General features: G+C 43.1%; 1 protein-coding gene across 1 annotated transcript; it reads right to left on the reverse strand.

The window, feature by feature from the left end:
• Nucleotides 1–140019: 140019 nt before the first annotated feature.
• LOC124772482 (follistatin-related protein 5-like) lies at nucleotides 140020–643227 on the reverse strand. The gene is made up of 17 exons (XM_047249332.1): nucleotides 643121–643227; nucleotides 395232–395298; nucleotides 329324–329495; nucleotides 254337–254573; nucleotides 223445–223608; nucleotides 215079–215219; nucleotides 211439–211571; nucleotides 197912–198196; nucleotides 188755–188852; nucleotides 179815–180019; nucleotides 174669–174790; nucleotides 169470–169607; nucleotides 163609–163824; nucleotides 159851–160001; nucleotides 157769–157969; nucleotides 154981–155127; nucleotides 140020–142459 (listed from the first exon to the last, which is right to left on the reverse strand). The coding sequence occupies exons 2-17, from the start codon at nucleotides 395289–395291 to the stop codon at nucleotides 142230–142232; spliced, it is 2700 nt and encodes an 899-aa protein (XP_047105288.1). The 5' UTR covers nucleotides 395292–395298; nucleotides 643121–643227; the 3' UTR covers nucleotides 140020–142229.
• Nucleotides 643228–1153433: the final 510206 nt, after the last annotated feature.

Raw genomic sequence — 1153433 nt, forward strand, 5'->3', positions numbered from 1 at the left:
AGCTGTTAGAGGGTGGCAGAGGGACGACAATGTCAATGTGAATATGCTGGAAACGCCCAGGAGGGATCAAAAAGGCGCCAAGGGGGGGTGAAGTGTGCTTGTGTACTTTGCAGCATTGGCACGCAACGCAGGAGAGTGCCCATTACTGGCAGTCCTTGTTGACATTTCTCCACACAAAGCGCTCCGCTACGAGGCGGGTGGACGCATGAACACTGGGGTGGGCTAAATTATGCAGTGTGTTGAAGACAGCTCGGCAGAGCGTGGTTGGGATGAGGGGGCGTAATGTGCCCATACTGTCGTCGCACCAGATCTCACTGGAAATGCCAGGGAAGGTGGTGCGGATGAAGTGTAGTGAAGAGCTAGAGTCTGAAATCAGGTTTTGTGTGACCTCGTCAGCGGGTTGGAGGTTAGGCAGTTCAGAGAGGTCTAACAGCGAATGAACGGCGTCGACTCGTGAAAGGAAATCAGCAACTATATTGTCAGCATCCTTTATGTGTCTGACATCGGTGGTGAACTGAAATATGAAGTCCATGTATCTGAAACGGCGAGGACGCGGGTCAGCTGGCGGGTTTGAAACGGCTGCAGCCAGGGGTTTGTGATCTGTTAAAACATAGAAAGGGCGTCCCTCAACATCGGTCTTAAAATGCTTGATTGATTCGTAGACCAGAAGCAACTTCCTGTCAAATGTGGAATATTTCCATTGTGCATTGGTGAGATTGTGCGAGAAGAACTGCAGAGGCGAAGTCTGGCCGTCGACTGTCTGAATATGGCCAGTGCTGATGGCAGCTGTGCATTGGGATAAGGATGCACGATGGTGCAGGCCTCGTCAAGAAGATTTTTGAGGGCAGTGAAAGAGTCAGTCATAGCGGGGGTCCATGGATCGGGCCGAGATACAGAAGTCTTGGTGCCTGCCAAGGCATCCATCAGTGGAGCCTGAATCTCTGCAGCCCGAGGTAGATGATGGCGATAATAATTAACCATCCCCAGAAAGGGCCAGAGCTCTTTGAATGACAAAGGTCTGGGTAGGTTTAGTATTGTTTGTACTTTGTCAGGGGGCGGTGAAATGCCGTCGGCGGAGACCCAAAAACCATGAAAAGTGACAGTGGGTTGATGTAGCTGCAATTTGTCCTGATTGGTCTTGATGCCTACTGCCACAGAGAGTCCATAACAGTTTACACATGTCGAATGTTGTCCTTGACGCAGGAGCTGAACACAAGAATGTCATCAAGATATGCAAAGCAGAATTTTAGTCCGAATAGCACTTTGATGATGAAGCGTTGCCAGACTGAAGGGCATGAATCGAAACTGAAATAACCAATTGGGGTGGTGATTGCTGTCTTCTCGATGTATTCAGGAGCCACGGCGATCTGGTGGTAGGCCAGTTTGCAATCAATGACAGAGAACGTGGTCGCACCTGCGAGGGAACTGGTAAACTCAGCAATGTTGGTTATGGTGTAGGTGTCCATAATTGTTCGTGCGTTTAGTCAATGGTAGTCTCCGCATATGCGCCAGGACCCATCTTTCTTGGGTGTCATATGAATGGGTGTAGACCAGCTGCTGGCAGAGGGTTCGATGATGCCAGAGCTTAGAAGTTCCGAAATCTGCTTTTTATGGTCGGAGAGGTGTTTGGGACAAAGTCGACGTGGTTTACTCGAGATCGGGGGGCCTGGCATGAGGTGAAGCTTGTGAACCATGCCGTTGGTGACGACGGAAATGTTGCTGGCGGCACGGGAGGTGGTTAGTTTACAATGTGAGGCAGGCGAGGTGAGGTTGTGGTGTTCGGAGCCACTCGGCGGATCCGACGGGAGCTGAGGCGGCAAAGTGTCCCAGGAGTCAACGTGACAAGATGGCTGCCGGCCCGAAGCAGTGGCACCATGATCGGGTGAGCGCGGTAGAGCTCGTGAAGCATTAGTGAGTCCATTTTCATAGGGCGCGGCCTGTGGCAGCACGGTCTTGGGCGAAGCGCTAGGCGCGAGTGCACTGTTTGTGTTGTCAGTGGCCGTCGCACAGCAGCGCATGAGGGGAGGAGTAGGAGCTGTCAGTACAGGAACACGTGACACTCGACGCACATGCACTCTTGTGTCTGGACGAGTGTCAAATGCTGCCGTCTTAGGAGGGTGTGGTCCTGTGGAACTGACGAATGGTTCAAATGGCTCTGAGCACTATGGGACTCAACTGCTGAGGTCATAAGTCCCCTAGAACTTAGAACTACTTAAACCTAACTAACCTAAGGACAGCACACACATCCATGCCCGAGGCAGGATTCGAACCTGTGACCGTAGCAGTCGTGCAGTTCCAGACTGTAGTGTCTAGAACCGCTCGGCCACTCCGGCCGGCGTGGAACTGTCAGTACACATTATGGTAGACTTGATAGCACAGTTGCAAGGGGTAGCGGGAGGTAAGCACACTGAGACTCCATTGCTGGGACTACAAGCAGATTCGGCACACTTACAGACCTTGCTTTGTGGTTGCAGTAGTGTCTGTAATTCATTTGCTGCGTCGGATAGCTGGAGCTGAGTTTTGTGGAGCCAGAGGGAGAGCTCGAAGTTTTCCTTGCATAGGCGAGCGATGTTTGCAAGCTCAACAAGGCACTTGTGTGTTGTTTCTTGTATCGTCGTCGACAGAGCCAAGCATGCATGGATGAGATGAGCCCGGACCGACGTGTCACAGGGGGTTTGCTTGATGGAGCACAGGGGAAGTGACTTTTGGACAGGTGATGAAACACGGTGTTTCGCACTAGGTCCGGTGAAAGTCTGTGGTGTCGCAAGAAGTCAATGCCTAGTATAGGTTCCTCAATTTTGCACACTAAAAAAGTCCACTCGAGTTTGCAGTTTTCGGAGAGTGAGAAGACGTGGGAGGTTGAACCCGAGCATTGTAGTTTAGTAGAATTCACAGCTTGCAGTGAAGTATGATGAGGGCGGATGTTCAACAACACTATGAACATAGGCAGCAGCGAAACATCGGCTCCTGTGTCCACTAGGAAAAAGTATCCCGATGAAATGTCTTTAATATAAAGTCGTCCATAATTATCCGATTGTTCCCAGACAGAATGGAGCACTGGGAAGTGTCTGTCATGTTGTGTGCAGGAGGTGGCACCCGGACCTACCTGCGATTTGTGTTTAGGAAGCAGCAGGGTGGTCTGCAGTTCCGTGCTGCCTCACCAAACCGTGTGTGGAAGTAACAGTATGGGTAGTGCGGCTGCATTTCCTGCAGAAAGTTCGTTGCCAGAGGCGGCGACTGAGGTTCGGTGGCCGCAGCCGGTTCGGTTGCAGGAGGGGGCATTACTGAGGGCGGAGCCGCTGACGTCCCAGCTGTTTGTATACTGCGTCCCGGAGCGAGTGTAACAGTCTGCACAGTGTGGCCCCGGCCGTGGGACGAGGAGTCTGAACCTTGGACTTGCCAGGTAGGCAGTGGCTGGCAAAATAGAGCAGTGATGCGTCATGTAGTTTGTCAGCAATTGTCATTCGTTGCTCGACAGGTTTGGGAGACCTCTGAGCCAGAGCAAAGCGGATGTGGGGAGGTAGTTTATCTGTCCAGATGGCGAGGAGAGCTGTGTCAGAGAGTAGATTGTCGCTGACCAGGGCCCGCAGCCATCTCCAAAGTTGTGAAGGTTTGTCGTTGCCTAGTTGCTCAACGTGGAGCACTTGCCGTATTGCTGTCTCAGTTGAGTGCGCAAGCCGACGTATAACTGTCTTTTTGGCTAGAGTGTACCGGGTTGCTGAGTCCGGGGCATCGACCAGGTCAGCAATAAAGTCCTCCTGGTCTTGCAGGTGGGTGATAAGGCACAGAAATCTGGTTGATTCGTCGAGTTTGAAATGGTCAAACACCTCGTCCACAATTTTGAACCAGGTTGTTTCCCTGTTGGGATTGAATGGCGGCAGCGTCGGTAAGCGTTGTAGAACATTCGGAAGAACAGGGTGAGTTGAATTCGACGGGGCACTGCTTGAAACGAGGTGTTGTTGCTGCAGTATTCCAGGAGAGTGTGTCTCCAGGGTATGTGGCGATGACGGTTGGTCGGGTGGCAGCGTGAAGGTGACACGGTGTGGTTGAGTGCGATCCATTGTGATGCATAAGGCCGACACATGTGAGACACTGTAATGTGTCAATTGCGGTTGTGGAAGTTCGACTGGAGCTGGCGCAGGGGCAACAGGTGAGAAAAAATTCAAAGTTTGAAAATGCGTGCCAGTCCGCGGAAAACTCGATGTGCGATCAAAGTCAGAGCCACCTGTGTTGCAGGGAGGCTGCAGAGATGCGGGCTGTCCAGAAGCACAGTGAGGAAAATGATGTCGAACGTTGGGCGGAATGTGTGAATGTTCACTGTTCGTAGTCACTTCACTCAAAACGGTATGCAGATAAGGTGAATGTCGTGGCACAAAACACTGAGGCATAGCAGTAGGATGGAGATGGACGTCAGGCACAGATAACAAGCCATTGTTCCTGTTGGCCAAGGTATTGAAGCGGGAAGGCATGTGCTGATGCTGAACTGAGGCAGGCGTGGGTGTGGTCGGATGCTGAGGAGGTTGACCTGTGAACAAAGCAGTTCCGGGCACATGGAAGGAATCCACGTGATACTGCAATGGATTGCGGCATGGCAAACTGTTGTCCTGGCGGTGGTAGGTTATCCAACGAAGCATTTGCAGAAATCGGCATTGATCCTGCACTGCACAGAGATCCGTAAGAGGTAACTGCACCGTCGATGAGGGAGGGCACATGTGGCGGGAACAAAGGTGTCTGATAGCCGGAGTCATGCACACTCTTAACCTCACTTATTGTTGCAGGCACGAAAACGTGCTGCGAAATCGGCGTAATCGACGAGTGAGAGGCATCGTGTTGCAGTCCTGGTGGGTGTACATGGCCCGCAACACGATGCATGTCGATCACAATATCCGGCGTTAGGCGCTGGGCCGAAGCCATTGTTCGAACGTTGTGTTGATGTAATACACTCGAAAATAATCGACGCGGAGGCCGCGGACACAGTAAAACGGCGAAAACGGAAGACGTTACAACTCAGGGTCACCAGTGAGGTAGATGCTTGGGTGAGATACACCAAACAACACCCTATAATCAGGAGTTCATTTATTCACCTCTTTACACAAGTAAGGCTTACAAAGAACTGAATGGCGGAACTACACAAAGATAATGTTTTGCTTAGTTCAAAGATGATGCTCAGATCGATACTGGTGTCGACCTCATCGGCGCCACAGTGGCAATTCATAAGGACAGTAACAGTTTTGTCTACAGCAATATCTCCGAAGGACGTAACATTCGTTCCCAGAAAAGAAAGGGATGGTTCCATATGTAGCATTGCTTGTCCAAGTGCCATAAGTTGGTACAACAGTGTAATGGGCAGTGTGGATCTCTTCGACCAGAAACGAGGACGATATAAAGTTGGACGGCGATCGCTAAAATTGTGGCACATAATTTTTTATTTTCTGGTTGATGCTGCCATTGTAAATATGTTCATAATGCACACAGCAGTCACAGGGAATGGAGAGCAGCTAACATTCCGTTTATATTTGACAAGAAGATTACTGTCAGGATTCTCATCAAGGAAATGACATGGACATCCACCCGTATTCATTTCAAAAGAAGCAGACAGCATTGGTGTTCCTGATGAACTCAGATTTTCAAATGTGGGTGAACAACTGTCAAAGAAAACTGAAGTATAGATGTTGTCGTATGTGCAGTACAAGAAAAGAAGAAAAAAGAACGAGAACAAGATGCTCAAATTGCGATGTTGCTTTGTATGTAGATCCATGTTTCAGACTGTTCCATAACATCAAGTGATTGAATTTTTGTTAATATTTTGAGTATAAGATAATCTAGCAATGATGTATATTTTTTATTTTGTTTTGCAGTGTCAATATTTACAATTAAAAATTCCTACAAAATTGATAGCATCATCCCACAGTCCGTGGAAAGCTATCTTCCCACATAAATTAAAAAAAAAAATAAAAAATAAATAAATAAAATAAAATAAAAATGTGTGCCGCAAAATTGTTTGTTTTTGCATGGTATGGCATAGGTTGTTCGTAGCAAGTCAATGAACTAAAAATTGTCACCTGTAATTAGCTCAGAAAAATTTGCCCACGAAAGGGTTTACAAACTAATAAATTACTGCCACACATACATGTCAACATTACAGTGCATCATATTGAATACTTTCTGTATCTGTCCTTTTTAGTCCTGTGTGTTTTGAGAGCCGTCGAACACAACTATGATCAGGATGTTTTCATTGGATGATTGTAACCTCTGTCATCATTGGCTGACTGTGAAATGGAGCAGATATCTTTGGAATGGAATGTATTTTTCATTGGCGAAATAAGCATTCGTATCAGATCGTTTGCGGAGCGAGTCCTAACTCGATTCGATACCATTCAGTCATTCTGCTAGCTAGCGTAAACGTGGTGTTCAGGCTGACATGGCGCAGGACGAGTGTAATCCGACTTCTCGCACGGAACTCTGTTGTAACGCCACAGCGGCAAACGAGCGGTGATCGCTAGCTGCATTCTGCATCTACATCTAAATCTATGATCTGCAAGCCACTGTGAAGTTAATGGCAGAGGGTACTTCCCAAGTTCCATTCACATACGGGGCGGTGTGGAATGATTGTTGAACTGTCTCTGTGTGTATTGTAATTAATCGTGTCTTCGCGATCCACACGGGAGAGATACATAAGGGGGCGATACATCACTTAAAGTTCGTTGTAGGAACTTCCCGAGTGGGCTTTCACGGGATAGTTTATTTCTAAGTTTCTTCCAGTTCAGTTCCTTCACCATCTCCCTCACAATTTTCCCATGGGTCAAACAAACCTGTGACCATTCGTGCTGGCCTTCTTTGTATACACTGTATATGTCCTGTAAATCCTGTCTGGTATGGTTTTCACACACTTGAGCAATATTCTAGGATGCGTCTTACGAGTGGTTTGTATGCAATCTCCTTTGTAGGCCGACTGCATTTCCCTAATATCTACCAATGAACTGCCCCCTGCCAACTGTTGCACCTACGACTGAGCGAATATGATCGTTCCATTTTATATCACACAAACTGTTACATCCTCGTATTTGTATGAGCTTACTGATTCCCGCTGCGGCCGAGCGGTTCTAGGCGCTTCAGTCTGGAACCGCGCTGCTGCTACGGTCGTAGGTTCGAATCCCGCCTCGGGCATGGATGTGTGTGATGTCCTTACGTTAGTTAGGTTTAAGTAGTTCAAAGTCTAGGGTACTAATAACCTCAGCTGTTAAGTCCCATAGTGCTTAGAGACATTTGAACCATTTTTTACTGATTCCAACGACTCATTGATATTGTAGTCATAGGATGTTACGTTTTTTTTCGTTTTGTGAAATGAAAAAAAAGCCATTTCTGAACATTTAAGGAAGCTGACGTCCTTGCAACGCTCTGAAACTTTTTCAAGTTCTGACTGCATGTTTGTGCAGCTTTTTTCAAACAGTGCTTCATCTGTGAAAAGTCTGAGGTTTCTGTTAATGTTGTATGCAAGGTGACAAACAAAATGAACAGCAATGATCCAACACATTTCGCTGTGGTACCCCTGAAGTTACTTCTCCATATGGCGATGACTCTCCATGCGTGCTGTGTCCTTCCCACCAGGTTCGGAGTGCCAGTGACACAATATTTCACTAACCACGTTCATTTCCGAACAGCAATTGTACGTAAATATAGTAAGAGAAAAATTTATGGTGGAATATATTCTAAATATATGATTTGTTTTTAGTTATGACCGAAGGGAGGTTAACAGAAGTACACGAACCAAAAATTATGGTTGACAAAAGAAGCTTTATTATTATTCACGTTTGGGCCCTACTGGACCACGCGAAGTACAATCACGGGGCATTCAGTTATTTTCTTTTAGACTTTCTCTCTGCCCAAATTGTTTTCATTCTCTCGGAATGAGCTCTTTTCCTTTCATCAGACCATGTGGTTCCAATTTTCTTTGGTTTTTCAGCTTGACCAACTACCCAGTCATGAATTTTTTGCCTAAATAATTTTCTGTCTTGAATTTCATCTTGTTTTATATCTGCCTCTTTCATGTCCTCTTTTATAGCAGCAATCCATTTTATTGTCTCAAATTTAGCTTTACTTCGATTTTCGTAGAATTCCACTACTTGTTTAGTAAACCCAGGTCAGTTGAACCAAACAGTTATTTGCAACCGGTTGGTTGTATAATTCTTATGTTTGAAAATTGTATACGTTCGCTGAAAAACAGTCATATTTACAACTGTCAACAGACAGAGCAAGTTGACCAGAAGCAAAGAATGTCTGCCGCCTCTGCCGGACGTCAGAGAAATTACTTTATCAGAAGTTGTACTTTTATAATGTTTTTTTTAACTGCTCTGCAGTCTTTAGTCCCCAATGTTTAATTTACAATTGCTTGGTGCAGTTAACATCTAAATCCGCCGTTTGTATCACGATTCCTGCTTCTAGGAGTCCACATCAAGGCACTGTACCTGACAGGATTCGCAAATTCCAGACAAGTTCAGTTCATGATGCACCGCGAAGTGGTATGCCTACAATTTTAACAGAACGAAAGCTTGACGACATTTCGGACATAATTTTGCGGAGACCAACAAAATCAGTGAGGAGACTATCACAAGAGGCTAAAATCTCTCGCACGACAGCACATAAGGCTATAACCAAAGAACTGGCGATATATCGGCTTAAAATTGCGGCTGTATAACAATTACATTGTATGGACCATGTGAAACAAATAGCGTATTGTAAATGGTTTCAACAATTTGTTTACCGACATGGAGATGGTGCTTTAGATCGAACCTTTTTCACCTATGAGACTTGGTTTTACGTAGCTGGCTACATTAATTTCCAATCCCCACGCCTTAAGAGAAACGCCATTCGACGCAGAGGAATTCGGAGAGTGGGTTGCAAAAATTCGAGCGCGAATTACAGCGCCGTTCTTTTTCAAGACTGCCGTTCCGATGTCTCTTGTTCCCAGAAATTCATCCATTTATTACCTTGCTGAATGAAAATGAGATCAATCTTTCATTTTTCCAACAAGAGAACGCTACTGCTCGTGCGGCACACCAGCCTCTATGACTTTTGGTGAAATTTTTGGAGAAGAGTAATTACGTAAGGTCTCTGCACTCACCAGATCTGTCTCTGCCTGACTATTTACTTTGGAGTGGGGTGAAACATTTGTGTATCACAGTAACTCAAAGACAGTAGATGAACTGAAGACACCGATAATGGTTTATCTGCATTCGATTGCACATGAAACGTTGGTAAAGATGTACGCAGATAGAAGTAAACATGTTTAACTATGTCTTCAAGAAAGAGGAAAACATTTCCAACACCTGCTAGGATATTGGTGATTGTAATTGATATAATTAATTAATTTCATTGCTTTTGTGATAATTTTGAACCCCATCTTCCACAGCCACTAGCAGTGAATCCTGGCAGCTAGCTTATGCAGCAGCATGAATATGCTGCCAACCTTATGCACCGTGCAAGGCGAAACATGGCGGAGCAGATTTAGATGCCGTTAGATAATATGAATCAAGCTTATGTCGTGTCATGACATCATATCTCACACTGACACTGGTAAGTTGGACGACACTTCTCATCTTCCTGTGTACATGTGCAAGGTTGTGATAGATAATTACAGACGGCCTTCAGGTCATGATTGTGAGTGTAATTTTTTCAGTAATGGAGAATCTTGCAGGTTTCGATGCTAAGCAGCAATAGAACTATCCTGGTGTTTCGTTTATAAAGTCCCATGTGGCAGCAGTTTTATTTTGTTTGGTTTTCCATTGGTGTCGCTAGTTAGTGAAATTTATGTGAGGCAAAGATTACTTGAAATTTGTGGCTTCAGTGCAGGCTCTGTGGATACTTGTGCATGGTACATTTATCTTTGATTTGAAATTGTTACTGATGAACATGAACATCACTGGAGGGCACAGGGCCTCGACAATATGTTTTGTTTTTACCTGATGTGTTGGGTAATTATACATGAGCCAATGAAACAGTTCCTTGACCTTTCTTTAATTCAAAGACAGTGCATGTAACACGAGTTGGAACACAGCATCACAGCAAGTACAGGCCAAGTAATGCAGGTAGAATTTAACAGGTTGCAGCAGCGCTGACCCGCACCAGGTGAACATAATCAGCAGGTACGTCTCTGTTATCACTACATCGCCCTTGACTGTCGTTCCGCAATTTTGAGATTGCAGTTAGTTAGTTCTAGAAAAACGCTGCATGTTGTTTTCGCCCTTTTCGCCTATCTGTTAAAAAATCGCTGTACAAATGTTATTAAGCAAGAAAGAGTGATAATTTATGACAGTCTGTTCACACTTGCAAGGGGCAGATAAGAGTGCCGGTCAGCTGTACATCTACAAATGAAATGATACAGTTTCAGAGAGTTGACTGGTGTCATACAGATATGATTTTATGTATATAAACTGAAGCGACGAGTGAAAATTTGTTCTAAGACCAGGAATCTAATCTGTGTCTCCTGCTTACAATGAAGTGCGTTAGCCTCTATCCCACCTTGGCATAGGCATGCACGCAACTGCACGAATTATCTTGGCAAACCTCTCTTCTCAATCCAAATTCTCACTGCTGCCCCAGTCCAATTTGAATTCCCCCTTACACACCAACAGAACTGCCGAAGCTCTCCATATTCTGGAATAGCACCTCAACTTCGAACGTAAATGGGGGATACAGCCTGAAACCCCGGTGCAAGTATTTATACAAATGACATGACACACTTTCAGAATTTGACTGGCCTTATCTTATTGATTGGTCTTTAGTTGACGTGAGCCCAGTTGGAGCCCGTGGCTAGAGAGCTACGGCTGGCGGTTGATCAGTGAGACCTCTCGGAATGCTCCTGACCACTCACACGGTCCATGCCTGTTGATGACACGACAGAGAGCAATGCGGTGACTGACTCATCGAAACTTAAGTTATCAGCTCTTTTTTGCAATTGCAGGATGCTCTTGTAAAACGTCGGAACAAAATGGCCGACAGCAGGAATCTTGTAGGTTCCACTTCACAGACTGAAGTGGAAGACTACACCGATTTGGTTAAAATTAAAATGGAGGTCAATAGTACTGAAATTTTCAGTCCATATATGTATTCTATTCCTGTTCAGTAGAGGGATTAACTTGTTGCAGAATTTCACACAGTTGTATCAGTAGATCAAGCGCAAATGGAAGTGGCTGTACTTGAGCTGAGCAATTCAGTACCTAGCAGTACCGATCGCTTTCGTAAACTGACATACGGCCGGGAGAGCGGTGTGCTGACCACATGCCCCTCCATATACGAATCCAGTGACGCCTGTGGGCTGAGAATGACACGGCGGCCAGTCGGTACCGTTGGGCTTCCATGGCCTGTTCGGATCTCATGACAGAATTGACTGCGAAGAAGTTGTCTCCTCATGTCAAACCCAACTAGCAAAATGTATTGATCTTGTCTTTAATTGAGACACTAAGTAATTAAAAGTCCAGATTACAAAAAGACAGAGCCAAGATAAATTCTAGTATTAATGAGGTAACTATCATTCTAACACCTGCAATTAACAATGTGAAATCGAAAGTGAAACAAGACATTGAAAACCATTTGGCCCAATAATGAGTACATCTGGAAGTGCTTGTTAATTTTGAACTGAAAGCCATTACTTCTAAGATAGACTTGGAACTCAGTCATATGTGTAACTTTTGTGAAACATGTGCCAAAGGATCTTATCACAGATCACGGAACTCCTATCACATCTTCCTGGGACAGGTAAAGGTAAAGCAAGCCACGCACGAGGAAGCTGTGTGTACGGATTTGTCTAATATGGTGCTACTATCATGCAAGGTCAGCATACTAACTTTAGTAATCATGTAGAAGAAATAAATGGAACACTAAACGCCGAGTGCAAAGCACGTAAGTAGCTTCAAAGTTTAGATCTACATCTACATATACACTCCGCTAGCCACCAAGCGGTGCGTGGCGGAGGGGATTATTCGCGCCAAAGTCATATTCCCCCTCCCTCCTCCCCAGTTCCATTCGCGGAACGCGCGAGGGAAAAAGGACTGTCTGAACGCCTCAGTACGTGCTCTAATTTCCCTTATCTTTGAATGGTGATCACTGCGCGATTTGAAAGTTGTTGGTAATAATATATGCTCTACATCGTCGGCGAAGATCGGATTTTGGAATTCAGTGAGTAGCCCCTTCCGTTTAGTGCGTCGCCTATATGCAAGTGTGTCCCACTTCAAAGTATCTATCAGATTTGTAACGCTCTCGCGATGGCTAAATGTACCAGTCACGAATCTTGACGCTCTTCTTTGGACTTTCTCAATCTCTTGAATCAGACCCAACTGGTAAGGGTCCCAGACAGGAGAACAATGTATTGTAAGCAATTTCCTTTGTTGAAGGACTGCAACGCTTCAGGATTCTACCAATAAACCGCAATCTAGAGTTCACCTTGCCCGTTACTGTGTAATCTGATCGTTCCATTTGAGATCATTTCGAATAGTTACACCCAGATAGTTGACGTATGTTACGTCTTCCAAATACTGGGCATTTATTTTGTACTCGTACATTAATGGGGATTTTCGCTTTATTAAGCGCATTTGGTTACACCTACTAATATTGAGAGATAACTGTCAGTCATTACATCACGTATTTGTTTTCTGCAAATCGTCACTGATTTGTTCACAACTTTCGCGTGATACTACTTTCCTGTAGACTACAGCATCATCGGCAAATAGTCTAATGCCGCTTTCAATACCATCAACCAGATCGTTTAAGTAAATCGTAAAAAACAGCGTACTTATTACGCTGCCCTGGGGCACACCTGATGTTACACTTGTTTCTGTTGAAGTCTCCTCATTCAGGACGACATACTTCTCTCTGTCTGTTAGAAAACTTTCTGTCCAACCGCATATGTCATCGGACAGACCGCAAGCGCGCGCTTTTTGGAGCAAGCGACAGTGCGGAACTGAGTCGAACGCCTTTCGAAAGTCGATGAATATGGCATGAAACTGAGAGGCGGCATCTAGAGCCTGTTGTATATCATGCACAAAGAGGGCCAGTTGTGTCTCGCATGACCGCTGTTTCCTAAAACCGTGCTGGTTTCTGCAGATGAGCTTCTCGGAGTCTAGAAATGTACTTATGTCTGAACACAAAATATGTTCCATGATATTGCAACGAATCGATGTCAGTGAAATTGGCCGGTAATTATGTGCATCCGACCTTCTACCCTTTTTATAGACTGCTATGACCTGGGCCTTCTTCCAGTCCCGTGGAACTCTCCGCTGTTCCAATGATCTCTGATAGATGATGGATAAGAATGGTGCTATATTTGCAGCATAGTCAACATAACATCTTACGTACCGTAAGGGCCAGATGCCTTCCTGGCGTCTAAGGATCTCAACTGTTTTACAGTCCCAGATACACTTAACAATATGTCAGCCGTCCTTGCGTTTGTTCGATAATTGAAAGGGGGAATAGTGCTGCAGTCCTCTACCGTATACGACTTTTTGAAAGCTAGGTGTAGAATTTCAGCCTTCTGTTTATCATCTTCCGTTAATTACCCGTACTGTCAGCAAGAGAAAGTACTGAATTATTTGTAGCGTTCATAGATTTTACGTACGACCAAAATTTTTTGGGGTTATTTTTAGAATCTGCAGATAAAATATTGCTTTCAAATTCGTTAAATGAATCTGTCATTGACCTTTTGACAGCTGCTTTCATTTCGCATGATTTCTGTTTGCCAGCGGGGCAGTGACTACGTTTAAAACGACTGTGCAAAATTCTCTGCTTTCTCAGCAACATACTAATATGTTTGTTGAACCTAGGTGGATCCTTTTCCTCCCCTATATTTTTGCTAGGCACATATTTCTCTAGCACGTGGTTGACAATACTTTTAAATTCCGACCAAAGATGCTAAATATCTTTGTGTCCCGCTGTGAATGCTTGGAGCTGACTATGAAGATAATCATTAATGACACTTTTAGTTGCTTTCCCAAACAAGAGAACTCTACACTGTTTCTTTGATTTCTTTTCAACTTACACTAACAACGACATTATGGTCGCTAATATCTTCTTCTAGATTAACTTCCTGAGAAAGATCAGGTCTGTTTGTCGCCAAGATATCTAATATGTTCCCATATCGAGTTGGTTTTCTAACCAATTGCACAAGATTATATGTTGAGAGCGCTCCTAGAATAACTTCAAACGAGTCTTTGCTTCTGCCCCCTGTGATAAACGTGTAATTTTCCCAGTCAATGGACTCCACCTATAACTAATAGATAATTCGGTTATTTCTTTCCTATGTACTCAAGACTTTCCCTGAAACGTTCTGCGACGTTTGTTGCGGATGCTGGTGGTCTATAAAAACATCCCAATACAATGGTCACTCCTTATCTGATTGACAGCTTTATCCAGACTATTTCACAGTCCGACCCAGTATCGATCTCAACTGCGTTTATACAGCTTTTAACTGCAATGAGCACACCACTTCCCATAGCATCAGCCCTATCCTTCCTAAACATTGTCCAATCCGAGTTCAAAATTTCACTGCTATTTATGTCTGGTTTCAACCAGCTATCGGTACCTAATACAAAAAATGGCATTATGTGACACAAATAAAACTGTGGATGAGAAATTGGTCAAAACTGACCAAGAAGTTCAAAAATTGTCGCATTTATTAGATGACGTAAGTTTGGTCAGCATGAAGTCAGAGGGAGTTGTCAGCTGATTTGTGGAAAGCAGAAACATACCAGGTTGACTGCAGCACAGTGAAAGATTTTTGTGAGTTTTGGCGGGAATGTATTAAATATATCGACACGGGAATGGACACAAAATTGTTTGTTGCTGATATCACACACATCCATGCCCGAGGCAGGATTCGAACCTGCGACCGTTGCAGTCGCGCGGCTCCGGACTCAAGCGTCTAGAACCGCTCGGCCATCGCGGCCGGCGCACAACAAAGACAAGATGACTGTAGACCAGTGTTCATCATGTGCAGCCAAAGTCATGCAATGCGTAATTTAATAGCAATCACTGTGAGGTGAGGGAATACGGCCGTCAGCGTATTCTCCATGAAATGTTAAACTAAAGTAGTGTCTCGGGGTGGGACCGCTAGAAGCAATGGTTTCTGAGATCCCAATATTTAAGTAAAATTCAAAGAAGGAGAAGTATACGACAGATCTTTGAGAAATACTGGGAATTAAAAAAAATCCTCTGTCTTTTCATTGACTTCCAGTAAGCCTATGACAGCATCCACAGAAGTAGCCTCTACAACACATTACGAGAATTTAGTATACACAGTAAAATCATTAGGATGATACAACTGTGCATGGATGGCTCCCAGGCAGCAGTGAAGTTTAGAGGATCCATATCCCCCACCTTTCCAATTAAAACAGGCTTACGACAGGGAGCCGTTCTTTCATGTGTCCTCTGCAACCTTGCATTAGAGAAAGTGGTTCGGAGAGTAATTTACATCTACACAGTGGTTTCCGATTCGAACACAGTGAAGTTAAACTCATGGCTTATGCAGATGATATAGTGTTGCTGAGTGAAACTGAAGAATAACTGGAAGACGTGTACACTTGACAGCAAAAAAAGTGGGTCACTGACGAATACAACCAACATAGCGTAGCTGTGTTGCAGGTCCTCTAAACACCAAAACCCCGTGGGGTACAGTCGTTTGACTACGCACAATGAGTACCCCAAGAGACTACTAAGAGACCAAAGGTCTTTATGGCAGTCAGTCTAAGCGTCAACTAATATCGTCATACAAAACATATTAGAAAACACGTTCTTAGCGATGAGACACCCCATAACACTCAAAAACTAACCTTCATTACAACAAGTGACATTCCGAAAGTTCTGAGAAAACTGATTATTTTACATATATCGTACAGTAATCCATAGTCAAAATTAAATACTTGAAACAATATATGGAGTTACAAAGCTGTACGGCAATTGGAAAAAAGTTTTTCGCTCTCTAAAGGGTTTTCCATCCACGTGCTGAAGGTCGCTCAACGGCGAGTGGCTCTGGAAACTGGATATTGGACGAACCAGTAGAAAAACGTGATTAACGGCAACAAGCACTCTAAGGAAATCTCAACATTAACAGCGAATCACCAGTAATATCATTGTTCTCGTAACACATCGACAGCTACGTGTACACAAATTTGAACTTTAAATGACATGACCAACGTCGTCGTTCTGGACCTGGATTCAAACCTAGCACCTATAGCCATTGCTAACTAAGCTAAGGTTTGTTTGTGCCTTATTGAGACCGGATCACTAGGCATAAAGAGACGTGAAGTATAGACATTTACACCAGTATCAGTTATCAATTCAGATCCTGAAAATAAATGACGAAAATGTTTGTACTTAACTGGGAATCCTGTCATATCAGTTACCGTCCTGGGAACTAACCCCAACGAAGTTTAACATGGTGTCATTCACAAGGAACATGTTTAAAATTGAAATGCCATCATATAAAGCTTGTGACAGGGATGCGAACCCAACACCTAATCGGATTGTTAACGAAGTACAGTCATGCTCAAAAGTATCCGAACGAACTGGATTGCATTTCGCCTGATTCCCATGCAACCCACATAACGCAGCTGTCTAGCAGGTCCTCTAACCGCTCCTTGATACAGTCGTTTGACTATTGAAAATGGTTCCAACAAGTCACCACTAGAAAACACTGCTCTGTATCGCAATAACTCAGGATGTAAAGTAATACCACGATACTAAAAATATCAGGGAACACCTCATCACAGATAAGACTGTCCTTAAGGCTTGTAAGGTCGCATTTATTGCAATAACTGACTTCCCTGAAATGTTAGCACTCTTATTATTACGTCAGATAGGTAATGCACGTAATAAGTTCGTCGTATTCATGATTTCCTCTTCAAAGTAACATACCATAGTTGTTATTTAACACAAAATATCATTAAAAATTTACGTTATTCACGAGCAGCTAGTTGAGGATATGTATGAACTTCAAATGACACGACGAACCGACTCGTTCTGCATATGGATTCAAACCCAGGTCATGCAAACAAAGATTTCGTAGCTGACGGAAATTAACAGTCATTCCTGACTAGTCATAAAGAAAAGTGATATACCTCGATTTTAGACAGTATCAGTTAACAAATATCAACTTTAAATTACATACCGTAATCATTTGTAACGGTCACGAATTCCTACCCAGCATCTATTGTCCCTGTTAACGAACTACGAGAGATGTTAAATACTGCTTCTTCACAAGTAACTTACTTGAAATGCAATGAGGTAAAGCTTTGTGTTGGACAGGGATTCGAACCCAGAACCTAATCGGGTTGTTATCGAAGCCGAATCAACTTTGACATATTGGATTTTCTCGACAGTAGCTAGATGTATTAACCGAAATGACAAGACGAAACATCAATTTTTTCCTTAACAGGAATCCAACACAGCACATATCGCTGTTATATTCTAGAGAAAAGGAACGTTAAGTGTGGGTTTGTTACACCAGCAGCGACATGTGAGCATGTTTGAACTAGAAATAATATGTCAAAGACTTCAGTGCGGACTAGGAATCGAACCCCACACATATCGCTGTTGACTACACACAAAGAGACGTCAGCTATCAAATTTTTCTCCACCAGCAGCTCGGAATAACATCCTTGAACTTACAGTGATCTCGCAAATAGTTCTGTGTCTCACTGTGAGTCAAAAACGTCATATATCGTTACTGTTGAGAACGAATGAAAATGCATTAAAAAAATTATTATCCACCAGCAGATAGGTGTTCTCATGCTAGAGCTTGATAATACATAGTGAAAAGTTTAGTGCTGGGCCAGGATTACAACCCATTCATGCGCAATACGTGGAGATGCTGAGGAATCTGCAGTTTTGAACAAACAACAAGTTGTAGTCGAGCTGTATTGTCACGAATGGATCAAATTCCGCGTTAAGGTCGGTCTGAGTTGCATTCCCAATTCGGAACCAATTTTATCGACGTACAGAAGCTCAAATGAAAGACGGAATAAGTGTCCTGTGACCATACACAGGGTTTGTTTCATCACTATAAATAAATAACTACTATAAGAAAGGTTACTGGTGATAGAGTTTCTACATGTCGCCACTCCTTACTTTATTGTGGTTCCACCTAACGTCTACCTGGTAGAGAAGGAACATCATGTTTCATGTGATTTTCAGACCACAATGCCATTATACCTTCTTCACTTGGCGTGGCCAGAAGAGAATAGAATCTGCCTCTCCCTATCAAAATACATCGGCAGAAGTTGGAATCGAACTGAGACCATCATCATTTGAAACTATCATCAGTCCAACAGACCACCAAAAACCCTCTTCTCTGCCACTCATTTTTCTACCATAACACCGTTGCGGCACACAAGATGAGCATGCTGACACACAGGCTCCCTGTATGGTTTGTAGGATGTTCAGTACATTCATTTACTTGGTTGTCCGAATCGCCTTGAACTAGCTGCCTTGGCTACCCAGTGCATACATTCGACTCTATTTTGTAATCACCGAAATAAAATAACGTAACTGCCACCTACACAGAACTGCCAACAGTGTAGGATGCAGAAATTTAAATAGGAATTGTTCCTTTCCATTTGAGCTTCTCTATTGGGCTATCTATTTGTTTTGGTTTTTATTGAAACTACTTTCTTTTTCCCACCTTCCTCTCTCTTCATTCTTCTTTCTCCTGACGATCTTATCTGCAACATAATCTTGAAAAATTGTGCTGATTATTTACCAGTAATAAAATTAATCTTCAAATTTTTTGATATGGCTCACATGGTGAAGTCCTAAGGTTTTGCCCATTTTTGGGTTCATTGGTTCCACAGCATTATCATGTGGAATTCGGCTAATTTCGACAGCTCCTTTGTATGCAGCGTAAAACTTATGTATTTTGTGTTTCTGTTTGCTGGAGAGATGTTGTGTTTTTACAAATACTTTCTGGCTACTGAGAATGTTCTTTTAATTGCTGTTCTATCTCCTCTTTCATTTCTTTTAATGGCTGCCTTTCTGATGTTGGAGAGTGCTGTTGCTATGACTTGTTTGTGCTGTCTACGTGGTACAATAGGAAATCTAACATTTTCTCTGGTTATGTTTGGGGGTTCAATATTTTTAAGTACAGTAACTGGAGGTAGTAGTGTAGTGCTATGTGGCATTTCATTTATTACTTCTTGAAAATCTTTAAGGTATATATCCCAAGTGTTGTGTCTTCTGCTTGCATATAATCGGCATAAAGTGCCTATGTCCTTCATAGATCGTTCTGCTGGATTTACGCTAGGTTTGTACTTAGATATGTTGATGGGTTTTATTTTGTGTTGTTTTAACGTGTTCTGCCATTGCACTGATTTCTATTGTGGGCCATTATCTGTTTGTTGAAACCATCGTGCAGTGCAAAAGAAATGCTGTAACTGCCTGTCTCTGAGAAGTCTAGATCCGGCCATATTCATTATTTCACAGTACTGTGGAATGCCGAAGTTCTGGAGGAACTGTTGTTCACTTCCAGAGGTACTGTAGCTACGTCACAGCTGGTAGCGTAATGGTAAGCATCGTGCACTGTTGATAAGATGTCGCGTGTTTTATTAAATTCGGTACTACATTTTTTTTAAAAACGCAATTCTGCTGTCTGCTGAAGTTAGCAATTTAATGGAACTTTGAACATAATTCTCTTCACTTCTCAATCCAAAATAGTCGCATGTGGAAAAAAGGCTAACTTCTGCGTCATTTTGTTCTTTTCAGGTTTAATAGACAGCCAGGCAGGAGATGCGTCTCGAAGCTTTTGTATTATGTATAGGGAGAGTGCATCGTGCCAAAACAGTCAGAAAAGTATTTTCTACACTAGCTGTCGCCTGGTAGTGGCATTTTATTCTTCTTCAAACCTTGTTTGACATCTTTAACTCAGAACAAGTTTTCTACATGCATGTAATCAATAAACTGCATGTGCATTGTCAGACTGTTATAGATAACATCAGAGAATTCGCATATATCGTTGATGATTAATTTCTCTCTCATGTTTAGTGTTGTTTTAACAACACTAAAAGAAACCTTACGAAAACTGTGCACCGTATTGTAAGAAATGAAATAAAATTACCCACGATTACCTTACGACGAAAGTAAGTCTGTTTCAACAAAACTGAGTATCTGTACACAAGCGTGCCTCTATCTGCCCGAATCAGGAAAACACTACTCACTTAGATTTCGATTGGGTCTGTGTTTAAATGGTATGCTGTGTCATACTCAACAGGTATGCAAACGTGGCATTTCATAAATAAAGTTACGTAATCCTAGAAACCCAAAATTCGTTTGTCAGCAGCGGAAAAAGGCGTTACCTGTTGTGCAGCATTGTAAGTTTTTCACCATTGCACTATGAGCTGAAAGTATTTTCTTACGATTTGCTTATCGATGTTTGATCTGACTGCTTGCAGCTCTTACACAGAAAGGATGAAAACGTAGCATTCAGTGAGCCATAACAGTCGCGTTATTACAGGTCAGCATGTCAACCCAGAGCTAGCGGATAGATACGATTTGCCTCTTCCTCTTACGAGGCCAATAGTGACTAGAACTCGTAAACCGCTAGTTACAGGACGAGATTAGTTGCGATTGCCCCGTTTAATGACTTTCCTGGGCTGAAAACTGTAAATTTACAATCTTCTGTTACACCTAAAGCGATAACAACTCAGGTTATTCAATGGAAATGACAGGAAAAATCAAGTGAACTTTGAGGCTTAATTCCGTGCACGCCAGGAAGTAACTCGTCGATCACAGAGTTGCCAAACATACCTTGCGTTGTTGCCAAATCTCAATTACATTACCAGCAGGAAGAAGACGAACCGATGTGATCCTACAGCGGGCTCGGAAGTGACCATAGCTGGCGCCTCAAAGACGCGGCTGCTACGGCCTGGAATACGTAATGCGTCTGATTTGCATTTCTGTAACTAGGTTTAGGGACTGGAGCTTAGTTACTAATAATACTCAGAACTGACTGCTACTAAGCATCATAAATCAGTAACTCTCATAGTTGTTTTTATATTTCTTTCGTAACTGTACTCAAAACTAAGAAACTCATTCACGGACGTTATCGTGCCTCGCCGATAGTCGAGCACAACAAACAAATAAAAATAAAAAGAGAATGTGCGTGTGCGTGCGTGTGTGTGTGTGTGTGTGTGTGTGTGTGTGTGTGTGAGAGAGAGAGAGAGAGAGAGAGAGAGGGAGAGAGGGAGAGAGAGAGAGAGGGGGTAAAAATTGTTGTAAAGAAATTGAATACTGGTATGTAAAGAAATCTTTCATTAAAAGGACTCGTTCCACATCATTACGAAATGTCGTATTCATGATCTATGGAACAAGTATTAATCTAATCTAATCTAATCATATCATATTGCTGGCTATCCAGGAAGAGTCATGAAGTACCGAAATTTTCGCCTATATCAGTAACCAAATTTAAACTAGAAAATAAAAGACGACAGTTTTTGTAATAAACCGGGACTCCTATCAAGACCCTTTCATCCCTGTTAACTAACCATGAAATATGTCTGATATACCTCAATTCAGAAGTAACGAAGTGTGTATGAATTTAAAGATGAAGCGCATGATGTTAAGTTCTGCTACGGAGATACGAACGGATTGTTAACTAAGTAAAATCAAATGTTACGTATCGGTTTTTCTTGCCAGCTGCTAGGTGTTTAATTTAAAATAAGGACACAAATTTTTGTGCCTGAGCGACAATCGAACCGCACTCTTATCTTTCTTCTTTGTTGTCCACGAATGTTGCTTAAGTATCAATTGCTTACTCACCAACAGAAAGATGTATGCGTGTTTGTCCAGAAATTGTTGGCAACATGAACAGACATTAAAAATACACGTTAATTTTCACTAGCAGGCCGGTGTGCACATGATAGGGCTTGAAATGAAATTATGAATATTTTTGTGCTGGATCAGGATTCGGACCGACATATTTACCTTTGGAGGAGACCTAGAGAAGACTGCAGTCTTGGGAAAAGGAATGAAATGATTGAACTATACTGTTCCGAGAGATTCAGATCCTCGAAAGAGGAGATACGAATTCGAATCACAGTCCAGCACCAATTTTTTCAACGTCTCTAGTTCGATCAAGTACAAGTAAAATAAGAGCCCTGTTCCTTTAGACGGCCATCAGTTCATCAAATAAAGTAAAATTTTCTAATGTAAGTAAGTTTACTGGTGACAGTATTTCTGTTTACCCTGACCTCCACCTATGTCATTTTCCAACGTAAACCGGCTCTGCCCAGTTTGGAATGAAGGGACGTGATGTTTAATGCGGATTCTGGATTATAACAGCTATCTCTCGAGGTTACCAGAGGTAAAGTAAATCTGTTTGTGCCTCTTAAAAGTAAATGCCTGAACCCACGCATTGCACTTGTGATAGTTCGTTCCACCAGACCATTTTGGCCACATTTCCCAGCCCCAGGAGTGTGCTGTAATGTATGATGTGCTTAGCTTACTAAACTAGTCACGGTGGAAAAAAAACGCGAATCTATTAAATGGTTAAGTAGAAGCAAGCTTCTGACGTGAAGATTATGCTATTCTCATGTCAGCAGGATGTAAAGACTCTTCTAGGCGTCATAGAATCGATTTGAAGCCATTTTGAAATTTTCACTAATTCAGGAAATTTCTTATTTCGAGAAAATCCACTGTGAAGTGTGAAGTTACCGGATAATTCGATCATCACCGTCATTATTACTATCATTTTCTTCATACCGCTGCTGGAACACATGTGCTTGAAGATCATTTAAGTCCTTTTGGTCATTATAGAAGTAGTTGCCCAAGTACAAGTTCTTTCCCTGTCTACGGAATCCTTTTCATGTTAATATCAAACATCAGCAATTACTCGTAGATCACATTAAAACTAAAGTAATTGATGAAGGCGTTACTTGATAACGAAAACGCGCTGCCTTTCTTCATTTACTTGCGCCTAGAAATGGCTGTCGAATACTGCCAAACCAAAAGCCAAGGGATCTTACTTCAAAATGGTTCAAATGGCTCTGAGCACTATGGGAATTAACATCTATAGTCATCAGTCCCCTAGAACTTAGAACTACTTAAACCTAACTAACCGCATTCGGAAGGACGACGGTTCAGTCCCACGTCCGGCCATCCTGATTTAGGTTCTCCGTGATTTCCCTAAATCGCTCCAGGCAAATGCCGGGATGGTTCCTTTGAAAGGGCACGGCCGACTTCCTTCCCCATCCTTCCCTAACCCTATGAGACCGATAACCTCGCTGTTTGGTCTCTTCCCCCAAACAACCAACAAACCTAACTAACCTAAGGACATCACACAACACCCAGTCATCAGGCAGAGAAAATCCCTGACCCCGCCGGGAATCGAACCCAGGCGCGGGAAGCGAGAACGCTACCGCACGACCACGAGCTGCGGTCAAGGGATCTTACTGCCTTCCAATATACGTCGCTGTCGGTTCTTCCATATGATTTGGTCGACGTGACCTGTTTCAAGTTGTGTATGACACAGACTGTTTTAGAAAATCAATTGTTTTCCTTTGCAATAAACAGAAAGATTTTCATTCTAAGCTATCCAAGTCCAAAATTTTCGCAATATTAGTTCAAATTTAATATTCGCTTCCATAATGTAAGGAAAGTAATTCACAGTTGCAAAACCCGCATCCGACTCACTGTCCTTACACTTAGTCGCTGGCTATAAAGTCTAGCTCAAAGTGACGCCAGTTTAAGTAACCTAATGTAGCGAAAACTGTTTGCCAGTGCTCTTTCTCACCGGAATATATGCAATTCACTCATTGGGCTCCATAAGTACACTGCAAATGTAATTTCTGTGTGTATGCAATGCATACGGATTGTAGAATTTAGTGGTGCTCTCTCTTCCATTTCTGTGTACAATATGCCTGACCTAAACGGGCCCATTATCATTACAGGCACTGGGCGGTGCAACATCATATTGAAAACAGTAATGTGCTTATACTGACAACCTCATTGTTCGTTTTACCTGATTTTGTAATCATTTTGTAATCATTTAAGTAAAACAACATGACCTTCGAGTGGGAGACATTTCGTCCCCCTTCTGTGAAATTTGTCAGTAAGCTTTTTGCCTTCGAACCAGCGAAATGCGGCAGAGTACGGCTGGTAAACGATTTACAAACCACCATTTAGTGCCGTTAACACGATTTCTTTAAACATTGGCGTAGCTCAAGGAATTTAGTTTCTTCTTAAATCGTCTTATGCAGCAACGTTCACAGATATCTCAAATAGGAAAACCTCTTTATCCAGGTACGAAGATTGTAAAACAAACTTCCCACAGTTTGTGTCAGGTTGATCTTTTCGTCTGATAGCACTGCGTAAGTATTTTGTGTAAGAGGTATTAAACTAGTGTTCCTGTAGCTGTGGGAATCATTGTTAGAAAACGGGTTTCACACCAATGGTGGTGGTGGTGGTGGTTAGTGTTTAACGTCCCGTCGACAACGAGGTCATTAGAGACGGAGCGCAAGCTCGGGTTAGGGAAGGATTGGGAAGGAAATCGGCCGTGCCCTTTCAAAGGAACCATCCCGGCATTTGCCTGAAACGATTTAGGGAAATCACGGAAAACCTAAATCAGGATGGCCGGAGACGGGATTGAACCGTCGTCCTCCCGAATGCGAGTCCAGTGTCCTAACCACTGCGCCACCTCGCTCGGTCACACCAATGGGTACAGTACTGATAAATATTCGAAATGATTATTAACCTAAGTCTGCGTTCATCCACAAACAGATGCGTATTTGTAATATTGAAGCTAGAGTAGGTATCTTTGTCTTCCTTGAGTGGGGATTGGAAGGCGTTTACACACAGGTATACGAGGGTAATCCCAAAGGTAAGGTCTCCTAAGGGACACGCAAGTACCAACGCAGGCACAAACGAGAGATACTTAATTTTAATGGCAAACAGAAACCAAGGAACCACTGCGTTGGCTGCATGGTGGCAAGGTGATACAGAGCAAGACTATGGATACGAAGGTCTCAGGTTCGATCCCTCACCAGTCCCACGATTTTTATGTGCCGTTTTACACATATTTCTCCTGGGGCAGTGTTTGTTGATGTGAAAAATGCCGAGCTGCACTGTGGTCCGAAAGCCACGTAAAACTGTAGGCTCCCCTATTAACTGTCTAGGTAAGTCAACTCAAAGGTCGGATGAAAGCAACAGCATACCACGTCCAACAAGACCGTGCCTATTAAAGCACTGTGGTGTTCAAACCACTCTTGTGACTGATGACTGCTTTACTTTCTATGGGTTCCAAAACTAATGATCTTCGGGTTATTAACATTTTTGTGTTTTCATGCTGTAGCTTTGATACCAGTAAACGTAAGTAACCGGCCGAGCACTGTCACCGTTCGAGTTGTCAAGGTGATAGACGGCGATGCTGTCGACCCCAGTTACAATTTTGGTCATGGCTATGTTTCAGTCGAATACCTCTATGGGCCTTTCTGCGTATTTCAAGATATAATTTTATACACTTGGTACGCTTCAAAATTGATATCTGATAGAGCTGTATCTAGCAACATGAATCAGATATGTTTTCCGTGCAATATATCGGACAACACGTCAGTGCAGCGAGATTTCGTTTATGCGTTGCGCATGGTGCAAGAAATATTTGTGTTTTGCTTGCTTCTGTGATAGGTTTCACCCCACTGAATGCGAGCAAGCTCACGAACAGACTGTCAATAACTGGATTTACGCAATAACACACTCAAAAGTTGTATTTTTGCTTTATGTATCCCGATGAAAATAACTGTAAACAGATTATATGCCTACTTGCTTATTATCGCGCTTCTCGATGCTTTCCTCAAAAAATAAAAAGAATTGCGTTTTAAAAAAATGTAGTAGCGAATGTAATACAACACGAGACATCTTATCAACAGTGCGCGACGCTTACCGTTACGCTACTAGCTGTGATATAGCTACAGCACCTCTGGAAGTGAACAACAGTTCCTCCAAAACTTCGGCATTCCACAGTGCTATGAGATAATGAATATGGCCGAATCTAGACTTCTGAGAGACAGACAGTTACAGCATTTCTTTTGCATTGCACGATGGTTTCAACAAACAGATAGCGCAATAGAGAAGCTCAAATGGAAAGGAACACTTCCTATTTAAATTTCTGCATCCTGCACTGTTGGCAGTTCTGTGTAGGTGGCAGTTACGTTATTTTATTTCGGTGATAACAAAATAGAGTTGAATGTATGCACTGGGTAGCCAAGGCACTAGTTCAAGGCGATTCGGACAACCAAGTAAATGAATTTACTGAACATCCTGCAAACCACTACAGGGAGCCTGTATGTCAGAATGCTCATCTTGTGTGCCGCAACGGCGTTATGATAGAGAAATGACTCGTAGAGAAGAGGGTTTGGTGGTCTGTTGGACTGATGATAGTTTCATATGATGATGGTCTCAGTTCGATTCCAACTTCTGCCAATGTTTTTTGATAGGGAGAGGCAGATTCTATTCTCTCCTGACTACGCCAAGTGAAGAAGGTATAATGGCATTGTGGTCTGAAAATCACATTAAACATGATATTCCTTCTCTGCCAGGTAGACGTTAGGTGGAACCACAATAAAGTAAGGAGTGGCGACATGTAGAAACTCTATCACCAGTAACCTTTCTTATAGTAGTTATTTATTTATAGTGACGAAACAAACCCTGTGTATGGTCACAGTACACTTATTCCGTCTTTCATTTGAGCTTCTGTACGTCGATAAAATTGGTTCTGAATTGGGAATGCAACTCAGACCGCCCTTAACGCGGAATTTGATCCATTCGTGACAATACAGCTCGACTACAACTTGTTTGTTCAAAACTGCAGATTCCTCAACATCTCCACATATTGCGCATGAATGGGTTGTAATCCTGGCCCAGCACTAAACTTTTCACTATGTATTATCAAGCTCTAGCATGAGAACACCTATCTGCTGGTGATTAATAATTTTTATTTTTAATGCATTTTCATTCGTTGTCAACAGTAACGATATATGACGTTTTTGACTCCCAGGGAGACACAGCACTATTTGAGAGATCACTGTAAGTTCAAGGATGTTATTCCGAGCTGTTGGTGGAGAAAAATTCGGTAGCTGACGTCTCTTTGTGTGTAGTCAACAAGGATATGTTCGGGGTTCGATTCTCAGTCAGCACTGAACACTTCGTAATATTATTTCTAGTTCAAACATGCTCACATGTCGCTGCTGGTGTAACAAACCCATACTTAACGTTCCTTTTCTCTAGAATATAACAGCGATACGTGCCGGGGTGGAGTCCTGCGAGAAACTCCCACATGTCAAAGTTTATTGTGCTTCGATAACAATCCAATTAGGTTCTGGGTTCGAATCCCTGTCCAACACAAAGCCTTACCTCACTGCATTTCAAGTAAGTCACTTGTGAAGTAGCAACATTTAACATCTCTCGTAGTTCGTTAACAGGGACGATAGATGCTGGGTAGGAATTTGCATCCGTTAAAAATGTTACGTTATGTAATTTAAAGTTGATATTTGCTAACTGATACTCTCCAAAAATGAGGTACATCACTCTCTTTATGCCTAGTCAGGAATGACTGTTAATTTCCGTCAGCCACGAAATCTTAGCCTGCATGATTGGTTCAAATGGCTCTGAGCACTATGGGACTCAACATCTGAGGTCATCAGTCCCCTAGAACCTAGAACTACTTAAACCTAACTAACCTAAGAACATCACACACATCCATGCCCGAGGCAGGATTCGAACCTGCGACCGTAGCAGTCACGTGGTTCCGGACTGAAGTGCCTAGAACCGCACGGCCACCGCAACCTAGCCTGCATGATCTGGGTTGAATCCATATACAGAACGAGGCGGTTCGTCTTGTCATTTGAAGTTCATACATATTCTCAACTAGCTGCTCGTGAATAACGTAAATTTTTAATGACATTTAGTGTTAAATAACAAGTATGGTATGTTACTTTGAAGAGGAAATCATGAATACGACGAACTTACTACGTGCATTACCTATCTGACGTAATAATGAGAGTGCTAACATTTCAGGTATGTCATTTATTGCAATAAACGTGAGCTTACAAGCCTTAAGGACAGTCTTATCTGTGATGAGGTGTTCCCTGATATTTGTGGTATCGTGGTATTACTTTACATCTTGAGTTATTGCGATACAGAGCAGTGTTTTCTAGTGGTGATTTGTTGGAACCATTTTCAATAGTCAAACGACTGTACCAAGAAGCGATTAGAGGAACTGCTAGACAACTGCGTTATGTAGGTCGCATGGGAATCAGGTGAAATGCAATTCAAGTCGTTCGGATACTTTTGAGCTCGACTGTACATGAAATCAGAAGTTAAACATCAAATGTTTTCACCAATAGCCAAATGCTGGAACCTTAATTGACGATAGAATTGTTTTTGTCTGGCTGGGATTCGAACCCAGCATCTAGCACCGTCGTGTTCGAGCCAGGAACAGATGATAAATAGTTATTGTTGGTTCACCAGTAGCGAGATGGGCGCATGTTTAGCTAGATATCAGGCGACGAAAAGTTCTGAGCTGAATGGAATTCAAACCCCGCACACGTGGTCATGAAGAAACCTTAACTATCAAATTCTTTTCCAATAATAGCTAGGAATGGCATGTTTGTACTTTCAATGATGTGATGGAAAATACTCCGCTGGCTAGAAGCTGAATCTACAACATGTCGTCGTTGGTGATCACAAAGAACACAACGTCAAACCCAAATCTGTTTTCACCTGTAGGATGGAGAGGAATATTTGAACTTGAAAAGATGTAAGGAAACGTTTGATCTTGTAATGTTGTGATAAAAAGCTCATCATGTGGCTGTGAGTTGAAACGAACATATTACAGCTGACAACGCACGAAGAGACGTTGAAAATGCAACTATTTTTCACCAGTAGTTCGGAGTGCACATGCTAGGGCTTGAAATGAAATAATGAATATTTTGTGCTGATCAGGATTCGAAACCAGATAGGTGCCTTTCGAGGACGCCTAGAAGAGTTTGCAATCTTCGGGAACACAGTGAAATCGAATTCTAATCCCAGTCCAGCACCATAGTTTTCAACGTCTCCGTTTCAAATAAAGTAAGAGCCTTGTGAACTTGCACGGCCATTGGTTCATTAAATGAAATACGTTTTCTAGTTTACGACGGCTTGCTGGTGACAGAGTCTCTGCCTTACTTACATGTGTGCCACAGTTAGTTTTATCTTAGGACCGAGAGGTAAGGAACGACTGTTCTCAGAACGAAGAATGGATTATAGGGAAGGGAGATCAAAGAATACGGTTTCATAGGTGGTGAGAGGAATGATAGACAGTAAAGACATAAGCAATTAAAAAAGAAAATGTAGCGTTATTGGGAACCGCTAGATTTGTTTAAAAAGTTTGGGGGGAGTGTAATAGAAGGGCACTTGCGGCGATAGTGTCAGAGAGAGAGAGAGAGAGAGAGAGAGAGAGAGTGAGTGAGTGTGAGAGAGAATAGAAGAGATGTTAACAACGAGTAAACATAAATGTTCAAATGTGTGTGAAATCTTATGGGACTTAACTGCTAAGGTCATCAGTCCCTAGTCTTACACACTACTTAACCTAAATTATCCTAAGGACAAACATACACACCCATGTCCCAGGGAGGTCTCGAACCTCCGCCGGGACCAGCCTCACAGTCCATGACTGCAGCGCCTTAGCCGGCCGGAGTGGTCGAGCGGTTCTAGGCGCTACAGTCTGAAACCGCGCGACCGCTACGGTCGCAGGTTCGAATCCTGCCTCGGGCATGGATGTGTGTGATGTGCTTAGGTTAGTTAGGTTTAAGTAGTTCTAAGTTCTAGCGGACTGATGACCTCAGAAGATTAGTCCCATAGTGCTCAGAGCCATTTGAACCATTTTTTTGGTGCCCCTAGACCGCTCGGCTAATCCCGCGCGGCGAGTAAACGTAATATGAAACCGTTGGCGTATTGTGTGGACGACGGAGGGTGTATTCATGGATGGAGGGGAAGAGAGAGACGTATTTGAAATAACAAAACTACTGTGACAGAGTCCATTTACGCTGATTAGTTTGTAAGTATGTACACAGGGTACAAATGAAATCAAAATAGAATACTTAACTAACTGCATATTCAAAAGAAACCAACTTGAATTAAAAGGGCAACTCAGAGGAAAGCTAACCCATCTTTTCTGTTGCCACGCGATCTTCCACTTGCTCCCAATGAGGAAAAATGACGAAAAAGAAGACATAACAAAACATTTTAAGAACTCTAATTTTTTATCCAGAATCCTTCATTATTTTGTACTTCTATCACGCGTCTTGGCATAGAATGTATAAGCCGTCGGACGTAACAGCCTGAAGAAGCAACTTCTTCCCAGGCTTCCAGGACGCAGTCCCAAAGAGCGTCCTCAGTAGTTGGTTGGTTTCGTGGCCAGTTCTCTGTTAATGTTCTGGCGACCTCAGCTCCCATGTTTTCCATGGAGTTCATATCAGCCACCCGTGGCGGCCAGTCCATGACGTTGACGCCAATCGTGGAGAGCCGCTGCTGAACAAATGCAGACTTGTGAATGGGAGAATGGTCCTCTTCCAGTGTGACGTCCCCTTCTGCGTACAGCATTCGCACCGACGGAAGCATCACATTTTCCAATATGTGGGGATACTGCGCGCTGTCCAGAGTTCCTTCTATCCTGTGAAGAATTCCCGTCCCTCTCGCAGAATTCCAACCCCAGCAGGTAACAGACAGCCGGCCACTTCTTCTCGTCGTGGTTACATATTCGCGTCGATGGCGAGTCCCTTGCGGCCTGTAAACGATTCGTGGACCGTCGTTATTGGTGGAAAACACTTTCTCATCAGTGAAAATAACGTTGTCCCACGACGCCCTCAGATGGAGCTCCGCAAATGCTAGCCGGTATAAAACCTTGTCTTCGCTGAGCTCTTGTTTCACGGCGGATCGTCGTGCATGCAGTCCAGCGTCCCTCAGCCTTCGGCGAATCGTGTTGGTCTCCCGTCGCAACTGCTTCGCGTTCAGAAAGGGACTTTCTCTGCTCCTAGACACTAGGTCCCTGTCTTCCTGCTGTGAGCTCACTCTCTTCCTGCCTGAGCCAGGAGCCCTGTTGGTGGTGCCTCTTTCAAGGCAGATCCTCCACCATCTCGTTGCAGTGGTATGTGGTACGCCATACCGTCTGCCAGCTTCTCTAATGGAACATCTACCTTCCTCAATGAGAGCGACGACTCTACCTCGGCCGGCCGCAGTGGCCGAGCGGTTCTAGACGCTTCAGTCTGGAACCGCGCGACCGCTACGGTCGCAGGTTCGAATCCTGCCTCGGGCATGGATGTGTGTGATGTCCTGAGGTTAGTTAGATTTAAGTAGTTCTAAGTTCTAGGTGACTGATGACCTCAGATGTTAAGCCCCATAGTGCTCAGAGCCATTTGAACCATTTTTTGACTCTATCTCAAATAGACCTCTCTCAGTGAGCAATACTTTCTGCTGAGGCACTTCATTTACATCTTAATGATACACGACTACTAGAGAACATTGCTCTTTACGGCATTCAATCCACTTGTAAATTAACATCACGATATCGCAGATATTAGGCAACACGTTACTAGAGATGAGTAAGGCCTTAAGGTTTGCAACTAAACATGCTACTCCTAGCTACTACTGAATATGAAGTTGATTATTAACGTGTCTTCATAACCATGTGTGCGGCGTTCGACTCTCAGTCAGCACGGACTTTTCGTCACCTTATTTCTAGTTAAACGTGTGCACGTCTCGCTTATGGTGGACCAACATCGGACATTTCTCGTCTGTTCCTGGTTAGACAACGACGGCGGTAGGCGGCGGGTTCGAATCCCCGTCAGGCAATACAACTTCAGTCGTCATTTAAGGTTCCAACCCCACTACTGGTGACAAACTGTGATATCTACATTCTGATTTTACGTACTTATTCAACCATCCGATTAGGTGCTGGGTTCACATCCTTGTCCCCAGCATTAAATGATGGCATTTCAATTTTAAACATGTGCATCCTTTATTCCTTGACAATGCAACACTATACAACATCTTTCGAGGTTAATTACCAAGAAGGTAATTGTCATGTTAGGGTTCCTGCTTTCGTACAAACATTATCGTCATTTACGTTCAAGTTGAGAATTGATAACTGATACTGGTGCAAACGTCAATATTTGACGTCTCTTTCTGCCTAGTGATCGAGTCTCGATAAGGCACAAAGCTTTGCTTGGTTAACAATGGCTTTACGTTCTGGGTTTGCATCCGGATCCAGAACGAAGACGTTGTTCATGTCATTTAAAGTACAACTTCGTGTACAAGTAACTGTTGATGAGTAATGTGAACAATGATATTACTTGTGATTCGCTGTTAATGTTGGGATTTCCGTAGAGTGGTTGCCACCGTTTATCACGTTTTCTTTTAACTGCTTAGTACTACATAAAGTTGATGCGAATCCACTCCCCATTGAACGTTGAACGACGTTCAGCATGTGTTGGGTAAACCTTTTAGACAGCAAAGAACTTGTTTCCAATTGACATACAACTTTATAAATCTATATACTGTCTCAAATATTTAATTGTGCCTAAGGATTACTGAATGATTTATGTGACAAAACTAGTTGTCTCATAACATTTGAAATGTCACTTATTGTTATTAAGTTTAGTTTACAAACGTCAAGGACTTTCTAATCTCTTCTATACTATCATGGTGTTACTTTACATCTGGACGGACTGTCATAAAGACCGGTGTTCTCTAGTAGTCTCTAGTGGTACCCATTGCGTATCTTACAACGACTGTACTGTGGAGGGTTGCGACTATGTGCAACACAGATATGCTATGTTGGTTGCATACATTCAGGTGCAGCCTACACGTTGGAATTCAGGTGTGACCCACTTTTTTTGCCGTCGAGTGTACAGATCTCTCAGGCACAGTGCCAGCAAAATGGGGCTTTTGATTAACCAAGAGAAAACCGAATATATGGAAACAGGTCGAGTCATAAACCCAAATCCTTACTTTGAAATTGACCAACATTCTAAATTCAAAAAAGTTCTCCAGTTTAAATACCTTGGATCACGTTTCAACAGTAAAAATATCATAACAATGGATGTAAATGAAAGAATGGCCTCAGGGTCAAGATGTTTGTTCTCACTAAGCATCCCTCTCAAAAGTAAAGCTTTGTCAATCACCACAGAGATGAAGATATACAGCACTATCATCTGCCCCATAGTACTGTACAGTACAGAAAGCTTCACGCTTAGAAAGATTGAAAGAGAAAAACTGAATGTTTTCGAAAGAAAAGCAATGAGAAAAATCTAGGGACCTGTGTTGGAGAATGGTGTATGGAGAATTCAAAAGACCAATGAAATTTATCAGTTAATGAAGCAATTCAGTATCATCCAGAAATTAAAAAGTAGGAGACTGAAATTGGCTGGACATGTGGCTAGAATGGAAAACAACAGAACCACCAAGAAAGCATGTGAAGGAACTCTACAGGCAACAAGACCATTGGGCCGACCTCGTTCAAGGTGGAAGAATGACATAGGGAAGGACATCGCAGCATTAGGAATTTGTGCAGGGTGGAGAGAGGCTGCGAGAGATAGAAGGCGGTGGAAGCAGATCGTCGATGCAGCGCGTGGTCTACAGGGCCTGTGATCGCTGAGAAGAGAGAAGAGAGAGAGAGAGAGAGAGAGAGAGAGAGAGAGAGAGCACTCAGGTTTATAAGCGAGCCGAAAGGAACAGCAGAATGGTGACGCAGTATTTGAGCTTGGAGGCTGGCGGCGGGGCTCAAGAAGATATGTGGCTCCGATCTTGCTCAGGTAGGCGTGGCGTTGCAGCGACCTTAACTTCGGCGACGTCATTTTTGACTTTGATGTCTGGAGACAGGCATGTTAATCGGTGAGAAAATTAGGCACATCGCAGGGTGACCCCCTTTGATAGCAGTTACTGAGACATGCAATTTTCTATGAGATAAAAGAGGATACTTTTGTCATTGCAAGGTTATTCAGCGGACATGAACCAAATGCAGTAGGGCAGGAAGTCATAGGAGACTATCTGGATGGCAAATATTGGATTTTTGAGCTGTGAAATAGAATTTGGAAAAAGATATGGCTAAGAATGAGCACAAGGGGCAGAGTTGGAACTTGATAAAACTGTACAATTAAAAAGGGCAGAGATGGCAGTTGAGAAAAGTGACAGCAATGCAGATTTCTATTCGATGGGAAATCCGAATGTGACCTGCCCTTCAGACTAGACAATAATGCGTCATTTGCCTTAGATGCACATGAAAAGTGTCGAGAAGCACAGCACATGTGTGATTTGTCATATCATGACAGGATGTTATGAGTTTCAGGATTTATCCTTGATGGAGTACAAACTGAAAATACAGCCATGAAGCAGGAGTTTGATAGAGCATGAGTGAAGATTTTTCGCAGGAAATTGATTCAGTACCAACTAATACTAACATCAATCTTATTACTGTGGCAAGACTAGGTGGTGTAGATTATAAACATTTATAGTGGCTCAGACACATCTATGACATCAGTGGGGTGTTTTGAAGCATTTCCAAAGACAGACAAATTATGGTAACGCCAGTATCAGGCGTCATAATTTTTGGAGCGACCCGGAAACTGTCTAAAGCCGTCAGTTAAGAAATGCGAAACTTCTGCACCGTAATCGACACAACCTTGGAAATATATGAGTCCACCCCCTCTCTTATTGTCTCCCCTTCACCCTCTTCTGGTTCTGCTCTTGTCTTCCTTTTCCCCTCTCCTGCGTTTCATCTTCTCTTTCCCTTTCCTACCTTTGTACTTCTGCCCGCCTGACCAAAAACCCAGGGATCTGGTCTATGTCACTCATTTTTGGGTTTTTTATAAACAAATCTTAAATTAATACTGAGCTATTCTCACAATAAACAAATTACGGTACTTACTGAAACTACTAAATGTAGTAGAATAATATACTGATTAAAAAACTTTACAGCCAGACCTAAACTATTTTTAAAGTCATTACTCACTTGCTCAAGTCACTTGCAAAGATTTTGCGTCAAATTCGCTATAACTACAAAAGTTATCGTTGTTTGTATCCTTTCTCAACTTCAGGTCGTTTTTATTATTGTTCTGCTTCAGTTACTGTTAATGACCGACAGTCCTTCCGCTCATATTGTCGGTTTTTCTGTTCCAGAAAATGTTTGGCTCGAAGCGTAGAACAATTACTCACCTCAAATGAAAGTTGAACAGTCTGGACAGTACTAAATCTAAATACTTATATCTAAATGAACTGCTGAGGTATTACTGTTAGCATAAGAAAACTGAATTCTGTATTTTATATTACTCAGGCACTAGCTCTAAAGATACAGGTTCCTCGGAATATTTGTGCAAAAAAAAAAAAAAAAAAAAAAAAAACCACAAATGTCTGTCACAGTCGCCAATTTTATCACTTCCTATACATGATAAATAATTAAAACTTGATTAATTCATTCAGTCATTTATAGGCCAGACACCTTTGACAAAGTTATCAATACTCATACCACCTGATGTTACTGTTACGCAGTCTGCCTCTCGCAGATGTAGAACGTATTGTACCGACATCCAACATTGCAATTGATTATTCATCCTCTGTAAAGGCCACACTAATACTTAGTTTGTCCTTTGGCACACAACCTTTCCCTGTCATATTTGGTTGTGGAGTAATATTTCTGTTTTTCCAGTCAGCGCCTTGATCAAGCACAGATAATCATCCAAGAAATAAGAGATTTCAGTTTGCTTATCCAGTTTTTTCAACTGGAAAAAAACTGTTTTCGGTAAAACACAAATTGAAATGTTATTCTTGTAGCTAAACCTAAGACATGAATATTTCGTAATTTAATTTCTATTAATTACGTCATATATATATATATATATAAGTTCTTCTCACTTTTTTCTCCAGTTCTTCAGAATAATGTGCTTAATTTAATCACAAAGTGTATCGCTCTCTCCTACCTAAAGAGCCGTTGTCCATCTTTTCTTATGTTTTCCTAGAGAAATTCACTTCCTTTGCACTGTCAGTTAAAAGATTTCGCTTTTATTTGGCCCGTGGAATTCCTTTTAAAGAAGTCTGTATCTACTGTCTTCGACCACTGTGTTACCCTTTGTCGAGTAATATAGCAACTGGTCTCTACACTTCGTTCGTCTGTGGCATTCATCGAGCGCACCTTAATTATAGCAACTCTAGATTGTTTTTTTCCTCAATTTTGAGGAAAAATATTTTTTGGGAAACTTTTAGGGAACCGAAAACCTTGTGGAAATTTTTCGGGAAGAAAATTTTGGCACCGGAGAAACTGGGGAAGTATCTTACCCGCCTAACCGTAATACTAATGCAATCCTAATATTTTAATTCAAACAACTCATGCTTAATTGAACGCAAAAGTTCATTTAACGCATATCCGCAGCTAAAAAGCTTCATGTCAATAAAAAACACCGCTGCAGCTTTATGATTACTTCATTTCAAAAGTGCGACCGGTTTCGTAACGTTAGTTACATCATCAGATGAGTCAATTACAATATGATGCTGGAGTACATTTGATATTAACTCTTCCCCCGATTCCTAGAATTTTACTCTATTCTGGAAATGATGCCGCAGCCCACGATAAATTGATCAAAAGGGATCAATAGCCGGAACCATGCTCTAGTGGAATAGTCGCGAGCCACAGGCGGGTCTTTGGTCAGTCGAGTGTGGCTGTTCCACAAAATTCACGTGCAGGCGCGCACGTATATTTCCAACGCCTATCGTGAATTCGTATCTTCAACAGATGAATTACAGTTGAAGCTCCTAATCATCTTCAACTTAAAGAATGTTTATCTGAAATGTAGAATGAGTATACAGATTTTTTGTTGCATAATATTTTATGTCGGCTATTAAGAGAAAACATTTTGAATCGTTTTGATTCTTTATTAACAGAAATTAAATCATTTCTCTTCTAGAAGGGCGTTCACTATGCAGAACTAACAAATGATCGGTGGATCCATAAATTTTATTTCGTCATAGGCATTACATCTCATCGAAATAAGTTTAATTATGTGTTACAGTGGAAAGGAAGCAAGAAAGACATGGATGAAAGAGAGAAGTAAAGAAACAGAAAAACTAAGAAAGAAAGGAAAACATAAAATGTGTAGCTCAGTTGCTGACCTATCTTTGAAGCAAAGAAAAGCAAGACAAGTATGGAAATAGAAAGAAGTAATGGTACTGCGGTTCATAAACCGGAGGAAGTGTTGGGAATGTGGCAAGAATATGTAGAGTGCCAATATGAGGCTGATCAAAAACCAAATGATAGTGAATTAGAAGAGGAGACGATAGTTACACAAGAGGGTACAGGATGCAGCATCTTGGAAGGAGAAGCAGAAAGGGCTTTAAGAGAGGTGAAGAATCACAAAGAAAATGGAATTGATGGATTACCAGCGGAGTTGTTTATGAGCCTTTGGAGGAATAGTATGAAAGGGTTAACATACCTATGTAATAAGAAATATAAAAAAGGTGAATGGCCAGATGAATTTATCTCAACAGTAATCAGACCTATTGAGAAGAAAAAGGAATGCCAAGCAATGTGAGGACTTTTTGTACGTTAGGTGAAGTTATTTCAATCGAAAACAAATTATCTTTCTGCACAAGATTTTGAAAAAGAAACTTTAATTCACTTTCCAAGCCTGTCGAAGCATCCTTGAGAAAATAATTCTGATACTAACATTAGCTATTTCCAAATAACACTTTCAAAAATAAGGGAAAGTTTTATCAATAGTTTTAGGAATTCGTAAACAGTATAGCAACATTGCCCTTCGTTTAAAGAAACCCTGTTAATGCTACTGTAAGAGAACTAAATTTTTCTCTCTTAAATCTTGACTTGGGCAATTCTGAAATCCAATTCATCATCAGCATCATCACCATCTTCATCAGTGTTCTGGCATAGGGCAGGTCTTCATATGTAGCTCTCCAGGCAATCCTGTCATTTGCTCCGCTATTTGTTTTCTCATAATTGTTTCCTAGCCTTATACTATTCACATCTGGTATGTTCTGCGTCCTTTTCTTGTTGATCTTCCATTCACTGTTTCTTCCATAGCATCCTTCAGTGAGCAATCTCCTCTCATCCAATATTCAGGCCTATTTTGTATCCTCTGCCTGATTACCTTTAAAATTTCACTCTTCCCCACTCTTCTCAACACCTCCTTTCTCGCTTTGTCTGTACATTTTGTCCCTTCCATCCTCCTCCAAATCCTCTTCCCAGACACTTCTATTCTTCTTTCTTCCTCTTTCCACAGTGTCCATATCTCAGTTCCATATAATGCCACCCTACATATGATGCACTTCGCCGGTCTCTTCTTCGGGTCCCTGTCCAAGCACACTCATAGCAGCCTCCTCTTCTTATAAACGCCCCCCTGGCAATTGCTATAGATGTTTTCACCTCCTTATTACATCTCGTGTCATCCCTAACTATGCTTCCTAAATATCTGAAAGCACTGATTTGTTCTATGTATTTCTGTCCCAAATTTATAGTTGTTCTTAATTTTCTTGCACTTATCACGGTAAATTTTGTCTTTTTATTGTTAATTCTCATTCCGACTTATTCACTGAGTTTATTTAATTCCTTTAACATTCCAGTCATAGTTCTTTCGCTCTCTACCAAAAATACCATATCATCCGCAATTCGAATACATTCTATCCTCTTACCAGCAGACTCCTCTATTACGTTTGAAACATTTCTAAACAATATGCTCCAAATATATGTTATACAATAATGGGAAGAGACAACAGCCTTGCCTCATTTCCCTTCCAATTGTGCTTTCACCTGTCATCTCATTCCCAATCTATACTCATATTTTCTGATGTAGGTATTGGCTTTTAATCAGCGTTTTATCTCTCCAGTTGACATCACTCTTCCTTAGAATGTCCATTAATTTATTCCACTGTAGTCTGTTAAAGGCTTTCTCCAAGTCAATGAAAATGGTATGAACTTCTCTTCCTCTTTCAATGCACCTATCACCTACAATTCTCAGCAATTCAATAACATCTATTGGACCTTTCCCTCTTCCAAACACAGACGGTTCCTTTGCAGCGCTTTCTTCCAGGCTTCCGTGAAGTCTTCTGTTTACCACCCTTAATGAAACTTTTGCTGCATGGAAAATCAAACTCATAATTCTAAAATCCTCACATTGCTTTACATTCCTTTTTTTCTCAATAGGTCTCATTACTGTTGAGATAAATTCATCTGGCTGTTCACCTTTTTTATATTTCTTATTACATAAATATGTTAACCCTTTCATACTATTCCTCTCAAGGCTCATAAACAACTCCGCTGGTAATCCATCAATTCCATTTTCTTTATGATTCTTCACCTCTCTTAAAGCCCTTTCTACTTCTCCTTCCAAGATACTGCATCCTGTACCCTCTTCTGTAACTATCGTTTCCTCTTCTAATTCACTATCGTTTGGTTTTTGATCAGCCTCATATTGGCACTCTATATATTCTTGCCACATTCCCAACACTTCCGTCAGTTTATGAACCATAGTACCATTACTTCTTTCTGTTTCCATACTTGTCTTGCTTTTATTTGCGTCAAAGATAGGTCAGCAACTAATCTACACATTTTATTCTTTCCTTTCTTTCTTAGTTTCTCTGTTTCTTTACTTCTCTCATTCATCCATGTCTTTCTTGCTGTTCTGTTTCTCTCCTTAACTCATTATTCAGGTTTCTGTACATTATTTTCCTTTCCTCAGTTGCTACTGTCTTGAATTTCTTTGTTTCTTCACCTTACCCAGCAATGTGTTTGACACCAATTCTTTATTTATTCTTTCGAACTTCCTCACCCCTACAACTTCTTCTGCAGATTCCTTAAGGTTTTGTCTCATTCTCTTCCATTTCTCGTTTGCACTCTCTTCATGGGGTCCTCTATCCCAGCTTGACATAGACATGTTTTACAACTCAGCATCATTAACTTCTTCCCTAAGTCTCTCTAGGTCAAATTTCTATCTTGGTTTTCTTTCTCTCATTCTCTTCAACCTTTTCTGTAAGTGCGCCACCGCCAAGTTGTACTCAGAATCTGTGTCTGCTCCAGGATATGCTCTGGCACTCTTTAGGCAGTTTTTGTACATATTTGGAATTATGATTTAATCATTTTCGTATCTGTTATCATTCAGACTAGATACCCATGAATATCTTCGTCTACTTTAGTGTTCAAATAACGTGTTTCCAGTCAAAAGAGAATTTTCTCTGCAGAAATTAACCAGCCTTTCACCCCTGTCGTTCCTATTTCCCAAACAAAACTTTCAACCACTCCCTCTTTTTTTCCCTGGCCTACCACTGCATTCAAATTCCCCATTACAATGGCGCATGCATCTTTTTTTTCCTTAACCATAATTCCTTCAATCTTTCCATAATATTCCTCTACTTCCTCATCAGTGTGTTGACTTGTTGGCACGTATGCATTTGTATTAAAAACGATATCCTCCTTCTCACCTTCCCACATCATCATCAGTCTTTCATGTACACTCCTGGAAATTGAAATAAGAACACCGTGAATTCATTGTCCCAGGAAGGGGAAACTTTATTGACACATTCCTGGGGTCAGATACATCACATGATCACACTGACAGAACCACAGGCACATAGACACAGGCAACAGAGCATGCACAATGTCGGCACTAGTACAGTGTATATCCACCTTTCGCAGCAATGCAGGCTGCTATTCTCCCATGGAGACGATCGTAGAGATGCTGGATGTAGTCCTGTGGAACGGCTTGCCATGCCATTTCCACCTGGCGCCTCAGATGGACCAGCGTTCGTGCTGGACGTGCAGACCGCGTGAGACGACGCTTCATCCAGTCCCAAACATGCTCAATGGGGGACAGATCCGGAGATCTTGCTGGCCAGGGTAGTTGACTTACACCTTCTAGAGCACGTTGGGTGGCACGGGATACATGCGGACGTGCATTGTCCTGTTGGAACAGCAAGTTCCCTTGGCGGTCTAGGAATGGTAGAACGATGGGTTCGATGACGGTTTGGATGTACCGTGCACTATTCAGTGTCCCCTCGACGATCACCAGTGGTGTACGGCCAGTGTAGGAGATCGCCCCCCACACCATGATGCCGGGTGTTGGCCCTGTGTGCCTCGGTCGTATGCAGTCCTGATTGTGGCGCTCACCTGCACGGCGCCAAACACGCATACGACCATCATTGGCACCAAGGCAGAAGCGACTCTCATCGCTGAAGACGACACGTCTCCATTCGTCCCTCCATTCACGCCTGTCGCGACACCACTGGAAGCGGGCTGCACGATGTTGGGGCGTGAGCGGAAGACGGCCTAACGGTGTGCGGGACCGTAGCCCAGCTTCATGGAGACGGTTGCGAATGGTCCTCGCCGATACCCCAGGAGCAACAGTGTCCCTAATTTGCTGGGAAGTGGCGGTGCGGTCCCCTACGGCACTGCGTAGGATCCTACGGTCTTGGCGTGCATCCGTGCGTCGCTGCGGTCCGGTCCCAGGTCGACGGGCACGTGCACCTTCCGCCGACCACTGGCGACAACATCGATGTACTGTGGAGACCTCACGCCCCACGTGTTGAGCAATTCGGCGGTACGTCCACCCGGCCTCCCGCATGCCCACTATACGCCCTCGCTCAAAGTCCGTCAACTGCACATACGGTTCACGTCCACGCTGTCGCGGCATGCTACCAGTGTTAAAGACTGCGATGGAGCTCCGTATGCCACGGCAAACTGGCTGACACTGACGGCGGCGGTGCACAAATGCTGCGCAGCTAGCGCCATTCGACGGCCAACACCGCGGTTCCTGGTGTGTCCGCTGTGCCGTGCGTGTGATCATTGCTTGTACAGCCCTCTCGCAGTGTCCGTAGCAAGTATGGTGGGTCTGACACACCGGTGTCAATGTGTTCTTTTTTCCATTTCCAGGGGTGTATGTACTCCACTTTCAGTACTTTTTCATCAGCCGCTTTCCTATCATTATTGCCACATGACAGCTGGCACTCTTCTCCCTAACTGAGTAAAACAACACCATCCAGCTCTCACTTACTTCCTCATCTCACCCACACGTACCTAATACATCCAGTTTATTGTTCTTCATTTCCTGTTTAGCACTTTCCAGCTTGCCAGTCTACAATAATGTGAGCACATGTCAGGTTCCAACTCTTAACTTTCCTTCCCTCTTCCTACTACATGTCCTCTTTCCTTCTTCATCCTCCTCCAGCTCTTCTGTATTTGATCTCGATGTAATCCCCTCCCAGAGACCCAGTGGAGGGGAAGTTTTGCCACCTGATTCTTTTACAAAGAGAGCCACATCATGTGTTTCCTGGAGGAAAAGATAATGTGGTAGTATCCCATTCTTCTCCATATAGGCGGATGGTTGCCCAAATGAATTCAGCCACTCAGTATGAGTCGAATGCTGTCTGTAGCCACCTCTCTGAGAACTGACACTACAGTTTCCTTCTTCCGTCCTCGACGCCATGGTGAAGTCCATCTTCTCTGCCGCCTCCGACCTTAGAGGTAGAAAGAGAAAATGAAAGACAGCCTCTGGTCTCGGAACACAATACCTTCAGCCTCGAAGAAAAAAGAGTTGACCAAGAAAGGCCCACAGAAAGGAAAACAGAAGAAGTCTGACACAAGTAAGTGGAAGTAATGTGAGACTTATCTGCCCAGTTAGCAGTGCGATCTAATGCACTGCTTTCTGGGCGGGAAGGCGGGCTGGTCATTGGCATGAATCCGCCCGGCGGATTAGTGTTTAGGTCCGGTGTGCCGGCCAGTCTGTGGATGGTTTTTAAGGCAGTTATCCATCTGCCTTGGCGAATGCGGGCTGGTTCCCCTTATTACGCCTCAGTTACACTATGTCGGCGATTGCTGTGCAGACACTGTCTCCACATATGCGTACACCATAATTACTCTACCACGCAAATATTTGGGGCTACACTCGTCTGGTGTGAGACGTTCCTGGAGGGGGGGGGGGGGGGGGAGGTCCACTGGGGGCCGAACTACATAATGACCCTGGATTCGCTGCGGGGCAGCGGTTGGGTGAGTGGACTGCTGTAGCCTGTTGTGGGGTTGTGAACCACTGAGGGCTACAGCGGCGATGAAGCCTCTCTATCGTTTCTAGGTCCCCAGTTCAAAACAATGCGATGTCAGACATAGCTAAAGGCCCATGTGGTTGCCACCCACAGACTCCCAAAAAGGGATTGCCCTTTGTCTGGTCTCTCCCTGGTTGGCTAGTTTAGCGTGGGTGACCCCGCTGGGAGAATTGCTCCCTCCAGCATAGCTCAATGGGTCACTGAGACACGCACAAACCTCGCCACCAACGTGAAGGTGGGGAGGGAAATGCAGTTGCTGGAATTAAAAAAAAAGTGAAGGTCGAGATCTGCATGCCTTTGTGCTGGTATGGAAATATTGGAGAAAAACAAATGTGAACGTTGTTCGCAGCTAATATGGTTTGCTCTGAAAAACCTGAGGGTGGAAAGTATTGATTTTTCACACCTGGAATAGTCCTCCTGACTTAAAGTGAAACAAACTCACGTTTCCTGTTTTTTGGCTTATTAACATCTCTATACATGTGAACAATTCTACTGAAACATGAACCTTATCTTGACTAAACTGGGAAATCGTGTTATTAATGAGAAGCTGGAATCATACCTAAAAGTATAAACAACAACTGACTTCCCCAAATAACCAAGGACAGCAAGGTCATTGTTTACATTAGTGTTTCTCAGTTACTGTCGTATTTTGATTTTAAGCAGACATTACAATCCAATGTTATCAACAAATTAAATGTGACACATGTTTTATTAAACATACCAACAGTTAAACTACGACTTGAAACTTTGTAAAGTTTATTAAGTAAAATTTAGGGAGCAATTTGGAGTGAAAGATGTAGTGGTGAGTATTGATAAACATATGCCGAGAGAGGGTGGACATAAAGAGACAGGACGAGTCTGGATGTGAGAGTTGGAAGCAATCGGCCTCAGATTGAGTATGTTATTAGCAAAGGCCAGCTTAGGAGAACCCAGGCTGAATTAATAACAGTGTACCTATCTGTTATTTAAATAGTGAAAGACTGTAACAGTTACTTACGTATCACGCATAGCACTAGGCGTCTCGAGAATTTATTCACACTTCCAAGTGCATTTGCTTACATAAATATTTTTTGTGAGCTCTGCCTGCGTGTTCTCTGCCCCTCTTGCACAGTAGTTGGTTTTTGAGGTCCATCTGAAAATTGGCCAAATTAATCTTGCAATATTTTTTATTTGTTAATCTGAGAGACAATATTTTTTGTATTTACAAGTATTGTGGCTCTTCCATTACACATAATATCACACATATGCAAATCATCACTTACACTATTTGTTTTTGTAATCAAAACATGCTACAGATATATTACAACAGTATAGTTTCACGAAGAGTTACTTTTTCTGAGCATTATATAAAAAGTTATCAACATTTATTTTACCATTATTGACTATTGAATTACTAGCTATGTTTCTGTTTTGTTGTAGGTGTTGACTACTCAACATCTGCAACAAAACAGAAACATAGTCAATAGTTCAATAGTGAATGGGGAAATATAGATATTTGTGGAAATTACTACAGTTATCGTATGCAGGAGATACATTTGAGAAAATTAACTGCTCCAGTATATAGTTTGTCGTTGAGAATTTTTCTCCTTGTTTTTTTTGTAGTGTATATAAAAATTTCCAGCTTCTCCATTAAATCCATTTTACATGATTTTTGAAAGTGATGGAGTATCTTAAGATGAATTTGTGTCCAGTGTTTTTTATGTGTGTTGCTACTGCTGATTTTGTAAATTGGTAATGTGTCTAGCATTTAACGTGTTCAGAGTTTCTAACTTTAAAGTTCCTGGCAATTTGTCCTACCTAGTAACGTGAGCAAGTTTTCCTGGATATATATTCAAATACACAGAAGAAGATTTTAAGAGACTCCACCGCTTCCAAAAATCACGTACGGCAGATTTAATGGAGGAGCTGGATATTTTTACGTACACTACGAAAAGCAAGGGGAAAAAGCCTCAGCCGGGCTGTGTGGCCGAGCGGTTCTAGGCGCTTCAGTCCGGAACCGCGCGACCGCTACTGTCGCATATTCGAATCCTGCCTCGGGCATGGATGTGTGTGATGTACTTAGGTTAGTTAGGTTTAAGTAATTCTAAGTTCTAGGGGACTGATGACCTCAGATGTTAAGTCCCATAGCGCTCAGAGCCATTTTAAAAAGCCTCAGTGATAAACTAGATTGCGAATAAGTTAATTTTCTCAAATGTTTCTCCTGCATTTCCATAAATATGTACATTACCCCATAAACTGTACTCAACATGTACAACAAAACAGAAACATAATCGATAATTCAGTAGTCAATAATGGTAAAATAAATTTTATAATTGAAAACTTTATGTATGTCATACTCGTAAAATATAACTCCTCTGACTGTATACAAACTCTTTGTGAAACCATACTCTTTATCATGTTTTTATTACAAAAAACAAACATCGCAAGTGATGATTTGTGCGTTTGTGACATTCTGTGTAATAGAGAAGGCGTAATAGTTCTAAGTAGAAAATCCCTAACATTGGGCATATAAAAAAACATTCCAAGATTCATTTGTTCATTTTTCCGATTGCAGTTTAACCTCAAAAAGACTACAGTATAAGAGAGGCAAAAAATCAGGTCTGAAAACACCACAAAAAATATTTATACACACCAATGCACTTGAAAATGAGAATAAATTCTTGAAATGCGTTGTGCTAAGTATGAAACAAATAAGAAACTGTTGCAGTTTTTCATTATTTAAGACATGAATGACGCAGATGCAGGCTTTCCACTAAATCAGTTGGGTACCGACCTAAATAGTTTAAGACCAGGAAATATGGCTCTCAAAAGAAATTTCAGTCGTAAAAGGTTTTACACTCCATGGCGTGGTGATACAGCAACCATTAGGTAAAATGAGGAGATGTTGAGATTACTGTTTATTTATTCCAAAATGAAAATTTCACTCTGCAGTGGAGCGACGCGCGTTTCGCCTAATTCAAGGCATCTTCAGTGGCTGCTAAACGTTGATATGGAACTTAGACATTTCAGATTAAACATCCACAAAAAATAAATTGTCCTCGTTTTGTGCAAGAAAATATTCGAGGCAAATACATGCTCATGTATTAAAAGCATTACATCGATAACATTATCGGACGCGTAATGTGGTCTAGTGAATACAAGGCTGGATCAGGTCTGACAGTCAGTCATATGGTAAACAAGCTGGAAGTGTCATACTATATGCTGCGATCAATACACAGAGTGTTCAATCGTTGTGCTGTTGATATTTGTCTCTGTTGATTAATGAGTTTGCCGACCACTGTTCTAGGCATCCGACGCCCGGAAATCAGGACAACCGCACACACGCGTGTCTGCGGTCAGTCGCGGGCTGCTCTGTATTTTGTGCGTCGGATCCACTGCAACATGGCCCACATCCTACATTAGTTTATCGTGGGGTGCGACATGATTTTTAGATGCAGTAAAGTTATGGGAATTTAATGACAAATGTAGTTCAGCATCATGTTGTAATAAAATACACCAGATGATGTATCTAACATTAGGAAACTGGTCGTGCTTTTCAAATAAATTAACGGTATAGCTGCAGCGGTGCTTTTATTTAACACATACTTGGTTTTGTAGATATTCTCTCTCTCTCTCTCTCTTTCTTCATATCGGTGAGACAACTTTCCTTTTTTCTTCCCTCGTGTCAGCTTCATATCGATGGTTGCAAGTTATCGATAGAGGTGTTGCTCATATCAATGTCACAACGTGTTCTACCACTGTTAGCCGAAGATGGCAGTCCAAGCATGCTTGATACGCTGGTACATAGTTTTACTTCTTCCTTACGAGACAAAGAGGAATGTGTATTTTGTGAGTTATAGTTTCGTAGGCGTAAAAGATAGTAAACAGTGATTTCTATGGACAGTTGACAAGTGGTTGCCATTTCTCCAAACTTAAGTACAACAATGTTAACGCTTCTTTGTTGCACATTGCGCCCATTTATGGCTCATCTCGTGTATTCGCCAAAGATGTAAGTTATTACAAAAACAGCTGCCAAAAAACTGCGAGTTTGCCTGTACGTTTTGTGGTGGTTGTTTTGCGAGTATTTGGTTTGTTGTTGCGTCTCCATGTTTTTGTTGGTTTTACGGTGTATCAACTAAAAGTGGGAAATTAGATATCTATTATCTAAACTGATTATTATACAGAGATACGGCCTAAGTGGGAACACGAAAGACAATATTCAGATAAGTTGGTAAATTTTTACAGTTGCTAGAAACTGTATTTGATGTAAACTTAAGTTTCAATTTTATCTAAAGTAAAGCTGAAGATCAGTAAATAAATGATTTTCATTTTAGTTTTAGAATAAATACGATTATGCGGTACCTATTTATTGAGTGAGGTAAGTGAGTACTTAGTAGAGTGATGAAGTATTATGTAAGGTTGGATTTGGTTTCCAGTATGTGTTTTTATCTATGTTGAACTGTCTATGTAGTTTTTAAGGTTGGCGTGTGTGCGAATATTGGCATTATGGGCCTGTATTCGCTTTAGTGGACTAATTTGATTGAATCGCTAATGCGCCTAAGGACGATAAGACCAGACGACGTTGACCGACGGACCAAACCACGCACAACGGAGCGACTGGAGAAATACACACAAATCTCTTCCACTCTTGTTTGTCAGAAACGACGGTCGCTGTGCGATTCTTGGTTTAGTCTGTGGTCTGGATTTCCGTATTTGTGCTTGCTCGGTGTGACCATTAAATAAAAATCGCCCATTTGTGGGGAATTATTATGAAGTCAATTTTGGTGTTTGTTTGAGGGTGTCTCGCATGATCAAAAGGCGATGGAACCAAAGAGTTTTGAAAATTTTGCAAGTGTACGTTCTAAGCACATAAAAAAGATTTATCTAACCATGCAACTTGTAAGAAGCATTTACAGTCCCTCAAACTTTCACAGATTGGTTCCAGCGACTCAGAGTTAAGAACCTGTAATGGTGCAAGTATATATATCTTCATCCACATCTATGTCTACACTCTGCAAGTCACCGTGAAATGCATGGCAGAGGGGACGTCTCATTGTACTGCTTATTAGAGCTTTTTCCCGTTCCATTTATTTATGGATTACGGAAAGGATGGTTGTTAGAATGCCTCTGTGCTTGCTGTAATTATTCTACTTTTGTCCTCACGATCCCTACGTGAGAGATACATAGGGGGTCGTGGTATATTTCCAGAGTCATAATTTAAAGCTGGTCTTTAAAATTTTGTTAGTAGACTTCCTCAGGATAGTTTACGTCTATCTTCAAGAGTCTTCCAGTTCAGTTTCTTTAGCAACTCTATGACACTCTCCCACAGGTGAAACAAACCTGTGTGCAGTCGTGGTGCCCTTCTCTGTGTACGTTTAATATCCCCTGTTACTCCTACTTGATAAGAATCCCACACACTTGAGCAGTATTCTTGAATGGGTCGCACGAGTGATCTGGAAGCAGTTCCCCAGTATGCCACAAATAACCCAGAGTCTACCATCTGCTTTACCTACGACTGAGCCGATGAGTTCATTTCATTTCATATTCCTACGAACTTTTACACCCAGGTATTTGTATGAGTTGGCCGATTACAACTGTGACACTCTGATATTGTAGTCATAGGATACTATGTGTTTTCTTTTTGTGGAGTCCACTTACAACAATTTACTAATCTTTGCACTAGTTTGAAATCTTATCAAAGGCTGACTGAATATTTAGGAAGCTTCTTTTAGACAGTACTTCATTATAGATATCTGCATCATCTACAGAATGTCTGAGGTTACTATTTATATTGTCCACAAGGCCAAAAGGTCATTAATATACAACATGAACAGCAAAGGTCCCTGCATATTACCTACATCCGAAGTTACTTCTACATCTGACAATGACTCTTCACCCAAGTATAACGTGCTGCGTCCTCCCTATCGAAAACATTCTCAGTCCAGTCACAAATTTTCCTTGATACCCCATACGATCGAATATTTTACAACAAGCGTGGATGTGTTACTGAATCAAAATACATTTAGGTGATAAAAGTCATGGTCTAGCGATATGCACATATACAGATGGCGGTAACACCGCGTACGCAAGGCATAAACGGGAAATGCATTGTCGGAGCTGTCGTTTGTGCTAGATGATTCATGTGAAAAGGTTTCCGACGTGACTGTGGCTGTCCGACGGAAATTAACAGAGTTTGAACGTGAAATGGTAGTTGGAGCTAGACGCATGGGACATTCCATTTCGAAAATCGTTGGGGAATTCAATATTCCGAGATCCACAGTCTCAAGAGTTTTCAGAGACTTCCACATTTCAGGCATTACCTCTCACCAGGGACAACGCAGTGGTCGACGGCCTTCACTTAACGATCGAGAGCAGCGTCGTTTGCATAGAGCTGTCAGTGCTAACAGACAAGCAGCACTGCATGAAATAGTCACAGAAATCAATGTGGAACGTACGACAAACGTATCTTTTAGGACAGTGCGGCGAAATTTGGCCTTGTTGGGTTAGGCAGCAAACAACCGACGCGAGTGCTTTTGCTAACAGCACAACATCGTCTGCAGTGCCTCTCCTAGTACGTGGTCGTACCGGTAAGATGCAAGACGACTGGGAAACCGTGGCTTGGCCATGATGAGTCCCGATTTTAGTCGATAAGAGCTGATGGTAGAGTTCGAGTGTGGCGTAGGTCCCACGAAACCATTGACCCCAGTTGTCAACAAGCCATTGAGCGACCTTGTGGGGCTCCATAATAGTTTGGGCTGTGTTTACATAGAATGTACTGGGTCCTGTGGATGTTCACTTACTCGGACGCCATTTGCAGCCATTTATTGACGTCATGTTCCCGTACAACGATGGATTTTTTATGGTTGAGAATGCTCCAAGTCACCAGTCCACAGTTGTGCGCGATTGATTTGAAAAACATTCTGGACAATTCGAGCGAATGATTTGGCCACCCAGATCGCCCAACATGAATCCCATAAAACATTTGTGAGATGAGAATGTCTCCGCAATATCCTTTCTTTCAGGAGTGCTAGTTCTGCAAGGTTCGCAGGAGAGCCTCTGTAAAGTTTGGAAGGTAGGAGACGAGGTACTGGCAGAAGTAAAGCTGTGAGGACGGGGCGTGAGTCGTGCTTGGGTAGCTCAGTGGGAGAAAAGTTCACCGAAATTGTCAATGAAGTCTTACAAGGAAAGCCAGTGCCTGCAGAGTTCAAACAATGCAAAATCGTGTTGATCCCGAAGAACAGAGGCTGCAAAAAATAAACAACCTAAGGCCGATTTCGCTTTTAAATTCAGATTATAAAATTATAGCTCGAGTAATTAACAAGCGCTTTACACCATGCACTGCTGACATCATAGGCCAACAGCAGACTTGTGCTTTTAGAAGAACGATTTTACAAACTGCGGCTTTGTATCGCGATGTCATTGCGCTAGCGCAGGCAAGTAACATAAAATGTGGACTGCTTTTCATAGACTTCCATAAGGCATTTGATCAAATTAATCACAAATACCTGATAGAGATAATGCGCCGAATGGACTTCCTGCCAAAAACCATCGACATCATCAAGAACATGGCAATGGGTGTTACTGCACAAATCTCCGTTAACTGTCAACTGACAAAAAAATTGAAATAAAAAGGGGTGTTACCCAAGGAAGCCCCTTATCCATGCTCCTGTTCGTTATATCGCTGGAACCTTTCTTGAGACAGCTACAGCACAGGCTGACAGGCATTACCATTCAAGGAACAAAGACCGTGGTAGGTGCTTACGCGGACGATGTAGGCGTAATCATCAGAGACCAAACAGATGTGACACAACTAGAGATGATACTTGCAAAATATTGTTCCGCATCAGGTGCGAGGGTAAATGAAAATAAAAGTAAATTTCTAAATATAAAGCGGCTTGCTAACTTACGCATTGAGTGGGCGAACCATGTTAATGAACACAAAGCTCTTGGAATGGCATTGACAACGTCCCTTATAAAAATGATAGCAATAAATTGGCGGGAGGTGGCAAGAAAAATCAAGGGAGCTTTGATTGAAAACTGTCAACGTAGCATAGACCAGTTCCAGAGAATACTGTTTATCAACACGTATATTTTATCCAAGGCCTACTACATAGCACAGGTTCTCCCCATTCCATCAATGGTGGCGAAGACGATCATGTCCACTTTAGCAAAGTTCTTGTGGAAAGGGGAATTGTTTCGAGTGCCGGTGAAGACAGCAGTTTTGGATCCAAGCAATGGAGGAATGGGTCTAACCGACATCAAGTCTAAAGCGATGGCATTGTATGTCAAACGAACATGGAGCATAATGTGTAATGATCCAGGGTGCATTACAGCAAAACTATACGATATTGTCAGGCCAGAAAGTGTAGAGCCGCCGATAAATATACAAAAAATAAGTTTTAAGCTGAAACACATTAGGGAGTATTATCTTGAACTAAGTTATCTCAGCAAAAAGATTTTAAACTCCAAAAACGTTACAGCAAAGGCGATTTTAGCTGAAAGGCGGAAACATGAAAGGAAAAATAACATAGAAACCAAATATGCTGGAATAGCATGGAATGTGGTCTGGAAAAACATCAGTAGTGATGTTCTTTCGTCTGAAGTGAGAACAGCGTGGTACAAGGTAGTCAATAACATCATCAGCACTAATGAGCGCCTCTTTGCCGTCGGTTTAAGTGACACAAACCTCTGCAGCAAATGCAACCTCGTTGATAGTGTGCCTCATCGTTACACTTGTGGAGATCGGATTATCAACTGGAGGTGGACCAGGGAGAAAATTGCTCAAATAACAAGAACTTCAGCAAACAATGTACCGACTAACATTTTCTTCAGACCAGAGGAAAGTTACTACCCTCAGGCAAAAAATAACGCAGTGATTTGGTTAATGGGCAAATATACAAGTTATGTTTTTAACAATATTGGGAGCGATGAACATATTGAATACAAGATGTATATGGAAAATGAATTCGAGAAAATACTCAAATATCAGAATCACAATAAGAAATATGGTAACATGCTCCGAATTGTCTTCAACCGAATGGGCATAGGTTAGGAACTGGATTCCTAGTAGAGAGGGAATGGATTGGGTCACGTTCCCGACCCTAACCTCACCTGCAAGTCACACTTGAAAAATAAATCAGCAGTACAGCAGATACAAGAATACGGCGAGAAACATCTGGTGTCTGATATAAAGGAAGATCATGAACTCCCTATAGATGCGTTTAGAAGGCTGGAACTGACAAAAATAACAAGGCAGTGAAATATTTTGCGATGTCGCTGTTCGGGACTTCTCTTCTGTCCATGTAATTTACCCTGGAAAGAACACATATCAAGGATTTACTGAATGATTAATTTGGGCCTGGGAAATGATGATGAGGAACCGGCTGCAGAAGAAGAAAATGTGCGTGCTGAACTGCCACCAGTTGAAGGTGACAGTGAAGGTGCTAAATTGTGCTACTACTAAAGCCTCATTTTTTGAATGCTGTAATTCATGACTGCAATTATCTGTCACCTTATTTATGTCATTTCATTGTAGCCATTTTTGTTACTGTTTCTAGTGAATAAAAAAAAAAAAAAAAGTTGGTAGAGCACTTGCCCGTGAAAGGCAAAGGTCCCGTGTTCGAGTTTCGGTCCGGCACACAGTTTTAATCTGCCAGGAAGTTTCATATCAGCGCACACTCCGCTGCAGAGTGAAAATCTCATTCTAATTACACCTTCTATTTTTGAAAAACTCACTATAAATTATCACTGATTATAATATGTTTCACGTTGATATCGAACCTCTTCAGCTATTATCAGAACTACAAAGTTTGCTGATGAACTGTATATTGATCTTAGTTCCACCAGAACAGTTAAATAATGGCAAGAGGCAAGATATGACAGAGTTCAGTTTCAGAGACAACGTGATGAATATTGAACGTATCAACTTAGAATTTAATTCCAATGAAGCGACAGTTGGCATTGAGAAAAATTATTTAAGGGTTGTAAGGAACCTTGGATTTTTTTTGTCGGTTATGCCAAGAAATTCAGAAGAGAAGTCAAATAAATTCTGAAACTCTTGGAAAAAATCACCTATTTCTCCCCTGTCTCGGCTACTGGTCAAGACCGGCCTGATGTGGGGGATATAATGGCCAATTTTAAACAGTTGCTTGGAGCCGACAACGTTGCCAGCAACTTGCGTGATTGGTGAGATTTCACATTTCATCACTGGAACGAAGTTATTTCAATAGCAGAAACATTTTGTGGCGAAGTTGCAGCCTTGGAAGATGCTGTTGAAGAGCGGAAGTTCTCGACTGTCGGCAAATTGTTGGCGAAAGTTCTGAGCTTGCCGTTCTCGAATGTCAGTGTGGAGGGACCACTCCCCCTAACGAATCTGGTGGTAAAAAACAGAGAGAAATAGAATGCACACAACCACAGTAGATCACCTACTTAAAGCGCGGTTATAATAAATTCCAACCAAGCTCTAAAATGCTTAACAAGTTTGAGTCAGGGGATATATAAAATAATCATAATGATGTCGACGTCATGCCACTTGTGGTATAACAATATCTTAATATTGATTTTATTGTAATTTTATTCCAATGTAAGTGATGAAAACGGTGTTGGCGTTAATGCAATAATTATAGTATAAGTCACATAATTTCATTCATTGTACCATGGAACATAATATTTTATGATAATAGACCAATCTACCACATACTTTACGGCAGAAAAATTTATATTTTGCATTGGCCTATATTTAACAAATTAAAAAATTAAATTTTGCCATCCTAATTGTACTTCTGTCCTTTTGTAAGCCCCATAATCGCTCTCTTATCTGTTTCTAAAGTTACTATACTATCCAATGGTAAATCAATAGAACAACGAAAAAAGCGCGACGAAAGCAAACATGAAACCCCTGGAGAACATTTTTTTCCTTCTTTGGTCAAGCTATGCCTTTTTATTTACAAATTAAAATTATTAATTTATGTACTATACCTTTTGGTATGTACGGTAGCTTTACGGCTCTAAAAACATAATTCCACCTATTCAGCCTGCCAACAGTCATAATAAATAATACATTAAAGTATATTTAAGGAACAATAGCCGAAATTGTATCATTTGAGGAATTTTTTTGTCTGCCATGGAGAAATTTCGAAAACCCAATCCGGAAACGCTGCTTCTTCGTCTAGCCGTAATAATTGGCCCTGCACACTCCGTGACGATGTATTAAGAACATAAAAATAAACTTAAGAATCCAGTTTCTGGACTTCTGGATACATTCGTCACAGCCATAACTTACGATCATAATTTCATCGGGTTTTGTGAGAGATCTTTCGATAATAATATTCCGCTACGGTAGTCAATGAAGGATTCGCGCATTGCCCACCTGACAACCAAAAAGGTTGCTTTCAACATTTCTCTATCTATAGGCCTACGCTTTGTTTTACACCTATTACGTAGTAGTCTCTTTTTCCTTAAAAGTTTCTTTACTATGGCTGTGCACCATGGATTGTCTCTTCCACCACATACTGCTCTACTAGGTACATGTCTAACAAGTGCATGGCACTATTCTTTTAAGCCTCTACATGCTCATGTCCAGAGATAAAAGTTTCAAGTTCCTCATTGGGGTACAACACTACAGCCTCTTTATATAGTGTCCTGAACATATCAATTGCTCTGCTCGTTTTAGTTGCCCTTTGTACTTTGATCATTAGTGCTACAACTGACTCATGGTCACTGATACCAGTTTCATTGTTGACATCATCAAAGAGGTCAAATTTATTTGGTGCCATTAGATCCAGCTAATTGTTGTAGGTAGTTTTCTGAGAAGGTATTTAATAATGTTTCGCTATATGCCTTGTCACACCCACCACTAACAAAACTGTAACTATCCAAACTGATTGTTGGAGGACTGAAGTCTCCTCCGATGATTACAGTATAATTGGGAAACTTACGTACTAGCGAGCTGAAGTTTTCACTAAAGTTTTCGGTGGTCGATAGAGGGATCCAATTATAAGTTTATGCCCACCACTGATACTGAGTCTCAGCCAAACAGTCTCGTACGCATCTTCTGTTTCTGTAATGGTCGATTTCAATTTATTGTCCCCTGCGACAAATGCAGCAACCCCGTTTCCCAGTAGCCCATGATTTCGAAATAGCCTTAAATTTTTCAAAATTCTCGCTGCTACCAATTTCGTTTTTTAATCTGCTTTCTGTACCTAGTATTGTGACGCTCTATTGCTTTTTAGGAGGGCTTCTAACCAAGCAAGCTGTTGCGGATGCTTCGCCAGTTAACCGCTGGGATTTTAAACTCTTGCCTGTGGGACGCATATCTTTGTATCTTACACAAACGAGTATACTTCCGGGTATCGTAGAGCTATCGTCATTTGGACTGGATGGGGAGTCGCCTAATCTAAATGACCCTTGTGTGTACTCCAAACGGTCAGCTATCTGGTAGCAGACTTCGATGTATTGTGCACAAATGACCCATTTCGTGCGCGGATTATTCTGTGATTTCTGTTGTCGTTTCTACATTTCTAATCAGTATTGAATTGTCGATGAAATAAATAAGAGCAGGAGTAATTTTGTCGTTGCCCATTGCAACAAGCATTGTCTGTAAAACTCGGGATTGGACGCGTTACGGTTTCGCAAAAAACGTTATTGTTCAACGCACGAGAGTGTGTCGGAGCAAACAAGTGGGTAGCGTAACTTTTCACAATGCAGGGATGTGCTCTGAACATATCTTCTCTGAGTACAATGTAGGGAATTAAAAAATGAGGTGTTAGGTCTGCCTCTAAGTCCAAGTAAGACGCAGAAATTGTTGTCTTTTTGAAGAGAAAGTGTAACTGGGAGACAGTAGGCAGAATAGTATAAGAGTATGAAGCGGTGCAAGAGATAAGTTGTGGAATAAATTTCTTACTCGCGTTAAAGTGATAACTAGCATTAACAAACACCTTCCTATGTTTTTTGTGTCGTTACGTGTGTGTGCTTTGTGAATATGTCGTTCATGCATATGTTATTGATAGCGTATGACGAGAAATGAGTAAGTACGTCCTCGTGATTAACATTTACTCGTAGCTCAACTCAGAAACAGAACATTACGAAGATATGAGATTTGTGAGAGAAACAAAAACGGCTTGGCAACTTAATATTCGTTATATATGGCAATTATCGCTCATGGTTGTTTGAAATTTTTATTTACTGCAATTGAAATTTCAAACATTCCTCATTTTCAAGAACATGTCACAAACGTAAATTGCAATCGCCTGTCAAATTATTTTCCTAAAATGCTAGAAATGTTGCTCTTAATGTTAGAATCATAACTAAACAAACTTCCAAAAACCTTCTTAAAATATTTTCCGGGTTTTTAGTCTGAGGCGGTGTGTATTTCTCACAAAGTACTCTCATCTTTAGTTTAACAATTGACGTTTGATAACTAAATAAAAATAACTTCGTTTTCTTAAGCACATAGTTCACAGCGAGCACAGTGAGACGAAAACGTAATTGTAGAGCTGTTCTCACACTTTGATGTACACTCCCGTGATATTCAAATACGTCTCTGAAATATGAAACACAATTCAACGATCAACCTTGTGATTCTCCCTCACAGCTTATATTGACTTCATTGCCACGGTCATGACATCTGGCATATTGAGTCATTCGTGTAGTAGATAGTATCTAATCAATTTCAACAATGGGAACAATACAGAATACCTACAATGTCCTACTTGCTTAGCGCTAGCTGCTTCACTCGCATTAACTGTATGATCTGCACAATTTTTTTTTTGGTTTCCTTTAATCCAATTTTTGTGTTGTTCACAAATTGCAACATCTTCTAAACTTCGCACACTAATTAAGGTCAAATAAGCATGGTCATTTCCAAATAAACTAATTCATTTCCTTTGGGTCTTTGTCTCACTTCAGCACGGGGTCGGCCTTGTTACTATGGAATTGGCGATGTTAGTGTCGGAGGGTAGCCAGATGCCCTTGCTATCGCTAACCTGTATCCCCTGGGACAAAATTAGTGTACCCCAGCTGTCTGTGTCTAGTGTAAGCCACGAAATAGTGCGATCGTTTTCAAATGTCTGCGAGTCGTGTAACTGAGGCGGAACATGGGGACCAGCCCAGTATTCACCTAGTGGGATGTGGAAAAGCACCTAAAAACCACATCCAGGCTGGCTGGCACACCGCCTTCGTCGTTAATCCGCAGGACTGATTCCATGCGGGGCCGGCGCTCCTATCTGAGTCCAGTTTTTTAGTTTTGTTTTTCTTTTCCTCCAAATGTACTACTGACCAAAAACCGATTCTGGCAGCTAGAGTCGAAGATGTTTGTTACTCCTGCCTTCTGAGTTCTTGTGTTGATATTTCTATAGAAACTTTCATCCTGTAACACATGTTTATTTAGAAACCACATACAAATTTTCGTAGATATAACTGTAAAAATATTTTAATATAACGCGATATTTTCAAAAAGTATTTCATCCCCTATTTCACTCCGTTAGGGGTCGAATTTCCAAAAACACTGAAAGATGTATTTTTTTCGTAACAAAGAAGCCAAATACAAATTTTCTTAGATTTAGCTTAAAGAATTATTTAAAGAATATTTTCATCAATATTTCTCTACCCCATTTCATCCCCTTAGGGGTTGAATTTCCAAAAACATTAAACACTTTTTTAATTTTTTAACCTAAAAGTCAAGTATCAATTTTCATAGATATGGGTTAAAAATGCTTTATTAGGATTTTAGTAATGATTTATTTTACAAAAAACCTGTCACCCTTTATTGTTCCCCATAGTCGTTGGGTTTTCAAAAATTCCGAAGCAGGTATTTTAATTTCTGACAGAGAATTTGGATACCTATTTTTGTGGTCCTAGCTTCAAAACTGTATTAGTATCGATGTTTTTTCAAAAAATCTTTCGTCCCGAACTACACCTCCTTAGAGGTGGAATTTCGAACAATCCCTTACTAAACAATACGTACAGTATAAGACGAACGCACTCTCCAGATTTCAAGTTTCTGTCTTTAGTGCTTCGGGATGGCGATGTTGAGTCAGTGAATAAGTCAAGGCCCTATTTCGCACCCTCAGGGGTTGAATTTCCAAAAAATTTAAACAAATAATATTTTATTTCTAACCGAGAAGCCAAATACAAAGTTTCATTGATTTAGCTTCGAAAATACTTTCAAAATGAAATATTTAATAAAAGCTTTCATTCCCTGTTGACCCCCTTACCTGTTGAATTTCCAAAGACAATGAACATGTATTTTATATTTATAACTGAGAAGCCAAATACCACTGTTCATAGATGTACCTTTAAAAATACTTAATGGTTCTTTAATAACGCTAATAATGGTTGGTTTCCAAAAAAATGAAAAAAAAGAAACAGAAGAAAAGTCACCAACTATTTAAACCACTTAGTGTTACATTAAAAAAAATGATGGAACACTTATTTCTTTAATTCTGACAGAGAAACCAAATGCTAATTTCCGTAGCTCTAGCTTCAAAACTCATTAATAGTGACATGTTTTCAAAAAGCCTTTCATCCCCTATCTCACCCCCTTAGGGGGGATTTCGAGCAGTCCCTTCGTAAACGAAGCCTATAATATAAGATCAACACTCTCTGCAATTTTCAAGTTTCCGTCCTTAAAAGTTAGTAGTTTGGGCTGGGCGACGATGAGTCAATGAGTGAGTCAGTCATTCGGGACATTGCCTTGAATGTATATGGAAACTGGCTTAGCGCCCGCTGCTTCGGTCGCATAATCTGCGTGTACTGCAGAGATTCTTTTTGTTTCTATTTAATCGAATTTTTATATTGTTCACAAATTACAACACCTTCAAAGCTCTTCGCGCTAGTTAAGGCCATAGAAGCATGATGTTTGCCGAATGTGCTTCTGACCAAAAAGCGATTCCGGTAGCTGGAGTCTAAAGTTTTTGTTAATCATACCTTTTGCGCTCTTGTGGAGATATTTCCATAGCAGCTTTCATTCCATAACAAATGTTTCTTTACATCTAACCGAGAAGTGAAGTACCAACTTTCATAGATTAAGCGTCAATATTTTTTAATGAAACAAAATATTTTCTTGAAAATTTTCATCCGCTATTTCACCCCCTTAGCGGCTGAATTTCCGAAAACACAGAAACATGTATTTTTTAATTTCGATCCGAGAAGCCAAAGGCTGGTTTTTATAGATGTAGCTTTAAAAATGCTGTAGTAGTTCTTTGCTAATGATTTGCTTTCAAAAAACATTTCAGCCACTATTTTACCCCCATAGTGGTCGAGTTTCCAAAAATGCTGAAATATCTATTTTTTGTTTCTGACTGAGAAACCAAATGCCAGTTTTCGTAGTTCTTGCTTCAAAATTCTCTTAACAGCGACATACTTTCAAAACTCTATTCATACACTATTTCACCCCCTTAGGAGTGGAATTTCGGACAATCCCTTCATAAACGATGCCTATGGTATAAGATCCACGCCCTCTCCAAATCTCAGGTTTCTATTCTTAGCGCTTTGGGCCGGGTGTTGATGAGTCAGAGAAACACTCGTACCCTATTTCACCCCCTTAGGGACTACATTTACAAAAACAGTGACACACGCACAAATATCAATTTTCAAAGATTTAGCTTAAAAATGCTTTCACAATGAAATATTTTCATAAAACGTGTCACCCCCTACTTCACTCCTTTAGGGGTTGAATTTCGAAAATCAGAGAACATGTGTTTTTTTTTTGTTTCTAACAGAAAATAGAAATTTAAATTTTCTTTCATACAGCTTTAAAATGCTTACATAATAAAGTATTTTCATAAAATCTCATCCCCTATTTTACTGTATTAGGGGTTCAGTTTCCAAAAAAATGAAACACTTATTTTTTATTTGTAATCAAGAAGTCAAATACCAATGTTCATAGATGTAGCTTTAAAAATACTTCAGTAGTTCTTTAATAATGACATATTTTCAAAAAAAGCTTTCACCCACTATTTCACCCCAATATGTTTAAATTTCCAGAATTGCTGAAAAACGTATTTCTTTATTTCTGACCGAGAAACCACATACCAATTTTCGTAGGTCTAGCTACAAAATTGCCTTAATAGCAACTTTTTCAGAAAAACCCTTCATCCCCTATTTCAGCCCCTTACCGATGGAATTTCGAAAAATCCGCTGTTAAACTATGTCTACAGTATAAGATCACACAACCCTTAGTGGTTTGGACTGAACGATGATGAATCAGCCAGTCAGTCGGGGCACTGCCTTTTATGTTTAGAGAAGATCAGTATACGCGGGGAACGAGAAATTAATTTTATTTGTGGTCAGCCTAAGCTGCTTTCATACTTTCAAACTCTTTGCTCTCAGATCGAAAGAAAAAGCAGCTCCTTTCGGTTCTTTTTATTCTTTGTAAGACATCTCTAGTCACTGTGACGTCGACGCCAGAATAAACTGACGACTTTTCTGCCCCTATTAATACGAAGTATTACGACTTAGTCGACTGTCAGTATTCATTTGATCGAAAGTAAGAACAGATAATTCATCGAAGGTTTTAAACAACCTAATTAAGTACACATTAAAACTGTTACTTCTTCTTATTACAAACAAGCTGCTTCGTCATTTGCTGGAACATTGATCGGTAGGGTGAAGGATACTTCCATTTTCTCAAATAATTGTATGCTCTGGAGAAAACAGTTCCTAATGTTAGTGTCTCAGTACTTTAGTAGAAAGTCCAACGCAAATTACGAAAAATTTCTTTGTAGTCACATTGCGTCAAACTAGGCGTCAGCAACTGGAAAAACCGAAACGATGAGAAGTGGGTTCTAAACATGGGCTACAACTGCTCAGCTGTCTTACTGAATTACGGTACACAGTACCCGGCTTTGCCTTCAATCGCAAGAACATTGACAGTTCACTGGGATACCAAACAGTAAACTGTCATTCTGCCGCAAAAGAAATCGCTGATCAACACTGGACGACTACGATTTCTAAAGATTTGACTGGCTGTCTGTTTTGCTAGAGTTCTAGATTATTATCGCAGCTTACCACGGGGAAAGAATTTCGAAGTTCAAAAAGTTGATAGAAATACTCATACATCCTGAACTGAAAAAAAATGAACAAAACTCATTTTCTTGCACGTGAGGATAAGGACTTCCATTCGGATCAGACGTCTAAACAGGAAGGCTAAAAGGGTGGCGTAGCATATCTGGTTGTGAAACATTACTATACTGAAAACAGTATTTGCGTTGCACTGATAATTACTTAATCGGTAAACATATGCAACTACGTGGGATGGTAGAGCAGTCGGTGCTACGTTCTGCTAATCTGAATTGTCTCGTTCTATTCTTAACCATGTTACTATAAAGCACTTCCAGCTAGACTAGTTAGAGAAACATGATCATCAACTGCTTAGCGCATCAAAGAACTGAAGTCTGAGGCACTGCTTGTAGCACTTAAAACCGGTGTGAAAGAGCAGCTGCAGTTCTCTCTTTGAAACGTTAGAGATTAAGTATCAAAATTAGTCTGCCAATTAAATACACTCCTGGAAATGGAAAAAAGAACACATTGACACCGGTGTGTCAGACCCACCATACTTGCTCCGGACACTGCGAGAGGGCTGTACAAGCAATGATCACACGCACGGCACAGCGGACACACCAGGAACCGCGGTGTTGGCCGTCGAATGGCGCTAGCTGCGCAGCATTTGTGCACCGCCGCCGTCAGTGTCAGCCAGTTTGCCGTGGCATACGGAGCTCCATCGCAGTCTTTAACACTGGTAGCATGCCGCGACAGCGTGGACGTGAACCGTATGTGCAGTTGACGGACTTTTAGCGAGGGCGTATAGTGGGCATGCGGGAGGCCGGGTGGGCGTAACGCCGAATTGCTCAACAGGTGGGGCGTGAGGTCTCCACAGTACATCGATGTTGTCGCCAGTGGTCGGCGGAAGGTGCACGTGCCTGTCGACCTGGGACCGGACCGCAGCGACGCACGGATGCACGCCAAGACCGTAGGATCCTACGCAGTGCCGTAGGGGACCGCACCGCCACTTCCCAGCAAATTAGGGACACTGTTGCTCCTGGGGTATCGGCGAGGACCATTCGCAACCGTCTCCATGAAGCTGGGCTACGGTCCCGCACACCGTTAGGCCGTCTTCCGCTCACGCCCCAACATCGTGCAGCCCGCCTCCAGTGGTGTCGCGACAGGCGTGAATGGAGGGACGAATGGAGACGTGTCGTCTTCAGCGATGAGAGTCGCTTCTGACTTGGTGCCAATGATGGTCGTATGCGTGTTTGGCGCCGTGCAGGTGAGCGCCACAATCAGGACTGCATACGACCGAGGCACACAGGGCCAACACCCGGCATCATGGTGTGGGGAGCGATCTCCTACACTGGCCGTACACCACTGGTGATCGTCGAGGGGACACTGAATAGTGCACGGTACATCCAAACCGTCATCGAACCCATCGTTCTACCATTCCTAGACCGGCAAGGGAACTTGCTGATCCAACAGGACAATGCACGTCCGCATGTATCCCGTGCCACCCAACGTGCTCTAGAAGGTGTAAGTCAACTATCCTGGCCAGCAAGATCTCCGGATCTGTCCCCCATTGAGCATGTTTGGGACTGGATGAAGCGTCGTCTCACGCGGTCTGCACGTCCAGCACGAACGCTGGCCCAACTGAGGCGCCAGGTGGAAATGGCATGGCAAGCCGTTCCACAGGACTACATCCAGCATCTCTACGATCGTCTTCATGGGAGAATAGCAGCCTGCATTGCTGCGAAAGGTGGATATACACTGTACTAGTGCCGACATTGTGCATGCTCTGTTGCCTGTGTCTATGTGCCTGTGGTTCTGTCAGTGTGATCATGTGATATATCTGACCCCAGGAATGTGTCAATAAAGTTTCCCCTTCCTGGGACAATGAATTCACGGTGTTCTTATTTCAATTTCCAGGAGTGTATATTAATTGTAAATTGTCAGAGTGGATAGTCACTTCAGTAACCTGTCCCCCATTTGGACTATCGTCGCATGAAGTGCGACATCGATAGCGCACTTTATTTGAACAAACTGTAATGTTGCAAATATGGGCGGGGAAGTCGTCTCTCAAGAGTAGGCTGGTAAAAAGGGCGCCAATTTTGGTCGTTAGGCAGAGGACAGAATGGCGCCAGTGCCCCCGAAGAGAGTACTCCTCCACTGCCTTCGACACTAGTTGACGTTTTGCAAATGCAGGGGATGCTCGCCATTGGCTTGGGCTAGGGGAAAATCGTGCGGTGGGGGGGTTCCACCAGATCAATCTCGCTGTGTTGTTACTCGAGGCCAGGTTGTGTGCGGCGTTGTTCAACGGAAAAATTCGGAAGTGGAGTCTATAAAGCAGCCAATATCCCCCAATTCTTTCTAAGTTGCCGCGCGGGTAGCCGTGCTGTCTAGGAGCCTTGTCACGGTCCGCGCGGCTGCCCCCATCAGAGGTTCGAGTCCTCCGTCGGGGCCGGCCGGAGTGGCCGTGCGGTTCTAGGCGCTACAGTCTGGAACCGAGCGACCGCTACGGTCGCGGGTTCGAATCCTGCCTCGGGCATGGATGTGTGTGATGTCCTTAGGTTAGTTAGGTTTAATTAGTTCTAAGTTCTAGGCGACTGATGACCTCAGAAGTTAAGTCGCGTAGTGCTCAGAGCCATTTGAACCTCCTCCGTCGGGCATGGTTGTACGTGTTGTCATTAGCGTAAGTTGGTTTAATTACTGTGTATGCCTAGGGATCGATGACCTCAGCAGTTTGGTCCCATAGAACCTTACCACAAATTTCCAATTTCTTTCTCAGTTTTTCTCAGTCCTTAATCGAGATACGCGGTCGTCCGCTGTTAGTCTCACCAGCTGTCGGGGTGTCGATACCTGAGTAGCTTCCATGAGGGGAGCTGTCTCGTCATTACTCTCCCTTGCGGAATACTCCAGCATTTCCCTCTGGTTAGGACTTTCTGAAAGTGTGTGTGTGTGTGTGTGTGTGTGTGTGTGTGTAGTGTAAGGGGTGCTCCTTTGTACTGTTTCATTCAACTTCAGGGGAACACTTTGCTCACAGCTAGATGCTAACGTAAAAATATTGAACATGATTCTAGTAGTCCAACGACGTATTCTTTGCTAAACTTCTGGTACTTGCTATCAGTGGCAAACATATCTCACTACTGTGTTCGTTAACGACAGTGGGGAGGGTTACCTTACTCCTTGCGAGACTTGCTCACTATCAGTAATATAAGTACAGGGCTCGACCTCTTCTCCAAGTAGGCAATCAAGTCCGTATTGCCTGTGTAAGTAATAACTTATTTAATCATGCTAGTTGCGTGTGATTTAATTTCATCCGGAAAGCATCTTCTCTAGTTACCGTCCACCAGATCGATTCCTCCTCCGGCCGCGGCATACTGCAACTGTCTGTCCGGTGACGTCACGGGCAGTGACAAGAGGCAGCGTACTAACCGGGAGTGGCCTATCTGTTGAATTTTTACATGCCTTGACCGAGCGCACGATACCACTGGTTGCACTTGTGCGATTGCGTAAGTGAAAGGTCACTCACTAGTATGCACCGGTTCTCGACTTCAGAACAAACATCGCAACCACAATCTAAACATTTCTGCTAAATATACGATTTTACACACTATCTTCAGTGTCATTTATTTCCCGTAAAATTTACGAATTGCAGGAGATCGCCAACACAAAATCCAAGGATTAAGACAGAAAACATTAACTGCGCACGCACCTGGGCAGTGCGGCTGCGGCGTCCACGACAGCCCGAGGTTCTTAATGTGTGCCACACGGCTAGATCTCTCCTGAGATTCTACGATACCGCAACCAGCAACGGCAGCGCGCTTAATATTTACGTGAGGGGGAGAAACTCATCGGAATGAGAGGCAACAACAGTGAACTGTATCTTCATGTAGTATTAGAAAACAGAAAAACTAATATACTACTTTCATTTTCAAATAACAGTAAAATATGTTCACATCATACACACACACTCACACTCACACACACACACACACACACACACACACACACACAAACACACTCTTAACGTTAACTTGACGGGAAGTCTCGGGAAGTCGTCAGCGTTTGAAGTGAGCGTTCGGCGAAGTTTATCCAGGAAGGGGAAAGATTCTAAAATGACCATTTTTGTTATAAATAATTCAGTAAGACTGAGAACGCGTCGTATAAGTTACCGTAACTAAAGTTGACAGGGAATACACAGAACGTATCGTAGGCCAAACGAATAATGTTTTAAACTCAATTTTTTTAAAGGTAGAGACAACTTTGATACCTAAAAGGTGGGCATAGTTAATTAGTGTATGCAGAGTACATCTTCTTCTCTCATCAATATGAGTATGAATGCTATCACTTTGATTTAACTGTATGAGGAAAATTCCCCTTTTGATGAAATCAAATGTTTCTAGCGAGTTTGGAAATAAAGCTGTAAAATGTTCACAAAGTATATTTTTCTTCTTATACTAATTGTGGTGTCACCGCCAGACACCACACTTGCTAGGTGGTAGCTTTTAAATCGGCCGCGGTCCGCTAGTATACGTCGGACCCGCGTGTCGCCACTATCAGTGATTGCAGACCGAGCGCCGACACACGGCAGGTCTAGAGAGACTTACTAGCACTCGCCCCAGTTGTACGGACGACTTAGCTAGTGATGCAACACTGACGAAGCCTCGTTTATTTGCAGAGAAGATAGTTAGAATAGCCTTCAGCTAAGTTAATGGCTACGACCTAGCAAGGCGCCATAATCCTTTGCTATATATATTGTGGTTATAACATGTATCATCAAGAGCGATGTTCTACAAATGTGGATTAAAGTTAAGTATTCCAGAAGCTTCGTACTTTTCTTTATAGCATTCATTACGTATCCTGTTTCAGACTTCACACCAGCCTGCGTGAGTTTAAGCGCGTGCCTTTCGGTTACCCGTCACTGTGGATTGGTTGTCTTGCCAGTCCACAACACTAATAATGTCAGGTTGAATCTGAAGATTGAAACTCCGAATTAACAAACAACCAGAACACCTGGGAAAATCCTGTTGCTTATTAAAAAAAACAACCAGCCTGAATAAACTGATTAATACCCCTCCAAGTGGAGCAGTAGGACATGTTTAAAATGGTTCAAATGGCTCCGAGCACTGTGCGACTTAACTTCTGAGGTCATCAGTCGCCTAGAACCCAGAACTTATTAAACCTAACTAACCTAAGGACATCACACACATCCATGCCCGAGGCAGGACTCGAACCTGCAACCGTAGCGGTCGCTCGGTTCCAGACTGTAGCGCCTAGAACCGCACGGCCACTCCAGCCGGCGGACATGTTTATTCAACTTTTATGCCACCTGTAATTCTTGTTTGCTTACGCAACTTCATATCGGGTCATCTTTTTTAAAATTGACTGGCATAATTAAAGAGAAATAAAGTATATTTTGAAAGCTATATTTTTGGGTTGTTTAGGTATTGATGAAATAAATGTGTGAGCCACCCAAAACAACTCCGAACTGGCCAATACAACAGTCGATTACTGAACCAAAGAGGTTCTTACACTCCAATTTTGAAACACCAATTTGCTGCCATGCCAAGTGAACTGCAGACTTCGTAACTCTATTACATGTTGCACTGAGTTGCATCACATGGGCACTGAGTTGCATCACATGGGGTTTGAAAAGGTCGCACTTACTGGAATGGAGATTTTGTCGAAGTTGCAGTTTCACAGTCTCACCCCTCTTCTACGAGAGAAAGGCTCATTTTTAGCACAAGGGGGGGGGGGGGGGGGGAGGCGTTCCCTGTGGAAACGGGATGGACGTTGAGAAGGTTTACTGCAGCCATGATTATTTATTATTTTTGGGTGGGGATGGTCGCCGGAACTCGCGTCATTATCCCTTTATGAATCTCGATACACGCTGTTCGAAAGGGGGCAGACAATTGCTTGCGGTCTATGTTTTGGCAACATGTTGTAAAACTTCACATCTACCTTGGCTGTCCTGTCGTGCCAAAGAAAAGGCACATCTTCTCGTGAATAGCCTATCAAAGAAACAAGTATGGTGCTCGATAAAGCCATCGCACTCAGCAGTGCAGGGTGCACGGTCAATACAATGAGAGACAGTCATAGCTAGAATTGTGTGAGATGTCTGTAATGAATAAAAAGTCGGTACCCCAGATTGCCCAATGGAACAACTGTCACGCCCCCCCCCCCCCTCCAGCTCTCCACCCCTGGGGTTGCCTATGTTTGCAGTGGAAGTGAAGGATGAAGAATTGAAGGTACTTTATAGATAGTTTGCAATGAAAGCATGTAGCGGAAAGGCAATTTAGAAAACATATAAAGGCAGATTGCTACGAAAGCACTTGGAAGTTCCTCTAAATGCAGTTTTGATATATAGGTATGTTACTGTAAAGCCAAAGTGCCAATTGCTGTGAAGTAAATACTGCTGTCACCCGAAACATGGGTTTCAATATAAAAGATAAATATAAAGAAATCAAGTTAGTTACGTTGTGTGAATGTCTGTAGACAGCATGCATGCATATTTGCAACAGTACCTACAGTAAGGCTTTATGTGACGAAGAACAAGGGAGTACAGTTTCAATGTCTCTGTGTGTTCGTCTGTATTATCTTTTCTGTAAATTATTTCAATGCGTGAGATACTGGGCTTTTAAATAGTTTTATCTATTCATCTAAAACCTGTTGCCTTCTGCTACTGTGGTCCGTATGGGAATATTTTCTTCAACGGTGAAATTTTCGTACAGACAGTATGGATTTAAGTATTATGAAATCTCTATTTGGCAATGGTTATGGTCCACTAAGTGATCGGAAACTGGGTACTTTTCTCTAGAAGAGAAATCTTCGAAACCGGTACTCGCATCCTGCCTTACAAACCGTCATTCTGAAGAATGCCAGAACATGTAACCGATATTGAACTGCAGCAAATGTAGCGCTAGTGACTAACAGCAAGCGTATCCAGAGCCATTTGTTGTAAAACCCCAAATTTATTTCGTCATTCACTGCGAAACTAACATGAGATTAACCTTTCTCCACCCGACAGGTCGCGTGTGCGCCCTTGGCAATCAGCATAATTGTATGAAATGTGAGCTCTTGCTCTTTGCTCCGAGGTGCTAAGAATACGTTGTTTTTAAAGTTCCTGTACGTCTGACCTACATTCATAGAGTGACAAGAGTTGTGCTAGCTGGTAAATGCCTGTCTTGCTGAATTTGTCTGTGGCTGTACCAATGTATCATGTGTTCGTTTTATTTGTTGCGCTGTGTTTACAGTATCCTATCTATCCTATCTCAAGTCCGCTTTTCTACATTGTAAACAGTTGTAGACAGTTTTGATAAAGTACGTGAATATGACCCTCTTCGGTTTTTATTTAGGGAAGAGGACGCATTCTTGTTCGGCAATTTCATGTGTGTTATCCCAATTTGCTGGTTCCGCATGTGTGGTGTTTTTTCAGTGAGGTCTACCTGTTCCGCGTATTTTATGACTGTCTTCAAAATGGGTATTAAAAAATCCTCTAAGGTTATTTGTTTTACTGTGTTTAATTCCTATGTGCAACTCTGTTTCAAAGTTGGTTCACAAAACGGGTTAGAACACTGTTGCAGAAAAAAATGAAACAAACGTGCCAAATTTTAACAGTCGCAAAATCCTCAAGATTGGCGATCTTTTACAGAAGCTCGAAATTTTGCGCGGACTTAATTGAAAGATACTTATAACAGTTTCCACAACGAAACTTTTTCTCGAAACCTGTCAGAAAATCCAAAGAGATTCTGGTCGTATGTGAAGTATGTTAGCGGCAAGAAACAATCAACGCCATCTCTGCGCGATAGCAATGGAGATACTATCGAAGACAGTGCTGTCAAAGCAGAGTTACTAAACAGAGCCATCCGAAATGCCTTCACAAAAGAAGACGAAGTAAATATTCCAGAATTCGAATCGAGAACAGCTGCCAACATGAGTAACGTAGAAGCAAATATCCTCGGAGTAGTGAAGCAAGTTAAATCACTTAATAGAAGCAAGTCTTCTGGTCCAGACTATATACCAATCAGGTTCCTTTCAGAGTATGCTGATGCATCAGCGCATACTTAACAATCATATAGAACCGTTCGCTCGACGAAAGATCGCCGGCCGGAGTGGCCACGCGGTTCTAGGCGCTACAGTCTGGAACCGCACGACCGCTACGGTCGCAGGTTCGAATCCTGCCTCGGGCATGGATGTGTGTGTGTCCTCAGGTTAGTTGGGTTTAAGTAGTTCTAAGTTCTAGGGGACTGATGACCTCAGCAGTTAAGTCCCATAGTGCTCAGAGCCGTTTGAACCATTTTTGAACGAAAGATCCGTACCCAAAGACTGGGAAGTTGTACAGGTTACACTAATATTCAAGAAAGGTAGGAAAAGTAATCCACTAAATTACAAGCCCATTTCGTTAATGTCGATATGCAGCAGGATTTTAGAACATATATTGTGTTCGAACATTTTGAATTACCTCGAAGAAAACAGTCTATTGACACAAAGTCAACATAGGTTTAGAAAACATCGTTCCTGTGAAACACAACTAGCTCTTCATTCACCGAAGTATTGAGTGCTATTGTTAAAGGATTTCAGATCGATTCCGTATTTTAGGATTTCCGGAAGGCTTCTGACACTGTACCACACACGCGACTCGTAGTGAAATTGCGTGCTTACGGAATATCGACTCAGTTATGTGACTGGATTTGTCATTTCCTGTCAGAGAGGTCACAGTTCGTAGTAATTGACGGAAAGTCATCGAGTAAAACAGAAGTGATTCCTGGCGTTCCCCAAGGTAGTGTTATAGGCCCTTTGCTGTTCCTTATCTATATAAACAATTTGAAAGACAATCTGAGCAGCCGTCTTCGGTTGTTTGCCGATGACGCTGAGGTTTATCGACTAATAAAGTCATCAGAAGATCAAAACAAACTGCAAAACGATTTATAAAAAATATCTGAATGGTTCGAAAAGTGGCAGTTGACCCTAAATAACGAAAAGTGTGAGGTCATCCACATGAGTGCTAAAAGGAACTCAAACTTCGGTTACACGATAAATCAGTCTAATCTAAAAGCCGTAAATTCAACTAAATACCTACGTATTACAATTACGAAGAACTTAAATTGTAAGGAATACATAGAAAATGTTGTGGGTAAGGCTAATCAAAGACTGCATTTTATTGGCAGGACACTTATAAAATGTAACAGACCTAGTAAGGAGCCTGCCTACACTACGCTAGTCCGCCCTCTTTTAGAACACTGCTGCGCGATGTGGGATCCTTATCAGACAGGAATGACGGAGTACATCGAACAAGTTCAAAGAAAGGCAGCACGATTTGTATTATCGCGAAATATGGGAGAAAGTGTCACAGAAATGACACAGTATTTGGGCTGCAAATGCGACGGAACCTTCTCACGAAATTCCAATCACCAACTTTCTCCTCCCAATGCGAAAATATTTAGTTGACACCGACCTACATAGGGAGGAACGATCACCACGATAAAGTAACGGAAATCAGAGCTCGTACGGAAAGATATAGGTGTTCGTTTTTTCCGCTCGCTATACGAGATTGGAATAATGGAGAATTGTGATGGTGGTTCGATGAACTCTCTGCCAGACACTTAAACCTGATTTGCAGAGTATCCATGTAGATGTAGATGGACGTTCGTGATCTGTTTAACCTCTGAAGTACGTATTTGAAAATTTCTTGTTTGTGTATCACTGGATAGATTGATATGCTGTGAATGGTAATGAGTTTGTAGGTTTCTAGTGTAGTGGGAAATCGCAACTGGGAACAGGGCCATAACTACGCTGATGTAATTGGGGAAACGGCCCTGGCACCCAAAACAGAGAAAGGAAAACATAAGGGAAATTGAAATGAAAACTGGAGAAATTGGAAATACTAAGTGCTTTGTTCGCAGAGGTCTTTAGTTGGTGGCCAGCAGTTTTGATCAGCTTCGCAAACGGTGGAAAAACTAATAGAGAAGCACGAAATCAACGGCCGATGGGAGGAAATGGATAAGTCAACAGCCGCGGGACACGTCTTGCAGCGAGGTAACCATAATCTTGTGTTTCATAAGACCAAGGTTATGGCAGCCACGAGCGGGTACTATAGTAGGCTGTAGAGGGGAACGCACATGTCAATAATTTTAATGTAAAGGAGGAGTGTGTGTAGCTTGGTGGTACCTGTTTCTAGATTGTGGTAAGGAAGTGCGCCAGCGACCAGTTTTCCAACGCTGAACGGTATTGGCATGTTCACAGTAACCGACAGTGGTCAAATTGCACTAGAAACATGCTTTTTTTTTTTTTTTTAAAAAACAACAGTAACGTCGCTTTTATGCACTGAGGTGGGTAAGCACCAAATACTGACTTCGGTCAATAGCGAATCACTTTATGATTGGAACATACATTCAAGCCACGTCGCTTCCTGGGGCTGCCCGTTAAAAACGGGTACGAACCGTTGTGATTCTCAAGAAAATCCATAGGTTCACCGCATAACCGTCTCGAGACTTCCAATACACTAAAAAATAAACTGAAATATGTGAAACACATACAGTTTAAGCGATTTTCGTAAATTTTCTCTCATCTTTCAATATAATCATGTTGTTGCAGATGAAAGACTATTCTGCAAAAATCAACTGATGTTTTAAAAACAACGTAAACTACTAAATAAGGAAAAAAGCATCATACTAACAACAATAAATGTTTAAGATTATATTTCATCGTCATTGTTAGAGCTCAAATATTGAAAAAGAATTTATAAATAAAGTAAAAAGGAGATTCCACTGATGATGGCAGGGATGTGATTTAACATATTTGGGTGAAGACGTCGAGGAAAAAAAAAAAAAAAAGAAAAAAAAAAGAAACTGCGAGTGTTAAAAACACTCTGAATACATTCCGATTACTATATAACGCGTCCCAAAAATTATGTACACTCTTTTCATGACAATAACAGCAATATTTAGTTCATAAGGAGAAATTTTAAAATTCAAAATAAGGTGAACGAATGTAGAAAGCAGCCATTAATCGAAAGCGTTCAAATTGTTGCCTACTGCTGATAACACTGTGTAATGGAGTCCAACACATTCCTAATCGTTGTGATTGGAATTCTGGCACATGCATTTTCAACGGCTACTTCGAATTCATTGATTGATTGTAGCTGGTCTTGTGCTACGAACGTTGTGCCCCTTCCCCCCTGCCAAGAAAAAAAACCATAGCTGTCAAATATGGTGAGAGTGGAGGTACTCGCTACTGCCTCCTCGTCAAAACCATCTGTCCGTAGGTATTTGTCAAGGTATGCCCTTACGTCGCGACGGTAGCAGGGAGGCAATAATACTATTTTCCATTCGGAAACATTTCTTCGCTGCGTGGCATGGTGTGTGTTCCCGTAGTAAGTTCAGGTAATTTTCACCAGTCGCTATATGCTCAAAGAAGAAAGATCAAATCAAACTAGATGCTGATGAACCACACCACACTGTAACTCCTGGTGAGTTCACATGGTCTTCCATTGTAGCATAAGGAATGTTAATTGCCCATTAGGTACAATTGAGGGTTAACTGAACCATTTAACTTAAAAGGCGCCTCATCATTCCAAACGACCTCGTGCGGGATTTGTTTGTCCTGCACGCATCTTACTTTATACCAGTCACAAAATTCAATTCTCCGGTCATGATCATCTTCATTCACAGCGTGGAGTAATCTAGGAGTAAAACTTTTTGATTGGACACGCTTCAAAATTCGATGGAATCTCGGTTTTAGAACTCCTGGCTCACGAATTGCTTACTGCACAGGCTTTCTAAGAGATTGCTTGAAACCTTTCTGTGACTTGTCTTTCGCTTGTGGAGCCAATAGATGATCGTGGTGTTCCGGAATAGTTCTTGTGGGCGTTTCCTTCTTCCTCAAACTTACGTCCCAGACGAGTAATTGTGAGTCGCGTTGGTGCATCTCGTTGAAATTTTATTCGGAAGTGTCTTTGCACTTCACCTACATTCTCAGTCTTCCAGTAGCGCTTCAGAGTGAACTCTTTACGCTCAGAGTTTAGGCTGCCTTCAGCCATTTTTCCAGCCGTCTCTCCTGAAAAAAGTGTTATAGTAATGAGCTGCGAAGAGTGTATATATTTTTGGGGGGTACCCACTATATAATTGAAATACGACCACTTTAATCCATTAAAAATCAAATGATGATCAGCGATTAATTCATTGATGGTTTTACTATTTCTGGTCATTTTTGTTTTCCAATTTGTTTTATGATTCAATTCGGTAACTCCATCGTCAGATCAATGACGGTGAAATGTAAAAGATACATATAACAGTTCTCGTGAAAGGGTACAACGTAGATGCTTTCTGAAAAGAGCTCTGCAGGAGCTCAGCGTGCGGTAAGGGAGTAAGAGACTGAGGACATTTAGCAGAGAGGATTCAAGCGCATGAATATTCACAATCTTACGCGAATTACTGCGCTACATATGAGCAACAGTAAAGGCATGGAGCAAATACAGTTTTTGGAATAATGCTTTAAAAAGCGTAATTAATGTGCTGTTAACAGTACCGGCATACATTCATCCCTTTCGGAGCAAATGCAAGAATATCACGTACTCAAAGAAGGGTAATTTTCTTTCCGCCCTACTTTACAATTATGGTTCAGTACTAAACGAGTTACAGCAGAATCCACTCGACTCTCATAAAGTTCCTAAACCTCGTAACTCAGAACGAAATTATTTGTTTGCTAGCAAGGCTTTTGACAAACTTTGCGAGGCTGAGGGGCTGACAAGAGCCTATAACTACATGTAAAGCGACACGTTTCATCCCAATGACACCATTTACTATGAGTGACATGCGTTTTGTCAGGAAACGAATGAAGTTAAATTCATATTCACAGTATATACCTACCACCTGTGAATATATTCTTAAAATGAGGTATTTAACTTACATTTCAACTGCCTGATGATGTTTCCCGTCCTTGATAAGATGTTCATTAAAGTATAAGTATCGAAATTGATGCATAAGATTTAACAGTGCTGTTATTAGTCAAACGTAGGCCATTGACCTCGAGTTACTCTAATACACTCCTATGTACAATCGTCCTCATGTATCCAAGCCAAAAATAATAATGAACTACTTATATTTACTCGGATTCAGGGATATTTCTTTGCTTTGGCTCTACTGTGATCGTACAATGGCAGATTGAGAAATGTTAATTAAAAAATACCATTTTGGAAATATAAGAAAAGAAAACGAGGGAAAAATGTTCAGCCGGCCGGAGTGGCCGAGCGGTTCTAGGCGCTACAGTTTGGAACCGCGCGACCACTACGGTCGCAGGTTCGAATCCTGCCTCGGGCATGGATGTGTGTGATGTCCTTAGTTTAGTTAGGTTTAATTAGTTCTCTGCCACACGTTCCTTCCTATGTCGATTCTGTAGAGCACTTTCTCATTCCTTATAGCATCCTTCCACCCAATTTTCAACGTCCTCCTGTAGCACCACATTTCAGAAGCGTTGTTGTGTTCCACACGTACGTTCTCAGAAATTTCTTCCACAAATTAAACTCTATTTTTGATATTAGCAGACTTGTTTTGATGAGGAGTTCCTCCTTTGCCTGTACTAGTCTGCTTTTGATGTCCTACTTACTTCGTCCGTCGCGTGTTATTATGCCTGGAAGACAGCAGAATTCTTTTACTTTGTCTACTTCGTGGTCCTCAATTCTGTTGTTAAGTTCACTACTTACCTCGTTTCTGCTACACGTCTTTCTTTGGTTTTCTGTCAATCCATATTCTGTACTCGTTCGACTGTCCACTACGTTCAACAGGTCCTGCTGTAGTTCTTCATTTCCCCTGAGGATAGCAATGCCATCAGCAAATCTTATCTTTGATATTCAGTATTTTAAACATAGCTGCGCAACAGCAACGGTTCCACGTAATAGGATTAAAAACAGCCGACCAGTTGCAAAGGATAAAGTTATCTTTACCTAGGTTTCGATAGATTTAAATCTATCTCGCTTATGCGCTCTCCAACTTCCATGTACTTATTTTTATTTGTCTGACAAACCCTATTCTCAGGGCTATATTTTATTTGGATTAATAGAGCTATGCAGATGTTTGTAAAAACGATAATGACATATCACTCCATGTTAATATAATACTGCCGCCTTCTGAAGAAGATAGATTTAAATCTATCGAAACCTAGGTAAAGATAACTTTATCCTTTGCAACTGGTCGGCTGTTTTTAATCCTATCTTTGATATTGTTTCGCCCAGAGTGCTAAACACGCTCTTGAACGTATCTTTTGTTTCTGTCACTGCTTCTTCATGTACAGACAGAACAGTAGAGGCGAAAGACTACATCAGTATGTTTTAATAATCCGAGCACTTCATTCTTGATCTTCCATTCTTATTTTTCCCTTTTGGTTCTTGCATGTATCGTATATTATCCATCTTTATCAAGCGATTAAACATAGTGTTAGCGAGAATAGTCGTATTCATAGACCACATTTTCCAAAAGGTTTTACTTCTTAATTTTGCTTTTCGACCGAAGTAGGTGAAGAACGGCCAGGGTGATGGCGTATTGGAATAGAAGGGAGGTGGCGGTTATAAGAGACGGGCTGTTGTCGACGTTTGGTGAGTTAGGAAATGGGGAGTGGGTGAACAAAAGAGTGGGAGGGTTGCCCCAGTTTAGTTACGTACCTCTGGGTCCGCATGACTGTAGTTATCCCCTGAGGACTAGATGTCTAAACGAGATTCGTATCATCCCGGTTTGGGTTTGCAGGGTGTTTCTAATAGATTCCGGCAAAACGCGGGATTTTTCCAGTAAGATAGTTGCTTTATACAACCATGCAATAGTAGTAGTAGCAGCAGTAGTTTTAATCATCTATAAGTCACTTTTATAATGATTTTGGGCATCATGGTATTACAGTTTAACAACAACAACAACAAAGAAAAACATAATCGTATATACGAACATTTGTGCCAGGAGTGGCTAAGAATTCGGCGCGCGGGCCATGCCCTGGCCCAAGTGCCAAAGTGCTCAGCCTGGCTGGCACGCTTCCTCACCGCTACGTGATGTGGTCTGAGCGTGAGGAGGAGGAAACAGCGAACGCGCCCCATTTAAATGGCAGTGCAGGCGTACTGTGTACGAGTTGGTTAATTTCACATTTCTCAGTAACACAGATCACAAACAAAAGAAATTTTCAATATTACTGAATTATTTGTGGGACGCAGAAGACATACATTTTTGTTCTGGTGCAAACTGTCAGCATATGGACAAACAGAGAGAATTTCACAGATTTTCGCAGTCAGGTTGCCACGTAATCGTGGCTTACTTAGTTTCGTAGTTTTAACATTAAAGAAATTTGTCTTTAGAAAGGGAATAAGCTAGCAGATCAGTTAGTTACATCTCCACATGCACAGGGGTCGTTTCAACTGAAATGGAATGTTGTTGTTGTTGTTGTTGTTGTTGTCTTCAGTCCTGAGACTGGTTTGATTCAGCTCTCCATGCTACTCTGTCCTGTGCAAGCTTTTTCATCTCCCAGTACTTACTGCAACCTACATCCTTCTGAATCTGCTTAGTGTATTCATCTCTTGGTCTCCCTCTATGATTTTTACCCTCCACGCTGCCCTCCAATGCTAAATTTGTGATCCCTTGATGCCTCAAAACATGTCCTACCAACCGGTCCCTTCTTCTTGTCAAGTTGTGCCACAAACTCCTCTTCTCCCCAATTCTATTCAATACCTCCTCATTAGTTATGTGATCTACCCATCTAATCTTCAGCACTCTTCTGTAGCACCACATTTCGAAAGCTTCTATTCTCTTCTTGTCCAAACTATTTATCGTCCATGTTTCACTTCCATACATGGCTACACTCCATACAAATACTTTCAGAAAAGTCTTCCTGACACTTAAATCTATACTCGATGTTAACAAATTTCTCTTCCACAGAAACGCTTTCCTTGCCATTGCCAGTCTACATTTTACATCCTCTCTGCTTCGACCATCATCAGTTATTTTACTCCCCAAATAGCAAAACTCCTTTACTACTTTAAGTGTCTCATTTCCTAATCTAATTCCCTCAGCAGCACCCGAGTTAACTCGACTACATTCCATTTTCCTCGTTTTGCTTTTGTTGATGTTCATCTTATATCCTCCTTTCAAGATACTGTCCATTCCGTTCAACTGCTCTTACAAGTCCTTTGCTGTCTCTGACAGAATTACAATGTCATCGGCGAACCTCAAAGTTTTTATTTCTTCTCCATGGACTTTAATACCTACTCCGAATTTTTCTTTTGTTTCCTTTACTGCTTGCTCAATACACAGATTGAATAACATCGGGGAGAGGCTACAACCCTATCTCACTCCCTTCCCAACCACTGCTTCCCTTTCATGCCCCTCGACTCTTATAACTGCCATCTGGTTTCCGTACAAATTGTAAATAGCCTTTCGCTCCCTGTATTTTACCCCTGCCACCTTCAGAATTTGAAAGAGAGTATTCCAGTCAACACTGTCAAAAGCTTTGTCTAAGTTTACAAATGCTAGAAACGTAGGTTTGCCTTTTCTTAATCTAGCTTCTAAGATAAGTCGTAGGCTCAGTATTGCCTCACGTGTTCCAACATTTCTACGGAATCCAAACTGATCTTCGCCGAGGTCGGCTTCTACCAGTTTTTCCATTCGTCTGTAAAGAATTCCCGTTGGTATTTTGCAACCGTGACTTATTAAACTGATAGTTCGGTAATTTTTGCATCTGTCAACACGTGCTTTCTTTGGGATTGGAATTATTATATTCTTCTTGAAGTCTGAGGGTATTTCGCCTGTCTCACACATCTTGCTCACAAGATGGTAGAGTTTTGTCAGGACTGGCTCTCCCAAGGCCGTCAGTAGTTCCAATGGAATGTTGTCTACTCCCAGGGCCTTGTTTCGACTCAGGTCTGTCAAACTCTTCACGCAGTATCGTATCTCCCATTTCATCTGCATCTACATCCTCTTCCATTTCCATAATATTGTCCTCAAGTACATCGTCCTTGTATAGACCTTCTACATACTCCTTCCACCTTTCTGCTTTCCCTCCTTTGCTTAGAACTGGGTTTCCATCTGAGCTCTTGATATTCATACAAGTGGCTCTCTTTTCTCCAAAGGTCTCTTTAATTTTCCTGTAGGCACTATCTATCTTACCCCTAGTTAGATAAGCCCCTACATCCTTACATTTGTCCTCTAGCCATCCCTGCTTAGCCATTTTGCACTTCCTGTCGATCTCATTTTTAAGACGTTTGTATTCCTTTTTGCCTGCTTCATTTACTGCGTTTTTATATTTTCTCCTTTCGTCAATTAAATTCTATATTTCTTCTGTTACCCATGGATTTCAACTAGCCCTCGTCTTTTTACCTACTTGATCCTCTGCTGCCTTCACTACTTCATCCCTCAGAGCTACCCATTCATCTTCTACTGTATTTCTTTCCCCCATTCCTGTCAATTGTTCCCTTATGCTCTCACTGAAACTCTGTACAATCTCTGGTTTAGTCAGTATATCCAGGTCCCATCTCCTTAAATTCCCAGCTTTTTGCAGTTTCTTCAGTTTTAATCTACAGTTCATAACCAATAGATTGTGGTCAGAGTCCACATCTGCCCCTGGAAATGTCTTACAATTTAAAACCTGGTTCCTAAATCTCTGTCTTAGCATTATATATCCTATCTGATACCTTCTAGTATCTCCAGGATCCTTCCATGTATACAACCTTCTTTTATGATTCTTGAACCAAGTGTTAGCTATGATTAAGTAATGCCCTGTGCAAAATTCTGCCAGACGGCTTCCTCTTTCATTTCTCTCCCCCAATTCATATTCAACCACTATGTTTCCTTCTCTCCCTTTTCCTACTCTCGAATTCCAGTCACCCATGACTATCAAATTTTCGTCTCCCTTCACTACCTGAATAATTTCTTTTCTCTCATCATATATTTCATCAATTTCTTCATCATCTGCAGAGCTAGTTGGCATATAAACTTGTACTACTGTAGTAGGCATGGGCTTCGTTTCTATCTTGGCCACAGTAATGCATTCACTATGCTGTTGGTAGTAGCTTACCCGCACTCCTATTTTTTTATTCATTATTAAACCTACTCTTGCATTACCCCTATTTCATTTTGTATTTATAACCCTGTATTCACCTGACCAAAAGTGTTGTTCCTCCTGCCACCGAACTTCACTAATTCCCACTATATCTTCAGGAACCACACGTTTGTCTGGCCTCTCAACAGATACCCCTCCTTTGTGGTTGCACCTACAGTACGGCCATCTGTATCGCTGAGGCACGCAAGCCTCCCCACCAACGGCAAGGTCGATGGTTCATGGGGTTAGGCTGAAATGGAAACTGTTTCGAAAACAGCGCGAGAACAGATGTAAGATTGGCAGTGTCATCAAAACTTTTAGGAAACTATCCTTGTAATTCTGTCAAGGCTACAGTGTATTATTCAAACCTCATATTTTCTTTAAAACCCTTGAGCTTAGGGAACTGGACTGCGTGTCAGAATGTGTTCCACCTACAACGCAATTTTCTTTTTAAATGCATCCCCATCAGATCAGAAATAAGTTGTTTCCCTGCTTGCAATGTCTGACTGCGAGGAGCGTGCAGACAAGTCCACATAAAACATGAGGTCTGGAGTACATTCTGGATGTTATAATTTTTATTCCTGCACTTCTTTTTTCCTTCGTAAATTCAATAATAGCGAGTTTTAAATCGAAAAATCGTTCCAGGAATGTTCCTTGATCTAACCAACGTATGTTGGAGTAATATATAGTCTCCACACTCTTCGTTCAGGTCCATCGGAAACTGCTGCAACTAGCGGTGGAATAATGCATAGGATAACATAAATTTTACTATTCGTGCTTCCAATCTCTTCACGTGCTTCATGCCGCCAAATGAAACACAAAGTGCTTCTTGATGTACAGGACAATAAATCCTGTCTGTCGATCGTTGTAAATTTTTACTCCTTGATTGCCAACTAAATCTTTAAATTCTTTCTGCATAATATTGTCATGTAGTTTCATAGCAAATCTGGTCTAGTCGTCACTTGTGCGACTGCGTAATGGATTTCGAGAATTCTCCTTCTCGTCCATTATTCCCATTCATTTTTAAAGGCTTGCGGCGATGGATCGCTAGACTGCCTCTTTTTGTGCAGACAGCTACTGGACTTGAGGAACGCCCTCCATATCACGAACAAGTAGTGAAAGATAAACATCGCTGACACTACGGTTCTGCCGAACTTAAGAGACTTGTGCCGACCGAAAACTGCCACACCGCAGCACGCAAATAAATGTCGTGCTGTCCGGGCACTTCCGAGACGGTCCGAGCCAAGTCGGGGCAGTCCGAGTCTTCGTCCACCCGTGGCCCGCACGCCTTGCACACGTGAAGTTCGGCGCGCCGTGGCCGGCCCTGAGTTACATGCTTGCAGTTGGACAAGGACGGTTCCAGTAGTCGGCCGTGGCATTATAATAGAAATCATCCCGGAATTTGCCAGAAGCTATTAAGAGAAACCACAGAAAACCTAAATTAGGAGGCTGATAATGAGCTGGTGCTCCATCTCCATTGACTTTCATACCAACAGAAGTATAAATGCTAACCTTCTTTCTTCGTATCTAGGTGGTCTCCTGTCAGATTATCAGTTGTTAAGGCGATTCATATCTACATCTATACTCTGCAAGCCACCTGACGGTGTGTGGTGGAGGTTACCTTGAATACCTGTATTGGTTCTCCCTTCTATTCCAGTCTCGTATTGTTCGTGGAAAGAAAGATTGTCGGTATGCCTCTGTGTGGGCTCTAATCTCTCTGATTTTATCCTCATGGTCTCTTCGCGAGATATACGTAGGAGGGAGGAAAATACTGCTTGACTCCTCAGTGAAGGTATGTTCTCGAAACTTCAACAAAAGCCCGTACCGAGCTACTGAGCGTCTCTCTTGCAGAGTCTTCCACTGGAGTCTATCATCTCCATAACGCTTTCGCGATTACTAAATGAACCTGTAGCGAAGCACGCTGCTCTCCGTTGGATCTTCTCTATCTCTTCTATCAACCGCCGGCCGTTGTGGCCGTGCGGTTCTAGGCGCTTTAGTCTGGAACCGCGTGACCGCTACGGTCACAGGTTCGAATCCTGCCTCGGGCATGGATGTGTGTGATGTCCTTACGTTAGTTAGGTTTAATTAGTTCTAAGTTCTAGGCGGCTGATGTCCTCAGAAGTTAAGTCGCATAGTGCTCAGAGCCATTTTTTTCTTCTATCAACACCATCCGGCACGGGTCCCACACCGGTGAGCAGTACTCAAGCAGTGGGCGAACAAGTATACTGTAACCTACTTCCCTTGTTTTCAGACTGCATTTCCTTAGGATTCTTCCAATGAATCTCAGTCTGGCATCTGCTTTACCGACGATTAATTTTATATGGTCATTCCATTTTAGATCACTCCTAATGCCTACTCCCAGATAATTTATGGGATTAACTGCTTCCAGTTGCTGACCTGCTATGTTGTAGCTAAATGATAAAGGATCTTTCTTTATATCTATTCGCAGCACATTACACTTGTCTACATTGAGGTTCAGTTGCCATTCCCTGCACCATGCTTCAATTTGTTCCAGCTCTTCCGGAATTTCAGTACAATTTTCCATTGTTACAACCTCTAGATATACTACAGCATCATCCGCAAAAAGCCTCAGTGAACTTCTGAAGTTATCCACAAGGTTATTTGTATATATTGTGAATAGGAACGGTCCTACGACACTCCCCTGCGGCACGCCTGAAATCACTATTACTTCGGAAGAATTATCTCCATTGAGAGTGACATGCTGCGTTCTGTTATCTAGGAACTCCTCAATCCAGTCTCTCAATTGGTCTGATAGTCCATATGCTATTACTTTGTTTATTAAACGACTGTGGGGAACTGTATCAAACGCCTATCGGCAGTCAAGAAATACGGCATCTACCTGGGAACCCGTGTCTATGGCCCTCTGAGTCGCGTGGACGAATAGCGTAAGCTGGGTTTCACACGACCGTCGTTTTCTAAACCCATGCTGATTCGTATAGAGTAGATTTCTAGTCTCCAGAAAAGTCATTATGCTCGAACATAATACGTGTTCCAAAATCCTACAACTGATCGTCGTTGGAGATATAGGTCTATAGTTCTGCACATCTGTTCGACGTCCCTTCTTGAAAACGGGGATGACCTGTGCCATTTTCCAATCTTTTGGAACGCTACGCTCTTCTAGAGACCTACGGTACATCGCTGCAAGAAGGGGGGCAAGTTCCTTCGCGTACTATGTGTAAAATCGAACTGGTATCCCATCAGATCTAGCGGCCTTTCCTCTTTTGAGCGATTTTAATTGTTTTTCTATCCCTCTGCCATCTATTTCGATATCTACCATTTTCTCATCTGTGCGACAATCTAGAGAAGGAACTACAGTGCAGTCTTCCTCTGTGAAACAGCTTTGGAAAAAGACATTCAGTGTTTCGGCCTTTAGTCTGTCAGCCTCTGTTTCAGTACCATTTTGGTCACAGTGTGCCTGGATATTTTGTTTTGATCTACCTACCGCTTTGACATACGACCAAAATTTCTTAGGATTTTACTTTCGAATTCATTGAACGCCTCTCGCATAGCCCTCCTCACACTAAATTTCACTTCGCGTAATTTTTGTTTGTCTGCAAGGCTTTGGTTATGTTCATGTTTGCTGTGAAGTTCCCTTTGCTCCCGTAGCAGTTTTCTAACTCGGTTGCTGTACCACGATGGCTCTTTTCCGTCTCTTACGATCTTGCTTGCCACATACTCATCTAATGCATATTGTACGATTGTTTTGAACTTTTACCACTGATCCTCAACTGATCCTAGCTGATAGGTTCTTTTCGCAGGGAGGAAGGAAGGATGAAGTTTTAACATACCGTCAACGAGAATGTCATATAAAGGGGGAACACAACTGACGAAATGTGGGCGAGGAAATCGGCCGTGTCTTTTTTAAAGGAACCATCCTGGAACTTGCCTTACGTGATTTAGAGATGCCATGGAAAATCTAAATCTGGATGGCCAGATGTGTCACCTCATTCGGTAAGTGCATGTCGAATTGTGCAGATAGGTATGGCGAAGCTCCAGTACTGACACCAAACATGGAGAAATTTTTGCCAAGCCGTAAAAGGTGACACCGACATATACTGTTCGTTTATAAATCAAGTACAGAATGTCCATAGCGTTTTGCTATCATTTCAAAAAATTATAACTTCTAAACTATTGGAAAGAGAGCGTAGTGGTTTGTTTCAAAACGTTTAGCAGCTGTTAAAGTTTTTTTCTCTGTTACGCAAGAATTTTAGTGAGTGTTCCACTCGTCGTTCATAGAACACAAGGCTATATCCAAATGGTTCAAATGACTCTGAGCACTATGGGACTTAACATCTGTGGTCATCAGTACCCTAGAACTTAGAAGTACTTAAACCTAACTAACCTAAGGACATCACACACATCTATGCCCGAGGCAGGATTCGAACCTGCGACCGTAGCGGTCGCGCGGTTCCGGACTGAGCGCCTAGAACCGCGAGACCACCGCGGCCGGCAGCTATATCCAAGTTCTGGCCGGGTACGGATCAGCATTGCAGCGCCCAGAGTTCTGACTGCTTCATTGATTCGTGCACGAAGAATAGCAGTCTCACTGACTGGCGTTGCGTGCATTCGATCCCTGACGTAACCTCACGAAAGCAAGTTTAGTGGCGTGACATCGATAGAGCACACGGGGCGTTGCGGTGGGACCATCAAGACCCTCCACCTCTCAGGATACATGTCATTCAGCACATTCCGCACTTTTAGACATAAGTGTGAGGGTGCAACGTCATATTGGAAGATGATGGACGGTTTCAGCTCTTCGATCTACGGTTAGAACATGCTCAGGCAAACGTTTACGGTTACGATTTTCTCTGCGAAGAAAAATGGGCCGGACACCTATCATGCATTCGGCCACACCGAACATTAAGCTTTGGTCTGTCATGGATGTGTTCATATCTGTTATGCGGTTTTCGGAGTACCAAATCGTAATGTTGTGGCGATTCACATGTCCAGTAACGTGGGACGTTGCTTCATCTGAAAACGGACACTTCCTCATCTGGTCATTGTCTTTATCTCTGGAATCCAGCATGGAACATGCGAATGCATACTACAGAGCGCGCTCTTTTGGCTGCATTGCTTGGACCATTTGCGCTTTGTACGCAAAAGAGCGAAACCGCTTATGGACAAATGATCTTCCTTCCTGCAGTTGACGTTTGCGGGGCTACGTTGAAATGCAGCTTGCTCTTCGTTAACATATGCTTGAAACACAAACATGTGCAACGTAAAGTTCCGAGCGACCGGAAAAAAGCGCAGGTGATGCCTGTATATAAGAAGGGTAGAAGGACGGATCCTCAAAATTACAGACCAATATCCTTAAAATCGGTCTGTTGCAGCATTCTCGAACATATTCTCAGTTCGAATATAATGAATTTCCATGAGACAGAGAAGTTGCTGTCTATGCATGAACTCGGCTTTGGAAAGCATCGCTCCTGCGAAATGCAACTCGCCCTTTTTTCACATGATATCTTGCGAACCATGGATGAAGGGTATCAGACGGATGCCATATTCCTTGACTTCCGGAAAGCGTTTGACTTGGTGCCCCACTACAGACTCCTAACCAAGGTACGAGCATATGGGATTGGTTCCCAAATATGTGACTGTCTCGAAAACTTTTTAAGTAATAGAACCCAGTACGTTGTCCTCGATGGTGAGTGTTCATCGGAGGTGAAGGTATCATCTGGAATGCCCCAGGGAAGTGTGGTAGGTCCGCTGTTGTTTTCTATCTACATAAATGATCTTTTGGATAGGGTGGATAGCAATGTGCGGCTGTTTGCGGATGATGCTGTGGTGTACGGGAAGGTGTCGTCGTTGAGTGACTGTAGGAGGATACAAGATGACTTGGACGGAATTTGTGATTCGTGTGAAGAATGGCAGTTAACTCTAAATATAGATAAATGTAAATTAATGCAGATGAATAGGAAAAAGAAGCCTGTAATGTTTGAATATTCCATTAGTAGTGTAGCGCTTGACACTAACGCCGATTAAATGTTTGGGCGTAACATTGCAGAGCGGTATGAAGTGGGACAAGCATGTAATGGCAGTTGTGGGGAAGGCGGATGGTCGTCTTCGGTTCATTGGTAGAATTTTGGGAAGATGTGGTTCATGTGTAAAGGAGACCGCTTACAGAACGCTGGTGTGACCTATTCTTGAGTACTGCTCAAGCGTTTGGGATCCCTATCAGGTCGGATTGAGGGAGGACATAGAAGCAATTCAGAGGCGGGCTGCTAGGTTTGGTACTGATAGGTTTGATCATCACGCGAGTGTTACGGAAATGCTTCAGGAACTCCGGTGGGAGTCTCTAGAGGAAAGGAGGCGTTCTTTTCGTGAATCGCTACTGAGGAAACTTAGACAACCAGCATTTGAGGCTGACTACAGTACAATTTTACTGCCGCCAACTTACACAAAGATAAGATAAGAGAGATTCGGCCTCTTACAGAGGCATATAGGCAGTCATTTTTTCCCTCGTTCTGTTTGGGAGTGGAATAGGGAGAGAAGATGCTATTTGTGGTACGAGGTACCCTCCGCCACGCACCGTATGGTGGATTGTGGAGTATGTATGTAGATGTAGATGTAGACGTCCACTTCGAGGAAGATCTCTGATACTGCCTGACCCATTAGAGTTGTTCGCCTGCTTAGCTACGTGGTAACGTACTTGCGTCCCGCACATGCGGGCTCGGGTTCAATTCCCGGCCGGGCTGGAGATTTTCTCGGTTCGTGGACTGGGTGTTGTGTTGTCCTCACTATTACTTGATCCTCGTCACCGGCGCGCAAGTCGCCCAATGTGGCGTGGAAGACTTGCACTTGGCGGCCGAAGTTCGCTGAATGGAGCCTCCCGATCAACGATGCCATACGCTCATTTCCATTTTCTTTAGTGTAGTTGGCCTACCTCATTACGCTTCTTTTTCCGGTGGTGCTCTACCATAGCGCCACAGCTAATACCGTAGTGACGATGTCACAGATTTGGATTCTACATACCAGATGACAAATTGCACTTTGTCCTGGTCTGTAACCATTTTGTTGTAAGACTACCGTCGGCTGCCATAGACTAACATAAGTACGCGTCGTCTATAGCAGTTTTCTTACTAGCTTTGGTTAGTTAAGGTCGTATTCGCGGTATCTGTGCTTTACGTGTGTTGCATAGCTATAGAGTGTTATCAGATAACGATCTCTTTCCTTATGTATGCGATCAGTGTTTCACTAGATTTGCCTGAAAACCGGAAGCGATAAACCGTCTGGAAACTGAGTGAGTAACCTACTGAACGTTTCTGTTCTACATAGTTATCCATCCGTCTGGCACTTAAAAATAAACAGTATTTATAGCAAAATTGAACTTGCCAATGTTCAATTCAGGTTTTATTCAGAAAAAGGTGACTTATAAAGTGAAACAGAGCGACCGTGTAGAAAAAAATAAAGAAAACTGTACAGATTTATCTTATAACGCTAGCTAACGCAATTTCATTAACAAAAAGGTAAAATAAGGAATGTGCAAAACAAAAAAAAAGTATTGACTTCATTTCAATATTTTCATGAAATTAAATAAAAGACGTTACCGTTATTCATTAACAACTTTCGCATTTAGCAGTAATAACAGTGAACTTGCCTTTGATGATGATGATGATGACAACAAACGTTCTATCGAGTACAAAATATTAACAGTAGTAATTACATCAAAAGTAATTGCTTTGGTTACACAAAAGCGCTGAAGTTAAGCGATAAACTAAGTTATATTACTTGTAAAATACAATTTATGTTCTGTAAGGATATAAAATACCCAATGCACTAACACTGAATGATGTGCGGCTCTACTGATTGCGTGTATAATAACCAACCAAACAAACAAAAAACGAAGAGGAAAGGTCGAGTCCTAGTTTCTCTCTCACTTATTCATTTGTGTTTCTTTTCCTACTATTGACTACGTCATTTATGTGGTGTACCGAAAGTACTGAATTGTAGTTTTGGTAGAGTGCAACTCTAGCTCCAAATCAATCTGCAATACAGGACAAAAGAAAAACAAAGCTCGAGAGTTACTAAACGTTTTACAACAAATAACTATTTTCTGTCTCTAATAGTTTACAAGTTGCGATTTTAGAAATGATAATTGTACTTTATGGGCATCCTGTATCAGTATCTGCTACGCTTTATTTATTATCTAATCCAAGCTTGAACACCATGAAGAACATCAGTTTCATGTAGTTGATAACATGATTCTGCTATAAGGAAGAATATTAACAGTGCGAAGGAGCGTTTCTGCTGACTTTGGTCAAGTTTCGGAATCGATACTTGCTCGTGGCGCGTCTCTTCAGCCCCTGTAGCCTCGCCCTCCAAACACTTGAGCAGCTTTGTCCCCCATTATCGGATATAAATCAGGAGCGCTTTGTCGTGTGAGAGGCATCCCTTGGCTATCGTCCAAGACACGTTCCTCTTTGCCTCCTTTATCGCCTACGACCTTTTGAAAACTTTCTCACCCGGAACAGAGTGTACCAGTCGTTTACCCAGAAAAATCTTAAAACGTTGTAGAAATTGTGGCCATCCACATGAATAAGTCATGCCGCTAGTATCATCTTTCCTCTAAATACGTTTTGTGTATTCCAGGAGGTGGATTCAGGCTCAGTTTCAGTTAACGTGTCAGTGCCTAAATCAGTACCTAAATATCCATACATTAACCATTATAGTAAGATCTCTTAACGTTGACAATCAGAAACAAACGATATGAATAAGAATGCAGATGTTTCTATCAGAAGCTACCCACCGACCAGTCGTTTACTAACTAAACGAGGGCTTCCTGACTATATTTTCTGTTCATTTCACAACGTGATAGGGATGCGTAATCCGAATTTAGTGTTTTTCAGAGTTGGGTACACACTCAAATCTCTCTGGGAACATTCTCGGTCTCTAGTAACACGTAGACTCAGAAACTAAATCTTTGTCTATTCTCGTATGTGTCTGTTTAATGCAGATGTCTGTGTTAAATGCGGTACAGTAAATACCAATATTTTGCGCTGTTGCAAGAACAGTCACTGCGAGATGGTCGAAGGCTTTCGATACGGCTAGCAGTTCTAGCCACTCGCATACATACAAAAGGCGTAAACTATAACTGTTTACAAAGCACCACAGTGATGTAGAGAAAGTCGAGACGAACAAATTGATGAATGACGCTTGTAGTCCATCAAGTTGGAAACTGCCTTAAATTGGCGTAGAAAAATAATCTAAGCTAAAGCAGATCCTCGCCGCGCGAGATTTTTAGTATTTCCTCGCTCTCTTAGCGCAAACTATTAGTCCTAAAGAAAAAATAAGTAGTACCTTTTTCGCAGGCTATTTAATGTATTTTAATTTTGTACTGGTATACGTTTTAGCTTTAGGCCGCCGTTTTCTAGTTCATCAAAACGAACTCAGTCCCAACAAGTCCAAAACGCTGAACGGTACCTACCGAGCGCCGCGTCATCCTCAGGCCATAGGCACCAGTGGGTGCAGAGATGGAGAAGTATGTGCTCAACACATCGCTCTCTTTGCCGTTGTCAGCTTTCGTGACCGGAGCCGCTACTCCTCGATCAAGTAACTCCTGAACTGCCTCACAAGGGCTGACTATACCCCGCTTGCCAACAGCGGTCGGCAGATCGGGACAGTAACCCATCCAAGTGATAATCTAGCCCGGCAGTGCTTAAATTCGGTGATCCGACGGAACCGTTGTTACCACTGCGGAGAGGCAGTTGGCTATAGTTATTCAAGAAAAACGTACAAAAGTGATCTTCAAGCACAGCACACCCACAATCCCCCCCAATTAGTCAGGATTTTTTTGTACGTCGTTAATGGCACTCCATTCCACCTCTGTAAAGAATAGCGACTACGACTGCGGCGAGGAAGTTGGCTATAGTTATTCAAGAAAAACTACAAAAGTGATCTTCAAGCACAGCACACCCACAATCACCCCCAATTAGTCAGGATCTTTTTGTACGTCATTAACGGCACTCCATTTCACCTCTATAAAAATAGCCACTACACGATTTACTTTAAATATTCGACCTTTTATGGTCTTCAATGACTGGGCTACTTCGTTGCCGTTGTTAAATGTAACTTCGCTCTGAGGGTTATGAAACAAAAAAAGACTTTTATAAACGTCTGGTAAAAACTAATTACATATACTATTCGATGTAACCTTAATCTTCACAAACATAATAGTTTCCTAGTGAGATGGACAGGCAAACAAAACAATTTAGCTGCTACTTTTAGGCTGTTAAAATTCACAAAATTGTAAGGTAAAATTTACACAGACGTCAGTTGTACAATTTATAAGTGCACGGTTAAGCTGGTGGCGTAAGAGCCCAGTCAGTGAAGTCTACAAACGTTCGTATATGGGAAATAATTTGTAGTCGCAAATTTTTGTACAGTGATAGGAGGGAGTGCCATGAACATTACACTAGAAATCCTGAACGGTAGGGGTGTGGCTGTGTGTGAACATACTTTTCTACGTCGTTCTGGAATATCTCGAAAGCAGCAGCCTGTAGAGCAAAAGCACTCAGTAAAAAATTCAACCACATTAAATTTCTTACTAAAAGGGTTCTATTTATTTCTTTCCTAGGAGCAATGGCTTGCACGAAGAGTGCGAGAAAATGTTGGAAATCTTGCCCGATATGCATCACTTTCTCTCTCTCTCTCTCTCTCTCTCTCTCTCGGGCGCGCGCACACACACACACACACACACACACACACACACACACAGATAATCTCTTAAAATGTATGTCCGGGACAATGGATAACGTTGTCTCAGATACAAATTAAAAATAGGTTCAATAACCCGGGTCTGGTCACCGTTTTCGGGAGTTTTCCCTTGATTGTAAAGCAAATTCCGGAACTGCTCTCCCATCTGTTACCAGCTACGACTCCCTCTGCCAAATTACCGGTTCGCTATGTATTTGACTCAAAAGACTATGACTGTATAATCGGTCAGAAGGCGAACAGCTCGCTCCAAATTTAGTGGCAGCAAATGAACAGTAAATGTCACAAAATCATAGCTCGAAAACTTCTTCTGATCGCAAGAAGTACTGAAGAAAGTTGATACGAACGATATTGCATAAGAGACAAAGAAACTTGGTACTAAGGCAGTCGGCTCAAATCACGAACAATATTTGACATGGGTGTTCAAGATAAGCAAAAATTTCCGTTACGAAATGCGATTTACTCCATGCGTCCCCCATTTAGGAACAGCGTTTTCAATGTGATTCCATCTGTGCAGAATCTACAGATTAATGTAAATTAGACATTGTATTTAATGCCATCCATCAAACTTTATACAATGCAATAAACACGTTTTAAAGTGCACAATTCTGAATGCAACGTGGAAATGATTCTCAGATGGACAGTTCTGTTGAATTATCTGGAAGAGATATCGGTAGTTATGTAAAAAGGAGCCTAGAGAAGGCAAACTCTTCTTAAATAGTCTCTAAGATGCGGTTATAATTTGGTGGCAAAGTTAATTTTACTTGTACGTCGAAGAGGCATTGAAATAAGAGTAGAAAAGTTAATAAGTGCAATGAAGACGTGAGGGAATGAAAGCTAATGTTGACATAGGTATCAAAGTGAGTGGAAGGAAGACTTAAAATTGAATATGTAAATGGAATGGTAAATGGAATATGTTAGTTATTTAGGAAATCATGATGCAGATTAAACATAAGAAATAAAGTAATTAAGAGAGCAGAACGATAATAATGACATTAGAACTACGGCGAGTGAAAACAGGAGTGAAGACTACCCAAGATGGCATTGTACAGAGGAAGAGAACATTCTTAAAAGACATTCCTAAAAGTATCTGATAATGTCAAATATTATTGTAATATTGCATTGTAAGTCTCTAAAAGTCTACGTTAGAAGCATTGGACAATACTGAGGTAGGCCTTGGGGAAACAAGAAGTTAAGAAAAAGTAAACATTTAAAAACTCGTACACAAGGTTTCTAATCATGAGATGAGCAGATATAATACGCAATGAAGAGGTACAGGTGAGATAATCAACGTAACACGTCTATAGTAATGGTAGACGAGGGAAATGAACAGTTTAGGGGGATCCAAGGATAAAAGTTACGTACTGTTTCAACTGGCAACAGAGAGAAGTGTGGGAAGGTAAAATACAGGAGCCGAGACGGACTGGAGTATGCGATGCAGGGTATCGTCAGCTTTGAATGTAAAAGGTTCACAGAGACGAAGAGATAAGGACAGAACAGAAAGTACTGAGAACTGCTATGAACATCTCCACATTGTTATGAATAACCAATGATCGTTCCTTAGAAACCGCTAAACAACAACAACAGCAACAACCGCTCAAATGGAAGTCACAATGAGCCGGCCGCTGTGACCGAGTGGTTCTAGGCGCTTCAGTCTGGAACAGCGCTGCTGCTACGTTTGCAGGTTCGAATCCTGAATCGGGCATGGATGTGTGTTATGTCCTTAGGTTTAAGTAGTTGTAAGTCTAGGGGACTGATGACCTCAAATGTTAAGTCCCATAGTGCTTAGAGCCATTTGAAGTCATAATGTTTTCCCGAGCTCTTTCCGTATTCAGAATTCCTGGCTTCTTCATCAATGAAAAACCTGTTTTATTCAGTTTTTGATTATTACTTCGAGTCTTGCTCTTCTAACTTTGGCCTGAAATTACCAGAGATTTATAATATTCCTTGTAAGAGTGACAGCATTTACAAGTGGCAGTCAATGAGAACTATTGCCTGTTATTCTGCTAAACAAGAGCGTCATATCAGGTACACATATTTTGAAAAATCTGCGGTGATCGAGAACAGCCTAATGAATAAAAACAAGTTTATGTTTGAACGGAGGACAATTCTGGCTAACGCTGCGGACTATTGGGTCTCTGCAATGGGGAAACCCGTGAAATTTATACTATGTGATAGCAACTTCTTTAGAGGTATGCACTATGCACTCAGCAATGTATAGAAGGACAAAGAAACACTACAGAAGAAAGCTTCATGTACTTCCCCACTTGCAAGCGACAGAGAATATCGTGCACAAACAGAAGGCGTCACCGAAGCACCCCCTTCTCAGCGATGTCATCATAACGTAATCTAGCCAATCAGATGCCGTTCTTAGGCATAACAGTGAAAGGATCACATGTTTCACGATTTTCAGACCTAGCCTGTGACGTCGCTGATGAAGGTAATCACCGGAAGCTTACTTTGTCGCGGCAAGTAAAACGAGTACTTTAATAATACGGTAAATAGTACCATACTCAGGAAGTGAGACTAGGGGGAGCAGATACAGGAATCCTGCATCGCTGCTCATGGCAAGGTTCTAATGGCGATGGTTTGCCTTTACCTTCCTCCGACCTGTCACGATGTGTCATGTGTATATCTCTGTCGTATGGATGACTGTGCTGTGTGCTTGCGCTGTGTAGTGTTGCGTTTGTGTCGTTATGGATGAAGGGAAGGGAGAGGGTGAAACCCCAGACGTCAGATAGCCTACTCCTGTCGAAAAGCACCAAGGAGGCCGTCAAGGTTACATCTTCATGCTACAGACAGATCATCACCAGCTGTGTGACCTACCCTCCCCTACTGAAACACTGCATAGAGGTTTGGAATTTAATCCAGGACGCAAAGACTAGTGACAAAAAAACGTTACCCACCATCTCTCCTCCCCTTGCCGACTAAGTACTGGCAGTGAAAATTTTATTCCTCACAAGGATTCGAGCCGGCGTATTAATGATTAGAGTGCCACTGCACAAGTGCGCATTAGTGATCTCAGCTGCATAAGCAGGCAAGAACCGAGTGCTTACTCTAACAATAATTAACAGTAGACTTTTCTTGCTCACAATCACCCAAAAACTACATTCACATTAAAATATTGCTGAACATGTTTCCTCGTCTTATTTAGCAGAACTGCTCTGCAGAAATGTATACTGGGCAAATGTAAAAATATTAAAGTTTTTCCCAGCCATCGCCGAGCCAAGGAAAGGCAGGCTGAATGCAATGACGCAGCCAGAATGACAAACAGGCAGGAGACTCGATACGACAATACCGCTTGAGCTAGAGGTATGAACTGCCAATTCAGAAAGATGATGTCACTGTGATAACGTCATTCTGACAGCGCAGCAAGGTGCCATATCTACATATAAATCTTACATAAGAATGCCTTTCACCCTGTCACATTGCGGAAAAGCACCAAGCTGAATAGCTGAAAGGTACAGTAAGGATATCAGGGTGCGGTGAAGACTTCTGACGAACCTAGAAAACGAGACAACATTCACTCACCCTTGGAAAGAATTGCCTCCGAAAGACAACTGTAAATACTCGGGCTCCGAAGCCCGCTATTTCCCAGTTGTCCCAGTTGCAGGGACACAGCATTGAGGTGAGGCCTGTGGTGTTTAGTTTAGTTTACTTATGTCATGTTCCGTAGATCATTTTCGCGATTATTTTATCGATATGATGTGGAACAAGTCAGATTACAAGATATGTATACACACATGAATAGTGCCAATATTAATATTACTGAAATTTTTAGTTCTACACATGCAACTACATTTAGAGGTACAATTTTTTTTGCCAGTTCTGAAACAAAAACTCTTCCATGGAATAGAAGGAGTTGTCCAAAAGAAATAATTTTAAGCTAGATTTAGAACTTGATCTGCTACCTGCCCGACACTTTATGTTGTTGGGCAAATGATCAAAGATTTTTGTTGCTGAATAATGTACTCCTTTTTGAGCAACTGACAGCTTCAATAATGGATAGGAAAGGTAATTTTTTCCTCTAGTGCTGTACTTATGAACATCACTGTTATTCGCGAATTGAAATGGATTATTTATAACGAATAGATCGTGCAGTTAAAATACCTAACTCCTTGAACAGAAGCCTACATGAAGTCCTTGGATGAACACCACTAATTATTCTCACTGCTATATTTTGTGCAATCAATACTTTATGTCTAAGTGGTGAGTTACCCCAGAAAACTATTCCATAAGACATTATTGAGTGGAAATGTGCAAAATACGTTAGGAGGCTGGTCTGTTTATTACCAAGAATAGCGATTATACGAAGAGCGAAAGATGCTGTACTTAATTGTTTGAGAAGTTCAGTAATATGCTTCTTCCAGTTCAAGTTTTCATCAATGTGAACACCCAAAAATTTGGAGAATCCTACCCTGTTAACTGAGCCCTGTTCATATGCTACATCAATTGACGATATGACTATTCGGTGTACAGAACTGGATATAGTGAGTTTTTTCAAAATTAAGGGAGAGTCCATTTTCTGAGAACCACTTAATAATTCTTTGAAAGACATCCTCAACAATATCTTCAGCTGCTTTTTATGGAATGGGATTTATTATAGCACTCGTGTCATCTGCAAAAAGTACTAGTTCTGCTTGCTAAACGTTAAGTGAGAGATCATTCACATGAATAAGGAACACCAGAGGACACAAAATTGAGCCCTGTGGGACTCCCTTTGTGATACCTCCCCATTCACCAGAATTTATCACACTCCCAACATTATTTGTGCTATTCAGCACAACGTTTTGCTTTCTGTTCGTTAAGTATGATTCAAACCAGCTGTGTGTATAGCCTTCAGTTCCATAAAACCTGAGTTTTTCTAAGAGTGTGACATGATCCACACAGTCAAAAGCCTTGAAAAGATCACAAAAAATACCAACTGGCGATAATTTGTTATTTAGGGCTTGTACTATTGGATGGGTAAATGTGTAGATAGCATTCTCAGTCGCGTAACCCTTCCAGAATCCAAACTGTCACATGCTGAGTAAATTATTTTCACTTAAATGTGAGACTACTCTTGAATACAGGGCTATTATAAATTATTGAAGCGATTTCATAAATTCACTGTAGCTCCATTCATTGACATATGGTCACGACACACTACAGATACGTAGAAAAACACATAAAGTTTTGTTCGGCTGAAGCCGCCCTTCAGGTTTCTGCCGCCAGAGCGCTCGAGAGCCAGTCAGACAAAATGGCGACAGGAGCCGAGAAAGCGTATGTCGTGCTTGAAATGCACTCACATCAGTCAGTCATAACAGTGCAACGACACTTCAGGACAAAGTTCAACAACGATCCACCAACTGCTAACTCCATTCGGCGATGGTATGCGCAGTTTAAAGCTTCTGGATGCCTCTGTAAGGGGAAATCAACGGGTCGGCCTGCAGTGAACGAAGAAACGGTTGAACGCGTGCGGGCAAGTTTCACGCGTAGCCCGCGGAAGTCGACGAATAAAGCAAGCAGGGAGCTAAACGTACCACAGCCGACGGTTTGGAAAAACTTACGGAAAATGCTAAAGCAGAAGCCTTACCGTTTACAATTGCTACAAGCCCTGTGCACGGTTAGGCTGCCCCATCTCCTGTTTGACAATACTCCATATAATTTTAATCTTATTATCCTCATTGTTAATTTCTGTCAGAGCACATATGCTTCTCGACTTCTTAATGACTTTTCCTTAGAATATTACAGCATCTTTTATACTAAGCAAGTAACGTCGGATCCTGACTTCTTCTGGCATGTCCATATATTTCCTTCTTCCTCTCATGCTATATCTTAATTCCCTTAGTAATCCATGGCTTACTTGCCTTTGTAATGGCTATTCTGGGTAACGTTTCAGGAAAGCAACTCTCAAATATTGAGACAAATTTACGGTGAAATAAACTGAATTTGGCATCAGTATCATTTTCTATGTATACTTCATCCCATTCTACCTCTTCTAAGTTGGTCTTAAAACTCTGTATCCTGTTCGCATCAATAAGCCTCCCTCCTTTGTATGAACCTGCCTGAAGCATGTAAGGTGCTGTATGTGTTATTTCCATTAACTGTGCATCATGATCAGATAGCCCATTAACAATTGGGTACACATTAATTGTTTCTGCCTGAGCACTGTCTATGAAAATGTTATCGATAAGTGATCTACTATCCTGCTGCACACGAGTTGGAAAATTTACAACAGATGCTAGATTGAAACAACCAAACAAAGATTCTAGCTCATTTTTCCTATCGTATCTTTTAAGAAATCTACATTAAAATCACCGCAAACTACTAACTGCTTCTTTTTGTCCGACAGGTAGCTCAATAATGCCTCTAGATTTTTCATGAATAGCCGAAAGTTACCTTGAGGGGATCCATAGATTGTTACAATTACTGTAGAAGTATATTGCAGTAGCAACTCACAAGCACATGCTTCAGGGATCTGAGCTCCACAAAAACTATTTGTTTCAATATTTTTGACTTTGTGTCCTGTGTTTATATAAGTAGCAACCCCTCCTTTTTCCATGTTGGCTCTACATGAATAAGATGCTAATCTGTAATCCCTTAAATTTAACTTCTCCATCCCTGCCGTTACATGGTGTTCAGAGAGATACAAAACATCTATACCTTCAGAATTTACCCCATTTGCTAGGCATACAAGAAGCTAATCTATCTTATTTTTCAATCCTCTAATGTTCTGATGAAACAAATTTTATTTCTTTGGATACTGCTACAAACATTATGGCACTGTTCTGTTTTAATCTCTTTCAATACCCTCTGTCTGTAACCTGACTCTAACCTAAAAAATGTGTCGCCCTGACTACAGTAATCACATGTATTTTGTCTTGTGTGCATGTGGCCCCCTTAAATTTTCTTCAAGAAGATCAACTAATCTATTCTTCTCCCTCCTATTCAGTTGCAGGCCATGGCATGTGTAACCCCACCTCACAATTGCATCAACAGGCACAGCACAGATCATAGGTATGAGATTTAGTTTCTGTCAACAGCACCCCCCCCCCCCCCCCCCCAGCTCTCTGTTAACACGGTTGACAGCCGTATTAACCCAGGGCTGGTCATGGCGCTGCAAAACATACACAAACCCCACACGAGTGTGAGCTGTTGCTGCTCCTATTACATCCAGGTCACACCTAATACTATAGTCCGAATTGCTATCCAAGCTGTTCCCTGCTCCTCCTACTATAAGAACATGATGCTCACCATCAAAATCTTTGCCCAAGGCTCCTAGGTTTTCAGTAACCTGGCTAATCTTAGCACTAGGTTTCACAATGCTTGTGACCTGGTACTCGACTCCTAGCCTTTCCTGTAGCAACTGGGATACACCTCTCCCATGACTGCTACCTAACAGCAGGACTCTTTTCTTTCTGCTTGACTTTACTCCCAACCTAGCATTAGAATTGATACTACGAGTCGGCTGCACCCTACTTTGCTCAAAAACTGTTTGAGGCTTTTCTACTTCATGTAAGAAATCAAATTGATTGCTCACTGGAATCTGAAAAGTGACTGCTCGGGTTTTCTCCTTCTGAATACGACTTGTTACCTGTTCCCAGCTCCCATTGTCTCTTTCCCCCGTCAAACTGTCTAATTCGAAATACACAATTTCTAGTTCAGCCTGAAGGGTAAAAATCTCTTTTCCCTGTTGTACGATTTTCTTGTCACGACTACATAATCTACAACTCCACTGGCGAGCCTCATCTGGCACTATAACACCTTCCCCGCTACAATCACCCCATTGAAACACCATCCCACAATCCTGACACTTCACTCCCGTGCTCACTAATCTACGACAACATCCACATTTGTCACTCATGACGACAGATTAAACAATACAAATTACACTACAAACAAACAACACACATACAAACAATACTAATTACACTACAAACAATTCCGCTACACCAATTAATAATTAGTAGAAAGTAACTTAGCTGTCGGTGAGATGAGCAGAGAACTTCTGGACGTCAGGCGAATGTAAACAGCGCGAAGTTAGTTGTTGGCGTAGATTATGATGGCAGAAATCACGAAACGAGTAAGAAACTGAAGAGGCTTGAAATTTTCTAACGACAAATTTGAACAGGTGCTATCACTGAATTATGTATAAATACTCTAATTGGAACAGAAACACCACTTAACGACTTTACTACACAATATGGAAAATTAAATGTGCGGAATTATAGAAACACAGAAAACATGAACCGGATGCAAACTATACACTCACAATACTCTCCACAATAAAGCTACACAGACACTACCCGGAAATTATTGAATAATCACGTAACTTACTGCGGTCGATAACGAAAACAAACCCACGCCAACGGCTTGCACTTTAGAACAGTTATCTTTTCACGAAAATTACGCAAGTAAAAGCGAAACCTTCAATATATAGATCACAATAGGTACTAATTTACTTATTTAAGCTACAATATTGCCTTAATAAATTGTTTTTCTGCGAATGAACACCTGTATTTACGAGCGCACTGAGTAAACACACATGCCTGCTCCAAAGAGCTTACTTCGACCATGCACTAGATACCGACTACTTTCCCGATCGCAGCCAGCCTCGTATGCTAGTCTTAGCCGTTGTGAGCTGTGAACCCCTCATTGGCTGATGTGAAGACTTGGAGCGTTCCACAGCCGGCTCACTTGGGCGGTTGGGCCGAACTGATGGTGATTGAGGCACTATCACACTGTCACTGTATTCGGGCGATGTGATAGATGCTGTTGGCCTCGACTTGCATCTGTAAGCTAACACAGTGTCCACGCCCTTCCTCTGTTAGAGACGCCATGCCATAACTCTGCACCACCATCACCGACCCACACATAGTCGCTGCAAGCTGACTGGGGCGCTATCTATTGAGATCCTCGAGTGTGCCGTGGTCACATGCGTCGTCGAGACGTTCGGCGTCGATGCCGCATGAGCAGTACCTGCATTCAGCTGGTCGGGCTACCTTGCACGGCGCCGTTCTGCTGTTAGAGCTATCATGACCTTACCAATGGCGTCGAGAGACTGCTGATAGCGCCCGTCAGCACATTACGCTCTGCGTGCTGTACCCGCACATCTCCTTGCTGCTGCTGTGGAGAAGACACTTCAGTCGTAAACTAAAGCTAATACTTGTATAATTCGCTAATGCTGTCTCATTAGCACTCACGGTCCCTGATGAGTCCTCACCACAATGCCTCAATGCTTCATCATCCTGCATCCGCAAATGTAGCTGTCCAACAACCTTTGACGTAGTATGGACATGGAGAGTAACAGTTTCACAGAACATGGTTGATAGATTGATTTGGAGAGGACCAGACAGCGAGGTCATTGGTCATATCGGCTTAGGGAAGGATGGGGAAGGAAGTCGACCATGCCCTTTCAAAGGAATCATCCTGGCATTCGCCTGAAGCTATTTAGGGAAATCACGGAAAATCTAAATCAGGATGGCCGGGCGTGGGCTTGAACCGCTGTCCTCCCGAGTACGAGTCCCAGTGTGCTAACCCCGCGCCACCTCAGTCGGTACACACGGATATGTAAGCCTTGCTTGCGTACAGTGCTGCACGGGATTGCGCCGATTTTTCATTCACCTCTGAGGTGGCAGAGTAGTAGAGAGAATGGTCTTGTGTTCGGGAATAGTGATTGTTCAAAACGAAATCCAATCCTCCGATTGTTTCCTTAAATTATGTCATGCTACTATCAGGATGCTCCCTCCGAACACGTCGCAGTTTAATTCCTACCCCATTCAGTGTGGACCGTTGTACTGATCTAGTGACTGCAACGTTGACAGAAAGTTGAATTCTACCATTTTTCCCTCCAGTGGTCAAGGAAAGTATTCAGCGAAATGCGGTATCGGAAATATCGGATGTTGAGTGGTCCAAGAAATTTTCATTCTGAAAATTTCACAACAAATGAAAGATCTTCTGACGGTTTACATTTCTATTTCATCAGAATGTATGTATGCCCATTATAGCCTTTCAGACATGTTTGTAGTGTCTAGTGAAACAACAGCACTGGAGAAAGTCATGGCTCACATTCGATATTAAAATACACTCCTGGAAATTGTAATAAGAACACCGTGAATTCATTGTCCTAGGAAGGGGAAACTTTATTGACACATTCCTGGGGTCAGATACATCACATGATCACACTGACAGAACCACAGGCACATAGACACAGGCAACAGAGCATGCACAATGTCGACACTAGTACAGTGTATATCCACCTTTCGCAGCAATGCAGGCTTCTATTCTCCCATGGAGACGATCGTAGAGATGCTGGATGTAGTCCTGTGGAACGGCTTGCCATGCCATTTCCACCTGGCGCCTCAGTTGGACCAGCGTTCGTGCTGGACGTGCAGACCGCGTGAGACGACGCTTCATCCAGTCCCAAACATGCTCAATGGGGGACAGATCCGGAGATCTTGCTGGCCAGGGTAGTTGACTTACACCTCCTAGAACACGTTGGGTGGCACGGGATACATGCGGAAGTGCATTGTCCTGTTGGAACAGCAAGTTCCCTTGCCGGTCTAGGAATGGTAGAACGATGGGTTCGATGACGGTTTGGATGTACCGTGCACTATTCAGTGTCCCCTCGACGATCACCAGTGGTGTACGGCCAGTGTAGGAGATCGCTCCCCACACCATGGTGCCGGGTGTTGGCCCTGTGTGCCTCGGTCGTATGCAGTCCTGATTGTGGCGCTCACCTGCACGGCGCCAAACACGCATACGACCATCATTGGCACCAAGGCAGAAGCGACTCTCATCGCTGAAGACGACACGTCTCCATTCGTCCCTCCATTCACGCCTGTCGCGACACCACTGGAGGCGGGCTGCACGATGTTGGGGCGTGAGTGGAAGACAGCCTAACGGTGTGCGGGACCGTAGCCCAGCTTCATGGAGACGGTTGCGAATGGTCCTCGCCGATACCCCAGGAGCAGCAGTGTCCCTAATTTGCTGGGAAGTGGCGGTGCAGTCCCCTACGGCACTGCGTAGGATCCTACGGTCTTGGCGTGCATCCGTGCGTCGCTGCGGTCCGGTCCCAGGTCGACGGGCACGTGCACCTTCCGCCGACCACTGGCGACAACATCGATGTACTGTGGAGACCTCACGCCCCACGTGTTGAGCAATTCGGCGGTACGTCCACCCGGCCTCCCGCATGCCCACTATACGCCCTCGCTCAAAGTCCGTCAACTGCACATATGGTTCACGTCCGCGCTGTCGCGGCATGCTACCAGTGTTAAAGACTGCGATGGAGCTCCGTATGCCACGGCAAACTGGCTGACACTGACGGCGGCGGTGCACAAATGCTGCGCAGCTAGCGCCATTCGACGGCCGACACCGCGGTTCCTGGTGTGTCCGCTGTGCCGTGCGTGTGATCATTGCTTGTACAGCCCTCTCGCAGTGTCCGGAGCAAGTATGGTGGGTCTGACACACCGGTGTCAATGTGTTCTTTTTTTTTATTTCCAGGAGTGTATATTTGACTTAAGCATCGTTAAAGCTATGTTTTTCTGTTCCACACGCCTGGAGTTCTTTTTCGACCACACATCGGGAATGTAAGTTTTTCGGTTTCTGGTTGCAGACCTTTTTGTCACGAGACGTTTAGATCATTCCTATATCATTCGCTCCTCCATTCCTCACGCCCTTTGCCAAACAAAATGAAATGTTTAATGAAACACCAACAAGATTATCCAAGCTTCTCACGAGATTTCTCTACTGTATTACCAAGCTTTCGATTGGCATTCAAACGGGATTGCAAGTTGTATGACTTAATGCCCTCTTCACTCTATTGGCAAACAAGTAATCAAAGAGCAAAGTAAATACGTGGATGTACATATAATCCGCCAATAGATTTGCCGTAGCGATAACACCGGTTCCCGTCATGTTACCGAAGTTAAGCACTGTCGAGTTTGTCTGACACTTGGATGGGTGATCGCTTGTGTTGGTAAGCGACGTGCACTCACATTTTGTGTGGCCAACTGCGGAGCTACTTGATTGAAAATTAGCGGCTTCGATCACGAAAACTGACAACGGCGGGGAGAGTGGTGTGCTGACCACACTCTCCTCCACGCCAAGGATGACAGCTGTCGGTCGGGACAGCTGGGCCTCCCGAGACCTGTTTGGACAGAGTTTAGTTCATACATAATTCGACCGCTATTGTTAAGTAAAACGTGTACGAAGTGTAGAAATATACTCGTGAGCAGTGAGTGGAATAGATGCCCTGCTGCGGACTGAGCGTCCCTCTCGCCATAGACAGTGGAGGTGAAATTTGGCGAGTCACGTGATAGTGAAACGCAGGAGAGGCAAGGCGCGCGATATTGACGCAATTGAAGGTCGATACATGGGACACTTCTATCTCGGAGGTCGCGTAGGCACTGGGCTTCTCGTGTGCCATTGCGACGACAGTGCAAGTCTGGGTACCTGCATTGGGCGAAAACCTCCGCCGCCAGCTGCCGTGGTCTAGACATGCTCCGACGGAAATGGAAGGTGTTCTACCGTGAAGCACCAGTGCAATATCTATCAAGTGTTAAATTATTGTACTTTTATTCCATTCCATACTGATGTCCATCGTGAACATCACTGTGAAGCATGACGCCAAGGGACACGCATACACTCTTGTATTCGTTGTGGCATGAGAGCATGTATGTCGAGGTACGTCTTACCTAGCCTTAAAGACTTGGTATGTCAGTTAATGAAGATCTGGAAGGTGGTATCAATACCGTACGTCTGCGCATCACATCCCAGGCATGCTCTATTGGCGACAAATCAGGGGCCTCGGAATGCCATTCAGGGATCTGTATATTGCTCAAGCCGTTATTGGCGTGAGCGGCAGTATGGCGTCTTGCATTATGCAGCTGGAATATGCCATTTGGCACCTATTCAAGAAGATTATGTCATAACTGTATAATATCCTTGCAACAAAATGGCGTGCACTCATCCTCTCTTCAACGATTCCAAGGTAGTTGTACTATCATATGCGGTAGTGTTTACACGTTGCTTCCAGGATCTAGAGAGGTATGGGCCTCCAGAATCATTGCTTCCTGTGACCTTTCACCAGGACGTCTACGAACATGCTAGCATCGATCTGACCGCTACAGACAGAAGCGAGGCTCGTCGCTGAATAACACAGAATGCCAATCAGTGTCCTAGTTGAGTTTGGCTCGACAACAAACAAGTCTCTGTTGTTTGACATATGGAGTCAGCGGAAAACGATGCATTACGAATAGAGATATCACCCCAAGTTTTCAGTAACTTTCCCGAGTGGTTTGTAGTGGCTGTCTGTAGCTTCTGCCCAGTTTTCACCTGTCATCACCCGTCTATCCGTCATAGCCAGTCGAACGACACTACAGTCTCCCCATCGTGTAGTCCTTCTGGTAGAATCCGTGCCTACCCATCTCACCACCTAAATCCATCTGTCTGTGCGATCTGTCGCTATGATTCACTCATGCCCATCATGGCAATGGTTCGACATTTCTCAAAGTCCGAAAAATGGGGGTAACTTTCAGAGACAGTTCCTCCGGGTACACTGTGTTGCGCTCTTGACCTGAAAAGCTCCAGTACCCTTACGACACCCTCAGGAGTAGAGCAGAGAGAGTTTAGTACCTTGATGATAGTGTACTGAGGAGCACATGCTGTTTCTTGGTCGGAACTTTAATCCAGTGGCGGACTTAAAATCACATGATGGAATGCGCACTAGAAACCAGCATTTTATACCCATGGATCGGAAATTTTATTCGCTCAGGGGATACGTGTTGTCTTGCTCATCATTTCATCATCATGGATGAGGAAGTCGGCGAAGTGGCACTAGGTGGCCGAATAACCCCAGATGATGTCTCCCGACGAATAATGCCATACAATCATTTCGTTTCTACAGTTTTTGTTGCTGTGAGGCATGAGGTTGTGTCCTGTGTAGAATTTGGAAATATTTTGCGGTTTACATATTTAAGTGCTGCATAATATATTAAAGCTATTTGGAAGAAGTTGTCAATTCTTCAGTTATAGATTTTTTATGGCAACTAAAATTTTATATCTTGTTACAACATCCAGTCACATTAATATGACAACTGCCTATGTTCGACATCAAAATGCAATAACCTTTCACAGACGCCAGATGACAGCACTAGCAGTGGAGGGTATATCGGGTGATCAAAAAGTCAGTATAAACTTAATAAACCACGGAATAATGTAGATAGAGAGGTAAAAATTGACACACATGCTTGGAATGACATGGGCTTTTATTAGAACAAAAAAAAAGTCATCGGGACTTTTTTCTTCGAGGAAATGCGTGATTCTGGTTTTGTAACTGCTACCGTGACGGGTGAGAGGTACGCCGATATGTTACAGAATCGCATCATCCCCAGCCTGACTGATAAAGACCTGATGGAATTTACGATGTTTATGCAGGATGGCGCTCCACCCCATATTGCTAGACGCGTGAAAGATCTCTTGCGCGCGTCGTTTGGTGATGATCGTGTGCTCAGCCGCCACTTTCGTCGTGCTTGACCTCCCAGGTCCCCAGACCTCAGTCCGTGCGATTATTGGCTTTGGGGTTACCTGAAGTCGCAAGTGTATCGTGATCGACCGATATCTCTAGGGATGCTGAAAGACAACATTCGACGCCAATGTCTCACCATAACGCCGGACATGCTTTACAGTGCTGTTCACAACATTATTCCTCGACTACAGCTATTGTTGAGGGATGATGGTGGACATATTGAGCATTTCCTGTAAAGATCATCATCTTTACTTTGTCTTACTTTGTTATGCTAATTATTACTATTCTGATCAGATGAAGCGCCCACCATCTGTCGGACATTTTTTTAACTTTTGTATTTTTTTTTATTCTAATAAAACCCCATGTCATTCCAAGCATGTGTGTCAATTTGTACCTCTCTATCTGCATTTTTCTCTGATTTATTTAGGTTTCAAATTTATACTGACTTTTTGATCACCCGGTATAATACTTGTCGAGGGACGCGGAAAACAGTACAATCATTCTTGTAACGCAGAAACTGAGCGACTTCTATGACGTCCAAAAGGGTTTGATCATTAGCTTTCGGACCGAAGGTAGAAGCATTTCAAAAACGGTTAAGTTGGTAAACATATCGCGTGCCGCCTTGATTAAAGTTATTTCGTGTGTAGCGTAATGGCGTATCCGAAACCTGTGTCTAGGCAACTGTGGTGCACCACGGGCCATAGATTACAGCCGTGAACGACGGCTGCGGAGATGTTTACGGGCGAATAGACCTGCAACTCTTGATACTCAGATGAACCATGGGGCTACCAACGCTGTCTCCTCAACAACCGTTCAGCGACCGTTGCTGCGTATGAGCCAGCGCTGTTGGTGCTTGGTTCATACACCGTGCTGACTTCTGTTCATTGGCGATGAAGGCTGTAATTTGTACGCCCGCACCTTAACTGGACGTCCTATGAGTGGTGACAGGTGGCTTCTTCAGCTGAATCGCGTATTATGCTATATCGAACAGATGACTGTTAGCGTGTACGACGTGAAACGTCTGAAAGCAAATACCCTGCAACGATCGTCAGAAGTTTCCAGATCGGAGTAGGGAGGTTTACCGTCTGGAAAATGTTTTCGTGGCATTTCCTGGACGAGAATACTCCATCATAGCTGATTTGATGAATAACGAAATACACTCCTGGAAATGGAAAAAAGAACACATTGACACCGGTTTGTCAGATCCACCATACTTGCTCCGGACACTGCGAGAGGGCTGTACAAGCAATGATCACACGCACGGCACAGCGGACACACCAGGAACCGCGGTGTTGGCCGTCGAATGGCGCTAGCTGCGCAGCATTTGTGCACCGCCGCCGTCAGTGTCAGCCAGTTTGCCGTGGCATACGGAGCTCCATCGCAGTCTTTAACACTGGTAGCATGCCGCGACAGTGTGGACGTGAACCGTATGTGCAGTTGACGGACTTTGAGCGAGGGCGTATAGTGGGCATGCGGGAGGCCGGGTGGACGTACCGCCGAATTGCTCAACACGTGGGGCGTGAGGTCTCCACAGTACATCGATGTTGTCGCCAGTGGTCGGCGGAAGGCGCACGTGCCCGTCGACCTGGGACCGGACCGCAGCGACGCACGGATGCACGCCAAGACCGTAGGATCCTATACAGTGCCGTAGGGGACCGCACCGCCACTTCCCAGCAAATTAGGGACACTGTTGCTCCTGGGGTATCGGCGAGGACCATTCGCAACCGTCTCCATGAAGCTGGGCTACGGTCCCGCACACCGTTAGGCCGTCTTCCGCTCACGCCCCAACATCGTGCAGCCCGCCTCCAGTGGTGTCGCGACAGGCGTGAATGGAGGGACGAATGGAGACGTGTCGTCTTCAGCGATGAGAGTCGCTTCTGCCTTGGTGCCAATGATGGTCGTATGCGTGTTTGGCGCCGTGCAGGTGAGCGCCACAATCAGGACTGCATACGACCGAGGCACACAGGGCCAACACCCGGCATCATGGTGTGGGGAGCGATCTCCTACACTGGCCGTACACCACTGGTGATCGTCGAGGGGACACTGAATAGTGCACGGTACATCCAAACCGTCATCAAACCCATCGTTCTACCATTCCTAGACCGGCAAGGGAACTTGCTGTTCCAACAGGACAATGCACGTCCGCATGTATCCAGTGCCACCCAACGTGCTCTAGAAGGTGTAAGTCAACTACCCTGGCCAGCAAGATCTCCGGATCTGTCCCCCATTGAGCATGTTTGGGACTGGATGAAGCGTCGTCTCACGCGGTCTGCACGTCCAGCACGAACGCTGGTCCATCTGAGGCGCCAGGTGGAAATGGCATGGCAAGCCGTTCCACAGGACTACATCCAGCATCTCTACGATCGTCTCCATGGGAGAATAGCAGCCTGCATTGCTGCGAAAGGTGGATATACACTGTACTAGTGCCGACATTGTGCATGCTCTGTTGCCTGTGTCTATGTGCCTGTGGTTCTGTCAGTGTGATCATGTGATGTATCTGACCCCAGGAATGTGTCAATAAAGTTTCCCCTTCCTGGGACAATGAATTCACGGTGTTCTTATTTCAATTTCCAGGAGTGTAATTGCAGTTTCTCATGAGTGTCTTTATTTGTCACTGAAGCTGAACATATACATTAAGTATTCGCAGGTTATTCATCCTTGTGCCTCAGTCGGCTGAAAACGCGTCCAGAAACTTCCCCAAAACTGCTTGCCTTTTTACGTAGTTTCCGAAAGGATAGAGAAAGCTCACACTCTACCATCACAGTGTCAAACTATATTAATTGAAAATATTTCGTCTCCTTTTTGCTGCAGAAAAATAGCAGCTCCCGTGTGGAGTTGGCTGGTCTCCCATCGGGCGCCTCCCCAGGTGGCAGATAGGGGAATGCTCACCAGATATGGTGGGTACCGGGGAAATAAAATACCCGGGGTGGACCAAAACTAGCAACTGCTGCCTTGTAGTATGATATTGGCTTATCAAAGGCTAAAGGAAGAAAACCTTGAGTAAAAATTACCTGGTCCTCCAGGTTGGGGGTTGTGCAGTGGGCCAGCTCCTCACTCACATAAAAACATAAAAATGCTAAAAAACCTAATAATATGCCTCGGAAAAATTTGAACTTTGGACGACGAACTGGCAATGAGAAACGGAAAATTATGTTTGGATGCTGGAATGTGCAAGGTATTTCCACTAAAATAAATTTACTCCCCACAGAACTTGACATGTTCACCATGGATGTTGTCGTACTCTCTGAAACAAAGAAGAAAGCCCAAGGAGAAGAAGAACTGGATAATTATGTACATATCTGGAGTGGGGTATCAAAAGCAGTAAGAGCCAAAGCAGGAGTCTCCATTATGATAAAAAAATCATGGAAAGAAAGAATCACAAATTGGACATTCATCAATCAACGTATAATAACTGTTGAAATGACATTATTTGCTAGGGAAGTTGTGATTATTGGCGTATATGCACCCACGAACGACACAAAAGATAAGGAGAAAGATACATTTTGGGACACCCTCAGGGAGACTATTGAAAAAATCCCAAGAAGAAAGGAACTGATTATCGTGGGAGATCTGAATGGAAGGGTAGGAATTAGAGAATCTTATAGAATAGTAGGAAAACATGGAGAGGACGAATATAATGACAATGGAGAACGATTGATTGCAATTTGTGAACAATTTGATCTAAAAATTACCAACACATTTTTCAAACATAAGGACATTCCTAAATATACTTGGCAACAGAACACCAAAGAACTTCGTTCTATAATAGATTATATTATCATTAGGCAAACAAGTAGTTTCAAGGCAGTAGACGTCAGATCTTATAGAAGAGCCCAGTGTGGATCAGACCACTATCTAGTTAAAATGAAGTCTTTCTGGCCATGGAAGAATGCAAGGAGTGACACAAGTAACATAAATAAAACGAACCAGACTGAGAAAGATGAAAATTTACCATTTAATATTGACAGCCTACAAGACGAAAGTATCAGAACACTCTTTGCAGCCAGGATGGAAAGGAAACTGGTTGAATCATTTGAAGGAAGTACAGAGGAAATATATGACTATATAAAAGCTCATGTGAAAATCATAGCAACAGAGGTGTTGGGTAAAAAAGATAGCAACCACAACCGTGCAGCAGAGTGGTGGTCAGAGGAACTAGAGGTCCTCATTAGAGAAAAACGAAATGCGTTCCTTCAGTGGTTGAATGATAAATCAGAAGAAACAAGGTCAATATACAAGGAAAAGAAGAATGAAGTGATGAAAAAAATAAGGATGGCAAAAAATGAAGCATGGGAAAGAGCATGTGCCAAGGTGAATAGCAAATTAGGATTAGTATTGAAAAGGCTTCGACAGGATACAAAAAGCAAAACTAATCTCCAACTGATAACACAAAAGGAATGAGAAGAGTATTTCCAAAAATTATTAAATGAGGACAGAGAAGAATATCTAGAAGAAGGAACAGGGGAAGATAAAGGACATGAAGATGATGAGATCCATATTTTAGAAAGTGAAGTACTTCAGGCGTTGAGAACAGGAAAAATGGTAAATCACCGGGACCAGGCAATATCAATCTGGAGTGTCTGAAATATGGTGGTGACAAAATTGTGAAACTGATAACACAGCTCTTCAACAAAATGATACATGGAGATTCAATACCCAACGAAATGAAGCTAGGTTACATTAATACAATATTTAAGGAAGGGGATCGCAAAATTTGTTCAAACTATCGAGGAATTTGTGTTACAAACACATTAATGAGAATTTTTGCGAAAGTAATTAAAAACAAACTGGAAAAAAATTTTAGAACCCAAGAAGAACAATGTGGATTCACGGCTGGGAGATCACGTGTAGACCATATTTTCACATTACGACAGATTTTGGAGAAACATAGGGAAAAATCAAAAAGTATAGGATTAATTTTGATAGATCTAGAAAAAGCGTATGATACTGTTCCAAGAAAATTACTTTGGAGAGCACTACATATGGCAAACATAAACCCTTCCTTGATTAAAATAATACACTCCTGGAAATTGAAATAAGAACACCGTGAATTCATTGTCCCAGGAAGGGGAAACTTTATTGACACATTCCTGGGGTCAGATACATCACATGATCACACTGACAGAACCACAGGCACATAGACACAGGCAACAGAGCATGCACAATGTCGGCACTAGTACAGTGTATATCCACCTTTCGCAGCAATGCAGGCTGCTATTCTCCCATGGAGACGATCGTAGAGATGCTGGATGTAGTCCTGTGGAACGGCTTGCCATGCTATTTCCACCTGGCGCCTCAGTTGGACCAGCGTTCGTGCTGGACGTGCAGACCGCGTGAGACGACGCTTCAACCAGTCCCAAACATGCTCAATGGGGGGACAGATCCGGAGATCTTGCTGGCCAGGGTAGTTGACTTACACCTTCTAGAGCACGTTGGGTGGCACGGGATACATGCGAACGTGCATTGTCCTGTTGGAACAGCAAGTTCCCTTGCCGGTCTAGGAATGGTAGAACGATGGGTTCGATGACGGTTTGGATGTACCGTGCGCTATTCAGTGTCCCCTCGACGATAACCAGTGGTGTACGGCCAGTGTAGGAGATCGCTCCCCACACCATGATGCCGGGTGTTGGCCCTGTGTGCCTCGGTCGTATGCAGTCCTGATTGTGGCGCTCACCTGCACTGCGCCAAACACGCATACGACTATCATTGGCACCAAGGCGGAAGCGAGTCTCATCGCTGAAGACGACACGTCTCCATTCGTCCCTCCATTCACACCTGTCGCGACACCACTGGAGGCGGGCTGCACGATGTTGGGGCGTGAGCGGAAGACGGCCTAACGGTGTGCGGGACCGTGGCCCAGCTTCATGGAGACGGTTGCGAATGGCCCTCGCCGATACCCCAGGAGCAGCAGTGTCCCTAATTTGCTGGGAAGTGGCGGTGCAGTCCCCTACGGCACTGCGTAGGATCCTACGATCTTGGCGTGCATCCGTGCGTCGCTGCGGTCCGGTCCCAGGTCGACGGGCACGTGCACCTTCCGCCGACCACTGGCGACAACATCGATGTACTGTGGAGACCTCACGCCCCACGTGTTGAGCAATTCGGCGGTACGTCCACCCGGCCTCCCGCATGCCCACTATACGCCCTCGCTCAAAGTCCGTCAACTGCACATACGGTTCACGTCCACGCTGTCGCGGCATGCTACCAGTGTTAAAGACTGCGATGGAACTCCGTATGCCACGGCAAACTGGCTGACACTGACGGCGGCGGTGCACAAATGCTGCGCAGCTAGCGCCATTCGACGGCCAACACCGCGGTTCCTGGTGTGTCCGCTGTGCCGTGCGTGTGATCATTGCTTGTACAGCCCTCTCGCAGTGTCCGGAGCAAGTATGGTGGGTCTGACACACCGGTGTCAATGTGTTCTTTTTTCCATTTCCAGGAGTGTACAACAGATGTATAAAGATAACATTTGCCAAGTGAAAATTGGTAATAAACTTTCACAGAAATTTAGAACAAGCAAAGGCCTTTTACGGGGCTGTCCCATGTCACCATCATTATTTAAAATCTATATAGATATTAGCGTTAGAACATGGTCTCGTAAATGTAGTAGTATGGGATTAGAAATAAGAGATGGAGTTTACCTGCATCATTTATTATTTGCTGATGATCAAGTAGTCGTAGCACAAGATGGGGAGGATGCTAACTATATGTGCAATCAACTAGCAGTAGCATACAAAACTTGGGGTTTGAAAATTAATTACCAAAAAACAGAATACTTGACTAATGATTCAGATGAGCTATACATTGAAGGAAAAAAAATCAAAAAGATAAACACTTTCTGTTATTTGGGATCCATTTTAGAAATCGAGGGAAAATCAGAGTCAGAAATCAATAAAAGAATTAGTAGCGGACGGAGGGTCATTGGGATGCTTAACTCAGTCTTATGGAGCAGGAATGTAATGAGCAGAACTAAAAAATTAATATACAAATCCATATTAGAGAGTGTGGTTCTGTATGGAACGGAGACCTGGACAATTAACATGAAGCACATTAAAAAATTACAAGCTCTAGAGATGGACTTTTGGAGAAGATCGGCAAGAATCTCCAGGAAAGAAAAGATAAGGAACACCGAAGTAATAAGGAGAATGGAAATAAAAGAAAGAATATATGACGTAATGGATAGGAAGAAATTACAGTGGTACGGGCATGTACGACGAATGAAGGAAGCCAGAATACCTTTCCGAGAAAGGGGTAATGCCTGACCCAGAAAAACTAACGGCAATCAAAGAATTCTGTACTCCATATAATAAGAAAACTCTCAGAGGATTTCTAGGTCTCACCGGATTCTGTAAAAAATTTATTTGGATCGACTCCCTCGCCACACCACACCTATGTGCAGTGACTGGAAAAAACAAGCCATGGGTATGGGATCAACAAGCCAATGAAAAATTTTTAAAAGTGAAAAACGCACTAACGACAGCACCGATTTTAGCACATCCTGATCTAACACAAAACTTTTGTATGGCCACTGATAGCGCGAAAACAGGTTTAGGTGTTGTTTTATTCCAAGAATACGAACAGGCAGGGCTAAGATCATATAGAACAATTGCATTTGCTAGTCGGGTACTCACAAAAAGCTAGGAAAACTTTTCAGTCACGGAGCTGGAAGCATTGGTCATTGTATGGGGCTTCCAACGTTTTCGATACTTCCTATTCGGAAGAAAAACAAAAGTATACACTGACCACAAAGCATTAGAATTTCTGTTATCCGCCAAACTAACTCATGGGAGGTTAGCCAGGTGGATGTTAATACTACAAGAATTTGACTTCACTATTACACACATACCAGGACCAGCGAATGTATTAGCAGATGCTTTATCACGATGTCCACAGGGTGCATCCAATAACATAGGTTTGGAAGCAGCAGAAGACCAGTTTACAATGTGCTATATGAAACCAGTACCTTTCGAAAACCACATTACGACAGCATTGAAAAACATAGGCAAAGAACAGGACAAGGATCCCGAAATACTAGGAATCAAACACAAGTGGAGAAGTAAGGATTTTCCAGACATTCGACAGCACTATCTCGTAAAAAGCTATGTTTTATTTTTTTAGACGAAATATTCCAACGAATGAATGGTTAATTTATATCCCAGATGAACTAATTAATAAGTACATTTGGTATACACATTTAAGTAATGGCCACTTTGGACCAAAGAAACGCTTTTTAAAAATGAAACAAACAAGCCATTTTCCTAATATGGAAAGACGAATTAGAACAGTATTAGTCAAATCCAAAAAATGTATGAGGGCTAAACACGTCACTTTCCAAACCAAACCACCTATGTTTCCAATAATCCCTAAAAGATTAAAACAAATAGCTGCAACAGATTTGATGGGGCCCCTCCCACGCACAAAAAATGGATGTATTTTCATATTTGTCGTTTTGGAACTTCTAAATATGTTACCTTGACACCATTAAAACGGGCAACAGGTCTTACTATAAGTAAAACATTTAGACAAGATTTTCTCAGACAAGTAGGTCGAGTGGAACGAATAATTTCGGATAATGGCCCACAATACAAATCAGTGCAATGGCAGAACACATTAATGCAACACAAAATTAAACCCATCTACATATCTAAGTACAAACCTAGCGTAAATCCAGCAGAACGATCTATGAAGGACATAGGCACTTTATACCGATTATATGCAGGCAAAAGACACAACACTTGGGATATATACCTTAAAGATTTTCAAGAAGTAATAAATGAAATGCCACATATCACTACACTACTACCTCCAGTTACTGTACTTAAGAATATTGAACCCCAAACATAACCAGAGAAAATGTTAGATTTCCTATTGTACCACGTAGACAGCACAAACAAGTCATAGCAACAGCACTCTCCAACATCAGAAAGGCAGCCATTAAAAGAAAAGAAAGAGGAGATAGAACAGCAATTAAAAGAACATTTTCAGTAGGCTAGAAAGTATTTGTAAAAACACACCATCTCTCCAGCAAACGGAAACACAAAATACATAAGTTTTACGCTGCATACAAAGGACCTGTCATAATTATCCGAATTGCTCATGATAATGCTGTGGAACTAATGAACCCAAAAACAGGCAAAACCTTAGGACTTCACCATGTGAGTCATATCAAAAAGTTTGAAGATTAATTTTATTACTGGTTAAGAATCAGCACAATATTTCAAGATCATGTTGCAGATAAGATCGTCAGGAGAAAGAAGAATAAAGAGAGAGGAAGGTGGGAAAAAAGTAGTTTCAATAAAAACAAAAACAAAAATAACACCAATAGTACCATAGATTAAGGTGAAGGGATAAAGCGTAGATAGTCTAACAGCATGAAATACTAAAATGCTCTACACCACAACACTACACAAAAATAAAAAACGAATTTGAGGTTTCTTGTATAAGTTAAGACTCAAAAGCACCGAAATTTGTAAAGGTTTTAAGAAGGCGTACTAGACATATGTTAGATGATTATATGTAAAACTTTTTGGAAGAACCATTGTAAAAACTCCAGCAAGGACAAGATGCAACCACCCACTAGTTGCAACGAGAGAAATATCAAGAAAGAAAAGGACGTAATTAGCAAGACATGATTCCTACAAGGCAGGAGCGTCAAGAGAAAGGAAAGGACAGCGAGACCAACAGAAGGACCATGCATCGAAAGTGGGCAATAAATCTGCCCGCTAGGCGGAACCCTGCTGGGACGGAACACGGAACCGCACAGTGGCAGAACCCTGCAGTGATGCGACGGGACACCAAACGCCGGAAGGGGCTCCGAGTGCCCCGAATGAACGGAGCGAGCAAAAAATGATCTGACGAGAAGACTGCTTGGGCAAGCCACCACTGGCAAAAAAATATGTGTAAAAGTCACACTACCTCTATTAAACAGCATGCTGATGCACGAAACGGAAGAAAACGTCCACAAAGTAGAAATGACACGCCCAAACAATTTATCAAACTGTTACTAAGAGGAGACCTTCAAAGCAACTAGTTATCAATAAATATTTCCATATCCTGCCCAGAGAAGAACCAAGAATCAAGTAAGAAGCAGAGAAAAAGCAGGAAGAACAGAAGTAGAAGTTTCGCAAGATTGAGACCAAGAAAGAAGATGGGTGAAGAATAGACGACATACCTTCCCAAATCCCTATCCTATTGTAAACTAGTCGTCTGCGAAGTATTACAACGAAAAAACGACCGTTTTCAGCGACACATAACGATGACTTTCACGCATACAAAGCCAGTAAACCACGACTAACGAAGCTGTACATCAAATACTTGCCCACATCCATCTCGCTCAAGTCCACCACCTTCATGCAAAAACATTCGCCAACCTCATGCTTAAACATTCATAGGATAGTGTGAATGTGTGAAATCAAATTATGTGATGTAGAAATTGTGCAAAAGAAACGTGTGAAAAACTAAATAAGTTAAGCACACCAGACAGCTAATAAACTACAAAATAACAGTAATTGACTATGGACTTAAATAAAAAATAGACTATCGATAAAATTAAGTCATTAGTTCTGAAATGGACAGTATATAAAGAACTAAAGTAAGGCATAATGAACACTAAAACTATATGCCACTTATTTTCTCCTCATAAAAATAAAAAATAACTATATTTTACTTATTTTCTCCTTATAAAAACAAAGAATAAAAAACGATCTTGTTGGATGTTTTCCCTTTTTTTTAACATTTGTACCATTTGTTAGGATAATATCTCAATACTTGTGTATGTATATTTCTTTGTCAAAGCAATTCTTGGAAATAACTCTTATTTGTTAGTGTAACAATGTTGAAATGAGTGTCTAGAAACAAAAACATTTTACTTGTATATGATATTTAGAAAATGTGTTAGGAATAGATTTTATTTAATTACTACATTTATAAAAAAATCTATTTCTAAGAAAATCGATGTGAAAGACTCCTCACTTTCGATAACAAACTTCTTAAAAAACAAGCTTCACACTTAAATAAAGAAAGAAAATTATTAAAAATTAATAATACCATAAAAATATTCTTCTCTTGTCATTTTTGAGAATAATGTGGAAGAATATAAAAATATAAATTAGTAATACAAACTAGCATAGAACAGAATAACGTGGCTGAACAGTAGGCAACAAAATTTAAATAACGTAATAATTTTTGACTGGCTTAGACAACGATTCAATCATTGCCTAACTTCAGTACAAAAATTAAGTTCGAAGGGTGGTGAAATGTAAGGTGTCAGGCAAATCCAACACCTTCCATGAAACCCCTGACATGATAAGCAAATCCAGTAGTATGTCACATAGCTCCGAATAAATCGTGACATTAAATTAACGAAAGTAATACGAGTAACGAGTGAGCAAATGGAATACCAGAGACTAACACAAGAATGCCTAAATGCATGTCATACCTTCCCACCGTGAGACAGACGCAGTTCCAAGGGGAGAAACGAGAACAGAAGCCGAGAGCAGAACTGTGTTAAGGTGGAAGGCCCTACAATAAGGGACGGACGGACACCCACATCACCAGTTAACCGCTAGGACCACACCACCCGCTAGTTTTAGCGTGGGACTTTTTCGTGTCTCTGTTACGTCAGGAGCACCCCCCAGCCAATGTTAAAAGCTAGAGCCCTCCAGAAGAACAGTATAGATCTTACGATAACACAAAAAGGGCTACACCACCCACAAGTTTTAGCGTGAGACTTTTTCGCGTCTCTGTTACGTCAGGACCACCCCCCAACCCATGTTAAAAGATAGAGCACTCCAGAAGAACAGTATAGATCTTACGATAAAGCTGAAGGGACCACACCAGCTGCAAGTTTTAGCGTGAGACTTTTTTGCGTCTCTGTTACGTTACAAACTTTAAAAAACATTGCCCCACCACGAAAAGTATAACGTTTCTTATTGGATAGACAGAATTTTTGTAGGCAGAGCTTAAGGTTAACATTGAGACCCTGATTGCTCAGGTGAAAACACAGCCAGATAGTTTTTTTTAAACCAATTTCAGTAAATTGTAGTATAGACAAGGTAGGTGAGAGTTGCTTCCGAGACGGCGAGGTGAGCGGAGCTGTGCTGTCCACCACCCCCTGACGATCACCGACAAGGTTATGAACGCACGCGATGCCACATAACAGCGCATAAAGCTTCACTCAGAACTGCAGAAGTCTCATCTGTTACACCCCCTTTTTGCGTAATACTAGTGTCGATCGTCAATTAAAGCTCATGGTGTTCGCATTTGCCACTTGAAGTAAAAATCTGTAACGCGATGATTTTTCTGTTATATAGTTATTGAGAAGCCACATCAGCCACTGTAATTTACGACAAGTTAGGTAAGTAATTAAAGATAATTGAGGGTCACTGTAGACCATTTTGATTGTTTTCTCTTTTGTGAAACTTAATTTAAACCTAGATTATAGATGTGATATGGCATAGGTCATCCTTCGATCCATTGTAGAACTTGGAAACCCATTCAGGGAATATTCGTTCACATTTTTGTTGAACACAGTTGGTTTTTACCATCCTGTATTAAAACATTTCCTTTTATCAATAGTGCAATTTATAAACAATGTATTGTGAGTAGAATAAAATTTTCAGTGGTAAACTTAACTGCTTTTTCGACGTTATTTTACCAGCTAACTAAAAATAGGAAAGCCTTGAACCCCTTACACTATATTTAGTTAGTATTAAGATTCTTTTACAGGGAGTGCAGTGGAGCTGACGCTGAAATCATTAAGTATTTGGATATATCATCGCCAGTCTCACTGAACTCTTCTGAATTCTGCATGTCATGTGTGGTCTGGCGTCTCCTTACCAGCACAGGTCCCAGGTTCAAAGTAGTCAATTCCCTAAAAAACACACTCAGAGCGTCGTTGCGCGAAAGTGATAGGGAGACACGATATAGAACAAACAGACACCACGCAGAATGTTAGAAACGAAACTTACGAAAAGAAATCGTGTCGAGTGGTGTCTATAGGACGCAAGTAAGCAATTTATCTCGCACGTGTAGCCGTTTATAACAGTGTAAACAATTTCAAATTATTTAAGCTGATTATAGTACAATCTTGTTTTGAACTATACAGCATTAAAATTCCAAACAAATGAGCCTACTACCAAATAATTAAATCGAATTATTCCTCCTACATGTGACGGAATCTATAGAGATAATTTTAAATCTGGAGCCGTATTGGAAGTAAGGTGATGTTTCAGTTTGATATCCATGCTCTAGCACAGCGTTCATACAAGCAAGATAATTGGACAGATAACGAGTTTAGGAACGTTTGAGGACAGCGACAGATCTGAATCGTGATGACAGGCAAAAGTCTACTAAATTTCTAGGGCACACTTTACTTGATAGCGTTGCGGATTATGCGACTTGGAAAGAAAGACTGAGGATGACTTAGAAAGGGTAATATAGTATTTACTAAAAATATTATGTGACAGCGCTGTGAGACTCATGAAAATTCCTTTTTTTCTGGACCGTTGGATGTCGCATACTCTCATGAGCTATTGTATAACTCATGTTGCAGCACACAGCAACCAACAGATGATAACGATGACGGGAACGATGGATCGTGGTGTGGACTCTACGGAACTGAAAGCGCAACGGGCACCTCCTGGTTTCCGACCATTCGACTATACTCACAACTCAAGGAGACTGTTCAGGACTGCGAGAAAGGTGCGAATGTTTCGGTCGAAGAAAGAGTAGAGTTTCACGCTCCGTCGATGACAAGTTCGTTAGAGATTTCGTACTGGGAAAGGATGTGGAAAATAATCGGCCATTTCAAAGGAACCATCTGGGAATCGCTTTAGAGTTTTAGCGACATCATGTAGCTGGCTGGACGTGAATGTGAACCGAATAGAACTGAGAACAGGTAGCCAGGCGGAGAGGGAGAGGGTACCCTCATATTGATGGAGTGTTACTCAGGACATTCTTAAAAACCATTCAACAGCCAAGATTGCACAAAATATTTTTTGTTTAAGACAACCGGTTCCAACAGACTGATCTGTCATCTTCAGATCTTACAATCTGTTGTTGTAATACATCTTCATTTTACGCTGACCTCACGCACCTGAAGATAACAGCATAGTCTGGTTAAACCGGTTGTTTTAAATTAAAAAACTATTTTATGCGATCTTGGCTGTTGAATGGTTTTTAACAGTTAAACAGATCGTCATTAAGTTCTCGCAAAATGAGAAAATTGAATTAAGCAATCCTGACGCGAGCGGTGTGTTACGAAAATTTGTAAAATATATGATTAGGATCGCTACCTGTCCTGAGACACGTCGAAATTTGTGCAACTGCTGTACTAAAGCACTTAACACCTCATGGCCAATGACTGTTGCGACCTTGCCACGCGGGATTACTCGAGCGGTCTAAGGCGCTGCAGTCATGGACTGTGCAGCTGGTCCCGGCGGAGGTTCGAAGCCTCCCTAGAGCATGGGTGTGTGTGTTTGTCCTTAGGATAATTTAGGCTAAGTAGTGTGTAAGCTTAGGGACTGATGACCTTAGCAGTTAAGTCCCATAAGATTTCACACACATTTGAACATTTTTTTTCTTGCGACCTTGCGTGGGCTCCACAAACAAAATAAAGTTCCCAGGTAGACATAAAACAATATCAACTCTATTTTAACAAACATAAAACTCTTGATTCACATAAAATTCACTGAATTTACTAATAATTTGAATAAAGCATACTAACATCTTCTAAAATTATGTGAACTGACAAATCTAGCAGTTGTATGTATAATGTGGACGAAATTAGAACACTTTCAAAATATAGACGGTTTATGGGGGAACAGCTGTCCGTTAATCACAAAAAACTGCAGTCAGTAACCGGTGGATACCAAATCCTTGAACCTGAATTCACAGAGGCCAAAGTGTACAGGTGGAGACTCGTAGCTATCTGCTGGCTGCTCGTTGTTGTGGTGGAGGAGTGTAGTTCTGATTCTGTGCGTGTCAGGGTCTGGCTTGCTGAAACCATGCGGCGACCTAAATACTGCACCGGCGGATGGATATGGCACAGCCTACATGCCAACACGTGACATAGCGGGAAGGAGCAGTACCGTGTTCGCCAGTGGTGACACGGGAACAACCTGTAGGCGAAGAGGACGCCACATGACGCTGCTGCGCTGTCGGAGTTGGCCATGAAAACAGCCTGGTGTTGTACAATCATGCTCATAAATTAGGGATAATGCAGATACATGGCGAAACAACGCTCTGGTGGGCGGTTTGCGGGTTTAAATCACCTCGGGATATGACTATGACCATGTGGTGCATTTGACCTGCGGTCGTCGCACGGTGGCGCTAGCAGCAGTCCACATACGCGGAGATTTGTTGGCGCATGTCAGAGTACGGTGCAGCGATTAAGTGTGCAGACGTTTTCAGACGTGCGAATGGTGACTGCGTGGTGAAAATGGCTCAAAGAACACATATTGATGACGTCATAAGGTATACAATACTAGGGCGGCTGGAGGCCGGTCAAACACAGCAGGTCGCAGCAAGGGCCCTCCGTGTGCCACAGAGTGTGATATCAAGATTATGGCAACGATTCCAGCAGACAGGAAACGTGTTCAGGCGCTACAGTACGGGACGTCCACAGTGTACAACACCACAAGAAGACCGATATCTCACCATCAGTGCCTGCAGACGGCCACGGAGTACTGCAGGTAGTCCTGCTCGGGACCTTACTGCAGCCACTGGAACAGTTGTCTCCAGACACAGAGTCTACAGACGACTGAACAGACATGGTTTATTCTCCCGGGGACCTGTAAGGTTCATTCCACTGACCCCCTGGTCACAGGAGAGCCCATAAAGCCTGGTGTCAAGAACACAGTACTTGGTCATTGGAACAGTGGACCCAGGTTATGTTCACGGACGAGTCCAGGTATACTCTGGACAGTGATTCTCGCCGGGTTTTCATCTGGCGTGAACCAGAAACTAGATTTCAACCCCTTAATGTCCTTGAGAGGAGGTCGTGGTTTGATTGTGTGGGGTGGGATTATGATTGGTGCACGTACACCCCTGCATGTCTTTGACAGAGGAACTGTAACAGGTCAGGTGTATCGTGACATCATTTTGCGCCTGTATGCCCGCCTTTTCAGGGGTGCAGTGGGTCCCACCTTCCTCCTGATGGATGATAACGCACGGCCCCACCGAGCTGCCATCGTGGAGGAGTGCTTTGAAACAGAAGATATCAGGCGAATGGAGTGGCCTGCCTGTTATCCAGACGTTAGCCCTATCGAGCACGTCTGGGGTGCTCTCGGTCGACGTATCGCTGCACGTCTTCAAACCCCTAGGACACTTCAGGAGCTGCGACAGGCACTGGTGCAAGAATGGGACGCTATCCCCCGGCAGCTGCTCGACCACCTGATCCAGAGTATGCCAATCCGTTGTGCGGCCTGTGTACGTGTGCATGGTGATCATATCCCATATTGATGTCGGGGTACATGCGCAGGAAACAGCGGTGTTTTGTAGCACATGTGTTTCGGAACGGTTTTTTCAACTTATCACCAATACCGTGGACTTACAGATCTGTCTCGTGTATGTTCCCTATGTGCCTATGCTATTAGCGCCAGTTTTGTGTAGACCCACGTTGTGTGGCACCACATTCTGCAATTATCCTTAATTTATGAGCATGAGTGTAGTTGTTGGGAATGTTGGTGACTCTGGCAAATGCATCGCCTGAGTTGGCAACCTGCTGGACTTGCTTGTTGGGTTGCTGGACCACATGACCTGATACAGCAAAAAGAATGCATGATAGTATAAACTTAAAATCTGTTGTACCGGGTGCTAAAAAGGAGTCGAATGCTTTGAGAGGTGGTAGTACTCATCGAAACAAGAAAGATAAGTTATGGGTCCGGAAATGCATACTTTCTATGTCCAATAAACATAGGTCCGGAAATGCATACTTTCTGCGATAAACACGTGTTTACGGGAGGTGTTCAACGTAGCATCAGTTCATGACAATGCACCCCTCTGCCCTCCGGCGTAAGGACTGACGCAAACTTTTATCTATACCCATTTGTTGTGTTACCTGCTGGCACGCTTTGAAGACGTGACCCTGCAGTGTCCGCACGTTGTTGACTGGTGTGGCGTAGACCAATTCCTTTTAGTGTCCCCATAACCAAAAGTGTAGGGGATTGAAGTCTGGGGGATGGACAGGCCAAAATTTGCTGCCCCCTGCTAGTTCAGAGGTCTTGAAATGTGTGTCAGATGTTCGCGCATATTGTGACGAAAGTGTGCTGGTGCGCCATTATGAATGAACCTCATTTGTATTCGTAGTTGCAACGGCACGTCCTCCATCAAAGTACGCAATACATTAATGATAAATTCCGGATAATGCGCCCCAGTTAACCTTTATGGTAGCACGTATGGCCCTATTAATCTATCCTGCCCATACGTTGATTAAGAATCGGCGTTGATGCCCTCTTCCCTGAATTGCTTGGGGATTTACGTGATGATTATGGAAACTCACAATACCATCTCTTGCGAACCCTGCCTCATCGGTAAATAATGTCTTGGATGCGAACAGTGGATCTGTGGCACTCTTCCGCAACAGCCATTGACAGAAACGCCGTCTGCCATGATGATCCTGCGGCCCTAGGGCCTGAACGCGGTGTAGATGGTATGGGCACAGCAGTTGTTCATGACGTATCCCCCAGATAAGACAGTGAGACGCGGTTCTGTTGCTGCTAATCGTCGCACGCTGGTCCCAGGGGTTTCTTTCACAGAACGCAGCACACACTACTCCATGTCAGGCGTGGAGACTGTGCGGGCTCTTCCACTGTCAGTCTTCCGAGGTGCATGGGTACCTGTGTCGCTAAGACGATGGAAAAGTCTGCCGAACGGAGACGTCCGAGAACCCACAGACAACTAACGTACAAGAACTTTCGCTCCTGTTCTACGGTGTGGTGGCAGAATATGCTATGCAGAATAAGAATAATAAAATGCAGCACCATGAGGCAATGACTGAAGAGCATAAAATACCTGAATCAGACAGAAGTAACAACTGCTACTTAGGACTTACATATATTTGTTGCTGAAAAAAACGGTTTTCAAAAAATGGTTCAAATGGCTCTGAGCACTATGGGACTTAACTTCTAAGGTTATCAGTCCCCTAGAACTTAGAACTACTTAAACCTAACTAACCTAAGGACATCACACACATCCATGCCCGAGGCAAGATTCGAACCTGCGACCTTAGCGGCCTCGCGGTTCCAGACTGTAGCGCCTTTAACCGCGTGGCCACCCCGGCCGGCAAAAACGGTTATCCATAGCTGCAGTAAATCCCCCTTTTGCAGCGTGACATTAGACATGAACTGGACATATTTTTGAGAAGTGTATGGCCAATGATGATCGATGCGATTTCACAATTAATGCAGGCTGTCTTCAGCAGTACACTTTTAGATAAATAAAAATATTACCTCTTCCTTCACATTTATGAGTAATTATCTTCATTATCACGACTTGAAGATCACGTGATACTGACCCATCACCTCGTCATTCTCTGCCATGGCGTCTTTGGATGCGTTATGGACGGACTTCTATTCGCCTCGTGGGATTAGCCGAGCGGTCTGAGGCGCTGCGGTCATGGACTGTGCGGCTGGTCCCGGCGGAGGTTCGAGTCCTCCCTCGGGCATGGGTGTGTGTATTTGTCCTTAGGATAATTTAGGTTAAGTAGTGTGTAAGCTTAGGGACTGATGACCTTAGCAGTTAAGTCCCATAAGTTTTCACACATATTTGAACATTTTTTTGACTTTTGTTCAACACATCGGTTACCCAGCCATTCCTGTTCATCAGAGCTGCACCTTATCATTCGAGTACGCCTTCAGAGACCACATGAGTCTGAGCACACCTCGTTCCAGTCCTCCCTTACAGCAAAAATCCTCGTCAGTACCGCATATCGAGCGCGGGTCCTCCTCATGGCAGTTAGACACGTAGATACTGAGACATACTTTATCGTTTTATGTTCGAAACACTAGAATATATTAGAGAATCCAGGGAGGGAAACATATTTGCTTTACAGTGACCAAGACTGTATTTCGTGCGTATACTGTTTGTGTGTTGCCTTGTAGTATAATCCATTGAGTCAGGAAAAAGGGTATAGCTGCCACTCAAAAACTTCAATGAGGTGTTGTGGTGGGATGTTAGGCATGATATAGAAGGCATACTGTAACACCATGTGTGCTCCTCTTAGGACGCATTAGGCATACGCTAATGCATGGTTTTCATGTAAGACATGTTGCCACCATCGTTGCCAAAGGTAACAAAGATCCTGCGACAAAACCTGTTATTGACAAATACGCCATTGACATTGTGAAGTGATTCTTCACCATTTGCAACTCATCATCTAGCATGCGTCTGGAGCAATATACTCGGTGGAGAACGGTATGTACCCAAATTGCGCCACTGGTGATCGTAACTGTTACAAACTGCGGTTACTCTCAACAACAACCAATATGTCAAGATAGACAATTAACACAGTTCCTCATACCAACACATTCACAAAACCAGGTTTAATTGTTCTTGAATCACTTCAATACGTTTCGTAACTCTCTGCGACTCAAACTGTCCTATCACCTTATCCTTCTTCACCACCTTTACACCACTATACCTGTATCCATACATTGTCTCACGATGAAATGTTTGAAACACCTCCCACACCAAGACTACGAAATCCGTCCTTTTATTTCCTGGCTTAACCCGTTCCTGTTATCTTCCAGATGACAGCTCACCACTCCCACTCCCCGATTTCCTTTTCCATTATTTGCTATCTTCTCCTTTCCATCACAGTCTTCAGTGTGCTATGGTGTCTCCCAACTTGTTCAGCCACAAACCCCTCATGACACCCATTCCAACGTTTTAAATCCTTTTATTCCATTACATCCCCAATGCCCATACTATTGCGCAATGCTTGACTTTTCCTGTTCCTTTTTCCACCATTGACTCTTAAGTTCATGCCACACTCCGTTTACCATCATGTCTGTTTCCAACAGTCCCGTATTAGGGGAACAGTAACAGCTGCAAGACATTTAGAGACAACGGTAAGGAGAAATAAAAACTGCCAAATACTCTTGGTTTCGCAGTGTCAGCAAGAAACGCTTCGCCCTTGACTTTCCTTCTGGGATATAGACTATCTGATCACGAGTATCTGGACATCCCTATGTAATGCGGAATTGAGCACCAAATGTCACAAGAGGCAGACCCGCCAGTATAAAAGAAGGCGGAGAATATTGTGTTGTCGGTAGAGTAGCAGTAACAGCAGAATGAATCGGTTACGAGAGCTCAGTGACTTCGAACGTGAACTTGCCATTCGATGTCACCTGAGTAAGAAATCCATCAGGACCATTTCAGTCCTTCTAAAGCCGTCGTTGCCGAGTGTTGGTGATGTGATTGTGGAACGAAAACGCGAAGGAACAAGGTTTCAGAACGGCCACCTCCCACCAGCTGTTGAGACGACTGCAACCCGCAATGAGGACGCTGGGAACAAGGAAACACCTCGGAGCAGCGTTCCTCGACGTCTCCAGAGCTGTCGACTACGTGTGACACGACAGTCTCGTGTACAACCTTCTTGTGCACGGGATACCGACGTCAAACGTGGTCCTTCTGCGATTCTGCCCTGCTGCGAGGACCTTCGATGTGAGGGGAAACGACAGGTCATCCACTGACCGGCAAATAAGTGCGGATGTGGCACAAGGGTCGATCCTCGGCCCCTTGCTGTTCTCCCTGTACATTGTCGACGCAACAAAGGTAGCGTGCATTAAACCGGCTCTTTACGACAATGATACAGCGATGTTCACTCACAGTATGAACGACCAGACCATGAGACAAATTCAAAACCGAATATAAACAGTCAAAACCGCAGTAAATTGGCTTTTTTTCGTACAAGGTCACCTGTTTCGGTCTGTTTTACACCATCTTCAGATCCACATCATGATGGTAGATGGTGGCTGTGAACGAATCAGGCGCTACACCTCTACAAACGCTAACTGCTGACTGTTTATATTCATTTTTAAATAATAAGTGTACCGCTGTACTCCAGAGAGACATGTTATTAAAAATTACGGACTTAAATTCAATGCCGCCAAGAGCCGGACAGTGGTCTCACCCGAAGGAAGCTGCTGCCAGATCTGGAGCCTGTAAATGTCATAGGAGACCCATCTCATGGACGAAGACGGCGAAGTACGTCTGGGTGATCCTCAACAAAAGGACCACATGGTCCCTACATATTTGTGACGTCAGAAGCATAAAAGTGGGGCACCTCCGCGCCCTGTATCTGTTGCTTAAACTAAAGTCGTCGCTGTCGCCACACCACGGCGATATACCCCACCTAACACTGGCCAGACCAGTGTAGGAGTAGGCGGCCGTGGACGAGGGAAGGGCGCCGGCCGGCCGCTAAGGCCCTAAGGTTCTAGGCGCTTCAGTTCAGAACCGCGCTGCTGCTACGGTCGCAGGTTCGAATCCTGCCTCCGGCATGGATGTGTGTGATGTCCTTAGGTTAGTTAGGTTTCAGTAGTTCTAAGTTTGATGTGAAACAAACTGTACTACTCAGTGTGCTTGGGTGTACAGCTGTGATACTGTTACTTACGTAAGCCAATCCACCGCGGCAAGATCATATCACATGGGATGGGAAAAATCGATTTTTAATTGTCCTGACGCCAAAAGCCACATAAAAATCATCACTCACATAGCTTTTTAATTGTCCTGAGGCGAAAAAACTGCATAAAAAGCGTAAATCAAAATCAAATCGGATTATTAATTTCCGTGTTCAATATACTGTCCACCGTTTTCTGCAACAAGCTGAAATCGAGAAACAGCATGTTCCACAAACTAATCGAAGTGTTTCCGCGGTCACGCTCTAAATATGTTGCGGAACGCGTGCCTTCAATGCAGCTAAGTCTGCAGTCGGAACACTGAACACAACATCTTTCAGTTAGTCCGACAGCCAGAAGTCACACTGATTAAGATCAGGTAATCGGGACGGCCAAGCTGTAGGAAAATGGCGGCTGATAATCCTAGCATTTCCGAAATGGCGCTTCAGCAGCCGCTTAAGTGAATTAGCAGTGTGCGGAGGTGCGCCATATTGCATAAAAATGATCCCATCCCCACATCCACTGGATGACGTGGTTGCGCAAAAGACACTCACAGCGCTTACCAGTGACGGTACAGGTTACAGGACCAGAAGCACATGTCTCCTCGAAAAACTGTGGCCTTATGATAAATGATGCCGTAAACCCGCACCACACAGTGAACTTTTCAGGATGAAGTGGTACTGGTTGATTTGCGTGTGGATTTTCCGTTGCTCATAATCGATACTTCTGTGTATTGACATATCCTGTCAGATGGAAGTGGGCTTCGTCTGTCCACAAAATCTTCCACTGCCGATCATTGTCCACTTCCATGTGAGCAAGAAATTCTAAAGCAAAGGTCTCTCTTGCTGGCAGGTCAACAGGAAGCAACTCGTGCACATGGGTAATGAATGGATACGAAAGCAGGATGTTTCGAAGGATTTTACACACCGTCCTCGCGGGTATGTCCAACGTTCGGCCAATTCTCCGTGCACTACACGTTTGCACACCACCACCGTCTCCTCCTGCATTGCTGTGGCCGCTGCTTCCACTGACGTCGAATCAATTCGTTTCCTCCCTCTACCAGGTTGCGCACCAAAAGAGCCCCTCTTTTCGAATTTCCGTATCATTTTCTCCAGACCGATGGCAGTCATCGGACCAACGCCTTTTTACAAACCCTTCAGTGTCCGGAACTCCTGAAGAGCGACTTGTGCACAGCCTTCATTCTTGTAATACAGCTTTACGAGCAGAGCGCGATCCTGCATTGTGACAGTCATGGCGAATGTCGGAGACGCGAAAGGAGGAAAAGCCGTTTTTTTTTGGATATTGGATTTCAGTTCCTCCCATAGGGAGGGGCGGGCTCGCAGCAGCATAATATGCTGCTCTACAGCCTACAGAAAAGTTAAAAAACATAATGAGAATATAAACAAACAAGAAAAACAGGCGATAAAACGGTGACATTGTAAAAACAGTAAAATGGCAGAAAGTTGTGGAATTTAAAACACGATGGAAGGGGGGGGGGAGGAGGGAGCCTGGGGAAAGGACAGAGGAAGGGAGGGGGAGGCGAGGATCAGAGTTGATAGGAGGGATAAATGGGGGGAGAGAGGGCATCATCTGGGAGGAGAGTCGACGGAAGCCACCTTGGAAAAGGAGAGGTGAAGGGTAGGGGGGGACACAATGGTGAAGGCGTGGCAGAGGGCAGGGGTTGAGAGAAGCAACAAGAGGATGAGGGGGATCAAGGCGGCATGAGGTGTAGAGGACACGGATATGTTCGAGGAAAAGAAATCAGGTCGTATAGGATCCGCGTGTGGGATGGGAGGCATATACGGAAGGTGACGCAGAGTACATGGCGCTCGAGGATCTGGAGGGACTTGTAGAATTTGGGGGGGGGGGCGGATATCCAGGCGGGACTGGCATAATAGAGGATGGGACGGATTAAGGATTTGTAGATGTGGAGGATGGTGGAGGGGTTCAACCCCCATGTCCGGCCAGAGAGGAGTTTGAGGAGTCAGAGGTGGTTGTGGGCTTTGGATTGGATAGAGCGGAGATGAGGGATCCAGGAGAGGTGACGGTCAATAGTGTGGCCACGGTAGGTGAGGACGGAGTATAGGCGGACAGGACAGGCACAGTTGGTAAGGGAGAAATCAAGGCGCCGGAAGGAGTGAGTGGTATGACCTACGATGGTTACCTGGGTCTTGATTTTCAGGAGCCACTGGTTACAGCATGTGGCAAAAAGGTCCAGGTGATTCTGGAGAAGGCATTGGGACCGTTGAAGGGTAGGAGTGAGGGCAAGGAAGGCGTGTCATTGGCATACTGCAGGAGGTGTACTGGAGGGGAGGGGGATATTGGGGCATATCTGTCGTGTACAGGAGGTAGAGGAGAGGGGAGAGGACAGAGCCCTGGGTCATACCTGTAACGGGGTAGAAGATGCGGAAATCGGCGTTATGGATGGTAACATAGGAGGGACGGCGGGAGAGGAAGGAGGCATTCAGATGGATGTAGTTGACAGGAAGGGCGTAGGTCTGGATTTTAAACATTAGACCAGGATGCCAGACACGGTCGTAGGCCTTTTCGAGGTCGAGGGAAACAAAAATGGCGGAGCGACGGGAGTTAAACTGGAGGGAGAGGAGATAAGTGAGGTGTAGAAGTTGGTCATCAGCAGAGAAGGAATGTCGGTGGAGGTGGTGATGGATGCGCTGGGTAAGGATGGATTCCAAGAGCTTGATGAACACCGAGATGAGACATATAGAGCGATAGGAATAGGCATCAGATGGAGACTTGTTGGGTTTGGAGAACATCAGGATACGGGAGGTTTTCCACAGGTCAAGGTAGATCCGGTGGCAAGGATTACGTTGTAGAGGGTGGCAAGGACTGCAAGGAAGGAGGGAGGGCAGTGTTTGAGGTGGCGGTAGGTAACGCTGTCGTGGCTGGGACCAGTGTTGCCTTTAGTGCGGAGTGTGAGGCTGATGTCCTGTGTATTGATGGGAGTGTTACGTTCAGATGGTGGTGTGTGGCCCAGGTACTGGAAGCTAGGAGCAAGGGGAGAAACAGAGGTATCCGTACGGTCGATGACGTCAGGGAAAACGGAATAATCGAATTGGGGATCAAAAATGGTTCAAATGACTCTGAGCACTATGGGACTTAACATCTGAGGTCATCAGTCCCCTAGAACTTAGAACTACTTAAACCTAACTAACCTAAGGACGACACACACATCCATGCCCGAGGCAGGATTCGAACCTGCGACCGTAGCGGTCACGCGGTTCCAGACTGAAGCGCCTAGAACCGCTCGGCCACACAGGACGGCGAATTGGGGATCGTCTGGTATAGAAGAAACATCGGATAGGTGAGAGGGAAAGTGGTTGGCCTTACTGAGGTTGTCAGGAAAGGGGCGGTCATCAAGGAGGAGAGGGTACTGGGGGGGGGGGGGCGGTTCACAGTTAGGCGGTGGAAAGTAGACCAATACTTGGAAGAGTTTATTGGTAGCGTGGTGTTGAGTTGTGTACATGTGTCGCCATGCGCGGCGTTTCTTCGCAGTAAGCATGTTGCAGATGTGTCATTGTAATTGCCGGTGGCGGGTGAGTGTGTCCCGGTCACGAGTGCGGAGAAAAGAGCAGTAGAGGTGGCGGGATTCACGAAGGAGAAGGACAGCCTGTGGGCGCAGGGCTGGGCGATGAGGGTGGATGGCTTTGGTAGGGATATGGGTGGCGACGGCGTCAGACAAGGTCTGGTGCAGGAAGGCATAAAAGCCGTGTACCCGGCGTGTTTATACCAACTTCAATAGGCTGTGCACATGACAGGTGTTTTCATTTACGTATTCTGACACCTACAGCACCATCTTGTAATTAATTTTCGCACTATTTTTTTTTCTGCCATACGTTTTCCCCCTTCTCCGATAATATTCCGTTGCAATATTCTGAGCAGTGGTGTTATTTCTACAGCGTTTTGAAAGTTTAATTATAATCACTCTGTATATCGCATTGCAATGTACCCTATCATAAAGCATAATGGTTTATGGGCTATGACATTCCTGAAATGAAATGGCCTGCCCAAACTCCCGACCTGAACCCAAGGAAAGACCTTTGGGGTGAGCCAGAACATTGTCTTCGCTCCAGACCCCAACATCCAACATCGCTACTTTTTCCCGGTTTCAACTCTTCAGGTACAATGTGCTCCCTGCTCTACAGATATTCGGACTCCTCACTGTAAGTGTTCCAGCTCATAAAGGTGAAGGGTGGACGCACCCTATATTAACGTCCAGTAATAGGTATGCAGATTGTTTTGCTCGCATAGTTTACGTAGCTGCCGAAACTTGTATGGCTTATTGATCTAAAGCAGTTAGCCACTCAAACTCCTCCGGTGGCCATAACCAATGCATTGTGTCTACGGACTTCAATGGAATTACTCAGTCTGGAAGCACATCAAACTTTTCGAATACATTTCTGGAAGTATTGAGGCTCTTATTTCGATATGTGGTAATTTTAGAAAATACTGATTAAGTGGTGGGGTTTGACCGCAAAGGCTGAAGAGTTTCATAGTTTATTTACTCATCTTTTAGGTAATTTTAGCTATCGAGTCTGGCAACGTGACATCCTTGTGCAATTCCCATTTATTTTTTCATCGCTCTGTGATATGTCTGCCACTTATGAACGAAGATGCATCGGTACCAGAGACTGGACATCATAGATTTGGAAGCTTCGACACAAGCACCATTGACTATGCCACGTGACAAACAGCCGCGCAAGTCGACCCCCAGGGGGACTCTGAAAGTGGCAATATGGCCTACCACAGAGCAGGTGGAAGACATTTCTCTTCCGGCAGCCACCTCAAACAGACTATCGCGAGCTGCGTTACGCCACCGTCTTCTCATCACCATTGCTATTGGTCTCCACTCACGTTATGGTTCCATTAAGCCGGTTTCTGCCGAAATCATCGTCTCGCCCTATTACATGGTCGTGGGGCTTTGACTGTCAGCAGCGCTCGACTTCAGGTGACACTTAGAAACATTTCCTCAGGATATCTGTACTCCTGTAATTCATGTCGTGTGGAAAACTCTGGACTCTGTCACGTTGTTATCAAGTGTCACTGAGTGCACTCTGTGATAGTCGCTGAACTCCTGAATCTCGGTGTGTCTGTTCCTCCTACTTCACTTATTTGTCTTATGGGATTCAAATTTTCCGAGAAAACATATTCTTCGATTTAAATTGTCGTGATGTATAATGGCCAGTAAATACTGTAATAATAAAAGTGTTTATGTATTTGCTGCAAGTTACAGCAGAACAGATGTTGTCCAAAAGCGCATAACTCGATATGACAAATAAATCTATACTAATAATAAACGTGTAAAACCTGATACAGGGTGCTCCACGAAGATACGCAAATATTTTAATATGTTATTCTGCAAGCAAAAGTAAAGAACGAAGATCATGTAAACATAGGTCCGCAAATGTTTAGTTACGGAGTTACGGCTAATAAAAGATGTTGCATGAAAATTAGCAACTTCGCTAATATGAAGCCATCGCAAAACCGTACGAGCTTAAAGTAAAGCACGATTTCCATTTATTTTGTTATTATTGGTGTGGTGAATCTAATAAAACCTGTCCCAGACGTGTATCTGCAGTAGGACGACAAAGTCAATACACGTGAGGCATACTTGCTCGCATTATGAATGCAATAGACGAAATTAAGAACAACCCTGTGAAACTTAAACGAGAAACAAAATCTGCTCATACACGTGCAGCTAAATGCATTCAACGCGGTGGAGGCATTTTTGAATATCTGTTGTGAATGTATTGTGAAATTGTATGTACACTGTACAACTTCCTTAACACTGAGCTTTGTTTTTTCGGTTTAACATGAATTCACATGTGCTACGGTATTAATAAATGCAGATTAGCTGACACATTCATACAGTTTCAGTCAACGTTATTACCATCATTTTTCCAAAATTAAATTCTCTACAACTTCTGTTGAAAGCTTTGTGCAATTGTTTGGAATTTAAAAAACCAATTGGGCCAAGTAGTTAATAAATTAAAACTTTTACGAAATTACGCCTTTGCTTCTCTGAATGTTCTGGAAAACTACTGCAGATACACGCATGGGACATGTTTTATTAGATTCAACAGATCAATAACAACAAAATAAATGGAAATCGTGCTTTACTTTAACCTCCTACAGTTTGGCGATGGCGTCATATTAGCTAAGTTGCTAAATTTCGCCGGCGGGAGTGGCCGTGCGGTTCTAGGCGCTACAGTCTGGAACCGAGTGACCGCTGCGGTCACAGGTTCGAATCCTGCCTCGGCCATGGATGTGTGTGATGTCCTTAGGTTAGTTAGGTTTAATTAGTTCTAAGTTCTAGGCGACTGATGAGCTTATAAGTTAAGTGCTCAGAGCCATTTGAACCATTTGCTAAATTTTAGGTAAAATCTTTTATTAGCCGTACCGGTAACTCCGTAACTAAACATTTGCCGACCTATGTTTATATGAACTTTTTTCTTTAGCTTTACTTGTAGAATAACTTATTAAAACATTTGCGTATTTTCGTGAATCGCCCTGTATCTGTTTCACATTGCGTCAGTCGTTGTGGGCGATCTGAAGATTATATTATTCTTGAAGAATAAAGTTTTCCAAGATCGCTTAATTGATTCTATTACTATTACCGGTTTCGACACATCTACGATGTCATCATCAGATGTACCCTGCATTTCACAACACTGTAAAAAGCGATCTTGGCAAATTGAGTCTTCAGAAATGAAATAAAACTGTAAAATCGTCTCCAAAACTACCAGACGAATTTCCGTGGGTTTTTCACAGGTTATTTGAGCATAGCTAGGCACAACACAAAGGCTTGATTTCATCAAAATCAGGTGACGAGGAAATGATACGGGACTTCAAGGTTTTGTCTAAAATTGTCTGCTCAGCGTAGTAGTTCGGCTGTTTAACACTCGGTCGGTCGCACCAGCGCAAAAAAGCACAGTCACAGTTTTTCGGTTGGCTGCCCTGCTTGAAGGTGACAGGTGAATTCCCCCCTGACCAGTACCCTCGAGGATCACGGAGGTCTTCCCGACCTCCCACCGCGGTTGGTGCTACGTTACCTGAGGAGCCCAGCCAGAGTAAGTGTCCAAGAAAGAACATTGCGGTCGAAGAAGTAACACTTTCCGATACTCGTATTTTGAATTTTTTGCTCGCATTCATTTTTGTTCTTTATATTTCATCAATTCATATGGTTATTTTGCCTGATTTATAGGAAACACGGGCGTTTTCATGAGGTGTGCGTAGTTTACACATTGTGACTGACCTCGTTATGGCGAAACTAATTTATCTTCTATGTCCCTTGCCCCAGATTTTTGGACAATATGGTGAAGAGACCGTTCCGTTTGAATAATGAGATGGATATTGAGTAGGTAATAAGACTTCTCACAGCTGATGATGATGAGAATCCAGTGCTAAAACGAGATCTACGTGAAGGAGGAGATATTGCGTCGTAAGATGAGGTTGAAGAACAATAAGATGATACGGCACTGAACAAGAGTATACTGACGATTCCGACGATGAAGAGGCTTGTGATACTGAAGAAGATGATGAATCATTCGCATTAGGTAAGGAGAAGAAGACCAAATGGACCAGCAAGTGTCCGAATATGGATAAGCGCAGAAGCCCTGAAACTGTTATCATTCACTTTTCGTGGGTCGTAGGAGCAGCTAGACTGGCCAAAACGAGAGTTGATTGTTGGAATCACTTTTTCACTGATACTATGTTTGAAATACTAGTGAAATACACCAACCAATATATGCAGAGAATCAAGTGAAATTTTGCTCGGGTGAGTGACATTAGGTCAACAAATATGACTGAAGTTCAGGCGTTTATTGTACTATACCTGGAAAGAATCTGTAAAGGAAATCTTTAAATTCTGGAAGGTCTCTGGCGTAGTGAAAACGATGAAACTGGTGTATTTGGCCTGGTCATGAGTATTCTTTTCTTCTACAATCGCATTTCCCGAGAGCAAAGGAGAAAGTATGAGACACTTTGTCCTATTTGTAAAATCAATGAATTACACGTACGGAGAAGAAAAATCGCAGCACCAAGAACGAGTTGTGCGACGTAAACGAAAGTTGTTAGGCGTGTTTCTATGTCTGAAAGACGATGTTTCTTTTTTTTTTTAATTTCGCGCCAGTCGCATAAGAGTGGCGCCAGTAGCACCACTATGAGGGTGAAAACAAGTTTACTTTAAATACACGCTGTAACGATGGCTCTGAGCACTATGGGCCTCAACTTCTGAAGTCATTAGTCCCCTAGAACTTAGAACTACTTAAACCTAACTAACCTAAGGACATCACACAACACCCAGTCATCACGAGGCAGAGAAAGTCCCTGACCCCGCCGGGAATCGAACCCGGGAACCCGGGCACGGGAAGCGAGAACGCTACCGCACGACCACGAGCTGCGGACACGCTGTAACGGTCGTGAACGTTAGTTACCTTTGAGATTGGACTTGGAGAGTTGATGTTAGTAGAGCGTGCATTTAAGGCGACAAAGGTACCTTATCAATACCTCACTGAGTTGGAACGAGGTCATGTAATAGGGCTACGAGAAGCTGGACTTTCCTTCTGCGATACTGTAGAAAAACTTGGAAGAAATGTAGGCACTGTACATTACTGCTGGCAGCGGTGGTCACGAGAACGCACAGTTGCGAGATGATGGGGCTCCGGACGGCCAAGTGACCGAGAGGGAAAATTATCGTATTTAGCGTATGGCTCTGGCGAATCGTCCTGCATTTGCAGCAGCTATCTGAGCAGCAGTTGGCACCACAGTGACACAACGAGCTGTTACAAATTGGTTACTTCAACGGCAGCTCGGAGTCAGACCACATGTAGCGTGCATTCCACTGACGCCAAGCCACCGCCATGTGCGACCTCAGTGGTGTTAAGCGAGAGCTCACTGGAGGGCAGGATGTAGGTCCGTTGTGTTTCATGATGAAAGCTGGTTCAGCCTCGGAGCCAGTGATGGCCGCGTGTTGATTAGCCAGTTGGGGGCGTGCAACCAACCTGTCTGTGTGCTAGACACACTGGATCTACACATCTGGAATTGTGTTTTGGAGTTCAATTTTGTAAGACAGCAGCAGCACTCTCGTGTTATCCCACACACCCTGACTGCATATTTGTACGTCAATCCAGTGATTCAACATGCTGTACTGCCATTCATGAACAGCATGCCAGGCGGTGTTTTCCAACAGGATAACGCTCGCCCACATACCGTGTTGTAACAGAACATGTTTTACACAGCTTCGACATGTTGCCTTACCCTGTTCGATCACCAGATCTGTATACAGTCGAGCACATGTGAGACATAATTGGACGACAACTCCAGCGTCAACTCCGTCCCACAAACTGACATCCAGCACCTCTACAACACTGTGCCTGCACATCTGCACGCTGCGTTCAACATACTGGCGTTTACACGTGTTATTAACGTACTGGCATTTCACATTTGTAATGGCGTATCTCGCGCTTATCTTGCAATGTTAATCACTTAAACTTGTTAGCTAGACGAATGTATTCCAGAAATTTCATTTCGCTAAATTAATTAGTTTTTGATGTTCAGTTTATTCCATCAGTGTATTAATGGAGAACTGTCAAAAGAACTGTTCTGGCGGAGATAACGTCACCATCAACGAAATGCTCTCATGTTTCAGAGGAAGATTCCCTTTCCGTCATTATATTTCCTCAAAACCCAAGAAGTACGGGGTCAAACTGTTCACCCTCGTGGATGCAGAAATGACCTACAGGTAAAGTTTGGAAATGTGTGCTGGTACACAGCGTAACTGTCTTTCCAGTGTGAGCAACAAAACACCTCACGTCGTCAAACGAATGGTTCAGCCCTTATTGAAATACTACATCAGACAACTGGTTTACCGTCCTTACACTTCTTGCTGACCTCAAAAAGCGTAGGTTCACGTAAGTTGATTCGGTAAGGAAAAAACAAGAGAAAGTTGCCTCCAGACTTTGTGCATGCGAAATGGAGGGTGCAGTACGACAGTATGTTCGGGTTCAACTATGGGAAAGCCTTGGTCTAGTACATTCAAAGACAGTAAAAAAAGACATGTAATCGTCGTTACTTACCTTCACAATAACAATGCTATTCATCTTTCATCTGGACAGGAGAAGAGGCCATCATAACATTCTACAACTCCAATAAAGATGGACTGGTTATTGTAGACCAAATACGTTCAACTCTGATCTATGCAAAAACAACAAGCGTTATCCAGTGGTAACCTTTTATTCGTGGGAGAATGTGACTGGTATCAACTCCCCCCCTCATCTACCTTGGCAATGATCTTGAGCCATTGAGTAGGAGGATGTCCCTCAAACATTTAGCCTATGAACTTACTCTCCAGAGCCTCAGAGAAGGAGCCAGAAGAGGCGTGGAATCCCCTCCAGCCTCCAAATCCGCCTGAGGAAGTTCAAGCCCCCGATGAATTTTCGTAATGGTGATCGAAGGACGAACCACCTTTTAAAAGGCACAAACGCATACCCTGCAGGACTAAAACTGGTTTAAGAAGGCTTACCGTGTCGAGATGTCTGCGTTGTACAAAGCTGATCTACAATGAAGACGCAAAAGACGTCTGCGATGAGTGCAAAGTTGCCATCCTTCCAACACTTTCTGAAGATCCTAAATCCAGCGAAACTGAGGACTGAGGAAACTAGGATCAGTCTGAAGTTCCTAAGTGTTTTTTCGTGCTTTTCTTTACGTTTAGTCCTAATTTTGAATCAGATTCAGTCGAGCGAAAAAAACGGTCATTTTTCAAAATCGTATGTACTGGGTAATAAAAACTATTTATCCTTCAGTTCTTTTATTAATCCTTTAATGTCGATCCTAAGGAAGGTAAGTAAGGAGGAACGTTCCCCAGATCAAAAAGGGAAATGAAAAGCCCTTTTTGGCCCATTGTGACCGACTGAAGTTACGAAAAGCTTGCCACTGGCAAAGGGTTAATCAACACGGCGCAGTGCACTATAGAAACAATAGATGGCGCTGTTAATTTCGTAGTATTCTAAAGAACCAAAACATGTCTCTATTAGTCTTTTTAGCTCACAAGGAGACCGCACCTACTCATCATCACCGATTTCGTCAAAATTTATAGTATATGCAGGTCTTGCCCAGAAATGTGAGAGACAGAACTGAGAGCTCCATATGGCCAATCGTTTAGAGAAAAATATCATTTATGGCGTTGATCGGGCAAGGTTTGAGTCATGATACCGTAGTTTACAGGCAGTGGTTGGTAAAGCGCAAGGAGTACAGAACACTCATCGCAGGCCCGTGGGATCGAGTACTTATGAAGTAACCCTGTTTTTATCTTCAGTATTTACCTTACTTACCCTGCAAATAAACAGAGATGCGCGTATGTACAGGAGAACAGATTCTTTTCTCTTAACTTACTCGTGTTGTGGACAAAGAAATTCAAAATCACACGACGAGATTTTTCGAGATAAAGAAAGATTGCCATTGTGCAGTATTAAAGTAATTAGCCCCAAATGCATACCTCTAGTGCCACCCTGCGATGTTTATTTTTAACGTCCGCTAAAGAATTTGATAATAAAGCGTCAAAACTACTCTTATCCCGGCGAGACAGAAAAAGATATGACATCGGAAGAAGACTACATCCAAATAAGTTATATTGTACATCACCAGTTTTCTTCGCAAATATGTGGCGAAATGATGCGTTACGCTTGGTTTACTGTCAAACTGTATAATGAGACGGAGCCTTTTTGAATGTAAACCAAGTTTAGAAGTTTTAAAACAATAATGAAATTGTAAAGAGACCGCGTTTATAAAGTGTGCACGATGCCGAGTAAATTAATGCTCCACTCTTTTTACGATAATATAACCCCAGCAAGATTAAATCATCAACTATAAAATAATAAATGTATCTAATTGTATATGCAAAGTACCCATGTGCGTTTTACAATCCTTTCCTCGAAATTTATTTACAGTCCAAATTTTTCTTTGCCTTTCCTTTTCATGCTTTTTATGAAACAATTAATAAATGCACTATAATTACTATTTGTCATCTCTTTTTATAATGTAAGTAACATAACAACTGAAAATAAAAAAGACTTTCTGCAAAGATACTCGAACCCAAGACCTTTGAATTGTGATTAAAAACTCTTTCTGGTGCATCAAACGCTACTCGGCAGCTGTCTTACCGTAAACTGTCCATGCCTCTCGCGAACCTCTCCAAAAATGCTATTTTTTCGAATGCATGGTCATCTGGAGCTTCCATCTCTGTCATTTCTACTCAAGTTCTGCATATACTACAAATCTGGACGCAATTGATGATGACAAGTAGAGGCGGCCCCCTTGTCAGTGACATGTATTTTAGGAAGTTTACGTCAATGACAGAATTAAGCGTCGCAAACTTATCTTTAGGAATACGAACAAACAGCGAGATTATTTGGCTATGGTATAAGGATTTACTGATTTTCCTTTTTGTATTAAATCCTAATGACTTTACTTTACTTCTTTCGATAAGTTTCATTTATATATTTGCTAGGAAAAATGAATTTATTAAGTTTGCTTTGTGATTTGGGAGCCTACTCATTACATTTTCATTTCGTTTTGTTTTCGAATAAAAATGTCTAGAAAAATTCAGAAAACGTTGGATTGCTTTTTTCGATAGGTTCTATTTATATCTGACTTCTTTCCTAGGAAATTTTATTTTACCTCAGTGACAGAAGTATTTCCGAAAGTTTACGTCAGTGACGGAATTAAGAGCCACAGTCTTATGTTTATCAGTACAAACTAACATTGAATTTATTTGGCTAGGATATTTGGATTTACTGAATATATCTCAATACATCAGAACGGCTAAAGAACGCTCCCAAGAATCCAGTGAAGATCTCGAGGTAAGACTAGCTGTGACTTCAGAACTTCAGGCTTTTACTCGCTCTTTGGAAACTCCTTCCGAAAGCGAGATGCGAAGAAACTCTTATCTCGTTCCTGAGTACCCTTCACTCACGGAGGCGTTAATTTACTTCTCTTCAACATAACACCACAGTAGCGGAAATTTTGATGGGAAGTGGTGCAGGCATTCGAGTTTTTATGTCCCGAATCCCGGTTATTCCTAACAATTTACCATTCTGCTTTAAACGTGTACAATTCTAAGTGAGTTTATGTTACGCCATGACCGTAAACAAAGCATAAGGTCACACGCGGTAGTTGTGGACGTGGATCTTCGTGTCAGTTGCTCTCTCTCCCACGTTAATGAAGCAAACAAACTCTTTGTTCATATACATACGACTTCAAAAGTTATACACAAAGAAGCTTTGTAAGTTGAAAACAAATTCCACGTCGACGAACTGTCAGACACAGTTATAAATAAATGATTGGCAACACGGGGTTTCTCTGCTAGTGAGGAATAAGGGGACTGGAGGAATGCTAGAGTTTAACGGTTCACCGACATAGAAGTCGGTAAAGCAAAACGTTAAAAGTGACAGACAAGAATGGGGAAGGTAATTCGGCGTGTGCTAGTCTAAGGACCCTTAAAGCATAGATCCGAATTTCTGGACGAGGATTTGAGTCTCACACCTCCCAAATACTTAAGAGGTAATTTCATGATAACTGCGTCACATCACTGGGAAGAGGGAATAGTTCCAAGAACTAAAAGGATGCTGTTAGCCGTAGGACAGTGGAACTTACTTCTTTCTCTTATTTTTACTTAAGGTGATGAATAGAGCTTTATTTAGTGTAGAAAACTACAGTCTCTCATGAAAGCATTAAGTCACCTGGAATAAAGACAAGAGGAGAGGTACGACAAGAAAAATAAGAAGAACTAAACCGTTTAGTAAAGGACTGGCTGCTCGTTTTAGGTTAATTTAGTAACACGATGGACTGACAGGGTTAGACCTGTAATGGAAATGTATTTTAGCAAGAAAGTGGTTACATAGTTACTACTTCTACATGATGTACTATAAGTCTACATTAGAGAGGGAAGTTACAAAAAGTGTACAAAAAGATTTTTTATACATTATGACGATTTTCGTTAAATATCGTTTAGTAAATTAGAAAGACTAGAAATTTTCTTTGTTTTATTAAAAAATACATACCAACACTGCTCTTTTATTTGTACACATACACACGCAAGCGTCACACACATCAAACAGCAGAAATTACACGTATGTTGCCTTAAACACATCTGAGTTCATGGACTGCCATCGGCACAGCATGCAGCGGTTCCTTATTGATTCACGGACGTGAAAAAAATAGTACGGAGAAATATGTTAAAAGACTCACTAATCAAGAAGGTTTCTGCATATGAACTGTTTTCTGTATAAAAGTATCTAGGCCCTGCACATGAACACAGTGAAGCTGTCATGGAATTTGAAAAATCCGATTTGTTCAACAAGAAACTGTATTGTGCGTATTGGCAGTCCATATTCACAAGCAATTGAATTATTAAATGCCTTAAAACGATGTTACATTTATTACTCGATATTTTGTTGTTAAATGAAGTAACATGTAATACCTTTCCAATTACACATGAATAATCAAATAACTGATTAAGATTACACATTTAATTTTACAAAATGGTGAATCAGGCCTTGCACGACAACCATTTACATTCAAAATTCCACATACCCTTCTTTTTAGAAGATAGAGCCACCTTTTCCTCATAAACTTACGTTTACTGAAAGACAAAACGGTTCAGCTTATTTTATACGATTTTGCAGGTCTACAGAAAATTTTAACTGAGTAGTTAGAGGGAAGAACCACTCCCATTTGCTAAATAAACACGTTATTTGCGAATTAAGTCTAAGCAGGTTTACCGTGGAGCCTACGCCGTAAGTGGTGTTCGCCTTACACGCAACACTACGGAGGGAAAATGTAGTGCCTAGAATTACAAAGTATCCTTACGGCAAATGAAAAGTATTTTACATATTTGTCATCTTCGCACATCCAAACTACGCTTTTTGGCGCTCCCAGAACCAATAGTATATTGCAAAATCTGACATCGCAAATTACCATAAACTGTTATCGTATCCATATATAGAAAATCCTGTACCAGCAATATTTTATTGTTATTCCATTCTCTTAACAGCAGTTTTCAGCTGACGTCTGAGGTCTTTGAAGTTCCGAATGCGATGTACCAGCCATGGTGCCATACATCGGCAGTCCCTGTGTGTGTTCCGCGGTTGTTCCAGTGTGAAACGACACAACATTGTTCTGCTCCTGTATTCTATGCTAGAGGTGTACGTGTGCGTGATGACTATCAGAATTAAAAGAATTGTGTGTTAGGCAGTTCTGTGGTTCTCAGCAGATCAAAAAACTTTGGCCAGAAGTGCTTCTGCTCAATAGTAGAGATGGTGGCGCCTTCTGTGACAGACAAACTTTTACCAACTGTGTTGCTGCTGAACGCCTGAGTCGAGACTGCTGAACAGAAAATGATTTACTGCTATACGTCAGTTCTTAGTTGATGGGAAGAGACATTCAGATATTTATAGATTTCGGATTTAGAGTGAAATACACCAGGGAGTTAGTAATAACTACCGTATTCCAACATCTTTTATTTGAAGGAGACAATACAGATTACTTGAGTACGATGTGCGTCACTCATTTTGGCAGTCTTCTGTGTAACTTCTTATTACAGATCCTGTTAAGGTACGGAAGTATTCTTCCTAATGGGAATTTATTGATTAGTTTGCTATTTCACTTGATGCTAATAGAAAGAGTATATAATTGTGATGTCCTTCATGTATTTCTCGTCGAAGCATTTACCCGTTCAGGAGATGCATTCTGACGAAACTGGAATCAACATTAAAATAGGTGTCTAGCTATGTTGCATTCTTGGTATGTATACTATGCATATGTCAACACAATTTTCTTTCTGCTCTTGTATCCTGGAAGCTACGGATGATAAATGTGTGGAATGTGTTCAGTTACCTTCCACGCGGAGACCTTCAGTGGAGTGAGTGGAGTGTGGAAGGTATACCAGTACAGAAATAAGCGATCTCCGACAGCGAGTTGGAAGGTAGTGACAAATAAATAGAATAACACAAAACAATTAACAAGCATTACGCGTACTAAATATACTCCAGAGGAATCTCTGCATTTGACAGTGTTTCTCTTTTTCTCTAAATGGCCCACGTCTCAATGTTATTGTGGAACGACTGTTGAGGTTTGGTCGTAAGCGTCCTGGTGAGGGAGTCGGCTCCCGGCAGTTGGAAGGAGCTGCCTCGGTAGCGGCGCGTTGCACGCCGCGAGGCGGTGACGTCGCCCGGCGGCTACTGCAGGCGCATCGTCACCCATACGACGGCGCGCGGGTGCACGAGTCCGCCGATCTCGCAGTTGACGGTGCGCGTCTCGCCGTTCACGACGAACAGCGCCTCGTTGGCCGTGGTGACCATGTAGTGGCCGAACACCGCCGACGAGGCGATGGGCCGGTTGGGGGCGCCCCACTGCGCAAGCGCGGGAGACATGGCGCGACCCACGCCGGTGATCATCTCCACTTTACCTGCGCAACAGCGGTCCAGTTCGTACACACGAATCAAAGTCAGTGATCAAATATGGACAGGAGCACGTAATCTCTGTGTATAGGAAGTGAGGTAGCCCTGTCTAACAGTGGCGGTGGCAAACACAGGCTGTTAAAAAAAAAAAAATGTATGTGAAATCTTATGGGACTTAACTGCTAAGGTCAGTCCCTAAGCTTACACACAACTTAACCTAAATTATCCTTAGGGAAAACGCATACGCCCATGCCCGAGGGAGGACTCGAACCTTCCCCGGGATCAGCCGCACAGTCCATGACTGCAGCGCCTTAGACAGACGGCTAATCTCGCGCGGCCAGGCTCTTTCAATATACGAGGGTTGTAACTTTAATAATGGCAACTATTTATTTACAGCTCGTACAAAATAGATACGTGTTTCAAAGTTTTACTGACCTCCAAAGTAGTCACCAGCATTGTGTATAACCCGTTGCCAGCGATGTGGAAGTCGTAGGATACTCTTAGCAGTGACAGTTGTGTTGGTCGGCCGAGCGGTTCTAGGCGCTACAGTCTGGAACCGTGTGACCACTACGGTCGCAGGTTCGATGGTGGTGGTGGTGGTGGTGGTTAGTGTTTAACGTCCCGTCGACAACGAGGTCATTAGAGACGGAGCGCAAGCTCGGGTTAGGGAAGGATTGGGAAGCAAATCGGCCGTGCCCTTTCAAAGGAACCATCCCGGCATTTGCCTGAAACGATTTAGGGAAATCACGGAAAACCTAAATCAGGATGGCTGGAGACGGGATTGAACCGTCGTCCTCCCGAATGCGAGTCCAGTGTGCTAACCACTGCGCCACCTCGCTCGGTCTCGCAGGTTCGAATCCTGCTTCGGGCATGAATGTGTGTGATGTCATTAGGTTAGGTTGGTTTAAGTAGTTCTAAGTTATAGGGGACTGATGACCTCGTAAGCTAAGTCCCATAGTACTCAGAACCATTTGAACCATTTTGGACAGTTGTGTTGACAGTTCGAGCGTCGCAGTCTATTGCCTGACGAATTTGTAGCGGTTCTGAAGCGAATGCCGTGAAGTGTTTCCTTCAGTTTAGAAATCGAGTTCAACTTACTAGTGCTTAAGTCAGTGAGATGCAGTAGGTGGTATAGCACGGAGCAGTCCCATCACTCAAACAAATCAGTAACAGCTTGCACTGTACGTGCTTGAGCATTGTCCTGCAAAATGATGGTCAGGTCCTGCAGAAAGTGTCATTACTTCTGTCTCTATGCTGTTCATTTTTGGAACACAACCTACGACCAGCTTAGAGACAGAAGTGATGACACTTTCTGCAGGACATGACCATCACTTTGCAGGACAATGCTCAAGCATGTACAGTGCAAGCTGTTACTGATTTGTTTGACTGATGGGGCTGCTAAGTGCTATACCACCGACTGCACTCACCTGGCTTAAACCCTCGTAAATTCAAATCGATTTCTAAACTGAAGGAAGCACTTCACGGCATTCACTTCAGAACTGCTACAAATTCGTCGTCCAATAGACCGCGCCGCTCGGACTGTCAACACAACTGGCACTGCTAAGATTATCCTACGACTTCCACATCGCTGGCAACGGGTTATACAGAATGCTGGTGACTACTTCGAAGGTCAGTAAAATTTTGAAGCCGGCCGCTGTGGCCGAGCGGTTCTAGGCGCTTCAGTCCGGAACCGCGCGACCGCTACGGTCGCAGGTTCGAATCCTGCCTCGGGCATGGATGTGTGTGATGTCCTTAGGTTAGTTAGGTTTAAGTAGTTCCAAGTTCTAGGGGACTGATGGCCTCAGATGCTAAGTCCCATAGTGCTCAGAGCCATTTGAACCATAAAACTTTGAAACACGTATCTATTTTGTACAAGCTGTATATAAATAGTTGCCACTATTAAAGTTCCAAACCTCGAACATAAACGATTTATCAGCAGCACAATTCGACTGTTCGCAACCGATGCTGTTGGTTACAGGGAATTTTCGTCGTTGGACGATCGTAAGGACTTGTAGAAAAAATTTCAGAAACTTGTAGTGGATGTAATGAATGGCAGGTCTCTTTAAGTGTGAGTACTTGTAAGATAATCCTTATAATGGAAGTCGTAGAGCCACTAATACTACCTATTCTTGATTATGGCGATCCTAGTCTCCAAGGACTTTACTATTTGAGGTCATGTCGTCTGGAACTGGTGACGGAAGTTTGTGTGCTATAGATTCGTGATGTACGGTGCGGTGTTTCGACGATACCATGCTGCCTATGAACAGCTATTATGGCTATATGCTGATAAGCATAGATCTTATCATACCCTGTGTTAGCTGTATCGTCTTCTCAGTCATTGCACTCCTCCTTCCCATTCATATTCACCCCTTACACTAGAACCCGACTTTGGAACAAACTTCCTCCAAACATTAAAGAAATTAAAATCTTCTCAAACTTCAAAAGACAGATAATTTTATTACGAGGGACATTGTTGCTTGACGTAGGCCGAGAGGAACATATTTTAATCAGTAAAGTGATGACAGTTCGTGATTTTATCACACGCTGGACGCTTATCATTGAAGATGGTTTATATCAATTGAGGAGGGCTGAGAGCTTCACCCAGCCACGCCAATTGTTACTCTGTGGCATTCTGTAACAACTCCCAATACCATCTGACGTAGCATTTACATACACCAGAAGATGAAACTTAACAGTAGCGAAACCGGTTGAGTGCGGCTCTAACCGATCTAAATAAATACAGCTACAGCGGACTGTTGGACCTTTCATTCAGTTTTATATTTTAATAGTTTTAACACTTGTATTTAAACCTCTATTACTCTGTATGACTTGTCAATATGTTATGTTCAAAAGACGGCTAATGGCCCACCTTATTTCACTATAGCTATCTCTTGTCCAGCTCAGTCTCCTCAATCTTCCCTCCCCCGCCACTTTTCCCTCCCCTTATCTACCGAGTTATCTATTTAAATTTTCTTCTTTCCTTGCAGCGGTTGTCACTTTCATTTCAATCTTCTCCTCTTTGTCTATCCCTTCCACTTCTTCTAATACCAAACAAGGCCTCCAAAGTGCTAAACTAATCAATATAATTCTTAACGTCTCCATTATTTTCTTCTTCTTGTTATTAGTGTTACTATTATTATTATTATTGCGAATTATAACTTTTCGTTAATAATCCTAATTTCTTTACTGAGTTTGTTAAGTAATAACTAAATAATATCATTCTTAATTCCTCCATTATTTTATTATCATTGTTAGTCTTACTATTATTAATAATATTGCCAATTATCATTTTTATTAATACCACAAATTATTATTATTGTGATTGTTGTTATATTTTTCTGCGTGTGTTGTTACTGGTCACATGAATGAGAGGGCCTTATCGCCTTGATCGGTTCAGGCTAAGTATGCAATAGATAAATATAACAAAGAAAAGGAATCCGATAGTGGCTGAACAACTTTAGCACACCACTCGTGTAAGTATTTAGTGGTAATACTAAGAAGCGATATGAAATGGGACGATCACGTAAGATAAGTAGCAGGCAATGCTAATGTAAGGCTGAGATTTGTTGTGTAGGGTTCTTGGCAAATGCAGTGCATCAGTAAAGGAAATCTTATACACGATGCTGGTGCGACCAGTTATAGACTGTTGTCTCAGTATTTGGAGTCTTTATAAAGAAGGTTTGACAATAGACGTCGAACAACATCAGAGACGCGCTACTAGAATCATAAAAGGTCGATATAGATCTAAGGAGAGTGTAACGAAAATGCTCAGGGAATCTTTGGGAGAAAGACGATGTTGTTCTCGCGCACTCTCTTGTTGGATAAATTCAGAGAACGTGTATACTAAGAAGATGTGCGATCTTGCTGCCACCAACGATGCATCTCGCGTAGGGACTATAACAATAAACTAACGGAGATTAGGGTCCCTAGAGAGGCATACAATCATGTTTTACTCACGCACTACATGGATGAATCGGAAAGAAAACGAACAGTATTGGTACGGTAATAGTGGTACAATGCATTACACAGTGGCTTGGGAAGTGTATATGCCGATGTAGATACACTACTGGCCATTAAAATTTCTACACCAAGAAGAAATGCAGATGATAAACGGGTATTTATTGGACAAATATATTATACTAGAACTGACATGTGATTACATTTTCACGCAATTTGGGTGCATAGATCCTGAGAAATCAGTACCCAGAACAACCACCTCTGGCCGTAATAACGACCTTGACACGCCTGGGCATCGAGTCAAACAAAGCTTGGATGGCGTGTACAGGTACAGCTGCCCATGCAGCTTCAACACGATGCCACAGTTCATCAAGAGTAGTGACAGGTGTATTGTGACGAGCCAGTTGCTCGGCCACCATTGACCAATTGGTGAGAGATCTGGAGAATGTGCTAGCCAGGGCAGCAGTCGAGCATTTTCTGAACCCAGAAAGGTCCGTACTGGGCTTGCAACATGCGGTCGTGCATTATCCTGCTGAAATGTAGGGTTTCGCAGGGATCGAATGAAGGGTCGTAACACATCTGAAATGTAACGTCCACTGTTCAAAGTGCCGTCAATGCGAACAAGAGGTGACCGAGACATGTAACCAATGGCACCCCGTACCATCACGCCGGGTGGTACACCAGTATGGCGATGACGAATACACGCTTGGTATGTGCCTTCACCGCGATGTCGCCAAACGCGGATGCGACCATCGTGATGCTGTAAATAGAACCTGGATTCATCCGAAAAAATGACGTTTTGCCATTCGTGCACCCAGGTTCGTCGTCGAGTACACCATCGCAGGCGCTCCTGACTGTGATGCAGCGTCGAGGGTAACCGCAGCCATGGTCTCCGAGCTGATAGTCCATGCTGCTGCAAACGTCGTCTTGCAAACGACCCCATCTGTTGACTCAGGGATCGAGACGTGGCTGCACGATCCGTTACAGCCATGTGGATAAGATGCCTGTCATCTCGACTGCTAGTGATAAGAGGCCGTTGGGATCCAGCACGGCATTCCGTATTACCCTCCTGAACCCACCGATTCCATATTCTTCTGACAGTCATTGGATCTCGACCAACGCGAGCAGCAATGTCGCGGTACGATAAATCGCAATCGCGATGGGCTACAATCCGACCTTTATCAAAGTAGGAAACGTGATGGTACGCATTTCTCCTCCTTACACGAGGCATCACAACGACGCTTCACCAGGCAACGTTGGTCAACTGCTGTTTGTGTGTTCTCATTCGGTTGGAAACTTTCCTCATGTCAGCACGTTGTAGGTGTCGCCACCGGCGCCAACCTTGTATAAATGCTCTGAAAAGCTAATCATTTGCATATCACAGCATCTTCTTCCTGTCGGTTAAATTTCGCGTCTGTAGCACGTCATCTCCGTGGTGTAGCAATTTTGATGGCCAGTAGTGTATTTCACGTACCAGGGAAGGACACTCTCCTGCATTGCATGGAAACCGATAACACCACCGCAGGAACATTAGGGTTTAATGTTTCGTCGACGACTAGGACATTGGAGACGAAGCTTCGGGAGCTTTGGGGAAGGAAATCACCAGTGCCTGTTTCAAATTAACCATACCGCAATTTACCGTAAGCGATTTACGAAAACTACAGAAAAAGTAAAAATATCTAGCCAGAACGTCCGTTCTTCCCACTGCGCGTCTACTGTGCAAACCTCTGAGGCATCTCGCCCGTTCGGTACTTCCGTAGCAGGCAGAGGCAGTCTTGCTATCGCTACGTGACGCCTCGTCTCGTTGTTCGGACCGTGTGCCAGGTGTCGTAGTGTGTGTGTGTGTGTGTGTGTGTGTGTGTGTGTGTGTGTGTGTGTGTGTGTGTCTTCTTAGAAGTTGGAAGAAAACTTTAATATGTTCAATTTACAAATATATTAATTAGAATATAAGGACTATTAAAAGTGCCCTCGTGAAGTGACCAATTTGGTGGCCCAGTGGAGACTTTCGAGTTTTTGCTTAGTGACTAGTTGTTAACATCCTGTATGGCAGGGCATTCTGGTAGAACGAAGGCCCAGTATGGCAAGTTTAGTGCCCTCGAACCTCTTTTTCTGAAGCTTTCATGTGGAGATACCCTAGGGATAAAACCTGAAGAGGAATAGTGAGAAGTTTCTCTGTCAGGACACCCACTGGGGCCGGCCGGTGTGGCCGTGCGGTTCTAGGCGCTTCTGTCTGGAACCGCGTGACCGCTACGGTCGCAGGTTCGAATCCTGCCTCGGGCGTGGATGTGTGTGATGTTCCTAATTTAGTTAGGTTTAAGTAGTTCTAAGTTCTAGGGGACTGATGGCCATATATGTTGAGTCCCATAGTGCTCAGAGCCATTTGAACCATTTGAACACCCACTGGGAAGGACGAGGCCACCCTGTGTCCAGAGTTACTTCCTATCTGTTTTTCCTCATTAAGGAAGATAGTCATGGGAAACGAAATATTGCTTGGGCTGCACAGAAGATAGCCTCCACCAGTAGAAAGCTTTGAACGCTCGATTAGATACTTAAAAAAATATATTAAAAAAAGAATATTGTGAATGTGACAAAGGACCACGGAGGCTGTGTAAGCCCCAGCACGTGCAAAGAGAGGGTGGAATGAAACTGAGCGTCAGGGAAAGGAGCCGCCCGTATCTCATATCCGCTACCGCTGTCCCACGCCAGCCACCAACAGGTGGTGCGAACACAGCCAACAACTGGGTGTCTGTCGCAGCTACGGACGTCACCACTAAAGTCCGAGAAACTGCTTTCGCGCTCGTTTTTATTACCCATAATATTTTTCTTAATTTACTGAAAGGCGAATGGATAGGCTCAAGCTTAAAGAACTTTGTGTTTGAGTGGGGACACTACAGCTCTGTTTTCTGTCTTATGATGAAATTACTAAAACCGCGTGTCGGCTTTTCAGTATGAGACATTCTCTGTTGTCTAACCACGGGGGCGTGGGCTCCCATTTAGAAAACTTTTTTACCAGTATTTGGCAGCCAAAAACTCGCTGTGGTGGTTATCGCTAGCTACCAAACTTAAAGAGCCAAACGGCACTGAGACTCTAGATTGAGGGAAACTATCTTTAATGATATCAAATAAATAAAAGTTCACGTAGTGAATGACCTTCTACAAGATCTATCCCCTCTTTGAACCATTGCCTTTGGATAATTTTAAGTAGAAGGAGACACGAACGAGGCTCGTCTGTGTTTTGAAAGCAAATAAATAAAGATAAGAGTGAAGTAATGGTATTTGGAAGAGAGAAAGGGATCAACGGAAGTATTACCTTGAATGGAGAACCCCTCAAGGTGGTAGAAAGTTTCATTTCTTTAGGTAGTGAACTATCTAGGAATGGAAGAATAACTAACGAAGTTAATAGGAGGTTACAGAAGGGAAGCAATTTCTACCAAACAATAAAACACCTGATTTGGAATAAGGAAGTTTCAGAAAAAGCAAAACTCCTTATGTATAAGAATTATTACTTCCCTATTGTCACCTATGGTGGAGAAGCATGGACGATGACAGGAAGGGTCTGGAGCAGACTGCAAGCAGGGGAAATGAAATTTCTCAGAGCAGTTAAGGGGAAAACAAGAAAGGGCAGAGTAAGGAATGTAGAGATTAGGAAGGACCTTAAACAAGAAAGTATGAGAGTAGAAATTGAAAAAAAAAAGAGATTAAGATGGTATGGGTATGTTAAGAGGATGCATGGGCAGAGACTCCCCAAAATTATGGAAGAACTAAAGATGGATGGGAAAAGACCTAGAGGGCGCCCAAGAACACCGTAGAAAATGGGAGTGAGAATATCTGTAGAAAGAAGAGGTGTGACCTGGCAACAAGTGGAGGAAGAAAAGTGGTGTGAGGACCGAGCCAAATGGAGAGGACTCGTCAGCACCCAGACCCGGCAGTAGCTGGTGCGGGATTCGGATATAGATAGATAGGAAAAACGACCAAATTCGCCCCCCCCCCCCCAACAAGCTATCCAGATTTACGTTTTCTGTGATTTCCATAAATCGCTTAAGATAAATGTCGGGATGGTTCCTTTGAAAGGGCACAGTTGATTGCCTTTCCCATGCTTTCCAAATCCGGCCTTGCGCTCCCTCTCTAATGCCGACGCTGTCGACAGGGTGTTAAACCCTAATCAGCCTTCTTTACTCCCTTCCTTTTAGAAGAGTGAACTGACAACAGCATTTCTTCCTTCAACTGACTGACATGACGCCACTACTAACAGGTACCAGACACTTGCCGTAAGTTGGTAGGTGGAACAGTCCGTGGCAAATACTTTAACTGGCCAATTAAAATGCTATTTGTCGACATCAGTAAACACAGTTTGTTCTAGTCTGTGCATGATGAAGATGCTGCCTTTGAAATATTCATATTTATGATGAAGCATGGCTGCATTTCTGGGGATGGACTCGGAGAACAATCGATGTCGCAGTTCTGAAAGCCCTCATCGATTATACCATTCTACCACAAATAAATTACTTGGTGCGACTGGATAAAACTGAGACCCATTTCTTGGCTAACGCAAGAAGCCAGAGAAACAGGTCAAGACGGACAGTTGGACAGAATTAACGCCAGCGCTATCTGCTGATATAGCGAAAACAGCTGCCGAAACGTCAGGATGGTTACCCATTTTACTGTCAAGTGGAGGTGCCAGGAGCGTATCGCTACAGTAGAAAGATAAAGACACCATGGTCTAGATGGCCCGCGTACTTTTTGTGGCCTACGTGACCAAACCCAAGGCGATGGGAAAACAAGTACGGGCCGAACATGTATAAATAATCCCCATTTTTAGTCAAAAGGATCACACACAGTCTGGCGGCCATCGTCTACGAGGGGAGGTCTACACTGGTCCATGAGGTGACATGGTCCTACAAGCAGCCACCAGGAGAATTGGCCTTTGCTAACTGCAGTCTTACTGCCAGCTCTAAGTCCAGTGCTGTGGACTTCGCGCCTTCCAGCTGGTGGAACACTAGCGAGTGTTCTGTTCAGGAGGGCAGCTGTCTGAGACCACGGCAGTGCAACCATATGCCCCTGCTTCTTGCAAGGGCTCCTGCTGAGGTCTATCTTCCTCTACATTTTGGTGGATCCCTCTTCTGATACCAACATCTACAGGAGGACGACCCCTAACATGAGGGCCTGATCATGCCAATGGAGGTATTCAGCAGCAGTACGCCTGCTCAAGGGAGCCCTGTTCTCCAACAGCTGCCCCCATCCACAGGATAGAAGGCTGGAAGTAGGCTCGCAGGTGACCTACCGGCTGGTAGGTGCCAAATTGTCAGCATCGGACATAGGGCCAGCAGTAGATCCACATTAGTGGAGGGCAGGCCTCATGGTGGCTGCTTGTAAAACCATATCGCCTTGTGGACCAGTGTAGAGTTCTCCTCGTAGATGGTGGCTGCCAGACTATGTGACACTCCTTTGACTTAAAAAAATGAAGGCTATTTATACTACATAGGTGAGTACTTGTTTTGTTACCGCATCGAGTCTGGTCAAAAATGGCTGTGAGCGCTGTGGGACTTAACAAATCGTTCAAATGGTTTTGAGCACTATGGGACTTAACATCTGAGGTCATAAGTCCTCTAGAACTTAGAACTACTTAAACCTAACTAACCTAAGGACATCACACACATCCATGCCCGAGGCAGGATTCGAACCTGCGACCGTAGCGGTCTCGCGGTTCCAGACTGAAACGCCTATAACCGCTCGACCACACTGGCCGGCCGAGTCTGATCACGTAGGCCACAAGTCCGCTGGCCTGGTATGAAATAACTGGACCATCTAGATGGTGATTTCTTTGCTTTTCTTTTGTGCCGATATTATTTACGCTCATGTGTCGTCCGCTTGGAAACCACATGAGGTAACCATTCTGACGCTTTGGCAGCTGTGTTTGCTACATCAGTTGGTAGCCCCGGCGTAACTGCCCAACCGTCTGTCTTGACTTGCTTATCTGGCTCCTTGAGTTAGCCGAGGAAGGTGGCTTAGTTTTTACCCATTTGCACCAAATAATTTATTTGTGGCACAACAACATCCAAAGACTCCGCAAATCTGAAAACATGAGTGTAGTCTGCAGTTTGTGCAGTAAGAATTATTAGTGTGATCTTTTTACAACGAACCATAACCTCTAGGTATGTGGACAAAATACTATCATCTTTTTTCAGAGAACCAACAACGAATATTTCATACAGGTCAATGCAAGGGAACACATCGCCAGTGTGTCATTGACAGTTTTACGCGATATTTTTGGTGATATTATGCTTGACTGGCTCGTCCCCACATCTAAATTCAAGTGATTCTTTATATTCAGGTTCTTATGAAACATATGGGCATGCAAACAATCCCCATATATCCAAGAGTTAGAAGACAGTATTCAGCTAGTGATTTCCAGATTTCTGGCAGCAGAAATTCGACAACATGTTCTGAAGCTGTCAGGCTGCTCTTGCCGCAGAGGACCATCGTTTTGAGCATCTGCTGTAAACAACCATCATGCGACAGTTGCCAAGAGGAATGACCTGTGCACATCCCGTGCTAACTGTCGGCAAGTGTTCGCGTCGTGCGTGGAACAGGGTATGAGACTAAGAGCAGAAGGTATGCGATAAATTCAAAACGTGTGCGTATTGTATCATGCAGTGAGAATTGTGACACCGTTCAGTACGATATGTTAACGGATGAGGACATTAAGCTCCGCTAGACCTCGACAATAGTGAGCTACCTCCTGGCACGGAGTGTCACCTTCCTTTTATTTCCATAATCATCCGTAACAACAAAACACTGTACTGCACTAGCAGTCACTACAGTCATTCTATTTATGCAGTTTCACTTTTGACACATGAAAAACATTGGCAAATAACTACCAGAACTAACTCACAATCAGTTTAACAACTCACGCATCAAAGTTCTGACAAGAATAAAATACAGAACACTGGAAGCGAAACTGAGGATTGTTAAAAGATGATCAGTGTGGGTAGTCCTGACGTGGCTGAAAATGGAAGCAAGACTAAAGAGAAATCAAGACACGTTCATAGGATTTGATGACTTGGAAAAATGTTCGACAACGTGAAGTGTTGTAAGATGATCGAAATTCTGAGAAATTAGAAGTAGCTAAAATAACAAATGGATAATACACAATACGCACAAGAACGAAGACACAATAGTAAGACTGGAAGATGAAGAACGAAGTACTCGGATTAAAAAGGGCGTAAGACTGAGATGTAGTCTTTAGGCCCCAGTGTTTAGTATACACATCGGAGCAGCAATGATAGACAAAAAGGAGAAATGTTCACGAATTGGGTTAGAATTAGGGGTGGAAGGATATCAGTGATAAGGTTCATTGATAACATTGTCATCCTCAGTGAAGGTGAAGAGGAATTGCAGTATGTGTTGAATGGAATGAACAGTCTAATGAGTTCAGAACGTGGACTGAGAGTACGCCGAAGAAAGAAGAAAATAATGAAGAGAAGCAGAAATGAGATTAGTGATGAACTTAAAATCAAAACTGTTGACCAGGAATTAGACGATCTGAAAGCATTCTGCTACCTTGGAACCGAAGTAACACATTTTGAACGAAGCAAGGAGGACGTAAAAAGCAGATTATCTCAGGTATTTCCGACCAAGAGATGAATGGTGGTCTTTAACGTCGACCTTAACATGAGGAAGAAATCTCTAGAAAGTACGTGTAGTACATAGTATTGTACGGTATGATTCATGGTCTAACGGAAATCCGGAGAAGACGATAATAGAAACGTTTGTGATGTGGTGTCATAGAAAGATGTTGAAAATTAGGTAGACTGATAAGAAATTAGGAGATTCTCCACAGAATCGGAGAGGAAGGGAATATATGGAGAATACTGACGCGAAGGTGGGACAGAATGACAGGGTACGTGTTAGGACAGCGGGAAATAACTTTCATAGTGCTAGGGGGCCGTAGAGGATAAAAACTGATCGGGAAGATAGAGATTTGAGTATACCCTGCAAATAATCGAGGATTTGACGTGCAAGAGCTATGCTTTGTAATAAGTTCGAAGATTCAATTATTGTCACAAGGAACTAAACTCTAATGACGAAGTCTCGTATGGGGCCTGGGATGACGTAAAAGATACTTGGAGTTTGAAGTCTCGTCCGCAGAGAAGTGAGACGTTCGCTGTACTTCCGTAGACACGACAGACAAACTGATGCACAGTTGCTGATTGTCTACTACCCTAGATGGGTAGATGCGGAACAACCTTTTCATTTCCAAAAATTAAACATATTATCATGATTATTGACGGTGCCCGTAAAAGGAATTTGTTTTCATTGAAAAATAAGTTGTGTTAATTGACTTACCTGTATCTTCCACTAAGTAATTGTTAAATCAGAGATAATTTCAAGCAACAGCACACTGTGAAAAGCAATGTACTCACTCAAATGATACTGTATCACATGGCTTGAAATTTATTCACATTAAATCGTACTTGTAGTACAGCTTTACTAGGAGCTGAGAAATACGCACTATGCAGCAGCTCAGATGTTACAATAAAGCTCGGAATTGGCTTCTTGTAGTCGTACTCACCTGTCAGCAGGTTGAGGAAGAGTATGTCTTCCTTATCGGTGGCGCTGGCGTACAGATCGTAGCCGTGAGTCGTCTGCGATGGGTAGAACGTGATGTCGCTGATGTTTAGCGTCGTCTTCACATCGAACATAAACTTCAGGCCGTTCTCTGAAAATAATTACAACGAATTATCAGTTCTTGTGATCATTTTAACGACTCAACAAGGGAGACGTCAGTTAGAGACTGGTCCAGATGAAGAGAGTTGTATTTAAACAAAAGCTCTGCTGGTGCCAATACTGATATGGAATTAAGGAAGTCGTTCATGAGACTCTCTGTTTAAAGCATAGCGTTACATGGATGTGAAAAATGACCGCAAACCATGAGAGCCGATAAAAATGGACGTTGTCAGACGAAGGAAGTGATGAGACGAAAGACGATACGCAGAAGGTAATAGCGTGCCGTGAAAAGTACGGCACAGCCTTCGCCTCCCGAGAACCCACGAGGCGGCGACACGGAACCGGAGGGGCTGAAAACTATCGCCATCTGTGCGATGGTGGACGTACGTACGATCTAGACGAAACAGGAATCGTGTGGACCGCTGCGCATCGAGGCGCGTAGCCGAGAACTGACGCTTTTAGCGTGGTTGTGGCACATTAGAGGCGAGCGATAACTCAGTGGACTGTTTCATGTGCTGTGTGGAATCTTCACGCTAGCGATGGGGGCAGTCGCTTGCGCTGAGATTGTACCGAATTGTTCATTTCTGTGGAAGGGCACGGGGAGGTATGCGGGAGATCATGCTATACACATGTTGTCGTTTCAGTTCTGCTGCTGTGTGGACCGTTGAAAGGTGGGGCCACAGATCGGACTCATTACTTTTATATTACGATGCTAAGCTGAGAGGATTGTGTAGTGTTACCATGTACTGTGTCTTATTTAAATGTGTTGCTTTTGTACGATGTATTAATTTAGACAGTAAGAAAATAGGGTACAATTTAATTCTAGTAAAAGTAAAATCAAGTGGTTTTCGTTAAATCATGAAGAAAGATTGGTTTTCATTAAGCATTTCAGTTCCAAAGCAAGTTTGCTTTCTTAAAGTGAAAACTGCAGATAGTTTGCTTGTCTTCACTATAAAGGCCAACAAACCATCGTCGACTCATGCCAGCCTTTCCACTCCACGGTATGATCATTGTTCTACAATTATAATAAGCAGCATAAATGTTGACAAATGTATTGAAAACTGACTGTAAACGGTTAGAGGACATCTGACAGTGCGACCAAAATTAATTAATTTCTCACTGAAAGTAGCAGTATAGGTCAGGAGATTTTGGATGGAGTAGATGGGCAGGTATCAAAATTTTAGGAGGATGTAGGAGCTGAAGAAGGATAGTTCCAATACCTGGTAGCTTATGGTCCTAATACGTTTAACAGAGATCGAGAAGAGACAATGGTTAAAGTTCATGGTAATCCTGTTGAGGAAAAACCATTAAAATCTCAGGCCAGGCACCATGATTTAGGTTTCCTTTGGTATCTTCAAATTACCTGAGTGCACTCGCGGAATAGTTACTTCAAGAAGGCCAGTTTTTTCCACCGTGCTTCTCCAGTTCGCGGGTTCTGTCTCTAATGACCACAGCATTTTTAACTCGTTATGTATTGTAAACACGAATCGCTTGGATGTGCAGAACGTGTTCAATCAACACACATACAGTCAGACAAACAACACGTGAAAACAAAAACAGAAAAATGTGACAACACTTTGAAAAACAAATGACATTGTTATACGCACAAAACGGCAGCTGAATTGTTATTTAGTACGTTACGAACCACAGTGACTACATGAAAACGTTGAGTCTTTTAAATAGTTTTCCACATAAGGGAATGCTGCATTGTTTTGAAATAATGGAATTAGTGTAAGTCAGTTTCTATTTTATTGTAAAAGAAGCTTTCATGAATTGTTTTAAATCTATAACCAATATGTGACAACGAAAATTCCTTGTAATATTCCAAGACGCACAGTGAAGATATTTTATTAAAAACGCGAAACTAGTCTGTGTCCTCAAATAAAGTTAAAAAAAAGTAATGTACACCATACAAAAGGAGGTGGCAACCACTGCGAATTATATTAATGGTCACCACAAGAAACTTGTTTTATACTTGTCTCCAATCGGAACTAGTATAATTTGTACGGTCAAAAATTATCTCCCATAGAAATACATTCGTATTTTAAAAAAATATGTTTGTTTATTTGGCTTTTGAGTTCCCACTAAAAAGGTCGAATGGTCGTCATTAGTGAGTAAGCTACCTTGTGACACATGAATAAAGTCATCTGAAACTGACTTCAGTTTGCGCTGCAAAAAAAACTGAACAGTCTGCGTCCAGCGACAGAAAAAAATAAAAGGTTCAGGTTAGGATAAAATAAGGTATGGAAGAAATTGGCCTTCTGTGAAACGGAAATCAGTTCAAACCGCCAAAATTCCACTAAACATTCTTTTGAAAATATTGGCTATTTTGCCAACTCAAGAATTCGACACGGAGGAGATAAATGATAATTTCTGTCAGCTGCCGACTGAAAAAATGAGACGAATAAGCCTAACAAAATAATTACGTCTAAGCCTTTCCATGCTGTAAGAGGACGCTCACATGGTATTAAAAAAAAACTTTTTGTCTGAAATTTTTGTGTCGATTGCCTCTAAGCTGCTATTCGAACGATCAGCACAAATACTGTGCAATGTGTAACTGCCGCACCGCCTCCCTCGGCAGCACGGATGATGCGTAGCAGAGGAGCAGAGGAGTAGTGGAGTAGTGGGCTCACCGGTGACGCGCTGCACGACGAGCGTGACGCCGTCGCGGCCGTGGTCTACGGTGACGACGGCACGGCTGTCCGGGGCGACTGTGGGTCGGCCGAGCAGCGCGGGCTTGCGCGCCAGCACCGCGTCCGACAGGTGGTCCAGCAGCACCTGGCCCGCGGCGCGCCCCGTCACCGGCTCCTCGCACTCCAGGATCGCGTACCCGTCTGCCGGCAGGACAGACGACGATTGACAAAGACATGACTTGGGATATACACTGAAGCGCCAAAGAAACTGGTACAGGTATGCGTATTCAGATACAGAAATATGTAAACAAACAGAATGTGGCGCTGCTGTCAGCAGCGTCTACATAAGACAACAAGTGCCTAGCGGAGTTGTTAGATCGGTTACTTCTGCTACAAAGACATATTATCAAGATATAAGTGAGTTTGAATGTGATGTTATAGTCGGCGTACGAGCTATGGGATACAATATCTCCGAGGTAGCGATGAAGTGGGGATTTTCCCGTGTGACCATTTCACGAGTGTACCGTGAATATCAGCAACCATTCAAACATCAAATCTCCAACATTGCTGTGGCCGGAAAAAGATCGTGCAAGAACTGGACCAACAATGACGGAAGAGAATCGTTCAACGTGACACAAGTGCAATCCTTCTGCAAATAGCTGCTGATTTCAGTGCTAGGCCATCAACAAGTGTCAGCGTGTGAACCACTCAACGAAACATCATCGATATGGGCTTTCGGAGCCGAAGGCCAACACGTGTACCGTTGATGACTGCTCGACACGAAGCCCAGGCCTGTCAACATCGGCATTGGATTGTTGATGACTGGAAACATGTTGCCTTTTCAGAAGACTCTCGTTTCAAATTGTATCGAGTGGATGGACGTGTACAGGTATGGTGACAACCTCATGAATCCATCATGTCAACAGGGGACTGCTCAAGCTGGTGGAAGCTCTGTAATAGTGTGGGGCGTGTGCAGTTGGAGTGATATGGGAACCTTGATACGTCTGTATACGACTCTGACAGGTGACATGCACGTAAGCACCCTGTCTGATCACCTGCATCCATTCACGTCCATTGTGCATTCCGGCGGACTTGGGCAATTCCAGCAGCATAATGCGACACCCCACACGTCCAGACTTGCAACATAGTGGCTTCGGGAACTCTCTTCTGAGTTTAAACAGTTCCGCTGGCCACCGAACTCCCCAGACACGAACATTATTGAGCATATCTTGGACACCTTGCAACATGCTGTTCAGAAGAGATCTCCACTCCCTCGTACTCTTGCGGATTTATGGACAGCCCTGCAGGATTCATGGTGTCAATTTCCTCCAGAACTACTTCAGTCGTTAGTCGAGTCGATGCCACGTCATGTTGCGGCACTTCTGCGTGGTCCCAGGTCCCTACACGATACTAAGCACATGTACCAGTTTCTTTGGCTTTTCTACATAAATAGTTTAAACATAAAATTCATCATGAATATGCTAATTACTGCGTATCTGGCCATAATTTTTTATAAAAAATGCACGTCCTTTTCTTTCTAATTATATTTGACATGCCTTGCAAATATAAATTCTTAATTATCAATATTTTATAAAACTTAGTTAATAAATATTTTTTAAATTTAAAAAACAAAATAACTTTATTAACTAGTTCTTTTATAAAATATCGATAATTAATAATTCATATTTGCAATGCATGTGATATGAATTAGGAAGGAGAAGAGGTATATTTTTCTTAAGAGATAATGATAGTAAGTATTTGACAAGTTTTACAGGTAAGTGATATAGTTATTCGAATTCCTGCATAACTACTACACCCCTCGTCCATTTGAACTTGCTTAATGTACCAGTGATCAAGCCAAGGTCTGCTGTAATTATGTAAGTCTGAAAGTGAAGTAAGTCTGAAAGTAAATACTGGTTTAATGTTATTTAGTACACTGTAAGCCAGTCATTCATGGAAATTTCTAGACTTACACCCGTAACACCCCTTATATTCTACTAAGTATTTTTCACAGTGGTGACTACCTGGAGCTGAAAACAAAACGAGTGATTTTGGTTTCCGCATAATGTAACGACAACTTACACAGTGCGGAGAACTCGATGTGCCTGGGCACGCAGTTGTAGGGCGTGAGGTCGATGCTGCGGATGTAGCGCATGGTGGCCAGGTCCAGCTTGTACAGCCCGCGCTGGTTCGTGTGCGTCACGTACGCGTACTTGAACAGCTGGTTCATGTCCTGCAGAACACGTGGAAGGCGCCGATTACAACTTCTGGAGGTGAAGTAACAAGAGAAATTACACATGATTGTCTGTAAGCCTGACGACATTCCCTTGGAACTGCTGTTATGTTTGGGACAAGACACGACAAAACTATTCCATCTGGTGTGCGAGATATACGAGACATGCATAAAACCCACAGTCTTCACAAGAATGTAATAATTCCAGTTGCAAAGAAAGTAGATGCTAACAGTTATGAATATTACCGAACTATTAGCTCAATAAGCCATAGTTGCAAAATACTATGACAAATTCTTTACAGAAGAATGGAAAAACTGGAAGAAGCCGGCATCGGGAAAGATGACTTTGGGTGCCGGAGAAATGTAGGAATACTCTGGGGAATACTGACCCAACGACTCATCTAGAATACACGCCAAGGAAAGGAAACAGAAGTATACAGCATTTGTAGACTTAGAGAAAGCTTTTGACCATGCTGACAGCAATACAGTCTTTGAAATTATGAAGGTAGCAGGGATAAAATACAGAGTGCAAAAGGTCATTTACAACTTATACAGAAACCAGACTGTATTTATAGGACTCGAAGGACATGAAAGGGAACTGTAGTTGAGAGGGGAGTTAGGGAGGGTTGTAGCCTATTTTTGATGTACACTGACCAAGCAGAAACGGGAAGACCATTTTGGCGACGGCATTAAAATTCAGGGAGAAGAAAAACAACTGGAGGCTTCCCAATGACACTATAATTTTGTCATTGATAACAAAGGACCAGGAAGAACTTCTGAACGGAATGGGCATTGATCTTAAAAGGAGGAGGTAAGATACACATCGACAAAAGCAAAACAAGAGTAGTGGAATGTAGTCGAATTAAATCAGGCGATTTTAATGGAATTATATTAGGAAATGAGGCACTGAAATTAGTTGAGGAATTTCAGTATTTGGGAAATAAAATAACTGATGATGCCCGAAGCAGACACGATATAAAATGTAGACTTGCAATGAGAAGAGAAGCGTTTGTGCAGAAGAGAAATTTTTGACATCGATTATAAGTGTAAGTGTTACGAAGTCTTCTCTACAAGTGTTCCTCTGGAGCGTAGTCTTTATCGAAGGGAAACATGGACTATAAGGAGTTCGGAAGAGAAGAAAGTAGAGGCTACTGAAATGTGCTTCTGCAGAAGAATGCTGAGGATTAAATGGCTGGACCACGTAAGCGATGAGGAGGTACTGAAAAAAAAAAAAAACCAGAATAGAATAGAAATTTGTAGCACAACTTGACTAAACTTGGTTGATGGCATCCATTCCGATACGTCAAGAAGTCAACAATTTAGTATTGGACGAAAGTGTGTGGAGTAAAAATTGCAGTGGGAGACAAGAGGAATATATTAAGCAGGTTCAACTAGATGTCTATTGCAATAGTTATTAGAAGCTGAAGAGGCTTGCACAGGGTAGTGTAGTGCGGAGAACTGCACCAAAGCAGAAAGAAAGCCACAGCAACGACAATATGAGTGAAAATGCTCACTAAAGGCGCATAACGCAGTATAATGCTAGTAGGATATCTTTTACATTAAAAGTCGTGCTCAGTAATCTGCTGCCCGACGTGCTAAGTGTACTGCGTATCAATATTAGCCATATATCTTCCCATTCCTTCACTGAGTGCACAAGAAGAATGATTTCTTATGTCCTGCCTTCTCTGACGTCATCTGATTTTAATACTACGATCCGTGCACAATACATACAAACGGTTGAGTGTCACAACGTCTTTTGGAGCAGGTCTCCAAAATTGCAAAATTTTTATAGTGTTCCTTTTTAAGAACGTCCCAGTGAAATATATAGCGCATAAAGTTGTCCTTTCATAGAGATCAAAAGGACCCGTCGCAAACTCCACATTCCGAGTCGTGTCGGGAGATGAATGTCAAGACGTGCATCACGTCGTCCGTGCATCATTCACCTCTCCGTTGTGTCCCCGCAGTGATTCACGGCCCAGCGTGTGCCCCTGTCACGAACAGACTGACCAGCTTGTTACATTTTTCATTATTCTAATCGTTGAACCGAAGTATTTCAAAGACATTACTGACGATGGTGGTTTATCGCTGGTCTTATACTAAATACAGGGCTATTACAAATGATTGAAGCGATTTCATAAATTCACTGTAGCTCCATTCATTGACATATGGTCACGACACACTACAGACACGTAGAAAAACTCATAAAGTTTTGTTCGGCTGAAGCCGCCCTTCAGGTTTCTGCTGTCAGAGCGCTCGAGAGCGCAGTGAGACAAAATGGCGACAGGAGCCGAGAAAGCGTATTTCGTGCTTGAAATGCACTCACATCAGTCAGTCATAACAGTGCAACGACACTTCAGGACGAAGTTCAACAAAGATCCACCAACTGCTAACTCCATTCGGCGATGGTATCCGCAGTTTAAAGCTTCTGGACGCCTCTGTAAGGGGAAATCAACGGGTCGGCCTGCAGTGAGCGAAGAAACGGTTGAACGCGTGCGGGCAAGTTTCACGCGTAGCCCGCGGAAAATTGGCTCATGCCAGAACTGGAGACCGACAGCGCCGACTTCATCTTTCAACAGGATGGTGCTCCACCGCACTTCCATCATGATGTTCGGCATTTCTTAAACAGGAGATTGGAAAACCGATGGATCGTTCGTGGTGGAGATCATGATCAGCAATTCATGTCATGGCCTCCACGCTCTCCCGACTTAACCCCATGCGATTTCTTTCTGTGGGGTTATGTGAAAGATTCAGTGTTTAAACCTCCTGTACCAAGAAACGTGCCAGAACAGCGAGCTCGCATCAACGATGTTTTCGAACTCATTGATGGGGACATGCTGCGCCGAGTGTGGGAGGAACTTGATTATCGGCTTGATGTCTGCCGAATCACTAAAGGGGCACATATCGAACATTTGTGAATGCCTAAAAAAACTTTTTGAGCTTTTGAATGTGTGTGCAAAGCATTGTGAAAATATCTCAAATAATAAAGTTATTGTAGAGCTGTGAAATCGCTTCAATCATTTGTAATAACCCTGTACATGTTAAGGCACTAGAACTGCCTTCCGCACTTTCAGACACTACACACAGCAACTGACTCAGCCGTCGCCGATTACTTCACTGCTTGGATTGCCCTTCTGCTGCCAGATACAAACAGCGGACATTCCATGTGAAGCACAACCTTTATGTTACGGCGGTGTTGCCACTACTTTTTATCCAACCCCTCTACATCACTTTACTAGTCACGCCACCCTAACGCACCGCTCGGCACTTGGCCAACACTCTCCTACTAGTGGAAAGATAACTGTAAGGCAAAGATTCTTAAGAAGTATTCTTACAATGAAATTTTCGAAAGAGGAGGCAAGAGTTGAGAATTTGGTGCATCCTCAAGGGGGAAGGCGAGGGCTTAAGGCGTTAAACGAGAAGAGGGAAGAGAAGAATGGAGGACAAAGAAGGGCATAGCCGTCATACAATTATTTAAATGTTTTTGGGAACCATCACATATTAAACGTATTTCATTTCAGCACGACACCACTATGCGCTATAGAATACGCATGAGTCAGCCCCAAGTGTTGACTGGAGTCGAAAGTGAGAGACGTGAGGGAAGACGTACCTGCACCGGTGGCATGAAGAGTCCGCTGACGAGGTCGAACTGTCCGTCTATGGGCTCCGGGTGGACGGTGTGGTGCTTGCGCTTCTGCGCGGCGTCGCGGATCACCTGCACCGTCTTGACGCCGCGGTCGCGCTCCGACCGCCAGTTTAGCACCCACACCTGGTCCAGGTGCGGCACGTAGTGCAGCTCCACCGGCATCTTGTCCGTCGTCACCACCTGCCGGCGAGGCGGGCTGCTCGGTTAATACGAACCATCAATCACAGAAACAGCACGTAGCAATCAGTAGAAATTAACGATATCCATGACGTAGAGAGTTCTGACTTTGTTGGACAGCGTCGGAATAGCCAATGGGGTTCAAATGGTTCAGATGGGTCTGAGCACTATGGGACTTAACGTCTGAGGTCATCAATCCCCTACAACTTAGAACTACTTAAACCTAACTCACCTAAGGACATCATACACATCCATGCCCGAGGCAGGATTCGAACGTGCGACCGTAGCGGTCGCGTGGTTCCAAACTGAAGCGCGTAGAACCGCTCGACCACACCGGCAGGCCTCCAATGGGGAAAGCATTTCCCAATAAGTTTTAGTCCTTCTTCAAGACATCCTCTACTATAGCGGCTACTGAGGACACCTTGACGAAAAACTTGGAAGATATTGGGAAATACTTTTGCAGTTGGAGATTGCAACTCAGTGCGACAAAGAAGGAGTCTCTACATTCCGCCTCAACGACGCGTTAACCAACAGGCAACTCAGTATTTACTTTGAGAACAAACCGCTTTCCCACAATCGATATGCAAAATATCTAGACCACTGAGCTTCAAGGGTCATCTGTCAAAGACAGCCGCCAAACTTAGAACTTGCAACAACGTCTTCAGGCGCCACGCTAGAGACTTTAACCTTAGGCCCAGTCTACCCGCTAAATCGCTTTGGCGCATCAGTGCGCACATTAGGTGTATCGATGTCTAACTCCATGCACCTTATAACAGGGACTATCAATTCCACCTCAACCTGCTGGCTACTCGCAATAAGCAATAAAGCTTCTCCCATCTGAGACGAGGGAAATTATTCCTTTCAGGACTCAAAAAGATCGAGAACAGCCCTCTTCTACAAATACATAGAGACGTCCCCGTTAGCGAGAGAAACAGACTGCGCTCTTGACAACAAAACTTAAAGAGTGCAATAGTTTTGGATGAAAATTGACTCAGCCTGTTGATCACTGAAAAGAGCAGTGGACCAAACAGCCAGCCCCTGACTTTCATAAAATGTCTTGCCTCACCACCACAACATATGGATTCGGCAAGTTTCAAAAAATCTGTTCTACCATAAACAGAATATGAACAAACTGTCGTAGATGTCCTGACTCGTTGTATGTATGGGGAAAAATAGCTTCTCCCAAGTGTCATTGCGGAGCTATTAGACAAACCATGATTCATACGGTCGAAGATTCACTGGTGACTGCTCCGAATTCTTGCATCCTACCGAAAAGGCCGTAGAATACACCAGCAATATTTCGTAGTTTTATATAGTTAATATATATTTTGTATCGATCCTTTATTTTCTTTTTATATTAGCTATATATATTATATGATACTAATATGCCGATTATTTATATGTAATTAATTCATGTAATGCACTACACTATAAGCTAAATAAATAAAGAATGATATTCAGTGGACAAATGGTTTACTACTGCTCAGATGTTAAATATACAAAGATATAAAATAACATTACGTGCTCATAACCAGAACTATTAAGGTCCACATACCACAATGATAATACCGATATGTATCATAGCATCGGCTCGAACAGACTCTGAACGCTTCCTCGAGGAATGGCATTTTCTATCATGTTTTTCACGGCCCGAAGTTCAGAACTGTTGTTTGCTGTTTTAGATTTAGTGGCTAGTCGCCTACACGTTAAACCCCGAAAAGATTCAATGAGAGCATTTCAGACGAATGAGCGGGATGAGTACGAAGAAGAATCTGTTGTGCAAATAACTAATGAACACTCCTTTCAGCGTGTCGACAAGCGCAAATCTGCCTGGATACAGCTACTGGAATGCATTCAAAAAATTATTGCACTTCAGTTACTACAGTGTCTGTGACATAGAAACCGCTGCTGAGGGTGTCTAAAATGCGGCGCAAAGGACTCACGACGTTTGTTCAGTGTGCCGGCGAACAATACCATTGTCGGAGAGAGTGTTCGTCACTAGAGGGTGTCACGAATACTCGGAGACAACTGTAATGCAAACCCCGAAGTGAGAATCATTGACAGAAGTAATTTGTTGCCAATCGTGCTGCTGCTGGCGCTGCTAAATCAACAGCCCAGCGAACCACAGACATCTTCGACATTCAAACATGCTGTTTCTGAGCAAAGATGTGAGTATATACGCCACCAGTGACACAGCAGACGCTGTAGAACAGTACGGGTACACAATGGCTCACATTTAGTGCTGCTTCAGTTTGATGCCAACGCTCGATATAGTGCAGTAGTATGTCACTATTATATGGATAAGGAGTCTGTCACTTCATCCTGACATGATTCTTTGTGATTTATCGCAGAATTTATACTTCGGCCTGTTCTCTTTCAGTGTCTTTCAGATAGGGAACACTGTATCAGCATTAGGTGCTAAGCGGACAGCAGCTGCACGACATGACAAATCGCGTGAACAAAGACTGATTGTTCCCACACCTTGCCATATTGGCTCCAAGTCTTACTCGTGTAGTGTCTATAGCAGTAGACGTAGGAGTACACACTCCTGGAAATTGAAATAAGAACACCGTGAATTCATTGTCCCAGGAAGGGGAAACTTTATTGACACATTCCTGGGGTCAGATACATCACATGATCACACTGACAGAACCACAGGCACATAGACACAGGCAACAGAGCATGCACAATGTCGGCACTAGTACAGTGTATATCCACCTTTCGCAGCAATGCAGGCTGCTATTCTCCCATGGAGACGATCGTAGAGATGCTGGATGTAGTCCTGTGGAACGGCTTGCCATGCCATTTCCACCTGGGGCCTCAGTTGGACCAGCGTTCGTGCTGGACGTGCAGACCGCGTGAGACGACGCTTCATCCAGTCCCAAACATGCTCAATGGGGGACAGATCCGGAGATCTTGCTGGCCAGGGTAGTTGACTTACACCTTCTAGAGCACGTTGGGTGGCACGGGATACATGCGGACGTGCATTGTCCTGTTGGAACAGCAAGTTCCTTTGCCGGTCTAGGAATGGTAGAACGATGGGTTCGATGACGGTTTGGATGTACCGTGCACTATTCAGTGTCCCCTCGACGATCACCAGTGGTGTACGGCCAGTGTAGGAGATCGCTCCCCACACCATGATGCCGGGTGTTGGCCCTGTGTGCCTCGGTCGTATGCAGTCCTGATTGTGGCGCTCACATGCACGGCGCCAAACACGCATACGACCATCATTGGCACCAAGGCAGAAGCGACTCTGATTGCTGAAGACGACACGTCTCCATTCGTCCCTCCATTCACGCCTGTCGCGACACCACTGGCGCCGACCACTGGCGACAACATCGATGTACTGTGGAGACCTCACGCCCCACGTGTTGAGCAATTCGGCGGTACGTCCACCCGGCCTCCCGCATGCCCACTATACGCCCTCGCTCAAAGTCCGTCAACTGCACATACGGTTCACGTCCACGCTGTCGCGGCATGCTACCAGTGTTAAAGACTGCGATGGAGCTCCATATGCCACGGCAAACTGGCTGACACTGACGGCGGCGGTGCACAAATGCTGCGCAGCTAGCGCCATTCGACGGCCAACACCGCGGTTCCTGGTGTGTCCACTGTGCCGTGCGTGTGATAATTGCTTGTACAGCCCTCTCGCAGTATCCGGAGCAAGTATGGTGGGTCTGACACACCGGTGTCAATGTGTTCTTTTTTCCATTTCCAGGAGTGTAGTTTATTGGTGGCAGGAAGCGATATACAAAGTGTCCTAGAAATTACTTTTGAATGCATTATGGGAACAGCAGTGATCAATGTCTTGTAAATAATTACTATTAAAAACAGTCTTGATCACGATTTATTTTACAAGGTGACCGGTTTCGACCACTACTGTGGTCATCTTCAGACCATTGAGTAGGAACCCCTTTCTGTTGGAGAATCACAACAGAATCTCCAACAGAAAGGGGTTCCTACTCAATGGTCTGAAGATGACCACAGTAGTGGTCGAAACCGGTCACCTTGTAAAATAAATCGTGATCAAGACTGTTTTTAATAGTAATTATGTCCTAGAAATGTTGTGACATACTCTGAAGGATTGTAGAGAGTGCCTTGAGGAACGAATTGAGGACACAAACACGTGACTGGAAACTTCTCCAACGACGCTACAAAGCGTTGAAGTTGTAGGTGCGGCGCCTTCCACTAGGTAAACGTGACTTTGTGCGCTGACGGACCGTAGGTGAAACGCCACGCAATGTTGTTTGTTATTCAGTGACACCGACTGACTTTCACGATCGTCAGTGGAGAAGATTAGCTCCATCGGGAAAACAATAAAGACTTAACAGTATTCCAGGAGAAAAATAAACAGTCGATTGAAAACCGTGTTTTAAACTGCCATCAAGCGAACCAGCAGATCATAACATTCATAGGAGACAAGGCCTGTCTACGCAGCAGCTAGTTACATCTTCTCCATTGGCGGTCGGGGCGATCCGTCGCGATCACTGAATAACAAACAACTTTGCGAGACATTCTGCCTCTGGCACGTCTGGATAAAAAGTCACGTTTGCTAACAGAGGGGTAGCCTAGTGGCAGGCGTCGACACGTATAACTTCGAAGCTCTGTAGCGTCGTTGGATGATGTTCCTGGACACAAGTTCCCATCCTCCATTAATTTCTCAAAACAGCCTCTACAACCACCCTCGATGTTTGTCACAGCATTTCTGGAACACACTGTGTATGACAATGATGCATTACTTTTCTTTGCAGGGATATCGTGGTCGGAACAAATATAATTCGTTATTTGCTGCAATGCAGTAAGTTGCTATCTGCTCTAATTCCCCTCCTGTACAAGTTAGTATTTATCCTCTGTCGTGAAAGACAGGAAAAATTTACTACCTTCACGTTAACATTCTTGAGACAAAAGTAGCAAAAAATTGTTCATATGGCTCTGAGCACTATGGGACTTAACATCTGAGGTCCCCTAGACTTAGAGCTACTTAAACCTAACTAACCTAAGGACAGCCCACACATCCATGTCCGAGGCAGGATTCGAACCTACGACAATAGCAGCATCGCGGTTCCGGACTGAAGCGCCTAGAACCGCTCGGCCACAGTGGTCGGCCAAAAGTAGCAATCAATAATGCTTTTCACATGGGAAAATTTGGGTATATGTACTCTTGGTATGTTTATATGCAATTTTTTAATGTTCATTTTCGGAAACAACAGGGAAAATGGATCAGAAGTGCTCCACCAGATTTTGAACCTTGATCGGAATATGTGCGCCACCTTGGGTACGTAACATCGTTTCAAATAATGTAAGTCTTTGTTGATTTTAGAAAGACTTTCAACCATTTATGCGTGTTTTGATTTACTGCTGTTCTTCTCTTATGCAAAAAGTGGAATTTTTATTGAGATTAGGCGCATAAGACAAAAAGGCTATCAGGAGAGGTTTATTGCATTAGAAACAACCATGTGAAAAAAAGTAAGGCTGATGGGGTTAAGTTTAGGTCATGTAGATACTAGCGAGAAAGTGTAACAACGAGCATTTGTGGAAGCCATTCTACCAGCCTTCTGCCAGGCACTTAAATGTGATTTGCAGAGTACACACGTAGACATAGAAGTACACTGGTTTTTACAAAAGATGGGTGCTGGTTTGTGACTTACGTCAACGACGACCATCTGGATCTTGCTGATGACGAGGACGCGGTCCTTGTGCGGCTGCGCCACGTACACGTAGCGGTTGGCCACGTTGATGGCCTGTCCCCAGCTGCAGTTGACGCCCTTGTCGCCGCACACGTACTCCTGCTGCGAAACAAATAACAAGGTCAATGACTACTTGATATCTCTCTTCTGCCTTTGATTTTCTCTGGGACTGAACATCGCCCATTATTCCACGTTAAGGTCGAATTTACCTAAAAAAAAAAAGCTGCTGAAAACTGCTCCAATCAACATCTTCGTTTATCCAATCAATGATGTAAAATGTCTGCCAGAAGACAAAATTAAATTTAAAAACAATCTGAAAATGTTTTTCCACACAAGTCGTCTTATTCCGTAAAAGAATTTCGATATTTATAAAAGCTGTGGGTAAGTATCATTAATTTACAACTGTATATACAGTGTGATTCAACAACCATACCACAACTTTGAAAATCTGTATTTAATCAAAGAAACATGATGGAACCTTGAGTGATTAATCAGTATGGCGCATTCCAGACACTCGATCGACACGAATCCCCTACTCGAACTCGTTTCACACTCTCTGTAGCATATCCGGCATAACAGTTTCGATAGCTACAGTTATTCTTTCTTTTAGTGCTTCAATGTTAGCTGGTAGAGGTGGTCGAAACGCAATATCTTTAACTCACCCCCACAGAAAAGAATCATAGGGGCTGAACTCGAATTCTCAGTGCATCATATATTGACATTTTGCCGATTGGCCTCCCTGCTGTGTGAAATGTTGCTTCATAGCTAAACATTAACTTCGAAATGAACTGGTCATCTGTTTCCATCTTCTCAAGGACGAAATTGCATAACTCCATTCTTTTCACCTTATCAGCTTCGTAAGGGACCTGAACCAATTGTAGACGATAAGCTTTCATAAACAACCTTTTCCTTAGCACTCTCCAAATGCTTGGTAGCGGAATTTGCAACTCTCTGCTAGCTCGGCAGGTGGATTTTGCTGGACTGCGACCACATGCTTCTTGAATGTGGCCACCATTTTCTTCACTGGTGCACATCCTTCCGAAACTTTTTCATTTGCACAAACACCCTTTCTTTGTGAATTGTTTATATCAACGTACCATACACTAACTATCAGGAGGCTGAACACCATACTTGGTCCGAAATGCACGCTGAACAACTGTCGCCGATTTACTTCTACGGTACTCGATAACACGAGAAGCTTTTTGTTGAGCAGTCACCACTTTTGCACAGACAACCGAAATGCAGGTTACGTAGCTAACGGTGCTCGTAGTGATCAAATGAGCTACCAAATGAAACTTCAGAGCTCCCTTCTATCGACAAGACGGCGTAGCTCTCCTTATCTTCTTTGCAGAGTTTGCGATTTTCAGAGCTGTGGTATTCTTTTTGAATCACCCTGTGTATTACACGCCTGGATAGCTGATCGAATACGCCCAACGGATTAACGACGAGGGCCGGTGTGTGGCCAGTCTGGATATAGATTTTAGGGGGTTCTCCACATCCGACTAGGTGAAAACCGGGTTAGTACCCACGCCCCGCCTCAGAAGGTGCTGGGGGTGGCAATTTTAAAGGAAACTGACTGTCTTCAGCCACTGACGTTGCCAAATACAGATTAACATGCCAGCCTCTTGAAGATATAAGGCTAGGGAAAAGAAGGAAATTTATAAACTTTGCAAAAAAAATTAGGGGAATATGACTTTGGACATCTGCCATACTCTATTGAGCAACAATTGTGAACTTACTGTGATACCACATATACCTTTATCTTTCATAAAATTAAGTACACAACAAAAACCATTAGATTCTCATTCATTTACACAAAAAGAGCTGAAATAGCCGACGAGTGTTGAAAACAAAGTGGAAACAATCATTCATCCCGTCATACTGAGTACTGTTTATGGGATTTTGACATTTTCAATAACTTTTATGCCTTCCGTGAGCGTTTATCACGGCGTGACATCCATGTCGCATGCTCCGTGTAATTCTATGGAGGTCCATCTCTCGTATCCGCTCCCATTCTTCAGTGAGAGCCCTTTAGAGTTCTTGGAGCGTCTGTGATGGAACATAACGGCCACCAAGCGCGTTACACACACCTTCGATGGGCTTCAGATCGGGACTCGCAGCTGCCCAGTCCATTATGTCAGTGCCCAGATTCCGCAAGACATCCCTAGCGACGACCATCACATGGGCCCTGACATTATCAAGCATGATAAGGAATTCAGGGCTACCAACGTATACTACAGCCACCATATGGTCCAACAGGAAGTGCTCGATATACTGTTTGGCGGTAAGGCGACCATGCACAGCGACAAGATTCACACGGCTGTCAACATTGGTCAACAGTGATGCCTCCCCACACCGTCACAGAACCTTGGTAGAATATGTCGATTTACTGCACAAAATTTGGCAGGTACCGCCCACCACGATGTCTGCACACGGAAATGGTCGTCTCCTGGAGTCAGAGAAAACCTGAATTCGTCTGTGAATAAGATGTTCCGCCCGTGACGAAGTTGCCAGTTTACAAGGGAACGGGAGAACTAAAGGGGAGCTGCAATGCATCGTACTCTGACGGGATGTCTGATCGGACACAGAGACTCCAATGGCCCTCCTGTGATAGCCTTGCAGTGGTCTGACAGTAGCCGTGCGTCGCAGCAACGCGGAGATGACCAGATGTTGGTCAGCACCTGTGGTTGTACTGCGTTGGCGACCTTGTCCAAGTCGTCTTGTGTACTGACCTGTCTCACTGTAGTGTGTCCACAGCTTGTGGATGACAGATGGAGAGACATTGGCATATGCAGCAACACGACGGGAAGTCCATACTCCATGAACTAAAACAGACTGCTTTTGCAAGTTGCACTGCATTAAATTGTCGCATAGCATATGTTTTGTTTAATACAACGTTCACAAACGACAACCATCGTCCGTGGGCCTCACAAGAGAACACTGGGACACCCGTACTAACTCCTTTCTGATGGGACACCTGTTGGTGTAATGCATAACACAGATTATAGATGACGAATGGTTTTAGTTGTTGCATATATTGAAAGCGAAGGTCTCAGGCTATGCAGTAGGATCACAGATACCGCCTGAATCAAACTAGGTTTAACATACCGGACATTGATACAGTGTTCCCCTAATTGTTTTGAACAATGTGTATCCAGGGTGGGCAAAATAAAAATGTCCGGAAGATATTTACTAGACTGACGCAAGGGTGACCCTTGTTAATGAACAAGAGGACTGCCCAGCACAGAAAATATTGCAAACCGCGATTTCGGTGCACCAATCGGTTGCTGCCACATGTCCGCGCATGCACAGATGCGACGTTCTCTGTCTCGAGTATTTCGTTGTGTCTTTGCGTTTGAGTGAGTGTGGAGAGCAGACGTGTGCATCTTCCAGTTGAATGCAACACAAAATGATGCTCCCGAAAAAACAGTGTGTTCAGTATCGAGTATTATGCGAAGCACAATTCGTGGGAAATGTGTGCGGGAATGTTTGTGCAAGAGTTTAAGGTTGGAAGTTTTTTTAAGACACGAAGTATTTTGGCAAAACCTCCAGAAAAATCTGCAATGTAAAACTTATTGGTGAAGTGGCGCGTAACGGGTTCTGTAACGAATAAAAACAGTAAATGTCTGAAAAGATCTAAAACTAAATAAAACATTGTTTGAGTGAAGGAAAGTCTAGAACAGAATCAGTCAAAACTCAACTCCGTTTATCTATGAAAGCGAGAACTAACAGATGTATAGAAACATGATCGAAAATGACCTGCATCTGTTTCCATGGAAATTTGCGGTTGTACATGAAATAAGCCGCCCAGACAGAGTTTCACCTTTTGAGCTCTACCGGTGGTTTCTGAGTGAAATGAAATAAACACTTTTGGATCTCCATTTTTTTCATTACTTCAGGTGAGGCTTGCGTCAGTGTGTCGGGTACGTCAACTGAACGAACATGCGCCATTATGCAGCAGAAGATGTCCATCTTATTGTAAATACTTTTCGAGCGCTTTTATTTTGTCCAGCCTGTATTAAAAAAGTTGTAAATGGCCTGCAAGTAGCTTCATTTACAGATACACGTATAATATGAATGTAAAGTGTCTCATTCCACTGATTACGGCTGATCTTACAAATGATCCAAGAAACATTGTATCAACTAACTTTCGCTTATGTGGGGTACGTTTCCAGCTTGATTAAACTTCGCGGTTCTGCGCCAGTTTTGAAGGTTCTTTCTGCAACCCAAGTCTACTCCAGTATTCTTTCGTTTCTGGGAAACCTTTGTCATGATAGATATCTATTCTGTGGCTGGTTGTATAAACTGGTATGGTATTTCATCGTCCTGTGCATTGTTTCCAAGTGGTTTCTACCCTTGTTCTTGATCTCCATCTGTGCCTCGTGAATACAATCCGTAAACTGTTAAGTATGAAAATATTCGAAACATTATACACAAAAATGGCGTATCTGTTCAGTCAGTAACTGCATTCGGCTACAACAATTTAAGATTCATAATGAGCAGAAATTCACTAAATAAAGACATTGTATGGCCACTTACTTCTGACTTAACCGACTCATATCATTAGCCCACAACTGTTCATCTAGTTAGAGATAGGTTAAGCAGTAAGAATTGTCATAGAATGAGATTTTCGCTCTGCAGCGGAGTGTGCGCTGATATGAAACTTCCTGGCAGATTAAAACTGTGTGCCGGACCGAGACTCGAACTCGGGACCTTTGCCTTTCGCGGGCAAGTGCTCTACCATCTGAGCTACCCAAGCACGACTCACGCCCCGTCCTCACAGCTTTACTTCTGCCAGTACCTCGTCTCCTACCCTACAAACTTTGCAGAAGCTCTCCTGCGAATCTTGCAGAACTAGCACTCCAGAAAGAAAGGATATTGCGGAGACATGGCTTAGCCACAGCCTGGGGGATGTTTTCAGAATGAGATTTTCACTCTGCAGCGGAGTGTGCGCTGATATGAAACTTCCTGGCAGATTAAAACTGTGTGTCGGACCGAGACTCGGAGTGTGCAAAGGTCCCGAGTTCGAGTCTCGGTCCGCTACAAGGTCAGCAGTGGAACACTTTCTACACGATGCCATGCCATCTCTTTATCAGATACCAGTTAATACTATGTTCATGGACAGAGTTTCTTGAGGGGTAACATGGAAACGTGGCTTACCTGAGTGCCGGGTATGATGTCGGTGGCCTGTATCTGGTGGTAGAGGCGGCAAGCCGTCGGCTCGTACACGGACACGCCCCAGTCGTGGAACGCGAAGAACCGGTGCTCCTCATTCAAGGCCGCTGTGGACACAGGTGCCGTATCACGTCACGTCGCCTCTTCTCACTTATATCTAGCAATTCAAGTCGGCAAATTAAACACCTGTGCAACGAAGCTATATGAAGTAGTACGATTATAGCTGTACAGTAGACTACGAGTTTACCCTTAAAACTATTGTTCTCTCCCCCATTATGCTTTCGTGGTACGATTCTGTGTTTGTAGCTGGTTGATAACAGCACAAGTCCGAAGTTATAACAGCAAAAGAAGCGGAATATGACGGCCTTTAACTGTTCATACAGCCTTTACAAGAAGTTAAATAGTACAGGCGATTTGTTTCGCAACAAGGAACCCACAAAGTGAGTTCAGGCCCCTAAATCAGACAATGTTTTTAGTTGCAACAATACGACGTAAGTTCTTTACGAAGCGTAGTTTTATGTCTTAAATATTTTAGTACAGGTGACAGTGATGAGTGTATGGGGTAGTCTATTGCAGTATCTGCCTGTCGTTGTTGTTAATGATAATGATGACATGACGAAAGAGAAAGGTGCGCTTGAAACCCAATCCTGTACTGACATATAATGTAATGTAGAACCAGACGGAAGCATCATTGTCAAATGTATCACAGAGGTTTGAAACTATTAACCCCGAGTAGATCGCTAAATCAGAGAAAATCTACTACTCATCCATCAAACGTACGCTTCTTTCTCTCTTCCATTACCTCATCATGCTCCTAATTCCATAACTAAGGGGTTTTATTTTTGTTTTTGTATACTAGCACCTTTTTTTCTCGTGTTCTTTATCGGACATTTTAAATTCTGTCAGTCAGTTATGTCGGCTACACAACCTGAGATTTACGTATGTAGCCTTTCTGTGGGATCTTAATATTGGCTTTCTCCAACAGCCCCAGTTACGTCTTTCACAGATCTCTGCTGTGGCTAACGGCCTTGTGCAAACCTTTTGACTGTTCGCCACTTCGACGTCTTACGTTTCCCAAAGCCAGTGGCACACGGTGGTCCCACACGGTCACCTACGCAAGCGGTAACTAGGTCCGACATTGCATTACTTCGTTAATTGGGTGAGAACCGGTGTATTAAACGTGGCAAGGCTGTAGGCATAGAACGATGAGTCTAATTGAAGTTTGTGTAAATGTATCTAAAATTACTACTGAATAGAACCTGTATCTCTTGACACAGATTGCTCAGTTAAAATGGGCACGCCACCAATTCCCGTATTTCGTTTTTGGAAAGTGGTGCTATTAAATTACGGCCAATAGCACCGTAGAGCCACCTCCAACAATTTGTTGTTGCAAATTAACAACCATGTTGCTGTCCTTCAATCACTGTTGAATATTACTGCATGACACCCTTTTCTTCTGTCATTTGAGCATTGGAGAGGGACGGTGTGGGTATCTAATTCGTGCAACCAACGTCAGAATGTACTTGAGGAAACGAGTTATTCATTGCAGTGAGTGGCCCCATTACGTGTGGCGCATTCTCTCAGCGGTTGGTCGCGATAATCGAGCTCAGAGTTTAGCCATCGCAGTCAATGAGGATTCGTTTCCACCTACCATCAGTCTTTGATGATGATGTTTGTACCAAATTGTGTTTGTGGAAACGACTGTGTACAGTGTTACAGTCAATACTCGTATATCGACCTTTTTCGCAATCGTCAGCAAATTTGCTTCCTATAATCGCAACGTGTCACTCTGCTCTCCTTAGAAATCGGTTATTTATGCGAATTTTATGCGTGTTATTATATAATGTAACGGGAAAAGCACTAAAAGGTGACATTACGGGTATTATAAGTTGCTCCGATTTGCGAAGGCGGTATTTGGGGGAAGATAAGACTTTACAGAGCGTATTTCAAAAAGAGTTACCAGACTGGGGATGAAAAAGAGCTGTAGCGCACGCCGCCCGAATACCCATACTTTATTCATCCAGTATTTAAGATGATGTCACTTACTCAATTGCGACAGAGTTTACATTTTGTATGGAACTTTTAAAAAACTTTTTCGCGCTCACAACCCGCACAAAATGATGAAAGAGAAGAAGTTTATCGTCCACTACATTTTCGCTGTTCATGCAGTAAAATTACCGCATGAAGCATAGCGTTTTAATTGATTCCTTCTTTACTACTAATTGTATTCGCGACTCATTTTACAGACAGTACTCACATATACTACTAAATGTATCAGCAATATTATATCATTGTATGACACGTAGTTTAGGAAATATGATGTCAAATAGTGAAGTGCGTGAAAAACTGCCGCATCATACACGACGTTTTAATTTAGTTCTTCCTTGCTACCAGCTCAGTACACAACACATTTCACAGACAGTAACACACAATACGACTATATGTATCTGCAAAATTATATTATGGTATGACACTTAGTTCGAAAGATACGACGTGATATACATAGAGCTACATGAAAATGAAACTGCAGGGCGAAATTCGCTGGAGATGCAGATGGATTGTATGTATAAGTACGTGTGAAATATGTTAAATCATTTGAAATATATTTGACATATCCGTACGCGCGGAAATCTGCGGTTAGAAAGCTCATCATAAGCCGCTGGAACTATTTCAGTCAAATTTGGTACACATATAAGTTACGATGTGAAAAACTTTATTTGGTAAGAACCACCAGTTACCTATTCAGGTTGGGGTGATAACGTAGAGAGAGAAAAGGGTAGGTCGAATCGGACAGAGACGGGGAAGGAGAAGATGGATGTAGGTAGGGGGGATGAGGTAAGGAGAGGGAGGAGGAGGAGTGGGAGATAGACAGTGAGAGGAGAAGAAGAAATGAGCAAAGGAAGGTTAGGCGATGGACAGATAGATATGAGAGGAGGGGATGGACAGAGAAAGGAAAGAGGGGGAGATAGAGAGAGGAGGGTAGAAGAGATCAACAGTGAAAGATGGAAGGAATAGATGAACAGGGTTCGGGGGAAGGGGGATATGGACAGAGTGAGAGGGGGATGGAGGAGATGGAATAAACACATATGCGAACATTTTTTTATAAGTAATTGTTTAACCATAGGTAACACCAAGCACTGCAGCACGTATATGTATATATCCTTTTTTTACAATTACTTATTGTTATTATTGTTATTACACTAAAGAGGCAAAGAAACTGGTATAGGCATGCGTACTCAAATGCGGAGATATGTGAATAGGCAGAATACGGCACTGCGGTCGGCAATGCCTATATAAGACAACAAGTGTCTGGGGCAGTTGTTAGATCGGTTACTGCTGCTACAATGGCAGGTTATAGTTTGAACGTGGTGTTATATTCGGCGCACGGGAGATGGGACACATCATCCCCGAGGAGTGATGAAGTGGGGATTTTCCCGTACGACCATTTGACGAGTGTACTGCGAATATCAGAAATCCGGTAAAACATCAAGTCTCCGATATCGCTGCGGCCGGAAAAAGATCATGAAAGACCGGGACCAACGACGATTGAAGAGGATCGTTCAATGTGATAGCCGCGCGGGGTAGCCACGCGGTCTGGGGCGACTCGTCACGGCCAGCGCGGCTCCCCCCGTCGGAAGATCGAGTCCTCCGTTGGGCATGGGTGTGTGTGTTGTCCTTAGCGTAAGTTAGTTTAAGTTCGATTATGTAGTGCGTAAGCTTAGGGGCCGATGACCTCAGCAGTTTGGTGCCATAAGACCTTACCACAAATTTCCAGAAATTTCAACGTCACAGAGGTGCAACCCTTTCGCAAATTGGTGTAGGTTTCAGTGCTGGGGCATCAACAAGTGTCAGCGTGCAAACCATTCAACGAAACATCATTGGTTTGGGCTTTTGGAAACGAAGGCCCACTCATGTATCCTTAATGAGTGCACGACACAAAGCCTTACGCATCGCCTGGGCCCGTCAACACCGACATTGGACTGTTGGTGACTGGAAATATGTTGCCTGGTCGGAAGGGTCTCATTTCAAATTGTAGCGAGCGGATGGATGTGTACGGGTGTGCAGACAATCTCATGGATTCATGGACCTCGAATGTCAGCAGGGGACTCTTCAAGCTGGTGGAGGGACTGTTCAAGCTGGTGGAGGCTTTTAGTGGTGTGGGCAGTGTGCAGTTGGAGTGACATGGGACCCCCGATACGTTTATATACGTCTCTGATAGGTGACAGGTACATAAGCATCCTGTCTGATTACCTGCATCCATTCATGCGAATTGTGCATTCCGACGGACTTGGGCAATTCCAGCAGAACAATGCGACACCCCACACATCCAGAATTGCTACGGAGTGGCTCCAGAGACACTCTTATGAGTTTAAACACTTCCGCTGGCCGCCAGACTCCCAAGACAAGAACATTATTGTGCATATCTGGGATATTTTGCAACGTGCTGTTCAGAAGGAATCTTCACACCCTCGTACTCCTACGGATTTATGGACAGCCCTGCAGTTCATGATATCTGTTCCCTCCAGCACTACTTCAGACATTAGTCGAATCCATGCCATGTCGTGTTGCTGCAATTCTTCGTGCTCGAGAGGGCCCTGCGCGATATTAGGCAGGTGTACCAGTTTCTTTGGCTCTTCAGTGAATTATTTCTATTACTATGCTGAGATATGATTTTGCAATCAATCAAAAGAAACATGATCCGTTATATAAATACAGAGAGTGGGTCTAGAGGAAGCAATAAGTACATAAATGTCTTTAAACTGCTCATGCCGTTGACGACTGCAGTGAGCTGCAAGTGGCACCATGCAGTACTCATGACGAAAATCACGAGCAGTTGTAACTGAATTTTATCTGTTGAAACGGAGACCACAAAGCACGTTTTTTTTTCTGTTTTACCACCGCGTCGAATCTACGTACAGTGGGTAACGAACGAGAGAGAAAGTGAACTGCACCAGGGGGACACCTACCGGTAACCACACGAAACGGCAACGTGAGACTGGTGTAAAAACATTTAGTTTCGGTGAGTGAATTAAAATTCACCCAAAATTGCTAACTCCAGTCAGTCCCCGAAAAGTGGATGAATGTTTTTGGGACAGAGTGTATTATCAAGGTGCCGGGGAGGTCCACTCACTGGGCGTGGGCTCGTCCTGGACGACGAGCGACGAGATGTCCCTGGTGAGGCCGCCCACGTTGCTGGCCTGGCACATGTAGGCGCCGGTGTCGGCGTAGGCGAGCCGCTTGAGGGTCAGCTCGGTGCCGTTGCCCACCACCTCGTAGCGGTCGCGGCCCGGCGCGCCCTCACCAGGCAGCGGCTCGTCGTTCTTCAGCCACTCCACCTGCCGACACCGCACAGTACACTCACACACACCGCCTGCTACAGTTGAAGGGATCAGGCAGTGCAATACATGCAACAGGCAGTGCCACATAAAAGTAGGCAAATCACAGTTATTCGTCGTCTGTCAAAGAAACCTTGGACGAAATTAACTGTCTCCAAAGTGAAACTTTCACGAAGTTCACAATTTACAGGTAACTTTTTAAAATCATGTTTTCACATACTTGCAACGTACTCAGTCACATACGCAGCATATAAATACACTCCTGGAAATGGAAAAAAGAACACATTGACACCGGTGTGTCAGACCCACCATACTTGCTCCGGACACTGCGAGAGGGCTCTACAAGCAATGATCACACGCACGGCACAGCGGACGCACCAGGAACCGCGGTGTTGGCCGTCGAATGGCGCTAGCTGCGCAGCATTTGTGCACCGCCGCCGTTAGTGTCAGCCAGTTTGCCGTGGCATACGGAGCTCCATCGCAGTCTTTAACACTGGTAGCACGCCGCGACAGCGTGGACGTGAACCGTATGTGCAGTTGACGGACTTTGAGCGAGGGCGTATAGTGGGCATGCGGGATGCCGGGTGGACGAACCGCCGAATTGCTCAACACGTGGGGCGTGAGGTCTCCACAGTACATCGATGTTGTCGCCAGTGGTCGGCGGAAGGTGCACGTGCCCGTCGACCTGGGACCGGACCGCAGCGACGCACGGATGCACGCCAAGACCGTAGGATCCTACGCAGTGCCGTAGGGGACCGCACCGCCACTTCCCAGCAAATTAGGGACACTGTTGCTCCTGGGGTATCGGCGAGGACCATTCGCAACCGTCTCCATGAAGCTGGGCTACGGTCCCGCACACCGTTAGGCCGTCTTCCGCTCACGCCCCAACATCGTGCAGCCCGCCTCCAGTGGTGTCGCGACAGGCGTGAATGGAGGGACGAATGGAGACGTGTCGTCTTCAGCGATGAGAGTCGCTTCTGCCTTGGTGCCAATTATGGTCGTATGCGTGTTTGGCGCCGTGCAGGTGAGCGCCACAATCAGGACTGCATACGACCGAGGCACACAGGGCCAACACCCGGCATCATGGTGTGGGGAGCGATCTCCTACACTGGCCGTACACCACTGGTGATCGTCGAGGGGACACTGAATAGTGCACGGTACATCCAAACCGTCATCGAACCCATCGTTCTACAATTCCTAGACCGGCAAGGGAACTTGCTGTTCCAACAGGACAATGCACGTCCGCATGTATCCCGTGCCACCCAACGTGCTCTAGAAGGTGTAAGTCAACTACCCTGGCCAGCAAGATCTCCGGATCTGTCCCCCATTGAGCACGTTTGGGACTGGATGAAGCGTCGTCTCACGCGGTCTGCACGTCCAGCACGAACGCTGGTCCAACTGAGGCTCCAGGTGGAAATGGCATGGCAAGCCGTTCCACAGGACTACATCCAGCATCTCTACGATCGTCTCCATGGGAGAATAGCAGCCTGCATTGCTGCGAAAGGTGGATATACACTGTACTAGTGCCGACATTGTGCATGCTCTGTTGCCTGTGTCTATGTGCCTGTGGTTCTGTCAGTGTGATCATGTGATGTATCTTACCCCAGGAATGTGTCAATAAAGTTTCCCCTTCCTGGGACAATGAATTCACGGTGTTCTTATTTCAATTTCCAGGAGTGTATCAAGGGGGACATTTTTAAAGAGAGACTGAAATGCCTACTGCAGTTCTAGGGATCAGGCGGTGCAATACATGCAACAGGCAGTGCCACATAAAAGTAGGCAAATCACAGTTAATTCGTCGTCTGTCAATGAGACCTGGAACGAAATTAACTGTCTCCAAAGTGAAACTTTCACGAAGTTCACAATTTACAGGTAACTTTTTAAAATCATGTTTTCACATACTTGCAACGTACTCAGTCACATACGCAGCATATCAATATCAAGGGGGACATTTTTAAAGAGAGACTGAAATATGCCGTTGTCAGACGCCTTCACAAGAAAGACAGCAAGACATCAATCAAGACGTCAATCCACACCAAGCAGTCTTCCTTCTTACCTCCTTCTCGAAGTTCTGGAAAATGTTTAGTGCCCAGGAACCATTAAAGACTTCTGCCACAATAAGATCCGTACTCAGTCTCAGTTTGTATTTCGCAAGCATTTCTACACGGGACACGCTATCTTTGAATTCATATATCAGATTGTACAAAATTTAAATGACGGAATATTGCCACGTCGTATTTTAGGTGACCTGTCAAAATTACACTACTGGCCATTAAAATTGCTACAACAGGAAGAAATGCAGACGATAAACGGGTATTCATTGGAGAAATATATTATACTAGAACTGACATGTGATTACATTTTCACGCAATTTGGGTACATAGATCCTGATAAATCAGTACCCTGAACAACCACCTCTGGCCGTAATAACGGCCTTGATACGCCTGGGCATTGAGTCAAACAGAGCTTGGATGGCGTGTACAGGTACAGCTGCCCATGCAGCTTCAACACGATACCACAGTTCATCACGAGTAGTGACTGGCGTATTGTGACGAGCCAGTTGCTAGGCCACCGGTGAACAGACGTTTTCAATTGGTGAGAGATCTGGAGAATGTGCTGGCCAGGACAGCAGTCGAACATTTTCTGTATCCATAAAGACCCGTACAGGACCTGCATAATGCGGTCGTGCATTATCCTGCTGAAATGTAGGGTTTCGCAGGGATCGAATGAAGGGTAGAGCCACGGGTCGTAACACATCTGAAATGTAACGCCCACTGTTCAAAGTGCCGTCAATGCGAATAAGAGGTGACCGAGACGTGTAACCAATGGCACCCAATACCATCATGCCGGGTGATACGCCAGAATGGCGATGAACAATACACGCTTCCAATGTGCGTTCACCGCGTTGTCGCCAAACACGGATGCGACCATCATGATGCTGTAAACAGAACCTGAATTTATCCGAAAAGATGGCGTTTTGACATTCGTGCATCCAGGCTTGTCGTTGAGTACACCATCGCAGGCGCTCCTGTCTGTGATGCAGCGTCAAGGGTAACCGCAGCCATGGTCTCCGAGCTGATAGTCCATGCTGCTGCAAACGTCGTCGAACTGTTCGTGCAGATGGTTGTTGTCTCGCTAACGTCCCGATCTGTTGGCTCAGAAATCGAGACGTGGCTGCACGATCCGTTACAGCCATGTGGATAAGATGCCTGTCATCTGGATTGCTAAGAGGAAATGTAATATTAACATCAACGGCCGTCTGAAGGTGAACCCATCGGTTCAAAATCGGTAACGCCGCTATTAGTGCAAATGAGAAGCTTTATTAACAGTGGCTAGTTGCTGTTTTCTTCTTTGCAAGGTCAGCTTGCACTTTGTACACACTCACGGTCTCAAAAATGTCAGTTCCCGAAAAGTTACTGGAAGACAGGTTTTGTCCCAAGTGCCGTTAGTAATGATGTTCTATGTATTTTTCGTGATAATACAGAAATGCAACATTAGGTGTTTAGCTAGTAGACATTCAGACAACGAAAACACCTTTTCAGAGCTTTTACATTTTGGAACTCCAGAGTGAAACACAAATTGGCACAATGACCATGCGCCACCAGCTAACGCATGTTTCCATGGTTTGGGACCTGGATCATGTCTAGGGACATGCGACAGAGTACCAGCAACACAACAGCACTGGAATGCATTTGGTGTAAAAATGGCACTTACAACGTTTTTCATTTTTACTCTTCAAATGGTTTGCCATCATATACCCAAGAAGCAGAAACAGTTCTCTGTGCTGACAACGCAAGTATTATAAACAAGCCTACCGAATAAACATATACGCTTGAAAATATAAAAAAAAATTTCTAGAAATAAGTAGTTCTCTGCAGATATATTGTCAAGCAGTTAAAATAAAACACAATATATGCATCTTTGTACTGGACCTGACCACATCACTAAGCATAATACAAGAGCGCAAACCAATAAAAGAAACAGAATATTCTAAATTATTAGGTGTTGTCCATGGCTGGCACTGTTCCAACATATGACCTAAGTTGGGAGTACTTACACGTCCGCGATTTATGAGATCGCTGCCGGAAAGAGTGGTTGATCTCTGGGCCAGCTACTGATGTGGCTTCTGACCTAACGTTTATGCTCTGAAAGACTATATCGGACGTCGGTATCCTACTGGGCGTGTACGATGGAAGTGTGTGCTCTTGTGGTGAGTGTAGCGAGCCTGGGTTGCTCTTGCTATTCGTGTCAAAAGCTACTATCCTATTTGCTGAGTTCCGTCTTGGATGGCAGCGAGATGTATTGAGTCCACCGAGAGACTGTGTTCCTGTTTTAAAGCATACAGAGGGTTTCTTTGAGCGCTGACATTTCTGCTTGCTATTTTCTGAATCCGAGTCGCATTCACCTGATTAACTATCAGTTACTGTGGTATATACTGATATTTACGCTGGCTTGCAGTTTCTGTGAGTGGAAAAAGTCTTGAACTGCCTTGATATTGAGAACATTGATTACTGGCTATATCTTTGATATGTTGCAGGTTCGATTCCGTTTATATTTATTACTTGAAAGAATTGATGTGCTAAATGCCTGTCTGTTTCACAGGAACGATGCTTTCTAAACCCATGTTGACTGTGTGTCAATAGACCGTTTCCTTCGAGGTGATTCATAATGTTTGAACACAATATATGTTCTAAAATCCTGCTGCATATCGACGTTAACGATATGGGTCTGTAATTTAGTGGATTACTCCTACTACCTTTCTTGAATATTGGTGTGCCCTGTGCAACTTTCCAGTCTTTGGGTAAGGATCTTTCATCGAGCGAACGGTTGTAAATGATTGTTAAGTATGGAGCTAATGCATCAGCATGCTCCGAAAGGAACCTAATTGGTATACAGCCTGGACCAGAAGACTTGCTTTTATTAAGGGATTTGAGTTGCTTCACTACTCCGTGGATATTTACTTCTACGTTACTCATGTTGGCAGCTGTTCTCGATTCGAATTCTGGAATATTTACTTCGTCTTCTCTTGTGAAGGCATTTAGGAAGGTTATGTCTAATAAATCTGCTTTGGCAGCACTTTACCTACCGGTAAAATGTGCCTGCGGCTCTCTTTGTCGCTATGAACCGAAGGTAATGAATCAGTGTGAGTTGAACAGACACGCAGGATGCATCGCAGACGTAAGTGCTTACCGTACCATCAAATCAGTGAGTTTGAAAGAGGGCGCATTATTAGCATGAAAGAATGTGATGCGTCCATCCGGGAAATTGCTGCTCCTGCCGGATGAAGTGTTTCGGCAGTGCAACGAGTGTGTGCAGAATGGTTCACAGAAGGACGTACAACACGACGAGGTGGGTCAGGTCGCAGGTCGCACCATATAGCCCCCCTCCCTCCCCCCCTCGAGAAGATCGATACCTCATCCGAATGACATTGCAGGACAGATCATTATCCTCCTCGGCTCTGGTGGAATAGTGGAACAGTGGAACATATCGTTCACTATCATGGAGGGCAGACCGTCGCCGTTTCTTATGGCATGGGTTACGTGCACGTCGTCCACTTCTCCACCTACCTTCGAGGAATGTGCAGAAACACGCTAAACGGCAATGGTGTATGGAATGACGTCACTGGGGACAGGACTGGCGTCATACGGTGTTTTTGGACGAACCCAGGTTCCAGGTTCTATTTGTCTGAAAATGATGGCCGCATTTTGGTTCGCTGCAGGCAGGGATAGCGGCATCACGGTGAGTGCATTCACGCAAGACTTACAGCGCCAATCAAGGCGTTCGTTATGGTGTCTTAGGTACAATCACGAATCACAGGTGGTGCACGTCCATGGCACTGTGACCAGTGTGACCTGCGTGAAGACATCCTGCGACCTGTAGCCATACCCTTTCTGCACATCGCCCCAGATGACATTTTGCAGCAAGACAATGTACGAACACATACTGCTGCTCAAACACCTGTCTTCGTTACGTCACGGGATATCAGTCTTTTTCCCTGGCCCGACAGATCACCAGATCTGACGCCACTCCAAACTGTGTGGGATATGGTGCAGCGCTGTGATCCATGACAACCACCACAGATGAGTTTTCGACCCACGTGAATGCAGCACGGATGGCCATTCGTGCCTTATACGCAACGATATCATCACTCATGGAACAAATTATCAGAATCCATGACGGACCCTGTGTCTACTAGGCAACAAGTCACATGCTGAACCGAGGTGACTGAAATAGTAATCATTTCCGCAGAACATAATAACGTACATGTCCTGTGAATAAGAACGTCCGATCTCTAGTCGTTCAAAGTGTTGTGTTCTTTCTGAACATGAGTGTGTCTATTGTGCTTGGTGTTACAAGTCAAATATTGTAAGAGGAAAGCATATAATCTGCATTGCACGGCTTAAACCGTGTGCTTAAGGGATTTATCTCTGCCACACATTCTGGTCTTGCGTTGTTACGCAGCGGGGTAAAGTTCCTTGATACTGACATTTTTTTTAAGGAGAAAGAAAAGGCTGCAGCACCAAATATTAAACTTGTTTCTTCACTCATTGAATTCTAAGGTTAGCTTCGGCGCGGTACAGAGGCAGCGCCTGGTTCTGACATTTCATATTTATTACTTTCTTTAGTTCTAAAATTCAGGCCGTTGCGCCTTAGTTTCATGGTAGTTTAAATGTTGAGTCAGCCTACTGGGGCATGTTTGTAATGTTCTTATGAAAGGTTACGGAAAATTGTATTTGACTTATTTGCGCCTTTTACTCTTCTCCCAAGCTGTCCGCTTTGTTAGAATGTATAGTCTGTGGTTTAAATGATTATAAAGTTCACTCATAATTTGACATTAGAGGTTTCCAGTTTTATGAACTTCTCTATAAACAGTTATAATTTGATAAAAGACCCTGCTTCGTTTTATAACTGTTGTTAGTATCCAAAATGTTGTACCCTTTGTTTAATGTATTTGTTGCTGACCTCAGAAATTGTTTCTCTTAGTATATATAGTGTTTTTTAAATGGTAATAAAATTTGACAAATGGTGAATGATGTGTTCTTAAAACATTGTCCCAGTTCTTTCACATGTTTGGTTTTGGTTAAGTCGCACTCTGAAAGGTCCCATTTCATGAGTAGCCCATGACTACAATGTGAATAATGAGTCATAACCGTAGTTAGTCAACTCATACAAAACGCCTGGGTATCATATTTTACGAGAAGGTGATATGGAACCATCACATAAGCTCATTTGTAGGTAAAGAAGTTGGTAGAGTTTGGTCCATTCGTAGGGTACGGCGAAAACTCAGTCAATCTACAAAGGAAGTTGCCTACCACGAACCCATTGTACCAATACACTGCACAAAATATTAAATATATTTAATCGTGCGACGACAAGTGAGACACAAAATAAGTAAAACGAAAATTGTAAGAATCCCTGAAAATGCGCGTGCAATTAGCTGGCATAACGGTAATTTGTTATGAAATGAAATAATAATGGTACAAACAGGCTCTATAAGATAACTATCAGGAACTAGAGAAGACCAGCGTTATTACTGACTGTCTGTTCTAGTCTCGAAGCTAAAGCACGCTACGTCGGCCATTTTGCATTGTAAGTTGTAAATTTTAAGTAATATATGGTAATTTATGATGATCGTGCATTTTTCTTTCATATGCCAAGTGACCTTCATGCAGCAGTAAATTTGTGAGGTTTTCAGTACCCTGGATAATTAACAAGAATGGCCGAACAATCGACCATTCTTAGCAGACATCCTGCGTAGGAATAATTTCATTGCGTTCTGTCATCAACGGACTCTTTAAAGGACTCGCATCATAATTATTAAGAAAAAGAAAGTGAATATATTAATTTATGTCGCATGAAGGTAAAAACTAAGAACATTCAGTTAAGTTCAGACATTGGCCGCTTCTCGGCAAGATGAAGATTATTACGTTTAAAAAAGGGAAATACTTTCTTTTATTTTAATTAAATTTCATTACAGTAAAGATATCCTGCGGCAATATTTTAATGTGATAACATGAAACACAATCCCTGAGATTAGGTTTACGTTTTTTTGTCAGTATGAACGCTCCACGTAGACATAAGTTTTAACAAATTCTAAAAGCGCCTCACTTGTGTCCGATTCAATTCATTGTGCATCAACCTAAGACCAAAAAAGAGAGAACCAACAGGAAACAGGAGAAGCCCGATGAGAATATTTGTTTCATACTTTGATAAATATTACTCGTTTTCTCACTGGGCTTTCACTGTTTCTTGTTTGTTCTCTACTATTTTGATATGATAATGATGCATAAAGCATTGAAACTGGTCTTATGTTTGTGATAAAGATGGAATACTTTTATATTACTAACAGTATTGCGATCGCTACATCTCAGAGAGGATGTCACCATTTTAGTCGCAAAAAAAATTTTGTAGATCTTTGATGAGACGTTTCACATCCCATTTCACTGCGTTACTGCGTAAACTAAATTAATAACTTACGTTGTTTTCCCCTTCCTTTAAAAAAGTAAATGTGAATGTAATCGTAAAAATCGTAAAAGTTCTTAAAATAACTTGTGTAAAAATGATCGTTTTTTGACAAAACGTCGAAGTACCGAGGATTAAATAGTTGCTGTAGTAATCGGTCCGATATTTACACAGGAATCCTAAGTTAGACTGTGCAACGTTAGGGGACAATAAATTAACATCAAAATAACACAAAGAGAATAGCAAGAAGAAAACATGTCTCTTTGGCGTACCTTCGGAAACGGTTCACCCACGACGTGGCAGAACATTGAAGCGTCTTCGCCCGGCCTTCTGGATTGTATTCGTGGTGTGACCTTTACTTCAGGTATAGCTGAAACAAATGCAAACAATAGTCGGTGTAATTTATGTGTTTATAGTGTTTTCACAATCAATCAGGAGCTGCAGGGTCTATTGCTTACATGTGTTTTCCATGTACAATCTTAAGAACTACCATGCTACCAGAAATCAATTACTGTGGTATCTAGAGTGATAGTGTAGTAGCAAAATTACATTACGACGTAGTGGTCAAGATTTGGAAGTCAATACCCCGGGGACAGATGAATATTCAATGTGTTCACAGACCTACCTTTTCCAAATAGAAGGGTAAGGAATTTTATATCAAGAAACACAAAGTTTGGCTTAAGTCGCTGCAAACATCACCATGTTTTGTACACAGAAGTTCATGTACTGTTAAACTCGCTCTTGTTTATCAAATGTAAAAGTGGAACTAAACATACGCTTCTTTTTTTATTTTTTGCTGGGACAACTTTGTCACTTTCTCAACGAGGGACGCTGTCCCAGAAACAAATTTATACGGTTCCATTCCCCCGGCTCCGATCAAGGTTTTCGGCTGGTTTCCCTTGGTTGTAAGGCGTATTCCGGGACTGGTAAGCCCCACCCATTTATTCCCAATTTTGATCCTCCATTTGCTCCACCATCAGCCTGACTGATATCTGGCTGAACAGAACTGCGACTTATTAATGGGCTGGGTCTCAAACAGCCCACTTCGTTCTTGAGAATAAAAAATGAAATCCATTACCTACATTCTTAGAGTCTCCAACGAATCTACATCTACAAACATAATCCTCAAGGCAGTTTGCAGTGCCTGACAGACGCCACATGATATCGATCGTATCTATTTTGTTTAATTTCTATTCGCAAACTGAGCGAGGCAGAACTGACTGCCTGCATGCCTCTGTATGAGCAAAAATCTCTCTTACTTTCAAAATCTGTACACGAGATATACGCTGGTGACAGCATAATAGTCAGACAGTGTTTTTGGAATACAAGTTCTCTAAATGTACTTAGTAGGGTTTCGTGGGAACTACATCGCCTTTCTTCCAAGGTTTGCCACTGCAACTCCTGAGCACTACCGTTACTCTTTTGTACGGGCTATGCCGACCTGTTATGTCCTTAACAGCGTTTTTCTGAACTCGTTCGATTCCCATTGTCATGATTTCTTCATACAGACTCTAAACTCTAGAACAACGAGTCGATCTATTACCGTCTGATATGCGGTTTACTCTACAGATGTAACGCACTTTCCCGTGAACTCTGAAACACATCTAAGTCTTCCATTCTCCTTCCTAATACTGATTTTACGTAACCGACCACTTCACATCTGTTCTTAGTACCAATTTCGTGCGTACACAATGTGACAGGCTCAAAATCTTCCTCACAAATTTTGTAATCTGATACCGCTAGGTTCTGTCTATATGTTGTAGTGATTATCGTATATTTATCCACATTTAAAGGAAGTTGCCATTTATTACACTACGTGTAAATTTTGTTCAAGTCTTTCAGCAATTTCTTACGAACTTCTAACGCCAGCACTTCTCTGTACACACCGTCATCGTCAGAAAACAACCTTATAGTACTGCTGATCCTATCTGATAGGTAGTTTAAGTATATCGAAAAACCTCCTTGGGGTGCATTCGATCTTACTCTCGTTTTTGTGGAACAGTCGCCGTCCAGTATAAAATGATGGATATAAAATTTATCTGTATTGATCACCAATTCGAGACAAATTTTATATTGAAAATTAAGATGGCGCGCTCAGCACACTTGACGATATTAGTTCTTATTACGTACTTGATTCTGTTAGTTAAATGTTCAACAAACCACTTACATATTTAATAAGACACGCCGTATGATGGTACCTCGGTTAGTAGTCGACGATTCTATACAGTCTTTCTGATATCGCTTTCGACATAAGTAAGCAGTTTGACGACTGTTTCACCTACAACAACAGGACACATGCTGTTCAAAAGGTCACAAAAGGGCATCAGGTCGCGAGAATCTCTCAGCGTCGCTCATGCATTATCCGTGGCAGGAGTTTACGATGTACAACAAGCGGCCTCGTGCATGTGCGTCCATAAGAGAACAGTAAGTATACTTGCTTTGAATGGCCCGTTCTCCATCGTGTAGGAAATACACGGGATGGCACTGAACGCACCGTGCCCACCTCTTAGGCCCCGAGCCTATACGTGACAGCTCTGGAAGAGCCGTCTTTTCTTTTTTGAGACACTCGGAAAACGGCAGCCGCTGGAATGAACTGCTCATCTCCACCATGAGGCATTACGGTCGTGACCACCATTAAAACGTCGCCCATTTAGCACCTGCCTCTTTTTTTCTACCTCATGAAGATGGGTTTACGCTGACGATGTGTAGTGCTGAGTGCTCAGTTTATCGCACGAGTGAGAGAACCAGAGTACCCTCAGCAGGACGAACTGGGACATTCTCGAGTGGAAGTACACTCCCCCAAGTATATCGGACAGTGATTACAATACAGCTGACACTATCTAGACCACAGTTGCCTCTGTTCAAGAATTAACGCCGTCGTATGGGAAAATGACTAATTTACAGAAGTTGAAGAAAGTGGACTCGGTTATTTACTCATTTATACATTTATCTCACTTGTCGAGGTTACTGCCTTCTACCTCTCTCTTATGTCTAACCAGACTTCTTTAGTAGGTTGACATTACAAGAAATGCAACACATGATCAGTAAATAATAGTATAATAGTAATAATAATATTACCAATAATGATAATAAAAATAATAATGATAATGATGATAATAGATAGATACACAGATAGACATAATAATGACTATACGCTAATTTCAGAAACTTAGTTCTAATTATCAGTGTGTTAATTTTTGTCAAATGTGAGCCAAAATGTTTGGCAGCAGTGTAGAAGGCATCCATAAGTTGACTGATCCGTAGAAGAACTGTGGATTAAGGTTAGCACGTCAGATGGAGGCCATAAGACAGAAATAGATAGGATGGCTTCGACGGTATCGCTGTAGATGGTTAGGTGAAAGTGAGGGAGGTACAATAGAGAGATTGCTTGTGCTATGATCAGTGTTAGAAGGTTAGTGGGAGTGATTGTCATGTGCCACAGATTGCTCCAGGACAGATGAAGAAGTATTTAGGAAAACGGAAAAGTTGGAAGGCGGCGATCCCAGCGTGGTGCCCTTATTAGTGTCCGGTGTCTAAGGCTTTAACAGACACGCACGCAAACTATAACTGCACTAGACACAGGTCTGTCAGTACACAAGCATATTCTGTAAGCCGAAAAAGTTTCGAGACTGGATTAACAAAAAGTAGAGAGAAGTTAACATGGTACCTTCAATACTTCAAGCGCTCTACATAGCTTCCACCACTTCAATACAATGCAGAAAATATTCATACTATGATTTGAAACTATCAGAAAAGACCTTCTTTGGATTGTTGTTCACAGCGCGCTTCACATTGGCTTCAATGTCGGTTATGTCATCAAATGTTGAACCTACCTTCATGAGAATTTCTGTACTTTGCCGTTTTGTGGTATGTTCGTACCGATAGCACCAAGTCTCGCCACTTGTGATTATTGTTTCCAGAAGATAACTGTCCGCGTTTTGCATTTCAAGTCGCGGCATTTGTCCACCTGTCGTTATTTTTGTTAGGAACTCAAGGTGTGGGTGACACACTTCCCTCTCCTTCACAACGTTCTGGAGAATATCTCCACTTAAACCTACCCGCTCACAACTGACTAGCCGAATGCACACCTGTTGTTTACAATTTTTATTTAAAGCTGCCATCGTAGTTACTGCGGTGACGTCACTTGTACCCCGTCCCAATCGGCCTTGAAGGCCCAACGGTACCGACCGACTGCTGTGACATCCTCAACACACAGGCGTCACTCGAAGCGGATATAAAGGGGCGAGGTGTGGTTAACAGACAGATCTCCCGGCCGTTGTCAGTTTTCGTGACCGGAGCCGCTACTTCTCAGTCAAGTAGCTTCCCAATTGTCCTCACAAGTGCTGAGTGCTGAGTGCTGAGTGCTGAGTGCTATTAGCGCTCGGCAGACCCGGATGGTCACCCATCCAAGTGCCACCCGTCCCACATCGCCTCGGTGATCTGAGGCGGAGCGGTGTTACCATTGCGGCAAGCCGTTGGCGATCTCGCTTGTACGCCAGGAATAAAATCAGTCTCGTAACTTTTCGTATCGCTGGAGTATGTAGCACGTTTAACTGAAAAGGTTGCAGCATTGCAGAATGGTTCAGAAGTTGTCTAATCATCAGAAAAGCGAGAAATAATAATGTTAACAGGTGAGATGGACGGAAGAAGACAGAAACAGATTGCATGGCTTGGATAGTGTGGTTGAAAGTGGTAAGGAGAGAGTCGCGAAGGCGCAGTAGTCAGGTGGTTTGTGCTATGATCACTACCCGAATCGTGCTGCGAGTTTCTGTCATGTACCAGACATTGCAGAAGGAGAAATGAAGGGATATTTAGGAAAACGGAAGGGCTGAAAGGTGCCGGTATCGGCGTACCATTCTTAGCTGTGTTTACTATGAAAGGCTTTGATGAGCACTTTTTCACGCAAAAGAAAACGGCTCTGTGAATCCACAACCATAGAGTCACGGGTCTACTATAATAACTTTTCAAAGAGCCCACAAGGTGTGATATCTAGATGTGGTGGAGGAACTAGAAATATATATCGATAAAAGAAAGGAACCACACAAGATTCTGAATGATTCTGAATGAATGAAATAGGTTTTCGCTGCATCGCTTACTCGAACACCATGGATGAAGTTCTGTGGTAAATCTGGCATGCTCGATGTCTCCCTCATGCCGTAGCCATGAAAGCAAAATGCTGTCATGTAAACTGACAATAGGTGAGTGGATGCCAGCAAGACCAGCTATCTGTAGCATACATTCAGTGGACACCACAAGTCTATGCTCGATGTTCAACATACTGCCTGTGTGTACACTTGCTTTTGTCTTCCTGTACACTTGCATATCTTTACATTTATTACGTAAACATTCATATGTGTTAATTGAATATTTTATGTATTTGTAATATTCTTCATTATTTGATCTGTGATATTACTTTGAAAATTATGACAGGTGAAGAAGGCAGTGTGCACTTATGTGAGGGAGCTGGTATATTGTGACATGGCTGACACGATAACATTCCTCATTGTTTCAGCTGTACAATTTCCGTAGTTTGCTATAGGTTTCTCGCCTTGTTGAGAAACTGTACTTCACAGTACTAGGAATAAATTACTTAATGATATTTTGTGTCGTTGGTGCCATTGTCTTTGTCTGTTTTAATGTTACATTACTATCACCTTTGTACCAACACCTTATTTTTTAATTTTTTATTCATGTTTTTAATCAGAAAATGATGTGTGTAGCGGGTCGATACTGGTTATTTGAATAAAAAAAGTATCGGTTGATCTAGGCAATGTTTTTTTCTCTGTATTAACAGCGCTTACTGTTCTCCAAAGACGTCATTTCTTCAGTTATGAAACATGCTAATACTCGTATAAGCACGTCAGACAAAATACTAGTCTCTCCCAAGAGATGCCGCTCTGATACCGTGTAACACCACCTCCATCCTAGGTAATGGCCTCAATTCGGTGACGAAGGGAGAGTACGAGTTTATTAGGTATTACATATCACACAGAAAGCTTTCATTAATCATTAGATTCCGTGGACCTACCAAACTGCATCCATGTTGATTGCTACGTATCACCCTCTGTTTCAAAAAGTCTCATGTATTTTCTATGGGAGTGAGATCGGGCCATATAGTGGGCCGGTCGAGGTACTATAGGATGCCTCAGGATTCATCAACCCAAGATGATAGACCCGCAGCCTTGCGAGCACGTCTGCTGCCATCCAAGGTGCATGAAGCATACTCATCATGAAGATGTAGAAAAGAACACTTGGTCACCGGTAATGCTTAAATAAGCAACCTGGTAGGTGATCACAGTAACCTGAATTATTAAGTGCAAGTCATGGTAAGAAAGCACCCCAAATACGTCATAGAATACCTACGTCCTGAACTACATCTTCCACACTCTGCCGGTTAAAAGTCTCATACTGTCTTCCATCACTTAAAAAGATGCAAAATCACATGTCAATTTTCTATGTTTTTTTTTTTGCCCACGGAAGGCGAGCTACTCTATTTGCCGCTGTCAGAAACTCACTTTTGTGAGGCATTAGCAACCGATTGTCGGTTGCATGCAGTACCCCTCGGAACGTTCGCTTGGAAAGTGGTTGAGATGGACATGTGCTCACTGACAGGAGCAATTCCTGTCTAGTCTGAAACCGTATGCCATTTACTTGATTCAATGACAAAGTGTCCGATCGCATGCATCAGACTGTTCGCCTTCATAACCTCACTCGCTCTTAGTGTCCCCAGTTAGCATCCAAGTGGAAACGAGAATAACTTGAGAGTCACTGTAGATGTGAGGGTAGTTGTGTGCTCCCAAGGAGTCAGAACCTGTATTGAGACTGCCACAGAGCTAGACGTGCTCGCCTAGAAAAAATCTCTCCTTTCAGTTTACTAATATTATGATGACGATTGAGCCGTCAAGATCAAGACCGCTCTCCAACGCTTTCTACGCCTCGTGGCTACGACATGTCGCTGCCTACATCAGTACGAAATGTGACGCTACTAGGGATTCTTTAATCTGGTTGTTCAAAAGTGTGTATTTCAGCCTGTTGGTTAGTTGAGATGGATGAGGAAGGTAAGGTGGAAGTCGAGGAGGATCAAATGGCGAGTTGTTCGTCCCATGATTATTACCTGAATTTTGGCGGATTGTCAGGTACCAAAGACAACAATGGAATGAGAGAATTGACCTTTACGATAACGGAATGGTGCTAATGTCGACGTACTTTGGCTTCGACACAGCATTTGCGTATGTCAATGTGTAAAGCGAAAATGAGAATAGAAGTACACTGAATTGACAAAAGGCATGGGATAGCGATACGCACATATAGAGATGGCGGTAGTACTGCGTACACAGGGTGCAAAAGTGCAGTGCACTGGTGCAGCTGTCATTTGTACTTATGTGATTTATGTGGAAAAGTTTCCGACTCGATTATGATCGCACGTCGGGAATGGTAGTTGGAGGTAAACGCATGGGACATTCAGTTTCGGAAATCGTTAGAGAATTCTATGTTCTGAGATCCACAGTGACAACAGTATGCCGATAATACCAAATTTCGTGTATTATCTCTCACTACGGGCAACGAGGTGGCCGGTGGTCTTCCCTTAACGACCGAGAGCAGCGTAGCTTGCGTAAAGTTGCCACTCCTAACAGACAAGAGATACTGCCTGAAATAATGCAGAAATCAATGTGAGACGTACAACGAACGTATCGGTTACGAATGTGCGGCGAAATTTGGCATAAATGGGCTGTGGCAGAAGACAACCGACGCGAGTTCCTTTGGTAAAAGCACGACATCGCCTGCAGCGCCTCTCCTGGGCTTGTGGCCACATCGGTTGGACCGCAGATGACTGGCCTGGTCAGGTGAATCCCGATTTCAGTTGGTAAGAGCTGGTGGTAGGGTTCGTGTGTGGCGCAGACCCCACGAAGCCACGGATGCAAGACATCGTGCAAGTTGATGGTTTACATGGGTTGGACTGGATCCTCTGGTACAACTGAACCGATCATTGACCGGAAATGGTTACGTTACGCTACTTGGAGACCATTTTCAGCCATTTATGGACTTCAGGTTTCCAAAAAGCGATGCAATTTTTGTGGATAACAATGTGCCATGTTACCGGGCCACAGTTGTTCACGATTGATGAAGAACATTCTGGACAATTCGAGCGAATGATCTGGCCACCCAGTTGGCCCGATCTGTAACCCATCGAACATTTCTGAGATTTAATAGAGAGATCAGTTCTTGCACCGGCAACACATTCGAAATTATGGGCGGAATGATAATTAAATGGACACCCTAGCTGCAACCAGGCGTTGATATACTTCGTTGGGGACATGTTGAAAATGTGTGCCCCGACCGGGACTCGAACTCGGGATCTCCTTCTTACATGGCAGACGCTCTATCCATCTGAGTTGCCGAAGGCACAGAGAATAGTGCGCCTGCAGGGACTTATCCCTTGCACACTCCCCGTGACACCCACATTCCCAACATGTCCACATCACTACATTCGTAGTGCGCCTAACAGATGTTTACGCATCATATTCATTACTCGTGGCAGATTAATCTACCAAGTCCCGTACGAGTTTGGGCATAGTGTGTGGGTTCGCACAAGGAGGTCAATGGCCGGGAAGCCATATTTTAAGTATATATGACGGTAGTATCTGTTCCCGAAAGAACAGTTACCGTAGATGACCATGCAGCTTTGCTAGAATGAAATGATGATTAACTGGACACCCTAGCTGCAACCAGGCGTTGATATACTTCATTGGGGACATGTTGAAAATGTGTGCCCCGACCGGGACTCGAAGTCGGGATCTCCTGCTTACATGGCAGACGCTCTATCCATCTGAGACACCGAGGGCACTACGAATGTAATGGTGTGGACATGTTGCGAATGTGCAAGGGATAAGTCCCTGCAAGCGCACTATTCTCTGTGCCCTCGGTGGCTCACATGGATAGAGCGTCTGCCATGTAAGCAGGAGATCCTGTGTTCGAGTCCCGGTCGGGGCACACATTTTCGACATGTCCCCAATGAAGTATATCAACGCCTGGTTGCAGCTAGGGTGTCCATTTAATTATCATTTCATTCTAGCAAAGCTGCATGATCATTTACGGTAACTGTTCTTTCGGGAACAGATACTACCGTCATATATAATTATGGGCGGCTATAGAGGCAGCATGGTTCAATATTTTTGCAAGGGCTTCCAACGACTTGTTGAGTCCACGCCACTTTGATTTGCTGCACTAAACCGGGCAAAAGGAGCCGCGACATCATATTTGGAGGTATCCCATGGACTTGTGTGACCTCGTGTATAGTGTTTTCCTGGCACTCGGTATGAGATGTGGGATGGTGTGGAGTTATTAGTAACATATGGAAAATGACTGTAAAGACATGAACTTTGCGTTAGACACGAAGCAACGCGCAAAACCGCAGCGCGTCAGACTCACTGTGCACGGTGAGGACGTGGGTCTGCACGACGTCCTTGTTGCGCTGCGCGTGGCAGGTGTAGTTTCCGGCGTGCACCAGCTGTATGCGCGTCAGGTAGAGCGAGCCGTCGCTGAAGACGCGCACGTCGGGCTCGCCCAGCTCGGACAGGTCGGCGCCGTAGCGCCGCCACACGATGGGCGGCGGCGGCGTGCCCGTCACGTCGCACTTGATGTCCACGTTGTCGCCCACGCGCGCCGACAGGTGGTTCACCTGCAGCGCCGTGTCCAGCGACACCACCGACACACCTGCCGACACACCCAGGCGCTCTTCAACAACGCGCATCCCAGTACGCGGCAGTCGTCTCGAGGAACGAGGGAAGCGTACACACAGCGAGTCGGCGATTTTGCTCTGGTACGTCGCTGTAACAAATGCTGCTCCAGTAGGGTGCGCTTCTCAAGCGTTTTCAAGAAATTGTGCTTCAACGTTTTACAACCCTGACAACAGTCCCCGCGTCGATCTGCGCAGTTTGTACAATAGGACTAGAAGTCTGCACATACCGTGTTTAATCTTTCGTCAAAGGCAATCATATATATCTGGAAAGGAATAATAATAGTAATAATAACAACAATAATAATCTTCGTGAATTCATTCGCAGCTATGTAGAATCAAGATAAAATGTTAATTTTCTACAGATGCACTCACGTGCGTATCACAGTGAAGCAACATCCGGTTAAACATGTTTCAAATAATGTGTCTGCAACACGCACACGAATGTATCGGTAAATAACTCTTCATTTTATCACTATTCCTTATTATACCTCGCCGCGGATGTAGGACAATGAGCATTCTTGTTACACTTGCGGAAAAACGTGTAACACCCTCCAGGACAAAGCCATTTGACTGACAAGCGAGGTGACAGGTACTTCATCGTCGTAAGAGCCCATAATAACATCCATTCTTACATTCAGACGATCCTAAAGGTACCGATTGGCAACCTGCGACAAATTCTGCCAAGCACTTTGCACGTTTTGTTGCAATTCGGCAGTGGGAACGAGTCAGTTCGCGCTTCACTAAGTCACATACGTGTTCAATTCGTGAGAGATCAGGTGACCTTGCTGCTCAGCGCTGTCGTTATACACCACTGAGAGGACGTTGCGTCGTAGCACCAAATTTTCGATGTACCTTATCCTGTTGAACAATCATATCACCTAACTGTCAAAGAAATGGTACACTAATGGCCATTAAAATTGCTACAGCAAGCAGAAATGCAGATGATAAACGGGTATTCATTGGACAAATATATTATACTAGAACTGACATGTGATTACATTTTCACGCAATTTGGGTGCATAGATCCTGAGAAATGAAGTACCGAGAACAACCACCTCTGGCCGTAATAACGGCCTTGATACGCCTGGGCATTGAGTCAAACAGAGCTAGGATGGCGTGTACAGGTACAGCTGCCCATGCAGCTTCGAACACGATACCACAGTTCATCAAGAGTAGTGACTGGCGTATTGTGACGAGACAGTTGCTCAGCCACCATTGACCAGACGTTTTCAATTGGTGAGAGACCTGGAGAATGCGCCAGGACAGCATCGAACATTTTCTGTATCCAGGAAGACCCGTACAGGACCTGCATAATGCGGTCGTGCATTATCCTGCTGAAATGTAGCGTTTCGCAGGGATCGAATGAAGGGTAGAGCCACGGGTCGTAACACATCTGAAATGTACCGTCCACTGTTCAAAGTGCCGTCAATGCGAACAAGAGGTGAGCGAGACGTGTAACCAATGGCACCCCATACCATCACGCCGGGTAATACGCCAGTATGGCAATGACGAATACACGCTTCCAATGTGCGTTCACCGCGTTGTAGTCAAACACGGATGCGACCGTCGTGATGCTGTAAACAGAAACTGGATTCATGCGAAAAAATGACGTTTTGCCATTCGTACACCCAGGTTCGTCGTTGAGTACACCATCGCAGGTGCTGCTGTCTGTGATGCAGCATCAAGGGTAACCTCAGCCATGGTCTCCGAGCTGATAGTCCATGCTGCTGCAAAAGTCGTCTTGCAAACGTCCCCATCTGTTGACTCAGGGATCGAGACGTGATTGCACGATTTGTTACAGCCATGTGGATAAGATGCCTGTCATCTCGACTGCTAGCGATTCGAGACTGTTGGGGTCCAGCACGGCGTTCCGTATTGCCCTTCTGAACCCAGCGACTCCATATTCTGCTAACAGTCATCGGATGTCCACCAACGCGAGCAACTATGTGGCGATATGATAAACCGCAATCGCGATAGGCTACAATCCGACCTTTATCGAAGTCGGAAACGTGATGGTACGCATTTCTCCTCCTTAAACGAGACATCAAAACAACGTTTCACCAGGCAACGCCGGTCAACTGCTGTTTGTGTATGATAAATCGGTTGGAAACTCCCCTCATGTCAGCACGTTGTAAGTGTCGCCATCGGCACCAACCCTGTGAGAATGCTCTGAAAAGCTAATCATTTGCATATCACAGCATCTTCTTCCTGTTGGTTAAATTTCACGTCTGTAGCACGTCATCTTAATGGCCAGTAGTGTATTTACCAGCATCATGTTAGGCGAAATATAAAATCGTTGTCCTCAGGTGATTAAACAATGAACAATACTCTTTCATATCGTAATATAAATTTCGTCGTTGATCTGTTACATATTATTCACGGCTTTATTGGCAGACGGTAACGATTTTATATTTCGCTTCACATGATAGTGTGAATACTTTTATGAACCTGATAATAGTAAGACGACTGAAATTGGTTGCATAAATATTTTACTAGCAGCTCATGGCAATTATATGTAATTTTTCATGTATATATGAGCTATGGATCATCATCCCCAGAAAATGTATTTTATTGTTGTTTCTAACGTTACCGTGCGTCACAACGCCTGCAAAGTAGACTTACCTCAAACAAAACAAGTTCCGCAGAGCGTCCGACTCTCCAGGCGAAGCGAGTCCGTCAGGAAATTCTAGCGGGCTGCTGGCAGAGGCTGCTAGCAAAGCGGAACAGTTTCGCGGCATGCATCACGGCACACCAGGACAGAAATCACGCTTCACAGCTTAACCACCAATGTGTGTTCGAGGGAGCGTTCCTGCGAGAGTTCTAGCTAGAGCTCCAAGCAGAGCCACTCGGGCGTCACTTTCGCCGCTACCGCCCCAGTTTATGGCAGCTGGCCTGTCTGCAGAAGGACCTGACGCTCTGCGACACCGGATGACACTGCCACTGCATTGCCTATGCCGGTTGTGAGACTGTACTGTACACAATTGGACTTAATCTTAGCTCAGGACTGTCACAGACTTATAGTACTGTACAGTGATCTCTCCAAGATAAGTGTTTGTGTGTCATTGGATAACTAAGTGCTTTTGGAGACAGAGCTGTAGTTGTGATTATAGGAATGCTTGCCGGAAGTGAAGTTGGAGTAGCACCCCTGTTTACAGTGACATCAGTGGCAAGTTGATGTTTGTTGTCAACATACACATTGGCAACGAAATGCAATGAAAACAGTTTCTTTCGGAAGAAACATCATTCGATGTTTATGGTGCAAGACTTCCAGTCAGCCACTTTAGCTAGTTGCGCTGACGCCGCTCTAGACAGCTGGTGCTCATGTATGCTACGCAAAACGCTCGTAAAATTTTGAATCTCGGTTTCTTGAAAATGCATGAGAAGAGCATCGTACTATGGCAGCATTCGTTCCACGTAAGAACGTACTGCAAACGTTGGAGAGATAAGCGAAATTACTGTCTCGTTGGGTGTACGCTTCCCTTGTGAGTGTGCTCAGTATGCGTTCGACATAATAGGGAGAGATACATAGCGTAAGTACATGTATGACAAACTTTCTTCACTATTATGCAGTGCGCTCGTAAAGCGCACAGTATACACAACCAGAATCAGAAGTAGCTGACAGTCCGCTGTAGATTTTACAACTTTCTTGTACTGTCAAGTGTAAACACGTAAACGCTAAAGGACGTGGATTATATTGGTTTGAGTACTGCTTTCAAAGTGCTCGTTCGCTGACGGACGAGTCACATGGACACTTGGAAGCTTGAGTTCCCATCCTTAATCACACGAGAGATTCCCCTTCAACCTTAATTTTTTGGGCCAGTCCGTTGTGCGAGTTGACCATTGTCGCTACGGATTGATGCCTTCATTCCAGAATTTCAAACAAAATGAAGAGTGTCTAGAGTGTTTTACAGACATAACAGGCCATCACCATGTTTGTGGAAATCAATTTTGAATTAGTATTTGGTCCTGCAGTTTAGTAAATCACTCATATGAAGGTCTCAGATACAAGTGAAAGTAAATGAATAGTTTTGATGATGGAGTTATGTAATGAAATTCTAAGTCTTTCTAACTTCTGCTTATAATAAGGAATGGTGTCTCTGCGACTAAGCTGTATACAGAATCGACAATAACTCATATGCAGTTTGTTTCTTCCCAATTTAATGAAGTATCATGTTAAGATACTCGTTAAAGAAATGTTATATTGTAAGCATACTAAGCTTTTATAGCGTGCCGACGTTTAAAAGAATGATTTTTCGTTACATATTCAGGTGAGGAAACCCATATTTGTCTTCTCTCGAGACTCAAATGGTTCAAATGGCTCTGAGCACTATGGGACTTAACTTCTAAGGCCATCAGTCCCCTAGAACTTAGAACTACTTAAACCTAACTAACCTAAGAACATCACACATATCCATGCCCGAGGCAGGATTCGAACCTGCGACCGTAGCGGTCACGCGGTTCCAGACTGTAGCGCCTAGAACCGCACGACCACCCCGGCCGGCTAACGAGACTCAATACATCCATTGTCACCATATTGGGCTAATGTCTACGTGCTTTTGGTATGATGACGTATTTTATTGCAGTAGGTAGATGAGAAGCAGGCAGTGTAATACAACTTTCCAGAGTGTGCGCTTCTCGAATGAATCGTTCAGCAAGACTATTTTAAGCAATGAAAGTGGTTCATCTACAGGGTTTGAACAAAAACGTGAAAACATTACGAGAAATGGATTCTCGAGCATAAATGCAGGTGCTAGTGAAGCCTGCCGGTGGAGCTGTCGTATTTCACTACAGAATTCACCTGTGTAATATCCTCAACCCGTCCCAAGTGTCAGTGGTGGTCAGAACAGTGTTCTGTGTAGTTGTGAATGTGTTCTGTCGGAGCTAAGTGAATACGAGCGTGGGCAAATTTTTCGTGGCGTATAATGGGTGCTTCCGCAACCAAGGTAGCCGAAATTTTTCATGAGTTACTATACTGAAGATTTATAAAGAGTACAGGGAAAGAGGAAAACATAATCTGCTAAGTTATAATGAGGACGAAAGTGTGTGACTGTCATCGAAGAGGACGGTGACAAAGAATAAGAGGACGACAGCTGTAAAAGTCACTGCAGAACTGAATGTTGCACTCGTGTCTCATGTCAGTACCAAAACAACACGAAATGACCTCTAGAAGCAGGGAGTTTCACGGTGAGCTGGAATTCCAAAACGGCTCGTCAGTGATGTAAATGGCCATAACAGGAAAACAAGGTGCTGAAGCTGTAAAAACCGCTACCATAGACAATGGAAGAAAGTAATTTGATCGGACAGGTCTCGTTTTACGCTGTTTCTAACTTTCTGCCGAGTTTACATGCCAAGACTGAAATACGGCGGAGGGTTCGGTGATAATTTTGGCTGTCATATCGTGCTATTCCATGGCCCCCATGGTTGCTCTGCAAAGTTACATTATTTCCAAGGATTATCTGGCCGTTTTGAATGATCAGGCCAATCTCATGGTACAATGTTTGTTGTCTAACGATTATGCTGTGTTCCAAGACGCCAGGCTATTCACACAGCTCGCATCGTCACGGGTATGAGCTGCCGCATCTCCCCTTTCCACTACAGGCGTCAGATCTCGATATTATCAGCTGTTCAACGGTGTGTGAAATCTTATGGGACTTAACTGCTAAGGTCATCAGTCCATAAGCTTACACACTACTTGACCTAAATTATCCTAAGGACAAACACACACACACCCATGCCCGAGGGAGGACTCGAACCTCTGCCGGGACCATCGATATTATCGAGCCTCTGTGGTCTGCTTTGGAGAGAAGCGTGTGTGATCACTATCCAGTGTCCTCATCGTTACTTGAACTTGTCGCAGTTTTGTAAGAAGGATGATATGAGTTCCTTGAAAACTGTACCATTCCGAGACGATTGGAAACTGTGTTGAAAGCAAATGTGTTTCCTAGACCTATTAAGCATGGTAATGTGCCGAGTTTTTGGTGTTTCCACATTTATATCCGACCCTTGTATTAATTACTATGTTAAGAGACTAATGCTGAGTGACTTAAAATATTTACGTTGTTGTTGTTGTGGTCTTCAGTCCTGAGACTGGTTTGATGCAGCTCTCCATGCTACCCTATCCTCTGCAAGCTTCTTCATCTCCCAGTACTTACTGCAACCTATATCCTTCTGAATCTGCTTAGTATATTCATCTCTTGGTCTCCCACTACGATTTTTACCCTCCACGTTGCCCCCCAATGCTAAATTTCTGATCCCTTGGTGCCTCAGAACATGTCGTACCAACCGGTTCCTTCTTCTTGTCAAGTTGTGCCACATACTCCTCTTCTCCCCAATTCTATTCAATACCCCCTCATTAGTTATGTGATCTTCCCATCTAATCTTCAGCATTATTCTCTAGCACCACATTTTGAAAGCTTCTATTCTCTTCTTGTCCAAATTATTTATCGTCCATGTTTCATTTCCATACATGGCTACACTCCATATAAATACTTTCAGAAACGACTTCCTGACACCTAAATCTATACTCGATGTTAACAAATTTTTCTTCTTCAGAAACGCTTTCCTTGCCATTGCCAATCTACATTTTATATCTTCTCTACTTCGACCATCGTCAGTTATTTTGCTCCCCATATAGCAAAACTCCTTTACTACTTTAAGTGTCTCATATCCTAATCTAATTCCCAGAGCATCACCCGACTTCATTCCACTACATTCCATTACCCTGGTTTTACTTTTGTTGATGTTAATCTTATATCCTCCTTTCAAGACACTGTCCATTCCGTTAAACTGCTCTTTCAAGTCCTTTGCTGTCTCTGACAGAATTACAGTGTCATCGGCGATCCTCAAAGTTTTTATTTCTTCTCCATGAATTTTAATACCTACTCCGAATTTTTCTTTTGTTTCCGTTACTGCTTGCTCAATTTACAGACTGAATAACATCGGAGAGAGGCTACAACCCTGTCTCACTCCCTTCCCAACGACTGCTTCCCTTTCATGCCCCTCGACTTTTATAACTGCCATATGGTTTCTGTACAAATTGTAAATAGCCTTTCGCTCCCTGTATTTTACCCCTGCCACCTTCAGTATTTGAAAGAGAGTATTCCAGTCAACATTGTCAAAAGCTTTCTCTAAGTCTACAAGTGCTAGAAATGTAGGTTTCCCTTTCCTAAATCTTTCTTCTAAGATAAGTCGTAAGGTCAGTATTGCCTCACGTGTTCCAATATTTCTACGGAATCCAAACTGATCTTCCCCGAGGTCGGCTTCTACAAGTTTTTCCATTCGTCTGTAAATAATTCGTGTTAGTATTTGCAGCTGTGACTTATTAAACTGATAGTTCGGTAATTTTCACATCTGTCAGCACCTGCTTTCTTTGGGAACGAAGAGAACACTGCTCGATAGTAAAGAAAACACCATAACGGACGGAAGTGGTGTTTTTGAAAGTAAATTACAGAGTTACGTGGGAAAGTATTTAAAATATTCGCTCGTCGCTCCAGAGGCAACCGTGTAATACTGACACAAAATGTCTCAGACGCCTCAGCCGAGACTACGGAACAAGAGATGTGCGGAACAGGCAAGCCACACTAAGCGGCCGTGAGGGCCGAAGTTACTCTAATTCCGGACAATGCGACCTCCGTGTCTCAGTTGGGCAGACAAAGCGCTTTAATCAACAGGCTGAGGAGTGAGGTGGCGAGTGCTCGTAGCGCGGGCAGGCGTGATTGATGCGCAGAGCGAGCGCCGGGTCTGCGGTTAGCGCTCCCAGGCGTCTAAGGGAACCATTTGTCAAAGACGAGGTTAATGTCGCGCCAGGGACTGACGCCTGTCGCCCGACCCCTGCTGGCCTGTGCGGACGGAGCGCGGTGGCGAACAGGACGCGATAATCCACACAAAGAGGGCGCGCGTTTAAACTCGCCACGTAAAAGACCAAGCGGAGCAGGCTGTCCGTCATACCGTGCCGGGTCGCTAGGCCGTAGTGCTTGGCGACCAACTTACATTCACTGCCATTCTCGGTAGACGGGCAGGAAACCTTCTAAACCGACTGTGCTATGGAAAGGGAGCTTTAAGATGTAAACTAGGGCTGAATTTTCACTAAACAAAAAGGGCTGGAATTCAATGGCATAATGCCACAAGATGGAAAGAGGTTTGATTCAGTTCTTTCCATATGCAGTTTATAATGGAAACATATTTAGTGACAGACAAAATTTCATCAATACTTTCCTCTACTTTTGCTATAAAAGTTTTTAGGCAGATGAAATTGTCATATCTATATGTTGCATGGTGTTGGCAGTGTGACGTATACTGGTGTGGTACGACATAATCGTCGAACCTTGAATCATCTTATCACTCCATCATTTTTGACGATGTTGTTCTTGTTGTTGCAGTCTTCACTCCGAAGATTGCACGCTAGTTCATCTTATCCAAGTCTTCATCTCAGCACATTTACTACAAGTATCCTTTTCAACCTATATACGGTATACTCCCACTGCAATTCCCAGCCCTCATTTCCCAAATATACTCTATTACAAAATTGATGGTGTCCTGATGCCTAAGCATTCCTGATGCGTAAGACTGCGTCCTATAACTTTTATCTTTTATGTTTCAGAGAATTCATGAAAGTTGGTTACGTTAGAGTAATTTATTAATTTGCTACCAGTTTCGGTCATTGACATCTGGAACGCAAAATTGTCTACTGCAAGTCACATATCAGTCAAGCATTAACCGTCAGTTTCACGAGTAATAATACAGAAGAATAATACTGAAGTAGTTTTCTGTTGTGTGTGCGTAAGGAAGGCTGGTGACCTGGGAAAAGTATTATTCTTTTGTATTATTACTCACGAAACGGCCGGTAATGCGATTTTATGGGTCAACATAACATACAGGTGACTTGCAGAAGTCAGTTTTTCGTGCCAGAGCTGGTCATCTACACCATAAATTTATTTTTCCCCAGCTGAGTTTTGTATCTGCTTGGTAGCCCAGTGGCAAAATGCCGTATTACGGATCCAAAAGTATTAGGTTCGATTCCTGGTCATTCTTAGGATTTTGAGCTATCACTTACTACTGCTTTCACCTCTGGGAATGTGTGCCGAGGGGCACCGTAGCCCTGAGTCCAAGTTAAACTATAGATGGCCCTGTAACCCTGTGGGTAAGTTCGAAGGTGGGAGAAAGGGAATGACATACCTCTTCCAGTTGTATGCCTAGTAAAGAGTTGTGGTGTTCACACCAATCTTCCGGTTGATGACAGATTTACCTTTCCCTTTACCTTACCGTACCAGTTATCGACCCATTCATTCCACGCATTCAGTCTTCAGCATTCCTCTGTTACAACACATTTCATTACTCTTATTCTAGTCTTGTGTGAAATACGTATCACAGAAGTTTCACTTCTGTACCATGCTACTCTCCGTAGAAATATCCTCAGAAAATTCTTTCTAACATTAAATTTATATTCTATATGAACATATTCTCTTCTTCAGAAATGTTTTTCTTGTTACCGCAAGTTTGCATTTTATATTCTGCCTACTTCGACCACCATCAATTGCTTTGCTGCCCAAATAACAGAACTCATGTACTACTTTATAGTGCATCATTTTCTAATTCAGTTGCCGCAGCATTTACTGATTTAATCAGACTACATTCCATTACCCTTGTTTTGTTGATGTTCTTCTTACGAGGGCTGTTCGGGAAGTAAGGGCTAATCGGGAGCGAAATGGAAATCACAGTGAAAATTCGATGACACTTTGCACATATGTGTTGGGCATTGTCTCTAGTGTGGCTGTCGACTGCATCACATCAGTATTTTCAGTACTGAGAGCACAGTAAGCCGTAAAGATGCGTAGAACAACTGTGTCACCCGCCAAGTATGAGGACCTGGTGAGAGATTTTTCCTGATGTCATACAGCCCACATAAAAACTGTCATGCGTTTCCTACTTCATGACAATTCTTGGCCGCACTCCACAGGAGCAATGGAGGTGCACGTGCAGCGTTTTCCATGGGAAGTATGTGATCGCCCACAATACAGCACGTAATTGGCTCCCTATCGGTTCCAGCTCCGCTTGCTATAACAGCTGGCTATGACGGCAACACTTTGGCACAGACAACGAGATGCAGACCAGCGCATAGAACTGGTGGAAACGATTTGAGGCTGCATTCTATGACGATGGCTTTGGAAAGTTGGTACAACGCTAGTACACATTTCTAAGTCAGAGCGGCGATTATGTAGAGAAACAGCTGGCAGGTGAAACATTTTTGATTTTTCACAGTGCATTCATGTCTTAGTCTCATAATATCTACACGAGATACACAGTGCTGGCAGCAGAATAGTCTGTAATCCTCAATGAGTTCTCTACATTTATCCAACAGGGTTCCGCAAGAACAACGACGTTTTTCTTCCAAAGCTTCAGTAGGAATTACACGGACATTGAATAAAAAAGTCGATTTTTTCTTCCAATGTTCACCAGTCGTAAGCGATTTAAGTCCCTAGCCTCAGCCCACGAAACTGTGGCGACTTTCCGCTCGTGACAAGTCTTTGAGTCTTTCCATTTTACTACCTAAAGGACAAGTAGAGATTAAGTACAACTTGCTTCCTCAGATAAATTTCAGTGAGTAAAATTATGACTCATTTGAGTTCGCCGAGAATTCGGTTAAAGCCTCGTAAAGGCTATCCCACTCCTTACGATTCTAACAACCGGTCTCTGATGTCGTTCACTGACTCCATTCATGTTCCTGATAAGGACTTCAAACTCTGGAACGATGCTCTCTAATATTACTCACATTATCATGTTATATGTAATTTCCTTTAAAAACTGAAATGTACAGTCTTATAGTTCTTAAATTAAATGTAAGTTTTCATTTTAAGTGTTCATCCCATTTCATTTACTTCTTAGTATTGCCCCTAAAGGTTTATACGGTGTCACATTCGCCCGATATTGACAATTAGTCATGTAGTAAGATGCTAACCTTTTCTTTCTCTTCACTGCAGACCTTATCCTGCACTTATGTATATATGAGGATGTAGCGTCTCAGTCTAAAATTATTTCAAATACATTAGAGGAAAGAGGATAAAAGTTATATCTATCACCGTGTGTCTGCTACGCCAGAGATGCTGTAATTTTATTATTTCATAATTTTACTCGCTGACTCTGATCTGAGGAAAGAAAGTTTACTTAATCTTCACTTGTCCTTGAGATAATGAAATTGAAAGACGCGAAGAGTCGTTACAAGCAGAAAGTCACCACTGCTTCGTATGTTGAGGCTAGGGACAATAAATCGTTTGCGATTGGTGAGCGTTTCCGTGTAATTACAACTGATTTTTGAGCACGTCCCAGAGCAAACCTTTTAGTGGTGCACTAAAAGGAATCTTATTCTAATATGCTATCCTCCATTCAACATTTCTTGACTACTGTCATTAGAATTTTAGTAACTTGTATCTCCGCGGGCGTAGCGATTTATTTGGTTCGTTCGCGTTCACCAATAAGAATTTCATGTACGCACTGCTTATGTATTCAGACAATAGGAATTAATAGAAAAAGAGATAGCAATTTTAGAAAGGGCACTGTCATTCATTAAATCAAATGGAAATTTCCATACGATTGTCAATGGCGATACTTTCCTGTAGACTATAGAAGCGCAAGTGAACACTCTCATCATGCCATTGACTCTGATAAATCATTTATGTATCTTGAGAACTTTAAAGGTTCTATTATACTTCACTGGGGGACGTCGTGATGTTACATTCGCTTCTGTTCAACATCCACAGTCCATTATAACGTACTGGGTTCTTCGTATGAATAAATCCGCTCTAGCTGTACTTCAATAATCCGTTATTTGAATAAAATCTTACCCAAATTTCAGGATTAAATCTAATCTTAAGCGCTTGATTGTGTACGAAAAAGTCGTACCAGTCGTGTAAAAAGTGCAGCAAATTTATCAAGTAGCATGTCAGATCCAGTGATCATGATCGTCATCATCATTTAAGACTGATTATGCCTTTCAGCGTTCAGTCTGGAGCATAGTCCCCCTTATAAAATTCCTCCATGATCCCCCATTTAGTGCAGCATTGGTGCCTCTTCTGGTGTTAAGCCTATTACTTCAAAACATTCTTAACCGAATCCGGGTACCTTCTCCTTGGTCTACCCTGACTCCTCCTAACCTCTACTGCCGAACCCATGAGTCTCTTGGGTAACCTTGCTTCTCCCATGCGTGTAACATGAGCCCACCATCTAAGCCTGTTCGCCCTGACTGCTACATCTATAGAGTTCATTCCCAGTTTTTCTTTGATTTCCTCATTGTGGACACCCTCCTGCCATTGTTCCCATCTATTAGTACCTGCAATCATCCTAGCTATTTTCATATCCGTAACCTCAACCTTATTGACAAGGTAACCTGAATCCACCCAGCTTTCGCTCCCACACAACAAAGTTGGTCGAAAGATTGAACGGTGCACAGATAACTTAGTCTTGGTACTGACTTCCTTCTTGCAGAAGAGAGTAGATCGTAGCTGAGCGCTCACTGCATTAGCTTTGCTACACCTCGCTTCCAGTTCTTTCACTATGTTGCCATCCTGTGAGAATATGCGTCCTAAGTACTTGAAACCGTCCACTTGTTCTAGGAGTAACAAAGTTAGAAGAGGTGGACGGTTTCAAGTACTTAGGATGCATATTCTCACAGGATGGCAACATAGTGAAAGAACTGGAAGCGAGGTGTAGCAAAGCTAATACAATGAGCACTCAGCTACGATCTAGTCTCCTCTGCAACAAGGAAGTCAGTACCAAGACTAAGTTATCTGTGCACCGTTCAATCTTTTGACCAGCTTTGTTGTATGGGAGCGATCCAATGCTACTTGATAAATTTGATGGATTTTTTACATGACTGGTACGACTTTCCCGTACGCAGTCAAGCAGCTGACGATGGTATTTAATCCTGAAACGCAAGTCGTGTATACAATTTTATCCAAATAAAGCATTAGTCAAATACAAATGGAGCGGATTTATTCATGACCCGCAAAGAGTGTGTTTGGTTCGGTTAGCCAGAAAGTCATCGAGCCAGCGGCATACCTGCGACCATAGTCCGTATGAGATCACCGCGCTTATTATTGGACGAAGTGGTGGAGTGTTTTGTAGGGGAGATCAGAGTTCAGGAGAGAAGCGGTGGGTGGGGAGGGCGGAGCGGCCGCGGCGGCTGGCCCGTCCAGTAGGGGCCGCCGCTGGCTGGAGCAACTTACTGTATAACTTACTGAACGCGGTGTAGAACTCGTTGATGTCGAGCCGGCCGTCCTTGCTGGCGTCGTCGAAGTGCAGCATGTCGCCCAGGCTGCAGCCCTTGGACAGCTGGCTCAGCTGCTCCTTGGCCGCCATCTGCAGCAATGTGCCGTGCCCAACAGTGACAACCTGTTCCACTCTCACCTGCAACTCGTCTGACGAGACGTTACCGGTGTCAGCAACAGAAACTAGCGGAGTGAGCTGCGGGTGATTGGTGGGAAGCACAAGTCAAGTCCCGAGAGCCGCAGTTGCTGTCTGTATACCGCAGGGCTTAATGTGTCTCAATATGTACTGCAGGATCACCATTTACTGCAGGATTCACAAGTGGAGCAATTTACTGCCGATGTTTATTTCCTTTGTGACACTTGTTATCTAAAAATTGATCTAACGCATTTTTTGGTGCGTGACATTTCGCCTCCTATTGCGTGAGACACCATCAGAGACAGTGTAGAAGTAAGTAGTTCATTGTCGGACATAAACTGCTTTAAAATCCGAATCAGTGCACTTGCTTAGTTAGCGGAAACAGCCGAACTACTTATTCACAGCTGTCGAGTTATGCCGTCATAAGATCGCCGAGTTGCGCCGTCGTATTTTATGGAACAGAGGAGGTTTGGATCATGGCGTCAAATATATTAAACAGCACGAATATTCTTGCCGTACATGCTCAATGCACTATCTCTCTCGCTTCGGCGTCTAGTGTAACAGAAGTCCTATCGACACATAATACGAAATACATTTCATCACCCTCGACAAAGTAACAAAGTAGGGCTAGCATTCACACTGCTCTCTACTCATATCTTGTCCCGCTCATTTCGAAGATGGGACGGCACCAAAGAAGTTCATATTTACTTCATCATTATTGACAGAAAGACGCAATTCCGCCTTTATTCGCGTCGTAATGATTAAGAAAATAATGTGCCGTACTTATCGGGAGAAGTGCATACTCTGAACACTATTCTGAAGCTCAGATAAATCGTAAACCAACAATAACGTAATTTACAGGCAACTTTTGCGTCTTTTGTACCTTATTATTCGAGAAAGTTCTTTTATGTTACCAGAGTCTCATCCACAGCGGTCCGATGCAATGATAGTAAATTTATAATACTTCTCGGCCCACACAGTAGGCGACATGGTTAATGATTACATAATTTTATGTGGTACTATAGCAAAAGCAAAAGACAAAGAACTGGCAATTACAGTCAAGCAAACCGAACCGAGCGAGGTGGCGCAGTGGTTAGCACACTGGACTCGCATTCGGGAGGACGACGGTTCAATCCTGCGTCCGGCCATCCTGATTTAGGTTTTCCGTGATTTCCCTAAATCGCTTCAGGCAAATGCCAGGATGGTTCCTTTGAAAGGGCACGATCGAGTTCCCACCCCGTCCTTCCCTAACCAGGTGAGACCAATGACCTCGCTGTTTGGTATCTTACCCCACAACAACCCGACCAACCATCAGCAAAAAAAAAAAAAAAAAAAAAAAAAAAAAAAAAAAAAAAAAAATTATTTAAGAAGGAGGAATGTTATATTAATAACATGAATGAGCTAGAGGAGTAGTAAGACATCGGACACGGGGGTTCAGATCGTCGTCCCGTGTGCCAAATTTAGGTTTGATTGCTTTCCACAGGCGCTTAAGGCGAACGTTTCGTTAAAGGGTCTCTGTTCCCACTCCGAGCTGTAACACATCTATGTCGCGGCGTTACGCCTACCAGGTTGACAACACATCATGCGTTCCAGCACTGAAGGTTGCCCGATTGTTAAACTTCTCACCGTAAAGCAGATTTCCTGGTGTCACACTACGTGGTCTTAGCAGCGCTGCCAGAGGTCACGCGTCGTGGGAACGTACTTGCTTCTGCGGTCCACGTGGCCGAAAATAAATACCAAGAAATCCCGCCACTGGACAGTATTTAGGATGTCACATGGTCATCCATCAGCAGTTCACTCCGAGCAAGGACTCCCGTTCGCGAACATCAAACTCTATGCCGACGCCGACGCCTCCGTCTCCGCTACCGCCTCCGACAAGCCGCCGCCGCTACGAACGAAACCCTGCGACGCCGCCGACGGACTTGCATTCGTGGTTGTTGATGCTGTAATCCTTTGCTTTTATTGTTCTTGTAGATTGACTGAATAGACTGCACGAAGGGAACTTTAACTCATTGCATAAACGGAAGAACTTAAACCTCTGGTTGAACTCCATGCGTAAACGGTATAACTGAAGTTGTTTGTTGGTTTTTAACTCCACGCCAAGATAGAAGAACTTAAAGCCTTAGTTGAACTTTGCTTTAGGACGTTCTCAGCGAGACTTAGCTCTGTGACAAATTTGTTTTCTAAACTGCAACCTCCAGCCGGTGACTTTCAAACTTTTAAATCCGGTGAGGATTACCTGACTTTGTCAGCTGTGTTGGAGGCGATCTCAGAATCTACACACGGATGTTCTTCTCATTACAGAATCTTCGTCGTAGACGTAGCACAAAAGTTACGGAAAATACTTTAAACCAACACAAATGCACACAGATTCAAAGTAAACATACCTTACAGAGATGACACTCCATGAAAACGGTGTTGTGTGACTTTGCAGCACGTGTAGAGTCCCGTATAACAAAATATCTTCAATGATCAGCTGACGTGTGTTTCACAACCATTTGTAACTATTATGCTGTTCGCACAGCAGTTTTCTTACAGCATGACCGAGTGGTGGTACTACGAAATGTCGTCTCTGTAAGGTTTTTTACTTTATATTTGCATGCATTTTATGTTGGTTTGAGTTAGAATTCTCCATGATTGTGCCATTATCTACACTGCATTCATGTTCAATCTATGTCAACAGTTTACGAAATGGATTGGCTTCGTACAAATTTTTCCTGTACAAATGATCAGAATACTGCGATTTAATTTCGCCGAAACTAGTAATCAATGTGTATTTTTGTGCGATCTGGGCGAATAAACTTCTATAATAATAAGAAGAACAACCGTGAAAATCTTGTATTGTTATTCTCCAGAGAAAACGAACAGTGCCTCTTGTTTTTATAAATACATTTTTGAAGTATATATGACATTTTTCGTGCCGCCTACGGCGGATTCACCAACATCCCTGAAGACCTTGTCGCCGACTGCACACCAAAACCGTAGTATTTCTCCTTCCCGGGCATAATATGTTTCTACACGAATCTGGATTCTTGGGTGACGATCAGATGACGCCACGCAACGATCGCTGCACGGTGACGAACAGACGGCACCTTTCCGCTAGGTGAGCAAGTTCGTTGATTCGCTTTTAACTTGAGTTTACAATGAATACGCTGTTAATTTTCATTTCCTCTGTCGATGTGTCCCGCAGTAGCAGATCTAATGTCAGGAACAAAAATATGCGGTAGACTACAGCCAGTTCTCCAGAGAAGTGAAGTCACTAGGGATGTGCGTACAGTAGAATTACTAGAGATTTGCACACTGGCGCAGGTACATACTCCGTTACTGCAGCATTGGTTAACAGCTAGTCCGCACCTACCGAAAGAGTCGCGCTGTTCCTTTGCTGTACGGTAAGCGGCAAGTCAGACGAGTCCTATCTGTTAGACGAGTCACTTGTCTGGAGCAGCACGAGTGTGGACTCACCTGCTCCAGCTCTTCCTTTTCCAGGGCGCCGTCGTTGTTGTGGTCGTAGTGGCTGAACATGCGGCTCACCAGGTACTCCTTGCCCGTGTTGCGCATCTCCTCTGCCAGCTGCTTGGCATGGTTGTACAGTAGCAGGTTATCCTGCAAAAAGACAAGCAACTGTTCTTCTGGAACCGCACGCTGGCAGCTGTTTGGAAGCTTGATACAGACTACTTGAAGTCTGTTCTGCAGGACGTAAATGAAAGGAATCTTGGGAGACATTTATGGTAGCTGCAGGTTTTCTTTATATGGATTATAATATCTCTTTCATAACCCAATCACTGATACGAGAGGAAAAAATTTTATGCTAACGTCGTATATGTGTTTCTAACTTTTTAAAAGTAAATTCTAAACATACCAGTTTTACAGATTTTACCTGGAGGAACAATATTGTAATCCCTAGGTATTACAATTACGAACAACTTAAATTGGAAGGAACACATCGAAAATGTTGTGGGGAAGGCTAAGCAAAAACTTCGTTATATTGGCAGGACACTTAGAAAATGCAACAGGTCTACTAAGGAGACTGCCTACACTATGCTTTCTGTCCTCTTTTAAAATACTGCTGCTCAGTGTAGGATCCTTACCAGGTAGGACTGAGGTTCAAATGGTTCAAATGGCTCTGAGCACTATGGGACTTAACTTCTGAGGTCATCAGACCTCTAGAACTTAGAAATACTCAAACCTAACTAACCTAAAGACATCACACACATCCATGCCCGAGGCAGGATTCGAACCTGCGACCGTAGCGGTCGCGCGATTCCGGACTAAAGCGCCTAGAGCCGCTCGGCCACACTGGCCGGCGGTAGGACTGAGGAGTACATCGAAAAAGGTCAAAGAAGGGCAGCACGTTTTGTATTAACTCGAAGTATGGGAGAGAGTGTCACTGAAATGATACATGATTTGGGGTGGACATCATTAAAAGAAAGGCGTTTTTTGTTGCGACGGTATCTTCTCACGAAATTCCAATCACCAACTTTCTCCTCCGAATGCGAAAATATTTTGTTGACACCGACCTATATAGGGAGAAACGATCACCAAGATAAAATAAGGGAAATCAGAGCTCGTACGGAAAGATATAGGTGTTCATTCTTTCCGCGCGCTAAACGACATTGGAATAATAGAGAATTGTGAAGGTGGTTCCATGAACCCTCTGCCAGGCACTTAAATGTGATTTGCAGAGTATCCATGTAGACGTAGACGTAGATGTAGATGCAATAATATCAAACGTTTCATTGATGTTGTGATGATAATATTCTGGAGCTACGAGTCATGAAATTTTACTGCAGCAGTACGTAATATTGTGGCAGTAAACGAAAGCATAGTTATAAATGTCAAAAAATTTTATTCTCAGCGTCTCATAAAGCTTCACAATTTTTCTCAGCCGCTGCCACCTAAAAGGTGTGTCTACTGTTTTGACATCCAACCCTCTTCTACATCTACATATACGTTCTTTGTAAGATACAGTCAGGGGCACGTATACGATGCTCTGAGGGGAGTGGGGCGGGAAGCATAAACCTGGGCGTATGGAGTATTTTTAATAATTTTGAAGACGAATGATGACTTGTAAATAGCCATAAGGAAGTTCCATTTCTGACCCTGTTAGAAACCTGCATAATGCCAACTTTTAAATCATTTTCTTGAAAGAAAAACACCTGACTGCGCTATATTTTTTTCTTTCCCGAGAGAGCTAGTGGGGGCCGCCGTCTCCCTTGTCTCCGTGTATTGGTATCCTTGCTTGCAGTGTCTGGTCGAGGATACTTGTGGTGCCACTACCAGTTACCCCCGTGTTCTCTTTTAATTGCGAATAGTGCACCTGAGTTCGACTTCCTGTGACTTTCTCATCACGATCATTTAGGGAGATACAAGTCGTCACTAACGATGTAGAAACTTTAACAATAAATCTCTCAGTGGTGCACAATGACTGCCTTGCATCGCCCTGCAGTGTTTGCGGGCGATGACGTGATCGGAAATGAATCAGTGACAAAAAACGATTCTTCTTCTTTAGATATTCTCCGTTATTAATAGCATTTAGTGGCGCAGAGGCTCTACAGGGGCACGCGTTCTGGAGGACAACGGTTAAAATTGCAATTCTGATCATCCAGAATTAGTTTCTTCCTGCTTTTCTAAATCGCTCAAGGCAAATATCGGGATAATTCCTTTGCAAAGGTATAGCGCTACGGAGTTTATATGTACTAATTCGCAAAATGTAAGGACGAAAGTAAATTTCGCAGCTGTCATTGCTAGAGCTGTGAAACTACCACAGGGTACTGCAGACTGTCGTAAGTGAGGGTAAACTATGGTAGTTTTCCGAGTAGCTTTGGTCGGTTTGTTTCGTACCCAGGGTATCTGTACGTTAGATGTGTTGCATACCTATAGGGCGTTACCCCATACCGATCGCTTTCTTGTCGTATGCGATCAGTGTCTTACTAGTTTCCCCTAAAAGCCGGAAGTGGTGAACCGTCTAGAAATTGACTGAGAATGTATATAAAGGGCCGTATAACCTACAAAGTATTTTTGTTCTACATTATTATTCTCTTCTCTGTTACTTAAGGACAGACAGTATTTATAACAAAACTGAAATTGTCGATGTTTTATTTGAAAATTGTTGTTTATCTGTAGCCTGAAACAAAGGGATATTGCAGTAAAAATTAAAAAAAAAACCAGGTTTATCATAAAGCGCTAGGAAACTCTATTTTCTAAAAAAGAAATAAATTTAAAAAAACGCAAAACAAAAATACATCAAACTTCGCTTCAATACTCCGTCAAGCTTATACAATACATGAAACTTCCTGGCAGATTAAAACTGTGTGCCCGACCGAGACTCGAACTCGGGACCTGGCAATGGTCCCGAGTTCGAGTCTCGGTCGGGCACACAGTTTTAATCTGCCAGGAAGTTTCATATCAGCGCACACTCCGCTGCAGAGTGAAAATCTCATTCTTATACAATACATGTTTCTGTTATTCATAAAGAACTTCCGCATTTTTCGATAATAACAGAACTCTCTTGTCTTTGATCATGATGGTGAACTTTCTATTGAGTATAATATAATAGCAAAAATTATATGTATTTTTTATGTTTGTATATGTAAACTGTACTTGCATCAAAAGTAATTGTTTTGGTTACATAAAATAGAGGAAGTTACATTATAAACTAATTTTTATTACTTACCATATACATTTTATATTCTGTAAGGGTGGAATATACACAATGGACTGATACTAAATGATGTGCGCCTCTAATTATGTGCGAAAAAAACAACGGAACAAACAAAGAAGCGTAGAGAAATCGTCGGCTACATTTCTCTCACAGACATTCATTTATGTTTCTACCCCTACCAATGCTACCAGTACCACCGGTTACCCTACCATTTGACACGTCATTTATGTAGTGTACCAAAACGGAACGATCAGCTGTTGCGGAGAATGATTTCCAGCCAGGGAACCACAATATTCGCTTCGAGGAGACGCAAGTACTAGCGGCCACAAGCGGATATTACGAAAGGCTCTACAGGGAGGCAATCGAAATCGCTAAACACCCAAATAATTTCAACCGAAAGGAGGAGGGCGTGAAATTAAACGGTATATGGATGCCGGTGCTAAAGAAGATGTGTACCACCTGTCCACTACTGGGTGATGGCAGCGGCGATCGACGGCGACGGACAGTGGCCAATTGCACTGACGTTTTCAAAACACGTGACGTCACGCCGCGGCCTGGGAGCGCGCGGACACGGAATTTAGCGGCAGTCAGTAGCGAGCCAGTGGGTGTGTTGGACCTTCCATCGAGCTACGAACCCCCTTGCAACCGACCACGGCATAACAGCCCGGATAATTATAATGGACATGATATTTCCGGCCGTGGAAGTCTACATTTTAGTAGCGCCACTATGGTCACTGCCAAGTAGCATAGCACGGCCATTCATAGGAAGAACTGCTACACTATAGCACTGATGGAAATTGAAACAAATGCACAATGAGGGTAACAGCAAAGGCAGCTCTACTGAAATAAAATAATTACACTGAAGTCACTGTAATATATGTTAGGCCCCTGGACATTAAAAAAAGCCGGAAGAGGTACTTAAAATCATGACAGATCGGCACCGACGGCAGTGTGTGGTCTGCAACGTGCTCCCGTGCTGCACACAAGGTTAACAAGGAGTTATTGTGGTGGGGCGTTCCTTTGTTCCTCAGCGCGGTTGTTAACTGCTGAATGGTCGCTGGTGCATGGGGACGTGCTGCAGTACTTTTATCCAACGCTTACTATATACGCTCCATGGGATTTAAACAGGTGGAACGGGCACGCCAGTCTATTAGCCGAATATCCTCTCGTTCCAAGACCACCTCTATTTGCGCTGTTCGAAGCGGTCGCGCATTGTCAACAACAAAAATGAAATCATGGAATGTACCCCTGAAAAGAAGCACATGGGGAACGTTGAGCAGCGAGTGTACCGGGCTCAAACATTTGGAGGTCAGTACGCCCATGCAACATAATGCCTCGAACACCATAACAGCTGGACCACTAAAACGATCCGTATGTTAGAGTGACACCTAAACAATAACCATATTACAATAAAATATGCAAAGAAATCTTTTTCATATTGTTGGTGTAAATACTGATGCCATCGTTTTTACTCGACGATCTGAAATTATATGCTCATCATGTTAAAACTAGATTTTCCAACGAGTTATGAAATAGCTAGGACATACTGATGAAAAGTTAGTAAATATTTCAATAATACGAGGGTCACTCCAAAAGAAATGCACACTATTTTTTTAAAAATCTATCTTTTATTCTACATGACTGTAAGTTTTACAGTGTGTAGATACAGCCTTTAGGAACAATGTTTTCATTTCTCCATATAATTTCCATCCCTCTCAACTGCCTTACACCATCCTGGAACCAACGCCTGTATACCCGCACGGTGAAATTCTGGACCAACCTGTTGGAGCCACTGTTTGGCAGCGTGCACAAGGGAGTCATCATCTTCAAATCTTGTTCGACGAAGAGAGTCAGTTTGCCAAAGAGATGATAGTCACATGGAGCCAGGTCAAGACTGTAAGGCGGGTGTTTCAATGTTTTCCATCCGAATTTTGTGATCGCTTCCATGGTTTTTTGACTGACATGTGGCCGTGCATTGTCGTGGAACAGCAAAACATCCTGCTTTTGCCGATGTGGTCGAACACGACTCAGTCGAGCTTGAAGTTTCTTCAGTGTCGTCACATATGCATCAGAATTTACGGTGGTTCCACTTGGCATGATGTCCACAAGCAAGAGTCCTTCGGAATCGAGAAACACCGTAGCCATAACATTTCCAGCAGAAGGCGTGGTTTTGATTTTTTTTCTTGGGTGAATTTGCATGATGCCTCTCCACTGATTGCCTCTTCGTCTCTGGTGAAAAATGATGGAGCCATCTTTCATCACCTGTCACAATTCTTCCAAGAAATTAATCTCCACCATTCTCGTACCATTCCAAAAGTTCGCTTCATACCGTTTTTCTTCTTTCATTGTGCCACTCTCAACATCCTGGGAACCCATCTAGCACAAACCTTTTTTAACGCCAAACTTTCAGTATTCTGCAAACACTTCCTTCCCAACGTAGCACGACAATTCGTTCACTGTGATGCGTCTGTCAGCAGTCACCAGTTCGTTAACTCTCTGCACATTGTCTGGAGTGTGTGCAGTACGAGGCCTGACATTGCGAGGACAATCCTCAATATTGCCATGCCCGCTTTCATCACGTAACCTGCTTGCCCACTGACTAACTGTACTGCGATCGACAGCAGCGTCTCCATACACCTTTTTCAACCTCTTGTGGATGTTTCCAACTGTCTCGTTTTCACAGCACAGGAATTCTATGACAGCACGTTGCTTCATACGAACGTCAAGCGTTGCAGCCATCTTGAAGACATGCTGTGACGGCGCCACTCACGGAAACAGGTTGAACTAAGTTTGAAAACAAGCAGGAAGGATGCATCTATACACTGTAAAACTTTCACACATGCAGAATGGAAACTGTATTTTTACAAAAATAGTGTGCATTTCTTTTGGAGTGACCCTCGCATTGGATTAATACTGACAGCTAAGAATCTAAAATCTAAAAAATCACAATAACAGACATAATCCTGTTGAATATCAGCAAAAATAACCGACGAAAGCGACACTAATGCTCGTCGAAGTAGAGAAACAGAGAATAAATTTTAAAAAAAAGCTGATTATCTTTGTTTACAATCAGAACTTCACAGTTGATCAAGTTAATGGGTTTATTTCATGTTCAGTGATTAATTGGATTATTTTATTTATTTATATTTTTCAGTGTAAACGTACAATCGTAGATGAGAAATTTGTTTTGTAACCTATATTTTTGGGTTGATTGGGTAAAGTGTACTTCAGGGTCAGTGCACGACTACCTCAATGTGGGAAATCTCCAAAAATAGCCTTCAAGTAGATTTGTACTCCTCTCTCCAGTGTGTGAAATTGTTGTGAAGCCTTGCTACATGAAGTGCAGTATTCGTAGCTGTATTACTGCATATGGTTCTACGCTGCACCCCGTGGAGTTCGAGACGATCCCAATTAATGGAGCGGACATCCTTTCGAACTTGAACTTTCACATTTTTTCCTTTTGTCCCAGAGAATGAGAGGTATTTCCCTTTTTCAACAAATCTTATTGCCAGTAAAGATTAAGCACGCTTGTACACTTCTGTATGATAGCATAGCTCCGTTTTTCACTTCTGCTACAATACAGCTCTCGTGTAAAACTACATGTAGAATGAGCAACTCGTCACGTGTCTTTTTCGTCTATAGACAAACGGTAAGCTACTGTTGTGATGCAGTTGTACATTAAAGGGAATTGTGGACGGATGAGGTGCACGTATACTGCTACCATTTCCATGTTGTGCTGGGAATTATCATCGGATTCGGTGCGCCAGGATGTTAGACCGGTCCTTTCTTGCAGTTTGGTATGGACTGTGAGAGGAAGCGGCAGACCACAGATTCAGGATTCTGTATCGGCGTTATTCTGTAGACGTTCGCATCCACCTTGACTGCACGACAGCACCGAAAACATCACCACATCAAGCAAATGACATAACTTTCCCTGAGCAACTTGACATAAAAAGTCAAGACATATAGTGATCGCTACAGTCACAAAATTACTCATCATGCTCGGCAGTGTTAAGTCTGCAGTTTAGTATACCCACAGAAAACTATTGCTTGATATTATAGAGAATGTTATTACGAATATAAAAGTCGATACTCCAGATTCCAGGAGAGCGCAAGCGCCCCCTTGTAGCTGTCTAGTTACAGGCTTTGGCACGATTTTAAGGTATTTTCAAAGAAACCAAGTTTTCTAGGATAAGAAACTTAATAAAACCGCAACTAGCCAGAGCAGACCATATGATCGTTCCACTAAATCCTCAGGCATTGTCCGTGGACAGTCTCCGAAATTTTGTTGGCTTAATTCGGATTTTCAGTATACAGGGTTGTCAGAAATAACCTGAAAAGTTTGTAACGATGTACTAGGGTAGGTTGTGTCGAGAAATAATTGTTAAATATTCGATACGCTGCGCCGTTTCCGAATTAATTAATACTGAAGTTAGCCAATGATTTCGTTGCGGGGTCAAATTCAAGCGTCCAGCCACAGTCGATGTCACCAAACGTGTTCTTCGTTTGGTTTCTTAAAACCGAAGAACTGAGCTATTCAGAAATTGGACATGGGACGGTAGTGAGGATTGATCTCTAGCCCCCAACTGCCGAGCAGTTTCGTGCTCTATCATCTACGATATTAGAGCAACTGACACCAATTGTATCTGCTGCGGCCCTAGAATTTGCACGCACAACGGCTTGATTGGCTAACTTCAATGTTAATTAACTTAATGGCGCAACGTATCCAATTATTCTCTTAATAATTATTTCTCAGCACGACCTACCCTGCAACACCCTTACAAGCTTTTCGGTCTGTTTCCGACCACCGTGTATGGCGTCCTTGCTACGTTGTCAGTTGTGGATGTGCTGAATCCTTGAAAGTTCCTTGAGGATTGAAAATGTTTGTCGGGCTGAGACTTGAAACTAGAAGCTTTGCTTTTCGCCGGTAAATACTCCGCTATCCAGAACCTCAGCTAGACTCCGCCAGTACTTCCCTCCTACTTTCCTCACCAAGTTGCCTACGAAACGAAGAGGTTCCAGGTTAGAGTCTCAGTCCGGCACACAGTTTTAATCTTCCAGGAAGTTTCAAGGCAGCGTACAGTCTTCTGCAGAGCGAAAATCCCTTCTGTAGTGAATCCTCATCAGACAGCGCTCCGCGATGTAATGTGATGCTGGGGTGACTAACCTTCATTATCTCGTATTCCTGCAGGGAGCACGGCCTCTGGTCGAAGTCGAGTTCCGCGTCCGACTCAGCCTCGTTTTCGGCGGGGTCGCCTTCTGGCAGGGGCGTGACCACTGCCACGGGCGGACTGCTGCTGGACGACGAGGGGGCGGAGGGGGCGGAGGGGGCGGAGGAGCTGGTGGCAGGGGCGGCGGGGGCGGCGGGCGGCGCCGTGGAGGCCGCGGGCGGCGGCGGCGGGCTGGTGGCGCCCTCCAGCCACGGCCACGGCCAGCTGTCGTTGCTGTCCTCGCCAGACGAGTTGTCTGCAACCGACGCCGCAGCCGTCACACATCTACACACAAACACTCTAACCAGAGAACAAAATCAATGTATTCTCATTATATCAAAAACGTGACACCACGTAAAGGAAAAGCAGATGGCCGGTCTGGTAACTATTGTTGTGAGGGTCCATAAAACTGTGCAAAAAGTTATTACGTTGGCCTTCCGAATGTTTCGCACGTTGCACGCTTCCAGAGTCGGAGAAGCCTCTTCATGCTGAACTTCAGTCGTATTACGTGTAATCGCCACGTCGCTACGCTTAGAAGATGGAGAGTCTTCCTTTACCAGCGGAAAAATGCTCCTGTCGTAGCAGAAAAAAAAAATGTAAATATGTTCCTGTTTAGACTCGGACTCGGACTGAAAAGAGGCGTATCAGCTGTTTGATTCTATCTTTCTCAGAACTTTAAAAAATTCGCCAAAAATTTTGGTATGGCAACATACTCGCGCCTTTTTAATATACAACTCACTCATAGTCGCACAAGCTCCCATGTCTGTAACTCTCTCACATGCACTAGTCCATCGCTGCAAGTTGCTCATAACCATCTACTCCCAGTTGCCCTTTCTCACTCACTCATTCAGCCCAACTAATTATCATTATCTCGATATGACTGCCTGTATCATCTCCCGTGTCACAGTCACAGTCACAGTCACCTTCGCTCTGTCCAACTAGTACAGCTTCTCTCGCTGTCAGTGTCTCCCTCTTACTCTCTCTTACAGCAAATACCTCTCTCCTTTGTTACTACTGTTGCTGTCTCTTCTCACTGTCACTACCTCTCTCTTTCTCGTTATCATTGTCATATAATCTGTCTGTCTTTATCACTGGCTCTCACTCATTTCCACTTTCTCTTTCTCCTTATTCTTCCCCTCCCCCTCCCCCTTGCACTATCTCCTTCACTCTTTTCCTAACACTGTTCTGTCACTCTCAACTATATTCCACTGCCAATGTGTCCCTCTCTCGCTCTCTCACTGTCATTGTCTCCTTCTCCCTTTCTATAACGAACCACTGTCTACTATCTTCCAGTACCTATTGTTATTTTTGTCTCTTTCCTTCTTTCTCAGCATATGAAAAGCGTGAATATGTTCGCATGGCAAAATTTTTAAAGGTACTGAGGAAAGTTAAACGAGGCAGCTGGTACCCTACTTTTCAATAAGATTCTTTTAAATAAACAGAAACGTAATGACATTTTTTGTGCTCCGATAGTAGCATTTTTCCGTTGGTTTCCTTGTTTTCGGTGTTGCAGCAGGGCATGTAACTCATACGAAAAGAAATGTGGGTCACTAAAAGATAGTTAACTTATGTGAAATTGAAATAACGCAAAATTAATTTTACTGCTCAGATTGGATTTTACATGCAAAAAAAAAAAAAAAAAAAAAATCCTTATGCTCCAGTACAACAACATGATGTTCTCAGGTGATAACGCACACATTTGACAGCATATTTCTCCGTGCTACGTCAATTTTTAAACTACACTTTCCCCTCAGACCGGATTTTATGTGCGTATTTTACTTGTCAGGTAGGGTAACTTTGAACCTCTGTATCTCGGAAATAGATAAAGATATGAAGAAGATTTTCATGATTTTACGAGATCTGGATCTTAGGAATACATCGCAAACGTTTCAGTCATTTGCTGTGCACCGGCGTCTTGTAATCCTTTGCTGGGTTTTGGTCCGCTGGTGACGGCCCAAATATAGGATATAACCGTTTTTGGGGGTTTTCTGAGGAACGGCCCATGCACTAGTGTTACCTCAGTAAGTCACATCAAGCCCAGGGTAGTACACATCAAATGCGGAAAGAACCTAACGATTTGCTCCATTTGCCTAAGCAGGAGGCAGCGTGTAATATTCATATTTTCACACTGTGCTGTAGGGTAATAACACTGAGGCGGTCATTCCGTTGGGTATATCCTAAGTGATATCGAAAAACTTGACCTTACCTTTTTATCGCCAACAGAACCCGAGGTTAGAGCACCGGAATATCCAGTTTTAATGCGCGGCGTTTTGGAACGTACTAGGTACGCATGTTGTCGCATGCGTACCGATCAGATCATCGGGTCACATTAATCAGATCCCTGTCCGAACATTTTTGTCATGTTATTATATTATGGGTTTTATCAGCTTTTGTCTATGTTCTGAGTCAATTCTTTTATTACCTTCCTCATTTCAGTACTGAATACGGCATCTACATCGAAATTTCGAGGCGGTTTAAAAATACACTCCTGGAAATTGAAATAAGAACACCGTGAATTCATTGTCCCAGGAAGGGGAAACTTTATTGACACATTCCTGGGGTCAGATACATCACATGATCACACTGACAGAACCACAGGCACATTGACACAGGCAACAGAGCATGCACAATGTCGGCACTAGTACAGTGTATATCCACCTTTCGCAGCAATGCAGGCTGCTATTCTCCCATGGAGACGATCGTGGAGATGCTGGATGTAGTCCTGTGGAACGGCTTGCCATGCCATTTCCACCTGGCGCCTCAGTTGGACCAGCGTTCGTGCTGGACGTGCAGACCGCGTGAGACGACGCTTCATCCAGTCCCAAACATGCTCAATGGGGGACAGATCCGGAGATCTTGCTGGCCAGGGTAGTTGACTTACACCTTCTAGAGCACGTTGGGTGGCACGGGATACATGCGGACGTGCATTGTCCTGTTGGAACAGCAAGTTCCCTTGCCGGTCTAGGAATGGTAGAACGATGGGTTCGATGACGGTTTGGATGTACCGTGCACTATTCAGTGTCCCCTCGACGATCACCAGTGGTGTACGGCCAGTGTAGGAGATCGCTCCCCACACCATGATGCCGGGTGTTGGCCCTGTGTGCCTCGGTCGTATGCAGTCCTGATTGTGGCGCTCACCTGCACGGCGCCAAACACGCATACGACCATCATTGGCACCAAGGCAGAAGCGACTCTCATCGCTGAAGACGACACGTCTCCATTCGTCCCTCCATTCACGCCTGTCGCGACACCACTGGAGGCGGGCTGCACGATGTTGGGGCGTGAGCGGAAGACGGCCTAACGGTGTGCGGGACCGTAGCCCAGCTTCATGGAGACGGTTGCGAATGGTCCTCGCCGATACCCCAGGAGCAACAGTGTCCCTAATTTGCTGGGAAGTGGCGGTGCGGTCCCCTACGGCACTGCGTAGGATCCTACGGTCTTGGCGTGCATCCGTGCGTCGCTGCGGTCCGGTCCCAGGTCGACGGGCACGTGCACCTTCCGCCGACCACTGGCGACAACATCGATGTACTGTGGAGACCTCACGCCCCACGTGTTGAGCAATTCGGCGGTACGTCCTCCCGGCCTCCCGCATGCCCACTATACGCCCTCGCTCAAAGTCCGTCAACTGCACATACGGTTCACGTCCACGCTGTCGCGGCATGCTACCAGTGTTAAAGACTGCGATGGAGCTCCGTATGCCACGGCAAACTGGCTGACACTGACGGCGGCGGTGCACAAATGCTGCGCAGCTAGCGCCATTCGACGGCCAACACCGCGGTTCCTGGTGTGTCCGCTGTGCCGTGCGTGTGATCATTGCTTGTACAGCCCTCTCGCAGTGTCCGGAGCAAGTATGGTGGGTCTGACACACCGGTGTCAATGTGTTCTTTTTTCCATTTCCAGGAGTGTACTAAATCTTTCTTTGTTTCAGGTCGACTTGACCGTTGGGTGCAGAAGAACCTACATTTACTGCCTAATTTTTGTCTACGTTTGGTGTGTTTTCATTGTTTTATTGTTGTCCATCCAAGCGAAAATGATGTCGGCTCAGGAAAAGGCCGACCTGTACTTTGGTACGTGGAGATTATATCCATTGTTACGGTGCACATCCTGTTTCGTTCCTATTACAAGAAAGAAGCTACAGACACCAAGAGGACAAAAGCAAAGCACAGACAGTTTCCGAACAGTCGTAGCGTTCTGAAGCTTCATGTCGGCATGTCTCTGAAGAGGAAGCTGAAGCTGAAAATGTCCGCCAAGTGTTCCAAGCAAGTCTGCGCAAGTCAGTTAATCAGGCTTTACGGGGAAGGAAGTCAGATGCCATGTGCAGCTATTTACACAAGGAGCAGATTCTGCAGCCTATAAATCCCTACGACACGCAACGAAGGTATGGATTTTGATGTGAAATGCGTAATTGAATGGACTGCAATCCTGCTTTCTTGTCAAGTGTTATGTTTTCTGATGAGGCCACGATCTATGTCTCTGGAACTGTGAATAAGCATAACGATCGCGTTTGGGGGTGGGGAGGAGGGGGGTTGTCACAGAATACACACTGTATCAGGGAAAAGGAACGAGATAGCCTGAAAGTGGACGTTCAATGCTGCCTCATGTGCGACAAGATAACTGGAGTGTTCTTCTTTGCTGAGGAGGCAGTTACAGAAATGACGTACATAGACATGCTGGAGACGTTTGCTTTTCTGTAGGCTGGAGTCCTGGTTTCAACTGGATGGTGCTCCACCTCACTGGTCGTTGATCTTCGGACAACTCTGAATCTAATATTTCTAGGACACTGAATTAGACGAGACGGACCCGTGAAATGGGCTCCACGATCTCCTGACATCATACCATTGGATTAATACTGTCTGGTGCTACGTGAAGGAGAGGATGTTTGCTACTGCTGCGCGGAATCTTCAAGACCTTCGTACTGGGAATGTGCTCTTTAACGGTACCATCCCTACAGACTTGCTGCGGTAGACCTGGATGGAAACTGAATACAGACTAGACATTCTTTGTGTCACCGCAGTGGCTCATATGGACGTGTTTATGAATCACAATCAGCCCAATTTTCTACATAGCCGAGAATTTTGGCACACATATTCGATTCTTCTTTGTGGGACTTTCGACGATGTGGCAGCGACAGACTTGATGTTGTGACGCTGTGTCCATTTAGTCTATTTTTTCCTTCGCATTGTAAAGCAAAAAAGTGTGCTATTTTACTGAAAATCTGACGTATTAATGGACGAGTGTGTTCAGAACAGTGCTGAGAGAAATAGCGTTTCGCTATGGATTACTAGAGTGAGCTATTTCAGTAACACTATTGACGACAACCAGTGTAATCGTCCGTAATATAGTTTTGTGTAGGAGACGAACACTAGTAAGTAGTCCATATAAAGAGTTCAGATTAAGGCATCTCAGAAAATGTATCAGTACCGTTCGAAAATGCCATGACTTTTGGAGTTTTTATACTAAATTCTTCCTGGTTACGAAATTTGAAGGTTTTACTTCCAGTACCAGTTGGAGTAAACGTATCGGGTCAAGTTCGCTGACAGCGAGACAAACATTCCTGTAGCATTTGTGATTTTGACCATGTAGGTTTACTAGCACATGTCCTCTTACCTCGTGAGGTATAACTTAGAGTAGGACAATGCAGTTGAGTCACTGCATGGAGTAGTGATTGGTATTAAATGTGAGAATGACTTGAATAATGGGTAAGGCAGCAAAAGATTAATAAAGGGAAGGAAATTAATGAATTCTGTGTGAAGAGATTGTGGTAAGCAGTTACTAAGAAGCAGCATCGAGATTACGGGTCGGCAATAGCACTTGAGTTATAAGTAACGACGACTTGTCATATACGTTGTTTACAAAAACCACCGGTTTATAGCCACGAATTTTAGTCGAGGTAAACAGTCAAAAAGTGTCTACCACATTCGTTTGGGAATAATCCAGAACAACACAGCCTATAATGGAAGTTATATTACGTGATCGACTTATTCTACACTACTGGCCATTAAAATTGCTACACCACGAAGATGAGGTGTGCTACAGACGCGAAATTTAACCGACAGGAAGAGATGCTTTGATATGTAAATGATTAGCTTTTCACAGCATTAACACAAGGTTGGCGCCGGTGGCGACACCTACAACGTGCTGACATGAGGAAAGTTTCCAACCGATTTCTCATACACAAACAGCATTGACCGGCGTTGCCTGGTGAAACGTTGTTGTGATGTCTCACGTACGGAGGAGAAATGCGTACCATCAAGTTTCCGATTTTGATAAAGGTCGGATTGTAGCGTATCGCGATTGCGGTTTATCGTATCGCGACATTGCTGCTCGCGTTGGTCGAGATCCAATGACTGTTAGCAGAATATGGAATCGGTGGGTTCGGGAGGGTAATACGGAACGCCGTGCTGGACCCCCACAGCGTCGTATCACTAGCAGTCGAGATGACAGGCATTTTATCCGCATGGCTGTAACGGATCGTGCAGCCACGTCTTGATCCCTGAGTCAACAGATGGGGACGTTTGCAAGACAACAACCATCTGTTCGAACAGTTCGACGACGTTTGCAGCGGCATGGACTATCAGCTCGGAGACCGTGGCTGCGGTTACCCTTGATGCTGCATCACAAACAGGATCGCCTGCGATGGTGTACTAAACGGCGAACCTGGGTGCACGAATGGCAAAACGTCATGTTTTCGGATAAATCCAGGTTCTGTTTACAGCATCATGATGGTCGCATCCGTGTTTGGCGACATCGCGGTGAAGGCACATTGGAAGCGTGTATTCGTTATCGCCATAGTGGCGTATCACCTGGCATGATGGTATGGGGTGTCATTGGTTACAGGTCTCGGTCACCTCTTGTACGCATTGGCGGCACTTTGAACAGTGGACGTTACATTTTAGATGTGTTACGACCCGTGGCTCTACCCTTCATTCGATCCCTGCGAAACCCTACATTTCAGCAGGATAATGCACGACCGCATGTTGCAGGTCCTGTACGGGCCTTTCTGGATACAGAAAATGTTCGACTGCTGCCCTGGCCAGCACATTCTCCAGATCTCTCACCAACTGAAAACGTCTGGTCAATGGTGGCCGAGCAACTGGCTTGTTACAATACGCCCGTCAATACTCTTGATGAACTGTGGTATCGTGTTGAAGCTGAATGGGCAGCTGTACCTGTGCACGCCATCCAAGCTCTGTTTGACTCAATGCCCAGGAGTACCAAGGCCGTTATTACGGCCAGAGGTGGTTGTCCTGGGTACTGATTTCTCAGGATTTATGCACCCAAATTGCGTGAAAATGTAATCACATATCAGTTCTAGTATAATATATTTGTCCAATGAATACCCGTTTATCACGTGCATTTCTTCTTGGTGTAGCAATTTTAATGGCCAGTAGTGTAGATTATACAATGAAGACCATTCTTCAACAATTGATCTTCATCTAAATCTACACCACAAACTGCGTTACGGTGTGAGGGTACTATTGGTACCACTGCCACTTCCCCCATTTCCTGTTCCAATCACATTTGATTCGCGGGAAGAACGATGGCTGGTAAGTCTCCGTGAGTGCTCGAATCATTCTTATTTTATCTTCATTGTCTTTTCGCTAGATACACATAGGAGGAAGCAATATATTGGTTGATTTACTTCTAAGAAAGTACGATCTCTGAATTTTAATAGTAGATCCTATCGTGATACAGAACGCCTCTCTTGCAGCGTCTGTCACTGAATTTGACTCAGCGTCTCCGCGATGCTTTCGCGCTTACTAAATGGATCCGTAATGAAACGTGCTGTTCTTCTTTGTATATTCTCTGTGTCAATCCTACCTGGTGCCTATCCCAGATTGTCGAGCAATATTAAAGTTTGGTCGAAGGAGTGTTTTGTTGATTGATTACATTTCCTAAGGAATCTTCCAAAGAATCTTCGTCTGCCTTAGCCGCGATTAATTTTATGTGGTCATTCCACTTCAAAGCGCCCACCTAGACATTTCATGGAAGTAACTGCTTCCACTGATTGTTCTGCAGTCGTGTAATCACACAGTAAAGGGGCTTTCTGTCTATGTATTCGTAATACGTTGTTTTTCTTTATGTTGAGCGTCAACTGCCACCCCATTCACCATGCGCCTACCGTCTGCAGGTCTTCTTGCATTTCGCCACAGGTTTCTAGCACTGCGACTTCTCTGCACACAAAAGCATCAACAGCGAAAAGTCTCATGGAACTTCTGACGTTGTCTACTAGATCATTTCTATACAAGGTGGGTGAGAAGTGGCCCCCTAGTTTTAAATGTCCGTAAGTTTTGCGATTGTTGATATTTACCAATGAACGTTGTTGTGTTTTATTATTGGATCCCTTAGAATACTTTGACCGTCCGTAGCATCTTCTAAGGTGAAAGACGAGTTTGCAGAAAAGTTGACTTTATAAGAGCGCGTCCAGGTCGATTCGCGGATTGAAGTGTGGCGATCTATAGCCCTTGTTCAGCGATTGTGGAGGGGTATTCATTACGCTCATGCCACACTTCATGCTAGAACCATCAGGAATTGTCATACACAGCTAATGACAACTAAGTTAGTTGTGGATCAACCATGAGGTGGACGACCTTCAGTGGCGCGATCTCGAGAGAATGTAGTGGCAGCGAGGGACATCTTGACGCGCAGCCCTGGTAAATCAACACGTCAGGCAGCTCGTGAGAGTTGAATCAGCAGTCACAATGTCTGTGTTGAAGAGTGATCTGATCTGCAAACCCCATTATGCTCAGCAGTTACCGTTGGAGACTTGTGACAGACGGATGGAATACGGGGAAGTTATTCCGTCATGGCCAGACGTGTTGAAGAATGAGGCGGAGCTTCGCGTTGGGGAACTCGTTGATCGACACACCTGCGAGAATTTGACGGAAAAAAATCCAGGAATGACAACTGAAAAATCAAAGTCGATCAAATTTGACAGTCGCGGTGGGGGGTGGGGGCAGCAGTCGCGGATCGTCTAACTGGTCCATTCGTATTGGGAGACATCGTGAACCGCGACCACTGTTGCCAGATGCCGAATGAATATCTGTGGCCACTTATATCACAACAGGACAGTGTTACGGATATCCATTTTCAGCAAAGCGGAGCACCAGCTCATTTTGCCTGCATTTTTTGGGACGAACCCTTTCCAGGATTTTGGCTGGAACGGCGAGGAACCCATGAATGGCCTCCGAGAAGTCCATACCTCACCCATTGTGACTTCTTCTCGTGATTATGGTCCAGAGAAGAAGTGTACGAACAAACCAACGCATTCTAGACGAGTTAGGGGAGACGATCACAGTTACCCTTCGAAATGTACCTGTGGCTTTCCTGTAGACATCAACTGATGACATTCTATACCTTTACGTCGTTTGGTCGACAACGCAGGAGCATATGTGGAACGGATGCAGTACACATATTATTAAAGTCCTGAGAACCGACTAAAACTTGTTATGAGTGCAAATTTTCATTACTGAAAAAATTGCGGTCATTTAAAACTAGGAAGCGACTTCGTGCCTACCCTGTGTATTGTGAAAAGTAATGGGCTTATAATGCTCCCTTCGGGCACGCCCGATATTACTTTTACAGCTGAGGACCTCTCTCTGTTTAGAATGACATACTGTGCTCTGTTTGCAAGCAACTCTTCAATTTGCTTGCCGCGGGTGCCGAGCGGTTCTAGGTGCTTCAGTCCGGAACCGCGCGACTGCAACGGTAGCAGGTTCGAATCCTGCCTCGGGCATGGATGTGTGTGATGTCTTTAGGTTAGTTAGGTTTAAGTAGTTCTAAGTTCTAGGGGACTGATGACCTCAGATGTTAAGTCCCATAGTGCTCAGAGCCAACTCTTCAATTTGTCTGATATTCCTTATGATCGTATTGTCTTCATCAGGCGGTAGTGCCTCAATTCCAATTCATATTATTGGTGACCAAACTGCGTTTAAATCGAAATAGGGACATGTGAGGTGCACGAATCAGAAGTCACAGAATTTAAACGTTTCATGTTTACTTGCACTCTAAAAATAAATAAATTTATATTGCTTTGATTAAATTTGCTACGAACAACATCCTTGAGTTAGAGGATGCGAGGAATGGTAATGGTGGTGGTGGTGGTGGTGGTGGTGATAGCGACAGTTCCTATTCGTCACATCAGTGGTTGTCACATACACTGCGTGATCAAAAGTATCCGGACACCCCCAAAAACAATTTTTTATATTATTTTTTGAAGGACATCATCTTTACGCCAGTGACTGTTACAAGATTTTGTTACACCTTTGCAATTTCGGGCTTAGGCCATTATCAAGTGCTGATATTATGGCTTCAAGCCATGTAAACGTAATTGTAAGCTGACACATTTGTATGTCGTTGTCAGTACTGTTAAATACGCTCGTTACACAGTGCGAGCACACGTATTCAAACACCGTAAAACAACATAAGCTGTAAGTGAACATGTTCGTTAAACCATCACTAGTCACAAATGCACAAGAGCGCAGCTGCAGAATACTGTTTGTTTTATGATGTTTGAATACGTGTGCTCGCATTGTGTAACAAAGTCACTAATGTTGACGACGACATACAAATGTGTCAGCTTACATTACGTTGACATGTCTTGAAGCCATAATATCAGCACTTGATAATGGCCTATAGTGTACGCAATAGTGTAATAAAAACTTATAACAATCACTGGCGTAAAGACGATGGCCTTCAAAAAAAATTTTATGAATATGAATCACAGCTACAACAATTTTTTTATATTAGTTGCGTTGTTCTGTCACCTACTGCCAGATGTGTCATATCAGCGGCCTCAGCATTCATTAGACATCGTGAGAGAGCAGAATGGGGCACTCCGCGGAACATCCCTAGGTCCACTGTTCCCGATGTGATAGTGAAGTGGAAACGTGAAGGGACACGTACAGTACAAAAGCGTACATGCTGACCTCGTCTGTTAACCGACAGAGACCGCCGACAGCTAAAGACTCCCGTAATGCAGACATCTATTCAGACCATCACACAGGAATTCCAAAGTGTATCAGGATCCACTACAAGTACTATGACAGTTAGGCGGGAGGTGAGAAAACTTTGATTTCATGGTCGAGCGGCTGCACATAAGCTACATATCACACCAGTAAATAACTAACGATGCCTTGCTTGGTGTAAGGAGCGTAAACATTAAACGATTGAACAGTGGAAAAAAGTTGTGTGGAGTGACGAATCACGGTACAGAATGTGGCGATCCGATGGCAGGGTGTAGGTATGGCGAATGCCCGGTGCAATTCATCTGCCAGCGTGTGTAGTGCCAACAATAAAATTCGGAGGCAGTGGCGTTATGGTGTGGTCGTGTTTTTCGTGGAGGGGGCTTGCACCCCTTGTTGTTTTGCGTGGCACTATCACAGCACAGGCCTACATTGATGTTTTAAGCACCTTCTTGCTTCCCACTGTTGAAGAGCAATTCGGGGATGGCGATTGCATCTTTCAACACGATCAAGCACCTGTTCATAATGTACGGCCTGTGGCTGAGTGGTTACACGACAATAACATCCCTGTAATGGATTGGCCTGCACAGAGTCCTGTCCTGAATCCTGTAGAACACCTTTGGGATGTTTTGGAATACCGACTTCGTGCCAGACCTCACCGACCGACATTGATACCTCTCCTGAATGCAGCGCCCCGTGAAGAATGAGCTGCCATTGCCCAAGAAACCTGCCAGCATCTCATTGAACATATGCCTGCGAGAGTAGAAGCTGTCATGAAGGTAGTCCAGCACCATAATGAACAGCTTCACCGATGGAGAGCACCACGAACTTTTAAGTAATTTTCAGCCTGGTGTCTGGATACTTTTGATCACATAGTGTAAGTGCATCATAACTACCGGTAAATAACCGTAAATAGTCTCGACCAGTTCGATGTTAATCGCTCATTAAATGCAAATTTTGTAACAAGGTACAAAAACTTGGTATGTTAACGTGCTCCACATTAGGACATTAAGGTTGGTCCTTGTGCGCAGACTTCACTCCCGTGCGTCTGCGTTACTGGTGAGGGGCAGGAAGGCCCCGAAGGGTTTCGCCGTCGCTGTCCTTTTTCTTTTCCCTCCCCTCTGCCCTCACTGGATACACAGCAGCCAACAGGTGGCCGCAGATTGCACCCCCAACCTTGCCCGCAGCTGGTTTCCTCCGCAGAAAAACGCTTCCAGGAAACGGCGGAGGGATGTTGTCATTTGTTACTCCTGGCCTTGCAAACTAAATGCTTGCAATGTCTGAAAATATTTATAATTATATCTGTTTGTGTTCCTATCTCCAGTTTATCAACAAGTCGCTATTCTTAACGACTACCTAAGTTTAAATAATGATAGATTGCTGGAGTGTTTCATCAATAAGGCCGTTGAATAAGGAGTAGTTGCCGCCTTATCTATGTAAATTCGATTTTAATTTATGTTTTCAGGTAAATGGGCAGGTGATATAATGATGGAACGCCTGACAGATGTTATATTGCAGTTTGAGAATTTTAGATGAGAGTCTCATTCACATTTTGAAAATTTACAGCCCTAAGCATGTAACGAGGAGAACACGGCAAGTGCCGTAACCAGATTTCTCAGAAACTTCGTTCATTGGTTGATGGGTCACAATAAGCGAACACATGTCTCGGATTATCCCCGGATGCTCGACCATTTCTGAGTATACGACTGTGAAAGCTTTCGAGGTAGGCCTACTTAATGTAACTTTTAGCGGGCACGTGTTTCAACTGAAGTGGTCGTCAGAAAGCTCACTAGCGCAGGACTACAGCGCAGTTTTATCGGTGCTGTTTGTCAGATCTAGCTCAGCAGGTTACGGGGCAATCAGATCTACATCCGGTTTTTAAGTGATTTAAAGCTCAAATTTTAAACGACATAAGGTCCCGAAGTGTGGATAGTCACAAGGACCCAACCCGTCGATGCTGTACATGGGGAGTCGCTCTCCATAGTTATATCATCTACAGAGGGGACGCAGGCGTCGCGAAAAAATATACATAGAAGACTAGCGGAAACAGGACTGTCGGAAAAACCATGACATGAAGGAAATACGGCGACACATTTGCACCTATTTTGACTTTCTTTTTCGCGAAACTGACGTAACGTCCGAAGCATTGGCAAATGTTCTGCAAAACGTTCCCCATGTTTTAACGAGGGCTGACCGATTACAATCCAAAGAGGCTTTTACACGCGACGATTTGGAGAATGTTTTAAAAGGCAGTTCCAGGGAAGAGTCCCCAGGAATTGGCGAGATACTTGTTGAATTTTATGCTAAATATTTTCACATCCTAAGTGACACATATATCCCTATTGCCAATGAAATTCAGAACGCGTTTGACGGATTTAGTTACGCTTATCCGAAGAAGATAATAACCAGGATGGGATTCGGGACCAATTTCACGACTGTCATTCAGAACATGCTTGCGAGCGCCACTTCGAGGATTATCATCAATGGATGCCTGAGTGATAATATCCCGACCACAAGGTCAGTACGGCAAGAATGCACAATGTCGATGGTTTTGTACACCGTAGCATTAGATCCGCTCCTTCGACATATTTACAACGAATGCCTGGAGATCACGATAGCAACGACCAGCTGATTTGTAGGGCTTATGTCGATGACCTCGGAGTTTTCATGGAACAGCCAGCAGACGAGGACGGGTTCTACACCGTACTCCGCCAATTTGAGAAGGCACCAGGGGCGATTGTCAATCCTACAAAGACAGTGTTACTCCCCGTCACGCGTATCGGGTGGAATATTCAGCGGAACTGGTTGTGTGTCCGGACACAGCACTAAGTTCTCGGAATCTTCTTGACTGATGAACTGCAGAGAATAGATGCGCTCAACTGACGTACCACTCTGCATAAGATCAGAGCGGTAGCCAGTTTATACTCGGTCAGGGCGTTGGACTTTCCCTAAAGGGTGGAGATCATTAACACCCACAGCCTTGCGAAGATCTGGTATCTGGCTCAGGTTCTGCCAGTGCCCAAACAAATAGCACACACGATTAAACAGACCATGTATTGAATGTTGTGGATGGGAGTCTTGAAGCTAGCGGACTGGGGTTAATAGACTTCCACGCCAAATCCGTGGCGCATTTCATCAAGTGCGCTAAAGCCGTGATTGATAAAGGTTCTTGCAGGTCGACAGCAACATTATTCCATAAGTCACTGGATGTCCTCATCCAAATCAGTAGCTCTCTTTATGCGCTGAACTTCGTTCATCGGTTTTACCTCGACACTAACTACTTTCTACATAGTGACCTGAGAGGCAATAGAGTCAACGACATTGCTACCGCACTTCGTGGATCTCCAGTTTTGAATAAATGGGAGTTGCAACTGCCATAACACAAGTGGAACATTTTGTGGCAAAACCTAGCCTCCAAGGTTCTGTCTGGGAATGTGCGCACAACATGGTACAAGGTCGTCAAGCGCACCATTCCAACAAACACAAAACTTTATTCAATTCACCTACTCCGATCCAGTGACTGTGATTTTTTTGCGGAAGAGGACACAATCGAACATCGCATTGTGTGTGCCGGCAAATTTCCTATCGTCTAGGACACTGCAAGAGACATGCTGCGATTGATAAGCAGAGTCATTGTGAATCACGTCACGGTGTCAACCGCGATCATACAACAATGGAACCCATATCCCAAAACAAAGAAAAATGCTACGACCTGGATTATGGGACACACAGTTTACGCAATATTCTCCCTATCCCTAAAAATGTCCGATGAATTGAATTTCCTGGAATATTCGTGGAATGAACACAGCAAGGCACAAACACGGAAGTAGTATAGCGACACATTAGCAAATTAACTGAAGATAACATTGCAAAAAGCTTATTGTCATATGGGACAAAAATTTAATCGTTTCACATTTTCTTTCGTATTCTCCTTTCTCTTCATTTAATCTGATTTCGTGATTTACTGTGCTATCCGAAGTCCTTATTTACTTTTCTATGCTACATGTGCTGAGATTTTTCGTTATGTAACAGTTTGTTAGAAAAGCATTAACAGACAACAGATATAGGCAACATTGTCTCAAGAGTGTTCTGGACTTGCTTGGTGTACATTCCAATACATGTCTCCTTGTGTATTTTGGATAGGCAGCTTGTGAACTGAATGACACTGCCTAAGACTGGATCTGTAGAATAGCTGGAAGAGACTTATTTCCTTTATTTAAGGTACATTTTATTTTATTTTACAACTGGAGGTGAACATTTACTTTGAGTGTCATCGGGGACGTCTGCTGCCAGGTTATGCTAACTTGTTTTCAATATTTCCGTCGGGCGTTTTCGATTTATAAGACTATTATTTTGTTAGCAAAGAGGTACTTAGAGAACAATTATTATTTTTTTTACAGCACCCAGTTAATTATTTTTGTTTTTCCGTCTGACAGCCAGTAAGATTGCAGGCTTTAAACTCTACTGCCAGACTGTCAATTCGGCCATTTGCTGCTCGTTGTGTTATTCCGTCGTTTTTTAGTTGCTTTTGAGTAGAGGAACAGTCCATCAAGATATTCTTTTCTAAAATTTGTCTCACGAAGAAATACACTTTCTCTTTTACTGTATATCAAGAAGGTTCAGTTTACCGCAAGAAATTTTCGTCACGGGAAATGGACTTTGAGGAACATTTACAATTTCATTTCAGACTATTTATTTCTTGATTTTGTTTTTATTGCTGTAAAGGTGAGTAGATTATGAATTCACCCATTATCAGAACATGACATCTATGTTTTAATTTAACTAAAGCAGTGAAGTTCGCCGATAAAGGCATATTTGGAGATATCAAGGAAGAGTTGTTAGGGAGAAGGGAGACCCTAAAAAAAATAAAGAAAAGAAGGTGGCTCAATGGCTAGCGTCGCGGCTTTACAGTTTTCCACTCCGTATTCAAAGCCTGATTATTATTTTTATTTTAGTTTTTCATTGATCTACCCATGTCCCTAGAAGATCACTACACTAATGTTTTCCAGTGTATATTGAAATAACGTTTCCCTTTATTGGGCTGCGAATTGTATGTCTGGTGAATAAATAAAAAAAGAGAAATATAAAAATAAATTAATGAGAATATTATGTAAAATTGTATCGGGTGAAATTCTTGTACTGTATCTTGATTCATTATCAGTTGCAAGCGCCAGTTTTCGATAAAGTGACCCGTTATGCTTGGATTGCCGCAAAATTATTGCCAACGAGTGAAATCTTCAACAGTGTCAACGATGTTTCTTTCTCAGGTGAGATTCATAGAAATAAGTGGTAAGTGTTCCATCGCGAATGCTCATAGCGTTCGGAACTTTTATATTTAGAATGTTTATACTATCGCTATAATCCAAGGGAAAGCACCAAACCCTTCCTGAAGAATAAACGCAAGAATGAAATGTAAGAATTAAGGTAACAATTGACATAAGAATTAAATATAAGAATATGTGAATTTAAAAAGGTTTTAATCCTCGAAAACACCTTACACACGTATATTATATAATAAATATATGGCACTGACTGTGAATCCCAGTTGTAATTTTGCAGTTAATATAATGCTTTGTATCCTCTAAATTGTTAAGAAACATTCGTGTAGTAACTTTCTACGGACAGGTATAGATAAATGATAAAAAATAAATTAAACAATAATCGGGTTTCGAACACGACGGCAAACGTGAGAAGCGGCAGCGCTAGCCACTGCGCCACCGTTTCGTCTGACATTATCCCCCTCTAAAAGCCATCATTTAGATGGCTTTTAGAGTCGGACACATTGACCGTCGTTTTCTCAGAAAATTTCGAGTATCTACTGATAGGACGACGCACGTATTCGCCCATTTTAGCTGCTTTTCCGCTGACTGAAGTTTCTGTGAAATTGGGTTATGGCTCGTGTGATATTCTCCTCGTAAGTTATCAGTTATAGCGTATACATGTACATACATACTACCTAAGGCACATGGCGGAGGCTAACTTGTACCACTACTGGTGATTTTTTCCCTGTTCCACTCGTAAATGGGGCTTAGGAAACGGACTTCAATACACCTCCATAAGAGCTCTAATTTCTCTTATTTTGCATTCGCGGTCCTTGCGCAAAATGTACTTTGGCGGCAATAGAACCGTTCTCCATTCAGTTGCAAATGCCGGTTCCCTTAAGTTCCTCAGTACCGTCTCGCTATTATGACGTCATCTTCCTCCCAATGATTCCCATTTGAGTTCACGGAGTGCTTGTGTAACCTTCACGCGTTCTTCGAACCTACCGGTAACAAATTTAGCAGCATGCCTCTACATTGTTTCGATGTCTAAGTTTAATACGACCTGGTGGGGATCCCAAGCACTCGATGTAGTGACTGACAATTTGCAATTTTTCACAAACACAACTTTTATTTATGTACGTTTACAAGGTTGATGAATGAACAACAAAAGAAAGGTAACGATAACGATGCCAGTAAAAGTCTCCTAATTGAGGCAAACAAAAAGTTCACTTCTAATTTTCCACAAAGGTTCGTGGTAACAGACACACACGCTAGTGAAAGTGCAATTCAGAGACGAAGATGGAATCTTCAGCGGTCGAAGTGCACGAGGTCGGCACCCATAGCGAACTGAAGTTCAGGGCTGGTTCTAGCTCCTAAATAGCTGTCTCCAGCCAATCGGGTTTTGGCGTAGTGATACTTTCTGCGCCGTGTGGGATTAGCCGAGCGGTCTGAGGCGCTGTAGTCGTGGACTGTGCGGCTGGTCCCGGCGGAGGTTCTAGTCCTCCCTGGGCATGGGTGTTTGTGTTTGTCCTTAGGATAATTTAGGTTAAGTAGTGTGTAAGCGTAGGGACTGATGGCCTTAGCAGTTAAATCCCATAAGATTTCACACACATTTTTTTGATACTTTCTGCAAGCCGTGGCTCGAGCTCCCCCTCCCCCTCCAGGAAGTAGTGCTCGGAATGTCTGTTTCCTTTATCTTGTATGTAAATAGCCGGTGTTTACCGTGGTGCTTTTGGGTACGCCTTGGACACAGACAATCATGTCCTCTGTTGTATAATGTGGGTTTCCGGCCCTCAGGGGCTACCTTGGCCCTATAACCTCTTCTGTTTCTGTATGATCGAACCTTCGTTAACTGTCTGTCGTCAGGCACTGTGTGAAACGCTTTCTGACAATCTAGGAATACAGAATCTTCTTCATCGATGGTTTGCAGGGTAAAAGGGCAAGCTGAGTTTCACACGAGCGATTATTTCTAAATCCTTGCTGATTTGTGGACAGAAGATTTGTGTCACAACAGAATTTCTTATATTCGAACTTCCAATGTGCTCAAGAATTCTGCAGCAAACAGATGTTAAGTATATTGGTCTTTAATTTTCAGAGTCCGTTGTTTTACCTTCGCTTTTATCCACTCGCTTCGGACTTTGCGTTGGAGAGAGATCCGTGATAAATTCAAGCTAACTACAGTCCCGATAACAGAAATGTCGCTTTGTGGCGTGAACTTCATGAGATGTCAAAAATATTGGCAGCCATGTTGGTCCACGGGGACACTGCCGACCCTCACAAAGTATGGAGACTAGTTGAAAAAAATGTTCAAATGTGTGTGGAATCTTATGGTACTTAACTGCTAAGGTCATCAGTCCCTAAGCTTACACACTACTTAACCTAAATTATCCTAAGGACAAACACACACACACCCATGCCCGAGGGAGGACTCGAACCTCCGCCGGGACCAGCCGCACAGTCCATGACTGCAACGCCTTAGACCTCTCGGCTAATCCCACGTGGCAGACTGGTTGAAACTAGATCCAAGGCGCGCATATCCCACTACGTGGCTAAGCACATTTGCCAACATGATTGAAATCATGTGAACTGGGTATCTCCATAAACACCTTCATGTCAGCAGAGCGTTCCTCAAACCATTCTGAAACGAATCAGGGGTGATGGGGTGGGACAGTTGTGATGTAACGACACTAAAATTCATAATTCCAACATAAAATTTTGAATTTTATCATGAAATGGAAAATCCAGGATGGAATGTAACAATACCAGAGAAGGAAAGCTGCTACTAACCATATAGCGGAGATGCTGAGTCGCGATAGGCACAACAAGAAGATTCACATAATTATAGCTTTCGGCCATTAAAGCATTTGTCAGCAGTAGAGACACATACAAACAGTACGGTTTCAGTTCTCTGAGGCTGCAGACATGTGTGCAAGTTGCGTTTGCGTGAGTGTGTGTGCGTGTGTGTTTGTGTGTTTATTGCTGACAAAGGCCTTAATGGCCGAAAGCAGTAACTGTGTGACTTTTTGTTGTGCCTATGGCGACTCAGCACTCTGCTACATGGTGAGCTGCAACTTTCCTTCTCTGGTATTACTGAATTTTATCATTAGTATATTATATTCTAAATATCGATTCTGCAGTTAGAATTTTTAAAAACGGTGTTATATCGGTAATCTTATATATCTAAAAGTTTTGCTAATAGGTGTAAATTAATAATCGTATTACCTTGTAAAACTTGACTGATAATTGTAAATGACTGTTGAATTCCGTAGGAACATTTATTACGTTGAATTAGTATTTGCAATATTCAACCAAGTAAGCCGGGAACTACATTGTCTTTCCGAAAGGGCGCTTGTCTGGATGACCTTGAGACTCTTTCAGCGGTAAGGGCAGAAAGGACTCGAGGTTGTCCGGGAGTGGAGTACAGGTCTTGTCTGCATGCGCTGTGTGTGGTCAAGCGTACAAATGATTGACTTTGTCAAGTACGAATACTGTTTCTATACCGACATCTGAAGAAGGAGAATATTTAAAAGCGAGGCTCATTGTCATAAAATGAAGTCGTATAAATGACCCTCTTAAGTAAATAGCTAAAATGTGCATTACATGCGACTAAATGTTAATCAAATTATCTATGGACTAGCGTGGCAATGATTTACACATTGGTAAGTAGTTTCTAAAAATGAATAGTCACAGATATAAAAATTCTGGACATCATTCCATAACCACTTCAAGAACAGTTGCTCTGTTGGCAACATCGCGGGCCATTATTAATCTACAATACGTGAGACATGAAGAAATTGTTAACATAGTCGTCACCACCGGCATCATCTTCTCAACTGCTGTGAGACACGAATTTTAATTTAGTAGGTAACTATGTATAGGGAGAAAAAGTCATCTCAGTACATATGTACTATTTCTTAAATTCTTAACAATAAATTTCACTTAATTCCCAAAGTTATGTTTCAGTGTCAGATAAGAACATTCACTATTCTTTTCCTTTATTATTCTGGAAAGAGTTAGTGCGTTACTAAAACGTATAATTCTGAAACGGCAATTTCAAACTGTCGTCGTATTTAATTACGTTTTGAGTGGAATCGACTGCAACTAATGAAAACATTGAAACGAAACTTGTCGCCTTTTTAATATGCTCCAGTTAAATGAAGCAGGCGAAACAGAATACGGACGCCTAAAAAAAATGAGATTATCAGGAAGTGGTAAACGGCTAAGTATGAATGGTTAGAGGACAAAGGTAAGGATGTGGAAGCATATATCGCTAGGGTAAGATAAATACTGCCTACAGGGAAATTAAAGAGACCTTTGGAGAAAAAAGAACCAGCTGTATGAATATCAAGGGCTCACATGTAAAACCAGTCCTAAGAAAAGAAGGAAAATCAGAAATGTGGAAGGAGTATACATGTAAAACCAGTCCTAAGAAAAGAAGGAAAATCAGAAATGTGGAAGGAGTATATAGAGGGTCTATACAAGGAGATGCACTTGAGGGAAATATTATGGAAATGGAAGAGGACGTAGATGAAGATGAGAAGGGAGTATGATACTGCGTTAAGAATTTGACAAAGCACAGGAAGACTTAAGTCGAAACGAGGCCCCGGGAGTAGATAGCATAGCCTTGGGAGAGCTAGCCATGACAAAACTCTCCCATCTGGTGAACAAGATGTATGAGACTGGCGAAATACCGTAAGACTTCAAGAAGAATATAATGATCCCAATTCCAAGAAAGAAGGTGTTGACAGGAGTGAAAATTACCAAACTATCTGTTTAATAAGTCATGGCTACAAAATATTAACACGAATACTTTACAAAAAAATGGAGAAACTAGGAGAAGCTAGCCTCAGGGAAGATCAGTTTGGATTCTGTAGAAATGTAGGAACACGCGAGGCAATACTAACCTTACGACTTCTCATAGAAGATAGGTTAAGAAAAGGCAAACCTACGTTTATAGCATTTTTAGATTAGAGAAAGCTTTTGACAATGTTGACTGGGATACACTCTTTCAAATTCTCAAGGTGGCAGGGGTAAAATACAGGGAGCAAAATGCTATTCACAATTTGTACAGAAACCCGATTGCAGTTATAGGAGTCGAGGGGCACGAAAGGGAAGCAGTGGTTGAGAAGGGAGTGAGACAGGGTTCTAGCCTATCCCTGATGTTATTCAATCTGTATATTGAACAAGCTGTAAAGGACACATTAGAAAAATTTGGAGTAGAAATTTTCCAGAGAGAAGAAACAAAAACTTTGTTGTTTGTCGATGACATTGCAATTTTGTCAGAGACAACAAAGGACTTGAGAGAGCAGCTGAACGGAATGGACAGTGTCTTGAAAGGAGGATACAAGGTGAACATCAACAAAAGCTAAATGTGGATAATGGAATGTGGTTGAATTAAATCAGGTGATGCTGAGGGAATTAGATTAGGAAATGAAACACTTACAGTAGTAGATGAGTTTTGTTGTTTGGGCAGCAAAATAACTGATGATGGTCGAAGTAGAGAGGATATAAAATGTAGTCAGGCAATGACAAGGAAAGCGTTTCCGGAGAAGAGAAATTGGTTAACATCAAGTGTAGATTAAAGTGTCAGGAAGTATGGTGTGTAGTCATGTGGGAAAGTGAAACATGGACAATGAACAGTTTAGACAAGAAGAGTTTAGAAGATTTTGAAATGTGGTGCTACAGAAGAATGTTGACGATTAGATGGGTAGCTCACGTAACTAATGAGAAGATACTGAATAGAATTGGGGAGAACAGAAATTTGTGGTGCAAAAGAAGGGACACATCGCGAGGTCACCAATTTAGTACTGGAGGTAAGCGTGTGGGGTAAAAATCATAGACGGAGACCAAGAGATGACCGCAGAAGGGAGATTCAAAGGGATGTAGGATGTCAGTTCCCTGGAGATGCACAGGATTGAGTAACATGAAGAGCTGCATCAAATCAGTCGTTGGACTGAAGACCACGACAGCAACATGTGATACATTTATGACTTGTCAAAGTCGGTGGGTTCGAGGTCTCTGTGATGTTATCTTTCAACAAGATAATGTTTCTGACCTACATCGCTGCAGAGGGTGCTCGACTGTTGCCCTGGCCAGCAAGTTCCGCAAATCTCTCATCCACTGAAACGTCGGGTCGCTGACTGCCAAGAGACTGCGAGCCATCATTCGCCACTGCAAATGAAGAGTTAAAGTAGCGTGGACTGACATCTCATCTGTAACCCCGGCTCGCTTCGTTGACCAACCGCATTAGAGCCACTGGTGTTATCAGAGGTGGTATCTCCTTGTATTACTTAGAAATTTAATCATGAATTGAAATTTCCCGGCAGATAAGAGCTCTGTGGTGGACCGGGACTGGGGCCCTGGCTCCTTGCTTTTCACGGGCGGGTTGTAATAATTCTGTACAGACTAGAAGAAAATACACACACAGTCCATATGTAAGTGCGTAACATACTTTTTCCCTCTTTCGCCTACCAGATTTTAAATAAGTTAAATGAATATTTAAGTATATACGCCTACGTGTTGCAAACCTTAAGAAACAGTGGCGTAGAAAAACTCTCTGTCTAAACATTTTCATTTCCATTGTGAGGAAATTGACGATACTATTATTTCTGCGGCAAATTCCCTTATAATTCAAACAATACGGTATGTGCACTGAGAAAACAAGAGTATGTAAACGTTTTTATTACGACCGCAAGGGAACTGCACGTGTAAGGCGAAGACTTTATTTATTGTAACAGCATCGAGTAGTAGTAGTAATAATACACTCCTGGAAATTGAAATAAGAACACCGTGAATTCATTGTCCCAGGAAGGGGAAACTTTATTGACACATTCCTGGGGTCAGATACATCACATGATCACACTGACAGAACCACAGGCACGTAGACACAGGCAACAGAGCATGCCCAATGTCGGCACTAGTACAGTGTACATCCGCCTTTCGCATCGGTGACGAGAATGTGATGCCAGTCCTGAGAGGTCCATGCGGCATGTGTTGGGCCCATCTGTATCGCGCTGCATGGTCTCGTGGTTGCAAAGATGGACTTCACCATGGACGTCGGGAGTGAAGTTGCGCATCGTGCAGCCTATTGCGCACAGTTTCAGTCGCAACACGACGTCTTGTAGCTGCACGAAAAGTATTATTCAACATGTTGGCGTTGCTGTCAGGCTTTGTCTGAGCCATAATCCGTAGGTAGCGGTCATCCACTGCAGTAGTAGCCCTTGGGCGGCCTGAGCGAGGCATGTCATCGCCAGTTCGTGTGTCTCTGTATCTCCTCCAAGTCCGAACTACATCGCTTTGGTTCACTCCGAGACGCCTGGACACCTCCCTTGTTGAGAGCCCTTCCTGGCACAAAGTAACAATGCGGACGCGATCGAACCGCGGTATTGACCGTCTAGGCATGGTTGAACTACATACAACACGAGCTGTGTACCTCCTTCCTAATGGAATGCCTCGAACTGATCGGCTGTCAGATCCCCTTCCGTCTAATAGACGCTGCTCATACATGGTTGTTGACATCTTTTGGCGGGTATAGGGACTTCTCTGAACAGTCAAAGGACTGTGTCTGTGATGCAATATCCACAGTCAACGGCAATCTTCGGTAGTTCTAACTAAGGCGATGCAAAACTTTTTTTTAATATGTGTATGTGCTGTGAAAAGTAATGGTACAATAGCACTCCCTTGGGGCACGCCCGAAGTTACTTTTACGTTTGAAGATTTCACTCCATTCAGAATGAGATGCTGGGTCGTGTTTGTTAAAAAGTCTTCAACCCGGTCGTACAGCTGGTCTGATATTCTGTAGCTCATATTTTCTTTACTAGACAGCAGTGCAGAATTATATTGAATGCCTTAAGGAAGTCTACGAACACAGCATTTACCTGGTTGCCGGTATCTGCTGCTTCCTGGTTCTCGTGGACGAACAGAACCATCTGGGTTTCACGCGATCGTTGTTTTCGGAGCCTACAGAGTAAATTTTCGGTGTTCAGAACTGCCTTAATACGTTAGCATAAAACGTTCTAAAATTCTATAAAAGACAGGTGTCAGGGCTATAGGCCTGTAGTTTTGTGCGTCTGTTCGACGATCTGTCTTGAAAACGGGATTGACCGCACTTTTTTTTTCAAACATTAGGAACACTTCGCTCCTCTAGAGACCTACGGTACACTGCTTCTAGAAGTGGGGTAAGTTCTTTCATAGACTGTGTGTAGAATCAAAATGGTATCCCGTTAGGTCAACTGGCCTTTCCTTCGTCCAGCGATTTCAGTTGCTTTTCCGTTCCACGACCACTTACTTCGGTATCTTTTATTTTGTCGTTCGTGCGACGATTTAAGAGAGGAACTGCAATCTGATCTTCCTCTGTGAAATAGTTTTACAGTAAGGCATTTACTATTTCGTCCTTTTCTGTGTCGTTCTCTATTTCAGTGTCCTTACGGTCACAGAGCATCTAGACAGATGACTTTGACCCGTTTACCAATTTAACATAGATCAAAACTTCTCAGAATATTGTAGACAGAATTCAGGACTAGCTGTCCATACGCTGATTTTGGCTTCGTTTGGTTTTTGTTTCAATTTGAGGCTATGGCTACGTTCAAATGTGCAGTGAGGTTCTCTCTGATTTCTTAGCAGGTTTCTAACACAGTTGTCAAACCACGGTGAGTCTTTTCCGTTAGTCGCACTTTTGCTCGGCAGACCGTTACTATCCTGGACTTGTTACTAGTAGGTTCGAACAACACACTTCGGGAACTCAAATGGGAATCCCTGGAAGGAAGGTGAAGGTCTTGTCAAGGATCACTATTCAAAAAATTTAGAGAACCGGTATTCGAAGTTGACTGCACAACGATTCTGCTGTCGCCAGCATACCTTTGGCCACGTGAGGACAACGAAGATAAGATACGAGAATCAGGGACACACGGAGGCTAGACACTCGTTTTTCCCTCGATCTATTTTCGAGTGGAAAAGGAAAGGAAACAACTGTTAGTGGTACAGGGTACCCTCCGCCAAGTACCTTACGGTAGATTTTGGAGTATGTGCACTACATGATCAAAAGTATCCGGACACCCCCCAAACACATACGTTTTCCATATTACGTGCATTGTGCTGCCACCTACTGCCAGATAATTCATATCAGCGACCTCAGCAGTCATTAGACATCGTGAGAGAGCAGAATGAGGCACTCCACGGAACTCACGGACTTCGAACGTGGTCAGGTGATTAGGCGTCACTTGTGTCATACGCCTCTATACGAGATTTCCACTCTCCTAAACATCCCTAGGTCCACTGTTCCCGATGCGAGAGTGAAGTGGAAACGTGAAGGGACACGCACAGTACAAAAGCGTACATGCCGACCTCGTCTGCTGACCGACTGAGACCGCCGACAGCTGAAGACTCTCGTAATGCGTAATAGGCAGACATCTATCCAGACCATCACACAGGAATTGCAGAGTGTATCAGGATCCACTACAAGTACTATGACAGTTAGGCGGGAGGTGAGAAAACTTTGATTTCATGGTCGAGCGGCTGCTCATAAGCCACATATCACGCCAGTAAATACCTAATGACGCCTCGCTTGGTGTAAGGAGCGTAAACATTAGACGATTGAACAGTGGAAAAAGGTTGTGTGGAGTGACGAATCACGGTACAGAATATGGCGATCCAATGGCAGGGTGTACGTATGGCGAATGCCCGGTGCACGTCATCTGCCAGTGTGTGTAGTGCCAACAATAAAATTCGGAGGCAGTGGCGTTATGGTGTGGTCGTGTTTTTCGTGGAGGGGGCTTGCACCCCTTTTATTTGCGTGGGACTATCACAGCACAGGCCTACATTGATGTTTTAAGCACCTTCTTGCTTCCCACTGTTGAAGAGCAATTCGGGGATGGCGATTGCATCTTTCAACACGATCGAGCACCTGTTCATAATGCACAGCCTGTGGCGGAGTGGTTATGCGACAATAATATCCCTGTAATGGACTGGCATGCACAGAGTCCTGACCTGAATCCTATTGAACACCTTTGGAATGTTTTGGAACGCCGACTTCTTGCCAGGTCTCACCTATCGTCTCCTTAGTGTAGCACTCCATGAAGAATGGGCTGCCATTGTCCAAGAAACCTTCCAGCACCTGATTGAACGTATGCTTGCGAGAGTGGAAACTGTCATCAAGGCTAAGGATTGGCCAACACCATACTGAATTCCAGCATTACTGAAGGAGGGCGCCACGAACTTGTAAGTTATTTTCAGCCAGGTGTGCGGATACTTTTCATCACATAGTGTATGTAGACGCAGATTGTCATTATTAGGTTTGCAGGAGAGCTTCTCTGAAGCCTGGAAGGTAGGAGACAAGGTACTGTTGTAAGTACAGTTGTGAGGACGGGTCGTGAGTCGTGCTTGGGTATCTCATATGGTAGAGCATTTGTCCGCAAAGGACAGCATTCCCGAGTTCAAATCTCGGTCCGGCACACAGTTTTAATCTGCCAAGAAGTTTCATATCAGCGCACACTCCGCTGCAGAATGAAAATTTCATTCTGGTATCATTATTGTTATTGTTATGTCATTGTGGTTTGTGGTGGAGAAGAGTGTCACGGGTATTCCCTTCGTTGATCTTCCGTTTATCACGTCAATAAAAAATCAGTGTTTCTATTATTTAAATTTCCGATTTCAAAATTCTGAAAACATTCAGAACTACGATTCTGTAACTCTGGGCCCTTGCAGTATTCCTTTGTTACACGGCTTTGGGTGTTCCCGGTACACCCATAGTCTATACATTTGCTTAAGCAGGATCACATAATAATAAATCGCGACAGTCGCGTAATCAAGTGGTCTACCGCCTGAGCTGTCCAAGTAGGATTCATGATTCGCAGCCTTACTTTCTCCAGTACCTTTTTCTCCAAGCTTTCAAACTTGGTAGAAGTTGAGTGTACCTTGTGACCCCAGCGCTCCCAGAAGAACGGATATTGCTGAGACAGACTAGAGGATTCTTTCCTGAATTCATTTTTAATGTAATCATACATTCTTCGAGCTATAGTTTATATACAGTAAAAACAGTTTTGAAATACATGAAATGTATTCGTAGTTGCGAATACGAACAACCACCAGCTGTGTAAGGGAATGACGGCAATGAAAATTCGTGCCGGATTTCCCACTTTGCGCGAGCGGTGACCTTAACCGCTTTGTCCATCCGTGCACGACTACGGCCAGACGAGTACTTTCCATATGTCGTCTTTCCTGCGTCAGAACCTGCACGCGGTTAAGCGGGAAATCCGGGTCCGTCCCCAGTCCAACAAAAATTTACGATATTTCAGTCACCAACTTTCTCTTCCGAATGCGAAAATATTTTGTTGGGCCCAACCTACATAGGTAGGAATGATCATCAAAATAAAATAAGAGAAATCAGAGCTCGAACAGAAAGGTTTAGGTGTTCACTTTTCCCGCGCGCTGTTCGGAAGTGGAATGGTAGAGAGATAGTATGATTGTGGTTCGATGAACCCTCTGCCAAGCACTTAAATGTGAATTGCAGAGTAATCATGTAGATGTAGATGTAGATGTTGTTCGTATTCGCAAGTGTGATTACATTTCATGTACTTCATAACGGCTGTATTCGCCGCAGTGTATGTTGCTGCATGCATACCCGAGGGAACGTTGCATCGTACATGAAATGTATTTACAGTAGCGAATAACGACAACCCTCAGCTGTGTAATGGAATGATGACACTGAAAATTTATGGCGGACTGGGACGCGAACCCATATTTCTCGCTCATCGCTAGAGGTCGCCTCATCATTAGGCTATACGAGTATGAGTCACTACCAGACCCAAACATCCATATGTCGTGAAGTATGTGTCTATAACACGTACTCGTACATTCGTTATGTGTATTCCCGTACAAAGGAGGCATTTCGATTGAAAGTCGCTTGCCCGGTGTCGGCGGACAAATACGATATTGTTGTGCCTTTGTTATTCACAGGTACGATACATGCATGTCTGAAGGAACTTTGCATTGTTCTTCTGAACAACACAGGCACTGCAATATCGTATTGTATCGCACTTCTCAATAACAAAGGCTTCACGATATCGAATTTTGAAATAAATGATTGGAATTCCTTCGATAGTTGCATTAAGAAGTACCCTTTTTTATTGGTGGTTACTAGTCTCTGACATTACTGAGCCGTGGCGGGACTGGTGCCAGGATTATCTTTGGTTAGGCACTATCGATTCCCTGTGGCAGAAGTTTGTCTTTGGAGCCTGACCCGGCTCAGGGTATAGCGGACAGTACGGAGTGAAAAGGGGGAACAACGTTTGGCACGGTACGCGAAAGTGCGCGTATTAGCGAGACGCTGGAGAGACAATAGCGAGCACAGTGTGCCTAAGTACGGGCGGCAGTTAGCGCTTGATCGTACTGGGGTCAGCAACAGCGGGCCGGCGCTGTGGCTTCTTGGCAACCTCGTGAAGCTATGCATGTGCTCGCTTCCGTGAAGGAACACGCTGTTACTATCGGACTAAGCAACGTCTGATGTCTTCGCCACATCGATCCAGCAGCTGGCATCAAGTTAAGTAATTCAAGTCCTGCCAAAGATTAGTGAAATATAATGCTGATTGCTCTTGAGGCAGCAAAGCGTTGCAAGGACTGTGATGTGATATTTCATGCCTCTTAATAAGTGTGTGCTTCGTTCCTTAATAGTATTGTTATTACTTCAGCTGGCAAGTGTCTAAAACATTGATAAGTGTGCCGGCCGCGGTGGTCTAGCGGTTCTAGGCGCTCAGTCCGGAACCGCGCGACTGCTACGGTCGCAGGTTCGAATCTTGCCTCGGGCGTGGATATGTGTGGTGTCCTTAGGTTAGTTAGGTTTAAGTAGTTCTAAGTTCTAGGGGACTGATGACCACAGATGTTAAGTCCCGTAGTGCTCAGAGCCATTTGAACCATTGATACGTGTGCGCAGCCTTACCGAACGATCTATATTCCGTGTCTAAAGACTGCCGTGTGGTATCTTACAGGCCCACATAAGGTGCTCCATGTGATGCTTGGGTTTTAATGAGCCAGCTCCGTTTGCATCATTCGTGTACGTGGTTCTGCTTAAAGGAATGAAATCAGTTTTATTGAAGTTGTTTTGTGTATAAGTTTGAGTATCAAGGTGAAGGAAGGGTTGTTTGGTTCCCTGTTGTCGCTTATGATTTATGTTTCACAGATCGGAAGCAGTGGGCTACCGAAGTGCAGAGCCTCCCCTTTTAAATTATTAGCAGGCGTACGGGCGGTGGATTTCACCTGAGCTCGCCTGTCCTGTTTGGTTCAGATTTAGGTGTTCTGAACTGGGTGGAAGTACAAACGAAGTCCACATCTTAATTCGAAGATAAGTACTCAGTCGCCTCCACCGTTCGTGGCTAAGTCGCGGCCTCACAATCTCGGGCCTCAGTTATTGTACAAGCTGCAGTTTTCTAAAACTTGTGGTGGCTCTGCAAGGTTGTCCGGGTTAAATGTTTTAAATATTTGTCGTAAGAATTTTGAGGGATTTCTAGAAGACTGTGTCTTAATTCAAACCGTTTTCAAAAATTGTGGTGCAATTCAGCCTTAGTGGCGTATTTCAATTTTGATGGAGAATTAACTGGGTTATTATTCATCAAACTGTCTATAACCTTGAAAAGTTGTTTGGTAATATCTCGCCCGGGAGGGGCGGTTTTCAGTCTATGTGGAAATAATAATTGATTTCCTGGTTATTTGATGTAATGTTTATTTTAAATGATTTACTTGGCCCCTGTGGCGGTTTTTTTAGATATTTGTAAAGAGATTAATTCTCTTGTGGTTTCATATAACAAGCAATTTGTAAAATTGGACTGAGTGGCGGGTTTTTAAATGTTTTTAAACAAATTAATTCATTCGTGGTTTTATAGAACAAACAGTTTGTAAAGTTTGCCTGAATGGCGTTACTTAAATAAATTATCTGATTTATGAAACTTCCTGGCAGATTAAAACTGTGTGCCGGACCGAGACTCGAACTCGGGACCTTTGCCTTTCGCGGGCAAGTGCTCTACCAACTGAGCTACCCAAGCACGACTCACGCCCCGTCCTCACAGCCTTACTTCTGCCAGTACCTCATCTCCTACCTTCCCAACTTTACACAAGCTCTCCTGCGAACCTGATTTATGACTGTAATTCTCTTAATGATTTCTCTATGATGCAAATAAATATGTTGAAATGAAATGGTCATTGTATGGGTCAAGTCCTTGCACTCCCTTCATATTAAAGGTTAAGGAAATTGCAGTTCAAAATAGAACTAATATATCAGTTATGTCCATTTCCAAACCATTCGTCTTCGTATGTACTTAAGATACAGCCAGATATGCGTGCTTGGAAACAGCCACAGCTGACAGTTCAGAATGGCAATACAGATAGTTCAACATACGATAAAAAAAATGTATGGTGAACAGTCAGAGGGAGAGTTCTTGCCATTTTAATGACCATTGCTGTAAATGCCCTAAGACCAAGAATACTCCATCCAGGCAGTATGGAGATCGTGCTCAGTGGAACAGCAATGTGTGTGTGTGTGTGTGTGTGTGTGTGTGGAGCAGTAAGCAGCAAGTAGGCAGCGGCAGCAGGAGCAGCAGCAGCAGCAGCAGTAGCGGCAGCGAGCGGTGTTCGTTTACCGATGTGGTGCGGGATGCAGGCGAGCGAGTGGTCGACGGCGATGGCGCGGCCCTCGAGGCAGGCGGCGCGGTGGAGGTCGCAGTGCGTGGCGTACAGGTGGCCGTCCGAGCCGCACACGGGCCGCTGCAGGTGGAGGCGCGCGTGGCGCGGGCAGCGCCGCACGCACACGCACACGGCCGCGCCGCGCTCCAGCACGCACTCGCGGCCCGCGCCGCAGAACTGCACCAGGCACGGGTCTGCAACAGGCGCGGGGCGGCCGTACAGCCAGCCGTGCGGACAGCCGAGCAGCGCAAGCAGCGGCGATCGTAAGCACTTCCAAGCGGCCGGCGTACTAACAGCGCACCACATATACCAGTGACTTCAGTAAGTAATGCAACATTTCTTCCCCCCCCCCCCCCCGCCCCCCCAATGAGAGCACGTTGGTTCCAATACAACACACTATTTCCCACTCTTTTGGCAACACGGCACTGTATTTCAACATAAACTCCGTTCAATGCGACGGCCTTACACCACCTTACTGGGAGGGTTGCATGCCCACTCTACTGGTCGACGTCGGGGTCGTCTCGTCTGGCTGCATCAATAACCTCCCAATCGTCCACGTATTGCTTCGCATGTGTAACATTATGTGATTGCCTTATCATTTTAAATCATTCACTAATCGAGCAGTCGCTCGACAACAGCTACAGTTAGCAAATAATGTTGCGAGAACGTAAAAGGTGAACGACCTGTGACGTAACGTGTTTATTGTCGAAGTGCCGTCAGAGATGCAGTGGGTTACTGACTTTGAAAACCGCGGTGTGAAAAACGGACAGAAGAAGAACACTTTTACACATTTTTCTTTTTACGTACGAGATATTCTCGATGAACAGTTACTCATTTTTCTCTTGTCTCTTGTAACTTGTGTCGGACGCGCATGCCTTGCCACCGTATTATTATCGTTAAAAATAATATTATTTTAGTGTAAAGTAAAAGTGCATTACTGAAAGTGCAATACTGCATAGCAGTAGATTTGTTGTGCGACTTGTATGTGAAAACGTCAAAGGAATTATTTTCATTACGAGAAGAGAAGTGCCAGTAAAAACGGCATCCATGTTAAATCCTTCATTGCAGTGTAAGTTCATCAATTAATTGCCATAAATTCAGAGTTAAATGGAACTGGTGTATGGACTATTTATTTAATATAGAATCTATATCTCACTCCTTCACGAAGTTATTTAATTTTCTTTATGTTTCTGCCAAATAGAGAGTTTACAGTCACGAATTCTTTCGTCGAAATAGGACGGAAGTTGCATGCGGCGAAATATTTCCTCCGCGCCATATTCTACTGGTAAATGCATGATAAACTACGGTCTCTTAGGAAGTTCATATTGAACTATCCAAAAATAATTATATATTGAATAGGCATTTACTCTCCTCTGCAATGCAACTTCCGACTGATCAGACGATCCAACAAGAAACAGCCGCACACGCTCGGCGTTCGCAAATATATTTCCACCGCAAAAGTGAACATATTGTTATAATTAGCGACTACGTACGGGGACATTTATAACTGTATGTTTATGTATATACATTACGTAAACATATCGTTACAAGTGCCTCCTTCATTGGGCCAAACAGAAGAACCGTGAAGTTCAGTGAGCTCCTCTCGGGTGCACAGAGTTACGTGAGACCTTGCGTTGTAGTTGAGAAGGAGAAGTTCGTTTGCAATTTTGTGGCAATCAACACGTTGAAATCGTTCCTTCAATTTCCTGAGGGTAGCACAAGGCACTCGTTGCACCACGAGGGAGGACATCAAACAGAATAACCTCTTCAGAGACCCAGAAGATAGTCTCCATGACTTTACCGCCAGACCGTGCAACTTTGAAGTTCAGAGGGGAAATGGTATGGTTCAAATCCATGGACGGCCGTTTTGTTTAGGGTTCGAAGTGATGAACCCACGTTTCATCGACTCTGAGTGTCCAGAATGAAATTTTCACTCTGCAGCGGAGTGTGCGCTGTTATGAAACTTCCTGGCAGATTAAAACTGTGTGCCGGACCGAGACTCGAACTCGGGACCTTTGCCTTTCGCGGGCAAATGCTCTACCAGCTGAGCTACCCAAGCACGACTCACGCCACGTCCTCACAACTTTAATTCCGCCAGTACCTCGTGTCTTACCTTGAGCAACCAACGACTCACTGTGGTTTTGTTCACTGCCAGGCCTCCATAGACGTTCTGCAAGCGCCTATGAATACCTGCGACATTCTGATTTTCCGGTAAGAGAAACTCTATGACAGCTATTTGATTGGAGCGGACCTGAATTACAGACGCCGTTTTCAAGTCTTTTTGAAGTCTACGTTTAGTGCTGCCGTCTATAGGAACTTAATGAACTGTAAGTGCTGTAGCGGTAACCATCCACGATTCTAGCTATCTATCGCTTGAGCCTTGTTCCGCAGTTATGCAGGGTCAGCAATCGTTAATCGGATTTGGCATGTTAATGTTTAAGGGGTGGCTGGATGCCCTTCCTGCTGCCACCCTCTACCCCCCCGGGACGGAATTAGTGAATGCCACTGTTTGCATCGAGTGTAATCCATGGAATAGTGCGAATGTGTTCAGATGTCTGCGAGCCGTGTAACTAAGGTGGTACATGGGGACCAGCCCAGTATTCACCTAGCGGGATGTGGAAAACCGCCTAAAAACCACATCCAGGGTGGCCGGCACATCGGCCCTAGTCGTTAATCCGCCAGGCGGATTCGATCCGGGGCAGGCGCGGTTACGCAAGTCAAGGAAGAAGCGCGTTAGCGCTCTCGGCTACACTTGTAACCATTCACGATGTCCCAAGATAAATTCCGCATTTTTTCAACTGCAATTGGCAGAGAAAAAAATTTATTGCATTACCTACTGAACGTCCCTCATACAACGTCTAGCAATCGTACTAGCAATGGGTGTGGGCTCTCAGATGAGTACATGAGCTGACAGAAAATGTGCAGTCTCATGCAATAATTCTTCACTTTAGTCGGGCACAAAACAACGATAAATTAAAATGTCGTACTCCGAGTACTCCCGTCTAGTAACGTGAATTGTGTACCGTCTACTTGATTAGTAAAATGTGTGCCCGCCTCAGGCAGCAATGAAACCGTCTCAACAGTGTCGTAGAGAAATGCTGTGCGTTTTTATATGCGTCTATTCCTCAGTGCAGTCAGTGTAGTTCGGCAAGGGCTGAGGCGTATCACTGAACTTTCAGTATGTACTTAGCACATTAAAAACTGATGTAATGATTGCATTGTATAGAACTGGGGACGTAGAAACGACGGAGGGGCTTCATTCTCGTCGTAGTCGTCAGTGGGTCACAACCCCATAACAGGCTACAGCAGTCCACTCACCCCACCGCCGCCCCACACCGAACCCAGGGTTATTGTGCGGTTTGGCCACCTCCATGACGAAGCAAATGCTCGAAAGAAGGATATTGAGGTGTTCTGAACGGGCGTCCTATCCATCGATATTTAAAATATATCATTGTCGACACTGTTATATCGAATAATGGTACCGATATATCGATATATCGTCGGAAAAAAGTGTTGATGTACCGGCCTATAAAAATATCGCCTGTACTTTGTAAATACAGTGCCAGTTTTAGAGCTGTATATTTAAGTATTGATTATTATTAGGTATGCTGCATAGCAAAAAGCTAGCAGCCTGCTCATCCCCCTTAGACCAAGAATTGAAGAATTGGAAGGGAAACGATGCACGTCCACGCTTGGCAATAACCACTTTGCTAACAATGGTAACTACATGTAAGTGGCACAATAAAATATGTCCAATGGGTCCGTCGTTTGGGTTCGTCACATATCGGATTTGTCCGGAACACTTCATGTCGACTTCCGTGTATTTCATTTCTGCAAACGCCAGCGAACTAGCTGTTGTAGTGTCAAAATTTCTTGGCTAACGTAAACGTTGCAGTTTCTGTTGGTAGCGCCGAGCGCCGATAACGTCAACATTTCCCCTCACGTTTCTCCGCCCACTGCAGAGACCAGTCTTATAATTTAGATTTTTGTTCATCATTTTCAGCAACTGTTTTTGAAGAACGCCGATGTGAAGAAGTAGCACAGTAGTTGCATTAAAAACTGTTTTTTTTTAACATAACTGGTGCGCCGTTTCTTCGCATCGGATGGCTTCTTATTCCATTCACACCGCCACCCCCAAGAGCAATCGGGCTTTTTCTTCGTCTCACCTATACTTGCTTCGCATAGCTAGAGAGAAATACTGAACGTGATGAAAGCTCAAAAGTAGTGAGATTCCTTCACAAAGAGAAAATAAAATTATGTTATACTACAATTTCAAAGAACACATTCAAATATTTACAGAAACTTGGAAAAAATGTAAAGTAAAATAAAAATATCGGCACTCGATATTGCAACTACGATACCGATATATCGCTTCATGGCATATCACCTGTTGATATAGATAATCTTTGGGAAAAGTATAGCGGCATCGATATATCGATATTTTAACAGCAGCCCGATACTGACCCATATATTCATACCACATGCTATCGAGCGCAAGCCAGAAGTGTACACATTTTACTTGTAACCTGTCCATGCTTGTCCATTAGCCACATAGATAAGCTGCCGCATGTTATTAGCAGAAAGAGCCAGTTGCTTTATTCCCATGCAAGTCAAGCCATGACCAACCCAAGCAGGTTAAGGGAATCTTGTATTGTACTGAACTGGGGGACTTAGAAACGACGGAGAGGCTTCGTCCCCGCCGCAGCCTCAGTTGTACACAACAGGTTACAGCCGTTCACTCACCCCACCGCCGCCCCACACCGAACCCAGGGCCATTGTGCGGTTCGGGCCCCAATGGACCCCCCCACCCCCCAAGAACATCTCACACCGGACGAATGTAGCCCCGCCCCCCCTTTTTTTTTTTTACCTGAGTATCACAGCACGAGACTCGATGAAATATATACTCGTTTTGCGTAATTTTGAGCCAGAAAACTGTTGAACTTATTTGTCCTTTTTTTTCCTTTTCGGCGTGCTTTGGGCTCATTTATTTATTTCGATACGAATGGTGTTCACAGCAACTTCACTCTCATTCGACTATTAGTGGCTATTTGCAGTGCGAATCATCATCATGTCATCTCTAATAAATGTTCTCTGTAGTAACCAGCTAAGTATAGTTTTGGAAGTGTATTTTCTGTAATCTTCACATATTCCACCAAAATATGACACCAGTTACATGAGTTTCAATGACTTTTTCCGCGATGTGTACTGCTGGTTCGCTGAATTTTCTAAGTGGCCAACATAGTTCATTCTAAATTCCCCAAATGCATTTTATCAAAAAAGAAGTTAGTTTTTCATTTTATGTCAATGTAAGAAGTACATCTCTGAAAGAAGAAGCTTCTCTTCCACATTAAGATTTCTTCGCACTACATTGCACACAACCAAAATGTGGGTTTTTAATAACGGCTGAGAATTTTTTTTTTCGTATTTCAGTCAATATTTGCCCTAAATTTAGAAAGCCGATACACGAGTAAATGACCTCTAGTTCATACACCTTTCATCACACTTGTCAACCACAAAGTCTTTGTCCTCTTTCAAAATATTTGTGGAGTGAAGTAACTGTTTGTCAAATTTACCAACATGTTGTGACATACTCGAGGTTCCTGAATGATTTTTAATAACTTTTTACTGTTATATATTCCTAAAGTCTTAAATATTCCTAAATGTTCTTTAAATTGTTCATTCTGCTGGTGTCGTGGTTATGATAAATCAGCTGCATTGAAACTACAGAAACATATATCTAGCTATTCTGTGATATCGTTGTACTAATAGCACAACCTGTTGGCGGGAGCAGCAGGCTGAACGTGTCCCGTGAAGGTTGACAGGCTTGCGGAAACCTAAGTAGGCCTGCTTCAACCACTATGCTCCAGTAATCGTGTACACTTGTGTCTCCGTTGCGGCATGTTGAGCTACCTTAACGGTTGAGGAGGAGACGAGGGCAGCTAAGCTGGAAGGAGAATCTGTACTCCACAGGCCAAGCTCTGCATCCACGAGCCATCGGCCTTTAGTTTACAGAAATTCCTTGACCTTTGCGCAGATATCTGGTGCCACATATCCCCGGAGACCTACGGAGGACTTGTCGAATCCATATCACGCAGAATCGCGAAACAATGTGCTGTTAGGCAGATGGTGGTAATGTTTTGCTACATCAGCGTAGCAAGTCGTGAGAAGTACATCGGAGGACATCAAAGCAGCTTATGTTTTTATCTGCTTATTTCTTGCCACTATCGCTCAGGTTTCATTGATGTTTCTCGATTATTCTGATTATCAGGTACATTTAATATTATCCCACCTAAAACGAAATGTTTAAAACGACAATTTGTCTGTGATATCGCCTTAGGGAAATAGACTTATACTGTGTGGCACTAACAAGTTCAGAAACCTTTTCGTTTCAATCTTCACAGTTTCGCTTGCAGTTTGACGAACAGGTGTTTTATTATTGTGTTTACAGTAGAATTTCAGATTTATCAGTGATAAATAAAGTAATTTTAAAATAATATCGTCTGTAAGGATCTGCAACTGCAATTAATTTTTATGAAGGATAAAACCATATTTATAAAGCTTTTTAGCCTTGAAATAATATATTCTTTTATTTCTCCACAGCCTCATGATCATTACCGGGTGAAGTACGTATCATAGCATGCACCTTATTGTATCCAAATCAGATCATCTTATGCGGGTAAGCGAGTTATTTATAGCGCCATTAGAGCAGACAAACCATATAATGCTAACAGCCTAGAGCACCATGATAAGTTCTACGGTGAACTCCTCGCAGTCAATTACAAGCGACGGAACGCTCTTGTTATGACGACACAATGGTCCATTAACTGTTATATGGTTCGTCTGTTGTAAATTACTAGCGTATCTGCAATGCCGTCACATTAAGAGTGCAAGAGCAGTTCCAATATTAAACGCAAAACAGAGACGAGAGAGAGTGGATAGGTGGTAAGAGAACACTGAGAGCATCTACGAGGGATTGGGAGCGGGAGGGGGGGGGGGGGTTGAGGGGGGAAACGGTCTGTTGGCATGTTAGAAGAAGAAATAGGTGTCTATTTGCAAAACAGAGGGGATGATTAATCAGTGTTACAAAGAGTTTTGGAAGATACGCATGCAAGTGAAGCAGACAGAATAGATATTTTTTCGGCGTTCCTAAAATCATTCGGGAAAGTGACAACGAAAGGACTATTCAGGATGGGGTACAGACTAAAGACATGCTAATGGACTTTTGGAAAAATATCGTTTTGACAGTCCCCAAGGTGTCAAGGTCAGAGAAGTCCGAGAACTATAGCACAATCAGCTTAAAACGCACCATTTGAAGTTACTGATAAGAATATAATACAGACTAATGGAAAAGAAAAGTGAAGATACGTTGGGCGAGGATCAGTTTGATTATGAGAGAGATAGAGACATTGAAATCTTTCAGATTTTGATAAAGCTATTTTGGGATCGAGACAGAAAAAATGTTTATTACTAATCGTTACACCGTGGTGACGATGTCAAAAATTCAGCTACTATTTCCGGTTCAGCACTGCATGTAAACCGCCAGACTCGACTCGTAATGTCATTCTCTGACCTTCTTTCCAAACACAGACGCTTTCACACATGTCGTGTTACACTAGCACCTCTTGAAAACAGGATCCGACCGAAAAGACGGAAAGTTGTTTACATAATGAATTTTAATCTTGGCAGCAACATGTTGGCACATTAAAAGTGTTGCTGTGCTTAATACTGGATGCCCTACATCTTCTACTTAAATCGACTCCTGTTTCTTTTTCTATCACATCAAACAAAACTTTCCTTCTTAGAGCCCTCAATGTATTGTTTCCACCTATCCGCTCTCTCCTCTGCGTTTAAGAACGGAATTCCTATTGCACTCTTAATGTTACCATCCTTGCTTTTAACTTCACGGAGGGCTGTTTTGGTTTTTCTATATGCTGAGTCAATTTTTTCGAAAATCATTTCTTTTTCGATTTCTTCCCATGTTTTATGCAGCGGTTTCGCCTTAGCTTCTCTGCACTTCCTATTAATTTCATGTCTCAGTAACATGTATTTTAGTACTTCCTTCTTTCATCGATCAACTGAAGTATTTCCTCTGCTACCGATGGTTTCTTCGCAGTTACCTTCTTTGTACCAATGTTTTTCTTTCCAACGTGTGTTATTGCCCTTCTAAGAGATGCCCATTCCTGTTCAGCTGTACTGCTTACTGAGCTATTCATTACTGCTGTATCTAGAGCGTTAGAGAAATGCAAATGTATCTCGTCATTCCTTAGTACTTCCGTATCCCACTTCTTTTCGTATTGATTCTTCCTCACTTATCTCTTAAACTTCATCTTACTCTTCTTCACTACTATATTTTGATCTGAGTCTATATCTGCTCCTGGGTACTCCTTACAATACAGTATCTGATTTCGGAATCTCTGTCTGACCGTGATGTAATCTAATCTTCTTGTGATGCTTGAACAGAGTATTCGCTATTACTAGCTGAAATTTATTACATAACTCGTCTTTCTCCTGTCTCATTCTTTCTCCAAACCCATATTCACTAACCTTTTCTTTCATTCCTTCTTTCTACAAACGCAATATCCTCATATACACTCCTGGAAATTGAAATAAGAACACCGTGAATTCATTGTCCCAGGAAGGGGAAACTTCATTGACACATTCCTGGGGTCAGATACATCACATGATCACACTGACAGAACCACAGGCACATAGACACAGGCAACAGAGCATGCACAATGTCGGCACTAGTACAGTGTACATCCGCCTTTCGCAGCAATGCAGGCTGCTATTCTCCCATGGAGACGATCGTAGAGATGCTGGATGTAGTCCTGTGGAACGGCTTGCCATGCCATTTCCACCTGGCGCCTCAGTTGGACCAGCGTTCGTGCTGGACGTGCAGACCGCGTGAGACGACGCTTCATCCAGTCCCAAACATGCTCAATGGGGGACAGATCCGGAGATCTTGCTGGCCAGGGTAGTTGACTCACACCTTCTAGAGCACGTTGGGTGGCACGGGATACATGCGGACGTGCATTGTCCTGTTGGAACAGCAAGTTCCCTTGCCGGTCTAGGAATTGTAGAACGATGGGTTCGATGACGGTTTGGATGTACCGTGCACTATTCAGTGTCCCCTCGACGATCACCAGTGGTGTACGGCCAGTGTAGGAGATCGCTCCCCACACCATGATGCCGGGTGTTGGCCCTGTGTGCCTCGGTCGTATGCAGTCCTGATTGTGGCGCTCACCTGCACGGCGCCAAACACGCATACGACCATCATTGGCACCAAGGCAGAAGCGACTCTCATCGCTGAAGACGACACGTCTCCATTCGTCCCTCCATTCACGCCTGTCGCGACACCACTGGAGGCGGGCTGCACGATGTTGGGGCGTGAGCGGAAGACGGCCTAACGGTGTGCGGGACCGTAGCCCAGCTTCATGGAGACGGTTGCGAATGGTCCTCGCCGATACCCCAGGAGCAACAGTGTCCCTAATTTGCTGGGAAGTGGCGGTGCGGTCCCCTACGGCACTGCGTAGGATCCTACGGTCTTGGCGTGCATCCGTGCGTCGCTGCGGTCCGGTCCCAGGTCGACGGGCACGTGCACCTTCCGCCGACCACTGGCGACAACATCGATGTACTGTGGAGACCTCACGCCCCACGTGTTGAGCAATTCGGCGGTACGTCCACCCGGCCTCCCGCATGCCCACTATACGCCCTCGCTCAAAGTCCGTCAACTGCACATACGGTTCACGTCCACGCTGTCGCGGCATGCTACCAGTGTTAAAGACTGCGATGGAGCTCCGTATGCCACGGAAAACTGGCTGACACTGACGGCGGCGGTGCACAAATGCTGCGCAGCTAGCGTCATTCGACGGCCAACACCGCGGTTCCTGGTGTGTCCGCTGTGCCGTGCGTGTGATCATTGCTTGTACAGCCCTCTCGCAGTGTCCGGAGCAAGTATGGTGGGTCTGACACACCGGTGTCAATGTGTTCTTTTTTCCATTTCCAGGAGTGTACTTTCTGTGTCTCTTCATCTTCAGCTGGCGACATCGACACGTATGTCTGAACTATCGCTGCTGGATGTTGGTTTGTTGTCGATTCTGATGAGAACAACTTTATCATTGATCTGTTCACAGTAACACTCTCTGTGCTACCTTCATTTTCATGATGAATCGTACTCCCATTATACCATCTTCTGCTGCTGTTGTTATTGCCCTGTACTCATTTGACCAGAAGTCGTTATTCATTTCACTGGCCCCTACTACAGTTAGACTGAGCTTCTGCAGTTTCCTTTTCAGATTTCCCAGCTTCCCTACCAAGTTCAAGCTTCTGACATTCCACTCCCGGACCAATAGAACCTTATCCTTTCGTTAGCTATTCAATCTTTTTCTCGTTGTCATCTTTCCATTGGCAGTGCCGTCGCGAAGATCGGAGATCCGAATGGGGGACTATTCTGGAATCTTTGGGCAATGGAGAGATCATCAAGACACTTTTTTCATTTACAGGCCACATGTGCTGTGGATACGAGTTGGGTGTCTTAAATGCAGTGGTTTACGTTGCCTCCTGCATCCCCATGCCGTTAATCATCGCTGATTCTTCCCCGTTTAGGGGCAGTTTCCCACCCCATGGACAAGAGAGTGCCCTGAACTTTTGTCCGCTCCTCTGCCCTCTTTGACAAGGCCGTTGGCCGAACGAAGTGACTTCTTATGCCGGAAGTTTTCGGCGTAAGGTACAAGGGCAAATTATATGGGGACCCAGGTGACCAACATACATTTTAAACTGTCCGAAAGTTTCCTTTTAGGTTCAAAATGGTTCAAATGGCTCTGAGCACTATGGGACTCAACTGCCGTGGTCATTAGTCCCCTAGAATTTAGAACTACTTAAACCTAACTAACCTAAGGACATCACAAACATCCATGCCCGAGGCAGGATTCGAACCTGCGACCGTAGCGGTCTTGCGGTTCCAGACTGCAGCGCCTTTAACCGCACGGCCACTTCGGCCGGCTTCCTTTTAGGTTATACTACACTGGAGAAAGTAGGATCATTCAGGATCTTAGCTGCTCCGACGTTACTGAAATCATTTAGGTTAACTCTTCACCAAATGAGTTACATTTCCGTCTTTTGTGACTTGGACGGCGACATATTAAATTTCACCCTTACCTCATTCTCCTGGCACCACAAGTGTGGAAAATTATAACTGCTTCACACAAAGGATGAAAACCAGATATCCATCTTGGCTGTTTGTTCTTAAAAGTGAGGCATTTACGTAGCATGCTACATCCGTGTATGTTATTCACATCTTCTTAAGTGGATTTTTAACTTTTTTTCGCACGTCAGTCTTCTGACTGGTTAAAGGCGGCGCGCCACGATGTCCTCTCAAGCGCCAAGCTCTTTATATCACACCAGGAATTACGCCCAAGTTCTTCGATTATTTTTTAATATACAGAGTGTTCCAGAATTCCTTTTGCAGACTTACAGATATTGTAGTAGATAAAGTTTCAGCATTGAATCACTTCCTAAAATGTATCTTTTGGATGATATATATATATTACAGTGTCCGTTTTTTCATACAGTTTGTACCTTCTACGACTCTCCCTATAACAATGGAGGTTATTTCATCGCTCCTAAACACACGTTCTGTCATAATGTTCGTTCTTATGGTTAATGTTTCGCACATATTTCTTTCTTGATCTATTCTCGGAGTAACGTCTTATTTCTCATCTCATCAGTCTACTTATTGTTTTCCGGTTTTCCCATAATTCTCGACTCACTTCCATACAACGCAGTGCTACAAACGTTCATTCTCCCCAATTTCTTTCAAACTTTGATACGAACAAGTTCTTTTAACGAGGAATTCTCTCTTTGCTTGTACTAGACTGCACACGCTTCGTCTGTCACGCATTATTTTGATTGCAACGTAGCATAATTTCTTTACTTCGTCTACAATGCAATCCCTGATTTTCATGTCAAGTTTATCGCTGTCTTATTTCTGTTACCTCCTATTATTTTCGTCTTTCATCGGATAGTCTCAGTCCATATTCCCTACTCAGACTGTTCATTCCATTCAGAAGGTCCTGAAATTCTTCCTAACTTTCTCTGAGGATGGAAACGTTCTACGAGTCGGCGCGTGGAATGTCAGAAACTTGAACGTGGTAGGGAAGCTACAAAATCTGCAGATGGAAATGCCGAGGCTCAATCTAGCTATAGTCGTGGCCAGTGAGTGGATGGAAAGAAGACAAGGATTTCTGGTCGGATGAGTACAGATCAATTACAATTGCAGCCGAAAATGGTTTAACGGGAGTAGGATTCGTTATGAAAAGGAAGGTAGGACAGGGGGTGAGTTACTGTGAAAAGTTCAGTGATACGGATGTTCTCGTCAGTATCGACAGCAAACCAACACCGACAACGATAGTTCTGGTATACATGCCGATGTCGCAAGCTGAAGATGAGACACAGGAAGTATATGATGATACTGAATAAGTAATTCAGTACGTAAAGGGAGAGGAAAGTCTGATAGTTATGACGGCCTGGAATGCGTTTGTAGGAGAAGGAGTAGAAGAAAAGGTTACAGGAGAATATAGGCTTGGGATAAAGAACGAGAGAGGAGAAAGACTAATTGATTTCTGTAATAAATTTAAGCTAGCTACACCGAGTACTCCGTTCAAGAATCATAAGAGGCGTAGGAATACTTCGAAAAGGCTGCGGTATACGGGAAGATTTCAGTTAGATTACATCATGATCAACAGCGATTCAGAAACCACATACTGGATTCTAAGGCGTACCCAGGAGCAGATACAGACTCATCACAATTTAGTAGTGATGAAGAGTAGGGGGAAGTTTAAGAGATTAGTCAGGAAGAATCAATACACAAGGAAGTGGGATACGGATGAACTAAGGAATGAAGAGATACGCTTGAAGTTCTCTAAGGCTATAGATATTACAAGAAAGAATAACTCAGTAGGAAGTTCAGTTAAAGAAGAATGGACGTCTCTGAAAAGAGCAGTCTCGAAAGTTGGAAAGAAAAATGTAGGTATAAAGAAGGTAACAGCGAAGAAACCCATGGGTAACAGAAGAAATACTTTAGTTGATCGACGAGAAATGGAATTACAAAAATGTTCAGGGAAATTCAGGAATATAGAAATATCAATTGCTGAGGAATGAAATAAATAGGAAGTGCAGGGCAGCTAAGACGAAATGGTTGCATAAAACTTGTGAAGAAATCGAAAAAGAAATGACTTTCGAAAAATCTGACTCAGCATAGAGAAAAATCAAAGCAATCTTCGGTGACATTAATATCAAGAGTGGTAACGTTAAGAATGCAATGAAAATTCCACTGTTAAATACAGAGGAAACAGTGGCTAGGAGAAAAGTGTAATTGAAGGCCTCTATGAGGGGAAAGACTTCTCTAATGCGATAGAAGAAGAAACAGCAGTCGATATAGAAGAAATAGGGAATCCTATATTAGAATCAGAATTTAAAAGAGCTTTGGGGAACTTAAGACCAAATAAGGCAGAACAGATAGATAACATTACATCAGAATTTCTAAAATCACTGTGAGATGTGGCAAAGAAACGACTTTTCTCTCTGGTGTGACAATGTATGAGTCAGGCGATATACAATCTGACTTTCGGAAAAATGTCATCCGCACAATGCCGAAGACTGCAAGAGCGGACAAATGCGAGAATTATCCCACAATCAGCTTAACAGCTCATGCATCTAAGTTTCTGACAAGAATGACACACAGAGGAATGGAAAAGAAAATTGAGGATCAGTGAAATGACTATCAGTTTGACTTTAGGAAAGGTAAAGGCACCAGAGATGAAATTGTGACGCTTTTTGATAATGAACGGAAGACAAAAGAAAAATCAAGATATGTTCATTGGACGTCGACGTAGAAAAAGCGTTCGGCAATGTAAAATGGCTCTAAGTATTCGAAATTATGAGGAAAATATGGGTAGACGGGTAAATTAAAACACATACAAGAGCCAAGAGAGAATAATAAGAGTGGAACACCAAGAACGAAGTGCTCGAATTGAGAAGGGTGTAAGATAGGGATGCAGTGTTTCGCACATACTGTTCAATTTATACATCGAAGGAGCAAGGATGGAAATAAAAAAATGTTCAAAAGTGGTTTTAAAATTCAGGGTGAAAGGATGTAAATGATAAGATTCGCTGATTACATTGCTATCCTCAATGAAAGTGAAGTAGAATTACAGGCTCTGCTGAATGGTGTTAAGAATCTAATGAGTACAGAATATGGACTGAGAGTAAATCGAAAAAAATGCGAAAGTAATGAGAAGTAGTAGATATAAGAACAATGAGATACATAACATCTGGACTTATGGTCACGAATTAGATGAAGTCTGCTAGTAGACAGCAAAATAGCCAATGACGGATGGAGCAATGAGGATATCAAAAGCAGACTAGCAGTGGAAAAAAGGAATTCCTGGCTATTTGAAATCTACCAGAAGCAAATATAGGCCTTAATTATAAGAAAATATTTCCGAGATTGTACAAATGGAGCACAGTATTGTATGGCGGTAAGTAAAGGACTGTGAGTAAGCAGGAAAAGAAGAGAATTGAAGAATTTGAGATGTGGTGTTAGAGACAAATATTTGTAAATTGGGTGGACTATAAGGTAAGGAATTAGTAGGGTCAGCTGAGAATCGGAGAGAAAAGGAATATATGGACAGGATGATAAGAAATGTGTTAAGACAGTGGTGAATAACTTCCATGGTACCAGAGGGAGCTGTAGAGGGTAAACTCTGTAGTGTAAGACAGGGACTGGAATACATCCAGGAAATAACTGAGGACGTAGGTTGCAAATGCTGCTGTAAGATGAAGAGGTTGGCGCAGGAGAGGAATTCGTGGCAGGCAGCATCAGACCAGTCAGAAGAGTCGCGACTAATAACAATAACAACAACAACAACAACAACAATAATAATAATAACGCTCTTTGGTGTATCTTACAATTGATTTCGTATCTCTCTGTATGTGGTGACGGGTCCCAGGTATCATAAGCATCATCTTATCCAAACAATATGACGCGACGTTTCTGGCCACAGTCTGCTACTAAAAGATAACTGCCCCCAACCTCTCTCTTGTTCTTTCATTCTTAATGTTTCTCAAGCACATGGAGCATATTATCCGCCTTTCCATATATCTTATACCTATTTTTCTGAGAATTTAAAATGTAATGTAGTTATGGCGATTACATTTGAAATAACAGAGTTACTTAATATTCTTTTCATCTGCCCCGCTTCCTTTTGAGTAGAGACGAATGGGGAATGATTCTAACGACAATACGAGACGCAAATGGGGAAGCCCACTGATATAAGTGACTTTGATAAAGGGCAGACATTTGTGGCTAGGGGCCTGGAAACGAGCGTCTCAGAAATGGCGAAGCAGTTTGGCGGTCTCAGAAACGGCGAAGCAGTGCGGCGGACAACGAGCTACGGCCATGAGCAGCTATGGAATGGCTGAATTACGGTGAAACCAAGAATAGGTGACAAGGGATTGGATGTTTACGCTCCGTCACACAAAGTTGAGGTCGGAGGCTTGTGCGGTCGGTTAAACGGGATAGGCGGAGATTTGAGACAGACTTGAGGAAAGAATGCAATGTTGGCAAAGCAACAAGTGTTTCGGAGTACAACGTCCAACGCACATTGCTGAACATGGAGCTCGGCAGTAGACTACCGGTACGTGTTCCTATATTGACCTTAGGGTCAATTACGATTGCAGTAAGCACGAGATCACGAAGTGTGTGGAAGAGGAACACTGGAGACATGTCTCCTTGTCGCGTGCATGGCGTTTTCTGTTACACGACGTTTATGGTCGTGGCTGTGTATGGAGTCATCCAGGGTGGCGAACGGCTGCTCGAATCAAGTACCGTGCCGATGACGCAAGCCAGTAGTGATAACTCCGAAAGGTGTCCACATATGCTGTTGTATTCCGCAACCTACGTTACACATCTGTATCGGTATGCATGCGACAACGTGGAGTCAATTCTAGTGTCCGATACCACCCGTCGGCTTTGACAAATGACGATGTGTGATGTTATTTTGTTTGTGCCGCAGATTGATGTCGATGAACGTTAAATGATTTCCCTGGATTTCCTCGTTAAGCTCGTGTATTAAAAATTCGATGTAGATTGTTTTGTTTTCATCTCGTAATTTGTTTTCGGCATCTTTCGTTAATGAAAGTAGTCATGATTTATAAGTAGTCGTGATTTATAAGGTCTTGATTTCTCATGATGTTCATTATGGATGAGTCAGTTGTTTTTACTGCGAAAATTCTGCTTCAGAAAATGAGTGGCCGTAACTCAATCATTGGGCGTCATTGCGGGGAGAGAGAAGGATTTCAGTGTTGCGAGGCCATTTAGATGAATACAATTGGAGGAAGAGTATTCCTAAAGGTTATTGTTTATTTCTTGCATTTATGAAAGTAATCAGCAAAATGTACAGTCCTCGTTTTGTTAGTTAGGTGTTGGTGCGTCTGATACTTTTTTCTTGTTTTACGTTGCGTTTTTTTATGTTACTGTATTGTGCGAGTGCAACTTTTTTTGGTTTCTCTGGAGGGAGGTTTTTCTGTCGTTTTAATATTTTCTGGTTACAATGGTGGGCCGAGGGGTATTACTGTGTCTTTGCCGGAGGGCTTATGTGATTGCTCGTGGATTCATTTTTTTATTATTTTAAAATTTTGCGTCTGATTGAGAGTGGGAAGAACTGATTTGAGTGGTACCACATTTGTGCCTAGAGTTTGTGTTTTTTATTATTTTTTCATTAGTTCTTTCGTTAGAGTTTGACCTTCTAACATTATTATTTCTTGTTATGTTCTTATTTCGTTCTTGTCAGCCTCAAACTTTGACTCTTTTAGAAGTTCATATGAGGTAAGTTTCTTTTTATCTAGCCACTATGATGTTTTCCTTTTTGATGTTTAAGAGGTGGCAGAAGCCCCCTCTCATATTTCTATCTTACTCTGAGTAATTCGATTTTCCTCTCTTATTGCATGCGGTGAAAAGCTGCTATTCCTTCACACGCAGACTTCCCACGCAGTGTCTCTCGTCACCCGGGTGGTCTGGTGACAGGCGGGCTCTGCTGATCTTGAGAGGGTTAAGCCGACGGGTGTGAGGGAGTCGAGTGAATGCTTTCCAGCCACTGACATTGTCATAATAGCGGTGGAGACACGCCCGCAGGGGCCTGAAGCAATGGCTGGGCTAGAGGTTCCGTTACTTCGCAGAAACATAGCGAAAACACTTTCTGGTGGGCTACCAGCGAGGCGTGGGAATGACTTGTGTACCCAGGCAGTCTTGGCGGGTAAATTCCCGCGTTTTCTGCTAAATCGTAACTGTGATTGGCTTGCTCAGGGCATAGCTCCGTGACGTAGCAAAATCGGCGCAGAAATTGGCGCCAAGAATCTCCATTAGTGGAATGGTAGTGCTTCGGCAATAGAGTGGAATTTTCCGCCGGTTTTCGAGTTGCTGATTGGAACGTTTAACCATGGTCACTGTCGTGGGGGCGGGAATGTTCTGTGTTCGGCTTGTACGGGTACTCTTGAGAGAGTCGGCTCTCGCCTTTCGGTCGGAGTAGGTTTGAGCTCTCGCTGCTCTGGACAGCCTGCCTTCCGTTGGCTGTCTAATATACTTTTATTTAATTGTAACTGTTTAATTGTAAGTTTCGACTTCAACGTAACTTTCCGAGTATAGTTGGCAATTGAGCGTTTTGCGTACAAGCGGCCTATGTTGTCTGTCTTGAGCAGTTTTGGCTAAAGTTGACTGTATCGGAGTTACTGTGTGACTTCACTTGTTAAAAATCAATCACTGTACCGTCAGTGACTGCGTGGCGGGCCTTCTTCGTCTCCCTCAGAGGCGCATTTGTATTGATAGGAAGTCTTTAGTCTGGAACAACCAGACCAGGATAATTTGTTTCGGGCTATACTCGCGACATTGGCATCACCACGACGGGACGTCGAAGCATCCAGCCATCGCTTCCAGTGCGCCAGATCAGCAGCTTGGTAATATATGTCCACAGCATCGGCACATTAGGGAATTTGCTCTATGATAATCAGAGTTCAGCTGAGCGCGCCTGCTCCCATCTTTTCTTACGTGGTTCTGTCTTGGATATTCATTGTCTGAGTTCTCACTACTGTAACAGCAATTAATGTTGGGTTAGCTGGGTGTTTCTCGTAAGATCTGAGTTGCAAGGAATTGGCTCCACATACCACTTCGTCATAAATGTCACAATCTAGTTTATGGACAACTTCACCTTCACAGCATTTATTTGAGTATCCAATTTGATACAATTTGATGTATTGTAAATGTTTCATGTGTTTTGTTTATTATTTTGAGATTAGTCATAATAAATCAAATTGTTATTTTGGACAGAACTTTCATTCTGTTAATCGGTAGAACAACCCTTTCATTTCTCACTACGTTAATGAAACTTCCCTTTATTTAAGTAATTTCTATCAAATTAAATTATTGCAGGTGCCAAACTCTTTTATACTCCACTTGCAGGGTCAATTACAGTCAGTTCGCGTTTCTTCTTAACCCATTTGCAACAGCAAAAGTCGGAGTTAGAATAGGGGGGCTTAGAGCATCATTTACTAATGAAGATTCTAGAAGAATTTAGTGTTAAATACACTGCTAGCCCCGGCACCTCGCATGTTTTTGCTACACTTGTCTTATTTTTACTGTCACTCCTGGTGTATCGATTTACTGAGTGTTATTTGGAGCTACTGCAGCCGGTGTGACTGGCGTGTAGTATAGTTATCGGTTGCAGGGTTTGGTCTTTTTTGCATATTATTTCTTTGCGTGTGCAGTAATGTGTGTAAAGATTTTCATTTTTTGAAAGTCTAGTCGTATTCTATAGTTCACTAACAAAATCATTTTTTACGCACGTTTGTGATATAAGATTTTTGCGCAACAAACAGTAATATTGGAATCGGTAACTAGAAATGACCTCCTACATAGGTTGCTTCTACTTACCGATTCCAACTATTCGACGATTCATAATTTAGATCATTTTTGCAGTACGTGTGGAAAATATAACAGAACAGGCTCTGCTATCGGTATACTACGCCTTCCACATCGCTGGCAACAGGTTCTACACAACGGTATTCTATTATATTGCATAATATATGCACTCGTAATTGCTCTCGTGTTCTTATTTATGTCAGTCATCTTCAACTCGTTTAAATGAAATTCGCGCTTAAATAATAGTCGCATTAAATGTATTATTTTATGGCATGTTGTTGTTGTTGTTGTTGTTGTTGTGGTCTTCAGTCCTGAGACTGGTTTGATGCAGCTCTCCATGCTACTCTATCCTGTGCAAGCTTCTTCATCTCCCAGTACCTACTGCAACCTACATCCTTCTGAATCTGCTTAGTGTATTCATCTCTTGGTCTCCCTCTACGATTTTTACCCTCCACGGTGCCCTCCAATGCTAAATTTGTGATCCCTTGATGCCTCAAAACATGTCCTACCAACCGATCCCTTCTTCTAGTCAAGTTGTGCCACAAACTTCTCTTCTCCCCAATCCTATTCAATACCTCCTCATTAGTTACGTGATCTACCCACCTTATCTTCAGCATTCTTCTGTAGCACCACATTTCGAAAGCTTCTATTCTCTTCTTGTCCAAGCTGCTTATCGTCCATGTTTCACTTCCGTACATGGCTACACTCCATACAAATACTTTCAGAAATGACTTCCTGACACTTAAATCTATACTCGATATTAACAAATTTCTCTTCTTCAGAAACGATTTTATGGCATACTACATTCATTTGTTTACGAGTATAATCCGTTTCATTCATAGATTGCCCTTTGCAGCATCTTTGCCTTACGTATGACGTCATTGGTCAAAGCCGACGGGTGGTATCGGACACTAGAATTTATCCACAACATGCGTACCTAATATGTTCCAAAACGCCGCACATAAAAACGGGATATTCGGTGCTAATAACTCGAGTTCTATTGATTTTGGGCAGCCCTTGGGCTAGGGACCATTTGTACGCACAGCAGAAGGATCGTTGCTGTCCTACGACACAGCGTCGAAGTAAGAACATAAGACTCTTTCTCCTGCTTCGGAAGCTGGACCAAATCGGTTGACTCATTTTGAAACTGGTGTTGTCCACGTAGGGCTTATGGGACTCGTGGAGGCACCAACAGTTCATGGTTGGTTTCTCGGAAAACCCCACAAACTATTTTAGTATATTTTCGTCGTGATCAGCGGACCGAAAACCAGCAGCTGATTCCTAGACGGATGTGCACAACAAATAGCTGAAAATTTACGATATATTTCTAAGATCCCATCTCGCAAGAACTTAAAAAATTTCTTGACGTCTTTATCCGTTTTCAAGAAATACAGCTTCCAAATTACCCTACCTCTACACGTAAAATCAGATTTGAGACGAAAACTAACAAATACACTACTGGCCATTAAAACTGCTACACCACGAAGACGACGTGCTACAGACACGAAATTTAACCGTGATATGCAAATGATTAGCTTTTAAGAGCATTCACACAAAGTTCGCGCCAGTGGCGGCACCTACAACGTGCTGACATAGGAAAGTTTCCAACCGATTCCTCATACACAAACAGCAGTTGACCAACGTTGCCTGATGTAACGTTGTTGTGATGCCTCGTGTAAGGAAGAGAAATGAGTACCATCACGTTTCCGACTTTGATAAAGGTCGCATTGTAGCCTATCGCGATTGCGGTTTATCGTATCGCGACATTGGTGCTAGCGTTGGTCGAGATCCAATGACTGTTTGATGAATATGGAATCGGTGGGTTCAGGAGGATAATACGGAACGGCGTGCTGGATCCCAACGGCATCCTATCACTAGCAGTCGAGATGACAGGCATATTATCCGCATGGTTGTAACGGATCGTCCACCCACGTCTCGATCCCTGAGTCAACAGATGGAGACGTTTGCAGGACAACAACCATCTGAACGAACAGTTCGACGACGTTTGCAGCAGCATGAACTATCAGCTCTGAGACAGTGGCTACAGTTACCCTTGACACTGCATCACAGACAGGAGCGCCTGCGATGGTGTACTCAACGACTAACCTGGGTGCACGAATGGCAAAACGTCATATTTTCGGATGCATGCAGGTTCTGTTTACAGCATCATGATGGTCGCATCCGTGTTTGACGACATCGCGGTGAACGCACATTGGAAGCGTGTATTCGTCGTCGCCATACTGGCGTATCACCCGGCGTGATGGTATGGGGTGCCATTGGTTACACGCCTCTTGTTGGCATTGACGGCACTTTGAACAGTGGACGTTACATTTCAGATGTGTTACGACGCGTGGCTCTACACTTCATTCGATCCCAGTGAAACCCTACATTTCAGCAGGATAATGCACGACCGCATGTTGCAGGTCCTTTACGTGCCTTTCTGGATACAGAAAATGTTCGACTGCTGCCCTGGCCAGCACATTCTCCAGATCTCTCACCAATTGAAAACGTCTGGTCAATGGTGGCCGAGCAACTGGCTCGTCACAATACGCCAGTCACTACTCTTGATGAACTGTGGTATCGTGTTGAAGCTGCATGGGCAGCTGTACCTGTACACGCCATCCAATCTCTGTTTAACTCAATGCCCAGGCGTATCAAGGCCGTTATTACGGCCAGAGGTGGTTGTTCAGGTCACGGTTTTCTCAGGATCTATGTACCCAAATTGCATGAAAATGAAATGACTTGTCATTTATAATATATTTGTCCAATGAATACCCGTTTATCATCCGCATTTCTTCTTGATGTAGCAAATTTAGTGGCCGGTAGTGTAACCGCAGTAAATTGCTCAAATTTTACCATCTTTTTTTGGGTACCAAAACCCAGCCGAGGATTAAGAGGCGGCTATGCATAAAAAATGACTGTAATTTTTCAATGTATTCCTAAGATACCGATTTCGAACAACTATGAAAATTTTTTCGTATCTTTATCCGTTTCCGAGATACAGACGTTCAGATTTATCCTATTTGTACACTTAAAATAGGCACACAGCATCCGGTGTGAGGCGAGAATTTATATGCTGCAAAGTGTCTCCGTTATCATCCGGGAACGCCTGTTGTAGTACTGAAAGGCTTATAAAAAAGTTTTTGCAAGTAAATTCCGGTCTCAGGTGTTAAATAATTTTCGTGTTTTTAAATAAACTATCTGAATTTTACTGACCAATACATTTCCTTTCACATGCGTTGGCATAGCCTGCTGCAGAAGGGGAAAGAAGGTAACTAGCGAAAAAATGGTCCTATCATAGCATAGAAATTGCGGATATATTCCTGTATATTTAAAAGACCCTGACTGAAAAATGGGCTCTCTCACAGCCTTTAATAAAAATATTTCCAAAAATTATGGCATGATGTATGCTAAGACAGAAGCAGACAGTGGCAGTACCAAAGAGACGGAAAATTAATAATTACTGTAAGGTAGTAGACAGTGGCTGTGCTATAGAAAGAGGGAAGGAAATAACTATGGCAGTGTGACAGAAAGAGAGAGACAATGGCAGTTGACAATGATACAACAGTGCTAGGAAAAGCGAAGGAGATAGCGCCGCGGGGGGAGGGAGGGGGGAGGGGGAGGGGGATTAGGAGGAAGTGGAAGTCGGTGAGAGTCAGTAAAAATGATAGACAGAGAATGTGACAATGACAACGAGGATGAGAGAGAGAGATAGTGACAGTGAGAAGAGACAGCAGCAGTAGGAAGGAAAGAATGAGATAATGTCACTAAGACAGAGCAAGACGTAATCAGTGACACTGAGAGAAGACTGTAGTAGTTAGGTAGAATGAAGGAGGCTGTGGCTGTGATACAGGGGACATTGACAGAGAGACAAAAAGACATAATGACAATGAGTTGGCCTGAATGAGTGAGAAAAAGCATCTGGGAGTGGATAGATATGAGCAACTTACAGCGATGGACTAGTGGTATCAATGAGTTACAGTTAGAGGAGATTGCGGGAGTAATTTTTCGGAAAAATTTTAAAGGATCTGAGGAAGATAGATTGAGGTAGTTTGCACTCCACTTTTCAATCAGAGTCTTTTAAATAAAGAGGAACAATTTCGCATTTTTTGTGCTCCGACAGGAGCATTTTTCCATTGGTTGTTTCTCATAATATCGGGGATGTTCATCCGACGTCTCTCGAATCCTGCAGCTGTGGACTACCTAAATATTGCTGCGGACCACCACCTTCATGTCTGAACTCTTTCATGACGACATGGCATCTTCCAGCAGGATAACTGTCTGCGTTACAAGGCGAGAATCGTGCTAAAGCTGTTTGAGGAGAGTCTTACTTAACTCGAGTTCATGTCGCGGCCGCTGATTTCGTTTTATGTGAACACAATGGAACACATCTGGGTCGCCATTGGGCGACAGTACAGTGCCAACAAACCATGAGCCCGTAACTCTCGGGAATTACGTGACCAGTGCGTAGACATCTATCAAAGTCTTGTCGAATCCATGGCACGCAGAATCACTGCTACACTGCTATTCTAAGGTGGACCAACACTCTATTAAGCATGTGGCCGTAATATTTTGGCTCATCCATAACGAGACATACTTTTTTATATTACGAAAAGAATGTTGCCCATTGAAGAGGTGGCTCTCGGTCTGAGTAACAATCTGGCCCAAAGAATTAACATGTGAGGAAATTTTTAAATCAAATTGGCTGGACTGGGATAAGGTGGGCCCTTCGCCGACATTAGATACCAATTCCTGCGTCAGCGCGACAGCATTAGGATACCGTTTTTAAATTAAAAATCACCAGTAAATTATCTGTCTTTACATTATGGAATATGTCCCATAATTTAACGACCATAATTTTTTTCTCATTCTGTAATAGCAGAAGAAATAATTAAAATGTGTTACCTCCGCAAACGTGGTTTCTAATCACAGGTTCACGGATTTCCTACTTACGGGTTGTAAACAAACACTAAAATTTAATGAATTCGTAACAGAGCGTTTATTCACCCCAAATGGTTATTTCAAAAGTAAAGAGTGCTGCATAACTCTCTGTCACTTTACAGACGTTTCAGCTATAACAAGAAATATGCTCAGACCTTGTAATTTTGGGACCGATGACCTTTGTAGTTTGGTCCCTTTAATCTTTAAACCAACCAACCAACCTTGTAATTTTTGTTACAGAAGTCACATTTAAAAACTTTCCACGTATCGTTGTCGACATCTGCACAAAGCTCATAACATCAGCGAAAGCAACCGATGCACTTAATCCAGATCTCTTTAGACGTATCATTTGACCACCGTTGGAAGCAGTAAATGCACATCTCGTCCTCTTCATATTCGTATGATGAGTCTTTCAACTTGGTTTCATCAACGCTTGAATCGAGGTGTTCCTCCCGGTGATCTTGCTGCTTCGTGCCTCTCTGGTTCTTTGTTATGAAGAGTTTCATTTAGGTAACCCCAGGTGTTGAAGGTTTATCAGATGCATCAAATGAATCTCCTGGAGCAGGTCTTCTTGAAGATGGTGTCTTCCATGCAGTCTTGGTACTTGCTTTCATTTTCACTTTAGTCAGGGACTGCTCCAAATCTTTTCTAAAAGGAGATAACATCAGCACTACTGCTTTACCTGCTCTTGGTGTTGGATTCCATGGTGGAAGTGCAAGAGGTTGGCTGATTACAAAAGTAGAAACCGCTGTTTTTTGAATTCGATTAACTGCAGTGGAAAATGGCCCTGCTCTGCCTTCTGAGGCCTTATCCGCATTTGCTGCAGGTTGCTGAGGAGATCATGTATAAATGAAGAAACCAGGTGTCACAAGGGTAGATACCCCATTTCTGAAACAGTCTTCAGTCACATTCATTATTGTACTCTGCAGTGTGCTCAACCCATCAGTGGCCCAACGTCTCTGCTTCTCAAACACTGGGAAGATGGCATCTAGAAAAAAAAATTCAGAACATCTCTTTGTATTAAGTGGCGCCAAATATCGGATGGCCGAAATAGGGCGACCTATTACTGTCCGCATCCCTTACTTCTATTTAGCCACAACCTAATGGTTAAGTGAACTGTGCGCGAGACGTTTTATCAACTAGATATGAAAGCACGTGCTTCAAGTTACTGTCTCGTTTGAAATACTTGGAAAGTACGTCTTACGTAGCTTGAGGAATGACTGCCAATTGAACTCTTAGAAAATGTTTATCTTGATCACAATTAAAAACAGCTATGTGGAACGAAATCTTAACGGCACCGACACCGAACACATAATGGCGCATCAAATGACCTCCGTACTGGTTGTCGGAGCGAGCTACGGGATGCAGCACCAAGCAAGGTAGATATTCAGCCACCCGAAGTTTTGCAACCAACCGAAATATGAGCACTTTACCCTACACTTGGACAAGGAGGAAGGTTATAATGTGCACCGACTTTGCTGATCATTCATTTCTCTTTGAAGATTGCCACGGCTTTGGTTTGTGATTTGTCTTTAGTTCTGTCGTTCTTGATGAATATTAATCTTTAATACTACAAGAAATGCATAAGTGCAAACAAGCTGTTTAGACTGCACTGTCGTCAATCAGGAAATAAGAGCCGCTTAGGACACAGAGAGACAGGAAGCATCATCATCATCAGCGTTCTGCCAAAAGGCAGGTTTTCACATGGTAGTTCCAGGCTGTCCGGTCTTCTGCCATCCTCTTCAGGTCTGCATAATTTCCTCTTCCCTTTGTGTCGTCTATCCTCTCGTATCTCCTTCTTCCTCTCAGTCTTCTCCCACAAACCAATCCTTCCAAAGCATCTGCTAGCAAGCTCTCCCTTCTCAATGAATGTCCGAACCAGTTCTTTTTCCTTTCTCTTACAACCTTCAACAGACATCTTCTCTCAGCAACTCTTTCCAATACTTTTTCATTACTTACTCTTTCCATCCAGCTTATTCTCTCCATTCTCCTCCACACCCACATCGCAAATGCTTCTAACCTTTTTTCACCCTCTCGTCTCAGCGTCTCTGCCCCATATAGTGCCACACTCCAGACAAAACATTTGTCAAGCCTTTTCCTTAGTTCTTTATCTAATTTGCCGCATGAGAGTCTCCTCTTTCTGTTGAATGCTTCCTTCGCTATGGCAATTCGAGTGTTCACCTCCGGGTGACATGTGACGTCTTCAATTATTGTGCTCCCATGATATTTAAATGCACTTACTTGGCTAATGGTAGCTTGTCCTATTTTAATATTGGACTGTCTGCGTGTTGTACTGATGACCATACGCTTTGTTTTTGCTGTGTTTATTTGCATCCCATATTCCACACAAGCTTCATTCAGATCTTTCAGCATGTTATTCACTGTCCGCTCACTTTATGCTACCGAAGCAACCACATCTAAATCCATACGCACGACAGATAACTGACCGTTGATCTGATACGCTGGCCAGCCATGGTGTTGTTCTTATTTAACACGATCACATACAGACAGCGCACGCGACTTCTCTCTGTCATTTAAGTGGCAACATGGAAGCCATCCGGCCGCATAGGTAAAATAAAATATATTTGATAATGCATCAAAACAGTGGGCCCGTACGACATGATAAACACTAGATAAGGGATACTGTAATATTTCTGGCTTATTCAGCCACCATATTAGGCTCCGGGAAGCTATTCCCAGGGCAGTGGAGATGCAAGAAGCATAGAGATGACGCAATGTGGAATGACGTACCGGTGACAGATTCGGTACCATTCCCGTGAGAAAGGCCGCCTGCATGACGCTGCTGCTCTGTGATTGGCTGCTGTGTTCGGCGGTAGGGTGCCAAAACGTTAAACTTTAGTTGCTATTATTAATTAAACCTGTCACCCAAATTACTTCACAGTCGGCTCTCAGCCGCTGTTCCCCATCACCTATACAAATTACTTCATTTTTTAAATAAACATCTCTCAACAGCCACCTATCAATCAGTCATTTCAAAATTATTAAAATCAAAGTATTACTAAAACAAAAGACTGACGATATCACTGCCGATGCACTTCGGTGGCGTTCGGGTCACGCCTTGCTGGCTTGGCGCGCGAAGTGTCTCCGGCAGTCCAGCTCTCCAGTTCTGAGCGTTACAGTAGACAGACATGTTGTCTGTTATAGCAGTATTTGTTTCATGCAATTTTATTCTCCAGTTCTGACGGTTCCAGTAGACAGACATGTTGTCTGTGGCAGGATGTATTTCATGTTTTTTAGCCAGATATAATGACTGTGGAAAGATATGTTCAATGTGTTGTGATCAAGAATACTTTCTCGTGTCTATATCAATAAAAACACGAGTGGCATCTCAAATGAGTTATAGTTTATTCGTAGCAGCAGCTCCTTGCGAAGTTAATTTCAGCCTCAAGAAAAAGAATCCAGGACCTGCGTGCTGTTTTCTGCGCTGGGGACATCATCATCATGAAGTCAGCAGGTTAGTGAAGTGTACAAGAACTTAAGTATTCCACACGGGGCAGTGGAAACAACTAGGCACCTCACGTGTACTGCATGCACAGTACAAATGTGCTCAGTGACACGTCATCTGCAGTATTGCAGAGGAGGTAAAGAAGGATGAAAGTATTAACACTATGTCACTTTTATTCCTTTTTTCTTGCCGTAAGATACGAGGCGAGAAATGTGGCATCTTAGTTTATTGTCTACTAACGTAATATTACTTCAGAGTAAGATAGCAAGCTGACAGAAGGGCGCAATAGTAATGGCGCGGCCTGTTGCAGATTATCCACCTCAGCGTAACGCACAAAGTAATGGCCTAAATACAAAAACGAAATCTCGCCCTCTGCTCAGTTGGGACGAGGTGCTCGAAGCGCGTGACGAGCGGCACGAGTGGCTAACTGGCCGGGAGGGGAGCCTGCAGCCCCTAGCCTAGCGCCGGCTGCCTGGTCCGGCCTGCCGTCTCCCACGGGACTCTGCTTCCCCCCCGCACTCTCGTAATTAACACGCGCCGTCACGCGCGCTGACTCACCGCCCCAACCCCCCTCTCGAGCTCGCGTGTCTGGCGGCCAGGTGATAGGCGCAACGAGGTGACAACCGAGCAGCGGTCCACTCTAAAAAAAGCTGAGCAGTGCTACACGAGAGCGTGGCCTATCCGTGGACGATATCCACCGACTGAGAAGGCTTCCCTCGTTACCTTTCGTCCTGTGTTCACCAGTTTTTGAGTAGTTTCAGCTTATGCCCTTTCTTTCTTCCAGTTCTAATCTACACTACTGGCCATTAAAATTGCTACACCACGAAGATGAGGTGCTACAAACACGAAATTTAACCGAAGGGAAGAAGATGCTGTGATATGCAAATGATTAGATTTTCAGAGCTTTCACACAAGGCTGGTGCCGGTGGCGACACCAACAACGTGCTGACATGATGAGAGTTACCAACCCATTTCTCATACACAAACAGCAGTTGACCGGTGTTGCCTGGTGAAACGTTGTTGTGATGCCTCGTGTAAGGAGGAGAAATGCGTACCATCACGTTTCCGACTTTGATAAAGATCAGATTGTAGCCTATCGCGATTGTGGTTTACCGTATCGCGACATTGCTGCTCGCGTTGGTCGAGATCCAATGACTGTTAGCTGAATATGGAATCTGTGGGTTCAGGAGGGTAATACGGAACGCCGTGCTGGATCCCACCGGCCTCGCATCACTAGCAGTCGAGATGACAGGCATCTTATCCGCTTGGCTGTAACGGATCGTGCAGCCACGTCTAGATCCCTGAGTCAACAGATGGGGACATTTGCAAGACAACAACCATCTGCACGAACAGGTCGACGACGTTTGCAGCAGCATGGACTATCAACTCGGAGACCATGACTGCGGCTACCCTTGACGCTACATCACAGACAGGAGCGCCTGCGATGGTGTACTCAACGACGAACCTGGGTGTACGAATGCAAAACGTCATTTTCTCGGATGAATCCAGGTTCTGTTTACAGCATCATGATGGTCGCATCCGTGTTTGGCGACATCGCGGTGAACGCACATTGGAAGCGTGTATTCGTTATCGCCATAGTGGCCTATCACCCAGAGTGATGGTATGGGATGCCATTGGTTACAGGTCTCGGTCATCTCTTGTTCGCATTGACCGCACTTTGAACAGTGGACGTTACATTTCAGATGTTTTACGACCCGTGTCTCTACCCTTCATTCGGTCCCTGCGAAACCCTACATTTCAGCAGGATAATGCACGACCGCATGTTGCAGATCCCGTACGGACCTTTCTGGATACAGAATAAGTTCGACTGCTGCCCTGGCCAGCACATTCTCCAGATCTCTCACCAATTGAAACAGTCTGGTCAATGGTGGCCGAGCAACTGGCTCGTCACAATACGCCAGTCACTACTCTTGATGAACTGTGGTATCGTGTTGAAGCTGCATGGGCAGCTGTACCTGTACACGCCATGCATGCTCTGTTTGACGCAATGCCCAGGCGTATCAAGGCCGTTATTACGGCCAGAGGTGGTTGCTCTGGGTACTGATTTCTGAGGATCTATGCACCCAAATTGCGTGAAAACGTAATCGCATGTCAGTTATAGTATAATATATTTGTTCAATGCATACCGGTTTATGACCTGCATTTCTTCTTGGCGTAGCAATTTTAATGGCCAGTAGTGTAATTTCTCTATCTACTTACGACATCTGCATTCTCAATAATTGCTCCAACAATCTCCTTCGAGAGTTTTGCCTTTCTAATGTACGCTACACTCTGAGATTAATTAATAAGAATACCACAACAACGATACGCCTGATTATGTCTCCTAGTTAATTTCCATAGACCTTTTCCTGATTTCTTCTTTGTGATCCTTATCTAGTTCGTGCTTCCTTGTCCATTTATTTTTCTATATGCAGTAGTTCAGCAATCTTCACATGAACCTTAAAACACTAAAAAAGTTACGTTCCTACAGAAAAAGGGTACATGTGAGAAACTTACACACACACACACACACACACACACACACACACTCACTCACTCACTGGTCATACCGAACTTGAGAGTTCATTACCGCAGCAACGTATTTTCGCCATCTGTCCCTGTCTTGGGCTATTTCCTTCCATTCACCTTCAATACCTAGGCTCCTCAAATCAACCTTCACATTGTCCTTCCATCTACGCCTCGGTCTCCCCACAGGACGTTTCCGTCTATGTGCCCTACCAGTACTCTGCGCGTTGCCCTGCCCTAATCCATTCGGGCTACGTGACTCGCCCATCGCAGCTTACGTAATTTAATAACACTGATTATGTCAGGGCTTGAACAGAGTTTGTGAACCTCTTCGTTATGCAATTTTCGCCACTCTCCGGTAATGTCATCCCTTTTTGCTCCGAAAATTTTGCTTAAAGTTTTGTTTTCAAATACTCGAAACCGCTTTTCATTTTGCACAGTGAGAGACCAAGTCTCACACCCATACAGCATAACTGGTAGAATAATAGATTTGTATGTTCTAATCTTTAAATTCCTAGACAATATCCGTGATGAAAGTAATCTATTCAGTGAGAAGTAGCACGCATTTTCCGCCCGTAATCTCTTCTTCAGTTCGGATTCAAACTCACTTCTCGAAGTGATGTCCACGCCTAGATACTTAAATGTGTTCACTTTTTCAAACTGCATTTCTCCAACTCTTAACATTTCCTGATCTACTGCTGTTGGAATTCTGTTAGTATCAAGGTATTTAGTTTTGTCTTCACTTATCCTTAGACCTACATCTTCACTAACTTTGATTAATTCATTCACATTTGCTATTACAGATTCTGTCCCATCGCTAATGATGTTTAGATCATCTGCATATCCTAATATCTTAATATTTCCATTTAACTCCACACCCTCTGAATTATCTGCTGCCATTCGTACAATATATTCTAGGGCTAAATTAAAGCCGGCCGGAGTGGTAGTGCGGTTCTAGGCGCTCCAGTCTGGAACCGAGCGACCGCTACGGTCGCAGGTTCGAATCCTGTCTCGGGCATGGATGTGTGTGATGTCCTTAGGTTAGTTAGGTTTAATTAGTTCTAAGTTCTAGGCGACTGATGACCCCAGAAGTTAAGTCGCATAGTGCTCAGAGACATTTGATTTTTGAACTAAATTAAAAAGTAGCGGAGACAGGACATGTCCGTGCTTAAGTCAGTTCTTTATCACAAGTTCTTTTGACTCCAATTTCTCCACGAGTACTCTGCCTTTTGCGTTTTTCAGACTCGCTTCTATAAGTCTAACATACTTCTTTGGTATTCCAAGTTCCAAAAGAATTCTCTACAATTTTGATTGCAATACTGAATCATATGCTTTTGTAAAATCTATGAAAAGATTATGAACTGGTTTATTGTATTCCCATTTCCTTTCCAAAATTTGACGCACGGTGAATATTTGGTCTATAGTTTATCTGTTCTTCCGAAAGCCAGCTTGGTAATCCCTTGCATAAAAAATCCCTTGCTTAAAAAAATTTAATTTAATCTCTTAGAAAAAACTCAAGTCATGGAATTGTTCTCATGCCGTGAAAAATTGCAAGCACGTTACTGGCATCATGCATATGAGATTAGCATTTATTTACCTTTGTGTTTCATATATCATGTTCCGGATGACCAAACTGAGGGGTAAGTCTCCATGGTCATGGGACAAGTCAGTACTGTAGAGGATGGCATGACAATTCAATTAATCAAACCCACAATAACAGATTTCAATCACTACTTGACCACAATCGGTTTGCATGAGGCCTAGAAACAGGGGCTTGTCAAGCCGCTACCCCTATTTGTATTCTTCTGACGTTGTCGAAGACTTCAGAACTTATAGTCCGTGAGCAGAGAATCAAGTACTTAACTACAAACAACCCATTAGATCAGCGATACTTGAAGTGTGCTATGCAGAGGCCTGGGGCTCCGTAAGGCCTCTGCTTCATGGAAATAGTATCAACCTAAAGAAAGGACGTCAAGTCTTGGCACACACTGCGATAAAAGGGAGGAGGAGGAGAGTAGTGTTTAACGTCCCGTCGACAACGAGGTCATTAGAGACGGAGCGCAAGCTCGGGGGAGGGAAGGGTGGGGAAGGAAAGCGGCCGTGCCCTTTCAAAGGAACCATCCCGGCATTTGCCTCAAGCGATTTAGGGAAAACACGGAAAACCTAAATCAGGATGGCCGGAGACGGGATTGAACCGTTGCGATAAAAAAGTCTTACAAATATCAGATCACTCTAATAAAACTCATTTTTCCCTCTCAGTGCGTAACAGCTGAAAATGAGGCGACGTGAAGCATAATAATCTACAATAATACTAAGATCAAAAACTACAGAAAAGGATTTAGCTTTTACGAGAACGACACTTGTTTCTACACACGTATGCAGCAGAGCAGATTTGCTGAAGCTTCCCCCCTCCCCCCTTTCTCTCTCTCTCTCTCTCTCTCTCTCTCTCTCTCTCTCTCGCTGCCTGTTGTCTCATCTACACATGCCATCCTTCTCTTATCCACAAACACCTCAAAGAATTTTGTCCCTTCACCGCTCGGAGCTATTTACACCCGCGCCATGGAGCACAGAGTGTAGAGTTTGTGCTCAAGTTTGCAATTACAATGGGCAGTCAGTTCGGCACGGCGAATTCACGCACCGCTCTCGGACTGCAATATATTCTATTCGTGTTTGTTACTGATAACAGCTGAAAAATTCACTATCTTGTGGCGATATTATTCTTTGTTTGTCGTAATGCAAAATTAACCTTTCTATTTTAAAAGGTACAATAGAGTTCTAATTAAAGGTGTTGCATCAAAATCTTCCATCGAAAGTTCAACTGTGATTAGCGCAGAAAATGCAGCATCAACATCAAAAATCTTACGTCAAGTATATGAGGTTCAAGAGGTTATTTAACGGCTCCCAGCTCCATGGTTCAAGCAGTAACATACACAGATCGTAAAGAGTTTTGCATCAGCCCGGTTCCCAGAACTCATGAAGATAGACGTTGAATAGGGATATTGTAACACAGTCTCTTTGACTGTTCAAAGATGTCACTAAACCCGCCCAAAGCCGGTCGAAGTGGCCGTGCGGTTAAAGGCGCTGCAGTCTGGAACCGCAAGACCCCTACGGTCGCAGGTTCGAATCCTGCCTCGGGCATGGATGTTTGTGATGTCCTTAGGTTAGTTAGGTTTAACTAGATCTAAGTTATAGGGGACTAATGACCTCAGCAGTTGAGTCCCATAGTGCTCAGAACCATTTGAACCATTTGAAACCCGCCCAAGGATGTAACCATTTGAACCATTTGAAACCCGCCCAAGGATGTAAACAACAACGCATGAGCAACCTCTATTAGGCGGAGAGGGTTCGACAGCAGATCAGTTCCAGTCATTCCACTAGGATGGAGGTATACTACTCTTGTCTGTAGATCAACCATGCCTAGACGGTAAATACCGCAGTTCGACAGCGTCCGCATTGTTACTTTGTGCCAGGAAAGGCTCTGAACAAGCGAAGTGTCCAGGCGTCTCGGAGTGAACCAAAGCGATGTTATTCACACATGGAGGAGATACAGAGAGGCAGGACCTGTCGATGAAATGCCTCGCTCAGGCCGCCCAACGGCTACTACTGCAGTGGATGACCGCTACCTACGGATTATGGATCGGAGGAATATTGACAACAATGCCACCATGTTGAATAATGCTTTTCGAGCAACCACACGACGTTGTGTTACGACTCAAACTGTGCGCAAAAGGTTGCATGATGCGCAACTTCACTCCCGAGGTCCATGGTTGCAACCACGGCATCATGCATCGCGGTGCAGATGGGCCCAACAACCATCTGAATGGACCGCTCAGGATTAGCATCACGTTCTCTTCACCTGTGATTGTCTCATATGCCTTCAACCAGACAACCGTCGGAGACGCGTTTGGAGGCAATCAGGTCAGGCTGAATGCCTTAGACACACTGTCCAGAGAGTGCAGCAAAGTGGAGGCTACCTACAGTTTTGGGGTGGCATTATGTGGGGCCGACGTATGCCGCTGTTGGTCATGGAAGGCGCCGTAACGGCTGTACAATACATGAATGCCATCCTCCGACCGATAGTGCAACCGTATCGGCAGCATATTGGCGAGGCATTCGTCTTCATGGACGACAATTCGTGTCCCCATCGTGCACATCTTGTAATTGACTTCCTTCAGGATAACAACATAGCTCAACTAGAGTGGCCAGCATGTTATCCAGACATGAACCCTATTGAACATGCCTGGGATAGATTGAAAAGGGCTGTTTATGGACGACGTGAACCACCAACCACTCTGAGGGATGTACGCCGAATAGCCGTTGAGGAGTGTGACAATGTGGACCAACAGTGTCTTGATGAACTTGTGGATAGTATGCCACGACGAATACAGGCATGCATCAATGCAAGAGGACGTGCTACTGGTTATGAGAGGTACCGGTGTGTACAGCAATCTGGACCACCACCTCTGAAGGTCTCGCTGTATGGTGGTATAACATGCAATGTGTGGTTTTCATGAGCAGTAAAAAGGGAGGAAATGATGTTTATGTTGATCTCTATTCCAGTTTTCTGTACAGGTTCCGGAAGTCTCGGAACTGAAGTGATGCAAATTTTTTGATGTGTGTATATAACGACGGACGTAAGGTGAAAAAAGGAAGTATGACGAATCTTACATCAAAATCTGACTTGTTGATTCTAAGAGCTCACCTCTCTGCATGTTATGTAGCAAGCTACTTCTGAAGAGTTCCATCCTTCTTGTTAAGATGCGCCGACATTTAGAAACTATACACTCCGATTGTAAAGTCAAGTATGTGAAATTTTTTATATGTAGGAAAGAACATATTTTCAGAAGTCAAAAAACTACGACGTACGCAAGCCGAACTGTGAATGTAAAAGCCGTGGAGGCGTATGTGGTCATAAATCAGTTTGGACAAGCAGCTGAAGTGCACACTATCGCTGAGAATTTAATAAAACTACATGTGGCTGAAGCAACACTATGTACGCTAGATGAGAAATCTGCGAAACGTCAGTCTACAGCGCCGCTTTCGAAAGACACTGTTTCGCGTCGAATTAACGATCTCAAGGCTGTAACAAGCAGGAACTAGTTGATCTGTTTCATCGCAACAAATTCGTATTCCAAATGAATGCGCTAACTGATGTTCTTGGACTGTCCATATTGCTGATAACTGTACGACATCCATATAAACACTCACTCGAAGATTTGCTAAAGTATTAATCACTGCGTCACTTCCGTGATTCGTTTTCTGTCCTATTCCATTAGTCGCCCTTTTTAAGTCCTTTCCCAGAAGCAAGAATCTCTCTTTATCAGAGAAATGAATAAAATTTACAGCTTCAAAAGACAATTAATGAAATATCTACTAAAACAGCCATAATATCTGTTTTTGTTGCTGTAGGCATCCCTTATCCCATTACACTTAAGTTACCCTCTTTTGAACCATAATTTCCTCACTTACCAAAGCTCTTAGTTGATGAAGTCAGCCTACAATTCTCTTCCTCCCAGTACAGAAAATACGTCTTTTGTTGATATATAAATACATTTTGTACCTGTTACTGTTGGTATTATTACTATTAGCATTAGTAGTAATACCGCTAGTATTAACGCCATTAGTTCTTAACCTACTTACATGTAGGTGTAGATACACATAATACTTTCCAAACAATAAAGAAATGCGCCCTTGAAAAATATTCCTATTTTGCAGTACACTAAAGAAAAGGTTATTATACCCTCTACTGTTTTGAGATTATTGTGATCAAAAAAATACTGTCACGATTCTAAGAAACCAATACGGTTTTAACTTCCATCGATGACGATTTCATTAGAAACAGATCTCAATTCTTGGGTAAGGCAAGGACGGGGAACAGCTGTGTCATTTTGAAATGAACCATCCTGTTTCTCTCCGTAATAAATTTAGGGAAACAACGGAAAAGAGAAATCTGCATTGCTGAACAGCAGTTTGAGTCACACTCCACCCCCAAAGCGAGATTATCCCGCGCTAGCAAAATTGTTGGAAGATCTCAGTTCCTTCGTGGACCTAGTCGAGTGCTATCATAACTAATCATTCCACGGGCATTTGAACTCCTAGGGACAAGCGCCTGTGTTATTAACATTTGAGTCTCATCAAGCGTAGAACTGTTTTCAATTTTGTCGTAAATGAAACGAATGAGTCTCCGTACGTCCTGTTTGAAGTAACATATGCCTTGGAGTCAACGATACCACCCAAAATATGTATCCTGTTGTCTCAACCTTCCAGTGCGCAATATTCACAAAGATCATGGTCGTCGGTTGTGTTCTTTCCATTTGATCGTTGTACTAAGCTTTCATCTGGCCATGGCAACTTTCATCAATGTACGGTTTCCGTTTCTATGCTCTTGTTTTTATAGAATGAGTTCCGCTCATAGCACTCTGTACAAAAATATTCCCTCATAGTTCACCATCGACTCTCAATTTCCGGTATACTTACACTAATAATCTTCCTTTTCATTGATACCTTAGTACTGACTGTATTACGCACATTTGTATCTTCACCACTACCTTACTGTGTCCGCTTCCGTAGCTGAGTGGCCAGCGGAGATGAGTACCGTGCACGGAACCAGTTTAGATTTGGAACCCGGTACTAATAGGTATTTTTTCCCTGCAGGGAGGACTGGTAGGGCGAGCACTCAGCCTCGTTATACCATCTGGGGATCTACGGGAGCGAGCAGCAGTAGCGGTTCCAAGGTTAAGAAACCCGAAACGACCGACAGAGGAGTGTGCTGACACCATGTTCCTCCATATTACATCCAATGACTCAATTAGCAGAAGATAACACGGCAATTGGTAGTGCTCAATTGGCCCGTTTAGGAGCACAAAGCGGAACTTTACCGTACTTTCTAGTACTAAACGTTATTAAGTCTCCAAAGACATCACTGTGGTGAATACTCACAGTGTATTGTGAAAATCCCAGTCACTCACTTAAGGTCTCAGGGCGCAGAAGCGATAATTCAGATTTGCTATATTTTTCACTCGACTGCTAATCTCGTTTCGAACTGATTTCAAGAAACTAAGAAACACTATTACAAGCAGGTGAATAACATGACTAGTTTTCATACTCATTGTAATGTAGCGCATTAAATGTCTGCAGAAACATCAGAGTGCGGTTACTTGTTTCTCGTCTGTTTTGGACAGAAATAAAATCTATAAAGTTCAATGAATTCTAAGACATGTTCAAAATTATACCCTAATCGGCCAGAATATCATGATTACAGATCTGTCATCGATATAAACCCGCCCATGCGATAGCAGCGTCACCTGACCTGGCAACAACAGAGTATTAGACACACGCACGGTACATGGAGTAACAGTGAGCGTGCTGTCCGTGTGTAGAGTGAGGAGGGCGAGCGGTGTATCTCAGTTTGACCGAGTGCAGATTGTGATGACCCGATGGCCGGCACGACTTATTGGTGTTCGAGGAGTGCTGTGGTGAGTGTTCCCAAGACGTGGCGGAACGAAGGTGAAACCAGGACCACACGTCATGGGGTTGGGCGGCCGCCCCTCGTTACAGATGTTTGACATCAGAGGCTGGCCAGACTGGTAAAACAGGACAGGCGGCGAACTGTGGCGGAACTAACATCAGACTTTAATGCTGGGCAGAGTGTAAGTGTGGTTGAACACACAGTGCACGAGAACTCCTAACGATGAACCTCCGCCGCCGAGCACTGCAAGTGACAATGTTAACACCACAACATCGCCAAACTACAGCTGAAATGGGCACTTGACTACTGGCCGTTGGCGCAGTGGCACAGCGTTGCATGGTCTGATGAATCCCGATGCCTTCATCATGCCGACTGGAGGGCGTGAATCTGTCGTCTTCCAGGGAAACAGATCCTTGACTTGTGTACCGCGCGACGTAGACAAGCTGGGGGCGGCTCCATTATGCTTTGAGGAACATTCACGAGGGCATCCACCGGTCCAGTGGAGCTCGTGCAAGGAGTATCCTTTACTAGTTGTAGACCATGTACAACCCTTCATGACGATCGTGTTTCCCCACGACAGTGGCATCTCTCAACAAGATAATGCGGCATGTCACAAGGCCAGGAGTGTGATACAGTAGTTCGAGGAACACAGTGGTGAGTTCCAATTGATGTGCTAGCCCCTCCCCCCCCCCCAATCCATCCAGATCTTAACCCGATCAAACACATGTGCAATGAGACTGGAGGTGGCGTCAGAGCTCATCGCCCTCTCCCCAGAATTTACGGGAATTAGGTGACTTGTGTGTGCCAGTGCCAACTCTCTCCGCCGACCTACCAAGGCCTCATTGCTTCCATGCCACGACGCACCGCCGCAGTTATCGTTATCGCATACTTGCTATTCGGTAGGTGGCCATAATGTTCTGGCTGATCAGTTTAAGTTCTTTACTTCAGATTGATTGTAACTGCACTCTCTGCCAATTTAGCACGAAAAAACTGCCAAAGCAATGACCTTCATTTCATTAGTGGAGACAGGCAGCGATTTCATTATTATTCTACAAATTGATGCCAACTGATTTTACACAGGGAGATTTCAATATTTCAAAAAAAGTAACATCTTGTACTAGCTAGTTCGAGCAGAGGTCCATGGGATTGAATCTGAAAACTATGTGATGGACATATATATATTCACATATCATTTCTGCCTCGAAAGGAAAAACGGTGCTGATCGACCGCCGTGTCATCCTTAGCTGACAGGCGTCACTGGATGCGAATAAGGAGGGCATGTGGTAAGCACACCGTTCTCTCTACCGGAGCCGCTACTTCTCAGTCAAGTAGCTTCTTAGTCGGCCTCACAAGGGTTGAGTGCACTCCGCTTGCCAACAGCTCTCGGCAGCTCGGACGGACATCCATTGAAAAGCTAACCAAGCCCGACAGTGCTTAACTTTGGTGATATGACGGGAACCACTGTTATCACTGCGGCAAGGCCCTTGGCCTTATAAAGCGTGTAGGTCAGTGAAGTTGTTACTAAGCATCTAAATGGATTATATACGGCACTGAGTGTGACAAGTTGACGTATATTTAATTTGTACTAAGTATCATATTTTGTTGGATTTGTTGGTTTCGGGAAAATGTTCGCAAAGGCCACATTTAAATTACAAATAATTTAATTTGGAGATGTTTGTGTATTAAGTTATCACCCTTTATCGAATACAAAAATACCTGAAGAAATAATATTATTTTATTAGACGTAAGAGTTACAATGATTATAAGTGTAAACGTAAAACGCAGTGTTCAACTTCTGTTATGCTTTAAATGGAAAAATACTTGATGGTTGAGCTCAATATTCCATATTAATATGCAGCAATTAAAGCTGTTTTTTTAGCCAGATCGAATGCGAGAGTAAATCCATGGTCGATGGTTTGGTGCAAGCAATTTTCTATCCTCCGAATTAAAAGTTTATCCTCATCTGGTGTCTGATAAAGTTCACCGTTCGAGAGTTTCAAAACCGTTGTGCCAATCTTCATCATTGCACTACGTCGCTCAAAGTGTCTTGTTTGATTTGCGGGAATTTGTTCCAATTTCGCTTTATTGCAAGAGGATGAAATAATTAGGAATATCGTTTTCGTGTCTTCATATAGCAACGACGTTACATCAGACTACCTTTATACCAGGCTGATACTGATGGCGGTGGCAAACTGGGTGGAAAAATTCGATGACGCAGAGACAGGTGTATCCTGTGAATGCGTGGATTACTCGTTTCATCCCTGTCCGCGGAGATAACCTGCGACCGAAGGGGAACGCGCTCGATCTGCTATCTGCAGCCATCCATCAATCTGTCGGTCGGAATTCCCTGTCCGGTCGCCAGGGGTCCCCCACCAATCAATCTTGCCGAGACCGCGGTATTCTTCTTGCTGTCGCATTCAGTGTTTCGGCCACAGGCCTCCAGGCCGCAGAAAGGAATGGCGAGTTATGGCAGGACAGCAGTAATTTGGGACTATTACAAGGAATAATGAAAAACAACACAGATTTTCTCGCTTCTTCCCTGTTAGTGTAAACTCTGCGACGGTGTCACAGATACCCAGCGTTTGTGTCGGAGTGCAAACTACCACATTTGAATGTCATTTATACTGCAATACCTCACCGCAATACTCTCACCGCTGAACTACCCTGATGACCCGAAACATTTACGACCATCTGCTGGAAAGTCATACAGCAGCGATTCTGCATGGCGTGGATTCGATAACTACTAGGTAAGTTTCCGGACGTATGACGCGTGGCACCATGGGGGATTGCATTTCCATAAAATAGCTTAGATATACCACACGTGTCTTTATGGTAAAATAACTACGACCGCAAATATAAAGTGTAGTAACAGATTTCCCTCTGAAACTAGCAACGCAGCACACACACCTTGCCCCGGATAGACCCTTGTCCTAGAGTCGGGTAAGCTGGAAGCGGTGTGCAATTCTTTTTAGGCACTCCAGTAATGATAATTCAACACGTTGAAATTTGCTCCACAATTCAGTAGCAGCAAAATCATTTTCACGGTCACGTCCACTTTTCTTTTACTGTGTTAAAGCATAGCTCTGTTTCACTTTGCAGTTGCTTTAAAACTTCCGTAAACTCGTCGTTAGAAGGATGGGGTTTGTAAATTTGTTGTTTTAAGCCGCGCGGGATTAGCCGAGCGGTCTAAAAACGCGCTGCAGTCATGGACTGTGCGGCTGGCCCCGGCGGAGGTACGAGTCCTCCCTCGGGCATGGGTGTGTGTATGTTTGTCCTTAGGATAATTTAGGTTAAGTAGTGTGTAAGCTTAGGGACTGATGACCTTAGCAGTTAAGTCCCACAAGATTTCACACACATTCGAACATTTTTGTTGTTGTTTTAAATGTCGATGATACGACTCCTCCCTACTTACAGCTCTTGTTTCATCAGCCGGTATACTGTCTTATACGTTAGGGGAAAATTTAGCCTCTTTACTTACATGGCTTTCACGTACACAGTCTAGAAAAAAATATACTGGTCGTAATTGGGAGCAATATCATGCAACTACGAAGGCATCCTCCACTGTGATGGAGGTAGGAATCATAAACCAAAATTATATTTCAGAAACTTTGCGACTTCTGATGGAGAACTGGTATATTCAGAACGATGAACAAATTCGACTGTCTTTCGAGACCATGTCTGATCTAAGTAAAACGGCTGCCTTTATTGTTAACGCTTGGAAACACTTTGCTGCCACATGAACTGTAACTTCAAAATCTAAGATTAATGCTACAGGGATAAAACTTTTTGTGCAGAAACTACGATATCCTCCCACATGCATTCTTATGCTATAGCCGGCCGAAGTGGCCGTGCGGTTCTAGGCGCTGCAGTCTGGAACCGCGAGACCGCTACGGTCGCAGGTTCGAATCCTGCCTTGGGCATGGATGTGTGTGATGTTCTTAGGTTAGTTAGGTTTAACTAGTTCTACGTTCTAGGGGACTAATGACCTCAGCAGTTGAGTCCCATAGTGCTCAGAGCCATTTGAAACATTTTTTTTCTTACGCTGTACAGTATTTGATAACATTAAACGAAAAGCAACTTTGACATACCCCAAGGTAGTTAAATGCAAAGCCGATGAAAATGTTTCGGACTTCGGTGAAACCTAAAATTTCTCATCCCCTACTACAGTACTCATTTTGCTACAACAAAATAGCAGATTTTGTTCAAAAGTGAAATATGCTATATCACATTACTGGCCATTAAAAATGCTGCACCACGAAGATGACGTGCTACATACGCGAAATTAAATCGAAAGGAAGAAGATGCTGTGATATGCAAATGATTAGCTTTTCAGAGCATTCACATAAGGTTGGCGCCGGTGGCGACACCTACAACATTCTGACATGAGGAAAGTGTCCAACCGATTTCTCATACACAAACAGCAGTTGACCGGCGTTGCCTGGTGAAACGTTGTTGTGATGCCTCGTGTAAGGAGGAGAAATGCGTACCATCACGTTTCCGACTTTGATAAAGGTCGGATTGTAGCCTATCGCGATTGTGGTTTATCGTATCGCGACATTGCTGTTCGCGTTGGTCGAGATCCAATGACTGTTTGCAGAATATGGAATCGGTGGATTCAGGAGGGTAATGCGGAACGCCTTGCTGGATCCCAACGGCCTCGTATCACTAGCAGTCAACATGACAGGCATCTTATCCGCATGGCTGTAACGGATCGTGCAGCCACATCTCGATCCCTGAGTCAACAGATGGGGACGTTTGCAAGACAACAACCAACTGCACGAACAGTTCGACGACGTTTGCAGCAGCATGGACTATTAGCTCGGAGCCCATGGCTGCGGTTACCCTTGACGCTGCATCACAGACAAGAGCGCCTGCGATGGTGTACTCGACTACGAACCTGGATGCACGAATAGCAAAACGTCCTTTTTCGGATGAATCAAGGTCCTGTTTACAACATCATGATGGTCGCATCCGTGTTTGGCGACATCGCGGTGAACGCACATTGGAAGCGTGTATTCGTCATCGCCATACAGGCGTATCACCCGGCGTGATGGTATGGGGTGCCATTGCTTACACGTCTCTGTCACCTCTTGTTCGCATTGACGGTACTTTGAACAGTGGACGTTACATGTCAGATGTGTTACGACCCGTGCCTCTACCCTTCATTCGATCCCTGTGAAACCGTATATTTCAGCAGGATAACGCACGACCGCATGTTGCAGGTCCTGTACGGGCCTTTCTGGATACAGAAAATGTTCGACTGCTGCCCTGGCCAGCAGATTCTCCAGATCTCTCACCAATTGAAAACGTCTTGTCAATGGTGGCCGAGCAACTGTCTCGTCACAATACGCCTGTTACTACTCTTGATGAATTGTGGTATCGTGTTGAAGTTGCATGGGCAGCTGTACCTGTACACGCCATCCAAGCTCTATTTGACTCAATGTCCAGGCGTATCAAGGCCGTTATTACGGCCGGAGGTGGTTGTTCTGGGTACTGATTTCTGAGGATCTGTGCACCCAAATTGCGTGAAAATGTAACACATGTCAGTTCTAGTACAATATATTTGTCCAATGAATACCCGTTTATCATTTGCATTTCTTCTTGGTGTAGCAATTTTAATGGCCAGTAGTGTACTTTCCAAGCAGCACTAGTTGTGGAAGACTCATGGAATAGAATAAACGCGGAGTTGCAAAAGTAACGTAGAATGTGATTAGGAATTTAATTTAGCGGTACTTAAATCTATCTTTCGCGACAGTTAAAAAGTATTTTTTTTTTGCGTTAGTGAAAGTTAATTACTGCGGAATTTCTTTTACGTTTTTGTGCATTTGCTGTACAGGGCTACACCAGACGTGTACGCACAAGTCACGCAATTCGCTCATATCACGGTCTAATAGCATTCCATAAGTATTCCGTCAGGTTCAGATCAGGAAATTTTGTAGCCAAGACATCGTCGACAGTTTAATGTCATTCTCCTTAAACCACTGTTCCACGATTCTGACCGTGTGACAATGATGCTAAGTCAGTCATTGTGGACTTTACTATGCAGGTGGTCCGCAATGATGTTGACGTGGTCTATGGCCGTCATTGTGTCTTCGATTATTACCACAGATCCAAAAGCAGCCCAGGTGGCATAACATTTGCTCCCCACGGACCTGCGTTTGTGAGGCGGCGCATATTTCGAGTAGCCGTTCGCCGGGATGGCAAGATATACGGTTACGACCATCGATCTGGCATAACAAGAAGGGTCCAGTCTCGATGATTCCGTTTCCACTGAAACCATAACTGCCGATGTCGTTGGCATAACGTAGGAACACGCAGTGATCGTCTGATGCAGAGTCTTATGTTCAACAACATGAGCTGGACTGTGTGCACCAAAACACTTGTGCCTGCAACAGCACATTACTCTGTCGTCATATCTGCCACAGATCGCCGCCTCCCCTGCTTAACAGACCGGACAAATCTCTAATCTACACAGTCTATGATGACACATGGACGTGCAACACCATGTCAGCTACTGGTGATTTTACTGTGCTTCAACCAATTCCCGTAGATGTTCTTGATAGAGGCACACGAACAGGCGAACATCTTCGCGGTATCTGAAATACTCTGTCCAGGGCGCTGGGCCCTAACAGCCTGTTCTTTGTCAATGCCGCTTATGTCAGGACATTTCCACACTTGCTGGTCACATCTTCGCTAAAGTGACTCCCCATGCGTCTCTGCTTCGTTCGTATGCTTTATTTTACTTACTGCGTCATTGCCACAACTCTCCTAGGTGGTACTGTCACGCCGTGTGGAATGATTATCACGTACTGTCTCGTCAATGCGGGTTGCTGTACATGCCTGCGAAGAACCTTCTTTCTACAACCACGTCTTGACGGGTGTGTCAGTTTCATAATTAGTGGCACAAAGGTCATGTCAGTTCACCGAAAATTTCAGAGCACCTTATCTATGCTGTACGATTGGTGCAGTACCGTGCTGCATACCAACTTTCTTAGGCCCATTTTACTTTGTACCGTGTTCACTGTATGCCACCGTATCGGTTTCTCATCAACTGTCGGTAGTTGTGAGCTACATAGTAACTAGAATGAGAATTTCATTCTGCAACGGAGTGGGCGCTGATATGAAACTTCCTTGCAGATTAAAACTGTGTGCCGGACCGAGACTCGAACTCGGGACCTTTGCATTTCGCAGGCAAGTGCTCTATCAACTGAGGTACCCAAGCACGACTCACGGCCCGTCCTCACAGCTTCAGTTTTGCGTCTCCTACCTTGCCCGCGAAAGGCAAAGGTCCCAAGTTAGAGTCTCGGTCCGGCACATAGTTTTAACCTGCCAGGAAGTTTTACATAGTAGCTGGCCGACACTCCTTTTTATTTCATTTCTTTCCACACTCTCAGCACAGTCCCAACAAAAAGAAAAGTGAGTAAATGCTAACATTGGTTTTGTTTATTATTGTATAAAAGGAAAGAGCAGAAAGAATACTGTGAATTATATCCTTTAGCAATGAACGTATGTTGACGTTTCGTGTCCTATTTAAAAACCTCCATAGTGATACTTACACGTTCTTCCAATACTGATAAGGTGTATGCATATGACTTGAGAATTCGTTGGAACGTCAAAAGACATTCTTCACAGGATATATTCAGCTCATATGAATGTAAACTATCACAATCACGTGTGTAGAACAAAAGTAGTATTTCACGCGTCTCAAGCTGTTCATATTTTGTACTTAGCACATTGAAATTATAGGGTAACTGCTGAAATGGCTCTGAGCACTATGGGACTTAACATCTGTGGTCATCAGTCCCCTAGAACTTAGAACTACTTAAACCTAACTAACCTAAGAACATCGCACACATCCATGCCCGAGGCAGGATTGGAACCTGCGACCGTAGCGGTCACGCGGTTCCAGACTGAAGCGCCTAGAGCCGCACGGCAACACCGGCCGGCAACTGCTGAAAGACAGAGGCATCAAAACCTAAGTAATTCAAAGGAATCTTTAGTTTAAATATGCTTTAATATATTTAGTGTCCGCCCCCGGTAGCTGAATGGTCAACGTGACAGATTGTCAATCCTCTGGGCGCTGGTTCGATTCTCGGCTGGGTCGGGGAATTTTCTCCGCCCAGGGACTGTGAGTTGTGCTGTCATCATCATCATCCTACCATCCTCATCGACAAGAGGTCGCCGAAGTGGCGTCAAATTGAACGACCGGCACCCGGCGAACGGTCTGCCCGACAGGGGGCCCTAGCCATACGATTAAATAAATAAAAGATATTTAGAGAAGAGAAAGAAATTCCATAATATCAAACAATGTGTAGATTTTGTTGTTTGTGTATTATGAATCATGCGAATTTCGTGAAGTGTCTATCTGATGAACTGAGTTGATGGAAATGTGGCTGTGAGCCCTGCTGGCTTACATTATCGCAGTACAGAGTGCATCGTACTAATGAGGATGTCTGCCCCTCTTCAGCTTTGTAAGCAGTTTGAAGGATCTGGTAAGGAGAATGAACCTTATGCAAGTCCATGCCGAGCTTCACTAACGTTTTCTGATACTAGTTTGTTAATGTTTGCCACAGTCTGAATCATTGTACATGAAATACCACTTTCTCATCTTCGTTGTATGTCTCTAATGAACGAATAATGCCTCTGAAGAAAGCTCCTTGTCTATTTGGCGTTAGTCTAAATACGTTTTTATTTTCAGTTCCAAAGTATCTTCATTGTGTTTTACTTCCTTGCGTCAGATTTCTTGTATTTATCACCTTCCTGTCTACTTGAACTAGTGTCGCACCAATTACTGACCGTCGCGCTTTCAGGACAACCGGTAGTTACTGTCACTTGACAATTTTAATTTGTCCTTAAAAGTGAATTATAGTTGGACAACTTTATTTAAACGGATATACGTTGGTGCGGTTCTATTAACAGGATCTCTATAACTTTTCCGCTTCATAACATTTACGCCTGAGAGAGAGAGAGAGAGAGAGAGAGAGAGAGAGAGAGAGAGACACTTCACATGCTCCGTAAGTGACATAATAATTTGAGAAAAAGAAAAAAAATCGAGCTCAAATATTTACTATGAAAAGAAAATAGACAATGATGTGCATAAAAATATTTTATTCCTGTATCACGAATGTATCCATAGACGCACAAGAGTGCAATGGGAAACAATTCCTCGTAATTTCTTACAGGGAGGTAATTTTCCACACTTCATTAGAGCTGTTGATGGTAAACATGTGCCAATAGCCAATTTGACAGATTCCATATATTTAAACTACATAAGATCTTCATCCATAGACCTGTGACAGATTCAGATTACCGGTTCACATGTGTCGATATATAAAGTTATGGGATAGATTGTGATCCAAATATACAGGGTGAGCATTAATTAAACCTACAAACTGCAGGGACAGATTCCTGACTAAAAATGGAAGAAAATAGATCCTACAACACATGTCCGTAAATGAATCGTTGCCACGGTAGATGGCGCTGATGAACGGAAGTTTATTTGACCACGTGTCGTGTGTTCTTTGTATGTTGCAGTCTGAGTGATTGATCCAGCGTACTATGAGCAGCAGAATGGTCCGAAGAAACCGAGATGGTTTTTGTGTACGGCCAAGCAGATGGAAAAGGTCGGAAAGCAGCACAATTGTACCAAAACAAGTACCCTCACGGACGCCAACCACATCACACAACATTTCAAGCCTTTTTTGGCGTTTGTGTGACCATCGCTCCTTTCAGAGACGCAAACTTGCAGGGAGGCAGCGGACTGTGAGTACAACAGATATGGCGGGCCGAGTTCTAGAGGGTGTTGTAGAATCCGATCGGAGGACTATTCTGCTTCTTACAGAACGTAGAATCAATAACACAACCTGCAACAGGCAAGGGAAACACCACACGTGGTCAGAGGAACTTTCATTCGTCAGTGCCATCTACCGTGACAACGATGCATTTCCGGACACATGTACATGGGACCTGTTTCCCTCAATTTCCAGTCAGCAATCCGTTCCTTCAGTTTGTCGGTTTTAGTAATGTTAATCGTGTATTAAAGCCAAGGACAACGTGTAGTTCAGTAGTAAGTAAAGAGCTGGATTTTCCATAAGAAAAACATCTTTATATTATAGCAGGCTCCATGGTGCCTGATTTTTCCGAGACGATGAGGCTTTTCGACTGCATAGACACTTTGAACATATTGCCGTATGCTAACAACTGCAAAGTGAGTTTTCCAGATTTCGAAGGTACGTAGGCCGGCCGCTGTGGACGAGCGGTTCTAGGCGCTTCAGTCCGGAACCGCGCTGCTGCTACGGTCGCAGGTTCGAATCCTGCCTCGGGCAGGGATGTGTGTGATGTCCTTAGGTTAGTTAGATTTAAGTATTTCTGCGTTCTACGGGACTGATGACCTCAGATGTTAAGTCCCATAGTGCTTAGAGCCATATGAACCATTTGAAGGCACGTAGTCAGTGGCGTCGATATTGAGGAATTTTTCACTTAAATGGTTCAAATGGCTCTGAGCACAATGGGACTTAACTGCTGTGGTCATCAGTCCCCTAGAACTTAGAACTACTTAAACCTAACTAACCTAAGGACATCACACACATCCCTGTCCGAGGCAGGATTCGAAACTGCGACCGCAGTGGGCGTGCGGTTCCAGACTGTAGCGCCTAGAACCGCTCAGCCACACCAGCCCGCTTTTTCACTTATCTACGAACTTAGATCCTGACTTTTTTTGTTGATACTGTAAAAGTTACTGTCATTTTTCAAACTTTGTGTGATACAGAGACTTCTGCGAAACTGAGGGCACATGACTGATGATTCTATTTTGACTAGGGCAGGTAGCTGGATCACAGATTAATTTTCGACATGACCTCGGCTGGTAAATTGGATTTCTTTTCTAAGATACAGTTTTCAAAAAAGATTGTTATTACTGTATCACTGTACTTACTTACCGTATTCACTTATTATTCATGTACTGCAATAGTCCTTTCAATTTCTTGATGTTTTGATTCATACATTTATCAAATTAGTCCTGTCTTCTAATTTTCCACAAGTTTTCTCCTCAATAATGTTCTTCTACTAACACATTTAAAATTCATTTTCAGCTATCTGTGTTCTTACGAACAAATTAGAACATAAAAAGAAATACAAAAGGGGGTAAACGAACTGTTTCCTCTGCGTGTGCCGCGCTGTAGCTGAAATACCTCGGAAGCGCCAGTGTTTAGTGAGCCACGCGGAACCGTGTGAACAGCATACCAGCCACCCAGAGCGTTAGAAGCGCTCTGCACCTCCACGACTTCCGAGTGCAATTCAGACTGCGCCGGTCGTGCACCGGAAATGTGAAGCCGGCGCACGGTTTTCTGCACCGCGGTCGTTTACACACTGCGGACGGCTGCCTGACATAGGTGTGCAATGGGTCGCGTGCAGTCGCAAAACAACGCTGTTGTATTTGCAACTTCGAATAGCCCTTAATCGCCTTTTCGAGTCGCAGAATGTATCTACATAGCGGACCTATTTTACTGTAGACTTTTTTTTCTAGTAAATCGATAAGGATAAACAATCTGCATACCCAAAAATTTATAAATTCTCCAGTCGAATAAAACGTGGCTTCCGTCATTGCGTGAGTATTTCACAAACTGTTTTTTGGTTTTGTTTATAAGGGTACACCGGTCATTAATCTCCAGCGACAGTATTTTCGAAGAATGCTACAGCTACTGCCTTGTTAGGAAATGGAAGCTCTCGCTGTATCGAGCCCTTTGTGGTGGAAATAACGAGAACAAATAATAAGATATTTAGGCAAGAAGTTAGCGTGACATAAGTGTCATTAACAAGTTCTTAATCGGGAAGCTATTTGGGGAGCAAAATAACTGATGATGGTCGAAGTAGAGAGGATATAAAATATAGACTGGCAATGGCAAGGAAAGCGTTTCTGAAGAAGAGAAATTTGTTAACATCGAGTATAGATTTAAGCCTCAGGAAGTCGTTTCTGAAAGTATTTATATGGAGTGTAGTCATGTATGGAAGTGAAACATGGACGATAAATAGTTTGGACAAGAAGAGAATAGAAGCTTTCGAAATGTGGTGCTACAGAAGATGGCTCTGGGACTTGACATCGGAGGTCATCAGTCCCCTAGACATAGAACTACTTAAACCTAACTAACCTAAGGACATCACACACATCCATGCCCGAGGCAGGATTCGAACCTGCGACCGTAGCAGTCGCGCGGTTCCGGACTGAAGTGCCTAGAACCGCTCGGCCACCGCGGCCGGCTGCTACAGAAGAATGATGAACATTAGATGGGTAGATCACATAACTAATGAGGAGGCATTGAATTGAATTGAGGAGAAGAGGAGTTCGTGGCAAAACTTGACTAGAAGAAGGGATCGGTTGGTAGGACATGTTCTGAGGCATCAAGGGCTGGAGAGCAGCGTGGAGGGTAAAAATCGTAGAGGGAGTCCAAGAGATGAATACACTAAGCAGATTCAGAAGGATGTAGGTTGCAGTAGGTAATGGGAGATGAAGAAGCTTGCAAAGGATAGAGTAGCATGGAGAGCTGCATCAAACCAGTCTCAGGACTGAAGACCACAACATCAACAACCTGGAAGCAATTTATCGCTTACTAAACTGATTGTCATTACTCAGTTCGTCAATTTGTTCCTATATGGAATGTACTATCTTTGTAATCCTTACAAGCCTGTTCCACCCCCGTCGATTTATTAGTTTTCTTTTTACTTTTTTATTCTTTTATTTCATTTCTTTTTATTCTGTCAAATACACGATGAATAAACATTGCTCAGAGCCCAGTGAGAAGTTTTATTTTTCACAATTGCATTTCTGCCGTAATAAGAAAACAATCGTTCACGTTGATACGTTGCTGCGAAATGAGATTTCACATTACACTTCAAACAACGCTTTCCACTCGGCACGTTTCTGGCTCGTGAAGGCGTTACGTATACGTCGAAGCTTGCATTTCAGCATATACCCAAATAGCTGAGAATTCCTAAAATTGCATCCGAAAGTCCATTTCTAAGCATTATTTTTGGTTTCTCTGCCACTGCTCCATCTTTTAAATTATTAGAATGTATCTTTCTGTAAGAAAATAATGACAACATTTTTTGACTAAATCCATTCCCTTCTTCTCGTCTTTTAAAATTATACTTCAGTCAATCCTCGCATAACACTAGGCTGGACCGGTTTCGATATTTATGTCTCAATAGCGCTTAATTCTGTATCTACACCTACAACTACACTCCGCTAGGCGGAGAGTCCCTTTTCCATTGCTAGACATTTCCTTTCCTGTTCCACTCGCAAATAGAGAAAAACGACCGTCTATGTGCCTCCGTACGAGACCTAATTCCTCTTACCTTATCTTTGCAGTCCTTACGTGAAATGTACACTACTGGCCATTAAAATTGCTACACCAAGAAGAAATGCAGATGATTAACGGGTATTCATTGGACAAATATATTATACTAGAACTGAGATGTGTTTACATTTTCACGCAATTTGGGTGCATAGCTCCTGAGAAATCAGTAACCAGAACAACCACCTCTGGCCGTAATAACGGCGTTGATACGCGTGGGCATTAACTCACACAGAGCTTGGATGGCGTGCACAGGTACAGCTGCCCATGCAGCATCAACACGATACCACAGTTCATCAAGAGTAATGACTGGCGTTTTGTGACGAGACAGTTGCTCGGCCACCAGTGACCAGACGTTTACAATTGGCGAGAGATCTGGAGAATGTACTGGCCAGGGCAGCAGTCGAACGTTTTCTGTATCCAGGAAGGCCCGTACAGGACCTGCAACAAGCGGTTGTGCATTATCCTGCTGAAATGTAGGGTTTCGCAGAGGTCGAATGAAGGGTAGAGCCTTGGGTCGTAACACATCTAAAATGTAACGTCCACTGTTCAAAGTGCCGTCAATGCGAACAGGAGGTGACCGAGACGTGTAACCAATGGCACCCCATACCATCACGCCGGGTGATACGCCAGTACGGCGATGACGAATACACGCTTCCAATGTGCGTTCACCGCGATGTCGCCAATCACGGGTGCGACCACCATGACGCTGTAAAGAGAACCTGGATTCATCCGAAAAAATGACGTTTTGCCATTCGTGCATCTAGGTTCGTTGTTGAGTACACCATCCCAGGCGCTCCTGTCTGTGATGCAGTGTCAAGGGTAACCGCAGCCATGGTCTCCGACCTGATAGTCCATGCTGCTGCAAACGTCGTCGAACTGTTCGTGCAGATGGTTGTTGTCTTTCAAACGTCCCCAACTGTTGACTCAGGGATCGAGGCGTGGCTGCAAGATTCGTTACAGCCATGCGGATAAGATGCCTGTCATCTCGACTGCTAGAGATACGAGGCAGTTGGGATCCAGCACGGCGTTCCGTATTACCCTCCTAAAGCCACCGATTCCTATCCTGCTAAGAGTCATTGGATCTCAACCAACGCAAGCAGCAATGTCGCGATACGATAAACCGCAATCGCGATAGGCTACAGTCCGACCATTGTCAAAGTCGGAAACGTGACGGTACGCATTTCTCCTCCTTACACGAGGCATCACAACAACGTTTCACCAGGCAACGCCGGTCATCTGCTGTTTGTGTATGAGAAATTGGTTGGAGACTTTCCTCATGTCAGAATGTAGTAGGTGTCGCCACCGGCGCCAACCTTGTGTGTATGCTCTGAAAAGCTAATCATCTGCATATCACAGCATCTTCTTCCTGTCGGTTAAATTTCGCGTCTGTAGCACGACATCTTCGTGGTGTAGCAATTTTAATGGCCAGTAGTGTACTTTGGTGGCAGTAGAATCTCTCTGCAATTGGCGTCAAATGCCGGTTCTCCATATTTTCTCAATAGCGTTCCACGAAAAGAACGTCGCCTTCCCTCCATTTGAAATCCCGAAGCATCAGCGTTGTACTTACGTGTTTATCGAGCCTATCGGTAACAAATCTAGCAGCCCGCCTCTGAACTGCTTCGATGTCTTCCGTAATTCGACCTGGTGGGGATGTCAAACACTCGGTGGTTTCAGGAGGTTAATACGGAATGCCATGCTGGATCCCAACGGCCTCGTATCACTAGCAGTCGAGATGACAGGCATCTTATCCGCGTAGCTGTAACGGATCAGGCAGCCACGTCTCGATCCCTGAATCAACAGATGGGGACGTTTGCAAGACAACCATCTGCACGAACAGTTCGACGACGTTTGCAGCAGCATGGACTATCAGCTCGTAGACCATGGCTGCGGTTATCCTTGACGCTGCATCGCAGACAGGAGCTCCTGCGATGGTGTACTCAACGACGAATCTGGGTGCACGAATGACAAAACGTCATTTTTTCGGATGAATGCAGGTTCTGTTTACAGCATCATGATGGTCGCATCCGTGTTTGGCGACATCGCGGTGAACGCACATTGGAAGCGTGTATTTGTTATCGCCATACTGGCGTATCACCCGGCGTGATGGTATAAGGTGCCATTGGTTACACGTCTCGGTCACCTCTTGTTCGTATTGATGGCACTTTGAACAGTGGGCGATACATTTCAGTTGCGTTACGACCCGTGGCTGTACCGTTCATTCGATCCCTGCGAAACCCTACATTTTAGCAGGATAATGCACGACCGCATGTTGCAGGTCGTGTACGGGCCTTTCTGGATACAGAAAGTGCTCGACTGCTGCCCTGGCCAATACATTCTCCAGATCTGTCACCAACTGAAAACGTCTGGTCAATGATGGCTGAGCAACTGGCTCGTCACAATACGCCAGTCACAACTCATGATGAACTGTGGTATCGTGTTGAAGCTGCATGGACAACTGCACCTGTACACGCCATCCAAGCTCTGTTTTACTCAATGCCCAAGCGTATCAAGGCCGTTATTACGGCCAGAGGTGGTTGTTCTGAGTATTGATTTCTAGGATCTATGCACCCAAATTGCGTGAAAATGTAATTACATGTCAGATCTAGTATAATATATTTGTCCAATGAATACCCGTTTATCATTTGCATTTCTTCTTGGTGTAGAAATTTTAATGGCCAGTAGTGTAGTTTTCTCTTTCATATTCGTATCGTTATCATGCCCTTCGCTTCTCATATTTTTCAAAGGAATCATTCGTTTTTCCATCTCACTGAAGAAAACATCGGTTAGAGATTACCAGTAGCGTCCGGAACTGCAGTTAAGTCAAAGAAATGTTCTTTGATAATTATTTCTGCATCAGCCCCTATTTAATCAAAATCGACGACTAATAATATTTGTTCTGTTTGATTACTGTCAGGCTGTCGCTGTGGCCGAGCTGTTCTAGGCGCTTCAGTCCGGAACCGCGCTGCTGCTACGGTCGCAGGTGCGAACCCGCCTAGGGCATGGAAGTGTGTGCTGTCTTTAGGTTAGTTAGGTTTAAGTAGTTCTAAGCCTAGGGGACTGATGATCTCAGATATTAAGTCCCATAGTGCTCAGGGCCATTTGAATCATTTTTGATTACTGTCAGGCGCAGGGGCACAACATGGGGAGGGGGGGGGGGGCTAATCCATATTCGAAGCTTTTTGTTGTTATGCGTTCATAGGTCAACCGGGTGACACTAACGGTTATTGACGGGGCATGAAGAGTGGCACTGGTTGTGCAGTCATTAGGAGTAGCGGAATATTTCCTTCTGTGGAGTTTGTGTGTTTCGGTTGTGAGGAATCCCTCGATTGTATGGGCCCACTGAATAACCCTTACGGAGATCGCCGTGGCCTTTAGGAGAGTATAACGCTGCCTCGCCGTTGCTAGCTGTGCGATATTCGTATAAATTATTGTCAGCATCCACTGGCTCAAATTCACCTAATGCTCGGCACTTAGCCACTCCAAAGTGCCAGTCGACTATCACCTCATGTTTGTTAATGCCTATGTAGCTAGCTGCTCCAAACTGAAGCCACAGTTGAACAAACACTTGACTTGATTACAATCAAGACTTTGACTCCAGCAGAGCTCCTAACGAATAGACTGCAAACAGCTTCAATTTTTTCCCCTCCAAACCACTTCAGCCAAGGGCAGATTACAGAAATTAGTTTCCTTCAAAGATACAACGAATATATGTATTTCAAACATTCTGGCATTATCAAATGCTAAATTTAATTGTTCTTAGTGAAGTGTAATGCAGACACTGACAGTCATATTGTCCCAAAGCACGCATGAAAGTGAATGTTAGAGAAATCGGTGAGGCAGGTTTTCGTGAATTTTCATACTATGTGGGTCTACAGCATAGATAAAGCTGGTTCACCTTAAGATCAACAGATGTCAGGAGCATGCATACACGCTACATTCTCAAAATCGTCGGCGCTGTGCTACAGGCTTTTATGATAGTGCCTCAATTATTCCATTCCAACTATAGGCAAATTGTCTACAGTGTGTGATGAACAGATACGATCGTCTAAGAGCTCGGCACTTCTTGTGGAGACGAACGATATGCTCAGGTTATATCTCTGAATTACCTTCAGTGTCTCTATTGGTTCTGTCTACTAGAGGTTAAAGTTGTTACTGTAGCGGTTTAAGAGCATGAAAGAATGTTATTGTATCGTTTATAGGATCTACCTATACAATGGCCATCATAATGACACTGCAGATTTTTTACTAACGGTTAACCAGCAGACTGTAGGATAAAGAGGACGGAATTTGAAAGTTGCGGGAAATGGTAGGTCAACAGGCGCTTAATAATGATGGATGTGAGATGTAAGATAGAGTCATTAATTGTGTGTACTCTGTACGAGTTCAAAGACAGAAAGAGATTTAATATTCAGTACTCCTTTATTCTACGTTGCGCATCTTCTTCAGATTCGGGCCTTGTTAACGTGGACTTATGTTGGAGCACCCACTACATTGTGGTTTATTTTCGTGCCGTAAGTGGACTCAGGTGCCTTCTTTTGACAGAGAATTCTTGCGTAAAAGACTGGTGTGAGGCGTAGATATCAAGACAAGTGGTTGAATGTGTTATAGTGGGCTGGACAGCAAATGTTCCAAAAAATAAAAAATAAAAATTATGCAAAAATTAACTTTCGTAAAGGCATAAAAATACATTTTCATTACCGCGAAAGATAAATTTTCAGTATCGCTAAATTAATTTCCTGATTACATAGTGCGTACGGTTAGCAACTCCGCGTTTATTCTATCCCATCCTGCGTACATAATTATTACTGCTTGTAGATGGCAGTAGATCGGCTACTATGTGTTGACTATGGCCGCAGGCGAATGTTACTGTAGATGGTATTACACAAGGCTGTGTGTTGTGTTTGGTGGGGTGTTGGGTATATCTGTGTACGCAACTGGAAGTTACTGCTTTACGTAAGTGGTAGGAGCGAAATCTCGACGGCGATACCGAAGTGCATTTATCTTTTTCTTACCACTTCAAGCGTTTGAAGAATGGACTTCATAAAAACTATTACGAATCGTATTAAAGGCGAATACAGTAAACAGCGTAAAATGAAGACGAGTGGTTCCGTTTAGGTGTATAGACCCCTGTTCACTCAAGTACGAGCAGCCCTATTCATGACATCGCCTTTCCTTCTTCGATTTTTTTAAAATGTGACTTGTAAGTACTGCATCTCTTTCTAGTCAGTACAAAGTTTAATTTTATTAATGTATTATACACCTAATATGTTTTAGAACAGTTAATTTAATTCTGAAGACGACGCTCATAGTAGCGTCGAAACCTGGACAATTTTGACTTAATATTTGTGACCGAGGGCTTATTTGTTCTAACATCATATAAATACGTTTCCGGTGTGATTATGGCCGCACAACAGGAATTAAAAGTCTTTGATCGCGGAATGGTAGTTGGGGCTAGGCCCATGGAACGTTCTATTCGAGAAATCGTTAGGGATTCAATATTCCGAGACCCACAGCGTCAAGAGTATGCTGAGAATAGTAAATTTCAGGCATTACCTTTCACCACATACAACACAGTGGCCGACGGCCTTCACTTAACGGCCGAGGGCAGCGATGTTTGCGTATAGTTGTCAGTGCTAACAGACAAGCGACATTGCGTGAAATAACGGCAGAAATCAATGTGGGACGTGCGACGGCGAAATCTGGCTTTAATGGGCTACGGCAGCAGACGACTGACGCGTGTGCAACTAATAACAGCACGACTTCGCCTGCAGGGAACTCGTGGACTCGTGACCATATTGGTTGTACCCTGGACCCCTAGACAAGTGGAAATCCATGGCCTGGTCAGAAGAGTCCCGATTTGAATTGGATGATGCTAGGGCTCGATTTTGTGCGGACCCCACGAAGCCATGGATCCAAGTTGTCTACAATGGCACTATGTAAGCTGGTAGTGGCTCTATGTTGGTGTGGGCTGTGTTTACATGGAATGGATTTGGTCCTTCGATCCAATTGCGCCGATCATTGACTGTAGAAGGTTATGTTCGGCTACTTGGAGACGATTTGCAGCCATTGGTGGGCTTTGTATTCCCAAACAACGATGAAATATTTATGGACGATCATGTGCCGTGTCACAGGGTCATGATTGTTTGCGAATGGTTTCAAAAACGTTCTCAACAATTCGACCGAATTGCTTGGCCATCCAGATCGTTCGACATGAATCCCATCTAACATTTATGGGACATAATCGAGAGGTCAATGCGTGCACAAAATCCTGCACCAGCGACATTTCCGCAGGTATGGACGACAATAGGGGCAGCGTGGCTGACTGTTTTCGCAGTGGTTTCCAACGACTTTCTGAGTCCATGCCACGTCGAGATAGTGCGCTACGCCGGGAAAAAGGAAGTGCGGCGCGATATTAGGAGGTATCAAATTACAATTGTCACCTCAGTGTAAGATTTCCAGCTCCAAGCACAGTCAGAGATGCGTTCATAGAGACATACTATTGCTCACAATCTGTTAAATTTCTTTGTAGGGTATGTGCTTGACAACTATGTAAATGAAGAGACTAAATTTCTTCCTAATTTATGGTCCAGCATACCAACGGATGAAATGAGAACTGCAAATGGCGGCACAGAAAATCACCGTGATGCTACTGAATTGTAGGACAAATACCAGCGTGGTGAACTGTCGTTACTGGGTACGTAAAAAGAAGTGCACATCGGTTCAAGTTTACCCCACTCTAGGAAAAGAGTCTCCAGGGGCAAGGTGTGTGCCGCGCTGCCAGTTTCAACACGTTGACTGGCGTTCGGTCTCCGGCGGCTACAGCAGAAAAGCACGACTGGCGCCTTGTGCCTGGCCCGGTGACTCAGCATGGGTCGGTCGATGTGTTACACATGAACTGTTAGTACAATTTATATTTGCGGTGATTATTTCTAAAATTTTTCGGTAAAGACATGTGCAATTTTTCGGTAGTGAAAATAGCAAGTTTTGCGGTAAAGCTTGGCTATTTTGCGGAAATGCAGTCTGTCGTTATAGTGGAATGGGTGTTGTAATACGACCAGCCCTGCACAAACATTGATCTCAGAGGGTAACAAATGGAAAACACTAACGTTAATGGGGTGTGGAGTGTGTGACAGGGCGCCTGACGACGACTGATGCCCACGAGAACTGAAACGGTGAGGAAAACGTCAGACTATATAAACCAAGTTACTTCAAGTAAATTTTGGAAATTTGTTGTAATTTACTGTAGGGCCAAACTGCTGAGGCCATCGGTCTCTAGGCTTACACACTATTTAATCTAACTTAAACTAGCTTACGCTAAGGACAACACACAACCCCATGCCCGAGGGAGGACTCGAACCTCCGACGGGGCGCGTTAGACCGCGCGGCTTCCCCACGCGCCAGTTGCAAGTGAACAAGTCCAGACGCAAGTGCGAAAATTACACATCGAATGAATGAGCAAAAGCGGGCAACCTCAAGACCATTAATAGAAACGAGAAGTAAATCTCCCTCGGTGCAGGACGCTGGTCAGAGCCGGCTGCAGAGCAATCGTTCCATGGTTTGTGCTTCTCCGTAGTCACAGGTGGTAGTGACGACTGGAAATCCCCACTGTCAGAAATTTTATTTGTATTGTCTCACACCAAAGCGTAGGCGAAGGACAGCATGCCATGTAATTCACTTCTCTTGTGTCACCAGAAAGAAAGTTTTCAGATGGATGAAGGAAATTAGCGTCATGTACAGCTTGTATTTTCATATTTACATGCTAGCTTGCATTGCTTTGGGTAGAGTAATTTACAAGATGTTTCTGGATTACGTGGAATTCAATCTCTGGGCCGTTGGTACTTCATCATCTAATGAATGGCTAGCTTCCTGAGCAGGTTCATTCCACATTATGAGAAACCTCATATACCTCGGCTTGTGATGTAAGCGTGGGCATACCATTACCAGACAGAGTGAACTACTGATAATTCCATCATTCTTGAAGTTGGTGGCTGGGAGTTTCACGTACTCTCTATGAACTTCCTGAGGATGTTGTTTCTGGTTTCGTCTTGCACCGTTTTGTTACGGCAGTGCTTTGTAGATAAAGATGCCACAAAGTGTGGCACCTAAATATGTTTGGTGTGGTGTAGCATCCCACTGTGCTCCTTGCCACAGGGCGTTGTGTTTACGATATCCGTTCCTCAAAGCACTTAGCGTGATGTCACTCGTCTCAGTGTCTGCAGCTGAGGAGTGTCAACAGGCAACACGTTACGTAGTGATGGCGAACGCCTCAACTATTCTAGCTTCACCCTGATTTGCCAAACATGGAGACCTGTCTTTTCAGGAATAAATATTGAGCTGAAGAACTATACATAATTACAGAACTGTTAACTACATATCGAAGTAGATAACGTAGTAGCATTTTAGTAAAAATAGAAAGGGGTATATAGTAACAGCAACTTTAAATAAGTGAATGTTGAGGAGTGTGGCCGACGTAGTTTACGCCATCACAGTTCACGTCCGATTGGAGAATGTCATTTTAGGGTGCTACGATACTCCAGTAGTAGTTGTGAAATCTGAAGATCAATCCTCTAAAAACTTTGAAACATATTAGAGGAATTAGTATACAATTAATTTTAATCTTTGTATCACCTTTGTTTTTAATGTTTCATGACTAATGAAATATACTCGGTAAAACTGATAATGTTTCACCATTGGTAATATTGTAAGTGGACTGCGTCTGTGTTGGCAGGGCTGTGTAGCGCTTTGCATTGGATCTCTGACTGCGCTTTCTTTGTGGCTAGTTGGACTCGTTGTTGGAAGTTAATCGCCAATAGTGTTAGGCAGTTGAAAGTTAGTCGCCAGCAGTGCTGGAAGTAGTGTTGGGCAGTTGGAGGTGAACAGCCAGCTGTGATGGATGTTAAATGTGAGAAGTTAGCATTGGTGGCGGGTAGAGGTATGAAATGTTAGCGTAGGCTAACGACCTGGAAGTATCCGACTTGGAGATTGAAAATTATTCGTGATTATATATCTTTGTACTGCATGTCAATGACGATTTAGATTCGTGTCTGAACTGGATGTCACATTATTAAGATAAAAAATACATTACTTGGTTTGCAACAAAGTCTTTCTTTTGCTAACTACATGCCTATTAGTAGTTAATGGCTTTAGTAGTTAGAATCCTTTATTTGGCTGGCAAAAAATGGCTCTGAGCACCATGGGACTTAACATCTGAGGTCATCAGTCCCCTAGAACTTAGAACTACTTGAACCTAACTAACCTAAGGACATCACACACATCCATGCCCGAGGCAGGATTCGAACCTGCGACAGTAGCAGTCGCGCAGTTCCGGACTGCAGCGCCTAGAACCGCGTGGCCACCGCGGTCGGCTTTAGCTGGCAGTATTGACGCTCGCTGTATTGCAGTAGTTCGCGTAATGAAGATTTTTGTGAGGTAGGTGCTTAATGAATTGTATAAGTTATTGTTAAAATTTCTTTTTGGTCAGGGCCTTTCTTTTGAATGAATTATTTTAAGTCAGGTTCTAATGTTTTTGAGCAGTCAGACTGCTTTGCGCTAGAATATTGTGGGTCAGTTTTGACATGATAAAAAAAAGTAAAGAGAAAGTAGGCTCAGTACGTTCAATTTTACTCAGCTGTTTCAGAATCAAATAACGTAGAAGTTTCATCTTCTCAGTCATTCAGCAATTTAAGTACAGTCACACTCATTTAGGTTATGAAGTTTCAATATACTTGAATACAAACTACAGCCCATAGTTTTCACGACGGTGACACACTATAACATTGCACTGGAGTCACCTCTTTGAGTCACATCTTTGAAATTCACAATCCATTCTACTCAGTCATCGAACTGAGAACTCTAAATGTTTTTGATATGTTATTTCTCCTGGTTCATATCCATTTCTTTATGAACCATTTATTCGTTGGAGCATCCAGGTGCCAATCTAGCCGCTAACATACCGATATTAAAAATAACCAAACAATTATCAATTGTTAGTCATGAGCATTTAGCGTTATTTTGAAATGTAAATGATCTTTTCACTTAAGGGATATAAACATAAAAGAGAGATGTAAAAATGTAGTTCTTGCTCATCTGTGCTAGGCAATATATTGCACTTTGCAGTTCGTCCTCGGTCTCATGTTGTCTGGTTGTCAGCGAACGTCATGATGTTTACACATTTTTGTAGCCCTGTTTCATGCCTCCGTTCCCCTTTGTGTATTCACTGTCTGAAAGCGTAGTCAACATAGGTATTTCATTCATATCAATTTAGTACACATCAGAGTACACTTTGATAGCCCCCGTGATAGAGAAGCGTTCCTTGAAAAAAGGGTAATATCTACATCTTCATCTACATGGATACTCTGCAAATCACATTTAAGTGCCTGGCAGAGGGTTCATCGAACCACCTTCACAATTCTCTGTTAATCCATTCTCGTATAGCGCGCGGAAAGAACGAACACCTATATCTTTCCGTACGAGTTCTGATTTCCTTTATTTTATCGTGGTGATCCTTCCTCCCTATAAAGGTCAGCATCAACAAAATATTTTCGCATTCGGAGGAGAAATTTGGTGATTGGAATTTCGTGAGAAGATTCTGTTGCAACGAAAAACGCCTTTCTTTTAATGATGTCCAGCCCAAATCCTGTATTATTTCTGTGACACTCTCTCCCATATTTCTCGATAACACAAAACGTGCTACCCTTCGTTGAACTTCTTCGATGTACTTCGTCAGTCCCATCTGGTAAGGATCCCACACCACGCAGCAGTAGTCTAAAAGAGCACGGACAGGCGTAGTGCAGAGAGTCTCCTTAGTAGGTCTGTTACATTGTCTCAGTGTCCTGCCAATAAAACACAATCTTTGATTAGCCTTACCCACAACATTTTCTATGTGTTTCTTCCAAATTAGGTTGTTTGTAATTGTAATACCTACGTATTGAGTTGAATTTAAGGCTTTTAGATTAGACTGATTTATCGTGTAACCGAAGTTTAACTAGTTCCTTTTTGCAATCATGAGGATGACCTCACACTTTTCGTTATTTAGGGTCGACTGCCAATTTTCGCACCATTCAGATATCTTTTCTAAATCGTTTTTCAATTTGTATTCATCTTCTGATGCCTTTATTAGTTGAAAAACGACAGCGTCATCTGCAAACAACCGAAGGCGGCTGCTCAGATTGTCTTTCAAATCGTTTATATAGATAAGGAACAGCAAAGGGTCTGTAACAGTACCTTGGGGAACGCCAGGAATCACTTCTGTTTTACTCAATGACTTTCCGTCAATTACTACGAACTGTGACCTCTCTGACAGGAAATCACAAATCCAGTCACACAACTGAGACGATATTCCATAAACACGCAATTTCACTACAAGTCGCTTGTGTAGTACAGTGTCAAAAGTCTTCCGGAAATCCAGAAATACGGAATCGATCTGAAATCCCTTGTCAACAGCACTCAACACTTCATGTGAATAAAGAGCTAGTTGTGTTTCACAGGAAAGATGTTTTCTAAACCCATGTTGACTGTGTGTCAATAGACAGTTTTCTTAGAGATAATTCATAATGTTTGAACACAATATATGTTCCATAATCCTGTTGCATATCGACGTTAACGATATGGGCCTGTAATTTGGTGGATTACTCTTACTACCTTTCTTGAATATTGGTGTGACCTGTGCAACTTTCCAGTCTTTGGGTACGGATCTTTCGTCGAACGAACGGTTGTATATGATTGTTAAGTATAGAGCTAATGCATCAGCATGCTCCGAAATGAACCTAATTGGTATACAGTCTGGACCAGAAGACTTGCTTTTATTAAGAGATTTAAGTTGCTTCACTACTCCGAGGATATTTGCTTCTAAGTTACTCATGCTGGCAGCTGTTCGCGACTCGAATTCTGGAATATTTATTTCGTGTTCTTTTGTGAAGGCATTTCGGAGGCTGTGTTTAGCAACTCTGCTTTGGCAGCACTGTCTTCGATAGTATCTCCATTGCTATCCCGCAGAGAAGATTGTTTCTTGCCGCTAACATACCTCGATACGACCAGAATCTCTTTGGATTTTCTGCCAGGTTTCGAGACAAAGTTTCGCTGTGGAAACTGTTATAAAAATCTCGCATTGAACTCCGAGGTAAATTTCGAGCTTCTGTAAAAGATTTCCAGTCTTGGGGATTTTGCTTCAGTTTAAATTTGGCACGTATGTTTCGTTGTTGCTGCAACAGTGTTCTAACCCGTTTTGTGTACAAAGGAGGATAAGCTCCGTCGTTTGTTAGTTTATTTGGTATAAACCTCTCAATTGCTGCCGATACTATTTCTTTGAATTTAAGCCACATCTGGTCTACACTTATATTATTAATTTGGAATGAGTGGAGAAGGTCTCTCAGGAAGGCGTCAGGTGAATTTTCATCTGCTTTTTTGAATAGTTATATTTTTCGCTTAGTTTTGGAGGCTTTGGTGATTACAATATTCAATCTCGCTACGACAACCCTGTGGTCAATAATCCCGGTATCAGTTTTGATGCTCATAATTAACTCAGGATTATTTGTTGCTGAGAGGTGAAGTGTGTTTTCACAACCGTTTACTGTTCGCGTGGGCTCATGGAACTAATTGCTCGAGATAATTTTCAGAGAATACGTTTAACACAATTTTGGATGATATTTTATGCGTACCTCCGGAATTAAAAGTATTTTCGCCAACATACACAGAGTAGACATATTGTATTTTCCAGCCTCGATGACCATGATCGAGAATACTGCGGCGACTCCCATCGTTCGCCTCCACTGACAGCTGCAGACGACGCGCCGCAATCGCCAACATCGGCGGCCATCCAAACTCCTGTCAGCTAGCGTACTATCACCGTACTCCACCGCCCACGCTGGTAACTTCTGCCGTGTGTATACCTGGCCCCCCACGCCTCCCAGAAGCCACGCGCGCTTAGCCACCACGAGAATCAATCTTCTGGTTCAGCGAATTAACATCTTCCGGCCGCTCAACTCGCACAATGCCACGTGGCTTGTGGCTGTGGCTACCGAGCCCCACCTGAGTTTGAGAAACTATGGTCAACTGGTTCCCAAAATGAAACTTGTCTAGTAAAACGAAGTCCGCTATGCGAAACTTATTCGACGGCGTCTTCCCCAAGAACTTAAACGTTGCAAGATAATTGTCCTCCTAAAGCCAGGTAAACCGGGAAATCTTCCGCAAAACAAGCGGCCGATAGCACTGCTTAGCATGGTGTACAAACTTCTGGAACGAGTAATACTTAACAGGATCAGCCAGACAATACTCACGTCCATCCCAGTAGAACAAGCCGGCTTTCGTCCCAACCGAAACTGTGCATACCAAGTCCTGGCCCTTGCAACACATAATGAAGCGGGATTCCAAAAGAAATTAAAAACGTCTGTGGCCTTCATTGACCTGTCAGCTGCCTATATACCGTCTGGAGACAAGGCCTACTCTAAAAACTGATGAAAATAATTCGCTGTCAAAAAGTGACAAAGCTTATTGGTAACATGATTGGTAACATGATTGGTAACAGAGGATTCCAGGTCGTCATGGGAAACAAAGCCAATAGCCAGAAATTCCTTCAAAATGGCTTACCTCAAGGCTTGGTATTAGCCCCACTGCTTTTCAGCCTATACATTGCCGACACGCCAGAAACAGCTTGTATGAAATTAGGCTACGCTGATGACTGGGCTATTGCAACAAGGCACACTGATTTTGATACAATGGGAGAAACCCTGTCATCCGATCTGTCTGCCTTGGCAGCATACTTTCGCAAATGGAGGCTTAGGCCTAACGCCACGAAGACAGAAGTAACTTGCTTCCACCTCAATAACAGAGAAGCCGACAGAGCTCTGGAAGTATACTTGACGACACAAGCCTCAACCACAACAAGGAGCCAAGGTACCTAGGGGTCACGTTAGACAGAACCTTGTCATTTAAATCACACCTTACAAAAGCAGTTGCCAAGGTGAGAACAAGAAATAACCTCATTCATAAACTCTGGGGAACCACCTGGGGATCAACGGCAACAACTCTGAGGACGTCTGCACTGAGCCTGGTATATTCTGCGGCGGAGTACTGTGGGCCAGTATGGCTAAACAGTAGTCATGTGAACAAAATCGATGTCGAACTTAACACCATGCGCATTATTTCAGGAACCGTTAGGTATACCCCTAACATATGGCTATCTATCCTGAGTTATATACCACTCCCAAAAATACGACGAGAAGCAACCTTGGTCAGGGAATATAACAAGATCGAAGCAAACCCTGAACTACCGGTACACATCGATATACCTGATCTGAGTACCAAGAGGCTTCGTTCAAGACGTCCTCCTCTTGCTCTCGACAGCCTCACTGGGTCTGACATAAACTCTTGGAGAAGAGAATGCTCCAGAATGCCCCGACAACTTGCTACCTAATGCCATGTCTTACCGAGGCAGTACCTGGGTTTGATCAGCCCCGCAAGATCTGGTCAACTCTGAACCTATTAAGAATTGGGCATGGAAGATGTGCTTACTCACTCTTCAAATGGGGACTGCTGTCTTCGCCAGCATGTGACTGCGGCGCGCTTAAGCAGACCATCCAACACATCAGAGAAGAATGCAATGCTAGAGTGTTCAGTTTGGGCTTTGAAGAATTCCTCGTGGCATCCCAAAAATCCATCGAATACATACGAGGTCTAGATGTTTGTGAATATATGTAATTTTATGTAATGTAGAATAATGTGATCCAATACTGAAATGTACTTAAATGCCATACGCTAAATAAATAAATAAATCTACTCTTTGTTTTTCAGTTGCGCTTTCTCAGAGGAAAAATGGTTCAAATGGCTCTGAGCACTATGGGACTCAACTGCTGAGGTCATTAGTCCCCTAGAACTTAGAACTAGTTAAACCTAACTAACCTAAGGACATCACAAACATCCATGCCCGAGGCAGGATTCGAACCTGCGACCGCAGCGGTCTTGCGGTTCCAGACTGCAGCGCCTTTAACCGCACGGCCACTTCGGCCGGCTTTCTCAGAAGACTTTACGGTTCTGCAGTGAAGTCTTATGCCTGTCGCTCGGTTCGTCACCCCGGTATCAGCACTATATCAATACGCTAGTGACGAGTTCACCAGTTCAGTATAGTTGCGAACAAGTACCAGAAATATCAAGAGACTATTTTATCCGTTATATGTCCGGCCGTTTGGTATCAATTTTTCGAGAAACTTGCCCAGAAACAAATTCGTTTCCGATTGTGCTGGCTCCCTTCAGTGCCATACGAGTCCGTTTCACTTCATAGATGAAATATCTTCTCCTTTTGGGGGCCTTCACTTTTTACATTGCTGTTAGGCGCGAAGTACGAACGCTACCCCATTAACATCCGAGCCGCTGTAACATAAAAGGCTTCCTGTTCAATGATTTCAATTTAGTATTCTTGGTGCTTAATTTTGGAACTACAAGATATGAACGTTACCCTAAAGATATATTTTGTGATGGTGTTATTCAGCGTCTATTGATGTATCTTGTGCTACACCAGTCGCGAAGTGCCAGACTTTGTATCGTCAAACTTTTCGATTTTCTAACATTTATCCTATTTCTTAACCACACCTCCACGGGCCTGGACTCTCTATAATTCTCTTCTCTTAAATTTCATGTTTATTGGAAAACCCAGATCTCTGGAATAAAGTTCAGATTAATTTCGTCAAAATCAACTTTAACTTCTACTTCTATGCCCGTGACATCATGCCACACATCTTACGTGTTCCTTTCAGTGTTTTTTATTATTGTACTGGGTGATTCAGGAGGAAAGGTGTGTGCATCAAGGGGTCATATCGTTAGTGGTTCTCAACAACCAATTTCATCTGGACTTATGCCCTATTCCGAATGGTTATCAAGATAAAACAGATTTAATATAACTATTGTATGTTTTTCTCGAATAACTCGAAAACAATATCCTCCAGCAAAAACGTGTTGCAATACAAGAGTGAACTACATTAAATTACTTCAGAAATGACCTATTTGTTTCTTCTCTACTAGTTTGCATGAAGCGAGCGCGAGAATACAGGAAATATCGTGCGAGGGGCATGCGCTGTAGCTTATGTGTTTCTGTAGACCAATTCGAGGTAGTTACACGACTTGATTATTGTCATAACTTCCTTAATACCACAATGGTACGTTGTAAACAATGACAATGTTTGAATAATACAGAAAATAAATGACAGATAGAACATGTGTTCTATCTGGGAAACCAGTATCTAATACTGTAAGCCCTCAAATCATGTACTTTTCCTCCTGACTCAACCTGCAGTTATCCGTTTAATTGTTTAAATTTTCGTGTCCGTAAAAGCGTGCATACAATGCTAGGACACGTATCTGATTTCCCTAGTGCTGGTTACTAACAATAAAAAAGGAAACCAAGTCGTTCCTATAATATAATAAAATAATTCCGTTAGCAATCAGTTTGTTGGCGTTCGGAAGGTTTCTGAAATTTCTAACAGAGAGTGTCTACATCCTCGCCCTGGTCCCCTGTTTATTCAGCCCGAGCAGGGATCTGTGGCAGATGGAATCCGACGCCAAATCCGACTGCTGAATAAGCGGCATCGTCTTTTTCTCGAGTCCTCCCCGGAAAAAAGTTCTTAGCCTCCGCCTGCCGGCCCTGCAGTGATAAAAAGGAAAGAGGCGAAGCCGCTCCCTGGCGACTGCTTCACTTCTGCGCCAGTTTCCGCCGCTTCCGCCGGCTGTATTGGCGGCTGGCTCTGCGCCGTTCCATTGGCAGTGTGGCTGTATTGGACGCGCTCTGACGCGCTGCGGCTGCGGGCTTCACCGCGTTTGGCGGCAATCTGCCGCTGGCGTGCCGCCAGTCCACGTGGGCCGCCTGGTCTGCGGTCACGTGGCGGTCCCGCTCGGACACGTGTCCCACCGCTAGGCGCGTAAACAACGCGCGAGCTCGCCTGTGTACACAATGTATCTCTTTTGTGCACGTGCTGAGAGCACAGCTATGCATAACGGTGATGACGGGGTCAGGATTCATACTTTTTTTTCCCTTTGAGATCCTCAAGTTAAATATAAAAAGTAATAAGGGTGCACATTAACAAATGACTTACAGGAATGTAGCCTGGTGATAGCCTTGACAAGCACCGCTATTCTGAGATGTGAATAACCCATCATGAAATCTGTTTGCTGTTTTAGGTGTACACTATCTGATAAAAGCACTCTACACACCTATCGGTAACATTAATATGAGGTGGTCCACCATTCCGCTTTACTACAGCATGAAGTATCCGGTTGTGGGATTGTGCACGCAGACAAGAAATAGGTGTTCAGCTAGCACTGAACCGTAGATATTTATTTCTCTAGAAAGCAACAAGAAAACATGAACAACACAGTACTGATTCTCTATGAAAGAAGGCAAGGGGAATAACTGTCACTATAGGATACTCATCAAGATCGAAATCGGTTGCTGTCACAATCGGCGGTGTGCGGAGGTTGTCTTGTTCCGGCGGCGCTGTATTTTGGACTCGTCGTTTCTTCGGACTCGGCTTTAGACTGACAGAGCTAAAAGGCCACCTGGCTTATGGATACCAGGAAGTGGCCGACGTCAAGCAGCTTCGCGGATGTGTCTGTTGTTGGTCGTGCCCCCCTTCCCCGCCAACCCCTTTCCAACACAGTGAAGTCGGGAAGTTTCAGCTGCAGGTATCAAACTTGTTGGCAACAGGCATTGCATTGCTGTGTGGCGGGTGTGCCGACTCATCAGGCACCAGCCGTCCACCGCTGAAATCTTCTGGATTCAAATGACTCTGAGCACTATGGGAGTTAACTTCTGAGGTCATCAGTCCCCTAGAATTGAGAACTACTTAAACCTAACTAACCTAAGGACATCATACACATCCATGCCCGAGGTAGGATTCGAACCTGCGACCGTAGCAGTCGCGCGGCGCTGGACTGAAGCGCCTAGAAACGCTCGGCCACCGCGGCCGGCGAAATCTTCTGGGCAAACTTTAAAGTCAGGTGTCTGAGTATCTGTGGAGTAATGACAATTCTTCTTGAGGAGCCAAAGCCAGAGAAGGTAGTGATGTGGGGCTCTGGTGCAGAGTCGACGTTCTAACTCATCCGAAAGGCGTTCCACAGTGTTCAGGACGGGACTCCGGGCAAGCCAGACCATTTCCGGAATGTCATCGTCCGCAAAGTTGCCTGACAGATGGTGCTTTATTACAGGGTGTTTTTTCATTCTTATACAAGCACCATCTCCGAACCGTTACTCTGCTGTACACGGTACACAGTGCTGTGTTGTGTCGCTATTAACTGGTTGGACGTAGGTCAGTGAAATTAAGACACCATGCATGGCCAACGCAAGAGAACGCATAAGTGGGTCACGTCGGGTGGATTCACAACCACTTTTATTTTCGGTCCGCTGTTCTTTGAAGACAGTACACCCAGAAGGCCCGTCAAGTAATCCGTGATGTTTGCGCATTAGCGAGACCCTCTTTTACAGCATATTATTCCTGCTTTGGAGGAGCGCAACTGTGAGTAAACCACTGTCTACATGAAAGACGGGGCAACACCTATTGTCGCTCGCGCTGTAAAAGATCTGCTTAATGCAACCTACCATGAACGAGTTATCTCCAGAAGTTTTCCTGATGCATATTCTGCAAGATTACCTGCTCTGAGCCGAAGTGACTGGGGATATCTAAAAGAACATGTTTTCGAAAGACACGTTCCGTATCCACTTGACCTGAAGCCAGTACGTAAGAACACGTTGCTCAGATTCCATCAGAACTGCTGCGAGCAGCTACCGATCACGTCGTTTTACAGATAAAAAATCTCGTCGACGTCTCCAGTGCTCACTGAAAAAATTGTGTAAGCGTCGGTTAATAATAAAATAAACATTACGCCTTTCTCACGTGTTTGACCTTTTCTGCCCACGTCCCGTTCCTAATTCATTACATCACTGCGCCAGATATGCACCTGTTGGCCAAAATTGGAAAAAAATTATTTACATTTTAAATGGGCCCGAATTAACGCATTACAATAGCTACCAAGTTCGTTCCTACGCTATAATTACAGTCCACAATGGACCTCTGTGAGAAGCTGCATTTTACTTATAACCACCCAGTATTTCAGCTCTGGTTCCTCGGCGATGTGGTAACTGACCGGCGTCGTAACAGCAGTTCCTGTTGTGTCAGCAAGCAGCCCCTGATGTAATAATTTCAGTCAGCACAGATACTTGCGGCGAGTGCAATAACCATTCGTGCGCAACATGCGGTGACACGGTATCCCAATTCGGCAGCTCTGTGTGTTCACTGCACCCTGTAATGTTAAAGGTACCTCGTCTCTCCACAGAACATTGCCCGGCCACGTGTCATAAACTTCGGTCCGTGCCAAAAACCGAAGAGCAAATTCTGAGGTTTCAGTTCCTCCACCGTCTGGATCTTGTACGGATGCCAGTGTATTACGGGCTGCAAAAATTCCCTTACTTGTGACCATGGCATGGACAATTCTCGTGACTCTGCACGAACACTAGCACTACCCGGTGCAAGTGCTGCATGGCCAGTCGCAGCAACAGCAACTTCGTCAGTAACTTTCACTGGCTTAGGACACCTTCCCCTTTCAGGTGCTACACCAGGCTCACCCATGTTTTGAGATTTCATTTTCATCTTCTTTAAATCATTCAATGACATCGAGCCTCTTCTCAGATCTTTCACTCCTCTCAAAGCAGCAGTGCAATTTCTGCTGTTCACATGAAACCGTTTCACTAACAGTGTACAGTCTCTCTTCTCGAGAGCCATACTGCTCACTCACGTTATGGCTTGTCAAATAACAGCGTGGTTGTCAAAGTCTTACAAGAAGTGTGACTGGATGAACAAAATTGGAACTAATTTTTTCTACCATAAATTGGTTCCTCATTAACGCAATAGAGTATCTATCAAGTTTCGCTGTCGCACGATAATTGCAGGGCAAACTGGACCTCCTTGAGTATCTACACTTTAATTATAATCTTCCAGTATTACCAACTAAACAAAATGGCAGAACCTTTGCAGAGTTCCTGACCTGGTTACTTCACATCTGAGCCACGGACTTTTTGCGTCTTACATGATAGAAACCGAAGCTGTAGCAAAACAAGGGTCCACGACACAAAAATACTCGTCATTTTTAGTCAAAGTTGTCACAGTCTGCCAGTCATCATTCACAAGGGGAGCGGGGGGGGGGGGGGGCGGGGGAAGCGGACCAAGGACTGTCCAAGAGTGTAGAGCCTAGGAGTCTATGAGTGTACGCTACTCAATCAGTCGCCGTTTCTGGACTCTGCCACTGCCAGTTTCGGCCCTGTTGCTGGTGCCATGTGCAATACTATGGACTTAGCGGCGTCCAGCCGGCGGGCCACCTGTGGCCTGCTTCAGCTGCTGCCGGCCTCCTACTCCGGTGGTCTACCGCTCGAGCACGGGGTCATGCAGCTGTCTGTCACGTGTGTAGGCAAACTCCTTTCGCCCTGCCTCTACTCGTTTGGGTAGACACTTCTGTTCTGAGGTGCCACTTCTACACTGGATCCACGCAATGAGCCTGCTCGCCACGGGGCATGTTATCTGTGGCTGCTCTTTTACTTCTAGGCAGTGCGTCTGCCGCTGTGGGATGCCATCTTGCTGGAGTCAGCGGCCCTGCATTGCCGTTTTCGTCATCACTTGCGGGGTGCACTACACCGTCGGCTGTGCGCGACCACGAGCCGCATGCTGACCACAGCGTCTTCCTCGCAGGCTTACCTGAGGGCATTGGCCTCTTCGAGTATTATTTCGGTGGCCCGCCCGGTTGGCGGTGCGGTCTAACGCACGGCCTTCCGGACGGGAATGAGCGCCTGGTCCCCGGCACGAATCCGTCCGGCGGATTTGTGTCGAGGTCCGGTGAACAGTCAAGTCTGTGGATGGTTTTTAGGCGGTTTTCCATCTGCCTAGGCGAATGCTGGCTGGTTCCCCTTATTCCGCCTCAGTTACACTATGTCGGCGATTGCTGCGCAAACAAGTTCTCCACGTACGCGTACACCAGCATTACTCTCCCACGCAAACATAGGGGTTACACTCGTCTGGTGTGAGACGTTCCCTGGGGGGTCCACCGGGGGCCGAACGGCACAATAACCCTGGGTTCGGTGTGGGGCGGCGGAGGGGTGAAGTGGACTGCGGTGGTCGTCGTGGGGTTGTGGACCACTGCGGCTGCGGTGGGGACGTCGTTTCTAGGTCCCCGGTTAACATAAAATACAATACAATACAATTATCTCGGTGGTTGTACTGGATGAATAACGAATGAATGATTTAACAATTATGTTTCTATAACCACATGTCGGACGACTGTCAGACATCCCCTTACTCCTCCAATGCTACCCACTCCAGAGTGGTGAACTATCGGCATCGTGACCTCCAACTACCCTTTCCATCTCCAACCATAGAGGAACATCTCCGTGGCGTCTACAGCTGTAAAACTGTCCATATCGAACTGCGTTTGTCGTTTTCTTAATCACAATAAGAGGAACAAACCTTAACTACGAAAAACACCCCCACACCATAGCACCATCTCTTCTGTACTTCGTTGTTGGTACTATACATACATTGGAAGGTTGTTGTTTCCAAGTACCTTCATTTCCTCGCAGCATATTTTACTTTTTGTGATACTTATTTTGCTGTAATTTATTATCTACTGCTCTTACCAGTTTCAATATATCGGTACATAGTCTTTCGCAAACTCTTCGCTCAGTCCCTGTGTTAGTATTACGTCTTTGGCGAATCAGTTTGCTGTCGCCCAGTAATAGTCGTTCCCGGGTTGCAAGTCGTGTGACTTTCTTGTTTGAAGGGAATTTTCCATTAATACTTGGTTCTAAGTTGGAGTGTTACATTCGAGATTATATGGTTTTGAGAAGGAAGTCGCCTCTTCCTGGCGTATAGCCACAGAAGGGGAGATGTATCTGATTAAGATTAATACAATTTATATTCAACGACAAAATTAATTTTTGGATGTAAGAACTGGCAATGTTGATCGCTACCTGTGTAGGTATTCGATCGCGTGTTTCCGCGGAATGCGATTGGTGCGGACAGGTAGCTAATTCGGACTGCTTGGACGACAGTTACAGCATCACAGATTTCTTTATTTACTTCTTGCTACGGTAAATTCAAAGACCTTACTACTCCTGAAGCGTAAAGAATAATTTTGTAGAAGATTTCTAATTGTGTATTTGACGAATGATGTTACGTTTGCTTATAAATCTAATAATTGCAACTGTAGGTTGAAATATCCTTTCGGAGTTTGTAAAGTTTACTTTTGAATGCTTTTGACGATACAGAGTTGTTTAAACTCGGTACTCACGATTTTATTTCTACCGATAAGCCCACTGCTTTTTGCGTACTATCAACTTGATTGTGGCAGGCTGGTTAGCAACCGTCTTACTTTGTGTCATGTGAAGTAACTACTGGCGTCATAGTAAATCTGATAGTAAAATCTGCTGCTAGTGAAGCATGATTAAGGCATAATGGTAACAAACAGAAATCCTATGCATACTCGTAAGGTTATGGGAACAGAATAAAGTAGGTAAGTTACTGTGTCGCTGGATGGTGTCATGAGACTTGTGGTGGCGCTGCCTCACTGAACTGTGATAATAATATGTTCGAGGGCAAGTTCTGTTAGAGGATCATTCTCCTACTTAATGCACTTTACGTGAACATAGCTTGGGGCGGTATTACGACGAGATGTGTCTTTTGTGCAGCAGGTTTGTCTTTCTCTTTAGTAGTTAGATGTCCTATGTCCATAACTAGCACGGCTCTCTTAGCAAGCAGAGCCCCAGGTCTGCGATTCCAAACACTAGACAGCCAGTGAACAATCACTTACGTAGCCATTCAGCCCTTTTCTTGACAGTGAATCACTAAGCCATTAGGAATGTTTTCTTTTGGCATGTTTTTCTATTCAGAATGACATAAGGGTGTAAACTTCCACCTTCGTCTGTAAAGGCTAACATCAAACTATCATTTTTTTCGTGCTTTTTCTTAATAGGATACGTTTCACCACTTTCATATCTACTGTCGTATAGCTCGGTATTTCAAAAAATAGTGTCGTTTCGCCAACATTGCCGATCTGATGGGAAGGTTATGAGTGACACTTTCGCAACTGGATGACGTGCCAATGAAAGTTAACCAATTTCACCTCGAAATCTGCTGGCATTCTCTGTGCTGTTGTAGTAATTCGTCGGAGAGAGAGGTCATTTGTCCGCGCAAACCGACAACAACCAACGTCGGCATGGAATTCTCTTTCTGGGAGACACCTATTGTGGCATCCAGTGCCTTCAGTTTGATTATTTCTCGTGAGATAGCCATCCCACCTTTCCTCTTATCTTGCGCACAGGAAAGAATCGTAGCTTCAAGTTCCGGATATTTGCCACATTTCGGTCCCCAGAATGATTTTCTCGTTGAAACTGCCGTCTTCCATTTTAATTCAGTGGCAATCCAGCGCTGCACATTGTATTTTTCCAGTCCATATTTCTTTCGGGCCTCTCTGTTGGTTGCAGTTTTAGCAAAATGAACAGTAAGTTTGAGGCATGCTTCGTAACTGCGCCGAATTCCTTTGCTTGAAGATACATTTCGCTCTAACTGTCGTTCGTGTTGAGGTAAATCAGGCTTTTTCAACAGTAGCCAACTGAAACTGAACTACAAGCTACGGAAACAGTATTGGTAGACCTACATAATGTTAACGCCAATAAAATACAGGTAAAAGTTTGCATTATTCCGCAATAAAATGCCTTGCCGCCAGTTTCGGTTACAGACGCTAGTATTAGTGTTGCAAATGAGCACAATTTTTTTACAGCAGGGGTACGTAAAAAGTCGAGAAAGCCGATATAAACCGCACCCAAACTTTTCGAGGGTCAAATACCGATAAAAAGTACGGCTTATTTTCGGGACAAAACGGTATTTGTGATATATAAAATAAGAGCGGTACCAGAGTTGGCTGTAGAGGGTAAAAACTGTAAAGGAAGGCAGAGATTTGAGTATACTGAAAAAAGTAATTGAGACGCAAGGTGCAATTGTTACTCTGGGATAAAGGAGTTGGCACAGGAGGAAAATTCGTGGCCGTCTGGTTTAACCTGTCAGAACGCTAATGCCTAAAAAAACGTATTTGACTAAATAGCTGTGCAGATAAGAGCCAAATATATAAATCAGTAATAAAAAAAAGATTGTCGTGAGCTGGGTGTGTCGAGAGCTGGGGTAGCATGAGCGCGGACTCACTCTCCCTAGCGAGCAGGTCCTCGTCGTAGTCCTCAGCGTCTGCGGACTCCCCGGCGGCGGCTTCTGGGCTGCCAGGGCTTCGCGGCGGCGGCGGCGGCGTGGTGGCTGGGGGCTGCGGCTGCAGCTGCAGCTGCTGCGGGGCCGGTGCGAAGTCGCGGTGGTGGCGCGACCTCTGCACACACACAAACACCGGGCGCAATGTAGCAGCTGTACAACACACATACACTACATTTTTTCCACAGTATTTCTAATCTGAGTTCAGTTATTACTACGAGGGCTGTTCAATAAGTAATGCAACACGTATTTTCCTCAGCCAATTTCGGTTGAAAAATGGGAAATTCGTTGTGGGATATGATGGAATATTCTCGCTGCAGCCCCTAAACTTTCATGAAGCTCCGATAGGAGGTGGTACTATATGTGCTCTTCAAAATGGCATCTGCAACGGAGGTGCTTTCAAAGCAACGAGAGCTCCCATTGAGTTTATTTTGGCAGAAAACCAGAACATCGCAGATATACATAGGCTTTTGTAGACAGTGAACAAAAGCACGATGAGTCGCTGGGCGTGACGTCCGTCATCACAACAAGAACGCACTAACCTGTCCGATAATAATAAGAAAGGCTAGCCGCACGCGGCTGTGACTCCTACAGCGTTGGAACTTGCGGTCATTCTCACTAGAGGTGATCGACACATTACATTTAAATACCTCGCTGCATAACTGGTCCTCTCTGTCGGTAGTGCTGAGACATTCGTTCACCTGCTGATGTACTAAAAGATGTGTGCTCGTTGGCTTCCTCGCCGCTTGTGCGTTACGACGCTGATCGTGACAATTTTTTGCCGAACATCGGCACAGGTGATGAAAGGAGTTCATCACTTCGAACGGGAAACTCAACGGCAATCCATGGGGTGCCGTCACGCTAACTCTCCTCTGAAAAGTTCAACCCTCTGCTGATAAAGTCATGGTGTCCGTCTTTTGGAACTTTGAAGGGATAATTCTGCTTGATGTCCTCGCAATTAAGTGGTAAGTGCTAAGTGTTAAGACAGGAAGTTGATTGAAGAAATAACTTTAACATGTTTGTAGCCACAAGAATGCAAACGAACTTCTCCTTCTCATACGAGTCTGCGCATCCGAGAGGACCTCACAAAACTTCATTGAACTGTTCCTCCTCATCTCCCTTAAAGCCAGGATCTCTTTCCTTCCGACTTCTTTATGCTAGGCCCAATGAAGAATCACTCCGCGGGAAACAGTACATGAGTGATGGGGAGGTTATTGATGCAGCAAGACGTTGGCACCGACGTCAACCAGTAGCACGGTTCCATGCTGGCATACAGGCCCTCCAGTAAGGTGGCGCAAAACCGTCACATTGAACGGAGATTATGTTGAAATATAAGGTTTTGTAGCCAAAAGAGTGGGGAATAATATGGTGTATTGGCATTCTGAATAAAACCAACGTGCTTTCAGGGGGAAAATGTATTGCATTACTTGCTGAACGCCCGTCTTATCTAACTTGCACGATTTTTGCAAAGCTGACTCACTTCTGTCCGACAACTAAGTCTGAAAGTGGTATGCCACGTTCATTATTTTCATTAATAAAATTATTTCGCATGGTATAAACATGCAGGTACACTGGAAAGATATGCGCTATGCCGAGCTCTCAGTACCTGCACGGATAATAGCCTTTCGCACGTTTGGAAATTTGGATGACAGACACTCTCTGAGTTTTCGGTCCCATGAGCCAATGAGATTAAAGCACGGACTGTTACACCGAACTGTGGACGGCTTGGTTGAAGGAGGTAAAGTAGACAATATGATAGAATCGGTCGGTGGTCTGGAGTGGGGTACAGCGGTGTGGTGGGATGCTATGTTGTTATGTAAAACTTGAATGCAACTGAAATCAGAATCCCCTGGTCACTCGTAGATAATGTGCGTTTAATGTATGTCTATTCTGTTGATCGCAATGCCAGGGTTGGAGTGGTGACTTTCACGGTATTCTTAGAACCTAAGTGCATGTGATTTTGATGCTGGAGATATTGCGCTTGTGGATTAACGACATGGGTGATCTTCGATGTATGGTACAGAATCGATTTTCCATTAGTCTACCCAAACAGTAGGGGTATCAGACTCATCAGATAACCGTTCAATGAGCTTTTCAGATGTTTTTCGAGATTTATAAATTTTCTTTTGTTGCAATACTTTACTTGCTGTAGCATTTTCGTCCACGTGCTTTGTACATAAATAATGTGTGTGCCGTCGTGTATTAGTTACATTTTGGGAGCAGTGATATGTTTCTCTAATCAAATACTTTCGAAGTCATTCCAATGTCCTTTGTATCATTTTTACAGTTTTGGCCATTTCACGTTGATTTGCGTTTCACAAACGAAGCTAAACCTATCAGTTTGAAGTGCATTTTGATCTCAGCTTGAGTTGTTTCAGTAAACGACATAACTTTGTCGGTAAATACAGAGAGCAATAGTCTCCGTCTCCCTATATATGATTTTATTTTCTCTTTTTTTTCAGAACAGAAGGTTAGTTAGTCACTGATCATTTTATATGAAATCTTGTGTTTGTGAGCTATGCTGACAAACTGAGCCGAGCATGCCCTTTGCATACAACTGAGCTACAAACACAGTCGCCTACATGCAGCTGATGTAAATTCAGATCTGCAGTTCAACTTATCAGGTTCATGCAAATCAACTAACTGATATTAACACTGCAAAAACGTTCACGATGTGTCTTCTGGTCTAGACCCTATTTCTCTAATGGTATAGTTACACTTCAAGAAGAAGTAGAAGAAGGAGGAGAAGGAGCAGGAGGAACAGGAGGAGGAAAAGAAACGACGTAGCAAAAAGAAATAATCCGAATGGGATGTGATGTACTTGTTCAGACAAAAAAATGATCACAATTTTAAAAAAAAATTGTTGGTTTATTCAAAACAAACAGCTTCACAAATTGAGCAAGGCTATAACGCGTTACTCCAATTTTGGTCCTTATGCAAGCAGTTATTCTATTTAACACTGACTAATAAAGTTGTTGGAGGTCCTCCTGAGGGATTTCATACCAAATTCTGTACAACTGGCGTCTTACATCGCCAAAATCCTGAGATGGTTGGAGGGCCCTACCCTTCATGCACGAAACTTCCTGAACTGAGGAGAGATCTGGCGACTTTGCTGGCCACAGTGGGGTATGGCAAGCACGAAGACAAGTAGTAAAAACTGCCTCCGTATGAGGGCAGGAATTATCTTGCTGAAATATAAACCAAGGTTTGCTTGCCATGAAGACCAACAAAATGGGGCGTACAATATCGTCGACGTACCACTGTGCTGTAAGGGTACCGCGGATGACAACCAAAGGGGTCCCGCTGTGAAAAGAAATAGCACCCTAGGCCATCACTCCTGGTTTTGGAGTCGTAAAGCGAGCGACAGTCATGTTGCTATCGCACATCTGTCCGGGGCGTCTACAGACATGTCTTCGGTCTGGAATTTCATAGACTGGAGTAGAATTGTCTTCAGTGATGAATCCCGCTTCGAACCGCCGATGATGATTTCTTTCCATAGCAGGACCCTGTTGGTTGTCATCCACGGTACCCTTACAGCACAGCGGTACATCAACGATATTCTACGCTCCATTTTGTTGGTCTTAACGGCAAGCCGTCCTGGATTTACAATTCAGCAAGATAATGCCACCCGCACGCGGTGAAAGCTTTTACTACTTGTTAAAAAATGGTTCAAATGGCTCTGAGCACTATGGGAGTTAACATCTGAGGTTATCAGTCCCCTAGAACTTAGAACTACTTAAACCTAACTAACCTAAGGGCATCACACACATCCATGCCCGGGGCAGGATTCAAACCTGCGACCGTAGCAGCAACGCGGTTGTGGACTGAAGCGCTTAGAACCACTCGGCCACAACGGCAGGCGTCTACTACTTTTGTTCGTACTTGCCAAACCCTACTTTGTTCAACTCGGTGTGGATGTGTGTGATGTCCTTAGATTAGTTAGGTTTAAGTAGTTCTAAGTCTAGGGGACGTATGACCTCAGGTGTTAAGTCCCATAGTGATTTGAGCCATTTGAACCATTTTTTTTCAACAAGGTGGCCAGATCTCTTCCTAATTTAGAACTTTTGGAACCGTTTGGGCAGGGCTCTCCAACTAGGGACTTTGACGATCTAATGCGCCAGTTAGATAGCATTTGGCACGATACCCCTGCGGATGACATCCAGCTGCGTAAATGAATGACAAGCCGAATAACTGCTTGCATAAGCGGCAGAAATGGATCAACAAGTTATTGACTTTCTCCATTTGCAAAGCTCATTCTGTTGAATAATTTTTCAATTTTTTCTGAAATTTTATTCATTTGTTTGTTTGTGCATGTTCCTCACACGTACCGATTTTCGCCCCATTTTTATAATTTCTTCGTGGTGCGTCGGTTTTTATGTCTTAGAGCGTATATCACGTTATTGTATAAACTCATGGGTCTAAAACTATGAATACGAGAATGCATGTCAGTTGAGAGCATGTTTAGAATACAAATTTTTATGTACTTTGGCTTTGGCTGGAGCACGATAGATGCAGTAGAACAGGTATCACGAGGTCACGTGACCTCACAGATGATGTTAGTCAAGGCACGGAATGGTGTGTGTGTGTGCCAGTCAGTTGTATGGGATCAGTGCAGTGGATGACGAGACCTGGAAGATTGTCAGAGAGGAGCTGTTGTTTGTGGACATGCCCATGACCACACTGTGAATCAGGTAGTCCCAGTCCGTTGAACTACCAACATAAGTTGTACCACACATTTACAAAAAATTGTGCACCAATGGTGGCCATGTAACATGGGATAACAAAAGATGATGTACAAAATCTTAACAAGAGGGGACCGAAGACGTGTCTTACGCCTTGTCAGGGACATTCGATTTCAAATCCGACAGGAGCCGCTGCTGTCTGTGAACACAGGACCATCTCAACCAGTTACTGAGCGAAAGTTGCGAACGGAACTGCATGCAGTGGACAGCTGTAGCCAGGTATCTCGCAAAAGATCGCTGCTCGCAGCAGCAAACAAAACTTCACGGCTTCAGCGAGAGAAGTAACACACAAAATAGACAGTAACTGACTGCAGGCGTATGATGAGTCGTGATTTCGCTTCTTTTCAAATGACGCAAGGTGGCGAGAGCACCGATGTCACAGTGAGGTGTTTAACGAGCTGTGTGTGGAGAGTCCCTATAATGATTTGGGGGGGGGGGGGGCCGTTTTCGCTTACATGAACCTGAACGAGGATGTTTATTACAACATGCTCCTTCTTCTACCTCTTCATCATGAATTGTTGGTCTGTAACATGCAGCAAAGGGATGTTGTAGTAAAATACAAAAAAGAGCAAAAAAGGTTCTTTACACAGCGCTATAAAACGCAATTTCCTTAAACATAAGTATCAAACACTACTTTAATAATTCTTTCAGCTTATATAAATCATGTTTGTGTTATTCAGAAACAACTTTCGTATTTATCAATAATAACAACAAGGAAGTCATGCCTTTCATCATGATCAAACACGTTCTATGTAGTAAAAAAAAGAACAAAAATAATTGTATAGACTTTTCTTATGTTTGTGTATGTAAACTGTAGTTGCAACAAAAGTAATTGTTTTCGTTGGAAAAACCCGCGGAAGTTACACAACCACCTAAGTTTTATTAGTTATAAAATGAAATTTATAACTTGTGAAACACACAGTGCACGATGAGCTATTGTAATTAGGTGCAAAACAAATAGAAAACAAAGAGAAGTCTTCGGCCCCCAGTTTATCTCACACACATTCATTTATGTTTCTTCCCCTAACTCTGCCACCAGTACTGCCGGTAATCGTACCATTTAATAAGTCATTTGTGTACTGTACGAAATATACCGAAGCGTAGTTTGGGAAGTGCGCAACTCTTCTTTCAAGTGTTTTCAGAAACTTGTCGTGGGTTGGACACAACAAAAAATGTTGTAGTTTGTCCTGGACCTAAAAATATGTATACCAAGAAAAACTGCCAAACAGCAGTACGTTTTGAGAAGTTATTTTGTTTTACGTTGACAACCAGTTTCACCATTTCAGTAATACATCTTCAGGTCCCATATGCAATTCATGCACAGACACTCAGATGTATCGGTATTAGCATATTGGAGCCATCATTATCTGGATACCGTGAATTCATTATCCGAACTCTTCCTTCGGAGACCAACTCTAGTCTCCGAAGGAAGCGTTCGGATAATGAATTCACGGTATCCAGATAATGATGGCTCCAATATGCAGGTCTTCGAAGAAAGTTGCAACGTAATTTTTACTCGTTTACCTAGGTTTCGATTCCAGTAATGGATTCTTCTTCCGTGCCGCTCACATGTGGTCCTCATTTCTGGCCGGCGTAGCTCCGTCTACGTTCGCCTTAATGGTTTTAATCTTGACAGACATAATCTTATGATTATGCGTCTTTATTGTTTTAATTTTTAATCTGTGACATTACCAGTGTTTGGCTCTCAAAATAATTTAATTTTTTGTTCTGAAGAAGATTCCATTACTGGAACGAAACCTAGGTAAACGAGTAAAAATTACCTTGCAACTGAAGGCTGAAAAACTGTTTAATTTCTATACATGTACGGTTGCTGACGCGGTGCATTATGTTAAAGATTTGTAAACTTCCAAGAAAGCACTGGAGTAACGAATTCACGGCATCCACATACTGATGGCTCCAGTATGCTAATATCGATACATCTGACTCTGTGCATGAAGTGCATATGGGGCGTGAAGATAACAAATTGAAATGCCGAAACTGGTGGCCGGCCGCTGTGGACGAGCGGCTCTTGGCGCTTCAGTCCGGAACCGCGCGACTGCTACGGTCGCAGGTTTGACTCCTGCCTCGGGCATGGATGTAGGTTAGTTAGGTTTAAGTAGTTCTAAGTCTATGGGACTGATGACCTCACATGTTAAGTCCCATAGTGCTTAGAGCTATTTGATCCATTTGAACGGAAACTGGTTGTCAAAATAAAACAAAATAACTTGTGTAAACATATGGCTGTTTGGCGATTTTCTTTGGTAAATATTTGACCAGCGGTTGTCCCGCGGTCCACAATGGATCAACAGAGAAAAAATATTTACTGTTTAAAACACTCTTGATCACAATTTATTTATTACGGTGACCAGTATCGACCACTACTGTGGTCATCTTCAGACCTACAAGTCGTATACAAAGCTTTAATTAGAGGGCTGCAAACATTAAAGAAAAAACATTACGTTATAAAGCTATAACATGATGAATTACCAGTGAGTAAGAACCTCCTTGTGTTGGAGAATCACTACTGGAGAAACCAGTGCACGTCTTACAATATTTTTAACGCTTCTTAATCGACAATAGCTGTTAAATACGCTAAGTTTAGTGTGTGTATATTTTTTACTTCTTGACAATGTTCTTTTAACTAAGAAATTTTACATTGCTATCCGACTTATAACTCATTGGTTAGTAATCATATCATGTCGTCAGAAGTGAGCGGAGCTTCCATTATATATAGTAAGACGTGCACTGGTTTCTCCAGTAGTGCTTCTCCAGCAGAAGGAGGTTCTTACTTATTGGTAATGCATCGTTTTGTAGCTTTATAACTTTATGTATTTTGTTTAATGTATGTAGCCCTCTAATTATAGCTTTGTATACGACTTGTAGGTTCAAATAGCTCTGAGCACTATCCGACTTAACTGCCGTGGTCATTAGTCGCCTAGAACTTAGAACCAATTAAACCTAACTAACCTAAGGACATCACACACATCCATGCCCGAGGCAGGATTCGAACCTGCGACCGGAGCGGTCGCTCGGCTCCAGACTGTAGGCCCTAGAACCGCACGGCCACTCCGGCCGGCCGACTTGTAGCTCTGAAGATGACCACAGCAGTGGTCGAAACCGGTCACCGCAATAAATAAATTGTGATCAAGACTGTTTTTAAGTGTAAATATTTGTAACACATTGATCACTGTCACTCCCATAATGTATTCAAAAGTAATTTAGAGAAAAAATATGTGGTACGCCTATAAATGCGCAAAGGTGAAGCTGCAGAGACGGCTGTCGCTTCTGGCAGGTGTCATATGACGGACACGGGCTCGCGACTAGCATACAAACACCATTCTGCCTGACAGCGTGACAACGCAAAGGCGGTTGAAATACGTCAGAGGCGGCTGCGGCAGCGCACTAGGAGCAAAGTGGCGGCGCGTCGCAGGTGGCTCCTTATAATGCGGCTGGGTTGTCAGCCAGTTGAGGTGGGCGCCAACAGGGCGCTGGGCCAAATTAAACGCCAAGTTGCGCGCGACGGCGGCGTCGTGCGGCGCGGTGTCGCCAGGCGGGGGCGCCAGCCTTAATACTCCCCGGCGAGGCGGTTCTTCCCCGCGGCAGCTCGCGGCGCCCGGAATGGCTAATGCGCCCGAGACCAGGTGCGCCCGCGGCCAATAAGGCGGCGCCGACGGCTCTCGCACAGCGAAGGCGGGCACGGCTACGTGCGCAAACTCGCCCCCGGGGAAACTTGCTCCGTACCGTACCGCACTGCACCTCGCCGTAGCGTCCCGTTTACGGCGCGGCCCACGGCGTGTCGCTGTGTTTACCGACTACGGCCTCTGCTCGTTGCGCGTCGCGTTTAATCAACCGGCGAGCACCCGAGTTGGCTCTCCTGGCGAAACTTCACCGTTTAGTAAAACAGCGCTGGCGAAACGACTCGACACGTAGATGAACAAAATTCGTATCTTCCACGGCAGCAAGCTTTTACGGATACTGACATTATGCTGTGCAAGAAGACTTCAAGTTCCCCTACACCTGTATACTTACTTTAAACACAGAACGTAGCTGCCAGATTATCGAAATGACTTGGAGAAAAAGCTTAAAGTATGTTGTTTTAGATGACAAACGGCATATACTATTCGTGCAGACCCAGCTGACACATCATCTACATCTACACCTAAATACAAACTCTACAAGCCATCGTATGGCGCATGGCGGAGGGTACCCTGTACCACTACCAACCCTTTCCTTTCCTGTTCCAATAGCAAACTGAGAGTCGAAAAGCGACTGTCTATATGACTCCGTATGACCCCTAATCTCTCTAATCCTGTCTTCATAGTCCTTACGCAAAATGTACGTTTGTGGCAACAGAATCGTTCCGTCGTCAGCCCCAAATGCCGCTTTTATAAATGTTGACAATATTGCTCCCCGAAAAGAACGTCGGCTTCACTCCAGTGAGTCCATGTTAATTCCCGAAAGATATCCGCAACACTTGCTCATTATATGACTCTGCCGATAACAAATCTGACACCTCGCCTCTGAAATGGTTCGATGTCCTTCTTTAATTCGGCCTGCTGCGAATCCCAAACACTCGGACAGTTGTCAAGAATAGCTTGCATTAGCGTCCTTTACAGGTGAGCCACACTTTCCTAAACTTCTCCCAATAAGCCGAAGTCGACCATTCGTCTTCCCTATTACAATCCTTACATGATCATTCCATTTCATATTGCTTTGTAACGTTACGCCTAGATAGTCCTTCGACATGACTGTGACAAGCAGCACACCATTAAGGGTGTGCTCCGACGTTATGGGTTTGTTTTTCCTACTCATCTTCATTAACTTACATTTTCCTACATTTAGAGTTAGTTACCATTCATCTCATCATCTACAAATTTTGTCTACGTCAGAATGAGATTTTCACACTGCAGCGGAGTGTGCGCTGATATGAAACTTCCTGGCAGATTAAAACTGTGTGCCGGTCCAAGACTCAAACTCGGGACCTTTGCCTTTCGCGGGCAAGTGCTCTACCAACTGAGCTACGCAAGCACGACTGATGCTTCTGTAAAGTTTGGAAGGTAGGAGACGAGGTACTGGCAGAAGTAAAGCTGTGAGGAAGGGGCGTGAGTCGTGCTTGGGTAGTTCAGGTGGTAGAGCACTTGCCCGCGAAAGGCAGGTCCCGAATTCGAGTCTCGGTACGGCACACAGTTTTAATCTGTCTACGTTATCTTACATTTTCCTACAGTCACTCAACGACGACACCTTCCCATACACCACAGCATGACATGGTGTCTGATGGGAATGACAATGAATGGAAAATGCACTTAAGGTCGCACCCATCAGCTACTGTACCCAGTATCGGCTTGGAGTACGAGAATAGTGTGTGAAGGGAGAAATATCCCTAATTTTGAAGAGACACCATCAGCGTACGAAAGGGAAGGAAGAAAGAGGTGCGGGTGAAGGCACTCGGGGGAGAGGAAGGAGCACTTGACCCTTCTGGAATCTGAGGCTCAGACTTCCTTGTTCATTACAAAAGTCTCACGCATTTCTAGCAATGATTGCCTGCGTTTATATTTAACCACAGATTTAGGACTGCCGATAGCAACTGGCGGTATTGTGGCCTTAACAGTTGTGAATGGGCTGGATTTGGGCGTCACGCTGTTCACGGGTTTTTACGCCGTTCACTTGGCACGGCTGCGGCTTGGACACTGTCCTGCAGTCAAAGTGCATGCGAACCTTCGTGTAACAAAACCGAAATAGCGCCTCGAATCAGTTAAAAGAAATTATTTGGCCTTTAGCGTTAGCCGTTTTGCCAGGGAAGTAAGTAATTAAAATTGTTATTCAATATCATTTACGCAAAATAGACGTGTCAAATATTGCAGCTTAAACTTCACGATACGTTTCCTGCAACTGAAAGATATTTTTTCATTTCACTGCTTGGAATATCATAATAACAAAGAGCGATAACATTCACACGTGCTTTGGGCAGTCCTCCGTACATATAGTGTCTGGATATGCCAAACTTACACTGTCCTATTAAATTCAAATGTTCAAATGTGTGTGAATTCCTAAGGGACCAAACTGTTGAGGTTATCGGTCCCTAGACTTAGACACTACTTAAACTAACTTATGCTAAGCACAACGTGCACACACCCATGCCCGAGGGCGGACCCGAACCTCCTGCGGCAATGGCCGCGTATCAGTGACATGGCGCCTCTAACCGCGGGGACACTCCGCGCGGCTCCTATTAAGTATCCGGAGGCTAGCGGACATTAATTCGCATGAATTCTGCTGGCGACACTTTTGCGACATGTCTGAATGAGGAGTAGCAGCCCATTCGTCTTTAAAACTCAACCTACAGAAGATCCATTATACGTATTCGCAATTGCGAATAATGAACATCATCAGCTGTAGAATGGAATGACGACAATGAAAATTTGTGCCGGACCAGGACTCGAACCTGGGTTTCCCACTTATCGCGAGAGGTCGCGGTACTATTTGGATATCCGCGCACTACCCACTACCAAATCCAAACTTCCATATGTCGTCAACCATGCGCCTACGACCTGGACTCGTATATTCATTATGTATATTGCCGTTCGGGTCAGACGTTGTAATTGAACTACAGAAGGTAGTGATGTTCTTACTGCCAGATCCAAACTTCCATATGTCGTCAACCATGCGTCTACGACCTGGACTCGTATATTCTTTATGTATATTACCGTTCGGGTCAGACGTTGTAATTGAACCACAGAAGGTAGTGATGTTCTTACTGCCAGATCAAAACTTCCATATGTCGTCAACCATGCGTCTACGACCTGGACTCGTATATTCGTTATGTATGTTGCCGTTCGGGTCAGACGTTGTAATTGAACTACAGAAGGTAGTGATGTTCTTACTCATCATCATCATCATCTTGGACAGTCTCCAGCCACTGGCTGCGTCTGTCGGGAACACAAGCCTCTCCATCGTGTTCTGTCTTTCCACCATTCCCCCTCTTCCACCTTCGTCCAGTTCTCTCCTCTTCTCGTCACACATTCCTTCACTCCCTTCACCCATCTATCTCTTGGTCTTCCCCTGGGCATCTTCCCAGTAAGTGATGTTCTTACTGCCAGATCAAAACTTCCATATGTCGTCAACCATGCGTCTACGACCTGGACTCGTATATTCATTATGTATATTGCCGTTCGGGTCAGACGTTGTAATTGAACTACAGAAGGTAGTGATGTTCTTACGTACATCTGAAGGCTATCGTGGCCGTTGTCACTAAAGTTAAAATCTTCTGGATTGTTAGGCCCAGTCATATTTCCTCTAAAATAATCGACGTTTCGACCCCTCTACTGAGATCTTCTTCAGGATGTTTCTGTGTCCACTGTTGCTAGAACACTGTCAGAGCTTTAGTGATGTCCTTGTCTGGAGCGAAATCGGCGTTCGAACTCACCCCCTAAGGCGTTCCATTGATTTCAGGTCGGAACTCTGGACAGGCTTGCCCATGTCAGGAATGTTATTGTTCATAAACCATCACCTAGCCTTATGAAAGGGCGCATTGTCGTACTGATTCAAACAGTCACCGTCTCCGAATTGTTTCTCCAATGTATCCAGCACACAATGGTGTAAAAAGCATTCATATCCTTTCTCAGTCAGCGATTTCTTAAGCAGAATGGTGGACTACACCATAACCACGAAAAACACATCCATGCCATAACACCACCTCCGTACTTCTCAGTCATATTTCTCTGTCACACCGCCAACCGTCGACTTCGGCAGCTTTAGAAAGACGGAATTGTTACTCGGGTGACATGCTACGAATAATCCATGTCCGAAGTCCCTGAGCACTCCAGGGTGAACCATCCTGCTGTTACTACTTCTCTATTCGCGGGTCCACCTCCCGTGATGTCTAGTGCTGAATCCTGCATTAGATAGGGGTGTCCGGGTACTGTTGACGAGGTAGCTTATGAAGTCCGAGGGACACTGCAAGGACAGGTAGCCACTCATCCGTGGACGTCAACAGTATACCCCACCGGTATCCGTGTTGCCCACCAACGCTGCCCACGTGTCGTTTCAAGTTAGATTATATCAGACGGCCTGTTGTGCATGGGGATCTCGCTCGAGTAAATATTTCTCTACATTTCCATCTGAGTAGTTGCTATATAGCCTCGTGTTTGGGAAACCGGGTGTCACTGGCGTGAGAGACACGTATGATATGTATCTCAAAGACCATTGATACAAGGAGGTGCTAACGGTACACAAAAGTCAGCGTCGTCACACATGTCTCAAAAGTACTAAGCAGTCTTCCACATCATCACATGGATTAGAAATTAGCAGAACGTCTATGAAATAGACAGGAAGGAATTTGTTGCAATTATGGAACACGAGATGCACTACTCACTTTTCGATTAGCCTTGAGAGAAATCCTTGAGGCTCAACAGATCAATCTTGATCGCTTTCATAGGCACAGCTGCATTAGCTGCAACAGGCTTGAGCTGTAGCGGCTCGTCTCTATCCATCGTTGCTTTCGTGTCTTTGGTTAGACGTCTCGCGATGTGGTTACGTGGCGCTCGGGGCTGAAGACGAGTGTAGTGACGAGGAGTTCACGCAGGGGCGAGCGCACCGGGCCTGGCGAAACCGCTTAAAAGGAAGCGTGCGCTACCCAACCTGACACTGTCGCAGAGGTTTTTTTCCCTTGGCACTTGCCTTGGCACTTTTTTCCCCTCTGCCCTTCAAACCACTCTTCTTTCATGCTTGATTTTGTCAAGCTTTTTCGACCACTTATATCACCCAGACTCGCCCCTATTAATAGGTAATCTTACCCAGACGTACGGATAACATCGCAGTTCCTCGCTCCCGCGATCTTCTCGATTCAAAATACTAACAATGCACAGGTGACAGTAGACATTTTGAGTTGGTCACCATGCTTGTGCGAGGGGCTCACACCTACTGGGCATGTTGCACCCCAGTGGCAGTTCCGCGGCTTGTGGGGGCTGGCAGCACTATGCAGTGGTCACTATCCTGGTGGCTGTGCCGTATTTTGGTTGCTCATTGGCCGACGAGTAGGAATGATTTTGTAGGCCTTCTGTTTGTCCATTATACCAAAATTTCGGATAAACGAAGCTGATCTTCTGGTAGCGAAAGTATGACTGTCCCGAATCCTGCATCCAAGCATTGTAATTGCTCCCTGTTGCATGCGAATTGCCTGCACTGAGACTGTATTTGAAAAGACTGCCTTCACCTACTTTGGCTCCGGTTATACGTAATGTGACGTGGTTAAGGCTGCATGTGAGCGATTTTTTTTTTTTTTAATTCGTGCCCTTATTTTTACTGAAATTGGTGGAAATCTTGGTGTGTCCTACTATTGCCCACGTGGACTGTCAAGTTCAAACTCTGGTTACGTCACTGTAAGGTTGTTCTGCTGCGTGCATCTGATCTATTATTTGCAAGTGGTCTCACTGCTGGAAAGGTGGTAAACTGTAAGATAGTCTTCTGGTCTAGACTGTATACCAATTAGGTTCCTTTCGCAGTATGCTGATGCATTAGCTCCATACTTAACAATCGTATACAACCGTTCGCTCGACGAAATATCCGTACCCAAAGACTGGAAAGTTGCACAGGTCACACCAATATTCAAGAAAAGTAGTAGGAGTAATCCACCAAATTACAGGCCCATATCGTTAACGTCGATATGCAGCAGGATTTTAGAACATATATAGCGTTCTAACATAATGGATTACCTCGAAGAAAACGGTCTATTGACACAGCTAACATGGATTTAGAAAATATCTTTCCTGTGAAACACAAGTAGCTCTTCATTCACATGAAGTGTTGAGTGCTATTGACAAGGGTTTTCAGATCGATTCCGTATATTTGGATTTTCGGAAGGCTTTTGACGCGGTACCACACAAGCGGCTCGTAGTGAAATTGCGTGCTTATGGAATACCGTCTCAGTTATGTGATTGGATTTGTGATTTCCTGTCAGAGAGGTAACAGTTCGTAGCAACTGACGGAAAGTCATCGTGTAAAACAGAAGTGATTTCTGGCGTTCCCCAAAGTAGTGTTATAGGCCCTTTGCTGTTCCATATCTATATAAACGATTTGGGAGACAATCTGAGCAGCCGTCTTTGGTTGTTTGCAGATGACGCTGTCGTTTATCGACTAATAAAGTCATCAGAAGACCGAAACAAGCTGTAAAATGTGGTGTCACCGCCAGACACCACACTTGCTAGGTGGTAGCCTTTAAATCGGCCGCGGTCCATTAGTATACGTCGGACCCGCGTGTCGCCACTGTCAGTGATTGCAGACCGAGCGCCGCCACACGGCAGGTCTAGAGAGACTTCCTAGCACTCTCCCCAGTTGTACTGCCGACTTTGCTAGGAAAGGTTCACTGACAAATACGCTCTCATTTGCCGAGACGATAGTTGCCGAGACGATAGTTGCCGAGACGATAGTTAGCATAGCCTTCAGCTACGTCATTTGCTACAACCTAGCAAGGCGCCATTACCAGTTATATTGAGATTGTAATAATGTCTGAACAAGAGCGATGTTCTCCAATTGTGGATTAAAGTTAAGTATTCCAAGAACTACGTTCTTTTCTTTATAGGATAATTACTTTACCTTGTTCCAGACCTCACGCCAATCTGCGTGAGCATAAAAGCGTGCATTTCGGCCTCCTCTAGCAACACGGTGTTGGCTCTTCTGCCAACACTTCAGAAAACGAATTAGAAAATATATCTGAATGGTCCAAAAAGTGGCAGTTGACCCTAAATAACGAAAAGTGTGAGGCCATCCAGATGAGTGCTAAAAGGAACATCTGGCTACGTCACATTCTGTAAAAAGAAAGAAACAGAGGCCGTTGCCCATACCATCGTCTTCCCTTTCATCTACAACCAGTACTTTACATGAGCATTCGTTATGGACAGCAACAATGAATGTCCCCAATATTGAGTGGTTACTGTGAGGTATGCAATGGGAAGTTCGTTGCTGTTACAACAGACGAAGTTCGAAATATGTTGGCTGCAGGCAACACTTCGTATCAACGATATCCGCATACAGCCAGCGCACATGGCACGGCACTCAGAATCAACTCACTGACAAAAATGCTATAGCCGTAGAAGTTCTCCATGAACTTAACCGAACAGTCAAAAAGATAATTAACTTTTAAAGCGCAGCCATGATACCAATGGAATACTGGAGGCTAAGACGAAAGAGAAATACGGCACAGCACCTGTGACAGTTAAACTTCTATCTCTAATAACATGAACTGCTGTCGGAGTTAACTTGTTAACGAACAGGGAACTATGCTGGAAACAACTGTTTGTCTCGATATGCAGTTGGACACAGCTGTGAATACTGCATGTTAGAGGACGAGACATAGCAGGAGGAGACTTTGCGGTTAATGAAGCCTTTGGATGGAGCTATAACGCGAACGGAAGCAGGCAATAACGTTTTGTCCGAAATATACGAGCTTTTTAGTGTTACTTCAGATAACGTATTCGCAGTGCTGAAGGAGACCAACCAGTTATAAAAACTGCTGTGAATCGTAGGAAGGAGCTTAAGTGCAAAACTATCCAAGCGGTAGCAAACTTCCATTTCCGACGGTATAAGGGAGGAGTTGTTATTGCAAATGAGGAAAGTCGAGCAGTGGACTACGTAACAACACCGAGGAATTTCCTATAACTTGGTTTCGGAATTATCAGGGCAAATCTAGCAGAATTTCAAGCTGGTGTTGCCTTCTTTTCTACATATTGTCTCTGGCTTGCTGCTGATCAATTGTCTCCGTCTAGCTGGTGGTGAGGATTTTGCACTAAGCAACCTTTGAGCCCTTTGGAATCCAGGATTTTTAAATGTAGCAGTAACATCTACTGCGGCAAAACGCAACTGGCTTGCTCATGGTCGGCTTCGCATAAAAGTCGGAAATAGCTTGACTCCAGTACGGACAGAAACACTGATGTCAGTGCAGTGGAACGTCAGATACTACTCTGATCCAGCAGATATACAAGAAGATATCTTTCATTCGTATAGTATATTGCAAACTGTGCCAACGACTTCGTCAGAAGTGATGTCTCGGTTCAGTGTCTGGAGAAGTGATACTATCTTTTGTTTGCTGCAGTTGTGTCTTCAGGTGTAAAACTGTCGCCTGGAATGAAGAAAACAAACTGTTTAAATAACACTTTTGTATTTAAAATAATTAATATAATTGAAACAATTAAAATAAGTTCATTATTTTTGTACGGCCTAAGTTTCGCGTTGGAAATTAGTTATACACAATAAAATGGGCTTACAGTCCGAAAAAACATGGCGTATAAAAATAAGTTTTGTGAAACAAAGTAAATAAATGTACCGTTTAGTTTAGATAACAGTTTTTTTCTTTTGTTATTATACTCTCTCAACTTCACCCTATTGTATCACTTCATCCCCGTTCTTGAACGGTCATAAACAAAATTTTTTGTTTTAAACCAATGTTCCTGCACCGGTCTCGTCTCTGCTATAGCTCTAGAAGAATCACAATCTTCTCATTGAGTAGAATGAATCATAGGATATTAAATATAGTGTGACAGGGATGCTTTTGGTCTCCATTATTATTTAATTTGTATATGCAAATTGCAATGAAGGAATTGTAGAAAACCAGCAGAAGCGGGATAAGAATTAATAGAAAATGATTCAAAACCACCCATTTTGGAGATCCCATTGCTTTATTGGCAGAAAATAAGACGAACTACAGAAAGTGCTCTTCCAGAAGAATCAGATATTAACAGAAAAGTGAGAAATGAACATCGACGGAAACAAAAGAACTGTGAAGTACATAAGAGATGGAAAAAAGAATGCATTCCTGCACCTAGATGGCGAAAAGTTGGCATAAGTTACCTTCAGGTTCGTCGCAAGCGGTATGACAGAAGATAGCAGAAATACAACAGATAACGGACAATCGAGACAAAAGAATCACATCTTCACATAATAACACTAGTGCCATGAAACAGAGTGTCACTGACTATCACGAAACGACTCTTAATGACCAAGTGTTGGAGAGTATGTCCGTCTGGGTCAGCAACTTGGACGCTGAGAAAGGCGAAAAGGATATACTGCGAGCTTTCGAGTTGTGGTCTTCGACAACAAAAAGATACCATTGATTGACAGAGTCTCGAACGAAGAAATGTAAGAACAGGACAAGCAAGGAATTTACTCAAAATGAATCTCTGCCAGAAAGAACGACAAGGCTAGCTAGATTTAATGAATACTTGTTGTTAGTATGGACAACTCCACATGGGCTAATTGGCACCATCTCAATAGCTACTTTGACAAGTGTGCTGTTATATTCATTTAAATCATGTTTTATAATTTGCATGTTTATATTTAAAAGACGATCTGTATTTTTATAAGTATGAAAAGTAAAAGAAAATATGTAAATAATAAAATGAAATTTGAAGGCAGCGTCACGAACACTAGAGCCACTTGCCGACTAAAACATTTTTGTGAAAAAAAATCCAAGCTGTTAGTTTATGCCGCAATTAGGAACAGATTTAATTATTGGCAGAAAACCATATTTTATATTTTATAAGCTTTTTGGTGAGTGTATCTATAAAAATATCTTTTCATCTATTACCTTTGTTAGTTTGTTGTTTTATAACGAACGCCTGACTCTCTTTATATTCCTTTCATCTTACTTCCAGGTTTCTGAAACGTCGTAATAAATAAATAAATTTTAATAAGCCTTCTCGACGGTATCATTCACAAAACATTCACAATGATCGCGGACTCATATAGGAAATTCATCTCCATTATCTACAATATAATTTATTTCCGTCACGCCAAACAAGGCGTCCGGTCGTAGATACTTAGTGTGAAGCCGGTGTGAAATGCTAGATGAAACTAATGAAATGGACGTAATACTACCGCGGAACTCTTTAATGAGTTGGAAAAACTTATTGGATGCTACATCAGTGAAAGTCCAAACATGGTTCAAGTTTAAAATTGTTATAAACTAAACAATAACGCAGCGGACGTAACGCATTTTCCGGCGTATACGTTACTGCCGGTGGCGAAATAAATACAAAGGATCTGAAAGTAATGTATGAGAAGTGAATCTTCCAGGACAATAAACGAGCATGTATCTTGAGCTTCTTATTCCCATGCAGATTCGCTTGCGCACCGAACGGCCTTACGATATGGGGGAAGTGAAATACGGTTATGTGTTGTCAATTTCAGTGAAGTATAGACGTTGTTCAGCGAAAGTGTAAGCGATAGCGGTTAGCCGTGTTGGAGAGCTTTCTCCGACGCATAAATCTGTGTAGCAATGGAAGCAAAAGAACACGCAGAGGAAACGTTTTGGAAACCGCGATAGCTAACACGAAATAAAGAACAGAACACTAAGCTAGCAGTCTTCAAGTGGCACACTGCACGAAATAACAGAGCGAAAAGAAGATATCAATGTTACATAAATATTCTTATTATATTTCTGTTGTATGTCAAAGGATTACTTTCGAGATTTTCGTTCCTGAAATTGTCGAGAAATCAACATTTGCAGTCGGTTAACAAGTTAGAACGTACAGCTGCGTGGCACGTGTTCCAAATAAACAGGACCTTTAAGAAGGATAATAGCGTATAACGTGATATTTACGTAAAATATAAATAAAAGACGCACGCAACCAGTCATTAAACTAAGTTTTTAATTACGAGGCGTTTCAGGAGCTTTGCTCCATCAAGAGGTGGCAGTTTCGGTGTTTAGGTACATCTTTTCCGGGAAAATCAACAAGTTCCAAATATCTGCAGCTCTTTACATCCTTACTGTGTACTGTTTACAGACTTTACCAGTGCTACTCGATTCAGCCAACCGAAAATGCGACCGTATCGGGCACGAAGGAGGTCACGTGACATACGTACAACCGCGTTCCAACTGGAATCAGTGAGCGATATTACCTTCCACTGCAAGTGTCGGAAATGATCGCGAAAAATGTTTTCGCAGGCAGCAGCGGCGACCTGTTGTTAAAGTTATTGACAGTCGGATACAAAAAGGAGCTGATGAAAATTACGACGGAACGTGCATCTAAACGTTGTAGTCTGTGGCGCAGGAAACGATAGGAGTGGTAAATGCCTGGAGGTTCTGGCAACGTAAATACTTCTCAGCTTCAATACTATTTATTAATAATACAACGCAGCCAAGCAGAGAGCATCATCCTGAATAAAAAAATAAGGAATTATTAGTTGCGCTCAACTTCAGCAAACAAAACCCGAACAGTATATCTTACATTAAAAGTCAACTTGACAAAAATTTTGATAGTTGCTTTATGGTGTGGGGAGGCATCATGTGCATAGGCGTACTGACTTCCCAATATATGAACACGCTACACTCACCGGTCATCGTTACTGTGACACTGTACTCCTTTCCAATGTGCGTCTTTTCAGGGATTCATACGGCCCTGGATGAAAATGCGCGACCGTGTCGAACAGTGCAGTTGAAGAAGCTCTTGGAACGAGAGAATATTCGGCGAATGGACTAGCCTGCACGTTGACCCCGACTTAAAACCCATGGAGCACATTTGATATGCGTCCAGATGAACGAGCGTCAAGCAACTGTCTACCGTAATGGAAGATGAATGGAACGTACCACGAGAGGTCTTTACCAACCTCGTGGACAGCATAGGAGCACGTTGCAGAGCGGGCACTACCGTATGTGGTGATCACACAACCAATTAAGAATCATATCCTGCCCTTTGTGCCGGCTGCGGTGGTCTAGCGGTTCTAGGCGCTCAGTCCGGACCCGCGCGACCGCTACGGTCGCAGGTTCGAATCCTGCCTCGGGCATGGATGTGTGTGATGTCCTTAGGTTAGTTAGGTTTAAGTAGTTCTAAGTTCTAGGGGACTTATGACCACAGATGTTGAGTGCTCAGAGCCATTTGAACCATCTGCCCTTTGTGATGTCTACCATCATAAATCGTGGTGACCTAAGTGTAACCCTCTTTGGCTAAAAATGCCATTACTGTTGTTTCACTGCGTACTTCTTTCAGGCACCTTCTGTCCTGTTCCGTACTTCAGCAGTTCCTTCTATGTATGGTCCAAGTTTTATCGAGGTATGTTACTTGTGACACATCTTATGTAAGTTACTTTCATCCTTAAATTTTGCACACCGAGTAAGTCATTTCCTTTCTTCTAGAATGCCTGCTGCATAAGCCGCTTAATTCATTTTTAATCGTTAAAATTCCGATATCGTACTGCGTGCTTTATATTTACATCCGTTGTTGCAGTTTTGTGGCGTTCTCCAAGTAAAACACGTTTTGGAGAATCAAGATATGTTTGAAAAGAAAATGTTCTTACTTGTTGCAAACGAAGAAAAATAGGGAGACGTGTGGCGCTGTTCGTTGGGAGACACCGGGCGTTAGGTTCAGTGGCCAAAAAGAAAAGGGTTTTCCACCTTCCCATGTGTCGTTTGTCGCAAGTGTAGTTGTAGTGTGTAGTAGACTGAAATGGTTATGTGTACAGTACGCTGTCGTGTTTCTGCTGCTTGACGAATAGTACCTACGGGACCTCAACCGACAGATTGAACACAATCTATAGTATCACACGCCTCCACTATATGAGACACTGTGGAAAGGTTTGGAATTATCCAGAACATTGCCACAAAGTCTGTTGGTCAGGAATCTTACTCCACGATCTCTCCTCCACTTGGTGGCCAAATATTGGCAGTGAAATTTCCTTCCACCACCAGACATAGAGTCGCGCGCCACTACATAGTCCTGCGTTGTGGATCTCGGCCACGGATGTGGATTGAAAACGAAAACAAAAATCGTTATGAAACTAGGCCAAATTTCGATGGATAATCGTCAGTGGGAAACAGTAGAAAAGAAAGACGTATGACCGTTGGGATTTCCAGATTTATACATCTGAATGAAACAGACAATTTAATTAAAAACTCATATGAAGCGATGGAAATAAATTTGGTACTCGATCTTCTTCACTACGTAACGTGTCAATATAAACATGTTTAAATGATATCACTGTCATTCCTGGGCCTGACCGAGAAAATTTCTCCTTGTGTTCGTAGTCTATTTATCGAAAGTCTGTGCTAAATAACACTATCGTGATAAAGAGAACATAAATGACATTTGAACACAACTGTCCTCAGATGACACTTTTTACGTCAAGTGCTCGGAACTCCTGCCTCAAAAATCGCCACAAAGACGGTATTTCCGAAAAAAAGTGGTTCGTGCACTCCCTCGAAAATTCTCGGACATCTTGTGAATGACTGTCGCTGCCTCACAGCACGTTCGTTTATCGTTAAATAATCCTTCGTCGTCGATTATTGGCTGTAGTTTTGTACCTGCAGCTGCACAGCGCTGTATTTTCGACCACTGGCTATGTTACGTTCTGAAGCTGAAGGACATGTCACCAACGTCCTTAATTATTTGCTTGAGATATCCAATATCTGTGTTCCCCTACACCTTTTACCATTTACAGATCACTCAGGTATCACGAAAGGTATTCTTTGAAGTCTTAGCTCTTATCCTAGAATTCTGCCCCTTATTCTTGCGAATCTTCTTCACATATTCCCCCGTTCTATGGAAAACCTCTTCATTTTTCATCGGTCCACCAATTTTTAACATCCTTCTATAGAACTATATCTCAAATGCTTCGATGCTCTTCCTTTTAGGTTTCCCCACAGGTCACCATTCATTGCCATATACTACTAGGCTCTAAACGTACATTCTAAGAAAATTCTATCTCAAATTATGGCCAATTGTTGATACTACCAGATTTAGTAAAGGTAGCAACTCCCCCTTTGCCTGTATTACTCTGGTTTGTATGCCCACCTTGCTTTGTCCGTCGAATGTTGTTTTACTTCCCGGGTAGAAGTACTCCTCCACTCCGTTTACTTCGTGGCCCCAAATTATGATGTTAACTTTATCGCTAAACTCATTTTTTTGCTCCACTTCATTACTTTCGTCTTTCTTCAGTGTACTCTCTGTCTATACTATTTACAGACAGGACTGTTCATTCCTTTTAATCCCACCACTGAACCTTACTTTCATTTCCGTCATTGCCTCTTCGAAGTATAGATTGAACAGTTAAGACGGAAGACTACATCTCCGTCTTAACCATTCTTAATCCGAGAACTTAACCGTTATTCAACCTTTATTCTGACGACAGGTTTCAGCAAACTACGTTCCCATCATCAGATCTTCTGTGATACGATAGAAGAAGCATTTGGTCAAAATTCAGTGAAGAATCATGCAGAAACTCTGATGATGGTAACGTAATTTACTGAAACAGGTCATCACAATAAAAACTGTACAATAGCGGTCTTTGTTATTTTAACTTGTACTTCTGTTTCTGCAATAATCTACATCGCTTCCTATCTTGACAGTTTCAAGCTTGACTTCGTTCTAGCCCTTCCATTCGTACGTTTCCTTCTTGCTTCTTGTAGATATTGCATATTACCCCTATTTCCTTATAGTTTACACCTATTTTCCAGAGAATTTCGAATATTTCGTACCATTTCACATTGTCGTACGCTTTTTTAGGTCGACTGGTCTTATGAAAATGGCGATTTTTCGTAAATCTTGGTTCTATTATCTCATTACAATGTCAAAACCGCCTCTGTGGTGCCTTTACCGAAGTGATACTCAGATCTTAAACTATCTTTTCCATTTTTCTGTTTGCAGTAAGGTTGCATGTGATGGGATAGTGATATGAAAGTATACAGATGGCGGTAGTATCGCCTGAGCAAGGTATCAAAGGACAGCGTATTGGCAGAGCCTTCATTTGTACTTAGGTGATTCATGTTAAAAGGTTTCCGACGCGATTATGGCCGCCGGACGGGAATTAACAGACTCTGAACGCGGAATGGTAGTTGGAGCTAAACTCATGGGACATTCCATTTCGGAAATCTTTGGGGAATTCCATATTCCGAGATCCAAACTGTGAAGAGCGTACCGAGAATACCACGGGTTACCTCTCGTCACGGACAACGCAGTGGCCGACCGCCTTCACTTAGTGAAATAGAGCAGCGCCATTTGCGTGGAGTTGTCACTGTTAAGAAATAATCAACACTACGTGAAATAACAGTACAAATCGACGTCGAACGTACGACAAATGTACCCGGCGAAATTCGGCGTTAATGGGCTATGGCAGCAGACGACGGACTTGAGTGTTTGCTAACAGCACGCCATCGCCTACAGCGCCCTCCTGGGTTCGTGACCGTATCGGTTAAACCCTAAACGACTTTCTAGTGGCCTGGTCAGGAGAGCCTCGATTTCAGTTAGTAAGAGCTAATGTTAAGAGTTCGAGTGTGTCACAGATTCCACGACCCGAGTTGTCTGCGAGGCACTGTGCAAGCTGGTGGTTGCTCCATAATGGTATGGACTGTGTTTACTTGGAACGGACTGGGTCCTTTGGTCGAAATGAACCGATCACTGACTGGAAATGCTTTTTTTGGCTACTTGGAGACAATTTTCAGCCATTCATGGACCTCATCTTCCCAAACAAAGGTAGAATTTGTATGGATGAGAGTGCGCCATGTCAGTGGGCATAATTGTTCACGTTTGGTTTGAAGAACGTTATGGACAGTTCGAGTGAATGATTTGGCAATGCAGATCACACAACATGAATCCCATTGAACATTTATGGAACATAATCGCCCGATCACTTCTTGCACAAAATCCTGCACCGACAATACTTTCGTAATTATGGACGGCTGTAGGGGCAGCATGCCTCAGTATTTCTGCAGGGGACTTTCAACGAGTTGGTTAGCTTACCAACGTTAGTGTTAATAATAAAGGAACTGGCAAGGGCATCAGATCTTGACTCTATTGAATTATGATAAATATGAGGCACTCTCGAGCAGTATTCCTTGCATGTCGGCATGGCTAAGTCACTAACTTAAAGCGTTGGTGGAAAGTGTCGGATGTTGAGAATTGTGGAATATAAAGTCTGCAGATGGCCGTAGCTCGCCGGGCCGCCGTGGGCGGCAGGTAGCGCTCACCGGAAACGCGGGACAATACGGCGCTTTTGGAGCTAGCTAGGCATCCCGAACCACCTGTGCTGGGCAACACGTGGCGAAGACGGGAATTTCGTTTGCCTAGGGGGGATATGACCTACTCGGTCATTGCGTAGATCTCAGAAATGCCGTTGGATGGATTTCGGCGATGATAGAGCATTCGACATTGGCCAAAAGTGAGTCTTCTTTCGCCTCGTTTTCGTACGCGTGTGAGACGGGAGAATGGTGGAGAGAGAGGACTTCGCCTTCAGCCATCGAGCAATACGGACTTGGAAACGGCGTCTTGGCCATCGTCTTCGATGGGAGATATCTGTATCGCAGCACTGGACCAACGCGTGTTCCGTGCAGAGTTATGCGGTTACAGCTCCTTGTGTGCTCAGAATCGAGATTTTCACCAACGCTTAACCACTTCCAACAACCCGGTAGCTGAGCGGTATGCCGGCACGGTAGTTCAGCGTGTTTGGTCAGAGGGTTAGCAGCCCTCTGTAATAAAAAAACTGAGTTAATCGATCAACAATGAACTTAAACGGATGTCTTACGACGTCCGCCCCGAGCAGATGCAACGAACGAAAGCGAACAAAATGAGATTTAAAAAAATGTGGTCAGCGCGACGGGCTGTCAATCCTAGGGGCCTGGGTTCGATTCTCGGCTGGGTCGGAGAGTTTTCTCCGCCCAGGGACTGGGTGTTGTGTTGTCCTAATCATCATCATTTCATCCCCATCGACGCGCAAGTCGCCGAAGTGGCGTCAAATCGAAAGACTTGCACCAGGTGAGCGGTCTACCCGACGGGAAGCCCTCGTCACACGCCATTATTATTGTACCTAATATTCTTGATCTGGTAGTTATCCTTACGAGGTGCCGAGTATTTATCAATGTAGCTGCCGGTAATAGGGGCGCGTAATTACAAATAGTTAATGAGCCATTCTCAGGAGTGTGTGGGTGGACAAAGAAATTAACATTTTTTTTGTAAATTTTGTCAGTTGTGGGGAATATCAAATTAAAATGGCAGTATTACAATCGAAATATCGACTTCATTGTCCCAGTAAGCTCTACACGTACTCTAGTCACTGCACAGCTTGTTCAGACTGGAAGGAAAGAAGGTTTGCGGTCTTCTATGTCAGCGACGGACAAATAAGCTTACAAGTCCATGCCACTAAGAATTGCTGCACTATACGGGAAAAAGGAGGTCCGACAGTATATTGGGAGGTTTTTCATGACTTATCTCCTCACTGTATTATTATCATCAGCTGTTGCCCTACTTGGTGACAGTTCTCGCCCTTATCTGCCCCTGTTTTTTTTTTTTTTTTTTTTTTTAATATCGTGTATGTCATGTTTTTATCTTCTCTATGTACTCGTGAACACTATTATCTAGACTACGCAAAATAACATAACATTAGGTGCGACCACCACGACTACTACTAATAAATAATTAGATTAATGTTCTGTCTCGGTCCGACAACTTGAGAAAAGCCTTCCGCGGAGAGACGGCGCAGTAGTGGGTTCTGGGCAACAAGTTAGCGGCGCCCCTGCTGCGGTGGTTGTAATTACGCGGGTCGGCCAGCTGGTCCGCGGCGGAGTGGGGGCGGCGCCCGGCGGCCAGGGCCCGCTCTCAGCAGATTATCGGCGGCGCTGCAAGTCCGGCAGTTCGCCAGAGATAATCGAGTCCCAGGGGCGCCAGCGCCGCGGATTATCCCGAGGAAAAAGAAGAGCCGGCGGCAACTTGGAAGACCGCCAGATTGTCGGCTGGCCTCTTCCCCGATCGCTAATGTCGTTGTGTTACTTCGGCTTAGATTGCGACACATCCTCCTCTCTAATGAACGCCGGATTAGTTTAACTGCGGCTGGCTTGCCTTTATCGCCGGCCGGAGTTGCCGAGTGGTTCTAGGCGCTTCAGTCTGCAACCACGCGACCGCTACGGTCGCAGGTTCGAATCCTGCCTCTGGCATTGATGTGTGTGATGTCCTAAGGTTAGTTAGGTTTAAGTAGTTCTGTTCTAGGTGACTGATGACCTGAGAAGTTAAGTCCCATAGTGCTCAGAGCCATTTGAACCATTTTTTGCTTTTATCTCCGATTCGGCCTACGTTTACGAGCAATGCACGCCTCCACGTCTCCTACTTGTTAGTGATCTGTGGCTGTAGACCCTGCCATTTTTTAAAATTTACCTAAGTTTCGATTACTATGAAGGCTACGTGCGAAGATGGCTGAAATGTTGTTTCATTTTATACGATGCGTACTAAAAGCAAAGAAATGTATGAAAATTTTTTACGAAATGATTTTCTAAGAATTTAGTGCTCAAAGTAAAGTACTGCAGCAAAGGGTGCTAGCAACGCTCATTAAGTCCTTGACCTTTGACCTTGACCTTTGTCTCCCTCCATCCTCTACTCCCCCCTTTCCTCTTTTCATCCCCTGCCCTCCTTTCCTCTCCCCCAATCCAAGCCACACCTCTTCCACTCCCGTACCCTTACCTAAGCCACTCCTTCCTTGAAGATTAGCCACTCAAAGACCTAGTCAGCAGACATATTTAGCCCAGTCCCAGCTCAGTATTTTACTCTTATATTAGCTTGTCCAATCATATTCCTCACCTTACGTCGCACTCCTTTTTTGGAAATACGCTGGCACACTTCGCTCTCCACTTACATACTCAAAGACAACAAACTTCCCAGACAATTCAAACTGTCGAAAGTTATAGCCACTCTCAAACCTGGCAAGTCTGAAGACAGATCTCAAAGCTACGGCCCTATAGCACTGCTCAGCTGTACATTCAAACGTTTGGAACGAGTCCTCCTAACCAGAATAGCACCGTTCGTCGAGGCTGCTACCATTCCTGAACAAGCTGGCTTCGGACAAGGACGCAGCTGAACCGATCAAGTTCTTGCCCTAACTACCCATATTGAAGTCTGAAATCAACAGCTGTTTTCATCTACCTGTCAGCCGCGTATGACACTGTCTGGCGACAGGGATTGATCAAGAAGCTACTGCAGTTTGTACCAGGTCGAGAAATCGTGGATCTAATATAAAGCACGCTTAGTGAAAGGCAATTTGAAGTGTTTCTAGGCAGCTCTAAAAGCCACAAATTGATACTAAATAATGGACTAAAACAGCGATCTGTTTTAGCCCCATCACTATTCAATGTATACATTAATGATTTACCAACCACAACATCAACTAAATTCATCTATGCTGGTGACATCGCACTGATTGCACAAAGCAGTAACTTCGAAGCTGGCGAATGAATTCTTACGGAGGATCTGGAGAAGATGTCAACCTTCTTTAGGACCTGAAGGTTGACCCCAAGCACATCAAAAACTGAAGTCTCTTGTTGCCACCTAGTGAATCGTGCTGCGAGCTAGAAACCAAGAGTTCTGCTCAATCGACAAACGGTGAGGTACAATCCTTCCCCAAAATATCTCGGAATCACTCTAGATAGAAGCCTGAGCTACAAAGAGCACATCACCAAGCTTTCTCATAAAATTGCTGCAAGGAACAACATACTACATAAGCTCAGTGGTACCATCTGGGGAATCTCTGCTGACTGTCTGCGTTTAACTGGGATCAGTCTTGTGTACTCTGCTGCCGAGTACAGTGCACCTGTCTGGTTGGAAAGTGTACATGTGAAGAAGGTAGACACGAAACTGAACGACACAATGCGCTGCATTACTGGTTCCATCAAATCAATCCCATGCCACTGGTTACCTGTACTGAGTCACATCCCTCTACCTCACTTAAGGCGGAAACAAGCTTTACTGAAGGAGGCCAAGAAAATCTCTGCATCAGCCTCTCTACCACTGCACCAGGAATTCTGTCATCCTCCACAGCAACGACTGTGATCAAGAAGGCCCGCAAGCGTTACTGCAGGACAACTGATCGCGGATGGTTTTGATCTAAATGAAAGCTGGGAACATGGGTAGTCAACAAAAACATTGGGAACAAGAGCCAATAACCTTGATCCAACAAAGAAGCCTAAAGGTTTTGACCTACTGAGGAACCTCTGGTGCCGCCCCAACAGGTTAAGCACTGGACATGGTTGTTGTAGCTACTTTAGGTACAAATGGGGCTGGATCAGTTCACCAATATGTGAATGTAATCAAGAAGAGCAGACAACTGAACATCTAGTCCAACGCTGTCCACTTCACTCATACCCTGCAATTCCCGACGACTTGTTCACCCTCACACCCAGCTTAATTAATTGGTTGAAAAACACTGACTTTATGGTTTAAACTTGTCTTATATCATATGTATATTGCATAAAATCACTTGTCTTATATCAACTGTATATTGTATAAAATCAGTATACGATTAAATAAATTTGGAAATAAACCAGCCAGAGAGTTTCCTGCGGCAAGGATGGATGGGGCATTTCATCATTCTCCTCCAGTTGTGTTGGCAACTGCATAATATCTGCAAGGCGTCTGCTGTTTCCGCAGAAGGTACGTTGTACAGCCATACACAAATACATGGCAAGGTCAGCCTCCACTGATGCACAACATAGTTATGTCCAGAGGGCGCACACAGCTTAGACTATGTTATGCTTGTGCCTAACGTCACACAAAGAGTTTCCAAGTAAACATTCTTATGCCAAACGTGAATGTAAGTGGACACACCGCTTCAGCCAGAGAGTGTCAATCAACAGAGAGCGTCGACAGTTAGTTCGACAATATTAACGCCATGCCTGAAGACAACGTCCACTTTACCGTAGTCATCCAAAAGAGGTCAAATGGACGTTATTTGTATTAGTCATGATTCACTGGATACAGGACTATACCAGTGTTCAAAGACTGATAAACCGATCAGTGCAAGTGAACATTTGAAGGACATTGCCACGCATCATCTTCACACTTCTACTGGCTATAAAATTTTATTAATGTAAGATGTGGCAAGGCTGTGGAGGCAGGTATGAAACTTTATTAAGAGTTTTATGAAGGTAGTGCACAAGTATGGTATCGGGAAGACCCTATGTATATGGCCAATGGAAACTAGAGCGGGCATAACTGTCAGCACCGAGGCTGGATGGGTACCACAACGTCACGCCCCTAGAACAAGCGTGTGTGTAAGAGCGTAGAATGCAATCGTTGATGTGTAAAGATAGAGAGCGACTGCAACACATCTTTCACAAGCTGCGACATTGTCACGAATAAAACAGTGACCTGTTTATACAATAAGTTTCCTTTAATTTACGTCTATGGTCACAAACTTTTTGTTAACAGATTAGCGGTTTCGATCTATAATGACCATCATCAATCTGTTTCCTATATATATTTAACGATGCTGGCGCTGATTTTGCATCTAACATTTGACGATGCCACTATGGCTGCAGTACATTAGGACTTTGTTTTTATAAAACAGATCTGATGATGGTCATTATAGACCGAAACCGGTAATCTGTTAACAAAAAGTTTGTGACCATAGACGTCAATTAAAGGGAACTTGTTGCGGCACATCTCTTCGAGTAAGGCTGTATTATTAAGAAAGTCTTAAATTTTATTCGTGTTTGCGTGTTTGCACTCTTATTCACTTCCAACATCACTTCTGCTATGTATCTTAGGACATCCCCCCCCTCCTCCTCCTCCTACTCCATCGCAGGCGAATTAGCAGACGTCACCCCACAGTGTGGTCAACGTCCTGATCGCGTCACGCAGGACATGTCTTCGTCCAAAGCCGCCGGCAGGACGTGTGCCGCGACGCGACATACATCTACATGGATACTCCGAAAATCACATTTAAGTGTCTGGCAGAGGGTTCATCGAGCCACTTTCACAATTATCTATTATTCCAATCTCGAATTGCGTGCGGAAATAACGAACACCTATATCTTTCCGTACGAGCTCTGATCGTTTCTCCCTATGTAGGTCGGTGGCAACAAAAATTTTCGCATTCGGAGGAGAAAGTTGGTGATTGGAATTTCGTGAGATGATTCCGTCGTAACGATAAACTCCTTTCTTTTAATGATGTTCAGCCCAAATCCTGTACCATTTCTGTGACACACTCTCCCATATTTCGCGATAATACAAAACGTGCTGCCCTTGTTTGAACTTTTCCGATGTTTTCCGTCAGTCCTATCTGGTAAGTATCCCACACCGCGCAGCAGTATTCTAGAAGATGATGGACAAGCGTAGTGTAGCCAGTCTCCTTAGTAGGTCTGTTACATTTTCTCCTTAGTTGATACTCAAGATACCCACTGTATATTTTCTGCCAATTATTGTCAGTTCTTGTTAATCTGTATTGCCTTCAGTTTTGCCTGGGATTAGACTCACGACACAACTTGGAACACCTCTTTACTCTGGTGACGCTGTGAACATGTACTATAAATGATGTAACTGAACTTCCGTTGGAGTAACACTGTGCCGACCAGACAGCATCATCTCCACATGCGAACAGCTCCCTATCTGGCCCAAATGACTCACTAACATTTATGTTCATTGGACGTGACAAGACAATAAACCCATCAGATGAATTCGCAATTGCGAATAATGACTACCATCAGCTGTATAATGGAATGACGACAATGAAAATTTGTGCCGGACCGAGACTCGAAAGCAGATTTCCCGCTGATCGCGAGCGGTCACCTTACCATTTGGCTATCCGTGCACGACTCACCTCCTGACTCAAACTTGCATAAGTCGTCAACCATACGTCTACGATCTGTACTCGCACATCCATTATGATAAGCGGGAAATCCGGGTTAGAGTCCCGCTCCGGCACAAATTTTCATTGGCATCATTCCTTTCTACAGCTGATGGTAGTCATTATTCGCAGTTGCGAATTCATCTGATGTGTTTCGTAACAGCTGGGTTCACCACAGTGCATTGTCATCAGAATAACAGAGACACTGCAATATCGTAGACAATAAACCGGTCGGCGTACGGCTCTTTGTAATCTCATAGCTCGACATCGCTGCCACCTAGCGAGACGTCAACGTAAGCGTTGCCTGGAGACGTGGCCTCTGGATCTTTGGATACCGATAGCTGACAGACAAGAACATGGAAGCACGAATATCATGAGGTCATTGTGATTTATCCATGGCTGTATAGGACGAAATCGAACTGGAGGAGTATACTGATAAGTTAAAGCATTACGACCTACGCGCACCACGACGTTAGATACCACATGGTGGGGTTGCGGGCAGACACGAACGGGGGATCGCCCTAGTGAAGACATGGGCTGCAGACGGGAAATCCATAGAGTCTGATAAAGGCATATCGTTATTACGCAGAACCTGTGAACATATATCTCAAAAACGGCGAAGCTGGTCGAATTTTTATCTTCTACTGTCGCGAGCATCTGCGGAAAGAAGTAGGACTGTGAAACTACCACTAGACGCTAAATGGATGTACGCCCACGAATCTTTAAAGAACGTGGGGTTCGGAGGCTTGTCTGTTCTGCGAAGTAGGATAGATGGCGATCTGTGGCGTCTCTGCCGAAAGAGTATAATGCTGGTGTACACACAAGTGTTTCGGAGCACATGATTTTTCGCACATTGTTGAACATTGAGCTTCGCAGCAGACCACCTCTATGTGTTCACGTATTTACCCAACAACAACGTCAATTACGACTACAGTGGGTACGGGACCATTGGGATCAATGGACACGTGTCGGCTCTTCAGGCTCACACTAGGTCGATGGTCGTCTCCACAAACGCCGTCATCGAGATGGAAGGTGGCTCGAAACCTGCAGCGCGGCACAGACGCTGGATAGTGAGAGCAGTATTATACTGTGGGAGACATTCTCCTGCGGTTGCACGAGACCTGCCTCACTTCATGGTTGATGTCTTCCCCGACGGCGATGTCATCCTTCACCAGTATAACTGTTCGTGTCTCAGAACAAGAACGACTCTACAGTGGTTTGAGGAGTATTATAGTGAACTCAGGTTGAGGTCTCGGAGATCAAATTCGCCTGATGCAAATCCTGTAGAACCCATCTGGGTCGCTATCGGGTGCCATCACCGCGTACGTCAAAAGCGGCCTCTTGTTTACGCGAATTACACAACCTTTGCGTAGACATCTAATTCCACAAACCTACCAAAAACTCCCGGATCCCTTATAGGTAGAATCAGTGATGTATTTCGTTTCAAAGACGGGCAAGCAAGCTATTAAGCAAGTGGTCATAATGTTTTGACTCATCAGTGTATTCTTCAGTATTAGCAGCTACTCACTAGTTATTTACTTGGTACCACGAACATCACTTGTTCAGTGTATTCATTATTCGTGGTGTATTCATTATTCGTGGTATAACGGAGAGACACAGAAGGGGAAATGGTATGCACATTGGCAAACACATGGCACGCGGTACTGACAGTTACTGAAATAAGGGCCTGTTACCAATAACCGATTGTTTCGCTGACAGTGAATACTCAATAAACGTTTATTCTAGTTATTTTTTGCCACCTCTAGTTCTAAGTACGAGAGCGGTCGATGGAATACAATTCACGGGATTAAATGAGTTATTGTGCTTCAGCTGTGGTACGTTGTGTGTGTTGTTTTGTCTGACTGTTCATAGAACTTGAACTGAAGCAATGAGATCTGTCATTCAGTCAACTGGCATTTGTTTCTCTCTGCTGTCTCTCCTAGAAATTCTCAACATGTATCTCTCAATTCTCGCAGAGAATAGTCGTGGCATTTAAAGTCCACTGGCATATCTCATTGCTAAACGCCAGAACTGGTAATCGCAATATTTCCTAACTTTTCCTTTGCGGACGTATTGGCAATTTCTGTATTTTTTTGTTTTTGTTAAATTTAATTAAATTTTTTTTGCAAACCCTACTTTGTGTTCTAAAAACGACACTTTCATTTATTTCATATGCTGTCCATCCATTACTGTAAGTATAAAAATTAAATTCTAGATTCATTCTTAATACGCACTGATCTCTTTTTCCGATATGTCGTTTATACACTGTTTTAGCCTATGTTGTAATTGTATTTCAAGCCTACTTTCAAACTTGATTATTAGTTGCTTACCTTCATTGTTGAGGTTAATCTGCTCTAGAGGCAAAAAGTACAGACAGTGTCGTCAGCGAAAGAAAGCTGATTCGAATATGTTCTATTAACTCAAACTTACTCTCCATTTTCCCAATTTAAGTTCCTTCAGAATTGTCGAGAATATTTATGATATGGGTTGCCTTTCCCCTTCTAGTTGAAAATCTCTCATTGACCTGATGATGTCCAATGGAAGTTGTTGGGATGAGTTTCTGTGAATCTGGGTCCACAGTTGTTATGAATCATTTAAATAGCTCCATGATGCCTGCAGCTGTTTTTCTTCTTACCATTGTGCAATTTCGGCTTTCGTTCAATTTCAAGCGCCCTGTTGGAGCCTTTTTGTGGAGCAATATTGGATCTTCAGTATGTCATTTATCCCTTTTTCAAGTACCCTCATAAAAGGCTTTGTAAAGAAATATTAGATTCCTAGAACATAATGACTGAAGATACAATGTTGTTTTATAGGAACATTATAGCAGGCTCGAAAACGACCTAGGCCCAGAGTGCGAAGATGAAGTAGGTGTTAGCAGTTGCAGGCATTATGGAGTCATTGAAAAGACTCTTTGTTGTACATGATGTTCAGTCATAAAAATCTTCGACTATCTGGATAGTGATGTGGACAAAATGTAAGGAAAGTAACCTGAGCCGGCGTGTGTGGCCGAGCGGTTCTAGGCGTTTCAGTCTACAACCGCGCGACCGCTACGGCAGCAGGTTCAAATCCTGCCTCGGGCATGGATGTGTGTGATGTCCTTAGGTTAGTTAGGTTTAAGTAGTTCTAAGTTCTAGGGGACTGATGACTTCAGATGTTAAGTCCCATAGTGCTCAGAACCATTTGACCCATTTTTGAAAAAGTAACCTGAAACGTAAACGGAGAGAGAGTTTACATTTAGTTTGAGTTCGTTCACTCGATGCGCGCATGCTGTTTCCACAACACAACACCTGATGATACGGATGTGGTGTAGAATAATGCTTAGAAAACTGCATTTAAAACATTATTGTATTTAGCGTTTTAACGTTCTTTTCCATTTTAAACCGACTAGTAATGAAAACATCATTTTAGTCGCGGGTTTTTGTTTCAATTGTTGTTCTGTATCGTAAAAATACAGCGACTCCGTAGAGCACGTTGGGTTGCAACAGCAGTATGTGGGTGAGCGTTATCCTGTTGGAAAACACCCCCCCGGAATGCTGTTCAAGAATGGCAGTTCAGGAGGTTGAATCACCGGACTGATATACAAATTGGCAGTCAGAGTGTGTCGGCTAACGACAAGAGTTATCCTGCTGTCATACGAAATTGCAACCCAGACTATAGCTCAAAGTGTTGGTCCAGCGCGTCTAGCACGCAGATGGGTTGGTTAGAGGCCACAACTGGTCTCCTTGTGACAAGTACATGGCCATGAATATCACCGAGGCAGAACCAACTTTCATCAGATAACACATCAAACCTTCACTGTGCCCTCCAATGAGCCCTCGCTTGACGGATTTGTAACATTTCGTTGTGTCACAGTGGTGCCACTGCTGCTCATATTGTTACCGCAGACTCAGAATGATGTGTCGCAGCCACACGCTAAATGCAGTGGTTTTCCCTCTCGGTGGGACCACGTGGCGTCCGGTGCGTGTGCTTCTTGTGACCGAACAATTCTTGTGGCCTCAGCTACCAATCGTCATACGCTGTGGCTACATTCCCGCCAAGTCTGTAGTATCGCAGGAGGCACATACTCTTTCTCGCAGTCCTGTTACACGACATCGTTCAAACTCAGTGAGGTGTTGATAATGGCAAGTTTGCCACCTTAAGGGCGTTTTGATTAACAACTGACCACGTCCAATTTCAAATACTCACGACCATTACAGCGTGTATTTAAAACGAACCCGATTACTCTTATCCGACTGGCTCGAAATTGGAATAGACATCGTTTTTCAGATTCAGAAACATTCCTATCGACTTTAGTTTAAGTCTCACAACTCCTTCTTGGAGTTGTGACTTTTTTCCGTCAGCATACTAAGGAAATTATATCAACGTACATTTCTGTCTATTAATCGCTAAAAGACCAATCAATCCAGCCACCAGCCCAGAGCCCCCTTTTCTTTTCGACCCCCCCCCCCCCCCTGTCGTCCCTTTTCGTTCCATCGCGCACTCGAAAAGTGAAAACCTTAAACATTGGGCCGCGCGGGATTAGCCGAGCGGTCTGGGCGCTGCAGTCATGGACTGTGCGGCTGGTCCCGGCGGAGGTTCGAGTCCTCCCTCAGGCATGGGTGTGTGTGTTTGTCCTTAGGATAATTTAGGCTAAGTAGAGTATAAGCTTAGGGACTGATGACCTTAGCAGTTAAGTCCCATAAGATTTCATACACATTTGAACATCTTTTTTAAACATTGGGGTGATGACACCCACGTTGACCACTACCTATCTGAAGTGAGCAGTGTGCTCTTTTAATGGTTAATTAATATTTTTATCGGCCACATAAGATATCAAACGAAGTATGTCTCTTGTCGGAGGGGGAATGGGGTATGTTATCAGGCGTGGTCCAGGGTAGTTTCTAGGACGCTTTGTTGTTCGTATTTTGTAATATCGACCTGACAGTTGTTTTTGCTTATAACCGCACACTTTATGCAGATGGTCAGTTATCTATAAAGAAGTACTAGCTTGCAAAAAGCGCGCAAACATTTTCAGAATTTTATAAGTCTGGAAACTAGTGTGAAATGTTCAGAAATGTAAAACTGTACACATCATGAAACGTAGCATCCTATGAGTAAAAAGTTAATGGGTCACTTCTAGAATCACTCAAATCATGCATGTACTTGGGTGTAGCAGCACAAGTCGATGTGAAATGGAATGTTAACCGAAGAATGTATTGCTCTCGTTGAGACCACGAAGACGGGATTAGGCTAATTACAGCGCAATCCTTTGGCATGTCCACCTTAGCGGCAGTATTCGATTGGACACTCTCCACTCACCTGTCCTGTTTCTGTTTCCTAATTTTCTACTAACTTCAAACAATTTTAATGTCATGCATCATTCCAAGTACTGTTCATCCTCTCCTTCTCTTCTAGACTATTATTCCAGTTTTTGGAGTCCTTATGAAGTAGGCATGACAACAGGCTTGGAACGAATTCACAAACGTGCTGCTAGGAACGTTAACAGTTCGGTACAGCAAACACAAAAGTGTAACAGAAATGTTCAGGGAATTTAAATGGGAATCGTTGTAAAAGAGAGACGAAGTAGTTCTCACGATACTGTGTTGGGTAAACGTGGAGAAACTGAATTCGAAGCAGACTGTTCGACCATTTTGCGGCTATCATTGTGTATGTCGTGTAGCTATCATGAGAATAAGATACGAGGGAAGGTAACAAAATTTTAATTATCACTCTGAAAAAATAAAGTTACGTAATTAATATCTTGTTTCTTTACCATTACAGTTCTTCATCCATGTTACACAATGTAATTCTCGTGCCACGTGACCGTCAGTAGGGGCAAAACATTTTACCCATTCATCTGATTTATGAATTTTGAGTACAGTATTATCTGACCATCATTTCCTCCTATCGCTTTCTGCTGTGCACTCTTAGTACTTGGTCGATAAACAAGCTAACAGTATAATTATAGTAAAATTTAGTTTTACATCCACAGATTTTACATTTTCCCTCCATTTATGTTATTTTCTGTTGGACCCTTCGTAAAGGGCCCCTCATACGGGCGACGGACCGCAGAAAATGATAGGGAATATAACACAACATGCAATTGTAAATTAACGCCTGTCAGTTGTGAAGCATTACTTGAATTTTTGAAGGAGTAAGCTTCTGTCGAATGTGTTTTGTCGAGCAACTGTTTTGTTATAGCAACAAGTATTTGAGGTTCACGGAGATATATGCGCCTTGATACGTGAGAAGTGAGAGAGAGACATTTCCGAGATGGAATTCTCATCATGGATATCCTTCTTATAAGTGGGGTGGAGCACACTTGAAGTAGTTTCGCCACTCAGTCGATCGGCAGCTATATTCCATTTTGTTATAGTTTATTGGTAACGCCCAGAGTTTGTTGACATTTAATCTTTCGTTTCTTATGAGCTACGAATTCTTCACTGGCTATCCGAATATTTTGGCTTTATTAATGTAATTTAATTTTACATTTGGCGTAATACAGGATTTTTTGTTTTTGAACTGATTTTACTGATTTAATATTTCAAGAGTGTGGTAATTTTTTAAGTTTTACTTCATTTTTACAAGTTTGTGCACTTCTCGCGATCGGGGCATCTCGCATGTGACAGCTGATGTGTGTTAAGAAGACATTTCCGCCTCAAGCTGTGTATATGAACAATGGCGTAGGAACTAAAAGACACGTAGTATTGCTCGTAAGGATTCTTGAGGGGAAATGATATGTCGATTGAATAAAGATATAGATTTCATTCGAAACGTTAACTTTAGTGCTGACTGGTGATAATGCTAATAAACACAAATGATGTGAGACGGTGGAAGACCACTGCAGACCTTGTGACATGATCATGGCTACCAAAAGTTAACGTCTTTTGTGCACTGAGCAAGAGTGAAATTTACGGCCCTTTGTTTTTCCGAGAGAAACCAACGGACGAAGTAATGTAGACATGTTGGCAACCTTTTTAATCTCGCTGATTCACGAGCCTGCAACGCACACATCGCCCAAGATGCCGCACTGCAGTACGTCACCGACATCAGTGATTTCTTCAATAACCGCTTTCCAAGTAAATACATACATCAAAAAAAGTTTTGTATCACCTCGGTTACGAGAGTTGCGGAACCTGTGCAGAAAATCGGAATAGAGATCAACATAAACATCATCTCCGCCCTTTTTATTGCTCATGAAAACCACACACTGCATGTTGTACCACCATACAGCGAGACCTTCAGAGATGGTGATCCAGATGGCTGTACACACCGATACCTCTAATACCCAGTAGCACGTCCTCTTACATTGATGCATGCCTGTATTCGTCGTGGCATACTATCCAGAAGTTCATCAAGGCACTGTTATCCAGATTGTCCCACTCCTCAACGGCGACTCGGTGTAGATAACTCAGAGTGGTTGGTGGGTCACGCTGTCCATAAACAGCCGTGTTCCAGGCATGTTCGATAGGGTTCATGTCTGGAGAAGATGCTGGCCACTCTAGTGAGCGATGTCTTTATCCTGAAGGAAGTCATTCACAAGATATGCACGATGGGAGCACGAACCGTCGTCCAAGAAGACGAATGTCTCGCCAATATGCTGCCGATACGGTTGCACTACCGGTCGGAGGATGGCTTTCACGTATTGTACAACCGTTACGGCGGCTTCCATGACCACCAGCGGCGTACGTCGGCCCCACATAATGCCACCCCAGAACAGCAGGGAACCTCCACCTTGTTGCACTCGCTGGGCAGTGTGTCTAAGGCGTTCAGCCTGACCGGGTTGCCCCCCAAATACGTCTCCAACGATTGTCTGGTTGAAGGCATATGCGACACTCATCGGTGAAGAGAACGTGATGCCAGTCCTGAGCGGTCCATTCGGCATGTTATTGGGCTCATTTGTACCGCGCTGCATGGTGTCGTGTTTGCAAAGATGGACTTCGCCATGAGCGTCGGGAGTGAAGTTGTGCATCATGCAGTCTATTGCACACGGTTTGAATCGGAACACGACGTCCTGTGGCTGCACGAAAAGCATTATTCAACATGGTGGCGTTGCTGTCAGGGTTCCCCCGAGCCATAATCCGTAGGTAGCGGTCATCCACTGCAGTAGTAGCCCTTGGGCGGCCTGAGCGAGGCATGTCATCGACAGTTCCTGTCTCTCTGTGTCTCCTCCACGTCCGAACAACATGACTTTGGTTCACACCGAGTCACCTGGACACTTCCCTTGTTGAGAGTCCGTCGTGGCACAAAGTAACAATGCGGAAGCGATCGAACGGCGGTACTGACCGTCTAGGCATTGTTGAACTACAGACAACACAAGCCGTGTACCTCCTTCCCGGTGGAATGACTGGAACTGATCTGCTGTCGGACCCCCTCCGCCTGATAGGCGATGCTCATGCATTGTTGTTTACATATTTGGGAGGGTTTAGTGACATCTGTAAACAGTCAAAAGGGACTGTATCTGTGATATAATATCCACAGTCAACGTCTGTCTTCCGGAGTTGTGGGAACCGGGCTGATTGAAAACTGTTTTTGATGTGTGTAGATTGGTTGGGACATGCCGACTGCGTGATCCCCACGTCAGCAGGACCTGACGCCACTTGGTTTTATTTTGTGGGGATTTATCAAAGATTTAGGTTCGTTCGACCTCTGCTGGCTCCTCGCAGAGCTTAGAGCAAGACTCTGTACCGCAGGTGAACAAGTTCCGTCTCATATTCTGTGGCGAGTTTGGCACGAAATCGGCTTCAAACGGGATGTGTGCCACAGAACAAATGGAAGCCACATTCATCGGTTCCAGCTTTAAAGGAAAGATCTGATGTATTTCGCTAAAAAATGACGCAAATTTTGTGTCTTTAAATCATAAGAAGAAATCTATATGAAACTGAGAAATCTATATGAAACTGAAAAAGAAAGGGAAGGGATGAGAGGGGATTCGAGGTTTCCAGAATTTGTGCCGTTCTAGGGTAAAGAAGGTGTCTGAACAACAAAAACGAAATTAAAGCATGAATACAACGTAAACGCCACCTTTACGTTGTATGTAAAGGGACCCTTGTGACCCACCACTGGGACCGACTACGTCTTTACAAAAGGGTTCATATGGTTCTGTCACTTCTTCTCGTCCATAAAATTGACATACACATTAAGTTAACTTCTCATACCCGGCACACCCCAGCTGATGGGAGGGACCATGAAGACACTACCCAGATAATTTGCAAAGCATTGGCGGTGGCGTACGTGATTTCAGAGACGAGCGAATCATTCCAATATGAAGGTCCAAGAACCGAGAAAGTACTTGCCATTATTCCGGTAAAGATACCATATGGCGAAACCCTTGATCCATATCAATACATGCATCTTAGTTACACGGATAAAAAGTCATATCTGGGCTAAGAAGAGATGTCGGAATTACTGCATTTGGAATCACGCGATGAAGGAGGGCCAACGTCAGTCTCGTCAATCTCTATCCTCCATGGCAGACCCTCATTCCTGATTGCTTTCATCCATATCAGGCAGATGGCACTGGAAACGTATTGGAGAATCTGGAGTCCATACCGAAAAGAGTGCTGTGCACTGAACGCCAGACCACTGGCCAAGTAATCGATGGTAGACGGCTTTCAGTAGGATTTCTGGCATACTCTTGCATCATCCGGCAATAATCATCACGTGCCCACCGCAGCCGTTCATTCGGCATATCGTCGTAAACGTAACTGAAGTCCACAATAAACTCCCTAAGGTGAGATAGTATTGGGGATATTACGCAATAGGTGGTTCATGAGAGTTGGAGGCCAGTTCTTCGAACACACTTCCCATGAAGCTGTGATGGCGGCAATTCACATCTTCGTCATCGTGACGACATATAAAGCAGCTGCTCTAAGCCTCAAGTTGACCATTTCAAATGTACCCTCTTTGGTGCAGAAGATGAGCATATCATACAGTAGTTTGATGGTGATTCCGTCACAGGTGAAGTAAGCAAAGACTGTAAACTGTATGCTATTGTCTTCGGCTCTGGGACGACTGTAATCAGATGTGGTATCATGGACACCAGTTAGACGTCGACGTAAAACACCCGTTGAATCATGTTGAAAAATCGCAGCAAGCTGCTACAGACATCCATACGTATGACTTGTAGGAGACGAGTACAGGTAAGATGTGACATCCGTCTGATGTCGCACGTAATGTTTGATTCCATCTCGGGATGAGTATGGGGCCAAGCTCCCTTCCGGAAGGCCGCTGTCGATGATCATTGCGCCATACTTCTCAAAGATCACAAAACTCCTAGCTATAGCACTGTACTGGGAATTCCAAAGCAGTGGTCTTTGGACTTCGTCTAGTGTACGCACTATGAACATCAGATCCTCCACATGTGTACAGCAAACGAAGATGGGCCTCTCAAGTCCCTGCAGCTGGCGTCATTGTCGATTTAACAGCAGTTCCATGGCAATGGCATACATAACCACCGTCAAGATTCCCTTGAAAGCCACACGTGATCTGTATTTACCCATTCTGAGACGACTTGAAGTCGTTTTGAATGGCAACGCTTCTCCTACACCGCATATTACCTGTAATATTTTGTGATTTATGTTTTCGTCTTCCCCCTGCATATATGGTTCAAATGGCTCTGAGCACTATGGGACATAACATCTGAGGTCATCAGTCACCTAGACCTTAGAACTACTTAACCCTAACTAACCTAAGGACATCACACACGTCCATGCCCGAGGCAGGATTCGAACCTGCATGTATGGGTTTGTCACGCTAACGATTCGCAATTTATTCTATGCCACACTTCGTACGAGTACGGCGAAGTTAAAAAGGAAGGAAGGAATATTAGATTAAAATTTTACGTCCCGCAGAGAGATCATTACAGACGGAGCACGTACTCGGATTTGGAAGGCAATCAGCCGTGCCCTTTCAAAGGAATCATCCCGACATTTTCCTTGGTCGATTAACTCTTTTTCTCGCTGACCGCTTCCTTGAAATGTCTGTAAAGTAGAGTTTGCATTATCCTCTTTCCCAAGCGTACAATTAATGTCGTCAACAGAAACATTATCGTGACGCACTTTAAACTGGAAGGGGAAATCACGGAAAAACTAAATCTGGATGTCCTTATTGGCATCTGAACCGTCGTCGTCAATAATGTGAGTGCAGTTTGCTAATAAGTGTGCAACCTCGCTCGGTGCGACGAAATTGAGATGTCGATGGAGAACCTATTGTCCATGAAGCTCATGCCGGAAACACAAAGAGAAAGGTCCGCTCATAAGCGTCGGTCTGAGTCCGCCATAAACACAACAGCGTGCGCGACGCGACGTGCAAATAACAATTACGGGCTTGTTTGAGAAGGGCGCGCTGTGGCGCTCGCACTGAGCACGCACATGAATCAGCTGCACCGTTATGCTGGCAGCGCGGAATGATCTCCGGAATCGAATTACTGGCAATGCGTGTACACAGGGGCCGTAACAGTCCGCCGATGGTAATGCGCCTAAATGACTGCGGTTAGCGCCGAGTGCCGCTCTTGTGGGTCAGTGTAGCGTCGCGCACTGCATAACGCGAGATGCATTAAACAGGACGCAGCGAAGCTACATAAGCGAGTTAATAATCGTGCGTGATAATATGAACCTGCTAGTGTCACGTAATCATGTTTATAAACAAGTCAGGACACACATCTGTTCTACTTTTGTCATCACCAGACGTTAGCATTCCTCTCTCTTTCATGGCATTATTCCACTTTCGGGGCCTCGTCCGATGAGTTATGATCCAGACACTAGGCAAATGCTAGATTTTGTGGCGTGCATCGTAGCTCTCTGTTACCCGCAGGTAGTAGCACAGTACCGATTTCGATTTGCAGACGACAATGTTTCGTTAGCTTCTGAAGTTCTACAAAGGTTGTAGGAACTGAACACAGAAAGTGTTTCAGTACCTCAGAAGATTAATTGCAGGACGAACGAAATGATGTACAGTCAGTTTATTGAAACGAAAATAATAATTTTCTGTAATTAAAGTGTGTAAGCAGTTGACGAAATTGCATTACGAAAACAACAAGCGACTGAAAACGGCAAGAAATTGACAGAAGGATAAAAATAGCTTTTAGTTCATTTGAGAAACTGATTCCTTTATTCGGAAGTAATTTCCAATGCGTCTTATATGATTCTTCTGTTACGACTGAACGCAGGGAGTGAAACATGAACCTTAAATGAGCAGACCGTTAAAAGACTGAGGTTCGCCCAACCAGCAGTAGTGTAATTAAAAGGGACATGAAAGCAAATGGATAAGAGGAAGCTGAGGACGTAATAGCGAAGTTTCAAAAGTTGAAATGGAGACGGCTCGAGGATACAGTGATATGAAATAGTATCAGATGGACTAAGGAACGTGTGTGGTGATAAGACTAATACCAGAGGACGACCTAATGAAATGAAAACTGGCAACATAAAGAAACACTTACGGATAATGGTGTCTCTGTAACTGAATAATGTTAGTTTCAGTATGTGATGTTCCGTGTTTTGTTTTTACGTAGATGAGAAACCATTGCGATATTTGTGTAACACAATCAGGGAAACCACCGGAACTACTCGTGTGCCACTGCTCCGCTCATAAAAGAAATGCTGTCTGTTTTGAAGCCATGGTGTAACTTATCACGAATATTACGCACCAGTTGTTGAAATGGTTGATTTATTTAACACAATATGTCGCAGGACCTTCAAACATTGCCGTCTTAAGGACCAGAGGTAGCAGTTGTTAAGATAAACGTTGTAAATACTTTGGGATACAACAATTATTGTTAGTAACATAATCCTCAGAAGCGCGTATCGGGAGTCAAACTCCCATCCTCCAGCTGTAACAAGTTAATCCTACAAAACATGCACTTTGAAAGCTCACAAAGTTCTGTGCTTTTGAAGTGTATTTTGTTTTTTTTGTAGCAGTAACTTAAGTGCCGGCCGTGGTGGCCGACCAGTTCTAGGCGCTTCAGTCCGGAACCGTTCGACTGCTACGGTCGCAGGTTAGAATCCTACCTCGGGCATGGACGTGTGTGATGTCCTTAGGTTAGTTAGGCTTACGTAGTTCTAAGTTCTAGGGGACTCATGACCTCAGATGTTAAGTCCCATAGTGCTCAGAGGCATTTGAACCATTTGAAGTAACTTTAGTCAGCTAGATGAAGGGAGCTTCACTCCCGCAACGCGTTGCTGAAGATTATGTTTCTTAAGATTAGTGCTTGTATGCTAAAATATCTGTAATGTTGTTTCGGGGCTACATTATACCGTTTACCAAGTACTTAATGTTCCATACTGGATGTAGTAATCTACGGAAGTAAAAAATGAAAGTTAAGTGAGCAAAAAGTTCCAAAGCTTACATTGCCTAACATCTTTTTAAAATTAAGCAATTCATTATGACATAATGTAGCCGAGGAACATGTTGTGATAAATAAATCGCACATTTTTGACAGCTGGTGCATAATATTCTCTGTATTGAGAAAAATGGTGGTTCCACTGGCTTGTAGATTCGTTGCAGGTAATCTCCACGTTAGACGAGTAAAACGTTTTATTGCACGTTTTTGTCGACTACAGCCTATAATTTTGCCTTATATATTAACTCCATTTAAAGTTCTCAGCCTTGAACAAGAGTGGCATTATATTTTCGATAAATATTGAAAATGTCCGCCAGACCGGAGTTTGTAGATGTAACTTTGGTTTTTTCGGACAGTGGTCTGACAACAATTATCGACATATTACTTCCATACATTCTGGATGGGATCTAGTGCTTAATGGAAAGTATTGTTTAAGCACGTGTGAGTGCTGACAACAGCCCCTATGCTGACGTTCTTCTTTGACTAAGATGGCGTCCTTCTGATCCACTTCGTGCAGCACGGGACAACATTGAATGCCCAGCGTTACTTGCGAACCCTGACCACCCTTCGCCAAGTGATCAAATCAAAACGACCAGGCAATCTCACCCGTGGGGTCATTCTGCTCCACAACAATGCAAAGCCCCATACGGCCAACACAGTCGCGGCACTCCTGCAGAAATTCAAATGGGAGGTTCCTCTGATAACACAATTTTAGGTCCCCTTAAAAAGGCTCTGAGGGGCAAACGATTCACCTCAGATGACGGCTGTGCGTGCGAAACTGGTTAACATTGCAGCCCCGGGAATTTTATGAGACATCAATTCACCACCTGGTCTTACAATGGGACAAGTGTCGCAACAGCCAGGGTCAATACTTCTAATATATATATATATATATATATATATATATATATATGGTCACTGTTGAAGTCTTAACATGAACAGAATGGAGCAGATCACATAAAGCCGCCAGATAAGCATTCTACAAATTTTTGTGAATGGAAACAGTTGACAAATAGTTCTAACACTCTTAAAGACCTCTTTCGGTTTGTAACCAATTCGAATTTAGTAGAAGACTTTATTAACAGATGTTAAGTCCCATAGTGCTCAGAGGCATTAGAACCATTTGAAGTAACTTTAGTCAGCTAGATGAAGGGAGCTTCACTCCCGCAACGCGTTGCTGAAGATTATGTTTCTTAAGATTAGTGCTTGTATGCTAAAATATCTGTAATGTTGTTTCGGGGCTACATTATACCGTTTACCTGATCCACTTCGTGCAGCACGGGACAACATTGAATGCCCAGCGTTACTTGCGAACCCTGACCACCCTTCGCCAAGTGATCAAATCAAAACGACCAGGCAATCTCACCCGTGGGGTGTGCAGTGTGCAGGCAATCTCACCCGTGCAGTGTGCAGTGTAGTTCTTATAAATCAGCTGCGATGCTACGCGTCGTAGATGTCGTGAACATTATGCATGGGACATGAAAATAATAAATTAACTGGCGACTGTACAATGCTTTTACATTAATACACTAGAATAATTCGCGAATATATTGGATGTATAAGTCACGACGCGTTTGTTTACAACATTCCTTGATTTTTAGGTAAAAACGGAACTCTTTTAAGATCAGTTTCTTATCCGTCTGTCCTTCTGTTTTTCTGTCCGACTGTTAAGAACCCTTTATCTCAGGAAAAGCTAGACGTATCAAGCTGAAATTTATGTCACATATTAAGATCTACGATGCTCTGACGAAGTAAAAAAGTAAAATTTCTAAGTCAACGGAGTCAAAAGATACAGCCGTTTATGCCACACATTTTGATATTCGCATACTCAGTCATCAAAACCGATAGGGTACTTCCCGTTGACCTAGAATCATGAAATTTGCCAAGAAAGAAAGTTTCACACTACAAACACAGGAAAAAAAAAATCCTAAAATTTTTAATCTGTAATTATATCACACGAAAAAAGTTCTTTTTTCATTAGTAATGCCACTTCAAACTCGAAATTAAAACAATCTCGAAAGTCTTGGAATCCGTTGGACCGACATCTTGCGAATATCGGTGTCGATAAAAGGCAAAAATCATCGGGAGCCTCGATTCAAATGGTTTAAATGGCTCTGAGCACTGTGGGACTTAACTTCTGAGGTCATCAGTCCCCTAGAACTTAGAACAACTTAAACCTAACTAACCTAAGGACATCACACAAATCCATGCCCGAGGCAGGATTCGAACCTGCAACCGTAGCGGTTGCTCGGTTCCAGACTGTAGCGCCCTGAACCGCTCGGCCATTCCGGCCGGCATCGATTCCTGGACTGGATAAACTGTCTATATACGTCATTAAGTTTGTGCGGAACCCTCAGTACGCTAGTCCTACTTTTAGCTGGCCAGTTTCTCTACTATGTCATACCGCTCAAAAGCAAGAGAAATACTACCTGAAGATGGAACACCGAGGACCTAAGTTTCATTGTGTATCACAATAAAGAACTATTTTAGTGGTTCAAGGTACTATCTGTTGCATTTCTAGGTATTAAACAGAGTCGCGTTCGTAGCTGTGAGTTAGGGTCGAACTTACATTTATACCTCTCCAATTAGAGTAATTCGAAAAGATGATACAGGTTTCTATTACCTGTGAATGAACGGTACACGTATCTGTTATTGCCAGTTTATGAACATTGTTTCAGAGAATGAAGAGTCCAAGTTTGGAACGGCACCAGACTTTGAGACACAAAAATTTAATACTTATTTCGGCGAATGGAGTGCCAACGCAGAGAGCAGAGAAAGGGCGCTCATGGCTTTGTGGTCGGCCTATTGCATTCAGTGCGCAGCTTAGGCCGAGATGAAAGGGACAGCGCTGTGATCCAGCCAGCCTCCACGCGCCGGAAAATTGCCTGTCGCTGTCTGCTTATTAGGGACGGGGATATCGGGCTTAGCTAGCGGCACAGGACTACACGTGGGGGACGTAAAACAGGCTGAAAATGGGGTCAGCACCTAAAAGCAGCTGCTGCAATAGCACGTGGGAGCTTTGAGCCTCCTTATCTCACTCTGTTGACTTACGCTAAGCTAGGTCGACGGCTTGTCCACACGTGGAATGGATTACCGGGTTTATAGTAATGCTGGATATGCGATCACTATATGCGCTCGTTTTCAAGTAAGTCATAGAAGAATTATAATCTTTTGCTTTAAAAAAATAAATAAAAATAACTGTTGCACAACGAGCTGTCCTGTTTGTTTCGGGAAGTATAATTACTGAAAGAGAAGTCGAAAAAAAATAAGGAAACAACTAAAACAAGCACAACATGGGAAACAACCAACTTGAAAGTTGTACGGGTGCCTTTTCAAAGTTGTTTACAGAACGTAGTTACGTTCAAGGACCTGCTTAGAAATTTCACTACGTGAATTCTGAAATTCAAGAGACTGAACCAATTATGATCTACTTAAGCATTTTGTGTACACACACAAATTGATTAATAGTGGCAAATAGCGGCAGATCGTAAATGCCGGGTGATCTAAAATAACAGAAAATTTTAAACATGAGCAATTTCAAAACTGTAGCCAGTTTTGATTCTTAAAGAAAGGCAGAAAGAAAATTCCATGGCATCCTTGTAAGAGTTGAAAAAATCGTCGAAATAATCCGCCCGACTTATGATGTAGCTTTCCGGTACTAGAAGAGGATTTCAGTAACATTGTCAGATATCACATACAGAAAATACTGGGGACTGACAGTTTTACTTAGACGGGCAGGACGTACATTACGTACGGTGAAATACTCCAGACACACAGCTGAACTCTGTTATTCACGAACACCAAGTCTCAACAAATGTGCTATACTCCTGTCTTCCTGTAAAAAATGAAGTTATTGGGACTTATTTTCCAGATATTAAAACTTAATTTTGTGTCTTTAGGATTAGCCCTTTTAAGAGTGTGACAGATTGCTTGAAAAATTATTTTGTGCACATTCACGTTAAGTAATGTATATTAAATATTAATTACGAAGCAGCAGAAAAAAGTTAATTTTGAAAATTTGCAGCAAAGGCTACATGTAACTTCCAGTGTAGCGTATATCATGTTATCCAATTTCCATCTTTTTCTTCTGCATTCCGGTAGCTTCTGTACGTTGCAGAGAACACAAACTTCATTAGTTGCTATGGCGCTAAGCACTATGGGACTTAACATCTGAAGTCATCAGTCCCCTAGAACTTAGAACTATGTAAACCTAACCAACCTAAGGACATCACCCACATCCATGCCCGAGGCAGGACTCGAACCTGGGACCATAGCAGTCATGCGGTTTCATACTGAAGCGCCTAGAACCGCTCGGCCACAGCGGCCAGCTTTAGTTGCTATGCTCTTACATCGTCTTAAATTAAATACTAGTATGTTTCTGAAGAGCCCTTCCGGCTAGCCTAGCGGTCTAAACCGCTGCTTCCCGAGCGGAAAGCTGTGCCGGTCCCCGGCACGAATCCGTCCGGTGGATTAGTGTCAAAGTCTGGTGTGCCGGCCAGTCTGTGGCTGGTTTTTTCAGGCGGTTTTCCATCTACGTCGGCGAATGCGGGCTGGTTCCCCTTATTCCGCCTCTGTTGCAATGTGCCGGCGACTGCTGCGCAAACACCGTTTCCATGTGCCTGTATGTACATCATAATTATTCTACCACGCAAACATTTGGGGTTATATTCGTCTGGTATGAGACGTTCCTCGAGAGGGGGGGGGGAGGGCGCTTAGGTCCCGGCTTAATACAATATAATACAATACAATGTTGCTGATGAGTTGTTCTTGCAGTTGAAATAATTTCATTTTTCATAGGCGGAAAGTGGAGGGTGGGTGCTGCATTCTTTTGTCTTGCCCAAACTATGCTGCGGGGCGGAAGGCTGCGGATTATGTGCGGTCACTGCCGCAAGCTGCCACCTCAATTTATGCGCAATACACGTCAGGCGAAAAAATGCACTAACGTGGTTATTCGTATTTGTTACAAGCTGACAATGGTTAGATCTTAGCTGATAGACTGGACTGACAGTACATGACGGCGTTATTAGGAAGCCAATATCGCGATCAGTGAACAGGTGGTTACCGATTGCAGGAGTCTTATAAGCTAAACACCAGTTTTTCTTTATAATAGTGTTTTCAACCAAAATATATTGATTTTAGTGCCGTAATACTGAAGCCTTATTCAGCGTTTGGCATAATATGAAATCAAATAGTATTAACTTCACAGATACGATTGTTTGAAAATAGGAAAATCTACTAATATGTCTTTCGAGATCAAGTCTGCACATAATGAATGATACCATTATTGAGAAAATGAGAATGTTCTCTTATTTATGAATATTTCTGTATGTACCAACAGAAGGCATTTTTCGATGGTTCTCGGTGTGTTTCGAACTCATAAAAGTACTGATACAAGGAGAAGTTGAAATGTAGCAAATGAAAGAGGCAAAGGGGACTACAGACCCATCGAAATGAGATTGACAGAAAATGCAAAGTGTCAAAGGAGAAATGGTTAACGAAGAACTGGAAAGCTGTAGAATCATGCACGACTACAGCAAAGATAAAAGTAAAGTATAGGAAAGTTACAGCAATCTTTGAAGAAAAGAGGAACAACTGTACGAACATCAAGAGGTCATATGGCAAAAGGTAAAACATGGCATGTTTAATAGACAACATGCCATAATAACTGATTCTAAGAGGAACAAGCTATGACAATACCGTTCCACCTGGTATGCGGAATGTACGAGACTGAAATACTCCCAGACTCAAAGATGAATGGGATAATTAGAGCACCAAAAGTAGAAGTGCTGACAAGTGAAATTACCGTAGCACCCGTCAGGGTTCGAAAATACTAAAGCTTTTTCTCTATATGAAGCCCTGAAGTTCTATGTAGAATGGACAGCGATGTGTACCAAAACGGTTTTAGCATTTGTCTAGGCTGTGGATCCACTCACGAAGAAATGGAACAATGGAATTACTGGCAGAAGTCGATCTGAGAGGAGATTAGTTTGAGTTGCGGTGCACTGGTGGAGCACATGATACAATAGAAACTGTAGGACTTAGCTGAGAAATATGTTGAAGGTGTGTTAAGGTGTTGTGGGTAATATTGGATAATGCTGAGACGTACTGTATTCCTGTAGAATAGCAGGAAATATGTCGAGGAAATTAGCATTCATCACCATAAGCAGAGAAACGAGCCGTCAAGCTATGAAACTCTATGGAGAAAGTTTTTTCCGGACGCACGATGTTGATGCACCCGTACTGGCAATTAGAAACGTGTTCACTGTAGTATAGTGGAATAAAAAGGTTTTGTTCCGATGTAGGAAACATGAGGTTGGAAATGACAGACATTCCAACACAAAGATAGATTTCCATACCATGTTATTGTCGCCAAGTTGTCTGGCGCTTCTACGACTGTGCTGCGTCACTCTTTACGCTCACTGTAGCAGCAGCACTTTGAAGGACGTTCTCTTATATTTCCTGAACTAACGTTTCGTGGTACGACTGGAACAATAAGTGTACTGTCCCCCTCTACCAAAGAGGTTATGCTCGTTTCGGTTATCGACCTGCGCCACGCAGCAAAGACCTGTTCTGCGCCAGAGGGCGCGCTGAGTCACTGCCACTCACTTGTCCCGCTTCTGTTCTGTGTGCACCCTGGGTTATGACTCACTGTCGCACGCAACTGCAAAAGAGTTCACGGCGGCTGCTGGCCGGCTGGACAGACCCACACTATACGCTCTGGTGCGGTAAATATAGACTTTTGCGAGAATAGGTTGGTTGGTTTGTGGGATTAAAGGGACCAGACTGCTATGGTCATCGGTCCCGCGAGAATAGGCGTGTTTCTCCCGTATAGTAGAGAGTGGTGATAATATTACCTATCATCATTAATAATCAATATCTAACTAATTTGACTATTAGCACGCTTGTTTCTTTAGGGAGGAAACTGAAAGCTGTGCCACACGAAGTGGACACAAAAGAAACAGTACTTGAATGCTGTAGGTTTTATTGTTATTCTTTGATACAACTCTCCATGCTAGTCTATTCTGTGCAGTATATTGTAAGCTACATCACTCGAACCTGTTTATGTTGGCCCGCATCTCGTGGTCGTGCGGTAGCGTTCTCGCTTCCCACACCCGGGTTCCCGGGTTCGATTCCCGGCGGGGTCAGGGATTTTCTCTGCCTCGTGATGGCTGGGTGTTGTGTGCTGTCCTTAGGTTAGTTAGGTTTACGTAGTTCTAAGTTCTAGGGGACTGATGACCATAGCTGTTAAGTCCCATAGTGCTCAGAGCCATTTTGAACCATTTTTTTGTTTATGTTGTCAAGTCTTCGTCTTCCTGTGCAATATTTAGCCTTTACACTTTTATCGCTTTCTAAATTAGCTATCCTTTAATGTCACAGGACGTTGCGGTTAACCCTACCCATCTCTTTAGTCAAGTTGTAATGCAAAGCTATTTTCTCTTTGAGTCATTCAATATCTTCTCTTCCTTAATCATCCAATCTATCCATTTAAACTTCAGCATTATTCTGCAGCACCACGTTTCAAAACCTCCAACTCACTTTTTGTCTGTACTGTTGAAGACCAAATTCAATTTCATACAATTCTACACCCTAGCCAAATACTTTCAGAAAAGACTTCCAAACACTTAATATTTATTTGACATGTAAACATTTTTCTTTTTCATAAAATCTTTTTTGATAGCTGCCATTCTGCTCTTGTATACTCTGTACTGCTGCCACTGTCAGTTATTTTGATGTGCAAATATAGATAGCGTCTCGTAATCTAATACTAGTACATCAGAATCACCTGATTAAATTCGATTAGAAAAAAATGGTTCAAATGGCTCTGAGCACTATGGGGCTCAACATATATGGTCATCAGTCCCCTAGAACTTAGAAATACTTAAACCTTACTAACCTAAGGACAGCACACAACACCCAGTCATCACGAGGCAGAGAAAATCTCTGACCCCGAAATTCGATTAGATTCGATTATCCTGTGTCCTCAAGTCTTACCTCTCATACGACAGTATAGGGGTGCCAATTTTCAACAGAACATATGTCTCTACGCACTGCCTGTTGAGGTACTGCTGTGGCTAAGAAGAGCCCCAGATCCGTTCCCGATAGAACGTTTTTGGGACCATCTTGGACGGTAACTCCGTTGCTTTGCCAGCATCCGTGATATCAGCGACCAGTTACAACAGCTGTGGGCCAAGACGCCTAACGAGAGGATAAAAGAGCTTGGTTATAACCTTCCCAACCGAATCAGTGCGTGAAATAAGGCCACAGGGGGTGGAATGTCACACTAATAAATTAGCACATAGTACCAAGTTCTTTGTAAACGTGACTCGCTTTGGAATCACTACAGAAACATCATATACTCTCTCAACACGTGGATTTCATTTAGTTTCCTCGTCTCCCCTAGCTGCGTCACTTTTTTGTGAGCCAGTGTATATGCAACGTCTTTACTTCATCATTAACGGGATTGAAAGGGTGTAGGACAGGGATTTAGCCTTTCGCGCCTACTGTCCAAATAACGACGGAAATCAAAGACAGGTTCAGGAGCGTGATTGAAATTCAAAGATTCACTGATGACATTACCATCCTCACTGAAACTGAAGTCCTGTACAGCAGAATGAATACTGTAATGATGCCAGAAAATGGGTTCAGTATAAACCGAAGAAAGACGAAAGTAATGAGGTATAATGGAAACGAGATTAGTAAGAAACTTGACATCAAAATGGGGGACCACAAAGTAGTTGATTAACCGAATAATGCACGATGGATGGAGCAAGGACGGCATAGAAAGCAAACTAATACTACTAGTATCAAACATCAGCCTTAATTTCAGGAAGAAATCTCGGAGTGTGTCCGTCTGGAGCACAGCACTATATGATAAAGACTGTGGAAAAACTTAAAAAGCACAGAAACTGAGCGTTTGAAATGTGATGCTATAGAAAGATGTCGAAAATTAGGTGGTCTTTTAAGGAGAGAAGAGCTTCTTCGCAGAACCAACAGAGGAGGGAACACACAGGAAAGTGAAGAAGAGGGGTAGGATGACAGGGCGTGTCTTAAATGGGAGAGTAACTTTCATAGTGCTAGTGGCAGCTGTAGAAGGAAAAATCTGTTCAGGATGACAGAGATTGGAATATGTTCCTGAAATAATAAATGACATGAGGAAGTGCTGCTCTGAGATGGGGTTCGTCGAGGACCGCATCAAACCAAAATGATTACTAAGACAAAATTCAAAGATCATCGATTAAATGTGCTTGAATTCTAAGACAATTGAGTTCTATGGTTGTCTGTCCTGGAAACCACCCGTAGGTTACAAGTAAATCATTTTCAGCTGCATTCCTCCTGGCGACCAGGAATATGTTAAAATACGTTTGGCGTTCCGGACGTGAAGCAGCCGTGACCCCTTGGTGATCCGCTAGGTGTGCAGACTATCCGGAAAGCTGACATTGCCGTCCCTAGATGGCAACGATCAGGGTTCGAGTCCCAGTTAAGCAAATATTTTCACTGCCAGAGGTTGGTTCAATGAGAAATGTTCAAATGTGTGTGAAATCTTATCGGACTTAACTGCTAAGGTCATCAGTCCCTAAGCTTACACACTACTTAACCTAAATTATCCTTAAGGACAAACACACACACACCCATGCCCGAGGGAGGATTCGAACCTCTGCCGGGACCAGCCGCACAGTCCATGACTGCAGCGCCCAAGACCGCTCGGCTAATCCCGCGCGGCGGTTCAATGAGATATGCAAGTCAAAATTTGTAGGAGACAATCTGTGGTTGGAGCCATGAGGCATGTTTGGAGAACCCAGCTGTTAAGAATAACGATTTGGCAAGGTAAGAATTCAAGTCTGAAACGTGGTTCAACATCCAGTTTTAATGTCGGAGAATATTTCGTTCATTTTATTTTTTATTTTCTAAGTACAGTAACAATTTGTAAATTGGACTTCAGGTTCCTTCGCTTACTTTGAAGAAGCTAAATTTTCTCTTCGTATTTTATATTTGCGGATGAGTAATAGATTTATAAAAGTCGTTTCTTGAACTGGAACACTCACCATAATAACAAAAATTGAAAAGCTAATAATCTCATGTGTCCTCCTTTCTCTATTCCTGCTCTGGTAGGGAGCGTTTACATTATCTGGTGATGCGCTGAAGCGTTCACTATTGTTTGTGGTTTTGGGTATTCCGTTCCGACGATGCCGCAAGGGCGGCCGCGATAGATTCTTCACGCCATGCTGTGCACAGGACAAATCACGTGACATACTGTTTTGTAGGATTCCTGAAAAATATTTGCTGCGGGACCTGGCTAATGCCTTTACACTGCGGCACAAATGCTGTCTGTGTGACCGCCACCCTCATCTTGACCCCCAAGAAAGGGATAAAACAGTCACGTTCTCAATACCATATAGCCATCTGCCTACTTTCAAAAAACTCCGAAATCTGACCACTGGATTGGACAACGAATACTACAGTTGGTCACTACCCTGTCGCTAACCAGTTTACACCATCACCTCTATAAACAACATAGTTTGAAGTCAAAGTGGATATTGACATAAGCGAGAACACCACACTTCAAATTTCCATCGGAGCGAAACGCTATTTTCTTGTAATAACCCTTGCGTCTGATAACCAACAACATATCCAACTAGCTGCTTACTCCACGCTCTGTTAGGCGGCTTGTTTCGAAATAGTCAGTGTATATTAGCCAAACAACAACGCTTACCTTGCTAACAGGCAGTTTAGTAAGACAATTCCCATACCTGCACGGGGAAACGCACTTCTCAAGACTTTCTGCACTTTAAACTCAGGGAGAATTACAACAGATTGCTGAAATACATACAGTCACATCACCTCCGCCACAGAGTGATCAAAACTTGCCTCTTCCACGCTGTCAGGAACACTGCGACGTTCTTCTTAGTAACACAGGCACTGCTATTTCGTATTAAGAAACGCCAGTCGCTTTGTGGGAAACACTCGCCTCTGAAAACCACCAAGTCGGGACACGCCACCGTGCTTTAGCTAAATGAAGCAGAGACTGCCGTCTCCATATAGGAGAACAGTCCCTGTGCCCTGAAAACCGGGAACCCTGCGCTGTCGTTCAAAATAGCGACTTGTACTCGCCGACCGTCGCAGCTACAGAGTCATATAAATAACACGAAATAACTTGGGATTATTGAATACGTCCATAGCGATGTAAATTACGAGGGGCGTTCAGTACGTAATGCAATCATTTTTTTTCCTGAAAGCAGGTTGGTTTTATTCATGATTCCAATACACCACATTATTCCTCACATTTTTGGCTACAAACCCCTATTTCACTCATAATCTCCTTCAATGCCACGTGTGGGCCGTATGTCCGCATGGTGTCATTCTAGTGGTCTACGTCGCAGCCAACGTCTTGCTGTATCAATAACCTCCCCATCATCCACGTACTGCTTCCTGCGAAGTGCATCCTTCATTGGGCCACACAGATGGAAGTCGGAAGTGCGAGACCCGGGCTGAAGGGTGGATGAGGAAGGAAAGTCCAGCGAAGTTTTGTGAGCTTCTCTTGGGTGGGCAGACTTGGTGAGGCATTGCACTGCCATGGAGAATGAGAAGTTCGTTTGCATTTTTGTGGCGACGAACACGTTGAAGTCGTTTCTTCAATTTCCTGAGGATAGCACAGTACAATTCAGAGCTGATCGTTTCACCATGATGGAGGACATCAAACAGAATGACCACTTCAGAGTCCCAGGACACCGTCACCGTGACATTCTTGGTTGAGCGTGCGGCTTTGAATTTTTTTTTTTTTTTTTTTTTTTTTTTTTTTTTTTTTTTTTTTTTTTTTTTTTTTGCAGGGGAGAGGTGGTGTAGCGCCACTCCATGGATTGCCGTTTTTATCGGTTCGAAGTGATGAACCCGCGTTTCATCGCCTGTGACGATGTTCGACAAAAAAATTATCACGATCGCCCTCGTAACACGCAAGCAGTTCCGCATAGATCGCCCTTCGCTGCTCTTTATAGTCTTCTGTTAGGCGATGAGGAACCCAGCGGGCATATAGCTTTGAGCACTCCAACTGGTGGACGAGCGTGTGAGTACTACCAACAAAGACGTACAGCGAGGTGTTTGATTGCGATCCGTTGATAACCTCAAATGAGTGTGTCCGCACGTTCTAACACTGAAGAAGGAAACAGCTGTGTGCGGCTGACCGGCATCCCGGATGATTGGACAGATTTGTGCGACCTTCTTGCCATGACTACAGATGTCTCACCCAACGACTCACCCTGCTTTTGTTTGAGGCTCCGTAGACATTCTGCAAGCGTCTGTTAATCCCTGAGACGCTCTGATTTTCCGCCAAAATAAACTCAATGATAGCTCTCTGCTTGGAAAGCACCTCGGCTACAGACGCCATTTTGAAGACTACGTATAGCACCGCCACCTATCGGATCTAAATGAAACTATCGAGGCTGAAGCCCGAATATACCACAATGGCCCGCAACAAATTCAATTTTTTCTACTGAAATTGGCTGCGGAAAAATGGGTTACATTGTTTACTCAACGCCCTTTGTGTGTTACCGTTACAGTACTGCCATTTAATTCAATAACTCATATGCTTCAAATGATTCATCAAAGATAGACTCTACTTTTTCTGATAAGTCTTTTTCTGCCTGATCAACATGATTTGTGACTTTCAGTCGGTTTTGGTGTTGGGGTCGGATTATTACCAGGAAACTAGAAACAGATTAACCCGAATGTGGACAGTGGTTGAGAAATTCTGACATTTATCTGTATGCAATTTTCTTCTGGTAATAACAGTCTATGTTTTACTACGAGCGTTACACACATCGTCTGAGTGAGTTGAAGATTATTATCGTATTACCGAAATGTTATTGTTTATGTCCATAGGTAATGAGAAAGAGCCAAAACAGAAGTAAATTTTGCTCATCGATGACGTACTACACAAGGGAACGCTGACGATTCACGTTCGAAATATTTTCTGGCAAACAGTATTTCTATATCTATATGGAATTTAGTCAATATTTACTGAAGTAAGATAGGTAATGCACAGTCCTTTTATTCAAGCGACGAGGTATTTTTAATCGCTTTGGGAGCAGAACAGTGGCGATTTTCCGAGGGATGTGATAAACCAAAGAATAATACACGTGAGCGAAACGCCGCCGCAGGCCAGAGAAGGCTATTGTGGCAACAGCTCTTTGTTACAGTGTCTCATTTTCTAATAATTACTGCGGTCTGTTCTCTCAGTCCTTTTATACCAACATCTTCCTTTCGCTAATTGCTGTAAGTCTGTTATTATGATATAATAATGCGAACGTGTTCTTTATTTTAAACTGCGAAATATGTTTTCTCTGTGAAAATCAGGTTTGCTAGAAAATGAAACAGGAATTTAAAAAAAGGACACGAAATATTCATATAGAATTTTTTGAAATAAGCTCACTGTTTACATCCACGCTTGCTTAAACAATAAAGATAGACATAAGAATTGCGCCTTGAGCAAAACACGGTTTCTTTTTGTTTATACGTTAATGTGCCGCTACTCCATACTCAGTGGGTTCTTTTTCATTTGACTGCAAAATGTAACGAATATGGATAGCAAATATAAGCAGGGTCATTAATGTCACTAACAGCTTTAAAAAAAAAAATTCTTAGGCGTACAGTCACTCACCGGTATTGCTGACAGCTTCTTTTATTTCTTATTACAATTTGTTGCCTACGGGCAATGATGCTTTACCTCGGCTTGCTTCAATCGAGAACTTACGCCTAAAAGACGGAATTATTGATAATTGGGCTGTTTTTTCACAGTGTCTGCAATTGTTGTTTGATTAGTACTGTACTTCTGTCAAACTAACATTATAATTATACTGACATCACTTTACAAATTTGTTTTCGATAATGACTACGCAGTTTCTGAGAAAGAATGTCTGGGTGTGCATCTGAATACGTAACCCTCGATTGGTTATTTGTAAGGTCTGTGACGGGGAAAAATAACAAGATACCTTCATAAGGTGTTGCCCCACGGCTTGTAAAGAACGTAGGGGATAAGATCGGGAAAAGAAGAAAGAAGATCTGTTACTGAAAGAACATTCCTACCTTTCATTTGAATATCAGAATAGGTGGCGTATTTCGCATTTTGTGTTTGATGTTGACGGCCTCTTGTTTGGTTCTCTGTGTTGGATGTTCTATTTACCTTTGTTCTAATTTTGCGGATTAGCGTGCCTACAACGTTTGTATCACACACATATTTAAAACATATCTGTGTGATTATTTGCAGCCCACTTTTATGCAGAATTCCATTAAGGCTTTCACATTTCTGTGGTGAATTTTGTCCATCGGTGGGCCATGTTTGTGTCGCCGTGGAGGTGATGTATGAGACAGAGTATTTCATCTAGAAGACCATCTCTCTACTAATGTCTTTATATGAATCTGTATTTGCTTACGCCTCACCATTGACACAATAAAGTCATATTCAATATCATAAGAAATATATTGTTTAGGTAGTCTAATGTCTGCGGGACCCATGAGAGTCTATTACCGTTGTAAATATAAATTACTGTGGCAGCACGCCAGATATAATTAAATTACACGAACACTAGCACTAATCCCTCTTGCCATGGTACATCTTTTACGAAAATTCGTCGACGGCAAAAGAAATAGAGTATGAATCTGGGGTCTTTGCCAGCTTAAGTGCTTTGAATGTTGAAAAAAAGAGATGAACTGGAAATGATAAATGTCGAACTTCATTATATAGGACGTTGCACAGCTATAACATTTAAATTATAAATAATGTATATTTGGGCAAAGGTATATTCACTACGCAACGTATTTATTTTACATTTATAATATCTCAACACTTAAAAGCAGTTTTGAAGACAACCAAAATTGCACTACGAATTGTTACTCAAATACGATAAATGTCAATAAGCCATGACTTTGTGGCACAAGATGTTTTCATATTACCTTGAACTACACTGCAAGAAAGGATGTAATGAACTATAATGTAAGACAGGATGAAATTCTTTTTCCAAAAATTTTCTCATAGCTTGGACACCGATTTGGAGGATTTTCCGTTGGTAACGGGATCATAAAGGCCGAGATACACCAACAGAATTATAGGGAAGGGCCGTGAGTATGGGCCGATTGACAGCAAAGGATTTAAATAGTGAGGCAACATCATACAGCACGCTCTGAGGCATATCTTGTATAGGTAGCCAAATTATCCTGTTGGAGGAACATCCGCAAATGAGCATTACACCAGAGGATGAAAATACCGCTTTAGTTTTAAAGTCCTTTTATTACCACACGATCGGTTTTGGGCTCTTATACGCCCATCTTCAGGTGTCCTAACTTGGTGCTGTGGTCCCCGAGCGCCGCGATGGACGTGCACTAGGTGCGGTGTGCTACCAATGAGCGCAGAACAGGGAGTAGTAAACGTCCAACGTGGCGCTCCGGGACCACAGCGCCAAGTTACGACACCTGAAGATGGGCTTATGAGAGCCCGAAACCGGTCGTGTGATAATAAAATAACTTTACAACTGAAGCGGTTTTTTGAACCTCTGCTATATAGATAGACGCATAATGGCTGCTATTCGGAAACTCAAATGAAAGCTATGATCATTAACAGATGATCTTTTTTCTTCTTCCTGGCGCTATCCTGTATCTTCAAGGGGTCGGCATGTTAATCTGGATTTTGCAGTGCTAGTGAGAGAGGGTAGCCGGATGCCCTTCCTATAGTCACCCCTACCCCTTCCCCCCCTTCCATCTCGGATGGAAATTGTGTCTCCTATTGTTTGTGTGTAGTATTATCCATGTTAAGGTGTGAGACGGTTTTCTAAATGTTTGCAAATAGCGCAAATGAGGTGGGATATGAGTACCAGCCCAGTATTCACGTAGTAGGATACGGAAAACGGCCGAATAACCCCACTGGCTCTCGACGTTCATCTGTTGGACTTATTCGACCCTGGGCCGGCGCCTTTTCCCGAATACGGACGGTACCGGTGTGCTAACGTGAGCGGCCATGCGGGCAGGTTCTTTCAGTACCTGATAACCAGGTCAAAGTTAATTGAAACTACTTGCAACCGAATAAATGTCAGACATATTTGTATTAGTGTCGCAATTTACATTTCTCTTCCCGCGGTATGCAAATTTTCAAAAGAAGAAAGAGGATTAGAATTTAAGATGCGAGACATGGTGCTGCGAATGGAGAAACTATTGGGCTGCAATATGATCACAGGTTTCGTATTTGCATACTGTGTTCGTTCATACTGGTATCCAATAGAACTGGTTGACAACCACTTCAGAGACAGAAACGGGGTTGGCAGCGTAAAATCAATGTGCAAAGATTCTTGAATACCATTTAGAGTTACATGGGATGCCGTAACATACAGACTAATTACTTTCAATGTGAACGTAAGTATGCTTGTTGAATCCAAGAACCAAATCTTAAATGTGCTCTGTTATTCCAGTAAGCTTTTTAATTGCTTGTTACACTTTGCTGAACTCACCTTTAAGGATATTTCCTTCTACTTACTTGGTATTTTCATCTTGTTTGATGTGTACTAAATATGAAAGACTATTTGGCCGATTTTTTGTCGTTGCGCGTGAAGATTTTATAACCAAGAATGGATAAATTATAATGCAGTTTCGTTTCATTTTCATTTAATGCCACCTGTTTCTGTGCTTTATATTCACTTGATATATGTACACGTACTTTTATTGCATCTGTATGTGCAAAGATACAAGAGTGACAGTTTCTGTTTCGGACGGAACGACACATTTATGGAAACATACGAGAACAATTCGCCTTAATTATTTTTTTTTTACAGTTCATCTTTGTGCCTGTACAAAACTCATCAATTGGTCAAACAATAGAAAAATAACATCAAAGCATTTACTCTTCAGTCAGAAATAATATAAGAAATATAAGAAAGATACAGTGCATGGACATATTTAAGTAAAGACGTTAATTTCATCTAGTAGATGGCGAGGAAGCAAGAGAAAATCCTACTTCACTCCTGTGCGATAAGCTTCACTCATATATAAGACCAGTATTCCATTGGCACATAACTTTATTCGTTGTTATGGCAGGTCACGTAGCTCCATGCCAAATGAGAAGTGAAAAGATAATCAAACAGCAAAACCGAAGGTCTGGAATGGTGTCACAGTATATATATTGCTGAATAGCCCGTTGACCCATCTTTGAAATGCAATACTACGGCGATTCTGCCTGATATGGATTCGACGGGACCTTGGTAGGTTTCAAAAAGTATGTAGCACCACATGTTTACAAGTAATGCAGTTTCCGTAAATTACAAAATGGTTCAAATGGATCTGAGCACTACGCGACTTAACTTCTGAGGTCATCAGTCGCCTAGATCTTAGAACTAATTAAACCTAACTAACCTTAAGACATCACACACATCCAAGCCCGAGGCAGGATTCGAACCTGCGACCGGAGCGGTCGCTCGGCTCCAGACTGTAGCGCCTACAACCGCACGGCCACTCCGCCCGGCTCCGTAAATTACAGGACAATGGTTTGCGGGCGCGGTGCTTGCGCTCGATAGCATCCGAGATGAGATCCATATCAGATCAGGCGAATTTGGTGGCCACTAACGTGAGTTCACTATCATGCTACTCGAATCAGTGTAGCACGATTCTGGATTTGCGATATGGAATGTCATCCTGGCGGGACATATCGTCGCTGCTGAAAAGGGCACATTAAGGGATGTGTCTGGTGCCTTCGATTACTACATTTAAGTCCCACGGAAGGCCACGTCCCCGTAAACTAATACTAGCACCACCGATGTGCGTCTGAGGCGAGCTGCGTGTCTGAAGCAGCAGATTCCTAAACCGTCGTGTCACCTGTTTTATAATTTAATATGTAGATCCCAATAGTCAGGCAAGTCAAATCACTAATGCTGCATGAAAAGTGGAAAAGAATATTCACTACTGGCAATGATTGCGTTTCTAAGTGTGTTTATATTCCCTTTCCTCGCGTGTGGTGAAGCAGTCTTGTAATTACAGCAGCCTTGTGGATTTTAGGTGTCTCACAAAAAGGAAGTTTCGCTTATGGTAACGAAGAGTAAAGTTGTTTCTGCTGAAAGCCATTCTCTGTGCAGGTACAGAGCGAAGGAGGATAGTCTGCCATACCAGCCAAGCAGGAGCTTGGACTGAGGATGGGCATAGTGGCATAGAACTGTACTGTGCTGGAAGCAAAAAGAATCCTTTTTACTTAAGACAAGAATCTGAAAGCCACACAACATGAGAGCAGCCATAACGGCCAGCGTAGCTAACGTGGATTTCTTTTGGTTGGCCAAGACTGAAAATCAATCAAGTAGTGGTGAAATTTTCTGTATTCTTTCCTGCACCATGGGACAAATATAACTTAGTGGTTGACCACTACAAAATCCGCAGGAGTAGGAAATTATTAAGCTTGTTTATTAAATTATCATTGGGCCGAATACGCAAGGTCTGTTACAATTGGCCGGGAAGATCCTGATGCTGGCAGAACAAGCCAAGTTTCGTACAGAAAAGTTAGAGAACACTTGCTTTATGAAGACTGAAGGCAGCACACTTGTCCTTAGGCTCCTGCAGAAGACAACTTGCTTCAGAGCGTGAGGCCAAATCCTGGGTATTAGACCTGCAGAGGAAAATGTCTCCAGTTTAGAGCAGAATACAGAGGCCGAGCGGAGCTTAGAATTTTCAACCACCGCTGCAGCTATTTTCTGTGTGCGTGATTTCCTAAGGGACCAAACTGATGAGATCATCGGTTCCTCACACATCTTCAGAGTTCAAAAATGGCTCTGAGCACTATGGGACTTAACTTCTGAGATCATGTCCCCCAGAACTTAGAACTACTTAAATCTAACTGACCTAGGGGCATCACACACATCCATACCCGAGGCAGGATTCGAACCTGCGACCGTAGCGGTCGCGTGGTTCCAGACTGAAGCGCCTAGAACCGCTCGGCTACCAAGGCCGGCCATCTTCAGAGTGGTAAGCAGGGTCTGTTGTTGCATATAATAGACGAGCCTAGCGTGAAGTCAGTTAACTTGCGTCAGAGTTTCAATGTGGAGATCTAACATTCACTTACAGCTAGTTGCACCTATCATGCGCTTAGGCGAGAGTATTAGTATCCGTTCAAGAATTTCTGAGTCTTTTCTATAAATCTTTAACCTTTTCTACTATCACTGGCAATATCGGCGACGCCGTTATATATATTCATTCACCTGTGCCAAGACTATAGTTTGTGTTTACAATCCCTTGTACACTTGTTCAATGTTTGTATTCTTGATCCAGCGGCTAAATCTTTCCTTTTTTTTGAGATTGTATTCCATTAGGAAATTTGTGCATCACGACCACATGACGAGTATTGCAAACCTGGCAAACCACGGACACTCCAGCATTGGTCATATAAATTTTAAACTATCTTTTTATTATTGCATATTGATTTCATTCACAGAGTGATCATCTTCAGTGTAAGATTAAGTCCAGTAGACTCATATAACCATGCACAAAATATAACTTCAAACGTAAGTGTTCACAGCGAAGAACATTCTAACTAGCAAGTCAGGTTCAGTCTCTTTGAATCATTCCTGCTAATTGGCACGTTCTTCACTATGAACACTTACGTTTGAAGTTATATTTTGGGCATGATCCTATGAGTCCACTGGACTTAGTCTTGCACTGAAGATGATCACTCTGTGAATGAAATCAATATGCAATAATAAAAAGATAGTTTAAAATTTATATGACCAATGCTGGAGTGTCCGTGTGCAAACACGGTTTCAAAATTATACAACCAGTGCTGGAGTTTCCATTGTTTGCAGTAAAACATTTTTTGTTGCCTCTTGGTAATAAACCAGACTGTTATAGTGACCATTCGTTTCCTTTCGTAGTTTTATGGAATTTCCACTTAACAAACCGTTATCAGTTGCGCGAACTTTCTTCTTTTAAACTCACAGGATGTAATGGGGAGCAGCTCACAGGCGATCTATAGCATCTTAGGACTATATTGAACAACTCAAGCGGCACCTCATACAAGCAAAACTTTTCCATTGACCAACGGTTCAATATCGATGATCCCCAACCCATTGAGATTGTGAAGGAAGATGTCGTTGGGACAACATGGGAACATGTAAGATTCGTCTGCTGCAGTGCCTCATGTCCAGAAAAACGTATTGTACGGTGTACTCCAGCTAATCTGCTACAGAGCTATATTCAAGAAAGTGCTCCGAACGGTGTGCTCCGAACCATTTGTGCCCACACCAGCATTGTGCTCTGTCGTCAAAACTTCCACAGTCGGCCTCCTGTCCTGCTTTCCAGAAGGGGAAGCTGACCTCCACTACTGTGATGAAACATAGATGGCCAAGAGCGTAGAGGTCTAAAAGCTTGTCGCCTCCTCGTCCATCAACCACTTGCAATAGATGCTCACCGCAGCAACCGACCAGCTTGGCCGTTTCCGAGATGTTTCCAGGCACCATGCCGCAAGAATCTGCCCTTCGTATAAGACGCTTATGTCGGTGGATTTCCCCATTTATGGCCCTTATCATTCCTGGAATTACTCCTCATTCGTCTCTCTTTCAAGTAATACTTCCCTTAAGGGTGCAAAACGACGAAGTCATAGAACACACTTTTGTCAGCATAAGTGAGGTTTGACGTTGATGGCTCGTACGCAGAATCCTTGACCACGGGGCTGACAGCAGTCAAGTCGTTAGATGGCGTCAAACGCCTCTACATCTGTCACAACGCAGTAAAGCGTACAAATTTACGTTTATTTGCGAAAGGTTGTCCTACCTGAACACGATTAATCCCTCAACTTAGACGCTCTGCAGCGTCCTTGGATAAGTCAGCAGAAACTGAGTCCTATACTCAATTTGTTCCTTGTACTGGCCCTTACAATCACATGAAGTTTGTTGGTATCTTATGGAGACACTCTATACATGAGAAATACTTCAAAAAGATCAATGTAAGTCGTGCCTTATACAAAAGTGAATATATCATGACTACACACATTATTAATAATAGGTAAGCACTTTTTCTATATCATTTACCAAATACTGCAAAATGTATCGTGGTCCATGAATAAGAGTGCATATATGATGCAAATGAAATAAAAATAGTTGCTAAGTCTTGAGCTTTTGTCACACTCTCCAGACGGAACTAAGATTTGAAAGTGAATGCTGCTGTGCTATGAACGCTACTTGAGATTTGAGTTGAATCATGTTCTTACCTTTGCTTCAGCTGCTGCGATAAGGGCTCCGAGCAGCAAAATGCCTTTCCACATCATCATGGTTTTTCTGGAAGAACAGATGGCACACTTTAGCGAGAACAGAAATCAGATGATAAAATGAAGATATTATTTGGGTTGCACACCAAAATAAACACATGTATCATAAACTTCTACATATTGAAATCTGAATTTTCTAGCGTGTGGAGCGGCTCACTATTGTGTTAGGGAAAATACTACAACATCTCTTGCTTAGAAATAAGTGTAACTGTCTGTAGAAATACTTCACCACTGCATTTTTATGTCCCGAAAATAAGATGCTAATTTCTTTAGGAGTGCCCTAACACCTTAAATACACTCCTGGAAATTGAAATAAGAACACGGTGAATTCATTGTCCCAGGAAGGGGAAACTTTATTGACACATTCCTGGGATCAGATACATCACATGATCACACTGACAGAATCACAGGCACATAGACACAGGCAACAGAGCATGCACAATGTCGGCACTAGTACAGTGTATATCCACCTTTCGCAGCAATTCAGGCTGCTATTCTCCCATGGAGACGATCGTAGAGATGCTGGATGTAGTCTTGTGGAACGGCTTGCCATGCCATTTCCACCTGGCGCCTCAGTTGGACCAGCGTTCGTGCTGGACGTGCAGACCGCGTGAGACGACGCTTCATCCAGTCCCAAACATGCTCAATGGGAGACAGATCCGGAGATCTTGCTGGCCAGGGTAGTTGACTTACACCTTCTAGAGCACGTTGGGTGGCACGGGTTACATGCGGACGTGCATTGTCCTGTTGGAACAGCAAGTTCCCTTGCCGGTCTAGGAATGGTAGAACGATGGGTTCGATGACGGTTTGGATGTACCGTGCACTATTCAGTGTCCCCTCGACGATCACCAGTGGTCTACGGCCAGTGTAGGAGATCGCTCCCCACACCATGATGCCGGGTGTTGGCCCTGTGTGCCTCGGTCGTATGCAGTCCTGATTGTGGCGCTCACCTGCACGGCGCCAAACACGCATACGACCATCATTGGCACCAAGGCAGAAGCGACTCTCATCGCTGAAGACGACACGTCTCCATTCGTCCCTCCATTCACGCCTGTCGCGACACCACTGGAGGCGGGCTGCACGATGTTGGGGCGTGAGCGGAAGACGGCCTAACGGTGTGCGGGACCGTAGCCCAGCTTCATGGAGACGGTTGCGAATGGTCCTCGCCGATACCCCAGGAGCAACAGTGTCCCTAATTTGCTGCGAAGTGGCGGTGCGGTCCCCTACGGCACTGCGTAGGATCCTACGGTCTTGGCGTGCATCCGTGCGTCGCTGCGGTCCGGTCCCAGGTCGACGGGCACGTGCACCTTCCGCCGACCACTGGCGACAACATCGATGTACTGTGGAGACCTCACGCCCCACGTGTTGAGCAATTCGGCGGTACGTCCACCCGGCCTCCCGCATGCCCACTATACGCCCTCGCTCAAAGTCCGTCAACTGCACATACGGTTCACGTCCACGCTGTCGCGGCATGCTACCAGTGTTAAAGACTGCGATGGAGCTCCGTATGCCACGGCAAACTGGCTGACACTGACGGCGGCGGTGCACAAATGCTGCGCAGCTAGCGCCATTCGACGGCCAACACCACGGTTCCTGGTGTGTCCTCTGTGCCGTGCGTGTGATCATTGCTTGTACAGCCCTCTCGCAGTGTCCGGAGCAAGTATGGTGGGTCTGACACACCGGTGTCAATGTGTTCTTTTTTCCATTTCCAGGAGTGTATTTGTCTTGTGTCTTTATGTAACACTACTCGTTTCGTAACTGTACCTTCCCAATTACTATGGATCCACATGCAGGTAACCTGATTCGTAGGAATGAAGTCCTGAGCAACTCTCGACAAGGCACTACGACCACCGAACGAGGTGGCAACGACAGCTGAAAAGCTTGATTCGGGCAACCAGGTTTAGGAGTCCCGTTGCTTCCGTAAATGGCTTGAGCCAAATATGGGGATGCTTTGAAAAACAAGACGCGCATACTACTTGCCCATCCTTTCGCAATCCTAGCTTGTGCTTCGTCTGTAATGGCCTCGTCGTGATGGGAGGTTCAACTCTAATGTCCTCAAACTCATCTAAAATAGTTGTTGAACTTCATGTGTTGTACCGTTGTCTCAACTAGAATTATGAGTGGCGATGTTGGGAAACCTATCGTCGAGATCCATATCGGTAGAGTGAGGCTCCCATATTAGTTGGGCAGTTAGTTAGGAAGATATTGGCCTTCGCCTTGACGGAACCGACGCGGCCTCCGTCTAATGTGGTTTAGGCCTACCACAGAAAACCTAAGGTGGGTGGACAGGTATTCGAACGCCGCTCCTCCGAAAAACGAGTGAAATGTGTTTGTCAGCGCGCCCCCAGGTTTCTGAAATTCAAGTAGTTAGTAAGCGCATTTCTGGCAAAGAAACGTTAACTGGTATGAAACGTAGGCTTTAGTCTGAAGAAGAAATTTCCTAGAATTTCCGTTTGGAGTACAGTATTGTAATGTGGTGAGTCATGGACCGCCGGGAAATTGGAAAAGAAGACAGTCGAGGCCTTTGAAATGCGGCCCTAAAGAAGACTGTTTAAAATTACGTGGACTGATAAGGAATGAACAGATTCTCCGCAGATTCAGCGATGAAAGAGGCGTTAGGAAAGCACTAACAAGAAGAAAGGGCAGGGTTATACTTATATAGAGACAGCAAAAAATAACCGCCATGGTGCTAGAACAAGCTACAGAGAGTAATAACAGATAATAAATGATGTTGGGTGGAACTGGAATTTTGAGATGAAGAGTTTCGCACAAGGAAGGGATTCGTGGCGCTCCACATCAAACTGTTCAGAACACAGATGACAGAAAAAAAAACAAATTATTCGCTTGCATGCGCGATGTTGGAAACGGAGGATTAATTCCTGTGCTCTTATTGATGTTATGCATACCATATTGGAAATAAACTGATAGCACTTCTTTAATTCAGTTGTAAACCTATAATTTCGCTTCTGAAATTACACAGAAGCCTACCTTATGTCAACTGTTATTGCAAAGGAATTCCATTAGAATTTGTTCTGTTTTCATCTTCTTGAGTGAAATCGTCAACGAGAATTGCATCCCACCACCATCCTCAGCACCAGGCACGGGCAACGTTTGGTGACCCGCGGCCACGATTCACATACTTATATAAACTGGCTGTTTGCCTCGTCAAGCAACGCACAGCAGCGCTCCTAGCCCATTAAGTCAAAACTAAAGCACCTGTGACGTTAACGTTAAAGTGGTAACGCACCGGTATGAATGGGATGCCTTTCCTGACGTACCATGTGAACACATTACGCCTCAAAACATGCTGTTTTGAGAGTACATTCATTTAATGTTGATCCCATCCTCAGATATTTAGAAATATTTACGCAACATGAACATAGTTTCTTTGCGAACGACGTTTTACAATTGCTGTATTAAAAGCTTCCATCTCAAAATTGTACAACGCCTTAAGAAAGAAACAATTTTCACGACGCGTAAATAAAAGCAAATACTTGAAGGTGGGATGCCAGGCATCTTGAAATGTCACCGCGGAAAAATAAAAGCCTGTAAAAGCAACTGGTTGCAGCTAATTTATTATAAAACATCTTAAATTTGGATAGTTGCAGCGTCATAATAAGTCGCTCTCTCTTCCACGAATTTCTTCGGGTGGCCAGATTGAAACCAATCGCGAGCTGCATCCGCTAGTTCCCACCAGTGCTCTATACCAACGTAGCATTCGTACGTCCCACCTTCTAAGTGCCGTGGATATCCCCTCCACTGAAATTTATCACTCAATGCAAATCCTTGAACGCAAGGCATTCCACATTGTTTTTCATACCTCCCCCCTCGCCAATCCTTCCCCTGCTAATTCCCTTTACCCTTGACACACACTGAACGCCTCCGTTTATCCTGTACATCCCAATATTTCAAATACTAATGTACCATCACGCGCATACAAACACAAACCTCCGTCCCTCCACGTGTACACCCTCCATAACCTGTGCTTTTGCAGTTTCAACACTCCATGTCGAAGGCAACTGCCTTTTACCATTTAAGCCAGATTTAACCCCCTCAATAACCTTCCTGAACTCCAACTCGAATACAGCTACCCAAAATCGAATATTTAGCTACAGTCCAGTCTCTCACACTTTCTCTCTTCCCAAATGCATATATCTACGTCTACATACACTATGTGATCAAAAGTATCCGGACACCTGGCTGACAATGACTTACAAGTTCATGGTGCCCTCCATCGGTAATGCTAGAATTCAGTACGGTGTTGAACCACCCGTAGCCTTGATGACAGCTTCCACTCTCGCAGGTGCTGCAAGTTTTCTTGGGGAATGGCAGCCTATTCTTCACGGGGTGCTGCACTGAGAAGAGGTACCGACGTCGGTCGGTGAGGCCTGGCACGAAGTCAGCGTTCCAAAACAACCCAAAGGTGTTCTATAGAATTCAGGTGAGGACTCCGTGCAGCGCAGTCAATTACAGGGATGTTACTATCGTGTAACCACTTTGCCACAGGCCGTCCATTATTAACAGGTACTCGATCGTCTTGAAAGATGCAATCGCCATCCCCGAATTGCTCTTCAACAGTGGGAAGCAACAAGGTGCTTAAAACATGAATGAAGGCCTGTGCTGTAACGGGTAAACCAGCAGCACAACTGAACGTGATTTGATTGATAAAATTTATTTAAATAATTGTCAGTTAAACTCAGGGCGATTTTGTCTTCATTGCCCACAGACATTGTTACCAAGCAGGACCTTTGTTCTTTTTTTTTCCTTATATGATAACTGAGTGTCATAAGAAACAAACTGAATTGTTACAGCCAGTTTTTTTAATGAATAATTTCACTTTTAATAATTTTAGCCTCAGTCTACTTTCAGTTAACTGTTGTACAACAGAGGTTGCAGTATATTCCTAAAGTAAAGCAATTTCATTTTTCAAGCCGGCCGGGTGGCCGAGCGGTTCTAGGCGCTACAGTCTGGAACCGCGCGACCGCTACGGTCGCAGGTTCGAATCCTGCCTCGGGCATGGGTGTGTGTGATGTCCTTAGGTTAGTTAGGTTTAATTAGTTCTAAGTTCTAGTGCTCAGAGCCATTTTAACCATTTTTCAAGTTTGAGAATCAATCACTGGAAAAAATACAAATCTAAAGAAATGCACAAATTAAGAGTGCGGAAGTTTTATTTATTTTACATATCAATTATTCAAAATGACAGTCAAAATCGCATTATTTATTTTGCTGCCAGTGCAGAGGCAGGGTGACGACTCCAGCGAGCGGCCAAATGGTGTAAATTGCCCTGAAGATGACCCCATCGCAGGTTGAAACCAGATGGCAGCAAAATAAATAATGCGATTGTGACTGTCATTTTGAATAATTGATCATAAGTAAATTAATCGCTGTTATCTCCACACAACTATGTTGTCTAAAAATTTATTTTAAATATAGCTTGGAGCACATGGCTGTTTGGTTTGGTACGTATTCTAGTATTTAATTCTGTTCAAGTCAGTAAAAAAAAAAAAAGGCTGAGTTGTTAGACTGTAATAGGAAATCTAATTTGCAAAATAAGTAACTGCAAAGTAAAAGTGCTTGCTTTTTTCTAAATTTCTTTGATGACGTTATGTTGAGGTCATTGAAAGTCATTGTTCACGTAACGAAGCTCAATACTAAAATACAGTTTAAGTCCATATTTTGAAATCATTACTCCACTGCCTTTTTCAAAATGTAGTGCCATACATAACGTAAGAGTGACTTCTCAGTTTTCTTTATCATTACATACTCACCTAAAATCAGTGTCAAAAGAAAACGTGACAACCTTCAGTTGCCACGTCAGTGTTTAATAATACATGTTTTTCTTTCCCATCATCTTGTACAGGATTTTGGATGTAAATTGCCCTAGTGGGCTGGCGACCATTAATTATTTCCTTTTCGTTCATTAGTGTAACTTTTGGATTCATGGTCGGTGGTACCCCTTTTCTGTCCAGTGTTGTTCGTGATTGGATGCACAAAATGACTTTCATTTTTCCAAATCATAGCCCTGTTCGGTTTAATTACTTTTTATTTTAGTAGACTTTTTCATCAGAAGGGTCGGTTGTACACTTTCCTCCTACTTATCAGTATTACTTATTCGGAAAAGATAGTCTTACCCAATTAGTAAAAATCCATTAGGCATACACGCGATACAAGGTCATATTTTCTGTCGCAAGCTGGATAGGCCGATTAGTAAGGGGGAGGTTACACAGTGAAGCAATTGTCGTCGTGGGAAATCTGGACAGGAGCGGAAATGATTAGATAACAAGTTAATTCAACAAACAGATGATTTGCTTAGTTGTATTTCACCAAGCATACGAAGACAGCAAGAATTAAGAGTCCAGCTTATTCAAAAGCAACTAGGGTGAGGCTCGCTGCACTAAGCACGAATGATGATGTAGCAATGAGGCTCCGAGTGCAAGGTGGAGTCAGTGACTGTTGCCAGTCGTGCCGTGTTGTGGCGGTCGGAGGGACTCGTGTTACGGAGCCAGTAGACACATGGCTCAGTAGGTGCGCTCCATTGGGTTTGCCAGATCCCGTGTGACCGCTATCGTCGTCTAATGGACGCCTGCAATTCCGCTGTTACGACGCCCATCCAGTGGTATCGATGAAGGGTATCACACTGCTCTTTAATATCTTAACCCTATTTTATTAATAAAATGCAGGTGGCTGGAGGGCAGTATGTTGTTGTATTTTTAGTCCACCATCTCCCGCGAGGGGCGAGGGAATAAAAGAACAATAAAGAGAAAAAGTGCAGTCGCCAGTATACGTCTACGGTTTATTAATTGTGTGTTTAGGAAAACCTTTTTTCCCCTCGGGAGACTAGCTAGGGATATCTCTAAGCTGTCATTCCATTCTCTGAAAGTGTTCATATTCTACGTTATGGAGCTGCGAGGGAGGAAACAGTTGGTTGTCAGTTGCACAGCAGCGGAGACAAACGGTCCTCGGCGGTCGCCAATGGCGGCTACTTAAGCGGGGCAGCGCAGTGTAAACAGCGGTCGCTGCAGAGGCCTGTGGCCATCCGGGGTGCCATTAAGAGCAAACAAAGGACGTGCCGCAGCCGGACTAATGCAATTGGCGGCTGCCACGGCGGGGGCGGCTGCGGCGATAATCGACGGTAATCAGAGCGTGCCATGCGCGCACCAGCGCTCGCCGCTGATTTGCGCAGCGGCTCGTATAATGAACGCGCAGGCCGTATCGCACAAGCAGATCGGCTATCGATACATTCACCGTGATATAAGCGCACAAGGGCTGACCTCTAAGGGCGCAGAACGCACTGTGCAGATTTTCGGCAAAGCTCCTCTAGATTCTGTTATCCAGCTCTGTAGTCTTGAATTAACCATTAATGTATCCCGTCAGTTCATCAGGAAGGATACGGCCAATCTTTCCGATTTGTGGTGTATAATGGCAATGATTTCCTGGACTGTCTCTTTACTTTCCTTCACCTCTGTCGCTGAGTCGTTTATTTGGTATTGTGTTGTTTAGGAAGGAGGATAGAGTGGTGGAGGGAGGATGTGGGAATCAGGCGGGACTGCAAGCGGGGGACAATACCACTTTGAATGAAATCAAAAATGCATAAAAATATATTGACAAGAATAAAAGAGATCTTCTCAAGCTTGATGCGTTGGTGACGTGTTTGAACTTTAACAAATAAAGATGCTGCTGCTATGGGCTCCTGTTAACATTTACTTGATGTCGCATTTGGATGCAGATGAGACAAAAGGGGAAGAGATTTGAGAAAGGTTATTGTATGGGTATTGCAAAGAGTCAAGAGACAGGGTAGAGGTGGTAGCATGCGCGTAGGATTCCAGTTATACGGGGAAAGGCTGGGTTGGAGCCATAGTTTGGAATGGAAGAGGTTGGGCAGTTTGTATTTGATAGGCTGGACAGATTTTTAGAATAGATTTCATGATCCGAAAGCGGTGGAAATTATCCTCGGAAGTGACATGGATTACGTTGAGATTTGGAAGTGGGGGCAGGGGTCATGGCAAGGGTCACACTAGCAAGCCAGGGTACACAAAGATGGGTGTGAGTTGGTATTTTAGGAAGTGTTAGAACTTTATCAGCTAGCGCAGAATACAGGAAAAGGGGGCAGATGATGTACACGGATATGGAAAGGAGGTGGAGTGCATGATTTTCTAGGATTTGAAATATGAGTTAGAACAGGGAGGCTCAACGATGGGTACAATATTTTTGTAGCCAAGGATGAGGCCTGTTAACTACATGGTAGCGACTTGCCCCAGCTTCGCACGGCACTCATGCCCGAGGCAGGTTTCGAACCTGCGACCGTAGCGGTCGCGCGGTTCCAGACTGTAGCGCCTAGAACAGCTCGGCCGGCAACAGATTACATATACAAACCTTCCGCGTGGATCAGGCTATTAGTCGTGGATAAAGCGGCTGGACTAGGAGTAGCATTTGGGCTTCACATCATTCCTCTCGCATGTGTTAGGCCTGCAATCTTATCTGCAGTCGGGACGGACTTTGGAACAGTAACAGAAATAGCACAACTGACCACGGCTGATTCCTGTCCTTGAGCTGTTCATTGAAACATCAACTGATGTGCACGGTCTAATCCAAGTAATGGAAGTTTGAGAGCATTGCAATACTCAGAAATAATGTCCCGAATGAATTCAGGCTTGATGTGTAAAGCGGCGTAGCAGCAACAAGTGATTAATACAGCAGAGAGGTGGAGTACACCTGTGTCCAACAACAGTGCCCTCTCTTTTGTGAGTGCAAAGATAAATCCTACGGCGTGGAACGTGAAAACAAACAACAGTACGCCCTGTCAAGGATGAAAAGATAACTACTGCTGCATGGGCGAGCCTGCAGTGACAATATACATCTACTGTTTGGCCAGGTAACACTGCACACTCGTCCTTCGTCAGTCAGCAGGCCATTACCAACAGCACAGTGCTCGTATGCACACACGCCGTGTGAGCCGGCAGCCTCTCCAGTACCTCCGAAAATGCTCAAATAAGGCGTTACAGTATAGTAATGAAACCAGAATGTCTATATCCAAGCGAATGGCAAGAATTAAACCATAATTTTAATAAATTAAAAACACTAGAAGCGCGAGCCATTTTAGGCCGAAAATAAAACAATCGGAGGTTGGAAAGTGCACATTAATGACGAAATTTATCGATAAGTATAAAATATATCAAAAGTAACAAGAAAAAGAAGAGCGAAAGATTAACCAAAAAGATCTTCTAATGTTTCTTGGAAAGAAGTAAGCAGCAAGTCGAATCCATGAAGTAAAAAAAAGGACGTAGAAAAAGGTAATATAAAAGCTTAAGGAACAACTGATGGAAGTGTTTAAAGTAAAGAATCGCGTGTTTGTAGAAAAAATCTATACCAAGAATGCTTAAATGTGAAAAAAATGCGTGTTGTCTTTAACAGTAATAGCCGATTACAGCAGTTACCAGCACGCCTCACCCCTGACGTGGATTACCAAAAATTTTAAGTGTAAAACTATGTTCAGTGTCCATGATACATTCAGTTTCGAGCTCTTTCATGAAATTTGCTTTATGCTACTAGTTCTTTTAAAGCTAGCTGAAAACAGCTCACTGGATAATCGGGCAGTAATTAATCGAACCGCGTGGGCATCGGATGACACAGTTCGCCACGTTATGCGCCGGCGTGAGGAGCGAGAGGTAAAGCAAATGGCGGTAACGCTTCAGTGGCCAGCCATTGACCGCATCACACCTGTCACTGAGTCCGAAGCGGGAGAATCGCTCGCCCCGCCTTTTAATACCCTGTTTGGTAATTAAAAGGACGATTTTGTGTCACATGATTCGTGTGCAGTAAACCACACTCAGATTGGAGCCTTTACGTTTCCGGGCTCACTTCTGTGTAAATTACTGGAACGGATGTGGTTCTTCAGTTAACAAATTCCAACGTTTGACAACAATCGTGATAAAAACGTACTTCGAATAGTACATTAACCTAGGCTTCATAGCTAACTGAATTTCTAGACTGACGACAGCAACATTTAAGTTGGATTCATGTTTGAAGTCCCTTGTACAAGGTATGTATTTTGTTTCGCTAGACTTTAAACTTACACGTCCTTATTAGAAACAGCACAGGTTCACGAAGAGCCTCTGTTTGAAAAATACTTCGAATACGGGACTGTCCAGATGAATTTATAATTATCGCCAAAACTATCACTTTTCGGTCACGCCGAGTTTTTCCATCTCCAGCTTAACCTGACTGTTAAATCTACTCGAAATAACCAGTTTCTGAAATAACCGAATTTCAGGTTTTTATTGCAGTTATTTTGCAGTAGTAAACGTAGTACCTCAGTCTTTTGCATTACACGTTTCGAAATGTAATGAGCGGCTGAGTACCACAAGAAGTCGCCAGTTTTCTCCTATGGCTTCTGATTTTTGAAACTGTGCTGAGACATCATGTTGTAATGGTTCAAATGGCTCTGAGCACTACGGGACTTAACATCTGAGGTCATCAGTCCCCTAGAACTTAGAACTACTTAAACCGAACTAAACTAAGGACATCACACACATCCATGCCCGAGGCAGGATTCGAATCTGCGACCGTACATCATGTTGTAATCAAGGGTCATATCACCATTTGGGAATTACGATTAGTCACCGCTTCAGAGTGAAAGCTGAGGCTGGAGAATTATACACTACTGGCCATTTCAGTCTTCCAGAGTAAATAGGCCATTGTACTCCAATGCTACCGCACTTCGTAAAATACTTCCAGACTATGGATAGTACCATTTTGCAGTACAACCGAAGTCAGGCAACGACAGCAGGAAACTACCTTATACAGCAGTGGAAATCAATATAAAAACAGTATTCCTACGATAGTAATAGTATAATGTCTGTAGCATACTGTACCGAATTTATTATACAAGTAGTAGATGCGTATAAGACATAAACAAACCTAAGGAAATTACATAGTTTCTTTCATAACACCAATAACAAAATAAGGCCCTTGCATTTCCTGAGTGGAAATTAGTATACAGGCACTCACCATCCTGTTGTATTATTGCATTGTTAATACTCTGCCCAAGCTCTGCTCTTCCGAATTAGCTCAGAAATTCTCTTCGGCATTAATTCTGTTAGAGTTTGTAGTTCTTCTCGTACCGCACTTTTCTGCTCGCAAACGGCTCAGATTTTATTCTATTGCGAGAAACACGCCTTGCAAGTATTCCCCAAAGGTTTTCCACGGGGTTCATAGCCCGGATACTGCAGGGCAGGGCAAGAGATCGATATCTTAATCTTCAAACCATTTTTGGTTGTGGCTCAAACATGCATAGATGCGTTATCTTGTTGAAACATTAGAATTTCCTCCACTATTCCTCATACATTCTAATCAGTTCTGTCTCTAGCATCAGTGTACATGTTAGCGTTCGTTGCACTGTTTAGCCAAGCAATGTCTCATTTACCCCTAGTGCGTAAGGCTTTCCAAATCATAAGACTTTTACCGCCAAAATTTCTGATCATTCTTACCTGCTGCTTTGTTCTCAGTTCTTGCCATTGATACTGAAATCCATCCGGCCCATCTAAATTAAATGCCTTCTCATCACTGAAGACCACTTTATCCCATTCTGAAGTCCATAATACATATTTTTCGGCAATCTTTAATACAGCAAATTTACGTTTGGGTGTTACAACAGGTTTCTGTAGTCGTTTCTTGAATGCAAGATGTTTGTCATTTGACAAAATTTGTCGTAGATGTCTGGCAGCAACAAGCTGAGAAGAATAACGGTTTTTGGCTCTTGCTCTGCCCAAAAGGAACCGTTTAGATGCCTCAAATAACTTTCAATTAGTCCATATTTTACCTTCTGTCCATATCGCGCTCCCAATCTCACGAAATTGTCAATCGCCGTACTTCAACGGCTCAACTTCTTGGCGGTTTGACAGTTAGACAGTCCCACTTCCTTGTAGGCACCAATTTTTGCTTTTTCATCTCATGATAACTTTTTTACACGAGGCACTGTCACAGTCGTGGTTTATGTACACAACACGCGCTGTCACTAATGGTGTTTGTTTCCTATCTGCAATAAAGGCACACATGCACACACTAACATCACACAGAGCCGACTCTCTTTATACCGAGTTCCACCCTCTACCACCTAAATCGTTGATGTGTTGTTACATACCGTTCTACTGCCATCAAATGCGATATCATTTGAGCGCTTTTGTCAGCATACTGAATCTCATACTGCTGCAAAGACACTGTGCGCAACTATTCGAAACGACAATGTTAAGTTTCCTACACACATCAATGTGTTTATAATGACTTCCTAATGACTTCCACTACTGTAGATCAGGTGGGGGAAAGTCATGCACGAAGCATGTACACGGACGGGCACCGTCTAACAGGTCGCGCCACACCGCAACAGGTACATGTGTTATGTGTTTGTTGGTATGTGACTCGTTTATGTTGGAGTTGTTATTATAACAACATTGATCACTCTTACTCTTTTATATAATAAAACAAAACTCGTTGTTTTTAATTATTTCAAGCCTAAAAATTTCAGCACAACTGCTACGGCGTATTGATATACCGAATTTGGCTATGGCAGCAGACGACAGACGCGACCTCACGATATCGCCTCTTGCACCTCTCGCTCGTGACTATGTCGGCTGAACTTTAGACGACTGGAAAACCGTAGCCTGGTCAGATGAGGCCAGCTTTCAATTGGTAAGAGCTGATGATAGCGTTAGAGTGTGTTGTAGACCCCAGGAAGACAAGTGTGCATGCAGAGTGTTATACACGTGCAGAGGAGTATTCCTTAATAATGAGATGAGACTTAATGTGCAAACACAGTACACACCATCCAGTCAAAATCGCGAAACAAACATAAAAATAGAGCAGAGTTAAAGGCAAAGGGTGAATGCCACAATTCAGAATCATTTTCTTATCATCACTATTGTCACCTGAGCTCTGGTCTGTGGGGGAGCCACTGGAGTTACCCAAGGATATTCAATATTACTCCCTGCACACACTCCACTTTTCTACCCTTCTTTAAGAAAAGTATCTGTATGGCGTACGACATTATTCCACTTCTCTGGCGTTATTTGTGCCACTGCTTACTGTAATAGTCTTTGAATTTCTGTGACACTGAAGCTTTAGTTATTTGTTGCCACGTAATGTCTAAATTGTGGCCAAATCATTTGTATGGCGTTGAAGTGGCAGTGGTATGGTGGAAGCCTAACCCCATGGCAACGTCCTTTACTACCTCATACACAACATACTGCTGAAACTGTACCTTATTTTTTACACTATTTCTATGAGCTGCGCCTTACGTAAATCGTCCTGACTTTTCACATTATGGTGAACCATTCAAAAATGTCGGCTTTTTTCGTTGCCATCGTTGGAGCTTTATGTTTAATAACTGAATGATAAGGATCACTATCCTTTACAGTGACGTACAGCGGCTTTAAGTTTCCTAATTAGTTGCTCCTTGAACCACTTCAGAAAACTGTCGTGGTTCATCTCCTCGTGGTATTCGCTTGTTTTTCTCGATCTGTAAATGAGGAGACGGTTAAGCACGAAACCAGATGCAGTTGTAGCACGCAAGACAATATTTCTTACGCCCTTTCCCATCGGTACAGCAGAATTTCCACACATACGAGGCGTGTTTTTTAAGAAAGATCCGTTTTCTTGTAGTCACTAGTAGTTCGCGCGCATACCGCAACGAGCGCGTGCGTCGTGTACCGGCATGCCTCGGGATCAATTGTGCTCAGTTTCAGCTCTGTAGCTAACCTGTAATGTTCTGTTCTGTGCTTTCAAAATATTTAAGACTATCAATTCGCCCGCCGCGTGTGAGGTTTGCTCAGTGATACGGTTTTTGTCAGCTAGGAACCTGTCTGCTGCAGAAATTCATCGACAGATTTGCGAAGTGTATGGTGATACTGTTATGAGTGAAAGAAAAGTGCGTAAGAGGGTACGAGAATTGAATGATGGCCGTGACAACGTCGATGATGAGGACCGCTCCGGTCGCCCTTCTTTGATTACAGACGATTTGGTGGCTACAGTTGAAGCGAGGATTCGTGAGAAAGGCGCTTCACAATGACAGGTCTCTCAAACGAATTTCCTGACGTTTCTAGATCAGTGCTTTACAACATAGTTTCTGAACACCTAAAGTTTAGGAAACTGTGCTCTCATTGGGTTCCAAAACTCCTAAGAGAGGACCACAAAAACCAAAGATTTGAGTGTGCGATGAAGTTCTTGACTCGTTATCTCGAGGAAGGTGAGGGCTTCTTGAGTCAGATCGTAACTGGAGACGAAACATGGGTTTCGCATATCACGCCCGAATAGAATCAACAGAGCATGGAATGGAGACACACACACACACTCGCCTGTAAAGGTGAAGGCCAAACAGACTCTGTCCCAGAGCAAAATCATGGCGTCGGTGTTTTGGGATGGGCATGGTGTTTTGTTGGTCGACTTCATGCAACAAGGAACCACTATCAATGCAGAAGCATACTGCCAGACTCTGAAGCTACGCAGAGCGATTCAAAACAGAAGACGCGGCATACTGACAAAGGGAATCGTCCTTCTCCATGACAATGCAAGACCTCGCACTGCAGGTCAGACCCGCGATTTATTGGACAGTTTTGGCTGGAAAGTTTTAGACCACCCTGGTCCTGCGCCAAGCGATTACCATCTGTTCCTTCACCTCAAACAACACTTCAGTGGCAACCGTTACAGTGATGACGACGACGTGAAAACGGAAGTGAACTTTTGGTTATCGGACCAGGCAGCAAGTTTTTATGAAGAGCGTATTTTGAAATTGGTTGAGAGTATGATACGTGTTTGAACAAACTTGGCAACTATGTCGAAAAACACAGTGAAGTATGTACTTTCTGAAAATAAATTTACTTTTTTTAAATAACCGTTCGTTGTGTACTTGTGTTCAAACGGAGTTTACTTAAGAAACGCGTCTCGTACTATCACTGTGGAGTCTTTTCTGACAGAATGACCGGTGTTTATCCAGGATTCGTGACCGGTGCTTATCCAGGTTTCATCGAGCCACACAGTGTCTTGAAACGGCACTTCAACGATACTTCTTAAAAGTCGACACCGCCACGCTACGATGTAACCTCTCTCCATTATAATTTTTCGTCTCCGTAACAGAGACGTCTTGCTGCCATTGAATAACTCCGCCTCGCGAAGAGTAACGCACAGCTCTTTGTATAGTTAGATGTTCTTCTCTCACGTAATATCTATGTGATGACGAACAGCATCTTTCTGAAAAGAATCCAAGTTTGTTAAGCTTGGTTCTGTCCTCTTTTTGGATGAACTAGGCTCTTCCCCTTTTTCACTGTATTTCTCATAACAAGCTTTGACGACAGTGTTTTTATGTGTCTTCAGAGCGTCTGCAGTTCCTTCGACTACCTTCGTTAGCGGCAACAGAGTTGTCTCCTTCTCGAAATACTCCCGCACCGAGCACACAACCTCACGGGTCTGAGCACACAAAACATGCGAAAATCGCTGAACTTTTCGTTTAGCTCCTACACTGTTGTTGCACACTTTCTCTACAAACTTCGGACATTCTGTGGCACAAAATAAACTCGCCACTCATAGAAATAAAGCACACAACGAACCGGATCACAACCTTTTACGCTACCGGCAGCGAGCATCGTCTCCAACTGGCTACAGTGGCCGCTACTTGCAGTAGCAGAGAAATTTGACAGCGGTGAACGGAACAAGACGTGTGGCCAAGGGCATTTTCTGATTGGCTGTTGCTATGGTAGCAACCCTGTAAACAGCTAGACATCAGTCACTTTGTTATTCTGATCGAGATATAGGATGATAGTATGTTCACACGAAGCTGATTGGGAAGGTAGGAGGCAGGGAGGGCTCAGTAGTCGAGTGCGATCACCGAAAGTTGTAGTACGTGAGTGAGTATGAAGTTCCGCGAGACGTGGGTTTTAGCGTGGCGGCCCACAGGGAATAGGGCAGAGGGGGCGATTGCGCGCAGCTGCCGTGCCGTGCGTCACCCAGCCGGCAGCGCGCAGCGCACACAAAATGCCTGCCCGTCCGCTCTGTCTCGTCGGCCAATTCCACACGACAGCCGCTGTCGCTCGATAATGGCCGCTGGTTATTTTAAGAACGGGAAGGGGCGCGAGCGAATTCCCGACTGTCGCTTAAAAAGAACCAATATCCACGCCGCTCCGACGCTTGCTCCTGTGAATGGGGCGCAGCAGGGAAAAGCAACAAAAAAAAAGGAAAAATTTATTTCCATCGATTTTCAGTTCTGTCGGAGGAAATTGCTCGTCTCTTCCTGGAGATGTTTCTCTCGCCGCACATGGTTCCCTATCCGTCGTCTACCCCCTCCTCTCCCCAGCCGCCATACGTCCCCCGGATCTCACTACTTTCACTACCGGCCCGTCTGAGCCATCGCTCGCTTCTCACCGATCCCCCGCAGCCTGCGGATCCTCGCACATGCTAGGCCACAAACGGCAGTCCTCGATCCTGTGCTAGTGGTCGCGAGCGTGAGCGTTTGTGTGTGTGTGTGTGTGTGTGTGTGTGTGTGTGTGTGTGTGTGTGTCTGTGTGTGCAGCCACTGATGCCAAAGTCACCTCCGGCCAATAGCCACAGCGTAACTGTGCAGTAGCGCAAATGTACGCTACTGGCCATTAAAATTGCTACACCGAGAAGAAATGCAGATGATAAATAGGTATTCAGTGGACAAATATATTATACTAGAACTGACATGTGATTACATTTTCACGCAATTTGGGTGCATAGATCCTGAGAAATCGGTAACCAGAATAACCACCTCTGGCCGTAATAACGGCCTTGATAAGCCGGGGCATTGAGTCAAACAGAGCTTGGATGGCGTGTACAGGTACAGCTGTCCATACAGCTTCAACACGATACCACCGTTCATCAAGAGTAGTGACTGGCGTATTGTCACGAGCCGGTTGCTCGGCCACCATTGACCAGACGTTTTCAGTTGGTGAGAGATCTGGAGAATGTGCTGGCCAGGGCAGCAGTCGAATATTTTCGGTATCTAGAAAGGCCCGTATAGGACCTGCAACATGCGATCGTGCACTATCCTGCTGAAATGTAGGGTTTCGCAGGGATCGAATGAAGGGTAAAGCCACAGGTCGTAACACATCTGAAATGTAACGTCCACTGTTCAAAGTGTCGGCAATGCGAACAAGAGGTGACCGAGACGTGTAACCAATGGCACCTCATACCATCACGCCGGGTGATACGGCAGTGTGGCGATGACGAATACACGCTTCCAATGTGCGTTCACCACGATGTCCCCAAACACGGATGCAACCATCATAATGCTGTAAACAGAACCTGGATTCATCCGAAAAATGACGTTTTGCCATCCGTGCACCTAAGTTCTTCGTTGAGTACACCATCGCAGGCGCTCCTGTCTGTGATGCAGCGTACGGGTAACCACAGCCATGGTCTCGGAGCTGATAGTCCACGCTGCTGCAAACATCGTCGAACTGTTCGTGCAGATGGTTGGTGTCTTGCAAACGTCCCCATCTGTTGACTAAGGTATCGAGACGTGGCTGCACGATCCGTTACAGCCATGCGGATAAGATGTCTGTCACCTCGACTGCTAGTGATACGAGGCCGTTGGGATCCAGCACGGCGTTCCGTATTAGCATCGTGAACCCACCGAACAATCATTGGATCTCGAACAACGCGAGCAGCAATGTCACGATACGATAAACCGCAATCGCGATAGGCTACAATCCGACCTTTATCAAAGTCGGAAACGTGATGGTACGCATTCCTCCTCCTAACACGAGGCATCACAACAACGTTTCACCAGGCAACGCCGCTCAACTGCTGTTTGTGTATGAGAAATCAGTTGGAAACTTTCCTCACGTCAGCACGTTGTAGGTGTCTCCACCGGCGCCAACCTTGTGTGAATGCTCTGAAAAGCTAATCATTTGCATATCACAGTATCTTCTTTGTGTCGGTGAATTTTCGCGTCTGTAGCACGTCATCTTCGTGGTGTAGCAACTTTAATGGCCAGTACTGTATTTCCCGCTTACTACCCAGGAAGACAAGAGATAAAGGAAACTTGGAACAATGGTGAACAGAAAGTGGTGCTAAGGGAATAGTGGCTGTCTCTACAGATCTTCAAATTCTTAAGATAGCGGGACTTTTTTAACGGAAGATAAAGAGCGAGAGAGAGAGAGAGAGAGAGAGAGAGAAATAGAAAGAGAGAGAAAGAGAGAGAGAGGGAGAGAGAGAAAGAGAAGGAAGAAACAGTTTAGGTTTTAAGGCCACATCGATAAGTTTGAAATTCTGTGAGATATAGATCTCTGCGAGGCAGCCATTGGAGAAAGCACGTGAAGTGCTTCACTTTCACACTACGTACGCGAAAAAAGCAACGCACCTCGAATGAATTATCTGAAAGGTAGATGTGACTTACATGTACAGAGAAGCAAATGATGACAGTTTCAGAAAAAATGGATGATTTATTCAAGAGAAAAAGCTTCACAAACGGAACAATTCAATGACTTGATGATCCCTCTCTGGCCTTTTTGCAAGGTGTTATTCGTCTTGGCATTTATCGACTGACTGTTTGGTATCCTGAGGGATAGCCTACTAAATTCTGTCCCACTGGAGCTTTAGATCTTTAAAATCCTAAAATAGTTGGAGGGCCTTTCCCATAATGCTCCAAATGTTCTCAATCGGCAAGAGATCTGGCGACCTTGCTGGAAACGGTAGGGTTCGGTAAGCACAAAGACAAGCAGTAGAAACTCCCGCCACGTGCAGGTACTTTTCTTCGTGCTTGGCCAGCAGGGCCGCCGTATCTCTCCCTAATTGAAAACGTTTAGAGCCTTACAGGCAGGACCCTCCATCTAGGAATTTTGACGATCCTAAAGCGCCAACTGGACAGAATTCGGTACGATATGCCTCAGGCGATTCAGCAGCTCTATCAATAAACGTCATGCCGAATAACAGCTTGTATCACTTCGTAAGTGACGATCGGGTGGAAATTTACAAAATTGACCCGATTCATCTCCCGACCCTATTCGACCGATCTTTTCACTTTGAGTAAGGTTTTAAATATCAGAGGCACAAGGTTAAGTTGGTTAATGGAATCAAAAACATTCGCTATAGAAAGAAGGTTTTAGAAAATACACTCCTGGAAATTGAAATAAGAACACCGTGAATTCATTGTCCCAGGAAGGGGAAACTTTATTGACACATTCCTGGGGTCAGATACATCACATGATAACACTGACAGAACCACAGGCACATAGACACAGGCAACAGAGCATGCACAATGTCGGCACTAGTACAGTGTATATCCACCTTTCGCAGCAATGCAGGCTGCTATTCTCCCATGGAGACGATCGTAGAGATGCTGGATGTAGTCCTGTGGAACGGCTTGCCATGCCATTTCCACCTGGCGCCTCAGTTGGACCAGCGTTCGTGCTGGACGTGCAGACCGCGTGAGACGACGCTTCATCCAGTCCCAAACATGCTCAATGGGGGACAGATCCGGAGATCTTGCTGGCCAGGGTAGTTGACTTACACCTTCTAGAGCACGTTGGGTGGCACGGGATACATGCGGACGTGCATTGTCCTGTTGGAACAGCAAGTTCCCTTGCCGGTCTAGGAATGGTAGAACGATGGGTTCGATGACGGTTTGGATGTACCGTGCACTATTCAGTGTCCCCTCGACGGTCACCAATGGTGTACGGCCAGTGTAGGAGATCGCTCCCCACACCATGATGCCGGGTGTTGGCCCTGTGTGCCTCGGTCGTATGCAGTCCTGATAGTGGAGCTCACCTGCACGGCGCGAAACACGCATACGACCATCATTGGCACCAAGGCAGAAGCGACTCTCATCGCTGAAGACGACACGTCTCCATTCGTCCCTCCATTCACGCTTGTCGCGACATCACTGGAGGCGGGCTGCACGATGTTGGGGCGTGAGCGGAAGACGGCCTAACGGTGTGCGGGACCGTAGCCCAGCTTCATGGAGACGGTTGCGAACGGTCCTCGCCGATACCCCAGGAGCAACAGTGTCCCTAATTTGCTGGGAAGTGGCGGTGCGGTCCCCTACGGCACTGCGTAGGATCCTACGGTCTTGGCGTGCATCCGTGCGTCGCTGCGGTCCGGTCCCAGGTCGACGGGCACGTGCACCTTCCGCCGACCACTGGCGACAACATCGATGTACTGTGGAGACCTCACGCCCACGTGTTGAGCAATTCGGCGGTACGTTTACCCGGCCTCCCGCATGCCCACTATACGCCCTCGCTCAAAGTCCGTCAACTGCACATACGGTTCACGTCCACGCTGTCGCGGCATGCTACCAGTGTTAAAGACTGCGATGGAGCTCCGTATGCCACGGCAAACTGGCTGACACTGACGGCGGCGGTGCACAAATGCTGCGCAACTAGCGCCATTCGACGGCCAACACCGCGGTTCCTGGTGTGTCCGCTGTGCCGTGCGTGTGATCATTGCTTGTACAGCCCTCTCGCAGTGTCCGGAGCAAGTATGGTGGGTCTGACACACCGGTGTCAATGTGTTCTTTTTTCCATTTCCAGGAGTGTAGTTGTTTAATTGTTCAATTAAACAGTGACTGGTTGTTTTATATTTCATGTTTCAGCTTCATTACACTTCATATGTATTTCAACCATTTGAAAATGCTTTCAGTGCTGAAACTGCACAATAATGAAAGCAACATTAAGGAACATTTAAAATCATTCGGGTGGCAGCCATTGTGTCGAATCGTACCATTCACGTACACGTTTCGCAAACGGTCTTCAAATATCGCTATCCTGATACCAGTGTTACGTTAGAGGATGTCAGAAATACTACGCTCCAGAGAGATATACGAACCCTTTCACGCAGAAGACAAGGCACTGGTTTGGAAGACCGCTCCGGCATACTTCTTAAATCTTCGCAGAAGTATGAAAACACACTGTTCAAAAGAGTTATGAGAACATGACTGTGGGTGTAATTTCTTAGACTTTCCCGGCGATTTTGTGACTTTGGGTGTCTGCTATACTGCACTGAGCAACAATTGAGGACTTAGTATGTTACCAATTTTTACCTTTATCTTTGAAAAATTACGTACACAACAAATTATTATTACAACCTTGTTCTTTTACATAAAATGAACTGAAATGGCGTCGAAAGCAAAGTGGAAGCAATCATTCATCCCGTGATCCTGGGTGTTGTTCATAGGACTTTGAGAGCTTCGATGACGTGCATGTCCTCCGTGAACGTTTACCACTGCCTGACACCTACGTGGCACGCTCTGTGTAAGTCTACGGAGGTCAACTTTTGGTAGCCGTTCCGTTCTTCAATGAGAGCCCATGAGAGTTATTGGAGAGTCTCTGGTCAAATAGGATGACGACCGCGTCTGTCAAGCATGCCCCACATATGCACGACGGTGTGTAGATCGGAGCTCACCGCCGGCCATAGCATTACTTCAATTTCGACGCTCCGTCCCTGCTGACACCCGCCATGTAGGCCCTGGCATTAAAAGAAACTCAGGGCCACCACCGTATGCAGCAGTCACCACATGGTCTAAAAGGATCTGTTCGTTGTACTGCCTGGCGGTAAGGCGACCATGATCAATGACAAGATCCGTATGGCTGTCAGCACCGAAGGACCGCACAGAAACTTGCAAATCCGTCGATTTCCTGGACAACAATTGGCAGGTACCGCTCACCTCGTGTCTCCGCACACGAGCACGGCCATCACATTGCGTCAGAGGATATCTGGATTCATCTGTGAATAACATATTTCGCCTGTGGCGAAGGTGCCAGTTGACATGGGAACGACTGAACTGAAGGCGAGCCACAAGATGTTAGCCGTGTGATGCGGGGTACTCGAGCAGGACGTGTGTGTCGTAAGGTCCTTTCTCTTCATTACAATCTGATAGACCACAGTAGCTCCAGTGGCTCTTCTGGAATCATCATGCAGTGCTCTGAGATGGCCAGATATCGATCTTCATGTGCGGTTTTAATGCATTGCCACGCTTGTCCATCTCTCCCTCCAGCGTGTCCTCTACCTATGGATGGCACACGGAGAGGCATTGGCATCTGCAGCATCACTATCGAAAGTCCATCCTTTTGGATGCACTGCATTAAAATGTCGCATTGCATGTTTTTGGTTGAATACAATGTACACTAATGATAACTGCCATCTGAGTACCTCACTTGTAAACACTAGGACATCGGTACTCACTTTCTTCTAAGGAGTTACCTCACACTTTCATGCAAAACAAAACCTACAGATGACGAACGATTTTAATTCTTGCCTACATAGAAATGGAAGATTTCAAGTCATGCAATGAGATCACAGATACTGCCAGTATCAAAATACTTATAAGTTTAACGTAACGATCGTTGGTGCTTGTTCCCCTAATTCTTTTGAGCAGTGTACTACTTTCTGAGGATAATATAAGTTTTGTTGGAAATCAGCATCGTAATTTCCGGCGTGGACAAAAGGGATTTTGCGAGCTTTCAGTCAGTGTCTGTTGGGAAGCTGGCGAGGAGTTGAACGCGGGAAATGATGTTTCACGGGGTGGACTGGAAGCTCCGCTATGAGAAGCGTGTCGGCTGGATTATCTCGGTGGCGGTATTTCATTGTCTGCGGCCGAACAGAGGGTCCGGACAGAACAGGACGGAGATTCGGGCTGCGGTGCGTGCTACCATGTCTGTGGCCCCGGAGGCACAATAAATCCTCAACACGCCGCTCTTGTTTCCACCCCGCAGACGTCTGGGATATTTACCCGTCCGCTAGTCGCAATTTCACGCTCCGAATAATCACGGCCGCAAAAAAAAGGTGCGTCTGGAAAATATTTCTATATCGGGCGCAGCCTGAGCCGCATAAAAACACGATAAACTTGTTCCCAGGGCGATACGTTGACTGTAAATAAATTTCCTGTTCGCTTCCACGAACAAAATATAGACCCTGGCCTGTGGCTTCAACCTACTGACAGCTAAATGAAAACCTGCAGACAAACCACCCGCAAAGCTAGCCACCTTTCCATATAGAGAATCAGTCAAAATTCCACCGACATAATTTTCAAGGTTGCTCAGGGATCTTTTCTAAACGTTTCGGTACAATGGACTCGTGGAGTCTACATATACATCTACATCCATATTCTATATACCACTGTGAAATGCATCTCAGATGCTACGTCCCATTGTACCTGTTATTGGGGTTTCTCCCTGTTCCATTCACGTATGGCGAGAAGAGTGGTTGTTTAAATGTCTTTCTGTGTTCTGTAGTTAATCTTGTCCTAAAGATCGATCTGTGAGCGATAATGAAAGGGTTCTAGTGTATTACTAGAGTTGTTCTCGAAACTTTGTAAGCTGGCTTTCTCGGGATAGTTTACCTCAATTGTCTGCCTGTTGTTTCTTCAGCGTCTGTGATACTCTTTCACGAGTCAAAAAAACCTCTGACCATTTGCTTTACCCTTCTCTGCTCGTCCTATTTGGTGTGGGTCCCACACACATGAGCAATACTCTAGGATGGGTCGCACGAGTGATCTGTAAGCAATCTCCTCCGTAGATTGACTGCATTTCCCCAGTTTTCTACCCATAAACCGAAGTCTATCACTTGCTTCACCCACGACTAAACCCATGTGATCATTCCATTTCATACCCCTACAAAGTGTTGCAAAAAAGTCTGACGTTACTACTATTGTTGTCCACAAGGGCAATAATATTCAACATGAACAGCAAGGAGCTCAAGACGCTCTCCAGGGGCAGAACCGATCTTATTTCTACGTCCACACGATGGCTCTCCATACAAGATGTGCCGCGTCCTCCCTACCAATAAGTTCCACAATCCAGTCACAAATTTCGCTTGACACCGCAAATAATCGTATTTTTGACTCAGTGTAATTGTGTTAGTCAGTCAAATAGATTTAGGAAATCAAGAAACAGTGCACGTACCCGACTGCCCTGGTCCAAAACTCTCAATATATCAGGTGAGAAAAGTGCGAATTGGGTTTTGCATGACCGATGTTTTCGGTGCTGGTGGTCATGGAGGTCATTCAGTTCGAGATACCTCATTAGGTTTCAGTTCAGAATAACGTACTAAGATTCTACAACAAATCGATGTCAAGGATATTGGACGGTAGTTTTGTGGATCACTTCTGCTACCCTTCTTGAATGTGACCTTTGCTCTCTACAAACTTCTGGCCCTGGTTTCTTGTTCGAGAAATCTACAATTATTATATTTAGAAGAGGGGCTAACTCAGCCGCAAGTTCAGTATAAATTCTGACTGTGTTCCATCAGGCCTTGGAGTTTTGTTCGATTTTAACGAGTTTAGCTGTTTCGCAACACCACTGACACTAACACTGATTCCACTCACCTTTTAACTGGGGCGAGGATTAATCTGGCGCAATTCTTCTGGGTTTTTCTTTGTAAAGAAACCTTAGAAAACGGAATTATCATTTCAGATTTTGCTGTGCTACCCTCAATTTCAGTTCCTGTTTCATTTGCGAGTGACTGAACACTAATATCGGTGCCACTAATGGCCTTTATAAAAGATCCGAATTTGTTTGGGTTTTGTGAAAGGTGATTCGACAGTTTTCTGCCGTGGTAGTCGTTGAAGGCTTCACGCATTGCTCTCTTGACAGCCAAATCCGTTTCATTCAGCATCTCTCTATTTATAGCCATGTGCTTTCTTTAGAAGTCTCTTTACCGTGACTGTATACAGTGGAGGGCCTCTTCCATTATGCTACATATCTATCCAGTGCATGGTCAACTATTCTTTTAAACTTGAGCCATAGTTCATGTACGTGCTCCGGTGGCTCATTGCTCAGTAATAATGTAAGTGTAAATTACTTAGTCTATTTTTCTAATCGCCTTCGTTCCTATGAAAATATGTTCACAACGCTGAAAAAAGCTGTAATACACAGGGTTATTCAGAAGTACGCAAGAACTACAATACGTACAGAAAATATACACATCACACTACAACTGCTCAACATGGGCACCATTTGTGACGCAACAAACGTCGGCAATGGCATGCATTTACTGAAGTCGCTGATATGAATTGTCCAGGAAGGTTCATCAAATTCGAAGAGACGGTACAGAGCAGATGTTCTGACACGCCTGCCCGTAAGTGCAACTACGCCACTGCGGGAGTCACGCACAGAAACTTGGAGAGATGCTCTCTCTGGTGGTATCTGTCAATTTTCTGTATGCCTTGTAGTTTTCGCGCAGTCTTATTTTGAAACCGTGGAGGTAGTTAAGAATAAACTTATAAAGGAAGGATCTGGTACTCGTAGGCAACAACACAAATGTTCAAAAGTTCAGCACAGAATTACTGGACCAGCTATAACTTAAACGCAAGAAATTTGGCGTACAACAGCGCCCGAGACGTAATGTTAGAAAAGTTCTGATAGCTATGATACACCATGTGATCAAAAGCATCCGGACATCTGGCTGAAAATGACTTACAAGTTCGTCGCGCCCTCCATCGATAATGCTGGAATTCAATATAGAGTTGGCCCAGCCTTAGCCTTGATGACAGCTTCCAATCTGGCAGGCATACGTTCAATCAGGTACTGGAAGGTTTCTTGGAGAATGGCAGCCCATTCTTCACGGGGTGCTGCGCTGAGGAGAGGTATCGATATCGGTCGGTGAGACCTGGCACTAAGTCGGTGTTGCAAAACATCTAAAGGTGTTCTAAAGGATGAAGATACAGCGACGAGACGTATTCAGACATATTTAATTCTTTTCTATAGCGTCTAGCGACGCAACACAGGTTCCTCGGCCTTCAAACAAGGGGTTCCAGCCTGGGAGTGGTTGACCCCTACAACCACATGTTGGGTATCCCAAACCGTGGGTCAAACTGAAACAGCGCCATAAATTTTATATTTCGATATAAGTAAGCAAAAAAGAGTATTTGAGGAGGTACTCGGTCGTGATGGAGCCATTTCTCGACGAGGAATTTGCGATGTACGACTGTAAATGGCAAAATATGGGTTTCAGAACTGTGATTGATTTTACAAGTTATTTCTCTACGTAAATGTGCAGGGGCCAACCAACACTACCGTTACAACACCCAAATAACATGATACTGACTGTACCGTAATTCCCATAAATGCAGGCAGGATTGATTAAATCGAGATAAAAATTAAATAACGTTTACTCTAATACGGATTGGGTTCAAAATTAAAGTTGATTAACCCCTTTGTTGATGAACTAACACAACGACAGATTTTAATATTCTGTAAATTAATTGTTGAGAGCAACGCACCACCTTATTAACTAATACCTACAAAAGCGTTAAAATTCCAATTGCTTGGGTACAAAGAAAAGTGCAGACCCAATAATCTGCGAAAAGTAATGCAAACACAGCCATCGCTCTGAACCAATAAAGTCCCAAACTGGCTAATTAGCGTAAATAATACAAGTCTAACTGCCCGTGAATACGCATAAATTTGATGTGTCCCATACTGCCTAACTTGTGTAAAATTATAAAACGTTAAGCTCACGGTAGCTCATGTAAATACTGCAAGCTCAGCCCTGGCTAACTGCGTAAAAGTATTACAAGCTCAACACTGACTAAGTCCCGTAAAATTATTTTAAGTCCAGCACACGGTAACTCATATAAATATTAAAAGACTCCGAACATTTCCCCGAGAAATTTCAAGGTTTTCTGCGCCAACGCTCATGATTTAACATGTCCCCAACAACGTTCTTAGAAAAATTTCAAACATTTGTAAGGTCGCGACTAACTCGTCGCTCATCGATACGCATATCTACACTGTTTCAAGACTGCAAACTAACTGCTCCAGGCGAAGATAGCTGTCAGCTACTTATGAATTCAGCCCGTTGTTGCACAAATTCTCATGCATTTTTCAGACTGCGCCCACCTCATACATTTATTTCCCTTAACTGTAACAAATATTTCTGTTATATTTAACACATATGACACCGAAATTTCCTAAGCTGTGTTTAACCTCTGAGTGGCATTCTCTACCTAGGGTATTAAAACTGAATAATGAATACTACATTTTCGTAAATACCACTGTATGCAAGTGGAATCCACCTTGTAAACACGAAAATGGCGTAAGGAAAATCATGAAAAATCGTAGGAAAGATAGTAGGATCGTGGTAATCACATTAGGTCGCTATGTACAAGTGGCACAATTAAATTTAGTGGTGTTCTTCTCTAACGCAATAGTGAAGTGTCAGTATCGACAGAACATTCATCATCAGAAAGCATTTCAAAATTCATATAGAATTTTTCGGAAATTTACTAAGATTTTCCATTCTTCACAGCACGCTTCCGTAGACGACGCGTACACGCATTATGTAAATGTTAACAGACGCAGTTGTAAAAACCTGCAGTTGCGCAACAGATCGTTCTGTGGCTAACAGTGCTGTACTGGCGTCGAATACGAGCTCCCCGTAATTGAGAAGGGGAAATTACTGTCACAGAAGGCAGTATACATTGCTGAGCTTGGACAAATAGCTTGTGCTCACGCAGTGACGGCGGTTCTCACTGTGGGAACACAACACCCACCTCACCACGATGCGCGCACAGTAACGCTCCACGCGGTGCTAAATAACAACTGCCGGGCAACGCTGCGTTCACCCGTTATTTATTGGGCTGTCCTCCGTAGCGCTCGCCCTAGCGGCGTATTTCAATAAAGCCGCCTGCAGGCCGAATTGATTACAGCGAGCGCAAGTGATTTAGGCTCGCGATATACTTTGCGAAACGCAGTTTGTCGAGACGTGCTGTATATATAAGGCATAGATGCTTCCCTGCCTGTGTTACTCTCATTCAGGCAACAGCTGCTAACGGACAGAAGTTTTTCCAGGAAAGAAGCTAAAAAGAACTATCAGCCATATGCAGCATTGCGCAAAGCACCGTTTGTCACTTTCGGAAGCTTAATGCAGACAGAGCTTACATCAAACATTGGTATTTGCCGTTTTCACTCGCTTATTACGGTTACTGGAGTGCACTTAAATGCAATTGAAATACATGTGACTTTTCATCCTGCACATGAAAACAAGGATATGTATAGTATACAGGGTTATTCAAAGTACTTCCTGGGTTTCACAAGACGACTGTGCGGATCGGCAGAGCGTATAGAATATAGACATCAATGGACAAAGCTTCTCTCCAAGTTTTTAACTCAAAGTGCATTGTGTCCAGTAAGAGCACTGTTGGTGACGTGAAAAATTTCGATATGGGATGAAGAGCACATGCATACATGAAACTTCCTGCCAGATTAAAACTGTGTGCCGGACCGAGGCTCGAACTCGGGACCTTTGCCTTTCGCAGGCAAGTGTTCTACCATCTGAGTTACCCAAGCACGACTCACGACCCGTCCTCACAGCTTTACTTCCGCCAGTACCTCGTCTCCTACCTTCCAAACTTTACAGTTAATTGAAATCGACGCTGTGCAAGAGTAGCAGCCCAATTTTGAAAGCTGTTTATTAGGTTGCCTATCTGTAGGGGCGCACTAATTCAATCTGACAATATGGAGCGGATAATTTATGTAAATGTACCTACGTCGCCCACACCTGTTCTAAAGTCAATATGTACTCCATATCTGATTTCCTTTTATCACTTCCATCTTTGCGTGTCACATGGCCCAGTAACTAACCTTTTTTACACGAATGCGCGGTGTCTGTCCGAAAGAATCCGCAGCTGCGAAACATAATATGTAAATTATAGGGAGATCTCTACTGTAAGCTGCAATGGGACAATAAGCGGAATCAGCGGCGACGAGCGAAAATGTGTACCGGACCGGGATTCGAACCCGCGGGCTCCTGTTTACTAAGCAGGGGCGGTAACCACTGCACCATACGGGACACTGCAGTATTGCAACTGCACGGAATATTTCGGTACGCCTCACGATTGATCCACACTCCCATCGAGCGCCACCTATCCGCAGTCCCTCTTATTCGCTACTCAGAGATTCTCACTTTCTTCAGGTGCGAATGCACTAAAACGCCTGACCTTCTGTGGGAATCTCTGGGTAGCGAACGGGAATATAATGGACAGGGACTGCGGACAGGTGGCACTCGTTGGGAGGGTGGATCGGCCGTGAGGCGTACCGAGATAGTCCGTGCAGTTGCAATACTGCAGTGTCCCGTATGGTGCAGTGGTTACCACACGTGCCTAATAAGCTCCCGGATTCTGATCCCAGTCCCATACACATTTTCGCTCGTCGACCCAGATTTAGCTTAATGTCCCGTTACAGTGACCCCCTCTTTGATTTACATACGAAGCTTTTTATTTGTAACATGTTGCTGCACCTTTCCGGTAGTTCTTTACACAATCAGCGCTCGTACTTCCACATTTTTTGTAGCATTGTACCAACTTTGCAATACCCTAGAGGTATATTAATTTTGTGACCAATCTGGACTTGAAACTAGACAGCCCTCGCATTAGTGATTCAGAAGATAGTGACGAAAGTTTTGTAAACTTCCACGCCATCATGGCCCTTCATTGCAACTGGGGAATAACCAGATTTACGCCGTAATTTTTTTTTCTTTACAAACGGTTTAAAGAACGCTAAATGGAGTAATCAGCAGTATAAATTTGGAAGGTTGGAGACGAGGTACTGGCCGAATTAAAGCTGTGGCGACGGGGCGTGAGTCGTGCTTGGGTAGCTCAATCAGTAGAGCACTTGCCCGCGGAAGGCAAAGGTCCCGAGTTCGAGTCTCGGTTCGGCACACAGTTTTAGTCTGCCAGGAAGTTTGCAATACCCTGCCTGTGCACTCCACCAATGCTCTACGCTGGTATGGCAACGCGTTATTCCGTAACACTCCTCTTAGGCAGCGCTTCATGTGAGCAATTAGATAAAAATGGCAGGGTGCCTAGGTCGGGCTATGCCGTGGGTGATCAAACATTTTAGATCAATAAATCTGCAGAAGTGTGTTTCCTGCAGCTGCAGAATGTGGCGGGACATTGTCATGAAGAAGTACAATGCATGCTGAAAACATCCCTCTTCGCTTGTTCTGAATTACCCTTTGTTGACGATTTTTCTCGAATTACGTGATACAGTCGCTGAATAAATTCATCGGTTAACACTTGCTTCCTTCACTCGCCTCCTTCTCTGAGCGCCTGGATCAACCATGACGCGAGTGAAGGAAGCAAGTGTTAACCGATGACTTTATTCAGTGGCTGTATCACGTAATTCGAGAAAATCGTCGTCTGTACGTCCTGCTTCGAAGTCCCTGCATTATTGCCGCACTTTGCTGCCAAGCTTGACAGTTATGTTATGTCGGCTGCATAAAATCAGGCGGAATCCCTCAGCATGAAAAGTCGAATGACAGCTCGCATTTCACACTTGAAAGGCGGCTCTGTTGTTCTAGGTATTTTTACGTGTTCATTGTGCGCCCAGAACAGAAAAGGGCGACGTGACGCCATCGACAGGCATAGTAGGGACTCACATCTGCGCAAAGCATTGTCGGATTTTCACTGTGCTCTTAATTTTGTGACCAATCTGGACTTGAAACTAGACAGCCCTCGCATTAGTGATTCAGAAGATAGTTACGGAAGTTTTGTAAAGTTCCACGTCATCATTGGCCCTTCATTGCGGCTGGGGAATAACCAGATTTACGCCATATTTTTTTTTTCTTTACAAACAGTTTGAAGAACGCCAAATGGAGTAATAAGCAGTATAAATTTTTACAATATTTTCGGTTTCTTTTGGACTGTTGTATCAAATGACACTTGTGCGAATGCAGCTTAGAGGAAAAGTGCACTAACCGACACAAAAACAGACGGAAAGATTATGTTATTGACAAGCTCCTCAAGGTGTAGCTGGAAGGTAGTAATTCTGCTTGTCCTTCGACATGGTAATTTAACTTACAGAAAGAAATATTCTAGGAACATCAAAAGAAAAATTACAAGAAGTGGGCAGGGGGTTTATAATTTTTATAGGCGAAGATTTCAATGAAAAGCGTCCGATAGTCGACACAGACGAAGGTCTTGATACGGACAGCACTCCATGTACACCAGCAACTAGGTTTGCCAAGTACTGCTTCAACAGGGACCACAAAGGAAAGAAAGAAATTTTTTCTTTTTGTCTCAATAAATACTTTGAAAAGACGTTCCTATAACTGCATGGTATGAAAAAGTACTGGTACGTGTCATATACACTATGTGATCAAAAGTATCCAGACAACTGGCTGAAAACGACTTACAAGTTCGTGGCGCCTTCCATCGGTAATGCAGGAATTCAATATGGCGTTGGCCCATCCCTAGCCTTGATGACAGCTTCCACTCTCGCAGGTATACGTTTAATCAGGCGCTGCAATGTTTCTTGGGGAATGGCAGCCCATTCTTCACGGAATGCTGCACTGAGGAAATGTATCAGTGTCGGTCTGTGAGGTCTGGTACGAAGTCGGCGTTCCAAAATATCCCAATGGTGTTCTATAGGATTCAGGTCAGGATCTGTGCATGCCACTCCATTACAGGGATGTTACTGTCGTGTAACCATTCCGCCACAGGTCGTGCATTACGAACAGGTGCTCGATCGTGTTGAAAGATGCAATCGCCAACCCCAAATTGTTCAGCAGTGGGAAACAAGAAAGTGCTTAAAACATCAATATAGGTCCGTGCTGTGATAGTGCCACGCAGAACGACAGGGGGTGCAAGCACCCTCCATGAAAAACACGACTTCACCATAACACCACCGCCTCCGAATTTTACTGTTGGCATTACACTCGCTGGCCGATGACGTTCACCGGGCATCCGCCATACCCACACCCTAATCGCCACATGTGTACCGTGATTCGACATTTCACACAACGTTTTTCTTCTGTTCAGTCGTCCAATATTTACGCTCTTTACACCAAACGAGGTGTCGCTCGGCATTTACCGGCGTGATTTGTGGCTTATGAGCAACCGTTCCACCATGAAATTCAAGTTTTCTCATCTCCAGCCTATCTGTCATAGAACTTGCAGTGGATCCTGACGCAGCTTGGAAGTCCGGTGTGATGGTCTGTATAGATGTCAGACATTACGACCCTCTTCAACCGTCAGTCAACAGACGAAGTCGGCCTGTACACTTTTGTGCTGTACGTGTCCCTTCACGTTTCCACTTCACTATAACATCGGAAACAGGGGACCAAGGGATGTTTAGGAATGTGGAAATCTCACGTACAGACGTAAGACACAAGTGACACCCAATCACCTGACCACGCTCAAAGTCCGTCAGTTCCGCGGAGCGCCCCACTCTGCTCTCTCACGATGTTTCATGACTACTGAGGTGGCTTATATGAAGTACCGGCAGTAGGTAGCAACACAATGCACCTAATACGAAAAAGGTATGCTTTCGTGTATGTCCACATACTTTTGATCGCATGGTGTATACGATTGTGATGTAAGTAATCACAGCGTACGAAACATTAAACACAGTAGGAAACATAACGTGAATACTATGTAATACAGACTCTAACGTTGAGAATGGCCTTACCTCGGCATGGAAATCATTCCACAAATTCCTCCGTGTACGCCATGTCCCCCTGAATCCGCTCCTGCTCTTTCAGAGCTATCAAACTGTGGCGATGTAGGCTATTATGTTTTACCCGCTGTACCAATCATCCCAGATAACCTCTGTAGGACTAACATCGAGTTTAAGTACGATAGATAGACTGAGTGTTCAGCACACCTGAAAAGTATGCCTGATGCCTTGTGAAAATGACGTCTTGGGAGATGTGAGCGACCCCAAGACAGTCATTATGAAACTGTAGAACGAAGAGTGACATTTAGTGACCGAGGACTTTGAAATAAACGTCCGAGTTCGTGTTACCGGATCTTGAATGAATGGCTAAAATTCAGGATACGAAAACTGCCCTTAGAAACGGTACGAAACAACCTCTGACCTGTGCCACAACCCCCCGTACACTGCGGGTTAGCCGCAGTGGGCGGGCAGTGCGTTCCATGCCTTGCATCTTTTGAAAATATAAAGCTCTTCTGAAGATTGCTCCGGGTTCTGCTTTACAGGGAAAAGTGTACCAAGAGAGAAATCTGCGCAGTAGTGTACCATGTTGATGCATGTCTGTCCATACGTCGCTGGTATCGACGCGCATCAGAGAGGTTTGCCCAGACCGGATAGCGAACGAGCCATGGTAATAACATCTACATCTAAATCGATACTCCGCGGAGGGTACCTTGAGTACCTCTTTCGGTTCTTCTATTTCAGTCTCCTATTGTTCGTGGTAAGAAAGATTGTCGGTATGCCTCTGTGTGGGCTCTAATCTATCCGATTTTATCCTCATGGTCTCTTCGCGAGATATACGTAAGAGGGAGCAATATATTGCTCCACTCCTCGGTGAAGGTATGTTCTCGAAACTTCAACAAAAGCCCGTACCGAGCTACTGAGCGTCTCTCTTGCAGAGTCATCCACTGGAGTTTATCTGTCATCTCCGTAACGCTTTCGCGATTACTAAATGATCCTGTAATGAAGCGCGCTGCTCTCATTTGGAGGTTCCTTCCTTACACCTCGTTGTTGCAAACGGATATTACACTACGACACAGACACATGGATGCAGGTTTTGTGCGGGTTGTCACCGAGAGAAAGTTTCGTAAAGGTTTGAAATTACATGTGAAGTTCATTCCAAGTCACAAAGTGCCCTCATTATCAATGAATGACTAAAGTATAGGTATTTGCACGTCGTGGCGTTGCTTCTTCACCTCCGGCGATTCTTTCCGGATAATATGTAAATATGTACGAACTTCGATTGAAATCGGTACTCTGGTTTAGGAGGATGGATGTGGATGTCTGCTGTACAATACTGAATCCATTGTTTCAAATACTGCCCACCATGTGGAAATATTGTAACTGTGAAACGGAAGGTGGTTGCTGTAGAGGAATTTAAGAAGAGAACCTGGAGCAAGTGAAATGCAAGAAATACAGGAGTTCTGTCCGTCACTACTTCCACCTTCAGACTAAACTGACCTCGTCTGATAACTGTCTGCTCCCTGGACAGTGGAGGCAGCAGCGCTCAGGGAATTCAGTTGGCGAGATAAACAAGTAAACTGGTTAATGAAGGGAACAGGGGGAGACTACAGACCGGTAACAGCCGGAAAATGGAGATTAAATCTGATATATTAAAGCCGAAATACGTTATCTTACATGAAGTAGAATTTGCCAGCCCAGAATTTTGGACTTCACGTTGATCTGCAGAGCTGCAGCGGGTGAAGCCAAAGACGCCGAAACACGTTAAAAATAATGATCCTTGTCCAGTCCCTAGAAAGAGCATTGATCAGAAAATCAGAGAAGAGTCTTAAGAATTTGGAATCAAGAACGAAAGAAGAAGAACTATGAATAATGAGGAATTGTGATCACATAGACGGGGACAGCGCGACGGAGATTACCGCGCTAGCTTTGTAAATGCCGTAAAGCTAATTCTTCGCGGTGCAAGTTGCTGATTTCCGACTTAATCACGGACTGATGTGCTATAAGCATTGTGTCGCGATTGACATGGCTACAACTGAGGGACGCAGTGCGTGATTGTTTCCAGGGTTCTGAAAACCAAAGCAAGCATCGTGAGAAATGCGGCGGACTACCGCGCTAATGCAAGTTGTGAAGTGCTGCCTACCGAGAACAGCACCCAACTGAAGCCAAGAGGGCGTCTCTCAGCAGTTTTTGTTTCTTTTTTTACCTCGGATGGCGTAAAATTGCGTGCCTCCCCTAGGAGCAGAAGATTCCAGCAGCAACTTAATTGGGGGGCGGACATGGCGATGGCAATTCGGTCCGCCCACATACTGTTTCGTGGTGCTAGAGGTGACGGCTACTCTCTGAACAGGGAAAACTATGGTGTCTCGCCTCGCAGCCTTTGCCTTGGGTTCTGTTTCAAGCTAACGGCAACTAGACCTTCTGCAGATCTGATGCCATCTTAAATATTTAAGGGGAGGTTTACTATCTTTGGCCCGAAAAAAGCATGTTCTTTGAGAATTTTTTTTCTCGGGATGTGTAATAGATATCAGTCTCAAATTTGGTCAAAATGTTTATTGATATTTCCTCTACAAACTTGAAATTTTACGACCGGAAATGTCGAAGAGCAAAGGCGGAAGTGCCGTTGGAACGAAGCAAAATTTCGATGTAGACCTCCACGCGCGGTATGTCACAAGTCAGCCGGCTCGTCTGAAATCAAAATTGAGTTGACGTTAGCGAAGTATATAACCTTCTTTAGGAGTTGTACATCGCTAAAGTTATTTGGACCATAGAAAACAGAATGGCAGTCATTTAAAAATACAGAGTTTTTTCATCGATTTATCGACTTCGTTGACCAAGTAAAAATATTTATAGTCGATGGATCGGAATAAAAGTGGTACAACTCCTAGACAATTTAGTTAGCTTCGTCGAAAACAAAGAATAATGCCAATCGGTTCAGTAGATTTGAAGTTACCATACTGCGCAATATGAAAAAAAAGGTCATTTCGAGAAAAACGCGTTTGAAGTTGGGACTACATATAAATGCAGTATTATGCAACGTACGTTCAATCTGCTATTCCGGGTCCATAAAATAGTCTTTTCTCTTCCTCATACAGAGCGCTCTGCTCGATCTGGGCCATCCTGCGCTGCTCCAGAGCCGCTCGTACGGCCGGTGACAAGCGGTTTTCGGCGTCCATCGTTGTCATGGTCTTCAGAATTGCTGAATACCCTTCGTTGAAGCTGCTCATTGCCAGGAATGTCGCAATCTCGACAGTCTTCGCAACAGAATGCAAATGCTTGGGGCTAGCTTCCATACACGAGCGTTCAAACTTTCATTTGAATTTTACGTGTTTCCTCCTAAGTATCGGTACAATAAGTCGCCCTGCGAAAGAAAAAAACTGGTGCGTGTAAAGGCCGACTTCACGCAGCTGCATTTTTTGTTCAACCGTGAATAACAAATATTTCCGTTCCGTATTCGGAAAAACCGTTTTAGGGGTGGCTTCTAAACACTTTTATGAACCCAAAAAGCAATTAAAAAAATCTATTTTTTGAACCAAAAGAGAGTAAACCTCTCCTTAATGAATCAAAGGTTGATGAACGCAGAAATGGTTCGCACCCCGCCATTTGATAGATCCGTTCTTGGTCAAGCTATTGGTGGCTGCAGCTGGCTTGCGAAAATTATTTCCAACGTATAAACAAGCAGATTAAGTTTGTCACCTTTAATTATTTTCTGTACAGTCCCATCCTTCCTACCATTTAACTCTTAATTACGTAAGCAATACGAATGTGTGATCGGAAACACGTTTATAATTTTATTTTACTCTCTCTCAATTTGTAATGGGATTTCACTGAGCAGCTTCTGAGACTTCGCCACGTGCTCCAAAGGTCTCCGAAGAGCCTCTAAATTACACTGGGACTGACTCGAGCACGTATTAAATTTCTTTATTGTAAAAGCATGTAAAATTTTATAAGATTTTAAGAAAATATTTGTTATTAATATAGCTATGTCAATTAACAAGAACTCTAATGTTAAGGAAGTATGTCTCCGAATTTTATAGGTATCTTATAACAACGGATGGAAATGAGTTTCTTTAAGGGCTTAGAACTGGCGAATAGTCACATATGGCTTACTTTTCCTATGAATTTCTTCTTCTGCTAATAAAGCCACCGTTTTATCCATCTTCTGACGCACGTAGTTGACCTTTACCATACACCGAGGTAACAATAGTATGGAACAGGGGTATGCACAGATACATGCTGCAGCAGTATCGCGTCCACGAGATATAAAAGGGCAGTGCATTGGCGGAGTTGTCATTTGCATTCACGTGATAAGGTTCCGGACGTCATTATGGCAGCGCGACAGGAGTTAGCACACCTCTAATGCGGAATGGTATTTGGAGCTAGACGCATGGGACATTGGAAATCATTAGGGGATGCAATGCTCCGTGATACAGAGTGTCAAGGACATGCCGAAAATACCAAATTTTAAGCGTTACCTCTCACTATGGACAACGCAGTGGTCGACGGCCTTCACTTATCGACCGCGAGCAGCGACTTTTGCGTACTGTTGTCAGCGATACAGAGAAGCTGCACTGCATGAAATAACGCAGAAATCAATGTGGAACGCACGACAAATGTATCCGTTAGAACACTGCGGCAAAATTTGACATTAATGGGCTATGGTAGCAGACGTCCGATGCGAGTGCCTTTGCTAAGAGTACGACATCGCCCGCAGCGTCTCTCACTCGTGACCACATCGGTTGGACCTAAGACTACTGGAAAACCGTGGCCTGCTCAGATGAGTCGCGATTTCAGTTGATAAGAGCTGACGGTAGAGTTCGAGTGTGGCGCAGACTCCACGAAGCCACCGATTCAACAAGATACTGTGCAAGCTGATGGTGGCTTCGTAATTACGTGGAACTGGCTGGGTCCTCTGGTCCAACTGAACCTACCATTAACTGGAAATGGTAATTTTCGGCTGCTTGGAGAACATTTGCAGCCATTCATCGACTTCATGTTCCCAAACAACGAGGGAAGTTTTCTGGGTGACAGTGCACGTTATCACAGGGTCGAAGTCGTTCGCGGTATGTCGGAAGAAAATTCTGGGCAGTTCGAGAGAATGATTTGGCCGCCCGGATGGCCCATCACGAATCCCTACAAACATTTATGGGACGCAGTCGAAAGGTCAGTTCGCACACAAATTCAAGCAACGCTAATATTTTCGCAGTTATGAACGTCTATAGAGGTAGTATGGCTCAATATTTCTGTAGGGGACCAAAAAAAAAAATGGTACAAATGGCTCTAAGCACTATGGGACTTAACATCTGAGGTCATTAACTAACCTAAGGACATCACACACATCCATGCCCGAGGCAGGACCTGCGACCGTAGCAGCAGCGCGGTTCCGGACTGAAGCGCCTAGAACCGCTCGGTCACAACGGCCGTCTGTAGGGGACCTCACAGCCACTTGTAGAGTCCATGCTACATGGAGTTGTTGCACTACGCTGGGCAGGAGGTCTGACCGATATTCGGAGGTTTCCCATGCCTTTTATCACTTCAGTGTGCTGTGTGATAATGATTGTGAGGAACGAGGAGAAACAGTAGAGCTGCTGTCTTGACGACGTCAGCTGAAATCACGCGCCGAGGGCCACAGTGATGTGCGTGGCTGGCAGGCCTTTCAGCGCAATATTTCATTATTAATGTTAAAATATCGACTCAACCATCTCTTAAGCCTCCGTCATCAGAAATACCGCACAAGAATCTCTGAAAGAGAACAACGAAAATAGAGAACAATAAAAATAATACGAGGGTAATCCCAAAAGTAAGATCTTTTATTTTTTTATAAGTACATAGACCTGTCTATTTCTACAATGGTTTAAATCAGTTTACAGCTTGAACATTTAGCTATTTTTTGGCATAATCACCATTTCTGTCGATGCATTTTTGTAGACGCTGTGGCAGTTTCCGTATGCCCGTGTCATACCCGCTCGCCGCCATGCCGTTCAGAAAGTTATGAATCTATTCTTTCACCTCGTCGTCGGAGCTGAATCGCTGGGACCACAATTAACGTTGACAGGTACTGTGAGACTCTGAAAAAACTCAAACGGGCAATTCAGAACCGGAGAAGAGGAATGTTGAGCAACGGGGTACACATTCTCCATGAAAACGCTCGCCTACACATCGCTCGGCTCTCCTGCAACAGTTTCAGTGGAACCACCCACCCTAGAGTCCTAACTTGGCACCCAGTGACTGTCACCTGTTCCCTAGGTCAAAAGAACATTTGGCCGGAAAGCGATTCAGCTCCGAAGACGAGGTGAAAGAAGAAGTTCATAACTTTCTGAGCAGCATGGCGGCGAGCTGGTATGACATGGGCTTACAAAAAATGACACAGCGTCTACAAAAATGCATCGACAAAAATGGTGATTATGTCGAAAAATAGCTGAATGTTCAAGCTGTAAACTGATGTGAACCACTGCAGAAATAAACAGGTCTATGTACGTATAAAAAAAAAATAGGAGACCTTACTTTTGGGATTACCCTTGTAATAATACAACGTTACTAATTCCCTTGCAGTCTTGATGTAACGTATTACTATGTTTACGACGTTTCTCATCGAGCCATATACGTTATCTCGCATTTCTAGCTGCTGCTCTCACACAAATAATGATAAAAATTCAGAAATTCAGGGTCGCCACCAGCCCAAGCTCTTTCTAACTATCTAGAAAATAACGGAGCTGGAAAATTATTAGTTTTATTACTTTAATAATTTAATTACAAGTACGCAAATTTCTTTAAGCAGCCAGATAAATAGCACTCCATGTCGTCCATGAAGCAACTTGATTAATTAAGTATGGGGGTAAGATCGACACCAAAGAATTTATCTTTCACGCAGGTTATTTATTGTAACTAAGTATTTGGTTGCACGTCCTAACTGCACATAACGGGTGCCTGACTCGAAATATTTAAGTAAGAATTACGCGAGAATCAAACTGAGCACAATTTAACTACAGCAAGAAGAAACACAGAAGACGGGGGTGGGAGTCAATTATACTATCATCTCCTTTGCATTAATACCATGAAAATATCTCAGTGAGATTTGCATTACGATTCTACTATTGCACTATTCTGGACAGAGGTTTAACCAATACACAAGGCTGTGCGATAATTATTTAACATACTAACTGCGCCTGCTGCTTGCAAACGGCCGAACTAGAGCACGTGGTGCATTCCGAATCAAACTGTTGGGCTGCTTTGTAGAAAGCGCACGAAAGAGCAGATATTCTTGCCGAAATTATAGCTCATTGAACAAACAAACTGTTAAAATAAAGCCTATTGCGGTGCCGTGGTGGACCAGAAGGGTCATTGATTACCAAACACGTGGACAAAATCGACACACAAAGACAAAAGCAGCTTCCACACCCAAAAACCGCCTATTTAAATGGCTGAAATGGCTAAGCGCTATGGGACTTAACATCTGAGGTCATCAGTCCCCTAGACTTAGCACTACTTAAACTTAACTAACTTAAGGACATCACACACATCCATGCCCGAGGCAGGATTCGAACCTGCGACCGTAGCAGCAGCGCGGTTCCAGACTAAAGCGCCTAGAACCGAACAGCCACACCAGCCGGCGCCTATTTAAAGCAATATAATTAATGTACATTCGGAAAAATAACTCGCTTCACACGCTTCAGTTAAGCTGAAGTTCTTAATTATTTCAACAGTTAAACATAGCGAAGTCCTAACCCAACCTGCTTCCTATTACCTGAAACCCCCTTAAGAGCTACGATCCGCACTCACCAAGCGTTCAGCGAAGAGTGCCCCTTCCTCTTTCGAGATTACCTAGCTCCCGTGCAGCGGAATATGCCAGAGAGGTAGCCCTCCGTCACCAACCTTACACACAAAAACAGCCTTCGATTAAGATGGGTAAACCTCTCTGTTTAGGTATTGGAAATCTTAAGTTGGTGCTCTCCCTCGAACGAGAAGCAGCATCGTCTGCTCCCAGCAGACGATGACCAATTCAGCGTTTCCCACAAAACAAAACCGAAACCCAACATTAAAACACACATGTAATATCAACAGGCCTTAATTTAGTGTTCAGTCTTTCTGGAAGAGTTCATGAATTGAGCTAAAATCAGGTAGTAAAATGAATAATTTGTACCGAATTCGACAAGCGTCTTATGAAACGACTTCACAGAGACTTTTCAATGTCATCTTCAGAAGTACATCGACATAATCATCAACTCATAAAAAACAGATTGAAATGGAATTCCATATGTTGTCCTGGTACTGGCACCCTCACAATAACGGATATATTTCATGAATTGATAGCCCTCTGTGCGCTTTTATTGCCAAATATAGGTGTCGCGCACTGCTTCTGAATTTTGCCTCCGCGAGAAGGGGAGCGAGTGCCAACCACCAGCAAAGGGTTTTCTGATGTACTGTTCGAGATGGAACCGGGCTGTCGATTGGACAGTTGACTGAAAAATATTCGGCAAACGCATTCTGGTAGCGCGGCTCCCAAGAGCAATTTAACGGTCGCTTTCCCTTCAGCCGCACGCTTCGTTACAGCTCTTAGCGGCCGCCGGCGTACAAAGGCTTCGGAAAGAAGGGAAAGTAATCACCGCAGTCAACTTAAGTCGTAGCTCCCTTCTCCCACTTTTTTTACCCTCTATCGTGAAACCCCGAAATTTTCTCCCCCTCGGGAATGTCTCTCCGTGGGAGACGAGAAAGAAAAACGGAGAGCAGAGGAGACGGATCGCGGTGCGACTGCGGGGGCTGAATATTTATAGAGGAGCTCTGTGTGTGTGTGTGTGTGTGTGTGTGTGTGTGTGTGTGTGAGGCCAGACCAGTGCTTGCCGCCTGATTGACAACGCGCAGAGGGGCAGCGGCAGCGTCGGAAAATATGCACCCTTCGCTCTCTCGGGCGGAAATGGGCGTGGCATGGGAACAGGCCGGGCCGCTCGCAAATGGAATGCGTCCAGAGCGGTTAACTTCCTCACGGAAGGCGCCTTCCATTTCACAGTAGATATTTTTCTTCAGTAAAAGCTTCATGGTACAATAAACCGAATATATCGCAAAAAAGTGGAGCCGTTCTTACTTTTCTTATCATCACTATTATTCAAGATTGTCTGCCATTAGAAAGATATCATGACACCACTTCCACCTCTCCCTATCTTTTCACTGAAACGTACATAGTGCATCCAACGTTCTCTATAACAGGGTGACAGGGTCTGTCCTGTAGCCTGGAGATAAATATCTGGTATTCCCTTATTTGTTTTTTGGATCATCAGTCTTCTGACTGGTTTGATGCGACCCGCCACGAATTCTTCTCCTGTGCTAACCTCTTCATCTCAGAGTAGCACTTGGGACATACGTCCTCAATTATTTGCTGGATGTATCGCAATCTCTGTCTTCCTCTACAGTTTTTGCCCTCTACAGCTCCCTCTTCCCTTAATCCAGCTGAATGGTGATGGTTCGTCCCGATCCCGTTGGTTTCAAAAGAGAGGGATTTTCGTAGAACGGCCGGTGTTCCCTAACACCGTTTTGAAGGGAAACTACTCAGAGGGTTGGCAGGAAGCAGCAGTTCAAAGAAATTACTATGAGCGTTAGCAGGAAATGACCAAATGGAGTTCTTCTACATTAGGCTCTGGAGGCTGATTAACTGTTATCGGCACGTTAAGTAATTTCATGGAGCGGTTTTGTGGCTCACGGAATTGAGTGCCAGCTGGTAGCCCTTACGAGGGTAGGACAGAAGTGGAGACGGAGCTGAGGCTTCACAAGTGTTGAAGTCGTACGTCAATGATAGTTGAATATAGTTGTTTTCCGATGTTTGCGATAAAGACAGCCACTTAATGAGTGAGCGTTTGTTAGGTGAGCGAGGTGTCATAATAGAGAGTCGGCTGGCAGGAGGTAGTGTTCGACAACGAGGCAGACTTGGCGGGGCATCATAGACAAAAATAAACTGGATTCGTTGCAGTGGAAACTTATGTTCTCATCCACATCCTTCATACTTATAGCTGTAGACTATTCACCTATTTTGTTTACGGAAATGAGACACTATAAATTGGATAGAGATTATGCAGTAATTGTGCTTGTCGCTCGTTTTCCACCTGAAAGACTTTTAAAAGTAGATGGACTGCACTGATTAGTGGTGTAGAGGAAGTTACTAACCCTGTCTCACGCGTCAAAGCGCGGCGGCCGACCCTCACTTAGACTGATAGTACATAATGTCCGATGAGGTGGGAGCATAAGAAACAGGAGTCGATGGAGAAGAAATAGGGGATCCAGTATTAGAGTCAGAGTTTAAAAGAGTTTTGGGAGACTTAAGGTCAAATAAGGCAGACGGGACAGATAACATTCTGTCGGAATTTCTAAAATAATTGAGGGAAGTGACAACGACACGACTATTCACGTTGGTGTGTAGAATGTGCGAGACTGGAGATAAATACCAGACTTTCGGAAAATATCATCCACTCAATTCCGAAATTGCAAGAGCCGAAGAGTGAGATAATTATCACACAATCAGCTCAACAACTTGCGTATGTGAGCTGCTGACAACAATGGATATGAAGATTGAGAATCTGTTAGATGACAATGAAAAAAACTAAAATTGAAATAAATGGGCCCACATTGTGACCCAGGGATCATTTGTTTCAATTTTCATTTATAAACGGTCACTGAAACAATCAGCCATGTTCAAAACTTTGAGATGACAATGAGTTTGGCTTTACGAAAGGTGAAGGGAAAAGGGGCAGTTCCACTGATGCGGTCGATAATGAAAGCAAGATACCATATGATTTGTCAACCTCGAAAAAGCATTACATAGTTTAAAATAGTGCAAGATGTTCGAAATTCTGGAGAAAGTAGGACTATGCTATAGGGGAAGGCGGGTTGTATGCAATATGTACAAGGACCAAGAAAGAACAGTAAAAGTTGAGGACCAAGAACGAAGTGCTCGGATTAAAAAGTGCGTAGAACTGGAATGTAGTCTTTCACCCTTATAGTTCAATCTATACATCGAAGAAGCAATGACATAAAAAAAGGCTCAATAGAAGGATCAAAATTCAAGGTGAAAGGATAAGATTCGATAACGAAATTGCTATCCTCAATGAAAGTGAAGAATATTTACAGGAAGTGTTGAATGAAATGAGAACTCCAATGAGTACAGTGTAATAAATCGAAGACAGGCGAAAGCAATGCGAATCAGCAGAAATGAGAACAGCGAGAAATTTAACGTGGAACTCGTTATCGCGAAATGGATGAATTTAAGGAAATCTGCTACCTAAGAAACAGAGTAACCAATGACAAAAGGATCAAGGAGGACATAAGAAACAGTCTAGCACTGGCAAGATTGCATTCCTGGCTTTGAGGAATAAATTTCTGGTAATGTACGGGCGATGAGAAAACCGGAGCAGAAGAGAATCGAAGCATTTGGGATGAGGCGCTATGGAAGAATGTTGACCAATAAGGTAAGAAATAAAGATGAACTTCGCAGAATCGGCAAGGTACATACAGATAATTGACGAGAAGCAGGGATAGGATGATACGACATCTGCTAAGACATCAGGGAACAATTTCCTTGGTATTAGAGAGAACTGTAGAGAGCAAAAACTGTAGAGTAAGAGCAAGATTCGAATACATCTAGCAAATAACTTAGTACGTAAGTTGCGATGGCTTTGAGATGTGTGTGGTCGTGTGACTAGGGCCTCCCGTCGGCTAGACCGTTCGCCGGGTGCAAGCCTTTCGATCTGGCGCCACTTTGGCGACTTGCACGTCAATGGAGATGAAATGTTGATGATTATGACAACAAAACACCCAGTCCCTGGGCGTAGAAAATCTCCAACCCAGCCGCGAATCGAACCCGGGTCCTTAGGATTGACATTTTGTCGCGCTGACCACTCAGCTACCGAGGGTGGAAGGCTTTGAGATGAAATGGTTGGCACAGGAGAGGGACCCGTGGCATAAAACCAGTCAGAAGACTCGAAATATATGTGCAGGATTGCACAGCAGTAATATGGTCCTGCAACAAACTTTTCTGGGAAGGCTACGAGGCCATAGATCACGTAATCGGTTTCGCGCACCACGCGGCGCCAAGAGTGCGGGTACTCTAGCCGCGACAGCGAGTGAATTCTCACCCGACGCTACGAAATTTCTCTTCTCTATACTATCTGTCTGCCCGATGCTTCAAACATCACACAGGTTCCATTTCAAGTAATGGTTTTTCATGGAGTTTTTCTACGATTAATAAAGCTTAACACACCGTTTCTCGTCTTACACCTTTTTGTTCTCCTGTTCTCTTCTTTCGAAATGTTTCCGTTTCATCATCTCCGATTTCTCGCGTTATCGACGTTTTACTTCCACGACATTACGTAATCAAAATGTACAGGTTCAAATCCTATCTTTAAACTATGTCCATATCAGATACCAGTAGGCTTCTTAATCTGCAGCTTACAGCTTCTGGCCTTCCCTCTACTTTTATCACGCCATGAAATTTTATATCCGAAGGATTACAATTCTTTCACTTTGTAAATATGTTTTGCTCAATTGCAATATTAAGCAGGTAGCCAAATCTATTTCTGTCAGAGTTCGTTACTTTCATCGTTGCTTTGCCCGGCCATTTGATTCAGCGGTTAAAAATTCTGCTGACATTCTAACATTTGGCCTGCATCGTCTAGAAACTTTTTCACAGACATTATTCATTTATGACGGAGAATAAAGACTGTTATCATACTACATCCACCATGAACTTCGATAAAAATTCCTCGTCTAAAATACCGCACCAAAATCAGATAAAATCCCAAGCCCTCGATTATTTCTTCTTTACCGTCTTCAGTGACTGGCCGTAGAGAAACTGACAAGGCTGCCACTTTGATGCTCAGAGGACGGCATCTGATTGGCTGGACTATGTCACTGAGATGGCGCATGCTGAGGTGGCGCCCTCTGCGTCCATACATCATGTTTGCACTTGCTGTCAAGCGCTGCTTGCGGCGTCACCACTTGCATCATGCGGTAAAACTATGAGAATTCTACATCTCGCTTTTTCAAGTACCGGAGAATTGTTGGTGTCTTACCGATCTATTGGGAATCAGTGGTCAGAGAAGCTTCCGAAATGAGACTATGCTATAATATTAACAGAGGCGCCGGCTATGGACTTAGCAATGCATGGATGCGAGCAAAGAGGATGACGTTTCGTAGTTAGCCGCCTGATGTAAGTGCTGGCGCTGGAGACTAGACGGCAAGCGCAAAAACATGGACGCGAAGGCCACCATCTCAGTCACTTCCGTGACAGTGAATCAGATTCCATCCTCTGGGCATAAAATTGAGAGCCTCGTCAGTTTTACAACAGACTTGGCACCTCACGACGTTGGACAGTCATCAAAGGCTTGGAATTTATACGAAATTGACACGGCAAGTTGAACGAGACCTTTAATCCAAATGCTCCATTACGAAAGGCTTCGTAACACGAAATTATAAGGGGCGTTCAGTAAGTAATGCAACACATTTTTTTCTGATCAATTTCGGTTGAAACAATGTGGAATTTATTGCGAGATATTGTAGAATACACCCACTTCAGGTCCTATAGTTTCATTAAATTCCAATAGGCCGCGGCCTTATAGTAGCCTCCAAAATGGCCTACGTAACGGAGATGAGTTCCAAGCAGAATGCTGTCATTGAGTTACTTTTGTCGGAAAACCAGAGCATCGCAGATATTCACAGGCGCTGTGATTCCAGCAGTACTGGAACATGTGGACACTCTCACTTGAGGTGATCAGTGGATCACAAACACCTCGCTGCTCAACTGAGCGTCTCTGTTTGCAGTGCTGACACAATCGCCCACCAATTGGGGTACTCAAAGGTTCCCTATGGGTTCCCCTCTCCTACAAGGCAAAACTACCCCTTCCTTCCGTCTCCTCGACTTCTATCTCACCATTTATGGCCGTCCCATCACACTCACCCTCACCCTCAAGTACCTTGGCGTCACCCTTCACCGTCGCCTCTCCTCGGCCCCCCATCTCCGGAGAATCCAAGCCAAGGCACGCTCCCGACTCCGTCTCCTCAAGCTCCTTTCTGGCTGCACATGGGGTCTGGACACCTACACCATCCTCCACACCTATAAAACCCTTATCCGCCCTATCCTCTGCTTCGCTCATCCCGCCTGGATCTCCGCCCCTCCTACCTTTTACAAATCCCTTCAAATCCTAGAACGCCATGCGCTCCGCCTCGCCTATCGCATCCGTATCCCCTCACCCACACGGATCATATATGACCTTATTTCGTTCCCACACCTCCTCCTTTTCCTCGAACGGATACGGATCCTCTACACCTCTCGCAAACTTGATCCCCCTCACCCACTTGTCTCTCCCATCCTCTCCCACCCCCGTCTGCTGCCGCGCCTGCATTCCCATATCCCACCTGCTCTCCATCTCTCCACTCTCCATACCCTCGCCCAAGGTGGCTTCCACCAATTTTCCCTCCCTGATGATGCCCTCATCCCCTCCATCTACCCCTCCTACCAACTTTGATCCTCCTCTACCGCACCCTGTGTTTTATCCCGAGGGCACCCTCACTCCCTTCTCTCCCTCCTCCCTTCCTCCCTCCCTCCTCCCTCCCGGGCTTCCCTACCCCTCCCCTACCTTCTTTCCTCCCCCTCCCCTCTCCTCTGCCACTGGTATCTACACCCTCCCCTCTTCCTCCTCCCACCCCCATTTTTTCCCCAGACTCGTACACCTATAGTGAACTTTCGCACGCCGGAGATCATCGCCTAGTGTTTGTATGTGCCATCGTGTTCGTGTTATAGTGTTCCAGTGTTTCATCGTTTGTGCTCCAACTTTCGCGTGTGTCATCTGTCATCTCTGTGCGTGTCCACATGTCTGAACATTTTTATATTGGACTCTGCGCCCGTGAACCGATCCGTGTGTTTTAATTTTGTATGTCTGCGTTTGTATATCCACCAAAATTAACAATAAAGAAAAATAAATCTCCTACAAGAAGACCATAAAGAGAGACGAAGGACCATCTGTGCGGAGCCGCTTGCGCGTTACGAGGTTGATGGTGACAATTTTTTGACGAACCTCGTCATTAGCGAAGAAATATGGGTTCATCACTTCAAACCGGAAAGAAAATGGCAATCTATGGAGAGGCGCTACACCACCTCTCCTTCGAACAAAATGTTTAAAGCTGCACCCTCAGCAGTCATAGCGGCGCTCTTCCGGGACTCACATGGTGTTATTATGTTTGGTGTTCTCCATCATGGTACAACGATCAACTCCTTACTTTAGAATGTTCGTCGCCACAAAAATGCAAACGATCTTCTCCTTCTCCACGACAACGCAAGACCTCACACTAGTGGGTGGCCGGCAGGTGTGGCCGAGCCGTTCTAGGCGCTTCAGTCTGGAACCGCACGACCGCTACGGTCGCAGGTTCGAATCCTGCCTCGGGCATTGATGTGTGTGATGTCCTTAGGTTAGTAAGGTTTAAGTAGTTCTATGTTCTAGGGGACTGATTACCTCAGATGTTAAGTCCCATAGTGCTCAGAGCCATTTGAACCTTTTGAACTGGTGGGTGCACCCATGAGGAACTCACAAAATCTCATTGCACTTTTCTTCCTCATCCTCCGTAGAGCCATGATCTTGCACCTTCCAGCGTTCATCTGTTTGGCCCAATGAAGGATACACTCCGCGGGAAGCAATACGTGAATGATAGGAAGGTTATTTGTGCAGCGAGACGTTGGCTCCGACGTTCATCAGTAGAGTGTTACAGTGCGGGCATACAGGTCTTCTTAGTAAGGTGGTGTAAGGCTTTCACAGAATAATGTATAAAAATAGGGTTCTGTAGCCAAAAGAGTGGGGAATAATATGGTGTACTGGAATCCTGAATAAAACCAATCTGCTTTCAGAAAAAAGATGTTTCATTCTATGCTGAACGCCCCTCGTATTTTTTAATGATTGACTCTTGAGACGTATTCACGAACTGTAGACTGATCTAGCATTCACAACAGCGAAAAATACGAGATGAGATTCCGTGCTAGGAGATTCTACCTTACAGGATGTCGCCACGGGAGACTGCATCCTCGGACAGACGCAGGTTATGATTTGTTCACATGGAGCTTGTTAGGGGAGGGCTTTGGTACTGACCTTTTCAGAGTGCTACGGGGTGAAGCGTTTACCGTGCACTAGTAAGATGTTTGGCCGCCTTATGGTAGGGAAGCAGCAGAGGTCCCGTATTCCCCCTCCTCCCCTCCCGGTCCCCGCCCCCCGTAGCGCACAGTTAGCGGCCGTCGGCCAATCTGGCGCCAGATGAGCTCATCTCCGGCAGGCGGCCGCCCACGCCTCGCCGCTCGTCGCTCGCCGGCTGCACCGGACGATTGGAGCCAAAAACGGCCGAAACTTCGTATCGCGGCCGTGTGATGTAACGTAGGTGCTGGCTGCTAATTTGTTGATGGCCGCAAATGTCAAGTCTTTAAAGTCCCACGAAAACGAAAGTTCTCCAATTTTTTCTTCTAATTGGGTATTCTGGTTTACTCTCACCCATCGGAACGTAAATCGTCTCCCCAAATACGAATCATCCAAAGTTCAGCAGAATCGGTGCTGTCAGGATTGCCTTCATGACTATTATTTTCGTAAAAAAGAAACAGCATACAGCGACAAATGGAGATTTTTATATCAGTACGGTGCGATTCGGGCAATGGGGCCTCATCTTCAGGTGTTTACTTAATCTACATCATGTTTTGAATTTATGTTGTATTTAGCGCCTTTTCATTCTATCTGTTCTCATTTCTTTTTATGTGAAGAGATACTAATACCGAATTCCTAAAGCAACCACGATATTGTTTTTAGTGGTATGTTGTTCTCTTATTAAATGTTCTCCATAAACGTCGGAGTCGGCCGGAGTGGCAGAGCGATTCTAGGCTCTACACTTTGGAACCGCGTTGCCGCTACAGACGCAGGTTCGAATCCTGCTTCGGGCACGGATGTGTGTGATGTCCTTAGGTTAGTTAGGTTTAAGTAGTTCTAAGTTCTAGGGGACTGATGACCACAGCAGGTAAGTCCCATAATGCTCAGAGCCATTTGAACCATAAACATCGCAAGACGTGTATGTAAATAAGACCACTCAGCTTCAGGAATTAAATATTTCGAAATTGTTTAGCGCTTTTATCGGCAGCCGTTTCAAAAAAAAAAAAAAAAAAAAAAAAAAAACAGACATGTATTAGCATACTATTCCTAAAACCATTCACGATCTCTAAGGCAGCATAAATATTTATTTACTTAAAACAACGCGTTTCTACAGACTTTGTTGTCACCTTCAAGTATTAAAAAATCCTTTCGTTATGAAACTTGTTAAGTGTAGCGTGAAGGTGACAGCAAAGTAGAATATTTTAGCAAGTTAAACAAATCGTTCCTGCTGTCTTTTCAAAATGAGAAAATACGATCGTTCTACTTCTCCTTGTACGAATACCCTGTAAAATATTTCTCCTCTCCGCTCCGTCAGTTCCTTCATTATCCTGTTGAGAAACTGTTACGGCGATTGACCATACTGCGGGATACTTGGGTATTAGTTGAAATCAATGATTCGTAATGTTAAGACGTTCAGTAATGATCACCCACAGACAGCAGGTGTGAACGCTAGCAATGGATGATATATAAAATGTGTCCGGGGGACGGCGAAAGCAGTGCAGTTCTCGTAACGGAGCGATTTATCAGACGTCCGAAAGCGCATGATGATAAGCTTTCGGGCCAAGGGCGAAAGCATTACCGAAGCCGCTAAGCTTATGAACCATTCGCGTGCCATTGTGACTAAAGTGCGCGGTGCATGTCGAACTGGCGGCATTCAAAACCGGCGCCGAGGCAACAGCGGTACACTACTACACTACTGGCCATATTTGATGGGGGTGAACGACAACTGCAGAGATGTGTACGGGCCAACAGGCGTGGATCTGTTGAGCCGCTGACTGCCCAGACGAACCAAGAGGCTACCAGCAGTGTCTCTCCTACACGACCCTTCAGCGCTGTTTGTCATTCTAAAAGGTACAATGGATCAACACAAGTACGCATCCATCCTTGGGGTTCATGTACACCCCTAAATGCACCTTGTTTTTCCTCGGCACGACGGCATCTCATCTACCAGTAAGACAACGCAACATGACTAACAGCTCACAGTGTACATACGTGGTTCGAAGAGCATCAGCATGACTTTACCGTACTCCCCTGGCCACCATACCCACCCTATTTAAACCTGGATGAGAATTTATAGGACCACTTCGATCGGCTGTTCGCGCCATGGATATTCAACCGAGAAACCTAATGCAGCTGACCACATTTCTTGCAGTACCTTCCAGAACCTCATTGACTATCTTCCTGATCGTCTCGCATTGGTCGCATTGCTAAAGGTGGTTATTCATGATATGACACGTCACATTACTGCGACTGGACAGTGCATTAGGACAATTGCTCTTGTTCACTTTACGTAACACTCAAAGAGTCTGTTACGATACTCCGTCTCTTACATGGTCTTCCTATATTTCCTGGCATTTGTAATTGAGGGCCTTTATCCTGGATCTTTCTCCATCCATACAGTCTATTTGTTCCTTCCATTTTCTCCCATTTTCCTCAATTTTTCGTCTAATTTATATATTTCCAAACATTTCCTTATATCCTAATTTCTTTTGCGATCTTCCCTTGCACGTTCTTCCACTTTTCTTAGAAACTTCATTTCTTGAACCTGTATTCTACATTCTTGGCGTCTTGTTATCGTCCATGCTTCACTTCCAGAAGCAAGGGTTGGTACTGCTATGCTTTTTTTCAAAATTTAGCTGGGTTTCTTTCCTGTCTTTATTCCGCAACTTCTTAACAAGCGTTCCGAATATGGAAGTAAATTTATTTTATTTTTGGTCCACGTACCGGTTATATTCGTAAGTGATGTTGCACCTCAGATGTTTAAAATATTCGACTTTCTCAAATATTTTCTTATTCAAGACTTACTGGCTCCATGCACTGAAATGCCATCACTTTCGTTTAACCTACAGACAATTTTAGGTTGTAATCTGAGTGTACCTGCTGCAACTCGTAGACTTCCATCTGAAGGTCATCTTCATTCTCTGCAATCATAGTTCGAATTGAAAGAAGTGAAATATCTTCGCCCTCATCATAATAGCCTGGAATAGTTTATTGTGACTATTCCGGACGTAAAAGTTTACATTTTACAATCATAGTTACGTCATCTGCCTATTACATTTAGTCAAGTGTTATAATCTAAACCTACTCCTTTTTTATTCAGGTTTGTCTATTTACTGATCACTTCATTTACGTATATATTGAAATACAGCATCCCTGTCGTACCTTCTTCTTTGTTTTTATTGGATTTGTGATCTAATGTATCACAACTATAATAATTTCGGTATTTTTGTATAGGCTCTCTATAACATTTATGAGGTGAGATGGATAACCTCGTTTAGTCATTATATTCCACGGCAAGTCTCTGTTCACATTATCAAATGCCTTTTGGATACCTATAAAGGCAAGATCGGTCTCCGTATTGAATTCTGTCTTTTCTATACTTGTTTTGTGTGAGAACGTTTGCAATAGCTGATCACCCCTTTCCAAATCAGATTATTCTTCAGGTATCAGTTTTCTCTTGACATTGTTTAGTCCTGGTTTCAGGATTTGGCATCTGTTCCACGGGGTGAATCCAGGAGGCTTACACCTCATAGTTAATACATCTATTTTTATCGTCCTTTTTAAAGATTAGACATTACTTTAGGTTTTAGCCAGTCTTCTGATGCTTTTCTATTTATCCAGCATTGAATAAAGATGTGAAGAAGCCTTAAGTGTAGAAATAAATCTGTTTTCCTGTTCAGTATTAATGCCATGTAAACCAGGGGTTTTCCTATTATTTGTAGTCTTTAGAGTTTCCATCACTACTCTCAAATCAGTATCGCCCAGGTCTTATACAGTTTAGTTGACGATTGAATTACAGTATCGTCTTACCATAATTTTTTATTATGAGCTATCAGTTGTTTCTCTCCATATAACTGACACGTAAACGATCTTTCCTTATCTGCTGAGTGATTTCATCACTTTATAAGCATTGTCTGCCATTTGAATCCGGCTTTATATTGCTCGCTTGCATGATTTTACTTGTGCTTTCCGAATTATGTGTTGCGCATTAGTACGGTAAAATACTAAATTACGAGTAAATGACGTTCCCATCTTTTTGAAGTGGACTTATTCATGTGATGCGGCACTACACGCAGAAGGGTTTTACTGAGATTGATGTGGCCGCACAAGCCTACGCTTTTATGTTAATCACAATTTTCTTTAGTGTACAGAAATAGCTTAGACCGCCTGCTAATGGGTGAATATTTTCTTCTAAGGGGGACTGAGTGGAACACGAGATGGGAATGAATGAATAACAGCTGGACAGGCGTTCAGATCCTTCTTACGTACGTAGCCCTAGCGTTTTCTGCCGCTGCCGCACCCGGGTCGGCTGTAAACGTGGAGGAGAAAGCCTAAAGCTGCTCTCCTACGGGACGAGGCAGCTAACGTCGAATTGGACGCGGACGGGCCATCCGACCTCAAGAGACAGAGCGCCGTCGGAATACGGGACGAGTTGCTTAAAATGATTTGCACTCTCCAGCGGATGTTGTCGGCTTTATATCAAACCACGCAGTCTTGTTACGTATATGCATGAGCCTAAAATTTAGCTGTGTTAGCGATTGTCGAAGAAGAGCGGAGAAAATCGCGATGAAGGTTCTGGGCTCGTCAATGGCTTAAATAGCGAATTGCTGATATAGGAACACTTCATAATGCTAAACAACGATCAGAGATACACATTCGCCGAAGTTATTCGTTAATTCTTTAGTTTAAAATTGAATGTAATTAAGATACAATGTCGCATGTCTGTCAGCTCGTTTGTAATATCCATATTCTCGATGTTGCATTGACTACCAAATCACTTTGAAATAATGTACCTCATCCCATCGATTTCAAGATCGAAATTCGTTTCGTGAGGTTATTCGAATGGAAGAGGAGATTTTTTCGAACGTGCTCACCATCATAGAAAAAGGTATTTACCAGCAAGCTAAAACCATGAGACAGTCCATAAATCGAGACAGATATACGGGATGAATATCACTGAAACAGACAAACTGAATGGACAGTGTTCTGACTGGAAATGCATCGTTGCCACGTTAGATGGCGCTGACGAATGAATGTTCCCCCGACCACGTACTGTGTTTCCCTTGTGTATTGGAAGCTGTGTGACTGAGGCGGCAAACTGAAAGCAGCAGAATGGTCCGGTGTTCATATCTGGAACAAGCCGAGATAGTGTTTGTGTGTAGCCAGGCATATGGAAGAGGTGGATAGGCAACATGGCTGTACCAAAACAAGCACTCTCACAGGCACCAACCACACCACACAGCATTTCAGGTCCCCTCAACCGCTTGTCCCTCCCATCATCTCCCACCCCTGTCTGCTGTCGCGCCTGCATTCCCACATCCCACCTGCTCTCCATATCTCTCCATACCCTCGCCCAAGGTTGCTTCCACCAACTCCTCCTCCCTGATGATGCCCTCATCCCCTCCATCTACCCCTACTACCAACTTTATCCTCCTCTCCCGCACCCTGAGTTTTTCTCCCGAGGGCACCCTCTCTCCCTTCTCTCCCTCCTCCCTCCCTTCCTCCCTCCCTCCTCCCCCTGGGCTTCCCTACCCCTCCCCTACCTTCTTTCTTCCCCCTCCCATCTCCTCTGCCACTGGCAACTACACCCTCCCCTCTCCATCCTCCCCCTCTTTTTCCCTTTTGGCAGGTCCCCGTACTCGCACACATATCGTGGACTTTCACCCGCCGGAGATCATCGCCTAGTGTTTGTATGTGTCGTCGTGTTCGTGTTCAAGTGTTCAAGTGTTACTCGTTTGTGCTCCAATGTTCACGTGTGCCATCTGTCATCTCTGTGCGTGTCCACGTATCTGAACATTTTTATTTTGGACTCTGCGCCCGTGAACGGCTCCGTGTGTTTCAATTTTGTATGTCTACGCTTGTATATCCACCCTGCCTGTTCTGCGATTGTCTTCTTTTGTATCATTAGTTTTATCTGTGGCCGAAGAGCAGCGTAATATGCCGTTGCTGGCCTAACTGTATCGGGTGTGAAATTAACAATAAAGGAAAAAAAAACCTTTGTGAGGTCTTGACGAACGCGCACGGATGCGGCGGACTAAATTTGGAGGACCAGGTTCTACAGAATAATCAAAGTACGATTACACGCATCCTGCATTGCATCCCATGGAGCCAACTTTGAGCATCCGTTGTGGCGTGGATGCGATGCAACTCTGTACTGTCTTCCGAGACGATTTGTTGTCGTTGCACGCACACCGTTCATTTCCGGATACATCTTCATAGGCCATTTTCTTCCTCCATTTCCAGTCAGAAACCGGTCCCTGCAGTTTGTCGGTTTTATCAATGTTCACATTGTATGTATTTTACAGAAAGTTTCAAAATAGCAAAAACTTCCAATATGAAGCTTGTGTTTACTTTCAGACGTAGACTGGCAGTCACGTTAAGATTTCGAGCCACTGGGGAAACATTCCAGTCGTTGGCCTTTGTAACAAGAGTTGCAGGAGATACATAATTTACAACAAATAACGTCGACTTTTGAGGCAATACTTCTATTAAACAGAAAAGAAAGAAAAATAATCTCTTAGAAAACAACTAGCGGAAAAAAGAAAAAAGAAGTTCCCAGAATGAGATTTTCACTCTGCAGCGGGGTGTGCGCTGATATGAAACTTCCGGGCGTGAGTCGTGCTTCGGTAGCTCAGTTGGTAGAGCACTTGCCCACGAAAGGCAAAGGTCCCGAGTTCGAGTCTCGGTCGGGCACACAGTTTTAATCTGCCAGGAAGTTTCAAAAAAGAAGTTGTTGGACGCGAACCTGTTACTTATTTCTTCAGAGCTTACACCTCGCGCCGCTATCATCTGCGTTAAGGTTTCAGCATAAATATAGACTTCTTCTTGTTTTGCCAATCTGGGGTTGACAAGTACCATTATTTGATATTTAATATGCAAATTGTATCAGAAAGACGCACTTTTAATAGATCATCAGTGTGCCGTATCATTGAAACGATATACTTTCGTACCACACAAATTGTAACACTAAAACATTAACCACTGGCTGCGACTGATCTCGGCGGAGGTTCGAGTCCTCCATCGGGCATGGGTGTGTGTGTTTGTCCTTAGGATAATTTAGGTTAAGTAGTTTGTAAGCATAGGGACTGATGACCTTAGCAGTTAACTCCCATAAGGTTTCACACACATTTGAACATTAACCACTGGCAGTCTTTGCCTACCGTTACGTAGTTTCCTGCAATTTTATTACAATAAATCGTAGCTAATATGACGCTTTTTCGAGAGATCCTCAGTTTGGTGATGCTCTGAAATAGCTTGTATTCACACCACGTACACTATGAGAAAGATAACCCACCTAAAGCGATTTTCAACGTCTCATACTACATATTCCACGGCTCCTGTCTTCTGCTTGTAACGTGGAACGTTATCGCATTTCATTGACCACGTTCCTCTCGAAGAGGCCAAAATCTGATATATCAGGTTCCTTCTGCAGTATGGTGGAACGAGCAGTTCCACCCTGTGACATCACCAGCTCCTCGTCCACGTGCGTTTTCACGTCCAGTGCGACGCCGGCTCAAGACTTTTCGCATTACATTCGGGTCTGCACGCCTGCGGCGTCTTCGCTGTGAACTTCCCAGCGGCTGGCGCCAGCAGGGCCCTCTTATTCGAGGACGTGCACGGTGGCGCCGCCATCCACTGGGCAGGCGCCGACACCGACTCCATTCAGCTGCGCTGCAGTAGCGGCTGTCACCCGCCCTCTCGCTTGATGGCGTGCGACCCTCTGGGAAGCGGGTCTGAGTCTTCCCGCCCCGGAGTACTGGCTGCCTCCCGCCCCGCCCGGCTCCCAACTCGGAAAAGTATTCCGATATCGGCGCGCCGGATCTCAAAGGCAGCTGGCGCCAACTCGCCCTGTGACTGTGGCGCTGGCGCGTGCGACAGGCATTCGACGCAGCCGGCGCCGGCGCTGGCTTTGCTCCCGCCTCTAGTCGCAGGAGCAGCGCGCGCTCCGCGGGGGAATCAAACGCCGGCGACGCGTTTTGTAGCCAACTCCCCGGCCAAGTGCGGGAACTATTCACTGATCGGATCTACTCCAGACGAGGAGCCTCTTTTGATTGTGCCAAGACTCGTTTCACTTACGCTAAGTTCCAGAAGCGCAATACCGAGCGAGGTCGCGCATCAGCTGAGGCACTGGAAGTTAACTTTGGAAAACAGCGTCACGGTAAACGTCGCGGTCGTGGCAGATAGAGCTATGGAACGCCAATACCTTGCGAGGTGCCGGAGTGAAGAAGAGTTTGTACCTCTTTAATTCAGACGAATTTTGCATGAGAACTGGACATGCACTCGACCCCTTCCTTACATGCCAACTAATTGATTATGTGCGCAACGGTAACGGAAGAAAATGATGGTGGACCCTGCTAGTTGGTAAAATAAGGAGTGCACATTCACAATAATTTAATAAAAATCGTAATCTACTCAGAGAAAAAGAGAACTTTATCATAACAAACAACAGGAAATGGGATTATGCATATATCTACGAAATGATATGCGGATTAAATATTACAATGAGATTTATTATACATCAGAACATAAATGTACATGATTATCGACAAATGAGAGGCGGCGTGCAAAACAGGGCATGGAACCTCTCAACCTTATTTACGTGCACTTTGCAAATTTCCACGAGTTGGTGCCTTGCGGCTGTTACAACATGCTTACTATTTTAAGTATTCTGCACTGTATTAGTCTAATCTGGAAACATACTTGAAAATTCAAGGAAATTCAGGAATACAGAACTAAAAATCGATTAAGAATGAAAAAACAAATAGGAAGTGCTGGGAAGATAAGACGAAATGGCTGCATGAAAAATGTGGAGAAATCGGAAAAAAAGGTTGTCGTTGGACTGACTCAGCATACAGAAAAGTCAAAACCACCTTCGCTAAAATTAAAAGCAAGGCGGTAACATTAAGTGTGCAATGGGAATTCCACTGTTAAATGCAGAGGAGAGGGTGGATACCTGGGAAGAGTACACTGGAGGCCTTTATGAGAGGGAGCACTTGTCTGATGACGTTGTAGAAAATGAACGATCCGACGGAGAAGAGATAGGACATCCAGCATTAGAATCAGAATTTAAAAAGAGTCTTTGGAAGAACAAATACGGCAGAAGGATTAGGTAACATTCCATCAGAATTTCTGAAATAATTGGGAGAAGTGATAACGAAACGATAGAATGCATGAGACTGGCGAAAAAGCGTTCGAGAACCGAGAGGGAGCAACAAGAGTGGAAGACCAGAGAACGCAGGGCTGGGATTAAAAAGGGTATAAGACAGGGATGCAGTCTTTCGCCCGTAACCTACATCGAAGAAGCAATGACGGAAGTAAAAGAAAGGTTTAAACGAGAGTTTAAGTTTCAGAGTGAGAGGATATCAATGATAATATTCGCTGACGACATTGCTACCCCCAGTGAAAGTGAAGGAGAATTACAGGAAGTGTTGAAAGGAATGAACAACCTAATGAGAGCAGAATTTGAACTGAGAGTAAATCGAAGAAAGAAAAGTAATGAGAAGTAGTAGAAATAAGAAGAGCGAGAAACTTAACATCAGAATTGGGGAACACGAAGTAGATGAACTTAAGGAATTCTGTTATCTATACAGCAAAATAACCCTTGACGGACGGAGCAAGGCGGACATCAAAAACAGACTAGCATTGGCAAAAAGCGCATTCATGGTCGAGAGAATTCCGTCAGTATCAAACATAGGTCTTAATTGGAGGAAGAAACTTCTGAGAATGTACGTTTGGAGCACACCATTGTGTGGTAGTGAAACATGTACTGTGGGAAAACCGGAACAGAAGAGAATATTAAATTTTGAAGTGCAATTCTACAGAAGAATGTTGAAAATTATGTGGACTGATAAAATAATGATTCAGGAGGTTCTCCACAGAGTCGGCGAGGAAAAGAATATACATAAAACATTGAGAAGAACAGACAGGATGATAGGTCGTCTGTGATGACATCAGGGAATAAAATCCACGGAAAAAATGTTCAAATGTGTGTGAAATCTTATGGGACTTAACTGCTAATGTCATCAGTCCCTAAGCTGACACACTACTTAAGCTAAATTATCCTAAGGACAAACACACACACCCATGCCCGAGGGAGGACTCGAACCTCCGCCGGGATCAGCCGCACAGTCCGTGACTGCAGCGCCTCAGACCGCTCGGCGAACTAGAGGGAGCTGCAGGGGATAAAAACTGTAGGGGAAGGCAGCGATTGGAATACATCCAGCAAACAGCTCAGGACGTCTGTTGCAAGTCCTACACTAAGTTGGAAAGATTGTCTCAGGAGAGGAATTCGTGCTGGGCTGCATCAAACCAGTCATAAGAATGATGACCGGAAAAAGGCAGTTAGTGCAGCTAACTCCCTCAGTATAAAATACTTTAAATTTGAGCAACTGCAGTCTTCTAATACATCTCTCTCTGCTACGAATTTTCTCCGGACTGAAAGCAGTCGCGAGCTGGATCCGTTGGTTGCCCACCCTGTGCTCTGCACCCACAAAGTGTTGATAGGTGACACCATCTATGTAGCCTACATATCAATTCGACTGAAGTTTATCACTCGGTGCAGATGCTTGAACGGAATGCATTATGCGTTGTTTTTCGTACCCTGTCCTATACGAATCTTTTACCAGCTAATCAGTTTCCCATACCCTCTGACACCTCAATTTGTCCTATACATCCCAATATTTTAAATACCGGTGTACCGTCACGCTCATACAAACAGAAGCATGCCACTTCCACGCACTCAAACGCAGACAGCTGACCAAAAGAAAGAAAAAAAAATCTCGAAACTTCATATGGCCTTTATCAATCTTGAGGATTTTGACCGTGTGAGCCGTGATAGTCTGTATACTGAACGTAGATATTCTTACCACTTGATAGAATAAGTGAAAAACCTTTATAAAAATGCGAGAATTGTAATAAACATGGGTGGGAATCAATCAGGAGGAATGTTACTAAACGAAGAGTAGGTATTGTGACCTGCTGTTTTTAATATTTACAACGTCCTCATTATTCGTAAATTGAAATGTAAAGTAAATGAAGGAACTACGAAAGACGAATGATGAGTATCCGAATGTGCTCCTCTTTGCAGGTGATCTCTAAAGATTGGTATGCCAGTTGAATGAAATATTTCTAGTAATGAAACAAAATTAATGGATCTCTGAGGGAAATATCCAATCATATGAAATTGTTTTTCAGATAGTTCAGTTTGTAACGAATCCTTTACGGGCCGCGACAGTCGACAAGTTATGGCCTCCATTGGAAGTGACACCGCCGGTTTTCCAGTGTCCGTGAGACTGTGTCTATTCTCCAACCTGAAGGTAACGGACTGGGTTCCACTAATCAGGCTAAATTGTGGTGTTATTCTTTGGGGAGATACCCGACATGTTGAAAATCTTGAAGTAGGATTTTTATCCACAGATGTTTTAACAGTTGGTGTCCTGTTCCGACTACAAAGGCGGGCGTTTTTCCCACACAATGTCTGGCGTTTCACGGAACCCACTTGGAAACAAATGTCTGAAAGTGTTGGCAGGCAGCTGCACTTCACTGATGTACTCTGACCATTAGCACGAAATGACCGATCGTATTGACTACTTTCTGCTCTGTTGGTGTCCTGTCCCGACTACAAAGGCGGGCGTTTTTCCCACACAATGTCTGGCGTTTCACGGAACCCACTTGGAAACAAACGTCTGAAAGTGTTGGCAGGCAGCTGCACTTCATTGATGTACTCTGACCATTAGTACGAAATGACCGATCGTATTGACTACTTTCTGCTCTGGAGGCTGATTGGCCGAAATGTCGGCCTGTGAAAATGCCGTGGAGCTGAGGACAGCTCCAAAATCGAGAAGTCGGTCAGTGGTCCTGCTAGGGTGCAGGATTTGAGACCTCTGGGGTGAAGGTGGTGTGGAGTTCGTAGTCAGGGAGCAGTACAGTTGTTATCTAGATATGGAAAATTTAGAAGAATTTCGGAAGCGCATTCCCTTTCACGTACGTGCGGACTGTCTTCGTCTGTTGCCTGTTTTATATATTCGTGAGCGTACACGTACTACTAAGCAAGAGGCCGCCAGTGTAGAGCAACTGGCTAACTGGAGGCGTTGTATAACTAACGGACGTGGCGAGGGTTAGTAGAAGAAGAATAAATTGGGCTTTGCTCCAACAGAAATTAAATGTGCAGTGCTTGTGTATGTATGTACCCATTTTGACTTCAAATGTGCTCCTGTGTTGTTCACAGAAGAGATGGAAGAAACCTGTTGGTGACCGCATGGTGACTGATTGCAAGGTTTGTTGTCCAATCCAATGGTCGGACACGTGAGGTTTAAAGACAGTCAGATGCCTTCAGGGCACTGAATAGTGGTACAGAGGAAATGACTGTATTAGCCCCGTCTTGCGGGTCTAAGCGAGGCTGATGACCCTTATTTGGCTTTATAGCCTAGAAGGAGCAGGGCCTAGAAATTATCCAGGTCCGCCAACAAACATGTGGAGGGAAGTCTACGGAGCAAAACGTCTCTTGATTTCTGTCTCTCACTCTACAGCGCCAGTTATAAGAATTCATGGGCTCTGGCCTCGGCCACTAGGGAACTTCACCAGACGCTGCAGAAGATCCGACACGAAGTACGAGGAGGGTCGTTTAAAGTTTTAGAACAGGTGTCTCTAATCGCTTACTTAGGCTCTGGTATTAGTTTTGATTGTGACTCCGACGATGAAAATAAAACACACAAATTTCAAGCTTTCTGTGGTACCATCAGCAGAACATTAGTCCAAAACAGGCTACCATGATTTCTGTTTAGAGTGACGGCAGTTCCTGTCTTATGCTATGTAAGCGAAAGTTAGATTACAACGGAAAACAAAAAAATAAAATTCACGCAGCAGAGATGAGGTTCCAGAGGAGGATGAAGAGTTCCACGAGAGGAGACATGATTAGAAGTGAAGGTATTGACGATATTAGAAGAGAATTAAACATTTTCCACACTTATGAAAAAATTCAAAAGTATTATGAAAATTAAGCACAACACCTTATGCGAACGCCAAGTCTTAGTATTCCCCCTTAAGATCCTCCACTACATCGCAAATGAGAAGAGAGATATTGGGAGACTTTGGCAAAGATGGGGATGATTTTGTTTTTGAGTTGGAAACAGACAACAGCCTAATGCTTGAAAGGAAGTCGGCAACGACTAGTCGAGTTCTTCTGTTGCTCCCTCTCACAACGAATACATTTTATGTTGTGCCGTTACGTTTCTTGAACACACCTTTATTGGAACTGTATACACACTCATTTTGTTCTTTTATTTTCATGCTTGCCACACATGTAACAAATTAAAACCTTTTCTGGTTACTCAGCCTCCGCTTCTTCGGGTCTATACTTGATCAAGAAGGGGTGAATGTCTATTCGAAGCGTCCTAAGTACCGCTCGCTCTTCCACATTTTATTCCGTACCAACAGCAGGCCTTTAAAACGAACATCGTCTATTATAATTACTACCATAGCTCTCCAATCTGAAAGTTATGTCAGAATCGCCAGTAAACACAAAAACAAAATAATGCACTGAAGAGGAAAAATCACAACTATAGACTTACACATATCGCAAGGCGCATACCGACAACCACGACGTAAACAAGACGGTTTACGAATACCAGTTAAGTGCTGGCAGAAAGAACTGCACAGTCATTGAGAACAGTGACATCTATCAGAACACCGTTACCTGTGTTAAACGTAGCCCACCGATGGGCTGAGGAGTAATCTGCCACTCGTAAATCCGAGTCTAAATCAGGATGGACGTAGGAAGACAATAATAATAATAATAATACACTGAAGAGCCAGAGAAACTGATACAACTGCCTAATATCGTATAGGGCACCCAGAAGCACGCAGAACTGTCGCAACACGACGTGGCATGGACTCGACTAATGTCTGAAGTAGTGCTCGAGGGAACTGACACACAAGATATGCTCAGTAATGTTAATGTCTGGGAAGCTTGGTGGCAAGCGGAAGTGTTTAAACCCAGAAAAGTGTTCCTGGAGCCACTCTGTAGCAATTCTGGACGTGTGGGGCGTCGCATTGTCCTGCTAGAATTGCTGTATTACGTCGGAATACGCAATGGACATGAATGGGTGCAGGTGCTCAGACAGGATGCTTACGTACGTGTCACCTATCAGAGTCGTATCTAGATGTATCTGGGGTTCCATATCACTCCAGCAGCACACGCTCCACACCATTATGGACCCAGGCGAGGCATAAAGCTTTTTGTCGTGCAGTCATCAAGGGTACACGAGTGGGCCTTCGTCTCCAAAAGCCCATTTCGATGATGTTTGGTTGAACGCACGCTGACACATGTTGATGGCTCAGCACTGAAATTTGCAGAGGACTGTGGAATGGCTGCACTTCTGTCACCTTGAACGATTCTCTTCAGTCGTCGTTGGTATTATTGTTGCAGGATCTTTTTCCGGCCGCAGCGTTGTCGGAGATTTGATGTTTTACCGGATGTCTGAAATTCACGGTACACTTGTGAACTAGTGAAATGGTTGTACGGGAAAATCCCCACTACATCGCTACCTCGGAGAAGTTCTGTGTCCCATAGCTCGTGCGCCGACTACAACATCACTTTCAAACTCACATAACTCTTGATAGTCTGCCATTGTAGCAGCAGCAGCCGATCTAACAACTACGCCAGATACTTGTCGACGGCGGAGCCGTATTCTGCTTGTTGACATATCTCTATTCAAATGGCTCTAAGCAGTATGGGACTTAACATCTGAGGTCATCAGTCCTCTAGACTTTTTTGTTTTTTGGTCATCAGTCTACTGACTGGTTTGATGCGGCCCGCCACGAATTCCTTTCCTGTGCTAACCTCTTCATCTCAGAGTAGCACTTGCAACCTACGTCCTCAATTATTTGCTTGACGTATTCCAATCTCTGTCTTCCTCTACAGTTTTTGCCCTCTACAGCTCCCTCTAGTACCATGGAAGTCATTCCCTCATGTCTTAGCAGATGTCCTATCATCCTGTCCCTTCTCCTTATCAGTGTTTTCCACATATTCCTTTCCTCTCCGATTCTGCGTAGAACCTCCTCATTCCTTACCTTATCAGTCCACCTAATTTTCAACATTCGTCTATAGCACCACATCTCAAATGCTTCGATTCTCTTCTGTTCCGGTTTTCCCACAGTCCATGTTTCACTACCATACAATGCTGTACTCCAGACATACATTCTCAGAAATTTCTTCCTCAAATTAAGGCCGGTATTTGATGTTAGTAGATTTCTCTTTGCCAGAAATGCCTTTTTTGCCATAGCGAGTCTGCTTTTGATGTCCTCCTTACTCCGTCCGTCATTGGTTATTTTACTGCCTAGGTAGCAGAGTTCCTTAACTTCATTGACTTCGTGACCATTAATGCTGATGTTAAGTTTCTCGCTGTTCTCATTTCTACTACTTCTCATTACCTTCGTCTTTCTCCGATTTACTCTCAAACCATACTGTGTACTCATTAGACTGTTCATTCCGTTCAGCAGATCATTTAATTCTTCTTCACTTTCACTCAGGATAGCAATGTCATCAGCGAATCGTATCATTGATATCCTTTCACCTTGTATTTTAATTCCACTCCTGAACCTTCCTTTTATTTCCATCATTGCTTCCTCGATGTACAGATTGAAGAGTAGGGGCGAAAGGCTACAGCCTTGTCTTACACCCTTCTTAATACGAGTACTTAATTCTTGATCGTCCACTCTTATTATTCCCTCTTGGTTGTTGTACATATTGTGTATGACCCGTCTCTCCCTATAGCTTACCCCTACTTTTTTCAGAATCTCGAACAGCTTGCACCATTTTATATTGTCGAACGCTTTTTCCAGGTCGACAAATCCTATGAAAGTGTCTTGATTTTTCTTTAGCCTTGCTTCCATTATTAGCCGTAACGTCAGAATTGCCTCTCTCGTCCCTTTACTTTTCCTAAAGCCAAACCGATCGTCACTTAGCGCGTTCGCAATTTTCTTTTCCATTCTTCTGTATATCATTCTTGTAAGCAGCTTCGATGCATGAGCTGTTAAGCTGATTGCGGGATGATTCTCGCACTTGTCAGCTCTTGCCGTCTTCGGAATTGTGCTCTCTACTCTGCATTTAACAGTGGAATTCCCGTTGCACTCTTAATGTTACCACCGTTGCTTTTAGTGTCACCAAAGGTTGTTTTGACTTTCCTGTACGCTGAGCCTGTCCTTCCGACAATCATATCTTTTTCGATGTCTTCACATTTTTCCTGCAGCCATTTCGTCTTAGCTTCCCTGCACTTCCTATTTATTTCATTCCTCAGCGACTTGTATTTCTGTATTCCAGATTTTCCCAGAACATGTTTGTACTTCCTGTTTTCATCAATCAACTGAAGTATTTCTTCTGTTACCCATGGTTTCTTTGCAGCCACCTTCTTTGTACCTATGTTTTCCTTCCCAACTTCTATGATGGCCCTTTTTAGAGATATCCATTCATCTTCAACTGTACTGCCTACTGCGCTATTCCTTATTGCTGTATCTATAGCGGTAGAAAACTTCAAACGTATCTCGTCATTCCTTAGAACTTCCGTATCTCACTTCTTTGCGTATTGATTCTTCCTGACTAATGTCTTGAACTTCAGCCTACTCTTCATCAATACTACATTGTGATCTGAGTCTATATCTGCTCCTGGGTACGCCTTACAATCCAGTATCTGATTTCGGAATCTCTGTCTGACCATGATTTAATCTAACTGAAATCTTCCCGTATCTCCCGGCCTTTTCCAAGTATACCTCCTCCTCTTGTGATTCTTGAACAGGGTATTCGCTATTACTAGCTGAAACTTGTTACAGAACTCAATTAGTCTTTCCCCTCTTTCATTCCTTGTCCCAAGCCCATATTCTCCTGTAACCTTTTCTTCTACTCCTTCCCCTACAACTGCATTCCAGTCGCCCATGACTATTAGATTTTCGTCCCCCTTTAATACTGCATTACCCTTTCAGTATCCTCATACACTTTCTCTATCTGTTCATCTTCAGCTTGCGACGTCGGCATGCATACCTGAACTATCGTTGTCGGTGTTGGTCTGCTGTCTATTCTGATTAGAACAACCCGGACACTGAACTGTTCACAGTAACACACCCTCTGCCCTACCTTCCTATTCATAACGAATCATACACCTGTTATACCGTTTTCTGCTGCTGTTGATATTACCCCATACTCATCTGACCAGAAATCCTTGTCTTCCATCCACTTCACTTCACTGACCCCTACTATATCTAGATTGAGCCTTTGTTTTTCAGATTTTCTAGTTTCCCTACCACGTTCAAGCTTCTGACATTCCACACCCCGACTCTTAGAACGTTATCGTTTCGTTGATTATTCAATCTTTTTCTCATGGTAACCTCCCCCTTGGCAGTTCCCTCCCGGAATCTTTTGCCAATGGAGAGATCATCATGACACTTCTTCAATTACAGGCCATATGTCCTGTGGATACACGTTACGTGTCTTTAATGCAGTGCTTTCCATTCCTTCTGCATCCTCATGTCGTTGATCATTGCTGATTCTTCCGCCTTTAGGGGCAATTTCCCACCCCTAGGACAACAGAGTGCCCTGAACCTCTATCCGCTCCTCCGCCCTCTTTGACAAGGCCGTTGGCAGAATGAGGCTGACTTCTTATGCCGGAAGTCTTCGGCCGCCAATGCCGATTATTTATCAAAATTTAGGCAGTGGCGGGGATCGAACCCGGGACCGAAAAGGTTTTTGTTTATGAATCAAGTACGTTACCCCTAGAGCACGGGTGATGACTAGACTTAGAACTACTTAAACCTAACTAACCTAAGGACATCACACACATCCATGCCTGAGGCAGGATTCGAGCCTGCGACCGTAGCAGGCGCGCGGTTCCGGACTGGAGCGCCTAGAACTGCTCTGTCACAGCGACCGGCGCATATCTCTTTATTTGAATACGTATGCCTATGCCAGTTTCTTTGGCGCTTCAATGTAAAACGATATACAGTCGAAAGTTGTCTTCACAGAACGGGAGTGACTAAAAGTGACGATTATCGTAGAGACACGTAATTTCAAATGTGTAAAGCGGCATCCGAACGCAGCATTCATTAATAACCTTTCTGTACGTACTGAATGAAATTAGTTGATTATGCGTGACGTATACATTCATGAGAGGTGCGAACACCAACGACTGATGATCACCTTCAGGTCCCAAGTGGGAAAACAGGTCTGAAGAATTACATTGTGACAACCGACGCTAAATTAATTGTAATCGAACAGATGGCATATCGTATGTAAAAAGTGTGTCAAGTTCTCAAAAGAAGTCTTTACTTTGCGGCCGAAAATGCGCTTTTGTGAACCTTCCTACGAGATTAAAGTTGTGTGTGGAAAGGATAGCTACTGCCAGGAGTGAGCGGAAATACAGCTGAAACCAGCTGGTTGGAACGCTGAGCGGCAAAGACAACACTCGAGGTCCGAGGTTCGGCGGAGCCCATGTACGGGGACCTTACGGCCATGTACTGACAGTTTGTAGTAGTTTTGTTTTTTATCTTATTTTATAACAGCAAGAGTAGTTTTTACTGCATTGTAGCTACTAGACTGGTGAATCACAGAACTTGTCCATTTAAGTTAACCTCTCTTATCACTCTTGAGTCTACAGGAAGGAAAACACCCGCATGTATCATTGTACGCCGGATACATCGTCTTTGTATGCTTGTGTATACTTTACCATAAGATCTTTGCAACAATACTTCCGTAGTCCCTTGCCCACAACAAACATTGTGCAGGCATAACACATATGTTGAGTGCGATGTTACGTGAAATACACGTGATTATAAAAACAGTGATGCCGGTGATTTTAAGCAAAATTCGCCATTAGATTTTCAAACAAATGGCTGCGAAATGTTTCCCTTCCTTGTGATAAATTTTTCAATCGTGAGTTGATTCCTTTTAGAGATATGCGACTCATTTTTATCAATTAATTTTTGATAGCCCAAAATAAGTTCTTTTTGCTTACAGTTCTAAGAATAACAGCCAGTGAGACTACTTTTACATTTAATTGTTACATAAAATATGCCTTCTCTAATTACAAGTAGGGACTGCGTTAGTCACTCTAAACCAAACTATTATTAAACAATGTAATTTCGTTTCTATTCTACTTTATTGTGTAAATATTTTAGTATAATTGCACCATTTAGCACGCCCATGAAATGTATGATTTTCAGAGGAGGCGAGCGGATTCTATTAACTATGATATCATGTAAGATTACACCCACTGTCGAACTGTCATAGAGCACATTCCCTGCGGAGTAAGGCGGGGGGGGGGGGGGGGGGAGGAGGAGATGGACATAGAGGGGGAGGCGAGATTGGTAGAGACGTGGGGGGGGGGGAGGGGGTTCGATAGAAATAGGAGGTAAGAGGTGAATAGAGGGGGAGGAGGAGGAAGGTAGAGAAAGAGGAGGAGATGAACAGATGGAGTGGGGAAGGAGGTGGTGGAGAGAGAAAGGAAGGAGGAGGAGGAGGAGGAGGAGGAAACTGACTAATAGAAGATTTAAGAAAATAAATACCTGGGCAATGCCGCGTTTCTCAGCTAGTTAAGCAACGAATCAGAGGAACGTCTCACAAGAAGTCCATTGCACCAGGATGATCACTACATTGAGGTGTGTGCATTCCCGCCTGAAGGATAATTATACTACAAAAATTACGAGGATACAATTATAAGACTGCGCTTTAAAAAATAATAACTGGTAATCGCACTGAGCGATAATTAGAGTCAAGGCGTCAGGCAGAAGCTGAGGGAGTTAGCTATCATAGCATGAATTATATCGGTCACTTTATCGGCTGATGATTCCAGGTAGAGTGAGCTGAGCACGCCTGCATCCAAGCGTGTCAGGGAAGGAGGAAGCACACAACCACAATCAGAGCCCTGTTTACTGCTAAACTGAAACTACTTGCACTTGAGACTGATTATTTGCTCTAATAAACTAACGGCTTACTCTAGGTAGTACTGTTTGCGAGCAGAAGAATATTCACGCTGTAGAACGCAGGGAGAAGACTTCTAATTATTACATTCTTTGGCTACCCCTACTCTATCTTGCAACAGACAGGGGTGTCATCATACCATCTTTTATCATTTACGTCACCTTCCTGGCTATCTGGTATCTTCCATGCGCCTTTTCACCTAATTCGGCCTGAACTGTTACTGTTCACCCTTTTCATTATTTGGCGGTGCCAATGTTCAGTCTTAATGGGCGTTTCTCAAACTTTTGATGTCTCTGCTTTTCTAGACTCAGCTCGAAGGACGTCGGGCTTCAGTGCTGGATTTCCCTAGCTAATTATTACGCTCGTATTCCAGTTGATAGAGCACAGAGAATTTAAGCTCTACCTCTTGACATTTCCCTTTGGTTGAATTGTTGGAGAACCTCTTGTACATATATTTTCCGTAGAAACTAGTAGTTGAGAAATTACTCTCGTTCACTGAATATTCTCTTCCCCTTGCGGTGCAGGTATGCCGGATAGGCCCCATTGTCCAATCAGGAGTTGGGAGACTCCTTTTCCTTTTTTTTTTTTAATTCTTTACTCAGAAAACTATATGATATACATTATTGGCCACTATAATTGCTAAACCAAGAAGAAATGCAGATGATAAACGGGTATTCATTGGACAAATATATTGTACTAGAACTGACATGTGATTACATTCTCACGCAATTTGGGTGCATAGATCCTGAGAAATTTGTACCCAGAACAACCACCTCTGGCCTTAGTAACTGCTTTGGTACGCCTGAGCATTGAGTCAAACAGAGCTTGGATGGCGTGTACAGGTATAGCTGCCCATGCAGCTTCAACACGATAGGCCGGCCGGTGTGGCCGCGTGGTTCTAGGCGCTTCAGTCTGGAACCGCGTGACCGCTACGGTCGCAGGTTCGAATCCTGCCCCGGGCATGGGTGTGTGTGCTGTCCTTAGGTTAGCTAGGTTTAACTAGATCTAAGTTCTAGGCGACTGATGAAATGGTTCAAATGGCTCTGAGCATTATGGGACTTAACATCTGAGGTCATCAGTCCCCTATAACTTAGAACTACTTAAATCTTGCCCGAGGCAGGATTCGAACCTGCGACCGTAGCGGTCTCGCGGTTACAGACTGAAGCGCCTAGAACCGCACGGCCACACCGGCCGGACTAGGCGATTGATGACCTCAGAAGTCGCATAGTGCTCAGAGCCATTTGAACCATTTTTTTCAGCACGATACCACAGTTCATCAAGAGTAGTGACTGGCGTATTGTGATGAGCCAGTTGCTCGGCCACCATTGACCAGACGTTTTCAATTGGTGAGAGATCTGGAGAATGTGCTGGCCAGGGGAGCAGTCGAACATTTTCTGTATCCAGAAAAGCCCGTACAGGACCTGAAACATGCGTTCGTGCACTATCCTACTGAAATGTAGGGTAGTAACACATCTGAATGTGACGTCCACTGTTCAAAGTGCCGTCAATGCGAACAAGATATGACCGAGATGTGTAACCAATGGCACCCCATACCATCACGCCGGGTGATACGCCAGTATGGCGATGACGAATACACGCTTCCGATGTGCGTTCTCCGCGATGTAGCGAAACACGGATGCGACTATCATGATGCTGTAAACAGAACCTGGATTCATCCGAAAAAATGACGTTTTGCCGTTCGTGAATCCCAAGTTCGTCGTTGAGTACACCATCGCAGGCGTTACTGTCTGTGATGCAGGATCAAGGGTAACCGCAGACATGGTCTCCGACGTGATAGTCCATGCTGCTGTAAACGTCGTCGAACTGTTCGTGCAGATGGTTGTTGTCTTGCGTACGTCCCCATCTGTTGACTCAGGGATCGAGACGTGACTGCACGATCCGTTACAGCCATGCGGGGAAGATGCCTGTCATCTCCCCGCCGCCGTTGGATAAGCAGCTACAGCAGCAAGTCGTATACTCCTAGCTCACTCATTTGTTGCATAGTTTAATTCTTAATTTCTTTGCGTGTTTTTGGTACTTGCATTGTTATATCATAAATTTCGGGGGTATTATAGTATTTGAGAGTTATAGCATCGCGTTTTAGTACCTGAATAGCTCACCATCTGCAGCATCGTCGACAGGACTGACTGCGGACCTTTGGTACAGAGCCGAGTGGAGGGTCTGAATCAGAGGCTGAGACGGTTCTGCGACCGTGTGGGCTGCAGATTCCTCGACTTGCGCCATGGGGTGGTGGGGTTTCGGGTTCCGCTGGATAGGTCAGGAGTCCACTACACGCAACAAGCGGCTACACGGGTAGCAGGGGTTGTGTGGCGTGGGCTGGGCGGTTTTTTATGTTAGATGGCCTTGGGCAAGTACAGAAAGGGCAACAGCCTCAACGGGTGCGGGGCAAAGTCAGGACATGCGGGGACCAAGCAGCAATCGGTATTGTAATTGTCAACTGTCGAAGCTGCGTTGGTAAAGTACCAGAAATTCAAGCGCTGATAGAAAGCACCGAAGCTGAAATCGTTATAGGTACAGAAAGCTGGCTTAAGCCAGAGATAAATTATGCCGAAATGTTTACAAAGGTACAGACGGTGTTTAGAAACGATAGATTGCATGCAACCGGTGGTGGAGTGTTCGTCGCTGTTAGTAGTAGTTTATCCTGTAGTGAAGTAGAAGTGGATAGTTCCTGTGAATTATTATGGGTGGAGGTTACACTCAACAACCGAGCTAGGTTAATAATTGGCTCCTTTTACCAACCTCCCGACTCAGCAGCATTAGTGGCAGAACAACTGAGAGAAAATTTGGAATACATTTCACATAAATATTCTCAGCATGTTATAGTCTTAGGCGGAGATTTCAATTTACCAGATATAGACTGGGACACTCAGATGTTTAGGACGGGTGGTAGGAACAGAGCATCAAGTGACATTATACTGAGTGCACTATCCGAAAATTACCTCGGGCAATTAAACAGAGAACCGACTCGTGGAGATAACATCTTGGACCTACTGATAACAAACAAATCCGAACTTTTCGACTCTTTATGTGCAGAACAGGGAATCAGTGATCGTAAGGCCGTTGCAGCATCCCTGAATATGGAAGTTAATAGGAATATAAAAAAGGGAGGAAGGTTTATCTGTTTAGCAAGAGTAATAGAAGGCAGATTTCAGATTACCTAACAGATCAAAACGAAAATTTCTGTTCCGACACTGACAATGTTGAGTGTTTATGGAAAAAGTTCAAGGCAATCGTAAAATGCGTTTTAGACAGGTACGTGCCGAGTAAAACTGTGAGGGACGGGAAAAACCCACCGTGGTACAACAACAAAGTTAGGAAACTACTGCGAAAGCAAAGAGAGCTTCACTCCAAGTTTAAACGCAGCCAAAACCTCTCAGACAAACAGAAGCTAAACGTAATGTCAAAGTTAGCGTAAGGAGGGCTATGCGTGAAGCGTTCAGTGAATTCGAAAGTAAAATTCTATGTACCGACTTGACAGAAAATCCTCGGGAGTTCTGGTCTTACGTTAAATCAGTAAGTGGCTCGAAACAGCATATCCAGACACTCCGGGATGATGATGGCATTGAAACAGAGGATGACACGCGTAAAGCTGAAATACTAAACACCTTTTTCCAAAGCTGTTTCACAGAGGAAGACCGCACTGCAGTTCCTTCTCTAAATCCTCGCACAAACGACAAAATGGCTGACATCGAAATAAGTGTCCAAGGAATAGAAAAGCAACTGGAATCACTCAATAGAGGAAAGTCCACTGGACCTGACGGGATACCAATTCGATTCTACACAGAGTACGCGAAAGAACTTGCCCCCCTTCTAACAGCCGTGTACCGCAAGTCTCTAGAGGAACGGAGGGTTCCAAATGATTGGAAAAGAGCACAGGTAGTCCCAGTCTTCAAGAAGGGTCGTCAAGCAGATGCGCAAAACTATAGACCTATATCTCTGACGTCGATCTGTTGTAGAATTTTAGAACATGTTTTTTGCTCGAGTATCATGTCGTTTTTGGAAACCCAGAATCTACTATGTAGGAATCAACATGGATTCCGGAAACAGCGATCGTGTGAGACCCAACTCGCTTTATTTGTTCATGAGACCCAGAAAATATTAGATACAGGCTCCCAGGTAGATCCTATTTTTCTTGACTTCCGGAACGCGTTCGATACAGTTCCGCACTGTCGCCTGATAAACAAAGTAAGAGCCTACGGAATATCAGACCAGCTGTGTGGCTGGATTGAAGAGTTTTTAGCAAACAGAACACAGCATGTTGTTATCAATGGAGAGACGTCTACAGACGTTAAAGTAACCTCTGGCGTGCCACAAGGGAGTGTTATGGGACCATTGCTTTTCACAATATATATAAATGACCTAGTAGATAGTGTCGGAAGTTCCATGCGGCTTTTCGCGGATGATGCTGTAGTATACAGAGAAGTTGCAGCATTAGAAAATTGTAGCGAAATGCAGGAAGATCTGCAGCGGATAGGCACTTGGTGCAGGGAGTGGCAACTGACCCTTAACATAGACAAATGTAATGTATTGCGAATACATAGAAAGAAGGATCCTTTATTGTATGATTATATGATAGCGGAACAAACACTGGTAGCAGTTACTTCTGTAAAATATCTGGGAGTATGCGTGCGGAACGATTTGAAGTGGAATGATCATATAAAATTAATTGTTGGTAAGGCGGGTACCAGGTTGAGATTCATTGGGAGAGTGCTTAGAAAATGTAGTCCATCAACAAAGGAGGTGACTTACGAAACACTCGTTCGACCTATACTTGAGTATTGCTCATCAGTGTGGGATCCGTACCAGATCGATTTGACGGAGGAGATAGAGAAGATCCAAAGAAGAGTGGCGCGTTTCGTCACAGGGGTTTTTGGTAACCGTGATAGCGTTACGGAGATGTTTAACAAACTCAAGTGGCAGACTCTGCAAGAGAGGCGCTCAGCATCGCGGTGTAGCTTGCTCGCCAGGTTTCGAGAGGGTGCGTTTCTGGATGAGGTATCGAATATATTGCTTCCCGCTACTTATACCTCCCGAGGAGATCACGAATGTAAAATTAGATAGATTAGAGCACGCACGGAGGCTTTCAGACAGTCGTTCTTCCCGCGAACCAAACGCGACTGGAACAGGAAAGGGAGGTAATGACAGTGGCACGTAAAGTACCCTCCGCCACACACCGTTGGGTGGCTTGCGGAGTGTAAATGTAGAAATGTAGATGTAGATGTAGATCTCGACTGCTAGTGATACGAGGCCGTTGGGACCCAGCACGGCGTTCCGTATTACCCTCCTGAACTCACCGATTCCATATTCTGCTAACAGTCGTTGGATTTCGACCAACGGGAGCAGCAATGTCGCTATACGATAAACCGCAATCGCGATAGGCTACAATCCGACCTTTATCAAATTCGGAAACGTGATGGTACGCATTTCTCCTCCTTACACGAAGCATCACAACAACGTTTCACCAGGCAACGTCGGTGAACTGCTGTTTGTGTATGAGAAATCATTTGGAAACTTTCCTCATGTCAGCACGTTGTAGGTGTCGCCACCGGCGCCAGCCTTGTGTGAATGCTCTGAAAAGCTGATCATTTGTATATCACAGCATCTTCTTCCTGTCGGTCAAATTTCGCGTCTGTAGCACGTCATCTTCGTGGCGTAGCAATTTTAATGGCCAGTAGTGTATCTAAGCTATAGACGCTCCTTGATGTTGGGCAGCAACTAGTGTGTTCTTCGCAGCGTTTCTTCACTATCCCACTGTTCCTGGGTGACTCCTTTTCTTTTTTTTTAAATTCTTTATTTCCACAACAATACTAATTATTCATATTAACCCACCTCCAAACATGATTAGTAGGGCATAAATTGATACATGAAATTGGGTAATAATGCAGCTTAATATTACAGTTATGTTAGTGAACTACAGTGTTAGTTTTCTACAACAATGGGCAATTTAATTTAACCTACTTGTTAATTATGTAACCTAGAATGACTACTAACTGCAGCGTCACAGGTGTGCCAGTAAAGTACAAACCTACTTAGAACAGCCAGGCTCCACGAGCTAACCCCGAGGAGCATGCCCCTGGCACTTGGCTGGCCAAAGTTAGTATTCCCTGCAGTTTCCTAAATTAACGTTCTAAATCTAAGTCCTAGAAAATACCAACATAATCTACGTCATAATCGGTGCTTTAGCCATAATCGGTGGTATTGACCCCCCCCCCCCCCCTAGTCCCGTACGTGGCGGTTTCTAACTGATGGAAGTCGGCCATTCCACGCACAGGCGGTATGGGAATGGGATCTGGTCTCAATCGGTTGGTCTATGAATTGGTACCTATTCTTGGTCCCTCAGGTATTCTGTTAACACTTTCCGTGATACCTCATCTGCCAGAGCATTCAAAGTGTGAAAAGTGTCTTCTTGTCTAAGTAGATGGTATGTGTCATTGTTCGGAAATCTGTCTCGGAGTGTTGTCCCGACATCATTGAAGAGAGGGCACTCTAAAACCACATGATCGGGAGTTCCCTCTGCCGCGCCACAGTCACACTCGGGGGTTGCCCTTTTCCCGAACCGACATAGATATGTTGGATAGGGTCCATGACGAGTGAGAAAGTGAATAAGTCCTCGTGTATGTTCGAAGTATTTCATACCCCCACGATCTTTTACGTCAGGTAAGAACTGGAAGGTTCTTCTCCCGTTTCTTCTTCCTCCCAAGCCCTCTGCCAAAGTTCCTCCCCTCTGTTTCGTATTTCTCTCTTATCCTCCGCCCTCACACCCATGATCTCTATTATTTTCTCCCTGTTCCCCTTTTTGGCCCAGTACCATGCCGCTTGCTCACGTATCTTGATATCTAGCGGGCAGAGCCCCATTATGACTAACAGAGCTGCCCCCGGTGATGTTCTGTAAGCCCCCACAGATCTCAGAATCATGCTTCTTTGGACTCTTCTCACTGTAATGGCGGGCACGACCCGCGTGAGCCTGTGCGTGGGTGACTCCTTTTTTTTTTTTTTTTTTTTTTTTTTAAAAAAAAAATTTCTTTATTCAAATTCAAATTATTTCATACATAGTAACCCACCACCTAATACATTAGTGGGTCTTAGATCTACATTACATTGAATTGATATTAGCAGCATTGTTAACTTCTATTACTAGTGTTAGTGAACTTACTTGCTACAGGAAATGAGGAGTTAGTTTCTTGTTGGGTAGGATCTAGTTTTACTCTTAGCTAACTAATCTAAGGGCTACTTCCTGCAGCGTTACAGGCGTGCCAGTTGTTTTAATATAAACCTACTGTGTGGCCGTGCCCACTGAGCTAACCCCAGTGAGCATGCCCCTGGCACTGGGCTGGCCTTAAGAAAGTCGCTGCAGGTTCTTGTAGGGGTCTTCTATCTCCTATCTGCTAAGTGGTTAATTAGTTCTAAGTCACAATCGGTGCGCAGTTGTCAATTTCGGGTATTGGCGCTCCCTCCCCCTTGTTCCAGGGCATGGCGGATTCCTACCGTCACGGCGATTGGCCAGTCCACGCCCTGGCGGAATGGGATGGGTCGCCTTCAATTATGTCATGTCTGGTGGCTTATATATTTTCCCTAAGGTATTCTTGCAGGACTTTTGCTGACACCTCGCTGGCAAGGCGATTTAATATGGTGAATGTAGTAGGGTCTCTAATTAGCTGGTACGTGTTATTGTGAGGCAGCTGGTTTCTTAATTCCCCGGCTACGTCATCAAAGACCGGACACTCATAGATCACGTGATCCGGAGTGCCCCACTCAGCTCCACAATCACACGAGGGGGTAGCCCTTTTCCCGAATCGGCAAAGATATGCCGGATACGGTCCATGCCCTGTGAGGAAGTGCACCAGTCCCTTGCTTGGTTGAAAATGCGAGAGTTGGAGGCGTTCTTTGATGTTGGGGAGCAGCTGGTAAGTCCTTCGGCCTGTTGTTTCTGTGTCCCAAAGTTCTTGCCATAGCTCTTCTCCTCTCCTCTTAATTGCAAACTTGTCCCCCACCCGCACTCCCATGATGCTCTCGGTCTTTTCTATATCTCCCCTCTTCACCCAGTACCAAGCTGCCTGTTCCCGGATTTTGATGTCCAGGGGACATACCCCCATGAGTGTTAGTAGTGCCCCTCCTGGAGATGTTCTGTACGCTCCAATGGAGCGCAGAAGCATGTTACGTTGCACCCTCCTCACAGACATAGCGGGCACGACCCTCGTGAGCCTGTGTGCCCACACTCCGGATCCGTAACCCACGATGGAAACGAGAATGGTGTTGTGGTACAATTTTATGAGTTCTGGTGGAAGGTGAAACCTACTGTGTCCTATCATGATGAGATTATTTAGAGCTTCAAGTGATCTTTGTGTAACTGTTTCGATGTGTTTGGCAAAGTTCCACCTTTCATCAATTGTTACTCCAAGGTATCGGGCCTCTCGACGCCGAATCACTGGTGAGCCCTCAATTCTTACCGTTGGATTCCTGGCCAATTGGCCTTTTAATAACAAGTATGTTGACTTGCTAGGCGCAATAGTCATTTTTGTGTTTTGGCACCACTGTGTAAGAATTGCTAGTGTCCTATTAATTTTAGGTTCGAGGTCCTCGCGACTTCGGCCGCCAACCAGCAGAAGGAGGTCGTCAGCGTAAGCTATCGCCTCTAGCACATCCACACTATTTTCCAAGCTCTCCAGGAGAGGCTCCATATTGATATCCCAAAAGAGTGGCCCCAGGACAGAGCCCTGTGGACACCCCTTCGTGATTTTCTTACCAATTCGCTCGCTAGGGGACGATAGCCAGACCTCTCTTTCCATACAATAGCTCCTAAGACAGCCGTATAGCGGCCCTGGACAGGGTGACTCCTTTGCCCAGTGAGACAGCGGAACCATACCTCTTGCCGTAGCGCGTTCTCTATGGATTCCGTGTGGGACCACAGACGGCTGATGGAGTCGCGGCGCAGCCACGGCCTGCCGCGGCCCGCGGACAGCGCGACTCGTCTGCCTATCGATTAACGCCGCTGCCGACCGCTCCTTGGCAACGGCTGCGTTTCCACCAAACACGGTGGACGGCGTGCCGCCGCCTGGCCTCCAGGTGATGCCGCAGCAGACTGCAGCCGTGTTTCGAAAAGGATAACAAGGTCGCCAGCGAAGAGGTCACTGGAGCACAGTCTCGGATTGGCAAAGCTTGGGAAACGAAACTGGCCGTGCCCTTTAGTAAGGAACTATCGGAAACCTAAACCTTCATTAGTGAAAGGGGGTCTGATTGGAGATCATCTCGTCCGGTGTCTTACCACGGTACCATCTACCTCGTCCACGATATGTCGAGACCTACATGCCTTCGCCAACAGCGACTGCTCCGTTCGATGAATGCTTGCTCTATGCAAGTGATGTCGTTCTCTTTGGAAAGTGTGTGTATCTAATGCGCATAATCACTCTGTTTACGAGTTAGGGATGGGAAAAACCGACCGGTTAAAACTGATACCGATATTTTAGTTCTGGATAATTGGTATTTTTCGGTATTTATTTGGTCTGGGTTATAACAGGCATCTCTTTTAGTTTTTACTAATAGGAAAAGGAAATATCAATTAGCCATAGAAGCAGAGCTAGAATTTTTCGTTTCTAAATAAATCTTTTCTAAAAAAGGAGTAATTTGTAATCGGAAAATTTGCATTGGCTTGAAATATTGTATTATTATAGAAAATAGAAAAACGCTCATGTCTGTTTTAATGACAGAGCTGACAGAAACGAGCAACAAACAAATGGTATAGGAATTGGTACAGCACTGCTGACAGTAATGTCCCCGCTGCCGTGCTTCGTGGTTTAGGTAAGCGTGTAGATACAGTCTATACGGTATTTTCTCAGGTAAGCGTGTAGATACAGTCTATACGGTATTTTCTCGCTTCGTCGCTGGACATCGGTCGTATTGCAGATTGGCACCAACACTCATCTGCAAATATTTTCACGGAATCACGCAGTAATGAACTACAATGCTTTACTTGCCTTAAAAGATTTGTATCAAATAATAAAAGGGGAAAGTGACGGTAAGTAACAGCAATACATTAGTAACTTAACGACAAGTCGTTCATTGCATACAATAAAAATAGAAAGTAACTGATCTGCTCCCTGTGTCTACATAATATGTCTTTATCTGCTTGTAGCTCTTGAAAATGGACAAATTAACACTAAAAATACTTTATCAGCCTCAGTTTTTACATTTTGGCGCTGACTGTTCGTAATACGCAAATAGTGGAATGATCCCCTAACACAACATGATTTTTGAGGAGAGGAGAATATTGGTGCTCCGTTGCAGTATTCAACGATTTGTCACTTTTCAAGAGAAGCAGTGAGCGGTGGACAACCGAAATTTTATTTTCCTGTTTACTGTAACATTTTGATTCTATATATCTTGGAGCTGGGTGTCTCAAAATTTTTCAGTCATCGTTCGATTTCTACGTTTGTTCCAGGAAATTACAGGAATAAAGAACAGAAAATCGGTTATTTCATAAATCGATTATTTCGAGTGATTTTAAACTAATGTGGGAAAACGCCGATATAACAAAAAACCGGTTGTTTCAGAGATAACCCTATTATGTGAATGTCGGTTGTATTTCATGTCAAGTCAAGCTGTGTACACTCAACGTCATTTGAGAGACAGAAATAGTGTAACCCACAAATTTCCTACCTTTTTTTTGTATAAAAAGGAGTGAAAGTTAAAGAAACCGTATAAATCAACTATTACTGCTACAAAAATTGTTAACTGTACTTGAACTCATATTATTAAATGTAAATATTTGCTCTCTACATGAACTTATAAATTGGATTTTCAGTGCCAAAATTGTGGGTTACGTCATTTTACCTCCAAGAAAAATTTGAAACATTATTGGTGAATTCCACATTTTTGTACTTTATATGTCATTGTTGCTTTCTACGAACAAAATATGTATTTACTGTCAGAATGAAGTAACCTACATTATCATAGTTTAAAAATGATGGAAATAATACTATTTAAAATAAATGAACAGTATGTATTAAAGAAAACAAACAACATTTATTTCACATTTTGCTTCAAACTTGGGATGCAAAGTACAACTTCCTTCTTTACTGACATTAGTACCAAAAATTAATGTAACTTTTAAGGTAATATTACAAAAATGTCTAGACATTTCTCAGGAAACAAACCGTTGGGGACGGTACCACTGGTAAGTAGAGAATGACATTTCTGGAGTGGAAGAAATAATGGTGGTCGACTTCTCGGTAACTGGTATATACGCGACATCTGGGCACAGAAGAAATTTTCCGTTTTCAGAACTTTGCAAGCAAAATAAAATCGTGTATTATGGAGGCAGGAAACACGTCTATGAAACGATGCGATGATGTTCAGTGATTCCACTGACCATCCGTAGGATCACGTTCAAGCGCGTGTAGCAGCAGAAACAGAAAAAAAAGAATAGTAACCCACTATCTGACGACCCTCCCACTGCATATTCATTCGTCATTCAGAGAGCATTAGTAAATAAATGCTCATTTGGTCCTATTTGGTAGCTGGGCGACTATTATTAATGATTATAAAGAATCCGCCTCGATTGCAAATAGAAACCGGATGTTGATCTAGGTTTCGGCGCGGATAACCACGCCTTCTTCGGAACACACTAAAACTACAAACTGCCTAATGAGGCATGGTCCAGTATTACCTGAGAGCCCGCGGCCCACCGAACGTTGGCTGGGGTGATTAAGCACGCTTCTGACGTTTGAGCTAAGTACAGCTATTGACATGGTACACACGTACCGTTTATTTTACATTTTATGCGAGTCTTTTGCACTTTTGGGCGTTCTGTATTAATACTGGACCATGCATCTTTAGGCAGTTTGTAGTTTAGTGTGTTCCGAAGGAAGCGTGGTTATCCGCGCAAAAACCTAGGTCAACATCCCGCTTCTATTTGTAATCGATGCGGATTCTTTATAAGCATTAAATTATTCACGACTGCTGACGCGCTGCAATGTTAAAATTTAACCTATGTAAGTACTTCTTTTTATAGGGATTTACTGTGACAGTAAAAGTGTTATCCGTACAGGTCTATCACAAGCTTGACTGGATGAAAGCAGTGAGACGAATCAGCCATGGACTTGTTAACCCCCAAGCAGGAGCTGGTAAATCCTGATTAAAGCAGTTTACTGTATGCACAAAAAACCTAGATCGGGATATGAATGTAAATTCCTGCTCTAGACACTGGATTTGCCTGGAACGTTGATAGAAAAAAAAACCGAAATAGGCTTCAGTGCGCTTCGGAAAAAATCAGCACAACAATCAAACATATTCTGGTTAGTTTTTGGAAAGAAACGCGATTCATTCAATTTCTTAACACTAAATAAGTTGTTAGATCTTTCACAATCCCACTATTCGCACTGCAGTTTTACACATAGGAACAAACAACCGGAGAATTGAATGCTGAAAGCGGCACGATATGTGTAATCGATCAGGGATATCGGCGTATCTCGATGAGAATGTAAAGTGTGGGATAACGATGCAGGCACTGAACAAACTACACGGAAACTCCAATAACGGAAAGCACTTGCGGATCTATTAAACGAAATTCCATCACTCGTTGCGCTGGGTCTCCATTAGAGTATCGGGTTTGTCCCGGTATGAAAAGCAGCGGAGGTAAAGTCTCCGATACAGGAGACATACCTTTTCAACCGCCACATAGTATCGCCTAATTTACTCCTACATAAATGGAACACCTGCGTGATCCCACATTCGCCTTGTCTCTCAGATACGATCGCTTTACTCCTGTTAGTTTAGTTACCTTAACTCGAGGAGTGCCACCGACAGAACAGTTTACTTGGTGAAATTATCATTTCCAGTTCCAACCTATTCAGTTTCGTGTTTTTGGCTATTAGTGACGCTATTCAGTTTACTGTGGTGGAATAAAACTTATAGACGTCTGTATTTAATTTTACAAACACATTTATTGTCGCTGTTTAGTGTCCATTTACGCAATAAAACAAAGTATAGACAATACAGCACCGTCCACACCCCCTGACCACGATGCTGAAAGGACATGAAAGTCTCAGAAATAACGCAACACAAATTTGTGGATCAAAAATTTTTTTCAGGCGACTGTCAACAGCATCTATATACTTGGAGAAATGCATGATACTTATTATGCTGTCTTTTTATTATTTATTCACCACCGGTTTTGATCATGGACCATCTTCGAAGTGGAAAAGTACTTACTGTAACAACTTCACAAGGTGTACATGCTATTAACCACGTAATCAGATTCCATGCATGTGGATTACCGTCTCAGTTGTGAGACTGGATTCGTGATTTCCTATCAGAGAGGTCACAGTTCGTAATAATTGGCGGAAAGTCATTGAGTAAAGCAGAACTAATTTCTGACGTACAACAAGGAAGTGTTATAGGCCTCTGCTGTTCCTGATCTACATAAACGATTTAGGAGACAATCCGAGCAGTCCTCTTAGATTGTTTGCAGATGAAACAATCATTTATGGTCTTGTAAAGTCATCAGATGATCCAATCCAAAATAATTTAGACAAGGCATGTTCATGATGCGAAAACTGGCAACTGACTCTAAATAATGAAAAGTGTGAAGTCATCCAGATGGGTATTAAAAGAAATCGGCTAAGTCTAGGTTACACGATAAATCACACAAATCTAAAGGCTGTAAATACAACTAAATACTTGGGGGTTACAGTTAGGAGTAATTTAAGTTGGAACGATCAGATAGATAATAAATAGGGCAGCTCGTTTTTTACCATCGCGAAACGGAGGAGAGAGTGCCACTGATATAATATTTGAATTGAGGTAGCAATAATTAAAACAGGCGTTTATATTGCGGCAGAATTTTCGCATGAAATTTCAGTTACTAACTTTCTCCTTAGAGTCGAAGATATTTTGTTGACAGCCACCTACATAGGGAGCAATGATCATGATAACAAAATAAGAGAAATCAGAGCTCGCACAGAAAGATTTAACTGTTCGTTTACAAGCACGCTGTTCGAGGGTGGAACGGTACACAAATAGCCTGAAGTTGGCAGGCACTAAATTGTGAATTGCAGAGTAATCACGTAGATACAGATGTAGATGAATGTATACGCCACTGCTGACTTGAAAACTTATGAAAATTGGCAGTGAACGCCATAAAACGGCTTAAACCAGTACTAATGCTTTAAGTGTCAATTTTCTTACGATTTCAAGTAGATTATCGAGAAATAGAGAAGAGATTACCACTGATATAGCCGGCCGCGGTGGCCATGCGGTTCTAGGCGCTGTAGTCCGGAACCGCGCTACTGCTACGGTCGCAGGTTCGAATCCTGCCTCGGGCATGGATGTGTGTGATGTCCTTAGGTTAGTTAGGTTTAAGTAGTTCTAAGTTCTAGGGGACTGATGACCTCAGATGTTAAGTCTCATAGTGCTCAGAGTCATTTGAACCATTTTGAACCACTGATATGACACGTGAATCGAGGTAGCAGTCATTCAAACAAAGGCTTTTATCACTGCGGCAGACTCTCCTCATGAAATTTCAATCAATAACTTTCTATTTAGAGTGTGGCACGCACGCACTTACATAGTAGTCTTCTGGCTAGAAGACGAAAGAAAAATGACTCTCCCCATATTACGGCGTTAAGTATCAATTTTCTCAGTTTTTCAAGTCCAGAATTCCTGGTTGAATAGCATGTATGCCTTGTGAACTTGTTACAGTAGATATTTTTCCGCCGTGGAGATACTCTATGATCGGATCCAATAGTGAACAGATGTATTGTAAGACAGAAAAGTTTGTATCATACACTTCTCATAGTACAAATTTGTAGGTGGCGGCTAGTGGATGGAATATATGCTTCGTGATCAGGAAAGAGTTGAGTCTTGTGCTCCCAAGATTTCCGTTTCCAGCCACGCCGAAAAAGGCTGTTGTTCAAATTATCACCTTACGGTAACTGCTATACCTCCAAGACAGGATTAAGAGTTAGTTCGATATAATTACAAAATCTTTATGGACGTGAGGTACCCTTGCCGTGATCAAAATGTCTTCTTTTCCTTTCAGCTACTCTGTGTGACAAGTTACCACTGAAAAATTCGCGCCATCAACTCTCCCCGAAACGTGGGAGTTATCCTAGGAAAACCGCCCACGTATCTTCCTCTTGTCGTTAAGGCAGGCGGTGGTGGAAATGCGAATTCCACGAAGGGGGAACGAGGTGAGGAAGCGCTCTCTTAGAAACGAGCGGCCCAGGAAGAGGGCTGCTCCCCTGCGGTAATTTATTCTCGCCGGCTGGCGGGCCGCGTTGCGCTGGGAAGCCGCCAGCGTGGGAAGTCTGCAGACTGCACGAGGGGCTGAGGGGAGCCGTGGCAAACACAACACCTTCTGGCTGCGAGCGCGGGATAAACACTTCCGGGAATATCATCAACGGCACAGTAAATGCGTATTGTGATCAGACTGAAAGAGAAAAGTCGAAAAACGGAAAAGTACTGGTTGCTCTGCTCATAGTACACTACTGGCCATTAAAATTGCTACACCACGAAGATGACGTGCAATAGACGCGAAATTTAACCGACAGGAAGAAAATGCTGTGATATGCAAATGATTAGCTTTTCAGAGCATTCACACAAGGTTGGCGCCGGTGGCGAAACCTAGAACGCGCTGACACGAGGAAAGTTTCCAACCGATTTCTCATATACAAACGGCAGCTGACCGGCGTTGTCTGGTGAAACGTTGTTGTGATGCCTCGTGTAAGGAAGAGAAATGCGTACCATCACGTTTACGACTTTGATAAAGGTCGGATTGTAGCCTATCGCGATTGCGGGCGGTTTATCGTATCGCGACATTGCTGCTCGCGTTGGTCGATATCCAATGACTGTGGGTTCAGGAGGGTAATACGGAACGCCGTGCTGGATCCCAACGGCCTCGTATCACTAGCTGTCGAGATGGCAAGTATCTTATCCCAATGGCTGTAACGGATCGTGCAGCCACGTCTCGATCCCTGAGTCAACAGATGGGGACGTATGCAAGACAACAACTATCTGCACGAACAGTTCGACGACGTTTGGAGCAGCATGGACTATCAGCTCGGAGACCATGGCTGCGGTTACCCTTGACGCTGCATCACAGACAGCAGCGCCTGCGATGGTGTACTCAAGGACGAACCTGGGTGCACTAATGGCTAAACGTCATTTTTTCTGATGAATCCAGGTTCTGTTTACAGCATCATGATGGTCGCATCCGTGTTGGCGATATCGCGGTGAACGCACATTGGAAGCGTGTATTCGTCATCGCCATACTGGCGTATCACCCGGCGTGATGGTATAGGGTGCTATTGGTTACACGTCTCGGTCACCTCTTGACGGCACTTTGAACAGTGGACGTTATATTTCAGATGTGTTACGACCCGTTTCTCTACCCTTCATTCGATCCCTGCGAAACCCTACATTTCAGCAGGATAATGCACGACCGCATGTTGGAGGTCCTGTACGGGCCTTAGTGGATACAGAAAATGTTCGACTGCTGCTCTGGTCAGCACATTCTCCAGATCTCTCACCAAATGAAAACGTCTGCTCAATGGCGGCCGACAACTGGCTCGTCACAATACGCCAGTCACCACTCTTGATGAACTGTGGTATCGTGTTGAAGCTGCATGTGCAGCTGTACATGTACACGCCACCCAATCTCTGTTTGACTTAATGCCCAGGCATATCAAGGCCGTTATTACGGCCAGAGGTGGTTGTTCTGGGTACTGATTTCTCAGGATCTATGCAACCAAATTGCGTGAAAATGTAATTACATGTCAGTTCTAGTATAATATATTTGTCCAATGAATACCCGTTTATCATCTGCATTTCTTCTTGGTGTAGCAATACTAATGTCCAGTAGTGTAATTCCTCCACCTCTCATTATGGTGTGTATGCAAACAGAAAAGTCTACAAAGAACAATAAGAGGCGTCAATCTCTCTGTAGGCATGCTTCTGAGACGACCCTCTGCATTACCTGTTATTTAAACTATTTCATGCCTACTCAGGATGAAAAGAAGAACAACTTCTTCACCAAACATACACAGTCGAACATTTTTTTGAGAAATGTAACGAACAACTTCGTATACATAGATGGACAAAAATATGGAAATGCCGCGAGAGTTTCAGGCTGTAGCATAAATGCAGATGTTAGCTAAGCCTGGAGATAGCGCTGTTGTATGTGACCACGAGCGGCACCTGCGCAACGCACTCAATACGCACCTGCGCAACGCACTCTATACAATGCGTCAGTTGTGGTCAGAACAGTCTTCTGTGTAGTTCTGAGTGTGTTATGTCGGAGCTAAGTGAATTCGAACGTGGGCAAGTTGCTGGTGTTCGTATGGCAGATGCTTCAGTAACCAAGGGAGCCGAAGAATTTACTGCTTCAAGAAGTACCACGTCGATGTTGCATACAGAGAAAGCGGAGAAACAACATTCACTAAGACACAACGTGGACGAAAGTGGGTTTTGAGCGATCGTGATGGTTACTCGTTGAAGAAGAGAATGTGACGAAAAGTAAGAGGATGACGCTGAAAAGTCTCTGCAGAACTGAATTTCACAATCGCAAGCACTTCCAGAAAAAGAAAAAAAAAGCCAGGGCGAGCTGGAATTCCAAAATCACTCATCAGTGATGCAAATGCCCGTTACAGAACAAAGTGATACGGAAGCCATACACTCTGTAGTAATGGAACTATGGAAAAGTCATTTGATGGGAGGAAATTTGTTTCACACTGTTTCCAACTTCTGGCAAAGTTTACTTTCGAATGGCAGGGGCTCGGTGATGATCTGGGACGCCGTTTCATGGTATTCTATGGGCCCCGTGATTATTCTGCAAGGTCGTATTTTCGCCAAGGATTATTTAACCATTTTGTGTGTTCACGTCCATCCCAAGGTATAATGTTTGTTTCCCAATGGTGATACTGTGTTCCAAGACAACAGGGTCGCTGTTGACACAGCTCGTATCGTCCAGAACTGGGTTTGTGAGCACTCGAATGAACAGTCCCATCTCCCCTGGCCACTACAGTCACCAGATCTCAATATTATTGAGCCTTGTGCTCTACATTGGAGAGGAGGTTGCTTGATCGCTATGTGTGATCGCTAACCACCCCCATCACGGTTACCTGAATTTGGCCATATTTTTCAGGAAAAATAGTATAACTTTCCGAACCGTACAGAACCTGTGTTCATACGTTTCGGGAGACTGAAGAAAGCGATTCTGAATGCCAACGGTTTTCCTGCACCACATCGGTCACGGTAATGTGCTTCCATATTTTTGCCCACACATTGCAACAGACGCTATAGCAAAAAGCTGACATGAGTTCTATGGGTGGACGTTAGTGCCGTATTGAGTAAAAAATGTCAAAAGTGACATCTCTTTTTTTAATAATATCATACCGGTATAGGGAGCATAGTAATTACAGAAGTTGTATCCTGATTAATTCTTGAAATTTTTGTAGAGACGTAATATAAAGCACGATATCTTATACCTGACACTTCACTTCACTCTGATTCCAAGATTCCACTCAAAGCTGACTCGGAAGACGCACAGGTTTCACCGATGCCAAAAAAGTCATGCAGTGACTCGGGTGAGAGATTTCAGTAAAAGTATCTTACGTACATCATCAAAAATGTATTACTCACCAACCTGAGTTGACTTACCTGGCAATCACTGCATCTTGTAGTAATGAAGCTCCAGCGAAATGTTTTGTTTTTCTTTGGCACAAGTTACGTTTTAACAGTGCATTCTCAGCCATATTGTATAATACAGAGCAGTTACTAAACCACAGTACGTCTACATCTACATCATTACTCTGAAGTTCAGAGTTAAGTGCCTGCCAGAGGATTCATTGAACCACCTTCAAGCAATGCCTCTACCGTTCCACACTTGAACATCGCGCGGGAAAAACGAACACTCATATCTTTTGGTGCGGGCTCTGATTTCTCTTTTTCTGTTCTGTTGGTCACATCTCCCTGTGTAGGTGGGCGCCAACAAAATATTTTCACGCTATGAGGAGAAGGATGGTGACGTAAATTTTATGAGAAGCTCCTGCAGCAACGAAAAACGCCTTTGTTTCGACGATTGCTGTCCCAGTTCGTGTATCATATCTGGCTCCCCTTTTTCGCAAAAATAAAAAACGAGCCGCTCTTCTTTCAAATTTTTCGACATCTTCCGTGTGTCTCATCGGCTGTGGATCCAACACCGCACAGCAATGCTCCAGAGAATGGCGGACCAGCGTACTGTCGGCAGTCTCTTTAGTAGACCTTTTGCATTTCTCAAATGTTCTAAAATAAATTGCAGTCTTTGGTTTGCTTTCCCCACAACATTATCCATGCGATCGTTCCAGTTTCAGTCACTGGTAATTGTAGTCCCTAAGTATTTAGTTGAATTTACAGCCTTAAGGTTTGTGTGTTTTATCCGGAAACCAAAATTTAGCGGATTACTTTTAGTAATAATGTGGATTACTTCGGACTTTTCATTATTTAGAGTGAACTGCCACTTATCGCATCATACAGACACCTCGTCGAAATCGTTTCACAATTTGTTTTGAACGTTTGGTGACTTTATAAGACGGTAAATAGCAGCATCATCTGCAAAAAATCTAAGAGGGCTGCTCAGATTGTCTCCTGCATCGTTTATGTAGATCTGCAACAACAGAGAGCATATAACACTTCTTTGAGATAGTCAGATATTACTTCTGTTTTGCTCGATGACTTTCCGTCAGTTATAACGAACGGTGACCTTTCTTACACCAAATCCACAGCCACGCATTATGATTAGATATCGCTTATGAGGAACGGTACCAAAGAGCTTCTGGTAATCTAAAAATATGGAATCAGTTTGAAATCTCCTGTCGATAGCAGTCATTACTTCGTGAGAAATAAGACATAGTTGTGTTTCAGAAGAACTATATTTTCTGAATCCATCTTGGCCGTTAATCAATAAATCTTTTTCTTCATCTCATGATGTTCGATCACATTACATGTTCCAAAATCCTTTTGCAAATGTACGTTAGCGATATGGGGATGCCGGCCGATGTGACCGAGCGGTTCTATGCGCTTCAGTCTGGAACCGCGCGACCGCTACGGATGCAGGTTCGAATCCTGCCTCGGGCATGGATGTGTGTGATGTCCTTTGGTTAGTTAGGTTTAAGTAGTTCTAAGTTCTAGGGGACTGATGACCTCCGATGTTAAGTCCCATAGTGCTCGGAGCCATTTGAACCATTTTTTGATATGGGGGTGTAATTCAGCTGATTGATCCTATTCCCTTTCTTGGGTACAGGTGTGTCCTGTGCCATTTTCCAGTATTTAAGTACGATTCTATGGACGAGCGACCAGTTGTATGTGATAACTAAGTATGGAGCTATTGTATCAGTACATACTGGAAGTTACATGACTGATATACAACCTGGACCTTTTTTTTCCTTTATTAAGTTTCGATTCCCCCTAAAGGGGGCGGGCTGGCAGCAGCTTATTACGCCGCTCTTCAGCCTACAGAATTTGTTTTAAAAAGATGAAGATAATAAAAAATAATAACAGTTGGCGATAAAATCGGTGACTTAAAGGTAAAATGGCAGAAAATGCTGGAGCGTAAAACATAAAACACAGGGTAGGTGATGCTAATAAAATACACAGGAAGCAGAAAAATAATAGACAATTCAAAAACACAGCGACAGTCTGGGTTCTGTTCGCAAGAGATATAAAAAGCACACCCAGCGACAGCATGATTTCTGTTCGCAACACTGTGGAAGGACGCACAACACTGAACACTCGCTTAAACACTGCGCTAAAAGTTGGCACAAATATGACACACCACACCCGAGAGCAGGTGGGGGGAAACTGGTCAGATGACGGGAAAAAGGGGGGGGGGGAAGGAGTGGAAAAGTGAAGGGGGATGGGGGGAAAGGAGCCAATGGAAGAGGAGGATCCATAAGAGGGGTGGGGGGTGCTTAGCAGACGTGCCAGGGATTGGTGAAGGCAGAGGAGGGGAGTAGGGAGTACAAAAGGACTCGGGGGGGGGGGGGAGAAAGGAGATAGGGAGAGAATAGGCGGGGAGAAAATACAGGATGGAAGGGGGGAGGAAGAGGGAGCCCAGGGAAAGGATGGAGGAAAGGAGGGGGGTGAGGATCAGAGTTGATAGGAAGGATAAATGGAGGGAGAGAGGGCATCATCTGGGAGGGGGAGTTGATGGAAGCCGCCTTGGGAAAGGAGATGTAGGGTGTAGAGATGGAGAGGGTAGGGGGGACACAACGGTGAAGACGTGGCAGGGGGCGGGGATCGGAGAGGAGAGGAGCAACCAGGGGCTGAGGGGGTTCAAGACGGCGGGAGGTGTAGAGGATGCGGATATGTTTGAGGAATAGGAGCAGATGGGGAAAGGAATGAGATCATAGAGGATCCGCGTGGGGGACGGGAGGCGTATACGAAAGGCGAGGCGGAGTGCATGACGCTCAAGGATCTGGAGGGACTTATAGAATTTGAGGGGGGGGCAGATATCCAGGCAGGACTGGCATAACAGAGGATGGGACGGATTAAGGATTTGTAGGTGTGGAGGATGGTAGAGGGGTGCAACCCCCATGTCCGGCCAGAGAGGAGTTTGAGGAGTCGGAGGCGGTTGTGGGCTTTGGATTGGATGGAGCAGAGATGAGGGATCCAGGTGAGGTGACGGTCAATGGTGAGGCCAAGGTAGGTGAGGGTGGGGGTGAGGCGGACAGGACAGGCGCAGACAGTAAGGGAGAAATCCAGGAGCCGGAAGGAGTGAGTGGTACGACCTACGACCTACGACGATTGTCTGAGTCTTGGAAGGATTGAGTTTCAGGAGCCACTGGTTACACCATGCAGCAAAAAGGTCAAGGTGATTCTGGAGAAGGCGTTGGGACCGTTGGAGGGTAGGAGCGAGGGCGAGGAATGCGGTCAACCTGGACTGGATGCCTTACCTTTTTAAGTGATTTAAGCTGCTTCGCTAAACCGAGAATATCTTTCTATGTTACGACTGTTGTTTTTGCTTCTAATTCGAATAAACCCCCTTTTAAATCACCCCTGGTAATTACCGTCAGCTTGAGGCGTAGCGCCGTATACAGATCCTGCCTTGGAGGCAGGTAAGTGTGAGATGTGTCTCAGAGCTGGATAGTGACAGATGGTGACGCGAGACTGGACGCGCACGTAGGATATGTATCAGCCGATAGAGGACAATGTTGGGTAGGGGACTGATTTAGTTTCGATTGTGTCCACTAGAGTGCACTAAAGTAACTGAATGATTTTCACAAACTGTTCTAGTATTTTCATAAAGTGTTATTATGTCTTTTTGTGTAAGTAAAATGTTATAAATGTGTTTTAGCAGTATGAATGATGCGTGAGTGTGGTTTAAGGTTAATATGAAGATAATTGTTTAACGAGTTATGTAGTGGGATTTAGTGTGGGAACATTTCGAAGAAGTATGGATGTGGACAAAGGGGATTTTTGTAGAATAGATTTGTAAAGTAAGTTTATGGCAAAGGGAAAGTTAATTCAGGTATAAATAACAATAGTAAATAACTTTATGCATAAACAAAACTTCAGCATATTAGATAATTACGTCGGTAAAAAGTGCAGTCGTTAGGTTTACTATTTTGCGATTGGTTATTGATGAAAAGCGCTGACTGACGCGGGAGAATGTTGTTTTGCTATTGGCTGTTGAGTAAACTGACCAATGGTAAAGCAATATTCTTCGCAACTGCTTTAAGATAACAAATGGCGATGCTTTCTTCTGCATTTTATGCTGTATACTGCAGCTCAGAAGATCTGTGAAGGAGCACTTAACAGTTGCAGTAACTTACCCCAACGAAGTTTTTAGGCTAAACTCCTGTCGTGTTCAGTGGTTGATTTAATAAATACATGACATTTATCGTAATTATAATTGGTACAATCGACAATAAGAACAGCTTTTGGTTTACACTCATTGTTGAGTTATAGCGATTGTTATAACTGAAGGTGTAGCAAGTCAACAATCATCAGTCGCAGTCAACCGGTAAACGGTGTGGTGAGTGTAAGGTAATATCTTTGTGGCATTTGACAGAATGTACAAGAAGATGAAATTGACAGATGACGAAATTAGAAATTTGCTTGAGAGTTCAGACAATGAATTTAGTGGTGAACTATCCGAAAGCTCAAAGAGTTGTGGAAGAAAGAAGTACCTGAAAGGTCTTACTTGAGAACTTTGTGACGTCAACATGAAAAGACGCGCTGAAAATGCTGTAGGCCTACACTCAAAATACACTACAGCGTTATCAACTTTTGGGTATGAGTGTAATCAAAATCAAGGTACTGTGAGCAGAGGAAACAACGTTACGGAGCCGCGACGGAAAGTAACACGTGCAGCTGTGCATAATCTGCCAGAAGCAAAGACCGTATGTACATGAAGGCTTGCACTTCTTGTAGGAAGTATATATGCCCTGCACACACCAAGAAAGAAGTAGTTCGTATTGTAAAGTGTTCTGGATGTGAATCTGAGTAATCCTTGTAATTGTGAAATTAATACAAATAAATGTAAAAAACTATTTTTTACAAAAAATGTCGCAGAAACCCTTTCCCAGTAATAATAATCAACATTTTAATCTTCTAATCTGCCAAAATTATGGAAATACATAAGTAATGTGTTTTATCCTAGATAGAGAATGTGTGATGGTTGTGGGGTCAGTCGCTGACCCCTCCCATTGGCATTGGCCAGTGCAACATACAGCATTGGTATGCAACTTAATTATGCAGTTATGAATATTGGATGAATTACAAAGGTGATACAAGCCGGAAAAAGATAAGATATCATTAATGGTTACGTTTGCGACGTCCGACCTCTGTGTGTACTATGGAAAAAAACTGCCTCGTATTGAGTGAATGACTGTAATGTTCGATTTGCGCTGAAATCGAGATTTTTCGAGGGACCAGCTTTCAGTTCGTACCTCTGCTACCTGCCGTGCGTGGGCCGTTACCTTCCAGTACGGAGCGACGTGCTCGCTAGAAGCGCATTTCCGCAGGATATCGCCCCCGGGAAGGTCAGTCCGGAGGAAGCTGAAGCCGGCTTTCAGAGCTTTCAGGGGGCAGAGGTGGGTGCCGGAACAGGAGGCAATCACGGCGCGGCCACAATGGCGGTGATCAATGAGACAAAGGGGCCGCCATCGTCCCGGCGACTCTGCCGCGAGCCCGGGGGCGCACGCGAGGCGCTCGCCTCGCCCTGAGACGTGACGCGCCGCCACCTGCTGTCCGCGACCTGCGAGGCGGGTACGGCGCGTCAAGTGAATTAATAACCTGCCCGCCAGTTCAGTTCAGCTAAGCGACATAGCTGCTCACAGACCCGACTGACAGTCGACAGCAACGCTTGTCATGTTCCCAGGTTATCCTAATTTGAGTTATAGCGTTTTCATTACACTTCAGGGGCGCGCCGGATATCCCTTTTAATAAGAATGGGAAGGTGTAGGATTTGTAAGCAGGACACGTGGGCAGCTGAACTGGAATGCTGACTTCACTTGAGGATATCACGTTAAGTAAAACAGAGCACTGGTAACAACACAATGATTGAAACTTCCTGGCAGACTAAAACTGTGTGCCCGACCGAGACTCGAACTCTGGACCTTTGCCTTTCGCGGGCAAGTGCTCTACCATCTGAGCTACCGAAGCACGACTCACGCCCGGTCCTCACAGCTTTACTTCGCCCAGTATGTCGTCTCCTACCTCCCAAATTTTACAGAAACTCTCCTGCTAAGCCATGTCTCCGCAATATCCTTTCTTTCAGGAGTGCTAGTTCTGCTAGATTCGCAGGAGAGCTTCTCTAAAGTTTGGAAGGTAGTAAACGACATACTGGTAGACGTAAAGCTGTGACGACCGGATGTGAGTCGTGCTTCGGTAGCTCAGATGGTAAAGCACTTGCCCGCGAAAGGCAAAGGTCCCAAGTTCGAGTCTCGGTCGGGCACACAGTTTTAATCTGTCAGGAAGTTTCATATCAGCGCACACTCCGCTGCAGAGTGAAAATCTCATTCTGGAAACACAATGATTAATTAGCATTTGCGAACTGCTGTAATCTTCACCGAGTACTGAATTGTAAGAAACCAACGAGAACAGCTCAAAAAAATTTAAAAGAAAAACAGCCTGATGGCCTGAACTTTAAATGAATAAAAAAATACTTACACAAATATAACTTTAACATAACTGCAGATCTGAGCTCACCAGTTGTGAGGTTAATTCAATTATCAGGCCTTGTGAATACGAAAAATAACAATTTGTAGAAGCTGTTGATGTTGTTGTGGTCTTCAGTCCATAGACTGGTTTGATGCAGCTCTCCATGCTCCTCTATCTTGTGCAAGCTTCTTCATCTCCCAGTACCTACTGCAACCTACATCCTTCTGAATCTGTTTAGTGTATTCATCTCTCGGTCTCCCTCTACGATTTTTACCTTCCACGCTGCCCTCCAATACTAACTTGGTGATCCCTTGATGCCTCGGAACATGTTCTACCAACCGATCCCTTCTTCTAGTCATGTAGTACCACAAATTTCTCTTCTCTCCAATTCTATTCAATACCTCCTCATTAGTTATGTGATCTATCTATCTAATCCTCAGCATTCTTCTGTAGGACCACATTTCGAAAGCTTCTATTCTCTTCTTGTCTAAACTATTTATTGGCCACGTTTCACTTCCGTACATGGCTACACTCCATACAAATACTTTCACAAACAACTTCATGCCACTTAAATGTATACTCGATGTTAACAAATTCCTCTTCTTGACAAACGCTTTCCTTGCCATTGCCAGTCTACGTTTTATATCCTCAGTTATTTTGCTCCCCAAATAGCAAAACTCATTTACTACTTTAAGCGTCTCATTTCCTATTAGGTTTCAAAAAATACTCAGATAGCAAGATCTCATAAATACGTGATTTAACGTTTATGGAAAACATTCGGCAACATGATGTTATGATAGCCTGATAGATCTACACAGCAATCAGCACATTCACGACGTCTGGCGTTCACATCGGCCGCGCGTCTCAAATCCGTGCTCGAGAGCTCAAGTGACAACAACAGCCAGGAGGGCCTCCGCACACTAATAACGGCTTCTAGAACACACAAACTCAGTATTAATACACAGTTCACTAAAATACTAAAACGAACAGCCAAGCACTGGGTGGCGCAAAATGCAGGTAGAGATGTTAAACGTTATAGTGTGACAACTGCGGGTACTTTTAAAGCATTAGTTCATTAAACAATTTCCAATGACGTGAAATTTCACTTGATCAATTTATAAACCACAACTAGCTCAAGGTGATAATGAGCAGACAATCCGCACAAAACGTTAAATTCCAAAGCACCGTCTGACGGCGCGAAATTGTTACCGTTATAGTTGCCAAGAAGTAAGAAGTATGCAATTACAGTTTAAATTGGTGGCTGAGGTCCTATACAGAGAATAAACTTTGAATTATAAAACTGACCACGTAACATATTAACAATAATAATAAAAAAGGGAATCGCCGAATATCGGCCACACTGGTAATTCAAGATAAATGCAACGGAACCAGGACACGGCACAGTTACGTGAACTTAACATACCAAATATACCGACCTAACGTCTAAGTGGTTTAAGGAATTACTAGCGAGAATCAAAGGGGTCACACGGAGCAGTGACATCCAAAAGTTCCATCACAAAAAGGTTCACCATGTAAAGTTAGTCCAGGAGCTCGCTGTTAACATGCACGACAGGGTAAACTCCCGCGCTCTCCTCAGGATTCGAGATAGACACAGAGCGTATGTTGACCGGTGGCGTCTCCCACACTCCAGTTCCGGTCGCCGCCAGACCAGACGCCGGAATGTCAACACTGTACGTCCTCGCAGTACACCAAGCGCCGACTACTCGCGATGCTCCTTGCGCTGTCTTCCATCTGTCACTGCCGCCGACCGAGTCTGGGTCACTGATCCGGCCGAGTCTATTCTTTCCTCGCGAGCTTCCGCCGTCCTAAGCAGAGGGCGCTAGCCAACCAGGACGCCGCAAAGCGCTTAAATCCGGCAGAGAAACTATCCTGCCTCAAGAGCATCGCAGGATGTCGCGGCTCGAAGACCACGCTACTCCTGATGTTTGTCACACTGAAAACTAATAACATTACAACGATGGGATTTCAGAATCAACGAAAACGTCCTTATTGCAGCAATTTCTGAAAGCGAATTTTGCGAAACCTTCACATTATGCGGTTTATGATGAAAGCGTTCTGCATATAGCACTGTAAGGAAGAATTTTCGAATAATAATGTCGAAATCAATCAATCCTTCTTTTAGCGTGCTGCGTGTCATTTAGATCGGATGGATCTTGAGTAACACCATTAAGGGTTCTCGTCGTGCAGATTACATTCTCTTCAGTGTACATGTGTCCGCTGCCGGTAGCTGAGTGGTCATCGCAACAGAATGTCAATCCTAAGGGCCCGGGTTCGATCCCCGGCTGGGTCGGAGATTTTCTCCGCTCGGGGACTGGGTGCTGTGTTTTCCTAATCCTCATCATTCCATCCCCATCGACGAGCAAGTCGACGAAGTAGCGTCAAATCGAAAGACCTGCACCCGGCGAACGATCTACCCGACGGGAGGCCCTAGTCACTTACTGTACATGTGGCCCCGTTCGTTTGTTCACTTATATGATGGCATATCATTGGAGAAATGCTACTATAGTTGGGCCGTGACTTCCTGTGATGCTCTCGGCAGGATAAGTTTCTCTGTCGTAGATCGCGCTTTGCGGCGCTCTGGTTGGATAGCGCCCTCTATTTAGGACGGCCGCGGCTCGCGAGAGGACTCGGTCGGGGTGGTGACGGAAGGAAGACAGCGCGTAGGCATCGTGAGTAGTCAGTCGGCGCTTGGTGTACAGCGAGCGAGTACGCACAGTGTTGACATTTAAGCGCCTGGGTCTGATGCTGAGCGCAACTGGAGTGCGGAAGCAGTCACCGGTCAACATAGGCTCTGTTTAAGAGTCGCGTCTATCTCGAGAAGAGTGCGGGAGTTTAGCCTGGCGTGCATGTTAATTGCGAGCTCCTGAAATGTCTTCAAATGGTGAGCCATTTTATGGTGGAACTTTCGGATGTCATTGCTCCGTGTAGCCACTTTGATTTTCATTCCTTAAACCACTTGGACGTGAACCGGTGTTGCAAGTCCATGTAACTGCGCTGTGCCCTGATTCTGTTGCATTACAAGTCTGGCCGATATTCGGCGAGCCCCTTTGTTATTATTATTGTTAATCTGTTAAGTTGTCAACTTTATGAATTAAAGTTTGTTCTCTGTGTAAAACTTCAGGCGTCAATTTAAATGGGAACTGCGAACTTCCTTTTTGGTTGGCAACTATAACAGCAACAATTTTTGTGGGGATTGTCTGGTCATTATCACCTTGAACTAGTTGTGATTTACAAATATATTAAGTGAAATTTCACGTCATTGGAGATTGTTTAATGAACTATTGCTTTAATAGTAACTGCGGTTGCCACACTATAACGTTTAACATTTCTTCCTGCATTTGGCTCTACACATTACTTGGCTGTTGGTTTTAGTATTTTAGTCAACTGTGTATTAATACTGGGTTTGCGCGTTCTAGAAGCCGTTATCGGTGTGCCCGTTGTTGACACTAGAGCTCTGGTACGGAATTCTGGCTTGCGGCCTATGTGAACACCGAACGTCGAGAAGGTGCTAATTGCTGTGTACATGTTTCAGGCTATCATAACATGCTGACAAATGTTTTCCCACAATAATTAATTCCCCTATTTATGAGATCTTGCTATTTGAGTTTTTTTAACCTAATACCATTTACAAATTGCTATTTTTCATATTTACAAAGCCTGATAATCGATTAGTGAGCTCAGATCTGTAGTTAAGTTAAAGTTACATTTGTGTAAAGTAATTTTTTATGAGTTTAAAGTTGGGGCCATAAGGCTGTTTTTCTTTTAAATTTTTTTTGTATTATTCTCATTGCTTTTATACAATTGAATAATCTGTTGTAAAATACTAATTAATCATTTTGTTACCATTGCTCTGTTTTAATTAACGTGCTGAAAATAAATTTTTGTACCCTAAAATGGGTTCAGCATTCCACTGTTGTTGCCCATGTGCCCTGCTTACCAATTCTACACATTACCAATAATGGGTAAATGGCATACACATTCTTGCTGTTAAATTGTCAGTCAAACGGTGCAAATTAACCGTTATGTAATGGACAAAATTTTTCGAACAAAAATACGTTCAATTTGTCACCTTAAGGTGGCCTAAGAAGCCGAAAGTCTGTTCCCCACCAAAGAAATACAATTTTTCACAACATAAGGAGTGTTTCCTAATGACAGCATTATTCTGATTCCAATGTAGCCTCAATTTTTCATTGATATCAGTTGTGTTAAAGACTTTCTCTAAACACATTCCCTGCAGGATATTTAAATCTATATAAAGTGTGATATATTATAAATCGAATCTCCAGTGACTTTTCATTCACAAAACCTTTTGTTTTAAACTTTGCTGCTGAACATTAGGACGATGATTGATACCAGGAAATTAATAACTTTGGTACACATGGTGGTATTCGTATTACCGCTGGACAAGTACAAATGTATAAGTGGAAGCAGTATGTAGAAACGTAAACCGAATGAGAGTGTTTTAATTTGCAATGATAACCGATGTTGGGAGAGACAAACACTCACCATACGTCCTTTTACAAATTTAAAAATGGTAAATGAAAATGTTTGCACAATATCTCTAAACAGAAGAACGTCATATGAACCATTGTATTCAATGATGTTAGAGAAAAGATTTTCAATTCACCGTAAACTACTTCGTGTATGTACAAAATAGCATTGGGAAAAGTAAAGTATTCCAAATATTTGTATGCTCTTCACCACACACTTTATTTCGTTGTCATGTTTGGATAGGGAACTGAAGATACAAGGCGTAAAAAATGATATACACAAAATTTTAGTGTTTATAGGACATAAAAGAAAACTTTTTATGTGACAGTGATGCCACAGCGGCACCATTTCCCCGATAGTGTTCCATGAAGGTTTGCTAGTAATGTCAAGAGACCGTGTTCTACCTGCCTGGTAGATATGTTTTTAGAGATGTTAAGGAGCAATGGAAGTCATTTTGTTGGGGGAGGGGAGATGAAGCGTTTCGTGTACAAGAAACCGACAGACATGGAGAACTGATTCACCGTTTGGCTGAAGCTGTAGCCATTATTCGTAAAACAGCTGGTTGGTATGAGCATATCAGATTATTATTATCACGGATATATCAGTTGCCGGCCGGTGTGGCCGAGCGGTTCTAGGTGCTTCAATCTGGAACTGCGCGACCGTTACGGTCGCAGGTTCGAATTCTGCCTCGGGCATGGATGTGTGTGTTGTCCTTAGGTTAGTTAGGTTTAAGTAGTTCTAAGTTCTAGGGGACTGATGACCTCAGATGTTGAGTCCCATAGTGCTCAGAGCCATTTGAACCATATATCAGTTGTACATTTGTTTAAACGAACGACACTTTCATTCGTTCTTACAGAAAACAGAAAAAAGGGAGAGCAGAAGTGTTTTAATTTTCATGTCATTCCTCGCAGTTCCTATATGAAGCAACGTAAAACTCAGAAAAAAATTTAAACCCCTTTGCTACCTCTGTTAGCTCTTAGCTACTTACTACCACTACCGCTGAATCTTTACCTTACTCTAAAGCGGCTGCTACCTTCGCTTTAGTAAACAGTTATACTCGAATAAGCTGTGTCTTCAGCAGGCTCTTTCTAAATTGCGTAGACTATATATATTCATACGCTCGTTTATTCACTCAAACACACCACAAGAGCACTGGATAAACGTATGATAAAATTTAATGATATAGTAACAGGCCGCAGATGATTATATAAACAGAGCATCAGAATTATATGTCTTGAGTTAATGTCACTAGAAAGCTTCTGATAATAACTAAATTTGAATATTTTAATTTATAAGGAAACTATGAATATGGCAAAGTTAAACAACGAAACGTTTTCATATTTACTGCTAGAAATCACTACTCCAAAGCGCGCCTTCAAAAGTTCTGATATTGTTAGTCCTGTGTGCTACAATATCTAATTCCAAAGTTCTCCTCTCCGACTCTTGTGAATTATCTTAATCTTGTCAACTGGTTCAACGAAGTCTCGCGCTGCGTTAAAACAGACAGTACGTTTTGGCTAGTCAGAGATACAATGCCTTCGACTATTGCATCACTCTTTAGTTAGTTATCCTGTTACATCAAAACATTTCCTGTACCATATAGCCAATTTATGATAAAATTAACAACGACTAGGATAACCCGTGGTCTAGGGGTAGCGTCTTTGATTCATAATCAAAACGTCTTCGGTCCCGGGTTCGATCCCCGCCATTGCCTAAATTTTGATAAATAATCAGCATTGGCGGCCGAAGACTTTCGGCATAAGAAGTCAGCCTCATTCTGCCAACGGCTTTGTCAAAGAGGGCGGAGGAGCGGATAGAGGTTCAGGGCACTCTCTTGTCCAAGGGGTGGGAAATTGCCCCTAAAGGCGGAAGAATCAGCAGTGATTAACGACATGAGGATGGAGAAGGCAATGCAAACCACTGCATTAAAGACACGTAACGTGTATCCACAGGACGTATGGCCTGTAATTGAAGAAGTGTCATGCTGATCTCTCCATTGGCAAACGATTCCGGAATAGTCCCCCATTCGGATCTCCGGTAGGGGACTGCCTAGGGGGCGGTTACCATGAGAAAAAGATTGAATAATAAACGAAAGGATAACGTTCTACGAGTCGGAGCGTGGAATGTCAGAAGCTTGAACGTGGTAGGGAAACTAGAAAATCTGAAAAGGGAAATGCAAAGGCTCAATCTAGATATAGTAGGGGTCAGTGAAGTGAAGTGGAAGGAAGACAAGGATTTCTGGTCAGATGAGTATGGGGTTATATCAACAGCAGCAGAAAATGGTATTACAGGTGCAGGATTCGTTATGAATAGGAAGGTAGGGCAGAGGGTGTGTTACTGTGAACAGTTCAGTGACTGGGTTGTTCTAATCAGAATCGACAGCAGACCAACACCGACAACGATATTTGCCGACGTCGCAAGCTGAAGAAGAGCAGATAGAGAAAGTGTATGAGGATATTGAAAGGGTAATGCAGTATGTAAAGGGGTACGAAAATCTAATAGTCATGGGCGACTGGAATGCAATTGTAGGGGAAGGAGTAGAAGAAAAGGTTACGGGAGAATATGGGCTTGGGACAAGGAATGAAAGAGGAGAAAGACTAATTGAGTTCTGTAACAAGTTTCAGCTAGTAATAGCGAATACCCTGTTCAAGAATCACAAGAGGAGGAGGTATACTTGGAAACGGCCAGGAGATATGGGAAGATTTCAATTAGATTACATCATGGTCAGACAGAGATTCCGAAATCAGATACTGGACTGTAAGGCGTACCCAGGAGCAGATACAGACTCAGATCACAATATAGTAGTGATGAAGAGTAGGCTGAAGTTCAAGACATTAGTCAGGAAGAAGCAATACGCGAAGAAGTGGGATACGGAAGTACTAAGGAATGACGAGATACGTTTGAAGTTCTCTAACGCTATAGATACAGCAATAAGGAATAGCGCAGTAGGCAGTACAGTTGAAGAGGAATGGACATCTCTAAAAAGGGCCACCACAGAAGTTGGGAAGGAAAACATAGGTACAAAGAAGGTAGCTGCGAAGAAATACTTCAATTGATCGATGAAAGGGGAAAGTACAAAAATGTTTCGAGAAACTCAGGAATACAGAAATACAAGTCGCTGAGGAATGAAATAAATAGGAAGTGCAGGGAAGCTAAGACGAAATGGCTGCAGCAAAAATGTGAAAACATCGAAAAAGAAATAATTGTCGGAAGGACAGACTCAGCACACAGGGAAGTCAAAACAACCTTTGGTGACATTAAAAGCAACGGTGGTAACATTAAGTGTGCAACGGCAATTCCACTGTTAAATGCAGAGGAGAGAGCAGATAGGTGGAAAGAATACATTGAAAGCCTCTATGAGGGTGAAGATTTGTCTGATGTGATAGAAGAAGAAACAGGAGTCGATTTAGAAGAGAAAGGGAATCCAGTATTAGAATCGGAATTTGAAAGAGCTTTGGAGGACTTACGGTCAAATAAGGCAGAAGGGATAGATAACATTCCATCAGAATTTCTAAAATCATTGGTGGAAGTGGCAACAAAACGACTATTCACGTTGGTGTGTAGAATATATGAGTCTGGCGATATACCATCTGACTTTCGGAATAGCATCATCCACACAATTCCGAAGACGGCAAGAGCTGACAAGTGCGAGAATTATCGCACAATCAGCTTAACAGCTCATGCATCGAAGCTGCTTACAAGAATAATATACAGAAGAGTGGAAAAGAAAATTGAGAATGCGCTAAGTGACGATCAGTTTGGCTTTAGGAAAAGTAAAGGGACGAGAGAGTCAATTCTGACGTTACGGCTAGTAATGGAAGCAAGGCTAAAGAAAAATCAAGACACTTTCATAGGATTTGTCGACCTGGAAAAAGCGTTCGACAATAAAAATGGTGCAAGCTGTTCGAGATTCTGAAAAAAGTAGGGGTAAGCTATAGGGAGAGACGGGTCATATACAATATGTACAACGACCAAGAGGGAATAATAAGAGTGGACGATCAAGAACCAAGAGCTCGTATTAAGAGGGGTGTAAGACAAGGCTGTAGCCTTTCGCCCCTACTCTTGAATCTGTACATCGAGGAAGCAATGATGGAAATAAGAGAAAGGTTCAGGAGTGGAATTAAAATACAAGGTGAAAGGATATCAATGATACGATTCGGTGATGACATTGCTATCATGAGTGAAAGTGAAGAAGAATTAAATGATCTGCTGAACGGAATGAACAGTCTAATGAGTACACAATATGGTTTGAGAGTAAATCGGAGAAAGACGAAGGTAATGAGAAGTAGTAGAAATGAGAACAGCGAGAAACTTAACATCAGAATTGATGGTCACGAAGTCAATGAAGTTATGGAATTCTGCTACCTAGGCAGTAAAATAACCAATGACGGACGGAGCAAGGAGGCCATGAAAAGCAGACTCGCTATGGCAAAAAAGGCATTTGTGGCCAAGAGAAGTCTACTAATATCAAATACCGGCCTTAATTTGAGGAAGAAATTTCTTAGGATGTACGTCTGGAGTACAGCATTGTATGGTAGTGAAACATGGACTGTGGGAAAACCGGAACAGAAGAGAATCGAAGCATTTGAGATGTGGTGCTATAGACGAATGTTGTAAATTAGGTGGACTGATAAGGTAAGGAATGAGGAGGTTCTACGCAGAATCGGAGAGGAAAGGAATATGTGGATAACACTGATAAGGAGAAGGTACAGGATGATAGGACATCTGCTAAGACATGAAGGAATGACTTCCTTTGTACTAGAGGGAGCTGTAGAGGGCAAAAACTGTAGAGGAAGACGGAGATTGGAATACGTCAAGCAAATAATTGAGGACGTAGGTTGCAAGTGCTACTCTGAGATGAAGAGGTTAGCACAGGAAAGGAATTCGTGGCGGGCCGCATCAAAGAAGTCGGTAGACTGATGACCAAAAAAAAAAAAAAAAAAAAGGATAACTGATAACTGACACCAGTGTTTGTGCCAGTACTGGAACATTTCGCTGTTCATACGTGATGGGTTTTTTGTTACTATTTTGCTCCATTGACCAGCATTTCCCCTGCTGCGTTGCTGTTCTTCTCCCGTAGTAACTGAATGTAAATATCTGCTACAAATGGCAGCCCTTGTCAACAATTTACGGACAAATTTCGTTGTAAATTAGTAATTACATCTGAAATCTTGCTCATGAGTGGTGTCAAGTACAAAAAAAAATGTTTCAAATAATCCAAAGGATACCAACACATGGGATTTGACGTGTTAATCCACGAAAAACTCAATATTGTCGTAACGAAGAACAGACGTCCATTTGAATTCATTTGCTTGAAACCGTGCATGTTTATTTGGAAATTCACTAGACTGAAAGTTCATACTAGCTTTACTTCTGGCCAGAAACTCTAACTTGTACTTCATGTTTTTATCCTTTTAACTGTACAGTTCATTCAACGACCAAAGTAAATACACACGATTTAGTTTCCCTGACAATATTATTCATTCTTTACAGCAATTATCCCTCTGCACTTCTTTCAACTCTACGTCTTGATTATATGCCCATCAGTTACGAAACTTTCCGAATCTATACGTATAGTTCCTTTGTTTTTGTTTTTTCGTTTCCTGATCGTTCTTACTCACTACGAAAATACGAAGTTTGTTCAATAAATTCCGGATTATTCGTAAGTTCACGTCAGTGGTGTACTGGAGCGAAATGCGGTTTGCATCCTTGCACACGCTTGTGTTTAATGTGTAACTCCCGGAAATTTCGTTGTTGTATGTCCATTAGTTATTGTTCAGAGCTGTATTGAGTAGAACGTTGTGTCTCACAGTTTGCGACTTTCGGGATGGCAGAGTTAGAGGAGCAATGCGTCTGTATTAAATTTTGCTTGAAACTCAAGGAAACGTTTACAGAGACAAACCAAATGACACAGGAAGCCCATGGCGATGGGTTACGCGGTTTAAAAATGGCCGGACGGAAGTTAAAGATGGCCCTCATTCAGGACGCCCTTCGACGTATACGGACGATGCTCATGTCAGCAACGTCAACGGAATTGGCGTCCCAATCAAAGGCTGGCTGTCCGAGAGATTGCAGAAGAATGTAACATTTCAGTTGGAGTATGTCATAAAATCCTGATAACAGCATCTTGGAATGCATCGTGTTGCCGCCAAATTCGCCCCAAGGCTCATGCGTGAAGGCCAGAAAGATCTTCGCCTCGCATTTTCTGTGAAGAGCTTTTGGATCGCGTAAATGTGAATGAGATATTCCTTAAGAGAATTATAGAAGATGATGAGATGTGGGACTACGGTTATGACGCTCAAACATAGGTTCAGTCTTCACAATGGGTCGGGAGAAGTTTTGATAATTTTCTTTGACTTTCGAGAATTAGTTCATCATGAACTGTGTCACAAGGACAAACTGTTAATCGATGGTATTATCGGGACGTTTTGCGACACCTGCGAGAAAACGTGAGAAGGAAACGCCCTGAAATGTGGCGATACAATTCGTGGCTCTTGCATCACGATAACGCATGGGCACATTCATCCCTGTTGGTGCGTGACTGTTGCACAAAAATCGAAATCACTGTGCTGCCTCATCCTCTGTACTCTACAGACTTGGCCCATGCGGGGGATTTGCAACGATAGACGAGATAAAGGAAAATTCGCAGACATCGCTTCGCGCGATCCAGAAAAAGGCTTATCAAGATTTCTTCCGGAAGTGGGACCGGGTACCAATTGTGGGGAGAGTATTTCGAAGGAGACCACGCACAAAAATAAGTTAAAGGTAAGAGCAGAAAAATTCTGTGGACAAAGTTCCGGAATTTTTTGAAGAGACCTCTCTCGTACTTGAGTCCGCTTTCCGATTTCTCACTCCTCTGGTCTTTTAACTATCCACCGTCCTCATGTATACTAAACAAAAGATAGCTTGATATAAATTTCGTCAAGCTGTTTTAAAACATCACCATGTAGGGCTGACTTCACAATCAATTTCAGCAAGCGACAGTCTTTCTTGAATCCAACTTCACCTCTTGCTATATTGATACACACTTCGTGTAATGCTCTCTTTACCGGCACTCGGGCACAGTCCAGATTATTGCCCCTTTACGTTCTCACTATAGTGAATTTAACGAAAAATGCGAATTCTACTGTACTTCCATTCCAATAGACCACACTACCAATTGCCTACCTCTACCTGTTTTGCGTAAAACGTAGATTACCATTAATCTTAACTGGGCACAGCGCGAGAATAGAGTTACACATAATTATTATGTCGTAGAAATTTTCATAATAAGAACGTTTTCACAAAAAACAATTATACAAAAAAATGGTTCAAATGGCTCTGAGCACTATGGGACTTAACATCAATGGTCATCAGTCCCTTAGAACTTAGAACTAGTTAAACCTAACTAACCTAAGAACAACACACACATCCATGCCCGAGGTAGGATTCGAACCTGCGACCGTAGCGGTCACGCGGTTCCAGACTGAAGCGCCTAGAACCGCACGGCCACACCGGCCGGCAACAATTATACAGAACGAAATACATTCATAAATAATTGATATCTGCACTAACCGAAATACACAGGAATTTTCATTCAAAATAAAACACAGTTTGTTAATCATAGTATGTCGCCTAATCAGAACAGATAAGTGCATGTTACTAAACTTCCCGTTTCAAAAGATGTAGCAACGAAGTGACCTATCGCCTACAACTTGCAGTCGGCTACACAGTCTCACTAAGCTATCATACGCCTGATGACTTCTCATTTCGGTTAAATTCATGAACTTTTATCGAGAGTAGTCTATGTGTAAAAAGCATAAGAAAGTCATATATAAATGCAAGGAGCCACAAAGCCCTCTCCCTTTTTCATTGATTGTACTCTACTAATCGCAGATCATTATTGAAAATGATATATGTAGCACGTTCTGTGTAACTACAGAAATGTAAATTGTCATTTATCTTTTCATAGTGCATAACGTTTGGTAACTCCCTAAAACGGTGCCATGTTATACAAATACAATGTTATACAATCGTTTTCCGAGTGCTCCACTAATTTTTAGTAAAAAGAAATCGTGACTGCTTAGCAGATTCTTTCTACAATGATAGAGTCTTTTCTTTTTTCTAAATGAGGGATGGAACAATCGTTATTAAGTGCTACTTGAAGAGAGAGCTGAGACAGTTCGTAATGGGTCCAAATTAGGTTGGAATCGGCCCTTGTTTCCTGCGAGAGCTTTCACGTCAGATTCTCGTGACAAGTTCGTCTGTATAGTCGTTCCACACGATTTAACATCGAAATTGGCTCCCCGAATTTCTCATTAACAGATTCTAAGCCCTGCAATTAAGTCTGTGCCGAGAATAGCGTACGATTAAAGAAGTAATTGCAAGTATTTATTTAATTGGTGCTGTGGCGGGACAACAGAAGAGCCAACGCGACTGGGAAGTGACGTCTTCAGTAACAAACACATTTATCGTTGTAACATTGTAATACCCACTCACTGACTCATATCATGAGACCCAGAAGGCGACAACGTTTCAATATGTGTCATGCTCACGTCAGCATTTAACCATCACAGCACTGATAATCATTTAACATCTACATCATACAAAAGTAGTTGGATTCTTAAGTAGCGATCTAGAAAAATTTTTTTTTTGAGCTCTCACTTTTAGTTGACAACCTTGAACTGCACGCAACGTGATTTAAGCCCGTCAGGAGCCTTATTTTGCTGCCTACAACACTACTGATATCAAACGGGGCATGGAGTAGGAAATATGGCGTATCTTTATAGAAAAAAACCCTGCACTTCTGTTAGGCGATTTAGGAAAACCCGCGTAGAAATGAAATCTCGGTAATAGCTACATGTTGCTCTGAAATTACCCTCACTTACTTCTAAGACTTGTAGAGGGGACAGAGTAGGTAATATTTCCAGTAACTTACCGTTTCTGTGCTAAAATTATTTGAAAACATGATGGTAGCCCGAGCACTCTCACAGCTGATTTATTAGGCATGAGCCAATGCATCACTTGTTTTAAAATTCCTCTCATTAATACCAAAAAAGAAACTTAATCAGTTTACACGAACACATTGTTTACAGTTTAGCCGTTTTTGTCTTTCTCAAAGGATAGTTAGCACTCTGAACCACTACAAGTAAGGTTCGATGTGGCGACCAATAAGTTCGGTGCACACATTGCTCCTGTACTCGTTGACAGGTTCTCTTGAATGTGATGAAGTACAGCTTCTTCCAATTCGGGTGTGCGGCGACTCTTGGAGCACCCCAGTCATGCCTGCTGATAGTGAAGGAATCCTGCCTGGAAGCCGTTGCGTAATTGTTGCGAAACGGGTATACGATGTAGACGGACGTCGTGGAAAACTTGATAAAGGTTACTTGCAGCTCTTCCACTACCGTGAGCGTGGCCATGCAGAAGGATCATGTCAGTGTACTGAACAAACGTGTACTTATTTATGATGCTCTAACAGACACATGAAATATGCTAGAACCAGGACAGAGAGGTAGCATAGACACAAAATGACATCAATCGATTCGACATAAGCGCACCACACCATGACTACCCTGTTGCATAGCTACCTAACAAACACGTTTTTTTTTTAATCGGTAGTAGCATACAAAGGGTACGTTTCCGGACGCGGGTTGTCTGCTCAGTTCCCTCTAAAAGTTCTAGAAGTTTGTATGGGGAATTTTAGAGAACCCTGTATAAGAGAGTTGTGTCAAGTACACTACAACGAAACACGTGGCAACGGATTGACATGTTAGGATGTCAGAAACAAACGACAGGAGGATTAACCCATCATATAAACGTAGGACTCTGCGGCCATTGTCACAATCAATGAAATTTTTCTGGGTTTGTGATCATATTGTAATTATGTAAAACTACCGACGTTTCGGTCACTGTTGCAACTGACCTTCTTCAGGTTGTTTTTGTTTACCACACCATCACCGGAATCTGGTTGATGAATTCATAAGACAAAAATCGTCGGAAAACATGGGCACAGCACTGAGGTAAGTGTGGCATATCACGAGATCATGTACAGGCCATCATTGTACTACAGCGGTACAGAAAACTGTGTGCACGGTGGGTGACTCTAATGCTAACTTCTGACAATAAACAGAGGAAACTGGACGTCTGCCAACAGTTCCTTTTCCTTTTTGAGCGTGAGGGTGACGGGTTCCTCAACAATATTGCAATAGATGATGAAAGATGGATTCTCGACGGGTTGATCCCGAAAACAGAACAGCATCAATGGGGTTCCGCCAGAAAGGATCACCAACGGCAAAAAGCTCAAGACCGTGCCATCAGCACCGGAAGTCATGCTCACTGTGTTCTAAGATCTTCAAGGTGTGGTGCATTCGGAATTAATGGCTAAAGACACCACTATAGTCTGCAAGGCTCTACGAGATCCTCAGAAAAATGAAAGCACGAATTCGAAGAGTTCGTCCAGAAGTGCAACACCCTTTCCTTCCGCATGAGCATGCCAGACCACACACAAGCGTTGAATCATCTGCAAAAACCCGACGCCTTGGGTTCACTGTCATCAATCATTCTCCACATAGTCCCGCTTTAGCACTACCTGGTTTTCATCTGTTTCCAGAAGTTGAAAACTTTCGGCACTTTGATAATGATGAAGCGGCTCAAGCAGAGGTGAGGTCGTGGTTCTGTTAACAAACTGATATCTCGTCGGCAGAAATGTGACCGTCGCCAGGGTGACTGCGTGGAGAAATAAATAAGCAAACATGAAGAGTAAAGGTATAGAGTCTTGATAAACTTTGTTTTATTTGAAGAACTTAAAGAATTTTCGCATAAAAATTTGGAGACATTGCTTTTCAGCATGCCGTCGTAATTGTTCGAGACACAGTTAACATAAACTAAATGTTGTTCTCGTCACACGATAAGTCAGTCGTATTAATTAATCTCGTGTGAAAACTAAACGAAAAATTTTAATTGGGATTTCAGCACGATTCTTCGGACCCTTCAGTTTTAAGACAGCAAATGTAGACTAAAAGTTGTATTTCGTCCCGGCACAATCTCTTACTAAGTGAATGACGTAAATTCGAGGAAATTCAGGTGTTCGATCGACTTTTCTGGCAGTCATCCGGACGCAGTTGGAGAGGCAGGAGCTATGCTTCACTGGGCAGTGATTTGGTCGCGACGATTTTACAGAATGAAGATTTCGCGACGGTTGACGCGAGAACTTAGTATAATTCCGCAGTTGGTTGGACTCTGATTCTGATCGATTAGTATCGACTCTGTAAATGTTGCATCTGTCACACAGAATTGGTTTGTCGAATTTTGGACGGACCTGGGCGTATCGCGAGTAGTGCTGGTGGTTAGAGTATTACGGCACTGTGAATTTTGCCATGTCACCAAATTTATTTAAAATTTATAGTGTGTTTCTAACTGCTGTACAGCTGCTCGAGTAACTTTAAATTTAATTAGCTGCGGGTATTAGGTTTTCATCAACCTGTTATTTATTATGTGCAAGTAATGGATAAACAGCCGGCCGAAGTGGCCGTGCGGTTCTGGGCGCTGCAGTCCGGAACCGCGAGACCGCTACGGTTGCAGGTTCGAATCCTGCCTCGGGCATGGATGTGTGTGATGTCCTTAGGTTAGATAGGTTTAACTATTTCTATGTTCTAGGGGACTAATGACCTAAGCAGTTGAGTCCCATAGTGCTCAGAGCCATTTGAACCATTTTGAATGGATAAACAATAAATATTTCTTAATTTTAAACTGGTTGTTGAGGCACATTTTTTACATGCAGAACCGTATATCTAACAAAAGAAACAATCTATTCCGGTATGTATACGAGAGACGAATTAATTTTAATTTTCATTGAGAACCCTACAATGCAGAAACGAGCGGCAACGCTATTACCGTACCGTCACAAGGGACAGATCCTGATGGTTAAAACGTCGTCCGGTTTCTAAATTAATGCACAACTGGCATCTGTGAGTTCATGTATGGGCCGATATTTTTCATGACCATCTGAATGGGCCGTATCTGTGTAACAAACTCGGTGGAAGAAATTACCGTATCTTTCTCTGTGATTTTCTACCGGAAATGTTGACGGATGTTCTATTAGCAGTGAGACAGCGATAATGATTTTACCACGACGGGGCCACACCACACTTTCCAGTTCGTATCAGAGAACGTTTAGACTACGTTTTCCCCAGTTGTTGGATTGGGAGGAATGGGCCACAGCCGCGGGGCTACAACGTTCTTCCAATCTCAGAATGAATTTTTGTCCTTTTCTTGTGGGGGAAGATGAAGTGTCTGCTATACGAGACACCAATACACACTCCAGGAAAGCTGACTGCCCCCTTGGCTGATGGTTTAGCCATTATTCGATAATCCCTGGTTGGTTTGAGATTGGTAGACAATAATTACCATGCTGATGCCAGTTGTGTATTAACGTAAATCAACACCACTTCCAGCAACATCTTTCAAACACTATTCACCATACGGCAGTTTGAACACCTCTCAACACCAATAGCGCCAAAACCTCCGTGGAGCTCTAGCCGGGACACTTTGGTCACACAAAAAATGTGTTTCGTCGTGTTCTATAAAGTCTGAAATGTTTTTTAACTTTGTTATTGTGGTGTCACCGCCAGACACCACACTTGCTAGGTGGTAGTTTTTAATCGGCCGCGGTCCATTAGTACATGTCGGACCCGCGTGTCGCCACTGTGTGATCGCAGACCGAGCGCCACCACAAGGCAGGTCTCGAGATACGGACTAGCACTCGCCCCAGTTGTACGGACGACGTAGCTAGAGACTACACTGACGAAGCCTCGCTCATTTGCAGAGCAGATAGTTAGAATAGCCTTCATCTAAGTCAATGCCTACGACCTAGCAAGGCGCCATTAGTAACATTGCATGTATCTAAAGAGTCTCACTTGTATCGCCACAATCTCCAGATGTACCAAAAGGATGGATTAAAGTTAAGTATTCCAGAAGCTACGTACTTTTCTTTATAGCATTCATTACGTATCCCGTTTCAGACCTCACGCCATCCTGCTTTAGCTTAGCGCGTGCCTTTCGGCTTCCTCTCATTGGGTCTAGGCTGTCTTGCCTAGACACAACAGTTATTGTTTTGTAATACGTAATATTTCACATGATGGTTTCCAATGTTTGGTACTTGTATACCATGGCTGCTTTCCTTTGGAAAGGTAATAACTGCGTGACGAAAAATTACTTTCATTCAAACTGCTTCCCTTTTTCTATGATTAATTACTGTTTTAGTATTTTGACTACTTTCCATGATAACAAGGAGGTAATTAAACATTGGAGACGCAGAAAGATAGAGAGAGGGAATTCAGTAATAAATCTTTATTAGTTTTTGAATCCTTTTTCGTCTTAAAATTTTCGTATGTGTACGAGGAAACTCCACAAAAATATAACCGTTTGCGCCTAAGATCAAATTGGTGTCACTGAAGTTCATAGACCCGTTGTTGCATACCCGAGAAGCGTATTGTCAGTCATTTCGCAGGGAAAATCTACGTATTCACGTTAAGAAAGATGGTAGATGTCACCAATAATGTCGCTGTTCTATGGACGGAAAGAAAGTGGTTTCTAAAGTTTTAAGAGCCTGACAGCCGTCTTACCCCTGACGATGTTTACTTTTTAATTCCAGATGGCATCTCGTTAGATCCCTCGCGGCTCGACACTCTTCCACAACTTTGCACATTTGTTATCGGGCGTTCCAAGCAATTAAAAGGCGCTTCCGTGTAACGGGCCAAGTTGCACTGACGCAGCAAAGTTGGGAACTTTGTCCGCACGGTACCTGGCGTGACGACGGTCCGCGCTCCCTTCCACCCTTGCGCTCGACCTTCACAGACCTTCACCAAGCCAAGCTCTTTGGCGTAATAAATTTGGCTGCAATTTTAATCGCAGGAACGTTCCAAAGCCCCCATCTGGCTAATTCTGAGAGTTACTTACAACCGTATTTCTGGAACTTCCTAACTGTACTTTAAGAGGTTCCTGTTTCCGTAGCTGATGAGTTCCCCCCCCCCCCCCTCCCTCCTACACCCTACGCCGTACACCACTTAATGTGAAATAATACGGGAACTCGCTTTCTGCGAAATCCCCTCCTGCTTCCGACATCGACCGCGGGCGCATCCAGTCCATCGTCGGTCTTGTCTTTGCGATTCCGGGAATGAGCTGCACTTCGGGCAGAAGACAATGGAAGGTACGGGAAAGAGGGGGGTGGGGGGCGGAATCGGTGAAGAGGGTGGCGAGCAGGCCGATATTGCAGCAGAGAGTAAAGCGCTTTTCAGCGAAAATCCCGGGCAAGTGCGTGCGCTAGCGGCGCCCTCCAAACTTTGAATATCACTGGGATAAGCTTGCTGGAGTGCATGAATAATTCCGTACTACGACCAGGGGGAACAACAGTTAGCAGCTACTTTTACATAAGCTGACTACTGTCTGCTTCACCGCTTCCGAACGTGGTGTTGCCGAGCTGACACTTAGACATTTTCATGTTTACTTATACAATTGTCTCCATATAAATTTTGTCAAATGTAATGTGGGACAGTTTTCAACCTTAATCAAAGTCCTATATGACACTCAAACTGATGTTACGTTTTCGGATTGTCTTTGATACAGTTAGTCACTGCTGCTTACAAAAACAGACTGCGGGTACATAATATCTTATTTGATATGCAATTTGAGTTGCGGATTCTTAGTTCTCGTGGGCAACTGATGCTCTAACGGTAGCAGAACTGGTACCCTCAGGTACTACTGGCCATTAAAATTTCTACACCAATAAGAGGACGTGCTACAGACGCGAAATTTAACCGACAGGAAGAAGATGCTGTGATACGCAAATGATTAGCTTTTCAGAGCTTTCACACAAGGCTGGCGCCGGTGGCGACGCCTACAACGTGCTGACATGAGGAACGTTTCCAACCGATTCCTCATACACAAACAGCAGTTGACCGGCGTTGCCTGGTGAAACATTGTTGTGATGCCTCGTGTAAGGAGCAGAAATGCATACCATCACGTTTCCGCATTTGATAAAGGTCGGATTGTAGCCTTTCGCGATTGCGGATTATCGTATCGCCACGTTGCTGCTCGTGTTGGTCGAGATCCAACGACTGTTAGCAGAATATGGAATCTGTGGGTTCAGGAGGGTAATACAGAACGCCGTGCTGGATCCCAACGGCCTCGTATCACTAGCAGTCGAGATGACAGGCATCTTATCCTCATGGCTGTAACAGATCGTGCAGCCACGTCTCGACCCCTGAGTCAACAGATGGGGAAGTTTGCAAGACAACAACCACCTGCACGAACAGTTCGACGACGCTTCCAGCAGCATGGACTATCAGCTCGGAGACAATGACTGCGGTTACCCTTGACGCTGCATCACAGACAGGAGCGCCTGCGATGGTGTACTCAACGACGAACCTGGGTGCACGAATCGCTAAACGTCATTTTTTCGGATGAATCCAGGTTCTGTTTACAGCATCATGATGGTCGCATCCGTGTTTGGTGACACTGCGGTGAACGCACATTGCAAGCGTGTATTCGTCATCGCCATACTGGCGTATCACCCTGCGTGATGGTATGAGGTGCCATTGGCTACACGTCTCGGTCACCTCTTGTGCGCATTGACGGCGCTTTGAGCAGTGGACGTTACATTTCAGATTTATTACGACCCGTGGCTCTACCCTTCATTTGATCCCTGCGAAACCCTACATTTCAGCGGTATAAGCGCACGACCGCATGTTGCAGGTCCTGTACGGGCCTTTCTGGGTACAGAAAATGTTCTACTGCTGCCCTGGGCAGCACATTCTCCAAATCTCTCACCAACTGAAAACGTCTGGTCAATGGTGGCAGAGCAACTGGCTCGTCACAATACGCCAGTCACCACTCTTGATGAACTGTGGTATCGTGTTGAAGCTGGATGGGCAGCTGTACCTGTACACGCCATCCAAGCTCTGTTTGACTCAATGCCCAGGCGTATCAAGGCCGTTATTACGGCCAGAGGTGGTTGTTCTGGGCACTGATTTCTCAGGATCTATGCACCCAAAATGCGTGAAAATGTAATCACACGTCATTCCTAGTATAATACACTCCTGGAAATGGAAAACAGAACACATTGACACCGGTGTGTCAGACCCACTATACTTGCTCCGGACACTGCGAGAGGGCTGTACAAGCAATGATCACACGCACGGCACAGCGGACACACCAGGAACCGCGGTGTTGGCCGTCGAATGGCGCTAGCTGCGCAGCATTTGTGCACCGCCGCCGTCAGTGTCAGCCAGTTTGCCGTGGCATACGGAGCTCCATCGCAGTCTTTAACACTGGTAGCATGCCGCGACAGCGTGGACGTGAACCGTATGTGCAGTTGACGGACTTTGAGCGAGGGCGTATAGTGGGCATGCGGGAGGCCAGGTGGACGTACCGCCGAATTGCTCAACACGTGGGGCGTGAGGTCTCCACAGTACATCGATGTTGTCGCCAGTGGTCGGCGGAAGGTGCACGTGCCCGTCGACCTGGGACCGGACCGCAGCGACGCACGGATGCACGCCAAGACCGTAGGATCCTACGCAGTGCCGTAGGGGACCGCACCGCCACTTCCCAGCAAATTAGGGACACTGTTGCTCCTGGGGTATCGGCGAGGACCATTCGCAACCGTCTCCATGAAGCTGGGCTACGGTCCCGCACACCGTTAGGCCGTCTTCCGCTCACGCCCCAACATCGTGCAGCCCGCCTCCAGTGGTGTCGCGACAGGCGTGAATGGAGGGACGAATGGAGACGTGTCGTCTTCAGCGATGAGAGTCGCTTCTGCCTTGGTGCCAATGATGGTCGTATGCGTGTTTGGCGCCGTGCAGGTGAGCGCCACAATCAGGACTGCATACGACCGAGGCACACAGGGCCAACACCCGGCATCATGGTGTGGGGAGCGATCTCCTACACTGGCCGTACACTACTGGTGATCGTCGAGGGGACACTGAATAGTGCACGGTACATCCAAACCGTCATCGAACACATCGTTCTACCATTCCTAGACCGGCAAGGGAACTTGCTGTTCCAACAGGACAATGCACGTCCGCATGTATCCCGTGCCACCCAACGTGCTCTAGAAGGTGTAAGTCAACTACCCTGGCCAGCAAGATCTCCGGATCTGTCCCCCATTGAGCATGTTTGGGACTGGATGAAGCGTCGTCTCACGCGGTCTGCACGTCCAGCACGAACGCTGGTCCAACTGAGGCGCCAGGTGGAAATGGCATGGCAAGCCGTTCCACAGGACTACATCCAGCATCTCTACGATCGTCTCCATGGGAGAATAGCAGCCTGCATTGCTGCGAAAGGTGGATATACACTGTACTAGTGCCGACATTGGGCATGCTCTGTTGCCTGTGTCTATGTGCCTGTGGGTCTGTGTGATCATGTGATGTATCTGACCTCAGGAATGTGTCAATAAAGTTTCCCCTTCCTGGGACAATGAATTCACGGTGTTCTTATTTCAATTTCCAGGAGTGTATATTTGCCCAATGAATACCCGTTTATCATCTGCATTTCTTCTTGGTGCAGCAATGTTAATGGCCAGTAGTGTAGATTTCCAGCGTAGCACAAATATAAAATAGCAAGAGACTGCTTTTAACTACCTTTTTGAGAGGCGAGGCATATGAAAGTGCAAACTCGGGAAGCTGCTACCTTACATGCATATGTATAAAGAACCTTAACAGTTCACGAGACACTTCGAAGAAGATAAAAGAGTTGCAACAGGCAGCTAAAGCTGTAGGACCAATTATTAGTTGCAAAGATAAAAAAGTGGGAAGTGTGATTAGGCCGAAGTAACAATAAATATGTAAACATAAAAATCAAAGAATTACGAGGCGATCTCTCAAGCAGTTGACACTGGAAGGACTTAGCATAAACATAGATAAATCCGTCACATAAGATGGTAGGGACATAAAAGACGTCTAAGAAGCGGTTATCGTAATAAAATAAAAGCTGTCAGGGCTCATACAGAGAAATTTAAGTGTTCATTAGTCCCGCCCACTCCTCAAGAGTGGACTGGTAGAATAATAGTGTGGAAGTGGTTCATTGAACCCTCAGAAAGATAGCAGTAGATATAAATATATATATTTTCGAACAAAAAAATGTAAGGCACGTTCGTATATCTCAAGCCTGTTTGAAAATTTAATTAACCCGGCTGCAGTTACGAGATCTAAGTCGTTACAAAAATGGCAAACCAATTCCCTCGCGGTGGTTTAATTCGAGAAACAGTTATCCAGACAAACTGAGTAATACATACCAGCCTTGCACATTAAAGATATTTAGCCCGAATGTCTCAATATTTACCTTGCCGTCCAGACACAAACAGATGAGTAAATCAGGATTGGAATGTAGGAACTGATCAGATGATCAGACACATGTGAGACAGACCGAAGGACGAAAAGTGGAACGGTCCTTGATTGTGAACACCTAAAATCAGACGATCAGATCTCGTTATTCGCCGAGATCTGTTAAGTGTGAATAAGACCTAATAAGGGGTCTGAGGATAGCGTCTTTGATTGTAATCAAAACCTCTTCGGTCCCGGGTTCGAATAGCGCTGCTGCTTAAATTTTGATTAAGAATCTGTGTTGGTGGCCGAAGACTTCTGGCATAAGAAGTCAACCCTCATTCCGCCAATGGCCCTGTCAAAGAGGGGCGGAGGAGCGGACAGAGGTTCAGGACACTCTTGTCCTAGGGGTGGGAAACTGCGGCTTAAGGTGGAAGATTCAGCAGTGATCAACGGCATGAGGATGCAGAAGGCAATGGAAACCACTACATTGAAGACACGTAACCTGTATCCACAGGAAAGGTGGCCTGTAATTAAAGAAATGTCATGATGATCCCTCCATTGGCACAAGCTTCGGGAATAGTCCCCCCATTAGGATCTCCAGAAGGGGACTGCCAAGGGGGAGGTTACCATGAGAAAAAGATTGAATAATCAAAGAAGGATAACGTTCTACGAGTCGGGGGGGTGGAGTGTCAGAAGCTTGAATGTAGTAGGGAAACTGGAAAATCTGAAAAGGGAAGTGCAAAGGCTCAGTCTAGACTTGGTAGGTGTCACTGAAGTGGAAAGAAGACAAGGATTTCTAGTCAGATGAGTATAGGGTAATATCAACAGCAGCAGAAAATGGTGCAACGGCAGTAGGATTCATTATGAATAGGAAGGTAGGGCAGAAAGTGTGTTACTGTGAACAGTTCAGTGATAGGGTTGTTCTTGTCAGAATCGACGGCAAACCAACGCCGACAACGATAGTTCGGGTATAATTGCCGACGTCGCAAGCTGAAGACGAAGAGATAGAAAAGGTGTTTGAGGATATTGAAAGGGTAATACAGTATGTAAAGGGGGATGAAAGTCTAATAGTCATGGGGGACTGGAACACCGTTGTAGGGGAAGGAGTAGAAGGAAAGGTTACAGGAGAATATGGGCTTGGGACAAGGAATGAGAGAAGAGAAAGACTAATTGAGTTCTGTTACAAGTTTCAGCTAGTAGTAACGAATACTCTGTTCAAGAATCACAACAGGAGCAGGTACTTGGAAAAGACAGTGACACGGGAAGATTTCATTAGATTACAACATAATCAGACAGATATTCCGAAATCAGATACTGGGTTGTAAGGCATTACCAGGAGCAGACGTAGACTCAGATCACAGTACAGAGTTAGACGTTAGTCAGGAAGAATCAGTACGCAAAGAAGTGGGAAACGGAAGTACTAAGAAATGACGAGGTACGGTTGAAGATCTATAAGGTTATAGATACAGCAATAAGGAATAGCTCAGTAGGCAGTACAGTTGACAATCGATGAAAGGGGGAAGTACAAAAATGTTTCGGGAAACTCAGGAATACAGAAATACAAGTCGCTGAGAAATGAAATAAATAGGAAGTGCAGGGAAGCTAAGACGAAATGGCTGCAGGAAAAATGTGAAAACATCGTAAAAGAAATGATTGTCGGAAGGACAGACTCACCACAAAGGAAAGTCAAAACAACTTTCAGTGAGATTAAAAGCAAAAGAGTTCAACGGGAAGTCCACTGTTACATGCAGAGGAGAGAGCGGATAGGTGGAAAGAATACACTGAAAGACTCTAGGAGAGGGAAGCTTTGTCTGATGTGATAGAAGAAGAAACAGGAGTCGATTTAGAAGAGATAGGGGATCTAGTATTAGGATCAGAATTTAATAGAGCTTTTGAGGACTTAAGGTCAAATAAGGCAGAAGCGGTAGATAACATTCCATCAGAATTTCTAAAATCATTGGGGGAAGTGGCAACAAAACGAGTATTCACGTTGGTGTGTAGAATTTGAGTCTGGCGTCATACAATCTGACTTTCGGAAAAGCATCATCCACACAATTTCCAAGATGGCAAGAGCTGACAAGTGCGAGAATTACCGCACATTCAGTTTAACAGCTCATGCATCCAAGTTGCGTACAAGAATAATATACAGAAGAATGAAAAAGAAAATTGAGGATGCACTAGATGACGATCAGTTTGGCTTTAGGGATGGTAAAGGCACGAGAGAGGCAATTCTGACGTTGTGGTTAATAATGGAAGCAAGACTAAAGAAAAATCGAGACACGTTTATGGGATTTGTCGACCTGGAAAAAGCGTTCGCCAATGTAAAATGGTGCAAGATGTTCGAAATTCTGAAAAAAGTAGGCGTAAGGTATATAGAGAGACGGGTCATATTCAATGTGTACATCAGCCAAGAGGGAATAATAAAAGTGGAAGACCAAGATCGAAGTGCTCGATTTACAAAGGGTGTACTGTTCAACCTTTACATCGAGGAAGCAATGATGGAAATAAAAGAAAGTTTCAGAAGTGGAATTAAAATTCAAGGTGAAAGGATATCAATGATACTGTCCTGGGCGATAGTGAAGAAGACGAAGGTAATGGGAAGTAGTAGAAATGAGAACAACGAGAAACTTAACACCAGGATTGATGGCCACGAAGTAGATTAAGTTAAGGCATTTTGCTACTTAGGCAGTAAAATAACCAATGACGCACGGAGCAAGAGGGCATCAGAAGCAGAGTAGCAATGGCAAAAAGGCTTTCCTGACCGAGAGAAGTCTACTAGTATCAAGTATCGGCCTTGATTTGAGGAAGAAATTTCTGAGAATGTACGTCTGGAGTACAGCATTGTATGGTAGTGAAGCATGGTCTGTGGGAAAACCGGAACAGAAGAGAATAGAAGCATTTCAAATGTGGTGCTACAGACGAATGTTGAAAATTAGGTGGACTGATAAGGTAAGGAATGAGGAGGTTCTGCGCAGAATCGGAGAGGAAAGGAATACGTGGAAAACACTGATAAGGAGAAGGGACAGGATGATAGGACATCTGTTAAGACATGAGGGAATGACTTCCGTGGAACAAGAGGGAGCTGCAGAGGGCAAGAACTGTAGAGGAAGACAGAGATTGGAATACATCCAGCAAGTAATTGAGGGGGTAGGTTGCAAGTACTACTCTGAGTTGAAGAGATTAGCACAGGAGAGGAGGAATTCGTGGCGAGCCGCATCAAACCAGTCAGAAGACTGGAAAAATATGGAACAGCCAGCAGTCGCGACCATGGCAACTCTTCGGCTCCGATTAATTTTCTGCTTTCAATAAATAGATGACGACAACGACAACGATGATTCAAATAAATAGCTATCTGTCCGTGAAAAAGTAATGATTTTGACAATATATTCCAAAAAATTTTTTGTAACTTCACTTTCTCTCTGTACTGTTCTGTGAAAACGGCCTCGCACTACTTTCATCGTTATTTGGGATATCTAATTTTTGTTACTGTTGCTACTTTTAGATCACGGCGTTTACCGATTAGTCGTCAGTTCTCGCGCCGTTGTTTTCGGGATTTTCCTCACTGCGTTCTGTCATAAAAAAGGCGCGGCTCTGTAACAGCGGCACTGAAGTAGCACGAACGAAACTCGTGATTGGTTCCTGGGTGGACAAAGCGAAATATTACCAAACAGGGCTCGCAGGCGTTCTGGCGTGACACGTGTCACCTGTTGAAAGCGCTGAAAGAACGAAGTACGCGACGTGGATCGGGTAGTGACAGCTTTGATCTGAGCCTGCCATTATTGTGAACGGTACGAATCACCTGCGAAATGTAATAAAAGTGTGAGCTTTCCGTGTTGAATCCTGAAGGGGGCAAGTCACTGGGATATTACGGGAGGCTACACGTAACGGACTGTGATAAAAGGGAGACACCATTAATCTCTGTGCGTCCCTCTGCATACCAGCACATTACCTTGCTGTCAGTCTCGCTGAACAGAGTACCCGTTTTAGATTTTTCAAAAAAATACAGGGAGTCTGATGTAAGACGCAGAAAATATCGTTCTTGTGAAACCTAACTAATTCTTTATTCTCACGAAGTAATGAGTGCTATCGACAGTGAATACCAAATTAATTTCATACTTTTATGTTTCCAGAAGGCTTTTGACATCGTTCCTCACAAGCGACTTTTAATGAAATTGCGTGCCTATAGAGTATCGCCTCAGTTGTGCGACTGGAGTCCTGATGTACAGTCAGAAAGGTCACACTTCGTAGTAATTGACAGAAAGTCATCGAGTAAAACAGAAGTAAAATCTGGCGTTCCCCAGGGAAATATTATAGGCCCTCTGCTGTTCCTGATTTACGTAAAGGATACAAAAACGGCCCTCTTATATTGTTTGCAGATGACGCTGTCGTTTACAGTCTCGTAAAGCCACCAGCTGATCAAAGCCAATTGCCAAATGACTTAGACAATATATCTGTCTCGTGCAAAAAGTGGCAATTGATGTAAAATCATTAAAAGTATGAAGTCAGCCACAAGAGTACTAAAGCAAATCCGTTAAATTTCGGTTGCATGATAAATCGCACAAATGTGTAACCAACTAAAGACTTAGGGATTAAAATTACAAGCAACTCAAATTGGAACGATGACACAGGGAATGCTGTGGCGGAAGCAAACCAAAGACTGCGGTTTATTGGACAGAACCCTTAGAAAGTGCTACAGGTCTATCAAAGAGACCGCTTACGTCACGCTTGTGCGCCCCCTTCTGGAGTATTGCTGTGCGGTATGGTATCCGTATCGGATGGGACTGGCGGAAGACATCGAAAAAGTCCAAAGAAGGACAGCTGAGTTCATATCATAGCGAAATATTGGAGAGAGTACTCGGATATGATAAGTGAGTTGGGGTAGCAATCACTTAAACAAAGGCGTTTTTCGTTGTGGCAGGATATTCTCACAAAATTTCAATCACAAACTTTCTCCTCTAACTGCGAAAATGTTTTGTTGGCGCCAAAATAAGAGCAATCAGAGATTGCACGAAATATTTAAGTGCTCGTTTTTCCCGTACGCAGCCGGCCGCGGTGGTCTAGCGGTTCTAGGCGCTCAGTCCGGAACCGCGCGACTGCTACGGTCGCAGGTTCGAATCCTGCCTCGGGCATGGATGTGTGTGATGTCCTTAGGTTAGTTAGGTTTAAGTAGTTCTAAGTTCTAGGGGACTGATGACCACAGATGTTGAGTCCCATAGTGCTCAGAGCCATTTCAACCATTTAAATAGGCGGTTTTTGGGTGTGGAAGCTGCTTTTGTCTTTGTGTGTCGATTTTTTTCCCGTACGCTCTTAGAGAATGAAACGGCAGCTGGAAGCTACTTCGATGAACCCCCTGTCATACACTGAACTGTGAACTGCAGAGAAGTCATGTTGATGTCGATGTGGATGAAGAATGAAACCGGTAATACTTCAGAAGGGCTTCACGAACTCCGCGAACTGATGATGAGAAACTTCCCTAGTATTCTTAAATTTCTTCTACAATTGGTACTGAAGTATTTACTGTTTTTGAAAATGGAGAGATAATTCTATTTTCTTTTTTTGCAGGCACTGAATTTGCTAAATGAAAAGAACAAAAGTGGAGGACCACGGCATTTTCCGTTAAGGGATGGAGCTTTTACGAAGTAGTGGAATACTCTGCACACTAATAGTTGTCCCAATAATAACATCCCTTATCAGGAGATACCGTATTGTACCTGTATCTTATAGAGATAGTTCAACAGGAACGAGAATGATGACCTTGCACAATTTCTCTTCAGGTGAATTCCGGGAGATTTCCAACTGAGCCAGGGAGATTTCCAACTGATCCACTGTCAGTTCCTTTCACCATTGTTTAAATAAGCTAGAGACCTATCTACACTCATAAATTAAGGATAATTCTGATACATGGTGAAACAACGCTCTGGTGGGCGTTTTGCGTGTTTAAATCACCTCGGGGTATGACCATGCGGTGCATTTGACCTGCGGTCGTTGTACGGTGGCGCTGGCAGCACTGCACATATGCAGACGTGTGTTGCTGCATGTCAGAGTACGGTGCAGCGAGTAAGTGTGCAGACGTTTTCAGACGTGCTAATGGTGACTGTGTGTTGAAAATGGCTCAAAGAACACATATTGATCACGGCCACGGAGTACTACAGGTAGCGTTGCTCGGGGCCTTGCCGCAGCCACTGGAACAGTTGTCCCCAGAGACACAGTCTACAGACGACTTAACAAACATAGTTTATTCGCTCGGATACCTGCAAGGTGCGTTCCACTGACCGCTGGTCACAGGGTAGCCCGTAATGCCTGGTGTCAACAAAACAGTACATGGTCACTGGAACAGTGGTCCCAGGTTATGTTCACGGAGGAGTCCATTTATAGTCTGAACGGTGATTCTCGCCGGGTTTTCATCTGGCGTGAACCAGGAACCAGATACCGACCCTTAATGTCCTTGAAAGGGACCTGTATGGAGGTCGTGGTTTGATGGTGTGGGGTGGGATTATGATTAGTGCACGTACACCCCTGCAGGAACTGTAACTGGTCAGGTGTATCGGGACGTCATTTTGCACCAGTACGTCCGCCTTTTCAGGGGTGCAGTGGGTCCCACCTTCCTCCTGAAGGATGATAACGCACGACCCCGTCGAGCTGCCATCGTGGAGGAGTACCTTGAAACAGAAGATTTCAGGCGAATGGAGTGGCCTGCCCGTTCTCCAAACCTAAACCCCATCGAGCATGTCTGGGATGCTCTCGGTCGACGTATCGCTGAACGTCTTCAAACCCCCAGACACTTCAGGAGCTCCGACAGGCACTGATGCAAGAATGGGAGGCTGTACCCCAGAAGCTGCTCGACCACCTGATCCAGAGTATGCCAACAAGTTGTGCGGCCTGTGTACGTGTGCATGGTGATCATATCCGATATTGATGTTGGGGTACATGCGCAGGAAACAGTGGCGTTTTGTATCACATGTGTTTCGGGATGGTTTTCTGAACTTATCACCAATACCGTGGACTTAAGATCTGTGTCGTGTGTGTTCCCTAAGTGCCTATGCTATTAGCGCCAGTTTTGTGTAGTGCCTCGTTGTGTGGCACCACATTCTGCAATTATCCTTAATTTATGAGCATGAGTTTAGATTAATTTATGTATGAACAGCTATAACATCAGTTTCCATAAATGCCACCTCAGCTGCTTACATCTTATTTCCACTAGTAGTTACGTGCCCATGCTGCAGTAAAGGTTAAGCAACTACTGGAGTTTCATGTTTTAAAACTGTCAAGTGTTGTATTCCGGCCAAGGGTAGAACACTCAGCAACTAAGAGACCTAATAGACTACTAATTTACAAAAAAAAGACATTTTTAAGAGATCAGAATCAATTTTTCAGGCTGCATACGATTGTGCACTGTACAAAACGTGCTGGCAAGGTGAAACTGTGTGCCAAACCAGCAATCAAACCAGAAACCGTGCCTCTTGCGGGTAATGCTCTTACCAGCTCAGCTATCCGGGCATGATTTACAGCTTTGTCAGTACGTCTCTCCTCCTTGTGGAGAATAGAGGTGAGTTCAAGTCCTGGTGTGATACACAAAATTATAAAATGCGTGAAATATCATGAACGAGCAAACTCGCGGGTACCGTTCTGTGGGGTAGTTCGAAAGTGCCTCATTGTGGTCACTCCAGACCTCGATGCCCATCCAAAAATGTAATCCACGGAACTCATTTCTATGGTGCTGTGTGCCTTTTGGAGCAAAACGGGGACTATTTGATCGCCCCTTATTCAGTACATCATCCAGATCTGTACCTTGAAGCCGGCCGGAGTGGCCGTGCGGTTCTGGGCGCTACAGTCTGGAACCGAGCGACCGCTACGGTCGCAGGTTCGAATCCTGCCTCGGGAATGGATGTGTGTGATGTCCTTAGGTTAGTTAGGTTTAATTAGTTCTAAGTTCTAGGTGACTGATGACATCAGAAGTTAAGTCGCATGGTGCTCAGAGCCATTTTTTGTACCTTGAACTAACATGCTTTCGTACGACACCTGTACTGAGTGGTAAACTCTCACATTACTGAGTCAGAACCACAAGCATATACCCACGCAGACTGCTATAGACATACTAGGCAGTCTCTACTTTCGTGCTATAGTGTTTCTTGTTTGAGTTACCTAACTGTCGTTAACACACACACAACTTCGTAAAGCAGTGTCTTTTTTTTTCATGAATATCGAAGATCTGTCACTTTAAGGTCATGAGTCTTAATACCTACAAGTAAATACAGACACTTTTCCTTGGAAAATTTAAGTTTACTTCGCACTCATTTTGTGTCTATAACGGAAAAATACCCACAGGAAGAGGAGGAAAGAAAAGTGAAAAGTGAAGTCCCTTAAAGACTGAGCACTGGCTGCAATTGTTCTAGGATGAATATTGAATTCGGCCATGACTTAGTTAATCCTGCTTTAAAATTTTGGAAAAAGTTATCTTTTTTTCAATGATTCCTGTCTAATACAATGTATTATTTACATAAATTTATTTTATTTCTCTCAGAAACTATAAGCGCTCTTCTATAAGCAATGAAGCTCTTCCAGTGCCTAATGTATTACTTTCTTTTACTGTCAATCAGTGTCGCAATTCTCGTATGTGTTGTATTAGAGTGATCAAACTAACAAGAAAAAAGACATGGGGCTTTCAGTATCACACAATTTTCGCTCGCCGAGCCATATTTTGACATATAATGAAGCTGGAAACTGCCAATTGTGCATAGCCAAAGGGTAACTGAGAAGATAACTGTCAGTTAAAGTGGAAACGAGTGTCGAGAGCTATATTATGTTTAAGTTTTGCAGGAATCGTTCAGCCATCCCCTTTAGCGAATTGTGTAAGTGTGAGTATAATTGATGTTTATTAAGCAAGAGGTCATTTAAAGTTTGCATGCAGTTAATGTGCTGAAGGTAGGGGCGGTATGGGGAAGGACGGGAGGGATGAAGAATATTGGCGTAAGAGGCCAGACTGCAACTGGAGTTGCAAAGCGATTGGTGAGGGGGGGGGGGGGGGGGGCGGCGGCGGCCAAAGAGAGAGAGTTATAGAAATAGGGCAAATTTAGAGGAGACATTGCGTCATGTTAGTGAGAGATGAGGTCAAATGCGCAAATAAAGACCACTCCAAGCACTTTTAGAGAGAGGTAGCGAGAGCCAACCAGAGATAAGAAGAGCTCTCTCTCTCTGTCTGTCTCTCTCTAACAGCTGCCGCTTCCACTTAGCCGCAACGGGCGTGCGCGTCCTCACCACTCGCCCTTCCCCGAGCCCCTCGGTCCACTTGCGGCGTCGGCAGGGAGCACAGCCCTTCGTTAGCGCCACCGTCGCCTAAAGCCCTTCGTCTGGCACCAAGTACGCCCACGGCACTGAATGCGTCCTTGCTGTCTAGTTAAGCATCAAACTATGCTTGCCAGAAAGTGACGTGTGTATTCGTATCATCCTGTAGCTCGTGAGAATCTCTCTGCTGTCCTCTGATTTCTGTATTAGCACAAAACAAAAGAAAATGTCGACCAATTTTTTTTAAAGTGAACCCTTTCTATTTCGGCCATTTTTTCGCCACCGCAAATGGCGTGAGGTGTCTTACCCTTTAGCCCGGCTTAGCAGACGAACGTTATGGGTAGGGGTTGTACTAGCGCTTCATGGACTGCGTGGACTAACAGTTTTTGTTTACTTTCCGCCTTTATGACACAGTAAACGGCTGTAATAACGCCAGGCGGCCACAGGATATTCGTTTCTAATGTTTTCTTCTTCCACTTGAAATTATTGATATGACATATTAATTCTATAACAAGTCTCAACAACAGACAGAGATAATTTTTCGGTGTCGAGACAACTGACTTGATACTGAAGCATATAACATGAATGCCACCGCCCAAAATACACTCTAAGACATAAAAACGGCGCACCACGACGAAATTACGCATAGGAAACAATTGATCACCGTTTCAGTAAAAGTTGGATCATTTATTCAAGAGAAAGAGCTTCACATATTGAGACTTTTGTTTCTAAATTTAGATCATTTTCAGTATTTCAGTTATTAGATATGTGGTGAAATATGTTAGTACAGCATTATTCACTCCTTTCTAAGTCATCTTTAATGAAAAGTAATGCACGTAATCTTATTTCTAAACCGTTTTTATGAATATAATTCACCATTACGAATTATAAAACATTTTTTACAAATTTAGCATTGAGATATTTATAATTTAAACTTGTAGGTAAAAGAACGACCTCAAAAAGGAGATTAGAACATTATTCTATAACACGTTGATTATAGGGAAACCACATGTCATTCTTACTACATAGTTTCATTCAGCGGACGTTTTCTTTCTTCTTACTTGAGTCACCTTGCAATGTAATTCTATAGGGCCTTAATACATGATGTTTTTTCTCGGAAATTATATTCTAGGTTAAGACGGAAAGCGTTCTTTCAATAATCTGAAGCAAAAGTAAAAGTAGAGCACAGCATGTTGTACTAGGTTGTCTAAAAAGACAAAACATTGACAGTTCGTCTCGTAGTCATTGCTTGGGTACAGCAACAAAAATAAAAAACGTCTGAAACGTCAGTGCTCTGTAATTTAAAACATATTTATCTTCTTTGACTAGTGTTCACCATGTTAATGCAAGTGTAATTTGGAGTCCTGATGTCTTTGGTGAGATATAATGTGATGTAAACACACTGGAGACATCACACTACTACCACATAACGCTACCTCTACCCTCGGTAATGGTCTCAATACGGCAGCGAAGAGGGTCCATATGTTTTTTTCAAGTTCACAGGTTCAGTCATTCATTCATGATTAATTCTATAGAGCTCAGAGCTACTAATTGCAGAGATGCTTATTCACCTGATCTAAATAGTTCCAGACATACCGGATGTATCAAAAAGGTATGGTAGATCTCTCAAGAAAGATTTCTCACACATAGAGAAATAAAATGGGTTATATTGACAAGGATCAGGATGCGTTTTATTTGCATGTCAGGGCTCATTTTCTACGTCCCCTCTTACTCACTTTAATCGTGGGAACACACAGAACCAGGATGAACTACGATTACATGAAACTTTTTCGTGCATGAGATGACCCTCTTGGTTACGTTTGGTTAGAAAGTATAGTAAGTTGTAATTGTTAGGTTCACCGCCAGTGTTTGTTGCTACATCTAAACAATGGTAATGCTGAGATGTGACTCATTTCATTGCTCGCTGTTGACACGCAACTTACTTCACTGTTCTGCTTGCATCGAGCACGCAGCACCAGCACCAGCTGTTAAGTGGTCATCCCGTACAATTCAGTGGAAGTGTACTAGAATACGGAGTTGGCAGGTGCCCAGCTGCTGTATGGATTAGCAATTATTAATGGCCGTGGCGCTCAACGTTTGCATTGGGAGAGGTTCCCAGAAAGTCAATGCCTCGACAAGAGGACGTTTGAGGCAGCTGATCGTCGTCTTACGGAGCACGAGACGTTTAAGCCTTAAGCCTGCTTCTCGTGACTGGCGGGAGGGGGGGGGGGGGGGAGCCGAGCCTAGAGGAACTGGAGGAGGAACTTCTTCATACAGTTGACAAGGACCGTAGTGTTTCCGTAAGACAGTTACATGCTAGAAGTAAAAATGACCACATAACTGTGTGTAGAGTTGTACATGAGAAATTGATGCTTCCGAATCATGTACAGCATGTGTAGGTATTACCAGCAGCTGATTTTCCTGCAGGGTAGATATGTGCAAGTGGTTCATTCAACAATGTGTCAACTCTAACTTTAGTGCAAATATGCCTTTCACGGTTGAGGCTTCATTTCAAAGTAAATGATGAATGTGCAATTTTGTCATATGATGAAATGGTTGCATACCGTGGCTGTTACTTCGAGACAAATGTCGATGGTGTTGTGACAACAACCAGCCACAAATTTATTTTCAGTTCCTTTATTCAAATGGTACCGTTACCGGTATCGAATCGTTATGATTCATCTTCAGACGGATTTCATGCTTTCATTACATGTGGTTCGTTTTTTTTACAAATTAATTGTCCTAAAATATAAATAATACATAATTATAAGCACACCACAAAGATGATTGCGTTACAGATTTTCATTGGATGTGACTTATGTGAAATGTCGGTTTGGAGTGTTTGTTTTCATTACATTCGTCCAACAGATGTGAATACATTCCCATTGCATTCTTACCGTTTCACATGTAAATTTTTCTCAGTGAATACTTTATATTTGTCACAGGCGAGATTTCTAACGCGCACCACATGTTTTGATACATACAAAGTGCTTAAAAACATATGAGTGTAAAAGATACTGATGTATCGTAACATTATGAAGATGTCCCATGTTTGAAAAAAGATCATATATTCAACTTATGCAATTGAAACGCCATTTATACTAGTACAGAGATACACTGATTGTGTGAGATTTAGAGAAATACTGTTACATTAATTATATAGTTGGTCCGTATTTTTGAGTACCGTATAGATAAGACAGTACATTATTTATTTACATTTAGCATCGTGAGAGTTGTAGTAACATATAAATTTGCTACTTGATCTGCAGATAGGCGTAGCAATATGATTTGCTTTTCGAGGGTGGAAAATAATTTTTCAAAATTTTTCAGGAAATGGGTGTTAGGTAACTCGGTTTCTTCATTAAGGATATAGTCTGTGGAAAAGCTGATTGTGATATTTTTCTTTTTAAATAAGTTTGCTATTTGGTATGACGGTGGGGCCAATGTAAGGGAGAGTAGCATATTTAGGTTTGCCTTCCGTGGCACATTGATTTGTCTTGGAGTGCATGTTGTGTGGACTGCTGTGAGGTGGACCTGTGGCTTTTGTCTGCATTTTGTTGTTGAGTTTTTCTATTGTATGGGTTTATATCCATTATTATGAGCAACTGTTTTAATTATATTGATTTCATTTTGTTGGCCTGTGACACTCATTCGTACTTTTTTAGTTCGGTGTACCATCGCTCTGAAATACGCCATTTTTTGTTGGAGGGTATGGCAAGATGAGTTCTCAATACTGACATCTGTGGTGGTAGGTTTTCTGTAAATACTAAATTGATATTTATTGTTACTATTGCAAATCTTCAGGTTAAGAAAGTTAATGACTTTATTGGTTTCATGTTCAATCGTAAATTTAATATTTTTGTGCATTTTGCTTAGATCTGCTGCTAATGTATCAATTTAATTGTTTGTTCCATCAAAAATCAATATAGTATCATCAATATATCTTCCGTAGTAGATAATTTTGTTTGAGATGTGCTGGTTGGTTGAGAAGAATTTTTGTTCTATATGGTGGATGTAAATATCAACCAGCATCCCAGCTAAGCTACTTCTCATTGCCAAACCATCATGTTGTTGGTACAGATTGTTGTTGAAGCTAAAGTAATTGTGTTCAAGAATAAGTGAAAGTATTTCAGTGAGTTCACAGATCTCTGCAATACTTATTTTCGTATATTTAAGCAGATTGTTTGTTATAATGTTAATAGTCTCTTTGTCAGAGATGTTTGTGTATAGGTTGACTATGTCTAGTGATGCTAATTTAGCTGTTGGTGGGATTTGGATTTCTTTAACTAAGCTTATGAGTTCATGTGTGTTATGTATGGTGTAGTTATTTTCAAATGTATAGTATGTGGTAATGAGGTCTTCTAGTTTACGGCTTATGAAGTATGCAGGGTTGTTTCTTGAGTTAACAATCATGAGTGTGTTGAAGAGTTGTTGAAACTGCGCTCTAACGTGGAAATAAATTATTTCTGTACCCATGTCCATGTAACGTGTTTTCTTCCTCTACGTGTGAGAAATGTTTCCTGTAGGTTTGGCCATATCGCTTTGGTACACTCTGTATTTCTAAGGCGTTAAAATCAGGTGAAGAAGAGGGCCATCTGAGATGCGACAGCGTGCCTGTGTATTCATAAAACCAGAACATAAGTGATCGTGGCTATGAATACAGCTGTTGTGTTGGAACTGTTTACAGAATACCCAATGAAGATGTAGAAGAACAGGAAAATCTGGGCATGAAGAATGTTGAAACGAAAATCCCGGTTTCTGCTCACCGTAACCAGAATGAGTGGGAGCAAGCAAGGGTACGAAAATCACCACAGAACCACCTCCACACACTGCGGGTCAAGCGCCTCGTTGGGCTGCCGGTGCAATAGACGCCTTACATCATTTGAAAAGAGGTAAAATTGCGACTCGCCCCACCGCACTATGCTCCTATTGTTTGCCTGTGCCCAGTTTCCGTGTTGTTCGTCCGACTCAGCTTTATATACTGCTTTGGGCAACAGCCTCTTCCGAAGTAACCAAACCCCAAATGTCCGTTACGTGCAGTTCTTTTCGCAATGTTTACTCCAGAATTGGTTGAAATGGACCAGCAATCACTGATAACATCAATTCCTGTCGGTTGTCAAAACGACTGTCATTGAAAAGGCATGTACTCGTGCACTCGTCTCTGGTCCCTGTCCGTTTCGTTACTTTTTCTTTTTTTTACGTCCAGTGTTCTTATGCCTTGAAACATGGCTCAGAAATGTGTAACATTCGCTGTAGAGACGTCGGACAGACCCCGTGAATCGCTCAACTTCACTGACGGTACGGCCACGGTCACGTTCAGACAAGATTGCAGTTTTCAGCCGTGTCGTCACGCCTTTGTGACGACCACTCTTACTGTACCAATTGCAAAAAATCAACTGCCACATACGCAGCACTTCGAGGCAAGTGTGGAAGGTAACGCGAACAATGTGCTTGAGAAGCGCGCGGCTCGTGTTCATGCCATTTATTGTTTGTCATCTTCTATTACGGTACTGCCGCCTCGTTTTCTTATTCCATCTCCTCGGCCGACGTACATTTGGTCCTTTCACCGTATCCGGGCCTGGGCAGTCGGTCGGTTGGCGTGGAGCAGCAAGGAAGTCTCCGTCGCTCGTACTCTGGCCCGGACCGCTGGCGGTGTGGTTCAAATGGCTCTGAGCACTATGGGACTTAACATCTATGGTCATCAGTCCCCTAGAACTTAGAACTACTTAAACCTAACTAACCTAAGGACATCACACAACACCCAGTCATCACGAGGCAGAGAAAATCCCTGACCCTACCGGGAATTGAACCCGGGAACTCGGGCGCGGGAAGCGAGAACGCGCTGGCGGTGTGCAAGCGCGGCTGGAGTGTGAGGTGCTGCTTGCGGGTGCTACGTAGTTCGTCGCCCACCGATCTTGGACATGAACGTTGAGTCCTCACTTAACCTGCTATCGAGCCTCAACTATTTAAATTCCTTCGCTTGATCCTGGTTGTCGCTTTTGGGACATTGCTGCGGGCAACAACGTGTGTGTATTGATGTCTGCTAAGGTTCCAGCCCTCTTCCTGTGCAGTTTAACTTAATTTATTCCCTGTTATTGAAGTTGACCAGCGGTATCTTCTGCCTTGTGGCCTTTGACGTTCTGGTTACCTGCCCTGGTCGTTGACGTAATTTTCGGCAGTGTATTTTCCTCGTCGTGTTGTTGCTGTCCAGCTGGTAGCGTGGAGCGGAACTGATTTTGTTGATTGGTCGGTCGGCTGTCTGTCGGCTGGGTTGCCTTCAGTCGTTGGACAGGCTGCCTGCCTCACCTAAACGGGCGTTAGTGTTACAATCCCAGGCCGACCCTTGGAAACATCTGAGCGCCGTTCCTTGTGTGTTACATAGTAATTTCCCTGTCTGGGTTTTAGTTATTTGGTTGATGTGCGGCCTTCAGCCGAGTATCAATATCTCTTAAATTAATGTTCTTGTCTTGCCTTTAAGGCATGAGATTATTACTCTTTTCAGCGCCGGCCGGGTGACCGAGCAGTTCTAGGCGCTCCAGTCTGGAACCGCGCGACCGCTACGGTCGCAGGTTCTAATCCTGCTTCGGGCATGGATGAGTGTGATGTCCTTAGGTTAGTTACGTTTAAGTGGTTGTAAGTTCTAGGGGACTGGTGACCTCAGAAGGTAAGAGCCACTTGAAAAATTTTGTGTTATATTTTCAGCAGAATTTTGCAAGGAATATTTTATGATAAGGCCTTTTGCCTTTTGATTGAAGTTCTTCTTGCTCCTTAATATGCGACCTCCAGCCAAGTTCCATTAAAATTAAATTGCTAAGGCGTTCAACTTGTTTAGACTGAAGATTTATAAAATATTTTTGGGTGAAACCTCCAGAAGAACCTTATATTTCAATTTATTGCTTAGGCCTTACGTCTTGGATTTTTAGTGTGGCCTTCAGCCGAACTAAAATTAATCAAAGGAGGTCGATGAAAGTGTTGAGTGTTTTTCATCCTTGTTGTAATATTGTGTGTTGATAAATAAAGTTTGGATGTTGAGTGCAACTGACAGGAACTTATTTTGGCCCCTTTCCACAACCTAATCCGCTCTGTCCTGCTAGCCCAGGCATTTCAGTGCTGCTCTTTTAAGTGTTTGGTTAATATTTTGTGAAAAGAGTATTTGCAAACCCGCCTTTTTCCGTAATGGACTCAAACGCAAAGAAAATGCATTCTATCTCTCTCTTTCTCTCTCTCTCTCTATCACACACACACACACACACACACACATACACACATACACACACACACGCACACAAATACACACACACAGCGCACCTAATTGTCGAAACTGGATATGATTTTACGGTATACCTTCGGAAAGAAAACCACTTTGTTGTTCGCTATACGCACGCCACGATGCATAATGTGGTGTGTTTAGTGTGCCAGCTAAGCGCCAGTGCGTAAGTCCAGGAATAGCCACTAATAACAAGTGAAAAGCCGTGTTGCGAGCGCAGCGAATGGCGGAAGCCATTACTGCCGTGGGCGCTGCGGCTGGGCCAGACCGCAGTGGCCTAGCAGCTCTGACTGCCAGCGGCCGCAGGCCGGAACGCCCGCAGTTTGCTGCCCGCCGCGGCGCCTCGCGCCGGAATTATTAACCTGCGTCCGTCAGTCCGCTGCTCGGCCACTCCCGACTGGGATCTGGCGTCCAAGCTGACGGTCGCACGCGAGAAGTCGGACATTATGAGGCTAAGCGTACCACTCCGGTGTCCAAACAGCAGAATAAAAGCAAAAAAACTGTACGTCGTAAATAGTCGCAACACAGTCCATTCATTAATCCTGCGGCACGACGCGTTAGGAGGCTTCAAGTCACGTCCTTTATAACACGTGAGTCGGTCTCTGTGGCATTCTGGCCGGACAGATTGTTCTCTATTGGAAGGTGAACACCGTCATTAGCATCGTTTCTGACTTGAGCTGTCACTTGTGAGCATTTACTCGTCTGGTTGCAAGTCTTCTGAGAGTGCAAATCTGCTGCTACATATGTATCTTCAAACACACTGCACGACTAAACGTACTCTTTTCCACTGTTACTCGTTCCTTTTCCTGTTTCACTTGGCATTCGTCCGCGCTGCATGAATGCTGTTTGTGCTCTGTCCAGTCACAATAATGTAACCACCGTCTATGTTCAGTGTCTGCGTGCAATAACCGGTCACAGACGGCAAATGGTAGCACTTGCTGTGAAGGGTATACAAAACGTGCCGGGAAGACGCAATCGCTGTCATAGTGCCCAAACAGTGCGATTTATCTGGCGTAAGTAATGGCACGCTCTTTGGATTTAGGGCCAAGGGTAGAAGTATTTCCGAAACGGCCAAGTCTGTAAACCGTTCGTACGCCACCGTGGTTAAAGTACACCGTGCAAGGCAAAGTGACGCTATTCGCAACTGGCGCCGAAGCCACTGTGGTGTACCACGGGCCACAGATGACAGAATTGAACGACGGCTGCGGAGATAGGTACGGGCGAATAGACGAGTAGCTGTTGGGCAACAGACGATTCAGATGAGTGAAGGTGCTACCACGTATCTCCTCAACGACCATTCAGTGAATGGTGCTGCTTATGGGTCTCCACAGCACGTCCATGGTTTATGTAGCCGTGGTGATGCTGTTCATCGGTGACGAGGGCTGGAGTTTGCACGCCAATACCGCAACTTTTCAGATGAATCACGTTTTATTCTCCATCGGACAGAAGGACATTGGCGGGTATGGCGTGAAACACCCTGAAACAACCATCGAACTGGGGACTGGTTTCGTGGCATTCCCTGGATCATCTAGTCATTCTGGAAGGCACAGTGGGTCACCGCTAGTATGCATCTATCCTTCAGTATCACATCCACCCCCACAGGTTGGCTCAAATGGCTCTGAGCACTATGGGACTTAACTTCTGAGGTCATCAGTCCCCTAGAACTTAAAACTACTTAAACCTAACCAACCTAAGGACATCACACTCATCCATGCCCGAGGCAGTTTTCGAATCTGCGACCGTTGCGGTCGCGCGGTTTCAGACTGCAGCGCCTAGAACCGCTCACTCCCACAGGTAGTATGTTTCTCCACTGCACGGTGACATCTGCCAGCACGACAATGCAAAATGACACAGAGCTCGCAGAGTACGTGCATGTTCCCGAGAGCATAAGGACCAATTTACCGTACACTCTTGGCCACCGACCTCCCCGATTTAAACCCTATGGAGAATCTAAGGGACGAACCCGATCCGGCTGTTCGCGCCGTGGTTGCTCAGTCGAAAAATCTGGCGCGGCTGCCCACGCACAGGAGTCGCCATGCACGACATCCACGTCGATACCATCTCGCAAACTCTTCTTGCGCGTCTGGCAGCGGTCAGCGCTGCAAAAGGCGCTTGTTCAGGATTTTCACAGAGGGTCTCTTGAGTGGGACAGAAGAGTTGTGCTGATACTTGTGACAAGTGCGAAATTAACGAAATTAATAATTGCTCTAAACGAATGATTCCTGTACTCATAGTTGAAATGCGTGGGCTAGCAGGACAGAGCGGATTAGGTTGTGGAAAGGGGCCAAAATGAGTTCCTGTCAGTTGCACTCAACATCCAAACTTTATTTATCAACACATAATATTACAACAAGGATGCAAAACACTCAAAACTTTCATCGACCTTCTTTGATTAACTTTAGATCGGCTGAAGGCCACATTCAAAAGCCAAGACAGAAGGCTTAAGTAAAATAGAAATACAAGGTTCTTCTGGAGGTTTCACCCAAGAATATTTTCTAAATCTTCAATCTAATCGGCTGAAGGCCTTAGCAGTTTAATTATAATGTAACTAGCCTGGAGGGCGCATATTAAGCAATAAGAGGAGTTTCAATCAAGAGGCAGAAGGCCTTATCTTGAAATATTTTATATAAAATAAAGAATAACAATCTCATGCGTTAAGGGCAAGACAAGGACATTAATGTACGAGATATTAATAATCGACTGAAGGCCACACATCAACAACATATGTTTAACGGCTGAAGGCCTAAAAAGAATTTCAATCTAAAAGGCAGAAGGCCTTATCTGAAAACGTCTCCAGTAAAATTCTGCTGAAGTCCCCATATAAAAATATAACAATCTCACGCCTTAAGGGCAAGACAGGAACATTAATTTAAGAGATATTGATACTCGGCTGAAAGCCACACATCAACCAAATAACTAAAATCCAAACAGGGAAATCACTACATAACACACAAGGAACGGTGCGCAGAAGTTTCCAAGGGTCGGCCTGGGATTGTAACACTAACGCCCGTTTAGGTGAGACAGGCAGCCTGTCCAATGACTTCTTAATCTGGAGGCAACTCAACTGACAGACAGCCGACCGACCTATCAACCAAATCGGTTCCGCTCCAGCCCGCATCTCGTGGTCGTGCGGTAGCGTTCTCGCTTCCCACGCCCGGGTTCCCGGGTTCGATTCCCGGCGGGGTCAGGGATTTTCTCTACCTCGTGATGGCTGGGTGTTGTGTGCTGTCCTTAGGTTAGTTAGGTTTAAGTAGTTTTAAGTTCTAGGGGACTGATGACCATAGATGTTAAGTCCCATGGTGCTCAGAGCCATTTGAACCATTTTTTTAGTTCCGCTCCACGCAACCAGCAAAACGACCACAAGATCTCAATACACGACACACAGAATATTGGCGCCCACAGAGACCAACACCTCAGATGTCGAACTACATGGCACGCTGGACAGCAACAACACGACGAGGAAAATACACTGCCTAAAATTACGTCAACCACTAGGGCAGGTAACCGGAACGTCAATGACCACAAGGCAGAAGATAAAGCTAGTGAACTTCCATAACAGGGAGTAATTTAAGTTATATTTCACAGGAAGACGGCTGGAATCTTAGCCGACTTAAATACACACACGTTGTTGCTCGCGAAAATGTCCCAAAAGCAACGACCAGGATCAAACGAAGAAACGTATATAGTTGAGGATCTATAGTAAGTTAAGTGAGGACTAAACTTTCATGTCCAAGATCGGTGGGCGACCAACTTCGTAGCACTCGCAAGCAGCACCTCACACTCCAACGCGCTTGCACGCCGCCAGCGGCTCCAGCCCGACTCTGCAGGACGGGGGTTTGCTTGCTGCTCCAAGCCAACCGACCGACTGCACTGCTGGTCCGTCAGCGACTGCTGCTCCGTCGCGACTGCACCGCTGGTGCGTCTCCGACTCACTGACTACCCGACACACGCCGACCCGGAAATACTTTCGGTCGCTCCAGAGATGGTACGACAGTGTACTTATCAATACGCGCTACTGCTGCCACTCATGGGCAAGTAAGGCAGGAAGTTCGTGCGCCAGTAAATGGAATAAGAAAACAAGGCGGCACTACCGTAGTAGAAGATGACAAACAGTTAATGGGATGAACACGAGCCGTGCACGGCTCAATAGTGTTTTCATGTCCCAGGATGTGTAACAAAATTAACACGGCAGATTTGCAATAAGCTATCAGTTGTTCCACTGACAATTCGAGTCGCAGACACAATGATGTTTCAGCTTATGGCTGCAAGTGCCTGAAGTTGCCATACGTATGGTTCATGAAGAAATCCGACTCTTGGTCGCTGGCTGTATCGCTGCAAGAATATCTCGTGTCCCCTGCTGATCACCTGTTCGACATTCTATCAGTCTGAGCCTGCGTTCATCTTTAACGATCCCGTTTTCGACGAGAAGTTATAGCTTGTTCCTTCTTTCCACATACATCGGTTTCTTTCAGCACTAAAAGAAATGGAATAGTGACAATTATTCTGTGTAATGTATTTAACTAACTGCCAGAGTGAGGGTCCTACAAGGGAAGATAAAACATTGGGCAGAAGATGTTTTTGTGCTTCAAAAGCAGATGCGTATTTAGGTTGACTCGGGACTAGAGCAGCTAGCGTTTAAGAATTGTTGCGTTTGAGAGTATGTCGGGCGTGGTCGGCACTTGGATGGGTGACCATGCCAATTGAGGAGCTACTCGACCGAACAGTACCGGCTTTGGTGAAGAAAACCATCATAACGACCGGAAGAGCGGTGTGCTGACCCCACGCCCCTCCTATCTGCATCCTCCACTGAGGATGACACGGCGGTCGGATGGTCCCGCTAGGCCACTCGTGGCCTGAAGACGGAGTGTGGAGTACGTTCGAGAGTGCGAATCTAGTGGCTAGTCTCAATCTTAAACTAAATTATTTTTCACTTCGCCGCTGTTTTTAAAAATAAATAGCTTTCCTTTCCTACGAAACTAAACATTCGTTTTGATTGGATCCAACTCGTACTGTAGAGCTCTGTGGAACCATTGTACAATCGACTGCTCACGGACTCATTTAGAAATGTTAAAACACGTCCATAATAAGCACAACCGGATAACAGACACAGCTTGTTTATTTTGGCTTTTAGGAACTTCTGCAAACATGGAAAGAGAGTGCCGGTACTAGAGTTTTTAAGGGAAACGGAACTGCTTCCTTGTTAAGCGCAGTGGACTTCCAGTACCTCTCGCAGAGATGCAGAGAGTTTCAATTCACAAATGCCTCAAGTGACAAAGTGGTCGGCCTTTCGTGTTTGATTTTATTTGCGTTTTTCCTGGCGCTCGCTTCGGCCGTGATCTGAAATTCATACCGGCAGTAAATTCAGCAGCGCTGCCGGCCGTGTCAAAGAGCGAGAGTGGCGGCAGTTATGAAGAGCCGGGTTGGAGAGGACAGGCCCTACCCGGGACGGATCGCGGCCGCCGCTGTCCCAGACTGTCGCGTTCTGTCCCCCGCCGCGCTGGCAGAAAGCCAGACTGTGCGCTCTGCAGCCGGCCCGCGCGCTGAATGCGAAACAAAGTGAGGCAATAAATCGAAAATCAAATGAAAAACGCAGGCGCCATTATGTAAAACAAGAGCCGCGCACGGACAGAGAACCCGCTGAAAGAATATTCCGGAGCTCTGTCAAAAGCACTCGAAGTTCTGTCAGACACGGTCAGCAGGGTACGTACGTCATTAGTGTACTTAGTTTGAAAACGTAAAATTCCAGCAGACAATTCTGCGCGAGGAACGCCCGTGCAAACTAACTATCTTACAACGTTTCTTGAATGAAAGGAATAGTTGCTAATTAGCGTAAGCGCCACATGCACTCTCGTATTTATACGGAATAATGTCATTATAAGGGCACAAGAATGAGGAAAGCAAATGAGTCTACAGAAAACTTGCCAGAAAACGAATTTAGAAATAGCTTCTCTACAGCACCGTTCAATGCGCCATACTACCACCATCAAAATGATGGCCGTCAACCTCATTGCATTTGGCAATACGTGTAACGACATTCCTCTCAACAGCGACATGCAATGACAATGCGCTGACGCTTGTTGTCAGGCGTTGTCGGTGGATCACGATAGGAAATATGCTACAACTTTCCCCACACAAAGAAACCCGGGGACGTCAGATCCGGTGAACGTGCGGGCCGTGGTATGGTGCTTCGACGACCAATCCACCTGTCATGAAATATGCTATTCAATACCGCTTCAACCGCACGCGAGCTATGTGCCGGATATCCATCATGTTGGAAGCAGATCGCCATTCTGTCTTGCAGTGAAACATCTTGTAGTAACATCGGTAGAACATTACGTAGGAAATCAGCATACATTGCACCATTTAGGCTGCCTTCAATAAAATTGGGGCCAATTATCCTTTCTCCCATAATGCCGCACCATACATTAATCCGCCAAGGTCGCTGATGTTACACTTGTCGTAGCCATCGTGGATTTTCCGTTGCCCAATAGTGCATATTATGCCGGTTTACGTTACTGCTGTTGGTGAATGACGCTTCGTCGCTAAATAGAACGCGTGCAAAAAATCTGTCATCGTCCCGTAATTTCTCTTGTGCCCAGTGGCAGAACTGTACACGACGTTCAAAGTCGTCGCCATGCAATTCCTGGTGCATAGAAATATGGTACGGGTGCAATCGATGTTGATGTAGCGGTCTCAAGACCGACGTTTTTAGATTCCCGATTCTCGCACAATTTGTCTGCTACCGATGTGCGGATTAGCCACGACAGCAGCTAAAAAACCCACTTTGGCATCATCATTTGTTGCAGGTCGTGGTTGACGTTTCACATGTGGCTGAACACTTCCTGTTTCGTTAAATAACGTAACTATCCGGCGAACGGTCCGGCACTTGGATTATGTCCAGGATACCGAGCAGCATACATAGCACACGCCCGTTGAGCATTTTGATCACAATAGGCGTACATCAAAACGATATCGACCATTTTCCGCAATTAGTAAACGTTCCATTTTAACTCGGGTAATGTATCATGAGGCAAATACCGTCCGCACTGGCGGAATGTTACGCGATACCACGTACTTATACGTTTGTGACTATTATAGCGCCATCTATCACAAAGCGAAAAACGTGGTTCAACTAAAACATTTATATTTCTTTATGTACTACACGAATATGTAATAAAAAATGGGGGCTACTCTTTAAACAAACGCAGTTGATGTCCGTTTGACCTATGGCAGCGCCATCTAGCTTGCCAACCATAGCGCCATCTGGTTTCCCCTTCATGCTAGACCGGTTTCGTTCTTTGTAGTTTTTTCGTTTGACGCTTATTTCGTGAGATATTTGGCCCGGTCACTATCAATGGACCACCCTGTATATAGTATGAACCCAGCTGGCTTCTCGATTATACGATGCGATGTTATTCTCAAGTCATTCTGAATCGGTTGCTACTTGCTGTTGAACATATGTTCAAAGGTGGGAGGCAAGGTTACTATTGTCTCATGTTTCACTTCATCAGTGGTGTTCACTGATCATGTATAGTTACATTCCATGAAAGTTGCAGTAAGCTTTTATTCCCTTTCCTTCAGACCATCTAAGAAAAAGTGATATGTCTTTTGCTACATCCAATCGTGTGCAAATAAATAGCATCGCGGCCGCTGGAAACCGACTTTAGTTCATAATTTCAGAAAATGAGAAAACCGGGAGAGCAGAAAAGAGGAGAGGAGAGCAGAGTTGCGCAAGAATCTGTATTTGATCAATAAAACAACAGAAATTGAGGAATCATTGTCATGTCAATCTCGAATACTGACATTAAATGTTGAAGAAAAAGTTAGAAAAAATTTTGTAACTTAGTAAAGCATATTTAGTTATTTATTATCAGTCCGATTTACTGGACGAAGATCTTTTCGTCTGTACTGTAAAATAACATGGATCAAGAGAAGACTAATTAGGACTGTAGTTCTCAGCAAATTTCTCACTTCATCTGGATCATCATAGTCATTCGATAACATGCTGCCGGCCGAAGTGGCCGTGCGGTTAAAGGCGCTGCAGTCTGGAACCGCAAGACCGCTACGGTCGCAGGTTCGAATCCTGCCTCGGGCATGGATGTTTGTGATGTCCTTAGGTTAGTTAGGTTTAACTAGTTCTCAGTCCTAGGGACTAATGACCTCAGCAGTTGAGTCCCATAGTGCTCAGAGCCATTTGAACCATTTTTGATAACATGCTACGGAACTGACTGAAGGAGAACAGAGGACGTTGTGAGATACGATTATGTACTCTTCAACTAAGCCTATGATGCGTCGAGCATTTCTGACGAAAGACTGTGCCGGAACACTACTCGAATGTGGGTACCATACTTCCGTGTTATCAATTATGCACTCGTCAGGGAATGACCGTGATCTTCACTTTCTCCCTAGTTCCCTCGCTTATGTGCTACAAACTGCAAGTAATTACTATTTTATCATACAATGTAGGCTTTCACGGCTGGTGTTGTCTTCAGTTGAAACTTCCTGGCTGAGAGGCCGTGATCGATGTATAAAATTTTCACCTAATGTTTCGTCTCCATCTGCGGGAGACGTCTTCTGAGGTCGTCCGGCTACTGCCTGAGAGCACGGCCTCTCAGCCCAGAAGTTTAAACTGAAGAAATATTATTTTGGTTGCAACGGGATCTACAGCCGCCACAAATTATCTAAATAATTTCACCACTTCAGGACTAGCACCTTTAGGGAAAAGGCTGGAATTGAGAGTCGTGGGAAAAGTTCTGTGGGATTTTGTAGGTAAGAAGAGGAACTGCTCAAGCTTTAAGTCTTCGAGGTGCTTTCGGATAACACAATTGGTTAGCGAATGTCCGTCACAAGCTCGAAGTTCGCTCTGCCATACAGTTTAGACCATAAGTTTATAGACTGATTCATTATTTTTCGGGTCACGGAACACATACCTGTCAGCTTTTAGGTTAGTCAGAAGTACGAAAAATTTATTCACTTAATCATGCTCTGTCGCAAAACGACATGAAGTGTAAAAAGGACTTAAAGTCAGCTGTAGGCACGGTGAATGACCGACTGCGGTTCACTGGGAGAGTTCTGGGAACATATAGCGCACCTAAGAAGCAGACAGCGTACATAATACTTTGAGCGAGTCATTTCTCAGTGTTTATTTGGTTTTCAGGACGCAATAAGACAACGGAAAATTTCGAAGCAGGCTTATAGATATGATAGTTGTCGGCCGGATTGGTACGAGAGTATTACTGAAATGCAACATGAGTATCGATGAAAAACGTTAGAGTGAAAATAAACCCTATTTCGCGAAACGCTATTAAACAAATTTAGTACTTGCTGTGTAGGAAGCTTACGTACGGACAGTAAGGACAAAATATGGGAAAATGAGATGGTGCAGGGGCCAACAGTCGATAATTTTCCACGTGCTCCATTTCGAGTGGAACAAGAGAGGGAATGATTATCTGTGTTATAAAGTACACTCTGCTACGCACAAGAGAGTGTAATGTAGCGTATGTGTGTCACATTAATGAGATGACCGCCTATGTTCGGCGAGAACGTGCAAGCAATAACCACTCACAGACGGCAGGTCGCCGCATTAGCAATGGAAGGTATGTAAAGCGTGTCTGGGAGGACCCGGAAAAGCAGAGCAGTTCAAATGGTTAAAATGGCTCTGAGTACTATGGGACTCAGCTGCTGAGGTCATTAGTCCCCTAGAACTTAGAACTAGTTAAACCTAACTAACCTAAGGACATCACAAACATCCATGCCCGAGGCAGGATTCGAACCTGCGACCGTAGCGGTCTTGCGGTTCCAGACTGCAGCGCCTTTAACCGCACGGCCACTTCGGCCGGCAACAGAGCAGTTGTTACTATAATGTGGAAATGGGGCGATTTATCTGGCGTTCAAAATGGTACGATCGTTAGCCTTCGGGCGAAGGGTGGAGGCATTACCGAAACGGCTGTTTGTAACCTGTTCGCATACTACCGTGGTTAAAGTACACCGTGCGAGGCATAATGGTGCTATCCGAGAGTCCAGGTAACTGCGGTGCAGCACGGGCCATATGTACAGGGGCGAACGACAACTGCGGAGATATGTACGTGCGAATAGAAGTGCAGCTTCTGGGCAACTGACCCCCAGATGAACCAAGGGGGCTACCAACAGTGTGTCTTCAACAACCGTTCAGTGAACGACGCGATATATATATGGGTTTACACAGCAGGCGCATGGGTCACGCGCCCGTGCCTTCGTTAATCGGCCCGAAGGCTGGAATTTGTACCCAGAGCGGCAACTGGACGTCCCATGAGTGGCGACATGTTACCTTTTCGGATGAATCGTGTTTTATATTCCATCGAGAGTGAATCATATGAAAGCACACACCATGCTATGGTCGAAAAGGGCCAGGCCGGAGGAGGGGGTGTTACGATCTGGGGAATGTTTTAGTGACTTTTCTTGAATGATCTCGTCATTCTGGAAGGCACAATGAATCAACACAATTATGCATCTTGGGGACCATGTCCATCCCTACATGTGGTTTGTTTTTCTTCGCCACGATGGTATCTACCAGCAGGACAACGCAACGTGTGACACAGCTCGCAGTGTACGTGCGTATTTGCAGCAACACTAGGATGAGTTTACCGCCAGCAAACTCGCCGGATTTAAGCCCAGTCGAGAAACTGTGGGATCTCCTCGATCGGGATTTCTACATCTACATCTATACACAGCAAGCGACCCAACAGTGTGTGGCGAAGGGTACCTTGAGTACCTCTATCGGTTCTCCCTTCTATTCCAATCTCGTATTGTTAGTGGAAAGAAAGATTGTCGGTATGCCTCTGTGTGGGCTGTGATCCCTCTGATTTTATCCTCATGGTCTCTTCGCGATGTATACGTAGGAGGTAGCAATATACCGCTGCGGGGAAGGTATGTTCTCGAAACTTCAACAAAAGCCCGTATCGAGCTACTGAAAGTCTCTCTTGCAGAGTCTTCCACTGGAGTGTATCTATCATCTCCGTAACGCTTTCGCGATTACTAAATGATCCTGTGACGAAGCGCGCTGCTCTCCGTTGGATTTTGTCTATCTCTTCTGTCAACCCTATCTGGTACGGATCCCACACCGGTGAGCAATACTCAAGCAGTGGGCGAACAAATGTACTGTAACCTACTTCCCTTGTTTTCGGACTGCATTTCCTTAGGATTATTCCAATGAATCTCAGTCTGGCATCTGCTTTACTGGCGATTAATTTTATATGGTCATTCCATTTAAGACCACTCCTAATGCCTACTCCCAGATAATTTATGGAATTAACTGCTTCCAGTTGCTGACGTGCTATATTGTAGCTAAATGATAAAGGACCTTTCTTTCTATGTATTCGCAGTACATTACACTTGTCTACACTAAGATTCAATTGCCATTCCCTGCACCATGCGTCAATTCGTTGCAGGTCCTCCTGCATTTCAGTACAATTTTCCATTGTTACAACCTCTCGATGTACTACAGCATCATCCACAAAAAGCCTCAGTGAACTTCCGATGTTATCCACAAGGTCATTTATATATATTGTGACTAGTAACGGTCCTACAACACTGCCCTGCGGCACAGCTAAAATCATTCTTACTTCGGAAGACTTCTCTCCATTGAGAATGACATGCTGCGTCCTGTTATCTAGGAACTCTTCAATCCAATTACACAATTGGTCTGACAGTCCATATGCTCTTACTTTGTTCATTAAACGACTGTGGGGAACTGTATCAAACGCCTTGCGGAAGAAACACGGCATCCACCTGGGAACCCGTGTCTATGGCCCTGTGAGTCTCGTGGACGAATAGCGCAAGTTGGGTTTCACACGATCGTCTTTTTCGAAACCCATGCTGATTGCTACAGAGTAGATTTCTAGTCTCCAGAAAAGTCATTATACTCGAATATAATACGTGTTCCAAAATTCTACAACTGATCGACGTTAGAGATATAGGCCTATGCTATGGATCCTCAACCGAGAGACAACATTGGAGGTGGCATGGTTTCGCACTCCTCTCTCCCTGCACATCTCGCAGCGGTCCGCGCTGTGAAAGATCGATATTCAGTCTTTTGACACGTGGACTCATTAATGTGACTGGACAGTCTATTTGTAGAAAGTAATAGGAATTTAACTACTGCATTTAACGATCCTTAATAACTATTACCTTTCCATACCTTTTGTAAACTGCAAAAGTGTTACGCAGACCGTGGCATCCATGCGTGCGCAGTGACAGTAAAACCGCGAGCTACATTGGTGCGATATCGCATCACGGAATTTCGTTTGCCACTGAAGCGGTCAGCCGCGCTTTTCCGATGGACGCTGGAACAGCGCGCGCGGTCGCGCCTGTCACGAGATCAAGCGGGCCCGCTCCGAAAACAGCAAAAAAATGGGAGGCCTCGAGCCGACACGCCTGCCCGCCCGCTTTTGGAAATTCCGCGCAGCCGGATAAAAAGCGGCGCCGGAATCCGCTTAGTCCCACCGACGCCGGCCGCCGCGCTCAAATTCCGACCAGCAATGACAACGCGGGCCTCTGGCTGCACCCTAGTTTTAGTCCCACGGCTCGTTTTTTTTTTCTGTCGGGGATTTCCTCTCGTCCTCTTTTTCTAGCTCACACTGCGACACAAACGTCAGCTCCAAAGGGATTCCGAGGTGGTTTGCAATCCCACGTTAACTGAGCACGTATTAAGTCGTTACCTACGCTCACGTGCTCCTCCCTCCGAAGCTTAGAGCCCCACACACGCAGTTCTTAAATCCCTACCTTACAACCTCCGACAAGGTCCCCACGACCACTTCCATTTTTATTTTCTCCAGTTTAATGTAGCCCTCCACTACTTCCTCTCCAGTGCCAATCTTTGCACCTCATTGTGGCCCCTACATCCAACGTGCTCTCTTGTTTGATGTATACAAATAGTCCCTTTGTAAGTAGGCTGTTTAGGCTTTTATATTGGTAACGCCACGTAGCGCTCTGTAAGAAAACCACTGACTGTGCTATGTGCAGTCTGTGGCTGGTTTGCATTGTTGGAATTTAGTATTGTTGTGTTGGGCAGTTGGCTGTTAACAGCGCGTAGCGTTGCGCAATTGGAGGTGAGCCGCCAGCAGTGGTGGATGTGGGGAGACAGATGACGGAATTTTGAGATCGGATGATCTGGACGTGTATCCGTCAGAGACAGGAAATTTGTAAGACTGGATGTCATGAACTGATATATATACATATATATATATATATATTATGACTTTAGAACACTATTATGGTAAATACATTGCTTGTGCTCTATCAAAATCTTTCGTTTGCTAACTATGCCTACCAGTAGTTAGTGACTTCAGTAGTTAGAATCTTTTATTTAGCTGGCAGTATTGGCGCTCGCTGTATTGCAGTAGTTCGAGTAATGAAGATTTTTGTGAGGTGAGTGATTCATGGAAGGTTAGTCAGGGCCATTCTTTTGTAGGGATTATTAAAAGTCAGATTGCGTTGCACTAAAAATATTGTGTGTCAGCTTAGTGATGATCAGAAAAGGTAAAGAGAGAAATGTCTGAGTACGTTCAGTTCTGCTCAGCTGTTTGAAAATCAAATAACGTAAGGGGTTTACCAGCACAATCATTCACCTTTTAGCTTCACCACCCCAAATAACTTTTTCTTCATAAGCAAAATGAAAAATAAATCAAGCAAATCTTGTTTGGCTACCAGGGGACATTAGCCAGCATCACTGGCTTTCTTGTAACATCGTTACGAAGGTAGAAGAGCATTACACCTTTTGTAAAGAACACTCTAAATATTTATTCCGTATTTCGCTTCCTCTCCTGATAACCTGTTCAAAAACGCACCCTAGTGTGCAACGTAAGCTAGCTGAACAGAAACTACAATGATGTTTTCTTATTTGAAATACAGGGCATCCCACACTGAAACGTATTGAATTTAAACGACATGTGTTGCTCAATAAAGGCAATACTTGATTTAAAAGTGCATCATTACTTCTCTTTTATTATGGTTGAAGGTAAGCGTAATGCTACTCAGGCAGAGGAGTTATACATGGAGCAATACTCTATTGTGAGTGGAGTTGCAAAACTACAACAGGCCACTCTAAACTAGTATAAGTAAGCGTAGCTTTGGTCTGTTGAGATCGCACCCGCGTTACCTGTACATTAGGTGTGTTGCATACCTATCAGGCGTTACCTCATAACGATCACTTTCTTTAAATGTGCAGTCAGTGTCTTACTACAGTGCCATAAAAACCGGAAGCATTAAACTGTCTAGAAACTGAGCGAGGATATATAAATGGCTGGATAGCTCATGAAACATTTTTGTTCCACACAGTTATTCTCCTGTCTGTTATTTAAAAATTAACTGTATTTATAGCACAGGTGAACTTCAGTTCAGGTTTGTTCAAAAATTGTTGATTTGTAACGTAAAACAGAGGAATGTTATACTAAAAAGAAAGAAAATAATACAGATTTATCACAGAGCACTAGAAAATGCAATTTACTAAACAAAAAGATAGAATAAGTGAAAACAAAACAAAAATACATCGAATTTCGCTTCAACACTTCGTCGAACTTAAATAAAACGTGTTTCTGTGATTCGTAAACAACTTCCGCGTTTATCGGTAATAACAGAAAGGTCTTGGCTCTTATCATGATGAAGAACGTCCTGCTGAGTACAAATTTTTTTTTTTACGTTTGTGCATGTAAACTTTACTTGCATCAAAAGTAACTGATTTGGTTACATAAAAGCGCGGGAGTCACGTGATCAATAATTTTTATAACTTATAAGATGCAATTCTTATTTTGTAAGGATATAAAATATACAATGCACGAATACTGAATTATATGCGGTTATAATTATATGCAAAACAAAGAACCAAACAAGCACAAAACAAAGAGAAATCGTCGGGTGCAAGTTTCTCTCGTACACAATCATTTATCTTTCTTTCCCTATCAATACTACCATTTACTATGTCATTTATATAATGTACCAAAACTATCGAACCATTGTTTTCGTACAGCGCAGCTCTAGTTGTTAAGTTTCAGGAAACGGAAAGTTTCGATTGAAGGCAACGCAATCGCCATAGAACTCGCACAGTCGTCGCCGCCGAAGTTACTGTTCTCTGTTTTGTTTCAATTAATCCACACGTGAGTGCAATGCGTAGTAGCATTTCTGGTTTCTCTGCGTAGAGGTACCTTATATTCATGCAAATCTTTGGCTAAAGGCAGTTGAGTGAGTAACAGGTGTACATATTGTCTTACCGTTATTTGTTGCCTACTCCATTAAGTGGGAGAATTACGTCATCCCGGTACCTGCACTGTGTGAGAGTCAGTCAATTTCAGTCATGTGAAGCTTGTATAATCTGTTTTTGAAAAGGTCTTGAGGTGAGGAAGTGGGTTACCGAACAAAAAAAATATGGGATTCTATTTTAGAAATACGTGCTGCTGTTTGTATTTTTAATAACGAACAAAGTGATACGAAAGGGAGGCATGCGGGTTGATGACTCCCTGCTAGCTAAACAGTACTTGTATTACATGTTTTTTATCTGATTTCTGGACAAAAGTGAAATAAAAGGTAAATGGAACACTGTGTATATCGTAATTTTTATATTCCCCTTTACTCCACTACTGGTCACATCCGAAATATCTAGGCGTGGCCTTGGGTCATAGGCTGATATTTAAATAACACTGAACAACACCAGAATCAAGAACTGTGCCAGCAACAGTATTATCAGATCTGCCGAGTAGGAAATGGCAGTTTGAGTCCCTGCTGCCGAGCATCCTGTTCTTCGATGGCACTTTGTCACTATGTTAGGTGCGCTTCTGGATGTAAATCCACGCTAACTACAGTCTATTTCTACTAAAGGGATGCATTAAATTCTCGATTTGATCCAGCAGATGACAGTCATTATCGAGTGTAGTACACTCGTTTCTTTGCTGTGCGAATTCCAGTGAGCATTTCTCCCGATTATTGGTGGGTTGCATCCCATTCTTACCTTACAGCTACTGACCTCTACAACTACTGTTAATTTGACTGATTGCTTTAATCATTTTAACAAATGACTCCTGTTATTTGACTGATCGAGTTCTTTCGTTATAAGAACTTCCACATCACATTTTCTCAGCTTGCGGATTTTATTTAGGACCCCCACCATCAGTGTTTAACAGCGTTTTAGTTTGATGACAGCCGCTGAGGGATCACTCACTTTCGTTTATAGCTGCGCCTTGGAACACCGTAATTATCATCAGGCATGAAGTGATTACTTGTAGTAAAGAAGATGAAAATTGACGATCAAGAGTACCACATAATATTGCATTCGTAACAAAAGATTTTATAGTTTATTTAACACAATGGCGTTTAACAGTACCTATTCAGCATGGCATTTCAAGGGTTTAAAAAGATTCATTTATGATTTTTGTTATGGTGAGGTTTTAATTCTCTTATACAGAAATGCACCTGAGAATGCACCTTTAAGGAGTAAAACCGGCCGTGGCACATTGAATGGACTACAATAAACAGCTAATGCGATCATAAGGACCTTCATTCATTTTAATTTTAATTTGTTAATAACACCTTGAGTAATATTATCGTATGAAAGTTCCAATTCCATCAATCATGTATTATTTTAGCTGTGATTGCTCCAGCTATAATTTTGTGACACAAAAAGGTGGACATCACATTGAGAGACACAGTGCGGATTGTAGCGAAATATCTCAAGCTACCACCAGTTTGAGAGTTTATTCGCTCATTGGCATTACTCGCCCACAAGTGCATCGGAACACTGCGTCAGATCTGGAGAGGATGAAGATGGAAAATAACTCCTGCCACCTAATTTACGGATTGCAGACTGCTAGGATACGCATGCGATGGAAGTAAAACTTCACACAAAGAACTCTAGCCCTCGTGGACGCCAATTAGAAGTTCCGGGCGGACAGATGGTGGATGGAACTGGAGAATCCGGAGAAGGAGCAGCGTCCGGCAGATGGTTCCCTGCTCCGTGTCACAAGATCTGGACAGGACGAAGGTGGGACAGCTGCGCATACACAAGTGGTGTCTCTTCCCATACGACGCCATCTGCTGAAGTGCTGCCACCTTGGTATATCTTGCATATGAAGACCCTCTTAAATTTAATAACAAGGCCAGTTTGGCCGCATTTTTCCGTAAAAAATTGTTTAAACGGACACTGAATGCAAATAAAGGCCTTGGCAACTACGTGTTCTACCATGGAAATTATTCGTTGCTGTCTTAATCCCTGTCCTATAATCGCACGTCTTCTTTTAGTTCGTGTTTTCCACGTCCTCGTTTCTGTGTTTCTATAAAGAAACATCTCATTTCTTGACTTAGTTTTCACTATCCTGTAACGCCGCATATCAGACGCTTCGATTCTCCCCTTTTCCTATAATCTATGATTTACCCTAACGTGATGCATTATAAGAGATGTAAATTTTTTTCTCAAGTAAATTAATACTTTTGATACAAGTATACTTCCTTTGGGCAAAGAATACCATCTTTGTCTGACCTAGTCTCCTTCTGTCTAGCTTGCTTCACTCATAATGCGTTATTTTAATTCTTTGAGTTGATCTACCACATGGTCCCCAAATTTCGCCGTTAAGGTTGTCACAAATGTGATTTCTTCCATTCCTCAATATTTTCGTCTTTAATACTCTCGATATACGAAATTTGTAGCTTAAACAGTGGCAACTATTTATTCACAACCGATACAAAAGAGTTACATGTTTGAATCTGTTACCGTCCTTCAAAGTAGTCACCAGCGTTGTGTAGAACCCGTTGCCAGCGATGTAGAAAGCGAAGTATACCGTTAGCAGAGCCTGCTCTGTTGATACTGAGAACGCAGCGGTTTACTGCCTGTCGAATCTCTGGAACACTTCTGAAGCGACTTAAGTCCGGGGAGTATGGTGGATGTTACAGTACTTCCCGAACTCATAGAACGAACAGAGCAGCCACAGCTTGCGCTGTACCACCCTCGCATTGTCGTGCAAAATGATGGGTGGGTTGCGCAGAAAGTGTCGCCGCTTCTTTCGCAAGGCTGATCGCAGGTGACTTCAGTTCTTGTGGCTTTGATTTGATTCCGAAGATCAAGGAACCACTTCGTGGCATTCGTTTCAGAACTGTTCCAGAGATTCGACAGGCAGTAGACCTCTCCATTCGCACCATCAACAAAAGTGGCTCTGCTAATGGTATACTAAAGCTTCCATACCGCTAGCAACGGGTTCAACACAACGCCGGTGACTACTTTGAAAAGCAGTAACAGGTGCAAGCATATAACTCTTTTGTATTGGTTGTGAATAAGTGGTTGCCACTATTTAATTTCCAACCCTCGTACTTTTCTGAGTAGGCATTTAAAATGCTCATTACTACTTCTTCTTCTTCTTCCTTTCTGAGAATGGTCATGTCATCATCGAATTCAGTCACTGTATCTTTTCATCCTGAGCTAAAATCAGATTTTGAAACTTTCTTTTATATCATTCACTGCTTCTTCGACATACATGTTAAATATTACAAGAGAGAAACTTAAAAATGGTTCAAATGGCTCTGAGCACTATGGAACTTAACATCTGAGGTCATCAGTCCCCTAGAACTTAGAACTACTCAAACTTAACTAATCTAAGGACATCACACATATCCATGGCCGAAGCAGGATTCGAAGCTGCGACTATAGCGGTCGCGCGGTTCTAGACTGAAACGCCTAGAACCCCTTGGCCACACCGGCCGGCCAAGAGAGAAACTGCATCCTTAAATTATGCCCTTTTAATCTGAACATTGTCTTAGTCTTTTATTCTTAATGTTTCCTCTTTGTTCATATTTTATACTGTCTGTCATTCCCTCAGCGTATATCTTTTTTTCTGACGATTTCAAACATCGTTCACATTAGTCTCGCAAATACTTGTTCCCGGCCAGCAGATCCTACGAAAGCACTTGATTTATCTTAACTGACTTCCAAGCGCTACATGTCAACTATCCCTCTGGAATCTTCACCTTTCCTAAAGTCAAACTAGCCGTCCTCTGTAATCACAAATACGTTTATGGTTACTACAGGGTGTTTCAAAAATGACCGGTATATTTGAAACGGCAATAAAAACTAAACGAGCAGCGATAGAAATACACCGTTTGTTGCAATATGCTTGGGACAACAGTACATTTTCAGGCAGACAAACTTTCGAAATTACAGTAGTTACAGTTTTCAACAACAGATGGCGCTGCGGTCTGGGAAACTCTATAGTACGATATTTTCCACATATCCACCATGCGTAGCAATAATATGGCGTAGTCTCTGAATGAAATTACCCGAAACCTTTGACAACGTGTCTGGCGGAATGGCTTCACATGCAGATGAGATGTACTGCTTCAGCTGTTCAATTGTTTCTGGATTCGGGCGGTACACCTGGTCTTTCAAGTGTCCCCGCAGAAAGAAGTCACAGGGGTTCATGTCTGGCGAATAGGGAGGCCAATCCACGCCGCCTCCTGTATGTTTCGGATAGCCCAAAGCAATCACACGATCATCGAAATATTCATTCAGGAAATTAAAAACGTCGGCCGTGCGATGTGGCCGGGCACAATCTTGCATAAACCACGAGGTGTTCGCAGTGTCGTCTAAGGCAGTTTGTACCGCCACAAATTCACGAAGAATGTCCAGATAGCGTGATGCAGTAATCGTTTCGGATCTGAAAAATGGGCCAATGATTCCTTTGGAAGAAATGGCGGCCCAGACCAGTACTTTTTGAGGATGCAGGGACGATGGGACTGCAACATGGGGCTTTTCGGTTCCCCATATGCGCCAGTTCTGTTTATTGACGAGGCCATCCAGGTAAAAATAAGCTTCGTCAGTAAACCAAATGCTGCCCACATGCATATCGCCGTCATCAATCCTGTGCACTATATCGTTAGCGAATGTATCTCGTGCAGCAATGGTAGCAGCGCTGAAGGGTTGCCGCGTTTGAATTTTGTATGGATAGAGGTGTAAACTCTGGCGCGTGAGACGATACGTGGACGTTGGCGTCATTTGGACCGCAGCTGCAACACGGCGAACGGAAACCCGAGGCCGCTGTTGGATCACCTGCTGCACTAGCTGCGCGTTGCCCTCTGTGGTTGCTGTACGCGGTCGCCCTACCTTTCCAGCACGTTCATCCGTCACGTTCCCAGTCCGTTGAAATTTTTCAAACAGATCCTTTATTGTATCGCTTTTCGGTCCTTTGGTTACATTAAACCTCCGTTGAAAACTTCGTCTTGTTGCAACAACACTGTTCTAGGCAGTGGAATTCCAACACCAGAAAAATCCTCTGTTCTACGGAATAAACCATGTTGTCTACAGCACACTTGCACGTTGTGAACAGCACACGCTTACAGCAGAAAGACGACGTACAGAATGGCGCACCCACAGACTGCGTTGTCTTCTATATCTTTCACATCACTTGCAGCGCCATCTGTTGTTGAAAATTGTAACTACTGTAATTTCTAAAGTTTGTCCACCTGAAAATGTACTGTTGTCCCAAGCATATTGCAACAAACGGTGTATTTCTATCGCTGCTCGTTTAGTTTTTATTGCCGTTTCAAATATACCGGTCATTTTTGAAACACCCTGTATATTCCTAGATAAACTAACTACTGTGGCGGATTCACTCTTGAGGATAGTTTCATACAGGCCGTTAAGTTCTACATCCTCCGCCTAAGATATAATCGAATAGTGAACTGTACCGAATAAAGTTATAAAACTACCGTAGACTAAGGTATCTTTCCTAGTAGCTTTGGTCAGTTAAGGTCATACCCACGTTACCTGTACGTTAGGTGTGTTGCATTCCTACCGGGCGTTATCTCATAACGATCGCTTTCCTTACATGCGCGATCAGTGTCTTACTAGCTTCCCCTTAAAATCGGAAAATGTGAACTGTTTAGAAACTGAATGAGGACAAATAAAGGGCAGGGTAACCTACGGAACATTTTAGTGCTACGTACACACCACGAACTGTCATCCTTGTGGGTCTCGTGGGGCACCAAAACATGCCTGTGGCATGGAAACTGAATAGCGGTTTCAGATTGGGAATATCTTGAATCTTGAAAGTAAACCATGCTTTGCTTAGCCCTGAAAGTTGTTCCTACAGTACATATTCTTTCTGTGCAGTGCAATGAATGGATCAGTGGAGGTTTGTTTACCATTGCTTTCCAACAAATAGCGTGTTCTTAGTACATAAAGCTACGAATAGTGATTGCCATGGGAAGTTTTTCAGTATACTTATAAATAAGTCTTTAGGGAAGTTTCCATCGCAGAAATTAATATTTTCTATACAAGAGTATGCTGTATCAAGAGTGAGCCTTTCTGTGTTGCACAATATCTTTCTTATAGTACGTAATAAAAATGAAACACTGACAGCCGTCATTTTGATGTTATTTTATTCTATTGCAACCATTTTTTCCAAAAATGGTGACCCAGTGCACCATCTTCTGACCTTAGCTGAAGCTGAGGGAGTGAACTCCAATGGCATACTTGATCCCATCACTGGTGAATATCTATGAACTAATTCCCGAAGATGACTGTAAAAACGATGTTGTGTCTTGAGCCATCAACCACCAACTGATGGGAACGAGTATACGGTCGGAGTTCACCTCAGTGCGAGTAAAGACCTGAAGATTGCGTACTGAGTCACCGAACCTGCTTACAATATAGTAAAGTAACATCAAAACTACGGCTGTAGGTGTTTTATTTTATTGCGTAAGTCAAAGGCGAAAGTACCACAGACCATCAGTCACAAGGATAGACATACAAAAATATTTCTAATAGAATGAGTCGATGTCAATTTGTTTAGTTTTAGAGATGTTTCTACACGAAAACCTTAGATTTCTTTTAGATATCGGATGCAGATTTAGTAAACGATCATAAGTAAGGGCACAAACTTGTAGTACACAAACAACAGTAGTTTAGTCGTGCCTACATTTGGCACCTACATTTCACGCCTACATTTCAGAAATTGCGGCAAACCTGAAATGCTGTAGTTCAGTGGATAATTAGGCCTGTGCTAAAGCGGAAAATCGTGGCAAGATGATTGAAACGTTTGTGATCTGAACATTCTGTAGGTTTTCTGTCAGCTGATTCACTAGTTTTGTTCCAGGTGTTACTCAAAGGCGATAGTAAATTTTGCCGTGACAAAATTATCGCCATGTAAAAGGTTTAGAAAGTTATTATTTTCTGCCTTGTTGTCCAATAGATAAAAAGTAATTCTTTTAAGAAACAGAGCAACCAGCCACTTTTTATATATTTTTATTTATACAGACGTGCGTTCTGGGCTTCCTATTATCTTCAGTTCGAGTACCCCATGCTTAAATTTTCAATTAGCACATCGTTAAATACTGCAGTTTAGTTGTTATAGTTGCCATTCTATTCTGCTTGTTGTGTTCCGATTTTCCGCATTTATAAGAGTGACACAAACAGTTGTACTCTGTATGCTGCATAAAGCAGTATAGTAACTGCCGTGTGGCGGGCATCATAAAAAGAAAAAGTGTTTGTGTCACGCTTATAAATACGGAAAATTGGAAGAACAGAAAGCACAGTAGAATGACAACGAGATGGTATTCGATGTCTTTAGCGATATACTAACTGAAGTTTTAAATATGTGTTACGCGAACTGAAGATACGTGAAAGCTCGAAACGCTTATTTGTATTAATAAAAAAAACATAAAAAGTGCCTGATGACTGTATTTCTTACTGTAATGTAATATACAGCCTCGGAGATCTACAGCCAGTAAGATGGATAAATTAATGATAAAAAGTAAATTAAAGTAATTTTCGTTTTTTAGCGAGTGCAGGCATTTACCTACAGGGGAACAACGACCGTTAGAATTTAAAATTGTAGAGCAGCCACAAGTCGCATGACTTTCCTTTATTTTTACGTGTTTCGCTCGACCAACGTGAGGCATCTTCAGAAATTACTTAGCCAAGAGCCACACTTTACAAATACAGGGTTGTGTATAGCGCCGAATAACCCTGTCTCTTTTTTTGTTTGTTTTGTAGTTCTGATGAGTGGAAAAGAAAATTGAGGATTTATTAGAAGACTATCAGTTTGGCTTTAGGAAAGGTAAAGGCACGAGAGAAGAAGTTCTGACGTTACGGTTTATAATAGAAACAAGACTGAAAAAAATAAAAAATAAAAACACGTTCATAGGATTGTCGACTTGGAAAAAGCCTTCTGTTATGTAAAATGACTCAAGAATTTCGAAATCCTGAGAAAGATAGAGGTAAACCATAGGGAAAAACGGATAATATACAATATGTACAAGTGCTAGGAGGGAACAGTAAGACTGGAAAATGAAGAACGAAGTGCACAGATTAAAATGTGTGTAGTCAAGAATTTAGTCTTTCACTCGTGGAGTTCAGTCTACACGTCAAGGAACCAATGACAAAAAAAAGAAGGGTTCAAAAGTGGGATTAAAATACAAGATGACAGGATTTCAACGATAAGATTCTGTGGTGACGTTGCTATCCTTAGTTTGTTCATTCCATTCAACGATCCTACATTTTTTTCTTCAATTTCACTAATGCCTAAAGAAGATGTATTGAGAGCAAATTGGAAAAAGACGAAAGTAATGAGACGTAACAAAAATGAGAACAGCGAGAAACTTAACGTCATAATTGGTAGTCACGAAGTAGATGACGTTAAGGAGTTCTGTTGCCTAGGTACCAAAATAACCCATGAAGGAGCAAGGAGGACATAAAAAAACCTACTAGCACTAGCAAAAAGGGCATTCTGCTAAGAGAGATAAACTAGTATGGAACATATGCCTCGTAAAAAAAATTTCTCGGGTTTTACGTTTGGAGCACGGCTTGTGTGATAGTGAAAAATGGACTGCGCGAAAACCAGAACAGAATAGAAGAATTTGAGATGTGGTGGGCTGATAAGGTAAGGAATGAGGAGGTTCTGCGCAGAATCGGCGAGGAAAGGAATGTATGGGAAACACCGAAAAGAAGAAGGGACAGGATGATAGTACATGTGTTAAGACATACGGGAATAACTCCCATGGTACTAGAGAGAGCTGTAAAGGGTAAAATCTATACAGGAAGACAGAAAGTGGGGTACACGCTGCAAATATTTGAGGACGTAGGTTGTAATAGCTCTGCGATGAAATGATTGTTACAGGAGAGAAATTCGTGGCGGGCCGCGTCAAATGAGTCAAAGGCTGATGACTAAAAAAAAAAAAAAAAAAAAAAAAAAATCTTACGTGGACACTGGTGACCGATACCAGTCAAGGACATAAACGCTTCTGTGACTGCGTAAGAGAAAATATCAGCTGTACAGTTACAATTTTAACTAATATTGTGTTTATACTGGTTGCTGGTGAGGAAGAAAGTTAGTTATTAGTATTTTATTAATGATCTCATTCAGAAGCAGCCATATCACAGTCATCACAGTCGCTCAAGAAAGTTATAATTAAGCTTTACTTGTTTAATCAGAATCGGACGACGACCCTCCTTGTCCGCAGTCTCGATGATTCGAAGCGATCAGCAATCCTGTGTAAATAAAATGTCTTGGTTTTCTTGCGTTGCGCAGATCAAGCGGAAAGTTTGATAGAGTTTAATTATCCGATGAAATAATGGAGCTCTTGGATCTAATAATTGCAGGTTCGTTTCCAATTCATCGGAATTTCCAATTAGAGAATACATATATAACGAAATTCCTTACACACCTTTGATGTAAGTGCTCAGTATATATTTTCTTGAGTAGCATACAATATATTTTCAATTTCTTTCTTCCAGTAATCTCGATAGCAAAATTAGAATTATTCAATGCTGCTATTCGGGATGGATAAGATCGTAGAAGTCCCCTCAACACACCAGAGATGATATTACAAAGAGTAATTATGCGCTCATGTACTACTTTGTGCATCGATTCTGCGAGTGTATAGATGGTCAAGTAGGAAACGTAATTAACTCATAGAATTGTGCAGGGATAATTAGTAGAACATAAAGAGATATTACACAGTTAAAAATGCTGTCACTAACTCCACTTCAAAATAACGTTTTTTCCACAAACAGGAAATAATAAAGGCGTGATGTAAATGTGTCCTGTTGTGAATGAGTATTTTAATTATAAGGGAAATGGCACTCAGGTGAAAGTGATGGTGGATCGTTCAAACGAGCTGCTAGGCACTGCTTTATAAACTTAGTCATTTCTGTAAGTATTAACTTTTATTTTAAAATACCTGGCCACGTACAGCTAAAATTGGCAGCACATTTGTAGTCGTGCAGTAAATACGGTTTACGCCCGACGGGACATATTCATTACAGGGAGCTTAAGCGCCGGAGACAAAGTGTGAGAGGGGCGTGCGTGCCGGGATCAAAGCACGCAAACACGCACGCACGCCCGCACGCGTGCAGGCCGGCACACGTGTAGCGCGCCCTTGTCTCCCGCCGTGTAATCCCGGGTGTCGGAGGGAAGGGCAAACAATCGCTACAGCACCACGCGGCACGAGGTGTGGTGTGGTGGGGTGTGGAGCGGTGCGGTGCGGCGAGTTCCCGACCAGCTGTTGTTTGCGATGAGGAAGCCAGAACCCGCCACCCGCCAGCCGCCGCGGATCGGGTTTCCGGAGGGAAGCGGCGGACAGAGCGAGTGTCGGGCTTCTGCCCGGAAACCCTGCCCGCGCCCTCTGTGCGGCCGGCCAAGCATTGCAGTTCTCGGGAGATCAGGCGTACGTAAACCGGGCCAGACCTGGCGAGAGCCAGGGCCACTGCCACCTACACGTGTCCAGAGGCCCGGCATGTACCGCACCGCCACATGATTGCCGTTCTGTCTGTAAAGACAGATATGACGCGTGCAACAATGTGTAACCCACTACCCAACCTTTACTTATCATTTTCGTACCTCATACAGTAAAAACGAAACACATACTTCTACATTACTGGCCATTAAAATTACTACACCACGAAGATGACGTGCTACAGACGCAAAATTTAACCGACAGGAAGAAGATGCTGTGAAATGCAAACGATTAGCTTTTCAGAACATTCACACAAGGTTGACGCCGGTGGCTGCACCTACAACGTGCTGACATGAGGAAAGTTTCCAACTGATTTCTCATATACAAACAGCAGTTGACCGGCGTTGCGTGGTGAAAGTTGTTGTCATGCCTCGTGTAAGGAGGAGAAATGCGTACCATCACGTTTTCGACTTTGATAAAGGTCGGACTGTAGCCTATCGCGATTGCGGTTTATCGTATCGCAACATTGCTGCTCGCGTTGGTCGAGATCCAATGGGTGTTAGCAGAAAATGGAATCGGTGGGTTCAGGAGGGTAATACGGAACGCCGTGCTGGATCCCAACGGCCTCGTATCACCAACAGTCGAGATGACAGGCATCTTATCCGCATGTCTGTAACGGATCGTGCAGCCGCGTCTCGATCCGTGAGTCAATAGATGGGCACGTTTGCAAGACAACAACCATCTGCACGAACAGTTCGACGACGTTTGCAGCAGTGTGGGCTATCAACTCGGAGACCATGGCTCTGGTTACCCTTGACGCTGCATCGAAGACAGGAGCGCCTGCGATGGTGTACTCAACGACGAACCTGGGTGCACGAATGGCAAAACGTCATTTTTTCGAATGAATCGAGTTTCTGTTTACAGCATCATGATGGTCGCGTTCGTGTTTGGCGACATCGCGGTGAACGCACATTGGAAGCGTGTATTCGTCATCGCCATACTGCCGTGTCACCCGGAGTGATGGTATGGGGTGCCACTGGTTACAGGTCTCGGTCGCCTCTTGTTCGCATTGACGGCACTTTGAACAGTGGACGTTACATTTCAGATGTGTTACGACGCGTGGCTCTACCCTTCATTCGATCCCTGCGAAACCCTACATTTCAGCAGGATAATGCTGTTGCAGGGTCTGTACGGGCCTTTCTGGATACAGAAAATGTTCGACTGCTGCCCTGGCCAGCACATTCCCCAGATATCTCACCAATTGGAAACGTCTGGTCAATGGTGGCCGAGCAACTGGCTCGTCACAATACGCCGTTCACTACTCTGTGATGAAATGTGCTACCGTGTTGATGCTGCATGGGCAGCTGTACCTGTACTCGTCATCCAAGCTCTGTTAGACTCAATGCCCAGGCGTATCAAGGCCGTTATTACGGCCAGAGGTGGTTGTTCTGGGTATTGATTTCTCTGGATCTATGCGCCCAAATTGCGTGAAAATGTAATCACATGTCAGTTCTAGTATAATGTATTTGTCCAATGAATACCTCTTTATCATTTGCATTTCTTCTTGGTGTAGCAATTTTAATGGCCAGTAGTGTAGAATCAGTTTCTCATTTGACTGTCCGCTCTTTTTGTCAGCAGCAGGTAGACGTATCCAGCTGAAATTTATATCCGTATTGATGTCTAGGATCCTTTGGTGGTGAAAAAAATGTTAATATTCTAGGTCGATGCAGTCAAAAGATACGGCCATTTATGTCACATATCTTGATACTCGCACACTATTTAAAACCTATAGCATAATTCCCTTTGATGTACACTGTAGAGCCAAACAAACTGGTACACCTGTCTAATATCGCGTAGCTTGCAGAAGTGCCGTAGCACGACGTGGCGCAGACTCGACTAATGTCTGAAGTAGTGCTGGAGGGAAATGACACTTAGCCGTGGGGGGAATCGCTGGTGTCAATTATTCTCTTTCTAGTCGTGGCAGCAATCCAGGTTGTACTGGCGTGTTAGCTTTATCTTTGGCTTTCCTCTTCTGGTCGCTACTTCTGCGAGTCTTGGTTTTCCGTTCCGGGGCGCTGGAGGTGAGTTCACCCGTAGTATGGGCGTAGGTTGTGTTGTGGGGTCTCGCAGCGATCGTTACGTGGAGCGTTGGTTGCTCGCGGCGTCGTGTTATGATTTGAGAAGTGTGTCGGCGCCGGACTGGTGGTAATGGCCTTTAAAGTACTAGCAATAATGTATATAGTACGACTTTATACTGGATGCGTATGTACGCTATGTGGAGTTTCGTCGCTTGCTGCTACTAACGGTGGTCACCCGCTATTTTCTTTGAAATGGCATTCGTGATCAATCTGATCGTAATTTGTGTTCACAGCCGGAAACAGTGTCTGACTGTGATTATCCCCACTGAGGTGGAAATAAGGAATTCACTCTTGGTTCCGGTAGATATACACACATCAAAAAAGGTTTTGCATCACCTCGCTTCCAAGAATTCCGGAACCTGTACAGAAAATTGGAATAGAGATCAACATAAACATCATTTCCACCCTTTATATTGCTCATGAAAACCACACATTGGATGTTGTATCACTATACAGCGAGACCTTCAGAGGTGGTGGTCCAGACTGCTGTACACACCGGCACCTCTAATACCCAGTAGAACGTCCTCTCGCATTGATGCATGCCTGTATTCGTCGTTACATGCTATCCACTAGTTCATGAAGTACCTATGGGAGGAAGAAATGTGTGGTATAGCAGTAACTTTTGTGTATGGGCCACTGACGAGTTATGATTAAGACTCGCAGAACGACGTTAGGTACTTGAAGATCAATTTCAAATTCTAGAGTAACTTAAACGATTTAAGCCGTGCATGCCGGGAAAGTTCTCGGGCAGCATGATGAACCGTGGAGGAGTCACTGGCGCCAGTGATTCTTTTATCTAGTAGGGGCAGTAATCAGGTTCGCTCTGGCACGCGCGTTTTCTCTTTGGTTTCCCTCCTCTGGCCGTTATTTAAGCGGGGAACTTGCTGCTACGGCCCTCTTGATTTTCCACTCCGGACCCTAGTGGTCGTGCTTGCCCGTTGCTTGGGCATATATTTTGTTGGCGAGTCTTGGAGTGACCGTAATGGAGGAGCATTGGATGCTCGCGGCGCTGTGTTATGATTTGAGGAATGTGTGGGCGGCGGGCTGGTGGTAATGGCCTCCAATGCACTAGCGAGTGTGTATATTGTACTACCTGATGTTGGAGGTCTATGTATGCTATGTGGATTCTCGTCCAGCTGTGGTTGGAATAAGGAATTCACTCTTGGTTCCGGTGTATGTCGAGTAGTGGTGTTAAGAGGGTAAAACGCTCCTCAGTGACGGGAGCACTGAGCATGAGTAGTGTGAAGGCTGGATGAGTAATTCTGGGATAGTGAACAGGCCATGCTTAGTATTTAGACACTGTGCTTGTAATGTTATTTGAATATCATGTTGTTTGTTCTGTGGTCTCCGTTTGAAGGGGTCGTAAAACTTTGGTGTCTTGTACTATGGGTTTTTATGCTCTCGGTTCGGCAGGCCGCTAACTTCTCCAGACTTTATGCTCGTTATTGGGGTCTGCCTGTAAGAGTATTGAGTTATGAGCTGTAAGAAGGGAATAATTTTCAATGCTATTTGTTTGAGGTTTTGCATGTGTTAAGGGTATTAAATTTAAAAGAGGGCGGGCATAACTCTGAAATAAGGGGCTTTGTGTTCTGTCCTTTGCTTTGGTTGTCTGTCTTTTCTTTCTTAAATGTTACAGTGTACTACGAGCGGCGGGCACAATCGGTGTCGGATTGACCAATACAGGAGGGGGGCACCTTGATTGAAATACGAGGGCAGTTCAATAAGTAATGCAACACACTTTTTTTCTCGGCCAATTTTGGTTGAAAAAACCGGTTTTTCTTGTGAAATATTTTCAAACATTCCCGCTTCGTCTCGTGTAGTTTCATTGACTTCCGACAGGTGGCAGCGCTGTACGGAGCTGTTAAAATGGCGTCTGTAACGGATATGCGTTGCAAACAACGGGCAGTGATCGAGTTTCTTTTGGCGGAAAACCAGGGCATCTCAGATATTCATAGGCGCTTGCAGAATGTCTACGGTGATCTGGCAGTGGACAAAAGCACGGTGAGTCGTTGGGCAAAGCGTGTGTCATCATCGCCGCAAGGTCAAGCAAGACTGTCTGATCTCCCGCGTGCGGGCCGGCCGTGCACAGCTGTGACTCCTGCAATGGCGGAGCGTGCGAACACACTCGTTCGAGATGATCGACGGATCACCATCAAACAACTCAGTGCTCAACTTCACATCTCTGTTGGTAGTGCTGTCACAATTGTTCACCAGTTGGGATATTCAAAGGTTTGTTCCCGCTGGGTCCCTCGTTGTCTAACCGAACACCATAAAGAGCAAAGGAGAACCATCTGTGCGGAATTGCTTGCTCGTCATGTGGCTGAGGGTGACAATTTCTTGTCAAAGATTGTTACAGGCGATGAAACATGGGTTCATCACTTCGAACCTGAAACAAAACGGCAATCAATGGAGTGGCGCCACACCCACTCCCCTACCAAGAAAAAGTTTAAAGCCATACCCTCAGTCGGTAAAGTCATGGTTACAGTCTTCTGGGACACTGAAGGGGTTTTTCTATTCGATGTCCTTCCCCATGGTCAAACGATCAACTCTGAAGTGTATTGTGCTACTCTTCAGAAATTGAAGAAACGACTTCAGCATGTTCGTAGGCACAAAAATCTGAACGAACTTCTCCTTCTTCATGACAACGCAAGACCTCACACAAGTCTTCGCACCCGAGAGGAGCTCACAAAACTTCAGTGGACTGTTCTTCCTCATGCACCCTACAGCCCCGATCTCGCACCGTCGGATTTCCATATGTTTGGCCCAATGAAGGACGCAATCCGTGGGAGGCACTACGCGGATGATGAAGAAGTTATTGATGCAGTACGACGTTGGCTCCGACATCGACCAGTGGAATGGTACCGTGCAGGCATACAGGCCCTCATTTCAAGGTGGCGTAAGGCCGTAGCATTGAATGGAGATTACGTTGAAAAATAGTGTTGTGTAGCTAAAAGATTGGGGAATAACCTGGTGTATTTCAATGCTGAATAAAACAACCCCTGTTTCAGAAAAAAAATGTGTTGCATTACTTATTGAACTGGCCTCGTATGTTCGGACTGCGTTAGGTCGGCCAGCTACTTTTTGGTGACGTTCGGTGCTACTTGGCTGTATCCTGTCAGAGTCGCTGCTCGCTCCAGTAGTTGACAGAAGTTGAGTATTCTCTCTTGTAATTATTTGGAGATACTTCTCGTTAATGTGTTCGAGCTGCGCCAAGGTGCGTCCCCTGTTCCTAGTAGTTTGGTCACTCTTGTACTAGTGTGGGTCATACGTTGGGGTGTGCCCGCTGTTGTGGGGAACCTAAACTGACTATTAAGATAACTGTCTATCCTGCCTAAATATTGTTATATTTGAAAGGGATATCACGTGTGAATTCAGTGAAATAAGTCACGATATAATTGGTGGAATCCCGTTGTTCTATGATCTGTTATTGATCTAAATTTCCCATTTGGGAATTTACTCTTTCACTTAAAATTTGTTAGTTAATATTCTGTACTGTTGCTTGTTTTACCAATGGGGATTTAGTCCCTCTTAATTCCTGTTAAATTTGTGAGCAGTTATGCTTGTCATCTACATTTATCTGGGGCTATTTGTTATTTAGTTTAAAAGAAGGATCTGTTCTTAACTTATTTCATTCCATATATTCTTGTAAAGATTGTATAAAGTTTTTAATTGTATTTGTTGTTGGTGGCCATCTGAAGGCCGGTTTTGTAAAAGATTTTGTAAAACTGTTTTTGGGAATATGTGTAATAAATCTTTGTGAACTACAAGCCTGTGTTTGCGTTTTCTTGTGGTTACCCTTTGTGACTGGTTTGAGAATTGTAAATTTCAGTAGCACATGACTTAATCGACAGACATCATTATAGTTCCGCCAAATTACACGAAATATTCATAAATCGTACACGAACACCTTTCTTGTGAAATAGTCTATCGATTAGTGAAAGCTGTATCAAAATACTTACTGTAATTCCTAACGTTAGCTTTCACATACAGCCAGAGATACGCTGTGGGTGGGTGGGGGGGGGGGGGGTCTTCAGTTTTTTGTATGTATACTTAAATGTGTCAGGAGGCGAGAACGTAGCTAGTGAAAGCCAAGCATCCAATTTTAACCTTTGAGGAAATTCAGAAATATCAGTTTATTGTAGAGAAAGGTTATTATCTGGTAACATCCTTCTAGAATGTAGAAATTGGTATGTAATAGTTGATACAGTTGATAAGTGATGCAGTAGCACAGCATAGTCTCCTGGAGTTGAAAGCGGGTCTCATTAACCTGTTGCGGCACTGATCTCACGATAACTATAACAAAGACACTTAGTATTTCAGTACCGCTGTAGGTCATGGCATATGCCTCTGGCAGCGCATTATTAACGTTAGGCAGATATGCTAGAATGGAGCTCGCGAAATAGTATCATACTGTTTCTCGTCCTTCACCACCCGTCTCCCCAAGCTTCTGCTTCTCTCCCTCTCCCTCTCTCTCTCTCTCTCTCTCTCTGTGTGTGTATGTGTGTGTGTGTGTGTGTGTGTGTGTGTGTGTGTGTGTTCATGGCAGCTGGCACACTTAGACGAGGGTGTGTAGTATTACGTTGTCGAACGACATGTTATCTCTCCGGAATAGGTGATAAACTGAAACTCATTTCTTATGAATGGCAGTCCTTACTGATTTTCAGTTTCATCTATGTGTAGTGTTAATGTCCCTGAATCCAGTTTTGACATCTGAAGTTATTTGGTCATGTTATACGGTAGTTTTAGAGATTTCTCCCTTCATAGTAAAATGATGTAACTGAGAACCTCCTAAGTATTCTCAATTAAGAAGCATTCCAACTACCAGACCACCTCGTATGTGACTGAAAAGTCCCTGACTCTACAAAAAAATGTTCAAATGTGTGTGAAATCTTATCGGACTTAACTGCGAAGGTCATCAGTCCCTAAGCTTACACACTACGTAGTCTAAATTACCCTAAGGACAAACACACACACACCCATGCCCGAGGGAGGACTCGAACGTCCGCCGGGACCAGCCGCACAGTCCATGACTGCAGGGCCCAGACCGCTCGGCTAATCCCGCGCGGCCCTGACTCTACGCCAGGTAATTATTCTAGCAGCTGTCTCTATAAGAGAAAGGTATTAGACAACTTTAACAGTGTGTTCTGTCCTGTAGAACAGTCTACCAATTTTAATTTCAGTCGAGAATTGCAAGCTTTAGTTCGTTCCTTGAATCCGCAGGACTTTTAGGTCTGTAAAAGTACCACTCTTGTGAAATATGCCTGCTTGACAGATTTTATTTATCTGATAGCATGGATGATAGGAATTTAGCTGTCGATGTCTTTCCCGCCACGTTCATTGTCCACTGTGAAGACTGTTAGCCGGCCTGAGTGGCCAAGCGATTCTAGGCGCTACAGTCTGGAACCGCGCGACCGCTACGGTCGCAGGTTCGAATCCTGCCTCGTGTATGGATGTGTATGATGTGTATAGGTTAGTTAGGTGTAAGTAGTTCTAAGTTCTAGGGGACTGATGACCTCAGAAGTCCCATAGTGCTCAGAGCCATTTGAACCAGTTTTGAAGACTGTTAGTTTAATTCGCTTGCAACAGTCGGTGAAATTGTTTCTGTCGCCTTGGATTCTGTATGTGGTGCACTTGAAAGATCCCTCTGTCGATAAGGCGATCCGGGAAGTGTGGGACCACAGTCTCTGTTCAACTGCGCAATACATCTCTGTTTTGGAATGGTGGCTTCAAGTGACAGAGCAGAGGCTCAGACGAACGTTGATAAGGTTTTGAGCTGATAGAGCGTGAGAATTTCGTACAACGCATGAATTTACTACTCTATCGTAGTTGACTTTTATGAAAGCTGTCATCTGGCTCCGCTACGAACTGCAGATTTCAGGCGTGTATAGGCGCAGTTGTTACGACTGAAGCAGCGTCGCGTGGAATGGTTAAGAATGCGATCTAATCCATGTTCCGTGGTAGCCGATAAATTGACTTCTTATGATTCGACGTCAGACATGCCCTCGACGCGCGAGTATCACGCCTCGGAAGACGAGGACGGCAGTGTTATGACGGCACAAACGGTCATATCGCATTCTCTACAAAAATTCTCTACCCGTTACTATCGATATGTCACCCGATTTATTTGTTCAGATTCTGGATCGTAGATTTACATCTGCTAATAATGCTGCTCTTTTGAAAGCTTTTCAGTGTTGACGAAATCTTTGCCCCTACCGTAAGACTGCCTTCTCGCAAGTCGCCGCTGTTGGAAGGTCTGCCTAAGGAGTTTTTCTGTACGTTTTTGGCCTTGGATGGTGTACTGCTTTTACAGTACTTTCGAACGAAGTACTGAGGCACGTGCCCGATTCGTTTGCAGTTGGGAAAACTGTTAATTCCTGAAAGTTCTGGTCAGACAGCATGTGATAAACTTCGTCCGATTACCTTATTAAATTTTAGTTATAAGACTGTGGCCAACTGACACACCCAATTACCTTCCGGGTCGCTTGCTTTAATGATAAATATTTGTCCAAGTGACGCTAAATGTTATTACCTTTATTTAAAGAAAAGTACTATCTTCTCAACAATCTTTAAATTGTAAGCTACACCCTTAATTTTTAGACATGAAATTAGTGGATTTATTCGTGGCACTTTTGTGACCTATGTCTATGGTCACTCAAACTAATCATCAATTTGACTAATTTAGTAAGATTGCATTCTGAGTTGCTGGTGTATCCATGTATTACCACAATAAAATAGAAACAGAGAATGGTGTGAGGAGTATGAATGAGAATATTGGCGTATTTAAGTTTACAAAAATAATGACAAGATTTTATTCATCTTTTTATAGCTACAATTAAGCTGATAAAACTCACAAAAACATAAATCAGGAAAGAGATGGTACTTGATTGGAAAATTCTCTCCTGAATTTGCAAAGCGATCCCCTGTGAGGCCGAATTCTATTCAAATGGAATCAACGATGACAGACTATGGTTCTCGGAGAACATGGAACTGTGAATATCATGTAACAACCCTGCGCCTGTGCAGCAATACCTTACTCTTTCGCCTTCATTCAAGTGGCAGCAGAAAACGGCACGCTGTGGGCGAGCATTGGAGCGTATCAGCAGCTTCAAAAATTTTCAAAGTACGTGGACTGGTGTTCTAATAATAAGAATATGGGAAACCTTCCTATCAGAGCCCAGAAATCCCAAAAGATTTCATTGTGATGTGCACACGTTCACTGGTCCCGCCAGGGGAGGACCAGAAGGTGAAGCAAGCAAATAATCAGAATCACTTCCCACCAAGCCTCGGTAGGGGAGCCGAATTAGAAGAAAATCCCGCTTACAAGTTGTATAGGCCAATCAAACTATCTACTCATTAATCTCCCTTCTTGACTGTTCTGCTGGCCTGGTAGCCAACCCAGACACAGCATTGGGGCTCTCACGCTGGGGGAAGGGCCTTTGCATATCCTGAGGGGAACCATTCATCGACTCAAAATCTCTCTTGTCTGAAAAAGAAAGATTTTAGATTAGGGGGGCGTCATTCTTATGGTAAGCTTGGCCATATTTCGGTAAGAAACACGTCTACCTCTATGGGATCACAGTCCGTCATTTACAGAGAGATCTAATCTTTCTAGACCGAACATTTCCAATTTCTGAAACAATACTGTTAACTTTCTCACACAGCAGATCCTCCCTGAAACATTTCTTTTTTGCCACTCGCTAAAGGAACCTGATGACTTCCTGGCGTTGTGGGCACATTACAGTCTTGTCTTCAGTAAACACATTCACCAGCCACTGTGTTCGTATGATCTAAGCTCCTAACATTATGGCCGTCCCACAGCTTGGATAAAAGCTCAGATTACAGCAGTCTATATTAAGTGGCTTCCTCCCCCCACTTTCTGCCAACTGGCCACGTTCGCGACAGACTGTCGCCTGATGCAGGTAAGATGTTTCGCAAGCTGGCACCCTCCTGCTGTGACCCTACGTGGGGAGAGTGAAGTACCACGGCCCGAAATCATTCTGCAGGTACAGCTCACAGAACGTTGCTTGGCTGAATCGCTCGCACAGCCAGCCAGCTCTCTGGACACAACATTTAAGGCCTGCAACCCATCTTCCTCCCTGTTCTCCGTCGCCTCCGCTATGGCTTGTCGGGTACTGTATAGGCTACACATGCAGTCGTTTGAACATTGTGCTCACAATTTCCTCTTGTAAGAAAGTCATAAACCCCAATTAGAAGAAAATCTTGTAAGAAAGCCATAAACCCCACATAGCAAATGTAGTATTGAGGAACATGGAGATCATGACTTAAAATATTAATATTAATCTGACTGACAGTGTAGTTAGAGTGAGAGAGTGGCGTGCCACCTTTCAGGGGTTTCCTCAGGGAAGTCTGCTTTCAATGTCGTTGTTTGTCGTATCACTTGAGCCCCATCTCTGAAGAATCGCTGCTTAGCCACAAAGATGGACACTCATGGGCGAGATGATCTCGGTCCGCAGTTACGCGTATTATGTGATGGTGTTACTCCATTCTCCCGCTGACATTCCATTGCCTTCTACCAGGTGGCCGCATCAACGAAGACAAACGTCGATTGATGAAATTACGGGGTTTTCATAGTCCTGTCAGTTGATAGACATAAATATTTGGGGGTCATAATTGACCTCTCTCCAATCGGCAACACTTAATTGCAAGTTGGTTATGGACAAGATAAAAGGAGTAAACCTGGAACAAGAACTGCTTTCCTTTAACCAGCTTCAGAAAATTCGGTTGCTGGATACACACATTTTATGCAAAGCTTATTACATTGCCCAGAGCTTTCACCTTCCCTCGGTGCTGGCTAGGAAGCTGATTACTTTTTATGGAAGTATCACTTTTTTTATTACAATACGCGGTGGTTGCGTGTGCGTGTTCTCTCGGTGGTTTCGGACTTCCCCATATTCAAAGGAAAGTATCTGTGTTATTTGTTCGGTGTGCTGCACTGACTATCTCCCACGAAATCCACACATTCACGTCGTCGTTGTTTTACTGTCTGCGGCCGGGCAGTGTTGATCCATCTATCGATGTTTGTCAAGTGAATTTCCACGTAAAACATGTGCGTGAATTTTATATTGCTGTCAGTTATTTGGGGGCTGATACCCTACAGATCCAGCATCTCACTACCACATTTTTTATCACGGGGAAGGGACAGACTGTACGGCCCAGGTTATAGGCACATCAGCGCAAACTTCTTGGAAGATAGTTTGGTTTCATCTTAGCCTTCCTGTTCTACCATTGGGATTGTGTCTTCGTGGTATCAAGTGGTACACGATCCAGCAATGACTTGGTTTTCCGGATCAGTGCACTCATTGTCCCGCCATAGATAGGCTACAACAATTTGTCTATCATGCTCAGGCGGCGAACTGGCACTGGCTTAAGAAACAAACTGCGTTTTGAGTTCCATCCGTCGAGACTGCCTTTTCAGTTGATATCCTCTTGTGTTCAGACTACTACTCCTTTCCGATAGCAAAATCAGATACGATTGTTAGACCGCTGTGTTCATTGCATTGTATGTGGAGGGGGCGATAGGGATCCACTCGCCTTCCGTCAGTATATGGTGCCTGCCATAGCATCGCGACTTATTCACCGATATGTTGAACCTTGTATTCCGTCGTCAAGGTAACGGCTGATGTAACCGAACCCCGTATGTATTCTCGTCGCGGCCCCTTTTCAGGTGTATTGTTACACTGTTTATTTTATTTCTGGGGTCCTATTTGTCTTGTTCTTTCTTTTTTCATGAAAAAAAACGAAGAATTGTTGCATGCAAAGACTGGAAATGAAACTTCCTTTTTCTTCTTTAAGTGGCGGAAGCCATGTAGAATTCACTCCGATTTTGTTTCGTTCCTTCTGAGTATAAAGTTGTAAGGGTTAAAAAAAGATATCGGTCTGGCAAAAGATTACGGAACTGCTGGTCCGTGTTCGATTTTTGGTCGTGGCTCTTTTTCATTACATATTTCTTTTCGTTGTATCTGATAACATTCTGACAGTGGGAATACTTATTTCGTTTTTTTTTTCAAGTAAAACATCGGATGATGGTATGTATTTTCATTATGGTACTTTATGCGCTAGATAGGAATTTCGTAGATGATGAAGCTCAAGCGACCTTCACCGTGAATGCGGTACCACCGAAATGTACCTCACTTTGCAGGTATCAGTCTTGTGATGTCTGTTTTTTCCGACAGGCAAGAACTTCATCGCACGATTTCATAAGCATGCGGCATCACAGCAGAGCAATGAATTACAAGATAGGGTAGATGCTATCAAAATTCATACGTTGGTCAATAATGAGTTGTCCACGACTATCTTCAAGATCTGCTTTTATAATTTTGGCACACATCCAGAGTGATACGCGATATATCTCTTTTTAGTAACGTGAATCAGATATGGTTTCCACGAACAATGTCCTGGAAACAAGTCAACGCAGAGAAATTTCGCCCTTGTATTGCACATAGTGGGAGAAATCTCTACATTTTGCCTGTTGTGGTAAGTTTCACCCCACTGAGAATGCTCATAAATAGACGATCAACTAAGATTACGCATTAACGTACTTTTGGTGTATTTTTGCACTATGCATCATGGTGAAATAACTGTCTAGACAATATTGTATATACATACTCGATTATTCATTGCACATCCCGATGTTTTACTTGGAAAATCGAACACGAAGATTGCCATTATCAGATACACTGAAAAAGCATCGAATAAAAAAATGCCACGACTAATAATCGAAAACAGATCAGTGGTTCTGTAGTCTGATGTGTCGATCGCTCGACCGCCGACTTCGTTCTGCTATAATCACTGAATTATGGATACACCTTTGTTAGAGCGTGAAAACACTAATAATAACTTGAGTCCTATGAACTTTGGTCCAGATATTACAGTGATAAAAATGTTTGTTTTTACGCGATCATTATATGTGTAGTATTGGAAATACGATTTTCCGTCATCAGCTTTGAATCGATATATTTTTTTTTTTGAAAAAACTAGGTTGTTTCTAGCAAAAAGCCGAAACACATGTCTCTCTACTTTCAATACAGAATGTCCTTGCAAAACTTGATCAAACCGAGGCCCCACATGTCAGACCCTTCCCCTGTTAGTGCGGCCTCAGTCGAGATAATTATCATCTTTAATCTTTGTCGCAGAATATACGGCGTATCACCGCACAAGATCTACATTAGCAGAAGCTTTAGAACATTGCTGCGAGTCATACAAGTTGTTACTAGTGTGCAATAGCGCTAATGTAGGTGCACAACTATAAGTAAAACATATCCAAGAATATTATCTTGCTCTAATTCATATTTGTAGCTTCTGGAACAAGTAGCGTGGTCACTCAAATTGTTTCAAATAAATGTATCGGAACTGTCGCCCACTGAGCTGAACGAAACACGAACTCCGTCTCTCGAAGGAACTGACATCACCTGTGTTTGTTGCGGCGTATATTTTAAAGAAGGGTCATCGCATCTCCAGGCATACTTTGAAAAGCTTACGTCTTTCTCAAGGCGGAATTAACGAAATTAAACGTCGGCAGCTGTACTTCCTTCTGCCAACTTCGGAGCGGATGGAAACTTAAAGCGCCGTACGGAATGCTTCTCGTCTGTTGCTACAAGAGAAGAGGCGTAGCCAGGGGCATAAGTACGGCGAAGGGAAACTTAAAATAAAGAAAAGGAATGAAAGGAGGACGGCAGCGCCAAAGTTGCACGAACGCAAAGTCAATTGAGGAGTGTGTCGAGACGCTCCGGTGAACTGTAACGCTACGACTCAGCGTCGCGCATTCGCTAGCGGCTAGAGTGCGCGAGCGTTGCTGGGAGGCATACTCGCCACCGCTCCAGGGGGAAGAGGGTCCTAACAGAATCAACTACAATCGATTTTACCGCGTGGCCATGTCTTACGGAATAAACTTTGACTGAAACTTTGGAAACATCAGCCTTTTATACGCTCTGAATGTTACCGCTGTCGTGTTAGGCGTATTCTAGGGTGTTCCAAAAACTTACTGCACATCCAGCGGTATGTGCTGTTTTGTTATTTTAACCGAGGAGGGCTTCATAGTATTCACAACATTTATATCATTTTTGTCAGAAATATCATTGTGGTGAGGACCGTACAACGCGTTGCGATTTAAGGGAATCTCAATCCACGGCAAGGACACTCTTCTGCTATCTTTTAACATACATCCTTGTCCTGGAAAGAGAAAGCCTAATTCAGCAGGAAATCAGAGAGTGCGGTAAGAAACGGTGCCGGCGAAAAACAGAAATTTGTTTGAGGCGACGATAATACTGTCATTCTCTTTATGCACGTCGAACAATAAAATACTCTTTCCTTCCTGAAGGACACCAGACTAACACTCTAGCTTTAGTGACGGCCTCAATTCGGTGAGGGAGAATCCGCAAGTTTCTTGAGCTGTGCCGTATCCGGATGAGGCCACTTACTGGTAATTCGACCTTGTAGATATTGCGGCTTCCGTAGGTTTTCTTTTAAATGAACGAACGTGACGATTCCCAATTAACAGTTGCATTTGACCTTATCTGATAAACTTCTGCTGTCTTGACCTTGTCTCTTGTAAATAATTGGGAACCAATGCTGTACAATCGCAATAAAGTCATGAGATGTTCAATTGACTCTTTTATTAGAACATGTTACGCGTTTCGGGATTACACCCATCTTCAGACATCTGCTACAAAAAAGTACAAGACATAAGTGAACAGCACACTCAACACGTCTCAATGTTACAGAAAATGAGATCGGGTCATATGATTTACATACCAGAAACTTCAAATCCTTCCTAACCAACCAGGCATATAGCCTTGACAAAGAAAGTGTCCAATAACATATGATTATAATTGCGACACAAGCAGTCTTGAAGCAGACCGTATACTGACGCTAAACAAGTCAACTAGCAGCGAAGCGCCCTCGGTAGCGTGCGCTGCATTCGGGAGGACGACGGTTCAATCCCGCGTCCGGCCATCTTGATTTAGGTTTTCCGTGATTTCCCTAAATCGCTCCAGGCAAATGCCGGGATGGTTCCTTCGAAAGGGCACGGCCGACTTCCTTCCCCATCCTTTCCTAATCCGATGAGACCGATGACCTCGCTGTCTGGTCTCCTCCCCCAAAAACAACAGCGTGCGCTGCAGGGTCATGTGCTCCATGCGTTCACATGTAATTTGATAATAATATACTCAGCATATAACATCTAACAGGGTGTAATTACGACTACCAACCCGACAGGTACTTCCGTACACGTTAACACTAAAGGATTTATAAAAAAAGTTTTTAAAAGCTCCAAAATTTTTACATTGCCATACTATACCTATAGCCGGTAGTGGCACTAAGCACAACTCAAACCATATATCAAAATAAATAAATAAAAGGGGGGGGAGTTCCATCATGAATAAATCTTTCAACCGCCCAAATCTCTAAAAGAATACCACCAAATTAATTATAACCGACATTATCCATCATAAACTAAAACCCTGTGATCAGCTCGCGTAGCATACGCACACGTCTTAGGCGCCATCTGTTAAAGCCAACGGCAACCACGTTGGCGGTAGCCATCCGCCTATCGAATTACAGACAAGTGATGTTCATGGGCCATGACTGCCCAAATACAAGCCTTCAAACAACAACTTACACCCCTCTGCCACATGGAAAAAAGTTTAATGGTGAGAGGAAGAACATTTTCATACGAAAACACACACGTTGGTTATACCTCACACATTCCTTGTATAAACTAGTGGTACGACAATTGCCCGAGTCCTACCTATGCCATCCAGATACTGGAGAGCTCTAGATTTTTGAAAAACAAAACATTAAAAGTGTTAAAACTTTAACGTCTAAAGTCAAGAAAATAAACCGTTGTGTCACCAAGGACCATCCAAAGGGTGCTGTTGTGAACAAATCCTTATGTGCCAACCTATCTACCCATCTCACTTTCCCCATAGGACGTTAAACTAGCCAACCACTCAGCAAAAAACCTAGCCTATCATAACGGTACGTGCACAGAACACCGCCCGCTCTCTTGTGGCAAGATTTCGGTTTATTGATTTTGGGTTGTCGTAGGCAACGGTTAAATTGTACAGACCAGAAGTTGGACGGATCTGATAAAATCTTGTATATATTTCCATAAACACACATGGAAATGCGATGCAGCCTGTTACAACTAAAATATCGCATACTACCCACGTTGGAATAGCACAAAAATGACACAGAGAATGTCTTCCTCCTGGACAAGACACAGGGAACGATTTGTAGTAGAAACGAGAGTTCTATTAAATCTTCCAGCCTTGATCAGGGAGAGACAGTGTACACTGGGAGGTAAATTGTAATGATTATTATTATTATTATTATTATTATTATTATTCAGGAGAAATAATAAACTGAAGCCCAGTAGGGGCAGTACAAAGTACTATCACGAAAGATATGGTTAAAGTTTTCGCACCTACCGATCGATGTACAAACCGTTGCAGTTTTTATGGTTCACGACCGAAATGATCGCGGCTCCATTACCTTTAATGCAAAACAGCACTAACCGGAGATGTAAGGTCCATGGCTGCTGCTGAGAATAGTAAGCAAGCAAAAAGACATAAAAATAGTGACAACTTCGGCGCTACCGATCCCAAAGGACCTACTCCAGCTAACAACTGCAAGTTACTGAGCACGAGAGGGCCTCTCCTTCATCTTACCGAGAGTATCGCAACGCAGCAAGCGTCCGCCAGCAGAAACAGGAGTCCGTAGTCAATCTAACCAGAGTCATGGTTAAGTTCTGTTCTGGCCTGCAAGGCCTAGTTTCATGGTTCCTAAGTTGGGTTCCCCGGAGTGGCGGTAAGTCGTCGTAAGTGGAGAGACGGTGACTCTCCGCCATGAAGAAAGCATGGTTTGGAATTCAAAATAATGGCTCAAACATTTGTGGTTTAGCATTCAAGACAGTGGCTCGAATAACGTTTGTGGCTGTTTACCATATTGAAAATGACTAGGAATATTTCAATCAAAACTCGGAAACTTTCTCCGCCCTCTCGAGACAACAATACCCCGGTGAGGCAAGCCTACGGTGACAGATGACTGGCGGGGAAAATTAGTTTAATATGGTTTAACTGATGATGAATTTCATCGACTTTCTTCATACTGTAGGCGAGTCATGCGTGTACGTGCATGTGAGTGGTTCAATATGTGTTTGAGCCTGACTGAGGTGGCACAAATAAAAGAAAAACACGCATGATGTATCTGTTTAGCTCGTGTTACAGCACGGCTCTTGTGAAGCTTAGTACACACTGTGAGGCATTGTTGAGACTCGTTGCTCCAATTCTTTGTCATGGACTCTTTAGAGGGATTTCTTCACCTCGTCACGCAAATACTCGTGTCCACATCTAAGTTTGATTCAAAGAAGGCAGAAGGCTGAAAGTTCAATCACCTGCGGCTCTTGCGAAAGAACGTACTTTACGGAATCGACGCACAGTTGCTGTACCGGTTTTTGAAATTCTTTTATTTGTAGCATAAAAAATAAAACAACACATAATTTGTATTCCTATGTTATATGGCTGTAACAATGTTCTCAGACGATAGTAGGGCAACTTTCGGTTAAAACTAGATGATTATTTCAGACTGTCTCACATCACAGCTTCATTATGAGGTGGTTATCCTTTCGTAATTGGCCATGTTTATTATTATACTTCAGTGTTGAGTAACTCACTGCCCATTGTTCACAGATTTGCAGTGAATTGAGAGCATGGGCTGCGATTGATAATATGAAGAAAGCAGAAATTGGCATCTGAAACTTCGTCATATTTCGAAAAGCGTATCTCTATATTAATGAGACAAGAACGCTAGGTTGAAAGGCGTAGTGAAAAAAAAGTGACCTAGCCGGTATTCTCTTCCACAAACTTTAGGTTCTACCTCTAGACAAGCACACCACATCTAAAACAGATTCCACCAGCTGCGTTTTCGGACACTGCTGTCATTTGGAGTTACGCTGGCTGTTCGCTAAGTGAAAATGACGTAGTATTCACAACTTAAACCATCGTAATTCAGACGATTATTACGATATATTTATAAATTATATTCCGAATTCTTCCCTGTGAATCAGTGTATCTATTAGTCAAAACTGGATCAAAATTTGTACAACTTTTCCTGAGGTCACTTTGCATATACAGAAGGACGCGAGCAAGCGACTCTCTCTTAGAGAGAGAGAGAGAGAGAGAGAGAAGAAGAAGAAGAAGAAGAAGAAGAAGAATATGATAAGGAAAAGAAGAAATGTTATTACGGCGTGTTACATGGTTACGAGTGATGGACCATTAAAATTTCATTAACACTGTTACACGGGCACTCCTAAACACCAAAGGAACTTCATGCCGTTCTGTCATGTCTCCAGTCCTCACATCGCGCTATGGTGGTTCCTTATTTTCGACCGACACATACACACAACTTCACTTGTATGACTTACGTCAATGTCGAAAGGTCAATGACCGCCGTGTTTACACCATCCACATCGCTATAAACTGACTAGAGTGTTCCTTCGAGGGGACAAATTTTGTCCTGTGCACTGAACGGAAGGTAGGTTGTCCACGATTATAGTGGAAACGGCGTGTCATAATTACCTATGCAGGTTACATACAAGTATCATGGAAAAGTCATGTATACCTAGACTTAAGAGTAGGTAGGTTGTGTAAGGGGATTCATGCAAACGGCTTGTCACAGTTACCTACCAAAAGTGACGAGAGATAGACAGGTAAAGGCTGCCTGTTCATGTTCCACCCTAGAACGGGAAGTTAGAGGAGTACCATTTTTGGAAAACTGGATAAATGTCTAAATGTGGTGTAATAGAAGGCTATATTTAATGTTTCATCAGTGCACAAGTGGGATGCGTTTTCCGCCTAGGATTATTCAGAGAAGTGGGCACGAACCTAATGGTGACACCATTCTACCCTAACTAAAAACATGTTTCCATTGAACTGTTGTCCCAAATATGTTTTTGAAACTGTTTAAGGTTTCTTCTAGAAATAATGAAATCTGATTTCAATTACACCGAAATTTTGTGTTCTGTCACATTATTTGCGAGCCTTTGTTTCCAAAATGAACATTTAAATTAATCTGCAAGGACTTCACAGCTTTCAGCGTCAGCGTATTTCGGAAGCTAAAGAAATAGCTATGACCACACTTTTGTCTTGTTGTCATAAACGAAATAAGCGATCCACAGGCTTTGTTTAAGTTACAATGAAGATAAATAACATTGAGATAAGACAAAATAGTTTAGAAAATACAACAGAATGTCAGATCTGGTATTGTAAGGAGCAGTCGTAGAACCAGATTACACTGAATGAAATATATTGAGGAATTATACAGAAGACCACTTTCAGCGTGGTGACACTGAGCCAGACACTGGAAGGACGTAGGAGTTCTGCGCTGAACGTTCGAATTTCGCTTCCATGCTGAAATCCATTTCTGATGAAAATATGGATTTATAGTTTGATTCAGTAGCTTGTTCAGTCACGGTTTCTACAAATAGTGTCCTTACTGATTTAGACTTCTTAGCAGTACTGTACCAAATGATACGTGCAAACTCATCAAACGTTTACCGATGTGCTGTACATATCCTGTCACCGAGTTATAGTGTAGCTTGTTCAAATAACCTTATGATGACTTTATAAGAAATGAAAACCAGTAATATCATCTGAGAGACCCGAGGTTGAATAGATCGAATAAAAGAAATTTGCTAAACCGACACTGCATTCCACGCACGAGGAGAGTTGGCCTGGTCATCGTCAATAATCTGCATTCGTCTCGTATTCATTGGGAGTAACGCAAGGACAAAATGACCGAGGGGGCGCAGTGATTGCAAGGAGCACCGGCGTGAGCCCGAATCGAATGTGAGGCGAATGGTGGGTTCGTTCGGAAGGCAAGACGACTGACCATTCCTTGTCCACCTTAACGTGAAAACAAAAGAGTGGCGAGGACGCTGCTTCACATGCCTAGGGTCTACAGATGGTAAAGTGACACTTCATAACGATGTGCGCCTGCCTGTCAGTTCTAAACGTTCCACACGAGAAATATATTGAAATAATGGAGTTTGGTACTTTTAATGAAACGCGTTGCCATGAACAACGCTCATTCAACATTCTCATTGCGCACGTTCCAGAAATAAAGTAATATAAGAATTTTACGTAGCAATTATGGTTCACTCAAATTGTTTAAAAAATGAAACCATAATGACACTTTTACTACCTGTCGGTGAAAAGCAATTTCTCAAGGTCAATTACACACTTATTTATACAATTTGTCTGGGTTTTGCTGGATCTGCGAAAGTACCATCTGTAGCCGCCATATGCCCTTCATTAGCCTTGAAACGTTTTACAGCCATGGATTTAGACTGCTGAGAGTAAATATTTACAGATTCTGAAACTTCCTGGCAAAGTAAAACTGTGTGCTGTACCGAGACTCGAACTTCTGTCTTTGACAGGCAAGTACTCTACCAACTGCAAGTTCCGCAGGGAAACTTCTATGAAGTTTCAAAGGCAAGACATGAGGTACTGGTGATGCTACTGGGGATGCGTCGTGAGCCGTGCTTGGGTAGCTCAGTCGGTACAGCACTTGCCCACGAAAGGCAAAGGCTCCAGGTTCGAGTCTCAGTCCAGCACACAGTTTTAATCTGCTAGGAAGTTTCATATCAGGGGCCAGTCCTCTGCAAAATGAAAAACTCATTATGGAATGATGACCACCTGATGAATAGTGTATCAGTGCAGTTTTGGAATGGAATGAAGCAGCGATTCTACGTGGTATGGGTTCGATAAGTACTTAGCAAGTCTCCGGAGGTATAGGATATCAGAGGTCTACACACAGGCCCGTAAATTACGGGCTGGTAGTTTGTGGGAGCGGAACTGGTGCCAGATAACGTCGCAGGTGTGGTCCATCGGAGTCACACCATGCGAATTTCATGATCAGGACATCAAAGTGTTTCAGTATCACGCTCCTGAAATCACTGCAGCACGAATCTGGCCTACTGACATGTGTAGTTATACTACTGGGAGATCCTATCGCTGTTGGAGAAGCACGAAAGGATGCAGATGGTCGGTAGTGAACATTTCACAGCTTTCATGTCACCTTCGATAATTAACACAGATGCCGCGTAAGCCCAAGTTAATATTCTCGGTAAAATATTGCCCTCACCACCGACCTTCATCCGTGGCGGTTTGCGTGTTTCGTCCGGCCGTTTCCCTGAGTGACGGCATATCGGGGCACCTGACCTGGCGTAACAACAAACGTGATTCATCCAACCAAGTGACACGCTTCCACGGTCCAATCTCAACGATGTTGGTTCAACATGGGGAAACTTAGGGGTATCTGCTGTGGAGGTCCATATTGAACAATGTACTCTGAATGATATGCTCCGAAACACTTGTGCCCGCATCAGCACTGTATTCTGTCGTCGGATGTACCACAGACCACCGCCTATACTACTTTACAGATCGAGTAAACTTCCGACTTCCATGTTCTAATACCTTGTCAGATGATGGTGGTTTCACCGTCTTTCAACCACTTTCGGTAGACCCTCACAACAGTAGCACACGAACAGCGGATTACCTTTGCGTTTTCCGAGAAAATCTTTTGCAGGTGCTGACCGTAGCAATTGTCTATTTGGCCAAATCATGATAGTAGATTTCCCCGTTTTCCCCCTGAAACGCCATGAGAATGATTTCACATTCTTCTCGGTTCCGCTTATATACCTTCCATACCGCGTTACTGGTGCTGATAACCACGTTGTTGAGCTCCGCTAATTCCCCCCCCCTCCCTCCCCCCCAACGACCACTACATACACACCGTAATCAAGCGGTAATCAATCTCACAGTGGGCGGTGCTCATGATGTGCTGGCTCATCTGTGAATTAGATATGGAAACTGGTGGATATCAGAAAGTGTGTGTTTCAACAAATCTTACTTCAAATGTCTCAGGTTTCAAACTATCAAAGGATCTTTGGAGAGGTACGCATTGTTCTCTCGTTATTGTTATTATTATTATTATTTTTATTAGTATTAGTAATAGTAGTACTATTATTATTCCGCACTCAGAGTATTTTGTGATTCAGTTGGTCCAAAAGACTCGCCTACTGTTAAGTAGCTATTGCTCTACCATTTGGAAGGTAATTTCGAAACAAAAACAGTCGAGAATTTTCTCATACACTACTGATCATCAGTCAACAAATACTACATCCTCCTTCCAGAAAGATCTCGTGTAAAATACACCGAGCTCATCTACCTCATACGTGCATCTCTTGTAGTTGGAGTTGGTTATTCCTTTTTTTTTTTTTTTTTTTTAGAAGTAAGTTCATCAAATTTTACTGTTCGTGTAATTGTTGCCTTGGAAACAAATCAACAGCTTATCATTCTATAATATTTTCACTCATTTGCTGTAAGCAATTGGATGTAGCTTGTAGTAGTTATGGAGATATGAAGATGCTTGCCCAAGGTAGACAAGCGTGTACCAAAGTAGCCTTCGGACTGGAGGCCAAAATAAGAATAACAAATGGCCTTAGCTATACTCACATATCGTGTATACTTAAACTGTAAATGGACTCGTTCCACATCCTGTCAATAAAACAATCTACGCAAATTGTACTTTTTTTTAATACAATTGTATTGACCAACTAGGATCACGTTAACAACTTCAGTTCCTCTTCGTCCTTCGTTGTTTTTTCCTATTTTTCCAGTATTTCCTCATTTTCTCCCCGTGAAGTTTCTTCCTGTCTTCTGTCCATGTTGTTCCCAATATGTTATTTCTTATGCTTTTCAAGCCTTCCAAACTCAGTATTTTATTTTTAAAATGGTTTCTTCCTGCTATTTCTGATTCTTTGATGTTGTTTCTTTCTAGATCTTTCCTTACTTCTGTAACTGAGGCTATTGTCGATTTCATCTTCCAGAAATATAGGAGTATTTGTTTCATTAGTCTATTTCCATCCATTCCGTTAATATTCGTTTGGCCATTACTTCAGATATTTTCTCTATATATTTTCCAACAATCTGCAGTTTTTATTGCACCCATTATTTTACTAATAATCCTTCTTTCCAGTACCTCTGGTTTGTCCATCTTATAGTTAATCGTTAGGCATTCAGATCCATATAAACATTCTGGTCGTACCACTGTGGTATAGTGTTTTAGTTTTGTTTTTCTAGATATACATTTATTGTTGTAAATATTTTTGGTCAAACCATATGCTCTTTCCATTTCGTTAATTCTCACATCTACTGCAGATTTTTCTAGCCATTCTGTTCTATAGTTTCTTCAAGATATTTAAATTTATTTACTCCCTCTATATTACCTACTTGTGATTCTATGAATTTTGGCGCATTTTTTACATTTGTCGTGAATATTGGCTTTTTAGTTGAAATTTTGAGGCCAGTTCTGTTTATTATTTTTTTCAGAAGATTTATCTGAATAACTACTTCTGTCAGGTTTTCAGAAAGTATTGCAAAATCATCCGCAAAAGCCGAACAGTTTACCTTAATTCCATTCGTTTTCCTTCCCAGAGTTATTGGTTCAATTGTATTTGTTTATTTATTTTATTTTACTGGCCCAGATTATAGATAATAGAAAATAATGAAAATAATAATATACTTCTTCGATGTACTGCTGATTTTTTATTAGATGGCTTTATTAGTTGCCTCCTATAGATCTCCTGTGGTGGAAGGATCGAGTAGGTTTCTGCAGTCAGGGAGTTACGACACTCACAGTCATGACGGCCCACTTCTCGAGGTCCGCCTTGCTTCGTGACACTCATCATGTCCTCTACCGGTTTAGTGCCTTCCCTGTCACACAAGGAAGATGAAAGCGCGCAACATGATGCTCTTTGATGTTCTCCCCAGCACTTTCGGTTAATGAATTTCGACGTAGCGCTGTTCTGCGAGTTCCAGGTACTAATGGAATTGCTGCGTATGCAGCCACTCCTTGACCTCAACCTGGGTTGCATGGTTCATGTCCAAACAGGGGGTGTCTGGGATCGATTTTCTGCTTTTCTTTTCACACTTACTGCGATTCTTCCTCTGCGGATGTCAGATGATACTATACACATAATACGATAAATTTTGGTGACAGGCGTTGTCGAAGGCAGCGTGTCACAGAGCGCCCAATCTCATTCAACGCAGTGTCCATCTGTTTGGCATGCGCAGAATTTCGACACATTGGTGTTGCGTACTCCGCTGCGGAGAAGCACAGTACCAGTGCAGAAGTATGGATCATGTTCGGCTATGAGCCGTAGGTGGTGCCACTAAGTTTATGGATGATGTTGTTTTGTAGATACATTCAGCTTTCTTTCTTGGCAATGATCCAGCTTTATCCCCAGGTATTTCCAGGTATCGTAGCGGCGTAGATGTTGCCCCTCCAGACAATATTTAACTCCCTTTTGGCTTCCCGGTTTCTCAGATCATTACCTTCGTCTGTCCAGGATTTGTTTAGGTGGTTATTATAATAATAGTTGCTTTGAGCTGAAGTTACTGTGTCATCTGCATAAAGAAGTAGCCTTCTTCTAGAGAAATGTATACCCCTGCAATAGCTGCAGCAATCAGCGCATGCGCAGCACGACAGGGACATGTCCTTAATTGATAGCACATTGGCAAACAGGCTACACATCACAGTGCTATCGTCATTTCTAAACCAAATTTCAGTTTCTGTTGACAGTTCCTATGACACAGTTGCTCACAGTTACTACTCGCTCGAATTTACAACTTATTTAATACCCATAATAACTAGCAGTGGCCTTTTCTGTTGAGGATGGAGGTGAAACTGAATTTATTTCTTCGTATAAGCTTACTAATAGCAGTCTTTTTGTCGGTTTCATCGTAATGTGGAATCCAGTTAATATTTTAAACCTTGCGAAGATGAAATATGAAAAACTTTGTATGCAATCGAAATCACTTCACCTAACATACCTACATCTGTGTTATTCATTAGTTAATGTCTAGGACATCCATTCGAATGATGTCGACATTTCATTAGAAATTGTGATAAGATTGAAAGGAAAAGGAGTTAACTGAGACGATTCCGTGAATTTTGGTTCGATCGATGATTGTTGTGTTAATTAAAGACCGGAACAAAAATGGAGTATCTTCCAAGCCCAAAGAAAACATGTACAACAACAGCTTACAGTGACACAGAAAAGGCTGTAAAAGTTTTGGTTAAACGAAGGAGGGAGAAAACACCTAAACGTAAGCAGTGTGCAAAGTTGGTTTCGTTTCGCAAAATCTGCACATACGGATAAAGAGTTTCGCGAAATAGGAAATATGTGTCAAAATGAAACTCGCAAAAGTGCGAAAAAAAAAGAAAACTATTCGAAAGATTTAGAACTTCTATCAACGATCAATGCACCGTCACTGAGACACGTATGAGAATGGGTGCTCTGAATTGCAAGTGAGATGAACATTACTAATTGCCAGGCTTCTTCGACCTGATTCAGCAGACTCAGGAAATTATACGGAACATGAAGTTGCTAAATTACCAAGTTTACCTGAATAAAAATGCAGAGGAGGGTCATTAACAGTCAATACTGTAGAGAAATTAGTAGCTGACTTCAGAGGAAGTCTCTTGTGATCCCCCAAAATGTTGTGTATGAAGTCTGTTAGGTTTCGTGCATTAACTGCGTGCAACGTTATCATTTCGACCGATGAAAACACAGAGTCGCTTTTGCGGTCAACGAATGTTACTCCACATTCGTATACAACAATATTAGTGACAAGTGTTAGTGGATTACCGTTTACGCACTTTCGTATCTATCTTCTGGAACCTCAAGGCAAGTTCGAACCTAAAATTTAAAAAAAAAGACTATTAACCTGTAAAAATCTTGTAATGAACCTAGCAAAATCTGAAAAAAAATGAGAGACAATTTTCAGTGTTACATCTGAAAGTCTTCTTACCATTTACAGAATATATTGTACTGCTTTTGTTGGACTCTTGATCTGAACATAACGAACCCTCTGTCTTTAGGACGACGACAAAGAGATTGTTAGTATAACTCGGAATCTACCCGGCACTAACTTTTTGATCCAAACTCTCGATTTAAATAATTTTCAAAACAGTTTAAAACATTTTTCAGAAAATTGTCGGACTATATCATTTTCGATAGTTCCTTGTCATTTCAGGGTTATCAGTGTTATGCTATTGTTAAACTATAGCCATCTATGCAGATGAATTTGCACCACCGCGTTTTAAGATTTGATCAAGTGTGGCCGGTACGCAGCACAATACGAAGAACATAGACCACCATCACTTCATACTCCATTCCAGCCCTGTCTAAATAAAATTAGCAATTACTGTGAAGTGCGTGAATGCATTAACTTTTCCTTTATCAGGCGTGTCTAGTGTAAGGAAAATGTTTGTTTTCATCCAACTGATGCTTCACATTTTTTGTGATGATTTCAAAGAATAAATGAGGAATTGTTTTGTTGTCAGTAAAATAGAGATTATTCGAACATTGTCATAAGAACTATACTACAGGTATTCTTATAAAATATTTAATGTCATCAAATTAAGTCTCGATCGATGGAAGTCGTCTGTAATGTAATGTGATACACTGCGTTGATTCGGTTTCCTCTGCTAGTCTCTTGTGCGACAGTTGCAATTGCTGTAGCTTAGCTGTCAATATAACGAGCAAGTGTATCAAAAAAATTAATGATCTGCGACAATTTTGGTGTTGTTTAAGCGCTTAAAATTCGCGGCGCTACGTTCTCTTGTCACGGCTGCGTCTGCGTATTCGCCGATTTGTACGTTAGGCAGGAAGGGTCGTACAAACAGTTGTTAAAAGAAGTTCTTCGTGCGCCAAAAACCGCTAACTTCGACATTAAAAAGAAAAAAAAACTTCCAGAGCGCCTTAGCGACAAAAATTTGGAGAGTGCATTTCTTTTGATGTATTCTTCCTGTGTGTAAAAGTTCAGCGTAGGTTTCTGCATGTCGGATTTGACTGCTCCCTTGTTAGATCATGAGTCTGCAGATTTATTATTCTTCAAAGTTTGGTAAGCTACTTTCAGTAACTTAAGCCATCAATACACGGAACGAGTTCGATAACGTTGACGTGGCGCTCTCCAAGTTTGTGACGTCTCCTTCTGTTGTTTCACGTTGAGGAGCCATTTCATTACATGAATCACAAAATAAGTTCTACGTGTCACGTAAAGTAGAACCAATAGAAATCAAGAACGCTTACTACGTCACAAGAAGGAAACTCGAGGGCTGCAACAGCAAGATGCAATATCGTACTTGTCGTGTTCAGCAGAAGCCCAAGAATATACACACCCAAGAATATACACACATCAAAAAACGTTTTGCATAACCTCGGTTCCGAGAATTGCTGAACCTGTACAGAAAATTGGAATAGAGATCAACGTAAACATCATTTCCGCCATTTTTATTGCTCATTTATTGCCGGGATCTTGGCTTCCTCTTTTAAAAAGCGTTCGACTTCGAGCGCCTTTGGCGGGTACAGTCGTTCCGAAATGTGAATTTCAAGGTTGCTCTTCTGTATTGGTTTGCCATGGTCTTGTAGCGCTACGGCGTCACGTTAGTGTCGGCCGAAGAAAGTAAACAAGGCGCGCGGGCCCTCTCTGACAGCGGAGAGCACACACCGCACGTCTGCTTCGCTCGGCTGCGAGAGCCGCACTGAGCAATAAATTTCATTCTCATTAGCGCTGCATGGCCAGTCTCGTAGGTTAACGGGGGACTAGATATTCGTGTTTGAATTGCCCATTGACATCCGTTTTGATAGAGAATTGTCTCCCATAGCTGGATTCACGAACGATGGCGGTCGAGTTCAGACTTGTTCAGCGCACCTACGTCACGCTTTCTCCGACAACGAGCTTTCAGTAGTGGGCGCTCTGCTGTGGTTCAAAGGGCTCTGAGCACTAGCGCTCTGCTGTGAATGCCGTTGCTAATGTGAGCATTAAACGAGATAGTAATGAGCTGTTTGGTGAATTTCGATTCCATTTGTTGCGAATTGTCATCGCTGATTGTGGGCGTAAGCGATAAATTCTACATAAGCATGCGAGAGACATAATTTCCAGGATATAGGCTTTCTTCAAGCGGAAAATACGCGTATGCGCTTACAGCAACTGTCATTTAAAATCGTCAGCAATGCAGTCCCCGTCCGTGCCTCGACATGCGAGAACCGCCATCGTTCGTAGATGGGACTATAGTGTAGCAACGTAAAAAATGTTCAAATGTGTGTGAAATATTATGGGACTTAACTGCTAAGGTCATCAGTCCCTATCCTTACATACTAATTAACCTAAATTATCCTAAGGACAAACACACACACCTATGCCCGAGGGAGGACTCGAACCTCCGCCGGGACCAGCCGCACAGCGCAAGCCTCCAGCGCCTTAGACAGCTTTTTTTTTTTAGACGCTACCCCCTTTCTTGTGCCTTTCGCGGGCAAGTGCTCTACCAACTTTTTTTATTTTTTTATTTTATTTATTTATTTTTTTTAAGACGCTACCCCCTTTTTGGACCACTTTTTTCCCTTAAGAAGCCCCTTAGGAAAATGGAACTAAAAAAAAAATAAAAAAAATAAAAAACCTAAGTGCCACCGCCACTTGTCATATGATTACATTTAGGGAGCGTGTACAAATGAGAATTCTAGTAACTAAGTGTTACAAGTAAGTGTTACAACAACAAAGGTGGCATAAAAGAGTAATCAAAAAATAAAAATATAAAGCACTGATGTAATTCTAACTAAAAGGTTCTTCAATAATGTAACTGGTTCCACTTGGAGCCTCGCCATCGTTATCTGAAATCTCCAATAGCGCCTTTGAAGGACATCTGCAACGGAGGCATTCTGCTTCGCTAGTGCCTCAAGGAAAACAGTATCCTTGCAGCAGCTTGTCTCTTCCTTTGGTCATGGCTGACAAGGTAGAACGTTGAGCCGTTAGTGTGATGCGGCACAGCACATTAACCACACCCTGGCACTCCCCAGCTGAGTGAGGGGTTAACGAAAACGCTGCGTAAATAATTTGCGAAGAGAGTACGGTATTTCGGTGTGCTTTCGAGGGCATTGTGAGCATTTTGTAGGAACCACCAGTAATCAAGCTGCTCTTTCTCTCCGTCGCTAAAGATGTAGGCGACGGTAAGTCCTTTGAACCATGTAAGCCCATGATATTTTGCAGCCGGAAAGTAAGTTTCATCGGGACAGAGTAGGTTCTGGGGTCAATCACATCAGGTGTGACCCGGAGGTAACAAGCCAATATCTTCTGTGTTAGTCGCCAAACTCCGGACGATGATGTGCAAGTAAAACGATGTTCATCGGTGTCCAAAAGGTGACAATCTGGGCAATAAGGGGAGTCTGCCAGTCCAATAGTGTGAAGTCGCTGGCGTGTAGCATATTTTTTGTTGGCGATCTGATACCACTTCGAACGCACCGTGGATGACAGAAAGTGGTGGTGTACCGTTTTCCACACTCTTGGCCAGTGAACCGTAGGGTACTTGTTTTCTTCCACGTTATGGTGAACAGCCCGCAGAAGGTTGGTATAAAAATGTTTCGCCTTTGGTGGACGTGTGGCGGAGAGGTTCGAGCTGACATAGCTGTAATCAAGAATGAAGGTCGACACATGGGAGAGCTGTGGTGCGACGTGCGCAACCGACACCGGCGGGACGTTAGAGGCTGGCATCAAAACCTGTAGTAAACGACCCGTGAGAGAGTTATATTGACTTTTCCATCGTTTCCTCATGTTGCTCATGTAAAGGGCAGCTGCTCTCGCCCTGACGTTGACCAATCCCAGCCCTCCTTTGTGCACTGGGAGGGTAAGAGTGTCGTATCACACTTGAAAGATATGACCTGCGGAAACGTAGTAACTGAAGCCCGCCTGACGCCGGCGACCTATCTGCAGCGGTAGTGGGAGGACCTGTGCCACGTGGTTGAGTTTTGATGCTACGTAGAGGTTCAGGTATTCAACACGTTGTAGCTGATTCAAGTCCCGGAGCAGGTTCTGTCGCACCATTGCGCGTATGATCTGTAATAACCGGCGGTAGTTTGCTGCAACTGTTTTACGTGCATCTTTCCTGAACGTGATTCCCAAATATCGCAGATCAGAAACTGGTGGGAGGGGAGCGAGGGCTTCCGGTCCGAGACCACGCCCAGTGTCCAACGCCGCCGACTTGTTGATGTTCAGAAGACTGCCTGCGGCCTGTCCGTATCGCTCAATCCAGGTTAGTACGCTTTGAACTTCGTCATTGGAACGAACCAGCAATAGCAGGTCGTGACGTCCCGCAGCGTGATGCCAGATAGGCGGTGGTTTAAGGCCCCCTAGGAGTGGCTCGAGTGCGATTGCATAAAGGTGGGTAGAAAGGGGACAACCCTGTCGTAGAGACCTCTTAATGGGTACTGGTCCTACCGTCCTTCCATTGACCTGGACGTGTGAGCTGGCTGCGGTCCAAAGACGCCGTAGGGTGTCGATGAGGCCCGGGGGGGAATCCCATACAGTCCATCACTCGCAGGAGGAAGTTGTGGTGCACTCTATCAAAGGCGCGGTTGAAATCGACGGAGACGATCGCCGCTCTCAGACGGCACGCAAAAGCGATCGCTATTAAGTCCCTGCAGTCACCGGTGGCCATGTGTATGTTGGCTTCTCCCCCCTGCGACGTCTGTTCTGGAGCGAGGATCATCGGCTCGCCATAATCGTGGCGAAAATCTTGTAATCGGCGTTCAGCATTGTAAGCGGCAGATAGTCGTTAATCGATAGCCCTCCACCTGGCTTGTGTACTGGTATGAGGAGACCTACAAACGCTGGCGGCACAACACAGTCTGGAGACATAAGTTCGCGGAACATTATAACCCAGCGAGGCATCATGATGTCACGGAAAGTCCGGTAGAATTCGATGGGCAATCCATCAGGTCCAGGAGATTTATTGGCCGCACCTTTGTCCACGGCGTCTTCGACTTCTTCGAGTGAGATTTCCTCTGTTAGTGCATTCACGGTAGCCTCGTCGATAGTACGTGTTACCTGCTGTAACACTTCAGTAGTGGCCTCGTCATTGACGGTTCTTTCCTTGTAAAGATGACGAAAATGATCCTCCACCGCCTTTACTATGGTTGCTTGGGTCGTACATAAGCGACCGTCGTGTGTCCTGAGTTGTGTGATTAAATGTTGGCGTTGTCGGCGCTTATCCGCCACAACGTGGTGCATAGTGGGTTCCTCTGCAACCGTTCGGTCGTGCCGTCGCGAGCGGACTACTGCACCTTCTAGTCGACGCTTCGTCAATGATAGTATGTGAGCCTTGATTCTGCTTTGGTCATGTTGTCTCTCCGGGGAAGGGGGTAAGACGTCGAGGTCCCTGAGTGCCGCGTAGTAAAAATCGAGGGTCTGTCGATGCCACGCAGTCACGTACTTGCCATATCGCATAAGTGTCCTACGGATTGCTGGTTTGGCACAGTGGAGCCATCACTCCAGGGTCGAGGTGTATCGTGGGTGGCGGCGTTCACAGTCAGTCCACGTTGCTGCAACTTGCCGACGGCAATCCAGGTCCTGGAGATGAGTTATGTTGAGCTTCCAAAAGCCATTGCTGCGCCAGACTTGTTGGGGGCGTAGGTGTATAGTGCAGATATAGGCACTATGATCGGAATAGGCTTGAGGCCATAATTCGGCGTCCACCACACCTTGTGTGAGATCTTGTGACACATATATGCGGTCAAGTCGGCTGGCCGAATGACTGGTAAGATGAGTGTGGCCAGAGCGGTTACCGTGGACTTTTTCCCTCGTGTCGCACAAGTGAAGTTCATGGATCATCGCACCCAGTTCCGGACAAGGGATGTAATGTGGGATTTGGTCCTTGGTGTGAAGTACGCAATTAAAATCGCCGGCGAAGACGCTGTGGCCGTATCGTCCAAGGAAAAGGGGAGCGACATCTGTGGAGTAGAATCTGGCGCGGTCGTGACGTCTTGTGGTACCCGACGGCGCGTAAATATTAATGAACCGGGTGTTGAGTGCTGTAAATGCTATTCCTCGCGCGGAGGGAAGAAACGTGACGTCGGTAACTTCAATGCCTTCACGCACTAATATTGCCACTCCGGTGTCTGCAGGGCTACCGGGTGTCACATGTGTGGCATAACCGTAAAAGTGCGGGAGTGCAGTCGTTTTCACTTCTTGTAGGAAAGCAAAGTCAACTCTCATGGCTCGTATGGTTTCTTTCAAAAGTTGGATCTTGACAGGAGAACTGATCATGTTGATATTCATTGTCGCCAGGCGGTAAGCCTGGCAACGCGTTGTTTGGGCGAGGTTATCCATGTTGAAGTTGGAGAGAAGCGAACATCGGAAGTGATGTCACCCCCCGCCAAACGCGGTCCTCCTTGTGCTGCTTATGCTGCATGATCCGGCGGCGCCTCAGCTGGCCGCGGGTCGGGATCTTGTGTCTCGACGTCCTCGGCCTACGAAGCGGGCGCGGATGTCTGTTCATGTTCCATAGCCTCGGAATGTTTGGTAGTAAGGGACCGGGCGACTTCGCTGCCTGCACTGGTACCCTCCCGCTGCTCACTGTTTCTGTCAATGGGCTGATGTTCGAAAGCTGCATGTTTTTCTGTCTGTTCTGCAAGGTTGGAGTCAGTGGAAACAGCCTCAGCTTCGCGGCTGGCTTCTTGAGAGGTCAGTTGTTCTTCCCCGGCCGAATGCGAACCGCTGTGTTCCGACACGGTCCGACGACGGCGCTTTCGGCGTTTCGGTGATGGCTGTTTCCGTACATGGCCTTCATTGTCAGAAGACGGCACTGACTCACGCTCCGCCGGAACAAACGCTTCGGTCGGTACAATAAGGGAATCAATTGCCATCTTGCCGGCGTCAATGTCTGTCGCGTTCGGTAGCTCCAGAGTCGTAGTACTATTTTCCACCACTGGCCAGGTCGGCGGATCATCCAGGTTTTTGTCCATGGAAAGTGATTCTTGTACCGCTGAAGCGGTCGGCCGTGTCTGTTGTGTGGAGAACGTCGTGAGCGCCGCCGCGTATGTCACGGGTAGAATAGTCTTCGCCGCTGGTGGTGCAACGTCCTTCGGTGGGAGTTGTGTGAGCCGACGCTGGAGGCACTCGGAACGAAGGTGTCCTTCTTTGCCGCATGCGGAACACGTCTTCGGCTGGCCGTCATAAATAACTATGGCCCGGCATCCTCCTATCTGTAGATAGGATGGCACGTGTCGTTGGAGATCTATGCGCACTTGGCATACTCCATTGAGTACTGGATACGTCTTAAACTGGGTCAATTTTTCAGCCACGTGTTCGTGTACCGTGCCGTAGGGGCGGAGCGCCGCTATAACTTCTGCCGCCGGGAGTTCAAATGGAAGTTCGAATATGCGGATAGTCCGCAGTCCCATTGCGGCATGGCCGACCTCGACGTTGCCAACATTGCCATCTGCGTGGCAGAAGCGGAGTTCTTGTTTCATCTCACGAAGCACCTTGTCGCATGTAGTTTCGTGTATGAGCTTTATATAGACCGTGCTACTGACGATCGAAAAGTGAATGCCGACAATGTCGGCAGCCGGGATCTTGGCTTCCTCTTTTAAAAAGCGTTCGACTTCGAGCGCCTTTGGTCGGGTAAAGTCGTTCCGATATGTGAATTTCAAGGTTGATCTTCTATATTGGTTTGCCATGGTCTTGTAGCGCTACGGCGTCACGTTAGTGTCGGCCGAAGGAAGTAAACAAGGCGCGCGGGCCCTCTCTGACAGCGGAGAGCACACACCGCACGTCTGCTTCGCTCGGCTGCGAGAGCCGCACTGAGCAATAAATTTCATTCTCATTAGCGCTGCATGGCCAGTCTCGTAGGTTAACGGGGGACTAGATATTCGTGTTTGAATTGCCCATTGACATCCGTTTTGATAGAGAATTGTCTCCCATAGCTGGATTCACGAACGATGGCGGTCGAGTTTAGACTTGTTCAGCGCACCTACGTCACGCATTCTCCGACAGACAACGAGCTTTCAGTAGTGGGCGCTCTGCTGTGGTTCAAAGGGCTCTGAGCACTAGCGCTCTGCTGCGAATGCCGTTGCTAATGTGAGCATTAAACGAGATAGTAATGAGTTGTTTGGTGAATTTCGATTCCATTTGTTGCGAACTGTCATCGCTGATTGTGGGCGTAAGCGATAAATTCTACATAAGCATGCGAGAGGCATAATTTCCAGGATATAGGCTTTCTTCAAGCGGAAAATACGCGTATGCGCTTACAGCAACTGTCATTTAAAATCGTCAGCAATGCAGTCCCCGTCCGTGCCTCGACATGCGAGAACCGCCATCGTTCGTGGATGGGACTATAGTGTAGCAACGTAAAAAATGTTCAAAAGTGTGTGAAATATTATGGGACTTAACTGCTAAGGTCATCAGTCCCTATCCTTACATACTAATTAACCTAAATTATCCTAAGGACAAACACACACACCTATGCCCGAGGGAGGACTCGAACCTCCGCCGGGACCAGCCGCACAGCGCAAGCCTCCAGCGCCTTAGACCGCTCGGCTAATCCCACGCGGCGTAGCAACGTAGATGCCACGAATGTGCACGTGCATATCGTATGAAAGAGACCATTGGGCTAGGAAGTAAGCGCCATCAGCGCAAGAATATTATTAATGCACACATCTCCTTGGTTTCATTTATACTAAAGCTGTAATAAATAATTTTGCCAAAGGAAAATAGCTCAGCATTACGTGTGATAACTTGGATCACAGTCCCCATGTATTGAATGTAAAAATTATCATGAGCATAATCCATAATGAGACAAAAAATTTAGGTCGTGTCAGAGTGTGTGTTTTAGATGGCTCTCTTCCTGGGTTACCGGACCGTCCCTTGCGTTACCTGTTGCGCTGAGTTTTATTATTTCTGGCTGTCTCTTTACTTTATTTATCCTGGTACTGAATCAAGGAAGGTAGCGGTAGAAGAGCCAGGATTATACCACAAGCTGGCAATGACCTGTGTGACGTCCCCTCTCCCCTTTTGTTGTCGCTGTCGATGTTGAGCCGCTACTGCTACAGCTCGGTCGGTGGAATGGAGACGCGACGCGCAGTAATTGTTGTCTGTCCCCGTCGGATAACGTGGAACAGCACCTGAAAAAATCTCTAAAGAAATTTGTTCCTCGCGTAATGTATGAAAGCCCGTTTGCGACTCCGCAGAGTCTTCTCAGCGATGCGAACTGCTGATTATTACGACATTCTTATTTGGGTTTTTCTTCTTCAGAAACGCTTTCCTTGCCATTGCCAGTCTACATTTTATATCCTCTCGACTTCGACCATCATGAGTTATTTTGCTTCCCAAATAGCAAAACTGCTTTACTACTATAAGTCTCTCATTTCCTAATCTAATTCCCTCAGCATCACCCGAAAAATGGTTCAAATGGCTCTGAGCGCTATGGGACTCAACTGCTGTGGTCATTAGTCCCCTAGAACTTAGAACTACTTAAACCTAACTAACCTAAGGACATCACACATCCATGCCCGAGGCAGGATTCGAACCTGCGACCGTAGCAGTCGCACGGTTCCGGACTGCGCGCCTAGAACCGCGAGACCACCGCGGCCGGCAGCATCACCCGACTTAATTCGATTATATTCCATTATCCTCGTTTTGCTTTTGTTGATGTTCATCTTATACCCTCCTTTCAAGACACTGGCCATTCCGTTCAGCTGCTCTTCCAAATCCTTTACTGTCTCTGACAGAATTACAATGTCATCGGGGTACCGCAAAGTTTTTATTTCTTCTCCATAGATTTTAATGGCTACTCCGAAATTTTCTTTTGTTTCCTTTATTGCTTGCTCAATATACAGATTGAATAACATCGGGGATAGGCTACAACCCTGTCCCACTCCCTTCCCAACCACTGCTTCCCTTTCATACCCCTCGACTCTTATAACTGCCATCTGCTTTCTGTATAAATTGAAAATAGCCTTTCGCTCTGTATTTTACCCCTGCCACCTTCAGAATTTGAAAGAGAGTATTCGAATGAACATTGTCAAAAGCTTTCTCTAAGTCTACAAATGCTAGAAACGTAGGTTTACCTTTCCTTAATGTTTCTTCTAAGATAAGTCGTAAGGTCAGTATTGCCTCACGTGTTCCAACATTTCTACGGAATCCAAACTGATCTTCCCAGAGGTCAGCTTCTACCAGATTTTCCATTCGTCTGTAAAGAATTCGCGTTAGTATTTTGCAGCTGTGCCTTATTAAACTCATAGTTCGCTTAGTAACTAGGTACTCATTTTACGTTAGTGCAGCAGCAATTTCGATTATGGACAAACATCAGCTGTAGAATGAAATGTCAAAGATAATTTGAGCCGGTCCGGGAATCGAACGCGAATTTCCCAGTTACCTTTTGACTTTCCATGCACAACTCACGGCCAGACCCAAAATTCCATATGTCGTCAATAGTGCGTCTACAACGCGTATACGTATATCAGTCATGTATATTCCTGCACTGGTGAGGTTTCTTGAAAGTCTCTTTTTCGGTGTTAGCGGATAAATACGACACTGCAGTGTCTCCCTTACTCTGGATACGATGCATCGTATTCAGAATAAGACAGGCATTGCGAGTTCGTATCGTAGGTACTCAGTTTGGTCACGTACGTAATTTCTGAAGTAGCAGAAGATGAGGAAGGCACACAGTGACCCACTTCGGCTCGCGGACATGTAGCGCTAACTTACTTTCCAAGTAGCTCACTCCCATGTAAGCTCCGAGGTTCTCAGTCTGGAGCAGAAAAGGCTGTTAAACTAATTAGACACGAAAGTGAAGACTAACTGAGTTAGAAGCTTCGTTGTGCTTCCACCTGCGGTGTGCCGTGGCACTCGCAGCGCGTCCCGCGAGGACTCCCACTGTGGGCGGTACTGGTTGCTCGCGCTGCGCCGTGCCGAGCTTTTGAGGAGGCGGCGGAGGCGGCCGTGATGAGGCTGTAGCTGCGGAAGCCCATTATCGGCAATACCTGGCGCTGCCTGCCGCCAGCCTTTGAGGAGGCGGCGGTGAACGGCGCGGGCGGCCGGCCGCCGTAATGACGACACGGCTGCCGCGCCGCTCGCCTCCGCCCCCGCAGTGTGGCGGCCGCTTGCCGCCGCAGCTGGCGGACACCAGGGGCCGCCCTTAATGGCGGAGCCGCGCCGAGCGGTATCTTCACGGGGAGCTTCTGTACGCGTAGGACACTGATCAAAAGCGGCCGCGTCCGTCCCGCTGCTGTGCTGCGGTAATGATATGAGCTTACGTTCCGACGTTACGGTCCCAGCGAACGGGTTTCCGAGTCCAATCAGCCAGTGACGAACTTCTCAGTATATTTCCGCAGAGAATCAGTTTGGTGTTTCTGCAGAGAACGTTTGGCAGCAGGGAAAGAGACGTGACGACTGACAGAATCCGACCCGTTTTCAGAACAGTGGTTTTCCCATATCGAGGGTGATTCGTCTGACTCAAACAGTAGCGTGCCGAATCAGTTGTGTAAGTAGGCTGTTTAGGTTTTTATGTTGGAAACGTCACGTAGCGCTCTGTATGAAAATCACTGACTGTGCTATGTGCAGTCTGTGGTTGATTTGCATTGTTGGAATATTTGCTATTGTAGTATTCGGCAGTTGGATGTGAACAGCGCGTAGCGTTGTCCAGTTGGAGGTGAGCCGCCCAAAGTGGTGGATGCGGGAAGAGAGATGGCAGAGTTTTGAGAGCGGACGATTTGGACGTGTGTCCGTCAGAAAAACGAAATTTGTATGACTGTATGTCATGAACTAATATACATATTATGACTTTTGGACATTATTAAGGTAAATACCGGCCTTAATTTGAGGAAGAAATTTCTGAGGATGTACGTCTGGAGTACAGCATTGTATGGTAGTGAAACATGGACTGTGGGAAAACCGGAACAGAAGAGAATCGAAGCATTTGAGATGTGGTACTATAGACGAATGTTGAAAATTAGGTGGACTGATAAGGTAAGGAACGTGGAGGTTCTATGCAGAATCGGAGAGGAAAGGAATATGTGGAAAACACTGATAAGGAGAAGGGACAGGATGATAGGACATCTGCTAAGACGTGAGGGAATGACTTCCATGGTACTAGAGGGAGCTGTAGAGGGCAAAAACTGTAGAGGAAGACAGAGATTGGAATACGTCAAGCAAATAATTGAGGACGTAGGTTACAAGTGCTACTCTGAGATGAAGAGGTTAGCACAGGAAAGGAATTCGTGGCGGGCTGCATCAAACCAGTCAGTAGACTGATGACCAAAAAAAAACAAAAAGAAAAAAAGGTAAATACATTGTTTGTTCTCTATCAAAATCTTTCATTTGCTAACTATTCCTTTTGCAATTTGCCTTATGCAACTATGCCTTATGCAATTTGAGATCTGAGCCTGTCAATGAAACCGTACGTCAAGCACACTCTTCTTGAAAATCGTGCAATGTGGTGCAGAATACACATACGATTCTTTGAAACTACTTCGTAGATTAAAACTGTGTGTTAGGTCGATACGTCCATCTGGAACGTTTGTCTTTCTCAACCAAGGGCTCTGTCGACTGAGCTGCCAAACACTATCCATAGGTTTGCCTCTGCCTGTACCTGTCTCCCACTATGGAAACTTCGAGGTTTTCCTACATTCCTGGCGGGGAGATTGCTACTGGAAGAAGGTTTCTTCTTCTTTTTTTCCTTTTTTTATTAGTCTTCTGACTGCTTTTCACCTCAGGATAGCACTTGCCGGAGGTATTCCACTTTGACTTACCACAACAAATGGTAGCTTCTGCAAAATTTCACCAATGTACTACAATGTGTCTGAAGCCTTCCGACATACACGTCACTTACGTAACTATACTCGGTGGTCCATTGATAGTGACCAGGCCAGATATCTCACGAAATAAGCATCAAATGAAAAAACTACAAAGAACGAAACTCGTCTAACTTGAAGGGGGAGAACCAGATGGCGCTATGGTTGGACCGCTAGATGGCGCTGCCCATAGGTCAAACGGTATCAACTGCGTTTTTTTAAATAGGAACCCCCATTTTTTATTACATATTCGTGTCGTACGTGAAAGTGGTTTTAGTTGGACCATTTTTTTCGCTTTGCGAAAGATGGCGCTTTAATAGTCACAAACAAATGGCTCACAATTTTAGATGAATATTTAGTAACATGTACGTTTTATAAATAAAAATATAGGACGTAGGTACATTTGAACATTTTATTTCGGTTGTTCCAATGTGATACATGTACCTTTGTGAACTTATTTCAGTGAACGCATGGTGTTACAGCGTGATTACCTGTAAATACCACATTAATGCAATAAAGGCTCAAAATGATGTCCGTCAACTTCAATGCATTTGGCAATACGTGTAACGACATTCCTCTCAACAGCGAGTAAAAAATGGGGTTTCCTATTTAAAACAAACGCAGTTGATATCCGTTTGACCTATGGCAGCGTAATCTAGCGGACCAACCATATCGCCATCTGGTTTCCCCCTTCAAGCTAGAGAAGTTTTGTTCTTTGTAGTGTTTTCGTTTGACGCTTATTTCGTGAGATATTTGGCCCGGTCACGATCAATGGACCACCCTGTATATATGTTGTACTGTGTAAGGGTATTTAAATTTCATAATTAATCATTTAACAAAATAAAATGAAGGAAAAAATTTTTGATAGCAATGGGGATTGAATGCGGGCAAGAAATTACCAGCCATTATTTGTCGACTCCTCATAAACTACTCCTACTCTACACTTGCACAATACGTTACAAACAACTTCAAAGAAAATTATTGGCCTGGTGCCGTATGCTACGTATCTCTCATAGGGTTGTAAGGCATCACATCACATCAGAGCAAGCGCAGTCGAAAACAGACAGCTGCACCCCATATCTAGTTGATTGTAACGCGACTGATCATCACATCAGCGCTAGATACCAGTTACCGTGGAGGGAGCGCTACATGTTTTCGTCCGTTTTATTTTCGTACCAGAAGCCTTTCACTAGAAATGCCGTAATTTTAGTGCGATTTCTGCTCGCTTTCGAAGAGAAATGCCGTAATTTTAGTGCGGTATTTATATTAGCACATCATAACTGGCCGCCACTGTTCACAACCTAGGAAGTTATTTCCAGAATAAATTTGCGTTCTTCAGCGGATTTTGCACTGTTTTAAAGTTCCTGGCCGATTAAAACTGCATAGCGCCTGGGGTGACCACTATAGCAGTCGGTAAGGCTGGCTCTGATAGGTCAGGATGTCTGCAATTCATCACCATGGGCGCCGATACTGTGGTGTGGTGGTAGGTGACACGCAACGTTCGTCATGAAGACAACACTAGTTGGAGAAAATGCCTTTATTTCGTAAAAACCTACGGCAGCAAATAAGATACTGCGAAAGCAGCCAACGCTGCCCGTGTCATAGGCTGTCCTCATCCAGCAAAGTGTGCTGTTGTCCACAAGGTCTGGCAGACGGGCGTCACATGGCGTCTTCCCTCAGGTGAAGGAGGCAGACGGCAAGGTGATGCCATCAGTACGGTAGCCGTAGCGCTGAATCGGGAACGGAGTGGAGTGCCGTGAGTCAGATAGTGCACAGTGCTCGCTGTAGCTCTCCTATTCCTCCCTTGCTCAGCGCAGCACGAAGTGTACTGAGGAAAATAGGATCAAACCATACGTCCCGCCCAGCATGGGTGATGTTTTGTGTACATAAACAGGGAGATGGTCGATAGCGACAGCATCTGCCCGCATGGGGCAATAATCAGCGACGCTGTTCACACGCTCAGGTGATGGCAACTGGGCAGCTAGAAAGCCCAATATCAGACCCCGGGAGCCGGCCGGAGTGGCCGAGCGGTTCTAGGCGCTACAGTCTGGAACCACGTGACCGCTACGGTCGCAGGTTCGAATCCTGCCTCGGGCATGGATGAATGTGATGTCCTTAGGTTAGTTAGGTTTAAGTAATTCTAAGTTCTAGGGGACTGATGACCTTAAAAGTTAAGTCGCATAGTGCTCAGAGTCATTTGAACCATGAGACCCCGGCCGCGCGTTTTGAGACGTCATGTCATGGAATGCACGGCCCCTCCCGCCTGAGGTTCGAATCCACCCTCGGGCATGGGTGGGTGTGTTGTTCTTAGCATAAGTTAGTTTAAGTAGTGTGTAACTCTAGTGACCGATGATCTCAGCAGTTTAGGCCCTTACGAGTTCACACACAGATCAGACCCAGGTCCGCCAGGAAGGCGGCTAGCAGCAGGTGATAATCACCCAGAGAATGGTTTACCGATGGGGAGACGTTTAGTCGGCAGCATACAGACACAAACAGCTACCTTAGGTTGGTGAAGACAACGTCCGGTGGTAGCTGCTCGCTGACTCGTCTCAGCTAGAAGACTGGCATGAACCCCCTCTAATGACCAGCGGATGGTGAATGACTGGAACTAAGTATATGCTAGCCAGATCTGCTAACATTTCTGAAACAGTGATGGTGACGCACCTTGTTTTAGAAGCGCCTGATGGCGTCTTCAGCAAAGTCAGCTTGTTGAATACACGTTTTTGCGCCGGTGCACCAGTTATTGATGTGTGTCGGTCACAAATGTCGTCCAATTTGCACAGGCGGAACCGTGGCGCAACAACTGTTTCCCACACCAGGACTCGAAACTGTAACCTTGGCCATTCCTTGGAATAATGGCTACAGACTGAGCTATCCATACACAACTCAGAGCCCGCTCTCATCGCTCTAATTCCACCTGTACCTCTGCTCCACATTCGAAACCCGAGAAGGCAGATTCGAGTACCAGTCCGACACACAATTTCATCTGCCAGGTTGTTTCAAATCAGAGCACATACCACTCCAGAGGAAAAGTTTATTCTGGAAACATTATTCTGTAATGCTGTTCACATATCACACATAATTTTGTACTTCGATTTGGCTACACATGCAACCTGTTTTTAATAAGCATTGTTCTACAAAATAAAAGTAGTTTGTAAGAAGAAATAGTTTTTGGCTGTATTTAAACTTTATGTTGTGCGTTAGGCATTTTATCTTATTGGATAAGTGAATAACGTTTTTTACGGATGCATATTGATATCCCTACTGAGCCATTCACGAACTTAGTAATGAATAATACGGACCAAATTTTTCCTTTAGTGATGTAGCTGTGGACGTCGCTGTTGCTCTCAAAAGGTGACAAATTATTTATGACAAATTTCTTTAGTCAATACGTACAGTGAAGGAACATTAAAAAGATCTGACTAACGAACGAGGTGTCCACACGATGACTGCGTTTCAACGCCACATTTTATTGTCATTGCTGGATTTTGTGAAATCAATGCTTTCTCGGTAACTAATGTCCTTACCCAAAAAATTATGTCAGAAGAAATTAATTACTGTAAGTACATAAAACATGTTTCCATGTCCGCAGCTCGTGGTCGTGCGGTAGCGTTCTCGCTTCCCACGCCCGGGTTCCCGGGTTCGATTCCCGGCGGGGTCAGGGATTTTCTCTGCCTCGTGATGACTGGGTGTTGTGTGATGTCCTTAGGTTAGTTAGGTTTAAGTAGTTCTAAGTTCTAGGGGACTGATGACCATAGATGTTAAGTCCCATAGTGCTCAGAGCCATTTGAACCATGTTTCCATGGTTTGTGTAACCCGTTTAAGGAAAGTGTCGGGCTGTTTGATTTGTTCGTTTCCAAAACTAGCAATTACAGGAATACCGAAAGCTAGTATCGGCCTTCCTGTTCAAATTTTCATCAATACGTGCTCCTAAAAGGTTTTTTTATGCTCCATTTACCGACTCCATGCGCTACATTAATTTTTACTTTTATACTATTTTGCTATATAAACTGATTATAATGTATTTTTACGATAATTCCATTTTCAAAGTACCACTTAACAATTCTTTGAATAACATTTTGGTCGTTTCAACGACTGCGGTAACCGTAATGTATTTTCGCTTCTGTTACATTTGTATACGTTTGACAGAATAATAAATGAGGTGTCAGGGGGAAGACTGTTCACAACCCCGCAAAGCCGCTCTGACAGGTGTTTCCATGGTATGCTTAATTCGTTTGAGGAAAATGCCGGGCCAGTTGCCATGAAAAGGTCGTGGCCAGTAAGGTCGTGGCCAGTTCACATGCCTGTCCGTCTTCAGTCCCAGATTTTGCATCGTCTCTCAATTACCTTGCTGTCGACGGGATCTAAAACCTCAATTCTTTCTTACTTTAAAGGAGGTCCTAACAGGGATTAGAAAGGGACAACATAAAATTATTTTTCCAGCTATAGCACTGGAGTACAGTAAGAAAACGTGTGTATCAGAACTAGCTCCTGCACTGAAAGAAGTGAAAGACACAAGAATTGAACTCTAAGATAACAGACGGCAATAGTGTTTTTGAATTCATGTCAACGTTGTTTTTCTTGAGCATTGTGCTATTTCTGAACTGATATCACGAACCTCAAGCTACTTATCGCGCTTGGATGAATAAACTCCCGCTGATAAAATTACTGGGACTTTTGCAAGTCTCTATTAGATTCTATAATTGACCACAGGCATAAATAATACCACGCTGCTGTGCAATCTAAATGTCGTGAAATAAGTTCTTATCAATTCCCTGATCTCGGAGTCTTTCGCTGTGACGTGCTTCAAAAAGCTATTAGAATCTCGAGTTTTTCATTGAAAGTGATGCAAAATGGTTCAAATGGCTCTAAGGACTATGGGACTTAACATCTGAAGTCATCAGTCCCCTAGACTTCGTACTACTTAAACCTAACTAACCTAAGGACATCACACACATCCATGCCCGAATCAGCATTGGAACCTGCGATCGTGGAAAGTGATGCGACTCTTACTAACTGCATTTTGTTGAAGACTAATATCACAAAGAAAATTGAAACTTCGTTCTGCGTATTGTTTTACAAATGTTTTCAACTATAAACGAAAATAGAAAACGTTTAATGTCAGCGTACGTACATTTTCTTCAGTCGAAATTGGGTTATTGTTCTTACGAAAGAGTATTAAGGAAATATAAAACATTTACTTGAAATTGGCCGATTTGTGGTGACCTTGAGGTTGTTGCACTTCTACGAGGTACACAATGAGGTTACGATTACATGTTATTGTTTGATATGTGAATCGTATAGAAAGTCTATAGTAGGGTTCGTGCACGTGTCTGTACCAAATATGTCTGGTCTGGAAGAAATTCGCTACAGCTAGGTGAGAAAAATACTTTACATGAACCACTAGTTGACCCACAAAGGAGAAATCTGCTTTACTCAAACATTAGGTCTCATAAAAAATGTGGTGTTGAAAATGAACCACAGCGTTTAGGTCTGAATGGATTTAAGGGAAAGATTCTCATGACTGAGTGAATCTAAAATCAAAGATAGTATCTTCACTGACCCACAAATACAGGAGCTTTAAAAGACAAGCAGTTGACTGTAATGTTACATGGCATTGAGAAAGCTACCTGAAAAAGCCTTAAAATGTTTCTTTTAGTTTCTTACTACATAATGGAACAAAAGACTGTCAGGATGTAGCAAATGTGTTGCTATCCATACGCTCACAAAAAAAATAAAAATAAAAATAAATATGTATTTGTCTTGAAGAATCAAGTTTGCCAAGACAATTAGCAATTCTTTTTATTACTATGCCCGGTTCCGACATATCTTCGCTGTCATCATAGGATCCGATGATGACAGCGTAGAACTGTCGAAACCGTTCATAGCAATAAAAAGAATTGCTGAATATTTACGCAAACTTGATTCTTCAAGACTTTTATGATTTTCAGATCGCCCCATAATGACTGACGTAATGTCAAACATATGTAAAATATTTGTATTTATGTATGTATATATGCATGCATGTTCCACATTTCGTCCTAAACGACTTGATCGATTTCAAGCAGAGTTGGTACAATCACACACTTTCTGCAGAGAACAAGCTATCAAAGTGGCGTGGGTGGAGGAAAAAAAGAACTTAGCTCACGACGCACAGAAAACCAGACTATATTCGTCCATGATATGAGAAAGAGAGCACTTACTGATTTACAACCAACTTTGCACATGATTTTAAAGCTTTACGAGACTTTTTCTTGCTGACAACACTCACAAAATGGTGCAAGGAAAAACGTTTTTCGCTTACTACATTTTCGCAGTTCCTGCAGTAAAACTGCCACATCAGTAACTACCTTTTAATTTACCTGTTGTACGTAACATGCACATTTACCACTGAATGTACTTGTAAAAATTTATCATTCTACAACTCATGTTAAGGAGATATGACGTCATGAACACTGAGATGCCTGCAAAACTGCGGAATCATGCAGGATGTTTTAATTACTTCTTTACTACTACCTCCATTAACAACGCATTTCACAGACAGAGTCCACATGGAGCACTGGTTGCATGTGCCTCTAAATTCTGTAACACCATAGCTACTGAAAAATTTGTCTGTCTATTTCGGCACGACAGAGAAGATTTCCCTTTTTTTCCGCATCAGGCCCGCAGCGTTCCATCAGATTTGTGACGTGGCGTGATGCGGCCGTGACAGTGGTTTAATGTAGCTGATTGGAACTGGTGCTCGAAATCCGTTGTGTCGGCGCCAAACAACGTATCTGATTGCAGTCAATTTTTGTAATTGCTCTGGTTTGAGATAACTGCAGAATAAAAAAAAAACTGACATGTTCTAGAGCCAACGCGATCTCGCAGTTGATTACAATATATGAAGTTGGACGTAGAGCAAATCACAAAATTCACATTTGAAACAGGAACTCAACACAGTTAATGCGAAAAGTACATCCCTCAATGAAAAGAGAGACGTTGATGTTTGACAAGTACATATTTCACTGGTACCGAAACCCAGTGGATTTTCTCTGATGTCTGTAATAAATATACTTTATTCAAGAACTGACATAACCAGCGAAATTGTTATAAACAAAAGTGGAAGAGAATGCGACCTGGAATATTTTATAATGATACATACAAAAATATACATTTCATATTTCAGACTGTGTACTAGCTAGGCATCAAATGTGGCAAGGTAACGCCACACATCTGCAAATTATACAAAAAACATCATCGATAAATAATCTGTTGTATTCGAATCAATTCTGTTCTCTGCCTCTAGTCTTCTCCCACTGGAACTGCTATACCCAGTACTAATTTCTGTAGATTGTGACACGAGTTATACTGTCCCTTCATTTGTCAAATGTTTTCTATACACTTATTTCTCTCCTATTCTTTTTAGTGGATACTCATTTCGTACTTGTTTAGCCGGATCAAATTCACTTTTGGCACAGTTATTATTATTTAACTTTCTCATGGCCCACAGTTATCTTTAGCACAATTGTGAGTTCCAGACATACAGTTTCAAAATCATTTCGTCGACATAGGTCAATATTTGATACAAGAGGATATTGCACGGTGATGATCTTTTCCTCCTTGGGTAACCTAGATCCCAAATAGCAGAATTCTTCTAATTTTTTATATTTTCATGGCAAAAGCGTGATAAATATATACAACTAAATGTATACGTGATTACATAACAATCATAGTTATGTGTACATAGATTACGAAACAAGATTAACAAGACAAATGAAATGACCAAATCTACATTCAGATAATCTTTCTTCAAGACTTAGCTCCTGTTACTGGCAAGTAGTAGATCTAGTTGTGAGCATGAAAATGAGCAGAGAGAGCACTGGCACATATGGCTCACTGTTTGTTCTTTGCCACCCTCGAACTTTGTCTCCTTTGACGTGAAGCTCCATCAGAGGGTGCATATTCTCCGCCAAGGGAGCTAAGAGACCAATCTGTGGTTCTGGAGAACTTGAGGTTTCGTACCACATTTTCTATCACATAACTTCCTCAAAATGTTGTTTCTGGCACTTACATTATACTTGATGCTGGAACAGTGTATACTGTGGGGAAGGGATCAGTGTCCCACAGACATTTCCACATGAAACAGTGTTCCAAAAGCGTTCCCATTCCAGGAGACATTAATTTCGTTAAAGCCTGTTTATTCCAGACACAGGAAGCACAAAGTTGGAATTTTGATGGTGTAAGTAAGCTGTTTAGGTATTTATATTGGTAACGCCACGTAGCGCTATGTATGAAAATCACTGGCTGTGCTGTGTGCAGTCTGTAGCTGGTTAGTATTGTTGAAATAGTCGCTATTGTAGTGTTGGGCAGCTGGCTGCTAACAGCGCGTAGCGCTGCGCAGTTGGAGGTGAGCCGCCAGCAGTGGTGGATGCGGGGAAAGAGATGGCGGAGTTTTGAGAGCGGATGATCTGGACGTGTGTCCATCAGAGACAGTAAATTTGTAAGACTGGCTGTCATGAATTGATATATATATATATATATATATATATATATATATATATATATATATATATATAATGACTTTTGAACACTATTAAGGTAAATACATTGTTTGTTCTTTATCAAAATCTTTCATTTGCTAACTATGCCTATCAGTAGTTAGTGACTTCAGTAGTTAGAATCTTTTATTTAGCTGGCAGTATTGGCGCTCGCTGTATTGCAGTAGTTAGATTATCGAAGATTTTTGTGAGGTAAGTGATTCATGAAAGGTATAGGTTATTGTTAGTCAGGGCCATTCTTTTGTAGGGATTTTTGAAAGTGAGATTGCGTTGCGCTAAATATATTGTGTGTCAGTTTAGTGTTGATCAGAATAAGTAAAGAGCGAAATTTCTGAGTACGTTCAGTTCTGCTCAGCTGTTTGAAAATCAAATAACGTAAGGGGTTTATCAGCACAGTCATTCATAAATATTTCTAAGGGGATGTTTCAATGGATTTGGCTTTAGATCGTTACCCTTGTGTATGTGCCAAGATTCTTTACAGTGCTGTCAAATGTGAGTTCTACCTCTTAGAAGGTTGCACCCCGACAAGCTAGTGCAAGGTCCTCTGCATGGATAAAATAACTTGGGTTGTAGGGCAATGGTTGGTTATAAGTGTAAATATCGAACAGTAATGGAGCCAGCAAGCTTGCTTGGGGGGGGGGGGGGGGGCAATCCTTTTTTCTACAGTCTACTATTGCTTTGTTGATCTTGATTTTTTGAGTTAACAGTCTTCAGACAGATTTGATGTGACCCGCCAAATTTCCTTTCCTTTGCCAACCTCTTCGTCTCAGAGCAGCACTTGCAACCTGTGTGCTCAATTATTTGCTGGATGTATTCCACTGTCTGCTTTCTCCAATAGTTTTTACCCTCTACAACTCCCTCTAGCATCGTGGAAATTTTCCCTGATGTCTTAACAAATGTCCTACCATTCTGTCCGTTCTTCTTATCAGTGTTTTCCGTATATTCCATTCCTCGGAGATTCTGTGGAGAACCTCCTCATTCCTTACCAGTCCACATATTTTTCAAAATTCTTCCATAGCACCACATCTCAGATGCTTCGAGTCTCTTCTGTTCCAGTTTTTCTACAGTCCATGTTACATTACCGTACAATGCTGTGCATCAAACGTACCTTCTCATTAATTTCTTCCTAAAATTAAGGTCTATGTTTGATACTAGTAGACTTCTCTTAGGCAGGAATGCTCTTTTTGGCAGTTCTAGTTTACTTGTTATGTCCTCCTCCTCGCTCGGACTGTTTTGGTTTATTTTGATACCTAGGTAGCAGAATCCCTAACTTCATTTACTTCGTGACCACCATTTCTGATGTTACGTTTGTCGCTGTTCTCGTTTCTGCCACTTTTCATTACTTTCGCCTCTATTTGGTTTAGTCTCAGTCCATATTCTGTACTCATTAGTCTGTTCATTCCATTCAACAATTCCTGCAATTCTTCTTCACTTTGACTGAGAAAAGAAATGACATCAGCGAACCTTACCACTGATATTCTTGCACTCTGAATTTCAATTCCACTCTTGAACCTTCCTTATATTTCCGTCATTGATTTTCGATATATAGATAGAACAGCAGAAGGGTTGAAAAACTACTTATCCGTCTTACACTCATGGCTCTTGTAGATACTGTGTATTATCCTGTCATTCTCTATAGTTTACAATTTCGAACAATTTCGCCATTTGGCCTTTTTGAACGCTTTATCCAGATCGAAAATTCCCATAAACGTGTTTTGATTTTTCTTTGTAATTGCTTCCGTTATCGAACGTAACGTCAGAATTGCCACTCTGGGTCTTTCCATTTCCTAATGCCTAACTGATCGTCATCTAACGCATTCTCAATTTTCTAATTTTCCTTTCCATTCTTCCTTGTATTACTCTTGTGAGCAACTTGGATGTGTGAGCTAAGCTGATTGTACGATAATTCTCGCTCTTGTCGTCTCTTGCAATCTTTGAAATTGTGTGAACGACGTTTTGCCGAAAGTCAGATGATATATCACCAGACTCACTCGCTCATTCATTCATTCATTCGTTTCTTTTACCACTTCTTCCAACGATTTTAAAAAGTCTGATGGAATATTACCTATTCGTTCAGCCTTATTTGATCTTAAGTCTTTCATAGCTGTTTTAAATTCTGATTGTAACACTGGATTCCCTATTTCTTCCCCGTCTACAGCTGCTTCTTCTTCCATCACGCCATCAGATACGTTTTCTCCCTCATAAGGGCCTACAATGTACTACTTCCATCTATCGGCTCTCTTCTCCGCACTTAACAATGGAATTCCTATTGCACTCTTTAATATTACCACTCTGGATTTTAAGTTCACCGAAGGTTGTTTTGAGTTTTCTATATGACCAGTCAGTCCTTCCTACAATAATTTATTTTTCAGTTTCTTCACATTTTTCATGCAGCCATTTCACCTTAGCTTCCTTGCACTTTATTTCATTCCTACGTGACTTTCTCTGAACATTTTTGTACTTCCTTTTTTCATCGATAAACTGAAGTGTTTCTGCCTTTTACTAATGACCTCCTAGCAGTTACCTTCTCTGTACCTATGTTTTTTCTTTCCAACTTTCGTGCTCGCCCTTTTTACAGATGTCCATTTCTCTTCAACTGAACTGATTTCTGAACCATTCCTTTTCGAAATATCTAAAGCCTCAAATATCTTCAAGCTTATTCCTTCATTGCTTAGTACTTCCGTATCTCACTTCTTTGAACATTGATTCTTTCTGACTAGTCTCTTAAGCTGCAATCTAGTCTTTATCACTACTAAATTGTGATGTGTGTCTATATCTGCTTTTCGGTACGCTTACAATCCAATATCCGATTTCGGAATCTCTGTCTGGGACCTTTCGGTAACTTCCGGCGTTTTCCAAGTATACCTTCTTCTCTTGTAATTCTTGAACAGACTATTAAGTCTGCAAATGATGTAGATACTCATGTAATGTTGTTCGGTATACTATCCTCAGTCATCAGTAGAAATATTGGCACTTATACTTGTTACTCACTGTATAGAGATTCGTTTTTATATATTGCTTCTAGCTATATTTCGAGCCTCAGTAAAGAATCTGTTTGCTATTAATTATCCAAATGGTAATCAGTTGTGGCATATCCACTATTAATGCAGCTTTGTTAATAATTTGCAAATTATAAAAATTACGCTTCGTTAGATTTTCTTATGTATTGGAAATCTGTGAGTCGTGTGTTGCCTTAGCACTTATACAGTATTATACATACTACTGTGATTGAATTACGTTCTGGGAGTCAATTACATGGATTTACCATGAAGTATTCTTTAAAATCAGTTCTCCTTGCCACTGTTTTTCCTGTTTAGACGAATTATGCTTACTTGTACTCAGCAGTCGGAGTACGACAATTTGGTATGAAACTTAGTCCTTGCATTCAGGAGTTGGTAGAATCCTTAGGGATATCTTACTGCAATTAATATCAACAAGAGTAGTAGTCACTACGAATTTTACTCCGAATTCCCTTGCCTTTTTCACAGTATTAGAGTAGGTGCTGGTATTGATGCAGCTGGCAGATAAACTTTACTTAGTTCTATGGAATTTGTGCTTATTCGAGGTCTTGTATCTGTGATAGGGTCCAACGTACCGGGTGATCTAAAAGTGAGTATAAATTTGAAAACTGAATAAATCACGGAATAATGTATATAGAGAGGTACAAATTGACACATATGCCTGGAATGACATGGGGTTTTATTAGAACCAAAAAATATAAAAGTTCAAAACATGTCCGACAGATGGCGCTTCATCTGATTAGAATAGCAATAATTAGCATAACAAAGTAAGACAAAGCAAAGATGATGTTCTTTACAGGGAATGCTCAATATGTCCACCATCATTCCTCAACAATAGCTGTAGTCGAGGAATAATGTTGTGAACAGCACTGTAAAGCATTTCCGGGGTTATGGTGAGGCATTGGCGTCGGATGTTGTCTTTCAGCATATCTAGAGATGTCGGTCGATCACGATACACTTGCGACTTCAGGTAACCCCAAAGCCAATAATCGCACGGAGTGAGGTCTGGGGACCTGGGAGGCCAAGCATGACGAAAGTGGCGGCTGAGCAAACGATCATCACCAAACGACGTGCGCAAGAGATCTTTCACGCGTCTAGCAATATGGGGTGGAGCGCAATCCTTCGTTTTGGTTCTAATGAAACCCCATGTCATTCGAAGCATGTGTATCAATTTTTACCTCTCTATCTACATTATCCCGTGGTTTATTAAGTTTTCAAATTTATACTGACTTTTTGATCACCCGGTACTTCACTGCAAACGACAAGAAGCCACATTACTTTACACATTTTGGAGTGAATGCTCCTGTTCACTTAAATCGAATTTTCTATTGTAATGGCCAATGTAAGTCGGTCAAGGAAGAAAGTGTTTACTGTCTAGGTAACTTCAACAAATTCGCTGCAGACAGGTTTTGTCACAAACTTGATTTACGGGTCTATAAAATTGTATTTAGAGGGATGTGATTCTTAATTTAGGGCACATCTGGACTCACTTTCGTAGACAATTTCTGTTCAAAATCTAGCAGGAATTCTACAACCAGAGTGCTTTTGTCCGAAATCCGTTTTGTCTGGGACAAGCATTTAATTAACACATTTTCTTTCGTCGTAGCATCTGTTTGAGCCCCTGCACATTGCAACGGATGCTTGATGTGGAATGGGTCCCCGAGGCGGCGAGCTTACTAGCGAGGACGTCAAATGGCAGGAAGCGACTGCAGGGCGAGAGGTCGCGGGCGAGCCGCCCACGCGGGCCATGCCGGCTGCTGTGAGGAGGGGTGGGGGGGGGGGTAGGGGGGAGGAGGGGAGGGAAGAGGAGGAGGAGGACAGCTAATCTCCTGCCGCAGCCCACAAAGGGCACGCGTGCTCGCCTGCGGCCGGCTGTGGCTGCAACCCGCTCCCCCTGTGCACTGGTGTGATGCTCTGCAACCCTGTCCTCCTGTATACTGGTGTCATGGCTAGCGCCGAGGGCAACGCTCCGTAAAGCATTCAGCGACAGTTTGCGGGCTGGCTCTGTCGCTACAAAGGCTCCGGTACGAAACGTCACACGCTAGTGTGTGTGTGCAATGGGCAGTTGCGTCTCTAACATCTTGAATCGGTTTCTACCTCTAGTCTATAAGACGCGTCACACATTGTACTTTCAAAAAATTATATTTTTAATTTATTTTTTCGTTTTCAGTCTTCAGACTGGTTTGATGTAGCCCGCCCAATTTCCTTTCCCAATGGCCACATCGCAGAGTATTACTGCCACATTCCTCAATTATTTGTGGGATATATTTCAATATGTGTTTTGCCCTACAACATTCATCTTCTACAATTTCCTACACTACACCTACCATGTCTTAACTCGTGACTTATCATTCCTGCCGCTTCTTTTAATTACAGTTTTTCACACATCCGTTTACGTGCTGATTCTGCGAGGAACTACCCCATTTACTATCAGTCAACCCAATTAACTTCTGTATATATAAGAGACTATGTCCTTACTGACTGATTCATCATCGCCCAGCGCAAATTGGTAAGGAAACAAACTTCAAAATTGAAGATAGACTTGATCTTATACTGTAGACGTCGAAAATGGTTCAAATCGCTCTGAGCACTATGGGACTTAACATCTGAGGTCATCAGTCTCCTAGAACTTAGAACTACTTAAACCTAACTAACCTAAGGACATCACACACATCCATGCCCGAGGCAGGATTCGAACCTGCGACCGTAGCGGTCGCGCGGTACTAGACTGAAGCGCCTAGAACCGCTCGGCCATCCCGACCTGCTGTAGACGTCGTTTAAGAAGGGATTTTTCGATATTCCACCCCTGGCAAGGTGAAATAGGGGATGAAATGTTTTTCGTGAATATGTCATTATTAAGATAGTGTTGAAGTTAGACGTAGGGAAACTGGTTTTTTCGGTCAGAAATGCATGTTTCAGCATTTTTAGAAATGTACCCATGTGAGGACGAAATAGTGGTTGAAAGTTTCTTTTGTAAATAAATCATTATTAAAGAACTAATGACGTATTTTTGAAGATACGTCTATGAAAATTAGTATTTGGCTTTTCGGTTAGAAAAAAAAATCGTGTTTCAGTGTTTTTGGAAATTCAGCGAGCTAAGGGAGTGAAATAGTGTATGAAAATTTTTATTAAATTATTTCATTGCGAAAGCATTTTCAAAGCTGAAACTACGAAAATTTGTATTTGCCTTCAACGACAAAAATAAAGAAAATACGTCATTCACGTTTTCTTGAAGTTCAACCCTAGGGGGCTGAAATAGAGGCAGAAATTTTTTAAGAAAAGATTTCGTTACATTAAAGAACATTTAAAGTTTAATATATTTCACTTCTGGTATAGACGTGGAGAAATATGTGTTAAGGGGTGCAAGTTTCTATGGAAATATTACGTCTTAAAGGCGAAAAGCATGATTAACCAAGCCCTTGGACACCAGCTGCCAAAATCGCGTTTTGGTCAGAAATAAATTTGAAAAAGACCGTGCTTCTGTGGCCTTCATTAGAGTGAAATGTTTAGAAGGTGTTGCAATTTGTGAATAACATACAAATTCAATTAGAAATCTATGGACAAGGAAAACCTCTTGGGAACCTACAGTGTACGCGAGCGAAGCAACGAGAGCTAAGTTAGTCCTCCTATAAAACTACATCTCAGATGCATGATCCTTTTATTTTCTAGTTTCCCAACGGTCCGTTGTCACACTTTCATACAATATGATCCAAACGAACATTTTAAGAAATGTCGTCCTCAAGTTAAGGCCCACGTTTACTATTAACAGACTTCTTCTAGTCGCGATTTCTGTCTTTGGCTGTGCTTGTCTGCTTCTCATATCTTCCTTCATTTAGCAGTCACCCGTTATTATGTGATCAGAATAGCAGTATTCCTTCAATACTTCTGCTTAGTGGTCGCAGCTATCTAACTAGAGGAGAAACCCGGCGCTGCCCAGGTATTTGTTTATAGCTGTGTGACCACGCCCGTACTACGCAGCCTCTGGCCTCGTGCTTAATGTGTACGACGTCATATCTCCTGATCTATGCGTCATGGAATGATATAATTTTATAGTTGCATTCAGTGATATATAAGTGAATACTGTCTGTAAGATGTGTCGTGAATACAGTTAGTGGTGAAGATATGATGAACTATGCACTGCTTCAAGACTGCATGAACAGCGGTAAATTAGTAAGTGATAAACATTTTTAGGGATTGTCAGGAAGAAAAAATGTAGCAAAGGTTGTATATTATGTGTAAAGTTTGTTACAAGTTGCTAAAAGCTCTCATTATAAAATCTGGGAATTCACGATTCGTGGGATACTCTCCTTTTTCGTCCCTAGCCCAACTCCTTTGATAGGTACGTAGTTCTTCTCCCAAAACGATTGTCACCTGACAGTAAGGCATATGTGTACCAAGTTTGGCTGAAAGCGGTGGAGTCATTTAGCACGAGGTATAGAACATACATACACACACATCCATACATCCACTTTCATAATACCTATGGGCCTCATTTATGCTACCCTCATTACTTGAACGTATGATCTATAAAGTTGATTGTGCGATAGTTTTTGCGCTTACGTACATTCTCGTTGCTTGCGAAACGTCGGCCAAGTTCAAGTTATCACCTTTTAGCCTTTGTTTTACTCACGAGAGGAACACAAACATTTTTTTATAATAATACAGTGTGTGGGTTGCATGTACTTGCTGATAAAGGGATTTCCTCTCGGTGATTGCGATCGTACTGGATTCGGGTAACTGGATGGTAAGGGATTTGGGGGAATAATGTACTAGAAAAGATATTATGGGTAGAGATAAATGCTGTACGTTGTATACAGAGAAGAAATTAATAGTTGCGATGTAGGACATCAAAAGTAAATCTGATTTTAACTAAGCAGCAAGCATGTATGCTGCAGCCTTTGTTTGGGATAGGACCTGTGAATCAGGTTACAGCTAACAAGATAGTAAAGGTGAAGGAGGGAGATTAGTTGAATCACTGGGAAAGGACGTGGAATGTCTGCAGCTTAATGAAAATATAAAAAATTATTGATAAAAGTTAAAAAGCTAATTCTATACCCCGTTATAATTAGATTTTTGTTGTGGGCCTCCGCAGCAGATGCCTGGCTCGTGTACCGATGCTGACTGCTGTTCATCAGCGACGAAGACTGGACTGTACACGCCAGTAACAGAAATGCAAGTCCACTGAGTGGTGACACGTGGACTTCTCACATTTTATGCTCCATCGGGCAGATAGCCGTTGGCGCGGGGGTTGCGACACTTGTGAGGAGCGACATTTGTGAGGAGACTCGGCCGAACAGGTAGCGGGCGGTCTACAGGGACACCGAAAAGGTAGCACACCGCAATTCAATACTGCATCGTCACATCATTGCCATCACACAAGAGTGCAAAACGATCGCTGCAACAAATCAGAGAAAAAGCGTGGGATCTACACAAGATCCGACCGGTGCTGCAGGAATATTTCTGGAAGAACATCATTTGATAATGAATGATGGGAGCAAATTTTTACTTTCAAGCTACGACAGAGGACCAAATGATAGGTTATTGGTGTTCGCCAGTGAAAGGGGGAAATCCTGTTTAACAGACTGCAATTCGTTCTTAGTCGATGGAACGTTCAAAAGCTCCAGCAAGCGGTTTGGACAGTTATTTATTGTTCATGCCGATATTTCTAGTTCTGAGGAGGAAACAAAGTTTCAACAGTGTATGCCTTTCTACCCAATAAAAGGCGAGAAACGTACGATAGCTTTTTCACAGCTGTTGAGAGCAACGTACCTGGATGAAATCCTGCAGCTGTCATGATGGATTTTGAAGGTGCAGTCATCCAATCAGTAACACATTTGTTTCCTGATGCAAAGATTAATGGCTGCAACTACCATTTCAGTCAGTGCTTGTGGAGGCAGAATTGCGGCCTTGTTGTTGCCTACAAGTAAAACGGAGAAATTCGTTTTCACATAAGATTGTGTTCCGCTTTGGCTCACATTCCCCTGGACATGTTAGATGATGGGTGGCTATGCATCCAGGAGAGCACGCCAGATAATGAAAAACTGCAGAATTTTTACGACTATTTTTTTGAACAATGGCTGGATAATGAAGACACACCAAGAGATATCTGGAACTGCGCAGGAAGGCGTCACCGCACCAACAATGTTTCAGAAGGATGGAATCGGAGGATAAATACATTAATTTCGAAGGTTCATCCAAAATTTTACTCCTTAGCAAAAATTCCCAGAGAAGACGCAAAATATCATGGGCACCGACTAGTATTAAACCTAGGTGGGAAAAGAAGAAAGACGTCCGCAATTAAGACAGGTGAGGTAGCTTCTAAGACCCTTACATGACTCCAAGTTGACGGTAATATAAAATCATTTCTTACTTACGTGGCTTATGCACACAAATTACAATAAAACGGAAATGGCTGAAGCTACAGCAACACTTGTAAATATTGAAAAGGGGTTCAGTTCACGCCGATAGCCCTACTGTAAAAATTGTAAATAAATAATCATCCTGTAAATATTGTAAATAAATATAATGCGGGACAAAGAGAGACTACCTCCTCGTGGTGTTCCCTGGAAACGACACAAAGTCGGCTAAATGTCTCTTGCACATTGTAAAAGATTCACTAATGAAGTCTGAAAAGTCATAGCTTTTCTAACAGTCACAATTAGCATTTTTGTGTAGAGAATTTTAGAAACAATGTCTGTTTGAGTGGACGACGAATACATCTTGTTTCAATATATAAATTGCATTCCTTAACTCTAATTGCTAGCAGGACTCAAATTAAACCTCAGTACAGTTCCCTGCGTGGTACGGAAAAATTGAGGTTTATTTCGAAATAATTAAAGAAAAAGTTTCTGCCGAGAAGCAAATTCTTTAGCTGGCTCCTTTTAATATGTGGTAAAAGGTTGCCACTCCTATCATATCAATTTTTGGGTGAGGGTTTGAAAGATGGAAAACATTTTCGGTTTCTATAGTTTCTGTAAAATACATCATTAAGTAAGAGGTTGAGTGAAAATTATGCCCCATGTAAGTTTAATCAGAACAAAAAAAGAAAGATCTTACGCATAACTGTGCTGCAACTAATGGTTGACATGATATCGTGGGGGAAAAATCAGCTCCGATTTCTAATTTGACTAAGGCCACTCTTCCTTGCCCAAAAAAATGCTGAAATAATGTAACCTAGCTGCACTGGAGGATTGTGAATGTCCCTCGGCAGCTGCGCGGGCCGGCACAGGCCGAGCGCTCAGTCACACCAAGCGGCAGCAGGTAGTGGCCGAGCAGGTAGTGGCGCAGCGTTTGCGACACACGTTGTGCCGGTCCCTCAGCTTCCCGGATTTCTCACAAGTGTCGCCACATTCCAGTTTCTCACAAGTGTCGCTTCTCACAAGTGTCTACAACTCGTTGGCGCGTACGGCGTGACACGTCTGAACGCAAACACCCTGCTACAGTCGTGCATTCCCTGGGTTATCTCGTCGTTCTGGAAAGCACAGTGTATCAGTACAAGTATACATGAATCCTTGGGGGTCTATGTCCACCTTTACATGCAGTTTATTCTGCCCCGGTCAGAAGGGCACCGCGTAACACTGCTCGTTCGTGGTGCGAAGAGCTCCAAGGTGAATTTACCGTACTATCCTAGCCACGAAACTGCCCGTATTTAGCCGGCCGCGGTGGTCTCGCGGTTCTAGGCGCTCAGTCCGGTCGCAGGTTCGAATCCTGCCTCGGGCATGGATGTGTGTGATGTCCTTAGGTTAGTAAGGTTTAAGTAGTTCTAAGTTCTAGGGGACTGATGACCACAGATGTTAAGTCCCATAGTGCTCAGAGCCATTTGAACCATTTTTTGCCCGTATTTAAGCTCAGTCGAGAATCTGTGGGACCACCTCGATCGGGCTGTTCGCGCCATGGATTCTCATCCGAAAAACGTAGCGCAGCTGCCGCTCGGTGTAGCCGCGTGGTCTCATCCGCCTTGCACCAGTTCGCGCGGGTCTCCCCGTCGGAGGTTCGAGCCCCCCTCGGGCGCGCGCGCGCGCTCGTTATGTGTGTGTGTGTGTGTGTGTGTGTGTGTGTGTGTGTGTGTGTGTGTTGTCCTTAGCGTAAGTTAATTTAAGTTAGATTAAGTAGTGCGTAGGCCTAGGGACCGATGACCTCAGCAGTTTGGTCCCATAGTCCTTACCACAAATTTCCAATTTTTTCCGTAGCGCAGCTGTTCATGGCACTGGAGTTGACATGGATGCATATCGCCCTCGGTACCTTCTAAATCCCCACTGACTTTCTTCCTCGACGTCAAGCTGTAGTCCGCGCCGCAAAAGGCAGTCATTCACGCTTTTCACAGGCGATCACGTTAGTGTGACTGGACAGTGCACTATTGATTTTATCTGCAAAATTATGTCACTGAACGACACATAGCTCCGGAGATACGACGTCATAGACACCTGAGATTCGTGAGAAACTAGCTTCTACTTGAAGTGGAGCGCAAATTACCCAAGACTATATTTATCCATTTTTGATAAGCAGAGTAATTTTCGACATCCAGCAAACTTTAAACATAGTTTCAAACTTTTAACAAACTTCTTCTCCAATACTTGCTTAACGTAAAATATTTTCCACATTAACTAATCTGTAAGGCAATCAGACATTTGAACCTGTTCGATTCCTTAAGGTGTATAGGGTGGTGGTGTTACGGGTTATGTTCTATTTTCGACGTCAATCTGCTACTGATGTTGTGTACGGAAGACCACTACGAGGTAAGTTCTCGACGTTTTGTCTGAAGGAATTGTCTGTTGTCATCACTGTGTGTACGCTAATTCGACGGGCAGCTTAACCCGATGACAGTCCTTCTTGCAGAAAAGTAAAAACGTGTCAGTTTTCTTAGCTTAGTATGTGCTTTAGAGGCATGTTGACTGAACACTGCAAGCAAAGCCACATCGTTCCGTTCACAATTGACGACTAGGCGCAATCTACTGAAAAACCCAGAGAACGGAGGTTTACTTTTACACCCATTACACAAAAACAGTTGGCTGTTAGACACGATTTCAGTTAGTCAAAAGAGAACTATTAAGAAGTATCCAATAAAAAAGACAGATTAGGGAAGTCATGACGGTGGTCCACACCTTTTTCTGTTTAGCTGTTTATGTACGTGAAAAAATAACTTGCGTATCTTATACGAACAATACTGAAGAGTAGGGAGCTTAGCACCCTGATATCTTCTTATAGTTGATCCAAGCAAACTGTGTAGAAACACCACAAAATTCTTGTGTGTGATTGTAGATATGTAATAGAAGTGCTGAATATGAAACGTGGAACGGAATTTCTACTGCGCAGCGACGAGTTCGTCAGTTCACCCACTAAAACCGCCTGGCTAGGTGGGATTACGTTACGCAAGCCCGACTCGATTGTTCCAGGTTTGGCAGCTGGCCACGACTCACGGGGCCTGGAAGGAGAGGAGAAGAAATGCAGCATAAGATAGAAGCTTTTAGTCTAGCTATAAGGTCAGAGCGGATATCCCAAACGGAAGACTGCTGGCCATAAAAGCAGAGCCTGTATCGGGTATCTTGAAACTTTTTCCGACTGTGGTAGAATATGCTGCAGCCTTTACTATATCAAATGTGATAATCTGCATACTGGTTTCGTTGTAGTATAATTCAATTTTCAAATCATACAATTGATGAATTACAACCTCAATTGAATTGTGTAATTTTAAAAAGGAGCCATAATGCTCTGAAACAATTATGTAAAATAAACATATTTCATTGTTCCATGGTTAATATTTTTCTTTGGACAATGTCAGAAGTGTTTTCGAGATCCTTCATATCTGCTAGCAAATGTTCTTGATGCAGAAAACCAGACCACCCAAACCTCATTTACGTTTCTTTTTCAGAAAAAAAATAATAGTCAATATTATATTGTACTCGCAGATCTGGAGAGTTTCTGATGACATCTGTCGTCAGGTAGTGTGGGATGAACCACAAAGAAAGGGGGACAATCAATGTTATTTACTGTTAAGTGGACTGCAAAGGTCAGTGATGACAGCATGCTACGAGAACAAAATTCAGGAAATGTACAAAGCAAAAGTGACTCTATGGCATCTCTGTTAATTACTTTGTGTACTGAAGAGGATAATAGGAAAGTACGGGACTAACACCATGTCGAAGCTGTTTGTCACAAATGGAAAGTGAACATGCTAATATTGCCCGTTGACATACCAGTGGTAATCTATAATGAACATGAAACGAGTCGGACGCAGATGGAAATGGAATGTGTACTAGATACTGACTACAATGTGCACATGAACAACAAGAGAACTAGGTCATGGTGTGCGCATCAAAACTCACTGGATGTCTAAATGTCAAATATTGTCGAGAGATGGATGAATTTTGCTATCTTGGTAGCACAAAAAGACAGAAATAAAATAATTTGAAGTTTCTGAAAAATGGTGTGACAGGACACTGTTAAAGATCAGGTGAAATGATCGAGGAAAAATGAAGACAAGAAAAACAAAATTCCTACTAAAGGATATATTGAACCAAGAGGCAGAATGATTAGGTACGTATTATAGTAGTCGTTGTTGCAGGTATGACAGATAGTTAATGGCGTCGGAAGTTCTAGTTACGGTGTCAAGCGACAGGACTGCTGAACTGTATCAAACCTATCTTACAATCAGAATTTGTGACAGAAAGAAGAACAAAATATTACAACACTCGAAAAGTTTGAACGAATTTGTGAAGTATATCAGGATCACATAGCGACGAGCAAAAGAATATGGACAAGTACCACGTTATACGTGGAAAAATTGACAGGGTCAAAAGTACTAAACACGCAAGTAAAATAAATAAAAATTGTACAGAATGATTGCTGTTCCGACATTGCTGCACGGGAGTGAGAAATCAGTTTTGGTTAAGAAACGTTACTACATTTAAAGTGCAGGGATGAAATTTTTAAGAATAATCTAAGAATGTTAAGGAACAGATAATCAATGGTGATTTTGTACTAAAAGAAAAATCAGGTTTGACAGTGAAAATGAAAAAGTCATGAAAAGGCTGGATGTTAGCGATCATAAGCTGGTGGCATTGGCCACAGATCTTCAATGTTTTGCCTGTCAAGACGGTGGACATAATTGTGCAGTGTCTCCCTGTGATGTAATTATAATCATGTCAGCGAACGTTAAGTGAAAAATAAAGGAGAAGTGGCGAAATTATAATGCCTAATTATACGATGAAGAATACAGAGAAGGACGTCATCCTGATAATAAATTACGTTATGTTTACTCACATTTCGGTAATTAAAGAGTGCTATCATACCGGATAGAACGCTCGCCATAAATATTAAATTGGTAAATATTCTGTGAATGAAAAAAAATAACACCAGGTTGTGACATTTCTGATTTATAACCACCAAATGGAATTCTGTAAAGACAAAAGTTTTACAAAGTAACTCAGAACTCAGAAACTCCACCACCGTGAAGGTAACATGGAGATGATAAAGTGTTAATTTTGTCCTTTGGAAACGTCCATCGAACTGAATGACGTTTTAGCTTTTATCCATCAATAACATCATTAAATTCCTTGCATTTCTCTGACACACGTTTTATTACATCTAGCTTAGAACGCAATTAGAAACAAGCCCGCCAACGATGAGTTTGACGGTGGTCTTCCGTACTCCTCGTACAGAAATTATGGTTGAGACTTCGAGTAGCGAGCGACAGCGGCTGCCGCCAACGGCAAATCGCTCCCAATTACCTCTGGCGAGCCAGTCTTTCCAAGTTTCCTCAAGAAGCTGGAGTAAGTTTTCTGTCAAATTACATCAAAAGTGGAAAAAAGTAAAGGAATGTGGCTTCCTGCGAGAAGGGAGTGAAAGAAGATGGAAACTGTTGATGTCGGGATTTAATTCAAACATTTCGTTTAGAGACGGTCGATAAATCACTTAAATTATACGTCAAATTCAGCACTGGAAATGTTCGACAGTCTGGAAGCAGCCGGTAAGTTTTACGAAAATACGAACTGAACTCGCACCGACAAGATATGGTTCGGAAAAGAAGGCACACACTACTTATCTTGTAGAGTAGGAAAAATTACTTTTCCAGGTAGAAGGAGACAGACGTTTGGCGTTGTACTTAAAGGGGAAAGTGCTGATGTCACAGATCACACATGTTATAATTCGGTTGTTTTTCTCCAGGTATCTGTTCTGTAAGGATAAACATTCTATTATATGAATTACATCAAATCAAAGCCAAAGCATGTGTCACGAGAAAAAGGGAAACACATTATGCATTTCTTTCTTGGTATTCTGGCAATGTTCGATATACAATCACAAGTAAGCTTTGACCTGTAGTGCACTGTAAGTAATCATAGCAGCAAAGTAAAAAATAAGTATTAAAGTATTCAACATTCTAATTTCATTGTCATTTGCTGCAAGTTCACATAGACGGCGTTTCTGTTCTACTCCAAATACCCTATGTATATGATTGACTCCATCATCACAAACGAGCTTGTACCATTAGCTTCACCATCTACTTTAACACAGTTAACACCTCATTACCACCCTTAATTACCTCATAGAACGAAAAAATAAACGTTTTTAAACCGTTTAAAGTCGCAACTAATGAGGCCAATAATTCGCTAACCAGGCTAAATACTCCGTAAATTTGATGGGTGTCAACTGTTTCTGGCTACAAACGATAAGCGTCCCTTAATGTTACTAATATTTTCACTTCAAACATTGTAACCATTATAAGAGAAAAAAATCTTATCGCGTAATAATGCGGAATAAAATTCTGAAAATGTGAGAAAGGAAGATCGTTTAACAAAACGGCCAAAATTTCTCTTTTTATTATAGGGAAAATGATAAATTACCCTGCGAGTAATGTAGGCAAAAAAAGAAAAAAAACGACCCTGCATTATTAGCTTCTTCAGAGCCTGCCGTTTTTTCGAGCCAGCGCGTCCGGCGCCAAGTTTTCCCTAATGGCGTATCAAGTGTTTATTTTATTTTGTTTCTTTTTAAGTTCCCTATCACAGTCCGAATCAAATATACTTGGTCAACGAATGAGCCAGTATATGTTCTACAGATTACTCATCAGAAAATTTATAAACGATGAATTAAACACTTAATAAAACACGAAAAATAGAATGTAAACGTAAATAACGTTGCAGAGGTAAGTTATCAACTACTGCTATGAACTCCTGCACAGAATAGAAAGAGTCTGCCACAAGGATAGCTTTCCGCTTTGTGTACTTTATCACTGACTTTTTCAGCTGTGCTGAAAATTTATTGAAAATAAAATCACACTTTACAGAGCTTAAGGAAGATTTTCCAAGTGTATACCTTTTTTTCGTCTTCACTGTATTGGTATTGATGTTTTCTCTGACTGGGTCAACATTGTCATCAACAAATCCCGTGATGGAATTTGTGTACAGGGGCGGCAGAATTACAATCCCAAGACACCTGAACGAAAGCCTGCATAAAGTTGGCGAAATGACAACGCAGATGTTTGACCGCCCGTTTGTGGATTAACAATGTTCTTTATGAGTTCACCGAGCGAGATGGTGCAGTAGGTAACACACTGAACTCGCATTCGGGAAGACGACGTTCAAACACGCGTCCGGATATCCTGATTTAGGTTTCCTGTCATTTCCCTAAATCGCTTCAGGCAAATGGCGGGATGATTCCTTTGAAAGGTACGGCCGACTCCCTAACCTAACCGGATGGGACCGATGACCTCACTGTTTGGTCCCCTCCCTAGAATCCACCTACCAACCTTTAAGGGTGCACAGCGTCGCCCAAAAATACAACACCTGACAAGACAGTAGAATGAAAGTTAGCAAAGCAAGCAGGGGTTCGTGTTTCAGTGTCAATGACAACGATGGCAATTCTCATAATGAAGGTGGCAGCATTTAGTTTCAGTACGAGACGTTGAACGTGATATAACCATGACAGCTCCCCATCTATCCCCCCCCCCTCCCCAAGATTTTAAAATGGGAAATTCACTAAGTGTTTGACCACCTTCAGATAATATATCTTCGGTTTTAGAATATTTTCGTGTCAGAAATACATTAATCCTTGTTCCAGATAATGAATATGACATTTCGTAATGATGTGGAACGAGTAACTTTATCATAAGTTTTCTTTACTCAAAATAATTAATTAATTATTTTTTTGATTGCAGGTACTAGTAGGAGGGTGTTCACAATGAGGAAATCAATGAAAAACTGGGAATGAACTCTATAGATGTAGCAGTCAGGGCGAACAGGCTTAGATGGTGGGGTCATGTTACACGCATGGGAGAAGCAAGGTTACCCAAGAGACTCATCGGTTCAGCAGTAGAGGGTAGGAGGAGTCGGGGCAGACCAAGGAGAAGGTACCTGGATTCGGTTAAGAATGATTTTGAAGTAATAGGTTTAACATCAGAAGAGGCACCAATGTTAGCACTGAATAGGGGATCATGGAGGAATTTTATAAGGGGGGCTATGCTCCAGACTGAACGCTGAAAGGCATAATCAGTCTTAAATGATGATGATGATGATGATGATGATGATGATGATGATTTGTAGTTACTACTTCATATCTATGAATTCATCTATTGAGTAGAAGGAGTTGTCATTCAGAAATTGCTTTTGAATGTTGGTTGGCTATTTGTCAGTCTTTTAATACTATTTGGCAAATGACAAAAGATTTTTGTGGCAGCATAATTCACCCCTTTCTGTGTCAAAGTGAGATTTAATCGAGAATAGTGAAGATCATCCTTTCTTCTAGTGTTGTAGCTACGCACTTCTCTCTCATATTTGATTTGGGATGGGTTATTAATGACAAATTTCGTAAGTGAATGTATGTATTGTGAAGGTACTGTGAATATACCGAGTTCCTTATATAAATGTCTGCAAGGTGATATTGGGTGGGCTCTAGCTAGCTATTATTCTGATTACACGCTTTTGTGCAATGACTACTTTCCCTCTTAGTGACGAATTGTCCCAAAATATGATGCCATATGAAAGCAGTGATTGAAAATAGACATAGTAAGCTAATTTGCTCATATGTTTATCACCAAAATTTGCAATAACCCTAATAGCATAAGTAGCTGAACCTATCCGTTTCAGCAGATTATCGGTGTGTTTCTTCCAATTCAATTTCTCATCAATGCACACACCTAGAAATTTGGAGTATTCTACCTTAGCAACAGACTTCCGTTCATAGTCCATATTTATCAAAGGTGTTATGCCATTTACTGTATAGAATTGTATAAACTGCGTTTTCTCAAACTTTAGTGAGAGTCCATTTGCAGAAAACCACTTAATAATTTTCTGAAATACATTATTTGCAATTGCCTCAGCTGATTCTTGCTTATTGGATGTGATTACTATACTTGTATCACCAGCAAAAACGAATTATATGGTTCCAGAGACCTTTCAAACTCTCAAAAATCTGTAATGTTAATATGAAGACTGAAATGGCGACTGAAAATCTGTACCAAGACCAGGATTCGAACCTGGGCCTCCTGCTCACGAGTCAAATGCGCTAATCTCTACTCCACCATGGCGCCTGTGGCTTTGCACCTCTGCACGGTTTACCCCCGCACGCCTCTATTCTCAATCCAAATTCTCATTCACGCCTGAACACACTTGCTGTTCCCCCCAAACTGTGTTCGAAAGCACTTGGAGAGCCTGTGCAATGCTGTTCGGCTTAACTGACTCCATTTTAACAGTTATGCAAGGAGAAGGCATGATTCGCATACGAGAGAAGTCCGTCAGTATCACAGGGCCACTGATGAAAGGCAGTACTGCACGGAAAACAATTACATAACAGAATTTAGTAAGATATCCAGTACTTCACTAACTAACTAGAGCGTTGGGTCGTATAGTTACAATGTAATGAAGTATCGATGCAGAAATAACGCTGTCTGTTTCCAGACATTCGTATCATACGTCATGTACTGTATGTGTGGCTTGAGAAAATCTATGCCTAACTTCCGCTGTAAAGCTAACCACACTTACTAACAAATATGAAAGAGCTTAACACGCTCCCACATTTCCGTCAAATTGCGCCTGATTACTTGGAGCGACGTCAATTAAACTTTCATCTACGAAGACTAGGTAATTTTTTCCCATTTAAGTATTCTCTTTCGGGAAGCTGTTTGGAAAGTTATAACTGTGTACGTTTCGAAAAAATTGGCCCAACATGCGCTATCCCATTTCCTTTCAGCTCACCTTAAAACTTTAAATCGCTATGTACTTCACCCCACTCCTTCCCGTGGCCCGCCCAAAAGCAAGTATATGGATTCTAGCTGCGACAGGCGCAGTATTCTGAGTTTTCACACAGAACCAACACAGGTCAAGATAATATACTTGTTCAATCATCGTTGGTGTGCCTCGCCTTGATTTAGGCATCTTTTCTGGTTTGCTAACAGGTTCACAGTGGTAATTCGAGGTGTCAAGTCGGAAAACAGACTGCTGGCGTTCGTTTCTGCACTTTGCTTCGAGCTGTGACTGATTGTCAAAAATAAGCCAATAATGTTCATTTCGTTCGCACTTGACTTCTATCGCTTTGTTGCATCGTCCTTCGTGGCTGTCGACTTGCGTGTTAGGCTACCCCCATCTCTCAGTAAAGGTTTTGTTCACTATTACTTCTCGCGATATACCGCATAGGACGCGGTTAAAAACCGTGTACCGAAGTAACTGGAAGTCCTCTGTCATGTGCTTCAGTTAACCACGCATCGTGTGCCTCTTTGAAATCCAAAGACGTCTCCGCTTTTGCCCAGTTCCATACATCCCTGTAGTTATGCAAAACATGTGATCTACGCTGCTAAGATTGCTTCCCTACAGTGACAACCATCGCAGACCAATGTGTGCTTCTAAGCAACACACTGTGCTGCGCAACAAGTCGCTTCGAACATGTTGGTGGTCATCTGTTAAGTTATCATACAATAGCCGCCACAAGTCGTTCAACGATGACGCTCGATTCACAAACTGGAATGTAGATATTTCTATGACAGACACAATACTGTACGTGTACGTTCCACATTCATCAGGTCTTTGGATAAATATTTGATTACGATAACGTTCCTATTCTGAGTTTCATGATTTCCTAAATCAAATAAAATTCTACTTAACCGGACATAGCAGTGTGCTTTCTGCAATGCCAGTGTGTGTCAGAATTCCTAAGGGGCCAAACTGCTGAGGTCATCGGTCCCTAGACTTACACACTACTTAAACTAAATTAACACTAAGGACAACACTCACACCCATGCCTGAGGGAGGACTCGAACCTCCGGCAGGAGGAGCCGCACGATCAGTGACATGGCGGCTCTACCGTGCGGCCGCTCTGCGCGGCCGCAATGCCGGTCAGATGGTTTACAATGAGTAGGTATTGCAAATACTTTAACGTAGATCTGAATGTTCAATACTGGCACAATTGCGTTAAGAACTAGTATGTGGCGCCTCTTTGAAGCGAACCTATGTGAAATGCTCGCATGACTCCGAGTTATGTGTTGAGGAATCACTCAGCTATGAATGAAGCGGCTTTAAAAATAATATCTCACCAATTGTACTTACATCCCAAAGAACTGATAGCTCACACTGTGCATGCAAGATGTACGTGCGTGTAACATGTGGATCTAGAAAGATACGCGAGGACGTTTTTTATGATTTGTGACAATTTTACATAGATTTTAATCAACAACGAAACAATGCGGTAATACTGTATGGCCGCATGTGATCCATACAGCGATCGCCATGCCTCGGAAGAGGAGAGATTTGCATTGCCTTGATCCATTGCAATTTATACTACAATCGTAAAAGAAAATGTAAAAAAATGAATTATTTTGAATTTGTGTTGTGGAAATGATAAACAGTTCACTCTAGATTTCAGTCCAGCACGACGTAACTTTTTGAGTCTATGCTGTATGCATCTTGGTCTCCTGTGTCCACATACAATGAACTGAAGAAAAATCCGAAAGACAAATAAAGGTTCAAATCATATAAATATAATACCAAAATTACGGATTGCCTCTCAAATTAAGGTATATGTACGAAATCCATGACTGGCAACAGAACAGCGCTGTCAACAGTTAGCAGCTAAATCATTTCTTGCGCAAACCTACGCAGCTACGAAAGGGATATTAATGAGAAGATTTCAAGAAATCTTGTGTAGTATGGTGATACTTTATTCATTCAAAGACGAAAGCATTAAAAGGATTCGAAGAATTTGTTTTTCCTGAAACTTGCACTTACTCATCTTCCGTATCGAACCAGCCCTTAAGACATCTCACTTAGTCGTGAATTGTATTTGTTTGCCCTTAACACGTAGATTACTTCAAAGAAACAACTGCCAATTCTAATAAATAAATTCATTTCAAACAGTACTAGCTCTATGTACGGTGTATTTCTTGAGTGGAAAGAAATGTCCACAAGTGACGTATGTAATAAATCCTATCAGTTTTAAAATATTCAGCCGAATACTTCGTCCATTACTGATGTTTCATGTTTGCACTAGCCAGCCGCTCCACAGATGAGTCGAAGTCATTAGTTGACTTTTCTAAAAGAGAAAATTACCACTATCCGACGACTGTGCTAGGTAAAAGACTTGAGAGGGAAATTACGTAATTCCACCTTGAAAATACATAGACGGTAAGCAGTAGAAATATCTGCCCACCAGGTGCTGAATACTATAAGCGGTTGCGAAATCACAACAAATGCTCGTGGCGCAGGCAAAATGTAACCTCCAATGAAGTTAACTGCGAAAAAGTTTCTAAAAATACATGCATCGGATCATTTCATCCAACAGCTCTCGTAATTGTTCCAATTGCCTGTTGACCAGTGTGGTCAATCTCCCGGGCTATTCATGCTAACGGCGGCCAATCACTGTCGTTGTCATTGTATACGGTCAAAGGAATCCTCCATAGGTAATAGTGATTCCCATAAAATTGTGTGGTACAGTGGGTTAGGAAATACTGATATGTTTGCATAAAATACGACGTAGAATGAGCGACCATTTCGGCGCTTATGTTAACGTGGCGAAGACACTGGAGTCGGGGAGGGGAATTTAGGCGTTGGGATCTCTTCCTGTCTCCACTATCGGACAGGGCAGAGGTGCCGCTTGTGCCGTTCTACAAAGTATTAGCCTTGTAGTCAACTTGGGCTCGTGACACGGCTGGGAATTTCCTGCCATAGTGTTGAAAGGTATGTGTTAACGTCTGATCAGGGTAGCTGTAGAAAATAAAGTCGGTAGCTGCCAACCGCAAGGTGGAACGAGTATAATATCTTTGAGTGGGAGGATCTTTGATGGTTAAGAGAGCGGGGCGCGCGTAGTAAAAAACCGGAGAGTCGGAGGTAGATGCCCGGAGGAAGCAGACATGTGGTGACAGCTTTAAGGTAGGTCGTGTTCGCTGCCCCTGACCAAACTTTAGCACATAAATGAGAGAAGATCTATAACGATTTCAAAATTGTTTTTGTTAGATAATGTTCAGAGTTAGGATTTGTATGTCCAAGGTTCGACACAGTAAGCGTTTTGTAAACATTTTTTGTAAGAGTGATTCGTGCTACAAAAATGTTGGAAATGGTGGGTTTTGTGAATGACTTAAATTTTAACAATATATATATTGAGATCAACATTGTGTTTAAATTAGGGCCAAAAGTTAATTTTCCAGTACCATCTTAATGCCACTCACAAACCGCATTATTCTCTTAAACTTGATTGCTGAGTCAAATACGTGTTGCAGAGGAGTGCAAGGAACAAGTTCACAAACGCAGTAGGATGCAGGTTTGCTGAATAATTAGTTTGGAACAATCTTATCATAGATACTTTCACAAAAAAGGATACAATTTTGGTAAGATACTTTCAGTGTGTAGTAGATTCTTCCATGTAATGTTCATGTTAAGGAGCAGCAGTGATCTAAAGATAACTATGGGGCGGAGTAATGTTGTGACAAGAAAATGTGCCGACACTTGCAAAAGTTACAGTTCTGATAAGCTCCAAAGGTACTTTTCTCGCACGTAAAAAGTTACTTCAAAACCAAATGATGGTAGATACTTCGAAAAACTAAATGGAGCACATCCAACTTAATTGTGCAGTTTAGTCGAACATACGATCACTGTCAAAGAAAATGATTTGCTGAGTGAAATTCAAATAAAATCGTAATTTCCGCGTTGTTTATATAGGTTTTCAAAGTTAATACCCGTTTGGTTGTCTACTTACAGCATTTTTGAACATTAAATATGTGACAGTGGGTGACCACAAGATGCGAGTAGTCGAGAGCAAATGGCGTTAGTAACTTATTTTTAGACGGTTACTCATGTACATGACTGCAAAAAGGATAGTCACAGTTTCATCTCAATTAAGACGTTTTCCGTCACAGTGAAGCAGCTTTCGGGGGAGTCAGTAATAGCTGGCTTACATAGCACTGAACGTGCTGCTCTAATCAGAATAAACAATTGGTCTTCCCGGAAATTATGACTTTGTTCTTTATTGTATTCAGGAAGACAGTAGAACTGAACACTAGGAACGTCGTTATTAAATGGTAAATGTACAGTAACGCGATTAAGCCTTTACAAAGAGCAAAGACGTTAGAAGCAAAGTACATCTCCTATTCATCAGTGCTGTTACGGATACTATTCATACACTTGGCGTACACATCGTCAGTGCCTTTGCTGCTACTACTGCAACAAGTCTTTTCATCAGAAGCCATGTACAGCTGCACGCTTCAACATTTTCAATACACAAGTGCAGCCAGTGAGCGCTGTGCAGTGCTGTTTAAAACCTCTTTTTACTATACTACAAGAAAAACAAAGTGCGCGCCAGAATCTCCTTGTTGTTATATTACACAGGATACTGAAATTGCGGAATAGAATTGAACGGTTACTTTTCGAAGCCTCGTAACGCCCAGTCATTGTTACGCTTAAGTTTGAAACATTGGTCAAGGTGCGTAGAGCCTTCCTCTGTAAAGGAGCAGCCGGCCTCTGTGACCGAACGGTTCTAGATGCTTCAGTCTGGAACCGCACGACCGCTACGGTCGCAGGTTCGAATCCTGCCTCGGACATGGATGTGTGTGATGTGCTTAGGTTGGTTAGGTTTAAGTAGTTCTATGTTCTAGGGGACTGATGACCTCAGATGTTAAGTCCAATAGTGCTCAGAGCCATTTGAACCATTTTTGTAATGGTACAAAAGCGTGATGCCACACTACGTTACTCTCGGGCTTGACACAGCTTCGAACAACAAGGCGTCGTCACATGCGAAAATAGGCAACACCTCAGAAGTTGACGCGTCGTATAAGCTGTGTTAATGATGTCACGTTGGCAGCAAACCTCACCACAGATCTGTCCAACGCACTCTGGATGTGTTACGCGGTGGGAAGGTCCTCACACCTCGTCTTAGTCACATGCCATCCTCCTTCTTTTGCCGCCTCTGCGTTGGATGTCAGAACCGCGACGCCCAGTGTTGAAATTAAGCGGTTTTCTTATGAGTACCGAGGTAAACATTCATGACACACAATTGCTCAGAATCGGCATGAAAAGGCCTCAGCTGTAGCATGAACGACCTTAATGAAAGCAACCTTTTTTTTCCTGAAAGGTCGATTTCCACACATTTCGCGGTCGGAAACACCGTTCACAGTAAAATCTTTTATGCTCAGACGTTTTAGTTCTTCTCTAATATGTGGGGCTGCATCTCCATTAAACATATGTGTGGATTTCTAAGGGACCAAACTGCTGAGGTCATCGGTCCCTAGATTCACTCACTACTTAAACTAACTTAAACTACCTTATTCTAAGAACAACACACACACACACACACACACACACACACACACACACACACAAGTGCGAGGGAGGACTCGAACCTCCGGCGGGAGAGGCCGCGCAATTCGTGACATGGCGTCTCAGACCGCGAGGCCACTCCGCGCGGCCATTAAACATGATCTAGCCGCTTGGAACGCACTACGACCGCAGTTTTTGCTCTCGTGTACAGCTTAGAACCACTAGCGACCGTTTAACACCACTCGACGGCATCTGAACGTGATCCGAACCAGCAAAGGGTGCTAGTGCTTTTTTCATCCCTCCTATTTCGCATCGACCTGTGGTGTGATCACGGACTGGGTGTGACACTGACGCATGCGTGACCCCATTTTAACAAAACTCTCGTTCCCATCCACCAGCCTTTGTTGAGCACATTGTAAATGTACGTGTACAGAGAGAACCGGTGACCAGAGTATCAGGCGCCTGCAGGCAGGCCATGCTGCTTCTCTTTTGGCACTACAACACCGTTCCTGCGCCTGATAGTAGGGTAGCCGGAATTGAAGGGTATCGAAGGGGTAGCTGGTCTTCGTCACGGGTTCTGACTGTACACGAACATTTTTAAAATAGTAAAGGTGGACGAGTGACATTGAGGATTTGGCTGAACTGGCGAGTTTTATTGGAGCCTATGTCATTGTCACATCCCTTCATGACCACGCCACACGACGACACAAAATAGGAGCACTGAAAAAGTGAGAGATGAATACCGTAAGCAGATTCAGGAAGATGTAGATTGTAGTAATTATAAAGAGGCTTGTGCGGGATAGAGTAGCATGGAGAGCTGCAGCCAGTCTTCGGATTGAAGAATGAAACAACAACAACAATAACACGAATAATAATTTCATGTCGTTCAGTGGTCTGGTGTAAGTCTTTCAATTTGACTCCTCTTCGCAGACTTGCGTGTCTCTAACGTGGAATCCGAACCATGAATGGTTTCTGGCGAATGTGCACGTCATTGACAGATGAATGCTATATTAAAAGGCAGACTGAAAGTTTCCGTGGTACAGTTGGGCTTCGATCCACGACCGTTCGATCTGTACGCACACTTTTGTCCACCAAGCCGAGCTACTATGCTGACGTGCTTACTTCATCACAGATATTATCGAAATTCGTTCGCCAACTTCGTATTTCAGTGTTTGATCGGTATTGATTCCCACGAATTCCTCTCCTGTGCCGATCATCTCATAACCGTTGCAACCTACATCAGTTCTTTGCTGGATGTGTTCCACTCACAATATTACTGCTCCCTTTAGTACTACGTCAATTATTCCCTGATGTCTTAAAAAATGCCCTATCATCCTGTCATTCCTTCTTGTCATTGTTTTTCCATGTTCCTTTCCTTTTCCTGACGATCCTGCGGAGAACCTCGTCATTCCTTACCCTAACAGTCCACGCAATTTTCAACATTCATCTGTAACACCACATATCAACGATTCTTTTCTGTTCCTTGTGCGGCTGGTCCCGGCGCAGGTTCGAGTCCTTCCTCGGGCATGGGTGTGTGTGTTTGTCCTTGGGATAATTTAGGTTAAGTAGTGTGCATGCTTAGGGCTTAGGGACTGATGGCCTTAGCATTTCGGCCCTACAATATTTCACATACATTTGACTTTTTTTTCTGTTCCTATTTTGCCACAGTCGATGTCGCACTACAATACAATGCTGTGCTCGAAATATTTAGTCCTCAAATTAAGGCCTATGTTTCATACCAGTATACATGTCTTGAGCAGGAACGCCGGTTTTTGACAGTGCTAGTCTGCTTTTTACGTCCTCCTTGCTCCGTCCGTTACGAATTACTTTGCTACCTAGGTAGCACAATTCCTTAACTTCGTCTGCTTCGTGAATCCTGACGCTAAGTTTTCTCGCTGCTCTCATTTCTGCTTCTCCTAATTACTTTCGTCTTTCTTCGATTTACTCTCAGTCCGTATTCTGAACTCATTAGACGGTTCCATTCAACAGATCCTGTAATTATTCTTCACTTTTACTGAGGATGGCTATCTCAACAGGGAATCTTAGCACTGATATCCATTCACCTTGAATTTTAACTACAATCCATAACCTACCTTATTATTCGACCAAAGTAACGTATCAGTAGTCTAACGTGCAATACATTCTGGCGAATGTCCACATCACGGAGAGAAGAATTTTTAGATTAGAAAAGTAGACTGAAAATTTCCGTGTTACAACTGGGACTCGATCCCGTTCAAAATTGGTTCAAATGGCTCTGAGCACTATGCGACTTAACTTCTGAGGTCATCAGTCGCTTAGAACTTATAACTAATTAAACCTAACTAACCTAAGGACATCACACACATCCATTTCCGAGGCAGGATTGGAACCTGCGACCGTAGCGGTCGCTCGGCTCCAGACTGCAGCGCCTAGAACCGCATGGCCACTTCGGCCGGCGACTCGATCCCGTGATTTTCGATCTACATACCACAGCTTTTTTTTCCATTTTGTTCTCGGCATTTGGTCTGGATGGACGTCACATGACACCCCTTCAAGTTGATTGTAGAATACTTCACTTAGTTTCTTTTTTTTATTACTTTTTATTACTCTGACCGAACACGCTGATCTACAACACCGCTAGACCACCAGGCTCAACTGCTATGCCCCAAGCAAATGCTTCAGTGATTGGCAACTCCATGGAGTGGTGTGTGCACCCCGACCATATATGTTATATTAAAAGGAAGGTCAGCGTTGGTAGTAATATTGATGTTTTATTGATAGCAGAATCGATTTTCGATCACATAGTGATCATCTTCGGTTTTGTACACATTAAACTCAGACACTGGTATCAGGTTACAGTCACCGAAGATGATCACTATGTGATCGAAAATCGATTCTGCAATCAATAGAACATCAATATTACGATCAACGCTGATCTTCCTTTTAAAAATGTTTTAGTGTTTTGTCTCTACTGATATCAGCGATGTATTAAGCCGACCTTGTAGATGTAAGTCGCTCCATTTTTCCACAGGATGCAACGATGCAACTGAGACCAGTGTGCCGCACTGAAGCCGTTCAGCGACGTACGTAGAAGTCTGATGCTAGCACAGCACACTGACATTAGCGAGACCTTTTTCGCCGCCAGCGTATATGAAGGGCTGGCCGCGGTGGCTGGGAGCGGGACGGAAAGTGCGACAGCGGTGTGACGGGAGCCCGGCAGCCGCCAGCGGAAGCGACAGACGGCCGTCTGCGGCGCCCGCGTATCGAACGCCCGGCGGCCGGACCCGCCGCCTGGCTTCGCCGCGGCTGGCGCGGTGTGTGATCGCGACACGCTCCCCGACAACGCGCGCCCTAATTGCCAATCGATGCCGAACACTGGCAGCGCCCCTTCTTCTCCCCCTCCCCTGTCCCACCCGCCAGGATATTGCGCGCCGTCAGCCGCCGGGACGGACGCGTCCTGTCCGCCTCCGCGGTGCCCTCTTTGTGAGGGCGGCTCATAAAGAAGCCAGGCCCATCTACATCACTTTCACAGCGAACAACGAGAACGTTTCCTGATACCCTACCCCCTAAAACGAAAAAAAGAAGCTTAACAGAATGGAAACGAAATGAAGGATATGTTACGTGCAATGCAAATAACTCAAGGACATTGGAGGTAGACTTGTTCATGGTACGTTATGATCTACATCTACATCTACAGCTACATCTACATACGTACTCCGCATTCCACCATACGGTGCTTGGCGGAGGGTACCTCGTACCACAACTAGCATCTTCTCTCCCTGTTCCACTCCCAAACAGATCGAGGGAAAAATGACTGCCTATATGTGTCTGTACGAGCCCTAATCTCTCTTATCTTTGTGGTCTTTTCGCGAAATGTAAGTTGGCGGCAGTAAAATTGTACTGCAGTCAGCCTCAAATGCTGGTTCTCTAAATTTCCTCAGTAGCGATTAACGAAAAGAATGCCTCCTTTCCTCTAGAGACTCCCACCCGAGTTCCTGAAGCATTTCCGTAACACACGCGTGATGATCAAACCTACCAGTAACAAATCTAGTAGCCCGCCTCTGAACTGCTTCTATGTCCTCCCTCAATCCGACCTGATAGCGATCCCAAACGTTCGAGCTGTACTCAAGAATAGATCGTATTAGTGTTTTATAAGCGGTCTCCTTTACAGATGAACCACATCTTCCCAAAATTCTACCAATGAACCGAAGACGACTATCCGCCTTCCCCACAACTGCCATTACATGTTTGTCCCACTTCATATCGCTCTGCAGTGTTACTCCCAAATATTCGACGTGACTCTGTCAAGCGCTACACTACTAATGGAGTATTAAAACATTACAGGATTCTTTTACCTATTCATCTGCATTAATTTACATTTATCTATATTTAGAGTTAGCTGCCATTCTTCACACCAATAACAAATCCTGTCCAAGTCATCTTGTATCCTCCTACAGTCACTCAACGACGATACCTACCCGTACACCATAGTATGTTCTGTTTACGTGTTCCATAATCGTGTAACATTTTAAAAAGGACCTTATTCTCTGGAGAAAATTACTGGCATCGTTATTCAGCGTATTCGGTCAGGCGACTGGCCACTTTCAGTATAAAAATCCACATTCCACTGATGGGACAAAATCGCAACAGAGTACTCAAATTTCTGGAATACATCTGCCTAGGAAACATATTTAAGTGATTAACATTCTAAGATCACAGGTTAATGCAATTTCGAGATAAAACATTACAAACGTGAAATTCTCGTACATTCATAATCGGTGTAATTGCCAGAATGTTGTGAATTAAAGCACGCAGACGTGCATGCATATGTTGTGCAAGTGCTGTATGTCAGTTTGTAAATAACGAGTTCCATGCATGATGCACATGGTCAGCCAATACAGAGATTGTAACTCTTCAGGCTTTCCAGGCGAGATCTTGACATGTGGAATAATCGGGTTTACTGCCGGATGTTTGTGTCGCTCTGGCACAATATTTCGGCCACGTAACTCGTTGCCTTCTTCAGGTGCTACTTGAGACTGCCGTGTTGGAGGATCTTGTCCAGTATTTACGCTCAGAGGGCGCTGGGTGCTCTTTCTGCCGTCCGCGCCCGCCTGGCGCTGCCTGTAATATGTTTTCTCTTCCCCGGTGCTCCGTCGGACGACCGCGCCCGACTTTGTCGCCATCTGTGGCAGCTCTCTGAGGCCCGTCCTGGCAGTAGACACGATTATTCCACATGTCAATACAGGAATTGTTAATGCCGTTTATCGATCATGCTGGGGTTGTCATCCGCTGATGCCGCATATGCGCTCGACTGGAAACGGATCTGGTGATAAAGACAGCATGTCGACGCTCTATAGAGCTTGTTGGTTTACGACAGCGGTAGGTGGCCGAGCGTTATCTGCTGGAAAAGACCCACTGGCATGTTATTCATGAACGATAGCACAGCACGTCGAATCATCAGTTTGACGTACAAATTTGTAGTCACGGTGCGTGCGATAATCATGATCTTCTTGTCATTTGAAATTGCATTCCAGATAATAGCTCCAGGTGGAGATCCACTATCTCTAGCACGCAGACTGGTTGCAGGCCCTCATCTGGCCTCCTCGTAACCAACATTCGGCCATCTGACATCGGGACAGAACCAGCTTTCATAAAAAACGAGACTTCTACCTTCCCCCCCCCCCCCCCCCCCCACCACTGCCTCGCCCTATGAGTTATCCTTCGACACGAGTGAAACCGCAATAGCGGTGGTTTGGGCCCAGTGGAATACACGCTACAAGACGTCGGCCTCGGAGCTGTTCTTGAAATAACCGATATGTAAAAATTCTATGTGTCACTATATTGCCAACTGCTGCTCAGATTTCTGCTGGAGATGCACTGTTCTACGCCGAACACGATGGTTAAAATCTTATTAGATGCCCTTTTCGAGCTGACTATTGTTAAGACTTACAAGGTTAGTTTAGAAGTAGGTGGTGCATTACTAAATCTACAACAAGAAATTAACTGGAAAATATGCTTCAGTGAAATTTCTAATTTTGGAGTAATATGTAGGCATTTTCTTCTTTTTTTATTCTTCTTTGCCTTTTTCTATTTCGAGTTTAGGGGGAATACCAAGTGGGCTGAGGTGTGGATGCGAATTTGGATTGGGGAGGGGGGCTTGCTAGGGCAGTCCGTGCAGTTGTGCAAAGCCACTGTGCCAGGATGGCGTAGTGATTAGGGCATCTGCCTACGGGCAGGAGATCTGGATTCGAATCCCAGACTTGGTACAGATGATCATTCCTCGCTTCAGCCTGCATATACTCATCATTTTATATGGGTTTTTGGTAACATTAGCGATAGTATGTGGCGAGATGAGCATCCCCCAAGGGATGGAATCTGCATACTCCATATGTCAGCCTGTTGTTACAGTGTTAGAATTTCTTCATATTATTTGAGTAGCGTATATCTTAGATGGAAAGTGAATACATATACCGTTTATACCCGAATGTGGAAAACTGCTTACAAACTACACGCTGGCTGGCTGCCTCGTCAGCAATCGTCATTAAACCGCGAGGTGGGTTCTGTCTGAGGCAGGCTCCTCTGCCCCTCTACAACTTTACTGAACAGAAGGCACCGATTACCGCAAAATTACATTTTGTTTTCCTTTTCCACCCATTTCAGGTGCGTTTGTCTGACCACTTCATTTAAGTTTCAGGATCGTATAGTGAACAAATGAATGAGATTATTTTAAAATGTACAAGAGACGAGACTAAATTAAATTACTGCCCAGTCCACCTTCGTTATCAGTTCTTTACTATCAAAACCATCATACGAAAACAATGCGTCAATGAAATTGTTAGTGGCCGAGCGGTTCTAGGCTCTACAGTATGGAACCGCGCGATCGCTACGGTCCCAGGTTCGAATCCTGCCTCGGGCATGGATGTGTGTGATGTCCTTAGTTAGGTTTAAGTAGTTCTAAGTTCTAGGGAACTGATGACCTCAGAAGTTAAGTCCCATAGTCCTCAGAGCCATTTTTTTGAAATTGTTATTTTATTAGTGGAAAAGGCTTGGTTATTATTTTAGTTATGTCTCTGAACAGTTAATGTTGAAAATAGAAGACTGTTGACTTCCAAGAAGAAAACAAACAAGATTTGTATATGTTAACCTATCCGGTGTTCGTGCTTGACAGGAGCAGTACAGCAGACGTTAACTTGGAATTTTTTTCGATGTTTTATTCATTTTCATGTCATGGTCATATGGAGAAATGCGCATAGCCCCGTGCTACGCGGGAGAAGTTCTATGGTCGCAAAGTAGAGAAGAAAACGGAGTCTCTGTAAACTCATAAGCTCCTCTTCAACCTCGTGTTTCTGCGCTGTTTTGATGACGTTACGATAAGAGTAAATCATCTTCGGTCTTAACTACACCGTAACACAGTGGTACATAAGTGTAATGTCGCTTTGAATCTTTGTATAATGTTGTAGAGGAGGACAGAGCAATGTTCCTACACTCAACACTGTCTTTGTCTAGTACCTTCTTCCTTCTCGCACTGGACCCAGTTAGTCCTTTCCTTGTGACCTCCCGTTTTCGTAATCATTTTGATATGTATTCTGAGCGATCACTCTTACACAACAGACGGTAGTTTTACCTAATTTAAAGGCTTTTCTAAGATGCGGTTGTCGTATGGACTTCAGGATGTTGCTTTAGGAAATTAACGTGCCAGGACGGAAGTAAATACAGTTTTCTTTCTTTTTTCAAAATTCAAAAAGTTAACGAGCCCAGACTCCAGGATTGTGTAGAGCAATGCACAGGCAATGTGGGGTAAGGCTACGGCGCCCATATAGCCCCAGTGCCGTCGCATACGTTAGAGTTCCTCTAACGTCGGTCACTGATGAAACAGTGGCAGTTATCCTGGTCGACGTGAAAGAGAGAAATAAAGTGGCACAACGATCGCTTTCTGGGATCTGGGCTGTCCTACCGTCACATACCGGCTCGAGACAACCGTGCTACAACGACGTGCTCGAGTGTGTGGAACAGGCTGACAAAAGACTGCAGCGACGAGCGAGAATAAGGTACGCCATGTGTCCGTATCATCCCATCAAGTTCGCAACACAGTAACGGATCTTCTAGCCCTACCCACAGTCCTTGCTCGACGGCAGCTGTGGGGAACTGTCTTTATAGCGACAATTCGGCACCGTCTTCATACCGTCTTCCACTGTCCATACTCCAAAACTGCCTCAGACTGCAATAAACGGTGAACGACGTCGCTGGCTGCTGTTGGCTAGATACATTCGGAAGAATCCCACTTCAATCTGTAGTGGGCGATGGCTTGTCTTGGTTACCACCGTAATGACTCAATTTAGGCAACCTGCAGTAGTGGAAGAACATCGTGATACCACGATATATGGCAAACAGTTGCGAAACTCTATAGGACATACAAATTCAAGCTTTTGACAGTTGCAGCGATGCTGGAACTCCAAGCGGCTGACCTGTAGTAACTGAACAGCATTATATAAACAGAGAAACTGCTATTTTTAATGCTGTTACTTCCGTATTTCCCAGTCAGTAAAAGGACCTGTGATTTTACTAGTAGGAAAGGCAAAATGTAACTAAAATAGACCGTCTCCTACAAACGTCAACTTATAATGATAAAATCTGAATGCAGTCTGACATATACGGTTCAAAGTAGCCGAGTAGTATCATCTAAAATCTTCTACGACAAGAAATGAAATGTAATTTGCAGTATATAAGTTCAAAAGGAACCGATTTTTTGTGTGTCCGCACTCTGAACCTTTACACGGGTTGAAATTTGATTCGCTAGTTTCTTTACAGAGTTCACATGTTTCTTAATACATTAAAAACTAGACACCACTTATACATCCTTGGAAATAAAGCGCTGCTTATGCCTATAAAGGCCCTTTTGGTCTTTACCTATGTTCTTTATGTGTTCTGCTTACTAAGTATCAAAATGTGTGTGTCTCTTAATAAAGATTCCCTCTCCCGGATGTACATTTATTTCTCCAGCACGTCCATCCGTGACACTTTCTTCGTATTTAGGTGTAAATCTTGAGCTACAGGTGGCACATGTTCCATTACGTTCAACACAGAACGCATACCCGGCTCACTTTCGGCTGCCACTGTCGCATCATCAAGGAATCGTTTTATGTTAATTTTCTGTCCCTGACAAATAACAAGCGTTATTTATTGCCCTAATTCTCTTTTCAGTATACGAACACGTTTCCCTTACACTTTTCTGGCTGAAAATTTATACAACCTGTCAGACGACTCTTGTAATTGGCTTTGAAGAGAGTAACGTTTCCATATACCTCTCTTACCGAAACATTTTATTTCATCCCACATTATGAAACGCTTTTCTGTATTACGCACCGACATACCTCATCTGCATTTTAAAGTTGATTATCCACTCCTTCTATACAACATACATTTGTTTCGCAGTATATTTATACAGGCCAGCCGCTTGACTGCACTGCAGCAACCAAGTTGCAGAAAAACCCTGTGGGAGTTTCGTCACTCTTTTGTCTTGGACTCTGCTGATAGTTCGAGATGCCATTGACTGCAACTTTTCGGCTTGGCTTACGCTTACTGAGTATAGCTTGAAAAGTAGCTACCACAGTAGGATGCCCCCCTCTCCATACAACCTCACAAGAATACACTTATTGATCACGTGAAACGAGGAATTGGAAGTTTTCCTGGAAAGATTACCGTTATCATAGCTTTCCCAAGGCCGTGTTCGTACGACGTGACACACATCAAACATTTCTTATGTTTGCAGTTTGTTCATCATGATTTTTCATGATCCTTACGCTTCAAAGACTAGCATCTGGGTAATAAACGAATAACCAGGTTCACGGTGCATTTTTTCAGTTGCAAGTTGTCAATGTAACACCTTCCACGGGCGACAAATCCTAAATTTCAATTTTCATACAGTTACTGACCGAATTTGAAAACTTTAAATACCATCATAACCCACTCATTATGAGGTATAATCTTACTAGAAGATTTAACATAGTAAGTCAGATATTACCGTTACAAACTGTGCATATGTCTTGAAGTAGTGTAGTTAATGGCGCACAAATTGCCTTGACTATATCTATCCATTATTTGAGAAAGAGAGCATTTAGCGACTTCCAACAAACCTGAATTACTTGAAATAAACCTTTAGTAGTAAAGTCCACAAAAACTATTTATAATCATTGATAACTAGTTTTGACTAAAACAGCTGCCCATCTTCAGATCAAGTAAGACATACACTACTGGTCATTAAAATTACTACATCACGAAGACGACGTGCTACAGACGCGATATTTAACCGACAGGAAGAAGATACTGTGATATGCAAATGATTGGCTTTTCAGAGCATTCACACAAGATTGTCGCCGGTGGCGACACCTACAACGTGCTGACATGAGGAAAGTTTCCAACCGATTTCTCATACACAAACAGTAGTTGACCGGCGTTGCCTGGTGAAACGTTGTTGCGATGCCTCGTGTAAGGAGGAGAAATGCGTACCATCACGTTTCCGACTTTGATAAAGGTCGGATTGTAGCCTATCGTAATTGCGGTTTATCGTATCGCGACATCACTGCTCGCGTTGATCGAGAACCAATGACTGTTAGCAGAATATGGAATCGGTGGGTTCATGAGGGTAATACGGACGCCATGCTGGATCCCAACGGCCTCGTATCACTAGCAGTCGAGATGACAGGCATCTTATCAGCATGGCTGTAACACATCGTGCAGCCACGTCTCGATACCTGTGTCAACAGATGGGGACGTTTGCAAGACAACAACCATCTGCACGAAGTTCGGCGACGTGTTTGTGGCCTGTCACATACAGATCTTGCAATTTCTGTACGGTAGGTTTCTACCTGTCTCCGCATTATCCGCAGAATATTTGAATGACGAAATAATGGGCCGTGAAGAGTTCCCACTGCGAAATCGAATGCCTTTGCAGATTTGTAGAAACGAGGACGTGCCGGGGGCTTGGCCGAAACCTTCGAGCGTGAAGACTGTTTTACGAAGGAGCTAAAATGTTAAGAATACTAGAACTTTTAGTAGGAAGAAATATATTTGCTCACATAGTATCAGATGGGTTAGATAGCTTGATTAGTGAAAGCTTTTCGGAGAGTGAGTCTTACAAACTTGAGCTCCGCGTCCTTCTCCTCTTCGAACATAAACGAATCGTTAACACAAGCCTTGCATAGCGTTTTCAAAAACTTCTGTCCAGTACATAAAAACCAATGATTTTAGTTTTACATTGGCCAGATAGTGAACGGAACTTTTAAATATAACTCTTTGAGTCTCCGTAGTATAGCGGTAGCGTTACCACTTCCCACGCAGGGAGCCCGGGTTCGGTTCCCGGCGGGATAATGGGTGTTGTGCATCCATCATCATTTTCATCTTCGTTGAGTCGCAAGTTCCCGATGGGGCGTCACCAAAAAAGGACTTGCAATACGGCGGCCGAACTCCCCCGAATGGGGCCTCCCGGCCAACAATGCCATACGCTCATTTCCATTCCATTTCCAGTGCTTACTAGACATTCAGACTAAAATGCTTGAGGCCTAATTTTTCCACATCTGCAGTCAACCAGTATTATCTGTTAAGCAACGGTGTTCTACAAAGCTGTGGCATAGTCGCGAATAGAGTCTGTCATCTGGGAAGTACAGAATATGCTTTTTGTAATTCCACTCAATTGTGTGATGTCGTCAGTGTATCGATTTGTGTCTGACCAGTAATCTGTCAGGAATAGGGAAACCGTACATAATTACTGTGTAAGATATTAAGATGTAAGGGGCAGTCAAATGAAACCGAAACAGTTGGGAAAAAGTAATTGAAATGTTTATTATTTCAAAATCAATTCCCATAACGGTTAATACATTTAACCCACTGTGTGACAAGACGGCAAATGCCTTGATGGAAAAATGTTTGCGGTGGCGTACACAACAATGATGGTAACAAGGAGTACACCTCTTCGTCCGAAGCAAATCGACGGCCGCGAGCCTTTCTTCAGGGTTCCAAAAATACGGAAATCGCATGAAATGAGATCGGAACTGTATGGAGGATGTGTAAGAGCTATCCAGCGAAACTTCTGCATCGCAGTCAAAACAACATCAGAAACATGTGGGCAACAGAGTGATATTGTCCGGTCCGTCAACATTACTGGGCGTTTGTACTAGATAGCGCGCTTCAGCTGTTACGAAGTGTCCACGTACCGCTGTGCGCTAATTGTGTCACCGAGTTTCAGAAAGTCAGTGAGCGACGGGGCGTTGCAGTCAGTGATAAACGTCATTATTACTTTCCCAGAGCTAGTATGCCTGTTGTTTCGACTACTTTTCAGAAGTTTGGCTAGGAAACTCTTACACAGCCTCCATACAGTCCCGATCTCTCCCCATGTGGTTTCCATATCTTTGGAGCTATGAAGAAAGACATTCGTGGCCGTCGATTTGTTTCGGAAGAAGAGGTCCACACCTGGGTACAACCTTGGTGCCACAGGCAGCCGCAAACGTTTTTCCCTCAAGGCATTGACCGTCTTGTCTCATAGTATGGTAAATGTATTAACAGCTATAGCGACTGCTTTTGAAATTCTAAACAGTTTCAGTTTGACTTCCCCTTATAAACCTGGTAAATAGTAAATTATAAAATAATAAAAATGTACTGATTTCACATATACGGGGTGTCCCATTTATTTCGACTGCCCCAAATATCTTTTTATCCAGGATCAAAATAAAGAATGACCATAACTGCCTTTCTTGTAACTGTGTTCGTTACTAAAATATGAGCAGCAGTGCGTATTTTTTACAATATCAACACAATTTTTATTTGATAATCCATTTCCTCTTCTTAGAAACTGTTGAAAAACGTATCACAATGTACCATTCACATAAACACGCCGTCATAAAAAACGTAACAGAAAACTGACTTTGATTATCCTGTAAAACCACACAGTGCTGGTACCAGGGGTAACATAACTCATCGAGCAAAAGGAAAATACAAACCGAGCACTCAGTCAACAGTCCAGTGAATAGTCTGTGTGAGAGCGTAGAAATACTAGGCGTCTACGTTCTGAACACGTTTGACGGTTGACTGAATGTCTGGTGTATATTTTCGTGGTGTGCTCATTCGTTTGGTGTCATCACCACTGGATGACTTACTTTACCTCAGGTCCCTGGACTATGTGCTTGTAGAGGAGAGTCAAAGTCAGTTTTGTGTCATGTTTTTAGTAACGTCATGTTTATGTGAATGTTACATCGTGTACAATTTTTTGAGAGGGATGATTGCCAACTAAAAAATATTAGGGGATGTTTAAAGAAGATATTTGAAAAAAGACGTTGCTGTTCATATCCCTGCAACGAACAGTGTCATAAAGTAATTATACTAATAAATCTCCTCTGGCGCCGCGCGGGATTAGCCGAGCGGTCTGAGGCGCCGCAGTCATGGACTGTGTGGCTGATCCCGGCGGAGGTTCGAGTCCTCTCTCGGGAATGGGTGTGTGTGTTTGTCCTTAGGATAATTTAGGTGTGTGAGCTTAGGGACTGATGACCTTAGGAGTTAACTCCCATAAGATTTCACACACATTTGAACATTTTTTCTCCTCTGGTAGTTAAACAACACTTTCTTGATAGGCTTAGTTTACTTATGGGCAAAAAGTTCTGTGGTGTGACCAAGATAAAAGGACCACCCTGTATGTCAACCTTTATCTTAAAATGTGATGAAACATACCTCATTAAAACAGAAAGAATCTTATATTATCCTAAAAAGACTAACCGAGGTGACATCGATATAACATACAAACAATATTAGCTTATGTGATTCTTGAAATTTTTTTCCGGCGTAAAGAGTATTCTATGAAGTTTTGGGATTGCATACTGGTTACGTAGACTTCTTGCTACGATATTTTGGCTGAGAACCATTCACCCAAGTTTTGGATGAAGTGGGCACGAAACTCGACAGGGGTCGTTCATGTAGTGGCTGCCTTTGCATGTGAGTCTCAGCGCCAATTTTTGGTAAAAACTGTGTGAACTATCTGCAGTGCGAAATTCCTGAAGATGGCTGAATGGCTGTTTGCTGAAATATCGTGGCAAGACGTCGACGTCCGGCTGCAATCCCGAAACATCATGGAATAATATTTGCTTAGAATCATGGAACATGGATGAATTCTTCTCGGGTTATCAGGCGAGTGGTGACGTCGTTTTGTCGCAACGTTTCAATGTGTTTCGTACGAAACCCGAAAAGAATTCATCAGTGGAATAAGCCGAGAAAGACTGCAAAGGCATATATCATGGAACATGTACAATACAGTGCAAACATGGCTACAGTGTAGGCAGAAACATAATACGACTACAACTGGACTCACGGTCTTTAGTGTACGCAATGATCGGTAGCTGGAATTAAAAGACCATTACTAGAGTTGTCGCCGATCGAATACCTATCTTCGTCCAGTTACGCGAAGAAATGAGGGTGAAACATCACACACCTGTGCAGGGGGGAGAGAGGAAGCGATAACTTGGCTTACAGCGACCTAGCAGGCCGAGCTGCGGGCGTAAGGCGTGCTGCCCGCTTCTCATTGGAGAAAACGCCTCTCCGGGCAGGATAAGGGTTTGGTTCAAATGGCTCTGAGCACTATGGAACTTATCATCTGAGGTCATCAGTCCCTTAGAACTTAGAACTACTTAAACCTAACTAACCTAAGGACATCACACATATCTATGCCCGAGGCAGGATTCGACCCTGCAACCGCAGCGGTCGCGCGGTTCCAGACTGAAGAGCCTAAAACCGCTCGGCCACAGCGGCCGGCCGATAAGGGTTTGAATCACCTTGGAAACTCCGTCATGAGAGCGCTACATCGGTGCTCTATTTCTTCTTTAGTAATTCTCTCAGTCCTAGAACCAATTTTTCCAGTATGTTAGCGTGTTTTACTAACGTGAAGAGCACAACTGCGAGATATACTGCTACAATGAAAGTGAGTTACATAATCATTACTAGAGAATTTGAAGATACAGTGTCTTTTCGTATGCATCTATAGTGTGCTCCCACCAGATGACAATGGAAACACAAAGTATGCTGAAATGTTCTGGAGGTAACACCACACTATGCTAAATGGGGCCCACGGGAAATACGGACCCCGCGACGAACTTGTGACGTCACGCTAGTTGCCTAACATATATCGCTAACATTCGGCTACGACCTGGGCCATGTGGGAAATCAGTATCTCAGTAGAAAAATATGTAAAATAAATAAAGTCTTTACGTGGTCATGTATACTCGAGAGCGTGGGTGTAGAGAAACGCGTAGTTACGAAGTTTTAAAACTGATCTAAAGAGTAACACGCTCCCCGCTGGAGATGACGGCTGCAACCCTCAGGACTTGCGATGTCACGTACGCCACGGGACCAGTGTACCTCGCTGGCTGCGATGCTAAACTAGAGTTGCGAATGGTCCCACGACCTCGGAGTATCAAAGCCAAGGACGTCCGTAAGAGGATCTGCGCGCCAAAGCTCCGCAGCGCCCGGATGGCAAACAAGATTAACGAAAAGTTCGCTTCGTTATTGAGAAGAAGCTGCTTGTAACGGCTTTCAGTCATCTCATCCGCCTTGTCGTTTGACGATATCATGTTTATCGCTAGTTTTGGATTTGATCGAGGTGCCATCACCCGTTTTCATGAACAGAACGTGAAACTACGCCGAAAACCGTTCTCGTAATTTGCGAGACTTTAACAAATATGCGTGAACCGTCTAATCTATTCGCTACAAATATCTTCTAAATATCTGTAGAAATGGAAGCTTTTTTTTTAAGAAAATATTTTATATGTGATCAAAATACAATCGTTTCGGATACTATTGCAAGTAGTCTTCATCAGGGTGAAGCTAACTGCATTAGCAGCCGGAAAGTGCCAGTTTTATTAAAAAGTCGCAGTCACACATCAAGCATTTTTTCTTTTTTGAAATTGACTCCTGAAGTGGAAACGCACGCATTATTATCAAAACGGTGTTTATATCTAATCGAAATATTGACAGAACTATGATGTTTAACATATTTTGATTTTGTTAACCGATCACTTCCTTAAGACTGCTTCAGGTTGCGGAACAACAAGAAGTAAGCTTATTATGTTAATAGTGTCATCGTTTGAAATGATATTTTTCATCAAGTAATTTTCCGGTATTCTGGTAATGGGCCATGCACGAAACGCGGCAATTTGATTTTTATAATAAATGGATTCTTCTTCTCTAGCGACGTGAAGCAGAGGGAGAGCTTAGTTAATCATATAATGTCGCACGACTCGCGCGCTGCTTTGTGTTGAAAGTTAAAAAGAGCCCTCTTAACAGCACTAGAGAGCCCTCGAGGAATAAAATTATACATTTTTACAACCCTTAGCAAATATCTTGGAAAAAAGAGACGTGGAGTGTGCAGAATCAGGACTACAATTATTGTCGGCGCGGGGCAGGTCCCGATCGTTACCCTTTGTTTACGTGTGAAAACAGGTGACACAGCGATCTCGCATTCTTCGTCTTCACGTTTGGCAAATTCATTACCTAGTTTGCAAATGTTTCACAACAAACCATAAGGAGCGTCACTCTGTTGTTGCCATTTGTTACAAGCTACCGATTGCCTTCAGAGAGGTACATAGGTCCATTTTGAGCTAGTACTGCTTCCGTAGCTCAGTATACACATATAAAATAGTCTTACGTGGGCTGACCCATACCAGTCTGAGGACGATCGCTTGTCGGGAAGCTGGTTATCTGTGGAATCGTTCCGGAATTATTTGTGGGCAACAGACTGAGTGACACGCCCTGTATTATCTAGCTGTCACTGTATAATCACGTGTTATTCTTGAAAGTGTCATTAGATTCTTAAAAATTTTGTGACCAACTTGTGTCGGTGTTATTTTGGAAAAACAGAGCTACAAGAATCTGCTAAAGCGTTCAAGCCTAGCATGCCCGATGCGTGATAGTTACGTCAGCGTGCTCAGCGCCGCCCGTGCTACAGCGTCCATACTTGTGGACTCGCATTAAGCGATGAGTACTCACGTTGCGAAGAGCGTCCGGTGCGGCGTCACGGCGGTGGTCGTGCCCTGGCCGCTGCTCGTGCTATGCTGGTGCCGCGGCGCCCGACCACACAGCACTGGAGACGCGGCTGGCAGCGTCGCCGCCGCTAGATGGCAGGCGGGCGCCTATCGATCGGCTCGCGCCTGCGCGGGGGTAGCGTCGCGGCGCCGGCGCCCACGTCACGCCGCCAACAGAGGACAGCAGCACGGCACGGCCGCGTGGCACCGAGCGCCTCGGGGTCAGCACGCACACCGGAGTACCCGGCAACAATACCTGAAAAATACACTCGCGGAGGACACAGTGCTTATGTAAGTCCGCAGACTCTCGAGGCGGTTGTCACTGAAGTTAGTGTGGCGTTCGCTGTGTTATTCAGTGGTTTGGTATTTAACTAATTTGTAAATGAAAATGATAATCATATTTTATTACATTGAGTAATTACTAATTAATTTTTCTCCCGGCTAAAGATTTGGTCAAGTTGCTAAAGAACTCCCAACTTAACGTCGTGTTAAAGCGTTGTCTGTAAGTTGTGTAAGTGTCACTAAATCCCAGTTCATACAACAGATTCTATACAACTATTGATTATGATGGAAGCAGTTATCTTCAGCAAAATGATCATTAAAACCACCGAATACCAGCCGCGCACAACTCTGACGTATGTCACCCGAAACAATGTTCTTCGCAAATCGTGCGTAATTAATTTCGGCTCCATACATCAGCTAGAAAAGTTTCTTATAAGGATTGTTCTATGAGCACTGTTTTTAAAGAACCAATCTGATTCGAATGATTTTCATTAAAATGAGTTCGGGACCACCGGTGCACATTTATTTTTACACATTTGTGTTATGTTCGGCATTTATGTCTGCAGAGTTGCGTAATTTGATTTGCCGCTGGGATAATTGTTAAGATGGCGGCAGACAATTGATAGAGATTTTCTATTGTTAGGGCAAATAAGTAAGTATTTGAAATGCTTATTAAACTCTAGAAACTCTACTTTCGTGTTGTGCACTTTTTAGACTTCATCGAGCAAACATTTGATTTGTTTCTAAGGAAAGCACAGACAAAAATGCGATACAAATCGCTATCATCAATGGCTGCGCTCCTTGCAGCGGAAAGAAATAATTAACACAGATAATGCTTACTGAGAGAGGAATTAAAGTTACAAATAATTATTCACTCATATTTATAATAATAATGAACTCTATTCTCAAGTAATAATTAACAAATAATTATAATTTCTTAACAGACCTCAGTTTGATACGCGTCCGCAACCTACAAAAGCCAACCAACAAAAGGTAAAAAACAAAGGAAGACAATCGCAGATCATAAAAGGAATTTACAATTATCATTGTCTTTGTATGATACACATCGATATGTCCAATTACATCATAGAATATTATATAAATAATTAGTATTTATCATCGTTTTCAATGTTTTTTTTATGTCGAATAGATAATGTTTATTACTGTTAGAGGCATAATTTCCTCTCGTCGCACTGTAGCTAAAATTTATCTCGTGGATCTTACATTAGTCTTCTGGGTTCTTAGGCGGCGTCATATTTGTTCAGACAAACGACGTTTCAACTCCTCTACTTCAGGATCTTGTGGTGTCCTCTTTAGAGTAAGCACTGTCAGAGACCATTTTTTTTTCTTCCCAAAAGGATGGGGCCCCTCCACGACCACACCAGCGTGGTGACCAAACCAAAAATTCTACTGTCACCTCCGTATACCATGTTAGTTTTTGAATAAGGAGTCACAGGATGCGGGCTGTGATGTTATCCATACATTTGGATAGGATTACTCATTAACATGGTCCATCAGGAGACAGAAAGTGGACGAAAGCGGTTGTAAGGGCAGAGGAAAAAAAAAGCGCCAAGTAAAAAAACCTCTGCGACATTGGGCGGGTAGTAAGGGCAGTAGCGGCTTGCTAGCTGCGACAGTGCATGCAAGGTGTGGTTATGTTAGTGCGAGGTATCGTGCATCGTTACCTTTGCCGTTGCGGAAGCTCGTTGTGGGGCTTGCTGCAGTTACTGCGTCCCAGTAACAGTTCAAGTTCGTCATACATTAGTAGGCGATCGGTCGTAGATCGGCTCACAGACAGTGTAGGGGGTGTGTGTGGCTGGTTTGCGTGCTGAGTACAGTACGGTTTCCCTGAGGTTTCCTGTTTTTCGGCGGGTCGAGCATCTGCGGTTACCAGTAGTAGCTGTGTTGCAGGGGCTCGCCAGTACTGTCGTGTTAACGAGCTATGAACCATAGCTGTTTAGTTCCTTGCCAATAGTGTCTTTGGTCTATTATGTTTCCATCTTTGGTTGTGGTCAGAGACCAGCGTCGCCTTCCCTTATATACGGGAGTTTTTCCGCGCCTGTCCTTGAGAAGTAGGATTATTGGGTGCAAAACCTTGGGCTGCCATTCGTGGGCTATCCTTACTGGATAGTAAGAGAAATTTTATTGCGCTAATGCCGAAATTCTGTAAGACTCCTGTGGCTACCATTAGTCAGCCAAAGTCATTCGTTAGAACGTGGTTTTCTCGCACATACGCTGGAGAAGAGCTATTGGTTAAAATTCATCCTTCTGCTATTGGTGGGCCCACGTAATTGACTAGAAGCGAAACGGGCAGAACATGAGAGGGCTAATGTTTATCCAGAGTACCATTATCCGCAGAGGTGGCTTCCAGGGCGTTGTTTGTATTGCTCAAAGGAAATTGGAAATTTGTGGTAAGGTCTTATGGGACCAAACTGCTGAGGTGATCGGTCCCTAAGCTTACTCACTACTTAACCTAGCTAACTTACGCTAACGACGACACACACACACACACACACACACACACACACACACACACACACACACACACACACCCATGCCCGAGGGATGACTCGAACCTCCACGAGGGGAGCCGCGCGGACTGTGACAAGACGTCCTAGACCGCGCGGCTACCCCGCGCGGCTATTGCTCAACGCCGCGGTCGTATATTCACTTCCTTGATGGGAAGGAGCCCGGATGCCGGAAGCATATAGCCGTCCCTGTATTGGAGTTACATGCGTTCTTAAATATTGCAATCCCTTCTCCGACTTTCCTTCTATAGATGTTGGTTTCCTTAACCAACAAACATACGTTATTGAATTTGATTTCTAGGCCACAGTTCTCGTAATGTTCCGCTATCGCCAATTTCATACTTTGTTTCAGGAGCGTGTGGCTTTCGTGTTCCTTAATACGTTCTTAAACAGTCTTTCTCGTTTCGCCTACATACACTTTGCCATAGCCACAAGTCATTCCATGGACGCCCGCAGTTTGGGAGGTAATCATATATGGGAAACCCCTCCCGCCGGAGGTTCGAGTCCTCCCTCGGGGGAGTGGCCGAGCGGTTCTAGGCGCTACAGTCTGGAACCGCGCGACCGCTACGGTCGCAGGTTCGAATCCTGCCTCGGGCATGGATGTGTCTGATGTCCTTAGGTTAGTTAGGTTTAAGTAGTTCTAAGTTATAGGGGACTAATGACTCAGAAGTTAAGTCCCAGAGTGCTCAGAGCCATTTGAACCAGCCTCCCTCATGCATGGGTGTTAGTGTTGTCCTTAGCTTTAAGCTAGTTTAAGTAGTGTGTAAGTCTAGGAACCGATGACCTCAGGAATTCACACACATTTGAACGTTTTTTTGTATGTGAAACTCCTTTGTTTTGATTGAAGAAAGTGGTCTGAATACCGTTTTTTCTTACAATTCTGCTTACTGTATCAATGACCCCGGAAACCAACGGTAACTTTAACAGAATCAGAAGGCGGTTTTGTGTCCTTTCTATATTTCACTTAAAAGCTCTGTCTATAAATAGACTGTCAACGTCATTGGCCTTCATTATCTTCTTTTACAAAATCCAGCTCCGATTCCAAGCTATGCCATCGCTGATACGGAAGGCACATTAGGACAAAGTTGAGCACTGCTTGCTTCTGGGCTGTATGTTTGTGCGAAGTGGCATCTAAATACCTATTTGTATTTCTAGGCTTTCTATATAGTCTGAGTCCTAGAGTGTTGTCAGATCATCTATATACCTGCACATCTTGGCATCTCGGGACGGAAGACAGTCTTCACTATCAACCTATTCGGGTGAATACCATTTAAGAAACTGTGCAACCCATGAAGCTCTTCGTCGACCCATATAACAAATGTTTTATCCAAAGAGGAGCCAACAGAGAGGCTTCAAAGGAGCACTAGTTAATAGCTATTGCTCAATTTGTTCCATAAAAATCTTAGCTGCTTCTCGCGACGTGGGTGACCGTCAGATAGTTCTTCGGCATTAGGGCAGGAAAACTGCTCTTACTAATGACGATGGCCCACCAGGCTCACCAATGGTACCCCAACGTTTTTTATCCAATAGTCCCACTTCTCTAGCACAAGTGCAGGGCAAATACCCTTTATAAGAGATGGTGATGTTGGTCTCTGACAGTGCTCACTCTACAAAGGACACAACAAGATCCTGAAGAAGATACCAGCAGATCGATTACTTGAAAAAAATGTGACACAGCCTAACAACCCAGAAGATTTTAACTTTAACAAAGTACTTGCTAACCCTAGGCGCATACACTTTCAAGAAATTACGTTCGCCTTATTGTATCCTTCCTATCTAGTCGCCCATCCTAACAACGGTAATTTCCTTATCTTCCATACTACCTTTTTTCCCTTTACTTTATTTCATTCCTCTCCCGACATGGGTGAGAGGTGGGCTATCAGCGGTACAAAATATTGTTTTTCAGTCAAGGGAATTAAAAAAATGTAAAAAAAAATGAGAAAAACTTTGGGACTGTTTTTCTATTGTAAAATTAAAAATCAAAGACCGATAGCTAGGAAACGAAAATACATACACTGTAAGAACACATCACAGAATGACAAAATTTTTCTGAGGGAAAAAAAAAACTGTAAGCTGATGTACTGCACCATCACGTAGCATCTCAAGGACCTACACAAGGTGAGAAGTATTTCGGGAGGATAAAATATTTTATGTAGGGTTGAGAGGTGGGGGTCGAAAAGATAGGGGTGAGTTAGAAAAATAAGTATAATGATCTGGTGGCATTTACGGTCGGGAGTCCCCATCTGGGGAAGTTTGGCCGCCGAGTTGCAAGTCTTTTCAGTTTACGCCATATTGGGTAACGTGCGTATCGATGATGATGAAATGATGGTGAGCACAACATAACTCCCAGTCTCCAAGCAAAGAAAACTCTCCTATGCGGCCGGGAATTGAACCTAGGCCCGCTGTATGGCAATCAGATGCGCTGACCACCCACAAGGGAAACACGACAAGTGCCATAACCTGATTTTCGAGAAACTTCGCTCACTGGAAGAGGGGTCAGAGTAAGTAAGCACGTGTCTCGACTTCTCTGTAGACACTCGACCGTTTCTGAAAATTTTTATTTTTGTTTTTCATTTATGTATCTACGTCTGTAGAAATTTACTACGCATATGTTTTTCATTGTTTATTAGTATAATGTTGTCCTTATTCGTCTGCCAGCTGTGGGCCATGTCAATGAATTAAAAAAAAATGACAAAATTATTTAAAATTATATTTGATGAAATTCATGTAGCGTATCTTGGTTGACAATAATTTGCAAGCGCCAGTTTTCGGAAAAGGGATCCATTATGAATGGTGTTCCGCGAAATTATTGCCACCATACGAAATCTTTGGCAACGTTAACGATGTAACTCTTCAGGCTTTCCTGGCGATCTAATGAAATCTTGGGTTGCCGTTAGCTTCGTTCTTGCACGATATGTCGGTAACGTAGCTTGTAACCTTCATACGGTGCGACCTGAGATTGCTCCTCGAGTGGACCTGGTCCGGTATTCATGTCTGTGGCCTTCCATCCCCAACGGTGGTTGCAGGCGTTCCCTCTGCTATCCGTGCCTGATCGCTGCGACTTGCTGGAGCGCTACCGTTCTGTTCTCTGTCCGCTGCGGTTCTGGCCGTTCCATCTGCGGTCCGCGCCCGCTAGACCCACTCCTGGGTGTTTCATCTTCAACCTGGCGCGTTTGGAGTTCTGCCTGTGTTGCCAGGAGTTCTCCTTGCGGTCCTCTCCCGCTCACTGCGGTCTTCTGGAGCGTCGCCGTTCCGTTTTCGGTCCGCTGCGGTTCTGGGTGTTCCCTCTGCGGTCCGCACCCATCGGACTCGCTCCCGGAAGTTCCATCTTCGGTCAAGAGAACATGACACTCTGTCTGGGGGTCGTTTTCTATATCCACACCTTCAGTTCTTCTATTCACGGAGTGCTGCAACTGTCTCCGTTGCTCCTTCAACAATTCCAGAGTAGGATCCCAGGCTCTGCTTAACTGGTACCCCATGTCGCTGTCCATGAGAGTGTCAGTTACTTTTATCTCTGTCGATTCCCTTTTATCACTGAGCCGTGTGTGGCTCGCTTTCACGCCGTTTGTTCTTTGGCATTTTGTCACATCGAGTGGCGTCTTGTTTCTTTCTTACTTACTGGTGTAAGGAAGGTGCTGGCTTGCCTCGTTATCGATACTCGTACTGTAGTACTATCTTTCGTGTGATCGCTAGTATTCCCGGATGGTGGTGGTGGTGGTGGTGGTGGTGGTGTGTGTGGTAGTCAGCCGGTTGGGACAGAGCAGCGAGGAACTCTCCACGGCGCGAGGCCAGGCCGGGACCACTGTTGGTGTGCAGGTGCTGTCGGGTCATGAGGCGCTAGCTGCGAGAGCTATAAAGTTCATTGCCCACCGAACCTGGACGCTCAAGTTGAGTTTAAGTTAACCAGTTATGAAGCCTCAACTATTGTGATATTTCTTCGTTCGTTTACAGGTTGTTGCTCCATAGGACGCTCGGGCTATCAGCAATGTATGATGTGTTGGGGTTGGCGAAATCTTGCAGCCGTCTTCCTATATTGTGATTAATTATTAAACTGACTGTTACTTACCAGTGAAGTGCACCAGCGGTATTTTCTGCCTTGTGGCCGTTGATGCCCCAGTTACCTGCCCTGGTCGTTAGTGTACTTTTCCGGCAGTGTGCCTTTCCTCGTCGTGTTGATGCTGTCCGGCACGGCGTGTAGTTCGACAGCCTTTTAAGTTATTTGGTTCATATTTGCTTAGAGTGGTTATTGTTCCCTTGGCTGTTTTTAAAAGCCGATTTCTGATGATGTAGTGCTGTTCATATCCTCCTCCTCGGCCAATATTTTCCATCGTTGTGGCGTTGGTCGGATGGAAGGGAATTGGTTAAATCGTTGGTCGGTCCTTGGGCCATCCCTGCTTTCGGTTGCCATCTGATTGTTTAACTTCAACTCTTGGCTGCCTGTCTCACCTAGCCTTATGTTTGAGCTACCTTCTCAGGCTGACCCTTGGAACACTTCTGAGCACCTTTTGTTCTTTTTGTTTTAGATTGTGATTTTCATTTTAGTTTGAATTATTGTACGAGGCCTTTGGCCATGTATTAATTCAGTTCTTTTTAAATTTTACATACAGGCCTTCAGACACGTAAAAATTAAAATTTTGAAATTGATTTTATTTTAAAAAAGAAAAAAATTGTTCTTTGAAACTGGTTCTGTCTGAAATTGTTTGTAATTCAAGCCCTAAGCTGTTAATAGTTCGATGTGTTATGTGTGGCCTTCAGCCGAGGATTTACGTGAACCCCTTTTAATAAGGTCTTCATCTGTGTGTATTCTTTAAACAAAATTTTTTATAAGAAGGATGGGGTTTATTTTAAATTGTTTGTCTGATTTGTTGTTCAGGCCTTCAGCTATTATTTCAAATTTGTTTTTGGCCATCAGCCGTGCAATAAGTTAATATTTCTTTAATTAGGCTTGCGGCCATTTTGTTGTAAGTTTAAAAGGAAATTTCTTGGTTGGAAAAATTGTTCATTAATGTGTTTTAATTATAGTTGCCCTTCAGTCGTGTAGTGTAGACCTTCAGCCGCTAATTGTTTTCAATTGCATGTTTTTTTTAGAGTTAACCTTCTATTTTTAATTGCTTTTGATTTCTAAGCCACGTCTTTAGCCGTTCTTGTTTTTGGTGTGGTTTTGGGCCTTCAGCCCAGAAAGCATATGAAGTTCCTTAACTAGGCCTTCAGGCATATTGTTTAATTGTGATCTTTTCAAGCAATGTGTAAGTGAATGGTTCTTAGAAAATGAAGTTGTGTGTTTGATTGTTCAACTCACAGTAACTGTTTAGGGCTCCATCCACAATCATAAACTTATCCTGTGCGCTCTCTGAGTACCTACCAATCTGGTTTCAACCACTGTCCCAAAATCTGGGTGTCTGTGCTAGAATCTTGGTTTCTTCATAATTCACGGCATGCTCTAGTTCTACACAGTGTTCAGCAATGGCTGATTTCGTCACCTCTCTTAATGGGGTGTGCCTTGCACCTGATAGCCGCTGTTCTTGTCATCTGGTCAATGTAGGACATGACACATTGACAAGGTATATTGTAAATGCCTGGTTTTCGTAACCCCTATATCATCTTTAACATTTCCCACCAGTCCCCCAATGTTGCTCAATGGACCGAAGACACACTTGACGTTGTCTTTACGGAGGATCCTACTGATTATGGCAGAAATAGAGCCAGTGTAGGGCAGATACGCCATATTCTTTGCTTCATCTTGCTCTGCTTCTGGAACCTGTGGTGTAATGACTGGTTGGAGTGCCATCTCAATTTGTTTAGTAGTACATTCCTTTTTGCAAAACTCTGTTTTAAGATGCTCTATTCCCGTTGGTAGGCTCTTGGTCCAACAGGATACATGCTCTATGGACCAATGTCTTAAGGAACCCGTTCTTCTGCGCATGGTGGTGACAGCTGCTGGCCTACAGATATAAATCAGTGTGTGTGGGTTTTTGATCCACCCTGTGGCTAATTGATCCATCTGATTTCCTCATTCTCAGTTATATGCTCGATGTATTCTAATCTCTGTCTTCCCCTATAGTTTTTACCCTCTACAGTTGCCTCTAGTACAATGGAATTTATTCCCTAATGCCTAAACACATACCCTCTCCATTGAAGTTATTCCCTCATGACTTAACACACATTCTGTTATCCTGTCCCTTCTTCTTGTCAATGTTTACATTATGTTCTGTTCTCCGCCGATTCGGCGGAGAATCTCCTATCTGATCGATCTACCTGATTTTCAACATCATTCTATAGCACCACGTCTCAAACGCCTCGATTCTCTTCTGTTCCGCTTTTCCCACTGTGCTCTATAGGTAAATTCTCAAAAATATCTTCCTCAAATTAAAGCCGATGTTCAATAGACTTATCTTGGCCAGGAATGCCCTGTTTGCTTGTGCTACTCTGATTTTAATGTTCTCCTTGCTTCGTCCATCGTGGGCTATTTACCTTCCAGGATAGCAAACTTTCCTAACTTCATCTTCTTCGTGAACACTAATGTTGACTAAGTTTTTTACTATTCTCATTTGTGCTACTCCTAATTACTTTTGTATTTTCCAGTTTACTCTCAATCCATGCCTTTCACTCGTTAGATCGTTCATTCTGTTCAGCAGCTGCGGTACTACTTCTTCACTTTCAGTGAGGAGAGCACGGTCATCAGTGAATCTTATCACTGCTATACTTTCACACTGAATTTTAATCTCACTCCAGCAGTGCGCGGCTCGTGTTTGTGCCGTTTATTACTTGACATCTTGTCTTTACGGTACTGCGTTTGTTTCTTATTCGATTTAGTGACGTCACTAAGTTGCTGGCTTGCCTGCCGGTGAGTGACAGCAGCAGCACTCATCGATAAGAGCACTGTCATACTATCTTTCGAGCTACAGCTAGTATTTCCAGGTCGTCGTGTATTGGGAGTTCAGTGGGGATGGAGCAGCAGTGAGGTCCGGACAGCCATGACTCGCCCAACCATTTCCGGCACACATGACTTTAGTGGGGACGACCTTGGTTGGTCGTTCAGTCGGTCGTTTCATCGGATGAGGTGTATTTGGTCGCCGACTACTTCCGGGTGCTCTGTGTGTGCCGACTTGTAATTCTTCCTAGTTGTTTCACAGTGACTGGTTTTAGTATTGGTCGAGTTGTTGGCGGAAGTGTTTCATGGGACAATGTGTGGCTTGTGTTGTTTTGACTGAGTAGTTATTTAAATGCTGTCTGTATGCTGGATTGTAGTCAGTCGGTTGGGACGGAGCAACGAGGAAGTCTATGTGGTGCGAGGTCAGGCTGGGACCGTTGGCGGCGTGCACTCACAGTTGGATTGTGAGGCGCTAGCTGCGAGAGCGACAAAGTTCGTTGCCCACCAAAGCTGAACACTGAAGTCGGGTGATCAGTTACCCTGTTATGAAACCTCAACTGCTGTGACATCTCTTCATTCATTGCCGGTTGTTGCTGCCTGGGCCATTCCGGCCAGCAGCAATATACCGTGTGTCGGAGTCGGCAAAATTTGGCAGGTGTCTTCCTGTATGGTCATTAACTATTAAATTGGTTGTTACTTACCAGTGAAGTGCACCAGCGGTATTTTATGCCCCAGTTACCTGCCCTTGTCGTTAGCGTAGTTTCCCGGCAGTGTGTTGTCCTCGCGATGTTGATGCTGTCCAGCACGGCGTGTAGATCGACATCCCTGTTAGTTGTTTGTTCATATTTTTGTCTTAAGAGTGGTTATTGTGCCTTGGCTGCCTATAGATGCCAGGGGACTGATGACCATAGATGTTAAGTCCCATAGTGCTCAGAGCCTATAGATGCCAATTTTGAAGACCTACTGTGGCTGGTATCTTCATCCTCGGCTATTATTTTCCGTTGTCGTACCCTTGGTCGGGCGGAAGAGAATTTATTAGGTTGTTGTTTGGTTCTTCAGCCGTCCCTGGGTCTGGTTGCCATCCAATTATTTAACCTTATTCTTGGCTGCCTGACTCACCTCACCTTACGTTAGAACTACCTCCTACGGCCGATCCTTGGAACACTTCTGAGCACCACTGTTCTTTTGGTTTTAGATTGTGATTTTCATTTTAGTCTGTTGTACTGTGCGGGGCCTTCAGCCGTCTATTAATTTAGTTTGTTTTAATTTTAAAATAAGGCCTTCAGCCGAAATAAACTAAATTTGGAGATTGATTTGTGTAAAAACTAAATTTTTAAAGTTCGTTCTATCTGAAATTATTGTTAGCCAGGCCCTAAGCTCTGAGTTGTTCAATGTCTTGTGTGTGGCATTCCGCAGAGTATTTAAGTGAATTTTTTTTTTTTAAGTAAGGCCTTCAGCCGCGTGTATTCTTTAAACTAATTTTTATAACCTGTGTTCAGGCCTTTAGCCGTTCTTGTTTTTGGTGTGGTTTTGGGCCTTCAGCCCAGCAGATATTGCAAGTTTTCTTAACTAGGCATTCAGCCATATTGTTTTAATTTGGTTCTTTTAAGGCAATGTGTAATTGAGTGGTTCTTAGGAAAATACAGTTTGTCTGTTTTGTGCAACTAACAGTAACTGATTACGTCGCCCTCCGCTACCATAACCTGATCCGCTCTATTCTGCGAATCTAGATTTCACCGCTCTTGAACCTTTCTTTATATCCTTCATCGCTTCTTCGAAGTATAGATTGAACAGTAGGTGCCAAAGACTCCATCAGTCTGAGACTCTTTTAAATCCGAGCACTTCCTTCATGGCCTTCCAGTCTTACTCTTCCGTCTTGGATCTTGTGCATTCTTGTACATATTGTATGTAAGTCCCTTTCCATATACCTTTCCCAAAAGTCAAATATACTAAAAAAAAGATCGAAATTTCTGGAGTAACTATGGAGGTTCAAAAATGGTTCAAATGGCACTGAGCACTATGGGACTCAACATCTGTGGTCATCAGTCCCCTAGAACTTAGAACTACTTAAACAACTACTTAAACCTAACTAACCTAAGGACATCACACACATCCATGCCCGAGGCAGGATTCGAACCTGCGACCGTAGCAGTAGCGCGATTCCGGACTGAGCGCCTAGAACCGCTCGGCCACCACGGCCGGCAACTATGGAGGTGTAAGCCTACTAAACAGTAACTGTGGGTGTACGATATATGCCAAAAAACTTTCTGATACATGAACAAAATGATTTTACACCGGAGACTCATTTATAGATTGTGTTTGCTCTGTAAACGAGACAACAGAGAAGCACACGTCATTAAATCTTTCAGTACATATAACTTTGTGGATTATGAAACACTCTTGGACCGGGTCACGAGATCTAAGTTAGGGCAAATTTTAGGAAAGAATGTCCATCAACTACACTATGTGATCAAACGTATCCGGACACCTGGCTGAAAATGACTTACAAGTTCGTGACGCCCTCCATTGGTCATTCTGGAATTTAATATGGTGTGGGCCCACTCTTAGCCTTGATGACACCTTCCACTCTCGCAGCCGTACGTTCAATCAGGTGCTAGAAGGTTTCTTGGGGAATGGCAGCCCATTCTTCTCGGAGTGCTGCACTGAGGAGAGGTATTGATGTCGGTCGGTGAAACCTTGTACGAAGTCGGCGTTCCAAAACATCCCAAAGGTGTTCTATAGGATTCAGGTCAGGACTATGCGCAGGCCTGTTCATTACAGGGATGTTACTGTCGAGTAACCACTCCGCCACAGGCCGTGCATTATGAACAGGTGCTTGATCGTGTTGAAAGATGCAATCGGCCCCGAATTGCTCTTCAACAGTGGGAAGCAAGAAGGTGCTTAAAACATCAATGCAGGCCTGTGCTGTGATGGTTGGTTGGTTGGTTTGGGGAAGGAGACCAGACAGCGTGGTCATCGGTCTCATCGGATTGGGGAAGGATGGGGAAGGAAGTCGGCCGTGCCCTTTCAGAGGAACCATCCCGGCATTTGCCTGGAGTGATTTAGGGAAATCACGGAAAACCTAAATCAGGATGGCCGGACGCGGGATTGAACCGTCGTCCTTCCGAATGCGAGTCCAGTGTCTAACCACTGCGCCACCTCGCTCGGTGCTGTGATAGTGCCACGCAGAACAAAAAGGGGTGCAAGCCTCCTCCATAAAAAACACGACCACACCATAACACCACCGCCTCCGAATTTTACTTTTGGTGCTACACACGCTGGCAGATGGCGTTCACCGGGCATTCGCCATACCCACACCACGCCATCGGATCACCACATTGTGTACCATGATTCGTCACTCTACACGTTTTTCCACTGTTCAGTCGTCCAATGTTTACGCCCCTTAAACCAAGCGAGGCGTCGTTTGGCATTTACCGGCTTACGAGCAGCCACTCGCCCATGAAATCCAAGTTTTCTCACCTCTCGCGTAACTGTCATAGTACTTGCAGTGGACCGTGATGGAGTTTGAATTCTTTAGCGATGGTCTGGATAGATGTCTGCCTATTACACATTATGACCCTCTTCAACTGTCGGCGGCCTCTGTCAGTCAACAGACGAGGACGGCCTGTATGCTTTAGCGTTGTACGTGTCCCTTCACGTTTCCAACATGACTATGACGTCGCAAACAGTGGACCTAGGGATGCTTAGGAGTGTGGAAATCTCGCGCACAAACGTGTGACACAAGTGACACCCAATCTCTTGACCATATTCCAAGTCCGTGATTTCCGTGGAACACCCCATTCTGCTCTCTCACGATGTGTAATGACTGCTGAGGTCGCTGATATGTAGTACCTGGCAGTAGGTTGCAGGACAATACACCTAATATGAAAAGGTATGTTTTGGGGGTGTCCGAATACTTTTGATCGGATAGTGTATGTAGTGATGGAAGTCGGATATCAAGAAATAAAGTATAGACCAAATGATAGAAATAGGGGAGGATGACCATGCATAAGATGGTTCCATTAGTTTCAGATTGCTGGATTTCGTTGCAGTCAGAGATGTCTAACCCGGAAATGTACATGATGATGAGGTAGTAGAATTCCAACATTTCATATGATAAATAGTCTCAAATGTTCATGTTTCATTCATCGCTAATCTCATTTCTACCACTCTTCATTACTTCTGCTTCTTTTTGACTTACTCTCAATCCTTATTGTGTATTCAGCAGATCATGTATTTTTTCTTTGCTTTCAGCGAGGGTAGCAACGTGATCAGCTAATCTTATCACTGGCATCCTTTCCCTCTGAATTTTAATCCTGCTTCTGAACCTTTCTTTTATTTTCGCCAGTGGTTCTTCGATGTTCATATGGAACAGTAGGAGAGAAACTGCCTCAGTGCCTTATACCCTTTTGAATCTGAGAACTTTGAAGGCCGAGTGTTTCTTCCTACAGTCTCCATTTCACTTGTCAGACTTTATTTGCGCTGCTTTTTATGCAGTTATTAGTCAATATGTCCTCAGCGTAGCGTAATAACAATGCATTTTGGTAAGAGGTTGACTCTGGTTTGCGTATATTATGCAGAATATTTGCCTGAGTTAATTTTCTGGCTGGGAATAATTTCTGTCTGCTCTGAAGCGAGGTTGGCTGTAAGTTCGCTAACAGGCAGAGCCTACCAAAAAGGGCAGAGGTAAAGATGGCTTTTCCGCTTTTTGGAGAATCGGCCATGCCGGGGGGCAGGCAACACAATAGGATCGCTTCTCGCACAGCAGACTGGCGCCACACGCTTCAGGGGTTGCGAGACTGTGAAAGAACGCATTCGTCCTGCCAGAGGAGGCGAAGCCTATTTTTCTGCGAGCCAGGGCAGGGCACTGACTGGGCAGAAAAAGGTGAGGGTGGGGCTAGTGGATACCATGACGATGTGGGCGCAACACTGGCTCCAGCGACAGTGCAGTGCCAGACTTTTTTTACATCATTTACGGCAGAAAGGTGCGTTTCCCACTGAAAATGATGAAAGTCAGTTTGATTGGCTGTGCAGTAGATGACGTCAACAGTAATCGTGGAGCTGCTTAGTTTTTGCAAGAAAATCTCCTACTGGTTGACTCTTTGTTGCATAGACAAGTAGGGAGTGCATGTGTTGGTGTACGATGATTCAACTGGTGCTGAAAAGGCAAAGAGTCTTTCTGGTTTGCTGGAGGCCTTTTTCGGCGCGATTCTGATGGAATGCGCAGCTGAGGGGCTTTTAGCGGAGGCAGATGGAACACGGCGCAAACCGCCAACAACTGCAGAAAGAGACGTGGGTGCGACGCCCCGAGCAAGACAGTGAGACAGAAACACGGGCACGGCGAGTGAGCTGTCGGCTCTGTGAAGACAAATAAATTGCAGGTGTTTGCCGCAGCACCATTTCTGAGGGACAGCTGTATCTATTGGTAAGAATATATGCAGCTTTGCTGTTGCGGAAATTCATGTGTTAGATTACTGTCTATGGTGAGCTTATTTCCAACAGTTTGAAGTTTAGCAGGCAATTACTACTACGCGATTTTCTCGGTTCACAATCATAGTCAACTTCTGGATGCTGTTTATAGTCCTCGAAAATTTCCACCACTGGAAGTAATAGGATTCATTTCCATTCCCATCATACTTTTTGACAGCGATTTTTTGTGATATTTATTAAGTGCAGAGCTTATTCACACCCACTGTATTTTCTATTACCGTTCCTCGGTATCTAATGTTTGATCCCAGTAGTGTGAAACCTTTTATTCATTACTTTGGATAGGTTTATTATTTTTTTGCATTGATTTTCACTACTGATGCGAGTGTACAGTTACTTACTGGGAGGTGCCGTCTCTCGTTTGCGTTATTCTTGCATGTGGATCTCGGTAGGTGCGTGAGGAGTATTTTTCTGTGACAAAAGTAAATTATGGGATACGAAGTCGTAAGTGGTGTGCAAAGGCTATCATCACAACACCGCACTCTGCACAACGAGAAGCCGATGGCACGATCGTAATTTGCAATGTATATAAAATTAAAGGTAACGGTCTTGAGCCTACAAGTCCACTTACACTTTCTCTTCCCACCAGGCGTTTATGTAGTTAATAGTGGACAATACCATCCGACTTCCGTCTTCATTTTCCTATTCTATTGTTCTCATTTTATACATAGATGGATATTGGATAGTACTTTCCTCTCTTTCTCTTTCTCTCTCTCTCTCTCTCTCTAGCTTATACTAAATTTATGAGAATATAAAAAAACCTTACAGGAACGCTTTTTCTACGTCGACACATCCTTTAATGGTGTCTTTATTTTTCGTAAGTCCTGCCTCCATTACGAAGAAAATCACTCCGTCTTCAGACCACAAGTGGCCCATCAGGACCATCCGACCGCCGTGTCATCCTCAGATGAGGATGCGGAGCCGGCCAAGGTGGCCGAGCGGTTCTAGCCGCTTCAGTCTGGAACCGCGCGACCGCTACGGTCGCAGGTTCGAATCCTGCCTCGGGCATGGATGTGTGTGATATCCTTAGGTTAGTTAGGTTTAAGTAGTTTTAAGTTCTAGGGGACTGATGACCTCACATGTTAAGTCCCATAGTGCTCAGAGCCATTTGAACCATTTGAGAATGCGGATAGGAGGGGCGTGTGGTCAGCACACCACTCTCCCGGTCGTTGTGATAGTTTTCTGTGACCGGAGCCGCTACTATTCGGTCGACTAGCTCCTCAGTTGACATCACGAGACTGAGTGGACCCCGAAAAATGGCAACAGCGTTTGCGGCCCCAATGGTCACCCATCCAAGTGCCAGACACACCCTGCAGCGCTTAACTTCGGTGGTATCACAGGAACGGGTGTATCCACTGTGCCAAGGCCGTTGCCTCCATTACAAAGAGCAGTGTCAGAACCGCCTCTCTGATGTATTTACCTTGTATAAAGCTAAATTGACCGTCACCTAACAGATTCTCAGTTTTCTTTTTCGTGTATCTGTGCTATTCTTTCCAACAATATTGATAGAAGATCTGTTACACTGTTTATGTGATAGCTCTCGCATTTATCTTCATTTGCTGTATGGACGATATTCTTCAATCTCGATAGAATTTGTCCAGTTCAACCTGGATAATCCTTTGGTGGCAACTTCGCTCTACGGTTTGAGATATTCCAAACGAAATCTATCCCTTCTTTCTTGTTTGTTTGCAAATATATCAAAGTTCTGTTGAAATATGACTTTAATAACGGTGTCTCTCTGTCTTCCAGCGACTCTCACTTGTTCTTATACATAGTCAGAAGACAGTTTCCCTCTCTAGCACATTCTTTCCATCTTCCCTATCTTTCCACTGCTTTAACACTGGAATTCCTCCTGCACACTTGTTATTACTGTTGTTGTTTTCAATTTTATGAAACGATAATCAATAAATACAATCTGTATCATGGGGACACAGCGTATTACATACTTCGTTACACATATCACACAGGACATCGACCTATAAACAAGTGAATTAGAAAGGATACTTCACTAAAATTCTGCAAGATGCTGGCGACTACTAATACGTTGCAAACATTAAAACAATATTTGCACAAAAGGAAAACCAAATAAGCAGACAAGTGAGGCAAGGTGCACGTTTCTTGTGAAAGAAAGTAGCTACAAAAATGAGAACATAAGATAAAAGTAGAAATATATATTCCTGATGCAGTATACATGGAAAGCCATTTAGGGAGAACAGATGATGCGTCGATTAAGTGGGCAAAATGATATTGAGAAGCCATGCAGAATATGAACCGTAATGTGAAGACAGAACAGACAGCCGCCTAACACTGAAGTGCAGGACATTATGAAGAAGAAGATAGCGACTGTTTCTACTTGTAACCTATTGTTTATTTTAACCTGTGGTTGTTTATTGCTTTAGTTTGATATTTTTCACTGGTACTCAAAATTCTGCGCAGAATGACGTTTAATTCCATTTAATATTTTTTCAGCTAGTGTGTCAGTAATTTGTGATCGGGCATCATGTATATTCACATCTTCATGAACGTTGCGAACTATAATTGACTGCTGTTTTTCTTTTGGCATCCAGAAATAATAATGGGGATGGTCTAATTCTCAACCTGGTTCAAAAATGGCTCTGAGCACTATGGGACATAACATCTGTGGTCATCAGTCCCTGGAACTTAGAACTACTTAAACCTAACTAACCTTAGGACATCACACACATCCACGCCCGAGGTAGAATTCGAACCTGCGACCGTAGCGGACACGCGGTTCCAGACTGAAGCGCCTAGAACCGCACGGCCACACTGGCCGGCCGGCAATACTCAACCTCAGATCGCTTTACACCTTAAATTGTTTTTTCGGTCTCTGTTTTAAGATGTCGCGTAATTTATTTCAATCGACGCTACAAAACCCTGTCGTTACTTCATAGCAGGCAAATTACAGATTTTCTTTAAAAACTTACTACCATTACAGAGTTAAACCAAAATTTACTATTCGGATACCTCTGAATTTTGTTTATCATGTATGAAGGTGGGTTTATCGTCCCCGTCGTAGGTAACATGTTACAGTATCAGTCGACAAACAAGGACGTTGTGACCAGTAGAACGAATGTCCGTTCCGACTGGTCTATAACGACAGAATTTAGATCGTGAATGACTGGCTAGAAACAGAGCCCAAAGCACAGAAAAAGTCTTCGTGGACTTGGAAGAGCAGTGTGAGAGAAACAAACTGTCAAATATTCAATAGTTGAACAGTAGATGAAATTGTGCCATCTGATGTCGTCAAGTGAATGACAGTTGCCACGTATCCGACCCTAGCTGCCAGACTGACCTTTTGTTGTCTCCCAACAGAAAATGTAAAGAGTTGGCGAGGACGTTAGTCATTGTAAAATGATTGATCTAGATAATCTGAAGTAGCGTCAGCAGTAGATGGACGTATTAGAGCGAAAGCAACAGCAGCTGCAGTGTCAGCTGGTCCACCTGCTACAACAATGACAGCGGCAGCACCATCTTCCCATCAGTAATTCGCTTGTTTCGAGGAAACAAGTGGAAATTGGGAAGTTTCATTGCAGCGTTTTGTTCTCTATTACCAGACAAATCAAATATCTGACCATATCTGTCAGGGTGTCGGTTTACTGTCTTTTAGTGGAAAATGGAGGGTGTAACAGGTATAAGTACAGATATTTTTATATGTGAAACTTTAATATGTGCACACATCAGTGTATTGGTCGTTTTTTCCTCTGCGACGAACTGTCTTCCCACAAACAAGCCACAAACTTTGCGACTTTGTTCTTTGCATGGCCGTAGCTGGGCCACAAAGTGGACTACACCTGTCAATATAGACTTACCATTTTGTATCCATGCGTCCACACTTAAACACCTGACCTGCTTCCAAGGGAAAATCAGCATTAATAACTTGCTTCTGCCACATGTACGAGCGTTTTTCGGAATGTAAGTTCCGATCGGCTGCGAAATGGAAAACACAGTGAAAATCAAAAACTTTTTATCCGCAACAGTTAGCCAAGCCTTCCAGCTATCTATCTAGACAGTCGCCGCTTCAAATGAGACATTTGTCGTGGCGTTGTGCAAACTTTCCAGTACCCTCGTCACAGAAATCAGCCACCTATGCTTTCCACCAATTCTCTACACTGGTCTGCCTTTCATTATTTGTGCCAAAATGTTGTGATGTTGTCTTCGTAGCCAGCAGTTCATGTGAGCAGAGATGAACCCTGGAGGGAGTCAACTGAGGGCTGTATTGTGGGTGATGAAAGACTTCCCATCGAAAACGCTGCAGGAGCGTCTTCATTGTCCCTGCAGAATGCGTCTAAAACTGTCTTGAAAGAAGAAACGCATGACATTTATGTTATGTGGGCTGCATAGCTTCAGGCGAAATCTCTCACCAGATCCACATAACTGCTGGGAGACACTGTTGTTTAAGGAATTTCTATGTGATCTCTTTGCACTCTGAAACATAGGATTTGTAATAGCTGTAGTTGATAGTCTAAAAATGCGGAAAATACCCTTCACGTCATTCTTTTCAGTTCAGAGTGCAAAGAGATCACAAAGAAATTCCTAAAACAACAGTGTCTCCCGCCAATTATGTGGATCTGGTGAGAGATTTCGCCTGAAGCTATGCAGCCCACATAACATAAATGTCATGCGTCTCTCCCTTCAAGACAATTTTCAGCAGCATTCTGCAGGGACAATGAAGACGCTCCAGCAGCGTTTTCGATGGGAAGCGTTTGATCACCCACAATACTCCCTCCATGGTTCACCACTGCTCACATGAACCGCCAGCTACGAAGACAACATGATGTCATGTTGTTCAGTATACCTTCGTCAGTACCGACGTAAATATGACCTGTTATACCTATTACGCCAGGCCCACCAACCAACTCGGAAATTTGACGCTGTATCGCATGACATCCTACTCTGTCAATGTCGAGCCGAGTAACTGCCTGCCTGAGGGTCAGAGGTGGACCAATGCGCCATTGATTTTCTCAGTTCGTGAAACTATCCACGTTTTCTGAAACTGTACGTTTACGTCATTTCTACCGATTTCAGTCCCATTCGGAAAATTCCTTCCCGCGTGGATTGCTTTTTGTCCTGCTGTTGTTGTGGTCTTCAGTCCTGAGACTGGTTTGATGCAGCTCTCCATGCTACTCTATCCTGTGCAAGCTTCTTCATCTCCCAGTACTTACTACAACCTACATCCTTCTGAATCTGCTTAGTGCATTCATCTCTTGGTCTCCCTCTGCGATTTTTACCCTCCACGCTGCCCTCAAACGCTAAATTTGTGATTCCTTGATGCCTCAGAACACGTCCTACCAACCAGTCCCTTCCTCTTGTCAAGTTGTGTCACAAACTCCACTTCTCCATAATTCTATTCAAAACGTCCTCATCAGTTATGTGATCTACCCATCTAATCTTCAGCATTCTTCTGTAGCACCACATTTCGAAAGCTTCTATTCTCCTCTTGTCGAAACTATTTATCGTCCATGTTTCACTTCCATACATGGCTACACTCCATACAAATACTTTCAGAAACAACTTCCTGACACTTAAATCTATACTCGATGTTAACAAATTTCTCTTCTTCAGAAACGCTTTCCTTGCCATTGCCAGTCTACATTTTATACCCTCTCTACTTCGACCATCATCAGTTATTTTGCTCCCCAAATAGCAAAACTCTTTTACCACTCTGAGTGTTTCATTTCCTAATCTAATTCCTTTAGCATCACCCGACTTAATTCGACTACATTTCATTATCCTCGTGTTGCTTTTGTTGATGTTCATCTTATATCCTCCTTTCAAGACACTGTCTACTGCATTCAACTGCTTTTCCAAGACCTTTGCTATCTCAGACGGAATTATAATGTCATTGGCGAACCTCAAAATTTTTATTTCTTCTCCATGGATTTTAACACCTACTCCGAATTTTTCTTTGTTTCCTTTGCTGCTCGCTCAATATACAGATTGAACAACATTGGGGAGAGGTTACAACCCTGTCTCACTCCCTTCCCAACCACTGCTTCCCTCTGATGTCCCGCGACTCTTATAACTGCTATCTGGTTTCTGTACAAATTGTAAATAGACTTTCGCTCCCTGTATTTTACGCCTGCCACCTTCTGTCCTAGAATATAAAATTTAATTATTTATTTCTAGTGGAATGTTAATGGCCATCTGTGAATGTTCACTGAAGCCGTTTGTGGCACGTGATACGAGTATAAAGTCGCGCCTCGTACGCCATAGGTTAGTGTTCCCGTTACTTCGGCCGGCCGCTGCTTCTTGCAGCCAGCCGACATTGGGAACAAGTGCCGGACTCAGTGCTGGCGCCGTGCCGCACCCAGCCGACCCGCGGAGTACCCGTAATGAAGAAATAATGGTCGGAAAACGAGGCGGGCAATCTGGCGCCACCTCGTGGGCCGCGCCGCGCCGTGGCCGCCTGCCAGCCGCCAGATTAATCGCCAGCCCGAGCTGGACTCCCGCAGCCACTCTGCCGCCGCGCTCCTGCCTCCGGAGTGCCATCAGCAGACATCTCACTCCACTCTCGGGCGTGCTAATCATCTCGCCTTATGTTCTCTCACGTTAGCTAGCTGGCGAATACAGTAATTCAGAAATCTAGGAATAGGGAAAGCAGCCCACTGACCTGAAGAAGAACCATTAGAGCCTGATGAATTTCATATCCAAGGCAATGACCTGAGTTTGCGTGTTACTAATTTTGTTGCATGTAAAAATTATGCGAACCTCTGGATGTAGAAATTGATTCACTCTGCTGTGCAATACCTGTGGAACTGATTCCATACTATCAGGTTTCTAGGACAAATGTTAAAAGAAGGAAATAGAAGCTGCAGTGGTCCATATGATATACTGCTCCATGGCAGAAAGTAGTAAACGACAGAAAAGGAGTATGAGCAGAGTGCTTCAACTGATCCATTATTGCAAATAACTGTAACGTTTATTGCAACCAATGCTAACGAAAATTGTTTAACAGCTATATCAGTTTCTACTGACAAGGCGTTATCAATATCCCATAACCGCTTCTTAGTTAATGGTTTTGACACATCCAGTAACATTGCAAATACAAACACAAAAGCTACTCACGGCTCTGAATGGCTGTTGGAATGATACCCAGAAGAATTATATGAAGTACTGAAGTTCAATAAACCGACATTACTATGTTGTTGTTGTTGTGGTCTTCAGTCCTGAGACTGGTTTGATGCAGCTCTCCATGCTACTCTATCCTGTGCAAGCTTTTTCATCTCCCAGTACCTACTGCAACCTACATCCTTCTGAATCTGCTTAGTGTATTCATCTCTTGGTCTCCCTCTACGATTTTTACCCTCCACGCTGCCCTCCAATACTAAATTGGTGATCCCTTGATGCCTCAGAACATGTCCTACCAACCGATCCCTTCTTCTGGTCAAGTTGTGCCACAAACTTCTCTCCTCCCCAATCCTATTCAATACCTCCTCATTAGTTATGTGATCTACCCATCTAATCTTCAGCATTCTTCTGCAGCACCACATTTCGAAAGCTTCTATTCTCTTCTTGTCCAAACTATTTATCGTCCATGTTTCACTTCCATACATGGCTACACTCCATACGAATACTTTCAGAAATGACTTCCTGACACTTAAATCAATACTGGATGTTAACAAATTTCTCTTCTTCAGAAACGCTTTCCTTGCCATTGCCAGCCTACATTTTATATCCTCTCTACTTCGACCATCATCAGTTATTTTGCTCCCCAAATAGCAAAACTCCTTTACTACTTTAAGTGCCTCATTTCCTAATCTAATTCCCTCCGCATCACCCGACTTAATTAGACTGCATTCCATTATCCTTGTTTTGCTTTTGTTGATGTTCATCTTATATCCTCCTTTCAAGACACTGTCCATTCCATTCAACTGCTCTTCCAAGTCCTTTGCTGTCTCTGACAGAATTACAATGTCATCGGCGAACCTCAAAGTTTTTATTTCTTCTCCATGAATTTTAATACCTACTCCGAATTTTTCTTTTGTTTCCTTTACTGCTTGCTCAATATACAGATTGAACAACATCGGGGAGAGGCTACAACCCTGTCTTACTCCCTTCCCAACCACTGCTTCCCTTTCATGTCCCTCGACTCTTATAACTGCCATCTGGTTTCTGTACAAATTGTAAATAGCCTTTCGCTCCCTGTATTTTACCCCTGCCACCTTTAGAATTTGAAAGAGAGTATTCCCGTCAACATTGTCAAAAGCTTTCTCTAAGTCTACAAATGCTAGAAACGTAGGTTTGCCTTTCCTTAATCTTTCTTCTAAGATAAGTCGTAAGGTCAGTATTGCCTCACGTGTTCCAGTGTTTCTACGGAATCCAAACTGTTCTTCCCCGAGGTTGGCTTCTACTAGTTTTTCCATTCGTCTGTAAAGAATTCGCATTAGTATTTTGCAGCTGTGACTTATTAAGCTGATAGTTCGGTAATTTTCACATCTGTCAACACCTGCTTTCTTTGGGATTGGAATTATTATATTCTTCTTGAAGTCTGAGGGTATTTCGCCTGTTTCATACATCTTGCTCACCAGATGGTAGAGTTTTGTCAGGACTGGCTCTCCCACGGCCGTCATTAGTTCCAATGGAGTATTGTCTACTCCGGGGGCCTTGTTTCGACTCAGGTCTTTCAGTGCTCTGTCAAGCTCTTCACGCAGTATCATATCTCCCATTTCACCTTCATCTACATCCTCTTCCATTTCCATAATATTGTCCTCAAGTACATCGCCCTTGTATAGACCCTCTATATACTCCTTCCACCTTTCTGCTTTCCCTTCTTTGCTTAGAACTGGGTTTCCATCTGAGCTCTTGATATTCATACAAGTCGTTCTCTTATCTCCAAAGGTCTCTTTAATTTTCCTGTAGGCGGTATCTATCTTACCCCTAGTGAGATAGGCCTCTACATCCTTACATTTGTCCTCTAGCCATCCCTGCTTAGCCATTTTGCACTTCCTGTCGATCTCATTTTTGAGACGTTTGTATTCCTTTTTGCCTGTTTCACTTACTGCATTGTTATATTTTCTCGTTTCATCAATTAAATTCAATATTTCTTCTGTTACCCAAGGATTTCTACTAGCCCTCGTCTTTTTACCCACTTGATCCTCTGCTGCCTTCACTACTTCATCCCTCAAAGCTACCCATTCTTCTACTGTATGTATTTCCCCCATTCCTGTCAATTGCTCCCTTATGCTCTCCCTGAATCTCTGTACAACCTCTGGTTCTTTTAGTTTATCCAGGTCCCATCTCCTTAAATTCCCACCTTTTTGCAGTTTCTTCAGTTTTAATCTACAGGTCATAACCAATAGATTGTGGTCAGAGTCCACATCTGCCCCTGGAAATGTCTTACAATTTAAAACCTGGTTCCTAAATCTCTGTCTTACCATTATATAATCTATCTGATACCTTTTAGTATCTCCAGGGTTCTTCCATGTATACAACCTTCTTTCATGATTCTTAAACCAAGTGTTAGTTATGATTATGTTGTGCTCTGTGCAAAATTCGACCAGGCGGCTTCCTCTTTAATTTCTGTCCCCCAATCCATATTCACCTACTATGTTTCCTTCTCTCCCTTTTCCTACACTCGAATTCCAGTCACCCATGACTTAAATTTTCGTCTCCCTTCACTATCTGAATAATTTCTTTTATTTCATCATACATTTCTTCAATTTCTTCGTCATCTGCAGAGCTAGTTGGCATATAAACTTGTACTACTGTAGTAGGTGTGGGCTTCGTATCTATCTTGGCCACAATAATGCGTTCACTATGCTGTTTGTAGTAGCTTACCCGCATTCCTATTTTCCTATTCATTATTAAACCTACTCCTGCATTACCCCTATTTGATTTTGTGTTTATAACCCTGTAGTCACCTGACCAGAAGTCTTGTTCCTCCTGCCACCGAACTTCACTAATTCCCACTATATCTAACTTCAACCTATCCATTTCCCTTTTTAAATTTTCTAACCTACCTGCCCGATTAAGGGATCTGACATTCCACGCTCCGATCCGTAGAACGCCAGTTTTCTTTCTCCTGATAACGACATCCTCTTGAGTAGTCCCCGCCCGGAGATCCGAATGGGGGACTATTTTACCTCCGGAATATTTCACCCAAGAGGACGCCATCATCATGTAATCATACAGTAAAGCTGCATGCCCTCGGGAAAAATTACGGCTGTAGTTTCCCCTTGCTTTCAGCCGTTCGCAGTACCAGCACAGCAAGGCCGTTTTGGTTATTGTTACAAGGCCAGATCAGTCAATCATCCAGACTGTTGCCCTTGCAACTACTGAAAAGGCTGCTGCCCCTCTTCAGGAACCACACGTTTGTCTGGCCTCTCAACAGATACCCCTCCGTTGTGGTTGCACCTACGGTGCGGCTATCTGTATCGCTGAGGCACGCAAGCCTCCCCACCAACGGCAAGGTCCATGGTTCGTGGGGGGGGCAGTTGTAGGTAGCTGTTATTATAACATATACTACTACTACGGAACCTAATGAAAAATATTTTAAAAGTCTCTCTGATCACGGATTTGTGTCGAAAACAGTACTAGAATCATTACAAAAATTGCAAACTATGTTTGTTTTTCATCGAAATGAATAAAATGTCTCTTGGAGGTTTTAGATTTTGCTATACTGATCCGAGATTGCATTTAAAATGGAGGTTCGTGTGCTCATGTGACACACTAAAGTTTGTTTAATCTCTCTGGGGAACTTGGGTGAAACGCAGAATAAACGTACCATTCCTTAGATATTGACAGATGTGACCAAAACCAGTCTGACTCATTCGCAATTTCTGAAAGGATATGATCACCTACAACAGATATGACACTTACGTCACTGGTGTGAGATTTGAAAACAAGACTGAAGAAGGAAATAAGTATTTAACGCACAGCTGAAAATATCTGGAAAGTATTGTTGCCATGCAGAAGTTAAATTAGAATTATCTTTGCATATGATTAAATTATTAGGTTAATAGACCCTTGAAGGCAGCCCTCCCGTACTTAACTGATGCTGAGCATTTGTAATGCATTGCTGGATGGAAGTGGAAATGACAGCAAGCACCAACTGATCGACGCAATCTCTCAAGGACGAATGGAAGTATTGCAATAACGTACCATGAAGTTATTGTATGTAGTACTCATGCTATCGAAGGGCTCGCAGTGTTTCACGGCGTTACAACGAACACTGTTGGACTGGTAAATTAGTTAGTTCTTGACGAACGAGCGACATACTTAACACATAAACTGTGTTGTATGGTTAGGGCTACACTTGCGCAGCTCGGCTAAGTCTGACTTGATGGTAGGCACAGATGAACCAAAGGCTTTCATTTCTTAATGTTCATCAGTCTTTTCATTCACTTAACGCAGCCCAGCATCACAAACTTTTTGACAGTCGTCCTTACTCTGAAAACGTGATGATAATCGGTTTTACATATTCTAACTAACTTATATCCTTGCAGTTTTTCATCTCTACTACTTTGAGAGGCTCGGTAGCTATTCCTACACGTCTTAGTACATTCTGTTTTAATATGTTCCTTCCTCTATAAGTGTGGCACATTTATCACTTCGCATATTCTTTAAGTTTCCTTTTCATACTGTTTCATCCATTAATTTTTGAGATTCTTTTATAGCCTAAAGTTTTAAATCTCCTCCTCCAAGTTTTCCAAACCAATCTGTGTTCCAGATGCGCTCTCTGTAACTTATTCCTTAATGTGGTATTTGATACAAATAGGCTTCAAAAGTTCAAGGACACCTGCAGTTTTTAGTTTCTGAGATCTTCCTTGTGCCCAACGTACTGTGTGTTCTTACTTCTCAGATAGGAAAATCGTTGCATTTCTTCTACTTTACCCCCTTATTTGGATGTTCATTAACCCGATAATCTCCTTCTCGTTACATTTCTTCACTTTCGCCTATGTTTTGTCTATTCTCAACTAAAATTTCGTTCCACAATACTTTCGACTGCATGAACAGAGTGACAGTTATTACTTACAGACTACCTTATTCAACATGTAAACGTCACTACATATATTCGGATTTAGGTAATGACATATTCGATATGCCTGTCATCATTGGCGATAATGTGGTGCAGACGAATAGCGAAATTCTGCATGACCCGCTGAAGTACCGGAACATCGATGCTGTCACTGACCACCTGAACAGCATTTTTCAGCTCAGCAGTGCTTCTGGGGCTATTGCTGTACACTTGTCTTTCAAGGAGCCGCATGTGCTCAGATCCGGAGAATATGGCGGCCAATCGAGGTCCATGCCAGTGGCCCCTGGGTACCACAGAGCCAGAATGCGATCCCCAAAGTGCTCCTCCAGGACATCAAAAAATCTTCTGCTTCGATGGGGTCGAGCTCCGTCTTCCATTAACCACATCTTGTCGAAATAAGGGTCACTTTGGATTGTGGGGATGAAATCATCTTTCAAAAAGCTTCACGAACTGTTCGGTAGTCACTGTGACATCAAGGAATATCGCAGCGATTATTCCGTAACTGTACATTGCACACCATACAGTCACCCGTTGAGGGTGAAGAGTCTTCTTGACCACGAAATGTGGATCCTTAGCAAAATACTCCAATTTTGCTTATTGACGAATCCATCCAAATGAAAGTGGGTTTCGTCGCTGAACCAAGCTATACTGAACATACCAGTTCCCATCATACCCCGGGACCAACCGTGCAGTCTGAACGTCCTAACGCAAACCGTTAAAAAGTTGTGACGATTTCATTTCATATAGTTCAATAACTGTCATCCTGTCCGATGTTGTGTTAGTAAATGATTACCTTGGTTATTTATTTTTATTCAGAAATTACTGTTCTCTTCTTTCCTTATTCATTCGTTATAGTATGACGACAATAGCGACAATACTGATAGTGTGAAAGACCATACTACACGCTACTTAATATGTACGTGTGTCTCTCTTGATTTACTTCAGTTACTTTGTAGCTACCCCACATACTACCCAGGACTTCGAACATCTTACTCTGTCGTACCATTTTTCTATATTCACACGTACTTTGTACCAATAATTCTCGTGGCTAAGACCTGCCCTGTAATAGCCCATGACTCCCATTTCCCAGAGCAATGAATTCGGCTGCGAACGATATTGCGATTCCGTGAATGTGACGCCTCTCCTAACAGCCCTGCAGCGCTTTCAGCGACATGTTAACATGATGAACGGTACACATTCATTACGAGAAAATGACAGCTGCAATTAGTTTCCCTTCTGGGCAAATTAATTTTAGGCTCATAATGAGCGGTCAGTACACTGAAATATCAAGTTTAATACGATTAACGAACTGTAATTATATAATAAACCTCTCACAAGCGCGCGGTTTACGCGATATGTAACAACCATTGCCATAATGTCCACCGAATAATAATCCCCTACAAATAACTCATCTGGCTTCTTGCATAATTAACAAAGCAGAAACAGATGTTCCATCCTAGGCCAGACAACAGTTAAACGAATATCACTGTCACAGCCTGACATATAATTCATGTTATTAACATAATCCAGTAGCAATTCTCTTTGTCTGCCACACCGCAGCATAACGTTTATTTTTGAAACAATTTTTGCTGATCTGAGTGAGAAAGTGTGAGTCGATGACTTTGTGTCCGGATTGCTAAATCTCTGTTGGGGTTACGTACTCAACTGTTACAAACGAACTCATTCTTCTAAAAGGGGTATTCATAGCGCATTAATTATCTCGAAAAAAATAAAGTAAGATAACTAACTTTTTGTATAAAACTTCCTGGCAGATGAAACCTTTATAACCTCAAAAATATAGTCATATAAGTAACTGTTTTGTTAAAACTTACTGGCAGCTTAAAACTCTGTTCCCGACCAGCGCTCGAACTCGACACCTTTGCCTTTCGGTGGCAAGTGTTCGACCAACATTTTTTTAAATTTAATATTGCTTCTTATTGTTCGTTGCTTTTGTTCTGGGTAGACGTTCCATGACACTCGTTGAAATTCTTCGTTGATCTTGTGGCGTTCGCTGTGTTATTCAGTGGTTTGGTATTTAACTAATTTGTAAATGAAAATGATAATCTTATTTTATTACATTGAGTAATTAGTAAATAATTTTTCTCCCGGCTAAAGATTTGGTCAAGTTGCTAAAGAACTCCAAGTTAACGTCGTGTTAAAGGGTTGCCTGTAAGTTGTGTAAGTGTCACTAAATCACAGTTCATACAACAGATTCCATACAACTACTGATTACGATGGAAACAATTATCTTCAGCAAAATGATCATTAAAACCACCGAATATCAGCTGCGCACAACACTGACGTATGTTACCTGAAACAATATTCTTCACAACTCGTGCGTAATTAATTTCGGCTCCATACATCAGCTAGAAAAGTTTCTTATAAGGATCGTTCTATGAGCACTGTTTCTAAAGAACCAATCTGATTCGAATAATTTTCATTAAAATGAGTTCGGGACCACCGGTGTACATTTATTTTTACACATTTGTATTACGTTCGGCATTTATGTCTGCAGAGTTGCGTAATTTGAATTTGCCGCTGAGATAATTGTTAAGATGGCGGCAGACAATTGATAGAGACTTTCTATTGTTAGACCAACTAAGTAAGTATTTGAAATGCTTATTAAACTCTATAAACTCTATTTTCGTATTGTGCACTATTTAGACTTCATCAAGAAAACATTTGATTTTTTTCTAAGGAAAACACAGACAAAAACGCGATACAAATCGCTATCATCAATGGCTGCGCTCCTTGCAGCGGAAAGAAATAATTAACACAGATAATGCTTACTGAGAGAGGAATTAAAGTTACAAATAATTATTCACTCATATTTATAATAATAATGAACTCTATTCTCAAGTAATAATTACAATTTCTTAACAGACCTCAGTTTGATATGCGTCCGCAACCTACAAAAGCCAACCAACAAAAAGGTAAAAACAAAGGAAGACAAACGCAGATCATAAAAGGAATTTACAGTTATCATTGTCTTTGTATGATACACATATAAATAATTAGTATTTATCATCGTTGTCACTATTTTTTCATATGTCGAATAGATAATGTTTATAACTGTTACAGGCATAATTTCCTCTCGTCGCACTGTAGCTAAAATTTATCTCGTGGATGTTACAACCTTTGCCTTTCGGTGGCAAGTGTTCGACCAACATTTTTTATTTAATTTTGCTTGTTATTGTTCGTTGCTTTTGTTCTGGATGGACGTCCCATGGCACCCGTTGAAATTCTTGGTTGATCCGTTCACTCAGCTTTTTACTACAGAAAAGAGCTAACCCTCTGACCGAACACGCTGAGCTACCGTGCCGGTATCCAACTGAGCTACATGACCACCATTTACGCCTGGTCCTCACTGCTGTATTTCCACCAGTATCTCATCTCCTATCTTCCAAACTTCACAGAAGTTCTCTTGCAAAGCTTTCCGGGGTAGCACTTCTACACTCCTGGAAATGGAAAAAAGAACACATTGACACCGGTGTGTCAGACCCACCATACTTGCTCCGGACACTGCGAGAGGGCTGTACAAGCAATGATCACACGCACGGCACAGCGGACACACCAGGAACCGCGGTGTTGGCCGTCGAATGGCGCTAGCTGCGCAGCATTTATGCACCGCTGCCGTCAGTGTCAGCCAGTTTGCCTTGGCATACGGAGCTCCATCGCAGTCTTTAACACTGGTAGCATGCCGCGACAGCGTGGACGTGAACCGTACGTGCAGTTGACGGACTTTGAGCGAGGGCGTGTAGTGGGCATGCGGGAGGCCGGGTGGACGTACCGCCGAATTGCTCAACACGTGGGGCGTGAAGTCTCCACAGTACATCGATGTTGTCGCCAGTGGTCGGCGGAAGGTGCACGTGCCCGTCGACCTGGGACCGGACCGCAGCGACGCACGGATGCACGCCAAGACCGTAGGATCCTACGCAGTGCCGTAGGGGACCGCACCGCCACTTCCCAGCAAATTAGGGACACTGTTGCTCCTGGGGTATCGGCGAGGACCATTCGCAACCGTCTCCATGAAGCTGGGCTACGGTCCCGCACACCGTTAGGCCGTCTTCCGCTCACGCCCCAACATCGTGCCCCCTGCCTCCAGTGGTGTCGCGACAGGCGTGAATGGAGGGACGAATGGAGACGTGTCGTCTTCAGCGATGAGAGTCGCTTCTGCCTTGGTGCCAATGATGGTCGTATGCGTGTTTGGCGCCGTGCAGGCGAGCGCCACAATCAGGACTGCATACGACCGAGGCACACAGGACCAACACCCGGCATCATGGTGTGGGGAGCGATCTCCTACACTGGCCGTACACCACTGGTGATCGTCGAGGGGACACTGAACAGTGCACGGTACATCCAAACCGTCATCGAACCCATCGTTCTACCATTCCTAGACCGGCAAGGGAACTTGCTGTTACAACAGGACAATGCACGTCCGCATGTATCCCGTGCCACCCAACGTGCTCTAGAAGGTGTAAGTCAACTACCCTGGCCAGCAAGATCTCCGGATCTGTCCCCCATTGAGCATGTTTGGGACTGGATGAAGCGTCGTCTCACGCGGTCTGCACGTCCAGCACGAACGCTGGTCCAACTGAGGCGTCAGGTGGAAATGGCATGGCAAGCCGTTCCACAGGACTACATCCAGCATCTCTACGATCGTCTCCATGGGAGAATAGCAGCCTGCATTGCTGCGAAAGGTGGATATACACTGTACTAGTGCCGACATTGTGCATGCTCTGTTGCCTGTGTCTATGTGCCTTTGGTTCTGTCAGTGTGATCATGTGATGTATCTGACCCCAGGAATGTGTCAGTAAAGTTTCCCCTTCCTGGGACGATGAATTCACGGTGTTCTTATTTCAATTTCCAGGAGTGTATAAGATAGGTCCAGGTTCGAGTCCTGATGCGGCACACAGTTTTAATCTGCCAGGAAGTTTGGTATCAGCACACACTCCGCTGCAGGAGGAAAATACATTCTGGAATCTTTTTTGATTGTTAGGAGATACATGCCTGTAGTCTCGGTACTTACTACAATCCCCGATCTACAGTACTGTACCACGTCACTAGAGGTGCCATAACAAAATGACTATCAAAGTGGAGTAATCCACTATGTGTGTGGATTCACCACAGCCGCAAAAGGTAAAGACCCAACCAATATCCGGCAAAGTGACACTTACAGGGAATGCCTTGTGTGCGAGGTCGCAAGTTTAATCTTCAGTAAGGCTCATTTGAAACTGTTGTGTTAACAGTTAAGACGGGAGGGCAAGAGAAAATGAATGTCCGGGAGGTGCAGAGATCAACTTTGTGTGGGATGTCGATATTTAAGAAATGTTCAAAACAAACCATAAACTTGCACCATGAACATCGAATGACAGGTGGAGCGCCACAGTGATCACAAAGGTTTGCACAATCGATATCGAAGGCGAGCTCGTTAGGAGTTACAAACCGTCAGGACATTCAGCTAGGTATCCACTCTTAAGGAATGCATATACAATTATGTTGGTGTAACGGATGACGAGAACTGATGGAATCATGGAATGTGATGGCATGCAAGTGGAATCGAGACAGTCTTTCGTGGAGCTTTTCGTTAAACTCACCCATTTTTGGGGGGATAGTTTGCTCTGCAGGAGAACAATTTCTACACACAGACCAGGAATCAAGCAATAGCAACTTATTTTGACGAGCTATCGGCCAAAAGCAGTCCTCATACCATAGTTGTAGTTCTCTTACGCTCATTTTCTCGCTCTTGTTTGCTGGAAGGTAAATATTTCCACCGACCTTCCGCGGTCACGCACACGGAAGAGGATCTTAGGGGGCAGAGAACCTCCAACTTCTCGCGGAACAATATCTTTCCAGCGAATTTAACATCCAGATTGAAGTTGGCATAATTGTATATGAGTGTGATAATGCAGTGATGTTAGTTGATCTTGACCTAACTCTCTTGATACCTCTAATTTCCAGGGGTCCTTTCATATGCATTTCCTCTTCAAATCCCGTTTGGTAGGAGAAGAATACAAATTCCTTACTGAACGACGGAATAACTTAATTTTTCTCTTCTAGAAATTTTCGGGCCGATTCCGCAGTTTGCTGTGTATTGTCAAGTTGATGCTTTGTTTGAAATTTCTTTATCTTATGTCATCCAGTCCTGTATGCAACCATCCGCTGCTTCCCTTGAAATTACTGTAATATATGTCGTGCGCACTGTATATAGCGTAGTAGGTCATTAACATGAACATCCTGTAAATTATATTGAGCATCTTTGAAATGCGCAAAAGCCAATTTTTGTAAAAAGTGTTCTTCGTCCTCCCTTGAATATCCGTAGTTTTGCTTATGCACTGCACGGTCAAATTGCTGCGGACTTATACGACAATTGTACACAACTGTTTTTGTTTACTGTGCTGGGGATCATCTTCCTCATACGTAATTACTTATAGCACCTGCTCCTTGCACAACGATTGCCCTTTCCTACTTTTCACTGGAGACGGGATTTGTGGGTTCCCTGACCTACAAATATGATGGATCGACTCGAGACCCCTTTCGGTATCACTTTTTCTTGTTAGGTACGTATCATCATCATTGAACCTCTCACGTACATTGCCCGCACAACACATTTGAGCGTTTACGACACCACACATTCCACTGACTCATCTTGTAGAAACGCCACTTCATGTGCCACTTCATTCTCACTCTGTGAAATTCCTTTGGTTCCTTTCTGACGAGATGTCAACTTCGGCAACTGTTGTTTTAGGTATAATGCAATGTTTGCTTTGAATATTGCTGCTACAGCTCGGTTTTGCATCAGACCATTAGCACTGTAGCACTGTTGTGAGTTACTTGTCGACTAAGCAGTTCAACTATGCTCCATAGCCTCATTCTGTGCTCACCGTTTGATACCTGCAGTCCCACCCTCTGTAGTCGTTAGCAGCCAATGTTGTGGTTGCATGGTTATCAATATGTGGAGTGTCGAATACCGTAAACAACACTGACGTTTTGCAGCCTCACACTTAAGAGACTCCCTGTTAGTGCCATTTGGTTGGTTGAAATCGCTCTAAGGACAATGAGACTTAACATCTGGTCGTCAGTCCCTTAGACTTAGAACTACGTAAATCTAACTAATGACATCACACACATCCATACCCGAGGCAGGATTCGAACCTGCGACTGTAGCAGCAGCGCGGTTCCGGACTGAAGCGCCTAGAACCGCTCGGTCACAGCGGCCGGATAGTGCGTTTTGGACTGCCTTGTTGTGGCGAGAATAGGCTATGGCCTTAGTGATCATACCGTTATATGAGCACACTACCGAACTCTCCTGACTAAGTTGCGGAGGACATCAAGACAAAGCGTCGCGGGAAACTGTCCAAGGGGGTGTTTCGTTCCTCGACAACTTCTCAGCTCATACTGCACATGACAGTCACACACACTACTTCGTTGGGCAATTGAATTTTGCTGCTTAGTCAATATTCTTTTGACTTAGTACCCACCGACTTCTCTCTCTTCCCTTGTGTGTGACTTCCTAAGGGACCAAACTGCTGAGGTCATAGGTCCGTAGACTTACACACCACTTAAACTAACTTAAATGAACTTATGCTAAGAACAACACACAAACACACACCTATGCCCGAGGGAGGAGTCGAAACTCCGGCGGGAGGGCCTGCGCAATCCGTGATGGGGGCCTCTAACCGCGCGGCCACTCCGCGCGGCTTCTTCCATTGTACGAAGAAGTAATTGGATGGCAGAAATTTACAGACTGACGAGGTGACTTACGACATGGAACCATTGGTGAAAAGTCAAAATGTATACTTCAACAGCCAAGATCCACCGCTGGGAGAAATTTGTCGCACTGGAGGGTTCATGTGTGTAAAGGGACCAACAGTAGGAAGGAACCAACAGCGAAATCCGTCGTCACAGACTGATTACTTTTTGACGACACTATCTTACAACTTCCCTAGTATGTCCCTTTGTACGTAGTTCTATCTCTCTGTCCTGACAACAATTGGCTTCCTATGTTACAGATTTCTTTTACAAATATCCCATTGCAGTAATCTGACCTCGTTCAATTTTCACTAGTTCTGAAATTGCACTTGAATTATGAAGGGATGCTCAAATTATGTAAACAAACGCACGTGCCACGCACTAACCCACGCACACGCACATACCGGATGTCTCTCCCACGGGTCGTCAGGTGCATTTTCTCACGTGTTTCGTTTTGAAATGTGTTGCTCGAGTCATCGCTAACAGACAACGCTCAGCACATCTTCCACACGACACCCGGCGACGAAGAAAGGCGTCGGTTTGTTTCTCATTTGAAACAAAATCATTTTTAAAGTGGAATTTTACGCCCAAATTCGATAGAGCTGTCCTAAATAGTGCAGGCGTTATTCGCTTTACTTATGTGTATTAACGGGAACAGGAAAATACGAAAAATACTCTAGCAGCGACTGAGCAACACTCGTGCCAGCTTTAGCAGTCAGCGTGGGCCAGGAAGGTACGTTCGGTACTGGAGTACTGGTTATTCTTAGTGTTTTACTGTCCGTCTTGAAACGCATCAGTAAAAGGAATGCAGCAATAGGCTGATTAGGGAGCGTTCTGTTGAATGGGCACCTACATTTTTGCTTCAGAATCATTTTGTTTGTATGGGAAACAACAGACGCTGTCGATGCTAGGTGTCACAGTATCTTTTTCGGGCTGACTCCAGCTAAACGCTGCAAAAATAAATTGCAAATATGTGCCGAAACATCAGTCAAAACGTCCCTGACGACGTAGGACGGACACTATACAAAGAAACACCGTGCGCGTTTACACCAAAAGAACGAATGGTTACTTCTAATGGTTCAAATGGCTCTGAGCACTATGGGACTTAGCTTCTGAGGTCATCAGTCCCCTAGAACTTAGAACTACTTAAACCTAACTAACCTAAGGACATCACGCACCTCCATGCCCGAGGCAGGATTTGAACCTGCGACCGTAGCGGTCGCGCGGTTCCAGACTATAGCGCCTAGAACCACTCGGCCACTCCGGCCGGTAAAGGTTACTCTTGCTTGAAGTATCGTATGACCTTAATTTTCTTTGGAATTCAGGATTTCATTTCAATTAGGTTGTTGTTTGAACATCTTAAGATGTTACTACTAATGTTTCAATCATTAATTTAAATTATGAACAAATTCTGAACTAGTATTTAGATGACTTAAGAATAATTTGTCAACATTCGTTCAATAAATGTACGGCAATACTTGCACATTAACTGCAGAAGCCTTGTAAATACCACCAGATTTTAAAAGTAAATTGTTTCGAGAGGTTTCTTCTAAACCACAATTCTGTGTACTGTTGATCTCATTTGTACGTGTCTATTTCGGAATATTGCTTGAGTATTTCTGATGCAGGAGTTGCAATCTACACTCCTGGAAATTGAAATAAGAACACCGTGAATTCATTGTCCCAGGAAGGGGAAACTTTATTGACACATTCCTGGGGTCAGATACATCACATGATCACACTGACAGAACCACAGGCACATAGACACAGGCAACAGAGCATGCACAATGTCGGCACTAGTACAGTGTATATCCACCTTTCGCAGCAATGCAGGCTGCTATTCTCTCATGGAGACGATCGTAGAGATGCTGGATGTAGTCCTGTGGAACGGCTTGCCATGCCATTTCCACCTGGCGCCTCAGTTGGACCAGCGTTCGTGCTGGACGTGCAGACCGCGTGAGACGACGCTTCATCCAGTCCCAAACATGCTCAATGGGGGACAGATCCGGAGATCTTGCTGGCCAGGGTAGTTGACTTACACCTTCTAGAGCACGTTGGGTGGCACGGGATACATGCGGACGTGCATTGTCCTGTTGTAACAGCAAGTTCCCTTGCCGGTCTAGGAATGGTAGAACGATGGGTTCGATGACGGTTTGGATGTACCGTGCACTGTTCAGTGTCCCCTCGACGATCACCAGTGGTGTACGGCCAGTGTAGGAGATCGCTCCCCACACCATGATGCCGGGTGTTGGCCCTGTGTGCCTCGGTCGTATGCAGTCCTGATTGTGGCGCTCACCTGCACGGCGCCAAACACGCATACGACCATCATTGGCACCAAGGCAGAAGCGACTCTCATAGCTGAAGACGACACGTCTCCATTCGTTTCTCCATTCACGCCTGTCGCGACACCACTGGAGGCGGGCTGCACGATGTTGGGGCGTGAGCGGAAGACGGCCTAACGGTGTGCGGGACCGTAGCCCAGCTTCATGGAGACGGTTGCGAATGGTCCTCGCCGATACCCCAGGAGCAACAGTGTCCCTAATTTGCTGGGAAGTGGCGGTGCGGTCCCCTACGGCACTGCGTAGGATCCTACGGTCTTGGCGTGCATCCGTGCGTCGCTGCGGTCCGGTCCCAGGTCGACGGGCACGTACACCTTCCGCCGACCACTGGCGTCAACATCGATGTACTGTGGAGACCTCACGCCCCACGTGTTGAGCAATTCGGCGGTACGTCCACCCGGCCTCCCGCATGCCCACTATACGCCCTCGCTCAAAGTCCGTCAACTGCACATACGGTTCACGTCCACGCTGTCGCGGCATGCTACCAGTGTTAAAGACTGCGATGGAGCTCCGTATGCCACGGCAAACTGGCTGACACTGACGGCGGCGGTGCACAAATGCTGCGCAGCTAGCGCCATTCGACGGCCAACACCGCGGTTCCTGGTGTGTCCGCTGTGCCGTGCGTGTGATCATTGCTTGTACAGCCCTCTCGCAGTGTCCGGAGCAAGTATGGTGGGTCTGACACACCGGTGTCAATGTGTTCTTTTTTCCATTTCCAGGAGTGTATGTCTTGTCCGTAAGAGTAACCCAAACATAGGCAAGCGAAAATATCTACAAGTAAGTATGTGAAGCCCTTTACTATACAGGATCATTTGCGTTTAATTAAAAAACTTTCGAAAAATGTAAGACGCGAGACGGCTATTAAAAATAATATTACAAATTAGCGGTTGTGACGATTGTAGGCACCACAGCTGTGTCCAAACGAAAACACAGTGGAGTTCAACCAGCCAACATGAACAAAGCAAAATGACGTTGAACGGTAGTTACCTCTGTGTTGTTGAGCAAAAATATTCGTCTTGAATGAAGTACCTACCCCAAACTTAAAACTTTCAGAACGTTGTGAAGAGAATTTCCTGATTAAATATTGCTAATATATGACTTTAATAAAGTCTTTCACGCCAAAAGACAGGCACAAGGATTTTCGCTAAGGCCGGACACTAAGTAAGATATTTCCATTAAATCGCCAGTCACTGAGACGAACGTCAGTTAAGATTATCAGGTGCTATGCAAACATTTTAAAGGTGTTTTGTTTAATTAGAATCGAACAGTTTTTTAAAAATGATTCATAATATGCCATCACAGTCATTTCCTTTCGATAACTGACTTTAAAGTGAAACTTGTAGTGGGTCTTCTGTAAAACAACGGCGTTACACGTGACACTGCTGTATTTTTCGATTTACTTTCTTGTGCTGTTTGCTATTAGACATCACCGTGGCAAAGCAGCTGTTCCATTGGTATTCGTGACTGCTTGCATCGACAATTTAGCGATAATACAGATCATATCGCTAGGCGCATGCGTGAGAACCATATCTTCAGTATGAATTACCAATCAGTTTCTTGTGAAGGATAAATAAAATCCATAAACTTAGTATCCAGTGATCAAGCTGGCCGGTGCTACGATCAATCTAACGGTGCTCAACGGTACACCAAAGCTATCCCTAACACGGAGTACAGATTCTGTGAGCGCGATGTTTACGTAGAAATGGTTCAAATGACTCTTAGCACTATGCGACTTAACCTTCTGAGATCATCAGTCCCCTAGACTTAGAACTACTTGAACCTAACTAACCTAAGGACATCACACACATCCATGCCCGAGGCAGCATTCGAACCTGCGGTACCAGAATGTAGCGCCTAGAACCGCACGGCCACTCCGGCCGGCGTTTACGTAGAGCCGACGCTATATCTGTCAACGATTGTGGGAAGACGTCTTCAAGAACCGTGTACTAGACTTTATCGTTAAGTTTCAATGTACAAGAAAGAGCGAATCACGAAACTTTGTACAATATTGGCACTTAGGCTACGTTCCATATATCTGCCCAGTACACCATTACTTTTGGGTTTACGTCACTCTGTTTATACATTTATGATAGTTGAAGATGTCATCTATTAGGAATTTAGTTTTGTCTGTGTACAGTACGAAAGTAGGGTTAGATTTGATGCGCCGGCCGGTGTGGCCGTGCGGTTAAAGGCGCTTCAGTCTGGAACCGCGTGACCGCTACGGTCGCAGGTTCGAATCCTGCCTCGGGCATGGATGTGTGTGATGTCCTTAGGTTAGTTAGGTTTAATTAGTTCTAAGTTCTAGGCGACTGATGACCTCAGAAGTTGAGTCGCATAGTGCTCAGAGCCATTTGAACCATTATTTTTGATGCCTCATTTGTAGGAGCCAGTTGACAAAGGCCATTCGACGCAAACTTTCTGCGGGTGATGAAAGTGTAGTTCCTGCTCATTTTAAGCATTTTAAAATGGTTTCTTTTTAAAATTGCCCTTGACAACCCCTGTATACAAGACGCCGTCCGTGTCTGTACTCTGTAGGAGCAGACTTCTCGTATCTCGCACAATACAGCAGCTAGTGTAGATAAAGTTCTCGCGCATTTAAACATTTATGGTATTCTGGTTTGTTTGATGCAGCCACCATCATCTGTAATAATATTCACAATATGCCTTTTTAATTGACTTTTGACTGACTCTTTAATTGTGCCTCTGGTATGTTTCTGTTGTTGGAGGAACACCTCTACGTAGCGTACTTATTCTCCATTTCTCTTGGTTTTATCAGCAGAATGGGATGAAGAGTGGAAGTGACTAGCCACTGAGGGAATGTACTTACCTGTCTTATCAGAATACACACTTTACGAAGAACGGGACCACCAAGACAATTCCAACACGCCACGAAATCTTCTATTAAAATGTGCACGGTAGTGACAGAACGTTGTCAACAACCTACAAATGATAAACAATGAATACAGCAAACCTTTATAAGAGGAAAGATACAGGATTAGCATATTAAGACTTGCTAAATAAATGCAGAATAACTGGCACAGATTTTATAAGTAAAAAAAAAAAAAAGAAAAGTTAATGCCCGAGATTCACAGTAATTAAAATCCACAATGAAGAGAACGACGTGCTATGAGTGAAAGATCAATAGTAATGACAAAGACAAAGAGCTTTATTAAATTACACTGTGTCCCAGCCTACAGAATCCACAGAAATCTATGCCCAATTTTACGTGCAAAAAATCCCCCACAGGCATGTTCAAGAATTAAAGGATAGTTTGGGTCAGCAGCATAGCCATCATTAATGGATAACTAGGAACAATCAACTGCACATAAATCAGTCTAAGGCAGTATTAATACACGGTAACCTTGTACCGAATCACTGTCCATGTAACTTCCATCGCACTAGTGCCTGTTCTACTTTTTGCCACTAGACAGTCGGCTGTACAACGTGATGTTCGAAGCCGAACTCGTAGTGGCCCGGAGGAAACACTGTGTACAAGACCCACATAGAACAAGACGCCGTCCGTGTCCGTGCTGTCTAGGAGTAAACTTCTCGGTCACAGAGACAACACCGGCTGGCCTGCCCTCCTTGTCTTCAGACTGCTCACTCCCGTCGTCAGCCGATGATCACCACTCAGCTCCAGAGGCCATATCACGGCTCTCTAAAGTCTGTCATCCTCGGAACCACGACATCAGCGGAATACGCGCCTCCCATGTATTGGCACAGTTTCGTCAGCCAGCAGCCTACTGACTTCCTAGTTGCGACTGGTTCGATGCCACACACAAGACCCTTTCACCGTACCGCGACCGCTCTCTCGTCGACACCAGTGGCGCTGTGCGCCACTGCTTTCAGCTCCCCAGCTAATGGTGTGAGCACTACCAACAAAGTCGTGCAGACGTGCAGCGACGTGTTTGATTGCGATCCATCGACCACATCGAATGAGAGTGTCTGCACGTTACAATATTGTAGCAGTCACTGTTGTGTTGCGATGGCTGGCAAGCGGGAAATCGGACAGGTTTGAGCGACCTTGTTACGATGTTGACAAACGCCTCGCCGAACGACTCAGCGTCCTTTTGTTCACTGTAAGGTCTCCGAAGACATTCTGTAAGGCCCTATGAATATCTGCGATGCCCTGGTATTCCGCCAAAAGAAAGTCATTGATAGGACTCTGCCTGGAACACATCTCCGTTACAGACGCCATTTTGAAGGCTACGTATATCATCGCCACCAATCTGAATTTCACGAAACTATAATGGCTGGAGCAAGAATATTCCACGATGGCCCACGAGAAATACTGCATTTTCCAACGGAAACCGGCAGAGAAAGAAATAAGTTGCATTACTTGTTAACGCCCCTCGTACATATAATGTGTGTGTGATATCTTATGGGACTTAACTGCTGAGGTCATCAGTCCCTAAGCTTACACACTACTTAACCTAAATTATCCTAAGGACAAACACACACACCCATGCCCGAGGGAGGACTCGAACCTCCGCCGGGACCAGCTGAACAGTCGGCCGGACAGCGCCTTAGACCGCACAGCTAATCCCGCGCGGCTCATACTTACAAGCCACGCACGATATCAAATTACAACATACACTGCTCCGAACACCGCAGTGTGGCAAGTGATATCGACTACCTCTGCACCAGTCGATGGAACGAGAGAAAATGGCCGACTCACGCAGAGGCCGTCTTGCGCTGCAGGAAAATCGCGCCTAGGGCTTGCCACAACTGTAAACAGCGACTCGCAAGAGAAACTCAAATGGCTCTGAGCACTATGGGACTTAACATCTGAAGTCATCAGTCCCCTAGACTTAGAACTGCTTGAACCTAACTAACCTAAGGACATCACACACATCCATGCCCGAGGCAAGATTCGAACCTGCGACCGTATTAGCCGCGCGGTTCCGGACTGAAGCGCCTAGAACCGCTCGGCCACAGCGGCCGGGGCAAGGGAAGCGGTGGGGATTCAAATCCTCGGGCATGATGAGCGCGCGACTTAGCAGATCCAAGAAAGATATACGCAACAAAACGCGGCGAATACATGAAGAGGAGATTCGCTTAACAGGCTCTGAAAATTTGTCGGCCAAGTAAGCCCACAGTATCTCTTATGCAGGTTTCCGCAAGCATTACGGCAGGCGGTCTGCAGCTAAAGCAATGCTCGATGCACATACGACGCCGTCCGTCTGGCTCGCAAGGTGTGAAATTGGAAATTGCAGGATGTCGGCAGCACGAAAGGGAAGAAGAACCGAGCCTGGGACATCCCGCCGCCGCAAGTGACAAAGGGGCGCCGTTGTCACGCCACGGCAGAACAATGGCCGGCTAATCATGACGCATGCCGCGTGGGAGGCTGGCCGGGCCATTAAAAAGTCTTAATTAGGTACGGCCGCACGTAGCGGCACGCGTCGCGCCGCGCCTCGCCAGCAGCCGGCTGCGGGGCACTTAATACTGATAAATTACAATTAGAAGCCGCCATTCTTCATTAGGGCGGCGCCCACGCCGGCATCCTTGTTAGCCGAGGCGCATTGTGCCGCCAGCCGCGCAGCGCCGCGACGATCCGCGCCTTACATCCGCGACATGCGAGCGCCGATGTCTGGAGCCGGTCGAGATGGCTGCTGAGAGTCTCACGTTCCGCCTGGACGAGTTTCCCGACTTCGCGTAATTAGCTATGGTAAATTTCAGGTCTCTTTATATCAAGAAGATAACGGATGTACCGTGGCTAAATGAAAAGTAATGAGTCCACTTTCGTAACTTCGGTTCTGAAAGCAATTAGTAATAAGTAACGCATACTTAAGTGATAGTTATGATATCTGTGTTTATACAGTGTCTGTCTGTTTCCTTCAGACATATACGCATCAGACTACGTGACGCATGGAAGTTTGGATCGGTCCTGGAAGCGTGCTCGGATAACCGAAGTTGTTAAGCTGACTGCTCGCCATAAGGGGGAATTCTGGGCTCGAATCCGGCATAAATGTTCGTTCAAAAATGTTCAAATCTGTGTGAAATCTTATGGGACTTAACTGCTTAGGTCATCAGTCCCTAAACTTACACACTACTTAACCTAAATTATCCTAAGGGCCGGCCGGAGTGGCCGAGCGGTTCTAGGCGCTATAGTCTGGAACCGCGCGACCGCTACGGTAGCAGGTTTGAATACTGCCTCGGGCATGGATGTGTGTGACGTCCTTAGGTTAGTTAGGTTTAAGTAGTTCTAAGTTCCAGGGGTCTGATGACCTCAGAAGTTAAGTCCCACAGTGCTCAGAGCCGTTTACTTATCCTAAGGACGAACACACACACCCATGCCCGAGGGAGGACTCGAATCTCCGCCAGGACCAGCCGCACAGTCCGTGACTGCAGCGCCCTAGACCGCTCGGCTAATCCTGCGCTGCATAAATGTTCGTACTTCGCAAACAACCGACGTCAATACGTAGTCACAGAATCATCAGGTTACCTTCCATTAGGAAAGTGGGTGAACTCAGCGGCTGTTATGTGATTTATAAATTTTAGAGCTAGCTAGGCACTAGCCGAAATCTGGATTTGCGTAGTAAAACGTACAAAAACAGGATGACTGATTGCTGCGCTCTAAAATTTATAAATCACATAACAGTCGCTGAGTGAACCCACTTTCCTAATGGAAGGTAACCTAATGATTCTATGCCTATGCCTAGCTAGGCACTAGCCGAAATCTGGATTCGCGTAATAAAACCTACAAACAGAGGTCGACTGATTGCTGCATCCTATAATTTATAAATTTATGTAGCCACAGAATGCCTATCTATTTCGTAATGCATCCAGTATGTTGTCCTCGACGCCAAGTGTTCATCAGAGACTAGTATATATGAGAGAGTCCCAGGGAAGCGTGATAGGACCACTATTATTTTTTCTATGCGCTAATGATCTGGCGAAAAGGGTGGGCTAAAAATCTGCGGTTGTTTGCTGATAACGCTGCGGTGTCGGTAAGGAGTCCAAGTTGTGTGATTGTAGGAGGATACTAGACGACTTAGACAAAATTTATAGTTGGTTTGTTGAGTGGCAGCTAGCTCTAAATGTAGAAAAATGTAAGTTAATGGGGACGTGTAGGAAAAGCAAACACATAATTTCTGGATACAGTTTGAGAATTGTCCTTCTCAATACAGTTATATCGTTTAAATATTTGAGCGCAGCACTGCAAAGCGATGTGAAATGGAACGGACATGTGTGGACTGGAAGAGAAAAGGTGTATGGTTGACTTTGTACTACTGGGAGAATTTTGGGAAAGTGTGCTTCATTTGTAAGGGAGAGAACATATTCTTGAGTACTACTCGAGTGCTTGGGATCAAGGAACACGTCGAAACAATTCACAGGCGGGTTGCTAAATCAATAGATAATTGTATACACAATTTCATTCTTCAATTCTACGATAACAATGACAAAATTCGCTGATGACAGTAAAGTGAAGTGAAGTTAAATAAACAGTCTGAAGTACTGAATGTGAATTGAAAGTAATCCGAAAAAAATATTGAGTAGTAGTAGAAATAAGATTAGTGATAACCTTAGCACCAGGAGTAATGACAAAGTAAACGGACTTAATGAGACTTGCCTTGCAAGTAAAACGACACATGACGTACGAGGCACGGAGGACGCAGAAATAGTAGCACAGGTGAAGACCCCATTTATGGCCATAAGAGGCCTATTGGTATCAATGTAAGTCTAAATGTGAGGTAGAAATTTCTGAGAATGTACGTCAGGAGCGCTAAATTTTACGTTAGTGAATCATGGACTGTGGGGAAACCGGAACACAAAAGAATCGAATAGTCTGAGGTGTGGTGCTCTAGGAGGATGTTTATTAAAAGTGGGCTCGCAATGTAAGGAATTATATCATCCGCAGAATCGGCGAAGAGTGGAACACATGGAAAATGCGGACAATAAGAAGGGACTGGGTGATACAACACGTGTTGAGACAGCAGGGAATAGCCTCCACCGTACTTGAAGGCAGTGTTCACTGAATATGTCTAACAAATGACTGAGGATATAGGCGACAAGTGCCACATCTGAGATGAGGAGGTTGGTTCAAGAGAGCAATTCGTGGTGGGCTGTACCAAACCAGTCAGAAGTTTGACGAGTCAGAAATAAGAGCACAGAAATTGTCACCAGGTTATATCGACTTCGGCCCTTGAATACCATCTTCAGATCTGAGTAAAACAGACGAAATCTTCCATGATTAAAATACGACTGAGCCAAAGTGGCAGCATCAGTAGCATAATAAATCATTTTGGTATCGTCGAACGACGAAAACCGGTGTCAAGCTAGTTTTATTTACGCAAAAAAATCGCAGCACCAAGGAATTGTGCAACATAAAAGAAAGTTTGTAGGGTGTTTCTACGCTTGAAAGATGATGTCTATCCAAATTTCACGCCAGTCACTTAAGAGGGCCGCCAGTAGGGGCACTATAAAGATGTAAATAAGGTTTGTTTTAAATAGACGCAGTAACGGTAGTGAGTGTTAGATACCTCTGAGGATGGACGTGTTGAGCTGATGTTAGTTAAGAATGCCTTTAAGGCGGCAAGGACACCATTATGGACATTACACTGAGTTTGAACGAGGTCGCGTAAGAGGGCTACGAGAAGCTGAATATTTCTTGCGCGGTACTGCAGAAAGACCTGGCAGTACTGCAGCCACTGTTCATGATTGCTGGCAGCAGTGGTTACGGGAATGTACGATCGCAAAAAGACCGGGCTCTAGACGGTTAAGTGGCACTATCGACGGGGAGGACCATCGTGTTCGTCATGCGGCGCTGGCCCATCGTACTGCATCTGCAGCAGCAATTTGAGCAGTAGTTGTTTCCACAGTAACACAACGGACTGTTACAAATCGGTTAGTTCAAGGAGAGCTCTGGGAGAGACGCGTGTAGAGTGCTTCCACTGACCCCAAACCACTTCCATTTCCGACTTCAGTGGTGTCAAGCGAGAGGTCATTGGAGGACAGGGTGGAGGTCAGTTCCGTTTTCTGATAAAAGCTGGTTCTGCCTCGGTGACAGTGATGGCCGTGTACTGGTTAGACGGGGGCCAGTTGAACGGCTGAAACCAATCTGTCTGGATGCTAAAAGTATTGGACCCTCACCTGGAATTACGGTCCGAGGTGTGATTTCGTATGACAGCAGAACAACTCTGACTGCAAAACTGTACGTCATTATTGTGACTCGACCTGTCGTGCTGCCATTTTTGAACAGAATTCCAGGGTGTGTTTTCCAAGGTGTAACGCTTGCCCACATACTGCTGTTGTAACCCAAAATGCTTTAGAGGCTATCGACACGTTGCCTTGGACTGCTCGATCGTCAGATCTGTCTCCAATCGAGCACGTATGGGACATCACCGAACGACAACTCCAGCGTCATTCAGAAAGAGCATTAACAGTCCCTGTACTGACCGACCAAGTGCAACAGGCATGGGATTCCGTCCCACAGACTGACATAGGGCACCTGTACAACAGTGCATGCACCTTTACATGCTTGCATTCTTCAACGATTTCTCTGGTCATTAATGTACCAGCATTTTACATTTGCAATGGTTTATCCGGCGATTGTTTTAGCCGATGATCCTTCAATGTTAAACACATAAATATGTTATCTAGACAAAATTACGTAGAAATGTTGGAATACGTGAGGCAATACTGACCCTACGACGTTTCTTAGAAAATAGATTAAGGAAAGGCAAACCTACGTTTCTAGCATTTGTAGACTTAGAGAAAGCTTTTGAAAATGTTGACTGGAATACTCTCTTTCAAATTCTGAAAGTGGCAGGGGTCCAATACAGTGAGCGGATGGCTATTTACAATTTGTACAGAAACAAGATGGCAGTTATGAAAGTCGAGGGGCATGAAAGGGAAGCAGTCGTTGGGAACGGACTGAGACAGGGTTGTAGCCTCTCGACGATGCTATTCAATCTGTATATGAGCAAGCAGTAAAGGAAACAAAAGAAAAATTCGGGGTAGGAATTAAAATCCATGGAGAAGAAATAAAAACTTTGAGGTTCGCCGATGACATTGTAATTCTGTCAGAGACAGCAAAGGACCTGGAAATGCAGCTGAACGGAATGGACGGTGTCTTGAAAGGAGGATATAAGATGAACATCAACAAAAGTAAAACGAGGATAATGGAATGTAGTCCAATTAAATCGGGTGATGCTGTGGGAATTAGATTAGGAAGTGAGACGCTTAAAGTAGTAAATGAGTTTTGCTGTTTGAGGAGCAAAGTAACTGACGATGATCGAAGTAGAGAAGATATAAAATGTAGACTGGCAATGGCAAGGAAACATTTCTGAAGAAGAGAAATTTGTTAACATCGAGTATAGATTTAAGTGTCAGGAAGTCGTTTCTGAAAGTATTTGTATTGAATGTAGCCATGTATGGAAGTGAAACATGTACGATAAATAGTTTGGACAAGAAGAGAATAGTAGCTTTCGAAATGTGGTGCTACAGAAGAATGCTGAAGATCAGATGGATAGATCACATAATTAATGAGGGGGTATTGAATAGAATTGGAGAGAAGAGAAATTTGTGGCACAACTTGACTAGAAGAAGGGATCGGTTGTTAGCTCGTGTTCTGAGGCAACAAGGGATCACCAATTTAGTATTGGTGGGCAGCGTGGAGGGTAAAATTCGTAAAGGGGGAGATGAATACACTAAACAGATTCAGAAGGACGTAGGTTGCAGTAGGTACTGGGAGATGAAGAAGCTTGCACGGGATAGAGTAGCATAGAGAGCTGCATCAAACCAGTCTCTGGACTGAAGACCACAACAACAGACAAAATTAAACAATGGGAACGTTTCTTGTAGTAGCCATTTACGTAGCAGCTGTATATAAAATGCAGGAAAAGACACATTGCTATTTACCATAAAGAAGACACATTAAATTCCAGATTTGCACAATTACGACACAAAGACGCTGAGCTGATGGTCATGTGTGCATGAGTTGTGCTTACTTGCGTATGAATGGTGTGTGTTTCTCTTTTGTTGATGAAGGCTGTGGCTGAAATCTTTATGTAAGGCCAGTTTCACACTGGTACACTGGTGACGGTCACCAGCGACGGTCATCGACAGAGATACATTCGTTTGAACTGGAATATTCACACCGGGACACTATACTGCCTCACCGAGCCACTGTGACCCAGCAGTGACTCACCCTCGCCACCTGTGAGGGACAAGGTCACTGTGTTCTCAGCAGTCACCTCCAGACATGCATTAGATTGAACTGGAGTGTTCGCACTGGGATACATCACAGACACACCGCTGCAGATTTTCCAACCGACAGGCAGCCATTTCTGAGACAGTGCTGCGAAACATTCATTGTACATTATAATGTACACACTGTAGCCATGAGTTTAGATTTGATTAACACGGAAGATTTTATAAGTGAAGCGGAAAGTCGTCCTGCTGCTTCGGATGTGCAAAGCCATTACTACAGCAACAAAGTGATGAATACGAATGCGTGGCAAGAAATTATAATTAAGTTTGTGCCTGATTTCAGTGAGAAGAGCATGGATGAGAAAAACAAAACTGGTAAGTTGTATGCACTTTTTTCAAATTTAGGATCTTATTTTTCGGATCATAAAACTCTAGCGAAACTTAGTTGCTACCCCTGTACAGTTATACTCAAAAGTATCCGAACGACCTGAATTGCATTTCGCCTGATTCACATGCAACCGGCATAACGCAGCTGTCTAGCAGGTCCTCTAATCGCTCCTTGGTACAGTCGTTTGACTATTGAAAATGGTTCCACCAAGTCACCAATAGAAAACACTGCTCTGTATCGCAGTAACTCATGATGTAAAGTAATACCACGATGCTACAAATATCAGGGAACACCTTATCACAGATAAGACTGTTGTAAGCTCACATTTATTATAATAAATGACATACCTTAAATGTTACCACACTCATTAATACGACAGATACGTAATGCACGTAGTAAATTCGTCGTATTCATGATTTCCTCTTCAAAGTAACATACAGTACTTATTATTTAACACAAAATGATATTAAAAATGTAAGTTATCCACGAGCAGCTAGTTGAGAATATGTATGAACTTCAAATGACACGACGAACCATCTCGTTCTGCATATGGATTCAAACCCAGGTCGGGCAGACTAAGCAAAGATTTCATGACTGACGCAAACTAACAGTCATTCCTGATTAGGCATACAGAGAGTGATACACCTCGATTTTAGACAGTATCAGTTAGCAAATATCAACTTTAAATTACATAAGACAAACATTTTTAACGGACGCGAATTCCTCCCCAGCATTTCTTGTCCCTGTTAACGAACTACGAGAGATGTTAAATATTGCTTCTTCACAAGTAACTTACTGGAAACATTGTGAGGTAAAGCTTTGTGTTGGACAGCTATCCAAAAACAAAATTTTCGCAATATTAGTTCAAATTTAGTATTCGCTTTTATAACGTAGGAAAGTATTTCATAGTTGCACAACTGGTTTCCGACTCATTGACTTTACACTTAGTCGCTGACCATAAACTCTAGCTCAGAGTGACACCAGTTTAGGTTTTCAACCAATGATTCCCACAGCTACAGGAACACTACTTGTGATACCTCTTAGACAAAATACTTACGCAGTGTTATCAGACGAAAAGATCAACCTGTCACAAACTGTGGAAAGTTTGTTTTACAACCTTCGTACCTGGATAATGAGCTTTTTCCTATTTGAGATATCTGTGAACGTAGCTGCTTAAGACGATTTAAGAAGAAACTAAATTCCTTCAGCTACGACTATGTTTGGAGAAATCGTCTTAACGGCACTAAATCGGGGTTTTTGAATCGTTTACCGGCCGTATTCTGCCGCATTTCACTGGTGGAAGGCAAAAAGCTTACTGACAAATTTCACAGAGGGAATAGGGGGACGAAATGTCTAACACTGGAAGCTCATGTTGTTTCATTTAAATGATTACAAAATCAGGTAAAACGAACAGTCAGGTTGTCAGTATAAGCACATTACTGTTGTCATTGTGATGTTGCACTGCCCAGCGCCTGTAATGATAAAGGGCCCGTTTAGGTCAGGCATATTGTATACAGAAGTGGAAGCGAGAGCACCACTAAATTCTACAATCCGTATGCATTGCATACACTCAGAAATTACTGTTGCAGTGTACTTATGGAGCCAAATGAGTGAATTTCGTGTTTTCTGGTGAGAAAGAGTCTTCGCTACATTAGGTTACTTAAACTGGTGTCACTCTGAGCTAGAACTTATGGTCAGCGACTAAGTGTAAGGTCAATGAGTCGGATGCGAGTTTTGCAACTGTGAAATACTTTCCTGCATTATAGAAGCGAATATTAAATTTGAACTAATACTGCGAAAATTTTGAACGTGGATGGATTAGAATGAAAATCTTTCTGTTTATTTCAAAGGAAAACAATTGATTTTCTAAAACATTGTCTCTCATACACAACTTGAAACAGGCCATGTCGATCAAATCGTATGGAAGAACTGACAGCGATGTATATCGGAAGGCAGTAAGATCTCTTGCCTTTTCGTTTCGCAGTATTCGACAGCCATTTCTAGGTGCAGGTAAATGAAGAAAGGCAGCGCGTTTTTGTTATCAAGTAACGCCTTCATCAATAACTTTAGTTTTAATGTAATCTACTAGTAATTGCTGATGTTTGATATTAACATGAAAAGGATTCCGTAGACAGGGAAAGAACCTGTTCTTGGGAAACTACTTCTATATTGACCAAAAGGCATTAAATGATCTTCAAGCACGTGTGTTCCAGCGGCTGTATGAATAAAATGATGGTAATAATGACGGTAATAATCGAATTATCCGGTAACTTCACACTTAACAGTGGATTTTCTCGATCAAAGAAATTTGCTCAATTTGTGAAAATTCAAAATGGCTTTACTTCCAGCCTATGATGCCTAGAATAGTCTTTACATCTTGCTGACATGAGAATAGCATAATTTTCACGTCAGAAGCTTACTTCTACTTAACCATTTAATAGACTCGCATTTTTTCCACCGTGACTAATTATGTAAGCTAACCACATCATTCGTTTCAGCACACTCTTGTGGCTGGGAAATGTGGCCACAATGGTCGGGTGGAACGAATTATCACAGGTGCACTGCGTGGGTTCAGGAATTTACTTATAAGAGGCAGAAACAGATTTATTTTACCTCTGGTAACCTCAAGAGAAAGACGTTATAATCCATAATCCGCATTAAACATCACATTCCTTCATTACCAACTGAGCAAAGCCGGTTTACGTTGGGAAATGACATAGCGGAAGTCATAGCAAACATAAATACAGTCGCCAGTAAACTCACTTAAATTAGAAAATTTTATTTTATTTGATGAACCGATAGCCATTTGAAGGAACAAATCTCTTATTTTACTTGTACTTCATTGAACTAGAGACGTTGAAAAATTTGGTGCTGGACTGTGATTCGAATTCGTATCTCCTCTTTCGAGGATCTGAATCTCTCAGAACAGTATAATTCAATCATTTAGTTCCTTTTCCCAAGACTGCAATCTTCTCTAGGTCTGCTCCAAAGGATCCAGTACAAAAATATTCATAATTTCATTTCAAGCCCTATAAAGTGCACACCCACCTGCTAGTGAAAATTAACGTGCAGTTTTATTGTCTGTTCATGTGTTGCCAGCAATCGCAATAGGTGTCGTTATTTCTGGTCAAACACACACACATCTTACTGTTGGTGAGTAAGCAACTGATACTTAAGCTATATTCGTGGATGCACCGTAGGTTTGCAGTTCGATTGTCGCTTAGGCACAAAACTTTGTATCCTTATTTTAGATTCAAACACCTAGCAGCTCGTAAGAAAAACCGATACGTAACATTTGATTTTTCTTAGTTAACAATCCGATTACGTGTTGGGTTCGTATCTCCGTCACAGAACTTCACATCTTGCACTTCATCTTTAAATGCATGCACACTTTGTTACTTCAGAATGGAGGTATATCAGACATATCGTGGTTAGCTAACAGGGACGAAAGGGTCTTGATAGAGGCCCCGTTTATTACAAAAATTGTCGTCTTTTATTTTCAAATTTAGATTTGGTTACTGATATTGGCAAACATTTCGGTAATTCATGACTCTTCATGGCTAGTCATCAATATGATGTGATTAGATTAGTTTAGATTAATTCATGTTCCATAGATAATGAATACTACACTTCTTTACAACAATTTTTTACACACACACTCCCTCTCTCTCATTCTTTTTTATTTCTCCCTCTCTCCCCCCCCCCCCCCCCTCTCTCTCTCTCTCTCTTTGTCACACACACACTCACACATTATTTTTTATTTTTATTTGTTTGTTATGCTCGATTATCGGCGAGGCACGAAAACGCCTGTGAATGAGTTTCTTAGATTTGAGTACACATGCGAAAGAAATATGAAAACAACTATGAGAGTTACTGATTTATGATGCTTAGTTTGCAGTCAATTCTGAGTATTTTTAGTAACTACGCTCCAGTACCTAAACCTAGTTACAGAAATCCGAATCAGTCGCATTACGTATTCCAGGCCGTAGCAGCTGCGGCTTGGATACACCAGCTATGGTCACTACCCAGCCCGCTGTAGGATCACATCGGTTCGTCCTCTTCCTGCTGGTACTGTATCTGAGATTTAACAACAAGGCAACGTATGTTTGGCAACTCTGTGATCGACGAGTTACTTCCTTGTGTGCACGGAATTAAGCCTCAAAGTTCCCTTGATTTTACCTGTCATTTCCATTGAATAATCTCAGTTATTATCGCTTCAGGTGTAACAAAAGATTGTAAACTTACGGTTTTCAGCCCAGGAAGGTCGTTGCCAATAGCGGTTTATGAGTTGTAGCCACTATTGGCCTCGTAAAAGGAAGCTCACATACACACACACAGACACACACACATACATACCTGTTCGCCAGCTCTGTGGTAACGTGCTGGTCTGTGAAAAAGCGTCTGTTATGGTTCGCACTTCCAGTCTCACTGACTTCAACGTTTTTACCCCTTCTGTAAAAGAGCTACAAGCAGTCAGATCAAACATCAATAAGGAAATCGCAAGAAAATACTTTCGGCTCATAGTGCAATGGTGAAAAACTTACAATGCTGCACAACAGGTAACGCCTCTTTCCGCTGCTGACAAGCAAATTTTGGGTTTCTACAAATACATAACTATATTTACGAAATGCCACATTTGCATTCCTCTTGAGTATGACACAGCATACCAATTAAACACAGACCCAATCAAAATCTAAGTGAGTAGAATTTTACTAATTCGTGTCGATAGAGGCATGCTTGTGTACAGATACTCAGTTTTATTAAAACAGACTTTCGTCATAAGGTTATCTTGGGTAGTTTTATTTCATTTCTTATAATACAGTGCACAGTTTTCGTAAGGTTTCCTTTAGTGTTGTTGAAACAATAGTAAACATGAGAGCGAAATTAATCAACGATACATGCGAATTCTCTGATGTTACCTGTTACAGTATGATGATGCACATGCAGTTTATTGATTACATGCATGTAGAAAAAGTGTTCTGAGTTAAAGCTGTCAAACAATGTTTGAAGAAGAATAAAATGCCACTATCATACGACAGCTAATGTGGAAAATACTTTTCTGATGTATTTGGCCACGATGCGCTCTCCCAATACATAATACAAAAGCTTCGAGATGCATCTGCTGCCTGACTGTCTATTAAACCTGAAAAGAATAAAATGTCATAGAAGGTTGCCCTTTTTGCACATGCGACTATTTTGGTTTTAGAAGTGAAGGGAATTATGTTCAAAGTTCCATTACATTGGTAACTTCAGTAGACAGCAGAATTGCGTTTAAAAAAAAAAATCGGTAGTAAATGTATTCGAACTCGCGACATCTTATCTATGGCGCACGACACATACCATTACGCTACTAGCTAACACAAAACTCCAACAGCTCCAGAGGTGAACAACTATTCCTCCAGAACTTCTACATACCACAGCGCTGAGAGATAATGCAAATGGCCGGGTCTAGACTTCTGACAATGAGAGAAACAGTTACAGCTTTTCTTTTGCGCTGCACAACGTTTTTTACAAACAGATAGCGCAATAGAATAGCTCAAGTGGAAAGGAACACTTCCTATCTAAATTTCTGCAACCTACACTGTTGGCAGTTCTGTGTAGGTGGCAGATTTTATTTTGGTGATAACAAAATAGAATCGAATGCATGCACTGCGTAGCCGAGGCAGCTAGTTCATGGTGATTTGGTCAACCAAGTAAATGAATTTACTGAACATGCTGCAATTTACTAGAGGGAACCTGTGTGTCAGAATTCTCATCCAGTGTGGCGCAACAGCGTTACAATTGGAAAATGAGTCACGGAGCAGAGGGTTTGGTGGTCTGTTGGACTGATGGTAGGTTCTTATACCTATGGTCTGGGTTCGATTCCCACGCCTGTCAATGATTTTAGATAGGGAGAGAAAGATTCCATTCTCTTCTGACTACACCAAGTGAAGAAGATATAATGGCAGTGTGGTCTGAAATTCACATTGAAGATGATATTCCTTCACTGCCAAGTAGACGTTAGGTTGAACCACAATATAGTCTGGAGTGGCGACATGTAGAAACTGTATCACCAGTAACCTTTCTTATACTAGTTATTTATTTCTAGTGACGATACAAACGCAATGTAGAGTCACAGGACACTTATTCCATCTTTTATCTGAGCTTCTGTATGTCGATAAAATTGGTTCCGAACTGAGAATGCCACTCAGACCGCCCTCAACGCGGAATTTGATCCCTTTTGACAATACAGCTCGACTACAATTTGTTGTTTGTTCAAAACTGCAGATTCTTCAACATATCCACACATTACATGTGAATGTGTTCGAATCCTGGCCCGGCACTAAAGATTTCATTATGTATTATCAAGCTCTAGCATGAGAACACCTATCTGCTGGTGGATAATAATTTTGATTTTTAATGTATTTTCATTCGTTGTCAACACTAACGATATTAGACGTTTTTGACTCCCAGTGGGACACAGAACTATTTGCGAGATCACTGTAAGTTCAAGATGTTATTCTGAGCTGCTGGTGGAGAAAAATTCGGTAGCTAACGTCTCTTTGAGTATAGTCAACAACGATATGTGTGAGGCTCTATTCCCAGTGAGCACTGAACATTTCGTCATATTATTTCTAGTTCAAACATGCTCACATGTCGCTGCTGGTGCAACAAACCCATATTTAACGTTCGTTTTCTCTAGAATATAATAGCGATAGGTGCCGGGTTGGAGTCCTGGGAAGGAAAAAATTAATGTTTCTTCTCGTCATTTCAGTTAAAACATCTAGCTACTGGCAAGGAAATCCGAAATGTCACAGTTGGTTGTGTTTCGATATCAATCCGGTTCGGTTCTGGGCTCGAATCGCTGTCCAACACAAAGCATTACCTCACAATGTTTCAAGTAAGTTACTTGTGAAGAAGCAATATTTAACATCTCTCGTAGTTCGTTAACAGGGACAAGAGATGTTGGGGAGGGATTCGCGTCCGTTAAAAATGTTTGTCTTATGTAATTTAAAGTTGATATTTGCTAACTGATACTGTCTAAAATCGAGGTATATCACTCTCTGTATGCCTAATCAGGAATGACTGTTAGTTTGCGTCAGTCACGAAATCATTTCTTAGTCTGCCTGACCTGGGTTTGAATCCATATGCAGAACGAGACGGTTCGTCGTGTCATTTGAAGTTCATACATATTCTCAACCAGCTGCTCGTGGATAACTTACATTTTTAATATCATTTTGTGTTAAATAATAAGTACTGTATGTTACTTTGAAGAGGAAATCATGAATACGACGAATTTACTACGTGCATTACCTATCTGACGTAATAATGAGAGTGGTAACATTTAATGTATGTCATTTATTGTAATAAATGTGAGCTTACAAGCCTTAAGGACAGTCTTATCTGTGATAAGGTGTTCCCTGATATTTGTAGCATCGTGGTATTACTTTACATCATGAGTTACTGCGATACAGAGCAGTGTTTTCTAGTGGTGACTTGTTGGAACCATTTTCAATAGTCAAACGACTGTACCAAGGAGCGATTAGAGGACCTGCTAGACAGCTGTGTAATTCCGGTTGCATGCGAATCAGGCGAAATGCAATTCATGTCGATCGGATACTTTTGAGTATGACAGTATGAGTCCATCTCACAATTAATCAGTTGGAAATACCTGCAGCGTCGGACATTTGTGATGCAGGAGTGTTCACCAGTCACCGGTGACCATTACTGGCGACCGTCACCAGTGTCCCACTGTGAAACGGGCCTAAGTGCGTTAATTATGCCTGTCTGCAGCTTATCTAAACAAACGTATTTCCAAAATTTCATTATCCCACAATAATTAATTGTTGCTGTTGCGAATTCTGTTCCATCAGTGGATGTATGAGACTTCGTCTTTTTTAATTAGATCGGGATGTTGCCATTGTGGGCCGAAACTGATAGTCTGATGACAAATTTTTAAGATTATATGCTAGATTAAAGAAACAGATACTAAACACCTTTCTGGTAACCATTTCCTGTAAGTATACGACAGGTTGCTGACGCAGCTATGTACTTCTTGAGATGATAAACTGTGATGGAAACTAGTTATACCGTAAAACAATGTGCAACTGAGACGGTAAAATTATCAAGAAAATGTTAAGTGCTGTACATCTCGGATTTCTGTATTAATTGGCGATTATGTTCTGTGAACAACAAACACGTTTCCTGAAGCCGTAATCGGCCTTTCACACTTCTATTTCTCATCAGATGTACAGTGTGTGCCTGTACATCTTTCATCATCGAGGATAGACGGAAGTCAAACGGCGTGAAATGAGGGCTGTATGGAATATTCCGTACGTTGGTGAGCTTGAGCCTCTGAAGTCCTGCTTTGCTATTATGTGAAGTGTGTGGTCTCGCATTTGTATGCCGCAGGAGAGCATTTCCATTTTTCCCTTCGTACCTTTGTTACCCGTTGTATCAAAATTGGCAGCATTGTCACGTAACACGATGAACTAACGTTGCATGTTTTCAGAATCAAAACGAATAACAAAGAAAGCGTCCCATAACACGGATGCTGTGATTTTTATAAGTGGGGACAGTGTCTTGAATTTCCTTTCTGGAGCAACTGTATGTGTCGACATTCTTTTAACTGAAATTTCGTCATCGTTTCGACATGATGTTCCCATGCTTCGGTTTCTGTAATAACTAAGTGTAAAAAGACGTCACATTCATTCTTTTAACGGGTGGGATCGGCCTGGAAACTTTCGAGGCTGTGTGATTTAATTTCAGACGTCAACATTAGGGGTAACCATCGTATACAGATAGACCAATAACAAAACAGAACTACTTTGTTTCGACACAACCGTTCACTGATAAGGCTTCCCACAAACTGAAGGTCTAGGGGAGAGCCTACTGAATACTCCTCTACTACTCGTATTGTGTACATTCTTTAGCATAACACGAAAAACGAAAGTCGTGGCGGACCAGCACACAGTTAGCTGACCCGCTAATCCAAAGTCAGTGAATAAACACTATCGTGAGACAAGCGTTGGATACATGTAATTATTTATTATTTATTCGAACGTTACTGATTATTAATACTGAAGAAAAAACAGAAGCAAACACGCTTAATAAAGAATGCCTCGAATGACTGCTTTTACTTTAGTACCAGGCTTTACATCAATATGTGCCATATTCACTGGTGTGGGATCCTAGCATAATGGTTAATATTCAAATAAAATAAATAAAAATTCAATGAAATTGTGACTATATGACACCTCAAGCAAGTCTCATACACATAATAGTTGCTAAATGCTACATACTGATCAGCCAGAACATTATGACCACCTACCTATTAACTGGTATGTCCGTCTCTGGCACCAATAAAAGCACGACTGTACGAAGCTTCGTGGTATGGAAGCAATGAACCCCTTGGAAAATCGCTGGAGGGAGTTGGAAAACATCTGCACACACACACACACACACACACACACACACACACACACACACACACAAGTCACCTAATTCCCGCAAATTCTGGGGAGGGGGTCGTCAACCACATCCGGATCGTGTTCGATAGAGTTCAGATCTGGGATTTAGGGGGGCAACACATCAAGTCTAACTCGCCACTGCATTCCTCGAACTAGTCCATCACACCCTTGGCCTGGATGAAAAATGTCACTGCCTTCGGGAAACATGATAGGAAGGGGTGTAAGTGGTCTGCAAACGTAATATACTCCTTGACCGTAATGGTGCTTTGCACTAGCTCCACTGGACCCATGGATGCCCATGTGAATGTTCCCCAGAGCATGCTGGAGCCGCCGCCACCTTGTCTCCATCCCACAGTTGAGGTATCAAGGAGTTGTTCTCCTGGAAAACGACGGATTCGCGCAATTCCATCGGCATGATGAGGAAAGTATCGGTATTCATCAGTTGATACAAAGCTCTGTTCCTACGCCAACGTCCAATGCCAATAGTCACGCTCCCATTTCAGTCGTAGTTGCCAATGTTGTGGTGTTAACATTGGCACATATATGGGTCGTCGGCTGAAGATGCCCTCGTTAGAGTGTACTCTGCCCAGCATTAAGAACTGATGTTAGTTCCCCCACATTTCGTCGTGTGTCCTGTTTCACCAGTTTGCCCAGCCTACAACTGTAATGAGGGGTGCCTGGTGAATCCCATGTCATATGGGCTTGGTTTCATCGTGGTTTCGCTACATGTTGATGACACTCACGGCAGCGCTCTTTGAACACCCGACAAGTCGTGCAGTTCCCGAAATACTCGTGGCGAGCCTCCGGTCCATCACAGTCTGCACTTGATCAATCTCGGATAGATTGCTCTCCTTCCCCATTCTACACACGGACAGCACGCTCACTGATATTACATTTTTCCTTCCCTCCACGGTATATTCGGTATTTTCTGGCTGTTCCGTGCATCGAAAGTCTTCAGCCTCTTCTTTTCGGCAGTCTTTAAGGGTTATGTTACTGAGCCGTACCATACACCAGTTTCTGATGCAATCTTTTACGCGGCGACATTATTTACCTTGAACCAAATGTTTTCTTTTAAGTAGTAAATTTTGCATGCTTTGCCTTCTAACGTGAGAAGTGTTAGGGCTCTCGAGCTACTAGAAAGTGATTACTCCTTATGTCAACCTTTCCCCAGGGAGATCTACCTATCCTTTCTGGTTATCATATGTGCCGCTCAAAACTAGTTCCATTTAGGTTTCTAAACAAACCGTTGAGAACTTAACCACTGACTCACCGTACTTCTATCCACCTATTTATTGTCATTGATTCGTTTGGATATGATAGTAGTCATAACATCCACAAATAGAATAATAGACTAAATTGCGATCCACTGTATAGGGTACGTAATTTAGCGTAGGTACAAATAAAGTACATAGCTGAAAAAAACTGTCTACATTTTATGTTCGGTTTACGTTAGAATTCGAGCACTTGACCTGCCTACATCAGAAATGTTCAAGCGTTGTCCAGAAAATAAGTTCCGATCGGTCGCTAAATGGAAACCATAGTGAAAACCCGATGTAGCTTTGCACACATGTGTTGGGTAGTGTCTCTAGTGTGCCTGTCGATCGCAGCAAGACCATCTTTACAGTTGTGAGCGCACTGTGAGAGAGTAAAGGTGCCTAGAACAACGATGTCTCCCGCCAAGTAGGAGGGCCCACTGAGAGGTTTCACCTTAATGAATGCAGCCCACCTAACACAACTGCAACGCACTTCCTTCTTCATGGCAATTCTCAGCCGCACTCTGCAGGGTCAGTGAAGATGCTCCTGCAGCCTTTTCGATGGGAAGTGTTCGATCACCCACAACAACGCCCTAATTGGCTCGTCCTGAGTATCATCTCTGTTCACATGAAACGCTGGCTGGATATGAAGACAGCACTTGGACGCAGGCTATGCGCTATAGACCAGCGTAGAGAATTATTGGAAAGCACAGGCGGTTGCATTCTATGACGATGGTGTTGGAAATTTGGTATAACGCTCCGAAAAATGTCTAAGTCGGAGCGGCGACCATGAAGAGAAGTATCTGGAAAGTGTAGCTAACTCTTGCAAATAAAATGTTTTTGATTTTCACTGTGGTTTCCATTTAGCGACCGATCGGAACCTAGTTTCTGCGTAACCCTCGTATTTTACAAGTGCTTCCAAGTGTGGATTATAATTGTGTTCTCTGAACAATTGTTAACAGTAGAAAGTAGTCAATGTAAATCTGTAAGTGATATATTTTAGCCTTTTAAATATAAATGTCTTCTTTACGACGTTTGTTTTAATTCAGATCAACTGACACGTTCTTCATCATGGCGGCTATTATAAATAATACGCGTGACACAAATGAGTAATTAAGGTAAAACCGAATGAGCATCGCAGCTACACTAAGGTGCAAAGTGAACCGACTACGTACAAGTATAGCAGCTCTTCCCTGGATTCCTTCGTGCTTTTTGTGAAGAATCCCTAACTTGTGAAATCTACTGATCAATGAGTGCTATGGACAGGGGACTCTAGTTGATTTCATGTTTTTAGATTCCCAGACAGCTTTTAACACCACTCTTCACAACTGGTTTCTTATGCGTATCATCTCATATTTGCTACTGGATTCGTATTTTCCCCGTCACATAGGTCAGAGTTCATAGTAGTTGACGGGGAGTAATCTAGGTAAACTGAGGTGATTACTAAGGTTCCCCAAGAAAAATATAGAAGCTGTAGAGACATCAGTCACCGTTAAGTCAGAGTGCATAAAGTTAGAGCAAGTAAATATTCGGAATTTGAATTGCACAAATCCATTAAGTATCACCTAGAAAAAATTTGTTACATTTCGACTACACGGTAAATTACAGAAACTTAAACGTTGTCGATTTAACAAAGTGGCAAGGGATTACAATTATAAAGAAATTTAATTGAAACTGACTCATGTTCTGCGCTCGGAGGTAGCACACCGCGCCTTGTACACCTCTACTGCGCCGCTCGGGGTTCATAGCACTAAGCTACGACACCTGTAGATGGGCTTATAAGAGCCCGAAACCGGTCGTGTCATAATAAAAGAACTTTACAACTGTAGAGGTATTTTCAACCTCTGACATGTAATTGTGACAAACTCACGAAGGAAGAATGCAACCATAGTGCAGTGTACGCCACCACAGGGCGGCAATGAGTACAAAAGTAGTGCCAAAGACAGGAAAGATTGTCTTTTTTCTTTTTCTTAAGAAATGTAGTGTACAAAATTAAGCGTTTACAGAAGTTTACAAAATGTGAATAATAAAATAAACGAAGAATAGAAATTTGCAAAACACCATCGACAAAAAGGATATACATGTAAAAAGAGAGAAAAACAGAATAAAAATTCCGAATCTGTTATATAAATTCAGACTTTCCTACAAAACTACATAAATAAAGCAAGTGATGCAAGAAAAATTTGATAAGTCCAATAAAATATAAATAATAGAAACAATTGTAAGACAGGGCAGTTCGTAGCAAGATCAGGCGAGGGCGATTTTGACAATACTTGTATTTTTATACTCTTCTGTATTCTTTGTATAGTTATATTTTCTGTTATTTGTTATGTATTTCTGGCTTTCAGACAATGTTAGAATGGAATCTGCCGGAAAGGCGTCAAATAAAGTCATTGATTTGTCAGCTGATGTCTTCTTATTTTGTGACCAGTACAGTAAATGCGCAGTTCTCCTACTAACTTGCGAACTGTCACATATAAAGTGTTCTGGGGCCAAATCAAAGACGGCGCTTTATTAGCAGAACACTTGGAAGGTGCAATAAATCTACTAATGAGACAGCCCACACTATGGCTGTCCGTCCGCTTCTGGCGTATTACTACACGGTATGGGATCTCTACTAGATAGGATTGTCGAAGGACGATTAGAAAATTCGAGCAAGGGCAGCCTATTTTGTATTATAGCGAAATAAAGGCGAGACTGTCAGGGATACGATAATCAAGTCGAGGTGGCAAGCATTAATACAACGCTAGTTTTCACGAAGCTACAGTCACTAGCTTTCTGCCCCGAATGTCTAAGTGTTTTGTTCCACAAACATGGAGAGAAATGATCGTCATGAAAAAGAGAAATCAGAGCTCACGTGGAAAGATTAAGATGTATATTTATCCGCATGTGATTCGCGAGCGGAAAGATAAAGAAATAGTCTAAAATGGTTGTATAAACCATCTGGCAAACAAGTGTGAATTGCGGATTGATCTCGTGAATGTAGATGAAGATTATGTGGCTATCGATGACGTGATTGTGCTTATAGAAAGAGAATACCATCGAATTTGACCTCCCTACGTGGTAAATAGACGATTTTATTGTTAACATCATTTCCAGTTCTCTGTTTGTTCGTGTTAAGTTTTTCATATTAATGTGCCTATTAAAAAAATAGTGAAGCATCGTAGCCTTCAAAGCAGAGTTTCAGCTATTACATGCCTGGCTGTGAAACGAGTTGCAATTAAGTATCAACTGAAGTGACGGCGCGGTTTTATTGTTTCAGAGGAGCAGCGGCCAGAGTTCTAGCAAGTGTCGGAGTGAAACGTTTATTGGCAGCGGAAGTGGAGAGGCGGATGGTGCGGCATCTGTAAGCGACAGCGCCGGTCTAATGAAACAGAGCGCCACCGTATTCCGGCAGTTTACGGCCGTCCGTCGGCCGTGCCAGAGGTCACACGCCGGACCCAACCCCAAGAAACGCACCCGGCCCGCGAGCCATCACCTCATAAATCCAAGACCGAGCACCTCCGCAGGAGTTACAGCTCCTTTTATTGCCGGCGCTTTGACGGCTGTATTAATATGAGATTTGGCGCAGTCCTAATGGACCACCACGGACGGGGTATTACCTGTATTATAGCACATACGAATTCTAGTCGTAACATTTCTCTCTTCAGCACACACGATGCGCTTTGACATTTGGCAGGTGTGATGCTAAGGATTTGCAGACGTGTGCAGCAGGCTGAAATCGTCTTCTTTCCGTTCTGCGCGTCAGGGATTAGGCGACTACCCGTTTTGCAAATGCGGCCATTCTCCAAACCCTCCACCTACATTACCCTCCTTCATTGTTTCACACCATACCCGGAGGCGAAATGGGGCAGTCTCCTTGCCATTAACGCTCGAAAGAACCACTTTCCTGATTTTCCATATTTCTCATGTAATTGCCAGGGAGCATCCGTGAGGACAGTACTTTTACTATGATGTACTCTATTTCAGTCAATCCTGACATGAATTATGTGATGGCTACACTGGTTTCGACTGGCTAGTTATTATCAATCTTTATATGTTTCTATAAAGGGCTTGTGTGCATGTACTGACAGACTTTTCTCCACAACTACGCACTGCCACCCATTCGTGGTTGTGGCGGTACATAGTCCTTTGTCTCATGTTGTCAGTGAGGGAGTTTGGTTGCGGTGCATGGCTGTGGGTGAGTGTGGCGAGCAAAAAATCCACAAAATATGGAGCAATACCTACCCTTAGGAAGAGCTATATACGCCGTGACCAACGAACTTTACCATTGTGGTTGTTTCATTCGTCCGACATAATACGATGCTTGCGCGGTTCCGTCATTCAGACTTTAAGAGCGGCGTTTAATATCAAATATATCAGTTTTTAATGTCTCAACGCGCTTTAGTAACTCACACTTTATCGATGATCATCAGTGACACAAATAAAAAAATTCACATAGACTCAAAGATAACAATACTAGTAACTAACAAATAAATAATCTAACGGTAGACTACAGTGACTTCGTATACACCTTTCGATTATTCTTCATTAATACATTCCCTACAGTAACTTAGCACATTTTCGTGAATCACTTCGCTTATTCTTCTATTGCGTTATTCCTCGTGAGTATGATCACCCAGCACAGAATGCATGAAGCACGTTGAGGACCTTATCAGCGTTACATTGCCTCGGAAATGAAACGTTTCCACATGTATGTTGAAGTGCTTAAATCTTGTATTATTTAGCTTTACCTAAGAGTGTTTATTGCTTCATATGCTATTTAGCGTATTTGTTCCCACCACACTCACTCGCCACCACGCACCGCGACGAAATTACCTTATTATTAGACTAACTGCTTTCATGCTATACTTAATGAAACATATGTCGGTATTCATCTCATATCTAGAAGGTACTCATGCCTTCCCCTATGCTATTTTTTCTGACTCGGGCAATTCCGCGCTCGTCATTTAGTTGCTTTATAAACCATATAAAGTAGAAATATAATGTTTACGTGGCCTTCGCTGGACTGGTTTGATGCTGCTCTCCACACTCGTTTACCCTGTGGAAGCCTCTTTATCCCTGCATAATTTTTGCATTTGAGGTTGCATTCGTGGCTTGGTCTCCCACATTCCTCTGCTTTACAAAATTTACAATCTGTTGATATCTCATGAGTAGATTTGTACTGTAGGCTATCGCAGACTATCATAAATAAGCATGCAGTTGTTAGTTGACCTAGTAGCTTTGGTCAGTTAAGATTATACCCGCGTTCCTGTAGGCCTACATTTGGTGTGTTGCATACCTTCGCACTTCCCCTTTCTTAATGTATGTGATCAGTGCCTTACTAAGAGTCCACTAAAAACTGGAAGAAGTGAACCATGCAGAAACTGTGTGTAGTGATCAAAAGTATGCAGACACCCCCAAAAACATACATTTTTCATATTACGACTTTCCCACAATCCATGTTTCACGGCCACACTAAGCTGTGGCCTACATGTACATCTTCAGAAATTTGTTCCTATTACTTTCTAGTAGGCTTCTCTTCGCCAGTAATGCCCTTTTTGCCAGTTTAAGTCTGCTTTTTGTCCTCCTTGTTCCGTCTGTTATGGGTTACTTTGCTACCTAGGTAGCAGACTTCATCTACATGTGGTCATCAACCTTCATGTTAAGCTTCTCATTGTTCACATTCCTCCTACTTTTCTTTCCTTTCGTATATCTCCGATTTACTTTCAAGCCATATTCTGTACTCACTAAACCATTTCTTTCAGCAAGTCCTATAATTTTACTGAGGATAGCAGTGTCATCATTGATATCCTGTCACTTTGGATTTTAATTCGATTCTAGAAACTCTTCTATTTCCATTATTACTTCGGCCTATAGACTGAAGAGTAAGACTACATCCCTGCCTCACACCCTTTATAATTCGAGCACTTTGTTCATGGCCTTCCACCTTTATTATTTCCTCTTGGCTCTTCTGCATCTTGTATATTACCCGTCTCGCACTATAGCTGACCTCTGTTTTCCCCGGAATTTCGAACATCTTGCACCATTTTAAATTGACGAAGTCGACAAATGCTAAGAATGGGTCTTGATTTTTCTTTAGTGTTGGTTCCATTTTCAGCCGCAGCCTCAGAATTGCCTCCTTGGTGCCTTTACCTTTCCTAAAGCCAAACTTAACGTCATCTTCTGTTTATTGTTCTTGTCAGCAACTTGGATGTATGAGCTGCTAAGATGATTGTGCGATAATTCTTGCACTTGTATGCTCTTGCTGTCTTCGGAAGTGTAAGGATAATATTCTTCCGAAAGTATATCGCCAGAGACATACATTCGACACACCAACGTGAATATTAATTTTTTTCTTTTTTGCCACTTCCCCCAATGATGTTAGAAATTCTAATAAAATGTTATCTGTATCTTCTGCCTTATTTGATCTCAAGTCTTCCAAAGCTTTTTTAAATTGTGATTCTAATTCTAGATGCTCTATCTCTTCTATGTCGACACCTGTTTCATCTGTCACACCAGACAATTCCTCCCCTACAGTATAATCGTTCCTTCTATGCGCTCCCTCCTATGCAATTAACAGTGGAATTATCATTGTACTCTTAATGTTATCCCCCTTGCTTTTAATTTCACGAAAGCCTCTTTGACTTTCCTATATGTTGCGTCGGTCCTTCCGACAGTCATTTCTTTTTCGATATCTTCACAATTTTAACGTAGCCTGCACTTCCTATTTATTTCATTTCTAAGTGGTTTGTTTTTCTGTATTCTTGAGTATCCCTGAATATTTTTGTACTTCGTTCTGTCATCGGTTAACTGAAGTATGTCTTCTGTTACCCATGGTTTCTTCGTAGTTACCTTCTTTGTACCTATGTAGCTTTACACTTCGGTGATTGTCTTTTTAGAAATGACCATTCTTCTTCAACCGAATTGGCTACTGAGCTATTCCTCATTGTAATATCTATAATCTTAAAGAACTTCAAGCGTATCTCTTAATTCCTTATTACTTCCGTATCCCACTTCTTTGCGTATTGATTCTTCGAGACTAGACTCTTCAGCTTTATCCTACTCTTCATCACTTCTAAATTATGATCTAAGTCTACATCTGCTCCTGGATACGCTTTCCAATCCAATGTCGGATTTCCAAATCTCTGCCTAACCATGATGTAATGTAACTGAAATCTCCCTGTGTCTCCAGTCCTTTTTCAATATACCTCCTCCTCTTGTTATTATTGAACAGAGTATTCTCTGTTAATAGCTGAAACTTATTGCAGAACTCAATTAGTGATATATATAGAGGACCGCGTAAACTACCAATCATTTTTATTCCACGTAACTATCCTCCTGTCTGTTACCAAAACTAAATAGTATATACAGAAATATTGAAATTTTCAATCTTTAATTAAGGTTTTATTCGAAAGTTCTTGATTTGTAATGCAAAAACAGAGGGACGTCGCTGTAAAAATTGGACAACAGCACAGATTTATCATATAGAGCTAGAAGACGCCATTTCCTCAATAAATAAATAAATAAAGACGGGGATAGAAATACGTCAAACATCACTTCACTACATTGTCAGGCTTATCTAAAACATGTTTCTGTTACTCATATACAACTTTACTATATATCTTTAGTAACATGAAACTCTTACCTATGATTATTATGAGCAACGTTCTACTAACACTGAGTTCAATCTAACACCTATAATTACATATACTTTATGTTCGTGCATGGAAGCTGTGCTTGCTTCAGAAGTAATTACTTTGCTTACGTAAAATCCCGGAAGCCATACGATCAACTAAATTTTATTCACTTTAAAATCAAATTTATGGTCTGTAAAGATATGAAATACACTAATGGATTAACACTGAATGTGCAGCTGATCCCGGTGGAGGTTCGAGTCCTCCCTCGGGCATGGGTGTGTGTGTTTGTCCTTAGGATAATTTAGGTTAAGTAACGTGTAAGCTTAGGGACTGATGGCCTTAGCAGTTAAGGCCATAAGATTTCACACACATTACATTACATTACAACACTGAATGAGATGTGGCTCTAATATGCAAAACAAAGAATCAAACAAACAAACAAACAACAAAACTAAGAGAATTCGTGGTTTCCTTGTTCCATCTTACACATTTGTCCATGTTTCTTTCCCTACCAATGCTAGCAATACTACCACTAATGCTGCCGTTTACCACGTTGTTTATGTACTGTGCCACGACTACCGAACTGCAGTTTTGGTAGAGATCAGCTCTGCTTAAGGTGTATCATGCTGAGGACGGGCTGTGCGCGCTACTTACCGGCAACTCTTCTCACAGCAGTGAGAACCTGGAAGGGGTAACACCTGCAGATGACAGAGCTTCAATCAAGCACGCTGCCTGGGCCTACAGGCGGCAGATCGAGCGTCGCCAGAGTTCACTGGTCCCGTGGCAAGCGTCTCCCCCTCGCCACGTGATCGCAAATATTTCCTCTGATATCTACGGGACCTGGATATTCAACGCGGCGGAAAGCTGCTCCGAGGCATCTTCTGCTGAGTCTTGGGCCTGTTACTGACTGCACCCGCAGTTCCTCAGAGTCTCAATCGCAGCGTTCGCTGCGCAAGACGTTGTGCTGCACGAGACACTGCCGACTGAGGGCGCCGCCACTGTCTTATTTCAGAATCACCGGGGCTACGACTCAGCATAGGGGACGACCTAGAACTTAGTATTTTGTTTTACTTCCAAGCGAATGTAAGTTAACTGTGAGATCGGTGCTAATCACGAATTTTCACAACCAAATGCACTGATTCACTTTTCTCCAATGGAGGAGTATTTTGGTTTATGTACTTTCCAACAAAACTGTGCACACCATTTGCCTGGGCTGTGTTCTTATTGCGGTTCAGCCGGCGCAAGGCTTTGTATACCCTATCAACCGATCTCTTCCTTTAGTTCAACCTTCTCCATAAAATCCTTTTTCCCCAATTAAATTCAGTATTGTCATCGGTTATTCGATCTACCTATCTAATCTACAATACTCTTCTACAGCATATCATTTGAAACCTTCTTGTCTGAACTTATTTATTTATTTATTTATTTATTTCATTAACAGTACAGAGTAGCCCACCGGCTTGAAATTTAAGATGGGTCGGATGCTTCTAAATCGAACAGCAAACACTTGTCAATATTACAATCTTATTGGTATACAGTTTTTAATGCATTTGAAATAATATAAAGAACATAATATGTTAAAATTTCTCTAAGGTTACAGCGAATTGAGTGATTAATAATTGAAGTGTTAAGATCCACTATATTAATAAATTAAATTAATATCTAACCGCAGATCACAAAATTCGAAGCCGGCCGTTGTGGCGGAGCGGTTCAAGGCGCTTCACTCCCGGAACCGCGCTGCTGCTCCGGTCGCTAGTTCCAATCCTCCCTCGGGCATAGATTTGTGTGATGTCCTTAGGTCTAGAGGACTGATCACCTCAGATGTTAAGTCCCATAGTGCTCAGAACCATTTGAACCATTTTTGAACAAAATTATAAAGTGGTTCCTTGAATACTCCTTGGCCGATGGCTGCGTCATAGTATAGTAGGCGCTCACGCTTCATGCGGCTCCTTCTTGAGTTCTGATCCGAACTAGCAATACGTGGCTGTGGAAGCTACTTTTGTAGTTTAGTTTGTGCTAATATATCACTTAAAATTCAGTTAACTCAAAATGATACATATGTGCCTTACAACTTTAAAAAGCTGTCGAGAATTTTTGACAACGATTAAACAAATTACATAGTCCAGAATGAGATTTTCACTCTGCAGCGGAGTGTGCGCTGATATGAAACTTCCTGGCGGATTAAAACTGTGTGGCTGACCGAGACTCGAACTCGGGACCTTTGCCTTTCGCGGGCAAGTGCTCTACCATCTGAGCTACCGAAGCACGACTCACGCCCGGTACTCACAGCTTTAATTCTGCCAGTATCTCGTCTCCTACCTTCCAAACTTTACAGAAGCTCTTCTGCGAACCTTGCAGAACTAGCACTCCTGAAAGAAAGGATATTGCGGAGACATGGCTTAGTCACAGCCTGGGGGACGTTTCCAGGATGAGATTTTCACTCTGCAGCGGAGTTTGGAAGGTAGGAGACGAGATACTGGCAGAAGTAAGGCTGTGGGTACCGGGCGTGAGTCGTGCTTCGGTAGCTCAGATGGTAGAGCACTTGCCCGCGAAAGGCAAAGGTCCCGAGTTCGAGTCTCGGTCGAGCACACAGTTTTAGTCTGCCAGGAAGTTTCATATCAGCGCACACTCCGCTGCAGAGTGAAAATCTCATTCTGGAAACATCCCCCAGGCTGTGGCTAAGCCATGTCTCCGCAATATCCTTTCTTTCAGGAGTGCTAGTTCTGCAACGTTCGCAGAAGAGCTTCTGTAAAGTTTGGAAGGTAGGAGACGAGATACTGGCAGAATTAAAGCTGTGAGTACCGGGCGTGAGTCGTGCTTCGGTAGCTCAGATGGTAGAGCACTTGCCCGCGAAAGGCAAAGGTCCCGAGTTCGAGTCTCGGTCGGGCACACAGTTTTAGTCTGCCAGGAAGTTTCATATCAGCGCACACTCCGCTGCAGAGTGAAAATCTCATTCTGGAAACATCCCCCAGGCTGTGGCTAAGCCATGTCTCCGCAATATCCTTTCTTTCAGGAGTGCTAGTTCTGCAAGGTTCGCAGAAGAGCTTCTGTAAAGTTTGGAAGGTAGGAGACGAGATACTGGCAGAAGTAAAGCTGTGAGTACCGGGCGTGAGTCGTGCTTTGGTAGCTCAGATGGTAGAGCACTTGCCCGCGAAAGGCAAAGGTCCCGAGTTCGAGTCTCGGTCGGGCACACAGTTTTTGTTTGCCAGGAAGTTTCAAATTATATAGTGTTGCCACTTTTTTGATGTTCTCGGACAATGGCCAATATTCACCTGACGTATCTTGAAAGACAAAAGGGCTATTGATAATGACTAGTCACTAGGAGACAGTCCAATAATTGACAGTTTAAGAGAACGATAACTGGAACTTCTCGGCAGATTAAAACTGTCTGCCGAACCGAGACTCGAATTCGGGACCTTTGCCTTTCGCTCTACCGACTGAGCTATCCAAGCACGACTCACGATCCGTCTTCACAGCTTTATTTCCGCCAGTATCTCGTCTTCTGTCTTCCAAACTTCACAGAAGTTTTCCTGCGAAACTTGCATGATTAGCACTCCTAGAAGAAAGGATATTGCGGAGACGTGGCTAGGTCACAGCTTCGGGGATGTTTCCAGAATGCAATTTTCACGCTGCAGCGGAAGTAAAGCTGTGAGGACGGGTCGTGATTTGTGCTTCGGTAGTTCAGCCGGTAAAACACTTGCCCGCGAAAGGCAAAGATCCTGAGTGCGAGTTTCAGTCTGACATAATTGTAATGTGCCAGGAAGCTCCACATCAGCGCACTCTACGTTGCAGAGTGAAAATTTCAGTCTAGGCTCCGTCTTGCTCACTTCTTACGTTAATTCACATTACCGGTATTGACCTCAGTTAACCATCGTTGTCATACACCTTTCTAATTACTGTAGCCACGTTTATCAGCATGATGAAGATTACATTTTAAATTTATCACTTTCATGACACGGATAACCATTTCAGCAAATTAATCGTTTTTAGTCGGGTTTCATTGCATTTCTAGGTACTTCTTTAATCAAAGGCTGAAGAGCGGAATATGACCCCTGTCATTGCCAACTTAAAAAAGGGGAGCAATAAAAGGTGTATTGTGACAATATTAATACTAAAAAAAAGTAATAAAGAAAAACTGAAAATTATTCCAATGAAATTTTACCTAAAAATGTCTCAGCAAAGAGAAAAGTGTTTCAGGGAATCTAAGGTTAGATGTGGTTTTCAAATTAGCAACATCCTGAAAGACCATGTAAAACATAATTAGAGTAATAATTCTGATAAATTTGATGGTTCTGGGGTTTACACGACTGTTTGTAGTAGTTGTGACAAATTTTATATCGGCCAAACTGGCCGTTCTTTTAAAATAACATTCTGGGAGGATTTGCAGGCACATAACAAAACTGCATTGGGAGTGCAGTTAGCAAAAACTGGCCACCCTGTAGGAAATATCGAAACTGCTATGCGTATTCTACACACAGCACAGAAGTGTCGTGATCTCGATTTGTTGGAGGAGTTGGAGATTTACAAAGATAAAAAGCATGAGCCCACAAGGATACCCAACGCCTACTTCGCTTTGTTTGATAACATACTACGACAACCAAATAATGCCTCGCTTATTTATATCTAGCCTCGTTGCTGATTTATGTCGAGAACAGTATGTATCTGCCTTACTGCCATACATTCGTCGCTCTAATCCTGTAACTGATATATCCCACCTATTCATAGGTTGTATGACCAGACTATATAATTTTATTTATTGTCTGTTAGTATGTTGTAGAAATCTTTTTTGCGGGAGACATATCACAATGTATGCAAAGCCCTCTAGTGATTACGTTCTTACGATCGCTGCGCGCCTGCGTAACATCTTGGTGGCCGAACGAACAGAGGGCGCTGATCATTGATGTGTTTTTTCTTCAGTTATTGTGTCATATAGACATTTTATCTTTCATAGGTAATTTATAGGTTACTATAGACAGTGTATTACGCATATTTTATTTTTGACCGTAAATTCACCATAAAAGTATCAGAACTATTATCTTTATATATTTCCTTTAAGTAATTTTATATGGTTGACTGTATTCGTCTTTTATTTTATCACATTTGGTTTCTATAATAATGATCAAAATTTAGAAGTTGACTACATGTATTTTACCTAAGGTATTTGAGAGCTGGGCTCTCAGGATGGGGCAGGATAAGGTTACGATAGTGGACGGGGTCGTAATAAGTTACTCTCGATTGCACAACAAATACGTAAACTTTATGTAACGAAATTAAACTTTTATAACAATGTCCCGTCAACACCTTTATGCTCCAGTCATACTGTGCCTTGTGTTCTTTTAATCGTCGCAGTGTGTGGCTTTTTGTGTGTGCTACTTTTAAACAGTTTTTTATCTCCATTTTACAGTCCCCCCGTTTTTTGTATATTGCCTTCCATGATGTTCTCCCTTTTTTATATCTATGTTCGCCTTCTTCTCTCCTTTGCTGTTTTTAAATGTCTTCTATTGTTTTGTTCTATGTCTTTCGGCTGAAGAGCAGCGCATATGCTGCTGCCAGCCCGCCCCGATGGGGAATTGAAATTCAATAAAGAAAAAAAAAATTTATAACAATGTCCAAAAAAACACACAATTTAATTTATGACGTTTGAAGGCCTTATCACAGGGGGAAAAAGAAGTTCCACAATTTTGGGGGCCAAGGCAACCAACAATACCTCAAAGAACGAAAGGCTGAAGACCTGAATTGGAAGTCAGAAGAACTATTCCAAATAGCACACTTAAAATACTACCTTGCCTTTAAAACAAGCATGCTTGGAAAAAAACTTACTGTAACGAAGCTGAAGGCCTTATCACGAAAGAAATGAAATTGTTGCTCGGCTCTAGACCACACCAACAATAATTAGAAAATTACAAATATCCTTAAAACAAACATCACAATCTAAGGAATCAGCACAAGCGGTTTTCAGCAAGTGTTCCAAGGGTCGGCCTGCGAAAGTAACTCAACCATAATCTAAGGTGAGACAGGCAGCCAAGAGTTGTACTCATGTAACAGGATGGCAACTCAAACTAGGGGCAGCTTAAGCGCCGATCGACCGACTAATCAATGCGCCTAACGTCCGATCACTCGTACAACGATGGAATATTTTTAGGCAAGGACGAAGAGACAGACAGCACTACGTCTTCAGAAAACACCAACGCCGAAGGAAACACTAGAACCAAGGTAGACCTCCCAAAATATATGTACAGTACAATACAAGAGGCTGTCGAACTACACGCTGTGTCGGACAGCATCAACACAATCAGGAACGGTACACTGCCGGAAAAGTACGCTAACCTCCAGGACAGGCAACTGGGGCGATAGCGGCCACAAAGCAGAAAATACGGCTCGTTGCACTTCACTAATAAGAATAAAACTAAATTCAATGATGAATAACACAGAGAAAGACGGCTGCAATATTTCACCACCTCGAAACACTTCACTCGTTGCCGCCAGGCTCAACGGCCCTGGTAGCAACAAACAACCCGCCCACCAAAGGTGAGATCTCAGAATAGTTGAGGTTGCATTAGCAGATAACTCTTCACTCAAACGTCCAGGGTTCGGTGTGCAGTGAAGTCGTCGCTCTTGCAGCTACCCCTCCTCGATGCGGCAGTGGCAGCACACCGCCAGCGGCCCTGGCTTGTCCTGGCGCTGCACAGACCTGCTCGCTGCTGCGCCCCAGCCGAACTGATGTCCGTACGCGCCACTCTCAGCAAATCCAGCACGCAAACAGCATTAAAATAACTGCTCATTCTAAACCATAAGATACACACGGATCCTGGAAAACAATTCGACCAACAACTCACAATACTAAAACCAGTCACTGTCAAACAACACGGACGAATTCCAAGTCGGCACAAACACAGAGAAGCCAGAAGCGGTCGGAAGACCAAATGCACGTCGTCCGCTGCGACGACGGACCGAACGACCAACCAACGGTCGTAGCCACTCAAGTCGGGCATGGGAAAGATCCCAGTATAAATCGTCGACTGACGACTTACTGCCACAAGGGCACTTCGACGGGCGGACACACACACACACACACACACACACACACACACACAAAGGTGAAAATTGCCCTACACGAATATCAATGGTTCATTCAACTAAAACTCGCTGAATCCGGTCCTTGACGTGATCGTACACTCTCTCGACCACCGGCTTCCGTCAACAGTGCTTGTGTGTTGGCAGCGGTGGCTGTCCGGACCCCACTGCTGCTCCGTCCCAACTCCCCTCGCTCGACGTACGATGACCCGGAAATACTAGAGAGCGCTCCAAAGATGGTACCGCAGTACGCGCTATCGATAAGCCCTGCTGATGCCACTCACGGAGAGAGAATGCGAGCAAACGTGGTGGCGCCAGTGAACACACTAAGAAAACGAGACGCCACTATCGCCATTACAAGATGCCAAACTATGAACGGCATCAACGCTAGCCGCACAAGGCTCAGTATTTTCATCATTTTATGGTTCTTACGTCAATGAAGTATTCATCTAAGCCCACAGTAGCGGCATCTATGAAGCATATAGGCAAACATATTTCTGGTAGCTACCGCACTTCAGTATGTTTTGTACAGTAATGCCACTTGCAAATTGACTGTGTGGACCACACGGCCTTTCTTACACCAAATTTTAGTTCTACGTGACGATGCCATTACGGCTTTGCTACTTTAGCACATGGTGTTGAACAGGTACGCTTTACCTTATTTTATCTATACATTTCCCAGTTTGTATGAGAGTATATCGTGGTATGAAGTGCTGTATTGATTTGAAGGATAGACTGCCCACAAGGTGTATATTTTTTATATCGGAGATCTGAAGATGGTCATTACTGACAGAAACCGGCCATCGTCGAAGGACTTCATATTGTGATTAAAGATTGAAATGGTGGCTCTGGGCACTATGGGACTTAACATCTGAGGTCATCACTCCCCTAGAACTTAGAACTACTTAAACTTAACTAACCTAAGGACATCACACACATTCATGCCCGAGACAGGATTCGAACCTGCGACCGTATCAGTCGCGCGGTTCCGGACTGAAGCGCCTAAAACCACTCAGCCACAACGGCCGGCAAAGATTGAAATAAAATACACATTTAATATTAATACTGACTTACGGGTTTTACCAGTGACGATACTTGATTAGGATCAACGCCAAGGATCGCTAATAGTGTGGGGATTTCGGTGATAAAATGGTGTCTGGATAACATACAAGATATGAAGCATTTTGCCACGGTCGTCTCATCGCTAGAGGAACTAGAGAGTAGGTCGCAAATTAAGTTTGTTTCTAGCGTATTAAATGCATAATGAAAGCGTATTGAATGCATACATATAAACATGTCCTACTGCGAGCCCTAGGACGCAAGTACCATACATGTAAAGGTTTTTCCGCAGGGCTACGAAAACATCTGTTGAATATGAGAACACGATTTCAAGAAGCACCATGGTGACTTGACATAGCCTTTTTTGTGCATAGTATATGAGACGTTCCCGTTCCTGTAGTTTTATACACAGATTTACATATCTGTAAACTTCCACCATCAATTTTTTGAAGAATGAAACTGACATGTATAAAGCAGCTTTAACTGTTGGACTTCTTTACAAACGAGTTAATTTGTTTAACATTTGACTCTAAGTATGCAAGCGAGAAAAAGTTTAGAAAACGTTGGAAATTGTATTTAAAGTTTGCTGGAAGTGCTCTCATTATCGAACACTGTATGCGTACAGCCTGGATAATTATCGCTCATTTTTATGCAAATTTTTATTTTTCGTGGATCTCATGTGTCGTACAATTACAAAATTTGGCAGGTGCATCAAGTAGTATATGTGGATACTGTCTGTAAAGTGTGTTCTAAATAGAATTATTAGTAAAGAAGTAATGAACTAAACCGTCATGCTGAATGTTACATGTGCAGCGAAAGTGTATTAAGGGATAAAACTTCTTCCTAGCATCATTTTGTGGGGGTATTCAGCGAGAAAAGGTTTGAAATTAGGTGCAAAGTTCGTTGGAAGTCGCTAAGGGCGCTATTTCTCAAATACTGGATGAATAAATTCCCGGTAAGTTTTGCGTCTGCGTTACCCTGCCCAGTTTATAACTGTAATACATGTCTTTCTGTGTTACACTTTTAAAATAAGATTATGCCATTTTATGAATAGATTATGACGGCATTTTAATTTAATTTCGGCAGTAATAATGTGAAGTAATGAAAATCATATTTTCATTGCCAGAGTAAGATGGCGCAGTGGTTAGCACACTGGATTTGCATTTGGGAAGACGACGGTTCCAACACGCGTCCGGCTATCCTGATATATGTTTGGATAACATAGTTATGGAGAAACAGCGATTAATATAATTAACTTAGTATTAAGAGAACAGTCTTAATCGCCTTGTTTATTTATTTCGTGCCGACCGGTTTCAGCCCTTTGGAGGGGCCATCTTCAGGGCGAACATATGGACGACTGCTGGTGGTGTCACGTCTACCAAGGTGTGGCAGGAGACGAGATTAAGACTGTTCTCTTAATACTAAATATCCCGATATAGGTTTTCCGTGATTTCTCTAAATCGCTTAAGGATAGTTCTGGGATGGTTCCTCTGAAAGGGCACGGTTTATATCCTTCCCCATCCTTCACTAATCCGAGCTTTTGACCTCGTTGTAGACGAGACGTTACACGTTAATCTCCACCTCCTCCACATTTTCGTTTGCCCCTGTATGCGGTTAGACAGGCAACTGCTCTATGCAGCATGAGCCGAGTTATCCGTTTATTAATGTAGATATGTTCTCCCTGTTCGCATGAAACGATGAATTGTACGACACGTATGTTCTTTTATTCTAGTTCCTCGATCGATATCTGATATAATACAGCTACCTGAAAACTGTTATCCCTGTCACCCTAGTGTAACTGCTGTAAGAGTACAGCTTCTACTACAACATAACATTAATTGGATTGGGCTTCTTTATATACCAAACACATTTAACAAAAAACGCATTTCCATAATAACAGCTTGCCGGGGTCTGCGATTATATGACGCACTAAAAACGTCGATTTATTACTTTTGCGACTTTTTATTTTAAAGGCCATTACGAGTATCGATTGTTATTCTATCATCCAAAGGCAGATATCGTTTTGTTTACATCGTGGGATGCATTATGCCAAGTACGTGTGACGTTCTACGAGTCGGGAATGCTATGTCAGACGTTTGACTGTAGTAGTGAAGCCGGAAAATCTGAAAAGGAAAATTCTAAGGTTCAGACTAGATACAGTGGGGGTCTTTGAGTGAAATGGAACATAAACAAGGATTGCTGGTCGTATGAATATAGGGTAATATTGACAGCAGCAGAAAATGGCATAATGGGAGTAGGCATTGTTATGAATAGGAAGGTAGCGCAGCAAGTGGGTTACTGTAAACTGTTGAGTGATAGGGTGGTTCTCATCAGAAGTGACAGTAAAGCCATCACCTACAACAACCGTTCAGGTATACATGCCGACGTCGCAAGCAGAAGATGAACAGATCAATAATATGAGGGTACTGAAAGGTTAAATCAGTACGTAAAGGGACATGAAAATGAAATGTACACGAGGGATTAGAATGTGATTGTAGAGGAAGCAGTCGAAGAAAAGATTACCGAAGACTGTGGGCTTGGTAGCAGGAACGACAGAAAATCTAATAGTCATGGGGGATTAGATTGCGGTTGTAGGGAAAGGAGTAGAAGAACATGAGGTTGGCAGCAGGAACGCAAGAGGAGAAAGTCTAATCGAGTTCTGCAGTAAATTATAGCTAGTAACAGAGAATACTCTGTTCAATAATCACAAGAGGAAGAGGAAACTACAAAAGGTCGGCAGATAGGAAAAGATTTCAGTTAGGTTACATCATGATCAGGCAGAGATTCTGTTATCGGACATGGAATTGTAAGGCGTACCCGGAGCAGATATAGACTCAGATCACAAATTAGTAATGAGGAAAAGTAGTCTGAAATTTTAAGAGACTAATCGGGAAGTATCAACTCGCACCGAAATGGGGTACGGAAACACTAAGGAATGAGGGGATACGCCTAAGTTCTCTGACGTTATAGATACTGTGATAATGAATAGTTCAGTAGGCTGTTCAGTTGAAAAGGAATGGATATACCTGTAACGGGCAAACACAAATGTTAGAAAGAAAATCATAGATACTAAAAAGGTAACTGCGAAGAAACTGTGGATAACAGAGGAAATACTTCAGTTGATCGATGAAAGAAGGAAATACAAAAATGTTTCAGGGAAATTCAGGAATACAGAAATACATGTCACTTAGGAATGAAATAAACAAGAAATTCAGGTAAGCTCAGCTGAAATAGCTACATAAAAGATACGAAGAAATCGAAACAGAAATGCTTGTCGGAGGGCTGCTCAGTATATAGAAAATTCAATACAACCTTCCGTGAACACAAAAGCCAAGGCGGGAACATTAAGAGTGCAATGAGAATTCCACTGATAAATGCAGTAGAGAGAGCGGATATGTAGAAAAATCATACTAAAGACCTCTAAGAGGAGGAGGACTTATCTGATGAGGTGATTGATGAAGAAACAGGAGTCGATAGGAAAGAGGCAGGAGATACAGTAATATAATCGAAACTGGAGAGCGCTTTCGATGGCTTAAGTTCAAATAATACAGAAAGGATAGATAACATTCCATGAGAATTTCTAAAATCATTGTTGGAAGTGGCTGCAATACGACTACTCACATTGGTGTGTAGAATGTGTGAGACTGGCGATATACGATCAGACTTTCTGAAAAACATCGCACAATCAAATAAACAGCTCATGTATCCAAATTGACGACAAGAATGATATACAGAAGAATGGAATGGAAAATTGACCTCAGGAAAGGTAAAGGCACCAGAGAGGCAGCTCTGACGTGGCGGTCTAAAGAAAAGGATTATCGACCCGAAAAAGTGTCGGAGGATGTAAAGTGGTTGAAGACGTTTTAAATTCTGAGAAAATTTCTGGTTAGTTATAAGAAGACACGGGTCGTGTACAATATGTACAAGAACTAATAGGGAACAGTAAGATTGCCAGACCAAGAACGAAGTGGTCGGGATCAGAAGGGAGTAAGATAGGAAAGCAGTCTTTCATCCTACTGTTCAGCCTATACATCGAAGAAGCAGTGATGAAAATAAAAGTAAAATTTAAGAGTGGAATAAAAATTTAAGATGAAAGGATATCAGTGATAAGATTCGCTGCCGAAATTGCTATCGACAGTGAAAGTGAAGAAGAATTACAGCATTTGTTGAATGGAATGAACAGTTTAATGGGTACGGAATTGATTGTGAGTAAATCTAAGGAAGACGAAAGTAATGAGGGTTAGCTTATAACGCTACTGGCTACTACTACATTTTAAATACACCAATAATCTTACTCCTGTCAAGGGATACTTATTTTCCCGTGACCATGCGTAATGGAAAGCTATCAGACTCCTTTTGTTTCTCTAAAGATTTCTGTAGAAAGAATGCAGTAGCAGAACAAACGGGAATCGAACCAAGGTTGTCGGTAATAATATTGCAAACAGAAGTGGGAAGTACGCGAAACTTAACATCAGAATTGTTGACCACGAAGTTGAAGTTAAGGAGTTCTGCTAGTCAGGCAGCAAAATAACTAATGATGGACAGAGCAAGGACATAAAAAGGAGAGTAGCACGGACAAAGAAGCTTCTCCCTTGCATGTAAAGTCTACTAGTATTAAGCATAGGCCTTAATCTAAGGAATATATGTCTGAGAATATATTTGGAGCACACCATTGTTTGGTACTGAAACATGGACTTCAGAAAACCTGAACAGAAAAGAATCGCAGCACTTGAGGAGTGGTTGTACAGAAGAGTGTTGTAATTTGGGCAGACTGCTACGGTAAAGGACGAAGAAGTTCACCGCAGAGCTGGCAAGGAAAAGAAAGTGTGGCAAACACTGACAAGAAGAAGCGATAGGACGATGGGACTTCTATTAAGATGTTACGGAATAACTTCGATGGTACTAGAGGGAGCTGTAGAGGATAGAAACAGTATAACAAAACAGAGATTTAAATATATCCAGCAAATAATTGAGGACATGGTTTGCAGGTGGCACAGGAGTGGAATTTGTGGCTGGCTGGCCGCTGTTAAATCGGTCAGGAAACTGATCACTAAAGAAAAGCAAGCGATATCTCGTACTTTACAGGTAGCGGTGTGTCGTCTGGCAGCAGTGAAGGAGCTTTAGCCTTATATACAGTTTTGACAGATGTTCTGCGTATTTGTTCATGTATGTAACAGCTGTATTCACTGCATAGCTGAGTAAACGGACTCGCTGCATGCTGCCACCGAGCAACCACGCGCGTTTGTCTATGGGACCCAGTGTAACTATTACACAATGTACTCGCACAATTATCATTTTAGTTGCTGTCTGTTTTCTCTAACCTTGTGGTGATGATTACATACGACAAATATGTGAGCCCCAGGTCATTACCAATAAGTAGATCTGTGGTATCGATAGCAACGATGCCACGGCATAGTTTCATAAGTTGGCACTATGAGACACCGACGACAGCGCACTCTAGCCGGAGCCGGAGAGCTCTACCAGCTCCGCTCCATATTATACCATTTGAGGAAGAGCACACGGCCGGCACACTTTGCACCACACTGCAAAGTTATGTATTCTTCTTGCTAGAGTAAAGGTGATTTAAATTCATACTGCAGTACCGACGTGTATTACCTTTTCCTGCTTCTACCCATGCGCCGCCTTCCAGGTGGGATACAAAAAGATCCTCTCTCTGTACCAGTTCTCATAATTTACTTTATTATTCTTCAGGATTGCGAATTTAAACTTTAATTTAGGCTTATAGGTACATGGGTCGACAATACATCAGTTACTACTGTGACGTTAACTTAGCGCTTTCCTGAGTTGCTTTCTTTTCTTTTTTTGTGCATCGACCAATATACCTGAACATGTTATCGCAATGTGATCACTTTGGAGTTTTGGTAGAAGGCTATAAGAATACGTCATTACAATGTTATTTGAGGATCAGTATTTCGATTTTCCTGTCAACACCTCTTTCCTCTTTCTCACTCCTCCCCACTTTTCTTCGGTCTCTCCTCACGAGCACATGCTTGAGTGTGTGTGTTCCATTTGTTCGAGTACGTGTTGGAAGCGTTTCCACTGTGACGTATTAAACGCGCATGTAAATCATGTATAACAATAACTGAAGATAATTTTTCTGGATAGCGACTGTTAACTTTTTCGGTCCTGTTTGTTGTGTTTGGCGCATAGATACATACTTTAGCCAAATTTTATTGAAATTGTTGGTAAATTAGCCTCTGGCTCCCAAGGATAATTTTCAGTATTATTTTAATGAATTATCGATTTCGGAGCAGATGTGCACATAGTAATGTAAATGTAAATGTAATGGAGTTACATCTACACTACCGGCCATTAAAATTGCTACACCAATAAGGAATGCAGATGATAAACGGGTATTCATTGGACAAATATATTATACTGGAACTCACATGTGATTATATTTTCGCGCAGTTTGGGTGCATAGATCCTGAGAAATCAATAACAAGAACAACCACCTCTGGCCGTAATAACGGCCTTGATACACCTGGGCATTGAGTCAAACAGAGCTTGGATGGCGTGCACAGGTACAGCTGCCCATGCAGCTTAAACACGATACCACAGTTCATCAGGAGTAGTGAATGGCGTATTGTGACGAGCCAGTTGCTCGGCCATCTTTGACCAGACGTTTTCAGTTGGTGAGAGATCTGGAGAATGTGCTGTCCAGGGCAGCAGTCGAACATTTTTGGTATCCAGAAAGACCCGTACAGGACCTGCAACATGCGGTCGTGCATTATCCTGCTGAAATGTAGGGTTTCGCAGGGATCGAATGAAGGGTAGAGCCACGGGTCGTAACACATCTGAAATGTAACGTCCACTGTTCAAAGTGCCGTCAATGCGAACTAGAGGCGACCGAGACGTGTAGCCAATGGCACCCCATACCATCACGCCGGGTGATACGCCAGTATGACGATGACGAATAAACGCTTTCAATGTGCGTTCACCGCGATGTCGCCAAACACAGATGCGACCATCATGATGCTGTAAACAGAACCTGGATTCATCAGAAAAAATGACATTTTGCCATTCGTGCACCCAGGTTCGTCGTTGAGTACACCTTCACAGGCGCTCCTGTCTGTGATGCAGCGTCAAGGGTAACCGCAGCCATGGTATCCGAGCTGCTAGTCCATGCTGCTGCAAACGTCGTGCAGATGGTTGTTGTCTTGCAAACGTCCCTATCTGTTGACTCAGGGATCGAGACGTGGCTGCACGAACCGTTACAGCCATGCGGATAAGATACCTGTCATCTCGACCACTAGTAATACGAGGCCGTTGAGATCCAGCACGGCGTTCCGTATTACCATCCTGAACCCACCGATTCCATATTCTGTTAACAGTAATAGGATCTCGACCAACGCGAGCAGCATTGTCGCGATACGATAAACCGCAATCGCGTTACCTTTATCAAAGTCGGAAGCGTGATGGTACGCATTTCTCCGCCTTACACGAGGCATCACAACAACGTTTCACCAGACGACGCACGTCAACTGCTGTTTGTGGTGAGAGATCTGTTGGAAACTTTCGTTATGTCACCACATTGTAGGTGTCGCCACCGGCACGAACCTTGTGTGAATGCTCTGAAAAGCTAATCATTTGCATATCGCAGCATCTTCTTCCTGTCGGTTAAATTTCACGTCTGTAGCACGTCATCTTCGTGATGTAGCAATTTTAATGACCAGTAGTGTAACTTCCGTGGCATCACAAACTGCTGTCATCACCGATGCAACAATCGTACACCACCACACAAAACTGACAACTCAGAGGACAGAAGGAGACAAACCAGTTTAATAAAGAAACTGAAACCTGTCCTTGCAACCAGAACCCAATTTATTTGTAATTTCAATTCATAACACGACTGCTTTCGTTTTCTCCATCATGTTGGAAAGATTAAACTAAATTTTTGTATATAGTTTGTAAGGTGTTAGGCAAATCCAACACCTTCCATGAAAACCCTGACATGATAAGCAAATCCAGTAGTATGTCACATAGCTCCGAATAAATCGTGACATTAAATTCACCAAAGTAATACGAGTAACGAGTGAGCAAATGGAATACCACAGACTAACACAAGAATGCCTAAATGCATGTCATACCTTCCCACCGTGAGACATGTAGGGAAGCAGCCTACTCACGCCGTAATAAATTCACATCAGTCTTTCCATTGTATGCCAGCCAGTCCGCTGTAACTAGCTCTGACGTCATAAATGTTGCGCAATACTTTTAAAATCAAGTAAATAACCTGAAGCGGTTCTAGCATGTCAGGAACAATACTAAATTAATATGTGTTGAACATCAGTTCGATAACTTTAACCATTTTCGAAATTTGGACATTCTTCTGTAAAAATCATTGGCGCAACAGAAAAGAGCTAGAGACTTAAAAAATTATATTTAGATTCCTTTTTCATAATAATTTAATAGAAACAGTCTTCTGGATCTCACAAATTAAGATTTTAGTTGAAATTCAATATTTTCTGGTTTCTGTCTTAAAACTTAAGGAAGCAAGATAGATTAAGTAGGCTAATAAATAAGGCTAGGATGTTTAAATTTAAGTAGAAAGGAGATTCGCTATAATCATAAAGATGTGAGAAGTTTCAATTGAATAACTATAGAACTATAGCGATAGCGTTTCTCCAAAGGGCAAGTTCAGAGCTCGTCTACTGCATGTAGCGTAATTAAATTAATTCTCTCGCCAAAAATAATTGACTTAGCCACATCAGACTTTTATTGTGATTACTTACCTGTGTGATGATTGCACATTTAAATTGAGAGCTTCATCGGCCATCAGCAAAAGAAGCTATGATTTATTAGGTAACTTAAAGTGGTGCATTACTAGCCTAGCGGCTAGTCGGGAGAGCCGATTTGATCAGGCGTTCCCTTAGCCGTCCGCACCGCGGCTTTATATATAAGAACGCTGCGCGAGGAAGAAAGGCCCCAGTTCTCTCCAGACGCTGAATAGCACACAATCTGTGTCGGGAGTCGCGTCGCGTCGGTATCATTGCTATAAACAGCCTCGGATGCCGTATTAAGTTACTCGGGATATGCGTAACCATGAAATCATTTTCGAGTGAAGTGTTAATTCTGGGACGACGTTAATTATCTATCATCAGTTTGCATATGTCGTATTTTCACGTGCCGCCGCGGGACAGACATTCTACCATTATTTAGCGTGGCGTTTGATGAACCTTATCATCAAATTATGGCGAGCATTCACTTAAACATTTAATTTGGACAATTATAGTTGCATCAGCGCATTAGACTCTGAACTGCTCTGTTAGTCAGATTGTGTGGATTCTTTTTTTTTCATCTGTGACTTTCAGAATATAGAGACCATTTTTTTTTTTTACGATCGTTTTTGATTATGAATCCCAGACAGTCTCCTAATTCCTCAGAGCTATAAGCTGTAGTTATAAGTGTATTTCTCAGATGAAGTGGGCACTAGGAATTCTAATTACAGGCTTCACGTTTTGCTAATCACTTTCTGGTTGCCAATATTGTAGTTAGAGAGCCAGTGTTGAGAACGGCAAACAAGACAGCTTAAATAATAGGAACATTTAAACAACATAATTCCACCCGCCGCCCCACATATGGTGCATCGGGCGGGAAATGCATCTTTTCTACATTACAAAACATTTTATATAAATAACAACATCAATTTCCACCCGCCGCCCCACAGACAGACGCAGTTCCGAGGGGAGAAACGAGAACAAAAGCCGAGAGCAGAACCGTGTTAAGCTGGAAGGCCCTACGATAAGGGACGGACGGACACCCACGTCGCCAGCTAACTGCTAGGACCACACCACCCGCAAGTTTTAGCGTGAGACTTTTTCGCATCTCTGTTACGTTAGGACCACCCCCCAGCCCATGTTAAAAGACAGAGCCCTCCAAAAGAACAGTATAGATCTTACGATAGCGCTAAAAGGACCACACCAGCTGAAAGTTTTAGCGTGATACTTTTTCGCGTCTCTGTTACGTTGCAAACTTTAAAAACATTGCCCCACCACGAAAAGTATAACGTTTCTCATAGGATAGACAGAATTTTTGCAGGCGGACCTTAAGGTTAACATTGAGACCCTGATTGGTCAGATGAAAACACAGCCAGATTGTTTTTTTTAAACCAACTTCGGTAAATTTTAATAAGGAGCTTCCGAGACGGCGAGGTGAGCGGAGCTGTGCTGCCCGCGCCCCCTGACGAACACCGACAAGGTAATGAACGCACGCGATGCTGCATAACAGCGCATAAAGCTTCACTCAGAACTGCAGAAGTCTCATCTGTTACACCCCCTTTTTGCGTAATACTAGCGTCGATCGTCAATTAAACTCATGGTGTTCACATTTGCCACTTGAAGTAAAAATCTGAAACGCGATGATTTTTCTGTTATATAATTATTGAGAAGCCACATCAGCCACTGTAATTTACAACAAGTTAGATAAGTAATTAAAGATAATTGAGGGTCACTGTAGACCATTTTGATAGTTTTCTCTTTTGTGAAACTTAATTTAAACCTAGATTCTAGATGTGATATGGCATATGTCATCCTTCGATCCATTGTAGATCTTGGAAACCCATTTAGGGAATATTCGTTCACATTTTTGTTGAACGCAGTTGGTTTTTACCATCCTGTATTAAAACATTTCCTTTTATCAATAGTGCAGTTTATAAACAATGTTTTGTGTGTAGAATAAAACTTCCAATGGTAAACTTAACTGCTTTTTCGACGTTATTTTACCAGCTAACTAAAAATAGGAAAGCCTTGAACCCCTTCCACTAAATTTAGTTAGTATTAAGATTCTTTTACAGGGAGTGCAGTGGAGCTGACGCTGAAATCATTAACTATTTGGTTATATCATCGCTAGTCTCACTGAACTCTTCTGAATTCTACATGTCATGTGTGGTCTGGCGTCTCCTTACCAGCAACAGGTCCCAGGTTCAAACTAGTCAATTCCCTAAAAAACACGCTCAGAGCGTCGTTGCGCGAAAGTGGTAGGGAGACACGATATAGAACAAGAGACACCATGCAGAATGTTAGAAAATGGCGACCCTGCCAGGATGGTAAAATACTATGATTGAAGGTCGACCACATGCCTAACTAGGTCAGAAAAATATCCTGTTGAAAATTTTTCGTAATAAGAAAAATATTTTTTGAACGTTATAAATAGTCGAAAACAGTAACTGCAGCGATAGATAGTAAAAGTATTCAATAGAAAGTGAGTCTGGTAGAGACAATAGCATAATTAAGTTATGAATTTTAGTATTGTTAGAACTAAGTTTTCTCCTCAATGCAAGCGCACAGGTAGCGGATACATCGTTGACAAGTTGGTTCTGACCCAACAAGTAAGTGAATAGGACCCACCAATCTGGCAGAATTATTACAATTAATGACGGAAACCATGACAGGACAAAATAAAGAAATTGAGAACCAAATTAAAATTGAAAATGCAGAAATGACGAAACAAAATGCAGAAACCACGAGACAAATGCGTGCGATTAAAGAACGAAACAAAAAAATTCAGTTACACCTAAGTCATATTGAAGACGAGGCATAAGAATCTCGAGAAGTGATAGGAAACTTAATAACAGGTCACAATCAATTGAGAACAGACATTGACAAGGTACAAGAGGACGTACAAACGTTGCGTAATGACATTCAGGACGAGATCAAAACATTACGCAACAACACCCAGGAAGAAGTCAAGTAACTAGAGAAACAGATAAACGTAATTACTAGACAAGCAGAAGGTACAGCGCGTGAAATTGTTGAAAACAGTGTGTTACACAAACCTATCACAAAAGCAGCGCTGAAAGGATATGATAACCGCATAGTCAAAATAGAAGCGCAAACGAAGCAACAATTTCAGAAATTGCGAACAGAGTTGTTGCAGACCATTGAAGAGCGTAGTGAACAGGATCGAACAAGCACTGAGTCTGCAACCACATCCGTATCTGTAACAGCACCGGGAAAACAAGCAATTAACGAAGATATTACGCATTTGCGATTTCAAACACAGGCGGAAAGTAACATACGTGAAATCAGACAGCCTGCACAGCAACAAACACGTTTCGAAATTCTTGATGAACAAACGTCATCAAAAACACATGCGGAACCACAAATGTATGTTTCAAGACAGTTTGGATCGTGCAATGAAGCAACAAGGTTAGCCAGACAAGATACCGAACCAATATCTGACAATGGAAAGCCAGGTCGCGAAGAGTATAGTGCAGTGCATTCAGCTACACGTTCACAACCGATGGAAGAAAATTATTGCGTACCACTCCAACGATACTACGCAAGGGTAGGCGAAAGTTACAGTGGACAATATCCAATGGATCTACCACAACCGGAAAGAACGACGGGAGAAATGATCAGAAACAAAAGTGGCGAAGAATCGCGATTTTAATATGGAACTATGACGAAGTACGACAACGATCATTTCCTCACAGTCAGAAAATTTCAACACTTTCGAGACGGAAACTCATTACATCCACGAACTTTTATTGATCAATTCCGAGTAGGATTACCAGAACACTGGACGCTAGCACACAAATTAGACTTTATATGTGCACACGTGTCAGGAACAGTCGAAGAAACCATGCAGAATGTTGCAGCGACATGCCGATCGTACGAAGATTTCAGAGAGAAGTTTCTCTCACGATACTGGTCCAGCGAAGCACAGAGCAGAGTGAAGTACGAATTATTACAGAACCCATATTTTGAAAATTCAGGAGAGAAGAGTCCCGTGAAATTTTTCGAATTAATGGCAAAGAAAAATCAATGCTTAGATGTACCTTACAGTGACGGAGAGTTGATTAAATTATGCGCGATGAAGCTACCATTGAAATACCAGCAATCATTAGTAGGTCGCGGGGGCAATGACGTCGAAGCATTTAAAGGTATTCTAAGGGAACTAGAGTTCATATTTTCGGAAGAGGACGCAAGAAAAAGACGAAGCGCACGTGAAAACGAAATCAAAAAGCAGTGGAATCCACAAGACACAGTACGAAGAAACAATAATTACGAACCAAGTGATAACTTCGCACCAAGAAACGACAATAGATTTCAAAAAAGAACCGGTTATGAATTTAGAAGAGAATATGGCAATAACTATAATTCACCCAGGAACAGCAACAACTATTACGGAAGGAATAATGACAACTGGAACGGGTACTGGAGAACCAATAGACCGACAAATTATCAACAAAGAAACCACTATCAACAATCTGAACAAGAAAGGAGAATACAGATAGAAGAGGTGGAGGTAAGACCACCAAACCCCGATAAACGTTCGAATTGACAACTAAGCGCCCATGCCAAAGAGAATGACGCACTCACCCAGGACAATTGCAGCACCTTGAACAGAGAAGTAAAAATCTTATCACGAGAAGAGAAGAAGGAAGAAACAAATCTGCAGGGGCCAGATGAAAACGAAGACAAGAAAATAACAATATCGTGTTTGGACGAAATTAATTGTGAGAATATTGACGAGGAAGATGAATTACTGGAGGCATGCACAACAAATGTAGGAGGAAAGGACGAATTAATGAGTATTGCAGAGCTATTTAAGATGGTAACCAGGGAAAGCGAATTCAATGAGGATAATGCGCAGTCGACAGAAGTTGAAAATATGTTACGAGTGGGCACACAACCCAACGTATATACTGAAGGAAGTTATGAAGCGATAATTAGAGCATTTAGATGCGATTATGTGGAAGTAGCGACGAAGAAGGAGAAGATAGACGAGGATGAGGAATAAGTAGTGGATGTTGAAGAAAGCGTAAATGAAGGAAGAAATAGAGAAGAGGAAATAAAAGAGAGAGAAGTAGCAGTCGAAGCTTATCCTACAGGAAGTTCGAATTTACAAAGGAAATTCCTAAAAAAACTCATATATGAATCAGTGGAGGATTCGTTGATGCAAGAAGAAGAACAGAACCAACCCTTTCAAATTCAACCAATTGTGAAGGCCATGGTAAAGTATATCCCAGTCAATATTGTAATTGATAGCAGAAGTGAACTGACTGCGATCTCAGAAAATTTATTCATGCAGTGTAATGCCAATGAGGAATTGCCAGTTCTGAAAACACGTAAGATTAAAGTAAGAGGTCCTATTAGAAACAATGCTGTGGAAGTTATGAGACAAACAAGGTTAACTCTTTTGTGCCAAGGTCAAAAGATCGAAGCCAACTTCGTGATTATACCTAAACTAACTGTAGATTTGATTATAGGTGCAGATTTTTTAAATGAGAGACGAGCGATAATAGATATGGGGAAAGGTAGTGTAACATTCGGGAATGTCACACTTCTCTTTGAGCAAAAGCTAAAATTAGAAGAAATACCAGTTATAAACAAACAATTAAGAAAGATGTGAGATAAAGTGGATGAAGAATTAGAATGGTATGCACAAAAGGGGGAATCGCCTCAACTCATGTTAGAAGTCCATGAAGAAATCGACGAAAAATTGCAAGAAGTTCAAGGTATTTTGGAACACAGTAAAAGAGAATTAGAGGGTATTTTACGAGGTAAAGCAGAGGTATTTTTACCTAAGACTGGCAGTATTAAACACTTTCAGTACAAGTTTGCAGATTAATTTTATTACTGGTAAATAATCAGCACAATATTTCAAGATTATGTTGCAGATTAGATCGTCAGGAGAAAGAAGAACGAAGGGAGAGGAAGGTGTGAAAAAGAAAGTAGTTTCAATAAAAACAAAAAACAAAATAACACCAATAGTACCATAGATTAAGGTGAAGGGATAAAGCGTAGATAGTCTAACAGCATGAAATACTAAAATGCTACACACCACGACACTACACAAAAATAAAAAACGAATTTGAAGTTTCTTGTAGACGTTAAGACTCAAAATATCTTAGAATTGTGATGTGGAAAGGGCGCCGAAATTTGTAAACCATTTTAAGAAGGCGTAAAACAATGTAGGTACTAGACATATGCTAGATGATTATAAGTAAAACTTTTTGTAAGAACCATTGTAGAAACTCCAGCAAAGACCAGATGCAACTTCCCACAAGCTGCAACGAGATAAGTATCAAGAAAGAAAAGGACGTAATTAGCAAGACACGATTCCTACAAGGCAGAAGTGTCGATAGAAAGGAAAGGACAGCGAGACCAACAGAAGGTATCGAAAGTGGGCAATAAATTTGCCCACTAGGCGGAACCCTGCTGGGATGGAACACAGAGCCACTCAGTGGCAGATCCCTGCAGAGACATGACGGGATGCCGAATGCTGGAAGGGTCTCGAAGCGCCACGAATGAACGGAGCGAGCAAAAAACGGCCCGACGAGAAGACCGCTTGGGCAAGCCACCACTGGCAAAAAAATGTGTGTAAAAGTCACACTACCGCTATTAAACAGCACGCTGATGCACAAAACTGAAGAAAACGTCCACAAAGTAGAAATGACGTGTCCAAACCATTTATCAAGCTGTTACTAGGTGAAGAACTTCAAAGCGACTAGTTATCAATAAATATTTCCATATCCTGCCGAGAGAAGAACCAAGAAGTAAGTAAGAAGCAGAGAAAAAGCAGGAAGAACAGAAGTTGAAGATTCGTGAGATTGAGGCCAAGAAAGAAGATGGGTGAAGAATAGACGACATATCTTCCCAAATCCCCATCCTATTGTAAACTAGTCGTCTGCGAGGTATTACATCGAAAAACGACCGCTTTCAGCGACACATAACGATGACTTTCACGCATACAAAGCCAGTAAAACACGAGATTCTGCACTCTCAGCTCCATTCCATTATGGGACCTCCACAACAGCAACACACACTTGCAAAGCCAACAAGGAACGACAAACAAAGCTGTACATCAAATACTTGCCCACATCCATCTCGCTCAAGTCCGTCACCTTCATGCAAAAAACATTCGGCAGCCTCTTGCTTAAACATTCATAGGATTGTGTGAATGTGTGAAATCAAATTATGTGATGTAGGAATTGTGCAAAAGAAACATGTGAAAAACTAAATAAGTTAAGCACACCAGACAGCTAATAAACTACAAAATAACAGTCATTGACTATGGACTTAAGTAAAAAATAGGCTATCGATAAAAATAAGTCAGTAGTTCTGAAATGGACGGTATATAAATAACAAAAGTAAGGCATAATAAACACTAAAACTATACGCCACTTATTTTCTCCTCATAGAAAAATTGAAAGAATAATTATATTTTACTTATTTTCTCCTTATAAAAACAAAGAATAAAAAATTATCTTGTTGGACATTTTCCCTTTTTTTAACATTTGTACCATTTGTTAGGATAATATCTCAATACTTGTGTACGTATATTTCTTTGTCAAAGCAATTCTTGGAAATAATTCTTATTTGTTTGTGTAACAATGTTGAAATGAGTGTCTAGAATCAAGAACATTTTACTTGTACATGATATTTAGAAACAGATTTTACTTAATTACTACATTTATAAAAAGAAATATATTTCTAAGAAAATCGATGTGAAAGACTCCTCACCTTCGATAACAAACTTCTTAAAAACAAACTTCTAACTTAAAGAAACAAAATAATTAAAAATTAATAATAGCATAAAAATATTCTTCTCGTGTCATTTTTGAGAATAATGTGGAAGAATATAAAAATATAAATTAGTAATACAAACTAGCATTGAACCAGAATAACGTGGCTGAACAGTAAGCAACAAAATTTAGATAACGGAATAATTTTTGACCGGCTTAGATAACAATTCAATCATTGCCTAACTTCAGTACAAAAATTAATTTCGAAGGGTGGTGATGTGTAAGGTGTCAGGCAAATCCAACACCTTCCATGAAAACCCTAACATGATAAGCAAATCCAGTAGTATGTCACATAGCTCCGAATAAATCGTGACATTAAATTAACCAAAGTAATACGAGTAACGAGTGAGCAAATGGAATACCACAGACTAACACAAGAATACCTAAATGCATGTCATAGCCTCCCACCGTCAGACAGACGCAGTTCCGAGGGGAGGAACGAGAACAGAAGCCAAGAGCAGAACCGTGTTAAGCTGGAAGGCCCTACGATAAGGTATGGATGGACACCCACGTCGCCAGCTAACCGCTAGGACCACACCACCTGCAAGTTTTAGCATGAGACTTTTTCGCGTCTCTGTTACGTTAAGACCACCCCCCAGTCAATGTTAAAAGCTAGAGCCCTCCAGAAGAACGGTATAGATCTTACGATAACACAAAAAGGGCCACACCACTCGCAAGTTTTAGCGTGAGACTTTTTCGCGTCTCTGTTACATTAGGACCACCCACCAGCCCATGTTAAAAGATAAAGCCCTCCAAAAGAACAGTATAGATCTTACGATAATGCTAAAAGGACCACACCAGCTGCAAGTTTCAGCGTGATACTTTTTCATGTCTCTGTTACGTTGCAAACTTTAAAAACATTGCCCCACCACGAAAAGTATAACGTTTCTCATAGGATAGACAGAATTTTTGTAGGCGGACCTTAAGGTTAACATTGAGATCCTGACTGGTCAGATGAAAACACAGCCAGATAGTTTTTTTTAAACCAACTTCGGTAAAATGTAGTAAGGAGAAGTTACAAAGAGAGTTGCTTCCGAGACGGCGAGGTGAGCGGAGCTGTGTTGTCCGCCGCCTCCTGACGAACACCGACAAGGTAATGAATGCATGCGATGCCACGTAACAGCTCATAAAGCTTCACTCAGAACTGCAGAAGTCTCATCTGTTAGACCCCCTTTTTGCGTAATACTAGTGTCGATCGTCAATTAAAGCTCATGGTGTTCACATTTGCCACTTGAAGTAAAAATCTGAAACGCGATGATTTTTCTGTTATATAATTATTGAGAAGCCACATCAGCCACTGTTATTTACAACAAGTTAGATAAGTTATTAAAGATAATTGAGGGTCACTGTAGACCATTTTGATTGTTTTCTCTTTTGTGAAACTTAATTTAAACCTAGATTCTAGATGTGATGTGGCATAGGTCATCCTTCGATCCATTGTAGAACTTGGAAACCCAATTATGGAATATTCGTTCAGATTTTTGGTGAACGCAGTTGGTTTTTACCATCTTGTATTAAAACATTTCCTTTTATCAATACTGCAATTTATAAACAATATGTTTTTCGATGTTATTTTACCAGCTAACTAAAAATAGGAAAGCCTTGAACCCCTTCCACTAAATTTAGTTAGTATTAAGATTCTTTTACAGGGAGTGCAGTGGAGCTGACGCTGAAATCATTAAGTATTTGGTTATATCATCGCTAGTCTCATTGAACTCTTCTGAATTCTACATGTCATGTGTGGTCTGGCGTCTCCTTACCAGCAACAGGTCCCAGGTTCAAGCTAGTCAATTCCCTAAAAAACACGCTCAGAGCGTCGTTGCACGAAAGTGGTAGGGAGACACGATATAGAACAACAGACACCACGCAGAATGTTAGAAGTTATACTGTAAGCTTCTTCAAACTGCGTGAGTTGCGCATTCCAGAGGTCAAAAATACAAGGTCCTATAAGGAGTTTTTATGTTAAAACAAAATGTCGACGTGGTGGGGGAAGAATAAAGAGTGCACAAAGCTTTAGCAACTCGATCTCTTCAAAACGCTATAACTTACTGACGTTTTTTAACCTGGTTCGTCTAATAAAGTTCCCTGATCGTAAAACTTCCCTCTTGTTACGCCCACAAGCACATAAATTTCAGAAACTCCGTCTTCAAACAAACTACTTGCTGTTATGACATGCAACAGCGCCACACTTTATACACCAATGGCTCTCACTGCCGGTGCTCTGTCTTCTGTCGTCGCGGTTTATACGTAAATAAAAAAAATGGTTCAATAACGTAAGACGCGGGCGTGTCGCCGTATGAGGGACTTTGAACAACAGTGTTTTTTCAGACTGGGAAACTTAGCTTGGCACAGTTACGGTGAGCACCCGTTCCCATACTGTAATAAATCAGAGCATCATCGTAGTTGCGTCACTGTTGATGCACTGCGAAATGCGACTGTGTTTATTCGATATGTCCTTGTAAAGGTAGAAATTTTCGTTTGCTCACTAGCAATACGTTATTAATAAGTTCGCTAATGACTTTGCAGTAGCTGCTTTCACTTATATTACAAGTTAAAACATAAGGACATGGATTATCTACAAGCAGTCCGCCCCCGGTAGCTGAGTGGTCAGCGTGACATACTGTCAATGCTAAGTGCCCGGTTTCGATTCCCGGCTGGGTCGGAGATTTTCTCCGCGCAGGGACTCGGTGTTGTGTTGTCCTAACCATCATCATCAAATCATCCTCATCGACGCGCAGGTCTCCGAAGAGGCGTCAACTCGAAAGACGTGCACCAGGCGAACGGTCTACCCGACTGGAGGCCCCAGCCACACGACATTTCATTTCATTTCATTTTTCATCTACAAGCAATAACAAGATATATACTACGACATATACTACATGCGAAAGAACAGATACCATCGGCGACCATACAGATCATTAGAATGAAATTACAATGAAATGAACACACTTAGCTGTTTACAGGCGTTGACGTACGTCAACGGGGACAGATGAAAATGTGTGCCGCGACAGGGACTCGAACCCGGAGTCTCCTGCTTACATGGCAGACGCTCTATCCATCTGAGCCACCGAGGACACAGAGGGTAGCGTGACTGTAGGGATTTATCTCTGACACGCCTCCCGCGAAACCCACATTCTCAATGTATGTCCGAATGAACAGATAACGTCTTAGTATATATATGGTTAAGGCTCACCGGCCCCTTGACCATCTTCTTCTTCTGTGCGAATGCACAAACAGTGCCCGAACTCTTACGGGAATCGACAACGCGCCGCGAGTAATGAGTATAATGGGCGGGGGCACTACGAATGTAGTGCGGGACAATACGTTGAGAATGTGGGTTTCGCAGGAGGCGTGCCAGAGATAAATCCCTGCAGTCGCGCTATCTTCTGTGTCCTCGGTGGCTCAAATGGATACGCCGACACGGTAGCTCAGCCAGTTCCGTTTCAGCCGCGCTCGCGAGTGGCTACTGTTAACTGTTGCGCTGCACTTCAGTGTTTACATCGCTGTACTTGTGCTCCGCCGAGTGCCGTCCGTCCGTTAATCTCCGTGTTCGTTCCTGTTCCTTGTGATCCGATCGCTCCTTCTGGTCTTGCTGCTGCTACTTGGAATTTCGGTTGTTTAACCAAAATTGCTTCGCTGGATTAACCATGGCTACAAACCTCAGGAAGAATACTCTGTTATTTGCTTTTGACAAGGAATCCCGTCCTGTTCAGCCGACATCCCTGGAAATAGATGACTGGATTACACAGGTAATTGGTCTAAATTCTGAAACCGTTCATACCTGGCAACTGGATCAGGAAAAATACTGTGTTTTTGTCAAGTTAATCAGTGCTTCGAGTGTTGATAAAGTGTTACGAAAGTGGGGCTATGAAGTAGATTTCGTGCATAGAAATGGCTATAAAAGTAAGGTTTCCAACTATAGAGCAGACATTCATTACAAAACCGTTCGTGTCTTGAATCTTCCCATTGAAATTGAAAATGATAAGGTTAAGGAAGCTCTTTCAAACTACGGAGACGTTAAATCAATTGCAAATGAAAGCTGGTCGCCTCGCTTTAAACTGCAGTATTTTAACGGGGTCCGCTGTGTAGAGATGGACGTTAAGACGAATATTCCGTCTCACATAACTGTTTGTGGGTATAAGGCACAAATTGTTTATACAGGTCAGGAAGCTACATGTTATATATGTAACGAAACCGGCCACTTCAGACAGGAATGTCCGCGGCGAACTGTTGTTCTTAAAAGTAATTTGATACAACGTCAGAAGCTTACCTTAAATGATTTGTTACCAAAGAATAGCCCGGAACAACTGGTTGAGGAAGTTAACGCAGCGGGCCAAGCTGATGTGTCCCTTCACGATAACAGTCAATTTCTCCCGTTAACAACAAAAGGAAACCCTGTGGCCACTACTCGTGAAACTGAAGCGCAACCGAAAAAAACGACCTCTGGAGATAACCGATAGTTGTTCAGAGGACGAGCTGTCTTGTCCCACTCCCTCACTTCGCAAGCAAAAACAGTGCGATGAGGAGGCAGAGGAACCTGAAGGCAAAATGCGAATGGAAACTAATGAACAGAAAGATAATACACATACAGTACCAGAAAATGAAGGGGGTGTAAGCAGCATTAATTTGCAAGTAACAACAGGTGCAGTAGCCGATTGCAAAGATCGGAATCTATCTGATAATAAATTCAGGGAGAGGTTGCAAAACTGCAGTCTCCATTTGTTTGCCTCGATCAGAAAGTGAGTGAAATTTATAAAGAAAGAGGAAGTGGTGGCCAAACTGAAATCACGGACAACACCTCAGGGCAGGCGTCGGCAACCGAAATTGCGAAAGCGTCTGCCGCTGCTCCAGATAAGCCGCGAAGTAAAATACCGACGCAACCAAATGAGAACGTAGCTCGTAACCAAGGGAAGGGAAAATCCGGTAGGGGCGACCCAAGCCCAAAGAATGTTCAGTCCGAAACGGTCGTACACGAATCACTGGAGGAAAAATCAGGAAGTTTACCAGGAAATCATTCTGCTTGCGTTACAAGAGAAAACATCAGAAATAGAAAAAAACGGTACAGTAACTAATAAACTGATGGAAGTGTTATTCCATGTTCAGCCTTCCGAGAAAACTGTTCCAGCTTAACTGAACCCTGAACCACAGGAAACTAAATTAGTTCATCAAAACAACTACATAGCGACAGCACAATGACGCAATCTTATTCTGTCACCACTATAAACATAAATAAAATCACGACCGGTTTGAAATTATCGGCCCTTAAGGAATTTTTGTACGAATCCGCGACTGATACTGCCCTGTTACAAGAAGTTCTAATTTCGGATTTGGTAATTCCCGGCTTTGTCTCCCGAAACAAGTGTTGGAACAGCTATTTTGGTGAGGGTAGGGATTACAGTAAGCGAGGTGGAACGACTGGAATCCGGAAGGGGATTAGGACTAAATATCTATGATGTGACTATCATCAACTTGTACGCCTCTTCAGGAAGTTCTCATCGAGCTGACAGGGCACGTTTCTTCAAAGATGACCTGATATACTTGTTAAGGAAATCGCCAAGACAGTTATTACTTGGAGGTGATTTTAATTGTGTTTTAAATCGAAAAGACCAGTTACCTAATTTTAATTTCTCAAGTGAACTAAAACAACTAGTTACTGGTTTAGAATTAAAGGATATATGGGAAATCAAATACCCCTCCACTGTTGAGTTCACTTATGTCACGGCAACATCACGTAGCAGGATTGATAGACTATATATTTCTAAAAATCTTGAAACTTCCGTGACAAAAGTAGAAACCATTCCTACGTACTTTTCAGACCATTCAAGTGTCTTAGTTTGCAGAAATCTAACAAGACAGCCGGTTCGCCGATTCAAGAATCAGTGGAAATTGAACACTTCCTTGTTAGTAAATCATGATTTAGAAGATCTGATTAAAGAAACATGGGCAATATGCCTGCGAGTCCGTAGTGGATATGCCACTGCTATTGACTGGTGGGTTAAAATGGGAAAGCCAAAGTTGAGGAAAGTTCTTATTCAATACGGTGCCCAGAGCGCAAGGGAAATGAAATGCACTATAGAGTATTACTATTCCGTTTTGAGAGATCTATGTGATCAAGTCTCAGCAGGTTCCTCACTTCGGATAGCAGACATCAAAAAAGTCAAAGCCAAGTTACTTGATATCAAGAGATGTCAAATGGAAGGGTTTAAAATAAAATCGAAGGAAAATTCCGTGTCAGAAGATAAAACTACTTCCACATATCATTTAGTGAGGCATACGAAAAACGGGAGAAGGACTTTTATTGATGAAATTCGAACAAAACACGGTACGATTCTCAGAACCCAGCAGGATATCATGGACGAGATTTATCGCTATTATTGCGAGCTATATTCTGTACATCAAAGTAGTGATGCTTCCTTGGAAGAATTCCTTGACATCCTAGCCCCACAGCTAACAGAAGATGACAACGAAAATTTTCTCGAGGTTGTCAGTGAAGAAGACGTGTATGAGACTCTGCGCGCCCCACCACCAAAAAAATCCCCAGGACCGGATGGTCTGCCAGCAGAGTTTTACATCCATTACTGGCCAATAGTAGGTGCGAAAATCACGGACATTGTAAATGAGGTTATTCAGGGTAAAATGATTACGGCTGAGTTTAAGGAGAGTAAAATTGTTCTGGTGCCAAAAAATAATGGAAACAAAGATTTAAATAATTTTCGTCCAATTTAACTGCTGAATTCTGATTATAAATCAATAGCTAGAATAATAAACAAGAGAATTTCATGCCTTACAGATAAAATTATTAGTCAACATCATAACTGTGCGCAAGGCAGAACCATTTTTCAAAATCTAACGGAATTCAGGGATTTCATTGCAATAACTTCTGTAACAAACATAAAGTGTGCTTTATTGTTTTTAGATTTTTATAAAGCGTTCGATGTAGTAAATCATGAATATCTTCTACAGACATTGAAGAAAATAGGTTTCAACGATAGGGTCATACCGTTGATTAAGAACATAGCAACTGGAATAAACGCTAAAATAGCGGTGAATTGTCAGTAATCCAGGCCGATGCAAATACAACGAGGTGTTCCTCAAGGAAGTCCTCTGTCCATGTCGCTCTTCGCCATTTCGCTGGAACCTTTCCTCCGACATGTCCATGCTAGATTAAAAGGCTTAACATTATCAGGAAATAAAACAGTTATAAGAGCCTATGCTGACGATATAGGGGTCATTATAAGGAACAATGACGAGCTAACCACGCTAGCAACAGTGATTGATTCGTACTGTAGAGCATCTGGAGCCAATGCAAACGAAAAAAAGTAAGATGTTAAATCTCAGAGGTTTTGATAATATAAACGTCGAGTGGCCAAATTAGTCCGACAACATAAAATACTTAGGATCACCCTGACAGCATGCCCTATGAAAATGACGGCTTTAAATTGGAAAGTAACAGCAGGTAAAGTGCAAGGAGCCATTGTAGAGAATTTAACTCGATATATGAACCAAGTTCAAAGAACACAGTATATCAACTCATGCATCCTTGCTAAGGCTTATTATACTGCCCAACTGTTTCCAATACCGAGAATGATCGCGAGGAGAATAATGTCTAAAATCACCAACTTTTTGTGGAGAGGTGAAGTGTTCAGAGTACCTGCTAAAGTAGCCACTTTAGATCCTAAAAATGGTGGACTAGGATTAACTGATATAACGGATAAAGCCTCTGCTCTTTTTATCAAAAGGCAAGTTAATTTAATAAGAGACTCGCGAGAAAGCGTAACCAGCCAACTTTTCGAGATCATTAAACCTCCAAGCCTGCTTGACGTGCAGAATATCAACACTCGCTTACGGCACGTGAGGATTTTCTATGTTGAGTTTAGTTATGTCAGTGTCGAACTCAGGCAGTCCCGACACTTAACATCGAGAGCCATAATGCGGGAACGAAAGAAAAGCGAAGGAAGGAACAAAATAGAACGAGAGTTTTCAAACATTGAGTGGACTGAGATTTGGAAAAACGTTAGTTCTAATGTGCTCACGTCTAATATAAAACGTCATGGTACAAGGCAGTTAACAACATAGTTTGCACCAAAGAAAGACTGCACGCAATCGGACTCTGTGAAACAAATTTATGTCAACTATGCCATCTAGTTGACACTGTAATCCATAGATATACTTGCAGTGGTCACATGAATAGTTGGAAGTGGATCCGGGAGCAAATATCTCTGATTGCAAGAACATCCTCTGAGTATATATCGCTGTCATCGATACACAGGCCTGAAGCACGCTATTTCCCAGAAGCAAAAAATAACGCTGTGTACTGGTTGCTGGGAAATTTTGTTAACTACGTCCTTAACAAATTAGGATCCGATAGCATCATAGAGTTCAAGGTACACATGCTGTGTGAGTTCCACAAAATTAGAAGCTATTCGAATCACAAGAAAAAGTTCGGTAATATGTTAAAAATTGTATTTGAAAGAATGGGCATTGGTTAATATAAAAAAGAAGACTGTGTTGACAATGATGTATTGTAGTTACCTTAAGGATACTATTTACGATTTTACAGTATATTTATGATGTGTCCTTTTTCTACTTCAGGGAGTAGTGTTTGAAATTTATAAGCTAATGTACAGAACTTATGTGACATTGAGATTGTGTGTCTAATAGTGTCAAAACAGAAAACATTAAAGGTACATTGTTGGCTTATACTAGAAATTTGGAAATAGACAATTTTTATAGAAATGTCCTTATCCATTGGTTAAAACCATAAGATTCTATCTGATAAATGTAATATTCAATGGCTGGCACATTGTCCTGTTCATTCTTGCACTGTGATGTGTAAGTCAGTTTCCCAGTTAAAGACTGATTATATAGATCTGATCACTTCAGATACTTAAGATTCAATTAGTATCCAGAAAGCGTAGTTGGAAGGCTAGTCAACTTTATTATATATCTCCTTTACGCCATTCTCAAGTATTTCAGAAATTGCCTAATATGATTATTAAATTGTTTTATATTTAAAATTATCCCACCAACTTGCTAATATCCATCATAAAGAAATTATGCTTCTGTAAAGATTGCAGCTCATGTAATTCAAAGTGCAGATTTTACTTCTTCAGGTTGAAGTTCGAATGTCTTTAAAAAAATTTTCTTGATGTTTAACGTAATTCTTTCTGGTAATTTAGTCAGTAACACAATCTTCTGTTGTCTTTCCTTAACGTCAGCGTAACTGAAATGATCAAACCGTTTTGTTTAAATAACTTCATGTATGTATAACTTACAAGGGGAGGCCGCCAATTGTGAAATTCAGATTCGATTCATACTGCGCATAATAAAAGCTCATGGTCAGAGGTGTAATGTGGCAAAGCAGCAAGATGCACTTCTCAGCCGTTGTCGAGAAAATCGACAGTTTAAAGAAACCGTTGCGGTGAAATACTCTCTACGATTAGTAATTTTCTACAGCGTCGTGGCGCAGCGGTAAGCGCTCGGGTTCGTAATGCGAAAGGTCGCCGGATCGAATCTCGCGCCATGGAACCTTTTTTTTTTAGTATTTGTTTTTTGTAATTCAAATATATATATATATATATATATATATATATATATATATATATATATATATATATATTTCCCGGCAAGCAGTTGCAACAATTTTGCATATAATAAGTTGTTGAAAGCCGTTTGTCGTGGAAAAACTGGCGACTTCGAATATCATTATGTTTTCCGCAAACAAAGTTGTATTTCACGAATGTTATTAATTGTCTTCATAATGTTAACCACGTATAGTTAACGGAAGGCGTAGAAACGGTATTCCGAAACGAATACGTATAGCGTAAGTCAAACGTTCGAATTAGAATAGAGACCCCAAGCACACAAATTTGCTGCGGCAGGTATGAAATATAAACTCCGTTACTCGGTCGTTACACTTGAAGGACAGATGTTGAATGGGCCGAAACGAGCCGCCGCATAACAGCGCAGTTGCCTGCTAACTTCGAAAGAAGGTAGATGCGGTCCGTAGCGCGACTTATAACATCGTCGAAAAATCAGTGCGGACGGGAGAGCTTTGGTACACCCTGTTAAAAAAAACGGAAAAATGGAGGCGGTACAATTGGAGAGCGAGCCTATATATATATATATATATATATATATATATATATATATATATATATATGAATTACAAAAACTAATAATAAAAAAAATTGCATGGCGCGAGATTCGATCTGGCGACCTTCGGATTACGAACCCGAGCGCTTACCGCTGCGCCACGACGCTGTAGAAAATTACTAATCGTAGAGAGTATTTCATCGCAACGGTTTCTTTAAACTGTCGATTTTGTCGACAACGGCTGAGAAGTGCATCATGGTGCTTTGCCACATTACACCTCTGGCCATGAGCTTTTATTATGCGCAGTATGAATCGAATCTGAATTTCACAATTGGCGGCTTCCCCTTGTTAGTATGTATTTGGAATGTGTAACATTGTTCTTTTAGTAAATGTTTTTATGAAAAAAAGCGTGACCGGTCAGAGGGTTACGTGCCCTCTGTAATTAAAAAACTGAGTTAATCGATCATCAACGAACTTAAACGGATGTTTTACTACGTCCGCCCCGAGCAGACGCAACGAACAAAAGCGAACAAAATAAGATTTAAAAAAAAAGAAAAAAAAGAAAGAAAGATGGATAGAGCGTCTGCCACGTAAGCAGCAGATCCCGGGTTCGAGCCCAGGTCGGGGCACACATTTTCATCTGTCCCCGTTGATGTATGTCAACGCCTGTAAGCAGCTAAGGGTGTTCATTTCTTTGTAATTTCAATAACAAGATTTTTGAATGAGATATTCGCAGTTGGGAATGTAGATAACAATCAGCTGTAGAATGGAATGACGACAGCGAAAATTTGTGCCAGACAGGGTCTCGAACCCAGGTTTCCCGCTTATCGCGAGCGGTCATCATATGCGGGAAATCAGGGTTCGAGTCCCGGTCTGACACTAATTTTCGTTCTTTGTATTTCCATCTGTTTAGGGATGGTTGTGGGACTGTTAGATAGAGGGTGTCAAATTAAAAATTTCAGCCGTCATTTTCCCAAACAATTTATTTGGCAATCAGGTTCAGCGTTATACTACACCATCTTCAGGCCCCTGACTGACGTGTAGGAAAAATCTACCTCGGTTCTGATCTAATCAAGGGCCAGCAATACTGGTTTTAGTCGCCTGTCGGCAGGTGATAGTTGAAGTGATCCCTGTACCAAGTATCTACTAGTACCAGGTCTGCTGGCCCCTGATTAGACCACAACCGAGGTAACTATTTCCTACACGTCAGTCAGGGGCGTAGTATAACGCTGAAACTGGTTGCCAAATAATATAAGGTTGGAAATTTTATGGCTGAAAGGTGTTTAGTTTGGCATCCATGAAATGTTGTTTTTCGAATAATTAAGAGAATATGTCCCATTCGTTTGATTAAGGCTAAAAACCTTATGAATAAATTTTCTCTGTGTAAATAAATCTGTAAAGTAAGGAGAAAAGGTCACTATTTAATATAAGGAATTTATTTTTTTGCTGTTCCGGTAAAGAACGTTCCAGGGAAATGCTTAAGCATCGAAACTGTAAAGGAAGTTGAAGCAGTCGCCGTAATTTGTTTTTGGATTATATAAAAGCAGGAGCTGTGAGCGCTCTCTCTCTCTCTCTCTCTCGCTCTCGCTCTTTCTCTCTCTCTCTCTGTCTCTCGTTTGTTTTTGATGGCTGTTTCACAAAAGGTAAGAGTCGCTCTCGTATATATAATTCTTGATTAAATAATTACGCTAATTTAATTACAATAGCCGAGTTTGAATTAAGAATCTACTTTCCTTTTCCATTAATTCCACATCTCAAATTATTATGCTGCATTTTAGAACTATTTCGGGCTGCGGCGAAGGAGTGTTGACTACAAATTTTTTGGTGGTCACAGCCGAATGCTATTAGAGTTCAATCGGCTATTACTTTATCAAACTTTTATTTTAGTGTCCCTGAGAACTGTTTTACCGGTTTTTTCTGTCAGTATCCGGGCAATGCAGTTACGCAAACTGCATAATTTTGAGCTCGGTCACTGGCCTCTAAACAATGCCGTCGTTCAACGTTCTCGTCGGTCTGATAGGAATCTGATGATGCTGGTTGGCGGAATATATAATTTCATTATCCACAAGCAAAAATTTTAATGACTATTTTACCATTTCATAAGATTTGTCATCAGCAAAAGCGATAAATATAATATTACATTATATTCGTTTTAAACACCAGTAATATTATACTGGCGCAGCCAACGTGTTGCTCGAACAAATAATGGTATGATGTTAATTGATGCTTGTCTGTTCTGTTTTTGACGAATCATTTCTATTCTTGCAGTCAGGAACAAACTGATGACGGCTGCACGAAAAATAATTGAAATTAACTGGTGTAACGGGAATCAGAGCAGACTCCAAGTAGCATCCCGGAAAAATGTATGGTTCAAAAATATGTGTAAAATCTTATGGGACTTAACTGCTATGGTCATCAGTCCTTAAGCTTACACACTAATTAACCTAAATTATCCTAAGGACAAATACACACACACCCATGCCCGAAGGAGGCTGCATCGCCATGGACCGTTCGGCTAATCCCGCGCGGCAAAATGTATAGTTACCAACATGTTACCAGTTACCCCTGCTTTCGTAATCTGCAAAGCCTTGCTCATTTAATTCATCGTCAATTTTAGATTTTATGCATTTTGCGTAATTTGTAATTGCAGTAGGCATTGTTGCTAAGCTCCATAATAAGATGGCTACTTTTCTGCTGCGCGCAAGAGAAATGAAAACGATTGACAGTGGATTCTTTTAATTTGAAGCATCCATATTGTCATTTTAGTAACAGATCAGTTTGTTTCTGGACAATTTACGCTAATTATTGTGCTGTCATGATATTTTATTTCAAAGTATTTTTCAGTTTGTGTTATGACAAAGATAGGTAAACCTGCAAACATGGGTTCCGCAAATGATTGTGTTTCTGAAAATAACGTCGAAAGCGGTAACAATTGTACCGATCCGACTGTGGCAGATTCTGGTGCTCAATATGTGGACGAAAAAGCTAATATACAGCCACAAGCAATTGAAAAAAGCACTCCGTCCTCAGGCCAGAAGTGGACTATCAGGACCATCCGACCGCCGTGTCATCCTCAAGTGAGGATGCGGATAGGAGAGGCGTGTGGTCAGCACACCGCTCTCTCGGTCGTTGTGATGGTTTTCTTTGACCGAAGCCGCTACTCTTCGGTCGAGTAGCTCCTCATTTGGCATCACGAGGCTGAGTGCACCCTGAAAAATTGCAACAGCTCATGGCGGCTCGGATGGTCATCCATCCAAGTGCCGGCCGCGCCCGACAGCGCAAAACTTCGGTGATCTAACGGGAACCGGTGTATCCACTCCGGACTCGCAGTCGGTCGTCGTTTAATACATGCTACGACATTTGAACTCCGCACCTACCAATTATCTACAGTATAGCCATCGAATACTCAGATGGATCACCTGAAGATGACTCCAGCTGCCCAGTTGAAATATCGCGAGTTGTATTAAATGTTGGGTCGGTGGTTAAGATACCGAGATCTAAGTTTTCCGTGTCTTTCCTTCAGTCAGAGCTAACCCAGTATCGTTCGTTCGAAAGGGCACGGGCGATTTTTATTCCCCTTCCTCCGACAGCCTTGTGTGAGCACTGTCTTTGATGAACTTTTGATCGTAGTGGAGTTAACTTAAATCCTCCCTTTTTTCAGGCCAATGAGAGAACTGAAAAAAAATCGAAAACATCGTACAGGGTTCCTATTTCAGCGCTAGGACAATAATGCCCTCGAGTAAGCCATAGCAACGTGGGGTTTTATGCAACTTTTGTGGAAGCATTTCGTTTTTAGTTTTCAATTGTTGCTTGTTTAGATATAATAGAGCTGACAGAATGAAGAGACATTCAAAGAAAAAAAGCACTTTGCTTCGATGGAACTGACTCAGAAGTAAAAAAATATAATGGAACATGTCCAGAATTCAGAATGCTCCGTTTCTAGATTTGTTGACATACAGATGAAATATTAGAGGAATAGAGATGTCCTAAAGTAACTTCACATTTGAAAAAGTGTAAAAAGTAACGAAACTATAAACACTTTAAAATCTACAGCATAAAAATTAAGGAAAGGCTTCGAAACATCTCTCATTCAGTTCTGCTAAAACATGTTTCCCCAAAAGGAACATCCTGTGCCGACACGCTCTGAAACAAATAATACAAAAGAAACGGGAATTCAATTTGGAAACACACCAACCATTAATCGACAATCAAACAGCATTAGACCGCAACAACAAAACGTTTTTGGTTAGTAACGGACAATAAAGGTTTCCGCACGTGCCTGATAAATGTATGCCAAGGTTTACATAATAACACCAAAATAAGAATAGACTGCCTACACTAGTCTTGTCCGTCCTCTTTTAGACTACTGCTGCGCGGTGTGGGATCCTTACCAGGTAGGACTGACGGAGTACATCGAAAAAGTTCAAAGAAAGGCAGCCCGTTTTGTATTATCGCGAAATATGGGAGAGAGTGTCACAGAAATGATACAGGATTTGGGCTGGAAATCATTAAACGAAAGGCGTTTTTCGTTGGAACGGAATCTTCTCACGAAATTCCAATCTCTAACTTTCTTCTCCGAACGCGGAAATATTTTGTTGACTTCGACCTACATAGGGAGGAACGACCACCATGATAAAATAAGGGAAATCAGAGCTCGTACGGAAAGATATAGGTGTTCGTTCTTTCCGCATGCTATACGAGGTTGGAATAATAGAGAATTGAGAAGGTTGTTCGATGAACCCTCTGCCAGGCACTTGAATGTGATTTTCAGAGTATCCATGTAGATGTAGATGTAGATAATGGCAAAGATTCAAATGGGTCTGAGCACTATGGGACTTAACTGCTGAGGTCATCAGTCTCCTAGAACTTAGATCTACTTAAACCTAACTAACCTATGGACATCACACACGTTCATGCCCGAGGCAGGATTCGAACCTGCGACCGTAGCGGTTGCGCGGTTCCAGACTGTAGCGCCTAGAACCGGTCGGCCACTCCGGCCAGCACTGGCAAAGAGCTGACACCTGAAGCAGAGATAAACCAGAGTAAACCAACACCGTTCAACATCTACATCGACGATTTGGCCAAGAGATGGAGGACAGAACACCTCGAGGTATATGATTTGGAGCATATACACTATATACGCTATGTAAAACCGGAGGCGCGTCAACTGTGGTGCACCACCGGCCATAGATAAGAAGCGTGAACGACAGCTGTTGAGATGTGTACAGGTGAATAGAAGTGCAACTGTAGAGCAACTGACCGTCCAGATGGATAGAGGGGCTACCAACAGTGTCTCATCGACGACCGCTCAGCGAAAGCTACAGCATATGAGCCTCCGCAGAAGGCAACCCTTCATGCGCCTACGTTGACTATCGTTCATCGGAGATGCGGGCTGAAATTTGTACTTCAGTATCGCAAGTGAACGTTCACTGAGAGGTGACGAAATGCCTTTTCGCATGAATCACGTTTTATCTCCATCAGACAGATGGGCGTTAGTGTTTATGGCGTGAATTGTCTGAAAGTGGACACTCTGCATTAAAAGAATGAACGTTATGGCCTGAGGAATGTTTTCATACCATACCCAGGGTGATCTCATCATTATGGAAGGTGCAATGGATCAAAAAAGCATGCATTTGTCGTTGAGGACCATGTCCATCCCTATATGCAGTCTGTTCTTCCTTGGCGCAACTGCCTCTACGAGCAGCACAATGCAAAGTATCAAGAGCTCTCTGTGTACGTGTGTAGTTCGAAGAGCACCAGGGAGAGATTGACGTACACCTCTGGCCACTAAACATCCAGAATTTAAATTCAATGGAGAATCTGTGCGAAACTCTCGATCAGACTGGTCCCGCCATGACACCTCAGCCGCACCAGGCATGGCACCACAAGCCTGAAGGCAACATACAGAACCTTATTAACTCTCTTCCTGCACGTCTCACGCTGTAAAAAGTGGTTAGTCAGGCTTTTGAGAGTTGGTTGCATTAAATGCGCCTGGACAATGTAAATCTCTAAATACGATCCTTTTTCTTGACGTCGAGGTTATCACTCAGGACGCTGAAGACAAATTACAGCAAGCGGTACCCAGATTAAACAGTTTAATCCTAGATTATAGCATGAAGATATAAACAACAAAAAGAAAATGGTCTTCCTATGAGACATACTCAATAAGAACAAGTTGCCCGTTTTCAATATCTAGGATGAGACATAACTTTTGAAGAATAGAAGGAGATAAATAGGAAAATTAATGAGCCGTGGCTGGCTCGAGTTATGCCCTGCATTAAGACTTGGTTGCTATTCTGTGATTAGTCTCCCGCGGTTATCGAGATTATGCTGCTATCCTCTCTCTCCGCGAGTCGCAGCAGCAACGTGCCTCGATATTCGCACCGTCGTACTATCTTTGGCCTCGCGCTTATAGTTTCCGGCTGTGCCGTGTGCGGGCGTGAAGCAGCGAGGAAGTCCCAGTGCCGTGTGTCTCGCCGGGGCCGCTGGCGGCGCCCACGTGCTGTCGGAGTGTGAGGGGCTGTTCCTATTGCTACGAGGTCCGTGGCTCACTGATCCCGGACGAGAAAGTTGAGTCTTTACTTAATCTACCTGCCAGCCCCCAACTGTTCACATTGTGTCGTTTGAATTTCGTTGTGGGTTGTTGGGACATTCCCGCTAGCAACAACATGTGTTCTCAACTTAGCCAAATTCTAGCCGCCCTCCTGCGGAGTTTAACTTAATTTGATTATTTTTGAACTGAAGTGCGCCAGTGGAATCTTCTGCCTCGTGGCCGATAACGTTCCGGTTACCTGCCCTGGCCATTGACGTAAATTCCAGCACTGTATTTTCCTCGTCATTTTGTGGCTGTCCAGCACGGCGTGTAGTTTGACAGCTGAACGTGTAATTCGTTGCGGGCGCCGATACCTTTGTGCGTTGTGCCATTGAACTCCCTGTTGTGTAATAGTCGGGTGGAGTGGAAGTTATCCTGTCGCTTCGTCCATTGACTGTCGGTTGGGTTGTTGTCGGATTGAGAATTGTTTGGCCGACTGCCTGTGTCACCTATGCGAACGTTAGTGTTGGAGTTCTGAGTACCATTTGATGTGCTGCCTTTTCTTATTTATCCGTGTTGTTTGTTTATGTATGGCTTCTAGCCGATTTAGATTATAGTTGTTTTGTCCTTAAGGTGTGAGATTGTTTGAGCATCCAGCTTAATTTAAAGAAATGTTTTAAGATGAGGCCTTCTTCCTTTTAAAATTCAAATTCATGTTTTCGAGTCTTAAGTGATTGGCCTTGATCCGATTTTAGATTAAAGTTGTTTTGCCCTTGAGGCGTGAGATTGAATGGTGCATTTATCCGGGAATTAAGTTCTAAAATTAACGTTTGGCTTGCTCTGTTTTAATGTTCTCTTTGCTCTTGTAATGTTTGTCAAGTGAATAAAGGAGTGGGTTCGAATACAACTGACAGCCATTCATTTTGGCCCCCTTCCACAAATTAAACTATCTGTCCTGTCCTGCGGGTATAGCAGGGGGTCTCAATTAACACTTATTAACTTTTTTTTTCTTTATTATGATTTTGATCACCTTACACAAGGCGGGCTGTCAGCAGCAGAGGACGCCGCTCTTCAGCCTTGAGTTTTACAATAAGTAATACATATAGGTGGCACAGAGAATACAATCAAAACGGCGGGCAAAAAATGTAGACACTAAAAAACAAAAAACTTGGAGCCGTTCACGCTGGACGAGAAACATCACTAACACTAGTTGACACGGCGCACATAACATGGATGATGGCGACGGTAAACGTGAACAGTGGTGGCGTGACGGCGAACAAACACTAAACACAAACGAAGGCACACACACGAGAGACTGATGGCGATGATCTCCGGCGCGCAAATGTTCACTGAGCGTGTGCGAGTCCAGGGACCTGCCAAGAGAGGAGTACGAGGAAGGGGAGTGGGAGAGCGAGAGGGGAGAGCAGAGATGCCATGGGCAGGGCAGATAGGGGGAGGGAGGAAGGGAGAGGGGAAGCCCGGGGGAAGAGGGGTGGAGGGAGGGGACGGGGGAAAAGGAAAGAAGAGAAGGGAGGGAGGGTGCCTAAAGGAAAGGACACCAGAAGTGGGGGAGAGGGGGCAGGATCAAAGTTGATAGGAGGGGTAGATGGAGGGGAGGAGGACATCATCAGGGAGGGGGAGCTGGCGGAAGCCACCTTGGGAGAGGGTAAGGAGGGTGGAGGGATGGAGACCTGGTGAGACGTGGGAATACAGGCACAGCAGCGGGCGGGGGTGGGAGAGAATGGTTGAGACAAGTGGATGAGGAGGATCGAGTTTGCGGGAGGTGTACAGGATCTGTATCATCCATTAAATTTCGGGCATGCAGCCGCGCAAATAAAATTTCTTCTACTGATATTTCGGCCGCGTATCGTCCGGCCATCTTCAGAGCGAGTCACAAGACTGATGACAAGGTGCCAAGCGCGGCCTTATATGCTCCACCGCGGCGGCACTGCGCATGCGGGTCACAGATGCTGCGCCGCCTGTGGCGAAAGCGTACGGACGTTCGATGTGCTTATCGATGTTTGATCGGCGGCGATGACACGGTGACGACTTCTCTGCAATTTAATTAGTCCAAGAGCCGGATTCCATGCTTTGTCCAAATTGAAACCTTTATCTCTGTTTATTAAATTGTTGGCTAATCGAATTTCTATGGCTTCCTTGAATACAGAATCCCAAAAAGAAGAGGTGGATGTTAAAATCTTCACATCACTGTAATTCATCGAATGACCCGTATCAATACAATGTTCGGCCACAGCTGACTTGTCTGGTTGTAATAGGCGTGTGTATCTTCGGTGCTCCACACACCTTTCATGAACGGTGCGTGTTGTTTGACCTATGTATGACTGCTCACAATTTCCGCAAGGAATCTGGTACACACCCGCCTTACGAAGCAATAAATCGTCCTTTACAGAGCCGAGTAAAGCCGCAATCTTCGTGGGGGGCCGGAAGATCACCTTAACACTGTGTTTTTCTAGAATACGGCCTATCTTTGAAGAAAGAGCACCCACATAAGGCAGAAACGCCCTAGATCTGAAGAAATTACTATCTTCTTCCGCATCGTATACCTTCTTTTTAGGTTTTACATCGAATGCTCTACGAATTTGTTGCGGAGAATATCCATTCGATTTAAAAATACTCTTGAGGTATGTTAGCTCTCCTTGTAAATTGTCTTCATCGGATACACAGTGCGCCCGATGCACTAAGGTCTTAAGGACACCCATGCTCTGAGAAGGGTGATGGCAGCTACTGGCATGAAGGTATAGATTTGTATGCGTTGGTTTCCGATGTACGGCATGTCCTAATGTGCCATCACTTTTACGGCGAACGACAACATCCAGAAAGGGGAGGCACCCGTCTTTTTCTATTTCCATGGTAAATTTAATGCTAGCATGGATAGAATTCAAATGCTGAAGAAATCGATGTAATTCATCCATACCATGGGGCCATACCACGAATGTGTCGTCCACGTACCTCCAGAAGACCGTGGGTTTAAAACATGCTGAGTCCAGTGCCTTGTCCTCGAAGTCTTCCATGAATAAATTAGCTACCAGAGGGGAGAGGGGGTTTCCCATGGCAACACCGTCAATTTGCTCATAAAATTCACCATCAAACTGAAAATAAGATGATAAAAGCACATGTTCAAATAAGGCCGTAATGTTCTTATCAAAATGTTGGTTGATAAGAGCTAAAGAGTCCTTTAAAGGTACCTTGGTGTATAATGATACTACGTCAAAACTAACAAGAACATCCATACTATTTAGCCTGACATTGCTAAGTCTCTGAATAAAATCCATAGAATTACGAATGTGGTGACTACATTTTCCTACCAATGGTTTTAATAAGGAAGCTAAATATTTGGCAGAAAAATATGTTGGTGAACCAATAGTGCTCGTTATAGGTCTCATAGACAAGTCCTCTAGACGCTCATCCTTACCCATCTTGTGAACTTTAGGAAGACCATAAAATCTCGGTGGTACTGCACCTCGTACTTTTAAACTTCTTATGACTTCCTTCGGTAGTGATGAAGCGTTCAGCAAGGCAGCAGTCCTTATTGTCACCTTGTTAGTAGGATCTTTGTTAATCTTCCGGTATGCACCAGAACTAAGTAGACCACATATCTTTTCCTTGTAGACTTCCTGAGGCAAAAGGACGGTAGCATTACCTTTATCAGCACGCAGGACGACTGTATCAGTATCCTCACACAGCTTTCGTATCGCACGTCTTTCTTCCTTGGAAACGTTGCTTCTTTGTGGACGATGCTTCGTGATTGCTTGACAGGTTTCTCGTCTGATTTCTTCCGCAGAATCCTCTGATAGTGGTCGGACCGCTTCTTCAATGGCACTGATGAAAGATGATATCGGCAAAGTCTTGGGAGTAGGGGCAAAATTTAGCCCTTTACTTAAGACAGACAACGTAGCTTCGTCCAATTCCTTACCTGTCAAATTTATGACAGGGCGTCGAATAACTGAGTCCACCTGAGAAGGCTGGTCCAATCGGCTATACTTGGTAATCTGCCTTTTCGTGGCCACTTCGCGAACCCAGTCAGACTTAGCCCATGTCGTGCCATCGATCCAGTCCCAGGAGTCAGGAGATAAAACAGCTGCAACCTTCAGATGCAGATGATACAGATGTTCAGAAACATTGTCCAACTTCCGACGAGTAAAACGAATTCTTTCTCTGACAATAGCGGAACCAGCTCTATGTAAAATTCTATTTACTGCAGCATTCTTAACAAAGTGAACCAACCTTGCAAATTTTGGGACAACTCCATGGTCGCGGCACTTCAGTAAGAAACTCAAGGAGCTCAATAGTCTTGCTCTCTGGTGTCTTAATTTGTCCAAACTATGGACCCATGAAACCATCTCCTCCCCGAAGAGGTACTTGATGTGCATTTTCAACTTCTCGTGGCGTAATGAATAATCCATTAAATTTCGGGCATGCAGCCGCGCAAATAAAATTTCTTCTACTGATATTTCGGCCGCGTGCGGAAGAAGATAGTAATTTCTTCAGATCTAGGGCGTTTCTGCCTTATGTGGGTGCTCTTTCTTCAAAGATAGGCCGTATTCTAGAAAAACACAGTGTTAAGGTGATCTTCCGGCCCCCCACGAAGATTGCGGCTTTACTCGGCTCTGTAAAGGACGATTTATTGCTTCGTAAGGCGGGTGTGTACCAGATTCCTTGCGGAAATTGTGAGCAGTCATACATAGGTCAAACAACACGCACCGTTCATGAAAGGTGTGTGGAGCACCGAAGATACACACGCCTATTACAACCAGACAAGTCAGCTGTGGCCGAACATTGTATTGATACGGGTCATTCGATGAATTACAGTGATGTGAAGATTTTAACATCCACCTCTTCTTTTTGGGATTCTGTATTCAAGGAAGCCATAGAAATTCGATTAGCCAACAATTTAATAAACAGAGATAAAGGTTTCAATTTGGACAAAGCATGGAATCCGGCTCTTGGACTAATTAAATTGCAGAGAAGTCGTCACCGTGTCATCGCCGCCGATCAAACATCGATAAGCACATCGAACGTCCGTACGCTTTCGCCACAGGCGGCGCAGCATCTGTGACCCGCATGCGCAGTACCGCCGCGGTGGAGCATATAAGGCCGCGCTTGGCACCTTGTCATCAGTCTTGTGACTCGCTCTGAAGATGGCCGGACGATACGCGGCCGAAATATCAGTAGAAGAAATTTTATTTGCGCGGCTGCATGCCCGAAATTTAATGGATTATTCATTACGCCACGAGAAGTTGAAAATGCACAGGATCTGTATCCTTTCAAGGAAAAGGAGGAGGTGGGGGAAGGGGATGAGATCATACAGGATCCGCATGGGGGAGGGGAGACGGATGCGATAGGCGAGGCGGAGAGCATGGCATTCAAGGATTTGTAGGGATTTATAAAAGGTAGGGGGGTTGAGATCCAGGCTGGATGGGCATAACAAAGGATAGGGCGTATGAGGGATTTATAGGAGGATGGTGGAGGGGTCCAGACACCACGTACGGCCGGAAAGGAGCTTGAGGAGATGGAGTCGGGAGCGTGCCTTGGCTTGGATTGTCCAGAGATGGGGAGTCCAGGAGAGGCGACGGTCGAGGGTGACGCCGAGGTACTTAAGGATGGGAGTGAGGGCGATAGGACGGCCATACATGGTGAGATAGGAATCGAGGAGTCGGAAGGAAGGGGTGGTTTTGCCTACAATGATCACCTGGGTTTTGGAGGGATTGACCTTGAGCAACCACTGGTTGCACCAAACGGTGAACTGGTCAAGATGGGATTGGAGAAGGTGTTGGGAGTGCTGCAGGGTGGGGGGCAATGGCAAGGAAGGCGGTGTCATCGGCAAACTGGAGAAGGTGGATGGGGGATGACGGTGGCGGCATGTCCGCCGTGTACAAAAGGTACAGAAGGGGAGAGAGGACGGAGCCTTGGGGCACACCGGCAGAGGGGAAAAAGGTGTAGGAATCCGTGTTATGGATGGTGACCTAGGAAGGACGGTGGGAGAGAAAGGAGCCGATCAGAAGGATGTAGTTAATGGAAAGGGCGAAGGTTTGGAGCTTGAAGAGGAGACCGGAATGCCATACGCGGTCATAAGCACGTTGGAGATCCAGGGAGAGGAAGATCGCGGAGCGACGGGAATTAAGCTGGTCAGAAAGGACATGAGTGAGGTGAAGGAGAAGGACGTCAGAAAAGAAGGACAGCCAAAAGCCACATTGGGTAACGGGAAGGAGGCGGTGCTGGCGGAGATGCTGGTAGATGCATCGGGTGAGGATAGATTCCAGGACCTTGCTGAAGACCGAGGTAAGGCTGATGGGATGGTAGGAGGAGACAGCGGATAGCGGTTTTCCAGGTTTAAGGAACATCAGGATATGGGAGGTTTTCCACAGGTCGGGGTAGTAACCGGTGGACAGGACTACATTGTAGATCCTGGCCAGAGTGGAGAGGAAAGCAACAGGAGCTTCACCAAGGTGATGTAGGTGACACGATTGTGACCAGGAGCGGTGTTGCGTTTTGTGCGGAGTGTAGTAGAGAGATCCTGTGTAGTGATAGGAGCATTGAGTTCCATGTGTGCAATGTTGTCCAAGTACTGGAAGCCAGGTGTGAGGGGAGGGACAGAGGTGTCAGTTCTATAGCAGACATCCGGGAAGAGAGAGTAATCAAACTGGGGATCATCAGGGATAGAAAACACATCGGAGAGGTAGGAGGCAAATTGATTGGCCTTACTAAGGGTGTCAGGGAATGGGTGATCATCATGGAGAAGAGGATAGTAGGGGGAGGGTTTAGTTCCGGTAAGGTGACGGAAGGCTGACCAGAACTTGGACGAGTTGATAGGTGGGGTAGCATTTAAACGGGTGCATGTCTGTCGCCAGTCCCGGCGATTCTTAGCTGTGAGCAAATTACGAATGTGTCGCTGGAGTTGCTGGAGTTGCCGGTGGTGTCTTAGTGTGTCCAGGTCATGTGTGCGGAGGAAGGCATGGTAGAGACGGCGGGTTTCATGGAGGAGGAGGACGGCCTGTAGGGGTAAGGTAGGACGGTGGGGGTGGATGGCGACAGTAGGGACATGGGCCTCCACGGCCTCAGACAAGGTCTACTGAAGAGAGAGGAGGTGGCATGGGTTACATTGTCAGGGTGGTGGTAGGTGAAGGGGTGGCTATCGACCTGGGTGGAACGGGGTATCCTGGTAGGCATTCCAGTTGGCACGGGAATAGTCATGGACGTACTTAGGGGGAGTGTCATGGCGAGGGTCGAGGCGGGAGCGACGACCGTCTGAAACGGTGAGGAGGACAGGGAAATGGTCGCTACCAATAGGCTCCAGGACATCCACCGTTATGTGGCCAAGGAAGTTGGAGGAGGAAAGGATAACATCGGGAGTGGAGTTGGATTCTGGACGGGGTGTGCTGGGGGATGGGGATGAGGTCGCCTTGAAGGGAGGAGAGGAACCGATGCCACCACCGTAACTGGGCGACAGAACGACTATGGATGTTGAGGTCGGCGGCGATCACGTAGGAGGAGAAGGTACGGTCAATGTGGGAGAGGAAGTTGAAGGGAATAGGGGCGTTAGGGCAGACATAGATGGTGGCGGGTTGGGGGTTGGGTTGTTTGGGGGAAGAGACCAAACAGCGATGTCATCAGTCTCATCGGATTAGGGAAGGATGGGGAAGGAAGTCGGCCATGCCCTTTCAAAGGAACCATCCCAGCATTTGCCTGGAGCGATTTAGGGAAATCACAGAAAACCTAAATCAGGATGGCCGGACGCGCGATTGAACCGTCCTCCTCCTGAATGCGAGTCCAGTGTGCTACCACTGCACCACCTCGCTCGGGTTTGGTAAGGCCAGGAAGGAGAGGTTGGAGCCGAACAGGGATCTGGCGGTGGTGACCAATGGCAAGAGGGGATTATCGGAGTGGTGGAGGAGGTAGGGCGAAATGTGGACGGTGTGGTGGGGTTGGAGGAAGGTTTCATTGAGGAGGAAGGCATCCACGCAGTGGGTGGCAAGGGTGTGCAGGAAGATGTTCTTGTTGGCGGGAAGGGAGCGGATATTGTTGGAAAGGATACAGTGCTGTCGCACCATGTCAGGGATTTAGGCAAGGGTGTCAAGATGGGAGAAGTCGAAATGGGCCTGGTTGTTGGAAAACGTGGCGTACATTTTGAGTTGGAAAGTGGAACGGGCGGCGAGGGATATCTGTTGGAGAGCGTGGGGGTGCTGGAAAGGATGAACATTCTCAAGGACGATGGTGAGGAATCTGATAATGTCCTCAGCGGTAGGGGGTGGGTGAAGGGAATTGCCGGGAGGGGTGGGGGCGTCCAGAGGACAGACAGGGACGGTGAGTTCAGGAGTGGTCGGAGGGGGTCGGGCTTTACACATTTGGGAGTGGGTTGGATGGGGGAGATTGCAGGTATTGCAGGAGGGAGAGGATTGAAGGTTAGGGCACTGCCGGAGGAAGTGCGCTTGCCTACAATGCAGGCAGGTGGGGGCCTCGCAGCACTCGGCTGTTGGGTGTGCGTTATAGCACAGACACCTCTGGCAGCGCAGGGATTGAGGAGGGGAGTGGGAGGGGTCGACCTTGTAGCGCTGGTTGAAGAGGATGGCACCCTCCTTCAGGAGACAGTCAATGGAGGGGGCATCCTCGGACAAAACCCGCATAAGGCAGGTGGGGCCGGGCGAGTTGAAAATGCGGCAGACTGCCCGCACCTCCAGCGTGGGATGTGCCTTGAGCTCCGCCAACACCTCCTCCTCCGTGATCGTCAGGCTAAGCTGAGTGATCACGGCGGTGAGGGTCGGCGGGCGACGCGGGTGTTGGGATTGGTGGGTAGGAGACGGAGAAGGAGGAGGGGTGAGGGAGGCGTTGGGGCCAAAACGGGTGATGGGGAGGCGGTGATGGAGGGTTGGGCTGGGGGAGGAGATGAGAACAGTATCCCGTCTGGGTGTGAGGAGAGAGATGGGGGCGCCAGGGAAGTGTTGGCGGAGGAGGAGGGAGAGATTCCAGGCCTCGAGAAGTGAAGGATCGGGGCGGGAGAGGGGAGGAGGAGGAGGAGGAGGAGGAGGAGGAGGAGGAGGCGGAGGGAGCAGGGCCAGCCAGGGAGACATCCATGGCATCCTGGGGGGGGGGGGAAGGAGGACTGGGCGGGGCCTTTTTGGGAGCGGAGGAGGTGGTGGTGCCACTAGGGCGTTTAACGGCGGCAGAAGGGTGGGTGGTAATATGAGGGACGGGAGCTATATGGAGGTGGCGGGAAGGGGCAGGTCCCGGCGTGGACGCAGCAGTCGGCGCCGGAGATGGTGAAGGCGATGGCGACGGCGACGGTGGTGGCGGGTGATGGCGAAGGCGATGGGGAGAGTTGGGCATGGGCCACCACCCTAGCTGGAGCTGCAGTGACAGGCGACGACGGCTGGCAGGAATGCCGCAGCTGCTGCTGCTGCTGCTGCTGCCGCTGCCGCTGCCGCGGATGGGGCCGCGGACGGGGCCGGGGCCGCTGCTGCTGCTGGGCTGGCTGGCTGGCTGGACCGCTGCTGCTGCTGCTGCTGCTGCAGGAGGGCTGGCTGGCTGCTGCCGGCTGGACCGCTGCTGCTGGCCGGGACCTTTGCTGTTGGCCGGGACCGGGACCGCTGCTGCTGCTGCTGCTGCTGCTCGGCTGGCTGGCTGGCTGGCACCTGAGAAACCTAGCACTTCGATTAGTGCTGGAATGGCACAATCTAAGGGCGGTATCCTTGCGGAGTACCGCCGGAGATCGACTTATTAACACACATGTATCACATAAGAAGAACATAAAAGGGTAAAGCGAGAAGTGAAACCCAAATGAAATGCTATGTTACGGTATATAATCCAATTATAAAGAATAGTGTAGGATGGCCGAGAAAGAGATGGTGAGTCCGAAACAGGTCATAAGACCTGATCCTGGATTGTTAAACTACGAAGAAGAAGTTTGATTGGAACAACTGACGGAACGGGCGGAGATGCAGCGCTGCCGCCGTGCGTTCCGTGGCTGCCGTTAACCGCCAGAGGGCACTGCCGAGGCGGCTGGCTCGCGCTGGACTGCCAGCATTCCGGACCGCAGAGCGCGCCAGCCCACGCGGCCAGTACTCTGCTCGCCGTTCCGCTAATTACGTTTACCGCGCAACTCTGCAGCCAACTGCCCGCTCCGGCAGATTCGCTGCGCGCCTAATCGTTTCACCCGGCAGTAGCACAGTGTGGCCCGGCGGCACTCAGCCTCTAGTTGGCCTGCGTGCTGTTAAAGTTCAGGTTTCAACTGAGAAAGCCAGCTGTCTCGCTGACCCTCCGGACGACGCAGGCGGAACATTTCCCTTACAATTACTGACTTCTCCACAGGGAATGAGTATTTCTTTCGCCTCTACTGTGTTCTTACCCGTTATGCTTTCTGGTTACATTTTCTCTCTACCATGACGTGGTGTGGCGATTGCACACTTTAACCTTGTCTACCAGTAACACAACCAGTTTGTAGTTGCAACACTTCTTTATTGATTACACATACACACGAATTAATCAGCAGTAATAATCAATTAACAACATTTGCATATCAAGGCCCTATCCACATTTCGTATTAACCGTCACCCTTGTGACAATGGCCCCTTTACGTGCCGGTAACAACAATTAAAATAATAGATGAAATAGATAACCAAATGTTTACAATGTCGGCTATCGCCTTTCTCAATCAGTTTTACACTTACTGAAAAGGTAAAATTAGTTTGATGCTCTCTCACCCGAAGGGTACTATTAATTGTTCTGTTTACACTTAGCATTCTACTACACTCAACGTCCGGAAGATTCTAGACTTTATGCAAGCTTAAGGCAAAACGTCAATTTGATGAACATGTGACGGACGCGAGCAAACGTTAATCTACGTATTACAATTTCGCAAACACACGATCTAAAGGGTGAACTTGCACTCAACTTTGGGCAGTAGGAAATCCTCTACCTAAAACAAGCCTGTCGTTGAATGGAATAGAGAAACTGCGCGTTAACGGGGATCCGGACGGCTCTGAGTTCAAATCCTGCGATTTCCGTCACACTGCAAGCTCGCGGGGCGAGGTTTGCTCGCGTCAACCACTATACACGTTTCTGAAAACAGGAAAACATGAGCAGCAGACACACTGTAGTATATACAAGCTACACAAATATATATGTAGAAAATCAATACCTTAATATCAACATATTACAAGTTAACCAATGAACAGAATTAAGGAGCTCAGTTTTCTTTGACCCCCCCCCCCCCCAAAAAAAAAAAATCTAGATACCATGTGAAAAGATGTGTCAGTCCACATACAATGACTTAAAGTCCACCTTACTAGATAATCTGTCTTTGCTGAACGGCTGACACCACATAAGTCAAACGTGCAGTACCTAACGGGACAATCAACCTTCAGATAGGTATTTGAAATTGCAATAGAAAACCAATGTCACTTCAATAGGTCGCTAAAGCAATAAGCACGGCCCCTATGGCCACAGACTAAAATACACACGGCCTCTATCCGAAAATAAAACACAATGTGACCTATATTTATCATGGACGCTTGCCTTCCATACACACAATAAATTATTAAGTAACAACAACTACCACTAATAAGTAAGACCAGAAATTTCTGAACCTATAACTAAATTAAGAAATAACGTTCAAGTGAACCAGCTACCTTCAGCGTGCCACTAAGCACCAAATCCAAACTTACAAATGCGGGGCGCACGAGCGACTGCCACAGTGAACAGTCCTTAAGTACACAATAATATTCACTATATATAGAAGGAAAAAGCCACCACGAAAGCTTGGCGATTAATCTTTTCTTCTTCATGTGAAATTCACACGCCATCCATCCACATAACTCTCGAGGTGTTAGCAAATCCTTGTCGCCACTGGCCAACCGTGTAAATAAAACTTTAATACCTTACGGCAGCGGCCCATGCTTCTTCGTTGCTCCAACTCAACTGGTCCTCACGGCACACGGCCGTGCCACGTGACACGGTGTCGCCAACTCCCCACAACGGCAACATCGAAAGCACGTCACGTCACAGAGCGTCTCTGCTCATGCGCGGATCCACTCTCCTCGACTTGCGCACGTGCGCCACCATAAATAGCCTGCCTCAAAGATGCAAAGAGAACAAGGCACAGGGACAACGATCAAAGATGGAAGTAAGAATCGATATCGCCTGGCGCCATAAACACACTGGCTCAAAGGTTAAATAATTCTTGCAGAGCTTCCGATTCCACCACATTTATAAATTATTTGTAAGCTTACAGCACCAAATATTACCACACAAGTATCTTACATGATGCACAACTGGGATCAGGCGGGAGAGTAATCCATTACCGCTGACCTAAGTCATGATAGTGAAGTAGTGTGTAAATGTCAGTCGCTTGTAAGGAATGAGCGCAGCAACACCACTCGATGTGAAAACGTGACAGAATTTCATAAAGGAGCTATCATGCTTTGACCTGGTTATCACGATCCAACCAATGAAGTTTCCAGATTTGCTGATGCTTCAAAACAGACTGTCCAATGTCTACGAGAAATAGCCTACTGCTAGCAGTCGCATAACACGACCTAAAATCACATCATCACATCTCGAACACCAAAACGACCATGTTCGACGACATTCCTGGGTGCACTAAATGTTTCCACAGCTCGCCACAGCGTTGCAGAACATGACAGTCAGGAGGCATAACTGCATGGAACTGCTCATCTACAAAACTTTGAACATGGAACGCTCACTGGTAGTGACTGGAGCAGACTGCAAGTAGTGCAAATGAAATTTCTCAAAGTAGTTAAGGGAAAAACATGAATGTAGATATTATAAAGGATCTTTAACAAGAAAGTAAGATGAAGTCGAAAAAAAAAAGAGATTAAGATGGTACAGGCATGTTAAGACGATGCGTGGGCAGAAACTTCCCAAAATTATGGAAGAACTAAAGATGGATGGAAAAGGCCTAGACAGCACCTAAGAGCTGGACGATGTGGCCGAGCGGTTCTACGCACTTCAGCCTGTAACCGCGCAACCGATACGGTCGCAGGTTCGAATCCTGCCTCGGGCATGGATGTGTGTGATGTCCTTAGGTTAGCTAGGTTTAAGTAGTTCTAGGTTCTAGGGGACTGATGACCTCAGATGTTAAGCCCCATAGTGCTCAGAGCCATTTGAACCAGCGCCCAAGAACACGGTGGAAAACGGGAGTGAAATGTCTGTGGAATGGAGAGGTGTGACGTGGCGGCAAGTGGAGGAAGAAAAGTGGTGGGAGGACAGAGCCAAAAAGAGAGAACTCGTCAGCACCCAGACCCGGCAGTAGTTGGAGCGGGATCCGGATACAACAACGCTCACTGGTCAATGTTATTGGGACTACTCGTTTCCCCCATGCGTCTTTTCAGATGTGTATTCGGAACTGAATTAATTTTTATGGATGACAAAGCGTGACGCATCGAACAACGAAGCTACAGGAGTGCTTGGGAATTTCCGATATTCGGCGAATGGAGCCACCTGTCAATTCATTCGACTTAAGACACATCGAGCACGTGTCGGATGCACTGGGAGGGGGGGGGGGGGGGGCAGCACTCCCACATACATCCACTAGCGACCATCTAGCCGTTGTCAACGGCGCTGGTGAACAATGGAACGCCCTACCACCGCAACTCCATACCAACTACGTGGCCAGCATGGTGGCACGTTACAGAGTATGCACTGACGTCCGTAGTTATCACACATCCTATGGAGAAGCATGCTCCGCCTTTTGTAATGTACATCGAAAGTGGCACTTGTTTCGTCTCCTACCGTATTTCTTTCAGTTACCTTCTGTACTCTACTGTACTGTACTTTACGGTACTGTACAGTCCTGTACAGTACTGTACCGTACTGTACGGTACGGTACAGTACTGTACGGTACGGTATGGTACTGTACGGTACGGTATGGTACTGTACGGTACGGTATGGTACTGTATGGTACAGTACAGTATGGTATGGGACTGTACGGTACGGTACTGTAGCACTTCTTTCTATGTATGATTCAAGTTTCATCAAGCTATGATATTTCGCAGTGACACGTGATACAAATCTGCTTTCGTCCTTAACTTCTGCACACCTCTGTAGCTGAGCACCCAGACTGTTCCTTTACTGGGGCTCGGAGATCTCTGTCCCTGTGAACATTCATTCGTTGAATGGCTTGCACAAGGACTGACATCTGAAATTATTCGCCAATAACGCTTTCTCTTCTACTTGATTTTAACTTAAAATGGAAAGAGTGGCACAGTGGGAAAACCTCAGAATGCTGCAACCCCTATTTATAGCCTTCGTCTCAAATTAATATATTTATATTAGATTCTGAATCGGCCGAGTACTAAAAAACATAAGCCATGATAAATATATATTTCCTTGTTTTGTGCTCTTATGTTAAATTATAGTCGAGGGCTATTTTTGTTTTTCGACCTCCAGTCGGTAGAAAAATGGGAACCGTGGCGAAAATAAAAAAATGTTTTATTTGCAAAATTTAGCTACAATTTCAAGATACTTCTCTAGATAGTAGCCGCTCAAACATAGACACTTATCCTAGCTTGTTATCATCTTTCCAATGATTGTAAAACATAACCTTTCAAGCCCCCAAATGTCACAATTAATAAAATGATCCCGACGATTATGCTGTGGTCCGATGGATTTCACCTTAAAACCCAAAACTTCGTCCCCATCTGCGGTCGAGACACCAGCGACACAGCGTGTTAATCGGACATTCAAAGAAGCTCCGATACCCCTTGAAAATGTCCTTCGCAGATGGGAACAAAATCTTGGTCTTAAGGTGAAATCCATTGTACAGCATAATCACTTGAATAGTGTTTGTTTGACCAAAAGTAGAGATTTCACAAAGAAAAGACAAAGAGACTGTCTGCGGCCTTCAGCCGATTCCTTTGGAGGGTATCACCCGGACTTTGCCTTCCCTTGAGACCCACCGCTATTGTCGATAGCTGAGAGCGCTGTCGCGGACTGTTTTTGGGGAGGCGGTGGCGTGACGGGCACTGAGACGTATGGTTCCCCGGGGCCAACTGGCGGTTTCCAGGCTGACTCAGACCCTGGTCCCAGCGAGCAAATCGCCGACGCTGTGTGACGTACTGGGAATTCCCGCTCCCAGCAGCAGCCTCTGAGCTCTGGGCATACAAAGCAAACTGCTTGCTGTGCTGCTTGTAGGTAAGTATCTTGCTTAGTATTCATCTGGCATTATTAAAATCAGTTTATGTCCTCTCCCAGTAGCTTTTACAAGCCTATCTTAATGAATTTTCTTTATGCGATACAGCGTGGAAGCGGGACCTAAAATGGTTCGAAATTACACTTAATGTTGCTGTACATATTATGCTTCGAATTCTTATGTGATGAAGTTCATTTCATGGCTGTGATTGGAAAGTGATGAAAATTTACTGCTCAAGTTTCTCTCGTGACAACCCAAAATTTGTTCCCGGCTGAGATTTAAAAAAGTAAAACGCGTCTAGACCGGCTTCAGATTCTAATATCACTGAAGACCCGTGATTTCAAAAACATCAACAAATTATCTCCCCTAGGACGCATATTGTGTCCAAAAGTACAATCACATTTTCTCTCACGGGGCGTATAATGGGGAATGGCCAGTGATATCGAATTTTTCACTCGGCCGAGGTTTGTGTGGATGGATTAATTTGTTAAGATGACTGTTCGTGATACACACAAACAGTATTGAATCGTATACTGACATAAATGTTCAATTGTTATGACAATATCACGATAACTGCCTCAAGGAATTTCTTTGATTCAGTGTTTTCGTCGACCTATGGGGTTTAACAGAATGATACAGGCAGACTGGGAGGCGCTGTTAAGGACTAACTTGAAGATAGAAACGTCAAAGAATGATAATACAGTGTGTTGAAGTTGTAGGAGTGTGACGTAATCAAGAGTAATGCACATTATGAACTCTGGTACCGATAGGAATTCGTAACATAGTAACTTCATATAAAATGTATACGAAAATGTCGTTTATGCAGTGCTGCTTTCATTTTGCACGATCAGAATAATCTGGAAGTTATTTTACCCGAAACTATATCTATCACTACTTTCCACTTAATTTTGCTAAATTTATACAATTAACGTGTGTTACTTACTCCAAACCATTTCTTCACCGGAGATGTAAATGACATATACTCTTTGGCCTACAAAAGCAATCGTTGATATTTCTCTCGCACTTGGTGGAGAGAGTTGTTAGAGAAAAGTGTCTTGTGAAGTTGCTTTAAGAGGTCGGAACTTGTTTTTGTGTAGACGTAAGGAACAATTTGAACTCTGTAGTTCATATGAGCAGGTAAGTGTCATAGTAATATGGCAGCTGTGAATTATTTTGTGAAGCAGTCGTCTGAGAATTCTAAAATACAAACGCGCAACGTAACCAACTATTATTATTTCACGGGTGCAGTGACTCAACGAATCAAAGAATCCTTGAAAATTACATATTTCTTCGCACAGGAAAACGAAATCAAGAGCATCATACTCCAGAGAAGGCGACAACGAAGCCATCATAAATAAAGCTTAGCACAAAATTCACAATTTATCGAAACGGGCGTGCTTTCAGTTTCACTCAAAACTGACAAACATCAGTGCAGTGGAAACGTCGTCACATATATTCATTACTGAAAGAGCATATTGCAGTGGCTGGCCGTTAGTTATAAGTTTGGAAAAAAAGAAAGTGGTACCTTCTGTGATTAGTAATCGGTCCCAGGGTCGAAACTCGCCACCGCTTAAATATCTGATTAATAAGCAACATTGGTAGCCGAAGACTTCCGGCATAGGTAGTCATCCTCATCGTGCCAACGGCCTTGTCAAAGAAGGTGAAGGAGCAGATTAAAGGTTCAGAGCACTTTCTTGTCCTTTGGGTGAGAAACTGCCCCCAAAGGCGGAAAAACTGCAATAATCATCTGCATGAAGATACAGAAGCAATGGAAACTACTGCATTAAAGACACGTAACGTGTATTCACAAGACATGTGACCAGTAATTGAAAAAGTGGCATGATGATCTTTCCATTGGTAAGTTTGGAAAAAAAGAAAGTGGTACCTTCTGTGATTAGTAATCGGTCCCAGGGTCGAAACTCGCCACCGCTTAAATATCTGATTAATAAGCAACATTGGTAGCCGAAGACTTCCGGCATAGGTAGTCATCCTCATCGTGCCAACGGCCTTGTCAAAGAAGGTGAAGGAGCAGATTAAAGGTTCAGAGCACTTTCTTGTCCTTTGGGTGAGAAACTGCCCCCAAAGGCGGAAAAACTGCAATAATCATCTGCATGAAGATACAGAAGCAATGGAAACTACTGCATTAAAGACACGTAACGTGTATTCACAAGACATGTGACCAGTAATTGAAAAAGTGGCATGATGATCTTTCCATTGGTAAAAGATTCTGGAATAGTTCCCAGTTCGGATCTCTAGGAGGGGACTGCCAAGGGGGAGGTGACCATCAGAAGAAGAATGAATAACAAACGAGTTGGGGCGTGGAATGTCAGAAGCCTGAATGTGGTAGAGAAGCTAGAAGACTTGAAAAGGGAAATGCAAAGGCTCTATCTAGGTAGAATGTGAGTCATTGAAGAGAAATGGAAAGAAGACAAGGAGTTCTGGTCAGATGAGTATAGGGTAATATCAGCAGCAGCAGGAAAGGGTATAACGGAAGTAGAATTTGTTATGAATAAAAGGTAGGGCAGAAAATTTGTTACTGTGAACACTTCAGCGATAGATTGTTCTTGTTAGCAAAAAAGCACCGACAACGATAGTTCAGGTATACATGACCATGTCGCAAGCTGAAGATGAGGAGATAGAAGAAGTATATGAAGGGAAGATGAAAACCTAATAATCATATGGGACTAGAATGCAGTTGTAGGGGAAGGAGTAGAAGAAAAGGTTGCTGGGGAATATGGGCTTGGGACAAGGAATGAGAGAGGGGAAAGACTAATTGAGTTCTGTAATAAATTTCAGCTAGTAATAGCGAGTACTATGTTCAAGAACCAGAAGTGGAGGAGATATACTTGGAAAAGGCTGGGCGATACGGGAATATTTCAGTTAGATTACATCATGGTGAGACAGAGACTCTGAAATCAGATACTGGATTGTGAGGCGTACCCAAAAGCAGATACAGACTCAGATCACAATGTAGTAGTGACAAAGAGCAGGCTGGAAGAATCAATAAGGAAAGAAGTGGGGTATGGAAGTGCTAAGGACTGACGACGCACGCTTGAAGTTCTCTAAGGCTATAGATACAGCAATAAGGAATAGTCCAGTAGGCAGCACAGTTGAAGAGGAATGGACTTTTGTGAAAAGGCAGTCACAGAAGTAGGAAGAAAATCATTGGTGCAAAGAAGGTAACTGCGAAGAAACTATGGGTAATAGAAGATATACTCTTCTTGATCGATGTAAGAAGGAAGTACAAAAGTGTTCAGGGAAATTCAGGAATACAGAAATACACGTCACTGTGGAATGAAATAAACAGGAAATGCATTAAACGCAAGACGAAATGGCTACATGAAATATATGAATAAATCGACAAAGAAAAGATTTTCGGAAAGATTGACACAGCATATAGGAAAGTCAAAATTACCTTCTGTGAAATTAAAAGCAAGGGTGGAAACATTAAGAGTGCAACGGGAATTCCACTGTTAAATGCAGTGAAGAAAGCGGATGGGTGGAAAGACTACATTGAAGGTCTCTATGAGGTGGAAGATTTGTCTGATGTGTTATGGAATTAGAATCAGAATTTAAGAGAGCTTTGGAGGGCATAAGGTCAGGTAAAGCACAGGGTACAGACAACATTCCATCAGAATTTCTAAAAAACGTTGGTGGAAGTGGCAACAAAATGACTATTCAAGTTGGTGTGTAGAAGGTATGAGTCTAGAGACGTACCATCTGACTTTCGGGAAATATCATCCACACAATGCCGAAGACTGCAAGCGGTGACAAGTTTGAGAATTATCGCAGTACGAGCCTAACAGCTCATGAATGCAAATTACTGACAAGAATAATATACAAAAGAATGGAAAGGAAATTGAGGATGTGTTATTGTTTGGCTTTGGGAAAGGTAAAGGCAGCAAAGAGGTAAGTCTGATAGTGGAAGCAAGATTAAAGAAGAATCAAGACACATTCATAGGATATGTCGACCTGGAAAAAGCGTTCGACAATGTAAAATGGTGCAAGATATTCGAAACTCTTAGAAAAATAGGGGTAAGCTATAGTGAGAGACGGAATCACAAGACTGGACGACCAAGAACGAAGTGCTCGAATTAAAAAGGGCGTAAGACAGGAATGTAGTCATTCGTCTCTACTGTCCAATCTGTACATCGAAAAAGTGATGATGGAAATAAAAGAAAAGTTCGGAGTGGAATTAAAATTCAAGATGAAAGGATGTCAGTGATACGATTGGCAGATGATATTGCTAGCCTGACTGAAAATGAGGACGAACCACATTATCTGCTGCATTCAATGAACAGTCTAATAAATACAGAATATGGACTGAGTGTAAATCGAAGAAAGACGAAAGTAGTGAGTAGTAACAGAAATGAGAATAGCGAGAAACATAACGTCAGGATTGATGGTCACAAAGTAAATGAAGTTACGGAATTCTGCTACCCAGGTAGCAGAGTAACCATTGACGGACCGAGCAAGGAGGACATCAAACGCAAACTAGCACTGGCAAAAAGGGCATTCCTCTCCAAGTGAAGTCTACTAGTATCAAAGTTAGGCCTTAATTTGAGGAAGATAGTAGTGAAACATCGACTTCGGGGAATCAGAAACAGAAGAGAATCGAAGCTTTTGTGATATGGTGCTACAGATGATTGTTGAAAATTAGGTTGTCTGATATGGTAAGGAAAGTGGAGGTTCTGCGCAGCGTAGGAGAGGAAAGGAATGTGTGAAAAACACTGACAAGGAGAAGGGACAGGATGACAGGATGATAGGACATCTGTTAAGACGTGAGGGAATGACTTCCATGGTACTAGATGGGACTGTAGGGGGGAAAAACTGTAGAGGAAGACAGAGATTGTAATACATCCAACAAATTGGACGTAGGTTGCAAGTGCTACTCTGAGATGAAGAGATTGGTGCAGGAGAGGAATTCCTGGTGGGGCCGCATCAAACCAGTCAGAAGACTGATGACTCAAAAAGACAGCATCGAACGCATCACGCCTGACACAACGAGACTGTCTACGGTTTGCCAACGTTTACTGTGTGAACACGAACTCCAACGAACTCCAACGAATTCTAACGACGCACTCCAGTTGTCCCTGACAGTAGCAACAGTCTTGTATTCTACTTTTGTAATCTGAAGAGGGCCTAATTCAGCCGAAGCGGCACATATCTGTCACATAATGCTTGATGTAAACTGGGTTTTCGCAAGCAAAAAAATGAGTTTATTGATTCTATGCGGCATAAAAGGTTCCACATCAAAAATCATTTCGCTATCAGTCTACATATGGCTGCCATGCAACGGATTCTTCATCCGGGGAAAGAGGGACGAGTTATTGGGTGCTATAACGAAAAGATGGTTAAAATGGCTCTGAGCACTATGGGACTTAACATCTGTGGTCATCAGTCCCCTGGAACTTAGGTTAGTTAGGTTTAAGTAGTTCTAAGGACAACACACACATCCATGCCCGAGGCAGGATTCGAACCTGCGACCTTAGCAGTCGCGCAGTTCCGGACTGAGCGCCTAGAACCGCTAGACCACCGCGGCCGGCGGTGCTATAACAGGGGGAGGCGGGAAACGAGAGAAAATTTGACAGCCCATAGAAGAAGCTATGACGTTGCCATGTACCAGATAAACCGCTTGCACAACTTCCCTCGACGATTCGTTTTGACACCTCCCACAACGTCGTCAGGACATTTTGGTAGTACGCTGCTGTCAAAGTTCATCCCTTGTGAGCATAATGTATTACCACAGTACTATGGCAGTCAAAAAAACGCTGAGTATCTACTTGCCCAGTGGTATGTTTAGGTAGTGGTGAACGCACATCTTTCTGCCTCTTCGTTTCCTCCTTTGTTGTAGGGTCTTAGCGATGCACCCAACATTCGTCCATTCTGATTAGGTGGCTAAAGACATCTGGATTAGCCTGACACTTCCCACATTTACGCTGCTGTGTCGATTCGGCGGTTATATTTAATGGGTTTGAGCAGTAGCGAACCATAAACTGATGGTGAATTCATATTGTGCTTGTCGCGCGGGACGTCGAAAACTAATCTAAGACTGACGTTCCACTTTTTCGACTATCGCCTGGAGTGTGATACGCCGGTATTCGAGTACCAGGTCTTCCATTTCCAGTGCAATTACCGAGCCTTGAGAAAGGCATGACCTTCAACTGCTCTCTTAGTAATTCTGACTTGTCCGACCACACTAGAAGAGTGTACACCATCTAATCACTGCGCATATGATGGCGCATTCTTGCAGTATACTTTTCCCCATTCAGCATAGATTGTGCCGCGTTGTTCTACTTCAGATGTAGAAAACAAATTACACAAATTACTCTACTTCATCAAGAGATTACTTTGTTTTGTTTTAGCTCACTTAGTGACGTGCCTCAGTGCTGTAGCGCGATAAGCTCATTGTGGATCAGGACTGATGACTTGTACCCGCAAGTAAACAAAAATGTAATAACTTCACTTGCTTTTTTAAATGTGAACATTAAAAGTTTATCTTTAATTCTCGTATTTCAACAGTTATAAACATTAGGAAAAGTTGCTTTAATTTTCAGATGACACACATTTGTTTCTACTTGTAAATTCAATTCAGTCAAATAATTAAAGAGATTCCATGCCAAAAGGAGAGAGTATTATAATGGACACCATTTAAAACGACAATAAATTTCAGTATGCTTGAATCTGTTGTTTAGCTCCTTTGTGAAGCTGGTGTATTACGCTGGTATATTACAGCCGTGTTGAATGTTTGATTGTTTATTTAAAGTATAAGGAAATAACTAGTGCGATAATTCCTTTAAAATGAGTTTACACTGAGCACACCAGTAATTTCCATGCCCTACACCTGAGAGTGTACAAACCTCAACCAAAGAACAGAGGATACACCTAAGTGCTAGTGCAAATGAAAAGTGGCTTTTGCCATGTACCAGGCATACTTCTCGGTGGGCGTAAAATCGTCTCAGATTTAGTCAACGACGTAAAAGGGGTAACTAAACGAACGAAATAAGGTGTGGAATTGGAGACTCTCTGCTCAGAAAAACAGGCATCAGTCTAAAGCAGATCAGACAGCCATCGATACACGAATGCCTTACTACGAAATCTCTCATATTTTGTGTTCAAGGGAAAATTATGTCACTTGAAAGTCATAGATAGCCAGTACAGTATAGCTGCTGCTTGGTACGAGAATTTGGTATCTTCTCGTCAACCACTGACATTGCCTCCGCTAAGAAGTTATTGCACCACCAGAGCCTCCTCCACGTCCTGCCTAAAGACAGAGACGAGGCCTGTGACATTTCGCGTTTAGCGGATAAACATTTGGCTGACACAGAAGCGGCGGAGGCTGGCGGTGCGCCTGACGGGCGCTCTTCAGCACTTCAAAGCGCGCGCCGAGCCCACGTCAGCACCAACTGCAAACAGCCGCGGGTCGCGTCGGCAGAACAAGCGGCGGCGTACCGCGGCGCGGCATACCCTGCAGGCGCAGCCACAGCCACAGCCCGGAGCCGCAAAAGCTGCACCTCGCGGCGGCGAGTTCCATGTTCTCTCTCTCTTACAAAACGACAGAAACACGTCGTAATCTGGAGCACTAAAGCTTGCACAGAGACGGTAAGAAGGGAGGCTGGAAAGTTTATACTACCGTACCAAAAGAGCCCTTTGGAGACTCAAACTGCACCGCCAACCATTAAAGTTGCAACGCCAGCACGGATAGCAGTAAACGAAATTCTGCTTAAAGTCTTTGTACAGTACAGTAGGAAGAATACATTATCAAATTTGTGATCTGGGCTTACATTGGTTTTGATACGAGGGCGTGCTGAAAAGTAACGCCTTCTATTTCTTCCTCTCTCTCTCTCTCTCTCTCTCAACATCGGTTGGAGTATTACGTGTCATGCTTGTTACTCGTTCGACCACCATTTGCGACTTCAGGGGTTTAAAGAAGAGCTCATTGGAGGGAAGGGTCAAGGTCTGTTGGATTTCTCATGAAATCTGGTTCTGCCTTGGTGCCATTGACGGCCGTGTATTTGTCAGAAGGAAGCCAGTTGAGGACCTACAAACCAACCTGTCTGCGTCATTTTGAGCGAATAGACCCACACCTGGAGTAAGATCTGGGGGTGGGATTTCGTATGACATCAGGAGCACTCTCGGTGGCTATCCTACGTACCCTGATTGCAGTATTGTACGAGACTGTGGTTATTCGACCTGTTGCACTGCCATTCAAGAACAACTTTCCAGTGGGTCCTTTTTCAACAGTATAACACAGGGTCTCGAAAAATTGCTCTGGCCTATTCAATTACTGGATCTGTCTCCAATCGAGCACATATGGGACATCATCGAACGACAACTCCAGCGTCATCCACAAACAGCATTAACTGTCCCTGTATTAGCCGACCAAATGCAACAGGCAAGGAATTCCATCCCACAAACTGACTTTACGTGCCTGTACAACACAATGCATACATCTTACCATGCTTACATTCAATATTCTGGCGTTTAAACCCGTTACCTGTCAATTAGTATCTTGAAATGTTAATGACTTAAACATGTTAATTAGACAAATTTACTCCCGATGTTTCATTACTCTATATTAATTACTTTTCGACTTGCGATCTTTTTCCGGTCAATATATTGAACATTCATTTCGCTGATAAAGTTCAAGAATCTAATTGCTGTTATCGTTTGTAATTTAACCCCAAAAACGGCAAAGAATCCACTTTGTTCCCCTGTAGATTTAAACGCACTAAATGCGAACAAGTTTCTGTCGAGCTTCTTCTCCACCCCGAGGTGCCGAAATGATAATAATTTTTGTCACTCTTTAGGATGTTGAGAGTTTAACGGATTTGTCCTGCAGAAGCATCAGAGAACCGCGAGATGTTAATGTTTACACGCAGCAAAACTAAAAACGATCTTAGTCGACTGTGGCTTATTACCTTCCACCCCACGCTATCACGATAAGCCTATTCCAAGGAAACGTCCAATGTAATGGTTACCTAGAAGAAACGCATAATAGGCTGCCGGAAGTTTGTATTTGGCAAAATACTTGTACATTTGTTTTTTGAGTGGTTGGGTTACGATCTGCCACGAATACCTCTCATCTCGGTAGCACACACATCCACTAGTTGCATTTCCTTCCTGTTCTTCCAACGAATCACAGTTCACCTTCTATCAGCTTTTGCTTCTCTTAGAGATAAGTGTTACGGATCGCTGCCAACACGTCCTCTTACAGTGCTGCTTGATGTTTCCAGTTGTTGATCGTCAATCGAGTAATCGAACAAGAATGAGTCGTTCCTCCTATTTATTAGCATTAACACATTTAATTTTACTTAGGGTCACCTTCCAGTCCTTGGGCTAAGCGTTTCGCTACAATTTTTTGGGGCTGATATTTCCTCTGGACCTCACTTATAAATGTCATCGACTGTGCTTAAATGATAGCTATGATATCCAGAAGCCACTAATTGTAAGCCAATAATTAGAAGCCTCTAGCTGTAAACCGCTAAGCAAAATGGAGTGAAACCATAACGCTTCCACTGGCTATGCGGTAGTAGATTAACATTTCACAGAACGTTGCGGAAGGTACTTGTGTCTGTATGTGGCGCTGGAAGGTTGCTGGGTGAATGTTTCCCTTAGTGTATAGTAACGAAAGTAAAACTTCATTCAAGTTGTATGACAGACTTTGTTTGATTTTACTGATTTTACAGGGGCCATCATTTCCTGTCGGTGACAAAACGAACGCTGGTATTTATATCAACATTTCAGATAACATCAAACCCATCAATCCTTGGCAACAATTTGAGGAGGGCACTTCCTGTGTTAGCTTAATAACTCTCTTGACTGCAACTGGAAGACCGTAACAAAATGGTTCGAAAAAAATAATCGTGTTAATCTGTTGCAATACCCTGCTAAAAGCTTCAATAAAAAACCTGATGGAATACCTCCATGACGGTCTAAAGTGTAAGCCTAAGTGAGTGATACGTTCGACCAAAGTCTCAGCAGTAACGTGAATAAATATGGAAACAAATTCTGCTTTCAGTGTATTGGAAGATAATCCAAAGTCTTATTGGAAAATTGAACAGCGTAATCGTCGCTAGAAGTGTTTGCTAAATGTGAGCTGTACTACCTAACGTAAAGAATATAGTGAAACAGGTGGAAGACGGTGTATTAAGCCCCAAGGCAATGAACAAGACTCCACACAAAGCCAGGTGCTGCTGCCTCGTGATATGTGCTTCAGTTGATTCTATCCATGTGGTATTAAACAGAGAACAGACATTAACATAGAGATTGCTCCAATAGGATTAGATATTTTGTTTTGTTTTAGTTAATTCGCTAGTTGTTCATTCATCCTTATTCACAAAATGGTATCAGACACGTCTTCTAAACTGAAAAAGGAAATAAGATTTTCTGAAATGCAGTTTCTGTCGTAACTAAAGTACCTATTAGTTTTACTGTATGTAATAATATTAAGACGTATATTCCGAATCCAGCTGTAATAACAGGCCAGTGTGTCACATAATCAATACCTATCAATCTTTACATAGGTGTCATGGCTACTGGAGGGGGTCCTCATAGAGGGCACCTTGTGTATAGTTCTAACGTCAGTGTTTTATTGCTTTATCACACCTATGTAGTTTCTATTTTTTAGTGTCGGTGCTAGTGTTCCTAATGTATCTAATGTACATATTACCGCTGCTGTGTATAATTAAGTTATGGTGAATTATGTTCTGTGTGAATACTGTAAACCAAATCTCCTGCATCATAGACTTGTAAACGGAATACGTCGATCTCCATGCCGTTGCTATGTAACTGGTGGCGTCCTTTTGAGCCATCTTTGCTCCAAAAAATGTTACACACAAGTTCCTATAGAGGGCACCTAGTTTCTGTTTCTATTACTTTTTTAATGGTTAATTTCTTTATTATTCTTCTTTCCCATTTCTTTTATTATATTTTGTTAAAGCACATTTTTATGTTTACTTGACTGTGGGCGTGAACTAAACATTTCATGTTACAGATGTATTTTACTGATGTCATTTGTGTTTCACGGCCTTTGGCTGTCGTTGTCGTGTTGCTGGAGACGGTGAGCAGAATTCTCGCTATTTATGCGACGGCAATAGCACGTCATGCACTAGATGTTCTTCCCGCCATCCTGGAGCGGTTCATGCTCCGTGTCAACATCTCCAGCAGTCACAATGGGTGTTCTTTATTCGTCTTATATTGCAGTTATATAATTTTTATTGCCTGTGCATTTTTATGTGTCCTGTAATAACGTCCGTGTTGCTCTGTTTATGGAGTAACGCTGTGAGGATGATCAAACGCCAATCGAAACCGGTCATCTTTTCTAAAATAAAATTACTGTATATGGTCTACACCCTTTTTTATTATTTAAAATTCTTATTTTTTTTTTAATATTAATATATGCATGGAGTAATACAATTTCATTTAGGTCTAGATTAACAAGCTCTGTTGTTAATTTAAATATATACACTGAAGCGCCAAAGAAAGTGGAATAGGCATGGCTACTGAAGTACAGCGATATGTAAACAGGCAGAATACGGCGCTGCGCTCGGCAACGCCTATATAAGACAAGTGTCTGGTGCAGTTGTTGAATCGGTTACTGCTACTACTATGGCAGATTATCAAGATGTGAGTGAGTTTGTGTTATAGTCTGGCACGAGTGATGGACACACCATCTCCGAGGTAGCAATGAAGTGTCTGTTTTCCCGTACGACCAATTCACGAATGTACCGAGAATATCGGGAATCCGGTAAAACGTCAAGTCTCCCACATCACTGCGGCCGGAAGAACATCCTGCAAGAGAGGGACCAACGACGACTGAAGAGAAACGTTCAACGTGATAGAAGTGCAACCGTTTCGCAAACTGCCGCCAGATTTCAATCCTGGGCTGTCATCACGTGTCAGGGTGTGAACTATTCAATGAAACATCACCGATGTGAGATTTCGGAGCCGAAAGTCCACCCGTGTACCCTTGATGACTGCACAGCACAAAGCTCTAGCCTCGCGTGGGTCCGTCAACACCGACATTGAACTGTTGATGACTGGGAACATGTTGCCTTTTCGGACGAGTCTCGTTCCAAATTGTATCGAGCTGATGGATGTGTACCAGTATGGAGACAACCGCATGAATCCATGGAGCCTGCATGTCAGCAGGGGATTGTTGAACCTGGTGGAGCCTTAGTAATGGTGTGGGACGTGGGCAGTTGGTGTGATATGGAACTCCTGATACGTCTAGATACGAATCTGATAAGTGGCACGTACATAAGCGTCCTGTCTGGTCACCTGTATTCATTCATGTCCATTGTGCATTCCGACGGACAGCTACAGCAGAACAATGCGACACGCCACACATTCAGAATTGCTACAGAGTGGCTCCAGGAACACTCTTCTAAGTTTAAACACTTCCGCTGGCCGCCAAACTCCCCAGGCATGAACACTATTTATCTGGGATGACTTTCAAGGTGGTGTTAAGAAGAGTTCTCCACCCTCTTGTACTCTTACAGATTTATGGACTGCACTGTAGGATTCATGGTATCAGTTCCCTCCAGCACTACTTCAGATATTTATCGAGTCCATGCCACGTCGTGTTACGACACTTCTGCGCGCTCACGGGGGTCCAACAAGTTATTATGCAGGTGTACCAGTTTCTTTGGCCCTTCAGTGTATATAGTGTATATTATATATATCAACAAGCAAGTTTATAATCAATGCAAAAAAAATACTTTTATATTCATTTGTATCACATAATTGGGGATTGCGCCAGCCCTCCTCCCCTTGCGCCACACACGGCGGAATCAGAATTTAATGTTATCCTGTTTGCCCTCTGAGGAGCTGAGTCACCATTTCACCGCAATTAATGAAATGTTAGGCTCAAGAAAATGAAGGGGGCTAGGAATAATATCAATAATCCTCAGCATAGGATTATACAGTAAGATTCATTAAACTAGTATAAGTGACTGAACAATGATAGCTGTCCACTAACAGACTATTAAATTTTTTACAATTTTCTGCTTTGTGTTACTTAAATAATCCCTACTTTGTAGTAAAAATTAACAGGTATGCTAACTTTTGAAATGTTTGTAGTGTCGTATCCTCTTTCTTCACTATAAACTTATTGTACAATTTTATACCCTTGTAGATTATTTTAGTGTGTTTGTGATTATTTACTCTTGGAAAACGTACGACTAATGTGGCTTTTATTCTCCAGTCATGTATGCTGCCGTTTATGAGAACTGAAAGAAAAGAAGGAAGAAAGGGAAGAAGTTCGGGTTATAACGTCCCGTCGACTTCGATGTCATTAGAGCCGATTTGTGAGAACTGTTGATGTTGATCCTGAAGTGCGTAGCTCATTAGTAGATATACTCCCGAAGATGTACTCCAACTTATATTTTCCAGCGATTTAAAAATTTCTTTACGGGGAACTCAGTTATTATTTTTAATTGTTGTACTTCAACCATTACACTTCTTTCTGTAGTTTGATGACTGTCCATATTTTGTGTATGTCACCACCAAAATATGATCCCATAGGCAAAAATGGAGTGCACAGAGGGACGTAGGAGTATAGCACATTATATGTTGGATACAAGGAGTCTAAAGGCAAAGCGTGCTGATGACATTTCCAGTGTAGCATATAGAATTCTCTAGTGTTAGACTTTCACGAATAAGGCACTCGCTGTTATATGCTCATATAAGCAACAAAAATCATTTGAATAGGTAATTTTATGATAGTGTTTGCGGTCATAATTATAAAGCTATATTTTCGTTGGTCACTGACAACGAATAAGAGAAAAGTGTCGCGACACACATCGCCTGTAGTGCCAGTCGCTTGCCATGTAACTAAGGCTGACGCTGTTCTTAACACGAGTGATCACTTCCAGAAGCAGTGATGGTGTATCTCGACATAATAAATAATACACGTACTGACAGAGCACTGAGAGCAGGTATGGCTACACTGACGGAATTGAAGAATGCCTTTATTCCAGGTAAAGTTTGTAATGTAGGAGACGAGATACTGGCAGAAGTAAAGCTGTGACTACCGGGCGTGAGTCGTGCTTCGGTAGCTCAGATGGTAGGGCACTTGCCCGCGAAAGGCAAAGGTCCCGAATTCGAGTCTCGGTCGGGCACATAGTTTTAGTCTGCCAGGAAGTTTTAATACCTTTATTGCTTTTTTTCTATGGGTCATCACTTAAAAAAAAAGTTCAAATGTGTGTGAAATCTTATGGGACTTAACTGCTAAGGTCATCAGTCCCTAAGCTTAGACACTACTTAACCTAAATTATCCTAAGGACAAACACACACACCCAGGCCCGACGGAGGACTCGAACGTCCGCCGGGATCAGCCGCACAGTCCATGACTGCAGTGCCCTTAGACCGCTCGGCTAATCCCGCGCGGCGCTCATCAGTCTTCTGACTGGTATAATGCGTCATGCAGCCGCAATGAATTCATCTCAGAGTAGTACTTGCAACCTACGTCCTCAACATTTTGCTGGATGTATTCCAATCACTGTCTTCCCCCACAGATTTTGCTCTCCACAGCTGCCTCTAGTACCATGGAAGTCATTCCGTGATAATTTAACAAATATCCTATCATCCTATCCCTTCTCCTTGTCAGTGTTTTCCACGTATTCCTTTCCTCTCCGATTCTGCGCAGAACCAGCTCATTCCATACCTTATCAGTCAATCTAATTTTCAACATTTATCTACAGCACCACATCTCAAATGCATCGATTCTCTTCTGTTCTGGTTTTCCTACAGTCCACGTTTCACTACCATACATTACTGTGCTCCAAACGTACATTCTTATAAATTCTTTCCTCAAATAAAGGCCTATGTTTGATATTAGTAGACTTGTATTGGCCAGAAGAGGCCTTTTGCTGGCGATACTCTTGCTTTTGTTACTACTGCTACAATGGCCGATTATCAAGATTTATGTGAGTTTGAACGTGATGTTATACTCGGCGTAAGACTGATAGGACACAGGATCTCCAAGATAGCGATGAAGTGGCCATTTTCCCTTACTACCATTTAACGAGTGTACCTTGAATATCAGGAATCTGGTAAAACATCAAATATCCGACATCGCTAAGGCCGGATTAAGATCTCGCAAGTACGGGACAAACGACGACTGAAGAGAATAGTTCAACGTGACAGAAGTACAACCCTCCAGCAAATTGCTGCAGGTTTCAATGCTGGGCCGTCAACAAGGTCGACGTGCGAACCATTCAACGAAACATCAACGATATGCGCTTCGGTAGCCGAAGGCCCATTCGTGTAACCTTGGTGACTGCACGACACAAAGCTGTAGCCTCGCCTGGGTCCGTCAACACCGATATTGGACTGTTGATGATTGGAAACACGTTGCCTGGTAGGACGAATCTCGTTTCAAATTGTAACAAGCGGATGGACGTGTACCGCTATGGCGACAACCCCATGAATCCATGGGCCTTGCATGTCAGGCAGGGGACTGTTCAGTTTGGTGGAAGCTCTGTAATGGTGTGGGACGCGTGCAGTTGGAGTGATATGGGACTCCTGATACGTCTAGATACGACTCTGACAGGTGACACGTACGTAAGGTACCTATCTTATCACCTGCATCCATGCATGTCAATTGTGCATTCCGAGGGACTTGGGAATTCCAGTAGTACAATGCGACACTCCACACGTCCAGATTTGCTACAGAGTGGGTCCAGGGACACTCTTCTGAGTTTAAACACTTCCGCTGGGCACCAAACTCCCCAGAGATGAACATTATTGAGTATATCTGGGATGCCTTGCAACGAGCTATTCAGAAGAGATCTCTACCCGCTAGTACGGATTTCTGGACAGCCCTGCGGCATTCATGGTGTCAATTCCCTCCAGCACTACTTCAGACATAAGTTGAATCCATGCTACGTCATGTTGCGGTACTTCTGCTTGTCCTGTAGGAATCTCCTATTTTTAAGTCCCTGGAAGAAGACATTGGAGGCAGTCGATTTGATCGGTCAAAGAGGTGCACGCTTGGGTACAGCAGTGGAAGCCACAAACAGTTTTCCATGAAGGCATTGACCGTCTCATCTTGGAGTGGCATAAGCACATTAACAGTTATGGCGTTTACTTTTGAATCAATAAACAGTTAACTATTTTTTTCTCATTTGTCTCGTTTTCATTTGATTTTGTCATATAGAAGCCGAGAAAAAAAAAGATCTCAAGAAACGGCAAAGTTCAACATCTATAATAAATGAACAGCACCAGTTTGCTTTTGCTCTACAATATTGTTTTTACTATGCTGAACCGGTTTTCGGCTTACAAGGCCCTCTTCAGACTTTTACAGAGTACTGTCACCAAAGAAGTTACAATGTTTGCAAACAACATTGGAAGAGAAGTAACACGTCTAGACTGAAACAGAAACATGCAGCAAGTAACATCTTTGTCAGTGTGGCGGTAATGCAATGAAGAAATAAAAAATTGAACAGTAAAGAAATAAAAATGGAGTAGACAGGAAAAACTTTAACACAAAATAGGAACAGCTTGCCTACATAACAGTTTCTATTATTAAACAAAGCCAGTAAAATAAAGTAAAATTAGTACTTGAAAAGGCTGCATCAGGAGGTATAGAACATGGAGGGTGATACACAAACCAATTAAAAGAAGAAACAATTATCAATGTTACTGCAGAATACACAAGGAACTTAGGCAATATCAGTAAGATAAACAGAAATAAATAAATGTAGGAACATCTATCTCCAGTCGTCTGCCAACTCAGCGTATTTCGGCATTTCCACGGTGCTGATGCATTGGTCGCACAAATCAGTGATTACTCTTGCTGCCCAGCTTTTTATACGTTCAGTATTCGCTTTAGTCGAATTCTCGACGAGGAAAGGTACGTGGAAAGACACGAAGAAGCTACAGGATGATAGGGGGTGTGGTATGACATCAACAAATAACTTATGTTGTGCTTCAGGGAGCTGCAGCGGCCAAAAAATTTAGGTAAAGACAGAAGATTCCAAAAAATAAAGTGCTACTGTGAAACGAAAATGTTAGCAGAGGAGAGGAAAACGTGAAGTGCCGCATCAAACCAGTCAGAGGACTGATGACGAAACACTCGAGGAAGACTTCGAACACTTTAGCGTTTTCAAGAAAAGCCAAGTTCAAACCTAGCAAAACCAGAAAAGAGGTTGACACAAGTCAAATGCGAGAATGAGGTATGCAAGTTGAAGCTCAAGTCTGTGCGGAAATAACCCACTCTAAAGCCAGTCAAAGCGAAACAAGAATAAGAAGATGGAGAAGAATAGTACAATAGAATGTGTTAATTTCAATTTAAGGATAATAATCAGGGAAATTTTAAGTGAGCTCAGAGGTGTGAAATAATTAAATGATAGACAAATATTTAAGAAAGGATGTTGGTGGATTACTCGTTTCACCAAGAGGGGGCAAGCGAATTAGCACGTCTCGTAAGCAAGCAAGAGTAATTCGGCACCGCAAGGAACGGTATCAGAGACAGTTCTCCGGAAAGCATAGTTCTACCGACTTTCAGGGCGCCTAAGACGATGCAGGGCAGGGCCTAACAGAGAATGCCGTCTCGGGTGATGCAGAGAGTGTCAGTTTCACAGGGGAGCAGGCGCAGCGGCGCCTCTCGTAACCGGCAGAGGCGACGTGGAACGAGAAGCTCGCGCGAAACGCCAGCAGCCGCGAATCCTGCACCAGCGGAGGCGGCGGAAACCTATAAAAGGCGCCGCGACGCTCCCAGAAGCAATGCAAAGACAGCGCGCGCGCCTCCGACCGATTCGAGGATTCCCGTCGCGAGCGCGTCGTCGTGTGGCGCCAGAGGGCGGAATCCCCTCAAGCCTGACTACTGTGTCAACGCCCTCTCGAGGGTCTCGGTTTGCAGATCTCGCTAAAGGAAAAATAGAAAACATTGCCTTCAAATCCCCTACAATTCCAAGGCCACTGCAGGGGATAAAACAACTGTGTGTGTGCAACAAGCAAAGCTTCATGAACACAGGCAATTTACAGCTAATGTAGTCCATGTCTGCAAAGAATAAAGTAATTAACTCTTCCAAAAGCCCAACTCTCCCACGGAGTTGATAATACATAGAGTATAAAAATGGAAAACATTGCCTTCAAATCCCCTACAATTCCAAGGCCACGGCATGGGAAAAAACAACTGTGTGTGTGCAACAAGTAAAGCTTCATGAACACAGGCAATTTACAGCTACTCTAGTCCATGCTCGCAAAGAATAAAGTAATCAACTATTCCAAAAGCCCAAATATCACGCGGAGTTGATAATACATGGAATAAAGCAGTAAAATCCTGTTATTCACAAATCTACTTCGTTTCAACTATCACGGGGTAATTTCCAGACAGATTGAAATGTGCAACTATCACAACCGTTTAAAATTAAGGTAAAAGTATATTAATAATTACCAACCTGTATGATAATTAGCAGTCTGGCCGTCTCACTTCCTTCTCGAGGGTTCTGGAAAAAAATCAAGTCTGCAAGAACCTGTAGCGGCGTCACCGCGTAAGGTACTCTTAACGTGCATTTACGGCAGTGGATTGCAGCCATACCCGTCATTCAGGCGCAGGCTTGCTGCTAGTAACTTTGTGCAACGTGAAGTAGCAAAGTTCGTCCGGCCGACATGGGTCCAAGAGTTGCCCAAACGGCGTGCTCTTGCCGCAAACCGCCCTCGAAGCCAGCGCACTGGCGCTGACCTAATGTGTGTCAGTAATTGACTTGAAGAGGTGCATATGCAAAACTTTTTCTCACTTCCGAATTTAAATACGGGGCAGTCAAGTGTGTTCAAATGTATGTGAAATCTTATGGGACTTAACTGCTAAAATCATCAGTCCCTAAGCTTGCACACTACTTAACCTAAATTATCCTAAGGACAAACAAACACACCCATGCCCGAGCGAGGACTCGAACCTCCGCCGGGACCAGCCGCACAGTCCATGACTGCAGCGCCTTAGACTACTCGGCTAATTCCGCGCGGCTCAGTCAAAGAAGATCAGTGTCTTCAGTGTCACAGCTCTCTTGGATAACGGTGCTGTGCTACAAGGCTGGCCATATGAAGCTTCCGAGGAAGGACCACCGGCTCAAATGGTTCTGAGCACTGTGAGGCTTAACATCTGAGGTCATCAGTCCCCTAGACTTGGAACTACTTAAACCTAACTAACCTAAGGACATCACGCATATCCATGCCCGAGGCAGGATTCGAAGCTACGGCCCTAGCGATCGCATGGTTCCAGACTGAAGCGCCTAGAACCGCTCTGCCACACCGGCGGGCTGAGGACCACCGTGCCATTGACCTTTTCGTTTGTTTGGAGAGATGCGTACGGGGCCTGAAGATGGCATAATGAAATACTGAAACTGGTAGCCTTCTGAATAAAATAACATCTTAAGTTACACGGTTGTTGGTGAATTTAATTGACTTTGATTTAATTGACATTGACAATTATTTAACCAACCGACGTCCCCTGTCAATGACGGACCAACAGAGACAATTCCAGTCTCTAGAGGGGCCACGGTTCACCCTCTGACTTCGCAAGGGACTGAGCCTGCCAGCAGCGAGCCAGACCAGATCTTCCAGCAGCACGGTCGACTCCTGTCCGCAGGCATGGCGTCGCATTCTCGTGCTGCAGACGACATCCATCCACAGCTGCCGCCTCCCGCCATCGGGGGAGCGGGTCGGCGAGGCACGAGTACCACATGTCACCGGAGCCCGGCACGTGGCCGTTGTCGGAAGAGTTTGCCGATGTGTAGCGTCCCTAGCCGTGGCTGTTGCAACGGGGCCACGAGCAATGGGGCTGCGTCTTAGCAAAGCAGAGCGACGAAACCGCCGAATGGGTCGAATTCGACGTAAGCGGGACGACAGAAACCTGTACCACACGAGGCGTAGGAAAATAAAAAGCTTAAAGATTGCCGCAATGCCTCTCTGCAGCCACGAGCTGCCCTATGCCCCGTCCTACAGCCTCCGCTCAAGCATCCCCGTACCTCCGGCCACTTCGACTCCTAACGCATCTCTCTGAAAATAAGATAATTGGACAATCTCAGTTCGTAATTAAAACAGTCTCTCCATAGAAAATTCTATTTTTCAATTCAGATATCAGATTATATAAAACCTGAATCACCTAATTTTGTAAGCTAGTATTTGCTGACTCATCAAAAGCGTTTTATTGGGCAATTCTCAGTATTCTCCTACAGTAGCTCAAAGATTATGAAATTAGAGGTCTTGCCGACACTACGTTTCGTACCACCTAACTATATAAAAGGATGTAGCGTGTTGCATCAAGAAACTCAAGGAGTGCACGCGATAAAACAGCATCTTCAAAATCCGCATAATTACAGGTGCACCATAGGGATTAATAATACTTGGTCCGCACCTCAATGTGTGGTGGCTAGCCTACAACCTCTTGTATGATGATATTCCATCACATAGCCAAGAAGCAGAAATATTTCTCTGTGTTGACCATGTAGATATTATAAAGAAACCTAATGGACTAACCTTGACACCTGAAAATGTGAATAATGTTATCCTGAAAATTAATAACTGGTTCTCTGGGAAAGGTCTTTCACTGTATTTTGACAAAACACAATACACGCAAGTCAGTACTACACAAGGCCTAATCATACCATCAATAGTAATAATAATAATAATAATAATAATAACAATAATGCATGAGTTAGGCCTAATCACACCATCAGTAATAATAATAATGCATGAGTTTAAATCAATAGATAGAAGAAGATAATCTACATCCTTAGATGTTTATGTTCTTAAGGACCTGAACTAGAAATCACATGTTACATATATTACTTGGCTGTGCAACTTTTGCTCCGCTGATAATAACAGCTTTTAGACATGAAAATATAAAACTGTTGACTTACTTTTCCTGTTCTCATTCACTAATGTCTTAGTGCATCATATTCTGTATAAGTTATCACTGAGGAAAGAAGTGTTTGTGTCACAAGTGGTTTTCTATTCGAACGTGGGCACTGAAATCTCGCATTACGTAGAAAAATCCGGCCATCGAAGTTCAGGTATTGTGTTTTCGTTCACCGTCGATTACTTGCCCTATCCTTATCTAGTTCGAGCTACCGAACCTGTAGGTCCTTGACGAGATGTTTAATTTTCGTTTCACTTTTTTCATCTTTCACGATAAGATTCTAGAAATCTTGGCGTAGTCCGCGACAATATATATCACAACATCGGTACCGCAGAGAAGGTGTGGTACCGTTAAGCCATCCTGTTTTGCGGGAGTTTCATTGTACTGTACCATCATTAACAGCTTACAACAGCATTCCTTAATACAAAGTGTTTGTTAACATCCCTGCAATGTGTGAACCACACGAATGTAGTTGGAAGGTACTTAGCCTACTTTTTGCATGTCAGGACACGGTTCGTAGTATTAGCAGTAAACAAGTATCCTGAGCATATAACAAAAATGAGAAGAAAGGACACACCGATTCACTTAAGCCAACGTGGTTTGCACGCGAAATAAGACTAAGACGTGCTAATAATCCATCTGAACACCGGTAGTGTGAAGTTTGAACTACTGAGCCTGGAATATGATAGGCAATAAAAGACCTCAGTTTGCCTTTGCTTGCTGGTTTCGTGATGTTCACTGTGCGCCATGTCCCTGACTCGTTTGAAGATTCAGCGGGTTGTGATGCAGCACCAACTTACTGGGATCGTGTGTGCTTCGGTGAGGGTGGCGTGGAGGCGTACGAGTCATTACTCCCACGTGGTGAGACTGGTTCTAGTGCAACGAGAAACACCTTTGTTTAAGGTCTGACAGCTTATGAGTCTGGTCTTTAGTGACTTACATAGAGGCTGAGGGTTTCAGTTGATGGTGGCTGTACTGCACATCTACGTCCACGTACTATACTCCACAACCAACCTTACAGTGTGTGGAGAGGGTTACTTCGGTGCACGGCTGCCACTTCCCGTCAATTTCTCCTCCAGTCGTGAATCTTGGGCAATAAAAACGACTGCTGGTAAGTCTCTGTATGACATAGAATGTCTCTAATTTTTATTTTCGCAAGATACTTGTAGGAGAAGGACATATGTTGCTTGACTCTTTTAGGAACCTTGGCTATCGTAATTTTAACAGTAAATTAGATCATGATGAACTGTGGCACTCTTGTAGTGTCCATCACCTTCGTGACACTTACAAGTTTACTAAAGCCACGAAATGTACTCCTCCTATTTGGATCTTATCTTTTCTTTTCCCTACATGGTAAGAGCCTCAGGCTGAGGAAGCATACTCAAATATTGGTTAACAAGGAATAAGCTACCTGTTTGCTCGGTGGTTAAACTAAACTTACTAAGGATTCGTACAGAAAATATGTCTTGAATCTGCCTTTCCTGCGATTGATCTTATGTGGTCCTTCCTCTTTAAATCTACATCCATACTCTACAAATGACCATGAGGTGCATGGCAAAGGGCATGTCCTATTGTACCGGTTATTAGGGCTGTTCCATTCACGTATAGAGAGCGGGAAGAATGATTGAGTACATCTATGCTTGTAGTAATTATACTAATCGTATCCTCACGATCCCTGTATGAGCGATATGTAGGGGGTTGTAGTATGTCCCTAGAGTAATCATTTAAAGCCGGTTCTTTAAACTTTGTTAATCGACTTTCTCGGTATAGTTTACGTCTGTCTTCAAGAGTCGGCCATTTCAATTCCTTCAGTATCTCTGTGACTCTCTTATGGATTAAATCAACCTGTAACCATTCGTGATGCCATTTTCTCTATACGTTCAAAATCTTAGTCTTTGTGGTACAGGTCCCACCCTCTTGACCAGTATTCAAAGACGGGTCGCACAGGTGACTTTAAGCAATCTCTTTAGTAGACTGAATCTCTTTAGAGTAATTATTTATTTCAAATTTCTGCTACCAGTCACTTTTTATTTTATGCTTAATCTAACATAATGCAACGCGTTTCGAACATGTTCTGTTCATCTTCAAGCGTTTATACATACATGCATACATAGAGAAATGCTATTTAAAAATAAACAGTCTTAGAGTGTTCTAGATTAATTTAGTTTAAGACTGTTTTTTTTAAGTAACATTTCTCTATGTATGTATGCATGTATAAACGCTTGAAGATGTAAAGAACATGTTCAAAACGCGTTGGATTATGTTAGATTAAGCATAAAGTAAAAAGTGGCTGGTAGCAGAAACTTGAAATAAATAATTATTCCACACAGTCACGGTTCACAAATATAGCCATTATGGCTGAAAATAACTCTTTATAGTAGATTAGTAGACTTAATCTCTTTAGTACACAGAATTCTACCAACAAACCGAAGTCTACGACCTACTTTACCAACAACTGAACCTATGTGATCATTCTGTTTCATGTCGCTACAAAGTGTTACACCCAGGTATTTGTATGAGTTGGCCAATTCCAGCGGTGACTCATTGATATTGTAGTCATAGGATACTACGTTTTTTTCTTTATATGAAGTACGCAGTTTTATATTTCTGAACATTTAGATCAAGTTACCAATCTCTGCACCATGCTGAAATCTTATCAAGATCTGAATGAATATTTATACAGCTTCTCTCAGATAGTACTTCAGTATAGATAACTGCATCATCTGCAAAAAATCTGATTTTTACAATTAATATTGTCTACAAGGCCATTAATATACAAGATGAACAAGAAGGGTCCCAACACACTTCTCTGGGGCACACCCGAAGTTACTTCTACATATGACGATAACTCTCCATCGAAGATAATATGCTGTGTCCTCCCTACCAAAAAGCCCTCAGTCCAGTCACAAGTTTCACTTGAAACTCCATTTGATAATACTTTTGACAACAAGAGTAGGTGTGGTACTGGGTCAAATGCTTTTCGGAAATCAAGAAACACTGTAGCTACCTGATTAAATCAATCCACCGACAAACTCTCACATTCTTGAAGGATGTGGCGGTTTCAAGTGATTGTCTAACTATCATTTAATCATACAATAACGAATCTTCCTGCCTATTTATACACAATATGTTTTATGTGTGAGGTCGACTGGCAATCCCCATACCGTGTCGATTCTCTGCAGGTGTTCTGCATTTCGTCACAATTTTATACCGTTGCGACATTCCAACGAACAACAGTATGATCCGAGAAGTCTTGTAGACTTTCCTGCACTACCGACTAGGTCATCTACATACGGGGTGACCAGAAAGTTCGTTAACATTTGAAAATTCAATACCTCACGGAATACAAACGTGCTTGAAATTACGTGGGGTTTTATTGAGACAAAAAAAAAAAAAAAAAAAAAAAAAAAAACACAAAATCTGATCAGATGGCACTTTATATGGTAAAAAAGAAACAATTATCATAAGAATTGACTTTTTAGTATAGACGATGATCTTTGCAACAAACGCTCGACATGTCGTCTGTCATTCATTAACAGCGTCTACAAGCCGAGGGACAATGTCGTGAACGCCACTGTACAGCATATCAGTAGGTATGGTGAGAAATAGCCGTCGAATTTTGTTTATTAGCATTTATAATGAGGTCCGACGATTGCGTTAGAGTTGCAACTTCAGGTAACCCACAACAAATAATCACACGGGTTGACGTCTGGGCACATGGGACGCCAAGTATGACAGACGTGGCGGCAAAATACGCGATCCTCACGAAACGGTGTGCGCAGATCTTTAATACTTGTAGCAACAAGGGGTGGAGCACCATCCTGCATGAAATTTGTGACTTTCAGCAGGTGATTATCAGCCAGGCTAGGGATGACATGACTTCCTATCGCAGTACAGCTCATATTATAGACAATTCTGATGCAAGTAATAAAACTTGCACCAGGCGACTGGTCTATCCGACCGGAGGCCCTAGCCACACGAAAATTTCTTTTACCTACGTTATTCCGTGGCTTAGTGTATTTTCAAATGTTAATGGACTTTTGGGTCAGCCTGTATATTGTGTATAGTAATTCTACTCCACTGACGTATTATCATAGCTCGTTTCCGTCGTCCACTAACATCTATATTCTATTCACTACTTCCTGTTCACTCTAGTTGTAAACCTGGTCTGTGATTCTCAACATCCGTCTTTTCTTCATTAGGAGACAATACCGAATAGTGCTGTACGGGTACCTTTGCGACCTGACATTGTTTTGGTGGAAGTGCTTCAAGTCCTCCATTGAAGAAACAAATCCTACAGGTCTGGAGTATGTAGATTCGGGTATGCTATGCTAGTGCGAGAAACCTGTTTGTACCACCAAAAAGCCAGACATATCACTTTTCCGGAAGCAGTGACATCTACAGATTCAGTAATAACTGCAGAAAGTTGAATATATATCAGAGAAACGGAAGAAGTTTGGAAATTGACGTTCTTTCAAGTTAGACACCATAAACGGAAGATGCTCTGAGAAGACAACATTGTACCTGGAAACGTTCTAAGGGGACGTTTTCACAAGTTTGAAATGTAAAAGCTGAACATTGTTGTGAGAATATTTTTCGGAGTAAATGCCAGATTTGAGCCTTCTGGGAAACTCCAGCAAGTGAAGTGGTACAGAGATGTTAGCTCAGTGCCGGCCGCGGTGGTCTCGCGGTTCTAGGTGCTCAGTCCGGAGCCGCGTGACTGCTACGATCACAGGTTCGAATCCTGCCTCGGGCATGGATGTGTGTGATGTCCTTAGGTTAGTTGGGTTTAAGTAGTTCTAAGTTCTAGGGGACTGATGACCACAGATGTTAAGTCCCATAGTGCTCAGAGCCATTTGAACCATTTTTTTTGTTAGCTCAGTGTCACTTGGCTGTTTGCGCCCAGCCCAGCTAGAAGGAGCTTAACATGGTGAGTAAAGTGGTTTCCTTGGAGGAAAGGCTTAGGAGAACTTCCTCTGGTGTGTATGAATGGAAACAAAAATGTCCAGCGGGCATCTAAGCGCTGCGTACTGTACTGAGCTCTGGCAGAAAATGCTTAGCGGCGCAGGTATGCTGACGCGGCCTCAAATTTATACTTGGGCGCACTTCAAGTAAAGTAGAAAATCCACACAAATTTATATTAGCGACCTGTAGCTAAATTTCAGATTCCAAGTTATGGGCAGCGGCTTGCAAAATTACGAACATTAATTTATCCCACATCCATTCTTGTGCAAAAATTTAACAATTACATCTATAATTTATTGTGGCTAGACCGGCTCAGTTGTGTTGCGCACTACACCCCGTAACAGAGGTAAAAGATCACTTTTTCGAAACACCATAGCTGCCTCACACTGCGATGTATACGTTTGAAATTTGGCTCAAAGGTGCCTACGAACTTGCTCTGTAATGCTACAAGGGAGTGGTGTCCTAATACGTCAATCTCGTGCCCGACGACGCTGCAAACAGCAAGGTGTCGACAGACGCGAAAGAAACTCCATAGTTCAGAAGTCCGTGTGATGTGTAAAGAATTAATGTTATCACATTGGCACAAAATTTCACCTCATTTCCGCCCAACACCACTCTTGACGTGCCACGCGCTATGAAGGTCGACAAACTCCCTCTTTCATTTTTATTCTTTTTCTGACGCCTCCGTGATATAAGTCAAAACCTCGACACCCTACTTTGAAGTCAGGCGGTTTTCTTTGGAGTGGCCTTGTCCCAGGCGCATGCAGGCAGCAAACTGGCGTGTAAAGTGTGTCAAGTGGTTGCCTACATTCAGATGGCTAGGGCTAGTCGCAGGATTTCTCAGTAAGAGCACATATCAAATTCTCAGTAAGACAAGAACAAAAAATGCGGTCGCACTTCGCTCCAATATCACTCTCAATGGGGTTGCTAGTTCACGATGTTCTTAGAGAGGGATTGAAGCATGAGGGAGATATCGCAGTATCAAAAATTGTCAATAACTTCCTCCTTTTGCTCATCGCACTGAAAACTTTTTCAACCGCGAAATGAGCGGGAATCAACGTCTCAAGAAATGGTGTTTATTTGGCGCCCTTTATGCAGTCCTCTGTCGAATCTGTGCCGCGTTGTGTCTGAAATGTTTTCCTCGGCCTCTCACAAGAAAACCGCTTGGTTTCAACGCTGGGCGTCGCGGTTCTGACCTCCATCGCAGAGACGTCAAAAGAAGGGGTGAAAAGTGGATAAGCGGGAACGTGACGACCTTTTCATTCTAAGACACGTCCATAGAGTTGTCTTACAGAATTGTCGTGAAATTTTGTGCGAAAGTGATAAAGTGTGACATCATTAACCCACTTTACACGTCACATGAACTTCTGTCTAAGCCCTAGCCTTGTCTTTCAACATGTCGATATCTTGCTGTTTGAAATTTCGTCGAGCAGGGCGCCACGCTCTTCTACCGCGATAGAGGAAAATTGCAGGCACCTTTAAGCTAAATTTCAAACTCATGAGTCGGAATGAAAGAAAAAGGTATTTTTTAATTCTGATGTTCAGTGTATTGGTTTAACATTATATATGAAATAATTTACTTGCACGTGTCATAACAGAAAATTAACGTGTTTCATTATTATTCTTATAAGACATTTATGTAAATTGGTGAGTAGGCTCGGAAACTGTGAATTTTGTGTTCTGTTAATATACAGGGTTATTACAAATGATTGAAGCGATTTCACAACTCTACAATAACTTCATTATTTGATATATTTTCACAATGCTTTGCACACACATACAAAAACTCAAAAAGTTTTTTTAGGCATTCACAAATGTTCGATATGTGCCCCATTAGTGATTCGGCAGACATCAAGTCGATAATCAAATTCATCCCACACTCGGCGCAGCATGTCCCCACCAATGAGTTCGAAAGCATCGTTGATGCGAGCTCGCAGTTCTGGCACGTTTCTTGGTAGAGGAGGTTTAAACACTGAATCTTTCACATAACCCCACAGAAAGAAATCGAATGGGGTTAAGTCGGGAGAGCGTGGAGGCCATGACATGAATTGCTGATCACGATCTCCACCACGACCGATCCATCGGTTTTCCAATCTCCTGTTTAAGAAATGCCGAACATCATGATGGAAGTGCGGTGGAGCACCATCCTGTTGAAAGATGAAGTCGGCGCTGTCGGTCTCCAGTTGTGGCATGAGCCAATTTTCCAGCATGTCCAGATACACGTGTCCCGTAACGTTTTTTTCGCAGAAGAAAAAGGGGCCGTAAACTTTAAACCGTGAGATTGCACAAAACACGTTAACTTTTGGTGAATTGCGAATTTGCTGCACGAATGCGTGAGGATTCTCTACCGCCCAGATTCGCACATTGTGTCTGTTCACTTCACCATTAAGAAAAAATGTTGCTTCATCACTGAAAACAAGTTTCGCACTGAACGCATCCTCTTCCATGAGCTGTTGCAACCGCGCCGAAAATTCAAAGCGTTTGACTTTGTCATCGGGCGTCAGGGCTTGTAGCAATTGTAAACGGTAAGGCTTCTGCTGTAGCCTTTTCCGTAAGATTTTCCAAACCGTCGGCTGTGGTACGTTTAGCTCCCTGCTTGCTTTATTCGTCGACTTCCGCGGGCTACGCGTGAAACTTGCCCGCACGCGTTCAACCGTTTCTTCGCTCACTGCAGGCCGACCCGTTGATTTCCCTTACAGAGGCATCCAGAAGCTTTAATCTGCGCATACCATCGCCGAATGGAGTTAGCAGTTGGTGGATCTTTGTTGAACTTCGTCCTGAAGTGTCGTTGCACTGTTATGACTGACTGGTGTGAGTGCATTTCAAGCACAACATAGGCTATCTCGGCTCCTGTCGCCCTTTTGTCTGCTCTCGCGGCAGAAACCCGAAGTGCGGCTTCAGCCGAAAAAAACTTTATGAGTTTTTCTACGTATCCGTAGTGTGTCGTGACCATATGTCAATGAATGGAGCTACAGTGAATTTATGAAATCGCTTCAATCATTTGTAATAGCGCTGTATGTCTCTAGCGACGGCGTAGTTGGAAAGGCAGTACTAAAAATGATCATATCCAACACAACGCTAGATGGCGGTGGTACTGGAAAAACACACAGGCTGGAAGGGAGCGAGAGCTGTTGTTCGTGAAAGTAGAAAGAAATGTTCAAATGTGTGTGAAATCTTATCGGACTTAACTGCTAAGGTCGTCAGTCCCTAAGCTTACATACTACTTAACCTAAATCACCCACACACACACCCACACCCACCCACACACCCACACCCACCCACACACCCACACCCACCCACACACCCACACCCACCCACCCACACACACCCACACACACACCCACACACCCACACACACACCCACACACACACACACACACACACCCACTCACACACACACACACACACACACACACACACACACACACACACACACACCCACACACCCACACCCCCACACACACACCCACCCACACCCCCACCAACACACCCACACACCCACACACACACACACATACACACACACACACACACATACACACACACACACACACACACACACACACACACACACACACACCCCACACACACACACACACACACACACACACACACACACACACACGCCCGAGGGAGGGCTCGAACCTCCGCCGGGACCAGCTGCACAGTCCATGACTGAAGCGCCATCAACCGCTCGGCTAATCCCACGCGGCTGTGAATGTAGAAAGACCCTTCGTTCTGGGTGATGTTAGACTGAGAACTTCTTATGGAAACACGGTACAACAAGTTGGTCTTTTTACTCTCTGGGCAGTTGACAACCACAACATAGTCCAAGTGACTAGATTAAAATGAGAGTTGGGTGTGGAAATCAGAAATTTTCAGGAATTGTTTTATTCTCTGAGCTCTAATGTTTTCGTCAAGGGTCGTGACAAAATGAGTAACAGATGTAGGAAAATGTTCATTTTTTCTAAACTAGTGGTGTAACTGTAAATACCTGACTCATTACAAGCTTGTCAGTGCACACTTTCATTCTGTCGTTTGATTCGAATCAAAGATTCAGCCCCATTTCAGTGGAATGGGATTTTACTTATTCTGAAACACTTATGTTCAATTAATTTATTCTTAACTATCTGAGTACCCGATGTTGCCCTTTTACTCCAGCCTTCTATTAGTCCATCTCCTCCTCTCCCCTGTTGTTGTTGTGGTCTTCAGTCCTGAGACTGGTTTGATGCAGCTCTCCATGCTACTCTATCCTGTGCAAGCTTCTTTAGCTCCCAGTACCTACTGCAGCCTACATCCTTCTGAATCTGCTTAGTGTATTCATCTCTTGGTCTCCCTCTACGATTTTTACCCTCCACGCTGCCCTCCAATACTAAATAGGTGATCCCTCGATGTCTCAGAACATGTCCTACCAACCGATCCCTACTCCTAGTCCAGTTGTGCCACAAGCTTCTCTTCTCCCCAATCCTATTCAACACCTCCTCATTAGTTATGTGATCTACCCATCTAATCTTCAGCATTCTTCTGTAGCACCAGATTTCAAAAGCTTCTATTCTCTTCTTGTCTAAACTATTTATCATCCACGTTTCACTTCCATACATGGCTACACTCCATACAAATACTTTCAGAAACGACTTCCTGACACTTAAATCTATACTCGATGTTAACAAATTTCTCTTCTTCAGAAACGCTTTCCTTCTCATTGCCAGTCTACATTTTATATCCTCTCTACTTCGACCATCATCAGTTATTTTGCTCCCCAAATAGCAAAACTCCTTTACTTCTTTCAGTGTTTCATCTCCTAATCTAATACTCTCAACATCACCCGACTTAATTCGACTACATTCCATTATCCTCGTTTTGCTGTTGTTGATGTTCATCTTATATTCTCCTTTCAAGACACTATCCATTCCGTTCAACTGCTCTTCCAAGTCCTTTGCTGTCTCTGACAGAATTACAATGTAATCGGCGAACCTCAAGTTTTTATTTCTTCTCCATGGATTTTAATACCTACTCCGAATTTTTCTTTTGTTTCCTTCACTGCTTGCTCAATATAGAGATTGAATAACATCGGGGAGAGCCTACAACCCTGCCTCACTCCCTTCCCAACCACTGCTTCCCTTTCATGCCCCTCAATTCTTATAACTGTCATTTGGTTTCTATACAAATTGTAAGTAGCCTTTCACTCCCTGTATTTTACCCCTGCCACCTTCAGAATTTGAAAGAGAGTATTCCAGTCAACATTGTCAAAAGCTTTCTCTAAGTCTACAAATGCTAGAAATGTAGGTTTGCCTTTCCTTAATCTAGCTTCTAAGATAAGCCGTAGGGTCAGTATTGCCTCACGTGTTCCAATATTTCTACGGAATCCAAACTGATCTTCCCCAAGGTCGGCTTCTACTAGTTTTTCCATTCGTCTGTAAAGAATTCGTGTTAGTATTTTGCACCCGTGACTTATTAAATTGATAGTTCGGTAATTTTCACGTCTGTCAACACCTGCTTTCTTTGGGATTGGAATTATTATATTCTTCTTGAAGTCTGAGGGTATTTCACCTGTCTCATACATCTTGCTCACCAGATGGTAGAGTTTTGTCAGGACTGGCTCTCCCAAGGCCGTCAGTAGTTCTAATGGAATGTTGTCTACTCTTGGGGCCTTGTTTCCTCAGTCCGGAACCGCGGGACTGCTACGGTCGCAGGTTCGAATCCTGCCTCGGGCATGGAAGTCTGTGATGTCCTTAGGTTAGTTAGGTTTAAGTAGTTCTAAGTTCTAGGGGACTGATGACCACAGATGTTAAGTCCCATAGTGCTCAGAGCCATTTGAACCAAGCCTTGTTTCGACATAGGTCCTTCAGTGCTCTGTCAAACTCCTCACGCAGTATCATATCTCCCATTTCACTTCATCTAAATTCTCTTCCATTTCCATAATTTTGTCCTCAAGTACATCGCCCTCGTATAGACCCTCTATATCTGTCAATTCCCTGTCTGTCCTTCTCCTCCTCCTCCTCCCCCCCCCTACCTGTGACCATCTTCTTCCCTCTAGTTGTCCGTCCATCTTCTTCTCCCACCTTTCCTCTCCCTACAGTATCACGCTCGCTCCAGTAGAAAAGTGGTAGTTCCTAAGCACGCAGTTTTCCTTTGCAGACTGTAACTAATGTTTTTACCAAATCTTGTTGAAATCATTACACGAGTTTAGGATGAGCTTTTTACCCTTTGCTTTCCCCACGTACGCATATGTCAAACATATTTCAGATATTTAACACATTTCACAAGTATTGTACACATATTTCACTTGTATCTCGAGTGAATTTCGCTCTGTAGTTTCATTTTATGCAACTCAATGTTTATGACATCTTATCTCCTGAAGTATCTTATGTACAATGATGTAATTTTGCAAGTACATCCAACGGTGTATGTGCCTACTGTCTATGAAATATGTTGCTAATAGAGTTACAAATAACAAAATTGAAACATTACGGATGATGCGGCAGTTTTTCACACAACCTAACGTTTATTACGTCATTTCTACTGAACTGTGTGTCATACAATGCTATAATTTCGCCAGCCGCTGGTGGCCGAGCGTTTCTAGGCGCTTAAGTCTGGAACCGCGCGACCGCTACGGTCACAAGTTCGAATCCTGCCTCGGGCATGGATGTGTGTGATGTCCTTAGGTTAGTTAGATTTAAGTAGTTCTAAGTTCTATGGGACTGATGTCCTGAGATGTTAAGTCCCATAGTGCTCAGAGCCATTTGAACCAATTTGATATAATTTCCCTGGAATATTGAGTGGCATATGCGAACACTTTCTGGAAAATATGTCGCAAATACGGTTAATAACAAAGAAGTTATAAATTAAAACCTCATACCTCATGCGTCTGTTTTACTGCATTAAAAACAAAAATGTAGTAGGCAATACATTTTTTCCATTAATTATTTTGTAGGGGTTATCAGCAAGAAAAGGTGTCGTAAAAGTTTGAAATTATATATGAAGTTGGTTGTAGGTCATTAAGTGCTGTATTCTCAAATGTTAGGTGAGTGAAGTACGAATATTCGTGCTTCTTGGGCTACACTACTTTTTTACCCACACCGCTTTGAAACGAAGGTGGGCGTCACCCCCACAGCGATGAATTCCAGACAATAAATTAAGTGTGTACTAAGTATGGTTGAAATCGGTCCAGTGGCTTAGGAGGAAATGTGGAACATATACACATACATGTACTTTTATATTAAGTATGGATGTATGGATTACATGTTTGCACATATTGTTCATCAGCTGAAAATATTTTTCATCTGTAATGGGTGCTTTTAAGCTACAAGGTGTCGAAACGTTGGATTTTTTTTTACTACTGGATATTACCAAATCCAGTAGTAAATAATAACTCAACCAAAACCGGATACACATGCAGAGTGTCTCTGTTAAGACTTGTCAGGGGAGTTTTCTCTGTTATTTCCACAGGTATTTGAGATTTTATTTTTTCTATGTGTACGTGGAGTCCGCCAAAACTACTGCTCACCAAGTCTCATGCCACGCATGCTGCATGGCGGTAGCAGTCGACGCGGACGAGCGTGGTATTGTGGCTACTGGAGTACTGGCTAGTGTTCGCATTTTACTGTCCCTGTCAATACGTATCCATGAAACAAATCTCTCACTTCACTACTTTGGGACCGCTTTATAGAGATAGCACGTAAAATTCCGCTATGAAAATAATTTTGTTTGCAACGGGAAACAAACCGATGCTTTCTGCCGATACTGGGCGTCGTATAAAAGAGTGATGAGCTGTATTTATTTGGGATAACTGCACTCATACATAGCTGAAACGAAATTCCAAATGTTTGCGGAAACACAAGAGAAAATAGTCGAGAGAAAATGCCTCTTATAAAAGACGCCATGTGTACTGCAATGACACCACTGCGTAATTTAACAATTCCGTATCTCCCTGGTCGTTAAGTAAGTTCAATCGACAAAACATTAGCCACCTTCCTAAAAAGGCACATTTGTCGCTTTGGGATTCTGTAAGTAAAGTAAAAGTCATAAGATAGTAGAGCGCTGGTGTACGATAGATCTTCAAGAAGCGTGGTTATGCCAGTTGGTTGTACGGAATTGGCCAATAGGATGTGTCGACGTGTAGATCTTAAAGTAGCAGAAAAGTGCTATCATGTTTCACGTCTCCATGATCATACCGTGAATGGAGAAGTCCGATTTGTTGAATTATCAATGGGGGCTGTCCAACGTGTCTACGAGGAATAATGTGTCAACCTCTCCCCTTGCAACACCGCGGAAGAACAGTGGTCGCAGAATGACTCTAATCGATAAGAATGGAGACGAGTGTCATTCCAGCTAATTGGCTGCAGGTCTCAAGCTCAAAAGAAATCGCTTTTAGCAGTGAACTCAGGCACAGAGACAATTATTGAACTATATGACATAAAATCTTCATAACTTCTGAACGGTATGCGTTAGGACGGTCAAACTGCGTGTTGGCCGCGGGGCAGGATGGGAATTAGTATGTGCATGCATAGTTTGGTTTAGCGACGAAGCCCACTTTCATTTGGATGGGTTCGTCAATAAGCAAAATTGGCGCATATGGGGAAACTGAGAAGGTGCATTTCGCGATCGAGAAGTCACTTCACCTTCAACGGGTGACTGTGTGCTGTGAAATATCCATTCACGGAATTAGCAGTGCGATATTCCTTGATGGCACGGTGACTACCGAGCAGTATGTTAACGTTTTGTAAGATATTTTCATCCGCATTACCCAAAGACCCCGTGGTGTAGGAGACGCCGGCACAGCAGTTCACTCGTGTTCGCTCGGAGGGTTAGCTGCCCTCTGCAATAAAAAAATTATGTTAATGGGTCAACAATGATCTTTAACGAACGTCATGGGACGTCCGCCCCAAAGAAACACAACGACCGATAACCAACAAAATGAGATCAACAGAAAAAAAGGAATAGCGTCTTTCATTAACAAACAAAATGTTCTCGGTCCCGGGTTCGAAACCCGCCACCGCCTAAATTTTGATGAATAATCCGCTGTAGCGGCCGAAGACTTTCGGTGTAAGATGTCACCCCCATTCCGCCAGCGCAGCGGCCTTCTTAAAGAGGGCGGAGCTAGAGAACAGAGGTTCATTGCACTCTCTTATCCTTGGGGGTGGGAAACTGCTCGTAAAGGTGGAAGACACGGCAATGATCAACGGCATGAGGATGCAGAAGGCAATGGAAACCTCTGTATTAAAGACACATAACGTATTTGCACAGGACATATGTCCTGTAATTGAAAAAGTTTCACCATCATCTATCAATTGGCAAATAGTGCCCCATTCGGATCTCCGAGAGAGGACTGTCAACGGGGAAGAGACTATGGGGAAAAGAATGAAAAATCAACGGAAGGATGAGGTTCTACGAGACGGGTCGTGGAATTCAGAGGCTCGAACGTGGTAGAGAAGCTACAAAATCTGAAATGGGAAATGCAAAGGCTCAATCTAGACAGAGTAGGACTCAGTGAGATGAATTGGAAAGAAGACAACGTTTTCTGGTCCAGTGAGTAAAGGGTAATATCAACAGCAGCAGAAAATGGTGTAACGGGAGTAGGACCCCTTACGTATAAGAAGGTAACTCGGAGAGTGTGTTACTGTGAACAGTTCAATGATAGGGTTGCTCTTATCAGAATCGACAGCAAACCAGTACTGACAACGATAATTCAGGTATTCAAGCCGACATCGCAAGCTGAACATGACGAGACTTAGTATATGAAGATATTGAAAGGGTAATACAGTAAGTGAAGGGAGATGAAAATATAATAGTCATGGGGGACTGGAATGCAGTTATAGGCGAAGGAGAAGGAAAAATTACAGAAGAATATCGGATTGGTGTAAGGAATGAGAGAGAAGAAAGAGTAACTGAGTTGTGTAACACATTTCAGTTGCTAATAGTGAATACTCTGCTCAGGAGTCACAAGAGGAGGAGATGTTCTTGGAAAAGGCTGGAAGATTTCAGTTAGATTACATCATGGTCAAACAGAGATTCTGAAATCAGATGCTAAATTGTAAGGCGTATCCATGAGCAGATATAGACAGATCACAATGCAATAGTGATGAAGAGTACGCTGAAGTTTAAGAGATTAGTCAGGAGGGATGGATACGCAAAGAAGTGAGATGCGGAAGCGCTAAGGAATGATGAGATACGCTTGACGTTCTCTAAGGCTGTAGATTCAGCAATAAAGAATAGGTCAGTAGGCAGTACACTTGAAAAGGGATGGACATCTCTAAAAGGGGAAATCACAGAACTTGTGAAGAAAAAATATAGGTACAAAGAAGGTTACTGCGAAGAAATCATGGGTAACAGGACAAATACTTCAGTTGATCGATGAAAGAAGGAGATACAAAAATGTTGAGCGAAATTCAGGAATATAGAAATACTTATTCATGAATAAATGCTGTCATTTAAACTGGAAAACGTAATGATTACGGCCGCGTTAAATAATGACCTTCATGTTATTCACAGTTACGTGATCTGAAAAGCTAATTTTCAATTGAAAAAGTATGTCAAAATTCGAGAAATGTTTTACTCACTTGTTGATCTCACATAACTTCATCTTTCACTATTTATACATTTACATTACACACAGTAAAACATATGATCAAATGATTATGTCACAAATATAATAATTATCGAAACGCCATTGTCTTCGAAGTAGCTAAAAGACTGACAAAAGTGGTTCAAATTTAAGATAATAGAGGCAGCGGCAGAGGCGACGCCAGTAGCAACAATTCCTCCTTCTCGACTAACATAGGAAAGCAGTTGCCGCTACCACAGTACTAGAAACCTTCATTAAAATTTTCAGTCATGGTACTCAGGCATCTTTAACAAGATCGCTACTAACAAAAGATACCATCACCTATTCTGTAACACAGAGATAACTGGTTAATTATTTTGTAAAAATTAAACCTACTACAAATGCATAAATTCTTTAGTTTTTTTGTAGGTGCAAACAATTTAGTAAACAGCTCGAGCTCCTGATATTAGCCAACAATTAATTATAGACTTGCCTAAGAAATAAGGTAACGGGATTCAACAATTTTCACTAACTTCAAATGGTTCAAATGGCTCTAAGCACTATGAAACTTAACAACTGAGGTCCTCAGTCCCCTAGACTTAGAGCTACTTAAACCTAACTAACCTAAGGACATCACACACAGCCATTCCCGAGGCAGGATTCGAACCTGCGACCGTAGCAGGAGTGCGGTTCCGGACTGAAGTGCCTAGAACCACTCGGCCACAGCGGCCGGCTTTCACTAACTATAAACTACAATTCGTAAATCAGAAGAATTACATCTGAACTCTATACCCTTAGATTCTAAAATCAGTTTGGAATAGCGACAGCCACAAGCCCACACACACTAACAGAACTGAATTCAAGCAGTACCAGGCAAAACTTCCATAAATAACACATTTGTATATATGACAACGGGCAATTAGGACACGGAGTCAAAATAGCCACCACAGGACACCAAGTGAAAGGCACACAAATCAGATGCTCACAGTGATTTCTCGTAAAATCCAGCGCCCATTGACGCTTGCTTAAAGAGGACCGAGAGAAGGATGTAACAAAGATTAGTCGCAGTCGGAAACCCACGGATATCATCCAGGAAACGCCACCCCGTCCAGTACTGCGAAAGGTCACACCGATCCCCAATCCGACACCACAATGGACAGAAACTGCTTGCAACTTCAATAGCAGAGGACACGCCGATTACTGTGCATCCAGCCGAAGTAGCTTTTAACTAGCAATGTTCACGGATGCGACCAACACTCGACCCCGCCAAACCTGCAGTGAGCAAAGGCATAACTCTTGCCAACGGGCCGCAGCAGATGCTTGGCCACACCAGCACGCACCGAGCGAGGTGGCGCAGTGGTTAGCACACTGGACTCGCATTTGGGAGGACGACGGTTCAATCTCAGGTCCGGCCATCCTGATGTAGGTTTTCAGTGATTTCCCTAAATCGCTCCAGGCAAATGCCGGGACGGTTCCTTTAAAAGAGCACGGCCGACATCCTTCCCCTCCTTTCCTAATCCGATGAGACCGATGACCTCGCTGTCTGGTCTCCTCTCCAAAAACAACCCAACCCCCCACACCAACACGGCGTCTCACTTGCACTCCTCCTCTTCTCCAGGTCGGCGCAGCCCTTAACTCCCTCCTACTTCTACGAACTGCCCTCTACCGACGATAGTAACGCTCCATGCGCTGTTGTGGCCTGAGAGATTCCAAATCCGTGGGAACTACGCGGAATTAATCGCGGGCGCACGGCACACCCACAATTTACTAGATATTTAACAGACACGTCTGACTGGCTATAGTTCCGTAAGATGAAAGTCTATGTATTATTGAAAAAAAGTAACACAAAGAATATTTTTACTGAATTTTACTTTGTTAAGCAATGTTTTTGAAGTTACTGTTCGAATTACTAGGCGTAAACACTGCGGTTAACTACTGTCTCGCAAACAGTTAAAACTTTAACTACTGTTACTTTTTTCAGCTTAGCAAAAAGTTGCTCGCTGTTTAGTGATTTTATTTGACTTAATTCTGTTATAGAAGAACATTGCAATTGCTTGTTATTCATTAGGGTTTCCTCGGGTTAGTAATAATGGATAGGATGGAACCTAATTTGGTAAATTGTCCTAGGTACGCCGGCCGGTGTGGTCGAGCGGTTCTAGGCGCTTCAGTCTGGAACCGCGAGACCGCTACGGTCGCAGGTTCGAATCCTGCCTCGGGCATGGATGTGTGTGATGTCCTTAGGTTACTTAGGTTTAAGTAGTTCTAAATTCTAGGGGGCTGATGATCTCAGATGTAAGTCCCATAGTGTTCAGAGCCATTTTTGTCCTAGGTACAACTGATAGTCAGCACTTTAAATTAACTTGGTGTTATTCAGTCACATAATTAGCTACGACGATGCCTAGCAGTACACAGGTCTAATAAAACAACAGTTTAGATCTTACATAGTGCTGAGTCCTCGTCGGTGCATCTAACGCATAGTTCGTAAACAATATGTGCATAGGTTCTCCTTCTTACAGGTCCACAATAAATGAAATTGAACCTCAATACTCTTCATGATAGTTGCTATCCTCTTGCAGTGATTGTGCTGTGCCCGCTTGATGCGCTATACTCTACCTGGCCACACTGAACTTCCGCCGAGCCATTACATAATTTAACAGCGCTGCCTTACGACCATGTCTCAACACACACGCCGCGTCGCTACTCTCTCCACCGTTCTCTGTACGTGACTCGTTTGTTGACATCTCTGCACCGTTCTACTATGTTCTGCCGAAGCCCTCGCACGCCCAGTGATAATACAATTGCAGTTTCACTATACTCTGTCGACAACGTATAATCCTGACTAAACCAGAGTATCTACATACAACTAGCTTACATTTATTATTCACTCAAGTTAACAGTAGACGAACAGTAAACATTTCAACATTACATAAGAAAAATGTTAGTACAGTTATTTACAGCCGGAAAAAGACATTTCGTAAGAGCAAAAGCGAAAGAAAAATATTAGTAATCCACAGAGATTTCTGTTGCAAATGGTTCAAATGGCTCTGAGCGCTATGGGACTTAACATCTAAGGTCATCAGTCCCCTAGAACTAACAACTACTTAAACCTAACTAACCTAAGAACGTCACACACATCCATTCCCGCGGCAGGATTCGAACCTGCGACCGTAGCAGTCGTGCGGTTCCGGACTGAAGCGCCTAGAACCGCTCGGCCCGTTCCTGTTACAGTACCGTGATTTGGGACCACTCGTTCAGGTTACCGTGAACATGAACCAACACGTTTACTTCAACGTTGTCGGTGCCCAAGCGTTGCCTTTTTCCTGCATCTACACGATGAGCGTGCTGTGGACACTCCTGTTTTGCAAGCCGCGATCACAGGTCTGCAGGAATACGTTCTCCTTTTGACGAAGAATCGGGCACACTATCTTTTCTCGACTGGCACTAGAAATCTCTCCATCTAAACACCTGAACAATTTTGGGGATACTGTTTGGAGAATCAATATCTTCGCAATTTCGTAACTCTACGGGATTTAACAATTAACGAGTGGCTTGAGCATACCTGACGAAGCTTGTGGACACTTTTCCTCGCTGAACTGAGGCCTTTGTCAAGTTTAGATGGGACATGACTAATTTTTTACCTGGAGTGATTATTCGGGTGCTTTCCAGTAGTACACCAAGAAGCTGAACATAAATGAAAAAACCAAAGATTATTAGGTGTGGTCTGCAATTAGTATCTCCGTGACACAAAGCTACGAGAAACATTCAGTAAGTAACGCAAAATCTTTTTTTCTTGGCCAAAAAGAGAGATTTGCTGTGGAATATTGTGAAATATTCTGGCTTTAGTCCAGCTTCAGCAGATATACTTTCATGAAATTCCTATAGGTGGCGGCACTATACGGTAGCCTTCAAAATGGCGCCTGTAACGGAGACGCGTTGCAACCTGGGAGCTGTCGCTGAATTTCTTTTGGAAGATAATCAGAGAATCGTATATATCCATAGGTGCTTGCAGAAAGTCTACGGGGATCTGGCACTGAACAAATTCACGATGAGTTGTGGGTGGAACTTCTGTCATCATTGCAACAAGGTCCCGCAATCCTTTTCGATGTCCCACGTGCCGGCCGGCCGCACGCAGGTGTGACTCCTATGATGTTGGAACGTGCGGACACTCTCATTCGAGATGATCGACGGATCACAACCAAACACCTCGTGGCTCAACTGGATGTCTCGGTTGGTCTGCGCACCCGAGAGGAGTTCACAAAACTTCACTGGACTGTTCTTCCTCGGCCACCCTACAGCTCGCGTATCGTATCTTCGGACCTGTTCGGTCCAATGAAAGATGCACTCTGCGGGAAGCAGTATGTGGATGATGGGAAGATTATTGATGCAGGTTAGCTCCGACGTCGAGCAGTAGAGTGGTTCCATGCGGGAACACAGAACTCCATAGTAAGGTGGCGTTAAGCCGTCGCATCGAACGGAAATTATGTTGAAAAACAACCTTTGGTAGCCAAAAGAGAAGGGAATATGCGGGCCGTTTGAGAAGTCCGTGCAAAAATAAAAACTACTTACGTGTTTGGGGTAGCCTTTTTTATTTTTCGACTTAGTCTCCTTTTAGACTTATACACTTCGTCCAACGTTGTTCTAATTTGTTGATCCCTTCCGAATATTAGGAATGGTCCAAGTCTGCAAAATAGCTATTAGTTGCTGCAATCACCTCCTCGTTTGAATAAAACTTCGTTCCGCCAGCCATTTCTTCAACTTGGGGAACAAACAGTAGTCCGCGGGAGCCTAGTCTGGAGAACACGGGGTTGTGAAACTAGTTGGAATCCTATTTCCATTAATTTTGCGACCACGACTGCTGAGGTGTGTGCTGGTGCATTGTCGTGATGGAAAAGGACTTTTTTGCAGCCCAATCGCCGGCGTCTTTCTTGCAGCTCGGTTTTAAAACGGTCCAATAACGATAAATTATATGCACCTGTAATAGTTTTACACTCTTCCAGACAGTCGATGAGGATTATCCCTTGCGAATCCCAAAAGACAGTCGCCATAACCTTTCCGGCCGAAGGAATGGTCTTCGCCTTTTTTGGTGCAGATTCTCCCTTGGTAACCCATTGTTTAGATTGTTGTTTGGTCTCAGGAGTATAGTAATGTATCCATGTTTCATCCACAGTGACAAAACGACGCTTGAAGTCTTGCGGATGCTTCCAGAACAGCTGCAAACCATCCTTGCAACACTTCACGCGATTCCGTTTTGGGTCAAGCGTAAGCAATCGCGGAACAAACCTTCCGGATAGCTTTCGCATATCCAAATGTCTATGAAAAATATTATGTACCCGTCCATTCGAGATGCCCACAGCACTAGCGATCTCACGCACCTCATCTTCTGTCATCCATAACCATATCATGGATTTTATCAACGATTTCTGGAGTTGTAACCACCACAGAGCGTCCAGAACGTACAGCATCACTTCTACCCATATGGCCACTCCGAAAAATTTTAAACCACTTATAAACAGTTCCAATCGAAGGCGCAGAGGAACCGTAATGTTTATCAAGCTTCTCTTTAGTCTCCTGAGGCGTTTTGCCTTTCATGAAGTAATGTTTAATCACCACACGAAATTCTTTTTCGTCCATTTTTTGACAATCACTCGACTTCCTTGATCCACACGAATGTCAAAGAAATAGACCAATATGGTGAAAATTTGTGTGCGTTCTTTCCAAAGATGCTACTAACTAAACATGACCTCGATACGCGCCGGTGGTGCCATCTCTCTGACTTTGCACTGACTTTTCAAACGACCCTCGTGATATGGTGTACTAAAATCCCGAATAAAACCGACCTACTTTCAAAAAAAGTATTGCATTACTCATTGAATTCCTCTAGTAAAAGTATTTCGTGCTGTCATCTTATGCAGAGATTTTCAGGAGACGTTACAGAATATTACAGTTCAACAGAAAACGAATTTAATCTCCAAGGATTTTTTAATGATCTCAGCGAACTGTGGAAAATAACATTTGTTTGTTTTCCTCGTTTTCTCCGTGGGACTGTTCTGTGAACGCATGTAAGACAGCAAGCAGTACCACAGATTTCTAATTACGCTCATAACATTACTGTACCAAGAGGGAAAATATTATTCCGCTGCAGGCCTAGACCTGGCTGCGTTAGTGAGTTCACTTTCCGAGGTAGTAATTCCTAACGAGTGCTGCTACTGCTGGTGTTATAGAGCGGGGGGAGCGCGCCGCTGGTAATTTGACTTTACGGCAGAGTGGGGAACGCCGCCCCCACCCTCCCAAATGCTTCCGCCTCGGCGCTGACCTTTATGCGGCCCATTTCCGTCGCAGATAGTGAGCGTCCCTTTTCAGAGCTTTATCGCGCACACCTCCGTGCGATTTATGAATCTCTGAAACGCACCTCAGCACCACTCCCGTGCTCCAGCCGCACGGTCACGCGAGCCGTTGTCGCAAACTCACATACTCGAATTTAAAGCTTTACACGTTTCTGGACTCCCTAACTGCTGTTTTCATGCATTAAAGACAGGGAGGAGTGGTTATCTACAACTTGTATACAGACCAGCAAGCAATTAAAAGAGTCGAAGGACATGAAACGAGGCAGTATAGAGAAGAATTTGAAGAAAAAAAGTGGCTCTAAACACTATGGGACTTAACATCTTAGCTAATCAGTCCCCTAGACTAAAAACTACTTAAACCTAACTAACCTAAGGACATCACACACATCCATGCCCGAGGCAGGATTCGAACCTGCGACCGTAGCAGCAGCGCGGTTCCGGACTGAAGCGCCTAGAACTGCTCGGCCACAGCGGCCGGCGGATTTGAAGAAAGGTTGTAAACAATCCCTCATGTTATTCAATCCGTTCATAGTGCAAGTAGTAAGTGAGAGAAACGTGAAAATTGGAACTGAAATGAAAGTTGATGCAGAGCACATAAAAAATTTGCAAGTCTGTCTGAAAAGGCAAAGGGCTTGGGAGATCAATTGAAATAAAAGTGCAGCATCTTGAACAGATGTTACATAAAAGCAAAATGAAATAAACAGTGTGTACTCGAGTTACGTCAGGTGATGCTGACCGAATTAGACACTTAACACGAGTTTGATACTTTCACATCAAAATAACGAAACTAAAGAAAATATAAAATTATAAAATGTAGACTGGTATTAGAGAGAAAAAGTTCCTGAAGAAAAATAAGTATGTTAGAGGCTGACGTAAATTTATTAGGAATTTCGTTCTGAAAGTTTTGGAGTGTAGCTATGTACGATGTTAAACGTTTACTCAAGTAGTACAAGTTACAAGAGAATAGAAGATTTTGAAATGTCTGCTCTCCACAGCCAAGCATCTTATATCTGATGAAGGTGCATTTGAGAGTGGAAGCGGTCACATGTTAATAAAAATACTTTGGGAACGATACAAAAAGAAAATATTTAAGTTTATATTTCTTAAAAATATGCTGCACTGTAGCTTTTACCACCGAATGTTTCGATAAAATAACCAACGAAGAGATACTGAATCGATTAGTGAAAAAAAGAGATTTACGGCACAACTTGAGTAAGAGGAGGGATAGGTTGGTAGGACACATCCAGAGGCAAAGGAACAGTCTGAGAAATAAAAGAACAACAAGTAAAAGTTTTAGAGAGTGCCAAATAACTGAACATAATAAGCAGGCTTGTGTTTCAGTAGTTGCGTAGAGATGAAAAGACTTGTTCATGATAGAGTTGCATTAAACTAATCTTCGGACTGAGTCCACAACAACAACAACATTAGCAACATCACCTCGACGCCTTCTGAAGACAATGAGAAACTTTGCAACATCTGCGCACTTTTCCAATTGGACTGAAAACTACTCGTACTTTACATACAGCGTGCAACAAATAACCCATTATCCTGGGAAGAAACTTATCAACAGATACTGGAGAAATGGACGCACCCCGAGTGAGTATGATATGTCCCTAAATTGCAAATTGATGACCAACAGTGTAAGTGTTAATTCTATAAGGAAAGAAGTGCAGCAATGTCCAGTAGATCTTAGCAAAGTAGCAATCTAGTGCTAAAACTCGGAACTAGGTCTTAATCCAGGGAAAAGCAAAGTTGTGTACTTTATGAAAAGCTGAAAGTGCGGTTCCCAGTAACTACAGGATTAATTTGTCACAAGCACAATCTGCCATGCCACGCAAACACTTGGCAGTAATAGTGTGTAGAGATGTCCAAAGAACTTATAGGTTCAATGAGAGGTAAGGAAAAAGACTAGGTGCGGGTCATTGATGGGATACTGGGAAGCTGTAGCATGTCTACAAAAGTGATATACCATGTAGGACACTTGTGCAGTCCATACATAATACTGCTAATACTGCTCAAAGGCATGGGACGCGCATCCGGTTAGGCTACCAGAGCGCACAGACAGTGCACAAAGAAAGCAGCGTTTTCGGTACAGTCTTATTTGGCAAAATTCACCTAGCATGCACTTGAAACACGACGCCTTTACGTCGTGAGAATATGCTTAGGAGGCTTCAAGGGCCGTCTTTTAGGGCAGAAACTGCGAAAACTGCTCAGTTCTCTTCCGCGAAGGGTCGTTCATGCCCTTCGCGTGTCCCGTATTAGTAATATGGTACTTCTGATTATTTAATTTCGAACATCGTTATCTAGAAACGTATTTCACATCCTTTTAGCTTGTTCTTCCTAGTTTTGCCGCAGTTTCATATGTGCATGTGCTCCACACAGAATCAATCAGCCCCCACATCACGCTAATACTATGTAACAATGCCTCCACCGTTGATAATGATCTGCATTCGGCGTGGAAAAGCGTCAACAGGCCGCTTCAGGCTTTCCACATAGAGCAAGAGTAGCTCCTTGTTCATTACCTCTTGGAATTATCAAACTGCGGGACATTGTTACTAGGTTTCACCCGCAATTCCAAAGGATCGCAAACGTTTTTTATGTAATGAACATCGGGTGCTTTGGCGGGACAGTTGAGGTGCTGTAGGGGACTGCGTGTACGTCAAACCAGGAACGTATACGTGAATACCATGTGAATACGCTTGAAGACACACGTGTCCATAGCGAATCCATCACTTCTATGAAAAGGAGAGGGTAATGCGTCGCAGAGATTGTTGAAACAAACATACTGGTTCATCAGAATGAGATTTTCACTCTGCAGCGGAGTGTGCGCTGATATGAAACTGCCTGGTAGATTAAAACTATGTGCCGGACCGAGACTCGAACTCGGGACCTTTGCCTTTCGTGGGCAAGTGCTCTACCAACTGAGCTACCCAAGCACGACTCACGCCCCGTCCTCACAGCTTTACATCTGCCAGTACCTCGTCTCCTACCTTCCAAACTTTACAGAAGCTCTCCTCTAAACCTTACAGAACTAGTTCGAGTCTCGGTCCGGCACACAGTTTTAATCTGCCAGGAAGTTTCATCGTGGTTCATTTTCAACATTACCTGAATTATTGGACCCAAATCATGATACGGAAAAAATTTTCGAAACATCACAGAACCTCATTTGTCCTGAACCGCAACCGCCTCCACGAAGGGTATAATGCCTCAATGGGTTGTCGATGAATTCGATGTCTCCCTTCAGTTGAAAAGAGATAATACTGGACTTTGGACTATGCTACACGTCTACAGTCGACTACTGTCCAGTTCCTATGCTGTTCGTTTCTTTGACACAATCCACTCACAAGTACACTTCCCTGCCAAGATTTATGTCACTGATTGGGGATCATATTACCGACACGAGGGGGCTTTGTGCACGCACTGTGGCGCTCCAAAAATACCATTACTCTCTTTCAAGCAGGCGACTATTATTTTGTCCGGTGAGTATACAGCATGTGGCGGGTAAAGATACAGATATTTTTATTGATGACTGAGGACGGGGTACTGAACAACATTGCACCAGTATTTCCTTCATTTGCAGATTAATAATTATAGTAATTAGGTGTAGTATGTTTTTGGGTTGGTCAGAACCACCAAGTATGTGTGGCAAGAGCATTAATGCTTATTTTACGCTGCGCAGCACGTCAGGTGTTGAAGTGTGGACGCCTGGACGCAAAACGGTTAATCTATACTGCAGGCATAATCCACTTGAGATGCAGTTACGACCGTGTAGGTAATATTAGGTAGTAAATTATGTGAAGTGTTTATGCGAAAACTGTTCGACACAGAGAAAAAACAACCAACACTCTGACGTTTCTACATATTCAGGTAGAAAATTTAAAAATATCTGCAGTTATACCCGTTCACTCTTTATATTATAAGGTAAAATTAAAAATTCAGTGCCAAACCGACAAATATTAGGACTGACTCGTGAGCCAACAACAAATGGTTCAAATGGCTCTGAGCACTATGGGACTCAACTGCTGTGGTCATTAGTCCCCTAGAACTTAGAACTACTTAAACCTAACTAACCTAAGGACATCACACACATCCATGCCCGAGGCAGGATTCGAACCTGTGACCGTAGCACAACAACATATATGTAGCGCTAAGCAACGACGTTTTGGAAACGCATATTGAGTTAGCAGTCTGCATGTGTGAGTATGACCATGATGAAGGATATAAACGAGAGGCACCTTTTTCAAAGATCGCTGCACCCAAGGTGATCGGCGTATAAAATTCCATGTACAACAGTCATGCTAGGTCATCAGAGACAGTTTGCACTAAACGCGCGGGCAGGTATCGTGGATCATTACTTGTTTGGGTTCTAAATGTGGGTAGATTCGCGTGGGAAATATACTGACTATTCTAGCAAGAACACCTGTCGTCGTTATTGGAGGGGTTACCCTTATATACACTACTGGACATTAAAATTTCTACACCACGATGATGACGTGCTACAGAAGCGAAATTTAACCGAAAGGAAGAAGATGCTGTGATATACAAATGATTAGCTTTTCAGAGCATTCACACAAGGCTGGCTCCGGTGGCGACACCTACAACGTGCTGACTAGAGGAAAGTTTCCAATCGATTTCTCATACAAAAACAGCAGTCGACCGGCGTTGCCTGGTGAAACATTGTTGGGATGCCTCGTGTAAGGAGCAGAAATGCGTACCATCACGTTTCCGACTTTGATAAAGGTCGATTTGTAGCCTATCGCGATTGCGGTTTATCGTATCGTGACATTGCTGCTCGCATTGGTCGAGATCCAAAGACTGTTAGCAGAATATGGAATCGGTCGGTTCAGGAGGGTAATACGGAACGCCATGCTATATCCCAACGGCCTCGTATCACTTATCCGCATGGCTGTAACGGATCGTGCAGCCACGTCTCGACCCCTGAGTCAACAGATGGGGACGTTTGCAAGACAACAACCATCTGCACGAACAGTTCGACGACGTTTGCAGCAGCGTGTACTATCAGCTCGGAGACCATGCCTGCGGTTACCCTTGACGCTGCATCACAGACAGGAGCGCCTGCGATGGTGTACCCAATGACGAACCTCGGTGCACGAATGGCAAAACGAAATTTTTTCGGATGAATCCAGGTTCTGTTTACAGCATCATCATGGTCGCGTCCGTTTTTGGCGACATCGTGCTGAATACACATTGGAAGCGTGTATTTGTCATCGCCATACTGGCGTATCACCCGGCGCGATGGTATGGTGTGCCATTGGTTACACGTCTCGGTTACCTCTTGTTCGCATTGACGGCACTTGGAACAGTTGACGTTACATTTCAGATGTGTTACGACGCGTGGCTCTACCCTTGAATCGATCCCTGCGAAACCCTACATTTCAGCAGGATAATGCACGACCGTATGTTGCAGGTCCGGTACGGGCCTTTCTGGATACAGAAAATGTTCGACTGCTGCCCTGGCCAGCACATTCTCCAGATCTCTCACCAACTGAAAACGTCTGAACAATGGTGACCGAGCAACTGACTCGTCACAGTACGCCAGTCACTACTCATAATGAACTGTGGTATCGTGTTGAAGCTCTGTTTGACTCAATGCCCAGGCGCATCAAAGCCGTTATTACGGCGAGAGGTGGTTGTTCTGGGTACTGATTTCTCAGGATCTATGCACCCAAATTGCGTGAAAATGTAATCACATGTCAGTTCTAGCATAATATATTTGTTAAATGAATACCCGTTTATCATCTGCATTTCTTCTTGGTGTAGCAATTTTAATGGCCAGTTGTGTATCTGAAAGAGGATGTAGTTCCAACGTGATCGGTCCTGGAACGTTTTACAGAACTATCAGGGAAGATAAAAAAGTGTCCCTTCGAAGACTAAGGTCCAGGATCAGTATGTCAGTCGGGAAAAATCGCCGTGAGCATAGAGGTAATCATCCCACCGACGTACCAGGTCGAAAATACTCGTTTGGTAAAACACCATGTCTTGCATCGTGAAGGAGTCCGTAACTGCTGTAAATGCTCGTCCCGCAGGAATCATCGATGCTTCCAGGCTTTTTTTGAGGGACCGAAGGTGTGATAATTGCTTGGAGACAGATCAGGACTATAGGGCGGTTGATCGAGTGTCTCCCACTTGAGGTGGCGTAGCTTCTGCGTTACGACATTTGTTATACAGCGAGCTGCGTTACCAAGAACTAGCGGCACCCCTTGTAGCACTATTCCACAACGGTGATTTTCGACAGACATGCTGCCCCGCACACATTCTTCATTCCGTGATGGATGTCTACCAGTGTTCGGCAGCGAAGAAAAGAAAAATGGCTCTTTGGACGCATTTGGTAATAACGTCACCATAGTTCACGTATCCACATTTACTGCTCCGAAATCCTTAAGACACGAATGCCATACAATCGTCTGCCTACATGTCGGTGCGTACCCGATCGGCGCCTCATTCCATGTATGCTGGAGCAACGTTGTCAAACGAAATATTTTTGATCGCCTCTTTTGTAATACGCGTAATATTTAGCCGTAATTTCAGCAGTCGATGGATTGGCCGGCAGGACTTGTACATTGAAGATGCACATGAAAACTGAAGTGCATTCCAAACCCGTGCACTCAGGGGAGAAATAATTGCAAGAATTCTAGCAACTGCCACACGTATATAGAATACGCCACATATTCTCCATCGAAAACGGGACGCCGTACTACACCTATACTGGCTATGCACTGGAGTTAATAGTGCGCATTTTGAACATGTATTGTAACAAAGATCACAGCAATAAAGAATTGAAGAACCTTCACAGTATTTTCCTTTCAGTTACACCCATTGACACCTGGTTACTTAATGAAATATGTATGTTGTTCTCTCCATCATGGAAAGGGCTCGGTTTGGGTATCGAAATTTTGAACGCCGTATGTACTCGTGCCATGATCCTATTCTATAGCACTGCGCTTGCTAGAAGGCAGGCCCACGTCCCTCGTGGTAGATTTCCTTCTACGCCTCAAGCCTTGGAAGACAGGCTTGGAAGTTTCCGCAATATAGTGAAGTTTTATCGTGATCACATCAGAAAGAGAAAAAATAATATTTTGTGCATATATTCGGAATAAGAGTGCAAACAGGCAGAAATTTCCCGTTACAACAATATTAATATTTGATCAGACACTTATTAAACTTTTCCAGGTGCTCTTAGATAAAAAACACCATTGAAAGAAGGAAGGAAGATGAGGGTTTAACGTGCCGTCGACATCGAGGTCATTAGACATGGAACGCAAGCTGGGAATATTTGGAGGATGTGGAAGGCAACCGGCTGTGCCCTTCCAAAGTAACCATCCCAGTCTGGATAGTCAGACGTGGATTCGAACCGTCGCCCTACCAAATACGAGTCTAGTGTGCAAACCAGTGCGCCACCTCTCTCGATGATAAACACAACTCTGTCTTAATTCAGATACGTTCGTCGTAGTGAATGAATTTTTATAATTTTTTGTAATATTTTTATAATAAATAAAGGTGATGTACAGTGAGTGTAACTGAACAAGTGTTCTACAGTAGGTAAAATGATGTAATTGCTGTCAGCTTCCTTAAAAGAGTAAGACGCAAACCACAATCAGAAATGTGTGTGTGCTCAGACAATGTACACCTGGAAGTATCCAACCTTAATCTATCCCCCAATCCGCTCATATGCATCACTCCAAATTAATAGAGAGACCGCCGGCCAGAGTGGCCGAGCGTTTCTAGGCGCTACAGTCTGGAACCGCGCGACCGCTACGGTCACAGGATAGAATCCTGCCTCGGGCGTGGATGTGTGTGATGTCCTTAGGTTAGTTAGGTTTAAGTAGTTCTAAGTTCTAGGGGACTGATGACCTCAGAAGTTAAGTCCCATTGCGCTCAGAGCCAATAGAGAGACCGACGTCAAAAAATGAAAAGGAATTGCGTCTTCCAGCTGTAGGAGAGTATAGCGGGATTACTCGATGAGGCTGGCCGTGACGTTTCTTGTGCGCCGCCGTGCAGCGCCTCCCGTGCAGGGGGGCCCACGCTGCTGCCCGCACCAGAGCAGAGGCGTGACGCGGCAACACCGCCCCCACCCCATCCGGCAGTGCGGGGAGGTCTCCTGTGCTGCGGTGTTGTGTGGCTGTAGGCGTCGCCGGGGTGTCTGCGAGGGCAGATAACGCCGGCAGGGGCTGAACGCGGCTCAAGCGGCAGGTGCGCAACGCCGACCGTAAACCCACCTCCCCCCTTCCCCTCCCGCCATTCCCGGATTACGTCACACGCGCCGCCCCCGCGCTCGTAAACCGCCTGACGTGTATTACGACAGCCCTCATTCTCGGCATCTGGAGACGGTTACAGACGCTTGTCCTGGAACCAGAGGATATAGTAGCTTGTTATCAAGGTAGGAAACGTGTTGCTTGGATCGTGGTCGTAAGTGAAAAAATTCTGTGTTCTTGGAAATACAACGTTGGTAGGTAAGCCCGCTCCATTTAGAATTCCGCATATTTGGCAATGCACAATTTTTTTTATTACTTAATACTTGTTTGGCGTTTCTCCATTCCCCTCTTGTGATACTGCCTGTGGAAACAGTAGTGCATGACTTAATGACTTAACTCATTATCTATTAGTGTACCCTCTTCTGGTAAGGCATTTCTTCACCCAACCTTTCCAACACTTGTCTGCACATCACATACGTAGACAATGTTTTACAACTAAATACATATCCACAACCCACTATATAGTGTATGAGGAAAGGTACATCGTACCGATATTATCCACTTTCCTATTCCATTCTCGTAAAGAGCGAAGAAAATACAGTCTATATGCCTCTAAACACGCTCTATGAGGGACGTTTGATAAGTAATCCAATACACTTCTTTCTAAAAGCCGGTTGACTTTATTCAGGATTTCAGTACACCATATTATTCCCTACTCTTTAGGCTACTAAGCCCTATTTTTCAACATAGTGACCGTTCAATACGACGGGCTTACGCCTTCTTACTGGGAGGGCCTTTACTGTTCGCCGTCGGAGCCAACGGCTTGCAGCATCAATAACATTCCCGTCATCCAAATACTGCTTCCCGTCTAGTGTACACTTCATTGGTCGAAACAAAGTCGGTAGGTGCGAGATCTGGAGTGTCGGGTAGATGAGGAATAATTGTATTGAGTTCCTGTCGGGTACGCAAACTAGTGTGAGCTCTTGCATTGTAATGGGAAAGGAGAAGTTCCTTTGCTTTTTTGTGGCGACAAACACGATGAGGGTAGCACAATTCACCTCAGAGTTAATCGTTGCAACATGAGAGAGGACATCAAGCAGAATAACCTCCTCAGGTTATTATAAGGTCGTCGCCATGACTTTACCGACTCAGGGTGTGATTTTTAACTTTTTCTTTAGAGGAGGGGAGGTGACGCGCTACTCGAGAATTGCCTTTACGAATCTATGTTTCATAGCCTGTAACGATGTTCGACTAAAAAGTTGTGACGTTCAGCGTGGTAAAGTGCCAGCAATTCCGCAAGGATGGTCCTTCGTTGCTCTTTATCGTCTTCTGACGAGGGACAGAGCCGGAACACAACTTTGAGTACCACAATTGTGGACGAGTGCGTGAACAATGCCAACAGAGACGTCCAGCTGAATAGCGAGGCGCTTGATTGTGATCCGTCGATCACCTCGAATGAGAGTGCCCTCATACCTACATTACAGGAATCACAGCTATGTGCGGGCGGCCGGAAAGCGGCAGGTCGGACAGGTTTACACGACCTTTGTTGCGATGATGACAAACTCCTTGCCCAGCGACTCACTGTGCTTTTGTTCACTGTTAGGTTTCCGTGGACATTCTGCAAACGTCTATCAATATCTGTGACGCTCTGGCTTTCCGCCAAGAGAAACTCAATGACAGCTCTCTGCTTAGAAAGTACCTCAGTTACAGACGCCATTTTGAAATCTACGTATAGCGTTGCCACCTGTCGGAACTTCATGAAACTATAGGTGCTAAATCGGGACTGTTGCAAAACGTCCCACAAAAAAATTTGCATTTTTCAACTTAAATTGGCCGAAAAAAATTTGCATTTCTTATTGAACACCCTTACTTTCTCATAATTCCTTTCTGAGGTACACTGGCGGCAACAGTTCATAGTCCTCTTCGAAAATAGGTTCTCTAAATTAGTCCATCAGGGCTTTCTTCAAAGGATTCCAGTTTGAGTCCCCTGGCAGTCTTAGTTGCACTTTCGTACGAGCTACACTTACCTTTTATGATCTTAGCAGCTTCTCTCCGAATTCTTTCGATTTCTGGTGTCGTGCTTAATTGATAGGGACTCCAGTCATCGTAACAGTACTGTAATCAGAATCACTAGCATCAGTTCCTGACTGTGATTTTTCTAGATGAACAGTTCCTGAACCTTAGTTGTCCACTGCATACTAATGTTTGCTTCCAGTAGGATTGTTTAGTGAAGACTTTATTTATATTCGGTAACCCGCTTCTGACGTGTGACGCTTTGAATGTTCGTGCACTACTCTGGTATCAAAAATTAAAGCAACAAGCGGAAATTTTGCAAGGTGCCATGAAATGTGGTGTGACTAGGGCCTCCTGTCGGATAGACTGGTCGCCTGATGCAAGTCTTTTGAGTTGAGACCACATCGGCGACTTGCACGTCGTTGAGGATGATATGATGATGATGAAGACAACACAACACCCAGTCCCCAAGCAGAGACAATCTCCGATCCAGCCGGGAATCGAAGCCGAGCCTCTTTGCACAGCTTCTGGCCGCGCTGACGACTCACCTATGGAGCGGAGATTTTGCAAGGTTGCGTTTACTTTGCCACAAAACAGTGTAAACAGGCTATAGCAAAGTAAAAACAAGTAAAGAACGCATAACATAAGCAACTACAACTGTCATAACAGTAGACAATTATGTTCTTAGTTTTTTTCCAACTTAACGAATTTGCCCACTCATTCCGGCAACTACTTAATGTGCTCAGTATGGGGTGCTACCACCTCTGGCAGCAGTATAGGCTTGACAACGACGGGACATGCCATGTGTGATGTCATCAGGCTCAAGTTGAGGCAGTAACGCCCATTCTTCCTGCAGGGCTTCTCGCAAGTCTTCGGGAGTGGTTGTTGGATGCCGACATGATGCAAACTGTCTCCCTAGTGCATTCCAGACATGCTCTGTTGGATTGATAGAGCAGGCAATGCCATGCATGGAGTATATTCCGCTTCCAAGAAAAAAATCAACCAACCATGCTCTATGAAGTCGAGCATTATCTTCCATCAATACAAAATCTGGGCTTACACCACTTCGCAACAACCGCACGTAAGGTGTCAAGATCTCGCTGCGATACCTGGCAACAGTTATACCTTGTCGATTCGTCAATATAATTTCATGAAGAGGTGTTCGAGTAGTCAACATAATCCCTACCCACACCGTTAAGGATCCTCCTCGATATTAGTGTCTTTCCACAGTGTTTGGATCCCACATTTCCGCCAGATGCGAATGCGTCGGGAATTGCTCTCTAGGTCAAATAAAGATTCATCTGTGAAAAGAAGATTGGGCCACTGTTTGACCGTGCAGGTGACATTTTGTCGACTCCACTGTAGACGTTCCTTTTTGTGAAGATCCTTCAGAGATGCACATACAGGTCTCCGACAATAAAAGCTACTCTGTCGAAGCCTTCTATACACCGTTTGTTTCTATACAGCACCTCCAGTGAATGGTGTGAGGTCATATGCCAGTTGCTGTGAGGTACTAAGGCTGTACCGTCGTACCCTTTCGGCCAAATAATGGTCCTCTCTTTTTGATATCACACGTGGTCGGTGCTACCCTGGTTTTCAGGATGCAGTTTCGGTCTCTATAAATTGTCGGCACGTCCGAGAAACAACAGAACGATTCACATTAAGCCATCGCGCCACGTCAGATTGAGACTGTCCTGCTTCCATTCTTCTTACGGTCCTCCACCGCAGAGTTTGGTAGGCGTCTGCTTTGTGCCATACTGCACAGTCTGTGACCGTATTCACAGCGATTGTTGATGTGGGACTACGTGGCAAACACTACCTCGTTAGATAGGTGTTCTGACGTCATCACCGATGTGTTAACCGGAATGTCATCTGCCTTGCAGAGCACGATTGTACGGACATCTGTTGACATTTTGTATGATTTTACCGTGATTTAGACACAAGCTGTGGAAATAGCGGTTTGTCGATTTACTTTTGGGCGCCAGTGTATTTTTCTTTTTTCGTTTTTAGCTCCAAGCATCCGAAGCTGCAATCAGAACTAAGAAACTAAATCCTTTTCCAAAACATTATACGCAAAAAATTCAGTGCTGCAGTAGAGGCCCCAGGGTATTTACTGAAATTTGTCTGTCATTTCGTGGTAGCAGCTGTGATTGTTTCGTTACGTCAGTTTACCCCAAATTTTTAAGTGCTCGTTTCTTCAATGGACTACTTGTAAACGAGAACTTTCCTAGAGTAAGAATAAGAAAACTTTAGTTATCTGAGAGTTTAGTTTGCAATATTCCATGAATGAGATGACATTTTCCTGCCGCTCTGCTACTCGCAAAAGTACGATTTTTTCTTTTTTTTGGGAGGGGGGGGGGGGGGGGTGTGAGGAGGACGGGGCTCGGTTAATTCTCTTTGCTCTCCATCTTTTTTGCTCTCCCTTCCACGACTCAAGTTAATGTCAAAAGATGGAAGTCATTCTTCCTAGACAGCAGATTCTTTATTTTTTCATGTTGCGTTTCTTTCATTTTTAATGTTATTGGGTCAATTTCATCACTTCTGCGATTCATTCAGACCTTTGATTTCGTGATAATACAGTTATTACCCTAAAATCTTTATATTACTTGGCTGTAATTCCATTCGTCACTATTTTGATGTCTTTGGTAGTAGGACACTCCACGTGTACACCATACTGATATTTATTGCCTTGTCCTGTTTTATTCCTAAGAAGTATTCTAAATGGTTCTTGACTGCTTCTTCAAATTGTCCTCAAAACAACAATTAGGGCAGAACATACTATACTTTTCTTTGTATTTGATCTTGTCACTTGTGTTATAGTCATTGGATATTACTCGCCTTTTTTACACTGAAGAGCCACTGGTTTAGGCATGCGTAACACAAAGATATGTAAACAGGCAGAATATGGCGCTGCGGTCGGCAGCGCCTATATAAGGCAACAAGTGTCGGGTGCAGTTATCAGATCGGTTACTACTGATAGAACGCCAGATTATCAAGGTTTAAGTGAGTTTGAACGTGGTGTTATAGACGGCACACGAGCGATGGGACACAACGTATACGAGATAGAAATGCAGTGGAGATTTTCTTTTACGTGAATATGAGGAATCTGGTAAAACATCCAACCTCCGACATCGCTGTGGCCGAAAAAAAAAATCCTGTAAGAACTGGCACAACGATGACTGAAGAAAATCGTGCAACTATTCCGCAAATTGCAGCAGATTTCAGTGCTGGGTCATTAACAAGTATCAGTGTGCGAACCATTCCGCGGAACATCATCAATATGGACTTTACGAGCCGAAGACCCATTCGTGCACTCTTGGTTAGTGGACGACACAAAGCTCTATGCCTCGCCTGGGCCCGTCAACGCCGACATGGAATGTAGATGACTGGAAACATGTTGCCCGGTCAGGTGAGACTCGTTTCAAATTGTATCGAGCGGATGGTTGTGTATGGGTGTGGAGACAACCCCTACAACCCATGGACCCTGCATGTCAGCAGGAGACTATTCGAGATGGTGGAGGCTCTGTAATGGTGTGGGGCATGTGCAGTTGGAAAGATATGGGACCCCTGATAGATCTAGATACGACTCTGACACGTGACACATACGTAAGCATCCTATCTGATCACCAGCATCCATTCATGTACATTGTGCACTGCGACGGACATGGGCAATTCCAGCACGAAAATGCGACACATGTCCAGAATTGCTACAGAGTGGATCCAGAAACACTCTTCTGAGTTTGTACCTTCCAATGGCCACCATACTCCCCAGACATGAACATTATTGAGCATATCTGTGATGCCTTGCAACATGCTTTTCAGAAGAGATCTCCATACCCTCTTACGGATTTTTGGACAGCTCTGCAGGATTCATGGTGTCAGTTCCTTCCAGCACTGCTTAGACATTAGTCGAGTCCACGTCACTTCGTGTTGTGGCTCTTCTGCGTTCTTGCGGGGGCCTTGCACCATATTAAGCAGATGTACCAGTTTCTTTGGCTCTTCAGTGTACTTTACTATTGTTTTCAGAGGTTTAATGTATTATCCCATAGTCTCCTTTGCTGTGCAGCACCTGCTCTCGGCGTTGTAGACAACAGGACCTCCCCCATCTGCATCCCCCAGAAAAGACTGCCAAAGTGAGTGGGGGCAGGAGTCTAACTTGGAAACAAAATAGCACATGGTGGATGAAGGAAGGGGGACGTCAAATCAGACTAGCATTTACAAATGCAGAAATCCTTGCTGAAACATGTCTCAAAGTGTCATTCATAAACCTAACCCCTGCAAAGAGATATCAGAAAATACAACTCTGATGCACAGCATGATATGAAAGCTAATCGTGGACTGTGGGGAAATTGTAAAAGAAGTGAATCACGACGTTGTATTATTGGAAGGGTAATGAAAGTTAAAAGCCCTGATAAAATAAAAAATGATGAGGTTATCCACAAAATCAGAAATCTGAAGAACACGTCGAAAGCACTGGTTATAAGAAAGAACAGAGTGATAGGAAGTGTGTTCAGCCATCAGGAAATAACATCTTTGGTACTGTAGGGTGGTTTGGAGGGCGTGAACTGTAGAAGAATGTAGAGACTGAAATTTTTCAAACAAAAAATTGAAGTCATTGGGTACAAGCACTATTCCGAGATGAAAAGGTAGTTCTGGAGGGCGACATAAAACTTGTCGGGAGACTAATTATTATAAAAATAACAACAAAAGAAAAGTAAAAATCTTTTTTAAAAAACTTGAGAAAGCAGGCACAAAATTGTCGCCCTTAATCGGTGCCTCCTCCCCGTGAACGAAGGACCGTGCCGATGTCTTGTGGCTTATGCACTTCAACGACACAGGCAGACGTACTGTAGATGCCACCACAACAGACGGCTATTTGTAAGGAGGTCAGACGAGCTTCTGATTCCTGAAGAGGGCGAGAGTCTGGCCGATTGACTGATCTGTCCTTGGTACATTAGCCAACGTGGCCTTGATTGTTGGTACTGAGAATGGCTCAAAGCAAGGGTGAAACTGCAGCTGTTATTTTTCCCTAAAGCGTGATGCTCTACTGTATAGTTAAATGACGATGGCATCCACTTGGGAAATATCTTCCGGAGGTAAAATAGCTCGGTTTGGATAACCATGCGGGGACTACTCAGGCCGATGCCGTAATCGGGAAAATCGAAACTGACATTCCGCGGGTCTGAGCGTGGAATAGGTCCGTTAATCGGGCAGGGACTTCAGAAATTTTAAAAAGGCAAATGGGCAGGTTGAAGTTAGACGTAGCGTGAGTCACTTAAGTTCGGTGGCAGGTGGAACAGGACTTGTAGTTAGTCGAGCACAGCACTGAAAATACAAAATCAAACAGATATAATGCAGGAGGAGATCTAATAACGAATAAAGTAAGAACCTGGGTAAGCTACTATGAAGTGAACATATTATTGTAGCGAAACTGGCATGAAGCCTACACACACCATGGTAGTACAAGTTTATATGATAACTAACAACGCAGGCGATGAAATGACTGAAAGAATATGTTATGGGATAAAAGAATTTATTCAAACAGTTAAGGAGAGGAAAGTTTAATTACGATGGGTGACTGAAATCTGACAGCAGAAAAAAAGAAGAGAGGGAAAAATAATAGGAAAGGAATGAACAGGAAGCTGCCTAGTAGAATTTTTCACAGATTGTATTTTTATCTTCACTAGTACTTGGTTTAAGAAACATGGAAGGTTGTATACGTGGAAGAGACCTAGAGACACTGAAAGGATTCATACTTATTAAAAGTTTACTTTTTTCAAAAATATTTTAATTCCAAGACCGCATTTAGTAATACAATTAAAATGACTAGCTAGTTTTGGTTGTAGGTAACAACCATCTTCGGATTATGCACATACACGTCGTGCTGAAAGCAACATGAACATTTTTTTTAATTGCAACAACAAGACTGAGCCAGGCTATGTACTACACTCCTGGAAATTGAAATAAGAACACCGTGAATTCATTGTCCCAGGAAGGGGAAACTTTATTGCCACATTCCTGGGGTCAGATACATCACATGATCACACTGACAGAACCACAAGCACATAGACACAGGCAACAGAGCATGCACAATGTCGGCACTAGTACAGTGTATATCCACCTTTCGCAGCAATGCAGGCTGCTATTCTCCCATGGAGACGATCGCAGAGATGCTGGATGTAGTCCTGTGGAACGGCTTGCCATGCCATTTCCACCTGGCGCCTCAGTTGGACCAGCGTTCGTGCTGGACGTGCAGACCGCGTGAGACGACGCTTCATCCAGTCCCAAACATGCTCAATGGGGGACAGATCCGGAGATCTTGCTGGCCAGGGTAGTTGACTTACACCTTCTAGAGCATGTTGGGTAGCACGGGATACATGCGGACGTGCATTGTCCTGTTGGAACAGCAAGTTCCCTTGCCGGTCTAGGAATGGTAGAACGATGGGTTCCATGACGGTTTGGATGTACCGTGCACTATTCAGTGTCCCCTCGACGATCACCAGTGGTGTACGGCCAGTGTAGGAGATCGCTCCCCACACCATGATGCCGGGTGTTAGCCCTGTGTGCCTCGGTCGTATGCAGTCCTGATTGTGGCGCTCACCTGCACGGCGCCAAACACGCATACGACCATCATTGGCACCAAGGCAGAAGCGACTCTCATCGCTGAAGACGACACGTCTCCATTCGTCCCTCCATTCACGCCTGTCGCGACACCACTGGAGGCGGGCTGCACGATGTTGGGGCGTGAGCGGAAGACGGCCCAACGGTGTGCGGGACCGTAGCCCAGCTTCATGGAGACGGTTGCGAATGGTCCTCGCCGATACCCCAGGAGCAACAGTGTCCCTAATTTGCTCGGAAGTGGCGGTGCGGTCCCCTACGGCACTGCGTAGGATCCTACGGTCTTGGCGTGCATCCGTGCGTCGCTGCGGTCCGGTCCCAGGTCGACGGGCACGTGCACCTTCCGCCGACCACTGGCGACAACATCGATGTACTGTGGAGACCTCACGCCCACGTGTTGAGCAATTCGGCGGTACGTCCACCCGGCCTCCCGCATGCCCATTATACGCCCTCGCTCAAAGTCCGTCAACTGCACATACGGTTCACGTCCACGCTGTCGAGGCATGCTACCAGTGTTAAAGACTGCGATGGAGCTCCGTATGCCACGGCAAACTGGCTGACACTGACGGCGGCGGTGCACAAATGCTGCGCAGCTAGCGCCATTCGACGGCCAACACTGCGGTTCCTGGTGTGTCCGCTGTGCCGTGCGTGTGATCATTGCTTGTACAGCCCTCTCGCAGTGTCCGGAGCAAGTATGGTGGGTCTGACACACCGGTGTCAATGTGTTCTTTTTTCCATTTCCAGGAGTGTATATTCTTAAGAATCGCAGGTTCAACAAATCGCATCAACACCATTATTGATACAACCGCTTTGTTCAGCCTGCTTGTCTTAAGAATATGGCGTTTGGATTGGCTCAATCTTGTTGTTACAGTTCAAAATAATTTATTCATGTTGCCTTCCACACGAACGCAAGATGTTTGCTACTGTTATATCCAGTTCACGGGAACCTACATTGTGTATATGCATTATCTAAATGTGGCTGTTACTTACAATCGAAACTGGCTAGTCATCTTATTTTAATTCTTTATCTAAATACGATCTAGGCGTAGAAAGATTTTTGTAGAAAGTTTTAAATTTAAATAAATTTCATAAAGGCCCCTTCCTCCATTCTTGATAATGTCAAGAATTATTACAGATTTGAGGCTATTAGATAATGATAAGACAGAGATTTCGAAACCAGATGTCAAACAGTAATACATTTCCATGGCAGATGTGGACTCTGACCACACTTTATTGGTTAAGAACTGTACATTAAAACTGAAGAAAGTCCAAACAGCTAAAAAATTAAGGAGATAGGACCTGGTTAAGTTGAAACGACCAGAGGTTGTTGGGAACTTGAGAATTTCAGGGGTAACATTACGCTAAGGTTGGCTGAAACAGGGGAAGGGAATAAATAGAAGACTAATGGATAGCTTTGAGGGGTGAAACAGTGAGTGGTGAGTACAGCAGAGGATCAAACAGGTAAAAAGAAAAGTCCTTGAAGAAATTCTTGGATACCACAAGAGACACTGAATTTAAATGACGAAAGGGGTAAATATAAAAATGCAGCAAATGAGGCGGGTAAAACTGAATACAGACGGCTAAAGAATGAGAATGAAGAAAGTGCAAAATGACATAAGCAGGAATGGTTCGAGGACAAACGGAAGGCTATGGAAGCATGTAGAGCTTGGGGAAAAACTCATGTATAGCTTGGGGAAAAATCGATACTGCCTAAAGGAAAATAAAAGAGGTCTTTGTACCAAAGAGAAGCACCTACATGAATATCAACAGATTAGATGGAAAATCAGCAAAAAGCAAAGGAGAGAAATCTGAAAGGTGGAAGGAGTATATAGAGGGACCACATAAGAGAACATACAGGCAATATTATAGAAAAAGAAGAGGAAGTAGATAAAGATGAGATGGGATATAAGATACTGCGACAAGAATCTGAAACAGCACTGAAGAATCTAAGTCGAAACGAGACACCTCGAGTACTAGATATTCCGTCAGAACTACTTCCACATTTGGGAGAGCCAACCATGCCCAAACTATTCCACCTGGTGCGAAAGATGTATGAGACAAGCCGAATACATACACACAGATTTCAAGAAGTTTGTAATAATTCCAATTCCAAGGAAAGGGATGGATGACAGGTGAGAATATTACAGAGCTGTGAGTTTAATAAGTCTTGTTTGAAAAATACTGACGCAAATTACATACAGAGAACTGGGAAAACTATTAGATGCCTAACTTGGGGAAGATGTTGGGATTCAGGATAAATGTAAGAATACACGAGACAGTGCTGAGCCTACGACTTATCTTAGAAGATAGATTAAGGAATTGTAAACCTACTTTTATATCATTGGTAGACTCAGAGAAGAGTCTTGATAATGTTGACTGAAATACTTTGATATTTTGAAGGTAGCAAGGGCAAAATACAGGGAGCGAAAGGGTATTTACAACTTGTGTAGAAGACGACGGCACTTATAAGAGGCAAGCGGATAAAAGAGAAGCAGTTATACAGGGCTGTAACCTATCACTGATGTTATTCAATCTGTACATTCAGCAAGCAGTAAAGGAAACCAAAGAGAAATTTGGTGAAGGAATTAAAGTTCAGGGAGAAGAGATAAAAACTTCGAGGTTTGCGAATGAGATGGTAATTGCGTCAAATAAAAAGACTTGGAGAGGACGATATGATATGAACATCAACAAAAGTAAAACGAAAACAATGGAATGTAGCAGAATTAGATGACCCTAAGGGAAAAAGGCTGAGAAACAAGGCACTTAAAATAGTAGATGAGTTTTGCTATTTGGGCAGCAATGTGGCAGAAGATGGCCGAGGTCGAGAGGATATAAAATGTAGACTGGCAATGGAAAGAAAAAACATTTGTGAAGAACAGAAATTTGTTAACATGGATTTTAAGTGTTAGAAAGTCTTTTCTCAAAGGATTTGTCTGGAGTGTACTCTTGTATGATAGTGAAATGAGGACGATAACAAGTTTAGACAAGACAAGAACAGAAGTATTAGTAATGTGATGCTACAGAAGAATTTTGCAGGTTAAATGGTTGTATCGCACAACTAATGAGGAGCTTCTGAATAGAATTGGCGAGACAAGAAATTTGTCAATTTCACTTAAAAAATGGTTCAAATGGCTCTGAGCACCATGGGACTTAACATCTGAGGTCATCAGTCCCCTAGAACTTAGAACTACTTACACCTAACCAACCTAAGACATCACACACATCCATGCCCGAGGCAGGATTCGAACCGCTAGGCCACACCGGCCGGCCAACTTCACTAAAAGGAGGGATTGGATGATAACACACGTTCTGAGTTATCAAGGGTTCATCAGTTTAGTAACAGAGGCAAGTGCGGGCGATGAAAATTTCAGAGGGAGATAAAGAATCGAGTACAGTAAGCAGGTTCAAATGGATGTGGGTTGCAGCAGTTATCTGGACATGCTTGCCCATGCTGGAGAGCTGAATCAATCAAGTCTTTGGACAGAAGACGATAGCAACGACAACTGGGTATTGGCCGAATCCAACCACTTGCTGGACTCATAAATAGTGGCAAACATTTGCTACAGTCTTCATACTCTCACAACTGCCTTTAGTATGCACAGTTACGAGGAAAGTTGACTCTATGTTACACATTTGAAGCTCAGCACTTTGTAAACGAGAATGGACAAAGAATATGTTGACGGAACGGAAGATTATAACTTGACAAAATTCAAAATTAGGTAGTAGAAAATTGTTGATAAACTTATATGAAACTTGTAATTTGAAAGAGCACTGACCGCTCTCTTCACTGGCACTAGGACAGTTTATTTTTTCTCACAAAAGGAATGAAAACTGAGTCATTGCTGCCAGTCAATCGTCCCCCCTCTCTAGAAATAGTGGTACTGAATGCCTGCAAAACCATTGTGTATAAAATGCGGATCAGTGGATTTTCTTACGAGTGCCTGTATGTGTAGAAGCAAGCGGAGAACATTTTCAGCGTTTGGTATATTTATGACTTGCTTAAAGCATTTCAGGGAATTAATGAATTTTGTACTTGGTTCTGAGTGACGGATTCATATCAGAAGTTTATAGAAGTATTTTATATACACACGGCTTATAAACTACCAAAACTAACAACGAGACTGCTCTGCTTCTGTTTTTCTTTGGAACCTCAGTGGCATTCTCATTTGCCTATGTGAATATTTTTTGGTATCGTTGTCTGTTGCTATATTTCATTGACCCTTAATGATCGCTGAAGTTCAGTAAGGCGTCACTGTTGGGTTTTCGTGTGGAGTGGATGCGTGTAGTGAAGACGTTCTCGCGAGTCGACGTGAGGGATGATATAAGGGCTCTACAAAATGGTTCAAATGACTCTGAGCACTATGGGACTTAACATCTGAGGTCATCAGTCGCCTAGAACTTAGATCTGCTTAAACCTAACTAACCTAAGGACATCACACACATCCATGCCCGAGGCAGGATTCGAACCTGCGACCGTAGCGGTCACGCGGTTCCAGACTGAAGGGCCTAGAACCGCACCGCCACACCGGCCGGCCAAGGGCTCTACAGAGGTGCTGAGATAAAGAAGACTGCAGTTCCAGAGCCTACCTCATAACTGTAAGAGAATGCATGAAAAATGGTAATTTTAGTATACTGTATTACGTGTAGCCAACTGAGTTTTTAACCATCAATTACGTCTCGAAATTATTATGGAAAGAGAGAATAAATTGTTGAGTGTGTAACTAAACTTACAGAAACAAGATTTTAATTTTGACTGAAGATAATGGGTATCCCTGAATTATCTTTACAACATTTTAATAAATTTAGAACTGTACTAGATGTTAACAAAAGGTTTTCAACATGTGATAATATAGATCATACAATTTTTTTTACATTCCAGATGATGCAAATTGACGCAAAACTGGACCTGCAACCATGATAAAATGTGGACACCACACCACATTAGAAAGCTCAGTGTGCGGCCTAGTTGATACAGACGACATCCAAAACCCAAGTGCAATGAAACTTTCGCAAACGGTATGGAATGCAGTCACCGTCCTGACCAACTGTTCGGGCTTAGCATACCTCAATTATGAAAGCAGGTAATGTTCTCTGTATAAAGGGGGGGGGGGGCGGTCTCCCGTGTGTTTCAGACGACAACGTGAACAAGTTACGGCAGGCGTCTACAAGGAGTCCGACAAAATCGGTACGTTCGGCGGCCATAGAGTTAGAAATGAGGCAATCAGCACTGCACAAGAATGCATAAGACGTTACAGCTGTATCCCTGCAAGGTGCAGCTGCTTCAGGCGTTGAAACCTACGGACATCCCTCAGAGCGAACAGTTCGCAGTGTATAGGCTATCCCAGATTGACGCAAACAATGACTTTTGGGAAAAAAAAATGTTTGTTACTCGGATGAGACAAGGTATCCGGCAGAGTGCTTCATCATAACGTTGATATACGGGGTTCACAGCATCCAAATGTTGCACGTGAAATGGTCAATGTTTGGTACGAATTGATGCACAGTTGCATCATTGGTCTGTTCATTTTCTTCGAGTCTGCCGTGAACGGTGGTGTTTATCTGGACATGTTGCAGGAGTTTGCTTTGCCACAATTGGAACGCCTACAACCTGAAGTCATATTCCAGCAGGATGAAGCGCCAGCCTACGAGTCCCTAAATGTCCATCAGTTTCTAAATGAAAAGTTTCCGAGCAGATGAAATGGATGAGATGTTCCAATTCGATGGTCACCACGATCCTCTGACTTCACACCACCGGATTTCTTCTAGTGGAGTTTTGTAAAGGGTATGATTTACCGAACCAAGGTTACAAAACCTACAGGATTTGAAGGCACGCAATCGCACTGCATTTGAACGTGTCACCGTGGATATCTAGAATCGTACGTGGAGAGAAATCGAGTTCAACTGGATCTTATCAGTGGCACTAAAAGTGCACACATTGACGTGCGGACTAACTGAACTTGTATAGATAGGTTGAAAATCAGTCGATTGACTTGAATTCACACAGACTATATTTGATTCACCAATCATTTCACTAAAAAATCACAGTAATTTGTGAACAATGCAACTGAAGACGTGTGTATACTGTGCTGTCACAAGACGTCACTCAGCATCGGCACTCTGAAAATCCGCTAGAACAGAGTTTCGGCTGCGACAGCACGACTCCATGAGAGCGCTTTTTGGGAAAGCGCCGCGATACAGCACTGATAGAACTGGACACACCACGCAGAACAGGGGAGTATGAGGTTGAGAGCAGGAACAGAAGGGAGAACTACGGAGTTCCTCTGAGCAGCTGAGCAGGCCGGGTCTGAAGTCGGGGTAGCGCGTGCTTTCATTGCCGGCCGATAGGAAGATTTTACTGTCCGAACAGTGAAAGTACAGCAGGCCCGATTCTGTTTACTTGCTAGAGAGCAGTTTGTTTCCGCTGCTTCGCGGAATGCACAATTTGGGGCAGCGGTCTGAGCTGTGAGAGTGTGTTGTTATTCAGTGCTTCCCTCACTTCCACCGATATCATGCGTGTAGGAAAGAGCAGTCAGTGCTATTGGTGTACACCTATGCAAGGTAACTATTGATTATTGCGCGGCTGTTAAAGCTTTTTGTAACAGATTGTACCTGATTCTGAGTACTTGCTTAGTAATCATTGTGACCAGTTGTGCAGTAATAATTAGTGAACAACCAGGCTATGTTATTGCTCCTTTTGCCAGGTGATGTATGCACATCTATGCAAACCAAACAGTTGGCATATTTTGGTGCCTTCGAACTAGTGCCGTTGTAATTACAACTCTGCTTTCTTTGGAATGAGTGAGTTATGTTTCGAGAAGTTATTTGGAAACATTCTCTCATTATGTTATAATTTTGGATTGTAACGAAATTCCTTGCACTTTGGTATATTTCTGATTTATTGTCCTTGCATTATTTGACAGAGACTGTGGGCACTGTTACTCGAAGAAAATTGTCACATATAAGTTCTCGCCATGGAAGTACGATTGTACTTAATGCTCTGGCTCGTGTGCGCTCAATTCATTTTTGGATCTGGCATGTTTTTAAAAATTGTTCTCATTCCGTGGCTTGCCCCAGAGGTTCGTACCTATGGAGCCTGTTACCCGGTTTTGGATTTTTACTAATTGTAACGGTTCTAGTCCATAACTGAATATTTGTTGTTATTCAGTCACTTGCTTGATGTTAACCCATTGCCCTTAAAATCTTTTTAAAGCTTGGCTGTAAGATTAAATCTGTCATATTGTTAAGCTATCATCCCAGCCTTAACAACTTCCTGTTACGTCATACAGCAGAGACATGTATCATATTGTCGGAGCTACTTGAATGTTTGTGTGTTTTTTGCGTACACCAACCGTGAGTTGTTGAACCATTCTGAAACAATTTTCCACTGTAGTGGAATTCAGTGGCTGATCCAGTATAACGTCAGTATCTTGTTGTTTCGTCAAGTCCAGATGCACCACACGACTGCTACCACCTGTCTGTCGTTCATATTTTGTTAACGTTAGCTGCGAATGCAGCTGAAAAGCGTTTTTGTAGGCTATCTTACAGAAGAATGACTCACTTGTACAGGGAATTACGTTACATCCGATATAGTTGAGAACAGCTTATTTGCAGACTAAAGGGTAACAGATCACAATACCAGTTGATAAATCTCATTTGCGTCAGCAAGTAGGAGCCAGTGGTGTAGGACATTTGGGATTACGAGGATGCTTATTGATGTGTTTGCCGATATCATGCGCCTCCACGCGGAGTGGACAAACGGCTTGTTGTCCGCACTCATGACAAAGCTGCCGCTGAGAACAGCAGCCATAGAAACATCGTTTAGGGAAGATAAACTGCCAGCATGGGTGCGGAGTAGTTCCACCGAACACCCAGTGCCGAGCAGAGGTTAAAGCCTGTGAGGCGGCGACAGGGCTCACGAGAGAAGCGAATGAAGCTTCTGAAATGCGATGGCATCAACACTTGCAAGTGGTCGTTAGCTGACTGCTAGAATGAATCGCCACCATCGTGTTACATATCAAACAGATTCTAAATTTAGAAGATTCTAGAAGTATTTTGCAGTCTACTTTCATAAATAACAAGGGATAACCACAAGTTTTTACTTTGTACATCCTAGCAAATCATTATCAAAGAAGCATGCTGACATCTCGCAGTAGGTTAACAAGAAATTTGTCGCATTGTAACCTGCAACATTTTCATTTACACTTGTCTTTATTGATGGTCCATTACCTGAACAGATTTTTTTTTACATTTTTACAACTTCTGAGTGTAGCTTTCAACATCACACAGAACCATTACATTGGTTCATTACTCAATCTGTGTTCTTATAAGCAGGAAGTATGCTTTACTCAAACAGAAATCAACTTAAAGCCCACGATTGTTTGTCCAGTTCGTTTTCATATCACGATTTATATCACAAGCTGTTCATTACGATAGGTCCACCATGTTTACCGATGACTGTGCACCTTTGAATCCTACTACGAATTATTTATTTGAAAGAAATCATGCTTATGAATCAACAAGGGTTGCCGATGAAATAAACTTTTGTGCGCTACTGGTTTCCATCATCAGTGGATGAGTGCCTTCTGGAAACACGGGAGAACTGAACCTGAACACAGAGAGTGTTTCAAGATTATTTAGCTATAATGATGCATGTCACTGTTGGTTCTCTGAATGTCTTTTACTGCTGATGGTAGCTTCAGTGACGCAGGATAGTTTTCATTTTATATATTAATGCCACAGCAAAAACGACGCCATACAGGACAATGTAGAAAATGTTATGCTACCAGAATATGATTGGCTGATTTGAAACTTGTACTGAGTTAAGATTTACTTCATCAGTAGCTCTTGGTGGTTCCTGAATGACTCTTTTGAAGTATAAACAAATCGCAGCGTATCACTTGCACAAAATTATTTATCTTGTGGTGAGTGTCACCTCTTTTGACGATTAAACGAACAAATAATGAAAAAATTACAATAAAATTTTGAAATATATCATTACAGTTTCTATGTAATTGTTGCAGAGTGAAGTTTTTTCACTATATCGCTTTAAAATGATTCAGATATGCCGCCACCGAGTTTTATGTGTGGTTTCTTCAAAATGGCACACTGTTGTGTATCTATGGATCGAGTGTTCAGTCAAAAGGTACGAAATAGGTATACTATGACTAAACATTGAGCTGGTAAGATTTTCCGCCCGACACAAAAACATAATGCCCAACGAAAGTCTCCAGCGACACAGGTCCCGGAAAATGCGAGTGTGTTGTAAGTCTATAGCGCCTTACGTCGTTAGCTGAAACCCAACCAATGTCTTACTGTACATGCAGAATGCCTGAAGGCATGCTGATTATTTCATTGCACAGAACCTCTTGGGAACGCCCAGGCCTTTTTTTGAAAAAGGGAAAAACATCATTCCATCTCAGTTACTGAGAAAAAACTCCACTGGCAGAATAAATAGTAAAAGTAAATACATATGGTGCCCAGCACGAAAAAATTCGAATTGATTATAGTGAGAAAATGAAACTAACAAGTAACCTACGGATCCTTTTGGGGTAAAAAGGCCAGATTATTCATTGTTTCGAGGAGGCGTGTGCCCAGTACTATGTTACCAGATCCCATAAAATATTTCCCGTTTGTAATTCCTGTTACTACGCTAACGTAAGTAATCCAACAGGTGTGGTAGCTTTGTTTCCTGTTTTTAACAGTTCTGAGTCAAGAGTAAGACTACAAGTACTGTTAAAATTATAGGAACTTCCCACAGCCCAGATGTTCGTACATCGATGTCCGCAGTAGTAACAGAAAGTTGGAGGAAGCAGAACACACGCTCTTAACCTTGTAAATGATCCTCCAGGTTTTTACTACACCACAAAAACAGACTCGATGTCTTTTCCAGTGACCTGATAAAGGTCACGGAATTCGGAAAACTGAATAGCCTCACCAGCTCTAAATGTACAAGAAGATAAAATGTGTACTGGATATAATACTTTTTTTTCCCCTAGGGGACGGGAAGTGAGAAGTTCAAATCGTTCAAATGGCTCTGAGCTCTATGGGACTTAACATCTGAGGTCATCAGTCACCTAGAACTTAGAACCACTTAGACCTAACTAACCTAAGGACATCACAAATATCCATGCCCGAGGCAGGATTCGAACCTGCGACCATAGCAGTCGCGTAGTTCCGGACTAATGCCTAGAACCGCTCGTCCACCGCGGCCGGCAAGTGAGAAGTATATAGTTTGCAAACTGTGCTAACGCCATATAGGTATTCAACATTGGTATATGCAAGAGCATAGCGTACTCGATGCCATCTAAAATTGCTACAACCCAGAATGCAGAACTATGCGAAAGACTAGTCAACATTAAGTCAGACGCAGAAAACAAGTACGTCTGCGTATGGTTCCGTAGACAGAAAGTCAAGCGTGTCCACGGTTGACAGAAGTTGTGAGCCCTGTGGAATCCAGCCCAGAAACTGCAACAGCCTCTTACTAGATCTGACAATGGTTTTACTACAGACAGATAACATGCAGTTTCCGAAACTTGTGTTTCTCAGATCCGACAACCATGTCATGGGATATCGATATGCCCATATATAGATGGCGTACACGAGGTATAAAATGGCAGTACATTGGCGGAGCAGTCATTTATACTATGCTGATTCATGTACAGGTTTCCGAGGAGATTTTGGCCGCACGAAGGGGATTAGCAGAGTTTGAACGCGGAGTGGTAATTGGAACTAGAGGCGTGGAATGGGAATTCCATATTCCGAGATCCACAGTGCCTTCACATAACAACCGAGGGCATCGGCATTTACTAGAATTATCTGCGCTAACAGACAAACAAGACTGCCTGAAATAACCGCAGAGATCAATGTGGGACAGACGATGAACTGTTATGACAGTGCGGCGAAATTTGACGGTAATGGGGTATAGCAGCAGACGAACGACGCGAGTGCCTTTGCTAACAGCACGACATCGCCTGCAGCTCTTCTCCTGGGCTCGTGACTGTCGAGTGTGGCGCAGACCCCACGAACCCATGGACCAAAGTTGTGTATGAGGAACTTCGAAAACTGATGGTGGCCCCATAATGGTGAAGACGTGTTTACTTGGAACGGACTGAGCCCTCCGATTCAAATGAACCGATCGTTGAACGGAAAGGATTATGTTCGGACACTTTCAGAGCATTTCCAGCCATTCAATAATGGAATTTCTATGGATGACAATGCGCCACGTCATCGAACCACAGTTTATTGCGTTTGATGTGAACAACATTTTGGACAGTTCGAACAATGATTTGGTCACCCATATCGCCAGACATCAATCCCATCGAATATATATGGGACGTAATTGATGAGAGATTAGATCGCGCACAAAATCCTGCACCGGCAACAATTTAGCAGCTATGGATGGCTGTAGGGACGGCACAGCTTAATATTTCAGCACGGGACTTGCAATGACTTGTTGAGTCAATAGCACGTAGAGCTGCTGCACTAGGCTGGAAAAAGGGAGGCTCGGCACGATATTAGGAGGTACCTCATGACTTTTGTCCCCTCAATGTAATGTAAGAATTTCGAACGCTGGTGCGGTTACGCCACGGCCACTGTCGCGTGCAGCAGTGACATTGTAGTAACGGCTCTAAAATTTTCTGTCCTATGCATAGGTTCACTGCAGTAACTACTACTATTTCCATAACTGATGTCGACAAATTGAGGGATAACAGAAATAAACTGTAAAAACGGACTGTTGTTTTCTGTCACATGGGTGCCTCGTAGGATATTCCTGCTATGGGAGTCCTGAGAGACTGCGGCCAGTTGTCTCCACTATAGATACACTACTGGTCATTAAAATTGCCACAGCAAGGAGAAAGGCAGATGATAAACGGGTATTGATTGGACAAATATATTGTACTATAACTGACATTTGATTACATTTTCACGCAGTTTGGGTGCATACATCCTGAGAAATCAGTACCCAGAACAACCACCTCTCGCCGTAATAACGGCCTTGATACGCCTGGGCATTGAGTCAAACAGAGCTTGGATGGCGTGTACAGGTACAGCTGCCCATGCAGCTTCAACACGATACCACAGTTCATCAAGAGTAGTGACTGGCATATTGTGACGAGCCAGTTGCTCGGCCACTATTGACCAGACGTTTTCTATTGGTGAGAGATCTGGAGAATGTGCTGGCCAGGGCAGCAGTCGAACATTTTCTGTATCCAGAAAGGCCCATACAGGAACTGCAACATGCAGTCGTGCATTATCCTGCTGAAATGTAGGGTTTCGCAGGGATCGAATGAAGGGTTGAGCCACGGGTCCTACGTAACACATCTGAAATGTAACGTCTACTGTTCAAAGGGCCGTCAATGCGAACAAGAGGTGACCGACACGTGTAACCAATGGCACCCCATACCATGACGACGGATGATACGCCAGTACGGTGATGACGAATAAACTCTTCCAATGTGCGTTCACCGCTGTCGCCAAACACGGATGCGATCATCATGATGCTGTAAACAGAACCTGGATTCATCCGAAAAAATGACGTTTTGCCATTCGTGCACCCAGGTTCGTCGTTGAGTACACCATCGCAGGCGCTCCTGTCTGTGATGCAGCTTCAAGGGTAACCGTAGCCATGGTCTCCGAGCTGATAGTCCATGCTGCTGCAAACGTCGTCGAACTGTTGGTGCAGATGGTTGTTGCATTGCAAACGTCCCCATGTGTTGGCTCATGGATCGAGACGTGGCTGCACGATCCGTTACAGCCTGTCATCTCGACTGCTGATGATACGAGGCCGTTGGGATCCAGCACGGCGTTCCGTATTACCCTCCTGAACCCACTGATTCCATATTCTGCTAATAGTAATTGGATCTCGACCAACGCTAGCAGAAATGTCGCGATACGATAAACCGCCATCGCGATATGCTACAATCCGAATAGTCATTGGATCTCGACCAAAGCGAGCAGAAATGTCGCGATACGATATACCGCAATCGCGATAGGCTACAATCCGGCCTTTATCAAAGTCTGAAACGTGATGGTACGCATTTCTCCTCCTTACACGAGGCATCACAACAACGTTTCACCAGGCAACGTCGGTCAACTGCTGTTTGTGTATGAGAAATCGGTTGAAAACTTTCCCCATGTCAGCACGTTGTAGGTGTCGCCACCGGCGCCAACCTTGTGTGAATGCTCTGGAAAGCTAATCATTTGCTTCTCTGTCTCGTGGTGACTGGGTGTTGTGTACTGTACTTAGGTTATTTAGGTTTAAGTAGTCCTAAGTTCTAGGGGACTGATGACCGTAGATGTTGAGTCCCATAGTGCTCAGAGCCTTTTGAACCATTTTTTAATCATTTGCATATCACAGCATCTTCTTCCTGTTGGTTAAATTTCTCGTCTGTAGCATATCATATTCGTGGTGTAGCAATTTTAATGGCCAGTAGCGTACAATTTCTGTGTGTAGATGAATGAAATAGTCCTGCACTTGCATGAACCACGTAGATCTCTCTCTTCATCTGGGGTTTTATTGCTTTCAGTGGTCCAAACGTGGAACCACTGACCGCGCTAGGTTCACGTCCTTCGTAGCCTAAGTACACTGATGTGCGAAACTTAAGATGAAGGTAACTTTTGCATGGTACGTCACTGCCATAGAATTTTTTATGTGAAAACTCTTAAAGGTTTTTAAATAAGCATATGGTAGCAACATTCAATACCTTCATTCTACATGTCTGCATAGTTGCAGCCTCTGCCTCTACAGAGGTCTGACTTATAGCTTGTAACACGGCGGAGTGTAACATAACCATGTCGGTGTGTGAGAAACAGCGTGTTGTAAAGGAGTGTGGAGGATCGAATTCGTAGAGTTCCTCCACACCTGGAGCACCTTCTCCTTCAGCATGAAAAGGCCCGACTTGGTCTCATACGATTTTCATCTGTTTCCAACTTACAGAAGTTACCTTTGAGGACTTTACTTTTATAGTACCGACGGAGGTGGCGCAGAGGTTAGCACACTGCACTCGCATTCGAGAGGACGACGGTTCGAACCCACGTCCAACCGTCCTGGCTTACGCTTTCCGTGATTTCCCTGAATTTCTTCAGGCAAATGCTGCGATGGTTCATTTGAAAGAGCACGGCCGATTTCCTTCCCCAAACCTCCATAATACGAGCTTGTGCCACAATGACCTCGTTGTCGATGGGTTCGTTTGTTATATACCGGGTGATCAAAAAGTCAGTACATATTTGAAAACTTAATAAACCACGGAATAATGTAGATAGACATGTAAAAATTGACACACATGCTTGGAATGACATGGGGTTTTATTAGAACCAAAAAAAAAGAAAAACACCCCATATTGCGTGAAAGATCTCTTGCGCGCGTCGTTTGGTGGTGATCGTCTGCTCAGCCGCCACTTTCGTCATGCTTGGCCTCCCAGGTCCCCAGACCTCAGTCCGTGCGATTATTGGCTTTGGGGTTACCCGAAGTCGCAAGTGTATCGTGATCGACCGACATCTCTAGGGTTGCTGAAAGACAACATCCGACGCCAATGCCTCACCATAACTCCAGACATGCTTTACAGTGCTGTTCACAACATTTTTCCTCGACTACAGCTATTGTTGAGGAATGATGGGGGATATATTGAGCATTTCCTGTAAAGAACATCATCTTTGCTTTGTCTTACTTTGTTATGCTAATTATTGCTATTCTGATCAGATGAAGCGCCATCTGTCGGATATTTTTGAATTTTTGTATTTTTTGGTTCTAATAAAACCCCATGTTATTCCAATCATGTGTGTCAATTTGTACCTCTCTATCTACATAATTCCGTGATTTATTCAGTTTTCAAATTTATACTTACTTTTTTATCACCCGGTATTTTTACGAGCTTCCAACAGGTGCGACTTACTTACAGATACCTGTGTAGTTACTAGATCATTTTTGTAATTTCTTGCGTGTTCGAGTGCTTACTAGGAACAAGCTTTTATTTTAATAACAGTGTAGTGTACAGTACCGCCGTTGTTACCGACCGTCGTAACGTACAGGCTTTTGTTTGTTTCGGTTAGCACAGCTCAGCGTCGGATAGACCGTCAGACACAGCGCAGCTTGTGTTCCTGCTGCTCATAAGGCGAGTACACCGTTCGTTTGTTATATATTTTTACGAGCTTCAGTAACGGATAGGAACTGTGATTGCTGTGTACAGTGTGGCCGAGCGGTTCTAGGCGCTTCAGTCAGGAACCGCGCGACCTCTACCGTCGCAGGTTCGAATCCTGCCTCGGGCATGGATGTGTGTGATGTGCTGAGGTTAGTTAGGTTTAAGTAGCTCTAAGTTCTAGGGGATTGATGACCTTAGATGTTAAGTCCCATAGTGCTCAGAGCCATTTGAACCTTTTTTTTTTTTTTTTTTTTTTTTTTTACAGTGTACAAATGCGAAATGAGTTGGTGGCCCTTCGCTCACAGCTCTAGACTGTTTGGCTACCGTCACACAGCTCGAGGCTGCTGAAACTGGCATCACTGAGAGGGGGGGGGGGGGGGGGGGGAATTGGCCGCGGGTATGCAAGGGACGTCGTTTCTTTGGCTCTCCAGTGTATTCTCCGGATGTATCCTGTCTCTGACCCCCTTACCATAGTTACTCTCTACATCTATCTCCAATACCATGGACGTTATTCCCTGATGCCTTAACTAACGCCCTGTCATACCGTGGCTTCATTTTCTCCGTGTGTTTCATACGCTCCTTCCTTCGCCGATTCACTTATGTTGCTGTTAGGCTAGGCAGTAGTTTAAGGTACCTGATGAACACTCGCCAGTCGATACGCAGCAAGGGAAGACAGAGTCCGTTCAGAGTAAATACACTTCGACTGTCAAAATTTTATCAGGAAACTGTCGAAGTATTCGTAACAAAGTTCCCGAAGTTACTGCCCTCCAGGAAAGTTCTCCCGCTCAATTTATTCTCGGGACTGACAGCTGCCTGAAACCCCTAACTAGAAAGCTCTGAGATATCTAGTGAATCATGGAACGTATATCGGAAGACAGATTAGAGGCCATATGAAGGAGAGAGTTCGCTGCAGTTGACAAAAATATTCTCTCTGTTGAGGTCAAAGTTCAGTGTGACAGAAAAGTTATCTGGTTGCGTGTAACAGGCCTAGGTGAAACTAAGTTAATTTTTTGATGTTTTTGCTGGTACTCTATTCTGTTGTGACAGTTCTAAAGTCAAAGATTGTATATAGTCAGTAACGTGTAAATGCTCAAGTCATGCATCGCTACTTGGAGGAGACTTTAACCTACTGCTTCTAGTCTGTGATGTCTATGGATTCATTGCTGCGTGGTGCAGTCAGTAATGCGAAGGACTTACGAAAACGTTTTCAGAAAACTGTCTTCAGCAAGTAGTTCAGCAGCCCACGCGCAGTGGAAATATCTTAGACCTTGTAGCTACATGTAGGCCGAACCTTATCGACAAGGGGGATTCGCGATCTTGACGTCATTATAGCAACTATGGTTACGAAAGATAATAGCTCACTTATGAAGTCTAGGAGAATATTTCCACTGGAAAAAGGAGATAAGCAATTGTTAGCATCTCACCTGGTAAGTGGTCAGCATGTCTGGTCGCTGGGGAAGACCCAGGTTCGATTCCCAGTACTGCCAGGGTTACCAGTGGGGGAGCAACATTAAGGTCCAAGGACAAAAAACCGACGAACGACCGAGAGAGTGGTGTGTTGACTCCACGCCCCTCTATACAGCATCTAATGACGCTACTGGCAGCGGATGGTACGGCTGTTGGCCAATCCCGATTGACCCATCACGGCCAGAACGCCGAGGTTTGCTTTTTGCGGATATGTAATCCTACATTATCAGTAATACAGAATAGGATTTATTGTGTTATTAAGAAGTACGATGCAATGTACCTTCGGACATGCATTCATGTCCAGGGGAACACTGCATGGCTCACCTGAATAACACCGGCTCCGATATTTCGTATTATTCGCCAATCCTAGGCCCTTGATTCTCAATAAACTGTCTTTCGTGGACAGGAATGGTCGTAACGTGCGAGTGCCGATTGTGACACACAGAAGACGGCGTATGTAAGTTGGGCCTGGTGGTGATTCGTGCTCGGATGGCCGAAGCGGTTGAGGCGATGTCTTGCATAAAGCGGGAAATCCGGGTATAAGTCTCGGTCCGGCACGTATTTTCATTGTTGTCTTTCCTATATAGAGCGGATGGTGGTTCATATTCGCAACTGCCAATACATTTCCTGTATCTACATTATTACAGGTGGTTCATATTAAAGCTGTTTCAAAGAAACATATGTAGGTCCCAGTACCCAATGAAGAGTGGTGGAGCTGCACTTCTAGGTGGTAGTAGTGGTAGAGCGTGCCGCGTTGCTAGAACATCGGTCCCACGGGCAATGAGTCTGTCCATTGGGCTGCCGAGAGCCCAGCCACTCGTTGAGTTTGACGACGTGATTAAAAGAGCGGCGCCGGGTAGAGCACCTCATCACGTCTCCCACCCCCACCCATTTCCCACCACCTGCCCATTCACAAAGCCCTCCTCGGGTTCGACATTCACTCGTCCTCCCTACAGGAAGACAGGAAGGCGCAGTGGGCCGGACTATGCCATTCTGAATTGCTTGCGCCAGCTGTTCCAAATTGTTTTAGAAGAAAATAGCTTTTAGGTTCCAACGATGTAGAGGACATTACGGCCTGTCCAGAATTACATCAGTATTCACATTTTGGTAGGTACGTAGGCAGGCGCAGAACAGAATTTCCACATCCCACTCAGAACACACTCGTTATCTTACATTTCATTTAACTCGCTCAAACTCGCAAACTGTTTGAATGTAGAAAGATTGCTCTGGCATAACTACTTTGTAGACGGGGTGCAAAATGTTTTCATTTTAATTTTATTTGCGAGAGCAAAAGTTTAAAACGATATGTGTAAAGTTCACCGATGTGTGTTACCTGACAACGTTACCGAGTTATGGGAACACATTACGAAAACAAAATATGTGTAACACATTTCCATCTTCTCCAGACCCGAGCTCTGTTGCAGATCTCTAACACGAGGTAATTTGAGCTAAAGTGACTCATGATACTGCGCTCCCGTGTCAAAACGTCAGCTGTCACACATTTGAGTTCACTGAGAGAAACGGAGCACTAGGTTTGTAACTGATCTGTAATTACGATTTCTTACCAAACTGTCTACTAATTTGTAACGTAACACAGAATCTATACCTGTTAACGAAAGTGAAGAGACTTATCAGTTTCGAAGAAAGAAAAGTGGTGATAATGTAACACACCGCCTTATAGTCGCAACAGTGGAAATGCAGACAGTGAGAGGATGTCGCTTAGTGCGATTAAGACTGCGCCCCTGAAACAAACATCATTCGGACTCAGTTACTGATGATAGTTAAAACTTAAGAGATATACTTTTGCTATACTGGTACTTATAAACTGCACATATCTAACATTCAACCGAATCCACTTGCACATAATTTTTGTGGTCACAACGGCTGATCTATTGACATTTCTCTCGTCGCTTTGACACATGTTTGAAGTGACATTGTCACTGTCGTTATTTGTTGATGCATCATTTCCTGTAAGGATTTTTTTTAAAAAAAAGCTTCATTCTACCATTAATGCGTTGCTGCCTCAGATCGCGTTCAGATTTCCTCGAATGGTTCTGAATGGTCCCAAGTGGTTGCACGGTGTACACCAGAGCAAAAATTGCGGTCGCCCTGCACACCAAGGAGTGAGATCACGTCGTTTAATGGGGTTGCTAGTCCACAATGTTCGTGTAAAAGGCTTGAAACGTTAGCTAGAAGCCAGTAGCATGAAAAACCATCAAGAACTTTTCTCTGTTGCTCACCGCACTGCAAATTGTCGTTTTCGACCGATAAATGTGTGGGAATCCGTCCCAAGAAAAGTAGTGGTTTTATTGACGCCCTTGATGCCACCCTCTGAGAACTTTTCGTGTGGATTCTGATCCCACAGCCACTCACAGGAAAGCAGCTTGAATTCAACGCTTGTTCTGACCTCCATTACAGGGGCATCAAAAGAAGGGATGAAATGTGTGTAAGAGGATCTGTGCTGATATTCCCAGCGGCGGCACTGGGCAGAATTGTGATGAGATATGGTTGCCAATGAATTATTAACCAACTTTAGACGTCACATGAACTTCTGAGCTCTGGCATTTTTTGTGCTTGTGTTGACACCTTGCTGCTCGTCGTCGATCCGTGGGGTGACGTCACCTTAGGCGTCGCAACGGGAGGCAATTAAGGGGTTTCGAAAAAGTGATCGTTTATTTTACGCAATGCACAACAGTTCACTAATGGAATAATATAATAATAACAGCAATAGTACTGAAACATTACTAAAAGGAGCAGCAACCATCAGGTTTCATTCAAGAATACTGTATATCTGATTGACATTGCTGATATACATGAATAAGTGAGAATACATTGTAGAGAAAAGTATGAAACTATGAGACGAGCTGGAGAGAGACCGACGAGCAGTGACACAGCGGCGGTGGTGGGACGCTTTGGCGTCGCTTGAGTGGCAACACGATTGACGTCGAGACTCGGTGGTGTCATCGTTTGAGTAGGCAACGCGTTATTACGAGCCACGAGTGAGAAAATGTACGAGATGACAGCTCGTCGAAATAGTTGTATTTAAGAGGCATTCACTGGAACTTCTACCCTCATCATGCTTAAAGTATAGATCCATGTGGTCTGGCAGTAAACTGCCGATCAGAGAAACGCGTGCGGTGTCCACTAAGTCCGCCTAAAAGCTGAGATACTATCTGAAGCCTCCTATCACGAGAAAAGCCACCAGTGGCAGTGAAACGGCTTTTTGTGGCGAACCTAAATGGGTTTTTTTGTAACAAGCTCTGATGGAATCGCTCGTGGTGTTATGTTTCCGGGCTGTGGTCTTATCTTAGCACCAATTTTATTTTGCAGTCGTATCCCTGAACGTGGAGGCAGGATGCTACTAACTAAGGTCTCTGTTTAATGGCAAGGAGAATCCTTACAATGTGTTTTTAATGCCAGTGAATACCGAGCTTCAAATATTGGTGAACCTAATTAACTTATTGTTTCTACGTGAAATTTAAATATAAGTATTATACACTCCTGGAAATTGAAATAAGAACACCGTGAATTCATTGTCCCAGGAAGGGGAAACTTTATTGACACATTCCTGGGGTCAGATACATCACATGATCACACTGACAGAACCACAGGCACATAGACACGGGCAACAGAGCATGCACAATGTCGACACTAGTACAGTGTATATCCACCTTTCGCAGCAATGCAGGCTGCTATTCTCCCATGGAGACGATCGTAGAGATGCTGGATGTAGTCCTGTGGAACGGCTTGCCATGCCATTTCCACCTGGCGGCTCAGTTGGACCAGCGTTCGTGCTGGACGTGCAGACCGCGTGAGACGACGCTTCATCCAGTCCCAAACATGCTCAGTGGGGGACAGATCCGGAGATCGTGCTGGCCAGGGTAGTTGACTTACACCTTCTAGAGCACGTTGGGTGGCACGGGATACATGCGGACGTGCATTGTCCTGTTGGAACAGCAAGTTCCCTTGCCAGTCTAGGAATGGTAGAACGATGGGTTCGATGACGGTTTGGATGTACCGTGCACTATTCAGTGTCCCCTCGACGATCACCAGTGGTGTACGGCCAGTGTAGGAGATCGCTCCCCACACCATGATGCCTGGTGTTGGCCCTGTGTGCCTCGGTCGTATGCAGTCCTGATTGTGGCGCTCACCTGCATGGCGCCAAACACGCATACGACCATCATTGGCACCAAGGCAGAAGCGACTCTCATCGCTGAAGACGACACGTCTCCATTCGTCCCTCCATTCACGCCTGTCGCGACACCACTGGAGGCGGGCTGCACGATGTTGGGGCGTGAGCGGAAGACGGCCTAACGGTGTGCGGGACCGTAGCCCAGCTTCATGGAGACGGTTGCGAATGGTCCTCGCCGATACCCCAGGAGCAACAGTGTCCTTAATTTGCTGGGAAGTGGCGGTGCGGTCCCCTACGGCACTGCGTAGGATCCTACGGTCTTGGCGTGCATCCGTGCGTCGCTGCGGTCCGGTCCCAGGTCGACGGGCACGTGCACCTTCCGCCGACCACTGGCGACAACATCGATGTACTGTGGAGACCTCACGCCCCACGTGTTGAGTAATTCGGCGGTACGTCCACCCGGCCTCCCGCATGCCCACTATACGCCCTCGCTCAAAGTCCGTCAACTGCACATACGTTTCACGTCCACGCTGTCGCGGCATGCTACCAGTGTTAAAGACTGCGATGGAGCTCCGTATGCCACGGCAAACTGGCTGACACTGACGGCGGCGGTGCACAAATGCTGCGCAGCTAGCGCCATTCGACGGCCAACACCGCGGTTCCTGGTGTGTCCGCTGTGCCGTGCGTGTGATCATTGCTTGTACAGCCCTCTCGCAGTGTCCGGAGCAAGTATGGTGGGTCTGACACACCGGTGTCAATGTGTTCTTTTTTCCATTTCCAGGAGTGTATCATCACCTCTCGAGGGTGCTGTATCAACCCTCTCATCATCATTCACTGAAACATTAGCACGGGTAAATTCTATAATCTTCTATACGCGTCATATTTTCTTGTCTATTGCCCATGTTTATACGCTAACAAAACATACACAGACCGCCAAAAACGTTCAGAGACTGATATCATACCTAGAGTATAAGCGACATCAGCTCAGTAACTAAGGTGGCTGCTTGAAATAAAAACAGATACTCATTCGCCTAGTCAGTTGTGAGCAGGCCGTCTTAAGGCTTTATTTGTCAGTATTTATTGTCACATATCGAAATGGAGCAATATTTCTAAACCAAGAGTTCAACACATTGTGCAAAATGTTTCGAAGAAGAGAAAATTGCGTGCAAAGTTTGTATCGTACCATGAGTCCCTAACAAAAGCAATGACTCATGGATGCCTCCAACGACATGACAGAAGTTCAAAACTCGGACAATTCTTTTCTGGGAAAAAATCATGAGTGATACGAACCTACCACAAAACAACAAAGTGCAGAAATTCACATGAAGGGCCAATATTTTGACGACTTAAACAACACCCAAGAATATGTGAGGCGCGAATTGAATAACATCCCAGGGTCGTATGAAGGTTCTTTGTTTTCACGTGGGAGGAAACAATGTAGATCACCTGAAGCATTAAACCGCCATCTGAAATTTTATCTATCTTTTTTATTCGTGCAGTCGTGAAATTTTTTGGACTAATGGGATCCGGTAGAAACAGGAAACGTAACATCTAAAATGTTCGCTCTGCGGTAAAAAATGCTTGTCATTAATTATTCGATTTAAGTTCCCTGAGATGGAGCGTTAGGGACCTGGTTGGGGATTGGTAAGGTGCTGCTCATATTAAATCCTACTTCCATAAATAACAATTAGTGATGTCTTCAGCACAACAATCTCTTAACAGCAAAGGGTGAAAACTAACGTTGAAGATTAGATGACCTTTGTATACGAAATTTACAACAATTAAGTGCAATTTTTAACATTTCAGAACCATATAACAACTGTGCAACTACGACAGCGCCTAAAATTAAAATAGAAAAACGAGTCAAGCAAGTATTAGCAATTTGCTACCAAGAGCTTCAGTTCAAGCGAGAACAATAATAACAATAATCTTGAACAACTAAACTAGCGGGATAGCCCCAATAAGATCGTTACAGAATAGTTTACTAGAGCACAAGAAGGCCCATCAAAAATGTGTGTGTAACATTAATCCAAAAATGATTTTTAATTTCGCTCTGCCGCCGTGAAATGCAGTAGTACACCAACAGCCACCTCTCGATGACGCTATCAAGGATATTCACAAACAGTCGTAGCACAAAGGATTTGACATCAACGCCCGTCACTAATTAAGCTTAGTACCAGTTATTCAGATTATCAAGAGAGTTAAAATTAACTGCCAGCACCACTAGACATTACAGGAAAAGGTCACCTGCCAGCCCGGCAAGGAATTAATCTAGAACGACCTTGAGACAACTACATTAAGTTAATTTAGGACTAGGACAGTTAATGTCTCTCTACAGCCACCAATACAAACACTATATACATCATCTTAAGCATGCTGGGGCAGCAGACAAGCAAACATGTAACGCGATAGTAGCGGAAGAGGCAAGCGTACCTAAATGCAGCAGAACAGTAAACAACTTACAGTAAAATGCATATGTGAAATTAGCTGGCTATCTTTTTTACAAAGACATATCTCTGTTCAGTGGTGTATGGAGGTTTAAATAGGACACCGAGCTGCCTTTGTTCCCCTTTTTGTTATTTTTTGTTTTATTTGTAATTTAAATTAGCTGTGAACTTAGTTCCACTCGGTGACACACAGGACAACACAGCAAGGCACACTTCCGGTCTCCCTCTTGAATTCAGTACAGTAATAATTACGAAATCACCATTAACAGCCCTGCATTAACACGAGTACCACCAAAACGAGATAACACATGCACCAACGAGCGTAACAAAGAGTGGGGAAAGGGTGGCATGTATACAAATACAAACGTCAGGAAAATTTACAGCAATTACTCGAGCATGCAGCTTCCTAGACAGGATTAAAACCCAGATCCTGTACAAACGCGAACAAGCCCCGAACTCAGCGGTATGACAATAGAACGCCAAAAATACCAGCAGTAAATTTAATGTTTAACTCTCTTTCGCCACAAGCGGTGAAACGTTCTCCAAAGGACTAGAGACAGCCCACTATAGAAACAAACGAGCAGATACGTACCCAAGAGCGTGTCAGGCCAGCCACGGGAAAATCACATGCAGATTAAAAAGATAACAAGGATGCCCAGGGCCACCACACATTTTTATCAAATTAACAGTTGTTGGAACCGAGCACTCACTATAAAGGCCACAGTCCTGGGGAGAGACGTATTCCTAAGTTGGCTTCCTCGATGTGGTTTGGTGGCTAACACTCAGAATTCCAACCGGAGTTTTGCTGGCACCAACACACACTAAGCCAGGTTGCCAACTTCACCCCAAAGGAACGTCAACACGTCCACGGCAACAGTGGTGCACGAACTATACACAGTTCTACCGATGAGACAAGACTCTAGAGTATGCTACAAATATTGCCGATCAGCCTCATCACTGTGTATTTTGGCTGGAAGACGTTCTTCCGTTACCCAGCTACTGGTCAGACATTCGCCGTGAACGGCTGCTATCGATAAAGCGAGTGCTCCTGGCTTATGAGTATCTCTACAGCAGTTTGGTAATGACTAAATCGGTTCATGATAATCTTATTGTCTGCAGCTCGTGGTCTAGTGGGTAGCGTTCCTACCTCTAGATCACGGGGACCCGCCTTCGATTCCCGGCCAGGTCGGGGATTTTCTCCGGGGTCATCATTCGGGTAGCGGCGAGATTGGAACTGGAAAGATTGGGAACTTGTACGGGCGTTGTTGATCTCGATGTTGAGCGCCCCACAAATCAACGTCATCATGATAATCTCATCAGTGTGTTTCCAAATTTCGTCATGCTCTTCTCTCATGTAGAGTTTGTGAATTACTTAAATCTCAGACAGTATTCAGAAAGGGTTAATATTTTGCGGAAAAACTTAAATCTCAGATAGTGTTAAGGAAACTTTAAGAAAGACTGTTTTACAGCGTGAGGAGTTGACTTCTTACCGTTAAAGAATAGGAATGTTTGCGTTCGGTTGACAGAGAATTTCATCAATACCAGGATTACTGAACACAATGACACTACAGACTACGCTCACAGAGAAATCTGCTGCTGCAACGCAATCTCTCTGATAGCCATGCGTCATATGTAAAAGAAAGCAACGACATGGTCTCTCTTTGGACAGACTCCACTACCCTGTTTCAGAGAAACAGTTCAGATACACAAAAATCACAACAGCTTCAATAAAACGGATGTGAACTTAACAATAAATCGAGTTTGGATTGCCAACTGAACTACCACCGCAAATATGAACCAGGAAGCCACGTAAGCAATGAACAGAGAAGACAGCTTTCATACTGCTGCTGTAGGTACATACTGCTACCAAAAACATAGGCTGAATTTTCGACAATGATAGCTACCTATGCTGGCAAGGAAAGATGACAGCTATCAGCAAACGACACCAACCGCCAATATCAGTCATTGATTTAAAGTGGCTGAGAATTACGATAGCGAACCATTAATTGTTAGACGTACGAATTTTAAAATGATTGTGGTTTAAAAGAGTATTACGACCTTAGGAGTAAATCATGGTACATAATTCACATGTGATTTTTATCACCTAACTGCAAGTCATTCTCCACTTTCGTGTACTCTTTTTGTAGAAATAAAAGCCGTTTTAAGGTCCATGTAATGACGGTAAAAGCAAATGATCGAGTGGATCGTCTGAAATTCAACAGTCTCAGCAACTTGGTAGCACAATATTCTTGAAATAAATCATAACGAAGTCCAGTCCCCGAGACGTTTCTTCGTTACAACATCTTCGAAATAGAAGACAATTTCAAACAAGCTGCGCTGTTGAACTCTATAGGCAAATTATGATAGGTGGCTTAGCGTTAGCTATACATAAAAACGTATAAGTTAAACTTTTTGTTCTGTCGTTTTATAAATATACCCAGTGATGTAAATACAGAAGTTAAAGGACACATATTTACTGACTTCGTGCTTAACTACGGCCAACGACACTGTAATATTGTTTAACGCATTGTACGTTTCTACGTTAATCTAGTCCCTTAACATTAGAAAAATTTCATAGCAAATAACTAACATGAGCCACCACTCGAATTCAGTCGACAGGAGGGCGCGTTCTCCCGGCAGTCGTAAGCAGCTTCAATTCTCTAGCAACTTAAGGAGGAAAATCAAGTTTTGCATTAATTCTACTAGTTTAGAGATGACTATTTACGTTAATGACCTCACTTTCAAAATAACAAAATGGCTATTTAATATGTACATTTCCTTTATGCATAGCTGATGTTATGCTAATTCTCATAATTCGCTTACTGTTGCAGCTATAATTTCCGTATTTAAAACATGTGTCTGACTTTTCAAGGGATACTCGTAAAAAGACAAATGCCACATAAAGTGTGAAATTATACCAATTCCGAATAAACTGCTTGTCTCAAGTCTCAAATAAAAGTAATTAATTAAATCTCTTATGGAACAGATCCCATCACATCCGGCAGCGCAACTAGCTAGGACTTTTAGAATCTTTATGGATCACGTAAGTGAAGCAGTCGATAACATGGGGTACAAATTAGGACTATCCCTGGATGGTGCTGCAGTTAATAACTGGGTGTTACCAGAAAATTAGTTTGTGGAATCTGTAGGTACCTGTAAACTTACTCCAGATATCATATGACAGATTAAATATTTAATTTATGCACGTCAAATCGTGGAATACACTCGCATTTGATTAAATTGATGACGAAGCAACACTCAAGTTTACCGTGCTCTCCAAAATTCAAGAAATAAATCTCAGAGTCTTTATTAAGTGCAATGGGCAACTAGAACAAAATATTGATGCAGACTTATGGCCTACAGCAGGTCATTGGCATAATCCTACTGTAAATGGAGCATATATCATACGTCGCAGATTCATAGACATACACTTAGGGTCAGTTGTCAAAAAATCACACAGCAGAACGTGCGACCCAAGGAAAAGAAAAAAAAAAAAAAAGAAACTAACAGAATGCGGCCGTCGATGTAACTGTATTGTTTAGTAATACATCGAACTTTGTGTGGTCTTACACCTAAGGTTGCTAAGACTATGAAGCAGAATAATAAATTGGCTTGTAAAAGGCATGCACTAACATTTATTCCCTCGAATGTCGTTTATCTCAGATGAGAATGTATGCGTAAGACATAGCATTACATTTTTCTCTGTGCAGGTTTCGATCTAAGTAAGTGTTAATTTATTAGCAAGAACATAAACTCTTTTATTCTTTCACAGTGTAGTGCAAGCGGTAACTTACGCTCCGATTATCCCCATGTAACGTGCAAGTGACCAGGAGACAGTACGAAAGGCGGACCCGCCAGTACGAGAGAAAGCAGGGAGTAATGTCAGCAGAGAAGCTGAAACAGCAAATTGGGTCGGTCAGGAAAGCAGAGTGACTCAGAACGTGCACTAGGTGTCGGATGTCGTCTGAGTAACATATCCACCAGGAATACGAGGGTTATTCAATAAGTAACGCCATTAATATACGTAGAGAAACGTCCTTGTTGGTGCTTTACATGTGATGTTTGTTCTGTGCGCCGGTGAAGTTTCGAGCCGTTCTGACAGATGGCAGAGCCGTAGAACAGAATCAAAATGGCGTCTACATACGACTCACGTTACAAGCGGCATGCTTTTAGTTAATCCTTGTGTGCAGGAAAAGAAAACGTGGTGAACATCCATAAACGTATGTGTGCAGTGTATGGCGATGCTGCAGTTGATAGGAGTACAGTTAGGCGATGGGTAGAGAAAGTTACAGCCTCAGGAAATGCAGACTCTGAACTCCATGATCAGCCACACTCGGGACGTCCTGTCACAGCCTCTGCTCCAGACATGCTGAAGCGTGCGGATGCCATTATCCGTGCCGACCGGCGCATCACAACTCGACAATTGTCTGTATATTTGTCGGCCAGCATTGGAAGTGCGTCTGCAGTGATCGAGACTCTCGAATATGAAAGAGGTGCTCATGATGGGTTGCATGAATGCTCACAGCGAACCACAAGATTCAAATAAAGGCCATTTCATCTGAATTGTTGGAGCATTATGACACCGACGGGCCGGCCCCTATGGCCGAGCGGTTCTAGGCCCTTCAGTCTGGAACCGCGCGACTGCTACGGTCGCAGGTTCGAATCCTGCCTCAGGCATGGATGTGTGTGATGTTCTTTTGGTTAGGTTTAAGTAGTTCTAAGTTCTAGGGACTGATGACCTCAGATGTTAAGTCCCATAGTGCTCAAAGCCATTTGAACCATTTTTTGAGACCGACGGAGAGGCCCTTCTGTCACGGATACAGTGATAACATGGCTATGCCTACAGAACAAGAGCTTTTAACAGCAGGGATTACATGCTCTTCCACAACGTACATCCATAGAAAGTGATGAGGACTACGTAGAATAATAGGACATGGACAAGACATGTTGATGTATGTTGTCTCCAAATTATGACTCTCAACAATAAATACGTTCTGAGAAAAAAACGTAGAGCATTACTTATTGAACGACCATCGTAGTTCTACCCTTATAAAGCTGGCCATGTCTAATGTTGGTGATGTAATTGTGAAGTGGGAAGTCGAAGAAAGAACCAAAGCTAAACCGAGTCCAGACCGACTTCGTATACTGACGGACAAGCATGGTCGAGGATTACGAAGGGTGACTGTAAAAAATCGCGTGAAATAAGGGAAAGAAATCACAAGTGAGTCCTAAAGCGTTACCAGCAGCCCATCCAGCACAAAGGCCAAGCTTTGGGAGTTAAAAAGAATGAGCACAATGGACGATGGCCGAGCATCTCCTCATAAGCCACACATCTTTCTGTACTCAGTGCAGAGCGATGCTTGATGTGATGTAAAGACCAGCGCCACCGGACGGTAGATGTCTAGAAACGAGTGATTTGGAGTGAGGAAATACCCTGTGCACTGTGGCAATCCGATGGAAGGTTTTGGGTATTGCGAATGCCTGGGCTACTTTACCTGCCGTCATGTTTATTGACAACAGTGAAGTAAAGAGGAGGTGGTGTTGCAGCAAGGGGTGAGGGTTATTTTTCGCGCTTTTGGTGCTTCACAAAACGCTAAATCCAGGACACGAACAATTTCTACACTATTGTGTAGAGACGATCACTGCGCGGCATGAGAATGCTCCTTGTCATAAAGCAACATCTGTGAGGCAACGGTTTGTGAAGGGAAACATTTCTGGAAAGGATCGGCCTCCCCCAGAATCCCGACATAGAGCCAGTCGAACACCTTAGGGGTGAGTCAGAAAGTCGACTGGAAATTCCAGCGTCCAACATCACTACCTTCGCTTCATTCGTCTCTTGAGGAAGAATGGGCTGCCACTCCTCCACATACATTTAGATCTCACTGAAAGTGTCCCAAGAACAGTTAAAGCTGTAAGAAAGACATACGCCTATTAACCCCTACGCTAATAGTTGTCTGTATCTGACGGTGCACTAGCGTTTTTGCTTCTGAGTCATATCTAGGCTTCAGGCAAAATTCCTGACACTAGAATCCTTCACGTAGTGTTGCAGATGCTTGCCTTCTGGGTAGGTTTATAGAAACGACAGCAATGAGGATAAATTACACAGCGCAGTTGCGTGATTTTCGTTCGTGATATATTTTGGAAGCTGTTGAAGTAACTGCTGTTGCAAAGTAAAGAAAATAAAAACGCTAAGGTGAAAATGAGCGCCTACAGAGCGGAAATATTTAAGAATGCCTGTAACTTTGCTGCTAGGGAAAGGAGTGCTTGCCGCAGAGGAGTGGGAGGGAAAGATAAACGTCGACAGCTCAGCAACCGTGGCCGTGGGCGGCGCTTTATTCCTCCCTCCCGTCCAGTCCCCAACATCCCTCCTTCCTTCCCTCCCTCCCTCCCTCCCCCCCCCCCATGACGTTTCTTCCCTCCCCCTCTACGACTGCAGTTTTTCCACTCGGGCGCCGCACAGCCGTTTCCCGAGGGAAAGGCACAAGTAATTCATATTCTCCTCTAGGACATGGTTTCCACGAAATTCTTGGCATTCTCAAGTTCCAATCGAATTTTTATTTATAAGATCGAATCATCTATAATCAAGCAGAAATTGTGATCTAGAAAATGGTCCAATGTCGATATGCAAATGTTAACATTTATAAATTTTACGTCGCTTAGGGGGAAAAAAAAAGAAAAAGAAACAGCGGAATGGAACAGCGGTAAATCGCTGGACATGGAGCAGTTTGAGATTGTCCGTTTCGATATTGGTATTTCGAAGCGTTTCCATAAAACTTTCGAAACGAATGATGGGATTAATTCTTGATTAATTCTTTATACGTGTTCATTGTGTCATATGTAAACTACCGCTTTTTCTTTTTTTTTGTCATCAGTCGTTTGACGCGGCCCGCCAACAACTGCTCTCCTGTGCCAACCTCTTCATCTCAGAGTAGCACTTGCAACCTACGTCCTCAGTTATTTGCTAGATGTAATCCAATCTTTGTTTTTCTCTACAGTTTTTGGCCTCTACAGCTCCCTCTAGTAACATGGGAGTCATTCCCTGATGTCTTAACAGATCTTCTGTCATCCTGTCCCTTCTCCTTGTCAGCGTTTTATACATATTCCTTTCCTCCCACAATCTGAGCAGAATCTCCTCATTCCTCACTTTATCTCTCTATATTCGCCTGTAGCACCACATGTCAAATGCTTCCATTGTCTTTTGTTCCTATTTTGCCACAGTCCATGTTTCATTTCTATTCTATGCTCCAGATGTACATTCTCAGAAATTTCTTCCTCAAATTATGGCCTACCTTTGGTACTAGTAGACTTCTCTTGGCCAGGAATGCCCTTTCTTCCAGGGCTAGTCTACTTTTGGTGTCCTCTTTGATCCATCCGTCATTGGTTATTTTACTGCCTAGGTAGCAGAATTCGTTAACTTTATCTACTTCGTGACCATCAATCCTGATGTTAGTTATTTCGCTGTTCTCATTTCTGCTACTTCTCATGTCTTTTGTCTTTCTTCGATTTGCTCTCAATCCATATTCTGTACTCATTAGATCGTTCATTCCGTTTAGCAGCCGCCCGTTGTGGCCGAGCGGTTCTAGGCGCTTCAGTCTGGAACTACGCGACCAGGTTCGAATCCTGGCTCGGACATGGATGTGTGTGTGTTGTCCTTAGGTTAGTTAGGTTTAAGTAGTTCTAAGTTCCAGGGGACTGATGACCTCAGATGTTAAGTCCCATAGTGCTCGGAGCCATTTGAGCCATTTAGTATACCATGTAAATCTTCACTTTCATTCAGGTTAGCAATGTCATCAGCGAATTGTATCACTGATATCCTTTAACCTTGATTTTTAATTCCACTCTTGAATCTTTCTGTTATTTCCATTATTGCTTCTTCCATTTACAGCTTGAACATTAAGTGAGAAATAGTACATCCCTGTCTTACACTCTTTTTAATCCGAGAGCTTCGTTCTTGGTTCTCCATTTTTATTATTCTCTCTTGGCTCTTGTACATGTTGCTGATTACCCGTTTCTCCCTATAGCTTACTCCTATTTTTCTCAGAATTTCGAACGTTTTATACCATGTTGCATTCTCGAACTCTTTCTACAGCTTGAGAGATGCTATGAACATGTCTTGACTTTTCAAACAGTGGAAAATCCATGATGGAATGTAACAATGTTATGAAAAGGAAATTTGCTGTTCACCATATAGCGGAGATGATGAGTCGCAGATAGGCACTACAAAAAGTCTGTCACAGTATAAGCTTGCGGCCAACTGTCTCCAGACCTATTACATTTACCGCACCCTCGAAAACTCCCTCCCACCACCATACAGAATGCAGAACCTAAATAGACACGAAACACTACAAAGGCCATGTTGGCCGAAAGCTTATACTGTAACTGTCTTTTTGTTGTGCCTATCTACGACTCATCATCTCCGCTATATGGTGAGTAGCAACTTTCCTTTTAAAAATATTGTCTTGATTTTTCTTTATTCTTGTCCCTATTACCAACTGCAACGTCAGAATTGCCTCTCTGGTGCCTTTACCTTTTCTAAAGCCAAATTGATCCCCATCCAGCACATCTCAATTTTCTTTTCCATTACTCTATATAGTATTCATGTAAGTAACTTGGATGTCTGAGCTATTAAGCTGATAATAATTCTCTCACTTGTCAGCTCTTGCAGTCTTCGAAATTGTGTGGATGATATTTTTCCGAAAGTCTGATGGTATGTCGCCGGACTCATACATTCTACTCACCAACGTGAATAGTCGTTTTATTGCCACTCTTCCCAGTGGTTGTAGAAATTCTGATTGAATGTTATCCATCCCTTCTGCCTTACTTGATCTTAAGTCCTCCAAAGCTCTGTTAAATTCTGATTCTAATACTGGATTCGCTATCTATTCTAAATCGACTCCTGTTTCTTCTTCTAACACATCACACAAATCTTTCCTCTCATAGAGGCTTTCAGTGTACTCTGAAACCTATCCACCCTCCCCTATGCATTTAATAGTCCTGCCAATCATTTCTTTTTCGATTTCTTCACATTTCTCATACAACCGTTTCGTCTTAACTTCCTTGCACTTCCTACTTCTTTCATTCCTCCATATTTTGAATTTACCTGAACATTTTCATGGATTAACTGAACAATGTCTTCCGTTACCCATCGTTTCTTCGCTGTTACCTTCTTTGTACCAATGTTTTCCTTTCCAACTTCTATGGTTGCTCTTTTTAGAGATGCTTTTCCCTCTTCGAGTGTACTGCCTTCTGAGTTATTCCTATAGCCTCAGAGCGTGTCTTGTCGTTCCTTAGTACTTCTGTATCCCTCTTCTTTGCGTACTGCTTTTTCCTGACTACTCTCTTAAACTTCGCTTCCAAGTTGCTCAAGGTTCTTTCGTGAGTTCGTGCGTGGCATACACGGGGCCCCGAGTTACTGCAGCTATTTTTCCTCCCCTGGCTGCATTTCCTTCACCCTTTCCCTCCCTCTCCCTGTCCTTGCTTCTTCCCCGTCGCCCCTCCTTCCCCTCTCTAGGTGTTCTGATTTATATAGACCTGGCTATCCACCTGGTTCCCTGTAATGCTTGCAATTTTGTCCTTTTTGCCTCTTCTCTTTCACCCTTTTTGGCGTTTAGGTCCCCACTTACGGTTTTACCTCCACTTCTAAATTTTCTGTTTTTATTATGAGCTGGTTTGGAAAGAACTTTCCTGGTGTCTACGGCTTGGATTGCTCTTCCCATTTCCTTCTACTATTCCTTCCCCATCGCAGCCCCCTCCACCACTCTAGGTTAGCAGCACATATAGCCAGCCAATCAGTGTAATGGAGCTGTTATGTACCAAATTAGCTGAGCCCTCTGATAACACAGGTATTTCACTACCGATACCTGAACTGTTCCCTCCCCACAGATGCAACAAGTGGCCGCTTGTCTTCCTGGATCATCGGAACTACAGGAAATGGCCTCCGTACCAAGCTGCAACAATCTGGCCGTGTCCCAGCGCCTCTTACCCCTCGCCAATTTCTGAATATGGCCCAGAGAGTGATTTTTCATAGGGGCTTTATCCTGCAAACTGATGAGAAACTCCGAGCTAATCCACAGCGAAGCGTCGTTCATCTTGTTAGACGTGTGCAGAAGGGTTGCAAAGATAACTGCACCGATACTGACGGCTTCATTCTGACTTTTGAGGGAGATACCCTAATAGAAAAAGTCAAGGTTATGTGCTACGTGTGACTTGAAGCCTTACGTTCCACCACCCATTAGGTGCTTCTGGTGTTTGCATTTTGTGCATATGTCTTCCCGCTAGAAGTTGGAACATCCGTGTGGTGTCTGGACACCCACTCCGTGAGGGAAATCCATGTGTTCCACTACCTGTGTGTTTCAGTTATCATGACCGCCGTTCCTTTTGCTCCCCAGTTGCCCAGCTTACAAGAGAGAGAAGAAGATCCAAGAGTCCATGGATCGCTTGTCTTATGCCAAGGCGCGTCAGAAATATGAGAGACTCCATTCAGTGGCATTTTTTTCAACTTTTGCCTGTGTTACATCCTTTCCCCCTCCTACCTCTTCCTTACCCCAGCCCCATTCTCCTCTCTCCTCCCCTCCCCTGCAGTTCCCATGACCTCCCATCTGGGAGACACTGCCCTTCCCTGGCTGAAGAAGTGCTCTCCTTCTTCGGCACTTGCTGGTGGTGGGTCTCCACCCCAGAAGCCCTCTCTCTCTCACCTTTCAGCCTGGAAGCCTGCTACAACTCAGCCACGAGGCACAGCATCTGTGCACCCCAATGTTGACTGTTCTTTCGGTGCTGGATCTTGCAGATGCTTGTACTTCCTCTGTGTCCTGACCTCTTCCACCTCTGAAAGAGAAGAAGAAGAAAATTAAGTCCCAAGACAAGGCCCCCTCGGTGCCCCCAGAGGTGCCATCTCTCTGCTTCGTAACCTGAGTCTGGCAACTTATTTATGGATGTCAGCCCATCCTTCTTAGTGACAATCACTGACGAAGTGACATGACGTCCTTTCAGCTTCTTTATGTCGAACCTGGACTCTCGCCACATGATCATCCAGTGAAATCGCAACAGATACTACCGTCACCTACCATAAATACGTCTTTTTTCCTCCTATTCTGCGTTCTGTCTTGTTCTTCAAGAAACGCATTTCCATGATGACCACTCTCCAACGTTTCGTGGTTATCGAGCGCTCTGTCGGAACAGTGTCTGCAACTGCATTTGGTTCACAGGCTCTTTCCCGTTGCAATGGTGAGACAGTTTAGTTATTCCTGTCCTTAAGTCCAGGAAGAACCCAATGTCTCTGACAGCTACCGCCGAATTAGCCTGACAAACAACCTTTGTAAAATTCTCAAGAGGATGTTTAGCTTCAGATTATGTTGGGCCTTTTGTCCATGTATCAGTATGGCTTCCTGGAAGTATGATTTTCAACTGACCATTTCCTCAGGCTGGAAACAGCACTCCGACAGGCTTTTTCTAACCGCCAGCATCTTGTTGCAGTCTTCTTCGATGTACATCCAGTCTTTACCTGCGCATTACGAAGAACTTAGCCTCCTCTTCAACCAACTAAACTACCACGTAATCCTCTTATCCGAAACGTGGTTGAAACCACACATATCCTCTGCATCTTTTCATCTCCCAGGGTACACATTTCTTAGGGCAGACAGATCAAAAAAGCGAGGTGGCGGGGTCGGCGCGTATATACGAACAGATCTCAAAGCGAAAGTCTTATGTACGTCAAATCCTGCTGAAGAAAAAGAGGCTGAATTCATGTTCATTGAAATAAATATACAAAGTCGGAAATTCTTGACTGGCGTCGTGTACAAGCCGCCAAAAATAAGCTCAATGAGTTCCTTCCAGTCGGAATTACATTCACTTCAGTGTCAATACGAACATGTCATCGTAATGGGTGACTTGAACATAGACCTGCTAAAGGACACTCCCTCCGCAATAAACCTAAGAAGAATGTTTAGTTGCAATAGCATGAACATTCTTCCATTACAACCTACACACCATACGGCGCACAGTCACTCTTATAGACGTAATCGCAACGAAACAGACTGACAAAGTAAGAGATGTTGGTCAAACATCGGCCCCTGGCCTCTCAGCCCCCAAGGATCAAATCGCGTTACATAACTTGTAGGAACATGAAACGTATTGACCTTGACGCTCTAACAGCCGATTGCTCAGAAATCTCATGGCATCAAATAATCAGAAAACCCACAATCGACGGCAATATTAATGAACTTGGTGATAAACTCACTGCCTTCTATGACAAACATGCACCTGTGCGCACAATCCGTGTAAGAAAATCTCCTGCTCCATGGCTAACAGCTGAATTACGTCAAATGATGACTAACAGGGATGCTGCCCACAGGCGTTTCAAGGCAGATCCGAAACCCGAGCGTTTCGAAGAATATAGAAAGCTACGGAACAGAGTGAAACAGTGCATTCGCAATGCTAAATTCAGGCACGCTCGCTCCCTTGTATGCAGCGATCTGACACCCACTACTCTATGGAAGAATCTCCGTAGCTTGGGGGTCGGAAAGGCAAAATCGTAAACTACTTTTCATGTGTCAGCTAACGAATTAAATGAATTCTTCTCTGCACCTCTGAATACCAGCACAGCTGATAATTACCGTCTACAAGAGTACCCAAACAGGATAACTAACAACGATACCTTCCATCTAAAACATGTAACAACAAATACGGCAAGGAAAGCAATAGTGAGAATATCTTCTGATGCAATAGGCAACGACAGTATCGGTATAACCATGATTAAGAATGTTGCCGATATCTTAGTACCTGTCTTAACTGACATATTTAATTTTTCCCTCGTGAACGGAATATATCCCACTGAATGGAAAAGAAGCCTAATTCGACCCATACCTAAGATCGAAAACCCGCAACTGCCTAGTGATTACCGACCAATTAGCATACTGCCTGCTGTTTCCAAAGCACTTGAATATATTGTTCATGACCAAATCACTGAACACTTGCATGAACTCAGCCTATATGACAAATTTCAATCCGGTTTCCGTAAACATCACAGCACAAACACTGCTCTAATTAAAGTGACTGATGACCTGAAATATGCCATCGACAATCGAAAGGCAACAATATTGACGCTACTGGACTTCAGCAAAGCTTTGACACTGTTAACTTTGACATATTGCTCAGAAAAATGCAACAGCTTAATTTCTCTGATAGTGCAATGAGATGGTTTGAAAGCTACTTAAAAGACAGACAGCAATGTGTTGTCTGCGTAAATAAAAATCTTCCTGGAAACATGTTTCCTCGGGAGTGCCACAAGGATCAGTCTTAGGACCACTTTTGTTTTCTTTATATGTCAACGATATTTTGTCGGTTCTGTCCTCCTGTAAATATCATTTCTATGCCGACGACCTCCAGCTCTACCTAAGCGTCAGACCTGAAGATCTAAACACTGCAATCGCTCAGATGAATGATGATCTGTCTTCAGTAGTGAGATGGGCGAAAAACCTGGGGCTTAAACTAAATGCAAAAAAGACGCAGGTAATCTTGATAGCCCATCAGAAATTAATAAGTTCAGATTTCCTCGAACGGCTACCTCCTATTCTGCTCGACGGTAATCCAATACCATATCAGAAAACAGTGAAGAACTTGGGTGTAACTTTGGATGAGCATCTCAACTGGGCGGAGAATACAGTTGCAATGTGCCGAAAGACGTCTGCTTGTCTCTATGCTCTCAAAAAGTTTCGGAACCTGTTTCCACAGGACTTGAAACGCCAGCTCGTGCAAGCACTCGTTCTGCCGAACCTCCACTATTGTGATGTGATTCAACAAGGCATGAGTAGTGAAAACAAAAGACGGCTAGAGCTAACCATGAATGCCTGTGTGCGTTACACCTGCAACATTCGCCGATATGATCATGTTAGTGCTTCATACACCGAGCTAGGGTGGCTGCGGCCGGACAAATTGCGTGACTACCACACTATGTCTACTCCACCGACTCCTCGTCGCGCAAGCACCCCAGTACCTTGCTTCAGAGATTAAAAACCTGTCATGTCATCATAATCGAAACACGAAGTCACTCTAATTTGGTATCCTAACTGTGCCCACTCACAAAACAGAAACTTTTGCAAACTCCTCAGTTGCCGCTGTCCGCCTCTGGAACAAACTGCCCCTTACCTTGCGCAAAATTCGATCTCCTGCTGCTTTTAAGAAGAAGTTGAAGCATTTCCTACTATCATCCTCACAAAGTTCTCCACAAAATTAATGTACAAGGACAATCCCCTCATCTGTCAAATAGCAAAGCTAGCGTCTCCTATCTTGCTCCTGAGATGCCTTCCTCTTCATCTATCTCTATTAGCCACGCAATCTTCTTTTCCTTTATATTTCCTTAATTATGTTTCATCATGTCTCTATTCTTCTCCTCCCTTCACCATGAGTCTCCCTCATACTCCCTGCTGCCAGCACTCCTATCTAAAATCTGTCTCTTCAATAATGTCTAATTATAACAGTACTTGTGACCTAAGAATATAAACTCTATATGTATGTATTTTTCCAGGTGTACCTTTCTAATTGTTTATTTCACTTTTTGTACTAGATGTAGTTTAACATGCCTACTAAAACATATGAATGTAAAATAAGTAGAATGCTTGGTTAGATGTAAGAGAGGGCCTGATGGCCCTAATCTTGCCAGGTTAAATAAATCAATCAATAAAAAAAATAAATAAAATAAATACATGAGGCGTTTGATCTGGCCTGGCACCATCATATTTTAGCAAACCCCATGACAGGGGCCCCTTCTAATTTTTATGCTCGAGTTTTTGTCTCTGGCTATTATGGGTTCGAGTTGGCACTTAACTTCGCTCGTATTCAGGAGAACAGTATCCCACAGAGTCCTGTGTTAAGCGTCACACTCTTCCTCCTAGCCATCAATTGGCATGTAATCACTGCTGGGCCTGTGGTTACCCCAGCTTCTGGTGCAGCCCCCACTCGGTAACCTCCAATACGTTGGTTATGCACTTATGTCATAGACCCACAGTACACCCCGACCCAGAACTTTAGACAGGCAGCCCCTCGATGTTCTAACACAGTCCCGTTTCTTGCGCCTTAATTTTGATAAAAAGCTAATGTCGCTGCCCCATTTTCATCGCCTAAAGACTAAATACATGTGGACCCTTAAAGCTCTCTGCCTCCAGGCCCACACATCTTGGGGTACAGACCGTGCCACTCTTCTCCATCTTTACCATGTTCTAGTCTTGTCTGGGCTAGATTATGGTAGTCAGGTTTATGAATCAATGGATACTTCCACTCTGCAAATATTTCATCCTGTTCACCACTGTGGGGTGTATCTTGCTATTGATGCCTTTCTTGCTGGTTCCATTGACAATATCCTCGAAGAAGAGGGATTTCGCCCTCTAGAAAAACGATGGAGCCAACTCCTGGTTTCTTATGCAATGGCCATTCACCATTTCCCTGACCATACTATGTGCCTTGACCTCTTTGTAAACGATGGACATCTTCCTCCTGATAGCTGCCCAAGGGTGGGATTGCTGGTTGGAATGCATCTCACTTCCCTCTGTCACCGAGCGAGGTGGCGCAGTGGTTAGCCCACTGGACTCGCATTCGGGAGGACAACGGTTCAATCCCGTCTCCGGCCATCCTGATTTAGGTTTTCCGTGATTTCCCTACATCGCTTCAGGCAAATACCGGGATGGTTCCTTTGAAAGGGCACGGCCGATTTCCTTCCCCATCCTTCCCTCACCCGAGCTTGTGCTCCGTCTCTAATGACCTCGTTGTCGACGGGACGTTAAACACTAATCTCCTCCCTTCTCCTACTTCCCTCTGTCGGCATCTCCATCTTCACTCCCTGGAATGCACCCTGTTTATTTTCTCCCACACCCATCCTTGGATGGTGCCTATACCATACCATGGACTAGGACCGACTACTTCAGGGCCTAAGGTCTCTCTCTCTCCCCCTATGGTTTTCTGGCGTCTTGTAAATGCCATCCTTGCAGAGCTCCACGGTGCCACCATCTTCTCCACTGATGGTTCTCAGACGAAAGACAAGGCAAGATGCGCTTTGAATTGTCCTGCTGCCTAAGAAAACCATTTATTGGTTCAAATGGCTCTGAGCACTATGGGACTTAACATCTATGGTCATCAGTCCCCTAGAACTTATAACTGCTTAAACCTAACTAACCTAAGGTCAGCACACACATCCATGCCCGAGGCAGGATTCAGCACTAATATACATTGTGATCGGCGTCTAGATCTGATCCTGGATGTACCTTACAATCCAGTATCTGATTTCGAAATCTCTGTCTGACCATGACGCAATCTAACTGAAATATTTTCGTATCACCCGGCCTTTTCCAAATATACCTCCTCTTCCTGTAGTTCTTGGAAATAGTATTCAATATTGAAGCTTCCTGGAAGATTAAAACTGTGTTCTGGACTGAGACTCGAACTCGGGACCTTTGCCTTTCGTTGACATGGTCTCTAACACTTGGGAGCAGATGCCTGTGAAATGCAAAGACCTCCGTCACACAATATTAATCTACCCGGAAGTTTCATGTAATCGCACACACCGCTGCAGAGTGAAAATTTCATTCCAGTATTCGCTATTATTAGCTGAAAATTGTTACAGAACTCAATTAGTCTTTCTCCTCTATTATTCCTTGTCCCAAGCCCAAATTCTCTAGTAGCCTTTTCTTCTACTCCTTCTTGAACTACATTCCAGTCCCCCATATCTATTACATTCTCATCTACCTTGATGTACGTATTACCCTTTCAATATCCTCATACTTTCTCTGTCTCCTCATCTTCGACTTGCGACGTCAGCATGTACACCTGAACTACTATTGTTGCTGCTGGTCTGCTGCCGACTTTGATAAGAACAACCCTGAACTGTTCACAGTAACACACTCTCTGACCAACGTTCCTATTCATAACGAATCCTACTCCCATTATATTCTTTTCTGCTGCTGTTGATATTACCCTATAGTCATCTGACCAGAAATCCCTGTCTTCTTTCCATTTCACTTCACTGAACCCTACTCTACTTATATTGAGCCTTTACATTTCCGTTTTCATGTATTCTACCGTCCCCACAACGTTCAAGCTTCTGACATTCCATGCCCAAACACATAGAATGTTATCCTTTCGTTGGTTATTCAAAAATTTTCTCATGGTCACCTCCCCTTGGCCGACCCCTCCTGGAGATCCGAATGGGGGACTATTCCGGAATCTTTTGCCAATGGAGAGATCATCATGACACTTTTTCAATAACAGGCCACATGTCCTGTGGATACAATTTAAGTGTCTTTAATGCAGTGGTTTCCATTACCTTCTGCATCCCCATGCCATTGATTATCGCTGATTCTTCAGCGTTTAGAAGCAGTTTCTCACCACAAAGACAAGAGTGTTCTGTACCTCTGTCCGTTCCTCCCCCCTCTTCAACAAGGCCGTTGCCAGAATGAAGGTGACTTCTTATACCGAAAGTCTTTGGCCGCCAATGCTGACTATTAATCAAAATTTAAGCAGTGAGAGATTTCAAGTCCAGGACCGAGGGCTATTTGATCACAAATCAGATACGCTGCCCCTAGGCCACTGGTACATCATCGACTCCCTCTCCTATATTCTAACTGTTATCAAAGGACGATAAAGAAAATATAACCATAGTAGAATCAATTTCCGGGATACTACTAGGCTACTGAACGACGATGCCCCTCTCCTAAGGTTCCACAAGTAATTTTGCACAGGAGCCCGTTTAAAACTTAGTTTTTCATCACAGTGCTGTAGACTGTTTCAGTTTGAAGAAAACAGGGAAGGTTCGATTTGAGGGTCTCACTGAAGTGGAATAGCCTCATATGGACTTAGGGATGGCGGTTATCGCTGGAACAACCGGTTTTCGGCTACACCGATTCTTTTCGCCTCCAGTTCAGCTTGGCTGTTAAAAGCGCTTAAAATGATCGGTTCCTGAAATAGCCGATTTTCATTTTATTACTGTTACTTCCAGTAATAAATGTAGACATGGAATAGAGATTGAAAAATCACAGTGGAGGAAAATGAGTTGAAGAGATGACAGTCAGTAAGCGGGTTGCGGATGTGGCAAGCATCAGTATCATGGTCTTCAGCGAAGACTGAGATGGACGCGGGAATGACGAGAAGAAAGGTCACAAGTCAATGATTTCCTGGCATCGCACTATTAGATGTTCTAAATTTTTCACACTGAAGCAACGCAAAATTAAGGGTTTCGTTTTCGTTTCAAGTTAATATCATATCAATAAAATTATAGGTAAGGGTTTACCTTCTCTTCAAAGGAGCTGTGTGGATGTTCTCCTCTTATATAATGTCGCAAATTTGTTGTGCCTCCTTCGGGTTTTAAGCTTTTAAAGCAAATGGAACATTGATCTTTTCTACAGCACTTCATAAAATACTTCAAAAGTATCGGTGGTACCATTCGGCAACACAACCTATGTCTGAGGACGACAGAGAGAAACTGTAGTGTAGACCAGATGGGGGCAACTCTTCCAAGTTGTACGTACATGAGTACTATTTAATAGGCCACGCCACATGGAAACGGGTACATTATTGTCTCTGAAGTGCTGTACTGATTCTTATGTCATGGGTTTGTTTCTAGTTTCTAACTGTAGGCGTTTTCATTAAAACAGAGCTGAGAGCATCCCCCAATTTCTACAACAACATTATATTTCAAACCGGTGGAAGTACTAAGAATAAACATGACTCGCTTTTTTAAAAAGTTTATTTAAGAACACAGAGTTTTAGCGCTGTTATTGTAACAACTTGATAGGCCTGATTTTTTACCCAGTTGTAAGTTCAACATGAGAAAATATCGAGAAATACTGGTTACTTAGAAATAAAATACTGCCATCAGTTATAACCTGTCGGTGTCACCTATCCCTATCTGGACTGGTAAGAGTGAACGACTCGGTTTCAGCATTCTTGAAGGAAACATAATTGAAGAAACCCAATCTTTCATGTGTACCCCATACATGAAAGCATTCAAGATCCTGCAAACAGTTCGTTTTAATGTAACTTAGCATCTTGGCTATAATTCCTAATTTGTAATATTTAACAGAACTAGATTTGCATTTGGTAAATGAGGAAAACATTACCTTCTGTACCTACGTACCATCAATTTAAATTTGGCCTGCCTTGACTGCCCTCCTCCACATATAAAACTGATAAATTATCAGATATTTTAGTGATGTTTCTGAACTAAGTTTTAGTTTAAGATGCTTCATTTTCTTCATTCTAATTAATTATGAAGTTTTATCATCAACCCTTAACACTGTGTTATCATGTGATGTTTTCAGTACTTGGATTGTATCATGCAGCCACACATCTTTGGTGATGGATTTAGAATTTCTGAAACGATGTTTCCTTCAAGAATGCTGAGACCGTTAGGAGACAGCCTTGCTATTTAACTTATTAAGAGTAGTCCTGCCAGAAGTGCTGCAAAATGCAGTCTGACTATAAGAAACGTCCAAATCGAGCAGAAGGTTTCAGTTGACTTTTCACGACAGTTACAGTATACCTCCATGCTACATGAATCAACAGTTAAAGCTCCATGTTGCAGCAGTGTTCCGGAATGCTTAAACCTTAGAGTTCGGGGAAGGTTCCCAGGTTTTAGCGAGCACCTCACTTAAGAATCCTGTCACTCGCTCGTTGCAACAAAATGATGAATATTATATTGATACCGCAAAAGAATGCCCGGAAGCAGACTTTGCTGCTGTGCAGTTAACACAAAAAAGTTTAATTCCCACCATAGTATTGTTAGACAGAATTCATGTCACTTGACCTCATTTTCTCAGTCTGTGGTTCCCAACCCAATAACCTGTACTAACTCAACAGTTCAACTACTCCTTGTCCCTCGTCAGTGCTGTCGTAGTAATTGAACTTTTTCACATGAGTATCTAAGAACACTCGCGGTCTAGCAGTAGCATCTTTCATTAATAATCAAAGGGTCCTCGGTCCTGGATTCGTAACGCAGTGGGACTTAAATTTGATGGCCGTGCGGTTCTAGGCACTTCAGTCTGGAACTGCGTGACCGCTACGGTCGTAGGTTCGAATCCTGCCTCGGGCATAGATGCGTGTGATGTCCTTAGGTTAGTTAGGTTTAATTAGTTCTAAGTTCTAGGCGACTGATGACCTCAGAAGTTAATTCGCGTAGTGCTCAGAGCCATTTGAACAATTTTGAACTTAAATTTGATTAATAATCTTCATTTGACGGCCGAAGACTTCCGGCATAAGAATTGACCCTCATTTTGCCAACAGCCTTATCATAGAGGGCGGAGAAGCGGACTGCCCCAAAAGGCGAAAGAATCACAGTGAACAGCGGCATGAGGATGCAGAAAGCAACGGAAACGACTGCATTAAAGACACACAACGTGCATACACAGAACATGTGGCACATAACTGAAAATGTATCTTGATGATCTCTCCATTGGCCAGATTCCAGAATAGACGCCCATTCTGATCTATGGGACGGGACTGCCAACAAGGAGGTGAGCATGAGATAAAGACAGAGTAATCAACTAAAGGATAGCGTTCAACGAGTCGGGACGTATAATGTCAGAAACTTGAATGTGGTAGCGAAGGCAGAAAATCTGAAAAAGGGAAATATAAAGGCTCAATCTAGATAAAGTAAGCGTCAGCGAAGTTAAAGGAAAAGAAGACAAGGATTTCTGGACGGAGAGTATAGAATAATATCAACAGCAGCAGAAAATGGTATAAAGAGTAGGATTCGTTATGAAGAAGGAGGAAGGTCAGGGAGTGTGTTACTGTGAGCAGTTCTGTGATAGCGTTGTTCTCATCAGAATCGACAGCAAACCAGTACCAACAATGATACTTCACATACACATGCCAATGTCGCAAGCTGAAGATGAAGAATTACAGAAAGTATCTGAGGATATTGAAAGGGTAATACAATATTTAAAGTAAGATGAAAATCTAATTGTCATGAGGGACTGGAATGCAGTTGTAGGGGAAGGAACAGAAGAAAAGGTTATGGAAGGATATGGGCTTGGGACAAGGAATGGGAGAAAGACTAACTGAGTTCCATAATAAATTTCAGCTAGTAACAGCGAATACACTGTTCAAGAAGCACAACAGGAGGAGGTATACTTGGAAAAGGACAGGTGATATCGGAAGATTACGTAATGGCCAGACAGAGATTCCGAAATCGCGTACTGAATTATAAGACATACCCAGAAGCAGACAGATTCAGATCAGTAGTAGCAGTAGTGAAGAAGAGTAGGCTGAAGTTTGAGACGTTAGTCAGGAAGAACGAATACACAAAAAGGTGGGATATGGTAATACTAAGCAATGACGAGATATGATTGAGGTTTTCTAAGGCTATAGATACAGCAATAAGGAATAGCTCAGTAGACAGTACAGTTGAAGAGAAATGGACATCTCTAAGAAGGGCCATCACAGAAGTTGGAATGAAAAACGTAGGTACAAAGAAGGTAACTACAAAGAAACCACATGTAGAAGAAGAAATACTTCAGCTGATTGATGAAAACAGGAAGCACAAAAATGTTCTGGGAATCTCAGGATTACAGAGTACAAGTAACTAAGTAGTGAAAGAAATAGGAAATGAAGGGCAGCTAAGATGAAATGGCTGCATGAAAAATGTGAAGTAACCGAAAAACAAATGACTGATTAAAAGCAAGGGTGGTAACGTTAAATGGACAGCATGAATTCCACTGTTACATACAAAGTAGAGGGCCGACATGTGGACAGAACTCATTGAAAGCCTCTGTGAAGGGGAACCTTTGTTTGATGTGATAGAAGAAGAAAGGAGTCGAGTTAGAATAGATATGAGTTACAGTGTTAAAATAAGAATTTAAATGAGCTTTTGAATACCTAAGATCAAATAAGGCAGTCGAGATAGATAACATTCCATCAGAATTTCTAAAATCATTGGGGGAAGCGGCGACAAAACGACTATTCATGTTGTTGTGTAGAATGCATGAGTGTGGTGACATACAATCTGCCTTTCAGAAAAATATCATTCACACAATTCTGAAGACTGCAAGAGTTGACAAATGCGAGAATATATCACACAATCAGCTTTACTAATCATCCATAAAAGTTGACAAGAATAATATCCAGAAGAATGGAGAGGAAAATTGAGGATGTGCTAGATGACGATCAATTTGGTTTACTATAGATAAAGGCACAAGAAAGGCAATTCTGACATTCGACAATGTAAAATTCGGCCAGGTACTCGAAATTCAGAGAAAAAGAGGGTAAGCTATAGGGAGAGATGAATAGTACACAATATGTACAAGAGCCAAGAAGGAATAATATGAGTGTATGACCAAGTGTGAATTGCTTTCATTAAAAAGGGTGTCAGATGGGGATGTAGTCTTTCGCCCAAACTGTTCAACAACTGAAGAAACAATGACAGGAAAAAAGGTTCAGGAGTGGAATTAAAATTCAAGGTGAAAGGATATCAGTGATATGATTGGCTGGTGATGTCGCTATCGTGAGTGAAAGTGAAGAAGAATTAGATGGTTGCTGAATGGCATGGACAATCTAATGAGTACATAACATGGATTGAGAGTAAATTGAAGAAAGGTGAAAGTAATGAGAAGTAGTAGAAATGAGAACAGACAGAATTTTAACATCAAGATTGATGCCAAAGATGTGAATGAAGTCATGGAATTCTGTTACCTAGGCAGTAAAATAACCAGTGATGGATGGAGCAAGAAAAGTCTACTAGTATCAATCATAGGCCTTCATTTAGGAGGAAATTCCATTTACTATTGGTGAAAACTATTTTCCCCAACCATCATCAGCGAAATAAACAATTTTAACCATATTTAATGAACAAAATTAAATAAAATCCAGCTAATTACAAATTTCAGTGATTAAAAATTTTATAAAACTTTGCACCAAAAAAATGGAACTTATGCACAACCTGTTTTAAAATGTCTAATACATTTTTATTTTTAAAAACCAAACAATTTTTTGTTTTTAAATATGATCATTCTTAATTTATATTTTTTCATTTTTTAAAATCTAACAAAAATTTCGTCTTATAAATCATAACAAAATATCTTGTATGTAACTCCTCTTTCATTTTTAAAAAATCGTATAAAATTTTTCATTTTTAAAATCTAATAAATTCTTTCGTTGTAAGTTACAACAGAAGTCTAGAACTCACTTCATTCTGCAATTTCTTAAAATATAATTTCATAAATTACCAAAAATATTGAAAGATTACATTTTTCCTTGAATATTTTGTTTTAAATTTTGCTATTCAATAACCCATGAATCTGAGTCAGCATACTTTACCTCTAATTTCCAACAATAAGAAGAGAATTTTGAATTTTATAATTTACCAAAAATATTAATTAAAATTTCTCAATTAATATTCTATGTTCAACATCGTAAGTTAAATTCCTTTTTTCATAAAACTATTATGTAACCTGAAATATCATTAATTTCATCACAAAAGTGAGTTTTTTTAATTTTGGCAATATTTTTCCTTTGAATCAAACAGGATAATCTGTATTAGAATTGTTGAGATTTATATCAGTATAACCTTTTAAATGTGTTACTCATTTAAAGTCATGAAATGGGTCACATGATTTTAAAAAATTATTGGTGGATCTAAATTCATTATGTCTTGACCAAAAATTTTGTTTCTTCCGTTTCTAAGTAAATATACTGTAATTTAAAATTATTAAATATGAAGATGCTACTGCTTGATTAATTTTCTTTTGTTTAAATCACAACAAAAATGAAAGAAAGTATATGAAACTCTGCTAAAGTACAAAGATTTGTTATATCTATTTAGAAATTGTTTTTATTACTAAATACAGTGACTGCTGACATTTATAATTTACAGAAACATATTGCTATTTTAGGATATTTTATTCTAATTTTGTTCTAGTTCAGTTTCATAAACAAGTTGTTATTTAACAACAAGGACTTCGAGTTCCATGTTTTCAATAAGAATTTACCCCTATTTTGCGAGTGTATCTTTTATTTCGACTCCAGTATTATTTTTATGAGTCCATCTACTGACAGGATCTGAAGCTCTACAACTTAAAGTGAAAATAACAGCTAAAACTCCTTCCCACATAAATTCTTTGTAATCTTTAAACAACCACCAAACCTTTCTAACAGATAAAGTACTTCAATTTCCTGACTTCTTATTTTATCTTACAAACTATGCCCTTCCACATCTATTTTGTCTGAAAGAGACAAAGTTAAATTTAATAAATCTATGAAACAAAGGGATATCACATTCTAGATAAAATATTATTTCCTATATTTTAGTTAAAAAATTAAATAACTTTCCAACACAATTACCAATAAATTTTTATTAGGTTTTTCTTCATGTGTATGATAAGCAGAATCATTAGCATGAATAATTTTAAAAGTTATTTATAATTGAGGATGGTTTCTATATACTCAACCATATCCAAAATTTTGTATTAATTTCTATATTTCTATTAGCAATATCTAAATTATATTTACTTTTTCCTTACAGAAGATGAATAAAATTTAGGACTCTGAATACTGTATAAAGATAGGAATTTACTGAAAATAATCTTGTAAGTATATTTTTACTTCCTAACAACTATGAACAATATTAAAACTAAGCCATTTAACAAAAACTTTATCACCATTTTCTTACTATTTTCAAGAAGTTATATCTGGACAATTATTTTTTGTAGTACTTGTTTATAAAAATTTTCTTTCAATTCTTCTCCATCTAAGGCTTTATTATGTGTGTGATTGGATTAGAGTGAATATCTTTTTCAGTTTCATAAATTTCTGTAGACCAGTTATCTGTGTGTTTTTGTCAAAAATTCCTTTTAATTTATCTGTTCTTCCTTTACTGCCTATTTCATATTTAGTCTTTTAAACTTCAAAAGTTATTAGATAAACAGTTAATAATAATTTTTTCCATTTTCCTTAGTTTTTTAAATTAAGTCGACCCTATATGATTTCCTAGTAAGTCAAATTTTTCCACATGTTGTTTCTTTTGATGTTCTACTAAACCTTTCAACAACAGATGCTTTTAATTCTGTAAAGGTTGAATCACGGTTAACTTAACATTTTTTCATAATTTCTTGAAAATCATTACCATAAAATTATTTTCCATTAGCTGTTTGTAAATTTCTCGGAAATCATGTGACAGCTAAAGCAGTTTTTGGATTTATCTCGAAATAATGAGCTATGTTTTTACCTGTTTCATCCTTAACTGGAATAGAGTAAGCATATTTTCAGAAACATGGAATACAGAGAATAATAATTTATATGCTTTAAATTCATTTCAGTTTACTTGAATCAATTTCCATTAATTCTGCTCAACCTCAATTATCTACATCAAAAGAAGTGAGACTTCTTTTAAAATTTTCTCCAATTGGTTTAATTAATTCGTTAGATTGGAAACATATACTTACAATTTTTGTAACAAATAGTTTTTTGTTCTACAAATTGAACAAATTACTTCAGTTCATGGACTTTCTTTGGTCTGTTTAGTTGATGTGTTTCAGTAAATTGTTTACATTTTGGACATCACATATGATTGTCTGAAAAGTGATTAAGGTTATTCATTTATATATATTAGAAAATCCTCATTCATAATTTTACAAACACTAAGAACTTTTTCACAATAAAATTATACTTTCTGAATTTATGAATTTTTTGCACATTTGCAGTCATAAATGTGAATTCGGTTAATAATTTATAATAAACTTTACTTTTTAATCCATTAAATTGAAGTAAAGTGTTATTACAGTAATATGAAAAGCATTTCCATTGTTAAAGATTCTTAAAATATTTTCTAATTCTTTTTCTGTATATTGTTTAGTAACATATTTCTTATTTTCTGTTAAAATAGTCATATAATCAACATTATTATAAAAAATTTTAAATTATTTTTCCACATATTGTTAGCACTCACTTTCACTAATCTTCTATTTTCAAAAGTCATGTAAGTCTTAGTATCATGAAATGTTTTTCATAATTTAATTCATTCTCAAAATGTCTGCTTTAATGTTCAATTTCTAACTCTAATCCTTTTTTTGTTTTTTAAGTCATGTTTATCAATTCTTGAATTAAATTTTAAATCCAATTCCTCCAAAATTACTTTTATATTAATTTTTATTGTGTCGTTTTCTAATTCTACATAAATTATTTATATTTTATTCACAAAAACGTCCATGCTCAATTTTAAAATATCATTAAATTTAGCATTTTCTGATAACAGTATAATATGAATAAATATAAATAGTCAAAAAATAACGATATCAAAATTTTGTGTTCTTGCAGCATTATAATTTGATTGTTTATTCGAAAATAATTAATTAATTCTCTTAGCATATTACCACCAAATGAATCAAAAACGATTTTGGTATTATTTGTTTTATGATAACAAATTGAAGGAGCATCAATGATATCAAATGTATCTAAATTAACTATACCATATTGAAAACTTTCAGATTTATTATGTAATCCATCAAATATAAAATGACTGTATTATATTTATTTTTAAACTTTTAGCAAGATTTACTGAATCAAAAATTCGTTCCTTTTTAGTATTACTTTTTGTATTTTTTGTTCAAGTTCCATTATCCCTTCCTAAATTCTCTCTTTGTTCTTCAAATTCTATAGCTTTTTTTATTTTAATCTTATTTGTATTTGCTACAATGGTTACTCCAACTATTGTGCTTACAGTGGATATATATTGTAATGCAGCCAATGATGGTAAAAGCCATCTTTATGATTTGTTTATCGAAAACCTTTTTTATGAGATGTGTAATAGTTTTTATGATAACAATGATACTTACGATACATGTACAGTTTTAGCAGTCTTCTTGTATCGTTTCTCTTGGTGAAACATTTAACAAATTATCAGTACTATTTAATTGTTCATTACCTGCTTAAATTTCACTTGTTTTAGTCTTTGTTTCGAGTTTGGCAGCAAAGAATAATCAATTGCAAACTTGCTCATTTGCAGGTAAAAGATTTATATAAATTTAGTAAAATCAATATTCAGAAAATAATTAAATTATCTTATTTAAATCGTTACAAAGGTATTCCATTTTAACAGTTAATAAAATTATTTTATTTGTGAAATTTATAAAATTGTCTTACTCAAAATATTAGAAAAATCTAAAACCATTGATCCAAATATGATCAAGTTGTTTCTCTGTATACTTTTTAATTAAGCATTCACCACTTCTTTCATCATATTAATTTAAATTTACTGTCAATTTTTTTGAAAGATAATCATCAACAAAGCATTTTTCAAATGTCTATAAATGTTAAGTCGACTTGATTTTATTTCATTTTTATTTTTCAGAATAGAGCCTCACTCATATCACATATCTGCATTATTTGAAAAATCATTCACATGAAACTTTTGATTCTGATCATCCATGGTAATCTGCTTTTTAGTAAGTGCTTCTTTAATCCATCTGTGCCTCCATGTGGTCTATTACCAAATTTTAATTTTTGTCCATCAAATTTTACTGGAAAGCTTACAATATATTTCAATGTGCCAATATATCCTTGTCTAAGAATAGTATCTTCACCGTGGTTGATATACTCTAGATTTCTGACACTTCTGTTTTTTCCTATTTCTTTCTTGTTCTTCATCATTGAATTTTTTTATCTTTCTGCAACCACCTCTTCTGATTTATTTAATAATTCTTCCATTTCTGAATCAGTTGAGGCATAATCTATCATAGTGTACAACCATCATTAAATTGTTCTATGTAGTTGTTGATGATGAAAAGGCGCAATTTTGTTTTCACCCAATTCATTTCCTTCAATTGCATTTAAGGCTTTATCTTCTACATCCTCCATTCCTCAATACTGTGCTGACCTTTGTTTTATACTTTTCATATTTAGTTCTGGGTTGTTTTCTTAATTTTTGAAATTCTTTTCATTGTTCGTTCAGTTTGCATCATGTTTAGGTATTATAACAATTTCCATATCACATGTAGCTAATATTTACTAAAGACAAAATAATTATCCTTTTATGTATCATAATTAAAGGTTAACATTTTTTAACATTTCATATTTAACGTTTCATGTTCATATACAATGTTTTTTTTCTTTCTATGTTTTTAAAAATCTTCAACTTTATGTCTTTAGATTTTTCATTAATTTTTCTTGTTATATCCCTTGCAATAAGTCCAAACTTATTATTGTTCCAACATTTAGTACACATTTCCTTAAATTAATATTATATAGCCAACATATTCATGGTGTGTAAGGCTTGAATTAGTACCATCTTGTCTAAAAATATTTAAAAAAATAAGATGACTACTTACGCATTCTTCTGGTATTTTTGAGTATGTCTGGGCAAAATGAAAACAATCTGTTCATTTGTGTCTTTCTCTAGTAAAATATCCTTTCTTACACCTTTTTTCAGGAATAAAATCAAATAAAACAGACTATTTTTACATTCTTCATTATTTACAATGCAAATAACAATTTTTAAATTGTTTTTATTTTAAATTTTTTTACTGATTTTTGTAGCTTCTGAGTAGTTAACATGATTCAAATATTTATATAAATGACTCATTTTTTACAGTGTAATCCTTTTAGCGTTAAATTATAATTATGAGAGAGTAATTTTGTTCTTTCATTTCTTTTTTGTGCCATTATTGCATATGAAATAAAATTTGCTAGCAGTTAACCATGCTTATTTTAATCCTTTCACATGGATACATGTTGATGTTACCCAGTCTAGTTTTGAATGTATTCTATTCATTGAAATAATTTTTTTATTAAATTAGTTGTCTGGTTCAGTTAACTAATCACTGACGAATCTTAAAAACTTAGATTAAGTGTGCCTATGGAAGATAAATATAAAAATTTGCTTTAATTTGTTCATACAACTTTACAACTGTAAATATTACATAAACAAATTATTTGTGATGGAGAATCAATAAAGATCTCTCCTGATCAATATAATTTAAAGAATCTAGAAAAATTTGTTCATATTAAAAAACCTAACATCACATTAAGAAAAAAATTTTTTAATGAAATTATATATGGATATAAAAGGTAATATTGAGAATTTTTAGGTTTTAGTGATAGTACTATTCCAGCTAAACAAAAAATCATAGCTAATAATTTGCCAAAAATAATTTCTTTCCAATTAAGTAGTATTTATTTTAATTAATTTGATGGAATGCTCTTAAAATATGATTTTTTCAGTGAGAAACAGGTATTATTACTGCTTTTTCACCAGAAGAAATGTTTGTCACTCTAATAATTTATAAATCATACTCTCCTTTGTATTTCCCTACTCATAATAAACTACTACATTTAAAAATAACTGTAACTGACAGTAGAAATAATTTTATTTTTTCTCAATGGTAATTCAGTAAGTTACATTAGAAGTGAATTAGGGTATTGGATTTAATGCATTATTAACAAATAGATCTGGTGTATTTAATATACTAAAATAGTCTTGCTAGTATTAACTTCTTAATTATAATTTAATTCTTAGATATAAATTTTAGTTAATGCTGTAATAACCAAATCTTAAAACTTGTTTGCAGTTAAAATATCTGTTTCTAATTTCAGTTACTAGTATTGCTTTACATTATCGTTTATTTCAGTTTGTCCATATTTTCTGTTCATGGTAAACTTCACAACTAACAAATTATTTAAATAATTGAACAACCCACTGTCTACTTTAAAAGTTAATGTATGCACATGTGATTTATTGGTAAATATGGATTGATGGTGTGTATAATGAAGGGTCAACGTTATAGACATTTACAATTTTCTAAATCCAAAAAGTATTCGTCTAGCTGCATATCTTTTAGAAAACAAAGTCTGTATAACATGAAAAAAATGTATACAAAATCTAAAGAGCCAGTAATGTAATAACTGCCTTATTAAGCCATTTTGGCTGAAAAGCAAAGGAAAGAAATACATCCATATCGACAGCAAAGTTAACATAATAGAATATGTAATACAAGAGCTAGTTTATAAAGTATACATCCACCATCTTAACGTGCCAAAATTCTGCACACAGTGATTGAACTATAACGCTGACCCATGGCACACACTAGAGTCAACTGTGCATGGCCCCACTCTATAGCCTGTTGTGGTTATAAAGGCTCCAATAGAGTGCAATTAGCGCCATGGGCCATAAGGGTAGTGAGACAACGCTGATTGAAAGAAAACTTATTCTGCACTTACATTATGAGTGCAAATCTTTTTACGAGATTGTTAATGTAGATCTAGATCAACGATTCAGTCAACAATAGATCAATTTTTCGCAACAAAATCATTAAGAAACCAACAACATACCTGACGCCCTCACACTTTGACTGATGCAGGCATGAGATTTATCATGAGGGAAATGAAGAAGAAACCAAAAATCAGCACTCCTTAGTTGGCTGGGGAGTTAGTCTAAGGGAGAGGACATATGTGCCAATACAATCAGAACTACCTTCAAAATAATGGGTATCATGGCCAGGTAGCATGCAACCAAATTTGGGTCAGTGAACAGAATCGAAAGAAATGTCTACATTTTGTGATAAAACATAGATTCAAAAAGGAAGACTTCTGGAATAGAGTAATATTTTCTAATGAGAGGAAATATTATGTATTTGCATTGGACGGCAGGCAAATGGCGTGGCGTGAGACGAATGCAGAGATGTTACAACGCAATCTTGTGCCAATGGTTAAACACAGTGGTGGCTCCCTGATAATGTGGGGCTGTATGAGTGTTGCAGGTGTTGGGAACTTACATTTCATAGAAGATACAATGGATCACCATATGTATATCCACATTTTTGAGGAAAATCTGAATCCTAGCACCGAAAACTTGAGCCTGTAAGGAAATTACATTTTTCAACAAGATGACAACTAAATCATGTGGGTCTAAATACAAAGTTGTGGCTCCTGTACAGTACACCAAAACAACATAACACCCCTCCTCAGAGCCCAGACATTAATCACTGAACATCTTCAGAAAGTACTGGAAGATAGCATCAGGAGAAGGCACATTTCTAACAAGAGATACCTAAAAGAAGCAGTTCAAGACGAATGGGACAAAATTCCAGCCTCTCTAAATGCAAACTTGGTCAAGGTGATGCCCAGAGGACTACAAGTAGTAATAGCTGCAATGGTAAACCCCATTAAATATTAATTTTTGCAATTAAAATCATATTTTATGATTGTAAATTTAAAAAAGAATGAGTGGACAAATACTTTTTGAAGTAGCCCTTGAATAAGTTCTCCATTTTGTCAAATTTGGTATCACTATGGATGTACTTATTTCCCTGTCCATCAATAAAAAAAAATGACTTATCAAGGTTCGTTGCATATGACTGGATGTTCACATTTTATGTTCCCTTATTTTTGCGTGACATATACTTAGTCCCCCCATGAACCATGGACCTTGCAGTTGGTGGGGAGGATTGCGTGCCTCAGCGATACAGATAGCCATACTGTAGGTGCAACCACAACGGAGGGGTATCTGTTGAGAGGCCAGACAAACGTGTGGTTCCTGAACAGGGGCAGCAGCCTTTTCAGTAGTTGCAAGGGCAACAGTCTGGATGATTGACTGATCTGGCCTTGAAACAATTACCAAAACGGCCTTGCTGTGCTGGTACTGCGAACTGCTGAAAGCAAGGGGAAACTACAGCCGTAATTTTTCCCGAGGGCATGCAGCTTTACTGTATGATTAAATGATGATGGCGTCCTCTTGGGTAAAATATTCTGGAGGTAAAATAGTCCCCCATTCGGATCTCCGGGTGGGGACTACTCAAGTGGATGTCTTTATCAGGAGAAAGAAAACTGGCGTTCTATGGATCGGAGCGTGGAATGTCAGATCCCTTAATCGGGCAGGTAGGTTAGAAAATTTAAAAAGGGAAATGGATAGGTTGAAGTTAGATATAGTGGGAATTAGTGAAGTTCGGTGGCAAGAGGAACAAGACTTCTGGTCAGGTGACTACAGGGTTATAAACACAAAATCAAATAGGGGTAATGCAGGAGTAGGTTTAATAATGAATAGGAAAATAGGAATGCAGGTAAGCTACTACAAACAGCATAGTGAACGCATTATTGTGGCCAAGATAGATACGAAGCCCACACCTACTACAGTAGTACAAGTGCCAACTAGATCTGCAGATGACGAAGAAATTGAAGAAATGTATGATGAAATAAAAGAAATTATTCAGATTGTGAAGGGAGACGAAAGTTTAATTATCATGGGTGACTAGAATTCGAGTGTAGGAAAAGGGAGAGAAGGAAACATAGTAGGTGAATATGGATTGGGGCTTAGAAATGAAGGAGGAAGCCGCCTGGTAGAATTTTGCACAGAGTACAACATAATCATAGCTAACACTTGGTTTAAGAATCATGAAAGAAGGTTGTATACATGGAAGAACCTTGGAGATACTAAAAGGTATCAGATAGATTATATAATGGTGAGACAGAGATTTAGGAACCAGGTTTTAAATTGTAAGACATTTCCAGGGGCAGATGTGGACTCTGACCACAATCTATTGGTTATGACCTGTAGATTAAAACTGAAGAAACTGCAAAAAGGTGGGAATTTAAGGAGATGGGACCTGGATAAACTGAAAGAACCAGAGGTTGTACAGAGTTTCAGGGAGAGCATAAGGGAACAATTGACAGGAATGGGGGAAAGAAATACAGTAGAAGAAGAATGGGTAGCTTTGAGGGATGAAGTAGCGAAGGCAGCAGAGGATCAAGTAGGTAAACAGACGAGGGCTAGTAGAAATCCTTGGGTAACAGAAGAAATACTGAATTTAATTAATAAAAGGATAAAATATAAAAGTGCAGTAAATGAAGCAGGCAAAAAGGAATACAAACGTCTCAAAAATGAGATCGACAGGAAGTGCAAAATGGCTAAGCAGGGATGGCTAGAGGACAAAAGTAAGGATGCAGAGGTCTATCTCACTAGGGGTAAGATAGATACTGCCTACAGGAAAATTAAAGAGACCTTTGGAGATAAGGGAACGACTTGTATGAATATCAAGAGCTCAGATGGAAACCCAGTTGTAAGCAAAGAAGAGAAAGCAGAAAGGTGGAAGGAATATATAGAGGGTCTATACAAGGGCGATGTACTTGAGGACAATATTATGGAAATGGAGGAGGATGTAGATGAAGATGAAATGTGAGATATGATACTGCGTGAAGAGTTTGACAGAGCACTGAAAGACCTGAATCGAAACAAGGCCCCCGGAGTAGACAACATTCCATTGGAACTACTGACGGCCTTGGGAGAGCCAGTCCTGACAAAACTCTACCATCTGGTGAGGAAGATGTATGAAACAAGCGTAATACGCTCAGACTTCAAGAAGAATATAATAATTCCAATCCCAAAGAAAGCAGGTGTTGACAGATGCGAAAATTACCGAACTATCAGTTTAATAAGTCACAGCTGCAAAATACTAACACGAATTCTTTACAGACGAATGGAAAAACTAGTAGAAGCCAACCTCGGGGAAGATCAGTTTGGATTCCGTAGAAGCACTGGAACACGTGAGGCAATACTAACCTTACGACTTATCTTAGAAGAAAGATTAAGGAAAGGCAAACCTACGTTTCTAGCATTTGTAGACTTAGAGAAAGCTTTTGACAATGTTCACTGGAATACTCTCTTTCAAATCCTAAAGGTGGCAGGGGTAAAATACAGGGAGCGAAAGGCTATTTACAATTTGTACAGAAACCAAATGGCAGTTATAAGAGTCGAGGGACATGAAAGGGAAGCAGTGGTTGGGAAGGGAGTAAGACAGGGTTGTAGCCTCTCCCCGATGTTGTTCAATCTGTATATTGAGCAAGCAGTAAAGGAAACAAAAGAAAAATTCGGAGTAGGTATTAAAATTCATGGAGAAGAAATAACAACTTTGAGGTTCGCCGATGACATTGTAATTCTGTCAGAGACAGCAAAGGTCTTGGAAGAGCAGTTGAATGGAATGGACAGTGTCTTGAAAGGAGGATATAAGATGAACATCAACAAAAGCAAAACAAAATGAAATGTAGTCGAATTAAGTTGTGTGCTGCTGAGGGAATTAGATTAGGAAATGAGACACTCAAAGTAGTAAAGGAGTTTTGCTATTTGGGGAGCAAAATAACTAATGATGGTCGAAGTAGAGAGGATATAAAATGTAGACTGGCAATGGCAAGGAAATCGATTCTGAAGAAGAGAAATTTGTTTTCATCGAGTATAGATTTAAGATTCTGAAAGTATTTGTGTGGAGTGTAGCCATGTATGGAAGTGAAACATGGACGATAAATAGTTTGGACAAGAAGAGAATAGAAGCTTTCGAAATGTGGTGCTACAGAAGAATGGTGAAGATTAGATGGGTAGATCACATAACTAATGAGGAAGTATTGAATAGGATTAGGGAGAAGAGAAGTTTGTGGCACAACTTGACCAGAAGAAGGGATCGGTAGGTAGGACATGTTCTGAGGCATCAAGGGATCACCAATTTAGTATTGGAGGGCAGCGTGGAGGGTAAAAATCGTAGAGGGAGACCAAGAGATGAATACACTAAGCAGATTCAGAAGGATGTAGGTTGCAGTAGGTACTGGGAGATGAAAAAGCTTGCACAGGATAGATTAGCATGGAGAGCTGGATGAAACCAGTCTCAAGACTGAAGACCACAACAACAATAAGAACAACATATACTTAGTTTCTTAAAAAAATTACAACTAGACTAACACTTTTTGGACCAACTGTACATTTCTTTTCATGTTAGACCGACATTGGTTTCTAAAAGATATGCAGCCAAACGAATATTTTTTACACTCACTAATTCGTTTTTCTTACAGAGCCAGTCTGGTTTAACAGCAGTGCACAGGTCCTATGAAATCAATCGCCAAGTTATCAGCAGCAAATCAGTTAACAACAAAATAACCAGAGCTCAATATCACCAGTGCCAAACTGTCAAGCATACTTATTTCAAAACATCGATTTCCAAAACTAATCACATTAGCAGTCATCTCAAAAATATTATGCCAGGCCAAATGCAGAGCTGGATCACTTATATTGCGCTACGTAAACACAGCATAGCAGAGTCTGCTATTACATAAATTACCTTTCGTAAGTGTTTGTTATTCTGGACTGGGAAATTACACACGATTTTGACACTGATACACTGAATTTGTCATTTTCAATGTTTATTTTAGCTATGCAACACCTGAATATGTACTGTGCTTCAATTTCCATTCTATAGCAATAACGAGAAATTACTGAAATACCAATAAGGTAAGTTTCAGCTCCGAGAATATGGATGCGATTATGAACCATATTATATGCACGCTTATTTGAGCACCAAGAATTTCAGAAGAAACCCTTACAGCATTTATTCTACTAAATTCATATGTAACCAGCTATGTTATTTACACTAAAGAAATGCACCAATCTTGACAACATATATTATTTTTCTCAGTTCGACATCTTGCATTCTGAAGACATTACACTACGGCTACTAATCTATTTTTTCGCTGTTCAGTTTTGTATACTTTTTGTGTTATTTTCAGGAACTCTGCTAATTGCAAAAAAATTTACAGATGCATGTATTTCTATTGCCAACTTTTATTTATGGTTATTCTTATTTACATATGAGTGTGTATAATAATATGAAACAACACAGATCTTTTTACCCGATGCATTTCCCATGCTTATACAAATTCCACTGGTACCTTGTTTTCATGTATCCTTGATTATTCAGCTTTTTATTAGGTGGCGATGTGCCCCGTAGGGAGACTTTTGTGGGTCGATTCCCTTACTGTGAGCTAAGGCCTTGCACGTTTTTCTGTTTTCATAAGGGCGTGCATGAAACCAAAAACTGAAGGAGACAACATTTATTTTGACAAATGCCCAGCCTATCACATCCGTTGGGTGATCTGACCTCTGCAGAGTAACTCTAACACTTTTTATTTTAGAAGAATTTGTGGTCTTTACTGATGCTATGAAATGTGCTATTCTTTTATAATGCTATGCTACTTCACTTTGCCATTATGGCACACCCTAGTCAAGTTAGTATTACTACTGTCATTTATACTATTTTCTGATGAATTATTATTACATTGTTTGTTAGTTTAGTCACTATTTATACTTTATAATGTTGCCATGTATCATTTATTTCCAGTCTTGTGCTGTAATTTATGGTATGACTCTTGTACATGATGATGTCATTAGTTTACTTGCTTTCACGTATGTAGATTTAAGAAATCAATGTACCCTGTCACTCATATTCATTACATGTTCTCATCTATTTCCTATATTTTGCAGAACCAATGTACCAAACATTTTTCTGTTGTTGTACTAGGTAAATATGCAGATTACCTATAAAGATTTAGGATTAAGGATATATTTTATCTGCATTCTGTGTTAGGTTAAGAATATTGTTAAGTTATTTACCAAGTGTTTGCGCCCTGAGCTGCAGCAATTTTATGGAATAATGATGGAATATTGATGTTTAATAAGTGTCCATACCATGAGCTGCACTCCCATAATGAGGATTATATTTATGATTTTTCTTAATGGTATTCTATGATGTTAACATGTATTTTGTGTAAGTTGTGTCCTTTCTAGGAAAATCTGTCTTACCTTGTGCCAAATAATTGGAGATGTTTGTGGGAGGCTGTCACAGAAGCTTTGCACCTAAAAACATTTTTTTTCGCCAGTCTTATGAGACTGGTTATGACATTGCCTTCTTATGTTAGCATGCATGATTGCCTTTTTCTTTTTTCCAGGTTAATAATCACATTTACAGGGTCCACTATTTCTGCAGTTCAGCGTCATATTTGCATTTATTATCTCTTGATTTCTTGTAATATGTTAATTTACCTAGTCAGTAAGCTATATTGCACTTAGTACTCCTGTCTGTACGTTTGTATATAGTATAATCACATTTTTTTCTTTACTTTGGCCATAGCAGTTCTTGACTCAAGATAAAGTCGATTGACTGTCAATCATTTTCTTTAAAGTGCACTGCCCTTATCAGTCATTCTCTACCCTTTCCTGTAGATATGCGCATTGTCAGATAGTTTTATGAAGACCTGAGGGTGCTACACAACCTATAGTTATTGTGTCTTTATCCTATGATACTATTTTTCTAATATGTACTCATTCAGCCCATATAGAGCCATAGTTTTAAATAATGTCGCTATTTATGCAGCTTTTTCTTGTAGAAAACATGCTGAGTTACCTTTGATGTTTATGCTATGTGAAACTAGGCCGCCTTGAGCCTGAAAGGTGTTTTCTGTCATGTTAGCAATTGAGATCAGCATTTATTTAATGTAGAACAGGGCTACTGATGGTCTCAAAGAACATTTTTGTCACTTTCAGTTATTAAGATCAGCAATTAATTTTTCGTAAAACTTGGCCAATTTGAGACACAAATATGATGTCTGTTACATCAGCATTTATGTATGCAGGAAAGCAACTTGGATCCTCTGGATGACATTTTCTATTCAACACTTATAGTGCACCGTTCCTCTCACAGTGCCGCACTCGCCGTCGTTTAATTCTAAAGGCAGCTGCAGAGTTTTTAGTATGTTTAAATTTAGCAATGATAGGAATAGTTTGCTTGTCGTGGCATCTCAGTAAAAATGTAAGGATGCTTAAAAATCTACATCTCTTGAGACGTAAATCGTCAAAGTCACTTATATTCTTCGCCATCTCGTACCTGTAAAGGTACACGATCTGACTCTTCAAGATTTTCTGGCGGGTATGTTGTAAATAGTCTTCACGGGTTTGTCGCCGGATGACGTTGTGCTAATTCCACAATATTTTCTGGGAGAAACTGTCCGACCTCTTCAGGTGGTTGAATTTTGCTGGTGGGTGGGTACGACTAACGGTATCTTAAGGTCGACGACCCTGTATATAGAACACGCGCCCGAGGATGTGCAGGCGCGGAAATCACACATGCGCAATGATTTGCATACATATGGTGCCATGTATTTTTAAGGCTGATGATTTTGCCATTTTTCGAGGTCTCTATGTCGTTATCTTTCAACAAGAGAACGCAACAATGCATGTTGGCTGTGCTGCCCTGACCAATCTCAATGCAGTGCACTCTGGCCAACATGTTCGCCAGATCTCTCACCAACTGACAGCATCTGGTCATGGATTGCGGAGAGACTGCCACTCTATATCTCACCACTCTGAAAAGATCTCTGGCGTAGATTTGAAGCAGAGTGAAATGACTTATCTGTATACGTCATCCGGGCTCATTCTGATTTGCCCAACAGAGCCCTTGCTATCAAAGGTGACAACTCAGTGTACTTTATTTTGTATCCTGTTCCCCCCAAATCACGTACTAATTTCAGAATTTTCTTCCTAATATAAAGAGAACTCCCTTATTTACTACCGTTCCTGGTGTATAGCTGTATAAACGTAATAGAGGAATGTCACGACTACAGGTGTGTGCTTCACGCAGTGGAGAGCGCTCTTCCGTTCCGCAGGGCGTCGTCGCGCAGGCAGATGCGGCGCTGACGACCACTGAGCAGGGCAGAGAGGTCCGGCGCCGGCTGCTGCAATATTTAGCCTAAGAGCCGGCGTCCACCGGCCGCCGCGCGCCGCGAGCACACTCAGCGCCAGCAAACTGATTCCGGCGCGGGGCCGCATCAATGTTTCAGGCGGCACGCCCGCTCCAGCTGCAAACTGCCAGCTACTGCCGTCCACTGCTACTGCCACTGCTGCTGCCATCACGTCTCCCTGGCGACCCTGCAGCACTTCAGACTGGTCCGACCAGCGAGACTTAGCAGGCGCACAGAGACACGTTATAACAGCCACTTGTCTCAAAGAAAGCCCCGACACACGTAAACTCTGGACCACTACTCACAGCCCGTGTTAACCAGTATTTCACAGCCCCTCCGCCCATGACTTTTCTTCTCTCTCCCCCTCCGAGCAACGGTGATATAAGGAGTGCAAACACTGAGTTGATAAAAGTCGCAGGATGCCACCTATTATCACGTCAGACCTCTTTTCGTCGGGTGTAGTGCAGCAACTCGACGTGGCATGGACTGAAAAAGTTGGAAGTCTCCTGCAGAAATATTGAACCTTTCTGCCTCTATAGCCATCTGAAAATGCGAAAGCGTTGCCGATGCGGGGTTTTGCGCACGAACTGACCTCTCGATTGCTACCAATAAACGTTTCTATGGGGTTCGTGACGGGATATCTGGGTGGCCAAAAGCATTCGCTCGAATTGTCCACTATGTTCTTCAAGACAACTGGTAACGATTGTTGCCGAGTGAAATGGCACATTGTCATCCACAAGAAATCCATCGTTGTCTGGGAACATGAAGTCGACGAATGGCTGTAAATGGGCTCTAAAAATAGCCGAACGTAGCCAGAGAACCCAGTAGATTCCATGTAAACAAGGCCCACACCATTAACGAACCACCACCAGCCAGCACAGTGCCTTGTTGACCGCTTGGGTCCAAGGCCTCCTATGGTCTCCTCCACACTTCAATCCTACTATAAGCTCTTACTAACTGAAATCCGGACTCATCTAACCAGGCCACGGTTTTCCAGTCGTCTAGGTTTCAACCAATATCGTCGCGAACCTAGAAGAGGCGCTGCAAGCGATGTCGTGTTCTTAGCGAAGGTACTCGCTTAGGTCGCCTGCTCCCATAACCCATTAACGCCAGATATCGCAGCGCTGTCCTAACACTGTCCCACATTGATATCGCTGTTTATTTCACGGAGTTACTTGTGTATCAACACTGACAAGTCCACACAAACGCCGCTGCTCTCGGCCGTTAAGTGAAGGCCGTCGGCTACTGTGTGTCCATGGTGAGACGTAATGCCTCAAATTTGGTATTCTAGCGAGACGTATTTTAAATGATTTGTGTTTGTTGCTAGTGTAACGTTCTTTAAAAATAACTTTGGGTTAGCCATATTTACAGTTTGATGTGTTGTTGAGCAAATGTTGTACTTAATCAGTTTTATTGTAATCCAAAGAAAATTAAACCACTTAATCTGAAAAATGAATGTGTAATCCCTATAATGAAATCAATCCCTCTGAAATTTACTCAGTCTCGTGAGCACCGAGGTCTAAGGCCCTGTGCAGTAAACTGATACATTTCCCTATACAAACAAATAATGTAATATATTTTCCTTAGCTTTTGAGTCGCAATGGATGTATTCTTGATATTCTGATCTTTCCTCAGTAGGCATACAAAATATTCAAAAATGACTCAGCAAAGTGCAACGCTGGCTGTAAAACAGCTTCATACAAAGAGTATCACACGACATGGTACAGGATGAGGTAATGATAACACAATATGCTACGACAGTATTCTTCATTTAGAAAACTGTATTCAAAATAAAGTTTCTCCTTCACAAAATCTAATACAAAACATTTTACATTAACTTTAAAATCAGTGAACTTCTCAATTCTTCTACAATTCTCACTTACTGAAGTAGTTAATAATACTTGTATTGACATATGACAAAAGGTCTGACATCGTTTGCAAAAATATATCCAAAATTTAACTTGTCTGTATCAGGATTACTGAATACACAAAATATTACAAATCGGGTATGCCTAATCGACCTACACATTAAATCTGATGGAAATTACTTGGTTCCTACATTTGATGGACAGACTGTTATAATTAGCAAAATCCACATTGCGTTGCTGCATACTTAAAACTAAATATAGAAAATTAGATTACCTTACAAAACTGTATTATTCTGCGTCCATAGGCTAACAGCTAAATTCTCATGGCTGGCCACTAGCTTCAAGTCTAACATCCTACCTTTAACAGAGCGCCATGGCAACTGCTACTGCGATCTGTGCGCCCCTACTTACAATCCATTGTGCCACTCAGGCAACTTCTTTGGTTCAGTGGTGTCAAACATACTGTCTTTTCTACATGTCATAACCATTTACTGTCATTTTCCACGAAATATATTACATTAACACATACACGTGGTCCCTCACACAACCCTCCAGCAGGGTTTGTTAAATTTGCCATATAGTTTGGATGTGCAATGGACAACATATGTATGGTTATTTCTTTTTACATCAGAATTAAAAATATGAATAATAGATATTACATAATAATTACAATATAACCCAAATGACATTACAAATCATTGAGCTCTTGGGCAAGCTGACGCTCTGGTGCATAAGGAGTAAATTTAAAGTCTGGTCATGTCATCTACAAAAATGGTCTAAATTCATTTTGCTAGATGATGCGTAATGTTAGCGAAACTAAGAGTAAAGCATATCTATAGTTGTCACGAAAATAATGGGAAATTGGTTAAGGAAAGGTTGGTGCACGGCTGAAGCTTATAACCATGTAGACATGGCTGCATTATAAAGTCCAATTATTTGCCGTCTCACATCTGAGCATCAGCTGTAGTAGGTTTGTCCAGAGTCCAAGAACAGATTCACAAGTAACCACGGTCTCATTCGAGTACAAATCTACAGTTGGTACCTGCACAATATTTACCAGCACCCAAACTGGTTCGTTCTCAGAACATCAGTTTTGTGATGATGATCATCATCACTACATTAGAAATTAAAGATTCTTCACCAATCCATATAGCGCATAACCACTCTGAAGTATAAAAGCTAATATCCGATAGCTCCAGTGCCTTGAGTAGAGGGAGGAAATTGGATGATGGAAGGTGAGAAGCTGTAAGATAGGTAAGGCAGTGGAACATATCCTAATAAATGTATCAAAATGTCTGTGTAAGCTTTAAATCAGTCTATACTGAGTGTTGCAACATGACAACTTCTAATAAATGTGGGAAAAGTGAACAATTAAGATACAGTATCCTAATAAAACCATAAAGTGGACAAAAGCCATATTGCTGTACATTATGAGATGTCAATTCTGTACTATATAATGAGAAGTGTGGCAACAGTTTGCCTGTAAGTATAATAATTCTCAAGAATTGTGGCATTAGCCTGTGAGTATATCAATATTAGCTAAATAAACAAGACAAAGATTTAAGCAAACAAGGCAAGACAAAATTATTGTTAATGGATAATCCTTCATAATGACCTACAGTGGCCTATATACCTATTATAATGCATACAGCAGTGGTTAGATATATTAGAAAAACTACAAGCTCATTTTACATCGTAAACATCCTGATAAAATTTTTAAGAAAGCAATAAAAATGCTTATGGTATGGCTGCTTGTGGCCATTATAAGAAGTATATATATCAATGGAAGGTCATAGGCTGGTTACAAGTGGCCATTATAACTAAAATTGTAGTGTACATTTAAAGTTCCTGGCTCTCAGTAGCCATTTCACATAAATACTTAACACAAAATCGCCATAAAATGTCATTAAAATTAGAATACAATACTGTGACATAATTACTTGAGAAAATCTAACAGTAAAATCAAGACTTGACTGTTTGCAGGTGGTCTTCTACTTGGAATACATGCACATATTAATGAAACAACTGTAGAGAGAATATCAATAAGAGGCTCCACATAGCCTTCCTACACATATAAATGCTGGTAGGTATAAAATGACTGAGACTCCAAGCGGCCCAGTACATGAAATACATGCAAATCTTAGTGTCCGGACAATTACTATCACTACATCTGAAGATTTCAGAGAACCTTTCAGCGGTATCCTGGTATTGGGTGCTGGCTAATGGGGCTGAACGAAAAGCTAAGATTCGTCGAATGACAAAATACGATCGACTCGAACCCCGAACGCAAGATGACATGCCAAGAATACGTACCTTGTTTAATCTCACTTGGAAGACTTTGGACGACGCTGCGGTTTCGGTGTTAGAGAATGGTCTGAATTTTACACCTACACGGGGACCAGGACGAGGAGGGGATTAGTGCTTAACGTCCCGTCGACAACGAGGTAATTAGAGACGGAGCACAAGCCCGGATTAGGAAAGGATTGGGAAGGAAATCGGCCGTGCCCTTTCAAACGAACCATCCCAGCATTTGCCTGAAACTACTTAGGGAAATCACGGGAAACCCAAATCAGGATAGCCGGAGACGGGTTTGAACCGTCGTCCTCCCGAATGCGAGTTCAGTGTGCTAACCACTACGCCACCTCGCTCGGTACACGGGGACCATTCCCATCCGAGGTGTGATTAATGGTGTAGAAGAGGATGTTTCGAAACTTCCTAAGGATGCTGCCGAGGAGTTTGGACGCGACACGTGCCAACTTTAACATCACATCAGCTGAAAGAAATGTTGTACGAGAACTGAGAGGAGACCAAGACATCATCATCTTACCTGCTGACAAAGGACATACTACCATGCTTCTCTCACGCACAGAATATAGTGGCAAGATATAAAAACCGCTCGACAATCCTGCATACAGTAAATTAAAAAAAAAATGGACCGATCGGTAGGATCCAGAAAGAGACTTTGGAACTCATCAGAAAGGGCTCGATCCCAGCGCAAGTCACCAAGGGTTTGCGTCAACAGGCTGCAGTTCCAGATTCTGTGGCCTACCCAAGGTCCATAAAAATGCGATGCCTCTCCATCCTTTTGTAAGCATGAGAGCACCTGCTTATTTCGTTGCTAAATATCTGACATCACTATTGGGACCTCGCGGAGGCAAATGCATCATACTCGAAACTCTGAGGTTTTCATAGGTCGCCTGAAAACTCTTATATTGCAATCGTCGGATCTCTTCGTAAGTTTCGAAGTTGTGTCTCTACATACAGAGGTGCCCTTGCAGGACACTTTACAGGTCATTAGCGACAAGTTTAAGAAGGACACAGTTGCATGTGCTTACTTCAACATAATTCTTATTTCACGGTCAATATTTTTTGAACAAGTAGGTGGTGTCGCTATGAGAAGCCTTCTGACTCCTGTGGTGGCCAATCATTTTGTGGAGGACTTTGAAGAAAAAGCACTACAGTCAGCCGCTCTCAACCCTTCTTATTTTCTGCGGTATCTGGTTGACACATTTGCAGTGTGGCCACATGTACTTGATATTCTACCTACGTTTCTTCGGCACATCCGAATGTAAACTTCGCTATGGAAGTTGAAAAAGATGGTACTATGCCTTTTCTTGATTTCTGGTACGAAGGAAAGCAAATGAAAACTTGAGACACAGAGTCTACCGCAAACCAACGCATACAGATCTATATTTGCAGGTCACAAGCTGCCATCACCCTGCATAGTGCGGGAGTGCTTTATGAATGTTAGTTCATAGAGTGCATGTGTCATCTGATCCTGAAAGCCCGTCGCGTGAGATACAACACTTGAAGACAGCGTTCCGACAAAACTATTATTCAGAGAGACAGATGCGTAATGCATTCAGGCCCAAGCGAATTCAGTGCACGGAGCATAATGAAACTACGAAGACATTCACCATTTTGGCCTTAGCAAACAGAGTCTCGGCATAGAAACAATTGTCACCAATATTTGTTGGGTACAAACGGTTCCAGCATTTCACATCCAAACATTTCTCTTATGACAATATTTCTAAGATTGTGGAATTTGAGTTATGCTTTCTCACTAGAAATGCACCAATCGAATGTGTGTTACCTTTGATGAATAAAATATGGACATTTGAGAAAAGTGAAATGAAAGAAGAGACTGATAGGAATTCTGATGATGGAAGTTAGAAATACAGTTCTTCGGAATTCTACGACTTCTTAAATTTAAAAAGAAGCAAAAATTTGCTGAATAAAATTCATTCAGCGCAAAAGTACGAAGGCATGAACAACTGAGTGTTAAAAATTGTGTGTTTTATCCTGTTTACTATCTTTCAAGATTTTAGTGTAACATTAAATGGGTCAACTTTGGCTCTTCGTGGTGACTTCGTCCCCACACAGGAAAAAGATAAATTATTATCCTCCAGATTTAATGCTGGATATGTTTGAAATGCCTGCGTTCTTAACTTTTTATTTGTAGTTATAATCTCAGTTCACGTTGGTCACGCCGATTCCCGTCTCTGTTTTCATGTTGAAAGCAATGCTACAAGGGATTCCCCTCTTTCATCGTGGTAAAGTAGCATAACAACTTTCTTGCCTGTGGATCTTGATTTCCCCCTTGAAATTGAAGTAAGTACCAGCTTCTTTACGTTATTTATTATAAAATAACTTTACCCTTTAATAAAGCTTAATTTATGCGTACTTTCATACAACATTTCGAAATTATACTTGGTGTTGCAATGTAGGTTATCTAAGACAAGTCATGTCGTCAAGAATCGGAAGAGTTCTCGGAAGATAAGACATTAAGAGTGTTTTTAAACCATCTGCAAAACTGAGGAACCTATTCAGTTCGGTGTAGGATGCTCTTGGGCTGAGGAAACGTGGTGTGTCTAAGATTCCTTCTCAATTTGGGGCGGCGTATATAGGCCAGACAAATCGCACATCAAAAGAACGCTGCGCTGAACATCAGCGTCACACGCCTATGCCAACTGGAGAAGTTGGCAATTGCAGAACACTGTATGAATACAGAAGTCGGATGATTTATGAAAAGACGGAAATTTTATCATCGGCATCATCTTTCTTAGCTTGTATCTTTAAGGAAGCAATACATAACCGTGTAGCTGATAATCTCATCAACAGGGATGCGAAAGTTCAGCTGAGCACTGCCTGGAATCCTGTACTGGCACCTATTAAATCGCGAAGAGAAAATCATGGTTTCTATAATAGACCCGCCATAACACAGGTCTACTGCGGTTTTCTAGTGTGCAGCGTTTGGCTTCACTATTAGTAAAGATAGCGTACAGCGCACGCGCAGGATGGCCGCTCTGCGATTTTCGGCAGAGGGTGTTTGAGTATGGCACCATCTCATTGCAAATCATTGCGCATGAGTGATTCCCGAGCCTGCGCATTCTTCGCACGCGTGTTCTTGCACAAAGTTATCAGTCGGCAAACCCGTGAAGACTGTTTACAACAAGACAGTTGCTGTCCAAAAGACATCATGCCATTCTTGTGTCCAGCGTCGTCGTCGAGGTGAGCATTGCCAGCGCGCCTCTCCCTGCCGCCGTATCGAGGAAACAGTAACAGTGTTCACATGGCAGACATTCGAGATCGAACCCACACGATCTTTCATTACTGATTCGGTCCACACTTTTTAGCTAGCGGCTAACTGCATCAAGTTCTTATCTTAACGATTGTTGATTGTCGATCAAGAGTTCTTATATTTTAATTATTGTGGCACTTAATATTGTTTCTTTAAATGGGTCAGTTTAGAGTTTTTTTTTTTCGTGACAAGCTACGTTCTGGGTCCTCACCACTGCGCACTGTTTCTCATTTTTCTCTCCTACTGTTAGCCCAAAATGTGGTGGCTTGCGACCTTGGTCTTACTAGCGCTGTGTCCCTCAAATTGTGATGCCAGACCCCGCTGCAGCCAAAATTTTCCTCTCATTCTTCTGCACACAGATGCTACTAAATCTAGAAAATAACGATGTCAATTTTTCCACGTTTCGATTGAACGCTGTGTGCCCTACTTGGAGTGTTTCAGGCTTGAAAAAGGAGATTGGCTACTTATTCGAAAGCAACGTAGATGTAGCGATTGGATCCTCAACTTTACCCACTATGACATATAAATCATTGTCTTAAGTTAACAATGCTTTCCTCCGATGTCATTTTTATATTTTAGTTACATACATCTGTCCACAGTCAAAGAATTCAGGTGAAGAAAGAATAGTTTGTGGCTCAACTTGTAATATCTTCAAAATGTGTAAATTTCCAACATAAATGACAATCGTTAGAACACAAAGGTTTACCTTTACATCCTGAAAGAAACGTAGAATCAAATGCGTTGTTTCTTAACTGCGAAAAGAAGCACACTTGTTATTTGCCGATTATAGCGCCATCTACCACGAATTGGAAACAATGGTTTGAGTAAACATACGTATTTTTTGGCGTAGAATCCGAACCAGCGTAAGAAAAGGGATGGGGATGGTCCAACTTGAAAATAGAAAGTTTATCCCGCCACTCAGGAAGGCTGTTTATGAGCTGGCCAGTTGTAGCACTTGCTACTATGTGATGTAAAACATACGATTTCAAATGTGGCTCTTTATAAGAGCAGTGGTCAAAGACTACCCATGACTAGCCAAAACTCGGCATTGTGAAAACTGAGGTATATGGCAGTTCAAGCTATCAGAATCCAGTAAATTATTTTAAGGACTGGTACACGGGAATCAATATTTCACCTTGCAGCTAATTCCTGATTTAGTTTGAATATGCCTAACCGAATTGCCCAACCGTTTCCAAAGGAAAATGATGATTACCGGTAGAAATACGTATGAGATTAAGATATTCCACTAATTTCTGCAGGAACTTGGTTATGAGCATGGCATTCATGTACTTGAGTTTTTACAAGTTATGAGATATAACTTTTTACCAGAGAGAAGGCAGCTGGAAGAAAGTAACTAACAGTCGAGGCACTCACCGTAGCAAAGTGATTATAAGGACATTAGTAACTCGCAGTGAGGCCACTTGTCTCTGTGGAATAACAACAATGGTAAACGGAATTTTGACAGGTAGGTGGAAAGGTCAGGTCGTGGGTCTCCTAGAATGATAGACATCAGGAATGCAGATCCACGAGGCAGTGAGCTAAAGAAAGAGGAGAACTACGCATCGAGAAACTGACTAGATGATCTTGATGTAAATATAAAGGAGAGCTTCTGTAAAGTTTGGAAGGTAGGAGACGAGGTACTGGCAGAAGTAAAGCTGTGAGAACGGGACGTGATTGGTGCTTGGGTAGCTTAGTAGGTAGAGTACTTGCCTGTGAAAGGCAAAGGTCCAGATTTCGAGTCTCGGCCCGGCACACAGTTTTAATCTGCCTGGATGTTTCATATCAGCGCACACTCTGCTGCAGAGTGAAAATCTCATTCTGGAAACATCTCCCAAGCTGTGGCTGAGCTATGTCTCAGCAGTATCCTTTCTTTCAGGAGTGCTAGTTCTGCAAGGTTCGCAGGAGAGCTTCTGTAAAGTTTGACAGGTAGGAGATGACGTACGGGCAGAAGTAGAGCTGTGAGGACGGGGCGCGAGTCGTGCTTGGGTAACTCAGTTGGTAGAGCACTTGATCGCGAAAGGCAAAGGTTCCGAGTTCGAGTCTCGGTCCGGCGCACAGTTTTAATCTGCCAGGAAGTTTTATCATGGTACTGTTCGTGTGGAGAATTGTCTTGGTGAAAATAAAGCCATTCCCCAATTCAATATACGTGACACGGATACACAATTTTACATGACTGTGAGAACAATATATCTGTCCTCTCTGGTGATAGTCTTGTTGGGTGATTGAGTGCATTGTTTCCCTGTTTGCACGACTGTCGTGGAATCCCGTTCAACTGGAGCAGCAACATCGCAGAACGATAAACATTATTTTCAACAGGTTACGACCACGCCGTTTTGGACAGGCGCTGATAGGTTTTTCTGATTCATAGGCAACACGTAATACGATCTTCTCACACTAAAAAGTAAACAACACTCAGATGCGATTCCTAAATGACAAATCTGCTGCCTAGTTTCTCCTAGAGTACATAACGTAGATGGAGTTACTCCTATCTGTTTTGTTCTGTTGCGCTGAAATGCAAATCATTTGCATATCCAAGCATTTAGTACATTTCAAGCCAGTTTATGTAGTACGTTTCAACCCAGTTTCATATTTCTTGCATGTCGTCTTCATGGGACTGCAGTTTTGATCGCCAACTGTATAACTAGCAGCTACAACAACGTACACAAGAAGGGAGAGGAAATGTGCGGTGATCATTAATCATGTTCCTTGGCCCATTTTCATATCTAGCCATTATATATTTATGTTGTACAGGAGGCTGGTTCACTCCAATAACGTTCGTAGGAGAAAGGCCTTGTTTGTCTCAACATCGTGATCATAGTTATTCGGGTGAGCAGTGATTGTTATAATTTAAGTGCTACGTCAGTTTCAACAGTAATGCTCATCGAAGAATGCTCATCAACAACAATGCTCATCGAAATATAAAGTGTTAATGTAAGGTTTTGTTATTATACTGAAGAATACACACTTCTGTGCTATGCTGCCGTTACGCCTTAACAGATACTGAGAAATTCAAACAGGAGAAAGGAAAGAAGATTACATACTTAGCATTTCTAAAAGACGTTTTTGGTTATATAGCTTTATCAGATACGGGGATATACATTAATGGATCATATTTAAATGACCTTCATGTAAATACTTATACTGGTGCATTAATTGCCGAATCTAAAGAACAAGTATAAAAATAGGACTCACAAACAATGTTGTCAGATTATATTTAGCCCCTATGTACAATCAACACATGATAAATACATCATCCACTTCTAAAGGCTTTGCCTTGACACTGCAACACCCTTCTACTTTGAGGTGACGAAAGTTTCCTTACCGGTAGCAGTTTACTCCCCTTCATTTTATGCGATTAATACCTGAGGACATGCACTGATTTCTATGAAGAAACTAAAGACTTTTTCGTTGACACTGTTGCTATCTTTCCTCTAAATACTACATAGGAGGTGCTGCTTGGGTCATATAAACAAATGGCTCTTTTCACTCTGCTCTTCCTCCATGTGCCTTGGGCTCACTGTCCCGTTACATCACGGGGGCAATGTGATCTGTGAAATGAGTGCTTGTATCGTTAAGGAAACTCAAGTACCTACATTTTGAAGTGAGTCAGTTTATCGAGCAGAACGTACAACATTTTGCAAAGTTGACTCTACTTTTTCTTCTTCTGGATTTTCCGTTTATGAAGGCACAAATTTCGCACAGCCAACTTTCGCAAGGTGTGGAACCAAATTGAGTATGGATCGGGGATTAGCCTAATAAAATGCATGGAAAACCTTAGAACCCCACCTCCCATTACCTCATATTTATTTTACCTCTTCGGTCCAAAGACCATATTCAAAGCAAAACATCTGGTGTGAAAATGAATGGTGTTATCTTTCAGTGAGTTAAGATCTGAGGATGATATTGCTGTAAAAAGTGAAATGAGAAACATATGGAGAGTTTACTTCTGAAATTTGTAACAACTACAAAAAACTACCAAGAAGATGACGGTAAGCAAATCAGAAATGATAAGGACACCTGGCACGAAAAATTAAAGAAAGGAAATAGAAAAACTTGATAAATTTTGGTATTCAGACACCTTAATTACAGAAGAGAGGAAATGCCCTACGAAAATAAAAAAAATCCAACAGCAAAATGTGCTTCCAACGAGAGAGGTATTAGTGAAGATTTCGTTTAGTACAGAAAAGAAATAGGAGTTTGTAAATACGTCCTCTAGATGTATGACAAAATCGAATAGTGTTTAAGACAGACAAAGGCACTGATAAACTTTGGAAATGTGAACTCGGATGAGACTAACGACACCAGATTGAGGGACAGAAAATTTGGTGTAGATGAATGAGATCAGTGAGCAGAGAAATGTCATAGGAAATAGCCAAAAAAGAGAAACGAAACTTTTTAGATACATTTTAGACACCTTAAGTTTTTAACAGAAATACTAGAAGCAAATTTCTCCTCTTTCTGTGAGTTTTCTACATCATATGGCGTCTCTCGCACTCAAGTTTCCATATCCTTTTCTCTTGCAGATCCTCTTTTTGCATGCCTCTGCGCTGCATCGCCCACCTCACTTCGGTCCGGAGTAGCCGGGGTCCTCGTCATTATGTGTCGTAGATGTTCCCAACGCCATACTTTAAGACTATTTTTCCTCTGGCATTCTTCTAAGTTGTCCATACCGTGTGTCTTTCTTTTAGTTGTGCCTACGATATCATTCATAGCTCCCATCCATTCTCGTAGCTCTTCATTTCTTGTTTTGTCACTTCTCGGTACTTCACAACTTTCTCTCCGAAACTCCAGTATCATTGCCTTTATTTGCATCGCATTGACCCTGGAGTCTTCCCACAATTCAGCATCATTATATGTACTCGTTTTCAAAATTTTGTCGAACTTTTCTTTAAATAATGGAGTGCAGCTACCTCCTGTTCCTTTCCTCAGCTGCGTTTTATTTCTTCATTGTATCATCTCTTGCCGAAATGGTTGCCCCCAAATATTTAAATGATCAAAGTACACTTATGTAAGAATCCAATATCCATAACAAGATCCCTTCCTAAACCACCGACAACCTAGTACACAGTGTTTGTAAAGTTTCTCTTCATAGCCCAGTGCTCATTTTCTTCTTTAAGCTTTCTTAACATACAATATACATCCGTTCTTCCTCGACGAAAATGAACTGTTTGTTGGCGAAATTTAAGAGCAGGGTGACATCGCCTATTGTATAAGGGGTGATCAAAGTGTCCGTTTCAGGGCACTGCTGCAGCATATATGCAATATAGCGAGATTCGATGCGGCTATATGAGCACCGACGTATAGATTAGGGATTAGTGTGGCATTCTTGTCTTTCTCAGATGCGTGCGGTAAATGTGGAAACGTGAACTGTAGCGGCAGTATTGTCAAATGCGTCAAAATAGGATCAATGAGCCGTTATTCTTTTCTTGGATGCCAAAGAAAAACCACATGTAGAAATCTATTGGAGAATGAAGAATGTGTATGGGGCAGCGTCTCTTTCGAAAACCACCATTGTGGAATGGTGCGAAGGGGGTGCTGCTACTTCATGACAAGGCACGGTCTCATATCGCAAATATCGTAACTCAGAAAGTACGCCAACTGAAGTAAGGAGACGATAGAGCACCCTCTCTGATCTGTTCCCATGCGATTATCACGCCTATGGTCCTTTATAAAATGCCTTGAAGGGTCGACGATTCCTGTCGGTCTAGGATGTGCAGCAGGCAGTTATAGACAGACTTCTTCATGCAGGAGTACATGGTGTTTTACCTACCAGGTATTTTACCAATCAGGTACTTCATCCTGGTGCGTCGGTGGGATGATTGATTCAGTAGTGATGGTCATTTTGGCTGATTGGTATACCGATTCATGATTGCACGGCCTACTAACGGAAACTTTCCGATCACCCTTTGTAATTCAAACGTTTTGTGCACTTCCTTTCCCAATTTTTCAGTGCTTCATTCAAAAACACTTTAGAGGGTCAGCGTGAAGCAGCATCCTTGTTTCAGTCCTTTGGTAAATTTAAAATTCTGTGGTGGTAACTTCCCAACTGTAGCACAAGTATTATGTAAATAAAGCTATCTAATGGCAAACATTCTTGACAGAAATCCCTGGGAAATTAAGACGACCAAGAAATGGACAGTACAAAATACATTCCGAGACGACAATACTCATGAGATAACTTCCAGTATCGTGTCGGACCGCCTTTTGCCCGACGTAGTGCAGTAACCCGACGTGGCATGGACTCAAGTCTTTGAAGGTCCCCTGCAGGAATATCGAGTCACGCTGCCCCCATAGTCGCCCACAGGTGTAAAAGTATTGCTGGAGTAGTATTTTGCACACGAACTGACCTTTCGATTATGTCGCATAGTTGTTCAATGGGCTTCATCTGAGGCGATCTGGATGGCGAAACCATTCGCTCGAACTGTCCAGAATGTTATTCAAACCTATCGCGAACAGCTATAGCCGTTATCATTGTTTGGGAACACGAATTCCATGAATGGGTGCTAATGGCCGCTGAGTATGTGAAAATAGCCATTTTCAGTCAATGACCGGTTTAGTTCGACCAGAGGACCTAGTCTATTCCACGTAAACACAGCCGCTCCATTATGAGCCACCACCAACTTGCACATTGTCTTGTTGACAACTTGGTTCGATAGCTTCGGAGTGTCTGCATCACACTTGAACCATACCATGAGATCTTACCAGCTGAAATCTGAACACATCTGACCAGGCCACGGTTTTCCAGTCGCCTATGGTCCAATCAATATGGTCTCAAGCCCAGTAGTGTTGCTGCAGTCTACGAGGTGCGACAATAAAGTAATGAGACTGATTTTCTTTGCAAATGTGGCAACCCTGAAGGTTTGCGTATGCACAATATCTTTGACCTTGGTCTAAAAGCTGCTTCTAGTCCAAGCGGCACGTCGATGCAACTGCTCAGTCCTGAGTTGTGCTGTAATAAGTTAACACTGTAATAAGTTAACACATGTTTGTGTCTCTCGTGACAGAAATGGAACCGCATAATATTGCGCAACGGTATGCCATTTCCTTTTGCGTTAAATTGGGTGAAAACGCAACGACGATGAAAGTTCATTTTTTTCAGTATGATTCAGAGACAAACGCCAAAGTTCGCAATGGTGCTCAAAGGGATCACCCAGACCAAAAAAAGCTCGCATGTCAAAGTCAAAAGTAAAATGAATGCTTGTGTGCCTTTTTGATTCCAAGGGAGTTGTTCGTAAAGAGTGGGTGCCTCCTGGACAAACAGTTCACCAATATTACTACAAAGAAATTTTAGGAAGACTTCGTAAAATAGCTCTTCGTGTCTGTGCCAACATTGCTGATAATTGGATTCTTCATCACGATAATGCGCCATCCCATATTGCTCTGTCAATACAGCAATTTTTAACCTCAAAACAAATTTCAGTACTACCACAGCCACCTTATTCACCAGATATCGCTCCGTGCGGCTTTCTTTATTTCCAAGAGTCAAAACGGTGGTCAAGGGACACCATTTTCAAACAACACAATATGTCCTAAAAGCTGTGACGAGGATATTACAGAAGATGAGTTCCAGAAATGTTAACATCAATGGCAGAATCGCTGAAAGAAGTGTGTGCAATCTGAAGGGAACTACTTTGAAGGAGACAACACTAAACTTGACTAAAACGGTAAGCAACATTTTTTTTTCACACCAGTATCATTACTTTATTGTCGCACCTCGTATGTCGTGCTGTTAGCAAAGGCACTTGCGTCGGTGGTCTGCTTCCATAGACCACTGGTGCAATTTCGTCGAGTTGCCCGAACGGATACGTTCGTCGTACGTCCCACAGCGGTTTATGCGATTATTTCACGCAATGTTGCTTGTCTGTTAGCACTGAGAACAGAACGCAAACGCCGCTGCTGTCGATTGTTAAGTGAAGGCTGTCGGCCACTGCGTTGCCTGAAATTTGGTATCCTCGGCGCACTCCTGACACTGTGGATCTCGGAATAAGGAATTCGATAAGGATTTTCGAAATGGAATGTCCCATGCATCTAGCTCCAACTAACATTCCGCTTTCAAAGTCTGTTAATTGCGGCCGTGCGACCATAATCGTGTCTGAAACCTTTTCACATGAATCACCTTAGTACAAATGACAGCTATGCTAAGGCACTGCCCTTTTATACCTTGTGTAGGGCAGCGTGGAGGGTAAAAATCGTTGAGGGAGACCAAGAGATGAATACACTAAGCAGATTCAGAAGGATGTAGGGTGCAGCAGGTACTGGGAGATGAAGAAGCTTGCACAGGATAGAGTAACTTGGAGAGCTGCATCAAACCAGTCTCAGAAATGAAGGTGAAACTACCGCCATCTTCATATGTGCTTATCGTTATCCCATGACTTTCGTCACCTGACTGTAAATCAATAACTGTAACAATTATTTCTGTTTTGCTGTCTTAAGCGCACTGCATACTGAAAAGCCCATTCACAAAACATGATTTACACTTTTGGAATGTTCCAGTCTTCATACTGTGAACATTATAAGGCAACACGTCGTTTGAACATTATACACTTTGAAAATATTATTCTTAAGGATGCTGTCAGTGGTACTAGCCCCAAAACAGAGGAATACACATGAAAAGCTAACAGCACATTATTGATTGCAGAAGTTGAACACCCACAGGCAAACGTCGTAACCTATGAATCATATAAAGTTGCAAATGAAGTCGTCTGCTGTGCACGGAAACCATTCGCCATGTCCGAAACAGCGGTCTCTGAAGCAAATGAAGACATTAAACGGGCCAAGATGAAAGAAGAAACAGTTGTTGCCAGAAGGTAGAATAAAGAACACAGAACGCTGACAGTAATGTCTATAATAGATGATCCTCAAGCAAATCTGCCATTAGATCTACAAATAGTGAAGAACAACAAGTAGGATCTACTCGTTATGAGCGGAATATATTTGCTTCTGATGCGTTGCCAACAAAAGCGTCAATGTTAATAAGCTTTTCAACCTGAAATAGACTTAGGACACAACGGGTTCACCAAACACAGCGCGGTACTGAGATTCTATGCAGTTCCTGCATAGAGTGTTATTAATTTAGCCCCTGACGTTTTCATATGAACGACGTCTCAGGCTACCACAGTATACGTATGAGAATTGTCGAGTTTTAATTCGACGGCGTAGATGGACAAACGATCGTAGAATCTGCCGAGACTATTCATACGCTGCTGATTCAGAACGCCAAAGTACCACTACGTTGGACTGTAGCCCAGACATAATTTCAGCATGTGAAGGAATTGATCTAGAGTAGGAGAATAGCATCAACATCTCCGCGACCCTTACAAAACGCAGATCCATTGCATACTAATTAATAGCGCAAATTTCTCTAGCTTCCATCTTTCTGCAGACAACTTAATTTCTTTCGCAGCAGACTGTCACCCCGTGGTGAAGCAGATGTTAACGTCTGCCGCACCAGCGTTCACGCTCACTATGCCCCCCCAACCATCACACCCACTGTCGATGTCTCATAACGCAGATTTATAGCTACAGCACGATGGTACAAATTTTCAGGGATGATGAAGAAAAGTAACTGTATGAACTGAAGTAGGGAACCCTGGTCCAGAAACTACCGAGTCGAACGTTGTAAGCGAAAATCGTTATAATACCTCTGACAGTGGCCCTCTTATACTGCAACCACTCTACTTTCCATATTTTGAGAGGTATTAGCATGGACCAAAAACAAAAAAGACAAAACTGACTAGTGAAAATTGCCTTTGAAGTATATACTTTAAGAACTATGAGGGCTTATACATCATTACCTCTGCTAAACACACCTCTTCCACTGAACAAATACTCATGGTTCTTAAGGTAAGAAGAGCCCATGCTTACTAAACACTTTGTTCTTGCTTTGATCCATACTATCTGTTCCCAAAATATGGAAAGCAAAGAACTTGCAGTAGAAAGTGTTCACTGTCAGAGGTATAAGAGCAATTTATGCTTATATCTTTCGATTCGGTCGTTTCTGGTTCAGAGACCTTTACCTCAAATTGACACATTTATCTTCCTCCGTCATCACTGGGTGACCCAAAGGTATCACTTTTCGTTGTCGTAAGCTATGAAACGTCCACAGTGAGCGTGGCGGGTGGAGGGATGGAGCTGACGCGAGCGATGGTGTGGTAGACCAAATCGGTTGGTCCCTAGACGCCGGAAAACCGTGGCCTGGTCAGACGAGTCCCGATTTCGTTTGGTAAAAGCTGATGGTGGAGTTAGGGCGTGGAGCAGACCCCACGAAGTCATTGAACCAAGTTGTCAAAAATCACAGTGCAAGCCGGGGGTGTCTTCGTAATGGTTGGGCTGTGTTTTCATAGAATAGACTGGATCCTCTGGTCCAACTGGGCCGGTCATTGGCTAAAAATGGTTATGTTCAGCTGCTTGGAGACCATCTGCAGCCATTCATGGAATTCATGTTTCCAAAAAACGATGGGATTTTTATAGATGACAATGCACCATGTCACACGGCCACAACTGTTCATTCTAGTTTGAAGGTAATTCTGGACTGTTCGATCGAATGATTTGACCATCTTGCCCGCGCTAGATGAGTCCCATCGAACATTCACGGCAGGCAATCGAGAGGTCAGTTCGTGCACAAAAGCCTGCACTGGCAACACTTTCGCGGTTATGGACGGTCATAGAGGCAGCAAGGCTCAATATTTCTGCAGGGGACTTCCAACGACCTGTTGAGTCCATGATACGTCGGGTTGGTGCACTAGACCGGGAAAAAAGGGTTCAAAATGGTTCAAATGGCTCTGAGCACTATGGGACTCAACTGCTGAGGTCATTAGTCCCCTAGAACTTAGAACTAGTTAAACCTAACTAACCTAAGGACATCACAAACATCCATGCCCGAGGCAGGATTCGAACCTGCGACCGTAGCGGTCTTGCGGTTCCAGACTGCAGCGCCTTTAACCGCACGGCCACTTCGGCCGGCGGAAAAAAGGGGTTCAACATGATATTAAGAAATATCCCATGACTTGTCACGTTAGTGTATCGTATTTAATTTGTGGTCAATGCACCTTAGTGTTAAAGTGACTACGCCGTAGTCCCTATAGTTAGTTACATAAACGGCAATAAAAATCCGTGACATTTCTGATGGTATTCTGACCCTCGGTAGCTGCATCTCTGAGACACATGCTGTAATCAATTCCTAGCCTGCTCAAAGCACGCAACGTCTTGTTTTCTCCCTGCTGCTAGTACAACTGAATTTTGGCTATAATACGGAATAAATTTGGTAACTCTGTAACTGACAAGCTACCTTCATCATTGCACAGAATTATCCTGTTACATTCACTTGATTTTAGAAATTTTGACCATGGCACAATCTTTGTGATTTTCATTTAAGGTGAGACATAAGGTTATCAATCTATGGTTTTCAGACCAGGAACGTCAATGCACATTGCAACTAATCTCATCATTCACGTAGCTATTTATCTGTCCTAGCCACCGCTAGAGCAATAATTGAGAGACTAATACTGCAGGCTTCCACTAGCTATGGAGTAATGTGGGGTTGCCTGTCAGACAAAGGCTGCTTTAACTCTCGGTTCCAGTCGCTCTGAATGCCATACTGTTAACTGCTCTGTTACAGAGAGGCAAGCCATCATGTCGAAAAACAATAAGGAAATCTTAAGAAAACTTCTCCATCAAATATCGTCTCTCTACTTGCAGTACTTCATAGTGTCAGGATGAGTAACTTAACGATGCTGCACAACTGATAATGCCTCTTTCCCCTTCTGCTGACAAGACATGCAGATTTTGTGACTACACAATTTTGTTTATGAAATTTCACATTGTCATAGTACTTGAGTACACAGGGTGGTCCATTGATAGTGACCGGGCCAAATATCTCACGAAATAAGCGTCAAACGAAAAAACTACAAAGTTCGGAACTTGTCTAGCTGGAAGGGGGAACCAGATGGCGCTATAGCTGGCCCGCTAAATGGCGCTGCCATTGGTCAAACGGATATCAACTGCGTTTTTTCAAATAGGAACCCTCATTTTTTATTACGTATTCGTGTAGTACCTAAAGAAATATCAAAGTTTTAGTTGGACAACTTTTTTCGCATTGTGATAGATGGCGCTGTAATAGTCACAAACATATGGCTCAATTTTAGACGAACGGTTGGTAACAGATAGGTTTGTTAAATTAAAATACAGATCATAGGTTCGTTTGAACATTTTCTTTCTGTTGTTACAATGTGATACATGTACCTTTGTGAACTTATAATTTCTGAGAACCCATGCTGTTACAGCGTGATTACCTGTAAATACCACATTAATGCAATAAATACTCAAAATGATGTCCGTCAACCTCAATGCATTTGGCAATACGTGTAACGACATTCCTCTCAACGGCGAGTAGTTCGCCTTCCGTAATTTTTGCACATGCATTGACAATGCGCTGACGCATGTTGTCAGGCGTTTTCGGTGGATCACGATAACAAAAATCCTTCAACTTCCCCACAGAAAGAAATCCGGGGACGTCAGATCCGGTGAACGTGCGGGCCATGGTACGGTGTTTCGACGACCAATCCAACTGCCATGAAATATGATGCTATTCAATACCGCTTCAACTGCACGCGAGCTATGTGCCGAACATCCATCATGTTGGAAGTACATCGCCATTCGGTCACGCAGTGAAACATCTTGTAGTAACATCGGTAGAACATTACGTAGGAAATCAGCATACATTGCTTCGTTTAGATTGCCATCGATAAAATAGGGGCCAATTATCCTTCCTCCCATAATGCCGCTTTAGGGCAAGGAGCGTAAAGTGTTTTGATCTTGATGTAGCCGCGAGCTGTTTGGCCGAATAGTTTCTAGAAGTTTTACGTATTCCGACTAGATTAGAAAATGAAGTGAGTTATTTTTGAGTTTCCATCAGTCTGATAGCTTTAGAAGTCAACTGAAATGTGATTTAAAAATACACTGATTAGGGTGGACTCGAACTCGAGACTTCATATCTCCATTGCGCGACGTTTACCTGAAGTCCACGAGGAGATAAAGCAATGTAACAGCTCGTGAAGAGTGGGAACATTTCTTCCATACGCTTCCACACCCTACAGTATAGCCAGATTGTGAATATGAGCGGATTTAGAATTCTGAGGGGGTGTCCAGTTATATTAGCTGCCTTAAGTGAAAGAATCCGAGTTATTCCCTAAGGCAGCCAGGTTTTATGTCCAAAACCCTACATAACAATGCTACAATAAACGTGTAGCAAGTGAGCATTTAATGAAAAAGGCACGAATTTCAACTCTGGATATAGTATGTGCTAATGCTTCGAACGTAATAATATTGAAGAAGGCAGACATTTTTCAAATGTTGAAAGGAAGGCTAATAACGCAATGAATCAATCATCAGTTCTTTGAGAAACAACTGAACGCGCAGAGGTAGACATGAATATGTGTGTGTGTGTGTGTGTGTGTGTGTGGGGGGGGGGGGGGGGGATACATAAAGATATATGTAAAAGAATAAAAATAAAAATCCATTACTCATTCAGCGGTGCTACTTTTATACATGTTTCGGTCTTTTGTTTACGGTGAAAAAGAGCAGGAAGAATATATCTACGAACTCTCGCTTGGAAGAAGTGTTACAGTGCTGTTGTCGAAGTGCTAGTTTTTGACGCGAGAGCAGCATTTTTAGAGATGTTTCCGTTTTAACTGAGAACTTTTCGGAAAATGACGTCTTGTATCGATCTTGCAGTCATCAGATGCATAAAATCATTCACAGGAGCGCTTATTAGGAAAGTGACAATTAACTCTGAGTGAGGGTAGTGTGTCATCCACATGAGTACTAATAGAAATCCGTTAAATTTCGGTTACACGATAAATTACACAAACACAAAGGCTGTCACTTCTATTACATACCTAAGAATTAAGATTACGACAATTTAAACTGGAACCAGTAGATAATGTTTTGGGGAAGGCAAACCAAAAACTGCGTTATTTGTCAGAACACTTGGCATATGTAACAACTGTACTAAAGAGACTAACTACAATACGCTTGTCGGTCCTTTTCTAGAGTATTTCCCTGCAGCATATGATCGTTACCATACAGAACTGACGGAGGACATCGAAATAGGGCGGATAGTGCTACGGATATGATACACGAGTTGGGGTACCAGTCATTAAAACAAAGGCGTTTTTCGTTGCGGCGAGATATTTTCACGAAATTTCAGTCAGCAACTTTCTCCTCTGAATGAGAAAATATTTTACTGTGGACAATGTTCATCGGGAGGAATGACCATCGTAATAAGATGAGAGAGGTCAGAGCTCGTACGGGAAGATTTAAGTGTTAGTTTCCTCCCACGCGCCGATAAGGAGTGGAACAGGAAAGAAATTCCTTTACGATAGTTCAAAGAAACCTCTGCCAGCCACTTAAGTGTATACTGCAGAGGACTCATGGGAAAATAAACGTACATGACCTGCAGTAACACGTCAGAATATACCAATCCTGAGAAAACTTCAAAACGCGAGGTATGAATTCCACGTTAATAAATTCATTACGAGAATTCGCCATTGGGTGGTCAAGGGTAATTTGAATTAGATCGCTATGTCTCGAATCCTCGATTATGTTATTATAGTTAGAAGAAAAATGCCTAAAATGAGTTACATTTGAAGTTAAGAATTAACTGCGATCTCTTTTGTCAAATCATCATCTCGACGAGTACTTATCGGGGCTCCAAGAGCTATCAAACACCCAAATGGCATTTGTTGATGTCTAGTAACTGGTGGGAAATGTTCAAGTTTAACACCAGCTACAACCAAAAGATGGAAATGCAGTTTGTTATGTTCATATTTTCTTTACCATTGTGTAAATCGAAGGCGTTTTCGAAGACGTTGTGTCCCTCCTGAAGGAAATATAATATAAACATTAGGTTGCCAATAGTGATATCTTTCATATTTCTTTATATTTAATGGATTGAAGTAGGAATTAATAAAATACTGGAACTTATCGGTAACTTAAATTTCTGTTTCCAGTAAAAAGAATATTTCTTACCTGACTTGATTTGAATGCTCTTTCCTTAAGACAAGCCCTTGATAGTGGCACGATAAATTAAGATGTCAACGCTCCACAAGTAGTTAGACTGAAAGTCTGAAAGTCGTAAGAAATGTTATTGAGAAATGAGAACTAGAATAAATAATTCAAAAACAAAAAGAGACAGAAAGTGAGAGAGAGAAAGCCGGCATGAATTACTAATGACAGTACATTCAGGTCCCCATCAAAGAGTTTCCAAATGGACATGAAATAAACATTTGGTGCCCGGTACCTCGCAGACCTCCATTTCTCATAGTGCCTATAAAGCACTTTAGGGGAGCTTAAAACAAGGAAACAGCACAGTACCTGCCTGGGTTTGTGTAGTATGATCCAACGAGTTGTGACTTAGCTTCATTTCAAGTGATCCAACGCGATGGGTGCACTGACTGTCCAAGAGGCGTGCGGGGGATATCACTCATTCCAGAGGTGATACTGTAACCATGCTTCCTTACTATGACTTGAGCTTAGTCATTTAGATTACCGTGAACATGAACCAGGATGTCTGAGATGACGAAAATCATGGTATACCTACTAATATCGTGTCGGACATCCTTCTGCCCAGAGTAGTGCATGAACTCAACAAGTCGTTGGAAGTCCCCTAAGAAATTTTATTTTGAGGCATGATGCCTCTATAGCCGTTCATAGCCTCGAATGTATTACCAATGGAGAATTTTGTGCACGAACCAACCTCTCGATTGTGTCCCATAAATGTTTGAGTTGATTCATGTCGGGTGAGCTGGATGACCAAATCATTTTCTCGAATTATTCATAAACTTCTACAAACCAGTCACAAAAACCGTTGCCCAATTTTCATCGTTGTTTGGGAAAATGTAGTCCATTAATGGCTCGGTATGGTCTCCAGGTTGCCGAACTTAACCATTTAGAGTCAATGATCGATTCAGTTGGACCAAAGCACCCAGACCAGCGCTTGTATACACAGATAACACCATTGTGAAGCTACCGCCAGCTTGCACATTGCCTTGTTGACAGCTTGAGTCCATGACTTCGTGGGGTCTTCGTCACACTCGTACCGTACCATCAGCTTGTACCAACTGAAATCGGGCATCGTCTAATGAAGCCATGTTTTTCTAGGGTCCAACCGACATGATCACGAGCTGAGGAGAGGCGCTGCAGCTGATATTCTTTTAGCAAAGACACTCCGTCACCTACCATATACCATTAACCCCTAACCTCGCCACACTGTGTCAGCGAATACGTTCGTCGTACGACCCACATTGACATCTGTGGTTGTTTCACGCAGTGTTGCTTTTCTGTCAGTACTGACAATTCTACGCAAAAGCAACTACTCTCGGTTGTTGTCGTTAAGTGAAGACCATAGGCCACTGCGTTGGCCCTAGTGAGAGGTCATGCCTGAAATTTTGTATTATCAGCACACTCCAGACACCTGTGGATCTCTGAATACTGAATTCCTCAACTGTTTACGAAATAGAGTGTCCCATGCGTCTAGCCCCAACTACCAATCCGTGTTCAAAGTCTGTTAATTCCAGGCGTGCGGCAATAATAACGTCGCAAACCTTTCCACAACCATCACGTGAATCCATACGACAGCTCCACAAATGCACTGCCCCTTTTTACCTTGTGCACTCGACACTGCCGCATCTGTGTATGTGCATATCGCTACCCTATGGCTCTGGTCGCCTTATACTACTGGATGACCAAATGCTACCCTTTCTTCTTCACGTTCATGTTGACAGCAGCGTTGGTTATAGGGCTGCATGCATTCATTCCTTGTTTGCCAAATAGTCTGGTACTCTCTCGTGCGCGGACTGGCCGGCTTTACTACTCCATATCAATAAAACAAAACGTTATTCTGCTTTGAACAGCGGATAAAGTGTATCACTCAACGTAATCGTAAAGTGGTAGCCTTATGAGACCCGATCTTCAAAAAGTGGGTTCAACTATATACGCCACATCTGAAGAAACGTAAGGTCTTTCTTCGTCTCCATACTGAAGATAAGAAGGCTAGAGACCGTGTTACTTGGTATTAGCACGATGACTTCTGGGAAAGTCGTGTATAAGACCTGAAATTATAAAATAGTATTATACTGGAGTAGATGACTCGCTTTCAGAATCTCGGTTGCAACACAGGACGAAATTTCAACAATGACATTTATGGTAAGAGTCTAAAATTTGACTCAATCTGTGGAACAATTAGAACTACGCTGAAACAAGAACACTGCACTATATGGATCCGAATGAGAAAGATATGAGCAGGACAAAGTCTGCGGGCTATCTCTGTAGTGTTAACAGGTACACCAGAGAAAGTCACTCCAGAAATAGACAAACTGGATTACAACTTGATTCAGTGTACATGAAAACGAATCTAAACCGAAATATATGTTGGGAACATGCGGACAGAATGCATATAAATATACTGTAAGAAAGAAAGACGTGCGGTGAAGGAATTATCCGAATGGTACAGAAATCGGTAGATGTGATGTACATGCACAGACACAAAAAGATGACAGTTCAGGTAAACGGAATGACTTATTCAGGAGGAAGAGCTTCAAAAACAGGACGATAACGCGTTAATCCACTTCTGTCACTGATGCAAGCACCTATTCGGGTTGGCAGTGATTAATAGAGTTGCTGGCTGTCCTGAGATATATTCTGCCAAATTCTGTCCAGCTGGCGCTTTAGATCGTCAAATTCAGAGCTGGTTGGAGTACCCTGCCCATAATGCTCCAAACGTTCTCATATGGGAAGAGATCGAGTGACGTTGCTTGCAAAGGTAGGGTTTGGCAAGCATGAAGAAAAGCCGTTTGCAGGCGAGCACTAGCTCTAATGTAAGTCCAGGATGGTTTGTCATGACAGGCAACAAAACGGGGCTGTAAGGGTGTCACGGATGACAACCGAAGGCGTCCTGTTATGAAATGAAATGTCACCCCAAACCATCACTCCACGTCGTCCGCTGGCATAGCGGGCAACAGGCCGACTGGTATCCCACTACTGTCACGCCATCGCTCTTCATCGCTCTCAGTTCGAAATGGGACTCAGCAATTAAGACAATTCTGCTCCAGTGAGATTCCAGACCGAATGTGTTCGACCTCATTGAAAACAGGATTGTTGTAGTGGAGAAATCAATGGTAGCTGGTGCAAGGGGCACTGTGAGATCAGCTGCTTTCTGCGAGCCGCCTATTAACGTTTGTTGTCTTTACTGAACCACCAGTTGCACGATGAATCTAGGGCTCTTACATATTAGTGCCTCTCTAACAATTGCTTGGTCCTTACGTTCCGTCTTGCCTCTAGGTCGACTACTTAGTTCTTACGCTGTGTTTGGCCGTGATTCACCCAATCCTACGAACATCGTCGAACAGTGGCATCGCTCGTATTCAAACGACCAGTAATTCACTGATTGCGGCAGCTGGATAAACGTCCTCTGTCAAATGCTGACATGAACATATGTTCTTCCCCGTCTGCCTGTGAGGCATAGTTACGTCCAACTGAGTACGCGAATTGAAATTCGCAGGTGATTCATGTTGAAAGGTTTCCGACTTGATTATGACCTTACAGCGGGAATTAACAGACTGTCAGCGCGGAATGGTAGTTGTGGCTAGACGCGTGGGACATTCCACATCGGAAATCGTTAGGGAATTCAATATTCCGATATCCACTGGTGTTAGGAGTGTGCCGCGAATACCATATTTCAGGCATGAACTCTTACCACGGAGAACACAGTGGCCGACGACCTTCACTTAATAACCGAGAGCAACGTTGTCAGTGATAACAGAGAAGCAACACGTGAAATAACCGCAGAAATCAATGTGGGACGTGCGACGAACGTATCCGTTACGACAGTGCGGCGAAATTTGGCGTTAAGGGGCTATGGCAGCAGACGACCGAGGCGAGTGGCTTCCTTCATTGCACGACATCAGCTGCAGCGCCATTCCAGGTCTCGTCACCATATGAGTTGCACCCTAGACAACTGAAAAGAGTCCTGATGATATGATTACTGATTTCAATTGGTAATATCTGATGGTTCTAGTGTGCTGCAGATCCCATGAGTCCGTTGACCTATCAACAGGATATTGTGCAAGCTGGTGGTAGCTCCTTAATGGTGCATTTTTTTATATATATACATAGAATGGACTGATTCCTCTGGCCAAGGTGAACCGATCAATGACTCAAAATGGTTACGTTCGGCTACCTGAGGACCATTTTCATCCATTCATGGATTTCGTGTTCGCAAAGAAGAATGTGATTCTTATGAATGACTGTGTGTCATGTCACATGGCCGAAAGTGTTCACTTTGGTTTGGAAAACATTGCGGATAATTCGAGTGAATGATCCAGCCACCCAGATCGCTCAACATGAATCCCATCGAACATTTAAGAAAATTTAAGGGACATAACGGGGAGACCAATTGGTGTGCAAGATACTGCACTCCTGCAGCATGGGTGAACATTTCTGTGGGTGACTTCCAGCGACTTGTGGAGTCCGTGCCATTTCCAGATGCTGCACTACGCCAGGCAAAATGAGGTCGGGCGAGATGTTAGGAGGTATCCTATGACTCCAGAATGAGATTTTTCACTCTGCAGCGGAGTGTGCGCTGATATGAATCTTACTGGCAGATTAAAACTATGTGCCGGACCGAGACTCGAACTCGGGACCTTCGCCTTTTGCGGGCAAGTGCTCCTATGACTTCTATCACCTCGGTGAATACCATGGTATCGATATGTCCCCTGTTTACTACCCTTGCTGCGTTGTGATATTGCACTGCAGCGCCACACGTTCATCCATCAGCTGCCAAAGTTTACAATTTCGCATTTTCCGTCGATACCTGCACGAATATGAATTTGTGACCAGTCTCCGTAACACTCGTTCGTCATGCGTTAATCTTTTCGTCTGTGAAATCCGGTCTTCGCAGGACAGAGCGGATCAGGTTGTGGAAAGGGGCCAAGGTCAATTACTGTTAGTTATACAAGAACACACAACTTTATTGCTCGCACTAATGCACAGTTTTCTCTTTAAAACAACAAAGATCAATTCACGGCTGAGGGCCGAAGCAGCTTCTCCAGAATAAGTTTAAATGATTCCTTTTAAAACACCAGGATTTAGCGTAACGGCTGAAGGCCTTACTTAAGTAAAATTACAATATAATCTCGGCTTTAGGGAGAAACAATATTTCAGATCAGCTAAGGAAATTCTTTAAAAGCCAAGCATTTACAAATTCCGGCTGAAGGCGTTATTAAAGAAGATTCAAGTTAATTCTTCGGCTGAAACCAGAATTTAAAAAAAAATTCTTTACATAATAAAAAGACTTTAAAGATAAGCCTTTACACACTACAACAGGAAAACGTATTAAGAAAACTTGAAGTAACTCGTCGGCTGAAGGTCCAAGCAATTACTCAAGAATAATTAAAGATAACCTTGACATAAACATTTACAGAACACGGCTGAAGGGCCTATCAAGAATTCAAGATAATTAAAGAGAAACCTTGCAGGCAAGGATTTCCATATTAAAGCCACAGATTCTGAAACAAACACTGCTGAAGGCGTAAATGCATAGCAACAGGAATTTTAAATGAAACACGGCTGAAAGCCTAATCTTAAATTTGTTATGAAATTCGGCTGAAGGCCATATACTAAACATAAAACAGACAACGTCAATACACGGCCGAGGGCCAGGCACAGTACCTGCGACCAAATAAAATGAGAATCACCAACAACAAACAGTGGTGTTCAGAAGTGTTCCAAGGGTCGGCCTGGGGGGGAAACTAAGCACGGTTTAGGTGAGACAGGCAGCCAAGTGTAACACTAAACAATCGGGTGGCAACACGACCTAGGGACGGCTGAAGAACCAACCAACAGCCTATCAATTCCCTTACACCCGACGCACTCGCTGCTCTGTTTCAACCTACCGACTGACTACTCCATTACGCAGACAGCATTCATCTGCTCAGCGGAAATCACAGAAGCTACACACGGTTCCACGTAAACACACTTACACAAGAACTCGAACAACTGTAAAAGCAATCACTGTGGAACAACAAGGACCAATAAATTCGACCTACAGACAGTATCCACAAGCGGTCGGCAACCAAATACACATCGCCCGATGAGATGACCGACTGAACGACCAACCCAGGTCACTCAAACTCAAGTTACGTTTGTCAGAAACGATGGGGCGAGTCTTGGCTGTCCGAAGCTGACTGCAGCTCCAATCCGACACAACTCGATGTCCGTACGGAATTCGGAGACACGGCTACCGGGACACCCCCATCCATGCAGAGGTAACTCTTGCCCATTGGCCACGACATCTCTGCGCAAGGAAGGAACCGACCCACGCCCAGCAAGATGACCAAGTGACGAGGCCCAGAAACGGCCAAAAGACGCAATACACGTTCCCCGATGTGACGACCAACCAACGGTCGTCCCGCTCCAATCTCCTTCCGTCAGACAGTTCATGTGTGTTGCCAGTGGTCGGCGAGCACTGGCTGTCGGCACTTCACCGGCGCTCCGTCCCCGACTTCACTCCTGCTGCATCTCGACGTAACTGCTGCTCCGCACCCCACTGAGACACACGACGGCCCGGAAATACTATCGGTCGCTCCAGATATAGTACGACACAGCACTTATCGATAAGCGCTGCTGCTGCCACTCACGGGCAGGTAAGGCAGGAAGTTAGTGACGCCAGTAAATGGAATAAGAAAACGAGGCGGCAGTACGGTAAGAGAAGAGGACTTACAATAAACGGAATGAACACGAGCCGCGCACGCTTCAGTCTGAGTATAGATTTCGAAAACCAAATCTTTACAACAGACTTAGTTGGACGTGACAGAGGGAAGTCCACGGCAGAAATGGCTGGACCTTGTTGACCAGAACAGGCGAAATCACCAAAGGAAGGAGAAAAAACGGACTCCTGTGGCTGAGTAATTTTTTGTGTGGTATGGTTATCTTGTAGACGCAGTATGGTGTCACCGATGGTCTACCCACTCGCGGTGGGGTGGGTGGGGGGCGGGGTCGATGCCAGTGACGGCTGGGGACGCCCCGTGCAGTACGCTATGCGTCACGGGATCTGGAGACCAGAGGAGAGGAGCGGTCGGCAGGGTTCCCGCTGACGAGGTGCTGCCGCGGCGGGCTTTACGCGGACGCGCCCGTGACGAAGCTGCATCTGCAGACGTCGCCACCGCTGCTGTCGCCCCGCAGCCCCCGGTAAAAACGGCGCGCCTGCAGGGATGCCGGACCGGCTGATCTAATTTGGCGGCGCTCGTTACGGCGGCGGCCGGCGGCCTTGAATCACGGCTCACCCCGTCCCCGGGGGAGCCTTCCCAGGCGCTGATTTTAATCCACGGTTCGGGCCGGTCACCCGACTAGCTGAGCAGCTCGTCAAGGCGTTTAATAATCGTAATGCCCTTACCTCGTTTCTTCAGTTTTATCCCCGAGGCGTGTTAAAATAGATCCACAGTTCCCTGTAAAGAATATTTCCTCTGGTGCCTGTATCATGATATACTTCCTGTTAGGAAATTTCCTTTACAGACTTCTAAGACTTTTAGACATGCTAACAGTTTGTATTGTCATTCTGTCAGAGACAGAAAAGGACTTGGAAGAGCAGTTGAACGGAATGGACAGTGTCTTGAAAGGAGGATATAAGATGAACATTAACAAAAACAAAACGAGGATAATGGAATGCAGTCGAATTACGTCGGGTGATGCTGAGGGTATTAGATTAGGAAATAAGACACTTAAAGTAGAAAAGGAGTATTTCTATTTGGGGAGCAAAATAACTGATGATGATCGAAGTAGGGAGGATATAAAATGTAGACTGGCAATGGCAAGGAAAGAGTTTCTGAAGAAGTTTGTTATCATCGAGTATAGATTTAAGTGTCAGGAAGTCGTTTCTTAAAGTATTTGTATGGAGTGTGGCCATGTATGGAAGTGAAACGTGGACGATAAATAGTTTGGACAAGAAGAGAATAGAAGCTTTCGAAATGTGGTGCTACAGAAGAATGCTGAAGATTAGATGGGTAAATCACATAACTAATGAGGAGGTATTGAATAGAATTGGGGAGGAGTTTGCACAACTTGACTAGAAGAAGGAATCGGTTGGTAGAACATCTTCGGAGGCACCACGGGATCACCAATTTAGTATTGAAGGGCAGAGTGGGGGGTAAAAATCGTAGAGGGAGACCAAGAGATGAATACACTAAGCAGATTCAGAAGGATGTGGCTTCCAATAGGTACTGGGAGATGAAGAACCTTGCACAGGATAGAGTAGCATGGAGAGTTGCATGAAATCAGTCTCAGGACTGAAGACCACAACAACAACAATAACAGTTTCAATTAGAAACCCATGACCGGAAGTCTACGATTTCCGTTCTAAGGAGATTTCACTTCAGATATTTAACTCATGCAACTTAACTCGTCCACTTCTGCTTGAGGAATTGAATTAGGCGTGGCACAGTACAATTATTAGCTAACGTAACGAATTATCAATTTATCACTGAAGCACATTTGTTTGTATTAACACTTAAACATTACATGTTTACATTACTCCCCTCCCACAAAACAAACACATACAGCGTACTTTGTGCACGACAACCTTTCTACCCTATTGTATACCAGGACAAGAAGACAAGCAACTCCGAGACTTTTGTCTTTCCCTCAGCAGACTTGTGCGTGTTACACACTTGAACTGAAATCGTCGTGAAGGGAAACGATACATCTGCGACATTGGGTTCTTATTCAAAATATTTTTTAATCACTTCCTTCTGTAATTTCTAAAAGTCTGTAACAAGAATTTCCGAGCGCCCTGTATTCCTGACATTGTATTATTGGGGGGGGGGGGGGGGAGGCGGAGGAGCGGGGGGGGGGGGGGCGATCTGCAGGGAGGAGGAGCGGGGGGCGATCTGCAGTAGCGTGTAGTCTGAAGAAACTTGCAAAAGTCAACATCGCTAGTTAAGCACTTATTAGATTTACACAACCGGTTTCGGGAAGACTACGTTGTTATCTTCAGATCTGCCACAGAATGGAAGCGAAATCGACGTATAAACATGATATAACAGTGTACCGCAAGTATTTCCGTGTACCACAATATTTGGAACAGCCAATAATTATAACATTACATCATCTTTTTTCTCAGTTCTGTAAGTCGTGTTACACAACTTATATACACGTCAGTGTCGTGAAATTCATTCTAAATCGTCATCTCAAACATGAAGGAAATGGTATGTACAAACGTAATACTAAATCGCCGACTGCGAGTGCTTACACACATTAACAGCTTATAACCGACTGAGAATCATCGTAAACATTCTAAGTATTTATTAAGTTCAACAGATGGCACTGTGTTGGTATGATGTGATAACACCATCTTCCACTGGAAAAGACACTACTATAAATGTAAACTCCGTTTGTTGTGAGAAAATCAACTAGACGTATTATGTGTTATTTTATTCATGTGATAGTTGACATTACATACATTTAGTCTTGGATATAACAGAGCTAAGCTTCATGTCTGTTACTATTACGTATAGATAGAGAATCTAACCAAATGTCTTCCAACTTTCGATAGTGTAACTTTTTAAAATTGTAAAAAATTGTAAAATTTTTAAATATGTTATTTTATAAACATCTGTTTTTTGAAGATAATATTCTGAAATAATGTTCTCTGAATTGGCATGTATATGCTGCAAATAACAATTGGATTTTATTTAGCATAAAAAAATGTGTGGAACAATATATCGGTGCATTCGTCCAATGGAGGACGCTGTTATCGAATTACACCACCATAGTGCCATCTGGTGGGTTTATGTAACATCCAGAATGTTTACGCTGATTCTCCGTCAGCTTTTTAAGTACTGTCATTCTTTTATGTTAGACATGCCAATTTCCAGTGAATTTCGCAACACTGATATACCGGGTGATCAAAAAGTCAGTATAAATTTGAAAACTGAATAAATCACAGAATAATGTAGATAGAGAGGTACAAATTGACGCACATGCTTGAAATGACATGGAGTTTTATTAGAATTAAAAAAATACAAACGTCCAAAAAATGTCCGACAGAATAGCAATAATTATCATAAGAAAGTAAGACAAAGTAAAGATGATGTTCTTTACAGGAAATACTCAATATGTCCACCATCATTCCTCAACAATAGCTGTAGTCGAGGAATAATGTTGTGAACAGCACTGTAAAGCATGTCCAGAGTTACGGTGAGGCACTGGCGTCGGATGTTGTCTTTCACCATCCCTAGATATGTTGGTCGATCACGATACACTTCAGGTAACCCCAAAGCCAATAATCGAACGGACTGAGGTCTGGGGACCTGGGAGGCCAAGCATGACGAAAGTGGTGGCTGAGCACACGATCATCACCAAACGACGCGCGCAAGAGGTCTTTCACGCGTCTAGCAATATGGGGTGTTTTTTTTTTTTTTTGTTCTAATAACAAAACCCCATGTCATTCCAAGTATGTGTGTCAATTTTTTCCCCTCTATCTACATTATTCCGTGGTTTATTAAGTTTTCAAATTTATACTGACTTTTTGATCACACGGTATATACGTCGTGTAACAACACTTGAAGAACTGAGGAAAAAGTGATGTAATATTATAAAGTATTCGTTTATTCCCTATTGCCGAAACCGGTTATATAAATAAATGCTTTACTATCGGTCTTGGAGTTTGAAAATTTCTTCAGAGACCACCTGTACAATTAGTGCTAAGTGTCTCCATAACTCGTCCTACAAACAACTTTTAGACCACTTGGCTTGGAAATGTGTGATTACGTGTTGCATTGACCTGCAATAGGGAAAGGCTCATCTCGTAAGAGTTTCTAACAGTAGAAGGGAGTGTTGTACCCAAGAAAAGTTTACAGACTTCGCCTCTTTCGAGCCCTGTAATAGAATTTTAATATATTTCCTCTCACCATTAAGAAATAATAGCACTTGCATTATGTGACTGCAGTCTTTTCCCTAACTTACAAAAATTAATCCGGAAAAGTAAAGTTGTTCGAAAAATTAAACTGTTCTGAAATACAACGTGGTCATGTACCTACCGATAAACTGTTTATTCAAATTTAAAAGCGTGGCCGTCGAGAAAATGTTGTGAGTAGTCTGTGTATTACATTATTACTCTACCACCTACCAACAATTAATAAGTGAAATCAAATTAAGAAGTAGTTTATCAAAAACCAGTTACAAGTTAAAACACTTTGAAACAGAAGCTACTGAAAACTAACACAAATTTCCATTCTCAAGACAGGGAAAAATGTTGAGACATTAAAGAAGCTGATTTTATTTCCTATTATCACTTGTTCAAGGTGGCAGATCGTCTTCCATTTCAAGGTTCAAAATAGTGCACGACCGATGAATTATTATTTAACTATCCAAATCTTAATTAAACGATTTTAAAAATATATTGAACTTTAGTCACTGTAAGACTCTGTCTCACAACAACAAAAACAGTAGAAAGTGCAGTAAACTGTTTATGGCGGTATGTATTGCACATTCTTCATGTGATTCAGAAATCAGTCACTAGATGGAAACACCGACTAGGAAACATCATGTGTTACTAGGTACACTGTCCTCTATGTACAACATTGTTCCCTGCTGAATTCATCTCCATGGCTTCTTTTGCTTGTCACATCTCCTTCTAGAGGAGTTTGTATTACGGGAACACATTTAATCCATGTTGTTCTTATTGCCCGTATGTAATAACGGAGAGAAATGTTTGAATTCTGGGTTACCATAAATACAAGTGCTTGCTTTTCTAACCACATATGTATTTTGGGGCTTAATTTAGCATTTCGACTGTACAAAAGATGTTCACTTGCAGGCGTGTTGCTCCTGCAGTCTCTATTTAAACTAGACTGAACTGCATGTGACTGCTTTAGTCTTTAATAAAACTTGCATCTGACTGCGTATTTAACTGAACTGAACTTTATCTGACTGCATGAAAATATTGTTGGAAAATTAATACTCAAAATACACATCTGACTGCATGAAAGTTTAGTGGTAAAAATAAATGAAAGTCACCAACCTGCATCTGACTGCGTCTGTGGACTTAGCTCGTGCACTCCTTCCCGTTTAGCCGATAATAAAACATATATTCAACTCAGCCGTAGTGAATGGCATAAAATTGTCATTCTAGATAACTTTACTCATTTTGGCCCTGTTTGTTACTTAATAAAAATTCTGTCCTGATCTGAATAATTTGCCAACTGTGCAATGGCATATAGATTATTTTACTCTGATTAATGAAATTATTAGCTTTACTCATGGGAACTTTACTTTAATGTACCTTTTGGTTCAATGCAAGCACAGGATGTGGAGAACGACATAAGGTGTGAGATGAAACTCTATTTTTATCTAAAAATATTTATTGTTCAAACTTTTAAGGCACATGTCAAAAACTAAAAAAAAAAAAAAAAACTTCTATAGCATGGATTTACGAGAAAGTTTCACAAAACGCTTATTGCATCAACAGTGGGATTTCTATCTAGCTTTTAGACATTATTTAACCAAAGAAAACCTATTTTATTAATTATTCTTTCTAGTTTCCCCAGGTATGTGCCGAGTTTCGCTCAATATATAGTTTATTATGTGCGTAGCGTCAATTCTTACGTTGATGCTGTCGCGACCCGGCTGCCTCCTGCAGGCATCTAGCTCCGACTCGAAACACGTCTGCTGTCTCTGCGCATCTCCTCACCACTACTCAAACTTTTACCGCGTGCACCTAGCTCTGTTAGCTGTCAAAGATCTTACTACTCGAAGGTGTACTACTTGTGCAACCTTGCGGTTGGGAACTATCGACATTTTTCACTGGCTCTATCCTGATCTCAGCACATACCTTTCACATTAAAGTTCTGAGTGCACATTATGAAACGAGTCCCTCCCTTCCGCCTATTTCCGCTCAAATCAGTTACAGCAACACTAATTATTTGATATGAAAATATGTTTTTTCTTGTAAATGCTTTACAATACGCGCAATACGTGTTCTCACTTCGGTGATGGATAGATGCGAAAACATCCACACAAGGCAATCTCTCCAATGTAGCTGCCGGACCAGAATAGAGTGCTGGTTGCTCCAGGTAGGTACACGTCGCTGCAGTTACAAAGCTGCCGACAGGGAACAGGCTATACTCAACAGATTGACCTGGCTAGAACACAGAACACAGAGCAATAATGCAATAAAAATTTACTTTAGGCACATTGGCCTTCAAATCAGCCAACATTAAGCAATAGTACAATTAAAATTCACATTAGGCACACTGGATTTCAAATCAGTTATCATTAAGCAACGATAAACTTATATTCACATTGTTCACATAGCCCATCAAGTCATTTAGCATTAGGCAATTATAAATTAAAACTTACATGTTGTTAACCACCTATCTTTCAGAATAATGAAAAAGCTAATCAAATGATCAAAATATTCAATCTTAAATGACATGGAAAATATTCATCACAAATGTGTATATTTGTGTGTTTGTAGCAAACTAGCATTATGTAGGTATAAATAAAAGAATAATCAGTCAACTACTTAAATATTAACTCTGTACATTAGAACAGTTAATGCACACAACTCTCTACTTGAACTTTAGCAATGGAATAGATCTAATCGCCATGACGACAGTGACACAAAATAAAATGAAACTCGGTTGATTGTCACTGTTAAGCAAAATACTTAGGTAACAGGTTTAACTGATAACACAAGGAATACGTATACATACAGAAAGAAACAAACAGCAGACGAGTTGGTAGGCAACGAATATATGCAGGGACAGCTCAGAGTTGCAGGATAAAAGGAACACACAGGCTCCACTGGCGACATCTCGATCTCCTCAAAGCAACTGTTTTCTCGCTGCCTTCCATTGTTTCATTGACTGATTTCTTCTACACTCTGATAGTCTTACGTCTCTCACAAATTACCGGTAATGTCCGCACTGATCTTCAGATTTTCATACAACTCCAGATAATCAACAATGTTTATGTGGTCGCTGCATTTTAACACTACCCAAATCTGTAAGCAATGTCACCCTGACTAAGTTTCATGCCTCCGAGGAATGCCTAGTTTTGGGAAATGACTACAGGCAACTAGTTTCTAATTAGCGTCCTCTCACTTGATCTTACGGATTGTTGGTGTCTAAAGGGTTTCACAGTGTCGACATCTCAGTTCATTCTCATCACTAAACGAAACTTCGTGTCGAATTTGAAGGTGCCCGACAACATTATTAAACCATGTCCATCAGAGTGCTTACTTTTATGCTTAACAGAGATTGTTTAGTGTCATCGAAGTTAAGTCAAGAATACAATGTTTATCATTACGGGCGTCCGAAACCGTCTGGCTTCTACGATAGACTAACAGGTACGGACTGTGTACCTCGACGTTCAAAGCCTCACCGGAGAGATACGGCTAGCGAAAGCTTTTGACTTAGCTGCGCCACATCAGGCGTTTAATGTAGGCATCCCGTACACTCTTGCACTCCTGGAGCCGAGGGACACTACCGGCTGCTTGACATCAGGCCGCCCCGGATGTAGGTCAGTCAACTGGTGCATTGTCACGATTGTACAGGCGCAGCAGTGGACACTGTTGTTCACCCAGTGGCAAGTATATACCACGAGCCGTGCGGAAAAACTAGGGTGCAGGTAGGAGAAGGTGGAAGTCCACCCCTCCCCCTACTCCTTCACCTCCTACCCCGCCCCCCCCCCCCTACACCCCTGTGGTGTTGAACCACTATTAATCTGGGCCCCTTGAGAAAGCAAAGTATTCGTCTCAGGTAAAAGCCTAAGACCCTTGCAGCTCCTGGGTGGATTTAATGCTCAAAAGGGAACCACCCCATCGCACCCCCCTCAGATTTAGTTATAAGTTGGCACAGTGGATAGGCCATGAAAAACAGAACACAGATCAATCGAGAAAACAGGAAGAAGTTTTGTGGAACTATGAAAAAAATAAGCAAAATATACAAACTGAGTAGTCCATGCGCAACCTAGGCAACATCAAGGATAGTTTGAGCCGTGGTCCCGTGGTTAGCGTGAGCAGCTGCGCAACGAAAAGTCCATAGTTCAAGTCTTCCCTCGAGTGAAGATTTTAATTTTTTATTTTCAGACAATTATTATCTGTCCGTCCGTCCGTCAGATGCGAGGTAACTGCGCCGTAGTGTGGGAACGCTACACCTAAATGGAAAAATTTGAAAACGTTAAAAACATATGTCTTGACAGAGCACAGGGAAAACTGCACGACTCTGCAACTGTTGCATTCATTTGTTGCAGTTTATGTGACAAACTCTCATGTTTTCATCACTTTTTTGGGAGTGATTATCACATCCACAAGAAAACCTAAATCTGGCAAGGTAGAAGAATCTTTTTACGCATTCGCGAAGTGTACAAGTTAGGTGGGTCGACAACATATTCCTGTCATGTGACTCACATGCCGTCACCAGTGTCGTATAGAATATATCAGGCGTGTTTTCCTGTGGAGGAATTGGTTGACCTATGGCTTTGCGATGAAACGTTTTCGGTTCCCATTGGAGAGGCACGTCCTTTCGTCTACTAATCGCACGGTTTTGCGGTGCGGTCGCAAAACACAGACACTAAACTTATTACAGTGAACAGAGACGTCAATGAACGAACGGACAGATCTTAACTTTGCGAAAATAAAAGACTAAACTTTTCACTCGAAGGAAGACTTGAAGCAAGGACCTTTCTTTCCGCAGCTGCTCACGCTAACCACGGGACCACAGCGCTCCTGAGCTCATATTAACATTGATGTTGCCTATCTTAGGAATGGACTACTCAGTTTGTATATTTTGCTTATTTTTTCGTAGTTCCACACAACTTATTCCTGTTTTCTCGATTGACCAGTGGTGAGTTTTTCAAGGCCTATCCACTGTGCCAACTTATAACTAAATCTGAGGGGGGTGCGATGGAAAGGTTCCCTTGTCAGACTCGTTGTAATCATCCTAGAAACATTCGTAAAACCGGTTTTAGTTTTACAAAGCCAGTACACTGAAAATAAGTAGAATACCCTGATCTAACTCTCTATGAGGCGGACACTAATGCAACTAATAAATATAAAGTGTAAATCGAAGTATTATCTGTACACCCAAATGAAGGAGACCACCTTATTCACAGATACAGATACAACAAAAATGAAAGGTTAATCCAGTGTTAATACACTCTCTACAACTTGCAGTTTACAGATTATGAGAGTCATACACTAACACATTTCAGTACGAGCAAATCCAAAGATCAAACGCTAGTAAATAAATAAATAAAAATTGGGGCAGGGGAGAAGGAAAGCTCCTGATTCAAAACTGACGACACTCATCTCTGTCATTAGCTTGGGAGGTTCCATGCTTTCTTTTGCATGTCGCCTCTCATTTTCATCAATTTTATTAATGTTTTATATCCTTTCACCGTGGGAATGGGCCGAATAAGTTTATTCTAGTGAGAGTATTTGTACTGAGAGCTCAAAGTACTTTTCACTGGACTGCTATGCATGTTGCAGCTGTATGTGGTCTTACTTTTAGTTTCCTCTGTTACTTCACTGGGTGGCATGTTGCGACGCGAGCACCGGAGGACGCGGCACACTGCGTTTCCAGGGGGTGGGGGGGGGGGGGGGGGCGGCTGCACTTCAGCGAATACTGAGAGGGTCGTACATCAATGGGCTTGAGCGCCTGGCAGGACTACTGACGTCGGTCTAGTTTCGTCTATTGTACGCAGTGCAAAACGACCTGCGAGCCATCTGAGTGTCGCCGCAGCTTATGTGTTTACCGTTCCCTCGCATCTGGAACGAAGACTGCAGGCGCCGACTGACTGTATTGTCTTCATGATTCTGAGAATACTTGTTGATAGGGCCCTGCTGGGCGCGGCTGTCTGGCGCCGGATGGCCAGTCGTCTAGGCATATTGTTTCCGTAGCCTGTCAAACGGCAAGTTCAGTGCCCCCAGCTAAATAGCAGAGGCATGATTGGTCAACTGAAACTGAGGCCAGTTGACGTCATAAAGGCCTGCTCGAAATTGGAGGGGATGGTCACTGTTGGCGCGAATGATGTTCTGAGACAGCGTTGGGGAATTTTGAATCAGCACTGAACGCTGATTCGCGATTTTCCGAGGGTAGTGGGGAGTGAGTAACGTTGGCTTCACTCTTGCATTGCGCGGGTGCAGAGGATTCAAGATCTGGTCTTCGTCGGAATTGGGTGGTATTGCGACATTTTAACACTTTTTCGGAATAGTTGTGGAGCGTGACTGCAGTCATACTCCAGTTTCATTCTGCGACTTAAGACCCAGATTCTTATTCTCCATTTTTGCGTCTGTACCGACAGGACGAGTAGCAGAGTTGCTGCACAGCATAAGTCGGTGCCTACATCATCAGAGCGCTGCCTACCGACGACGAACTGCAGTTTTCAGGACTGGTAAAGTATTTTGCGGTTCCGGTATTGTAGGACCTATCATTTTTATACTGAAGTCCTCAGCAGCACGCACACTCGCTTTGCCTCAAGTCCATGTGATTCCATTTGAGCTCTCACTACTAATCGGAATACTGCATTATAGTCGGGGGAGTAGTATTTGATTGTTTAGGACCGCCAGTCATTATGGTCAATCTACTGCATCACAGAGATTAGGAGCCCCTTGTTCTCGAGCCAACTCTTATTCTCATAATAGTTCGGTATGACCTACCCTTTTGCCTACTGTTTGTATAGACAATCAAGTACCTTTGTGTTCTGATGTCTAATAAATCATATTGTAATTTTTAATCCGCATATAATTTCATAAATAGATGCAGAATCCCATTTCCTTTTTCTTTACTGAGTAGATATTGATTTTTATTAAATTAGTGTGACTGTGCACTCCTTACTTTACCAACTAGCGGGGTCTACCATCAATTCCTTTTGTTACCATTGTACACACACTCAGTTAGGTGTTAGGTAAGGAAAGGATCGAGTGCATATCCAGTTCTCATGCAAAATTCGCCAGAATTAAAAAGGTACAAACTCTTCTCCACCTCGCGCCTCGTAAGCTACATATTTTGCTGTGACATATCTGCCGATACAGGCAATCCAACTCCACTGATCATACATATAAAATCTTATTCAAAATTCATTCAGCATCCACAACTCAATTGTAGGTCTCAAAATCAATTCCATATTTACTATACCAACTACTTTCCACCTTCTCGAATCCTTCGAAGGCTCATCAGCAAAACACCTGAAATTCGACACCAATATGACATTTTAACAAAGCATCTGGCATCTCATTTGCAAATTATACCATCATTTCAGCCACTAATGTAGGCCAAATGGTTTTCTGAAACATAACAAATATCCATATAACGACTCGCGAAATAATTATAACCTAGTTTTTCGTCTTTTCTTAGATTTTAATCAGAAAACAACATAAATCGATATATTCAAGCGTATCCACGTATTACAACATGAGGCCCGATACTTAGTAGTCGTCGATGAGAGGAGGATACATCACATATTGACACCATGACGCAAAGATCTCTAGAAACACTCAATAATGTGATTGGGATTGGTCATAAACGATTGCACCTGCCACCCGAAGTAATAAAACTTTGCCATAATAGTATTCTGGCGTGAGTCTGGGCCCACAGGCTCATGAGGGTCATGCCTGCCATGGCCGTAAGAAGAGCGCAGCGAAATATGCTCTTACGTTCTGTAGGGGCATATAGGACAACTCCAGGGGGAGCATTATCAGTTTTGAGAGGACTTTTTCCTCTTGATATAAAGATTAGCGAACAGACGGCGTGGTACTGGGTAAAAAAGGAGAAGAGGGACAAAATAATCGAACCAATGGGGATTCACTTGGGGAACAAATCAGAAATTAAACGTAGGGGAGAGGAGCTATGGCAGGAACAGTGGGACAACGATGAAACGGGTCGTAGAACATACGAATTGCTGCCCAACATCATTGAGCGATTACAGCTACAATACTTCAAGCCATCAAGAGGACTGCTACACTCCCTTACGGGACATGGACCGTACCAGACATACCTATGCCGGTTTGGGAAGCGAACTGCACCAACGTGTGACTGTGTGGCCACACCAGGCACCCCGGACCATGTGGTGTAAGAGTGCTACTTCTTAGACGATGTAGCTGCACAATAAGACAACAACTACCAAATTACGACATGTACCACCTTTTCGGGCAAGAGGACCATTTCCAAATCTTGAATAAACTTTCCAATGAAATATCAAGCAAAGTTATAAAGGAATTCCTAAGGAAAAACCATTAATAGATCATACCTGATTTAGAGTCCGTACACCTGTCCTGTTCCGCCGAGGCGTGGACTTGGCCAGCCGCTTCACGTCTGGGATCCGCCACGTCTAAGATTAGGGGGAGGGTGCATATTCTAACTGATTCAGACACTGACCGGACATGACTGTAAGATTTAGTATTAGGTTAGACGTAGGATAAGATAGGATGATTCCATTAGCATAGTACTGCAGCGGTTCACTATTCTGGGCCAGCCCGGTGCCAGGGGCATGCCCACTGGGATTAGCTCGGTGGGCACGGCCAACAGTGTAGGTTTGTAAACGCTAGCACACCTGTAACGCTGCATGTAGAGTAGACCAGCAATAAGAAGTAGATAAGTAAAACACCGGTAACCCAAAGACATAACAAGTAATTGCCATGGTGGAAACAGGATCAACACTACATTCCTAGGACTTAGATAAGCTGCAGTAATTGTAATTGTAACATAAAGTATAAATTAGGACCCGCTAATGTATTAGGTGGTGGGTTATTATGTATCATGTATTTGAAGAATAAATATTAAAAAAAAATACACCACGATAAATTTGTTTTGACCTAACGCTGTGCTCAGATTGTGGTTTACCATCAGTATTTTCGTCCAGCGGCCCATGTTGGCTGCCTTGCTAACCTCTTGTGGCAAAGTAGTCACTCGTTTCCTTTCTATCCATACTCGTCATCCTTGTTTGTCATGGTCGATACTCCTTTTTAACATCACACTATCGATTATGGTTTATCCCTCTTTATTGCCCGCAACTGACTGGGAGTTTTCTCCATCATGTCGTCTCTATTACTTGATCTGAATGAAGACGAAACCTCTCCATAAGACTCAAATCTGTATTTTTACAATCTGTCAGGTACATTACACTGGGCGAAATAAGCTTCACCGCAATGTGCACAGCGCTTTCCCAGCAGTTGCCAACTTCAAAACATAACCCTGAAGACGCAGCTCAGTATCTGCGGCATCAACAATGCTTATTTAGGCTTAAAAATAGGGAGGAACATACGGAGGACTTGCATCATACACTGCAGGCAGAAAGAGACCGAACGAATAAAGCAGAAACATTAATTCAGGCAGGAGATATAAATGAAAGAGTAGGGAATGCGAAAAAGGAAACGTGGTAGGGAAATATGGAGAAGCACATCTTATCAGCAATGGAATAATACATAAAATTGTGTAACTATAACAAATTAAAAGTAGAAACATATGTATTTCCGCAAAAAAGATATACTTCGATTTCCAGAGGGCTGAGATTACTAGTAGGCCACAAGAGTCAATGAGAAAACCAGGGAATCGACAAGATACGCCATTCTACAGGGGAGGTGACATACAGATCGTTTTTTGTTTGTTAGTAAAATGGTTCTTTGTCTGAGATGGAAAAGTTACAGCACAAAGGTCAAAGAGGGGAAAGATAATAAAGAGTTTAAGATAGAACTACTACAGCATTATAATGTAAGAGATCTCTCCCTCTGACTAAAGACGATCTTCAAGATCCCGAGCTGATTGGAGGGCCCTGCCCGAATGCTGTGACATCCATGACGTTGCTGTGAAAGTTAAGGATTGAGAAACATGAAGACCAGCAGTAGACTCTTGACGTGTGCGGGCGGGAATTATTTTGCTGAAATGTAAGCTTAGGATGGCTTACCTTGAAAAGTAATAAAGCGAGAAGTACAGTATCATCACATACCATTGTGTTGTAAGGGTGCCGCTGATTAGAACTAAAGGTGTCTTGCTATGAAAAGTAATGGCACTGCAGACCATCACCCCTGGCTGTTGAGCCGTATCACAGCGACAGTTTAGTATCCCACCACGTTCTGGCGCGTCTCCAGAAATGCCTGCGGCATGAAATCTCATCGAGTGGAGTAGAATTTTCCTGCTTCGAACAGAGTCCTGAAGAATAATGAAGACGTATTTCGAGACAATCCAGACAGCAGTGCAATACCAAACTGGCTGTCGGCCGCCATACCTCCCGACAATATAAATCAATGGGTTGGAGTGATAATTAATTTCACAGCAGGACGCCTTAGATTGTCATTCGCAGCACCCTTACAGCACATCGGTGCGTCGACAATAATCTACCCCCCGTTTTGTTGCCCTTCATAACAAGTCACCTTCCTGGGATTACATTTCAGCAAGATGACGTCCGCCTGCACACGGTGAGAGTTTCTGCTGCTTATCTTCGTGCTTGCCAAGCCGTATCCTGCAGCAGAGCCCTCTCAACAGCTTGGGGTTTTAGCGACCTAACCCGCCAATTAGACTCAATACAAGACGATATCTCCCAGAAGGCCAGCCAACAACTCTATCAAGCCAAGCCGAGTAACAGCTTGCATAAGGGCCACTGGTGGACCATTGCGTTATTGACTTGCACAATTTGTGAAGCTCTTTCTCTTGAATAAATCATGCATTTTTTTCAGATTGTAATAATTTGTTTGCCTGTACATGTACATCACATTTACCGAATTCTGTTCCATTCGGAACATTCCTTCATGGTGCTCCGTCTTTTCTTGTCTTAGATAGGTAATGCTCGTTTGCGCCCCATCCAGAGTCTCAGTTACCTGAAGGTAAAAACCAGTTTCGTAAAGGAAGATCTGGCTTAGATAATATAGACACAATAAACTGAGTACTGGCGTATGGAGAGAATATAATCTTCTTACATATATTGCTCAAATGGTTCAAATGACTGTAAGCACTATGGGACTTAACATCTTAGGTCATTAGTCCCCTAGACTTAGAAGTACTTAAACCTAACTAACCTAAGGACATCACACATATCCATGCACGAGGCAGGCTTCGAACCTGCGACTGTAGTAGCAGCGCGGTTCCCGATGAAACGCCTAGAACCGCTCGGCCACAGCGGCAGGCTCTTACATATATTGCATTCGTCGATTTTGAAACGGCGTTCGACAAGGTAAATAGGACGATACTAGCGGAAATTCTAGAAAGACATGGTTAACCTAAGTAATTTATATCAGCAATAAAGATCCTGTATTCGAACAGACAGACACTTCTGCGAAAAGGATCAGAGTAGCAGGTATCAACCACAAATCAAGAAGGATGTAGTCTTTCTCCTAGAGTGTTTAATATATATTTATACGGCACCAATCATGTGTTTCAAAGTACGCTTACAACACGATGTATTAACGTAGGACAAAGCAAACTGGTAAGACAGAAGATGGATTGCAAAGATCATTAAATAAGTTGCAGCTGTACTCAGCTCAATATAATCGAAATTTTTCTTTAAAAAAGCATATGTGATGACTTTTTATGGAAGAAATCCTCCAAGAGGCAAAAATATTATCAGTAATCAACTAATTGAACAAGATTCTAACTTTTGCTACCTTAGATATCTTTTGACGACAGAGACGTAGATATTAACTTAGATAAGTCCAGGGTGATACAAGGCACCATAAGAAGAGGATAAAGAAATAATACCCGGATGGACACCCAGCTCGGGTGCTATAATGTAGGGGCTGTCGCTTTGTTGCTTTGTGAAAGTGAGTCATGCATAATGCAAGAGAAATGAAAGCCGCCTTTATATAGCGGAAATAAAATTTCTAGTGACTGCAAAAGGATGAGATCAATTTAGGAATGAAGAGGTTAGAGCAGAGTTGCAACTGTGTGACTTAAACGATAAAATAAAACAACATAAAAAGGGAAAGACCATCTGGAACATACAAGTGAAAGAAGACTACTTAAAGCAGCAAGTAGATAATAGCCAGTCGGAGGAATAAGTGTGGGATGACCATATAAAAGACGGGAGTAAACCCTATGAAGCCACAATTGGTCACCAAGGCCTTATCCTCGTTGTGAAGAACAAGAAAAAGAAGCTTCAGAAATATAAACCTTCCTTTGCAACGCTACCCATGCTCCATATTCACTCTCAGTACATTGTTGTCTTGTGGCCACTGTGACACCCTACCCTTTCTAACTCCGTCCAATTAACATCCAGAGGAAGACGCACAGAACAGAAATCTTTCCTCCACATTACACTCAACTTCACTGGCGAGAAGAAAAGCATTGATTAAGAGATGTGGTTATTATATTGTTCACGTATCAATTAATGTGGAGATTATTGCATCCAAAAAGATACAAATTATACGTACCCATTTGAAAGAAAATTAAAACAAGAAAATTTCCTATAATATCACAGAAAGTGAAATCGTTACCTTCTAGATATTCATTTAGCTATTATTCTCGAATTATCCTTCTAGATATTCATTTAGCCATTATTCTCGAAACTTCTTAAAGTTAGAAATGATCTTTTGGTTCTAGTTGTCCCAATTTAATCAAAGTTGGCATGAATTATTCTCCTTATGCGGTACCATCTACAGTAAACAACGAAAATTTACTGTGTAGTTATCCATGCCTTCTTAATAGGCGGTGTGACTTTATCAATACTTTGTCTCTCACTCGCAGATTAATTTTGTGCAGTAGATCCTTTTGTGTTTCTCTACTCATTTTAGCTCACACTTGGATTCTCTCGTTTGCCAATTTCTCACTCCCCTTTTATCAGGATTTCTCTGCACTCTTCAGAATCTATGGAAAAAGTTATGGGCTCCTTCATATTTACACCAAGATCACCTAATCAGCTGCTCGATGCGTAGTTCTCCTCTTTATTTAGCTCACTGCTTCGTGGATCTGCATTTCTGATGTCTACAATTCTAGGAGGCCCACAATCTGACCTTGCCACCTACTTGTCAAAATTCCATTTACCATTGTTGTTACTCCACAGAGACAAGTGGCCTCTCTGCGTGTTCCTACTGACCTTATAACCATTTTGCTACGGTGAATGCCCCGACTATTAGTTACTTTTCCCAGTTCCCTTCTTTCTGGTGGAAAGTTATATCATAACTTGTACAGACTCAAGTACATGAATGCCATGATCATAACCATGTTCCTGCAGAAGTTAGTGAAAAACCTTAACGTCATAGGTATTTCTACCGGTAATCATTATTTCCTTTTGCAAACGTTTGGGCAATTCCGTTAGGCATATTCGAACTAACTCAGGAAGACTTCCTTGCTAGTTCAAATATTGATTTCTGTGTACTAGTCCTTAAAATAATGTACTGGATTCTGATAGCTTGAAGTTCCATATGCCTCTATCATCACAATGCCGACTTTTGGCTTGTCACGGGTACTCTTTGACCACTGATCTTATAAAGAGCCACATTCGAAGTCGTACGTTTTACACCGCGTAGCAGCAAGTGCTACAACTGGCCATCTCTTAAACAACCTTCCGGAGCGGTGGGGTAAACTTTCTATTTTCAAGTTGGACCCTCCCTCCCCCCCCCCCCCCCCCTATTTACGCTGATTCGGATTCTACGCCAAAAAATACGTATGTTTACTCAAATCATTCTTTCCCATCGTGGTAGATGGCGCTATAATCGGCAAATATCAAGTGTGCTTGTTTTCGCAATTAAGAAACGACCTATTTGATTCTACGTTCCATTCAGGATGTAAAGGTAAACCTTTGTGTTCTAACGATTAACACTTATGTTGGAAATTTACTTTAGTGTTACAAATTTAGTTGTGCAGCACATTATGGATAACCGTTTCGATCTTCAGTTAGAAACTACGTGGATGTAATAGTTCTCTGTTCTCATATGTAACTAAATACGTTGGTTCTTAACTGCAGAAACAGGCACACTCGATATTTGCCGGTTACAACGTCACCTACCACGAATGGGAAACAATAGTGTGAGTAAACCGTACATACTTTTGGGCGTAGATTTCGAATATGCAATAATGGGGGTTTCCATTTCAAAATACCAATCTAATCCTGCCCGCGCAGGAGAAGCGGTTAGGAGGTGGGCAGTTGTAGTATAGACATGTGCCCTTTAGTGGCATTAACTATCCACCTAGAACACTTTTTTTTCTTATGAAGCTTCTTTTTCGAAATATTTAGTTGTCTCAAGTTAAAACAGATGCCCTGTATATATAGTTAGTGCGTGAGAGTAGTTTCGTCGATAATTTGCAAACGAGGACCCACCACTGCGTAGATGGTTTCAAAAAGCCGATCCCACCCATACGGGGGTCTCCTTGTAAGACTCCAGACGTCGGTGACCGTTAAACGCAGTTACAAGCTAAGTACAGTACGAGAGACAACAGAAGATATCGTCAGTCTGAGTCCTCGAGTGGAAAGGATATAATTTCATATAAGTACGACAGTGTACACATGCATACATTAAATTATTTTTAAGTTCCTTTTATAAGATTAATTCTCACAATTATGAACTACATCAAATCAGTCAATCTCATGCACCTTAACTGTAGAATTAAATAACTCATCTTATTCCTTTTGTTTTGATAACTCGCAAGCAACGACGCTTATAACTGTACTTTGAGATGTGTTATTCAAGTAATTTGTATTACACTGGTAATACACGTTCTTATAACTGTACTGAGAGATGTGTTATTCAAGTAATTTGTATTACACTGGTAATACACGTTCAGAAACAGATTTGTGACGTCAGTGTGATGAGCGTACAAATGCTCTGCCCAGTTGGTTTTGGGAATGCGGTAGCAGCTAATCAGCCTACGCACACTCGACAGCGTTCGCTAATACGTTCGATACTCTAGTACTCTTCGACGCCTACCAGTTTTCCGTAATTATTATCGCGTGAGGCTTAGTAAAAATCGCAAGTTACACTGAACAGTGAAAATTATCTTTGAACAATTTAGGCGATGATAGAAATGGGAATAACTAATTTTGTCAGAGTTTCTTTGAATTAATGGTGCAGTTTTGTTAGATGGACTTGAGTAACGACTGTGACATCCAGCGGAACTGATCGTTGGCGTTTCATCACGCGCCTGCTTGTGTGAAGAAGATGCGCCGTGATTTGGAATGATCGCGCCGGTTCCTGTTCATAAACGTCATTCTAGGTGTAGACCAAGAGATAGAAGCTCGTCCACACATGTACTGAACTTTACAACTTTTTCAACCGATTGCTGCCTTTTTTTTTAGTATCCGACAATCGCGACGGTGCGCTCGTACCCTGTGGACAGAGATGAAGAACTTATCCGCGCACGAACTCTTCCCACCAGACTGTGGTAATGTTGTCATTCAGGGGACAGTAGCGAGTTAGTATCTACGACTCTAGTCTCCACGCTCGGTTTGCGAAGTCGCATTATGGACTTAACATCTGTTGCAGTGATGACAGTCCAACCTACGTAGCCTGATTTATTTGCAAGACTGTGCGAGTGGAATGAGATGTAAGATTACGCACGTAATCTGTGTGGTGTGAGAGCCGTGTGCTCGGAGTCCTCACGAGTTCCTACGAGCAGTCCTGCAGTAGATTTGAACAGAGCCTAGTCTGAGATGTGTTGCCGCCACTGCTCAGGGCAGGACGCTGCTGTAGGTTTTCCACACAAGATTCCCCGGGTCGGCCCTGCATGGGCATAGCCAGATATCGTTATTTGTCCTCCCCCCCCCCCCCCCCCCATCCCTTCCCAGCCCCTGCCGGTCCACACCGCATTTGCAACACCTGAATTTCACTGGCATCGAGCCAGTATCTGCACGCATCACTAAACGCAACTTTGCGCCACTCATTCCCCTGCACCATCGGTGGCCAGCAACACAGTCACTCGCTCCCTTGAATGATAGACAATCTTATAGCAAACGATTCCTTACTGTTTTGCCTATGTCACGGCCAAAGAGATAAGATTACCCATTACTCTAATTGGGTCTGTTTGTGGTTTTCCGACTAAACCCGATGCAAGCCGCATCTCCCGGGGTTGGTGTCAGATACTGTATCCGCCATTAAGCTCATTACCATACAATGTAAAGAACAGTTTTATTGTGATGTCTGAAATTTTCCCGGCGTACTGATTGTTCCATAAAAAACACGGGAGAACTGCCGTAAGTCAGTAACATCTTGCCAAAAGACTTTGTGCCGAAATATCGTGGCAAGATGTTATCGACTTACGGCAAATCTCCCGTGTTTTTATGGAACAATCAGTACGCCGGGAAAATTTCAGACATCACAATAAAACCGTTCTTAACATTGTATGGTAATGAACTTAATGGCGGATACAGTATCTGACACTAACACCGGGAGATGCGGCTTGCATCGGGTTTAGTCGGAAAATCACAAGTCAGTAACATCTTGCCAAAAGATTTTGTGCCGAAATATCGTGGCAAGATGTTATCGACTTCCGGCAGTTCTCCCGTGTTTTTATGGAACGGTTTCATTGACATGCTAACTTGTTCAGGACAAATTCAAAGCACTTTATACTAGGAAGGACACTGTGTTATGTTTAGGCCTCATTCCAGGACGTTGCTTAAAGCAGGTTTCCCGGCGTATCTCAAGCGAAACGCTTTCGTATGAGCGATTTCCACGTGGCACAGTTGTGTCTTTGCGAAGCAATACCATCGCGGAGGCACTGTTTTAATGAGGAGGTTCTGGTTGGCATATGAACTTCGCTATAGGATTAATGGCAGTAAAGGTGATCCTTTACCGTTCTTCGTGAGCGATGATGGCTAAGGTCTATGTGTTAATAACTATTATATGGGTGTGGTGTCTGTCCTTTTCCCTAAAGAACAAACGCCACACTTTCATGATTCAATGACCGTACATGTACATGATGACAGAGAAATACGAGTACCGACGTCAGCCGCATGAGAGTACTGAAATACGAGGATCGTTAAATAAGTGACGCCCCACGTGTTTTTACTCACAACTTATTTATTGTTAAGAGTCAGAAATTGGTGACAATATACATCAACCATGTCTTATTTTTCTACGTAGTCTCCATCACGTTCTATGGCCGTACGGCAACGTTGTGGAAAAGCATGTATTCCCTGCTGGTAAAAGCTCTTGTCCTGTAGGCGTAGCCATGTTTTCAGTGCGTGACTGACACTGTGGCCATCTTCAAAGTGTGTTCCTGTAGAGAATCTTTAAGCTACCCAGAGAGATGGAAGTCCGAGGATTCCAGATCTGGTGTGTAGGGTGTCTGGGGCAGTGATGTCCAACCCAATTTGGACGTGCATTATCGTGCTGGAGCAAGGTATATGCTCGATTCTTGTCCGATCGAAAACGTCCGAAACGCTTCTTGGTTTATTCAGAGTCTTCACGTATGCTTATGAATTGATTTTTGACCCTCTTGGCTGATTAGGGAGCTGTTTTTCTGCATTTCCTGAGGCTGTAACATTCTTTGCCCGTCGCCAACTGTGCTCCTATCAGCTGCAGCATCGCCATGAACTGCACACAAACGTTTATGGACGTTCATCAAGGTTTCTTTTTCTGCACACAAGAATTCAATTACATCACGCTGCTTGTAACATGAGTCGTATGTAGATGCCATTTTGACGCTGTACTACAGCTCTGCCATCTGTCAGAACGGTTCGAAACTTCACCGGCGCACAGAACCAACATCAAAAGTGAAGCACCGACTAGGACGTTTGTCTATGTATATTAATAGCTTTTGGGCATTACGTATTGAACGTCTCTCGTAATTCAGTGGCGACAAATGAAAATTTGAGTCGGATCGGGACTCGAACCCGGATTTCCCGCTTTACGCGAGCAGTCACTTTAACGACTTCGGCTACCTGAGCACGCTTCCGCTCTAGTCGCACATATTTCCATGGAGCCCCCTGTCCACTATCCTCATTGCTCGCCGGATTTAGGATGAGACCTGCATGAGGTCGCACCTAGGGTGCATCCACGCTCAAGATATCATGGAATGCCATCAAGTCATATGCGCTAGTGTTGCATGTTTGGTGTGTGTTATATCTGACATGTAGGGAATTTTGAGCGTGGTGGGAAGCGTGCTCCAATAGCTGAGGCGACCGCTCGCAAAAAGCAGGAGACCTGGGTTCGAGTCTCCGTCTGGCGCACATTTTCACTTGTCGCCATTGAATTATTTCAGTACCCTCATGCGTCTGAGTCAGTATTTCTCTTCCATCATTTATGTTTAGGCTGCAATATCTCTTTTTTTTATAATATACATAGTTACATGTACACCTGCAATATGGAATCCACATTGTAGCGTCTGTACTTGGTGTATCACTACCCCCCTCCGCCCCCCCCCCTCTGTCCACCGCCACATTCCACAACCGCCTCTCCTGCTCCAGCCGCAAATGGGCCGCGAGGAGAACGTGTAATCTCAAATCCCTCTAATTTAACCTCCCCGTCCTCTTCGGGACATATATATATATATATATATATATATATATATATATATATATATATATATATATGTATATATATATATATATATATAGAAGGAGTAATATAGCGGTTGACTCATCTAGGAACGTACGCTCTGGAATTTCAACAGTAAGCTATATCGCCATGCAGAACGCCTCTCCAGCAGCATCTGCCAGAGCAGTTGGCTGAGGGACTACATGACGCTTTTGTGCTTACCAAATGAACCTGCAGCGCAAGACGTTGCTCTTCTTTGAATCTTCTTAATTACCATCATCAGTCCTGTCTCGTACGAATCCCAGACTCACGAGCGATATTTGAGTATTGACGGCCGATGTGACCGAGCGGTTCTAGGTGCTTCAGTGTAGACCCGCGCGACCGCTACGGTCGCAGGTTCGAATCATGCCTCGGGCATGGATGTGTATGATATACTTAGGTTAGTTAGGTTTAGTAGTTCTAAGTTCTATGGGTCTGATGACCTCAGATGTTACGTCCCATAGTGGTCAGAGCCATTTGAATCATATTTCGAGTATTAGTTGAACGAGTGTTTTGTAATTCTTCGCAAGATTCTCTTCGTTAACTGCGATTAGTGTTATGTGGCCCTTCTACTTCAAATCGCTCTGTACACATATCCCTACGTATTTAATGGATGTGACTTCTTACTGTGATTGTTCTGCACACAAATAATATTATGATAAAAGGTCTTTCTGCCTATTTATTCCTTATATAGGTTTAAAGTGAATTTCCAAGGTTCACTGCCCTACAAGTCTTCCTGCATTTCGCTTCAATTTTCTAGCGTTAATAGCCTCTCAGTGTACAACACTATCGTTCACCAAAAGCCTTTTTGAACTACTGACGATATCATCTAGGTTATTTAACACTGTATATTGTGAACGGGAATCAGCCTGCAGTACACCCGAAGTTACGGAGTTTCATACGATAATCGTTTGCTGAAACCATGTTAATCCAAAGAGACAATGTTTTCGGACTCCAGAAATGTCATAAGCGTAAAACACATTCAAAAATCCTGCAACATGCTGATGTCACCGATATAGGGCTATAGTTCTGTGCGTCAGTTCGACGGCCACCGCCTTGTTTGCTCGAGGTCTGTTCGACGACCTTTCTAGAAACCGGGAATGACCTCCACTTTTTTTCCAGTCCCCAGGAACTCTTTGCTCCTCGAGTGACCTATGGTACACAGCTGCTAAATAAAAAGAAAATAAACTGTATTTTCAGTAGGCATTGCTTCCGTCTCGGTCTACTGCTACAACCGTCATGTCTCGCGAACCACAATGTCATTTAATTTTAATAGCCGATGTTTAACATCTATTAGGAAACGAAATGTCTAAGGAACTGATCACATATCTAGTAGTAAAAACATCCATGTCAACATTGTGTGATGTACAATGTGTTGTAAACTTCATTAAAATCTGTCATACAGTGAATTTCTTTGTGAGGATACCATCGAAACCGTAGAACTCAGGTAAGTACGTCGGAGCTTCGTTTAAACTGATGGTAGTCGATTCGATTTCAGACTATAAGCGCCGTGCAGTAAAAGTGGTTTCTCCCAAACCATTGAGTCAGTCCAAAAATATTAATTGTATGGAACATGCTACTGTGCATTGTCAGCAGTTATGAATGATCGCATTAATTCAAAGTGGCATTACCTTATTGAAACTCATGCATGTTCAGTGTAATCTACATCTACATCTACATTGATACTCCGCAAGCCACCCAACGGTGTGTGGCGGAGGGCACTTTACGTGCCACTGTCATTACCTCCCTTTCCTGTTCCAGTCGCGTATGGTTCGCGGGAAGAACGACTGTCTGAAAGCCTCCGTGCGCGCTCTAATCTCTCTAATTTTACATTCGTGATCTCCTCGGGAGGTATAAGTAGGGGGAAGCAATATATTCGATACCTCATCCAGAAACGCACCCTCTCGAAACCTGGACAGCAAGCTACACCGCGATGCAGAGCGCCTCTCTTGCAGAGTCTGCCACTTGAGTTTATTAAACATCTCCGTAACGCTATCACGGTTACCAAATAACCCGGTGACGAAACGCGCCGCTCTTCTTTGGATCTTTTCTATCTCCTCCGTCAACCCGACCTGGTACGGATCCCACACTGATGAGCAATACTCAAGTACAGGTCGAACGAGTGTTTTGTAAGCCACCTCCTTTGTTGATGGACTACATTTTCTAAGCACTCTCCCAATGAATCTCAACCTGGTACCCGCCTTACCAACAATTAATTTTATATGATCATTCCACTTCAAATCGTTCCGTACGCATACTCCCAGATATTTTACAGAAGTAACTGCTACCAGTGTTTGTTCCGCTATCATATAATCATACAATAAGGGATCCTTCTTTCTATGTATTCGCAATACATTACATTTGTCTATGTTAAGGGTCAGTTGCCATTGCCTGCACCAAGTGCCTATCCGCTGCAGATCTTCCTGTATTTCGCTACAATTTTCTAATGCAGCAACTTCTCTGTATACTACAGCATCATCCGCGAAAAGCCGCATGGAACTTCCGACACTATCTACTAAGTCATTTATATATATTGTGAAAAGCAATGGTCCCATAACACTCCCCTGTGGCACGCCAGAGGTTACTTTAACGTCTGTAGACGTCTCTCCATTGATAACAACATGCTGTGTTCTGTTTGCTAAAAACTCTTCAATCCAGCCACACAGCTGGTCTGATATTCCGTAGGCTCTTACTTTGTTTATCAGGCGACAGTGCGGAACTGTATCGAACGCCTTCCGGAAGTCAAGAAAAATAGCATCTACCTGGGAGCCTGTATCTAATATTTTCTGGGTCTCATGAACAAATAAGGCGAGTTGGGTCTCACACGATCGCTGTTTCCGGAATCCATGTTGATTCCTACATAGTAGATTCTGGGTTTCCAGAAATGACATGATACGCGAGCAAAAAACATGTTCTAAAATTCTACAAGAGATCGACGTAAGAGATATAGGTCTATAGTTTTGCGCATCTGCTCGACGACCCTTCTTGAAGACTGGGACTATCTGTGCTCTTTTCCAATCATTTGGAACCCTCCGTTCCTCTAGAGACTTGCGGTACACGGCTGTTAGAAGGGGGGCAAGTTCTTTCGCGTACTCTGTGTAGAATCGAATTGGTATCCCGTCAGGTCCAGTGGACTTTCCTCTATTGAGTGATTCCAGTTGCTTTTCTATTCCTTGGACACTTATTTCGATGTCAGCCATTTTTTCGTTTGTGCGAGGATTTAGAGAAGGAACTGCAGTGCGGTCTTCCTCTGTGAAACAGCTTTGGAAAAAGGTGTTTAGTATTTCAGCTTTACGCGTGTCATCCTCTGTTTCAATGCCATCATCATCCCGTAGTGTCTGGATATGCTGTTTCGAGCCACTTACTGATTTAACGTAAGACCAGAACTTCCTAGGATTTTCTGTCAAGTCGGTACATAGAATTTTACTTTCGAATTCAATGAACGCTTCACGCATAGCCCTCCTTACGCTAACTTTGACATCGTTTAGCTTCTGTTTGTCTGAGAGGTTTTGGCTGCGTTTAAACTTGGAGTGGAGCTCTCTTTGCTTTCGCAGTAGTTTCCTAACTTTGTTGTTGTACCACGGTGGGTTTTTCCCGTCCCTCACAGTTTTACTCGGCACGTACCTGTCTAAAACGCATTTTACGATTGCCTTGAACTTTTTCCATAAACACTCAACATTGTCAGTGTCGGAACAGAAATTTTCGTTTTGATCTGTTAGGTAGTCTGAAATCTGCCTTCTATTACTCTTGCTAAACAGATAAACCTTCCTCCCTTTTTTTATATTCCTATTAACTTCCATATTCAGGGATGCTGCAACGGCCTTATGATCACTGATTCCCTGTTCTGTACATACAGAGTCGAAAAGTTCGGGTCTGTTTGTTATCAGTAGGTCCAAGATGTTATCTCCGCGAGTCGGTTCTCTGTTTAATTGCTCGAGGTAATTTTCGGATAGTGCACTCAGTATAATGTCACTCGATGCTCTGTCCCTACCACCCGTCCTAAACATCTGAGTGTCCCAGTCTATGTCTGGTAAATTGAAATCTCCACCTAAGACTATAACATGCTGAGAAAATTTATGTGAAATGTATTCCAAATTTTCTCTCAGTTGTTCTGCCACTAATGCTGCTGAGTCGGGAGGTCGGTAAAAGGAGCCAATTATTAACCTAGTTCGGTTGTTTAGTGTAACCTCCACCCATAATAATTCACAGGAACTATCCACTTCTACTTCACTACAGGATAAACTACTACTAACAGCGACGAACACTCCACCACCGGTTGCATGCAATCTATCCTTTCTAAACACCGTCTGTACCTTTGTAAAAATTTCGGCAGAATTTATCTCTGGCTTAAGCCAGCTTTCTGTACCTATAACGATTTCAGCTTCGGTGCTTTCTATCAGCGCTTGAAGTTCCGGTACTTTACCAACGCAGCTTCGACAGTTGACAATTACAATACCGAATGCTGCTTGGTCCCCGCATGTCCTGACTTTGCCCCATACCCGTTGAGGCTGTTGCCCTTTCTGTACTTGCCCAAGGCCATCTAACCTAAAAAACCGCCCAGCATACGCCACACAACCCCTGCTACCCGTGTAGCCGCTTGTTGCGTGTAGTGGACTCCTGACCTATCCAGCGGAACCCGAAACCCCACCACCCTATGGCGCAAGTCGAGGAATCTGCAGCCCACACGGTCGCAGAACCGTCTCAGCCTCCGATTCACACCCTCCACTCGGCTCTGTACCAAAGGTCCGCAGTCAGTCCTGTCGACGATGCTGCAGATGGTGAGCTCTGCTTTCATCCCGCTAGCGAGACTGGCAGTCTTCACCAAATCAGATAGCCGCCGGAAGCCAGAGAGGATTTCCTCCGATCCATAGCGACACACATCATTGGTGCCGACATGAGCGACCACCTGCAGATGGGTGCACCCTGTACCCTCCATGGCATCCGGAAGGACCCTTTCCACATCTGGAATGACTCCCCCCGGAATGCACACGGAGTGCACATTGGTTTTCTTCCCCTCTCTTGCTGCCATTTCCCTAAGGGGCCCCATTACGCGCCTGTCAGTAGCTGTAACCAACATTCACAGCCTTAACGAGAGGTGAGGGCCGTCAACCGAAATCAGTTTCAGCGGGGTGAATGTTGTAGTGTGCTTTCTTTTGGAAGTGCAACTTTCGCCCGGAGTTAAATATTTAAACCCTGAGCGATGAAAGCGAAATGGCGACGAGAGATGTGTGTGTTTTGCTGGCGGCGCGCCGTTTGTAGCGGCCAGCATGTTTTCTCTCTTTTTTATCCGCTCCGTCAGTCGGTGTGGGCAGCTGCTCCCGTGTTGTGTAAGCAATCTGCGACGTGGGCCGCAAACCCACAAACGCACTGGCAGATTTTCCCCCTCCCACTCCTTCCCCTCCGCCCCCTCCCCCCGGCAGCCGCCACCTTGTTTCCACGTGGTCTGTGGCATTGGGCGATCAGCTGCTAAGCGCCCCAGCTTTTAGGACATTAAGAATGATGGCTGATAGTTCTGCCTTTTAACGATCCTATGGTTCTAGCACAAGAAAGTGCTACAAGAAATCTGGAGGTACCAGAAACCTATAATTTCGTCTTAGACTAAATTCTAAACCACAAGTGGAAATAGAATTCAGGAGATGCATTTCCCTCTGTATTTGGCCCTTTACCCTTATTTATCGTCGTATTCCCCTTCTTCTTGCCTGTTACGTGCTCCTACGAGGATTCGAAGCGTTAATGATTGCACAGTGCACATTAAGGATAAACTGACAACGATAAAACCGTTCCTGTCATAACAACTGAACTGAGAAGCATCGTTTCAAGCCTTCAGAAGAGGGAATATGGTCTTTGGTTTTAACTGTCACAAGCCGACGATAGCTACAGATAACAAGGCGAGGTGCGATAACAAATAATTGCATTGCAGATAATGAATTTTCAGTTTAACTTTGTGGCCGCATGAAATTATTTGCTGCAGGTTTGTACGTATCAGTGAAATATAGGGGAAAAAGTATAAAATTATATAAAATTAGTTACTAAAAATTTGTGTTCCAAACAGCATGCAATTTGATGAGTAAAAATATTACACTTGTTTATTCGTTGTAGGTAAACATTTTCTCATAGTTTTGTACTCCTTCGCTAATCTGGTATTGCATGTTGAAACCTCGTCTTTTTAGTGCATTGTCCATCCGTTGTACTGCTTGTTGCTTAATGTTTACTAGTCTAGTATTTAATATTGTGTGCTCGTTTACTGATTTTACGCTGTGCGTTTCTGTTTTCTGTTTTTTTTTTCTTATAATGTCTTTATGCAGTAGTCATTTTCCAGTGCTATTTGCTTAACTACGTTTCTTTCATCCATGTAATCATATTTGCTCACAGTGTTCTGTTTAGTCAGCATAGTAAGTATCTGCAGCTGGCTTTTGTTATGGCGTATGGGGTGATTTGATTGGTTGTCCACAACTGTGTTTCCGGCTGTATACTTCCTGTGTGTATAGCCACTATGGACTTTTTATGACGACTGTGACTGTCGATTAAAATGAAATATATATATATATATATATATATATATATATATATATATATATATATATATATATATATATATGGAGCAAAATTGTAAATTTTTTCGCTTCCTCAATGTTGTGAATTCATCCTTATCGTTTTCGTTATGCACGGTGAGGTCCAAAAAGTTGGACTTTCATCCGTATCCCTCTCAATCATGAGCCACATTTGTAGATGGATATTGTTTCTGCCAACATGTCATTATTTCCTGCGGGTAGATGACTCACGTAATTGGTGAATTACATCACCTACATGTTGGTACCAACTTTCTAATTTTGTATCTCGGTATTACTATTTTGTCAAACAATCATTAATACATTAGGCTGCTAATTGATGATTCTGCTAATTGTCCTCGTTGTAAGTAAAAGTTAATGTTGAAAGTAAAACAGAACTTCAGAGTCATTCTAATTGCTCACACGTGCATCGCAGATACTGTTAGTTATAGCTGTAGATCTCTTTTATGATGTTCACAGTTTTGTCTCTTGAAATCTGAGTGTAGATGAAAATTACATCAACAGTCTGCTAGATTTCACTTTTTTCCTTTCACCCTATTAGATCAGCTGCGTCCTTTATTCTTGTGTTTTCTGTGTATTTGTGTCAGTTTGGCTAGATCGAATGTCTGTGCATTTGGAAATTGGCAACGATTATAGCAATATTTGATTTGTAAATTGTAGCTAGTGATTCCAAAGTGTGGTTTTCCAGTATCATTCTCTTTATCTATGTATGTGAGAGAAATGTTCTTCGTTGTTAAAAGTGAATTTATGATCTTATGTTCTACTGGTACGATTATATTCCCGTTCTGGTGAGCTCTTGTTGCTGAATTTTGTGTTTTCACTCCATTGCAGCATTTCTAACCCTATATACATTAGTTCCTAAAAAAGTTATGGCTGTATTACGCATTCAATGTGATATTTGTACAATTCAATGTTTAGCGTACGTTTTCCGGCACACATAGACAGATATTGTTTCTTTTCCACATACTGTCAGTCTTACGTCTTATCTGATTTGTCACAGACGACCTGTTGTTTACAGTTATACTGGTGTAGTTGAGACGTCTTAACTCGTGCCTTATCGGCAAGTCCCACCTTTTTGTCAATGTCAGCCCGATGTGTGGGCCGTGTGAATGCCGATGCCCGGCCCGACTCCGCATTGCTCGGTACTTCCCACAAGTACTTGTACGCCGTGACGTATCCTAGAGCATTACTGTGCTACATATTTCGGTCGGCACGACTTTCTCCGACAGAACTGCGGCGTCAGTACTGTTTACCCTTCGCTGTTTTTTCTCGTGGTGTAAAAGAAGTTCTCAGGTCCAGTGGTTGCTTGCACAAATAGAGGCAGTCTAGCGATGTATCGTAACAAGCCTTTAAAAATAAGTAGACGTCACAGAAGAGAAGGATAAGAATTTCCTATGGAACGACTTCACAACATAAAAAAATTAAAGGTTTAATTGACGACAACAGAACAAAGGATTGTAGTGATTGACGGATTGTTTTCCACATCAAGAAGAAATTCGTGCTGATTTTGTAGACATGGAGCACTTGATGAAATTGGTGGTACGAATAGTAAATTTTCTGAAGTCACATGCACTATTCCAATGTCAGTTGACAGTTTTCGATGGGAACGAAGAGAATGACGAGTTTATATATTACTAAGAAGTACGTTGCTTCCCTGAAACGTGTTTTCAAGTTAAAACATACTATTGTTGAATTTATGAAGGCAAAAGAAGAGTATGAACTGAGAATTACAACAGACTTTGCATTTTAAGTGTACTTGACTACACACAATAAGAAATTGTGATGTGAGAAACAACTTACTTCTGTAAACGTATGCAACTTACTTTCGATTCGATAGAGATGCCTTGACAAAGAAAATCGCATTGTGGAAGAGACAAAGTCTCACAAGAACGCCGTCCATTTGCCGAAACTTGCGGGCGTTGAGTAAGTCATTGAGGCTCTAAAGAACTACAGGGATAGTTTTCTAAACATTTGGACGACACTGGCCATCTTAAATCTGTTTTCGGGCTATTTTCGAGACCATTTACCTCTTCAGATGAAAGCGCCGTGGTGCATGTGTGGATAGTACTGACTGATCTGCAATTTAATTCCCGTTTAAAAGACAAATTATTTTGCATTAAAGCTGTCCCGGAGGTCTACGGTTTGCCCCAGAAGAATTTCCACGTCTCCTTAATGAGGTTGCAAACTTGATGTAATATTTGCGTCAACACAGGTGCGTGAGAAGCTTTTTTCAATTATGAAAATAAACAAGTCCCGATTACGTGGCAGTACTACTGAAAATTTGTATTGTTTGTGATCTGTGTTTTTGAGAAATATGAAATATGAAAGCAAGTCGTATTCATTGTGACTGTATTGCCATTTACGTGCGGTGGGTCTACCTCTTCCTCCGCTTCAGACTCAGACAGCAGGACGTGGCGGTGTGGGACGTGTGCATACCAGGCGAGAGAGATACGGCATGTGAGCCAGAGCCCTGCTCACCTGCTGCGTTCTGGGCCCTCCCTGTCTTACCAGTCTAGCTAATCTCCAACATCCTTCTACAGCATACAGCACCACATCTCAAACCTTTAGATTTTCTTTTTTATGGTTTTTCCCACATTCACACAACGCTAAGCTCCAAATTTACATAGTCAGGCAGGTGTTCCTCACGTTAAGGCTAGTATTTGGTACTGACAGACTTCTTTTGGCCAGGAATGCCGTTTTTTTACTTTGGTAGACTGCTTTTCTCTTTTTTAAGTCGTCCTTGATTCATCTGTCGTGTTTTGCCTTACTTCTAAGATAAAAATTCTTCATTTCATGTGCTTTATAGTCTCCAATTTTGACGTTAAGTTTATCACATGTCTCACTCCGTCACTCATCATTATTTTCATCTTTCTTCATGTTGTTCTCAATCGGCATTCTGTAGTCATTAGATTGTTCATTCAGTTCAACACTTCCTGTCAGTCATCACTGGATATTACCACTGATTTCCATTCAGTCTGAATTTTAATCCCACTGCTGTACCATAATTTGTTCCGTCATTGCTTCTTTCGTATATAGATTGAATAGTAAGGGTGAAAATCTACGTCACTGCCTTATATGCTGTCTAATCTGAGCACACTGTTCTTTATCTTCTTCTCTAATTTACCCCGCATGGTTCTTGTATATACTTCACATTACCCGTGGTTCCTTATAGCTTACAGCTATTTTCGTGAGAATTTCACTCTGGCATCATTTTACATTGTCGAGTGCTTTTTCTTGGTAGACAGATCCAATGAATGTATTTTCAGTGGCTTCAACCAAGTAGAAGGTCAGGCATACATCTTCATCGCCTTTAGGTTTCCTGAAACTAGAATGTTTTTCATCCAATAAACGGGGGCTTAAATTTAAGCCATTGAAATGTTCTTTATTTGACTTCAGTACCTGCTGTATGCTAAAACAACATGCGGCCTCCAAAGGCAAATGATTAGCCTAATTTGTTATAAATAATCTGGTATACAGTTTAAACAGTACCAAATACGGCAGCAGCATGCAGTAGGCTACACTATATTTAATGAGGTATTGAAATGGTCATGATTTTTGAGTGATTTAATTAGCAATTAGCGGCACTCAAAATCATTGTTTAAACAAATACTATAATTAAAAAATGACACACGTCATACAAAAGCTGGAATCATCAAGCAGGACCAGTGTAGAAAAATGTGCCCGTTCATTCTTTATATCATTATTTAACGATTTTCTATGTTATGAATATCTTTCTTATGTTTGTGGCAGTATTAATGAAGCCTTTGTATGGTAGTTTCCCTCATAAGACTGCAAGCGATACGCGACTGCAATCGCCACGTCAGTGAGCGTTTAACAAGGCTATGGCCGTGTTATAAGTTTAATTTAACTGTATAATTATTTGTACATTGCCATATACAGGGTGTTTCAAAAATGACCGGTATATTTGAAACGGCAATAAAAACTAAACGAGCAGCGATAGAAATACACTGTTTGTTGCAATATGCTTGGGACAACAGTACATTTTCAGGCAGACAAACTTTCGAAATTACAGTTGTTACAATTTTCAACAACAGATGGCGCTGCAAGTGATGTGAAAGATATAGAAGACAACGCAGTCTGTGGGTGCGCCATTCTGTACGTCGTCTCTCTGCTGTAAGCGTGTGCTGTTCACAACGTGCAAGTGTGCTGTAGACAACATGGTTTATTCCTTAGAACAGAGGATTTTTCTGGTGTTGGAATTCCACCGCCTAGAACACAGTGTTGTTGCAACAAGACGAAGTTTTCAACGGAGGTTTAATGTAACCAAAGGACCGAAAAGCGATACAATAAAGGATCTGTTTGAAAAATTTCAACGGACTGGAAACGTGACGGATGAACGTGCTGGAAAGGTAGGGCGACCGCGTACGGCAACCACAGAGGGCAACGTGCAGCTAGTGCAGCAGGTGATCCAACAGCGGCCTCGGGTTTCCGTTCGCCGTGTTGCAGCTGCGGTCCAAATGACGCCAACGTCCACGTATCGTCTCATGCGCCAGAGTTTACACCTCTATCCGTACAAAATTCAAACGTGGCAACCCCTCAGCGCCGCTACCATTGCTGCACGAGAGACATTCGCTAACGATATAGTGCACAGGATTGATGACGGCGATATGCATGTGGGCAGCATTTGGTTTACTAACGAAGTTATTTTTACCTGGACGGCTTCGTCAATAAACAGAACTGGCGCATATGGGGAACCGAAAAGCCCCATTATGCAGTCCCATCGTCCCTGCATCCTCAAAAAGTACTGGTCTGGGCCGCCATTTCTTCCAAAGGAATCATTGGCCCATTTTTCAGATCCGAAACGATTACTGCATCACGCTATCTGGACATTCTTCGTGAATTTGTGGCGGTACAAACTGCCTTAGACGACACTGTGAACACCTCGTGGTTTATGCAAGATGGTGCCCGGCCACATCGCACGGCCGACGTCTTTAATTTCCTGAATGAATATTTCGATGATCGTGTGATTGCTTTGGGCTATCCGAAACATACAGGAGGCGGCGTGGATTGGCCTCCCTATTCGCCAAACATGAACCCCTGTGACTTCTTTCTGTGGGGACACTTGAAAGACCAGGTGTACCGCCAGAATCCAGAAACAATTGAACAGCTGAAGCAGTACATCTCATCTGTATGTGAAGCCATTCCGCCAGACACGTTGTCAAAGTTTTCGGGTAATTTCATTCAGAGACTACGCCATATTATTGCTACGCATTGTGGATATGTGGAAAATATCGTACTGTAGAGTTTCCCAGACCGCAGCGCCATCTGTTGTTGAAAATTGTAACTACTGTAATTTCGAAAGTTTGTCTGCCTGAAAATGTACTGTTGTCCCAAGCATATTGCAACAAACGGTGTATTTCTATCGCTGCTCGTTTAGTTTTTATTGCCGTTTCAAATATACCGGTCATTTATGAAACACCCTGTAGTAAGACCATTCCATTAGCACGTGAAGTAGTGAGAGAACGTTTCCAACAGCCTATGAAGCAAAATACATAGAAGAATTGCAAACAGTTGTATTTGGAGCATGGTTATTGACGTTCATACGTTGCTGTGGGTATGAACATGGCAGCTAGTTTTGAGAACACAGTATTCTAGAGAAATACTTACTGGTAAGTTTCTATACATAACAGTGAGCATTGATAAGTAGTTTGAGCGTAAACACTCTAATAACGTTTCAATGAGAGGTGGACTTACATTTCACTGTTGCATTCTCAAGCCACCAAGGTCAGGTAGATTCATGCCAAAGTAGATGCAGCGATTTGAGATGCTAAAATATATTGACTTTTGTCACTGAAAGTAAAATAGCATCCAGATAGACTGCACTTTAAGTGGTTTTTATTTTATAAATCACTGATCATTGTTAGAGACCATTGTGTTAAAACCATCCCTTAGTTATGTATTCACAGAGCACATGATGATAGAAATATGCTGAATGGGCTCATCGAGAGTGATTCGCAAAATAAAAACCATTTAAAGAGCAGCGTAGCTGGCTGACATTCATAATTAAAATGAATACATCGCTTGGACCGAATAATTTTATATCAGCCTCTACATATCTGAAGCATTAAATCTTCAATTCAGGCACAAAATATTAGGAGCGTGTGTGTAGACGACCACAAGACAGACTGCAAGCTTAACGTTTTTCCTAGCAGACCACACAGTGGTCCCATTACAAATTATAGGGTTGTATTAATGAGCGGTATTTTCGTAGCGTCTGCTCTGTGAACTATGAAATAAAAATGTATCATTCGTAGGCATACAGTGCTTAGATTCCCTTATATCAATCGTATTTCGTAAGTTGCTTGCTTTGGGCTGAGCCTCTGGCACACGTACAAATACTGCCAGCCCTTCGCTGGGTGGACAACTTAGCGCGGCGGTCGTTGATGCCGACATTGACGCCGTGCGCGCTCTGGACGAGCGTCCGCGGAGGCGCGGATTATTCGGCGCGCGGCCGGCCCTGTAAATAATTCATAAGTTTGGATAACTATGAATAGCTAAATTCCGGCGTCGACCGTCCCAGATGGGCGGCCATCGACTTGCAAATAATATTCGACCCCGCCGGCGCCGCGCAGTCTGCCGCAACTTATGCAGCTTCCGGTCCGCGCGGAGCCAGCCAGCCAGCCGCGAGCTGCGGAAAGAGAGCCACACGGGTCCGGCTCAGCAGCGCACGTGAGGACAGCCACACGCGTCAAAATACGGCGAGTATCGCTGGACCTTATTTGCACATACTTAATGCATCGATGTCTGAGCTTGCTAATACTGTGAACCGGCCACTACTGTTGCCCCCAATTCAGAGTGGAAGTTCTGTTAAATCCACAGCAGGGCATCAGCAGAATACAGCCGCTAGTGGCGGGCAAGTATAGTCTGTTTCACAGCCGTTCGCTGTCAGCAGAGTGACAACTCAGTTAAAAACATCCTTGATGAAAGAAAGTGCGTCATAATAGCAGATCCATTCCAGTTTTATTTTCAGTCCAATAGTTACAGGTTAGTAATGTTCTACACTACACAACCATAGAAATTAGTACACCTGCCTAATTCGCAGAGGGCCCCCGCGAGAACGCAGAAGTGCCGCAACACCACGTGGCATCGATTCGACTAATGTCAGAAGTACTGCTGGAGGGAATTGATAGAATCAGTCGTGCAGCTCTGTCCATATATCCGTAAGAGTACGAGGGGGTGGAGATCTCTTCTGAACAGCTCTTTGCAAGGCATCCCAGATATGCTCAATATTTTTCATGTATGAGGGGTTTGGTGTCCAGATAAAGTGTTTAAACTCAGAAGAGTGTTTCTGGAGTCACTCTATATAAATTCTGAAAACGTGGGGTGTTACATTGAAACGTCCCCTTTGAACAATTATACACGACTGACACACAATATTTTTGGCGCAACGCAATCTGACTTTCAATAATCCCTACAAAAGAATGGCCCTGACTAACCTTAACCTATACCTTTCACAAATCACTTACCTCACAAAAATCTTCGTTACTCGAACTACTGCAATATAGCGAGCGCCACTACTGCCAGTTAAATAAAAGATTCAAACTACGGAAGGCACTAACTACTGATAGGCAAAGATAGCAAATGAAAGATTTTAATAGAGAAAAAACAATGTATTTACCTTAATAGTCATAATATATATAGCAGTTCATGATATCCAGTATTACAAATTTCAAAACTCCGCCATCTCTCTCCCCACATCCACCACTGCTGGCGGCTCACCTCCAACTGCGCAACGCTACGCGCTGTTCACATCCAGCTGCCGCTGCCCAACACTACAATGGCAGACAACAATGCAAACTAGCCACAGACTGTACACAGCACAGCCAGTGATTTTCATACAGAACGCTACGTAACGTTGCCAATAAGAAAACATAAACAGCCTGCTTACACATTGTCCTGCTGGAGTTGTCCAAGCCCGTCGGAGTGCTGAATGAACATGAATGGATGCAGATGATCAGACAGGATGCCTACGTACGTTTCATCTGTCAGAGTCGTATTTAGACGTATCAAGGGTCCCATATCACTCCAACTGCATACGCCTCACACCATCACAGATCCTCCACTAACCTGAACATTCCTCTGCAGACATGCAGGGTCCATAGATTCATGAGGTTGTCTCCATAGCCGTAGACATCCATCCGCTCGGTACAATTTGAAACGAGCCTCGTCTGCCAGTGAGCGTGTTTCCAGTCATCAACAGTCCAACGTCGGATTTGACGGGACCAGGCGAGGAGTAAAGCTTTGTGTCGTGGAGTCATCAATGGTACACGAGTGAGTCTTCGGCTCCAAAAGCCCATAACGAAGACGTTTCGTTGAATGGTTCGGACGCTGACACTTTTGAAGGCCCCGCATTGAAATCTGCAGCAATATATGGAAGGGTTGCACTTCTGGAACGTTGATCGGTTCTCTTCAACTGTCGTTGGTCCTCTTCCGGCAGGACCTTTTTCCTCCGCACCGATATCGGAGATTTGATGTATTACCGGATTCGTGATATTTACGGTATACTCGTGAATCCCCATTTCATCGCTACCTCGGAGGTGCTATGTCCATCTCCCGTGCGCCGACCTTCAAACTCACTTAAATCTTGATAACCTGCCATTGTAGCAGCACTGACCAATCTACCAACTGCGCCAGACACTTGTTGTTTTTTATAGGCGGTGCCGACCGCTGTGCCGTATTCTGCTTGTTTACGTATCTCTGTATTTGAATGCGCATGTCTCTACCAGTTTCTTTGGCCCTTCAGTGTATTACGTTACAGTTACTAAAAAGAAAATTTATTATGAAACGATTAGTCTTTGCTAACGTCCTCTGTAATAAAATTAGGAATCGCAGACTTAGAAGTATATTTCTTTTTTATTTCATGTTTTCACTTTATGCGCTTTCAGGATCAACAATGGAATGTCATATACGACGACGTGAATGTAAGGACAAAGCAACACCCAGTCCCCGGGCGGAGAAAATCTCTGGCGCTACCGGCAATCCACCCGGGCGCCTTCGCTTAGCAATCCGCTGCGCTGACCGCGCAAATACCGGGGCAGAAGGGAGGTTTATTCAGTGACCGCATTAATATTCCTAGCTGCTTCAGGTTGTGTTCCATTTTTAGCCTGGTACTTCTGTTCCTGTTTACTTGTTTAGTTGTTTATTTGGTCGTTACTGTATTCGCGGCAGAGCACTTCGTGATAGAAAGAATATCTGCCTGTGTCAGTGATAGGACTCCAGTTCCCGAAGCTTGTTCCATTCATCTTTATGATAAACATGTTGTACATAGGAATATGTATTTTCCGCCTTTGAAAGCAATGTAAAATCTGGGACAGGAAACGTCTGCCCTCTTTACATATCAGTAGAAAAATAATTCTTTCAAAATATATAATTTGTTGTTAGTAGAGTAGCTAATAATGTGTCAGTGCACATCAACTTTCTTCCTCTCTTAACTGTTTTCACTATGTATTTTCGAGGAATCTCTGTCCTTAGAATTTTTCATTTACAGGTCCACAGCCTCAGTGTATCGTCTAAATGATGGAACCATTTAATCCGCAGTAAGCTGTGTTTTATTCCTTTAATGCACCTTAGATATAAATTACGTTACTGGCCAGTTTCGGCCTTAGGCCACAATCAAACGTCTGATATTGGTGATGTCTGTGTCACATTTAAAAATTTTGTTTCATATTATTTGGGGACAGACACGTTGCCACACATACACGTGTCGAATGGTATAGATATGATCGTACACGTATCAATCAGCTTACAAGTAGAACCTTCACGAAACGTCCTGTAGGCAAAAACCTTACTAACAGATGGCTTACTAGCCATTGTAGATTCGTTTAGCTGCATACCGTGCAGCTTTTGAACTCACACAAGCAAAGAACTGCCACAATCGCGAGAAGCATGCATCTTTTTCTTTATGTCAAACCATTTGCTGACAAAATGGGGAGGATGTGCCTTTCGTGCCAGCTCTTTGCACCAACTGCAGCCGTAAGAAACCACAGGGTATCACAAAGGCGGCAAAAATATGCCTCAAAACCTTCACCTACGTCTTGATGAACCACAGGGTATCACAAAGGCGGCAAAAATATGCCTCAAAACCTTCACCTACGTCTTGATTTTGCCAGATATAAAAATTAAATAAATAAGTTTTAGTGAGTTAGTTGTCACATGTTAAATTAAATAAGAGCTCTGCATGAAATCAACCTTTCGAATACTATGCCCTTAAGTACACGTATCAATTGTTTACAGTCAAATATGGATAAAATGGGCAATGAAAACTAAAATGTTCCATTACATTTCACACCCAAACAATTCAAACGCATAACAAAGTCTCCCATAACTAAATTTGGTACGTTATTGCAGAGACCGACCGAGGTTACATAGTGGCTACAGCTCTTCACTCGCATTCAGAAGACGCCGGTCCAATTCCCTGGCCGTCTTGACATACACTGTGTGATCAAAAGTATCTGGACATCTGGCTGAAAATGACTTACAAGTTTGTGGCGCGCTCCACCGGCAATGCTGGAATTCAGTGTGACATTAGCCCACCCTTAGCCTTGATGATAGCTTCCATTCTTGCAGGCTTACGTTCAACCAGGTGCTGGAAGGTTTCTTGGGGAATGGCAGCCCATTCTTCACGGAGTGCTGACTGAGGAGGGGAATCGATGTCGGTCGGTGAGGCCTGGCACGAAGTCGGCGTTCCGAAACATCCCGAAGGTATTCTGTAGTATCCAGGTCAGGACTCTGTGTAGGTCAGTCCATTACAGGGATGTTATTGTCGTGTAACCACACCACCACAGGCCATGCATTATGAACAGGTGCTTGATCGTGTTAAGAGATGCAATTGCCATACCGAATTGCTCTTGCAACAGTGGGAAGCAAGAAGGTGCTAAAAACATCAGTGTAGGCCTGTACTGTGATAGTGTCACGCAAAACAACAAGGGGTGCGAGCCCCCTCCATGAAAAACACGACCACACCATAACACCACCCCATCAGAATTTTACTGTTGGCGCTGCCCTCGCTTTCAGATGACGTTCACCGGGCATTCGACATACCCACACCCTGCCATCGGATCGCCACATTGTGTATCGTGATTCGTCACTCCACACAACGTTTTTCCACTGTTCAATCGTCCAATGTTTAATCTCCTTACGTCAAGCGAGGTGTCGTTTAGCATTTACCGGCGTGATGTGTGGCTTACGAGCAGCCGCTCGACCACGAAATCCAAGTTTGCTCAGCTCCCTCCTAGTTGTCATAGTACTTGCAATGGACTCGTTGCAGTTTGGAATTCCTGAGTGATCGTCTGGATAGATGTCTACCTTTCTACACATTACGACCCTCTTTAACTGTCGGCAGTCTCTGTCGGTCAACGGACGCGGTCAGTCTGCTCGGTTTTGTGCTGTACGCGTCCCTTCACGTTTCCACTCCACTATCACATCGGAAGTAGTGGACCTAGGGATGTTTAGGAGTGTGGAAATCTGGCGTACAGACGTATGACACAAGTGACACCCAATCACCTGACCACGTTCGAAGTCTGTGAGTTCTCTGGAGCGGCCCATTCTGCTCTTTCACCATGTCTAATGACTACTGAGGTCGCTGATATGGAATACCTGGCAGTAGGTGGCAGCACATTACACCTAATACGTAAAACGTATGTTTCTGGGGTGTCCGGATATTTTTGATCACGCGGCGTACTTGAACAGTGGTTTCCCTAAACGATTTCGAGAATCCGGTGGAAAATCTGACTCTGGTTTTCGTGACGGGTATTTGCACCACGATCCTCCGTAAAGGGATTCTGGTTCAAAATTACTCTGACAGACGTACTGGCAGCAGCAGGAGCTATTCATGTACAACTCATAGTAAGATTTGGTACAGTCACTGCTTATCATGAGTTATGTACGACTAATTTCAACTTCTCATTAATTTTTGTTCCACTGTAGTTTATTGGATGGCATTAGGCCTCCAAATTTAGAAAACCAAATAAAGGTTTGAAATGTTACAAACAATGTGGCTGCTACTAGTACTGCTATACTGTGCTACGATATCTTGCGGGAAATGGTTTGTCTAGCCCAGTAGTGTCTTTTCTTTTAAGATAAATTAGATAATGTTTGATTCATATTCTCCACCATTATTATTTTCAATGTTTCTGAGCCTAGATATATTTTATTTAATGTAAAGGAAGCTTCAGATAAAAAGCTTTTATTGTCTTGAACGCATGTTGGTACACTGGTTTACTAGTTTCGGAGGGGCTAAGCTGCCATGTTCAGAACTGCAAGTTTAAAAAAAAAATGTTACTCTGTGGTCGCTGTGCGAGTTTAAGTAAGTTCTGTTGGACACACTGTCAGTGTACACGTAAAAAAAAAACATGCTGTGCGATCAAGTACACGTTTGGTTTTGTACCATCGTAACGGATTGTGAATTTAAAATGAAAATGAAGTTACAATTTCATAAGTTGTTACAGTAAATACATAAATTCCAATACATGCCTAAGGTAACATTAGCTCATGAGGAAAAGGAAGTAAAACATTAAAAAATATAGTTGACAACACAGCGTCAAACTTGTGTGGCACATCAAGGAGTCCCTCATGTCTCTGGGTTGATTGCTGGCTAGTGCTACTGGGTAACAGTTGGGATAATACAATAATACACAGGAGCACCACTAGATGGCAGCTTGTCGTATTAATAATAATAAATATTTGCTAAGCATTTTAACAATATATCCCTGCATGTGACAGTATATGAGAGAATATAATACAAATAATTTAAAATCGAAAATAGTACAATGTCAATCATATAAAATGGAAAATACAATAGACAATATTTCGTGAATTTAAGATCGAGAAAATAATTTCTAATAAGGCAGTTTACGTTAAACATTTGTTAAAGGCTGAATGAACAAATGTCGATAACAGTATGATAATTCTTCACTTTATATGACTGTAACAGAATGCTTAAGTTTACAAATTGTAATATCATGCTTATACTTTTCCTCTCACAGAAGATGTCGTATGGAAATTTCCAGTTATAATGCTGTCGTGCACTCTTGATTAACTGTAATGTACACATCGATACACAGAATACGGCGTAAGAGTGATAGCACCCTGGTGTATTAGAATTATGGATGTATACATTTCGGAAGAACATGCCATAACCTGAGGTCTAGGTTACTAATTAATCTCACGATGAGTGCATCCATACACATTTTCTTATGTAGTGATAATAATATGAGATCTAGAGCAAGTAAAAAATGGAGGATAATTTTCAGTTGCTAGAATTTAGTTTTTTGATGAGTTTTTTATTATCAAGACAGTGATAAAGTACGTATAATCGTCAAGAGTTATGTTCCGTAATTCGGCTGTCTATTACGGAAACTACATATGTCTTATGATATCCTCCAGACATTACACTTATGCTGTGAAACGAACCGAAACAGTGCTCTATTTCTAGGTGAGGAACAGTAATACTATAGTCATTGTAGTTATAAAATAAAACTGTTGACACAATTATGTCATGTAAGCCAGTTATCTTGTTTAGAACAGCGCTTGTAAGATCTTGCTGGATATAAGAACATACGTACATGGGTATAGCCTTCTCTCGTACAATCATATTGGGTACAACATAAACAAAGTGGGAAGTCGGATAATATGCTGGAATAAACTTATTAAAATAGGTGAAAGCGTTATTAAATGTTAACATGTAAGTAACAGCGAAATCAAATGTAGTACAAGACACAGAAAAAAGCCTATGTAGTTAGCTTACCTGATGGCAATCCATAAAGTCAGTGGCTGACTCGTATTTGTATTCCCATATAAAACGATAACTATTTTTAAGTCACACAATTTTCATTAATTATGGGATGCACAACGTAGTTATAGTTATCTCAAGGTGGGGAAGCAGGCTTTGTAGACTGACGTCTAGGTCTTTATGGTTAAAAGTAAGCATCAACAGGAAAAGGAAGGCTTTTGAATATCCTTATAATAAGTGTACCCTCATTATTCTCTCGTGTGCTGTTTTAAGTACGTATATTGTTATTCATGAGACTGCTGCCATCTGGTGGTACTCCTCAGTACAACAGGTATCCAGCAGTTTGTAGCTGGTATCAACTCAGACCCATGCGGCACTTCTTGATGTGGCACACCTGTATGTATATTTTTTAATTTTTTTAGTTCCTTTTCATCATGAGTTAGTGTTATTTTAGGGATGGTGTATGCTGGAATTTGTATATGTACTGCAATAAATTACGTAAACGTAATTTAATTTTTGTTTAAAATTTACAGTCCATTATGATGGCACAAAAACAGACGTGCGGTTTGTCGCACAGCATGATTTCATAATCTGTACACTGAGGGCATGTCAAAAACGCTTTTGTAATCTCGTTAATTTAACAGTGTAATACTTTTGTAACATTGCAGAAACTAGAAATCCAGCGTACCTACAGGAAGGCAATAAAAAACTTAATATGCAACCTTTTTTATATTGAATTCATGATCGCTCTCCAGCTAACAGTGTCAGGTATTTGTAACATATAATTTACTTGGTGTCTTTTCGGTTTTTTTTCCGAATACAATCACTGAATAGTTACAGTATTTCCTGAACAAGTACCTGATAAAACAAAATCAAGAAATACAATTCTTAACGCTATGCTGAAAGTCCAGGAGTGTTAAACTGTGAGAGATTCCTAACGAACTGAATGGTTGTGTAAAGCAAAACTTTAATGATATCTGAATAAATACGTGGAATAACATATTGCAACTTAGGTTCAAACAATAAGTTGGTATATTTAGAGCCAGTAAGTCATTTTGCTGAAAAACACTGGCGTCGTAAACAAAGTTACATGTCAAGGAAGCATATACTCATGCGCTACAATGCAATTCGTGTAACACAATCAGCGCTCCCACATTGTTTGCTAAGGGTGTGCGACTATAGCGTGTTAACATGTCATGCCGCTATATCTTTCAGATGAACCTATGAATTGCTCCTAACCGTATGCGGAAGCTTACAATTATGCGATGGAAGGTGCCTCATTGCTTCGAATGCATACACAGTGAATTCTTCCTTCATTCCTAACAATGTCACTGGAATATGCCTCAGGATATGTCACTAAAGCTTCCATGACGGCTCATACAGATACGGTAAGCTGGTCTTAATCTCATTATTTTGTGTTATTAATAGACTGTTCTTCCTCATTGAAAATGGACAGGACAATGTTACTTACACCATTATTTGTGTTGAAAGTAACGGAAAAATAATAAATTAGATTGCATCATGTAATGTGATGATAAAGCCACCAAATAATTGACTGAGAAAAAGGCAGTAGTGACGAACACTTGTCGGAAATGAAGCTCAATAAAGATAGACGCGCATTTAAAGAAATTGGGCATTGGAAAGTTAAGGAGTGGGGCAAAGTGAATGTTTTCAAAGCTAGTAACTGCTTTGTTCTAATTCAATAGGAAAGGTGTTTAGCTAAAAAGGAAATAATTAAGGTTAGCTAACCTCTTAGCTGCCATAGGCAGGGTGGGGAAGGCCACAGAAATACTCCACATTACACATGAGAGAGGTAAATGCAAGTCTGATAACTTAAACGAAATTCCCAAAACGAAAATAATAATAAGTATGTAATTGCATTGATGTGTGCGTGTGTGTGTGTGTGTGTGTGTGTGTGTGTGTGTGTGTGTTTCAATCCTGATGTACAATACTGTATTGCGATTGGCCACCCAAAGGAATAAATGGAATTTATAAATTATAGAACGCAGCAATCAGTGGTCCACTCAGTCGTCCTTTTTTGTAGGTTTTATTCGGCAAATCCAGATTTAGGCTAGCGCCTAGCCATTATCAGTGCACTGTTCTCTAGTCTACTCAGTATTCAAAGAACTGTTACTGAATCCCGATCAACAGGGAACTGACATGTATAGAAACTAGAAAATGGTGCATTGATAATGGCTGGGCACTAGCCGAAATCTGGATAAAACCTACAACAAAGGACGACTGATTGCTGCAATCTTTAATTTATAAATTAAATCACAGTCGCTGAGTACACCAACTTTCCCAATGGAAGGTAACCTGCTGAATAAATGGAATGTTGAAAGAGAGACGTAGGTGGGTATGGCTCAGACGAAGCTGCAGCTGCGACACGTAGGGTGAAAACTCGGCTGCGTTACTACTGCCCTGTACTGTGTAGCCTCGCTCGCTCGCCAGTGCAGCGTGGGCGCCCGCTGCCCGTGGGAACCTGCAGATGTGAACCGCACTGGGCTGCGGGCTGTTTTACGGCAGCGAGTAAACCCGAAGCAGACAGCGAGTACAGTAAAGCTTCTCCATTACTGCTGCGAGATCCTCCGCTCTGCCTGTGAAACGCCTGCCCTGGGCTCCCTTTATTACATTTATCTGCGACGTGCCACACAACCCGAGACGCGGATATGAGTTCCCCAGAGCCTCTACAGGCCAGCGAACGGATTTGTGACGTCGTGCAGCAGCAGCAGCAGCACGTGTCACATTTCCCTGCTGGAAAATTCAGAGAGTTACACGGTGAAACTTCGTTTTCTATGTGTACAGCCAAATATGAAAGGTCATTGCAGTTCGCACTAGGAGGTCGGAGCACAATTTCCCGAGACCTTGTCAGCCCATGTTTTCTTTATAAACTGCTTTGGCCACCGAGGCGACTGTTATGTGATATGAATTATTCACTATATACCTCTGGATCACTACACACTTACAAAATCAATCCCTTCTCATGCGTGTGGCTTGCTTCTCAGGTGGTATTTTTCTAAAGGGATATAAGAAAGATCAGTATCCACGCTCAGATTGGTCGTTGTCCAGGTCAACGTTCGTTGATATAGTGTGCGGACTGAATTGATTTCCGTGTCTTGGCAGTTTCATTGTCTCAACATTTCTCTGTGTCCGAGTGAGAAACACAGGCACAAGCCATGGGCGCTGAATGTTGTGTCTGCGTTATAAGTAACCACTGTCGGCTTACGATTGTTACTCGCATTTTAAGGTATCGTTGTGACTAATTCTTAATTTATATGGAAGCAAAAGATTAAAAATTATCGATACATTACATTCTGGCGACAAATGTTTCTAACTCCCCTTACTGAATTGCTAAGTTATTTCCACGTAAACAGCATACTTAATGGTGAACAAATAAACGATTATAAAAATTAACAATTAACAGCGACACAAAGAAATATTTCCTTGAGAGAATTTGCGTTAGTCTACTCTGTGGTTTTTATGACTCACACGAAGCTTGTTGTGTACGACACAACATCTCAAACATATGGTTAATTTTATAACCTTTCTTTATTTTGCATTTTTATTAGTAGTAAACTGTTCTCACTTACTAAAAATTGTGTGGGATCTAGAGACATAAATTTTTGACGCTCTGTAGAGATTAAGAACCTTTAAAGTCGTTTTTTCCTGTACGAACATCATTCAAACCTCATATATGTTGCTTCCCGACCTGTCGCTTTTAGCCACTTAGGGGTTAGAAAGTACTTTAGCTACAGCCGAAATTGTTCCATTCTTAATCAGTTTACCGTGACGCTAATACCAGTTACTGCCTGTCAAACGTCGTGTTGTATGCTAGGTATCGTCATAATTTTCGGACTAACGTGCCACTTCCCAAGACCTATGATATGCGTGTACCAATCCCCTCTCTGACAGTGAAATATGTATATCTCTGAAGCAGAGTGCACTAGAAAAACTGTGCACTGTCCGTCTGAAAACAACCTAGTTTAGTATACAATCTGACATATTGAAGTCCATAACCAAGTGACAGTTATGAAATTACCAACGAGTAAAATTAGGAAACAAAATTTATCGCAGTGGAAAGGTTAACCAAACTGTATTTCGAATACAGAAGTGCTATGCAGATTCGAAGTATGACACGGCGTGAAATCGTTATTAATGACACACGTACACTGCTAAATTAGATTCTTTGTGAAGATCTATTTAGAAAATTATTTCGTTTCTTAAACAATAAGAAAGGACGATCGGGGGGTGGTAAGGTGCTAAGCATAAAGAAAGTAATCTTTTTAAAATATTTATTTCCGATAGAGGCATTTATTCGTTACTGATGCCAAGTTTAACATAAGGAACTACCAACCATTAACTTCAAACAAAAAGTTCCAAACAAGTTACTAGAAATTTAAATTACAATTTCTGTAATAGTACAGTAAATTCCCTAATTCGCTATTTAAAATCAAACAAACTCTTTGAATTCTATAACATTAGACAATAATTTTGTTACTCCGAAATCAATATTACAAAGACCACAATGTGAATGCACTTTAAACATTAAAAAACGTCCAATAAAGCTGATGAAGCTCCTACATATGCTTTAAAACGAGGAAGTGAGGATTAGAAAATTTACAAGCACAAGCAGTTAGCTACAAGAGCAACCAAAGACAAACCCAAATCAAATGAAGAGGCTGAGACACTTGGATTAACCAATACACGAAAATTGGCTTGAGCTCACCTGACGCCCCGAAGCGTTCCTCGATTCAGTACATATTCTATAAAACACGCACAGAAAATACATTAAATTTCAGCAATATACAAATGGAAAATAGCACACGGACCTTTCAGTCTTAACTGATATTGAAAAGTTTTAAAGCTACCTAAACCCGGAGGGTACAGCTAAAACCAAGTCTGTCTAGACTATGTTCATACGAAGAGGACGAGGTAAAATGGAAGTTCTCTTATAATCGAATATTGTTTAACTCGGGCAGGTCCTTATTACAGGGATGTTGGTCCACGTTAACGGCTTCAGCCAAAAAAAGGCGGGTAGTGTAAGTGGTATCAGATTTTGGCAAAAGCACAGGAGTCTTCACGAACAGTGGCGGATACTTTCCTGCACACAAGAAATGCTGCTCCCCGTTATTACTGCGTCAGGCCTAGGAGAATAGAGGACAGTGCATGTGACCACGTCCAGCAACCAAGGCAGCAGGAAATATGCCTAGTTGAACTCCAGAGTTTGGCCCTCTGGCGCACAGGCAGGGGTAACCGGCGACTCTCCAGTAGGGGTAGGCACGCCCCTCGAGGTAAACACCCGCCGTCCAAACGCGGCGAGCGGACCTCTACGGCTAACAAGCTCAGACCGCGATCGAGAAAGACTCCTACCCAGAGAGTGAATCACTAAAAGACAGACCTTTAGTGTCAGCCGCGTGCACTTAAATCCCGCCCGAAATGCCACTAGGGTGCCACTTACTGAGACGTCAGAGAAATTGTAGCTAGATAACGAAACCCATAGACGTTCTGCAAGCAAAGACATAAATATGAGCGCACGCATGGCGCATTAACAGATTAACCTAGTTACGACGTCAGACTCATCAAACACCGAAGAAATGTATTTTAAGAAAGTACTTGTCCGTGGATTGTGAAAAAAGTGTGAAACATAGATTTCTTGGATTATTGACAACGGAAACGCAGCCTTTGTCATCCGGAGTCAGAGAGTAACACAGAGAGAATAGAGTTTCAGAGCAAGTAGAATATTTATTAACTGCGGTGGATCTATGTTCCCTTTTAGCGCTTGTTATTCGGCATAGTCCGTTCCAGCTTAATGTACTTTGCCTTAGTTCCCATCGAGTACGACACAGCAGACAGTGCCAGATCAAGTGAAGAAAGTCGATTTTCAAACTATGCCGAGTTCGTCACTATCACTTCGGTTGGCAACACCCGAACCGTTATCCTAGGTTGGCCACACTCCACATCGACGCCGCTTGTGACCTCTGGGACAGAGGGAAGGGCTTTATCTGCGTGAGCGCAGCGCGGAGAAAGGGTAATAGCGTCGTCGAGTTGCAATGAGTACTGCGACTAAGCAGATGGTTGTCGTTGACCTTGAAGAAACGCCCGACACTAACATATGGTGTTATTACTTGGCTGTGCCTAAGTGGAAGGGACCGTGGTCTGTCGTACAGAGGACCGTCATTTTGTGTTCTTCGCACGAACACACTGTGCACTTACGGAACGTGAATAAGCCGGACGCGTAGAAATTGTCTCACATCGCTGTATCAGACATTCACTTCGTTCGGGTACTGTGTACTAATGGTCTTGTCGCCATGTCATGATTTTCCATTCTTATGTTGTACGAGTAATTTCCATTTGCTCACGAAGTCGTTCGTAAATATTTCATGTGCTCTGTGGGTTGTGGAGATTAAACACTTTCGTATATGTACTTTATTACGGCGACATTTGCCTGATTTAAACTACTTATTGATTCCCGTCTTTTGTGTGTGGTATTATAAATATGTTATAAAAATATTGCTTATTTCTTACTTCATAGCATGTTTGTGCAGGGGGCATGCGACAGTGAAACTTTCTAGTTGTTTATGCTAAGACTGTCCTGTTTCAGGTATACTATGTGGTATTGTCTTCTGTCTGTCATGTGAAGGAACTCTAAGGTTGATGATATAAATACTGCAAAGAACGGCGCAGCGGCTCGAACGTAAGCAAGCTAGGCAAAAAGGGATCGAACCGCTCCAGATATTAATTTTATTCCATGTTCTCTATGGAAGCTGTGCTAAGCCATTTCGAATGTTTGTTTGTGTCTTAAGTAAAGTCTGAAGAGCACTGCACAACTTACTGTTAATACCGAAGTGGTTTCGCTGACAGTGCTACATCTTACAATCTTATACCTCTTAAGTAATTTAATTAAATGTTAATTCCAGTAGGTCTATAAGGTTCTAGAGTAAGTGTCTGGTTTAGTGTTTGAGCAGTGTTGAAAGTTTGCTTACTTCTGTATTCTGTACTGAATAATTATCACGGGACCGCTTTGTTAATTTGCTAATTGTTTCGATTTTGTGTAAATTTTAGGAGTAATTGTTGCATAGAGCAGAGGTTGTAAATTTGTTTAAACTGTGGGAATATTAATAAACGTGCGACGTGTTAATATGGCTGTGATTCAATCAATCCTGTCCGTTCTTTCGTATCCTATGGTCCAAATAAATGTTACACAAACAATTATTACTTCAAACCTCTCACTTTTCCCTTTATTGTGGCTCACTGCGTTATCCTGATGAAATATCATTTCTTCCATGCGTCATCCAGGCCTATTCTCGTATGTGTTTTGAGCCACTTGGTCCAGAAGACTTTTACTCGTAAATTCTGGTTTGCCCTTTAAGAAGAAGCCACTGGAATAAATGCCTTTGGCTTTCCAGAAATATCTACATCTGCATCTACATCTACATCCATACTCCGCAAGCCACCTGACGGTGTGTGGCGGAGGGTACCTTGAGTACCTCTTGTTCTCCCTTCTATTCCAGTCTCGTATTGTTCGTGGAAAGAAGGATTGTCGGTATGCCTCTGTGTGGGCTCTAATCTCTCTGATTTTATCCTCTTGGTCTCTTCGCGAGATATACGTAGGAGGGAGCAATATACTGCTTGACTCTTCGGTGAAGGTATGTTCTCGAAACTTCAACAAAAGCTCGTACCGAGCCACTGAGCGTCTCTCCTGCAGAGTCTTCCACTGGAGTTTGTCTATCAACTCCGTAACGCTTTCGCGATTACTAAATGACCCTGTAACGAAGCGCGCTGCTCTCCGTTGAATCTTCTCTATCTCTTCTATCAACCCAATCTGGTACGGATCCCACACTGCTGAGCAGTATTCAAGCAGCGGGAGAACAAGTGTACTGTAACCTACTTCCTTTGTTTTCGGATTGCATTTCCTTAGGATTCTTCAAATGAATCTCCGTTTGGCATCTGCATTACCGACGATCAGCTTTATATGATCATTCCATTTTAAATCACTCCTAATGCGCACTCCCAGATAATTTATGGAATTAACTGCTTCCAGTTGCTGACCTGCTATATTGTAGCTAAATGATAAGGGATCTTTCTTTCTGTGTATTCGCAGCACATTACACTTGTCTACATTGAGATTCAATTGCCATTCCCTGCACCATGCGTCAACTCGCTGCAGATCCTCCTGCATTTCAGTACAATTTTCCATTGTTACAACCTCTCGATGTACCACAGCATCATCCGCAAAAAACCTCAGTGAACTTCCGAAGTCATCCACAAGGTCAATTATGTATATTGTGAATAGCAACGGTCCTACGACACTCCCCTGCGGCACACCTGAAATAACTCTTACTTCGGAAGATTTCTCTCCATTGAGAATGACATGCTGCGTTCTGTTATCTAGGAACTCTTCAATCCAATCACACAATTGGTCTGATAGTCCATATGCTCTTACTTTGTTCATTAAACGACTGTGGGGAACTGTATCGAACGCCTTGCGGAAGTCAAGAAACACGGCATCTACCTGGGAACCCGTGTGTATGGCCCTCTGAGTCTCGTGGACGAATAGCGCGAGCTGGGTTTCACACGATAGTCTTTTTACAAACCCATGCTGATTCCTACAGAGTAGATTTCTAGTCTCCAGAAAAGTCATTATACTCGAACATAATACGTGTTCCAAAATTCTACAACTGATCGACGTTAGAGATATAGGTCTATAGTTCTGCACATCTGTTCGACGTCCCTTCTTGAAAACGGGGATGACCTTTGCCCTTTTCCAATCCTTTGGAACGCTACGCTCTTCTAGAGACCTACGGTACACCGCTGCAAGAAGGGGGGCAAGTTTCTTCGCGTACTCTGTGTAAAATCGAACTGGTATCCCATCAGATCCAGCGGCCTTTCTTCTTTTGAGCGATTTTAATTGTTTCTCTATCCCTCTGTCGTCTATTTCGATATCTACCATTTTGTCATCTGTGCGACAATCTAGAGAAGGAACTACAGTGCAGTCTTCCTCTGTGAAACAGCTTTGCAAAAGACATTTAGTATTTCGGCCTTTAGTCTGTCATCCTCTGTTTCAGTACCATTTTGGTCACAGAGAGTCTGAACATTTTGATTTGATCCACCTACCGCTTTGACATAAGACCAAAATTTCTTAGGATTTTCTGCCAAGTCAGTACATAGAACTTTACTTTCGAATTCATTGAACGCCTCTCGCATAGCCCTCCTCACACTACATTTCGCTTCGCGTAATTTTAGTTTGTCTGCAAGGCTTTGGCCATGTTTATGTTTGCTGTGAAGTTCCCTTTGCTTCCGCAGCAGTTTTCTAACTCGGTTGTTGTACCACGGTGGCTCTTTTCCATGTATTACGATCTTGCTTGGCACATACTCATCTAACGCATATTGTACGATGGTTTTGAACTTTGTCCACTGATCCTCAACACTATCTGTACTTGAGACAAAACTTTTGTGTTGAGCCGTCAGGTACTATGAAATCTGCTTTTTGTCACTTTTGCTAAACAGAAAAATCTTCCTGCCTTTTTTTAATATTTCTATTTACGGCTGAAATCATCGATGCAGTAACCGCTTTATGATCGCTGATTCCCTGTTCTGCGTTAACTGTTTCAAATAGTTCGGGTCTGTTCGTCACCAGAAGGTCTAATATGTCATAACCACGAGTCGGTTCTCTGCTTAGCTGCTCAAGGTAGTTTTCAGATAAAGCACTTAAAAAAATTCACTGGATTCTTTGTCCCCGCCACCCGTTATGAGCGTTTGAGTTTCCCATTCTATATCCGACAAATTAAAATCTCCACCCAGAACTATAACATGGTGGGGAAATCTACTCGAAATATTTTCCATATTATCCTTCAGGTGCTCAGCCACAACAGCTGCTGAGCCAGGGGGCCTATAGAGACATCCAATTACAATGTCTGAGCCTGCTTTAACCGTGATGTTCACCCAAATTATTTCACATTTCGGATCTCCGTCAATTTCCTTCGATACTATTGCACTTCTTATCGCTATAAACACGCCTCCCCCTTCACTGTCCAGCCTGTCTTTACTGTATACATTCCAATCTGAGTTTAGCATTTCATTACTGTTTACGTCTGGTTTCAGCCAACTTTCTGTCCCTAGTACTATGTAGGCATTGTGACTGTTTGTTAATGAGAGCAGTTCTGGGACCTTTCTACAGACGCTCCTGCAGTTTACTATTAGCACATTAATATTGTTATTCCCTGTTGCATTTTGCCTACTCCTACCTTGCCGCGTCTCAGGAGGCGTCTTGTCGGGCCTAGGGAGGGAATTCTCTAACCTAAAAAACCCACATGTGCACTCCACACGTATTCCGCTACCCTTGTAGCCGCTTCCTAATTGTAGTGCACGCCTGACCTATTCAGGAGGACCCTACATTTCTCCACCCGATAGCGGAGGTGGAGAAATTTGCACCCCAGATCTCAGAAGAATCGTCTGAGCCTCTGGTTTAAGCCTTCTACTCGGCTCCAAACCAGAGGACCGATATCAGTTCTGGGAACGATACTACAAATAGTTAGCTCAGATTCCAGCCCACGAGCGAGGCTTTCCGCCTTCACCGAATCGGCCAACCGCCTATACGAACTGAGGATGACCTCTGAACCCAGACGGAAGGAGTCATTGGTGCCGACTGTAAGGTGTCAGGCAAATCCAACACCTTCCATGAAAACCCTGACATGATAAGCAAATCCAGTAGTATGTCACATAGCTCCGAATAAATCGCGACATTAAATTAACCAAAGTAATACGAGTAACGAGTGAGCAAATGGAATACCACAGACTAACACAAGAATGCCTAAATGCATGTCATACCTTCGCACCGTGAGACAGACGCAGTTCCGAGGGGAGAAACGAGAACAGAAGCCGAGAGCAGAACCGTGTTAAGCGACAAGGCCCTACGATAAGGGACGGTCACCCACGTCGCCAGCTAACCGCTACGACCACACCACCCGCAAGTTTTTAGCGTGAGACTTTTTCGCGTCTCTGTTACGTTGCAAACTTTAAAAACATTGTGCCACCACGAAAAGTATAACGTTTCTCATTGGATGGACAGAAGTTTTGTAGGCAGAGCTTAAGGATAACATTGAGACCCTGATTGGTCAAATGAAAACACAGCCAGATAGTTTTTTTTTTTAAACCATCTTCGGTAAATTGTAGTAAGGAGAAGTTAGAAGAGAGTTGCTTCAGAGAGGGCGAGCTGGACGGAGCTGTGCTGCCCGCCGCCCCCTGATGAACACCGACAAGGTAATGAACACATGCGATGCCGCATTTTTGAGCGCATAAGGCTTCACTCAGAACTGCAGAAGTGTCATCTGTTACATCCCCTTTTTGCGTAATACTAGTGTCGATCGTCAATTAAAACTCATGGTGTTCACATTTGCCACTTGAAGTAAAAATCTGAAACGCGATGATTTTTCTGTTATATAGTTATTGAGAAGCCACATCAGCCACTGTAATTTACGACAAGTTAGGTAAGTAATTAAAGATAATTGAGGGTCACTGTAGACCATTTTGATAGTTTTCTCTTTTATGAAACTTAATTTAAACCTAGATTATAGATGTGGTATGGCATAGGTCATCCTTCGATCCATTGTAGAACTTGGAAACCCACTCAGGGAACATTCGTTCACATTTTTGTTGAATGCAGTTAGTTTTTACCATCGTGTATTAAAATATTTCCTTTTATCAATAGTGCAATTTATAAACGATGTTTTGTGAGTAGAATAAAATTTCCAATGGTAAACTTAACTGCTTTTTCGACGTTATTTTACCAGCTAACCAAAAATAGGAAAGCCTTGAACCCCTTCCATTAAATTTAGTTAGTATTAAGATTCTTTTACAGGGAGTGCAGTGGATCTGACGCTGAAATCATTAAGTATTTGGTTATATCATCGCTAGTCTCACTGAACTCTTCTGAATTCTACATGTCATGTGTGGTCTGGCGTCTCCTTACCAGCAACAGGTCCCAGGTTCAAACTAGTCAATTCCCTAAAAAACACGCTCAGAGCGTCGTTGCGCAAAAGTGGTAGGGAGACACGATATAGAACAGACAGACACCACGCAGAATGTTTAGAAAATGGCGACCCTGCCAGGATGGTAAAATACCATGATTGAAGGTTGACCACATACCTAACTAGGTCAGAAAAACAACCTGTTGAAAAATTTTCGTAGTAAAAAATTTTTTTCCTAAAGTTTTAAATACTCGAAAACAGTAGCTGCAGCGATAGATAGTAAGAAAGTGTTAGAGACAATAGCATAATTAAGTTATGAATTTTAATATTGTTAGAATTAAGTTTTCTCTCCAATGCAAGCGCACAGGTGGCGGATACATCATTGACTTGACCCAACAAGTAAGTGAATGGTTTGTCAAGTCGTGTGAACAAAAAGCTTATGAAACGCGTGAGATCGTATGAGCGCATGTTGATGCGAAGTAGGGCGCGTGAATTGCTTTTAAAACAGAAAATAGGGGATTCGGAAAGATTAGCAATGGCAGATCGAGACCTTGACCGAATTGAGGTAGAGACCCAGCATGAAAATGGACAAAGAATAGAGGACAGTACAACAGATGATGCAGTATCGCGAGAAATAGGACATATAACGCACCATAACGAGGATAATGTACGTCAAGGCATAGAAAACGTTAGTCAGCTTACGACAGAGAAGCAGGAAAGTAGAGAGACAGTCGATGAGGATTCTAACTTGCGTCTTGAATACGTAGAGCCCATAGTACAAGTAATCAGAGGTCCCTCACCCCAGAGTACATGGATTGCGAGCAGAAACGTGTCACCGCACAGTTCAATGCAATCGGTTGCAAACCAACACTTGGGCGAAAACACAGAGCGTAAGACGTCGGAAGAAAACGCAATAGGACCCACCAATCTGGCAGAATTGTTACAACAAATTACGGAAACCATGACAAGACAAAATAAAGAAATTGCGAACCAAATTAAAATTCAGAATGCAGAAATGACGAAACAAAATGCAGAAACCACGAGACAAATGGGTGCGATTAAAGAACAAAACAAAACAATTCAGTTACACCTAAGTCATATTGAAGACGAGGCAAAAGAATCTCGAGAAGTGATAGGAAACTTAATGACAGTTCACAATCAACTGAGAACAGACATTGAAAAGGTACAAGCGGAAGTACAAACATTGCGTAATGACATTCAGGACGAGATCAAAACATTACGTAACAACACCCAGGGAAAAGTCAAGAAACTAGAGAAACGGATAAACGTAATTACTAGACAAGCAGCCGGTACAGCGCGTAAAGTTGTTGAAAACAGTGTGTTACACAAACGTATCACAAAAGCAGCGCTGAAAAGATATGATAACAGCATAGTCAAAATAGAAGCGCAAACGAAGCGACAATTTCAGAAATTGCGAACAGAGTTGTTGCAAACCATTGAAGAGCGTAGTGAACAGGATCGAACAAGCACAGAGTATGCAACCACATCTGTATCTGTAAAAGCACCGGAAAAACAAGCAATTAACGAAGATATCATGCATTTGCGATTCCAATCACAGGCGGAAAGTAACATACGTGACAATGGAAAGCCAGGTCGCGAAGAGTACAGTGCAATGCATTCAGCTACACGTTCACAACCGATGGAAGAAAATTATTGCGTACCACTCCAACGATACTACGCAAGGGTAGGCGAAAGTTACAGTGGACAATATCCAATGGAACTACCACAACCGGAAAGAACGACGGGAGAAATGATCAGAAACAAAAGTGGCGAAGAATCGCGAATTTCATATGGAACTATGACGAAGTACGACAACGATCATTTCCTCACAGTCAGAAAATTTCAACACTTTCGAGAAGGAAACTCATTACATCCACGAACTTTCATTGATCAATTCCGAGTAGGATTACCAGAACACTGGACGCTAGCACACAAATTAGACTTTATATGTGCACACATGTCATTAACAGTCGCAGAAACCATGCAGAATGTTGCAGCGACATGCCGATCGTACGAAGATTTCAGAGACAAGTTTCTCTCACGATATTGGTCCAGCGAAGCACAGAACAGAGTGAAGTACGAATTATTACAGAACCCATATTTTGAAAATTCAGGAGAGAAGAGTCCCGTGAAATTTTTCGAATTAATTGCAAAGAAAAATCAATGCTTAGATGTACCATACAGTGACGGAGAGTTGATTAAATTACGCGCGATGAAGCTACCATTGAAATACCAGCAGTCATTAGTAGGTCGCGGAGGCAATGACGTCGAAGCATTTAAAGGTATTCTAAGGGAACTAGAGTTCGTATTTTCGGAAGGTGACGCAAGAAAAAGACGAAGCGCACGTGAAAACAAAAGCAAAAAGCAGTGGAATCCACAAGACACAGTGCGAAGAAACTATAATTACGAACCATATGATAACTTCGCACCAAGAAACGACAATAGATTTCAACAAAGAACCGGTTATGGATTTAGAAGAGAATATGGCAATAACTATACCTCACCCAGGAACGGCAACAACTATTACAGAAGGAATAACGACAACCGGAACGGGTGCTGGAGAAGCAATAGACCGACAAATTATCAACAAAGAAACCACTGTCAACAAGCTGAACAAGAAAAGAGAATAAAGATAGAAGAGATGGATGTAAGACCACCAAACCCTGATAAACGTTCGAATTGACAGCTAAGGCCCATGCCAAAGAGAATGACGCACCGACCCAGGACAATTGCAGCACCTTGAACAGAGAAGTAAAAATCTTTTCACGGGAAGAGAAGAAGGAAGAAACAAATTCGCAGGGACCAGATGAAAATGAAGACAAGAAAATAACAATATCGTGTTTGGACGAAATTAATTGGGAGAATACTGACGAGGAAGATGAATTACCAGAGGCATGCACAACGAATGTAGGAGGAAAGGACGAAGTAATGAGTATTGCAGAGCTGTTTGAGATGGAAACCAGGGAAAGTGAATTCAATGAGGATAATGCGCAGTCGACAGAAGTTGAAAATAAGTTACGAGTGGGCACATAACCCAACGTATATAATGGAGGAAGTTATGAAGCGATAATTAGAGCATTTAGATGCGATTATGTGGAAGTAGCGACAAAGAAGGAGAAGATAGACGAGGATGACGAAAAAGTAGAGGATGTTGAAGAAAGCGTAAATGAAGGAAGAAATAGAGAAGAGGAAATAAAAGACAGAGAAGTAGCAGTCGAAGCTTATCCTACAGAAAGTTCGAATTCACGAGGGAAATTCCTAAAAAGACTCATGTATGATTCAGTGGAGGATTCGTTGATGCAAGAAGAAGAAGAACAGAACCAACCCTTTCAAATTCAACCAATTGTGAAGGCCATGGTAAAGCATATCCCAGTCATTACTGTAATTGATAGCGGAAGTGAACTGACTGCGATCTCAGAAAATTTATTCATGCAGTGTAATGCCAATGAGGAATTGCCAGTTCTGAAAACACATAAGATTAAAGTAAGAGGTCCTATTAGAAACAATGCTGCGGAAGTTACGAGACAAACAAGGTTAACTCTTTCGTGCCAAGGTCAACTTCGTGATTATACCTAAACTAACTGTACATTTGACAATAGGTGCAGATTTTTTAAATGAGAGACGAGCGATAGTAGATATGTGGAAAGGTAGCATAACATTCGGGAATGTCACACTTCTCTTTGAGCAAAAGCTAAAATTAGAAGAAATACCAGTTATAAACAAACAATTAAGAATGATGCAAGATAAAGAGGATGATGAATTAGAATGGTATGCACAAAAGGCGGAATCACCTCATCTCATGTTGGAAGTTCATAAAGAAATCGACGAAAAATTGCAAGAAGTTCAAGGTATTTCGAAACACAGTAAAAGAGAATTAGAGGGTATTTTACGAGATAAAGCAGAGGTATTTTTACCTAAGACTGGCAGTATTAAACACTTTCAGTACAAGTTTGAAGATTAATTTTATTACTGGTAAATAATCAGCACAATATTTCAAGATTATATTGCAGATAAGATCGTCAGGACAAAGATGAATGAAGAGAGCAGAAGGTGGGAAAAAGAAAGTAGTTTTAATAATAACACCAATAGTACCATAGATTAAGGTGAAAGGATAAAGTGTAGATAGTCTAAAAGCATGAAATACTAAAATGCTGTACACCATGACACTACACAAGAAATAAAAATAAAACGATTTTGAGTATTTTTGTAGAAGTTAAAATTCAAAATATCTTAGAATTGTAACATGGAAAGGGCACCAAAATTTTTAAAGCTTTTTAAGAAGGCGTAAGACGATGTAGGTACTAGACACATGTTAGATGAATATAAGTAAAACTTTTTGTAAGAACTATCGTAAAAACTCCAGCAAAGACCAGATGCAACGACCCACAAGTTGGAACGTGAGAAATATAAAGAAAGAAAAGGACGTAATTAGCAAGACGCGATTCCTACAAGGCAGAAGCGTCGAGAGAAGGGAAAGGACAGTGAGACCAACAGAAGGCTCTTGTAACTGAAGTGGGCAATAAATTTGACCGCTAGGCGGAACCCTGCTGGAACGAACATGGAGCCGCACAGTGACGGAGCCCTGCAGAGACAGGACACCGAACGCCGAACGCCGGAATGGTCTCTGAGCACCACCACTCAGCGGAGTGAGCAGAAAACGGCCCGACGAGAAGACCGCTTCGGCAAGACACCACTGGAAAAAAATATGTGTAAAAGTCACACTAACGCTATTAAACAGCAAGCTGATGCACGAAACTGAAGAAATCGTCCACAAAGTAAAAATGACTCGCCCAAACAATTTATCAAACTGTTACTAGGAGGAGAACTTCAAAGCGACTCGTTATCAATAAATATTTCCATATCCTGCCCAGAGAAGAACCAAGAAGCAAGTAAGAAGCAGAGAAAAAGCAGGAAGAACAGAAGTTGAAGATTCGCAAGATTGAGACCAAGAAAGAAGATGGGTGAAGAATAGACGACATACCTTCCCAAATCCCTATCCTATTGTAAACTAGGCATCTGTGAAGTATTACAACGAAAAACGACCGCTGTCAGTGACACATAACGATGACTTTCACACATGCAAAACCAGTACACCACGAGATTCTGCACTCACAGCTCCATTCCATTATGGGACCTCCACAACAGCAACACACACTTGCAAAGCCAACAAGGAATGACGAACAAAGCTGTACATCAAATACTTGCCCACATCCATCTTGCTCAAGTCCATCACCTTTGTGCAAAAACATTCGCCAACCTGATGCTTAAACATTCATAGGATTGTGTGAATGTGTGAAATCAAATTATGTGATGTAGGAATTGTGCAAAAGAAACATGTGAAAAACTAAATAAGTTAAGCACACCAGACAGCTGATTACAAAATAACAGTCATTGACTATGGACTTAAATAAAAAATAGACTATCGATAAAAATAAGTCATTAATTCTGAAATGGACAGTATATAAAGAACAAAAGTAAGGCATAATGAACACTAAAACTATATGCCACTTATTTTCTCCCCATAAAAATAAAAGAATAACTATATTTTACTTATTTTCTCCTTATAAAAACAAAGAATAAAAAATTATCTTGTTGGATGTTTTCCCTTTTTTTTAAACATTTGTACCATTTGTTAGGATAATATCTCAATAATTGTGTATGTATATTTCTTTGTCAAAGCGATTCTTGGAAATAATTCTTATTTGTTAGTGTAATAATGCTGAAATGAGTGTCTAGAAACAAAAACATTTTACTTGCACATGATATTTAGAAATGTGTTAGGAATAGATTTTACTTAATTACTACATTTATAAAAACAATAATTCTAAGAAAATCGATGTGAAAGACACCTCACTTTCGATAACAAACTTCTTAAAAAACAAACTTCACACTTAAATAAAGAAAGAACATAATTAAAAATTAATAATAGCATAAAAATATTCTTCTCTTGTCATTTTAGAGAATAATGTGGAAGAATATAAAAATATAAATTAGTAACACAAACTAGCGTAGAACCAGAATAGCATGGCTGAACAGTAGGCAACAAAATTTAGATAAAGGAATAATTTTTGACTGAACTAAGACAACGATACAATCATTGCCTAACTTCAGTGCAAAAATTAAGTTCGAAGGGTGGTTGATATGTAAGGTGTCAGGCAATTCCAACACCTTCCATGAAAACCCTGACATGATAAGCAAATCCAGTAGTATGTCACATAGCTCCAAATAAATCGTGACATTAAATTAACCAAAGTAATACGAGTAACGAGTGAGCAAATGGAATACCACAGACTAACACAAGAGTGCCTAAATGCATGTCATACCTTCCCACCGTGAGACAGATGCAGTTGCGAGGGGAGAAACGAGAACAGAAGCCGAGAGCAGAACCGTGTTAAACGAGAAGGCCCTACGATAAGGGACAGACACCCATGTCGCCAGCTAACCGCTACGACCACACCACCCGCAAGTTCATAGCGTGAGACTTTTTCACGTCTCTGTTACGTTAGGATCAGCCCCCAGTGCATGTTAAAAGCTGGAGCCCTTCAGAAGAACAGTATAGATCTTACGATAACACAAAAAGGGCTACACCACCTGCCAGTTTAGCATGAGACTTTTTTGCGTCTCTGTTACATCAGGACCACCCGCCAGCCCATGTTAAAAGATAGAGCCCTCCAGAAGAACGGTATAGATTTTACGATAACGCTAAAAGGACCACACCGGCTGCAAGTTTTAGCGTGAGACTTTTTCGCGTCTCTGTTACGTTGCAAACTTTAAAAACATTGCCCCACCACGAAAGGTATAACGTTTCTCATTGGATAGACAGAATTTTTGTAGGCGGAGCTTAAGGATAACATTGAGACCCTGATTGGTCAGATGAAAACACAGCCAGATAGTTTTTTTTAAACCATCTTCGGTAAATTGTAGTAAGGAGAAGTTAGAAGAGAGTTGCTTCCGAGAGGGCGAGCTGGATGGAGCTGTGATGCCCGCCGCCCCCTGACGAACACCGACAAGGTGATGAACACACGCGATGCCGCATTTTTGAGCGCATAAGGCTTCACTCAGAACTGCAGAAGTGTCATCTGTTATATCCCCTTTTTGCGTAATACTAGTGTCGATTGTCAATTAAAACTCATGGTGTTCACATTTGCCACTTGAAGTAAAAATCTGAAACGCGATGATTTTTCTGTTATATAGTTATTGAGAAGCCACATCAGCCACTGTAATTTACGACAAGCTAGGTAAGTAATTAAAGATAATTGAGGGTCACTGTAGACCATTTTGATAGTTTTCTCATTTTTAAAACTTTATTTAAACCTAGATTATAGATGTGATATGGCATAGGTCACCCTTCGATCCAGTGTAGAACTTGGAAACCCACTCAGGGAATATTCGTTCACATTTTTGTTGAACGCAGTTGTTTTTTACCATCCTGTATTAAAACATTTCTGTTTATCAATAGTGCAATTCATAAACGATGTTTTGTGAGTAGAATAAAATTTTCAATGGTAAACTTAACTGCTTTTTCGACGTTATTTTACCAGCTAACTAAAAATAGGAAAGCCTTGAACCCCTTCCACTAAATTTAGTTAGTATTAAGATTCTTTTACAGGGAGTGCAGTGGAGCTGACGCTGAAATCATTAAGTATTTGGTTATATCATCGCTAGTCTCACTGAACTCTTCTGAATTCTACATGTCATGTGTGGTCTGGCGTCTCCTTACCAGCAACAGGTCCCAGGTTCAAACTAGTCAATTCCCTAAAAAACACGCTCAGAGCGTCGTTGCGCGAAAGTGGTAGGGAGACACGATATAGAACAAACAGACACCACGCAGAATGTTTAGACGACATGAGCAAAAGTTTGTAGTCGGGTGCACCCAGTGCTCTCTATCGCCGACGGCAGGGCCTCCTCCACATCTTGGATGAGACCCCCCGGCAAGCAGACCGAGTGAACACCGGCCTTCTTCCCCGACCTTTCCGCTATTTCCCTAGGGGCTCCATCTACCGCCTAACGTTGGAGCTCCCAATAACTAATAAACCCCTCCCCCCGTGTGCCTGCTCGGACCTTGCTGTAGGAGCGACCACATGTCCACTCACAGGCAGAGCGGGCGATGCCACACGGCCAGCCTCCACATTGACCATCCGCTTCGTGCGCCTCGAACGTCGCTGAACCCGCCACTCCCCTTGGGGAGAGGGGGGCCCAACCGCGTCCGGCACCCGCGAAGATATCTCGACAGCAGGGACAATGGGTGAAGCATGTAACACCTGGGGTGTACCTTGCGACGCACCAGACTCCCCACTGCCGCTACATTCCAAGGCAGCAGCCTGTAGACGGCTGATTGCGGCCATCAACACGTTCAGCTGTTCGCGAACAGTGGCCAGCTCCTCCTGCGTCCGTACACAGCAGTCACACATCCTATCCATCCTAAGAAATCAATTTACTGTAGAGAGTTAATCAACTTTTAACTAGACTGCTAATTCACTAAAGGCGACTGATAGTTGACTAAACTGTGGTTGCTAGACACTTCTTGTAGAAAACAATGAAAATAGCACAACCTGTCTCTGGACTGTATTGAAAACAAACACTAGCACTACTGGCACTATGGTTGACTAAAGGGACTCTCTCTGACTGTATTCAAACAAACACGAAATCTATGGAACACTATTACTAGCACTCGACAATTAAAGCTTCCTAAAAGCAAAAACACACGGAAGAAGAAGTGACAAGTAAGAAAAATACAGTTAATACTTAAATTAACGTAGCTCGCTGCACAGCAGACGTGACGCAGACGGAAGTTACGACGACGCTGGCTATTATCTGTGAGACATCCGTCAGTTTTCACCTACTGTTTTAATTGTTGTTCCGCTTCTGAAATGGCGTGCCGGGCTGTCGTCTTACGCATATCGGCACACAATGGCAGTTGGTTTCTTTTCGTAAAGGACACTGTTTTGCTGAGGCATTCGTTTTCGGAATTGGTTTTGTTCAACATTCAAAAATTTATCACCCATTTTGAACGAAGTTTACTACAGTGAATTCTTCATATAAGAGGTAGGTATCTGGCACATGGCGTCAGCTATTTCACGTACCTTTAATCGATGATAGCACAGTACAATACTGCACACCTTCTCGGACTATGGCTGCAGCTTTGGACGTCATTCAGTTGTATTATCTTCACTAGGCATACTGCAACTTTTCAATTCGATTGCCCATTTCCTACCCTCTGAATTAACTTTTCGTTTGTTTTCATTGGTAATAAAGTTTCAAAGCAAAGCAACCATAAATTCCAATTTATCCAATACAATGAACAAGAAGCAACACAGTTGTTTTCGAATGACGTATAATTAAAAATATAGCGCAGATCAAGTTGATACTTTTACTTTATCAGACAGTGCGTGTGTACATAAAAAACTGAATCTCACAGATACCAACGCCGAAAACGTTCTCATCTATGTAAACGCGCTCTCAGAGTCCGGAACTGAGCAAAGTTAGGCAGTGCTTCAAACACCGGACCGCCGTTCGGGAGAAACCGGGATTCAAAGAAAGGCGGGTTCAAATCTTTACCCGATGATGCCAATTTCGTTTTTTTGTGGACCACCCACATTGATTATGATGACTGTCACAGCAGTTCCCTTCCCACCCTCGTACACGAACATGTTCTTCGACTATTGACTTCATCGTCACTTAGTCATTTGTAGTTCACCACTCATAAAATTTTTGTTGCCTTTTCTCCGCATAATCGAGAGCAACTGAACCACTCAAATAAGCTTTCCCTCCTCAACCTGCTGTGCCATATCTGCCCGGTATGCTCTCGTCTGAACTATCTGAGCTGCAAAGGTTCGCAACATTTCGTGGAAGGTGGCCCCTTTGGTTTCCGACACAGAGTCTCTATGAGTTACACAAAAACAACAAACGACAAGACGACAAAGTAGAACGACGAAGATGACACTTATAAATGGTACTCTAAAATTCCCCTTACAAACATCTGAAACTTGTAGAGAGGACTGAGTGGGCAATATTTTGAACTGGAACCAATATTGATAGTCTGCGGAGGGGAGGGGTGGGGTACTTTCGTCATTTGACGTCCACCCAACCTCTCTGGCCTGGTTCGAGACTCATACAACAACATGGTTAGAACAACATGGTTGAGTACATGTTTGCAGAATACCCCGACATGATTCTTCCGTATGACAAAGCTCACGGTAATGGAACAGCTGCTCGTCTCATTTATTGAGACTTTTATTCGCAACGTCCGACTCCTTCACATACCCTTTTCGCCACAATAACGCAACAGCTCCGAGAGAGTGGTACTTTCACCGTCTGCAGGAGTGACATTGTGTTGCTCCAAGCAGCAAGTTTAACTTTAGAAAACAGTGTTTGTGAGAACTAAGTTTCCTTTTTATTCCTTTAGTTATGAATAAGTGGAATTGTAATACATGTGCTGTACTGGGCCACCCCTGATAAATCACTTGTAAAAGTGGTCGCTTTACCAACGTGTTCTGAAATGGTTGCAGCACGGAAACGTACGGGTTCTAATTCAAAATCTCATCTACTCTGTCGCCTGTACAAATCCTAGAAGTCTCTAAGGGAAGTTTTAGAGCAGCATGTATATACGAGGGGCATTCAATAAGTAAGGCAACAATGGGGTGACATTGGTTACACGTCTCGGTTCGCATTGACGGCACTTTGAACAGTGGACGTTACATTTCAGATGTGTTACGACCCATGGCTCTATCCTTCATTCGATCCCTGCGAAACCCTACATTTCAGCAGGATAATGCACGAACGCTTGTTGCTGGTCCAGTACGGGCCTTTCTGGATACATAAAATGTTCGGCTGCTGCCCCGGCCAGCACATTCTCCTGATCTCTCACCAATGGAAAACGTCTGGTCAATGGTGGCCGAGCAACTGGCTCGTCACAATACGCCAGTCACTACTCTTGATGAACTGTGATATCGTGTTGAAGCTGCATGGGCAGATGTACCTGTACACGCCACCCAAGCTCTGTTTGACTCAATGCCCAGGCGTATCAAGGCCGTTATTACGGCGAGAGGTGGTTGTTCTGGGTACTGATTTCTCAGGATCTATGCACCCAAATTGCGTGAAAATGTAATCACATGTCAGTTCTAGTATAATATATTTGTCCAATGAATACCCGTTTATCATCTGCATTTCTTCTTGGTGTAGCAATTTTAATGGCCACGAGTGCAATTGCCCACTCTTTTGGCTACAATACCCTATTTTTCAGCATGACCTCCGTTCAATGCTACGGCCTTATACCACCTTACTGGGAGGGTCTGTACCACTCTACTTGTCGACGTCGGAGCTAACGTCTTGCTACGCCAATTAGCTCCACATCATCCACGTACTGCTTCCCACGCAGTGCATCTGTCATTGGGCCACACAGATGGATGTCGGAAGATGCGAAATCATTGCTGTATGGTGGATTAGGAAAATCAGTCCAATGAAGTTTTGTGAGCGCGTCTCTGGTTCGCGGATTTGTGTGAGGCCCAGCGTTGTCATGGAGAAGATTCTCTGGTTTTCCTCCAAAAGAAACGCTATGACAGCTCTCTAATTGGATCGTACCTCCTTTATAGACGGCAGTTTGAAGACTAAAATAGTGTCGCTACCTATTCTTCGTGGAACTATAGGAACTAAAGTGAGAATATTCCATGATGTCCCACAACTACTTCCACAATATTCATCCGAATCTGGCCGAGAAATAACTGTGTTACATTACTTGTTGAACACTCCTGGCACTACTAACGTAACACTTATTATAAAGTAATCTTTCTGTTTGAACGGCTGCTTGTGCTTACTACTTTACAAGATTCATGACAACGATCCATACTCCTTGCTCACAGCAGGATACATTCGTCATTCAAACGCTGCAAACTAACAGATTTCTTACAATTCTCAGAATACTGTATGCACAGCACAGATTGTTTTATACATATTGCGAAATGTAAATTCAAACTACGAATATACAAATGTTTCTTCCCTACTGTGAGTCGTTGTACTGTGAAATGGGCTGAGAGCGATCGAACGGAAAACCATAAAGCTGAAACGGTGACTAGTAACGGCTAACAAACATTATTAAGTCGGGATACGTCTGGCGTTAATTGAATGAAGAGCGTCGTACTGTCGACGCTGCATACAGAAGCGCTAATTAAGATAATTCTACAAACATCGAGCGTTCCTGCTACATTTACAACGGGCGGCTACGATCAGTAGGAACAGCAAGGCGACGATAATTAGTGAACTGCACGCTGAAGGACAAAGGGGCATCGCCGCGGAGGTCGACGACCCGTCGACAGCACCAGCTAAGTGGAGACTGACTTTGCAAAACGTTGTTGAAAAGTTCAACTTTCGCGAACAATGTTTGTAAATAGCACTGTAAAGACTTTTTGGAAAAGCAATGGTAATTTCTCTTTATCACTGAAAGATTATCACACTGAACTGGATTTTTTTATTACCTTCAGAATTATAATTAAAACTTGCTTCGTTTCATAAACAATTTTTTTCTATAATCGTTGTAATTACGGAAACCCATTAATTTCCGACGCTGTCCTTATTATTGCCAATTACAGCTATTATTACTAAGGAGATCAAAGTTAATTATTCTTTATTTTTCCTTCGTTCTTAGTCGCTTATGAATATTTATTTGTGTAATTTGTTTCTTCGTTTATGTACCAAATCTCACGTGGATTATTGCTTGTTGAGCAGTTGTGCGGCGTCTGTCATTACGTTAGCACACAGTAGCCGATCAAGACATGTCCAATGAGTTTGCTGAAATATTTTGTTCGTAGAAACGTTTTTGATTTTGATACATATATGATTATTCATCACGTTACAGTTTCATGAGCCTTGCTTCCGTGTAAGATTGTAACATTCAGTTAATCCTGAAAAAGTTAAATATTGTTGGTTTCAATTACCTCAAAACTTGCGTACGTGAGAAATCAGGAGAGACGCCTCAGTGTTCCTTCACTTTTATTAGATGAGCACGGTCATTTATAGTTATATTATAACGAATGGGGATCCCGTTTAGTGGTAACCGTCTGTGTTCAGCTTCTTCAAACTGCACGTGCACTTAAACATTGCAAAAGGCTCACAGTGTTGCCATCTGTCACAGTGAAAAAAATCGCTGCACTCACCATACTGCATCTCGCAGCTGCCGATGCGGAGAAAGCAGGGCACTTCTGTGACAAATACTAGGGGTCATACTGAGTGACGACTGTCAGAGTGCGAACTGTCAGAGATGACGTACGCTCCACCGTCTGGACTTCGGCTGCAGTGGTGGTGGTGACAGGATTTTAACGGTGTAGTCAGTAAAACATGCCTGGTTAAGAAATTCTTTCATTCATGATAGTTACAAAGATGGTGGCGTAGTCAATCACGGTCGCTGCAGCATGCTGACGTCAGCAGTTGATGTCCAGGAAGGCGGCAATGCTGATGGTGGCGCGTGCTGCTATCAGCGTAGCTGTAGGGAGTTGACTCAAAGTTTTTTAGCGTCTGCCCAGGACAAATTGAGTCCCTGGCTGCTTGCTCGCCTTTAGCGGCAGCATATAACATATTGGGGTGGGCGGAGCTAACACGCGGCTTCTTGTACGACTGAAGAAGATGGCGTGCGCCCGCTCTGGGCGTTGGACGGTGCCAGCATAGGCCCGCACAGGCCATTGGATAATAACGCTGTGGTTGAGGAGATAGCTGTCTAGGGCTCGAATATGCGGATCACCAGGAAAGTGGTCATCAGCAGAAGTAAGTCACGTAATGGTGATGGTGTAAAGGCGTGAGGCCGATTGCATACAGATTTAGAAAGAGGGTTGTTGGTGTTGATAGTAAAGTCTGTCAGCTGCGGCTGGCTACTTCGTCTGCTCAGACTGCGAGAAACCTTCGTCTTGTGGTTATCGGCAGACATTGACTGTGTCGCTGGGCATAGTGTGCAAACCTGGATACCACACACCGCTAAGGGAATGAAGGCCTGATTTGAATGGTATGCATGTGACGAAGGCTGACTAGTGTTCCCCTAATGGAAGAAATCCCAGTCCAATAACCACGATGGACTAGTTGTCATCATTGGGCAACGGTGATTTCATTTTCTCCATGTTTCCTATCTGGTCTTATCCTTAAGAAGTGATTCTGGAGCTGTAAGATGCCACAACTTCAGCTATCAGAGGCACTAACTGGTATACTCCACCTCTGCGTAGTGGATGAGTGTTCTTGCATTGCGAATACGAGTATGATCTCTAGATCCATAGCGTCTGCTTATTGTGCCGACAGGCACTTCTGCCCGTATGATCACGCTTGGCTGAATAGACACAGGAGCAGTTTATCACCCCCGGCGAACCTGTGGTACACCAAAGCCTTGTTCCACTTACTTTTGCAACCAATTTTTGGTAAATTCCCATTAACACACGGCATTTAAGTGGCCGACGTACGAGGGGCATTCAATAAGTAATGCAACACTTTTTTCTCGGGCAGTTGAAAAAATGCCATAATTCTTGTGGAACATCGTGAAATATTACCACTTCAGTCCCTACAGTTTCATGAAGTTCCGATAGGTGGCGGCGATATGCCTAGCCTTCAAAGTGTCGTCTGTAACGGAAGTGCATTCCAAGCAGAGAAATGTAATTAAATTTCCTTTGGCGGAAAATCAGAACATCGTAGATATTCATAGGCACCTGAAGAATGTCTACAGAGACCTGCCAGTGAACAAAAGCGCGGTGAGTCGTTGGGCGAGACTTCTGCCATTATTGCCACAAGGACGCGCAAATCTTCCTCATCCACTTTCGCTGACTTCCATCTCTTTGTCCCAATGAATTATACACAACGCGGAAGCCAGAACGTGGATGATGAGATGGCGATTGATGCCGCAAGACATTGGCTCCGAGGTCGACCAGCATACCCATACCATTCGGACATACGGGACCACTCAGTAAGGTAATGAAAGGGTGCCACACTGAACGGAAATTATGCTAAAAAATAGTGAATCAGAATCCTGAATATAACAAACTTGCTTTCAGAAAAAAATGTGTTCCAGTACTTATTGAAGGTCCTTCGTATTTATTTATAGATTACCCTTAAACTCTGCAGATGTGTTCAAACCGACATCACTTCGAACTATTCTCTCCCCGTCGATCCTTGGTTGTCCTCACGAACAATAACTTCCATGTAAGTAGGCAATACATTGTTCCACGTTATTTCCATTATTAATATCTCTTCTCCCTGCATTTGACTGGTTATATCCATGGAGCTACAGACTCCTATCGTACCTGGTATCAGAGAAATGATATTATTTGGCCTAATTTATTGGAAAGGCAAGTGTACTAGATATTTTGAATGCACAACTCAGTTTGGTAAATGTCGTATAATGCCTGAAGATTACTTCAGTAGTCAGAGTAGAAAATCTCCAGGGATCAATGCGGTTTTCTGAGGTGAGTAGAAATCAGAAGGAATGTCACTAAACTGACGACCAGGGGATACTATAGGTGATAATTAACTGAAACCCTCAGCTGCCGAAAGGTGTTGTTGATATACCTCAATAGAGACAGCTAAAAATGTATGCCCCGACCGGGACTCGAATTCGGGATCTCCTGCTTACATGGCAGACGCTCTATCCATGTGAGGCACCGAGGACACAGTTGAATAGCGCGACTGCAGAGACTTATCCCTTGCACGCTTCCCGAGAGACCCAGATTCCCAACTGTCCACAATCAACATACGTAATGTACCTAATAGATACTTGGCCATCCACTCATTACTCGGGCACACTAAGGTGACGATTCCCGTAGGAGTTCGGACAACTTGTGCGCATTCGTCTGTGCGAATGGCACAGTGTTACCCTCTTGCTTTTTATTTCACCAAAGGTTGTTCCTACTTTCCTATATGCTGAGTCAGTCCTTCCAGCAGTCATTTCTTTTTAGATTTATTCACATTCTTCCTGCAACTATTTCGTCTTAGCTTCCCTACACTTCCTGTTTGTTTCATTCTTCAGGGAGTTGTATTTCTGTATTCCTGAATTTCTCTGAATGTATTTATACTTTCGTTCTTGATCTATCAGCTGAGGAATTTCTTCTTTTGACTGCCCTTTTTAGAATGTCCATTCCTCTTCAACTGTACTGCCTACTGATCTATTCCCTATTGCCGTATCTATAGCCTTAGAGAACTTCACACGTATCTCGTCATTCTTTGGTTTTTCCGTATTCCATTTCTTTGCGTATTGATTCTTCGTGAACAACTTCTTAAACTTCATACTGCTCTTCGTCACTGCTGAACTGTCATGTGAGTTTATATCTGCTGCTGTTGATATTATCCCATACTCATCAGACATGAAATCCTTGCCTTGTTTCTACGTCACTTCACTGATCCCTACTATATCTAGATCGGGCCTTTGCATTTACATTTTCAGATTTTCTAGTTTCCCTACTATTTTCAAGCATCTGACATTCGGCGCCCCGACTCTTATGACGCTATCCTTTCGTGATTAATCAATCTTTTTCTCATGGCAACCTCCACCTTGGCAATCTCCTCCCGCAGATCTGAATGTGGGATTATTCCGGAATCTTTTGCCAGTGGAGAGATCATCATGACACTTTTACAATGACAGGCCGCATATCCCGTGGAAACACGCTATGTGTCTCTAATGCAGTGGTTTCCGTTGCCTTCTGCATCCTCATGCCGTTGACCATTGCTGATTCTTTCGCCATATGGGGCAGTTTCCCACCCCAAGGACAACAGAGTGCTCTAAGCCTCTGTCCGCTCCTCCGCCCTTTTAACAGGATCGTTAGCAGAATGTGGATTACTTATTACGCCGGAAGTCTTCGCCCACCAATGCTGATTTAATAATCAAGATGTAAGCGGTGTCGGGATTCGATCACGGGACCGGGGATTTTTGATAACTAATCAAAGAGGCTACTCCTAGACCATTGGTGCACACCCACCGTACATACAGAGAGTGAATTCTACCGAGAAACTTTCAGCGATTGAAGCATGAACCAAAAAATGAAAAAATACCTTTTAAACATGACTCAAAAATGTATATATTAAGAGCTATGAGCAATTTTTCCATCTTCGATACTGTCAAACACACCTACTGCAAGCTCTTTTGCTTTAAATATTTTGGGAGGAGGTAATATGGACCAAATGAAGAAAAAATTGTCCAGCAAACATGAGTTCTAAAATGCTTACCTCAAGAATTATGGGCACATGTTCGGAAGGAGTGTTTCATAGTAGTGAAGATGAACAAGAGATCATAGCTTTTAAGGTAATCAGATTGGAGCCCATGGTTACTAGAAAGTTTTTCTTGTTTTGGCCAATATTACCATCTCAGAAAGTTTGTCGTGGCCGGTGGCTTCCTAGGAAATTAGGGGTATAAGTGCAGATAATGCGATCATTAGTTACTTTATATGTACCTATTTCGATATGATAGTTGTTTTTTCTCTGTGTCTAACAGTCTTCCCGGAGATACGTGATCTAATTTATAGCATGATTTTTCTGCACTCTCGTAACTGCACCACTAAGTAAACTACGCCTGTCGCCTGTCAGCTATCGCCATATGAAGGTGCGTTCAGCAGTGTGGAATATACTTGTTTTTGTGGTCAGGGTATAATGACACTTGGAGTCGTACTGATGCGTGCTGATATGCGTACTGATATCCAAATATTGGAACACGGTACACCCACCTGTCAAAGTTAACTGTACTTTTTGCCCATGTTCTTCTTTCCAAGTGTGCCTTCGACCCTGACTTCATTTTCGTGGATGATAGTGGCTAACCGCATCGAACAGCTCTTGGAACGAGAGGATATTCGGCGGGTGGACTACCCTGCACGTTCCCCCGGCTTAAATGCCAACGAGCAAATGTGGAATAGACTGGCGATATGTACAGCAGTATGTTCACGTGCAGCAGTGACCATCCAGTAGCTGTTAACTACAATGGTGGAGATCATACCACAGGAACGCTTTACTAACATTTTGGCCAGCACTGGAGTACGTTGCAGAGCATATGTTGATAGCTGTACGTGGTGGTCACACATCCTATTAAGAACTTTTGTGGCGTCCATGGGACCATCATAAATCGGGTTGATTTCACTGTAATTATTGCCACTGAATAAAAGTTTCTGCTCGTCTCACTGTGCATATTTGTGTCAGTTACCTTACGTGCTAACGCCGAGGTAGAAAAAGTCTTAATATCGTGTAGGACCTCCTTTTGCCTGGAGTGGCGCAGCAACTCGACTTGATGTGAGCTCAACAAGTCATTAAAAGCCCCGTACGGAAATAATGAGCCACTCTGCCTTATTAGCTGTCAGTGATGTAGGTGTAGGATGTTGTGTACGAATTGCGCTCTGGATTACATTCCATAAGTGTTCGATGGGATTCATGTCGAGCGATCTTGGTGGCCAAATCATTCGCTCCAACTGTCCAGAATGTTCTTGAAACGAATTGCGAACTCGTGTGATCTGGTGACATCGTTGTATGTATGCGATCATTGTCTTACTAGATTTCCCCAAAAATCGGAAACTGACTGAGGATATATGAAGCGCCCGGTAACCTACGGAACATTCTTATTCTACATAATTATCCTCGTGTCTGCCACTTAAGTATAAACAGTGGTTACAGCGAAATTGAAATTGTGAATGTTTAAGTCAGTCTTTATTCTCCAATCGTTGATCAGTAAAAATAAATAAAACAGTACAGATGTACCATATAGCGCTAGAAAGCGCAACATTCCCAAGAAAAAGGCAAAACAAAAAAGAAACCTCGAAATAAAAATAATCAAACATTCATTGGTTAAATCCTTTGTCGAACGTATATAAGACATGTGTCCGTTATTCATAAACAATGTTCGCATTTATGACTAGCAACAGGAAACTCTAGCCTTTCATCATGATGAAGAATGTTGTACTGACTAAAATATAAATATGATTATGTATATTTTTTTACACTATTGGCCATTAAAATTGCTACACCAAGGAGAAATGCAGATGATAAACGGGTATTCATTGGACAAATATATTATACTAGAACTGACATGTGATTACATTTTCACGCAATTTGGGTGCATAGATCCTTGATACGCCTGGGAATTGAGTCAGCCAGAGCTTGGATGGCGTGTACAGGTACAGTTGCCCACGCAGCTTCAACACGATACCACAATTCATCAAGAGTAGTTACTGGCGTATTGTGACGAGCCAGTTGCTCGGCCACCATTGACCAGACGTTTACAATTGGTGAGAGATCAGGAGAATGTGCTGGCCAGGGCAGCAGTCGAACATTTTCTGTTTCCAGAAATGCCCGTACAGGACCTACAACATGCGGTCATGCATTTCCTGCTGAAATGTAGGGCTCCGCAGGGATCGAATGAAGGGTAGAGCCACGGCTTCGTAACACGTCTGAAATGTAACGTCCACTGTTCAAAGTGCCGAGAAGTGTAACCAATGTCACCTCATAAAATCACGCCCGGTGATACGTCAGTATGGCGATGACGAATACACGCTTCCAATGTGCGTTCACCGCGATGTCGTCAAACACGGACTCGACCTTCATGATGCTGTAAACAGAACCTGGATTCATCCGAAAAAATGACGTTTTGCCATTCGTGCACCCAGATTCGTCGTTGAGTACACCATCGCAGGCGCTCCTGTCTGTGATGCAGCGTCGAGGGTAACCGCAGCCATGGTCTCCGAGCTGATAGTCCATGCTGCTGAAAACGTCGTCGAAATGTTCGTGCATATGGTCGTTGTCTTGCAAACGTCCCCATCTGTTGACTCTGTGATCGAGACGTGGCTGCACGCTCCGTTACAGCCATGCGAATGAGATGCCCGTCATTTCGACTGATAGTGATACGAGGCCGTTGAGATCCAGCACGGCGATCCGTATTACCCTCCTGAACCCATCTATTCCATATTCTGCTAACAGTGATTGGATCTCGACCAACGCGAGCAGCAATGTCGCGATACGATAAACCGCAATCGCAATATGCTACAATCCGACATTTATCAAAGTCGGAAAGGTGATGGTACGCATTTCTCCTCCTTGCACGGGGCACCACAACAACGTTTCATCAGGCAACGTCGGTCAACTGCTGTTTATGAGAAATCTGTTGGAAACTTTCCTTATGCCAGCACGTTGTATGTGTCGCCAGCGGTGCCAATCTTGTGTGAATGCTCTGAAAAGCTAATCATTTGCATATCACAGCATCTTCTTCCTGTCGGTTAAATTTCGCGTCTGTAGCACGTCGTCTTCGTGGTGTAGCAATTTAAAGGCCAGTAGTGTATGTTTGTGGATGTAAACCGTATTTGCATCAAAAGTAATTTCCTTTGGTTACATAAAAGCGCACAAGTTAAGCGATCAACTACTTCTTATTACTTATAAAATGCAATTTATATTCTATTTGGATATAAAATAACAATAGACTAACATTGAATGATGTTGGTTAGAATTATGCGGAGAAAAAACCGAGAGGGAGAGAAATTGCAGGCTCCCAGTTCCTCTCTTAAACATTCATTTATGTTTCTTTCCCTACCAGTTTTACCAATACTACTGGTAATTCTTACATGTAACACGTCATTTATGTGGTTTACCGAAGCTACTGATCCGTCGTTTTGCTAGAACGCAGCTCTAATTGTAATGGGAAACAGGAAGGTATTCTTTCTATACAGTCAGACGATAATGGTCGAAGGTCTGCTTCATTGTATGCAGGCGCCGTATTTCTAGCGAGTAAGATAAATCCATTTCATAGCCGGGAGCGGACCGAGAGCTGTTTGCGTCCAGTGAGGCCCTACTTTCATAACTCGCGGAGGGTTCATCAGCGCCTGAATCTGCTCACTCACCCAACAAACGATGAAAACTCGCCCGCAAGAAAGTTTCGGCGCTGTGACAACGGCAGGCGCACCCAAGTTTGGCCTCGCACCAACTTGTGACAGGGTTCTCTCCCCTCCCCCTTCCTTCCCCCCCCCTCCCGTCCCACTACCCACCTCAACCACCAGCCAGCGCCAGCTTCCGGTGTCTGCTAATGAGTGGCCGCCGGGAAGCAGACGCGCTGGTCGCTACTGGAGATGTTTCGCTCCAAGAGCTCACAATTTTGTAATACAAGTATTCGGTACTTCAACATACACGGTATAAAGTACTCGATACATTTTCTGAATATTATAACTGACGTAACCATTACATATAATACTTTTCTGCTAACCTATCAAGTTGTTGGTATAATCTAAGTACCACTTTGCTCTTCTGATCTCAGTGCTCTTTTTAGTTTTTTTCTCGACGTTTCCACCCATCGGAATGTCTAGCTGTTGATTAAGTAGTTATTAAATGTGGTCTCGATAGCAACGATGCCACGGTGTAGGTGCAAGTTCATAAGTTGGCACTACGAGACACCGACGACAGCGCCCTCTAGCTGGCGCTGTGGAGCTCTACGAGCGTCGCTCCGGATTCACCCATTTGATGAAGAGCAGACGGCCGGAACACTTCGCTTAATCAGGAGACTTTACACTACTTACGACGGGTCTATGGCTTGCTCATCATTGCAAAGTTATGTAACCATTTATTAACTTGTTTTCGCCTATAGTAAACATGTATAATTTGACACGCAGTACCGACGTGTTTTACCTTTTCCTGCTCCTACTCACTTCCTACATTCGGCGTACTCTTCAGTTTACAGGAACAGACCCACGCGCCGCCTTACAGGCGGGATACAAAATTAAATACCTTTTCGCGCAGGTTAGTGTAAAGGACTAATTTTTATCTTCTAATGTTCGAGGGCATGCTGAAAAATAAAGCCTCCGAAATTTTTATATGCAAACTCGTAAGGCTTTTTGAATAAAAACAATCGGTTATTAACATTGCACATCTTTATACTTAATGTGTATGTATTTTCATGCTCTGCTACTAGAAGGCTCCGAACTGTAGCGTGTAACATGGCAGTGTGTAACATAAATATGTCGGCACACGAAAAACAGCATTCGAAGTGGCTGTAGACACATGGAGCACCATCTCTTCCAGCTCGACAAAGCCAGACCTCACACGAGGGCTGCGACATCTGGAGTAATCCGATGTCTTGGGTTCTCACTCATCAATATTCTTCATACAGTCTCGACTGGCCTCCATAAGATTTTCATATGTTTCCAAAACTTAAAGAGCATCTTCAAGAACCTCACTTCCATAGTGATGAAGCGGTGCAGACAGAAGTGAGTCTGTGGCTCCTTCAAGAAAGTCAAACATTCTACAGTGGCGGTATCAACAAACTGGTCTATGTTAGGGAGAAATGTGTTGGTCACAAGGGTGACTATGTTGACAAATAAATGTATGGACATGAAGAATAAAAATGTAGGGTGTTAATGACATATGTTTTATTTATAAATCTTTGAGAGTTTTCCCACAAAAAATTTCTTTAGGCATTAGCTTTCATTACGCATTACATTCAGAAGGATGTAAGTTGCAGTAAGTACTGGGAGATGAAGAAGCTTGCACAGGATAGAGTAGCATGGAGAGCTGCATCAAACCAGTCTCAGGACTGAGGACAACAACAACAACAAACGCCCTGGTATATTAATTGAGATTCTAATGTTATGGGAACATGGACCAGTGTCAAGGCACTGTTCCTTTGAGTGTTTTGTCTGTATCAGATTGTGTGAAGTGAGTTAATCCTGATCAGCACGATGATGTATCATATTCTGGAATTTTATGTTATTCCACGGCAAGGTATGAGAAGGAGCGTACTTCGACTCTCAGATGTCGATGCAGGTGTTTGAGTATATTTCTCAAAATATTGTGTAAAATAATCGCGGGAGAGTTGAATACAGCATTTGGTCCGATTTCTGTTTCATTATTTTTAGGTACGAAACGTAGATTGGAAATGGTAGAGAATTAGTGGGACTATCAGATTTTTTCCATGTCTCAACACCACACCAACTAATTTAATGATTTTGGTGAATAAAAACAACAGTGGTTCATAATCCTTGTGTTAATTTTGTAGGCAGTAAATTAAGTATTAACTATAAATTAAATATAAACTAAAAAGTTTTATGTTGGTCTGCACTGAAATAATAAAAGTTATTGCTTTTAAACTGCTATATACCTGAAACAAAGATAATGCCCGGCCGACTAGCAAACATTGAAAGTTATTATTATTCAGTGTAAGATTAGACATTGTGTTTGTTGTGGTCTTCAGTCCAGTTTGATGCATCTCTCCAAGCTACTCCATCCTTTGCAAGTCTCTTCATCTCCGAAAAGCTACTGCAAACTACATCCTTGTGAATCTGCTTAGTGTATTCATCTCTTGGTCTCCCTCTGCAGTTTCTACCCTCCACGCTTTCCTCCGGTACTAAACTGGTGATCCCCTGATGCCTCAGACCGTGTCCCACCAACGGATCCTTTCTTCTAGTCAATTCCTGCCACAAATTCCTCTATTCACTCCTCCTCATTAGTTACATGATCTACCCATCTAATCATCAGCATTCTTCTGTAGTACCACATTTTGAAAGCTTCTACTCTGTTCTTGTCTATGCATTTTGAAATTATTGAAATTTAAGTTACAACCTTACTCTGCTAACTCAGAGTTAGTGGTACTCTGATAACTTTTATTAGTACGAGAACTCATTGAGCTCATCGTATCTCGTTAAAGAAACCATAGAGGAGGTCCGAGTGATTATCATAGCATCACTCAGCGAATGGTACCTGACAATTAGTTTAAGTATCGTGGAACCTAGGGTTCTGAGGGAACTGTCACGTTAGTCCCCCACCGTTCTCACCGAGCGAGGTGGCGCAGTGGTTAGCACACTGGACTCGCATTCGGGAGGACGACGGTTCAATCCCGTCTCCGGCCATCCTGATTTAGGTTTTCCGTGATTTCCCTAAATCGTTTCAGGCAAATGCCGGAATGGTTCCTTTGAAAGGGCACGGCCGATTTCCTTCCCAATCCTTCTCTAACTCGAGCTTGCGCTCCGTCTCTAATGACCTCGTTGCCGACGGGACGTTAAACACTAACCACCACCACCACCCACCGTTCTCAAACTATACAGCGCCAAAAATATTACTAAAGGTTGGGTGATATGTTTCACAGAGTCGTAAGTACCACATTATGTAGCCAGCATAGTAAAAACATAAAAACGGTACCTAATAATAACCATGCTCGTGAAAGCACCATTTCAGATGCTTTTCTTACTTGAAAAATTCCTGTCGCCTGCACACCGACGAACAGTCACCATAGCTGTATTTGCATTAATGATAGCATCTGATGCTGCAAAAATGAACCGAGTCAAATGAAAATAAATTCTAAGCCGGGTCGCCAAGGGCAGGCAGGTCACAAATGGTTCAAATAGCTCTCAGCACTATGGGACAAGGGACCGATGACCGTAGCAGTCTGGTACCTTTAACCCCACAAACCAACCAACCACTATGGGACTTAACAACTGACGTCATCAGTCCCTTAAAACTTAGAACTACTTAAACCTAACTAACCTAAGGACATCACCCACATCCATTCCCGAGGCAGGATTCGAACCAGCGACCGTAGCGGTCGCGCGGCTCCAAGGCAGGGCACAGTGCTTTACTAGGCATGGTCCAGTTGCAGGTGGTATTCCGTTGCCTTCCTCCGATCCTTGAAATGGCTTATCCGACCAGTTAGGAGCTGACCTGCAGTTTAACGTAGACTGTGAACCACGATGTAGCTCGACATTTTTCGCTGCAACAAACAATGCCAGAGGTTTATAAAAGACATCATATTTATGCCAGTGACTGTAACACTTTCTTCATTTCACGATTGCAATTTCGGCCCTAGACCATTACCAAGTGCAAATTTTTGTGCCTTTAAGTCACGTCAACTTAAAATAAGCTTACACATTTATATGTTGTTGTCATTACTATTAAATACATTCGTGAGGCTATTACATATTGCGAACACACATATTCATACGTCATAAAACAACATAGTCTGTAGACACTCACGATCGGTAGCCCGTCACTAGTCACTTATGCACTAAACTGATAATGGCCTAAGGCCGAAATTTCAGTTGTGAAATAAAGGAAGTGTTACAGTCACTGTCGTAAATATGTCTTTTGTAAATTTCTAGATGACTGTGAATCCCAGGTATAATAGTTAACTTGTTGCCAGAGGTGAAAGAAGCGAATAAAAATCCTATGGTTTACGGCGTATCGAAACCCCAGACCTGTGGAATTGTAAGTTAGCACTGTATCACCTCTTTTTTCTTTTTCCTCTTTCTCCTTTGTGCTCATCAATTCCGTCTCCTTCGGCGTCGGCTTTATCTGCCGTACCAGTGAATTTCTTCTTATTATTCTTGTCTCATAACTAAATTCCATTTTGTCCTTATGGTCGTTGTTTTCTTCTCTAGACGTAAAAATTTAAAAATATATGGCAACATCGAAAGAAAGTAAATTGCTTCTTATTGACTAAAGAAAAATTTAGTAAGTGGTTGAATAATAATTATTATTAAATAAGGAAATTATTGTAAAATTTGTTATGTTGGCGGATAGTCTCTGTTCTCTGGTTTCAGCTACCTGAATGTTTGTGCATAGGCGTATCTGCTCGTATTTGATGCAGAGAAATCTGTGCTCCTGATTGTTTTCTTCTTCACAATACGAAAATTTAAAATTTTCACATACTTTAACTGGGTTTTCATTTACTGCTATTGTTTCTTTCACAACCTGACGCCACGTTGACTGCAATTGAAGAGATAAATGTGTGCTGGATATTTGTAGCCATATTTCTGACCAGTTACTGTCTGTACATTTCCTTCCCATCCTGTTAACTTTGGATGGAGCATCTGTTTATACACATCTGCAGCTTTTATGGAAGTTTAGCGTTTTGTCTGGTCCAGTATATAAGCGTATTCCGTGTAATATATCCTAACACAGTACGAGACGGTAAATGTTCCGCCAGCGTCTCTTTTGGAATGAGCAAGACTAGTGCTTCATTAAAATCTCACGGAATGTTTTGTGCAGAAATACAGTTCACGACATCAGTGATAGGCCTAAAATTTCGTACAAAAATTAACGTGTATTCCATCTTAGACGGGTGACTTCCCTTTAACTGCTTGTCTTACAGATTAAAGAATATCTGCCTCCGTGAAGAGCCTGCATAGTGATCGATTATCTTCGGCATCGAGCTTGTCTATTATGTAACTCAAGAGATCATCAGCTTTTTATCATCGGTAACATCCCCTCCATAGAGGTTTTGAAAGTATTTATGAACTTCTTGTCGAATGCCTTTCCGATCTCTCGCTACGGTGTCTTCCTCCGATTGTGTTTCTCTCTGTGTTGATTCCTCCTTTCCTAGTGTTTGAAAAGATGGTACAAGGATGTTTGTTCTCACAAGACTCCTCTGATAACGTTGGCTCTTACTTTAACACCATCCAACTATTGTGATTTGAAGTCTAAAGTTGTAGCCTTAACTTCATTAATTATTTTTATATCACGTACTAGGACTGTACTTCTGCTATATAAGTCACGGAGACAGGAATAATATAAGTTAAAGGTTTGTTCTTGTTCTCCTTTTGCAGCTCCAAAAGCGTATTAAGAACTTCTTAATCCTTGCCTATGTCAGTTTTATCTGGTAGTCCAGTGCATTAAGATACTATTCCACTAACGTTGTACAGCTTCGACATTAGCCATAAACTTCGTGTTCTAGTTTTCCGTGCAAGAGGATGCTGACGTTAAGCTTCCATATCTCTCTTGCACGTTTGTTTTGCTATGGTTGCAGGTGCTATGTGTCACGGTGACACCGATGGTCAGAGAAGGCATGACGTGCTGTTTCAGAATTAACTACTTTTAATTTTAATTACCTTGTTTCATATATTCTATCCATTCTGCTCGCTGATGTATTCGTTGCTTAGATGTAAGTCGGTACTCCTTCATTTGTTGGTTTCCACGTGACATAGAAGCCAAGGATATCAACAGGAGTCCTTAATTCTGCCGAAGTATTAAAGTTTGGATGTTGATCAATAACATGCTATATGTATTTTGCAAAAACAGTCATAAAGTCTGATGAGATAGCCGCAATCAGAGGTTTTACAATGTTACTTATAATCCGTGTTGACTGCAGAATGTTTATCCATATGACCAGTTTCGGTTCCTCTAGAATCATCGTCAGATCTGATATTTGGGTTACAGGAGTTGTTTGGCCCCGCCAGTTTTATGTGACGCAGCATGTGAAGGTTGCTGTGTGTGAACGGGTTACTCCCGTATCAGATCTGAAGATGGTTCTGGAGGAACCGTAATCCGTCAAATGAATAAACAATTTGAAATCATGACGAATTATAAGTAATATGTTATATGTAGTTGAAATTATCACCTCAGATAATTTTATGTGGATTATTACACAACAAGTATATTATTTCCGTTTTAACAAATTTTGTTTTCTCAGTTTCGTAACCAGAAGGGGCAGATACAGGGTTTAAAGGGTATAAGTGCAGACATTAATGCCAATTTTCCCAAGAACAGGAGTCAGCCGGCCGGAGTGGCCGAGCGGTTCTAGGCGCTTCAGTCTGGAACCACGCGACCGCTACGGTCGCAGGTTCGAATCCTGCCTCGGGCATGGATGTGTGTGATGTCCTTAGTTAGGTTTAAGTAGTTCTAAGTTGTATGTGACTGATGACCTCGGAAGTTAAGTCCCATAGTGCTCAGAGCCATTTGAACCATTTTTGAACACCAGTCAGATACTGAAGAGCGGAGGCGTAGCGTCAAAAGGGTAGTCTATATTGTCAGGCGTCGTTCACTTCATGACCCAGGTACAGCCACACAGAAAATATTAGGTCGTAAAATTTGTGACGTGTTTTTGGGAAGCCTGTTTGACGCAGAGAAAAAACAACCACATACTGATATGTGCGTGTATTAAGTTACTACATATAAAAAAATCTGCACTTACACTCGTCACACCCTGTACATTCACTATTAGTGTGTCAAAAAGAAGTCCAGTCATTCAACCGTCCGAGTCCAGTAGTTCTGTTTCCGGGACTGGAATTCCTTCTCTCATTGCACCTGTCGCACTACAGCTGGACTTGGCGATATCGAATAAGATCAATAGCCTGTCACTTGGAGTACCCATGTACAAACTTGTAAGAGTACTACGTCAACAACATCACAATAAAGAAAATCAGCAAGTAACGATTTTTTAATTTACTCGTTAGCTCCATTAAGTCCTACTGGTTTTGCGACAGACACAAAAAGAAGAATTAAAGATCTTCCAATGAATCGGTTGGTTCATCTGCCAAGATTCATATTTCTGAATGCCACTTATCAGCTCCACGTCCTCGTGCACTTGTGTGTAAGCCACTTTGACTGATACGTGCCGGCCGAAGTAGCCTTGCGGTTCTAGGCGCCGCAATCTGGAACCGCGAGACCGCTACGGTCGCAGGTTCGAATCCTGCCTCGGGCATGGATGTGTGTGATGTCCTTAGGTTAGTTAGGTTTAACTAGTTCTAAGTTCTAGGGAACTAATGACCTCAGAAGCTGAGTCCCATAGTGCTCAGAGCCATTTGAACCATTTGACTGATACGTCTACTTGATCTTTCCTTTCTTAGCGTTACGTCTCCTTTTACCAACATCGGAGTGTCTAAGTCATTCTCACAGTCTGTCCTCGTTTCTGTGTTGAAGGTATATGTTGCCTGCTTTTAGGCCTTAACCTGGTAGCGGCCGCTGAGGCCGATATTTTCGATTGTATCACGACATTGTCTTCTGGGACACAATCCATTGGGAGCTCCTACATCGCGTAAACAACAGACTGTTTGCTCCAATTTCTTCGTAACTCAATCGTCTGCTAATCACTTGTTCCTCGTGCGTAGTTTCCGTAGTTCCATCGTCCTTTTCCATAATCGTTGAGGACTCATTTAATTTATTCTTCAAGGGTACCTGTCATGTCCATTTGATGGATTCCTTGCTGAGTTCCTTCAGTTGGTTCACGCTTCTCTCTTTCAGTTTTGTTTCTGCATGCTAATTGAACCGTCGTGACACTGTAAGACCAAATTAAGTGGTATAGCTGGCGCTTCTCTCTTTCAGTTTTGTTTCTGCATGCTAATTGAACCGTCGTGACACTGTAAGACCAAATTAAGTGGTATAGCTGGCTCTGATGTGCTCGCTATCCCAACTTCATTTGTTTTCACAGTATTAGTCGTTTCTTCTGCCGGCTCCGCTCTTTCCACTTGACTGCACTGCAAAGCTATCACATGATCTAGACAAAACGGTTGCGTATGTACTTACCTGCTGCAAGTACATGTCGCTGGGTAGTTGTACGGTTCTTCTTAGATCGCAAGAATCCCTCGAATGCTCCGTTGAGTTGCAGATTAAATGAATACGAAGCTGATTTTCGTACGTTACATACCCTCTGTGGCCACAAATAAACAGATAAAACGGAATATAGTTTTGAAAATCCACTCTGCCCACAATGATTCTATTAACATTTACAAATAAACATTTCTCTGACCATGTGTCCCCTCTGAAACGTACACAATGTAAGAAATCGTTTCATTATCTCTTATTTTATCAGACGGAACTTCAAAAGGCTTGTCGAAAATTGTGATAGATTTGAAACCTAAACCAGTATCATTCTTTGAAACTGTGCTTACTAAACCATTATAGAGCTTAAATTTACCGGTACCGTTCGTGTTTTGTGTGATTCATTCCGTTTGAATACTGAAAAATTCCTTATCATTCAATTTTACTTCATGTACTAGTCACTTCCAAAAGGAGAAATGGTTCAAATGGCTCTGAGCACTATGGGACTTAACATCTATGGTCATCAGTCCTCTAGAACTTAGAACTACTTAAACCTAACTAAACTAAGGACAGCACACAACACCCAGCCATCACGAAGCAGAGAAAATCCCTGACCCCGCCGGGAATCGAACCCGGGAACCCGGGCGTGGGAAGAGAGAACGCTATCGCACGACCACGAGATGCAAAAGGAGAACGAGGATGGATGTGGACTATTTCTCTCCACGCTAAGCCTCAACGCTGTTTTCCGTGAACAAGACATTTTCGCTGTGCTTACAATTGCGAATCGATACCACAAAAGGAAGCGACGAGTGCGACGCTATAAATACGGTCACTCCGTCTGCAAGGCCGGCAAAGGACTGAACCCACTGGCCACCTAAGCACACGTCTTTCCACAGCCCTGCTATAAACGCCATTTATCAGCGTGCGCAGCCGAAAATCTGGTGGTTTCTCGTGCGGCGGACACGAAGGGTGTGAACGAGGGAACTGGAGGATTACGACTATTGTCGTCTCTGTCGCAATCAGACACGTATGGCGCCGGCCGGGGTGGACGAGCGGTTCTAGGCGCTACAATCTGGAACCTAGCGACCGCTACGGTCGCAGGTTCGAAACCTGCCTCGGGCAGGGATGTGTGTGATGTCCTTAGGATAGTTAGGTTTAAGTACTTATAAGTTCTAGGGGACAGATGACCTTAGAAGTCCAATAGTGCTCAGAGCCATTTTTTTAGACACGTATGGCATGTGGGGATAAAACCCGGGTGACAAAACGTATTCGGTACTCTGTGTCTCCAACGGCTGGCTCTGCCGAGAATAGGAAATGGCAGGAAATTGGTACCAACGTGCGGGAGGGAAGGCAGGTTAGGAAGGAGACGTTTGTGTCAAACCGAATTCCCTGAGGGTAACGAACTGGAGGAATACGGAAACTACCGATTCACCTCTAGTTGGACACGACCTACGTACAGTGAAAAAAAAAAATGCCATTAACGAAACGTTACAGGCAGGAACGAAACGATACCTCAACTCCTAGGATACCTGATACACTGCAACGAGTACATGCGATATGTAACAGCCTTACACTGGGGTAGGACGCTACATTTCTATGTTTTCGGTGTTCACGTCCATTTCGTAAACGACTTAGCTATTCCCTGCTCACTTCTTCCTTTGCGTCCCCTTTCTTGCCGCGTGCTAAGTTGAAAGCCGCCTCTGTTTTCTTTTCTAGTACCGTGACTTGTGTTACTACTAAACGACAGTATGTAAAGTACACGTACGCATTCGGGCCTCAATTCACTACGCATGCTTTCATTTAATCGGGAATATTGGTTTTATGCCCTAAGATTGTAAAGCTGCATGCAACATAACTGATCATTCATAAATGGAGACTCCCAGGTAGTATGCCAGTACACATTATTAGCACAGCACACAAGAGATAAGTTAAACATAATGCAGTTTTAAAATGACACATTTACATAATCGTCCTGATTTGATGTAAGGATTTCGCAATCAAGGTTCCTTCGTGACGTTAGTCCTGACAGTTACAATTTGACATAAGTTCACTAGCTAAATTCCATAGCTAGGGAGTGCTGGAGCAACGTCATTGTGCAGTTTAGATCCGGTTCGCCGAGCTGCGTTCCGATAGATGGCCCACTGGAACCTGCAACGGTACTTTCGCGTTCTCGTCAATACGGTACCAGAAATTTTAAGTTCTACCACTGTAAAGGCGGAAGACCCGCGATTCGGAATGTCAGAACTGTGTAGTAAGTAGCGGCAGGAACACCACCACAAAATTACGCAGCACTAACACTGCAACTATCGACTCTCGGAGAGAGATTTTAACCGTGTTCAACCTAATGTTAAAGTATCCAACAATTTTTCTCTGATTCATACAGTTTGTGGGAAAAGCAGTGAGAATAATTACTTTCGGAAACTTTTATCGGACAAAGCCTGTTATAACAATAAACTGTTTTGCTTAATAAAACGGCCGCCAGCCCAAATCGGGCACAGCGTCTACACAAAAAGATGAAGTCAATTTTCGACCCTGAATAAATAACTACTTTGACTTACTACATAATTTAAACACAACCACTCAATTTCCACCTCGTGATGACTGGGTGTTGTGTGATGTCCTTAGGTTAGTTAGGTTTAAGTAGTTCGAAGTTCTAGGGTACTGATGACCATAGATGTTAAGTCCCATAGTGCTCAGAGCCATTTGAACCATTTTTGAACTTAATTTCCATTTACTACGGTCACTTGGCAGTAAGTACTATTAGTCGCCCTTTCTGTCACTTATGGAATTTATCACTATTCTTCAGTAATTATTTCAAGAAGACACACATGTTTCAACAAGGATACAAATAATATTAAACTTATAGCTATCATTCATGTGACCAAAACTATTATTTAACACGACTAAATTTAATTTTTTTCGGACTGTTATTTGTTAATATTTTACTAACACGAAGATTTGTCTGGCTTTCTTTGACATGGAGAAGCAACCCGAATAATTACTGTAAAGATTGTTTCAGTGAAACAATTATGTTACTTTACTTTCAGAAATGCTATTGAAAACTTATCCTCATGGTCACGCAAAGCGGTGGCCCTTAAACTGATACGTGCAAACTTTAGTATTTAATAATGATTTTCAGAATTTACTACCAAAACAGTCCTATTGCCAGTAATTTACTATTATTCAAGCTTCAATAAACATCAGGATACTCGGAATAAATTAGTTTATGTAACCACCCTACTGAGGTCAATGAAATAGGAAAATTACGGTTAAACACAAGGGTACATTTAACACTTATATTCCACTGATTGAAGATGGATGGTTCATACTGTGTTACACTTCTAAATAAAGTACTTTGCCTGTTACTGATGTCGAAGGTGGCGTGAGGCGGTGCTGTGTAGTAACATTGCGCAGGTGCGGCTCATGATGTACATAGCTCTGTCTTCCTCTTGGTGGCGACGATAAAATTGCAAATTTCTGAGCTATTAATTTATTGCCGTACTGCGCGAATCATGTAGAACACGTCCGTGGCCAAGACGCAGTCTTTCAGGCAAATTCGGGGCCTCTAGTGCTTGACCGACGTAATGCGTGTTCACCACTTGCATGGCAGCTGCCGACTGTGTGAGCCACTTGCGCGCCGCCGGCCGCGGTGGTCTAGCGGTTCTAGGCGCTCAGTCCGGAACCGCCAGACTGCTACGGTCGCAGGTTCGAATCCTGCCTCGGGCATGGATGTGTGTGATGTCCTTAGATTAGTTAGGTTTAAGTAGTTCTAAGTTCTAGGGGACTGATGACCACAGATGTTAAGTCCCATAGTGCTCAGAGCCATTTGAGAACTCGCTATGTTGATGAACTACAGAAATGTCTGTGCTATCTAAATTCCTAACAACAAATATTCGTAAGACTGAGATATTTCCTCGAATCGTTTGAACGGTGTTGCGCAATGGATTTATCTGTAGCTTCGTGCGGAAACAGCTGCATCAGCAATATGTTACATGTTTACCCAGTAGCTGAAATACGTCATCTAATCTATTAGATAAGGTGAGATAATGGACATAGGAGGAGTGGACATCTTGAAAGACTGTGGGAAATTCCTTATAAACTCGTAAACAGTCTGAATACTCAGATTGTTTACGAGTGTGTTGCCATGTTACATATGCCGATGCGTGTAGTGGGTCGCTTTTGCACTGAAATACAAGCTCAGCCACTACGACACCATGGAATAAATCAGAGATGGCCATAAAACCGAGATTTGTCTGACCGTCTATTCGGGAACGCTGCTCTCACTGTGCTGTGCTGAAACCGGATTGGTTATATAGCTATTTGATCGAAGTGTCCGCCTCTGTAGGCAGTTCCACCCAGAGTGCCGAACCGATCGGATGAGTTTAATCTTCCGTTCCGCCGCAGCGTTTAGAGTACTAGTAGTTCGTTGTTTACGGGGTACGTTGTGACATTTGTGAGTGGTTATTCGTCGATCAATCGTATTTTATGTCAATTTAAGTGTGTTTTTGGTACCTATTCCGACTCCTTCGTTGTCAGCATTTTGTCCAAGATGACCGCACGCAAAGGCGCTGTTAGTTTAACCTATGGCAAGTTTCCCCGAAATTCATGAGTGGTTAGTGGCAACGCTTGCTATACTTGAGGTTCACACCGCTCATTTTGACAATGAGCATTACATCTTGTTTGTAAAATTCATGGACCCCCTCCAAGCAGACAGGCTATTACTTAAACGCGACAATCAGGTTTCTTCCCCCCATAGGGATGGGTCAGTTAGCGTTGTTCTCCTTGCTAATGATGATACTGAATATACTAATGTAGTGGTTTTCAACATGTCGTCGGAAATAGATGATCGCTGTCTTAAAGATGAGTTGTTTAAATTTGGTGATATTAAAGGTGTTCACTGAGAATGCCAGTCGAGTCAACACAACCTTTCCGTTGAGATGTACATTAAACAGAACATACAGCCACATCTTTTGAGTAGTGGTTATGGGGGCCTATGTTACTTGCAGCAGTCAGGTGGGGACATACTTCTTATGTAGTAGAATGGTCACCAACCTGTCAATTGTCCGAAGCGGGATTGTATTCTCAAAAATCTTGAACAGCAATGTCAGTAATTTTCTGCACCCTCTGCTTCCCACTCCGATGCAGAGGTGCTGCAACTTAAGCGACGTCGTACGCAAGTTGCATATGCTCCCGATGTGGAATTCCCAATGTTACCCTCCTGCATTAAGCGTCTCTGTTTGTGACAGAAATTGCGAAGGAGCCTCCCATCCTCCTGTGGAGGCCATGGGGGCGTAAGATTCTTGCGTTCGTTCGGCTTGTGGACCTCAAGAACGGAGCCGCGCCAGGAATCAGGTATATCTGACCCCCCCCCCCCTTCTCCCGTTTCACCGCCAAATATCGCTGTTGACGAATAGGGACGCCTTCCTGTTTTCGTGTCGTCCACCATCGACGGCACTTCGGTTACACAACCTATGGAGCTTCCGCCGTTGATTCTTGTAATCCAGGAATGGCCCCACTTTGTTCGAGGGTTATCACCTGCTGAGCCTGTTGTTCCGTCCCTCTCTGTCACGTCGGATGATCCCTTTGCGGAGCAGGTTACTTTTCCGGGTCCAGCACGAACATCTTCAGATCCTATGCTTGAGCCCCTACTCTTCCGGAAGCTGAGGCGATTTGCCCCAGTGCCGGCGAATACAGCGCGTCCAAACGGATCGCTGTGTCTCGCGCAAGAAATCACGGTGTAAGGGTTCTGAAAGGCGTGGGACTAGTCCTTCTCCCTCGGATTCGTCTATTGACTCGGCAATGGACTGATGATCGGAATGTGACATAGATGGACTTTACTACTGTCCCACCTCTGCAGATGACTCAGGCATTCACCCTTTTTACTATGGATGTCAATTGCGTTGAATCTGAGCGACGTCCCTTTGCTCTTAGTTTATTTACGATTCCAGCGCAGTAGTGTATTCTTGCAGTATTTTTTACCATCTTTTCTCTTTCTGGGTTTCAGACCTTTGTCAGTATAGAGCCTGAAAATTCGACGGGTGCTGTCCAATTTTATAGTCACTGACAATAAAGTTCTCGATTCTGGACCCGGGGGTTGGTTGTCGTATTTTTGACCTCACACTGGTTATTATATATGCATCTTCTAGTGCGGGACGATAGGTGGCGTGCTCTCAAATTTACAGAGAAGGACTCCCTTATCTTTTGCGGTTGAATCCTCGGAATCTGCTAGTGGCTGACCTAAACTGCTTGTCGTGTGCCGTTGATCAGTTCTCTGATTTTAACTGCTTGTCGTGTGCCGTTGATCAGTTCTCTGATTTTAATCTTAGTCGTGATCTCCATGAGGTGGTTCGTACGATGCGCATGAGTGGTGTCTGTGAACATAAATTTCCGACGTTCATGAAATTCACGTTTTTGATTACTACTTCACAGATTTTATTTGTCTGATGTTTTGTGTCATGAGATCCTTGCAGTCGGCATAATTCATACTTTTTCACTGATCACTGTGTTGTTACGGCGACTGTCAACCTCCCCCAAGAACTCATGAAATTCTATCGTACTCAATTATCCTCAACGTTTCGCCTCTTGCTGGTGAGACTTTTGCTGCTGAGTGAGAGTTTCGTCTCCACTTTGTGCAGCGTACCCATCCTGACACGGTGGTCTGAATATGCAAAGCTGTGAATCCGTAAAAAACTGATACGTAATTGAGTTGCAAAGGCGAGAGAGTTTTGGAACAACTATGAGTTTAATTATACAGCTCTTACTGATATATACTCACAAGCAGGTGTTGGTCCTCTGAGGATCGCTCACGTTCTGCGGATCTAGGTTAAGTTGCTGCCGATTAAGAGACAACGGATGGATGGGATGAGTGTGAAGTCCAAGCCACGTTCCCCGTCAACAGAGAACTGACGTTCTTGTACCACCTACATCATCATCAGACTCGTCGTCATCGCTTTCTTGTTGCCTCCTTCACCGCACCTGATGTCCATCAGTTGACTTCTCAAGGTCAGATGACGCAGATTTTACCTCACTATTAAGCACAGTTGTATGAAGCTGATGACACCGTGGGTCTCATTCCGATGCTAGTTTTGCGACCCTTGGTGAGATCGTTACACCTGACCAGTGTTTCAGAGTTTTTTCAGGAGGACGAAGTGCTTGGTTTCATAGGATTCCCCCCTTACGCCATTTTTTGCATCTCTTGGATACTACTTTTACTTAAATTTTAAACGAGTGTTTGTGAGGGAGAACTGTGGCTGCGAGCTTAACGCTGGACGAAATTGTTCTCATTCCGTAGCATCATGGCCCTTTAGCGGAGGCTGATTTTCATCCCCTCACTCCACTTACTTTCGTCTATGAAATTTCTGTACTTGCTGTTGACAGCTAACTGTGATAGCTTGGTCGTGAGACTGGTTAACATCAATGTTGCCTCAACGACCGTACAATTTCGACTCCAGAGATAGAATATAGGGATGTGGTTTCGGTGGCTGCTGTCACATCTATTCATTATGCATTTGCCTTGTAAGACTTTTCAAAGGCATTTGATCGCGTTACTCACTCGTATCTATTTCGCCTGTTGAAGATTGTTGGCTTCGCTGTCCCTGTACGTGTCGTTCTTTCCAATTTGTACAAGAACACTGTGCCGTCAGTGGTGGTCTATGGTCGCCTGACGCTGCCAGTTGTTCTCTGTTGGACGGTGCCTTAGGGCAGTTCGCTCTCTCTCTGTTTCTCGTGTATCTTGAGCCGCTGCCGATCGGTTGTCACTTTTGAAACTTTCTGGGGGGAACCTCACGTTTAGACTGTAGGCCGATGATGTGCTGGTTCTCCATCGTCGAGATGAGGAAGACCATTTGTTAACAGTGACAACTGATGGTTTTTGTCGTACTTCAGATGTGGGCTTAACCCTTTAACTGCTCTGGACGTGTTAACGCCCACCTGTATGCTCTGACGCGTAGACACGTTCAGAGTACCAGGTAGAAGGACTGGTGGCGCGTGTAAACCCGTTCAGAGCGCACAGGGACAGGTACAAAGGAGCGTGCGTCCAGAGCAGTTCAAGGGTTAAGGGGAGGTTTGCTATCTTTTGCTTAAAAAAAAGATTTTTTTAATTACATTTTGGGATCCATAAAAGTGTTTAGAATCCACCCCCGAAACGGTTTTTCCGAATATGAAACGGAAATGTTTGTTATTTGCGGTTGAACAGATAATTGAACCTGCCTGAAATCGGCCTTTTTCACGCACCAGTTTTTTTTTCGGGAATTTATACTTTGTAGCAGCGAAAAATTATTCTATGTGCTTGCCCATGACTAAAACTGATAAAGTGATGAAGAAGCTTACGACATGCTATGGCTTGGCAATCCGACAGCATTCCAATTCGGTGGAACAGATGAAGAAGGCAATTTGGGCAACGTATTTCCACAAGTGTTCGACGGATAACCACACACAACACCAAAATTGTCCGGCTGGGGAAACTACTTAGTGCAAGTGGCGCATTGCAGTGGCTACTGGACATCTGCACGAATATCAACACGACCAGCAGTCTCCAAAGAAGTTCAAAAATCATCCGAACTACGAGGCCCTTGCGGAGGAGTAGTTATTGTACCGGTGATTGGGAGGAAACACACAAAATTCAAATGTTTGAACGCGTGTGTTTCGAAGTTAGCCTCCAAGCATTTGCATTCTGGTGCGAAGACTGTGGAGATTGCGACTTTCCTGGCAGTTAGTAGCTTCAACGAAGGGTATTTAGCAATTCTGAAGACCATGACAATGATGGACATCACCCTGGCAGCACGAGCGGCTTTGGAGCAGCTCAGGATGGCCCAGATCGAGCAGAACGCCCTCTATGAGGAAGAGGAAGGTCTGGTTTATGGACCCGGAATTGCAGACTGAACGTAAGTTGCACAATATTGCATTGATATGTAATCAAAACTCCAAACGCGTTTTTGTTGAAATGCGTTTCTTGAAATGGCTTTTTTTTTTTTATCGCGCGGTATGGTAACTTCAAATCTACCAAACCGATTGGCATGATTCTTTGTTTCGACCAAGCTAACTAAATTGTCTAGGAGTTGTTCCACTTTTATTCCTATCCATCAACTATAAATATTTTTACTTGGCCTATGAAGTCGAAAAATCGATGAAGAAAGCCCATTTTTTTTTTCAAATGGCCGCTGTTTTGATTCCTATGGTCCAAATAACTTAAGCGAGATACAACTTCTAAGGAATCTTATATACTTCGCTAACGCCAACTCAGTTTTGATTTCAGACGAGCCGGTTGACCTGTGACATACCCCGAGTAGAGGTCTACATTGAAATTTTGTTTCGTTCCGACGGCACTTCCACCTTTGCTCTTCGACATTTCCGGTCAAACAAATTCCAGTTTGTAGAGGAAATATCAATAAACACTTTGACCAAATTTGACATTGATATCTATAACACATCCCGAGAAAAAAAACTCTAAAAAAACATGCTTTTTTCGGGTCAAATATAGTAAACCTCTCCTTAAATAAAGAAAACTAAAATTATCTCCGCCCATGCGTCTTCGAGGACACCGTCCTTTCTTGGGTACGGTTTGTGGATCGGCATACATCTTTGGGGCTTATCTTTGATCGTTGCCCACTGAAGATAGTGGCTTTGAACTGGAAAAATGTTATTAATAAAATTCAAAGTGCCATACTGGAACACAAACGATGCCCACTTGCCATTTTTAAAGTACGAATATGGGATATCTATATTTTTTATAAGGTATATTACGTGGCGTAGTCCTTTCCATTTCCCAAAACGGTAGTGAAAAAAAATTTGGTATGCGGCTTGTCTCTATAGACATCACACACGAGGGCTCTGCGTTGTACGTCTGACGCATGATAGTGATTGTCTTCCGTGAGTTGGATACTATCACGTTACGACTCTTCACACTGGGTGTTGCTTCGCCTAGAATTTTATATTGTGGTGAGCAATTTGGAGACAACATCTTGAGGCGGCAAGCCAAATTATCTTTTGTTGGAAGAAATGGGTTGAAAAAATGCATTTGTTTAAAAAAGTGTTCAACTAGAAACTTACTTCTGCAAATTGTCTTCCATGTTACGTAAATCTAACTGCTGCAACGGTCAACATCACTGTAACGACAATTAACATTCACAAGATAACATTATTTATAACATTTTTGTTTAACTATAATATTTTTGGCTAATTTTAATATGGAGCATTGTTTATTATAGACACATTGGTATGCAAGAATATTTCAGTAACGCAATTGTACAATCAATGTAAACAATTTTGATAACCTTAGTTTTAGCTTAGTTTGAGTTTTAGTTACGTTATGTTTCGTTGATCATTTTCCCGATTATTTTATCGATATGATGTGGAACAAATAGATTACAAGGTACATATACATACTGTATATGAATAGTGCTAATATTAATATTACTAAAATTTTTAGTTCTGCACATGCAACTACATTTAGAGGTACTTTTTTTACCATTTCTGAGACAAATACTCATCCATGGAGTAGAAGGTGTTGTCCAAAAGAAATGATTTCAAGCTATCTTTAAGACTTAATCTGCTACCTGACAGACACTTTATGTTGTTGGGCAAATGATCAAAGATATTTGTTGCTGAATAATGTACTCCTTTTTGAGAGACTGACAGCTTCAATAACGGATAGGAAAGGTCATTTTCTCCTCTATTGTTGTACGTACGAACATCTCTGTTTTTCGTGAATTGATATGGATTATTTGTAACGAATTTCATTAGCGAATATATGTACTCAGATTGTGCAGTAAAAATACCTAACTCTTTGAAAAGGTGCCTACATGACGTCCTTGGGTGAACACCACTAATTATTCTCACTGCTCTCTTTTGTGCAATCAATACTTTATGTCTAAGTGGTGAGTTACCCCAGAAAACTATTCCATAAGACATTATTGTGTGGAAATATGCAAAGTACATTAGGAGGCTGATCTGTGTATTACCAAGACTAGCGATTATACGAAGAGCGAAAAAAGCTGAGCTTATATGTTTGTGAAGCTCAGTAATATGCTTCTTCCAGTTCAAGTTGTCATCAATGTGAACACCCAAAAATTTGGAGAAATCTACCCTGTTATCTGACCCCTGTTCATATGCTACATCAATTGTCGGTGTGACTCTATTCAGAGTACAGAAATGAATATAGTGAGTTTTTTCGAAAGTAAGGGAGAGTCCATTTTCTGAGAACCACTTAATGATTCTTTGAAAGACATCCTTAATAGTATCTTCAGCTGCTTTTTCCAGAATGGGATTTATTATAAGACTCGTGTCATCTGCAAGAATTACTAGTTCCGCTTGCTGAACGTTAAGTGGGAGATCATTCACATCAATAAGGAACAGAAGCGGACCTAAAATTGAGCCCTGTGGGACTCCCTTTGTGATAACTCCTCATTCACTAGAATTTACCACCCTCCCAACATTATTTGTGCTACTCAGCACAACTTTTTGCTTTCTGTTCATTAAGTGTTATTCAAACCAGCTGTGTGTATAGCCTTCTATTCCATACAACCTGAGCTTTTGTAAAAGTGTGACAGTCAAATGAATTAGAGAGATCACAAACAATACCAACTGGCAATAATTTGTTATTTAGGGCTTGTACTATGGGTAAATGTGTAGATAGCACTCTCAGTCGAGTAACCCTTCTGGAATCCGAACTGTGACATGCTGAGTAAATTATTTTCACTTAAATGTGAGACTACTCTTGAATACGTAACTTTTTTGAATATTTTAGAAAATGAAGTCAGCAATGAGATTGGTCTATAATTATTTAAGTCACTCTTGTCCTCTTTCTTATGAAGAGGTTTGACAATTGCGTATTTCAATCCGTCTGGAAAAATTCCCTGTGTCAGTGAAGCATTACATATATTGCTAAGGACTCTACTTATTATATTAGAGCAACACTTCAAAATTCTGTTATAGACTTCATCAACACTGCATGAGCTCTCGTTTTCCAGTATATTTATAATTCCCTTAATTTCAGTGGGGGATGTTGGTGACAATTCTAAAGCCCTAAAGCCCTGGGGAATGACATTTTAACGTATTTTTTTGCTTCTTCAACTGAACCCTTTAACCCTATTTTTGTTGCTACATTCAGAAAGTGATTGTTAAAAATGCTTGCAACTTGTGAATTATCACTCAACATCATAATTTAGCTTTATAGCTATGGTATGGTGTGCACTGTCAGGCTGAGCCGTCTCCCATTTCACAATATTCGATATAGTTTTAATGTTACTATTGATTTCTGTCAGAACACATAAGCTTCTCAACTTCTTAATGACTTTCCTTAAAATATTACAGTATTTTTTGTAGTGGGCAAGTAACGTCGGATCCTGACTTATTCTGGCCTGCCCATATATTTCCCTCTTCCTCTTAATTCCCTTAGTAATCAATGGCTTACTTGACTTTGTAGTGGCTTTTTTGGATAACGTTTCAGGAAAGCAACACTCAAATAATGAGACAAATTTACGGTGTAATAAAATGAATTTGGCATCAGCATCCGTTTCTGTGTATACTTCATCCCATTCTACCTCTTCTAGGCTGCACTTAAAGCTCTGTATCCTGTTCGCATTAATAAGCCTCCCTGCCTTGTATGAACCTGCCTGAATCCTGAAAGGTGCTATATGTGTTATTTCCATTAACTGTGCATCATGATCAGAGAGCCCATTAACAACTGGGTACACATTAATTGTTTCTGCCTGAGCCCTGTCTATGAAAATGTTATCGATAAGTGACCTGCTATCCTGTTGCACACGAGTTGGAAAATTTACAACAGACTAGATTGAAACAACCAAACAAAGTTTCTAGTCCATTTTTCCTATCCGTATCTTTTAATAAATCTACATTAAAATCACCACAAACCACTAACTGCTTCTTTTTGTCTTACAGTTAGCTCAATAATGCCTCAAGATTTTTCATGAATAGCTAAAAGTTACTTTGAGGGGATATGTAGATTGTTACAATTACTAAAGAAGTACATTGCAGCAGCAACTCACAAGCACATACTTCAAGGATCTGATCTACACAAAATCTATTTGTTTCAATATTTTTGACTTTGTGTCGAATTTTTGCATAAGTAGCAGCTCCCCGTTTTTCCATGTTGACTCTACATGAACAAGTTGCTAATCTGTAATCCCTTAAATTTAACTTATCCATCCCTGCGGTTACATGGTGTTCAGAGAGACACAAAACATCTATCTATACCTTTAGAATTTACCCCATTTTCTAGTCATACAAGAAGCTCATCTATCTTATTTTTCAGTCCTCTAATGTTCTGACGAGACACACAAATTTTATTTCTTTGGATACTGCTACAGACTTTATGGCACTGTTCTGTTTTAATCTCTTTCGATACTCTCTGTCTGTAACCTGACTAACCTAAAAAATGTGTCCCTCTGACTCCAGTAATCACAGGCATTTTGTCTTGTGTGCATGTGTCCCCCCTTACATTTTCTGCAAGAAGATCAATTAATCTATCCTTTCCCCTCCTATTCAGGTGCAGGCCATGACTAGTGTAACCCACCCTCCCAATTTCATCAACGGATAAGGTGATTTTTGTAATGTATGCGCTTTTACCTGTTGGCATGAGTAAATCCTGAGATTTATCAACGACTCTTTGTACAAGCACGAAATTTATGGTTCTTATAATTACCAGCGAATTCTAGTATTTACCATCCTTCATATTACTTTTAAAATAAAACACACACACACACACACACACACACACACACACACACACACACTCACACACACACACACCCATGCACACTTATATATACACTATGTGATCAAAAGTATCCGGACACCCCCAAAAATATACGTTTTTCATATTGTGTGCATTGTGCCGCCACTTACTGCCAGGGACTCCATATTCGAGAACCTCAGTTGTCATTAGACACAGACTTCGAACATGGTCAGGTGATTGGGTGTCGCTTGTTTCATACGTCTTTACGCGAGATTTTCACACTTCTAATCATCACTAGGTTCACTGTTCCCGATGTGACAGATAGTGAAGTGGAAACGTGAAGATACACGTACAACACAAAAGCATACAGGCCGACCTCGTCTGTTGACTCACAGAGATCGCCAACAGTTGAAGAGGGTGGTAGCGTGTTATAAGCAGACCATCACACAGAAATTACAAACTGCATCAGGATCCACTGCAAGAACTATTACAGTTAGGTGGGAGGTGAGAAAAATTGGGTTTCATGGTCGAGCGACTGCTCATAAGCCACACATCACGCCGGTAAATGCCAAACATTGGACGATTGAAAAGTGGGATAACGTTGTGTGGAGTGTCGAATGACGGTACACAATGTGGCGATCCGATGGCAGAGTGTGGGTATCGTGAATTCCCAGTGGAGTGGTCGTGTTTTTAGTGGAGGGGGCTTGCTCCCCTTGTTGTTTTGCGTGGCACTATCACAGCACAGGCCTACATTGGTGTTTTAAGCACTTTCATGCTTCCTACTGTTGAAGAGCAATTCGGTGGTGGCGATTGCATCTTTCAACACGATCGACCACCTGTGCATAATGCACGGCCCGTGGCAGAGTGGTTACACGACAATAACAGCCCTGTAATGGACTGACTTGCACAGAGTCCTGACCTGAATCCTATAGAACACCTATGGGATGTTTTGGAACGTCAACTTCGTGCCAGGCCTCACTGACTATCGATACCTCTCCTCAGTGCAGCGTTCCATGAAGAATGGGCTGCAATTCCCCAAGAAGTCTTGCAGAACCTGACAGAACGTATGCCTGCGAGAGTGGAAGCTGTCGTCAAGGCTAAGGATAGGCCAATGGGCCAACACCGTATTGAATTTCAGCATTATCGATGGAGTGTGCTACGAACTTGCAAGTCGTTTCCAGCCAGGTGTCCGGATACTTTTGATCACATAGTATACATATATGAGCCAAAGAAACTGGTACACCCGCCTAAACAGAAGCTCTCCTGCGAACCTTGCTTCTGTAAAGTTTGGAAGGTAGGAGACGAGGTACTGGCAGAAGTAAAGCTGTGAGTACCGGGCGTGAGTCGTGCTTCGGTAGTTCAGATGGTAGAGCACTTGCCCGCGAAAGGCAAAGGTCCCGAGTTCGAGTCTCGGTCGGGCACACAGTTTTAATCTGTCAGGAAGTTTCATATCAGCGCACACTCTGCTGCAGAGTGAAAATCTCATTCTGGTCTAAAGTAGTGTTGGAGTGAGTTGACACCAAGAAATCTGCAGGGCTGTCCATAAATTCGTAAGAGTATGAGGAGGTGGAGATCTCCCCTAAACAGCACTTTGCAAGGCATCGCAGATATCCTTAATAGTATTCATGTCTGGGGAGTAAGGTTGCCAGCGGAAATGTTTAAACATAGAAGAATATTCGTGGAACCACCCTGTAGCAATTCTGGACGTGTGGGGTGTCGCATTGTCCTGGTGGAATTGCCCAAGTCCGCCGGAATGCACAATGGACATGAATGGATGCAGGTGATCAGACAGGACGCTTACGTACGTGTCACCTGCCAGAGTCGTATCTAGATGTATCAGGGGTCCCATATCATTCCAATTGGACACGACTCACACCATTACAGAGCCTCCACCGGCCTCAACAGTCCCCTGCTGCTATGCAGGGTCCTTGGATTCACAAGGTTGTCTCCATGCCCGTACACGTCCATCCGCTCGATGCAGTCTGGAACGAGACTCGTCCGATGAGCAACATGTTTCCAGTCATCAACAACCCAATGTCAGTGTTGACGGGCCCAGGCGACGTGTAAGGCTTTCTGTCCTGCTGTCATCAAGGGTACACGAGTGGGCCTTCAGTTCCGGAAGATGGCCCAGCATTGAAATCTGCAGCAGTTTGCGGAAGGCTTGAACTTCTGTCACACTGAACGTTTCTCTTAGGTTGTCATCGGTCCCGTTCTTGCAGGATCTTTTTCCGGCCGGAGATTTGATGTTGTGCCGGATTCCTGATATTCGCGGTGCACTCGTGAAATCGTCGTACGGGAAAATCCCAACTGCATCGCTACCTTGTAGATACTGTGTCTCATCGCTCTTGCGCCAAGTATAACACCACGTTGAAATGCACTTTCATAGGCGTCTTTCATAGGCGTTGCCGACTGCAGTACCGTATTCTGCCTGTCCATATCTCTATATTATAATACGCATGCCTATACCAGTTTGTTTGGCGATTCAGTGCACACACACATAACTTATATATTGTTTCGTACATATGGCATTTGAGGAATATTGTGGGGAAGGGATGTGTGTGTTTGCATGGCCCTTTGCCGTATTTCCGAAATAATTTGGAAAAATGCGGTACAGAACGTGCCTGGAAGCCATGAGATGGAAAAGCAAGTCCTTAAGGCGATCCAAAGGAGAAGTGAGTACCTTGAATGGTGTACGGGTTCGATTCCCGGCTGTGTCGGAAATTTATCCGCTCGGGGACTGGGTATTGTCTTCATTATTTCATCATCGACGTGTAAGTCACTGAAGTGGTGTCAAATGAAAATACTTTCACTAGGCTGTCGAAAAACCCCAGATAAGCCCTTCTGCCAAAAATGCAATACGATCACTTCAGTTCCTTTCCTGCAAATTACAGCGTATAGATGTACCTTCTGCATACCATAAAAGTCTGTGGGTTTGATAATAGACGTAACCCATGCACACTGTGTCTTTGCACCTCCCCAGCAATACCTCACGTAAATATAAATGGCCTGAATTGGTTCAGCCTCGATAATCGAATTCAAAGTAATATAACTAATTATGCACGAACTAACGATTTGTAGCAGTTAGTTATTAGTCTTATGGTCACGTTAATTTGGTAATTTCCAACATGTCTGTAGCAAAGCAATAATATCTTCTATGCCGATCGAGCTTTAGATAAAGTGAATAATCGGTAATATCACTACCCTATACAGGACTCTCTTCGCATTATACTAATTTACGTCAATACTAATTATTTATGTAGTGTGCTTCACAGGAGTAAACATTAGCTGGGTGCGAGTAGGAGTCACAAGCTGAGGGTTTTGTATAAATTTAATTATGTATATAGACAGTTCACCGATTGCGGGGATCGAGAATCTCTAACATTTTTGTCTGTTATCTACATTGATATAGCAAGACATCGATCCCGAGAATTCCAAGAGTTTCGAGGATGTTTTGATTCTAAGTCTGGAGTCGGATGACAAATGACAAAAAATAATTTTGTGTAATGTATAAATTAACAATTTTCGGATTTTTTCCCCTTTATCCTTGCATCTTGCCAAATTTCATGATTCTAGGTTAACGAAAAGTGGACTATATGTTTTGATGAGCGTGTTTGTGAGTATCAAAATATGTATCATTAACGGCCGTATTTTTTGAATGCATTGGCTTCGGAGCCGTGCTTATTGCACTCCCAACAGACTTTAGACCGTCTAATACTTTATGTTACATAAGCTTCAGTTCATTACATCTACCTGGCCCTGTGAGAAATGGGTATTAGAGATGGGCAGACAGCTTGTCGAATAACATACGACAAAAATTTTTTTCATGTGATTTATTTACAAATCGACGATTTTCTAAATTTTATCACACTTTTACTATGAACCTTGCTGCTTGTCAAATTTCATTTTAAGTTCATTGTAAATATCCTATAGGTTTTAATAGTAAGTCTGCGAGTATCGAAGTACGTGACACAAATGACCGCATCTTTTGACTGCATTGATTTAGAACATTACATCGGGAAGGGTATATAGACCTTAGTATGTGACACAGATTTCGACCTGATACATCAACCCGTTCCTAACAAAAACGATTTTTAATAGTTGGACAAACAGACGCAGAACAAACTGATCCTATAAGGGTTACGTTTTACCGCTTGAGGTACGGAGGCAGTCTAGCAATATCCAAGTAGCCAGTTGTCGGACTGCTGAGAAGCATGCGGGTAGACAGCGTTGTAGCCTATCTCCAGTGGCGTTCAGTCTGTACTCTGATCTGCCTAGGAAAGCAAAGGGAATTAAAGTCAGGGAGAAGAAGATAAATTTCGTGCTCCTGCACCTAAATTTTTTCTTAATCCAACATCGATGTCGTAATGTGCTTTGTCGGTTACGTCAGGGATATTTAGTTGGCGAGAGGACTGGAAGGGGGTGCACTCAGCCTCGTGTTGACAGTTGAAGAGCTACTCGAACGAGTGGTTCCGTGAGGAGAGCGATGTCACGGCCCCGTGCCGCTCCGCACCGTATCGGAATAACGCATTTGGCGGAAGATAACCTGGCTAAACCCTGTCAGAACAGGTCTTGGAAGAACCTAACGGTGCTGGCTGACCGTATTATCGTCAGCCTACATGCGTCAGTGGATGCAGATGCGGAGGGGCGTGTGGTCAGCACACCGCCGCTGTCAGTTAGCCTGACCAGTGCTGCTACTTCTCAGTCACGTAGCTTCTCAGTTTGCCTCACAAGGCCTGAGTGCACCCCGCTTGCCAGCAGCGCTCGGCAGACCGGACGGTCACCCAGCCACGTTCTAGCCAAGCCCGACAGCGCTTAACTTCGGTTATCGGGTGGGAACCGATTTTAGCACTGCGGCAAGGCAGCTGGTACAGAGATAATCTAAGGGTGTGATACGATTACTGGGACGTGCTATTTGCGCCCAATAATTCGACAGGGCCATCATTACCAAACATACACAACTTCTCTTAAACAATGTTTATTAGCTTGCGCAATTTAAATACAATGAAATCGACCAATTTAACAAGCACTATAAAAAATTTTCTTAATTTCCTGTTGAAATCTGCATAAAAATGTATAAAACATTAAGAGAATTTCATAATACAATCAAAACTAGCCAAACTCTGAACCCACAAGACTGTCCTGTACAATGACTCCTCTTTTGCAATATACATCCATACCAAGGTATAACATTAACGCTTAACGTAATGCACAAATGCAACTTCTAAGACTTGAACGCTAGGCAATGAACACACAGGGCACACCAACTTCTGACTAAGGAATAATACATTTAATGCCAGTACAGGTAGACGTTAATTAAATAACAAGCAATTAATAAAAAACAGCGCCTCGGCATCTAAACATTCTCTGAGAACATACGCACATAAACCCCTCCTTTACAAAATTAAACTTGACAGTCAGCATACAAGGTACAAATATGATACAAATGGCTGATAAGGGAATACAGAATTAATAAGACGGAGTCTCCAGCAATCTGATCGGGCACTAATTACAGAGTGACCCAGTTTTACAGATTTAAATTCATATTTCAAGCGAAAGGTGCATCCGCCAAGGCGATGGAGGAACGAGCTACAAAGCTTGACGACCTGACAGAGCCAGGAACAAGGAACAGCAATACTCAACTTAACAACGAGATCGAGACGGAAGGCTTGGAACCTAGAGCCCGGTCTAACGAAACACAGTTCCACTGGCAACGGCCAAGTCGTCAAGCCCCAGTGCCACGTCCGACCCTACCGGAGAAAATACACTGTGCCCCTCCCAACTGAAGCATAAATCAACTACAACAGCACACTTGTGATTGCAAATTCAAATTACATAAAAGAATAAAACATGACATTAAGACAGGAAGGCTTGTCAAAAAAACTTTTTTCTTAAACTCAACCCTTAAGAGTTCATTTACACACTGCTATACAAGCGTAAATAAGTTTGTTCCTTGATACGTAATAGCCACAGCTGAGTATTACCTTAAACGGGCCAGAGCCCAACAGATCTACACTTTCTGTAATAGCTTTTCGTTACTCGTTAATTAAGGTTCAAATTTACCTTAATCACCAAAGTTACCACAATTTTAATATACCACCACCCAATATTGAGGAGCTCACCGGGTTTCCTTACGTCTAGCTGCAGATACGTCATCAAGTGGTAGGAACCTAAGATGGAAAGCTCAAGCCCCGTTATCATGTCACGTGTGACATAACTTTGACATATCAGACACCTCACTGAAGACAACATTACTGTAGTTAACCATTAACAAACATGTATAAGCACACAAGTCCACCTGTTTAAACTGAGCACAGACCATATGCCCAGGGGAACGGCTAATGCCAAGCGGCGCACCGGCAAGCTCTTCTTCTCAACATGCACTGCGTGGCGAGAAAGGCCAAAACGCCACGCCTTGTGCCGGAACCCAAACACTTTCCGCCGTCTCAGCCCGCAGTACTCCAGTAATGCCACGCGCAATGCGCATGCGCGTCAAGTAAGGGCCAATCTCCCGACCGTGTTGTAACCGTAACCGACAGACCACACAGAGAGAGAGAGGCGTATCGCCGTATACCGATGCTGCCTTGGAGGCGGTTAAGTGGGAGAAGTGTCTCAGAGCTGGAGAGTGACAGATGGTAACGCGAGACTGGACGCGCACGCAATTAATGTATCAGCCGATAGAGGACAATTATGGATAGGAGGACTGTGATTTTAGTTTAGATTGTGCCCACTAGAGTGCACTAAAGAAATAGAATGTTTTTCATAAACTGTTCTGGTATTTTCATAAAGTGTTATTATTTCTTTTTGTGTATGTAAAATGTTATAAATGTGTTTTAGCAGTATGAATGATGCGTGAGTGTGGTTTAAGGTTAATATGAAGATAATTGTTTAACGAGTTATGTAGTAGGATTTAGTGTGGGAACATTTCGAAGAAGTATGGATATGAACAAGAGGGATTTTTGTAGAATAGATTTGTAAAGTAAGTTTATGGTAAAGGGAAAGTTAATTCAGGTATAAATAACAATAGTAAATAACTTTATGCATAAACAAAAGTTCAGTATATTAGATAATTACATCGGTAAAAAGTGCAGTCGTGAGGTTTACTATTTTGCGATTGGTCATGGATGAAAAGCGCGGACTGACGCTGGAGAATGTTGTTTTGCTATTGGCTGTTAAGTAAACTGACCAATGGTAAAGCAATATTCTTCGCGCGCCTTTCTCTGCTGGTAGAGAAGACTTAGAGTATTCTAGAGAAGAGTCGAATCCTAGCCATGAAACAGATCGGACGTGTGTAGTAGTAGTTCCGATGGAAATGATAAGTAGCTGGATCTAGCAGTGTTTCATACACCAAAAGTGTTGGAAAGTGACGGCATAGTTATTCAGATGTGTGTGTAGAAATTTCGGAATATTTAAGTGAATTTTGTGACGAGAAAAGACATATATTCCACGTGGGGTATTGAACAGGTCGGTGGCTAAAAACTGTGACTGCATTTGGTACCGACAGACTTAATATTTGGCGAGGATTCTCAATCAAAAACAATCAGTATTTTTGTAACTATCACGTTTTCGGGAAATGCAACACCATAAACTTGCTAACGTGAGTGAAAGGGAATGTGAGTGACTGTGTGAAGACTAGCATGGGATTGGCAGTGATACTTTTTCACCTTAATTTCAGAATATATTAATTGAGGACAAAATTTCCAACCTTTCATTTCATGGTACTCCCGAAACGTAGATTAGTGATTTTAATTGCAGCCTGGTTCACGTCGAGGTACAGTAGGTTTCACTCTGCTTTCCTACTGATGATCTGCTGAGACAATGTTCACAGGTAGGTGCAGGTTCGTCGTAAAGGGACGGAAAGAACCGCGCCGCCGCACGTGGTGATTCTGTGCCAGGAAACACTAAAGCCGTAGTATTTTTGTATCCGCGGTCGAGAGATGGACCGTACAGTGAACGTTAGTGAAAGAATTTAGTGAACCGGAACTAGCAGAAGTTTGAGCGGAACCCGTTTCTAGTTGCTGGAGTTACGAGAAAGAAGTTGATACGCAACTACGCAACGGCTGCAGTAGCGACGGAAGCGCAGCGAAGCAGCAGATGGCATCTTAGCGGTGGCGGCGAGCAGTACAACGGGGCAGCGCGGCCAGCCTACACGACGAGCTGGGGCCTGGAAACTGTTAAGGCAGCCGTAGGGGGTCGGACTCGCAGTTTCAACACGCCGAGGCTGCAGAATTCGACAACAGATAATTCAACTTTGTTACATCTATTGTGTGTGTGTGTGTGTGTGTGTGCTGAAAGACTGAGAAACATGGCAAGTTACAAAGATTTTGTGAATACGGGGAAGGAGGAAGAACTTTTATTCAGTGTGAGTGCTTCACACACTAGCACACCAGAACAGAGAGAAGGAGTAGATGTTGAAGTAAAAGGGGGTGTTTTTGATGATATTTTTATGTTATTTACGGACAGTGGAATTGAGTCTGCTTCAAGTATGTCTGTTAAAGTAACTAGTGGGGTAATACTAATTCAAAAAGTGACATTAAGCATAAACCCAGTAACGATCAGGTGTGTGATGATAGTGTTGGGAATGTTACTGAATCAAATGTATCAGATGCGGGTACAAAATTTGGTATAGTGCCGGTGGAACAAGGTAAACAAGAAACAGTGATGCAAAAAATGGAATCAGGAAGTATGCAGGAAATATTTGCCGCTTTAATGGGCTCTATACAAGGACAAACTGAAAAAAAAAATTAGTAAACTTGACAGTGGATTTAATGAAAAACTTGAAAAGCAGACTGCTCTTTTAAAAGAAATGTGGGAAAATGAGTTGAAGTCATTAGAAAATAAAGTAGATGACAAAACTTCTCGAGTTGAGAACAATTGCAAAAGATCTGTTAGCATTGTAAAAGGTGATAACAGAGGCTTTCAAAAGAGTTGCTATTGGAAACAAACAAAGGGTAGATGAAATTAAAGAAGGAATACAAAAAGTACAGGTTAAAATAGCGGCTGTAGAGTCTGTATGTGAAACTGATCACGAAGTGTTAGCCAGTAAAATCAGTTCTGAATCTGACAAACGTATGAATGATGTAAGAACTGTGTCAGAACGAGTGGACGAGTCTGAAAAAACATGTTCTTCAGCTAACTAACCAACTAGTTGAGGTGGAAGGTAGGTTGGATGAGCATGACAGTAGACTATGCCAAGTTGAAACTAACCTCAAACATGGAATTAACAGTAGTGGGTGTAGTTTTGTGGTAGAATCATCTGAAATTTCTTATGTCACTAACAGACAGTTTTTACGTTTTGATCCAACAGGAAATGTGCATCCAAAAGAATTTTGGAATGATTTTGAAGGTGTGCTACCTAGTTTGTGGTCAGACAAACAAAAAATAGGTATTATTATGTCAAAATTCTTAGGAGAGGCCAGAACTTGGGGGGATTATTGCTACTGAACAGTACGATACGTTGGATAAATTTAAAGAGGCATTTTTGAAAGAATATTGGGGTAAGCAAAAACAGATGGAGTTATTAAATTCTGGGCTGGGGAAAAGTTTAATCCCAGAAGGGAAAGTGTAAAAACGTTCGCGTTAAAGTGGATGACAAATTTGTCATACTTGAACAACAAAATCGAGCCAGAGCAAATTGTTATGGGCTTGGAAGGTAAAATGCCTATGCACTGGCGGAACAAACTTATTGCAGCGCCGAGGGATGATGTACATAAGTTCATTAGTTACTTGGAGAGGGTCGAGAAGTTATTGCATGAGGAGCAACATGCAAGTGGCAATGACAGACCACTAAATGATGCAGGACCGCGACATAATGCAAACATTAACAGAATTGGCGTGTTCCGTGGAAATGGCAGGGGCAGAGGTGCCGGGAGGTGGCGCTATCCTGCAAATGATAGACGAAGTAATGGGGAGCAGGTGCACGATTATCGATCGTATTCTCCAGTGCTAGAGAATGTCGTTGCTCAAAGGCAACAGCAGAGAGGGGTAAACGTAAGAAAGGATAATGAATTACAGAACCCGTCAAACTAAATGCCGTCTGTGAAAGGGCTAGCATTTACCAGACGGGAAGTAGTAATTTGTGCCCACTAGCAAAACCTTTTGTATGTGTTCGTAGTAACCAGACTGGGACTGTAAGGGAGATACAGAGGAGGGTTCAAAAATGGTTCAAATGGCTCTGAGCACTATGGGACTCAACTGCTGTGGTCATTAGTCCCCTAGAACTTAGAACTACTTAAACCTAACTAACCTAAGGACATCACACACATCCATGCCCGAGGCAGGATTCGAACCTGCGACCGTAGCAGTCGCACGGTTCCGGACTGCGCGCCTAGAACCGCGAGACCACTACAGGGGAGGGTATCAGCAACAGACGAAACGAGCTACGTAAAAAACTGTACGTTTAATGGAGGTTTAGAGGACGTTTTGTATAGACATAAACCAGATAAACACTGTATTGTAAACGAGAGGGATGATGTATTAGTGGAATATGTGACAGAATCCGACTGAATGAAAATAGTTAGCAACCAAGCTGAAGTCGAGCCATGTTCTGAGGAAGGAGAAAGTTCAGAAGTTGCAGAATTACAGGAAATTAGTGATGCCAATGTGGAGGAAATGTTAGCGTCTATAAATGACGACATTTGTGAGGCTATTAGGGAGAAACTGAGGATGGTGACCAAAGCAGGGGTCGACTAATTAATAGTGGAGAAAGGGAAGAGAGAGAGGCTATAATGGAGAATAGCGAAGCGCCTGAAGGGAGTTTTGAGTTGTCACTAGTGGATAGAATACTTAGTTTGGGGGAGAAAAGTGGTGAAGGTGATTCTGCAAAAATCTGTGTAATTTCCGGAAACAGGCAAGGTTTCGATAGAAGAGAGGTTGTGAACGACTTGTTGGAGGAGGTTGCTGATACTAGCATGGAAAGGAAAGTATTGAGTCAACCAATAATTAGTCTGCAGGTGTGTCATGAAGAGGTAAAGTGTTTAGCAGATACAGGTAGTGATTTATGTGCTGTGAGTAAAGGTTGGTTAGAATCATTGCAAGGCCGGCCGAAGTGGCCGTGCGGTTAAAGACGCTGCAGTCTGGAACCGCAAGACCGCTACGTCGCAGGTTCGAATCCTGCCTCGGGCATGGATGTTTGTGGTGTCCTTAGGTTAGTTAGGTTTAACTAGTTCTAAGTTCTAGGGGACTAATGACCTCAGCAGTTGAGTCCCATTGTGCTCAGAGCCATTTGAACCATTTTTTTTTAATCATTGCAAAAAGGGAATGATCTTGTAACTATGCCAGTAATGGGGGTACAGATTATTGTAGCTACTGGAAAAGTGAAAAAACCCTTCACACATGAAGTTCCGTTGCCAGTGAAAGTAAATGGGGTGGAAGTATTCCATAACTTCTTTATAGTTCCTGATCTGTGTGTAAAAATGTTGATTGGTGTAGATTTCTTTAACCATTACAAAGGGAAATTAAATTTTAAAGAAAGTGTGATAATTTTTGAAATAAATGGGAAAGATGTGGTTGTGCCATTTTTTCGAAAAGACTATATGATCGATGAAAAAGTAGCCAGTATATCAGTTAGGTATTGTAGGACAGAGAATTTGGGGGACTACAATGAGTACGGGGATGATGTGGGGTTGGACCCTGAGGTAGATGTGAGTTAAACTTGGAGGCCTCAGAGGGTATTGCAACCTATGCAATGCTAGGTGTTTGACGAACACCAGGTGCTAAAGTTACTGGCAGGGCTATTTCATTTTCTTTTCGTATTGCAAGTCTTCCTCTTCTAACCATTCTGATCTGAATCTATCTTCTGTAATATTCTTCTCTATCAGGAAAGGTGTGCTTGTAGGTGTAAGATTGAGTCATGGGATTAAGATGAAGTAAGTTTTGTGGTGAGAGAGATGGGGGTCAGTGTGTGATTGAAGGCTGAGTGACAGGTACAAATATGGGAGTAACCGGACGTGACAAGGGCAGTTAGTAAAGGAGATCTAGGTGAAGAATATTTTTTATGAGTGGAGTACGAATGAATGTGGGGAATATATGTATATTTTGTAAATACAATTCTTGATTTCTGTTACATAGTGGTGAAACTATGAGGAAGAAGTGATGAAAAGAGATACTACATAAAAAGTGGTAACTTTTTATGTAATGTTTGTAAATAATTGCTTTATAGGAAATGTGTTTTTTTGCCATTAAATACTTTCAAGCTGAGTGAAAGTTAAACAGAAAAAAATTAATATAACCTTTGCTTGCAATAGAAACTAGTTCTTTTAAATTCATTAAGTTTTTGGAAAAGAAGTAAATTGTAGAAAATATTTTCGAATAGATTTCATCTTGCTGATTTGAGTAAGCAATACTCTGTTAATTTACTTTGATTTGAATTCAAGTAAAACTAAATAGTAAAAGATGTAAATAATCTCCTATACTATAAGTAATTGTATATTAGGATGTATATAAAGGAAGTAGGCTTAGACGGAAGTATGGTTTCAGAGACAGCAATGCATGTAAACCATAGAGGGACCAATAAGTGGAGAAGGGAGGTGTGTTATGGCCGCTACAATGCAAGGTGCCATACCCAAGACTCACGGAAAAATGTGTGATAAAGAGCCGATAGTTATGTGCAGTTTTTTTTAAGGTAGGACAGAATACTGTTATTAAATAGTAGGACACCAACCACAGTGCCTGAAAAAAGACATTCAAAAAGTAAATGTAAAAAGTTATTAAAAAGTTAGGAATGTTTTTGAGAGATTTGCAAAAAATGTTTTCATGTAGAAAGAATTATCAGAAAAATTAAAGATTTTAGACTAGGTTAGTTATAGACTGCCAAGTCCGAAGTAAGAGATTTGTGATTTTAGTATATAAGAATGAGAATATTTTTGTGAAATATTTTGTAATTTAATGTCAGGATCGATATTAGTATAATTTTAAAATTATTGGAATCAGATTTTATAATCATAGGGGGCGTGAGGCGTAGCACCGTATAACGATCCTGCCTTGGAGGCGGTTAAGTGGGAGATGTGTCTCAGAGCTGGAGAGTGACAGATGGTAACGCGAGACTGGACGCGCACGCAATTAATGTATCAGCCGATAGAGGACAATTCTGGATAGGGGGACTGTGATTTTAGTTTCGATTGTGCCCACTAGAGGGCACTAAAGAAATAGAATGTTTTTCATAACCTGTTCTGGTATTTTCATGAAGTGTTATTATTTCTTTTTGTGTATGTAAAATGTTATAAATGTGTTTTAGCAGTATGAATGATGCGTGAATGTGGTTTAAGGTTAATATGAAGATAATTGTTTAACGAGTTATGTAGTAGGATTTAGTGTGGGAACATTTCGAAGAAGCATGGATATGAACAAGAGGGATTTTTGTACAATAGATTTGTAAAGTAAGTTTATGGTAAAGGGAAACTTAATGCATAAACAAAAGTTCAAAAGTGCAGTCGTGAGGTTTACTATTTTGCGATTGGTTATGGATGAAAAGCGCGGACTGACGCGGGAGAGTGTTGTTTTGCTATTGGCTGTTAAGTAAACTGACCAATGGTAAAGCAATATTCTTCGCGCGCCTTTCTCTGCTGGTAGAGAAGACTTAGAGTATTCTAGAGAAGAGTCGAAGCCTAGCCATGAAACAGATCGGACGTGTGTAGTAGTAGTTCCGATGGAAATGATAATTTGCCGGCTCTAGCAGTGTTTCATACATCAAAAGTGTTGGAAAGTACGGCATTCCGATGTGTGTAGAAATTTCGGAATATTTAAGTGAATTTTGTGACGAGAAAAGACATATATTCCGCGTGGCGTATTGAGCAGGTCGGTGGCTAAAAACTGTGACTGCATTTGGTACCGACAGACTTAATATTTGGCGAGCAATCTCAATCAAAAACAATCAGTATTTTTGTAGCTATTACATTTTCGGGAAATGCAACACCATAAACTTGCTAACGTGAGTGAAAGGGAATGTGAGTGACTGTGTTAAGACTAGCATGGGATTGGCAGTGATACTTGTTCACCTAAATTTCAGAATATATTAACTGAGGACAAAATTTCCAATTTTTTATTTCATGGTTCTCCCGATACGTAGATTAGTGATTTTAATTGCAGCCTGGTTCACGTAGGTTCACAGTAGGTTTCACTCGGCTATCTACTGATGATCTGCTGAGACAATGTTCACAGGTAGGTGCAGGTTCGTCGTAAAGGGAGGGAAAGAACCGTGCCGCCGCAAGAGGTGCTACCTCGACGCTGCAGAATTAAATATCCGAACCCGCCGTGGACAACCAACTTGCGGCCGGCCAAAGCGAAATCGATGGCCAAGATGACATTAGAAAGAGGTACTGGCGCCATCCGCGCGACGTATCAATTACACTTCATCCCACTATCGATATTAGTACTTTTATATGTACGAATTCTCGGTTGTACATGGTTCAACAGCTGGAGAAAGCACTGTAGGAAACATGGCGTCAGATACCTGTCAACCTGTCAGAGCCGGACTACGTCACATGAAAGATTGCTCAAAAAAAGTGGCCATAATAGTGTTATTCCTGTGTGTAGTTTATGCCGTCTCGATAACCATAGATCAATGTTTAAGAAGGAATGTTTTGTGTCTAGTCATTGCTCTGACGGGAAGTGTTAAATCGTTTTAAAAACGGGAGGGCTGTAAAAAGTAAATTACACAGTGACTATACGTGACACTATTTTTCGAAATAGTCATCAAGTTTCTGTAAGCAACGGTCGTTACTTTCTAGGAATCTTACAATTCCTCAACGCCAGCAGCTGTGGCCGACCAGTTCTAGGCGCTTAAGTCCAGAACCACGCTGCTGCTACGGTCGCAGTTTCGAATCCTGCCTAGAGCATGGATGTATGTGATGTCCTTAGGTTAGTTAGGTTTAAGTAGTTCTAAGTCTAGGGGACTGATGACCTCAGATGTTAAGTCCCATAGTGTTTAGAGCCAATTCCTCAACGATACAAACCCACTCCTTAGTCACGGAGCCATTCGACAACCTCTACGGACATCCTCGTCGTCGGGAAATCCACGATTGATGCTAATCAATCTCTCGATTGCCTGTTCAGTGTCGTCTGTGTACGATGTCAATGGTCTTCCTTCCGATCAGCGTAACGCATCGTTTCACTGCGGCTGTATGAGACATTGCATTTGGTCCAAATACCGTCAGAATTTCACGACGAATCTGTGTGAAATTTAGACGCTTGGCCAACAAGAACCATACTCCTAGTATTATAACTATGGAGCGCGTTTCCAGCTGCAGCGCCATTTCACTCCCGCTGTGTGGTGTACCTGTCATCCGCACCGCAGCAAAGCTGCGCGTGCAGAAAGCCCACGACGTATATTGCCTTCTGACAATGCGCCACTCACGGTGCGCAATACATTTGGCGTGGGACACCACGTGGCAACATACTTTTTGAAGTACTCTCGTGCAGCGTAAAGCTTTGCATGAATACAAATTCCTAACTTTCACTTCTGGGTTGCTAACCACACACGTAATTGTCGGTTGAAATTACCTACGCTGACTGTGTGCTACAGTAGTTCACGTAGTTAAAGTTAACAGCAGTCTCCTAATTACACGGGCGGCGTCTGCCTCAGGAATGCTGCATCCGCAGGGAGCCAGATGAAATGGAAGCGGCCCCGGCCCTCTGCTGAGCCTTAAGGAACAGTGCAGTGCGGTGCGGTGCGGTGCTGCGGGGCGGGGCGCAGCGGGCGACTGTTATTACGGGAATCCCCGGGCCTGGGCGGCAATCTGGCGGCCGGCCGACGTCGCGCTTTTTAATATTTGTCCCCGCGGCGGCAACAATGCTCGAGCAAACTAATAAAACGCAGATGAGGCGCGGCGGCAGAACACTGCTGGGACTTGGCGCCCGCTCGCCACCCAGCCGGCCTTTCCCCGTTCACCAAGAGGCACCCATCCCAGCCTCACTAACTACTCAAACGAATATCACGACGTGATTATAAATTTCAAGCTTATTTCATAAAATACACTACTGGCCATTAAAATCACTACACCAAGAAGAAATGCAGATGATAAACGGGTATTGATTTGACAAATACATGTGATTACATTTTCACGCAATTTGGGTGCAAAGATCCTGAGAAATCAGTACCCAGAACAACCACCTCTGGTCATAATAACGGCCTTGATACGCCTGAGCATTGAGTCAAAAAGAGCTTGGATGGCGTGTACAGGTACAGCTGCCCATGCAGCTTCAACACGATAGCACAGTTCATCAAGAGTACTGACTGGCGTATTGCGACAAGCCAGTTGCTCGGCCACCATTGACCAGACGTTTTCAATTGGTGAGAGAGCTGGAGAATGTGCTGGCCACAGCAGCAGTCGAACATTTTCTGTACCCAGAAAGGCCCGTAAAGGACCTGCAACATGCGGTCGTGCATTATCCTGCTGAAATGTAGGGTTTCGCAGGGATCGAATGAAGGGTAGAGCCACGGGTCGTAACACATCTGAAATGTAGCGTCCACTGTTCAAAGTGCCGTCAATGCGGCCTAGAGGTGACCGAGGCGTGTAACCATTGCCACCCCATACCATCACGCCAGGTGATACGCCAGTATGGCGATGACGAATACACGCTTCCACTGTGCGTTTACCGCGATGTCGCCAAACACAGATGCGACCATCATGATGCTGTAAACAGAACCTGGATTCAACCGAAAAAAATGACGTTTTGCCATTCGTCCACCCACGTTCGTCGTTGAGTACACCATCGCAGGCGCTCCTGTCTGCTATGCAGCGTCAAGGGTGACCGCAGCTATGGTCTCCGAGCTGATAGTCCATGCTGCTGCAAACATCGTCGAACTGTTCGTGCAGACCGTTGTTGTCTTGCAAACGTCCCCATCAGTTGGCTCAGGGATCGAGACGTGGCTGCACGATCCGTTACAGCCATGTGGATAAGATGCCTGCCATCTCGACTGCTAGTGATACGAGGCCGTTGGGATCCAGCACGGCGTTCCGTATTACCCTCCTGAACCCACCGATTCCATATTCTCCTAACAGTCATTGGATCTCGACCAATGCGAGCAGCAATGTCGCGATACGATAAACCGCAACCGCGATAGGCCACAATCCGACCTTTATCAAAGTCGGAAAGGTGATGGTACGCATTTCTCCTCCTTACACGAGGCATCACAACAACATTTCACCAGGCAACGCCGGTCAACTGCTGTTTGTGTATGAGAAATTGCTTGGAAACTTTCCTCGTGTCAACATGTTGTAGGTGTCGCCACCGGCGCCAACCTTGTGTGAATGCTCTGAAAGGATAATCATTTGCATATCACAGCATCTTCTTGCTGTCGGTTAAATTTCGCGTCTGTAGGACGTCATCTTCGTGGTGTAGCAATTTTAATGGGCAGTAGTGCAGTTCAAACTCCAACACCAGGGGGATAGCAAATAGCCAAATTTTACTTATTGTCCACTGCGTGTTCCAAAAATATTTTTACAAACTTTGGTGACAGGTTCCTTACACCAAAACAAGGAAAAAACTTCATACAGACAAATGTCCCAAAATCCTTCCTTGCCAAGTTACTAATGAAAATTTGTAAAATGTTAAATTTCACCACCATAAACACCATAATCAATAAAAAATTCCGCCTGTTTTGCCGTGATCCACTAGAATTCACACTAAAACCCAGCCTTTCGACCCCACCTTCGGAGGAAATTCTCGGGGGAGGTCCTAGTTTCTTTGAGTGTCCGACTGACATGACGGCTCGCTGCTGGACTACAGTAAAATTCCGTTCACGCGTGCTCCCGCGCAGTGGCGTGACGTCCTATGCCTTGGAAACCCTAGCGCAACTGGTCGTTGTCGGTTGCCGTCGTCCGGTGCTCCTATCACTTCATGGTGGAAGACTAGTAATGTATCCTTCAGCACCGGGATCCAGATGTCATTTAATTTCAAGCCCACCTCCTTTCTACTGAAACTGGAGAGGATTTTACAAACTTTATGGTCTCTCTGTATAAGAATTTTTAGCATATGATATACAGACAGCCAATGATATACAGCCTTGACTCCCCGTATGCGCATGCGCACGAGTTGCTATGTGCTTAGTGCAATTCTGTGTGCAACGGTCAGTGCCAACGTAGCTGCCGCTGCCAACCTACCGCTTGGTGAAGAGATGCCGTGGCTGGACTTCAGTTTAGTAGCTTTAATTCGAGATGGTACCACGGTACTATAGGTTTTAATTTTAATGATGACTGTGCCTTACTCTGGCATGTTATAGTAATTTTATGCTTCTGAAGAAGGCTAGATTAATTTAGCCGAAACTTGGTAAAGACCAGAAAATTTGCGCAACAGAGGCTGATTCTCCAAAATATTAAAAAATAAATCTCTCTGTATAGCTCTCCGTGGTATCTGCTTGTGGCTACCAGGCCTTCTATCAAAATGAGCATGGCTGTTGGTCTCCTGGCTGCAAAGCACCAGCTGTTCTTTCAATCTCTCCCCTTCTGCAGTTATACTTCTGCTCTTATAATCGTTTTCTCGCCGTTCTTTTTGTAGTAACCACGTATACCTCCCCACAACTACAGGGAATCCTACAAATTCTTGCTTTTTCCAGGGTTTTGCGAGCATCCTTGGGCAATTTTAGGTGACCCTGTATCTTCCGGATGCATCTCTAGATTACCGCGATGTTTAGTTTTGTCAAAAACTTTCTTGGGAGGTCAGTAACGTCCTTAATGAAAGGCTGGAAAACTTTCCATTTCATATCTGTGACTCAAACTTGCGCCTCATATCTATGACTTCTGTGCGGCTATCTTAACTAATTTTTTACCTATGCGGACGAATAATGAGTCTTAAACAATACATTGGTGAGGTGATTTAATTATGCGTTAAGCAGCTCTGGTTTCCAGATATTCCTTGCTCTATCGGCCAATGATTTTTATGACAGTGGTGTAACGTTCTTTGGAAATACTGTAATACTTAAATGAATGCCTGAACTGCGAATGCTCACAAAACTGGAATCAGCGTGCAAGGTGTTGTAACTGCAAGTGATATGCTTACTCTGTGTTATGGTTAGCAGAACTTTGTACGAATTGATTGGGCAATCCAACTCTCAATACCAATAAAGAAATAGAGTTACTTCAAAATACATTCAGTCCCTTAGGTACTGAATCCTCTGGCCTTCTTAAAAACTGATGACTTTGGTCGCTGTGCTCATTTCAAATAAGTAAAATTGTCTTACCTCTAAAGCAGCAACGGTGGATCGTGTTCTATTCTACTCACCTATGAAGAAGAATAAAATATACTAGCTACAGGCTCAGCGGTGTGCAATGCTGGTCCTCATACTTTGAAATATACATTAAATTCTTTTGGCTGATAAATGAAAACATTTAAGAAAAACTGAATGTCTTTAAAACATATATGACTCGGACAGGGATGCGGTAGTGATTTGGGTGAATTACTAACACTGACTTGTCAATAGTAAATTAATATTCGAAGTTAAGCTTGGCTTTTCAAAATATCTGGCAACTGGAATTATTACATTAATCAGAACATTTTCTTCCTTTTTACTAAATTAAAACCTTTATTTTCTGACGTAGTCCAAACAATGAGATCTGTACAGCACCTACTATCTAACATCACTAAAAGGCACAAAAACAAATCATCAAATTATGTATACCTGTGTTAACAAATCTTAGAAACATTACAAAAGGGAAATATCTGACTAGGCTGAAAAAAAAAGAAAAAAAAAAAGCTCTGAGCACTATGGGACTTAACATCTGAGGTCGTCAGTCCCGTAGAACTTAGAACTACTTAAACTTAACTAACCTGAGGACATCACACACATCCATGCCCGAGGCAGGATTCGGACCTGCGACCATAGCGGTCATGCGGTTCCAGATTTTTTTTTCAATATTTTCTTCGTTCTCGTTCGCTGCATCTGTTCGGGGCGAATGTCGGAAGACACCTGTTTCAGTTCGTCGTTGATCCAGTAACTCCGTTTCTTTATTACAGAGGGCATCTAACCCTCTGACCGAACACGCTGAGCTACCGTGCCGGCGTGACTGAAGCGTCTAGAACTGCTCGGTCACACTGGCCGACGACTAGGCTACACATCAAATCTGTTTATGAATGAGTACATTCTGGGGCTACTCAACATAGAACTCACTGTTACCAACTATCGGCCGACTCATTTACACTAACGCGCTGGCAAAAGGAAAGTAGTGAAAAATTAACTTCTTTACCTTAACTGTGAGAAGACTTTTGTTTCCACATTTATATTTCCAATAATACATCTACTCATAAAGTTACTTTATAATATCAATCCATTAATGCTCTCCTGTCAGAATTAATTTTACATTTCATTGTTTCACTTTATGTTCCATTACAAAATTACTCATCATTTTAACTACCTGTTTCACGTGCTGTGTAACAAAATACTGATATGAGAAAATTCCTGCATTATAATCTAACACTTGGTGGCTTTACAGAGCACACCACAAAAACTGCCTAGTGCATCCTCTTTCCCTCAGTGGTGTGAGCCAAGAGCTCTCTTGTTCCAACACTGCAGTCTCAGACCAGAAGTTAGCGATGCGCTTTATAGAGCCCACCAGGGGATGGACGTGTACGGGTATGAAGACAACCTCATGAATCCATGGACCCTGCATGTCAGCAGGGGACTGTTCAATCTCGTGGAAGCTCTGGGGCGTGTGCAGTTGGAGTGTTATGGGACCCCTGATACATGTAGATACGACTCTGACAGGTGACACGTACTTAAGCATTTTGTCCGATCATCTGCATCCATTCATGTCCATTGTGATTCCGACGGACTTGGGCAATTCCAGATGGACAATGAGACGCCCTACATGCGCACAATTCCTGCAGAGCGGCTACAGGAACACTTGACTTTAAATGGCTGTTGATATACTTTCCGGGATGTGAGGTCGTGGTCCAAGAACTTTTCTGCTCCTTACGTTTCGTCCAGAACTGCGCTGGACTTCCTCAGAGGCGCTGCTCCGCTGAGTTTTGGTCGGCAATACTCAGCGGAGCAGCGCCTCTGAAGAAGTCCAGCGCAGTTCTGGACGAAACGTAAGGAGCAGAAAAGTTCTTGGACCATGACCTCACATCCCGGAAAGTATATCAACAGCCATGTCACCCGGTCGTGAAAGCCTTCATTCTACAAACTGAGTTTAAACACTTCCGCTGGACACCAAACTCCCCCGACATGAACATTATTGACCATACCTGGAATGCCTTGCAACATGCTTTTCGGAAGAGATCTCTACCCCTTCGTATTCTTACGGATTTATGGTCAGCCCTGTAGGGTTCATTGCGTCACTTCCCTACAGCACTACTTCAGTGAAGCCCATGAAACGTCGCATTGCGGCACTTCTGCGCGCTCGCGGGGCCCTACACGGTATTAGGCAGGTGTACCTGTTTATTTGGCTCTTCAATGTATAACTGTAAGTTAACTTAAGGTACAAAGGAACTATCGGAGGTTAGAATAAGTAGCGCGTAAGAAAATATAGTGGTAACACTAATTTTAAGTAAAGATTGGACTAGAGCCAACCAGTCCTTCTGCGTCACAAATTCCAAACATGCGCAGCTCTGAAGTGTAGAAATATCCTGCCATTTACGCTGAAGTCCCTACAATAGGAACAATGGCCCTAGGGATCAGCTCACCGGCCATAAACTCGGGAGCAGATGTGATATGACCTTGCCGGCCGGAGTGGCCGTGCGGTTCTAGGCGCTACAGTCTGGAACCGAGCGACTGCTACGGTGCCAGGGTCGAATCCTGCCTCGGGCATGGATGTGTGTGATGTCCTTAGGTTAGTTAGGTTTAATTAGTTCTAAGTTCTAGACGACTGGTGACTTCAGAAGTTAAGACGCATAATGCTCAGAGCCATTTGAACCACTTGATATGAACTTGTCTTGGTGGATGGGCTTACCTTACTAACACTATCACACCTGTACACCGATGCACACTGAGTAGCACACTTTGTTTAGCGTCAAACGAACGTCTTAGGCATAGGTGTATGATTCATTTGTCATTTATAGTCGACCACTATTAAATTATGATGCTTTCAGCGCCATCTATAGCTATATTTTGTAACCTTTTATTTTTCTTCTGTCGTACGTTTTCCCCCTTCTCTAATAGCAATCAGTTACAATTTGACGTCATTCTGACCAGTAGTGTTACTTCTACAGCGTTTTGAAAGTTTGATTTTAATTATTATCACCCTCTGTATGTAGAGTACCACTCACACACACCGAAAAGTTTTGTTACATGGAGGGATGTATATTATAGCTATATCACAACCACAACAATGCCAACGAATTTCTACCCCAGAAATATTTCGATATATGCATGGATCTGACAATATAAATTTTCAAATTATAGACATTCCATTACTAACAATTTATATCAAACGAGGACTATTTGCAATAAAGACAAACAAATAAAAAAGCCAGATTATTACAAGGTGTTACTGCAGTGACATTCTGTAAGTGTTATGGTACACTCTGGAAAAAAATTAATTGCTGAGGGATGAAGCAAGTTGATATGTTTTACATACTATTTCATGTTGGGTCAGCGTCTGCAAGTTGTTATTGTCAAGGAGAGTAGTGTTCATTCTAAACTATAAAGCAGGTGAGTGAAGTTTTGAAGAGAGGTTTCATTTGCTGTCTTTGTCTGTCCATTGAGGATATTTTGTGGTGATTTGCGTTTATGTACATATACTTCATCCTCTTAGAACAAATTCATAAACCTGCTGTAAGGTGCCAGGACATGGACACTTACACGTTAGCTTACCAATATTAGTATTAATAATAAAGAGAGTGGCAAGGGCATCATATCATGACTTTATTGAATTATGATAAATATGAGGCACTCTCGAGCAGTATTCCCTGCATGTCTGCATCATTAAATTACTAATTTAAAGCGTTGGTGAGAAGTGTCGGAAGTTGAGAATTGTAGAATATTAAGTCCGCAGCTGGCCGTAGCTCGCCGGGCTGCCGTGGGCGGCAGGTAGCGGTCACCGGAAACGCTGGACAATACGGCGGTTTTGGGGATAGCTCGGCATCCGGAGCCACCTGTGCTTGGCAACACGTGGCGAAGACAGGAATTTCGTTTGCCTAGGGGTGATATGATATTCTCGATCATTGGCTAGATCTCAGAAATGCCGTTGGAGGGATTTCGGCGATGATAGAGAATTTGACATTTACCGAAATTGAGGATTCTTCCACCGCGTATTCGTACGCGTGTGAAACGGGAGAATTGTGGAGAGAGAGGACTTCGCCTTCAGCCATCGAGCAGTACGGACTTGGAGACGGCGTCTTGGCCATCGCCTTCGAAGGGAGATGTACGGTCTGTATCGCAGCACTGCACCAACGCGTGTTCCGTGCAGAGTTCTGCGGTTAGAGTTCTTTGTGTACTCAGAAGAGAGATATTCACCAACAGTTAACCACTTCCAACGACTTACCTAATATTCTTGATCTGGTAGTTATCCTTTCGAGGTGCCGAGTATTTATCAAAGCAGCTGCTGGTAATAGGGGCGCGTAATTGCAAATTGTTAATGTGCCATTCTCAGGAGTGTGTGGGTGGACACAGGACCTCACATTTGTTTGTAAATTTTGTTAGTTTTGGGGGATATAGAATTAAATTGCCAATATCACAACTGAATTATCGACTTCATTGTAGCTAACATTTACCTTGTCCCAATAAACTTTACATGTACTCCCTGCACAGCTTGCCCAGACGGGAAGGAAAGAAGGTTTGCGGTCTTGTATGTCAGCGACTGACAAATAAGTTTACACAGCTTCTCTGTTTTCGACAAAATAACATGGTAAGAAACTCCTCAAGATATTCGGAGGCTGTTTGCTGTCAAGCCACAGATTGTACAATAGTGTATTTGCGTTCGTAAGGGGCACACCTCATTTTGATATTGACGATGGACGTCAATTCCGCATGGAATGTGCTGAAAATCTCCACAACGTTCGATGAACGCTAGACTGGTGCTGAAGCACTTTCCATCTTCGACAGTGTATGAGGACGAAATACAGTTATTACGTAAAACGTACTTGAACGGCAGCTCTTAACTATAAGGATGCCTGCAGTAAAACGGCGTAGCAAGTTGCACTTGAGACGAGAAGCAAAAGGAGCTGCGGTCTTGAAGGCGAAATTACCGACGCGCGCTGGAGCCGCGGGCCGCGCCTCGCACGCCTAACTGAAAAGATTCCAGCGACGGCGTCGCCGCCGCGTCCCCAGCCGTTGTGTCACGGGGCTGCCTGCACAATAAATTCGCCAGTTATTGGGCAAAACGCAGTCGTAAATTCGGCAATTAAGCCCGAGAGAATTAATACGCAGCGGCGCGGCGTGGCGGCTCGGCAAAGCTAATTGGCCGCGCGTTATTTACGCGAGCTCCTTGGCCTTAATTGGAGGCCAGCCCGGGGCGGTGTGTGGCGGGGAGTGCTGCGCGCGCCGCGAAAGAAGCGCCGCGCCTCGCGCGCTGGGACGTCGCGAGTCCCTTAATTATATTTGCAGCGGCCAATTACGGGTCCATTAACAGCAGGTGCGGACGCGCGGCAGGAAGGCGCCATTAGTGGCACTAATTAACGCTGCGTGCGTGTGCGGAGAGTCCGGCACCACGTGGCCATCTGCACTCGCCGCTCGGGCGGGGGCGGCTGCCATTCACCGGTCCGTCCGCCGCCTCCGGCGCGGTGGACACCGCTCTTTCTAGAGCCCTCCAGCTGTCTGCGGTAATTGTCTCTTTGTCAGCTTACAAAGGCGCCCACAAAAGAGGGCGCCGAGTCCTAACGAACGCTTTATTCCCAGAACACTTCCACTCGAGACGTGTTTCACAATCCTAAAATATCTCTCTCCACACCAAAGAGCTGCACACATTAGTTAGCCACTTCTGCAGGGCAACTTGTTCGTGTACGCGGTTGATAAAAACCACTTAATAACGGAAGATTAGTGAACTACTCATGCCGTTTTGACTACTTCGTAGATCTGAGGTTTCATAGATGTATACAGTTCCTCCTATATCGACCTTAACATATATCCAAGCCGCTTTACTATCAGAGGCAAAACCTTTATATCCCACTCCAGCACTCAGTCGTCTTCTCTATATGCTAAAACGCGTCATTAATCATGTGTCTAGCTTAAAAGATAGCTAATCCAAATATCCTGAAACACAAATCAATATCTTGTAATTGGTCTCGCATCTAGGTACCCACCATTCCTATTAGAGATTTAACCACTCCCAAAGTGTCTAGGTTGAATGGCCTACCTGAATCTCCTTCTTAGAACGCGCTCGACATCTCATTTTCGTACCGTTACTCGTGATCACATATGCATTTTGACATTCACTTTCTTTTGTCACAGTTATTATTATTATCATCATTATTGTTAATGTCAATAGTAATATTTCTATTTTTTTAATTTCCTGGCAGCTATTTTATTTCAAATAGCGTTGATATATACGTATAATATTTACATTTTTGCTGCTACCTTCATAATTATTATAATTATCATTACTATTATTATTATTATTATTGTTTATTTGCTCAATCGTCGATTTAATTACAACCGCACAAAAAACAGCTATAACGATACAAGTTGATATTTGATGTAATTCTCATTTATTATTCCGTATCAGTTCCACATTTTTAATTACACTGCATGTTCGATCACTCTCGATCATCTTCAGATCTAAATAATTGCATGAGCAACCCGTCTTGTGTACCCAAGACATCATATCAGAGTAAAGTACTGTGATATATAATTTCATCAGCAACCCGTTTTACCTACTCGGAACAACATATCACAACACTGTACTCTGATGTGATTTTCTGGGTGGACAAGACGGGTTGCTGATGCAATTACTTAGATCTAAATATAATCCAGAGTGGTCGAACATGTAATCTAACTTAAAATGTTTAACTGAGACCAAGCAATAAATGGAAAATTATCTCAAATATCTACTCGTATACAGTATCTGAATTCTCTCAAGACGATTGTGTCGTCTGTAGTGATAATGATAAAAGTTTGAACAATAATTATCACAAACTTTGTTCTCTCTAAGATCCTAATGAATTAGCCGACAGCTGTTCAGTAAAACTGTTTTCTGCAGTTCCCGACACATCCAACGACGCTGTTTAGGTCTCCGAGGCTCTTCATATTTCAGTTTGGGATGACGCCGGAGTAGTATGGCTACCAACTATGCAGAACACGGTTCAAGCATCAGTCGCTAGTCGGCGCTGCAGTCGTCTAAAACTCTAAGACGCCGCTGACGGGAAATTTAAAAAATGAAAGATGTCGGTAGCGAGATCTTTTAGAAAATCTACTCTGGCGGACCTAGTTAGGATAGTGCGCTTTCTACCCCGCTTGCGCTGTCTCCTTCACTATTTCTCTAATACTGTTCTGTCACTGTCAGCTACGTTCCACTTCCATCGTGTCCCTCCCTTTCTCTCACACTGCCACTGTCTCCTTCCCTGTTAAAAGTTTTTGGGAACATTTCTAAAGGTGAAGAGGAAGGTAGAATGAGGCAGCTGGTCCCCACTTTTCAGTTACTGTCTTTTAAATAAGCAGGAACATATTCCATGTTTGTGCTTATTTTCTCTGCGGCAGCAGATCGTGGAAATCAATGAAAAGAGAGAGAGAGAGAGAGAGAGAGAGAGAGAGAGAGAGAGTTTGTGTGTGTGTGTGTGTGTGTGTGTGTGTGTGTGTGTAAACGTTTATTATAGATACGTGTAAAATTTTGAAGTAAATCGGAAAGGTGCATTTTGAGATTTTTTGTAACAATGTTTTCCCATTATATATTACATTTATACGTGTGTTAAAAATGTATGTACATTAAAGAATTAGCTACCTAAAAAGATACCCGTATTAGAATTCAACGTTGTCTCAAAATTTCAAAGGAATCGATCACGAACTTTGAGAGATTAACTATTTTGGACATACGATCACATACATTTTTGTAACTTTTCCCCTTTCGTTACATGCATACCAGGTGGCGTTCCAGTAAGTATAAAAACGCACGAGTATTCGAATGAAATGTTTTATCAAAGTTTAAAAGCAGTCTGTGAAAATCTTTCGGAGATTTTAGGTACCGAAGAAACGAACATTTATAGTTAAATAGAAGTTTAAATGTTCCTAATCCTAAATCTCCGAAATCCTTTGACCGAATGCTTTGAAATTTTGACACAACTATGCATTGCATTAGGCATTTTTTTACACACTTGTTTTTTGATATAAGTAATGCATAATATTTTATAAATGTAACAATAAGGAAATGTTGTTACAAAAATCTCAAGAAGTTACACATACGCATATTTCTTTAGTATGTATGTACTAAAGAAACAAGCACCTAAAAGCACGCCTGTATTACAATGCAACGTCGTACCAAAATTTCAAAGCAATCCGTCAAGAGCTTCCGGAGGTACACAATTTTGAGCAAATCAACATTTAGATTTTTATTTATATAGAATTAAACTATGAATATACCGTGTCGTAATGAAGTATCTGTAACAGGCTATGCTGAACGACTTATGTAAATGTGCACAGTCAGTTGAGTTGTGTTTCTAATTTTTCTTTGGAATGTAATTATTTTTATAACAAATTTCATATTTAGAGTACTATTGTTCAAATTTTTTCTTACGTTTCCTCTGCTTTCATGCAAGAAAGTTAGAAGGAACCTAACATAACATTAGCGGAATTGATATACATTCTTCCTTAGTAGCTGTCTGAGTATGCTATCAGACACGTTCACTGCTGATAGCTGGAGCGTTCTCCTTTGCTCTAGCCTCAAGGTCTCTCTCTCTCCCTCCCTCCCTCCCTCCCTCCCTCCCTCCCGCCCTCCCCCCTCTCTCCCTCTCTCTCTGTCTCTCTCTTTCTCTCCCCTTCTCCCAACCCCTCTTTCTCTCCTTTGGCCATCCAGCAAGTAGTTCCATTGAAATGTATATTTGTTCAGTTGCTTGCATGTTTTGATATTTAAGAAGTTTAGTCTTGCATTTTTTGTTAGTTGTAAGTATAAATTAGACATCCTGTAGTTCAGTTGTCATTTCTTCTGAACAGCCAGCTGCATAGTTCATTGTTGCAGTTCGCGAACAGCTGAATGTTGTTTTGGCTGGGATCCGTAGCTTTCAGGCTACTACCTTGGGGTGTAGCGGTGGCAGATATTCTGGAGCGTCACATGGAGTTGTTGCTTGTTTTGCCAGAAGGCTGTACTGCCGAGGAACCCTGTAGTGTATCCGACACAGTGGATGCGCTGGGTGAGTGGCGGGTGGTAATGTGTTCACGTCGATCGAGACGGAGGGTCAATGTGGAGACTAGCCGTATGGCCTCACCTGTTCACCCTGTGAGTGAGCGGATGGCCGTTCCTTCAGCAGCGCCTGAGCAGGAGTTTTCTAGTTACTGGGAGCATCAGTGTTAGGCGCGTTGTGGTGCCCCTTAGGAAGATAGCGTTCAAGGCTGGAAAGAAAGCCAATCCGCACTCCGTATGTCTGCCTCATCTGAGATGTGGAGGCAGCCTTACCTGCGACTATTGAGAGGCGGCTGGCGGAGGTAATGAAGACTGCTTGACTTCGCACGCGGGGTGCATCGCCAAACGCCAAACGCCTCGACCTCATCATTGTTTCTCATCCTCTTCTATTCCTTTCCAGTAAGTCGCCATGAAAGTATTGTCTGGGATAATCTGCCTTCTTCCATTCTTTTGACGTGCCATAACAATCCTAGCTGTATTTCTTCTATTCTTTTCGTTATACTATAAAACTCTGCTTCCTTTCTCTTATTTCCTCATTTCTTACTTGGCGAAATTCGGAAAGTCCACACGCTCTTCTTAGGTGTCCATTTCTAACGCATTAAGTCTCTTTTTATTTCTTTCTCAGTGTTCACAGCACTCACTCCAATAGCTTTTTATTGGTTTCACAGGGGATTTGTATACACGCATTTTAATTGTAAAACTCACTTTTGAGGACTGAAGCACAAGATTTAATGTTTGGATAGCCGCCCTTCCCTGCCAGACAGTTTGTTGGATTTTGCTGTCACTTAGTCCATCAAGTGATAGAATAGGTAATTAAATTCCTTACACGCTTTAATACGCTGTCCGTCAATATCCAAGTTACTTCTCTCCTCGCCTGCCGCGGTGGTCGATCGGTTCTAGGCGCTACAGTCCAGAACCACGCGGTTGATACGGTCGCAGGTTCTAATCCTGCCTCGGGCATGGGTGTGTGTGATGTCCTTAGGTTGGTTTGGGTTAAGTAGTTCTAATTCTAGGGGACTGATGACCTCAGATGTTAAGTCCCATTTGAACTTCTCTCCTCTCCTCAAAATAGATATTTCGTCTAAGAGAAATTAATTTTCGAACCCCTCTTTTTATATTCTACCAACATCTTCCTAAACGTGTTAGACATATCCTCTTCATCGTCTGTTGCAATGACCTGATCATCAGCATAGTAAAGTGTGTATATACACTGGTTGCCTGCTTCAGTCACCATTATAATGCGACTAGAATGGTGCGCTATAATTTCGTCGATGCTGCTTCCTCTCTCAACTCCATTTATTAAGTGACAGATAAAATCCAATAATTGATGCTTTGAGGAATCGGATAATGGCGGGTACTATGAAGAACGGTTAAGGTTATGACGTCACAACCGGTTCTATTAGCTGTTGAAAACATGACACAGCATATACTTAGAAACATTCACACTTAATTAATAGTTTTCGTTCCACAATACGACTTCTATCATTTCACACTGAAACTCCTAAATGAAATAACGCGGCGCAAATAACCATGTACAAAAGATATTGGCAGCTTTAATCGAACTGTGTCGGCCCGTATATACTCACATATCGGCTGCACCTCACGGGACAAAATTTTGCTGCTGACTGTAGACTGCCAATTGCCGCTCGGCAACAACAAGCAGACGTTATTCAAAAAAATATTTGCAGTAAGTAGTAGTTACTACAAATTTCTACCTCAACGAAACCAGAGAGACCTGCAACGGAGGCACAACGATTAAGCAGCTTGATAAACTAATGTCAAAAGTGGTAAATGTGACATCTCTAATCGATATCACCCGACAGTCATCATAGCAACGGAACTGCAAGCTTCCGTCTGACACCGATGGCGGTCGCACGGGATCTGGCGGACCCAGTAGGGCGCACCCACTGGGCCACACCTCCAGCGCCTCTCCCGCCGCAATGTGGGAAGGGCGGCGGCATCCAGTCGTCCACTTGTGCTTGGAGTCACTATATTAACACACCTTCGTTTGTGTTTCTTCCTTGTGACATCGTCAGTTTGACTCTATTTCTTGTGGCATCATCTGTAACAAGTCTTCATGAATTTGGAGAAATATAATTTTAAGTAAATGTCCTCTTTGCTGTATTATTTTTCAGCCCTCCCTGCATCTGGCTGCCGCGGGCCCCACGCCATCGGCGCCGATCCTGGAGCAATGGAAGTCGATGCGCTTTCAAGGTCGATCGCCGTCTCGACAGCAACCATCATCTGGGGAAGGGCCCCTTTTCTTGCCGGCTGTCCCACATCCCTTCCTAAGGACCCTTTGCAGCCATCGATACGCCTCAGTCTTCGTTTGCTACTACGCCTCTGGATATGGTGCGCACCTTCTGCACAGTTTTTCGGTTGATACGCCGGGACATGGGCAGGAGCTTGGAATCAGCCTCAGTTTCGGATTCCGTTACCTGATTACCACCTCCATCCAGCCCTATGCCCCCGTTGTCGTTCGCTTATCTGTACTACACGGCGATGGTGAGATAGTTTGGGGAGAGGAATATGTTACCAAGTAACGACACCACCCCACAGGCGGCACAGCACTGGAATTGCCAGTTTCCATCTGACGCCGATAGCGGTCGTGTGGGATCTGTCGGACCGATTCGGCGAGCCCACTAAGCCACACCTGCAGAGGCTCTGGACTTGGAGCGCGCTCTACCGCTGCAATGTAAGACGACCAGCTGCAGCCCACAGCCCACTTGAGCTTGGAGTCAATACGGTGCGTGTGTATCGTGTATTAAACTGCGGACCTAGAAAACGACGGAGAGGCTTAGTCCCGGCGTAGCCCTCTGTGATACACAACCCCACAACAGGCCACAGCAATCCACCCACCCCGTCGCCACGCACCGAACCCAGAGTTGTTCTGCGGATCCACCCCCAGTGGACCCTCCCGGAACGTCTCACATCAGACGAGTGTAACCCCAGATGTTGGCATGGTAGAGTAATTATGGTGTACGCGTACGAGTCAACACAGTACTTCAGCGTTGTTTGTGCCTCTTCCTTGTGGCATGTATAGTTGGGCTCTATTTCTTGCTGCTTCATTTGTAATGAGCCTTTGTACATTTGCAGAAATACAAGTTAAGCATATTTTATGCTTTCTGTGTTACTTGTTCACTAATCTTTTCTGCTCTTCCACAACCGGCCGGGGTGGCAGAGCGGTTCTAGGCGCTTCAGTCTGGAACGGCGCGACCGCTACGTTCGCAGGTTTGAATCCTGACTTGGTCATGGATGTATGTGATGTCCGTAGGTTAGTTAGGTTTAAGTAGTTCTAAGTTCTAGGGGACTGATGACCTCAGAAGTTAAGTCCAATACTGCTCAGAGCCATTTGAACCATTTTTGCTCTTGCACAGCTTTTCTACAGCGACCGTTTCTGCATCACTGTATAGCCCACCTCTCCCTGTCGTTGTGCACAAAGTTGTACACGACAACAGATACACTCACAGAAAAAAATCGCAAAAAACCGCAACACCAAAAACTAATTAATGTAGAGTAATGCTACACTCCTGGAAATTGAAATAAGAACACCGTGAATTCATTGTCCCAGGAAGGGGAAACTTTATTGACACATTCCTGGGGTCAGATACATCACATGATCACACTGACAGAACCACAGGCACGTAGACACAGGCAACAGAGCATGCACAATGTCGGCACTAGTACAGTGTATATCCACCTTTCGCAGCAATGCAGGCTGCTATTCTCCCATGGAGACGATCGTAGAGATGCTGGATGTAGTCCTGTGGAACGGCTTGCCATGCCATTTCCACCTGGCGCCTCAGTTGGACCAGCGTTCGTGCTGGACGTGCAGACCGCGTGAGACGACGCTTCATCCAGTCCCAAACATGCTCAATGGGGGACAGATCCGGAGATCTTGCTGGCCAGGGTAGTTGACTTACACCTTCTAGAGCACGTTGGGTGGCGCGGGATACATGCGGACGTGCATTGTCCTGTTGGAACAGCAAGTTCCCTTGCCGGTCTAGGAATGGTAGAACGATGGGTTCGATGACGGTTTGGATGTACCGTGCACTATTCAGTGTCCCCTCGACGATCACCAGTGGTGTACGGCCAGTGTAGGAGATCGCTCCCCACACCATGATGCCGGGTGTTGGCCCTGTGTGCCTCGGTCGTATGCAGTCCTGATTGTGGCGCTCACCTGCACGGCGCCAAACACGCATACGACCATCATTGGCACCAAGTCAGAAGCGACTCTCATCGCTGAAGACGACACGTCTCCATTCGTCCCTCCATTCACGCCTGTCGCGACACCACTGGAGGCGGGCTGCACGATGTTGGGGCGTGAGCGGAAGACGGCCTAACGGCGTGCGGGACCGTAGCCCAGCTTCATGGAGACGGTTGCGAATGGTCCTCGCCGATACCCCAGGAGCAACAGTGTCCCTAATTTGCTGGGAAGTGGCAGTGCGGTCCCCTACGGCACTGCGTAGGATCCTACGGTCTTGGCGTGCATCCGTGCGTCGCTGCGGTCCGGTCCCAGGTCGACGGGCACGTGCACCTTCCGCCGACCACTGGCGACAACATCGATGTACTGTGGAGACCTCACGCCCCACGTGTTGAGCAATTCGGCGGTACGTCCACCCGGCCCCCCGCATGCCCACTATACGCCCTCGCCCAAAGTCCGTCAACTGCACATACGGTTCACGTCCACGCTGTCGCGGCATGCTACCAGTGTTAAAGACTGCGATGGAGCTCCGTATGCCACGGCAAACTGGCTGACACTGACGGCGACGGTGCACAAATGCTGCGCAGCTAGCGCCATTCGACGGCCAACACCGCGGTTCCTGGTGTGTCCGCTGTGCCGTTCGTGTGATCATTGCTTGTACAGCCCTCTCGCAGTGTCCGGAGCAAGTATGGTGGGTCTGACACACCGGTGTCAATGTGTTCTTTTTTCCATTTCCAGGAGTGTATAAAGGTACACATGAAAATAATTGCAAAGCTAACTATAGTGGCAGTAGTGGAGGAATGGAAGTGGCTGGTGTTGCCAGTATATTCCAGCGTTCTGAGGCGTGTGATAAAGTGCGATATGTTAATTACCTTGGTGACGGTGATTCTAAAAGTTTGGTGATGATGTTGTAGTGCAGAAATTTGAGTGTATTGGATACGTACGGAAGCGAGTGGGAACAAGACTTCGGCGACTGAAAGCTTCGTACAAAAAACAAAAACTCAGTGATGGTAAAGGGTTGGATGGGAAGGGAAGGTTAACTGACAGTGTAATTGACAAAATGCAGAACTATTATGGAATGGCTGTTAGGCAAAATACACAAAGTGTCGATGAAATGAAGAAGGCTGTTTGGGCTCTTTTTTTTTCATTCTTCTTCAACCGATGAAAATCCCCAACATAGCTTGTGTCCCAAAGAAGAAGAGAGTTGGTGTAAATATAACAAAGGATTGCTAACTGGTGTAGTGTACACTCATAAGCATAGTCTGCCTCATGCAATAATGGAGGTGATAAAACCTATTTTCAGAGACTTAGCAGCACCTGAACTGTTGAAAAAGTGTATTCACGGAAAAACTCAAAACCCCAATGAAAGTGTAAATAGTGTTATATGGTCGAGAATCCCCAAGACTGTATTTGTTGGAATAGAAACACTTCACTTTGGTGTGTATGATGCTGTTGCGACTTTCAATGATGGCAACATTGTAAGGTGGAAGGTATTTAGAAATATGGGAATGAAGATAGGTTCTAACATGGTACGAGCGATGCTTGCTTTAGACAAGGAACGTCTTTGAGCTGCAGACAGGGCTGTAAAGAGTCTAGAAATACAAGCAAGAGTAAACAGGAGGAGGACCAAGAGGAAGCTGGACGTGGAGTTTGCAGAGGATGAAGATAATCCATCCTATGGACCTGGAATGCACTAAAAAGTTAATCCAATCTTTGTCGCTCGATTCCCAAAACTTTTATTTTCTCATACTCATTACATGTTTTCTAAGGATCTTCCGAACATATTTGTTTCAAACTTTCAGTAAATGTTACACAGTAACTTCTGCATAATTTAACACAGCCTTTTTCCAAAAAACTATATATTTTTGAATATATAAGCAAAAAATTGCAAAAAAATGTTGTGAATTTTCATTACAATTGAAAAAAATCATCTTTAATAACTGAACTAAAATTTTGTAAAATCCCTGTGTTAAGTTGTAGCCCATATTCCAATCAATAATCTGTAAAAAGTTCAACTTCCTACCTCAAATACTTTGTGAGGAAAGATGTAATTTATAAGCGTTATTTTAACATTGCAAGTATAGGGCGTTCCGGAGCCCCTTAACGTCGAGTATTGATTTAAGTGTCAGGAAGTCGTTTCTTAAAGTATTTGTATGGAGTGTAGCCATGTATGGAAGTGAAACATGGACGATAAATAGTTTAGACAAGAAAGGGAATAGAAGCTTTCGAAATGTGGTGCTACAGATAAATGCTGAAGATTAGATGGGTAGATCACATAGCTAATGAGGAGGTATGGATTAGAATTGGGGAGATGAGGAGTTTGTGGCACACCTCGACTAGAAGAGGGGATCGGTTGGTAGGACATGTTCTGAGGCATCAAGGGATCATCAATTTCGTACTGGAGGACGGGATGGAGGGTAAAAATCGTAGAGGGAGACCAAGGGATGAATACACTAAGCAGATTCAGAAGGATGTAGGCTGCAGCAGGTACTGGGAGATGAAGAGGCTTGCACAGGATAGAGTAGCATGGAGAGCTGCATCAAACCAGTCTCAGGACTGAAGACCACAACAACAACAATTGAACTTGTGACACTTACACCACGGTAATTTCCGCACACTTTCTCGCTTCCTTTTATATGTACGGGGCTCAGATGCGATATAAGCTCCACTCTGCTGTGAATTCCTCCACTACCACATACATTTATTAAATACTTTGCTTATATATTCATTCCGGATGCTTGGGCCATGCCTCACTCTTGTGTTGGTACACTTCCAGACCCTGGTGATTTCCCAATTTTCATTTGTGTAGCCGCCGTCTGTACCTCTTTCGTAGTTATAGCCTCTATTTCTCCCGTATCTACCTTTTTTATTTCCTTGTGCCCTGTCCTTTCTTATGCTAGCACGCCTTTAAAACGCTTCTCCCGCTCTATCAGACTGACATTGGCAGGTTTTCACTTCCTTTTACTAATTTCCTCCGTCGTGCTACCATTTTCCAGCTGTCGCCACATTTGTCCCACACATCCTCCCCCCAACTCCCCCCTGCATCGATTGACTTCCTCGCATTTATCCTCTCATATTTCAGTTTTATTTTACAGATTTCCGTTATTACTTCTCTACTGATTCTAACAAACAAGGCTACATCACGTTAGAGCCAATTATTAGAAAACATTTTATTTTTGGTTGTTTTTTTCTTCACTGCTTTGAGCCCATAAATGTGGCGCCTGCTTTCTTTCTTCTGCTTGCTTTCCCAGTTGGTTCATTTGGAGGAAGAGACCAAAGAGCGAAGTCATCGGATTACGGTAGGATGGGGAAGTCGGCCGTGCCCTTTCAAAGGAACCATCCCGGCATTTGCCTAAAGCGGTTCAGGTAACGCATGGAAAACCCAAATGAGGATGGTCGGACGCGGGTTTCAACCGTCGTTCTTCCGAATGCGAGTCCAGTGTGCTAACCACTGCGCCACCTCGTTCGGTGCTGCCCCAATATTTCAAATGTTACTTCGTGTATGCATTTTTTTTAATTCCTTGGTCTTATTCGCCGCTGTTCCTTGTTCTAAGATTTATGACGATTAGAAATTAGGAGATGGTTCAAATGGCTCTGAGCACTATGGGACTCAACTGCTGTGGTCATAAGTCCCCTAGAACTTAGAACTACTTAAACCTAACTAACCTAAGGACAGCACAAAACACCCAGCCATCACGAGGCAGAGAAAATCCCTGACCCCGCCGGGAATCGAACCCGGGAACCCGGGCGTGGGAAGCGAGAACGCTACCGCACGACCACGAGATGCCGGCAGAAATTAGGAGAAGTAGCATTTCTATGCTTCAGTTCCATTATATGTGTAATGCAAAGACAAATCCCGCTAAAATTCATTTTAAGACCTTGAGAATTAATTAAATGTGTAGCGGAAATTTATGTCGACGATGGTTCTTTATATTTTTACCAACTTTCCCTAACGGAATATTCTTCCCATTATCGAGTTTAGAAATAATGCAGGTAATCGTCGATGATGAATGTTTTGTAGCAAAAGTGTAATCGATCATAGGAATATATACTGAGGCTTTCGTAGAGTATGCGTGAGGCGCTGGTTAGCCAAAAACCAACATTCGTTTTCGTGTTCGTAACGACACTGTAGCGAAGATGCGGCTCACTGGCACCAAGAAATGTCATCCTAGACGTGTAAACGGTAAATGGCAGTGACTTGAGCGGTCTGTCTTTGACGGGTTGGGTGTTGTGATGCCCTTACGTTCGTATCATCGTAACTGACAAGAACATCGTCTCCAATGTGCTGTTGTATCGCCTTACCATTACTGAAATGGCTGGATGCGCACGAACCGAAATCCAATGAATTGAAACAAAAATCTATCAGAGTAAGGCTAGGACCAAATCAAATTTGTGATTAAAAAAAAAAAAAAAGCATATATGACGATAGAGTGAAGAAACAGTCCGTTTCAAGTCTTCAACTTGAAATTTACGTAAGTACCTCAGATTAATCGCGAAAATCGTAATGGTTAATGAAGTAATAATGCAATGCGGTAAATCTATCCGTCTTACTAACCAGTTTGTACTATCTTTCTTGAGCGGCAGAGAAGGATGATGTCGAATGACTGGCAAACTGTTCCGAATTGGGAAGGTCGTGTTTCAGATCGAGCATGTAAGCGTAAGATATCGGTTATGACAGTCGTTTTGGCAACCAAGGCTGGTATGTTTGCCCATTGACCTGTAGTTTAAGTGAGGTACTTCGCTTTCTTTTTAAGACAACTCAAAACGGAATAAATCGACCTGCGCAGAGATGATCATGTTCTTGAAGCAAATGATTGATGTATTCCGTCATCCTAACTATTAGAAAATGAAAATCCACGTTATTCAAGGTTTTCGTGTTAGTTCTGAACAAAATCTATGATATTCTGTACCGTGTTTCTGAATAATTATACCCACCCAAATAGCTGAGAGCGCTATGGCACCACTCCCGCATCGAGTCCGCTTCGCGAATTAACGATCAAGGCTGAGGAGCTGCCCAGACAGGATATGAGACGTTTTAGATGGTGTTAAGCTACAGTCGCATAGTTTTTCTTGAAAGAATTTACCACCGTTTAACTATATCTTATTGTATTTTTCTTCTGTACAATCTATATTTCGGCTTTCATGCTATTATAGAGTACAATGTCTTTAGACCGTTAACATCATATCGCTGTGTACTGTGCAGGACGGCAAATATATTGAACTATGTAATGTCATTCTGCACAGTACACAGCAAAATGATGTAAATGGTCTAAGAACATTGTAATCGGCAATGGCGTCTAAGGCGAAATCTAGGTTTATGAAAAATACAGAGAAACATCAGTTAAATGGTGGTGTATTCTTTCAAAAAAGGCTGAGTGTGGTTTTTAGGCTGTTTCCTACGTACAGTGAAACAAATGCAGCGATGGTACCTACGTCCCACCTCAGAGACACATTAAGTAAATATGCAGAAAACGTTCTCTCGCTTGAGATTTTAGTCTAGACGCAGATAGATGGGGCACACAGAGTCCATCGCGTGGGGAGTACTGGCGTCAGAAATTGCATCTGGCCATCCACTGTCGCCAACGTTGCCAAAATACATATAAAAATTTCTATCCAGTAGAAAACGGGAAAATGCAAGAAAGAAGAAGAAATAATGTACTACAATACAAACATTTAGCAAATTTCATCCCAGCTGGGATCACAATATAACTGAGGTGAAATGATGGCATTAGCTTACGCTGGCCTGGTTTCTCCACGATAAGCTTCTTTCGCCTATTATGCAGTTGACAAATATACCTGTTGATGTTGTGATTAATATAGCTTACTCACGTCTATGCATGTTTCACGTAAAGTTGTTTTACAACTTGCTTACCTATAGGTGGAGTGGCGTTCATAATGCATTTAGGAGCGGATACTTGCCTGGTGACAAGCAATATGAATCATGTAATTTAGTCACTATGGAATACTATTTTTGACAGATAAGGCGACAATTCTCGCTTCCACAATGCCTTACGTTTACAGAAAAAATGGTATCTCTGAAGGTCAGAGATGGTGGTAGCATATCATAGCGTTATATCTCTGACATACAACCACGATCTCTGACATTCAGAGAGCAGATTTACTCTGTAAACATAGGGCACCGAAGGAGAGAGAACTGTCGTTTTGTCTGACAAGAAAAAAGTATTCCATGCTGATTAAATTACGTGATTCATGCAACTTCTCACCAGACAAATGCCCACTTCTAGATGAATTATGAATGTCACCTTGCCTATACGTAAATAAAACTGTAAAACATACATAGATGTAAGTAAGCTATATTAATTTTAACATCAATGGGTACATTTGACAACGGCATATTAGCCAAGACAAGTTTGTGGTGAAGAAATAAGACTATCACAAGGAAGATAAAATATTTTAAGCTAAATGGGAATGTCATATTTCACAAACTGACTGTTGTTGTTGTTGTGGTCTTCAGTCCTGAGACTGGTTTGATGCAGCTCTCCATGCTACTCTATCCTGTGCAAGCTTCTTCATCTCACAGTACCTACTGCAACCTACATCCTTCTGAATCTGCTTAGTGTATTCATCTCTTGATCTCCCTCTACGATTTTTACCCTCCACGCTGCCCTCCAATGCTAAATTTGTGATCCCTTGATGCCTCAAAACATGTCCTACCAACCGATCCCTTCTTCTAGTCAAGTTGTGCCACAAACTTCTCTTCTCCCCAATCCTATTCAATACCTCCTCATTAGTTACGTGATCTACCCACCTTATCTTCAGCATTCTTCTGTAGCACCACATTTCGAAAGCTTCTATTCTCTTCTTGTGCAAACTGGTTATCGTCCACGTTTCACTTCCATACATGGCTGCACTCCATACAAATACTTTCAGAAACGACTTCCTGACACTTAAATCTATACTCGATGTTAACAAATTTCTCTTCTTCAGAAACGATTTCCTTGCCATTGCCAGTCTACATTTTATATCCTCTCTACTTCGACCATCATCAGTTATTTTACTCCCTAAATAGCAAAACTCCTTTACTACTTTAAGTGTCTCATTTCCTAATCTAATCCCCTCAGCATCACCCGATTTAATCTGACTACATTCCATTATCCTCGTTTTGCTTTTGTTGATGTTCATCTTATATCCTCCTTTCAAGACACTGTCCATTCCGTTCAACTGCTCTTCCAAGTCCTTTGCTGTCTCTGACAGAATTACAATGTCATCGCCGAACCTCAAAGTTTTTATTTCTTCTCCATGGATTTTAATACCTACTCCGAATTTTTCTTTTGTTTCCTTTACTGCTTGCTCAATATACAGATTGAATAACATCGGGGAGAGGCTACAACCCTGCTCACTCCTTTCCCAACCACTGCTTCCCTTTCATGCCCCTCGACTCTTATACCTGCCATCTGGTTTCTGTACAAATCGTAAATAGCCTTTCGCTCCCTGTATTTTACCCCTGCCACCTTCAGAATTTGAAAGAGAGTATTCCAGTTAACGTTGTCAAAAGCTTTCTCTAAGTCTACAAATGCTAGAATCGTAGGTTTGCCTTTTCTTAATCTTTCTTCTAAGATAAGTCGTAAGGTTAGTATTGCCTCACGTGTTCCAACATTTCTACGGAATCCAAACTGATCTTCCCCGAGGTCGGCTTCTACCAGTTTTTCCATTCGTCTGTAAAGAATTCGCGTTAGTATTTTGAAGCTGTGACTTATTAAACTGATAGTTCGGTAATTTTCACATCTGTCAACACCTGCTTACTTGGGATTGGAATTATTATATTCTTCTTGAAGTCTGTGGGTATTTCGCCTGTTTCATACATCTTGCTCACCAGATGGTAGAGTTTTGTCATGACTGGCTCTCCCAAGGCCATCAGTAGTTCCAATGGAATGTTGTCTACTCCCGGGGCCTCGTTTCGACTCAGGTCTTTCAGTGCTCTGTCAAACTCTTCACGCAGTATCTTATCTCCCATTTCATCTTCATCTACATCCTCTTCCATTTCCGTAATATTGTCCTCAAGTACAAACTGACTATAGTGCTCTATCTCTAGCAGCTCTGTGCACCACCGATGATCATATACCTGTAATTACTGCTAAACACGGTATACCCATTTTCTCGTACTGATTACGTGTGGAAGCACAATTTTACTAGTGCAAGACCATGAAACAACCGGTGATGCCGAGATATTTAAATTTGTGTCGATCGAAAAACCAGAAAATACCTACGGACATAACATCATAAGAGCTCATTTAATTGCTTTATTTCAGTTTTGTTATGGCATGCGTTCTCAGCATTTATGGTGAGGAGTCGCAGTTAATCAAAGCTCTCAATTCCTGGAACTGTACGTCAGATGCCTATTACGCCTTCGTGTCCTGTCGCACAAAAGTGTGTCGTGCTAAGCGGACGGCCGGAAAGTGGCGCGTGATTACGGGATGCCAGCACACGCTCGGCGTGCTTTATTACACTGAAAACAAAGCGCGCATGCGCGGACAAAGCAGGCGGGGTGGCGTCGACACGCTGCCCAACAAGGCCGATAAATAAACCCCAGGATCGGCCGCGCCCGGGTCGATACCGCCGACCGACAAAGGCCTTATCTGGTCGAGGGGCAGGGGCCGCTATTAACGTGGTGTAATGCGCCTGCCGCCTGACATCGTACCTGTCCTGGGTTGTATGTGGCTGCAACACCTGCCAGACTTCAACCTGTCCGCACGGAGGGTCACTAATACTATAGTGGGGACAGTGCTCGTTCACGCAAGACTGGCTGGCTCTGAGCACTATGCGACTCAACTGCTGAGGTCATCAGTCGCCTAGAACTTAGAACTAATTAAACCTAACTAACCTAAGGACAGCACACAACACCCAGCCATCACGAGGCAGAGAAAATCCCTGACCCCGCCGGGAATCGAACCCGGGAACCCGGGCGTGGGAAGCGAGAACGCTACCGCACGACCACGAGATGCGGGCGTTCACGCAAGAAAGAGAGGCGCAAATGTATGACAGCATAATAAATAACCAAGGTTTTAAAGAAACGTAGGCAAAAAGTATCAATACTAAACTCTCAGTCAGTGGAGGCCAGTGAAAGATTTAAACGTTGAAGTAAATATCACGATGCCTCGTCGACCGGAAAGAGCGAAATTGAACATGTTTGTGATTTCGACCGGGGCAGAGTATCTCATTTCCAGAAGATGAGTTTGTCATACCTAGATAAAAAATGGTAAAGGGCTCTAAGTACTATGGGACTTAACTTCTCAGGTCATCAGTCCCCTAGAACTTAGAACTACTTAAACCTAACTAACCTAAGGGCATCACACACATCCATGTCCGAGGCAGGATTCGAACCTGCGACCGTAGCATACCTAGATACTTAGGTTGCACATGGCATACTGCTATGATACAGGCGCGTGAGTGGATCCAGGGGTACAAAATACGGGATAGTTGTATGCACTGAAGGGCGTGCACTCAGTTTTTCTTTGTGTACAAGTACGAGTATACCACGTTCACATTGTCTTAACCGGTCGTACGCCTACGTTCTAGTACTCAACGGGTATACACATGTCTTCCTTGACCGATGATGCCGTTTCTAGCGGGTTGCGCAAAAGGCATACACGCCATGCGGTCAAGTTTCATGCTTCTGAGACTACAGAATTCTTAGACTGCTATAAGGACTTTCACACCATCGTCTAGAGTTGACTGCCGGACTTGTGTTTTCGTAGGCTTCTTATATTATCGTACCCTGCAGTGGCGAGTGAATACAAATTAGGAGCTTCTTGGTGATCCCATTCTGGCAGTATGCATTATTGAACCTCTTAGAGAATAAACGCGAAATTAAATGTTATTGCATACAACATGTTATCCCGAATTCTACGTGTTGGGAGTAACTGGGAAAAGACCACTGCGTAAAGTATTTCAAACACCATGTGATTTTACATTAAAATACTTACGTGTATGAGCTGCCTACAGGACAATTAATAAAATCCGCAATAAGTAAGATACAGAAAAACGGTTTCGCCTCCCCACCAAAGCTGAACGCTTTGCAAATGAAACTGGTTTATAAGTGATGCGAACAGTCTACCGTTTATAATTAAGTCTACGAACAGGCTAGCCCACCACAAGGACAGGCATTCTCTTCATGACAAGTGAGAAGTACAGACGTAGTCTGTCGCCTGCAAAAATTAATACACTGATAATGGCTTCTGTTTGCAACACTTTATGAACACATCTTGAAGCTTGAATTAATCCAGGAAGACTTGTCGACAATTTACGTACTGCCTCAAAGTAAGTCTTGATACTCTCTGGTTGAATTTTTAGGGACTGCTGTACTTTACATAGTAAAAATGCACGTTTAAAACCACTTTGGTCCTGAGATGTGCTAAGGATATGGACAGCATTGGTGTAATCTGAGAACTGCTGCATCACTGCTTGTCCACTGCCATGATTAATACAATTATTATTACTTGCATTACTATCATTATTCCTGTTATTATTATTGTTATTATTATTGCTATCATTATCTACCAACTTGTACTCTACCTCTTTGTCTCTGGTAATTGTGATCTCGATGTTACTGTTGTCGTTGTTGTTGTTGTTGTGGTCTTCAGTCCTGAGACTGGTTTGATGCAGCTCTCCATGCTACTCTATCCTGTGAAAGCTTCTTCATCTCCCAGTACTTACTGCAACCTACATCCTTCTGAATCTGCTTAGTGTATTCATCTCTTCGTCTCCCTATACGATTTTCAGCCTCCGCGCTGCCCTCCAATGCTAAATTTGTGATCCCTTGATGCCTCAGAACATGTCCTACCAACCGGTCCCTTCTACTTGTCACGTTGTGCCACAAACTCCTGTTCTCCCAAATTCTGTCCAATACCTCCTCATTAGTTATGTGATCTACCCATCTGCATCCCCTCGGGAAAGATTACGGCTGTAGTTTCCCCTTGCTTTCAGCCGTTCGCAGTACCAGCACAGGAAGGCCATTTTCGTGTGATCTTCCTTTTTTGTTATTAATTTTACATCATTTTTCATTCACGTCTTCATAGTTAACTACTGTAGTTTCAGTTTTATCATTCGATTTGTTAACGTGATCCATCTGGCCTAATAATTTCAATAAATTGTGTTCACCATTAATTTGCTAAGTGTCCTGTCACTGTATCAGGTAATGTTATAATAATCCTGAGATAATGCTTGGTTGGGGTAGCATTCCACAAAATTTGTGTATCCACCTGAACTGTCATTACATCTCTGATGAACAAATAATTCTAGCCTCAAGTTCCTTTGAGCAAATCCTCTGAGCAATATTTTGCTTTGAATCTCCTTTACTGATGAAACGATCTATATTAGTCGGAGCTGCCTCTGAAGCATGTCCTTCCAAAAGTCTAATCATAAAACCTAGTACTTCTTCTACTCTCCTCTGAAAAGGTTTAAAAAATGTAACTGGATGGACTACCCACTTGGGTTGAAATGAGGGAAGCCACTCCCAGTATACTGTATTCCTAATCTGTTCTTATCTGTTCTTATGTATTATCACCAGATACATACATACCTATTTTTACAGCTGCTTGAGTGCTGTGACCTGTAGACCTCCTCTGAATTATTTCTAGTACAGTTGTAAGTGTATTGGCATATTGCTGGCTTAGTTGTGGGTATTTTTGCGGGCAGCCGCGTCTGCAGAGTCGAGCGCGGGACACGGAATTGTTTCGTTGTGTAGGGTGTAGCTCTACATGTGAGAGGCATTGTTAGTATGGAAGTTGAAGTGTTGATACAAGTGCTATTACAGTAAAGTGATGAAATGTGGAAATGATTCAGAGGAAAGTGCGTCAAGAAGTAATTAAAAAATGATCAGTGCTGCTGATAGCGTGTTTGTGTATCCTCTCGTTGCGTCTCGTACCGTACAATATCAATCATCCGCGCCGTGTTCGCTCTCTCAGAATGAACTAATGTGAATAAAAAAAATATTTACCGCAAAAGAGTGCAGTCAAGTGCCAAGGTCTTGTAGCGGGCGTGAGAACCTGCGCTCGGTCATCGCGTTCCGCTTTATGAACAATCAGCAGTGCCGCGACTGTTACGTGTATGCTTGTCCAAGTGATATTGTGGACAGATAATCATCAAGATTGTTAATTGGGATAAACATTTACTACTTAGAGTGTACACAGTGCAACCTGTGATTTCCATATCGCCTCAGAATATAGATGTTCATACCAGACGTAGAACAGTGTTGTGTTTTAACGTAGAGCGGCTCCCCTAAACCCGCTTGCATATTTCGATAGATAATTTCAGGCAAGTCAGCAGCAGTGTGGAGCAGAACGCGGGATTACCAGGTACGTGGAGTGGACAGGGCGCACGGTCCAGAAGTGGAAAAGCCAGTTTTAGAGACCACACCCAATTGCACTCCCGGGCGTGTTACACAGTCACGATTGATACTTTCTTCCCTGCAACATGGAATGGAAGTTATACACCCTTCTCGGCCCAAACTGTTATCACGATCATAATTTACATCTTTATCACAAAAATTAATTTTCTGTACTGGAATATTTGCTTTCTCTTTCTTCTCTAACACTGCATTTTCTTTGTCCATGAATCAAGAACATTACCTAAATCCTCATTCTGAATGTGAAAAATTTTCTTTAGTCTCGTATCTACATATCTTAATGTTTTATATAATACATTGTCCCTCTCATCTACCTGGTCGATAGCATCTTTTAATAATAATCCCCTGGATACAACCCGGGATTCTTTAATTTCTGCAACTTGTCCGGGAAGTGTACCGAACTCACATCCCTTTTCTTCTTAAGCTACTGTCTTATAATTCAGCGTATCATGTAGCCTATTAAGCTCTTTCTTAATCACTTCCCTTCATCTGTTTGCTTCCTGCTCACCTTGTTATAAGTTTTTCTTTAATTAAAACGCTGTGGTAGCATTTTTTTCAAATCTTTATCTGTCTTAAAAGAAAACCTACACTTGTTAATCACAAATTATAACCTTCTGTGTTTTAACCAACTTACCTATTGTTCTACCACAGAATTTCTAACTAATGACTTCTTTAACGACTGACAAATTATTCTTTTATACATTCCAGTAAAATTACTACAGTCTCGTCAGACATGATTTTTATCACTTCTACCGTGAGGAAAAGGGGAATTTTATTCTAATTTCTCTTGTCTTGGCGTCCCACAGGACGTGACACTCTCGCAGGGGACTCCCTGTTGTGATAACTCATACCTCGGAAGTACGTGACGCTTCAGTTTACTGTACCTTGTACATAACTTGGGGTTTCTGTTAATAATTTACAACCACTTCCACAAAAAAATCTGATTCATAGTGTAAAAGTAAATTAGTTATCTCTTAAAGGCTACATTAAATCCTTTTTTCTTCAAGAATCTTGGCAGTTGAAGATGCCTATTTATGGACTACTCCTGGCAAGATTGTTGACAGTGTGGTACTACGTCAAACTTGCCGCGCGGGATTAATCGAGCGGTCTAAGGCGCTGCAGTCGTGGACCGTGCCGCTGGTCCCGGCGGAGGTTCGAGTCCTCCCTCGGGCATGGGTGTATGTGTTTGTCCTTAGGATAATTTAGGTTAAGTAGAGTGTAAGCTTAGGGACTGATGACCTTAGCAGTTAAGTCCCATAAGATTTCACACACATTTCAACATTTACGCGAACCGCCCTGTGGTGGGTTCACGTCCAGCACGGGGCAAAAATTTAAACACTTGCGGGGGCAATGATGAAATTTAACTCACTATGAATAAATGATAATTGGTCACCTCTTATAGCTGGCACGGTAGCTCAGCGTGTTCGGTCAGAGGGCTGCGTGCTCGCTGTAATTAAAAAAAAACTGAGTCAAGGAACCACCGATCAATTCGTACGGATATCTTGTGACGTCTGCCCCGACCAAACGCAACGAACTATATCGAACAAACTGAGTAAAAAAAAAAAAAAAAAACTATGCTCTCTAGCTCTAGTCTGATTCCTTCGCGACTGTACAAAAATATTCTTTTAATATAAAGAGTCTGTACACAGTAGCTGCTTGGTTGTAGTTTGTGACTATTTCATTGTCTTTATATTAGTTTATTTAAGAATCCTTACATCTGTCTGTGTTAAACTGACCATTTCCCAGCTTGCCTACTTATTCAGTTCATAAGCAGTCGTACAGCAAAATTTACTATGACACAAACTATTTTTTTGTAGCGTGATATACACAAATTGAAATCAGATTGTTCCTAATTGCGGAAAGGTAGTAGTAACCTCTGACGTCATTGCTGTAAAAATAAACTAGTGCAAAGTTAGATTTGTAGCTTGGCCTCGCCCATTCAAAAGTTTTAAATACCGTGTGGCTCTGCATTAAAAACTAACTACTCGCATTCCCTTTAGAAATTTTGAAGTAGCAACGCAGTCTAGCCATAAAAACTTTACATAAAGATTTATCGTAACACTCCTTCTTTTACTTTCAAATGTAGCGAGCTAACACGGAAGTAGTAACTCAGTAGTCAGAGATAATAGTTCTAGGATAATTTCAATTTATTTGTTTATTCATTTATTGTTTCTCTGTGAGATCATAATAAGTTTATGTCCATACGTTAATATTTTTCTTATATAATTTCTCTCTTTCTTGAATAACGAACAACTCAGTACGAGTTATTACTTTTGAAGCGTTGCTTCTTGATACTGAACTTTTTTTTAATCTGTGAAATAAATATGCTTTTCAGACCTTTTCTTTCTATAACGGTTTTATATTCTTTCCCTATGTTTTCGCTACATTTTTATTATAATGAGATCAGGGCAAATTGATAAATAAAAAGATCAGAACCTTCTATTTCAATGCTATAAAGCAGTTCGAAATTTTCTTTTTTCTTTTAAATCAGTACAATCGCTGGAAGCGAGTTCCATTGTACGTCCGTTCCTAACTTTGCCTTCGATAAAAAAAAAAAAAAGAAAGAGTAATTAGTGCTACCGCAACTTGAAAGCCACTAATTAATAAAGATGCAACAATTCTCAAACATTTGAGGCGTTGGCTTCTAGCTAAATTACTTCTTTCAATTACGAGTTACAATAAAATGTGGAAATTCAATCCAGCTTAAGAAACAAGCGACAAATAGCGCAGTATTTTGTCTTTTAACAGTTCTGTCAGACCACACATAGAGGTGGAGAATTCATTTCAGTAATAAAGTTTTGGCTAAGGGATGAAATTGTCCGATAGCAACTCGAAAATAATTCCTGCTACAATATCAGCTACACACTTGAGCCTGTCTCGAACACATAAGGCAACTTATCGGAATACTTCCTACATTAACTAGCCTCTCTATAGATGAGGTTCTGCTCAAGCAAACTGCTTTGCAGCGGAAATTAATCGAAGATCCTTCCGATCAAAATCTGTTCTGTACACCAGTATTTGTTAAGTTTACGCAACCTAAATTTCCTTCCTAGCATAGGGCCATGAAAGTAATATGTCAGTAGAGTTCTGTATATGTACCACAACGCAAATCAGCCGAATATACTGTTCATCTGGAGATCGTCAAATTTATGGTTTCGTGTACACTTTGAACTGATCTGATAATTTCTCCGCTCCGACTTTAAGTCACAGTTTAAAACTGACATCCCATCTGGTACTCAAATATGTGCTACCTTCAGGACCAAAATCTCTAGTCAGCTGCCATTAAATCCCATGCTGCAATCTTACGTAAACTTAAAGACCGACAAACTAAAAGCGTTATTAGTGCTTTCTAACAGAAACTGTCTTGTAGCTGAAGGCCGTCAGAGAAACATAGCGGCCTGCTTCGTTCCTGCAGTAGTCCCTTTAGAGCGATGGAACTTCCACATTACTGGCTAGAAAACAGGCTCGGCGTTTTTCAACTTTTTTGTACTTCCTTTTGCATCTGTAATCTACTAAATATTTCATATAGAACATTTGCATGCTAAATGATTATATCGTTAGCCACTAACTGTTGACACGTAACTAAGGCTGTTCGACTTTCTTCCTCGTGGCACCAGCCACGCTACTTTGGCACAAGCTGCAGCAGGGCCAGGTTGATGATGGTATCTTTTGCAGTTGTACTTTTTCGTTGAATTTACGGCAAATATTCATCACGGACGGGATTCTCTATGTATGGCTGCTCTTCTGGTTCCTAGATATATATTGTTCCACAGGTCATGACCAATAGAAGACCGCGGTGGTCTAGCGGTTCTAGGCGCTCAGTCAGGAACCGCGCGACTGCTACGGTCGCAGGTTCGAATCCTGCCTCGGGCATGGATGTGTGTGATGTCCTTAGGTTAGTTAGGTTTAAGTAGTTCTAAGTTCTAGGGAACTTATGACCACAGATGTTGAGTCCCATAGTGCGCAGAGCCAATAGAAGATCGAATTTTTGAGGAGATTCACGTCACTATCTGTCTGTATGTGTGTGTGTGTGTGTGTGTGTGTGTGTGTGCGTGTTTTTATATCTGTGACCTCAACGAAATTCATTAATTTCTCCTGGAAGGCGTTAAAGTGCTGGAAGAATGTCTAAGAAACGCCGTATCTTAATAGTTAAAATCTAGTAAAACGTTAATTTACTTGAAAATTTTCTAAATACAGCTCCCTTTCAGAAGTTGAAATTCAACAAATACGCAGCCCATGAAATTTTGTAGGTACCTAACGACGAACCTGGTTCTCGCCGAGACAAATTCCCGAACTGAGAATCGAAACAGAAGTGAAGTCAGGTAGCCACGTCATCAGCTCTGCAGGTGTATGGCAGTGGCGCCATCGCCCGTGTTTGTGTCTGGGCTCTTCCGTCTTCTGTCCTCCTCCGTAGCTTAGTGATCAGTGTGTCTGGCAGCAGTTCCGGATACTGCCAGGGATTTTTCCTCGGTAGGACGACTGGAAAGGAGTGGAGTCAGCCTCCTAACGTCAATTGAGGAGCTGCTTGAGTGAGAAGCAGCGCCTTCAAGGTCAGAAAAGCCGACAACGAGCTGGCGGCTCGGTGTGCTAACTCGGCGCCCTCCAACACCGCATCTAGTAACACCATTGGCAAAGGATGGCACGGCGATCGGTCGATCCCAACTGGCCCATCAGGGCCAGAATGTAGAGCTTTGCTTTGCTTCCCTCTTCTGGTCACTTATCAACTATTAGCTGTGAGCTTCTGATACACACAGCGACCAAATAGTCACATTTCACGAAAGTTGGTGCAATACTTCCGACATGGATGGTTGTACATTTTCAAGCCTGTACAAGCCTCAAACGTTACTGTACGTATAACAATTCTACTTAAAACAAATAAAAATCGCACTTCATCCCTCGAAAGGCTTAATAAAAATATGTGTTTGAATTGTACCACGTGCAAATTTCGCATACGTATTTCATGCAGCTGTTTATTCCCTACTTTGTGGTAAATGCCATCAGTCTGTATTAACTGGCATGCTTTAATTACAGTTGTTTGGACTTGAAATAAATGTAAGCCGATTAATAAATTCGTATAGCTTTTTACGATATTTCCTAATTCCTTGTTGTAAATCTTGGCTAAATATTAGCACATTAGATTACGGGGACATCTGTACATTCCAAGTTTATATTTTGTGTTACAATGTAGTCTGTTTCGACCACATAAGCATCAACCAATAGTTAATGTGCATTATTCACTGCGTATTACATTCAGCTTTTCATGCACATCCTTCCGATGGTGTAAGTGATTCGGGGGAGAGACGCTTCCTGTTGCTGCGCTTTTAGTGAATAACCAATTATTACTCAATTCCTGCGCCATGACATTCTTGTTCTACAGTAAGCTGCAGGGTAGATATCTGTAGTAACGGGCCGTTGTGAGTCGTAGTATGTCACGATTGAAGTATAAAGTGGCAACTCCTTTATATGATCCAAAGACATCTCTGTTTTGCTAGTATTCTCTTAAGCTAGCTTGTTTGTTTTGAGGTAATGTGCTACTCGTGATAGCCACGAAAATTTTTTCTGTAGTTGCCTTTCAGGAAATGCAGTAGAATTATGCAGTGATACTTTAACAGTGTTCTTTATAAGATCTCCCTGCCGGAAAAACACACAATAACAGATAAAAATCGAAAACAAGAATACTGTTGACTGTTTCTTCAGTTATCATAACTAAACTTCACACCAGTATTTATTGCAGTGTGCAACAAACAAATTTATTCACAAATTTATTGGCTGATTAAATGCTCATTAATTTTCTTTTTAACGAGTTTGCGCTCCATTTATTACACTGCCTTATTAAAGCAATAAAGAGTTCCTAATGAAATAATTTAAGAGAAAAATTTATGTTTAACGCGTCTTTCAGTATGACATGGGTTTTAGTGGCACACACAGCTGCTTCAGGAAATGTAACATACATCGGTCATGCTGTCTTTGGTGGTCTTTAAAGTACTTATATTTAGAGTGTTAGAGTGAATCCTTAGAGAGAAGACCCGTTTCGGACTATGTTGTTATAAAAGTTAGCATCTCGACAGTTGTCTTAGTTACAATAACAAAATAAAATCTTGTACGGAACTCTATGGATACGCTAACGTATGATAGGGAAGGAGAGATTGTTTAAATTATCTGATGGACTAAAACTGAAAGCTACTGGTGAAAATGCATAAACTTCAGTATGAAATGTATAAAGAGATGGAGACATATATAATAAATAAGGACTTTACATGTAAAACATTAGATATAACAAAAGACAGAGACGCAGGGATAGCGATGAAATGACTGCAGCTATGAGCCACATTTTTATTACTCACACTAATTTACCAAAGCTTTGCAGAATGATATTGACTAAATCTAGCAGTGGAGTGCTAGGTCACATTCAGCATGAGCATCATGCTGTTCTATGTTTCGGATTTTGTTCTTGTGGAGGCCCACAACTTCGGTAAGTTTTAAGAAAGCAAACATAGTCCAAATGGGCTGTAATATATATATTGTCCCTGCTACTATCTTACTTTGCAATACAAAATTAGAATTTATTTTATTTCACGTTAACTAATTTCTGCAACTTTACATAGGATGAAAGCAGCCTTGTAACATTCAGTAATTTTACATACCTTAAAAACTGACTGCTTTCATAAAACAATGAAGTAAATACAAGATAAAGTGTGGAACTGACAATAGAATCAAATTTTCGATGAAACTGCTTTCGTAAAGTTGTTAACAGACATGACATTCAGCTCAAAAATGAGTAACATACATTGAGGAATGTTAAGCTTAGTCGGCGTCTCAAACTACGTATCAATACCTACAGTAAAAATAGAAAAGAGAAGCTCTTTTACCGAAAGAAGCAGCCAGACCGACTTCGTAACCCATGATATATTATTCACACAAACAACACAGTTAAAATCGTTCACTGATGCAAGTGACAATATGAACAACAAAAAGCGATCCCATATATACGAAAAATAATTAGAATGAAAAATTTGTGATAGTTACTATACTGAAGTAATTCATTATGTAATGAAACTACAATAAGAGGTGGAAAGGCAATCTTTCTGCCAAGAGACGTCGACTGCAAGGAGCAGCATGATGCTGGTTCCTGCCAAATGCAGGAAAGTAAGAACTGCAGGTCACAATTCGAATGAAAACTGACCTGGGAGGCAAATGAAAGTTTTCTGTAAATAGGCGTTCGTAAACGCGTATGATCCCACTATTCGTGTACGTAAGGTAGCGAGAGACCTTTGAATTTCAGGACATAAGCATATCAGTTGTAAAGTTTCTGTTTCAACATTTGCATCGGTCAATCAAACCGAGATGCATCCAGCGCAAGGTACATTGGAGAGGAGTTATAACTGTGGAACACCTGGAGCAAAAAACTACGTCAACCGATTACAACCTCACACATTTCCTCGCGGTTCCTACAGTTTTCCTGTGTAAATGCATGTATACACGTACATGCATTGGAAAAGAAAGGATTCCTTGTATCATAAACACGTATTCGAGAAATTTCTTCATATCTGTATTCCTTGTACTCGAATAAACTTACCAATGAGCCTAGCAGCCTATGAAACTATGTATTTAAAGACTTTTTAGGTTCTAAATATATCGTCATCGCCAGCCCTTATTCCAGTTTCCCAGGTTTTGTTGAAATTGCTCCAGTATCCGTGTTCCCATTTGTACGCTCACTCCAGGACGTTTTAGAGGTGCTCCTTGCCATCAACTCCCTAACGTTTGGTAGACTGTAAAATGTGTAAGAGGTTTTGTTGATATCGTTCCAGATGCTCTATCTATGCAAGAACACCAGGCTGTACCCTTTCCTTAACACCCCCACACGCGCCCGCTAGCGCAAGCACACACGCACACACACACACACACACACACACACACACACACACACACACACACACATTCATTCGTCCATCCATTTCTGTAGATATACTATTACCACATTCAAATGCATATTTCAATTGCAGTTGAGTACCTTTTATTATAAATTAAGGAATACTGCAATACTATTCGCAATTAGTTATATATGCTTACCGTTTTTGATACTTCTTTTTTCCTCTTTCTTTCTTTCATATTTCGTTATTCGTGTATTTCAAGGTTTAGCTCATACAACTCTCAATTAGAGAAGTACCTGATTTATTGTTCACGGTGTAAACTCGCTGAGAAGTCGATCAAGGCTAATAAATAAGCAAATGAGCTTAAATTTCAACATAAATGCATCGCACATTTTTCCGCAGAGGCTGTCTTTTACACTTCCATTTGTTAACCCTTTATTCATCATCACAAGGCGTTGTGATCATTGCTGAGCGGCTTGACCCCATGAATCAAGCGTCTCCATCCCAGGCGGTTAGCAGCTTTTCTTAGAGCCTGCTGAAGAGGTAGGCCAGACGTCTTAACTTCATCTGTCCTTCTGCTCGCTGCTTTTCCCGTACATCTCTTGCCCTCAGTCTTCTCTTCTGAGATCATTTTCTCTAGGTTTCCCCATCTCTTCTCACAATATGGCCAACGAAATGGAGAATATTGTGGCTGACCCGAGGAGAAAGGAAAGTGAGTCGCTTTATAATGGACACTTTTTTTTTCTTTTTCTTTCGGTCCATTTTATGCACAGCATCTTGTGCCAGCACCAAAGTTCATATTCATCGATGTGCTGCTTGTCTCTGGCTTTAAGTATTCATGTTTCGCAACCATAAAAGAAGAAGGAAAACACGAGTTTTTTCATCAAGCCGAACATTGATGCAGTTCCTTATTGCTCTGTTCTGTCAGGTTTTGGCCGCTTCTTCACAGCTACTTATACTAACGTGACCCGTCTTCTTATCTCCTCTCCATAGTTTCCCATGAATCAGGTGGTTGGTCCAAGATAGATGAAAGAATGCACGACTCTCAGTTCCTTTAATCGACCTGTGAGTTGACCTTTTGCTCCTCGATCAGTTGCCATAATTGCGGACTTGCTGAGATTGAGATCCAATCCATAGGCAGACCAATGTGTTTCACTTTTGCTAATAGCTCAGGGAATTCGTCTTCGCTAGTGACTAAAAGTACGGTGTCACTAACAAATCGCAGGTTGTTAATAGTTCTACCAACAATTGAGATGCCTTTGTCCACCCTTTAAGAGCATGCTTAATGACATGTTCTGCATAGGTGTTGTAGAGCTGTCTGGTACCTTTTGTTATACCGAAGATATCAGACGTGCCGGCACTTGCCTTCACAGCTGCGAGGCGATTATTGTATGGACTTCTGATCAGTGCTGCCAAATGTGGTGAGACAACGAGCTCTGCAAGCACGTGCTACAAACTTTGCTACACAACACAGTCAGTGGCTTTCCTATAGTCAAGACAGAAGATGAAGACAGGAACATAGAACACTCGCGATTTCTGGATTATTTGTCGTATGTTGAGAATCTGTTAGCGAGTTCCTTTTCCTTGAACAAAACCTACTTGTTCTGTGGATATATGAAGCTGGGCAATGACTTCAAACGCTGATTTAATGTGTATAGGAAAATTTTGCTTCTGTGGCATATGGGAACAATATTTCGGTAGTCGGAGCAGTGACTGATCGACCATTTCTCGCGTAGGAGATGAAGAGAGACTTCGACCAGCCTTCTGACCAGTCCCTTGTTTCCTATATTCTTGTACACATTGAATGCAGTACATAAACAACTTTCTGCCCCATTTCCTTGATCGTCCCACCAAATATACAGGGTGATTCAAAAAGAATACCACAACTTTAGGAATTTAAAACTCTGCAACGATAAAAGGCAGAGCTAAGCACTATCTGTCGGCGAATTAAGGGAGCTATAAAGTTTCATTTAGTTGTACATTTGTTCGCTTGAGGCGCTGTTGACCAGGCGTCAGCGTCAGTTGATGCTAAGATTTGTAAAGTTGTGGTATTCATTTTGAATCACCCTGTACTGTCTAGACCAGGGGATTTATAGTTCTCCAGACGTTGAATTGCGTATTCTATTTCTCTGCGTAATATAGTAGGTGTCAATGGAAGTTGTTCTACTCCTTTACTTCCCGTACTATTATTAATCCCAGAATACAACTTTTCCCAGTACTGTTTCCACCTCGCAACAGCTTCTTGTCTTCGACTGGGTTACCCCTCTCGTCGCCTACCACCCACATACAAAGATTAAATTCGCCGATGATGTTGCTGAGGTACGTGCTTGATTGTGATTACGTCATATTGCATCTAATTACGAACTTTTAGCGATGTCAAAGATGTCTGACATTTGAGGATCATGGCCTACGCATCTCCAAGTAGTGATTTAGCTAATGGATTGGACTTACTTTATAAAACTCACAAAAACGTAAAAACGTCTAGTCAACAAGTACACCGGCTCTAGAGAATGTGCCTTGAAAGTTCGTCCTTCGCCTTCTCATTCACCTGGCGGCTGTTCTAAGAAGTACTGTGACCTGAGTGGAACCAGAGCATCCGGCAGAGACGGTGGGCGACGGCAGGTAGAAAGTGTGTGCCGTGTTAAATAATTACGAGACGCCGGGGAAAGAGGTGCCGTGTTTAATTAAAAGTTTTGTAATTAATGGAATCCGTCTTAAGCAATTAGGAGCTAGTATTTATTAGGAAAGGTGGAAGAGAAATCAACAAAAACATGTTATACAAATTAACACCAGTCGTTAGGGGCGCCTTACGCGAAGTATTTTCTCAAAGGCAGCGGTTTCAATTATACTCGGCCGTCTTTTGAATATCCTGAAATTAATTTTCGGTTCGAAGGGCAGAAGAACAATTCCTTAGCTGGAAAGGAGAGCGACTTCATTAAAAATTTGTCCTGACGGGAACTGCCCGTAGTCTGGAAACGTGATAGGGACATCAGCACCGGTGTCTCGCTAACACAACCATTGCTCAGAAAACTGTGATGAAATATATCCATTTTACACATAAGAGAACTTTGAAGTGCATATATTGAAGAAACTGAATAAAATATGCCTACATCAATAGCGACAAAAACTTCGTGGAAATATTCAAAATGACGAGAAAGTTAATTGAAAGGTATAGTGAAAGTTCGTTTTTCGTTCTATGATTTCGGACAACTTTGCTTTCTGAAGATTCCTGCAGTATTTCTTGGATTCCCACATGTTCGTGACTTTCTTTACAATCTTGTCTTGTCACCATATACAGGGTGTATCTAAAAGAATCATCCGATTTTAAAAAAGTCATAACTGTTAGCCTATGTTGTCTGAGATATGTGCGTGAACAACGTACTGTTAGTAAGAGCAAACTCTCAAGTTTTACATGTTTCTCCCTAGGTAGCGGCAGTGTGCGCCCACTTCATGTTTAGTAAAAAGTGTCTCGGGACAACATAAAGCATTTTTGTTCTGTGTTATGCGCAGTGTGGGTTAGTAATAACTGTTCAACGTGACTTTCGTATTAGGTATGGTGTGCATCCTCCTACAACACAGAGCATAAGACAATGGTATGAAGAATTCCGAGAAATAGACTGCTTGTGTAAAGACAAATAACCGGGGCGTCCCATTGAGTGTGACACAGACGTCGAAAGCATCCGCCATAGTTTCACAAGGAGTCCGCAGAAATCCGTTCGCCGTACAGCTCAACATGCTTCCGATGTCCGTCCGGTGTATGTTGCGTCGACGTTTACACATGAAACCATGAAAAAATCAGCTGCTGCAAAGTGTTCGTGAAGGTGACAAACAACTGCGTGTGGAGGTATGTAATTTAGTTCTTGGCAAGATGGAAGGTGACAGTTTTCTTCTACATTTAGTGTTTAGTGACCAGGCACCATTCCAATCAAATGGAAAGGTGAACCGCCATAATGTGAGGACAGGGGGTACGGAAAAACCACATGAAGTTGTACAACATGGGAGGGGCTCTCCAAAATTTAATGTTTCAGTTTCAAGGGACATCGTGCATGGCCCATCTGTCTTTGGCGAAAACACTGTTACAGGAAGCACACATTTCGATGTGCTTTACAACTTTTTTCTCCACAGTTGGAGACTAATTCGAACGACTTCATGTAACAACTGGATGGGGCACCACTACAATGGCATCGGGAAGTGGGGGAATTTTTAAGTCAAAGGATTACTGAACGACGGATCGTTCGCACTGGATCAAATGATTCAGCCTTACATTACTTGTCTCCACTCTCACGGACATGACTGCATGTGATCATTTCTTGTGGGTGTTTAATAAAAGAGTCGGTTCATGTGCCTCCGTTACCAACAACAACGAATGAACTGAGACATCGCATAACAGCAGCTGTGGAAGCGTAACTCAAGACACCCTCGCTACAGTGTGGGAACAATTTGAATACCGCATTGACATATGCATCATGTGCATCTCATGGGGGGCACATTGAACACCTATGAAAGGAATGAGTTTTCTGTTCATCAAATAAAAAAATTCATTGTATAAATTTATTAGTTTCAGAAATATGGACGTGCCGAATCGATTATTGGTTTTGATACACCCTGTATATTCTCCTGATAATTGCTGAGTAATAATCTTACACTGTGTTGTATCAAATGCATTAAAAACCATGTGCTTATTTAAGGAATTACAGACCAGGAATCTTACACCATGAAGCCGTATGGGACAACAATACACTCCGATTACTCTCCGTTCCCCACATAACGCCATTTCGCGAATTATTCTTGTCGTTATCATCCTCTTTGCAACAGGTTATCAGAAAACATCTCACGTATATCACGTATTATTCAGGTCCAGTTAATAGGCAGACTAATTGATCAAGAGTAGCCGACCGTTGTGGCCGAGCGGCTGTAGGCGCTTCAGTGTGGAACCGCGCTGCTGCTACGGTCGCAGGTTCGAGTCCTGCCTCGGGCATGGATGTGTGTGCTGTCCTTAGGTTACTTAGGTTTAAGTAGTTCTAAATTCTAGGGGACTGATGATCTCAGATGTTAAGTCCCATAGTGCTCAGAGCCATTCATCATTGGAGTAGACGTAGTTTACCACCAATACATCATTTTGGCTCCTCTTAGGCAAAACAATATTAAGAGTTAATCTTTTTTGGCTACTGAGAAGTTACAGAAAATTTCTATTCATGAATAGTGTAAACTTTACTAGAGAAAAATAAGTAACGTGAAATATTTGTCAGGATGAAGATTATTCTGAGCTGTTGGTGCAAAAAGAGATACTTCTGAAGAGCCAGAGAAACTGGTACACCTGCCTAATTTCGTGAAGAGCATGCAGAAGTGCCACAACACGACGTGGCAAGGACTCAACTAATTCTGAAGTAGTGGTGGAGGGAACTGTCACCATAAATCCATAAATCCGTAAGTGTATGACACGGTGGAGATATCTCCTCAACAGCACGTTGCAAGGCATCCCAGATATGGTCACGTATGTTCATGTTTTGGGAGTTTGGTGGTCAGCGAAAGTGCTTAAACTCAGAGGATGTTCCTGGAGCCACTCTATAGTAGTTCTGGACGGTGGGCTGTCGCATTGTCCTGCTGGAATTGCCCAAGTCCGTCGGAATGCACAATGGACACGAATGGATGCAGGTGATTAGACATGATGCTTGCGTACGTGCCACCTGTCAGAGTCCAGCAGAAGCGATGTCGGAGATTTGTTGTTTTACCGGATTCCTGGTATTTGCGGTGCACTCGTAAAATGGTCGTAGGGGAAAATCCCCACTTCATCGCTACCTCGAGGATGCCGTGTCCCATCGCTCGTCCGCCGACGATGACATTACGTTCAAACTCACTCAAATCTTGATAACCATTGTAGCAGCAGTGAGCGATCTAACAACTGCGCCAGATACTTGTTGTCTTATATAGGCGTTGCCGACCGCAGCGCCTTATTCTGCTGTTATTGTGCCTGTTTACATATCTCTGTTCTTAAATACGCATGCCTATGTGGGTGTGAAATCTTACGGGACTTAACTGCTAAGGTCATCAGTCCCTAAGCTTGCATACTACTTACCCTAAATTATCCTAAGGCCAAACACACACATCCATGCCCGAGGGAGGACTCGAACCTCCGCCGCGATCAGCCGCACAGTCTAATCCCGCGCGACTACGCATGCCTATACCAGTTTCTTCGGCGCTTCAGTGTATATTGGGAAGTAATAGCAATTTCTCGAGCTGATGTCTATAGGAGTGCAGTCTGCATTATTCTGCTCCCCAGGCCAGAAATCCCTAAAAATAAAAATGCATGACTTAATCATAGTATGCCTAAGAAGTTCCCATTCGCACCGTTAACCATCCAGATGTACTGTCATTCGTTCAGAATGGAGCAACGGTCGGAAATACTGACGTATTAGCAAAGAATGGAACCTAAGACTAGAACAGACCTGATCCTCAGTAAAAGTTTACGAAAAAGAGCATGCAAAGAGTTTGAATGGTACTTTAATGAAGGTAAACAATTTATAGACTAACGTAAAAATGATAGTGGGAATATCAAATAATAATTGTTATCATAAAATTATATCGCTAAATATACACAATTTTCTAGTCACCTGGTATGTAGAACAAATAGTCCTTTCGATGCTCAGAAAGGTGAAATACTGTATGCGTAATTACAGATACGTACGTTCAGGTTAGACACTTCATGTCACTTAAATATGACTCAAATTTGTCTTACGAACTCTTATTGGTTGATATAAAATGGGAAATGTTGAATTTAAATTTTTTATTGTCGCCGAGATATTTCCAAACAAATGAAGTTACTCATTGAATTTTCACATGCAAAAAAATCATTAGTAATTGCAGCTGTGACTGAAACAATTAATTTTCATAAGAAGGAGATGAATTTTAGTTTACACATGTTATCACTTGAGACATTTCACAAAAGTGACTGGAATGAATTACAAAGAGTACAGCGTTGCGCAGTTTTCAATATCCTTTGAGAATTAGCTGTTATTTGCTGTTTTCAGTGTTTTACGCTCGCTCACTGATCATAAACTGGTTATCTCGTCCTCTCCTGGTTGAAATACCTCTCGGAATTGGTCGCGACAGCTGTGATCCCTGAGTGACAGTGTTACGGTTGAATTCCTGCCGTTCGCCATTTATCCGTTTTTCATGAACCACATGCCGTGAATTTCCGGTAATTCGTTTTTAATTTGATGTAATCCAATGCTACATATCAACGTCACCTTCGTTTTCAGTTGAACAAAAGAGCTTATAGCTCAAGTCTGTTTAATACATATCAAAAGATAATGATGACCAAAAAAATTACGTTCTTATTTAACAATATTAATACAACGCAATGAATACATAAAATTCTTATAAATGCCATCTGTGTCTCGAAATATTGATAGTGGAATGACGGAATTAATTCTGCGAAAAACTGGCGAGGAAACAAATATTTCAGTGAGGCAGAGACAGATAAGATAATGATGGCAATAATGAAGGACGTCAAATATGATATGAAAGTACACAGAGCCGTTATTACTCTGATATCCTGAATATCTTGGATAAATAGAAAAACAGGTACGTACTGCGTAAAAAAATGGTTCAAATGGCTCTGAGCACTATGGGACTTAACATCTGAGGTCGTCAGTCCCCTAGAACTTAGAACTACTTAAACGTAACTAATCTAAGGACATCACACTGATCCATGCTCGAGGCACGATTCGAACCTGCCACCGTAGCAGCAGCGCGGTTCCGGACTGAAATGCCTAGAACCTCTCGGCCACCACGGCCGACACATACTGAGTAAATCGAAAGGACGTTAGTGCTGACGCACTTAAAAATATTTATTTTCTAACTTTCATAATAATGTACCAGGACAGGACATGACACCATAGATATAGCGAAAGTAAAGTCGCAGTAACCGTGGATGATTAAGGAAGTGGTCGAGCGTATGTGTGGATGAAGAAAATATAAGAATCTTCAAAATAAGGTACAGAGGAAGCAGTATTACTTGAGAATGACAGTAACAGGAAAGGCAAACGGGCTAAATGATAATTAATGAGAGAAGCATGTTAATAAAGACATATTTGAAGAAGAAATCGAAATCGCGAACTGAAATATTAAATGTAGCCTTGAAAAGGTAAAATGCAAAAGCCTTAATCTGCTTGGTGCAGATGAAAAACATTTATTAAATGCGCAAGAACGGGTAGCCATAGGCAGGAATACATTGAATTCTTGTGTAACAGGAAGAGTCTCAGCCGTGATGTGATAGGTATGGAGAGGAAGTGATAGGTGATCCATTTGTGTGGTCAGAAGTTGACAGAGCGTTGAATGATCACAATTCATGCAGTTCAACTAGAGTCGATGATACACATTCGGGGATACTAATAGTTGTAGGAACAAGAATTTTATTTTATCTGGCGTGTGCTCCCTGCCGCCGTTGGATAAGCAGCTGCAGCAGCAAGTCGTATACTCTTAGCTCACTTATTTGTTACATAGTTTAATTCTTAATTTATTTGCGTGTTTTTGGTATTTGCATTGCTAAATTCATGAATTTCGGGCGTATTATAGTATTTGAGAGTTGTAGCATCGCGTTTTAGTACCTGAATAGTGTAAAATCGCGTGGTCTCCTTCCGACGCCGAGCAGTGTGTCAGCAGTGCGCAAGTAGCCGCATTACTGTATTTACTAGGCAATCTTGTATTTTAATAATCGTTTAAATCTAATGTCGATTTGTTTATGCTCTCTGTAGATTGGTTCAGACGTTCTTTGCACAACAGTTTTTAGCATGGGTAGGGACTGCAACTGCTGTGTTCGGATGCAGGCTGAGTTGGCATCCCTTCGCTCCCAGCTTCAGGCAGTGTTGGCTTCGGTCACACAGCTTGAGGCTGTTGCCAATGGGCATTACTGTGGGGGTCCGGATGGCGGTTTGTCGGGGACGGCTTCCGGCGGCTATCTGATTTGGTGAAGACTGCCAGTCTCGCTAGCGGGATGAACGCAGAGCTCACCATCTGCAGCATCGTCGACTGGACTGACTGCGGACCTTTCGTACAGATCCGAGTGAAGGGTCTGAATCAGAGGCTGAGACGGTTCTGCGACCGCGTGGCCTGCAGATTCCTTGACTTGCGCCATAGGGTGGTGAGGTTTCGGGTTCCGCTGGATAGGTCAGGAGTCCACTACACGAAGCAAGCGGCTACACGGGTAGCAGGGGTTGTGTGGCGTGGAATGGGCGGTTTTTTAGGTTAGATGACCTCGGGCAAGTACAGAAAGGGCAGCAGCCTCAAAGGTGTGGGGCAAAGTCAGGACATGCGGGGCCCAAGCACCAATCGGTATTGTAATTGTAAACTGTCGAAGCTGCATTGGTAAAGTACCGGAACTTCAAGCGCTGATAGAAAGCACCGAAGCTGAAATCGTTATAGGTACAGAAATCTGGCTGAAGCCAGAGATAAAATCTGCCGAAATTTTTACAAAGGCACAGACGATGTTTGGAAAGGATAGATTGCATGCAACCGGTGGTGGCGTGTTAGTCGCTGTCAGTAGCAGTTTATCCTGTAGTGAAGTAGAAGTGGATAGTTCCTGTGAATTATTATGGGTGGAGGTTACACTCAACAACCGAACTAGGTTAATAGTTGGCTCCTTTTACCGACCTCCCGATTCAGCAGCATTAGTGGCAGAACAACTGAGAGAAAATTTGGAATACATTTCATATAAATTTTCTCAGCATGTTATAGTCTTAGATGGAGATTTCAATTTACCAGATATAGACTGGGACACTCAGATGTTTAGGACGGGTGGTAGGGACAGAGCATCGAGTGAGATTATACTGAGTGCACTATCCGAAAATTACCTCGAGCAATTAAACAGAGAACCGACTCATGGAGATAACATTTTGGACCTACTGATAACAAACAGACCCGAACTCTTCGACTCTGTAAGTGCAGAACAGGGAACCAGTGATCATAAGGCCGTTGCAGCATCCCTGAATATGGAAGTTGATAGGAATATAAAAAAAGGGAGGAAGGTTTATCTGTTTAGCAAGAGTAATAGAAGGCAGATTTCAGACTACCTAACAGATCAAAACGAAAATTTCTGTTCCGACACTGACGATGTTGAGTGTTTATGGAAAAAGTTCAAGGCAATCGTAAAATGCGTTTTAGACGGGTACGTGCCGAGTAAAACTGTGAGGGACGGGAAAAACCCACCGTGGTTCAACAACAAAGTTAGGAAAGCAAAGAGAGCTTCACTTCAAGTGTAAACGCAGCCAAAGCCTCTCAGACAAACAGAAGCTAAACAATGTCAAAGTTAGCGTAAGGAGGGCTATGCGTGAAGCGTTCAGTGAATTCGAAAGTAAAATTCTATGTACCGACTTGACAGAAAATCCTAGGAAGTTCTGGTCTTACGTTAAATCAGTAAGTGGCTCGAAACAGCATATCCAGACACTCCGGGATGATGATGGCATTGAAACAGAGGATGACACGCGTAATGCTGAAATATTAAACACTTTTTTCCAAAGCTGTTTCACAGAGGAAGACCGCAATCAGTTCCTTCTCTAAATCCTCGCACAGACGAAAAGTGGCTGACATCGAAATAAGTGTCCATGGAATACAAAAGCAACTGGAATCACTCAACAGAGGAAAATCCACTGGACCTGACGGGATACCAATTCGATTCTACACAGAGTACGCGAAAGAACTTGTCCCCTCTTCTAACAGCCGTGTACCGCAAGTCTCTAGAGGATCGGAAGGTTCCAAATGATTGGAAAAGAGCACAGGTAGTCCCAGTCTTCAAGAATGGTCGTTGAGCAGATGTGCAAAAATATAGACCTATATCTCTGACGTCGATCTGTTGTAGAATTTTAGAACATGTTTTTTGCTCGCGTGTCATGTCGTTTTTGGAAACCCATAATCTACTCTGTAGGAATCAACATTGATTCCGGAAACAGCGATCGTGTGAGACCCAACTCGCTTTATTTGTTCATGAGACCCAGAAAATATTAGATACAGGCTCCCAGGTAGATGCTATTTATCTTCACTTCCGGAAGGCGTTCGATACAGTTCCACACAGTCGCCTGATAAACAAAGTAAGAGCTTACGGAATATCAGACCAGCTGTGTGGCTGGATTGAAGAGTTTTTAGCAAACAGAACACAGCATGTTGTTATCAATGGAGAGACGTCTACAGACGTTAAAAGTAACCTCTGGCGTGCCACAGGGAAGTGTTATGGGACCATTGCTTTTCACAATATATATAAATGTCCTAGTTGATAGTGTCGGAAGTTCCATGCGGCTTTTCGCGGATGATGCTGTAGTATACAGAGAAGTTGCAGCATTAGAAAATTGTAGCGAAATGCAGGAAGATCTGAAGGGGATAGGCACTTGGTGCAGGGAGTGGCAACTGACCCTTAACATAGACAAATGTAATGTATTGCGAATACGTAGAAAGAAGGATCCTTTACTGTATGATCATATGATAGCGGAAGAAACACTGGTAGCAGTTACTTCTGTAAAATATCTGGGAGTATGCGTGCGGAACGATTTGAAGTGGAATGATCATATAAAATTAATTGTTGGTATGGCGGGTACCAGGTTGAGATTCATTGGGAGAGTGCTTAGAAAATGTAGTCCATCAACAAAGGAGGTGGCTTACAAAATACTCGTTGGACCTATACTTGAGTATTGCTCATCAGTGTGGGATCCGTACCAGATCGGGTTGACGGAGGAGATAGAGAAGACCCAAAGAAGAGCGGCGCGTTTCGCCACAGGGTTATTTGGTAACCGTGATAGCGTTATGGAGATGTTTAGCAAATTCAAGTGGCAGACTCTGCAAGAGAGGCGCTCTGCATCGCGGTGTAGCTTGCTCGCCAGGTTTCGAGAGGGTGCATTTCTGGATGAGGTATCGAATATATTGCTTCCCCCTACTTATACCTCCCGAGGAGATCACGAATGTAAAATTAGAGAGATACGAGCGCGCACGGAGGCTTTCAGACAGTCGTTCTTCCCGCAAACCATACGCGACTGGAACAGAAAAGGGAGGTAATGACAGTGGCACGTAAAGTACCCTTCGCCACACACCGTTGGGTAGCTTGCGGAGTATAAATGTAGCTGTAGATGTAGATGAAACGGATGACTTATTATCCAATGCACATAAAAAATTTAAAGGTGTACTGGACAAAGATCAATTTGGCGTCAAAAATGGAGAAGGTACTACCGTAATAATTCTGGTTTTACGGTTAGTAATGGAAGACAGATTGAAAGAAATACACCATAGTACCTTCCTCGCATTTTACCTAAAGAAAGCCAGCAACAATGTAAGATGATATAATATCTTCATTATCATTAGAAAATTGGGACAAAATTACAGAGACGAAAGAATCATCCAGTACATCTACATAACCAGAAAGAGAGTGATAAAAATGGAAAGCTGAGAAAGACAATTATGTGTGAAGAAGAATGGAAGATAGTCTTGCAGATTGTCACCACTTTTGTGCAACTTGTACAGCGAAGAACAATTGTATGAAATTTGAACAAAATGAAAATTTCGAAGGGCCAAAGGGGTAAGGGAACAAATACTTATGTCAGAATTCATACATGAGATACACGTGGCTGTCTTGGACGGATGTAAGGAACGGCTAGACCTGCAGAAAGGAATGGACAGCATACTTCGTGCACAATAAGACTGAAGCATAGACAAATCAAAGGCGGAGAGTGCCAGAAAGGATAACAGCGTCACAATAGTGGTAGAAATACAAGAAATATCCTATATATAAAACAGAATTATACAGACTCAGAAGCAAGGAAGTATCAGAAGTAACTGGTACAAGTGAAGAAAGCTTTCTTCAATAAATGACCTGTAATTTGGCTTACTGATTCTGAAACGACGAAGAAACTGCTGTGGATTTTAAAGTGTTGAAATAAAGTGTAGACCCTCGAAAACCTAGATAAAAAGAAACTGGAAGCATTATAAATGTGGTGTTGCTGAAGAATATTGAATATTAAGTAGATAGATGAAGTCTGAAAAGAGAAACTTTAACAGGAGAAGGAAGTTTACTGAAACATCTACTACATCATCCAGGTATAGTTAACTTCACACTGAATTGAGCAGTGAAGGAGAAAAGTGGTAGGAATGGACACAGACTAAACTACGCAAAACACGTTACAGGGGATGTTGTATGTCGTGGTTACATAGAGGTAAATAATAATTTCGTGTGGCTCAATGGACACGTGCAAGTCTTCCAGTTGGATGCTACCTAAGCGACTTGCAGTGATCCATCGGGGGAAAGGTGACACTCTGTGTAACCTGAAATTTGAAACAATGACTCCTGCCATCGTTGATAGGTAAAGCTTGATTAAAAGCAGACTGAAGTATCCGTGGACCGACCAGGATCCGATCCCGCGTACTCTGGGTTTCCAGGCATGTCTTTTACCACCTTCTTGTGTCTGTCTCTTTTCTCCTCCCTTGTTTTGTCTTCATCAGTTCTCTGCGGATATTGCATAACGTCTCTCAAATTCTGTCCATGAGAACTTCACTCAACCTTCTCCTCTTGTTTTTTTTTTTCTTTTTTAGCGTACAGCTCCCTGACGGAACAAGAGCTACCTTGTCAGAGCACCAGGACCGGCTGGCTACGTATGCGTCAACAGATTAACACGACACAGAATGGAGTATAGTGTCTAACCGTTTGAAAGAAAGAAAAGTAAAGAAAGAGATGACTTTGGTAGGAAGAAGGACGAGATCATATAGAGGTTTAAGGGAACCAGTCGGCGAGATTCCAATGTCTGGTCCTGACGTAAGTGCTGTGCCGCAATTAGTTCCTACACGACAATCATTTCGACATATTGCTTTGTCACAAATGTGGATCGACCGCTCACCACCCCTAGTCCACAAACTTCAAGATATAGTGCAGTTATAACCACATGAAGTGTCACTGACTACTAAAGGACGATATTAATATGAGGTCTCAGGTGGCACGAAATAATCACGCTACGTCGTCGTCATGATCTCATACTGTCAGATTCACAAGTACTTATTCCTAGGTTGAGAATGTGGTGAGCATACACCTGCTAAGGTATGCCCTTCCTATGTGTCTAGCTACATTCCTCTAAACCTGGTAGGTTAGTAAACAATGGGGTAAAGTTATCGGAGACGCTGCTGATACGAGTGAGTTTCTGGATCGTTAGTATTTTGACTTGAAATGTTAGAAATAATGGACTAATGGATTAAATAATGCCTTCAGTTCATTGAGACAATCTTAAGTACGTCTACTTTCGCATCTTGCTACACAGTATTTGGGTAAACAAAGAATAATATGCACTTCTTACTTCCAATTGTCACTACTAATTCTTATTTAGAAACTAACTACTACAAAACTTTAGCATCTGATGCAGGATTAGTAGAGTTATGGAAAACATTGAAGTTAACCCATCAAATTACTCAGTTTCTGGTAAAGAAGTGCGCCGCTGTTAATAATTACTACAACTGATTTATGAAAGTTAATTCCGCCACAAATTGATAATAGACGGGTTTAAGCCAAACGTACGTCAAAAATTAGAGAACAGTTCCATAATAGAAACCTTTGTGCATTATACCAAATACGACAGATGTCTTATGACTTAGTAAAACTTTCCCTGAATGAAAGAAAATAAAAAGAAAGGACATAGAAAGGAACAAATGGAGTTAAAGTGGGACCTGATCATATTTTCTACAAAAGAACAGCGAATCTTTACAGTACATAACTGTCCTAAACCACTTTATAGTATCATGTTACCACTGACCAATAAGGTGCAGAATTAAAATTGGTATCGAGCTGAAATGAAAGTAATAAAAATGTAGATTACGAGGATTTCTTTCAGAATGGGAAGGCGTAATAAATTCGGCATCTTAGAAAATGAAGAGTACACACAGAGAAAATAGAGAAATTACGAGGGCTATTCGGAAAATAAGAAACGATAGGTCGCGAAATGGAAACCACAGTGAAAATCAAAACTGTTTTATTTGCAACAGTTAGCTACAACTTACAGCTACTTATCTCCACAGTCGCTGATCCGACTTATACGTTTGTCGTAGCCTTGTAGCAACTTTCCAATACCCTCGTTATATAAGCATCCGCCAGTGCTTTCCGTCAATTCCTTAAGCTGGCCTACAGCTCGTTGTCTGTGCCAAATGTTTTCATGGATAGCGGTTCATGTGAGCAGAGATGAAACCCAGAGGGAGAAAATTACGGGCTGTATTGTGGGTAATCAAACATTTCCAATTGAAAACGATGCAGGAGCATCTTCATTGCCCCTGCAGAATGCGGCTGAGAATTGTCTTGATGAAGAAAATCCACAAAAGTTATGTAATGTTTGCTGCATAGCTTCAGGTGAAAATTCTCATCAGGCCCTCGTACTTGGCGGGAGACACTACGGTTCTATGTATCTTTATGTGCTTCCTGTGTGCTCAGAACTAGGAAGAACGACGTAATGCGATCGACGGGCGTACTGGAGACACTGTCCAACACACCTGTGCAAAACTTCATCGGATTTTCACTGTGGTTTCCATTTCGTAACCGATCGTTCCTTACTTTCCTAATAACCATCGTATTTAACAAAAATTCTTTAAAAAATCTTCCCTGTATGAATAACGCAAAAGAAAATTTTTTCTTGCAACTTCCTGGTAGCTTAAAACTGTGAGCCAGTCTGGAACTCAAGCCTATTAAGCTATCCAGCAGAAACTCAAGACCTGTCTCCACAGTCAGTTTTCTCAGAACTTCACTTACACTTTACATAATGAGAGAAATAACATCCAGCTCCATCCTGGAAAATGGCCGTGGTGGAACAGGCTGAAGTAAAGAAACCTTACCTTCAATATCTTTGAGATGATGTACCTGAGAGCACAATGGAAATCCGACAGCCACATAAAAAAACAAACGAGAGTTAAAGCAGTGTATGTAGGTCATTTCAACGAACAAACTGGCTTTAGATATGAACCATGATAAAATTAAAAGAATAAATAAAAAAAAACAGATAAGTGAATGTGAATTACCACTTTGTCTTGAAGTCACAAATTTGAGGGTAGCTTCTGACTCTGTTGCAATTCGATAGATACTATAGTTTCATGAAAAACAATGCAATGATTCAGTTTATGTCAATTTGATCAAGAGCTTTTATTTATGCTGTACGTTCCATAAAGCTTAATTATAAAGGTGAAGGAATTCTGAGTTGAAAAAAGATATTCTACACCATTGAAAGTGTTCCCAGGAACCCAACATTACTTTCTCAGTTCCATAATTCGAAAAATATCAGGTTAACACATGTAAAAAAAAAAAACATATCTCTAACTCTATAGCGTGGCATATGACAATAAACAGTACTCATGTCACTTACTGTTCAAAAATGGTTGGAATCTTGTATTAAGTTACGAATACTGAGTGATTTTACATAATACCTAGATAATGTAAATTAATAACTATCACCTGAAGTGGCAATGCATGAATACCTGATAGCTGTAATCTTGTGAACTGAAACACAAGTTTCCTCAAGGGCTTTAAAATAACCATTTACTGAAAATAATATTTTCGGTCTTGAAGTTTTCATAATTGTAGGTAATAAACCGCAACTGTGATTTAAACTGGCCATTTATATCTGTATAATATGCCATCAGCAGCTATTACTAAAATTTGTAATACACAATGGTCATCCTATAGCGTGATGACATTACTGATATCTGCTGTGTGTGTTTTGTGGCATTCGTAATGGAGTAACTTATGGTCATTGGATACCTCGAAAAGATAGAACTTTAAATGGCTGACAGTGTGCGAGATCTCATGACCAACTCTAAGAGTAAAAACTTTAAAAAGGCCAAGACTTTGAAAGAAAAAGAAAACAAGAGTATGCTTTACCACATTGATGAAAGGTGTTTTATTAGCCGGAAAACATAAATCATAAGCAGACTTACGGATGGTAGTATATTCATCCTATCCACAGTATTTGCCACATTTTAATTTCTAACTATCATACCACAGCACCAAGAGATTTATGTCCAGTAAATAATGTTATATTAGTTTTATGTATTTAGCAGACCTTTTAGATTACTTCAGGGATATGTTGTTGTTGTGGTCTTCAGTCCTGAGACTGGTCTGATGCAGCTCTCCACGCTACTCTATCCTGTGCATGCTTCTTCATCTCCCAGTGCCTACTGCAGCCTACATCCTTCTGAATCTGCTTAGTGTATTCATCTCTTGGCCTCCCTCTACGATTTTTACCCTCCACGTTGCCCTCCAATACTAAATTTGTGATCCCTCGATGTCTCAGAACATGTCCTACCAACCGATCCCTTCTTCTAGTCAAGTTGTGCCACAAGCTCCTCTTCTCCCCAATTCTACTCAATACCTACTCATTAGTTATGTGATCTACCTATCTAATCTTCAGCATTCTTCTGTAGCACCACATTTCGAAAGCTTCTATTCTCTTCTTGTCCAAACTATTTATCGTCCACGTTTCACTTCCATACATGGCTGCACTCCATACAAATACTTTCAGAAACGGCTTCCTGACATTTAAATCTATACTCGATGTTAACAAATTTTTCTTCTTCAGAAACGCTTTCCTTGCCATTGCCAGTCTACATTTTATATCCTCTCTACTACGACCTTCATCACTTATTTTGCTCCCCAAATAGCAAATCTCCTTTACTACTTTAAGTGTCTCATTTCCTAATCTAATTCCCTCAGCATCACCCAACTTAGTTCGACTACATTCCATTATCCTCGTTTTGCTTTTGTTGATATTCATCTTATACCCACCTTTCAAGACAATGTCCATTCCGTTCAACTGCTCTTCCAAGTCCTTTGCTGCCTCTGACAGAATTACAATGTCATCGGCGAACCTCAAAGTTTTTATTTCTTGCCGGCCGCTGGTGGCCGAGCGGTTCTGGCGCTACAGTCTGGAACCGCGCGACCGCTACGGTCGCAGGTTCGAAACCTGCCTCGGGCATGGATGTGTGTGTTGTCCTTAGGTTAGTTAGGTTTAAGTAGTTCTAAGTTCTAGGGCACTTATGACTTCAGCAGTTGAGTCCCATAGTGCTCAGAGCCATTTGAACCATTTTTTTTATTTCTTCTCCCTGGATTTTAATACCTACTCTAAATTTTTCTTTTGTTTCCTTTACTGCTTGCTCAATATACAGATTGAATAACATCGGGGAGAGGCTACAACCCTGTCTCACTCCCTTCCCAAGCACTGCTTCCCTTTCATGTCCCTCGACTCTTATAATTGTCATCTGGTTTCTGTACGAATTGTAAATAGCCCTTCGCTCCCTATATTTTACCCCTGCCACCTTCAGAATTTGAAAGAGAGTATTCCAATGAACATTGTCAAAAGCTTTTTCTAAGTCTACAAATACTAGAAACGTAGGTTTGCCTCTCCTTAATCTTTCTTCTAAGATATTCAGGGATATAATACTTACTAAAAAACACTTTCTGTAAAGTGGTTTTATTTTATTTGCCTGTTTCATACAGCCCACCACTGTTTTCGCAAGTGTGCCATTTACTCGTCTAGTTCCATAGGACCAAATTGAGGAGGAAAACGTCAAGGTCCTGGAACATGTCAGTACATGAAATTACAACATAACAGTAATCAGATAAAATAAAATGTTTATGAACATAAGAAAAGTCAAGCCATAAGTTTAAGTAGACGTAATCAACAATACAACACACGCATTAGCTTAATTTTTCAAGGAACTCCTCCACAGAATAGACTGAGGAAACTCTTCAGTTTCGATTTGAAAGCGTGTAGATCACTCTAAGATTTTTGAATTCTTGTGGTAGCTTATTGAAATTATATGCAGCAATGTACTGCACAACTTTCTGCACAAGAGTTAGGGAAGTGCGACCCAAATCCAGATTGGATTTCTGCTTACTATTAACGGAGTGCAAGCTGCTAATTCTTGGGAATAAGCTAATATTGTTAAAAGAAACGACAGTAAAGAATATATTTATTGAGAGTACAATGTCAGAATACCCAGACTAGCGAAGAGGGGTCGAGAAGAGGTTCGCAAACTTACACAATTTATTGCCCGAACTGCGCGTTTCTGAGCCATAAATATTCTTTGACAATGGGAAGAGTTACTCAAAAAATAATATCATTTAACAGAAGCGTATGAAACTAAGTAAAGTGTGGTGTCACCGTCTAGGTGGTAGCCTTTAAATCGGCCGCGGTCCGGTAGTATACGTCGGACCCGCGTGTCGCCACTATCAGTGATTGCAGACCGAGCGCCGCCACACGGCGGGTCTAGAGAGACGTCCTAGCACTCGCCCCAGTTGTACAGCCGACTTTGCTAGTGATGGTTCACTGACAAATTACGCTCTCATTTGCCGAGACGATAGTTAGCATAGCTTTCAGCTACGTCATTTGCTACGACCTAGCAAGGCGCCATTATCAATTGCTATTTATCTTGTGATGCATGTACCGTCAGAGCGATGTTCACCAATTATGGATTAAAGTTAAGTATTCCAGAAGCTACGTACTATTTTTGCTACTATAAAGACCTTGTCCAGTTCCAGACCTCACGCCATCCTGCGTGAGCTTAAACGCGTGCCCTTCGGCCTCCCGTCCTAGTGGATTGGCTGTCTTGCCAGTCCACAAAATAAAGTATACTAATTTTCGTGTCGAACAGTGACTTACTTGAGATACCGTTCGAATAGTAAAAATTGCAGCGTTAAGTCTTTGAACGAGATCCTGAACGTGGGCTTTCCACGACTGTTTGCTATCTAACTGAACACCTAGAAATTTGAACTGTTCAGATTCACTAATCATATGCCCATTCTGTGAAATTAAAACATCTGGTTTTGTTAAATTGTGTGTTAGAAAAAGTAAAAACAGTCTTTCTGTGATTTAGCGCTTACTTTCTGCTTTCATCTACAGTAACATATCTACAACGCTTCAGTGCTTTCCTTTTCCCGTTTCTCAAAATCCGTCATAAACTTCCATCCAGTTATGTGCTTGACACCTATATCAACCGAAATTTGTATCTTAGTTTAAGGCTTTTGATATTACCAGACTTCCTTTGGCGAAGAATGCTCTGTTTCTGTGCTAGTTTGTTTCTTATCTCTTCCTTCCTTCTGTATTTATGTGTTATTTTTATTTCAAGGATGAACCATTCCAAGACATAGTCTACTACGTGGCCCACAATTCCGACGTTAAATTTATAGCTAATATCATTTCTACTGATAGTCATTACTCCCAAATGTCTTTGAATTCATGTCAAATGCTATTCTGAATTCATTAGTTGTTAATTAGAGTCATTAGGTCCTGTAATTCTTCTTCAGTTTTAGAGAGAACAGGAATGTTGTCAGCGAATCTTATCATTGAGATCTTACATCCTGAATTTTAATCCCACTTCTGAACCTTACTTTTACTTAATTGTTTGCTTCCGAGGTATACCAGTTGATCCTCAGAGTTCAAAAACAGCGTCGCTACCTTACTCCCCTTCTAATTCTAGCATTTATCTGTTGGTATTCCATTATTATTTGCTCTGTTGGTTCCTTTACGTATGTTACTCGGCTTTCGATTTACGAAAATATTGTACTGTTAAGGCTTGCTTCCATTACAAAGATCTGTGCTGTATCTTTAACTATCGTAAAGCTAAGTTGATCGTCGTCCAAAACATCCTTAATTTTATTTTCAAGTCTCCTATATGTTACTGTCAGCAACGTGTATGCTTGAGCTTCTAAGATGGTAATATTATAGTAGTCGTATCTTCGCGTTTTTAAGCATAATACCTCATCAATGTTCCATAGTATGTCTCCTGCAAGAATGTTAGTTCTTTTTTCTACCTTTTCATGATTGATGTGTGAGCAGCTCCATCTCCCAAGATAACACAGACGTTTGACGACAACTGAGGCACCATATCGCTCCTCGACTAGCCCACAAATCAGGTATTCTTAGATTCATGGAAAACGTCAGGAACTATTAGCAATAGCAGGTGAGATGTAGCAATCAACATCCCTGCAGTTTACCAGCCTAATGGATTCCATCACCAATTAGTGGCTTCAGCTGAGTGTGGCATACCTTCCTCGCCGATATGAGGCCATCATCAAAGTTAAAGGCTGTGTTACAGATTGTAAGCTTGAATTCTGCGTGTGCTAAATGTTACGACTTGTGTATTCAGATTTTACGTGCGGGCCTGAATAATCATTTGGTTAACAGTTTATAAGGAATATTACCGTGCTGACGGCATATTTTCGACATCTTGTTAATCACAAAGTCTCTACGTAAAAACCGGACTATTTGGTTGCTACAGAACAGATAATTTCAGAGTCGCGCTATGATTATTACCCTCGGCTTGGTACCTCTTCTGTGAGAGAGGCAGCGAGGCAGCGAGCGCCCCCTGCTCCCTGCACGGCACGGGGCCCTGCTGGCGCGGCTTACCTGCTAAGCGGAGTGCGCTAGTAGTGGGCCTCGGGGAGCAGTTGCCGGCCAGCGGCCCCTGCGGCCGCCCTCATAATGTAGCAGCAGCCAGGTGCGCCCGCCAAGCCATGCGCCCACACCTGCAGACCGCCAGCTGTTGATTAAACCTACACACGCTCCTTCCTGCCGGCCTTGTTTTTATAATGTTGTTTCAGTTTATTTTTCTGCACCTATTTTCGTTAGCTCCTCTAGGCTAACGAGGAGAATACGGCAAGCGCCATCACCCATTTTTCAAAAAAATTCACTCTCTGGAAGAGGGGTCAAAATCATCAAACACGTGTCTCGGCTTCGTTTCTGAAAAAACAAACGGTCGAAATTTTCGAGGTATTTTCATTTGCTGTATGTGTGTTTTATAGTGCGATGTCGTTAGACGTAATGGTGGAAGTGATTAATACCGTGGCTTTTTAATTTTGTGCCCCGTGTTCAAAACCCAATTGTCATTTTTGTTTTTGTTTTTCAAATATATACCTATATATGTAGAAGATTACTGCAGGGAATTTTTCCAGTCTATACAGATACAACGTTGTCCTTATTCGTCTAGTACTTGTATACCAGAACAATTATTTTTTTAAACAAACGAGAAAAAAATTGAAATTGTTTTCAACTAGCGTATCTTGCTTCATAATCAACTGCAAGTTCCAGTTTTCGGAAAAAGTGATCCGTTATGCGTCGTCTGCCTCGAAATTATTGCCAACTTGCGAAATCTTCGCCAATGTAACGGCGTTTGTTCCAAAAATGGTTAAAATGGCTCTAAGCACTATGGGACTTAACATCTGAGTTCATCAGTCCCCTAGACTTAGAACTACTTAAACATAACTAACCTAAGGACATCACACACATCCAGGCCCGAGGCAGGATTCGAACCTGCGACCGTAGCAGCAGCGCGGCTCCGGACTGAAGAGCCTAGAACCGCTAGGCCACAACGGCCGGCTCAAAGTTGGTTTTATGGAACAGACACTGCATGTACAAGATATCGTGGTGTTGACAACCCTGCGTAAATCCTATGCATGTGTTGAAAATAATCCTTCTGCGAGAACACCAATAATCGTTAATACAATTCAAGCACGCATCCTACCCGGTGATACCTCTTACGAATAAACAAATGCCAAACATGTGCAAGTACGAGTATGGAAGGGCAAAACATAGTCAAAACGTTCTTCGCTAACTCGCTCTTCATAAGCTGAGAGACAGTTTCTAGTTCTGGAAAAGGTGCCATGCTAAATTATTAAATTCACACAAATTGATATGTACTGATTAAAATACGAAAAGATTATGTCGTCCTTTGGCAGCTGACTCTCACCGTCGACGTTGTACTTCTCTATCTGAAATGGTTGTGTCTAACTGCTGATAATATAATGCACAATTTGTCAGGCATATTTTTATTTCGAAATATGCGTCATGTTTCAAAATTTATCATCATAAGACAGCACTCCAACTTTTTCCAGATATGAATGATTCTAGTGACTTACCTACTACCGCTCAACTGGACAGAAAGTAGTCATTGCTCCAAGTTAGTTACTAATTATAACAAATTCAGCTCTGGTGACGTGGGATTTCAGTCTGCTTTCAGTCTTTGCTTATCTTATGTCTGCTGCGAGTTTCAACAATTTTATGCATATTAAGTTAAATAATGATTTGTGGAAACTGTAACCTAAAAATTTTCAGATTAACAATCCTCTTGTTCCATTTTTTTGTTCTCCATTCACATATTCATTCATTTTCACAAAATGTTTTGCAGAAAACATGATGAAAGATAGTCTTAAGACATGTGGAATGAGCCAAGTTCAGACGGAAGCAGCCACTGCTGCCAGTATAACAGTAACAAATTATGACTTGTGCTAATCTACTCAAACTAATATTTATGGCAATTACAAATACACTCCTGGAAATGGAAAAAAAGAACACATTGACACCGGTGTGTCAGACCCACCATACTTGCTCCGGACACTGCGAGAGGGCTGTACAAGCAATGATCACACGCACGGCACAGCGAACACACCAGGAACCGCGGTGTTGGCCGTCGAATGGCGCTAGCTGCGCAGCATTTGTGCACCGCCGCCGTCAGTGTCAGCCAGTTTGCCGTGGCATACGGAGCTCCATCGCAGTCTTTAACACTGGTAGCATGCCGCGACAGCGTGGACGTGAACCGTATGTGCAGTTGACGGACTTTGAGCGAGGGCGTATAGTGGGCATGCGGGAGGCCGGGTGGACGTACCGCCGAATTGCTCAACACGTGGGGCGTGAGGTCTCCACAGTACATCGATGTTGTCGCCAGTGGTCGGCGGAAGGTGCACGTGCCCGTCGACCTGGGACCGGACCGCAGCGACGCACGGATGCACGCCAAGACCGTAGGATCCTACGCAGTGCCGTAGGGGACCGCACCGCCACTTCCCAGCAAATTAGGGACACTGTTGCTCCTGGGGTATCGGCGACGACCATTCGCAACCGTCTCCATGAAGCTGGGCTACGGTCCCGCACACCGTTAGGCCGTCTTCTGCTCACGCCCCAACATCGTGCAGCCCGCCTCCAGTGGTGTCGCGACAGGCGTGAATGGAGGGACGAATGGAGAAGTGTCGTCTTCAGCGATGAGAGTCGCTTCTGCCTTGGTGCCAATGATGGTCGTATGCGTGTTTGGCGCCGTGCAGGTGAGCGCCACAATTAGGACTGCATACGACCGAGGCACACAGGGCCAACACCCGGCATCATGGTGTGGGGAGCGATCTCCTACACTGGCCGTACACCACTGGTGATCGTCGAGGGGACACTGAATAGTGCACGGTACATCCAAACCGTCATCGAACCCATCGTTCTACCATTCCTAGACCGGCAAGGGAACTTGCTGTTCCAACAGGACAATGCACGTCCGCATGTATCCCGTGCCACCCAACGTGCTCTAGAAGGTGTAAGTCAACTACCCTGGCCAGCAAGATCTCCGGATCTGTCCCCCACTGAGCATGTTTGGGACTGGATGAAGCGTCGTCTCACGTGGTCTGCACGTCCAGCACGAACGCTGGTCCAACTGAGGCGCCAGGTGGAAATGGCATGGCAAGCCGTTCCACAGGACTACATCCAGCATCTCTACGATCGTCTCCATGGGAGAATAGCAGCCTGCATTGCTGCGAAAGGTGGATATACACTGTACTAGTGCCGACATTGTGCATGCTCTGTTGCCTGTGTCTATGTGCCTGTGGTTCTGTCAGTGTGATCATGTGATGTATCTGACCCCAGGAATGTGTCAATAAAGTTTCCCCTTCCTGGGACAATGAATTCACGGTGTTCTTATGTCAATTTCCAGGAGTGTATTTAGAAAAGCTTCTGCGCCTCCTTTACTGTTCAGCTGTTGTTATTATGTAATACTCAAACAAAGCATTTTAACTTTATACAGACCACTACTATCTTCGCATTTACTGCCTAAATCAGGCTCTACCTGATACAGGTAACAGTTCAAATGGTTCAAATGGCTCTGAGCACTATGGGACTCAACTGCTGTGGTCATTAGTCCCCTAGAACTTAGAACTAGTTAAACCTAACTAACCTAAGGACATCACAAACATCCATGCCCGAGGCAGGATTCGAACCTGCGACCGTAGCGGTCTTGCGGTTCCAGACTGCAGCGCCTTTAACCGCACGGCCACTTCGGCCGGCCAGGTAACAGTCAGGTAGAATTTACATTTGAGAGACCAAATATTTAGATATATCGTACAAGGAGTAGCTAATGATATGTGCTCCAACTTTGTTATTAAATGTTTAGGGATTTGAAATTTCCTGTTTGATGACCACTAGCAAACTGCTTCAGACTTTTGCACCGGAATATAAAACTCCATTCTGAATTGTAGAGAGGGCTGCACAGTTTATGTGAAAATTATTTCGTTTCCAGTATTGTGGTCATGAATTGCTGATATCATCCTCAATTCTCTCTTCTTGTCAACCACAAATAGTAATAGGGAGCTTATGTATTGCATGAGAGTGTAAGAATCTCTAGCTCCCTGAAGATGCTTCTACAACAAGTTCCATCATCAAACGAAAATTCCTAGTCTGTTAATTAAATTATGAGTTTATTTATACTTCTAGATAATAAACCCTAATCGTCGTGATACAAGATAAACAAGTGAATTGGTCGTTGTTGTCACAGAATAACAAGAAAACTAAATCGTGATGATACCAGATGAGGGAATGGAATGCTCGTTACGTTCACAAAATGAAGAGTCAATTATCCTTGTACGAGTACGCAGCCACGCTCTGCAGTTAACAATTGAGATATACAACTGGTTATATTTATTTTGAAGGGTTCCTGTAGTCGGAAAAAAGAGGACAAGTTAAATGATCTTGAAATTAGTCAATCCTGCGTATAACAGAAGTTTATTTGCTGTGTGTACTTCAAGAAATGAACAACAAATTGACTGACAGCAAAGTTATCTGAGTATTCAATTAGACTGCCCAAAGACTACGCTATCACTGTGGGAGGTCCCAAAATGCATGTGCAAGAGGACATAAAGAATAAAGCACCAAGCTCACGAATTCAAAATTAATCAGTTCAGAAGTACAGTTTACAACAAATCAAACAGGCAACTAAGTGGTTCAAATGGCTCTGAGCACTGTGGGACTAAACATCTGAGGTCATCAGTCCCTAGAATTTAGAACCACTTAAACCTAACTAACCTAAGGACATCACACACATCCATGCCCGAGGCAGGATTCGAACCTGCGACCGTAGGGGTCGCGCTGTTCCAGACTGAAGCGCCTAGAACTACTCGGCCACAACGGCCGGCAAGCAGGCAACTCAAGTTGCATGTTAGAAATATACAAGTCAGTGAGCTGCTCAGAATATGGATTACAGCAGTGAAGATTAAGAGCGCACATTTCTTCAATAACAGCAAAGTGTGTCGAATAGCATTACACAGCAGCTACAACAGAATACTTAAGTGCCTCTCCAGACGGTAGTCATCCGCCGACTCTCCCTAACTTTTTTGCTCCTTATCCACGCCCCATTTCAAAAAGCTCAGCATGGGGTGTGGACTCTATTCTATTGCCAGTGAGATAAAATTGTTGCTAAAGCCATGAAAAAGAAGGGGAAAGCACACATAACTTCCCTCATTTTGTATGCAAGATACACATTTTTAAACACAAAGTTGGTACTCGGCCGATTCGATGTCTTCACAGTCAATCAGCCTTACATGCCAAGAGCACCATCCAGACCGATGCTATTCTATTGGCTACACCAAACTTTTAGAATGAACGCAACTAACTGTCCGATGCTGCTCAGATGGTTCCACGGTGAACTGCTTTTTAATGTTTGCACAGTAGCGCAAAAGTAGAACTTTGCAACCCATGGCGATGTGGTACAGCAACCAGGTGTAGCAATATGAAAGAACAGACAGACTTGGATGTAAAGCTGGATTTTTTACTTTTATTTATCCTCCAATGATGAGTTTCGCCTTACACAAGGCATCTTCAGACTGGCCTACAACAGAAAAAATACAACCTTGCGAGGTGTCGGGGCTAGCAGTGTATTTAACACTAAATTCTTCTATAATCTACAGATGTAAATGATGCTCTAAGCCCCGACTTTTGCTGTTGCACATGGATTAAAAAGAAACGCGAACTGACTGTAATCGACCCTGCAAGTGGAGTAGAAAAGAGTTTGGCACCTGCAATAATTTAATTTGATAAGTAAGTTAAATAAAGGAAAGTTTCATTAACGTAGTGAGAAATGATAGGGTTGCTCTTCCGATTAACAGAATGAAAGTTCTGTCCAAAATAACAATATGATTTATTGTGACTAAACTCAAAATAATAAACAAAACACATGAAACATTTACAATGCATCAAATTGGCACAGATTGGATACTTAAATAAATGCTGTGAAGGTGAAATTGTCCCTAAACTAGATTGTGACATTTATGACGAAGTGGTATGTGGAGCCAATTCCTTACAACTCAAAATCTTAAGAGAAACACACAGCCAACCCAACATTAATCTGCTACAGTAGTGAGAACTCAGACAATGACCACCCAAGACAGAACAAAGTTAGAAAAAACGAACAGGCGCGCTCTGCTGAGCTCTGATTATCACCTAGCAAAATTGCCTGCTTTGCCGGTGCTGCGGACGTACATTACCAAGCCGTCTTCTTAACTGCAAGGGCACGATCTGGCGAACCGGAGGCGATGGCTGGTTGCTTCGACATCCCGTCGTGGTGATGATAACGTCGCGAGTATAGCCCGAAACAAATTATCCTGGTCTGGTTGTTCCAGACTAAAGACTTCCTAGCAATACAAATGCGCCTCTGAGGGAGATGAAGAAGGCTCGCCACACAATCACTGACGGTACATTGATTGATGTTAACAAGCGAAGTCACACAGTAACTCCAATACAGTCAACTTTAGCCAAAACTGCTCAAGACAGACAACATAGGCCGCTTGTACGCAGAACGCTCAGTTGCCAACTGTAATCGGAAAGTTACGTTGAAGTCGAAACTTCAGCAGCTTCATCAAACAGTTACAATTAAATGAAAATATATTAGACAGCCAACGGAGGGCAGGCTGTCCAGAGCAGCGAGCTCAGTCTTGTAACCTACTCCAACCGAAAGGCGAGAGCCGACCCTCACATGAGCACCCGTACAAACCGAACACAGAACATTCCCGCCCCCACGACAGTGGTCGTGGTTAAACGTTCCAATCAACAACTCGAAAACCAGCGGAAAATTCCACTCTATTGCCGAAGCACTACCATTCCACCGATGGAGATTCTTGGCGCCAATTTCTGTGCCGATTTTACTACGCCACGGAGCTATGCCCTGAGCAAACCAATCACAGTTACGATTTTGCAGAAAACGCGGGAATTTGCCCGCCAAGACTGCATGGGAACACAAGTCATTCCCACGCCTCGCTGGTAGCCCGCCAGAAAGTGTTTTCGCTAAGTTTCTGCGAAGTAACGGAATCTCTAGCCCGGCCGCTCCTTCAGGCCCCTGCGGGCGTGTCTCCGCCGCTATTAGCCGGCCGAAGTGGCCGCGCGGTTCTGGCGCTGCAGTCTGGAACCGCGAGACCGCTACTGTCGCAGGTTCGAATCCTGCCTCGGGCATGGATGTGTGTGATGTCCTTAGGTTAGTTAGGTTTAACTAGTTCTAAGTTCTAGGGGACTAATGACCTCAGCAGTTGAGTCCCATAGTGCTCAGAGCCATTTGAACCATTTGTCCGCCGCTATTGACAATGTCGGCGTCTGGAAAGCATTCACTCGCCTCCCTCGCACCCGTCGGCTTAATCCTTTCAAGATCAGCTGAGCCCGCCTGTCACCGGACCACCCGGGTTACGAGAGATGCTGCGCGGGAAGTCCGCGTGTTAAGGAATAGCAACTTTTCACCGCATCCAATTAGAGAGGAAGATCGAATTACTCAGACTAAGATAGAAATATGAGAGGGGGCTTCTGCCACCTCTCAACCTTTCAAATAAATGGGATAACCTCGATTTAGCATAATTGGACTAGCAATAAAAAATAAAACAACTTACTGGAAAAATGTATTGTTAAGCACACAGGATACCACGCATGCAAATGTCGCAGCGGGAAAACCAGCGTGGTCAGAATTTGTAATATATATATATATATATATATATATATATATATATATATATATATATAATGTGTGGTTCCCTATAAAATAAGAGTAAAATATCGGGATATGACTGATAAAACGTTTAGGAGACAGTAACCAGTCTAATGCTCAAAAGCCCAAAACGCACTTAACAAAATTTTAAAAAATATATAAAAATAACTTACTGGTGCAGAAGTTGTTATATGTACAGGAGTCCGCACGTGAATCTACAGAGTGATCAAAAAGTCAGTATAAATTTGAAAACTGAATAAATCACGGAATAATGTAGATAGAGAGGTACAAATTGACACACATGCTTGGAATGACATGGGGTTTTATTAGAACCAAAAAGATACAAAAGTTCAAAAAATGTCCGACAGATGGCGCTTCATCTGATCAGAATAGCAATAATTAGCATAACAAAGTAAGACAAAGCAAAGATGATGTTCTTTACAGGAAATGCTCAGTACGGGAATAATGTTGTGAACAGCACTGTAAAGCATGTCCGGAGTTATGGTGAAGCATTGGCGTCAGTTGTTGTCTTTCAGCATCCCTAGAGATGTCGGTCGATCACGATACACTTGCGACTTCAGGTAACACCAAAGCCAATAATCGAACGGACTGAGGTCTGGGGAGCTGGGAGGCCAAGCATGACGAAAATGACGACTGAGCACACGATCATCACCAAACGACGCGCGCAAGATATCTTTCACGCGTCTAGCAATTTTTTGGGTTCTAATAAAACCACATGTCATACCAAGCATGTGTCAATTTTTACCTCTCTATCTACATTATTCCGTGGTTTATTAACTTTTCAAATTTATGCTGACTTTTTGATCACCCGGTACATTAAAGCCATAGCTGGTAGCTGCCGTTGTCAAAATTGTTAAAAGATTCCTCGCGCGACTGCCTGTAAACACATCACCTCGAGAATAGTCAAGAAGTACTGAGAAGCAAATAACCGGCCTTAGTCTCCCAAGACGTACGCATATCTGTATAAATAGGCAATAGGATACCTTGTATGTCATGTTTGTCTTTGTGATTGTATGTGCAACACTAGTAGATACCGCACCAAATGGCCTACATGTGCCATCTGCTGTTTACTGCGTATACTAACCGTACACTTCCTGTACGTTTCTATGCTTAGAACTGCGTACGTAGCCGGTATCATGAGCTACTGCACCTCCTATGTATTTCCTATGTGATGTATCTACGTGGACTTGACCCGTTTTAGTGGGCGAGGACGATGCCACATGTCTGACAAGGTAATATGCTGTCTATTTCCACAGATATACGTTCCTGTTCTGAGACTAAGCCGGTTATTTGCTTTTGAATACTTCTTGAGTGTTCTCGAGGTGTTGTGTTATTAGGATGCCATGCGAGGTCTGTTTAGAAAAATTTGACAAGGGCTACTACCCGCTGGGGCTTTCATGTGATTTTAGGAACGGTTTCCCGTATATTTAACAACTTTCATATCAGTATTTTTTTATATCTATATTTTTAAATTTTGTTTGAATGTTTTGTGCTTATGATACGTTACACTGTTTACTGGATTCCGAATATGTAATCGGGCGTATTTCGATATATTTACTCCTATAGGATACCACACAATGACCATGGTGGTATCCTGCTGGGACGTTTGTATGCGCAGCATCCATATTGCCGGTAGGTTGTTTTATTTTTTCTTGCAAACACGGGGTCATGCCATTTCAATGTAAGGTATTTTCTCTCGTAGGCCAATCTGAGGATCTTTTGTGTAAGGCGAAATGCATCATTGGAGGTTAAATAAAATAAACGAAGACTGTTCTTTCATAAGGCAAAAATGTCATGCTCGGTTATTCTTTGGGGACTCTTAAGTGGCCACAGTATTCATTCACTGCAGAAAATGCACATACCAGCCTGGCTTTCAAACATCCAGGGCAGGTCACTACCCGACTTCTGTGCAAACTGCTTCTATGTCCAAAGGAGGTGCCCTTAATCTAATGAGAATCACAGATTGCCTTTATCCCAGGAGACGTTTCTGGTGAAATACCATACCAGTTGAAGGGAGCAAGGCTGCCTTTCCAAGCACATGGTTCAGACCTTGTCACTAAAATAACCGTGAAACAGCGGCAGGGAATGTTTTAATATCACGGAGAGATATGAGACAGTAGCGTCACACAACTTTCCCAGCTACTGTTATTGCACGCTTTTGATGTATAAAGCTTTTTTAAATTTTAGTTGCAATTTCCCAGAAGATAATGGCATAGGACAGAACTGAAGAGCTGTAATGTCCCAGAAGATTGTGGCACAAGAGAGAAATTAATAACAGAACTCTGAGTACGCTAGCAAGCTTATATACAGATAAGCATAGTGAAAGAGATTTCTGGCGGGAAAGCAGACAGAACAGATCGTTTGTCAAAGTTTGGAAAAGCAAGAAAGTTCAAGGTTTAACGTCCAGTGAGCGACTACGTTTTCAGAGGCAGTGCAAAAATTTGGAATGGGGCAGGAAGTATTCCAGTATTCTTCTTACGAGGCGAACATGGCAAGTGCCATCATTACGATTTCTCAGGAGCGTCACCTAGTGGAAGAGGAGTCAAAATAAGCGAATACATGTCTCAGATTATCCGAAGATACTCGACCGTTTCTGAAAAAACGGCAGTAAAAGATTTTGAGGTATTTTCGAGGTACACTAGGTGATCAAAAGCATCCGGACACCCCCCCCCCCCCCCACCCCCCCACCCACAAAAAACACACGTTTTTCATTTTGGGCGCATTGTCCTGCCGCCTACTGCCAGGTACTCTGTATGAGCGACATCAGTGATATTTTGCATCCAGTTTCCGATATCCGATTATTTTTTATATATTTTACTGTTTTCTTTTATCTACCCACGTCTGTAGAAGATTACTGTATGGATGTTGCTTATTAAACTAGGGAATACAAGGGTATATTAACTGTAAAATTACAACTGAATTTCACAATAAGTGTCGCATATTTATTATATAATGTATGCGTGTATGGTATGTTGAGGGGTTACAACCAATTTCATTCTCATTTTCTTGTATTTGATTGTCATATGAGTTCTTATGTTAATTCTTGTATTTTATTCATACATTTATTCTTCAGGAGGTTTGGTGCTTTTCTTTGGATGATACCGATAGTACACACATTATAAACACAGATATTCCCAGCGCCAGGAGGAACACACGAAGGCATGTTTGTCACAGTGACATTTATTTGTATGAATCTCTCTCTGGAAAGAAATGTCGGACGGTCGCTGTGGCCGAACAGTTCTGGGCGCTTCAGTCCGGAACCGCGCTGCTGCTACGGTCGCACGTTCGAATGCTGCCTCGGGCATGGATGTGCGTGATGTCCTTAGGTTAGTTAGGTTTAAGTAGTTCTAAGTCTAGGGGACTGATGACCTCAGATGTTAAGTCCCATAGTGCTTAGAGCCATTTAAACCATTTTTGGAGCAAACGTCGTTAACATTGGCGAAGATTTCGCAAGTTGGCAATAATTTCGAGGCAGACGACGCATAACGGATCACTTTTTCCGAAAACTGGAGCTTGCAGTTGATTATGAAGCAAGATACACTAGTGGAAAACAATTTCAAATTTTTTCTCATTTGTTTAAAAGAATAATTCGTATGATATACAAGTAGTAGACGAATAAGGACAACGTTGTATCTGTAATGACTGGAAAAATTCCCTGCAGTAATCTTCTAGTGAGTGAAAATCTCATTCTGGAAACATTCCTCAAGCTGTGGCTAAGCCATGTCTCCGCAATATCCTTTCTTTCAGGAGTGTTAGTTCTGCGAGGTTTGCAGGAGAGCTTCTGTAAAGTTTGGAAGGTAGGAGGCGAGGTACTGGCAGAAGTAAAAAAAAAAATGGCTCTGAGCACTATGGGACTCAACTGCTGAGGTCATTAGTCCCCTAGAACTTAGAACTAGTTAAACCTAACTAACCTAAGGACATCACAAACATCCATGCCCGAGGCAGGATTCGAACCTGCGACCGCAGCGGTCTTGCGGTTCCAGACTGCAGCGCCTTTAACCGCACGGCCACTTCGGCCGGCGCAGAAGTAAAGCTGTGAGGACGGGGCGTGAGTCGTGCTTGGGTAGCTCAGTTGGTAGAGCACTTGCCCGCGAAAGGCAAAGGTACCGAGTTCGAGTCTCGGTCCGGCACACAGTTTTAATCTGCCAGGAAATTTCATATCAGCGCACACTCCGCTGCAGAGTGAAAATCTCCTTCTGGCAGGTGATTCTTAATTGGTAGCGGTTTCGCTGGCGTTCATTGGAGCAGATTAATCTGTGCTCTGTTCATTGCGTTCTTCAGGTAAAACTGCCGTCCTTTGGTCTGCACCACTTTATTGGCCTAGCCGCAGCTGGCGATTGGTGTCTCTCGATGCTCATGTGCAGCCTTTTTGCTGCAGTAATTAAACTGCATAGGTGAAGTCCAAGTCATATTTGGAAGTTTAGATCAGGTTTCGAAAACTTGGTTGAATGATCATGGACCCGGTCATGGAACCATAGGGAAAGTCATCTTAATGGAACGGTAATTGAGGATCTTACAAAATGAATACCGCAGTCAGACTGAAAGAGTGAAAACTTGGTCAAGAAAGGCATCTCTCTAGATTTCGAAGTCAATATGGCGATATGCACACAAGGTGGAATGTTAGTAACGACATAATGTGATCATTGGAAAAGTAACGGGTGAATAAAAATTAGACGCTTACCGTGACTCTGAATCAATATCAGTTAGCATTTTCTAGAAGTTGAAAGGTCAAAATCATATCAATCCGCAAGACCGAGAATCACACTCCCAAATAATTCTGCCTGGAAGTATTGGTCTGTCTGCCCCACTCTTGTCCTTCAGGGCACTGAGCATTTGTGTTATCATTATTTGCACAATTTGCAGTGTCCTCCAACGAACTATCGGTAATAAGTAGTAAATTGTGTTGAGTGACCTGCCAGTACATGACATGGCAACATTGCAGGGCCGGGGATGAAGCGGAGAGACGCAACGGGCAGAAAGGGGCTGCAATGAGCTGCCTGGTTTCGTGACGGCAACTGTAGTTCCACGGCTTTTCCATGGAACCTCCTGCGGTTAATTAATACTACAGTGGCGTTTTCCTTCTCCAGTCTGCGAATACAAGTGCTTCTCTCTTCAATTAATGAGCGTAGTGTTCTTCTGTCTGAAATTAAAGAATACCTTATGAAGGCTCAAGAGAGCTTGCACTGTCTTAATAACACACAAATGCTCGCCAGAAGTACTCCGCTAGATTAGTAGCCGCACAAGATAAATGTCTCAAAGTTAACAAAGTACTTTTTGGAAAACTAACTCATTTCTGATACTACACATAGTGATATATTCAGCTTCTGAGTAAATACAGGAGACTGTTTTCACACAGAAGCACGTAAATTGACTTGTTGTAGGCAGTGACGTTTGACTGTGTGAAAAAGTTATGTTTTTAACTATGAAGTTACCTCGAATAACGGGAGGTCCGCATTGTCAAGCATAAATACTGATACATCAAGATGTGTAAGTGATTCTGGCTCTTGGCTTCACATTTGTGTGAATTTCCAAGTGTTCTTTTTTTTCGCTTACGCCAATGGCCGACTGGTCAGTTTATAAAGTGTTAAATTCTCACCATCTGTTTAAAATTCGTAGGTGAGCAAGATTATCAGTAACAGCTTAGGTTAAAACATCGCATGCTTGAGTGTTTCTTTTTCTGTTACTCGATTTCTCAGTTTTATAGTGTCAGATCTTGTTAATTCAGACTCCCGTTGAAGATTACATTCGATCATAATCCGGCTGCGGGTCGGGGTGGCGCTACAGTCTAGAACCGCGCGACCGCTACGACCGGAGGTTCGAATCCTGCCTCGGACATGGGTGTGTGTGATGTCCTTAGGTTACTTAGGTTTAAGTAGTTCTAAGTTCTATGGGACTGATGACCTCAGAAGGTAAGTCCCATAGTGCTCAGAGACATTTGAACCATAATCCGACTAATGTTTGGATATTTATTTCCTAGTGAGCATTAGGCCCCCTGATGATTACTAACGTAAGCATAATTCACGGACATTCCGTAACAGGCGCGAAGGTGAAGGCGTACATGAGACGTCAAGATTTTTTGTGTGTTGTTGTCAAATTCAAGGTGCCAAACACGACTGTAGTTATACCACCCTTGCATGTTCGGAATGTATATTTGTAAAGTTGAAGAGAAGACCACATGCTTCAATATTAAATTTTTCGTGTCTTCATAGTTTCCGCTATACTGTTTTTGTGGTTCATCACCTCGATCTCTGGCTAAGTTTTTATTAAGCACCAAACGGAGTAATTACAGCGTGTAGTAACGAGAGCGGGGCAATAGGACTATCCTTGAGTGCAGAGACGACTATAATATATCGGTGTATAAGTTGATCGCAGAAACTATCAACTGTTTTATTTTTCTTGGCACACTGCCTACCCTGGCATATGAGAAACGAGACGCCTAAACACTCAAATTACTGGATTATGATACCAAACAAGAACAAAGTAAAAACCTTTCAGGTTTAACAATGATTGAAAGAGAATTCATTCAGTAATCGTGGTTGTTAGGTAGTTTTATTTTTATTTTATTTTAACACCCACACTTACGAAGTGCTAACATGAACGTTATACTCGAGAATGTGACGTAACATCTTACTGACTACTTCTCCTCACCTCCCACCTCAGCCCTACACTAAACACCATCCGTATCTTCATCCCTCACCTCTCTGCCTCATGCAAAGGCATCAAAAACTGCGATAAAATGATTTGCCACGGATCATTGATTCGACTATTCATACATAAACCTAGATAAAGAAAAGTATTAGATGTCTATATATATAAAAAAGCAAGGGAATAAACGACATTATACTCTCTGTACAAAAATTCCATGACCTGCTCCGAGAAGTTGTGGTAATTCCCCTTAAGATGCTTACCCGACGGCTTAGGCAAAACTCGAGAAGTAACACGACAGAAGCGTGAAGTCATTGTCGAAGACTATGAATATTACGATTAGCGGCCACATACGAGTATATTATGTAAATGCCGAATGTTGCGTTTCTTGAACGCTGAAATGTGCATCTGCTGCCATACTATTCGCCTGTGCCTCGGTACATCAGCATATGATAATCTGTGCTACGAGATGATGCAAATAATGATTGTGTTAGATACTAAGTTTTGACGGCATAACGTGATTGTGTTATTACTGTTGTTCAATTACACTGGGCCCCGAAAAATGTCATTTTAATAAATCAGGAATGTTTTATGAGCAGAAGATAGCTATACAAATAAAGAAGGCTTCATGTGCGATTTTGACTTCATGAATTTTCAGTCCCTAAAACAAATAAAAATTTTCCAACAGATCGCGTATCTCCCGGTTGACAGTGTCAACAAACTTGAGATAGAGCAGCGCCAAGAAGGGCTTTAAAGAACATAGCACCGTGTATATATATGTGTGTGTGAGTGAGTGGCATTAAGAATTAGCCATATTTGAAGGGTCTATTTCGAAGTCGTTGGAGCCAAAACCCTAATTCACTTCCTCAGTATGCACTAGAAAATAATGGAGGTGTGTAGATGGTGAAAGAGTTATCCTACGACTCCCCTGTTGCGGCTCAAGTGAAACACAGCATACCCAAAACAAGCCACAGGAGGATTTCAACCACATTTATTTACATTACAATTCCTGTGCCTTAACTCCTGGTTCATTCCCCTCGTTACGTTCTGGCAGCACTGGACTCACTAACAGTTCGTGACGGTCATTGTCAATATGCTGTCTAAATTAATAGTTTACGTTCTTGAACTTGTGAAAGTTGAACAATAAATTGGCAGAGTCGAGAAAATAGCGAGATTGCTCTAAAATTTAAGACGATTCTCAGAGGAAAATATATCAGAACCCTGTAAGAGTGATCGTTTCGTAACGTATGTTAAGTTAAAACATGAACTGGAGTAAACCTGGGGGACAGTCATTATCTTGCTGATATATAAGCCCAGGATGGCTTTCTATGAAAGACGACAAAACGGGACCTAGAATACCGTCGAAGTGACGTGGTCTGGTAGTTCGGCCTCGAGCACCGAGCGGGAATGTTGTTAGTTTATCGCCTCATAGCAGCGGCACGCGCCCCTGGACAACTTTCCCTCAGTCTTGTGTGTGTCTCGTGGGTGTGGCATCGTTGTTTGGTTCGTAGCGATAGTTGTGTGTGTCTGTTGGCAGCGGCATAGTCAGTTCGTAATGTCCGCCATGGGTTACAGGTGTATTCCAAGGAAAGGTACAGTCAGCTTCAGTTTCGACAAATGCACTCGTTTCGTACAGCCCGGACCTTTGGAGATTCATGATTGGCTCGTTGATATTCTTCATGTAACACCTGGTAAGATTCACGCAGCCTATTTTGTTTCTGATAACGATACCTTTTCCATAAGGTATTTCTATCCACAGCAAACAGACAGATTGCTTTTGCGTCACGGTTCTCAACTTCCCTTGAAGCTTATTTATGGTTTCGTAAGTATGGCGCATCCTGCTAACGTGGAACTGTATGTCCAAGTGTTCGGTCTTCCTCTGGTACTTGACGTAAGTTCCCTCTTCAGCAGATGTTGCTCCCTTATTGTGATGTGAAGGGTACACGATGCAACCGCCGGTCCAATCAACACCGTTGCAATGTTTTATCGGAATCAGTTAAGTGGAAACGGTAGCCAGACGTAACGTTCCTTCCCATGTGCAGATCTGTATTTATCGCTTTCATAGGAAGTATAGTGGGCAATTGGCACATGCCTGCACTGCAGTGAAAGTGGCCACCTCAGACACAATTGCCCGCATCAGGTAGTTGCACTGAAGTCCTCATTTGAACCGCGTCAAAAACTGACGTTAGCTGATCTCGTTTCTCCTGGTTGGTGCTACGTCTTCCTAGGGTGCAATGTAACAAAATCGGGATGTGCAGCTGACTGATCCCAACCTTCCGCCCTTACCCTCGCAGCACGGTCCTAAAACTGTTGTTACCAAGCCGGTAATGTCCGCAGCGCAACATAAGACACGTCATACGTAGGATGGTGAGGAGTCGGATACGTCTACTCCTCACCCACCCCTCCCCGATGTAATTTCGTCAAAAAAGTAGTTCAAATGCCTCTAATCGCTATGGACTTAACAGCTGAGGTCATCAGTCCCCTAAACGTAGAACTACTTAAACCTAACTAACCTACGGACATGACACACATACATGCCCGAGGCAGGATTCGAACTTGCGACCGTAGCAGTCGCGTGGTTCCGGACTGAAGCGCCTAGAACCGTTCGGCCATCGCTGTCGGCGTAACTTTGTCGGTGGATGTATCTTGTAGTGCTGAGTCCTCCGTTCCCGATGGGTTCGGTAGAGTGAAAACAGTTACTGAGGTCTGTAGTGTTTCTCCTAGTATTCCTCCCGCGGTTGAGGTAACTCCTGCGGTACCATCCTAGAACAGGGCAGTCGTTGAGTCCTTTGAAGCTCCAGTGACTCAATAGGAGCAAATCGAGACGCCTCTAAAATTACCTGTTGACGTAGGGACGCCAACTGTTGTTACTCCAGTGGAGGCGATTGGTGGCCATTAAATCATACCTGTCGAGCCAGATGTGGTGTCGATCTGCACTGAAGGATCCCATCCTAGGAGTGAGCATCTTCGGCTCCCTGGCTGTCACTTACTTTAGTTAATGTTCCCAAATCGCCTACATCCGCGACTACAGACGCTGTATTGCCTCTTAGTCGTTGTCAACGACACATCCTGCTTGAGCAGGCAGGGACTGTAAAGAGAAGAAACGTAAGGATTCCAGAAGAGATTGGGAGACCCTCAACCTCTGACTTGTCACTCGACTCAGCAGTGGATCAGTTGGTCAGCAGTTCGAATTTCGTTTCTTGTTGTCAAAATATGGAGGATTCTACTTCTCTTTCTTTGGATGTTAACAGAATTGAATCGGATGTTCCATCATGACTGCCTTGATTTTAGGGAGGACATACCCACTGAGAGACTGAAGTTCTTTACAACGGTAAAGGAATACGGGTAGGATGTAATTTTCTTCATCTGACCTTGATTCTCCTTTATGCACTGTTTATTACGGGAAACCTTCTGGAGCGTCCCCGATATTACACGAAAGAGGAGGTTTATTCGTTACGGAGCAGTCCACAGAATATTTGGTAAGTGATGATTTTAACTGTATGTTGCGCCCTGTAGATCAGTCTCCCAATTTTAATTTTTGTCGGGAATTGCAAAATTTATTTTCTTCCTTGAAACTGCAAGATATTTGCGTCTGCAAATATCCATCCCTGGTCATATATACCTGTTTCACAGCTACTTCTAACAGTAGGCTCGACAGGTTTTACTTATCTGTTTGGATGTGTGATAGGATTTTGGCTGTTGGCGTCATCCCCGCGGCTTCATTCACCACTGTGTAGTAACTGTCACTTTAAATCACACAAGACAGTCAATGAAGTTATATCGATCGCTTTCGACGCTGAATGTGGCGCACATTGAGGAGCCCTCTCTCAATGAGGTGACCAGGGAAGTGTGGGACCACAGTCTCCGTTCAAATGTGAGATGCGAGATACGTCTCTGTTTTGGAATGGCTGGTTCAACTGCTAAAGCCCAGGCTCAGACAAACATTAATTAACATGATTCTGTGCTGACAGAGCACGGGAATATCGGAAGACGGAGAGAATAATAAAATTCTCTCTCTTACGTGACCTTCATGAAAGTGGTCATCGGGCTTCGCTACTCATTACAGACGTCAGGCGTGTAAAGGCGCAACGTCAAATGGAAGGGTAGCGAATGAACTGACTTCTGTATATCATCTACTTCGACGACGTGCGTGTATCTCGTCTCTCAAGACAGAACACAGCATTGTTGTGACGGCAGAAAAGGACACATTGCATGTTCTACATCAATTCCATGTTGGGCTGTATCAGGTACCCTTTCCTGTCGATAACACATCCGATTTACTTGTCTAGGATCTGAATAGTAGACCTACATGTCATCATAATGCTGCGCTCTTAGAAGCTTTTCAGTGTGACAATGTCTATAACCTTACTGTCAGATCACCTTCTCGTAAGTCGCCAGGTTTGACAGGTCTGCCTAAAGAGTTTCATGTGTGTTTTTGGGGTTTGTTGGTTGCTACATTTACATTGCTTTTGAGCGAAGTGTTCAGAGGAAGGTTTGTGTCCAGCTAGTTTAAAGTTGGCAAAATTGTGTTAATTCGTAAAAGTTCTTGTCAGGCATCAACTGACAAATTAAGTCTGATACCTTATTAACTTTTGATTATAAGACTGTGGCGAGGGCAGTGAACTTCCATGAGTCGGTGTTGGTGGGAAAAGTGGTTGCTGACCATCAAAGTTGTATTCCTGGTTGTACTCTTGTGATCCTAGCAGCTGAATGCAGTGATGTCACATCAGTGGCTGCTGTTGCTTCTGTTCTTGTTGCTGTGGCATTTGTGGATTTTGACAAGGCCTTCGACCGAGTCAGCAACGGATTCCTGTTATAGGTACTGGAAGCCGTTGAGTTCACATTTGATGTATTCAGGGTCTTTTTTTTATGGGCATTCAATCTATGGTGACTGCCAATAGCCAACTGGCACCCCTATCACTTTCCGTAGGGGATTCCCTCAGGGATGTCCACTTCCGGTGTCGTTGTACTATCACTTGAGCCCCTTCTTCGAAGAATCGTCGCTCAGTTGCAAGTATTGGATGATCCACTGTTTGTCTCCCATGCAGAGCGAAATGAGACATCAGAATGACAGTAGATTTCCAAAATGAGATTTTCACTCTGTAGCGGAGTGTGCGCTGATATGAAACTTCCTGGAAGATTTGTTTAATTAACTTCTTTATTCTGGTCTTGGGTGCAGTACATCAGGAATAGCTTGGTGGAGGCGTCCAGTTACCTTTCATGCAAGACAATAGATGTCCGTCATTGCTGACAGTGCAAGGAGCGTGGCATCACTCGAATGTCACTGTCAGTGACGTCTCCGGCTCCAGCCATAAGCAGCACAGCTGACAATACTGCGGGCATGATTTAGACCTCCCTCCAGCGTGTAGCCGGCTCTCTTGTGACAGAGAGCAGGCTGTCCTGTCCTGTGGTCGAACAGCGGACCCCATACTGTTCTTCAGGATGTCGCTCTAGGCGTCACAGACTCGTGGTGTAGGCTGTGATACAGAGACGAGAATATTTTAATACACTGATGGCTGTGTATTTATACACTCCAGGCACCAGAGAGGCAGTTCTGACGTTGCGGTTCATAATGAAAGCAAGACTACAGAAAAATCAAGACACGTTCATAGGATTTGTTGACGTGGAAAAAGCGTTCGACATTGTCAAATGGTGCAAAATGTTAAAAATTCTGAGAAAAATAGGGGTAGGCAGAGACGGGCACTATGCAGTATCTACAAGAACCAAGAGGACATGGTAAGAGTGGAAGAACAAGAATAAAGTGCTGAGATTAAAAAAGGGCGCAAGATTGGGATGTAGTCTTTCGCTCCTACTGTTGAGTCCATACATCAAAGTAGCCATGACGAAAATAGAAGAAAGGTTCAAGAGTGGATTTAAAATTCAAGGTGCATCCATGATATGATTCCCTTATAACATTTCCATCGTCTGTGAAAGTGACGAAGAATTGCAGGGCGTGCTGAATGGTATGGAAAGTCTAAGCAGCACACAGTTTGGACTGAGAGTAAATCGAAGAAAGACGAAAGTACTGGGAAGTAGCAGAAATGAGAAAGTAGAAATGAGAACAGCGAGAAACTTAATAGAAGAATGGGGATCACGAAGGAGACGTAGTTTAGGTATTCTGCTATCCAGGCATCAAAATAGCCCATGATGGACGGAGCTAGGACAACACAAAAAGCGGACTAGCACTGGCAACACGAGCATTCTGGCCAAACGATCTCTACTAGTTTTAAACATAGATCGTAATTTGACGAAGAAATTTCTGATAATGTACGTTTGGGGCGCACCATTTTGTGGAAGTGAGACGTTGACTGTGGAAAAGCCGGAAAATAAGACAATGTGGTGCCACAGAAGAATGTTGAAATCTGGTGGACTGGAATGGTAAGTAACAAGGAGGTTCTCTTCAGAAGTGGCGAGGGAAGAATAAATGAAAAATATTGAGAAGAAGATGGGACTGGTTGATAGAACATCTGTTAAGACATCAGGGAATAATTTCCATGGTACTAGAGGGAGCCGGAGAGAGTAAAAACTGTACAGGGTGAAAGGTATTAGAATACATCCAGCAAATAATTGAATGTGTAGCTTACAACTACTGCTTTGAGATTAAATGGATGTCACAGGAGAGGAATTCGTGGCAGGCGCGTCAAATCCGTCAGAAGACTGAAAAAGAAGGTTAACGAGAGGTAGTATATGAAAAAGATGAGCTGTCAAGGGTTCGAAAAATCACTGTGCTGAATGGGTGCTGCGGATGATCACCGAGGGGGTCCTCCTATGAAAAGAAATGTCATCTCAGTTTTCCACCTCACTGCAAAAAAAAAAAAAAAGGTTCAAATGGCTCTGAGCACTATGGGACTTAACATCTGTGGTGATCAGTCCCCTAGAACTTAGAACTACTTAAACCTAACTAACCTAAGGACATCACACACAACCATGCCCGAGGCAGGATTCGAACCTGCGACCGTAGCGGTCACGCGGCTCCAGACTGAAGTGCCTAGAACCGCTCGGTCACAGCGGCCGGCTCTCACTGCCAAGACCGAGTCAGTTCACTGAGTGGATACCCATGAAATCGAAACGAAAACAAAGTTTCCACTATATAACATTTACCGGAGTGTTTGACAAGAGCAGCGATGATTTTGAATAAAGGCTGCCACGTCACAAACCAAGCCCCTACTTCAGTATGCTCGCACCGACCTCTTGAAACAGTTTATTGTCCGAGTTTCTGTTGGAACAGGCCGGCGCCGCCGCGTATTAACAGAGAGTGGCAAACGGTGAAGTGGTGAAGTGTACTCGGCGAGGAACAAGAGACTTCCATCTGGGCAGGCAATAAAACAGGCGGGACCCCAGCAGCTGCGCCGGCTGGGCGGGGGTGACTGCTGAGCCTGGGGCTGTCCGCCTGACAGGTAACACACACACACACACACACACACACGCGCACAATAACAGCGCCTGTCGCCTGGAGTAAAGCAGCCGCCCACAGACAGGTCTGGTGCCCTGCTGTTGTCTGAGTGTCAGGCTGTGGGACAGCTGTTGGTAGACCAGCCGCGGAAATCTGCTCACGAGCTGCAGAGAGTGTGGACAGAAGATGTAGTGAAGTACCGCGTGGCTGTAATAAATGGGCAGCTACTCACAGACGCCCAGTATGGTCTGTAATAATACTATGGCAGCAAAACGTGATAGATATTCTGATGCGTTAATGCGGAACTGATTTACGCGGTTCCAGTTTTGGCTATGAGGCGCAAATCTGGCGCCGTGCAGTATATCGTCTACGTCTGCGGTGCTCATATTAAAAAATCGCGTAAGGAACGGTTAATCTTTCCCCCCACGTTCTGTTCTTACTCCATGACGTTGTTGTTGTTGTTATCGTTATGGTCCTCAGTCAGAAGACTGGTTTGATGCAGCTCTAGACGCTACTCTATCCTGTGCGAGCCTCATCACCTCCGAATAACTTCCGAATCCTACATCCTTCTGAATCTGCTTGCTGTATATTTATGTCATCGCAGCCCTCTTCGATTTTTACGCCACACTCTTTCCTCCAATACTAAACGGATCCCCTGTTGTCTCAGAATGAGTACTATCAACCGATCCCTCCTTTTAGTCAGGTTGTGCCAGATATTTCCTGTCTCACCAACTCTATTCACTACCTCCTCATTAATTATGTGATCGACACACCTAAACTTCAACAGTCTCCTGTAGCAAAACATATTCAAAATTTCTATTCACTTTTTGACTAAACTGTTTATCGTCTATGGTTCACTTTCACACACAGCTACACTCCAGACAAATAACTACAAAAAAGACTTCTTATAACTGAAATCTATATTCGATGGTAACAAATTTTATTTTCTCCACTGACACTTTTATCGTCATTGTCAGTCAATAATTTATATTCCCTCCACTGTGGCCATTATTAGTTATTTTGCTGCACAAATAGCAAACCTCATCTACCACTTTAGGTGTCTCGTTTCCTAATCTAATTCCCTTAACATCACCTAATTTAATTCGTCTACATTCAATTATCCTTGTTTTACTTTTGTTGATGTTTATCTTATATCCTCCTTTCAAGATACTGTCCATTCTGTTCAACTGCTCTTCCAAGTCCTTTGCTGTCTCAGACTGAATTACGATGTCATCGGAAAATCTTAATGTTCTTATTTCTTCTACCTGAACTTTAATTCCAACTCCAAATTTTTCTTTTGTTGCCTTTAGTGCATGTTCAGTGTACAAATTGAATAACATCAGAGATAGGCTACAACTCTGTCTCCCTCCCTTCTGAATCACCGCTTCACTTTCATGCTCATCGACTCTCAATAACTACCGTCCGGTTCCTGTTAATGTTGGTTCCCTCCCAGTATTTTACCTCTCCTACCTTCCGAATTACAACGAGAGTATTCCTGTCGACATTGTCAAAAGCTTTATCAAAGTCTATCTCCTGGTGAAATATGCTTCTAAATCTGTAAATCTGTCCTTCAGCCATTCCTTCTCAACCGTTTTGCACTTCTGGCCTATCTCATTTTTTACACTTTTGCATTCCCTTTTGCATACTTAATGTGTTGCATTTCTAAATTTTCACCTTTAATAAGCTAAGTTCAGTATGTCTTGCGTTATGTAAGGATTTCACTAGGCCTTTTTTTTTGCCAGTTTGATCCTCTGGTGCTTTCAGCATTTCATTTGTTAAAGGTATCATTCGTCTTATAATGTATTCCTTTGCTCTGTACTAGTCAACTGTCGTCTAATGATCCTTCTGAAACTCTCAACAACCATAGGTTCTTTCTACTTATCCATGTCCCATCTCCTTAATTTCCTACCTATTTGCAATTTCTTCAGTTTTAATTTACAGTTCATAGACAATTAATTGTGGTCAGAGTACACACGTGGAAATGTCTTACAATTTAAAGTCTGGTATCTAAAGCTCTGTCTTCCGGTATCTCGAGGACTCTTCCATGCATATGGTCTACATTCTTGAACGAAATGTTAGCAATTATTAAAATATGCTGTGTGCAAAATTCGACCAGGAAGGTTCCTTTTTCTTTCCTTTCCCCCAGTCCATATTCACCTACGGTTTTTCCTACTCTTCCTTTTTCTTTCCCATCGAAATTAAATTTCCTTCTATGTTGACTATTTGAATAATTTATTTTATGTCGTCATAACCTTCTTCAATTTCTTCATCATATGCTGAGCTAGTTCCAACATAAGCCTGTACTGTGACTATGATAATGCATTCAATACGCCGTCCGTGGTAACTTACCGCATTCTCAATTTCTGACTCACTAAACACATTCCTGCATTACCCCTACAGGATTTTGTATTTATAATACCAGATTCTCTGCTCCTCCTACCACCGAACTTCACTAATTCCCGCTATATGTAACTTCAGCCTATCTATTTACATTTTTAAATTTGTACCCTACCTACCCTATTAATGCATCTAACATTCCACGCTATAATCTTTGGAATGGCAGTTTTTTTTTCTCCTGATGATTACACCGTCCTTAGTAGCCCCTGCCTGGGGGACTATTTTAGCTCAGGAATATTTTACTCAAGAGGACGCCTTCATCATTTACCATACACCAGGGCTGCATTCCGCCAGGAAAAATTATAGCTGTAGTTTCCCCTTGTTTTCAGCCGTTCGCAGTACCAGCACAGCATGGCTGTTTTTAGTTGATGTTACAAGGCCAGACCAGTCAGTCATCCAGACTGTTTGGTCCTGAAAATACTGGAAAGAATGCTGCTCCTCTTCAGGAACCAACAGATACTCTACCGTTTTGTCTGTACCTACGGGATGGCTGTCTGTATCGCTGAGGCATGCAAGCCACCCCACCGACAACAAAGTCCATTACCTATGGAAACATTTCTATACGTCATTCTTGCATTGAACGTCCCAGATTTGCACCTGGTGGCCAAACTTGAATCTAATTTTTTTAGCGTAAATCGGTTCCACATTAACGCATTAAAATATCTACCAAGTTTCGCTGCCATACGTTAATTACGGCCCACGCTGGACCTCTGTGATTATGTGCTCTTTCATTATAAGCAGCCGGTACTTAGTGAAAAAAGGTAACGTCGTCATTTCAAATATCTACATCTACACCTATAGCCCGTAAACCACCTTAGATTGTGTGGCGGAGCGAACGTCTGGTAATACTATTTGATCGCTCCAATGGTCTTCCATATGTGAATGGTGCGTGAAAAAATCAACTGTCGATAATCTTGCGTATGAGCTCTAATATCTGCCATTTTCTTGTAGTGGTAATTTCGCGAGACGTACCTAGGACTAAGAAATGTGTTGCCTGACTCATCTTGGAAAGTACGTGCGCTGCGGAGTTTTCAATGGGAACTGTCTCCGTGACACACAAAGCTTCCCTTGTAGCTATTGCCAGACGATCCCGTGACGAAACGTGTCGGACTTCGTCGGCTTTCAAATCATCAAATGTGTGTGTATTCCTAAGGGACCAAACTGCTGAGGTCATCGGTCCCTAGACTTACACACTACTTAAACTGACTTATGCTATGGACAACACACACACACACACTTGCCCGAGGGAGGACTCGAAACTCTGGCGGGAAGGGGCCGCGCTTCGTCGGCTTTCATTTCCGTTAATCCCAGTAGGTAATGGTCACAGATTGATGAAAAATACTCAAGAATCAGTCGAACAAGTGTTTCGTAGGCTATTTATATCGTAGATGAATTACATTTCCTTAAGATTGTTGTTGTTGTTGTTGTGGTCTTCAGTCCTGAGACTGGTTTGATGCAGCTCTCCATGCTAATCTATCCTGTGCAAACTCCTTCATCTCCCAGTACCTACTGCAACCTACATCCTTCTGAATCTGCTTAGTGTATTCATCTCTTGGTCTCCCTCTACGATTTTTACCCTCCACGCTGCCCTCCAATGCTAAATTTGTGATCCCTTGATGCCTCAAGACATGTCCTGCCAACCGATCCCTTCTTCTAGTCAAGTTGTGCCACAAATTTCTCTTCTCCGCAAACCTATTCAATACCTCCTCATTAGTTACGTGATATACCCACCTAATCTTCAACATTCTTCTGTAGCACCACATTTCGAAAGCTTCTATTCTCTTCTTGTCCAAACTATTTATTGTCCATGTTTCACTTCCATACATGGCTACACTCCACATAAATACTTTCAGAAACGACTTCCTGACACTTAAATCTATACTCGATGTTAACAAATTTCTCTTCTTCAGAAACGCTTTCCTTGCCATTGCCAGTCTATATTTTACATCCTCTCTACTTCGACCATCATCAGTTATTTTGCTCCCCAAATAGCAAAACTCCTTTACTACTTTAAGTGTCTCATTTCCTAATCTAATTCCCTCAGCACCACCCGACTTAATTCAACTACATTCCATTATCCTTGTTTTGCTTTTGGTGATGTTCATCTTATACCCACCTTTCAAGACACTGTCCATTCCGATCAGCTGCTCTTCCAAGTCCGTTGCTGTCTCTGACAGAATTACAATGTCATCGGCGAACCTCAAAGTTTTTATTTCTTCTCCCTGGATTTTAATAGCTACTCAAAATTTTTCTTTTGTTTCCATTATTGCTTGCTCAATATACAGATTGAATAACGTCGGGGAGAGGCTACAACCCTGTCTTACTCCCTTCCCAACCACTGCTTCCCTTTCATGTCTCTCGACTCTTATAACTGCCATCTGGTTTCTGTACAAATTGTAAATAGCCTTTCACTCCCTGTATTTTACGCCTGCCATCTTTAGAATTTGAAAGAGAGTATTCCAGTCAACATTGTCAAAAGCTTTCTCTAAGTCTACAAATGCTAGAAACGTAGGTTTGCCTTTCCTTGAGCTTTCTTCCAAGATAAGTCGTAAGGTCAGTATTGCCTCACGTGTTCCAGGATTTCTACGGAATCCAAACCGAGGTCGGCTTCTACCAGTTTTTCCATTTGTCTGTATATAATTCGTGTTAGTATTTTGCAGATGTGACTTATTAAACTGATAGTTCGGTAATTTTCACATCTGTCAACGCCTGCTTTCTTTGGGATTGGAATTATTATATTCTTCTTGAAGTCTGAGGGTATTTCGCCTGTCTCATACATCTTCCTCACCAGGTGGTAGAGTTTTGTCAGGACTGGCTCTCCCAAGGCCGTCAGTAGTTCTAATGGAATGTTGTCTACTCCCGGGGCCTTGTTTCGACTCAGGTCTTTCAGTGCTCTGTCAAACTCTTCACGCAGTATCGTATCTCCCATTTCATCTTCATCTACATCCTCTTCCATTTCCATAATATTGTCCTCAAGTACATCGCCCTTGTATAGACCCTCTATATACCCCTTCCACCTTTCTGCTTTCCCCTCTTTGCTTAGAACTGGATTTCCATCTGAGCTCTTGATATTCATACAAGTGGCTCTCTTTTCTACCAGCGTCTCTTTAATTTTCCTGTAGGCTGTATCTCTCTTACCCCTAGTGACATAAGCCTCCACATCCTTACATTTGTCCTCTATCCATGCCTGCTTATCCATTTTGCGCTTCCTGTCGATCTCATTTTTGAGACGTTTGTATTCCTTTTTGCCTGCTTCATTTACTGCATTTTTATATTTTCTCCTTTCATCAATTAAATTCAATATTTCTTCTGTTACCCAAGGATTTCTACTAGCCCTCGTCTTTTTACCTACATGATCCTCTGCTGCCTTCACTACTTCATCCCTCAGAGCTACCCATTCGTCTTCTACTGTATTCCTTTCCCCCATTCCTGTCAATTGTTCCCTTATGCTCTCCCTGAAACTCTGTACAACCTCTGGTTTAGTCAGTCTGTCCAGGTCCCATCTCCTTAAATTCCCACCTTTTTGCAATTTCTTCAGTTTTAATCTACAGTTCATAACCAATAGATTGTGGTCAGAGTCCACATCTGCCCCTGGAAATGTCCTACAATTTAAAACCTGGTTCCTAAATCTCTGTCTTACCATTATATAATCTATCTGATACCTTTTAGTATCTCCAGGATTCTTCGATGTATACAACCTTCTTTTGTGGTTCTTGAACCAAGTGTTAGCTATGATTGAGTTATGCTCTGTGCAAAATTCTAACAGATGGCTTCCTCTTTCATTTCTTAACCCCAATCCATATTCACCTATTATGTTTCCTTCTCTCCCTTTTCTTACTGTCGAATTCCAGTCACCCATGACTTAAATTTTCGTCTCCCTTCACTACCTGAATGATTTCTTTTATCTCATCATACATTTCCTCAATTTCTTCGTCATCTGCAGAGCTAGTTGGCATATAAACTTGTACTACTGTAGTAGGCGTGGGCTTCGTGTCTATTTTGGCCACTATAATACGTTCACTATGCTGTTTGTAGTAGCTTACCCGCAGTCCTATTTTCTTATTCGTTATTAAACCTACTGCTGCATTACCCCTATTTGATTTTGTGTTTATAACCCTGTATTCGCCTGACCAGAAGACTTGTTCCTCCTGCCACCGAACTTCACTAATTCCCATTATAGCTAACTTTAACCTGCCCATTTCCCTTTTTAAATTTTGTAACCTACCTGCCCGATTAAGGGATCTGACATTCCACGCTCCGATCCGTAGAATGCCAGATTTCTTTCTCCTGATAACAACGTCCTCTTGAGTAGTCCCCGCCCGGAGATCCGAATGGGGGACTATTTTACCTCCGGAATATTTTACCCAAGAGGTCGCCATCATCATTTAACCATACAGTAAAGCTGCATGCCCTCGGGAAAAATTACGGCTGTAGTTCCCCCTTGCTTTCAGCCGTTCGCAATACCACAACAGCAAGGCCGTTTTGGTTAATGTTACAAGGCCAGATCAGTCAGTCATCCAGACTGTTGCTCCTGCAACTACTGAAACGGCTGCTGCCCCTCTTCAGGAACCACACGTTTGTCTGGCCTCTCAACAGATACCCCTCCGTTGTGGTTGCACCTACGGTACGGCTGTCTGTATCGTTGAGGCATGCAAGCCTCCCCACCAACGGCAAGGTCCATGGTTCATGGGGGGAGGTCTTTAAGATTCTTCCAGGGAACATCAGCCTGGCGTCGTGCTTTTCGAACTCTGTGCAGTTACTCCTAGGAATTTCATGGTCGTTATTGTTTCCACAGATTTTTCACTGAATAGAATGGTAATGAAGTTGTTTGTACCTTAACGTGCATTGTATTACATCTATTTATCTTCAGCGTGAGCCGCCAGTACCTACAGCAGTCATCAATCTTCCGTAGGTTTTCCAGCATTTCGCTACCGTCTTCTTCCATTGCATCCTTCTTGAAGACAGCAGCATCGTCCGTAAAAAGTCTCGTGCAACATCAGCTGTTATGCACCAAATCATTGATACATATTGCAAACAGTGAAAGCCCTATGACAGTCCCTTTGGGTTCTGCATAAATTACACGGGCGAGCTGAAAAGTATTGCCTCCGAATTTATTATGTGAAAACTCTTAAAGCTTTTTAAATAAAACAAACGTTGTTAACATTGTACACCTCCATTCTACATATTTACTTATTTAGTTGCCAACATAGTCAGTTTGGAGATGAACATATTTTTCCCACCGACGATTCAATGTGTTAATACCGTCACCGCATAATGTTTAGCTTTGTTGACGGAGTCACAACCTCACCTGTGTTTGCATCGCTTAAGTCTTCGAAAGTGTTTTTTTAAGGTCTGGAAACGGATGAAAATAGGATGGGACTAAGTAGGGACTGTGTGAAGACTAATTAATGCCAGAGGACCCCAGGCGTTGGAATATTACAGATGTCGCAGCGCTCTTGTGTGGTATGGCATCGTCATCCTTAACCAGAAAGTGTTCCGCGCGTGGATGAACTCTTCGAATTCGAAACTCAGTTACATCACGTTGTATCTTACGCACCGGCATAGTTACGTTACTCACCGCCATGTTTTACGCCACAATTCGGAGCCCTCTAAGAGTTTTCAGATAAAATGTTCGAAGGTATTACTTTACAGCAAGTCCTCGCAATTTATTAAGTGCCCAATGGGAGTGGTACACCTTAGTACTATCTACGGTATGCATACGTGTAAATGATCTGGTGGATAACATCAGAAGCCTCGTGAGGCTTGATGCGGACGACGATGCCTTCTACAAGGAGGAGGCAGCTCAAGAGCTTCATAAAGAGATGCAGGAAGAGCTGCAGAAGGTCGATGATTGGTGTAGAGACTGGCGACTGACGGCGAACGTAAATAATGTAACATATTGCACGTAAATATGCGAAGGGATCTGTTACTAGTCAACTACGCTATCGATAAAAAGTCACTGGAAACGGTAACGGCCGTGAAATACCTAGGAGTAACCACCAAGAAGTACGAGAAGCACGACGCCAGGCTGATATTTTATGTACGACAGAAATTGCTCACAAAACACTAGTTCGACTGATTCATGAGTATTGTTTACCTATCTGTGACAATTACCTAGTAAAATGAACGGAAATAAAAGCCAACGCAGGGTGACGCGTGTCGTCACGGGATCGTTTGGCAGGGAGGCTTTTCCCGTTGAAAATCCCGCAGCGCACGTTCTTTCGAAGGTGAGTCAGGCAACACATTTCTTCATCACACTCATGTCTCGTGAAATGATAACGACGAGAATAATCAGAGATATTACAGCTCATACGGAAGCTCATCGACAGTTGTTCTTCCTACGCACCGTTCGCGAATGGAACAGTTATGGGAGGTTCATACAGTAGTATGAGAAGTTCCTTTCGCCGTACACAATAAGGTGACTAACGGAGGACAGGCTTGGATTTAGATCTTCCGACTGGCGACATCTTTACCTCTTCTTCGCTAAAGTAGTTCGCCACATGTCCCGCTCTTAGCGCTGCTGGTGCTTGCAACAGAAGAGGTCCACTGTCAAAGGCATCAGAACAATTTTCGTTTAGCGTACAACTTATGATTCGGTCGTTTCCGGTCAGGTGGTCTTACCTCAAATTGATACATTTACCTTTCTCCATCATCCCTGAAAGTTTCTAATATCATCACGAAAACACTCTGTATTTTTATATAGATATACAAATTTATATTTCATTATGTCTTTGTGTTATTGTTTGCCTTCGATGTGATGTGTCTGGCTTACATACTCTCTGTAGAATTACTTAGTTTCCCTTTATGTTGTGAATATTGTGTTTTTGGGTATACTTTCTGTGACGTTTTTGACAAGAAAAATAATTTAATAAATGATAATAAAATAATAAATAAATTTTTGATTGAATCACAAATTATGAATGAAAAAATACTCTCTTCTAATATAGGAGAACAGATGGTTGTTGCCATACATGTCGTATCACTTTGCGATGAACATTTCCTACCAAGTGTGCTAAAAAGTAAGCAGTATCCTACCGACGCAGTATTCTTTCACGTGGTCTTTTTGCAAGTGAATTTCATGCAGAGTCTGCTTCTAAATGCATTCCTGTCATTTTATCGTGCCTCAACACGGTATATGACACGTTCTCTTCGCACGAACATTCCATCTGCCACGTATTAACGAAATAAGATGCAGTTTCACTCCGTTGCGGAGTGTGCACTGATTTGAAACTTTCTGGCAGATTAAAACTGGGACCTCTGCCTTAGTCCGGTCCGGACCACAGTTTTAATCTGCCAAAATACACTCCTGGAAATTGAAATAAGAACACCGTGAATTCATTGTCCCAGGAAGGGGAAACTTTATTGACACATTCCTGGGGTCAGATACATCACATGATCACACTGACAGAACCACAGGCACATAGACACAGGCAACAGAGCATGCACAATGTCGGCACTAGTACAGTGTATATCCACCTTTCGCAGCAATGCAGGCTGCTATTCTCCCATGGAGACGATCGTAGAGATGCTGGATGTAGTCCTGTGGAACGGCTTGCCATGCCATTTCCACCTGGCGCCTCAGTTGGACCAGCGTTCATGCTGGACGTGCAGACCACGTGAGACGACGCTTCATCCAGTCCCAAACATGCTCAATGGGGGACAGATCCGGAGATCTTGCTGGCCAGGGTAGTTGACTTACACCTTCTAGAGCACGTTGGGTGGCACGGGATACATGCGGACGTGCATTGTCCTGTTGGAACAGCAAGTTTCCTTGCCGGTCTAGGAATGGTAGAACGATGGGTTCGATGACGGTTTGGATGTACCGTGCACTATTCAGTGTCCCCTCGACGATCACCAGTGGTGTACGGCCAGTGTAGGAGATCGCTCCCCACACCATGATGCCGGGTGTTGGCCGTGTGTGCCTCGGTCGTATGCAGTCCTGATTGTGGCGCTCACCTGCACGGCGCCAAACACGCATACGACCATCATTGGCACCAAGGCAGAAGCGACTCTCATCGCTGAAGACGACACGTCTCCATTCGTCCCTCCATTCACGCCTGTCGCGACACCACTGGAGGCGGGCTGCACGATGTTGGGGCGTGAGCGGAAGACGGCCTAACGGTGTGCGGGACCGTAGCCCAGCTTCATGGAGACGGTTGCGAATGGTCCTCGCCGATACCCCAGGAGCAACAGTGTCCCTAATTTGCTGGGAAGTGGCGGTGCGGTCCCCTACGGCACTGCGTAGGATCCTACGGTCTTGGCGTGCATCCGTGCGTCGCTGCGGTCCGGTCCCAGGTCGACGGGCACGTGCACCTTCCGCCGACCACTGGCGACAACATCGATGTACTGTGGAGACCTCACGCCCCACGTGTTGAGCAATTCGGCGGTACGTCCACCCGGCCTCCCGCATGCCCACTATACGCCCTCGCTCAAAGTCCGTCAATTGCACATACGGTTCACGTCCATGCTGTCGAGGCATGCTACCAGTATTAAAGACTGCGATGGAGCTCCGTATGCCACGGCAAACTGGCTGATACTGACGGCGGCGGTGCACAAATGCTGCGCAGCTAGCGCCATTCGACGGCCAACACCGCGGTTCCTGGTGTGTCCGCTGTGTCGTGCGTGTGATCATTGCTTGTACAGCCCTCTCGCAGTGTCCGGAGCAAGTATGGTGGGTCTGACACACCGGTGTCAATGTGTTCTTTTTTCCATTTCCAGGAGTGTATTATCGAATTAGTTTGATGTGAAACCGTGTTTAATATCAACAAAACCCAGTAAATATATTATATTAGTAGGCGAAAGCAAAGAAACTATACTAGCACAATAATTTTTATAGTTTTCTTTAGATCGAATTTGACAAGAGAAATGGCTTTTGGGCTGTCTTATATGTCGTGGCTGCATCCTCATTCGGTATGTTCAAGCAAATGTCGTCTTTTTCTTTACCTCCAATTGCAACATAAATGTAATAACGCGTTTCATTTTTAACGTCTGTTCTCATGGAAAATGTTTTTTGGTCTTCTCTTTTACCTTACTTTTTTCTATCTTTCACTCAGCATCAAGCAACTTGACTTCAGAGCTTATAATGTATACGGGGTGAAAGCGAACTTGTGAGATAAGGTGTAAACGGATGTTCAGAGATTCTGCTGATCTGTTCAAACGGCGGGACAGGTTCCGTTCTGTTTCTTCAACAATAATTCGTCTATCTGGCACGACCTGACCTCTTCGTGTCAACGTAACTAACACACCGAACAGCCTCTGTAAGCTGTTATGGATAGTCCAGTCTTTGTCAACCTCTACAAATTTTTGCAAATGTCTCGCTAAATTGCTGAGAAACTAACAAGTCTGGAGAGCAACGATAAGTAGCCGCAGGCAGTAGGGCAGTTACCAACGATGATAATGAGAGGTTATTCTGCACAAAGCAATGACAGTGGATTTCCAATGGCCAAACTCGACATTGCTAGGCCAGAATTTCTACTTACTATGAATAATTAATATTGCAGAATGGCTACAAAACATTATCTAAGTTGGCGAGGTCACGACTTCAGGCGGCTGGCCGATTCACAGCAATTACGGACGTCATAAGTAGCAAGAAAACAGTGATCAAACGACGTTTAAAGGAAGACAGATTTACGTGTGCACCGACTAAGACACTAAGTGGTGGCAGAAACACAGAAAGAAGAAATAATCGCTACTTACCATCATTGGTACAAATTTCTACTTTGGCAAATGCCAGGATTGTTACTTGGAGACGGCACGATCTCTTCTCCATTCTTTCACGATCTGAGCATGAAGTCTGTCTCGAATTATGTCACCGTCCACGGAACTTAAACTCTAACTATCCTTGTAGTTTTTTTCTAGCGGAAGTGCGAGAAAATGATCATCTCATACGAATTCCGGTTTAATAGAACCATCGGGTATTGGTAAGCAATAAAAGTTGTTTCATGTCCCAAAAACTAAAATACGAGTATCATAGTTGACGTGGACCAGACCAGACAAATATCCTTAAAATAGGTTTCTTTAGCCTATTCGTAGTTGTAACGTAATAAATACCCTTGAGACGAAAATGCTTGTCCACAAATCAGGACGGACTTAGCATCACTCGTGCGAAACTCAATTTGCCCTGTTGTCACATGATATCCTGCGAGCCATGGATCATGAACAACAGGCAAATTCCATATTCCTAGATTCCCCTAAGGCGTTTTACGGGGTGCCTCACTACAACTGTTAACATAGTTACTAACATAGAGAATAGGTTCACAGATACGTGACTGGCTTGAAGATTTCTTAAATAACGGAACCCACTACGTTTTCCTCGACGGCTAGCGTTCATTAGAGACAAAGGCATCGTCTGCAGTGCTCCAGTGGTGTCTAATAAGGCCGCTCTTTTTATGTATCCACATAAATGATCTAACAGGCAGGGTGAGCAGAGATCTGTGGCCGTTTGCTGATGACGCTGTGGTGTACGGGAAAGTGTAGAAGTTGAGCGACTGCAGGAAGATACAAAATAACTTAGAAAAACTTTTATTTCTCTAATGAATGACACGTTCTTCTAAATGTAGAAAAACACAAGTTAATGGAGATGAGTAGGAAAGCCATAATGTTGGAATACAACATTAGTAGTATGGTGCGTAAATATTCAAGCTTAACGTTGCAAAGCGATTTGTAATGGGACGATCAGGTATGGACTAATGAGAAAGGCGACTGGTCAACTTCGATTCACTGGGGGAATGTTAGGAAAATTTAGCTCATGTATAAAGAAGATTGCGTATAGAATACTTGGGCGAACCATCCTTGAGAGCAGCTCGACTGTTTGGGATTCGCAGGGTGTCAAATTAAACGAAATCATTGAAGAGGTTCACAGGTAATCTGTTAGATTTTTTACCAGCAAGTTAGATCAGTACCCGAGTATTACGGAGACGCTTAGAGAACTGAAATGGTAATGTCTGGAGGGAAGACGTTCTTTCCGCGGAACACTACTGCGAAAATTTAGAGAGAACTGGCATTTGGAGCTCACTACAGAATGAGTGTACTAACACCAACGTACATTTCGCGTAAGGACCACGAAGATAAAATTAAAAAAAAAAATAGAGCCCGTACGGAGGCATAGAAACAGTCGTTTTTCCATCGCTTTTTCTGCGAGTGGAACAGGAGATGAAATGACTAATAGTGATACAAGGTATCCTCCACCACGCACCACATGGTGGCTTGCGGAGTATTTATGTAGATATGGGCGGGTGAAGTGTTCAGTGTGGTAACATCATTGCAGCCTTTCGGGTCACTGTGTGTGTAAAGTTGATAATTTGGAGGATTGTGTTCGACATTCCATGGCGAAGTATCCACTGACTTCATCTTCACGGATGTCAGTATCCATGCTCACAGTGCTGTGTCGATAAAAAGTAGACATTCCCTCATAACTTCGTATTGTACCTCGCCGGTGACTAATAACAAATGTTCGATCAGACGAACTGTCATCATAGTTATGCAACTGTCTAGGAGAATTTTTGAGTAATAGATCGGCGAATGTTCAACAGCAGCTAATGTAGTAACATCAGAAAGGGTAATAGGATCTCTAATCCCTTCAATGCACTGAAACATTTTATCAGAGAGGATGAGCAGTGGTATCACACTGTTCGTTGATGGTGCCATTGTGTTCGGCAAGGCGTCATCGCTGGACCACCGTAAGGAAATACTGAGAAACTTGGACAATATACCCACTTTGTGAACTGGATGTCAGCTGTTTTAAAAAGTCGATAAACGAGTTATAACGCCTGTAAGAAAGACAAGCAGAACGATAGTTGTCTATTAGAATAGCAAATATAAGGATCACGTTGACATCAAGTATCCTTCTCGACGTACTGAAGTAAAGTTCCGAGTAGATATGTAAACGTAAACAGTTGTGTTTGTTGCAGACTAGTTCCGTAAAGCACCCGCGCAACGCCCTCGCAAAGCATGTTACATACATGAGGCCACTGTGTGGATATTTCTGGAGAAGTGGGACGTACTCGTGCCTATCTCTAAAAAATTATGTGAGAAGTGTCTCAAACAAGTGCTCATCGTGCACTGCTGGCCGCCGTGTACATAATCAGCACTGATGTGCTACACGGCAAATAACATTTATTCTCTTGCAACGATGCTCCACCGAGTGCAGAGTTATGGTGTTTCTTAAGCTTCTGTATTCTTCCTTGTTGCGGATCTCTCGCCGTATGGCGTAAGCAGACGTGTTGTGGTCACTAAGTGTTCGTCGAGTAACTAAGCAAGAAAATATGGTACCTTAACTACATTGTACTAATCATTGAGACCTAATCATTCGTCCAGGCCTTTCACTATGTTGGAAGACCTTATGTACGGTACAGGTGACAACATAATCTTGTGAAAAGCTCACTCGTTAGTAACTTATTTACAGACCTCAAGCATGCTGAAGGGGAAGTATGACGGCAAGTTTACCTTTATTCGAATAAATGGTTGGAATTCTGTCTTAAGTTGCACTGAGAAATAGCCTTTATTTATTTGTAGTGACTACTTTCGGACATAATGTCCATTCTCAAACCATCTGGCTTCGTCAGTAATTGAAGTACAATGTTCACTTTAACTTGCCTGATCTGTGTTAAACTATTTGCATTGCTATTTGGATTCTCTGCTGTGTCTGTTGCAAACATGTATGCCTGACTGCATTCCAATTACTTACGAAGATGAATGATTTGAAAGTGGACGCCACTAATAAATATTTTTAATACAACTTACGACGGAATTCCAACCATTTATTTCGGTAATTTATTTGGTGAACTGATTACACAACAAACCAAACCACACTTTCAACGCGATATCGTTAGGTAGAAATGCCGTCTTACAGTTTAAGTTAGCAGATCTTCTGCCTCTTTCTGCTCAAGTATGAAATATATTCGGAGAGTACGACTTATGAAACTTAACATTAACACGTAGAATTTGTCTCATTTAAGAGAGTTTAATTCGTTATTGTATGGAAACTATTGATAATGAAGCATGCTTGCAATTAAGTACCTTGGTTTTTGGATGTTCGGAGTTAACAAATTCGCAATTGCGTGGAGAAATATTAAAAAATGTCACTTTCTCCACTTTTTTCTGGCTTACGTGTTTCGAATGCAACGCGCACACACGTTTTCGCAAGCCCACACGTGGCACTGCTCCTATTACTAGCATATCGGTTAACTAGCAGCTTTCGCATGAAATTCAATGCGGGCGAGGCTAATGTAAGCGTATCGGATGGCTGTACGTTCGCATTAGCATCATGTACGCTGAAATGTGCTAATGGCTCTAGCAGTGATGCCAGTTTCTCTGCATTTCAGTACTCCGGAAAGTAAGCATATGGCGACAGTACTGTGATCCGACGTGGCCTTCGGATACATGCTTCATTTGAAAGTGTCATTAAAATAATGCTACAATGACAAATAGCTGAATTAGGAAGTTTCTTAAATATAGGGACAAGGTCTCTTTCACAAAATTAATAACTAGTTTACAGCTTGAAAGTTTGAGACGATTTATTTTTCAAAAGTATCAGCAATTACATAGATTTGGACCTACAGTAAATGTGGATTTATACATGAAAGTACACTATATTGCAACTGACGATCATACTATAAATTTTTGTGAGCCACAAACGCAGAAGCATCATAACAGTATCTGGGAGAACTACTTTTTAAGAATCATTTTGTGTTATTCTCTTGTAACATGAGAATGAGGCTTAATTCTTATGCTGCACTGATTTCTGTCGAGTCCGTATCAATATTGTGACTATTATTACTTATTAAGTTTAACACTATTAACCTCATTGTAAACCATGTTGGAAGAAGTGGCAATCAGAATTGTTTCCATTGTCCACACTAAAAAGTGTGTTATTTGTTGTACATACTTCAATAAATAGCAATGGAAAAAGTGTATGTTTCTAGACCATGTAAACTGTTTTACATGAAGATACCTGACGGGATACCAATTCGATTCTACACAGAGTACGCGAAAGAACTTGCCCTCCTTCTAACAGCCGTGTACCGCAAGTCTCTAGAGGATCGGAAGGTTCCAAATGATTGAAAAAGAGCGCAGGTAATCCCAGTCTTCAAGAAGGATCGTCGAGCAGATGTGCAAAACTATAGACCTATAACTCTGACGTCGATCTGTTGTAGAATTTTAGAACATGTTTTTTGGTCGAATATCATGTCGTTTTTGGAAACCCAGAATCTACTCTGTAGGAATCAACATGGATTCCCGAAACAGCGATCGTGTGAGACCCAATTCGCTTTATTTGTTCATGATACCCAGAAAATATTAGATACAGGCTCCCAGGTAGATGCTATTTTCCTTGACTTCCGGAAGGCGTTCGATACAGTTTCACACTGTCGCCTGATAAACAAAGTAAGAGCCTACGGAATATCAGACCAGCTGTGTGGCTGGATTGAAGAGTTTTTAGCAAACAGAACACAGCATGTTGTTATCAATGGGGAGACGTCTACAGAGGTTAAAGTAACCTCTGGCGTGCCACAGGGGAGTGATATGGGACCATTGCTTTTCACAATATATATAAATGACCAAGTAGATAGTGTCGGAAGTTCCATGCGGCTTTTCGCGGATGATGTTGTAGTATACAGAGAAGTTGCAGCATTAGAAAATTGTAGCGAAATGCAGGAAGATCTGCAGCGGATAGGCACTTGGTGCAGGGAGTGGCAACTGACCCTTAACATAGACAAATGTAACGTATTGCGAATACATAAAAAGAAGGATCCTTTATTGTATGATTATACGATAGCGGAACAAACACTGGTAACAGTTACTTCTGTAAAATATCTGGGAGTATGCTTGCGGAACAATTTGAAGTGGAATGATCATATAAAATTAATTGTTGATAAGGCGGGTACCAGGTTGAGATTCATTGGGAGAGTCCTTAGAAAATGTAGTCCATCAACAAGGGAGGTGGCTTACAAAACACACGTTCGACCTATACTTGAGTATTGGTCATCAGTGCGAGATCCGTACCAGATCGGTTGATGGAGGAGATAGAGAAGATAATAAGAACAGCGGCGCGTTTCGTCACAGGGTTATTTGGTAACCGTGATAGCGTTACGGAGATGTTTAGCAAACTCATGTGGCAGACTCTGCAAGAGAGGCTCTCTGCATCGCGGTGTAGCTTGCTCGCCAGGTTTCGAGAGGGTGCGTTTCTGGTTGAGGTATCGAATGTATTACTTCCCCCTACTTATACCTCCCGAGGAGATCACGAATGTAAAATCAGAGAGATTCGAGCGCGCACGGAGGCTTTCAGACAGTCGTTCTTCCCGCGAACCATACGCGACTGGAACAGGTAAGGGAGGTAAAGACAGTGGCACGTAAAGTGCCCTTCGCCACACACCGTTGGGTGGCTTGCGGAGTATAAAATGTAGATGTAGAAGAGACGACTAATTTCAACTAATTTCATAACCAGCAAAACTTACTCTGTGAGACGAATATGTTGAAAAATAAAATACAAATAAACGTGATGCCATAGATCTATATATAACATTATCGCCTGTAATTGTATGGAATTTGCTTTACTTTCTGAACCTGATAATCAAAAGCACTAAATGTTTCTAGAAATTAATTATCGGAATTCTGTCGTTGGCGGTAACATTATAAGGAAACTGTGGCCTTTTATATATTTGGTATAATGTCACTAATTTTCGTGGAATTCATGAATGATGATAATAGTTCTAACTTTCATTTACTTTAAAACTGTAAAATAGGGACATCCCACAGTTAGAAATAATTCGCTTGGTGTTTTACTGACTGCAAAAAGAAACGTGAAACGCCCTGCTAAACTCGCAGGACAAGACAGATAGTGTAAATTGCGGAAAGGGGCCAAAATAAGAGGCTGTCAGTTACACTCGAACGTACAACAAAAAAATTTTTTTTAAACACTCAGCTTTAATGTTTGGGACTTAATTACTGGCTGAAAGCTACTTTAATTTAAAAACGGCTGAAGGCCAATAACTTAAAACGCAAGCATAATCAGAGATTTGAAAGGCAAGCCTTATCGTAAAACAGTTCTTTAGGCAGGCTTAAATAATCAACTTAAATTCAAAACGGCTGAAGACCTAACACTTAAAACTCCAAAACATTAATTTTTTTTAAATACCAAAGAGCTTACGTGAAACAGTTCTTTAAACTAGGCTGAAGGCCTTAAGAGTAAAAAAAAAATAAGGCGGTCCACACAAGGGCGCCCAGATGGGAGGGTCGGCCTGTAATTCAAACAATAACGCTCGCTTAGGTGAGACAGGCAGTCGGGCCAACCGTTCACGATCCGACGACAACCCAGCCGACCGACAGTCAGCGGACCAACCGACAAGATCCACTTCACCCGAGCAGGGCACAACAGGGAGTTCAACGGAGATGTCAAACTACACACCGTGCTGGACAGCAATAGCAAACACAATGAAGAAACCACACTGCCTGAAATTTACGTCAACAGCCAGGGCAGGTAACCGGGACGTTAACGGCCACAAGGCAGAAGATTCCGCTGGTGCACTTCAATTCAAATAGCCAAATATAGTGAAACTCCACCGGAGGGTGGCTAGAATTTTCAAACTTGGAAACCACGTTGTTGTTCGCGGGAATATCCCAACAGACGACTACGAACTCTAAACGACACAATGTGAACAATCTTGACTTGCTGGTAGGTTAAATCAAAACTCAACTTTCGTGTGCAGTTTCGGTGAGCCACGGACCTCGTAGCAATGGGAACAGCGCCACACTCTGCGACACCGCGCAGAGACCGCCAGCGGGCACCGGCCGAACTACGCCCCGCCGAGAATTCCTCGCTGCTCCACGTCAATCGACCGACTGCTGAGAGCCAGTACACCCACGACATTTAAAATAACTGGTCAGTCAAAATCACAGAAACTACGCACGGTTTCACGAACACTTGCACGAAGGACTAGACAACCCTAACGGCAGTGACCGTACAATAACGGGAATGAATCACGAGTCAGCACACGCAGCCAACCAATAAGCGATCGCCGGCCAAAAACACATCGTCCGGCAAGACGACCGACCGACCACCAACCAAGCTCGTCGCCACTCCCATCATGTGTGTCGGCAACCGTCGGGTGAGTCATGGCGGTCGGGACCTAGCTGCTGCCGCGCCACGACTGAATTTGTGGCGCGTGCCAACTCAAACACTAGCAGGTCCCAACTAACACGCAACACACGACGACCGGTAATTAATAGCAGTCCAGTAAAGATAATAATGCAGGGCCTATATCGATAAGCGCTGCTGCTGCCGCTCACGGGCAGGCAAGGTAGCAACTCAGTGACACCAGTCATTGAAAATTAACATAACGAGGTGGCAGTACGGTAAAAACAAGATGTAAAATAAGAAATGGAACAAACACGAGCCACACACGGCTCAAAACGAACTTTACTTTCGTAATAATGGCACTCAGAAAAATTACGGATATAAATAGATGACTGCAGGTTCTAACGAAAGAACACGCAAATAATTGCACACAAAATGGCTTTTGAAATAACCGCGTACCAAACGAAAAGCTTCCGTATTTAATTTCCTCACATTTTGTAAATGATATCAATTTTTTTTTCTTTTTATCCGAAATGAGGAAGGATCTTCAGATAACATAGTCGTAATACGCAGTATATCTTTTATGCTTTGAGGAAAAGCCAGTCTCCACACGTAAATAAAAGTCACATTTAGTAACACAGCTCAGCGGCAGTGATCACGGAAGATCTAGTTCCCAACAAGACCTAATCGTAAGAGAACAAAAGCGCAAGAGAGGAGCTATGGAACAAGAGAGCTATTCACATTCGTACATGTCATTTTACAATACTCCAACAGTGTTATCTATCCGTAAGTTTAATGTCAGTACTAATTACAAGGTTCATGCATCACTGCATTACAATGATGTTTGAATTACTAAAAAATTGTTTCACTTAAACGTACTAAACGCTGTTATGTAGTAATTATTTAGCTTCATATGGGGGAAAATTCGTTAAGTCTGACTGTAACATCATGCTTTACGGCTATATATAAAGGCAAGTCGTTGCTTAACGTTGTTCCCAAAAATCTCCGAATGTGTTGACCTATTTACTTCAAACTTTTACACGATATTCTAATGAAAATTTGGACGGATTAGACTATACGTTTTTAATGTACATAATGAGACGTGGTATTTACTGGTATCAAGAGAAACATGTAAGGGAGGACCCACCAGTGTAACTTTTTTTTCACGCAACCTTTTTATTTAAAATATATGATCATAAGTTTTTTTTCCTTACAAATTAACAAATTTGTGAAATGAATAATATTTTAGAAGAGAAATCAAAACAAGAACAACATGACAATAATTAGAAGCGCCCGGACCTGCAGCCCGCCCGTTATCGGGTGATGGTTCAAATGGCTCTGAGCACTAAGGGACTGTTGAGGTCATCAGTCCCCTAGAACTTGGAATTACTGTAGAGCCTAGAACTGCTCGCCCACTCCGGCCGGCCGTTATCGAGTGAAACAGCGGTGTTTACTACCGCGCTGGACACAGTTTCTCTTATCAAATGCCGTACTGCAACACAGGAAAAAATAAGTAATATTGATGACGAGAGAGTTTCAATTACTCAAACAGCAGTCTTTTTTTTTTTTTTTTTAATTCGGAAACTGCATGTCGAAAAGTTCGGTGTTAAGATGTGCACCAATGCTTAAACGTTAAATTAGGAAACAATTATGCCAATGATTAGGCTTGCTTCAAAGCGAGTAACCTTTTCATTTCAATCAGCAACCAAGGTGCGATTGTATCCCAGCCCGTCCTTTTTGACAATCTTATTCTGACTAAAACCCTGGTGACAGTTGACTGTTAATATGTCAAAAGTTAAACTGCTTCTCAGTTACGGAGGCCGCTCTGAGGGAACGTTTTAAAGCATTACATATAAACACTTAGTACAAGAGAACTCACTCAGCGGAACCACTAGATCCAGTTAAGAATACACCAATAATGACCCGCACTTTCAAATACAGGAACGCACAGCTTAGTACAACAGGTAGTTCAGATTATCTCAAATGCAATTACAGTCAAGGAACTGAACAGATTAACATCTAAATCTAGCCACAAGACCCCCTGTTTGTTTAACGGCGACCTGTGTCTTGGTACAATTGTTCCGACTGTATTTCTAACCAGGAGCTGATTCATTAAAACATTAATGCTCGGGTGTAAACTAGAAAGGAAGGGCGATAAAATATCAGAACAAATTTTCAAACGACAACTAGTGTCTAGTACAATACTCCTGTCTATATTTACCACCAAAGAGCCGACCGAGTAAAACTCTGAGGGTCGGGTACAAACCAAAAAATTATTAGGAGGTCGGGTTGACAATGACATAAATAAACACGAGGATTACAGAACGTTACTCCCCTTTATCAGCAAGCAGTGCCATGGATCCACGGTGCGTCGTGGCCGTTACTGACAAGGGGAAGGCCTCAGACACGGCCAACCGATTCGGCTCAAATTTGGCAGGTCGCTTGTGTACAACCTAAAACTAAGGAATCTAAGATATATTGGGTCAACAGCCCGGCGTTTTTGAGAAAATCACCATAAAGGTTATGACGAGCAATCGACTCAAAATTGACGGGATCGATAGATAATTGGAAATAGATCAGTTTTCATCATCCGGTATGGGGTCCGCAAACGCAAACTTTTCCAGAAATCGAGAAAAGAAACTTTTACAACTGCGCCTTCTGTAACCCACATGGTCAATGCTTGTCGCTGACAGCGCCGGTTGTGCCGTATCGGTAGCTCAGCGCGTTCGGTCAGAGGGCTGTGTACTATCTGTAATAAAAAAAACTGAGTCACAGAATCATCGATCAATTTGAACGGATGTCTTGTGAAGTCCGCCCAGACCAAACGCAACGAACTATATCGAATAACAACAAATAAGAAAAAAAATATAGCGCAACGGCCAGGGTAAGTGGCTGGGAATCGGAAAACCCGGGTTCGAAGCTCCCAGAAACGTAGCAGATGTTATTCTTTTCGATTGTATTTTTCCATATCTCAATTGATAGGAATAGGACACTGGGAATATGTGCTTCATCTGTTCCCGATGTGTATTACGAACCGGTAAACGATTAAACCTCGGCGATATTGCATTCATTAGATGTTCTTGGCGCCGTGAGTATATTTGTTTTTAACGTTTATATGGCAAGTACCATCAATCTAGTTGTTCGAAGAAAAGTGGGGACACGTAACAGTGACTGGAAGAGCCAGTGTAAAGTTACCTGGAGTAACATTTTAGTTATTTCCTATCATAAGAGATTTGAGAAATTTATTTGCCTACCTTATTATTATCATTCCTTATTGATTAGCTTACCTTTTTAACCCTTTTATCTCTATAAATTGAGATATGGAAAAATACAAATGAAAAGAAAAACATCCGCTGGGTTTCTTCGAAATTCGAACCCGGGTTTTCCGATTCCCAGCCAGTTACCCTGGCCGTTGCGCTATCGGTGCTGTGGCGAAACACGTTTACCATGTGGGCACAAATGCGGCACTTGTAAAAGTTTCTTACCTCGATTTCTGGAAAAGTATGCGTTTGCGGACCCCATACCTGATGATAAAAGATGCTCTATTTCCAATTATCTATCGATCACGTCAATTCTGAGTCGATTGCTCGTCATAACCTTTAGGGATGATTTTCTCAAAAACGCCTGGGTATTGACCCAAAATATCTTAGATTCCTTCGTTTTAGGTTGTACACAAGCGACCTGCCAAATTTGAGCCGAGTCGGTTGGCCGTGTCTGAGGCCTTCGCCTTATGAGTGGGCCGTTGATAGCCAAGAAGAAGGGGGCAGCCAGGCCACGAGCGGTCGTCCGACACGAATGTTGCCAACCAAGCGACGGAATGTCGGCCAGCTGCTTAGACGAGGCTGGCCCTGGTGAAGTACTCCAGTATCCTTATTCTGCGCAGGCCCTCCTTTCGTAGCTCGTGGCTTCGGCCGCGCGGACCTCGTGACCGCCTCTTGTCGCGACACTATAGCCAATCCCCAAACTTGGTGCATCCTTCTCGTTTTTTTTCCTTTATTGATTTTCGATTGCCCCCCCCCTCCCAGAGGGGGCGAGGGGGGGGGGGGGGGCGGGCTGACAGCAGCTTAATACGCCGCTCTACAGCCGAGAGAAGAGTTAAACAACACGATGGTGAGATAACAAACAATACAAAAGCGATAAAACGGTGACTTTGTTAATAATGGCCGGAAGTTGCGGAATTTAAAATATAAAAAGACGTTGGCGACGATGCGAATGAAGACACAGTAAGTAGACAGGCACAATTAAAAAACACGGCGACACTGTTCGCACGAGATAAAAGAACACAACTAGCGACAGTGTGGTGGCTGCTCGCAACACTGACAGGGGACGCACAACACTGAATACTCACTTAAAACAGCGCTATAGAGGCGACACGGCGGCAGACAGGGGCGGGGGGAGGAGCCAGATCGATGAGGGGTGAGACTCGAGGGCAAGGGGGGGAGGAAGATGGAGGAAGAGGACATAGAAAAAGGGGGTCAGAGTAGATGCGAGAAGGAGTGGTGATCCTTCTCAGGCCAGCGAACCCGTATGTATATCGGCAAGCAAAGAGCTTCTGAGGACACAACCACACAGATACCAACCCTTGCTCGTAGATATAGGCAACGTGGCCGGAGGGCGAAAGCGTCGTGACAAGAGGCGGTCACGAGGTCCGAGCGGCTGAAGCAAGGAGTGCCTGCGCAGAGTAAGGATACCGCAGTACTTCATCAGGATCAGCGTCGACTCTAAGCAGCTGGCCGACATTCAGTCGGTTGGTTGGCAATGTTCGTGTCGGACGACCGCTCGTGATCTGGCTGCCCGCTTCTTCGTTGCTGTCATCGGCATCACTCAGTAACGGCTGCGACGCACCGTGGATCCATGGCACTGCTTGCTGATAAAGTGGAGTAGCATTCTGTAAACCTACCGTTGAGCTAGTGGTGCCAGTCTACTAACTTAATGGCGTCACGGGTTATATAGTGTTTAAATATACACCTAATCGTTAAACGTTGTTAGCAAAAATCACGAAACGTTTACAGCAGATTTTTACATGATCCTGTATCAAACATTAAGATGGACATATGCCACACATTTTTAAACTAGAATGTACATGTTTTTCTGCTAAAACTGGCTATGAGAAAGAAAATGCCGTGCTGTACTCTGCTGTGAAACGCCCGGTTTTGTTGTCTTCCTCGCAGTCGGTGCTCCCGAAAACAGGAAAGTTATTTTTATGGCTTATCGGCTTTTGATTAGAATAATTATTGGAAAACTGCATTTTCAACGACAATTAACAAGGCTCAAGATCAGAGTGTGTGAGGAAAGAGAAGATCGACAGAGGGAAGAGGGAGAGGAAATGGACACAGAGAGGGGGGAGGGGGTTACGGGCAGAGACAGAGAGAGAGAGAGAGAGAGAGAGGGAAAGAGAGAGGAAACATATATACACTTCCAATACATGTGGCAAAGCATTGCCGGGTTCACTAGTACAACATAAACACAGATCTAAACAAAGAACTTTTATTGGAGTCCAAACTTGAAGGAAGCGAAGCAGACAAATACACTCCTGGAAATTGAAATAAGAACACCGTGAATTCATTGTCCCAGGAAGGGGAAACTTTATTGACACATTCCTGGGGTCAGATACATCACATGATCACACTGACAGAACCACAGGCACATAGACACAGGCAACAGAGCATGCACAATGTCGGCACTAGTACAGTGTATATCCACCTTTCGCAGCAATGCAGGCTGCTATTCTCCCATGGAGACGATCGTAGAGATGCTGGATGTAGTCCTGTGGAACGGCTTGCCATGCCATTTCCACCTGGCGCCTCAGTTGGACCAGCGTTCGTGCTGGACGTGCAGACCGCGTGAGACGACGCTTCATCCAGTCCCAAACATGCTCAATGGGGGACAGATCCGGAGATCTTGCTGGCCAGGGTAGTTGACTTACACCATCTAGAGCACGTTGGGTGGCACGGGATACATGCGCACGTGCATTGTCCTGTTGGAACAGCAAGTTCCCTTGCCGGTCTAGGAATGGTAGAACGATGGGTTCGATGACGGTTTGGATGTACCGTGCACTATTCAGTGTCCCCTCGACGATCACCAGTGGTGTACGGCCAGTGTAGGAGATCGCTCCCCACACCATGATGCCGGGTGTTGGCCGTGTGTGCATCGGTCGTATGCAGTCCTGATTGAGGCGCTCACCTGCACGGCGCCAAACACGCATACGACCATCATTGGCACCAAGGCAGAAGCGACTCTCATCGCTGAAGACGACACGTCTCCATTCGTCCCTCCATTCACGCCTGTCGCGAAACCACTGGAGGCGGGCTGCACGATGTTGGGGCGTGAGCGGAAGACGGCCTAACGGTGTGCGGGACCGTAGCCCAGCTTCATGGAGACGGTTGCGAATGGTCCTCGCCGATACCCCAGGAGCAACAGTATCCCTAATTTGCTGGGAAGTGGCGGTGCGGTCCCCTACGGCACTGCGTAGGTTCCTACGGTCTTGGCGTGCATCCGTGCGTCGCTGCGGTCCGGTCCCAGGTCGACGGGCACGTGCACCTTCCGCCGACCACTGGCGACAACATCGATGTACTGTGGAGACCTCACGCCCCACGTGTTGAGCAATTCGGTGGTACGTCCACCCGGCCTCCCGCATGCCCACTATACGCTCTCGCTCAAAGTCCGTCAACTGCACATACGGTTCACGTCCACGCTGTCGCGGCATGCTACCAGTGTTAAAGAGTGCGATGGAGCTCCGTATGCCACGGCAAACTGGCTGACACTGACGGCGGCGGTGCACAAATGCTGCGCAGCTAGCGCCATTCGACGGCCAACACCGCGGTTCCTGGTGTGTCCGCTGTGCCGTGCGTGTGATCATTGCTTGTACAGCCCTCTCGCAGTGTCCGGAGCAAGTATGGTGGGTCTGACACACCGGTGTCAATGTGTTCTTTTTTCCATTTCCAGGAGTGTATGTGGCAGATGGTAGTACCAGAAACGCACGAAATAGTGTATGGTATTAATAAAATTTTGCGATTTAGACGGAAGATTGGTTTGTACTTCAGCACAAAACGAACACAACTAATACAGATAGTGGCTATCCCAGTGAGCTGTATAGACACACAAAAATATATGATACCTTGAGCGGCGGTTCGTAGGGATTCAATGGGGTTCCCACTGTGAAATCGGCCTCACCCCAACAGGAGCTGGTGGGGAGCGTAGTAGTAACGTCTCAGAGTAAGCTCTACATGACTTTGGTGATGAGCACTTGTCCAACAACCGTATTGAGAACAATAATGACAAGCGCCATTTACAAAACGCTTAGCTGTGTAGTTGCTGCGTAGCTCCGACGACCTAGGGAAAGCTACTGTTAGAAGGGGAGGTGATTCGTTCGTGTACGTCCGGTGTCTGTGTGTTTTTGTAAGAGGTGAGATATTTCTGAACGTATGTGTGGATCCCTTAGAGACGTATGTAATATTATGGTCTGGAACAGAGGCTTGCGTCTCGTCATTATAGATTGTGAGTGTATCCACATACTGAGCGTTCGCCTTGATTTGTTTTATTTGTTTTTATTGTTTTATCTGACCTGCAAGATTGGTGCCATCAGGCCGTCTCTTACTTCTAATCACGCATCCTACATATTTTACATATTCACTACTGACCTTCAAATTGCTACACCACGAAGACAGGAAGAAGATGCTATGATATGCAAATGATTAGCGTTTCAGAGCATTCACACAAGGTTGGCGCCGGTGGCGACACCTACAACGTGCTGACATGACCAAAGTTTCCAACCGATTTCTCATACACAAACAGCAGTTGACCGGCGTTTCCTGCTCAAATGTTGTGATGCCACGTTTCCGGCTTTGATAAAGGTCGGATTGTAGCCTATTTCGATTGCGGTTTATCGTATCGCGACGTTGCTGCTCGCGTTGGTTGAGATCCAATGACTGTTAGCAGAATATGGAATCGGTGGGTTCAGGAGGGTAATAAGGAATGCCGTGCTGGATCCCAACGGCCTTGTGTCACTAGCAGTCGAGATGACAGGTATCTCATCCACATGCCTGTAACGGATCGTGCAGCCATGTCTCGATCCCTGAGTAACAGAAGGGGACGTTTGCAACACAAACATCTGCACGAACAGTTCGACGACGTTTGCAGCAGCATGGACTATCAGCTAGGAGACCATGGCTGCGGTTACCCTTGCCGCTGCATCACAGACAGGAGCGCCTGCGATGGTGTACCCAACGTCGAACCTGGGTGCACCAATGGCAAAACATTTTTTCGGATGAATCCAGGTTCTGTTTACAGCATCATCATGGTCACATCCGTGTTTGGCGACATCGCGGTGAACGCACATTGGAAGCGTCTATTCGTCATCGCCATACTGGCGTATCACCTGGCGTGATAGTATGGGGTGCTGTTGGTTACACGTCTCGGTCACCTCTTGTTCGCATTGATGGCACTTTGAACAGTGGACGTTACATTTCAGATGTGTTACGACCCGTGGCTCTACCCTTCATTCGATCCCTGCGAAACCCTACATTTCAGCAGGATAATGCACGACCGCATGTTGCAGGTCCTATACGGGCCTTTCTGGATACAATAAATGTTCTACTGCTGTCCTGGCCAGCACATTCTCCATATCTCTCACCAATTGAAAACGTCTGGTCAATGGTGGCCGAGCAACTGGCTTGTCACAATACGCCAGTCACTACTCTTGATGAACTGTGGTATCGTGTTGAAGCTGCATGGGCAGCTGTACCTGCACACGCCATCCAAGCTCTGTTTGACTCAATGCCCAGGCGTATCAAGGCCGTTATTACGGCCAGAGGTGGTTGTTCTGGGTACTGATTTCTCAGGATCTATGCGTGAAAATGTAATCACATATCAGTTCTAGTATAATATATTTGTCCAATGAATACCCATTTATCATTTGCATTTCTTCTTGGAGTAGCAATTTTAATGGCCGGTAGTGTAGTACGACAATTATAAGCTACGTCTAATACACTGCAGAATACTGTTAGTAAGAAAGAATTGACTGTATTATTAACTGTCGCTTACAAATTTTCTTCAATATGACCACTACTGGCGAAGTGCTGCAACCTAAAACGGCGTGATCAACAGCTGCTCGCAGCTGTTCTGGTGCAATATGAGAAAAGTGTTCTTGTAAACTAGTCATGAGATCAGCTAGAGGCTGAACTTGTCCCTGGCAAACGTGTTCTATGCATATCCCCAGGGCCAGTAGTCACATGGGTTCAGATTAGGTTATCTTACAGATGATGTATCTGATAAGCCTTTGGAGATAACATGTTCGCGAAAGATTGTATTGGGTGATCGACATAGCGTGTTACCCCATACCACATGAAAGCAGTGGTCTCCACACAGTTGCACTCTTCCAAAGCAGCAACGCGGAGTAGCCAGATGGTCGGAGTCGCCTTGCCACGGTTCTCGCGGCTCCCTTCGTCGAAGGTTCGAGTCCTCCCTCACGGCATGGGTGTGTGTGTGTGTGTGAGTGTGTGTGTGTGTGTGTGTTGCCCTTAGCGTAAGTTAATTTCAGTTACATTAAGTAGTGTGTAAGCCTAGAGACCGATGACCTCAGCAGTTCGGTCCCATACGAACTTACCAAAAATTTCCAAATTTCTTCCTAAGCAGGAATCACATGCTGTACAAGGAGGTCTCGATAAAGTGCAGACGTCACGGTACACCTGACAGGGACTGTGGGTGAATTGTCTTCAAAGAAGAACGGACCAAGACTAAAGGTGCTTGTGAATCCACACCATAGAGTCATATACGGCGACTGCAGTGGCTCATCGTGCACAACACGCGGTTTAACAGCGCCCAAAATGTGACAATTCTGTGTATTCATTGCACCCTGTAATGTAAAATGTGCCCCGTCACTCCTTAGAATATTGATCGGCCCCCTGTCATTTACTTCGATCCGTTCCAGAGCAAATTCAGAACGTTGTTGTGGATCGCAAGGTTTCTGTTGATGCATCGTCTGGGTCTTGTAGGGGTACCAGTGTGAAATAGACCCAGAAACTTTCCGTACAGTCTATACTCGTGATACAGCACGAGAGTAGGCGCTACCCCGCGCACGTGCCGCATGGTCAGTTACAGCAACAGCGACGTCGTCAATAACTTCCATTGAGATAGGACGCCTTCCTTTGCCAGATGCCACGGTATGCTCACCCGTGTTTTCGAACCTAATTATTCTTTAAAGCATTTGATACGACATTTCAGTCGATAATAGTCTCTCAGTGCACCACTGTAATTACTGCCGTTCACATCATATAGTATTACTAGCGGCGCACGGTCTCTCTTCTCGATACCCATATTATTAAATTTTTAGACAACATAGTTGTATGGAGATAAACAGCGATTGATTTACTTATAATCAATTATTCAAAATGACAGTCACATTCGCATTATTTATTTTGTCGCCAACCGGTTTAAGCTCATGCAGAGAGCCAACCATGCATAGTTACCAACCGTGCACAGGCAGGGTGACAACTCCAGCGAGCGACCAAATGGGCATAAAAATACGTTTATGTATGTAACTTTGACTAACTGCTTGTAGATTACGTACATGATCACTTACTAATATTATAACTTTACAGTGTAAATTGCCCTGAAGATGATCCCATCGCGGGTTGAAACCGGTTGGCGGCAAAATGAATAATACGAGTGTGACTATTATTTTGAATAATTGACCCATATTATTCACTCACTTTATGGCTTGTCGAATGACAGCGTGGATGTCATACCGTCATACAGACAGCGTACAGCATCAGATCTGCACCTTGTCCTGCGTATATCGGTTCCGCGTTAAAGCATTAGCTTATTTACTCAGTTTCGGTGTCATACGATAATTACAACCCACACCGAACGTCTGTGAGTAACTGCACTTTAATTATAACCATCCGGTACTACAGCTTCTTCTTAAATGCAAGAGGGCACTAAATTGCACACAACGTGCTGGGTAGGATACTAGATAAGTGAGACCTGTTTCGTTTATGAAGAGATGGCAGGTGTTTCTCTCTTAAGGGAAATACTGGGGTGTTTGCTCAGTGAGGAGCCGATGAAGTAGACATTGCGTGTGACAGTCACGTAGCTTGTCTGGCCGCATCCAGCCTAACTGAGCGAATGTCGCACTGACATGGTCAATTAGAGGGATGCTGCAGGTGTAACGCACACAGGTATCCATGGCTAGTTTTAACTTCTGGTGTGTTTACTACTCGTGCCGTTTTAAATTACACAGCAATAGTGGAGGTTCGCTGGAACGAGTAACTGCACGGATTCGCGTTTCAAATCCTGCACACCCTGCGGAGCCGGCCGGTGTGGCATAGCGGTTCTAGGCGCTACGGACTGGAACCGCGCGACCGCTACGGTCGCAGGTTCGAATCCTGCCTCGGGCATGGGTGTGTGTGATGTCCTTAGGTTAGTTAGGTTTAAGTAGTTCTAAGTTCTAGGGGACTGATGACCTCAGATGTTAAGTCCCATAGTGCTCAGAGCCATTTGTACCATCCTGCGGAAAAACGTCCCGAAGTTTTTTGAGGGCATGAAGGCAAGCAGAACTTTCGTGCAGTGGCGGTATTTCATGGCCAGTTGACATGCGCATCCAAAGTTAAACCCAAGTTCTCCGCTGTATGATTTACTCACGTGAAAATAATCTATTGTATTAGCATCTGTGTGTGTGTATTTGTGTGTGAGGCAGAGATAGATATAGATAGATAAAGAAAGAGAGAGAGAGAGAGAGAGTAAGAAATAGAAATGGAGGGAAGGAGACAAGACAGGCGTGTATATTAGCACGCATACATGGGGCATGCACAGTGTGTTGATGGTTTTGCGGGTGGCGTGGTTGTTTTTGATATAGAACACTGAGCAATTTGTAACTGGTAATGTACCGGTACGTACGTTACTCTCAATAGGATGACATCTGAAGATGCAGTGAAATGATACGATCGACTATTACTGACGCAGACTGTCGGGCATGCTGCCCTAACTGTAACTTCCTCTCGATATCTCCAGATGAATAATGGCTGACTTGGATGACAATATCTTCTTGACTGTGGCGGCATCAAAGAACGTAAACTCAAGTAGGTATTTTAGCAAGGAAGTGTTTGCAGAATTTGGCTCGGGGGAAAAGGCCACAAACCAGTAACTTATACAAGAAGTCCATTATACTTTTGCATATAGAAAACCATAAATACAAATTACGTGAGGTTGCCTTTGCAGACTAGAGCAGCACCAATACGCAGAGCCGGATTTTCCATAGTAATCACGTGTCCTCCGAAGCGTTCTAAATTTATAACAGCAGAAAATCAAAATATTAGTACTAATTCGTCCAGCCCCTAGGGAGTTCTGATTGGTAAGAAGCGCGGGAAACAAGTTTAAGAGAATGAAGGAAGACATTATTCGACCATGAGGGTGAACGAAATTCGAATGCAAAGGGCAGCATGTGCGGCAGCCATGACCAAAGTAGCTTTGACGTGTGTTGTGTAGTCACCTAACAAAACAGACTGGGTCCGCGCCTTCAGGGATTCCCGTTTCAGTACCCGAGGCATCTCTGTAATACTTGCGTGTTGTTTGAGCCTGCCACTAACAAATATAGCTGCCCGTCTCTGAATTGTTTCGATACCTCCCTTCAGTCCGAACTGCTGCGGATCCCAAAACTCGAGTAATACTCAAGAATAGGTAGCACTAGTGTCCTATATGCAATCTCCTTTGCAGACGAACCACGCTTTCCTAAAATTCTCTACCACAATTCTCACATGCTTCATTCACTTGTTATCGCGTTCCAGAGCTATGCCCAGATATTTAACGACATGACTGTGTCAAGCAGGACACTAATAATGCTGTAGCCGAACGTTACAAGTTTGTTTTCCTACTCATCCGCATTAACGTATATTTTTCTACATTTAGAGCTAGGTAAGGTAGTGGCACTGTTCCGCGCCAGTTTTCTCAATCCACCCAATATCAAACGCCATCGACGAGATCCGGTATCAGAGTGGACTGGAGAAAAAGTCTCCTGTTCTTTTACTGCTTAGTGGTGTGACTCCACCAGTAAAACAGTCCCTGCAGTCAACCGTACACGGAAGGCTGTGGTGACCTCTCCTACTGCTTTTTGTGTGCTGAAATCTGGTTCTTCGGTTATCCATTCTAAACCGATGATACTAAAGCACTCCGGGGAAAAGTGTCATCTTCCGTGCCGGCATGGCTACAATGCCAAACTCCTCTTTTTTTTTTTTTTTTTTTTTTTGAATGGTCCACCAGCTTTGGAATGATTTGTAATAAATATGCTTGGCGTGTATCAAAATTATGCTGACCTTACCATCCAATGGTCCTATAGTTAAGTAGGACATCGGTAAATATGAAATCCCGAGCAAAATATGTATTACTGGAGAAATTTACAACTTATTTCTAAATCTACATGATTACTCTGCAATTCACATTTAAGTGCTTGGCAGAGGGTTCATTGAACCACAATCATACTATGTCTCTACTATTCCACTCCCGAACAGCGCGCGGGAAAAACGAACACCTAAACCTTTCAGTTCGAGCTCTGATTTCTCTTATTTTATTTTGATGATCATTCCTACCTATGTAGGTTGGGCTCAACAAAATATTTTCTCATTCGGAAGGGAAAGTTGGTGACTGAAATTTCGTAAATAGATCTCGCCGCGACGAAAAACGTCTTTGTTTTAATGACTCCCATCCCAACTCACGTATCATATCTGCCACACTCTCTCCCCTACTACGTGATAATACACAACGAGCTGCCCTTCTTTGCACCCTTTCGATGTCCTCAGTCAATCCCACCTGGTAAGGATCCCACACCGCGCAGCAATATTCTAACAGAGGTCGAACGAGTGTAGTGTAAGCTGTCTCTTTAGTGGACTTGTTGCATCTTCTAAGTGTCCTGCCAATGAAACGCAACCTTTGGCTCGCCTTCCCCACAATATTATCTATGTGGTCTTTCCAACTGAAGTTGTTCGTAATTTTAACAAAAAAATGGTTCAAATGGCTCTGAGCACTATGGGACTTAACATCAGTGGTCATCAGTCCCCTAGAACTTAGAACTACTTAAACCTAACTAACCTAAGGACATCACACACATCCATGCCCGAGGCAGGATTCGAACCTGCGACCGTAGCAGTCCCGCGGTTCCGGCCGACTGCGCGCCTAGAACCACTAGACCACCGCGGCCGGCGTAATTTTAACACCCAGGTACTTAGTTGAATTGACAGCCTTGAGAATTGTACTATTTATCGAGTAATCGAATTCCAACGGATTTCTTTTGGAACTCATGTGGATCACCTCACACTTATCGTTATTTAGCGTCAACTACCACCTGCCACATCATACAGCAAACTTTTCTAAATCGCTTTGAAACTGGTACTGGTCTTCGGATGACCTTACTAGACGGTAAATTACAGCATCATCTACGAACAACCTAAGAGAACTGCTCAGATTGTCAGCCAGGTCATTTATATAGATCAGGAACAGCAGAGGTCCCAGGACGCTTCCCTGGGGAACACCTGATATCACTCCAGTTTTACTCGATGATTTTCCGTCTGTTACTACTATTATAATTTAATATGTAGGTAGTCGACACGTGACTGTGCTTAATAGATTTATAATTTCCCGTACTGTACGAATCTGTGCTTGGATTTGATATCGGCAGAACAATATCTTTATGAGAGCTGCACAAAACTTTCTGGCCAAGGATAGAATAATTTCCGAAACGGCAGTTTTCGCAGGGTCGGCGTGGTTACAATCGGATGTGGAAACGTTAGTTTGAAGGGGGTGGCCAGATGCCCTTCCTGCCGCTACTCCATACCCCCCAGGACGGAACCAGTGTACCCCAACTGTCTGCGTCATGTGCAAAGCATGGAATAGTGCGAATGTGTTTCAAATGTCTGCAGATAGAGTAATTAAGGTGGTACGTCGGGACCAGCCCAGTATTCACCTAGTGGGATGTGGAAAATCGCCTAAAAACCACATCCAGGCTGGCCAGCCCACCGACCCTCGTCGTTAATTCGCTGGTCAGATTCAATCTAGGGCCAGCGCGCCTACATGAGTCCAGGAAGGAGTGCATTAGCGCTCTCGGATAACCTGGCGGGTCATGTTAAAGTATATTGTGCAAGGCAAAATGGCACTTTTCAAAACCTGCTCCGAGGGAATTGCGGTGTACCACAGGGCTTAGATGACAGCGGTGAACAATGGCTGTGAAGCTGTGTACGGACTAAAAGACGAGCAGCTATTGAGCAACGTACCACCCAGATGACCCAAAGGCCACCAGCAGTGTCGCCTCAACAAACGTTCACCGAACGTTTCTGAGTTTGGGCCTCCGCAGCAGGCACTTTACTTGATTCATGCCACCATGCTATGTACCTATTCATCAGCGACTACGGCTGGAATTTGCACGCCAGTACCACAACTTGACGTCCACTGAGCGGTGACAGGTGGCCTTTCCAGATGAATCACTTTCTACGCTCCATTGGACAGATGGCGGTCTGAGAGCCTGCAACAAATGTCGGAAGATTCCAGGCCGGAGGAAGCTGCATTATGGTCCAGGGAATGTTTTTGTGCCATTCTCTGGGTGATCTCGCATTCTGACAGGCACAGTGGATCAGCAAATGCATCTATCCTTGGGGACGATATCTACCGCTACATGCAGTTGTTTTCCTCCGTAAGATCGCATCTACTAACAGGTCAACCGAACGTGTCACACAGCTTACAGCGTACGTGAGAGATTCGAAGAGCACCAGGATGAACCAGGATGAATTTGGCCTTCTCCCCTTGGTCACAAAACACAGTATTTAAACCTGACCGAGAATCTGTGGGACGACCTCGATCAGGATGTTGGCGCCATGGATTCTCAGCTGAGAAACCTAGCACAACTGTCCCCGGCGCTGGAGTCAGCATGGCTCCACATCCCTGTCGATACCTTTAGGAACCTCACTGACACTCTTCTTGCAAATCTCGCAGCTGACCGCGCTGCGAAAGGTAGTTAATCAGGATGTTGACAGGTAGCCACAGTAATGTGCATTTCTAATTGTCAAATTGGGAACAAATTGACACTGTGTTCTAAATCTGACACAAAAATCCTACAGTAGAAGATTAAACATATGCACTTAGTTTTCCCAAAGAAAGTAGGCTTATTAATGGGCCTAACTGGTTCATAGCAAAACAGAAACAATGGTACGTCTCTATTTGCGATGTTTTTACTAACCTAAAGTGTCTTACTAAGAGTAAAGTATGTCTCCTCTATGTAACTGTAAGTGAAAATGAGAGCTGTACTGAAGCTACTAGTGCAACATTTAACAGGTATCGCCAAATGATAATTTGTTGTTATGAATCTGAATACTTGTTAATGAGCGGGTAAGCTGGAATGAGACACTTGGTGTCATACTCAATACATACCCATGACAGAAAGTATGCGAGAAGGAATTTGGTTTCCTTTAGTGTCAGTTTATTCCACGACGTGAGTGTCGACATGAAAAAAAAATGAAAAAAAGTTCAGTACACACAATTTACAACAACTATAATTGAATCAAAGTGACAAACTTAGTTTCGAAATTCTACGGCTCGCAGGTACTTACGAGTCGAGTGTTGTCTCTAAACAGGTACATTTCTGAAGTCCTCAACAAAAGTGTGCGAGTGGCACAAAGAATGTTGCCAAAGTGGGGTGGGGGTGTCTTAGAGGCATTTTTGCCTTTTATTCAAGCACATGTTGATGCCGTCGAAGTCGACATAGTCCCCTCCCTACCCCCCCCCCCCCATCCTTTCCCCCTCAGCTGTGTTTTAATCACGCACATGTTGATGTCGCACACCCTCCCTCCGTGATTACCCCAAAGGACGGCGCTTAACAAGATGGCTGTCACAACATTAAAACACTTTGCTGCTTTGGATCACGTTCAAATTTCGTCGAATGATTTTAAACAGTCGCTACTAATGATTTCACCCTCTAAAGCAGAGCAAAAATAGCGGTTGTACTACACTCCAAAGGTATCAGGTCACGTTCAATGAAGTTGCAGCTCCCCGATGTCCCTAGAGAAGCGCTATATCGTCCTATGGATCTCAGCAGTGTCAAAGGTTGTCAGTAACGTCGTCTCTGAAAGGTTTCTCACAGACACCTATAAGAAAAGGTATGAATTCAACGCTGGGCGTCGCTGTACTGATCTCCATCACAACAGAGGCGCCGATGGAATATATGGTTAAGGAAAGTGGGACACCGTGACGACCTTTCATCGTGTGACACGGTGCACGGTGGCGCTGGGCAGAATTTTGGAAACATTTTATGACATTGTGACCTCATTAACGCATCTTACACCTCACAAGAACTTTTGAGGTCCGGCCACACATGTTGACATCTTGCATTTTGTTGAGTCCCCGAGCCAGAGAGTGACGACACAGGAGGTCACGTTTTTACACCATTACAGAGTAATTTTGTAGGCACTTTGAGCCAGGTTTCAAACTTCTACCTCTTATCAGGGGAAAATAACGTGCCTTGAAAAAAGTGACTTTTTAATTCTTTTGTGCAGTGTACTTCTTGTTGAGGTAGACCATGGGCGATATTTGAGCCGAATTACACGAGAAATTGATTTAAAAGTTTACATTTTAAATCAGTTTGTACCAAGTAATACAGTATTTCGTACAGCTCGTTTTTGCGCCCTAAAGCAAAGCAAAACCAAACCAAACCACTCTCCTTGTTTTGCATTCGTCGATGTTCACCTTATATCCTCCTTTCAGGACACTGTCGATTCCGTTCTACTGCTCTTCCAAGTCCTCCACTGTCAATCACTGAATTTCAATGTCATCGGCCAACCTTAGGGCCCACTCCCAATTATCTCGCAAGCGGCCCATTTGTACATCGAGGTTTACTGGGATATTTTTGCATCTGTTACCGTAAAGAGAGCAGTTGCTGACAGGTGTGAATATTAACAAAATATCAATTTAATAAGTGGTGGTTGCAAAATACTAACACGAATTCTGTACAGAAGAATGGAAAAACTTTTAGAAATCGACTTCGGGGAAGATAAGTTTGGATTACGGAGAAATTGCGATATAATACTGACACAGCAACTTATCGTAGATGGTTGGTTAAGGAAAGATAAACCTACATTTATAGATTTGTAGACTTAAAGAAAGCATTAGACAGTATTGACTGCAATACTCTCTTCGCAATTCTGAAGGTAGCCAGGGTAACATACAGAGAGCGAAAGGCTGTTTACAACTTGCACGGAAACCACACGGCTGTTATAACAGACGAGGAGCATGAAAGGGAAGCAGTGGTTGAGAAGGAAGTGAGGCAAGATTGTAGCCTATCCCCAATATTATCCTTTCTGTACATTGAACAAGCAGTAAAGGAAACAAAAGAAAAATTTGGAGCTGGAAGGAGAAATAAAAACTTTAAGGTTGGCCGATGACATTGTAATTCAGTGATTGACAGTGGAGGACTTGGAAGAGCAGTAGAACGGAATGGACAGTGTCTTGAAAGGAGGATATAAGATGAACTTCGACGAATGCAAAACAAGGAGAATGGTTTGATTTGGTTTGGTTTTGATTTGGGAAGCAAAAACAACTGGGGTCATACGCGCCCAAGTCAAACTATAGAACACGAAGAAAGAGAGTAGTTAAAAAACGACTACACGTCAGTCCCAATTGACATAATAGAAGACAGCTAAAAGCAAGCATGTGGGAAAAAGCTAAAAAAGACACCTTACAGAAAAGGCGGTCCAACACTAAAAATTAAATGGCTTTCGCCATATTGCTTTGGCGGATAAAAAGTAAGACGCAGCTGACAGCCCGCGCATCATTTGCTGAAACGGCCGATAAATCAGACGGCAAACCCACACGGGTACGTAAAAGGCTAAAAAATGGGAATTCCATCAGGAAGTGGCGGACAGTTAAAACTTGAGCGCAATGTGTACAAAGTGGTGGCGTAGCGCACGCAGCAAATGACGATGGCTAAAAATGCAGTGCCCAATACGCAGCCGAGTTAAAATAACCTCTTCCCGGTGGGAGGGCCGAGAGGAGGTTCCTCAAGGCACTGGAAGAGGCTTAATAGGCCGGAGCTTATTCCCGTGAAGGGAGGACGATTGGCGATGCCAAAGGGACACCTCCTGACAGACGGTAACACAGAGATCATCGGAAGGAATATAGGCACTCGCGGGCTGAGGTACGAGGTCTGCAGCTTTGGCAGCAGTGTCAGCAGCCTAGTTTCCTGGCATACCGACATGACCAGGAACTAAAAGAAACATCTCACAGGCTCCACCAAGATGAGCAGTTGACAGTTTTTCTAGACCCGCTGCGCTAAGGGATGAGTGGTGTACAGCGCACATAGACTTTGAAGGGGACTGAGTGAGTCTGAGCAGAGGACACAATTGAAAAGGCAGTGTCGCTAGATGTACTCCATGGCCTGGTACAAGGTGAAGAACTCGGCTGTAAATACTGAGGAATGTGCCGGAAGCTGATATCAAAAGACACGGGTGCCAATGACGAAGGCACCCCCGACCCCATATTCAGTCCGAGAGCCATCAGTGTGTACAAAGGTACTATCGCGAAGTTCCTTCCGAAGGTCAACTTCGGAACGCCGCACTGGAAATCCACACTGTCCATTCGTCAGCAAATTGCGAGATTCGAGCCACCATTCCAGCCGGGGATGAATCATAAGATCCATCACCTTACAAACGCAGCTGGTCAGAGAGATGGGGTGATAGCTAGAATGAAGGTTTCTGTCCTTACCGGGCTTAGGTATGGGCATGGCTGTGGTTTCACGCCAGCGCCCGGGAAATGTGCCCTCTGCCAAGATGCGATTGTACATGTTAAGCACAATGTGTTTGCCGTCAAGGGAAAGGTGCTCCAATATATGAATGTGGATGGCATTCGTCCCGGGAGGGGGGGGGGGGGGGAGGATTGGGATGAAATTAGAGCATGATCGAGCTCCCTCACAGTAAAGACGCCATTGTAGCACTCACGATTTGGAGAAGAGTATCGCCAGAGCCTCCTCCGCTCGTTTCCGATGGAGGAAGGCAGGGTGATAGTGGGAAGAGTTCGAAACTTCCGCAAGATGGTGGCCCAAGGTGTTGGAGATAGCAATAGGGTCGTCTGATACGGTGAGACCGAAAATGGGGGGAATGGATCTTGGTCCCAGAGAGCCGTCTGACATTAGCCCACACGACAGAGGAAGGGGTGTAACAGTTGACAAAACTAGTGGATGAAATCCAGCTAGCTCGTTTGCTAGCCCTAAGAACGCGACGAAACTTGGCACGCATCTGTTTATAATGAATGCAGTTTGCCATCTTCGGGAGACGGTTAAAAACACGGATAGCACATGTCTGTGCACGAATTGCATCGCGGCATGCCTTAGTCCACCAAGGGACTGGGACACGACGTGATAAAGAGGAAGTGCGAGGAATGGAACATTCTGCAGCAGTAAGGATAACGTTGATGAGATAGTCCACAACTGGGGAAATCTTCTTCTTCAAAGGCCACCAGGGAGGACTAAAGCTTCCATTCAGCCTTAGTAAGCTGTCGTTTGGGCGTGCACGCGGATGAGGTAGGAGCCAACAAACGGAGAGCACATGGGAAATGGTCGTTCGAGTAGGTGTCAGAAACAACGGATCACTCAAGACGACGGGCAAGCTGGGCAGTGCAAAAGGATACGTTCAAATGGGAATAGGTGCGCGTGGAGTCGGAAAGGAAAGTGGGTGCTCCAGTGTTAAGGTAGAAGAGGTTGTTGGTTAAGAAGGTTAGCCAAGAGGCCACCTCTCTGGCAGGTCCTGGGAGAACCCCAAAAGGGACGATGCACATTAAAGTCACCGAGTAGCAAAAATGGGGGAGGTAGATGCTTAATAAACTGAAGGAAATCTGCCCTGGTGACATCGAATGACAGAGGGACATAAATGGTACAGAGGGAAAAAGTCAGGCGGGGAAGGAAAAGGCAGACTGCAACAGCTTGAATATGGGTAGTCAAGGAGATGGGTTGACAATGAATGCCAAACCGTATGAGCAGCATGACGCCCCTATGGGATGGAATGCCGACCTCAGGGGTAGGTCAAAACGAAAGTAATGTGAAAGCTCAAAGTGGTCGTGAGGGCGCAATTTCGTTTCCTGAAGGCAGAGTACAAGGGTATCCTGCGATGCTAAAAGCACCTGTAAATTCTATTCGTTTGACCGACGGTCACGTACGTTCCATTGGAGCACAGTCATGAGGAGGAAGAGATGTAGGGGGTGTCAACTAGGCGGCCGCCGAGTGATAGCCGGTGTAGAGTCGCTACTACATGGCACAGAAGCAGGAGAATCCTGCTCCATGGGGTCCACCGATGCGTCGGCTTGCTTGTGCGGTCGGTCCGTGGAGTCCAATGCTGAGAAACGGTAGATGGTGGGCACCGGCGATACGGAGGCCGGCGCTAAGGGATCGCGTGACGACACCGTCGAACATCACTTTCGAGTTGGCGAAGGAGAAGACCGTTTGCCTTTGATGGACTTCTTTAAGCCTTTCCGGTTAGAGGAAGACTCCGGTGTTGTTTGGCTGGAGGAACGGAGGAAGTCTCCACGGGAGTACTCCTTCTGTTCTTTCCTGACTACTGGTTGTGTAGCTGGTGGCTTCGCCACTTGAGGCGAGAGGTTGACGGTGTGTTATGTTACACAGCGGGACAGGGGGATGGTGATGCTACCTTAACACTGGGCGATTTCAAAACCTCAGACCTGAATTTGAGGTCTCATGTTTGAGTGGCCATGTCCTTCATGGAGCGAGGGGTAACAAAAACTATAGGTGCCAGACGGGAGAACACAGTGTTTGCGACCTACTAGGTAAGGCACTTTATCCTTTACCCAAATCTCTTGGAGAGCCCGCTTATCAATATACACGGGACAATCTAGAGAGCAGACGGCTTGGCCGCCATTGCAGTCGATACAGTGAGGAGAAGGAGGCGAAATAGTCGCCCTCATGTGCCCCCCTGCCACATGTTACACAATGTCGACAAGACGTTCTAGTGTGGTTGAAACGATGACACTGGTAGAAGCGCATCGGGTTCTGAATGTAGGGCCGGATTGTGATAATTTCGTAGCCTGCTTTGATCTTGGACGGCAGCACCACTCTATCAAAGGTCAGGAAAAGAGTGTGGGTGGCCATTAAGGAGGAATCTATGACCTGATCAGTGAGGTAAGATTGGATTTCGGGCTCGGTTACGCCGTCGAGCAGCCTGGTGTAAATTACACCGCGGGAAGAATTCAAAGTTCTGTGGGCCTCGATACGAACAGGGTAGCCCTGGAGAAGCGAGGCAGCAAGCAGTTGTTGTGCTTGAGAATCAGAAGCAGTCTCCAAAAGCAAAGTGCCATTCCGTAAACGAGAGAAGGATTTCACAGGGCCAGCAATTGCATCAACACCTTTGTGAAAATAAATGGATTGACCGTGGCGAAGGATTGACCGTCTTCAGTATTTGAGACCATAACGAACTGTGGTACAGCGAGAAGGGTCTTCGAATTATTAGCCTCATTACGTTTACGTGTCGGAGACATTGATTCGGAAGATGATGGACTCATTGCGAGACAATCCGCCTCAATTGCAGCGTCTCCGATGGCGCGCTCCCTTCACAAGGGGGCGCACCTACCTTAGGTGAGTGTTCATACCTCAGGTCACACGTCCCGAACATCTGACAGAGAGACCAATCGGCAATTTTGGAGGGCTGCACCTCAGGCAGTCACCCCTCCCTGGGCCTGGCCTGTACCAGGGATTACGTGCGAACTCTACCTGTCGACCTGGGGCTGGGAATTACGCGTTATCCAGTCACTTGTAACATGCCAGTCGATTGGGACGGCCTTCAGGACCGCACAGGGAGGAACCTGAAACGCCGAAGCGGAGGAACGAGATGAGAAGGGGAAGGAAGAAAGGAAAAGGGAGCGAAAAACATAGGTGAGACTGTTCTTGCGTCAGCGACAGACAATGCGGAACATTCCCAATAATACCCTAGACATGTTCCCCAAAGGAGAGGGGGGGGGGGGGGGGGGGGAAGAATAGCAAGAGGATAAACATGCAGCACGGAAAAGAAGTAACGCTGCAAAGGCTGGGGCCCCATGGTATC

This window comes from Schistocerca piceifrons, chromosome 1 (assembly GCF_021461385.2).
Source record: "Schistocerca piceifrons isolate TAMUIC-IGC-003096 chromosome 1, iqSchPice1.1, whole genome shotgun sequence".
Classification (NCBI taxonomy): Eukaryota; Metazoa; Arthropoda; class Insecta; order Orthoptera; family Acrididae; genus Schistocerca; species Schistocerca piceifrons.

Excerpts from the sequence above, each read along its gene's own strand:
- LOC124772482 (XM_047249332.1), bottom strand. The coding sequence starts at position 395,291 with ATGATGATGTGGAAAGGCATTTTGCTGCTCGGAGCCCTTATCGCAGCA. Across the intron at positions 188,853-197,911 it reads CCACGTCCTCACCGTGCACA|CTATACCTGAAGTAAAGGTC; the intron begins GTGAGTCTGACG and ends CATTTGTTTCAG. Across the intron at positions 160,002-163,608 it reads TCTTCATGCCACCGGTGCAG|GACATGAACCAGCTGTTCAA; the intron begins GTACGTCTTCCC and ends CGTGTTCTGCAG.